The sequence below is a fragment of the Colletes latitarsis genome, chromosome 11 (assembly GCF_051014445.1).
Source record: "Colletes latitarsis isolate SP2378_abdomen chromosome 11, iyColLati1, whole genome shotgun sequence".
NCBI lineage: Eukaryota > Metazoa > Arthropoda > Insecta > Hymenoptera > Colletidae > Colletes > Colletes latitarsis.
In genome coordinates, this window is record NC_135144.1 from 3692013 (window position 1) to 4644032 (window position 952020).

The 952020-nt window shown below is 35.1% G+C and overlaps 11 protein-coding genes, 2 long non-coding RNA genes and 1 pseudogene across 21 annotated transcripts; 7 read left to right on the top strand and 7 right to left on the bottom strand.

Moving 5' to 3' along the window:
• Window positions 1-250: 250 nt before the first annotated feature.
• On the top strand, window positions 251-3526 carry LOC143348496 (MAPK regulated corepressor interacting protein 2). Of its 5 annotated transcripts, none has more exons than XM_076778744.1 (4): window positions 251-454; window positions 1460-1572; window positions 1665-1790; window positions 1862-3230. In XM_076778744.1, exons 1-4 carry the CDS (start codon window positions 450-452, stop codon window positions 1936-1938), a joined length of 321 nt encoding a protein of 106 aa, XP_076634859.1. In that variant the 5' UTR covers window positions 251-449; the 3' UTR covers window positions 1939-3230. The 5 variants fall into 5 exon arrangements, with proteins under 5 accessions (XP_076634859.1, XP_076634857.1, XP_076634860.1 ...); XM_076778742.1 differs by lacking the exon at window positions 251-454 and adding an exon at window positions 491-716 and having other exon boundaries at window positions 1862-3526; XM_076778745.1 differs by lacking the exon at window positions 251-454 and adding an exon at window positions 740-931 and having other exon boundaries at window positions 1862-3526.
• LOC143348495 (uncharacterized) lies at window positions 3213-58773 on the bottom strand. Its single transcript, XM_076778741.1, has 7 exons — window positions 58587-58773; window positions 57410-57536; window positions 12615-12747; window positions 9852-9996; window positions 9626-9789; window positions 3821-4468; window positions 3213-3380 (listed from the first exon to the last, which is right to left on the bottom strand). The coding sequence occupies exons 1-7, from the start codon at window positions 58771-58773 to the stop codon at window positions 3213-3215; spliced, it is 1572 nt and encodes a 523-aa protein (XP_076634856.1).
• Window positions 3971-40868, top strand: LOC143348497 (uncharacterized). Its single transcript, XR_013080771.1, has 3 exons — window positions 3971-4353; window positions 4435-4489; window positions 40757-40868. It is a non-coding gene; the product is annotated as an uncharacterized LOC143348497 (long non-coding RNA).
• Window positions 58774-102233: 43460 nt separating the features above from the next.
• On the bottom strand, window positions 102234-107325 carry LOC143347671 (uncharacterized). Its single transcript, XM_076777066.1, has 2 exons — window positions 106982-107325; window positions 102234-104036 (listed from the first exon to the last, which is right to left on the bottom strand). Exons 1-2 carry the CDS (start codon window positions 107009-107011, stop codon window positions 102234-102236), a joined length of 1833 nt encoding a protein of 610 aa, XP_076633181.1. The 5' UTR covers window positions 107012-107325.
• Window positions 107326-141459: 34134 nt separating this feature from the next.
• Nmdar2 (glutamate ionotropic receptor NMDA type subunit 2) lies at window positions 141460-739132 on the top strand. Of its 3 annotated transcripts, XM_076778738.1 has the most exons (20): window positions 141460-141564; window positions 189810-189890; window positions 371455-371977; window positions 396815-396986; window positions 566725-566903; window positions 572300-572714; window positions 576176-576362; window positions 577804-577942; window positions 620813-621042; window positions 691001-691148; window positions 691873-692056; window positions 697031-697140; window positions 699878-699990; window positions 707315-707599; window positions 708909-709090; window positions 710034-710269; window positions 712636-712829; window positions 719189-719305; window positions 726772-726873; window positions 728578-739132. In XM_076778738.1, exons 3-20 carry the CDS (start codon window positions 371669-371671, stop codon window positions 728633-728635), a joined length of 3360 nt encoding a protein of 1119 aa, XP_076634853.1. In that variant the 5' UTR covers window positions 141460-141564; window positions 189810-189890; window positions 371455-371668; the 3' UTR covers window positions 728636-739132. The 3 variants fall into 3 exon arrangements, with proteins under 3 accessions (XP_076634853.1, XP_076634854.1, XP_076634855.1); XM_076778739.1 differs by lacking the exon at window positions 719189-719305; XM_076778740.1 differs by lacking the exons at window positions 719189-719305; window positions 728578-739132 and having other exon boundaries at window positions 726772-726877.
• Window positions 386562-388508, top strand: LOC143347765 (uncharacterized). Its single transcript, XM_076777252.1, has 2 exons — window positions 386562-388040; window positions 388491-388508. Exon 1 carries the CDS (start codon window positions 386730-386732, stop codon window positions 387246-387248), a length of 519 nt encoding a protein of 172 aa, XP_076633367.1. The 5' UTR covers window positions 386562-386729; the 3' UTR covers window positions 387249-388040; window positions 388491-388508.
• Window positions 739133-761896: 22764 nt separating the features above from the next.
• LOC143347716 (uncharacterized) lies at window positions 761897-763827 on the top strand. 2 transcript variants are annotated; one of them, XR_013080662.1, is made up of 4 exons: window positions 761897-762009; window positions 762129-762311; window positions 762400-762795; window positions 763374-763827. It is a non-coding gene; the product is annotated as an uncharacterized LOC143347716 (long non-coding RNA). The 2 variants fall into 2 exon arrangements; XR_013080661.1 differs by having other exon boundaries at window positions 761930-762036.
• A 24030-nt stretch (window positions 763828-787857) lies between these two features.
• LOC143348207 (uncharacterized) lies at window positions 787858-789890 on the bottom strand. Its single transcript, XM_076778189.1, is given in 4 exon segments — window positions 787858-787947; window positions 787949-788151; window positions 788317-788733; window positions 789668-789890. Coding segments are annotated over 4 exon segments (933 nt in total).
• A 3917-nt stretch (window positions 789891-793807) lies between these two features.
• On the bottom strand, window positions 793808-797881 carry LOC143348208 (uncharacterized). The gene is given in 7 exon segments (XM_076778190.1): window positions 793808-793972; window positions 795145-795374; window positions 796331-796376; window positions 796378-796580; window positions 796746-797008; window positions 797010-797139; window positions 797815-797881. Coding segments are annotated over 7 exon segments (1104 nt in total).
• A 10820-nt stretch (window positions 797882-808701) lies between these two features.
• LOC143348217 (histone-lysine N-methyltransferase SETMAR pseudogene) lies at window positions 808702-809730 on the bottom strand (annotated as a pseudogene).
• Window positions 809731-850696: 40966 nt separating this feature from the next.
• On the bottom strand, window positions 850697-852418 carry LOC143348226 (uncharacterized). Its single transcript, XM_076778224.1, has 3 exons — window positions 852096-852418; window positions 851374-852008; window positions 850697-851287 (listed from the first exon to the last, which is right to left on the bottom strand). The coding sequence occupies exons 1-3, from the start codon at window positions 852416-852418 to the stop codon at window positions 850743-850745; spliced, it is 1503 nt and encodes a 500-aa protein (XP_076634339.1). The 3' UTR covers window positions 850697-850742.
• Window positions 852419-861025: 8607 nt separating this feature from the next.
• Window positions 861026-861819, bottom strand: LOC143348227 (uncharacterized). Its single transcript, XM_076778226.1, has 2 exons — window positions 861527-861819; window positions 861026-861422 (listed from the first exon to the last, which is right to left on the bottom strand). Exons 1-2 carry the CDS (start codon window positions 861817-861819, stop codon window positions 861026-861028), a joined length of 690 nt encoding a protein of 229 aa, XP_076634341.1.
• A 21610-nt stretch (window positions 861820-883429) lies between these two features.
• Window positions 883430-887814, top strand: LOC143347690 (uncharacterized). The gene is made up of 4 exons (XM_076777098.1): window positions 883430-883600; window positions 884935-885085; window positions 885281-885589; window positions 886711-887814. Exons 1-4 carry the CDS (start codon window positions 883507-883509, stop codon window positions 887450-887452), a joined length of 1296 nt encoding a protein of 431 aa, XP_076633213.1. The 5' UTR covers window positions 883430-883506; the 3' UTR covers window positions 887453-887814.
• Window positions 887815-934658: 46844 nt separating this feature from the next.
• Ple (tyrosine hydroxylase ple) lies at window positions 934659-949393 on the top strand. 2 transcript variants are annotated; one of them, XM_076776852.1, is made up of 7 exons: window positions 934659-935111; window positions 942845-942956; window positions 943166-943282; window positions 943692-943751; window positions 944965-945784; window positions 946682-947045; window positions 947889-949393. In XM_076776852.1, the coding sequence occupies exons 1-7, from the start codon at window positions 935043-935045 to the stop codon at window positions 948051-948053; spliced, it is 1707 nt and encodes a 568-aa protein (XP_076632967.1). In that variant the 5' UTR covers window positions 934659-935042; the 3' UTR covers window positions 948054-949393. The 2 variants fall into 2 exon arrangements, with proteins under 2 accessions (XP_076632967.1, XP_076632968.1); XM_076776853.1 differs by lacking the exons at window positions 943166-943282; window positions 943692-943751.
• Window positions 949394-952020: the final 2627 nt, after the last annotated feature.

Below are 952020 nucleotides of genomic sequence, written 5' to 3' on the forward strand. Positions count from 1 at the left end.
GACATGAAAATGGTAATGGGGCTCTAGAGCTCCAGAAAAATGAGCCGAAAAAACACATTGGGTAAAAGATTTACTCATATACCTCGTCGGTGTTATTACATACTGTGTATAATTAGTTACTAGTGACATTATTAAGAACTTTGTAGTTGCTCCACCTTGCGTCGGAATTCTTCAAAGTATTGTTTCGAATACCCACAGAACTGTCGCCACTGTTTTTCTACGTTACCGTACGAGGCATGGTCAGTCATTATTGTTGACAGTTCTTCTTGATGAAAACCTCCTGCAGCTGTTGTCAGAAACAAACGCTTCGTCTTGTCATAGCATTGCGGCTTTTATTTTCCCTAATATACTTGTACGTTTGTTAATAAAAAGTTGGTAAAAATAGTATCGCAAAGGTGCAATCTTAACAGTGTGTCGTTGCTGAAGTAGTTCAACGAAAAACGGAGAAAATGAGGTATTTATTGCGAAAGTTACTTTCTACGTTCTCGCGTCTCTACGTTTGGTCGTTCTGTTCTAATGATCGCGTGCGAAATTATTTTCCATCTACGTAGTCTCATGCTTATTTTTGGCACATCGCCAATCGTTCTGTTGCCGTGAGAATTACAGAAGCAACAGTATTCAATGGGTAGAGGAAGGAACAGGCGGGAACTAGAAAGCAGCGCATTAACTGTCATACAAGAACCGCCATCTTTTCCATTGACGTTTTCTCTTCGAAAGTAGGCTTCCTAATATTAATTGATTTGTGTATTTCTAGACACCTGATGCATTTTGCGATTTAATCAAATGTTTTACATATTTAGTATTAATTTTTCAACAGTGTAGTTTTTGTAGTTGTGGAATAAAAATGTTCTTGGAAAGTTATATGAATCGTGTATTCTGTGTATAATATACTTACGTGGCTTTTGACAAAACGGATAGACACCTTTGAGTAGTAAGATTTAATTGAATGATATTAATTGGTCAAATAAATGGACTAGTTTCTATTTATAACCTTGTTTCAACATACAAACAATTTTTATCTTGTTATGTACATCGAATATTAAACATAATATCAGTGCATGAAAAGAAAGGTTATGACTTAGGTGACGATTCAATAAAATGGCAACCATTCTCTTCTACTATACAGACTTTAAACGTCATGTTAACATATGTATGTCAATATATTACAATAAATTTTTTTTTTTTAAATCTTACGTTCGAATTTTTTTCGTATGTTTTAATCTTTTCTAATAGATATTTTGTTAATTGTGTTAAATGTTAATATACTCGTTGAGGAATTTCCTGTAATTATGTTTATACTGATAAGATCGTTAAATCTTAAAATAGACCTAATGGACTATATTAAGCTAACTAAGTTGAATGCTATCACTTTTAATATGGTGAATATATATCGCGGTGTGATTCTGTATAGTTTACATTAATCAATTTTAATAACATATTTTATATGTTTCTTTTCTAGTGGTAGATCACAAATGACGGCGATGAATGGAAAGAGACCATCCTCAATTCCATCGCGACATCAACCCGAAACTTTAACTCAACATTTTGACCTAATTAAGTATATTTATGACTGTGAGTATAGGTTACTAATTCTTCGTTGCTATATGTACAAAATTAAATGTTTTTATATAGAACATCTTTGTATTGAAATATTGTTGTTGCAGCATGGAATACAGTATCTAGAGAGTTGGATATGTGTCACAATCAACCACACAGCAATTCTTCAAATTATAGGAATGGAGCATCTGTCACATATTATCAAGAACGAGAACCGAATCCACAGTTGAAAGGTAAGTTGCTGCTATATAGTTTCTTATTTTTCGAATATGTATTAGATTGAACATTTCTGCTGTATTTACAGATTTCGAGCCATTTAATCTCGAAGCTTGGTGGGGACAACGAGTCGTTCAAAGTATTACTAGGAATGCAAACTCCTAGTGCCAGGCCCGACATGTTGACTACAATCGAACATTCTCAAACAGACATAAGAAACAGAAAAGATAAATTCAGAAGAAAATTTTTTCCTTTTCTAGAAACAATTTATTGTATACTCAAAAGTAAGTGACAAGAGGAGGACAGTATAGATATAAATAAGTCTCTAGCAATCAGTTTTGAATCTTTTTGATAACAAAGATAGGATATTAGTAAAGAAACAAAGAAGGTGAGAGAAAGAGAACGGGAAAGAGCAGGGTTACGAAAGCATATGTATTAGTATATAATAACATTCCTCCAACCTTTTATCGTATTTTAACGTAATATCGCCTTTTCCTGGACCTCTTTAAATATCGTGTTTTTTAAAGGTATTTTACACAAAGATTGAATCTAAGCCTTTGCCTGTTTCTAATATTGTCTTTCTAAGATTTGAGAATCAACATATAATTAATTAAGATACATAGTGCATGCTGAAACTATTTATTTTATTTGCCAAAAGAAGTAAATGTAATTGTAAGAGAGTTTATTACAAAGCAAGTTTTCTTTGTTACTTAAAGAGAAATTTAGATTAATTATTCGTCTTTTTATCTCTTTGTAATTAAAACTTGGATACAGAACGTTGAATCGAGAATACAAGAATTATACGTTAATTCCATATATCTCGATCAAATGAACTATACGAAAGATGAACTGAAGGATTTACCATTTAAAGTTTACACATATATGTATTTTTCCACGCATTGCATTTCACATTTTTAATAAATTTTCCACTTACACGTCTGTAATAAGATCGCACCTCAATCGAACAAGATAAGTGTGTTTTGAGATTGTTTAAAGGAAAGTTTACCAATGTATGCGAACTTAGTAGTCTGCGCCTCTATATTTGACAAAAACAAATAATGTTCAATTCTTACTCAGAATAGTGTGATAATTATTGAAATTTTACATACAATTAAATATACGACAATGTACATTTATACATATATATATATATGTATATGTACGTAAATAATGTACATCTTTGCGTGTATAGCTATCCTATAAGATTCATCTGATAACATTTTTATCAACAAACATAACGACTAATGTCTTTTTAAATACGTGGTCATCTGTATCAATTGCTCCTAGCGGTATTTTTTTTTATGTACAATTAAATAGCAAAAGTATTATTACAGTTATAATGCCAAACCTAGTTCAATATCATTACGTGTTACAAATATCATTATAATGTTATATACTCATGCACTTCAAAGAACGGTAGGCGCCACTATGCGCAGTTATTAACTCAATGCCCTTATACATTCGAAAAATTCACCATTTTCAAGGTAGTGTGAATTATTACTTATCATGGTTCGAGCTTGATCTAATGTGTTGAATTTTAGAGTCTTGACGGTTCCTTCCAAATTAGTTAGACTTCTCTCTATCGCACGTTTTTCGCTATTAAGCATCTGTTTGATTAAAAAAAACAGTCTACATTTTGTACCAACCAATCTGGAGAAATTGATGTACATTTTTCAGTGGTACTGTATCAAATACAAGTATATAAAAAATTGTCTGTCACAGCCAATATTTTTGTAATTAATAGTTGCGAAGCTTCCCAACGTCCGTTGTGTTTACAATGTTATTACCTATACTGCCAGAGGAACGTTGAAAAAAATAGTCGATATAAACACGATCGATACTGGGGAATTTCGATTAACAGTAGAGATCGATCCTTCTTTTTTCTTTTAGCAATCGGATGACAAAAACGTTTCGTAATTATTTACTTTGGATTGTTTTTTTTTTTACAATGGATTTTCTATTTCTATTTTATTTCTCTATTTTTTACGCGTTGCCAATCTTTTGGTTATGCAGAAAAAACTAAAAATCTAAAAATTTGTTTACTCACCCTAACACCAACGTTCAAGCGAGAAACTGAATTCAATCCGGTAAACATCGTTTGTGTAAAGCTATTGGAAGTTTTCATTTTCATAGTTTGTGTGCCACATGGTACGCCGGTTTGTTTTACGTTCACGCATGCGTATATGTTTTTAAAAAATATCACGATTCCGTCCAACGGTGCTCTTTCGTATTCGGTTTCTTTATCCACAAATTCCATTTTAACTATTGACTCGTAATTTAATAAAACCGGATATTTGAGTTTTATTTCCCGATCAATCGACAATTTCAAGATGTATTCTTCGTAGAGCAGACCGTTCAAATGAGATTCAACACACATGACTCGCTCTCGATTATTGATTATCTTGCTCCTGTTATCGAATTCCTTGCTTCGATTATTCTTTTCGCGTGCAACAGTTTCGCTCGTTTGCTCATTATGTTCTTCGTGTCTTTCGGTGATATTTTCATAATTTTCCTGCGTTATCGAGCCCGTCGAGTTATCAGCAGCTACAGCACAGTTTTCGCTAAATGTTAACTTTTCCGGTAAGTCACCATTTAAAGTCCTTAGAGTCATTTCTGTTTTATGAGAAGCAAAACTATTTCGTTGTTCGTTTTCCCTCTCAGGAATTTCATTGCGCAGACGTAACAGCACCTGAAACTTTTTGTCGAATTTTACAAGGTAATCTATATTACATGAAATAAGAATCGTGTGCAAAATCGAAATTAATAAAAGTGCTTACAAGGAACATTATACAATTATTACACTCGAATAAATATAAATAAAAGAAAATGTTGAATAGAAAGGTTCTAAATTTTCACACAAGAAATAACGTGAAGTAAGCGTTTGTGAAGTCACAGATGGCACAACTTTTATTGTTAAAAATGTAATAATACAAAGAATAAAATAACCAAATTACTGTGAAATGATAGAAGTGCACTTCTATTTAATCGAAGTATAGTATATCATATCACAGACGAGGTATACAAGTATGTAAACCTTTCACCTTATGAACTTTTGTGGTCCAATCTGACTGCCATACCGACCTGAAAATATGGAGGTGATTTTAGCGTCCTCTTCTCATGGATGGCAGTCAGTTAAGAAACTATTCACTGAATTAGGATTGATAGGCAGCAGCTGTAGTGTGTGCGTAAATACATGTGAGTTGACTATGGAACGGATTAAAAAACGCAATTTTCAAACGACCACAACACCTACAATAGTGAATATATTTCAATGAAACTTTCTTCTGAAGTAGAGCACATGGGTACCTATAAAAAAGTATCAAACAACTTTTCTGTAGGGCGTCAAACAAAATTACTAAAAATCAAAAACTAATTTTTAAGAAAAATCGACAGGGGGTTGGGTACCTAAATTTTTCGACAAAAAAAAAAATTTCAAATCGTTCTGAAAAAATTATTTTCAATTGCAAGGGTCAATTACAATCATTTTTGGTCAATAGACGTACCCCCGGAATCTTAACTATTTTCGAGAAAAAAATTCCTTACCGAAAATATAATGTGTGGCCAGGAATGTTTCTGTAATTTCATTTTCTGTCTCACTTCCTCTTGTATTCATTTGTGTAACCTGTTGGTAATGTTATGAAAGATACGAAAATGGTAATGGGCTCTAGAGCCCCATAAAAATGGGCTTCGTCTGTGATCATACCATGCGAAAATAAATGAATTTTTAAATAACATTTTGAATTTACTCTTTACTGATATTTAAGGAAGTGTCTTGAAGGATTTTTCAACATTTTGTAAAATTTTGATTTTACAGCTGTTTAAAAAATAGTACAAACTTGTTTTCAATAAATTATAACTTTTAAATTAGTAATCAAATGAGAATAAGCTTCTGGGTGTTTAAAGTGAAAATATAGAGATATCAAATATAAATTATTTCAGTTAAAAAAATGTTCGAGTCATTGTTTCTTCAATTATTATATATAAATAAAAGTCTTTAACAGCTGGGATGAATCGGAAATTTCAGGAAATTAAGAATGTATAGTCTTGTTCATCCTCTTTATTGACAAATTTTCAAAAAATACTCAGGCCTAAAATTTGATAATATGAATATAAATTGAAATTAGCACTACATGTTTGTTTCCACAATATTGTTCAAAAGTGTTGAAAAAGTTTGAATACCTATAGAACTATATTACTAGTAAGAAAAATAAGCACGTGCTTAGGGTACCAACGGAAGAGGGCATCGCAAAGTTTTTCCAGTGCCTCTCACCATGTCTAAAAAATGCAAGGCCCACAAAGACAATCAAATATTACTATAATACTATCACAAATGAAGTATACGAGTAGACTTTATATCCAATGTATTTTTTCGGTCCATTTTTTTGGGACTTAGAACACTATTATCATTTTCGTGTCACTCGCAACATTACCAACAGGTTACACAAATGAACACAAGAGGAAGTGAGACAAAAAATAAGATTATAGAAACATTTCTGGCCACACATTATATTTTTGATTAGAAATTTTTTTCTCGAAAATGGGTAGGATTTCTGAGGTATGTGTATTCATCAAAACTGATTGTAATTGACCCTTGCAACCGAAAATAATTTTTTCAGAATGATTTGAAATTTTTTGTTTTCGTCGAAATATTTAGGCACCTACCCCCTGCCGATTTTTCTTAAAAATTCGTTTTTCATTTTTAATAAATTTGTTTGACGCTGTACGGTGTTACGTATGCCGAACGTTTCGTTCCCCAATTTTTCTGTACCATTTGCGTGCATTAGGAAAACGTCCTGGTACTTATCTACCCTTTGGAATGTAGTGTCAGTTCTAATGAGATGCAGCTGCTCGGTGACTAACGCAATTCGGAGATTACCAAATATGGTAATGTCTAACGTGCATCCGAATCCTCCCCCACAGATTTTTGGGTATATAAACCCCGTGATTTCATTACTCGGGGGATCATAAACGTACCGTCACGTTTAGAGTCAACGTCACGTCTTTCATTACGTGTATACGGTTTTGATAATCAGTTGCATTTCGTGAGATCGGGCTACAGTACCCTTTAGTATCAATATGAAACTTATAGAATTCGTGAACCGGTATAAATTCTATTACGGCCATTATTTTCAACCGACTTACCCCCGCATCGCCAGTGCGTCAACACCGTGCAAGACCATTTTAGGTAAATACAATCATTCTTTGATCGCGACATAAGATACACGAAACACTTGTGTTTTACTTGTTGGTTTAAGAATATATCTACTTTCATTATTAAATCAGAGTTATCCAACTTCTTTAACCCATAATTATATAAAGCGATTATTATTAGTTAAACGTTCCCACAATAATATAACCTTACCGCTCGGGTTATATTATATTTAATAATTCAAAGTTACGAGGTCAATTAACATATTCGTGCACATCCTACAGCTCCCTAATTTCGCATCAGGTTCGTCTGTGTCGTTATCAACAATCCTAGTGACTCCCTGATTTCGCAGCGGGTTCGTTCACGACGTTTCACCCTCCTACGGCTCCCTGGTTTCGCACCAGGTTCGTCCGTACGTGATTTCATCCCAGAGACTCCCTGATTTCGCATCAGGTTCGTCCTCCTTATCAACTATCCTAGCGGCTCCCCGATTTCGCATCGGGTTCGTCCGTGCACCTTACTAATACACTGATACCATATTCCATACTCTCCTTCGCACTCGCAGGCCACGCGCGCTGCACGGCCCTGGCTCATAACAACGGAAATGTTGTCTAATACTTTTTTGCAGGTATCCATGATCTCTACTTCATAAATAAAGTTCAATGAAATACATTCACTATTGTAGGAGTTATGGTCGTTTGAAAATTGTTTGAATAGTTTCTCAAATGACCGTCATCCATGAGAAGAGGACACTAAAATCATCGCCGAATTTTCAGGTCGGTATGGCAGTCAGATTTGGCCGCGAAAGTCCATAAGGTATACAATTATTTATTAAGATCTACTCGTATAGCTCGTCAGTGATACTATTAATATCATTATAGTATCGAAAATACGTGAAAAAATATATTTAGAATTTTATTGACTTTAGAAACAGCATGCATAGATAAATATTTCTGACTTCGTTATTGATCTAAACTTGAAAAAGTTAGGAAACGAAATTTTTGTTTGCAATGAAACTCAAAATATTAAAAAACTTATGAACATTTTAAAAAATAACGTTTTCCCTTTTAAATATTTACGTATAAATTCAAGGCTAATGAGTGTAATTGTGTAATCGTTGAGAAATGTTTCTTGTAGAGTACTTGGCCAAAAATGGTTACAATTTTCGCGGTTCATCGAAACGAACTTATGAAGTAACACGAGGAAGATGGAGTTAGAGAAAGTGGTAATGTTTTTAAAATCTTGTTTAAGAAGCTTTAGAGAAAAAAGTAAATAAATGCGGAAAATAATCGTAAATATTGTTGAGCACGCGTGCAATATCAATTTCGGTAAAAGTGTATCGTTATTGTTTTTTGCGCGGCGGACTTTACTATTTACGATTATGTATCTTCGAAATGGAACGACGTAAAATTTATGTATTAAAGGGATTTTAGTGCATGCAAGTAGAAGGAGGCGTAATTTTTCGATAGTATAGTTTTGTGGCTTAAATTTTTGGTATTAACAATATTCATATAGAAAAATATTCAGAAACCTTTTGTTGTGTTGACATAATCTTAAAATTCGTCGCGTCTTATTTTTCGTTGGATGAATATAAATGAAATTTTTGAACACATTAATTGGTTATTTCAATTACATATTTATGGTCTTGAATGATGCAATTAAAATTAATAAAAAAATAAGGAATTAATAAAAGTATTAAATTGAGACTATTGAAAAAGAAACGAAAAGATTTGGTCCAAAGGATCCATGACAATAATCATTAAAATCTGTATCTGTAGAATGGGTTCTGTGTGTTTCAAATTATGTACAATACCTATTATAAGTGTATTTAAATGATTTTATCTTTTGGTTTTAGTTTTACATCATTTAAAGGTATGCGTCGTTTTTATTTTGGTAATAACAGGAATGATTGACATATATCTTTTTTATTACATTTTAGAAATTTGATTCTACACATAATTCTCTATTTTAATTATGTGTTTTTACATTCTTAAATTACCAAAATAAAAAAGATACATATCTTCAAATGAGAGAACAATAATTTTTATTATTTCTCAGAATTTATCGAAATTGCTTTCTAAATTTGTACCAGTGCGTACTTCTCGTGCACTTCATGATAAAGCCTGCAATGAAATGCATAGAAGCGTAAAATAATGGTAGTAGTTTGCACAAGTGGAACTGTCGCATTGTTCTCGGGAGAAAGAGTCGATCAAAACCATTCCATAAAATTTTTATACGCATCATATGGTCGCAATTGTATAGAGTCCCTTGAATGCAAATCTAAATTGACTACCATCGAGTATTGAGTTTTATTCGGTCAGTTTTGCATTGTTTATCGATAAAAAAATCTTGTATGCATAAATTGGCGAAAGTTGCTCTGTGCTTCAGCAGGTTCATTGTATGTAATAGCAAATGAAAGAAAAGAATTATTTACTCGAAAAAATGTAGAACTATTGAAAAACAGCAATTTCTGTATTACGCGTGGTCCAATATCCGAGGTTACGTTAGATAGTAATTAACGAGAAAGTTTGTTCGTTTAACACATAAATTTCTACCAGCATAAACATTTTTGTGCTACCATTATTTGCTATAAATATAAATTTAATTTATAATTTTAATTTTCGAACAGATCGTAGAACGATTGTGTTAGCTGATAACAAATATTCGTATCTTCTCTTTTAAACGAGAATCAAAGATTCTAACCTTTTTTTTAAGATTTTTCACGACCTCTTTTAAAACGAAATTTTGTTTCCTCAATAAAACGAGTTCTGGTTCGTCTTTCTTGTTTTTCGTTGTCCAAGTGAGTTGTCTCAGATTTTTCATGCTTTCATCGAATAAGTTTTCTGGTTCGATCAAGTTCTTCAGAGCTGCTCCAAGCGGACACATGAGATTTATTTGAAGAAATCTAGAAGCGGTAGATGCTACTTACCTTCTGCCACAAGTTGACAGAGCGAACTGACATCCACGTCGAAACGTTTTAAAATTTCAAGTAGGTTTGCTAGTTCGAAACTTCGATTCTCGTGCTCGCGTTGTGAGATTTGGTACGTTTCTATTTGTTCCTCTAATCGGGCCCCCTGTTAACAGAAAACAAGTTAGGCCGTGAGCATTAAAATTGTATTGATCTTAAAGTGTTGGAAATAATTTTCTTTTGAAGTAACTAATATTGGAAATAGTAATACACTTTTTGTTATTTTATTCAGAAAATGTCAATTTTTTAAATTTTTTCTTATTTCGTATAACTAATCATGATCAGAATTGTAAGCTTTCAGTAATTTCAAGGACACCAAATGTAGTCTTTTTTCATACCTCCTGCATTGATATTTTGTTTTAGTAATTGAATGAAATTTCATAAAAGAAGAGAAGAATCAAACAATCAAAATTGACAAACGTTACTAGAACTACTCAAATTGAAATCTGGCTAGTTTATCTACACATATCGTTCGACGAAACATTGTATTTGTTGAAAGGTTTCCTCACTATTGCTAGTATAAATTCATAGAATATATCTATCTTTTATTGGTAATCCATGATGTTACTATGAAAATTTTATTCACTGTGCAAAGGATATTCGGATTTTTCGACTTTATCGGAAGAGAGCGGTCGATCGGCCAACGCGCCTAGCCGAATCCCCAAATACCGTAACATTTTTAGTCCTGCTCTGACCTCAATTTTAGAACATTTGCGAATAAAAAAGCTCAGTTGAACGAAGAAATAACACAGACAATGGAAACACTTTTTCAAATTCTTTGAGACTGGATCCGAGGGTTAAATTTTTAAAATAAAAATATTTCTATCGAAAGTTACTTAATACTTGATTGAACTATTTAATCAATCGTATTAAAATACAACATATAATTCTGAATTGACATTGCATGCATATGAATATAGTTACATACGCTCACTCTATAGCTTTTTTATTTGTACATTCACGAAAGGCGTTAAAATAAAATAAGTTTGGAAAAATGATTTTGTGAATAAAGCAAAAAATTAGTTAAAGTGATTAATTTCTTGTAATTAAAATTTCAAAAATAAATGTTTCTATGCTTAAAGATCGTGGCCATAGTAACTCTTTTCAGAAGGCAGTTTTCATAAACGTCAGTGGAAACTGTCAACACTAAGAAAAAGAAGTAAAATGATGATTTGAAACCCTTTTGTTGCCACGTGAGTTGCAGCATAATTCAATTTGAACAAAATCTCACACATCGGGGGAACGAATTACCAATTTGGAATGAGCTCTTGCAGTTAATAGTTGTTCGTACTGTAATAAACATTGTCTTGCAACAATTAGCCTTTACAGTCTGGAACCGGTAGGTGATGAACAATTAACGTTTTAAGAGCCTTCATCGCGACGCTCTTTCGTTTTCTCGGTACGGGGTTTGCATCTCGCTAGGAGTGATGGCGCGTGATACTGCGTCTAAAGGACGTGGCTGTGGCAGATCTAGGTCTCGTTAATGCCGGCGATCGTAAAACTTTCGCGTTAACTTCGTTTTACGCGAGCTGGCTACGCTTCTGGCGTCCCGTTAGAAAATTGCCGCGAGCACGGGCGGACGTCGCGGTAAGAACAAAAAAAGAGGAGATCGATACGAGGAAAAGAGAATAGCTAAAGGGAAAAGTTCAGAGATTAGCAAGGCACTTTCGCTATTAATCACACGGAACAACGCTCGTGCATTCCGGTGCGTCGTGTTGATTTAGAAAAAAACCTACATATCCGTATCAAATATACCGAGTCTGGAAAATTGTCAAACATCTTACAAAATAAAAATGGGTTTTAAGTTGAATTAAGAATAGAATTAAAAATACTTGTGGCAAGGAAGCCAAGAATAATAGTCGCGGTTTAGGAACGTAGAGGCATAGGTTTGGGCAGCTTGGAATTCTGCTCGGATACTGAATATTCAAAAGGTAACGGAAAGGTAACAAGTTCGATTTCGCGTGTCAGAAAGGCGACGTTTCAAAGGACGGACTTTTTTCGATCCAGTGTCTGTAAAAAATACCGGCTACAACGTCAGAGTGAATGCATATCAATTAAAAAAAGTGCTTTGATGTTGGTTTACGATGCATGTAGCATCGCTATTGCACCTGAAACTTTTTGAACCAGTGTTCATGCTACCAAGAAAAATTCGAATATCCTTTGTACTTTCATCATTTTCTGTAATAAAAAAGGAAAGAGATAAACTAATTATACACTTCAAACTGAATTCTTCCGTTCTTCCAAATATATAATCTCATTCTTATCCCTTCTCTTTTAATGTAAATACAGTTGTGTATATACAATGAGCAATTTGAAATTACCACCTCGATGTACATACATCAATATTGTTGTCTCTAGTGAAGAGTAAATCGAAAAAGAGTCAATGCTCGCAGTGGAAAATCATGTTTTAGAGTTGGGCGCATAATCATGTGTTATTAGATCATAAGTATGGTCAGTGTTCTTTAAAGTTGTTGATCCACTTAAGAACTAGTTTTGCGGTGGACTTGTAATTTTGTTATATTTATTGTATTATTATATAATTGTTAACCGTACAAGAACTACTCGTTAAACATAGGATTACAGGCAAAACATATTGTAATTTATTTTTCCACAACACATTAGTTTCGAATGTAAAGAATGTAATTTCAAGAGACTCTCTCTGTATTTGATCCTTAAGCTATATTCACAATTCCGACAAAGTTCGTAATAAAGCTTTTAAGATACCTTCTCTCTAGCTTCGTTGTACAGCTCGATTAGTTCGCGAAATTGTTTCTCTGTGGTTTCTCGTGTCATTTTCAAAATGTTCTCGCATTCTCGTTTAATCAGAGCCACTGCGTTGCTATATTCAATTTTGTTACTGAAAACATAAGATACAACATGTCGTTTTCGATTTATACGAAATTCACAACGAAATACAAGACTCATAACAGTTAGAAAAAGACGAAATATGAGTTTATTGATCCGCGAAGATTCTCAGATATCCTCTCAGAGGCTTCGCAATATCCAATCAAGTTATTGAATTTATTTTCCTTCGAGTTTCTTGTTTTTCACTTGGTAGCCACGTTTATCTTTCATATAATAGAATCTTCTAAAACACAATTCGAATTTCGACATTCCAATACAGTTTACAGAACAACGAGATGGAACCAAGTTTTAATTCACACAGAGATCCTTACAAAAAAGTTTACAATGCTATTATATGTTTTTAGCTTTTTTTATTATATTCCTGTATTTTATTTCATTGTCTTTGAATTTTATAGTTCTATTCTAATTATTATTAATTTCTTAAATATTTGCAGAGTTATATTATTTGCAGTAGTTTTTATTGGTTCACGTAAGTTTTCCATGCTCGTAATCTTCGTTTAGACATTTTGATAAAAACAACAAGAAAAGAAGTAAAAGTTTGTTTATATCTATTCACCAGTACACTTATTTTTTCTCTAATTTTTTATTTATTTTATTGAATTAATTATTCGTTTCAATTTCATTATATTTCTTGCTTAGTATCAGCCAAATTTTCTTTACAAAAATTCATAAAATTTTAATTATTTCATTAACAATTAGACGAGCAGAAACGTTATGGACATCCCGTAGAATACGCGAGAATCTTTTGGAATTAGAATGAAGCACAGTGAAAAATATTTAACTCCGGCGAACGAATTAAAATTTTTATCTTACGAATGAAAAGAACTTCTTCTGCGTTTCTAGTGTTTAAATAAATGTGAATCGTGCTAGTGGAAGTAAACACTTTCGTGTCACGATTTCTAAAAGGGCATAATGTTTGCAAGCAAGGAAGCGTAAAAATCACGTTTTACACGGCGCAGGCAACGTCCAGAGAGTCTGACGTTCCAAATATGTACTTTGATGTCAATGAGGGTCTTGTTTTACGTAGTTGAAACTTGAAACATTCCTGAAACTTTCTAATTTTCTTAACGCATGCAGACTATCATTTTTCGTCGTTTCCCTCGATGACTGTAATTAACCACTTTCTATCTTAATATCATAAGTAATTTCATAAGTAACCACTTTATACCTTAATATCTGCATGTTTTCGTGTTTATAAAACAATTGAGTTTGGAGTAATTTATAATCAGCCTCGGGCGTATTTTATGCGAGATATATAATATTATTTGGAGATAACTTAAATACCGATTTTTATAAAAATAATACATATTTTAAATAATAAAATTACATCGTTTCTTAAAGGAACAGGTATTTTAAATAAGCTTTGAAATGACAATATTATCATTTATATATAGAACGAATAATTATATGCCTATCTAAAATTTAATTTGTTTATTTGCAAAGAGAAAGATAATAATTTCTTAATGAAACATACATCGTGTTCGTTTTATTTTTAGCCATTATATTTGCCATTCAATTTAATAAGAGGACAAAATCCCATGCACGATCGTGATTATACGATTTAGTGTCACTGTATTGTTTGAGGAGGATTTGATTAGCAGCAATTTGGTTTTTTGCAAAGTATTAATTTTCTCAAAAGTCATTAATCGCTGTTTCAAAGTTAAACGTAGCGATGTTCATGTTCATCAATCTTTCAGCTTCGCACTTGTGTTACGAGCGCGAGCGCGAGATCCTGGATTCGGTCGAGGGCAGTACTCGACCGGTGGTTTTTAGGTATGGTTAGGAAAGAGACAGGAGTTCCGGACGAACCAGGGGCTCTATACCCTGGGAGCCGTAGGAGTAGGTTACGTGGACGAACCAGGGGCTCTATACCCTGGGAGCCACGGGGTTAAATTTATAAGGAGAAATGTATGGTTTCACGGACGAACCAGGGGCTCTATACCCTGGGAGCCGCTAGAAAGGAGTGGACGAACCAGGGGCTTTATACCCTGGGAGCCACGTAGGTTTTTTAGGAAATTTTAGGATCTTTGCTCTATCGTAATGGTACACCTCGAGCGGTAAAGGTGTACCGGGTCCGTGAGATACTCCCCCGTCTTTCCGTTAATATGGTTCAGGGTTTTATTAATTAAATAATGCAGATCAGGGTAACTACTAGTATATATTCTGTTAAGTGCTCAAGTACAAAAGGTGTATTAACAAAACCAGTACTATCGCTGGGTTGCCACGACGGCGAGAGTTTTAAATCGGCGTTTACGCGGCGCGTTCGCGGGAGCTACTCACTCGATTAGTCGATTGAACACTCACAATTAAAACCGCTAGGGTGAATAGTTGCTCAAAGGGGATTATAGCCCGATCTTGCTTCGAGTGTCAAAGTAACGTCGTCTCGAGAGGTTTTGAGAAAAACTGAGCTCCCCGAGTAGGAAAATGCGGCCCTTATATACTGGCAAATTACTCAGTACAGTGGCGGGGCATTACCATATAAGGCAATGAAACTGGGCCGGGTGTGCCCATACGTCGTGAGTCAACCCCGTTCGAGGGGTTGTGCGCTAAATAATCGGGCCAACGCCCAAGCCACCAAACGTTTCAGTCCCATACATGGATGATATGTAACAACACTCCCCCCCTTAAATGAAACGTCATTTAATAATGGCGCTTTCATAATTGGGACTAAAACGTTTGGTGCCTCGTACCACACACACGCACGCACACACGCATACGTGTACATCCATCCACACTGTTCACTGCCTCATATGGCCCACGCACCACACCACTAGCACTAAACTGGTCCGATTGCTTCATAGTATCTGTTGATGTTGGCGGTGGTAAGGACAGGTAGTCCTCCGGCTACTGATGAATGGCTGGATTGTAGGTAATGGGGCTGGTAGTCCTTTAGTCTGATTCGGTACTATCTTCCGATAAGTAGGCATGTTTAAGTTTATCCTCATGCTTCACTAGTGTTTTGCGGTCGTTAATTTCCAAGACGGCATTATTAGTTTTTGTTTTATCTATTATTTTAAATGGTCCGATGTAATGCGGGTCGAATTTGCTGATACGTGGTTCGTTCAAGACATAAACATATTGTCCAATCTTGAATTCAACTGGTCTTGAGTGTTTGTCGTAATAGCGTTTTGAACGCTCTTTTGCCTTATTCAAATTGTTTGCAGCTATATTACGAATCTCGGTCAATTTAGTGGTTAATTCTGAAATGTATGATCCATAGGTCTGTAGCTTCTCTCCGGTAGGAAATGATGTTGGTATCCGTGCAGGTTTTCCAAATATTAGCTCGAATGGTGTAAAATCGGTTGCTTCATGTACCGAAGTATTATATGAAAACATGGCGAATGGAATTAACAAGTCCCAGTCTTCGTATGAATTCATATAATGTTTCAGGTATTCGGTGAGAACGTGATGACTCCTCTCCAAAGATCCGTTGGTTTGTGGTCGATAGCCTGATGTAGTGAGTTGTTTGATTTTGAAGATTTCTGCCAGGTGTGTCATTATTTTCCCCAAGAAGCTGGTTCCTCGATCAGTCAGTATGGCACGCGGAGTTCCGTAAATGGCGATGAAATGCCGGGCAAAGGCATCTGCTATGGTTGTTGCGCGAATATTTGGTATTGCGACGGCCAAACAATATTTCGTTAAATTGTCCTGCATCGTTAAAATATATCGGTTTCCGCTGGGTGTTTCAGGTAATGGTCCTACAGTGTCCAAAGCAATTTTATCGAATGGTTCTGTCGGTGTATCGGTGATAAGCATCGGCTGTCGAGTTTTCATTCGAACCAGCTTCTGCTCTTGACAGCTTTTGCATTTCCTAATATATTCTTGTATATCATTTCTTAATCCTGGCCAAGTGTATTTTGGAAATAACCGTCTGTATGTTTTGGCGATTCCCTTGTGTCCTCCGATAAGGCTGTCGTGAGCTTCCGAAATTAGGGGTATTCGGTCTTCTACGGGTGGAGTGATAAGCAAGGGGTCCCTTGGATTGTTTGTTGATGGTTGTGCGACGCCCGTCGGCTCGGAAAGAGGCGGTATTATGTCCAACAGGTTCGGTCTTGGGTCTGTCCTTCCCGAACCAAATAATCCCTGATTTAATACATGTGGTGATGACGAGGCGGGTAGATGAGTGGCAGCTGTTTCTATTACCGTATTCTGATTTTCATCTTCTGGCTGGTAACCCGTTTGAGTAATCGTTGTGTCGGTGTTGTCCTCGAATGAGATCAAATTTCCTGCTATTGGTCTTGTTTCATTATTAATGGAGTATGATAAAATGGATTTATTCTGCTCTGGTGAATTGAATGGAGTAGATTGTGCAACTGGAGTGTCGAAAACTTCTAATGGTTCATCTGCCATGTCCTTTTCGCGGGTGAGGGTAGGTAGTAACGAAGTCGATGAATTCCCAGATATATTTTTCCTGATGCTTTTTGGTGGTTCTCTCTTCTTTATTATGGATTCTTGATACGGGGCTTCGTCAGAGCTACTGTTCAGATCAACGTATAGCGGGTGTGCTTGACTTCTGCGTAAGGATTTCACGCGTTGTCCTATACCGGTTCCACCTGGCGTTTTCAATGGTCCTGTTGGCCTGTATGTTTTATCTTCTTTTGAAGTGAGTGGCAAACAGATGTGTGCTGGGTTGCGTGATAACGCATCTGCGTTCTTATTTGTTTTCCCAGATTTGTGTACAACATCGTACTCATACTCCAGGAGTTTTAGTTTCCATTTGACCAAACGGGATGTAGGGTCCTTAACCGAATGTAACCAAACAAGTGGTCTGTGATCTGTTACCAGGGTAAATTTTCGTCCGAAAACGTATGGTCGGAAATATTGTGCTGCATAAACCATAGCCAGACATTCCTTTTCAGTTGCTGAGTAATTCCTTTCGGCTTTGCCCAAGCTTCGAGATGCGTAAGCGATCGGAAGGTCTTGTCCTATCTCCCCTTGGCTGAGGACCGCGCCGACTGCAAAGTCCGATGCGTCCGTAGTAATGATAAACGGTCGGTTAAAATCCGGATATTGCAAAATTGGTCGTTCACAGAGTTCGTCCCGTAATTGTTCAAAACTTTTTTGTTGTTCCAAAGTCCAGTTGAAACGCACTCCTTTTCCAAGTAATTGTACTAAAGGTTGAGCTTTTCCTGAGTAATTTTGAATGAACCGACGGTAATATCCCGTCAATCCCAAAAACTGTTGTATATTCTTCTGTGACTTGGGTATTGGAAAATCCTTTACTGCTTGCAGATTCTTCGGGTCGGGTTTCACACCCTCGGCTGTAACGATGTGTCCTAAGTAAGTTACTTCTCTTCTTAAAAATTGGCACTTACTCGTCTGCAGGGTGAGACCGTGTTCTCTGAGTCGATTGAATAATTTTCTAATCTTAATTTCGTGTTCGCGTAACGAGGAGGAATATACAACGATATCATCCAGGTAAACGAATAATTCTGTTCCATGCAGTCCGGTCAGAACTTGGTCCATAAGTCTTTGGAATGTTGGTGGAGCGTTTTTTAATCCAAAAGGCATTCGAACGAATTCATAATGCCCCCGTGGAGTGGTGAAGGCAGTCTTCTGTCTGTCCAATTTATTCATCTCGATCTGGTGGAATCCATTTGCTAGGTCGAAAATTGAGAAATATTTTGCTCCTCCAAGTTTATCCAGAATTTCAGTTATTTGTGGTAACGGATATTTGTCACTGACAGTTTTCTCGTTCAGTGCCCTAAAGTCGATGACCATGCGCCAACGTTTCTTACCGTCAGCATCAGGTTTCTTTGGTACGATCCATAATGGTGAGTTGTAAGGTGAAGTAGACGGTTGAATAATTCCTTGGGATAGGAGGGCTGTTACTTGACGTTGAATTTCCTCTTGATGAATTGGCGGATAACGGTATTGTCTGGTGTTGATGGGTATTTCGTCTATGGTGTGAATAGAATGCTGAAAATTGGGTACCTTGTCCAGTCTATCTCCTGGTAGGTAGAATCTATCCGAAAATTCCTGTACGAGGTTATGCACATGTTCCTGTTCTTCCGTATTGAGATGGTTTGTTTTTAGAGTTTCCCAAATTTTCTTTCCCCGGTTTAAAATCTTCCTTGGTGGAGTTTCGTACGAAATTACAGGATCTTCATCGGATGAACTCCAAATTTCGTACGGCTGAAGGTGTTGTGGTTCCAGTTCAAGTTCGATGTCTTCCTCGCTGGTATTGGTTGCCATCGCGTAGCATATGTCGTCATGGGTGTAAACTGCGGCCTCTCCAACGAAAACTTCTTTCGGTGTCTTTACTCGAGGTAAATAGCCCTCCTTGATGCCTCGATTGGCCACCTTTATTGCAATTTGTTGCCTTGTTCTAGCAGGTAGGCGGTATTTAGTGCTGAACTCGTCTTCGTTAGAGAAAGGTATTGGCTTGACTGGTTGCTCTATACCCTGGGAGCCGCTAGAAAGGAGTGGACGAACCAGGGGCTTTATACCCTGGGAGCCACGTAGGTTTTTTAGGAAATTTTAGGATCTTTGCTCTATCGTAATGGTACACCTCGAGCGGTAAAGGTGTACCGGGTCCGTGAGATACTCCCCCGTCTTTCCGTTAATATGGTTCAGGGTTTTATTAATTAAATAATGCAGATCAGGGTAACTACTAGTATATATTCTGTTAAGTGCTCAAGTACAAAAGGTGTATTAACAAAACCAGTACTATCGCTGGGTTGCCACGACGGCGAGAGTTTTAAATCGGCGTTTACGCGGCGCGTTCGCGGGAGCTACTCACTCGATTAGTCGATTGAACACTCACAATTAAAACCGCTAGGGTGAATAGTTGCTCAAAGGGGATTATAGCCCGATCTTGCTTCGAGTGTCAAAGTAACGTCGTCTCGAGAGGTTTTGAGAAAAACTGAGCTCCCCGAGTAGGAAAATGCGGCCCTTATATACTGGCAAATTACTCAGTACAGTGGCGGGGCATTACCATATAAGGCAATGAAACTGGGCCGGGTGTGCCCATACGTCGTGAGTCAACCCCGTTCGAGGGGTTGTGCGCTAAATAATCGGGCCAACGCCCAAGCCACCAAACGTTTCAGTCCCATACATGGATGATATGTAACACTTGTTCAATTATTAATTCCATTTGAGACGAGAAATATTCATCTTTGCATACTATATATAACATTTCTCTGTACCTCTGACAGTTCAACGTTTATTCTAATTTACTTTGTAATTTGTCTTTTAGTTGTTTGTTTAATTTTTAGTTTTATTTGACTAATGTGTTTATTCACACGGTCTACGCGCTTCAGTTCAACATCGCCACATTTTCGTATATTCGCGTGCAATTGACAGAAAGACCGTTTAATATTATCACATGACATATATTGATTACTTGTTGAATTATTAACAATTCTGCTGTACTCCTGTATACTGCGCAAGCCCGTTGAATATACATATACAACATAACATGATTACTGAACTGTATAACATATATTTTACCGAGATATTTCTCCTTTTCGTTCCTGAATTTTCTTCTTTAACAAAAATATTTTTCGCGCGCATCGAGTCATTTGGGGTCCAATAACAAAATTACAATATACGTGGATTTTACTAATAGAATATGCGTGAAAATCTCACTAAATACTATAGTAAATTTCATTAGATGATAATAAATTACGGTAAATATAGTCGATGATTACTAATTAACTTTAGTGATGATAAATTATTTTATAATAATGATTACTTTTACCAACTCCTTTCAAAAGTGATCAGAAAGTAATTTTGTCTGAACGTTCGCGTAACTTTAACGTTTGGTTTGAAATACAAACTGAGTTCATCAAACTCAAAATTCAATTAGGTTAAAATTTCGAAATACGGTAAAGTTCGTGCAGTTCGATGACAAAGTTTCTATTAAAAAATTCAAACAGTTCAAGTGTAAGTTGTATCGATTGCGAGTTTGAACTTCAATGGCCAGTATTTTGAATGCACCATAATTGAAGATATTGGTGACGTGCTCGATCTTGTTTCTAATTTCACCCTTCCACGTACTCTTGGAGGGTCGTAAATAGAGCTAGCGACATCTGCGTAAACACGAGCGAGGATTTTACATACATAAGTTTGTCTAGGAAGTATCCTTTAATCCTAACTAAAACTCAACACTCTCGTGGGTTTCCAATACTCTAATCCCCATTGGGAAGCAGAACAAAACTCTAAGTCTGTCGAGTTCTAATTAGAATTTAAAGTGCCCTTGCCAATGAGTATAACAAAATTAAGGGTGAGATGAAGCAAAGGAGCATGCAAATTGTAACTTTAGAAAAGGGGAGAAAGTCACGTCCATGTCATGAACCCAGTTCAGGCCGTAAACCATAAAAAAAAACCTAGAGTTATTGTTATTAGCTTATAAGACTGGTGGGCCGTAGAAAATGGTTATCGATTAGCTGCAACTCGCCGATAGGTTAAGTTATTCGATGGTTTTTGTATGGAATTCATACATTATCCGAAAGAATTCATATCGTTTTTTGATGACAGATCATTGATGTTTGCTGTCACTCAAATAGTTACAGAATGATCTATAGTAATTCAATAGCCTTATTATTGAAACAGTTTTTTAATATTTTCGAAGCTGTGATAGACGAGGCACACATACATATGTAGTCAAATTTTAAGTGTTGTATTTATTACGCGACATGAACTGTAGGGATTTGAGAGGAAAAAAGAATATTATATATTAATGTTTTGATAGATATGAGTGGCCCACAAAAGTCTTCGTACGCGAAAGTAAAATTCGTTGCATTTAATTTTATTGGTATTTTGATAAAGTTTTTTAAAAATATAATTATACGTGAATAAAATAGAGTTCTTAATTTTTAAATTGAGATAGGTACAAATCGAATAATTTTTCTTCGAGTAAATAAGAAATATTTATTTCGTGGTACAAGCAATGCCATGCAAAAATCTTCGTACATTTAGTAGCATGATCTGTTGATACTATAATTAGAGTTTTCTAATATTTAGTAGGTTTGGATTACAGCTTACAATTGTCTAGGCATGGATTTAACCAAGTTGAAGGTAATCTCATCATTAATATTGTTCCATTCAGACTATAACATCTGTTTTAACTCTTCGCGGTTTGAAATTTACCTTTTTGTGATACTTCTGTTTAATTCCTCCCACAGATGCTCAATTGGATTCAGATCTGGGGACTGGGCAGGTGTGGCTGTTATGTAAGGAATATTAAAAATGAGTCATTGCTGAACTAAATGGGACTTGTGTTTTGGGTCGTTGTCTTGATAAAAATTCAAGTCTTACAAAATCTCGAACTTTTCAGCACTAACATTTAAATAATTATCTAACTCTTTCATGGTCGCACGTATCACGCGAAAACCGTTGTCCGTCACCACTGATATTGTACACCAATGTGAGACACACGAAGATGCTAGGAATATTATGTTGGTTTTTCTGTTCTAAAAAAGAGTTTTCTTCCCGTGACAAAAACCATCGATGTGTATGTTGCGTTTCGCGTTTCGAGGTACAAGTCAAAAGGGTGTAGCTGTGTCCCTTCCTTGGCTTGTTTAGACAAAATATGTATATATAGAAGTGATTGGATCTGAGGGTACGGGACGAATTTTACGTCACTGACCTTTTCATTCTGTATGTTTCTTTCATACCGCACAGACGTGCCTTCCAAGTATTTCTAATAAAGCTTAGTAAAAAGTTATTATTGATCAAATTGTTTTTTTTATTCCACCACCTATTTCCAATATATTATTATAAGGAATTATAAATGTAATCTCAACAAACGTAATAAGTTGAATGTATGATGAAATGGTGACTGATACAGTATATCACGCACACGTGACAGTGGCCGTCGAAGTGTTAAGATATTTAAATAAACGAACTTACCCATAATTCCGTTGATAATGTGTAAATTGCCTGTTTTTTAGCACTCATACAGCTTCACATCATAATGGGACCGCCACCACCTTTAACACTAGTTAAAAGTGGAATGGGTTTTTTAAATAATATTTTCAATTTCTTGAATTGATTTTTTTTGTTTAAATAAATTAATAATAATTTGTTGCTCTTCGATAGTCGTTTCTCTGTATGTTTCTTAATACAATCCATATTTCTAAGCTTATTTCAACAATAATATGATCACGTTGTTGCTGATACTGAAATCTTTGATTGTTGATTTTCAGCATCAAAGTGTCTCCGATTGTCATTTGTTTTAAACATTTGAGCATCTATGTATTAATATTTTATAACCGTACGAAGACTTTTGTGGAACGATGTTTTCATAAAGAGAAATTATTTAATTCGAATCGTACCTATTCTATTTTGAAGAATGAGAACTCCACTTTAATTATGTTTAATTACATTCCAAAAAATCATTATTGGAAATAGGTGGTGGAATAAAAAGAAACAATTTGAACGATATAACTTTTAATTAAGCTTTATTAGAAACACTTGGAAGGCACGTCTGTACGGTTTAAAAGAAACATACAGAATGGAAAGGACAGTGACGTAAAATTCGTCCCGTACCCGCAGACTCAATCGGTTCTAGTATACATATTTTGTCTAAACAAGTCAAGGAAGGGGCACAGCTGCACCCTCTTGACTTGTACCTCGAAACGCGAAACGCAACACACGCGTCGATGGTTTTTGTCACGGAACTTTCTCTTTTAAAAGAGAAAAACCAACAATCACTATTAAGATACTAAAAAAATTAAGTTGAACGAATTTCGCTTTCGTGTACGAAGACTTTTGTGGGTCACTGTATATATACATATATGTATATTTCTAATGCATGGAATAAAATAGGACGCAACTACTCTCTAACACCTTTGAGACAACAATGCCTCGTTTTCTTTTTTTTCACTTCGCTTCGATTGCTTAACGACACTACTTCCAAATTTGTCGGCTGATGATCTACAGTTACTTACAACATTGAGCATACACTTAAGTTAGCAATGATGATTAGCGGAAAAATAAACAAAAACAGACATTTTCAAAATTAAAAACAGAATATATACTTTATTTGGATATTTCAGCAGTTAATTCCTCGACAAAATTTTGTTAAAAATTAATTATTTCTCTATATTTAACACTAAACGTAAAAATATTCTTATTTCATTGTCACAAAATTGAGTATTGGAAGATGTCTCGAGAACTTTAAGACAGTTATTCGATAGCCAACTATTGCGGGCCGTTGTCGGTATACAATTTAAAATTATTTAAAAGTCTCATTTTGTCGACATTTTGCTTTAAATTATTTTTTCATATATTCAGGTAGATTCATTTGCCCATATTATTTATGTATAAATATTAAATTTCCAACGCTATTTACCTCCACGATTTATTAATAAAAATCGGCTGAATCGCTAGGTGTACTATTTTAAGTAACAATCATTGTAGGTAAAGGATTGAGAAATATTTCAACAGATCCTTATTTCTCTTCTCTGATTGATATTTATGTTCAAGGTGTGTAAACCAGAACCATAAACGAGCAATTCGATAAATTTAAAATCTTGAATTTCGAGTATAATTACGATTATTATCTAATTTATATGTTTATGATATTGGCATAAACTTACGAATAAAAAATAAAAAAAATAATTGAAAACACATCTTTACTGCAAAAGGTGATTTCACATTCATGATTCTAGTATAAAAGGAATGCATTTATATAACACGTAGATCGAGTTGTACGGTCAAGTCACTCGTTGTTTTAATTTTTTTGTATACGTACACCCAATGTTTTGACTTAATTGGGTCTAGGTCATTTGTTAATACTCCCCGTGAGTTTGCAGTCGTTCTTCTGTCAAACAAACGTGCTACAGGCCTTTCATGTTGTTACGAACATGATCTGCCTCGAGGGAAGTGCAAGATGCAAATTTCGTGTGTACCTACACACGGACCGTTGACGACACAGGAGCGACGAGAGGCTGTAACTTTACCGCGCAACCGGTTTAGGATTTAACCACTGAACGCCTCGTTTGAATCAATTGCCGATTTCCATAGAGTCCCAGTTAACTCGAATCGTAGAGAATTTCTCTATTCGTTGAGAAATTCGAAGAGGAACGGATTTATTCGAACACGAAGAACCGTAGGATGAGAATGAGAGATTCCAGCGGCGTCGTAAATTCTTACGGTGTTTTCGAGTTTTCACGGTTCCCGTTCGTAATTGCGGATGAGCTTAAAGTAAAACGAAGACGCGCCTCAACGAATTGGGGAGTCCAACTTAGATTACTAATAAAATGCAAATTAAATTAGCGATAAAGTGCACGTTGAATCAGGGACAGAGTAAACATTACAGTAGACAAACAGTAGCTCATGAAACTATTCGAACGCTTCCAGTCTACAGGGTGTCCACGCTAAACTGTGACACTCGCGATTTTTCAATAACTATTGATGATACAAAAAAAATGTTTATATGGAAAATGCAGGATAAAATGGGATCTCTATTTTGGCGTATACGAAAATGTTGTTTATGTTATTAATTTAAAAGATATGATGGTGAAGTTTCGTTTTTTAAATGGAACTATATATTTTTTTTTTGGTCATGCGATAGTACTTTCCAAGACGAACTCATTAAGCTGAAATTATTCACCCGATTTTTATTAGTTTTCTAGACATAACGCTTAGAAATTTACTTATTTTCAGCGGAGACATCTCGACTTGAGGGGTAAGTCCTAAAAGCGGTCCTATTGTTGCGCTGTTTGACTCTGCCTGTTGAAACCGATAGCAAGGGTCTACGCTCGGAACAGCAGGCTCGAAGAGTAAGAAATATGGAAAGTATAACCATCCAAATTATTAACGACACCATCCTCGATGCGACAAACTCGAACCGTAATGGACAATACTTTCCATGTTTCTTACTTTTTGTGCCTGACGTTCCGAGCTAGACCCTTGCTATCGGTTTCAACAGGCAGAGTCAAACAGCGCAACAATAGGACCGCTTTTAGGACTTACCCCTCAAGTCGAGACGTCTTCGCTGAAAATCAGTAAATTTCTAAGCATTATATCTTGAAAACTAATAAAAATCGGGTAAATAAACTGCAGTTTAATGAATTTGTCTTGAAAAGCACTATCGCGTGATCCAAAAAAAAATATATAGTTCCATTTAAAATACGAAACTTTACCATCATAACTTTTAAATTAATAAAGATCCCATTTTATTCTGTAATTTACATATAAACAATTTTTTCGTATCATCAATAGTTATTGAAATATCGCGACTGTCACACTTTAGAGCGTGGACACCCTGTACATCGTTAACAAATAGAATGCACACGTTAGGTTTAAGTTTTCAGAATAAGATTGTAAGTAAGGTCACATAGGAGTCTCGAGAATGCATACGTAAAATTACAAACACATCTGACAACACATACAGAATTTACAGGGCATTTAGTGTTGGTTCCCATAAAGTTCGCGAAACCGATTATTTATCAAATAGAAAATATAACAACACCCATTGCCAACACAATAATTTATTAACAATTTAAATACATCAAGATAAAACGGGTTAATAGAAAATGTGAAAATGATATATAAATGGTTCAATTTTATACAAATTCATGAAATTCTAATCCTTTAAATCTTGTGTTCTCTTGAATTTTTTTGCATTCTTGCATTCTGAGCTTGTCCTGTTAAATCCTTGTTTAAATACAAAATTCAATTATGGGAGGTATCTTGAGTGGCAGATCGGAGCTGACCCATCCCGTATGGGCGTCCTTCCAAACTTTAAGTTCCACCCACTGTGGATGCGTACGGGGGTAGTTGGCCGTGCATGCAAGAGTGCAGGTATCTAGGCCTAAAATACCCCTTGAAAATTAATTAAAGAATGCGCGTCGCGTAGTGGCTTTACTGTATGTCAATTTCTATTGTTGAATTAGGTACTAAAAATAAGAGTTAAAATTGAACGTGGTCGCCAGATGACCAAATTCCGTGCAGTTAAGTAATTTGGAGGCTCTTAAACCCTCGTACTACGAGGGTCGTTCAATAAGCCCTTAGAAAAAGATAGAGAAACAAATTATTTTAGGTAGATTTTTTTTTATTTTTCAACAGAATCTCCTTTTAGCTCTATACACTTTTCCAAGCGTTAAAAACAGTCACTGGGGGGCCAAATCCAGTGAATAGGGTGGATGTAATAATTCGAACTTTAATTCCATGATTTTGACCACCGAAACTGTACAGGTGTGCACCCTTGCATTGTCGTGATCCAAGAGGAAATTTCTTGCCTCAATTGACAATAAAAATGAAACCATATGGTGGATATAACTGAGATTTTGACAACTGTCTAGTGAGTCATGATGCTTACTAAAAACAAACCATTTTCGATGCTACGAGTGCCAGGTCTTAGATTTTCTAAGGATTTATTGAACGACCCTCGTATTAATATCTAAAATATAGAAGACGCGTCCTAAGCTGTCCGACAATAAACGGTGTTTGGAATTTCAAACATTTAGTGCAAACATCCCGTTTTCGAACGCCACAAAAGTATTCGAACGTACGAATAAGTCTTGACTTGTTTGATGTTAATATCTTGTTGGCCCTCCTTTGGCATCAATAACGTGTCTCAGCCAGCTTTCTATACTGTATACAAGTTTTTCTATTGTTTTTTTTTAATGGAATATCGTATCTCTGCTATTTTGTTTCTTAACACTTCCTTGGACGTTATGTCATCATTTCTGAGTTTTCTTCCAATTTCAGCCCATAGATGTTTTATGGGATTGTTGATGAGGTCAGGATACGAAATAAGAAACTCCGACACACTTAACGAACAAATCAGAAGTTTATCAAATCAAATATGCGATATACAGAAGCGATACGATTGACATGCAACGACGTAATGAACGACGATCATGGCGATTTAATCGAGCAATCTGACGAGCTCGAATTGCTCTCGAGTATCACGGTGTTTGTCTCAGCAGGCGATGATCATCTGGACAGTGCCTGAGAATATTCGTCCCTCTTTCTAACAGGGATTTATGTTAAGACTCTACGGAGGAGTTTGTGCGTATGCGGAGTATTATACAGGGCGTTCGGCTAGCCCTGGGAAAAATTTTAATGGGAGATTCTAGAGGCCAAAATAAGACGAAAATCAAGAATACTAATTTGTTGATGGAGGCTTCGTTAAAAAGTTATTAACGTTTAAAATTCCGCTCGTATTAAATATTTTTTTCGAAAGTGGGTAGGATTTCGGGGATATGTCTATTCAACAAAACTGATTGTAATTGACCCCTGAAAGTACAAATAATTTTTTTAGAACAATTTGAAATTATTCAATTTTGTTGAAAAATTTGTCTACCTTCCTGAATTTTTTTCTGGAAAGTGTGTAGGATTTCGGAGGTATGTCTGTTGCCGCCACGTGAAGGGTTTCCGCTGCAGTCGATAATGAACAGTGCCGTTTTTGAGGAAGTTACAATTTTTCACGGACCGCCTGCAATTTCTAAAGGACTAGGTTTGGCCGGATGCCGGTTTCAGATTTCTCTGAAAACGATTCCTGGTTAGACCACCCTCGACGGCAATTGATGTATCGCAAACCCTTACGTATTGACTACCAGGACTAGGACTGTAAGAACAAGAATGGGTAATAAATTAACCCAGGGATTGTGCAACGTCCTGCAGACTTTGATTTGCAGGATGAAACAAACCAGGCTATGGGCGTTGCACAATCCAAAAACTGTCCAAAATTCGGATTGGGCAGGACAAGGCCAAACCTCTGGACAAAAATCAGAATTTGGTAGATTCTCGGAACAGTTGGACGTTCATAAGAATTGCTTGCAAAAGAACTTGGACATTTTGAACATCGCATCGCACGCGAATAGAACAATATAATCGGACTTCTTTATTTGGACATCAATAAGATCACCTTACAAGTGATCTTACAATCGGACCAATCGCAACATCTCTTGTTGATTGTTACACTTGAACATTTCTTGTAATTGCTTAAATAAATCGTTGTTTTGTGAATCAAGAAATTGATTTGCTACATAATTAACTCCCCGAACCAACTACGGAGATAACAATGTCTATTGACCACAACTGATTGTAATTAATCCTCACAACCGAAAATAATTTTTTCTAGAACGATTTGAAATTTTTTTTCGCCGAAAACTTTAGGCATCTTTTATTTACCTTTTATCCCCTTGTCGATTTTTCTTAAAAATGCGTTTTTCTTTTTTTATAAATTTGATTGGCACCCTATAGAAAAGTTGTTTAATACTTTTTTGTATGTATCTATGAGCTCTACTTGCATACTAAGTTTCAATAAGATACGTTCACTATTGTAGGAGTTATTGTCGTTTGAAAATTGGACCAGTTTTAGGGGGTTTTCTCACTTTACGGGGTCAAGGAACAATTTTTTCAATATTGTTAGAATTTCTACATATTCTTCACTAAAATACGCATTATTTGCATTTTGAAAAATTAAAATCTTCTAATCCGTTTAGAAGTTATGATATTTTAAAGATTCGCATGAAATTTCATGAAAGCATTTCTGGCTTTACATTAGATTTTTGGTAAAGAATTTTTTTTTCAAAAGTGCGTAGTATTTCGGGGTATGTCTATTCACCGAAAATGCTCATACTTGACCCCTGTAAATAAATACAATTTCTTTAGTATGATTTGAAATTTTTTAATTTCATCTAAAAGTTTCAGTACCTACTCGAATTTTTTTCTCGAAAGCGGGTAGGATTTCAGGGGTATGTGTATTCAACAAAAATGACTGTAATTGAGCCCCACAACCAAAAATAACTTTTTCAAAATTATTTGAAATTTTTTAATTTAATTTTTTAATAACTTTTTAATGAAGCGTCAATCAAAAAATGGATATTTTTGATTTTTGTCTTATTTTAGCCTCTAGAATCACCCATTAAAATTTTTCCCATGGGTGGCCGAACACCCTGTATAATGTACTGTAGATTTACTTCGATTTAATAATTTGGCAATTTCAAGATATGATTTATTTTCATTATGTAAGTTTAATATTAATTCACGTTCACATTTATTGGTTTCTGACTTTTCGTGATCATGATTAGAATAATTCTAAAGGATTATCCCTACGAAATTTGTATGAACCACACAATGTCTTGGAATTGACTAAAGTGTAATGTTTGAAAACGGTATGTTTACATTGTGAGGGGGCTGATGATTCAAATAACAATCCGCCAATCTATCCCACAATTATTTAATGTTTATTTCCGCGGGTGTGGGTACGTAGCCACATGTAGGTTAATGTTGTTTAATAGACTGACTTTATGAATGCGATTTTGATGAAATATCGTACACTTATAAAGCAGCCAAAAATAATCGACACGTATTTTTTTTAGCTGCAGTACCTCGAGTTTAAGGGGTGAAATCACCCCTTGAAGTTTTGACTTGACACGGCTATCTTGAAAAAGGAAAGACGTACGAAAAAATTGTTAATGGGCGAGGTTAGTGGTTTCTTATGTACAATAACATGGTGTTAAAAAATTTAACAAAATACAAGTTGTTTATAACAAAAAAAAATGTATTAATTTAATTTTTCATTTTATTGAAATTTTCATAATGACAAAAAATGACGAGCATTTTATTCCAAATCTATTGGTATGTAACATTTTAAAATTGCCTCTTATAGTTTTGCAGCTTTTGATGATTTACATCTTGTGCGTACATCCACTATGGTAGTAGCCGTTCTAACTTTGATTTACAGAAGCACTGTAGGCTTGCACTAAATTATACAATATAATTTTAAACTTAAATTTTGAATTTTAAACTGAATATAATTTCTCCAGAACGATTTGAAATTTTTTAATTTTGTCGAAATATTTCACACATTCTCGAATTTTTTTCTCCAAAGTGGGTAGGAATTTAAGAGTATGTCTATTCACCAAAAATGGTTGTAATTGAGCCCCGCAACCGAAAATAATTTTTCCAGAACGATTTGAAATCTTTTGTTTTCACTGAACAATTTAGGCACCTTACGCCCTTGTCGATTTTCCTTAAATATTCGTTTTTAGTTTTTAATAATTTTGTTTGACACCCTACAGAAAAATTGTCTAATACATTTTTGTAGGCCATATTTGTGGTGACGTGGCAATAATTAAATTCGCATGCTGTAAAAAATCTTTATGTTTCAAACATTTTTTCGACGAGTACCACTATTATCGAAACTACATAGAGTAATTGCTATACACACTGTATGTATTTATAATTTATAAATCGCTCCACCTTTGCCACGATGTCATAGATGGGTAATAAAAACAATTAATCTTTTCATTGCTGTTAAGAAACTCTTACTGTTATTGTTACTTGTTACTTGTTACTTGTTACTGTATAATTTAGCGCAAGCCTACAGTGCTTCTGTAAATCAAAGTTAGAACGGCTACTACCATAGTGGATGTACGCACAAGATGTAAATCATCAAAAGCTGCAAAACTATAAGAGGCAATTTTAAAATGTTACATACCAATGGATTTGGAATAAAATGCTCGTCATTTTTTGTCAGTATGAAAATTTCAATAAAATGAAAAATGAAATTAATACATTTTTTTTTGTTATAAACAAATTGTATTTTGTTAAATTTTTTAACACCATGTCATTGTACATAAAAAACCATTAACCTCGCACTGTTGGATTCCAATGAATTTAACAACACTTTTATTAAGAAAACTCTTACAAATGTTGGGTCGACTGAATGCTGAACTCTTTCTGAGAGGTTTTTCGGTTTTTCAGGCGTTTTTATGCTATTACTGGAAATAGGCAGAGGTAGGGACGATGGTCAAGGGAGAGTGTGACTCAGGAAGGGTACGAGGTTCAGGATGAGTAAGGTTTGGGAATCGTGACTAGGATGTTTGGATGAGTAATGTTTGTAATGTGACGGAATGGTGTTTGTTGGGTCGTGTTGGTCATCCAACACCTCCCCCTTTTAGTTCGAAGATCGTAGTCTTCGAATTAAAGTTTTCCCTTATGATCTTAGTTCGTAGTGCATAAGTCTTAATTCATAGATACAATTAAACTTAAAGTAGTTTGTAACTTAATTACGATATGTGTGTTTATAAGTTATAAAGGTGTTGTGCTTTTTCGAGGTCGAGATACATTGGATCGGAGATAGTATCTGCTTGTAGATGGCGGCGTTGATCGCGGCTGATGTTGGCCCATGGTTGGTTCTGTAGAAACTTGGAATTCCCCCTGCCTCTCGTATATAGCCAATTCTATAGAATGTTCTCGATGTTCCGTGTGGTCGCTTGAGTCAAAGGTGCAGTTGACAAAATTCTTTATTGCAGGAGGTATTATTTCCCCTGTGTTAGGACTTCTGGTGAAGCAGCATAGTCGTTTCAGCAACCTCCAACATCCCAGCCAATGGCAGCAGTTTCCGCAAACGATTAGAAATAGAATGGCACCAATTACGCATAGGATTATTGTGTACCAGCTTGTGTGCGTGACAATAAATGGTTCCATCAATCGTTGAGTTAGTATTTCGTCGAATTCGTTGAGTTTCTTGTTGTTATATTTTAAGTCGTTTAAATCGATATTCACGAGTTTAATTGGTTTTAAAGCTGTTGGTGTGACTTGTTTAATATAGTCGGGTGCTGATATACAACAGTCACTCGATATTATGTTCATTCTTGGAACGAAGTGGGTTATATTTCTATTCACCTGGCTGGTAGGTTCTAAAGAGAACAGCATAGTATATCCTTTGCAGTTATTGTGTAGTTGCAGCATCCCTGTTCTTTGAAGGACGATATCCTCCATGTGGTCCTTATTTTCCCCGCAGATGATCGTCAGAGTAGTAGGATGTTCCAAAACATAGAGCCATTGGTTGTTCGAAACATATTTCCATGTTTCAACTTCGGCGTGTATTGTTTTGGTTGAGCAGTCCCGTGGTAGGTGGTCCATATGCGAAGTCAACAGTAATACTTCGCAGGTGGAGTCCTCGGTAGTTTTTGCCGTGTGTATATCGGTGCATAAGTACTTCCCGTCCAGATACTCATTACAATCCTTCATTTCCGATAGGAGAGTGTAATGGGATTTAGATTGAGAGAGGAGTAGGTACGGTTTTCGTGGTATAATAAATGAAAAGATTGAATTGTTTGCATGTTGGACAGGTAAGGGTATTAGGTGATACAAATCGAAAGTTGTCCTCCTTACGAGCGGCATTTTGATAACGAATACTACGAGATCGTTCATCATTATATTCTGAAGCTTGATTAATTTATATATTTTTGGAAGGTTCTTGTAACTCGGTGTGATTACTAATTCGAATTCGCCCTTATAATTGGCCAATTCTTTACAAAAGTCTTTGGGTGTTATTAAAAATGGAGAAATTATATTATGGTTGCTCAAGTTAATTGCTTCGATGTATTTGTTGTAATAGTCAGAGATCTGAGTGCACAGAGATAATAAAGTGGAAACTTGTAAAATAATTGACTGTACCGAAAGATCAGAGATGAGATTTCCTGTTTGTAACATGTATTTGTTGATTGTTTTCATATTGCTATTCATTATAGTTTCTGTTTGTTTTAAAGACTGTATGGAATTATTGAAGTTCTTTATTGTACTCGTAACGACTTGTATTTGAGATTTTAGAAGAACTTGAGTTTGTCTATTATCATTTAAAAGAGATTTAATGCTTTCGGTATAGTATCGAGCGTTATCCGCGTCCGGCGTTCCTATCAACCAGTTTAATACGTAAGAAGCCCCGTTGATTAATCCGCGTCGTTTGCGATTCTCGCGACTACTTCCGGTTAAGGCATTGAGTATTTCTGCCTTATTTTCTATATTCTCTAATTCATTCCGAACAGATTGAAGGGTCTGCTCACATTGAAAATGTTCACTATTGCTATTTTCAGTTCGGTTTAACATTAAATTACAAAGTTTTTGTGATCTTGTCAAATAGTTTTCCAAGAGAAATTTAAGTTGCGACAGGTAGGTTATATTAATATGCGTTACAAGATGTAGTTCCGTGTTGGAAATTTTTGTTATTCCTAATTTTTGGTAAAAGATTCCGCTCGAGCCAGAGAGAGGAGTATTAACATAGGATGTAGCGAAAATGAGGCTAGGGATCAAGAGTATTAGAACTGTTATTTCTTTCATCTGGAACATAATGTTTAAGTAAATTAGTATGATATTTGATTCTTTTCTTTCCTACTAGAATTTCTATTGTTTTGTTAGGGAAAACATTGGTAATTTTGTAAGGACCCTTAAAATTAGGTGAAAGTTTTTTGTTTAACCCTGGTTTGATTTGTTTTTGGTAAATACATACAAGATCATTGACTTTGAATTCGACAGGGTTACATTTTTTATCGTAATATTCTTTACTTTTGTTTTTTGAATTAATTAAGTTTTCCTTTACTAATTTAAATGAAATATTTAATTTATTCTTTAAAGAAGATACATAATCGTCGTAGGTATATTTAAATTCGGGTTCTTGTGTAATAGAAGAAGGTAGATATGCGCTACGACCGAAAAGTAATTCGTAAGGAGTATGGTTAGTAGACTTGTTTATTGTTGTATTGTAACTGAATGTAGCAAATGGAATGTAATCGTCCCAATCTGTTTGATTAGGTCTGATATAATGTTTTAGGTAGTCCTTGAGTGTTAGATGGTAGCGTTCAAGAGAGCCGTTAGTTTGTGGGTGATACGGAGTTGTGGTGATGTGTTTGGTTTTAAACAAACTACTGAAATTTTTGATCAGGTCCGACATAAAGTCGGGTCCTTGATCGGAAAGGATTGATTTAGGAATTCCAAATCGCATAAATAATTCAACTAGGGTTTTAGCTACGGTTATTGATTCGTGGTTTGGTAGTGCGTAGGCAAAACAATATCTTGTTAGATCATCCTGTGCAGTTAGAATGAATCTATTTCCTGATTCTGTTAAAGGTAATGGACCTACTATATCTATAGCTATTCTATCAAATGGAAGGTTAGATGTTGAGGTAATTTCCATAGGTTGCTTAGTTGGTTTAAAATTCGTTTTGTTAATTTGACAGGAGTGACATGACTTTATATAATTACGAATATCCATCTTAATTGTAGGCCAATAGTAATGTTCCTTGATTCTATTATATGTTTTATTAAATCCAAAATGTCCTGTTAGTTTATTATCGTGATTTTCTTGCAAAATTTTATTTATTTCGTCCTGTGTTTTTGGCGTTATTTTATTATTATGGAATATCTTTATGTCGTTTGTAGCAAATACGTATTTTAGCATTTCGTACAATATATTAGATTTCAAATTGCTGCTCTTATGAGGATAAATAAAAACAAAACCATTGCTGTGAATTTTAGAATGTAGTGATTGGAGGCATTTGAACAAGTGTTTGTATTCTATCTTATCGAAATGTAAGTTTGATGGAAATAGCAGATATACTGTCTGTCTTTCGTTTTTTAAAATAGATGCATCATGTAAGATAGGCTGTAAGTCGGTTAAGTCAAAATTTGATTGTATGTATTCGGAATATTGGTTACTTTCGTCTAAATCTAAGGACCAAATTAAAACAATTGGTTCGTTGATTTTTGCGAGACTTCGGGTCTCTACTGGGAATTCTACCGGCTGTAGTTGTGTATAATGGAATTTTATAAAATCTTGATATGTTTGAGATCGTGTATTGGCGATTTGCGCTTGATTCATTGCAAAAAGTCGTGAAAGTCCATCTACGTTTGAATTTATACATCCTGGTTTATATCTAATTTCGTAACTATATTCTTCTAGTTTCAATCGCCATCTTACTAATTTTGAAGAGGGGTTTTTGCAGTTAAACAACCATTGAAGTGGTCGGTGGTCTGTGTAAATGATAAACGTTCTGCCGTATAAATATGGACGGAAATGTTCAATCGAGTTGACGATTGCTAAAAGTTCTTTTTCTGTCGTGGAATAATTGCGTTCTGCGTCGTTCAGGGTACGAGAGTAATACGCGACAGAGAGATCTTGATTGTTCACCTTCTGCGAGAGAACTGCTCCAATTCCTACATCGGATGCGTCCGTGGTTAAAACGAATTGGTTCTCGAAATCTGGGTACTGAAGGATTGGTTTATTAATTAATTTTTCTTTTAAGGTGAGAAATGCTTGCTCTTGAGATTCTGTCCATTTGAATTCTACATTTTTCTTTAATAATTGGGTTAAGGGTTTAGCTATAATAGAAAAGTTTTCTATAAATTTTCTATAATATCCTATCATTCCTAGGAACATTTTGATTTCTTTGATATTACGCGGCCTTGGGACCTTTTGTACACTCGTGACTTTATTTGGATTAGGTTCGATTCCCTTATCAGATATAACATGGCCCAAATATTCGCAGGATTTCTTTAAAAATTCACATTTATCTGGCTGAAGTTTTAAATTATGTTCTCTAAGTCTTGAAAGTACGTTTTTTAATTTTCGATTGTGATCCTCTAGTGTGGATCCGAATATAATTAAGTCGTCCAGATAAACAAAACATTGTATGTTATTTAACCCGGTTAATACGTTATTCATCATGCGTTGGAAACAGGATGGAGCATTTTTCAGACCGAATGGCATTCGGGTAAACTCGTAATGCCCATTAGGTGTGGAGAATGCAGTTTTAGGACTGTCATTGGGGTCCATGGGAATTTGGTGAAATCCATTGGCTAAATCCAATGTTGTGAAATATTGTGCATGCCCTAGTTGGTCTAATGTATCTTCGATATTTGGGAGAGGATATGAGTCGCCTATTGTTTTCTGATTTAGTTTCCGATAGTCGATTACTATTCTCCACTTGCGTTTCCCAGATGCATCGAGCTTTTTGGGGACCACCCATAAGGGGCTCGACCATGGACTAGTCGACGGTTTGATAATACCGTGTGCTAACATTTTTTCGATTTGTTTTTCTACTTCTGCTTTATGGATTTGAGGATAACGATAAGTTTTCGCTTGCACCGGTGTATCGTCTATAGTTGGAATTTTATGGGATGCCGCGGTGGTACGTGTAAGTAAGTCGGAAGGAAGATGGAATATGTCGTTGAATTCTGAGCAAATTTCTTTAATTGAATTGAATTCTTCTGAGTTTAAATGATTTAACCGTAGATTTTGATGCAATACTTGTAAACGGTTTGACTCCTTATTATTGTCTCGATTTTCAGCAAGGCTATAAATGTACGAATGGTTAGGGATAGGTTGAATGAATATTTCAGGAATTGGAATTTCAAGTGATTGAATAGACGTATTTAATATCGTTACTAACCCTCGATTATTGTGATCGATTTTAACAATTGCGTCTGGAATTAGGAGAGAATTGTTTGAATTTAAACTCTGCCTAGACACAATTCCCTCTTGAATATTAGATGGATTTATTAATTTTATAGGAATTATAGTTTCGGATCGTCCACAAATTCTTATTGTTGTTTGAGAGCATTGCGGAGTATTCCGACCGAGAGATATAGGAGTTGAAATTGAATTTAGTGATAATAGAAAATCTTCATAATTGATTTTGGCGCGATGTGCTTTCAGAAAATTATCACCTAAGATACCGTCAAATGGAATATTTGAAGCTACGTCCAAAACTTGGAATTTACCGATGATTTTGCCACTGCGAATTGCTAACTCTATTGCTGTTTCCCCAATTGTTTGAATCGTGGCGTGCGGAGCTATCCCGTTTAAAATCGTGTAATTATTTTTATCAACTGTATAATTTTGAATAGATGATGCCTTAATTAAGGATATGCTAGCTCCCGTATCGATTAGGAATTTTAAAATACCATCATCTGCTATGGAATGGTGTGATTCAAATAACACATAAGGTTGATTGTGAGGTGATGACGATGCAGTAGTGAAATTATCTAATATTAGAGGTTGTTGAATTTTGACGTCATTGCTTCTACAGATATAGGGGGATTGGGAAGATCCTGGGCATTGCAAAAATTTGTCGTTCTAGGAGCAACGTTGTTGTCATTTGAGGATGTATCGTGATTGATAACGTTTTGTGGTGAAAAGGAGTTTGTCGAAGTTTGTCCAGGGGTGTATTTAAATCGTGAATTTGGAAGTTGATAGCGATTCGTGGGTACTCCTTGATGTTGGAGATTGGCTTTAAAATTTGAATTTTGATTGAAATTTGAATGTGTTCTAGAGTTATTAAATTCGCGTTTTCTACATTCTTCTATTACATGTCCAAACCGTTTGCAATACCTACACTGTTTAGGTTCACTTTGAGGTACTCTGTTTCTATCAATTTGATTATAATGAACGGGTCTGTTAATGGGCGGAGTAGCCCTATTGCGATTATTGAAACATTCATTAGTAGTGTGGTTTGTTTTATAGCAAATTCTACATTTTCGCGTTTCTACCTGATTGTATTGTATTCGTAATGCTTTCTCTTCCATTACGGCAGCAGTAAAAGCGTTATTAATATTTTTGAAATCGCGATATCTTAGCATTTGTGAAATTTGTGGATGTGAGTGATACACGAACCGATTTAAGGTCATTTCATTAATCATCGCTACACGTCCTGATAATGTATTGTCTTCAATATCTGCGGAATGAATTGTACCTAGGATTCTGGACTGAAGTTCTTCTAAGCGTTGATAAAATTGTGAAATAGTTTCGTTACGCATTTGTCTAATAGAATTCAACTCCTCCATTAATTGATCTAGTGTCTTTTTATCTTGATATAAACTTAACAATAAATCGGAAATTTCATCCCATGTGGTAAGGTTACAATGGATATCGACTTGATCTCTAGCTTTCCCTACTATTTTATTTTTTACAAATAGTAACAACACTGGCTTCTGTGAAGAATTAGCCAATTCGAACACGGAATCTACTTGTTTGATGAACGATCGTAGCTTTGTCCTATCTCCATCGAATTCATTTGGTAGAAGTTTAATTAAATGATCTAGAGATACCTCTATGGAGGTGACAACTGAATTTGTAATATTATCGGTTTGAGACATTTTATAGGAAAAAATGGAAATTTTCGGAATTGAAAGAAGTATTTGGAGTTCAGTACTTACAGTGCGACCGTAAAATGTTTTTCTCCTGAAGAAAAACTGCAACCTCCAGTGGTGTTGGATACACGTTGATCCAATGAATGCAACCAGTTGTGGATGAGCTTCAGGATGAGTTTCTTCTTTTTTTTTCTTCGATGTAACCAATTAAAATTGGCGCCTTTCCTCAGTGAGACGATCAGTGATTGTCCAAAACGCAGCTGAGTTGAAAGCCGTCGAAGAATCCCGCTTCTGACACCAAATTTGTGTTGGATTCCAATGAATTTAACAACACTTTTATTAAGAAAACTCTTACAAATGTTGGGTCGGCTGAATGCTGAACTCTTTCTGAGAGGTTTTTCGGTTTTTCAGGCGTTTTTATGCTATTACTGGAAATAGGCAGAGGTAGGGACGATGGTCAAGGGAGAGTGTGACTCAGGAAGGGTACGAGGTTCAGGATGAGTAAGGTTTGGGAATCGTGACTAGGATGTTTGGATGAGTAATGTTTGTAATGTGACGGAATGGTGTTTGTTGGGTCGTGTTGGTCATCCAACAGCACATTAACAATTTTTTTGTATGTCTTTCCGTTTTCGAGATAGCCGTTTCGAGCCAAAACTTCAAGGGTTGGTTTCACCCCTTAAACTCGAGTTACCGCAGCTAAAAAAAAATACGTGTCGATTAATTTTGGCTGCTTCCGTGTTCGAAGCAGTGTTCGAAGTTTCATCAAAATCGAAGCCGGACCGTTCGCGAACGTTCCTTGTGAGTGCAACGCATCTCTAACAGATTGATCCTAAGACAACGTCTTTCACGGATTGAGCGCCGTTCCTACGCCCCCTTCTCAATATACATTTCCAATGTTTCCAATGTCCAATTACAATGTATACATTTCCTTACCCTAATAGCAAAGGGAGAGAAAAAGGGACAGGACAGAAAGACAGAGAAACGAAACTAGAAAATACTTAGTTTAGGGAAAGTTTAGCTATAGCGACAGAGAGTCATAAAAGTCAAGAGGCTCAACGGGCCCGGATCGGGGTGGTCTAAGGCCCAAGCGAAACCTTGAAGGAAAACAGACGCCTCGCACGGATCTGGTTGCCAAGTGTTTAACAGGACGACCAGGCTCCCACGAAACTCTGGGAAAATAGAAAAATAGAAAGCTTAAAACTATCCTTACATTCCATTCCATTCGTACCATGGCAAGGGCGTAGTGGCAATACAATAGCCGCTACACACTCTGTAGGCCCTCATTCTCGAGACTCCTATGTGACTTTACTTACAATCTTATTTTGAAAATTTAAACCTAACGTTTGTATTCTATTTGTTGACGATGTAGATTGTTCGTACAAATTTGGGATTACAGAATTGGTAAACCGTCTGAGATAATTAGGGAATTATAATTTCGACAAGTTATGTTCTTTTCGTAATCAGTTTTTAGAAAGAAATTTTGAAATACACAGTTGTTTTTAGTTAAATTAATTCACAATCCATGTATGAGAAAAAATACAAAATTTGAAGCTGATTTCAACGCTTATTAAAAAGTCTAAAAAATTGGCAAGTAGAAAATTTTGTAAATAAAACTATCTTAACTCAGCGCTTCAACGAGATCTATTGTTTTATCTAGAACGCAATAAATTGTAATATTAAAGCTTATTGACCGTAAAACAGTTTATCGATTCAGAATTGTTTACTCTTTACGTACCAAAAATCAATCGAAAGTATGAAAATTTACGTTTGGATTTGCTCGTGTTCAAACTTTCCTATTTGTGTATTCAGTGCTGTTTATTCAATGGTAACGCAATCAAGAGGGTCGAGATAACGTTAATATTCATTACTACAAAATAAATTCATTTTTGTTTCGAGTTTAATTCTCATGACTATTATGAAAATTAAATTGACATTTTGTAATGAAAATGAGAACTGTTTGGACGAATCTATCCCGTTCCCAGAACTTCGTAAGTTTCCTTCACGATTACGATCAGAAAATAGCTTTCGCGATACTGACATTGGGATCGTTGCTCTATAATAAGACTTTCAATTACTTTAAATAAAATAAATTAGGTTTCTGTTCTAGTATAGATTCAAGTTTGTTCCCTCTTTTTTTTTTTAAACAATATATTGAATTGTAGCGGACCGAATAACGAAACAACGTTCTCATCAAGGAGGCAATTCGATTTTATCCATAATTTACGAATCAATAGCGAAGCCACGTTCATCAGCGTGATTGTACTTTTGAAGAGCAGTCAAACAAGCGTTTGAATATACAGGGTGTCTCATTTGAACCAAGCAACGCAAATGTACCAAACAGGAAATTTTTTCCGTGATTTTCTATACGATCCGCTTATTTATTTGATATCGTGAATGGATAATGTTCAATGAAGTTGTTGTATCAATTCAATCAGTTTGTTCGAGATCGCAAATATGTACGGTCACCCGACAACCTACTCCATACTCACGTAAACGCTTCGAATCCTCTTTTGTGCATTTCGTTCCACGCGTTTCCCAGTTTATTTATTTGAAAAAGTCGAAATAAACAATTCACCCTTGAAAATTTTGAATTAAATATTATATTCGCGAGGTGGATTTAAACCTTTCGAATGTATATTAATCATCAACTTTTTGAAATCGCATGATTTTTATTAACGATTCTACTTTTTAACATTTTTTATTGATAATAAAATGATCAAATGAATGTTTATAAATATAATATTGTTGCGCCGGGGAGGGGTGTTTCTCGTAGAATTCATTATAACATACAACTAATAAACACAAAACTAAGAACACAAACTAACGAACAAGGAATTTTATTAACAGAGTTCTGATCGAAATTTCGCACGCTACGAGGACTCACATAGTTCTGATCTTTTAAATCGTTGCCGGTTCCGCTCATTCGAAGAGGCAGCTTCACATCGTTGCGGAACAGCCTTCATATTGCCGCAACGATGCATCTTTAATCCGTCGCAACAATATATTTAAATTTAATAAATAGTTTGTTTTCGTTTCCTGGAAAATTTTTGTATCTTAGGATCAAAATATTCTTCGATTTCTTCGAAAGCTTATCGCAATAAGAAAATATTTTGAACTTTGATAATAAAAGAATCGAAGTTTCTAATTTCTGTCTTTAGTTTGAGATGTTTCTAAATCAAGAAATGTTCAATACATTTAAATCGAATAAATACTTTATTTTTGTTTTCTGGAAATTTTTTAAAAATATTTTCTGTGCAGCTCTCGTAGAAAAAATTTGTTCTTCCTAAACGTTGTTAAAAATTCTTACTGAAAAGTAATTTTAATGATGTGAAATTCTCTTCGATAATAAGTAAATTAAGAAGAAATGATCAAGTTGTTACGTATGCCGAACGTTTCGTTCCCCAAATTTTCCTTGCCACTTGCGTGCATTAGGAAATCGCCCTGCTACTTATCTAACCATTGAAATGGGGGTCACTTCCATCGTGATACAGCAGCCCGTTAATTAACGCAATTCGAAGAATACTGCTGTACATATCACTCATGTATGGGACCGAAACGTTTGGTAGCTTGGGCGTTGGCCCAATCATCTAGCGTACAACCCTCGGGACGGGATTGACTCATGCCGTATGTGAACACCCGGCCCAATTTTCATTGCCTTATATAGTAATGCCCCGCCACTGTAAGGGCTCAATTTCCAGTATATAAGGGCCGCGTTTTCTCACTCATTGAGCTCAGTTTATCTCAAAACCTCTCGAGACGACGTTACTTTGTCACTCGAAGCAAGATCGGGCTATAATCCCCTTTGAGCAACTATTCGCCCTAGCGGTTTCAATTGTGAGTATTCAATCGACTAATCGAGAAGTAGCTCCCGCGAACGCGCCGCGCAAAAGCCGATATAAAACTCTCGCCGTCGTGGCAACCTAGCAATAGTACTAGTTCAAATAATCGACAATTGTATTTAAGCATCGATCAGAATATATTCAAGTAGTTATCCTCACTTGCATTATTCACTTAATACAACCCTGAACCTTATTAACAGTAAAACGAGGGGTATCTCACGAACTCGGTACACCTTTACCGCTCGAGGTGTACCATTACGATAGAGCAAGATTCTAAAACTTCCTAAAAACCTACGTGGCTCCCAGGGTATAAAGCCCCTGGTTCGTCCACTCCTTCTAGCGGCTCCCAGAGCATAGAGCCCCTGGTTCGTCCGGAACTCCTTTCTCTCTCCTAACCATACCTAAAACTACCGGTCGAGTACTGTCCTCGATCGAATCCAGGATCTCGCGCTCGCGCTCGTAACACTGCATATGGTAATTTCTAACGAACTTTTGAATCCGCCCCTACAGATTTTTGGGTATATAAACCCCGTGATTTCATTACTCGGGGGATCATAAACGTACCGTCACGTTTAGAGCCAACGTCACGTTTTTCGTTACGCGTATACGGTTTTGTTAGTCAGTTGCATTTCATGAGATCGGGCTACAGTACCCTTTCGTATCAATATGAAACTTATAGAATTCGTGAACCGGTATAAATTCTATTACGGCCATTATTTTCAACCGACTTACTCCCCCCCCCCCTTCCCCGCATCGCCAGTGCGTCAACACCGTGCAAGATCATTTTAGGTAAATACAATCATTCTTTGATCGCGACATAAGATACACGAAACACTTGTGTTTTACTTGTTGGTTTAAGAATATATCTACTTTCATTATTAAATCAGAGTTATCCAACTTCTTTAACCCATAATTATATAAAGCGATTATTATTAGTTAAACGTTCCCACAATAATATAACCTTACCGCTCAGGTTATATTATATTTAATAATTCAAAGTTACGAGGTCAATTAACATATCCTAAATCCAAATACAAATTCTTACAACCTAGTGGCTCCTCGATTTCGCATCGAGTTCGTCCACGTAATCTATTACCATCCTAGCGGCTCCCTGATTACGCATCAGGTTCGTGCGCATCCTACAGCTCCCTAATTTCGCATCAGGTTTGTCTGTGATTTATCCAAGTTCCCATCAACTCCTCGATTACGCATCGAGTTCGTCTGCGTTTGTTCCAACCTCCTAGTAGCTCCCCGATTTCGCATTGGGTTCGTCTGTGTCGTTATCAACAATCCTAGTGACTCCCCGATTTCGCAACGGGTTCGTTCACGACGTTTCACCCTCCTACGGCTCCCTGGTTTCGCACCAAGTTCGTCCGTACGTGACTTCATCCCAGAGGCTCCCTGATTTCGCATCAGGTTCGTCCTCCTTATCAACTATCCTAGCGACTCCCCGATTTTGCATCGGGTTCGTCCGTGCACCTTACTAATACACTGATACCATATTCCATACTCTCCCTCGCACTCGCAGGCCACGCGCGCTGCACGGCCCTGGCTCGTAACAAAGTTAAAATAACACAAGTATTAATAAACCACACAAAATCAGCTCATTCACACCTAAAAACAAAAAAAAATGCTTGAAAACGTCCAAACCGTAACTTAAATCTGAGTATAAAACATGTGACAATTGACTGCAATTATATGCAATCAAAAACACAAAGTTAAAAATGATATGAGTGAGGTAATGAATTCTATTGAAAACAATATAATGAAACTTATCAGTTTTTTAAAGAACATTAATGTATATAACATGATCTAAAATAAGAATATGCAAGGTAATGCGAGCTTAAATAAAACAAATTAAAACAAAAGCATCTTTATTATATTATGGAGACGGTATTAGTATGTTTTTATTTATTATAAAAATTTGTACCAGCACCTAGAAAGAACAACAAATGTAAAATATTAATGTCGAAGAGTACAGGAAATCTAGCGGAGAAGAATTTTCCAGAAGTCGAGAATAGAATGTCTACCTAACTATGTATATGGCCTACAGCTGTGACACATCGTTAACAACGATTGCTGATGCATTTGCAAATCCAGCGGAACATCGTTTTTGTTATATCGACAAGCATTGAATTTCATACCAAGAGTTCTCGTTTATCGAGAAATAATGGTTCAATTGTCGCACAGTCAGCGGAAAAACCCGGCGATTTACCAGTGATCGGTGACGATCCACGAACTCAAGTGCGACGACGCAGCCCAAACTACGTAAACGTCCGGTTCCGGTGACACTGGATTTATCGTTTCACGAGCGATATACCGTGATGTATCCATGGTCACTATATCCTTTGTCCGACATATGTATAGTTCTCCTTCAATGCGTTAAATTTCCATAGCGTACGTTTACCGTACAAAAGATACATTCAATCGTAATGAGTAATTTGGGACGATTTCTTCCTTTTTCGTTGATTAAGAAATTTTTTACACGGAGAGAATATTCTACTAAAAATTATCCTGTAATACAGAGGAAGTCTGGGACAATTTTACATGAAAATCTGCTATTACTGGAATTTTTAGGTTTCTCTGCTGTGAAAGTTCTATCGAGTAAGATTAGATTTTCAGTATGTACATATGTAGTAATTTTTCAAGACTTTAGAATTTGTAACCGTTCTCCAGTGGACGGTTCGGTTCGGGGGGGGGGGGGGGGGGGGAGGGACTTCGAGGAAGGTCGCGCTTGCCGACCGAGTAGGCTAGCCAGGGTTCGGCGCGGTGAGTGACTAAGGCGGTTGTGGTTGCAAAGCGTTTATTGGATGTCCAGCCAGACATTCACAAAGTTCCCGGCTGGCGGCGGACGTGAACAGACTGACAGACTAACGCGACTTATGGCCTAACGGTGGATGCAGACAGACTTAAAGACTAGCGAGGAACGGTCGGTCGTTCAGTGTTTCAGGGGGAGGGAGGCTGCCACATGGCTGGCGTTGATGGTAGGGCCCGGGTACGAATTTGTAGGAGAGGTCTCCACCTAGTGTCCAGGATCATTTTGCGATAGGTACAGCAAATCAATCGCGAGAGTATCCCGCGCACTCTTGTGTGACCAAAAGCGAATCTTGTATGGAGCCCTTATGGAGATACGGAGCCCCTCGCCACTAGAGCTGGCTTCGGGGAGCAAGACACGAGTCCCTGAATTCAGCCGGTGGCCCGGATTTAATATTCGCGCGGCGTTTAATTAATTGCGAGAAGGTGCGGACGCCCAGCGGCCGCGCGGTGAACCACCGGTCGCGGAGACTCGGTCGTGACGGGTGTTCGGTCCGCAGCCCGGGTAGGGATATGCGCGTTACAAATTTATTTTAAATTATATATAGTTTACGTTTAAATTCTGCTCAATAACATGTTAACTTTCACCATACTGTACACACTATTGGTTTTTGTCTATGCTATTCCTTGCTAAAAATTATATATTCTTTGAGCAATTTTCACGAGGAACGAGGACATCTTTTACTATGCGTTACAATGCATCAGGATTTGGGTTGGAAAGGTAGACAAATGTTGTTAACTCCGTAGGTGGTTCGAGGAGTTAATTTTGTAGTAAATCAATTTCTTGATTTACAAAACAACAATTTATTTAACAATAACAATAAATGTTCAAATTTAACAATCAACAAGAGTGGTCCTGGTCATAAGATCACTTGTGAGGTGATCTTATTTATGTTCAAAGTACAAGTCCGATTATATGGTTCTATTCGCGTCCGATGCGATGTTCAAAAATATCCAAGTTCTGTTTTAAGTTCAATTCTATTCTAAGTTCAGTTCTGTTCTAAATCCAAATTCATTCTGCCGTTTGTCCAGAGTTCTGTCCTAGAGGAAGCCTCCGAATCTCCCTCTTAGTGCCTCCTTGGAGGAGTCGATGTTCGGATTGGGCCTTGTCCTGCCCAATCCGAAATTTGGACAGTTTTTGCATTGTGCAACGCCCACAGCCTGGTTTGTTTCATCCTGCAAATCAAGGTCTGCAGGACGTTGCACAATCCCTGGGTTAATTTATTACCCATTCATGTTCTTACGTCCTCGTCTTGATGGTCAGCACGTGAGGGTTTGCGATACATCAATTGCCGTCGAGGGTGGTCTAACCGGGGACCGTTTCCAGAGAAATTTGAAACCGCCATCCGGCCAGACCTAGTCCTTTAGAAATTGCATGCGGTCCGAGAAAAATTGTAACTTCCTCAAAAACGACACTGATCATTGTTGACTGCAGCGGAAACCCTTCACGTGGTGGCAACAAATGTAACACTTCATTTTGTCACTACTAATTAACGATTTATTATATATTCAAAGGTGGACAATAGTCACACGTATTTGCTCGATAATTCTCTCAGTGTGCAATCTACAAAACTATAATTGCAATAAGTAAATTAGATGATGTTGCAGCGCAACAGTAAACTCATAAAAGCCATCGGATGTAGAATCACACCTTTTATAAACATTCAAGGACTTTGCTTACAACCTAATGCCCCTAAGGCGGCTATTTAATTAGTAAAATTCACTTAAAATCTGTATGGCCCTCAAATCCAGTCGCTCTATGACTTTACTACCTGCAATAGTATCGACGACGGGTGCCAGATGTTATGGCCGAGACCAGGTACCGCGTGACGCATCTGGCCACCAGGCGCTGGCCCGGGCCCGTATCCTCCTCGCGGAAAAACCCCGGGCCCGCAAAAATTATTAAAAACTACTGTTGCATGCCGCCTCCCACCGACCATCTTCGCCACCAAAATGATTGGCCGGCGAAACAATAATAGAAAACCAATCAGCGTCTAATGCTTCCTCCCATGGTCTTGGATACGCCCATGGCGAGGCTAGCTCTTTGGGCAACCTTGGCCCAGAGAGCAGATTGAGAAAAAACGCCAAACTAACCACACCAGAGAACGAGAGGACAGACCGAAGACCTCTCCAGCAGATACGTCATATTGGAGCCTCCAAGCTTTATCCTCCCAAGCAGTTGCACAAGATTAAGTTGGCGTGCGACAGTGTGCCGTTGCGCAAACAGATGATGTGTCTTGGAGGGAGAAGTCATCACCGCTTTGTTCAACTTTAATTTGTAATAATTCTTTCGTAACGCAAACCATATTATTCTGCAAAACTACAAACAAAATTTGTTAGCCATAATATAGACTATGACGAAAAATTAAAAATCAAACAGTTAGGAAAATGAATTAAATTGCAGTACTTCTGCATGAAATAGACAAGTGTTCACTTAATTTTGCCCTTGCCTAATCTAGTTATTTGAATGCAATCATCTATTTTCATTAATGCACATTGTTGCTTTTCCAAGAAAATGGTAATGAAGGACTTTAAAAGGTTAATGCCAAGGCTCAGGAAACCGCATTGTAACTCTAGCAAATGAACCTTCTACTCGTACCAGTACAATCGTAAGACGATTACAATATTCGCAAAATTTTGTTTGGCGTGTTATGCATGCTAAATTATTCCAAGCCGAAAATCATAAGCTGCGGTTTCCACATTTCAAGCGAACGATCGTTAACAGTGCCAACGATAAACATTCGCGATTAATGCACTTTAGAGAGGCATATAAAAATCGGCAAAATTTTTAGAAATTTTGAATTTAAAATGAAATTAGCTTACAATTAATTGATTTCGTTTTTTTTTTGGATTTATATTCCAGTAAAAATATTAGAGTCGTATTAACAAAAAGAAGTAGCTTCAGTGTTCCGAATATTTGAATGTCGTTTTTCCCCCATTGCATTATGAGATATTCTATTTCCACGTTTTTCTATCATAAAATACGACTTTGGAATGCATTTCGACCTCCGCAAATAAATAAAAACGAGCGCGGACCATTGTTTTCTTTTTCATGTTTTTTTCTGGTAATAACAATATTTTCAACAAACAAGGTTCTGTTGTTTTGTATTTTACTGAGTCAAATTGAAAACTGATATATCGTCGACAATCACTTTATGAAGTCTTGTTTATTTTAATCATTTGACAAACTGTTATGCTGTTTGTTACGCAAACCACGTTGCATAAATGAAATAAATGGCAATACTGTTTTAATAACCAATTCTGCAAAAATTAAAATGTGCAAAATTTTCGTTGAATTTATTTGGTAATTCTATATATGAACAATTTACCGATCGTGATTGAGAAACACGATTTACGACTAAATGGTTACTTTTAATGGACATTGCATATAATAAACTGTTTTTTGAACAAGAATAAGTATTATTCAGATTCACTTACACTTTCTAAAAATAAAAATTAATTACTACCAAAAAATGTAGTATGCACTATTTATAACACAAATTATGCTTGTGGCAGTTACATTTCACAACTACTTTAACAAGAATAGCACACACAGACAACGAAGTTATTATTGAAAATTACAGGGTCCAGTCATGTGAAACTTTGTATGATTTAAAATTTCCATAATTTCTTCTGGATATTTTTCAGTCATCATCTTGCATATTAAAAGAGTTTCACCCCTTAAAATTATAGTTGGTCATTTATACAGGGTGTTCGGCCATCCCTGGGAAAAATTTTAATGGGGGTTTCCACAGGCCAAAATAAGACGAAAATCAAGAATACCAATTTCTTGATTGAGGCTTCGTTAAAAAGTTATTAACGTTTAAAGTTCCGCCTGTACTGAATTTTTTTTCTCGAAAATGCGCAAGATTTCGGGGGTATGTTTATTCACCAAAAATGATTGTAATTGACGCCCACAACCGAAAATAATTTTTCCAAAACGATTTGAAATTTTTTTTTCCGTCGAAAAATTTCACATTTTCTCGAATTTTTTTCTAGAAAGTGGGTAGGAATTCGAAGGTATGTCTATTCATCAAAAATGATTATAATTGACCCCCGCAACCGAAAATAATTTTTCCAGAACGATTTGAAATTTTTGAATTTAATTGTTAATAACTTTTTAACGAAGCCTTCATCAACAAATTGGCATTCTTGATTTTCGTCTTATTTTGGCCTTTAGAATTCCCCATTAAAATTTTTCCCAGGGGTGGCCGAACACCCTATATAAAAATTACTAATACTAATTAGTTTTGGAGGATGAACGGAATATTTTAATCCTGATTGTTCAATAACATTTTGCGCATTCGCATTGTAATACTGCACGAATCGATTTAATTCATCACCGGTAAAATGAATAATGGAACATGGTTGCTATCTCTTTAACTGTACGAATTCCGCAAGTATTCATACGCGTGAGCACCGTGTTTTTCGATAAACATTGGCGAACCTCGTTTCCACAGCGTACACATTATGTTAGACTACGTTTCACCTCGCGCTGAAATTTTGTGGCTGGTTCTTTTATTGTTTTTTTCTTTTGGGCAAACGTGATGCACACTGCTCCGTATTTTCGACGGTGTATGTATTTTCTTGAACAGTTCTCATGCGTTTTACGTTAAAAAAACAATTATTGTAACTATATAGAGTGTGCCAAAATTTTGTTACAGTTCTCAGAGATGTACTCAGGTGTCTGAATCGTTGATCAATTAAAAGAACCAAAATTTAACTTGTTCTTGCAAGTTAAGGTCAAATTTTATTTATTGTTCCTACGTATTTTATTTGACAAGGGAATAAAAAACATCTTTTTTATGTACTATGAAGTAACGTGAATGACTTACTAGTGAATATTTACTTTTTTCACTGTAACAACACTATTGCACAATTGGTCAATTATTAGTCTATAATTAAATTATAATTTGTTGATATTTATGAAATAAGTAGACATTTTTCAGAATGTAATTGCATATTCTGAAACGTATTAAAAAAAAAAACGTCGCCTCATGGTTTCCATAATTTTAGCTATTCTGTACACGCGAAATGAAACAAAAATTTTTAATTACATTAAGATTCTTTATGACAGGTAGTAAAATTAAAGGAGAAAGTCGATAATTAAAAGATAGTAACACTTTGAAACTTAATTAGAGAATTTTGAATGAATTTATCATTCTCGCGGATCTAAACAATATAAAAGAAACAAGATATTACATTGATTTATGCGTAGGAAAATTGGTGTATTGAAATTTGATGCCGATCGATCAAATAGATTTTAAGATATGGGAATCAGTTAAAAAAGTATAGTTTTGAAAAAGACGCGTTTAAAATATTTTTTAACATATTTGTGAACTAAAAGAATATGACAAAAATAAGGAGTTCGAGTGCAGACTAATATATGTATAACTGTTGTTTAAAAAAATGGAAAAAAAAAAATCGAGTTTTTGAAAATTATATGAGCCCATTTTATACTTTTGTATCGAACCATAATATTGCCATGAAAATAACGAATCTTATCATTGTGTAAATAATGAGGCTTTGTATTTCGAAACTAAATGGACACACATCATTTTATCAGAACGTCTCATATTTATACGTTTATTAGAGCTGACGAAACTAATGAGAATCGTAAACTCGGAGTTGAGCATTCATATTTGTAACGCGTTTATTAAAATCATATGTACAAAAGTAACAAGGTGAAAAATAGCCGTAAAAACATAATGGAAGTCCTGAGGAAGATACAGAGAGAAAGTTTTAGAAATTCGACTCCCGAGAAAAGTCGAAGGTGCAGCGAAGAATGGTAGAAGAAGGAGCAGGTTACCGAGTTGCTTTTAAAAGTTCCGCCGATTCCATAAATTTCCGAAGTTTCTCGCCGAATTTTAGCATTTTCACGGCACCTTTGTTCCTTTTGCAAATATAACCTCAAGGTAAATAAATTTATACTCCGACTTGTGGCTCGTGAAAGTTTAATAATGAGACGACCGTTGGATCGAAAATGATAATCTTCATTTCCAATCAAACTGTCGAGAGATTAATTGCTTTTAGCGTGGCTACTTCCGACGGCGATGCAAAATTAAACCATTATTAAAACCATTTCTTATCCAGTTTGTGTTATAATTTGACGTTATATATTGGAGATTACTTTTACGTTCGATGTTTTTACATAAATTTTATAACTCGTAATTCGTTGCAATTAAGATAACTCAAACTTAAGACACACGTAAATTTACAATATTTTGTTATAATTTAAATTTTTTCTTAGTCACGGTTCAAAGAAAAACCTTTCAACTTCTTTCTTCGCATGACAGTACATCGATGACAAAACTTTTTTAACATTTTCTCCTTACGTTGTTTACCTTTGTAACCTTATTTTGATCGTCATGTTTTACTACGTTGTACACTAATGGAGCTTTCCGTTTATTGAATAAATAAAAAAATAATTATTCAGGAAATTAGACAAAATTAAATTTCACGAAGTGATTTATTATGAAGTAACTACCACAAATTGACATATTTTTTGTCAAAAATGAAAACACGTTTGTGGTAATTAGAGTAAGAGAAACGTACCGTTATATTAAAAGAAGAGTAATACAAATAGTATAAAAACGAAATATGTGTTTTCGCCTGCTGTACTATTTGTATAATTTGTGATTTTTCTCTTCGTGAAATATTTGTTCCCATTTATTAAAATTTCTGTTTTTGTATGAGAAATTTTATTATTAATTGGACGGCCGATGTATTTTTATATTCAACACCAACGTATAAAAAGTAAAAGAAATCGCATGTTCGATTCATTAACGCATTTTAATTGTTATTCAAGTGTCGTGAAAATTGCTCCTTAACTAATTTTATACTCGTTGGTTAATCGACCAATTTTTCGCAACTTTCAAGAATTGACAGCAATTTGCAGCGATTACGTGCCAAGAATAATTGTAAATATCGTTCCAGACTCGTCGAAGGCACGTAAATCTTGTCGAGAAAACCCGAACCGAGAAAAATGAACGACTAAAGGCAGAGACAGTTTATCGATAACATCTGGTTCTCCTTACCGTTTCCCAACAAATAATGTTGTAAATTCGAGATACGTGGCCGGCGTCAAGATGCAAATTGCCCGTCGGCATTTCCCCCAAGCCAGAAAATACGGAAATTGGGCGCATTCGTGGGTAGAACTGACTCCCTTTAAATTAGTCTGCTCGTTAATTAAGAAGTTTCAAATGGACTCGTTCAGGCACGAGGGGGCCCGCTGGCCAGCTGAAAGGGATTGCGTGAATGCGACCGGGAAGACGTTGTTAATTATACGCGTTTTATAATTAAGCGATTTGCGAGGCAACCGGGACATGAAGGCGAGACGCAAACGAAAGGGTAAACGATTCATCGGGCACTGCGTGGAATAGAAGCAACAAAACATTTTCGTAATTGGAGAAAAGATACCCGCAGTTCGCCGAATGGTAGGAAGAGGGAAGTTAAGCGATAAAATATTACTTAAAATGGAAAGGAAATCAGAACGGCGGATTTATTAGAAATAAAGATGGCGGAGAGAGCATGGTGATTGTACGGTGAGCAACAATCGTATTTATCTCACTTCTAATACGAATAAATTTTCTAACTCCGTTGTCTTAGCGTTCACCAATTGGGTAGACGTCAATTGTACTATTTATCGTTTATTGTTATTAACAAAATTTTATTGTGTACTATATTTTATTTACACAACATTCAGTGTACGATGAATACACTGCGTGTCAGAATTATAAAACCACCCAAAAATTTTCAGTCTTATATACAGTATGTTCAACCACCTCTGAGAAAAATTTTAATGGGAAATTCTAGAGACCAAAATAAGACAAAAATCAAGAATACCAATCTATAGAAGAAATTTGAAGAAACGGAATATATCATATTTGAGATCATTAGCATGCTACCTCTAGCATTTTCGACGACAAAAGTTAATAGTAACGAATATATGTTGAAATACTAAACCATCGATTGCTACCATTTATAAATGAAAATAAAGAAACAAATTGGCCTTTCAACAAGATAACGCTGCCATTTATAACAATCGTGCAACTGTAGTATGGCTACGGGACCGTAATATTGATGTTTTAACGTGGCCAGCGTGTTCACCAGACTACAATGCCATAAAGAACATTTGGAGCATTGTCGTTCGAAAAATCTATGCTGGTAATAAGCAGTATCAAAAGATATTCGAAGTAAGAAATGTAATTACAACAGCGTGAGGCAAGGTACAAAATACAAAACGATTTCTAATAAGAAATATGAAAAATCGACTAATTGAAATCCTTGAAAATAAGGGAGGTCCTACGGGTTACAAAATTATTCTTACAATGCAATATTTGTATAATTTGTTTAATAAGAATTTATTCCGGTTTTATAGTTATGAAACAAGAATAAATCAGCTTCCTTTTTCTAGTAGTCACAATTTATCCTTCTTTGGCAGAATATCGTTTCTTAACATAGCTTCAAATATGGTACACTTTGCTTTTCATTATTTTAACAGCAACATATAAAAATTGAAAATTTTAGAGTGGTTTTATAGTTACGACATGCAGTATAAATTATTGTCTTGTTTGTTCTTTATTGAATACATCTTGAATTCTTTAATATTCGTATGAACTAGTTGCACGTAATTAAGCCATTATATCACGAAGAGAAGCTAGAATCTTTTTTTAATGTGCAAAAATGTTAACAATGTGAGAAGCAAGTCAAATTAAATTTAACGACGAACAGCAACGAGCAATGGTGGAACAAAATCTAACGTTTCAAATTATAAAAGAGGAACAGATAAACGACGAAGAGCGAACATCGTTCAGTGCTTCAGAGATAGTCGTATTTCGTTCAATGTGTGCTGATATGCAATTGGATTTCTCGTAGACTTTCGGCGATACGAATCTCATGTCCGTTGGTTCTCGTTCCCGACGAATCATCCCTTTTTACAAGATTTCGATAAGGAATGTACGTCGGATTCATAATGTACGGCTAATCGAGATTAATGGAAATCGAAATCACTGGTTGAATTGAATCGTACAAATCTACGTAAACGCATACAGCGAATGTTAATCAATCTTATTCTCTGAAAGCTCGAACACAGGGAGTCATAGAATCGTGGTGTTGACTAAATAAATTGGGACAGATTCGATTAAATGCTCCCGTTTTTTAATGTCAATTATTTCATTATGAAATTAGAATTACAATTACTTTGTTTCGGAGTTATATTTCTTTTGAAATATTTTACATTTTATGTTACTTAAATAATTCACGTTACGTAAATACAATTATTCTCAAAGTTGGATGATGATTGTTTTTCGTTTATTTTGGTAGCTAATTACTAAAAGTGTTATTAATCGATTAATTATTTTTGAGATTAATAAGTAATCGCGCCTTCAGAACTCGTAACTTGCCTTTAGTAATTTGTAATCATAAAATAAAAGATTATTTTAGTTTTTACTCCCATTTATAATATTAGCTATTATTTTGCAACTCTATTTTTGTGTATATTTCAACTAAGGGCTTGGATATAGTAATGATTTTTGCCAACGATAGCCAATAGTAAGCAAATAATAACCTATTCTCTGCCATTTAAGTATGCTATTTATTGTATGTTTATTTAATGACAACAGAAGAGATTTAGTGCACGATGTTAATGTAATTTCAATGTCATTTTGCATTGATTTTAAACATTTTTCAGGCACTGAAACAGCATACATTTATAAATGAATCCAACTTATAAAACATTATAAATTACAGATAAAAAGTCTTTTATATTATATCATATTAAATATGCATATACATATGTATATATAATATCAACAATGTAAGTTAAACACGTACAGTATGGAACAAAAGTAAGTAAACACTTCACCCTCTAATAGGAAATCGTTTGGGTGAAGTTAAATATCTAATTTTATACAATAAAATAAAACTTATTTTCATCTTACGAGGATTTTTAGACAATTACATTACTTGAACTTTAAATGAGTTAGAATCTTCTTAAAGGAAAGGAATGGAAACGTATATACATATGTTATAACATATTGTATGTATATGTTACAAATGTAAGTGAACATAATTTTTAGAAAAAGCTTAATAATCACAATAATGTTCATTGAGTAAGGGTATTTTGACCAATCTATCGGGTAAGGAAAGTGTATATTTTAGACATTATTCGATAATAAATGATTGCCACATGGTCTCTATTGAAGTCTGCAACTCTTTCAAATTACGTGATTTGTTGTCTGCAATACGCAATTTTAAAATTGATCACATGTTTTCTATAGACAATAGTTCAGGACTGGAGGTCATTTTAGAATGTGTATGGAACTGTTTTGTAAATATTTAATTGCAACTTTTGCCTTGAGAATAGGTGCATTATCCTGCTGAAGGATAAAGTCATCTCCTATAATTCGTCTTCCTTCATCGAGTTGAGGTAAACTTGAGCGTCTATTTTTCCTTTACAAATGACGGTATTTCCTACCCCATAATAGGAAACTCATCTCCAAACCATTAAGCCTTGTCCCATTCCTTTAAAAGTTGGTTTGGCACATTGATACGGTGATAATTCATTATTTCCCCTCCAAACATACACTCGTCCATGACTGTATTTCATTCTAATCATGGACTCATCGGTCCAAAAAATATTTTTCCAGAATGAAATTGGTTTTAAAACATTTTTATTATAAAAATTCATTTGCTTTAGTAGGTTCTTTTTAATTAACACAAGGGATTTTTTTAACAACAAGACGGTGCATTTCTGCTTACGTGTAGTAATCGCGAACTAATTTTTCTGATAAAAACAGATCAGGTACATATATATTAATTATTCTTTTATCTTAGCGAATATCAGTCATTTTTGAACGCCTCGACTTTAGTGCAACCAAAACTGATCTACTTTTATCGGCCAACTTATCGATTTGTCTTTCTTTCGTCTTTCATTTTGATTACAACCTCCTTTTCCTTCTTTTCCAAATGTTTATTTTCAGTCATTGTTTCGGCCGCGAAGTATTATGCTCACTTGCTATACTGTGTGGACCGTGCTTATCACTCAGCTCCTTACTGTGTTCCTTTTCCTTGTGCTCGAAGGACCACCCAAACTGGTGTTCGGGAAAAAACCGGTAACCTTGAAGTCCGTTGTTTCAAGGAAGAGCCCGTTGCTTTTTTTAGTTGCACAAGAATATTTTTAAACTTGTGGAGAGTCGACTCGAGGTTGTAAGACTCGATCAAACGAATCTAAGCCGAAATCTTAATGTTACCCTTAACCTAAGCTTGGCTAATGGGTGGGAGGATTGGTCAAACCAATCCTCAAAGTCGTCATCTTGGCATGGTGTTTCTTATCCTTTGCAACATTCCTGCCTACTCGCCTATCCAGTGTCCAGGTGCAACATGCAAGGGTGAGCGAGAACATTGCACCTTTTATAAATAAACAATCTTTGGGGAAAATCAAGACCCCCAGACCCCGGTAGTCTGCAGCTGTGCGCTACCGCGAGTTTACGATACGTCAATTGCTACTGAAGCAAGGAAGAGCTCCAAGGATTCCAGTCCCGTATGGAGTTTGGAGGTTCCTTAATAACCATAACGTAATTTCCATGTAAAAATGTCTCCAAGTCCTAACCCTTAAAAATAGTGGAGAAGTCACGTCCGTATCATAAACCCCGCGATGTTAAGACTCCTTTAGAATCCTTAACAATCCTTAACGTAAATGACATTTAGGTATTGAATAGTATAGTAATAATAATAGAACCTTAATGCGTCTAAACGATACTTGGGCTCAATAAATTGATAATACATAATAAATGATCTTGAAATACATCTTAGAAATAAAAAACAATACAAACAAATAACATGGTCACTTACTTTTATAATCGGCATAAATATCAAGATCGAATACATGCAATATAACAACGGTAATTAACACATAAATTGTGCAAATTGTATATGTAAACAGTGACTATTAGTGCTCTAATGTTAGCTATTATAGACAGTCGATAATTTAACTATAGATGGTAGAACAATGTAATCGAAAGTTATAAAAGATCTAGATTCGCTTATTTTTGTTACATACTGTATGTCTTTGGGAATTATGTAATACTTTCAAGTTCATATTAGGTCACAGATACGCGCATGCATAGAATATCAGAATAAAGGAGTAATTTCATTACGTACCTCATAATAAAATCCTTTTGTCGAAGGGATGCATTTTTCCAAAGATCCTTCTCAATTATTGCATTCATTAGCCTCGAGTTTAGCTCTGTTCTCGTTTTTAGAATTCCGTCGTTAAATTTTTGAAGCTCTGAAAAAATCAATTTTGAGTTACTTTTTTTTCTATCCTACGGCGACAAAAAATGATCACAGTACGATATTTCCTTCGAAACAAAAGGGACCTCCTAGAATTTTTAAAAAGACATCTACCGAATTGATTGTTTTCATATTTGCCATATATATTTACTATTGAAAAACTATGAATAACATATTTAATAAAATATTCTTACATGACTGCAGATAGAAAATATTTCGAAAATCTTTACTGAATAAGTACACCTAAAAAGAATTTATTTCCCTTAAAGAAGCCAAATTTTTATATAGTATTAATTTGAACGGTTTTTGTTTTAAAACCATAACAGATATTATTATATGTAATTTTAGTTCGACGAACATGTTTTCTATACAAGAGTTACAGTTTCTTATATCTAATGTAAGTTTCAAACTTGAGCGCAAATTACGCTTTGAGAAGTTTTCACAACGTTCCTCGATCAAATTTTCCCGAGTTCTGTATTTTTCAAACCGAAAAAGCACCACCTTTTCTTGCAGAAAGTCAAAACTCGTCGCCTTCGGTATTCCAACTGAGTAGTGCCTTCGAGCAACTTTGTAAATGTTTGCTCCTAGTTGGCGGAACTCGAAACAGATCGATCGAAAAAGAAATATCCCGGAGGAATAAAAAACGATGGAACTTATTTAACCGTGTTAAGAATTTTTGCGAGCAAGTTTATCGAATTTCATAAATTTTCAATCAGTAATATTCGTTCGTACGCGAGCAGGTAAAATAGATCTTTTGTTAATATTTGAGCGTGTAGTTTGATCGAAATAATTTGAGATACGTAAGTAACTACTTGTTTGATTTTAACGAGTTAAGGGCAATTTAAACGAGGTTCTCTTTGCAATCCAGTAATGTAATTTAATGGAAATTCTATTGTTTTGAGATAAATAATATTTACTACAGACGATAACGTTTGACAATCTTGTAATTAAATTGTAAAAACAATTTTCCGGTGTTTGGTGCTGTTTGTGAAAAATACAGTCAGGAAGGATCAGTCAGAATGAGTCAGAACAACAATTTATTTACCTTCCTTCTCGTGTTTTATGCGATTAAATTCAATTTCCCGTTTGGTCTGCAGCTGCAAATTGATTTCGAAGGCTTGCTCTAACTGAAAATACTTGGTCCTAAGTTCGTGCAGGTTTCGGTGCAATTCCTCTGCTTTCGGTTCCGTTCTTTGCATTTGCTCTTCAAGATACCGTTGCCGTGGGTCCATTTTTCCTATAATTACTTTAATTAAGTTCACAATAAACTCGTTAAATTAGTTTGAAGAAGCGGTGTTTACCATTTTAAAACGGAAACTGTTCTTATTTCTCTTACCGGAAACTGAACGTTATCGATGCGTTATACCCATCGGCAAAGACTTTAAAACTCGTTCGCGCGAACTAGGATACGCTTTATGCGCATAAAAAGCACTGTTTCTTCATCGCGAGCGTTCAATCATTCTTATTTTCTTGTTATCGTAAATCAAGTTAATCTCTAATTAATGATTTATTGATCTATTGTATAATACTTTGAAACCCGCCTACAAATTTATCGATACACATCGTTTAACGTGTATTCGATTTGATAAAGGCATAACTTAATTATTTCATTCGCTGTTACTATTCGGTATTTTCAATAACGTCCTGTTACAATGATAAGAATTAAATATTCGAATAGGACGAGATACGATTTAACGAAACAAACCGTGCCGATAATTGATAATGAATCGATGATCAATATCTCTTTGCAGTTTTAGATAAATATTAAACTCCGCGGTTAGTTACATCGTTCCAAAGACCGCCGAGGACCCGGTATTTATTTCGCTAGAAATTCGCTCAAAGAGCCGCATAATTGAAACGAATAAAGGAAACGAACTCGGTCACATCAAAGGAGTTCTGAATTTTTTTCTTTCGATAAAGGGAATATTCTTTACGTAGCTTAATTTATTTGAGGTTTTATAAATGCAGTTGAATTTAAAAATAACAATATACAGTGTGTTTAATAGTACAATTGCGCAGGGGGGGGGGGGTGATACATCACGAAAAAATGAATTGAAAAGAAAAAACAAAATTTTTTTATACAAAGCTTCGTTTTCGAGAAAATCGAGTTTGAAAATGTGTCAATTTGCGTGTACTAAACGTTAGTTTATACTAGAGTTGACGAACTTTCATAGTTTTATATTTAAAATAGTATTTTATCCAATTTTGTCCGCCGATAAAATTTCATTTAAATTTCAAACTTTCTCTAAATTTTATACATCGTGCGATTTATAAATTCGATCTCAATTAATTTTACTGATTATTCGTGGGTTCGATAAACGTTGAAACGTCTACCAGTAGATTTATTCTAAGCTTGACAGTTTCTGACCGTGATAAAATTTTACGGTTTGTTTAAAGCGCCGACTACAGGATTATCGAATATCATTGTCGTTACCCAACGTACCGGAAGTAATTCTTATTGTACCAGAAACTGCAAATGTTTGACGTAATCGTTGCTCGGACGAATCAACAACTCTTGATTTTCCGATCGAATTGACATCAAGGTCTTAGATTCGGTTATGTACGCTGATAGAGGCTCGGTTTCATCTCGAAGTTGGATGCGAACGGTCGACCAGACCAGTCGAAGCGGGTAATCGATTAGAAAGCAGCAAATACGAGTCCGATGGTAAACGCTTAGCCCAAACAGGACCCTTCTGATCGAGTGCTCGTAATTTCGCGCCAATTACACGTCTTGTTTGATTTTACATGAACGATTAATTATCGTCGCTCGTTTTTGCAAGGAAACGAATCGTGTAAGCGTTAGTAATTAAGTAATAAGCGCCCGATAATTAAAACCAGTCGATGTTCCACTTTCATTTCTTCTTTGCAAAGTTTCGTCTCCCGTCTATTCAATTTCGATTAGCGTTCAGGCGTTGGTCGTTCGCGCCATCTTTCTTATTGGCGTTGAAAGAATATCTAGGGTGTTCCGCATTTTTTCGTACACATTTCAGCAGTGTGTTCTACAAACAAAACTAAGACTAAAATGTTATATAATAAAAAATCCATAAATGCTTTATTAATAAGTTATAACAAAAATATGAACTGTGACACTCGGTTAAGATTCAGAACATTAAAATAAGAAAAAAATGTATAATAAAATAAAATCAATCTTTTGTGAGTTTCTTTGTAATTTACTCAACATAAACTTGAACAATAATTCAAGACAATAAAAAGTTATCATCGGAGAAAGAACATTTCAGCACTTAAAATAAGTGATAGAAACTGAACTCTGATGAAGAAATGTTTAAGTTATTCACATAATTCTACGTTGAATATATTTTTTTCGTGCCTCAACTATCAGTTGCTCACTTTAAACAAAATTTTAGTAAATGTGTTCGTTTAGCAAATAAAAAAACATCACATTTTATATTTTTGTCATAACTTCTTAACAAAGTATTTATGAATTTTTTGTTATATAACAATTTAGTCTTATTTTTACTTGTAGAACACACTGCTGAAGTGTGTATGGAAAAATGCGGAACACCCTGTATTTCGAATAAACTGAAATAATTTTGGACATAATCGAAGTTTCCTAAAATCAGTTTCACTACGATCGATTGCACTAACGCGTTCGATTAAGACCAAAACCACAAAAATAGCTATAGATTGTTTTTCATCGTTTTTATGTTCCCCTTTTAGCACTGCAGTAAGTACCATTTGGCACGAAATACCCTGTATATATCTGACCATTTAAGCCATTATTTATGCGTGAATATATTTACTCAAAAAATAAAATGTCATTTATAACAATTGTGCTACGACCAATTAAATGTAAAACCTCAAATGAAATCTCAATAACAACGTTTTCAACAAAGGTTTTAAATATTTTAAGCTTTTCTATAAAAAATTGTCGCTTACAATTTTTTAATATTAATATCGAGGCAAGAAATACTTTTTTATAAACGCCAAGAGCAATAAAAGTCATAATCTTGTTTTCGTATTAACGGTTAAGAAGAGAAATCGAATACAACGATCGAATAGAATTATTTAAATAATCAGTGGCGCACCGAGTGCACGCGAACGCTCATTATTGAAATTTCTTACGCAAACGACATCGAGTGCAGCCGGAAATGATATCCTATGTTTCACGCTAATGACTCTTTCATTCTCATTTTTCTGTGTCCCGACGCCGTCGTCGTTGACGTCCCCGGGCTTGTTCCCGTTATGAAATATGCGGCAGCATTATGAGCATACGGTCACCGCAAAAAGAACAGAAACACGATACAATGCCGCGGCGCATATAATCCTTTCTGCGGATTTTGTGTCCCTTACCAATCGTCGGAAGTATTTTCCAAGCTTTTTCGTTTTACCTAGCGTGCGAATGACGCACGTATTTTTCAAGAAATCGGATTTTACTTTGGATAAGACGCGATTATAGAATTTCAAGTCTTTTGTTGTGTTTAATATTACAACATTAGTGTTTCGTCTTTAATCTTTCGATATGCTGTCACAAGGACTTTCGTTTCTTTTATTTCTATTTTATTCAATTATATTATTCTCAACCTACATAGAAGAACTGTACACACGTTCATCCTTTGCTGAGGTTTATTCGTGTTCGCGAATCTATGCAGAATTTTATAAATTTTAGAACGATTTCTGTTAAGGATTCTTAAGGAACCTTGGCATCGCGGGGTTTATGATACGGACGTGACTTCTCCGCTATTTTTGAGGATTAGGCCTTCGAGACATTTTTGCTTGATAAAGTACGTTACGGTCATTAAGGAAACTCCAAACTCCACACGGGACTTGGAATCCTTGGAGCTCTTCCTTGCCTCAATAGCGATTGACGTATCGTAAACCCGCGGTAGCGCACATCTGCAGACCACCGGGATCTTGGGGCTCTGGTTTTCCCCAAATTATTTATAAAAAAGGCAACGTTCTCGCTCACTCTTGCATGGTGTACCAGGACACTGGTCGGCAGGGTGGGCGGGAATGTTGCAAAAGGTTAAGAAACGCCCTGCCAAGGTGACGACTTTGAGGATTGGTTTAACCAATCCTCCCACCGGTAAACGCTATGCGTTTTCGTCACCTTGGTAGGGGATACCGAGCTTAGGTTAAGGGTAACTTTAAGATTCGGTTTAGACTCGGTTGGGATTCGTTGGTGACTCGTGTGAGATTCGTTTGGGAGATTCGTTTTGAGAGTCGTTTGGGATTCGTTTTGGAAATTCGTGTCGATCGAGCTTACACCTCGAATCGTCTCACCATACGATAGAGAAAAAGTAGCAACGGTCTCTCCTTGAATCAACGGGATTCAAGGGTATCGGCAATTTCCCAACACCAGTTGGGTGGTCCTTCGCGCCACGGTTAAGGGAACACAGCATCGGAGCTGTTGTCATACGCACGGTCCGCGCAGCACAGAGCAACTGGGCATAGTGCTTCGTGGCCGAAACAATTTCATTTGAGTTATATCAACATTGTATCAAGATTAACGTACTTTATACTTCTCTGCTTAAAAACTTTTAAAGCATCTTTGTTACTGTGTATATCTATATTATATTAAAATATTCTCCATAAATGGAACAGTTAAATGTACATTTTGCTTTTATGGCCAATAAATTCTAATTGGTTTCGTATACCTTTTCATCGTAAAGAATTTGTGAGCAAACACTTGTTAATAGATTTAAGACAGAATAATTAGTATAGTTAATATGATAATATGCATTTTAATTTATTTACACTATTGACACTTGGATCTAGGAAAATTGTTGCAGACATGTCATTTTTATACAATTTGGGGCTTCCCGTTTATTCAATAAATAAAAAATAAAATATCTCAAGCAGACTTAGAAAGTGATTACTAAAATAAACCAAATCTATATAGAATAAAAGATTTATTTTTAAGGCTAAAGTTATTTCCATTTTATTTTTAATATATTTAATCATTTAGATTGGATCATAAGTAAAAGATATAAAAAAATGGAAGGCAATTATTATCGAGTGACTAAAAATTACCAAAGTATTGTACTATTTACAAATAAAAATATATCATTTGTAAGGATTGTCGAGGATGGTCAGAGGCGTATGGTCGTATTCAAACACGCGGACAATAAACGTAACTATATTAACTGTATTACTTAATATTTAGTAAAACTATTTAACATAGAGAACATAAAAGAAAGACATAAAACGTAAACGTAAAATCCATAAGCATAAAACTGTGACTTCTCTCGACTAACGTTCGATGCAGAGTGATGTTCCCGCAGTCCAAGTCGACCCTTTCTTATTCCTATCTTATAATAATGATCTAAACAAAACACACGTTCGAGGCGCAGTCCCCCGAACGTATTTCAGCTTAAACCTGTTACGAGCGCGAGCGCGAGATCCTGGATTCGGTCGAGGGCAGTACTCGACCGGTGGTTTTTAGGTATGGTTAGGAAAGAGACAGGAGTTCCGGACGAACCAGGGGCTCTATACCCTGGGAGCCGTAGGAGTAGGTTACGTGGACGAACCAGGGGCTCTATACCCTGGGAGCCACGGGGTTAAATTTATAAGGAGAAATGTATGGTTTCACGGACGAACCAGGGGCTCTATACCCTGAGAGCCGCTAGAAAGGAGTGGACGAACCAGGGGCTTTATACCCTGGGAGCCACGTAGGTTTTTAGGAAATTTTAGGATCTTTGCTCTGTCGTAATGGTACACCTCGAGCGGTAAAGGTGTACCGGGTCCGTGAGATACTCCCCCGTCTTTCCGTTAATATGGTTCAGGGTTTTATTGATTAAATAATGCAGATCAGTGTAACTACTAGTATATATTCTGTTAGGTGCTCAAGTACAAAAGGTGTATTAACAAAACCAGTACTATCGCTGGGTTGCCACGACGGCGAGAGTTTTAAATCGGCGTTTACGCGGCGCGTTCGCGGGAGCTACTCACTCGATTAGTCGATTGAACACTCACAATTAAAACCGCTAGGGTGAATAGTTGCTCAAAGGGGATTATAGCCCGATCTTGCTTCGAGTGTCAAAGTGACGTCGTCTCGAGAGGTTTTGAGAAAAACTGAGCTCCACGAGTAGGAAAATGCGGCCCTTATATACTGGAAAATTACTCAGTACAGTGGCGGGGCATTACCATATAAGGCAATGAAACTGGGCCGGGTGTTCACATACGGCATGAGTCAACCCCGTTCGAGGGGTTGTGCGCTAGAGAATCGGGCCAACGCCCAAGCCACCAAACGTTTCAGTCCCATACATGAATGATATGTAACAAACCTAAACAGCTCACTCGATGCCTACTCTAGCTTAGACTAAACATCATCGACGCCAACGGTCCCACGGTCCAAACACATACACTTCTTACACATTTGAGATGCAGAATGAATCACAGATTAGTTCAAAATACATTTAAAAATGTTAAACGTTGTTTCTGGATCGGTAATAAAATTGAGAAAACAATTCTGCACTACTCTGATTGTGAGAAGGCAAAACTGTGTCTCATCGTATTTTCTACTTTTTACTTGAATTTCAGTCTAGTTCTCTATCTGCTATCAAAAGTTCGTAACTCATTTTGCAAAGGATGTCTCGTTAACACTCGTATCAAATTTAAAATATATTTTTCACAAAATTCAGTTTTCTCTGGACACATTAAAATTATCTTACAATATAAATAAATGCGAAAAGTTTAAAAATTGTACTCAAAATTTATAAAATACGAACCACGTGACCAAGTGGAAATGAAAATACTGTTGCGTTGCGAAACATGTCGTTCCGCTTACAACGGCAATTCGGCGTTTACAATGACGCTAAATGGTTTTAACCGCCATAAAGGGCCCGCTCCAGCGACCTCGCGACCTGGTCCTGACCGTTGGGTCAGGGTTTTTTCCGATACATGGGACGCGCAGTCTACCCTCGCGAACGCGAAATGCAAGAAGTACCAGCGCACCAATCCTGAACGAAAAAGGTTCTGATTGGATGCGGCTGGCTTCTTGCATTAAGCTGCGTCTCCACTGCGTCGGCATTTGTCATCTAGCACGGCCGATCGGCACCCTAAGTACTTCTCGGCAAAGCCAAACACTCTAAAGACCTGCATCGTCTCGGATAGCATGGCTTGAAAAGCCGAACGGCATGCCGATGAGTCGATCGGCACGATATCGGTAACCATAAAAAAAAATCGTGCCAAGACCGGCAATTAACTTTTGTTGCTTCTGTATTTCCAAAAAATAAACAAAAAGAATGCAGAGTGCATCAAAACCATCATCGAGATACAAAGATACAATTTTATTATAAAAATTAAGGTGATTTTAATTCTTTATTCAATAAAAAGATTTTATTGGAAAATTTTTTGTCAGTTTATCGAGATTGCTTGAAAAAATCGAATTAATCATTGGAGTACATAGAATATAGGGTTAAAGAATAAAAAATTAACACTTATTTGAATTTTTTCATTAAATATATTTTTTAAATCAATTATATATTATATTATGCCTACATCTGAATCAGAGTCAGTATTCGTATCTGATTGAAGACGTGATTCATCTATTATTACACAGGGTGAGGCATATGAACTAGTCCCCATGATTTTCCAGCCCTTTTCGATGAATTGACAAAAGAAATGTTTCCTATTGAAGTTAATCAGTATCTAACCGACAAGAAATTGCAGTTGCTTAAATTCAAAAACAAATTAATTTCTAACCTGACCAAATTAAGCCCTGATCATAGTCTAAGGACCTTAGCTACTCGTATTTCTGTCAATTCCCTTGTTTCGGAAGTTGAAACATGTAAACATTGACACCTATTCGAGTTTTCGACCTCGCTATATCATAGTCCAGACTGTATGTACAGGGTGTTCGGCTAACCTTGGGAAAAATTTTAAAGGGAGATCCTAGAGGCCAAAATAAGACAAAAATCAAGAATATCAATTTGTTGACTGAAGCTTCGTTAAAAAGTTATTAAAAAATTAAATTAAAACATTTCAAATCGTTCTAAGAAAATTATTTTCGGTTGCTGGAGTCGATTACAATCATTTTTGTTCATTACACATACCCCCGAAATCCTACACATATTCAAGAAAAAAAATTTCTTACGGAAAATCTAATGTGAAGCCAGAAAGGCTTCCCTGTAATTTCATGCGTGTCTTTAAAACATCATAACTCCTGAAAGGATTGGACGATTTTAATTTTTCAAAATGCAAACTACGCGTATTCTAATGAAGAATATGTGAAAATTCCAAAAATACACGAAAAGTTGTTCCTTAACTCCGCAAAATGAGAAAAACCCCATAAAGATGGTCCAATTTTCAAATGTTCATAACTCCTAAAATAGTGAATATATTTCATTGAAATTTTTTTCTGAAGTAGAGCCCATGGGTATCTACAAAAAAAGTATTAGACAACTTTTCTGTAGGGAGTCAAACAAAATTATTAAAAATCAAAACGAATTTTTAAGAAAAATCAACAAGGGTAGGTGCCTAAATTTTTCGGCGAAATTGAAAAGTTTCAAATCGTTCTGAAAAAATTATTTTCGGTTGCAGGGGTTAATTACAATCATTTTTGGTGAATAGACATACCCTTGAAATCTTGCGTATTTTCGAGAAAAAATTCAGTACGGGCGAAACTTTAAACGTTAATAACTTTTTAACAAAGCCTCCATCAACAAATTAGTATTCTTGATTTTCGTCTCATTTTGACCTCTAGAATCTCCCATTAAAATTTCATTCAGGGATGGCCGAACATCCTGTATATGGGAGTTCGAGACTAAACTAATAACTCTTAAATTATTCAATTTTCAACCTAAAACCTCTAATACTTTTTTCAAAAGGATACAAAGATGCATCGATTTATGAAAGAAAACAAACAATACAATTTTACTAAAAAAATCAAGGTGATCTTAATTTTTTATTGAATAAAAAAATTGTTATAATGAGAAAAATCAACATCGTTTACGAAAGAGACGCAGCTTTAGGATATAAGGCACGACATTTAGCGTACAAATCAGACCAAAACGTCGAATATCATCACGCGACATCGTACGAACGAGAGAGGGTCCACGCCACAGAAATGCAGTCCACTACACAAACAATGCCTTGCATATCAGCAGACGTGCAAGAAGAGCTCTCGACGTGCAACACCTTGCAAGAGCTCTCAACAAATACCATCCGCACCTAAAAAGATTAGTTAACGTTTGGTTTTCGCGTATCGTTCAATTCTCGAGATTCAATTCGTGAAATGAATTTTCTAAATTTTGTTTACCCGGTGTTCCAGATCTAACGTGTTGTACGTTTCGTAAGAGTTGTGCCGTGTGCGAGAATATTGGAAAATTGAAAATCAGCGATATTCTTGTCCTTAATAAAACCGGTATGTGTACGTCGCTTATCCTTGCATCAGCAAAAGTTTCGTCGTGTACATGAATTTATCGCGCGCAATAATCTCGATATGATATTAGTATACTCATCCGATTTTCCACGGCGACCTTACTATCCATCTTTGCGAAGTAATTAGAATTCTTATGTCAAGAAATGATACGTTTCTCGTGTCTAATATCCTAGCAGTAATGCAGGCTAGAATTGTTGAAAGAAGATTTTCATAAAACGCTCATTGGTCATGTCAGTGACAAACTGACTGAAAACGTAGCATCGACGCTTGGTGAAATTTTTAAATTCTATTCAAATCCTATTAAAATCCTAATCCTAGAATTTCAAGTTTATCTCTTTTTGTATAGTCAGTTCGAAAATACTTTGATATTTCTTGTTAACACTGTAGTTGGTTCGGGGAGTTAATTATGTAGCAAATCAATTTCTTGGTTCACAAAACAACGATTTATTTAAACAATTAGAAGAAATGTTCAAGTGTAACAATCAACAAGAGATGGTGCGATTGGTCCGATTATAAGTGTAGGCTCCCATTTTGTTCGTGGAGCCGTTTTATTTAATAAATAGAAGGTTCGATACTATCTACAACACTTGAATTTATTTACAATATTTACAAAGGTGTTAACAGTTTAATTTTCAATGTCCTTGATTCGATTCTAATTTGTAATGGTTCTTGTGGTGTTCTTATGGTGCTCTTGTAGTGATCTTACTTGTTCTTGTAGTGTGCTTACTTGTTCTAACTCTAAAAACTCATGAGATTTGGAATCGCCAATCAAACGCCTGCCCATACTTCGTGGGCTAGTCCTCAGACATTCGATATCCCACCCACTGAGGGTGGTGCAGGGGTAGGTGTTCGCGGTCCCAAGGGGCAGGTATGGTCTCGAAGTATAGTTCCTTTGCGGCGTTATGGTACGGCAATTTGCATTGTACCAAAAGGTTGCCAAAGTGCTGATTCAGTAATTTAACTAATAAGGTGTACGCTAAATTGATATAATATTCACTAACTGAGGTCCGTTAATAAATGTTGGGAATTCCCAACAGTAAGATCACTTGTAAGGTGATCTTATCGATGTTCAAATTAAGAAGTCCGATTATATTGTTCTATTCGCGTCCGATGCGATGTTCAAAATATCCAAGTTCTTTACAAGCAAGTAATTGAGAGAGCAAGCAATTCTTATGAACCTCCAACTATTCCGAGAATCTACCCAATTCTGATTTTCGTCCAGAGTTTTGTCCTAGAGGAAGACTCCGAATCTCCCTCTTTAGTCCCTTGGAGGCGTCGATGTTTGGATTGGGCCTTGTCCTGCCCAATCCGAAATTTGGACAGTTTTTGGATTCTGCAACGCCCACAGCCTGGTTTGTTTCATCCTGCAAATCAAGGTTTGCAGGACGTTGCACAATCCCTAGGTTAATTTATTACCCATTCTTGTTCTTACGATCCTAGTCCTGGTGGTCAACACATGAGGGTTTGCGATACATCAATTGCCGTCGAGGGTGGTCTAACCGGGGATCGTTTCCAGAGAAATCTGAAACCGCCATCCGGCCAGACCTATGATCCTTTAGAAATTGCATGCAGTCTGTGAAAAATTGTAACTTCCTCAAAAACGGCACTGTTCATTGTCGACTGCAACGGAAACCCTTTACGTGGCGGCAACATTCCTGTTACTAAAATTTCGCCATCGAGTAAATAATAATTTTGAAATTCCCGATATCTATCTGGTAACAAAGGAAAAAGCTCGAGATAACACTAGAGTTGCTACCACATATCGGAGCTATTGTTTCGTTTAAATAAAATTCTAAAATCCTACAATTTCAAGTTAATCTCTTTTAACATAGTCAGTTCGAAAATTCTTTGATATTCCGGTTACTAGAATTTCACCATCGAGTGAATAACAATTTTGAAATCTGCGATCCCTATCTTGTAATAAACAGAGAAGCTCAAGATAACACAAGAGTATGTATACTCATTTCTACCATGATCGGTCAAATGACTTTCTTTTTCTCTTTTACGAAGCAACGTACTTCTAATTTTTGCATTAAATGTATAGAAAATTGTGTTTTGAAGTTTATTCGTATGATATCCTTGTCTTTTATGTCGCATATTTTTTCTTAAAACTTTGAATTCTAAGAACCTGTACAAAAATATTCAATACTTTTACTTTAAATATGCATTAGTACTTTAATAGTATTAATAAATTAGTCATTTTCATCGGTTAGAAGATAAAACGCTCTTGAAAATAAATTTTCTTTCAAGTCGATATTGTAGTTGTTAAAATAGGTGCGAGTCGGTCAATGGTTTTTTCAGAGACCCGATCTCTCACTCTTTAACGAGGAGTCCGAATAACAAGGGATTGGTAGATAGGGGAAAGTGAATGGTACACGTGAATAAATTTCCTTCACCTATTCAACCCGACTAAGCCGTTTATTTAAAATAAAATGAAAATAGATAAAATTGAAAAAAATTTAAATCAACAATTATATTTATAAGGTATTTTGTTGCAGGAGAAAAAACCGAGCCTATTGGCTCGGAAAAAAAACCTGGCTAGCCGTTTGTCTCGCCGCTATGGCTCTCTCCTCGGTCTTCTGTAATAAAAAGAGACCGCAATTCTGCTGTAAATACCTGACAACGCTCGTTACGTTGTCTGACTTGTTTTAATCCACATGCTCCTTGCCCCGTTTATGGTAAACAGGAACGGGATTCTGACACAGCGATACGTAGCTGTATTAGTGGACTGCATTATTGAACGTTTCCCGTATGATCGAGAAACGTTCGATTGCAGTATAGAAAGGCGAGATTCTAATCTCGATTTTCCCTGGACTGCAGGGTTTGATTATTGCTGGAGTGGACAACAGGCGGAGGTTGTAAGGCTTCGAATGTTGTCTGCTTGGCAGCTCTTCACCGTCCCCTGGCCAGTACGGGCCCGGAGTGGTGTAGTCCCCTAACTGCGCAAGAAGTGACTGATTATTAAGGTTCTTACACCACGGTGTCCTTTGAGCGTCGTTCTACGCCTAGTGTCCGTACACACTGGCGATCTACAAACCACGCTCGAGCTGGTCGAAGACTGCTGGGAGTCTACCCAGGGAATACGCCAAAAGGCCCCTATGTGGGTGTGATCCCATACAATGACTCGACCTTGAAGGACGGCGATTCCACCCAGGGAATACGCAATACGCCAAGAAGGCTCCTATAGGTGGGTTTTAGCACCATGCAATAATCATAGGAGGATTGAGAAATTCTTTCGATACCTCCTACACGACCGCTGACTATAGTGGTACGTGTTTACTTAGCATCGATGGCTGTAACCAATCACTATAAGAGTGTAAGCTCGGTATTTTTCAGCCACCGGTTGCTATTTAATTATTTGGAGAGAGAACCAGTGTGATTTTGTTGCTTTCTAAAATGGTTCGTTCAACGCGTTGACCTATTTCTGCACGAGAATGTATGGCTCCAATATCTCGACTTTAGGCAAGATTTCTTAGAATCCGCAGCAGTCTAAATTCGTGCAACTTCGTTCACGTAATTCTATGTTTTCGATTATTGGTCTGCGTTGTCAGACGAGGTCGGCGTTTGAGGTCCGCTCTCGTCGAGAACCAAATAGCGAGTGTTCGAAGAGACAGACATTCTCAACCGCGGCTACGAGAGGGAAAATTGTCGTCTCGTGGCGCTGTCTATCTTTTATTATCGTCGTATCACCTCTTTATTTCGGCGTAGTAACCTGTTCTCTAGGAATCGTTACTGGGCCGATCGCGTGATTGTTATCGAAAATAAATTTGGAGTTTTCCACACGGTATTGCTCCCGAAACGTATTACGCCGCAGAGAAGGCTCTGGAATATCGCGTAAACTAGTAACAACACCGTATCAGAAATGGCTCGCTTTTTCTTTCGATCACGCGATGGTTTAACCGACGTTTTTCGATTGTCGAATTAACACGACATTTAAACAGTAATTAATTCCAGAGAAAACAATTATTTACGAAAAAATGGCATAGTAATTACGCAAACACCCTGTATACAAACTTAAATTCATTTTCAATTAAATAAACAATTTATAGTCCAGTTTTATCCCATACCAGTCGTATGATCAGTAGGAAGTGCTGAAACTACTTTGGGTATATAGTATCAAAGTAAATGTGAAAATAAACATAGAAGACAGCAAAAATTATAGTAGCTGATATAGTTATTGGATAGAGGATAAAATGCCCTTTAAAACGAGCGTTCGAACAAGTCGATAGCTTTATTAGTTCCGGAGATATAGCAATTTTAGTTTCAAGTCGATGCGGTGGCTAGTTCCGGAGATACATATAAGGGTCCGAAGCGTTTGTTTACTTTCTTAGTACGGTCTTGTCAAGGTCGTTTGCCGCACGTGATCGTAGTAACTAGGTCACTCGGCCACTCGGTCACCAGTCACGTACGAGAAAGAGAGGTCCGGCGCGACGCGTCAGGCGGAGACAGAGATAGTCGAATTAAAAAAATTACCATTTACATAAATTGCGATATCTTGAAAACGAAAAATCGAATCGACATAATTTGAAAGCCACTTTAAAGGGGAGGGTATATCGCTTCCAACGATGGCCCAATAATGCAAAAACACTAATAGTTTCGGAACTACACGCGTCTAAAGTTTTAGTATTTTTAATACGCGTTGTTAAACTGTTTGAAGACAATGGAAACTGAAGATTCTCTTTTTTCGTCTTTGCTACACATATATTTCCTATTTAAATTTTGTCCAGATTTTTACAATAAAATATAAATCATTTAACCGGTCACATGACTGGTCGTGGTAGGCAAGACAGACTACATATTTTTCTCAAAAAACAAACAATAAGAATAGAAGTGAATATTGTAAAATTCATTGCACGTATACTGTAAGAAAAGTCGTGAAGTGAAATGGCGCTAAAATAATATTGTGTGTTAGAAATTTTAAACGAAATTTTAAAAACGGTCATTTGATCGGTTGCGGTAGATTTAGTGTTAATCAAAATTTTTAAATCCTGGAATTTCAAGTTAATCTCTTTTTGTGTAGTCAGTTCGAAAATTCTTTGATATTCTCGTTACTAAAATTTTGCCATCGAGTAAAGAACAATTTTTGGCATCCCCGATCCCTATCTTGTAACAAACGGAAAAGCTCGAGATAACACAAGAGTTGCTACCACATATCGGAGCCATTGTTTCATTTAATCGGCAGGAAATAACCACGGATACCAACAATTCTATTTCTGTTTCGGAAAAGAGGACACCGCCATCACTGTTCGTTTTATTTTATTGGTTCCTGGTCGAACGATTTCCGTTTCTGTGAAAATTCGCTGTTCCGTTGTGTCCGATATTCCTACGGCTGTTCCATTACTTTCAAGAGCAATTAATTAGCAGCAAGGAACCGTTACTTTTTTTTACGCCTGACCGCTGTGCTCACCTGGACACGGATCGATGGAACGTTTCTGCCAATCGTAGACCACGGCAATTACTGCCGTACGTTTAATGAAAATTACCGACAGGGGCCAATTATTGTAGGCGAGATACCTGGATCGTTTCCATGGCAAATGCTAGACGTGATCGCAGGTCGTAATCGTCGGCCTGTCTGTCAATGTATTTCGATCTCTTGAATGGATAACCCATTAATTTAACAAATTATTGCTAAAATCCCTTGGTTGATGTTGAGTAATGAAGTGTAAGTGTGCCCAGATATAGCGAGTAACATAACAGTTGAGTACATTTGGCCTTGACGCTAGGTTTCTCCACGCAAAAGTTTTCAAATTATGTTCGACTGTGGTTATGTTATAGTCCTTGGCGATATTTAAACGTATCTCAAAGGTTTTTTCAAAATTTTGTAAATTGTTGAAGTTAAAAATGTGTAATGCTACCTTTGTTTCAAAAAAACTGGAGCGGCCATTGTATAGCCACTACGCCCTTGCCAGAGTATGAATGGTAATGGAATGCAAGGCTAGTTTTAAGCTTTCTATTTTTCCATTTTCCCAGGGTCTCGTGCGAGCCTGGTCGTCCTGTTAAACACTTGGCGACCAGAGCCGTACGAGGCGCTTGTTTTCCTTCAAGGTTTCACCTGGGCCTCGGACCACCCTGATCCGGGCCCGGCGAGCCTCTTGACTTTTATTACTCACTTTCACTAGCTAAACTTTTCCTACGCTAGATATTTTCCAATTTCGTTTTTCCGTCTTTCTGTCCTATCTCTTTTTCTCTCCCTTTGTCTATTAGGGTAAGGCGTGTATATAGGGAGTAGATGGTAAGAAAGAATGCTCAGTCCATTAGACTCAGTCCGTTACACAGGTCCGTTGAGGATCAGTCTGGTGAAGACGCGTAATAGCAATTCGTAGTTCAGAAACATTATTAGCTTAACCTACGTGTGGCTGCGTATGCCCCACACCACCATCACTCGCATTGATAATAAATGGTAATAATTGTGGGGTAGCCTGGTTGAGTGATCATTTTATCTCCTAGCCCCCTCAAAACTATAAACTGCTATCAAATAAATAAATTTTTGTTTATTTTTCCACCAATCAACATTGCCAATTTAAGTGTACACACAATTTTACAACTCCATTTATCGCGTAAGAGGACTGATTGCGAGTAAGTGTCCGAATATTTTTGTAATGTAGAAAATTATTTTCCATTATGGTTCAGTGAAAGAAACGAGCAGATAATAACGACTAAACCAGGCTTTGGTGGCGTTACTTTATATTTAACGTTGTTCGTTTCCACAAAGGCATACTCCGAATTATTTAGCTATCACCATCAAAGTTACGTCTTAATTTTCAAATCTCTCCAGTAAAAGTTAAAACGAAGTTATTCTTTGCGTAAAAGAAGCATAGTTTTAAACGAAGTAGTATAACTTCATTAAAAAGTTAAACGAAGATGAGAAAAGGAGAACGTTTATTCTGAAAAGAGCAACATCGATGATGGCGGCTGTGTTACGTGAGACGTGTTTCTTCAAATCTTCGTGTGTTCTTCAAGGTTTCCTTTTGATTGTCATTCACGCGTTTATCGTGCTTTCAGTAATTATTTCCTGACGAGGCTCGAACTCCAACACTTCGGGTTTCGTGATTAGACCCCTTCACTCAGGAAGTTAATTTTGTCTTTGAACAATTACGTGAGATATCTATCTTATGAAGTAATTGTTTCTGATTTAATATCTGCCTAGCATTCACGAAATTGCATGCGTGTTTGATCGAAATCTTTGAAGTTCGATTTCATTGAATTCTTTCAAAATTTTTGTTTGTGATATAAGACTGATAGGTGATATTAGATGAATAAGTGTTCGTAATATTCTAAGTACACAATCAAAAATAAAATGAATCAAAGTTTTCGATTTAAATAACCAATTTCATTTAATTTCAACAAATGTTGATTTTCATTCGAAGTATTCTATCACTGTTTGTTGACTTAGGTTTATTAATGGCTGGTGAAGGGTGGATCGCATCGGATTATTGAGTTCAACCGTGATATTCGATGATTCGTCTGTTTTCTTAGCGTGAACTTGACGAGATCACAACTTGTAATCCCCTCTCGACACGCAAATTCGCGACGCATAGGGATATTGGATATCGTGCCAGCTTACGATGTCAATTCCCGTTATTAGTAGTTTCGTTGAGGATGAAGAAAGAGAATTGATTGTACACTTCATTAAACTGGAATTTTGACCTAGAACTTACCGTTTCCAAGACGTCTTTTGTAACAATATTAATAATTATAATAAGAGTAATAATAATAACCCAGAAACAGAACAGTTTTTAATAGCCATACATGGCTAAGTATAACAGACACAGTAATAGACAAAAAATTACAGAAAGTACATAATAAAGAACAATACAGAAAACAGATAAATGTGGAAAATGCACTCAATACATAAATAGACACGATAACATTGGGAAAGTTCTGTACATAACACTAACAAATAAATACAAACTTGCAAACACTACACAACTGTACTATAAGTATATTTTCCAACAGACTATGGAAAACAACACATATCATATACTGGGACAAAATAAATACATACATTATTGGCATAAACATACCCAGTCACTATAACATAAAAATAAAAATAATGTAGAAACAGGAAAAGTTACCCTTATATTCCATCTTTTATGAAGGCTTGCTTGATAGATCTTTTGCACTGATAGGTGATAATCTCATAATTCACTTTCGCTTATTCTACAAGCTTCTAAGTGCTTTGTAATTTCGTCGCCATCCTTTTTCCTTGTCCGTGTAAAATCTGGAAGTTATTAAAAGTTTTCCCTCGAGAAGTCGTTCGTACAGGCTCCCTTATTACGTGGTAAGCCATCGTATAGTTTGGTAATAATACTCCTAGTTCATCTAGCCTACTTTTCTTGTTTGTCTTTTAGACATTTCCTGTTATACTACTTGGGAAATCTCGCAAGGTATATAATTTCGAGCAACTATAACGGGTTCTAGAAACTTATTATGAATGAGTCGCAAGCAATTATCTATCAGCTTAATCGCTTTCATCTTCATTAAAGTAATAATGGTAAACTTATGGGGGGGGGGGGGGGGAGGAGAAACGGCGAATAAAATAGATACGCGTCGTGAAAGAAGTTTATCGATGATTCGTACAATTTTTCTGTGTGTAATTAATTGTATGTATTATTTCGAATAAAAACAAAAGAAAATATAAGAATTGTAATTTCACGTATTGAGAGTGGGGCACTTGGCAGTTGTACGTTGTTAGTGACGTGAATAAGGTCAAAAAATGGGTGAAAAAAGGACATTACTTTGTTTTGGCCTTCCCATTTGAAAGCTATCAGTTTTCAATATTTGATTGCTTTTCACTCAGAAATCCCATTCCACGGCTCGATTCGAATCCACGCTCGGTCTACAATTCTCGGCTGGTTTCCCGATGTCATTGCACAATTTATATTCGAGTCGTCGTACGATGATCAATCTCGTCAGTCAATTTCAGTCCAACGACCAATAATGGCTAGACGCGTCGTGTCAACGTGCGTGCGGCAAAGATGGAAACGTCCTCGTCACGCATGATACGATTATTGACGGCGATTGCCAACATCATCCAACGCTGTTCCAGTATTCCTACTCTAATTGACGCTTTTGATCACTCGGCGACGCTCCTTGTTCATACATTCCCTGAATCGGATGGAGATAACACCTTCCGTTTCTGTGTCTGATAATGTGATTCTGTATTGTTTTTCAAAGGCCGCGAGAGAGTCGGATCAGATCCCTTATTTGTGATCGGATTTCATACCGTACATGCCAATGATTATTTTGCTAATTGAATTTGACAGAGGCTGTATTACGCTGATTAAAGCGACTTAATGAGCTGCGTGCATCTTTGCGAAATTATAGCATAAATAATCTGTGTCGATCATCCTTACGACGCATAATGGGAAATTTCTCAAAATTCAACAAATTTTTCCCTCATATTTTTGTTCTTTATGCATTGTACCTTATTTACGGATGATTTAATAGTGTAATATGTAGTTCTCTTAGAAATATATCAGTGCAAAGTTGGTACTTTTTAAATATAAATCTCTTTAGTCGTCTTTAATAATAGTTCTTAGTAATTTAGCAGACTATAATGCTAATGTAATAATCTTAATTACTAAGATAAGAAATAATATACAGGTTGTTCGGCCACCTTTGGGAAAAATTTTGATGGGAGATTCCAGAGGCCAAAATAATATAAAAATCAAGAATACTAATTTGTTGATCGAGGCTTGGTTAAAAAGTTATAAACGTTTAAAGTTCCACCTGTAGAACGGCAATCTGCGAACAGCTACGTACGCGTGATAGTGGTTCTCACTCACAAAACTGTAAGGCTGTCGATACGTCACTAACAATAAGTAGAATTTCTCACGTTGTGAGTCAGAATCACTATCGCGAGCACGCAGCTGTTCGCAGATTGCCGTTCTACAGACGGAACTTTAAACGTTAATAACTTTTCAACGAAGCCTTAATCAACAAATTAGTATTCTTGATTTTCATTTTATTTTGGCCTCTAGAATCTTCCATTAAATTTTTTCCTAAGTGTTGCCGAACACCCTATATGTATATCCCGATATCATTAATTCACTCCACAAGACACTTTTTTTATTTTGTTTGAATTAGTTATCTATCAATCGAGATCAAGCGATCATTTTTTTTTTTTAAATACTTTGAAGTTTACTAAATAAGTTCCCGTTGCATTTATCTACTTATTTACTTTTCGAGCTGTGGCAAATAACGTACGTGGTGTCTCCTATGATTTAGCGACATTTTTATTTACACTATACTATTGATTATGAAAAACATTTTTTTCTCCCTTCATTAGTTTCCAAATCATTTAAGGAAATATTAGGAATGGGAAACATCTCACCAACATGAATATCTAATATTTTTCAATATTCTATCAGTATACCAAGTTTCATTAAAATTTATGTGTGACGCTTGAGTGATGTTCCTTATCAGGCACAATTTAATATTTTTTGAATGTTTGTATTTTATACAAATTGTATTTAAACTATATTATTTTACACAATGTTCGTATTTTATGCATTTTATAATGTTTCTATTTTTATCAATTTCCAATTTTTTTTTTGCATTTTTAAGCCTAGTTTGTAATTAGCGACTACGAAAACCTTGCTATATCAAATTTCGTTCAAATACAAAAATCTTTATATTTTGGCCACGATTTTTCTAAAACTCGTCACTGTGCAACGCACAATGGGGTACTTGGCACAAAAAATAAAAGAAAGCTATTTAAAAATATATTTAAAATAAATATTCATAACTTTGCTCAGATTTAGCCAAAGTTAATGAAACAGTAAGCATTTTAAAGTTTAGATTTCCTACTTTTTTATAAATTCTTAGGAATAAATAATGTCTTCTAACACTGATACAGTTACATACAGAATAATCTTATTTATCGAAATACAACCATAATTAGTTGAATACTTCTGAAGACTTCTATAACCATCAGGAGATGTAATGTGAAACTTCAGGAAATTTCATTCTTGAATAATTATTTTTTCATCTACATATTGCAAGAACGATCAAAATTTAAATTAAAATAATAGTAGCAAAGTATTAACACGTTGTATTACGACCTTTTCATTAAATTATGGTTTTCTAAACGTATATTCCGTTAAGCTAATTAATAATAGGAATTACTGTATTTGGTTTCATTATCCTAGATGTACTCAATACAAAAATCGTTATTTAATCTTAATCAATTCTAATGTAAGCTATAAAGCTCAGGTTTGCTCGTTCAATAGCAATTACCATAAAGGATAACGTAACGCATAGTGGTTATACATTCATTCCTTATTGTAATGGACGATAGTACGCGCTTATTTTGTGAATTGTAAGGAGCTTTTGATTTTATATTTCAGCGAATTTTAAGCGAATGTGAATTATTGGTCAACTTCAAATAATAAATAATAATTGTTTTCATATAATGATACAAAATAATAATTTGGAGCATATATTTAATGATGTGAAAACGAAAATTGAACTAATATCTTCTAAAGTAAAAAATCTTTCTATTGTTTACTAAAATAGTTACTAGTTAAATTTAATCAAAATACAGAAGCATTGTAAAGATGTTAAAATCAACATATTTGCGAAAAATATATTTATAATTTTATATTTTTGTTAATTTTAATACCTTTTTATCTTTCGTGAAAAATTTAATGTTTATAACTACAGTAATATAAGTACTTTTATTAATCAATAAGATGAACACTAAGTATTCTTTAAAGCATTTAAGTGATTTTTAATTTTCTGAAAAATGTGAAAATCAAAAGTGTGCTGTTCTGGCTGGAAACGCTTCAATTGCTGTAAAAAGAGGCACGGTATTAGTCGAGGTTTAAAATCTTATTAGAACTAACTCTTCCCGGTATAGTGCTGGACCGACGAGCACGCCTTTTAAAATGCATATTAAATGCAAACTTCAATTTTCGAGCTTTTTTTCTTATTATAATCTAACGTCCTACATTGCATGCTGATCTCTCTTCTGGTATCGTTTAAATCTGGCACGTAATAGAATTGAAAATTTTTAATTATTTTTTAAATCCAGATAGTTTCATATATAAATTAAAAAAATCGCTTCAAGAGACTTGTTCAGTATAAAATAGATTATTTCTCCTTTAGATCCTATTTATTTTATCAAATATTTTTAACGTAATAAAAATTTTATTTATGAATTCAGAAAATAGTCTGTATTTACGTGTAAACTGGCTGCTCGATTAAATTTGGACCAACTTTTGAAAAGATTGATTGATCGAAAACTACGTTTCACGTTGCAACGTAATCGTATTCTCGTCGATTACGCGGATTAGGCAGGACATCTACATATCTCTCTTGCATTTTACTCGTCTCGATGGAATTAGCTGGAGATTAACTATCAACGCGGATAATCAGTTACTGGAAATTCAAAGTTGAACTCTGCACTGTAATTAGCTTCTGGTCAAAAGCAACCCAGGATGGAAACAAGCCAAGATTATGCTGAATAGACATTGTCAAATTTTCTTCATTTATCTACAATGCTGAATCTTTCTTCAACCTCTCATGCTTCCATCTTTTATGCTTATCAAGACTTTTAAGCAGAAATTTTTTATCGAAATCGCATCTTAAGTAATTCTTTATTTCATTTCCTTTTCCTTGTAGTCTATATTTTATTTTCATGTTCTAATATAGAAACTTCAAGCTTTTACTTGGACTTAAGATAGCAGCAAGAAAAAGTAAAAATTTCTTTAACATATCGGGTTCTTTTTCAAGAAGTATTCTAGTAAATTAGATAGAGGGTGTTCGGTCACCCCCGAGAAAAATTTTAATGGAAGACTCTAGAGGCCAAAATAAGACGAAAATCAAGGATACTATTTTGTTGATTGAGGCTTCGTTAAAAAGTTATAGAAACATTTCCGGCCACGCAGTATATTTTCAATAAAGAATTTTTTCTCGAAAGTGCGAAGAATTTCAGAGGTATGTCTATTCACCAAAAATTATTGCAATTGACTCCCACAATCAAAAATAATTTTTCCAGAATGATTTGAAATTTTTCAATTTCATCCAAAAATTTTAGCAACAACCTGTCGATTTTTCTTAAAAATTCGTTTTTGATTTTTAGTAATTTTGTTTGACGCCCTATAGAAAAATCGTTTAATACTTTTTTGTGGGTACCCATGAGCTTTACTTCAGAAAAAAGTTTCATTGAAATATATTCACTATTTTAGGAGTTATGGCTGTTTGAATATTAGACTATTTTTACGGGGTTTTTCTCATTTTGCGGAGTCAAGGAATAACTTTTCGAATATTTTTGGAATTTCCACATATTTTTCACCAAAATACGCGTTGTTTGCCTTTTGAAACATTAAAATCCTCCAATTTGTTCAGGAGTTATGACATTTTAAAGATACGCATGACATTTCAGGGAAGCATTTCTCGCCTCACATTATATTTTCGGTATGAAATTTTTTTCTTGAAAATGGTTAGGATTTCGAAGGTATATCTATTGACCAAAAATGGTTGTAATTGACCCCTGCAATCGAAAATAATTTTTCCGTGAATGATTTGAAATTTTTTAATTTAATTTTTTAATAACTTTTTAATGAAGACTCAATCAAGAAATTAATATTCTTGATTCTCCTCTTATTGTGCCCTCTAAAATCTCCCATTAAAATTTTTCCCAGTGGTGGCCGAACACCCTGTATATGGTATTAATTAAATACTACAGCACAACCGCAGAATAGTATATACTTCTATCAAATATTGTATAATTAAACAAATTATCTTTCGAAAGAAAAGTTCTATATTGATTCAATTACGTTCTTTATACACGTATGAAACGTTTCTTAGTTACGATAGAAATTTCGATTTATTTTTATTTCCCATTGAGGAAAAAATCAATTTAATTTTTTGTTACCCTTAAGGCGTTACGATTGTATTGCAATATCGATATATCCGTTAGTCCTGTAGTAAATAGTAAAGATATTTGGCGAATTCGTTCTCACGCTGTTGATCAATTACCGTCTTTCTGGTACCAGAGAACGACACCGCTGGTGGAAATTCGCTCGGAGATTGCTATACGCGGCGCAAAATGTTCTCAAGATATTCTCGGGATATTAACTCCACCGTGTCATTCCACTATCCAGCACCTTTTCCTGCGTTATGAGCATATGTCACCGTGATACCGATATACGCGGAACACGGCACGCAGAACCACGAATCTAAAAGTAACGAGCAACTTACAATCGCAAGATTTACGGAAATGGGGAGCAAAGGGAGCAAATCTTTCGTGCTTTCCAATCCAGCGAAGTCAAACATTAATGAAATTGTATCTGTTCGTTCGCGTACGATTTACAACCGCTCACGTGTGCACTATGACCTGCTGCAACGTTTCAAATGTTCTGCGTGGTACATTCCGTCGCAGAAACATCTTCTTCAAATTCTTTTGAAGATCATCTTTTTTTTAAATTCCTTTAGTTTTAAAAAAAGTTTTGCTCGCTAGCTTTATATTAAAAATTAAATTTATATAATTTTTATACGAATATAAAGTTCCTTTTGGTATACTTGTGGCACAACAACTAAGGATTGACCTGTAATAAAATGTAATCTCGACCTATGTGAACTTATTATAGACTCTTAAATGGTATATACATGTTTATCAATACATCGTGTTTTGCTTCTAGCCATTCTTGATTCTAATTTTGTTTAATTTTCCTTGCCAAGTTAATTTCTATGTTACTCAGGTTGTTGGAGAGATAATTACGATGTGATCATTAATCGCGTCAACCTTTGAGCGCATTTAACGGAATTGCGCCCTGGGACTAATTATCGTCATCTGAGCATCGATGACCAGCGCGCGCATCGATTTCTTCCCGACAATCGATGCCTCGTGTTGGCCAATTTTCAAGGTCAGTGACTCTCGCAACGTTACAAAGCTATAGTCGTTATACGTACTCACTGTTTAATAGTTAATCTCATTGAGTGTAATTAATTGTGTGTAATCTCGACGACTCTCAATTGAAATTAGTATAATTGTTCTTATCATCGTAACGTGTGAGTAATAATTACATTAATTGTAAAGGTGTACAGATCGTAACATGTCAATTTACCTCATCTCAAGTATTATTATAAATATCAATAAAATTACTTGTCCTCTTATTTCACACAATTATACAACTCATTAGTGATTCATTCTAATTATAAGTGTTTTTAATAAATTGTTTAACATCTGGGATGTACTTCCGAAAAGGACATACCTCCGATTTTTTTTATATTTTGGATTCTTACGTATTTTGATGTGCTGATTACGAGTATCGTAGTGAAAAGTAGCGCAAATTTGATTTTCATAACGGAAACCACGAAAAAGAAATATAAAAATCAGAGTTTTTTTATTTATTTCTGTAAATAATGAGAATTTTGAAAAATATTTCAAATAAAAGTTGTAGACCTTATCAAAATACATATTATATGTTCTATTAATTTTTGTCATAAAGATAATATTTTTTGAGAAAAATGGTAGGTAATTATTCACTTATACGGAGCCAGCCTCAGTTGCAATGTCCTTTAATTTACTATCGTTTTTCTCAAAAACTATTGTCTTTATGACAAAAATTAATAGGACATAGAATATGCATCTTGATGAGGTCTACAACTTTTATCTGAAGTATTTTTTAAAATTCCCATTATTTACGGAAGTAAATTAAAAAACAAAATTTGAAAATAAGCACGTCAAAATACATAAAAATCCAAAATATAAAAAAAACCGAATATATATTATTTTCGAAAGTTTATCCAACATCTGTCCCGGTATTTTCATATACAATTTTTATTTAATTCTCAAACACAGGTCTATGTTTGTTGGTTTATTTGTCCCTCTGATTTGTTAATATTCAATTATATTATATATATTTATTTGTTCGTATTCGTAAACCAAGTTCAGTCTCTAAACAAGACGTTCGTAAAAAATGCTTCGTTTGTTTTTACATTGACTTCGTTCCCGGTGATAAAATTAAACACAATGGAGAAAAAAATTTCTTGCAGTTCTTGGTGTAAACTTAAGTGATATAGATTGAAGTTTTTCACTTTAAGGATGTGAAAAAAACTGGTTCGACTGATACCATTTGTGCTATATCCTATTCTCTGGCAACTCGTGCGGGGATTTTGTAGGGATTCTTCTTAACAGCAGCAAGAACAGTAATACTCCTTACATTTCTGACAGGTTTCCCGGGTTTGCGTTCCACGCTAAAGCTTCTAGTTCCTCCAAGTCTTTTAGTAAGCTAACTAAGCTTTTGAAATGTACGATGTAATGGTTGACTTCGGTTTGGATATTATTCCGCATAGAAACGTTTAGCTCTTGCAGAATTTTGCTCGTATTCACCATAAACGACATTTATATCTCACTTTTCCCTATTAGTAGACTTCGTCGTTACGATTACTTACTACGTTCCCTTCTACAGTCAAACTAATATTAATTTGATTAGGTCGTAACTAATTGATAAACACTTCGTATTTGAAGTAGGAGACTAGTCTCGGATGTGCTTGTACGAATTTTTCAAAAACAGAAGCTTCATTTATCACTTTCCACTGAAAAATGATTCAGTAATTAAGGTAGAATTTTTTGATAATATTAGAAAAACAGGTTGTATTTAACAATATTTGCAAATTTGATAAAACAATGTTATTACTAATTTTATGTACGATTTTTGTTTTCAAATATTTCTAGTGCTCATGGACATGTAAAATGCGTTATTTTAAGTAAGGAGTGATTTCCTTGTTTATTACTAAAACAAATGAATGTTATAAAATTATACGACTGTTATTATTATTTGCTCTTCAATTTTATTTATTTTTTAAGCTTAATAATACGAGGATCTTGTGTCGATAACCTTGATCTAATATAATGTTGCGCTGGAGTGGGGTGTTTTTCGCGAAACACATTACAACACACAATTTATGAACACAAACTTTATTAATACACAAATTTTATGGAACGACCGTCCACTACGAGGAATCTCGCGATACTCTTTTTCAAATTGTTGCCGGTTCCTCTAGCAACCGGAAGACACGGGACCTTGCTTCCGCTCGTTTGAAGAGGCAGCTTCACATCGTTGCGGAACAGCCTTCACGTTGCCGCAACGATGCATTTTCAATCCGTCGCAACAATAATTATGAGTCAATTCCTTTATTTAGTAAAATGTAGATATTAAAATTCAAATTTACATCGAAACGATTAGTTTCAAGACCTATGTTGATTAAACATCTTTTACTCGTTTCGATGAGTATAAGTAAAGTATACATGTAGTATAATGCAAAGAATAGCGGCTTTTTTTAAACTCAACAAGAACGTACAAATTGTATTTAAATTAATTTTTAAAGTCTCGGTAGGTGTAAATTATGGTAAACCTTCCAGGAGGACTGGAATTCTACCACCAGACTGCTCGTTGCTGTATTAGAACGCAATTTTCTCGAGAAACTTCCCGCATTCGAGAATTTACCCGACGTGCACGTTATATTCCGCGCTAAATTATACGTGCAATTCTGCTCGCTCGTTCCAGCGAAAGGAATAAAAGCAGCAGAAAGACCGCACTGGGCCTGAGAAACAATACATCCACGTTTCATTGCCGAAAATAATCCGTCCGTTTATGTGCCCAGTGAGTAACGATGGAGACGTACTGTTTTTCGATCTGTAGCCAGAACGTTTTCGTTTTCGTTTTCGTTTTCGTTTTCTTCTTTTTTCCTTCTTTTCACATCGGTGAGAAATACACGATGACGTCAATGCTATTCGGGTCAATGGTACACGTGCTTCAGAGCCGAAATATACGGCGCACATAATTACGACTCTTCGGGTGTTGGATACACTGTTTTGTGTAGAATTTAACGTTTTAACACCTTAAAATCATATCCATATTTTGCAATTTTTTCTTAGATAAGACTAATATAAATAAAGAATTTCGCGATAGACCTGTATTATACAACTGTTAAGAAACATGAGCGTAGTTTTTCTTTTCCTTCTTAATACAAAACGGTGGTGCTGGATCCGTATCTTTCCTGGTAATCCTTTTTATGATGGCACCGACGATGGGCATAGTTAGACTGCGGATGTTTATGTCAATAAAATATGTCAAAATATGTAAGTGACATATGTCAAATAATATGCCAAAATATACAGGAATATGCAAAATGTACTCAAAATATTAGGTTGGGGGAAAGAAAATCCATTATTTTCACATTTATTTCAAGACTTTATTTAACATGGCTCGGACTGTCCGACTTGGGTCAAATATGTACCGTTTTGTTTTATAATTTGTTGCCATTCGATTTCGTTCCGTTTGGCTGAAGCTTCGCAAATGAATTCATTCCATAATTCGATTCATCAATTCGTGTGGCACCCAAACATCGAGCTTCTTTTTAAATCCAGCTTTATATAAATGGTTTAAAACTGTTTTCTGGTTGATCTTTAACTCCTGGGCGGTGCTGCGACTGCTGACACGTCGATCTACTTCGATAATTTTATTGACACTTTCGACATTGGCTGTGACACTATCGGAACCATAAACACCATTCACAATTTCTGTCTTCTGGCTTGCATTTTCGCCTGCATTAAAGCAAAATTGTAAAATATACCGAATTTTTTCTTTGTTAACTTCCATCTTTTACACCATTTAACTCATATGATTGAATCGACCAACTAAAAAACTGTAAAAGAATTTTTTTTAATACGAAATGCCACTTTTCCAACGACCACAAGTCTCAATTTGTTTGGTCAATACATTACGAGATATTAGTATATTACTACAACTATCTAAGTGAAAAATAATGGATTTCTTTTTCCCCAACCTAATATGTTCAAATAATTTTATTATTTAAACATAATAATAATCAGTTATAATTTAAATTACAATATGTTACGAATATTTTTTCAATATTGTCAAGGGCTAGTTGATGACATTTATCGTTTAAAGTCAATTTATAGGCTGAGAACGAACGCTCAACATCACAAGATGTGATTGGGACTTACTTGAATTTGCTGAAGTAGCATGCTTTAATTGTTTTAGGTTCTTTAACAATCTGACTTCGTAAAATTTCACTAATTTTGAATATTGTTTCGTAACCGGGACTTCTTGCTAAAAGTGCATTCCATTTTGTTGTAATTTTCTCTCCGAAAATTCCAGGAGGATTCCTAAAATTTCGATCGATATTTGCCACTAATTCCATCGATTCACTTAAAGACATTCCAATAGTTTCTAATTTTGTTATATTGTCGGGCAAAGTTTGAAAATGTATTTTGATAAATAGTAAATTCTGAATTAGCGATTCATTTTGAAGAGCATCTTGTACTTTTCTAATTGTCAATGCATTATTTGCATCGAAAGATTCAACTACATTTTTAATATCTTCCAAATGCGTAACATAAAATATTGCTGTCTAATGAAAGATTTCCTAAAATTCTTCGATAACTTTCGACACGAAGTGGTGCTTTCACAAATACTTTTTTAATAGAAGATACTAAATTATTTAGAAGTAGAAAGTACTGACTTATACTCACGTTAGATGCACCATATTTCGATAAAATACCTTTAAATGTTTTCCAGCTTTTAACATATACGCATCCGCAGCTGTCATTAACAACAATACTCTATCGTACACAAATATTAAATTAGTAAACTGAAATAAATATTCGGAAGCCCATATAAGCATTAATTTTATGAAAAGAAATGCAATAAATATATATGACATATGTTTTTATAAAAGATATGTAAAACATATGCCATATGCAAAATATGAAAAATAAAAAATTTAATTTTAAGGACCTCTAGTGATGAAACGAACTTCTATTTAGGTTTCACTCTTTTATCTATTTCCTAGGAATATATGCATTTGTATAAACATCCACAGTCTAGTCATAGTTTTCGAGCTGGAACCAAAAATTACATTTTGTTCGATTTTACATAAAATTTATTACCCAAGTACGTAGGATCTTTTTCAAATATTGATTTTTGTAGAAATAGTACACGTTCGAAAATGAAATTTTATTTGTAACGGAAAATGTTTTTAACATGTCACAAAATCCTTACGTATTTTTCTAAATCCTTGAATCTGTCGGCGCCACTAGTTTGAAAAATGCTATTTTGAGAAAAATGAGTATAAAATTGTAGTTCGTGATTTTTACTATGAACACGAGATTACGATTAGCTTTAAATTCATAAAAAGAGGGAATTTTATGTCCAGACCAGCCGGCATATTATTTTCAGAACTATAAACTATCGATTCAGCAAATAAAGAAAAATTTGATTTTAGTTGTAACCCCTTGAATCAGTTTATTGGAATAGTAAAATAAAAAGAAGTTTCACAACGTCGCGTCGGTTTAAGCGAGAATAAAGTATAAGTAGATCTGTAGCGGCCATTGTATAGCCACTATGCCCTTGTCAGAGTAATGGGAATGGGAATGGAATGTGAGGCTAGTTTTAAGCTTTCTATTTTTCCATTTTCCCAGGGTCTCGTGCGAGCCTGGTCGTCCTGTTAAACACTTGGCGACCAGAGCCGTACGAAGCGCCTGTTTTCCTTCAAGGTTTCTCCTGGGCCTCGGACCACCCCGATCCGGGCCCGGCGTGCCTCTTGACTTTTATTACTCTCTTTCACTAGCTAAACTTTCCCTAAACTAAGTATTTTCTAGTTTCGTTTCTCTGTCTTTCTGTCCTGTCCCTTTTTCTCTCCCTTTGCTATTAGGGTAAGGCGTGTATATAGGGAGTAGATGTTTAAGAAAGAAACACAGTCTGGTAAAGACGTTGTCACCGTGAACAATCGGTAAGAGACGGCGTAATAGCGCAGTTTGGTGAAGACGTAGCCGCGTATTCAGATCATCGTCGTAACAGTTCAGATAATTATTATTCTTAACCTACGTGTGGCTGCATATGACCCACACCCGCGAATAAACAGTTAATAAATGTGGGGTAGCTTGTTGGGTGTCATTTTACCCCCTAGCCCCCTCAGATCCAACGTCTTTGATTATTTATTTATTTGTGTATATGTGTCGTTGATGTTAGAACTAGTGAGTCTTTTATAGATAAGAGAAATCGGAATTGTAAAGAAAGAATGTGGTTAGTAAGGGCTGAGTTATTTAGCGAAGGTTCAGGATTGAATCATGACAAAGTGGAGGTGTATGTAAAGCAAGCTAGAAAAAGCGAAATGCAAGTGGGAAGTCTCAAAAAGAGATAAAAAGTATTTGAAGGAAAGCATTCTGGGTTGAAAAAAATTGCTATTCGCCGGAGAAGACGATTTACATAACTTTTTACTACTTATTGCAGGTAGCAAGAAAGATCGCAGTTGTCGCTGGAGTGTCGCTATCTTATTGTGTTTTGTTTACGTTACTTTCATACGGTTACATTGTGGTTCTTCGACTGATGTAAGTGTATTTGTGTTTCCATTGATATTAGTTACATAAAATTCTGCAACCCATCCTCATAAATGCTTTATTTATGAATGATTGGGATATGCAAACCATGATCAATGAGTACAGGGATCTAACAAAGACCAACAACGACCCAAAAATGGCAATTGAAGAAAACCAGGCAACTACAGCAAACCCACGCATCCATGCATCAGCAATTATGAACAATGTCTTTCCAAAAAAGGAACAAGCCATTGTAATTGATTCGATTGAAGGAATCCCTATCAAAGAGTACGCTGTGACGATTGGCAAATTAATAGGATCAAACTCTATACGATTTATATCCAAAATCTCTAACAACAGAATGTGTATCTCGACTTGAAGAAAACGGTAACTGATCTTACAACTAAACACCAGAGTATTGAGATTAACAACACCAAGGTAGACATAAGACCATTAATTTTGCCCTTACAAAGCATCATCTTATCAAATGTGTCTCTTACTATACCGCATGAAGATATAGAGAATACATTAAAGAAATACAATATAAGAACTACATCCAAAATATCCTTTCTCAGAGCTGGGCTTACAAACTCCAGGTTTCTCAGAAACCTCAGGTCATGTTTACAGGATATCCCATATCTGCCAGAATCATTCATTATTCCTTATGACGAAACCAATATAGAAATTTTGTAACGATGGATAAATTAAACTATTTTCGCTGTAATCAGGAAGGTCATATTGCCAAAGTCTGCCCAAATTTTGAATTCTCTAATGACACTGCTCCAACTAATACCATGACCGACAATATAGACAAAACAGCTCCTAATACACAACATGAGAATGACCCTCATCCAACGACCGAAGTAACTGAAATAACAACATGCCAACTCAAGCCAGTGGGCAATAAAAGGGCATTTTCAGTTTCAACTGATAATTCTAATGAGCATATCAAGCAAGCTAATAACCCCGAACATACATCTAGTAATTTAAATTCGTCTCAAATCAAACCGCAAATCAAGAAACCAAAACGTAATAAATCCTTAGACACAGCGATTAGTAAAATTGGAGTGATGTTGGAACCTGCCACTTCGCTATTTAATGATATCCATAACAATTTTCTACTAAATTTACCACAATTCCATAGCTTCCTTGAAAATGTATTTGGTGTAGAAAATCCAACTGAAATAGCACTAGAATACACTAAAGACATTTCTGCATTAATTAGATTGATGACTGAAATATACCCAATGTTGAAAGAGCGCAGCATTAAAAATAGAATCCATAGAATTACAAAAAAAATTGAAATACAATACTCCAGATAGACTACCAAATTCGGCAGAGCTCATGTCAGAAACCAACGCTACCCAATCCAGTGATTTCGACTCAGACTGTTAAGGATTCTTAAGGAACCTTCACATCGCGGGGTTTATGATACGGACGTGACTTCTCCGCTATTTTTTTCAAAGGATTAGGCCTTCGAGACATTTTTACTTGATAAATTAGGATACAGTCATTAAGGAATCTTCAAATTCCACACGGGACTTGGAATCCTTGGAGCACTGCCTTGCCTCAATAGCGATTGACATGTCATAAACCCGCGTTGGTGCATAGCTGCAGACCACCGGGGTCTTGGAGGCTTTGGCTTTTTCCAAATTGTTTATTTAAAAAGGGGCAACGTCTCGCTCACTCTTGCATGGTGTACCTGGACGCTGGACAGCAGGGTGGGCGGGAATGTTGCAAAAGGCAAGAAACGCCCTGCCAAGGTGACGACTTGTTAGCGCTACGCGTTTTCGTCACCTTGATAGGGGAAGCCGAGCTTAGGTTAAGGATAGCATTCAGTTTTCGATTTAGATTCGTCTTTGATCGAGCCTTACGAACTCGGTAGACTCTCCGCAAGACGGTTCATACTCTTGTGTACCAAAAAGAGCAACGGGCTCTATCAGAAGCAACGGACTTCAGTTATCGATATTTTCCCAAACATTAGTTTGGGTGGTCCTTCGAGCATACGGTTAAGGGAACACAGCAAGGGGCTGTTGTAATATGCACGGTCCGCGCAGTACATAGCACGTGAGCATAGTGCTTCGCGGTCGAAACATAGATGGTGAGTTACTATAAAATAATCCTTTATTGTTTTATGACAATTATAATCCTACAGTGGAATCTCAATGGTTTCTACCGACGACTACCGCACCTTCAAATCCTTATTAATGAATAAAAACTAGACATTCCCTGCGTACAAGAAATCAACTTTAAATCTGACCACGTTGCGAAAATAAAAAATTATACCCCCTTTTACAACAATCGTAATTCATCGTGCAAGCGGAGATGCTATTATATTCATTAAAAACTCTATTCATAGTGAAAGTTTACGTATTAACTCAAACATGGACGTAGTGACAGCTAAAGTACATACTTCCCCTCCGATTCATATTTGTAATATTGTAGGCAATTACACGTGCCGCCTTTGCACAATCGGCTCCGCCGTAGACAATCGGCACCGCCACCAACAATCGGCACCGCTGCACGTGCCACTCAAGCACCGGGTTGTGTATGATGAGTGTGTATGTGAATCAATATTTTAGGACGAGCTGAGAGAAGGCAAGGGACAGTCTTAGCCCGGACTCCTTAGGGACTACCTTCGTTATATAATAAAGTTTTTGCAAACCTTAGTTTGTTTTTCGCTCAACCATCCTACAGTATGTATATTCCTAATAGCTATCAACTTGATGAAAATGAGTTCAATAATATTATAGGAGCGCTACCGAAACCTTACGTAATAACAGGAGATTTTAATAGTTATAACAGTCTATGGGGGTCAAGAAGAACTGATCCGAGAGGTAAAATATTAAAAAAGGTTATATCGGTCCATAATATAATTCTTCTTAATGACACAAATTGGACCCTTTTCAGTATTGCAAACGGATCATTCAGCAATATTGATCTAACAATGTGCAGCGCATATATCGCATGCAACATTGAAAGTAAAACATTCTCTCACTTATACGATAGCGGTCATTACCCTATAGTAAGTAAATTTCACTCTGGCCATAATAAACAGAGGTACACGACACTTTCTTGCTATAAATTTGAATCAGCAGACTGGAGCGAATACCGCAGGTTAATAGATTTAAATAACCCCCTTTTAGAATAACCAACTATAGACTGCATGTTTCCAATTGGCTTCTTATTAGAAGAATTGGTAACTATGATTAACGCTGCAGTTTCCCAGTCCATTCTGAAAACCAAGCCAGGGTTAATAGGAAACGGCAATATCGTCCCATGGTGGAACAAATCTTGCGAGACCGCAATAAGTAACACTAAACACGCGTTTAACAAATATAAAAGGAATAAGATTACAAAAAACCTAATTCTTTTCAAAAAATGCAGAGCAAAATCTAGACAAACTATCAAAGAAAGTAAGAAACAATCGTGGCTTGATTATTTAGCAACTTTAAACGGCTCAATTCCTCAAAAGATAATCTGGAATAAATTAAAATGAATCAAAGGATCTTTATTTGCAAATAACATAAACGCTCATTGTAAATCAGACCTCTTTATTACTACGGATCGGGAAGAAATAGCTAATATGTTAGCTGAATCATTTGCAGAAAACTCCAGAGATGCCAACTACGATGAACAATTCATATCTCACAGAAATAGTTACTTAAATCAAGAACATAACAGATCCTTTGAAAGCAACATTTTATCAAACTTGAAGAACTTACTACAGTTCTTGCCAAGTGTAGAAACACTATCCCAGGCCCAGACGGGATCCCCAACAAACTACTACTTAATCTTCCAAATAGTGGACTTCACTACATCTTAAATTTATTCAACTATATACGAGAAAAAATGTCTTTCCAGAAGGCTGGAAGGATGCTATAGTTGTTTCTATTCTGAAGTCTGGGAAATCACCCACAGCACCGAATAGTTATCGCCCGATATCTCTAACTAATACCTTATGCAAATTAATGGAGAAAGTCATAAACAACAGCTTAAGCAAACATCTGTGATTCTCTATTAAATAACCAGTATGCAACATTAATATCAATGGATATAGAAAAAGCATATGATTTAACTTGCAGGAAAAGAATATTAGAGATCCTTAAAAATTACGGATTCTACGGCAATATATTTTCTTTTATTGAACATTTTTTTAAAACGCGACGTATTAGAGTTCGAATCAATAGGATCTCAAGGATCCGTTCTGAGTGTTACCTTATTCCTAATTGCAATCAACTAACAAGGGGAAGACATGACCTGTCAACCTGGGATTTGAACGAAATTTGGCAGAGTTGTAGGGGCTGGTGTCCAAATGCAATCTGTAAAATACTAGACGTTTATGGCCAGCCATTTTTAAAAAAAATGGCTTTAAAGTTTAAAATTTCGAAGTTGTCGGATCGACGTTTTTTTTTTAAATTGTAGGTCTCGACGAGGGGAACACAAAAGTCCAATACATTTTTGCCGTACCACCAATAGTTTAAACAAAAATTTGAGTTTTTGTAACGGGATAAATGCATATGTACCGTGTAGTTTAAGCCTGTTTTCAGCAGCCGTGGCAGGTTTGGAGTTGGCGTCGAGGAATTCGACCCGGAAGATTAGGGTTCGTGTCCCCGGAACTTAGAGCATTATGTTTTTTTTCTTTTTTCCGCTTATTTTTGAATTTTTATTTATTTTTCATTTTAATTTTCAATATTATGAAATAGTTGGCTGTTCTTATATATTAATAGTTCTATATATAGTAGATCTGTAAGTTAAAGCGCTTCTCTATGTTGACGATCTCTCAATTCTCTGCAAAGGAAGAAATCCTGAAATAACACAGTGCATACTACAAACAACGCTAAATAAACTGTATGAGTGGTCAAAAGTGTCCGGTTTCAAATTCTCAAATTCCAAAACAGCAGTAATAACTTTCTCCAAACAGCGTGAACTGCCAGAAATTAAACTCTATTTAGGAAACACTGAAATTCAACAAGTTAACACTATGAAAATCCTCGGGTTAACCTTTGACAGCAGAATAACATGGAAAGCTCACATAATGAATCTCAAAAATGATTGCACCAAACGTTTAAAGTTTCTGAAGGTTCTTGCAGCCAATAATTGGGGTGCTGACAAAGAAATTCTAATGAAGACATACAAAGCTACCATTAGATCAAAATTAGATTATGGCGCAATTATATGTATATTGCTCAGCAAAACAATCTGTTCTTAAGAAACTTGATGCAATTCATCATGCATCACTAAGAATATCTGTTGGGGCGTACATAACGAGCCCTATCTTAAATATATTAAAGGAAGCAAATGAACCTTCTCTCAATTTCAGAAGAAAATTACTTAGCATTTCTTATGCCATAAAATCTGCTGCCTCTCCTACCAAACCAGTTTATCAGAATGTCTTCTCAAATCGAAGTTATGCTAAATTTTTACTGCGTGTAAGTGCTTCTAAACCTCTCTGTTACAAAATCCGTAGTTATGAAAATTAACTAAATATCAAATTAGCCCACCCAAATCTCAGAAGATTACTTAAATATCCTCCTTGGACATTGCCTCTCTTCAAAATTCAAATGACCTCAAGATGTACAAAAAGTCGGAGACCAACTCAGATATCTTTTTATCTCTAGCCAACGAGCTTATTAGTGAGTATGATGGCTACCTAGATATATATACCGACGAATCAAAATTTAATTCAGGAACGGGTTGTGCAATTTTCGCCTCTTCTTCCACCCTCGAGATCAAATTACCAACTTTCGCATCAGGATACACATCAGAATTATTAGCAATCAGGAGAGCAGTCCAACTTGCTTATGAGGCACCGAATAAAAAAATAGCCATTTTTACTGATTCTAAAAGTGTCCTAACATCGACTCAAAACCGATCACACACGGATGACAAACAGTCAAATAGATCAAACAGACAAACAGTCAAAGAAATAGTATTCATATGGACTCCATCACATGTTGGAATACAAGGTAACAATACAGCTGATGCTGCAGCTAAGGAGGTGGCCACCAGTTCAACAGCAGGAATCCAAAATCTTTTTACCCTGGGTGACCTTCCAAAAGAAATTAAAATGAAACTAAAAATGAAATGGGAAGAGGAATGGATATGTAAAGCTCCTTCCTCTATTTTAGAATGACTCACTCTTACTTATTGGCACGAGACCCTGCACCTATATGTGATAAGTGCTCTGAGAGAATGACAATTGAACACCTCATGATAAGCTGTTCCAAATACAACAGGACCCGTATACAACATAATTTGGAACCTGAGCTCGAAGAAAACCTCGTCGGTCATAAAATGCGGAGCGTACTCTCATTTCTTAGAGAAACTGGACTTTTCAATAAGCTATTATAAGTACTGTTAATCGTGCCGATGTTGCAAATAACCACTTTGTTGATACGACGTTAAACTATTAAATAAAAAAAAAAAAAAGAAAGATCGCTCCTGGGAGAAATGAAGAGTCGTACTGGGTTGCACGTTGTTACTAGCCATTGTAATACTTTGTCCAACTAACTAAAAATTACTCGACACTGTTCTCGTTCTGTTTGCTGATGGTAGACGGGCGCTGATAATACAGATTCTCTTTAAACTTTCAGCAAAATTAATTTATTACGTTAACATATATGCGTATTAACTAATATGCGTGATAAATTTTTTTTCGCCTTTTACGTCGCATCGACCTAAGGGTCATTAGCGACGATTAGGACCTGTTTCCTTCTTTTCTGTCCGGTCATATGCAGTAGTAAATGTTGATGTCCTTTAGGTAGTTTAGGGTATTTTCTGTGTGTTTCTTTGTCGTCAAAACTTCTGTCGATGTTATTTTATATTTCTGTCTTTGTGTGCTGTATTTTCTGCATTCGAAAAGTAGGTGGTTGGTTGTAATGATTTTCATGCAGACAGTGCACATCGGTGGTTTTGTTTTCTTAATTAGGTATTCATGTGTAAGTTTGCAGTGACCAGTTCTAAGCCTGGCCATGATTATCCTGTCTTTCCTTCTCATACTGTTGCTAGGCATTATTTGGAAGAAGTCTTGGGTAACGTCATGTGTTTTTATTTCCTTAGATGTGGTCCATATTTTATTCCATGTTTGTTGTTCGATATGACGTAATGCGACGATGATGTTTTGGTGTGGGACTTGTCTGCCGATGTTATCTAGTAGAAGTGCTGTTGCTTCTTTAGCGGCTGTGCCGGCTGTCTCGTTTCCTTTGATGCCTTGGTGAGATGGAACCCAGGCTAGGGTCATTTGTTTGTCGTTATTGATGAGATCTGTATAGGTATATTGGATGTTTAGAATGACTTCATGTTTGGTTTCGCGATTTACGTTTGCTATTGCCATGAGTATATTCATTAAGTCGGTGAAAATGATGGAAGATTGGACATTGTGGTTTCGTATGAGGTTGAGAGGTTCAAGAACTGCCCAGGCTTCTGCTGTAAAAATGGATGAGGTTATAGGGAGGTGGAATTTTTTTGTCGTGGTGTCGCAGACGATGGCAGCTCCTACTTCCTGGACAGTCTTTGATGGATCAGTGTATATCGTTTGGTGGTTTAGGTATTTGTTGTATAGTTGTTGGAAGTGAAATCTGTGTTGTGTGCTGCTTATTTGGTCTTGATGTTATTTAGAACGTCGTTAATTACTATCAGGAAAAGCGTAACGCTGATTACCGAACCTTGTGGAATTCCATTGAGTATGGTGTTTGGTTTGGAAAATGTTTCGTTCGTTCTTACTTGAATGGTTCTGTTTGTCAGGAAGTTTTTGATGAAAGCTAATATGTTGCCGTTTAGCCTAGTTTTGACGTAGCGAGTTATATTTTTTACCACCTTTATTTTATTTCATGTTCAAATAAACTTAACATCTTTTATTCTATTTTAATTTCATTTCCTACAAAATTGGGGGCTCGTCCGCGATCAGAATTTAAACCGAGTCGTAGCAAAACGCCTAGTGTGGACAGTAAAGTATTGTGAAAACAGAGTTTACTTAAAAGGGTTGAGGTGAAAGTGTAGAGTGAGTACTGCGAGGACTAGTGTTGAAAGTGACGATTCATAGTTGTGGTGGTCAATAAAATGGCTTCAGTAAGGAGGGATGCAAGTGATTTCTGCATCGCAGAATTGAAAGAAAAATTATGAGAGAAGGGACTTTCAATATCTGGTTTAAAAGCGGAATTGATTCAGCGGCTGCATGAAGCCGATCCGACCGGCGAATGGTTAAAAGTATGTACAAGCAGCGTGGTCGAAGAAACTGCGAGTGACAATAGTTCAGGATGCGCAAGTGATATGGTACAGATGCGGCGAGAAATGGAACTTGCGCAAAGAGAGAAACAACTAGCAGAGCGGGAGCTTGATTTAGCTCGCCAACAAATTGCATTACTTCGAGAAATGCAGAGGCTTAATCTCGATAGAGGTGAGGCAGGGGAATCAACAAGCGTACCGACGGGGCAAAGACGACCGCCACCGGTAAATATCTCTGCCATTGCGGATTTATTAAGTTATTTTGACGGAAGTAGCAATACATTCGTCACGTGGGAGCGTCAAGTTCAAACATTGAAAATGACGTATCAACTAACGGATGATATGGCTAAACTGTTGATGGGATCGCGACTGAAGGGTAATGCACTTGAGTGGTTACATTCGAAGCCTGAACATATTGCGATGCCAGTAGAAGAATTACTGAGGAATCTACAGGAAATGTTTTACCATCCTGGAAGCGTTCTTGAGATGAGACAACGTTTTGAGGCACGTGTTTGGAGGAAAGAAGAAACGTTCAGCGAATATGTACATCAAAAAGTGATTTTAGGAAACCGCGTACCTATCAATGACGCAGAAATGATAGAGTACATTATAGAAGGAATACCTGATCGAGGATTAAGGGATCTGGCGCGACTGCAGAAGATAGCAACTAAGGGGGAACTGTTAGCAGCATTCGATAGGATTTCCTTGCAAGGAAGATCGTTGCCGTTCAACCCAGCGATCAAGCCAAAGGAAAGCAAGTGCTCACCAGTGAAGACAATAAAGCAAGACGTTAAAGAAGTGCCGAATAGCCATTTACGATGCTTCAATTGCGGTGAGAAGAACCATCAAGGTGTAGACTGTCCTGTTAAAAGCAAAGGGCCAAGATGTTTCGCTTGCCGAGACTTCGGACACAGAGCCATGGATTGTAAGAAGGGTCAGGACAAGCAGGTAAATGAGTATACGGCAGTGGCCGTTCAGGACAATAAAATATACAAGCCTGTTACATTGCTAGGTAAGCAGATAATAGCGTTTATAGATATGGGCAGCGATTTACATTTAATGAAGGCCGAACAATATATTAGGTTAGGATGCCCAACTTTACACGGTACAGAAATATCTTGTAAAGGATTCGGTTTAAGTAAGGTCACTACTTTAGGCAGTTTTTACGCGAACGTACAAATCCATACAAATATTTTCCGATTTTTAATTCACGTGGTACCAGATGAATATTTGAGACATAATTTCTTGATTGGCTCGGAATTGTTGTAAGAGGCTAAATTGACATTAGACGGTAAGAGTGTTGAGGTTTCAAAACGCGATAACAGGGTAACGAATTCTTATGATGTACCAGAAATATTTTGCATAGATACTTTCGATGAGTCCGAGAACAATGTAACTAATTCTTTAATAGATTTGCAGCATATTAAAAATGATACTGTTAAACAAGAAATAGAAGATAATATAAGTAGTTATGAGCCTAAAACTATTAAAAAGTCTAACATTAAAATGAACATTGTATTGAAAGATGATATACCTATACAGGGTGTCCCGTAAATAGTGTAAGAGCCGGAAATGTGGGGTAGCTGAGACGATTCTGAACAACAATTTCCTTTGCAAAAATGTCGGATGGAGCTTCGTTTTTGAATTATTAACGAAAAACACTGACGAATCACGGCGCTTGCCTGCCGCGCGCTCAGGGCCGTCCGAACTAAGAGAGCCACCGTGTCGGGTAGGTAGCAAGATGTGCATCGGAGATACGTCGAGGAACGAATACAAATAATTAAAAATACTACCACTGCAACTGTTACCTCTGCGGATTGGATAAATCAGTCAGCTAAATCGAATTTATTAATTATTTGTATTCGCTGTTTCCAAGGAAGAAGAAATAAAATGTGGGAAGATGCTCTCGGAATTTTTAGGAAATTAATTCTTCGCACCTGAGTGACGCTTCTCGCCAGAGTGTGTTAAAATTAAAATAAGAATTATTTTCAGAAAATTAAAATAAATACGGTAAGAACCATTTGTAATCGTTTGTTATTAAAAACTGTACTGGAAAAGCAGACTGGATTTGTGCGTACCGAAACATTCTTCGCATGTAAGGTGTTAATAGAGAATTAATTGAAATTCGCCTTACCCATTTACTTGCAAGTTGCAATAGGGCCAGTTAGTGCACCCCTGTCGATCATGGAAAGGTCGAAGACCCCAATAAAAATCAGCTGATGGGACAGCCCGGTCACTGCACCCGCTTCTTACCCCGAAAATGTAAAAGTGAAAAGTGTTAGTGACCGTGCTGTAAAGTGTTTTCGGGGTAAGAAGCGGGTGCAGTGACCGGGCTGTCCCATCAGCTGATTTTTATTGGGGTCTTCGACCTTTCCATGATCGACAGGGGTGCACTAACTGGCCCTATTGCAACTTGCAAGTAAATGGGTAAGGCGAATTTCAATTAATTCTCTATTAACACCTTACATGCGAAGAATGTTTCGGTACGCACAAATCCAGTCTGCTTTTCCAGTACAGTTTTTAATAACAAACGATTACAAATGGTTCTTACCGTATTTATTTTAATTTTCTGAAAATAATTCTTATTTTAATTTTAACACACTCTGGCGAGAAGCGTCACTCAGGTGCGAAGAATTAATTTCCTAAAAATTCCGAGAGCATCTTCCCACATTTTATTTCTTCTTCCTTGGAAACAGCGAATACAAATAATTAATAAATTCGATTTAGCTGACTGATTTATCCAATCCGCAGAGGTAACAGTTGCAGTGGTAGTATTTTTAATTATTTGTATTCGTTCCTCGACGTATCTCCGATGCACATCTTGCTACCTACCCGACACGGTGGCTCTCTTAGTTCGGACGGCCCTGAGCGCGCGGCAGGCAAGCGCCGTGATTCGTCAGTGTTTTTCGTTAATAATTCAAAAACGAAGCTCCATCCGACATTTTTGCAAAGGAAATTGTTGTTCAGAATCGTCTCAGCTACCCCACATTTCCGGCTCTTACACTATTTACGGGACACCCTGTATATCAACCTCCACGTAGATTAGCGCCAGTGCAAAGAGAAATAGTTAATAAACAGATAGATGAATGGATGCAACAAGGAATAGTGCGAGAAAGTACATCGGAATATGCCAGTCCGATTGTACTGGTAAAAAAGAAAGATAATGGAATGCGTTTGTGTATAGATTATAGATTACTTAATAAGAAAGTATGTAAAGATCGCTATTTAAAGGCGCGACGATATTTAGTACTCTCAATTTAAAAGATGGTTTTTTTCACGTCCCGATTGAGGAAAATAGTTGTAAATTCACTGCATTTATGCCTGATGGGCATTTTGAATTTTTAAGAACCCCATTTGACCTCTGCAACTCTCCAGCTATCTTTCAAAAATATATCAATAATATATTTCGTAACCCGATTCAGACAGGTGTTGTTTTGTCATATATAGATGATTTAATTATTCCTGCAAATGACGAAAATGAAGCCGTATCAAGATTGCGTGAGATATTGTGTATTGCAAGTGATTATGGATTGCGAGTGAATTGGAAGAAATGTCGTTTTCTTCAACGTAGCATAGAATATCTAGGTCACATAATTGAGGATGGTCACGTACGTCCGTCGAAGCGTAAGACATTAGCTGTTATGAATTTTCCATTAGTAAAAAATGTTAGAGACGTACAGAGCTTCTTAGGATTAACCGGCTATTTTCGCAAATTTATTCCACAATATTCAACAATAGCCCAACCTTTGTCGAACTTGTTGAAAAAAGACGTAAATTTTGAACTAAATGAAAAACATATGCTAGCGTTTAAACAATTGAAAATTGCATTGAGCAGTGAGCCGGTTTTAAAATTATACCTCGTAGGTGCGGAAACAGAGCTCCATACGGATGCGTCGAGCGTCGGACTTGGTGCCATCCTGTTACAGAGAGACGATGTCGATCAACGTTACCATCCAACATATTATGCGAGCTGGAAAACATCAGAGGCAGAATCGCGATACATTAGTTATGAATTAGAGATATTAGCTATAGTTAAAGCGTTACATAAGTTTAGAGTTTATCTTTTAGGAATACCGTTTAGAATAATAACCGATTGTCGTGCGTTTACTCTCACTATGAAAAAAAGAGACTTATGTGTTCGAGTTGCAAGGTGGGCATTATTGTTAGAGGAGTTCAATTATACTATTGAACATCGCTCAGGAAGCAATATGCGACATGTCGATGCGTTAAGTCGGAAGCCTATTCCGGTGTGTATGCTTATCAGTGAGTGTGAGATGAGTGTGCTCGTGAGATTGCGAAAAGCGCAATGTGCGGACAAAGAGTTATCGGAAATAATGGATTCTGTGAATAGTGTACAAAATAATGATGGCGACTACGTAATAAGAAACGGACTTTTGTTTAAGGTAATTGACGACGATGTTCGTGTGACGGGACTTTACGCGTCACTGGGAAAAATATAAGAACTCGCGAAAACTTCAGGTAATGCTAATTGTTACCTCTGTTGCGACTTACGCCGTAGCTAAAGATAAGGGACGAACAGAATGACGTTACGCGAGTCTTGGTTTTCAGAATACAGAGAGATTCTTTATTTTTGTCAAGGGTTTATAAAGGGCGGTATTGCTGTAGAGTGGGGATGGTTTGGTTTGGGGCCTGATGTCTGACTCAGATGTTGTTGCTGCTAGGTGGTGATGCGGATGGTGACTCAAGTGTTTTTGATGAGGAATGCTGACTCGTTTGTGTGTACTGCGGATGGTATCACACCCCCTTTCCTAGATTAGTTTTGGTCCTCCAAAGCGTACGATTTTCTTTGGTCGTGATGGAATTCGTGGTAGTTCATCCAGAGGATACATCAGTGGGTTTTCGTTCGTAGATGTCGATGGTGCTGTAGCCGTTGGGTCTGAATGCGTGTTTTGTACGCCTCCGCGGTTATTTACATTGACTTCGTTACAACAAATCTTAAGGCAAAATGTTTTTGGTATAAGTTTTGACAATAAATTGAATAATCCTGTTTTATATAATACATAAAAAATTATAAGTCCTAACGATATCCATCCTGCGATTTTGAAAATATTGTATGCTATTTCTGCAGTAGTTAATATACGTCGCTGTATTTTTATGTCGTTTAACTGTGAATTCATGCTGTCTAAAGTCTGTCGGTAGCTATTGAAATTTGGAGTTACTCTTGGAGCTTGTGGAATATATTCTTTTAACATTTGCATATCTGATTCAGTAAAGTTTATGTGCATCGCATAGTCAGAAATTATCATTTGAGTGTTCTGCGTTGTACCTCCAATTTTCATTATATTATTATTGTACATAAGAATACATTCGTCTTCGCTGGTTAGTATAGCTGGTGTATTAAGTGTAATATGATCCATTTTTGTACATAATGTTTGAATTTCTATCGGTTCTTTGGGTATTGCTATATATTTATTTGGCGTATGCATTGGGATAAATGTTACGTCGTCTATTCTAAATATTGCTGTTCCGCATTGTTTATAGTCTTTTGAGTTCTGGCAACCCGTGTAATAGTCGTGTCGTGTAGGTTGTGTTCTTTCGCATATTAATCCTATAGAACTGTCTCTACAGTATTTTTCCAAGTAAGATTCGTCAATTATTATTTGAAAAGTTTGTTGTTGCATTATCATGTCATGATCTAATATGGGTGAGAAGAATACGTTGTTTATTTTGTGGGGAATGGCGTAATATTTTATAATGCTCCACTCGGATTCTTCCAATACAGGTACAATAATTTGGTATATGAGCGCATTGTCTACTGTTTGTGTCTTTAGTCTACTAATGTCTATCAATGTCTGAAAGTTTTTTGGCGTTGCTGGTATATAATGCATCATGAAGTTATCTCGCAATATCGTATCGTAAGCTTCTAGAAAGTCTTCACTTTGTATTAAAGTGGTATCAATTATTCCCCGTTTCCCTAGTATAAGAGTTAAATAAAAATCATTAATTCTACTGGTCAGATCAGTTGAAAGTGCTTCTAAGATAATAATATTTTGTTCTAACAATAAGGCATTTTGTAGTTCGTGTAATTCCTTTGAGTTCTTCTGCAATTTATTAGTTAAACTGTGAAAATTGTTATCAGTCAGTAAAGCTTTGAACATTATCGTCTGATTCTGAACTATCTTGGTTAATTGATTTTGATCGCTAAATAATTTGTCAATGTTTTGGTTTACAAGAGTTAGATCATCTTCATCTAATGTACCAAATAATGCTTTGGATGCGGATCCGATGATATTTAATATTCCTCGTCGGTTTCTCTTATGTAGTATAGTATCCAGTTTTGTTATTGACTGATCCATGCGTGCTAATTTGTTTTTTATAATGTCGTAGCCAAATAAATCACAATTATAATCCTGACAATAGTTATGCACTGCCAAAGCTAATGAGTGTATCTGTTGCGCATTTTGAGTTAATTCGGTTATCTTAAACGCTATGGTTATTTTGATCTCCTTATGATATAGAAAGTTCTTTCCTACAATCTCTTTTACAATTTGCGTGTTGTTAATTGGCCGAATACTTACAGCGTTAGTAAGTATTATTAGGTTGGTTATTGTCTGGAATTAGAATGATATAATTTTATACGATTGCCATGGGTTAGTAAGGTTTTATTTTTGTTTATTCTAAGGAGGTAATTTGGCGTTCTTATTTCTATTATTTCATATGGCCCTGACCATTCTCTGTCTAATTTGTGGCTCTTGTGATCGTTGTGTAGAAGTACTAAATCTCCCTGATTGTATATAGTCTTTAAACGAATTTTTCGGTCTTGATCACGTTTATACCGTTTCTTGTTTGATTCTATTATTTTCTTTGCGTTTTCTAAATACTCTTTATGTCTCTGTTTCCAAAGTCTAAACAGTTCGTCTTTACTCAAATGAGGGGTGGTGGATATAGCCGAAGGCATATTTGCCTCATGTCCGAAAGTTAGTTCGAAAGGAGTGTATCCGGTTCCCGAATGTACTGAGGTATTGTAAGCCATGCATATTAATTTTAGATGTTCATCCCATTCGGTTTTTCTTTCATTAATACAAGTTCTTAGCAAGTCTTTTACAGTTCCGTGAGTTCTTTCTAGAGCTCCGTTACTCTGGGGGTGAAAACTGGTTGTTTTGATGTGTTTAATTTTGAAGGCCTTTTCAAATGACTCCATTAATTTGCATACGAAATTCTGTCCCTGATCAGTCAGGATATGTTTAGGTGAGGAAAAGGTATAAATGTAGTGTTCCATCAATTGATCAATAATAGATTCGGCTTTCTGGTTGGCTAAAGGAACTAATATTAAATATTTCGTTAGGCAATCTTGAATTGAAAGTATGAATTGGTTTCCTTTTGTAGTAACGTTAAATGGGCCTATGATGTCTAAAGCGATTTTATCATTCGGATTTTGCGGTGTGTCGGGTATAACAGCTTCCTCTTTCGATCTAATCCTAGTGAGTTTATTCTTTTGGCAAATATCACAGTGTTTTATGTATTTTGTTACGTCGTTGTCAATGTTCGTCCAGTAGTACTTTGCCTTTATTCTATCGATGGTTTTGTTTTCTCCTAAATGTTGTACATTATCGTGGTTCTCAATAAGTATCTGGTTCTTTTCGTCTTCCGTGTAGTCTCGTATAGGGGTCTGCGCGAAATAGAGTTTCTTGTCGGGATAGTCTTTCATAAGAAATCTAAGCATTAGCTGGATGTCGATAATATGCAAAGGGTTTAAATTCGTTCCGATACCGAAAGATATAGAGGGTTTGTGGTGTTGTAATGCCATTAAGTCGTGTAGTCTGTTTAGCCATGTGGCTTCGTCGTGAGGTCCTAGCAAGTCTTTTGTTAATTGAGTCCATTGTGGCCTATTAGCTACTGTCTTTATGGGGACGGCTGTCGGTTCTTTCTTCCAGTCTACATATTCTTTGTATAGGTCATTTTGAGGGGAAGATAATTCTTGAATGTCGGGTGACTTGTCTTCAGTTTCTAACGAGGATGGAGGTTTGACAATTTTAATCTTTTGGGTAAATGGTTTGTTTTCTGTTACTTTCAAAGGGTGTAATCTGGACAGAGCATCTGCAACTACATTTTCTTTTCCCCGTTTATAATGAATCTCGTATTCGTATTCTTCGAGCCTCAAGCGCCAACGCATGAGCCTGGAAGATGGGTCTTTCACGTTGTGAAGCCATTGCAAAGACTGATGATCAGTAAAGATATAAAATTTTCGTCCAAGGAGGTATTGTCGCAGTCGTTTGATGGCCCAAACGATAGCGAGCAGTTCCTTCTCAGAGGTAGTGTAATTTTTTTCTGCACTATTTAACGTTCTAGAAATGTAGCAACATGGATGGTTTTTTTTGGGATAGGACGGCTCCGATACCTTCGTTACTGGCGTCCGTCGTCAGTGTGAATGGTTCGTCGAAGTTTGGGTAACATAGGATGGGTGCCTCACATAATTTCTGTTTTAGTGTCTCAAAGGCGTTAGTCTGTTTCTCTGTCCAATGGAAAGGATTCGTCTTCTGCGTAAGGTCGGATAATGGTTTAGCAATTTTGGCAAAGTTTCTAATGAATTTCCTATAGTATCCAGTTAATCCGAGAAAAGATTTTATTTGTGTGATGTTGTTCGGAATTTTGAAATGTTTGATAGCCTCTAATTTCTTGGGGTTAGGTTTAACTCCTTCTGCTGTAACTATATGGCCTAAATACTCTAGTTCAGGTTTCAAAAATTGACATTTGTCTACTTGTAGTTTTAGTCCGGTCTCTCTTAATCTCTGGAATATTATGGCTAAATTTCTGTTGTGTTCTTCTATGGTACTTCCAAATATTATAATGTCGTCTAAGTAAACAAAGCAATGTCTGTCTATAAGTCCTCGTAAAGCGGTGTCCATCAGTCGTTGGAATGTCGCGGGTGCGTTTTTGAGTCCGAAAGGCATACGATTATAATGAAAGTGTCCGTCAGGTGTCGAAAATGCTGTGTATTTTTTACTTTGTTCCGCCATAGGAATCTGATGAAATCCCCAGGATAGATCAAGGGCTGAGAAAAATTTAGCGTTTCCTAAGTGTTGTAATATTTCATCGGAATTTGGTAACGGATAAGCATCGTGGTCTGTCTGTTCGTTTAGTCGTCTAAAATCTATCACTATTCTCCACTTTTGTTTTCCAGAGGCGTCTGATTTTTTAGGTACTACCCATACCGGAGCGTTAAATGGTGAATCTGATTCTTCGATAATTCCTTTATTTAACATTTCGTTAACTTGTTTGTGGATTTCATGTTTATGAACTTCTGGTGGACGATAAGATTTCATATTTATAGGTCTGTCTGTCTTTAGCTTTATAGAGTGTTGTGTGAGTGTGGTACAAGGAAGCGGATCGATTTCTAATGCAAAAATATCGTTATATGAACAAACTATTTTGGCTATAGGGTCTCGAAACGAGGTTTCTATATGATCTAGACGCAATTTCGTTAGCAATTCATGGATTCTGTTTATATTTTCCTCTTTAGGTTCGATCGAATTTGATGTAATTGTGCTGAACTTACCAGTATTAATGAAGCAAACCCTCGTAACATCGTCGCCGATCTTACAATATCTCGCAGTACAGGTTTCGGGTGGGATTTCTATTTCCTTGGGTGTGCTCTGTAAGCGAAAGGTTTTATTATCGAGTTGTACTGTATCATTGCTAATGGTATACTGATACTTTTTGAGAAATGGGAGTCCAACTATACCGTCTTCTATTAAAGGAAAGTTATCTGGAACGATTAAAAAGTTATGGGTTTGGCCTAAGATTCTAAATGTATAAAAATGCGTTGTTTGATGCAAGTCGTTTCCTAATTGTATCGTCTTCGCGTGTTTCAACGGTGTTATGTTATTTACAAATCTTCGTTTGAGGAGATTGACCCCTGCTCCAGTATCCAGTAAGAATCTTCCTGGTCGTAGCATTCCTGCGAAACTACATCGTAGGTGCTGCAGTTCTCCTGGAGTGTAGTGGACTCGTAGACTTCTTGGCCCTCCGTCTCCTTCATGTGGTTGACTCTTGGTGGCGGTAGTTTCCCGAACTGAGCGATCGGAAAATTTTGCTGGTTTAGTCGAAAGCAATTTTGTTTGGAATGTCCTTGTTTTCCACAATGTTCACATGATATCGGTCGTTGTGTCTGTTGTTGAAGGTTATTAGCCGGTTTAGGTATGAAACTTGGTGGTCGTATCAAATGTCTTGGCTGATTATTGGTCATTGCTCTTGGCGGCATATAGGGTCGTTGAGGTTGTGATGTTGGCCTGGCATCTTTACACCACACTTCGATGTTCATCGCTTCGTGCTGTGCTTCGATTAGCGTCTTGGGTCTCATAGGCACGACATACTGGGCTATTTCTCTCTTCAAGTTGTGAATGTAGAATTTGACTGCCTCTAAATTTTCTTCCTCCAATGCAATATTTCTTGCGATAGGGTTACGGTGTTTTGCTTGAACCGCGTATTCCAGTTCACTCATTGCTTGTTTAAATCGAGCGGTATAGGACTGTACATTCTCCGTGATTCCTTGTTTTATCGTCTGCATCTTATTCCTGCTTCCACTAACTGTGACTGGTAACGACACTTGGGTTCTCAACGCCTCGTACAATTCTTCATAAGTCTGAATACGGCAAAATCTAATGCTTCTCTTAGCGTGACTAACTATCTTCTCGGTTAATATCATGCGGAGTAGGCTTTCCGGATCGTTGACTCTATGTCTCGCGAATCGTACCGATTTAATAAACTCTTCGACACCGATGTCATCTTTTCCGTATAGGGTTTCTACCATGCGCAACGCGTCTGTAGTTTTAAGGTTACTCACGGTTGTTGCGGGTACTGCTGATGTGGATGGGCGAGGTTCCGCCCTTGCCGTGTGGAGGTCACCTTCATCGTCCGTGAGTTCCATTTCAGTGGTCGGTCTTCTTGACGCCTCGATGGAACGTCCATCTTCTGTGCTGACTATGAATCCCAATTGAACACCTAGCTTCTTCAATTCGCCTTCTTGTTCTACTCTTTCTTCGTCTAACACTTTAACGGTTTGCAAGAGTTTTCGTAACGCTTCATCTTGTTTCCTCATTGTCTCCTCTTGCCTTTTCATTTGTGTCGTCATCATTTCAAGGTGGGAGAGAATACTCCTCATATCTTCCTGATCTTTAATTGGTGTACTCATATTTTTTTCTTAAAAATTTACCTTTTGCTCGAATCCTGGTGCAAACTGATAGAACGGCTCTCGTAGTCCCAAGCTGTGGAGATGTCCGTAGGCTTCCCGCAGTCTTGTTTATCCTCAGTTGTGCACGAATGGATCCTGGCAGGATCGCCAAGATGTGACGGGACTTTACGCGTCACTGGGAAAAATATAAGAACTCGCGAAAACTTCAGGTAATGCTAACTGTTACCTCTGTTGCGACTTACGCCGTAGCTAAAGATAAGGGACGAACAGAATGACGTTACGCGAGTCTTGGTTTTCAGAATACAGAGAGATTCTTTATTTTTGTCAAGGGTTTATAAAGGGCGGTATTGCTGTAGAGTGGGGATGGTTTGGTTTGGGGCCTGATGTCTGACTCAGATGTTGTTGCTGCTAGGTGGTGATGCGGATGGTGACTCAAGTGTTTTTGATGAGGAATGCTGACTCGTTTGTGTGTACTGCGGATGGTATCACATTCGCATAGTAGTGCCGCGTGCTATGCAGGGTCAAATAATAAGACAGTTGCATGAGAACGGACACTTCTCTAGTGGTAAAACCGAGACTCTTGTTAGAAAAGATTATTGGTTCAAAGGTCTAAGATCTAAAGTGGAAAAAGTGATTCAGAATTGCATTGCGTGTATTTTAGCTGAACGAAAATCTGGAAAACGAGACGGACTATTATACCCTATCGACAAAGGAGACGTTCCGTTAGATGTATACCACATTGATCACTTAGGACCGCTTCCGTCAACTCGGAAGAATTACAAACACATATTCGTAGTGATAGATGGATTTTCTAAATTTGTATGGCTCTATGCTACAAAATCTACCGGTACTGGAGAGGTCGTCAACCACTTGAAAAAACAAGCGACAATTTTTGGCAATCCCCGGATGATTATTTCAGACCGTGGAACTGCATTTACTTCGGCAGAGTTTCAGGAGTACTGCAGAGAAGAAAATATTGAAGCTGGCCTTATTACAACGGGGGTACCAAGAGCGAATGGCCAGGTAGAAAGGGTGAATAGGACGATCATTCCTGTGTTAACTAAGTTGGCCGCACCAAAACCTAATAAGTGGCACAGGTACCTAGACGTATGCCAAAACTACCTGAATGAAACTCCGCACCGCAGTATTGGCAATACACCTTTTAAGATTCTATTCGGGACTGATATGAGGTTGAAGAACAATCTCAAGGTCCGAGAAATAATAAGCAACGAGTGGAACGAACTATTTCAAGAAAATCGAGACGGCAAGCAAAAAACAACATTTTGAAAATCCAACAGGAGAATCGGTGTAGTTTTAACCGGAATCGTAAAAAGGCTCATCACTATCACGAAGGAGATTTGGTCACTATCAAAAGGACACAATCAGGACCAGGTTTAAAGTTTGCGCATAAATATTTAGGCCCGTATCAAATTACCCGTGTACTGCGCAATGATCGGTATTTGGTAGAGAAAGTAGGTGAGCACGAGGGGCCACGACAAACATCGATAACTGCAGAATACCTGAAACCTTGGATTGAGGACTTAGAAGATGCATTGACGGATAGTGAGAATACATTTGATATCTGAGGGCAGATATCTCTGCAGGATGGCCGAATGTGGTGTGTGGTGTGTGTATGGTATGTGTGAATCATGAGTGGTATGAGTAAGCGACGAATGCTTGGAGCCGAATGATTGTTTATACAAGGGTATTGATGCCGATGCCGTCAATGTTGCGGGTGGCGTCATTCATTTAGAAGACGCACGTGGCTGGCCCTGGAAAAAAAGGGCAGAGTCGAGCGAACCGTCGAAGAGTCGACACGAGCGAGTTAACACCTTTATTTTATTTCATGTTCAAATAAACTTAAAATCTTTTATTCTATTTTAATTTCATTTCCTACACTTCTAGGGTTATGATTGAATTTAGAGTGGATTCGGAAACGGGGTCTATTAGAAGGCTGTTGTCGCCTTTTGGGTTTATAAGGAGTGGCGAGGGTATGTGGACTATTTCTTCGTGGCTTTTATTTTCTGAATTTTTTTGGAATGTCTCTGCAAGGGTGTCGGCTATATCCTGTGGATTAGTTATAAAGTTATCTCCTAGATCAAAAAATTGGATTTCAGTGTAAGTGTTTAGCGTATAATACAAATTTTGATTGTAAAGCCATTTCGTTAGTGCCCTTAAGGCAATGGGGCCCTAAAGCCATTTCGTTAGCGCCCTTAAGGCAATGAGGCCCTAAAGCCATTAACGACACTAATCAAGTAAGTGACCGCGCGGTCTGACATCATCGTTGGGTCAGGGTTTTTCCGCCGGTACCTGAGACATGCCGACCACCGTCTTGGGTGCGAAAAGGAAACTTTCTGATTGGCTGGCAGCTGACACTTCAAGTTACATTTAAGCCGCCGTATTTTGTAATTTCGGGTCAGACGTACAACAGACGTACAACAAATTGGAACTTTGGCAGCACACAACGTGCAATGCATCATTTGAACTTTGGCAGGTGGTGCTTCGAGTCTTGGGAGGTGGTGCTTCTTAAGGTTTTGTCTCTTGTAGGCAAATGATGGATGGATATTGTTGGTTAAGGAGGAGATGTAGTTGTTCGAATTGCGTGTAAAAGCTATTTATATTTCGTTGAATAATATGCTTCATTCTGATTAAGAGAAGTTACTCTCTATTTCCGATGACCAGTTGGCGGCTGTTTTTGTTGAGAAGTTTTGGATTATTTTTTTATGTAGTTTGTGTAGTCTGTTTTTCATGCTACGTTCATTAAGCAAGGGGTGGATTTTTAGAATCATTTCAGCTAAGGCGAGGGTGTTGGTTGTGTATTTTTTTTAGAAATTTCTAAGGGGCTTTGGGAGCTGTGATTGAGTTTTCTAGGAAGCTTTTAAATTGTATATAACATAGCACGTAGTTGTTTCCTTAGTCTCCAATGTAGTTTTTGGCAGGCTTCAGCATGTCGTCGATTTTGTCTAACGAAAAGGCGAGTGATGGGGGCCGTTTTGTTGTCTTAGAGACTGGTTCAGGGTTCCTATGGGGTTGTGGCTCTGCTTCGCTGCGGTGTGGGGCTGCTCGTGAGAATTCTGTAGGAGGACGGAAAAGGAAAGGAGGGGGCGCGTTTCGTCCGGGCTTGCTAGTGGACTCATCAGTAAGGCTTTCTAGCAGGCCCTGCCTTAGACGACTGGGATATTGGGAAGTCGTTCGAGGAGTGTATATATAGGAACTGAGGGGTCGGTCGAGCGCTTGCGAGAGCGCGACCCCTCTAGTGGCGAGCATGGGAAGCGACGCCACAGGGTTTTTTGGGTATTGCGCCTGGTGACTTGAATTCAAGATCGCTTAGTTTTACTGGTTTTGTGTTACTTTCTTCTGAAGTTGTGGATAACGGTCTTTTGCTACTTGTTTTAGCTGCAATCGAGTCATCTAATATTCTTGCCGTTGGCTCTGTTGTGTTAGAATCATCTAGCGACATTGATTCCACATGTTCAGGTGTACTTGACATTTCTATTTCTATCTCCGTTTCTTTAGGCCGATCTTCGGTGTGGGGCTATGGGAAGGATTAAAGGTTGGCAATTTTTGGTGAGCTAGTTCCGTTTAAATTTTGGTTGTTAGGGCATTGCGTGGCAATATGTCCTTCTTCGTTGCACCTGAAGCATGTCTGTTTTTTCGTGGTAGCGAATATTCTGTAGGTGTTATTTTCTAACGTAATAAGAAAGGAACCCGGGATTTGTTTTGCATCTTCTGGATCTACGTAATCTTGTCTTCTGAAGCTTAGAATATGCAACAGGTCCGGTCGACGATTCCTGCTTTTAATGGGGTTATTTTTAAGTATAATTTGATATTGTTTGTTCTGAAAACTTTTTCGATAGCTGTGTTGGGAATTATAGGTGCGATATTTGATAGTATGATTCTTTCGGCCGGTAATACCATTGGGCGGATTTCTATATTTACGTTATTTATTGCAATAGTTTTGTGTTTAGAGGTTAAGTTTGTAACCGTTTTTTTGTTATCTAGGTATATACAAATTCTCCCATTGGAGATCCTTGATAGATATTTTATAGCTTTGGGTCCTGTTATGTTACCGATTGCCCGGGCATACTCCTTAATGGTGATTCCGTCGATTGATTGCAGAATAATAGCTTGATCTTGGGTTGGTGTGTATTCACGTTTTGTTATATTGGCGTATGAGGTTTTGTTTTCGGTCATATTGAATTTTTGAGTTATTTGGCTATTTTCCGATTGGATACTTTGGTTCTCGTTAGTTTGGAAAGGATACGCAGATTGGGATTTGTCATTGTAACGGTTTACTGTCTGAGAGTGCATCGAAATCGACAGTAGTGACGACGAAATTTCTTAGCGTCTAACGAAGTGGTGGGGATAACAAGCATATACTACCGCAGGAGCCACGTTTACGTGAGCTCGGCATTTCGCACAATTTCGGGAAAACGATAAAGAACGCTAGTATGAGCCTTTCCTTCTTGCTCTTGTAAAAGAGAAACAGCTGAAATACGACCTCGCGATAATCGGCATACGATTCCAAGTCAGAGATGCCAGATTCAGCACCTGGTGCCCTACTCACCCATGCCAGATCACGCGTACGTGAGCTCGTGGAGTTTCGGAAAGTAGACAAAGGCAAACTGACGCATGCTCTCTTTCTCGATTATTCCGAAACTGCCCGAAGTAATTTCGGACCGCCTCGTGGGAGGAGAGAGAGAAAGGCTCACATTTGCCTTCCCACTCTTAACAACTGAAATCTGACCTCCCGTCACCGGCATACGATTTGGAATCTCGAGTCGAGATTCTCGACTGCCCAGGCATTTTTACTTTCTCACCTATGTAGGCGCACATAAGCAAAGTACCCATAATGAAAACAAAATTTTGTAAAATTTATTTTATGAAAATACACGTTTTAAGGTCTCCTAATTATATTTTATTTATTGAAAAAAAAGAAATTTTTTTTTATTATTCCTATGTATGAGCGTACATATGTATATTATTAATACGATTGAGTATAAATGGCTGAATGAATTTAAATGGAACTTTACATTTAAGTTTTATGCTCTCATTTCAAAATCCGGTTAGACTTTGACTATAATCAGCCTATGGATAATAATGAATATACCTCTTGTTTTATAGTTGTTCCGATACATAGGCGTAATTTATAAAAGATCTTTTAAATGTTTCATATAAATCTTGGGAAGAATTCAATTTTATGTAAAAAAAATTAAATAAACTTTTTCTCTATCTTCTCTAGAAAAGAAAAACTTAAATGAAATCATATATTATATGCTTACTTAAATCGCATTGAAATCGAATACTACAAATGTTTTAGAATAATGTGCAAAATGGTCACACTCGCAAAGGGTTAATTGAGAAATAAATGTTTGGTAAATGAAAACAGGTAAGCAGCTTAATCAGCTGCGATTTTCGCTAAGACAAATTGAAAACTTGATTCTAACAAGGAAAAATTGGAATGGTACCCGGTTTTAGATTAGGTTATTACACGTAGTTATCTTCAGAAATAGAACTATATTTAGAACTAATCAACATGGCGAAAGTGGAGAGGTTTTTACCTGCAAGTTCGAGCTTCTTTTGCTCTGCAAGTTCGAACCCTGGCAGAACAAATCTTTTTTTATTTTTTCAATCATATTTTAATCGTACACTAAATGTAATATTATATTTTTTGTCTGACCTTTGAATATTTTTTTTTTTAGAATTGAATTTAACCAATTACATTTAACATATGTTATTTTCAATGTACGAAGTACACGAATCTGGATGGTACTTTTCGTAAAAACAATCAAAACATAAAAATTTCATGCACCACGTACATCTAATGAAAGTTTTGTTTTCACAGAAATTACAAAATTTTGTATTTAACTCTGATGGAAAGGCCGCTTCATTTACATTGATAAAATGTGAACGATTTTCGGACAGTTGTATCTTGTTTCTCGTACTTTTTACCTTATACTTTAGTTAAAAAGGGATATAACTGGGTAAAACAGTTTTATGACATTACCTGTTAACTCATGTTATTGTTCTAAAATAAAACGCTATGTTTTGTACCTTTAAAAATATTCGACTATGTCCTTTTAAAATTTTAAATCCAACGCATACTTTGTATTAAACTGGCAAACGGGATCACTTTTCCTTTGTTTCAAAGGGTTTGATGGTGGGGATCTCGTGACTCCTGGCAAAAATTAAGCCAAATCAAACATATAATATTTAGTTCGTTATAACAAATTGATACAGTTATCTCAAAACATATCGAGAAAAATCATTATTAATTAATTTCTGCAACTATTAATTCTACTGTTGTGTTTATGTTATAAAAATAAGAACTCTTCTTATTGAAAAATGCCACAGCGTGCACAATACTGGCAAAGAGTGGGCCCTCATTTTAATTTATTAATTTTCAATCTTAAAGTATTTTGATTTCGAAAAATCGTATTAAAAATATACATATGTTCGCTCACACATAGGAATAATAAAAAAAAATTTCTTTTTTTTTCAATAATTAAAATATGATCAGGGGATCTTAAAACGTGTATTTCCGTAAAATAAATTTTACAAAATTTTTTTTCTTTATGGGTACTTAGCTTATGTGCGTCTACATAGGTCGGAAAGTAAAAATGCCTCGACCATCAGTCGAGAATCTCGACTCGAGATTCCAAATCGTATGCCGGTGACGGGAGGTCAGATTTCAGTTGTTAAGAGTGGGAAGGCAAATGTGAGCCTTTCTCTCTCTCCTCCCACGAGGCGGTCCGAAATTACTTCGGGCAGCTTCGGAGAATCGAGAAAGAGAGCATGCGTCAGTTTGCCTTTGTCTACTTTCCGAAACTCTACGAGCTCACGTACGCGTGATCTGGCATAGCGTGAGAGAGCACCTTCGCTGCACTTCTGGCACCTCTGTTCGAAGTCTCGACTGCCCCAGCATTTTTACTTTCCGACATATGTAAGGTATAAGATAACATAATGCTATTAACATGATTACGTCTAAACAGCTGAATGAATTTCAATGAAACTTTACATTTAAATTTTATGTCCTCGTTTCAAGGTCTAATTAGATTTTGAGCGTGATCAGCTCCCGGATAATGATGATTATACGTCTTATAATTTTATAATTATTTCGATACATATACATTATTTGTAAAAAATTTCTAAAATGATTTAAATAAATCTTAAGAAGGATTAAAATCAAATAAACTTTTCTCCTATTTTTTCTAGAAAAGAAAACTTAAACGTAATCTTATACATTGCATACCTACCTAAACCACATTAAAAACATATTCCACAAATATTTTAGAATAATGTTGTTCAAAGCAGTCTCACTCGTAAAGGGTTAATTAAAATGAAAAACCACTCTTAGCCAGTACCGTGCACGCTGTAACAATCTTCTGTAACAAATATTTTGTAAAGATATGATCTAAATAGGAAAATTAATTGCTACAGAAATAGATTACTACTGACTTTTCCCGCTATGTTTTTCAATAACCGTATCAATTTGGGTAATTATTGAGATTAGGTTCCTCCTCACCGATTTTGATGAAATTTAATTATGCTGTAGAACTCAGCATTTTGAACAACTTTTTTCTATAAATATAACCGCCGCTCACCTTAGTTTTCGAGATATTTTCGAAAAACTGTCGGAAATAATACATTGAATTCTGTCTGTTCGTGTCCATCCGTGTTACCTCTTACGCATTGGTATGCGATCGCCGTTTTCTACTGTTTTGCAGGCAGCAGCACATCGACGGACACCGATACATATACACATATATAACGGGTGGGCTTAAAAATCAAATTTAACTAATTTTAGTGATTTTGAATCTAAGTTTATGTCTGGTCGCCGTTAGGCAACCAGAATATTATCTTAGACCCTAATCTAACCTAATTCATTGATTAGGAATATTATATTAGATTAGGTTAGGTTAGTAAAATTAAAATTCGAAAATTGTAAAATTTACAAAGTTATGCATCCTCCATCAATAGAATAATTGGGCATACGCCGCCGTGCATGTATAGGTATACGTAGAATTCATTGTAGTAGTAGCAGCAGTTTTTCGAAAATATCTCGAAAACTAAGGCCGAGCGTCGATTATATGTATAGAAGAAAGTTGTTCAAAATGTTGAGTTCTACAACATATTTAAATTTCATCAAAATCGGTGAGGAGGAACCTAATCTCAATAATTACCTCAATTTGTTACACAGAATCAAATATTACATATTTGACTTCACTTTACATAACAAAATAATTTAAATATTGGAAAAACAATAACGTGCACGTTACCCTTCAATGGAAATCTGATAGATCTCAATTTCCCTCATTCCATTAGGATGTAAAAAATCCTTATTTATTTGTAACATTACCACACGCCGTATATTAAAACGTCCACATTCGTCTTGCCTTTTTTTTATTCCCTATTGAATTCATTACTGGAATACATTAAATTGACTGCTATTCATACAATAGAATTTTTTTTTAATTATTGCCCCTTAAAAACCTACGGAGACTGGGCTATGTATGTATATCTACGCCCGTTCTTTCTTCATCCTCGTCGTTTCTACGACCCAGCGACCCGCGAGGAGTATAAACAAAACACTGTCGTCAACCTGCATGAGTCACTGCTGTAACAGCAGGTAAAAAGAATAGAGATAAAGTTTATTTGATCTTAATCCTTAAGATTTATATAAATCGTTTTAAAAATTTTTTACAAATAATGTACATGTTTCGAAATAATTATAAAACTATAAGACGTATAATCATCATTATCCGGGAGTTAATCACGCTGAAAATCTAATCAGACCTTGAAACGAGAACATAAAATTTAAATATAAAGTTTCATTGAAATTTATTCAGCTGTTTAGACGCAATTGTATTAATAGTATAGGAACAAAAAAAATTTCTTTTTTTTTAATAGTCACAACATGATCAGGGGGTCTTAAGATGTGTATTTCCGCTAAAAAAATTTTCGAAATTTTTTTTTCATTATGGTACCTTATACCTTACATAGGTCGGGAAGTAAAAATGCTGGGGCAGTCGAGACTTGGAATCGTATGCCGATTATCGCGAGGTCGTATTTCAGCTGTTTCTCTTTTACAAGAGCAAGAAGGAAAGGCTCATACTAGCGTTCTTTATCGTTTTCCCGAAATTGTGCGAAATGCCGAGCTCACGTACACGTGGCTTCTGCGGTAGTATATGCCTGCTATCCCCACCACACCGTTAGACGTTAAGGAAGTTCGTCGTCACTATTGTCGATTTCGATGCACTCAATTATGCCCGATCTGGTCACACTGGTGATACGTACAGCGTACGAATACCTATGTCAGAGGTTTATGTAGTGGTGATTGTATCACTGCTACTTTGTTTCCGAGACGCCACTCACCAACACTGAAACTACAGCACGCGTGACGGTACGAGCTAACAACAACACGTCTGATTGATTCCGCAGTCGGAGTGAAACTCGAAAGTTACCAATTGTTTGCACGGAATTGATCGAATTTTTGGAGAATTACGTTCTTCAATTGCAGTGATATTGACAATACGATGTCAAAGTGTGATGAATTAAGAAAATTTTAGTATTCACTTTAAGAAACTCTGTGGTGGGACATAGTGACTTAATATTTAAGAACACCTGCTTTTACTCCTACTCGGCTGCCCTTGTCATGATCAACACACACTATACAATTCAAAATACTATTTTTTGTTCAGTGGCGAATACACAAAAGATTGTATTTTTTGACAAACTCTGATAAACAAAATTTATTTGGATTGCAATTGCTTTAAACGATTTCTTTATTCGTTGACAAGTCTTGAATTATAATGTAGGAGTGAAGGATATAGTAAATGATGATCAGTTCAGTGTAGTTTGAATCGCGTATGAGAGTGGGGGGTTGCGAGCGAGATATGAGTTGCGTGGTTTTCAAACGAAAGAGTGATTGCAGTTTTGTTATTATTAATGTTTGCGACGTGATAGCGAGCGGTGTGTTTAATATATTTCTTCATTTTCCTCCAATCCTTTACAAAAATCCTACAATAATTAATATTTCTATTTCTTTTTATAATTTCTAGAGGTAGCATTTTCGACGCATCGAAATCTTAAGTCTTTTTGCAATTTTTTGTTCGAGATTTGATTTTCAAGAAAATCGACTAAATATACTTTGTAAGCTAGTGTCTCTGTTTATATTTATGTTTATACTCCTGTCACGAATTGTTTTGTATCAGTCTTGCCATTTTACTTTTCTTGTTACAAATAATAAGTGCCTACAATTCAACAACTTATTCAACAATAGAATCAATTATACGTAAATATCTTGTTTCATTGTGTATTCATGATTACCCAGTATAATAATTTGTTAAGTAGAGGCGTAGTTAAATGAACGCGTACCTAGTAAATGATTCTCGTGAAACCAATATGAAAATATGTTATTGAGTGTTTTCTACTTATTTTTGTTTCCATACCCGATTTTAATAATCCGAATATTTTCAATTTGTCTTATACGAAGTTTTACCCCCTCTCGCTGGGGCACATTGTATGTTAATTAAAATGGAAATTAATCTGTAACTAAGCTTTAAGGTTGAAAGTAATTCTCATGACGGAAAAAGGAAGAATAAATTGCTAGAAATATTTTGCATGGGTGCAGTTTTTCTTCCTTTAACAAGATTTTTAACGTGGAAAAGATTTACAGGAAAGAGTTGTTTAATTACGTTTACGTAGGACAAGATGTTTTTTCGAAGGAGTTAAAATAGCTAGTAAGTACGCGTGAAATGTCTTTTTTCATGAGTTTAGATATTACACGTTGTGACATGCAGAAAGGTAAAAGTCTGAACATGGTGAAATATTTCCGCAAAATGCAACCGGTCCGGAGGGAAATTAATGTTCGTCGCAAGGAAAGACATTTTTGCAAAATCGACACTGCGTAAATAAAAGATGACAGTTATTGGGTCCGCTGTGTCCCATTGTGAAATTAATTCTTGTATGTTAATCGTTAAGGTATTAAAGAGTATTTCTTTTTATAAAAAAATCGTGGGTCAGGTTTCTCTTTCTTGCCCTTAGAAGTATTCAACCAATCAAACGTTGAAACTATGTAGTTACAACAATCGAAACTAAAGATCCCATATAATGTTATTTTACTGCCATTTAACTTCATGACTTCTCTTATAGTATACGTACAATGAATTTTATAATGTATTCACTTCTATCTTATTGTTTGTTTTCTGAGAAAAATATGTAATTTGTCTTGCTTCCTACGACCGATCATCTGACCGGTTGAACAATTTATATTTTTTTGTGAAAAACTGAACAAAATTTGGTATCAAATTTTGGTTAGCTTCCAATGTAAATAAGAAATATATAGCAAAGATGAAACGAGAGAATCTTCAGTTTCCACTGTCTTAGAACAGTTTAACAACGCGTATTAAAAATAGTTAAACTTTAAACATGTACAGTTTTCAAACAAATAGTCATTTCTCCATAATTGGGCCACTGTTAGAAATGGCGAAGCCTTTAAAATTGTTTTTGATTTATGTCGATCCAACTTTCCGTTTTGGAAATATCATAATTTAAATGAAGGGATAATTTTTAAAATTGAACTATCTTTGTCTCCGTCTAACGCTTTGGACCTCTTTCTCTCTCTCTTTCTCGCACGTGAGTGATAACAATCATGACCAAGTGACGTAATATTTACTTTTTACTACGAGTTCGTTCCCTAAGGCCGTAGGGAAAGTTCATTGGCCACGCGGCGTAAATATTGAAAAGTAAACAAACGCATCGAACCCTTATATCTCTGGAACTAACCATGCAATCGACTCGAAAAAAAAATTGTTATATCTCCAAAACTAATTACGCTATCGACTTGAACGAACATTCGTTTTAAAAGGCATTTCATCCTTTATCCGTCGTATATATCAACTACTATTATTTATGCTGTCTTCTATGTTTATTTTGAAATTTGTTTTGACTTTGTGCGCCCAAAGATGTTTCAACAGTTTCTATTGATTATACGACTGGTGTGCGATAAAACTGGATTATAAATTGTTTATTTAATTGAAAATGAATTTCAATTTGAATATAAGATGTTTGCATAATTACTAGCCAGCATTTTTTCGTAAATAATTGTTTTCTCCGGAACTAATTACGGTATCAACTTGAAACAAAATTCGTTTTCAAGGACGTTTTATCGTATATCCGATGAAAATTTAAAAATTTCAATGTATTTTGTAAATGTTCTGTATGAAGTTAAAGTATTAAGTATACACATTTAGAGTAAAATTATTCAATATTTTTGTTCAGATTTATAAAATGCTTATTTTAAGAAGATATAGGCGATGTAAAAGAGAAAACTATACATATAATGCAAAAATTAGAAGTAAAGTAGAACCTCGTTTATCTGCAGCATGAGCCTCCCTAACTGCAAATTTGGAGAAAGTTGGCCTGCTCGTCGATCAAAAGCAGAAGCTTTCTCCATCGTCCTCAAACAACGTCTTCGCTCCGACGTGACACGCACCCCCTTCCAAGGGCATCGTTGCAAGGGTGCTTGGAAGGGAGGAGACGGCGTCAGAGTTTTCTTTAATAGAGAATGACAAAAGAACAGATAGTTCGTTCTAACACGCTAACCATTATACAGCATTCTCACTTCGTTCTTGTACGCCAACCATCAGACATCATTCTCGCATTACCACAACGTCTAGAACTAACAAAGTCGCATCATCGTCAATCAGATACAACCAGTGTACATAGCCGTCGCGTTGATTTTGTAAATAAACACGTAAAATCAACTCACAATTGCACAAAACCCTCACTACCTCCATCCGGGATATTAATTTATTTTCGGAAGACGCGAACCCGATGGTGAATGGTAATCATATATAATCATATCATACCGCGAGCCGCAACAATACATATGTAACAGGAACTAACATTTGGTGCAAGCTGAATCGTAATATAATACAATTAATAAATTTATAGATTATGTTTACATGTTGTTCATAGTTTATTTGAAAACATTTATGAGTATGTACATAGAATATAATTATATGCAATACATATACGCAAGTACATAATTAAATTGCAAAACGAAGTATTTAACAAAACAATTAGGTCTTAGTAGCATAAAACAATAATTTTTAAGTATAGAGAGCAAAATAATTAATCCTTAATAATAATACTAAAAATTATGAAAATTGTTTTATACTAAGAAAAATAATAAATCCACTAAGGTAAATAATTAACAATAATGAAAATAATTAATTTTTACGTATTTACAATCTTTGAACATACAAGTTCTTTTAAGCTCAGGAGGCATGAACCTCAGTTATTGGACCATCAACCCTGATTATTCGAATGAATAGAAACACGGTGGGAGGGATAAGAACTGAACTTCTATCGGACCACCTTGGTTATCTGAACTGCCCTACCCCCGATGTGTTCGGATAAACGAGGTTCTACTGTACGTTGCCTCATAAAAAGGAAAAAGGAAGACTGGACATTTGACCGGTCATGGTAGGAATGGGTATACATGAATTGCCGGTAGGTTTAGTGTTAGAAAGGTTTGAACGATCCGTGCCACGCGGAAAAATTCGAGATACTCCAATTGTGTATACGAGAGACTTGGGAAAACCAAAAATTGCAAGATGCGAGACCTTGCAAGAAGCAGGATCTCATTTTACATTTCGGTCTCGTCTCACCCCAAATATTTAGGATTGTACCGTCAACCGCAGTGAGAATAGATGGAATTTGGAACATAATCGTGATGTAAAAATAGTTGGAAATTCGAATACTTTAACAAAGTGCAACGAAGAATATTTTCAAAGTTGTAACTACCCTAACAACTTACCAAAACTTCTTTCAAGCCCCATTTGAACCTACTTGATAGTAGATATAAAATACTCTAAAGAAGAAATGATCAAACGATACTTTGAACATGGATATCTTTCATTACTTTATAATTTAGAATAACACAATGGGAAGAATGCTAGGAAAAATGGAGAGAGTTCGTGTTACTTTGAACGAATTTTTTAAAACTCATCAGAGTTGGTTAACCAATAAATATTTTCGGATTAAGAATTTGAAAAAATTATGTCAGATATTTTACCGATTTCTGTTCAATATTTTTATAAAAAATTCCAATTGTTCTCTTACATGTTTACCGAACAGAATTTGTCGAGGTTAAGTCTTTGAGAACGGTTTTTATTCCTTTAAATTGAATATTCGCAGATATTTCTTGTTAAGCAATGATTTACTAAAATGAATAACGTTATAGGACTATACGACTCTTAACACAGTTTACATTTTAATTTTTAACGGCAAGTGGGGCGTTGTGTTAATAAATAGAGGGAAGGAGAAATGACGCTATACTATTTGTAGACTAAACTGCAAAAATAAATGCTAAAAATTACTATAAATCGTTTTAATAATTTCACTTCGTCCGATCACTAGATCTGTTTTTATTCGATCATCAGTAAACTGTGAATTTCAAGAGACTTATTTAAAGGAATATTTTGGTATTTTCTAATTAAACAATATTTTGTTTAAATGAAAGAACATTAATTGTATCTCTTTGAACTAATTAAACATAGAAAATGGATATCGCAGAACAAAACTCGAGAAGATCAATGCTAAAAATGATTGTTTCCTTAATTTTGTTTGGGGTGTACCATTATATTTTTCTTTAATTACCCGATTAATAGGACCGTTACCCAACTATGTAACGAATAAGAAAGAAATGCAGAAACAGGAGATTGATTTCTTTGAAGTTCCTACAGTAAGGGGATATCTGAAATAGCAGGTCGTTATTGTACGTGCGTGCACTCTGCTCGCACAATCCAATTCCAACATAATAAATCTCGTTTCTTTTTTCGTCGATTTTTGTAGCTTGAACCGACTTTGATTTATCGCACTTCTATTGTTTAGTGTGCCTTCAACGTTGAATTGACAGGATAACGATCAAGACGAAAAGTTGTAATGTTTACGCGATCCATTTCTTTCTGTATAGACCGAACAGAAGTGTTTCAATATCATTAAATTTTCTCCCGAAGCTTGATTTCTAGGAGCTAAGATTCTCGTTCTCTGTCCAGCAGTAATATCTTACTAAAATTATTTACGACTTGATGCGAATGGCTTAACGGTAATTACTTTCTTAAATGTCAATAGTACTCGTTAATATAAATAATGTGCTCAACACCTTCAGACACAATTTATTTTAAAATTATACGAGAGAATATTGTAATTATCGATGAAATTGTTATTCAAATACGAGAATCTTTAATATTATCTTCGGTACAAAATATTAATTTTAAACATAGAAAATATATAAAATAATTATGTAGTTTGAAGTACAATGAATATGAACTTTTCGTATTTAAAACTATAATTTTTTTTGTATATTTTGTAACTCCAAAGTTATATCTTTTTTTCTGGACCTGAGTTATACAGGGTGTTCGGCCACTCCTGAAAAAAATTTTAATGGGAGATTCTAGAAGTCAAAATAAGACGAAAATCAAGAATACTAATTTGTTGATGGAGACTACGTTAAAAAGTTATTAACGTTTAAAGTTCCAACCGTACTGAATTTTTTTCTAGGAACTGGGTAGGATTTCGGGGGTAGGTCTATTCACCAAAAATTATTATAATTGACTCCTGCAACTGAAAATAATTTTTCCAGAACGATTTGAAATTTTTTTTTTCCGTCGGAAAATTTCACACATTCTCGAATTTTTTTCTCGAAAGTGGGTAGGATTTCGGAGGTATGTCTATTCACCAAAAATGATTGTAATTGAGCCTCGCAACCGAAAATAATTTTTCCAGAACGATTTGAAAATTTTTTTTTTCGTCGAAAAATTTAGGCACCGAATTATATTTTCAGTAAGAAATTTTTTCCTCGAAAACGCGTAGGATTTCGGGGGAATGTGTAATGATCAAAAATGATAGTAATTGACCCCCGTAACCGAAAATAATTTTTTCAGAACGATTTGAAATTTTTGAATTTAATTGTTAATAACTTTTTAACGAAGCCTCAGTCAAGAAATTGATATTCTTGGTTTTCGTCTTATTTTGGCTTTTAGAATCCCCCTTTAAAATTTTTCCCAGGGGTGGCCGAACACTCTGTATAGTTGAGATTTTTTAACATTTTCGTACGTCTTTGATAATTTTAGTGATTCCAGTATTTAAATAAATATTTCTAAAAAAATGTGAAACATATATTATTAAATTATGTTTCTTTAAATTTCTATCACACTGTTTCTCTTTAATGTCTTAGAGCTTACAGTGCCTTTGTTTTAATAATCAACAATTACAATTTCTAAGTACTACTTTTTCGTACGATAAGCGACATATTTGCAATGAAAATAATAGGGTTTGTTTTTCAAGGGTATAAAAATATGATGAAAACGCTCGTACGGAGTACAAGAATAACAAACATAATTTTCCACCAACGGTTCTATGAATAAAAACTATTTTATGTACGAAGGTAATACTGCGAGAAAAGTACTTTTTTTCTTCTCCTGGATATTCTTTGTAGGTTTCTTTACATCTCCATCCATGCAAGCCCATTGTGTACAGAGTTTGTCAACATATTTTACGCGAGGTACTTTAAGAAGCTTATGATTACGTTTTATCTTTAGTGTGCTTACTGATATTTATTTTTGATGTTTGTACACTGTTCATAAGATTTACACTAGGAAATTGCATTGTAGTCTTTTATGTTACGAAATATGTGTTATCAAAGATTAAATTTGAGTAATAAATTAATTCAAAATTAAATTTGATGTAACCAGGTGAGTTCTTGTCAAATGAAAAATAACAATTGTAATAAGTATTGATACTGACGGGGACGCAAAATTATTTGTGTCTAATAAGTTACGTACCAAATACACTATGTTTGTTAATTTCGATAATTAAAGCAATACAGAGTGGGGCATTTTAAACAGGTCACCTGAATAACTCGCTTGTTTTTGAAGTTAGGAGAAAATGCATTAGACCAAACTTACTTGGTATCGAGGGGCTCATAATCTGGTATTACCAATTTTTCTGTAGGTGGAGGCGTCAAAGAGATATGATGGTCAACTCTGTTTTTTTAAATGGAATAGTATGCTTTTTTACTTACATTCTGATAGAGTGTTTCAAGGCGAATACAATGACCTATTATTAAGGTCATTCAAGGTCACCTAAAGTCAACTGCAATAGAAAATAAATTGTCTCAGAGTACTTTTCGAATACTTGTGTATCACGTGTGCGTATTACGTGACACGGGTCACACAAGATAAACAAACATTCAATCACATTGTACACTTATCTGTATCCTCAAACATTATTGGTAATTTGACTACCGACTAGAGTACAGTGTTCAGTTTTCTAAAATGCGTTACACGATAGCAGAGAAAGTAGAAATGGTTCTTATTAATGGTGAATGTCATAGAATTATGAGGGAAGCGGTACGTGTGTATGGTGATAATCGTAATAATAGACCTTCATTTTCTGTCTTTACAAACATTATAAAAATGTTCCAAGAAACTAGAACTGTGGATAACAAAACACGTAATCTTGCCAAACGAGCAACTGATGATGGAAACTCGATAAATATTGTAGCAGCTGTAATACGAGATCCACATGTTAGTACAAGACAACTAGAATGCGAAAGTGGGATCAGTCGACGAAGTATTTTACGAATATTACACATTAACAAATTTCATCCGTTTCACATATCACTTCATCAACAATTAACTGAAAATGATTATACAAAACGTAACAAATTTTATGAATGGGGCTTACGAAAAATAAAAAAATGTTCTTGAGTAAACTGTTATTTACCGATGAGGCCACATTTACAAACCATGGAGCAATTAACCGTCACACATGCACTACTGGTCAGTAGATAATCCACGATGGTTGAGAGAAGTCGACAAACAGAGACCTTGGTCTGTAAACGTCTGGTGCGGCCTTCTTCATAATAAAATAATTAGTCCATATTTTATTGATGGCACGCTAAATAGTAGTAAGTACTTGAGAATCTTAGAAGACGTTTTGCCAGAATTGTTAGAAGACATTTCACTGGACATACAACAATCCATGTGGTTCCAGCAAGACCGATGGCCTGCTCATTCAGCACGCAATGTTACAGAATTTCTAAATAGAAAATTTGGAGATTGTTGGGTAGGTCGATCAGGAAGTCACAAATGGCCGGCACGATCCCCAGACCTGACACCTCTCGATTTGTATTTGTGGGGAAAATTAAAGGCAGAAGTGTACCGCGAAAAACCAACTACCAAACTTGACATGCAAGAACGTATAAGAAGAGTTTGCTCTGTAATAGATACAAATGAAATTTGCCAGGCAGTGTCATCAGTATTGCAACGATTTAGACTATGTATCCATGTTCAAGGTCGCCATTTTGAACACTTGTAGTAGCAGTATCAAAGTATCCAAGTGTTCGAAGAGTGCTTTGAGACAATTTATTTTCTATTGCAGTTGACTTTGGGTGACCTTGAATGACCTTCATAATAGGTCATTGTATTCGCCTTGAAACACTCTATCAGAATGTAAGTAAAAAAACATACTAGTCCATTTAAAAAAACAGAGTTGACCTTTATATCTCCTTGACGCCTCCATCTACAGAAAAATTAGTAATACCAGATTATGAGCCCCCCGATACCAAGTGAGTTTGGTCTAATGCATTTTCTCCTGTCTTCAAAAACAAGCGAGTTATTCAGGTGACCTGTTTAAAATTCTCCACCCTGTATATTGTATATTATTTTCATAATAATTTAAAAAATCTTACGAAAATAATTTTCATTGTTTTTTTTACACTTCTGCTAATTATACGACTCTAACTAACTAATGCAGACGTGGTTTCATAAAACCTCTCGATGCACAGCAATCAAAACTTTTCAATTTCTTTCAACCGTGGAATATCTCCTTCGTTTACTTTTCAAGTTACAAACAAAGCTATAAATCTAATTTTTCTCCCTCGAGTAACTATGAATTTCATACACATTTTTTTCAGAAGATATCAATGTTTTTGAACTCTCATCTCTCGCTGTAATCGCAGTCTGATTAATTTCCGTAATTTATATTTGAGAGAAGTTGCAAATAACGATAATTACAATCCTCTATATCAATTGTGACGTCCAGTAAAAAGCTTACTTTTGGCTGTAGAAAGTTCTAATAGTTCATGAGCAATTTTAAGTAAGTTTTTGAACCTCGAACGGTAGGTTTGCATTCAGAGTTGTTTCCGAATCACATTTGAGGGCGCTATTTTTTCTGTAGAAGACGTTTGTAGTGATTTGAGATTGCTAAATCTTGGAAGATTGAAATCTCTAATTCTTTTGAATTCTTGATACTTTAACCGAGCATCGACGTGAAAAATAGATAACAATGCTGCTAGATTGCGAGGAAAAGCGATAGGAAAACCTTGGATTTCTCGGGGGATGGGGTTCTAGGAAAAAGCGAACGGATATTATGGACATTTACCGTCTTTCTTTCCCTTGTAAAATTTTTACTAAGAATAAAAAAAATTACTCCGAAGTAATACATTTTTTCATATTTAAGTAATAATTTTTATTATATGGGAATGTTCATACGCAGATTTGAACGTGCAGATGCATAAATATATTTATATTTTATTTAAACCGTGGAACGTGTATTTGCATGGATACAAAAACTTTTAAGCATATCGAATAAATTGGAAGTTTCCGAATACTGGGTTACTCGATTACACTTCTGTTCATGCCATAAAGTCACCGTCGAATTTGTATTTAAACAAAATATTTTTCTTCCTTTCTGTATGATAATATTCTACTTTTAATACAAAGTAATTTCATTAGCATAGCCGCTGTTTCAAATTAACATAAAAATAATTTTACTAGCGAAGTTTTCATTTAAAAAAAAATTAATCATCTACAAAGGGAAGACCGTCACGTTTTACAAAAACTTTTATTATTCCCCAACATATTGTAACTTTTAGGAATTTTTATGTTAATTTGAAACAGAGGCTATGCTAATAAAATAATTATTAGAAGGAACATAAAATTCTTTAAACGTTAGTATGGCGAAATTGTCATCACCAATATTCTTTTCACAGTCAATAAGAAAGTTAATTTTTAAAAACAAAGCGAACGGTTTCAGAATGATTTCGGAACGCGACCGTAGATATCGTAAATTTTATCACGTCAAAAGCTTTAACCGATAGTTTCAAGATTGTTTAGGCGCAACACGTTCCTTCATAGCGCAATCAGAGATTTTCCGACAGAATCAATCGGATACTTTCCATCGCATTGGCTGACGTGACTTCCTTGCTTCTCGATAAAGTTCTCTTTAATATTACAGAAATCCCTGAATGACTTTGAATTTGTTGAAAAGTGAAACTAAATAAGGCAAGTATTTCCCGTTTTCTATTAACGTTGGATCTTTGTCCTTTCATATTTGGGATACACAAAGTTAATTGAAGGTGTATGATACGAAATATATTAAGAAAAATCATTACATAATTTTATATGCATACACATACCACGTGGTCGAAATAAATTACAAGCTATATTATCAAGGAATCAATAAGGATATCGACTTTGAATCCGTTAAAAATGAAACTTTAAATAAGGGAAGCATCTTCAGTGTTTTATTAACGTTGGATTTATTTAACCCTTTCAAATTTGGAATGTACGAAACAAATTGAAAAAAATTAAAAAAGAATCGTTATATGTTTTATATGTATATCTATACCATGTGAACTAAATAAATTGTTACAAGCTATTTTGTCAAGAAATCAATAAGGATGTCGACTTCATTTTCATTTAAATTAGATGATTCAAAATGTATGTGTGTCGTATTGTATTTCGTTTCGTGCAAGCTATGTTTCATTGAACCTTCGTTACGTGCTAAGAAGAAATTTATGAAATGTAACTGAAAACTCTACAGACTCATTTGTTTCGTACCAGCAGATATAAATGTCTAGCACAAACAATAAGTATACATTTCACTTATGCTACAGTCACTTGTTATTTCTCTAATTATTGAAGACTCAAGAGAAATGTGCATGTCTGTACTTTAGTGTAATATTAAATAACAAATAATCGATTTAAAAAAATAGATTGGTAGTTTAATTTGCATTACAATACTTTTATACGCGATGAAAAGCTTTTTTCTTACCATTCGTACTTAAATCCATTTGACATATTTCATGTATATTATAATTTTAAGAGATGTTTATAAAAAACTTTTGTATATAAAAACTGAGTAATTAAGTTTTTCCTAGGTAATGTTTAGGGTTTTAATTCTGAACAACTGTGTGTACTTTTTAGTTTCTTACCTTTACGTTCTCACGTTATTGCCTTGTTCTAATTAACCTACCGCAATATGAGATTTTTTCTCGTTTCAGTAGTTAATATTGCTTTCATCGTTTTGCAGGAAAAAGTAATATTTATGACTTGTATACACTGTACGTTCAGTTAGAATTGAGTTATATATTTTGTTTCATATTTATAACTAGATGGAATTCTCTTTTTTCACAAACTCAGTTTTGTAATATTCTTATTCTGTTTTATAACAGTCGCTATACTGGCAATATTGTACTTTCTTTCTCTGTAGCCTTTACATTTTAAGAACACTTTTTTTCGACATAATTAATATATTTCTATACTATTTACTATATAAAAATTCCTAAAAAAGTTTTAAACAAATCTCAGATAAAATTAAATGAACATTTTCTCTGCCTTCTCTGCCTTCTCTAATTAGTATAGTTTACTATGAATATTTTAATTAATATATTTTTAGAAAATAATAAAATACAAAAATAATGATTGTAAATTATAAAGAACAAAAGTAAAAATATATTAATTATATCGAAAAGATATTCTAAGAATATATTAATTCCAATATTCATAGAATATTATCCTTACTAGAGAAGGGCAGAGCAAATATTCAATTTTTTATGTAAAATTTAATTCTATCTGAGATTTGTTTAAAACATTTTTATAAATTATGATCAATAACGAGTAAACACAAATAGATATTTGTACAGGTCTCTCTTTTATTTTATTTGCAATTAAATAAGTGGAATATACATTTTTTTCAGTTTTTCTTTATACAAAACCATACAATTCTATGTCACACATCACTTCTCAGAAATTTGAAAAAATAATTTCCGTTCTTTCTTTTTTTCATATTTTTTAAATATACAGATTTACATTTCTCATAATTAAAAAAATTTTATGATTCCTTTTTGTATGCATATATTATTTACAAACAAATTTCTCTTCCTTTCCGTATTGTACATATCCTTATTTTACCTAAATTTTTTCGTATTAGAAATTTAGTATTCTTAAAATGGCTGACGTTAAATAAAATTACTGTGCTCGACAAGACTCATTTTTCAAGTAATATCCGCATACGTTCACATGCATATTTAAGTAGTATAATACTTTATACCTAACTGAGTCGAGGTCGTTCAAATTGTCTGTACCTTCAACAAACCTATTGTAGAACCATCTCCTTTTACATGAAGATTTGGATTTTATCTGCTCTAACGTAGTAGGGATTTAGTATTAATGTTTAACCGACATTTTCGACTCGCTTTATCTTGCGAAACGAACTATTAAAATTTACACAGTGTTTCGTACGAACTGGCCTTTCACACAGAGAATTTATAATATTCCAAGAATTATATTATTGTATCCGTTTTATCAAATATTATCCTATTTACTTTAAATTAATTACCAAATGGAACTTGGAAATATTGCCGTTGCGTTGCCTCCCGAATGATTTAATAGTTGAAGGGATTTTTTCGTGTTTCTTCATTTTCCACTCGTCAAGCTTAATATGCTGGTACACCTCGCTAATTACATACGTTTTTATAATTTAATGCTTTGCTTGCAATCATCTTTCAACCTTATATTTTATCGGCTAACATTACTCGAAAATGTTTGCAAATAACCATTCTACGTTCCCGTTGGATTTCGATTAATAAAATGAAAAGAATTTTCGACAAATTTCAATGCGGCTCGCTGAACATAAACGAATTATTCACGATTTTCGTGCATGACGGATTACGGTTTCAAGGGATATAAAAGTTAAATAAACAATATTTAGAGCCGATTACTCTATACAGCGGTGTTGTAAGGGTAAATTGAAAAGCAAACCGTCGATGCTACGGATACTCGCAATTCGGAAACTACGTGATGCTGTGCTAATGACGTACACTCAAGATCTCTACTCCAACTCGAAATTCAATACTAGTCGAAAAACCCTTGTCTTGCAGAATGTATGAACAAAGTTTCACATTGAAATTAACGAAACCCTGGAAGATTGTACACACGCTGTTTCGAAAATAAAATTTTCCAGTTCAAACTTTCTGTACATATTAAGGAAAGAATGTTACTTCATTAGAAAGTGCACTTTTTTCTGCAATTTAGCATTATGTTAAATCATTTCAGATTCGAATCACTTGAAATATATAAAATTATTATTATTTCTTGCAGCTGATTCAATAGAGAACTTAAATACCTATAACGATACGATATTAAGACGACATTAAACGTTAATTTTGGCATGGAATTTATAAGAACTGAAAAATGAATTTTATCTGAAACCACCCTGAATGCTTTCAAACTAAACGATAAACGCGAAACTTGTCAAATTAGTTATTGCAAAAATTAACGAATACTATTTCTATTCAGTATAAAAAATACTGAAACACTATTTAAATATTCTCAAATGCGAATGTGTAAAAATTACATTTTTAAAAATAATTCAAATAAATTTATTAATTTTAACTTGTCAACACGCTATTAAATAAAAAATAGGAATTCTATTTAATTTGATTGACATAAAAATGTGTTCTGCAAAAATAATCTTCCTCCCAATTTAATTATACGACAAATTAATAAAAGAATACCGTTGTTCATTAATAAACTTTTTTAACGTCAATAACAATACTCGCAATAGTACATAAACTATTTCTATCGAACCTAGTCTAAAGTATATTATAAAATTTGATATTAAACTGGCATGTAAACCACTAAATAAATTAAACAATTTATTTAGTTTAATGTCAAGTTTAATGTTACATTTTATAATATATTTTAGATTAGGTTTGATAGAAATGGTTTATGTACTATTGCGAGTATTGTTATTGACGTTAAAAGAGTTTATTAATGAACAACGGTATTCTTTTATTAATTTGTCATATAATTAAATTGGGAGGGTGACTATTTTTGTAAATCACATTTTTATGCCAATCAAATTAAATAGAATTTCTGTTTGAAGATTGCATAATGCCGAGCGATTGTCCTCTATTAATCCTGTTAGCGTAAATAATAATCCTGAGATTCTCGCTGAGAGATTTTCTCTGAGAAAAACGCGGTTATCACTTGTTTTTGTGGCATCGGTAACGGCTCATTACCTTCGATTCGAGTGTGCTAACGGTGTTGATGACGTCAGTACCGTGAGAGAGTACTGCGCTAAGAATTAGACGGAGAAAGACTGTCGAAATTTAGACAGCGCCGCGTAACGACTAATTAGAGTAACGCGGCTGCGTCTTCGGCTGTCAATCCGCGTAGTCCTACGTAGATTTCTCACTAGAGCGGATCATTCTGCCTGTATTTGACGGGTGTTGTTGGGAATTCCAACATTTATTAACGGACCTTATTTAGTGAATATTAGTTAAATCACTTAATTATCAATTTAGCGTACACCTTATTTAGTTTAATAGTAGTTTAAATTACTATATCAGCAATTTGGCAACCTTTTGTACCTTATAGTACAATGCAAATTGCCATACTATAAAGCCTTAAAAGAACCATACTTTGGGACCATATCTGCCCCTTGGGCATAGGCAACGATAATTCTCGAGGTTCGTCAAATCTCCTATTTTTCAGTTCTTATTGTTCATTTATATTTTATAATTAGTTGGTTTTCTTGTTTTTGTTTTCAATTTATTTTTGTAATAAAAGGTCGTTGTTAAAGACCGACGAAAAGAAAACTCCTCTATACCTCTATCCGGACTTCGTCGTTAGAAGCATCAGCTTTTTAACAATTCCTATTTTTTATTTAATAGTGTGTCGAAATGAAATTGTTTAATTTCATTTCTTTATGCAAGGACAAAATACAGTCACAGAAGAACATATTGTTTATTAGATTAATAGTCAAAGTTGCTTCTAAACTTATGTCGCACTGTCTAAACGATAGTTATATATATATAAGGTTTTTCCAACATAAAGGAGTACTTTCAGTTCAAATTTCTCGGTTATTAAGGAACATATAACCGACACAAGTCACGATATGAGTTGGGAAGATGTTGGATATTGGGTTCAGAAAGAAAGTATTGGAAAAGATTAATGTCTGAAAACTTACACATTAAACCTTTCCACTCTCTTACTTCAAATTTACAATTTGATACGACGAATTCATGTTACCTATGTATTCGTTCCTGAATTTAAATTTTTCGTAAAAAAAATTTGAATACAGAGTCACATATTGTTTTATTTTAATCTTCTATTCGTTAAAAATGTAAGTCTTTTCGTTTTTCATTTCGTTCTGTTACATTTATTCGAGGAAATGAATATTACAAATTTTCATAAGTATATAGCAAGAACATTTTATATAGAATAGAAACCTTTTTTTTTATTCACAATAAAAGTATGACTCTTCGTTAAAACAATGTAAAAAGTACGACTTTTGGTTCCTTCCATATTTATTTAGTTTCTACTATTTCAAACACGTATATTTTTATTCCATTTTTAAAAACAAAATGCATTCAAATATTAGATATGTGGTTTTTATTTATAAAATCACGTTCCCAAGGATGTCTATATACGTATATTTCAAACGTATTGTCAGACGAAAAATATTCTACGGGTAAAACAATTTTCGGGAACGCTGTTTTAAACGCGCACAACTGTTCCGAATAAAATGTTCATTTGGGGTAATATGGGCTTCACGTGTTTTACGTTGAGAATATGTGGACTGATTTTGTATTTCTATTTTTAATCATCAGAATGATGTCGTTTCGAAAATGATGAAACCGTTTTTTGCGAATGAGCTTGCGTATGTATGTCTATAGCATCTATGTATATGGGTGATACGCACGCAGTATTCGTACAATGCGTGCTTGACGTGTGCATGTGAGTGCTCTGCATGTTTGGTTCAATATCGTGTACGATGCGTAGAATATGCGTGGTATTCAAGATGTGCATTTTACTAGTTTATGTGGTAATTTTATTCTATGCGTGGTGTTTTCAGTGGTTTAGTGATGCGCACGATACGTGTCATATTTTTATATGTTTCATCATCTGATTCTTTCTATGATGCACAATGTACGTATGTAGTTAATATTTCTTTATTATATATAACAATTAGGTTAGATAAAAGAAATGCAGTGTTGTTTGGTACCATGACAATTACGTCGCATGTGATAATACATTTCAAATATCATAGGTAATATTTCTACATACCATAATGGTCGTACATTTAAGAACAAACCATATTTCAATTTACAAATGTCTTCTATCGAATTTGGTAAGAGATAGAAAAGAATTGCAATGGAAAATGTTGAGTTGCATAATAATTTTCACTTTTTAAAAATTGGAATTGTTAATTTTTTATTTATTCGTGTTAATTCCTCTGAATATTCTGCATGAGAAATAATTAGAGTATAATGTTTAAGAAAATATTTTTATATTATATCTTGTAATTAATTACAATTAATTAATTTGTTTCGGGCATATTTTTTCTACTACATAATGTAAAGGATTTCAGAAATAATAAAATCTGTATTTCCAGTTGTTATGAACAAAATGTGTTATAAGATCACAGAAAATGTACATTTATCATTTTTCATCTAATCCTTTGTTTTTTCTCATTATAGATTCGTTTTTATAGAAACATAAGCGACAAAAATTTGATAAAAAAGTGTTTAATTTCAATGCATGACGGTTATTTTTAATACGCAAATAAAAATACTGTATCTCTGTGTTTTTTTTTTCATTTATGAGAATCATCTAACATATGACCCCATTATTCTCAAAAATATGTAAACTAGAAATAGAATACGAGTACTGTGAATAATTCAAATTCAACAAATCTCTGTTTCGTAACCTGATCCCTTTCTCTTGCGTGCACACCTCCCCTAGTCGTTCCGGAAATCCGTCTAGATCTTCAGGAAATGAAACAGTCAGAGGCCTGACATGCTTGCCATAAATTGCAAATCTTCTCGCAACTTCAAAGAAATTGTTTAATGTGGGAGGATTGCTTAAATCCTATGAATTTCTTTTTATTAACGAACATTGGGAATATTCAATACTAGATTATAATGTAACAACGTAATTTTATTGTTCACGAGGCTCCATGAATAATGAATTCATTTAACAAATTATTTAACATCTGTAACATTATTACACAAATTAAATCGATTTTTTTATGAAAATTATACCATTAGGTTTCGATTAAAAAATTTGGATATTGAATTTTGCTTAGTTCGGACTATAGCTGTGTCCTTATACATTTCCATTCCTTCGTTTTAGATAAGCAGAACTGTCGCTATGATGTCAACCATCTAAACCTGTTTTTCGAAACAACCTATATGTATACACATCATTATGGAACTCCTAGAATTTTTACTATTTTTTACTAAAAACATTTATGCGTATCCTTAAAAGATGAACAACGAAGTGAGCGAAATACTCCTATTGAAAAGTCTCATTGTTTCTTATTAAAAAATTTACAAAGAATGCTTACTTTTCCATCTATTTTATTAAAAGAGTTTCTAAAGGGAGTATTCTAGTCTTGAGTTTCAATTTTATGATCTTTCTAGGGATTTTTTTCCAAAGAGGTATAACTTTCTTAATTTCGACATTTTGCATACATATTTATTTATATTTTACAAATGTTTACCGTTTTGTTCAAGTGAAAATAATCAAAACTGACTGAATTATATGTCATTGAACAAGATTCTTCTAAACAAAAGTGTTCTACTGGTTGACACGATTCCAATCATTTTGCTTATCTATAACTATAATGAAAAGAAAATAGTGAACATGTTCTAAATGGCGATACTTTTAATTTTTGAATATCTAAACAATAAGGAAAATTCTTTTTTTTATAACTTTGGTTCGCACCACAATCACAATCATACTAATCGAAAATTTTTTTTATTTTTCCAGTTCCAACAGGCAGAATATTCGAAATTGTGTTAGCCAATAAGACACGTTTTTTAATGGGATATTTTAGTGTGAACTTTAAAAAAATCAATTTCATTTTTTTTGCATTTTCTTCAAGAATATAATTTTAAAAATATACTTGCAAAACCTTATGCCTGAACTCCTAAAATTAATGGAGTTAAGGCTTATTGAAGAGCGCGATGGTCAACGTCATTGTTTTAGGGACATAAAACTTTACAAGCATTTTCTCGAAACTATGTTTACCAGAACGGTGTTCATGATATTTCAAAATCTACTTGTTCAATTGGCTTAAAATTTTAGGTGCACATTCAGTGTATATGTATATGATTGTAGCTCGTACTAGAATTAACCAAAAGTATTTATTTTTTTCATCTTTTTATGATTCTAAAATAGAATAGAAAGATAAACATAAAAAATCGGTAATCAATCTTCAAAATGTTATTTTTTTAATTATTCACTTGTTTCTTATATTCTAGGTCTGCTATAATCAATTTTACACTAATTAAGAATCTTACACGTTTTCTCATTTTAAATTAACAAAATGGCTGCAATCATGGACACCATGGAATAATCTTTTTTAAAAGGGATTATTTTTTAGAGGATCCAGCACCACCAATTTTTTACTTTTTTTAGTTCAACAAATTTTTAAATGTCACTGAAACGTATATAAACATACCTGTAAATGTAATTACAAAAATTTGAAAATAATTTAGTCAGTTTTGATTGTTTTCGCTTGAACAAATTGTGAACATTTGTAAAACATAAAAATTCGGTTCACTTTCGAAATGTAAAGTTTCTTTCTTGCTACACTATCATGATACTCTTTATAACGTAAAACTCCGCAGACAGTTTCCATAGAAATTGTTCCTTTAATTCTTGAAGACACATCTTTTGTTAATTTTGATATACTGGCTTTGGGATTAGTTTTAATTTGCCTTACTGTGTACTACTCATCCGTTTCACTCGTTATTTTTTCCTCCCACGCTCTAATTTATTATGTAGTGTTCCACTGTATTTATAATTATCAATAATCTTTTGTACTGTGAAATGAGTTCTTTCTATTATTTGACCAATCTGTCTTAGCGATTTGTGTTGCGTAGAACAATTTTACTGCAACTTTTCGTACAGAAATATCGGTTTCTGATCTTTTTGGAGCCATGGTGCAAACTCTTATTAATAAACAATGTTAAATGAGGATCATACGTACCGTAGCAACGCAATAATGTGGCTTAGATACGACTGAATAAATTTCAAATCAAAAAAATATATAACAAGCTTTACAAAACTCAGTTCTTTAATAATTAACACATTATCGACGGGAAACGAGTATTCTCGTTTTAGGACAAGTGTGTATTTTTCTAGTAATTTATCCGACAGTATTATTTACGACATTGTAACATATATTTATTAGTATTTTTTCTAACAGTTAAATACATCACAGTAGTTAATTTAATAGCTTATTTTTGGTCTAATTTTTTTCTTAATGGATAAAGATAAACTACTTAAAAACCCATTTAATGATGATTTATCAGACATACCTAGTGATTGTGAAAGCATCGAAGACGAACATATAGAAAGTGATAGTTCATATAGTGACATTATTTTCAGAAAAAAAAGATGCTTACATATTTTATCTGAAAGTGATACCGAAATAGGCGAGGGTGAAAAAAGTGACAGCGAATTAGAAATTATGTAGAATGATATTGATACATCACCCCACCTAGAACCATTTAAAGGTGTTCCGGGCATGACAGTAAATGTCAACAGTTATGTCGAGAAACAAATAGATATAATGATGAACAAGGACAAAAATTTATTTTTGTTTTTTAATTATTTAATTAATTATTTATTTAAATTAAAAATTTTGAAACATGTATTAATGTGGATCGATGCTACCCCAATAGAAATGAAGAAGTTTCTTTTTTTTGTATGTACATGTTGAAGGAATTCTATATCATTAAAATCACCCGTCGTATAGGAAAGTTTTAATAAAAATGCCCTGTCGTTAATGTGTTAAGTAACTGTATGCTCAATTTTGTGACAATGAAATGAGGGTATTTATACGTTTAGTAATAAATAGTTCATTTAAAAAAAGTGTTTTCAAAGAATTAACTGCTGAAATATCCAAATATATATTATGTCTCTAATCATCGTTGCCAATTAAAGTGTACGTACAATTTTGTGAGTAACTGTATGTAAATTAACTATAAAAATCAGCGTTAAGACAAAATTTTATGACAAACATCTTTGAAGTGTAGTTAGAATAAAAATGGTGCTATAGTTTTATACCGATTGGATAACATTTTTCGACTTTATCTCGATACATAAACAAACCACTTCAGTATGTTTCAACTCAAGTTCATTATTTAATTCTTCATATTTATTTATTTATTATTTATTTTACGGGCAATGAACACATTGATTTACATATAATTATACATAGTGCTTAAAATAAAAGGTTACAAGAGATTGTTGATCTGACCTCTGAAATTCGCGAAAGATACATTAAAAAAATCGACAGATACAGAATATCTATTAGCAGTAGGGCTAATGAGAACAATGGTGATGTATAGTTCCTTGGAATGGAAGTGCGAGTAGACCCGAAAGATCTTAACGGAGCGTAGAAGTTTACACTTGATAAGAGCTGTATGGAATCAATTAGACTATTAATGACTCTGAACAAAAAATATATGTCAGAAATAGTTCTACGAGCTTCAAGTGATTTCAGATTTAGCACGCACATTATTTGGCTATAGTCATGGTTCGTGACATCCATAGGTGTACCTAGTTTATAAGGTGTGAATCGTAAAAATGTATGTTGCACTCTCTCAATTTGCTGCTTGTTTACAATATGTTTAGGTGACCAAATAACAGAGGCATATTCTAGACCCGGTCTAACGAGAGTGCAATATAGTAATCTAATAATATGGATGTTGTTATAGATATGAGGAATAAAATTTAATAATGATGTGAAAGTAATTTTTAAATCTTTCACCTCGGATACACAAGATAGCGAAGAACTACCTAATTTATGATTAAAAATAATAGGATTGGTAAAGCTGGCCAAAACTATTTTGACTACTTCGATGCAACGAATTATAATTAAAAATGACACAGTGTGTAATTGTGCCATATTATTCGATTAGAAAATGAATAGGAAAAAAATATTAGAAATAGTTTATTTATTTAAATAATTTTTTTATTATACATTGTTTGTTTACTGTCAATACAATACAATTCAGAAGAAAATTCGACCCATCACCGTATTGGCGTCTTCGAACAGAATATTTTCTCCCCCTCATATTTTTTCTATCATACAAAATAAGCCATATATTTAAGGTGGTCAAGTTAGGTGAAATACCCTGTATAATAGGTCACCTTCAAACTTGAATAGTTACAAGCAGATAAATAATGAGAAAGTGAAGAGTGCTGGAAAATGTAATGTATACTTACCTAAAAAGTGTCTGCAAAGAAAAAGTGAACATAACATCTTCATCATACATAAACGATACTAATAACTGAGTTATATTTGAAAAACGGATGAAGAGAAAAATTGGTACTGCAAAAGTGTTTAGTTTCGATGCAAAAATAAAAAAAATAGTACATACTGATATAATGTTGTTCATATATTCCATTAACCCAGACAACGAAAATTTTACATCTTACACAAGATTTGAAAAATCGTATTTTGGCCAGCTTTTCGGCTCGAATACTCACTGTGCGACGGAGCGATCTCATAAACTTGTACTTATCGATATTATAAGTCATACCATTAACACGACACCAATGATCAATATAATAGAGATCTATGTAGTTACAGTTCAAAGCAATCGAGCACGCTTATTATTTCTTTAAAAATCATAAAATCGTCGGCAAACAGTAAAGAGCGACTATATTGGAGACGATATTATACAATTACTTTTTTTGAACTCTTCTTTTAAATGTATTTTATATTTATTTATACGTATTGCAATTTTGAGTAATTTTTCTTCTAATGAAAAGAATTTCTTTTCTCCATGAAGGTAAGGACTCGTTCTCGTCGTGGTAGTCGATATTTACAAATTTTATTTCCGCTTGACAGAAATATTTAACCAGAATTTTTGTTACTTTCCATTTTCACGAATTAAACTATGACCTTACTTTGAAATAAAAACGTGGTTTTTCTGCTTCAAGAAGAAATATAATGTTTGTTATTTTCAGATTAGCCTGAGGAATGTTCCGCAACAGAGTTTGCTACTTTTTCATGTTATACAATTACCTTCTTTAAATTTTTCTTTCAAATTATAAAAATGTTAGAAATGTCAGTGGTGGTATAGTGATGCCCCACGATGTAGAATAGCCCGTTGAATGGTACGATGATGATAACTCTTACCTTCGTTCGGTCGTGTACTCGATGCTCAGCTTTCCCTTTCGAATTGCCAAAAATTCGGGAATCCTGAGTGGCTGGTCGTGGATATCGTCCCGAAGAAGAGTGGAGCAACTCCGTAGCCGAGTTCTGTTGCGAAACGCGTGCGCGAGTGGTTTTAATCGGGCCAGGAGAGGGTTGGCGGGGGCGCGGTCGCGGGTACGGAAACATCGCACTTCAGTTGGGTTTGGTTCGCGTTTCGCGGCTGGCCTCCCGCGCCCCGATGTGACTCTTTCTCTTCGTGTGTGTCGCATTCCCGGACATGGCGGTTGTTCGTTTCGTGATTTTCGTCGCGTGACATTGAAATTTCAGTGCAGTTCGGTGAAGTTCCCGTAGAACGCGAGCAAGACGTCCAAGCGGTTACATCTAAACGGATCCTCGGATGTAACGTACGTGTCCAACAGTTAGCGGAGTGACGATCGTTTTAAAGTTTCCTCGACGACGGTTCTCTGGGAACCGTCCCGCTCGTGATTTCGCGGGGCGTCCAAAGCGTCTTTTCGCTCCTAACGATGAAATCGCGTCTAAGCCAAATACTTTTTAACGGTGAATCTCGTTTAAACACCGGGGATCGTGTAAATCGTAACGCGGTCGATGTCCTTTTCAAAGAACGAATCCAGAAGGTCGCGCGTTTTATCTTACGTCTTAGGGAAGATCGACGACGCCGAAAGCTATTTCGATTCATCGGTGCGACGAAATAGAATTTCGTCTTCGATTCTCGGTCAAAGCGAACCTTTTCTGTTCGTCGGATTCGCGACTTTGTGAATTACGACCCGCAGGAAATGTTCTTTTGTTTCTTTTACGATAAAGTTCCCATTTGGCCCGAATTGTTCGCGAACTGGTTCTCGCGGCTTGCCAAATTGTTTGCAGTCGCGGGACCGACTGGTATCGCTCTGGCTGTGCGTTTCACGCAGAATGGAGCGACGTTCCTTTACGCTCGATCGGTGCCCGATTTCCGCTAACGTAATGTAGACTCGTCTGATACGTACTCTGTTCCGTACGTGCGCGTATATTTATCTAGCGAATATCGTTTCCAATATTACAATAAATTACCTATTTATCTATCTATCTTTGGCTGGGGATATCATACCGGTTACAACCGATTATTTTAATCTATACAACTATTTGATAACTACTTTTTGATACGAAAACAAAAAGCAAAACTGAAGTCATGTATTCAATTTATACGTCTTATTCTTAATTTATGAAACTAGATCAAACCACTACCCTCTTACATTTACGCAATACAAGTACAATCACACTAAAACTTACTTTTCTTTTACCAGCACGATAGATTTCTTTTCTTTGTATAAAATAAGAGTCTCTGAATAATTAAACAGAAATGAAGTTGCAAGCTTCTAATAAGCTTGAAAATTTTCGACGAATAAAATATTTATTAACCAGATGAACCGTAAGTCCGAGGTATGGCTGTGTAAGATGTTTTTGTTAAACAAAGGTACTTTGTTTATAAAAATATTCTAGAAATTTGCATTTTATACGCGATATTCATTAATTAGAATAGATAAATTTGCTAGCCAACGGCGTGGTATTTTAGCGCGTTACCTCTAACGCCATAATATATGTATTTGCTTGCTAAACAGTGAAGCTGTAATTACATTTCACAAATAATAAAGCTTTAATCGTAAATATTTCAATAACCATTGAGTATCCGACCCCATAATATTATATATTGATGAACATAATAACTAGATCTACAAGTGCGCAAAGTTTTAATAAGATCGGCGATTCAAAGTACTTATCCTCCCGTTGCTAGTAAAGAAACGACAACGTTAATGACTGCAGAAGGCATTTCAAAATTTATATTTGTAAAACTTGAGAAAAATAGACGATTTAAAGATTCAAATCATGGAATTAAAGCAGAGTTTCTGAACGTAGAACCAAGAAACTAATGACTTCAATGACCATTTTACAAACAGGAAGTTTGCAAAAAAGTAATCAAAACCAGAATGGTCTAAGTTTTGTACAAAAATCAGTTTCATATCCATTTGCAAAAGTATTTATTATAAGATTATTCCCTGATAATGATATAAATGTAAGTATTTCTAAAAATGATGTTATAATAACTGGTACTACAAAAACAAATAATGACTCTGTTTCGGGTACGAACAATTTTTCGAAATGTTTTTACAAGCGTTGCTCGTGGTCGTCGCTTATGACACAGCCACTCTGTGTTCCTTAACCGTGAATCCTTGACCTTTATCCACAGAAGACGATGCTTCTGTTACGCAGGAATGAATTCTTGCGGATACTAAATGTGAAGGCATAACTCTGTCAAAATTAATCTAATTTCAAAACCTAATGCTATCCTTAACCTAACCTCGGCTCTCCTTATCAAAGTGACGAAAACGCGTAGCGCTAACCAGTAGGAGGATTGGTCAAGCCAATCCTCAAAGTCGTCACCTTGGCAGGGCGTTTCTTGCCTTTTGCAACATTCCCGCCCACCCTGCTGTCCAGCGTCCAGGTACACCATGCAAGAGTGAGCGAGACGTTGCCCCTTTTTAAATAAACAATTTGGAAAAAGCCAAAGCCTCCAAGACCCCGGTGGTCTGCAGCTATGCACCAACGCGGGTTTATGACACGTCAATCGCTATTGAGGCAAGGCAGTGCTCCAAGGATTCCAAGTCCCGTGTGGAATTTGAAGGTTCCTTAATGACTGTATCCTAATTTATCAAGTAAAAATGTCTCGAAGGCCTAATCCTCTGAAAAAAATAGCGGAGAAGTCACGTCCGCATCATAAACCCCGCTATGTTAAGGTTCCTTTAGAATCCTTAGCAGACTCTGACGCAAATATTTTGCTTATTGACGAATTAAAAGCAACTATCGACGGTTGTTTTAAGTTTGTTACATGTTCAAAAATTGACGAAATGCAGAAAGAAAAATTTTTTGAAAGTACTGGTATGAAAATTTTAGAAAATCTACACAAATCTCTATTAACGATGAGTCTAACTTCCACTGCTACAGAAACACTTCTATCTAAACTAAGATTAGAAGTAGAAATCCTGAATTTCTAAACACACTTATGTACTTGAAATACTATTTCTTGAATAAATAAGTTTCTATATTTCGTATTCCCTATTTTAATAGTTATAATTATTTGCAAGCAAAATAAATGTTAGTTATAAAGAAATACCTTTACTCATTTTTACATACCGCCAGTTTGTTTATGTCTAACATTATTTATGACATTGCGATTAATTGATTTAGAAAGATTTTGTTATTTTTCTATTTTTTTTTTTTAAGTCAAAAACTGCGTTGATTAACCAGGTAAATGATTACCTACTGCAAAAATAATTAAAAAAACGATTATTAAAAAGATCTGAGTATTTAACATTTCTAATTGCAATTAATTGATTCAGAAATATTTTTTTCGCTTTTCCATTTTTTTTTTAGCCAAAAAATACAGTGTTTAATTGGTTACCTACTGGAAATATAATCGAAAAAACGGGTATTAAAAAGTAACGATATAAAAAAATCCGATTATTTTACATCCCTAGATTTGACTTATACAGGGTGTTCGGCCACCCCTGGGAAAAATTTTAACAGCAGATTCCAGAAGCCAAAATAAGACGAAAATTAAGTATACCAATTTGTTGATGGAGGCTTCGTTAAGAAGTTATTATCGTTTAAAGTTCCGCCCGTACTGAATTTTTTTCTCAAAAATGCGAAAGATTTCGGAGGTATGTCTATTCATCAGAAATGATTATCATCGACTTTTGCAACTAAAAATAACTTTTTCAGAACGATTTGAAATTTTTTAATTTTGTTCATACATTCTCGAATTTTTTTCTCGAAAGTGGGTAGAATTTCGGGGGTATGTCTATTCACAAAAAATGATTATAATTGACCCTCACAATCGAAAATAATTTTTTTCAGAACAATTTGAAATTTTTGTTTTTCGCCGAACTACCACTTGTCGTTTTTTCTTAAAAATTTGTTTTTCATTTTTAATAAATTTGTTTGACGCTTTACAGAAAAGTTGTGTAATACTTTTTCGCAGATACTCATGAGTTGTACTTCAGAAAAAAGTTTCATTAAAACATATTCACTATTATAGGAGTTATGGCTGTTTGAAAATTGGACCAGTTTTAGGGGGGTTTCCTCACTTTATGGGGTCAAGGAACAATTTTTTCAATATTGTTAGAATTTCTACATATTCTCCACCAAAATACGCGTTGTTTGCACTTTGAAACATTAATATCGTCCGATCCGTTCAGATGTTACGGCATTTTAAAGATATGCATGAAATTTCAGGGAAGCATTTCTGGCCTCACATTAGATTTTCGGTAAGGAATTTTTTCCTCGAAAATGCGTAGAATTTCGGTGGTATGTGTAATGACCAAAAATGATTGTAATCGATCCTTGCAACCAAAAATAATTTTTTCAGAATGATTTGAAATTTTTTAATTTAATTTTTTAATAACTTTTTAACGAAGCCTCAATCAAGAAATTGATATTCTTAATTTTCGTCTTAGTGTGCCCCCTACTATCTTCCATTAAAATTTTTCCCAAGGGTGGCCGAACACCCTCTATAGGGCGAACCAATTAATTGTACTACCTCACAGCTCGATCTCATCATACGATTTTTTACCGAATCGGTTCACATCTAAATGTAATACGCAATTCTCAAAATAATCATCTATATTTACAATAACGAAAGTATCAAAACAAAAAACAGTAACTAAAACTTAATATTTAATGCTAAACACGTGAACAAAAACTATTCAATTTTCTAATTTTACAAGCTATTGAATTTGATTGCTAGTTGTCAGGAAATGAAGGTTTTATTTTTTTAATTAATTTCGAGCACAAAATTTCAAATCTGGTCTATTGTGAATCGGCGTTAATCAACGAACATTAGTTGTATTGGTGATAAATCGCTATTTAATCTGAAAATGAATCGATAGAATAGCGATCGAGCAACAAACTGGACGTTTCGTATCGCCCACTTTTCTGCTTTCAATGGATGTTCTGAAGAAACCAGTTTACGGGCTTTTAGAGTTACCAACTTTTCTTATGTACTTAGAAATTGTCATTGTACCTATGTTGAGTTATTCTCTAAATTCTTTGGGCGTTAAAGCGCATGTAATACGATTGAAATCATTTTCCGGATCGAAACAGCAAAGATCAAAGAGACATTTTATACAATTCAATACAGCAGAGTAACGTTTTCATGCACCAGATTGGTTCACGTTTTCCGTTAACGTAACGTAGATCCGTCTGATAAGGGCTTGATCTCGTTCGTGCGTTGGATTTCTGTTCAACGACGAGGGCAAGTTATTCTTGCTACGTTAAATTTGGTTGAGTCTGATTTCTATGATTCCATGTATCTGAGATTCGTCGAATTCGATAATTTCGTTCATTCTGACTTTCTGAGAATATTCAGCATCGCCTTGCTTGAATAATATTAACATTTATTGATTTACGTAATTTATATTACAATAGAGACCATGGTCGATGATAGAATACATATTTGTAATGATATATACTTGATACTTGATACTATTTTAAAGATATAATTATTTAATTTTTTATACTAAAACTGCGCATTTTCGATTGAGCAAAACAGTTTCAAAAGGGACGCGAACGAAGCCCCCATTCAGCCATTTTGGTAAAATTTTTTAACCACAAAATCGACTATCGAGGCATTTCTCTATTTGTTCAATTTATTAAAGGAATTACAAAAGGAACGTAATTTTAGTAAATTTATAAAATTCAAAGTAATATAAGGTATTAAACTAAATATTAGAAAAGGAGTTCCAGAAAAGTTACGATGAATAAGATCCAATGCTGAAATGTGCGTATGGAGGAACTACTTTGAAGGTGACAGCCTCACATTCGCATAATTTACAAAATAAAATTTGTTATTAAATTATCCTAATCGCGACACTTTGTGATAATTGAGACAAAGATCGATTTGCGTTGCGGAAAAAGCGAGAGTGTTCGATCACATGAGCCCAAACTTGCTCCGAATTCCAAAAAAAAGCGGAAAGGAACGATCCTTCAGTTCTCAACTTGGCTCGAACTCGAGACTTAATGGAATTTTTGCTTCCCCATACTACGAAAGTTTTCGCGGTCTTCCGCCACCATTAATTTTAGTCCTGATTTTTTGTCGATTCCCGATGGGCCAAGTTTGCCTTGTTCGAGTAGATTCGACCGCTTTGTGGGAGACTGCGATTTAAATGCTGCTAATTGAAAAAGTAACTTTAGATCTTCTTATCCTTTAATGTACAATGTACTCGATCGAAAATCAAATAGAAACTGTCCCTGAGAATTTCACAATAAATAGTATTTTGTGTGTATTTTCTTATTAATACATCTACCATTTCTGCAAATTTTTGTTTTGAACGTTTGAAATAAAATTCATGTAATAAGGAGCTAAGGATGAGTATTATAAAATTAACTATACTATTTTTTAGGAATTCATTTTCATCAATAAACAAAACAGCTGGTAGGAAATGTTTTCTATTATCATGTAATTCTTATATTGAGTACTCTATCGTCGTGTGAAAATCATTTTCAAATTAATAAATGTGAGAGGCAATTGTGTGATCTTCAAAATGTTCTCTTATTCAGTTGATGTCTATTAGGGAAACGATATGCATATCAACGTTTCGCTTCGCTTAAATTATTTGAAATTGCTTTTTTCGTTTCTACTTTAATACAATATTGACATCTGCGAATCATGGATCGACATATATCTTCAAATTTTCGATTTTGACATAAGTCAACCATATTATTTATCTTGGATGAGTAAACTGAAGTCCTAAGGGGTTTCGCAAAAATAAACTCGGAGGAATCTTCTGTTTACATTCAATGTGTTGCAAAAAGATTCGCTTAAGATATCGAACGCTTTTAAGTACGAGAGCAGAGTTTATCGAAAGGTTTGATTTTACGATCTACGTTGATCGACCATTTTTTAGTACTTTACATGACTGCCACAAGCCTCGAAAATTTTAACCTTCTTTTTCAAACACACTGCATAACTGAATAGTAAAGGATGCAAAAAGATGTTAAGGAATAATAGAGTTTAGTAGAATTATAGTAGCTCAAATTGTAATTAAGAACAGAGTTAACTGTTTATTTTTCGTAGTAAATAGTAATTCATTTTTTCAATTGTTCCAATTGCTCCGGTGTCTGTGACACGTAGAGAGAAACTTTTATTCTTGAACAAGGAAGCTCATAATTCTGCTACAAGTTTGGAGTACGTTTCACCGCAAATCCACCTGTGCTGTAGCGTGAAATGCAACTTAACCGTTTATTTCCTCGTTTGTCGGTGTAGTATCACCAAATTTTCACGGTACCCTTACCATTAGAAATTAGATGCTTTGACGACAGTCCCCTTTGTTCACCTTAAACAAAACGCTTTAGTCGAAAACTTGCCGAGAAGCGTCGATTGAACCTTTTCGCCGTGAAACTGAGTCTGAGAGATTGTATCTCAAGGGTGGTGTTTCTGGAAGCGTGACGCCTTAACAAACTCCAATTTCTCGTTACACGGGCGCAGACTGATCTGACGGGAAGAAGACGGTTGTTCGCTGTTGAGAAAGTTTAAGTTACTTTTGGAACAAGAGGGGCATATAATTGTAGGGTTGAGAAAGTTTTTCGAGCGTCGAGTGACCGAGATATTCAAAAAGAGCTCGAGCAAAAGATACGAGCAAAACAGAACTTAAGGGAGGAGACCCATGTAAAATGATAAAACGAGAAGTGGTATCTGACAATTTTTTTACAGCATAAGGATTTGATGAAACTTTTCGCCACTTTACACATATATTCATTAACATTTCAAGATACAAATATTTTTTTTTCGTTAGATGTTATCGATTTTGGCGTCGATGGCGTTAATCGGCGTGCAGTCTAGCATTTTTTTCCTTTGATCTAGAATAAAAGATCGAATGACATTTTGTTGGTAATAGTACTATGCGTCGTATGAACTAAAATCCTCCTTAAAAAATGCAAAATTGTCAAAGATACACGGCTCTGGACACAAGAAAATGATTCTTGTATTAAATTTCTAATTGAATTATGTAATAAACATAGTTTAAATAATTATTATTACGAAGGATGTAAGTTCATACGACGCGTAGTACTATTATGAATAAAATGTAGTTCGATTTTTTATTCTAGATCAAAGCAAAGAAATGTTAGACTGCACATCAGTCTAATTCCACCATTTCTTATTTTATTCAAAATCGATAAAACGTAATGGAAAAAAACTATTTATATCTTGAAATGTTAAAAAATATATATGGAAAGTGGCGAAAAATTTCATCAAACCTTTATGCTATAAAATAATTGTCAAATATCACTTCTCGTTTTGCTATTTTATATGAGTCTCAGCCCTTAAGGGGGTATTGCTGTCTAGAATGTCATTTTTTTGACATTTTTGTGATTTTTTTTAGTGGTAGGTAAGCTGTTTTATACTGAGATTTTTCAGATACATTTATCCACCTTACAAGCATGTACAGTATTTTTTATATAAAAAAATTTTTTAAATTGTGGGAGTTATAATTTCTTGTTTAATGGCTCTTCTGAGAAAGGTGCTCCACTGACTTCCACGATTTCATCCCAGCTGCCAATCTGAAACAGACAGGGCTAAAATATCTTCAACAGGAAAGGTGTAATTATAGCAGGAACTAGGAAGAAGTCAAAATCTTGATAAATAAAGGAACAGCGACACTTCAAGTTTTGAATTTCTATTTTTTAACCTTTCTTTTGTCTTTAGCATATTAAAAAACATAATAAAATTCAATATTTTTAAAAATCGCTATTTTCAGCGATAAAGGCGTGTTGAAGTGTCATAGAAGTCAGTTTTCAAAAACGCATTTAAACAAGAGGTTATTGTATAACTCCTACAATTTTTAACATCTTTTGATGAAAAAAATACTGTACATACAAAGGCCGAAAAAATGACAGTCTAGACAGCGATACCCCCTTAATCGAAATGGATTCTAGAGTGTTTGTGATCAGCTATGTTTTATGAAAAATAGTGTTTAAAATTTAAAATTTGAAAGACGTTTGATCAACTTTATTTTCACTCGAAATTAAATTTTCAAAACGTTCGAGTCAAAGATTGAATTTCTTGTTGTAAGAGGTCTCGTTCACTAATGTAAATTAAAATAGGTACAAGTTCCAATTAGGTGAGTCGAAATCCACGAGAGTTGTGAAAATGTGTTAAGTGCGAATATTTTTCGACGTTGCTTCGATGCTCTCCTTTTAGAGTTGGAACACTCCTAGTTAAACGCAGGCATTCAGTTGAAAATATAAAAGAACTCTTATTTGGCTCGTCCGACCATTACTCGCTATTACTACTTGCGCTGGTGTATTGTGCCAATATTCGAAATCGATTTTCTCGAAAACAAAGTCTCGCGTGAAAAAGATTTCATTTTTGACGTATTTTAGAATCGCACCTTAAACAATAGTACGCTGATTATTGGAACATTGACTTATGTTAGAAATTATATTTATAATATTATATTTCCTAAATTTACAGTTAATAAACTTCTTTTTAATTTTTATTACCCTTATAAAGACTGCAGCAACGAAATTACTTTTTTTATTCATGGTGCATAATAACAAAATAAACATTTTATATTGTATACCTTAAGAATATCATACTCCTTTCCTTTTCCAAAACTTTACAACTGTTATAAAATTCTTTTAAAAAATCTATTAGGTTTATCCACTATCAATTTACGAGCCAATTTATTCACCGACGTGTAAATAACCAGGAAATAATTATTCACCGAGAGATGAAATAAAGTGCACTGAATTAGATTAATTGCATCTAAATGTAAATATTGATGAATAATTACAATTTACTACGTTGAACTGTATTTAAATGGTATTGTAAATGTTTCGTCTTCTATTATGATCCATTAATCGTGCCACTACAACGCGACATAATAAAAATAACTTAATAACGGGAGAATCCGATTAGAAAATTGTAACGCGTACGTTCGTTTCGAAGTTTCAAGAGGATTTAATAAACAACATTTCTGGTTAACCAACAGCTGTTCATTTCCATTCATTCGCGTTGCGGCTCAAACATTATTAAATGTTACGCGTAACAATGTTATTTTTTCGAGTAACGGAAAAGAATATAAAAACATCGGGAAATTTAATTTCCGCATTGTCTGTAGTTGATCATTTGTTTTTCGGCTGTGTTTGTTTGTTATAGTCTCAACATGCCTGGTGTAAAAATTCCACGGTACTCGAACAAAATGAAATAGTGTAACATTATTTCGCGTAGAATTTAACGAGCGAGTTTTGAAAACAAGTAATTGCGTTCGGAATAAAAATTATTGACGAAGTTTTAACATGCGTTAAAATTTCAATTTTGAGAGTGAGAGGGTCCTTTGAATGACGGAGGCACTCGCATCGTTGAATCCACGTTGTTGTCGTTAGTGGCACAAAATAACTGATTGACCACTATGGCGTTCACAATCGCCTCGAAGCCATTCGATAGTGAGACAATCGAGTATCGATTCCTTCTTCGTGTGACACGACACTCGCTTGTGTAGCTTTGCCCAAGTACATTCCGGAGGCAATGCAATTGCATCTTCAAAACAGTGTTTACCAAAACTATCCTCGTAAATCCCTTTGTTAATTGGTTTAACGATATTAACTTTGAATCTATAGAAATTACCAAAGCGTGTTGAATTTAATTCTAATTTTATGTACTTAATTATTATGTTACAGATTTAAAACTTCAGCAACAGAATATTTTCTAAAATAATTCTTTGAGTAGATTTTATGTTAAATTTATTCTTGTTTATTAGTTATTGACCAGGTGCATAAGAGTATAACAAAACCTTCAATTTGGTTTTGAACAAATTCAACAAATGTAATATAAAATACGAGGTTCTATGTGTTACATTTGCCAAACGTTCCGTTCCCCTATTTTTCCTCGCCACTTAAGTGTATTTGGAAATCGCTCTGCTACTTATCTAACCTTTGAAATGGGGGTCACTTCCGTCGAGATACAGCAGCTTGGTAATTAACGCAATTCGGAGAATACTGAATATGGTAATTTCTAACGTACATTTGAATCCGCCCCCACAGATTTTTAGGTACATAATCCCCGTGATCTCCTTACTCGGGGGATCATAATGGTACCGTCACGTTTTAAGTCAACGTCACGTCTCTCGTTACGCGTTTACGGTTTTGATAGTTAGTTGCATCTAGTAAGATCGAGCTACAGTACCCTTTCGTATTAATTTTAAACCATATAGAATCCGTGAACCGGTGTAAATTCTATTACGGCCTTTATTTTCAACCGACTTACCCCCGCATCGCCAGTGCGTCAACACCGTGCAAGAACTATTTAGGTAATTATAATTATTCTTTGAACGCGACACAACTTACACTAAACATTTGTAAATTACTCGTTGTTTTGAGAATATATTAAATTTCATTATTAAATCAGAGTTACCCAACTTCTTTAACCCATAATTATATAAAGCAATTATTATTAGTTAAACGTTCCCACAATAATATAACCTTATCGCTCGGGTTATATTATATTTAATAATTGAAAGTTACGAGGTTAATTAACATATCCTGAATCCAAATACAAATTCTTACAACCTAGTGGCTCCTCGATTTCGCAACGTGTTCGTCCACGCAATCTATTACTATCCTAGCGGTTCCCTGATTATGCATCAGGTTCGTCCGCATCCTACAGTTCCCTGATTTCGCATCAGGTTCGTCTGTAATTTATCCAACCTCCCAGCAGCTCCTCGATTTCGCATCGAGTTCGTCTGCGTTTGTTCCAACTTCCTAGCAGCTCCCCGATTTCGCATTGGGTTTGTCTGCGTCGTTATCAACAATTCTAGTGACTCCCCGATTTCGCATCGGGTTCGTTCACGACGTTTTACCCTCCTACGGCTCCCTGGTTTCGCACCAGGTTCGTCCGTACGTAACTCCATCCTAGAGGTTCCCTGATTTTGCATCAGGTTCATCCTCGTTATCAACTATCCTAGCGGCTCCCCGATTTCGCATCGGGTTCGTCCGTGCACCTAACTAACAAATTGATACCATATTCGATACTCCCTCTCGTACTCGGCTCGTAACATATGTTAAATTTATTCTTGTTTATTAGTCATTGACCAGGTGCGTAAAAGTATAAAAAAAGCTTCAACTTGGTTGTTGAATTCGTTTAACAACAGTGCGGTATAAAATACCAATTTTACGAATTTACATCGCAATCGAAATTTACATTTTGTTAATATTCAGGAGCAGTTTAATTCGAATTCAATGGAAGCGTTCTGAATACTTCATTAATGTTGTTCCGTTGTGCAATTATTAAAATTCGCAAATTATGATACATGTGTAGCAACCAGAACTAAATGTTCATTGAATGTAAAGCGTACTGTAGGAATAAATTAGCATTATTTATTAATAACAAACAATTAATCTATACTATAACCTATACGCTGGTTAGCGATTAAACCCAATTGAATATCAGATCAGTTTAAAAACGAATGTGGCAGAACATAATATAGATAAATTTATCCAACGTCTGAAATTTATGTTCCAACTATAATTTTAGCGAAACTTGTGTTTTACCTTTGTCGCGAAGGTAGTTTTAATGAATGCGTAAATCAATTATATCATCAGAATTATTTTAATTCAGAACGCAATTCCTGTTCTTCGTGGAGCTATAAACGAAATTAAACTTTAGACAATTCGAGTTTTAAAGCGAAATTAATTTTCAATTTACGTGTAATACGACTTATAAAAACTCAAGTCTAAATTACATTTTAAGAAATCTCAGTTCTATGTTTAACGTTTGTCAGATGTCTCCTAATAATAATATTTTTATAGATTCTAAAAAAGTTACAGGACTGGTTAAATTGTACGCAAGTAGTAACAACTTAAAGTAATCATACGGACTTGTACTCGGCGTGAGAAACTATTTACCGTCAAACTGGTTTGTGCTCGAAGCATACTCAGTGTTGTGTTGTAAGACTCAGTTAATTAACGTAGATGCTTCACAGACAGTACCGAATGCAACCAGCATAGAAAGTTGTAAAATTAATATTCATTTCGTTATGAAAGGATTAATTGCCTGGTGCTAAAGGAAACACGCAGTCTGGCTGTCGTATAATTATTCTTAACATCAAAAGGTTATTTGTTTTCTTTTCATTTTCTAAAATTGAACACCTACTTTTGTGTGAATTGTTCACGTATTTCTAATATTAAACGTGCATGTATATGTAAGTACGTATACGACAATTAAAAAATTATTTTTTTTGTAATTATTCACATAGTGATAGTTGAAAACAGATCATTGATACATAGTTTACAGTACGTTTTGAAATATTTATACTTAAATTTATTGGAGAATATTTGGTGATAAGGATATACTTTTTATTTTTATTTCGTACGATACAAACGAGTCAAGTTAAGGTTTTTGGATTTTCAATAAACGTTTACTGCCACTGAAGCATAAATTTGTTTAAGCTCAATTTAAATGAATTCAAATAATAGAAGATAACTTGAAATACTTTGACCTGTTTTTATTTTTATTTTCCTTTTCTCGCGAATTAGCAGTGATTTACAACGACCTGTGCATTTCATCAAGAGCTACGAGAAGGATTAAATTTTCGTGGAAGATTAAAGGTCCGTGACAAAGACAACGACATATCAAAGCACATATTCTCAACATCGAGTCACCTTGTTGGTAAAATTACTTCAAGATCAAATGCAGTTGAATCCGCGTTCCTGCCTTTATTCGGGTCTTTTCGAAGTATCGTTGCTGGATCGTTCAAAATATAGCTTCCTGCTGTAGACGTCCCTCTTTTGTTCATTGCTTCGTGTGTCCCGCACAGGACATCGGTTGTTAATTAAACGCGAATCAGTTGCGAAAACGAGTCGTGCACAAAGGGCCGCGGTAAATCCAGTTCTTTATTGCAAGATTAATTGCTTTACGTGTACGAGAATCTCATCTCCAGCATGACAGACAATCGCAAACAGTGACACGTGCTCGATTCGTAAGGCACAGCAGCTGTCTAAAACCGGCCAATGGATTGAAAAAAAACCATATAAAGGAAGGTGTTAAACTAAAATGAAAAATTCATGCAGGACGTTTAAGAATTTCTTCTGAAACACAAAAATGTCGCTATTGAAACGTCGTTACAAATTAATCGAAACATTTGAAATTAATCTTTGGAATTAATAGTTATTTATAAATTACTTACGTAGCATGGTTAATAAATAATTACTTAATCTTAAAACGAAGCAGTCAATCTTGATGGAATACAGTAATCCCTTGCTAAGGTTTGCTGGCTCGGTTCCGCGATGCGAACATTAGCGAGGGTGGGTCTATAAAGATGTTCAACGTTTGTTTATATTACAAGTAATATAATCATTCACAAATCAAAGTATGTAGTTTTTTTTAAATTGCATAATTTAATAACGATACGCCTTTAATGCATTCATTTTTAATTACTTCACATTTTTTTAATGCGTTGAACGTATGCATTTCTTCTTTCTTATTTTTAAACATGGTTATTAACGTTTTTGAAGAAGTCTGGTTAGTCTTATATTTTAAAATTTAATGACCAGGTACATAATATATTATCTTGTGAATTTTTTCATCTCATTTCCTACATTTTCTGCTCTTCAGAGTTTTCTTCAAGGTTCTAATTTATTATTTGCACTATAGTACTACCTTTTTCTTGCTTTTACTAGTTTCTCACCTTACTTATATTAGTATCACATAAAGTATATTATTTATTTTATATTTCTTTTCTAATTCTTACCTGTGAGAGCAAATATGGCCATGTTTGGTATTATTTTCATCGGAAAAAACTCAGCTAAGCAATTAAAATAATTTCATAGTTATAAATTGGAAAATATAAAAATTGTATTTTTATTCTTTCGGTGACTCACTTGCGAGTTATAAATAACATTGACGCTCGCCTCATCGAAACAGTTCTAGGAATTGACGGGGATGACTCCGCGAACAATGTCGAGATAAAGAGTAGCGAACATTAGCGAGGGACCATTATATTGAAACGTTACTTCACTTCTGACGAGAATAAAAAAAAACGAGTTAGTTGGCGACATTTAAAGCCTATAAAATTTTTAATCTATAAAACTGTAATCATGAATACCTCGAAAAATATTCAGTATCTGATACTATAATAGTACATTTTCATAAATAAGATGACGAAATCTACCAGTGTTTAGTTTTAACGAAATTGGTGACCTAAAGTTAGTGATATTCGGTTTAAAAGTAGGAATTCTATAAAATACGTATAGATATATGTACATATATTTGAAGTAATTATAAATACTACTGACAATTAAAGTAAAGAAATATTATCCAACAAAATGAAGAAAGTATTTGAATAAACTAGAAATTGGCTGAATAATAAATTACAATTAAAAACTTACTCTGTTTTCATTGGTTTAAGAAGAGTAATAAACTATATAAATAATTATAGAAGAAGAAACCAATAGAATATTGGTTGAATAATAAATTATACTTAAATTTAATGAATATTACGCAGACCATATTTTTGAAATTGGAGACTGAATCGAAAATTGGTACATTATCGTATCCTGTTGATTATTACCAATATCAAATTCGGGTGGAACTGAATAATACCACAATATTGAGAACCAAATTGTATTCTCGGGACTCAAACAGTATACAGTATTTTTTAAACAGATAAAAGTAAAATCAGATGAAAAACCACTTAAAATATTGACTATTGACCAGATATCTCTAAAACAAGAAAAATCATGAAACACAGGTCGGTTGTATTGCACAAATAGTACAAAAATATGTTTTCTTTCAAATTGTAAAAGACAGATAAATTCTCGAAATTTTGCTACAACGGACCGTGGATTTTATTTGAGGGCTTAGAAATATACAAATATTTTGATGTTTCTTCAAGGCAACAAAAAAAAAACCATTATAAATATTATAACATTTTATACAAATCGTGCTATGTACTTTTAACTTGCCTCTGGATGAACAGGTATTATTTTGGTTTTTACTTACTGTCGCGTATTTATAACAAATATACTTACACAGGCACTCGAACATTTATATATTCAAATTACAGATATAACTATATTCTTATATTTTGTTCAAATTTTTTTAATTGGAATTGTTTGAAACCATTACAAGAATTGCATAATGACAACTTTATTTTTGTACCGAAATAATCTTTATTCGGAGCTTGTATGTTTTTGCTATAAACACTAGAAGCACATTTTTATTTTCTCGCTAGTTCGACAGTTACAATTTATTGAAATTAACACTTACTGTTTAAACAACTGTAAAATGAACAATTTTCCGTATTTTGTGAAATCCTTCAAGATACATCTGTTAGAATTATCGTTAAAGATTATAATACGTCCAAATTTCAGTAAATATGAACCGTTACCTCAGAGTTTCCGATTTCGTGTGAAATGACACATACGCGCGACGCGTCGCTTTGAAGTTTCAGCCATCGACCGCACGTAATGTGAGTCCAACTCACTTTTGCTGTGGTTCCCTTACTATCGGTGTATCAAATTTACATTTCTCATTCGACAGTGCACCAGAAACTCAACCTCAAATTGCACCAAAAATTCGAGTTCTGGAGTTAAATTGCCTATTATACTCATTATACGTAATTTAAAGGAACCTGAATTTATGACTTTTATAAAAGAATTAATTTAACTAACTTTCTTAGAACAACCAACGATAGTTTTTAATAACAAATATTACTTGCCTCATTACTTTCTGCCTCATTGTTGTTTAATATTGTGCGTCTAGCACGTTTAACATTTCTGAAATTAAATTCTTATTCTGGTTTCTAGTGCATGTTTTAATTTCATATCATTTTACTTTTTCGTGCGCGAAAATAACAAAAACAAGAAAATTCCAAGTGTTCTCGTAATTATTGGAAAATATATCGCACCTACGTCGGCTGGGTACGGAATATCGAGTTAACGTTAATTTCGCGCAGTAAAAATTCGAGGAAAATTTAATTCACAATCGACTCGTTTCTTTTTTGCAACGATTTTCCGACAATGACGTAGGAATAAAATTAAGTTTATAGCATGTTGAGACCGTAAAATATTCACGGTTCTTCGAAAATTTATTACGGTCTAACTATGAATCCAAAAAGTTTGTGCTTGTAGTAAATAAATTTTTTCAGTACAAAAGTACTTTTGTTTTTCTAGAAGTTTATTCTTCTATTCTTCATTGCTTCAAATTTAAAATTAGAAAGATGATTCTTATTTATGAATATTCTTCGCGTTTGATTCTTTTTTAAAAGGTGAAAATTTCTTTTCACCTTCCACCTACAGACGAACACACTTATCAGTAACAATTGCATGTTAATTAATAAGTAATGTAATGAGAAACGTTCCTGTTAAATTTTATCAAGGTGATTGAAGATTTCGGAATTGTACAAAAAGTTCACTTCTGCTTCGTTATTGTCTCGATCAATGCCAACTGTATCGAAACCAATAATTATGTCCATCACGGCTGTGATTCATAATAGATTGTTCAAGCCTTCATTAAAACTGCAGGTAGCAATATATACGGTGGCGTGGGTGGTTGTTGTCCCACTTAATAAAATCTCAGGAGGTATCTTCCAACCAAACACGTTACAACTCTCATTATCGTTTTGATGATAATTAGCTTGGCAGCATTTGAGCAGATCATCCTTACTTAAATTTTTGTACACGGAATGAATAGCTCCCATGACACGAAAATTTCTGGTTCATGTTGCAACTTTACAGTTGCTTCGACTTTTCTCCAGTTAGGTTAATTCTGATGCTTTGACTGTCTATCGATGAAAGATTTATGTAAATAAATTAAAAGTTTTCTCAAACGAGAGACTTCAGATAGCAAAATTCAGTAAGGAAATTGCATCGATTTTACATTCAATTTTAGTTCCAAATTTTTACCAAAGTTCTTGTACTTTTAAGGAATTTATATAGAATGATTTGCAAGGCTTGAAATCTCTGTAACACTTATAGTAGTTCGAGAAAACTGTAATTCTTTCAAAGCAGAATAATTGTTTCTGTTCGACAGGATCTTCTTCCCATTTTCGAAAAAATAAAAGTATTCTGTCGATGCATAAATATATGGAACATAAGTTTCCGGAGATATAAAGCTGTTTTTATAGAACAGAAAAGTTGAAAGTAAGAAAATATTATATCAGTACTAATTAAAAATTTTAACAGTTTCATTCAAGCCCTGAAATTTATTCCTAATATACAATATAAGAAAAATTAGAATCTCTACTTAAATGCTTGCATAAAATTAGAAATTGCTAGTTATAGATAATAGATGAAATGAAAACAATCTTAGTTCTAGTCTTTCGAAATTATTTAAGTATATCGTATTGCAATTGTGATTTTCATTTCTTTTGAACGATATAACGTCATTTCAAGTAAGAAAAATGAATATTACCATGCATTACATATGCTTGGCATTGTGTCCTATTTCATAAATTGAATGAAATATTTGACACATATAAAATAAACTATTCCACAAACTTATTCAGTGTATCCTAGTTACACGATGAAAGGATATCTCCGTAATTATTTTACTATTTTGATCGAAACAGATTAAATGAGAATGAGTAAATAAGACGGATATAAAAACGTAATACGAAGTGTAATTGAATTGCGCCGTCGAATATGAAAGTCCGCAAAACTAACAATCGTGGCGAAGTTGTTAAGACATTGGAGACCGATGACGCAGCCAATGTGTCACGCAATATATCACTTGTTTATCCAATAACGTAGCATATGGGTTAGAACAAGAGTGCAAAAGCGTTGGCGACTGTTTGGGATAGTTCTGTAATAAGACGTCGATCTCGAATGTGTCGAAGAAAAATATTATCCAACTGAAATATGACTTTTGTCGCACATATTAATTTTATGATTTCAATTTATCGATTAAAGGAAATAAGTTTCTTTGTAATTTGTTTAAACTTCCAACATGGTATAATTCCTCGAGGTTCACACATGATCTGTTGGTCGTTTTAATGGGTCACGTTCCTGGCGCCGTTGCCTTTTGATTTTTATCGTTGCTCCAGCGTGTTGAGAAAAATGGTTAATTACAGACCCTCGTACGTTTACTATAACGCTCGACGTCTTATAAAGAACAGGCGCGAGAGTGGTTGGCCGCGATAAAGCTTCCACTTTTTTCATTGTTCCGCAGTTATCGGTCAACATACGCTACCACTTGAAAATACTCGACCTTGTACAAAGTGATAGACAAACTTACTGTTTTTTCTTTGTATAATTGCAATTATAGTTATAACTTTTTACATAATTTTAAAGGCTCCGCTTTGCGAAGATTTTAGCAACGTTAACCAATAACGAGTACAAAGATGCGAAAAGAAGAGAAATTTTACGTAGAAAAAAGGAATATTATAGCACACTATTTTTTCTTCAGAAAATATTTTTGAAATTAATTTGACACTGAAAAAAATCGATAAAAGAGATATAATATATGTGCGAAAACTATAATAAAATCGTACGGAAAAAAATGAATTTCGATGATTTTTAAGGATAGAACAATAATTATTTTTATCCCGATGTGGTTCAGTTTGTTACTAATTAGCTATAATAATTTTAAAATAATATTTGCAAATTTCTTGAGGTGTGATAAATTGGTGCAATAAATATTTATAGAGTATACGTCTAGCAAATAAAATTTGGAAAACCTGAAAAAATATAGAAGTTGTTAAAGGAAGAACGAGAGGAACATTCTTTTTTTATTTTTGAAAAGATATTCGTGTATAATTTCGAAAAAGGTTTATTTTATGGAAAAACGTATTTTAATTTTTCCTAATTGCATTTTGGTCAATAAAAAAGACAATGTGCACATCATACGTACATTTTATACATGTAATTGCGATTGTAATAAATTTTTTAAAATATGTCGGTAAATTTTACAGCGTGGAGAAACATTCATTTAAAAATTTGTCGAATACATTTTCACCCCGAAAATATCAGCGTTTCTGTATTCTCCTGTTGCCCGTATCTTTCCATTATCTCATTTTGCGAATTATAATTCCAACGTTAACCCACTATAGATCGTAAATCAATTAATTACTTCGTCGAAATGGAGAAATTTTAGCGCGCTGGATAATCTTTTTACCTTTTTAAATTACCCGACTCGCGATCGTTTTCAGTGTTGGGGTTTTGTTCGATCCTTCCGCTAACAAGGATCGACTGCAAAAAAAGTAATTCTCAACTAATCGGCGAAATTAGTCTAAGGTCCTTTAATTAAAGTTTCTCGTAGTTAATATCGACGCTGTAAAACGCGTTCAAGGCTTTTATAATCGAAGATATAGCCAAGGTGAGAATATTCTTTTCGACCAAACGCCTTTTCTTCGTTATGTCAGTTCTGCCGCGGGCACATTCAAAATGTTCTTCTCACAGTTTGCATTATAGCTTCTGCGGCACCGTTCCCAAAGAGAGTATGCAGATGACGTTCGATTTTCGAAGTTGCTTTGTATTGCATTGGTGAAAGCTTCTCAAAATGCTCCGGTCGAAAACTCGATGAAGTTCAGCGAATAAAAAAATTCAGAACTTTAACCGTCGATCAATGCAGTGGATATCGGTTGTTGGATTTCCGGATCAACTAGGTATATTCAATTCGAAAAATTTAATTAACTTGTATGGTAGATATATCGAATATTGATTGTAACTGGTCAGTTCAGTTCGTGGACCTCTAATTGTGAAAATTTAATTAACTTAGCATTGATTTGAGGCTCGATACGGCAAATACTCAACTCAACGTCGGATATTTGTTTGGTCTAATTGCGTTAGACAAAAATAGAACGTTTACGGTAGAACGAATTGTATAAAATACTTCGAATATTTCAACAACAGTAAATCAAGCTACTATTGTTATTTTGAGTATACAAGTAAATTCTGTATACAGGGTATTTGGTCACCCCAGGGAAAAATTTTAATGGGTGATTCTAGAGGGCCCTTTCGAGAAAAAAATTCGACTAGGTGCTGAAATTTTTCGGCGAAATTAAGAAATTTCAAATCATTTTAAACAAAATTATTTTTGGTTCTAAAGGTCAATTACAATCATTTTTTATCAATACACGTATTCTCGACATCCTATGCACTTTCGAGAAAAAAATTCTTTACCGAAAATATAATTTCTGGCTAGAAATGCTTCCTTGAAATTTTATGCAAATGTTTAAAATATCATAACTTCTGAACGGATTGGAGGATTTTAATGTTTCAAACGACAAACAATGCGTATTTTAGTGAGGAATATGTAGAAATTTCAAGAATATTTGAAAAGTGGTTCCTTAACAGCGCGAATTGAGAAAAACTCCATAAAAATGGCCCAATTTTCAAATGTTCATAACTTCTACAATAGTGAACGTATCTCAATGTATGGCGTATGGAAGTAGAGCTCATGGATACCTACAAAAAAGTACTAAACAAAACTTCCGTAAGACGTTAAACAAATTTATTAAAAATGAAAAACGAATTTTTAAGAAAAATCGACAAAGGGGTAGTAGGTAGGTGCTGGAATTTTTCGATGAAAAAAAAATTTCAAATCGTTCTGGAAAAATTATTTTCGGTTGTGGGGGTCAATTACAATCATTTTTGGTCAATACACATACCCTCGAATTCCTACGCACTTTCGAGAAATAAATTCGTTACCGAAAATAAATATAACTTTTTAACGAAGCCTCAATCAACGAATTAGTACCCTGAATATTCATCTTATTTTGGCCTCTAGAATCTCCCATTAAAATTTTTCCCAGAAGTGGCCGAACACCCTGTATAAGTCATTAAAAGTTTCCACGTACAAAGAAACATATTTAGTTAGCGTCAAACAATACAAAAAACAGTGCTGTACATTTCCCATTCTTCTTCTTGTGTTGAAGAGATTACTGTTACGTAAATATTATTGTCCCGATTAGAATGTTAAAATTTATATTATATTTGTGAGATTACTCGTTGCAGCGATAGAGGTAACTCTGGAGTTCGAACTTTTGATATAGATGATTTTGAAAATAGTGGTGATTTTGGAACATTTGGTGCTACATCGAATCGTGAGATTTATTACAAGCGTAACTGGACTCAGGACACCAGATATGGATGAAATCTAGACTCGTGGAACACGATATAGATATTACATACATTCGTGGAACCTAACACAGACGAAACTCGATCTGCAAAATCCGATACATATTACTTTGGACTCATAGGATTCGATGTAAACAACTTCGAAGTCCATAAACTGCATTTCCTTGTAGTAGATGAGCGACATCTCGTAGATCCATCATGGAATCTGGAGTATCCTGCTCGATACAAAACTTAAAACGTTTTACGTAGATCTGAACCAGTGATTTCCAAAATTTTTTAAAGCATCGATCCAAAAGATAGAGACCTTTTGAACCGGAAAAAATTAATTTCATTTATCGTTACACTTAAGATATTAAAATATTACTCTTTTTGACATCAAAAGAGAACATTTTCCGAACCTATTAAATTTTGTTCAGAACCCGTTGAAATCTATGTCTTGTTATTGGAATTTTTAAGTTCTACTGCTGTAAAAATTCAACCAGAGTAAGATTAGATTTTACAATGTTTACAGACTTGTAAGTTTTACTCCATTTTCCACTGGAATATTTACTCGATAATTCTTTCGGTATAGGGATAATTCTTTCGCAGTTGTTATATTCAAATTCCACGAAACTCATAAACCATGCATTGCCTTGTCTACAACTTGTATACGTTCAGTTAAAGAGATTAAAAATTTGATTATTTGTTCTCAGTATACAGTGGAAGACTGAATAACCTGAAGAACAGGGGACCTATATCGAGCGGCAAATAAAATAACATATGTTTATATTGACAGAGATGATATAGGGTATGTATAAACTGTGTCATAAAAGGTCCTTTCGAATACTCAAGGAGTTATGAAATATTCTGGTTGAAGAGGTTTGCCAATCCCTCATCCTTTATGCTCCATTTTCGAGATCATATTCACACTGAATCTGTATATTAATCTTCTGCACGTCACTTAAGGAATCCAGAATTTTCTATAATGCTTCTAAAATAGAAGATGTCAGGGATCGTGGTCGCTGGTCCGTTGATTTTATTCCGTGAACGAAAGTTTTGTCATATTACAAACAAATTTTTTAGTTGTATTATTAGTCAGCGAAAAGTTGTACAAAATTTTCGAATAATAAATCATAATTTTTAAAATTTAGAAAGAAAAAACAAGAAATCCATAAGATTATATTGAAACAAAAAAACTCATTAATGATAGACTTAAAAAATCTGTGCATTGATTTTTGATACCAAAATGTCTTAAAATACATAATAAAATGACTAAAAAATGGAAAGAAGAAATTTCTGCTAAAAATTAAAGGGTCGCTTTATAATCTGAAAAATTAGCGAAATTCCAAAAGTTCTGTAAGTCTATGAGAAATAGTTGTACAACAATGTGAGAAAAGAAACTTCGAAATTGCATTGATCCAAAGAGTAATTTTGTAAATTCAACGTACAAATACAAGTGGAAAAATAAAGATTTTGTGCAAATCGACGTCTATTTTTCCTTACTTGACTTTAAATTTTATTTTTATATAACAATATTTAACGAATGAATTGTGGAGATACAACATTCTTTTAGCCTAGCCCATCGGAAACGATAAAAATAAGAGAAGGAAAGTTTTGGAAACGGATTTGTCTAAACGTGGACGGTACGTAGAACAAAACCAAATAAAACTGTAGTAGTTATTAGTTCCACGCGCTCTACTGTTGAAGTACGACAGAAAACTAAACAAAAGTTGGAGACCTTTTCTTTTTCCATTACAAATAAAGTCGCTGTCGATGGAGTTGACAGTATGCCCAGAAAATATTCAACACGTGCTACGAGGAAAGCTATTCACGCATTTCACGATATTTAAAATTTTTTTCAATTCAGCTGCACAAACGAATTTTGTACGTAGAAAGTTCTAAAGTAAACATAAGCCAAAATTTGTCAATATTTATACAGACGAAATTTTGATTACTAAATGTAGAATACATTCAAGTAAAACAAAACTTCTTGGTTGGTTTCTGAGAAAACAGCTTGCACACGTTGGAATAATATCTTCATCTTATTTTTCTCCATAGAACTTCCTCTGACACAGTTTAAGCGTTCAGTTCGAAAACAGCCTGTAGAAGGAACAACGTTTGCAAAGTAAGTACTTTCTATTCTTGGAAGATTTTTTTTATTCACACAGTCGTGTGTTACTGCCAGTTCGGATACAAAGGATCCACCGTACTTTCCACATTACGTTCGGTTGAAAAAGTAAAAGATCTCGTGGTCGATCCGCTATTCTTTCGACGCTGTGAGGAGGACCACGAGGTGACTCGTTACTAATCAGCGGAAATAGGTCGGCACGTGCTTCGAATACGAACTTTTCATCGTAACCGGCCCATTTTTTCCTTGGATAAAAGGGATCAAAGGAAGACGGAACTAGTCTGCGATCTCTGAAATAGAATCCTGCTGGGTTGGCTGCCAGATCGACTGGACTCGATTGGGATATTGTGCGAACGCGTCACACACGGTAAATGGCGAACCCGATATGGTCAATGGACTTTCTTCTCTGAAAAGAGTTTCCAAGTCGTATTTTCCACGATTTTAATGCGATTGCATTTCACCTACCTTTGTGTATATTGTATACGTATTGCTTTTTGGATATGATCTATTTCCATGCATTCCTTCACTCAAGAAGCTAAGCATTTGCATCTAAAATAGAAAATTAGTTATTGAGCTCGATATTTATTTATTTACTTATAGATAATCACATACATATACATATAGATAATATTGTACTTACGTGAAAAGAAGACTAGGCTGTGTTAACATCGCCACTCCAGTAAAATCACGTTGTTGCATTTTAAAATGATTAAATTTTCATTTTGTTAATTCTATATGACAATGTTTCTTAGCCTATTGGTCGTGACGTAAAATGTAAATTTAATTTTAATTAAATTGGTCGTTTGTATCAAATTACATTTTCATAAATTAATTTTAAATATTCTTCGAATAATCGTTCGTCAGATTTTAACTCTTGTCTCGAATCAACTTATGTTTCGAAATAGATGAATTTATACATTAAAATTCATTCGTTAAATATTTATAAAATTAGACAGTGTTATTAACACATTAACTGCTACGCCAGTTTCCCATGTTCAAAGGTGTCCTCAACATTTGTTCAAATTATAGTGTGAAACAGAAATATTCGATGATTCAATGGTGAATTTGTTGCTTTGCAATATTTCAAATTAAAATAGCGTTAAAAATATTGTAACATGTTGTAAGTTGAAAGTGCCAAATGTTTTAAAAATTTGAAGTCGAGTCGTAAATAATTGCCTACAGTTATAAAATACACCCGAAGAAGACAGTACAAGGTCAAAAACGTTAATGTAGCTGATGGTTCTATCGATGTTAATGTATAAATAAGTACATTTTGTATTTTCTTTTTAACTATTACGAATCTAAAACCTAGAATTTATCAAACACGAACTTGTTTTCTTAAGTTCCGTCGTGTTCGTCGAAGCATTCCCGTGATACTGTTTACCGAATCCCATCGATCGAAAGTTTTCGGTTCATTAATGTCCTAGGTCAAGCAGGATTCATCCATTAACGTCGATATCGCCAGTACGATAATTTCATGTTACCAGGATTCTGTCGTTACCTCCGGAATTTTGCTTTTCGTCGATGTTTTTCCTTTCTCGCTCTGCTCCACCTTTTTCCGCTAGTTTTTCTTTTCGTTTTAACGAAAGTGGAAAAATTGATGCCCGGCTTTCCGCATGGGAGATTTTCGCTTTATTTTTGGTCCGCTCAATCGTCACTGCTTGTAAAACAATTCCCGGTGCGTACAGTTCGTTCGTTAAGTTCAAAAGCCGCTGAACGTTTAATATCTAAACGAAAGGATTTCGTTAGCTGTCGAGCTTTTGTTGAAACGTATTATTCGATACAAAATTATTTTCTTTTTATTCGTACGTTAAATGAACACTGAATTTCAATGTAAGACATAATGTATAATGTATTATTTAATAAATTTTCGAATACTCCATGTTGATGAACAGAATAAAACTTTAAAATTTCTCAACAAAGAGAAATTCAAAGGATTCTGTTGGATGATCAAGGAGATGGTATTCTACTGGCATTAAGGTAATTTGTTTTGAAAGAGACATCCTGTATCTTTCTTGTTAGTGAATATGGATCGATAATGGCATGGTGAGACAACGGCATAGCGTGGCGTGTAGATTGTCGGTTGTTCGGGCAAGATGTCGAATGTGCGAGTCGAGTCGTGTGTGCCTTAGCGAATCCGCGTCGATACAGCGGCGGTCAGTTATTGTAGTTTATATTGATAAATTAATTATAGATATTATTATTATTCTACGTGTTCGGTGGTGTTTTATATCCCGATCCGCGGACAATCTGACATTTCTCTATCGATTTTTAAAAAATCGTGGTACTTCTTGTTTCGGTAGATTTTGTTATTCATTTACTAAGAGGGACGTTGAACAACTAAGCTAGTGTAAATTGTAACAAACTAGGCCAAACTTCATTACGTCATAGAATTAGTTTTCCATGTTGGTCAGTTTTGATTAATCGATTCATCGATTAATCACTTCAACTTTATCTATGATACACGACCCATTACTTCGTAATTTTGATATTGCATATTCCGGTGCAATGGTAATTCATTACTGAATATTTGATTTTACATTATTTTTACATCGTGATGTAGTTTTCAATTTATAAGCTAGATGTTTCGACATCGTAAATACCATAATAGCTATATTTTTGAATTTCAATTATGAGAATGGATGAAATACTATAAATTGTTTTAAAAAATCTTAGCTTGGCTAGATATTTAACAAATCTAAAACCTGGTTAACAATTCTTACTGGATAATATGTCAATTCTTCTTTCTGTTGGTTTCAATTTCTTTCTGTAATTTATCTATCAGTATGCAAGTTGAACCACGTAACTTGATCAGATTAATTAATTCTATTACTTGTGTTTCGTACAAAATGTTTTTTGTCTAGTATAACTGATTTGGGTAGAGCTTTGTGGCGAGTATACTAAACTTTTAGCTAATTTTATAAAAAAAACCTATTTTTCTTTACACTTATCGTTCACACCTTAAACACGTTTTTTCTATTAAAAAACAAATGTTAAGAAGAATTCTTAATTACAAAATTGTTATCAACAAGAAATAGAAAAAAAATTTAATCTGCGCGTCCTAAGCTCTCCCCTACGCCATATAATGTTAGCCAAAACCGTACCACTAGTAACAGAAAGAATTAAGTTGAACAAGTTACGTGGTTCACTCTGTATATTAATTACGTACTAATAATTCGAACAATTCCTTACGATCAATCTACCTCATTCTATGCGAGTTTTTTGTTAGATTGTCACATCCTCCTATACGTGATATATTTGATCCAAAAAAAGACACGAATATTTACTTTTTTATCATGACAGAAGGAATTCGATACTTACGAAAATGGACGGAACGGTATTTTTCATTAAAGCTCGACAGCCTGATGAAAGCAGTTTTCATGTGAAATTCGTCGATAGTTTGACGTGGGTGCCGTCGTCGCGGTTTCCCACGAAAATTTCGATAATGTATTCGAAGCATAAATTCTGAACCCATGCCGTTGTATCGTTTCTACGATCTTCTCCTGATTCGGATATATTCCACCAGTCCCCTCGATACTTCCGGATGTCGTTACGCAACGAAAATCCACGAGAGAGTTCGAAATATCCGTACGCTCGCTCTGTAGGATTTATTGCTTCTTCTACGGTACCGCGAACGTGTCGTTAGTCTGGCCTCTTTTAGGTTAGATAAGCCTCTTTTCCATGCATAATTTTTGGCATACGGAGAGAAACATCTTGGAATAGATTCGCTGAGAATAGAATTGTTTTAAAATCGAAATAATAAGAATACGACTGACTAAATAGATTTTGGGACAAAAAAATCGAGTTTCTACAAGGTATTTATATATGTTTTATATACTGGATCAATTGAAACATTGAAACAACGAAACTTCTTATTTGAAAGTAACAGCAGGATTAGTATTAAAAGTAAAATAATCCTTTCCTTTTATTTTGAATCGTCAGTGGTTATATCAGTATTAGGTAATTTATTATAATTGTGTAGGAACTTATTTTCAAAAGAACACACACAAAACGAGCGTACACAGACTAGCCATTAATACATATACAGGATGTTCGGCATCTGTTCGGAAAAAATTTAATGGTAAATTCTAGAGGCCAAAATAAGAGAAAAATCAAGAATACTAATTTGTTAATTGAGGCGTCGTTAAAGAGTTATTAACGTGTAAAGTTGCGTCTGTAGAACGGCAATCTGCAAACAGCTGCGTACTTAAGGCTGTCGATACATCAGTAAGTAGAGTTTCTCATGCTGAGTGAGAACCACTATTGTATGCATGCAGCTGTTCGCAGATTGCCATTCTACAGACGCAACTTTAAATGTTAATAACTTTTTAACGAAGCCTCAATTAACAAATTAGTATGCGTGCTTTTCGTCTTATTTTGCCCTCTAAAATCTCCCATTAAATTTTTTCCGAGAAGTAGCCGAACATCCTGTATATATTTATTTTCTAAATTAAGTACGAGCAATTTGTGACGACTAATTAATTAAAATCTACTAAAGTAACTCTTTAAATGAAACAATATTAAATAATCGATATTTTTTCATAATATTTAATCAAATCGAGGTGAATGATTTCACAAGATTTTTTTCAAAAGGAAAAAAGGAAATTAAAACGTCGAGTTTTCTTTTCCTCTAATTTACTTAAAATGTATCTCTTGATAATTTCTCGAAACGAAAAATCTCGTTTCTGGTCGTTAGAGTTTCTCTTATGGAAACGAGAATTCTCGTTGTCGGTCATCAATGTGTTAAGTAAAGCATCTACTTCGAGCGCGTGACTAATCTCGGTGCAATATCATTCAAAAAGGATCGAGTACATCGTAACAGTGACAATAGTATGAATGGGTAGCCACACGACTACGCAGCTAAAATTTTATCGTCACATGGATCTCATTTATGGTCCGTCGAGTCTGAAGTGTAGCCCAAAGCGCCCGATCTCGCTGCAAACCATTGGCGATAAATAAACGTTGATAGCGTATCTGGGTGACCGTGAATTATCATTAAAACACTGTTATAGTTTGCGATCCGAGCTGAGTTTCGTGATACTGGTGCGATTCTATTCGTTATTTTTTAGATTTGGAATTTATATGCCAATATGTCTTACCATTTATAATACTATATTACTTGTAGGTATACGGTTGCATAATGAAATCGATATAATGATTTCGTCCTCGAAAGTGAAGTTTAATTAATGAAAGTAGTATTATCCCTTTTTTGCTTATTGATTACTTCATTGATAGGTGTTTATTAAGAAACTATGTGTGAAAAATCTATTTTGTTGGACTTTAAAATAAATAAAATTTTTAAAATTAGTAAACAAAAAGAATGTGTGTGTTATCTGCGTTAGTTCTAGAGGTTCGAACAATATGCTTCTAAAAAATTGTATGGAATACACAGTATCACAATGGGTGACTCTAAAAAGTTATCAAATTGAAGAAAACGATAGATAATACATACGTTGAAGTAATCGATCGGTTTAGCAGACATGCTGCAGAACTAATGAGCAATCTCAGGTACAGAGTTGCTTTAGAGCGATGCTTGTGGAAATTCCACGTGTCTCTTACAGATCTAGCAAATTTTTGCAAGATTTGACAACAGGAAACATAGAGGTAGAACATTTTCTCGAGGTAAATAAGAATTTCTTTCGTAAACCCTCTGCAGTCCGATGCTCTGTTGCAGACAGTCGCGTTTCGTTACTGTAAATTAGGCAGTTGTGGTCCTCGAAGGCCCTCATGACTCAAGGCTTACAATTTATGGTCCTAAAAACAAGGAACACTTAAATAACTGTAGACGAATGTTTATTTTATTCTATTTAAGGTTGCATTAACAGCTAAGGTTATGAGCAATTAATAACTTATACAGGGTGTTCGGCCACCCCTGGGAAAAATTTTAATGGAGAGTTCTAGAGGCTAAAATAAGACGAAAATCAAGAATACCAATTTGTTGATGGAAGCTTCGTTAAAAAGTTATTAACGTTTAAAGTTTCGCCCGTACTGAATTTTTTTCTCGAAAATGCGCAAGATTTCGGAGGTATGTCTATTCACCAAAAATGATTGTAACTGACCCCCACAACCGAAAATAATTTTTCCAAAACGATTTGAAATTTTTTTTTTCCGTCGAAAAATTTCACACATTTTCGAATTTTTTTCTAGAAAGTGGGTAGGATTTCGGGGGTATGTCTAATGATTAAAACAGATTATAATTTACCCCCGTAACCGAAAATAATTTTTCCAGAACGATTTGAAATTTTTGAATTTAATTGTTAATAACTTTTTAACAATGTCTCCATTAACAAATTGGTATTCTTGATTTTCGTCTCATTTTGGCCTCTAGAATCTCCCATTAAAATTTTTCCAGGGGTGGCCGAACATCCTGTATATTCCTATTTTAGATCATGTTATATACATTAATGTCTTTTAAAAAACTGATAAGTTTCATTATATTTTCAATTGAGTTTATTACTTCACTTATATCAAGGAATACTTATTGTTTAGATGATAAAGTCAGAAAATATACCAGAATGGCCCAAATTTTATTTGCAAATAACGAACATAATTTTAGATTCATTCGTAAACTACCATTTACGTTTCATTTGTAAATCCATTCAACTACAATCCCTTAACGAATCTTTTTAAGTGCCATTCGAGCACATGAAACAGCGGGTAAAAATTCGCGAATAAAATTTTCCCAACCCTACAAGATTCACAACACTGTTTAGCGTATCACATCAATTCGAAAATTGCAATGTTTGTCCCCTAGAAAGGTATTTTCCAGTTCAATTCAAATCAATAATAACGCATATTTATCATACAAAACGTATCAAAGAAACTGTGCGAAAAAAAGAAATTATAAATAAAAGTATATTAAATATAAAGACGAGGTACGTCTACGTATATGCTGTTGATAACATTAGAACTACCGACAATTATGGTGTATTTATTTGTACCAAAGAAATTAAAACAATAAATACTTGAAGATACTACTCTTGTAGAAAACTATGAATTCTCAGAAATCCAGTTGACCAACTTTTTTTACAATTTTGATTAAAAATTACAAATTCATTTCATTTTGATCATTTCGGTAGTTTTAGAGTTAATGTAACCTTAGTATATTTTTGTTTTTCTTGTCTAATATTGCCTTTACAATATTTTATAATATTATAAATATTATACAGTAGTTCATAATATTATTCTTGAAAGAATGTGGATTAAAAAAAGAAAACTTTGTCGGTCCCATAGTACTTGTTATTATCGATTTCGACCATACGTGAACTTCACCATTTTGCAGCGATGACTTGTTTTTAATTTTATTGAAATTTCGAGTGTTTATTACAACCAGCATGCAACAATCTGTTCGAGGAAGACAATTTTCACTCATGCTTGAAGCGATTCCGTATATCTTATGAAGCATGCCATAAAATGTTCTCTAAAACGCCACAGGGACGGTTGGCAACCGCTTCCTCGTTGAAAGTCAAATTTGATATTATGAAACGTTGAAGCAGCCTCCTCGCGACGGAGAATATTAAAAGTGGACAGGTTCTCGTTCTTTTGATCCGAAACTTTCCGGAATTCAGTTTCAGTATATTACATCGTGTCACATTTTATTACCTTGAGACTCGTTAAACTCATCAATGAAAAATTCCATTAACGTCGAGGCGCATTAATAGAACAGAATTTTTTCAATTTGCATTGAACGCGCAGATTTTTAAAAAGTATTAAAACCCTCTTTTTATTTAAGAATTCAATGTTTTTTAATTTTTGAGTAAACAGTCCGGTACTTATTCCATTTACAAATTCTTATATTTCGTTCAAAAATTTGTGTTGCTGAAATATTGCAAAGTTGCTTTCATGCTTTTCAGGTGCAAGATTTTCTGCAAACATTGCAGATACCACGCATAATTTTTAACGTTATTGAAATTCCTTGATCAGATCTTTTTAATTTGTGTTTTAATAATTTATAATAATTTGTGAATTTTGTTTCACGCGACGTAACTAAATATTCTTGTTGGGATGTTGTAATTGGTGTGTTTAATCTTGGACATTTTATTAGTTGTCATATTTTTTCTTGAAAAACAATATTGGACAAAAATGTGACACCTTGCATATTTCTATATTTTCTATATATAACAGAAGAAAATTATATATCCCACACGATACATGCTATTTACATAATGAGTATATCAAATCTTAAATTCGAAGTTAGAAAAAAAAGTAAATAATACGTGAGCCGACTTTAGTTGGACAAAATTCTAAGAAGCTTAGTCTATTCTTGATTGTTACGATTTTTGTTTTATACTTGTTTCTAGTAAATAAAAGTTGTTATGCTATATGTAATGTTGTAAAAATTCTAAAAGCTATGATGAAAAAAAATAAAAATAATTGTACAAAACAACCGGGTAAAAGAGATCTCAGAAAAATATTAATGTGACGTTTAATCAAACATTTATATTAAAGAAATGTCAATTGTTTTGTAATTTTGTCTACCTAAAATCAGCTTATGTTGACATTTTTCTCTAACCTTTTTATTGTATGTCCCTCGAATTTAAGATTTTGCATGTCCGTTTTTAATATTATATGCAATATATACAATTTGTTATACGTAAAAAACGTACATGTATAAGTAATCGAAGCGTTTTATATTTTTCTAGAATACTGTAAGTTGTACCTGTTCCGCTTTGTACAATTTGAATACGTCCGTCGAGCGAAGACGTATCTGAAATTCTGTTGCCATATACAAATTTCTTCCGTGAGAGGCAATTTAACCTGTTCTGCTACTGTTCAATGATGCTGTAACCACTTTAAGCTTCGAGGCACTTTAATGCATTCGCGAAGCAAAACGGCCAATAATCAATAACATCTACGCACAAGAAAGGAGGACAATATCAATTGTATTTAGTACACAGTCTAATGTTGCACGACTTCCGGTTTGGAGAGGAAACTAAATATTTGGACAGCCTGCACAGGACAGAAAGTCACGTTGTGTCCGGTCGAAGAGATTTCGACGCATGTTATTACAAGTCAGTAGAAACCACTCTTCTCACTCTTGATTTAAATAACACGACTTTTAAATCTCAGAAGTGTGTGGATTGTTATACTTGGACGTTTATTGTTCCGAGTATTTCACGTATTTTAATATGAGATTATCGAAGTCAACGCTGATACTCTCCGGGACAAGAAGATTCACATATGTCATCCACAATATTTCAACGAAATTTTTAATCGTAAATGTTGTACATGAAAACATATCTATATTTTGGATTAGCCAATAACATGTTTCCAACATCATAAAAAATTTTTAGTAGGTAAACAATTTGGATACATTAGTAATTTAAAATTATATTCAGAATAAGTAGGGGAGTCTAAAACTAAAAAGTATGAAAAAATTATTATACAAAATATTGAGCATTCTGTTAAATTCACACCACGATTTTCGACTTCTCTGATCCGAGAAAAAAGTTCAATTTGTTCGTGAATGCATTCTATATAGTATATTATTTTGCATTTCAAATTTTTATTTAATTTTGCTAATAATTGTATTTTTTAATATTAAAAAATTTGTGTCATCAATGAATGAAACGAAATAAAGCTTCCTTGTATTATCTAGTTTTATTTATAAAAATACAATTATTAGTAAAATTAAATAAAAATTTTAAATGTAAAATAATGTACTATGTATAATACATACACGAACAAATTGAACTTCCTTTCTCGGATCAGAGAAGTCGGAAATCCTGGTGTGAATTTGACAGAATCCTTAATGAAAGATTTCGTTCCGTTTTTCAAAGAGTTATTGAATCGTGACGTCAGCGCTCGTAGAGTTTTTTGTCGAAAATGATCATCGACTTTCGTGGCCGTCGAATCAAGGCACGTCGAATCATAAAATGGAAAAAACGTGACTGGCGTCCCGACGCCGGAATCTAATTACAGTGTGGCGGGAAACAGAAAATCGAGCTTCCCTTTGTTCGCGCCGTCTTCGATATTATTCAAATTTAATTATCAGCCGATTTTCCTCGGTGCTTCTCACCGGTTCCAATTTTCACCAATCACGCCGTTTACAATCGATGAATGTTCATATATTTAATGCTAATTTTACTTCCTAAACGGAGTTGGAAAAGATTAATTTTCTGTTAAAGTTTTGCAACGAGAATTATACTACCGGAAAAGGACTTTAGAAATAAAGTAACTGCAAAGATGCTTAAAGGTATTTCGAAGAAATTTTTACAAGTTTCGCAAACTTGTTGAAACAATTTAATAATTTAACATTTAGTTTCGTTTTAGGAACTTATCGCGAAATTTTGACTTCTTTCTGACTATTCCAATTGGTTGAAATATTCATTGCGTTAGATATAATTGACGATACAGCGATAATAATTGTAATTATAGTTAAACTGTGAGAAGAATTTATACAGACTATAAAAGAAGGATTTGGTTCTTCGTATCAAAACAACGTGAGTTGTAATGCTTGAAAAAAGTATTGAACCATATATTTGGGATATAAATTCATTACATTTATATGTCTTATTAAGTAATTTAATTCTATGAATAATACAATATATAAAAATGATCCAGAAATAGTTCATTCTAACATCGATTTACTAATAATATAATTTAATTTAATGTATAAAAGTAATTTAGTAATGGTTAATTTCAATATCAGATAATTAATTACATTGAAAAAGAATAAATCATTTACAAGTTTATCTTTTCAAAATAATAAAGACTACAATGTCTAAATCCTATATTTTGATACTGACATACATCAAAATAATTCCCATAATACCCTGTTATACCTATTAGTCCAAAATAATTAAAACGAAACAGATTTTGCTCGAATAAAAGCTGCATAGAATTGTGTTTCCAATTTTTTGTTTAGTTAGATATTATAATTGTAGAATTAGTATTTATCTATAATAGTAATGGTGGAGAGAACTAATGAAATTGTATCTCTTTAGAATCTTTTGAAAATTAAATATATTTTGCACTATACATACCATTTGGTAATTCAGATATTCATGAACATAGGTAATGATAGAGTGTTTCGAATCGATTTTCCATCTAAGTGCTATTATAGTGCCTGTTTCACGTGTCTTTGGCATAATTAACCAGGTGAAAACGAGATTATACAGAAGCTCGCTAATTCTTGCAGCTTCGCTGTTATTTGTCAGAAAGCGCTTAAGCCGCTCTAATCCCTGGTTGTACCACTGCGTGTGCACGAATTATCAGCACCTACCACTGGATTCCCATTACGTTTTGGTATGCATGAAACAACAACACTTCTTCAGATACTTGTTAAGTAACAAGTATCTTGTTATTTAACAAGAAATCTCACTGTAGCCTTGATAGCGTTTTCTTTTGAGAAAAAGTTACGATTTGTTTATAATTCTCACTATTCATTCATCAAGAAAAAGTTTAACAACATGATAGTAAAATTTATTTTCTCTATAATAAATTAGATATTATAGAGTTTTAATTACGGCTAACCATTAAAGAAACAGTCTTATCTACATACGACAAACTGTAAATTCTTATATATGTATATATTTCTATATTATTATCTAGAAAAATACCTATGTATTGTACATTATAGGTCATTTTAGTGGAGAGTCAGGACTCAAAAAGTTAAAAATTCGTTTGCAAAGAATAATATTTTACATAAATATACAAAATGACCTATATATTTTTATCATAAAAGAGGAAATATGTAAACTAGACGAAATCATGTAAAATTCTTTAAGTTTTTAAAACAGATATTCTGAATTTAAATGATAGTTTTGTTGAATTTATATTATTTTGTCTGCAACTTAACTTTTTTAAAGGTAATTTCTTAATACACATGATTGTTTATTTGTACGTATACGTTTTCATACTTTGAAAAGTTAGTGTGTAATTTTGCATATGAATCAATCACCTAATTATAATTTGCATATGTCGTTTTTGTTAAATGTTATCAATATTATTAAAAATATATCATAAACAACGTTTCTTAACTTTTCGAATTTATTCTTGTATTTATGAGAAATTCAATTTTTATTGTCATTTTTCAAAATATTGAAGAAATCGTAAACAGTATACGATGTGATTCTGTCTGGAATTGTTGTTCGTGTTATATAATTCTTATTAAAGGATCGTATAAATTGGAAAAATTAAAAGTTGAAACTAGTTCTAAAAGTCGGTTCCATGGTAAAGTTTAAATCATTTTGTGAGTTTATGCACGAGAATTCAAGCATAAAGGTTTGTTTTAACTGTAATATAAAATTTCAATTGAAAAATAAAAAAGGTTCTCATTTAAAATTTTGAGTTCTAATATTTAAGCAATTCTTTTACGGGGATTCAGACACGAATATTCAGTGAGTGTAAATCAAACTTTCTGACACATCTGATTTTTAACATTCAATTATTGCCTTCAAATTGTTCTTGGAGCAACATAAATATTAGCTCGTTTTATAAGTCTTTGTATACTTCCGTTTAAGTAAATTGTACCCACAGGAAATATTAATCATCCACAAAAGTCACATCATACACGACGAATCGGTTGGTTTATTTTCAGAAATCCGTCCAGTGTCAGTTTCAATATGCATAATCCATTAACGATGTTGATTTTCAAAAATATATTTTAATATCTGATACAGTATCTACTTTCCATGCAAGTATTGTAAGCCAGTGCACCGTTAATTACACAAATAATATATGTTGTAGTATTTGGTTCATGAAAGCTCTCGAATATTATTGTTATCTGGTAGTATGAAATTCTTTATGAATCGACGTGTTTATGAAAATCGATAGAAATATTGTGAAGAAAATATTCTACGATCGTAAGCGGATTGGCAACTTAGCCAGGAATCGAATGATAGGACATTTCTAGTAATTTATAGAAAGATATAAACACCCTCGTTTCCTCCACTTTAACACTAAACTTACCGGCACTTCATGTATACCTATTCTTACCATGATCGGTCAAATTACTTTCTTTTTCTCTTTTACGAAGCAACGTACTTCTAATTTTTGTATTACATCTATAGAAAGTTGTGTTTTGAAGTTTATTCATAAGATACCCTTCTCTTTTATGTCGCATATTTTTTCTTAAAACATTGAATTCTAGGAATCTGTACAAAAATGTTCAATACTTTTGCTCTAAATATGCATTAGTACTTTAATAGTATTAGCAAATTAGACATTTTCATCAGATAGAAGATAAAACGCTCCTGAAAACAAATTTTCTTTCAAGTCGATACCGTAGTTAATTCTAGAGAAAACAATTACTTACGAAAAATGGCATAGTAATTATGCAAACGCCCTGTATACAAACATAAGTTCATTGTCAATTAAATAAACAATTTATAGTCCAGTTTTATCCCATACCAGTCGTATGATCAATAGGAGGTGCTGAAACTACTTTGGGTATGTAGCGTCAAAGTAAATATGAAAATAAACATAAAAGACAGCAAAAACTATAGTAGTTGATATAGTCATTGGATAGAAGATGAAATGCCCTTTAAAATAAGCGTTTGAACAAGTCAATAGCTTTATTAGTTTCGAAGATATAGCGATTTTAGTTTCAAGTCGATGCGGTGGCTAGTTCCGGAGATACATACAGGGTGTTCGGCTACTCCTGGAAAAAATTTTAATGGGGAATTCTAGAGGCAAAAATAAGACGAAAATCAAGAATACCAATTTGTTGATTGAAGCTTCGTTAAAAAGTTATTAATGTTTAAAGTTTTGCCCGTACTGAATTTTTTTCTTGAAAATGCGCAAGATTTCGGGGGTATGTCTATTCACTAAAAATAATTGTAATTGACTCCCACAACCGAAAATAATTTTTCCAGAACGATTTGAAATTTTTTTTTTTCGTCGAAAAGTTTAGGCACCTAATTAGATTTTCGGTAAGGAATATTTTTCTCGAAAGTGCGTAGGATTTCGGGGGTATGTGTAGGGACCAAACATAATTGTAATTGACCTCCACAACCGAAAATAATTTTTCCAAAACGATTTGAAATTTTTTTTTTCCGTCGAAAAATTTCAGCACCTACCCGATTTTTTTCTCGAAAGTGGATAGGATTTCGAAGATATGTGTATTCACCAAAAATGATTGTAATTGATCCCCGCAATCGAAAATAATTTTTCCAGAACGATTTGAAATTTTTGAATTTAATTGTTAATAACTTTTTAATGAAGCCTTCATCAACAAATTGGTATTCTTGATTTTCGTCTTATTTTGGCCTCTAGCATCATTCATTAAAATTTTTCCCAGGGGTGGCCAAACACCCTGTATAAGGGTTCGAAGCGTTTGTTTACTTTCTTACTACGGTCTTGTCAAGGTCATTGACCGTACGTGCTCATAATAACTAGGTCACGAGTCACATACGAAAAAGAGAGGTCGGACGCGACGCATCAGACGAAGACAGAGATAGTTGAATTAAAAAAATTACCATTTGCATAAATTGCGATATATCGCAAAAGTCGAATTGACATAATTTAAAAGCTACTTTAAAGGGGAAGGTATGCCGCTTCCAGCGATGGCCCAATAATGCATAAAACACTAATAGTTACGGAATTAAACGTGTCTAAAGTTTTAGTATTTTTAATACGCATTGTTAGACTGTTTGAAGACAGTGGAAACTGAAGATTCTCTTCTTTCATTTTTGCTATACATATACATATTTCCTATTTACATCGGAAGCTAACCAGAATTTGACACCGAACTTTGTCCAATTTTTTACAAAAAAATATAAATCATTCAACCGGTCATTTGACCGGTCGCGGTAGGTTTAATGTTAAGCGAAGAACCGTCGTTAAACATGACCCAGGTTAAACATAGACGACAGCTTATTCAATTACTCACTTCCGAGGGCACAACAATTCGTAACAAAAGAACGGGGCTTTTGTAATGTTTTTACGCTGATCTCTATCCGGCTGAACCGACGGCAGAGAATTGCAATTAATTTTCTGTATTTCTTTCGCATCGTTTCATTCGCGATATTCCAATGGAACGAAGTTAGACGCTCGGGCGAATTAGCGAAAGCGAAAAGTGTTAATTGAAAAGTTTGCGTCGAGTTGGCCGTCCCCATGACGCCCGTCCCGAGTGATTATGAATATCGTGAAAATTGGAGGTTGATTTCACCGTTGAAGCCAGGATCGAATCGTACCGGCGCAATTAACTTGACGGAAATGAGATTACCGGGAATTTAGTGCCCCTATCAGCCGGAATATCGTTTGTCAGTATACCAGCGCCTCTCTAATTGTACACGCGGAGCTTAAAATCGTTAGATTCTGAGGTGACGAGACTTTGACGAGCAAAATGGAAATACACCGCAGGAAATTCAAACTGCTCACGCTTTGCCTGCTTTCTTCTTTCGTTGCGTGATGTTCGCGTCGAAAATCAAATCGTGCGCGATTGGGACAATTTTTAGGTGAATCGTTGTTGATGAGTGTCCTTGCATTTTACAACTTGATTGAAAAGACTTTTATCGTTAGATTACTTAAAGATAGATTAAGTTATACTTCATTGGTAGTAATAAAAAAATATTTTTAAATTACAAAAAATAATTATTTTGTTAATTAACGTAGAATATTATTAACATTAAGTCTCGTGCAACACCTGTATCACTTATTTGATCGCAGAAAATAATTATCTTAAAGTTAGGTAGTTTCTCTTGATATTGAATCTGTTTTTAAAGAAAAAGATTGCAAAATTTTGTAGCTTTCAGAATAAGTACTTTTTTCCTCGGATAAAATAACTCTATATTAATTAACAAAATTTTACGTTCTGTCCTTGGAGAGATATGTAACGAATAAAACGAGCTGCATTTGCAATCTAACTATTAAACTAATTTCGTTCAAATAGAAAGATATTAAGTCTATTTATTGTAACCAATTAAATATAAAAATGTCGTAGAAGTGAAAGTAAAGAATTCAATGATAAAAACGACTATTTTAATTCATTTCTGGGAGACAAAATATTTTATTTTTCCTTAACTAAGCTGTAAAATTTTCTTTATCGTTTCTCCATTATTCATAATTTTTATCTAAGACCTTTCGCCCACTTTTGTCACGAGATATACGTGGACGATACTAAATTTCATGGACTTGCAGAAGCAAAGTGTCAGAACTGATGCGTACCACAAAGAACTAGAAGAGAAAAGAGCCTATTATTGAATTTTGTTTTAGCTTGCAATTAATCAGGGATGCCAGATCTATTCATTATTTTCTCTGTCGCTTCAAGAAATTCATTTTCAGCCTGTTTCTCCGAGCTCGGCGATTTTTTCGTCTTTTTTATAAGGTCGTTGTCATTTAGGCGGTATTCGTTGTTGCGTTAATTATAATTATGCCCTTCTTTGGTAATCACTACGTGTATAGCATTATTAGACTGCAGATGATTATGCGTCTATCGGAAATTTGAATTCTCAAAAAACTATAGAATACATATAACATGCAAAAATATAAGAAATACTAATACGAATTATTATATTTAGGGGTTGAAGACAACCCTCTACGAAGTTCTCATTTCATTAATTCTATTAATCAAAAGATCCGCAGTCTAGTTATCATTATTTGTTCAATGAGAAAGTGGTACAAGTAAATTTTTTTCTAGAAACTAGACAAGTACAGGTAACGACACAAGTGTTTTATTTTCCACGCGATAATAGCGTAAAATGCATATGTATAATAAACCTAATCGTAATTATAGCCATAAATGGTGAGCCAATTTTGAAAAAAATAATATCACACTTATGATAAAATGTCAGAATTTATCGTTATTATCCTTTCACTGATCATGACAAATAATTTCTCAAAGGACATTACCAACGAATTTCAACTACAAAAATTTTGCATATTCCCCTAACTACCTAGTTAAATAAATACCTAACATACTGAAAAAAACTGGTAAAAGACCAAGTGTATGGTCTGCTTTCGGAAGAACGTTAACGTTTAGTGAATCTTCCTTGTTTGACAAACCGCTAGTACAGTTTACGCGAAACAAGCACTAAAGAGAAAAAAGAACTCTTTCTACGGATATTTCTCTCAGACGCATTTGTTACCAGGCGATTTTAAGTTATTTTTACGCGAAGCTTAAAGTATTACGTTTTTCTATTGGCCCGCTGCGCGTTTTCTCCGTCATTCAATTTCCGTCTGGTCTTGAAATGGAAATCTTGTTCTCAAAAACCTGTGATACCCGGTCGCGGTGGAAGTTTCACGTGCGGGGAGAGGACGACGTCTGTCGGGTACAGATGCAATTTCGAATACCAGTTCCACATCGGCCCAGTCAAAGCACGTAGTAGCATCCAAAAGTTCTCAACCTATTTGCGAAAGAACTATTTTGGAACAAAAAATTCGTGTATTAATGTTCGACATAGTCTCTTTCCGATTCAATACATTGTCTGTAAGCATATTTTGCCAGTAACTAGAGTTTTTCTTTGTTTAATACGTTCCGTGCCACGTGCACCACCGATGACAAAGTTTAATCAACGTATATCATCGGTGGTACACGTGGCACAGAATGTGTGAATTATTACAATGTAATTTATGGTCCTACCCTTTATCCAAAATTCGTGTCTTTGCTACTTTCTCTCTGGTTCTTGCAAATTTGATTTATTCGTACATTCTAACGTTTTCGGTTCGCTGAATATGCGACAAAGATGGATCTTCCGTCTAAACCCAATATTATGACGTTTTTCTATTGTTTTGTTTAATTATTGCAATGTGATTTTATAATAGTTGTCTTTTCTTCCTTCTTGAGTACTCTTCACTTTGTTTAATCGTATTCAAATTCTTTGCTACTCTTACTCTGGCTCTTTCAAATTCGATTTACTCCTATATTTCAACGTTCTGGTGAGCTGAATATGCGATAAAGTTGAATAATATCTTTGTCTTTTCTTCATATCTAACCCTCGTTTTTCCGGAGCCTCCTCTTTTCCTTTTCCCATGTCGTGGCAGCTAGTTCTAAGAAGTAAGCGAGATAGCAGAAGGAAAAAAAGGGGAAGGAGACCCTGTAATATTCAATGATCAATCAAAGAGGGTATACTATATAGCAATAGGTGGTTGGTCGAGTACTTGTGAGAGAGACAAGTTGTGCATAGCCCGCTGCTGGCGGGTGCGGAAAGTGCCGCAGCAGTATCTATCTACTATTATAACGTTCTTCTATTGTTTTATTTAAATACTTGTCATTTGCAATTAAATTAGTATTAAAATAATACCAACGTAAATGTTTACTATTTATACCAAAAATTATATATCACCCAAATGTAATCACTAATGATATTGTTGCGACGGATTGAAGATGCATCGTGTCTGCCAGTTGCTAGAGGAGCCGGCAACGATTTAAAAGAACAGAACTACGAGAAACCTTGTAGTGTGCGAACGTGTGATCAAAGCCTTGTTAAATAAAGTTCCTTGTTCGTTAGTTCTTAGGTCCGTGTTTATTAGTTGTGTTACAATGAATTCTATAAGAAACGCCTCGCCCCGGCGCGGCGCAACAATATAATTTTGATGCAATCTTAAATAAATTAATTTAGAAGAAAGCAATAAATTTTAATGCCGCCTTTACAATTATAGTATGATTGCCACGGAAGACTTAATGGATATTCCTTATTTCTTTTTGTAGAATAAATGAATCATAAATGCATTTGTCGCAATAAGTTAACGAAATATGCACCGTTTATCGTAGTACTGGATTCCTTAAAATTAACCAATGTCTTCGTGATCAAAAGAAATTGTAGTCGTTACTTTTTTCTCGGATTGACCGACTTTACTTTTCTTGAACGAGCTACGCTACATCGAAATCATTCCATAGACTTTCGTTTTGAAAGAGAATCATAATAAATGACCGAGGTTTTGTCCTCGGTAACAATCGGCTGCAAAATTTCAGTTCGCTAGCTTTCGCAGCGTTTTAAAGACTCTAGCGCAGTGGACTGATTGTGTGTATTTAACAGAAGAAAGAATTCTCGGTACCCATACACGCTCTGACTTTACTCGGATCTAGATATTTATAGAGGATCCTCAAGGCTGTTGTTTTAGACGAGTCAATTTTCACTGCAATGGTTTTTACTATTAAATGATTATTGCTCGGTATTTTTCTCTCTACTAGTGCGTTTATTTTTGACCAACCAATTCTTTGTCTATAGGAGAAAATTTGATCTATTATTACTTTCTAGAATACATAATTGGAAAATTTCTATAATTATTTTCAAAACGTTGTTTGTTTTTAAATGGCGTATTGTCTAGTTAGAACTTTTATTACATCATGATACGTTGTGTTTGACATATTGTTATTAGGTTGAAATTATTAGAAAATAATAAATGGCAAGAAAGTACAGTGTAAGAGTTAATTCATGATATCTTAAGAATAACTGTTCTTTATTGAACGTGTAAACAAAAATATAAATTTCTTATCGCTAATTTGATATAAAAAACCGTAAAAATAGTAAATTAGTTGTACAGAAATGCATATAAAATCTTTGAAATATAATATTTTCAATTTGATTTATTATAGATCCGTCCCTAATTTAGACAATAATATGATAATATTGAAAACATGAAAATGGCAATATGAATTTGAAATTCAAGATTGATGTGCGCATTTATATATTTATAATAATAAGATGTTGGATAAGAATCGGGCATTCTGATAATGTTCCGTCCGATCAGTTCGGGGGTTTCCGCTCGTTTATAGTGCCAGATGCGAAAACTTGACTTTGTCAAAAAAGTCTTCGAATTTTCCGCATCTGGTAAATTTGATTATAAATCGTTTAAGCACTTTAGCAATCCGAAAGCGCAAGGCTTGAGTTGACCAACGAAGGGCTGTATTGTCCCGCGGGTGGCACGTCCTCTACAACGACCATCGCCAACTCGTGGAACAATACAGCCATAAAACAGCTGCAACGCATGTATAGCTACGCGTTTTAATTCGAAGTCCCGTTTTTTCCAGTGCAAAATTAACGGGGCCTTCGACTTGGGGGAAAAACCTCGGTCGCCCTCGTCCAGGATGACCTGGGACTTTTCCTCCACCACGATCGGGTGAGGGAGGAGTTTCCTCCCTCAAAAATCGATCCTCTTTCCTCAAGTCGAGGGCCAATCGATAAACTCGCAAAGTCAACGCGAATCGGTTGACAAATCCCCAAAATCGCGTTTCGGAGGGGGTTCGCGCTGAGAAGGAAACGGGCTCCGGAAACTTCGACACTCGTCATTCGACATTCGAAGTAATCGTTCAGAATCTAAAAGTTCAATCGTTCCGTGAACTACTCGTCATTCATCATTCACTCGTCACTCGTCGATTTACGCGTATGCAAAGTTTAAGGTAAATCCGTGGAGTTGGTTGGGGAAATTTCATCGATTTTGAATAATGTCCTTTGTATTGGTTTGGGGGCGAATGGTCAGTTTAATGTTATCTCTTCTCCTTCTTAGCCCTTCTCTTCGCTGCGCATGCTCAGAAGGTTTGTCGTAGTAGTGCGCAGATTCATTATACCACTGATATGTAGTATGGCGCAGTGACTTGAACCATCTGAAACATCTTACGGTAACGGGCTTAAACTATTTACATAGGATGAGCTGCATGAATTACTATGGAACAATAGTAATTTGTCTATACCTCCACGATATTCCAAATTTTAAATAGGTTTCCAATATAAGTTTTGAGAATAAAGATGCGTGTATAGAATAAAAACAATGTGTCGTTAAAAGGACTAAAATTTTGAATCAATTTTGATGTATATAACTAGTATTTTGCATAAGTTATATTACTAAAATTGCGCGCAAATATATTATACATATAACATATTTAATAGACAACATACATGGAAAAGAAGGACATGCATTGTATATTACAATACAACAAGAAACTAATGTTCTATATATTTTAACATATATTTTGATCCATTAATTATACGCTATATAGAATAAGCATTTAAATGTAATAAGTGTAATAAATATAACACGTATAGTAATTTTCCATTTCAAAACCTTAGCTTATTAAGTCATAACTATAACAAAGACTAATTTTAAGTAATATAAGGGGTTATCATCTCCTCTGATCTCAACATCTGATCTCAAAATATACAAGACAAAAATAATTAAAATATAAGCATATGTAGGATGTAAAAAATCATACAAAATAAGTTTTTACAAACACTTTAATATTGTATTCATTGACAAACGTTCTTCGCCTCTGTATTATAACAGAAATATAATTTGAAATTTATAATAATAAAAATCTGTTAATCGAATACGTAGATACAACAATCGGAATGTTGAAGGATTTATATCTCTATAAATTATTGATTTTACCGTTCCGACTATATTTTATAAAGATATATGTAATATTTAACATACCTACAGTTCAATTTGTATTCATTTGATAAATCAACTGCTAAAATAGTATTATACTTCATGTTTCACATAAATACAACCATGTTTTCGTTCCACCAACGAATTTCAACCAATAGAAAACATGTCCCCATAGTACGGTTCACATCGTTTATCAGGATATAACATATTTCACTTGGCATCGAATCGTGGCCCCAATGTAGGTCGAATATACAGTTAGTAGTAAACTTTTTTCGTTACTTACATTTTCTGATTTTTAGAATTTTTATTAAAATAGTTTTAATTTGAAAGGTCATTAGTAACTACAATTACTATTTATATTTATATAAATTACAAATTTATTAAATCTAATCTAGTAGATTAATAATTGTTACTTACATTATTTCTGTTATTTAAATACTTCCTTAAATGCTTTGTTTCAATAATGCCATGCCTCGTTAATTCTCAATCGATGTACCTTTATATCTCTAATTCTCCGACCATTTTGCGTTCCTCGTTTCATTGTTTATTTGTCTCGTTTCTTTCGGTGCCAAAATTCACCTCTTTGAGAAGCAATTTGTCGGTCGTGTGTGAATACCAAACGTAACGCGATGCTCCTACAATTCGTTCATCGATGTATGTAATTACGGGAACAATGTGTATTTAATTTAATCGTTTTAGTACGGTCCTGTCGTGGAAACAAAGTCCCGCTATTTACTTGTGACCATTCAGAGTTTAAATTGAGCGTCTACTCCAAATATTATTCGATTAAATGTTAATATATGCAGTAATTAATTGCACAGTTAATTAATGAAAGACACATTTAATTTGATTCTCGTATGCACAATTTGTAGTGGACAGGATTTTAGCTTGTCTTTCGTTGTGTAATAAGGTCGACGTTTAATTGTCTTCGTTATACCTGTTGTGGAAAATGTTCCAATAAATTTTTTTAACCATCGTTACTTGTATAATATTTCTTCTATTGCTATTCTACAAATATCTTCTCTTTAATTATCATTTCAGACAGAAATATTTGAAGAAATGATCCACGTGTATATTCAAATGTATACAACTGTTCACAATTCTAATTTCTTAATGTTTATAAGTTTTCTACGCTAGAGACGTATTATTATTATCCTGACAAATAACGAAGAAGAATCTTGTTTAAATAACCACGCATTAATCATGAACGCGGAAAACGAAAAATGTTGAACGTTCAGTGAACGGAAGAATGCAGGACGGAAGAAAACGAGATTCGCATTTTTGTTAGTCTTCATACATACACACACACCCGGTTATTTAGGTTACACTCAGAAGCTTCTCAGTAATTCTCAAACCTTGGCAAAGCAAGAATTCCTTTTCGTGGATATAATTGGGGCAATGTTGGGAAGAAAATATATCTACAACCACCGTTCTTATTTTTCTGGATGCCCTTTATCAGAAAATTTCATAAAAAGGTTTTCGTCTAGAGTTGCCTCATAATATTTTATTTGATGAAATATGTGGGTAACCCGAAAGGCGAACAAATTTGATACAGGGTTTAGACAACTTTTAAATGTTCATTAAATCTCAGAACGTAAACATTTGTACGTTTCTTACGATCTAAAGTTTTAACTGTTCGTGCTTTTACTATCAACGCGTAAAAAGGCTGAACTAAACTAGCAAATGGTATTGAATGTACTTGTAACAGGCCACTAATCGTTCGTAAAATAGGAATTATTTTAGTGGGAAAAATATATAAATTATATAATAAGCAATTACTGAACCAAAAATGTAATTTTCTTTGTAATAGTATATTTCGACTTGTCTAATAAAGAATTTTTTCCATTAATATGTTCACGAACAATAAATGGTGTATTATAACTATGGTCTTTATTGTCGCTTAATAATTGTGAAAACAAGAATAAACAAACATTTAACTAAAATCAGAGTTAGTTTCGTAAATTAAGTTTCATAAACTTATTTGTAAGCAGCAATGCATTAACGGATTTCTTAAATTTACCAAATATTTACAAATAAATCTAAAAATGATTATTCGTTATTTGTGAAAAAAATTTGCCCAACTCTGATTAGAATTTTCTGAACGCGCCAGTTGGAATTTCGCGTTGAGAAACACTGGAGCAACCATAGCGATCCAACGGAACGTTCTTCCCGTATCCCATCACGTTCGATGTAAATACCATTATCCCCTTTATTTGAATTTTTTCGCGCCAGAGCTGGTAACATTCCGCGAGAACATCGAGGCCAGCGACCAGATGGAAACGCGACAATGTTGTACACGCCAGTCACGGACAATAAGTTGCCTTCCAATGGACACAGCTAGCTTAATCGTTCTTGTCGCAGCAAAAATAAAAACAAGATTAGAAAAAAAATTAATAATCGATACGATCACGTCACAAATTAATTGTCTTCCGGGAATAGATAAATGGAACAAGTACAAACTGTTTGAAAGTCATTCAGACACGCGACTATTGTTACGTAAATTATTAATATTATTACTTGAACATTTAAAGAGTTAGCACAAAAACTAACATACAGTTTTTTGTTTTTATGGAATGATCACATCAAATTTATAGAATAGCATGCTAAGCGTTATCATTTTACAAAATTAAAACTTATTAAACATTTAATTATAACTTTTCTGTGGTGACATTATAATGTTTCAATTATAAAATTGAGTAGCTGATTTTTTTTTTGATATAGTAATTTCTTGCATTTTTGGAGAAAAACATGTATGTATAGATTTATAATTATATTTATTAATATAGATATTATTATATTAAAAAATAAATTACTCGTTTTGACGAATGAAACCATAAACAACTAGAAGCATAAAAACAAATCAGCAAATTAGATAGGAATTTAATATCTTTAAAGAAAACTTTTGATTAGTTTGCCTTATGAAAATTGAACTGTAAACGTAAATTTAAGATTTTCTTCGGAAAGAGTAGAGAAACCGTAGTTATTCTTCTAATTTATAATGACATCAAATTTCTTTTTTATTCTGTGAGTATAATTAATAACATTGATTGAAGCCTATTTCTTTAAATTTTTAAAGTAGTGCGTGTATTTTTGCATTTCAAAGATTTAAATTACATTTGAAATTGTATCGACTTTTCGATCTCATTTCAGGTCCTCTTCAGGAACAATTTGGATTGAGATTAAGGCGATTACCAGGGCTCAGTTAAGATTTTGCAGATCTCTGTGCTGCAGGTACTGTAAAATTCTCTGTAATATTTTTAAAAGAAAAATAGATGACTCGACAATAGTCCATTGAAATTGATAATATTCCATTCCAGAGTTTCTTATTTTATTCTTTCGACCGTGGGAATAACTGTTCCGTTTCGATGGGTTATTATCACGATCAAAGATCGAGGTAGATATTTTCGATATTGTCTGCTTGCGAAGCCCAGAGTATTTTTGTTTCCTGCAAAAAGTAACTGTCGATTGTTGAGGGAAATTTGATTGGACACGGGCGGTTAGAACAGCGAAACGTGGCCTGTTCAAAATAGAACTTCGATTGGTTGGTCTGTTAACGACATGCGGTTAGTCTGAGGTTATGGGGACGGTCTTGCTCTTGTTGAGAATACTGTGTTGCTAGCTTGAGAAGAATTATAATGTTCCAAGTAATCGAATGATATGTCAAACTGTAAACCTATTCGATTTAATTTTTAAAGATGTAAACGTTCCAAACTCTTAAACAAGTAATTAGAAACGAAAAAATTGCATTCACTTTGAAACGAGAGGTTATTATAAAGAGATGTCTTTATCTGTACTTTGCATTAAAAAGTATCAATTTGATTTAGTAATGAAACAATAAGTTTAATTTCTTTACTTTACACTGCAACTGACTTCGTAATTCATGCTTTTGTACCGTACTTTTGTTTTGAATAAGCATATAAAGCATATGTCTACTGTAAGGAGCAAAACTGGACGCACATATGTCATTTTAACAAAATTAATTTTTTATTTAATATTTGTAAAATACAGAAGAAACAAAATACTTAGTATTATCTACAATCTTCAGACTTTCCAAAACAAATTTAACATTTGTAATATTATTATTATTTCGCTAATACTAAACGAAATAATATCATTATTATTTCGCTAATACTAAGCTAATACTAAGCGAAATAATAATGATATTACAAATGTTAAATTTGTTTCGGAAAGTCTGGTTAAAATGTCATATGTGTGTTCAGTTTTGCTCCTTACTGTAGACATATGCTTTATATGCTTAATCAAAACAAAACTACGGTACAAAAACGTGAATTACGAAGTCAGTTTCACTTAGTATTAGCGAAATAAGACATGCAAATATTAAATAAAAAATTATTTTTTTTTAAATATCGTACGTGTGTTCAGTTTTGCTACTTACTGTATACATACGTAAAGATCTGAGTTAAATTTTGCTCTGACACCGGTACCAAAAGTGTAACAAAATTACTAATACATTATGCATACCACGGAAATTGGTAGAATAACACTCTTTTATTTATTCATCAATCTACAGAGCCTTGTGAAATTTTCTCTCGGAGTTACATCACGAATAAAATTTCTGTTTGCGTGTCGCGCGTCGCGAAATTTGCATAGCTTCTGTCAAATTACATAAACAAGAATATTGTGGTATTGCAATAGGTCGGCCAATGCCTGATACGTTGCATGATATCGTGCAGGGAATTACTACAACCGTAATCTCATGAATTACTTCGCTTGAAACTTCGGGAATCCGACCGAAATTGCCATAGAGACAGATTACAGAATGTGTAATACTGGATATCAGACCACTATAGATTGTCGAATATCGACAATTATTTGGCTGAACAAGTGTGTCTCTATATTAATTGTTCTCTGATGAATAGTAGTATTTTCGTTTAATATCAAACATTAAAATGAAACGTTTTCTCAACAATAAAACGAAAATACCTTTTTTCAATTCTCTTCATCTTCTGAGGAAGAAACACATTTTTTTGGATATAAGGAGTGTTCGGTCACCCCTGGGATAAATTTTAATGGGGGATTCTAAAGGCCAAAATAAGACGAAAATCAAGAATACCAATTTGTTGATTGAGGCTTCGTTAAAAAGTTATTAACGTTTAAAGTTTTACCCGTACTGATTTTTTTTCTCGAAAATGCGCAGGAATTCGGGGGTATGTCTATTCACCAAAAATGATTGTAATTAACCCCCGCAACCGAAAATAATTTTTCCAGAACGATTTGAAATTTTTTTTTCGTCGTAAAATTTCACACATTCTCGAATTTTTTCTAGAAAGTGGGTAGGATTTCGGGGATCTGTCTATTCACCAAAAATGATTGTAATTGACCCCCGCAACCAAAAATAATTTTTCCAGAACTATTTCAAATTTTTTTTTTCATCAAAAAATTTCAGCACCTACCCGATTTTTCTTCTCGAAAATGGGTAAGATTTCGGAGGTATGTGTATTCATAAAAAATGATTGTACCTGATCCCAGCAACCAAAAATAATTTTTGCAGAACGATTTGAAATTTTTGAATTTAATTGTTAATAACTTTTTAACGAGGCCTTAATTAAGAAATTGATATTCTTGAATTTCGTCTTATTTTTGCCTCTCGAATCTCCCATTATAATTTTTCCCAGGGGTGGCCGAACACCCTGTATAATATACTGTATGTATAACGTATGAAATATATTTAATAACGTATAATAACGTATCTGTACATTAATTTTTATATATTTTATACGATTGTTTAAATAAAAATCTAAGTTTGTCAACCAGCTTTTATTTCACAAACCAAATGAATTATCTTTATTAGAATTTGTAATTATATTAAGTAAATGAAATTTGTTACATGTTCTTCATTTTATACATTATTTTTCCATGTCAATATGTGAAATTTATATGAATTTTTTGTTTTATTTTAATAAATTATAAATACTAAAGTAATTTTTCTATTTTTAATAGTTCAATTTGCTTTCGAATAAACTAAAAGAGAAAAAATAGTTTAGTATTTATAATTTATTAAAATGAAAAAAAATGATTCATATAAATTTCACATGTTGACTTAGAAAAATAATGTATAAAATGCTATCGCTAGTTATCGAGTAATTAATTGATGCCTGATCATTGGTGAACCTATTCTACTGGCGCTTCATCACGTGCGCCATATTTTACTTTACGGCTGTCAAACACACTGCTCCCTTTAGGTGAACGTGATCTCATCGGATACTGGATAATCAGGTATAACGTGACACGAAAATTAAAAATTTTTTTTAATTTATGTTTTACGTCGTATCGACTTTCGGGTCATTAGCAACGACTTGGTGCTCGGTTTTCTTCTTTTGGTGTGGTCATATTTTGCGGTAGATGTTGGTTCTCTTAGATATTTTAGGGTATTTTCTATATGTTTCTGTGACATCAAGGCTATAGGTGATGTTATATTTTACTTTTGGAGGTTTGATGCTGTTTAATATATCGTTTATTACTACTGGAAATAGCGTAACACTAATTACTGAGCCCTGTGGTACTCGATTTTAAACAGTAATTGGGTTGGAGAGTATTTCGTTGGTTATTATTTATATAATCTTGTTTGTGAGGAAGTTTTTAATGAGCTATCATGTTGCCGCTTAGACTTATTTTAGCGAAGGCTTCGATGATGTTTGTTTTTGGTATTGTGTCATATGCTTTTTCGATATCCAAGCATACTCTGACTAGGGATTCGTTCTTTAAAAACACCTCGCATATGCTCGTCTCTATGTTGATAAGAGGATCGGTGGTCGAGCGATACTGTCTAAATACTATTGATTTGGTGAAAGGATGTTATTTGACTTGAGGAATCATCTGAGTCTTCTGTTGATTACTTTTTCTAAGAACTTGCTCATGTAGTTAGTTAGAGCAATCGGTCTGTAGCTTTCTGGTTTATTTCTATTTTTCCCCGGTTTGAGTTTGGGTACGATTATGGTTTTCCTCCAATTGTCGGGGAAAACTTGACTGAGCCGTATACAATTTAAAATTTTTAGTAGGTGGTTGGTTCCGATTTGTGGTAATTCTTTGATTAGTTGGTTTGGAATATTGTCCAGCCCTGGGGGGAGTTTTCTGTGTTTTGAAGAGTACTTTGTAGCTCATCTAAAGTTATGCTGGAATGTAGGGTGGGTATTATGTTGAGGTTATTTGCATGGTCGTTGCAGTTTGTTGGGCTTGTACTGTCAGTCGTGAGTGTGTGTCTTTCATTGTATCTTTCACTGTTTGAATTCCTTTCGAATGTCTTTGCGAGAATGTCGGCAATATTCTTTGGATTGGTGATATAGGTGGCATTTCCTATGTCAAAGAAGTGTATTTCCGTATTAAAAGTTCTTCCATTGATGTTTTTGATTTTATTCCATATGGTGTATGTTGGGGTTGTGTTTGTTATGGATGATATGTATGACTTCCAGGATTGTCTTTTGCTTTTTTTTATTATTTGAAAGCTTTTTGTTTTATTCGTTCCACCAAGGTGTATTTCTTTTCTTGGTACTTATTTACTTTGTTGGCTCAGAGGATTTCTGTGCTGTTATTTTGATAATAGTTTCTAGTAAGTCTATTTCTTGATTGATGTTATTTGGGTTGATTTCTCGGTTTAGGGTTTCTTGGAGACTGTTGATTATTGTTGTTTTGTACTTATCCCAGTTTACTTTTTTAAAGTTCTATTTATGGGGAACAGAGTGATTTTCTGGTATTGATGAAAAGGGATGTTTGCAGGATACTTTAATTGGGAAATGATGACTGTCATGGAGGTATTGGAGGGGCTCCTATTCTAAGTGCTGGGTCAGTTTACTGTTATAGTTCGTTAAATCGATTGCACTTAATTTACCAGTGCTTACAGTGAAATGGGTTGGTCTGTCTAAGTTTAGTAGTGTGATTCCTAGGCTCTTTGTTAACTTTTCAATCATTTCCCCACGACCGTCTACTTTGTATGAACCCCAAAGAGAGTGATGGCTGTTAAAATAACCCATTAAGATAAATGGTGTCGGAAGTTGACTTATGAGTATTTCTAGGTCAGTCAAGCTTAAAATTTTGTTACTTGGTATATATACATTACACATATTAATCTTACTTGGAAGAGGCAAAGAAACTGCAATTGCTTCCAGGTTTGTGTCAAGTGGGATTTCGGTGCTATTAAATTCTTCGGACATCGCGATGAGTACTCTCTCACTTGCGTGGTCTACGTGCTCCCAGGACCTATTGAATATAGTGAATCCTTTAAGCTCTGTGTGGTGCTGTTTTTTAAAATTTGTTTTCTGAAGGCACAGGATAGTTGGGTTGTTCTGTTTTAGTAAAAGCTGTAATTGTTCGTAGTGTGTGTAAAATCCGTTTATGTTCCACTGTATTATACGTTTCATTTATATTAAGATTAGATTGAATGACTAGTTTGTATTTTGTTTTCTTTGCGAGGCCTGAGTTAACTTATTTAACAGTTTTTATGCTGCACTCTTTGAGTAGTAAATTTTTTTTAGCATTTGTGTCAAGGCTACAATATTGGTCATATAATCTTTTAATATTTTTATTGGCTCTGGCGCATTTTCTAGAAAACTTTTAATTTGGAGGTAGTTTAATACATGGTTGTGTTCTTGGCTCTTTCTATACAGGGTGGTCCACCTAAATATCTCCTCTAATTGTGGGAGTACAAAAAATATTTTGTATGCTATTTGAATGGTTTGAAAAAACCTTTCTTTTGCAAACAAATTTTTTTTTTTAAGGTAATTTTTTTCGGAGTTTACAAGGTTATCGATGTCTTTTTGCGTGTAATTGTATAATTTTTTTTATTGCATTGTGTAGCTGATGTAAAAATACGTTCAGATATGTACATTACATGACCTTGAAATGACCTTTGAGATCGAAAATTAAATGGAAACGAAAAACTTTTGTCTATCGAGACTTTAGAGACCAAGACATCATTTGGGAATCTGTAAGAGTAAATAAACATGTTTATTATCACAATAAATGTCTGATGCGGCATCTTGAATAACCAAATAATTGGTCCTTATTTTATAAATGGTACATTAAATGGACAAAAGTATGTAAAATTTTTGCAAGATGAACTACAGATGCTTTTAGGTGATGTATCATTAGACATTCGTGGAAGGATGTGGTATCAGCACGATGGTTGTCCGGCCCATTCTACACGTCTTACAAGACAAATTTTGCATAGAAAATTTCCAGAGTCTTGGATTGGACGTAATGGACGTGTAGCGTGGCCACCGCGCTTACCAGATCTCACGCCTATGGATTATTTCTTATGGGGACATTTAAAAGAAGTTGTTTATTGTGAACAACCAACAACGCCAGAGAACATGAAAGACAGAATAATAACAGCTTGTACTGCAATTAATTCTACAACATTTGAAAAGGCCAGAGAGTCTTTCATTCTACGTTTCAAAAAACGTATCGATGTGGAGGGACACCATTTCGAATATCTATTACAATGACAGTTTGAAAAATAGATTCGTGAAAAAGTATTACAAATTTCATAATGGGGTTTCGTGATAGTAAACATGTTTATTTACTCTTACAGATTCCCAAATGACGTCTTGGTCTCTAAAGTCTCGATAGACAAAAGTTTTTCGTTTCCATTTAATTTTCGATCTCAAAGGTCATTTCAAGGTCATGTAATGTACATATCTGAACGTATTTTTACATCAGCTACACAATGCAATAAAAAAAATTATACAATTACACGCAAAAAGACATCGATAACCTTGTAAACTCCGAAAAAAATTACCTTAAAAAAAAAAATTTGTTTGCAAAAGAAAGGTTTTTTCAAACCATTCAAATAGCATACAAAATATTTGTTGTACTCCCATAATTAGAGGAGATATTTAGGTGGACCACCCTGTATACGCTTTGGCTAGTTTGAGCAAAGCATCAATTTTGTCAAGAGTGAAGGCGGGGGATAAGGGCCTTTTTGATGTATTGTTCAGGAGATTTATGAAGCTTTTTCGTTGGTTTTAAATCTGGGGTCTTAAAATTGCCTTCTGATGTTGTGGATAACGGTCTCTTGGTTTCTGTTTTGCTTACGATCGAGTCTACCGTTTCTAGTTCTCTCTGTTCGGTTGTTTTAGAGACCTCTTGTGTTTCTGGTTTCAGGCATTCTATTGTATTTGAGTTATTTGTTTCTATCTCTTTGGATGTTCTTTGATATGGAGTGAAGTTTGAATTGGGTTTGAATTGGCCTATAAACTAATTTCGTTTGGATTTGCGTTATTTGAGCATTGCTTGGCAATGTGTCTCTCTTGATTACAGTTAAAACATGTCTGTGTTTCTGCAGTAGCAAATAGTCTGTATGATTTGTTATCTATTGTGACTTGAAAGGAACTAGGTATGCTTTTTACATCGTCCGCATCTACATAAATCAGTCTTCTAAAACTTAGTGTGTGTGACAGGTCTGGATTTGTGATTCCTGCTTTTAGAGGGGTTATTTTTCAATGTACTTTAATACTGTTTCTTTCTGAAAATGTTCTCGATTTCTAAGTTTGGGATTATAGGTGCTATGTTGGATAATATGATTCGTTGGGCCGGTAACATCATAGGGCGAACTTCTATGTTCGCATTGTTGATTAATATACTTTTGTGTTTCGATGTGAGACTTCTGACTGTTTCTTTACTGTCCAGATACATGCAGATTCTTTCGTTGGAAATCCTTTACAACTATTTTATGACTTTGGGTCCTATTATTTTTCCAACTGCTCAAGCGTATTCTTTTATGGTAATACCATCAACTGATTGCAGTATTATTGCTTGATTTTCGCGCAATATTGTTATTTTCCATTGAAACATATTGGTTTGTGTCGGTTTGAGTGAGGTTACTAATTTTAGATGTTTTGTCACTGTATTGGTTCTTGTCTTGCGACATGGCGATACGTACAGTGTTCGTATACACAAGTGGAGGTTTATAGTAGTGGTACTATGGTACCAGCACTGATGTCAAACAGCACTAACACTACGTATTTACGTCACACGTTAACGGTACGTGATGGAAGTAAACACGTTCTATCGCGTCAGCTGTCGAAACGAGACTTAAAAAAAATTTTTCTTCCAGATCAGTCTATTTCTCTGAAAAGTTCTTCGATATGCATTCGAGTGCAAATAGTAGTTTGAAGCAGTCGGATGTGTTAGTTTCAATGAACGATATCTATCAATTAGCTTTAGGCACTTTGACTAAGAAGATCTACAGGAACGTTAATCCAGTTATCTCGAAATTTAGGAAGTATATATTCACTTGCAACTACGTGTTTATCTTCTTAACTTAACAACCGAACTTCAAGTTTACTTTATAACTTGATTAAGCTAGCAATTTGCAGTCTGTTTGACCGCGATAAGGTAAATGCTGTTAAACTGCAATCCCTCCCACTCAATAGAATATGTGGGATATGTTTTCTTGACGAATGCTCAACAAATACTGATCGCTTTTACTAATTAGGAGAAAATTGACACTAGGAAGTATTGCGTGCTACAGAAACTTTTCTTGGATTAATAATTTGAATTAAGAAATAGCGAAAGATTGTTTATTCATTACGAAGACTATAAGTACCTTCCTCTCATCTCTACAAGATCTGCCGCTATCAAATTTCATTGAGTTTCCATTTTGAGATTGCATTTAAGTTAAAGTCGACCATTAGGCAGATTATTCTGTTAGTGTTTCGTAATTTCCGTAGTCAAGTGAAACGTGTAATTGCTCGCTACTTTTGTCAGAGATTGACAACGACCTGGGATCCTTGGATTAAATTGTCCTTTAACCGCATAGTAGGAGTCCATACTCTTGGTAACTTTTCGACGATAAACTTTAGGGTCTACTGCACTCCTCTAACCCACATGCCCAATTGAGCTCACATTGGATTCCGAAGATTAACTCTAGTTGCGGCAAATTGAATCTAAAGTAATGTTTAGATAACTGAGGATTTCTCCATCGACTCCTATTTCGATATCATTTTCAAATATCAAAGAATATTAGAAATTCTTTTCGTAATGCAATATACAAATATTCATTTCATGTTCTAAAGTAAGAAACCATTCTAACAATTACTGCTTGCAACAAATGGACAGGGTTTATGGTTATATTTCTATTTCTTATATTTGCCACCAAATGTAAAACTCTAGGCAAAATATACTGGGTGTCTTGTAATATGACGACCTCAAATAACTCATAAATTATTGTTCTAGAAGAAACTGTTTCAGATACAAGTTGTATGGTTTGTAGGGCGACATATACTACTGTAATTGGTCTTATGTTATTTTGTTTGTTTATCAAGATATGAAGATCACTTTCAGTTTTTTAAATAGAATGAATAATATTTCTTCCATCATTTAAATAAAGCATTAAATTCTACATAAAAAAGTATTATATCAAATACAATCTAAAATAAATAAATACTGAGATACTAGAGATATATTTTCATCGCATGCATTATAAACGATTATCATATTGTATTTTTCACTATTACTGAACATTGCAAAAGTAAGGCCCTCCTTTACATTTACTAAGCTTATCTTTGGTTAGTTGATACCTAGCATCTAACAAACACTGTGTTTACCTGACAGTCATTAACGTGTAATTTTTTAATACAAGATAATTTATCTTAGTTACTATTTTTTCGACACTTTATTTGGTATAATACTTTCTAATGTAGAATTTAATGTTTTATTTAAATGCATGAAACCAATTGAAAAATAACAAAACCAATTACAGCACTATATAGGGTGTTCGGCCAACCCTGAGAAAAATTTTAATGGGAGATTTCAGAGGCCAAAATAAGACGAAAATCAAAAATATCAATTTCTTGACTAAGGCTTCGTTAAAAAGTTATTAAAAAATTAAATTCAATAATTTCAAATTGTTCTAAAAAAATTATTTTTAGTTGCAGGGGTCGATTACAATAATTTTTGGTGAATAGATATATCCCATAAATCCTACGCACTTTCGAGAAAAAAATTCCTAACCGAAAATATAATTTCAGGTCAGAAATGTACCCCAGAAATTTCATGCGAATCTTTAAAACATCATGACTTCTGAACGGATTGGACGATTTTAATGTTTCAAAATGCAATCAACGCGTATTTTGCTGAAGAATATGTAGAAATTCTAACAATATTAAAAAAGTTGTTTCTTGACCCCGAAAAATGAGAAAAACCCCATAAAACTGGTCCAATTTTCAAACGACCATAACTCCTACAATAGTGTACGTATCTCGTTGAAATTTAGCATGGCAATAGAGCGTATGGATGCCTACGATAAAGTATTAGACAACTTTTCTGTAGGACGTCAAACAAAATTACTAAAAATAAAAAACGAATTTTTAAGAAAATTCGACAAGGGGGGGGGGGGTAGGTGCCTAAAATAAAAAAAAAAAATTTTCAAATCGTTCTGAAAAAATCATTTTCTGTTGCGGGGGTCAATTACAATCATTTTCGGTGAATACATACCCCCGAAATCCTACGCACTTTCGAGAAAAAAATTCCGGATTGTGGACAAATTTTTCGACGAAATTAAAAAATTTCTAATCGTTCTGGAATAATTATGTTTAGTTGCGGGGGTCAATTGCAATTTGTTTGGTGAATACATATAGTCCCGAAATCCTACGTACTTTCGAGAAAAAAATTCGTTACCGAAAATAAACTGTGTGGCGTGAAATGTTTCTATAACTTTTTAACGAAGCCTCAATCAACAAATTAGTACCTTTTATTTTCGTCTTATTTTGGCCTCTAGAATCTCCCATTAAAATTTTTCCTAAGAGTGGCCGAACACCCTGTACATACATATTTATTTATACGTGTGTTAGTATGTGCTATTTAAAATTCGGGGCATTCACGGAATTTATGTTATGAAAATAAAATTTTACAGTTATGCGACGTCGCAATCGATATTTAGCGCCGCGAACATTTTCTGTAAAATTCAAGAGAAATATTCCTTTGCTTTAGGATCTTCTCGCGCGCGTTCCAGACCGAGAACGCATCGGAAATTTCTGTCTAAACAAATGCAAATTCCACACTGGATCTGAATTGGGCTAAATATACACTTTCCCGCAAAATCTGCCTCTCGAATGCAAATTGCAGGAAGCACTCATCTTTCCAAATTCGACTGCTAATCCTTCGCCTAACCGCGTAAAGTTTGCGTAAAGTGCCATTTCTTGGCCACGTAATCGTACCACCTTAAATAAATTTCATTAGCAGGTAATAAGATCCAAAAGAATGCTCACTTTATTAGACGTAATATTGATTTACATTTACTGAAATTTTTCACTATTAGAAAAAGTTAATCGTATATCATTGGTTAATTGTGAAATACAATTAAATTTTCAGTAAGATAAGTTAAGTTTGAATTTCCATAAAGACTTTGTTCTCGGCCTTACGCGTATCCGTATCTATAAAAGCGAGGAATGAAATATCTAGCAACTAATTATTTCATCCAACTTCCTCGTAGTTTTGATTGCTTAATTTTTAAAATATTAGGTTAAATTTATCCTTGCAATTGGAGTTCCAATAATCGTAAATTCCGCAGGAACTTCGCTCCGTCGCGTCGTAAAAGTTGAAGCTGCATGAAAAATTTTTCATTGGCACCTTGTCGCTACATTTCACGTAGTAAAACTTGGACCGAAGTTTCTTTTGTTATGCTTTTTCTAGTTCCTCGAAGAATTTTTCCTATTTGAGTTACCGCAGCGACCATGAGTGCACATAGAATATACAAAAATTCTGACGGACTTTGCAATCCACTGTTTACTCTCGAAAGATAAAATACAATGGATAAGACGAGTTTTTCATCTCACAAAAGAGTTGATTTTCCTGTCTGTAACGAAGAAGCATGCAGGATCTTCTCGAACACCCGATACAGTGTACTTTTTTGTTTGATTTTCTTCTTTTTATTTGCAATAATGAAAAATTCAAATTCTTATTAATCGTTGTTGCACAAGTTAATTCTAAAGTCAAATAAATTTAATTCGGTCGCAGGTGTTCATTTCCGACGGGATTCGTGGCATGGATCGGGCGCATCATGTGCAAACCTCGGCAATGCATACTAATCGAAGCGTATGTTCTTCATGTAAATTTCATATGGGTCATTCCACGCCAAATCGATCGCTTTCCTACGCGAGAAATTTTGTTCGAAATATGTAAGGAGTGGTTTATGTTATGATTTTGTCATTTTCGAAATTGTATGCTAAACACTCGAAGTTGACCATTTCTGTGACCATTAAGATACGCTATTTTAAACTGATTTATTTTATTCATAAAGTAATTTTTGCAATGGAAAAAAATATTAGAAATATTCTTATTTTAATTTACTCCCCTATTTAGTCACGTGTTTCTGACTATGTTTTATTTGCGTAAAATAATGTTCACAGTTATCAAAAGTGCAGTAGAACAATACAGGTTTCAGTCCAGATGTACTAGATGCACGATAAATCGTGTTTAAGAGCTCTTAGATTGTGTTTCGATGCCCCGGTATGCATCAGTTCTTGCGGTTATTTGCAGTTTGCAATCGTTGCGGCGGAACGGTTGGCGGAGCAAAGGAACGAATAGGATTTAAATGTGGCTTGGTCAAGGCGAACAGAAAGCCGTCTGGTAACGCGTTACAGAAAGACTCGTTGCTGTGGAAAGTTTCTGAAAGCTATCAGGAGAGATCCGCTTCGATAGCGAGGCTAATGGACTTCCGTAAAAATGATATATTCTGAAGCAAACAGTTCTAAGAACCCCACTGAAAGCACCGTGGAAAGTGAAAGTATAAAGTTTGAAAGAAAATTTTTATGGAAATGTATTTATTTACTTATGTACTTTGCGTTTTTATCGTACACCATTACAATTACAGCAAAATATACAATGTTTGACTGTGGGTATAAATCATTTTACGAGATATTTCTGTTGAAAAAATATCAAGTCCCCTTACATAGGAACTGATTAAATAAATATATAGAGACCATATTTAAATATTAAACACAACCACTTTAATTATTCTTTAGATATTAGATAGTTAAATAAATTACATTATGCGATGCCGACCATGCGGCACGAACAAACGACTTGACTCGAAAGCCACGGGAATCCCCGCACGATCTTCAACCTTATTATAGGTGTCGCCACTTTGGCTGCGTGCTTATTGCCGCGAAATTATGAACGGCTCAACAAATTCTTACAATGAGACATCAATACCGTAATAAAACAAAAATTAGAAACGACAAAATTGCGTTTAAATTCTTTTACTTTTCAATTTCAAAATCAGGAATTTTAATCAATAGTATTACGATTCATAAATATCCCGACAATATTCTTTTTACGCAAGAACACGTTTCAAAATTCTTTTACTTTGCAATATCAAAATAAGGTATTCTAATAGTATTACGATTGACAAATATCTCGATAATATTTTTTTTTACGAAAGAACATGTTTTAAAATTCATTGCCATATGTGAAAATGGTACGAAACATAGTTTTGTTAAATGCTGTAGGAAATTGAAATACGTATAATTCAGTTGGTTTTAAATCGATTATGATCGAAGCAAATGAATGACAAAGGACAAGCATATCCTCCAATTAACTCGATCATCATTGATTTAACAATAGTTATATTTGCTGCAGTATTTAATGAAGTTAAATATGTCCCATAACATTTTTACTGTTTGTTGATTTCCTGCTGCAGACAGATTTTATTTTCAGTAATGTCTAGATTGCTATAATATTATTAGATTTCTACGCGTTTTCTTCTTTAAAATATATTTTTGTGTATCCAAATGTTATAATAAACTTTTATTAGTATACGTTCAAAAGTATACGTTCAAAATACACTTAATTATCATTTTACATGATGCATACATTTTAAAGAATTTGTTATACAACTTTTAAATTACCAACACGTAGAACAGAATTATTTGTTTCAATGAAACACGCTGATTCCCGACATAACAAAATTTAATCGTCAGCATCATAAATATTTCACATAAAAATTTAAATATTTATCTTATATATAATATTCAAACATTCAAACTAGGTTAATTAGGTTACCTAAGGGATAAATACTTGCCACTTTTATTTACTTTACAAACTTGCAAGTTTCCATTAACACTAAACTTACCCAGACCTAACCACCACTGGTCGAATGACCAGTCTTTCTTTTTCTCTTTTACGAGTCAACGTACTCCTAATTTTTACATTATGTGTATAGAAAGTTGTGATTTACAATTTATTGCTAAGATATCACTCTTTGTTATGACACATATTTTTTCTTAAAGTATGTATTCTGAAAATCTATACAAAAATATTAAATAATTTTACTCTAAATATGCATACTGAGTATTTTAACTTTATACAAAACATTTACAAACTACGTCGAAATTTTTTAATTTTCATCGGATAGAAGACAAAAATTATTCACGTAAAAATGATGGCTAGTAATTATGCAAACATCCAGTATACAAGTTTAAATTCATTTTCAATTTAATAAACAATTTATAATCCAGTTTCGTGGTACACCAGTCGTATAATTAATAAGAATTGCTGAAACTTCTTTGGGCATGTAGCGTCAAAGTATATATCAAAATAAACATAGAAGACAGCGTAAATAATAGTAGTTGATAGATTCGACGGATAGAGGATGAAGAGTCCTTTAAAATAAGTATTCATTCAAGTCAATTCAAGAAGTCTGAGGGGGCTGGTGATTGAAATAACAACTCCACGATCTACCCCACAATTATTAAATGTTTATTCACGGTGTGGGTGTGTAGCCACGCGTAGGTTAATGTTACATTGTCTTTAACAGACTAGTCCACAACAACGTCTTTATATACCAGACTGCTACACAACGCTTCTCTAACAGACTGACCCTCGTTCCTTTGACTCCTTCTCAATATATACATTTTCTTACCTTAATAGCAAAGGGGGAGAAAAAGAGACAGGGTAGAAAGATGGAAAAACGAAACTGGGAAATACTTAGCTGAGGGAAAGTTTAGTTACAGCGGAAGAGAGTCATCAAAGTCAAGAGGCTCGCCGGACTCAGATCAGGGTGGTCCGAGGCCCAGGCGAAACCTTGAAGGAAAACAGCCGCCCCGCACGACTCTGGTCGCCAAGTGTTTAATAGGACGACCAGGCTCGCACGAGACCCTGGATAAATGGAAAAATAGAAAGCTTAAAAGTTACCCTTGCATTCCATTCCATTCATACCATGGCAAGGACGTGGTGGCTATACAATGGCCGCAACAAGTCATTTTAAAGGGGAAACCTTGCCATTTATAACTGTGGTTCAATTATGAAGAAAAAATTAATAGTTCTAGAATTTCACGCGTGTAAAGTTTAACTATTTTTAATATGCGTTGTTAGACTGTTCTAAGACAGTGGAAATTGAAGATTCACTCATTTCATGTTTGCTATACAGGGTGTTCGGCCACCCTTGGGAAAAATTTTATTGGGAGATTCTAGAGGCCAAAATAAGACGAAAATCAAGAATAACAACTTCTTGATCGAGGCTTCGTTAAGAAGTTATTAAAAAATTAAATTAAAAAATTTCAAATCATTCATGGAAAAATTATTTTTCGTTGCGGGGGTCAATTACAATTATTTTTGGTGAATACACATACCCCCGAAATCCTACCCAGTTTCGAGAAAAAAATTCGTTACCGAAAATATAATGTCTGATCATGAATGAATGATTCCCCTGAAATTTCATGTGTTTCAAATCGTTCTAAAAAATTATTTTTAGTTGCAGGAGTTGATTACAATAATTTTTGGTGAATATACATACCCTCGAAATCCTACTCACTTTCGAGAAAAAAATTCCTAACCAAATATATAATTTCAGATCAGAAATGTACGCCGGAAATTTCATGCGAATCTTTAAAACCTCATCATTTCTGAATGGATTGGACGATTTTAATGTCTCAAAATGCAATCAACGCGTATTTTGCTGAAGAATATGTAGAAATTCTGACAATATTAAAAAAGTTGTTTCTTGACCCCGTAAAATGAGAAAAACCCCATAAAACTGGTCTAATTTTCAAACGACCATAACTCCTACAATAGTGAACGTATCTCGTTGAAATTTAGCAAGGAAGTAGAGCTCATAGATACCTAAACAAAAGTGTCAGACAATCTTTCCGTACAGCGTTAGCCAAATTAGTTATACATGAGAAACGAATTTTTAAGAAAAATCGAGAGGGGGTAGGTGTATAAATTTTTCGACGAAAACAAAAATTTCAAATCGTTCTGGAAAAATTATTTTCGGTTGCGGGTGTCAATTATAATAATTTTTGGCGAATAGACCTACTCCCGAAATCCTAACCACTTTCTAAAAAAAAATTTAGTACGAGCGGAACTTTAAACGTTAACAACTTTTTAACGAAGTCTCCATCAACGAATTGGTATTCTTGATTTTCGTCTTATTTTGTCCTTTAAAATCTCCCATTAAAATTTTTCCCAACGGTGGCCGAACACCCTGTACATTTCTTATTTACATCGGAAGTTTTTTATTTACATCATATTTACATCCGATTTTTTACATAAAAATATAAATCGTTCAACCGGTTAGATGACCGGTCGTGATAGGCAAGATAGACTATATATTTTTCCCAGAAAACAAACAAAAAGTATAGAAATGAATATTGAAATGTAAGAACAGTCGTGAAGTTAAATTGTGTTAAAGTAACAACATTGTATACTAGAAATTCTAAACGAAATTTTAAAAACGGTCACTTGACCGGTCGTGGTAGACTTAGTGTTGGTGTCCCAATTCGTACGAAATGATGAACAGGAACGATAGATCAGCTCATTCGTGTGGAAAAAACCATTGTTTCAGTGTCGATACGTTCGTTAGGTACCATTCTACTGCCAATGACATTTTCAATGCATCATTGTATGCCTTTTGACTTGTGGAAAAATACAATTGTAAAACATCACTTTGAAGGATTAACCTTAATAACCGACGTTGTCGTGTACGTTGCGACAACGTTGAAATGGTTGGCTCACGACGAAGTATAAAATGCTGGTTGTTTTAATAAAATAATTTATTAGTGAAGCGCGATTGGTTTGTCCACGGCGAGGACCTCTACAATATTCTGCTCGGATTTGTACAATATTATATCTTGGATTTTTAGAATAATCTGGTCGTTGCTCGCAGTCTACCTTATATATTTAATTTTTGTGAGTGGAAACGCCGGAATCGGAAAAAAAAATTGGGAGTGGTTTAATCGGTCATTGGCTAGTTGGGAAAAATGTAGGCTGGGACCTAGGAAAAGGAGTGGAGGTATGCATAAGGCTGTTTTAGAAAAGGAAAGTCGGTTAAGAGGACACCAGGGTGAATATAAACATAATAGAAATATGGGTGGTCGAGCGGCGCTTCCAACCACCTAGCTGACGTCTGGCTTTAAGAATACGACTTACCCAAGCGATGACTAATGCCTAATAAAGGAGCAAGCAAGTGGCTGAGCCTACTCTAAATCTTATATTGCATCGCGACGGGATGCTCGAGGGTTTGCGACGCAACAGACATTATCAATTCTAGGAATTAGCCCTATTAATTAACGGAAACATTCGAATATGCTTTGTTCTGGAGGAAACGTCGTTCTTTTTCTTCCAGGAAATCGAAAGGTCAATCGCGTTCGCCTATTTTCCAAATAATCGATATCAAATCCGTAATATCATCACGAAAAATTTTTATAAAAATTTTAGATTCATTAGTGAATTATCTTTTACTAAAAATGTAACGTATACTTAGAATGTTATGAATAAAAAATTATTTAACATATTAGTTTGACACTTTGTCAATTTACACGTATCTTGACAAATTACGTATATTTTATTATACGAGAATACAGTAATTTTAACAATATTACTTCCGCTAAACTGAGTGGGTTTATGGCCCAAATTAGACAAAATTGAAAATTTCTAAAATTATTAAAAATTTCTTAAGAACTTACCGCGTTAATACTTTAAAGCATAACTTTTTATGATTTTTATTTGCATTTTTTTATGTTAAATCCATTCTTTTAATATATTTATAATTGTACACCATCCAGTTTTACTTCCAACAAAGTTTGAAAAGTTGCGTTCACTTTCAATATACATTTAGTCGACACATTCTCAGTGAAATGCGTGTAGATATGTTATATTTACGAATTTTGATAAATTCTTTAAAAATACGTGGTGTCTATTGTTCTAATAAGCCTGTTAACAGATTATAATTCATGAATGAATTTTTGAACGAAACATAAACAGGAATAAGTTAACGAACCAATCGAAAATTTGTATTCGTTACTTCAAAACAAAATTAGCCGAGCTGTGTCCATAACCCCACCTGTTTATATTGGTGGATGACAATTCGACTAATTATCGTACACGATGGCCAATCTTGGACGTTACAACCTCAAGAGGATACAATCAAAATTCCACGCGGTTAGGTTCGACAATTGGACATTTCGTGACTGTTTCTTGTAAGTACAAGACACCACGCTTTATTAAAATCAATCATTGACAGTGTATAAAAATTAATGAATCGATTCAAGGTAATATTATAAACATCGGAATACACTTCCTTCGATTAATATAAAAAAATTACGAAATTAATATTGATCATCGGAGTTTAACAACAGTCGGAGTATATTTTTCTTATTTGAAAATATAATATACAAATGAAAAATATGCTGCTTCAATAATTTTGGGTGCATTTTATAAAATCACATTCATTCGATCGGGTGTTTTGTACTCATCTGGTCAGAAAATACTATTGGTATGATTTAGGTTTTACTTTAAAAGCTTAATTGTGATTTAATTACAATAGTCCTTCGATCATCCGATCTAATAAGGGTGATGGATGATCGCATAATCGAGGGTGTCGGAAAACTGAAGAATTTTTTTCTATTTTAAAGCAACAATCGTTATACTTTCTTAACGCAATTTTTATATTAACGTATACAATGTATCATACTACTGATTCTCGAACGTAACACGTAAATTATGTAATGCACGTTTAGATGACAACTCTTATGAACATTTGTTAAAGTTTTAATAAATACATATAATGATACACCTCATTAATATTTTTGAAAAGGAGATCGGATAATTGGGGAATCGGTTAATCAGTATAACTATTTGTGTATCAAATTAAAGATAAAACGTAAATTTACTCGAATAACAAAAAATGTCTTTAGTTAATATTTTCATTCACCGTTAACAAAATTGGCGAGAATCGTTTTTATGTAATCAGAAATTGGATCCTTAACGATACACATGATGTATTAAATATATATTGTAAATAATTCATATTGCTATCGTTGACCATAATGATATTTTTCATATTAATAAAATATGTATATTTTATCTAATACATAATATCTATATAATTTAAATTAATTACTGAAAAGGACTACGTAACAATTAACTTTTTCTGCATTGCTTGTTTTAAGAACTAAAATTTTTGATATTGTTAGCACAATTTTAATATTTTCTGACTGGTGAGTTCGTTAAGGACCTTTTTAATATTCCTAGAGTTACATCAAATTATGTAATTAATTAGCGATTCAAACCGACAGCAGATGTTTTGAGTGAATAACTGTTCACGATGTTGCTGATTATTAAGTACTGGTGTCTGAGTAATGCAGTAAAGCCTGCACGTGCGTCCTGTAAATAGGTGGGCGTTTTGAGGAAGTTACTGTATTCAACCTTTATACACAGGCGAGCCGTGGCTCTAGTAAACTGAATGGAAAACAGGAGAACTTGGTAGCTAACAGTCCCTCCATCAACTAGCCGAGTTCATCGTTTAAGGCTCGGTTTGTATTAATGTGTACACAGCTTCGAGTGGTTAACTTGAGACGCGGTCTACTCATGGATTCCTTACTTCCCCGTCATTACACATACCCTCGAAATTATATGCATTTTCGAGAAAAAAAATTGAATAAATGGATAAATTTCTCGATGAAATAGAAAATTTCAAATCATTCTAAAAAAATTATTGTTTGTTGCAGGGGTCAATTAAAATCATTTTTCGTCATTACATATATCCTCGAAATCCTACGCACTTTGAGAAATAAATCTTTACCAAAAATATAATTTCTGGCCAGAAATGCTTCCCCGAAATTTCATGCATATCTTTACAATGTCATAACTTCTAAACAACGCATATATTAGTAGAGGATATGTAGAAATTCTAACAATATTGAAAAAGTTGTTCCTTGACCCCGTAAAGTTAGAAAACCCCCATAAAAATGGTCCAATTTTCAAATGTCCATAACTTCTACAGTAGTGAATGTATTCCAGCGACATTTAGGCCGGAAGTAGGGTTCATGGGTACCTACAAAAAAGTATTAGACAACTTTTCTGTAGGGCGTCAACCAAAATTACTAAAAATCAAAAACAAATTTTTAAGAAAAATCGATGGGAGGTAGGTGCCTAAATTTTTCGGCGGAAATAAAAAATTCTAAATCGTTTTAAAAAAATTATTTATGGTGGCGGGGGTCAATTATAATTATTTTTAGTCAATACACATACCTTCGAAATCTTTCGCAGTGACGAGAAAAAAATTCCGAAAAGTGACAAATTTTTCGACAAAATTAAAAAATTTCAAATCGTTCTGGAAAAATTATTTTTGATTGTGAGGGTCAATTATAATCATTTTTGGTGAATACATGTATCCCCGAATTCCTACGTACTTTCGAGAAAAAAATTCGTTACCGAAAATAAATATAACTTTTTAACGAAGCCTCAATCAACGAATTAGTACCCTTGATATTCATCTTATTTTGGTCTCTAGAATCTCCCATTAAAATTTTTCCCAGAAGTGGCCGAACACCCTGTATATGTATACATATGACCTTGGTGAAAGCTTAGTAAAAATAACTTTATTTTCTGTTAAAATTTTTTTCTTACTCTACGAATTCCTTCATAAAGTATAAAAATGTAGATATATTTAACTAATGGAGCATAAATCTACACGCAAGCTTCTCGGTTGAAGGTTCGTTCACAACTCGATCGTCTTGCCTCGTGACCAACGCCCAACGGACATTCGCTCTAATTGATCTCTCGATCGATCATTACTTCCAACCGATCATATCGACTACTGTAATATATACACGTGTGGCGCTGCTTCGCTGCGACGGGGGGGCTGCTCGAGTGATTTCTTTAGGAACGATGGAAAAGGAAAGGAGGGGGCGCGTTTCCGTCCGGGCCTGCTAGTGAACTCATCAGTAAGGCTTTCTAGCAGGTCCTGCCTTAGACGACTGACATACTGAGAAGTCGTTCGAGGAGTGTATATATAGGAACTGAGGGGTCGGTCGAGCGCTTGCGAGAGCGCGACCCCTCTGGTGGCGAGCATGGGAGGTGACGCCACATTACCCCCCTGCCAGTGCCTAACGATACCGGATTAAGCCTACTATATACAGGACTTATCGAATACTATTTACATTCTTCTATTTACAATGGTTCCGTTCCTCTTGGACTTGTCGTCGTCGTGTCTTCGTCTAGCGCCTCTATCTCGATTGACGATCTCTGGAGTTTTTCGATCCTGGCCTAGAACTTCGGTTCTATTTCGCCGTAGGATATGCTGCGTTGTCGTTCTCTGATCGTCTGGCGTTATTTAGCCGCGGCGAGTCTTTTTCCTCGAGCCTTGCGTTGCTGTAGCCATCGAGCGTATATATGCTGCTGTCCTACCTGTGGGCCCCACTATGCGGGTGCTTGCTGCTGCTCCGAATCCTGCGAATCTATGGTTCTCCTGGAGACGACGGCCTCGACAGGTAGATTTTTGTCAGGACGAGCGATTGAGTGATCGAAAAGGCCACCTTAGGAGAGGGATTACGAAAGAGCTATTTTTTTACTAGTACGATTAGTAGACACGTTTCCTGGCGCTGCCTCCTTCGTCCTACGCTGCGTGCGGTCTGCGGTTTCCTGAAAAGTTCTCGGAGAGCTGCCATTCTAGTTGCGTGTCCTTATCCACCGTCGGGTGTCACCAATTGTGGCGCTGCTTCGCTGCGACGGGGGGGCTGCTCGAGTGAATTCTGTAGGAGGATGGAAAAGGAAAGGAGGGGGCGCGTTTCGTCCGGGCCTGCTAGTGGACTCATCAGTAAGGCTTTCTAGCAGGCCCTGCCTTAGACGACGGGATATTGGGAAGTCGTTCGAGGAGTGTATATATAGGAACTGAGGGGTCGGTCGAGCGCTTGCGAGAGCGCGACCCCTCTGGTGGCGAGCATGGGAGGTGACGCCACACACGTATTGTCTCAATACAGGACAAATGTCTAAACGAAGATTATTACATGTTTCCCTAAACAAGAAGGAAAAATTATTTAACAAACTGTTGCGTAACTTTTTCCAATTAGCAATAATTTTGTATTATACCTCTTTTTTATACCCTTAATTTTGTTCCAATATAATTAATAATTATATAAACTTGTTTCGCTTTTATGATTAATAATTGGTAACTGTTTACATCGAGGTATTTATTATTATGCTACAGAAAATATCAGAAATTTCTGTAACAGAAATTTCAATATTACAATAATACTATTTTAGTATCCCAGTAAACATTGTACATTTTAGTAATTTGTGCTTGTTGTTATTCTAAAACCGTCTACCAAAATAAAACACATGTATCATTACGTTGTTTGAAAATACGCTCTATACGTACTTGCGTTTTCAGTGTTAGTTACGTTAATATTTGTTACTTGTGTTCTATATTTAAAATTATAATTTGCCCGGTGCAGTCCAGACTTAATCATGGCCGAACACTATTTCTACTGGACAGTGGCCTATTTTTCGAGCGGAAGGTGATTATAACAATAATGGCAACATCAAATATGGATGTGCATAGTTTTTAATAACAACCAGGCTACAAAAAATGGAATTGTTTGCAGAACAATGGCAGAGAATCAGAAAATCAACGATTATTCTTAAAATTTTGTATGAATTATTTTTTAAATTATCTTCACGATTTAATGGTCGATCGAATTTCTATATTTCCATAAATTGCTCTCCTGTTTCATTCCAGAGACGATGCTACTTTTCATTCCGTGAATTCGTTCGTTAAAGTTTCCTTGTCCGGGTAAGAAAGTTGACGTGGTTCGTTCATGTCGATGAACGCGTATTTTTTCTCGCAACGAAAATCTTCCAATAGCGAACTTTCATAAAATATTTCAATAACAGAACTTTTACCTTCTCGGGACGAACTGTGCGTTTAACATCTTTTCTCCCTTCCTTTTGTTCGTAGAATCGTATCTTCGTCGCTTTTCATGCTAGGATATTTTCTTCTCCTCTCGTTATATTTCCGCTGCGGGAATCCATTGTTGAAAATCTCGGCATTAAGGGACACCCGCTTGCCTTCTGCAGCTTTGTTTTATTCTTATGAGTTTTTTAAAATTTCGATTCCGTTTTCTCGTCCAAGAGTTACCATGTCGAGAAACAACCATTTGTTTCGTCTTCTTATTTCTGTTGATATCGACAGCGCCTTTTTGTTTCACGCAATTACGCGGAGAATTAATTATCTGGATTACTTTTATAAAAATTTACAACTAACTTGAATTCCATTTATTAGAACGAAGTTTTCATTCGTGCTTGATTTAACAAACATTAGTTTTACTGTTATTATCCGAATTACTACCGAGCGTCGCTACAATTATTTCAATATTTCCTACGCACGAAAATGCAAATAAACATGTATTCTAAGCAATCTATGATCTGTTGCCGTCGTTTTTAATATATGTTTAATTGTCAGTTACTAAACAGTGTTCAGAAGAAGCAGTCTTTTAATTATAACAGTAGCCAAAAATATACAAGGAGTTTGGCCACCTCGGGGAAAAATTTTAATGGGAGATTCTAGAGGCCAAAATAAGACGAAAATCAAGAAGAGCAATTTGTTGATTGAAGCTTCGTTAAAAAGTTATTAACGTTCAAAGTTTCATACCAACCAGAAAATTTTTCGACGAAATTAAAAAATTTCAAATCGTTCTGAAAAAATTATTTTCATTTGCAGGGGTCAATTACAGTCATTTTTGATGAATAGACATACCCCCGAAATCCTACGCACTTTTGAGAAAAAAATTTAAGTAGGTGCCTAAGTTTTTCGACGAAATTGAAAAGTTTCAAATCATTCTGGAAAAATTATTTTTGGTTACGGGGGTCAATTATAATTGTTTTTGGTGAATAGACATATCTCAGAAATCCCACGCGCTCTCGAGAAAACAATTCATTACTGAAAATGTAATGTTTGACCATACATAGAGATGTTTCCTTAAAATTTTTCGGCGAAAAGAAATTTTGTCAAACCGTACTGGAAAAATTATTTTCAGTTGTGGGGGTCAATTACAATTATTTTTGGTCAATAAATATACCCCCGAAATGTTACTCAATTTCGAGAAAAAAATTCGTGTAAATGGACAAATTTTATTAATAATTTTGTTAATAACTGTTTAACGAAGCCTTAATCAACAAATTGGTATTCTGGTTTTTCGTCTAATTTTGGCCTCTAGAATCTCCCATTAAAATTTTTCCCAGGGGTGGCCGAACACTCTGTATAATACAGTATAATGGTATTTAATTCATAAAAGCATTTTCTTTTGATTTTTTATAGAAATAAATTAAATTAATTTAACTTCGATGCACACAATCGAAAATCTTCGGTCGTTTCTCCAACAAAGATTCAACGCACCTTTTTGTAACCCAATTTTCGTTTAACGTCACGTATTAGAGTGGATGCGAAGCGAGAAAATGAGATTTGCAATCGGAGGGAAAATTTAACGAATTACGTGTCACGAGCTAGATTCCGCGGGACGGAGATCGCCGTTTTCAAATTACAGTATGAAATCGTGTGATAGGACTCTTCGATCCTAGAATTCATTCCAGACGGGATTTCAACTCGGAATCAAACTGATTCGATCACTTTGATTCAGCTGGTGAGAATTTTAATTAAGCGCTCGTTCGTGTAGAAACGGGATAAGGGGTAAATAGAATCTGGGTGCAGCCGCGAGAACTTCGTTTAGAAATTTAATTCTGCAGTATTTGTAATGCACGAAACGCTAACAGAAATCGAATATTATGCTCGCCCAGTTTCGAACGTTCCGAATGTAACTGACCATATTTTTACGTTCTATTTCATGACGATATTGCTTGCGAAATTCAATTATTTCTCTTTTCCATAGTATTATTGAGGCTCTTTTCAAAACTCCGAACATAACAGAGTTGCGTTCTCTTCATTGCATATAAAGCTGTTTTCGTACATTCGAAAGCTGTTTGCAATCGCGAGTCGGAAAGCTACTTTTAACTGTGTCGATCGAAGAATATTTTTCTTAAAGCACAGATGTTTATTTCACATGCTCTTTCAAGAAACTAATGTTACCTTCAAAATGTCGAACTTGAGAATTTACAACGTATAAAAGATAAAAGTGAGATGTAATATACAATACAGTACTTATTATATATTTATTTTATAGAGCTTTGGACTATGATTTTAATTTTGACACTGTAAAACTAATAAGACATAAATTACGGAAGATTGGCTCTTGAATTTGTGGCGACAGTTCCCGCACTTGCCAGTAGAGGGCTACGCTCTCTCACAAGTACTCGACCGACCTTCTATTTCTATACACAGGTTGTTCTAAGGGGGTTTCTAATTGAAAAGACATAAAAGAGAAAAAGGTTTTACAGTTTCGTATGACTAATAAGACAGTTTATATCAACTTTGCATATTTACATTATTTTTCAAGAAACAAAGATGACCTTGAATTTTTTAAGTGGAATTCAATTGTTTGTTAAGACAAATTCATTCGTGCACTACATAATGACCTTCGAAGTCTTAGAAAATCGGGAATAAAAGAAAGATTTTGAATATTTCATAATACTGTGTTTATGAGAACACTTTATTAATAAAATTGCAAAAGATGTTCAATATGACTTCCTTGTGCACGAAAAGATATGTTATTGCATTTTAGTTTTTAAATCATTTATATCTGTGGGTTAAGTCATATCAAAACGAAACATTCGTAAATATAATGTTATAAAATATTTCAAATTTTTGTTTCATTCTTGATTCAATCTCCTATGACCTCGAAGGTCATCACATAGTACATGGATGAATTCGTTTTGATAAACGCTTTCAGATGGCATAAAAAAATATATGACATTCTATTTAAAAAATTGAATGTCGCCTTCATTTCTCAAAAAATGATGTAAATATACAAGATTGTATGATACACTGTCCGATTGGGCATAAGAAACTGTAAAACTCTTTTCTTCTTCCTCTTTCATTTTTTTCTAATTAGAATAGGTTTCGAAAAGAAATGGTTAATAATAAATGGCGTTTAAGACAGACTCAGGACGAAACGTTCCTTTCTCCTTTCTTTTCCTTTTGTTATCTCGCTTACTTACTTCATTTATACAGCAAAAAAGCAGTTAGAAATTATTTATTTCATGTACACTAGAGTGGACCTTAGTTACTCTTGGTCAAAAATTTTTTTCAAAATTTTCATTGTGGGAACCCTTCAATTTGTTCTATTTTGGGAAAAAATAATTTCTACAAAAAATCAAGTTGATTGAATAACAAAAAGAAGTGCCACAACGGCTTTATTTATGTAAAAACATTAAATTTCATTAAAGATGGAAAATACTGATTTTAACACGTTATTTGATTAGTACAGATCAATTTAGATTAAAATCTGTGTAATTATAATATTATATATTGTAGCAGAAAAAAGCTATTTATTAAAAATTAAAAGAGTTTGATTAAACAATAAATAAAATATTTAGCGTCGCATGATTTCTTATAAAAATAATACAATCTCAGAGTGCATAAAAATAAAATTTGTCAATAATTTTGTTTATGTTTAATTTAGCTGTTACGATGACTAATCTTGACAGACAATCGTTTATGTTATCCTAAATTTTGATTACCGACTATAAAGGCAAAATTAGCTTATGTGTACAGAAAAAAGGTACAAGACACTAGAATTAACTTTGCAAATATTTATATTTATTACAAATTTTGACTTAGTATTTTTTTGTCTATATTAGGGTAACACTGTTTATATTCTCTTATAATTTGTAGGATATCCTGTTTTTTTTTTCGTCTTTCGAAAAGAAATATGTTCATTTGAATATATATTTATTTGAAACCAAGAAAAAAATTTAAACGTTTGGATAGAAATGAAATTATCAGTAGTAACATTTGTATGTTTTACGTCTTTTGTATGCATAAATAATTTCTTTAAATTTTGCTGACATTTGTTTTCAAGGGCTTGAACCAGTTTTTTTCTTCATTTCTGCAGAAATATTCAGATCAAGAAAAGATAATGCTATTTAATGCTGATATTTAAGAATTCTAAATCTAATCGTGGTGCTATTGTTAGTACGGTGGTACGAATCCAAGCCAAAATGTATAAACTAACAAAATACAAATACTTTGAATTCCTAATTTCTCCTCATTACTTAAGAGAAACTCATTTCGAAAAATATATATCTTTAAGCAATATAGAAGATGTTCAGCCACCTTTGGGAAAAATTTTATTGGGAGATTCTAGAGGCCAAAATGAGGCAAAACTCAAGAATATCAATTTGTTGATTGAAGCTTCGTTAAAAAGATATTAATGTTTAAAGTTCCGCCTGTAGAATGGCAATCTGCGAACACCTGCTTGCATGCGATATTGGTTCTCACTCAGCATGAGAAACTCTACTTACTGACTTATCGACAGCCTTACAGTTTTCTGAGTGAGAACCACTACCGCGCGTATGCAGCTGTTCGCAGATTGTCGTGATACAGGCGGAACTTTAAACGTTAATAACTGTTTAGCGAAGCCTCCATCAAAAAATTTTGGCCTCTAGAATCTCCCATTAAAATTTTTCCCAGGGGTGGCCGAACACCCTGTATAGCCTTGGCCATTCACCTCGCATGGTAAAATGCTCCAAGCATTTTAAACATGATACCCATAGGTGCAGTTCCGCCCAGAAAAATGTCATTAGTTCCATGAGCTCTTTATAGCTGTCTGTATAGATAAATATTATTATTAAATAATAACGACTTCTTCAATCAAAATTTAAAAATAGAGTTATAGGTAGGATTGGAGTAAAATTACAGAAATTACCAAACTTTAAGTCAATTGTGGCACCCATTTCCATTGTTCTATTGACTTCCCCTTTTGCACAAATCATTTTTTTATCAAGTTGAAGAAATTCGAAGGGTCGCAGATAAAAATTTCGATAAACAAAAATAAGGTCCACCTTAATGTACACAATAGCTTGTAAGATACGACTCGAAAATACAATGATATTTTGTGTGAACGCTGAGCTCCGCTCGATGCAACGCAGTCAGACGTTCCGAACGAAGTGCCGGCATTTTCCCGGCCTGGGAAAATGCTCGTCTGCCCTGGCGAAAAGGTCCTCAAGTGTCCGCCCGTAATTTACGATGGGCCTGGCGCCGTGTAGGCCAGGGCCTGTCGTCGCCAAACAGCCCTTCGGGGCTCGGCCGCTGGGCCGTATTCAGAGCAGGAAAGGGGGTGTCGGAATTTTCCAACAAGCTATTACTGAAATTTTCATGAAATATTTCATACGTGTCACCAATTTTAAGTTGGTCAAGTATTCACAATATTTTTCGATGGAATTGTTTCAATGATACAAACTTGATAATTTTATTATTCAACTCGGGTTCGCGCGACTTACCGACGATGTAAATTATAACATTAAAACAAGTTTCGTGAGAATATCCGTTCCTCTATTCATAACGTCGCAGCGTTTTATTAAGAAGCGAGTCTGTTGAAATAGAGAGCGAAAGTTTCATATTACCGTACGAACGCATACACGTGCTTGGGTTATTGCATACTAAGTACGTCACGAACGCAACCTCGTTTATTGACGTCGACGTGAGAGGAAATAACAAAGGCTGCTGTGACAAGAACGACTGGTGTCTTAGCAGTGTAAACGAGCAGCAGAAAAATAGACCACGATGGTAGAAATAAAATTAAATGCTAGAATTACACTCTTAAGTCTTTAAAACTTCGTTGATACGCTGATTATCGAAGAGGTACGTGTTGGGATTGTGTTTGTTTCATTCTAAACAATTCTAAACAATTTATTATTATTTCAACATATTTATTTCTATTTTAACAATGAACGTACATAGGTATTTCTACACGTGTTTTCTCACAACGCCAGTACACACTACTTCCTCATCACACGGATTCCTCATCATATCTGCGTTTCAACGCTACCAACTACAATTAGTAAAAATAACTACAGTATGTTTCCAGGATAAGAGAACGAAGCTATTGAGTAGAAAACGAGGAAGAAAAGACAAACGACACACAGTAGCTTGTATAACGAAGTATGTTTCAATAGAAAATCTAAATAAAGAGCAGAATTAAATTAATGGCGCGGATGTATATGTGGTTAAAAATTTGTCGACTCTGACGAGGTCTGGTAATTAAATAAAGGATTTATTTGACCGAATACTATCTGATAAAAAGCATTGAAATATTCATAATCATTGACGCAATATTTCGTATTGTTACGTTTTTCATTTTAAATATTAATTTTTTGTTGATCGATCGAGCGGTAAAAACCATTTCAGTTTAATTTCTTTTTCGTACGCGTAAAAGTTTTTTTTTTGCGCGCGAGCGTAGAAGTTATTCGAATGTAAATCGAGATAATTTTTGTCGGACTGTATTGAAACGTTTTGGTACGATGGTTGATTGTTTTATGGTATCACTTCTGCAGGATGCGTATTGCTTCATTTCTATCTGTTCGAAATTTTTAATAGGGATTATAACATTGTACGTGTAAGTAGAACTTTTAACGTACGTTCGTGATAATAATTCCACGAAAGAGTCTCGTTTCGACAGTTGATGCGATATGACGTGTATAATTATAGCTCGTATTGTCGACGTGTGTCGTAGATACGTAGTGTTAGTAAGAGTTGTTTGACAACAGTGATGATACTATAATAGCACTGCATTAAACCTCGACGCGTGTATACGTATCACCATGTCACAGAATAAGTACCAACACAGTGACAAAATATTTGAATTTAGAAACCTCGTCCAAATAGACAGAAACAAATACACTCAAATGGAAAATAAACAAACATTGCGAAACACGAGTACATTACAGCCGAAGATCAAGCAATAATACTGCAATCAGTTGATGGTATTACCATTAAAGAATACGAGCAATTGGAAACATAATAGGTCATAAGAAACTTTAACGGAACTCATTAAATTAAACAAACATTGTTGGCTCCCACAAAATTCATGAAGCCAATTATTTAGCAAATAGAAAATATAACAACACCTATTTACCAACACAATAATTTATTAACAATTTGAATATATCAAGATAAAACGTGGTAATAGAAAATGTTCAGTGCGCATATATATACGGTTCAATTTTGTACAAGTCCTGGAAAATCTAATCCTTTAAATCTTGCAGTCTGTTGCATTATGGCCTCGTCCTATTCGGTCCTTGTTTAAATACAAAATTCAATTATGAAGGTGCCTTGGAAATCATACATATCGTGTATAACAAACACAACTCCAACGAACACCGTATAGAATAAAGTCAGAAGCTTCAATGGAAAAATTTTCAACATAGAAATACACTTCTTTGACCTAGAAAATGACATGTATATTACCAATCCAAAGAATATGCTTTCTGGCAGGAATTCAAACAATCCACAATTGGCAATACAAACCCAAGAAATTGCAGCAAAACTGCAGGAAAAATCAGGACTTAAATTTTCTTCCCAAAAAACAAAGTATATCACATTTTCTAGACAACGCAAATAAAACCAACATCCGCCCAAACTCTACATAAGAAACTCCGAAATTGAAAAAGTAGACGATATTAAGATATTTGGACTTACTTTTTACCATGAATTGACGTGGGTACTGCGTATGAAGTACCTAAAAATTTCTTGCACAAAAAAAAATGAATATTATAAAAGCTCTACCATACTTCAACTGAAAACTAGACTATTATAAAAGCTTTAGCAAACTAGACTATTGTCCAACAATTTACAACTCGCCAAAATCAAGTACACTAAAAATGATAGACTAAGACTAGTTACTGGCAGCTATAGAACCAACCCAATAAACACTATATTGTTTGAATCTAAGGAAACGTCACTCGAACAAAGAAAGAAATACTTAAGTCTAAAATACTTTGCCAAAATGTCTTCGATCTCAAATAACGTTACATATAACAACATATTTATAAATAGATACATGCACCTACTAACCAAAAAACCCAAGCGCAGTAGCCTAGCTGTGATCACATCGTCACCAACTATTTTACGTAATTACAAGAAAACAGCTCCATGGATCTTAAAAAACCCTGAAATAAATATAGGTCTTGCAAAACTCCTTAAAGATCAAATAAGTGACACGAAACATAGATACAAGTTCTAAGAATTATGTAAGTATGCAGAAAATGACATTTTCCGTATTCGCCACCAGAGGGCTATGCTCTTGTTTTTCTCGCAAGCGCTTTACTGACCTTCCGTTCCTATATATACCTTCCTCGACCAACCATCCAACATCTCGACGTCTAGGGAAGTACCTGCTAGGATTGCCTTATTGATAAGTTCACTAGGCCCAGAACGAAATTCCTACTGTCTCGCTTACTATTCCTCCATCGACCAAACGCGTCACACAAACCAATATCTGAATTACTAAAAAATATACACCGATGCATCCAAAACGGAACCAGGGGGTTGGATTTGCCATCGTCTACGACAACGCGACTACAAAACACCATCTTCATCAAGGAATCAAAGGCAACGAGGATTTTTATAAACCATTGCCCACCAATGACATAGAGAAGAAAGACCCGAGAATAATCATGATAAAGCTACGAACAGGACATTGTAAACTCACACACGAGTACCTAATGGAGAAAAACTGAACCACCAACCTATACCCAAAATATAAATGATAAAATTATAAGATAACATCATCTGTAGCCTTGACGTCATAGAAACATATAGAAAATGCCTTGAAATATCTAAAAGAAACAACATTTACCACAAAATATAACCACATAAAAAGAAAAGAATCCAGCATCAAGTTGGTCGCTGATTACTCGAAGGTTGACATGAATTAAAAAAAAAGGATTATTGAAGGACGAAATTTTCTGAAATTTCACATTACAATTATTTACTAATGGTTATACAGATATTCAGTAATATTCAGTTGACTAGGGTTATATAAATTTGATAAATAAGATTATTCTATATATAACTGTATCGATGTTAGTAAACATTATTTTTTAAAATGCTTTTTGTTTCATTAACTTTGGATAAATTTGAGCAAAGTTATGAGTGTTTGAAGATTTACTTTAAATATACTTTAAAATAGTTTTGTTTGACAAAACATGCATTAAAAAAATAAGTTCCACGAAAGTCCAACGTTTTCCAGATGGAATGAAAAACGTTTTTCATTATGAATGATTCGCTGATAGTCTGAGCATACTCGACTTGTATGGTCATTGACGGTTTCACATTATTTTTAAGGTCAAGTGCGATTTAGTTTTACTCGCTGTTCAGACGCAGTTTTGTTCTACATAATTCTGTTGTAATTATGCAATCTGATACAGCCCTATTATATTTATTTTAACAGTTCTGTTTACTCGTCTGATCTGAAACAGTTTTGTTTACTCGTCTTATCTGACACAGTTCTGTTTACTCGAATAGGATAAAGTTCTGTTTACTTGTCTGATCCAACACTGCCCTATTGCGTTTAATTGATTGGAAACTGTAATGCCGTATCTGTCGTTTGTTTAGGTTCTATTTATGATCAATTTTCGACTCTGAAATATTTATATTAAAGAAAACCATTTTAATACAAAGACTGCGTATTTTTGTACGACGAACTCAGTTATGGAACCAGTTTCCAAAAAGATCTCTTCTTATAATATATTCAAAATCAGTACTTTTCTGATTACTTTTCTTGTACAGTGTTGATTGATGTTAAATACGGAGTTTCTGGAATTTTAATTTGCATCTTTATAATTTATGCTGGAACAATTTATAAACTTTTATTACATTTCCAATAACATTTTTGCTATCTGTCAATAGTCTAGGTACAAGAATACAACGATATTCTAACGTGGACTCCGGGTAAAAGAAAGCATGAAGTGTACTGATAAATGATGGAATAAGTAGAGGAAATAAAAGTTAGATGTACAGTATAGAGACAGGTATGTTATGGAAACAAAAATTTTGCACAAAATATATAGGATGAATCCTGGAACTGGGTCAACGTGTATATCTTGTTTGGCCAGAGGTAGAATAAAATTCTAGCAAAGAAAACTGAATGATGTCAGAAGATCTGCCTTTTTAACACCTCATTTTTTTCGTAAGCAAACGATGCACATAAAAAGTGTGGATGCACTTTATTTTTAACGAACCTTCATATAGTTTGCGTTGGTCAACTTCTCCGAATATTTTGTAATTAAAATATTAGGGTACAAGGTTAACAACATTTAATTTTTTTTCGTTCATAAATTATGATGACTTACTTAATAATACTAATCTTCAAATTACATAATAGAAGGAATATCATCGATATTACATCTGTAAGTGAATTAATCAAAGGTTATATTTCATGTCCAACAATTATTCAATCATTTCCCTTGTATGTATCATCAAAATATCCAAAAAATCACTTTCCATTTTATTCTGAAAGCCATCACACAACATTTGGATCCTAAAATTGTGTAAATAGAATCATACAAACTCTGTACACGTAAAAACAGATATAATTGAACAATTATTAGAAAGTCCAAAATTATCCTTGTAGCGCATTGTAAATTAATTATTTCGATAAAATTTTATAAGCGATAATATTTACTATGTGTAATCTATATTTTGTTGTTCCTTGCGTATTACACCTTTTGTACTAAAGGGTTTCCCCCGTTAATAAATGAATAATAATAATAATAAAATTATTTCGTGAGATATCTCGAGTTTTTGTTAAGGTGTACCATTCATCGAAGATGTTTCACAGATCCTTGTTATAAACGTTTGCTAACTTATTGTCAATAATGTTTTTCGATTATCTCCTTTAACGAAGCATTCGTTTTAGCAAAAACCTAATTTCACACTATTAATTTTTTTATCATTACATTTTTTATACACTGAATGTTCAGAACTCTGTTCCAAATTTCATAGAACTCGATATTCATAAAATGTTGCGTACAATTTTGTGTGGCAATGTGCTCCAAAAATTTCAGGTTTAAATTAAACAAAAATACCATAATTAAAATGTAAAAAATGCAGATGAGAAGTCACGAAAACTTACAAATTGCATAGCCAGATGTTACAAAATTGTATTTAAAAATATTCAAGCTGACAACTAATTATTATACTGTACCTCCCGTTTGACTTCTTTTGCAGTTTACACTTAATTTTAAAGTTGTCGAGTTTAATAACTCGTTCCATATTTTTTTTTTACTGGCAATTAACTTCAAGTTTATCGAATAGAAGAAAAGAAAAGAATTCTCTGATTAGTACAGTTAGCAGAACGAGCAATAAGTTTTGGCATAATCGACTTTGATAAGGAGGAGGAGGGGAGGGGGGAATTTTTTTGTATAACATTCGTGCCATTGTCGCTCGCGACAGCTTTACTGAGCCGAATATTAGACATTAGCAATTCAAAATTGCAGTGCACGGCGGAATAAGGCTGAAAGAATGAGCAAGCAAGGAAGAAGAATCACAAGTACGTGATTCGGTGTTGATTCTGCGAGATCCCGGATGCACTTTGTCCGGAATAAAAACGAGAATCGGAAGCGGTGAGTCGAGAGGGAACATCTGCAAAGGAAAAGAGTGGCGCTGTAGGACGATATTCTCGAGATTTAGACGTCTTCGTGTGGGCTGTTAATCGGATTGTTCATTGTGTTCACTAACAAATAATGAAAAAGGAAGCGAAATATTCATTGATCCTTTTAATATAAATATTTTTCACATGAGAAGAGGCGACAATTGAGTAGTTACGCGAAAGAAGGAATTTTTATTGCATTTTTAGAATCTACAAATAAACGAACATTATTTTATTATTCTGAGACTTCATCCCACATTTATATCTAGAACACGTAATATTCCGTATTTGAGTACGATCGATAAAGTATGCTACGTAGAATACGATCCAAAAAAATTTCTATTAGGAAGGGATTTCTATGCTTCTATTATTTTTGGCAACGATAAATTCTTACATTTTCAAAAATCTGGAATTGCTACTTACATCGCCCAATATTATGCAATTTCTTATGTAAACTTCCTTCCCTTGCGTCCAAATTTCTATGATAACAAAAATAAAGAAGTTTTAGTAAGATAAAATTTACTAAAAAAATGTTTCATACAAAAGTTTGTTCTTTTTTTGCGTAGAACAAATAAATATAAAACCAAATAAAAATGTAGGTTTCTATTTTATCAAACAAGTTTATCTTTCAAATAATTTTGAAAGCATTGAACAAATAAAAAATAATTGAAATAGTTGTGTTTCCCGTCGAAATTGAATAACTTTTGTATTCAACATTTATCTCGAAATTCGCGACGATTGGATTTCATTGAAGCTATATAAAAGTCAGTTTGAAAAAGAATTTACCAACTTTACCACTATCAGAGCTACGAAAACTTTCTGCGGAATAGATTCAAAGTTCTGAAATGAAGATACACTAGGATCGAAGTTCTTTCAGTCTTTTGGCAGTGGTTCGTAATAAGCAATCTTGAGACTTCTTTAATATCCCGCTCGACTTGCAGAAGTTCTTAATATTTCATGTCTATTGCTGACAAATATAGGTGTACTTTACTGTTATCGACAGATTTTTCATTTTACTATTTTGATTAATTTTCTACATTGCTTTAACAACTCGGGCCTGTTCCCACAATCTTTCCATTGCCCGTGTTTTCCTGTAAAATTTATTTATCGTTCCTTCACATTTTCAATTTTAAATAACTTATTAGTAAACTAAAATGTATAACTGGGAATAATAACAATGTGTTTTTATCGTATTGAGTTTGTAAACATTAAAAACTTATAATTGAGAATTATAATTTTAATAATCCTTATAAAACCAATTCTGAAAATTGTAAGAAAAAATAGAAAATAGTAAATAATAAGTAACAAAATAAAATAATGAAGTACGTTGAAGAAAAGAGAAATGAAATAACGTTATGAAAAGATAACAAAGTAACGGAAAAAAGTGGGTGGAACGGAAGAAAGGAGAAAAAATGTAAAGTAAGGTTACAAATTGTAATTCTCATTTATTTTGAAAAATACCGGTTTGAAGGACTAGCAAGGTTAGCAAAATCGTCGAAGACATTTCTCGACACGGAGCAGGTTCTCAAGGCGAAGAGCATAACCCTGTTTATGAGCCATGATTTCCTCACTTTCGTGCCAAATACCTTTTTACCACCGAAGAGGAAGCTGAAAGCAGCATAGTAACATTACGAGTCACAATTTCAGTGCCCGATCGTGGTGGGAGCATCTAGATTTCCCCTGTTTTCTTGTGCATGCAATATGGAGACCAAGTTAAACGCCAAGAAAATCGATCCCACGACATATAATCAGTGATTACATAGATGAACTTTCACGAAAAGTCACCCTGATATTTGCAGTATTAAAATGTTCGTTCCACATGCAATATCCTCAAAGTACCCTTCCCTCCATTTTGTTAAAATTTTGGAAGTCTGTAGAATGGTTAAATATAATATTGTATAGAAATAAAACGATTTAACGATTTTGTCGAAAAGAAACAATTTTTCCATGTTTCTAAAAGTTAAAAAAAAATTTTTTGTCAATTCAACAAAATTACATCATCGAGTAAAACTGAAATCAACCCCTTAACATTATCAAAAATATTTGAAATTCTCATCTATAACATTTCGATACCTTAAATGTTTAATAAAATTATTAAATATGAGTAATACAAACTAGTTATGTATAGAGAAGCAATAGTAATTTGAATGCATTGCTTTTTATATGCACAGTGTACTTGAAGGATATCTTTTAAACTATCTTTGCGTAAAAAATATTATTTATGACTCACGTTTGTTCTTTGAATTCAATTGATATAAGATCGAAAGGTTTAATATAATATATTGTTATTGTTCAAAATATATTGTCCAAAGATTTCATAGTAGTTATAGTTTATTAGACGTGAATCTCAGAAAGATAATAATACGGTTGTCGTAACTGTGATATGTTGAGTAGTATGGTCTCATAGAAGATCAGGCGAGCGTCAAGTGGAATTAATCTGTGGCCCCTATTCAGCGAATAGAATGAACCCGTACCAGATTAGATACATTTCATGCGTATAATTCATATCCGCGTAATAAACTCTTGCAACTCATAATTACATTTCTTTACTTTCGAAAATATATTTCATATTCATTTATACGTACTGCAACTTTGAATAATTTTTCTTCAGACGAAAAGAATTTCTTTCCTCCTTGGAGGTAAAGCCATGTTCTCGTCGTAGTAGTCGAAATTTACAAATTTTATTTACGCTTGACAGAAATATTTAAACCAGGATTTTTGCTACTTTTCATTTTCACGAATTAAGCTATGACCTTACTTTGAAATAAAAACGTGGTTTTTCTGCTTCAGGAAGAAATATAATGTTTGTTATTTTCAGATTAGCCTGAGGAAATGTTTCGCAACAGAGTTTGCTACTTCTTCATGTTATACAATTATCTTCTTTAAATTTTTTTTTTAAATTATACAAATGTTAAAAATGTCAGTGGTGCTATAGTTATGCTCCACAGTGTACTTTAAAGTTGCAGTCAGTTTATCAACGATATACAACAAAAGTCAAGTTACGACAGAGGAATAAAACAAAAAGGGAACAATAAACTGACATATTAATGAATTTAATTCGTAACGAACCACGAAGGCTAATAAGTTCCATTTTTGCCCGCTGTCGATCTTGTACTTTCCAAGAACAACGAATTTGTGTAAACAAAGCGTTGTATTTTACGATGCCAGAATATTACACAAATTTTAATAAAGCGTTTAAATCCAGTAAACTCAAACAAATAATAATAATAATAAAGCGTCGAATATTTTAATAAAGCGTTTAAATCCAATAAATTCAAATAAATCACTTATAATTTTAATAAAAATCACAGATCAACGATTTTGACACTAAAATTTCGGATCCACATCAATACAGAATCTTGCAATCTACAATTTTCAACATTGACAATATCGATTCTCGTTCGAAGTAACGACACGAGTCTTTCTCTCATATTCCATGCAAACAGTATCTGCAACGTGTTTGCATCTCATACGTGTGACCAAACGAGCTCGTTGGGAATCGTGATTAAAATGAAAGACAAATGTTTGAAATCGGTGGCACGGATACGCCAGAGCCAAGTGTAATTAGAAATTTTTGCAAATTTTTCTTTTTGCAACATCCGCGAAAATATTCCGTGCAACGTGCGCTATGCACGAGTGTATTTCTAGCCGAACAAAGCTACTAGAGCTGCGACGACAACGACGACGCTTCGAGATTCGCCGCTTGTATATTTCTTCACGAAGGTTTTGCATGAAATAAAACTACGCGCGTGCCCTGGGTTCTCTGTGACTCGGCAACAATAAGTAAGAGTGGGGAAATAACGGAATAAAAGTCCAGAAGAAGAATTATTAATAGCGGTAATTCTCATTAAAACAATGCAAGAGTTTTATTTGACTTTCGTATCGTTTTTCCTTTTCTTTTATACCGGTCTGAAGCGATTCGGTCTACTGCATTTCTCGCGTTCGCGCGCATCGAAAACTCTTGGCACCTCTCCGACGCAGTAAATGGCGAAGGAAAAATCGTTTAAATAAATGGTGCAAGTCGGAATGCTAATTATTGTTTTCGCGTGACTAACAGCTACTGGGTTAAAATTTCAAAATGGATTCTGTTCCACGAATGAATTGTACATTTTTTTCGGGTTAATTTGGGCAAATTTTATTTCCTCGAATATCTATGGAGCAATTAAATATGAAAGTTGTGAAGAAAAGAAACATTGTAGCGAGTTAAACTTTAAAAATTATTACGTATGTTTAATGTATATTTTTATAATAATTTACACACGGTTGACATATTATAATTGCGTTTTTTATTATGTTTTGTTTGTGGATGACTGCTTTGATCATAAATAAATTGCCTTAAACGACGGAAACATATTTCCGTCGTTTGTAATTCTTTTGCTCGAAGCTTTGAATGAATGCGAATAAAACTGTTGTAAAAGTGGCACACGTTGGATGCGTCTTAAAGGAAGAATAAACGGATATTTATGCTGGTAAAAATGAAGGAAACGGGAGTGATTTATTTGAATCTGAGGTCGCAATAAGTCTTCGCGTCACTTTTTCAGCCAAAGTAGAATTGTCCGACACTAGTCAAACACAGTGCGCTCGTCTGCACGAATCTTCCGCGTCGTTGCAGTTTTAAGCCATAATCCTTTGCAATCAACGTTCGGAATTAGAAAACCTAAAACCCAGGTAACGAATAGAAAATCATTAGAAAATTAATATAATATATTTTATTATATTAATTTATATCCGAAAGCTTGTATCGGAGTGCAAAGATTTTGTATTCATTTGAATCGTGTACAAGATGAGTTATACAATATACACAGTTTCAAAGTTGAGTATAGTAAACATAAATAATAGAAAACTCATTATAATTCCTACAAGCTTAATTTTTATCGTAACTTATACGATTTTTTCGAACATAAACATATAAACGATGTAAATATAGAGGGGAAGAAATGCACACATAATAATAATTATGATAATAAAGGTTTATATTTATTTTTAAAGTATAAGTATATTTACTTACATTTTATTTAATTTTGCTTATTATTTTTTCCATTTGCTTTAAATTGACTACTTATCTAACTCTTTTCACAACTAGATTCCTTCATAGGCAATAAGATCTTCCTTGCAGAATTGTATTCGATGTGACGTTATAGTCAGTCTCCATAAAGGAAAATTACTTAATAGTGATATTTCATATTCTACTTACTTGTGGTATATCGTACTACTTAATCTGGAAAAGTATTTTCATTCCCCTTATAATATGAAGAATAACCATCTAATATAGAAAATGGGTTTTCACTTTAGTCCTGGAACTCTTACATACATTAAAATTTAAGGCATTTGTAATTTACATAGTTTAAAAGAACCATTGAATATAATTTATCTATACAGTGTATTTATATTTATATTCTTTATTAAGTTATTATTGTATCTTTATTACTCTTTATGTTTCTAGCACATTTCGTTACTCTAAATATTAAGTTTCAAATGACAGTAATCAAATTTTAGAATTTTTTCAAACTTTCGTTACTCTAAATATTAAGTTTCAAGTGACAGTAATCAAATTTTAGAATTTTTTCAAACAAATAATCATCAATTTAATTTTACTTTCAATAGTTTACAAACATTGGAAACGACTCCAATTGAGAAAAATGATTGGATACTCTTATTATTTTTCTATGCTGACTTCGTTCTCGAAATCATACACGTTTTACGAAATACTTTAAATAAATTATTATGTAGATTCATAATCTTCCACAGTGTAAAATATCAACGAAAACATAACATTGCACTTGTTAATTTCGTTACCTAAATATTGAACAAAATTTGAAATCATATAATAGTATTCTCATAGTATTGATGAAATATATTTTAATGTACACAGCAAAGTTCTTTCTGTCGGAAAATATTCACGAAGGATTACCATAATCTTGGAAGGCGGGTAGCTCTGATCGAGTCGTTTCCTTTCCAGGAACCAGCTTTTCAGATCCTCCCACTCATTTAAGACTTCCCTTATCATTAATGGTAATTCCTCGTTTACGACTGTCGACAAAATGAAGAAAGAGAAAAGCTTACAGCAAGAGAGATTCGTTTTATGATTCAAGTTACATTGTACCTTTGTGAAAGCCTACGCGAAATCCACCGTAGAATTTTAATGAACTTCGCCAGCGAGTTTATTGAAATTATATATAGTGTTCTGGATAAAAGTACCCAAACCCTCCAAGTGAACCTTGAAGTTAATTTTTCGAGAAAGATGTCACGTTGACGCAATAATATCAAGTTAGTTCATACATATTTATTTGTAATTTAATGAAAATGGGGGATTGAATATTAATAGTTATTAAAAATTATATTTTTTCTAATTTGTTTCTAAATTAAAAGTAGAAGAAGCGTTTTCTGACTCCACTTTTATCTTTTCTGGAAACTGTAAAATATTTTGAAAATGACAAGTTTCGACAAAAAATGAAACCTGATATTTTTCAATACTTTCCTTCAAAGCCAATACGATTTTACAGAGTCAAAATTAAAAAATCGACCATACATTAGCTAAACGATGAAAAGAATAGCGAGAAATAAATTGAAAGTAAATAGTATAGTTTCTTTTCGTTCGTGATGATTTGAATATCACTATTGACTCGCAGAAATGCATAACAAATATGGTAATTTTTAAATTTTGAACGTTCGAAATGTTGTTTAAGATATTGTAGAAGTATAATAATCTACATGATGTGTTCGAAATACATTTTATTATTATATAGGCGAATAAATTAAATGAAAGTCAAGAATTTCAATGACTGTGCTACTTTAGCCCAGCATAGTATCGAACCCGACATTTTCTCGAAGAAAACAATTTTACTCAAAGTCCCACGAAAATGTCCAAATTGTCTATGACACGAGAAAGCTTTTTGTTTCGTTTACGATTGGATTTTCCTGGATATTTCCCGTCCTCTTCAGATTCTTTGTGAGTGACTCAGCAGGACGCCGTCTTTGATAGGTGTCTGGATTTAGAAAAGCAAACTATTAATTCCACGACAGAAATTCCCGACAGAGAGGCCAGATATTGGATAACTCTTACATATATGTATATCTTTTTGATCTTTCAAGATTAGATTAAAATTTCTTTAAATTTATCTAAGGAAATTGATAAAGAAATTTTTTCATATAATACTTTAACTTGTTTCGAATTAATTCTTACATTTTAACCTCGGTCAAAATTTTAGCAATTAGATTACTATGCGGATCTTTCTCTAGGCGAAAGTTTGTTCCAAATTCTCTGAAATGGGAGACTGTCGGAACGATTAATTATGCCTAAGGCAAGGTTTGCTAGCTCGATCTTACTAACTAGATAAAAGGCTAATTTATTTTCGTGACTCATGTAAATTTTATTCATTTTAAAGCAGCAAATCAATTAAAATTTATAAATCCATAAATCTATGCACCAACTGTTGTTATTTTCAAATTGCTGTGTAAGGAACAGTAATTCCATTTGTTGATATTATGTATAAAATAAAAAGCTTCTCTTTGAGTTTGGTTCCTTTTCGTTTCTTCAGCCACAGAATAAACTATACCCGATAAAAAATTGTAAATATCTGGTATCAAAGATGGATTTAGAGTCTATCATTTATTACTTGACTGCAGGTGTTTACGTAAGTTATGTAAAGTACTATGCACGTAAAATGTACATAACAAACGAAACATATGCTGCTAAATATGCAAGTAATATATGCAACATACATTTATCGCGTAGAATACTACTTCCAAATATTATTACATATTTTGAAAAATAAACAACTTGCTTTTTCTGTGTTGTGTATTCTTTAATAACAATATTTGAAAATCTACGATTATTGAACTTTCAGCCCATTCAGGGCTTTATACCCTGGGTGCCACGAGGTTAGATTTATAAGGAAAATGTATGGTTTCACGGACGAACCAGTGGCTCTATACCTTGGGAGTCACGTAGGTTTTTAGGAAGTTTTAGGATCTTGCTCTGTCATAATGGTAAACCTCGAGCGGTAAAGGTGTACCGGGTTCGTGAGATACCCCTAGTCTTACTGTTAATAGGGTTCAGGGTTGTATTAAGTGAATAATGCAAGTGAGGATAACTACTTGAATATAATCTGATCGATGCTCAAGTACAATTGTCGATTATTTGAACTAGTACTATTGCTAGCTTGCCATGACGGCGAAAGTTCTATGTCGACTTTTACGCGGCGCGTTCGCGGGAGCTACTTCTCGATTAGTCTAAGGACACTCATTAATAAAACCGCTAAGGTAGATAGTTACTCGAAGAGGATTATAGCCCGATCTTGCTTCGAGTGTCAAAGTGGCATCGTCTCGAGAGTTTTAAGAAAACTGAGCTCCTCGTTGTAAGAAAACGCGGCCCTTATATGTATACTAGAAATTGAGCCCTTACAGTGGCAGGGCATTACCATATAAGGCAATGAAAATTGAAAATTGTACGCTACATAATCGGGCCAACGCCCAAGCCACCAAACAGTCCCATACATGAGTGGTATGTAACAATTTAGACAAAATTATTATTTGGTAAACCATGTCGTTTGAAATTAATGACATAAATTGTCAAATTCTGAAAAATTATTTATTAATTTAACAAAAGGCGAAAAAATTGATAAAACTACACTCTTTTGTTAGAAATAATAGCTTGGTATTCCTTAATAACGATCAAAGTAGTTTTAGATAAATAAAAAATATTTTACCAATATATTCTTTTATATTCTTTCTAATTTGTTGTTTTAAAGAAATTGAATATTTTTAAAGATAACGATAAACCGAATCACCGACAACGTTCAATACAAGGCTATCGTTCTTTAATTTATAAATGATGATCAATCAGCTCGGTTATGTATATCGTGAAATATGAATTGTAAAGTTTCGCGGTAATCTGTTTAGGAATATTATATTGTACGTGAATTGTGTGTTTCGTAATCGCCTAAATATCAAAATAAGTTAGTGGAACGTAGAGTGTAAGTTACTTTGAAGAGACTGAACGGCAAGGTGAAGTGTGGGCATTAAAAATGAAAGAGATTCTACGCGGCCTTTTATCAGGTACCCTTATAGTCTTTCTTTATTTTTTATTCTTTTTTACACATTTAAACATTCATCAGCACGTTGTCTATTCCTTTTTACTTCCTTTAGCCCGGAGCCTCTGTTACGGAATTCAATTTTCTCGTTTAATTTATGCATTAATTTTCAGCTTAAATATACCGATAAGGTATCTCGATTGTGCCGCAGCTCGAGAACATGAAATCTTGCGTAAAATTGTTTTTAAACTTATAATAAGATATACGATATCGAACGCGGTCCGAGAAGAACATTATTTCCATTGGTACTCGATGAAACTCTAGATAGTCTACTTTTTTTTTTGCAAAGAGCGCGCCATCCCTTTTCTCAGCGTTCTTTATCCCGTGGCGTCATTTCGTTCGCGATTTATCTCGTTTCGTTCGATCTTTTGTTCCGATCGTCCATTTCTCCCCTCACCACCGGTGTTTTTCGATTCTTTTTTCCTCACTCGCAAACTCTAGAGTTACCAAACGAAACATCGAAACATCGCGTTAAAAAAAAAGGAAACAGACAAGCATCGAGTTATTGGAAACCGTGGAAATTATTGATTTCGAAGAGGAGCCTCGTACGGCGTTCCAAAAGAGACTGCAGCGTTGCGATGGAAGTCGAGATTTTCGAAATCCCTGATCCTCGAATACGTATACGGTTACTTGTTTTCGCAGCTCCAGCTAATCTGACGACGAATGCACGGTCATAATTTGCTACATTAATGTGCATTCGACGAACTCTCACCATTTTTGTGACAGTCGAGACTGAAAAATGTTTTCATGGCAAAATACGCGGTTTCAGAACGAATGGTTTTGTAAACGTCCTGTTATTCGTGTCGTGTGAATCACTGCTGTTTATAATTATTATTTTTCCTCAAAACATAATAAAATTAATTAGATATGCGAGGTTATAGGTAGACTGTGTATAAATACGCGAAAAACATATGACATTTATTATTATTATTATTCATTTATTAACGGGAAGAAAAACCCTTTAGTAGGAAAGATGTAATATGTAAGGCACGACAAAATATAGATTATACATAGTAGATATTATCATTCATAAAAGTTTAGTAAAATAATTAATTTATAATATGCTGGATAGTTTTAGACTTCCTAACAACGGTTCAATTATATCTGTTTTTACATGTACAAAGTTTGCATGAGTAATCCTTCTATTTATACAATCTTGGAATCCAAATGTTGTGTGATGACTTTCAAAATAAAATAGAAAATGATTTCTTAGATATTTTGATGATACAAACAAAGGAAACGATTGAATAATTGTAGGAGACGAGCGTTCTTCGTCGAATCGCATCGATCGCGGTGAACAGCTGAGTGGACTGAATGTGTCGACTCTGATTGAATGATTGAATGTATGAGTGCGTCGACCTTACAGACGGAATGTTTACAAACGTTAGGAACATTCGGGAAACAATACCGGATGAGGAACTGGCAAGGGTTAAATGCGAAACGTCAGGAACGTTCTGGAATGACTGAATTACATGAATGTTCAACTCAGATTGAATAAATGATTGATTGTATGAGTGCGTGGACTATGGTAACGAAACATTGATGCGAAACGACAAGAACGTTCCTGAAGCTTTACCGGACGTGAAACCGGCAAGTGTTCGAGAGCGAAGGGATAAAAACACGCGTCCGGAAGACGAGAGCAGATTTTACGGCAGTCCGTTACGGTGAACGTTACGATTACGAATATTATACGTTGTGTTGCGATTACGAATATTATAAGTTGTGTTGTACGTTACGTTGTGTTTGCTAAAGTTATATGTTACCGTGTGTTTTTCCATCTTTAAGAATTATATGTTTATTGTATTCATCCGCGCATTCTTATTAAGGGAATAGATTTTACATTTCTAATCCTACATAATTGTTGAACATGAAATATGACCTTTGATCAGTTCACTTACAAACATAATATCGATGATTTCCCTTGAATTATGTAATTTGAAGATTAGTATTATTAAGTAAGTCGTCATAATTTATGCACGAAAGATATGAAAGTATTCTCGATATTAAGTATATGTATATTATATAGGGTGTTCCACCATCCCTGGGAAAAATTTAATGGGAGATTCTAAAGGCCAAAATAAGACGAAAATCAACAATATCAAGTTCTTGATTGAGGCTTCGTTAAAAAGTTATTAAAAAATTAAATTAAAAAATTTCAAAACATTTTGAAAAATTATTTTTGTTTGCAGGAGTCATCAGTTACAGTCATGTTTTGTGAATACGCATAGCTCCGAAATTCTAACCATTTTCGAGAAAAAAATTCATTATCGAAAATATAATCTCTGGCCAGAAATGTTCCCCAAAAATTCCATGTGTATGTTTAAAATAGTATAATTCCTGAACGGATTGGACAATTTTAAAGTTTCAAAATGCAAACAATGCATATTTTGCTGTAGAATATGTGGGAATTCTAACAAATTCCGAAAAGTTGTTCCTTAACCCCGTAAAATAGGAAAAACCCTATACAAATGGTTCAATCTTCAAACAGCCATAACTCCCACAATAGTGAATGGATTTGATTTAAATTTTTTTCTTTGAAGTAATGCTCATGAGTACCTACAAAAAAGTATTAAACAACATTTCCGCACAGCGTCAAACAAATTTATTAAAAGTCAAAAACGTGTATTTATAAACATCAAAGGCAAACCTTTAGTTTGTTGAAGCACTTGTTAGGCAGTCTTAATGGCAACAGCATGTGTTTTTTAAAAATATAGAATTACCTATTACCATATAGAATAGAACAAATATCGATGAAGATTTATTCAAATCTATATAACTCTATTTTATCATTTACGATTATTTAAAACAACCTAGACTAACGAAATTCCCTTTATTGCGTCAGTAATGAAACTGAACTGTTCAAGTTGGAAATATTAACAGCTAGAGGTAACGTTTAGTAAGTAACAAAAGGTTGCGCATTCAGCATTATATTAATGTAGAACACTTATCAGCTATTCGATTAGGATAAGAGTGTTTATTGATAGATTAAATCAATTTAATAAGGTAGATAATTCGTGTGAGTATGAGATATGCATATACACGAAAAGTGACTTATGCAATATATGTTTGCATACGTGTTTAATCAAAATATGCAAAACATGCATTATGCACAAATGCAAAATAAAAAACATATTTTTCGAATGTTCTAGTTGCAAAATATATTACTGTTCAAGTTCCATTGTTTTATCAGTTTTCTATAAGAATAAGCATTTGCATATACATCCGCAATCTAGTTGCAGATTGTTATCTGTGGTGTTAAGAACGTTGGTCTTAATTCGAGTAATTATCCCAGTGTTATACAAATTTTATTCACGATTAATGAATACAATTTTGTAAACTAACTTCCCTTCACGTTTTATTTATAAATTCATGTATAAATTAGAATCTATTGATGGACTTTTTGAATGGATATTCAGGCAAGCAAAGCCGCAGGTAGAGCTTTGAAAAGAACGTACAATTTTTATTCGTTAATCGTGAATAAAATTTGCTCAACTCGGAATGTTCACTTCAAGTCAGGCTTTAGACACGTTAATTTTTATAAAATGTATTAAAAAATTCTTTAGTCTTCAAAAAGGTTACATATGTATATTAATTTAACCGATCTTTAAAGTGAATTCTTCGTATAGCCACGAACATATTTAAATAAAGTTTGGAATGGAAAATAAAATTGTATTTGTATTTAGATATTATCATTGTGAATTCTTACGAATTTCTGTGTAAATTTCTTCAAGTAAGTAGCAAATTGTTCAGATAAATTGTTATTTAATTTAAAACAAACACTTCATTCTCTTTTAGAGGAAAAGTAGCTTATCCACTTTTCGTATTTTGCTAAAGAATATTTCCGAAATCCTAAATAATGTTAACCAATAATAATTAAGAAAAGATGTTTTACTAGCATTGAAATTTATATGGATATCAAGTGATCTTTAAGGTATACATGTATAATTCAATTTAATTCACCGTAAACATAAGTAACTTGCTGTGGCGTTGCTTTCGAAAATGAAATGTTATTTTTTCGTTATATTTATTTATCAGTTTAAAATACAAAAATAGGTGGTTTCTATGAAGATTTTTGTATAATTTTATAGTCGTTTACAATTACTGAAATGTCTTAATACTTTCGTAATCAAAGTAAAATATTAAAATTATTAATTAGTTTAAGATACGAATTTTACTTATTTTAGGTAATTGAATTTAAAAATAAGATGTTGCAGAAATTATAATGAATGTAAATTATATTTCATATTTTTACTAATTATAAATCGTTTATTTACAATACAAAAGCCATTGTTTCCTAATGTTTGTCATAACATAATTAAGCTGCTCAAAGTTTATACTAGAACAAGTTTAATACGTTCTTTCAGGTTTTCCACAGAAACAAATGATTGCGAATGTATCTTTTTTCCTTTAAGGTAATCCCATAAAAAAAATCTGAAGGATTTGTGAAATATTTTACGAGATATTCATTTTTTGATGAAAATATGCAATTCCACCAAAGAAATAATATTCATCTGCATTTTTCTGGTGCATCGTTGTACTTATGCGAAAAATAAAGAAAGATACACAGAAAAATAAACACTATACCATTATACTATTCCATTTTTTCCTATACAGTTTTGGTCTATCTGTTACCCAATTACCTGCTTCATTTTGTACATGTAAAGGAACAAGGAACGACTCTAGAAACATTCAAATACAAATTTTTATTTATATTTTAACTATATAAATTTATTAGCTAAATACGTTGAAGCAGATTCCATTAGGAATACCATTTTTTCTGGTAAAACGAAGTTTTTTATAGATATGTACATCGATGTGTTTCTTTCGTTCCATATTTTAGCATAGTCAATTCGACGGGTATTTTCAATTCCATTCATGACAGAGTTAACTCTACCTTAGAAATTGATTTTTGGTGCCAGAATTACCAAACGTGGGAATATACTTATAGATTGGCAGATTATACCCATACATTCACGAAGTTTCCAATAGCTTGGAAGATGTCGAAACATGTTAAGGTATAGAATGCGCGAGAAATAGTTTAAGGTTAGAATTCAGGTCAAACGGAAGAGGTTAACGATACTAAACCGGGCGAAACGAACGATCGTTCTGCAGAGAAGGACAGAAAATAGAACATTGAATGACCGTTGAATTAGTCTTCCAGCGGGCTTAAATGCTTCGCGTTATTCTGGAGAATGTATGTTAAATGATAGTTTGGACTGCTATATAATCGACAATGGCACAATTTTTCATTCTTAAGTATGATGTATACGCTATCTCGCTAACGCGTGTTTCAAACACACAGTAATCTGTCGCCAGAGATACAATATAAACGTTAATTTGCGTAAATCTTTGTTTTCGAAATTCTATGGATAACAGCTTTTCACGGTGGATAAAAAGTTTGGATCCGTGTGATTTTGAAAATTATGAATATTAAATTTTCATTTCTTGAAAGACAACAGTACAATACACCAATTTTATACTCTATTTCGACAGATTATAATCTATTTTTAGTACCTGAATGAAAATAATTATTTATTAAGAGATTTAATAATGTTGCCTTTCTTCGTTTTACATCCTCGTGGTTGTGAGAGTAAAGAAAAACTCACTTTGGATTAAAATTACTTTACATTTACCCTTAATGAAGTTGTGCAATAGTTACATCTTTCATTCTGTTTCTGACCTTGTATTTATATATATTGATAATTGAAAATTTAATCATTCGAAACGTTTGTACGTTGTGTGTCACGATTTTGCTAAATGCTATAAAATGATTCGAGCGAAAAGAACCAGACTACGATTGTAAATAATATACCCACATACAGGGTGTTTGGCCACCCATGAGAAAAATTTTACGCCGCATAATTTTGACGCTTCGTTACAAAATTATTAAAAAATTAAATTAAAAAATTTCAAATCATTCTAAAAAAATTATTTTTGGTTGTAGGGATCAATTACAATCATTTTTGGTGAATACATATATCCTCGAAATCCTACGCAGTTTCGAGAAAAAAATTCCTCACCGAAAATATAATTTCTGGCCAGAAATCTATGCCCGAATTTTCAGGCGAATCTTTAAAACATCATAACTTCTGAACGGATTAAAGGATTTTCAAATTAAAAAATGCAAACAACGCGTATTTTGGAGGAGAATATGTAGAGATTCTACTAATATTAAAAAAGTTGCTCCTTGACCCCGTAGTATGAGAAAAAACCCCATAAAAGTGGTCCAATTTTGAAACAGCCATAACTCCTACGGTAGTGAATGTATTCCAGCGACATTTAGTCCGAAAGTAGAGTTCATGGGTATCTACAAAAAAATATTACACAACTTTTCAAAAACGAAATTACTAAAAAACAAAAACGAAATTTTAAGAAAGATTGACAGGTGGTAGGTGACTAAATTTTTCGGCGAAAAAAAATTTTTTCAAATCGTTCTAAAAAAATTATTGTTTTCTAGGGGTATTAATTAGAATCATTTTTGGTGAATAGACATATCCTCGAAATCCTACGCACTTTCATTAAAAAAATTCGAGGATGTGCTGAAATTTTTCGACAAAATTAAAAATTTCAAATCGTTCTAAACAAATTATTTTTGATTGCAGGGGCTAATTACAATCATTTTTGGTGAATATGCATACCTTCGAAATTCTACGCACTTTCGAGAAAAAAATTACTAACAGAACATATAATGTCTGACCATGAATGAATGATTCCCCTGAAATTTCATGTGTTTCAAATCGTTCTGAAAAAATTATTTTCGATTCCGGGTGTCAATTACAATCAGTTTTGGTGAATACACATACCCCACAAATCCTTCGCACTTTCGAGAAAAAAGTTCGAGTAGGTGGGGAAATTTTTCGGCGAAAAAAAATTTTTTCAAATCCTTCTGGGAAAGTGATTTTTGGTTGCAGGGGTCAATTACAAACAGTTTTGGCGAATACACATACCTCCGAAACCCAACGTACTTTTGAGAAAAAAATTCTTTACCAAAAATATACTGTGTGGCCGGATATGTTTCTATAACTTTTTATTGATGCCTCAATCAACAAGTTAGTATCCTTGATTTTCGTCTTATTTTGGTCTCTAGAATCTCCTATTAAAATTTTTCCCAGGGGTGGCCGAACACCCTGTATATTTCGTACCAATTTGTTCCCAATTTTACTTCGCATACAATTTTCTTGAGTTTTGGACTCGATACACTTCAGATTTTTAGAGTGAACCTACTTTAAGAAATGAACACGAATATTACACAGATGGGTAAATATAGCATACATAATTATTGCGAATAATAACTATTAATAAACAGACACATTGCAAGTAGTACGACTTCGTCGATGATCAGTCGCGCCAAGTAGAACAGATCTGATTAATATCTGACATTGAAACAGTGGAACCTGCCTTATAGCACCATTCCCAAGTTGATTCCCATCTATTCGAAGCAATTTGCAAAGAAATTTCAATTCTATAATACTATTTTTGCGCACAGTTACTGAAGTTTGACTAAAGTATACAAAGTTTCTTCTACGTAGATGTACTCGATTTAAACTATAAATTAGAAGAAAAACAGCGACGCGAATTCAAGAAGTTTCTTTTACGCGAAAGAGAAATACTCCATCCGAAAGTTGACAGTAATGTTTGAAACAAACTACATTATCCGTTTATGTCAAACAGAAAAGTGAACATTGTCGGTCGCTCGCGAACGAAAGTCACAAACGGTTTAAAAAGCTTTAGAGTGCACGATATTCATTTCGTCGAAAGTATTTCCGTAGGTTGAGCCAGTGAAACGTTATATAGATTGAAAAGCAGTTTCTCATAAAAATTCAAAAGCCAGAAGCCTCGACATTTTATTTTCCCTTCGCCGAATGGAAAGAAAACCTCGAACGTCAAAGATATCCATCCGTAGAACCAATTTGCTGGGGAATCCTTCCGGTAGATCCGTGAGTAGTTCGGCTTCCAGAAAATATTTCTCCGTCGAATTCTAATTCTTCTGCGGAAATACACAGCGACATTATTCTTCCTCGCGTACAAAGGTTGTGACTAACAAGGAAACGTCCGAAAGTGTAATTCTGTTGATTTTTATGAAAGTTTTCTACGAAATGGTTCTCTTGAGAGTATGCACGTATTTCTTTTATAAGAGAGTAGTCGCAAGACTTCGAGAAGAGTACCTGTTTGGTCCAATTTGTTATTTTTTGAAAAATAAAAATTGTGTAATTTTGAATAACGTACTTCCTTATCGACTGAGTCTATTAAAAATTTACATATTTTTCATTGATTTCTTTAAAAATATTTTTCGATCCTCGCGAACGATTGCATTTGTAAACTAACTTTGATTGTTTAAAATTCTAATGAAAATTACTATACTCCAGTATTTTGAACTTTGTAGTATTTCGAGTATTTATGATTTTTTTATGTATTCTTTTTTTCTACATCTAGTAGTTTCCGAAATATAGCATCAAACTTGTCTCAAGAATTTTAGAGCTGTTTTCATTCCTTCAATATAGATAATTATCGACGCAAAAGGTGCGTATCGAATATATTTGTATAAGAGTTTCGTGAAAATCGGTGGATTAAACTTCGCGTCGTTCCTTTGTAAGGCAACGTTGGTTGAAAAATGGCGCGGTCAGGTCCCAAGATCAGCACGAGAGCAACATTATTCGAAGGACAAGCAAAAGTCGTTGGAGGACAATGAAGACACTATAGGAAGGTTTCTGTTATACGATTGTAATTATGTGAAACTCTGAGTCTCTTGGGAAGTCGGAGAACGAGGACGATGCGCTACAAATGGAGCCAGATCTGTCTCTGAATGTAAGACGGCAGGGAACACTGTGAGAGGAACGCGGGAATCGTTAGGGTTGTCTATTACACTGCTTGAATACGGTTCCACTTTTCACTCGACATAAGTATTGTGAATATTTCAACAAAATATAAGAAATAAGTGGAATCTATAGATTTCATCGAAACATATTCTAGTCCAACACTTTGGAAAGATAAATTTTTATCCATTATATCCATTTCCTTATTATAGATATTACCGATATGCTCTGGATTGATTGTTATCAAAATTTGTGATAAAATTAAATTAAATTAAATTAATGCAAAACATTTAAATGTATTTTATTTTTTTATATTTTTGTATTTTTTTAAAAAGTGTTTGTTATCAAACGACCAAATACTAAATAGAAAAAGAATAATGAAAAACCTTAATAATCATAATAAACTATACACAGGGTGTTCGGCCACCCCTGGGAAAAATTTTAATGGGAGATTCTAGACGCCAAAGTAAGACGAAAATCAAAATTATCAATTTTTCGATTGAGGCTTCGTTAAAAAGTTATTAAAAGATTAAATTAAAAAATTTCAAATCATTCTGAAAAAATTATTTTTCGTTAGGAGGTCAATTACAATCATTTTTTAGAATAGACATACCCCTGAAATCCTAACCTAATAGGTATAACCTAATAAATCCTAATGTACTGAAATTTTTCGGCGAAAGAAAAAATTTCAAATCGTTCTGGAAAAATTATTTTCGGTTGCAAGGGTCAATTACAATCGTTTTTTGTGACTAGACATACCCCCGAAATCCTGCGCATTTTAGAGAAAAAAATTAATTACTGACGGAACTTTAAACGTTAATAACTTTTTAACGAAGCCTCCATCAACAAATTGGTATTTTTGATTTTCGCCTTATTTTGGCCTCTAGAATCTAGAATATCTTGATAGTTATATCATTTTTGAAGTATTTAAATATGTTCTGGAAAGATTTTTATCAAAATTCATAACGAAATAAAAATTAAATAATTTCAATACATTTAAATACATTTTGTTATATATTTATATTTTTCAAAAAATGGTTTGTTATCAAATGACCAAGTGCTAAATAGAGAAAGAATAATGAGAAATTTAAATGATCACAATAAACTGTATATCATGATGGTTGTATAGCATAATTTTGTAAGTATTTTATAGCGATAATACTCCAAAGAAAACCATGCAATATATAAGAATAAAGCTACTACATTCGCGTTATGTCACACGAAGGTAATGAAACAAAAGAAAGTTTATTTACAAACATTCATTATACATTAATTGTACGAATACATCCGAACACGCAATACAACAAGTATAATTCTTCAATCATATTAGAAACTGTTTAAACGAAGCTAAAAATTATCGTATTTTCAGAGGAATGGACGAAAAGCGGTGTATGTACTTGTCTGTTCAAACACGGTCATATTCTACTTAAATGGTTGGGGTACCATATTCTCCTTATCCGATTAACATGGTCCCGTCTTACCCGATCAAATGAAAGGCTGTGTTTAACTTGCGTTATAGATGGAACAGGAATAAATTTATAACACGTTTTAATATAACCAATATATTGTTTCGTGGGAAACCGAGAGCGAATTTTTACCCTTTTCAGGATGCGGAGTGAGGAAAACGTAGGCGGGAAGCGTAAGAATCGGGAAAACGGTCGGAACAGAGATGTAGGAAATAGGAAACGGACTTTAAATAAATGAACGTACTAATTAATCGATTGTTGGTATAGTTAAACACACTAAGCTTTAATACTAAGCACCAATCACTACGATGAGTATAAAGTATTTCTTGTCACAACCGTGTTCACGGTGGCAATGCCGGTAGGTAAAAAATTATATCTCCGGGGCAACATCTTGGAGAGGCAACAACCAAAACGCGCACGAGGGAAAGTGAATATAGATAATCACAGGAAAAGGGTTCGCGACACGTGTTTCGCTGATAACAATGCGTGGTGGTGTTTTGTCCGTTTTCGAGTGTTAACTGATTTTATATGAGAGAGTTTTAACTCTCGGACGCGTCTTATATAGCATCGAAGAAAAACGGTTTTTTCAGACATCGATCGAATGATCGATGCTGTTTGGTAACGGAACGCAACGCGCGCAATCGCGCGTGCGTATGCGGAGACAGTTAACTGCGTCGTGCAGGATCGTAGTTAGCCGGGGATGCGTAACGGGCCCTGCAAAGGCCCGTACGCACTAGCGCCGGTGCCCGTAGCCTACGGGTCGTAGGGATTGGTTTTGATTCCGCAATATATATATTTAATATAATAACCACTGATTTTGTTAAACACACATTTCTTCGTCGTCAAAATACGTCCATCATTTTTCCTTCCAATCGATCTGTTCTCTCTACAATTGTTTTCATTGCCTTCTAAATATCTTCACAGTTCATTCACAATAAAATCAATAACTCATTCTCGCACAGACAACTTGTTAGATTGGAAATTATCTTGTTCTACTTGACTAGTCGAAGTGGCCTTCTTGATCGAGATACTACGATTTGTAAATAGTATTTAATTAATTAAGTGGCAAGTGACGTTTACTTCCAAATGAAAAGTGAAAAGAACAATTCGGATCCTGGAAGTTGTAAACGAAATTTCAAAATACTATAAACGACCGTTTAATATTTGTCCATTTTAAACTCTTTGTTTCCAGTCTAAATTCTTTACATCGAGTAAGAATTGGAAAATCTCAGGTTGGAGGAAGTATATTAAAATCTGTAATTTATTCTATTCGATGTTTGAGTGAATTTTAAAGGGTACAAAATAAATTTAGCAATCAATCTCCAGCAGATAAAAAGTACGTATATTTGCAGAACGCAGGATCGAAGGGGCTGCGTGCTTCATTTCTTCGCTGTTTTGTGATACTTTTCCCAGAGAAATGGAGACGGATGGAAACACTTTCACGACTCACCAACGCATCTTCGTGCAAAGTGACGCGTGAACAAATACAAACTCGTGACGATCCGTTGATTTTTATATTCGACACCGGTATTTTTCAACTATCGCGTTGCATTTATCATGGATCAACAGATCGCGCGAAAGTCCAGGCAGAATGCGACCATTCCATCCATTATGTTTACCTTCTTGAAAGATGAAAGGAGTAGAATAAAAACAAAATTCAATATATGAATTGGGAATTTCTCGAACGCTCCAAGCAATATCTTTTAATGCGTTACACGAGACAAATTTCATGAGTCGAACAAACTGTAAATAACTATAAATAATATTAAAAACTAAGTTTTCAATATCGAAGGATGAAAGTAGGTTATTAAAAGTAGTTAAATGTCAAAAACCGTTGGCTTTGTAACGAATACATCAAGAATTATGAAAAAAATTATTTGTATATTGCTTCTATTTTGACACTGAAGACCAAGGAAACTACAATTATTCGATGATTCTGTACTGTATTTTATTTTTTAATTAACAAACTCAAAATCAGTTGTACTACTTTACATAAATGACTTTTACTATTTAAATATAATGCTTCTGGTACAAAGATTATTAAAGTATTAGAAGTCATTGTGACATAATCAACAATCATTGTATGTAAAAGAAATTGTAAAGAGTACAGAATGTTGCAACCGATAAAAATAAATTTTAGTAAATTTAATAAATTCTAATAAATAAATCTCGACAACAGTTAGTAGTTTCTGAAACTGAAAACATGATAATGATTAAAAATAAAGTACGTTGAATTGTTCAAAGAGTTATCATTAGCTTGCAGATAAAAAGTTAACTGTCTAAGAAAGGATTTATTAAAACTTCGTCTCATTTTGCGAGTTTCTTTAAACAGTCAGGTTTACTATAAACTGCTGGCCATTTTGTTTATATTCTTTCATAAAATAAAAAATGAATATTTGCTTGTAACTGGCTGTGAAATTCAGTGGCTCGCGCGAAGAGAAAATAAGGGGAAAATGAAAGTCTGAGAGAAAATTGCGTTTCAGAACTTTCACATCGACGTAAAATAAACGGATTATAATGAATCGCCGAATATGAAACTACATCCTCAACGCAGATCTTTTGGCTACATAAAATTCGACAAATTATATCAACGACATAACTTCCAGCGTTTTCCATTATCATTAGGAAAACTTCATTGTACCAATGCAATCAGCACGGTATATTTCGAGTTAAAAAAATTTATGCAGTTCATGGAATTTCTCTTTGTGATTCTAGGAGAGAAAGTTTTCACAGTTTAACAATTTTAAAATACTTTTCCATTTTATATTAAAACATTCTGCTGTTGAATGCTAATTTAGAATACTTCAGAAATCTTTCCTTCAGCCGTAAAATAAATGTAGGTATACAAAGCTTGCGTTAAGGTGGCAGAACGTAAGCGAGAAAAATTACGTTTATTACACACATAAATAATTAAAGATGTAATATAGGAAAAAAGAGAAAGTAAGCAAGTTTAAAAATAGTATGGTAAATATAGAATTTGAGAAAACGGTGTTGAAATTTTAGCTGCGTGTGCTTATTAATGCGAAAAGGGAATTGTGTGGTTAGTTGAAACATAAGAGTACTAGTTTTAAACAATATTGTACTGAGAACTACATATATCATATGTATATTAAATACATATCTGGTTTTGCCACCTTAATTATTGGAATGTTTCGTACATAAATTTATGTGTAGTTAATCTGACTAATTTCATCATATATAATATTCGGTTTCCTCTGTATATTACAGTGACTTCATTAAATATACATCTTTGTACATTTAATGTACGAAATGGATCTGCTTTATGCATTTCAAAAATAGAAAAGTATTTCAAGATTTTACACGAATCCAAGAGTACGATTTATAAAATGACGTACATGTATAATATTTATTACTTTTTAACATACGAGGTAGGAAAACATTGTAATTAAGGCTTTTGAACAAATTTGTTTAATACAGAAGAAAGTAAAAGAAAATAAAAACGACCAACTATAAAATAATAATTTTTTATTACTGGTTCTACAGTGTATTACAAGGAATTTCTATGTCAATTTATTACAGTGAAAAAAGCTTGTTATATTGAGTTGCTATTCTCTTACATTAAATTAGTTACCATTTTTATATTTTCAATAAATATTTTTATTCAGTTTTGATAAATCATTTTTCATGCATTTAAAATTGCAATGTTTAGTTTTGAAACCGATGAGTATGTTTTATTATTTTTATAAATATAATTAACGAGTCTTCTCTATTTACATATTTTCAGTAGGACTTTACATTTGATTTGCATTGCATAACTGTTTTATATATTAGAAATCAAACGTGACACCAACTCTCCATGATAGCGTTCACTATTCATTTTGGTCAAAATGGATGCAATTGAAAAGTTCCTATAAGCACTTAAACCTCCTTGTACTATCACACTGCTTCCACTGAAAATACTGCCCTTTCTTTCGGTACGTAGTAGGACAGACGAGGAATACGAGCAAAAAATAATACTAAAATAGAAATAAAGAAACGAAACATCCGTAATAATCAAATGAAATTGAATCATTTTCATGGTGTTTTCCGCATTTTACGGGGTTAAGGGACAACTTATAAGTTGTTGTAGATAGACAGATAACGAAAGAATCGAATAAAATAAACAAGTACATTTCGTACTAATAATATAAATTAGTGTAGGTAATTATTAATGTTAATAATTATATTACTAATATAGGTAGTTATTAATGGGTCAGCAGTAAAGTAAGAAACTATTTCTATTGTAAGACATGCACTTAAGCAGTTCCTTGAAACAAAATTGAAAACAAACGATAAAATAGAAGTGGGGCAGAATTTTTGAACAGTCCGTACCGTTGGTCATTAATGTCCGAGACAGGATAGCAGTGATCAGCAGTGTTCAGCACTGGTCAGTCCTGGTGAGTAGTGGCTAGTAGTGGTCAGGAACGGTCGACGGTTCATTAATGGCCAGAGGTAGGTACTGAACAACTGGCCTCGATGTTTAACTCATTGTTGACTATGAATGACCATAATCCAACCATTGTCGACCAACGAATAACCAATGACCCACTAAAACCATCACCAAGTTGAAGGTTAAAGCCTTCTTACAAGGATCTCTTTACAATATGATGCACAATCTTCTTAATATTTTGTTCCACTTAGAAGGAGTGAATCTCAAAACTAGGAAATAAAAGAATAAATAAATGTTAATCGGGCATTCCGGATAATCGGCACAATAAGACATACATACACATAATTTAATTATTCTAATTCTATTAAACATTTTTTTGTAATCGTAAAGAGCACCAAGAAATTCATCAAAGCAGTATTACTCCGAGAATGATAGTTGACAAAAATTGTGATGAAGTTTAAAGGCCATATTTAATGAATATTATATTTCAATGTTTTGGCCAGGTTTTCTCGGTTTCGTCCCAGCATGCGAGTGTCAAAAACCATCCTTTGAAGATTGTCATGTTAAGAATGTGTCGGAGTTGAAACTCTTTCGCGACTCTGCCATCCGTCATAATGAAATTAATTAAAACTATTCGTCCTTGAAATTTATTTATCCATCTTGAAAAGTGATGGTGTCTTATGAACAAAACAAAATTATCTATGAAAAATGTGACCAATGAATAAAATTAAACAAATGTTATGTTAATATATCCGATAAATAATTATTATTCTTGTTATAAAAGTTTACCTATGTACTTAATAGAGTTGGTTAGCGTGTCTGACTATTTGTAGTAAAATCTCCTTCCGATAGACCCACTATCTGAGTGCGTAGGAAGGAGATTACACCATAGCCAATCAGACATAAACTGTGGAAGTAGATAATCACACAACAGGTCAGACAAGTAGAAATAATCATTAATGAAATCGAGATAGTCAATATATTTATTATTATTTCCATGTTAATAAAGGAAATTTGGTCGATAGGATAATTGTATAGAAGAATAAGTATCTTCTCGTCAACAAATAATTTATGTTCCGGCGAGACGAAGAATAATACAATTTTATTCTTTTTCATTCAAACATACATTTGGATTTCAGGAGTCGAGTGAAAGAGTCAGGTATTGATTTTTGTTTACAATTAATTTACTTTAACTGTCATTTGCAGGCATATTGTAGTAAACTCTAGGCGAATAATATCGTTCGTTTCGGTAGATTGTCATTTTTTACAAATTGATTGTTTAATTAAATACGTTGAGACACTTGTTTTACTTGTAACACGCCAATTTGACGGCCTTGTTGCAATCGTTAGCATCGACTGAAACAATATTATTCATTAATTTATTTAACATTATATAAAGGAAAATACACATTAAATATTTTTCTAAGGACTATCTTGTACGTAAATTTTATAAAAATCGGCAGGTTACATATAAACGATATCCCTCTCTAATAAATAGAATTTTGTTTAGACAAATTTCAACGAAGAGTATTATAATTTAAAAAATCATATATTTAAATTGTAATCAAGTCGTCTTCAAATGTGTCAAGAAATATTAGTCTTATTCCAAATGTTGAGTTTCATAAATTTTTTTCATCATTAGACTTTCGAGTTAAAACTCTTCTGTGACTCTTCTGTAATTTTTATTTAATTTTTTATTAAGGTTGCTTGAATTTGAAAGGCCATTGGTAACCACAGTTACTATTTACATTTATGTGAATTACAAATTTACTAATTGTAAGTACAATCTAGTAGATCAATATGTTTCAAAAAATTTACTATATGTATAAGAACATGGCTCTACGTTCATACTATGGCATAAAAATTATAATAGTTTTTCTCAGACAAGGTCAGAACATAATTCTGTTACACATTTAGTTTCTCTTTAAATGGACAACATATTGCAATTCTTTTAACATTGTTTATATCACCATAATAATTTTCATTCATACAGGAATTAAAATCTCTGGAGAAGAGTCGACAAAAAATTTAGGAGTCATCTCGAAACTCTCCTCGAACCATATTATGTCGGAGACTAAAATTTTCCATCCAAAAGAGTAATCCGCTGATTTTTATGAAACTTTTTGTACCGATGTCAGGGATGACAGTCTCAAAACCTAACAGAATCTATTCGGTCCAATTTTTTATTTTTTGAAAAACAAAAATTATACATCTTTAAATAACGTACTTCCTTATCGACTGAGTCTATCTTCATTCCTATAGGAATTCAAGTCTCTGGAGAATAAGATTGGATAAAAAATTTAGTAATCATCTCAAAACTCTCGAACCATATTATATCGAAGGCTAAAATTTTGAATTGTCTCGGCGATAACGGATTAACCTAAGTTGATCGCGTTCCACGATTCATTTTGCACAGCGATATACGGTGATAAGAGTTACATCAAAGTTTAAGTTAATCGAAACATGTTACAGAATCGTATAACTATTTTGTACTCCTATGCTCACGTGACACCCGAAATCTTTCAATGTTTCAAGGAACCACAACTTCCAACTTTGCCCGTTGTTTGTTCTCGCGTGACAAATCGTCGGATTACCGCCGGTCTCAGCCAATTTTCTCTCTCGCTGGGGAACGTAGGTAACCGGGGCTTTTCCTCGAAGATCACGGGATTTTCGCGTGCCACGCGCTCTGACATTCATGCATGCAAATTTTGGCCACTTGTACGACAGTGTCTGGCTTCACGGGTGTGTATGCATCACGCATTGTTGAAATAAAACACCGTACAGTCAACGGAGTGTACCTGTGCATTAGCATTTCGCGCGCTCACGTGCGATATGTGTCTATTTGCGAACGTAAGCGCATACAGACCCTGTCGTCGACGTGAATTCGCCTTTCGTACGTGTTAGAAAAAGTTGAAACGAAATTACAGAAGCTACAATCGGCAAATAACGACTTGACACAATTTATACTACTTTAATTGGTTCTACAATCTATTGTACGCTCGAGTAAAAATTGAAAACACGGGAAATGCTTCGTCGTAGGAGCACAATGACAGGAAACACACTCTCGTTCAATATACAGGGTGTTCACCAGTGCTTATTTCCATTGCATTATACATTTTGTGACGAAACCTCCCGTACTCGCCACCAGAGGGCTACGCTCTTGTTTCTCTCGCAAGCGCTCGACTGACCCCTTCTGTTCCTATACAGGGTTTTCCACATTTTTCCATACACACTTCAGCAGTATGTTCTACAAGTAAAAATAAGACTAAAGCGTTATATAACAATAACTTTATAAATGATTTGTTAAGAAGTTATGACAAAAATATAAAATTCTTTTATTTACTAAACAAATAAGTTTACTAAAATTTTGTTTATAGAGGGCAACTGCTAGTTGAGGCACGAAAAAATAGTTTTCACGTAGTATTATGTGAATAACTTAAATATTTCTCTATCAGAGTTTAGTTTCTATCATTTATCTTGGGTGCTGAAGTATTCTTTCTTCGATGATAAGTTTTTGTTGTCATAAAATTTTGAACTATTGTTCAAGTTTATGTTCACAAAATTGGAAAGAAACTCACGATATCGAATGCTTGCAAAAGATTGATTTTATTTTATTATAAATGTTTTTCTTATTTTAATGGCCTCTTAATCTTAATGGCTCAACCGAGTTTCACAGTTCATATTTTTGTTATAACTTCTTAACAAAACATTGATGGACTTTTTGTTATGTAATATTTTAGTCTTAGTTTTACTTGTAAAACACATTGTTGAAGTGTGTACAGAAAAATGCAGAACACCCTGTATAGTTAAATAAACAAGAGTGTCTTAACGAGGTACTTGAGATTCGTTCAATTCTGAAGATATGTAGGCTCCCACTATGTTCATGGAGTCATTTTATTTAGTAAATAAAAGGTTCAATACTATTTACAACACTTGAATTTATTTACAAATATTTACATATGTATTAACAGTTTACGTTTCAATGTTCTTGGTTCAATTTTAATTTGTAACGGTTCTTGTGGTGTTCGCTAATAAATGTTGGAATTCCCAACAAAATACTTTCGCAATAAATTTAGGATACCTAACGCTATTCTATTTGTTCTGATGAGAATTCTAAGTGAGTACAAAACTTGGTATAATTTAAACGATAGGACAGTCTAAAACTATTTAATTATCAAATAATATGTAAATTTTAAGTACTGACATCGAAAACATCATTTGTTGGAAATTCAATGGCAATTCTCAATTTTCAAATTAGCTGCCATGCTATCGCTTTACTTTGCCAAATTAAGATAGTCATTAAGATAAATATGTATATTGTTATATATTTCGTTATGCCTTTAAGTTCAATAAACAAATTTAGTTCATATTTAAAATATAAAGTTTCCTTTTCTTATCCTAACATTATTTATAAGCTGATGGTTAAGTATGTGTGAATTATGTCCACTTTTCTTGGACTCGTTGAAGAAATGAAATGCTTTTGAACCCATAATTTTCAATTGATGAAAAATTAATCTTTTACTATATAAAATATTTTATTGAAAATTGAAAGAGCGCAATTCCAGTAAATTTCATTCGGGCATATTTTTTGAGGCATTTATTGTTCAATGTGATTATTATTACGTCAGATAAACTAAAATTCATTCAATAAAGGGTAAAAAAGGACTTCCTAGCTAATAATCTAATCCGTCTGTATTCCTATAGAATAATTCAATTTGAAAAAAACATTGACTTACTCAAGAAGAATTAATCGTGCAATACAAAGAGTTTAACCGTTACGATTTTCTTGTACTTGAAAACGAGTACGGTTCCGCGTGCTGCAACAGAGATGTATTGTACTTATATTTGTTCATATATTACACGTGTTCGAACAGACGCGATTCTATTCTACTTGTTTACACACTCCCTCCATTGTTGTCTAACCATGAGCGATATTACATTTCCTGTCTATCTCAGCGCGATCCTATTCCACTTGTCTGCAGAAAGGTTTCTTGCTCTACTTGCTGCACCATGAGTGACCATAGTTTACCATATTCTACCCATCGGATCTATTTTCTTGGATCAAAACTGAATCTACTAGCACTTTGACTACCACGTTATCCATATTAGATTTGATATCATAGAACATCGGGAATAAAAGAAGTTTGAATAGATTTAAACGATTTAAAAACTAAAATATAACAAGCATGTGCATCGATACCTCATACAACAATAGCGGGAGCAACTGAAAACGTAATCCGTAGATGTGAAATAAGGATTTATGTACAAGGAAATCGTATTGAACATCTTTTATAATCTTACTAATACAGAGTTCTAATAAACACAATCTATTCATATGACATACAAAAATATATAACATTTCAGTTAAAAAATTGAAGATCACCTTCATTTTTCGCAAAATAATGTAAATATGCAAAATTGTTATACAATGTCCTATTAATCGTAAAAAATTTTAAAACTTTCTCCTCTCTCACTTTTTTCTAATCACAATAGTTTCCGAGAACTTCGCTGGTTAGTTTTTAATAGAGTAAACACCCTGTATAACAATTATAACATCGTTTTCATAAAACTTTATTTTCACTAATTACTCAACAATTCTAAGCTTATATTATGAATATATAATTTGGTCGCAATATTATTAGTGATTAAGAAACGTATATTCTAGAAAAGTATGGATATTATTCGATCGCGTTACTTTAATGCATTCTATTTCAAATTTAAAATACTTTTCTATTTTTAGATATTTTTGCACTTATTTTCTAGGTACGTTTTAGAAAGGAAGAGTCGGAAATATTAATCGAATTGTAAAGTACTCATTAAAAGTCACTATATTCTTGATATTTATATATGTTTTTAACAAACTCGATTAAAAAATTATTAGACAAAAAGTTATAGAAGTCTGTTATATTGCCAGCAACTCATAAAATTCTTTTCAAATACTGTATTTTCTCCGACAATAGTTCTTCTTTATTGAGTCACAAAAGCCTCGAATCAATGTTATTGGAAACGGGTTTCCGCCCTTTTCCAATTTTCTCAGTATTAATACTTTTTGTCTGTAAGTCATTGATTTACTCTTTCATAGGGAGAAAATTGAAAAGAGTATTCGGTAACTTTATTTCATACGTTAACAGGTATTGTATTTTGCGTTTACTGCGGTGAAATCTTCTGTCGATAAGGGATTAACATAACTCGTGCACTGATTTCAAATCTTTATTTTATATTTCATGAATTTATACTTTTTCAATTTTCTGTAAGTTTCTCCTACTCAATAATTAACATTACGGCGACAATAAAGAACTGCCCCTAAACAATTTCAACCTTCGACCGCTGAAGTAGATGTCTATCTTATAAATATAATTATTTTATTTAGTACGTTGTTTTATTATAACCTACTGTTTTTCTAAATGGTGAAAAGCTATGTGACACAAGATATTAGTTGCCTTAGACGCGTGACATTTTGATATGGCGCCACAAATCGAGGGTTAAATCTAATTTTCGAAACGATGTAATCTGCATATTAAAGTTTCAACATAATCATTTAAAACATACTAAAAAATATCCATATTCAATTTCAAAAAAACAAATGTTTTCTATTACATATCGCAAAACGAGTCGAGGCATGGAAATAAAATGATTTCTGCAAATCATTCTAACCAATCGAAGGTTAAACCTAACTTTGCCTAACTTTCGAGGCGATGTAACGTACATATTGGAGTATCAAAATAATCATGCAAAACACACTAGAAAATATTCACATTCAATTTCAAGAAAGCAAATGCTTTCTATTACATATCGCAAAAAGAATTGAATCAGGGGTGTGAAATGATTTTTGTAATTTATTGTCGTGGCAGGAAAATTCGTTCGTGCGTGCTACGATTTCACCATTGCCGTACTAGTTAATCGATGTGGCGAAAGTATTAATGTGGAAATTTGTTTCATAGCACGCGTCAGCTGTGCAGTTTCGAATACGTGGAAACATACGCGGCGTAGCGTAGCAGTTAACGTGTCAAATACTTGCCTGAAGTAAGCTGTTACCTATGATTGCGGTAGTTGTTTTTGGTGGCGTTCCAGCTTCGTCAATGGCGCTTGCGGTTCGATGCAACTGCACTTCCAGGGAATGCATTTCAGGCAGAGGACACTAAGCTTGTCCTAAGCTCCGGAAAGCCAACGGGGTACGGTCGATATTTCTAGGTGAAATACAGTGAAGAGGCAAAAGGTTCGATGGCGTCGTGCTTTTAAGATCGTTGGCTCTTCCCGCTTTATCTGTGCGTTATCTGTCACGTACTGCCTTTATTTTTCTCTCGCGGATAACGAGCGCGGGCTCGAAAATATTTTTGCGTTATTATTCGAGGACAAACGATGCTTTTTTTAGACGAATATAATAATCTCCAACATTTAGGTATGATAGAGAAAAAGTCGGAAACAGAAAATAGAAGCCATGAATTAATAAAAGTGGTAATACGATGGTTAATTGAAAATGGAAAACTTCAAAAATATTTTGTTTATTATGTTTAATACAATTAAATGTCATTCGAATTATTTCGTGTTTCGTCTTATTTTAGTCAGGAAAATGTAAGGAATATGTTAAAAAAGGTCGCATTAAAAATAAATAATTTCACCTGAATAGAAAGGATTCTTTCGTTTGGCACATAGAGAGACTTTACTGTGTTTCGTTTTCTCACAAGTACTCGACCGACCATCTATTCCTATATATAGGGTGTCATTTTTAACTGAACTCCTTGGAATATATCAGAAGGGACTGGAAATATCAAAAAAATGTTTCAACAAATATTGTTAGTTACGAAGGGAGACATAATGCAACAGAATTATTTTTTTAATATCTGCAGTAGTGGGGGAGATTTCAAGGTCAGGTGTGCTTTTTTCAACGGAATGCTATATTTTTTTTGTGATGTTATAGTTCTCTTTGAGACAAATTCAACGAGGTAATATACGATGACATTTCACTTTATGAAAGGTTCTTACAACATAAAAAATCGGGGATCAGGTGAACTCGTGGTGCTTGCCTTCAGTTAGCTAAACCCTGTTTGACCGTGCCACTAATGCAAATCAGATCACTCAATCGCTATAAAAATTTTCGCCTCATTAAGTAATTTCTGAAAGACTATGAATTAATTATTTTCAGTTAGACTTACCATTTAATTTGGAATCATTTATTGATTTGTTCTGGTTATTAATCATCCCCACGTAGAAGGACTATTTCTATTCTTTCTTCAGTAGTTAACAGCATCTTTCATGTAACTATTTAATAACAATCAATCCAAAACTATTGTTCCACTACGAAAATATTTTAGTGCCACCAAAGCAATGTTCAAGTACGAAAATATTGTAATGACACCAAAGTAATGTTCCACTATTAAAATATTAGAATGTCACTAAAGTATCACACTAACATATTTATTAATTTTGCAAAGCTTGCTTTGACCTTCCGAAGACGTGAGCTAAACTAACTCTTCGATTATTGTAAAATATTCGTAAACTACTTTTCTAGCAATCGAATAGTCTGATTTCAATTAGTGGCACGCTCAAACAGGGTTTTGCTAGCCCCAGGCGAGAACCATGAGTTGACCTGATCCCAGATTTTTTATTCCATAAAACGAAATATCATCGTATACTACCTCGTTCAATTCGCCTCCAAAAGAGCTATAACATTACAAAAAAATATAGCATTCCGTTGAAAAAAGCACACTTGACCTTGAAATTTCCTCCACTACTGCAGATATTAACAAAATAATTCTGCTACATTGTGCCCCTTCGTACCTAACAATATTTGTTGAAACATTTTTTTTATATTTTCAGTTCCTCCTGAGATATTCCAAAGAGTTCAGTTAAAAAAGACACCCTGTATACACGCCTCGATTTGCCTTACTGATGAGTCCATTAGTAGGCTCATGACGAAACAGCACTCTCCTTTTCTTTTCTTTTTTCACTTCTTCCTATAACAGCAAATCACCACAACATAATACATTATTATGTGGCGCTGATTTTTGCTGGTGGTCAAGGAAACTACCCTTCGTAGGAGGGTAGAAAAGGAAAGAAGAGGGGAACGTTTCGTCCGAGTCTGCTAGTGGCCGAGCGCTTGTGAGAGCGTGACCCCTCTGGTAGCGAGTACGGGAAGTGATGCCACAAGTATATTTCATCGCTTTAAGATTCAAAACACGTGTTTAGTTTGTCAGAAGCAGATAGATACTCCGTTATAGGAATAAAACTGTTTCAATTTTTTCTAATTAAATAAAAATAAATTTCTACAAAAGCATGTGTCATTTCAAACATGAAATTTTGAAATCCTTTGATGGAAAGGATTGTGGCACGATAAAACATTTTGTAGCGCGGATCACAAAGCCGGATTGGCTGTGCTTTTCGATATAATACGCGAGAGGCGAGAGCAATATCGGGCCAAAGTCGATACAAACGCGTGAACGGGAGAAGGTAAACCAGATCTCACAGGCGGTTGACGGAAATCGAAAATCGCAACGAATTGGAAAACAAGGACGTGTTTCACTACTCTTCGGGCAAGTATACAGGATGCCCGATAAAAAAAAAGAAAGCATTGGGAAAAGAGAGAAATACTAGCATCGTCCCGTAAGAATGTCTAAAAATAATACCGCGGAAAAGAAAACGTTAACAAGAACAATTCCTGTCACAAGTTCATAGAAAATATTGGCTCTTAGCGTCACGAAGTGCTATGAAAGAAGAAAAATGTTGCACCATTGTATGAAAAGCCGTGCGTTACAAAATATGTGGCAGACATATGGGCGTACAATTTACTACTCGTAGCGCTAAAAATGGTGCAGGCATCTCTGATTAGCTGACGTATTGTTCCACCACGAACCTGAGAACGTGGGATTTAAATGTCAGAGTCCAATATTCTCGAAGATTCAGAATATTTTCACCAAAAGAAGTTTCTAAAGTTATTTTATGCTTTTACGCCTATTAACCTGGGTATTTTAATAACACAAGACTTTTTATTTGACTTTTGAATCAGAATTGAGCTGGTTCGATTAAAGTTTTGAAATTTCTTCCTACATATAAAAGTCGATATTCCCCGTGGCCTCAATTAACGAAGTTTCTTCGTCCGCCGTTGTTTCATTTGTCTTAAATCAAAAGAGACCACGAAGTTAGCGCCGTCTTGGAGTCCGTTCAACTAGATCTAGTTCCGAACTCGGTGCTCTTTGTCGGTGTATGAAAAAAGAAGCGACTAAACCCGACGAAAGTCCTCAAGGTGGGTGAAAATCGCCGTGCAACCAAGCAACTCGATGCACATCATTGGCGCAGTGCCAAATTCTTGCCCGACTACACATTCGCATAATCCCCTTTTCGTTGGTGACAAAATTACATTCTGTTCTTCTTTCCTTATGACGGAGTTACTGATAATGCAGTTCTAATGTTTTTATATTAAACTTTGTTTATTTAACGTGCATATCTTACTATTATTATTAAGAACAATTAACGATACAGGGTCATTCCATGCGAAGTCGACCATCTTTTGGAGTAACACGTCGGATTTTGCTCTAATTTGAATATGTTGTAGACTTTAGTGATATATAAACGTGTCTCGAAGGATTTTTTTAAATTTTAAAAATAATTGGTTTTACATCTGTTTGAAATATAGAGCTCACTTTTTTCAATAAATAATAGCTACTAAAGTAAGAAAGTGATCAAAATGCGCCTTTAGATACTTGTAGCAGATCAATGGGATTACGGAATAAAAATTATTTCAATTAAAAAAAAAATTTTTTTGACTATTTATTTTACATTTCTTTACAACAAATGTCATTTTTTTATAGTGGGGAAATATTTAAAAATCTGAAAAAATGAGCATATAGACACACAAAAATTATTTGATTGGACAACTGTCAATATTAATAATATACGTTTTGAATTCAGCTCAAAGGAAGAATATAAGGAACATTCGGAATTCTTGCTGGAAAGACGTGGACTGGCTACAACAATCTGCGGAATATGTAATTTTCATTCACTTACTCCAACCAAAGAAGTAACACATTTAATTGCCCGAATTTATTCAGACAGTGAAAAATCGAAAGTTGTAGCTGTTTTGAAGTAAGCAATTGTATAACAAACAATTTATTCCGGTAGGTGATCATTCATACAATCCAATCATTATTCCTTAACCAGAACCTAATCCCAACGATATCCTATCCCACCTCCCGTTGGAAGAATACTTATCACCTTCTCGTGATTTCCATTGAACATTGACAACTTAAATGTGTATAACGCCAAGTGTTATTGACAAAGAGTGAGTGTCCAATAGCTGTTACATCTTCCAGCAGTTCAACACCCTATATAACAATAGAAGGTATAGCCGCTTGGCTGCTGTAGGCACCCCGCAACTTGGCCGGTCGAGCCAGTGCAGCGTGCCACGGCACGACGCAGTTTTACATTCAATTAATTTTCATAAGGCCAATTTTAAAGTGATCGTATTTCTAAAACTTGGTCCGTAAAGGAGACAAACAGGACTCTATGCTCATTTTTTTCAGACTTTTAAATATTTCCCCGCTATAAACAAATGACATTTGTTATAAAGAATTGCAAAATAAATAGTCAACAAAATTTTTTTTTTAATTGAAATAATTTTTATTCGGTACTCCCATGGATCTGCTATAAGCACATTTTTATCACTTTCTTACTTTAACAACTATTATTATATATAACACCAACAATTTTTAAAATTTTAAAAAATCCTTCGAGATACGTTTATACAGGGTGTTCGGCCACCCCTGGGAAAAATTTTAATGGGGGATTCTAGAGACCAAAATAAGACGAAAATCAAGAATATCAATTTCTTGCCTGAGGCTTCGTTAAAAAGTTATTAACAATTAAATTAAAAAATTTGAAATCGTTGTTGGGAAAATTATTTTCGATTGCGGGGGTCAATTACAATCATTTTTCATGGATACACATACCTCCGAAATTCTACCCATTTTCGAGAAAAAAAATCGGGTACGTGCTGAAATTTTTCGGCGGGAAAAGAAAATTTCAAATCGTTTTGGAAAAATTATTTTCGGTTGCGGGGGTCAATTACAATCATTTTTGGTCATTACATATACCCCCGAAATCCTACACACTTTCGAAAAAAAAATTCCTTACCGAAAATCTAACTAGGTGACTGATAAAATAAAAAATTTCAAATCGTTCTGGAAAAATTATTTTCGGTTGCGGGGGACAATTACAATCATTTTTGGTCATTATACATACCCTCGAAATCCTACCCACTTTCTAGAAAAAAATTGGAGAAGATGTGAAATTTTTCGACAGGAAAAAAAAATTTCAAATCGTTTTGGAAAAATTATTTTCGGTTGCGGAGGTCAATTGCAATCATTTTTGGTGAATAGACATACCCCCGAAATCTTGCGCATTTTCGAGAAAAAAATTCAGTACGGACGGAACTTTAAACGTTAATAACTTTTTAACGAAGCCTCCATCAACAAATTGGTAGTCTTGATTTTCGTCTTATTTTGGCCTCTAGAATCGCCTATTAAAATTTTTCCCAGGGATGGCCGAACACCCTGTATATCACTAAAGACTACAACATATTTAAATTAGAGCAAAATCCAAAAGGTGTCCGACTTCGCATGGAATGACCCTACAGGAGATTTCAATGGATGTTATTGTTCATTTCATATGCACCAACTTAATTACAGTTACATTTTCCACCGTCGAAAGTACTGAGAAATTTGTTTGCAGTCTCTTCTTAGTTCCTACTGAATTCGAATTTAATTAAGTTTACTCTCTTACTTGCAAACTTCACGGTGAAGCTGACTAATCAATTTGTCAACGTACGTTTTCTTATAAAGATACAACGGAATCCAATAAATTATAAATCGACGAATTATGCAAATCTCGTGCGTAAAATGCATATCCGGTTGCATTTCCATTTTCGAGTTTAGATTACGCGAAAGGAAACGATGCTCGAGAAATCGATGCGAGGAGAACTTCTTCCAGCCGTCTCGTACTCGAGTTCAAGACTTCTTCTATCTCGTTGAAAATAAGACAGCTGGTTCCGAAGGATCGTTTGCAAACGGTGTAGGAGGATAAGAGGGGTATGTCTAATCAGACCAACCGGGATTTGTAAAGAGAAACGTCATCGATCGATTAGCCTGTCAACGATTTTAAACTTCTCGGTGTTGCTACGCGAACTATATCAACCTGGAACTATATCAACGGCGACAAACTTTTTCCTTTCTCATTTTCCATCTTAAGGACTCCAGGAACTTCGTTAATGCCATTGAGCCTGCGACTCCTGTTCGTCGTCTCCATTCTCTGCACCACTTGTTAAAACATTTACGCAGGAAGATCAAGCCTGGGGAGCTCAACGGTAACGACGATCTTCCCGTGAAATACGAAATGACCGTCGTTCGCGCAAACATCGACTTTCGTCGAGCGAAAGGCACGAAAAGAGTAGAGAATTTGCGATTTATGTACAGTGCGTATCGTAAATATACCAACCCCTTAAAATGTAAGGGGTTTCATCTTTTGAAAATAAATTAAACTATAATAGTACTTTCTATTTCTAGATAGATTTATAAAAGTAAATATTCAAAAACAGTTCTATTAGTTTATTGTAATTAATAGACTGCGGATGTTTATGCCAATAAAATATGTCAAAATATGCGTTGAGGGGTTGATCAAAATGATTTCAATTTGGTGAAAGAAACTTTCTACTATGCTCAACTTCACACGTTAACGTTAATAACGAGTGAATATTTGTAGGATACGGAAAATAAATGTTTAAATCACAATCAGTTGAATATTATAACAACCAATAATTGTTTATTATAAGTCGGATAGCCGAAATGTACAAATTCTTGAATCTACTATTGATCAGTGATGTTTGAGAATTAGTTTTTATCTGCTGTCTCGGCCAAGGTTATCCAAGAAGCTAACCTCGCCATTGGCGTATCCAAGGCCATGGGAGGCAGCATCGGTCTTCGATTGGTCAAAAATTGTTAATATACAGACCAATCAGTTTGGAGGCGACGTTGGTCGGTGGGAGGCGGCATATAACGGATATTTTTAATAATTTTCCCTCGTCTGGGTTTTCCGCGAGGCGGCTACGGGCCCAGGTCAGCGCTTAGTGCCCAGATGTTTCCTGAGATACCCGACTCGCCATAAAACATCTGGCACCGGTTTTCGATATTATTGCATATAGTAAAGTCATAGAACGCCTGGATTTGGAACGCCATGCAGATTTGAGTGAATTTAATACATAACTAGCCGCCTTAATGACACTTGGGTATAGGCAAAACTTGATTGTATGAAAGGTCTGACTCTACACCCGATGGCTTTATGAATTTACTGTTACGCTGCAACACAGAATAAATCATAATTGTTATTGCGCGCCTTAACAATATATAAGTGACATATATCAAATATGTATCAATAATATGCCAAAATACAGGGTGTTCGGCCACCCCTGGAAAAAATTGTAATGGGAGACCCTACGGGCCAAAATAAGACGAAAATCGAGAATACTAATTTGTTGATGGAGGCTTCGTTAAAAAGTTATTAACGTTTAAAGTTCTGCCCGTACTGAATTTTTTTTTAGAAAATGGGTAGGATTTCGAGGGTATGTCTATTCATAAAAAATTATTGTAACTGGCCCCCGCAACAGAAAATAATTTTTCCAGAACAATTTGAAATTTTTGAATTTAATTGTTAATAACTTTTTAACGAAGCCTCCACCAACAAATTGGTATTCTTCATTTTCGTCTTATTTTGGCCTCTAGAATCCTCTATTAAAATTTTTCCCAGGGGTGGCCGAGCACCCTGTATAGACGACGATGACAATAACGTGGACAAAATCGCAATACAAATCTTAAAAAATAAACAAGTGAAAAAGTTAAATCCGCCTCCCAAACTTCCAAATAGAAGATCCAAACTACTAAGATCTATAGAATCACCAGACATGGGAAAAGCCAAGAAGCAAAAGAACATCGCGACCGAGGTCAATTCAATGGGCTGCGATTGCGAAATAATAACAAAAGACGACCAAATATCATCGCTCGAAGAACTCACAAAAATAATAACCGACTTAAAACAAACAATAGCAAAATTAGAAATGCAATTAGAAGAGGAACACAAAACAAAATCAAGAAGCCATGAATCGTACACGATCGAAATACCAGTGCAGAACAAATTCAAAAGTTTTCAACTCGACGCCAATGTAGACCCCAGCCCCCAGTCGAACTTACCTGCAAGCGCACAAAAGAAAACGAACGCGCAAGAAAAGTAATCGGAAAGTACCAGTCCTAGCGGAATACGCTACGCCAAAAGAAAACAACCAACAGAAGATTGGGCTAGCCAGGCCACCGCACCGAAGAAAAGGGAAAGCGTAACGTCTTCCCTCCCGCTCGTCGAAGGTGATGCCAACATCACCAAACCAACACGGCAACCTGCGATCAACATATTCAGTCAAGCACCAAAAGAAACAATAGTCATTATCAAAAAGACAGGTATAACCAATTTCTCCGTAAAACAAATCATTAACACTAAACACATTTTATATGTAAATAATTTAATAGATTTTAAAAACGCTTGCTTAATCCTAAAAAACAATAACACCCAATTTTGTACATTTACACCCAAACAAGAAAAGTCAATATCGGTACTACTAAAAAACCTAGATAGGGACTTCGATGTTGAGGAAGTCCTCAACGAACTAAAAAATAAAAAAATCCAAGGATTTAATTTTCTCAATGTAATGAAATTTTAAACGAAACGTTCCATTAAAGAAGCGATTAAATTGCCAATTTTTCTAGTCAAACTCTTCCCTGACAGCAAACCGGAAAAATTAAAACAAATTAAAATACTATTATATTCCGCCGTACTATGGGACAGTTTAAACAAAAAAGAACAAGTACAATGTAAAAGATGCCAAAGAATAGGTCACTTCGCCATTAATTACAACCTAGAATATAGATGCGTGAAATGTAACGAAAAACATAACCCGGACAAATGTAAACTCCTACCACTGAACCATAACGACAAATCCGCAAACCTAGAATAACTGTACTGCGTACACTGCAAAAATTATGGACATCCCGCATCGTACAAGGGATGCCCAAAATTTATAGAAATAAAAAACAAAATAATCGAAAAACGAGACCAGCAAGATAAACTAAAAGAAAAACGTCTCAAAAGCATACAAAATCTGGTACATCAGAGGATTTATTTCAGCTCAATGGTCGCAGGTAACAACACTCCTCGCCGAAGTCAGGTAAACGACTCGACCCCTATCCAAACAAACCCCCAAATAGACGATACACTAAACACTTATTCCCTGTTTGAAAAATTAGAAAATACAATTACTAAAACAATAAACACGCACATAAATAAAATATCTGAACAAATTCAATCAAACACAGACAAAATCAACATAATCCTTGAGATGTTCGATATAGACCTTCAGATAAATTCAACCGCGCAGTAAACAGTAAAACTCAAATCAAAACCTTAACGGTTATTGCAATAAACGTAAACTCTATTATATCTAACGAAAGAAGAACCACACTAAACGACTTCATAGAATCACAAAACCCGGACATAAGATTGTTATGCGAAACAAAACTAAACGCAAGTCACAAACTCTATTTTAAAGATTATAATCTAATCAAAAACGACAGACCTAACTCGAATCAGACGGGAGGAACTGCCATCCTGGACAGAAACGACATAAAATTCAAAGTTGTCAACGTAGGTCTAAAACAAAATTCCAACCTAGAATCCACAATAATAGAAACAAACTTACCGGGCAACACAACATTCTTTTTCATTGTCGCTTATGCAGCAGGGGGCCATAATAAAGAATTCATTCAAGACCTCGATAGCCTTTTCGAGAAACTAAATCTAGACAGCATAAGCAATTACTACGTTCTAGCAGGTAACATTTCAAAACTTAATTTCTTATAAAATAAAATGCATAGATTACGATAGTGATCACAAAGCGCTAAAAATGCAAATTACCATAAACTAACTCCCACTCCTTTGCTTCGACAAAAGCTCACCAGTCGAAAAAATTAATTTCTACAAAGCAAATTGGAACAAATACAGACAATTTCTACAGGACTCTTCCCCTAACCTAGACATACCCAACAACAGAAACCTATCAATCCAGGAAATAGACTCGCTCTTAGACTCACTAAACGAAAACATAACCAAAGCAAGAGACCACGCTGTTTAACATAAACTCCATCAACAAATATATTACACCTCTCATCAAAGACTTACGTACCGAAAAAGCTACTTACTAACGCAGATAAATAACCTCTCTAAGAGGAACTACATCACCGATGCAGCAAAAAAAACCTCTTTAAAACATTAAAAAAACTCCTAAAAAACACCAGACAAAAAATAAAGCTGGCCTTCCAAGAATCAGTGAATAATCACTGGAAAAAAAGATATCTAGCATATCTATACACAAACCAAAAGATCTCTTCCCAAAAATAAATAGTATCTTTAGACCAAAAAATGTTAGCGGCACAGGCACATTAAAAATTCCTAGTAACTCAGAACACATCATTCGAGAAGCCAATATCGACACTTTCACACTAGAAAAAGACAACAATGACAACTACATTATTAACAACCCAGTAGAGAAATTAAATATTCTAGGCGCTCACTTCCAAGCAGTGCACACTCAAAATGACAACATGGGCAAATAACAATAACTCTCAAATATTATTAAACTTAAAATAGACACACTAAAAACAGAAATAGTAACCGATAGATTAAATAACAACACCATTTGTAACTTTTCACAGGAAAATACATCAGACAACCCAAACGAACTCATAATGCCATCCAATTATTTCACATCCTTTGATAAATTAAATACTACCTTCCGAAAATTAAATAACAAAAAATCCTCTAGTTTCGACAAAATTCCAAATATAGCGCTAAAACAACTACCACAACAATATATTACCTACAACACAATAATATTTAACAACTGCCTTAATTCACTCTACTTCCCCCAAATCTAGAAGACAGCTAAACTAATAACAATAAAAAAAAAGGCAAAGAAGACAGTGATCCATCAAGCTACAGACCCATAAGTCTGTTTCCAAGCATTAGTAAAGTCTTTGAGACAGTCATCTCCAACGCCATTAAAAGTCACTGTTTTGAGAAAAAAATAATCTCAGAATGTCAATTCGGATTTCGTTATAAACACTCCACCGTTCACGCATTGACCAAATTTACTTCAGACATTTGCTGGGCCAGAAATGCGGGCGACTGCGTTGGCGCTTGTTTTATAGATCTCGAAAAGCTTTAGACACGGTCTGGATTTGACACATGCTCCACGACAAGCGCTTTGTCGTATCCGAAGCGAACTACAAATCCTCAAAATCCTTCCCAATAAAAAACGGTTTGCAACAAGGAACGGTCAACTCCCCTATACTATTCAACATTTTCACCAGTGACCTTTTACATATGTATGGACTTAACGATAATAGCAATAAATTTGCAATAGCTTTCGCGGACGACTTATTAATTTACACAAAAGGTGACAAACCCTCGACAATAAAAACAGACTTACAACAACTTTTTAATAAAATCCAGGATTATTTCCAAACATGGAAACCAAAAAGTAACGCATTGAAATGCGAAACAATCTTGTTCAGACTGAGGGGGCTAGGAGGTAAAATAACCACTCGACCAGACTACCCCACAATTATTATTATTTATTGTTAACACGCGAGTGATGGTGGTGTGGGGTAAACGCTACCACACGTAGGTTAAGCTAATACTGACTGTGGATGCGAATCGCGACGACGTCTTTACCAGACTGCGTCGCGGAGTCTAACGGACTGCCTCACGGAGTCTAACGGACTGCCTTTTCTTTCTTACAATCTACTCCCTATATACATCCCTTACCCTAATAGACAAAGGGAGAGAAAAAGAGATAGGACAGAAAGATGGAAAAATGAAACTGAAAAATATTTAGCGTAGGAAAAGTTTAGCGAGTGAAAGAGGGTAATAAAAGTCAAGAGGCTCGCCGGGCCCGGATCGGGGTGGTCCGAGGCCCAGGCGAAACCTTGAAGGAAAACAGGCGCCTCGTACGGCTCTGGTCGCCAAGTGTTTACAGGACGATCAGGCTCGCACGAGACCCTGGGAAAATGGAAAAATAGAAAGCTTAAAACTAGCCTTGCATTCCATTACCATTCATACTCTGGCAAGGGCGTAGTGGCTATACAATGGCCGCTACAAGACCATACATATCAAGAAACTCAGACGCAAGCTCAGATGTAAAAGGACACTCAAAACACTTTTCCTTACACGTAACAAACAACCCAAATATTAAAGTACCCCACAAAAAGATAGTTCGCTATCTTGATGTTAACATAGACTTCAAATTAAACTATACACACCACATAAGCATACAGCTACAAAAAATACAGAAAGCCTTCATTATCCATAAAAGATTATTTTACTCTAAAGACCTAAACGAACAAGTGAAAATCCTCTGTTACAAACTGCTAGTTAGGCCCATTTCAACATATGGATGTCAAATATGGTATAACATCAGCTCCAGTACCATGGAAAAAATTAAACTATTCGAAAGAAAATGCTTAAAGGCCTGTATAGGAAAACACAGATCAGCCAAATCTAATTACACAAAATACATCAGCAACTACAAACTCTATGAGGAGGCAAAAATAGTCCGAATAGATTTATTTATTTTAAGACTAATTAGGGACCACTGGTCAAAAATAAACAGAATCACATCCAACATACTAATATCACATACACCCCACCAGAATCGTTTATCTACATGGACGAAAAGGGCCTCATCCAAAATGAAAATAACGTAGTCCTCTATCCCCTTATTCTCCCTCTTCTTGTCACTCTAGTATAGTTTTTATTGTGCCTTTTCTATACTAAACTTAGACGTAATAGATTAAGTCCCTCTACTCACTTTAGTTAAGTTTATTAAACGGCATTAAGTGCAATACATGAAATCCACACCGAAGACGACGCGTACTCAAATAGAGTCTTTAGTCTGTAAGAATTTATGTTCTTTAAGCCACGTTTTTCCTATTTCTATACGTTTAAGAATTCGTTGTTAAATTGTTGTAACTGTTTGACTTTAATAAACGTATGTTAAAAAAACAAAAAAAAAAAAATGGTGTAGTGAGTAAGATATTTGACTGTGGATACGCTGCAAACTTTTTGACGCTGATTCGCGCCCCGTTTAAACCAAATCTTTTTTTTATTTTATTAATTATATATTTTTTCAATTTTCAACGACATAACAATGAAAATCTATTTAAAATATTTAAAAAATATTTTTACTTAAAATATACACAAAAACAATTATGTAGCAGTTTCTACTCCATTGTTTCTCTAGCTGCGTAACATTAATACATAATTACGACAGCAACTATTCAAAAATAGCGCGTTATAAAAATAGTTGGATTATATTGTAGAATGGCATGCTTTTTTAACAATCTATTTGGAAAACGCTTAAATTCAAACGTTGGACTCCGTGATGAAATAGTAAACAGAATGTCAAGTCAACAAACGGAAAATACATTGGCAATAGAAGTTGTAACAAAACACTGTAACAGAAGAAAAGTACCATTTAACATGGGTATCTGCGACGAATCTTCTTGATTTTCCAAAGATGACAGAGAGGGACTAAAAAATTCTATTTATCGCATCGCAACAGTTATCGCAAGCAATTTCGTATTTAGCAGAAATAATGGTCCAAGACAACAATATTTACATACATTCCTCAAAAGAAAATAATATCATCATTAAATTCCAAGTAAAATCACGCCATGAGTGAAAATATTTTTTGAATATTTTAAATAGATTTTCATTGTTATGTCGTTGAAAATTGAAAAAATATATAATTAATAAAATAAAAAAATGATTTGGTTTAAACGGGGCGCGAACCAGCGTCAAAAAGTTTGCGCGTATCCACAATCATGTATCTTACTCACTGCACCATCGAATCTTTTGGAAAAAATGTTGGTATTTCTAAATATATCGCGCATAGCACCTTTAATTTGGTGATTTATTTTTGTTTTTCTATTCTATACATCGTTCTATTCAACATAGAATATAGTTATCCATTAAAGGGAATACTAGATTTTTTTGATAATTTTCGTACTCGACTAAATAGGGGAAATAGGCACAAATTCGCTAATCCGAATCTTCCCTATAACGACCCTTCCGAGTAAGATAGAAGGTTGAAATTTGGCAAGGAATGTTTTTTTCTGATGCTCTATCGATGGATCCATCGTATGTCAAATTTGGTTCAAGGGCACATTTGACCCCCTTATTCGGCTATACCCTTTTCCCAGGGGTGGCTAAACACCCTATATATGGTGGTGTAAAAAATGAAATTATTCTTATTGTGTTAAAATATCTTTATAATAAATTCTACTGATTATGAGTTACATATCTTTCACTGAAGTATGTTTTGTCACATTAGGAAATTGTTTTCTTCCTCATTTTTTGATAATAATTGATTGTATTCTTCTCTAAGTTTAACTTCATGTTCAACAATATTTGACTTATATTTGTAATCGTTATCATTTTCCTATGTGTCAGAATCTTTTCTGAAAAAAAGTTCTTTAGTCAATTTTTGAAATTTCAAAGCTATCATTTTTTTTTAATGCGATCATATATTTCTTTTTTATATTCAATAATGATATGCAAAACTGTATAGAAACTCTAAATTAAAGCGGAGAAAAACGAATTACAAGAATAAAAGATTTTCAAATGCAGTGTGGCACCATTTTCCGTTGTCCGATTTGCACCGAATTTTGCATACACCATTTCTTCATACTGTGGCACAATTTTAGGGAGCGTCCCAAAAAATATCACGCAAAGAATGTTTAACAAATGTAACTAAGTGCCACCCTAATGTATTGCACACACGCAGTATAAAATATAGTACTTAATTTCAATGGATAGATCGTGCAACGTATTTATTTTCAAAATGTCATAAAACTATAGAAAAATGTATCGTTTGAAATTTTCTATGGCATTTAAGGTAAAGAAAAAAAGAGAGTAATAACTTCATTTGTAAATGATTGAGCACATAACAATGTTTATTACGTACTGACTATTTTTGGTTTTGATACAGAACAAATAACTAACAATTTTTTAATAAGATGTCATAAGATAAATAAAACACAAAATCACGATACTTATAAGAAAAATACTTATTTATAGATACGCTCAAAAGTATGTATGATTTGTATATAATATGTAATCTTTCTACGAATGTGACGAAAATTTTGTAGGAGTATAGCAACTAAGTTATTAAATCGTTGTACTAATTTTGCGCATGAAGTCTGTACTGTAAATCCTTTGTTTTAGAGTTTCCCATAGATAGAAATCAAGAGGTGTAAAACCCGGTTCTCTCGTTGGTTAAAGGACCAATAATTTTCATGCAATCAGTTCCTAACTTATTCTGTATAGTACGATGTTCAACCATTTAACTGCATCCATCCGTTTTAGCTATACAGTAACGATACATTGTTCGCAAAATTTGATCAATTGTTTGATCAAAATCTTTGAAAATGAGTTCCATTCGTTCATGTAAATGGGAGCGGAATTCGTAATTAATACCTATTTGTTACGCTGTATATAGATTATTATAGTGTCGTGCATATCAATTATGAGAATTGAATATACCTCGTTTCACACAAATCATCTCGCCCGTCTATAATATCCTTGATGAAAATAGATCGTCATTTTCTACTGCATTTGAATATCAATCACAAAATTCGATTCGTTTTCGATAATCAGTTGAAAATAATTCTTGCATAGTTGGGATACGATACGACCCCCATTTGTCAGTTTGGTAATATTCTCCAAATACTAGTTTACGAAATCTATAATTTAGGTGCTTCAAATACTTCGTGTAGGAGTATCGTTCAAAAAATTTACGATTTTTTTGCAGCAATCCTGTCATCTTATAACCACGTTCCTAAAACGTTAAGAAACTTTTAATCGCCCAGAAGTTTGTCAATTTTTCGTTTCATTGAGAAAGCAGAGTTATGAAACTACTTCATGATCGACTTTCGCATAATTTGAGAATATACGTTCACATTGCAAAAAGTTGCACGAAGCATCCTTTATATTCGCACGTTCCTCCGGAAAAAAGGCTTCTCGCTTAGACGGTTTACTCGCTCTGGACGAGCTTCGCCTACTCGATTTTCAGACGAAAAAATTCAGCTCAACTCTACGCAGCATAACGCGAGTTAGGAAAAAGAGCATCCGTAATTCCCTTTTATTCTTCCTGCAGAATCCGCGAAATGTGTAAGAAAAATACGTACCGTTTCCAGAGTTCATTCTCGAAGTATAAAAAATTTATTACAAGTCTATCGCATTCGAGCATTAAAATAAAGACGCCGCTAGACGTTTCTATTATTCAACGACTAAACAACAAAGAGGCATTTCTGTCATTCATAAAGTAAAGAGTGAAATTGAATTTTCTATTATTCAGCTGGTCCAGACGTGTATTCGCTCTACTATTCATGATGCACGGGGAGGGGAACAGATACTCTCATTGTCGTTTGAAACGAATGGAAAAGTGCGTGATACATAAACAATTACGGATTAGCAGATACTCCGACGTAGTTAAGCCGCGTTAAGCGTGTCAATCGACGGCAAAACAATTTTAATCCGATCGTTTATGCGACAACATGAACCGACGAAATCGTACAAATCGATATTTGAAGCATCCAGGAATTCATGTCGCGCTGATCGCGATACAGTTACATACTCGGCCAGAGCTGTACATTTCGATGCGCGTCTGTATATCGACAGATGCGACAGGACGCGCGCTGGTGCGGCGGTTACCTCATCGTCGAATCGAGCCAAGAGGCCAAGGTTAGCTTTATTTCGGACAGGAGTACCAACTCCTGGTATTGTGCCCGAACCAATGCTGTACTCCCATTTCCGCCAACGCTGCGTCGCATCCTCGACGAGTGGAAAAAATGCAAACCGCGCCATCCATTCGACGACTATGCATTAACACGTTCGCTGCGGTGTTGGACATATACCCTGTATAAAATTAAAAGTTTTGTCCACCTCGCGTGCCAACTTTATTTCTTTTTTTTTTGTCATTCAGATTTCATTTGATACTCATAGTCATTAATTGAGCTATTGATGCTTGTAGATTCACAAGTCGGAGAGACCAGGGCTAGAAGTTCCGATTTTGTGAAAACATAAAAAATGACTAGGAAATAATGTAGTTACGTTCATTACTTTTGATTAATTTATTGTGAAATTTATTATATTTTAAGATTATCCAACCAAATTTAATATATTACAATAAGTTTTTTATGGAAACTCGTTTTTTAGTGATTAGTCAAAGCGAAACTTGAGGTAAATTGTTACTAAAAAATAAGTGTTACTTTCTAATGAGATATTTCATTCTCTGATAAAGTAAAACACAATTTTACTAATAAGGTTTATTTATTAACATCGGATTAACATAAATATACAAGGTGTTCGGACACCTCTGGGAAAAATTTTAATGGGAGATTCTAGAGGCCAAAATAAGACGAAAATCAAGGATACTAATTTGTTGATTGAAGCTTCGTTAAAAAGTTATAGAAACATTTCCGACCACATAGTATAATTTCGGCAAAGCATTTTTTTCTCGAAAGTACGTAGGATTTCGGGAGTATGGGTATTCTCTAAAAATAATTGTAATTGATCGCCGGAACCAAAAATAATTTTTTCAGAACGATTTGAAACACATGAAATTCCAGGGAAATTATTCATTCATGGTCAGACATTATATTTTCGGTAAGGAATTTTTTTCCCGAAAGTGCATAGAATTTCGGGAGTATGCGTATTCACAAAGAATGATTATAATTAGCGTCTGCAACTAAAAATAATTTTTTTAGAACGATTTAAAATTTTTTAATTTTGTCCAAAATTTATCCACCTGCTTGAATTTTTTTCTTGAAAGTGGATACGATTTCGGGGTATGTGTATTGGCCAAAAGTAATTGTAATTGACCCCTGCAACTAAAAATAATTTTTTTAAAACGAGTTGAAATTTTTTAATTTCGTCGAAAAATTCAGCACCTGCTCGAATTTTTTTCTCGAATGTAGATAGGATTTCGTGGGTATGTCTATTCACAAAAAATGATTGTAATTGACCCCTGCAACAAAAAATAATTTTTCCAGAACGAGTTGAAATTTTTGAATTTAATTGTTAATAACTTTTTAACGAAGCCTCCATCAACAAATTGGTATTCTTGATTTTCGTCTTATTTTGGCCTCTAGAATCCCTTATTAAAATTTTTCCCAGAGTTGGGACCCTGCATATGTCAGAGAAACAACATCATGGGAAATTATTCGTGGACTATTTATTTCGGGTTCTCTTGGGTGATTTATCCTTTGTCTTGTAATTCGTTTCATATTATTTAAAATTTTCAACTAATTATCAATTAACTATTAACTCAAACAAACGTTATTAAAAAGAAAGAATAATCACCGAATACTTATGAGTCCTTTGTAGGAATTATTTAACTTTTATATCACACGTCTTTATCGTTCGAAAACCCTTTTTATTCTGTTCTTTACTTTTCATATATTTCTTTTCTCAAACGTTTTGGTATCCAGACAACCAACTCGACTACCTTCTATGGCCACATCCAAACGTCAACGCCAACCAGTCGTACGTTTGCGTTTTCGATGACATTTTTCGCAACGATTTTTAAGTATCGATTAAGGCCAACATAGTTTTATTTATACAGCATGAAGAGACATGAATTAAATATTTTTAGTTTAAGACATATATTTTTGAAAGAAAAAAATATGTTATCTTTAGCATAAACATTAATCTAATAAAATAAAAATAATAATCTAATATAATGATTAATAATATTTTTATTTATATGTCGCATACTGAAACGCAACAGGAATTATTTTTACATTTGTAAAAGATACATTTGGAGTAAGTTGTAACGGTAATAACATGTCCCAAGTCGTCGGAACAACTAGCCCCAATTGACATATCTGGCAATGTTTACAAATATTTTTTTTATATATTCAAATATTCTAATAAATGCTATTACAAATGTTATTTGATTTATAACGACAGAACAATAAACAATATTGGCATTAAATAACTGAATACGACAAAAAAATAATGATTGCGAAATATTTACTTACCTGATACGTGACTACTTCTATCTAAAATTATGTATACAATTCACTGTCACGGATGCTATTAAAATGTTTAACAGTGTGGCGTGATTAATTTAAGTTTAGGAAAAAATAATATAAACTGTCAAGATTATTAAATCTTTCTACTCATGTGTTAGAAAGTAACACAATATAATATGATTATTAAAAGGAAAAAGAAAAAAATTCTACGCGTGGGATTCGAACTCAGGACAAAATATTACTACTTTCTTACGCTGACCACTACGTCATGGATATTTTTCGCTTGAAGAGTCTATTATTAGAATATATCATACTAAGCGATTTCTCCAAACATTACACTTCTTTTTTTTATAACTAACTAGCCATCTACGGCTATAACTCCGGTTAGAATTGTTGTAATATGAATCTATAAGCTCGCAAAATATCATTAAAATCGGTGAGGATTAGATCTGACATTCTCCTTGTTAGATATTTGTCCAGGTTTCTTTAAGATAAATTGTTTTAATGCGTTCAGAAAATACTACAATTTTGGGAATTTACTTTTGCTGTTTTCATCCAAATTTTTTACACGAAACCGTGCGAGAATCGTACGAATCGAGTGTCGTGAAAAATATACAGGGTGTTCGGCCATCCCTAGGAAAAATTTTAATAGGAGATTCTAGAGGCTAAAATAAGACGAAAATCAAAAATACCAATTTGTTGATTAGAACTTCGTTAAAAAGTTATTAACGTATAAAATGATCCGTCTGTAGGACGGCAATCTGTGAACAGCTGTGTACGCGTGATAGTGGTTCTCACTCACAAAACTGTAAGGCTGTCGATACGTCAGTAAGCAAAGTTTCTCATGCTGAGTGAGAACCACTATCGCATGCAAGCAGCTGTTCACAGACTGCCGTTCTACAGGTGGATCATTTTATATGTTAATAACTTTTTAACGAAGTTCTAATCAACAAATTAGTATTTTTGATTTTCATTTTATTTTGGCCTCTAGAATCTCCCATTACAATTTTTCCCAAGGGTGGCCGAACACCCTGTATGTTATTTATTGTTACTTATTGTACTAAAATCTGTTAATCATCTTCGTTCCTTATATTGAAAATAAAAAACTGCCAAATTCATGTTGTGGTAAATATTTCTTTGTAGCTTTGGTCAAATTTATAATAATTTTCTGTATAATAAGAAATAGAAAACGTGTTTCAAAGACACAAAGGGATATTTTACATTGTACCTATTCAAAAGTTTAGTGACGTCGAGTCAAGTTTTGTACCTTGTATCGTATAGTATGTATGATTTCATGAATAATCTCAGAAGCGACGTGCGCCATTCTACTGCCGAAAGATTCCTCGTCTGTTGAAGAAGTTTCACAATAATTTTAATGCCAGCAGAAGATTCTTTGAAAGTGGAACACCGTTTAACGAACTGCTAACTTTTCTTCAATTAATGGCGAAATTATTCTCACGTCTCACCGAATTCAGTCTCTATGGAAACAAAGTTTAGAGTATCAAATCAAATTCGAAGCTAAACAAACATCTAAATTTATTATAACATGGATTCTCCATGTGGTTGCTTGGCATGAGTAGCGAATGTGTTATCACAGACTGAAACATTATGAACTACTAATCGTTTAATCAAACTCGGTAATAGGTACCCTCTTTTTCACGACACATTCAATGGTTCCTAATATTTTATTTAAAAATCAATCTTTTAAGTTTGACATTTGATTAATTTAACAAGAAGGTGCACGAATAATAATTATTTACCACATCGTGACGCTGGAAATATTTAAAATAAAATCCCTTGTTCGTACGAGGGTCGTATATTAACCGTAAGCTCAGGAATTATGTATTTCCTTCGCAGGGCCGTCCGTTAGTAGCCATCACATGAAACTCCGACGAAATATGAAGCTTCTACTTTACTACGTGGTATATGACCCTTTCGGTGGTTTTCCAATAGAAAGGACACTCGTAAGCGCGGCTTTTGGTCAAATAATACTGAAATCACCGAAACGTTCCGTGAGACAGTTACTGAAAATTAAATGTCTCACTTTTTGTAAGAAACTTGAAAAATACTATCATTTTTTATATTTCAGACTTCTCGAGTAAAATGTCTTTTCTTAAAGTTTTTAACCTGCTTATCAACACTCGCACGGTTATCGTTAAAATGGTTACTCGAATGGTGACGGCTGTGTCTTTTTAGACCCATATCGTGCATTTTGCAATACTTATATATTTAGATTCCTAATCTGTAATAATGTAGTATTACTTGTTTTACCCACTATACTACATATGTTTGAATTTTATTAAAAGAATATATATTTTATTAAATTCTTAAAATACCAATGAAATATAAAGAGTCGCAGAGTGCACAACGAATACCAAAAATATTAACGTTTTAGAAAATAGGGGAAAAGAATGAATGTAAAATAAGTACCATCTGGGTCCAAAAACCTATCAACCATTAATCCATACATATTTATAAAAACTATATACACTTTACAAATATGTGCAGTTCAATCGTATTACATTCTATTGGGCACTAGAGTATTAAAAACGAGAACTTTGAAAAGTAACACACACATACAATATATACAATATTAAGAAACTAAATAAAAATATGTTTGTAAATTAGTATCGAATTCGAAGAGTCATGTGCCATTTTCTGAAATAAAATTCCTCGAATACAATTGTTCGATCGTAAAGCTTCTATGGTAACTGTTACGTAAAGTATGGCCAACAAGTAACGTTCTAATTGTTTCAGTAAATGTCACCACATATGTAGAGCTTCTCTGAATATATTCTGGTTTAAAACGTTTGACAATTTCCTCTTTGAGCAAAGTGAGAATGTGACATTCGCAGAACAGTGTCGCTTAATTAAATGTTGAATGAACAACGACAAAGGAAGAAACAGAAGGTGGAATGCCTCGCAATTCGATCAATGTTTCGTGTCGACAAGAGCGTGTTGGTTAAAAACTCGTCCCCATTTTCTGTTTTTTCCAAATGGAACGTATAGTGACAAGTGTATAGTTAAAACAAACAGGGATGTAAAGCTATATTCCAGACCAAACAAAAAAAAATATCAGTAAAGCTTGTAAAATATTTTGTAGACGAATTTACTGAAAAGTGTTTTTTGTTTACTCAAAACAATCTAAACTGAGTGTCAAACAGAAAATATCAAATTGTGAAAGTGATTTTGTAAAAACTACCGTTTTTGGATTCGATGCTTTTGGTGTGTCATTTCTTCGATTAAAATTTCTGTTGAAAGGTCAAATAAATTTTTCATGCAATAAATATGTTATTGCCAATATGAATTATTCTTTAGTTATATGTTCATTATTATAATTATTCGTTGCTTTTTCTGATCAGTACTTCAATATACTATTAACTGACTAAATGAAGAACTTGAAATATATTATGTATGAAATATTAATTAATATTAAATTTCGCCTAGGTCAGCAACATTGTTTCTATGTACTCGCCAACCAGTCTAAATTTGTAAACACCAAACTGTAGGATGTTAAACGTGCCAATCAGCACTCTAAGTTCAGTCACCGTTAAGGCTTGCTTTAAAGATACGTAATAATTTAAGCTTAAGGATAATTAAACATGTTTACTGTTCGTTGACCCATTTGTAGGTTAAAACGATCGACAAAGACTGAATATAGAACAATTCTTGCTTGCAGCAACAATTTCAGAGACATGTAGAAATTAAAGAACGTAGCCATATTAAAAGGCTAATAATGAATCGTACTTAGACAAGATAAACGAATATTTATTATTACTCTGGATGTTCATCTCGTATAAGAAATAAACTATCGTTTATCTTCTATTCGTTACTTCAAAATATCCAGATAGAAGTTTTGTTAATGCCTGATTGCCACATAACAATTAAAATACGTCTGTGTTATTTTAAGAAATCTAAAGGTAATAAAAATATTGAATTTGAAACGTTAAGTATTTTACTTGTAATGTGATCGTTCACACGTATCGGTTGTATTTTAGGCATTTAATAAAGACTACGTTGAACGGAGAAAAGCTCATTGTCCTATTGTTGGCAAGGGATGAACTTTGGGTATCAGTCGTCCTTCGTTTCCTTTTTATTTTTGTTCCGTTCACGCTCTTTTCACACGTTTCTCGTAAAAGCGTCTTCCTGCTTGGGACAATTTGGGGTTGCAATTTTTCGTGTAATAAAATACACACTGCACTTTCAGCTCCGCATTCCACGTTTCCATTTGTGGCAAAGATGCTTTCATTCGTAGCCTTCGAATATATATACTGCAGTTACCCTTTGAAGATACAGTTTTCTAAAATATATTTTCACGTGCGCATGTTTTGATGTTTCATTTATACGAATTAATCTATTCAAGAAACTATCGGCGATACATTATTTTCTTATTAAAATAAAATTTCTTTAACGTAGAAATTATATTGAAGTTGACAAATATATAAAGTAAATTTCCTTTCAGCTTTGTTAATCTCATTCAAGTGCATTTTATATGCAATGCTTTGAAGGGAGAAATATGCTACCTTTAGAAAATGAACGTATAACTTTAATTATGTTCAAAGCTATGAGATTCGGGTATGAATATTTAAAAATTTTCTCTACTTCCCTCTCTTTTCTCAGAAACAAAATTACGAAGTATACGATTCCTTTGATGATATAGGTAGTTCCATCTTTTGAAAGGAAATATGAGAACTCGTAATCACAAGGACAGATATTACAAATTTGTTATCGTCTCTATGTACAGGGTGTTCGGCCACCCCTGGAAAAAATTTTAATGCGAGATTCTAGAGACTAAAATAAGACGAAACTCAAGGATACTAATTTGTTGATTTTTCGTTAAAAAGTTATAGAAACATTTCCGGCCATACAGTATATTTTCGGCAAAGCATTTTTTTCTCGAAAGCACGTAAGATTTCGGAAGTATGTGTATTCATTAAAAATGATTGTAATTGATCGCCGGAACCAAAAATAATTTTTTGAGAACGATTTGAAACACATGAAATTCCAGGGCAATTATTCATTCATGGTCAGACGTTATATTTTCGGTAAGGAATTTTTTTCTCGAAAGTGCATAGAATTTCGGGGGTATGCGTATTCACAAAGAATGATTATAATTAGAGTCTGCAACTAAAAATAATTTTTTTAGAACGATTTGAAATTTTTTAATTTTGTCCAAAATTTATCTACCTGCTTGAATTTTTTTCTTGAAAGTGGATAGGATTTCGGGGTATGTGTATTGGCCAAAAATAATTGTAATTGGCCCCTGCAACTAAAAATAATTTTTTCAGAACGATTTGAAACACATTAAATTGCAGGGACAATTATTCATTCATGGTCAGACATTATATTTTCGGTAAGGAATTTTTTTCTCGAAAGTCGAATTTTTTTTCTGAAAGTGCGTAGGATTTCGGGGGCGTATCTATTCACTAAAAATGATTGTAATTGACTCCTGCAACCGAAAATAATTTTTTCAGATTGATTTGTGCCGGAAATCGACCAATAACGGGTGAACTCCGGACCCAAATTAAATAGGTCCGCGATTGCCGACAACGGCGCCATCTGTTTCCTCCTGGCTCTCTCTCAACTCCATGTTTTAAGTGTGCACATGTAAGATGTTAACCGTAACGCGGAAAGAACTATTAGATATGTATTTTTTTTAGATAAGAAACTATTAATTATTCTTTAGATAAAAATACGTTTCACGAGTTCGTTTGGTGGAGAACGCAACAGGCTATGGTTCCAGCTGCTCCATTAGTGAGAATAGGTTAACATAACCTCAATACGCCACGCGTTGGACTAACGTAAAAAGAACGGGAAGACCGTCGGAACCTTGAAGTTTTTTGTGCGTCGAAAATGGCAAGTACTACGACCAAATTTGAGCGCAAAATTTTAAAATTTTTTAATGTAATTTTTTAATAACTTTCTAAAGCCTCAACTAAGAAATTGATATTTTCGATTTTCGTCTTATTTTGGCCTCTAGAATTTCCCATTAAAATTTTTCCCAGGGGTGGCCGAACACCCTATATAGTGTGTTTCATATAAAACATAATTGTTGCTCCAAAGATTATTAAAGAAAGCGAGATAATTTTTCAATACTATCGACTCTCTCAGATAATGAAAATTCAGAACAATTTTCATTAACTATTTACGTTTTTATTATATTCTAAGTAGAATTTATTTAAGTAAATAAATTATATTTATGTTATTTTTATTTGCTAAATAAATCGGCTGCACAAACATTGTAGGAACCAGCAGAACTTAAAAAGAGTTTTATACGTGTAATTTTCTTTAAGCAGTACACGATATCAATTTTGAATATTTTAATAATTCGTATACAGCAATGTTTAAGCAATTTTTTCACATTAAGCGTAGTTAAAGGAGATATAGCAGAAACGTGTATCGCCAACTGCGTTTATATACGGAAACGTTACATTTGCTAATTGTAATATATAGCACAACGCTTTTAAACCTTCCGTTGATAAAGAAAAATATTCCAGAGGTCGTTAAAGAATTCTCGTGAAAAAATAACAACGCGTCAACATTTCCGCCTTCAAAGTTTCGTGGCTGGTTGTTAAAACTCGTGGCTGGCGTACGTATTGCTTTAGAACTTCCAAGTATTTGTCTCATGGAAGTTCGCCATACATGATGTTTTGGTGAAAACTTTCGTTAAATTGATCAACGAGCAACCTACGCTAATTGCATGGCCTCCTTCGGTGAGATGCACTGCCTTTTTCAAAACTAAATCCGACAAACTTGGATCATTCATCATAGCCATTAATTCAAGCAACTGTTCGAAAAGTAGTCTCGAAGTAAAAGGAGAATCACAGTCGGTGTTCCTTGACTCCGGATATCTCAAATGATTTATCAGAATCGTGCTTTAATTTAGGTCGTCGAATCCCAGCAAACTACACTAGCGATTTTCAACGTTTTTTGGCTCCTGGCACTTTTCTAAATATGATTCATCTCTGTCGCCACTATCTTTCGCGATCGCTATTCCTTGATAAAAAGTAATAAAATAGTTTTATTTTGCACGAATCATCGAAATACGATAAATTATATTCAGTACATTTATACTCAGTACAGTTTTAGTATCCGAATCTTCACTTTTCGAAATATCGAAAAAACATTTAATAACATTTTTTTTATGTTACGATCATTTTTTGAAAAGTTACTTGCAATAGCTGGAATAAAGTATAATGCAGAAGCTTTTGAAGTCGATTAAAAATGAATTATAAAATTTATTCGTTCAACAAAAAATATGTAATTGAAAATTTTGATTAAGTTATTTTCATAAATTTTGCAATGCCTAAAATTTAAACGAAATCTGCTTAAACCCACATAGAAATTTTCTTCTTTGCGATACGACACGACAAAATCGATTTCGATGCGGTAATTATACGCTATAGTTTTCCAAGCGATCGTAAAGGTGAAACCTTCGTCGAAGCTTCTCCTTAACTGCAAAACGTAACTACGTCGATGTAGCGTTCGTGGTTGGAGCACATAATCGATACTTTGAACCCTATAGATCCTGTTACAGTGTCTTTTGTTCAAAGTGAACGAAATGTGTCCTCGACGTATCGATTTTGCGACCTATAAATATATTATTCGGAAGAAGACTTTCGAAGAAGAGGGAATACGCGTAGTGCAAAATACTTTTAACGTTTCTCTTTGAAGCTTTTTACATTTTAAGTCCGTTCAATTTATCCTTTAGTTGTGCTCGACGCAACGTCCTTTGTTCGATGGTCGCATAACAATATTTGTCTAGTACCTATACGATGCAAAATTCTTTATTATACGCGAAAGTCAAGCAAACAAATTTTTCTTTCTTCCCTTTTGGCCCAACATTGTTAACAATATTTTAACCAGAGCAACGTGAACAATATTACGTTGTTAAAATTTTTTAAATTTTAAATCTCTCGAGAGAAGTTACTTGTAATGGAAAAATTAAGAACTCTACGTCAAAAATAGTTGTAGTGCGTCCAAACAGGTGGTCTTGGAAATGGATCACGTTTATGATCTCGTGTTCACGCCGTGTTGATGTCAAGTACCAAGCTTGTATGACGAAAAGGAGTGCAGTTCGCATGTCTCGACGATGATTGAATACTTTCCAGCACCTGCAACAAAGACACATTCTCATATTTATTTACTTGGCAGATCTCGTCACTCTAAACTGCAAGCAACGTTGTAACGCTTGCGACGAATTTTTGGACGTTTAGACTTTGAAATCCAGGCAATCTCTTTATAATAATTAATATTAAAAACAAGATTCAACTACCAGAAATTTATCATATGAAAAGTTTGAAAGATTTGAAAAATAAATAAGCAAAAATAACAGTTACCCCAAAAATTTGTTTATTAGGTATCTCGAAGGTAACAATTATAAATTCTAAGGCAAATTTTTCAAAAGATATTATTTTTAACTAAATTTTTGTCGACAAAATAATGTCAATCGTGCATAACTGACATAGATAACGAAAATAGTTTTTTGGTCGAATTCGACAAATCAAACTTTTTGTTTCAAGTTGTGGTTTATGTTTCATTATTGCTAACCTGCACAAGTTTTAGTTCAAAGAATAAAATGAATAACAATTGTGATCAATCGAAATAGGGTTCCTTGTGTTTTCCTTTCAACCATCTAATATTTTATTACATTGCAAACTTGAAGCTAGAAAGATTCTTTCACACTTAATCCTCTGTCAACACTAATATTCTTTGTTGACACTGAAACTTCAAAGAAAATGTAATTACTGCAAGGGTTTGATCTATAGGGCTTTAAATGTTATTAGAGTCTGATCAAAGTTAACTGATTGCTCAAGGTTAATTAACAAAGAAGATCACAAATCTGGAAATTCAGAAAATTTGTTTCGAAATATTTGTGAAAGTAAAATCATTTCTTTAACAAATGTCAGATGTTTCTTTGTTGTCGAATATTTTCAGTGTAGTCCAGTAGTCATTTTTCAGTTGTTGTTTTCTTATTATTAGTACACAGTTTTATACATATAAAAAATGGATTCGAAATTTTGCGTAAATTTTTAAATACACAAGATAAAAAAAAGCCATTTAAAACAACAAATTTTACAACAAAATTTTTTCGTAATTTTAAACAATTTAAAACAACAAATTTTACAACAAAATTTTTTCGTAATTTTAAACAATTTAAAACAAAAAATTTTACGAATAACTTCAGGAAAATTTTGTTACGAATTTTTGGATTCGTGATGCTCCCATGTAATTTGTGGTATCTGCCGTTTGGCTGTCACGCTTAACCTCTCGACTCATTAAACAAGCATATAGACAGATGCTCTTTGTGTAGTAAACAAAGAGATAATTTGTCGTGGCGTAAAATTGGTGGCTGCATTTCACATAATTGATGATGGACTATGTAACCTTGAAGCTATTTTACATGACGTAAAATTTTGATTTATGTTTGGAGTGATTTGATTCGTTAATTGAATTTGACTTTATCGAAACACATTAATATTGGAAGGTAAATGTTTGAATCAAATATATGTATAATTAAAAACTGTTAAAGGGTTTGTAGAAAATTTGAGAGAACGATCTGAGTATCAGAAACAAATGAATACTCTGAATGATTTACAGTATTTGATGGCATTAAATACTTTATTGAGTAAAGTAGTCTATTGAGTAAAGTAGTTTAAATACGTATTTTTAAAATAATAATTCTTTTGTAGAAGTTATAAAAGCTTCAATAAAGTCATGTTTCTTATTTGATAGATATACAGGGTGTTCGGCCACCCCTGGGAAAAATTTTAATGGCGGATTCTACAGGCCAAAATAAGACGAAAATCAAGAATACCAATTTGTTGATGGGGGCTTCGTATGTCTATTCACCAAAAATGATTGTAATTGACTCCCACAACCGAAAATAATTTTTCCAGAACGATTTGAAATTTTTTTTTTCCGTCAAAAAATTTCACAACTTCTCGAATTCTTTTCTCGATAGTGGGTAGGATTTGGGGGATATGTCGATTCACCAAAAATGATTGTAATTGATCCCCGCAACCGAAAATAATTTTTCCAGAACGATTTGAAATTTTTTTTTTCGTCGAAAAATTTAGCCACTTAATTAGATTTTCGGTAAGGAATTTTTTTCTCGAAAGTACGCAGGATTTCGGGGGTATGTGTAATGACCAAAAATGATTGTAATTGACTCCCCCCCCCCAAACAAAAATAATTTTTTTAGATTGATTTGAAAAATTTTTTTTTCGCCGAAAAATTTCAGCACCTATCCGATTTTTTTTCTCGAAAGTGGATAGGATTTCGGAGATATGTATGTTGACCAAAAATGATTGTAATTGACCTCCGCAACCAAAAGTAATTTTTCTAGAACGATTTGAAATTTTTGAATTTAATTGTTAATAACTTTTTAACGAAGCCTCCATCAACAAATTGGTGTTCTTGATTTTCGTCTTATTTTGGCCTTTAGAATCCCCCATTAAAATTTTTCCTAGGTATGGCCGAACACCCTGTATTTGAATGTCAGTTATATTATCTAATGTAATTTTAGTAAGTATCGATTAGAAAATAGAACGTTCATTTTCATTGTTAACATAAACTTGAGTAATTAGGTAAGTTATTTAAAATATAAAAACTGAATAATGATTACTAACAGTTTATTAAAAAGTAAACATTTTCCTGAATACAATGAATATAATATTTAGAGGTTATTTTTCAAATGCTACGATGAGGTATTGTTGTTATCATTATGCAATAAAGAAATGAGTTATTTATCCCGTACTGTTGGGACCTTTGGTTTAATTCTGTAATGGATAGTTGGCCTAACATAACATTATGCATAATGACTAGAAATTCAAGAAACAAGGTGCTTTAATTTTGATGCTTTGTGATCACGTGAGAAACATATGTAATCCTTGCGGAAAAGCATTGCCTAAATGAAAAAAGTAATTTTTCTCTTCATTATTTGTTAACGGATGATCGACACAAGAGCGCTCTATGAATCAGTGCCTATATTTTAGTTAAATTATAGGTCAGTTGGTTCTGAACGACGATACTGGAAAGTGTTGTTAATAGTATACGATTATTTTTTTATCTATTGTTCATGTACCTCATTTGTATACATTTATACGTTCAATAAAGTAACATTCTATAGTTAAATACTGCATATTGCTGTCATTTTTAAAATAATATGTATTTTTTATTTGAATCATCTCACCCGGACAGTCCGGATGTCCTTTTGCATAGGATGCAACTTTTTTTTCATTTTTTTTAACCAAAGATTATTTTTTAGTTCTATGTTATTATTATAATTGTTTACGTATTTAGCTTCAAAAATATATTTTTGTATTCTGTGTAATAATTATATTTATTAGATTAGGTGGTCCCATATATTTGTGCCGAGTTTTGTTCTACAACTTACAGCGTTATTTCCAACATGTAATGAAATTTTATCAGAAATAGTAAACCCTTTGTCATTTGACAACTCTCTCCTCTTCCTTTGACACAGCCATTATATCGTCCTTACTAAGCTTCTTTGATTTTATATTAAAATGTAGTTCAACACTGTTCCATAAAACGTTGAGATTGTGGCGACACTCCCCGCGCTCGCCAGTAGAGGGACATGCTCTCTCGCAAGCACTCGATCGACCGTCTGTTCTGATACAGGGTGCGGCCGAATAACATGTACTAGTGGGCACGAGGTGGTTCCTTATGAAAAAATAAGAACAAAATATGGAATAAAATTTTTTCATTTAAAGCATAGTTTTCGAGAAAATCGGTTACGGCTAAGTTACGATTCGTCGAGCATCGTATAACGCGTATCGTGCTTATAAACAATATCTACCCAGCATTTAAAAGTTGCCGAGTTCAAGAAGAAATACACAGAAGACTTTTAACAAACCGCATTTTATTTTATCAATTCAAAAATTGCTGAAACTAATGCTCGACGAACCGTAACTTAGCCGTAACACCATACGTACGAATAGGATTTCCAAACTCGATTTTCTCGAAAACTAAGCTTTAAATGAAAAAACTTTATTCCATAGTTTGTTCTTATTTTTTCTTAAGGAACCACTTCGTGCCCGCTAATACATGTTATTCGGCCGCACTCTGTATGTACTCTGTCTGGGTTGTTCTACTGATAAGTCCACTAGCAGGACTAGGACTTTCCTTCATTTAGCAAGTCAACAAAACATTTTCAAATTGTTTATCCAGTAGTAAGCGTGGGGGTTGTCGTATACGCTCTATTTCTTGTCTCCAGTTATTAAGGGTGCAGTCTCATGTAAACGTTGCAAAATTTAACCATTTTTATTAATTTTTTTAAAATAAATGTCACATCTAACGCTATAATTCATTTTCTCAGTTTACTTAACTATCCTTTGGGAATAGAAACTAAAATTTTTAATCATTTTTATTGACTTTCCATGCCACGCCCGCAGTAAACGTGTGTTTAAACACTGGCGTCGGTGATTGCAGATCTCAAAGTTGTCTAAATCAAAAAATTCAAAAAGATTTTTATTCGGTAGGTTTCCTGTTATCGTCTGAACCAAAATAATTAATACATGTTGAAAAGTGGCAAATAAGCGAAAGCTTAAATTAAAAATTGCCGAATTTTGTCATTTTTTCCGCAACATTTTAAGAAAAAAAATATGATAAATTCATTATAAAAATATAATTTTGTAGTATAATCACAAAGTATAGTTTTTGAAATTTGATCTACGCCAGTTAATCAAATTACAGTTCAAGAGAAACGCATTTAAAGTCTACAAGATCATACTAATCAATTCCAGCTGCATACAGAATTCCTTTCAGAGGAATTTCGACTTTTTAAAACAGCAGATGACTCTTGACCCTGTCGTAAACTTCTCGAAATAGTAATGTTTGGGCTGTACAAGGTAATCGCCCGAAGCAATAAATCCGGTAATTACTATGAGGGCTACACAGGGTGTTCGGCCACCCCTGGGAAAAATTTTAATGGGAGATTCTAGAATCTTGACTGAGGCATTGTTAAAAAGTTATTAAAAAATTAAATCAAAAAATTTTAAATTATTCTGAAAAAATTATTTTTGTATGCGGGGGTCGATTACGATCATTTTTGGTGAATAGACATACCCCCGAAACCCTACATACTTTTGAGGAAAAAAATTCTTTACCGAAAATACAATGTCTAACTATGAATGAATGATTCCCCTGTATTAAAAGTATAAAATTAAAAAATTTCAAATCGTTCTAAAAAAATTATTTTTGGTTACAGGGGCCAATTACAATCATTTTTGGTGAATAGACATACCCCCGAAATACCACGCACTTTCGAGAGAAAAATTCTGTAGGTGGACAAATTTTTCGGCGAAATTAAAAAATTTCAAATCGTTCTAAAAAAATTATTTCTAGTTGCAAGGATCGATTACAATCATTTTTGGTGAATAGCGATACCCCCGAAATCCTGCCCATTTTCGAGAAAAAAATTCAGTACTGGCGGCATTTTAAACGTTAATAACTTTTTAACGATTCCTTTATCAACAAATTGATATTCTTGATTTTCGTCTTATTTTGGCCTCTGAAATCTCCGATTAAAATTTTTCGCAGGTGTGGCCGAACACCCTATATAAAAAATGTTCTAGAATCCAGAATACATTCTTGACATTTATTTCTCAAAATTTAACAGTACATTTTTAAACATATATGTTTTCAAAAAATTAAATAAAAAAAAATTGATTTTGTTGAGGTCTCACATGAGACTGCTGCCTTAAGTGGTTTAGGGAAGGTTCGGGTTTACTAAATGTTGACAAAAATATGAATACAACCAAGCCCAAAGACGGTCAAGAAAATTCGTACGCTAATGCGGATGATCCCATGGGTGCTGTGACGAAATATTTGTTTACAATTTCTATAAATTGTTGATGGTATGTTTAGAATTATGAAATCCCCCCCTCCCCCTGAACTGACAAATTTTCTTTCTTTTTACTAAAGTATAAATTTTATCCACGTCAATTTGAGAATATTAATTAATCATATTGACACTTTCCAAAAAGTCGTGGTTTACAAAAAATGTATGGTAAAGTGTTAATCACATTGTATATTTTTCAATAAAATACATACGACTTGTTCATGGCGTAATCCTGTCATTATTTTTAACATTATTTTATCGATATTGATTACGAAACGTCCAGTTCACGTTTATTCACCGAGCCTACGCTACGGTTTTCGTTAACTACCGTCGAGAAGTGAAAAAACTAAAATCTCGCGGAAACGAGATATATCTTGAGCGTCGTTTTTCAAGCACCCTCCTGTCGATGCGGCTCCCGTGCTCCGCGACTGTAGGGCCACTTGAAATTTTTTCCCCTATTTCGAGAGCGATAACACGAGAAGCGCGATACGTGTAGCAAAACGTAACGTTACGACGCCGTTACCCGGGACGATTCGCATAATAAGGCGGCGTCGGACATCTTCGTCTTCGTTCCAAAGAAACGAGAACACCGCCGGTAACGGGAACGGGAACCTTGGATAAAGTCGGCGATAAAGTGTTGTGTATAAAAAAAAATCCAGGAGTTGGGGGAAGGAAATGGATGCAGAAAGAGGAGCAAAGAAAAGAGAGTAAGCCGAGGGAGTTGAAAGGGCGAATAAACGAAGCGTTGCACTGCCAGTAGGGACTTTCGATCGACCGTATAGACCATGGCTTTCGTGACTTTCCAACTGGAAAGAGATCACGAAGTGCCGGCGAAGTTTTCTTCTAGTTGCCTTTGACGAAGAGCTAAGTAACGAATCGCTCGACCGATAGAGAACTGGAGACTACGGGCCGATTTTGACCAAAACGGTACGCGAAAACGTTGAATGGAGCTCGTGATTTTTCATTCCGAAAGTGAAAAACGCCTCTCTCGGCCACGCCATCGAGAACATTATTCGCCAAGCTTCAGGGACCCGACTAATTGCACTTTTAATTCGATCGAAGGAACGACGTGAAATTTTCGACGCTCGCAGCTTTTTTTCTACTTTTTATCGGAATCCATCGGGACGAGATTTCATCCTGAAATTTCGCTACGAGCGATCGTGCGCTACGCGTCTTACTATAAAGTACTTATACTACTTGTAGGTATTACTCTCAGAGATGAACGTTTTTTCGTTTTACTTTAACACATTCTTTGTTAAATTAAAACGGTACAATATTCTGCAAAACTAAAATTTTAATTTTAAACAGTTATAAACTACATAACCTAACATTTGTTTTAGTACTTATTTTTGCAGCTGTAGCTAACATTTACTTCTAGTTCCATAATGGAAAATTCTATCACGTAGATTAAAAATGTACAATATTGTGCAGGTCTAAAATTTTAATTTTAGAAATATAATTAAAATTTTAATTGTAAGCTACGTAACGTAAAATTGGTTTCAGTACTTAGTTTTCTAACCGTCTTAATATTTACAAATCCTATCCAAAATTTTTCACGACAAGTCAACTTCAGAATTAATTTTTCTAATTCCATAGTGAAAAATTCTGTCACCCAGATCAAAACCGTACAATATTCTGTAAGACTAAAATTTTAATTTTAAACAATTATAAATTACTTAATCAAAAATTTGTTTCAGTACTTATTATTCTAATCTTGTTAAAATCACAAATCCTATCTAAATTTATTTCCCTTAACGTCTCAATTTCAGAATTAATTTTTCTACTTCTGTCATCCATATGTGGTATAAGTTTCTTAATTTCGACATTTTGCATATATATTTACTTACGTTTTACGAATTACCGCAATTTTGATAAAGTGAAAATAATGAAATTGACTGAATTATATGTCATTGAACAAGGTTCCTTTAAAAAAAATTATTCTGCTTTTCTGAAGTGAAAGAATCAAAATTTTCCATTAATATGATTGTGATTACGGTCTCAATCAAAATTATAAAAACAATAATGAAAATGTATTGAATATCGATTTCTTTGACTTTTTTATTTCTTATCTCCAATAGGATACTTTCTTTTAAAGGAATCTTGTTTAATGGTATATAATTCAATCAGTTTTGATTATTTTAACTGAAAAAAAATGATGTACATTTGTGAAACATGAATAAATATGTACGCCAAATATTGAAATTAAGAAGCTTGTATTTTTGTTTGTAAAAAAATCCCTAAAACTACCCTCTTAAACAGTTTTAACACGAATCGTGCACAGGAAGGATAAATAATTTTTCGAAAAAGATACAGGTTTATCTAATCCTGATTTAATAGTTTTGGTGAGTTCGTGCGATCCATTAAGCTAGAAGAGCGTCGAAGCGGGTCAAGAAGCACCGAGGCGGGTTCTGCCATTTCGACCCCGCGAATCGTTGACGATCGATCGACGCTTTTATCCAAGAAATCCGAGCTGCAACGAAATCTGAATATTTCCTGTGAAACGGGAGATCGTGTGTATAGCATTAACCGGTCTTCGCAGCTCATAAAACGCGTACGAGCACCTTAAACGGAAATTCCGCTTTCAGGCTCGCGGATATAATCCAGGACGTATCCGCTTTTACAGCAGTCTTGTCTCTTTCTCGCCTATTCGGATTCGTATTCTCTATAGTACGAATTTCACGCGGGCTGTCGAGCAACGGAATCTCGTCGCAATTGGCCAGAGTTATGCGCGGAATTCGATTATCTCGACATGAAAGTCGCACAGAAACGGGAAGAGAAAGCCTCAATGGCGATGGTAGAGCATGTTCAAGAATAAAATTATAACTGCGGAAAAAGAATCTACGATCGCTGGTGAAAGGTATCGAAGTTGGTTGGAAATCCGCCTGTTAATTACCGCATCATCGCCACTATCCGTAACCACGAAATAATTACAGTTAAGGGGGAAACCCATGATGACGGCTGAAAATAATTTTCAAGAATTATTTGGCCGTAGCTATGAAACTTCTTCTGATAAATGTTTAATGTTTTAAAAAGTACATCTCTTGAACTACTTCAACGACTATAGTTTATAGGAGCATTGAAATATGGGTAGAAATTAATTCAGACACGATGAAATTTTAATAGACAGTACTTATTACAATATTTTTTTTTATAAGCTTTTGTTTCATGCTCCTTGCGTTTTAACAGTCTCTGCGATTCTTCGTGTAATTTCGTCGAAACATTCGTTTTGTCGTTTCAAGCGCAAAACTTTCGAGTCGCTAATTTAAGGGGGTCTTTCAGCGTTAAATGTGTTTTTTAAAACTTTCTTTGTAAATTTCTTGCAAACAAACCATTATACCTTTTATAGTCAAATTTATATATGTTTCAGTGACATTTTAAAATGTTTTGAACGAAAGAATGTTAAAATTGAGTATGTTTCAACTAAAGTTCATTATTTACAATGCTTTTTCATGTTGTACAATTATTTTTCTAAAATCTAAAATATTTCGGTGATGCAATTTCGTGCAAATAAACTATAACACTTTTTGCAGTCTAATTTACAAGATTTATTTATACACGTTTTAATGACATTCTAAAATTTTTTGGACGAAAGAAAGTTAAAGTTGGTGACACTCGATAATCTTAAACATAGTCAAACATAATTTTACATTTCGTTCGCTACATCATATTATTTAACTACACTGTGGACAAGTAATAATGTTAGCTAAGACATTTATGGAAATAAATAATAGAAAAAACAAATGTATTTAATTATTGAAGAGAAAACATAGCTGTATCTTCAAAAAGTACTCGTCTTATTTCACGATAAATTTACTTAAACTATGTCAGTGGTGCTATAGTTATGCTCCACAGTGTAGCATCTTATCATTTTGTATAAATAAAATTATATATTATTTTGGTTTAAGGGGGGAGACCACTGTGACAGCTGAAAATAAAAGCAATTTTGAAGAATTTTCTGGGGGTAACTTTGAAACTTTTTCTAATAAACGTTTAGTGTTTTCGAAAGTACATTTCTTGAACTGCTTCTTGTAAACATGTCGTATAAGAATATTAATTATTATAGAAATAATAGGAACCGGCGTGAGAGGCCTCCAAAAATTTATTGAAAACGAGCGAACGTGTAATTTTTCACTACAAATTCTGAAATGAGAAATCATGAAATTTTTTTAAATTAAAAGGCAGTAGCTTCAATTGTACTTAAAAATTTATAAAAATAATAACTTATTATATAATGGTGAAACTTTGAAAGAAGGATCTCAAAAACCTGTAGAAAAGTCAATATTTCTTTTAACACTTCGTAGAAACTATTTGATTGAAAATTCCATACGTGTAACTGAAGAGAATAGTATTAGGAATCACCGTACAAAATTTTGAGTAAATCATGTGAATATTGATTGAGTTATTGAGCCGCGTAATTTGAAAAAATTGGTTTCGAGAAAAACGCGTTTAAAGATTCATCCGTTTGATACAAACACTCTTCATTCACATCACATATCGCTTCAGACTAAAGTTTCAAGCGTTAGGCATATTACATTTTTTACATCTACTAAAACTTCTGCAACTTTATCATTTTTGCGAATTTTACTTTAATATTTTAGGGAGTCATTTTTAAAACTTCCAAGCATTAAAAAGAGATAAAAATTTTAATTTAATTTAATTTTAGCATTTAAAATTATGCTAAAATTCGTTATAAAATGAATACATAAATATAAATTCATCTTTCATGTTTTTATATAAAAAACGTTATTCTGTTCATGCTCCATTTGAAATGTCAATGATGCTAAAATATCGAAAATGAAGACATAAATGTAAATTTGTCTGTCTTGCTTTTCTAATCAAAACGTTATTCAGTCCATGGTCCATTTGAAATGCCAATGACGTTAAAATATCCATATAAAATAAATACGTAAATATTTGTCTTTCTTGCTTTCATAACCAAAAACTAAGAACCTATACCTTATGCTTCATAAAGAAAATTCGTGAAGAGAACTATGCTAATGCATTTTATAAAATATCGTCAAGCAGAGATTGCAGTGAATAACAATTTTTTTCGAATTATCTATACTCGTGTGTCTCTGCTTTTTGGAAAGTTTAAAATCAATTTTATTCTATAATAATTCATTATATTTAGATATAATTAACGAGAGATAAAAGTTATCGTCAGCATTTTTAGTTTGATCACAGAATGACAACATTCCGATGGCAACAGAATCCTACTACGGTCGTTGTGTCGCAGCGGAAAATCGTTTGAAACGCAAGACCTGCGTTTATAGAGTCTACGAACAGCTGCACTCCAAAGCTTCGTGGACCATGGTGGTTTTCGCTACGAAACGTTAATGGACGATGTAAATGTAACGCAAACGCAAAACCAGAAATACAGGCGCATTATTATTAAACGCAACATCAGCGGCGCATAGTTGCGTGACGATTAAACGCAAAGCTTGAAATGCGATTGCGGCATTGCTATACGTAATTGACAGTCGTTTGTTCGCAAAAATCGCCTTTCCAGTCTGAAAGATAGAAGAATAACGCGATACAGTTGCACCTACCACTCCCAGTGCTTATATTTCACCTGGAAAAATTCTGTTTACGATACGAGTACGATATGTCTCGATGGGAACGATTTCAAATCTCGTGCATATATTCTTCTTAGAAAGAAAAATGTTTAAAGATGAACAAACTCGTCAAATAAAAATATTACTGCAAACTTCAATTCATGGAAATTCATTTCAGAACGTCATCGATTTCAGTTTTTAGGCCATTTTCATAAACAGAGTAAAATTAAGTTTTGACTGTAGTACACGTGTTCAAGAGTGAATTTTGTTATCTTATGGGCTGAATTTTTTATTAAACAAATTAAATATCAAATTACGATGTTATTAAGATTTTATTTCAGGTTAAAACTTTAATACATTTTTGTTTTTTTTCTAAAACGTTACACTTTGTAGAATCGATCCGTAGAACTGAAGCGTTAAATGGCGTTCAGAGATCGTTGTTCTCCAGGGATGTAGTCCGTGTACTAAACGTTTCTAATAATATAAATGATAAATCATACAGTTGCATACCTGGAATGTACAGTTGCGGACAAAATTAAGTGGACACGTAGGAAAAATAAGAATTAATTAAATTTAATCAAAGTACTATAACTATTATGCACTTAAGTTTTATATATTATACAAAATTAACTTAGATTATTTAGCGAATAATTGAAATTAATATTTACATTTGTGTTGAAATAAAGTATACTTAACGAAAACGTTGGTGGCAAAAATAAGTGGATACTCGTTTAAGATGTTATTACAACGCGAAAAATATAAAAAATGTAAAAACGTCTCAAATTAACTATTTGGTTGATATGTAAGCTTTATATAAAACAGATTATTTGTAAGGAAACAGCAGAATGTCAGTAAGAAAAGAATTGTCAAAATTGGTAATTTGACTATAACGAACTGTCGAAATAAATTAAGTTACTGTATAGTAGCAAAAAAGTAGTTTTTCTAAAAGTGCAATCGACAAAATTTATAAAAAATATTTACTAAATAATACCGTTGAAAATTTAAGAGACCGTGGACGTAAACGTTGTAACACCGCGACAGAAGATCGTTAGATCCCTCGTAAATGTCGACAAAATTCAAAAATCTCAGCGCAAAATATTGTTAAAATTTTATAAACACAGCTTTGCTGCGGTGTGGAAACTCATGAGCACCGTAGGAGGTAAGAAAAGGAAAGGAGGGGGCGCGTTTCGTCCGGACCTGCTAGTGGACTCGTCAGTTATCTAGCAGGCCCTGCCTTAGACGATTGGAATACTGAGTAGTCGGTCGAGGAGTGTTGTATACAGGGTGTTCGGCCACCCCTGGGAAAAATTTTAATGGCGGATTCTAGAGGCCAAAATAAGACGAAAATCAAGAATACCAATTTGTTGATGGAGGCTTTGTTAAAAAGTTAAAAAGTTCCGCCCGTACTGAATTTTTTTCTCGAAAATGCGCAAAATTTCGGGGGTATGTCTATTCACCAAAAATGTTTGTAATTGACTCCCGCAAACGAAAATAATTTTTCCAAAACGATTTGAAATTTTTTTTTTCCGTCGAAAAATTTCACACCTTCTCGATTTTTTTTCTAGAAAGTAGATAGGATTTTGAGGGTATGTGTAATGACCAAAAATGATTGTAATTAACCCCCACAACCGAAAATAATTTTTTTAGAACGATTTGAAAAGTTTTTTTTTCGCCGAAAAATTTCAGCACGTACCCGATTTTTTTTCTCGAAAGTGGATAGGATTTCGAAGGTATGTGTAATGACTAAAAAAATGATTGTAATTGACCCCCGCAATCGAAAATAATTTTTCCAGAACGATTTGAAATTTTTGAATTTAATTGTTAATAACTTTTTAACGAGGCCTTAGTCAAGAAATTGGTGTTCTTGATTTTCGTCTTATTTTGACCTCTAGAATTCCCCATTAAAATTTTTCCCAGGGGTGGCCAAACACCCTGTATAGCAACCGAGGAGTCGGTCGAGCGCTTGTGAGAGCGCGACCCCTCTGGTGGCGAGTATGGGAGGCGACGCCACAAAATGATAAAATTAAGCGCGTCATTAAAAATAGTACGATGAAGGTTGCAGGAAACGCGATTAAGATACAATAAATCCAAATGTAAGTCGTACATTAACAACATCAACACGAGAAAATATTTAGTTTTTGCTAAAAAATATATAAATATACCAATGTCATTCTAGAGAAAAATAATATGGAGCAATGAAAACAAATTTAAACTACAGCAATTAAAAAAGAAGTATCATGTATGGAGAAAAAGAAACGAAGCATACAAAAAATCGTTTTGCATTATTACATCAACTGTGAAATTTGGTGAAAGCTCATTAACACCAAATCTACCGGCACTTCGTGTGCACCCATTCCAACCATTACCGGTCAAATGACCAGTCTTTTTTTTCTCTTTTACGAGGCAACGTACTTCTAATTTTAGCATTATATGTATAGTAAGTTGTGTTTTGATGTTTATTCTTAAGATATCCTTCTCTTTTATGTTAAAAAATTTTTTAATTTTCTTCGGATAGACGATAAAACGTCCTTGAAAACGAATTACGTTCCAAGTCGATACAAGAATTATTTCTAGAGAAAACAACTATTTAAGAAAAAGTGCAGGTTAGTAATTACGCAAACATCCTGTATTGAAATTCATTTTCAGTTAAATAAACAATTTATGGGCCAGTTTTATCGTACATTAGTCGTACGTTCTTTAGGTATGTAGTGTCATAGAAAATTTCAAAATAAACATAGAAGATAGCAAAAAGTGTAGTAGGTGATATAATCATTAGGTAGAGGATGAAATGCCCTTTAAAGCAAGCGTTAAAACAAATCGATAACTATTAGTTCCGGAGATATAGTGATTTTAATTTCAAGTCGATGCGGTGGCTAGTTTCGAAGATAGGATTTGTTTACGTTTCGTTGTTGCGCTCGCGAATTCATTGATCTCGCGCGCGTGACAGTAGTAAACAGTGCGTAGTAAATTCTTGGAAATATTGCGCCGAAACTGGGTCACGACAGTCATGTACGCGGGCTAGGTCAGCACCACGCACGTGCGACAAAGAGGTCCGACGCCTAAAACGAAGACAGATAAAAAAATTACCATTTACATAAATTACGATATCTCTGAAACGAAAAGTCGGACCGACAAAAACCAAAAGCCACTTCATTTATAAATAAAACATTAGTAGTTTCGAAACTGTACGCGTTTAAACTTTTAGTATTTTTAATACGCGTTAATAGCCTTTTCTCAGACGGGAAGCAGGACACAGCGAAATTTTAAAAATTACCTTTTACATAAATTACGATATTTCGAGAACAGAAAGTCGGATAGACAAAAACCAAAAACCATTTTAAAGGGGAAGGTTTGCCGCTTTCAACGACGGCTCAGTTATGCAGAAAACATGAGTAGTTTCGAAATTGTACATATGTAAAGTTTAACTATCTTTAATACGCGTTATTAGACTGTTCTAAGACAGTGGAAACTGCAGATTCACTCCTTTGGTCTTTGGTATACATATATTTCCTATTTACATCGGAAGCTAACCAGAATTTGGTATCAAATTTTGTTCAGTTTTTTACAAAAAAATATAAATCGTTCAACCGGTCAAATGACCGGTTGTAGTACGCAAGACAGACTACATATTTTTCTCAGAAAATAAACAATAAGAATAGAAGTGAATATTGTGAAATTCATTGCACGTATACGACAAGAAAAGTCGTGAAGTTAAATGGCGCTAAAATAATGTTGTTTGTTGGAAATTGTAAACGAAATTTTAAAAACGATCATTTGACCGGTCGCGGTGGGTTTAGTGTTAATGTTGTGGGGATGTTTTTTGTGGAATGAAGTTGGCAATTTGGTACAAATTGACGGAATGATGAACGTAGACAAGTACAGTGAATAACTTTAATATTCGGACTCTATATAATTTTTACTTTATCGCATTGTAATTTTGTTTATAATTGAGAAAAAAAATATGTAGTGTTAAATTACATTACTACATAGAATCTAATTAATAGAAGCATAAATTTTATTTGTATAATGTATAACGTTTATTAGATAATATGTTTGAAATAAAATAATGTCTGATTTTGAAGTTACAATAGTATTCCGCCACTTTAAAAGTTGATAGTTTCTGCACTAATTTTTACAAACAAAATGTAATTTAATATTATGTAAGGTATCCTTTTTGAGAAATGAGCTCTTTTAATCGTTGCGGCATATTGCCAATTATTTTTTTCAGATATTCTGTTGTAATATTATTCCAATCTTCTTTTAGTCTTTGTCTTGACATTTTTTCAGACGTTATTGCAGTTGTTCTGGTTCATCGGTCTAGTTCATGTCATAAATTTTCTATAGGATTCAGGTCTGGGGACTAAGGTGGCGACTGCAATAATTTTTAACAATCATACAGTAAATATTCTTGTATAATACGTGCCTTGTGCTTGTGGTCATTATCTTGGTAATACTTAAAAGTACTCTGAATCTCCATTTTCATTGCACTTTTTTAAAATACTAAAATATATAGTTTTGTCCATTATATTATCAATAAAAACTAATTCACCCATTCTAAACATTGAGATACATCCCCATACAAGCTAATAGACAACTAATAGAAAGAAAAGATTATTGAAATAAAAAACGAAAATTTAGATTATTATATTAAATTATTGGAATGGCCAGTACAAGGTCCAGATTTATATTTAATCGAAAACTTATGGAGTGTACTGAATTCGAGCGCGTGATTAGAAATACGGCAGAGCAAGAGCAATTGCTTCAAATATTTATGTTTGGGATTTGAAAATATTGATAAAAGTTACATCAAAAATTTGATAAATAGCATTTCACGATGCTTAAAAGTGATTATTGCAGCGAAGGGTGATCAAGCTACATATTGATTTTATATTTTTGTATATTTTATTAGATATTTACTTATTTTTGTCCCTCGGCAATTAACCAACATTTTCGTTAAATATACCTTATTTCGACACAAATGTAAAGATTAATTTTAATTATACGTTAAATAATCTATGTGCCATGAAGGTATACATATAACATATAAAACTTAAGTGTATAATAGTTGTACTACTTTGGTTAAATTTAATTAATACTTATTTTCTTTACATGTCCACTTAATTCTGCCGCAACTGTATGCTAATTGCAAGTAAAAGCTTAATTGAGACTATATTTTTGCTTGTTAACGAAGATGTGTCGCTTTGAAAGTTTCTGGAAACTAAATGTTAGAAGATTTACGAGAAAGATCCCGTGACAATCTTGTGTGGAGTAATTCTTCAACCGGCACTGATGTCTGTTGCTCACTTAAGAGTTTTTATTCTCAGCAGTCAGTATCAAGAATAAGAGCTCTTTCGCTTGAGTAAGTGGAAGAACGTTCATGCTTGGGAGGTGTCTCGTCACGAAGACCGGTTCTCACGTATCCGTCTGAAAGAACTCTTACTCCCATTGTTGTGTAACTTTTGAGAGCAAAGCCCTCATATGGGCACGTTTTTAATGAAAAATGTCACAGGATGGTTTCCTCGAACAAGAGCTCCGTGTGTATCATTTCACATGTGATGTACCATTCTCAGGACAATTGCAACGTAATCGTAGACGTCATGTAATGAGAAAATCACCCAATTTTTCGTTAGGATGCTCATTTACGATTTTCACAGCAGCGTGCTTTTGGAACATCGAAAATTATTAGTAAATCAATCCTCTGTGAGAAAATTTAAAATCCTTTAAAATGAAACAAAAAAGTTCAACCAAGAATTATAAAACTAGTAATTGACTCTTATCATATGAAAATAAATGTATTATATGAACTACTTGTTCTTCGTTGGGTTTGTATAAATGGCGTTCTACTGTGGTTATTTAAAAAACTAGGGAAATACAGTAGTCCCTCGCTAATGTTCGCTACTATTTCTCTCGATATTAAATGTTCATACATAGGATTAACCAAACTTCCTCGAAAACGTGAAAATTAAAAATTGTGACACAAAAGAATAGACTGATGATCGCTGATAAATTATGCAATTTGTAAAAAAAGAATTACATGCAGTGGCTCACACTGAAAATCGTCCAACACCATCCTTTTTCTAATTTTATTTATAGGACATTTTTTATTAACATGTAACTGTTATAACGTGTACAGCAATACATAACATACTTTATTTAATGATTCTATGTAAAAAATAATGTATAATTTTCTATGAAAAGGAATGAAAATAAATGTCCTTATAAAATATTAAATATATGTAATTTTTAAGTTAATGTTTAATTTTTACAAATAAACACAGATGGATGACTTTCAGTGTGACGTTCTCTTTCCTATATGTTAGTAGAAACATTCATTTTTATTCGTTTTTATATGAAACTGTATATTATTTTGTAGATGAAAAAATAGTAGTAATAGTACTAGCGTTATATAATTAAACTTTATTTGTTATGTATCTGTATGGTACATAAATTATTTGATGAAGAATGCTAATCTCTAATTAGGAAACCAGAAAAACAGTATTTGAAACAATATGCAGTTGGCGTATGCCATGGCGTTTAGAAGAAGTATTTAGGTCAAAAGTTAGTAACACAAAATATTAATTTCTTTATATTACGTGTTTTATAAAATGTCCACTTACATTTGTTTCGTCACAATAGTTTACATTATTTATTGAACGCAACTTGTAGAAAAATGAAAATATTTCTTTCAATTCTTTATCACCTAATCTATCTACCACACAGATATAAATAAAGTTTATTTGTGTGACAGTAGTACTATTTTGATTAATCTCCATTGGTAGCTATTTCCCACCACCTGCCCACTTACTTCTGTACAATTAAAATCGGTTAGATCACTTCTGGAGTTTTCCAAAACGTATCTCGTATCATCGTACGAAAAGGCTCTTGGAATCCAAGTTTTTGTCATTGTATACTTTCGTATCTATTTTCTTGTAATATATTCATGCAATGAAGATCTGTAGATTGCTAAAGAATCGCCTTCAAGAACTCTGTGGTGACTAATGGACGAAGTTAGCGTTGCGAGCTGGAATAAAATATGCTGCAACGGATACAAGAACGATGAACGAAAGACTAGAAGGATGTAATCCGTGAGACCCAATCGAGAAGAAACATGAATCTCCGGACACATCGTATTTGTTCCAGTTCCATGCAATACCGTGGCCTTCAGACGATTTAGATTGTTCAACGGCTACCTCGTTGAACGCGCTTTCAGGAGTATGCGAAACTTTCGTGCCTCGGAAATACCAACATGCACGGGACACTTGACAAATGCCTCGCGCGCAATAAATTCTTGCGCGATAATGCGGCAATATGCTTAAATCTGTCGTTTGAAATAATTTCTCATTTGTATAATTCGTATCGAATGTATACAGTAGAAGACGGAACGGAAAATACGTTTGTCAATTCTGAATAAATTTTCAACGTTTGGGGGCGTCAGATCTTTTGAAAGGATCGTAAAAATTATTTTGACAGAAGAAATTGAATAATTTGTGGATGGTTTATAAAGATTTTAAATCAACGCATGAAATTACAGAAATCATGGCAATTAAATGCACGGTTGCGTAGGAAAGTGGAAAAATTTATAAAATTTAATTTACTAGAAAAAAACTATATAAATCATGGATACGTCGGGTCAGTAACCTCGTTTATAATAAATCACACTAATTTATAAGAAATTTGAGCCAGATTTATTAGAAAAAGATACAAATTAGAATGCAGATTTAATAGATGGCTTTCATTAGAATGGCTTTGGGGTGGACAATTTGCATTTTATCAAGAGTATGTTAAACCGAGAAGGGTATGCCAGCATATTATCTGGAAGGAACTTGGGCTTAGGGGATCATTTATCGTGTAACAGGATTACAATTTGAAGCACATTTCCAAGGCAGCGAAACAACATTTTAAACCGAAACAGAATTGAATTGCTGTTATGGTCACCCCTAGAGTTTAACCTTAATCGCAATTATTAGATCATTTTGACAGAGCCGTTACACCTCTGAAAATTAACATTATACTGTTACTTTCAAAAAAGAATTATTACAAGCTTGTCTAAAATAGATAAAAACACATTTGCTAATCTAGTTGAAAGTATAGAAAAAGGAATAGAATTATTATACAGTTATATACCTAATAATTTTTATTGATCATTGTCGGTACGAAATTGAGCGTTTTTGAAGTTTCCAAAGTTTTATATTAAATATATAATATCTTTCTTGTATAGGAGTTTGGTTTCAATTTATTTTTACAGAAATTAAAAAAAAAGAAGGTAATTTTCTTTTCGATTATGAGATTACAGAAATTGTCGGTGAATATCTCGATGTAATTCAAACTTGTCACTATCCTGAGTGCGCAATCATTCGGATTGACACTTACCTGACACTCGACAAATGCAAAATCTAGTGGCGCAGAAAATTAGAATTCCACAGTGTGCTCTCATGAAGTCGATGGTTTTGAACATCTACTTCGCGTTGCTCGTCGAACGACAAATTTAGAAAGTTGGAACAAGTTTTTATTGGTAATACTAATAGGAAAACTCTCAAAATGACTGATGTTATATAAAGAATTTTCAGTGTTCTTACAATATTTTAAATTACAATATTTCATCATAAAACGATACATAGATTTCTACACTTCAATATGGAATACTCAGTTTTCCATAATAAAAATAGAAATTAATAGATCCGTTATTATTACAATAACAGTATCTCGTTCTACAGAGATCATAAGAATGAAGAAAATAAGTCGAAGTAATGGTATTTATAATAGATTATATTTAGTGTATATAAAAGAACTAAAGTTTCAAATCTTCCTGTTCTGGGATACTTCAAAATCCTGGGGAGTATTCTTTGAATAATCGGACCAAGGGACACAAGTTGCACAGCTGGCCAAGAATTCTCAGTTCATAGCGTGAAACTGGAATAAAGTATAATCTTTTCTAGAAAGTTTTCATGATTTTTGCCTAAGAAGTTTTAGTAAAGTTATTCGCGTCACTTTCTGGAATCGCCCACCCTGTGTTAACTGTATTTCACTTGCACTCAATCTTCCTCAAATTTAAACCAGCTATCCGGGAAGTTTCTCACGGCTCTGTCCTGAGCGTGTAACAAGTTTGTAGGAAATACTATGACGTCACAAGTGCAACTGTACTCGCAGACCTTGCTTGCGTACAACACGGAGTGCGGATGATGCTCTTCTTCCTGCCATAAATTCTGTTACAAGTATCGAGTTATTGTTAAACAAAATAAGAAACATTATCGATTTTGACTAATCAGAATGTGTGCCTAAGACGATATTTTAGCAGATCGTGTCTTTGACGTGATTAGCAGTTGAAAACAATCTTCTGTATAGATAGTTATATGAGGTACTCTAGTATTAAACTTCTTGAAAAATGTGGCTAACTATGGCAAAATCAAAAACTTACAATGCATTGGTAAACACTGTGGAGGAAGTGTTCTTATTTAGAGTCGATTTTCAGTTTTTACTTACTTGTCTAGGTCGTCCCAAATTCATGCCATTCGATATTCTGACATTGACGAGGGTAAAATTTGTAATTTAATAGAAAACAAACAAAATTTGTCAGTTTAGGGGATTTCTGAAATTTTAAACACACTAACATCAACGATTCATACTTTGAAACAAGTGATATTGATTGCATGAATATTTTTGTTAGTATATAATAAAACCAAACCCTATAAGAAATACAATCCAACAGTCTCCAGGCTTATTAGTGGTTAAACAATTTCAAAATGTCAACGTTTTAATAAAAAGCGTTTTAATGAAAAATCGAACAAGTTTCGTAGCGACAATCGAATGGCTTTGCTAAAGGAAGGAGAGGGAGTTGTCGCATGAGAAGAGGTTTACTTTTTTCATATTTTCATATTCCATAAAATATTACTGTAAGTTGTAGTACAAAACTCGGCACGAACACATGGGACGACCATGTGTATATCTAATACTAGGAAATATCAATATTTCATTTACAGCATATGAGGACTGAAATTTCTCCCTCATACTTTCTCTGCATTATTCTGGTAGGAATCATATAAATTCATTTATGAACGATTGTAAATTATGGGCAGAGTTAGAGAATGTGGCCAATGAAACTTCTCATAGAAATTTGTACAGCTGAGGAATGCTCTGGCAAAGGTAGCTCCTAAAATAATCATGGAACCAGTATATACCACGGTAGCTAATTGACCGCGTCGTTTGCAAGCCTGTATCGCTGTAATATTCATAAATATATATTTTATTGGGAGGATATTTAAATTTAATGAAGTTTAAAATAATTAAATACGTTGTAGCTACGTGTCAACATAAACTACCAACAGATATTACTATCGACGAAGTTTGATGTTAAATTCTGACAAATCCTCGTTTGAGCTCGATGCTGAACATTGTGCCGCAACGATCAGTAATTATTTTTTTCTTTTTCGGTCAGAAAACGGAATTTCAACGTTTCGTTCATATCGAAGACCGTTAGTTTTCATTGGCGATAGCCATCGAGGAGACCCCGAAAGTTTGGCTCGATCGGCCGTGTCTGGCGCCAATAAAATGTAAATGTAATTACTTTTTTCGAGAGACCAGGAGGCGGGCTGGTTCGACGATGTGTGAGCCACGTACGTTGCATGGAAAGCCGTTTCGTGTGCGCGTCTGGCACGGACGAGATAATGGAATGGAATTACGATTGTGCCAATGAAAACAATACACGGTGTTCCCTTGGATGCGACGCGACGATGCAGACGCATTCTCAGGCACCGTGAAACACGTCGCCGCTCCTATTAGTCGTAAACAATGCTGTAACGATAATGAAATTCATCGATCCGCGAAAAATACGACTCCTTTAATCTCGCATGGTATTTTATTAGACCTCTTAACGCTAGAACTACCGATTTAACTCCGTATGTAGATTGTTCGGCCACCCCTGGGAAAAATTTTAATGTGAGATTCTAGAGACCAAAATAAGACGAAAATCAAGGATACTAATTTGTTGATTGAGGCTTCGTTAAAAAGTTACAGAAACATTTCCACACAGTATTTGTGGTAATATTTTCGGTAAAGAATTTTTTTCTCGAAAGTACGTAGGATTTTGAGGGTATGTGTATTCATCAAAAATGATTGAAATTGATCCCCGCAATCGAAAATAATTTTTTCAGAACGATTCGAAATTTTTTAATTTTGTCGAAAAATTTGTCCACCAAATCGAATTTTTTTCTCGAAAGTGCGTAGGAATTCGAGGGTGTGTCTATTCACTAAAAATGATTGTAATTGGCCCCCGCAACCGAAAATAATTTTTCGGTTGCGGAACTTTAAACGTTAATAACTTTTTAATGAAGCCTTAGTCAAGAAATTGATATTCTTGATTTTCGTCTTATTTTGGCCTCTAAAATCTCCCATTAAAATTTTTCCCAAGGGTGGCCGAACACCCTGTATAGTTCGGGGAGTTAAATTATGTAACAAATCAATTTTTTGTTGATTTACAAAAAAACAATTTATTCAAAATAATAACAGTAACATTTACTATATCGATCACTTGTAAGATGATCTAGTAACAGTTCAGATTTAAAAGGGATATCACTTGTAAGGTGATATCCTTGATAATGTTCAAGTTTAACGAATACAGTTCTCTTGATCGCGTCCGGTGCAAAGGCTAATTCAAAGTCCAAGTTCTGAATGTCCAAATGATTCAAGAAAACAGCGAATTCTTACGAATGTCCAAATGATTCGAGAATACAACCAATTCTGATTTTGTCCATGCGTCCTGTCCTAGAGAAAGACTTCGTATCTCCCTTTTAGTGCCTCCTTGGAGGCGTTCGATGTTCGGATTAGGCCTTGTCCTGCCCAATCAGAATTTTGAATAATTTTTGGATTGTGCAACGTCCAGAGTCTGGCTTGTTTCATCCTGCAAATCAAAGTCTGCAGGATGTTGCACAATCCCTGGGTAATTTATGACCCATTCTTGTTTTATGTCTTTGTCCTAGTGACTGTCCTAAGTCCTGGTGGTGGAAACGTGAGCGTTTAAGTTACATCAATTCCCATCGAGGGTGGTCTAACCGGGGACCGTTTCCAGAGAAATCTGAAATCGTCATCCGGCCAGACCTAGTTGTTTTGCACGTGTAGCGAAATGCGCGTTTGCATACTTGGACGCGTACCTCACACGCCTACTTACATTTGTGAGTATTTTAGGGGTTGCTTAGAGAAGCAAAGACAATACACTGTTCGTTAACACTTTATTTACAAAAATGGTAAAGCTGGTAGCTGACGAGAATCTTAAAATGACGAGATCTTAGAGCGTACTGTCTGACTAAGAGTTGAATTGAATCTGATTGACGGAGTTGGGTTTGCGCGCTTGTCGATTTGGTAAAGGTTGCGATTGGTTGCTGTTACTTTATGGAAAGGTGAGATGGATGAATTCTTATTGGTCGGCTGTGTGATGAGGGTGGATCAGGAATGGTCTTGAGGTGTGGCTTGAATGTTTAAACATTTTGAGAAAATTTTAGTCGGTTAACTAGCAGGTAATGTTTATTGGGGTACTTAGCACGTGATGTGCAGCTGTCGAGGAAGTTTAGGTTTATGGGGACGGTTCTGGTCGCGAAAATAAATGATTGCCGTGGTCCTAAAAATGCTTGATTGCTGCGACCTTTCGCCAGCTACCTGTGTTAGGCTCAAATGTTCTTTGTAACACAATGCCCCGTTCTTAAAATATTTCGCTTCGCGACACTAGTCCTTTAGAAATTACATGTAGTCCGTGAAAAATTGCGACCTCCACAAAAACGGCACTGTTCATCGTCGACTGCAGCGGAAACCCTTCACGTGGCGGCAACAACCGGTAATTATGGCGTATTTATTTATACCAAAGATATTATAATGTTTATTCGTTCGCTTATAGAAAACCACGGTAAATTTGCAAGAGAAAAAATCCAATCGAGTAAATTTTTTACAATTTTTATTACAAATTATGAGAGTCATTTTCAATTTGATGCAAGGAAGCATCGCCAATTTGTTTTCATTCGACGCGTGGGATTATTATCTGCTGTCTATCGCTGTTTATATTTTGAAGTAAAGCAGATCGACGTGAAAATAGAACGAACACGAAGATAAAATACTGGAAAGTTTCATCGGCGCTGCTGCAGTCTCTAATTAAAGGGAAATCCTCTTCGATCTCCAGTTCAGCTTGTCAATTACGGTTGAAATAATTTCCTGGTGCTTTTTCTTGGAAAACGCAGATATTTCATTTTGGACAGGGATCCCGGAACGTAAAATAATAGATGGCCCATAAGGGTAATCCATTTTTTCTCGAATAAGAATTACATATTGTTCGAATCGCCGTGCTACGAGCAGCAATTTCTTCTTCATAACCGCGCTGCTCCAACGTGGATTCTGACGAATAAAAAACCGCCCGTCATTCTCATAAATGCGCGGCGAAGATCTATTGCTGTACAACGGCTTACAGCTTACCGCGATTTGCAAAAATCGTCCATAAACTCGGCTGTCACTTGCCCGATGTCATCAGTCAGCGAAAAAATAGGTCGTCCTATTGTACCGTGGAAATCGCGGAGAAACAGTTTCCTTGTGTAATCGCGCGAACGTTTTGACGCGGAACGCGTGTTTTGATCGACATCATCGATCGCGGACTTGTGCGAATTTAATAACTTAATCCCCTTCCAGTTGAACAGGTGACGATATTTGGAAGCATAAATGAACGATTACCGTATGATCGGTTTAAAAAGAATGAAAACATTTGGCCGAGGTAGAAATTTATCGGTGCGGGACAGTAAAATACCCTGCAACGGATAGCTAGCAAAAAATTCTTTTGACGGGAACGTTAACAAAGGGACGAGCAAAAAAGGATCTAGAAAAGCGATTGTCTATATGGGAACGTTAGAAAGAAAGGATTAAATGGGTATGGAAAATATTGGCGTATGTCTTTTACGATATTTATTATAAACTCTGCTATTTTTAAGGCGAAAACTTTTAACCAAAAGTTAATAGTATTTTTAAGGATTTAAGGAGTTTGTTATTCAGGATTCGAGAGGAAAAAATTCGCCCCCCATGTACACTCCGCGATAAAAAGGTTGCACACTAACATTGATACTTTTCGTAAATGTAGTCAAATAATAGCAGTTTTTATATTATACAGGGTGTTCGGCTACACCTGGGAAAAATTTTAATGGATGATTCTAGAGACTAAAATAAGACGAAAATCAAGAATATCAATTTCTTGGCTAAGGCTTCGTTAAAGTGTTATTAAAAAATTAAATTAAAAAATTTCAAATCATACAGAAAAATATATTTTTGGTTACGAGGGTCAATTATAATCATTTTTTGAGAATATACGTACCCCCGAAATCCTACCCAGTTTCGAGAAAAAAATTCAGGTATGTGCTGATATTTTTCGACAAAAAAAAAAATTTCAAATCATTCTGAAAAAAATTATTATCGGTTGCAGGAGTCAATTACAATCATTTTTGGTCATTACACACACTCCCAAAATCCTACGTATTTTTGAGAAAAAAATTCCTTACTGAAAATTTAATGTGAGGCCAAAAATGCTACCTTGAAATTTCAGGCGTATGTTTAAAACGTCATAACTTCAAAACCGATTGGAGGATTTTAATGTTTGAAACGGCAAAAAACGCGTATTTTTGGTGAAGAATATGTAGGAATTCTAACAATATAGAAAAAGTTGTTCCTTGACCCCGTAAAGTTAGAAAAATCCCATAAAAATGGTCCAATTTTCAAACTGCTATAACTCCTAGAATAGTAAATATATCTCATTGAAATTTAGCATGAAAATAGAGCTCATGGATACATACAAAAAAGTATTAGACAACTTTTCCGTAGAGCGTCAACCAAATTAGTTACACATGAAAAACGAATTTTTAAGAAAAATCGACAGGGTGTAGGTGCCTAAATTTTTCGATAAAAAAAAGAATTTCAAATCGTTCTGAAAAATTATTTTCAATTGCGGGGGTCACTTATAATCATTTTTGGTCAATAGACATACCCCTGAACTCCTACTCATTTTCTAGAAAAAAATTCAGTACTGGCTGAACTTTAAACGTTAATAACTTTTTAACGAAGCCTCCATCAACAAATTGGTATTTTTGATTTTTGTCCTATTTTGGTCTCTAAAATCTCCCATTACAATTTTTCCCAGGGGTGGCCGAACACTCTGTATATCACTTTTCAGTTAATAATACATTGCACGCGTTCAGGGTAAACACGTTTTTCCTGCTCAGTATGTTAAAGCTGATCTGAAACGTAAATATTAGTGCTGACCGCTGCGTAAAAATGATAGCACACCTTCAAAGTATTGTTTCTCCAGTTAATGCAAAGTCGTTCAATTGTTCACACAAGTAAGTATTTAACATTGTGTAAGTTTTAGTTTCAAAATCTTGTGAAATTAATAACAATGGGTCGTGATAGGAAATTGAATGACTGTGAATAACAGTAATTCAAAATTTACATACAGAAAGGTGTTCTATTGCAAAAATTGCAAAAGTTTTAAATTGCAGTCGGAAAGTAATATATGTATAATTTCTTTGTAAATGAAGAAAGATATGGGGAAGAAACTACAGGTCAACCAAACGTGACCTCTGACCCTCAGCGACGGGCGATTTTGAGAATTGCATTAAATTCTGCGGGCGCTGCAAGAGAAATTGCAGCAGAAGCTTGATGTAAATGCGAATGTTCGTAATGTACAACGTATTATAAATCATCCATAAGAAAGGAGCATAAAAACGTAATTTTTAGTCACGAAAAAAGATTTACAATAGATTGACCGGATAAATATCGATCTTATTTTCATGATTTGCGTAAAGAACTACAAATTTTAAGTCATTGACAAGCAAGAGGTGAACGAGTGATGGTGTAGGCTGGAATTGGATACCATGGAACAACTGAAATTAAGTTTATAAGTGAAAAAATTAATATTTCTAATTATATTATGTTAATAGATGAAGAGCTGGAAAAAAAATGCTGTAAAAATTGCGGGTACAAACTTTATTTTTCATCAAAATAATGCAAGTGTTCTTACGGCAAGAATTGTGAAACAATACTTTACACAGCAAAATATTCGAGTTTTAGAATGGTCAGCCAGATCACCAAATTTGAACATTACTGAACATTATTCGGTATAATTATTAAGATTAGTATATGCTAAGGGAAGATAATTTCAGATCATTCAGGAATTAAATAATTGTATCGAGGAAAACTGGAAATCTTCAAGTAAAAAATTTCTTAAAAAATTATTTAAATCTCTACCAAACAGTTTATGAGCAGTTATACAAATGAGAGGTGTAGCAAAAAAAATATTGAAATAACATACTTGTACAAATAATAAAAGATAGTCATTTAAAAGATATGTACTATCAGTTTGATGCTCCGATTTTTTATACATTTTAAATATATAACTTGTTATTATCATAAGACATTACAAACATCAAAAGCAATGCAATATATTGTTTCAAAAGTTAAAAGGTCTTACACTCGTACAGTGTGTTATCTCTTTATTGCAGAGTGTAGGTTACTGTTGTAATTAGTCTGGTGTATTTGAGCTTCCAATGCTGTTTATGATTATTATTTTTGCTTAAAAATACAATAAATTTAATTAAATATGCAAAATTATAAATAGAATGTGCATGTTTATGCACAATAAATATGCGGAAAACATGTAACATTTATGCACAAAATATATGTAAATATTCCTGATATTAAGTATACATACATATATTATATGTATAAGTGTTAGGTGCAATAATAAATATTAACAAACATTCCACAGTTGCGCTGGTGTATTGTAATTCGAATTACAGTAAATTACAATCATTTTGTCTAAATTTGGTGGCGTTAATTGATGACGTCTGTCGATAAAACTTAATTTATATACCGGAAATGACCGTTCCACATTACATATTTAAATTTCCTTGAACTATGCTGCGGTATGTGTATTGATCCATGCACAAACTCACCGCTTAATATGCGTGACATTACTCTAACTTCTGAATTTGTTATAATCCTCTAACTGTTTCTAAAGTAGCACTTATTTTCTTTTTAAGTTTCTATCCAGAATCACTAGGGATGGTTTATAATTGATTTATACAGTTCATATATATTCCCATTGACTAATCTAATAATAAATCTATAGATTTTGATTTTTTAATCGTGACTGGCAAAGTATTTAACGAGTATTTATAAACATCAAAGGCAAACTTTTAGTTTGTTGAAGCACTTGTTGGGCAGTCTTAATGGCAGCAGCATTTGTGTTTTAAACATAGAAGTCCCTATTAACATATAAAATAGAATAAATTTATTCAAATCTATATAACTCTACTTTATCATTTACGATTATTTAAAAAAACCTGAATTAACGAAATTCCCTTTATTGCGTCGGTAATGAAACTGTTCAAGTTGGAAATATTAACAGCTACAGGTAACGTTCAGTAAGTAATAAGAGGTTGCAACAACACCATTTGTTGTTGCGTATTCAGCATTATATTAACGTAGAACACTTATCAGCTATTCGATTAGGATAGGAGTGTTTATTGATAGATTAAACCAATTTAATAAGGTAGATAATTCGTGTGAGTATGAGATATGCATATACACGAAAAGTGACTTATGCAATATATGTTTGCATACGTGTTTAATCAAAATGTGCAAAACATATGCATTATGCACAAATGCAAAATAAAAAACATATTTTTCGAATGTTCTAGTTGCCAAATATATTTCTGTTCAAGTTCCATTGTTTTGTCAGTTTTCTGTAAGGATAAGCATTTGCATATATATGCGCAATCTAGTTACAGATTGTTATCTGTGGTATTAAGAACGTTGGTCTTAACTCGAGTAATTATTCCAGAGATATACAAATTTTATTCACGATTAATGAATACTATTTTGTAAACTAACTTCCCTTCACGTTTTATTTATAAATTCATGTATAAATTAGAATTTATTGATGGACTTGTTGAATGGATATTCAGGCAAGCAAAGCCGCAGGTAGAGCTTTGAAAAGAACGTACAATTTTTATTCGTTAATCGTGAATAAAATTTGCTCAACTCTGAATGTTCACTTCAAGTCAGGCTTTATATACGTTAATTTTTATATAATGTATTAAAAAATTCTTCAGTCTTCAAAAAGGTTATATATGTATATTAATTTAACCGATCTTTAAAGTGAATTCTTCGTATAATCATGAACATATTTAAATAAAGTTTGGAATGGAAAATAAAATTGTATTTGTATTTAGATGTTGTCATTGTGAATTCTTACGAATTTCTGTGTAAATTTCTTCAAGTAAGTAGCAAATTGTTCAGATAAATTGTTATTTAATTTAAAACAAACACTTCATTCTCTTTTAGAGGAAAAGTAGCTTGTCCACTTTTCGTATTTTGCTAAAGAATATTTCCGAAATCCTAAATAATGTTAACCAATAATAATTAAGAAAAGATGTTTTACTAGCATTGAAATTTATATGGATATCAAGTGATTTTTAAGGTATATAATTCAATTTAATTCACCTAAACACAAGTGAAGGGTAACTTGCTGTGGCGTTGCTTTCGAAGATGAAATATTATTTTAAATGAAGTTCTATAAAATGTTTTTTTAACGAATAAAATGGGTCTAATTACATGTTATTTATTATAATATGTCTTACTAGCATTGAAGTTTATATGAATATTAAGTGATTTTTAAGGTATATAATTCAATTTAATTCACGTAAACGTAAGTGAAGAGTACCTTGCTGTGTCGTTGCTTCCGAAAATATAATGTTATTTTTTCATTATATTTACTCATTAAATTAAAATGCAAAAATAGATGGTTATTACGAGGCTTTTTGTTTAATTGTGTAGTGTCGTTTACAATTACTGGGATGGTTTAATACTTTCGTAATCGAACCAAAGTATTTAAATTATAATGATATTAATTCTACTTATTTTAATTTAATTTTGATTGAATTATAAAACGACCAATTTAGTCAATTTCTGGGGAATTATTTTCTTTTTATCGTCCGATTAGTGGGGCAGTTACTCTAGATTCATATAAATAAACTTAATTTCTATATACATTCCCATTCATAAATTACCGGACACTTAACGAACGTAGAATAATAACGAATTAACACTGTGAAGCAATTTAAATTATATTATAAAATAAAACGTGCCGTTATTTGCAGATTATTTATTCATTATATTAGAGAGGAAACATGGGTCATATTTTTCTACGATAACAGCGAACATTTCAAAATTTTCGTTTTCTGATTGTATCAACATCGTTTGTAAACGATCATTCAAATTCATGGTGGAATTTTAGCAATAGTTACTTTTTAATATTTTTTCATTAATACCATTTCGATATTTCTGTAATATATTCCATGAGTCCTTTTTTCATTTTAAACGCGTTTATCTTCAAAATTTGCTTACTCCTACAATTTTACTTATTGCATTTTATTGGTAATAACTACAGGGTGTTCAGCCACCCCTGGGAAAAATTTTAATGGGGGGTTTTAGAGGCCAAAACAAGACGAAAATCAAGAATACCAATTTGTTGATGGAGGCTTCGTTAAAAGGTTATTAACAATTAAATTAAAAAATTTCAAATCGTTCTGGAAAAATTATTTTCGGTTGCGGAGGTCAATTACAATCATTTTTAGTGAATAGACATACCTACGAAATCCTATCCACTTTCGAGAACAAAATTCGAGTAGATACTGAAATTTTTAGACGAAATTAAAAATTTTCAAATCATACTAAAAAAATTATATTTAGTTACAGGGGTTAATTACAACCATTTTTGGTCATTACACATACACCCGAAATCCTACACACTTTCGAGAAAAAAATTCCTTACCGAAAATCTAATTAGATGACTGACAAAAAGAAATTTCAAATCGTTCTGGAAAAATTATTTTTGGTTGCGGGGGTCAATTACAATCATTTTTTGTCATTATACATAACCCCGAAATCCTACGCATTTTCGAAAAAAAAATTCGAAACCGGCGAAACTTTAAACGTTAATAACTTTTTGACGAAGCCTCCATCAACAAATTGGTATTCTTGATTTTCGTCTTATTTTGGCCTCTCCAATCTCCTATTATAATTTTTCCCAGTGGTGGCCGAACACCCTGTATATGTGGAACGTTGATAAGGTAGCATCTATTATCCTTTTATTAAAATAGTTACCTAATATGTATACATATACATACATATAGATCACATTAATGAAGAAGAATCATCAGAATAGTAAACGCCATCGTAACGTACAGATATAATAGAAAAATGATTGTAACCCTTGAAAAAAACGAATTTCTCTGTTCTATAAAGTTGTTCGTACTCGGATTTGGTTGGTCGAATTGAAATTGGTGTAGTTGTAATTTTGAGAAAATGTTTATTTAGTAACAATAACAAAATGGACTGTATATGGTAATGATTAGCGCGACTGTAATATAGGAGGAACTGTTTCGTCCGTTCTACTTTCAAATATGTGTTCAAGAACAAGTTAAGAGAGTCTGACTGCTTTGCTGAGAGGATCGGTTAAGAGTGATCTTCGGTGTCCGGAGTTCGTTTCCTCCTCAGCGTGGATCCCCTCCAAGAGGTATACTTGGGGGTGTTTGCAAATTCCTCTGTGGAATTTGTGACTCGATTGATTGGCCATCGACTTGGGAGAGGAGGACCCATTTTCCTGCCCCATTTCGGCAGGAAACTCCTCCTTCACCTCGGTGGTGGAGGAAAGTCCCAGAACATGCTGGCGAGGGTGGCCGAGGTTTCCTCCCCAAGTCGAAGGCCGCGTTAATTTACCGAGGAAGAAACGGAACTCCGGATTATCAACGCGACAAGAGGCCGCGTCTGTTTTGCAGCTGCTTTGTGGCTATATTGTTTCGCGTATCGGCGATGGCCGGTGCCTACATTTGGCCTCGACGACCGTACCACCCGTGGAACAAAATAGCCCTTCGCTGGTCAACTCAAATGTAGCGTTTCTTTCATTTGACAATTCTTTTCTGTTACTCTGAAATTTGCCAGATGCGAGAGACTTGAAGATCTTTGCGACGTAGTACCGATCCCGCATCTGGTAACATAAAGGACCGGAAACAACCCGAGTTGGCTAGCGAAATGTGCGCATTTTGTTTCCCGAACAAAAGTAAAAGCCTAATATTAAATTAACGCGTACTTATTTTAATTTCATACAAGAGGTATGAAATTTATAGTAATGTAATAACTTAAATTAACTAAATCCAAGAAAGTGAGTCGTCTCGGAAAATTGTATCTGAACCTTAATTTGCATTTTCCAAGACGAACGAGTCAAGTGTCCGATGAATTATGAACGATAGTATAGATCGAAAGGCGCTGGAAACTTTTGAGCTACATCATACATCGAAAATATAGGAAAAGATAAAAATCTGAAAATAAAAACAAAGCAACGATTGCAGAAGGAGATAGAAAAAACGTATCAAAAGAGCAATGGAGGACGAAGAGGGTCAGAGTGCAGGTTGCGAAGCTGGAATTTACGATTTCGATAAATCCTATGTTTCCATGTCGCTCTTCGGGCAAGTACGGACAAAGTTGGAATGCGCGCCTGAAATTTAGCAGTCGCCCAAAAGAGTAAACCCTCCAAGTTCCTGAGGAATCACGGGGGCTTGAAATTCCAGTGCTGCAAAATCGAATCTCGTTCGCAGAAGGATCACGTACGCGAAGTTATTCGCCGCATGGCCCAGACGGAAGACTGTATTTATAGAGGACATGCGCGTCATGCGAAATGCGTCATCGTCCTATTAAATCATACCTCCGTGGGCCGCGAACACCATCCTGGAATTATCGAGCGACGATTGAAAGGGAACGATGCCTACACGTTCCTATAACCGTCGCCACTTAGAGTTCAATCAACCTCCATGTATTATTTATACATGGTCTTTCAGAGTGTTCACCCTTAAACTGCAAAAGATCATGTTATTTCTTTCTTCAATTCTTTTTGAAGATTTCAATCTCCTGTCTAATATTTTATATTAATCATGTGGATTACATTTATTAACTTGTGATGTCTCTTTCGTCGCTCCCCTTTGTTCACGTTGTCACTTCACATATCCGTCTGAAAATTACCTATGTGGGCGGCTTAGAGGAAGTGCGTAAGCGAGAAAGCAAGAGAATAGAAAAGGAGAGGGGAACGTTTAGTGGACTCATCAATAAGGCAACCCTAACAGGTCCTGCAATAGACGTCGGTCGAGGAGTATATATTAGAGTGGACTTTAGTTTTTGATTTTCGAATTTTTTTGAGACACCCCCTGAAGTTGTGGGACTAGATAAAAGAATAACCTATGCAAAATCTGAAATTGTTCAAGCAGTTGAAAATTTGGTATTTTTGTAATCCGTCTTTCTCCATTAAAGTGTATCGCTCTCATAAATTGTAGCACCTCTTTGAATTCATCTTTTTACGCTTTATAAGGATATAGAAAAAAAATTTTGAATTTTTTGTGTTTTATAAATCGCGATTTTCAAATTTCAAAAATTTATTGCGGAATAAAAATATACTTTTTCGCATTACATTTACTTTGTTAAATAGTTTTACTCATAACATTTTTTCTATATTTATAAATAAAGAAGATGTTTAGATATTTCTATTTCAATCATTCTAAAATATAGAATCAATGCAAGGGAATATAGCGTATAAAATGTATAGTCTTAAAACTAATTGTAAGAAAGGAATATACAGTGAAATCCAACAACGGGAAATGGTGCCACATCGAATTTGAAAATATTTTATTTATGCAATTCGTTTTTTTTCGTCTCAATTCACAGTTTTTATACAATTTTTACAAATTGCATTAAAAATAATTATGAGTTTGAAATTTCAAAGATTGAATAGGTGCTCGGTCGAGTATTTGTAAGAAAACGGTCCCTCTGCCAGCGAGTGCGGAATGTGTCGCCATAAACTTAACCCTATAAAGAAACACATTTCGTACGTTACGCAATGGCAATGGTAAGTTCGACGAAGCACTTCCTTTTTAGAAATGTTAAGTTCGATAAAGGCACATTTGCTTAGCTACTATATATTTAAGAGAAAAGTTTGTGCAGCAAAAGGTCGAGTTATCGCGAAATCAACGGGACATCTGTAATGTACAGATCAAATATCATTATAACTTTGTTTTACCAATGTTCTCAGATTTCACTTATTTGTATGATTCTGACGCGAACTGAATTTGTGCTTTCATCGAAGCGATGTGGTTATTTCTATTAACCTTAACTACGGGAATTGCGGAAATAGGAGCAAACAACCGTAAAGACTTTCGTCCCGCGATATCCACCTTTATCGCTCTGGCATCGGGCATAAATTCAGCCTGGACGAAGGAGTTTCTTCGCGAAGATAAATTTCACGATCTCCGAGTTCGAAGTGGGCTGCTGGATGCTTTGGCGTCGTGAAACGTGCACAATGCGTTTCTCCAGAATATATGACACTGCCAAGAAGGGCGTACATGGATTTCGCGTTTCGAAAAGTGGAAACGGCCATGTGTTTGGATTTATCCACTCTAACAATAACGAGCTCTACAGCGAGGTTATACCGAAACAGGGTCTTACTTCTCCGCTTCGGTCAGTGCTAGTGATTAGATACTACCTATGGTGTCCGTTTACGAGTGAAAGAACATATTGTTATAAACGACATGAAGTTTCACGTTGAAATTTAATCCTTCGATACAGACCACGACGCTTGATTAAGGGGGGAGACTCATGTTTTAGGTATCGATTAGGGCATATAATTTTATTTATTCCAGTGAAGTAAGACGAATTTCGATAATAAAAACCTTATAATGGATTACGATATACATATATATATGTACATACAACAGGGTGTCCGGCCAGCCCTGGGAAAAATTGTAATGGAAGATTCTGGAGGCCGAAATAGGACGAAAATCAAGAATACTAATTTGTTGATGGAGCCTTCGTCAAAAAGTTATTAACGTTTCAAGTTCCGCCAGTTCTGAATTTTTTTCTAGAAAATGGGTAGGATTTCAGGGGTATGTCTATTGACCAAAAATGATTGTAATTAACCCCCGCATCTGAAAATAATTTTTCCAGAACGATTTGAAATTCTTTTTTTTTATCGAAAAATTTAGGCACCTACCCCCTGTCGATTTTTCTTAAAAATTCGTTTTTCATGTGTAACTAATTTGGTTGACGCTCTACGGAAAAGTTGTCTAATACTTTTTTGTATGTATCCATGAGCTCTATTTTCGTGCTAAATTTCAATGAGATATATTTACTATTCTAGGAGTTATAGCAGTTTGAAAATTGGACCATTTTTATGGGATTTTTCTAACATTACGGGGTCAAGGAACAACTTTTTCTATATTGTTAGAATTCCTATATATTCTTCACCAAAAATACGCGTTGTTTGCCGTTTGAAACATTAAAATAATCAATTTCAAGGTAGCATTTCTGGCCTCACATTAGATTTTCGGTAAGGAAATTTTTTCTCAAAAATGTGTAGGATTTCGGAAGTGTGTGTAATGACCAAAAATGATTGTAATCTACTCCTGCAACCGAAAATAATTTTTTTCAGAACGGTTTCTAACACATGAAATTTCAGGGGAATCATTCATTCATGATCAGACATTATATTTTCGGTAAGGAATTTTTTCCTCGAAACTGGGTAGGATTTCGGGGTTATGTGTATTCACCAAAAACCCCCGCAATTTCTTAGTCAAGAAATTGATATTCTTGATTTTCATCTTTTTTTGGCTTCTAGAATCTCCCATTAAAATTTTTCCCAGGAGTGGCTGAACACCCTGTATATTACACATATAATTCTATAGGGCCTTTTCATCCCGTAAGGGAGGAGACTTATGTAAAATGGTAAAACGGTAAAACGAGAAGTGAGATTTTACAATTTTTTTACAGTATATGGGTTTGATGAAACTTTTCGCCACTCTCCACATATATTCTTCATCATTTCAAGATACAAATATTTTTTTTTCGTTACATTTTATCGACTTTGGATGAAATAATAAACGCTATTCCTTATGTCGAAGGTGTTGATTGGCTTGCAGTCTAGCATTTTTTTCCTTTCATCTAGAATAAAAAGTCGAACGACGTTTTGTTAATAATAGTACTACGCGTCGTGTGAACTAACTTCCTTCATAATAATAACTATTTAAACTATGTATATTGCATAATTGAATTAAAAATTTATTGCAAGAATCATTTCTTTGTGTTCAGAGCCGTGTGTCTTCGGCAATTTTGCATCTTTTAAGGAGGATTTTAGTTCATACGACGCGTAGTATTATTATGAACAAAATGCGTTCGATTTTTTATTTTAGATTAAAGGACAAAAATGCTAGACTTCACGCTTATCAACGCCGTCCATATAAGGAATGAAATTTATTATTTCATCCAAAGTCGATAAAACGTAACGAAATAAAAATATTTGTATCTTGAAATGTTGAAGAATATATGTGGAAAGTGGCGAAAAGTTTTCTCAAACCCTTGTGCTGTAAAAAAATTGTCAAATATCACTTCTCGTTTTACCATTTTATATGAACCTCCCCCTCAACGCAATAAAATTTTCTCATTATCATTCTGAACATTAAATTAATATATGTCATTTTTTCTAGAATAAGAGACTCTATTCAATAAAACCATATGCATTTGTTTGGGCAATTATTTATTTAGTAATAACAACTTCCATTTCACATTGAAAGTTTTCTTACCCAACCCAATCTAAAAGGGTTAAAACTTATCACCAAATTTCTTCAGGATAACATTTCCATTTATCCTTGATCTGACTGACTAACTTATAGGTATGTGGTACTTTGTAAACTAACATTAAATTACCAAGTATTATAATTAGAGTAAGTGATTTTGTATCTGGTGTATTTTAAGTGCAATAAGGCATAGGCTAGACATTCATAATTTGTGATACTTTTGGTCAAACTTCCAAATATTACTAGTTTAAGTGTAATACTCAATTTAGTTTATGACTGAACTTATACTTACACTTACATGTAGTTATAAAAATAGACCTATAAATTTATTAATGAGTACAAGAGTTTTAAACTAACTTGAATATTGTACTTAAACTGGTAACGTTTTGAAGCTTGAGCAAAAGTATCACAAATTATGAATGTCTAACCTATGGTCTTATTGCACTTAAAATATACCAGGTATAAAAGCACTCATGCTAATTCTACTATTTGGTGGTTTAATGTTAGTTTACAAAGTATTACATACTTATAAGTTAGTCAGTCAGATCAAGTTTAAATGAAAATGTTGTTGTCCTAAAGTAATTTGTTGATATGTTTTAACTCTCTGAAATTGGGTTGTGATTACTAAATAAATAATTCCCAAAACGAATACGTATAGTTTCATTAAATAGAGCCTCTAATTACAGAAAAAGTGAATATATTAATTTGAGGTAGAGTTCAGAGAATCAGTGAAACATTTTTATTGCGTTTAATCAAACGTCGCGAACTGTATACTGACCGTGTATAAACAATTAATTTGGAGCATTTTGCATGGTCACTTTCAATTTCTTAAAGTGGGGATTAATGTCTCTTTAACTGCGTGGCCATTAGCAATAGGATTCCTTGCATTGTTTCTTTCATGATCGATGTTTCCTTGAAAAAGTTAAGTAAACTATTTTATCGTTACTCAAGCTATATTTTAGTGAGTTTTTCGTCTTATATTTGTGTCGGAGTACCTACGTCCTATCTGGAGCATGCTAAAATTAGATGTTCAATTGAGTTCGAAGTATTGCATATTTCACATTATTGATCATATCCAATATTACGATTGTTTAATTCTTGGTCTAATAAATGCTGTGTTCAATATGTTTTGTACTTTTTCTACTGGTTATTTATGGTATGTACATATTAAATACGCTTCTAAAAATTTATAATCGGAGATTGCAGCTTGAATAAAAAGTATAGTATATACATCACATCCTGCACTTTTAATCAATGCAAAATCGGCGAATACATAATATAATATATATACATATATATATATATATATATATATATTATAATATACATAATATATATGTATGTATATATTATAGTTAAAGTAATATGTATCTATATATTACTTTAAACGTGACAATTATCGGGATATGAATAATTTCTTTAACGATACTTTATGGGATGCTGTAAAATGTCGACGTTGTATCCGCTACCAACTTGTTTTATGACACTATCTACATTACTATAGAGACATGTGTTCCAAAAGTTTACTCGAATCACTTGTGTTATCCTAAATGGTTTTCGTCACGCTTCAAAAACTTAGTGCGTAAAGAGAATGTAGCCAATTGCAAGTTTAAGAAAACTTCCTCGTATAATGATTACTTACACTTTTCTACTGTACGAGATAAATGTAAAAATCTTGTCAAAGAGTGCTATCATAAATATGTTTGCAAAACTGAAATAAGCATGTAACATAATATTAAGTCATTCTGGAGTTTTATAAATGTAAAACGTAACGTCAATAAATTACCTAATATTATGTACAACTGGAACCTCTCAACCATTGACGATAACTCAATTGCGAATCTGTTTGCAGAATTCTTTGGCTCGGTTTATAATTATGATACAAATAAATGTCTAGTAACTGAAAATCAAACCAACACATGCCTATCTAATTTCATCATTGATATTAGTTACATACATATTAAATTAAATAATCTAAATATATTGAAAGGTCCTAGGATAGATACAATACTTCCAGTATTTTTTAAACAATGTTACTATATGCTATCTCGTCTTATTTGGATTATTATTAATAAATCTTTGAGATCAAGATGCTTTCCTTCCTACTGAAAAATTAGCTTATTGACCCTCATTTTCAAGTAGAGTAATAAATCCGATCCGATTTGTATCAATAACTTTTTTCCAAGTCTTTTTGAAAATATTATTATCGAAAATCTGAGCCACACCTTTTCGTATATAATATACGATGAATAATACGGATTTATTTGTAATAGATCTACTGTAAGAAACTTGACACTTTGTACCAAATATGTATCTTTTAGTTTAGATTCAAAGGTACAAGAAGTTAGAACAACACATAGTTAGAATTTAGAATCAAAGATCTTCACCTATCGATGTTCTTTCTGGTGTGCCGCAGGTGTCTCACCTTGGCTCATTACTATTTATCATTTTTATCAATGATATACATACAGTTTTCCAAAATTGTAAATTTTTACTGTTTGCTGACGATCTCAAAATATTTTACGCTATTTCTCATCTCGATGACACTAGTAACTTACAATTGGATCTCGATAGACATTTAGTGCAATGAAACTCGTATGAGCTTGAATATTGCAAAATGTCATAAGGTCTTCTCAAAGCCTTGACTTAATAGTACATCTTTATGAATTGAACGGAACCATCTTATCCAGCACATATCAATTATTGTCAATTTTTGCTTCGTAATCCGTTTCTCCAAAGAATTTCGAAACATTGACACTGTTCGTTTACTTTATATTACTTTGGTCCGTCCTTCGTTAGAATACGCCTCGGTAATATAGTCACCATCGATACGCAAATATATTAGAATAATTGAGGGGATGCAGCAAAAATTCTTAAGATTTTGTGCGTATAAATTATAAGCTTCAAAGAGATTTGATAATCATAATTACCTTTGCTGGAGATGCTTCGTTTGGACACTTTTAAAAATCGAGGTTACTATATACCCCGTGAATCGCATTTCTGCGTTATGCAACACACATATGGATGAAATAAATCTTTTTAATGTATCGTTAGTCACCCTCGCAAGGAAAATCCAACAAGTCTTATGAGTGACAGAGGTATAATGTAATCGGTATTTTTGTAATTACAGTTGCTATATTCTTGTATTATTTTAGTATTTTGTATTCTGTTTTAGTCGTATAAGTTCGTAAAAGGGGCATTGTCTTTAAAATATATTATTCAATAATAATAATGAAGGAAACTACTCGATCAATTTGTACAGTTATTGTATAATATCGCCACAATTTCAGTGTTGTATTTCCAAGCAACTGAAGGCAATAGACTATATGAAGGATTCGATAGAATCGTTGAAGGAGGTTCGACACACGAACGAGTGCGAGCAACTAAACTTCTCGAAAGTCGAAATTCGCATCAGTTCCCCGATAGCTTCCAATTTATCCTTATTTTTACGGCCAGCTTGTATTCTAGTTTGTTTGTAGAAGGCACTTCGGCTTAAAGTTGACTTTGCTGTTACTTCCACTGCCTGACATCGAGATAGGTCTCCTGCAATCCCGTGGAATGCACCTTCGCAGAGGAATGCACAGGAGCACTGATGCGTTATACGTATATGGGGCACACAGGAAAATGGAGTTTGGGGGCTCAGAGTGAAAACAACAAACAAGAAAGATTTTTAAATTCAGTCTCACGTTATCGAGGAAATGAAACAGAAAAACTAGAGGTTTTTCTGCTTCGGTTGGATTATACGTGTTTTTTTAAATACAAACTATTAAGAAATTGTAATTTCTAACTTTTTCAAGCACCGAGAACAATTATTATGCTGATAAGCTCGTATTAATCTGACGTATAACTTAATTCCAATTAATTTGTAAAATGTATACTATTTAATTTTGTTTCAATTTCATACAAGAAATGGCCTCAAAAAAGAACAGATTTGTTTTACGAATACCTCATGAGAAAAAATGTGTTGATTTTAATATACAAGGTGAGTCTAGTAACATGACGACTTCAAATATCTTATAAATTATTTGTTGTACAAAAAAATGTTTTAAATAATAGTTGTATGGTTTAGAGAAGGATATACAGGCTGTTCGGCCACCACTGGGGAAAAATCAGGAATATCAATTCCTTGACTAAGGCTTCGTTAAAAAGTTATTAAAAAATTAAATTAAAAAATTTCAAATCATACTGAAAAATATATTTTTGGTTACGAGGGTCAAATATAATCATTTTTGGTGAATACACGTACCTCCGAAATCCTACCCAGTTTCGAGAAAAAAGTTTTCTAAACGAAAATATAATGTATGATCAAAAATGTATCCCGGAAATTTAATGCGAATCTTTAAAACGTCATAACTTCTGAACAAATTGGACGATTTTAATGTTCCAAAATGCAAAATGCAAACATTGAAAAAGTTGTTCCTAGACACCGTAAAGTGAGAAAAACCCCATAAAACCCCAATTTTCAAACTGTCATAACTCCTACAATAGTGAACGTATCTCACTGAAATTTAGCATGAAGTTGAGCTGATGGATAGGTACAAAAAAAGTATTAAACAACTTTTCCGTAGAGCGTCAACCAAATTAGTTACACATGAAAAACGAATTTTTAAGAAAAATCGACAGGGTGTAGGTGCTTAAATTTGTCGACAAAAAAAGAATTTAAAATTGTTCTAGAAAAATTATTTTCAGTTGCGGGGGTCTCAATTACAATCATTTTGTATCAATAGGCATACCCCTGAAATCCTACACATTTTCTAGAAAAAAATTCAATATGGGCGGAACTTTAAAAGTTAATAACTTTTTAACGAAGGCTCCATCAACAAATTGGTATTCTTGATTTTCGTCCTATTTTGACCTCCAGAATCTCCCATTACAATTCTTCCCAGAGCTGGCCAAACACCCTGTATAGTACTGTAATCGCTTTTTATCAAGATATGGAAGTCACTTGCGTGGTGCTTTATCCGAATTCTAGAAGAAAGATTAATCATTTTATTTATAAAACTAAAAGAGACTTTCATATCTTGGTAACAGAGCAAAATGGTCTAAAAACAATTACAGTACTATACAGGGTATTCGGCCACCCCTGGGAAAAATTTTAATGGAAGATTCTAGAGGCTAAAATAAGACGAAAATCAAGAATACCAATTTGTTGGTGAAGGCTTCGTTAAAAAGTTAACGTTTTATGTTCCGCCCGTACTGAATTTTTTGCTCGAAAATGCGCAAGATTTCGGGGGTACATCTATTCACCAAAAATGATTGTAATTGACCCCTGCAACCGAAAATAATTTTACCAAAACGATTTGAAATTTTTGAATTTAATTGTTAAAGCTTTTTAACGAAGTCTCAATCAACAAATTGATATTTTTGATTTTCGTCTTATTTTGGCCCCTAGAATCCCCCATTAAAATTTTTCCCAGTGGTGGCCGAACACCCTGTATATCCTCCTATAAACCATGCAACTTTTATCTGAAACATTTCTTCGTACAACAAATAATTTATGACTTATTTGAAGTCGTCATGTTACGAGATTCATCCTGTATAAAACTTGGAATGTAGCTTCATGATTGTGAAACTTGGCATCAAGAACTTGTGACAAGTCATTGTACAGCACGGGGTTAAGAATTATTCAGAAAAGGATAAATTGATAATAGATCTTGAATTGCTCTGTTTCCTATAGAAGATAACTATGAATCTTCAATTTCAACAAAATGTATAAAGTGCATAAATCATTTTTAAAAAGAATAGACATCGATGTGTTACGAGTAGATATTTATTAATTAATAAAAGGCAATGAGTACATTTTATGCAAAGAACAGTGATGTGTTTTTAAAACATTCGTGAGTTTCTTTTGATCCAGACTCTAGACAGATGTCTTTTTTACTGTATGAGATAACGTCGCTGCACGAGGGACGCCATTGTTCGTTAAACATGCACACGGAAAGAATGTTTTCGATGTTGTGTGGCTTTGGATTTATGCAGAAACTCTGGCATGTGCATAATGGACGCGTAGATGGTCCGGAAAAGTGTATTTGCTACTTTTGTCCACGACAAGGATTACGAGCTTTGTCTTCCTTATTCGGTGACGAAGCGACGCCCCTACAAAGGGCTGCGGCCTCTGACTTCAGGTGAAATGGGCGAACCAGCACAGTCTCTACAGCTCGCCCCATCGGGGGTTCCTTTGGTCTTATTGAATTTATCGTCTCGATGGATCTAACTTTGTCAAGACTACCGCGACAAATGGTAAGAGCTGTTCATCCATGTTACTTGTTTCCCGAAGGGAGGACGACTAGTACAGTGTTAAGACGAACCGACAGGGACGGAATAAGGTCTGCATAAGTTTGTTCGAGCATTCATGGAGGCCCCCCGTACTTGAAAATTACTTCTGTTCGACCTGGCGACTGAAAGTTGAACGGCAGTCATGGATTAAACAAGGAAACTTACGTTACCACCAAAGGTGATGTCCCACACGATTAACTACAGAACCAACGAAGTTAGTTTGGCGAAACTGTACGAATTTAGAAAATTTGTAATTGGTTTATAAACTTTACTGACTGACTTTAGTCACAATTGTATGTGTAACGAATATTAACTACATTTGGCAATTATTGTAACTGTAATTACAATTACATTACTGTGTTCCAATAATATTCTGTAACTTTATTACTTGTATTATTCTGAAAATAAATATTTAAGGGAAAATTTTAAATACATATTTAAATAATTAACGTTAATTGCACTTTATTTTGCGGAATTAAGTAATTAATACCCAATGCTGGCGTGTGATAATTTAAATATTTAAATCAATACTTTTTTTCGAAAAAGAGTTAGTATCGAACAAAATTCGAGAATATTCAAATAAATTAAACGTTTTTAAATTTTATCTTTTGAAATGTATGCAGTCTCACTATTCTCGATCAAGAGCGGAAGAATATACTGTTTATTTTTGCCCGAAATTTTGTTGAGATATACTACATATAAATATCGATTTCTGACTAGATGCATAGCTTACTTCGAGTACTTTCTTTGACGGATATCGTCGATAAAGTATTATAGTATAGAATTTGCATTATATTTGCAAGCGTTTTACTTCACAGTAAACTACTTACAATTCTGCTTTCGCCTAGTTTTCTTTGTAGTCACGTTATCACTATATATTAGCATTTTACATCAACCTGTATTTCTTTAGATTCTAAAGTTTAGAATATACTGTTAAATTCAGTCTAAATCGACTAAAACCAATTCATTCGTACGTAAAAAAAGAAACCAATTCTCACAACATATTTTTTAAATTATCCATTTAATACCATGAAGTCATTTAAAAGAATAATTTAATTATTTTATAGATTATTGTAAATTAATATTTTTCGTACCTCAGGTTTTGAATTTATCGTTTATTATTGTTGTTGCGTTATGATAGCATATTTCACTTACGCGCTAGTTAATTTTGTAACTTCGTATTAATACCCTTATTAGTTATTTAAAGTTCAAGTTACCGAAGAGCTATTACGTTATAATACATGGCTCATGAAAGTTTAACAACGAACAGTTTATACAGTTTACCGTTGCAATAAAACTCGTTATTCGCGAATTTAATAATTTCAGTCATACATTGTATGAAAATACGAATGAAATTGAATGGCCTTTATCTTTATCGACAGCTTTTTAGTGTGTTGAAAAATTTAAATATAATATTTAGATGTTTTACAGATTCTCGTTAGGGCTATGAATATTTTGTAAATAAAATTAGAGTGTTAATTTATCTAAAAACAGTTTGGTAATTTATTTTAAAGAAATGTAATTGTAATTCGCCATTTTATCGATATACTTAGAAAAAGATATCATAGGATATGAGAGGCAATTAAATTATCTAAAATTCTTTTACCATTTTTTTTATCACAGTTTTTAGAATTACTATTGTATAGTATAGCGCAGCATTGTCATAAAAGTGATGGATATTATCGATCAATAACAATTTGAATAGTTTTTTACCAAATTATTTTAAATTAAGCGTTCCTAAACAAATTTTGGAAAAACTGCGTATTTGTGTCAAAGTATTGTATTTTTGAAATATTTACTCTTTCTAAAAATTATCGACAAAATATTAATGTGCATTTTTAGCATTAAAATTAGTATTATAAAATATAAAATTTAAATGCAAAATGTCGATGTAAATGAAAGCTATCTAAAATCAAATTTAAAATTTAATGTATTTTTCTGATAGCAAAATGTACATTTTCTCTTTGAACGAAACGTCAAAAAGTAAAATTGTAAGACTATGACGTAATAGAAATTTTAACGGTAAGTTTAGGGTCGTATTTAAGACCAATTTTGCGCGAACCTGTATGTATTAAGTTTCCGGCCGCAACGTCGAGTAGAGTATAAAGAGAAAGTTAAATGGAAATGTCAAGCGCCCTCGAAAATTTTAACGTTGCAGGGGTGTTGTTAATTTTCTCCTATAAATACACCGTGATAAATAAACAACTGCTTTCTCAAGGAATGTGTGACACGCTAAACTTACAACGAGAACGTACAACCTGGATAATTATAAATATTGCTATCTCTGGTTTTCGAGTATGAAATGGAAACGAGGTTAATGACTCATGTTTCTATTTACTGTGCAATAATATATTCTTTATTGTGCAAAAACCAAATTAATTAAGAATAATAACAAAACCATTTCTTAACAATACATGTCAAAAAAGTTGTTGGACTTATTGTTAACAATGGCAATAGAAAGCAATAAAAAATAATTTAATTTGATCTTAAAAATAATTAACGATACTTTATTTGCTTATATACTTATACAGGGTATTCGGCCATCCCTGGGAAAAATTTTAATGGGGCATTCTAGAAGCCAAAATAAGACAAAAATCAAGAATACCAATTTGTTGATGGAGGCTTCGTTAAAAAGTTATTAACAAGATTTCGGGGGTATGTCTATTCACCAAAAATGATTGTAATTGACCCCCCGCAACCGAAAATAATTTTTCCAAAACGATTTGAAATTTTTTTTTCCGTCGAAAAATTTCACATCTTCTCGAACTTTTTTCTAGAAAGTGGGCAGGATTTCGAGGGTATGTGTAATGACCAAAAATGATTATAATTGACCCCCGCAACCGAAAATAATTTTTCCACAACGATTTGAAATTTTTTTTTTTGTCAGTTACCTAATTAGATTTTCGATAAGGAATTTTTTTTTCGAAAGTGCGTAGGATTTCTGGGGTATGTGTAATGACCAAAAATGATTGTAATTGACTCTCGCAACCGAAAATTATTTTTTTAGAATGATTTGAAAAATTTTTTTTTCGCCGAAAAATTTCAGCACCTACCCGATTTTTTTTCTCGAAAGTGGATAGGATTTCAAAGATATGTGTAATGACTAAAAATGATTGTAATTGACCCCCGCAACCGAAAATATTTTTTCCAAAACGATTTAAAACTTTTGAACGTAATTGTTAATAACTATTTAACGAAGCCTCTATCAACAAATTGGTATTTTTGATTTTCGTCTTATTTTGACCTCTAGAATCTGTCATTAAAATTTTTCCCAGGGGTGGCCGAACACCCTGTATACTTTATACAATAGAATAAAATCATTGTAATACAATAATACTAGGAACAATGCCACTCAAAATATTATTGGAGATATGTAATATTCCTTATACATATAATTATATTGACCTCTTTTTTACACTACAACCATACACCAATATGAAACCATTGTAATACAATAATATTAGCAACAATGACGCTTAAAATATTATTAAAGATTTGTAAGATTGCTTATATAATTATATTTACTTTTTTTTTTACACTACAACCATTTAAGCTGAATTTTATCGATTGTTTATAATAGCAAATCATTTTATGAGTGTTTAGTGAATTTTAATACCACGGTTGATAGAAGATTAAATATACAAATTGATGAACATCGCGTTCCTTTACCAGGTAGAACCATAGTTCTGAAAAATGTAGTACAGTAAAAACTACTCAGTTATTTCTTCAAAAAATAGAAATCATTACTAACAAATTGAAACCATATTCTACTGGAAATACTCTTCCTCTTTCACTCTCGTGGGCCTCTCGCATTGCTAGTAGCCCTAGCTCGTAACGTAACGAACAATAAAAAAAAATAAATAAGTTGAACACGCTTGTTCATTTGTAAATATTTCCTCCTAAGAAATTAGAATCATTTATCGCGAATAGAGGCACGGTTAATGAATATTTACGCAGTCGAACGCGTAAAAAGGAATTCGTGCAAATACAATTTACTTAAACACGTTGCTTACTGTAAATGTCAAACATTTGCCGACGTAATTTTTAATTTGAAAGTTTGAAATGTCAGTTGTCGGAAAATACGCAGGATGAAACGATTAAACGAATCTCGGGTCGAACAAATAAATTTGACAAATTACCAGTTCCTCTTTCGTTATTGCTTTTTATCAGATCTTGAATATTGCCTATTAGAGTTGTAGTTTAATAAAATATAATATGAATAATATCAAAGGATAGCTATTTACTTTAGAAGTATATCCATAAAATTAAATTTATAATTTATAAAGTTAATTCATTCTTTCAATGGTTGTCATTAAATATACAAATTATGTTCATGTTTTATTTGTTACACCCATAATACCCTGCAATGGAAGTAAAGTGTGCAGATATATAAATTATTCGATTATATTTCTGAAAATAGTTATACGAGACCATCTCAAAATAAACTAAAATTAAACTGAATGTAAATTTCAATAAGCATAAACTCTAAAATCATAATTGATCCAGATTGTTTATAGACTATGTCATCATTAGATTGTGGATGTTTATACTTTTATGGGAACTTTTAATTCTCAAAAACATTACAGAATGCACTAATTATTATATTTAGAGGTTAAGACAACCCTCTACAAAATTTCAATTTCATAAATTCTATTAATAAAAATATGAATTTGCATAAAGATTCGCAGTCTAATCGTTACTTTGAAAATATAATTAAGACATATTAAAGATAGTATTAAATGAGACTTCAGAAGTGCAAATAATTGTTTGTTAAATTGATATGTGATTTCAAACTCGCACAGAGGTATAGATCGTTGAGATTATGCCACGAACCACCAGCGAAGTGTATTATAATTTATCGTAAATTTTGGGTGCGTTAGATAATAGAGCACCAATTGAAATGATTGAAGTTGCATAACAGACCATCGAAGAATACAACTATGGCAAAATCACATACATGCGATAGCAAAGGATGATTACTAGGGGAAGCATATATGTATCCGCATCGCATTACCATACAGTGAAAATTACATAAGCATACGCTTTTGGTAAGCAAATTCTATGCATGACTATGTCACATCCTGGACATTTCCAGATACCATGGTAGCAGTGCATCCCGCAAACAATTTAGGCGTTCTGCCTAAAGCCATTTCGCTTGTAAAAACAGTAAATGGTCGCTACGGTTCCTTGAGAATGGGTTGGACCTAGAAAACCTTGAAATATGGAAGAAGAATTCTTTTGGTGGTCTTTCTGATGTCTAGAGAAGCAGAAACCAACATTTTATGGCGAAAGTTACTTGTACGTTAGAATGTTGTTCCTAGCTAGGAATTTTAAGTAGATTAATTCAATTTCATGAAGCCAGACTCGCGGATTCAACATGTTAATCCTACGAAACGAAATTACTAAGAACAAAAAGCAACTTCTGCTCTGCGGATGAACCAGCATTACAGGAGAACTTTGCCATTCTATCTGCTTCACCGTTTTATTTTTTGCAGAATGGTAAGAATGCATCGCTTCAGTGCCGTGCGGTTGATAATCATCTTCCCTCGAGCGCGAATTCCACTGTCCTCTGATAAAAACTGTATATTAATTCGAACTTAAGAAAGTATCCCTGCATTCGAGGTCAATATCTAGGTCACCGTTAGAACTCTTCTCGCCCCAAAAACTGTGAAACGTCCAATTTAAACTTTTATACAGTCATTCGTTCTTTCTTTTGAAACTTTTAATGCTTTTTTTGTAACAGGGAGAAATAATCGTTTAATTAACGTGGAAATTTTCGATTTCTATATAATTTAATAATTTACTTTCTATGAATTCTGTTAATTCACTTTTTAATGTTTTACGTCTATTATAATGTAACGAAATTCAATTCCTCACAAATAATATGTTATATTATGCTTAATTTTTAAAGGATGCATAAAATCATATTTCTGTAAATAATAATTCCGTTCCATATCCAACTATTACAACCATCAGAAAACTAGGAATAGATTCAACTCAGAATTCCATTCTGAATCTGTACGCTTCCATGTTCCTCGCTTTTATTATAAAGTCCGATGTTATCTAGCGTCCAGGATTGTTCCGCGATGCTATCCGAGCTCAAAGTCTTTTCAGAGTTTTTACTTCCTTCCTGGAATTATTCTTCAAGTATACGCGAAAACACCGCGATAACAGTGACGTCTTAATTAAATTTCCGACCTCGAAAAAGCTTTAGATATTTGTGAAGATTGTTCTGTAAATTTCTAGCGGCCTCTTAAAAAGTTTCAATCATTCAGAGGATCGTTTGCACATTCTATAGAAAACTTGTGAATTTATTGACGGATTCATAATATTCTGCTGTTTCAAATGAATTGTTACACAAATTAGATGTCACATGAAGGAATTACCAAATTTTGCACAAACACGCGTTTTATTTTGTCGATGTAAAAAATACGAAAATGTCAGCTTGAAGTTTTTCATTTTTTAAATGAAAATCATCAGTAACATTTCTAGTAAATTTAATGTAGATTTGATCAAACGTGTATGAGTAATCGTCTACGTCGTTTTAAAATTTAGAACTTGGAGTAAAACGTAGTTTAACTTCCCAGAGCTGCTATATAAGAACTTTTATTGTACTTTTAATCGGCTATTCCGACACTACAATTCTCTTTCTTCTTAGAAGCGAAAAGTTTACTGTTGTCCAAGTTTTCTCGTCGTTTACCTAAATTCTATTTCCTTTTAAAGCATTTTACGCTCAGATTAACGATAGATGGAAATACGAATATTAGGACTATCTAGTATTGATTTAGATATTCCTAATATTTTAGTATGTGTATACTGCAAATGAATTGTATTATGGATTTCTTTGATTTTTTCACTTGTGTAATTTATACAGGGTGTTCGGCTACCCCTGGGAACAATTTTAATGGGAGATTCTAAAGCCAAAATAAGACAAAAAATTAAATTAAAAAATTTCAAATCATTCTAAAAAAACTATTTTTGGTTGCGGGGAACAATTACAGTCATTTTTCGTGGATAAACATACCCCCGAAATCCTATCCACTTTCGAGAAAAAAATTGGGGTAGGTGCTGAAATTTTTCGGCGAAAACAAAATTTTTGAAATCCTCCTAAAAAAAATTATTTTTGGTTACAGAGGTCGATTACAATCATTTTTGGTGAATAGACATACCCTCGAAATCCTACGCAATCTCGAGAAAAACAATCCTTACCGTAAATGTAATGTCTCATCATACATTGACGTGTTTCCCTGAAATTTTTCGGCGAAAAAAAATTTTTTCAAATTGTTCTAAAAAAAATTATTTTCGATTGCAAGGGTTGATTACAATCATGTTTTGTCATTACACATACCTCCGAAATCCTACACATTTTCAAGAAAAATATTCCTTAGCGAAAATGTAATGTGAGCGGGAAATGCTTCATGCGAATCTTTAAAATGTCATAACCCCTGAACAGATTGGACGATTTTAATGTTTCAAAAGGCAAAGAACGCGTATTTTAGTGAAGAACGCCTGAAAATGTTAACAATATTCGAAAAGTCGTTCCTTAACTCCGTAAAGTGAGAAAAACCCACCAAAAGTGGACCAATTTTCAAGCAGCCATAACTCCAACAATAGTGAGTGTATCTGATTGAAATTTAGCATAGAAGTAGAGCTCATGGGTAGCTACAAAACAGTATTAGACAACTTTTTTCTAGGACATCAAACAAAATTACTAAACGTCAAAAAGAAATTTTTAAGAAAAATGGACAGAAGGTAGCTACTGAAATTTTTCGGCAAAATTAAAAAATTTCAAATCGTTCTGAAAAAATTATTTTCAGTTGCAGGGGTCAATTACAATCATTTTTGGTCAATAGACATACCCCCGAAATCCTACTCAGTTTCAAGAAAAAAATTCCTTACCGAAAATATAATTTCTGGCCAGAATCTTTGCCCGAATTTTCATGCGTATGTTTAAAAAATCATAACTTTTGGACGGATTGTAGGATTTTAATGATTCAAAATTCAAGCAATACGTATTAATGGATTTCTAGAGACCCAGAGAAATAGGCCAAAGAAATACATTGGATGTAAGGTCTACTCATATACCTCGCCTGTTGTGAGAACTACTATCGCGCGCATGCAGCTGTTCACAGATTGCTGTTCTACAGGCGGAACTTTAAACGTTAATAACTTTTTAACGAAGCTTCAATCGACAAATTAGTATTCTTGATTTTCGTTTTATTTTGGCCTCTAGAATCTCTCATTAAAATTTTTCCTTGGAGTGGCCGAACACCCTGTATAAGCGAAAATGGAATTTTTATTATTATTCAAGCTGGCCTGAAGAGAACTAGTGTATAATTACACGAAAGAAGGAACTCCTTTTCTGATAATATATAGAAATGTATTTGCAATCAACAATCTCTAATAATAATATTGGGTCTTTCACTTCTGTTGTCATAGGAAACTATTCGTATGTCGGAATCCATTAAAAAGTTTTTGTTTTGTTGTTCTCAAATTGAATATTACTTCACGTTGTGCAAATAAAGTTATATTAGCTCTAATCGATATTTAAATGTAATCGATGCAAAGAATGTCACCGGAAACGCAAACGTCTGGTTGGCATCGACGTTTGGATGTGGCCTTTGAAGGTAGTCGAGTTGGTTGTCTGGTTGCCGGAACGTTTGAAAAAAGAAGGATTCGAAAAACAAAAGAACAGATTTAAAAAGGTTTCCAGACTGTAAAGACGTGCGGGAAAAATTAGATAAAGAATCCCTGCAAAGGACTCATCAGTTATCGTTGCACATTCTTTCGTGTTGTTTAAGTGTTTGTGTTTGTGTTATAGTCATCAATTATAAGTTTATTTAGTTAAAAGAGTTAAAAAATAAGATATGCATAGAGCGACGAGACAAAGGCTTGGTCGCCCGAGAGGACCTAATGCAAGTCGCCCTAGAGATGGTCAACGATAATGTTTCTCCGACACGTATTACATATGTTACGTGACAGAATCCGTTAACGGCTCGGCTTTGCACACGGCGTACAATCTTCGTTTTCTGTTTCGGCGATCGCCGATTGTTACTCGAACCATTCTTTAGACGAGCACCGCGCCGTTCGTTTGTCAGATCGCTCTGAGTTTTCGCGCAGACGCGACTGTTGCAGAACAATATTCTTACTCCTATTTATAATAAAGTTTTATTCTTTTTGTTATCTGTGGCTACACTTTCGATCACTATGCATCACCTCCTTTCTATCCTATTAACAATAACTTCAGTAGTCTTCCAAAAATATTAGTGATATTCAGTGACGAATATGTGGGGAGAGGATGTGTTCAAGGGCTTTAGTCTCACCCCATTAGCTAGAAAAATCTATTATTTGAATTTTAAAATATTTCAAGAATTTGTTACGAGCGCGAGCGCGAAATCATGGATTCGGTCGAGGGCAGTACTCGACCGGTGGTTTTAGGTATGGTTGGGGGAGAGAAAGGAGTTCTGGATGAACCAGGGGCTTTATACCCTGGGAGCCACGTACGTTTTTAGGAAGTTTTAGGATCTTGCTCTGTCGTAATGGTTCATCTCGAGTGGTAAAGGTGTACCGGGTTCGTGAGATACCCCTAGTCTTACTATTAATCGATGCTCAGGTACAATTGTCGATTATTTGAACTAGTACTATTGCTAGGTTGCCACGACGGCGAAAGTTCTATGTCGACTTTTACGCGGCGCGTTCGCGGGAGCTACTTCTCGATTAGTCTAAGGACACTCATTAATAAAACCGCTAAGGTAGGTACGTTGCTTGATGGGGATTATAGCCCGATCTCGCCTCGAATGTCAAAGTGACGTTGTGTCGAGAGTTTTTAGAAAACTGAGCTCCCCGAGTAAAAAAACGTGGCCCTTATACAGGGTGTTCGGCCACACCTGGGAAAAATTTTAATGGGGGATTCTAGAGACCAAAATAAGACGAAAATCAAGAATACCAATTTCTTGATGGAGGCTCTGTTAAAAAGTTAAAAACGTTTAAAGTTCCGCTCGTACTGAATTTTTTTCTCGAAAATGCGCAAGATTTCGGGGGTATGTCTATTCATAAAAAATAATTGTAACTGATCCTCGCAACTGAAAATATTTTTTCCAAAACGATTTGAAATTTTTTTTCCCGTCGAAAAATTTCACACATTCTCGAATTTTTTTCTAGAAAGTGGATAGGATTTCGGGGGTATGTCTATTCACCAAAAAAGATTGTAATTGACCCCCGCAACCGAAAATAATTTTTTTTAGAACGATTTGAAATTTCTTTTTGCCGTCGAAAAATTTAGTCACCTAATTAGATTTTCTGTAAGGAATTTTTTTCTCGATAGTGCGTAGGATTTCGAAGATAGGTCTATTCACTAAAAATGCTTGTAATTGTCCTCCGCAACTGAAAATATTTTTTCCAGAACGATTTCAAATTTTTGAATTTAATTGTTAATAACTTTTTGACGAAGCCTTCATCAACAAATTGGTATTCTTGATTTTCGTCTTATTTTGGCCTCTAGAATCCCCCATTAAAATTTTTCCTAGGAGTGGTCGAACACCCTGTATACTGGAAATTGAGCCCTTACAGTGGCGGGGCATTACCATAGAAGGCAATGAAAATTGGGCCGGGTGTTCACATATGGCATGAGTCAACCCCGTACGGGGGGTTGTACGCTAGATGATCGGGCCAACACCCAAGCCACCAAACGTTTTGGTCTCACACATGAGTGATATGTCATATCATAAATATGTCAGAAAAACTTTGGTATTTTTATTTTCATTTATAATTTCTCTAGTAATTGAAAATGTGACCAGCTCGTGCCTATCTAATTTTTCCATCGATATTAGTAAAATACTTATCAAATTGAATCATCTGAATATATCGAATGGCCCTGGGATAAATGCAATACCTCCATCATTCTTTAAACAAAATAGCTAAAATTGTACCTTGCTCTTATTCAGTAAGGTATTTACCTCATGGAATTATGTAAATTAACTATAAAAACCTGCTTCAAGCCAAATTTGATGGCAAACACCCTTGAAGTGTAATCAGAATGGAAAGGGTGCTATAGTTTGCCCCGATTCCAGAATGTTTTTCAACTTTATTTCGGTACATATGCAAACCACTTCAGTATGTATCGACTGAAGTTCATTATTTACAATGTTTTGTCATGTTATACATTTTCTTTGAATTTTTCTTTCAAATTATAAAAATCTTAAAAATATCACTAATGCTACGGTTATGTTCCGTAATGTAGTAATTGTATAATTGGGATATAACCCGACCATAACTCGTAGTAAACAGTTGAAGCTTCTGTTAGAAATGGATTCAGTAATATAAGCGACGCTTTGGACGGCTTTTGTTCTATTGAATAGAATCTTAGAGGCTAGATTCCTAACAAGCGCATTATAACTATCATAAATTATTTTGACGACATGCAGCTAAGCGACGCTGATAAGAATTATCCTTACATAAATTTTCATACGCGATGAATAGCTTTTGTTATACGACGATGCAAAACTGGTTTATGTCGATAATGTGCAAATATGGCGCTGGGTTTCAACTTTCCTCCATTTACACTAGTTATACACCCTTCGAAAACAAGTTTATACTTTGACTGCTTACCTGACATACATTTATGTACGTACATAGGCTGCATTGCTTCCCTATTTGCTTGTTCGTAGAAAATAGTAATTTTATTGATTAATTTATTTCAGCTTTACTACCTGACATTCAAGTATAAATCCAAGACTCATTTTTTAAAACCATGTCAAGTATTTGATTATCCAAGTAGCTTAAATATTTGATCAAACTTGAGAATATTCAATCGTACTAAATTAAAAACTTATATGTTAATTATAAGAATTATACTTATATTACGTATTAAGATTTTTACTCTTGTTCCAAAATCATATTATTCTAAACTCAAAGAAATAAAAACTTTTAAATCAATTTTTAATATTTACTCAGTTGCCAAGTTATTTAAATGAACACATATTTTTCTCAAATTTCTAGGTGTTAGAATACTAAGAGACTCTAACGTGGGTCCGGATGAGGGAATAGACGAATAGAGAAATTGTTACAAGTTTTAATTAAATGTTTTATTACAAATGTATCAACGTAAATATACAATTTGTAAAAAATATAAAACTAAACAAAAACGGAAACGAAAAGAATAATTGGACGGCGGCTCAAATTTGACAGGACATCTCTTTCTCAGTTCCCAGCTTTACTGCTGCGGAGGCTTTCTGGAACGAAAGTTTTCGACAAATATCAATATTTTGCGGACAAATCACGTTTACACGCTCGTCAGCTGCTTACCTCGCACTCCAGCGACAGTTTAGTGTGCTTGGAGGGGAGAGCTAATTGGTGATTTAGCGCAATAGCGAGTGGACTGTATTATTTTGTTTTCTGGTCGGTCATATTCGATTTATACGATATTATCGACGAATGCGACCGGATAGATGAGGTTTTTCCTCCGATCTACCGGGTTAGCTTAAGCAATTCCACGAACGGGGCACCAAATGGAGGTTGTAAGGCTCCAAGAGGGCTCAGTCCCGCGAGCACGCTCGCCGTGTGGGTGGCGTATTATCAACGCCGACGCAAGAGGACTTCTTGTCCTAGTACGGCTACCTCGACGGCGGCTCCTCAGGAATGGCTTACGGCCTGCCCACGCAGCTACCTCGACGGCGGCTCCTATGGTACGAGGAGCGACCTGCGGCCTGCCGGATTAAGAGGAAGTCGACTTACGGTGGTCGACTTACAGCTGGCAGTGGGTGTAGAGGTGGAAGGAAGGCTCTTCGAATCCTTTGCTCCACCGTACGCTTATGCTCAACCTTGTCACCTCATGACGAGATCATGGAGCGGGTTCTCTGAAGCCCGATGCACGGAGAGCACCACGAGGAGGTACCAGTACCTGGGTATCTACCTACCGGTTGCTCCTACGCCGTATAACTTCAACGGGTCATCGAAGCCTCTACTCCACCGGTCGGTGCACTCTATGTGGCACACCAGATGAGTGATTCGAGTGGGTTCTTCGATCTCTTCGAACGGCGAACCACTACTAGGCGATACCAATATTACGGTATCTACCTTCCAGTGGCTCAAACCGTATTAAATTGGAAGGGACTCAAAGTGATTAACACCGAATCTCTAACGTCGCAGCTGCAGCAACGACAACAACAAGCGCGTCACGCGTGGCGTGCACTGCGATCGCTACAACGTCAGGCAGATTGTTCTTTTGTAGGAAAATCTCAAATTGCAATGACGAGATTTTCCAATAAATAAATGTCCGCAAAACTAGATTCGATTATGAAGAAAGAGCTTGGCTCATACTCCTCGGAGCACGTACGTTAATAGAGCGAGATCGTCAAAACATCCCCTCTCGATCGTGGACGGCTCACAAATAATTCGTGACAGTCTGCAAGCATCGACGGATGCGGCTGGGCTCCGTCGCGCAGGCGCAGAACTGGATAGCAACGCATCGCGTAGTTGGGCCCGGGAAGCTACGCGCCGCGAAGCCGCGGCGCGGCGCTGCCGCGTTTTGGTTGTCGATCTCATTTTAATTGAACACGTTTCTCTCTTTCTCTCGGCGCTAACGACACAATTCCTGGAATTTGTTCTAAGGACCGAGAATTCCTCCGAGAAGTTAGCTAGCAAAAACACGTAAATGGCCGCGGTTTAATAATCTGTACGACGAAAAAAATTCGGCGTCAGCCCAACCTTCTAGAATTACGCGAATACAGCATAGATACGGGAATCGTGGCCGAGTTTCTCCGTCTCGGACGTACGCAATATTTAAACACTAGGATTATCATAATTATTCTTGACTCTATGCATACTAAATCTTATCTAAGCGAACTTTATTATTCAAATGTAATAGTATAATCGAGTTTTATAAGCAATAAAATACTTAATTTGATTTAAACAAAGGAACGAGTTCTTGATTCGCATTTTCAAGTAGAATTTTCATGCCTTGGCTGCTCATCCGTCAAACATTCATGTAAATACATTAGGATGGACCTTACAATTAGTTATACTCGGTAAACATTTTTTGTGCAATATTTTTTGGTACGCCCCCTAAAATTATGCCACAGTATAAAGAAATGGTGTATGCAAAATTCGGTGCAAATCAGACAACGGAAAATGATACCACATCGAATTTGAAAACTTTATATTCTTGTCATTCGTTTTTCTCCGCTTTAATTTAGAGTTTCTATACAATTTTGCATATCACCGAATTCGTCCTTTTACGCTCCATAAGTATACATATAGAAAAGAAATATATAATCGCATTAAAAAAAGAATTATAACTTTGAAATTTCAAAAATTATCCTTGAAAGAAACTTTTTTTAAGAAAAGATCCTGACACGTGGGAAGATGATAACGATTACAAATATGGGTCAAACATCGCTCGGCAGTTAAAAATTGTCAATGTCACTGCTGAACGTGAAGTTAAACTTAGGGAAGAATACAATTAGTTATTATCAAAAAACGAGGAAGAAAAGCAATATATATTACAAATAATTTCTAAATACTGAAAACAATTTCCTAATGTGACAAAATATACTTTAATGAAAGATATGTAACTCATATTCAGTAGAATTTATTAAAAAGATATTCTAACACAAAAAGAATAATTTCACTTGTTACTCCCCTCGATACTTCTTTATTGCTTTAGAATTGCTTCTTTTGTATTATTTATTCTACCATTAAATAGAAGTATATAAATTCAATATACAGGGTGTTCGGCCACTTCTGGGAAAAATTTTAATGGGAGCTTCTAGAGGCCAAAATAAGATGAAAATGAAGAATACCAATTTGTTGATCGAAGTTTCGTTAAAAAGTTATTAACGTTTAAAGTTCCGCCTGTAGAACGGCAATCTGCGACCAGCTGCGTACGCGTGATAGTGGTTCTCACTCAGAAAACTGTAAGGCTGTCGATACGTTACTAAGTAGAATTTCTCATGCTGAGTGAAAACCACTATCGCCTGCACGCAGCTGTATGCAGGTTGCCTATCTACAGGCGGAAATTTAAACGTTAATAACTTTTTAACGAAGCCTCGATCAACAAATTGGTATTCTTGATTTTTGTCTTATTTTAGCCTCGAGGAGCTCCCATTAAAATTTTTCCCAGAAAACAGGCTAACACCAATATTAACGGAGAAACGCATAATTCCTCAACATCAATTCGGTTTTCGGAAGCAACACTCTACTATCGAACAAGTACATCGCATAGTCAATGTGATAGAAGAATGTTTCGAGAAACGCATGGTATGCTGCATTTATTGACATTAACCAAGCTTTTAATAGAGTGTGGCACATGGGCTTGTTATACAAAATTAGGCAGAACCTTCCAGATAACTACTATGCCCTGCTAAAATCATACTTAAATGACAGGTTCTTCCAGATCAATCAAAATGTCAAATACTCGAAAATCTACCCTATACACGCGGGAGTTCCTCAAGGTAGCGTCTTAGGTTCCATATTATACCAAATTTATACAGCAGACCTTCCTGCAGATGAAAACGTACTCGTGGCCACATACGCAGATGACACTGCGTTCTTATCTTCCCATGAAAACCCTGAGGAGGCATCACGATATTTGCAAGGAGTTCTTGATAAGACTACAGAATGGGCCAAAAAATGGAAAATTAAAATCAACGTAAACAAATCAGCACACATTACATTTACTACCAGACATATTACGTCCCCTGCAGTCAAACTGAACAGTGAATACCTCGAGATCAAGGACAGTGTCAGATATCTTGGACTGCACATAGATAAAAGACTCACATGGAAAGACCACATAAAAAAGAAAAAAATGCAACTGAACCTCAAAATGAGAACCATGTATTGGGTTCTTGGTCGAAAATCGAAACTTACACTATACAATAAACTACTCCTGTATAAGGTCGCTATTATTCCAATTTGGACATATGGAATACAACTCTGGGGATGTGCCAAGAGAAGTAACATAGACATCATCCAGAGGTTTCAGAACAAAGCACTGAGAACTATTGCCGTAGCCCCATGGTACATCACATCAGACTCTCTACATAATGATTTGGGCGTACATAATATCAAACAACAGATAGAAAAATTTGCTATAGCACACAAGAAACGAATATTAAATCACCCCAACGATAACGTTAAGGAACTAAATCAGGCACCACAACACAGAAGACTAAAAAGAAACAAACCGACTGACTTGCAGAATTAAGTAAAAAGAAGGAACATTACTTGTAATGGAAGCGGAAACGCTACGGAGCGTTTACTGCATGCATGCCATGTCTCTAGTTCATCAAATTTGCTGGTTAACTCAATGAAGCTAATTGTAAATGTAATTTAAAAAAAAAAAAAAAAAAAAAAAAAAAAAAATTCGTCTTTAGAATTTTGGTCTCTAGAATCTCCCATTACAGTTTTTCCCAGGGGTGGCCGAATACCCTGTATATCACCTCTATTTGTGAATATATAAATAAATTCTTCGGACAGAAATTGTACTATTTGATGAAACAAATGTGATGTCAAAGAAAAAATATTCTTCCCAAGATCAATTTTAAAAATTTCAGTCAGAATTTCATTTTTGATGAAATTATATATCTCTTTCCTATATTCTTATAGAGCATAAAAAGGCGAATTTAACGATATACAAAACAAAACTGCATACAGTGTGTTCAGCCATCCCTAGAAAAAATTTTAATGGGAGATTCTAGAGGCCAAAATAAGACGAAAATCAAGAGTATCAATTTCTTGACTGAGGTTTCGTTAAAAATTTATTAAAAAATTAAATTAAAAAATTTCAAATCATTCTAAAAAATCTATGTTTGGTTGTGGGGGTCAATTACAGTCATTTTTCGTGGATACACATACCCCCGAAATCTTACCCACTTTCGAGAACAAAAGTGGGGCAGGTGCTTTTTTCGGCAAAAACAAAATTTTTGAAATTGTCCTAAAAAAAATTATTTTCGGTTACAGGCTTTGATTACAATCATTTTGTGTCATTACACATATTCCCGAAATCCTACGCATTATCGAAAAAAAAATTCCTTACCGAAGATATAATATTAATAATGTCAGACCATGAATAAATAATTTCCCTGAAGATTCAGAATGTTTCAAATCGTTCTGGAAAAATTATTTTCAGTCGCGGGAGTCAATGGCAATCATTTTGAGTCAATAGACATATCTCCGAAATTCTGCACATTTTCGAGAAAAAAATTTAGTGCGGGCGGAACTTTAAACGTTAATAACTTTTTAACGAAGCCTCCATCAACAAATTGGTATTCTTGACTTTCGTTCTATTTTGGCCACTAGAATCTCCCATTACAGTTTCTCTACGGGGTGGGCGAACACCCTGTATAAACTGCGAATTAAAGCGGAGAAAAACGAACTACGAAAATAAAAATTTTCAAATTCGATGTGGCACCATTTTCCGTTATTCGATTTGCACTGAATTTTGCATACACCATTCTTTCATACAGTAGCACAATTCTAGTGGGTGTTTCAAAAAAATTCAATAGTGGAAAAATAAAGTCTACCCTAAAGTACATAGGCCATATTGCTTCCTACCGCTTACAAGTGGACGACGAGCGAAAAGAGGTCAAGACACGCTTCTTTAGAATGAATGAAATTGTTTTGATGACGTCGTCATAAGTTTTTCATTGAACTCTTTCCTCCGATAATAACTGTCAGCCTTCAGACTCATCTTCGAAAGTGCTTGTCAGGTTTCACGTGAGAGAAAAGAACGGACGTGATCAATGACGAGGAACCGGTTGCATATTTCAACGGTCGGAGAACTGTAAACTCATTCACGCTAACCTCCATCCGAAAAAGCAATCCCCTGCATTTTATCTTCGTACCCAGTATCATTCGTTTTTTCACTCAACGTTTCCTATCGTGTCTCGTAATAGGAATGATAAATCGCAGCAATTCCGCTCCTGGACGCGGTCTCAGTGAGACTGTAAACTGCTCCTCGAACAAAATGGATGCGAATGAAAATTTAATTCGATACCGACAACGTGGACCGTATTGACCTTCTTTTGCAATGGTGTTGCTCGATTTGAGGCAATTTCGTTTGATACGCACGTCAGCCGATCCTGATCGAATATCGAACTGCGGATTAATGAAAAAAGGGATTGAATTCTACGACGAACTGTACGTTCCGAGTAACCTCGTGCAAAATAGCTGGAGGATACCGTTTTGACGAACGCTGAAATTGTTTGAAAGTGGGAAGAACGAAACGCCTTCGGACAACGCGATGACGAAGTAAAACATTCGTTTCGATCACGATATTTACCAGATATTCAAACCGTGATGCTCGAACTGCCAGACTTCGATTTTAATGGTTTTTGACAAAATGGTGGTAGAGAGTCCTTTGTTGAAGTAATAAAATATTAGGTGTAGATATTCAATAATTTTTAAAATATAAATAAATAAAGTTTCATATACAGGGTGGAGCAGTAACTATTAGCACCTCAGATATCTTGGAAACTATAAGTGTCACAGAAATGTTTGCTAAAGTAAATTGCACAGTACGAAGGGCGCTATTGGGTGGCGATAATAGTTTTTTTGCAGGTGGAGGTACTTCGGATATTTGAAGGTCACATCCATTTTTTTAAATGGATCGGTATGTTTTTGCTTCCGTATCACGATAGAGGATCTTAAAACGAGTTCAACGACCTATTACACAAGGTCATTGAAGGTCATAGAAAGTAGAGAAAGGCGATAATACTTACGGTTTTGGTAGTAAATGAAACATACGTATTGTAAACAGTAGAGGAATGCGTAATGCTTACCGTTTACTGCATTGAGAATAAACACTGCTTGAAGGACACTTTAATAGTTTGCAGAGTAAGATAAACATCATAAGATTAGTATCGATAAATCGGCCAATCCGGCACGATGTATCCGTTTGAAGAGCAGGTTGATATGCTTCTTATTTATGGCGAATGCCAACAAAATTCTGTAAGGGTGAAAAACTTGTATGCTGAACGATATCCACATCGGTCTCAGCCTTCGCGTCAAACATTTAAAAATGTGTATGATAAACTTAGGCAAACCGGTAGTTTAAGTGTTCGTAAAAGTGAACGCCAGAAACGAGTAATTAACGAAGAAATGGAAATCGGTGTGCTCGCTAGTGTGTCTAGAAATTCTCATATTAGTTCGCGACAAATTGAACGCGAATCTGGCATTAGTAGGAGGAGCGTACTTCGCATTTTGCACCGTCACAAATTTCATCCGTATCACGTTAGTCTTCACCAAGAATTGCATGGGAACGACTTCATGAATCGCGTTGAGTTTTGTCGATGGGCTATACGTCAGATTCAAAACAATGAGCATTTTTTAATACCGTCTTATTTACTGATGAAGCAACATTCACAAATCACGGGAATGTTAATTTGCATAACATGCATTTATGGGCAGCGGAAAATCCACATTGGCTGCGACAGGTTGAACATCAAAAACAATGGTCTGTGAATGTATGGCGCGGTATCATAGGTGATAAAATTATTGGACCTTATTTTATCAATGGAAATTTGAATGGCAATGTCTATGCTAATTTTATTAAGGATACATTGGGTCTTTTGCTAGAAGAGTTACCTTTATTTACACGACAAACCATGTGGTATCAACATGATGGATGCCCAGCACATTATTCATCGATTGCGCGAAGGGAACTCGATGAAAAATTTCGAAATCGTTGGATTGGACGCGACGGTCCAATATCGTGGCCAGCTCGTTCACTAGACATAACACCTTTAGATTTCTTTCTGTGGGGAACACTGAAAGAGAAAGTGTACAAAGAAGTACCAACTACATCTCACGATATGCAACAGCGAATTATTGCAGCCTGTGCATCAATAAGTTCTGACGCTGTAAGACTTGCAAGTCAATCAATCGTAAAAAGAATCCAACGGTGCATTGACAGTGATGGTCATCATTTCGAACACCTACTATAAACATGTTTCATTTACTACCAAAACCGTAAGTATTATCGCCTTTCTCTACTTTCTATGACCTTCAATGACCTTGTGTAATAGGTCGTTGAACTCGTTTTAAGATCCTCTATCGTGATACGGAAGCAAAAACATACCGATCCATTTAAAAAAATGGATGTGACCTTCAAATGTCCGAAGTACCTCCACCTGCAAAAAAACTATTATCGCCACCCAATAGCGCCCTTCATACTGTGCAATTTACTTTAGCAAACATTTCTGTGAAACTTATAGTTTCCAAGATATCTGAGGTGCTAATAGTTACTGCCCCACCCTGTATACAGTAATGTATTTGTCATTTTCACAAAGAGAAAATGATTGTGGACATGACTAACGTACATTATAGTAGCTAATAAATTTGCAATATTGCACATTTGTTGCTGTAACATTTCTAGTGCCATGTATGATGCTTTTCATTAATAATGAAATAATGAGAACGGAAAATTAAAAAATAAAAAAAGTACAGCGATCCCTCGTTAATGTTCGCTGTCTCGCGAGACACTATTGAATTGTCGATTGGTGCCCCTGTTAGGTTTGATACACACTAAGAGTGAGTGAAATAAAGACAACTGTTCAACGTTTATTTATTATGCAGATTCTAAAATCGTTCAGAAAGTAAAGTACATTTGTAGTTACTTTTACAAGTTGCACGATTCTTAACTTTAATTATTTATACCGTAAAACCTATCGAATACCTACACATGATATTTTACACACATGAAAATGAATCACTCTACTATCATTTTGCAAAAGCATATAAAAATCGAAGTTTATGTTCTTCCCTTGCAAATATTTCGTTGTAACCAACTTTTCCCTACCTGTAGCAGCATATTTCTATAACGCGTATTTCATTAAATATTCTAAAGCACTTGTTTTTTTTCTATATCCAACGTAGAATAGTTTTCTTTCAATATTGTTTCAATTCTGTAATTCATACAGTTTTTCAACCCTGGCGTAAGTATACTAACGACGTAGATCTGTAATGAATGAGACCATATATCTAGAGTGTCATTTCCATTCCATGGAGTCGTCACACTATGCATATGAATATTTAAGTAAGGTTAATGTAAGCAGGAGCTCATACAGAAACAATACAATTACAATTCGTTCGAATAACTAAACGCAAGGAGCTGTCCGCAGCAAAACGGATGAAAGACTTGGTATTATTTCCGTCATCCCAGAACCATAAATATTAAACCTTTTACAGTAAAGATGTATCTTGAACCGTTAAATGTCTTTTGTTCCCAACTTAATATTCAAACCATAACTAAGCTTGATTCATGAATGTAAATTATAGTCCAGTTTAGCATTGCCAAAACTTCAAATTCTAGAATTTATTAAATTATACAGTCGTAGCTTCGACAGAAAGAGGATGATATACAGTTTTTTTTATATCGAGACTAATTACATAAGAAGATTAATGGTTTATGTAAAAAATTATTGTATTCGAACAGGTATTGATGCTAAAATATACTTTAAAAAGGATATGAAAAATTTATAAACTGTGTCAGACTGGCATTTACTTAAAACTGACCCAACAATGAAAAACACGGAAATTCAAATATTAAATAAAATTCATGACGTTTATCTCATACAACAGATATATTTTCATTTGTCGATTATAAAATACTTCGTTCCATAACTGGAAATTTAATTTTTATTCGACAAGTAACCAATAAATTTATCTTTTATTCGTTATACGATATTTTCGTCTAAATAAAAGACTTTTTCTCATCACTGGTTCCAAATTAATAGTGTTCACCTAAACTTTCGTAAAGGGATCAAATTGTTACTAGACATGCTTATTTAATAATTGTTGTATAAGAAACCCATTAATTAACATGAAAAAATGTACAGGTATGGTAAATTTACAGAATAGTTAGTAAATGTGTGTGGTAAGTTTTAGAAGAACAGATCGAGTAATTTTTCGTTTATAATATCCGGCATATAACCTTTGAATGAAAAACTATATCGTGTATTTCTTACCCATTTACGATTATACTGCCTTCTTAAAATGTATCGACGAAATTAAATTATTCAGACTTATTAGTCTTCTCAATTATTATTTTATTCCGAATGTCCAACGAAGTAATCATTAAAAGACAAATTACAAAAAAAAATATATATATATAAAGGGTGTTCGGCCACCCCTGGGAAAAATTTTAATGGGGGATTCTAGAGCTCAAAATAAGACGATAATCAAGAATACCAATTTGTTGATGGAGGCTTCGTTAAATAGTTATTAACAATTAAATTCAAAAGTTTCAAATCGTTCTGGAAAAAATATTTTCGGTTGCGGGGGTCAATTACAATCATTTTTAGTCATTACACATATCTTCGAACTCCTATCCACTTTCGAGAAAAAAAATCGGGTAGGTGCTGAAATTTTTCGGCGAAAAAAAAATTTTTGAAATCGTTCTAAAAAAATTATTTTCGGTTGCGGGGGTCAATTAGAATCATTTTTGGTCATTACACATACCCCCAAAATCCTACGCACTTTCGAGAAAAAAATTCTTTACCGAAAATCTAATTAGTTGACTGACAAAAAAAAAATTTCAAATCGTTCTGGAAAAATTATTTTCGGTTGCGGAGGGCAATTACAATCATTTTTTGTCATTAAACATACCCTCGAAATTCTACCCACTTTCTAGAAAAAAATTCGAGAAGGTGTGAAATTTTTCGACGGGAAAAAAAATTTCAAATCGTTTTGGAAAAATTATTTTCGGTTGCAGGGGTGAATTACAATTATTTTTGGTGAATAGACATACCCCCGAAATCTTGCGCATTTTCGAGAAAAAAATTCAGAACTGGCTAAACTTTAAACGTTAATAACTTTTTAACGAAGCCTCCATCAACAAATTGGTATTCTTGATTTTCGTCTTATTTTGGCCTCTAGAATGCCCCATTAAAATTTTTCCCAAGGGTGACCGAACACCTTGTATGTATATATAAATATGATTAATAAAATTAAAGTAAGATTATATGTATATGCACCTCGTTCGAAGGCCCAACGAAGTGATCATCAAAGGACAAATTACAAAAAATATACAACTAATAAAATGAAAGTAGGATTATAATCTACATATACTCGTACAAGAATGTCCAATACTACATTTCTCAAGTAAAATGTACTAATGTTGATATTACCAACGTTTGATGTATTTGAACTTCGTTGACAGCGTGCATAAGTTCGAATTGTTAATATTTGACAGAAATTCCAGCGTCGCACCGTAACGTAAATTATGTGCAAATGTAATAATAATTCCTCGGGTGTTCAGCGAGTTCCATATCGTATTAATTACATAGCTGCTACTTAATTGGAACAACGATTATCGGAATGGGATTTATTCGAGGTACAGCTTGTTATATACGATGGATACCTACGTGACTGCAATCAACGGTCAACGATCTCGTCATGTGTAATATCTCCAAATGTACGTTTATATTGTATTTGAAACGCGTTAGACGACGTTATGAGGATTAAATGTTTTTAAGAATATAATTATTAGACAAACTAAATTTCAAATGCCCAATTTCAATCACTGAGTTACAACAAACTGACAAAGTTGAATAATTGGATTCCTTGTTTTGTAAATTCCAGTTTGATCACTTTACGATCAAATATTTATTCAATATTAAATATTAAATCATTCCAGTTGTCTCGTACAAAAAGCAGGAGTAAACTCTTGGAAATGTATCCGTGTGTGCGTTAATCCTGAAATGATAAGCTATCTATATTTTCTGTAAAGACACACTGTATGAGACACTACTATATCTACTGCAATTTTGTATCTTATTGTAATACACATAGTGTTTTCTGAGCTTTAATACGAGGATTTAGAACAGCGTTTCTCAACCTAAGGGACAAAAAATTACTGGAATGTTCTTATTTGGCATCCTTCCATATTGATAAATTCAAGAAGACGAATACCATTAGAGAAATGTTATTAAAACTTTGCATGAAAGATATCTATACAGAATTATTTGGCATAGAATATGAAGAAAAACTATGTTCCTTTGACAAACGGCATTATGAGTTGACGAATAATCGATTTACCCTAGTGATATTGAATTACAATTAGTGGGGAAAACACCTATAAGAATCTCAGTATTATGCAATTCAATTAGACGAATCGACAAATATATCAAACGACGCAAATGTATTAGTTAATACATATATTGATTATACTTCTAAAGGTATACATGAAGAATTAGTACGTGGCTTAAAATTAGCATCTTCAGCAACGCCAGAAGAAATTTTTTAAATTGTTAATCAAAATCACTATTGTACAAATTATGTCCATGTTTTATTTGTTACACTCATAATACCCTGCAATGGAAGTAAAACGTGTAGATACATAATTTGTTCGATAATAAAATAATTCAAATAATTCACACAACAACAAGGAAGTCATTGAATATTATCCTATACTATTTATAATTCATTAAATATAATTCAAACTACTTGACTTTTATAATTTTTAAATCTTACATTTTTTTCATAATTAAATTTAAATAATACAAAATGACATTAAAGTATTTCTTACAAATTGAAATTCATCTAAACTGCTCTCAATAGAAATGTACTGAATGTTACTTCTCACATATAGAAGTTACTATCAAATATGCATATTTTCATTTATTTGCACAATATGCAACGATTCCAGTCGGTGTAAAATTTTTACATAATAAACAACATAAACAACATAAACAAATATGTTGGACCTCACAGTAAAAAGCTTGAAAAATACTAATCTAGAACATCACTACTTCTTCCGAAGATACGAACAAATTGTACAGGAGGAACTTGTTCCTTTTAAAGAAGTAAATATTGTGATAAACAAAAATTTTGGTAGGTGTAGTAATTGACGAGATTTTAAAGCTATCGACGCATTTTTTAATGCAATGACATTGGTTGCAAAATATTGAAATAGATTCAATATTTATATGAGATAAAAGAATATTTATAGAATTCATGCAAATCTTTCTAGCATAAAATGAAAACAAATGAAAAAATGAAAAAAAAAATTCACTTTTGAACGATAAAATATACGTATATCCAGAAGTGAGTTAAAAAACAAAAAATATTTCAAATAGTAATGAATAAAATAACATTATAAATATGAAGAGCAAATAAAATACTTCGAGTTTTAAAGTCTAAAACATCAAATAAAATATTTGATATATTTCAACAGAACTGACACGTTATATTTAAAGAAAAAACATTTACTAAATTCCTACGGGAAGAAAGGGCAAATATTTGTCGAAGAAATGTATACTCTTTTGCAGTTTCCCTCAAGAAAGATACAAAAAATTTAATTTTGCTAACGATTCAAGTTAAGAAATACATATTATTGGTAATTATCGATTAGAAGTAACCTGACTCGACACCGAACCATATTTAATAAATATATTCCAATTTCTCACTTTAAAGTGAACATCGTTTACGCGAAAATAATGATTCGTAGAAAGGAATGCAAGTTATGGAATCAATATTTCGCAGAGCTTTGGAATGCAGCGAATGCGGATAAATACTGATCGAACGAGAAAAATTACGTTATCAGAACAAGAGAAGTACATACGTGTAAACGAAGCACGGCGCGAACATTCATTCGTTTTCGTCCTGCATTGTTAACAGAGATTCCATCATCGAAATACCGCATTCTGCACCCTGTACTCGTTGTTGCCTTATCTATTCATACGTCACAGCAAACCACAATTGATGGTGTCCCAGTTCTTTCCGAGAAACTTTGCCAAATTACACTACAAGTAAAATTTAAAAAAAAATGTAATACAAACATAAACTCTTAAATGCTTTATTAGGAATTTATAACTAGGAAGGGTTTGTATCTGATTTAATTAACACTGAACCTACCATGGCCGGTCAAATGACCGTTTTTTAAATTTCGTTTAGAATTTCTAACACGACTTCTCTTATAGTATTCGTGCAGTGAATTTTTCAATATTCACTTCTATTCTTATTGTTTGTTTTCTGAAGAAAAATACAGGGTGTTCGGCCACCCTTGGGAAAAATTTTAATGCGGGATTCTAGAGGCAAAAATAAGACGAAAATAACGAATACCAATTTGTTGATGGAGGCTTCGTTAAAAAGTTAACGTTTTATGTTCCGCTCGTACTGAATTTTTTTCTCGAAAATGCGCAAGATTTCGGGGATATGTCTATTCACAAAAAATGATTGTAATTGATCCCCGCAACCGAAAATAATTTTTTTAGAATGATTTGAAAATTTTTTTTTTCTTCGAAAAATTTAGGGACCTAATTAGATTTTCGGTTAGGAATTTCTTTTTCGAAAGTGCATAGGATTTCGGGGGTATGTGTATTCACCAAAAATGATAGAAATTAACCCCCACAACTGAAAATAATTTTTCCAGCACGATTTGAAACTTTTCATTTTGTCGAAAAATTTCAGCACATAACCGATTTTTTTTCTCGAAAGTGGGTAGGATTTCGGAGATATGTGTATTCACCAAAAATGATTGTAATTGACCCCCGCAATCGAAAATAATTTTTCCCTAACGATTTGAAATTTTTTAATTTAATTGTTAATAACTTTTTAACGAAGCCTCAGTCAAGAAATTTATATTCTTGATTTTCGTTTTATTTCGGCCTCTAGAATCTCCCATTCAAATTTTTCCCAGGAGTGGCCGAACACCCTGTATAGTCTGTCTTCCCTATCATGACTAGTCATCTGACCGTTTGAACGATTTATATTTTTTTGTAAAAAACCGGACAAAATTCGGTATCGAATTTTGGTTAGCTTCAGATGTAAATAGCAATATATAACAAAAACGAACGCGTGCAGTTCCAAAACTACTAGTGTTTTATTAATAATTGAGCCACTGTTGGCAGCGGCAAAGCTTCCCTTTTAAAATGGTTTTTGGTTTTTGTCAATCCGACTTTCCATTTTTGAGATATCGTAATTTATGTAAAAGGTAATTTTTAAAATTCCTTTCTGTGTCTTACAAAGGTCTACTAACGCGTATTAAAAGTAATAAGACTTTAAACGCGTGCAGTCCCGTAAGTACTAGTGTTATCTCCATAATTGAGCTACTGTTAGAAGCGGCAAAGCTCCCTCTTTAAAATGGTTTTTGGTTTATGTCGATCGAAATTTTTGTTTCGGAGTTATCTTAATTTAAATGAAGGAGTAATTTTTAAAATTTCACTCTCCGTTTTACAAAAGTTTAGTAGCGAAAGTTTATTGACCTCGCGACGTAAACAATGAGAAGTAAACAAAAATCGTTATATCTCCGGAACTGATTACGCTATTGTCTTGAATGAACACTCATTTTGAAGGGCGCTTCAGCCTCTATCCGATGACTATACCAACTACTATAATTTATGCTGCCTTCTATGTATATTTTGCAATTTACTTTGACGCTACATGCCCAAAGAAGTTTCATTGAACGAAGAATTCGACAATAAATTGTTTATTTAATTGAAAATGAATTTAAATTTGTATACAGAAAGTTTGCGTAATTACTAGCCAACATTTTTTTGTAAATAATTATTTTCTCCGGAATTAACTACGGTACCGACTTGAAATAAAATTCGTTTCCAAGGGCGCTTTATCTTCTATTGGATGAAAACTAACAAATTTTTACGTAGTCTGTAAATTTTCTGTATGAAGTTTAAGTACTAAGTGCGTACATTTAGAGTAAAATTATTCAATATTTTTGTTCAGATTTATAAAATGCTTATTTTAAGAAGGACACGTGATATAAAAGAGAAAAATATCTTACGAATAAACTTCAAAACACAACTTTCTATACATATAATGCAAAAATTAGAAGTACACTGTTCATATGTCCGGACATGGTAGGAATGGGTGTACATGAAGTGTCGGTAAGTTTAATGTTAAAATTGATTCAATTAAACGGTTGTCCAGTACAAACACTATTGAGCATAACTATAGCACCACTATAATTTTTGAGAGTTTCGGGGTATTAATCAATGATCTTTAAATATTAATAGTATTATGCAAATCAGATTACAATGAAATTATAGTAATGAAGAAAAGGTGAACATAACATTTATTTAAAACAAAATATAGCAATACCATAAGTATTTTACAGGTACACGACTATACACCCCATGCAATTATAACGTAATAACAATATTAAAACAATTAAGTTATATTTTCAATGAATAGAATGAAACATTTTAATAATGAGTAGAACCTTCGTTCTTCTCTATTAACTAAAAAATGCGACTGGGCATACTCGTAATTAATTTCCTCAAAATATCTTTATTAATTTAATTTCAGGATTCAATTACAACTTCTTTTGACTGCGAAATGCTTGAAAACTGTCGATTGTGTGCATACAAACTCCGTACCATGATGCCCTACAGATTTTCTATCGGATTTTCATCTGGAGAGCATGCTGGCCACTTTACTAATTTCATGTTAAATGTTTCACACCACTTTATTGTTCTTCGACTTTCATCTATGAGAGTGTTGGTACATTCAAGAAATGTGGTTCTTCGAGTGAATAAAGAGCAAGAAATTGTTTTCCAATATTTCGATGTATTTCAAGTTATTTATTTTGAAGGAAATTCTAATTCCAACTTGCTACTCGAGCAAAATACAGCCCACACCATTAACGTTTTCTCACCGAAATTGCGTTTGGAAAAATATTTTGGTTTCTCTCGTAGCTCCTTCCAGTAAGAATTAAACTGTCGAGATTGAATTTTTAATCCCAATTTTTAATCATGTTTTCGAAGACGTATTCCATTCTCGTTACTTTGTGGCATTTAGAAAGTATGAATGCAGAAATTGGTTTTTGTCAAATAATATTAGGATGTGCGTTTAAACATACACTGAATGGCGAAACGTGACATGTCAACTTCACATTCTTGTGCAATTTCCCGACAACTTTTCAAATTATTGCTTCCAACTTGAATAACTTGTTTCTTACTACGCGAGGACAATTTCTTTTTAGGTTCTTCTTTCTTATTTTTTCCATATATCGACGAATCATGTAAAAGATTCAATATAGCTACAGATCGTCCAAACTTACGTGTGATTTCTCGAATTCACATTTCTTGTTCGTTACATTGTTCCTTTACAGTAAGGTATTTACCTCATGGAATTATGTAAATTAACTATAAAAATCTGCCTCAAGTGAAAATTTTATGGCAAACATCCTTGAAGTGCAATTGGAATGAAAATGGTGCTATAGTTTTGCACCGATTGCATAATATGTTTTGATTTTATCTCGATACATATGCAAACCACTTTAGTATGTTTCGAATAAAGTTCATTATTTACAATGCTTTTTCATGTTATATATTTTCTTTGAATTTATCTTTCAAATTTTAAAAATCTTAAAAATGTCAATAGTGCTATAGTTATATTATTAATACGACAATGGTTGAATGGCCATAACCCACAATGATGGATAGGTCAAAGAGGACCGATCCCATGAACCCTGAGATCATCAAATATCACTCCAACAGATTTTAATTTCTTAAATTGTCTCGCTCAAACACTCAACTTTTTCCCCGTGCTATTCAAGAATAAAATGCAACGAGGAAATCTCGTTAAAATAACGAGTGCTCCAAAACGAAGAAGACGGAAACATGGTTTTGTTGCAATTAAGAGGCGTTCAGTATTGTATATTATTATCCGTAAGAGATTCACAGTATTTATTTACTTTAAGAAGAAACTAGTAGTTCGGGCCGCTAATCGCAGTTGGCAGTAACAAGATTAATTATCGCCTCTGCTGTTCGAGCGGTTTAAGCACGGCGGAAGTTGTAATCGGATAACCTACTCGGCCTTAATCGAATTCTTGTAAATATTCGCATAACAAATAGCAGCGATTTACTAGCGCGTCTAAGGAACTTTAGTTGCTCTAACGTGCGGATATCGTTACTAATCTGTTATCCGAGCTAACGAAGTTCCCGTTTTACATGTAATAAAGTAAATCATTCTTCCACCCTCTTTTATGCATGTGCAGACAATATTGTTGGATAGGTAATTGTACTCCTAGATTTTTGAGGTAGTGACAACTATTAATAAAAACTACCTCACTTGCCAAAATTAATGTAGCAGATGATTCTAGTTGCACTGACAAAAATAAAAATCAGGATGCAAACCATGTGTTATGACAATGCCCCTTATTGAATAACTAAAGGTCAAACTTTAAATGTTCTCCTTCAGAAACCAACAGATACAGCAATTGTTTGTAATAGTGTGTGGTGACATCTCCCCCACTTGCCAGCAGAGGGCTACGCTCTCTCACAAGTACTCGACCGACCACCTATCCCTATACAGGGTGTTCGGCCATTTCTGAGAAAAATTTGAATGGGAGATTCTAGAGGCCAAAATAAGACGAAAATCAAGAATACCAATTTGTTGATTGAGGCTTTGCTAAAAGGCTATTAACGTTTAAAGTTCCGCCAGTAGAACGGCAACCTGCGAGCAGCTATGCGCGCGTGATAATGGTTCTCTACAGGCGGAACTTTAAACGTTAACTTTTTAACGAAGCCTCAATCAACAAATTGGTATCCTTGATTTTCGTCTTATTTTGACCTCTAGAATCTTCCATTAAAATTTTTCCCAGGGGTGGCTGAAACCCCTGTACACATTCTTTAACTTACCTTACTAATGAATCCACCAGCAGACCCAGGACGAAACGTTTCACTTTCCTTTCTCTTTTTCTTTCCATCTGCGAGATTTCGCTTACTCACTTTCTCCAAACATAAGAAACTTTTTTATCATATAATGTAGACGTTTACTTATAAAGTACGTCGCAGAATAATCTCCATTGGAGGTTGAAACTGCGTGTTGAAATAAAAAAAGAATCTGTTATCCGAGCTTAATGAAGTATCCACTTTACATATAATAAAGTGACGTAATTCTTCACTCTCTATTATGCATGTACAGGCAATATTGTTAGGTAGGTAATTAAATTTCTAGATTATCGACTGAGCGGGTGAGAACATGCAACGAGGTGAGATATGAGTTTGTGGTGCGGAACAATTTAAATAATGATTCCAGAACGTGGGAAAAATAAGATACGGAGCAAGTGAGAACTCTCGACAAGAATTTACAAAGCTTAAATTTAAAATAGTCATTTATAGTCAGATAGTTTACAGTAAAAAACGAGTAATAGTATACAGTGTTAGTTTGTACTGCATTTCAGCAATAAAGTTTTGTATTATTAAGTAAAATAGATTCAACAAATATAGATACGGTTTTTTATTCGTAAACAGTTAAAGTGAAAACTTTTTATAATTGTAAAGGCTGGATTAACCGACTAATCATAGATTCGATCTTCCTCGACGAGTCTATCGAGATGATCTGCGTTTGATATCAAACTCGTTAATTGATACACGTCATCGCAAGCATAGAGATTGCTCGTGTCAGATACTATATGGAGTGGTCAGTTCACTTTAATAGAGGCTTCAAGGTTTCTGAGATCCTGTCGAGCCGCAGGAATTCGCGATGGGGGATGCTCGGCTTACCACGATCGTCCACGTGGATTCACGTTTCACACCCGCGAAATCCGAGACTGAAGAAGATCAAGGAAATACGAGTCAGCTACATCGAGGCGGTTTTTTCCTAGAATACGTGGAGCAGAATGTCCCATCGATCATTATCGATTCTTCTTAACAGAGCAAATACATCATTAACATAGTGCTTTATCGATCTTTCTTTGAGTTGATTTTCAAACCCACTTTCTCAAACGAATTATCAGTATATAGGATCGATTACATAATTTCACTCCTTTTTTCATTTTCGTTGAAACATCAAAATAAGTACACAGGGCTTATCTAGTAATTAGATTGGCGGATAAAAGTTTTATATAATCGATACAGTTTATAACTTCAATGCGCTTGGAAAAGGAAACTGCACTTCGGTCTTAAATGGAACTATTAGATGCTTTTACACCAATTGAAAACTGAATACGTATATTTATCGTTAAACAAAGTAAAATATATAACAATTTTCTTAATTTACAGAGAAATATTTTATTTCTGAAATATCTCTATTAGAGAGAATTCTGTTTTTTTCGTTCCTCTTTTAACAAATACTAAATAAGTAGATTTACTATCACAGAGACTCGAATTAATTTTCATTGACTCGTATAATATGTTATCGTGACTACTACATGCACTAATTTTATCTATTCTATGAGTATTATGAATACTTGAGACTTTAATATGTTAACTGTCATGCCAGTTTTCCATGTTCAAAGATGGACTCAATATTTGTTCAAATAGCGTGAATTCAATAGTGAATTTGTTATTTTTCAATGTTTCAAATTAAAGTAGTGTTATTTACAATTTTACAAGTATTAGGGATCTTCCATTGTAAAGAATATTGCAACACGTTGTAAGTTCAAAGTGTCAATCAACGTGTTAAAAGAATAATTTCTAGTACTCCATAAATATTTTAGTATTGCATAAATTATAAACGTATGAATTTTCATAGTTTAAAATATGGTAATTATTCAGAAGTTAACGACAATTATTATTTGCATTGCTAAAAGTATTATACATATTGATGTGGTTGTCTACGCGAGCAAACGTAGTATTTAAATGAAAAGCGTGCACGGAATTAAAGCATCCCATACTGAATCGTCTTACGATAAGGAGTTTCGAGTAAATATTTAAATTGGTTAAACCGGATGGTCTTTTCACGGCGAAGGAAATAGAAAGTAAACAGCGATTAGTGATAAAGCGAAATGGATTTAACAAAGCAAAGCTTCGCGTGAGAAAGAAATATAGGTAATATTTAAACATTTAATGCTATGAGCTAAAATTATTCATGCACCGCTTCGTCAAAGTTTTATGGCAAACTCGATGATATGCTATAGAATTCATGAAGTTTAAAACTGGCCTTGAAACCATAAATATAAGAATGTTGTGACTATGGTAGAAAACTAATAACAATAGACGAGAAAAAAAGCATGATATTGGAAGCAAGATTACAACGTGGAAATTCCTAAACATAATTACATTTACTAATATGTTTTTAACACGTAAACTGCCACGTCACTTTTACATGTCCAAAGATGGCCTCAACATTTGTTAAAATTATAGCGTAAAACATAGAAATATTCGATAATTCAATTCGTGAATTTGCTATTTTACAAGATTCCAAATTAAAGTAGCGTTATTTACAATTTTACAAGTATTGGGGGTTTCCCATCGTAAACAATATTGCAATACGTTGTAGTTCAAAGAGTCAGTCACCGGTGACCACCGTGACAATCAACATGTTACATGTATCACAGATACAGGGTGTTCGGCCAACTCTGAGAAAAATTTTAATGGAAGATTCTAGAAGCCAAAATAAGACAAAAATCAAGAATATCAATTTGTTGATTGTGGCTTCGTTAAAAAGTTACTAAAAAATTAAATTAAAAAATTTCAAATCATTCTGGAAAAATTATTTTCGGTTGCAGGGGTCGATTACAATCACTTTTGGTGTATACACATACCCCCACAAATCCTACGTATTTTTGTGGCGCTGCTTCGCTGCAATGTGGGTCTGCTCGTGAGAATCTCGTAGTAGGACAGAAAAGGAAAGGAGGGGGGCGCATTTTGTCCGAGCCTGCTAGTGGACTCATCAGTAAGGTTTTCTAGCAGGCCCTGCCTTAGACGACTTTTTTTTTTTTTTTTTTTTTTTAACGAACGTTTATTGTGCCAAGAAAACAATTATAAATATATATACAAGGGGGTACAATAAACCTAAACGTACAAACGGCTATCTTATAACTAGGATTGTAATTTAGATTAATGGCTCAACATAGAGCTCGCGTAATCTTAACATTAACTAATGTCCGTCGCACTTAATGCTACCTAGAATACATGATTTAAAAGTAGTTACTTACACTAGGGGCAAGATTTAATATTTTGTATAGAAAAATGGCACCAAAAAAACTATACAAAGCATAATTAAATCGAGTTACATTCAGAGGAAAGTTGTTTAGAATTAAGTAGAAGAAGATGATATACTTAAAATACTGGGATCATTTAAGTTCGCTGCAACCACCAGTACTTGTTAGTGTTGAGTCTGTGTTTGTCTTTTTCGTCAATATTTGAAAGTCTATAATGGTGACGTATATTTGTGCTATCTTGTGGTAAATTTTTTTCGTAGAGTATTGTCTTATCGTTTTTGTTTCGTTTGGCGTGGTATATTAGTGGGATATTGTCTTTATTCTGTATATAGCCTTCGCTGTCTAGATGGATGAATGATTCTGGGGGAGTGTAGCCTGTCAGTCTTGTTTTGTCGAGGTATACCGGGTTTGGGTATGTAGAGCCAAAGATTAAACTGTTTGAGTGGATTTTATGGGTATTTGCCCAGTGGTTTCTAATTAGTTTTAAAATGAACATGTCTATGCGTTTGATTTTAGCGTCTTCGTAAAGTTTGTAGTTACTGTATAGTTTTATGAAGTTAGATTCCGGCGTTCTATATTTGTCTAGGCATGCTCTTAGGCATTTTCGCTCAAAAAGTCGTAGTGTTTCCATCGTTCCGGCACTGATATTGAACCAAATTGGGCATGCATACGTTAAAATAGGTCTAACTAGAGATTTGTAGCAGAGGATTTTAACAGACGGGTTGAGATCCTTTGAATAGAATAGACGTTTGTGAGCGAAAAAAGCTTTTCGAGCTTTGTCTAATTGTATCTGTACGTGGTGGTTGTAGTTTAGCTTAAAATCTAGATGTACGCCTAAATGACGGACAACGTCTTTGTGTGGAATTTTTCGGTTCTGGTCGTTATTGTCGTGCAGATGAAATTTCGTCCCGTGCTTCCGTACGTCTTGGTTTGCGTCCGAGATTTTAGAAATGTACGGTCTGAATAGGATTGTCTCGCATTTATTTATGTTGATTTTCAATTTCCAAGTGTGAAGGTAATCCTGAATTTTGCTAAATGTCATTTGGAGTTCTGTCTGTATTTTAGAGGGTTTGTTGTGTCTGCTGTATATTAATAAGTCGTCTGCAAATGCTATTGCTGTTTTCACATTGCCGCTATTCAGGTCATACATTTGTAGGAGGTCACTTAGGAAGATGTTGAATAAGATTGGTGAGTTGACTGTTCCTTGCTGGAGTCCGTTGAGGATGTTGTAGCTTCTTGTGGAAGTAGTTTCGCCATCTACGACATAAAATTTTTTCTCGCGTAGCATGTTCCATACCATCTTGACGAGCTGGTTTGGGAATTTGTATTTCAGGAGTTTGAAGAATAGTCCATCCAACCAAACTGTATCGAATGCTTTCTCTAGGTCAATGAAGATCGCGCCTACGCATTCGCCTGCGTTTCTCGCCCAGCAGATATCGGAAGTGAATTTCGATATTGCGTGGACGGTCGAATGCTTGTATTTGAAACCGAACTGGGCCTCTGGGATAACGTCTCTGGAGTTGCAGAATGCGGTTATGGCGTTGTTTATTGTTGTTTCGAACACTTTACTAATGTTAGAGAGAAGGCTGATAGGACGATAGCTGGATGGATCGCTGTCATCCTTTCCTTTTTTCTTGATAGTTATTAGTTTCGCGGTTTTCCACGTCGTGGGGAAATATGCTGAATTTAGACAGTTGTTAAACAGAATTGCATAATAGTATATATATTGATGTGGTAAGTTTTTTAGTGCGATATTTGGAATGCCGTCGAAGCTGGAAGATTTCTTATTATTTAGGCTTTTGAATGTGATTTTTAGTTTATTGTATGAAGTGAAGTAATTGGATGGGATAGTTTCTGGATTTGGATTGTCCGCGGTGTTCGTGTTTGTAAAGCTGCACGTTGTTCTACCATCGAGTCTGTCACGTTCTATTCCTTGTTTTAGTGTCTCGATTTTGCGTTTGATTATGTTTGAATGTTGTTCTTTTCCCATGTGACTGTTTTGTGTATGGACTGTTTCGAAATGAGCTCCTAGTATATTTAATTTGTCTTGTGTCTCGTAAATGAGGGCATTGTTGTGAGTGTCTGTTTGTAAGTTGTTAAGGTTTATGTTTGCTTTGTGGAAAATGTCTCTGTTGGATGTTGGAACTTTTAGGGTTCCGATGGTGTTGTATTCTTTAGGACGGAATATGCTATTGATGGAAGGAAAGAGTTCTTTGGCCTTAGACGACTGACATACTGAGAAGTCGTTCGAGGAGTGTATATATACCAACGGAGGGGTTGGTCGAGCGCTTGTGAGAGCGCGACCCCTCTGGTGGCGAGCATGGGAGGCGACGCCACACTTTCAAGAAAAAAATTCTTTACCGAAAATATAATTTCAAGCCAGAAATGTTTCCACGAAATTTCATGCGTATGTTTAAAAAATCAGAACTTCTGGACGGATTGAAGAATTTTAATGATTCAAAATTCAAACAATGCGTATTAATAGAGCTCTAGAGCTCAGAAAAATGGGCCGAAAAAGTACATTGGATGTAAGATCTACTCGTATACCTCGTTTGAACTTTAAGCATTAATAACTTTTTAATGAAGACTCAATCAACAAATTGGTATTCTTGATTTTCGTCTTTTTTTGGCCTCTAGAATCCCCCATTAAAATTTTTCCGAGAGGTGGCCGAACACCCTGTATAATAAACATTAGAATATCTATATCTTGTTCTACGACGAAAATTTATTTTTAGTTGTAGAAGATTTTTGTAACCTTAAATTAATCGATAACCGAAACGTTTTTCTTACTAAACTATACTCGTGATTGCTATAAATATTACAATTAGCGTATTTTAATCGAATCCTGTCGAATGCACTTTTCGTAATACGTAAAATTCCCTTTGCGAGGATGACTACAAATACCCAGAGAAAAAGCACATTACGTTTCAGAATGCAATTTGATAAAAAACCAGAAAAAATCATCGACGTTGGTGTAATAAATGTTCCCAGGTGCTTCGAGGAAGAAAATCGAGAAAAACGAACACTGAAGTACCGAATAGAGCAGTTCTTTGTAAAGGGAATTCCGCGACAGTTCCAATTTGTACTAGTTTCTCCAATAGCACTACAACGGTTTGTTTCGTTATCGAATCGCTTTTGAAATCGACGCGTAGTTAAAGGGAAATCCTATCTTGCAAATTGCGAATTACAACGAATCCCCATAATTTACATTTATCATTACTCCGATCGATTGAAATTTAATATCGTCGATTACGCTCGCCCTGGCCAATCGAATTAATCGCCGTGGCATACCATCCGACCGATACCGAGTATAGCCAATCGATATCAAGCTTAATTATTGCTTAATGTAGCCCTAAAGCTGTCGTAAGTACAGCCATGAATCAACTACGCCTTCAAAATTGTTGACCATTATCACAATACGGTACCACGTGTTCATGGTTGTTATTTGGTGTTGGAATACCTTTGGGTGCAGGAAATCAAACACGCAGACGATAACCACCTCCAGTTTCAGCTTAAAGATAGACATCATTGTCAAACTTCGGTGATATTTGAGAATTGTTTTACATCTATCTCAGTTCTATATTTTTTATTAAATATTTGAAATTATATATACAGGTTTATTATTATTACTATTATTATTCATTTATTAACAGAAAGAAAAACCCTTTAGCACAAAAGATGTAATATGTAAGGAACAAAAAGAAAATATAGATTATACATAGTAGATATTATCGTTTATAAAATTTTAGCAAAATAATTAATGTGCTTTACAATGGTGAGGAAAAAAACACAATACAACAAAGTTCTTTTTTTAATTTATCATTTTTTGAGGAAGGAGGAAATAATTTTACAGACCTTTATGTAGGGTTTGTAAATAAACAGATTAATGCTTATTGGTGATTGGAAACCTAACACTGTCAGAGAGTTAATTAATTTAATTCTTTGTGAGTCTTCTAATGTTTAGCCCTGACTCTGTTGGGAGTAACGATGGAATCCTTCTTTAGGCTTTTACAAGAATGGATGCACTATCATTATAAAAGAATTGGAAATATTGCTGACCCTTAAATAAACCCTGCTCTTTGACGAAGTTATTAGCTTACACTCTAGCCAGTGATTTAAAATGTTCTAAAAAATCAGTAAGTCCACATTTCAGTTCTATGTATTAATTCATCGAAAACTTAATATTAATAACGCTTGTATCGATTATATTCGCTACAAAAAGTTAACGTTTTCCCAGTAGATTTATTAAAAAATTAGATGCATTCCATATTCAATTGTATTTACATTGATTGATAGTGTGTTGCTGAAAGTTCATCGTCAATTAGTACCTAGAAAGTTTGTATGTGCAGCTTACTGTTTCATAATAAACATCGACAAAGAGAATACCATCGAGGACCGAAAAGATATTTTCAAGAGGAGGGACTTATGAAGCTTTATTCCATGGGAGTCATTGGGCTTTTGTTTGTTAAGGAAAACCGGCAGATGAAACGTTGTTCGGGAATAGGAATTATTCATGTCAGCTTTGCAACAACGAGACTCGAGACAAACCTAGCAGCAAACTTCCTGTAAATCTTTATACTGAAATTCATGCACGGAATTTGGACTCCGGGAAAGCCGCGATACAATTGTTCCACGAGCGCATCTGTCGCGAGTGGGTTTTTCATTTAATCTTCGAGCGCTTGGGATTTCATAAAGAGCTTTACTTTGCAAAAATGTTCCGGCACGAGGGATTATTGTGAATAAAATGTTGTAAAGTATCTTGAACTGGCTGTACCATTCTACCATTTTCTGTAATTGCAAACCTTACAGAACACGTAATTCATACGTTGCGATGCAGTGCGATTATTCTTAGTATGTAACTTGTATTCTAACGTATGGGGCCCACAAAAATAATGAAAAAAGATCTTATAAACGCCGTACCTTATTTAATCTTGTTTCCCAGCTATTTTTGTACTTCAGTAAAGTACTGGAAATGGCAATCTTCTCGTACGCGTTCAGGATTGAATAAACAAACATTTAAGTGTTGAGAGTTTTTAATTTTAAAGACTTTATTAAGGAAAATATTAAAGTTCGTCCCTCTAAATTTCATTATTCGAACTTGTGTTTAGAAAATAAAAATTTATTTATAATTTTCGACGTAACGAAATTGATTTTTTATTCGGGACAAAATTTATTTAAAAAGGCCAATCATTTCCAAACAAAACTAAGTAAAAAGAATTTCAATATGATAAATAATTATCGAGATAAAAAATTCATAAACTTCAGAGGCCTGTATTTTTTAAATAAATTCGAAACCAGCAGAATGATGACTTAAAACTTCCACTAATATTGTATAGTCTATGTCATATTTAATGATGACCAAAATCTCAGACATTCAGGGGAAAAAGTGATTAATTTGACGTGGAATCACCCAGTGATAAGATAAGAGTGAAGTAATTGTAGAAATGATTACGAGTTTAAGTTTCGACCCTGATGAGGTCTCTCTTAAAAATCTTAAGTTTATTTATTAGTTTTTAGTCATTTACATGTGAAGGAACTAATTACAAAAAATAAGTGGTTGAAAGTATCGATAAGTGTTTACATATCTGTATAAGAAAATATCACGTCTTGTAAAATTTCTTCACCGAAATTAATATTCTTACTATAAAAGCAGAAGTAAAACAAATTTCAAACAACTAAAATATATATTCAGAGTGTTATAGTACATTGGCTTGGTACGAATAAAATTTGACAAACTTTTTAAATTTGGAAAATGGAAGAAACGATAAAATACATTTGAAAATCAAATAAACCGGTGTCGGGACTCGTGTAATGTTCCCCGTTTAGCCCGTCAGTTTGCGGAAGATTCGGAGCATTTACAGGAAATTGTAATAAATTGCATTCATCGTGAATAATTCAATGGCGTGCGAACTTTGCATTAAATGCTGCTAATATATGTAAATGAACGTAAATGTTTCGCAGACGGAGTATCTTCCGCTTTTAACTCTGAAACTTTCGTGTTCGAGGGCAATGAAAATTCTACGTATCTACCTATCGCGCTTGGAATATTAACAACAAGCTTTCAACATTTCTTAAATTTGATACATATCTGGCACTCGTTTTTTTCATATTCTTTGACGTAACTGTTAAGTTCGCATAAAAGATTGAAGTCCAATAAAAACTAGCTCGATAAACTTATTTATGTTGAGGATTATATTTATTATAAGTAGTTGTAAGCAATGTGGATCCTAGATTTTTGTTGACACAACTGACGACTACTTAGAAGTAAGGTTAGATTTCTCTTACTTCCACGGGATATGAGAGACTCTGGAATGTGCATGTGTTGCTAATAGAGTTAAGGTTATGTTATCACGTGGATTATTTTTTAACTACAATAAGTATTGAGTTCAAACATTCTTTTATGTTTAATTAAAGTATTAACTATTTCGACCTCTTTAAAAAATGCGTATCTAAGTTGCGTCGCATAAATTTAGCAATGACAAGTATACTCGTCAAACACAGAGTATGCGTAATATGAAATTAGGTTGTAATAAATTGACTTTTATTTTTTTATTTCATTACTCACATTTATTTATTTACTTAAATCAACATAAAAAAAACATGAAAAATCAATTTCTTACATTTTACGAGATCCTCATCCTGTTTTTTATTACCAGGCGCGTCACTTATTACATAGTCTAAAACAATATATGAATCCGTAATTGCTTCTGTGATGATTCATAAAAGACAACGATACATTTACGAAAAATAATTCATACTATATGCGGTTTTTTTATATTAATTATTTACAAACTTTTATTTGTTCTTTTCATTTCGACGGACCTCAAAATATTTCAAACATCTTGAAGTTTACGAATATATTTTAGTTTTTACTAAAATTGCAATTTAAACTCCTAATTGTCATTAGTTATTACTCATGACGAATATACTCGTCATAACACAAAATTTTGCACTTTTTTCATGACGAGTATACTCGTCAGAAACAGTTAACTGGTTAAATCTTTGGTTCAATTATAACAATTTATACTTTTGTTTAACCACGGCAATTGTAAATCTACTACAACGTAATACTTTTACTGTTTTATCGTTCGACTGACCAACGATGCGACTTCCAAATTCTAATTTATGTAAATAAATTTTCCATTGGCAAATCGAGTTTCAATTAATAGTCGTTTGTTTTATAATTCGATGAAACTATTCATCACGAAAGTTGCTATAGAAAATGGTTTTATAGAACGTGCGAGTGAAACAAATAAAATCGGGAATACGTTTGCATACTTTCCAAACGGAGCTAATATTACTGCCCTATAAGAAATTTCCATTACTTCGATCACTTTCGTATTCAAGACTCATAATTACCTTTCTTTCGGGACTCATTATCTCTTTCTCGCGAAAATACTGTCCGAGTAAATATTCCTGAAAAGTTTACTAATGTAGATCCACGATTCAAATGACACTCCCTTGGAGCGAAAGACAATATGAGGTTATGTAAATAATAATTGAACTCGTATTTATGTATCTCGCATTTCTTCCACTTTTGCATCGTATATTGTTTCAAGTTTTTGTGGCGTCGCCTCCCATGCTCGCCACCAGAGGGGTCGCGTTCTCACAAGCGCTTAACCGATCCCTTGGTTGCTATATATGCATACAATCCTCGAACGACTGGAATATTGGGAAGTCGGTCGAGGAATGTATATTGATCCGTCGGGTCAGGTCGGATTTTTCCATCTTTTTATGAAACTTGACTTTGTCGAAACGGTCTTCGAATATTCCGCATTTGGCAAATTTCATCGTAAATTAGTCGAGCGCTTTAGCAATCCAAAAGCGCAAGACCCGAGTTGACTGACGAATGTTGGCAAACATGCAGGTGTTTCAGAGATATTGTTTTCCCCTCGTTGGCAGGTGTTGCGTGCCGTCTGTTTTTTTTTAAACAAAAGAGTAACACCGTCGTACCATGTACGGAACGTCGTATGTAATAAACGAGTCTTAAAATCCATATGTGTCGTTTGTCGTCTAAATGCTATAACCTCTGCTACAATCTTAAAGTTCAATCGTTCCGTGAACTCGTCATTCGACCTTCGAAGATATCGCAACTCAAAAAGTTCAATCGTCTCGTGAACCATTCGTTGTTTGATCATCATAACGTAAAAATCACAGCTTCCGATACTTAGAAAACTTCCGATTAATAGAACTAGTCGCTCAATATTAATTTGGCGAGCGACGGCCAAGGAACCCGCGTACCGCGACAGTTAGAGGGCTTTACAATCCTTCAGAAATTAAAAAAAATTTCATGCGGCTACCTGGCCAGTACCCGACGCGACCGTACGTTTCATATGTACATATAGCAACCGAGGGGTCGGTCGAGCGCTTGTGAGAGCGGGACTCCTCTAGTGGCGAGCATGGGAGGCGATGCAACATTTTTACTATAATTTTGTCTAATTAGTGGTGAAAACAGTATGTAAGAATTTTATAACGAATTCCTTGACTCGATGAAAGAAATTACATGTCGTTTCAGTAATACAAGGAAATACATTTATCGTGATTGTAAAAATAATAACATAGTATGAACGAACATTTGTACTGAAAAATTTTGTGAAGCACTAATCGGTTCAAGTATTTTATTATATAATGTATTAAAAAAGTTTGTTACACTCCTGAAATTTCGAAACAAGTAAAAACTAGTAGTATACTTTTCTACATAAAAATTCCCGATTTTTGGTTTTCTATAGCGATATAAATTATGAGTTTCTTATATAAATAACTGTATACAAAAGATAAAGTTGTAAATTTGAGAGAATTTTCAACATAATGAAATTGATGGTGTCTTATACTGCGTCAGTAAAAATTATTTATGGTTATATTTTGTATGAATGAATAAAATAAAATATTGTTATAGCGATGTTACTTTAAATATCACTAAATGTATGTAATAAATAAATGTAAATAATTTTCAATCAACACAAGCAGTCGATTGTGGTAATTGATGAAAAATTTTCCTATGTCAATAGGACAACGCTCTTTGAGGCTGGAATATAGCTAAACTACCTCGTGCATTATGCACGATATATTGTTGAAATAATGGCTGTCGTCGTGGGGAACAGTCAATTATAATTAATGAGGTAATATGCAGCATTGTCGCGAGTAATATCGGGACCATAATTGAAGATAAATAATGAAGCTTCGAAAATAAATTCTTCCTTATTTGATTCTTGAGGCAAGAATCTTTTGATACAGAGTGTCTATATGGCAACAACTATAATCTCGAATTCTGTTTCCTTCCTTACGTTCCTTCTGCTAACTACTTAGCAATTCTGGTCTCGGCCACAGTATACGGCGCAGATAACGGTAATAATACTGAAATGGTGACCCAAGCTCAGTAGTTAATTGTCTTTAAACGGATCCTTTACGATCCACTACTCCTCAAAGTGTGATCGTCTTGGCGCGGTTGGTATCAAATTAAACCATTCATAATTGAAACTATTAATTCTATAGAAAATGAATAGGAACAATTTACATTACCTTAACCCTAAAATCAGATGCATTTTGACTATGAAACCGTAAACATGTATTCTATACTGTAGGTGAAAAAAATAGAATATTTTATTGCATATAGAATAAAATGTTCTATTTTCGTTCATATCTCGTTTACTCTGTTTTCCAATTGATTTAACTAATATTTAATGGTTCAACGACTACCTGACATCGTATAAATTCCTAGATGTTTATTTTTTACACAATTAATATTCAAACCGAATTGTTTGATATTTAAGTTTTCAATATTATTCTTCAAATAATTGTCACATTTTTTTTCATAATTTTTATAAAATTCTACTTCGTTTATTCTTCAACAGATTTAAACAAAATGTGTGTTTAATGTGACAATCATTTACATCTAATAATAATGAAAAATGCTCTAACGTGTCCAAACTATAACTAAATCTCAATATGAAACACATTATATTTGAATTTAATGATTTTCATCATAGTAAAAGATATGAGAAATGTAGTGCACTCAATTAAAAATATAATGAAACTTATCAGTTTTTTAAGAAACATTAATGTGTTATAACATGATATAAAATAAGAATATGTAACTTATTGATGGTCGCTCATGACCTTATTTGTTAATACGACCTTCAATAAAATAAAATATAGATTACATCTAAAGATACATTACAACCTTAGAAAATATGATATTAATAACAACATAGAATATGTATAGGCATAGCTAATATTCGGCTAACGAAATAAAGTATCTACTTAGGGAAATATCTTCATTAATAGAAAATGTATATATTGTGCAGTCATGAGAACATCAAATAAAAGTATTTGTATCGATACTATATTATTAAAATACCGTAAAAATAACGATGTGATCGATGAATCTTCAAACATGCTAAAAGATATGGAGGATAATATGCAATTATGTGAGATCTAGAAGACGACTACCGTAGTCGACCTGTATCTGCATACTCTTTCTCGTGCGCTACGTTCCAATTCATATTTATACAAGACCCTATTTTTTAACATTAAAAAATCTACTCGATCGATGCACCAGTAATCCATGAAGATTCATCTTCCGAATCGTTATTCAAAAAGTTTATTTTCCATACTTAACTTTCCAAACGTTCTTCGCTAGATTCTCCATTTTTAGAGAAACGATTATTCTTATTCCTCGTTTTTATTTTTTACTATTAGTCTTATCAAACTATCTCAGATATTTAATTATATATAATATGTATATAATTCAAACTAATGTACACTCGAAAATAATACCAGTAGGTGCGATTCGTTGATTTTTCTTCGTTACTCGTCAAATCACTTCCAAAAATGTAATTTGATACATATATAATGTTTACTGTACTTGTTACTGAATTGATCTCTGAACTAACACGACTTACTTAAACTTCATTTCCTTAGTTTGACTTAATCTCAATCAACGATGATTTAGGGATATTTTATTTCTCTGGCGTAGCTGATACGAGTCACATTAGAGTCACAGATAAATTTCAATCATAGAACTTTAAATGCTGCAAAGATGTATAGGGTGAGTAAAAATGTTTTGTTCTGTGTGTCATAGGCGTATTCTAGACTTTCGTATCAATGGAGGTCTGCTCAAAAAATTTGTCTCCAAGATCTTGAAAATCATACTCGAGGACAATTTTGCAACAAGTTTTTTAAACAGATCTTCATTGATCCGAAGAATTAGAATACGCCTATGACTCCCAGGATAAAACATTTTTATACACACTGTGTATGATATTGTAGAAATGTAGGTGTTTGATAATTAAACTTTATTACAAAAAAAAACGAAAGAAGGAAAAAAACTTAACCTATTATAGCGCCACATAGCGAAATTACTTAATAACAAAAAAAAGACATGAAATTAAAATTGAATATTCTAACAGTAGGGAATATCCCGACAAGCATACTTTTATCAATTATCCCAAGTAAGCAGTGTTTTGTGTAAGTAATATCATTCGTCTGTATTAACTTTATTTACATTCGGAAGCGTAGCTTATCTCGGTTTATAAAATTAACTTGTACATAAAAACGTGAAAAGTTTTTGTATGCCGAGAACACTTTACAGGTCTAGGTACCGCGTAATTACGCTTGAAATTTTTGCATTTTCAAGAATTTATTTCTCGAAAATATAAGAAAGGTGCTCTTTGCAACTTTACAAGTTTATTCTCAGTAAGTACCCCAATCTGCGCCAAGAGCGCGAACGGCCGAGTTGTTCATGTTAAACGTGCGACGGAAGAACTGACTTCACTAACAATAAGTGTCGCGAACTTTGCAAATATTCGTTGGTAAAAGGTCTCAGATCGTGGTAATTTCTGTTCTAGGGGCGTAGTCTCGCGATGGGGGATCGTCGGAGCACAAGAAATGCCCGATTGGACGCCAAAGTGCCAACGAGCCGCGGCTGAGCTCTCAATCCTTCTGAATGGAAATCTCGGCACTTGGAAGCGGTGGATAACTGCGTGGCAAACGGACGACGGACGCGCGAAGCGGGGGTGGCTCGAGTTTCCAATAAGCGTTCGAAGAAAAAGCGGATGAAAAATGAGGTGCTCGTGGCCTTTGTTCTTGCTGATGTCGCTGATGTCGCTTCTGCTGTCGGTGGACAGCCTTCAGAGCGGTGGCCCGACCAGAGGAGGCAGCGGTATTCAAATCGGCACCAGCGATAGAGGTACCCACACCAAGGGCCTAGGTTTTGGACGGGGAGGAGGGGTGAAACTTGGCGAGGGCAGATTTCCAAATTCAACGAGGCAGAGATTCACTACTACTACGACTACCCGATCACCGCCCCCGAGGATCACCCACGCGCCGCACTCATCCGAGGGGAACAGTCCGAACATCACTTACTTGAAGGTTTGTACGATTTCTGCTGTTGATCCTTTGGTGCTGTTGGAATAAAAATCACCGCATTCGCTACCCTAGTTGCATTTTCGGTAGTTGGTACCCCTGCCTGAACGACACATACATAAATACGGGGATTCACCGCGTGTGAGCTCCCCCTTCTTCTGGAATATTCTATCGCAAACCGTCGTGTAAAATAGACAAAGGAAACGTTCTTGGTTACAGAATTAAAATTACGTTGGGCTATGTTCTTGCACGCGTATAACTAGAGTTACACGTATTTACATGTACATTTAAAATTATAAGTTTAGTGTTCAGAGATGCTCGACTAAGACTATTTCAAACTTTTGATTGGAATTAAGGGGACTAGGCAGTCAGAAAATCGATTTTTGTTTTATTTCTTTTTGCAAAAGTAATATTATTCAGAAATTAAATGCCAAAATTTCATGACGTTGTGGTGAAAAATAAGGATTTGGGTGATGAAAATGACAAGAGCGGAAGTTGGAGGTGTCGAAACAGTTAATCAAGTAGCGGACGAAACGAAGACTCAAAATAATTTGGACAGATATAAATATAAATCAGCACTTCCCAATAATATTTTTAAAGTAATTTTACCTATTTAGGAAGACTAGAGCAATGAAAAACTATTTGAGTGATGTATTGGTGGCTACACACAGAATGCAAACGAAAGTTTTAATAATTGAGTCTGGAAAATTGCTTCAAAAACATTAATCAGCGGGACAGAAAATATTGAATTTGCAGCCTATTTATCGATATGTATCTCCATGAGTCATCTAACATTTGCACCTCAAATATCTTTGTTGTTTTTAAAGATACGGCGAATGTGTTGAAGATAAAATTGAATGGTAGTGAGGGGGCTAGGGGGTAAAATAACTCACCACCAGGCTACCCCACAATTATTACATTTACATAATTATTATTATAAACGCGAGCGAGTAATGTGGAGCACACGCAGCTACACATAGGTTAAGCTAAATTACTCTGAATATGAATCGCGACTATACGTCTTTATCAGACAACGTCGCTAACGGACTGTGTATCGACGACGTCTTTACCAGACTGCGTAACGAACTGAGTCTAACGGACTGAGCGTTCTTTCATACAATCTACTTTCTATATACACACCTTACCCTAATAGACAAAGGGAGAGAAAAAGAGATAGGACAGAAAGACGGAAAAATGAAATTGGAAAATATCTAGCGTAGGAAAAATTTAGCTAGTGAAAGAGAGTAATAAAAGTCAAGAGGCTCGCCGGGTCTGGATCGGGGTGGTCCGAGGCCCAGGCGAAACCTTGAAGGAAAACAGGCGCCTCGTACGGCTCTGGTCGCCAAGTGTTGAACAGGACGACCAGGCTCGCACGAGACCCTGGGAAAATGGAAAAATAGAAAGCTTAAAACTAGCCTCACATTCCATTCCCATTCCCATTACTCTGGCAAGGGCGTAGTGGCTATACAATGGCCACTACAGTAGAATGAGGCTTACAGGATGCCAAAAATATTTTTGTTTCTATGTCATTTTTTTTAAAGAAATCAAGGTCACCTTCATTTTTTTAAATAGAATCATCCTTTTTAAAACACCTACAATAATAGTCCCTTTGATTAGGAATTCAGTGACTATAATTATTCAAGGTCATTCAAGGTCACGGCCGGAGAAAATGTATAAGATTGTAGCGCTGCTTCGCTGCGACGGGGGGGGGGGGCTGCTCGAGTGAATTCTGTAGGAAGGACGGAAAGGAAAGGAGGGGGCGCGTTTCGTCCGGGCCTGCTAGTGGACTCATCAGTAAGGCTTTCTAGCAAGCCCTGCCTTAGACGACGGGATATTGAGAAGTCGTTCGAGGAGTGTATATATAGGAACTGAGGGGTCGGTCGAGCGCTTGCGAGAGCGCGACCCCTCTGGTGGCGAGCATGGGAGGCGACGCCACATTACCCCCCTGCCTGTGCTTAACGATACCGGATTAAGCCTACTATATACAGGACTTATCGAATTACTATTTACATTCTTCTATTTACAATGGTTCCGTTCCTCTTGGACTTGTCGTCGTCGTGTCTTCGTCTAGCGCCTCTATCTCGATTGACGATCTCTGGAGTTTTTTCGATCCTGGCCTAGAACTTCGGTTCTATTTCGCCGTAGGATATGCTGCGTTGTCGTTCTCTGATCGTCTGGCGTTATTTAGCCGCGGCGAGTCTTTTTTCCTCGAGCCTTGCGTTGCTGTAGCCATCGAGCGTATATGCTGCCTGTCCTACCTGTGGCCCCACTATGCGGGTGCTTGCTGCTGCTGCTCCGAATCCTGCGAATCTATGTTCTCCTGGAGACGACGGCCTCGACAGGTAGATTTTTGTCAGGACGAGCGATTGAGTGATCGAAAGGCCACCTTAGGAAAGGGATTACGAAAGAGCTATTTTACTAGTACGATTAGTAGACACGTTTCCTGGCGCTGCCTCCTTCGTCCTACGCTGCGTGCGGTCTGCGGTTTCCTGAAAAATTCTCGAGAGCTGCCATCCTAGTTGCGTGTCCTTATCCACCGTCGGGTGTCACCAATTGTGGCGCTGCTTCGCTGCGACGGGGGGGCTGCTCGAGTTAATTCTGTAGGAAGGACGGAAAGGAAAGGAGGGGGCGCGTTTCGTCCGGGCCTGCTAGTGGACTCATCAGTAAGGCTTTCTAGCAGGCCCTGCCTTAGACGACGGGATATTGGGAAGTCATTCGAGGAGTGTATATATAGGAACTGAGGGGTCGGTCGAGCGCTTGCGAGAGCGCGACCCCTCTGGTGGCGAGCATGGGAGGCGACGCCACAAGATTTAAAATGTGAAAGCAGAATACGTTTATCGCAAGTGAGATTTGTAATAAATATACTAAAGTCCTTCAATGTTACTGGATGTTTTCAAACATCCTCTAGTCGATAACGCTGTGATTTATTTGGTATTAGTGTGTTTCCAAACGCAATTCCGCTATGTCTTACTCAATGATAGAAAGGTGCAATATGTTAATGGTTTACTGTGAATGTGTACAAAATGCTGTGCAGGCCTGATGACTTTATGAAGAAAGGTAACCTGAGCGAAGCTCTCCTTCCAGGCAGACTTTCTTAATTCCTACAAGTTATTTAGAAGTACTGGAAGTGTAACTGTAAGAAAATGTACAAGCAAGAATCCCACGACTAATGAAGATAATGAAATTAATGTTTTAGCAGTGATAGCTGACAATCCACATATGAGCACGAGAAAAATTGACTGAGAAGCAGGCATAAGTCAAAGTAGCGTAATACGAACTCTATTAAAAATTTATAAGCCAAGTCCTTTACCTTAAAATCTCCATTTTTCGTATTTAATGCGCTAGTTTCATAATTTTGATTTTTGTTAATATTTAACTGGGTTCAGTGCAAAACAGGGGTTGTTCCGAGTATTTTGCAATTTGGTGCATTCGATTCACTGCATCTAAAAAAGAGAAATTACTGTAAAATAAAAATAATTTATATTTGTTTAAGAGCTTGCTACATGGTTGTTTGAAAACATTTTGCAACAAAAAATTTGTTTTTGTATACATTTTAAGCTACCAAAACATCCTGTAAAAAGGAAATTATTTACATCTAATCGTTATTTTTTAATAAAAAAGGTTTGGTGAGCACGAGATCCTGGATTCGGTCGAGGGCAGTACTCGACCGGTGGTTTTTAGGTATGGTTAGGAGAGAGAAAGGAGTTCCGGACGAACCAGGGGCTCTATGCTCTGGGAGCCGCTAGAAGGAGTGGACGAACCAGGGGCTTTATACCCTGGGAGCCACGTAGGTTTTTAGGAAGTTTTAGAATCTTGCTCTATCGTAATGGTACACCTCGAGCGGTAAAGGTGTACCGGGTTCGTGAGATACCCCTCGTTTTACTGTTAATAAGGTTCAGGGTTGTATTAAGTGAATAATGCAAGTGAGGATAACTACTTGAATATATTCTGATCGATGCTTAAATACAATTGTCGATTATTTGAACTAGTACTATTGCTAGGTTGCCACGACGGCGAGAGTTTTATATCGGCTTTTGCGCGGCGCGTTCGCGGGAGCTACTCCTCGATTAGTCGATTGAATACTCACAATTGAAACCGCTAGGGCGAATAGTTGCTCGAAGGGGATTATAGCCCGCTCTTGCTCCGAGTGTCAAAGTGACATCGTCTCGAGAGGTTTTGAGAAAAACTGAGCTCAATGAGTGAGAAAACGCGGCCCTTATATACTGGAAATTGAGCCCTTACAGTGGCGGGCATTACCGTATAAGGCAATGAAATTGGGCCGGGTGTTCACATACGGCATGAGTCAATCCCGACCGGGGGGTTATGTGCTAGATGATCGGATCAACGCCCAAGACACCAAACGTTTCGGTCCCATACATGAGTGATATCTAACAAGTGTAAGAAACACTTATTTATACACTGCTAGCCAATATTATAAGTTTACTTCATTTTTGGCTCGTTTATTGTTATGGTTAGAGTTGTTGCTTTCTTCTTTTGCAGAATTACGTAAAAATACGCGAAAGATAAAATAATGGGATTAGATTTGGCAATATTTACGTAAACTATGAATTGTTACTCTTCTTAAGAAAAATGCTGTTTATAGGATAAACAAAAGTATAAGTTCAGTTATAACTAACCATTTATTTAGAAATTAATTACAATGAAAATTGTTCCCAATAATCAGTAGCTGATCCATGACAGTGAATTAGTTGAACAACTTTCGATTTCGTTCTACTGTGCGGGATAAAACATTTAAATTTAATTCTCGGTTTTTTTCATTGCTAGATTTTGTTGAATTTAATGCTGTAGTCACTATTTGGCGTGTAATGCTAGGAGTTGATTTTGATGAGCGGCCACTAGATTTTTTAGTACTATATTTTCAAGATTATTCACGTAATTGTTAATGATACATAAAGAATGGTTAAATCCTCTCTGACCCTTTTCGTACTCTGTTAATTTTTTCCCTGTAGAAATTTTTAAATTATTTCGATATCAATGCAAATTATTCAAGTTTTATAAGAATAAATAACAATGCCATCAGACTTTTCTTCTCAGTAACATTTTTTATTACGATATATTTGAATGGTAATACTCCATTCAAGCAAGTTCAAAACAAATGATCTGTGGCGTCGTCTCCCATGCTCGCCATCAGAGGGGGCGCGCTCTCACAAGCGCTTGACCGACACCTTGGTTGCTATACATATACAGGGTGTCTCGTAAAGAGTGTAAGAACCGAAAATGTGGAGTAGCTGAGACGATTCTGAACAACAATTTCCTTTGCAAAAATGTCGGATGGGGCTTCATTTTTGAATTATTAACGAAAAACACTGACGAATCACGGCCGTCCAAACTGAGAGAGCCATCGCGTCAGGTAGATACTAAGATGTGCATCGAAGATACGTCGAGGAACGAATACAAATAATTGAAAATACTACCACTGCAACTGTTACCGCTGCGGATTGGATAAATTAGCCAGCTAAATCGAATTTATTGATTATTTGTATTCGCAGTTTCCAAGGAAGAAGGAATAAAATGTGGGAAAATGCTCTCGGAATTTTTAGGATATTAACGCTTCGCATCCGAGTGACGCTTCTCGTCAGAGTATTTTAAAATTAAAATAAGAATTATTTTCAGAAAATTAAAATAAATACGGTAAGAACCATTTGTAACCGTTTGTTATTAAAAACTGTACTGGAAAAGCAGATTGAATTTGTGCGTACCGAAACATTCCTCGCATGCAAAGGGTTAATAGAGAAATAATTGAAATTCGACTTACCCATTTACTTGCAAGTTGCTCTGCTGCGCTGACAATAAGGCCCGGTTAGTGCACCCCTGTCGATCACGAAAAGGTCGAAGACCCCAATAAGAATCAGCTGATGGGACGGCACGGTCACTTCACCCGCTTCTCACCCCGAAAATGTGAAAGTGAAAAGTGCCAGTGACCGTGCTGTGAAGTGTTTTCGGGGTGAGAAATGGGTGCAGTGACCGGGATGTTCCATCAGCTAATTTTCGTTGGGGTCTTCGACCTTGCCGTGACCGACAACGGTGGACTGACCGGGCCCTATTGTCAGGGCAGCAGGTCAACTTGCAGGTGAATGGGTAAGTCGAATTTCAATTATTTCTCTATTAATCCTTTGCATTCGAGGGATGTTTCGGTACGCACAAATCTAGTCTGCTTTTCCAGTACAGTTTTTAATAACAAACGGTTACAAATGGTTCTTACCGTATTTATTTTAATTTTCTGAAAATAATTCTTATTTTAATTTTAAAACACTCTGGTGTGAAGTATCACTCCGCGCGGAAGGCGCGCGCTGTGATTCGTCAGTGTTTTTCGTTAATAATTCAAAAACGAAGCCCCATCCGACATTTTTGCAAAGGAAATTGTTGTCCAGAATCGTCTCAGCTACCCCACATTTCCGGTTCTTACACTCTTTACGGGGCACCCTGTATACACTCCTCAACCGACTTCCCAATATCCCAGTCGTTTAAGGCAGGGCCTGCTAGGAAGTCTTACTGATAAGTCCACTAGCAGGCCTGAACGAAACACGGCCTCTCCTTTCCTCTTCTGTCTTCCTACGATTCTCACGAGTTCTTACACTGTAGCGACGCAGCGCCACAGATCTATCATACGTTTAGTTTCTTTTATTTTTTAAAAATAAAATAAGCAATTAGTTCAGGTCCCAATAAACTTTTTCGAAGACTCAAGAAGTTTCAATTGTGGTTACGAGAAAATGTCATGGAATTTGATGTTTTTTGAAAAACGAGAATTTTTCAACTAATTAATTATAATGGAGCATTATGTTAAGATTCCTTTAGAATCCTTCACGAGGTTTATGATGCAGACGTGACTTCTCCGTTATTTTTGAGGATTAGGACTTCGAGACACTTTTACTTGACAAATTACGTTACGGTCATTAAGGAACCTCCAAAAACCATACGGGACTTAGAATTCTTGGAGCTCTTTCTTGCCCCAATAGCGATTGACGTATCGTGAACCCGCAGTAGCGCACAGCTGCAGACCACCGGGATCTGAAGATCTTGGCTTTCCCCAAAGATTGTTTATTTAAAAAGGGGCAATATTCTTGCTCACCCTTGCATGGTGTACCTGGACACTGGACAGCAGGGTGGGCGGGAATGTTGTAAAGGGTAAGAAATACCCTGTCAAGGTGACGACTTTGAGGATTGGCTTTGAGGATTGGCTTGACCAATCCTCCCACCGATTAACGCTACGCGTTTTCGTCACCTTGGTAGGGGAAGCCAAGCTTAGGTTATGGGTAACATTAAGATTTCGGATTAGATTCGTTTGATCGAGCCTTACAACCTCGAGTCGACTCTCCATAAGTTTAGAAATATTCTTGTGCAATTAAGAAGAGGAAAGCAACTCTTCCTTGAAGCAACGAGCTTCAAGGTTATTGGTTTTTTCCCAAACACCAGTTTGGGTGGTCCTTCGAGCACAAAGTTACGGGAACACAGTAAGGAGCTGTGTAATACATACGGTCCGTGCAGTACATAGCACGTGGGCATAGTGCTTCGTGGCCGAAACACATTATGTAATTTTCATTGTAATTAGTTTGTAAATAAATATTTTTTTATAATTGAATTTATACTTTTGTCCATCCTGTAAACAGCATTTTTCTTAAAAAGGGTCACAATTCATTCTTTATGTAAATATTCCAAAATCTTTTTTCATAGGTTTATCTTTCGTGTATTTTTACGTAATACTGGAAAAAGAAAAAACAATAGTTTTGACTATCACAATAAAAGAGATAAAAATGAAGTGAACTTATAATATAAGCCAGCAGTGTATTTAATTAAAAAATTATACATATTTCAAAATAGAGTCATTTTATATAATGTTATAAAGTAAATATTTATTTTTTTGCATAGCTGTACGATAAATAAACTTAAAATAGATACTAAAATTTTTTAATTGCTGTGAAAATCTTTAAAATAATCGATATATAGTGGTACATTGCAACTAGCACATTTGAAAAGAGTTTCTTTTCTGACTGATATTAATTTACATACAGTGCATCGTTTAGATGTCCTATTCCCTATAGCTCTTGTTGGAGGTATTCCTATAGGAAAATTACGAGTGTATTTCGTTGATGAGCCATTGGTAGATGAAGTCCTTCTAGTCTTTTCGTTTTTACAATATTGTTCAATAATTTCCTTTGCCAATTTTTGTTTATAAACATGGTAAGCTCGATCGTTTTGATTGATTTTGAATATTCCGCTCTTGGTGATAAGCGACAGTTGTTGTGTTCGGATTATTCCGCTTAATGATACAAATGGGTTAATTACTCATCTGTCCACGAGAAGTTGGCTAGCAGGACGGCACAGAGGATAGGGGAATATAATTTCGTCGTACGACAAATCGACATGTTGGTCAATAGCGATAATACGTGTGATGGGATCGTGAGGTCGTCAAATTCTAGCGTCCGGATCTAGGCACCAGTCAGACCCGCATTCCTTTTGCTAGCCAACTTCTCGCGGACGTTACAGTACATATTGTACGTGTAAATCGTACTCGGTAATTGTCGGTAATTGCTGACCCCAGTAGTTACGGAATATACAGGGTGTTTGTCCACCCCTGAAAAAATTTTAATAGGAGATTCTAGAGGACAAAATAGAAGGAAAATTAAAAATATAAATTTATTGATGGATGAGGCTTCGTTAAAAAGTTATTAACGTTTAAAGTTTCGCCCGTACTGAATTTTTATCTCGAAAATACGCAGAATTTCGGAGCTATGTCTATTCATCAAAAATGATTGTAATTGACCCCTGCAACCGAAAATAATTTTTCTAGAACTATTTGAAATTTTGTTTTCCGTCAAAAAAGCTTAGGCACCTACGCTCTGTCGATTTTTCTTAAAAATACGTTTTTCATTTTTAATAATGTAGCAGTGAAAGATATAGTGAATGATGTCCAGTTTATTATTAATGTTTGCGACGTGTTAGCGAGCGGTGTGTTCAATATGTTAGTTCATTTTCCTCCAATCCATTGCAATCCTTTACAAAAATCCTACATAATTTGGGGACTCGTCCGGGATTACAAACAGTAAAGGAGCATTTTGGAGGATAGTGAAGATAGTGAAACGAGAATAGTGAAAATAGTGAAACGGGCAAAGCGAGGACAGAGAGAAGAGACAGCGCGGTGACAGTAAACATCGTGATGCATGCAGTTCAAAGAGTGTTGCGACGAGAGACTTGAATAGACACACTGTATCAGCATTAAAAGAGTTGTTGATAATGCATGGGCTGTCTAGCATAGGCTCAAAAATCGAGGTAATTGCCTGTCTATTGGAAACTGATCCAACGGGATCGTGGATGGGAGACGAAGGAAGTGAAGCAAAAGGAGACGCCGGTAACGATCAGCAAGCTGATACGTCAGTTCCGATGCAGTCAGTATTGGGTTCCCAACGATGTCGCGAAATCGGAATGTGTAAGAAAGAGAAAGAATTAGCGGAGCGTGAGTTAGTGGTGGCGCGTCGCGAGATTGAGGTCATGAAGAGAATGCTTAATGCTGAACGAAACGCAGAAATCGTACAGCAATGGCGGCGGACGATGCGTCAGAAGTAAGCGACAGAAGTAGTGACATCGTTGCTTCGGTGAACAACAACCATGGAAATGACGTTTCGATTTCAAATATACTACCGCGAGTGAACATAACCATGGTGACGGATTTGTTGAGCAACTATGATGGCAAGTCAAGCGATTTCGAAGTGTGGGAAAATCAGATTAGGTTGCTCAGAATGACAACTGAAGGACAATCTTGCGCGTGTACTTGTTGGCATGCGACTAAAGGAACGAGTGCTCGAGTGACTGCATCCTAGGGCCGAACATATCACCATGCCATTCGACCGTCTACTTAGTGAACTCAAATTCATGTTTCATCACAGGCAAAGCAGATTGATATTGAGGAAGGAATTTGAAGAACGTACAAGGTGAGTCGTTCCATGAATATGTACATGAAAAAGTTATTATGGCTAATCGAGTACCGATCCGCGATGAAAAAATTCTAGAGTACATAATTGATGGTATTCCTGAGGAAATGCTACGCAACCAGGCGCGAATTCAACGACTGACAACGATTAAAGATTTATTGAGTGCTTTCGAGAAAGTGATGCTTCCGGATCGGAGTACATCCTATGCATCGTCATCGACGAGTATGGAGAAGCTTGGCAACGTCAACACGAGAGCACAACAAAAGGACGGAAACACCAGTGTGAAGAACGAAACAGCTGTAGCTAGGGTGACACGCTGTTACAATTGCGGCGAACGTGATCATTTGAGTATGAATTGTCCAACAAGAGATCGCGGTGTGAAGTGTTTTGTGTGTAAAGAGCGCGGACATATTGCGTCAAAATGTCTAAAGCAGTGAGAGCGAACAATGAGACGTGTCGTTTCGGGAATCGCGCGTGTGAAATAATTTAAAATTATTAAGCTCAGTAGGTGCGAGTCGAGGCATTAATAGATTCGGCGAGTGATTTCAGTTTACTCCGCGCGGACAAATACAGGGTGGGACAGTAACTATTAGCACCTCAGATATCTTCGAAACTATAAGTTTCACAGAAATATTTGCTAAAGTAAATTGCACAGTACGAAGGGCGCTATTGGGTGGCGATAATAGTTTTTTTGCAGGTGGAGGTACTTCGGACATTTGAAGGTCACATCCATTTTTTTAAATGGATCGGTATGTTTTTGCTTCCGTATCACGATAGAGGATCTTAAAACGAGTTCAACGACCTATTACACAAGGTCATTGAAGGTCATAGAAAGTAGAGAAAGGCGATAATACTTACGGTTTTGGTAGTAAATGAAACATGTTTATAGTAGGTGTTCGAAATGATGACCATCACTGTCAATGCACCGTTGGATTCTTTTTACGATTGATTGACTTGCAAGTCTTACAGCGTCAGAACTTATTGATACACAGGCTGCAATAATTCGCTGTTGCATATCGTGAGATGTAGTTGGTACTTCTTTGTACACTTTCTCTTTCAGTGTTCCCCACAGAAAGAAATCTAAAGATGTTATGTCTGGTGAACGAGCTGGCCACGATATTGGACCGCCGCGTCCAATCCAACGATTTCGAAATTTTTCATCGAGTTCCCTTCGCGCAATCGATGAATAATGTGCTGGGCATCCATCATGTTGATACCACATGGTTTGTCGTGTAAATAAAGGTAACTCTTCTAGCAAAAGACCCAATGTATCCTTAATAAAATTAGCATAGACGATGCCATTCAAATTTCCATTGATAAAATAAGGTCCAATAATTTGATCACCTATGATACCGCACCATACATTCACAGACCATTGTTTTTGATGTTCAACCTGTCGCAGCCAATGTGGATTTTCCGCTGCCCATAAATGCATGTTATGCAAATTAACATTCCCGTGATTTGTGAATGTTGCTTGATCAGTAAATAAGACGGTATTAAAAAAAAGCTCATTGTTTTGAATCTGACGTATAGCCCATCGACAAAACTCAACGCGATTCATGAAGTCGTTCCCATGCAATTCTTGGTGAAGACTAACGTGATACGGATGAAATTTGTGACGGTGCAAAATGCGAAGTACGCTCCTCCTACTAATGCCCGATTCGCGTTCAATTTGTCGCGAACTAATATGAGAATTTCTAGACACACTAGCGAGCACACCGATTTCCATTTCTTCGTTAATTACTCGTTTCTGGCGTTCACTTTTACGAACACTTAAACTACCGGTTTGCCTAAGTTTATCATACACATTTTTAAATGTTTGACGCGAAGGCTGAGACCGATGTGGATATCGTTCAGCATACAAGTTTTTCGCCCTTACAGAATTTTGTTGGCATTCGCCATAAATAAGAAGCATATCAACCTGCTCTTCAAACGGATACATCGTGCCGGATTGGCCGATTTATCGATACTAATCTTATGATGTTTATCTTACTCTGCAAACTATTAAAGTGTCCTTCAAGCAGTGTTTATTCTCAGTGAAGTAAACGGTAAGCATTACGCATTCCTCTACTGTTGACAATACGTATGTTTCATTTACTACCAAAACCGTAAGTATTATCGCCTTTCTCTATGACCTTCAATGACCTTGTGTAATAGGTCGTTGAACTCGTTTTAAGATCCTCTATCGTGATACGGAAGCAAAAACATACCGATCCATTTAAAAAAATGGATGTGACCTTGAAATGTCCGAAGTGCCTCCACCTGCAAAAAAACTATTATCGCCACTCAATAGCGCCCTTCGTACTGTGCAATTTACTTTAACAAACATTTCTGTGAAACTTATAGTTTCCAAGATATCTGAGGTGCTAATAGTTACTGCCCCACCCTGTATATTAAATTGGGGCCCCCGAGATTTTCATCTGGCGAGCGCTGTTTTGATGGTGTGGGCTCGGAAAATAACGCAACCTTAGGAGAATTTGAAGCAGGGATCACGGTAGATAGGTATGTGTACTCAGACATAAGTTTTTAATCGGCGCGAATTTCCTAAAAGAAACTAATGTTAGTTTTAGGGGTAGCGACGTTACTATTCGTCCATTATTATCGGAAGCGTGTAATGATGCGGAAAGAGAATGCGTACTTGAGGTATTTGCATTCGATGTATCATGTAATGCAGCAAATGTTGTCGATGTGTCACACATTGTAAATTCTGATCAACGAGATGTGGTGAGCTAACTTGTGAGTAGTTATACGCCAAATAAGGCGTTCGAGTCGGACATAAAGATGAAGCTGGTACTTATGGACGAAGGGCCTGTTTACTAGTCGGTGAGACGATTGTCACCATCTGAAAGGGATGTCGTCAATGGGCCGATCGAGCAGTATATCGAGGATGGATTTGTTAGTTCGGAAGAAGGATGATACTTTTAGACTGTGTATTGATTATAGACGGGTGAACAAAAAATAGATAGATATACAAAGAATAGATATCCCTTATCTCTGATCGAGGATCAGCTGGACTTATTACAAGAAGCACGCGTTTTTAGTACACTTGATCTGAAAAATGGGTTTTTCCATGTACAAATGGAAAGATCAAATCAAGTATACGGTCTTTATTGTGCCGAATGGTCATTACGAATTTTTTCGCGTTCCTTTTGGACTTTGTAATTCACCAGCAGTATTCCAGCGATTCATAAACGTATTTAAAGATTTAATGCGAAAACGAATTGTTTTAGCGTATATGGACGACTTGATAATTCCATCCAATAATATTGAAAGAGGCATTGAGAGTTTAAGGATAGTTTTGGTGAGAGCGAGCCAAGTCGGCCTAATTATTAATTAATTAAACGACGGTCGAATTTTTAGGTCATATTGTTCATGACGGACGCGTTTGTCCTTCTGATCGCAAAATGGAAGCAGTGCGAAAGTTCCTAGAACTAAAGACTAGTAAGCAGGTTCAGAGTTTTCTTGGGTTAACAGGGTACTTTAGGAAATTTGTCTTTGGTTATTCGGTCATCGCGCGCCCGTTGACAAATCTCCTGCGAGCTAATGTCAAATTTCGTTTTGAAACGGCTGAGAGGAACGCGTTCGAGCAACTTAAATCTGTGTTGTGTGAAAAACCCGTATTGAATTTGTACTGAATTGGGGCTGAGTCAGAGCTTCATACGGATGCGTCCGCGTTGGGGTATGGAGCAATTTTGCTCCAGAAAAATAACGAAGATCAACGTTTTCATCCGGTGTATTATTCTAGCGGCAAAACAACATCGAGCGAAACAAAATATGCGAGCTATGAGCTAGAAGTTCTTGCAATTGTGAAAGCGATGAAGAAATTCCGGGTATATTTATTAGGCATTACATTTGTAATCGTTACGGATTGTCGCGCTTTTGCTCTTACAATGGGTAAACACGATCTCTGCGTGCGTGTAGCAAGATGGGCGTTGTTGCTTGAAGAATTCAGTTACTGCATCGAGCATTGTCCTAGGCGAAGCATGGTGCATGTGGATGCGTTTAGCAGAAATCCACTTCTCACGTGTTTTGAAATTAATGAGTCTGACATCGGATTGACAGTTCGACTACGAAAAGCTCAAGATGATGACGATGCCGTACGTAAATTTCGGGACTTAGTGCGAGAAGGCAAAACTGAGGACTATGTTATGCGCGGCGGTCTCGTTTACAGGGAATTCAACGGGGACTTTCAGTTTGTCATGCCACAGAAGATGCAAACGCAAGTTATAAGACGAGCTCATGAGTGTGGGCATTTCTTCAAAACCGAAGTTCTAATACGAAGAGACTATTGGATACCGAATTTACGACGAGTAGAAAAAGTCATTCAAAATAGTATAGCGTGTATTCTTGCAGAAAGAAAGCACGGTAAACAAGAATGTTTGTTGAATCCGATTGAGAAGGGGAGTGTTCCATTGGATACGTTGCATATCGACCATCTCGGACCTCTTCCGTTCACAAAGAAGTCGTATCAACACATTTTTGTAATAGTCGTCGCTTTCTCACGATTTACGTGGCTCTATGCAACCAAGACGACGGGTACTGCAGAAGTACGCGTGCGATTGAAGAAACAGGCTTTGGTTTTCTGTAATCCATAAAGGATCATCGCCGAAAGAGGTGCTGCGTTCAGGGCGAATGAATTTAAGCAGTACATATTGCCGTGACGAGAACATAGAACTTTCGTTAATTACTGCAGGTGTTCCGAGGATCAATGGTCAAGCTGAGTGACTTAACAGAACATTGATATCATTATTGACGAAATTGTCTGCTCCAAAACCCTGCGATTGGTATAAACATCTTGAAGTCGCCCAACAATGTTTAAATTCAACTGTGCATTGGAGCATTGGGACATCACCATTCCATCTCCTTTTCGGAACTCATCCAAGACTGAAGAAGTACCCGGATATCAAAGACTGCTTCATAAGGAATGGATAGCGACGTTTCAAGAAGAGAGAGATGAATTACGAGTGCAGGCAAGCGAAAGTATTGCGAAAGTGCAGCAGAAGAATAAACGAACATTTGACAAAGGTAGGCGAAAGGCAAGGGTTTATTGCGAGGGTGACTTGGTTGCCATTAAGCGAACTCAACGAGATCCGGGTCTTAAGATGGCTCATAAATACCTTGGAACTTATGAGGTAATTCGAGTTCTTCGCAATCAGTGTTATTTAGTACAGAAGATTGGTGAAGAAGAAGGTCCACAGCAGACCTCTACATCTGCTGATTTCATGAAGTTGTGGATCAGTAGTGAAAGCGAAGAATCAATGGAAGAAGAAAATAACGCCATTGACGAAGACATTCGAGATCGAATGTCCAAGCAGGATGGCCGATTGTAGGAGTGAAGGATATAGTGAATGATGTCCAGTTTAGTTTGAATCACGTGTGAGAGTGAGGGGTTGCGAGCGAGACATGAGTTGCGTGGTTTTAAGACGAAGGAGCGATTAGCGTTTTTGTTATTATTAATGTTTGCGACGTGTTAGCAAGCGGTGTATTCAATATTGTAGGATAAAATCAGCGCACACACTCGCTCCGCATTCCCCAATCGCTCGCAACGCTTTGTCTTTTCCCCGGTCACTCTCTCCTAATCTTTCATACTCACACACACACAACACGCACGCCTTAAAACAAAACCTGCACGCATTCTGCATTCGTCTTCGCAATCGGGCAATCGATAAAACCTGTATGCATTCTGCACTCGTCTTCGCAACCGGGCAATCGATTAGTTTGTGTTCCCGGTCCGAACAGCTGACTTCAGTCACTCACTTCACGCATTCACACACCAACGCACTCACATTCTCACTCCACAATATACTAGTTCATTTTCCTCCAATCCATTCCAATCCTTTATAAAAATCCTACAATAATTTTGTTTAACGCCCTACAGAGAAGTTGTCTAATAATTTTTTGTAGGTACCCATGAGCTCTACTTCAGAAAACAGTTTAAATGAAATATGTTCACTATTGTAGGAGTTACGGCCATTTGAAGATTGGACCATTTTTATGGGAGTTTTCTTACTTTACGGGGTTAAGGAACAACTTTTCGGATATTTTTGGAATTTCTACATATTTTGCATCAAAATACGTTGTTTGCATTTCGGAACTTTAAAATCTTCTAATTCGTTCAGAAGGTATAACATTTTAAAGATACGCATGAAATTTCGAGGAACCATTTCAGCCCTCAGATTATATTTTCGGTAAAGAATTTTTTTTTCGAACATGGTGGTTGAACACCCTGTATATTTTACTACCTATCCACTTATTTTTGTCCCTCGACAATTAACCAACATTTTCGTTAAGTATACTTTATTTCAACACAAATGTAAGAATTAATTTCCATTATACATTAAATAATGTATGTACCATAAAGGTATATAATTTATAAAATTTAAGTGCATAATAATTATAAAGGGGCTGGGGGTCAAATAACAAACCCAAAATCTACCCCACAATTATTAATGTCTTTATTCGCGAGTGTGTGGATAACACGTAGCCACACGTAGGTTAAGGTTACAACGATACTGAGCTTTATGAATTCGACTACGTCTTTATCAGACTGTGTGTAACGACGTCTTTTCCAGACTGAGCGTGAACGCGTCTCTATAACAGACTGGCCTCCTTTCTTCAAAACTCTCTTCCATATATACATGACCTAACCCTAATAGTAAAGGGAGAGAAAAAGAGAAGGAGCAGAAAGACGGAAAAACAAAACTGGAAAATATTTAGCGTAGGGAAAGTTTAGCTACAGTGAAAGAGAGTAATAAAAGTCAAGAGGCTCGCCGGGCCCGAATCGGGATGGTTCGAGGTCCAGACGAAACCTTGAAGGAAAACAGACACCTCGTACGGTTCTGGTCGCCAAGTATTTAACAGGACGACTGGGCTCGCGCGAGACCCTGGGAATATGAAAAAATAAAACGCTTAAAACTATTCTTATAATTCCATTCCCATTCATACCTTGGCAAGGGCGTAGTGGCTATACAATGGCTACTACAGTTATATTACTTTGGTTAAATTTAATTTATACTTATTTCCTTTACTTGTCCACTTATTTTTGTCCGCAACTGTGCTCTTTGCGACATTTTTAAATATATGAACATAAGTGATTCAAATTTGAAATATATTGGTGTGACACTACATATTTAAAGCTTTTATATTCTGGAAAAAATTAGAAACAGAGTAAAATAATGTTCCTATAACGTGCATGTCTGTGATATCGATATAATATTTATTTTTATTTATATATATATAATATTTGTTTTATTTGGTAGGAAATTTTATATTATGTTTCAGTAATATAAAACTCAGACATGCATAGAGGGATATTTTTCAATCCCTCGTGAGAATTTTAAATAACCAGAATTACAAAGGTTTGCGTTGTGTTGCACTCAGTTTGCTTAGTTATGGAAGCTTAATTATGGAAGAGAGGAAAAATACGATCTTTCGCTGTACATGATTCTCAATAATGGCTGCTCCAGCGAAAAGCATCATAAAGAGAGATCGTTACAATGAGGTAATAATGCTATTATTCAAAGAACGGATCAGCAACTTTTGAAATTTTTAAAAATTCTTTCGCCCCTTTACAATACTGTTAATTGCTACAACATATTCAAGTTTAATAAGAGCTTAAATATTACTCCCTTTGATATCCAATTTAACATGGAATGGTATTGGAAATAATACGGAATTTTTGTCTCGATTGATGAGGACAAAAATAAAGGGAATATTCGAAAATTAGGAATAATTTATGTTATTGAACACAGTTACAATATTGTACCAGCCACGTATCTCGTGCATATTTTAAGTAGACACGGATATTTTCTCGAATTAAAACGCTTTGAAAGTACGTCCAACGGATTTATCCTCGTCCCTTCCAATAATCAGACTTTTCCATAATAGGATTTAGCGAGATCAACATTTTCGTTTATCCAAGTTCCGATAGTAGACGTTCTACTGTATTAAAAAAAGGTAGAAATAAACTGTTTTTCGTTGATTCGTTCCGTTTTATTGGGAATATTTTTATCTTGTTGTTTAATTACTTTTTTAAAAGAAAACTTTTCGAGATTTTTTGAAAGCGTTATTCATTTATTAATACCAAAAAGAAAATACGATACAGTGGCGAATATAAATTATAATTGCAATCTTTCGTCATAGGTCTTATTTAGGAAACAGCTCGGTATTTGTAAAATAAAGGAAATTGTATGATGTACAAATTAACACTCGCACGGCTATCGTTAAAATAGTTACCCAAACGGCAATCGTTGGGTCTTTTTAGACCCATGTCTTACATTTAGGCTTTTATCTAACCTATAATAACGTAGAATATTTGTTTTACCCACTTGTTAAAAGACACAATGTGTTAAAGATGGTAGAGGAATAATTAATTTAACACGCGTATTGAACGTCTTAGGTGAGCGTTGGGTCAGTGTATCGCGGGTACACTGTTCGATTGCACAGTGTAACCGAATCACGTTGAGACTATATAAAGTACAGCTAGTCGGTATTCTAATAGGGAGCGCCTTTTCTAAGTTTTCTATATTCGAGATTGGAACGAACTGATTGCGATGACTATTTTTCATTAACGTTACAGGTTGGAGGAGTTCTGATTGGTGTAGGAAATTTTGAGTGATGAAAAGACGTGAAAGGATACAGTTCCGTAATTGGATATTGGAGAAGTCGTGGGGTGGTTTTTTTGGGAAGAAAGTGGGAGGAAAGTGGAAAGACGATCAGGACAAAGGAGTGGTCTTGGAAAAGGAAAGTCGAGGTCGTTGCAAGGGATGACGGTGCCTAGGTTGTGGAACATACTGCTAATTTCTAATTTTCGAACGGTTTCTGGCGGCCAAATGTCTGTATTGTTATGGTGGCCTTGTATCGGCACGTACCTGCTACAGGGTTTTCCTTTGCCCTGGGTCTAAATTACTATGGCCTACAGGCTGTAATGTGTTGCGACGCAACAACACGTTTTACTATGAAAAATAAAATATTTAATGTAACAATAACAGTTTAAGTTGAACACATACTTTTGATGTTTTCAAATTACTACGGACATTCGCTCACATATAAAAAATAAATATTTTTGAGTTTTATTAAAAGAATATATATTTTATTAGACTCTTGCTCTTAAAATAGTCACAGAGTGTATAATGAATACCAGAAATATTAACGTTTTAGAAAATAGGGGAAAAGAATGAATATAAGTATTATTTGGGTCCAAAAAGACCTACCAATCGTCGTATTAAGGCCGAGTCAGGAGAGAGATATAATAAATTTAAAAAATAAATGAAAAATGAAGAAGGGAGATTATATTCTAATATAGAAAACGTCATGAAAACTTAACAACACTTATATTTCAGATATCCCATTATTATTCGAAAGAATAAACTAATATTTAGAAATTGTATCAATCGTAGGAATTGAGAAAGTTATTACGGAGAGTCAAATTACAAGTAATAAGATATTATACTTCAATGAAAATACTGCTTGTCATTCTGTAAAATAAAAAATAAGGAAAATGAAGTGTATTTACGTAGATCAGGGGCAACAACAGGTTTTCGCGTTTAAATTGAAATGTGGCTTCCAGAATGAAATTATAAATCGCGGTTTTCTTCTGGTTAGCATCGTATCAGTGTAAATATTTACACTGTTAACTCAGGAAGTGGTTGCAGACAAGGCTTGGCTGGGAAGGCTTCCGAGGCTAATATTTTCCTAACACAAATGCAAACAAAATTAACGATGAATGTGGTTGTATAACAAATTTGAATTTGAACTTCATGAATATTACTTTCGCAAACGTGATTACAAACACAAATAGCAAAGTGCGTAGTAAATATTAAATGAGTGTTAAATTGTAGTATCATGAATAATTAATATTTTGCGAATATTAGATACTAGAAAAAGTAAAAAATGATTTTTATTCGATAATTTAATGCTACAACCCCTTTTCAATACACTATAAGACACTGCATAAAATCATGTAAATCTGCGTTGCAAAAAGAAAATTCTTCTTCTGCGTATAGTATGTTATTGTTTACTTCCCGGAACGTTATTTAATGCAGCGTCATAGGTATTATTTTTAGGAAGATCAGAGTTATATGAAAATATATATGAAAAATTCTGTAAAATTATTAATATTAATCGTGTAACACTGGAAACAATTTTGTGCGCGTAATAGTTTTTTTTTTATTTAAAATGCCACGAGAAAAAAAATTAACCAAAATGTACATAATTAAATATTTTGAAGATGGGAATTGTACAATAACAGAAAAAGAATAATCCAGGAAGTCGTCCAAATATACAACATCGCGAGAGCGACGTGTCATTTTAAGGCGAGTTTTCAACTCAACATCGACAGAAAGACAAATTGCTACCGAAGCTGGTGTAGAAGAACAGTGCAACGAATAATAAACGATACAAAAATCTTAACCGTTTGCGCACAAAGACTTTTCTTCGACCACCTATTATTAACTCAAACACACTTTCTTACGAAATAGATAGTAAATATCCAAGTAAACGTATCTTTTTTTTAGATTCCCCGCTTATGCATTTTGTCGTATAGAATCACTTTAGAGCAATAATATTGTTGTTTCCTTAGAGGGTACATCCAAATTCTTTGCTGAATGTCCCTTCAGAGGAGACAGCCGAGTGCAAAGGTTTAAAACGATGTAAAATAATAATACAATCGTCACTAATCGGTCGCCACAAAGAAGCAAGATTAGAGTTTGCCGATCTCATTAACGTAAAAAATGGAAAAGAATCATTTTTTCTGATGAGAATTCAATTTGAATGGTTCTGATAATCTAAATTATTATTTGTATGATTTAAGAAACGATCAAATCACACTTCAAAGGCAATAAATGAGCGGTTATAGGCTACTATGATAAAACAAATATCGAGCTGATTTCATCGACAATGAATTGACGTATATAGAAACAGTCAATAAACAATTATCAACATATGCACGAAATGAAATTATACAAAATAAAGGAGGCAGTACGCGCCATTAATAAACCATAAAAGTAAATTTAAAATGTTAGTGTTTTATAGTTTTGTCGCGGTTAACGAATGATATTTTCATGCAACTTCCGGATTTTCGAAAGTAATATTATGAATAAGTAACAACGGTGCATCGAAAGATATGCACGGTATACAAATAAATGCAATTCTTTCTTATGTCAAAGATTTATATTTTTATATAGCATCTTATAATATTGTCACGGACTGTACATTCCAATAATGTAAGACTGTTAAGTTTTCTATTGCAAAAAATTAGGTAATGTTTGTTTCAACATTGTCATTATTTTTTAAATGCTTATTTGCTTTTGCAAAATGATATTTTAATTTATTTGTAGTATTTATTGTTATATATCGTATGGATTTTACGATTCATCAATTAAATCTATGAGATTCAAGTCTGGAGATCACAGAGGGGAAAAAAATTCTTTTCAGTAGTCAAATTTAATGGGAGTGCCTTAAAAAATTTCTTCCAGATTTTTCTTGATTACTTCATTTCTTTACAAGTTAGAAAGCTAAAAGATCAAAAGCAAACATCGTATTCATTGTTTACTTAAACCAACTATAATTTTCGATTTAAAAGTTAAGTAAGCAATGATACGATTTTATACAATATATTCTATCTGGATAAGATGGAGAAAATGTTTATCTTTTTCTTTCCAACTTGCAAGGAAAGGAAATATTGCAATCGAGAAAAATCTGGAAGAAATTTTTTAAGACACTCCCATCACATTTTGATTACCATAAAGAATTTTTTTTATTTTCCACGATAAAGAATAAAAGGGAAAGAAATCGTAGGATCCTGACGAAAACAATGCATATGAAGGATGAGTTAGAATATCATTGCTTGTACAACTATAATTTTTAATTGAAATTGTATTCAATTGTTGACGTATTATATTGTTTTTCTAGAAATATCAGAGTAAAACCGTTGAAACGTGAAATATACCGAAAATGTTTTGCCTGGTAATTTATTTAATGCTATGTTGCGTAAGGGAATCTGTATAACGGAAGATAACCTGCAAAAAAGACAGAATGAAAAAGGGGGACCAATTTTTAAGGCGTTAAATTAAATTACTGCCGGAGCGGCAGCAATTATCCGGTGCATTCCAAAGGAAACTGGAACGTAGCTTCTAATTGTGAAACTGGCATGATTTACATTTCTAATTAACAACATATTTCAGCAGACGGGGACCAAACAAAAAAGGAACGTTTCTTTAGACGTGACCGCAAACTTCCGCTGATGTTGGTCTTTAATAATTTATGGTTTACCCCACAACTCACTGGCACAATTGCTTGACAATTTCTGGTGGAATTTCACGGTCAAAGGTGAGATCCAATCGTGGAAAGTTTGCTCGATGGTAGGCAGAAATGTAACTTACTGTCCACTCTCAGCCTACGTTCCATTCATTCACCACGATCGATTCGTGCAACAGGTGCGCGCTGATCCGTTCTCGTGCTAATAAAGTGAACACTCTGGATGCACTCTTTTTGTGCTGCTGAATACATAATGCCAACCAATGGCCCTGTCTGCCTTACGGTTACGAGTATACGATTTCCGTTAACGATAATCGGAAAAATTGTTATGAAATCGTAATACAATTTAAACCGATGCAGGATTAAAGGTCATCATACGCTGCATCTACACTCCGTGACAAAAAGATAGCACACTAACAAAGAATGTTCACGAACGGTCCGGCTTCGATTTTGATGGAACCTTGTACACTTATAAAGCAGCCAAAAATAATCGACACGTATTTTTTTTTAGCTGCGGTAATTCGAGTTTAAGGGGTGAAACCACCCCTTGAAGTTTTGGCTCGAAACGGCTATCTCGAAAACGGAAACACATACGAAAAAATTGTTAATAAAATAAAAATTTAACAAAATACAATTTGTTTATAACAAAAAAATATATTAACTTAATTTTTCATTTTATTAAAATTTTCATAATGACAGAAAATGACGAGCATTTTATTCCAAATCCATTGGTATGTAACATTTTAAAATTGCCTCTTACAGTTTTACAGATTTTTATGATTTACATCTTGCGCGCACATCCACTATGGTAGTAGCCGATCTAACTTTGATTTTAATGAAGCATTGTAGGCTTGCACTAAATTATACAGTAACAAGTAACAAGTAACAATAACAGTAACAAGTTTCTTAACAGCAATGAAAAGAATAATTGTTTTTATTGCCCACCTATGACATCAAAGGTGGAGCGATTTTTAAATTATAAATTGCGTTGAAAAATAAGGATTTGGGTGATGAAAATGTTGAACGTGGAAGTTGGAGGTTTCGGAACAGATAATTAAACGGGGGACAAACCAAAATAATTTGGACAACTATAAACATAAACCAGCACTTCCCGATGATCTTTTTAAAGTAATTTTATCCATTTATGAGGACTTGAGCAATAAAAAGCTACTTGAGTGATGTATTGGTGGCTATACACAGAATGCAAATGAAAGTTTTAATAATTTAGTCTGGAAAATTGCTCCAAAAACATTATTCAGCGGGACAGAAAATATTGAATTTACAGCCTATTTATCGATATGTATTTCCAATAATGACGCAAAATCATTATTACAATTTTTGCAAAATTTGGGTGTCGCAATTGGACAGCGCGCGGAGGCAATCTCCGAGGAAACAAATGAGCGGCGCTTAAACGAATCCCAAATGGATATGAAGACTAAATCCAAAGAGAACCGAATGATTAGAAATAGTTACAAATAATAATAGTTACACCAATTAAAAGTTACTCTAAACATTAAACGCGTTTTTCTTGAAAACTTGTTTTCATTTCATTTTGCAGCGATTGCAAGCAAACAGAGGTTCAGATTGACATAAAACTTTTTTTATGAACTCGGTATGAACTTGTAAAAACATCTAATTTCCAGAACAAAAATTTATAACGCAAGTTTTTTACCTTAAAATCTTTATTTTCCGTATTTAATGCACTATTTTCATACTTTTGATTTTTGTTAATATTTAAATAGATTCAGTGCAATGCAGGGGTTATTTCGAGTATTTTGCCATTTGGTACATTCGTTTTGCTTCATCTGAAGAAGAGGAATCACTGCAAAATAAAAATAATTTCTATTTGTTTAAGTGGCCGCGCTACATGGTTGTTAGACAAGATTTTACAATAAAAGTTTGTATTCGTACACATTTTAAGCTACCAAAATATCGTGTAAAAGGGAAATTATTTATACCTAATCATTTTTTTTTAGTAAGCTCTTACAAAAAGGCTCAATCTGTTTGCTTGATCCCCTTAAATAATTGTATCGAGGAAAACTGAAGATCTTTAATTAAAAAATATGTAAAAAAATTTATTTAAATCTCTACCAAACTTTTAGAATGGCCAACCAGATCACCAGATTTGAACATTATTTGGCATAATTATTACGATTAGTATATGCTAAGGGAAGACAATTTTAGATCATTCAAGAATTAAATAATTGTATCGAAGAAAACTGGAAACCTTCAAGTAAAAAATTTCTTAAAAAATTGTTTAAATCTCTACCAAACAGTTTATTAGCAGTTATACGAACAAAAGGTGGGACAAAAAAATATTAAAATAACATACTTGTCCAGATAATAAATCGTTTAAGAGATACGTCCCTATCATTTCGACGCTCCGATTTTTTATTGCTTTTCAATATTGTTGAATAAAATTTATTGTTTTTGCAATAAATATTTTGAAATATACTTACATAATTTGCTATTATTATAAGACTGTTCTTCTTGTCGCAGAGTGTAGTCTTGTTGAACTGTCGGGCAGAACTCGATCGAAACTTGTTAATTTCTGGCGCGGCTCGTTTAATAAAGCAGTAACATAATTTTCCACGATGACAGTCTAGTTTTTCATAGAAACGTATGCCTTTTACTGTAACAGGTGGGTATGATGGTGCCGCATAAGTCTTTTGGCGTGAGAGAATACACGAAGGCGGTGACGTCGGCCGTTAACACGCTTCAGAAGAGCACCAGGGGGCCAAAATTACGACTTTTCGAGAGATACGACATTCACGTGAAGGTAGCCATGAAAGCACTGACACCGAGTCCAACCGGTAAGTTTTAAACTTTTTCAAATTATGAATTAAAACATCAAATCGAACGTGTTTTAATACATTCAACTGGGCGCACAACTTTGTATGTTTATAAATGTTTGGCTCAAGTGAAACTCAGTATAATTTAGCACAGAAGTATCGTTTACGAATGAAGGATCCACGAGAAAGTGGTGGAACGTCTTTTAGCATTTCTCGAAAAATGAAAATTTATTTTCCAACCTTTTACATCTTTCTCGGTGTCGTTGAAAGTGAATGTTGGCTCACATAAATTGTTTCCTTTCTCAATTAGCGAATTGACGTCAAAGAAAATTCGTCTCGATAGACATAGTTCTTGTAATTTGATTCCAACTTCTCGGAATTAAAGGTTTGTATAAATCTATCCGAACAAAGACTTTCTTTTAAGTCTGACGGTTTCATCGTCTTTGCTTTTTATGTTATTCGTTACTCCAATATCCCGATTAACGACCATGAGACAAACCAGCGGTGAATTAAGAATTCTCAGAGAGATTCGTTAATTCCATCCGCTAGATTGGATTGTGATGAATGAATTCCGCCAGAGGATAGAAAGCGGTTTCATCTTGGAACGAGTAAAAGAGATCCTTACTGCTTCACCTTACGTTTCGACTTAATTATACTATTGATGAAGATTAAGGACAACGTGAAAGTGTCTGTCCAATTTCAAGCCTTCCATTATATATAATTTGAATTATGAATTGAAGATTAACACCCCGTCAATAACGAAATAACACTTTTATAATAAGTAATTATTATAAGTGTTCCCTTTGTATTTACACACCTTCTTATTTCATACTACATAGTTCGTGTTGCTGGATCGTAGAATTTTATTCAATGTGTATTTTAATAAATTAATTATTCTTTATAAATTTATTTTCGAATTTTATAAGAAAATACTTAGAAATAATAGCAAATATATTATTTTTCTCCATACAAAATATTTAATGCTGAATTAATAGTGTCAATTCAGAGAAGTAAGTTTAATCACTTTACAGTGCATAACAAAAAGTTGTACGCACTCACTTTTTTTCGATTATCTAACGAACGAGTTGTGATTCATGGATGAAACTTTTATACGATAAAAAGCATTTAAAAACACACATTCTTATTTTTTGTATCATCGAAATTGGAGCACACGTTTCCGAGTTGTGCAGCTGTAACAATTTTCGGCTGGAACGAAAAGTTGTACGCACTTAATATAGCATTGTTGTAGAATCAGGCTGGAAATAAACGAACGTCTTTTGTTGTTACAATATCGTCGCTCGTCTTTTGTCGTTGTCATATCGTCACTCGTAGCTCTGATTCTACAATAATGGGAAGTAGTGCGAAATTATCCGTGGAGGAGCAGAACCGTGCATGGGAAATGTACGGTCGCGGACAGTCATTGAGAGAAATTGGAAGAAAAATTGGTAAATCTGATGGAGTGATTAGAAACCTCATCAGATTACGTGAAAATTATGAAAAGAAGAAGTCTCCAGGGCGTCCAAGAAAGTTGGATGAGCGATCACTTCGGAGGATCAGGAAGCTGGCCACGGACGGGAAGATGTCTACACGCCGGATTTCCGCGGAACTGAAGAACGAGGTATCCCATACAACTATTAGAAGGAGATTAGTTGAAGATCCCACTATCAAATATCGGAAAATCACCAGAAAACCAAGGATGAAACCGCATCATAAAGAAGCCAGGTTGGAGTTCGCACGGAAATAACATGCGTGGACGTCCGAATGGAATAATGTGTGGTGGTCCGATGAAAAGAAATTCAATCTTGATGGTCCTGATGGTTGGGATTACTGCTGGCAGGATACTAGGAAGGAACAACCACAGAAGGTCAGACGGCAAGCCGACGGAGCTAGTGTTATGATTTGGGCCGCGTTTAAGCTCGGGAAAAAAATCACGGATGGCATTTCTAAGCAGTCGGCAGGCTTCGAAGGACTACATTCGCACTCTTGAACTATTCCTTTTGCCTCATATGAATGATGCTGATACTTTTCAGCAGGATAATACCGCTATTCACCGTTCGAAAGAGGCACAAAAGTTTTTTGCGGACCGGAATATCGCGATTTTGGAGTGACCGGCTATAAGTCCGAACCTAAATATTATTGAAAATGTTTGGGGAATTATTGCCAGAGATGTTTATAAAGATCATCAACAATTCGAAACTATTGCTGACCTCCAGGGCGCAATAATCGACGCTTAGAACGCGAGCACACCGGAAGTACTCGAAGGACTGATCCAAAGTGTTCCGAGGAGACTCCTTTTAGTATTAGAGAATAAAGGAGGTCCCATTAATTATTAAAACAGTGTATCCATCAATAAAATGCGTTCCATGTATTACAAAATTAATTTTTTATTAAGTGCGTACAACTTTTCGTTCCAGCCGAAAACTGTTCCGGCTGCACAACTCGGGAACGTGTGCTCCAATTTCGATGATACAAAAAATAAGAATGTGTGTTTTTAAATGCTTTTTATCGTATAAAAGTTTCATCCATGAATCACAACTCGTTCGTTAGATAATCGAAAAAAAATGAGTGCATACAACTTTTTATTACGCACTGTATCTGCAATTATTTTAAATGTGTGAATGTCATAGAAGATTGTTAGCTATTTGATAATTGTACAAATAAAATTAGATCAGGTACACTAGACAGCTGAAACGTGTTATTAAGAACGAGTTGGTAAACAAGAAACCATTTACTCGCAAACAACACACTCGTGCCACACAGCGGTGAATTCTCACGCTGTATACGAATTCGTCGAATCGCTTGGGCAAACCACACTCCAAATTGTTACTAAACAATCACATTGGGAAATTGCAGTGAATCAATTTGAAAGAAAACATATTAAAATGTGTTTATAGTGGACGTTTATTTGGACTTGCAACATACTCTAAAATTTAATATGATTACTAATAAGTTATTGAGGTGGGCACGCAGAGAAGCTTCGAATCGATTGTTTCTTCTGTGCCAAATAGACATAAAAGATGATAACTATAGATACTATTATATCTACTATGATAAGTTTCTAATGAAGGTTTACTCTATTTCGAAATTTTTCTCGATTAATTGAGACGTTACAAATAGTAAGAAGGAATTCGGTAAAGTCATGGTTACATACAACCGCATTTTAAACACTTTCTATAAAGTTAACAAAATTTCTCGTATTTTACTCGTATATATTAGCGATTATTTTTATTTTTGTCGATTCCCTCGTGGAAAATGTTTGAAATTTTTCTCTAAACGTATCTTTGCTGAGTTCATCTTCATTACCCGTAATGTCTTAATTATTTCTTTCCTTATGGATCGGAAATTAAAAGTTATTATTGTGTGTTAAAAAAAGAAGAAGGAAATGTTTGAAGAAGTATTGACAGTACACTAATAAAAATGGAATAATATTATCCATTAATTACATGCATGCTATAATAGAAATTAAAGAAAAACCGGAGACAATTTTATCGTATAATAGAAGCAAAGTTGGTGCCGATGTAATATTAAATATTATTAAGACAGTTTCGTCGATAAATGCCAAAGATAATTCACCGTTTAGAGATTGGGTGGGCCTCGAAACTGTAAAATGGATTCATAATTTCGCTGATTGACGAGCGCCAGGAGCTTTCGAAGTAGAAAACGGACGTCGCCCGTCAGCCCGTAGCTGAGCTATTGAGCATCGTTGGCGCGTGAACGAGTCAGAAGTTAAATGTGGATAGCTCTATCATGAATTCTCGAATAGATCGAGGCTAGGAAATCGTGCGGAGTCAGTCTTCCGGACGACGTCATTCCGAAAGGGAAAGATAATACCGCGTCCATGGGGAAGCACACGCGACTTGTTTACGAGACAGCCGTAAAGGCCACCGTAGTTGTTTTTTGCCTAAGCTCCCAGAACACCTGTGAACCATTTCGTCCCGACCGAAAGCGTGTCCGGGGTGAAATAAAACGGAAGGGATAAAAAATGAAGTTTCTCACCGCCCCCAGTCGACGACTTCACCCGGATGCAATTAGGGTTGGAGAAAGGATGGGAAACTAGGAAAACAAGAGCTAAACGAGCGGAGCAAATTTCGAAGAAAATGAACGTTTTACTGGTTCCACCTTGGCGCTCGATTTCTTTTAATCGACCACCACGAGCGATAACGCACATTTTCGACGCCCTTCAACTTGATAAAGTTATTCTCTTCTAGAAAATGCTAGTATTTATTTATTAAGCCGGTAAAACCCCACTAGGGTACAAGAAAAAATATAATATTTCTACAGTTGAGGTTAAGAACAGTGTTTATAGATAAAGAATATATAATGGGCATAAAAAGTATTCGTACATCAGTCAACTTCAACAAAAACTTCATAGAATTTTATCGACCACGTATACCTATTTCTACCATGACCGATCAAATGACCTTTCTTTTACTCTTTTATCAGGCAACGTACTCCTAACGTTTGAATAATGTGTATAGAATGTTGTGTTTTAAAGTTTATTCGTAAGATATCTCTCTCTGTCATGTTACACATTTTTTCTTAAAGCATCTATTTTAAAACTCTATACAAACATATTCAATAATTTTAATCTAAATGTGCATACTTACAAGGAACCTTCGCGAACGATCCGGCTTCGATTTTGATGGATTCTTGTACACTGATAAAGCAGTCAAAAATAATCGACACGTGTTTTTTTTAGCTGCAGTAACTCAAGTTTAAGGGGTGAACCACCCCTTGAAGTTTTGGCTCGAAACGGCTATCTCGAAAACGGAAAGACATACGAAAAAATTATTAATGGGCGAGGTTAATGATTTCTTATGTACAATAACATGGTGTCAAAAAATTTAACAAAATACAATTTGTTTATAACAAAAAAAATGTATTAACTTAATTTTTCATTTTATTGAAATTTTCATAATGACAAAAAATGACGAACATTTTATTCCAAATCGATTGGTATGTAATATTTTAAAATTGCCTCCTACAGTTTTGCAGATTTTTATGATTTACATCTTGCGCGCACATCCACTATGTTAGCAGCCGTTCTAACTTTGATTATAACGAAGCATTGTAGGCTTGCACTAAATTATACAGTAACAAGTAACAAGTAACAATAACAGTAACAAGTTTTTCACAGCAATGAAAAGATTAATTGTTTTTATTGACTACCTATGGCATCGTGGCAAAGGTGGAGCGATTTATAAATTATAAATACATACAATGTGTATAGCAATTATTCTATGTAGTTTCGACAACAGTGGTACTCGTCGAAAAAATGTTTGAAACATAAAGATTTCTTACACCATGCGCATTTAATTATTGCCACGTCACCACAAATATGGCATCTTGGTTCATTTTCAACAAAATAGCAGTACTCAACAGGATACTGGAATGCATTTGGTTTTTTATCTATACAGGGTATTCAGCCGCTCCTGGGAAAAATTTTAATGGGAGATTTTACAGGCCAAAATAAGACGAAAATCAAGAATACTAATTTGTTGATGGAGGCTTCGTTAAAAGTTATTAATGTTTTAAGCTCCGCCCGTACTGAATTTTTTTAGAAAGTGGGTAGGATTTCGCGAGTAGGTCTATTCATATAAAATGATTGTAATTGACCCCTGCAACCAAAAATAATTTTTCCAGAACGATTTGAAAGTTTTCAATTTTGTCGAGAAATTTCACACCTTCTCAAATTTTTATCTCGAAAGTGGGTAGGATTTCAAGGGTATGTCTAGTGACCAGAAATGATTGTAATTGAGCTCCACAATCAAAAATAATTTTTCCAGAACGATTTGAAAGTCTTTTTTTTGTCGAAAAGTTTCAGCACCTACCCCTGTCGATTTTTTTTAAAAATTCGTTTTTAATTTTTAATAATTTTGTTTAACACCCTACAGAAAAGTTGTCTTCTACATTTTGGTAAGTGCCCATGGGCTCTGCTTAAAAAAAAATTTCAATGAGATACCTTTACTATTGTAGAAGTTATGGCCGTTTGAAATTTGGACCAGTTTTAGGGGGTTCTTCTCACTTTGCTTTCTCACTAAAATACGCGTTGTTTGCATTTTGAAAAATTAAAATCCTCCAACCCGTTCAGGAGTTATGACATTTTAAAGATTCGCATGAAATTTCGGGCAATCATTTCTGGCCTTACATTAGATTTTCGGTAAACAATTTTTTTCTTGAAAGTGCGTAGGATTTCGAGGTATGTCTATTCCACAAAAGTGCCCAATTTTTTAATAACTTTTTAACGAAGCCTGAATCGAAATTGATATTCTTGATTTTTTACTAATTTTAGCCTCTAAAATCTCCCATTAAAATTTTTCCCAGGAGTGGCCGAATACCCTGTATATCCGGATTTATACCAGAAGTATTTAATACAATTTTGGAACCTTGGCGATGAAAATTGATTGTAGACCAGGGATTGAAGTTTGATTATATTATTCCTAGCGTGGAGATTAATGTTGTGATTTAAAACGAGAACTATATCGAGAAGACGATATTCGTTTGCAATGCTGCGCATTCGTGAATGAAGTAAAATCACATATAGCCCGAAATGAACCACGCAATGTTTACAATTCCGATAAAAGTGGTTTTAATATGGAATTACATTGAGGGCGCACTGTGGCTAAAGAAGGTATAAAAATCGTAGAAGGAGGTGTTCAATTAGTGTCATCCACCACTCATAGTTACACCATCCAGCCAACCATTTGAGATGATGGACAATTACTGTCACCATTATTTATTGTACTGAAAGAGAGTACGCGACATTTCAGGCCGATTGTGAGACAACATTTATTTCGCCCTGACAATGTATATTTTGCAGGTTCAAACTCACGAAAATTAACTACGGACCATTTCAAGACCTGGTTAAGAGAGATTTACTTCGCAAATACTGGGTCCGCAACAGTTCTAATTCTTGATTCCTGGAGTGGTCACTGTAAAGAGAAGGTGAACGAAGTTACGCCCGAGGGTAAAAACGTAAAACTTTTTATAATACCCAAAAGTGGAGCAAAGTATGTTCAACCACTGGATGTTTATGGTTTCTGCACTTGGAAAAATTTTGTCTGCTGATTTTCCGATATAGTTCTCGTTTTAAATCACGACAGTAATTTCCACGCTAGGAATAATATAATTAAATTTCAATCTCTGGTCCACAATCAATTTTCATCGCCAAGGTTCCAAAATTTTATTAAATACTCCTGGTATAAATCCGGATACATGGATGAAAAACCAAATGCATTCCAGTATCCTGTTGAGTACTGCTATTTTGTTGAAAATGAACCAAGATGCCATATTTGTGGTGACGTGGCAATAATTAAATGCGCATGGTGTAAGAAATCTTTATGTTTCAAACATTTTTTCGACGAGTACCACTGTTGTCGAAACTACATAGAATAATTGCTATACACATTGTATGTATTTATAATTTATAAATCGCTCCACCTTTGCCACGATGCCATAGGTAGTCAATAAAAACAATTAATCTTTTCATTGCTGTGAAAAACTTGTTACTGTTATTGTTACTTGTTACTTGTTACTGTATAATTTAGTGCAAGCCTACAATGCTTCGTTATAATCAAAGTTAGAACGGCTGCTAACATAGTGGATGTGCGCGCAAGATGTAAATCATAAAAATCTGCAAAACTGTAGGAGGCAATTTTAAAATATTACATATCAATCGATTTGGAATAAAATGTTCGTCATTTTTTGTCATTATGAAAATTTCAATAAAATGAAAAATTAAGTTAATACATTTTTTTTGTTATAAACAAATTGTATTTTGTTAAATTTTTTGACACCATGTTATTGTACATAAGAAATCATTAACCTCGCCCATTAATAATTTTTTCGTATGTCTTTCCGTTTTCGAGATAGCCGTTTCGAGCCAAAACTTCAAGGGGTGGTTCACCCCATAAACTCGAGTTACCACAGCTAAAAAAAGATACGTGTCGATTATTTTTGACTGCTTTATAAGTGTACGAAGTTTCATCAAAATCAAAGCTGGATCGTTCGCGACGGTTCCTTGTTAGTACTTCGTACGGATAATTTAAAGACTACATTGAAATTTTTTAATTTTTATCGGATGGAAGATAAAACGTCCTTGAAAACGAATTTTGTTTCATAAATAATCCAGTTTTATTACGCAACAGTTGTATAATTAATAGGAATTGCTGAAACTTCTTTGGGTATGTAACGACAAAGTAAAACGCAAAACAAGCACAGAAGACAGTATAAATTATACTAGATAGTATAGCCATCGGATAGAGGATGAAGCGCCTTTTAAAATGAGTGTCAATTCAAGACAATAGCATAATTAGTTCCGAAGGTATAATAATTTTTGTTTCAAGTCGATCGCGTAGCTAGCTCCAAAGATATAAGAAATCGAAGAGTTTGTTTACTTTTTATTGTTTACGTCACGAGGTCATTGACCTCACGTGTAAATAGTAAACAGGAAATAGTAAATTCTTGGAAATACTATGTCACTCGGCCATGACTGTCACGATTCACGTGCGAGAAGGAGATCCGACGCGTTAGACGGAGACAAAGATAGTTGAATTTTAAGAATTACCGCTTCATTTAAATTACGATATTTCCAAAACAGAAAGTGGGATCGACATAATCCAAAATCCATTTCAAATAGGAAGCTTTACCGCTTCTAACAGTGACTAAGTTATACAGAAAACATGAGTGGTTTCGGAACTATACGCATGTAAGATTTTTGTATTATTAATACGAGTTAATAAACTTTTGTAAGACGAAAAGTATGGCATAATGAAATTTAAAAAATTACGCTTTTCTTTAGACGATGATATCTCCAAAACGGAAAGTCGGATCGACATAAAGCAAAAACTTCGCTCATACCATTTTTAATTTTGTGTTTTTCTTTACTATGATAAAAATCATTGCATTTAAATATAATATGGCTCATATTGGCATTTATAATACGTTACAATTTGGACATGAGTTAATTTAGTGTGACCTGTTAATATTCGAATTATTTTGACTTGATCATTTTTTATTAATTTACTGAGATCTATTTTATACTCTCCGGTTTTGTTACGTGATATTCTTGCAGATACTAGAGAATTTAGTTTTCGGATCCTGTTGTTTCCAAGTCTTCTCTCGATCTCACTGTTGAGATCTTGATATGGAGTTAATTAATATCCAGATAAACTGAATGTTTTGATTGTTTTTAATACATTTTGATTAAATTGTTTGGATTCCCTGAGTTATCGTGTCCGTTGTTTGAAAGTTTTGGATGATCTCTAGAGCACTCTTTGAGTCTGAGAATATAGTAAATTGGTTATATATTGAATCGTTAATAAATTCCAAAGCTTTTTTAATAACTGTTATTTCGCACGAGAAAGACGAGCAAAGTCTTGGGTGTTTGATTTTTTTAATTATTAGCGCAAAACAAGAAGAAAAAACAAAGGGGCTATCAAAAAATATATAGTACAGTGCAATGAGTGTACAAAATATTAGTACAGTAGTCAATATCAACAAAAACTTTATAGAACTTTCTTTATTGCAAAAAAAAATGCATACATATTCTTAGAAATCTCAAGAACAAATATTAAATTTCTTGCTTCATTCTTTAAAGTTTTTGTATCTCCATATCTGTCAATAATCCCTTGAATCGTGGACCGTGGGTATACACAATTTTTTAAATTTCTTATAATATTTTCCACCTGTTATGCAGATTTATAATAATTTTTCTTTTACTTTTAGTTGTTTCTCAACCTTTTCGACCCATTTTAATACTACTACAATTACTTATATTTGAATTGAGAACACTTTTTATATTGACAACATATCTAATTATACTGTAATAATCTCATACAATGTTATGAAACAGGGACTGTATAAGACTGGTCAGATTCAACATTTTTGTTAATATTTTTACAGAAAATATAAATAAGCTATTTATTTTGAATGAAGATAATTATTTGTTCTTGAGATTTTTAAGAATAGGTATGTATTTTTCTATTGACACCTTTTTGTAATAAACAATGTTCTATTAAGTTTTTACACCCACTACTGTTGAAAGTACATATCCCAAACAAATCACATTGTAATCCAATTTGTTAGAAAAATGTCAGTCATAAGAAAACAAAGAAATTTTAAATGAAAATTTTCAGATCGCCGAAAATGCTTGAAAAATCATGGTAATGCGTGGTACAACTTGTTATGTATACTGTCCATTATACAGGGTGTTCGGCCACCCCTGAATTTTTTTCTCGAAAATGCGCAGGATTTCGGGGGTTCGTCTATTCACAAAAAATGATTGTAATTGACCCCTACAGCTAACAATATTTTTTTCAGAACGATTTGAAATATTTTAATTTCGTCGAAAAATTTCACACCTTCTCGAATTTTTTTTTAGAGAGTGGGTAGGATTTCGGGGTTATGTCTATTCACCAAAAATGATCGTAATTGTCCCCCGCAACCGAAAATAATTTTTCCAGAACGATTTCAAATTTTTTGTTTTCGTCGAAAAAAGGCGCCTAATTAGATTTTCGGTAAGGAATTTTTTTCTCGAAAGTGCGTAGAATTTCGGGGGTATGTGTAATGACAAAAAATGATGGTAATTGACTCCTGCAACCGAAAATAATTTTTTTAGAACGATTTGTAATTTTGAATTTAATTGTTAATAACTTTTTAACGAGAGCTCAGTCAAGAAATTGATATTCTTGATTTTCGTCTTATTTTGGCCTCTAGAATCCCCCATTAAAATTTTTCCCATGGGTGGCCGAACACCCTGTATACTGAAAGTGTAATCGCAGATACAATGAAATGATGATTCTCTATTACGAACATGTCTACTGGGGTTGTAGTTTTCATTTCTCCTTTTAAAAAATGTTAACTATTGATACGTCTATCGTATTGGCGCTTTCGCGTTGTTTTCATCAAAATGGTTTCGTTGCAGTCACAGATCTTATAAAACATACGGAAGTTACAAAAGGGATAAGCAACGAACCGACAACATTGCATGTTCCTAATAAGCATTTCTCCCGGTTGAGCTATCGATTCTTTTCAGCTTGTATATTTGCGGCGCTATACTTCTATATGGACTGAAAATTATCAAGCTATCTGCACAATGGAACGAACCGTCTGTGCGAGAGAAGCTTCGTTAGTGGCAATTAAATTGAGACTGAAAGCTCGACGATCTGCCATATTCCACCATACTAGTTTGAAGAGCTGTTAAACAGGCACAGAATATTTTGGTTAAATGAACGATTCGCGTGAAATAATGGATCGCTGCTAGTTCGTAATAAGCTAGTAAGCTGGGAAATGCTTCACTTCATCGATGAAAATTACCTTTATTTGCAGGAAGAAGCGACACCAGTAGTAGATTTTCGAGACAGATTCTGTAATTCTATCGATCGGAGTCGGACTAATTCTATTTGCAAATAACGAATCGAAATTTTATATTTAATCGATAGCACTATTTAACAACAAATTGAAAAAAATTATGTAGGATGTTTAGCAAAACTGAGAGCAAACTTTAGGGGCACATAGTATTCGTTAAAACAAGTAAAAAAGTTAGACTATTGATTCTCAAATTCTAACGGAATTAGTTATTTTATACAAGGTATTTGGCCGCCCCTGGCAAAAATTTTAATGGGAGATTTAAAATAAGACGAAAATCAAGAATATCAATTTCTTGACTGATTGTGAGGCTTCGTTAAAAAGTTGTTAAAAAATTAAATTAACAAATTTCAAATCATTCTGGAAAAATTATTTGCAGATGCGGGGGCCAATTACAATCACTTTTGGTGAATAGACATACCCCGGAACTCCTACGCACTTTGAAGAAAAAAATTCCTTACCGAAAATCTAACCTGAGGCATGAAATGGTTCCCCGCGAATTTTTAAAATTTCATAATTCCTGAACGAATTGGACCATTTTAATGTTTCAAACAACAAACAACGCGTATTTTGGGGGAGAATATGTAGAAATTCTAAAAATATTCGAAAAGTTGTTCCTTGGCTTCGTAAAGTGAGAAAAACTCCATAAAAATGAACCAATTTTCAAACAGCCATAACTCCTATAATAGTGTGACGTCGCCTCCCATGCTCGCCACCAGAGGGGTCGCGCTCTCACAAGCGCTCGACCGACCCCTCAGTTGCTGTACAGAGTATTCGGCCACCCCTGGGAAAAATTTTAATGGAGGATTCTAGATGCCAAAATAAGACGAATTAAATTATATATCAATTAAATTCAAAAATTTCAAATCATTTTGTAAAAATTATTTTCGATTGCGAAGGTCAATTGCAATCATTTTTGATGAATACACATACCTCAGAAATCCTACCCACTTTTTAGAAAAAAATTCGAGAAGGTATGAAATTTTTCGACGGAAAAAAAATTTTTCAAATCATCCTCAAAAAATTATTTTCGGTTGCAGGGGTAAATTACAATCATTTTTGGTCATTATACATACCCCCAAAATCATACGCACTTTCTAGAAAAAAATTCCATACCGAAAATCTAATTAGGTGCCTAAATTTTTCGACGAAAAAAAAAATTTCAATTCGTTCTGGAAAAATTATTTTCGGGTGCGGGGGTCAATTACAATAATTTTTGGCCATTACATATACCCTCGAAACCCTACCCACTTTCGAGAAAAAAATTCGAAAATGTGTGAAATTTTTCGACGGAAAACGAAAATTTCAAATCGTTCTAAAAAAATTGTTTTTAGCTAGGGGGTCAATTACAATCATTTTTTCTAAAAAGATGTACCCTCGAAATCCTGCGCATTTTCGAGGAAAAAATTCAGTACATGCGAAAATTTAAACGTTAATAACTTTTTAACGAAGGCTTCATCAACAAATTGGTATTCTTGATTTTCGTCTTATTTTGGCCGGTAGAATGTCCCATTATAATTTTTCCCAGGGGTGGCCGAACACCTTATATACGCTGGATAGATAAAGATAACACATTACACTTGAGAATAATAATACAGAAAATTATTGAAACTATATTACAACGCTAGATCTCAAGAAAATGTATCGTCGGAGAAGATTACAAAATAAGTTGTACGTATTGATTGCGAAAGATGTTTGACTTCAAGCAGCTGTTCAGAAAACTCGAGAATTCTCTTTTCCGAGTTCCAATCAAACGGTTGAAACAATTACCTTCAAGGCTAATGGATCTAAAATCACTCATGTTTTGAGATCACATAAATCACAAAGCAATCATAATTCAGGAGTGAATTTATTTTTGTCTCTTAGACAGGTGATTTGCAGTGTATTTCAGCCAGGTAAAAATAGCAGAGAATGGGTCCATCTAGAATTAGCTTTTCAGCGTATGGACGATATGAGTTTCAATTTCCGATGATTACAACAAATATTAACGCATTAGCTGATACCATAGTTAGTTCTAAATAAATGAAGAAGTAGAAACAAGAAAGCTTCTTTTCTATATAGTACCTCGACTCTTTTCGTTACCATTAATTTGTCGGCGAAGACAAGTACAAAAGTATGACAGTACAACTCCGACAAGCAGGAAAAGAAACAATCTGTTTGAGATACTATTCCGTGTTGACGTGTTATTTGTCATCTTCATCACAGGTTTATTCGAAGAACAATTTGTAGAAAAAAAAACATTGAAGAATAAAGTGAGACGGAACGAAAGAACTTTTAAGGAGACTCGATCGTTGGTGGAATAATTGAACTGTTTCAATCATGAGCCCAGACTTTTCCAAGCGTTTCGATGAAGAGGAAAACTTTACTTTGGTTTTTTGAACTAACAAACGAAAGACCTTCTAGTGTCCTTGATATAAGAAGAATCGCATGTTGATCTTTCATTCGTGCTATCCTATTTCATTCCCCAAATCCTACGTCAGGGCGTAAACGAAGCTTATCTTAGTTCAGCTTTCCTCCAGTTCGGAATAAGGGGAGCTTGCGTGTGGTCGAGCATCGTAAATCAATCGATACTTACACAGAGTTTGATAGCTTCTTAGAAAAACGACTCCTTTGTCGACGAAATCTGTTTAAATAATTGCAAGACGAAAAAATTTTGGAAATATAGTAATTTGTCTTCGTAATGCTCTGTGTTTTAAAATAAATCGAATCTATGAAAATACAGTAATATTGTCAGTTATTGAATATTGCATTTTTCCAATTTCAAATGCAGTAAAATTGGACATATATTTGTTTTTATTTTTGCACAAATAAAAATTTTATATATATTACAATCAATTGTATATATATATATTACAAACTCAAAGTAATTTTAGATAAAAGAGATGTATAATGTAGAAGTTTCGTTTATTTTTATTACGATTGAACTTGTTGCAGCGCAACAGTAAACTCATAAAGCCATCGGATGTAGAATCACACCTTTTATAAACATTCAAGGACTTTGCTTACAACCTAATACCCCTAAGGCAACTATTTTATTAGTAAAATCACTTAAAATCTGTATGGCCCTCAAAATCCAGTCGCTCTATGACTTTACTACTTGCAATAGTATCGACGACCGGTGCCAGATGTTTTATGGCCGAGACCAGGTACCGCACGACGCATCTAGCCACCAAGCGCTGCGGAAAAACCCCGGGCCCGCAAAAATTATTAAAAACTACCGTTGCATGCCGCCTCCCACCGACCAACTTCGCCGCCAAAATGATTGGCCGGCGCATAAATAATAGACAACCAATCATCGACTAATACTTCCTCCCATGGTCTTGGATACGCCCATGGCGAGGCTAGCTCTTTGGGCAACCTTGGCCCAGAGGGCAGATTGAGAAAAAACGGCAAACTAACCACACCAGAGAACACGAGAACAGACCGAAGAACCTCTCCAGCGGATACTTCATATTGGAGCCTCCACGCTTTATCCTCCCAATCAGTTGCACAAAATTAAATTGGCGTGCGACAGTGTGCTAATGCGCAAACAGAACTAGAAAAGAAAAATCTTTGTGCAAAAACATAGCGGTCTGTTTTTGACTGAAAATCCCCTTGTTCTTTCGTTTTGAAATCATCGATCATATACCACCCCGAAGCTATTCTAACGGAAGAGTAAGGTTTACGATCCGGACTCTGATTTACTGGAAAAATGAAAGAAACATGCGTATCGCCCTTGATCTCTGTCGACGTACAAGAAAAGAGGACGAGCAGAAAATCTGACTGTCGTTTACCCCAATGGCCACGAATAGAGCTTCGGATATATTTACTTGCGATAAAGGTCAAACCTGGCTATTACTATAAAAGACATCGATGCCCTCCAATATGGCATCAAACGGATCTATAGGGCATATTTCTCTCTTTAACCTGACATTCGCACACTTGCTATAGATATTGGTGAGATTTATGACATCTGTGTATGTCGAATCTTGGAAAAAAGTAAACTCCAAGAACAGCTATTTCAGCCAAAAACATTATAATCGAGTAGTTCGCGTTTACATAGATTATTTAATTTCCTGGCAATTGACAGAGGTATGATAAAACGAAACTGAAAACAGCTTCACTACTTTCGCCAATCTTAGAATTCACTCGACACATTCGAATCCTGAATTAGGTTTACAATTTATAATTAAACTGTAAATTTTAATGTCAATTCTATTTCGTTCTATACATATTTCTATACTATATACTATAAAGTGAGTGTAAAAAGTATTCGTACATCAATCAATTTCAACAAAAACTTTATAGAACTTTGTTCACTACAAAAAAATGCATACGTATTCTCAGAAATTTCAAAAACAAATTTGACTAAAAATAAATTGTTTATTTATATTTTCTATGAAGATATTAATTTTTCATTTAGAGTTATTAGTATAGTGATTTTATGCTATGGAAGAAGTAAGTAAGCGAAGAAAGAAAAAAGGAAAGGAGAGGGAATACGTTTCGTTCTAGGCTTGTTAATGGACTCATCAGTAAGGACATACGATTTAATTTCAAATAATTTTTCAAACGTATACTATTTAATTTTATTTTGTTCGTATAAAGAATGGTAACGAAAAAGTAGATTTATTTTAGGAATACCCTGTGAATATAAAAATGTGTTGATTTTAATATATAAAACTTGATGACGAGTGAGTAAATTTATGATTGTGGAACTTGACATTAAGAACTTATAACGAGTCAGATTCGTCATTGTACGACAAGGGGTTAAACGTAGGTCGAGGAGTGTACTATAATATAGAAATGGGAAGTTGGTTGAGTAACTTGCGAGAGAGCGTTCCCTCTGCTGGCGAGTGGCGAAAGTGTCGCCATAGTTAGAATTTAAATAAAATGATCGAAGCTAGAAGTTATCGGATTTGTGTAAAAATTTATACATAAGGATTTTTAGGTCAACTCATTAACAAATCTGATATAAATTAATATTTTATTATAAAAAAAAAATATTTTCTTGAACTATGTATAGATAAATATACAAAGTTAAAAAATTCGTAAAGAGATTTTTTATTGTTCAAACCAGAAGAAATAAATCAATTTCACGAACATAGTGGAAACTAACTGATTATTTTCCTAATACATTGTAATGTAGTTATTTATTTAATTTATATAACGTATTAAAATTTACCAATTAAGTGAGTGTGTGGGTTCGATGACTTAACTAACGCAATAGAAAAAAGAATAAACTTGCTATAAGTAGAGGATATTATTATATTTAATAAACAGGAGTGTTATCGATTTTGTAAAACCTTTTCATCTTTCTCATCTTTACATCGTGAAAGTATTTTTTGGAGCTGAAATTTTCGTTTCGTACCTACCTATTTTGTACCTTTTAAGATGATGAGGCTTGGAAGAGCTTTGAAAGAAGTATTCCGTACCTTTTCGAATATTTACCATGTTCCTCTCCATTCTTGAAACTGCCATTCTTAAGCTGCATCTCCACTGCGTCTCCACTGCGTCGGCACGGCTCGGCATTTGCCGATCGGCATAACGCGGCATAGCGTCGTGGCATAAGTCGGCACGGCCGGGTCGTGCCACTGCTATGCACGTCTATGTGGCAAAACCATTTCTTTCTCATTCGATCAATAGTGAAACGCAAAATCACTTTCGTAAACGATGCTGATTTTTTTCATTATAACAATTTCTTTATTCAATAAAAAATTAAGATCACCTTAATTTCTTTAGTAAAATTGTACTTTTTTTTTTATAAATCGATGCATCTTTGTATCCTCTTGAAAAAAGTATTAGAGTTATTAGTTTAGTCCCAAACTCCCAAATACAGGGTGTTCGGTCACCCCTGGATGAAATTTTACTGGGAAATTCTAGAGGTTAAAATAAGACGAAAATCAAGAATACCAATTTGTTGATGGAGGCCTCGTTAAAAAATTATTAACGTTTAAAGTTCCGACCGTACTGAATTTTTTTCTCGAAAATGCGCAAGATTTTTAGGGTATGTCTATTCACCAAAAATGATTGTAATCGACTCCTGCAACTGAAAATAATTTTTCCAAAACGATTTGAAATTTTTTAATTTAATTTTTTAATAACTTTTTAACGAAGCCTCAGTCAAGAAATTGATATTCTTGATTTTCATCTTATTTTAGCCTCTAAAATTTTAATGGGGGATCCTCGAGGCTAAAATAAGACGAAAATCAAGAATACCAATTTGTTAATGAAAGCTTTGTTAAAAAGTTATTAACATTTAAAGTTCCGTCCATACTGAATTTTTTTCTCGAAAATGCGCAAGATTTCGGGGGTACATCTATTCACCGAAAGTGATTGTAATTGACCCCCGCAACCGAAAATAATTTTTCCATAATGATTTGAAATTTTTTTTCCCGTCGAGAAATTTCACCCCTTCTCGAATTTTTTTTTAGAGAGTGAGTAGGATTTCGGGTTTATGTCTATTCACCAAAAATGATCGTAATTGTCCCCCGCAACCGAAAATAATTTTTCCAGAACGATTTGAAATTTTTTTTTTGGTCGAAAAATTTAGGCACCCAATTAGATTTTCGGTAAGGAATTTTATTCACTGAAAGTGATTCTAATTGACCCCCGTAACCGAAAATAATTTTTCCAAAATGATTTAAAATTTTTTTTTTTCCATCGAAAAATTTCACACATTCTAGAATTTTTTTCTAGAAAGTGGGTAGGATTTCGGGGGTATGTCTATTCACCAAAAATGATCGTAATTGCCCGCCGCAACTGAAAATAATTATTCCAGAACGATTTGAAATTTTTGAATTTAATTGTAAATAACTTTTTAACAAAGCTTCCATCAACAAATTGGTATTCTTGATTTTCGTCTTATTTTAGTCTCTAGAATCCCCCATTAAAATTTTTTTTAGAGGTGGCCGAACACCCTATATAGTCTGGGCTACGATATAGCGAGATCGAAAACTCGAGTGGGTGTCAATGTTTACATGTTTCAGCTTCCGGAACAAGTGAATTGACAGAAATACGAGTAGTTAAGGTCCTTAGACTATAATCAGGGCTTAATTTGGTCAGGTCAGAAATTAATTTGTTTTTAAATTTAAGCAACTGCAATTTCTTATCGGTTAGATACTGATTAACTTCAATAGGAAACATTCTTTTGCCAGATCATCGAAAGGGACTGGAAAATCATGGAGACTAGTTTATATGTCTCACCCTATATAATAATAGATAATAATAGATAATAATAGATGAATCGCGTCTTCAATGAGGTATGAATACTTACTCTGATTCAGATGTAGGCATAATATAATATATAATTGATTTAAAAAATATATTAAATGAACAAATTCAAATAAGTGTTAATTTTTTATTCTTTAACCCTATATTCTATGTACTCCAGTGATTAATTTGATTTTTTCAAGCATTCTCGATAAACTGACAGAAAAATTTTCCAATAAAAGTTACTCAGTAATCATGTGACAACAAATGGTAAACGAAAAAATTGGCAAAAATCTTTTTATTCGATAAAAAATTAAGATCACCTTAATTTTTGTAATAAAATTGTATCTTTGTATCTCGATGATGGTTTTGGAACGAAATTGACATGAAACTCTGTACGTTGAGGTCTCAACAGACTGCTTGACTGATGCACTCTGCATTTTTTTGTTTGTTTTCTGGGAATACAGCAGCAACAAAAGTTAATTGCCGGTCTTGGCACGATCTCTTTTGATGGTTACCGACATTGTGCCGATCGACTCGTCGGCACGCTATTCGGCTTTTCAAGCCATGTTATCCAAGACGATGCAGGTCTTTAGAGTGTTTGGCTTTGCCGAAAAATACTTAGGGTGCTGATCGGCCGTGCTAGATGATAAATGCCGACGCAGTGGAGACGCAATTCTCGGCAGTGCCGATCGGCCGTGCCGAACGGCAAAAGCCGACTCATTGTCAGTGGGGACGCGGCTTTAACGTTCCGTTCATATTCACGCACTCAGCTCTTAACGTCTGAGCTGTTATCCACTAGCTCGAGCGATGCGTCTTACTTGTGTCACCATTGTGTCGTCTTTCAGTCCATTAAGCCATGGTGTTTTATGAAAGTCGTCGCCGACAGTCTCTCACGGGACTTAGGAAGATGAGCGGGAGAGATATCGGAAAAGTGGTCTTTCACTTTTTTCGTATTTTAATTCGTCTCGGCAAATTGGATGAAGTAACTTCAACACGAAGTTGTAAGCAGTAAGCACGCGCAACTTGACGCATCACGTCGGTTCAAGAACGCGTAAATAAAAGAATAATCCTTGGTAAGTAGACGACGTGTTTCATTAATATTAAAACAGATATTTCTAAAAAAAAAATGGTTTATTGTAATGTATATTCTTTTTTGCGAGAATAACAAAGACTGTTTTCGTTTAGCGAACTCTATATTTATTTTAATCGTTGATTTTGGTTTCTAATAAATGACAATAATAATGATAATTAAACTAGTTAAAACAAATGATAAAAATAAATAAAGCGCTTATAAGTAAAATAATGCAAAAATTCAATTATTGTATATGAAATAACGAAATTCAGATTCGAGTCGAAATAAACCCGAGGATTGAAACGTTTTTAGATCCTTCAGGAGACTGATAAAACGATTCTATTCGAGAGTTGTATTCATTTTGTGATTAAAGTGGTTTGGATTGTCCGTGTTTTAGCGAATGCAGAATTACTTATTAAATCGAAATCGTTTATTTCGCAAAGTTTCTATAAGAAATGCTAATGAGATTTCCGTATATCCTTCTGTAAGATGGGAATATTTAAATTTTAATGTATGCAAATGAAATTCAACCCCGAACCATTCTTTTACACTGTCACTAATCACTTGCATTATTCAAGTGGAGCAGAGCTTTTTGCTGCCACTTGTTAGATCAACGACACCCCCACGAATTCCTTTATCGTCTAATTTGTCGCGCTGCATCTGACGGGCTCTCAACTTCCCAAATTACTTGCGAAAAGCATTTACAACTTTTTTCTTCTTGCATTTACTTGTCTATATAAATCTGCGTAACCCAACGAACAAAAATTCAATTTCAGAAAATAACAAAAAATTTCAGATCTCTGTACTCGTATTACAGAACAAATTTGAAAATATTTCCGGAACCATTCAATTCGATTCTGTTCTTCTTCTACTAATTTATAGTATTACTGTTTCGCGAAAAATTTATTTTCCAAATGTTGGAACTTTGAGCGAAACGTCCTGCATATTACAAAATCATTTGTCTTCTTCCAAATGTAACTTCTAACAGAGGTTTCTAAGGAATAAATACAGAAATGTGAAATATTTGTTTATTTAAGTTTATTTAAAAAATATTCCAAAGCGAGGCCTGTACAAGTATCTGTAAATTAGAGAAATATTCTTCGAATTGTTTTATTATGTAAAATGATACTGTCTCTATTAATATTAGCAGTTCGTGTGACTTTAAATGTACATAATAAAAAAAAATAAATAATACAATCTAAAAATATTATCTAAAACAGTAAAATGAACTTTCTGCCTAAGAAGTTCGAAGATAAAACTCTGCAATAAATTAAGAAATTCGAAGTTTCACATTACATTCCACTGGAAATTTGTGTTGCGTGATGAGATATGACAATGAGTACAAAAGAACTTAATACTAAATTTGCGAACATTAATTGCAGATATTTTTTTTAAAACTTATCTGTTGATGGTTACATAAAATACAGCTTTTCTTTTAATTACGAAATATATTCTTATCGCTACGTTAATCAAATGCAACATAAACTGCTAAGAAAATAAAATATAAATGAGTTCATTAACTTTAATTATAGAATTTGAAATTCATACCATAAATATATCAATAACAATCATATATTGTACGCGTAACGAAATGCGCGTTTGCTTTCTTGTACGCGTACCTCACACGCCTACTTAAATTTGTGTGAGTATTTAGGGGTTGTTTAAAGAAGCAAAGACAATGTAATGTTCGTTAACACTTTTATTTTACAAATGGTAAAGCTGATAGTTGACGAGATCTTAGAGCGTACTGTCTGACTAAGAGTTGAATTGAATCTGATTGACGGAGTTGGAGTTGCGCGCTTCTCGATTTTGTAAAGTTTGCGATTGGTTGCAGTTATTTTGTGGAAAGGTGAGATGGATGAATTCTTATTGGTTGGTGTGACGAGGATGGATCAGAAAATAATCTTGAGACGTGGTTTGAATGTTTAAACATTTTGGGGAAATTTTGGTCGTTTAGCTAGCAGGTAATGTTTATTGGGGTACTTAGTACGTGAGGTGCAGCTATCGAGGAACTCTAGGTTTATGGGACGGTTCTGGTCGCGAAAATACATGATTGCTGCGATCCTAAAAATGCTCGATTGCTGCGACCTTTTGCCAACTACCTGTGCCGGGCTCAAATGCTCTTTGTACCAGAATGTCCCGTTCTTAAAATATTTTGCTTCACGACAAATCATATAAATTCCACGTTGCACTTTAAATTGAAACCTCTAAGAGTACCAGAGGAAACTGTGTCGCTACTTGGGCATAAATATTTGTTATGACAAGAACATCAGTGTTTACTAACTAAATAATCAAGTTACAGTAACGTTATGAATTTACATGTAAGATCTCGATCTTACACAAAGGGAAACCTTTTTCTCGGTACAGCACAATAATTCATAAGGAAGCATGGCGAAGTTTCAGCAATCCCAACTTCACGCAATCTCAGTTCCGATAAACTCTGTGTCGTGTCACAACTGGCTGCGTTGCATGAAGTTTCCATGATGCAACGCGACTCTCGTGACAGGATAGTATGTGCTACAAGACTGTGGCGATACCTTCCACATTCGCTAGCAGAGAACTACACTCTCTCTCAAGTACTCGACCGACCACCTATTTCTATATACAGGATGTTCGGTCATCCTGGGAAAAATTTAATAGGAGATTCTAAAGGCCAAAATAAGACGAAAATCAAGAATATCAATTTCTTGACTGAGGCTTCGTTAAGAAGTTATTGAAAATTAAATTAAAAAATTTCAAATCGGTCTATAAAAATTATTTTCGGTTGCGGGGGTCACTTATAATCATTTTTGGTCATTACACATACCCCCGAAATCCTATGCATTTTCGAGGAAAAAAATTCCCTAACGAAAATCTAATGTGAGACCTGAAATGGTCCCCCGAAATTTCATGCGAATTTTTAAAATGTCATAATTCCTGAACAGATTGAACGATTTTAATGTTTTAAACAGCAAACAACGCGTGTTTAGGTGAAAAATATCTAGAAATCGCAAAAACATTCGAAAAGTTGATCCTTGACCCCACAAAATGAGGAAAACCCCATAAAAATGGTCCAATTTTCAAACAGCCGTAACTCCTACAAACTGAATATATTTCAATGAAACTTTTTCTGAAGTAGAGCTCATGGGTACCTACAAAAAAGTATTAGACAACTTTTCTACAGGATGTCAAACATAATTACTAAAAATTAAAAACGAATTTTTAAGAAAAATCGACCAAGGGAGTGGTGCCTAAATTTTTCGACGAAAAAAAAAATTTCAAATCATTCTGGAAAAATTATTTTCGGTTTCGGGGGACAATTATAATCATTTTTGGTGAATAGACATACCCCCAAAATCCTGCGCATTTCCCAGAAAAAAATTCAGTACGGGCGGAACTTTAAATGTTAATAACTTTTTAACGATGTCTCTATCAACAAATTGGTATTCTTGATTTTCGTCCTATTTTGACCTCTAGAATCTCCCATTAAAATTTTTCCCAGGAGTGGCCGAACACCCTGTATACACGTTCCTCGATTGACCACTGAATGTTCCACCACAGACAAGGTATATATGAGTAGACTTTATACCTTATGGGCTTTCTGGTCTCACGAACCTGAAATTTTGGAGATGATTTTAACGTGTTTTTCTCATGGAGGGTGGTCAGTTGAGAAATTATTCACTGAAATAGTGTTGATGGACACACAACTTGTAATATGTGCGTAAATACGTGTGAGTTGACCATGAGGAGTGGTTAATACATAGCTACCTTGCATATGAATTCTGATGCTTCGGGGATAGCTTCGGGGATTCGAGAAAGAAGTAGTTAATTCTAATGATCTCCTACGATAGTCAATGTATTTCATTGAAATTTACTTATGAAGCAGAGTTCATTCAAAAAAGTATTATACAACATTTCCGTAGAGCGTCAAACAAATTTATTACAAATGGAAAAATTTATTGTAAATGTGTCAAGTACAGTTCTCAGGCGCAGCGAAGACATACATATAAACGGCTGATGTCGAACAGAACTCTTGGCAATAACTTGTCGAAGAAAATTTCGATCGATCTTCGATGCGCAAAGGAATAAACAAGTTACGAGAAACAAAAAACAAAAAAATTCGAACAAGTAAACAAATTCGGCGAAATTAAAAAATTTCAAATCGTTATGGAGAAATTATTTTTGGTTGCGGGAGTCAATTACAATCATTTTTAGTGAATGGGCGTACCCTCGAAATCCTGCACATTTTTGAGAAAAAAATTCCTTAGCGAAAATGTAATGTGTGGTCAGAAATGGTCCCCCAAAATTTCATGAGCATGCTTAAAACAGCATAATTTCTGAACGGATTGAACGATTTTAATGTTTTAAAGTGTAAACAACACGTATTTTGGTGAACAACATTCAGAAATTCTAAGAATGTTGAAGAAGTTGTTCCTTAACCCCCTAAAGTGAGAAATCCCCATAAAAATGGTCCAATTTTCGAATGTTCATATCTTCTAGAATAGTTAGTGTATTTCATGGGTCTTACTTTTTGACATTTCCTTGGTTTTCACTGGATCGCTAATCTTGATGTCAGCCTCGTTGTTGGCCATCGATGATCATAATCTAACCATTGTTGTCTATCGATGACCATAATCCAACTATTGTTGACTATCGAATAACCAACAACTCATTAAAACTATCACGAAGTCGAAGATTAAAGCCTTTTTACAAGGATCTCCTCACAGTTTTATGCACGATTTTCTTAACATTTTGTTCCACTTTGAAGGAGTGTATCTCAAAACTAGAAAATAGGATAAATGTTAATTGGACATTCCGGATAATTGGCACAATAAGACATACATACACATAATTTAGGATTATATTTACCACTAAATACTGAATCCATGCTTATTCTAATACTATTAAGCATCTTTTTACAAACGTAAAAGGTATCAAGAAATTCATCAAAGCAGTACTATTCCAAGAATGATAGATGGCAGGAACTATGATGAAGTCTAAAGGCCATATTTAATGATTTTGATCTACATGAAACTAGATTACATATAACAGGTTATTGCTAAAATATGCAAATCTGAGTGAAAAAACAATTATAGAAATAATGGTTTGGGTAATTTTAATCTTCGATGCATCACAATGAAACACTGTGGTATTAATTAAAGCCATCGAAAATTCTTATGTTAGATTATTCACGCTGACGGTAATTCCGAACAAACTTACCTCGAACCCGCTTAACTTTTTGATTGCCATCGAGGCGCTGCAAGAAAGACAAGGTCTAGTGATATGTGAATGTGCGATCCAGAGTGAAATAACTTTCGTGATGTCGTGTTGCTAATAGCGGAAAACGAGGAAACGGGAGCGACACATTGTCAGCGGTTCGCGGGTCCCATAAAGCAGAAAATGGCTTGGCCGCAAAGCAAATTGTACGTCGCGGTTAAACACGGATCTCTGCAACAATTGAGGCGCGAAAAGTGAATCGCCCGACCATCCTGTGAACAAACGACGTTTGCAAGGTAATTTCCAAACTGAACCGATACGTACGTACATAAAAGGTATAACCGAATAAGTATGATAAAAGTGCTCCCAAACCAAATTCAACTTTGGACGTATCAATAGATAAGCCCCCCAAGGAAAATATTTTCTGCTGAATATTAACTCACTAGCTCTACAATGAGGGTAGTCACAAGGCAAAATATAATTTTCAATTTAAGCTTCATTTCTTTTGTTGTATGGAATACAAAATTATGAAACAAATTATAAATATTCTACCTGAGCGTGTACACGTTTATGAATTTTTTTCAGAATTTTTGGTTGCAAAATGGAATTTTAAACAATTAAACAAGATTAAAAATGCCGATTTTATATTGAAGTTATCAAGTAACCACGTTTATATTTTTTAAAGATTTTGGGTCTTGTTATGGTTATTAGTATGTAATGTTTTCAGATTTTTCGATGTGGTGGAACATAGTTTAAAAAATTAAAATCTGATACTTGTTTAGATTATTGTCTTGGATATTAGATTGGCCATGTTTATATTATTACAGTTTTGGCAAATTGTTATAATTAGTAATGTACAATTTCTTCGATTTTTTTTTTCTAAGAGATAAAGGAAATTTAGGGATCCCCCGAGAAAAGTTAAAATAAAGACGATTCGACGAAGTATTGTCTATTATTATTGATTATCACTTAGCACGCAATTAGTTAAGAATTTACATTTATCCAAGGTAAAATGATTATATTAATTGAATTGATCCATTTCTATATGTGGCAGTATTTGAAATTGTATATAATATCCATTTAATGAACAAAATATTTCTATCATATGAATATGCTATTCCTTTCCATATGTAAATATCATTTTTTAATCTTTCTGGCTATGGCAAACCTTTTAAAAAAATCTGAAAAAATTGTACATTATTAATCATAACAATTTGCTAAAACTGTAACAATATAAACAAATATCAGATTGTAATTTGTTTAACTATGGTCCACCATTTCGAAAAATCTGAAAAAATTACACACTAATAACCATTACAAGATCCGAAACTTGAACAAATATAAACGTGGTCACTTGATATAACTTCAATATAAAATCGGCATTTTAAAAATTTCATTTTGAAACCAAAAATTTGAAAGAATTCAGAAACGTGTACGCTTTCAGGTAGAACGTCCACGATTTTTTGATGATTTTTTGAAAAGAAATGATGCTTAAACTGTAAATTGTGTTTTATCTTATAACTACTTTAATAGTAGAGCTAGTAAGTTCGACAGAAAGTGTTATCTTTGAAGGTCCTATATATTGATACGCTCAAAACTGAATTTGGTTTGAGGGCACGTTTATTATTTTACACACAGGGTCGAATTATGGTTTTCGAAGCTCGTGAAATAATTGGTAGAAGGATTTATGAATATTTTTAAAAGAGAAACCGCCCCCTTAAAAAGACAATAACATCTTCAATAAACTCTATGAGTGATTTAATTTCAGTAAAGAAATAACTTCTAAAAATCCAACCATTTTAGAAAATGATAGTCGTTTATGACTTTTTTAATATTAATATCAAAGCATGAAACATTAATCTACGAATGTATTCTCTTACCAAACAGTTAAACATTCTTCCAATACTTTTTGGTTTTTTAATTGTAATTATACACATTTATATAGCGCCAAATAATTCGTTTCTAAAACACCCATCCTATTTGTTATTGAAGAAACCAGAACTTTATCTTCTGTTTCAGATATTTCAATGAATCTATTTTTCCTTTGAAATTTCTTCAAAGTTTCGGCGTTAAAAATATTTATATCTAAATTATTTAACTAAAATTTGAAAAATTGACGAAATTATGGAAATGATAGTATGACTGCTTTTAAGTAAAAATTGGAACGCTCGGAGCATGTAAAGTACTTGACTAAAAACTAAACATAGAAGCAACTCTGTTTATTTTTTGGTATCCTCATTTGCATTTAGTGAAGGACGTTATGTGATTAAACTAATCACTGAACTTCAACAGGGAACTTTGTTACAGTATACGAAATTACTTGCGTGGGTGAAATCATAACGTGCCGCGGTGTCCAATTTTCACATCGTTTTTCTCGAAACTACTTTTTCATGGCTGACGTCCCTAAAAACTCAAACACCAATGAATCAACGTTTGCAAAAATTAGCGCAAGCATAAAGTGAGCTTAATGACTGAAATCATAACAAGCATATCTATAATCGTTCTATCTTTATTGGACAAATTGTTTTACGGATACTGTAGAACTTATATATTTTCTCTCAAAATATTTTCGCATCAATATTTTTTTACTTAGTGATGTACAAAGTTTAAAAAATTGAGGACGTCGAGAGCGTTGCTTTTGCATGTATTTCAAATAACATTATAATTTCATCAAATACTCTATATGAAAAATAGTAAAAGTCGTCGTGTTATCGCGGAAAGTTTATGTTTGTTCTATTCGATTTGCGGCACACGCCCTACTATCTAGGAACAGAAAGTACTATTATAGCTTAATTTATTTCCAAAAGATCAAATTCCTTACATTTTAAGGGGTTGGTATATTTATGACACGCACTGTAGTATTTACAGTGAATAATCATCTAGTTGTGGCGATGCTTTCCGCACTCGCCAGCAGAGGGCTACGCTCTCTCACAAGTACTTCACCGACCATCTATTCCTATGCATATACACGCTCCTCGTCTGGCCATTGAATGTCCTACTAGCAGGCCTCCTGCTATCTCACTTACTCACTTCCTCCATACAGCAAGCCGCCACAATAGAAATAATTTTAGGAACAATCTCTTTTCAATCTGATCATTTAAGGGGCAAATATAATCGTTTCCTTCACATTCTACGCTACATTAAAAATTCTAAAACTTAAGATACAAATAACAAACTCACAATCTACCCCACAATTATTAAATGTCTATTCACGAGTGTGTGGGTAACACGTAGCCACACGTAGGTTAAGGTTACAACGATCTGAACTTTATGCACGCGACTACGTCTTCACCAGACTGTGCGTAACGCGTCTCTAACAGGACTGAGCAATGGTACGACATCTTTACCAGACTGAACGTGAACGCGTCTCTATAATAGACTGAGATTCTTTCTTCGAAACTCTCTTCCATATATAGATAGCCTTACCCTCATAGTAAAGGGAGAGAAAAAGAGATAGGACAGAAAGACGGAAAAATGAAACTGGAAAATACTTAGCGTAGGGAAAATTTAGCTACAGTGAAAGAGAGTAATAAAAGTCAAGAGTCTCGCCGGGCCCGGATTGGGGGTGGTCCGAGACCCAGGCGAAACCTTGAAAGAAAACAGGCGCCTCGCACGGCTCTGGTCGCCAAGTGTTTAACAGAACGACCAGGCTCGCACGAGACCCTGGGAAAATGGAAAAATATAATTCCATTCCCATTCATACCCTGGCAAGGGCGTAATGGTTATACAATGGCCGCTACAGAATGAATAAAAAAATTTGTTGTTAAATAGCCTAAAAACAAATGCAATAAAGAGACCTGGTTAGACTCGGATAGTGATAGTGTGGCGACGTTTTTCGCACTCGCCACCAGAGGGCTGCGCTCTTGCTTCTCACAAGTAGTCAACCGACTACCTATTCCTATACTATGTTCAATCCTCTACCAACCATTGACGTCTAACCCAGACCCATGCTCCCTCACCTTTCCTTTTATTTCCTCCTGGTATCTGGTTCGCTTCTTTTTATAACGATAAGCCCCGTCACACGGAGTTCAATTTTATCCACTTGGATAATTTTAGGGAAGCCCTATTAATAACCGGGAACGTTTCTTAATCGTTCGCCTTCTGCGATCAATTATCCTGCAATATTCACTGATCAGGAACAGAAGTCGCTGGAACGATTTCCGAATACGGATTCTAGTTTAATACTCGTTCCAAAACGAACCGACCTCCACTGGTCCTGACACGGATCCGCGAATTTCGCTTAATCTGTCCGCTTCAGGCTACCAGGGTGTAATTTTACTGTTGACGTAAAAATAGTCCACCCGTCTGTTCAGTAGAGGTCAACTGTCCGAGAATAATGTGCCTACCCTAATTTCCACTTTGTCCTTTCGAATGCTCGGGGTTCACAATCGATCGATGAAATCCATTTGCTAATAAGACGTCTCGATTTGTGGAAGAATTTGGGAACATTTCTTGTTATCTTGACAGTAAATTAATTAAAATTCGCTTCTGGAAGTATTAAGGTTAAAATATAACAGACGCCGTTGGTATGAAGTCTTTGAAATGGATAAAATTAGAAGATTTCGACTTCGGGTCTCCTTGACACGAAAGTGTCAATGTAAGATAAATACCAGTGTCCGTATTCACGATGAATGGCCGCAGAAGGAAACAGGCGCGTTGTTACCGTAGAAAAGTGGTTATGGATTTCTTTCGCGACACGTACATTTTATGAAACTATATTTTTTACAGTTCCTTTGGCTTTAAAAATCAAACTGTTGAAATAGACAAGGTATCTTTAACTATTTTTATTATATTTTAATGGTGCTCAAATAATTTACACTTCAAACGAATACGTAAAACATAAACGCATTAATAATTTATTTATTCATTTAATTATTAGTTACTAAAATTTTCTAATGTAGCACAAGTACCTAATGCATTGAAATTTATATAATTCAGTACCTTTCTACTGTATTTTCCTTAACCAATAAAATGTTTCACTTTTTAACGTTATAGTCCATTAAGATAATCGATTTAACGTTAAATAATAATTTCCATTGATTCCGTCTGTTCTGAACTAATTCTTTTCGATAATCCTAAAACAATTTGAATTACTTTTAGCGAAATATGCGTTAATATTGAAAGCATTGTGAAACAGTAATTTTTATCCTTGCCTGATTGGATAAATCTTCGTTAAATGCCTTTAATCGGTCGGTAATTCCATTCTCTATCAACGTTATCTCCGAAAATAACTCTTTTAATGTAAATTAATTTCATTTGCCTCGTCGAACTGCAGCTAATTCTCTTCAATATATGTATCACCGTAAAAAGTTTAATGCATTATCGCTATAATTTATTCACGCCCCGATCCGTTATCAACGCTAAAGCTTCGAGAAAACGTTGTTTCGGTAGTGTATTTATTTACTGGATACCATGGTTCAGCGAATTTAAACGAAATCTGTAGTTCCATTTTTCAACCACGTTACCCACCACGATAACCATCGACACGAGCAATCGTCAGTTTTACGCCATTGTCCACTCTGTTACCGCCTTTTCCACCCTTTTACCGGAAGAGGTAAAAACGTTCCACCCCGGCGATTGATCTTTTCATAATCGGCTAAAACGATTCGCTTGTTTTCCCTTGTAACTGGATAAGACGATGCCATCGTTTCGTCGTATCGTCAAGATTCATTGATTATTTAAAATCCGGTTAATCATCGGGTGGCTCGAGAATAAGGGAAGTTACCCCGGGCATAGAGGTTCTTGCAGACTGCTGCCACCTAGCGAAAACTCCTCGAACATTTTTCAACCGACTGGCAGTGTAGTCGCTCAATTTTAAAGAATACACTTGGGAGTAGTTTCATCCCTTATCCAGACAGATTAAATTGATTCGTCTGTTGGGAGAAACGTTCGCTGAATACTGTTATATGGAGGCTTGATATAATCCAAGTATCGTAGAACATTTTTTTCATGTATTTAACACGTTGATAGCCAGGGAAGTCACTAGTGACTGACATTTTGAACTTGCAATGCATTGCAATATTGTTTACTAATGAAAGAACCCTAGTAATTGTAAATAACGGTACTTTAATTTGGAATATTATAAAATAACAATCTTCGATGTATCCAAATATCGTAGAACATTTTTTGTGTATTTAACACGTTGATAACCACAGTGGTCACTGGTGACCGACACTTTAAACTTATAACGTCTTCCAATATTGTTTACTAATGGAAGAATCATTGTAAATAACGCTACTGTAATTTGGAATATTGTAAAATAACAAATTCACCATTGAATTATCGAATATTTTTGTGTTTAACGCTATAATTTAAACAAACGTTAAGGACGTCTTCGGACATGGAAAACTGACGTGGTAGTTAACTTGTTAATCTCGTTTCTATGAAATGTCTTATTTAATTTAAAACTATTACATATTCTTTCTTACAGAGAAATTTCTAACGAAGATCAAGTCTTACCTTATTACAAATCAAATTTATATGTAGTTAATTACTTTGTGAATCAATATATAATTCCTAAGTTTCATAATTCGTATCAATTCTTAATGCTGGAGACTCTAAATTTAGGTTTTTAATTTCGTCTACATACAACAATTGTCTATGTATTTAAATTTAATTTATATTATTTGACTTTAATATTATAAGGCCATTTATGGGCTAAACGTAAAATGAAAAGCAAAGATTTATAACTAAATTCGTTCATACATATATTTATTACTTCAATATTTAATTTATGAGTAAATTTTGTACTTTAAAATATAGATCGGGAATAGTTTATGTAGAAAACTAATATAAAAGTAATGTTCTACTTTTGTTTTATTATTTTGACGCGTATGTACATAAATAATATGGATGTACACAGGCTTAAAGGCTAATAATTAATAACGCTTAAAATCAACATGTTTAATTCTTTAAAATGACTTAAAGTATCGAAGCATGGGATTTTTTTATCATTTAATAAGAAAATGTCTAATTTTGTTTAGTAATATTTATTAGTTTCAGATTCTGCGGTATTTTACAATAAATTTCAATTTGGGTTATTTCATATTGAAACGCTTGTACTAAAAGCTGTTATGCCTGAGTCTCCTCTTAAACTATTCGTCGTATTTCTGGAAAATGAGAAGAACTAGAAGAGATAACGTTCAACCTTTGAAACTGAGAGTTATCTGAGATAGCCAAAGTAGATAAAATTAAACTTACAGTAACTTTCGTCTTACATTTAATCTGAAATATATATAGGTGGAAAGACGTTTCTCATTTTGTCTATTTAACGTATGATTCGTAACAGCAACAGGTGTTGCAAATTAATTAAAACTGTCACAGAAATCCTCTTGGAACGATTTCTGCTGTTTCGATTTAAATTCTCAAATATTTTGCAGTCGATAAATCGTTGCTTACAGTACGAAATATCAAAGGAAGAGTAGCCATCGATTTTTAAAATAAACGAAACGTTCCACTGAAAATATTATTTTTACGTATTAATGGATCGATCTTCTAAATTTTTCTCGAAACTTGCCACGTCGAGTGAAAAAACTTTGATCACAAAGTAACCCTCCATGGAGCCGCCATGTAAAGTAGAACGTAGGAAACTTTATATTTTTAACTTTATGGTGCGCGTACCAGCGAAAAGTGGAAGGGAGAATGAAAAATTTAACCGATGGCACGGCGTCCTCGCGCAGAAGTTACTACTTAAAGCCTTGTCGCCATTTCCTATAAACATGGAGTACTCCTCGTGAATATTCTCCATCTCGAGACGCGCATCATGCGCGACGAAAGAAAACGTTTTAGAGGGTTGCACGTTCCATTTTGCATCTACCACCTCTCGTTTCCTTTGAGGGAACGTGACGTAATTACAGGTTCACTTCGACGACGTCGTTAGCACGGCTGATAACCAATTAATCGTCACGAGAGCAAAATGTTTCGACGTCTTCTTAAGTTTCTCTTTTCTTCAATGGAATCTTTTAGACCCCTTTGAATAGTCTGCAGATTAATCGAACAATTTTCTTTCCATTTCTTTGTCCAGTAAAATTAATCTGCGCATTCGAATTATACATAGAACGTTTAATATTATTTTTGAATTTATTTTGATTATCATTGTATTTTATGGCTTCTTTTCTGTTTCGATACTGTTCTTCTTTTCATCGTTTTTTTCGAGTGTGCTTAATTACAATTTTTAGTTTACAATTATGACTGATAATCATTGTCATTTATCTATTATATTAACGAATATACTCGACTGCAAAATAATTATACATTTACAGCCAGCAACGTGGTAGTAAAGTTTCGACGAGAACAGGCAATAAGGTACTGAGGGGGCTGGTGGTTAAAATAACGACACCACGATCTACTCCAAAATTATTAAATGTTTATTCACGGAGGTGTGGGTGTGTAGCCACACGTAGGTTAATATTACGCACATCTTTATCTGCACTGAACGCAACGCGTCTCTCCCAGACTGGGCCTATGACAACGTCTTTCACGGGCTGAGCTTAATTCCTTCGCCCCCTTCTCAACATATACACTTCCTTAACCTAATAGTAAAAGGAGAGACAAAGAGATAGGACAGAAAGACGAAAAAACGAAACTGGAAAATACTTAGCGTAAGGAAAGTTTAGCTACAGCGACAGAGAGTCATAAAAGTCAAGAAGCTCTCCGGGCCCGGATTGGAATAGTCCGAGACCCAGGCGAAACCTTGAAGGAAAACAGGCGCCTCGCACGACTCTGGTCGCCCAGTGTTTAACAGGACGACCAGGCTCGCACGAGACTCTGAGAAAATGGAAAAATAGAAAGCTTAAAACTATTCTTACATTCCATTCCATTCATACACTGGCAAGAACGTAGTGGCAATGCAATGGCCGCTACAGTACAACTAGACTTTTATTCATGAATGAATGATGAATAAAAAAAATATTAGATTAATTCCTAAACTAACCGTTTACATTTTATTCGTGAGTTCATTTATAAACTAAAATCGATTAATGAATTTTTTAAGCCGACGTTCAAGCGTACGAAGCGTACGCAAAATTTAGTTTATAATATCATTCATAATCTATGTATTGTTGTGTACGTTGATTTATTGTTACTTCCTGCTTCGAACCTAAACTTTCTCGACGCCCGATCATGAACAGCAACGAGCGAGTAAAAGCATCAAAGTGAAATGAAGGCGGAAGTAATACAGATAGAGCGTAAAGCGATGCAACTTTCCGAATGGCGAAGTTCTCCGTGGCGCGTGACCTATAAATTCCGTGTTTACGAAATAAGCGCGGGCGGAATCTCGACCGGCCTTAGAAAATACGGAAGAAAGAGAGGCAGCGAGTGCCAAAGCGAAGATATCGAATGGCCGTTTAGGCGCGGAATACGCTCTGTGAACATTCTTGCAAACTTCTTATCGACGTTTGGCTACAACCAGCGCAGATAGAAATTGACGATACGTACCAAAGTTAAGGGAAATTGAGGGGAACGTGACCGCGCTGTAGCGACGATCTTCTGCTTCCTTTATTATATTCTTGCTTCCTCTATTGGTTGTTATTCCAGTCGACGACGCCACGACGATTTATGTGTCTCTTGTGACCCTTTCGTCGCTGTCAGCATTAATTTTGATTTAAGGTTTACGGTGTTCCGAGTCACTTCCTTGTACGGTGTCACCGACAAACTGCCAATTAAACTACAAATGGGGTAGGAACGTCGCCTTCTCCCTGCCTGTCTTCTTTGATCCTCCATTTGATGATACAATAGAATCTATATTGATAAACAAATACAGTAGCTCAACAAATAGAATATACACATCAGGTTTAAGTTTTCAAAATCTCTAAAATGTATACATAAAATTACAACGAAATCTGACAACACATACAGAATTTACAGGTTATTTAGTATAAACATACCGTTTTCGGACATCACAAAAGTATTCGAACGTACGAGTAAGTCTCCATTTGTTTGATATTAATATCTGGTTGGTCCTCCTTTGGCATCAATAACATGTCTCAGTCAGCTTTCCATACTATATACAAGTTTTCCTGGTGTTTTTCCTTTTTTAATGGAATACCGTATTTCTGTTATTTTGTTTTTTGACATTTCCTTGGACGTTATGTTATAATTTCTGCGTTTTCTTCCAATGCCAATCCATAGATATTCTATGGGATTTATATTAATCTTTAAGGAGGAGTTTGTAGCGTATGTGGAGTATTAAACAGGGTGTTCGGCCACCTCTGGAAAAAATTTAATGGGAGATTCTAGAGGACAAAATAAGATGAAAATCAAGAATATCAATTTTTTGACTAAGGCTTTGTTAAAAAGTTATTAAAGCATTAAATTACAAAATTTCAAATCGTTCTAAAAAAATTATTTTCAGTTGCAGGGGTCGATTACAATCATTTTTTGTGAATAGACATACCCTCAAAATCCTAACCATTTTCGAAAAAAAATTCGGTACAGGCGGAACTTTAACCGTTAATAACTTTTTAACGATGCCTTCATCAACAAATTGGTATTCTTGATTTTCGTCTTATTTTGGCCTCTAGAATCTCTGATTAAAATTTTTCTCAGGTGTGGCCGAACACCCTGTATAAACAAGCCATTTCAGTAATTTCCGACTGAAGTTCATTATTTACTTCCTCACGTTATACAATTACTTTCTTTGAATTTTTCTTTTAAATTATAAAAATCTGAAATATGAGGCATCAGCCATCAGTGGTGCTATAGTGACGCTTCGCAATGTAGTGTTGTATCTATCTTCTCATAGTATGTTTCGATCCGTCTGACAATTGTTTCATCAGTATTTTAAATGCAATTTAAAACAAGATCACGTCTAGTATGCTTCTAGGACCAAAGAAAAAGAAAAGAAAGATGTTATACCCGGGGTGAACAGTAAAATAAACTTTCTGCCTAAGAAGTTCGAAGATAAAAATCTGCAATAAATTAAGAAATTCGAAGTTTCATATTACATTTCGCTGAAAATTTGTATTGCGTGATAAGATGTGACAATGAGATCAAAAGAACTTAATACTAAATTTGGGAACATTAATTGCGGATATTTTTGTTGAAACTCATCTCGTTGATGGTTACATAAAATGCGGTTTTTCTTTTAATTACGAAATGTATTTGTATCTCTATGTTAATGAAATGCAACATATACTGCTAAGAAAATAAAATATGAATGAGTTCTGTAACTTGAACTATAGAATTTAAATTCATACCATAAATATATTAATAACAGTCATATAAATTCAACGAATGCACTTTAAATTGAAACCTCTGAGAGTATCAGAGAAAACTGTGTCGCTACTTTGACATAAATATTTGTTATGGCAAGAACACCAGTGTTTACTAACTAAATAATCAAGTTACAGTAACGTTATGAATTTACATGTAAGATTTCGATCTTACACAAAGGGAAACCTTTTTCTCGGTTCAGCATAATAATTCAGAAAGGAGCATGGCGAAGTTTCTGCAATCCTAAACTTCACGCGATCTCAGTTTCGATAAACTCTGTATCCTGTCACAACCGGTTGTTTTGGATGAACTTTTCGTGATGCAACGCGACTCTCGTGACAAGACAGTATGTACCACAAGTACTGTGGCAACACCTCCCACACTCGCTAGCAGAGGGCTACACTCTCTCTCAAGTACTCGACCGAGCACCTATTCTTATACATATATCGAGGTAAAGGCGAGAAATATTATGCAATCAGTGCAAAACTATAGCACCATTTTCATCCTAATTACATTTAGAGGGTATTTGTCATCAAATTTTAACTCGTCGCTGATTTTTATAGTTAATTTACAAAATTCCACGTGGTAAATGCCTTACTAAGAAAGAGCAAGGTGCAAGTTTAGCATCTAACGAACATGAAATGGGAATTCGAGAAATCGCAAGTAAGCTTAAATTTTCCGTTAAGGCATAAATTTCCGCAGTCTATTTATTACACATCAGACTTCCTAAAACATTTGGTTTAAAAATAAATGAGTAAAGTTGGTATCTTCATCAGTTTTTGAGAAAAGAACTTGCAATGCTTTATATGACCCGAACTGTGTTTACGTACACACATGGGCTTTGACCAGATATGATTCATATCTTTCCACGGCAAGTAGAATACTTTCTCGAGGCCAAAAACTTTGACGAAGATGTAATATGTTATGTCCTATGTGAAATTATCTGAAAAGAGAAGTCAAGTTACTATTTTACTAATTTCAAGTTTTGAAAAAAAAAATACACCAAGTGTGTATTTTTCTTTTAATAAATTTGATATTATATTAAATTTATGTATATTAGTAGTTTTTACTTAAGTTTTACCCCAAAATTTGGTCGACAAGGGATATTATTTTATTTAATTTTTGTCTTCCAAACGATGCCGTCTGCGTTATCGTAAAAACTCGTTCGTATATTACGATTTCTACTTTTCGTAAAGTCTTAAACTCTCAATTTGAGCATAAATAAGTTAGTGGTAGGCGAATGCATGCGTATCTATGCGCGTCATTGAACCAAGCAGTGACCAACATTGCACAGTATGCGGTCGCGTCGCTCGTGAGCATGGTTAAATTTGTTACTCAAGATTCCCCTGTAATCAATCTAAGTCCGATCTAATTTCCACAATGTCGCTTCGCCGCAGCTAGAATTCCTTCGATCGTGGCCAAAGACAAAGTACGTCAACTATCTACGTGGTTGTGGAACCGTGAACAGTTTTGATGTGGAAACTCGCTGGCATCCTGGATTCTTGGTAGGCGACACTGACGTTTCACGTTAAAAGTAAAGTTTTCTAATCGGTTGAGCTACTCTATCGAAAGTGGAAAAGCACTTAATTTATATGACGCTGCAGTGTTATTACTCCAAAGGCAATTTTTAATGTTTGGGGCTTTGTTGCAACGCTCCATTGCGAAGCACTGTTGACAGAATTCAGGAAATATATTCCATAATTGCTGCTTTTTACACACTTGAACATATTGATGTGGTCTGTTAAAGTACTTACGGACTCTAACGTGGGTCCGGATGAGGGAAAAGATGGATAGAGAAATTGTTAAAAATTTTCAATTAAATTTTTTATTACAAAAATACAATTCGATTACAAATTGTAATAACATAAAAAATAAACAAAAAAACGGAAAACAAAAGAATATTGAAACGGCGGCTCGGGGTTTTCAGCCGGTCGTCTACTCTTTCTCGTCTCCTGTTATTATTTTACTGCTGCGGAGGCTTTCTGTAACAAAAGATTCCGGCAAATATAAATATTTTGCGGACAAGTCAACATTCACGCGCTCGTCAGCTGCTTACCTCGCACTCCAGCGACAGTCTGGTATGTTTGAAGGGAAGAGCTAACTGGCAATTTAGCGCAATAGCAAGTGGACTGTATTTTTGCTTTCTGGTCGGTGATATTCGATTTCTACGATATCACCGACGCATGCGACCGGGTAGACGAGATTTTCCTCCAATCTGCCGGATTCACTTAGCAATACCACGGACGGGAAACCAAATGGAGGTTGTAAGACTTCAAGAGGTTATATCTCGCGAGCACGCTCACCGTGCGGGTGGCGTCTGGACGCCACCGACGTAAGAGGACTTCTTGTTCTGGTTCGGGTACCTCGACGGCGGCCTGCAGCCTGTCTGTGCAGCTGTCCCGATAGCGATTCCTATCAATAAGGAACGCCCGGCAGTCAGCCGTGGCTACCTCGACGGCGCCTCCTATGGAACAAGGAGCTGGCCTGCGGCTCGCCGGATTAGGACGAAGTCCTCTGCAACACCAACCACCCTACGGTCACAGCCCAATGTGGTCAATTCACAGCTTGTAATGGCTCTTCGAACCCTTTGTTCCACTGTACGCTTGTGCTCAACCTTTGTCAACTCACGACGGGATCACTAGAGCGGGTTCTCCGAAGCCCAATACACGGAGAGCACCACGAGGTGATATCAGTATCTGGATATCTACCGACCGGTTGCTCCTACGCCGTATAGCTCCAACGGGTCGTCGAAACCTTCACTCTACCGGTCAGTGCACTCTATGTGGTACACCAGACGGGTGATTCGAGGGGGTTCTTCGATCCCTGCGAACGGCGAACCACCATGAGGCGATACCAGTATGTAGGTATCTACCTTCCAGTGGCTCAAACTGCATTAAATTAGAAGAGACTCAAAGTGATTAAAATCGAATCCCTAATTGCAACGTTCAATCACAATCCTGCGTCTACGATCGCGTCACGCACGGCGTGCAATGAAATCGCTACAACGACAGGCAGATTGCCCTTTTGTGGGAAAATTTCAAGTCGCTATGACGAGATTTTCCAATAAATAAATGTCTGCAAACTTGATTCAATTGCGAGGAGAGAGATCGGCTTATACTCCTCGGAAGTCGTACGTAAAAGGGAGCGAGATCGTCACAAGATCCACTCTCGATCGTCGACGGCTCACGAATGAACCGTGACGATTTGTAAGCAGCAATGGCCGCAGCTGACTCCGTCGCGCAGGCGCAGAGCCGGGTAGCGACGCATCGCGTTGCTGAGTCACGGCGCGGCGCTGTCACGTTTCGGCTATCGATCTTTTTCCAATAGATCACATTTTTCTCTCTCTCTCGACACTAACAACACAATTCCAAGAATTTGTTTTAAAATCCGAGAATTCCAGCGAAGTTAGCTGGCATAAACACGTAAATGGCCGCGGTATACTAATCTGAACGACGAAAAAATTCGACGTCAGCACAACCTTCTAGAATTACGCGAATTCAACATAGATATGAGAATCGCGACCGAGTTTCTCCGTCTTGGACTCACGCGATATTCAAACATGGTCCATTGTTAAAATACGTGTTCACACGGTAGTTGCTAATTGTCATTTGCCTATATTTGCACTCTTTGAATGCAGTTTATCAAAGTGTTTAATACTGTTACACATTGCTATTCGTTTTGGTCGTTATTTTTTTACAAAATTTTATGAAGAATCGGGTATATTTCTGCGCAATAAACTCCTGGCAATTGCTGCGTATTCGTGCTTAAATTGAGTTGGAAGGTAAAATGCTAATATAAACAAGGAGTATACACAATAAAATACTAATCGAAGTACATTCTGCTTCCACTTTATTGTTTCCTTATTCAAACAAATTTAATTGTGCTCATGTTAAGAGTTACTTAGTATGTACTGAAAGCTTTTTTGGGATTCTTAACTACAGGAAAAATTTGCAATATCAAAAATAACTCGATCTAAATGAGAAATTATATAGAAAAATTGTTCTTGTCAAAAAAAGACGAAACTAAAAATACGTTTCATAGTTTCAGACATCAAAATAGACAAAAATTTACTTATCAAATTCAAAATTAACAAAATAATAGTTTCCAAATTCACGCGAAATACAACAAATTTGAATGGCAAAATCCCAAATCTCCAGTGCAAAGAGAGGCGCAATTTCAATCGAAGCAATCCGAAACAAGTTAATAACGAAAAGTGTGTTTCATGATGAAAGAGTCCTTTTCGTTCGTATAAGCGAATAATATACTTTACAGGGGGCGAGATAAGTAAGGAACGAGGATACGCTTTGCGAGTAACGTTTCCCAAATATTGCGTAACCTTTGTAGCATGCTTTATCAAGCGGAAGGCAGGCAGAAAATCGATTTACCATTGACAAGAAATTTGTATACCCTTCCTGCAGTCGATCCCTTAGTCCCCGTGCTCTTATCAAACTCTACCGCTGATATCATGCGCAGCTGATCGGAAAAGAAGTACTACGAACGAGAATATTCCCATTGAAAAAAGATATTTTAACATATTTTCCCTTATAGACAAATTTCATTCAGTCTCGGAAGTGTTTCGTTGTCAATAAACTCCGTCCTTTCATCGGCGTTTCGATCGAGACCTTGTTGGCCTTCAGAGGACTTACTCCATTCAAGTAAAATCTGTTTTTATCAGCGGTCATTCGGTGATATTTTCAACGAAATCGAAGCTCCATTCGCTATTTACCTATTTATTTACAGTTGGCGTAAAAAGTATTCGTACACCAACCAATTTCAACAAAAATTTTCTAGAATTTTGATTATTACAAAAAAATGTCAATAAAAAATGTATACGTATTCTTAGAAATCTCAAGAACAAATTTCATCTAAAGTAAATTATTTATTTGTATTCATTTATATTCATAACATTATACATGTAATAATTACAAGGTAATTCATAGAATGTCAACATAATGATCATCAGTATATTTGGAGACGTTATCAATGTAGTTAGTGCTCTCAATTTAAATATAAGTATATTTGATAATTTTCTGTAATGTGACTGTAAGATGACATTTCTGAAATTCAGTAATTTCTTATGAGATAGAAGATACCATGGCAGAGTGGCTCGTAAGAAATATTTTCTGAATGAAATTACTAGAAACAATAGAAAGAAGAGTTTTGTTACTTGGTCAAGATTCGCTCTTTCTGTCAATTAATTACAAGAATCGATAGGAAGTAAACACGACTAAAGTTTGCTTTCAAGTTCTTTTATATACCGACAGAACTTTCAGTTTAACATAAATGTTTTCAGTGCGGAACCGAAGAAATAAAACTTTTAGTCGAGAGATTATGGTAGCTATAAAAAGTTTAATGCTGTCAGTAATTTAATCGCAACAGTCGATGAAATGAGAAATTAAGAGCTTTTTCAGAACAGATCGAACTTCAAAAATAGTGCAAATATTTAGAAAGTAAATAGTACTCGCCGATCGAATATTTCAAATGTTACGTAAAATATGCTACGTATTTTGAACGAACAATGTAAACACGAAGTTTCCATTTTCAAATCCATAAAATATTATATATCGACGATATTGTAATCTCATCGAATGTTAAGTAAATATTTTATCATAACAGATACACAAACGCTCGAACATTGCAGACTAAAAATTTCATATTCACTTCATTACATTTTTCTATACATTTTCTAGTTCTTTAATAGTTGGACTCAATCTCTGGTCGAAGTATAATATATTGAAAGATCTCTATTAGAAACTGAATAAAATCCATTTAGAAATTTTATTATTTGCCTGACACTCATAATCACTTGATAAATACAACTTCAACATGTTGACTGTCACACGCCATTCTTCATGTCTACAGATGTTTTAAATAGTTTCTCAACTTACAATTCAGTTGTAAATATTCAGCAGTTCAATGATATAGATATAATTTCACAACATTCCCAAGTACAGTGGGTGTAAAAAATATTTGTACAGCAATCACTTTCAACAATAACTTTATAGAACTCTTTTTATTCAAAAAAAAAATCATAAAAAAAGTTTATAAGTAAATATATATAACTTAGCAAATATTATAAAGATTAGACTTGTACTTTATAGTTTACTATCGGTTTCCAGTCCTTTAATTTTTGTTGCTTCGTCGAGACTCGTTCTTTCTGCCAATTAGATGCAATAACCGATAAGAGGTAAACACGACTAAGATTTGTTTTCAAGCTCTTTTATATACCAACAGAACTTTCAGTTTAACATAAATGTTTTCAGTGCGGAACCGAAGAAATAAAACTTTTAGTTGAGAGATTATGGTAGCTATTAAAAGTTTAATGCTTCCAGTAGTTTAATCGCAACAGTCGATGAAATGAGAAATTAAGAGCCTTTTCAAAACAGATTAAACTTCAAAAATAGTGCAAATATTAGGGAAGTGAATGACGCTCTCCAATCGAATATTTCAAATGTTACGTCAAATATGCTGCGTATTTTGAACGAACAATGTAAACACGAAGTTTCTATTTTCGAATCCATAAAATATTATTTATCGACAAAATTGTAAATATTTTATCACAGCGGGTACACAAATGCTCGAACATTGCAGACTAAACATTTCATATTCACTTCTATACATTTTTCCATACATTTTCAAGTTCTTTAATATTTGGATTCAATCTGTGGACGAAGTATAATATATTGAAAACAAGAACATTTAAAACTTAACTCTATTAGAAACTGAATAAAATCTATTTAGAAATCTCATTATTTACCTGACACTCGTAATCACATGATGAATACAATTTCAATACGTTGACTGTCACGCCATTTTTCATGTCTAAAGATATTTTAAATAGATTTTCAGCTTACGCTGCGAAGAATATAAATATTCAACAGTTCAACGATATATTTATTATTTCACAATATTCCCAAGTACAGTGGGCGTAAAAAGAATTCGTACAGCAATAAATTTCAACAATGACTTTATAGAACCTTGTTTATTCAAAAAAAAAAATGCATACGTATTCTTAGAAATCTCAAGAACAAATTTCATCTAAAGTAAATTTCTTATTTATATTTTCTTGAAATCTTGAATGTGATCGAAGATATATGTATAATACGTATTCGTACAGTTCCTGTTTCATAACATTATACGTGTAGTAATTACATGGTAATCCATGGAATGTCAACATAATGATCATCAGTATATTTGGATACGTTGTCAATATAGGTAGTGTTCGGAATTCAAATATAAGTAATTGTAGTAGTACTGACATGAGTCGAAAATGTAGAAAAACGACTGAAAGTGAAAGGAAAATTGTAATAAATCTGCATAATAGGTACAAAACGTTACGATAGATTTCAGAAATTGTGAATAGATCAAGGTCTACAATTCAAGGAATTATTGACAGATGTGGAGGTAGAAAAACTTTAAAGCATAAAGTAAGAAATTTAACATTTGTTCTTAAAATTTCTAAAAATATGTATGGATATTCTTCTTTGTAATAAGGAAAGTTCTATAAAGTTTTTGTTGATATTGACTGCTGTACTAATATTTCTGTACACTCATTGCACTGTACTATATATCTTTTGATAGATCTTTTGTTGTTTTCTTTTGATTTAATGCGAAGTTCTCCATTTTGTGCTAATAATAAAAAAAATGAATCTCCTAAAGCTTTACTCATCTTTCTCCTGCGAAATAATAGCTCTCGGGGAAGCTTTAGAGGTTATTAGCGACTCAATATACAACCAATTTGCTATATTTTCAGACTAAAAAGTGCTCTAGAGGCCATTCAAAACTTCCAAACGACTGATACGATCACTCAGGGAATCAAAACAATTTAATCGAGATGTCTTAAGAACAATCAAATCATTCAGTTTATCTGAATATTAATTAATTCCATATCAATGTCTCAACAGTGGGATTCGGAGGAAGTCCTTTGAACAACTGGATCTAGAAACTAAATTCACTAGTATATGTGACAGTATTACATAACAAAACCGAAAAGTATAAAATAGATTTAAGTAAATTAAGAAGAAATGACCAAGTCAAAATAACGCGATTATTAATACGATACGTTAAATTAACTCATGTCCAAACTGTAACGTAAATCTCAGTATGAAACGTATTATATTTGAATGCAATGATTTGTCATCATAGTAGAGGAGAACACAAAATTAAAAATGATATGTGCAAGGTAACGAACTCAATTGAAAACATAATGAAACTTATCAGTTTTTTAAAACACATTAATGTATATACATAACATAATCTAAAATAAGAATATATAAGTTATTAATCGCCATGACATTAAATAACATTTTTAAAAAATGTGGTCGATAAAGTTCTATGAAGTTTTTATTGATGTTAACTGCCGTAAGAATACTTTTTACACACACTGTATTTATTTATCACCGTTTGTTTTCGGCCTCCTAAAAAGAGGAAGGAAGAAATCGAAATACGAAAAATTATTTGGTAAAAGAAGGAAAGGATCCACTAACAAATAGAGGGAACAATGGAAAAGTGATTTGAAGGGAAAACTGAAAAAGAATAAGCAATGTGGGGAATCTAAGGAGTGAAAGTTCTGCAGTTGCAGATAAAGATTTTGCATTTCTTAACAGCGTCGACTGGTCTTTGAATCCCAACTTTCTGATGCCCAATACGTTGTATTCTCGCCATGGCGTTGAACAACTGACCTAAAAGTCTGAAAAAGAACAAAGATCCGAAGCGTAATCCTGGCACGTAGAAAAGTTTTTCAAAAAACAAATCATGATATAGTTCCAACAATACAAACTTCCTTCACTAACATAAATGAAACATGAAGCGTCCTCAAAGTAAACTATACAATTGTATCCTTATGTTCCATGAATGTAAATAAGATAAAAATATTATACCTATACATAAGGAAGGTTTATAATGGTTTCAACTTGATGAAAATTTTGAGAAAAAGAGAAACTATTGAATGTAGTTTACTCTGTTATTATATTATAAGCAGACGACCATTTTTCACGAAGGATGCAGTACTACTCTCGCTTCTTGCAATCAATCTTCATTAGGGATACTTGTAATGGAATCGCCTCCGCTACTGTTTAAGTTTCTTCGGCTGGAACGTAGTTAAAAGCCCATTTAAATGACCCATTTGAGTTCGAATAATTGACTGAATGCAGACAAAAAATTTAAATAACGAATAAGAAGTGAACAATTCACCCTGTGCGTATCCAGAAGGTGGCTTATCCGTGTGAATTCTACTACGTTACAATTTCTGTTTTGTTCGTCACGGGTTTAGCAGAGGGAATGAACCAAATATAATGACCTTTGCAGAAATAATTCATTAAATCCACAACTTTCTGTAGTTTCGTTACATTATTTTCTCTGCCTCGTGCTCCCGAGGTAATCTCCCGAGCCAAGCAATCTATTTGGTCGCTTCACTGTTTACGTCCAAACTTCGTTGTTCGTTTCCATTCATTCTGTATGAGTTTCATCGACACTTCGTTCATATTTACACATTTAATAAACTTTATCTCTGAAATAGATACCGAAATTTCTACCAAACAATTTTACTTCTGCAACTTCTTCTTAAATCTTCATTAATAACTGAAACAATAGCTTGATTTTATAAAATGATAAAAGCTCGTTTCAGTCGCGTCTTTATAAGTTTATATAACATTTTGGTTGCAATTTTATTCCTCTTCGGGAAAAATTTTTACAACGACACAATACACAAGTATAAAGCTTATCCTAGATTTAAAATCAGCTTTAATATAAAACGATCGTCGTTGAAAACTACAATCTCTGCTGAATGATGTTTAATTCTCCAAATTTTCAGCTGAATTTAATGAATCCACCAGTTAGATTGATTGAAACTTCCCAAACTTGAACTGAAAATGGGAAGCATGCTATTGACGATCGACTGCACGCCAACTCTCATAACTGGTTTCCGATAATGCGGATTCATCCTGCGAGAAGCTGTTCGCAACACATATTATAATTTATAAAAGGATCGGGTACGACTAATTTCTCGCGCGTTTGGTTCGATCCATCGTGGGATGTTCCAAAAATCAATCAGGCTCGATGTTGCACGCTGAGGTTCCAAAAGCAGACATCCTGATCGGAAAGTCTTTCATCCGATCACAATAGGCCAGCCGAATATATGGCGGCCAATCGAAGCGTCCATGACTAATCGAATCGAGGAATACGCTTTGACTGTTCGTTCCATCGATCTTCTCAATCCACCATTGTGATCGTGCTGAGAACAATTGTGGTGAATTTTTTCTTACTATCACCATGTTTTTTTCACTCCAATTATTACAAAGTTATCTCCACCACATTCTGGAACTGTTGACTTCTGATAATTCAAGAACTTAAAATTAAATTTTTAAACGCGTTGCAAATACAAAACTTCTAATAAGAGAACAGTGGTGTGAATTTAAAAATTCATATATGCATTCTGTACGTTTATAACAAATGTATGAGAAATACTACGAGTTTGAAAATTCATAAAACGCTCGAAGCCTCGAAAGTTCGTAATGGAGTATATGATATTAATTAATTTGTTTTTTTTTAATGAAACAATACAGCATACAGTATTTTCGAATCCATATATCCCGAATTTTCGACTAAATCCGAACGTCAAGTATCCGTGAATATGGTCATCCCATACACCTCTAATGGCTATTACAAAGCTTCCGGTTTTTATCAATAGCTCACCTCTTTGGAGCCATTCATACGAGTATTGTTCGTTTATCTGTGGATTTATACTATGCTGTGGTGCTTTTCATTCAGTGCTTTTTATGTTCATCGATCTCTTTTTTTATACAGAAAATTCAGGGATGCGTAGCATTAGACTGCATTTGCAATGGTTTTTTGTAGTAATTCATTATTTTTAAGGAAAAACTGAGATTTTCTATTCGTTTATTACGTCTCATTCCTCTTTCCTGCCTTCTTTTTTATCACTCCTTCCTGGAACTCAATGGATCTGCAATTTTAGTTACTCCTGTCTAATTGTTGTAGTTCAGTTTTCCATTAATGGATTATATCGATTGAACAAATGAGTATAGATATTGCATGTACGTTTATTGTCTTAAATAAATATTTTGAATTATTATTTTATTCTTATTATTATTTATACATATTTGCCTTAGTTTACATTTCTAAAATCATGCAGTATCTATAAAATTACTTTTTATTTAACAAACTAAATACAAGAGTAGAACGGTAAAATATTTTAATCAAAAACATAATCGTTAAATATGTTTTTAACAATTATTTTACACTGAAGTTTCATTAAAAATGCAATATTTATAAGCCTTTTTTAATATTTAGCCTAAAAAATAAATCGAATGAAAGTGCAAATAGAACGAAAATTCGTATAATCACAATCGTTCATTTTATTATAGTAAAAAGTAACAAAATTTGCTTGAAATGACAGAATTGATAAAAAATGCTCGAAAATACGAAACACGTATGGAATTAATAATATTATATTATCGTATAAAGCTCACAAAAATCAACTAATACGACTTATTTTTTCGATATTAACCCCTTGCCATACAATGACGTGTCTGACTCGTCACAAGTTTTTGATGTCAAGTTTCACAATTATGGGGCCACTTATTCATCATCAAGTCTTATAAATTAAAATCAACATATTTCTATATTCACGAGATAGGCGTAAAACAAATTTGTTTTTTTCGTGACCATTCCACGTACGAACAAATTTAAACAAAATTAAACAGTATACATTTGAAAAATTATTTGGAATTAAATTGTAAGTCAAGGAGTTAAAAAGAACTATGCAGTTATTTTTCTTTTTATTAGTATTTGAAACATACAGAACATAAAATGGCGCGAAGAAGAGGGAAAAAAGTGCAATATAACAAATTTCTTAAATTTGTAGTTTACATTTTTCAAAGAAGGAAGAAATAATTTCACACGCCATTAACTATAATAAAAAGGTATTTGTTGTTTTTTACACTCACTATAAAAAAAGTAAACCTCTGTTTTATCTAAAAGAAAATGAGTTCGCGACGTTAATGATGCGTTTCAACGGATTGTCGGCTCACTTTTCCTTCCCAAACTTTCCCAGCATCGCTATCGATCTCCTTTCCGTGCCACGATTTGTGATAATCGATTTTCACCTATGGCAGGCCAGAGATCAACCACGTTCTCGAGCTGGCTTTTTTCCGGACGGCTCGTCATAAAGTTGCACCGAACCCGATGTTTTTATCCTTATAGGATCGGTGGGTTGTGATATCGACGTTTTCGTTTAGCCCGACGCTGTAAAAGCGATGCCACGCCGCGTCGCGTCGTCGGGTAAATGAACTCGAAATTGTTTGGCGACGTGAGAACTATCACGGCGAAATTACGCGTCGATCGAACAGATCGTCGCGAGAATCGATTGCAACCATCTGCTCGGAAAATCCGCTTCTATAAAATTTGCTAACAATGCGAACTTATTTCTTTCTATTCGTTCTTCGTTCAAACAAATTCCAACGTACGGATTGGGTGAACCTGCGCGCGAATAAATAAGAAATTCTTTTTTATTTTCGTAACCAGCGACGAAAATTATGATATACTGGAATCCAAGTTGAAGTTGATGGAATGCATTTGTTAAAAATGTGTGTTTTGTCACGATTTCGTTAGAGAATAATATGTGGTATATGATATTGAAAATAATTTTGAAAACAAATATAATTTTAAATTAGGAATAGGTTAAGGTTTGAGTAGTCTTTTAGGAGCTGAAATGCAAAGGTACAGGCGGAACATTATTTTGTAACAAAATTACTATGTATCATAATAGAAACGACAGTCTTTTAACACGTTCGCGAACATGAATACTATACCATTCAAAATTATAAGCGACATTAACTATAATTACTTTACTAACATTAATTACTGTTTGAAATTATTATGCACTTTAATGTAATGGCTAAAGAATCACATGCCCATTTTTGCATGGCATTAAAATGTTTACTGTTCGCGAACGTGTTAAGTATAATCAGTACAATAATTACGCAACAGGAAAAAATAAAAAAATTCATATACAGTGAGTATCATAAATACATGTGTATACAAACCCGTCTATATTTAAATATTTTGACAGATTAGGAAAAGATTATGATGATGCGGTATTTTAGAATAATGTATAATACTATTTAAGTAAATAACACGAATGAATTATGATACTTTAGTGTATAAAGGGTGTTCGGCCACCCCTGGGACAAATTTTAATGGGAGATTTTAGAGGCCAAAATAGGACTTAAAAAGTTATTAACGTTTAAAGTTTCTCCCATACTGAATTTTTTGCTCGAAAATGCGCAAGATTTCGGGTGTATGTCTATTGACCAAAAATGATTATAATTGACCTCAGCAATCAAAAATAATTTTTTTAGAAATTTTTTAATTTTGTCGAAAAATTTAGGTACCCTCTGTCGATTTTTCTTAAAAATTCGTTTTTGATTTTTAATAATTTTGTTTGACACCCTACAGAAAAGTTGTCTGATACTTTTTTGTAGATACCCATCAGCTCTACTCACCAAAATACGCGTTGTTTGCCGTTTGAAACATAAAAATCCTCCGATCCGTTCAGAAGTTATGACGTTTGAAAGTTGCGCATGAAATTTCAAAATAGCATTTCTGGCTTCACGTTAGATTTTCGGTAAGGAAGTTTTTTCTCGAAAATGCGCAGGATTTTGGGAGTATGTGTAACTCCGCAACCGAAAATATTTTTGCATTATACAATACACATGCATTATACAGGGTGAGGCAGTAACTATTAGCACCTCAGATATCTTGGAAACTATAAGTTTCACAGAAATGTTTGCTAAAGTAAATTGCACAGTACGAAGGGCGCTATTGGGTGGCGATAATAGTTTTTTTGCAGGTGGAGGTACTTCGGACATTTGAAGGTCACATCCATTTTTTTAAATGGATTGGTATGTTTTTGCTTCCGTATCACGATAGAGGATCTTAAAACGAGTTCAACGACCTATTACACAAGGTCATTGAAGGTCATAGAAAGTAGAGAAAGGCGATAATACTTACGGTTTTGGTAGTAAATGAAACATATGTATTGTCAACAGTAGAGGAATGCGTAATGCTTACCGTTTACTTCACTGAGAATAAACACTGCTTGAAGGACACTTTAATAGTTTGCAGAGTAAGATAAACATCATAAGATTAGTATCGATAAATCGGTCAATCCGGCACGATGTATCCGTTTGAAGAGCAGGTTGATATGCTTCTTATTTATGGCGAATGCCAACAAAATTCTGTAAGGGCGAAAAACTTGTATGCTGAACGATATCCACATCGGTCTCAGCCTTCGCGTCAAACATTTAAAAATGTGTATGATAAACTTAGGCAAACCGGTAGTTTAAGTGTTCGTAAAAGTGAACGCCAGAAACGAGTAATTAACGAAGAAATGGAAATCGGTGTGCTCGCTAGTGTGTCTAGAAATTCTCATATTAGTTCGCGACAAATTGAACGCGAATCTGGCATTAGTAGGAGGAGCGTACTTCGCATTTTGCACCGTCACAAATTTCATCCGTATCACGTTAGTTTTCACCAAGAATTGCATGGGAACGACTTCATGAATCGCGTTGAGTTTTGTCGATGGGCTATACGTCAGATTCAAAACAATGAGCTTTTTTTAATACCGTCTTATTTACTGATGAAGCAACATTCACAAATCACGGGAATGTTAATTTGCATAATATGCATTTATGGGCAGCGGAAAATCCACATTGGCTGCGACAGGTTGAACATCAAAAACAAGTCTGTGAATGTATGGTGCGGTATCATAGGTGATAAAATTATTGGACCTTATTTTATCAATGGAAATTTGAATGGCAACGTCTATGCTAATTTTATTAAGGATACATTAGGTCTTTTGCTAGAAAAGTTACCTTTATTTACACGACAAACCATGTGGTATCAACATGATGGATGCCCAGCACATTATTCATCGATTACGCGAAGGGAACTCGATAAAAAATTTCGAAATCGTTGGATTGGACGCGGCGGTCCAATATCGTGGCCAGCTCGTTCACCAGACATAACACCTTTAGATTTCTTTCTGTGGGGAACACTGAAAGAGAAAGTGTACAAAGAAGTACCAACTACATCTCACGATATGCAACAGCGAATTATTGCAGCCTGTGCATCAATAAGTTCTGACGCTGTAAGACTTGCAAGTCAATCAATCGTAAAAAGAATCCAACGGTGCATTGACAGTGATGGTCATCATTTCGAACACCTACCATAAACATGTTTCATTTACTACCAAAACCGTAAGTATTATCGCCTTTCTCTACTTTCTATGACCTTCAATGACCTTGTGTAATAGGTCGTCGAACTCGTTTTAAGATTCTCTATCGTGATACGGAAGCAAAAACATACCGATCCATTTAAAAAAATGGATGTGACCTTCAAATGTCCGAAGTACCTCCACCTGCAAAAAAACTATTATCGCCACCCAATAGCGCCCTTCGTACTGTGCAATTTACTTTAGCAAACATTTCTGTGAAACTTATAGTTTCCAAGATATCTGAGGTGCTAATAGTTACTGCCCCACCCTGTATAATACATTCATTAGAAAATCCAAAATGTCTTACAATTGATGTAAGTATAATGTACGTCGATATTTTTGTACTTGCATGTCTGTTACCTATTTTTGTTAGTTATTTAGTTGGAACGTGCTCGAAAAATAAGTGCAGACGCACCTCTTACAAGGAATGTTTTTTAGGTGTCCGCCTCCGATTGTTCTGAATTTTGAATATGTTTTTAAAGGAATAAAAAATAAGATATACGTATTTTTTTATATCGGCCCGTTTTCATATTAAGGGGTGTAACATCCCCCTAAAGTTTCAGCTACAATAGGCTATTACAAAAACTATTATAGATAGAAGAAAACTTTTTAAGGAAAAGTTTCATGGTTGTTTATGTATATATAAATGCTGGTCATAAATTTTGTAAAAAATAATTTTTTTATAACAAAAAATTTGTTTATGACATTATTTTGAAAACAATCACAATTTACATAATAACAAGAAAGAACACAATTTTTTTTCTGAATTCATTGATATATCACGTAGTATGTTTGCCTCTTACAGTTTTACATATTTCAATATTATATGCGTTGTGCACACACACCGGTCATACCAGATATGACGTGCGATCAATATCTTTCTTGGAACGATATTTTTTGGCAAACAACAAATATGATCAACTACACGTTATATCTTTCTTTCTTTTGATTTTGTCGCACTACAATCTATACATATACCATTTGACCAGGGAAGTTTTGTCGACCGAGCATGAGTCATACCATTTGACTCTAAGTCGATATTAACGCCATTAAATTGTATGTGATACACCTCCACAAAAAATCTCAAAAAATTATACATTTATAACGGTAACAAGCTATTAAAATTGTAACAATACGAACATGGTCATATCAAAAATTAAGATAAAAATACAAGCAAATGTCGGTTTTTGATTTTTTTCAACATCTTTCTCTCATTTCTAAAAATCTGACAAAATTACAGATTAATAATCATAACAAGACACTAACACTGTAAAAATACAAACGTGGTCATTTAATAATTTCTGTTACAAAAAAATATTTTTAAACTTTTTGAATTTTTTAAAAATCCATTTTGCGGTGAAAAGTTCTGAAAGAATTCACGGACACGTACGCTGTAGAGCGAAATAACCCCAATTTTTCAAAATCTTTGATACAATACAATACAACAAAAAATATACCACAGCTTAAACTGAAAATTGCGTTGTAACTATCCTCTCAGTAAAGGTATCGGGTTAATACTCGACACAAATGGTTTTCTTTGAACGGTCTATTAATTAATATGCTCACTGATCCATTTAGCTCAAGGGCACTTTTGCCCATCTTATCCGGCTATACCCTTTGAATATTATGTAAATCATTTTATAAACTTCATACATCTTGTAAAAAATTCAGATGATAAATTTATACCATGTGTACATACACTTGAAATATAATGGCACCAATCATGTTAGTAGTACCGAAAATTAATTTATATTTATTATATTCCTTACCATATGTATGTATCGCATATTAATACGTAAATACTAAGGTAATTTTTATTAATATTGTGGTATTTCTTTAAAAAGGTTTTTATTTGATATAATATAATGGCTAGGAACTAAATAAAAATTATTCGGATTATTGCTACAGCTAAATTAATACAACTTAAAACAACAACTTAAGACAACAACTTAAAACAATTTAAACAAATTGGCAATAACTTGTTGCGGCAACGACTTTTCAACTGAATTTTTTCGTTCCGCCCGAAACATCACTTTTTAATACTTCCTTCCGCCCCAACACTCAAGTTTCCTAGGGGCGCGTACATTATCCTTCGCCTCGTACTTCACACCCCCTTGTTCGAGAGGACCTCGAACGCGTCACTGGGTCCGCTGAATCAGGGGTTTTTCCTGTCCCTTTCGACCTGCGTGGGTTTTCTTTTTTAGAGTAGTTCTTACTCCGGGCAAGTTCCTCGCATTTGTAATGTCTATGTACAGTTTTTCTGATATCACAATATTGTAAACTATAAATTTATGACCAGTATTTATATGTACATAAAAAACCATGAAACTTTTCCTTAAGAAGTTTTCTTCTATCTATAATAATTTTTGAGATAACCTATTGTAGTTGAAACCTTAGGGGGTCGTTTCACCCCCTAAATATGAAAACGGGCTGATATAAAAAAAATACGTATATCTTATATTTTTTGTTCTTTTAAAACATGTGGCGCTGCTTTGCTGCGGTTAGAAACTCGTGAGATTCGTAAGAGGACAGAAAAGGAAAGGAGGGGGCACGTTTCGTCCGGGTCTGCTAGTGGACACATCAACAAGGCTTTCTAGCAGGCCCTGCCTTAAAAGACTGGGATATTCGCAAATCGGTCGAAGAATGTATACAGGGTGTTCAGCCAACCCTGGGAAAAATTTTAATGGGAGATTCTGGAGGCCAAAATAAGACGAAAATCAAGAATATCAATTTCTTGACTAAGGCTTCGTTAAAAAGTTATTAAAAGATTAAATTAAAAAATTTCAAATCAGTTTGAAAAAATTATATTCGGTTGTAGGGGTCAATTACAATCATTTTTGGCGAACAGATATACCCCCAAAATCCTACGCACTTACGAGAAAAAAATTCTTTTCCGAAAATATAATGTGAGACCAGAAATGCCACGGTGGCATTGCCACCCTGAAATTTCATACGTATCTTTAAAACGTCATTACTCCTGAACAGATTGGAGGATTTTAATGTTTCAAAAGGTAAACAACGCATATTTTCGTGAAGAATATGTGGAAATTCTTACAATGTTGGAAAAGTTGTTCCTTGACCCCGCAAAGAGAGAAAAACCTCATAAAAAGGATTCAATTTTCAAATGACCATAACTCCTAAAATAGTGAACGTATCTCATTGGAATTTAGTTGGGAAGTAGAGCTCATGGATGCTTACAGAAAAGTATTAAACAATTTTTCTGTATAGCGCCAACCAAATTTATTGAAAATGAAAAACGAATTTTTAAGAAAAATCGACGAGGAGGTAGTCAAAATTTTTTGGCGAAAAAAAAATTTCAAGTCATTCTGGAAAAATTATTTCTAGTTGCAGGGGTCAATTATAATCATTTTTGGTGAAGAGACATACCCCCGAAATCCTACGCACTTACGAGAAAAAAATTCTTTTCCGAAAATCTAATGTGAAGCCAGAAATGCCAACCTGAAATTTCATACGTATCTTTAAAATGTCATAACTCCTGAACAGATTGGAGGATTTTAATGTTTCAAAAGGCAAACAACGCGTACTTTAGTGAAGAATATGTAGAAATTCCAAGAATATTTGAAAAGTTGTTCCTTAACACCGTAAATTGAGAAAAACCCCATAAAAATGGTTCAATTTTCAAACGATTATAACTCCTACAATAGTGAATATATTTCAATGAAACATTTTTCTAAAGTAAAGCCCATGAATGCCTACAGAAAAGTATGAGACAACTTTTCTGTAGGGCGTCAAACAAATTTACTAAAAATGAAAAGCGAACTTTTAAAAAAAATCGACAGAGAGAGTAGGTGCTGAAATTTTTCGACGAAATTGAAAAGTTTCAAATCGTTCTGGAAACATTATTTTCGGTTGCAGAGGTCAATTAGAATCATTTTTGATGAATAGACATAACTCCGAAATCCTGCGCATTTTCGAGAAAAAATTCAGTACAGGCGGAACATTAAACGTTAATAACTTTTTAACGAAGCCTCCATCAACAAATCGGTGTTCTTGATTTTCGTCCTATTTTGGCCTGTAGAATGTCCCATTAAAATTTTTCCCAGGGGTTGTCGAACACCCTGTATACATATAACAATCGACCCCTCTGGTGGCGAGCATGAGAGGCGACATCACAAACATATCCAAAATTCAGAACAATCGGAGGCGGACACCTAAGAAACATTCCTTGTGAGAATAATGAGTATTTATTCATATACATATATGTATATACAAATAATACAGAAATGAACGCTACAAAATATACAACAAAGAAAAACAACATTAATATATAAACGAATAATTTGGATAATCGGTTTGTATTGTAAGATTTAGTTTTACTTTTACTTTTACATCTGTTTACTTTGGCTATCTGAACAAGACTGATAATAAGGAGCTTCCAGAGTCTTCTCACACATACAGGTTTTAAACAGGTGCCATGTATCAGAATGGAATTATTGAAGTTTATCCTCAACAGTTTTTGTATTATTTTAGGATTCTGTATTCTGTTTTAATTGTATAAGTTTGTATAAATAGGCATTGTCCGTTAAAATATGTATATTATTCAATAATAATAATATCTAGAGCTGGTATTCTCTAATCCTCGAAATCTCGAACATTTCTCGTAATTTTCTGCCAACCCCCCGCCCCGTATACTATTCTAGATCCGTCGCTGATAATGTTTGTTATGGTCATAAACTTACGTGTAATAAGATGGATTTTGTAATTAACACTGAAATACAGTTCCGAAATTTCGTTTCCCCCAGCTGTGCATGGTAACGCGAAAACGCACAGCATGCACGAATTTACAGTGATTATAATTGTCAATTAAACGGATACGTAAGTACGCACGCGCATATGCACATATTTATCCAATGGGATACGAGTTTAACGATACTTCTGCGATACTCTACTGCTACGCATAAATCCCTTATTACCCGGCCATAATTTCTGAGCTATCAACATAATTCTCACTCGATCGATAGCGGTAACGATAAATTGGTATTATACGTTTTCACACGTGCTACGCATTCAACGTCACCTTCTTTAATAGGATACCACAACGACGTTATAAAGGATTAATTAATTCGCGAAACTGGTCGCCCTATTACGACCTATAAATTGTCCAACTAATAAACGCGAAGGAGATAACGGCAATACAATATGAACTATTGTCTATTGATTTCACGAATGGTGTACCGATTTGTGAAAATACATCGATCAAATACACTGTAGGCCAATATTTATACATTACGCACGATGTATCTAAATTAAAGATTTATGTGATGAAAAGATAAATAAAAATTTTTTCAATCGAATGATAGTATTCAATTATTTTAACATTTAATTAATTTAATAAATTGGTAAATACTTGCAATTTAATAACTAGTTTCAATACTCGTAGAAATTTGTTAAAACCATCCACACGGTAAAATAAACACAGCGGGCTGGTAATACTTTTTAATTATTTCTTTTCTTTCATTCAGCAAAAACCAGCGTTACGTTGAAATAAATAAATACTAAAAATATTGATGAAATTTTTTATAAAAATATATATTCATATATATATATTTTCATAGAAAATCTGTTGCAATTTCGTTGTAAAATTTGAAATGAGACTGTGTAAACGTGAACCACATGCAATGTGCAATTTGTAAAAGAACTTATAATAAATAAGATTAATCTGTTAATCTTCAATTAAGGAAAGAAAATATATAGGTTATTCAACATTCCATATAAACAATTACTAATATAAAAAGCAAAGTGTGTAAATTTGTTTGTGAGAAATGTATCTATTGATCAATTCTCTTAACAACAAAACGCCTAAGTTTGTAAAGGAATAGTTATCACTCTTAACGCTAGATAACGCCACCAAATACTGTTTACCGATATTGTAGATACTTATTCACTTAAGTTTGATTAGCATAAGTGCAATATTCAATTGAATTTTAAAATTATTGTACCTAATATTGTTATAATCATGAACATTTTTTTACTATTCATTTATGGGCTCAGATTGTTCTATTTAAAATTGTTTTCTTTTCTTATTAATTTTATTTTGAATCTAATTTATTTGATCTTTGACTTGATTTTACAATATTAGTCATAATACTTCTCTTTATTAATTTTCTACTGTCTTAAACGTTTCAGTGCAATTTCAATGTATTATTAAGCTATTGATATTTATATTCATTATACATTTTTATGATTATTGTATTCTTACATCGATTAGGAATTTCTTTTTTCAAGACTGATTTTATACACAAAATATGTAAATGGATTTTTTAAACTTTTAGCCTATAAGTTCCCTTACCATGTTGATTATATTAAAGGCTAATATTGAGACTTCTATACTTGAATGAATAATTTTATCTTTTACGTTTTTGTAGAATTGAAAATTACAAGTAGATGAAAGGACAACCTTCACTTTATAAGAATTCATTCTTCGTCAAGAAAAAACATTTATAAAAATAGGTAATGGATAATATACGTATTGAATTTGATTTAATGACTAAATCCAAATCTGTTTTGGGTCTTTCTCCGTAATGATCTCCCATGTGGGACACTCCCGCACACGGACCTCTACACTATCTTAGTATTGGTGCACCGAAACCGAACAGGTTACATTATTAAGCCAATTAGGATACTAATTAATTACATACAGTGATATAATATCGATGTCGTACAATTACCTAATTTTATTACGATAGTACTATTCAAAGTAAATTATTCTAGAAATTATTTATTTTATCCAACAAATTAAATGCCTACGATTAATTAAAATTTTAATAGTTATCACTTGTTTTTAAAGATTATTAAATTTTGTGCTGTGTTAATATATTGATATTTTTAATTGTAAATACGACACGAACGTTGGAAAACTATGGAATTTTGATAACAATAAATATTCGAGTATGCATCGCTATTCTTGTGATGTAGCAAGATGTTTTAATTTTATAAAAATTTACAATATTGGGAATTTATATGTGATAGGAAAAACAGTGAAGAAAATATATAATAATTTATTTTTCAAGTTATAACAAAACCGGATACCTAGGGTAGATATGACAATAATTATTTATTAATATATAAATATTTGTAGTTTTAATATTTATTTGATAAGAATATTGTGATATAACTGATGAATAGTAGTGTGTTATTTGATACGCCTATTTATTAATAAAACCTATATAATAAAATTAATTAAATATATGAATTAAATTCATCCTACATCTGTATACCATTCTGTATTATGAAGATTACCGAAAGTATTTAAACTCTTTATGCTGTGTTTGAACTTTATTTCGACTATCGCGATAAACACTTTGTTCCTACACTAACAGTTTGCTCTCTTTACGAAAATTATTAAAAATTATGCTTACAAGGATGTTGTTCAGCTTGCTTGGAACACCCAGCGACTCAGCATTCGTATAATCGAATGTCCAAACAACGTTCGTTCGAAATTGCAACAGGGGACATGAAATCGAAATAACATGGAAGTTCGTGCATTTACTATGAAGAAATAAAACTAAGAAAGCTGAAATGAAAGGACTCGTTCGCATTATAGATTCGTGAGATGAAAGTTCAGTATTCGAAAGACGCGACGTGGGTAAAATATGACATCGAGGACAAAGGTAACGCAATAAATCGTTGCCATACGTTTTGGGGCATGCAAAAGACAACTGGAAATATAGAAAAGTAGGACACGGGTAGCTTTGAAACGAAGACCGTGCAACGGTAGAGTAAATTTACATAAAATCTCATAAGCTTGATACAGGCGTGGATCGCGACGTGTAGCAGGTTGTTGGGGAAAAGAACTAACCAGTATCGTTATGAATATTTTCCATGTCCGAACAATGCAATTGCACACTTTCTTCTACCCAGCATCACAAATCCAGAATTATTTTGGCTTTTACACGATGCTATATAGGTCGATTCTAGAAACTGGGACAAGCTGTAACTCGTTTCCGAGCGCAGATAGAAAAAAACTGATAGAAGGAAACGTTTTATCCCACAATAGGGATTATCTTGCTATGGCACAATTTATTGTTTTTATCCAACTCTTTTTACATAAAAGTGTTATTTTATATGTAAAAGTATAAATTGACCATTTAAAATGAAATACTTTATATATTTCTTTATACTGAACAAATCCCATTACTTGTAAACTTTTAAATAACGTTAATATACAGAGAGTGTAAAAAGTATTTGTACAGCACAACTTCAATAAAAAATTCATAGAACTTTATCGACCACATTTTTAAAAAATTTTATTTAAGGTCATAAAGGGCTATTAATAATTTACATATTTTTATTTTAGATCATGTTACATATACAGGGTGTTCAGCCACCTCTGGGGAAAATTGTAATGGGAGATTCTAGAGGCCAAAATAGGAGTTAAAATGTTATTAAAGTTTAAACTTTCGTCTGTACTGAATTTTTTCTCAAAAATGCGCAGGATATTGGGGGTATATCTATTCACCAAAAATAATTGTAATTGACCCTACAACGGAAAATAATTTTTTCAGAACGATTTAAAATTTTTTCTTTCGTTGAAAAATTTAGACACCTTGTTGATTTTTCTTAAAAATTCGTTTCTAATTTTTAGTAATTTTGTTTGACGTGCTACGAAAATTTTGTCGAATACTTTTTTATAGGTACCCATGTGCTCTACTTCAGAAAAAGTTTCACTGAAATGTATTCACTATTGTAGAAGTTATGGCTGTTTGAAAATTGGATCATTTTTATGGGATTTTTTTGACTTTACAGGGACACGGAACAACTTTTTCAATATTGTTAGAATTTCTCCATATCCTCCACTAAAATACGCGTTGTTTCCCGTTCGAAACATTAAAATCCTTCAATCCGTTCAGAATTTATGACATTGTAACGATATGCATGAAATTTCAGGGTAGCATTTCTGGCCTCACATTAGATTTTCGGTAAGGAATTTTTTCCTCGGAAATGCGTAGGATTTCGGAAGTATGTGTATTCACCAAAAATAATTATAATTGCCCCCTGCAACCAAAATAATTTTGTCAGAATGATTTGAAATTTTTTACCTTAATTTTTTAATAACTTTTTAATGAAGCCTCAGTCAAGAAATTGATATCCTTGAGTTTCGTATTATTTCGATCGCATCTAAAATCTCCCATTAGAATTTTTCCTAGGAGTGGCCGAGCACCCTGTATATTCTTACTTTAGGTCATGTTATTTATGTAGATACATTAATGTGTTTTAAAAAACTGATAAGTTTCATTATGTTTTCATATGAGTTCGTTACCTTGTTCATATTGTGTGGCGCCGCTTCGCTGTGGCGTGGGGTTGTTCGTGAGAATTTCGTGGGCGGTCGGAAAAGGAAAGGAGAGGGCGCGGTTTCGTCCGGGCCTGCTAGTGAACTCATCAGTAAAGCTTTCTAGAAGGCCCTGCCTTAGACGACTGGGATATTGGGAAGTCGTTCGAGGAGTGTATATACAGGGTGTCCCGTAAATGGTGTAAGAACCGGGAATGTGGGGTAGCTGAGACGATTCTGAACAACAATTTCCTTTGCAAAAATGGGAAGATGCTTCCGGAATGTTTAGGAAATTAATCCTTCGCACCCGAGTGACGCTTCTCGCCAGAGTGTTTTAAAATTAAAATAAGAATTATTTTCAGAAAATTAAAATAAATACGGTAAGAACAATTTGTAACCGTTTGTTATTAAAAACTGTACTGGAAAAGCAGACTGGATTTGTATGTACCGAAACATTCTTCGAATGCAAGGGGTTAATAGAGAAATAATTAAAATTCACCTTATCCATTTACTTGCAAGTTGCAATAGGACCGCTTAGTGCACCCTTGTCGATCACGGAAAGGTCGAAGACCCTAATAAAAATCAGCTGATGGGACGGCCCGGTCACTGCATCCGCTTCTTACTCCGAAAACACTTCACAGCACGGTCACTAGCACTTTTCACTTTCTCATTTTCGGGGTAAGAAGCGGGTGCAGTGACCGGGCCGTGCCATCAGTTGATTTTTATTGGGGTCTTCGACCTTTCCGTGATCGACAGGGTTGCACTATCCGGGCCTTATTGTCAGCGCAGCAGAGCAACTTGCAAGTAAATGGGTAAGTCGAATTTCAATTATTTCTCTATTAAGCCTTTGCATTTGAAAAATGTTTCAGTACGCACAAATCCAGTCTGCTTTTCCAGTACAGTTTTTAATAACAAACGGTTACATATGGTTCTTACTGTATTTATTTTAATTTTCTGAAAATAATTCTTATTTTAATTTTAAAACACTCTGACGAGAAACGTCACTCGGGTGCGAAGGATTAATTTCCTAAACATTCCGAGAGCATCTTCCCACATTTTATTCCTTCTTCTTTGGAAACAGCGGATACAAATAATTAATAAATTCGATTTAATTGGTTGATTTATCCAATTCGCAGAGGTAACAGTTGCAGTGGTAGTATTTTTAATTATTTGTATTCGTTCCTCGACGTATCTCCAATGCACATCTTGTTACCTACCCGACACGGTGGCTCTCTTAGTTCGGACGGCCCTGAGCGCACGGCAGGCGCGCGCCGTGATTCGTCAGTGTTTTTCATTAATAATTCAAAAACGAAGCTTCATCCGACATTTTTGCAAAGGAAATTGTTGTTCAGAATCGTCTCAGCTACCCCATATTTCCGGTTCTTACACCATTTACGGAACACCCTGTATAGTAACGGAGGGGTTGGTCGAACGCTTGTGAGAGCGCGACCCCTCTGGTGGCGAGCATGGGAGGCGACGCCACAATAACATTTTTAATTTTGTGTTTTTCTTTACTATGATGACAAATCATTGCATTCAAATATAATATATTTCATACTGAGATTTACGTTACAGTTTGGACATGAGTTAATTTAACGTATCGTATTAATAATCGTGTTATTTTGACTTGGCCATTTCTTCTTAATTTACTTAAATCTATTTTATACTTTTCGGTTTTGTTATGTGATACTGTCACATATACTAGTGAACTTAGTTTCTAGATCCAGTTGTTCACAGGACTTCCTTAGAATCCCATTGTTGAGAAATTGATATGGAATTAATTAATATTCAGATAAACTGAATGATTTGATTGTTCTTAAGACATCTCGATTAAATTGTTTTGATTCCCTGAGTGATCGTATCAGTCGTTTGGAAGTCTTGAATGGCCTCTAGAGCACTTTTGAGTCTGAAAATATAGCAAATTGGTACTATATTGAGTCGCTAATAACCTCTAAAGCTTCCTTGAGAGCTATTATTTCGCAGGAGAAAGATGAGTAAAGCTTTAGGAGATTCATTTTTTTTATTATTAGCACAAAATGGGAAACTTCGCAATAAATCAAAAGAAAACAACAAAAGATCTATCAAAAGATATATAGTAGAGTGCAATGAGTGTACAGAAATATTAGTACAGCAGCCAATATCAACAAAAACTTTATAGAACTTTCCTTACTACAAAGAAGAATATCCATACATATTTTTAGAAATTTTAAGAACAAATGTTAAATTTTTTACTTTATTCTTTAAAGTTTTTCTACCTCCACATCTGTCAATAATTCCTTGAATTGTAGACTTTGTTCTATTCACAATTTCTGAAATCTATCGTAACGTTTTGTACCTATTATGCAGATTTATAATAATTTTTCTTTCACTTTCAGTCGTTTCTCTACATTTTCGACTCATTTCAGTACTACTACAATTACTTATATTTGAATTCCGAACACTACCTATATTGACAACGTATCCAAATACATATACTGATGATCATTATGTTGACATACCATGGATTACCATGTAATTACTATACGTATAATGTTATGAGAACAGGAACTGTACGAATACGTATTACACATATATCTTCGATCACATTCAAGATTTCAAGAAAATATAAGTAAGCAATTTACTTTAGATGAAATTTGTTCTTGAGATTTCTAAGAATACGTATGCATTTTTTTTTTGAATAAACAAGGTTCTATAAAGTCATTGTTGAAATTTATTGCTGTACGAATTCTTTTTACGCCCACTGTACTTGAGACTGTTGTGAAATAATAAATATATCGTTGAACTGTTGAATATTTATATTCTTCGCAGCGTAAGTTGAAAATCTATTTAAAATATCTTTAGACATGAAAAATGGCGTGAAAATCAACGTGTTGAAATTGTATTCATCATGTGATTACGAGTGTCAGGTAAATAATGAGATTTCTAAATAGATTTTATTCAGTTTCTAATAGAGTTAAGTTTTAAATGTTCTTGCTTTCAATATATTATACTTCGTCCACAGATTGAATCCAAATATTAAAAAACTTGAAAATGTATGGAAAAATGTATAGAAGTGAATATGAAATTTTTAGTCTGCAATGTTCGAGCGTTTGTGTATCTGTTATGATAAAATATTTACTTAACATTCGATGAGATTACAATATCGTCGATATATAATATTTTATGGATTTGAAAATGGAAACTTCGTGTTTACATTGTTCGTTCAAAATACGCAGCATATTTGACGTAACATTTGAAATATTCGATTGGTGAGCGTCATTTACTTTCCTAATATTTGCACTATTTTTGAAGTTTAATCTGTTTTGAAAAAGCTCTTAATTTCTCATTTCATCGACTGTTGCGATTAAACTACTGGAAGCATTAAACTTTTAATAGCTACCGTAATCTCTCGACTAAAAGTTTTATTTCTTCGGTTCCGCACTGAAAACATTTATGTTAAACTGAAAGTTCTGTTGGTATATAAAAGAGCTTGAAAACAAATCTTAGTCGTGTTTACCTCTTATCGATTATTGCAACTAATTGGCAGAAAGAACGATTCTCGACAAAGCAACAAATATTAAAGGACTGAAAACCGATAGTAAACTATAAAGCACAAGTTTAATCTCTATAATATTTCCTAAATTATATATATCTACCTATAAACAATGAAATAGCTCTTAGAAAGATGGCCGCAAATTGACTGGAAGTTACCAGACTTTAATCGCGGTCACTGGATTTCATATTTACTTTATTTCTATCGCACGATATTGATGTTCAACTTGGAAAATGTGTCAGAGCCTTCATCCATTTTCTAAAAATGATAACTAATGCGAGTTCATATTTGTAATATTTCAGCTTGTTTATTCTTATTATTCTAATTTGCTGACATACTGAAAATTAACATTTTCAGGAGTAAAATAAAAATTGAATCGTTTAAAAATATTAATTTTATTTTACCTTTTTTCGAGTTCAATCATTTGGGACACCTGTTATATTTTCTATATAAAAATTAAAACTAATTTTGAATATCTGATACATACTACCAAATATGCCGAGATGTATATAAAATTAACGTTAATATGGATAACATGACCGGCAAAAAATTATCGTTTAAATTTATTGTCGAAACAGCACTTTTTGGAACGAATTTCAGCGTGTTCGAATGGCGAATAAATTGCACGAACGAAACAGACATCCAGAGGATGGTAATTTTAATTAACTTCGTTTAAGTGCTGCCAGTCAATATTAATTAAACGCAGGCTTGTTGTAAGACAGATATCATATGATGGGTTGAAATAAAATAACGAAGTAAATATTTGATCGTGTGTCACACAAATTAAAAAAATATGTATTTATATTTCCACTGCGAAAAATAATCCTTTTGAAGCAAAAAGATTGCCAAAATTAAATCGATAATAAATAGTACAAAATAATATTCATTGGAACATTATAAAAATACAGCAATGGAATTAGAATTCAAACAGTGTGGTGAATAAAATTCTCAATTTTGTGGAGCAACGAAAATTTGATACGTAACGTTTAAATTGCATGACAAAAAACAGGAAGGTTTAAAACCCAGGTCTATTCACAGTTTAGACAAATATAAATTAAAGACTAGACAGGGTGTTCAGCCATCCCTGGGAAAATTTTAATAGGATATTCTAGAGGACAAAATAAGACGACAATCAAGTATACCAATTTGTTGATTGAGGTTTCGTTAAAAGGTTATTAACGTTTAAAGTTCCGCCAGTATAATGGCAATTTGTTCACTTACTCAAATTTTTTTCTCGAAAGTATGTAGGATTTCAGGGGTATGTCTATTCAAAAAAAATGATTGTAATTGACGCCTACAGCCCCTACAGCCAAAAATAATTTTTTCAGAATGATTTGAAATTTTTTAATTTAATTTTTTAATAACTTTTTAACGAAACCTTAGTCAAGAAATTGATATTATTGATTTTCGTCTTATTTTGGCCTCTAGAATCTCCCATTAAAATTTTTCCCAGGGATGGCCGAACACCCTGCATACGATCGAATGTAGGAAATAATTCTGAGAAAGTTATGATATAAAATAGACTAAAAAGGATTGGAAAAGTGAATTTAAGATTGTTAGTGTACTTTCTTGACAGTTTCATTTTTCGTGATCGTAAAACTTGGTAGATGCACCGTGTATGTCGAATATCTCGGATGAATGAACTTATTACCGCAAACTTCAGTCTGTGTCGTGGAATTCTATCGTAAGCTTCCCATTGGCGATGGCAAGACTGCAAACACGTTGGAGCGCTCAAAAGTCCGAGTCTGCTTTCGCGTCAGCGAAATTTTCTCGAAGAATAACGCGCCGAGCAGAAAGCGTCCCCAGTCGAATCGACGTACAAAGATCGAGAGCACATTTACCGGAATTTACATTTCTATGAAGTTGCATCTTCAAAGGCATCCTTTACCCTCTTCAGCCACGCAACCCCCTAAAAGATTTTCATTAAAAGCGTTGTAAAATCAATGTTTCTTTTTAGCAAAATTTTTTGAAGATGTGTCTTGGAAAGCGTGCCTTTAAAAATACTTCTTGTAAATTTCGATAATAATACTTTGTTTAAGGGTGTATACATCCTTGATATCGAAGGGGTGAGCACTCCTTTACATTTCAAATTCGACAGAGGTGTGCTCGTGCATAATTGTAAAGGAGTCTTTGTACAAGGCAGACGATGCATGGAAACGTTTATGAACGTATTAAAGCTTTTGAGCTTGACGATAACATTTATGTACATGATGGTTTGAAGTTTGTAATTGTATGCTATGCAGGATAGAGAGCCTGTTATGAATATGTTAACGTCGAAGAATTTTAATGTTACGTTTTATAAAGTACTGTGATAAAATTTCGCGAGTGTTGATGCGTAACGTTAAGAAAGTTAATTTAAAGCATGCATTAAAAGTAACTACAGAACTATTGCTTTTCGACACGTCGACTCCCAAACCCCTCAAATTGTCCACGAAAACGATATTATGATTTTAGACAATGTATCTTTTTACAGCCTCGTTAAAATTCAAGAGTCCTATCTACATTTATTTTCTTTAGCATCTAATCTTGAAAATTAATTTTGTTAACTTCTTAGTGAAAAGTTACATAACTAACTTATGGGTGACGTGACAGTGAATGTATTAAGTACTTTAGCAATATCCCAAAACAAAATGTAATTTATTTTCATTACTTTTATTTTTAAAGATAGACTCAATAATTTACAGAAGTTGTTATCTTTCCGAATAACATGAAAAATTCGATTTTTTCGAAGTTTCTAGTTATTTCAAATTGATGATTATTAGTACAAATTTGTCGGACTAGTACTGCCAAGGAAATGAAAGTGTCAAATATATTTTAAATATGCTTTGTGTATATACACAAAGGGGCGAAAAGCAGCTTGCTGGAAGAACGAACTTTTTGTAAGATGAGATTGAGTTTTAGGCGAAAAGAGAGAGACTGGATGAGCATTCAGAAACGTTCTCCCATTCTGTTTCTTTATAAAGGCATCGATACCGGCTGAAAATGCGCCCCTATTTTCTTACGTTACCATGAATGTCTTTTGCGAACTGTTCCAAGCACTAGCAGCCCGAGGGGCGAGATTCGAAACGCGAGGCTACAGTCGATTTTCTACGGAAACCCTCGAATATTTAGAAGATAAATTCTGCCCTTAGAGGGAATTTCTTGCGGCCTGCAATTGTCTGCTTCGAATATTGCTTCTTCAACGGATTTCATATTCGCGTGGCCAAATGAAATTCGATCAAGTTTGTCTCGTCACTTCAGCTAGAAAATGAAATTCTGTTTCTCTTCCTTTCACCCTATACGGAAAAATTCAATAATTCTAGTAAAAGGATGTCGATTTTCTGGATGGAGCAGTCAACCATATTCGTTTTCTGGACTAGGTTTTCTTGTATCATGTTATTGCCTTCTTCTTCCCCCCTGAAACGTACAACTGGAATTTCCTTCGAAAGATAGTGTTTCGTACTTATTAAGTTTCGTAAGTTTAGAATTTAATTTGAATAAATGGTATAAAACATGATTAATATTTCTTAGCGTTGTTAGGAGTAATTGGTAACACTATAATAAATATGACTGTAAGAATAAATGTTTTTCTACTTTATTATGCGATTTTTGTTCTATGTACATGTTTGGAACTTCCATTTCTTAAAATTTTATATACATATATTATACTGTTATTATATTAAAACTAAAATAAATACGAAATATGGGTAGCTAGCATTGAACAGAGATGTGCAAAATAATTTAAATAATCAGTTTTACGAGTAACGAATTACGGGTGACGAATAAAAAATAAACAACTGTTTATCCGTTTTTCATTAAATAAAAATAAAAATTTTAATTAGGATATTTCAGTTTATCAATAAACTTATTAAATTTATAAATAAGTTTATTCCAATTATTTTAATGGTTATATATTGATAATCTTTAACACAAACTCAAATACTTTAATTAAAATTTTTATTTTTATTTAATGAATAACGGATAAACAATTTTTTGTTTTTTATACGTTATTCGTAATTTTTATCTAAATAAAGTTATCCGGTGTTGAGAAATTCATTATAAATAATAATTTGTTTTACATTTATTTTGCATTTATTTAAATTTTTTATATAATAGTTTGCCGATGTCTTCAATATAAGTCAAAGAGACATTTTCTGAGATTCCTTTTATTACCAAAAAAGAATCCTCAGGTATATTTCTCATTATATTTGTGGTTTAATTTTACGTTATCGAGCAAAACAGTTATGTTAGATTAAAATAAAAGGATCTTTATACAAACATGTTTATCACAATTTTACCCCTTCTAACAAAAGTTAGGAACAATTTGTTTCCCAAAGTTAGTGTTTCGTCGTAGGTTGGACTTACTAGAGAGGTTGTCCAGCAAACCCTGTTTAAACATGACCAGGTATTGGGAACTAAATTTCGTATCGGATTTGTCAAACAGGTCGGTTCCTTCCGACGTACAAACTCGCTCGAACGTTAAACGACGCCTCGAAGTCGAGACGACCGCTTATTACATTAACATAAAAATGGTTTTCGCATAAAAATGCGACAGGGAGCAGAGACGAGTTTCTTCCATTGGATTGCCAACGCCCACTCATGCAATCCACTACATCAGTAATTTAATGTATCCGTAATCTAGTTTAAGGCCGATCTTAACGCAGAGAATAGCAGATGAAACCGTTTTTATTCCTTTTCTCTCCGAATGGTTGCCCTAAGCATTTGAAGAAAATTCTACTAGACTTTGAAAACTACGTTTTTAATATTATATTTCTTCAACTTACCTAAAATATTGTTTCCTTCGAAGAGATTATTTCATAATCGAAAGACCTGTATAAAAAAGATCAGACAACTTTAAAAACAACGTCGTTTGAAATGTCGTGTCAAACATCGCGTTATCTTATTTTACAGTTATTTCATTTTTTAAATACAGTTACATTAGCTTAATTCAATTACGTTATTTTACATCACAACTTAATTTTGTCATTGACTATTATGTTCCCTTCATTACCTATTACACCTCTTCCTATTATTCCTGGTTTTCCGGCGAAAAATCTCTTCACAGATGTTTCAAAATCATTAAATCGTACGAAAACTATTTAATCTTTGCAAGGATTTTGTAAAATGCTTTGTAAACGCTGCTGGAAGAAACATCTCACTTATGCTGAATCATATATTCCTCTAAACATAAAATCATTTTGGAGTTTTTTTAATTCATTAAAGAAATCTACATTATCAGCCTCGTGTTATACATATGCAGATAACATGTTGATAGATGGAGAAACGTCTCTCTTGATATTGGTGAAATATTTACATGTATTAATGAACTTAAAAATAATTGTGACCCGAAATATGACCTTATTCCTCCTACATTTTTTAAATCGTGTAATTTTATTATGTACAGAGTCTTATGGTTGACATTCAATAAATCCTTATCTGCTGGTATTTTTTCTAAGTTATGAAAATTACGTTTAATTAAGCCGATTTCTAAATGTGCTAACTCCATGTCAATTTCAAATTTTGGACTTGTTAGTATACAAAATGTCATGCATAAGATTTCGGAAAATTTAATTAGTCGTAAACTAACATTTCTATGGAAAAACATCATCATTGATGGGAAATATGGCTTCTTTGTCGGTCGATTGATAGTAACTAATCTTGCGGAGTATCATTACTATTTGCCCGGTTGTATTGATAAACGCGTACAAATCAATACCGTGTACATTGACTTCTCAAAAGCCTTTGTTTCTTTTAATATTTCAATCTTAACTTTTAAATTAACGACGTGGAGAACTGACAGCTATATGCTTTCTTGGCTATCTAGTTTCTTATCGGAAAGAGTTCGAACAATTCAATTCAAGAACAATAAAAGAGAAATAAAAGCTACATCTGGTGTTCCACAAGGTTCTCATTTGGGGTTTTTCCTATTTACATTATATATTAATGGCATCTCTAAAGTATTCTTGCACGCTTAATTTTTATTATATGCTGACGATCTTAAGATTTATGTGTCTATAATCAGCAAAGCGCCCAACTAATTCAAGATGACCTTGACAGACTTCAGGAATGGTGCTCGTTAAATAAATTGTCTCTCAATCTAGATAAGTGTCATATTGTTAGATTTAGTAATAAAAAAAATAACCTAGTTTATGATTATACTTCAAATGGAAACCCCGCTTAATCATATTAAAATCTTGATATTATTTTTTCTTTTAACTTACTTTTCAAAAAAATGATTTCACATGATTCCAGCTCTCTGAGACTAATTTATAAATATTCCAAATTCTTCAACAACATTAATAGGCTAAACATTTTCTATTATACTCTAACAAGACTTATTCTGAAATATGGCAGTATCATTTGGACTGCATACTATAAAACTTATATCGATAACACTGAAAGAGTGCAAATCTTCAAACATTGCATAATAAAAGGAAAATTACCGATATTATGTTTGTAAGTAACCTAATCATCATATTTCATGCCCAACAATTCAATCGTTCCCCTTGTATGTACCATCAAAATATCACATTCTATTTTATTCTGTAAACTACTGCACAATATGTATATGGATCTCACAATTTTATAAATAGAATGATTATTCGTGTTAAGTCCGTACACGCAAAAGCAGATATAATTGAACAATCCTTAAAAAGTCTAAAACTACCACTGCAGCGTATTGTACATTAATTTTTATAAAATTCGATAAGCGATAATATTTCTTCTCTATAATTTTTATTATGTTTTCCCTTACATATTACTTCTTTTTACACTAAAGAGTTTTTCCCTTGAATAAATGAATAATACTTTCAAGAAATAACTTTGAAAATAATACTTCTATATTGAAAGTACTGAAATAATGAAATACTCTTGAAAATAATTTGTAAATACATTTGCACGTTAGTAAAAAGGTAATCAACAAAGTAAAAAGTATACTCTATTTCTGTTTTTAGAATCTTTATTGACTTTTTATATATTATTTATATATAATGCAAGATACTATGTGTAATCTGCATCAAAATCGCCATTCATAGAGCTTTTAATACCTTTGCATGGTATATAAATTTTAGATAGAGTGCTTTTACACGAACTATACCGATCTTTATGAAGTACGACTGCGTGAAAAATATCACGGAGCAGAAGTGAAAATTACGTGGTTCAGAAAACTTCAATACACATTTTTCCATCGTTATATCGAATATAGAAGACTCCGTTTTCATCGATAAATTAATATTAACAATTTCGGTCTCTTTCGTATTCGGTCGAATCGTATTATACATATGATTCGTTGACTAGAAATCACTTTTTCGTGAGTTTTCCATGAACGTGTGAACCCGAAAAAGCAATTGTGACCAGAGAAATTGTTTTCCCAGAATTTGTTGTTTTTCAGTATTCAAGGTTTCCTATTTCCTTTTGACACTTTGTTCTTTTAAAATTCTCAACAATTACGAGCATTTTCCAAATAAAATAATACTGTTTTCGATTAATCGAGCACAATTGCTAGTTACGGTGCATGATTCGTTCAAGACTCGTAAGAAGTTCCCGAGAGTGGCACTAAAACGATTTCGCTGCGTCAAATATCACCCGGGTTAACAAAGTTAAGTCGAAGTTCGACCAAAGTTAAACGATATTTTTTACCGAGTTTACTGCAATACCGTTTGTTTCTTCGACACAATTACTGAATTAGTCTACGATGTTCGAGTAAATTTTAATTGCGAAACTTTTATTCGGTTACCCGCGAAACTGCTGCTGCGCTTGGGACTATGTTTCCCATTTCTGCTGATAGAGAAAACGATACAGTCGAATTGTTGCAACTTATTTTAAGCGGATTCCTTTTCTATTAAAAAAATACTTCTAAACTAATTAATTTGGATAATGTACTTGATAAAAGTTATCAGGTCAACTGGAGTTGTAGATTGCTGTTGGTAAACTTCTTTTAATTTTCCTCTGCATACCTTTCTGAAATGATTATTTTATATTTTTCACAAGTTTTGGTAGATAAAAATTCCACATCATTCCACATTAAAATTATAATTTCGTATCTGATTTTTTTTTATTACTTAGTAATTTTTTTTGTCGAATACGATATTTCACAATGATTTTATTATACTTATAATTCTAAAATTTATAAATATAATAAAATTTAAAAAAATTTATTAATATATTAAATTCTTATACAAAAATATTAATAAAATCAGATACGCTTACAACGATTTAAAGTATTTACATCACGTGGTGTCGAAAATGCGAAACCGCCAGAATCGTTGAAGGAATTAACGATAATCATTTTAAACGCTTCAAATAAAATTTATACATTGCACCGAAACAAGTAAATTTTATATAGTTGCTTCTGTCTCCTACAAACTATATAAAGTGTCGTGAATTATGACATCCGGAAAAGTTATTGCTCGTCAGAATATTGCTTTTAACGAATTTTCAAGAAATAAAATCGCTGATATTCTAAATGTTCGTATTAAAAGAAATATCTACTATACGAAGCAACTACTTAAGGAACCTGTGAGACTACAGGGTGTCCCGTAAATAGTGTAAGAGCCGGAAATGTAGGGTAGCTGAGACGATTCTGAACAACAATTTCCTTTGCAAAAATATCGGATGGAGCTTCGTTTTTGAATTATTAACGAAAAACACTGACGAATCACGGCGCGCGCCTACCGCGCGCTCAGGGCCGTCCGAACTAAGAGAGCCACCGTGTCGGGTAGGTAGCAAGATGTGCATCGGAGATACGTCGAGAAACGAATACAAATAATTAAAAATACTACCACTGCAACTGTTACCTCTGCGGATTGGATAAATCAGCCACCTAAATCGAATTTATTAATTATTTGTATTCGCTGTTTCCAAGGAAGAAGGAATAAAATGTGGGAAGATGCTCTCGGAATTTTTAGGAAATTAATTCTTCGCACCTGAGTGACGCTTCTCGCCAGAGTGTGTTAAAATTAAAATAAGAATTATTTTCAGAAAGTTAAAATAAATACGGTAAGAACCATTTGTAATCGTTTGTTATTAAAAACTGTACTGGAAAAGCAGACTGAATTTGTGCGTACCGAAACATTCTTCGCATGCAAGGGGTTAATAGAGAATTAATTGAAATTCGCCTTATCCATTTACTTGCAAGTTGCAATAGTGCCGGTTAGTGCACCCCTGTCAATCATGGAAAGGTCGAAGACCCCAATAAAAATCAGCTGATGGGACGGCCCGGTCACTGCACTCGCTTCTTACCCCGAAAACACTTCACAGCACGGTCACTAGCACTTTTCACTTTTACATTTTCGGGGTAAGAAGCGGGTGCATTGACCGGGCCGTCCCATCAGCTGATTTTTATTGGGGTCTTCGACCTTTCCGTGATCGACAGGAGTGCACTAACCGGGCCTTATTGTCAGCGCAGCAGAGCAACTTGCTAGTAAATGGGTAAGTCGAATTTCAATTATTTTTCTATTAAAGCCTTTGCATTCGAGGAATGTTTCGGTACGCACAAATCCAGCCTGCTTTTCCAGTACAGTTTTTAATAACAAACGATTACAAATGGTTCTTACCGTATTTATTTTAATTTTCTGGAAATAATTCTTATTTTAATTTTAACACACTCTGGCGAGAAGCGTTACTCAGGTGTGAAGAATTAATTTCCTAAAAATTCCGAGAGCATCTTCCCACATTTTATTCCTTCTTCCTTGGAAACAGCGCATACAAATAATTAATAAATTCGATTTAGCTGTCTGATTTATCCAATCCGCAGAGGTAACAGTTGTGGTGGTAGTATTTTTAATTATTTGTATTCGTTCCTCGACGTATCTCCGATGCACATCTTGCTACCTACCCGACACGGTGGCTCTCTTAGTTCGGACGGCCCTGAGCGCGCGGCAGGCAAGCGCCGTGATTCGTCAGTGTTTTTCGTTAATAATTCAAAAACGAAGCTCCATCCGACATTTTTGCAAAGGAAATTGTTGTTCAGAATCGTCTCAGCTACCCCACATTCCCGGCTCTTACACTATTTACGGGACACCCTGTATAAGTGAAACGTATAGTCCGGGCCACAATATAGCGAGGTCGTAAACTCGAGTGGGTGTCAAAGTTTACACATTTCAGCTCCCGAAACAAATGAATTGACAGAAATACGAGCAGTTAAGGGCCTTAGGCCACAGTCAGGGCCGTACGAAGAAATATTTTATCTAGTGTCGCCATTTTTAGAGGTATCGTAACAGGTAAAGGTCTTACTCAAGTCTTTAATATCTTAATTTATTAAAATTTTTAATGGGAAATTCTAGAGGCCAAAATAAGACGAAAATCAAGAATATCAATTTGTTGATAGAGGCTTCGTTAAAAAGTTATTAACAATTAAATTAAAAAATTTCAAATCGTCCTGGAAAAATTATTTTCGTTTGACAATTTCAATCATTTTTGGTCAATAGACATATCCCTGAAATCTTACGCATTTTCGAGAAAAAAATTCTTTACCAAAAACATAATATGAGAGCTAGAAATGCTTCCCCGAAATTTCATGCGAATCTTTAAAATGTCATAAGTTCTGAACGGATTAGACGATTTTAATGTTTAAAAAAGCAAACTACGCGTATTTTGATGGAGAATATGTTCAAATCGCAAAAATATTCGAAAAGTTCGTCCTTGACCCTGCAAAATGAGAAAAACCCCATAAAAATGGTCTAATTTTCAAACGACCATAACTGCTACAATAGTGAATATATTTGAATCAAACTTTTTTCTAAAGTAGAGCTCATGGGTACCTACAAAAAAGTATTAGGCAACTTTTCTGTAGGATGTCAAACGAAATTACTAAAAATAAAAAACGAATATTTAAGAAAAATCGATAGGTGGTAGATGCCTAAATTTTTCGGCGAAATTGAAAAGTTTCGAATCATTCTGGAAAAATTATTTTCGATTGTGGAGGACAATTATAATCATTTTTGGTGAATAGATATACTTCCAAAATCTTATCCACTTTCGAGAAAAAAATTCAGTACTGGCGGAACTTTAAACGTTAATAACTTCTTAACGAATCCACCATCAACAAATTGGTATTCTTGATTTTCGTCTTATTTTGGCCTCTAGAATCTCCCATTAAAATTTTTCCCAGAGGTGGGTGAACATCCTGTATATGCATGTAGAAAATGAAAAAAGATAGTGCAGTTATGGACACAGAAAAACATTCAGAAAGGCACCCTCAAGCAAAATGTCATGTACGGTCCTAAGTGGCGCAGCAGTAGTCGGTCTCAACCCTCAAGAGTTTAGTTTACGACCTTGCTATATTTTGGCCCGGACTATACCGTCGCATCGGGTGCCAGCTAGGTAGCCGCGTGAATTTTCTTTTAAATTCTGAAGGGTTGTAAGGCCCTCTCAACCGTCATGGTATATACGCGGGTTCTTAGGTCGTCGCTCGCCAAATTAATATTGAGCGACTAGTTAATTGTGTCAGAAGCTGTTTTCTGCGATACAATTGCTATGTCCTTTACATTGTGATGATCGAACAACGAATGGTTCACGAGACGATTGAACTTTCTGAGTTGTGATTTCTTTGAAGATCGAATGACAAGTCGTTCCCGAAACGATGGAACTGCAGATTTTGAAACGTTAACTTCGAACTTTCAGCGACGAGTGTTCGAAGTTTCCGAAGCCCGTTTCCTTCTCAGTGCGAAACGCGATTTTGGGGATTTGTCATCCGATTCGCGTTGATTTTTCTGGTTCATCGATTGGCCACCGACTTAGGGGAGAAGGATCGATTTTCCTGCTTCGTTGGACAGAAAACTCTTCCCTCACACCCGATCGTGATGGAGGAAAAGTTCCAGATCACCCTGGATGAAGGTGACCGAGGTCCCTTCCCCAAGTCGAAGGCCCCGTTAATTTTGCCGAGGAGAAAACGAGACTCCGGATTAAGACGCGTAGCTGCACGTGCGTTGCAGCCGTTTTATAGCTGTATTGTTCCACGAATTGGCGATAGTCGTTGTAGAGGACCGTGCCACCCGTGGAACAATACAGCCCTTCGTCGGTCAACTCGGGCCTTGCGCTTTCGGATGGCTAAAGCGCTCGACTAATTTGCGATGAAATTTGCCAGATACGGACTATTCGAAGACATTTTCAACAAAGTCACGTCTCCGCATCTTGCAACATAAAGGGACGGAAAACCCCGAGCTGACCGAACGGAACACTAAGTTTCACGAATAATCTCCAAGTTCGAGTTTATCCGTAACGTTTCATTAAAATTAAATTCGAATGTGTTAATCGCCAACAGATAATAATACCATGAGTATAAATGGAAAATTAGCCACGCAATTACGGAGCATACTCCTTTTACGGGAAGTTCAAAAGTAGTGTTTTAATGGAAGCAGATGGTACTCTGTAAGAAGTCGTTTCGTCCTAGATTACTTGTGATTCGGCAACCTATTGCTTCAGATGGAATTTACACGTGGTTAAAAATAACTCCTCTACTGGGCGATTCTACAAAATGGAATAACCTGCATTTCCTTTTTAAACGATGATAAAAAAAAAAAAAAATGAAATACAGAAGACAATTAAAGCTCACGACAAAAACCATCCTTTTTATGATATAGTTTTCTTTTATGCAACGGTGCATGCATCACAAATATAAAAGTACAAAGCTAGAACCATTTAAAATGTAGTATATTACGTTATAAAATTATTTCATTTCTGCAGTTATTCAAACGCTTCACCCTGAACGTTTAAAGCTTCCATGTATTTCTTGCTATATTGCTATTAAATTTTTAAATTTTATACTAATTATACTTGCTCACTTTATTTTAACATTTATGACATCGATTCAATCAACAATTTTGGAACTTTTTACAAATGAGCGATAACAATTCTTTCCGTGATATGGTTCTCTTTTATGTAATGGTACGTGTATCACAAATATAAAAGTACAATGTTAGGGCCATTTAAAATGTAATATATTGTTATGTAAGGGAGTGGGGGCGAAAGAAGTGCAGTACTGGGGAAACGAATTCCAACAGTACCAGGGAAGGGGTGTGGAAAAGGTTGAGGTTCACCAAAGGATATACATATGTATATCCTTGGCTATTTTGCTGGAATAAGTCCTGCGAAGGACAGATGGTTCATTGAGCTGCGTCCGTCGTTACAGGAATCCGGGGGAGGTCTACTTATTCTTAATAGTAAACTAATTCGGGGTGTTATAGTTATAAAATTATTTTATTTCTGCAGTTATTCAAAGGTTTCACCCTGAGCGTTTAAACATTACATATGTTTCTTCGTATATTTTTAAATGTTATACTAATTATGCTTGCACAATTCATTTTAACCCCCCGACGTACAATGTAATTTCAAATAGTTTTTCAAACGTATACTATAGGGTTATTTAAATTGAGTGTCACAACATTAAATTTAGATAAAAAACAAACTATTTGAGTTATTTCAGGTTTCCTTTATTTTAATATAAAGACCACTTAATAACATTAATCACGGAATACAATGTTATTCAAAAAACCACCTTTCTTTCACGAGCTGGACTCGTTTTATTCAATTTTCTATTACACTATTACATAATTGAGGTTCTATTTCATTAATGGGGGCTATAACACTGTTTTTTAGCTCGTCAATCGTTTGTGGTTTATTGATATAAACTTTACTTTTTAAAAAATCCCATAGGAAAAAGTCTGACGGAGTTAGATCGCATGATCTTGGGGGCCAGTTGTTGTCTCCTCCTCGACAAATCAAGCGTCGAAAATAAGCTCGAACAGAACTTGAATGTTTATAATAAATTTCAACAATTTATACACGTTGTTGCACAGTGTAGCCTTCCATGGTGATTTGTTTATGTTTAGTAATGACGTGTGTGAGACATAACAAAGAGCAATCAAAACATTTAGCAGTCCCATCTGTTAAACAATGTGATACTCAATTTGGATAACCCTATATTTAATTTTGTTTAAATTTGTTCGTACAATTGCGAATGCTGACTCCCATAAAGTTCGTGAAACCGATTGTTTAACAAATAAAAAAGAAAGTAACACTTATTTGCCAACACAATAATGTCTTAACAATTCGAATATATAAACATAAAACTCAATTCGTACAAGTTCTTGAAAACCTGAATCTAATCCTTTAAATATTGATGGTAAAGTTGCAAATTCCTTAAATTTAAATAAGTCCGGTAAATTCTGTACTATTAAATAATGTGGATTAACGTGGAGGGTCGTAAATCCTCCTACTATTAATACTTGAAAGGACACTTATTTGCCAACACAATAATGTCTTAACAATTCGAATATATAAACATAAAACTCAATTCGTACAAGTTCTTGAAAACCTGAATCTAATCCTTTAAATATTGATGGTAAAGTTGCAAATTCCTTAAATTTAAATAAGTCCGGTAAATTCTGTACTATTAAATAATGTGGATTAACGTGGAGGGTCGTAAATCCTCCTACTATTAATACTTGAAAGGAATAAAGAACGCGTCCTAAGCTGTTTGACAATAACAATGTTTAGAAGTTCAAACAGTGAAGCTTGACATGAATAACTTGTAACGAGTCAAACTCGTCATTGTTAAGGCAATGGGTCAATATTCATGACGTCGACTTAAACAAAAGTTGTGGAACTTCTTACGAAATCAGCTGATAGAAAAATACGAACGTAATATTTTTCGAACGCTTCGTCTGTCGAAGATTGCCGGTCGAGTTACGTTCCTTGTTAGTAAATATTTACGTCGTTCCTAAAAACTACTCGGTACATGGAATGCAGAAACGCTGAAGGCCCAGGAAATAGGAAGGAACGAAATAATTTTAGCAGGAGAAAAACGGTTGAAATTGTCGGCGGTGCGTTTACTTTTGAGCCAGAAAATCATCCAGAGCTCCACGCAATAAAGACTAGACCGGAGCTCTTGATTCTTACCCACCGTCGAGATCAACCGCATACTGCATCAACACGAAAACGTTTCTGCACTTAGGCGAGAGGGTAGGGTGAACCAGGACGCTGAGAGTTGGCTGTCACCCGCATGGGGTCACCCTCGTTACGCCTAGCGATGGAAACGACGCGATGCATAAGTAATTCCCGAGGCAGCAGGCATTCGGGCTATTTGCTTAAACGAGCGCCGCACATCCTCGATTACTGGATACCTCTTGACTACTGTCCTCTATGCAAGTGTCTTACAAGCTTGATCGAATGTTTGAAATGAATTGCTAATCGAGCAATGCGGCGATTAGCCACGTATCTCGCTAATGATAGCTTTCGAGACAAACAGTGCTAGAGACAAGTGGACTTTGTATTCGTGTATATCCACGTATCGATCAAATATTCAAAATGGCCGCTACTTAAGACCGCTTATCAGTAAATGGCATATACAGGATGTTCGGTCACCCCTGGGAAAAATTTTAATGGGAGAATCTAATGGCCAAAATAAAACGAAAATCAAGAATACCAATTTGTTGATCGAGGCTTCATTAAAAAGTTATTAACCTAGCCCAATTTTCCGGGGCTGTAGAGCTCCACTAATACTCATTGTTTGAATTTTGAATCATTAAAATCCTTCAGTCCGTTCAGAAATTATGATTTTTTAAATATACGCATTAAATTTCGGGGAAACATTTCTGGCCCCATAGTATATTTTCGGTAAAGAATTTTTTTCTCGAAAGTACATAGGATTTCGGGTGTACCAAAAGTGATTATAATTGACCTTTTGCAGCTAAAAATAATTTCTCCAGAACAATTTGAGAATTTTTTTTTACCGAAAAATTTTAGCACATACACCCTGTCAATTTTTCCTAAAAATTCCTTTTTGATTTTTAGTAATTTCGTTTGACGCCCTACCAAAAAGATGTATAATATTTTTTTGTAGGTACCCATGAGCTCTACTTCAGAAAATGTTTCATTGAAATATATTCACTATTGCATGAGTTATGACTGTTTGAAAATTGGACCATTTTTATGGGATTTCTCTAACTTTACGGGGTCAAGGAATAACTTCTTTTCAATATTGTTAGAATTTCTACATATTCTTCGCCAAAATATGTGTCGTTTGTTGTTTGAAATATTCAAATTCTTCAATCCGTTCAGAAGTTATAACGTTTTAAAGATACGCATAAAATTTTGGAGTGACATTTCTGGCCAGAAATTATGTTTTCGGTAAGGAATTTTTGTCTCGAAAATGATTAGGATTTCGAGGGTATGTCTATTGACCAAAAATGATTATAATTGACCCCTGTAACCAAAAGTAATTTTTTTTAGAACGATTTGGAATTTTTTAATTTTATCGAAAAATTTTACACCTCGAATTTTTTCTCGAAAGTGGGTAGGATTTTGTGGCTATGTCTATTCACCAAAAATTATTGTAATTGACCCCCACAACTGAAAATAATTTTTTTAGAACGATTTGAAATTTTGTAATTTAATTTTTTAATAACTTTTTAACGAAGCCTCAATCAAGAAATTAATATTTTTGATTTTCGCCTTATTTTGACCTCTAGAATCTCTCATTAAAATTTTTCCTAGGGGTGGCCGAACACCCTGTATTTCATAAATTGAATATTTGGTGTATTAAAATCGAACGTAATATGCATTCAAGTATATCGTAACTTAAAAATAATGAATATTTTTAACATTTTCTTACATCTCGTCGGTATAACACTGAACTTAAGACTAAGATTAATACTATAATGCAGATAAAGTTAAGCATTTGATTACTTTCAAACTCTAATATCTTGTAATTCATTAATCTACCTAAATTTTTGACCGTTTGTTGTACATATAAGTCCATTTTATTAAAATTTGGATTCGGGGAAAATAACTATGGATCAGTCTGCCGAAATCTAGTGACATTCTCTGGCGAATTGTAAACACAATTTGGTATTTTCGAATTTGAACACGGACGTTTAAAAAATATTATATCCCATTTGCACGAAACGTAACTTCGCGCGCTGACCACTTTAATCCTAGATATCCGATTCCCAAAGCTCATCCGACCCCGTCCCATAGAGAAAATAACCATTAAGCCCGTGACACACGAGCATTCGCGCTAGCGTTTTTCTACCGAGTATTTCAGCACTGTTTTCAAAGACTGCAAGTACGTTTCAAGCAAAGAATCTTGATAGTACTATCGTTTTTCAACAAACCATCGTTCCTAAAAATCCTTCAATAGTTGAAATAATCCAATCAAATAACGAAAAACAGCGAAATTAATTCCCAGTTTCGAAACTTACTTATGAGAATGTGAAAACTCCTGAATTCTATTTTTTAAAGAACTATTACAATGTTTTGTTTTTGGTAACCATCGATATTATCGGAATTCTATAGTTATGTACGTACTATAAAACTTATTCAATTTTGCACAAAGAAAGTAGAATATATTTTTTCTATGTGTAATAGTTTCATCGTAATTTAAATTAAAAAGTATAAATAATTCTTATTCGATATGTAGGCTTTTTGAAAATTTACTTTCGGTTCTTGATAGTGTTCGAAAAAGCACAGAAAAGGAATTAACTGTATTACACAAAGAGTTCGTGGTACTGAATGTGATAACTATACTTTATTTGTCTGTGCTATTAATATTGTGCATAATTTATGCTTCGAAAAGGATCTTGAACGAGTTCCTTATGATTGTACATCGGCTCAAAACGCAATATTTTCTGCAATTCGTAATTTTCAGAATCGCGACACTCAGGCATAGCAATTAGTATAGAGTGCTGCGATCTCTTGTTCCATTTCATACATCACATTTGATTTCATGCACGAAATTTTATGACAATGTCCATACATTTTAATATACATTTTTTTGTATTCAAACGCAGAAATGCAATTTTGTTTGAAATTACAAAAAATTAATAATAGCAAGTATTCCGGAGCAGGAGCCTTCAATGTTGTAGACAGGTGGAAATGTGTCATTGAATCTTTTTCAATTCTAAAGGCTGAAAGATTTTTTCAATTCTCGTCAGATTTGGATTTAATGGTATATGTGAAACAAATGTTGTTGAGCTAGTAATCTGAGACAATATATATATTTATATAGGTTTTCAGACAGATCTTGTAGAAAGATAGTATTTGTGTCTATTTAACTTTTTGTATCAGGATTTTTCACCTAGTTTGTTATAGTTAGGTATTGAATTTCTCATGTGCTGGAACATGCACTACCGTTCATAAATCACTGGATATTTTGCTCGTCTTGGAAAATGCAAAATAAGGTACAGATACAAATTCCTAAAGCAATCTTATTACCTTCCTTTGTTACATTTATTCGTTTTAAGTTACTACTTTACTATAAATTTTATAACGTACGTATAAAGTCAAAATAAATATGCGATAAGCAAGGAAACAAATTTTGATGGTGAACGTGTTTAAAATCAAATAAGGTTTGATAAGAAATATTACAGGAAGGTTGGAATGAAATTAATAAAAAAAAATTGTAAAAAACAATTATCGAGAGAATTCGACCATTAATTTGAACAATTATTTTCAAACGAAGCTGATACACTCATAAAACGAAAATTTTACATTGTTAATATTTCGATACAATTCGTGACATACGATATTCATTAAATTTACTTTATAATGTAATGAATAAGTTTTAATTTTGTAATATACATTACTTCGCAGTATTAATTCATTTTTATTTCACATTCATTAAATGTCTGGTGACTTATGGACGAAAGCGTAAATACGTCCAACTTGCCTTTGCCAATCGACTAGAAAACAACGGAACTATGTCATGAAAATTTTAAAAATAAATACAAATTCTGCTTCTAAAAAAAAAAAAAAAAAAAAAAAAACACCAAATAATAAGCAATAATACAGAATGCAATTAAGTTTACAACGATTGTAACTCTGTACTCTAGCCTGAATAATGTTTTCATGAGTTGCACTTCCGTTATTAAGCTTTTCGAACATTTTATGTGGGTAAAGTAGTTGCAGTAATTTTCATACCGCTTCAACTTGTCAATCTGGTAAAGACAATGCATTGTATTGCATCAAAGGAAGGCATGCATACATGAAATATTTTCTTTTAGTTCTGTACGAGATTGTAACTTACATGAGCTATGAATTCTACCTTGGACTTTTTCTTTACCTGGTTGTTATGGCGTAACTATATATTTTTTTGTAGTGTTAAAACAGTCACGAAAATCGGGAACTCTATATCTTCTTCAGCAACTGCAATTTCGCTATTATCCGCAATTTCAATTGCCGGCCTGACGATAAGGGTGTCGGCGTCATTTATAGCCTGTTTGATAGTAAATCTATCATTTGCAGCAGGCCGCCAGTAGCGTACGCGTAGGCAACAATAATTCACTGGAATCGGATTTACAGATTTTTCCGTCCTTTTAGTAGGGGTCCGTCATAACCCCAATATACCAATTACATTTCTAAAAAGCATTATATCACTTAAAAATTAACAACACCTTGAGCAATATTAAACAATGAGTAAAGTTTTTAACTTAATATAAATATTATGTAAAAATTTGCATGAAATCAGATTCTTTACAGATCAATAACTGTCAATACTGCTCAAAGTGACAATGAAATAAAGCATAGGTGGAGGAGTATCTCTGTCACTTTCTTTTACCAGCCTGTGTATCGGGAACATTACAAAATTTGAAAACAATGGAAATTAACGTTGCTATTAAGTGAACAAGTAGTGAAATAGTTATCAATGGAGATTAATCAAAATAGTACTAGTGTTATATAAGTAAACTTTATTTATTCTGTATAGTAGATAGATTGAATAAGGATTTAATAGATTATTTAATAAGGAATTGAAAGAAACATTTCCATTTTTATACAAGTGAATTGCGTGTAATGACTAATGCAAACAATTGTGAAAAGATAAAAGTAAGTGGACATCTTATAAAACACGTGATATAGAAAAATTGATATCTTGTATTATCATCTTTTACTCTAATTGCTGCCTCTAAATGTCGTGGCATACTATTTATTAAGTTTTCAATATAATCTTTGCTTATAATTACAAATGCCAACTACATATTGTTAAAATCGTGCTTTTCCGCTTTTCCAATAAGACTAGACGTTTTTTGCTGTTCACCATTTGAAACTAGAGATACAGATTTATGTGCTCTACAATGGTGAGAAAATATAGTGTAGAACAACGAAGTTCTTAAATTTGTAATTTACATTCTTTGAAAAGGGAGAAAATAATTTTACTATTATTAGAAAACTTTCTTCGTTTCACTTCACTTTTTATGAATGTAATTATGTCGGCTTTAATCGAAAACGCAAACATGTAACTGGTTAATGGTGACGTCTGAATGTGACCTTTGCAGGTAGTTGAGATTGTTGTCTAGATACCGGAATGTTTAAAAAATAGAAGAATAAAATGAAAAGTGTTTTTGGGACGGTCTAGATGTGTTTCTTGAAAGCAAAATATTTCCTACAAAGAATTCATCAATTTTCTTCGACATTTTGTTTTACCTAAAGTAAAATTTATTTGAATTAATCCCTTACCGTAGAATGACGAATTTGACTCGTTACAAGTTCTTGATGTCAACTTTCACAATCATGAGGCTACTCACTCGTCATCAAGTTTTATATATTAAAATCAACATATTTTGATATTCACGAGGTATGTATTCGTAAAACAAATTAACAAATCAACAAATTTTGATTTATAATTGTAGAAAAATAAGTTATAACAGATCTTTACGCTTCTTCGCGTCACAAAATTATTCGCACACTTTATATTAATTACTATTTTAACGAAATTAATATTTAGTAGGATACCTCTTCTGTTTTATAACTTCCGCAAGTCTTTTTGGCATTGATCCTACTATTGTTTTTAGTTAATTAATGTCAATTTTTTGCCATTCCTCTTGTAATCTGCTTTGTAGTTCAGTTTGTAATTTGTAATTGAGTGTTTACGTATTTTAACATCTAATATATTCCATACTATCTCGATAGAATTTAAATCCGGGGACCGAGGTGGAGTTTTCATTATTTTCAAGCAATTGTATAACAACCATTCTTGCACTAATCTCGATTTATATTTAGAATCGTTATCTTGGTAAAACTGGAAGACGTCTAAGATCCCCATCTTTTGAGCACTTTGCTTTAAATTTTCTTTTAAAATGTTTAAATACTGCAGTTTACCCACACTATGATAACTAATACAACTCCAAACTATTATATAACCGTCTCCGTGCTCATTATATAGTAATATAAAATTCAGAAGGCTTTGAAATATAGTTTTTCGTGAATTCTATTCTTTGTTTTCTATTAATTTCGCTTACATAAAGTTTTCCCCTTGCTACGCGGCCGTTGTACCCGTTCTTCCGTAGTGTTCTTTTAACTGTTTCGTCAGAAACTTCTTTTCCACTAAAATTTTGCAGAAGCAACTTTATTTGGAGGCCACTTATTTTCGAATCTTCTTAAATTTTTCTCACTGCAAAACGCTTTTCTGAGCAATTTAATAATTTTTTCCTACCACGGCCTGTTTTGTTTTCTACTTATCCCTCTTCTTCGTATCGTTTTGTAACATATCGCACTATAGAATAACTCTTGCAAGCAGTTTTTCCTATTTCTTTAATGAATTTTCCATTCTTTCAATGAAAAATAATAATTTTCTTAACTTCCAAATTTGTTTCTTTATTTTTTCTACCCATGATAATGAAGTGTTAAAACGAGAAGTTATAAATGAAAATTAATGATTTCTGGCTCCTTGTCTACGTTGTTCTAACTATTTTCGACGATATTTTAATCTATAAATTTATAGATTGCATTTGTTTTATTTATTTTACGATTTTGTTACAATGATCGGTAATTATTTAGATTACGGACAGTACCTCCGATTTCGGTGATTTTTGAATATGTTATAGAAATCAACATTTTAAACAACTTTTTTCTATACATATAACCGCCGCTCGGCCTTAGTTTTCGAGATATTTTCGAAAAACTGTCGGAACTCATACATTAATTCTGCTTGATCGTGTGCATCTGTGTTACACTTCACGCGTTAGTATGCGATCGCCGCTTTTCTACTGTTTTGCAGGCAGCAGCACATCGACGGACATCAAACATATACACATATATAACGGGTGTGCTTACAAATCAAATTTAACTAATTTTAGATTTTACGATTTTTTATTTGAACCTGCATGTGTAGGAATGGAAAATAGCCTAACCTAACCAAACCTAATATTCCTAATCAATGAATTAGGTTAGGTTAGAGTCTAAGGTAATATTCTGGTTGCCTAACGGCGACCAGATATAAACTTCGATTCAAAATCACTAAAATTAGTTAAATTTGATTTTTAAGCCCACCCGTTATATATGTGTATATGTATTGGTGTCCGTCGGTGTGCTGCTGCCTGCAAAACAGTAGAAAAACGGCGATCGCATACTAACGCGTAAGAGGTAACACGGATGCACACGCAGGCAGAATTCAATGCATTAGTTCCGACAGTTTTTCGAAAATATCTCGAAAACTAAGGCCGAGCGACGGTTATATGTATAAGAAAAAGTTTTTCAAAATGTTGATTTCTATAACATATTCAAAAATCATTGAAATCGGAAGTACCGTCCGTAATCTAAATAATTACCCAATTATCTATAAATTATGTATATCCAAATAAAAAATCTATAAAAAAACCTTCGTTATCTTAATATTTCATTCGTCTTTGCCACATTATCGACTAAGCGAATAATTTTGTGACCCACTGTACGATTGAAAAATTATTTGTAATTAAATCATACCTGAAGGGTTTAGGCAAAGGACTGGGGAATAGTCTTCCCAATCGGCTGCAAACAATTCATTAATTAATCGTCATTAACAACTGTTTCCATCGTCTGTCCACTTATTTTTGTCCCCGACCGTACACCCGATAGGAAAATGCAAACGCAGGTGCTCGCGTATCGCAGCCCTCGTATTTTCCCAGTGGGACACGGTCAGTGGAGCTTTGGTAGTCGATGACTCGGACGATCAGAGTTAAAGTGGGCCATTCGCGGCGGTTCGTTTCGAGCACGGAGGATGGAATTGTGTCCCGAGAGACTTGCACGCGAGGGTATCGATGCCATCCGTAGAAAAGACCCGTATACCTCGCTGCGCGGCTTACGAAAGTTTTAGGAGGGCAGTAGTGTGATCGCGAACCGCCAGAGTGACAGTTGGCGCGCTTGGGCGCGGTAACCAAGGTTACGTGGCGCGTGCGCGTTGAGAGGATTCGGGACATCCGTTGCGAAGCACACCACGGGGGTGGTTTTTCGCGTTGGCACACCCGGGCGGCTAGTTGGGCGGTGTCTGCAGCCTTCACTTTCCTCCTGAAAATCGAAGGCTACGGGGGTGGTGGCCGTTCTTTTTTTTCATTCTATCGCTGTCTCTTTCTTTTCCCGCTGTCGCTCGCTCCCTTGTTCATCGGCGTTCCTTTGTTCGTCGTCGTCCCATCCGTCGATCGTGTCCTTTCTCGCGTCCTCCCCTCTCGTTTCTCCTTTCCCTTTTTCTTCGCGGAGCGCGATGACACGTGTCACGCGGTGAACGCAGAACCGAACGACACCCAGGCAGGTGCACGTGCGAGCTCCGCTATGCACGGCGCCAAAACAAGAAAAAAGTGAAAGTGCTCCGCTTCGGTTCGCGTCGCCTCGCCTGGATTCGCCTAGAATCGCCTTGAATCGCCTCGAATCGCCTGGTTTCGCGGAACGCGTGCCACTGTCGGTTGGTCTCGCGGGGTTCCGTGGCGATCGCGTGTCGTGAGGGTTGCCCGATCGCCAGAACCTGACGACCAGCGGGACGCTAGCCACGGGCCCGCGGAAAAACTGGAAAGTGGATCGGAGGAGGAAGTCCTTCGGTTCCGCTGCGCCAGTGAGACTTCCCAGTCACGTGATCGCGAGGGGTTGCGGAAGAAGGGGAGAACGGAGTGTTCCGTAGTCAGCGGTATTCCGAGGTGACGAGGGGAACCTTGTTCCTCGTGGAACAACCTTAGAACGCGTAACCTCGATTTTCCCGTCAGTGTATTTTATTTTTATGGTGATCTCGGCGTTGCGTGCTTCGGCGATGCTTGTTTACCGTGTGCGCGAGGTCCAGTTCAAGGAGAAGCAGAAATAGAGCAGAGAAAGGGAATCAACCCTTGATGTTCCAATATTGCAAGATGATCGCGACCATCGACTGCGGAACAAGATCGCCCGGGTCCGAGGTGAAATCGTTATTCGCGAGACACGCGAACACGATGGACACTTTCGGTTGTTTTCGTCGATAGGAATGGTCCTGTTCATCGATCGAGCCGCGTTTGTTCCAACAGCGATGAGAAACCAGTGCGAGACAGGCCAGTGTTTACGTAGACTCGACCGATGATCGGGGAGAACGTGCAAGTTTCGCGTTTCGATCGTGAATCGGGATGACCTGATTTCGTTCAGGAAGAAGAGGATCGATCCTAAAACTGTTTGACCCTGCCGCGAACCTAGACGAATGTTTCGAGAAGAGGATCCCTCTTGACGACTCGCATCCTCGCGCGATACCACTGCCAATACTAATTTGAATGGGGTATGTTGTGCGATTCAACGACGACAAGGTATTTCCTTACGACGGGAGCCAAGTTCCGACCGAACGCGGCGTCGTTTTTGCAACAAGTTTCTACCCAATGATCGCACGTCGATCGACACGCAGGTGTGGCACAGTTTCCTGTTTGTTTAGCGCGTACGTTGACGGTTGGAGCCTCGAATGACAGCGCACGCGATGATTCATTGTCCCTGTGTGCAAAATACCCTCGTATTTTGCGGCAATCCGTTCCAAGATTTACGAGACATTAATGCCACCGATCGTTACAGAACTCTATTAAATCGTCTCGCGTTCGATTTCCCCGTTTTTTATTGCACTATGAATTCTCCGAATATGAATTTTATTCACGGAAGTTTCTCTCTCGGTTTTACATGAATTCTTATCACTCGAGGTTTGAATTTTCCTGGCAGTTTTAACTAGAAACAGTATAAGAGGTTGCACCTTTGCGCGAAATGCGCATAAAAACGTCCCCGAAAGCTGAACTGTTCAGTATCAAGCTGTGCTGACCGTCACAAGCTCTTTTTTCTAACGCTAGGTACACATTTGAATAAACCACGCGAACAATTTGTGCATCAAAGCGTGTAAATCGTGTCGCGTAAGCACCGCGGCAAATACGAGAATTTTGTGAAATTTTTTCCTTCCTCGACCCGGAAGAACCGCGGTAACTCGCCGCAAGACAGAAATTCTCTGCGGAAAACGAAAAAAAGGCGTCGAGCAGACGGTAATGAAACGACGCGCAGAGTTCGTGTTACACCTTCCCTTAATCCGAACACGCACACGAAAATTACGAGTGCGAATCGTTAAATGGTCGGATTTAAGCTTATCGCCTCTGTATATCACGCTCGAACGAACGGAAGTAGCTACACACCCAGTTAAAAGCACTTGACCCTTAACTGCGCCGTATAGATCCCGGCTATAAATCACCCTCGAGAGCCTTTAGGCATCTCAGTCACGCTCCAAAAAATGTTGCCAAATTTACATTAAAAGGAGACGGCCTTCGAATTTTTGATTAGAATTAAAAACGCGGGTAAAAAGTTTCGAATTCACGGAACGTAGAAATTTTTCCAAACACCGAAGAGCGCATGAGTCGTTAGGAATCTGCACTTTGGGAAACTATCGTAGTCAACTTTGCAAATCGTATTACTGGGTATTTGGTTGCTAATAGCGGTCCTCTCAGGAAATGATTCAACAAACAGAAATAAGACGAAAGTCAAGAATAACGAAATTCTCTTAATTAAAACTGTAAGGTATTTTAATTAAGAGCATTGAGAAAATCCGTACTTTAAGAAATTGTTGTAGTAAACTTTGGAAATCGTATTACGCTTATGCAGGGTGTTCATTTCAAAGCTTTGAATTTACATATCTCGAAAACAACATATTTTCGAGGGAAATGCTAAATGCAAAAGTTACTTGGTTTCGAGGGGTATACACAAAATTAAAGACCTATATTTTTATTTACAGATTCTTATTCTACGTAAAAAAGAAAACCACTCTTTAATTTAATCTCACACGGATATTTAAAAATAAAAAATTTATTTACTTATCAAACTTTATTTTTTTTATAATTCACGTGGCTGCTTTACTACATAAAGAATCGCAGTAGTTTTTTACACCTCCAAAACATACATAAAATTTTGAAACAATAGATTATCATTATGTTTTCGAAATGCTCTCCACTCTATGCTAAACATTTTCCATTTTATTAAACATCCTTGCAAGACAAAGTTTGATAAAAAAATTTTTCATATCAAAATTTATTCTTTTTTTACATAGAATAAGAATCTTTAAATAAAAGTATAGATTTCTATTAAAAAGGAACGTTAACATTCAAATAACCTTGAAAGCATTTACAGATAAAAAGTAAATAAAACAGTTGTACTTCTTAGATTTAATTTCAAATGAACACCTTGTATATCCTTTCAGTGAATGATTCAACAAACCAAAATAAGACAAATCAAGAATAACGAAATAGCATTTTCTGGTTTCTTCAATTTTCAAACTGTAATGTATATTAATTAAAAGTATTGAGAAAACAGATTTTAGGGCCTCATAATCACGCTTTGTTTACTATAGAAAATAATTTGCTGAATGTGCGTTTGTAAGTAATATTGGTCCCCAGGAGAACATAAAATTTTTTTTTATAAATGGAAGCTTGTCATAAGTTTGCCCTAAAAGTGTCGAGACATATATGGAGGGAACTTTAGTGGATATTTTATATTTCACATCAAAAAATATCTTTACCGTTTCAAGCATTCAGACATTTAGTAGAAACTGTCGTAAATATATTTACTGCGTCGAGTTCTAGTTACGTTTCACGGCAATGGCTGGTACATTTTAGTCGATAATTGAATTTAATCTCGAAACGATCGATAAATCGTTATCATGTACAGTTTCTATTTATATTATCCGGACGATTGTTTCTGATGCAAAGGTACGAACATTTTATTTTCCAAATTGAAATATCCTGTGAAATATTTACATTTACATTATTCTTGATTTTCGTCTTATTTTGTTTTGTTCAATCATTCCCTGAAAGGACTACTATTAGTAACTAAATACCTAGTACGTACAAGGTGTTCACTTGAAAATTTTAAATCTAAGAAATACAACTATTTCATTTATTTTTTATCTATGAAAACTTTCAAGGTTATTTGAAATGTAACGTTACTTTTTAAATGGAAATCTATATTTTCATTCAGAAATTTGTTTTTGGGTTCCTATTTGCATATTTTTATTGACGACATACCACCAGACTATGTAAATTTACTAAAAAAAAAAAAGAAGTAGTTAAAGTTTTTAACAGGAGATATTTCAAAAGTCATTCATTCAATATTCATCTCGAGTGTTTGTATATTTACTCACATAATATTTTTGTCCATTGTAAATACATATAAGTATAGTTTTATCAGATTAAATCATAACTCTTTCATTAATACCTCACAATTCTGTCTTCTGCAAGTCGTTCAAGCAAACTTGATAAAGACTATTAATATTTTTCAGTTGAAATAAAGTGAAAGGAAACTTTGTATAAAAAATAATCTGCATTAAAAATATGCTAAAGGAGAATATACAATTGAAAATATATCATTCGAAATATTGCAAGTATTAATAAAAATTCATCATTAGATATAAATTTAAATTAAAACATTTAAAGACCAGACGCACAATTAGGAATACGATAATAAGGATACGTTAGTCGCATTCACATTGAAACGAAATTATTTTAATCGAATGACACAAATTATATTCATACACATATAATTGTTTTTCCTCGAATAGTGCAACCAGCCAATAACATTAAATTAATTGAATAACAAAAAAATCGAACAAGATGGCTATATTATGCATGTGCGACCACCCCCGGGAAAAATTTTGATGGATAATTCTAGAGGGCAAACCAAGACGAAAATCAAGAATATCAATTTGATAATTGAGGATTCGTTAAAAAGTTATTAAAAAATTAAATTAAAAAATTTCAACTCATTTACGGAAAAATTATTTTCGGTTGCGAGGGTCAATTACAATCACTTTTGGTGAATAGACATACCCCCGAAATCCTACTCACTTTCGAGACAAAAATTCCATACCGAAAATATTCTGTGTGGCCGGAAATATTTCTATAACTCTTTAACGAAGCTTCAATCAACAAATTAGTATCCTTGATTTTCGTCTTATTTTGACCCCTAGAATCTCCCATTAAAATTTTTCCCAGGGTTGGCCGAGCACCCTGTATAATATTTAGTATACACGTTTATATATTTTGTCTCGTATACAGTTTACTTGAATATAGAAACGTAAAAATTTCCAAATACATAAAATATTTTAAAACTTCCTTAAAAAATATTTCATATACATTTGCCCGATTTCAATGGCTGTATTCGATCGAATATGAAAGTGTTTTTCCTAAAGGTAAATTGAAGAATGTTTAATCACAACAATACAATCTCCAAATGAGATTTCTGACGACAGCACAATAACATTTCTGATGGCCGACGTTTCGTTTCATTGCTACCATAATTTCTCACTTAACAGCAACGTCATCCTTAATGCTTTCGTGTCACCCACCTGACATTCCTATTATCTGGATGCGTAATATAAAAGTACTGCGAAAGTGTTGGAAATTATGATTCCCATTGTTCTCGCTGATTCAATGATTTCACGTCACGGTCAGAAGCGTCATATTGTTTTAGCAGCAATTTACGGTCGGCCCGTCATGCTCAACTCTACGTTCGAGCCAAAGGAAACGTTTTAATATTATGTCATTCTTCCACAAAATAAACGAAGACGGACACAAAACTTTCGTGGAATCGTCAGGAAATTTGCTTCTGCATAAAAGGACGAGTACATAATGCAGTTGAACTTAAATTTCCTGCTTTTCTTTCGATCGGATCCAAAGGATTAATGGGCGTAAACTTCTCGGAAAGTAGAACTTGAAAAAAATTAATAAGAAAATTTCTACTAGATCAAATGGTAATGTATTATTTAAAGTACACAATAACATTAGAATAACTACCACTCGATGAAGTTCCGTTTATATCATAAAATTACAACAACAGCAATATTTTACAATAAAATATAATATTCTTAAAGACTAAGTGAAAATGTTTAACTATGCTTTCACTGTTTTTTTTTCTGTTCTGCCATTCTTTTAAATATTCCTTAATGGAGAAAACAATAAAAGAAGGTGAATGATCAAGCGAGAATGAAATTAAAAAGGTCGGTAGGTCGTTAAAGGAAAAAGTGGACGTTAAATTAAATATTTTGATATTTCGACGCAGAATGTTTAGGGGCGTTTAATAGTTTGTGTCTCGCCATAATTTGTCCACCAAGAGTGATAAAATTTTTTATTTTACCTCGTTGTAACCTTGATGAATTCTTTATCTATGTTTTGATGGATATTGAACATGTATAATGTCTTTCGAGAATAGCTTGATATTTATTTTAAATGGAAGAGGAAATTATTTCAACGAATTTATCTTACAATAATAACAGGCATCAACATAGTTATTGAAAGTATTTATTTTCAAACATACGTGTATGTATAAATACATACTTAGATATAACATACGTCTAGATTTTGAATTGGCGTGGAAATCCTCTGATTAGTGAATGTAATATTTATAAAATTATGCCTAATTTTAATTTCAAATTTTCGAAAAAGCAAAATTTAGAAAGAATTGATAGAAAATGTTTATAGAATACGTTTCTCTAGAAATATCTTTCCAGATCTGAATGGAATTAATTAATAAAGAAGCTTAATATATGTACAGATTAATCTTCTATAACCCAAATTATGTTTAGCTTCTGAAAAATACTAATGATGAGATATAAAATAAATAATTTTTAATTGTTGCTACTCTGGTATAGAATATTATAAAATAGTCGTATACTGATTGTTTGTAGGTCATACTATTGTTTTAAAATCAGAGTTGAAGCGTTCCTAATATTTCTGGCGCAATAAGGAAATTCCAGAGGAAAATATTAAAAATAGGGAACTCCAGAATTCCATTTTCTTGAATTGCAAAATATACGGTAAATGCTGAAGAGATCCAAAAAATATAATACCTAAAACAATAGAAAATATTAATCGTTTAATCAAAGTGAATTCTGAGTAAAATAAATTCTAATAAATTTTTGAAATTTAAAAGCCTTTAAAATTCCTTCTTTCCTTCGCATCGAATTCGAAATTAACAAGGTGTTAATTAAAGGGCACTGATTAAGCACAGGCCTCGACGTAGAGGATGGTAAACATCTTTAATGGATCGTACTTTGTTCTTGATTCGTTTTCATCCCTCCAACCCCCGTCTCATTATTTCCTTTATGTCGTCCGCGACTAGTATCAGCATTCTTTGTTTACGGATGAAAAGTCGGTCATGTGGTGCGCTACTGTAAACGTCCGTCCACTTTTGTGCTTGGAGGTGAATTAACGGAAGTCCTCTCTCATGGAAGGTAATTTACTTCGATACAGAAAACGGCGTCTCGTAAGTTTTCCATGGTCAGTAACCTTCCTGCCGTCAAAATGTTTTCATGAGAATTCTCTTTGACCGAAGAATTTTGTATCGAAAGTACAATGTTCGAAAATGATCATTTTTGTCACTTATCTGTCCATTCTAAGGCAATGATTTCCAAACTTGTTCAAAATCTAAGTAGGGCAAACATTATATTCGAAAAATATCTCGAAAATAAACAATTTTTTATGGAAAAACATGTTTCATAGCTTTTGAATAGGTTTTGATTAATGGGAGTTAATGGGATATTCTAGAGGCAAATTCAAAATAAGACGAAAATCAAAAATATCAATTTGTTGATTGAGGCTTCGTTAAAAAGTTATTAAAAAATTAAATTAAGAAATTTCAAATCATTGTGAAAAAAACATTTTTAATTGCAGAGGTCAATTACAGTCATTTTTGGTCAATAGATATACCCCCGAAATCTTACCCACTTTCGAGAAAAAATATTTCTTACCGAAAATCTAATGTGAGGCCAGAAATGCACCCCCGAAATTTCATGCGCATCTTTAAAACGTCATAACTTCTGAACGGATTGGAGGATTTTAATGATAAAAATGCAAACTATGCGTATTTTGGCGTAGAATATGTAGAAATTCCAAAAACATTCGAAAAATTGCTCTTTAACCCTGTAAAGTGAGAAAAACTACATAAAAATGGTCCAATTTTCAAACGACCATAACTCCTATAATAGTCAATGGATTTCATTGAAATTCAGTTTGCAAGTAGAGCTCATGGGTACCTACAAAAAAGTATTCGACAAAATTTTCGTTGCACGTCAAACAAAATTACTAAAAATCACAAACAAATTTTTAAGAAAAATCAACAAGGTGCCTAAATTTTTTGATGAAAAATAAAATTTCAAATCGTTCTGAAAAAATTATTTTCAGTTGCAGGGGTCAATTACAATCACTTTTAGTGAATAGACATACCACCGAAATCCTAACCACTTTCGAGAAAAAAATTCGAATAAATTCTGAATGTTTCGGCGAGAAAAAAATTTTTCAAATCGACTTGAAAAAATTATTTTCGGTTGCAGGGGTCAATTACAATCATTTTTGATGATACTCTTGAAATCCTACGTACTTTGAAGAAAAAAATTTTTTACGGAGATATACTCTATGGCCGAAAATGTTTCTTTAACTTTTTAACGAAGCCTCAATCAACAAATTAGTATCCTTGATTTTCGTCTTCTTTTGACCTCTAGAATCTCCCATTAAAATTTTTCCCAAGTGTAGCCGAACACCCTGTATAATCCCATCTAAAGATGTCATTCGAGCAAAATCGAGCAAAATCATTCCATGGCTCACAATGGTTATGGCTCTTATATATTATAGCAATTTATTATTTATGGCTCTTGTGGTTCTATGACATTTTTGAAATACATTCGTTAATTGTAACGTTCTAAAAACAGTATTAAATAAATCTTCGGACGAATTGAATTTTACATAAAAAAGTTAAAAAACATTTTCTTTACTTTCTGTAGTAAAGAAAAGATATAATAAAATCTTATTCGTTGTGTACTTAAATCATACTAAAAACGTGCATAATAGATATTTTAATCTATTTATAAAAATATTGTTTGTTTTAAAGGAACAATTTCAATTGAAGTAGTATGAAAGTAATATATCGGGCAATATATGGACGTATTAGTTTTTGTTCATTTTTTTCGAGTACCAAAAATAGCTATTTTCGAGCATTACCCTTCTCAGTTGTGCGGAAATCGATATCTTCGCATGTCATTTACTTCATTTATATTCAATTAGAACTGCCTGCTCTGTCGAGAACCTGGCGATATTAGCATACGAATGGACGATTTTGTGTTTTGTTTTTCCACGGTTCGGCAAAACTTTTCAGATCCTGACCCGAATCGAAAGTAGAACAGAGGAACAGTTTGCTACACAAAGACATGCTTTGATATCTCCGCGAAATTTAATTTACAGTGTAAAAATTATATATAGATCGTAAACGTATTTTAAATGCTGTTACTCAATTATTTAATGGAGATTATGGCTTAGCAACGTTTCAGGGTATTTTGTACCAATTTTTCCCTATAGAAGACCGTTAACAATTCTCGTATTTTACGAATGATACTTTTTATATAATGTACATTATTATCGTTAACGCAGCGATGTCAGCTTTAAATTTTGATTTGGTGCAAAGATTTCGATGTTGGGGCTTAATACATTGACGGACATAAATGCTATAACATTCAAATTTATAAGCCACATTATCATGCATTTTCTAAAATTATTTTGCACTTTAATGTAATGACTAACTGGTTCATTGAGTAGTTTCATTTTATTTTGCCTTTGTGTATTTAACAATGTTCTTTAGCTAGCACATTGCGTAGATTAAGTAAAATTGTAACTCGTCTGGAACCAATAAATCTGGAACTCCCAAATTCTACTACTAAAGTTTGCTAGCTTTTCGTATTTGACAAACACAGTAAGTGTATTTAAAAAGCTATTACTCAATTCTTTAATAGCGAATTGAGTCATGTCTATTAACGATTATGGGTTAACAACGTTTCAGGATGCATCATACCAATTTTTCCGTATATAAGACCGTTAACAATTTTTATATTTTACGAATGCGTTGGTAGTTGTAATGATAAAATTACATTTTCGTTGAAATGTCGAAACTTCACGATCGACCATGCATTTTTCAAGAGGTAGTCGATCCAGCAAGTAAGTTACATTAACTTTGATTGAAAGCTTGACCTGTAAAGGGCGACAATATTTGATGCATTCTAAAATCAAAAAAATTCCACTAGAGAGTTGCTAGCTTTTAGTATTCGATAAACATAGTACGCCTTTCTGTGACAAATTGTACAGTCACGAGTAGTGAGCTTTTCACGACGCGTTCTTAATTTTCTCTTTTTTCGTTTCTGTCGTTCTATTTGTAACGACGCGTTTCTCTCATATTTGACAACGGAAAACATCCTTTGTTAGTCGCGCGCAGCGTCTCCGAAAAAGCAATCCCAGCTCCGTTCCGGCTTTGGTAATAAAAGAGCGCCTTTGACTATCGAAAATTAAGAATTTCTCACAAGCACCGGAACAATGTGTCGTCTTGGACATACAACGTCGCAACATTGATTAATCTCTCAATACACGAACGTGCGACCGATCCAACATCCACGCATGGTTCTTTGTTCCCCCTTCTTTGACTCCGCCTCTCTCCCTCGGCCTTCCGTCACTATCGCGTGTTTCTCGTAATTCTCGGGATATTCTAGACGGTCTTTGTTTATCCGGGAAAAGTGTCCTCGTGGCCACGGCTGAAAAGCTGATCTCGTTTCGCCGCCATTCTCTCATGATTTACGAATTAATTTTCTTCCCCCTTGTTTCCCGCCGATAGGAAACGACGATTGATCCTCGCAGAATAACAATGCAACTCGAGGTGTCATCACTTTGAGGGAGAATATCAATCACATATGACGGTATTCACCCCTTACACATTTTTCCAGCCTAATCCGACAAAACTGATCACAGTTTTCTGCATTGCCGTTGTTTCTAGGCTTAACAATGTGTTTTTTGTTAATTTCAATAATGTATCTTGAGTTTTAGAGTCTTTAACACTAGGTTTACAGACACTCGTTGCGCATATTTTTATTATAATTCGCTACATTGACAGTTGCATTAAAATGCAGTTTTTCTTTTAATTAGAGGATACATTCATGTCATTACATCAATTCAATTCAACATAAATTGCTAACAAATAATATTTATGAGTCCTATAACGTTAAGTTTAGAATCTGAATGCGTCAAATTGACGCTTACCGTAAACCTAGTGTTAAAATAGCGTAGAATGTGAAGGAAACAATTATTTTTGCCTCTTAATCGATCAGATTGAAAATAGATTGTCCCTAAAATTATTTCTATTGGGCAGTCGAGGAGTATATAGGAATAGGTTGAGTACTTGTGAGACAACGATCCCTCTGTTGGCGAATGCGGGAAGTGTTGCCACACTTCTTTACTGCATTTGTCTCTAGATTACTAAACAACGTGTTTTTTTGTTAATTACAATTTTGTATCTTAAGTTTTAGAATTTTTAAGGTAGCGAATGTGAAGGAAACAATTATTTTTGCCCCTTAATTGATCAGATTAAACAGAGACCTTAAGGACTTCATAGAGTATTAGAGATACTGAGAAAAGGAGACGTATGTGTGTGTGTAGTTGTGTGTCTGCAAATCGTGGATGCAGATGTAATAGATTTACACTCGTACGTCATTACAATGGCTTAGGTCTGTCCTGGATTAATTGCAATCGAACACAATCCCAGTAATCGGTGAAATATGTGGTTTGGTTGCGTGTCATGCGTCGCGAGAGATGAACTGGCACTTTGCGATAAGAAAACTAATATTCGACTCCTTCACCCAGATAGCTTTAAGCCGGTTGAAATGACGATCCTTGAAAATTGCTGTGTCACGAGGAAGATCCAGCGACTATTTCTAGGTATTGCTTGTCGACAAGCGACTTGAAAATAATTGTTTACTCGAAAGCGAACCATTTCGTTCTACTTTTATTTGTTCACATAGTCGTCAATCGTTTGAAGCACTACTTCGATCTCTATAAAAATAGATCTTTCATACATATAGAGGGTGTTCGGGCACCCCTGGAAAGAATTTTAATGGAAGATTCTAGAGGCCAAAATAAGACGAAAATCGAGAATATCAATTTGTTGTTTGAGAGTTCGTTAAAAAGTTATTAAAAAATTAAATTAAAAATCAATTACAATCATTTTTGGTGAATAGACATACCCCCGAAATCCTACTCACTTTCGAGAAAAAAATTCAAGGAGGTGCTGAAATTTTTCGGCAAAATTAAAAGATTTCAAATCGTTCTAAAAAAATTATTTTTGGTTGCAGGGGCCAATTAAAATAATTTTTGGTGAATAGACACACCCCTGAATTTCTACGTGCTGTCGAGAAAAAATTTTTTACGGAAAGTATACTGTATGGCCGAAAATGTTTCTATAACTTTTTAACGAAATCAACAAATTACTATCCTTGATTTTCGTCTTATTTTGGCCTCATGAATCTCCCACTAAAATTTTTCCGAGGGGTGACCGAATACCCTGTATATGTATGTGTTTCACTGGTAATTCTACTATTTCGTATTAAGAGGATAGTACTAAGATTTGATACGAAATATAAATTGCAATTGATAAATATTTTCTGGAAATTTATTATAAATTAAAAAAATGCTTTTTTCAAGGAAACACCAAGTATAATATTGTTTCCTTGCGATCATTTTTATGGATAGTGTGTGCTCCACTACTATTAGTAATATTTCTTTATTGTGTATTCTTTTTATTCGAAATAATATTCGAATATTCAATCATCCGAACAAAATAAGGTAAACATCTGAATTATCGACACATTTTTGGGCGTGACTTTCAATGGTAATGACAAATTTTGGGTATTATTATTTTCCTGTAATATTAAACGAGTTTACTCGCCACAATATAATGTTTCTTTCTTTCATTTTAAGTTGCATGCACTCTTTGAGAATATTACCACATGTGTGTGATTTACTTTACAAGTATTGCACATACTAGAGCGACCTGTAGTCTATCCATAAGATTTATAATGAATCATGAAATTGGACATTCGTACAGGGCTTACGATTCCTGCTTCTGTTAGAAGTTATCATTTCATTGGTAGTTTTTGGTTGGCAGAGTGTATTGCTTGTTACGTAGTAGTAGCAGCAGAGAAACCAAGGCGAAAAGGCGAGGTTCAGCGAATTGCTGTTTGCCAACCTAACCCTCAAGTGGTTAACCCTAATCCTACCGGGATGTGACTTTGGGTCACATTCCAGGTTTCGGTAAATGTAGGGTCTGTAAATGAATTTATATACTAATGTCATTTTATGTATTGTTAAGTCATAAAATAGTTATAAATTTTGTCGATGGTCCATGAAATTTCTGTTTACTTCAGTTATATCTGTCTGAGTTGACTATAACAGGACTAAAAATTTTGAGAAATATTTTAAATAAGTATTTAGTGATTTATTCAACTTTATTCGCAGGCAATTTAATAAATACTGTACCACAAGATTGAATTTTATTATTTGTTAAATATATCACTTCTTAAGGAAAATCACTCGATTTCGTCGTTCTATCGTATATAATAAAATTTCGTAGTAATGTTATTTTCATGTATCATCATGACAGAATCATAAAAATTTCACAGAAAGGAGAATGTTACAAAAATGAGGCAATTCGTTATTTAATGCATAAAAGATGTTGTTAAAGATATTTAAAGAAATTGCATTTGAATTGATATCTTGATATTTCTTAATTTTCAAAAATATCGATCTTTGTTATAATCTACGAAATTCTATACAAATACACAGTTAAAGTTGTTTTGACTTCGTGGAGTCGAAAGCATTTTTTGAAGAACATTGTTAAAATTTATTAGAGATAAAAATTATATAAATACAGTGTTACCAAAATATACGTATTTTGAATCGAAGAAAACAGAAGTTGAGAAATAATAGTCTCGACTATTTTGCGAACTAGTTTCCCCGCAAATGAATATTTGGAACGTTTCCGAAAGCACGAGTGGAATTTAAATCTGATGGGGCGCCTATATAACCAGCAAACGTTTTGGCAAATATTTCAACACCTCGTTAATGGAACGGACAGTTATTAACAGACCAGGACGGTTGTGTAGAATAACTCGATGCGCACGATTGGATATCTATATTAACAACCCCTCCATTGACACTCTATGAGCATGCCAAAAAAGAATTCCAGCTGAAAAATTTCCTCTTTGCATTGCACCATGCTATTAACCACGAATCAAAGAGAATAATTGTTTCATTAACAACGGATAATGAAAGAGACGATGCACCGAAAATTACGCGGGTTTGATGATAAAGGAATTAACAAAATGATGTAATAATAATTACTCCAACGCTTCAGAAACAATTATCAGTATTTTTTCATTTGAAATTTTGATGGCGATAATGATTTAAAGCAGTGTTTCTTGACCTGATTTATGTTCCAAAGATGGATCGTGAACGTGACAGTCCATCTATCAATAAGGCGTCAGGTTTTTACAAGAAAAATAATTAACACGTAAACTGTTATACCAGTTTTCTCTGTTTAGGGATATTCTCGATATTTTTTCATATTTTAGCATAACAAATAGAAATATTCAGTAGTTCAATGGAGTATTTGTTATTTTATAGTATTTCTATTGGCAATGAAATTTATTGTAAGCGTTTTAAAAACAGGTTGTAAGATTCAAGTACTAATCACCAGTGACCACCATGGCAGTCAGAAGTGTTAAGAATGTTAATTGAATTTAAATTAAATTTGAATTTTTTAACAAAATTATATCTCCATAAATAACTTAAAAAAGAAAATTTTGAAATGCCCATTGGTTATGTTCCATTGTTTTCAATTTAATTTACGTATGTTTTTAAATATAATACATCACACTTTATGCATTAAAATACGACATTGTATTAATAACAAACATCCATTCATAAAACTGAAGTTGCATTGAAAGGTTGAAAAGTATCAATTTAGAGTATGACATAAAATTTTCAATGTTACATCTGTTAAAGCACCGTATAAAGAACAAAATGATGTAAAAAACTGTGTCACTTTCACAGATTTCTGTCAATTTACAATAATTGTCGGGGAAAGAAATGCTGAGTCGCTATTCGACTGAATTACTAACATGTTACGAAGTTGTAATTGCAATCGATTGGAACTCGTATGGCGAGAAATTAATGAGATGTCAGATTTGCGTGCGATAGCTAGAAATACCTTGATACGCGAGCAAATAACATTTAATTTTAAATTACTTTTTTCGCACGACCGTGTTTCTCTCGCTAACAACGAAAGCTGTCAAGACATCGTTCAAATTTCTGCCTAAAATTAAACTGACACTGTCCTGAAACGATATTTCCATGTTAAAGTCAACGTTGTAGCTCTGACAGTTGAGTTCTGTAATTTTGTAACATATGAAACCCCAGCTTTCAACACATTCGTACAAATCTCTACAATACCGTCGAACAATAAATTAATAACATTGAGCCACACCTTTCCTGGTAATTTGGAACTCGTCGAATTTTTTGCTTAAAACTTCTAGTCAAACATTTTAATTCAAATAAGTATTTCAAAGTATTCAAATTTAATTCATAAGCATTTAAATAAGTATTCAAACAAAAATTGGTTAGTCTGAAAGTATGGATGTATTAATGAATATCCGTAAAATATACAGGGTGTTCAATGTAAATTTGATGGGAGATTCTAGAGACCAAAATAAGACGAAAATCAAGAATATCAATTTCTTGACTGAGGCTCCGTTAAAAAGGTATTAAAAAATTAAATTAGAAAATTTCAAATCGTTCTGGAAAAATTATTTTTGGTTGCGGGGGTCAGTTACAGTCATATTTGGCCATTACACATACTCCCGAAATCCTACACATTTTCGAGAAAAAAATTCCTTATCGAAAATCTAATCTGAGGCCAGACATGCTATCCTGAAATTTCATGTGTATTCTTTAAAATGTAACTTCTAAATGGATTGGGGGATTTTAATGTTTCAAACTGCAAACAACGCATATTTTAGTGAAGAATATGTAGGAAAACGAAGAATATTCAAAAAGTTGTACCTTGGCCCCGTAAAGGTAGAAACCCCCCCATAAATTAGTCCAATTTTCAAACGACCATAATTCCTACAATAGTCAATGGATTTCATTGAAACTTTTTCTGAAGAGTATATGGGTACCTACAAAAAAGTATTCGATAAAATTTTCGTAGCACGTCAAACAAAATTACTAAAAATCAGAAACGAATTTTTAAGAAAAATCAACAAGGTGCCTAAATTTTTTGGCGAAAAAGAAATTTCAAATCGTTTTGAAAAAATTATTTTCGGTTACGGCGGACAATTGCAATCATTTTTGGTGAATAGACATAGCCCCGAAATCCTGCGTATTTTCGAGAAAAAAATTCAGTACGGGCGGAACTATAAACTTTAATAACTTTTTAACTTAGCTTCCATCAATAAATTGGTATTCTTGATTTTCGTTCTATTTTGGCCTCTAGAATCTCCCATTAAAATTTCTCCCAGGGGTGGCCGAACACCCTGTATAGCACAATATTTAAAACATATAATGTATCTGTATGCAATAAGACCAATGGCATCCTGATATTGCAATACATTGCTTTCTTTCAGATTGTAAAATTATAAAAGGAATCGTAACCAAACAAAAAATCACAGGCGGAAAAAATGGGAATCCACTGATTGATTTTGAAATATGCGTACACAAGAGCGTATTATTAATTCTAAAATTTATTTTTGCATTTAGAAATACGAAACATTAAAATATTTTCAAGTTATTGTTATCTGAAAATATCTGTACATAGAATGCAATAGAAATCAATGCTAATGTCAATATCGCATCATCTTCTTATGAAATATTTTCAAAAATTTTTAATATTTTAGTAAACTACATAAAAACATTATACAATTTTTTTATTTGCTTTTTTCAAATTTCTGGAATTAGAGCATTCTAAAGCATCAAAAAATGCAAAAAAGCAGTGAGTATTCAATTTTAACCGATAATGGTGCTTTTTATTTGCGATATTCAGTGACAGAAAGTAGAATTACATACGATATGTGGAGAATAGTGAAGTTTAATACGGAGCATGATTTTGGTATACATATTATATCCTTGCAAAGGAGATGAAATTGTTCAAAGTGAAACGAGGAGAAAATACAGAAACCGCTGAGATGGAAATTAATTACAAATTCCTGTTGGTCGTAAATTAATCAAATGAGGTCCACGAAAATCTAATTACTGTGCAAAGATTAGAAGTACGTTGCCGACGAGTTAAATTAGTTATTCCACCTTCAAATACACGTACATGTACATCATAGGTACAGTGTATAACGAAGGTCACGAATACGAAATATCAAGTCGTCAGATCGTTTCTCTGCTCCTGTATCGAAATGTTTGTAGGTACTCGACAATTTACGATCTCTACTGAAGGACTTGTACAGTACTTTCGAATCACTTTGTTATCAGAGAATCTCATAATCTTTTCCTTGGACAGTCGAACATACATTTCGATTTATGGTGTCCTAGATGGTTAATCTAATATTCAATAATTCCAAATGAAATTAGTAAAACACACACTTACAATTAGATACAGGCGCCGTAATACATATCTGTTTCTACTCTAGAAAAATTACTGAAACATAAAATCAATGTTAATACAAAGGCTATATAATATTTGCGGGAAAATCACGTGAAGCATTACAAAAGCAATTAAACAGACGATCGTTTAACCATACTCTTGATGTACGAGCAGTTAACGCAAATCATGTCCGACTCACAATCGATGCCATTCTGTGTTCGTTATTGATCGTAAATACACTCAGATTCATATAACTTTCACATCATATTTCATTTTTATAACAGATAAAACGTCGCTCTATTACATCCTACTTTCACATCATCACTGATCACATAAGCAAGCACACATTTTGAGGAACAATAAACTAAACTGGGAAACATAAAATGGAGGTTAATCCTTACGTCGATATAAATAAAAAATATGCGATAAAATTTATTCGTACGAGTTGTAATGTATTGCTTATTCATATACATGTTGTTTTGTGATAATATTTTAACATTTGAAAACGTTTGAAGATATCTTTTGCATTATTTATATTCCAGATATATATTATAATTATCTCTTTATTTTTCTTTCTTTTTATAATTCTTTTTATAATTCATTTTTAAAGAAAAATACGAAAAATCTAGTAATAGAAATTGTTTGCATGTGTGAGCCTGTACTTAGAAACCGCATATATTAACTATACATCCAACGAGACAAGACAGCAAACAAAAGTAAACGCCTAAGTGATGAAACGGATCCAAAGTCAATATTAACAGTCGATGAATGAAGACAGAGCCATCCGTTTGCTGTCTCGTCTTGTTTGGCAAGGTACAGTTCCCAGCATTGCGATACGTAATTATCATGTATGTCGCGACAATACTGAAATGATTGAGTCACGGCGGGTAAAAGTATAAAAATATTAGTTTTTAATTACAGTAAAATTGTTTAGGTATTTATTCCTGTTGTGATATCACAGAACTCATTAATGACTAGTGAAGCGCGGTATGTCAATAATGATGATTTTGGTAGCTTACTTACGCTGATTGGCCACAGCGTTGTAGCGACGCCTGTTCTCATACACATTGTCATTATTGGCTGAGCCGATCACAACTACAATTTCATCGAGTGACGAAGGACGTGAATGAAACGTATCAAGCCAGAGTTCGATAGTACCATATTAGACGACATTGACGTAGCCATAAACTCAGAAGTATTAACCATGAACTCAGTTATCCGAAATGTACGAATGACCGGCATATTTATCCCGACTATTCTTCAGTAAATGTTATAGATTATATTTCACACAAACAAAGAAGTCACAGCTGCATGTATCCAGCAGTGACGTCGAAAAGTTGATGAATAGAGCGTAGGAATTTCATATATTTTATTTTTTCTTAACAAATTGTATTACTACGTTACCCATGGTAGTATTTATTAAAAATCAAAAACTTTAAAAAAAAATCAATACGAGATAGGTGGACTTTTTCGACGAAATGAAAAAGTGTCAAATCATTCTGGAAAAAATTATTTTTGGTTGCGAAGATCAATTACAATTATTTTTGATAAATATACATACCCCCAAAATTCTACTCACTCTCGAAAAAAAAATTCTTTACCGAAAATATAATGTGTGACCAGAAATTTTTCCCCGAAATTTTATGTGTATGTTTAAAACAACATAATTTCTGAACGGATTGAAGAATTTTAATGTTTTAAAATGCAAACAACGCGTATGTTAATGAAGAATTTTAAAGTTTTAAAATGCAAACAACGCGTATGTTAGTGAAGAATATTTAGAAATTCTAAGAATGTTTGAAAAGCTGTTCTTTAATCCCGTAAAATGAGAAAACTCCCATAACAATAGTCTAATCTTCAAACGACCACAACTCCCACTTGGATCCTCATTGGATCTACCCCTTGGCATTTCTTTGGTCTCCACCGGATCGCTGACCTTGATGTCAACCTCATTGTTGACCATCCATGACTGTTCGGGAAACAAAGGTACGCACATTCTGCTGGCCAACTCGGGTTGTTTCCGGTCCATTATGTTGCCAGATGCGGGATCGGTACTAGGTTGCGAAGGTCTTTGAATCTCCCGCATCTGGCAAAGGGTATAGTCGAATAAGGGGGTCAATTGTGCCCCCAAACCGAATTGAACGAACGACGGGGCATTCGATAGCTTATCCAAAAGAACCCCTGTGTGCAAATTTTTAACTTGAAATCTCGACCGTGCGGGTAGTAATAGGGTGAAAACGAAAATCATGTTTTTGTACAATTTCTCTTGACCTATTGAGTAAACAAATGTAAAAAAATTTGGAGATACTTCGGGTACCGAGACACATATTTTGGGAGATTTTCAGATCTTTTGATTGAAGAACCAGGTAGTAAGAAATAAAAAACCGCAAAAAATGCTGAAAAATGCCGATTACGTATTGAAGGAGGTCCGGAACTACTTTTATACTCTTACAGTAAACAGGTATCGCTATTACTATTATTCTCAATTTTTTTCAGATTTTTCATTTTGGTGCGCCGCAGTGAAAAAAAATAAAAACCGATTTTTTCCTCATTTTCTGCGTATTTGAGTAACTTACACATTGAATTTTTATGCATTCTTCAATATATGATTGTTTTGTAGACTGTTTAATGTTTCTACACTAATTGTAAGCAGAATTATATAACAATTGAAACAAATAAATAAAGCCAACCGTTGAGCGCAATATATCGAGCGCAGCGTTAGAGTGTACGACTGCGGAACCGTTGGAAATTTTTTTAACGTAGATTCGAGTCTCTCTTCTGGACTTACAATTTGTATTTTTTTTTATTCATTATATTCTTTTCATATTCTAACTATATAACAATGCTTTATATTTATTAATAAATGTTCTAAAAGCATTTTACAAATATTTTAACCTGAGATATGTGTAAATATAATTTTGGAGCGTTTCTTGCGTCATTATTTTTTTTGTCATCCACGATTATTGTTTAACATCTCTTACACTGAAATTAATGTGAAATGTTAGTTTTCAAATCTTTTACCTTTGACTATTGTAAATGGATCGAAGTAGAAGATTGTATATTGGCTAACTATTACTTCTTCTCCCCCTTTGATCAAGCAGATCTTTCCTCCTTTTTTCTTTCTTTGATAAATATGAATCTTTGCTATGGCTTTAGGTTAAAATATTTCTAAAATGCTTTTAGAACATTTATAAATATATATAAAGCATTGTTATATAGTTAGAATTTGAAAAAAATATAATGAATAAAAAAAAATACTAATTGTAAGTCGTTAAAATTTACGTTAAAAAAAACTTCGAACGATTCCAAAGTCGGACGCTCTAACGCTATGCCATCAACACTGTTGAAAATATCGTTGATTCTTTAGGATATATATTGCGCTCAACGGTTGGCTTTATTTATTTGTTTCAATTGTTATATAATTCTGCTTACAATTAGTGTAGAAACATTAAACAGTCTACAAAACAATCATATATTGAAGAATGCATAAAAATTCAATGTGTAAGTTACTCAAATACGCAGAAAATGAGGAAAAAATCGGTTTTTATTTTTTTTCACTGCGGTGCACCAAAATGAAAAATCTGAAAAAAATTGAGAATAATAGTAATAGCGATACCTGTTTACTGTAAGAGTATAAAAGTAGTTCCGGACCTCCTTCAATACGTAATCGGCATTTTTCAGCATTTTTTGCGGTTTTTTATTTCTTACTACCTGGTTCTTCAATCAAAAGATCTGAAAATCTCCCAAAATATGTGTCTCGGTACCCGAAGTATCTCCAAATTTTTTTACATTTGTTTACTCAATAGGTCAAGAGAAATTGTACAAAAACATGATTTTCGTTTTCACCCTATTACTACCCCCACGGTCGAGATTTCAAGTTAAAAATTTGCACACAGGGGTTCTTTTGGATAAGCTATCGAATGCCCCGTCGTTCGTTCAATTCGGTTTGGGGGCACAATTGGCCCCCTTATTCGGCTATACCCTTTCAGAGTAAAAAGAAGGAATTTTGTTAAATGAAAGAAACGCTTTACTCGAGTTGACTAGCGAAGGGTTATTTTGTTCCGCGGGTGGTACGATCGTCGAGGCCAAATGTAGGCACCGGCCATCGCCGATACGCGAAACAATATAACCACAAAGCAGCTGTAAAACAGACGCGACCTATTGTCGCGTTAATAATCCGGAGTTCCGTTTCTTCCACGGTAAATTAACGCGGCCTTCGACCTGGGGAGGAAACCTCGGCCACCCTCATTAGGGTGGCCTGGGACTTTCCTCCACCACCGAGGTGAAGGAGAAGTTTTCTGCCGAAATGGCGCAGGAAAATGGGTCCTTCTCCCCCAAGCCGATGGCCAATCAATCGAGTCACGATTCCACAGAGGAATTTGCAAACACTCCCAAGTGTACCTCTTGGAGGAGATCTAAGCTGAGGAGGAAACGGACTCCGGACACGAAAGTCACTCTTAATTTATCTTTTTGGAGAAGAACACTCTCTGAAAAGATACACGACAACTCGTAGGACGTGAAGAGTCAGTCATTTTGAACGCACATTTGAATTTAGAACGAGGGAACAGTTCCTCACATAGTACAATCGCGCTATTAAATACATATACAGGGTGTTGGGCCACCCCTGGGAAAAATTTTAATGGGGGATTCTAGAGGCCAAAATAAGACGAAAATCAAGAATACCAATTTGTTGATGAAGGCTTCGTTAAAAAGTTATTAACGTGTAAAGTTCCACTCGTACTGAATTTTTTTCTCGAAAATACGCACGATTTCGGGGTTATGTCTATTCACTCAGAATGATTATAATTGACCCCCGCAACCGAAAATAATTTTTCCAGAATGATTTGAAATTTTTAAATTTTGTCGAAAACTTTCACACATTCTCGAATTTTTTTCTAGAAAGTGGGTAGGATTTCGGAGGTATGTCTATTCACCAAAAATGATTGTAATTGACCCCCGCAATCGAAAATAATTTTTCCAGAACGATTTGAAATTCTTTTTTTTCATTGAAAAATCTTAGGCACCTAATTAGATTTTCGGTAAGGAATTTTTTTCTTGAGAGTGTGTAAGATTTCAGGGTTATGTGAAATGACCAAAAATTATTGTAATCGACTCTTGCAACCGAAAATAATTTTTTTAGAACGATTTGAAAAATTTCAACATCTACCCGATTCTTTTTCTCGAAAGTGAATAGGATTTCAGAGGTATGTGTATTCACCAAAAATGATTATAATTGACCCCCGCAATCGAAAATAATTTTTCCAGAACGATTTGAAATTTTTGAATTTAATTGTTAATAACTTTTTAAGGAAGCCTCCATCAACAAATTGGTATTCTTGATTTTCGTCTTATTTTGACCTCTAAAATCCCCCATTAAAATTTTTCCCAGGGGTGGCCGAACACCCTGTATACAGTCCACTTGTTATTGTTGTAAAATAAACGCTTTAAAAAAATCACAAATCACAACCACATCAATTTCAATCCCAACCAAGTATATTCGAGCGCGAACAATGACCATAATCCATTGTTGGCCGTCGAATAAGCAATAACTCATTAAAACCATCACGAAGTCGAAGATTAAAGCCTTCTTACAAGGATTCCCTTACAATATAATGCACTATCTTCTTAAGATTTTGTTTCACTTTGAAAGAGTTTATCTGAAGACTAGAAAATAAAAGAATAAATGTTAATCGGACATTCCGAATGATCGGTACAGGAAAACATACATGCATGTTCAAGATCAGTACAGCGAGTGGGTTTATGATACGGACGTGACTTCTCTGCTATTTTAGAGTATCAGAATTTAGAGACATTTCTTTGGCAATTTACATTACAGTTATTAAGGGAAATTCCAAACTCTACTCGGGACTTGGAATCCTTGGAACTCTTCCTCGCCTCAATAGCGATTGACCGCCCTGCCAAGATAAGTAATGTTCGCCGTTGTCACTTTGGTAGGGAAAACCGAGGTTTCCTTATTGAAAATATCGGAACGTAGGGTTAGATTAATTTGACAGAATTACACGTTGATAGTTAGTCTCCGCAAGAAGTTATTCCTGCGTATCAGAAGCAATAGCTTCTGAGGGTCAAGTCTAAGAAAGGTTAGGAGCACAGAGTGGCTGTGCAATAAGCATCGACCACAAGCAACATCATTCTAACAATCGAATATTTGTTCGTGACAGAAACTGTGATGAAGTCTAAAGCCCAAATTTAATAATTTTATATTTCCAATAAAATTAATCGATTGATGCGCAAATTTGGACCGTACAGCTTCCATTCCGTTAAGAAACAATAAAATGTTTGTAAGTTCACTTCCACTTGTGTTCATTTCTGTGACACGAAAATGGTAATGGGACTCTAGAGCACCAGAAAAATGGGCTGAAAGAATATTTTGGATGTAAAGTTTACTCGTATACCTCGTCTGTAATTATATTCCTCGTTTGTATCACTTTATATGTAGGTATAGTCCAATTATCCGACATATTTGATTTTCCGACATTGCCTCAATCCCGAGTATGCTGGATAGTCGGAATTTTACTGTATTATGTAGCGTGACGCACGAGTGGGGTTTTCTGACAAGAATTAGGCAGTGTAAAGACCTACTTCCTTGGCCCTTGCGCTGTTCAGTTTGTGAGTGCCTAACCAACAACTCATCTCTCTATGGTACATACAGGGTATTCGGCCATCCCTGGGAAAAATTTTAATGGGAGATTTTAGAGGACAAAATAAGACGAAAATCAAGGTTACTAATGTAGGATTTAACGGAGAGAATATATTTGAGGAACAAATATACAAAGAATATAATTTTAATAAACGAATTAGGAACACACAAATTAGTAATTAACAATTAACAACACAAATTCAAATCACATTAATTGGCAACACAACTTATAATCACGTCTCTCTTTCACAATCACTCGTTTCCAACTTCTCGTTTTCTCGCTGTCCCTGGTTACCCATTCCTTTTCGAACAAAACACTCCCAAACCTTTTGCACATAAATTAACATTTAACAAAACTACAGCGTGGCACAAATATTCAATACAAATCTCCTACACTAATTTGTTGATTGAGGCTTTGTTGAAAAGTTATAGAAACATTTTCAACCACACACTATATTTTCGATAAAGAATTTTTTTCTCTTAAGTACGTAGGATTTCGGAGGTATTTGTATTCATCAAAAATGATTGTAATTGACCTCCGTAACCAAAAATAATTTTTTTCAGAATAATTTGACACTTTTTAATTTTGTCAAAAAATTTGTCCACATTCCTGAATTTTTTTCTCGGAAGTGCGAAGGATTTCGAAGGTATGTGTATTCACCAAATATGATTGTAATTGACCGAGCAACTGAAAATAATTTTTTTAGAACGATTTGAAATTTTTTTTTTCGCCGAAAAATTTCAATACCTACCCCTTGTCAATTTTTCTTAAAAATTCGTTTTTCATTTTTAATAATTTTGTTAGTACTTTTTTGTAGGTATCTAGGAGCTCTACTTCCAGACTAAATTTCAATGAAATCCCTTGACTATTCTAGGAGCTATGGTCGTTTGAAAATTCGACCATTTTTATGGGAGTTTTTGCACTTTAAGGGTTTAAGGAATAACTTTTCGAATAGTTTTGGAATTTCTACATATTCTTCGCCAAAATACACGTCGATTGCATTTTGAAACATTAAAATCGTTCAATTCATTTACAAGTTATAATGTTTTAAACATACGTATGAAATTTCAGGGAAACATATGAATGGTGTGATCAGACATTGTATTTTCGATTAGGAATTTTTTTCTCGAAAGTGCGTAGGATTTCGGTGGTGTGTGTTTTCACCAAAAATGATTGTAATTGACCCCCGTAAACAAAAATAATTTTTTTCAGAATGATTTGACACTTTTTAATTTCGCCGAAAAATTTTCCGGTCGGTATAGAACTTCAAACGTTAAAAACATTTTTACGAAGCCTCAATCGACAAATTGATATTCTTGATTTTTGTCTTATTTTGGCCTCTAGAATTTCCCATTAAAATTTTTCCCAGGAGTGGCCGAACACCCTGTTTAATGAAAAAGTATGGAAGGTGAAATACAAATTAGGGAAAACTCGACGGTCACAGATAACATCGAGAGTTCAAAGAAATTTTTGAAATGTCCAGTCGACGAGAACGACCAAAGAACACGTCATATTCCGCCACTTTTTCTACGGTATGCATGATATCGTAACATTAGTAACTTCCAATAAAATTCTTTGTTAAGTAACCTTGTTATTACAGAGGTGACGGTTGTTTTGACACCTTAAAAAAGAATAGAATTTTGCGTAACAAAGAACGGAACATTGCACGAGTCGGTGCTCGAATAGGATTGGCTAAGAGGTAGTCATAAAATCGACAACGTCGGCGCTGCAATTAGTTACCTCTCAGAGCTCAACCTGGAATAATCCTAGTATAAAGCACGCATTGCGCCGAAGCAGAGCGCTCGAGAATTTGTGACGCATGAGTAATATCTTATGTATATGCCAGCTGGAAAGATGTTGTAATGTTGAATTAAAAAACGTTTCGTCTTACCATTGATCCACTTAAAATATTAAAAAACATTATATTTTCGCAAATTTATATTACATTTATATTATAGTAAATTATATCGCTGAACCGTAACCATATCTAAACGATGATTATTGCATTCTATTTTTTCATAAAATACTGAAATATATTTTAACCGGTCGCTCAAAGTCACCAAGCAGCTAAACCCACGATAATTTTCCAGTGTCTCCTTTCATTACTCGAGTTTTTGAATAAATCTACAAACAGATGGTCCCCAGTTTCTGTAAGGAAACATAACCTATCACGACATAATAATTACAGTCGTATAAGTTACGGTAACGACTCCTAAAATTTAATGAAGCTCGGTAGAATGTTTCCGAAATTTATGTTCCTGGAAACATTCCAATTCTTGTCTAATGCCAGCGATGGCTGAAGTATTCGTCTTCCAATGCTGTTTTATGGAATCGAATTTTGTTTCGCCCAGTTGCTGTGCAAAAGAAAGAATAGGCGCTGAGAGTAACAAGAAGTGGATGAGAAAGTTTCTGAAGTTCGATTCAAAGAGCCCGCAAGGAGTTTGAAACGAACGCTTTGAAAATCTGCTGTGAAAACACTCGAACTATGACCGAGTGTCAAACTTAACGAGGAATTCAACCGGGGCTGTGAAACAGTTTGGTGCTCGATAAAATTAGAAAATAAAAATCTGGAAAGAAATGATTACAAACATCGATGAAACTAGTTTCTACTGCTTGATCGTTGTGTATACATATGAAAGTTGAACAATAAAACATTGATTGACACTTTGATTGCCACCTCACTCGTACATGAGTGATAGAACTTTTTACTTTGGAACTAAAACAATTAACTCTCAAGTTGAAATGTTAAAGGAAATAAATTTGAATAAGATTCATGAATTTTAGCAAGATTATGAAAATAAGTACTAAGACAAATTTTAACACTGAACCTACCGACACTTCATGTATATCCATTCCTACCATGACCGGTTAAATGACTAGTTTCTTTTTCTCTTTTACGAGATAACGTACTTCTAATTTTTGTATTATATGTACATTTGTGTTTTGAAGTTTATTCATAAGATATTTTTCTCTTTTATGTTGCGTGTTTTTTCTTAAAATATGCATTTTATAAATCTGAACAAAAATATTGAATAATTTTACTCTAAATATGTATACTTAGTGCTTTAACTTCATAGAGAAAATTTACAAACTACATAGAAATTTGTTAGTTTTCATCGAATAGAAGATAAAACGCCCTTGAAAACGAATTTTGTTTCAAGTCGATATCGTAGTTAATTCCGAAGAAAACAATTATTTACAAAAAAATGCTGGTCAGTAATTTTGCAAACATTTTGTATACAATTTTAAATTCAATTTCAATTAAATAATCAATTTGCAATCCAGTTTTATCCCACATCAGTCATATAATCAAAAGGGATTGCTTCTTGGGCGCATAATGCCAAAGCAAATTTCAAAATAAACGTAGAAGATAGCATAAATAATAATAGTTGAGTAAAATGAAACTCGTTTCATGTCGATAGCGAAATTAGTTACGGAGATATAATGATTTTTGTTTCATGTCGATAGTGTGACTAGTTCCGGAGATATAAGGGTTCGAAGTGTTTGTTTACTTTTCATTATTAACGTCGCAAGGTCATTGGTCGCACGAGTAAATAGTAAACAATACATTGTAAATTCTTAGAAATACTACGACCTCCAGGTCATGACTGTAGCGGCTCACGCGCGAGAGAGTGGTTCGATGCGTTAGACGGAGATAGAGGAAATTAAAAAATTGCATCTTCATTTAAATTAAGATATTTCTGAAATGAAAAGTCGAATCGACATAAACCAAAAGTCGTTTTAAAGAGGGGTCCTTGTTATTTCTAACAATGGCTCAATTATGAAACAAAACACTAATAGTTTCAGACCTGTACGTATGTAAATTTGAACTATTTTTAATACGCGTTGTTAGACTGTTCTAAGAGAGTGGAAACTGAAAGTTCTCTCAAATTTTGTTAAATGTTTATCAAAAAATATAACTCGTTCAATCGGTCGTGGTAGGCAAGACAGACTATATGTATATTTATCTCAGAAAACAAACAATAAGAATAGTAGTGAAGTTTGAAAAATTCATTGCACGTATACTATAAGAAAAATCGTAAAGTTAAATGGCACTAAAATAATATTGTGTGTTAGAAATTCTAAACGAAATTTTAAAAACGGTCATTTCACCGATCATAGTAGTGTTAAGTTTCGTTCTTGTAGCAAATTTTACGGCTTTGGTGCGGCAGTTAACGTGTTAAGTGAATTTAAAGACTTATACTACCCTTGTGGTAAAACAGCTTCTCGGAATTGAACTACTTTATGCAAGTCTTCGTAATGTTTCATGGAAACTGTTGATTTTACTAAAGATGGTGTATTTAGTTAATACTTATTTCGTTAACAACTTGAAAATGTGAAGAAGTAAGATCATAAACAAAAAGCAAGCACGGGTAAGATTCATTGAAGTCAGGCAGCACTAAATTAAAAATTACGAGAAGATAAAACAAAGAACGGAAACATTTAGTTCCGACGTGGATAAATTTAATGAATGCGAAACGGAACAAAGTCAGGAGATGAAATTACCCTAAAGGGAAACGGCTGAACATGATGGTCGATAATAATTGTCTGGTTAACTGACGCTGTTAAGAGCGAATTCATTACAAAACCAATTTCATCAGCATCATTTTACCATTTTATATAACGTCTGGCATCGCTCTTCTCTTCTATTGAATAAATTAATTACAGTAATACTTAATTATTTTCGGGAAAACATCATATGTATATCATTTCATTAAAATTAAATAATATTCATAAAAGGAAATAATATTGTTTTCGATATCAAATCCTATTTAAAAGCCATGAATTTGAATTTGTTAAGCTTTTATTATTGTGAATTAAAAACATCCACGTTTTACGTCAGAAAATCTGAAAAAACTACGTTCATAATTCTTTTAATCTCGAATTCATTTTTCTTGTTGTACAGTGTGTTTGGCCACCCCTGGGAAAAATTGTAATGGGAGATTCTAAAAACCAAAATAAGACAAAAATCAAGAATATTAATTTCTTGATTGGGGCTTCGTTAAAAAGTTATTAAAAAATTAAAGTGAAAAATTTCAAATCGTTCTGAAAACATTATTTTTGGCTGTAGAAGTCAATTACAATCATTTTTGGTGAACACACATACCCCTGAATTCGTACTCAGTTTCGAGAAAAAAATTCGGGTAAGTACTGAAATTTTTCCTACAATAGTGAATTGATTTGATTGAAATTTTTTTCTGAAGTGGTGTTCGTTAATTTATTAAAAATGAAAAACGAATTTTGAAGAAAAATCAGAAGGGGTTAGGTGCCTAAATTTTGCGGCGAAAAAAAACATTTTTTAATCATTTTGAAAAAATTATTTTCAGTTGCGGGGGTCAATTACAATCATTTTTGGTGAATACACAAATCCACAAAATCCTATGCATTTTCGAGAAAAAATTCAGAAAGGTGAACAAATTTTTCGACAAAAATGAAAAGTCTCAAATTGTTCTAGAAAAATTATTTTCGGTTGCGGGGGTCATTTACAATCATTTTTGGTGAACAGTCCTACCTCCGAAATCCTGCCTACTTTCTAGAAAAAAATTCAGTACAGCCGGAACATTAACGTTAATTACTTTTGAACGAAGCCTCCATCAACAAATTAGTATTCTCGATTTTTGTCGTATTTTGGCCTCTAGAATCTTTCATTAAAATTTTTCCCAGGAGTGGCCAAACACCCTGTATCTACCATGATAATTTTAGTTCAACTTTTCAGTAAGACATGATTTGAAGCTCGTTTTTATACTTCTCTGCTTTATTTAACCCCAAAGAGTTATAAACATGAGCAACAAATTTTTATTAAGCCATTACTTAACGTTTTTCTTACTTTATCGTGTCAAGAATGATTTAGGAACGATCATTTTATTTCGCGCTTATGTCGAATTGTTTTCGGCGCTTCCGCGATAAAATTTCATGGCGTTCTGACGGTGTTAGTCGAATTGACGGGAAAATTCAGTCAGTTAGCTGCGCAAACAACTTAAAGTGGAAGTACTCTTATCAGAACATCAGTCGGCTGCACTCCGCGAAATTGATTTCGCCAGTTAAACAGCATTACCGTTGCTCGTCAGCGTTTCCGGGCGAACAGCTCGGTATCGCTAATTCTCATCGGACTTCCCAGGGTGGAGTGTTAAATCTTTTCTTCGAACGAATTCCCGCCTCTGGCGCGGCTCGTTCGTCATGAACGCAACTGAATTTAATAGACTCGTCACGTAGTTTCGAACGAGTCGAGGCGACACGCAATCCCGATAATTGGTACGTTGATAAACGAACTTGACGCGCACGCGTGGCTCGCTAATTAATAATTTATATTTCTCGTTGTGTACGCGACGAAGAAAGTGTCATCGAAACAAGAAAGGTATGATGACTTTATTAATTTTAGCAGGATTAACAGATACTAGATTTTTTCATTTTGTGTAATTCTACGTGGAACAGAGATGTTCTTATTTAAAAATAAAAATAGTTTAGCAGGTTAGTTATTTTTTTCAATTTTTATTATATGGTTTTAATTTCTTTTTAATGAGTTCTGTTTTATCTCCAAAATAAGAGATCGATTGGCAGAACTTAAAAGAATATTTCCTGGTTTTGAAGTAAAATAAAAATGTTTTCCTAACCGATTTCAGTGACTTTATGTTTTGACACAATATTAATATAGTTTGTTTTGCAAATGGAACAATCTATAAATTCCCGCAGAATTTTAAAGGCTATTAAATAATTGATTAAACTTAACCTATAATACGAGGATTATGTCGTGCAATAATTCAAAGTAGTTCGTACGTTTTCTAACATCAAAAATAGAAAATAGTCGGTGCAGGAAAAAGTTGAATGGTATGAGATAATCTATCTTCCGATAACATAGTTTTCTTCATAGGTATAAATATATAATTGTATTTTTGTTCTTATATGTCAATTCTTCTCGTTACCTTGCGTATAAAAGTATTATCGGGTGCTTGAAACTTGGATATTTCAAGGGATACTTTACATTTGTTAATAAGGTGTATGTTTTATTCAAAAAGAATACGCTTTATTCAAGATTCCAACAACGCATGGCGAGCATTATCTAAACCATTTATTTACGACCTCCTTCGTCTGAAATGTCTCATTCGGTATGCAGTTTTCGGAACATCGTTTCTTGATACTTTTAGAATTATTAAAATTTATATGTCGACCACGGTGTTTGAGAAGGTGTGCTACGAGATTAAGAACAAACATATTCTTTGCACTTATCAAGAACGAATTTATATAATTCTATTTCAATTTTAATTCTGTGAATTTTTCACCTGTTAATCGTCGGAATGAAAGAATCCGACAAGAACGTGGACTTCCGATTCTATCTTGTATGATCCGATCGTTCGGAATATTTGGTTTTCAGTGTTAATAAGCAACTTTATATTAATTTTGTCGAATACTTATGACTTTTGCATTATTTTTTAGTTTCTTCGAAGAGAAATGGAACGTCAAGGTTTTTAATATAAACATTAGAAAAAAACGAAAGAGGAGGAATATACTATATTTCACTGTCAATGTGATAGCATAGCTCAATTTGTTGTCTTTTGAATATCTTTCAAAAAATAAAAGTTGCCTCCATTTTTTATAATGGATTGCTACATATTTTTTTATATCGTGTAAAAGCGTACATTAAGACGAGTTCAGTCATGTAGTGTATTATGGCCTTGAGAATTACACAAGGTCAGAAATGACAAAAATATATCTAACATTTCGTAATATTGTATTTACTAGTATGTTGTAGTGATAAGACTACGTATCGTATTCAATGTGATTTCCATTAGCAAGAATGCATTTCTGAGTTTTATTGACCACACTCCTGATAGTTTTCGTCACTAATGCACTAGATATGAAAACATATACAGGGTGTTCGGCCACCCCTGGAAAATATTGCAATGGGAGATTCTAGAGGTCAAAATAGGATCAAGAATACTAATTTGTTGATGGAGGCTTTGTTAAAAAGTTATGAACGTTTAAAGGTCCCTCCGTACTGAATATTTCTCTCGAAAATACGCAGGATTTCAGGGCTATGTCTATTCACCAAAAATGAATGTAATTGACCCCTGCAACCGAAAATAATTTTTTTAAGTTGATTTGAAAAACTTTTTTTTCGTCCATAAATTTTAGCACCTACTGTCGATTTTTCTCAAAAATTCGTTTTTCATTATTAATAATTTTGTTTGTTGCTCGACAAAAGAGTTCTTTAATACGTTTTTGTAGGTGCCCATGAATTCTACTCCAGAAAATAGTTTGATTGATATACAGGGTGTCCGGCCACCCCTGGGAAAAATTGTAATGGGAGATTCTAGAGGCCAAAATAAGACGAAAATCAATAATATTAATTTCTTGACTGATGCTTCGTTAAAAAGTTATTAAAAAATTAAGTTAAAAAATTTCAAATCATTCTGAAAAAATTATTTTTGGCTGTAGAGGCTGTAGGGGTCAATTACAATCATTTTTAGTGAATAGACATACCCCCGAAATCTTGCGCATTTTCGAGACAAAAATTCAGTATGGGTGGAACTTTAAACGTTAATAACTTTTTAACCATGCCTTCATCAACAAATTGGTATTCTTGATTTTCGTCTTATTTTGGCATCTAGAATCCCCCATTAAAATTTTTCCCAGATGTGGCCGAACACCCTGTATATTCACTGTTGTAGGAGTTTTGGCTGTTTACAAATTGAACCATTTTTATAGGGTTTTCCTCACTTTACGAGGTTAAAGAACAACTTTTTCAATATTGTTAGAATTTCTACATATCCTCCACTAAAATACGCGTTGTTTGCCGTTTGAAACATAAAAATCCTCTAATTTGTTAAAAAATTATGACATTTTAAAGATTACCATGAAATTTTCAGGAAACATTTCTGGCCATAAATTACATTTTCTATTAGGAATTTTTTCCCCGAAAGTGCGTAGAATTTCGAAGGTATATCTATTAACCAAAAATAATTGTAATCGACCCCTACAACCGAAAATAATTTTTGTAGAACGATTTGAAAAATTTTTTTTTCGCCGAAAAATTTCAGCACCTACCTGAATTTTTTTCTTGATAGCGGGTAGGATTTCGGGGGTATGTGTATTCACCAAAAATGATTGTAATTGACCCCCGCAATCAAAAATCATTTTTTCGGAGTGATTTGAAATTTTTTGATTCAATTTTTTAGTCACTTACTAACTTACTCACAAAGCATCAGTCAAGAAATTGATATTCTTGATTTTCGTTTTATTTTGATTTCTAGAATCTCCCATTACAATTTTTCACAGGGGTGGTCAAACACCTTGTATAGCATTTCATTTAAAAAAATGAAGGTAATCTTTATTACATTGAAAAATATATATGCTGTTACATTGTCAATAAAATATACTAGAATTCCCTTCTCTTCCACTTTCTTCTAATGTTTACCGTTTACGAAATAAACGTTGGTACAAGTTATCGCGAACATTCTGTATACAGAGCAAACTATGCTTATTTTTATATTCGATACTTTTGGTTAAAAATATACGCGTAGCAAGAGGGGAGACGAATAAATGTCTCTATAATATATAGAATCGATGTACTGAATATTTTAAACAAACGAAAATTACTAAGCATGACCCATTTTCTCAGAAGTTCCCTTTAATGATCATCACACGCTTAGGTCACTGGCTGTTGGCTTTTTTTTTATTACTCTCGATGTATCCCATTTGCTTTCTTCGTTGGGCGATTCACGCGACGTTAAGCTTCAGATCGAGATAAAAAAAGGTCGATTCCAGGAACAAATTCGCTACCATTCCTCGTTAAAACGTTTCCAGCGGCTGTCTGAATGATTTAACAGAGGACTACTCTGCTGTCCTACGCTGTAAGGCGTATTTTAATTTACTACGTAGTTTCCAATGTACGTGTGTGCCCTGGGACAACTTGGGCTATGTATGACATGTCTCCACAACGAAAGAAACGTATTATAATCATAAAGATCACAGAAGCATTAACAAAATTGGAAATGTAGGAAAGATTAAAAAAGAACAAACGCGACTGGAAAGCAAAATCTAGAGAACTAGCACTTGTGATTCATGACTGTATTATAGTCTTACTTTTTGTATTATTTGTATTAAAAAGAAGAAATTAGTTCTCTTGCTCTGTCTTGAATATTATTATCATTACGATGGTAGGAAAAAGTAAGAACGACATAAGAATTATACATACGTTTAACGCGTAAACATTTACTCGTTCATCAATATTATTCGACTAAATCTATTCACTTGCAGACTTGTTGGTCACGCTCGAGCCTCGCCCCTCGACGCTTGCCCAAACGACCCTTGTGCGTCGTTAGATTACACCCTAACGGAAGCAATCCCCGTTTCGACGATAACAGGCAGGAAATCTAACAGAAGCTATCGAGAACCACCATGAGCTTTGAATATCTTCTTCTTTTTACATAGAGGAAATCTTCTGTAGATACCATCGACCTCTTGGGGGAGGATCGATGATAGCGTGGGATTTTCTGAACCTGGATACGTCGTTTCATTGCGATTTAGGCTCGAGGAACGTTAAAACGACGTCCGTTGCGACCAGCGTAGTCAGTAAAATAAACCGAATTGGATTTTTGAGTAGGTTGCTTGGAGCTATTCTATTTGACCGCCCCCGGGAGTCGTTATCCTGGTTCTCAAGGAACTCCTTCAAACTGTAACTGATCCAAAACAAACTATATTTTCACGAATTTTTTTACAGGAAATGTGTCCATTCGATTGAAATGATCTGTTTACCATGTACGAAGCGTTTCCTGAACTTTTTAAACTAATTTTGTCTTAACGTTTATGTTTACTTATAACGAAGGAAGTGGCGTCATACTACAAAAATCGTTCAAACGAATTTAATGAAATTTGGTACACATATTCTCAATAATATTCTGTATTAGTTATGATTTTTTAAATTTCAAAAAGTTCTAAAAATTCTAGCAATTTAAAGAAGCACCTTTCAATGACGTTTCTTTATCAATATTTCGAGAACTAATTAAAAAACACAAATGGATACGACTACCCTTACAGAATATTATTGGAAATATGTGTATCAAATTTCATTAAATTCGACTGAACGGTTTTTAACGCCATTTTCTCGGTTATAAATAAACATGTACATTAGAAAAAAATTGTTTTTAAAAGTTCAAAAAATTATTTATATATGATATACAAGTCGTTTCGATTGAATGCACACATTTTCTGTACAAAATTCATGAAAATAACGCTCGATTTGGACCCGCCAAAGTGGTGTAACCCTTTACATGGTAAAATTTTGTTACCATATATTATGAAAAAGTGTGGAAAATGGAATTCTATCATTTATTCTACAGTACGCGTGGTACCTTAACATCAGTAACTTCCAATAAAATTCGTTGAGGTTATATTTCTTTTCTTTAGAAAATATTACCTAATGAAGAACATTAAATGGGAAACATTAATATTGTTGCGCCGGGGCGGGGCTTTCTTCCAATAACTCATATTGACACAACACAATTAAAATACCACAACGTAACACAACTAATGCAAACTGGGAACTTTATTAACAACAGTGCTTTTCAATACGTCTGTTCGCCTTGTGATCTGTCGTAATTCTAATCTTCAAAATCGTTGCCGGTTTCTCGGCAACCGGAAGGCTCGGGATCTCGCATCCGCTCGTTTTCGTGTGGCAGCTTCACCTCATCGCAAAGCCTCTTCACACCATTGCGACGATGCAATTTCGCGGTATTGCGCGGCATCTTCATACCGTCGCAACAATATAATATCATCTCTCAACTTATTAATTTTTAAGATTAGCTTACATGATCCTAATTTTTACTCACGTTCTCGCAAGTTCACACTCCTGTACAATTTCTCGATAAGTTTATAAAATATTCTTTCCAACTTGAACAATTTGCTTCTCAGTACGCGAGGACAATTTCTTTTTAGGTTCTTCTTTTTTATTTTTCCCATACATCGATGAATCGCGTAAAAATTTCACTATAACTTTATGAGATTGCCAAACTTACGTGCAATTTTTCAAATTCCCATTTTTTATTCGTTACATGTTAAAATTGCACCTTGCTATTTTTCAGTAAGCTATTTACCACGTGAAATTCTATAACTTAATTATAAAAATCTGCGTCAAATGAAAATTTTATTTACAAATTATAAAAATCTTAAAAATTATTTAAAAACTTATTTAAAAATTATAAAAATCTTAAAAATATCAATAGTGCTATAGTTATGCTCCAGAGTATATAACTAAATTTTTTATTTTTATTTAACGAATTACGAACAAAGAATTTTGTCCATCTGTGGTGAATATGTGTGATTCTACGTTTCTGATGCCTTCCTTATAAAATCTGTAGCTCACTTTTACTTATTTCTTTACAAACGTGACCAAATTGATATGATCACCAGTGAAATTGAAAAGAGTTTTAGTTCGTGGAGTTTGTAGTTAATTTTGTTAATTATTGCACAAATTTCATTCAAACTCCTTTTATCTAAATCGTCGTCCTATTTATTTTTTGTAAACAAATGTGTTCAAAGGTTTGTGTACAAGTAATTCCCGTTGTATTTAAAAATAGCTAAAAGTTTCTGTACTTTATGTGTGCATTTCGAAGTTATGGAAACTAACGATTTTTAGTTTTTTGTCACATGCACTTCTATTTTATTTGATTTTCGTTCTTTTAAACAATTATATTTTTGCAATTCCTAAAAATGCCGAAACTCGTTTAAAATTGAACAATGTTCTACCATACTTTTTCATGGGCGATTATTAAAGTTAAACTGACGAAAGCAATTATCAGAAAGGAACAAATCTTAACAAAAAGTTTATGAAACTACAGAATGAAGATAACAGTATTAAAAACACATGTCATAAGGGATGTCCATATTAGAATGTTTTTTTTATGGCTAGACACAAGCGTTCAAAGTATTAATTACATTATTCTAATGTATAATATGTTTATAAAGCGAATTATTTTATCGATAAAGTGTTATTTTTAATATTCAGGAAAACGTATAAAGTTCTTACATAAGTAAATGCTTCAATTACCAGGTTCTTATCGCAGTGCATTCTCTATCGTATTGGGAGGTATTGATAAAATAATGTCGATGGAAGATTCATTTTTTGTTTAACCCTTAAGTGGACTCACAATTTTAATTTAGTTGTTGGACCTATGGGGCGCGGCCTCCCATGTGAATTCATAAAGTCATTTTTCTTTTCTACTTACCATGCAACAGATTCTTTAAAATGCCAATTGTTTTATAGTGTAATAAGTTTAGAAATACATGGAGATATTAAAAATTTGAAAACTAAAGTAGGTGAGAACGACTAATGTCAAACACAAAGTATACAATGCTTCTTTATTTTAAACAATCACAACAAATTATTTTTGAATGTTCTTTGCATACATTTTTATTACACTTTTGGCTAATTTAAAAGACACGTCTCTTTGTTAAACACAAACGACAACTTAAACGTTTTATCCGCTTTTCTTGTAGTTCTGTTGATCGACCAGGACTAGTAAGTACTTTCTTCAGCAGCACTTATAGTAAGCTTTACTATTTTACTATGTTGTTATTTATAAATAATAACCCAGACCTAAACCAGCCTTTTTCATTGTTTAGACTACATTACTATACAATTTAAATTTGGCGCATTTCTAATTCTTTGAATTTCCACTGAGGGGAGTTAGTGGAACACTAACTTTTTAACTAACAGTTTACGTGAACCGCTACTGAAACGTTATCTGGTCGTGAATGGAGTTTAATTACGAGCGTGATCGTGAATTTGTGATCATTGTGATAAATCACTGTTATTGATTTTGCACGCCATCTCTACTAAGAATCAACCAGCCGCGACTAGCCATTCAGTAAGCGAAATGTAAGTCCAACAACTGAATTATTTTACTTAATGTTGATTTTTACCAAATTGGTAAATGGAAATCAACTTTTCTTTAAAGCATTTAAAAAATAAAGAACTAATGGAAGATTATATAGATTTTCAAATAATTACATTGACATATCTTAAAGAATTATTAGTTTAAACATGCGAAGGGCCGCAGCGGCCCTAATAATCCACTTAAGGGTTAAGCTGATATAGTTTCTACAATTTTTTGAAATTCAAGTGTTCCTGCGCGCGACTGATCTTGCTGCTATCGAAGCATTCGTTCGAGCAGAAAGAGGCGCAGGAACGTTGAATTCGATCAGCATGAAGGGACTGGGAAACGTCGTTTTTCGAGGAGAGTGGGTCACCTCCCTCGTCCGACTCGACGTTTCTATTCCCGGCAGGATTCGAGGGCGGAAAGGAGAAACGAAAACATGGCCCTCTCGATAATTGAACCCTTCGAATCGACCCGCGATCATTATCCTTCGGCAGCGTGATCCGGCGCGGCCACGGTCAGAATAACGATGGGGAAACCATCCTCCTCTTTCTTCGGAGTGATGAGCGAAGAAAAAAAGCCGAGCATCCAACCAGGAGTACATTAAAGGGGATTATCGCGAACAACGAAGCTCGGTTTGCGTTGGTGTACAAGCTTTAGAATAACGTGACACAGCGAATGCTCAGCCGGTCAATTTAGAGATTTAGAGTGGATTCAATCGAGATCTATTGTGGCCGATAAAGCGCACGAAATGGTACCTCCGATGTCATTAGAATTTCTGTCGATCTTCCTAAATTATATACCTCAGGTCTGTTAATACGGTTACATTTAAATAGATTTTAATGAAATTTTATATTTGAGATCTGTAGTCTTATCCGAAGACTTGATTCAATTTTTAATAGTGTTAGTTCGGGGTATTTTCTTTTGTAATAGTCGTTAGAAACCTCTTTCACTTTTGACTTAGTTACGAAGCATTTTTTAGTGTTAAAGATATAATTGTCGGTAAACAGTTTTATTAGGTAGTAGAAATTCTTCATGAATGATTCCTTTTCGGACAACATATTGACTGCCACGTCACATATGGATGACATGATTTTTCACTGAGGTACTAACAAAATTAATTCTCAAGATTAGATATTAAAGAAAATAAATCTAGATAGAACTCTTCAATTTTAACGAGGCTGTAAAAACAAGTTCTACGATAAATTGTAGGTATGCTAGTTTCCTATTGTCCAAAAACAAAATTTCGTTTTCGTGGACTATTTGAGTAGTTTAGTCTAGCAATTAACGCATCAAAGAAACGTGGTTTTCACTCTTCACATTCTTGCTTTTTTTTTATTCTGACGAGATATATTTCTTCCATCGTTTAATCACAATTCTCTCTTTAAAATTGCGTTCCATTTTTCAGGCGACAGGGCACTCAAATTCGTCTTTACGCGAACCAACTTGTATCATGATTAAAACAATATTTATTATTTGCATGTAGATAGAAGGAAAATTAAGCTTCGCAGCGTGCGGATGTAAACGTTGTTACCAAGAACGAAAATAAAATTATACACGAAACTTTGTCTTTACACGTCGTGTAACGCGTCATTGATCGAGCAGTTCAACGTGAAACTATCATGGAATGGTTCGAAAGTTCTTAAAAAAGTCGGGGGTTGAAATTGACAAAAGTTTGACCGGAGTTCTATCGGAGCCTATGTAATTTGCTTCGTTTCACGGTGTAAATAAAACGAGACTCGGCATTTGAGGTCGCTCTTCGTCGGTTCCCTCGGCACCAGGGTCGCACTTTATCCGATAATCCTGACGGGAAGTCGAAACGTCGAGCAGCCGGCCGTCGACGAGAATCCTGCCCAGGTATCAACGACACCGGGGATATTTCTACGAATCGTATTATCGACACTTTACTCGAACGCGGATAGATCCAATCTGATCTAGCCTAGGGAAATTGCGTTTCGTGGCCAACCTGGGGGGGGGATTTCATTTATGAGCATGGTACGTGAGGTCTCACGTTCGAGCATATCAACCTGTGAAAAATGAGTACTGCGACAGACGGGATAAATTAATCATTATGTGGAAAAGTTAGTCTATCGATCGACGTGTTCTCGTTGAACAGTTTCGACGGAAGTTTTGAAAGCATTGGATACTTCCGTTTGAAGAACTGACAAATCAATTTTAATAAAATAAGAGGTGGTACGAATGAAGAATTACGTTTATCAGTTATATGTCGAAATCTTTTGTAGCGAAAGGCTTATGGTGTTTAAAACAAAATTTGACTTTTTATTCGGTCTTAATACAAGCAAATTCTGAGAAATCAAATTTTAAGTTTTAATTTCATTAAAAACGTTTGGACCCTAGTTCGAGCATTCATCATAACAAAATAAAAAAATATACAGGGTAATCGACCACCCCTGGGAAAATTTTTAATGGGAGATTCTAGAGGCCAAAATAAAATGAAAATCAAGAATACCAATTTTTTGATAAAGGCTTCGTTAAGAGGTTATTAACGTTTAAAGTTCCGCCTGTACTAAATTTTTTTCTAGAAAGTGGGTAGGTTTTCGAGGGTAGGTCTATTCACCAAAATTTATTGTAATTGACCCCTCGCAATCGAAAATAATTTTTCCAAAAAGATTTGAAATTTTTTAATTTTGTCGAAAAATTTCACACATTCACGAATTTTTATCTCAAAAGTGGGTAGGATTTCGAGGGTATATCTATTCACCAAAAATGATTGTAATTGACCCCTGTAACTAAATATAATTTTTTTAATATGATTTGAAATTTTTTAATTTCGTCTAAAAATTTCAGTACCTACTCGAATTTTTTTTTCGAAAGTGGGTAGGATTTCAGGAGTATGAAATCCTATCAAAAATTATTGTAATTAAGCTCCGCAACTAAAAATAATTTTGTCAGATTGATTTGAAATTTTTTAATTTAATTATTTAATAACTTTTTAATGAAGTCTGAGTCAAAAAATTGATATTCTTGATTTTCGTCCTACTTTAACCTCTACTACCTGAATCTCCCATTAAGGTTTTTTCCAGGGGTGGCCGAACACCCTGCATAGTATAAAAAATTGAAGATAAATAGATAACTAAATTATCTACTCTAAGAATGTTTCTGTAAAATTGTTAATATAAATAATGGTATCGGAAAAAATTTTTTCAATATAAAAAGAAAAAAAAAGGAGGCCCTATAATTATAGTTATAGAGAAAACTAAATACTTGTGAATTATTGTTAAGAATGTGAACTATCAAAAAATTTGTTTTTATAAAGTGTACAATATATTACCTTCGAATTGCATTTGTATATCGTAATTAGCGCGACTATCGTAAAACTTTAGTGTTCAAATTCTTTTCATTTTTCAGTCTGTACGATATTCTCAGTAATGTAAATATAACAGTGTAAATATAAATTACACTGTTCGATTAAATAAACATTCAAAACAAATTGTTAGTTATCTCTTATTTGTATAAAACTTTTCTAAACTCTGATGGTAAATCTTTTTTGAAAAGAAGAGAGATCAAAATTTTGAAAACTGCGCTGGGTCAATACGCACTATAGGTAGTTCTTTGCCAGAATTTTGGTTGGCGTGAGTAATTGAAGGGAAAGGGAAAATGAATAAATTCGCTAAAACTTTGCCTCTGGTCTCTTAACTTTTTGCTTCGTGTTTGTTCCTGGGTTGTTCAGCACTTGTTGTTCCCGATTTTGTTTAAACAAAACAGAGCCATGACATCTACATATATCTACCACAAAGGTTCAGAACAACAAGGAAGTACTGCCAATGTAGATAAATTTCGTTAAAAGTGAGAATAATGACAAAGTTTAGAATATATTGGGAAAGCAATATGGAGGAAATGAAGAAATCCGGTCTTAATCGATGGGAAAGTCTCCCGGATCAATCAAACGTCAAAAAAAGGATTATATAGTTTAATCCATATTGATAAAAACTGAAATTTGTTATCCGCGACTTTGTTCCTGTTGACAGTATTTTTTAATTTATTCTGGTATATGTATTGAAAATGTGTGTGGAGGAAACAAAGTTGTTAAATTTAATTTCTAACAATTTATGTCAAAAATATACATGTTATTGTTGAGGTCCCAGACCACCCTCCTTTTCAACAGGAATTTTTAATATATTACAGATATTTAAAATTGTCCCGTCACTCTGAAAATGACTTGTTTAACGAAATTAGCTAAACTCCTAGTTGCTCCCTGAAAAGTTCAAATCTATCAATAGGTGTTCCTGATCACCTCCTTTTTCGACATGAATTTTTTGTATGTTACAGATATTTAAAATTGGCCTGTCACCCGGAAAATGACCTGATTAACAAAATAAGCTGAACTCCTAGTTGCTACCTGGAAAGTTCAAATCCACGCCTAATTCCGTTGACCGTATAAACTGCAAGTTTCAATCGTGATCCTGCGCAACTGCAAGCCGAATCCTGTTTCTTAACAAACTCCTTTATTATCTTTCTCCATGCTATTTGAGCCCTCAGGGTTTCCATCGGCAATTCCTCGAGTACGTCCCCGGAAAACTTGACTGAGTTCCGAGCAAACAGACTCCAGGATATCCTTGATACCGAGCAAAGCCGTGTTAACGCCAGTTGGCCAGCTGTAAACTCGGATGAGCTTTATATACATATAACATACAATTTTCATTTAGGGTATTTGTGTAACTAGGATTCCTTCGTTTGGTAACCTTGCGGAATACTTCGAAATATAGAACATCGCGGTCCTGGTTTCCTTGATTATTTAGCGTCCAAGGATAAGCGTAGCATCCTTTTTAAAACCAAGTTCACGTTCGCTCGTAAACTAGAGTTACAAACCCACTGCTTTCCACGCAACTAATCTTTATCTTTCCTCTCTCGGTACGCTGGTCTGGATTTGATTCTCTTACATCGACCAAGGAGTTACAGAATCGTTTGTTCCTGTAATAAAGTGCTTAATATACTTAATGTATGTTTAAATGCTTCGTAATCGTTTAACGAGAGACTCGGAACTCGACAATTTCGAATTTTCAAAATTCGTGTCTTGCTTTTTTTACTGATTTGAAACTCGAGTAAATAGTAATTTGGAAATTTATTTATTTATTATAACATATAGCATTCATTTTTATTCCGATGCAAAATGACGTGAATACTGTAACATTCAAATTAATAAATCAATTATCATGCATTCAGTTCTATAAATTGTTTTCTTTTTTAAAATTATTATGCACTTTAACGTAATGGCTAACTTCATGTCCAGTAAATATTTTCATTCTATTTTGTCTTTGTAAGCTTAAAAATTGCTTTTAGCCAGCACATTGTAAAAATTTAGTAAAATTGCAACACGGCGTAAATTACTGTCTACTTTTACAACTCATTAAAATTTTTGCTGTCCGCGAACGTATTAACGGGGAAAACCCTTTAGTACAAAAAGAAGTTAATATGTAAAGGAAAAGAAAATAAAAACTATGCAAGGGAAAATTTGATTGCTTATAAAAAATAGTAAAGTAATTATTGTACGATACGCTCCAAGGATAGTTTTAGACTTCTCAAGAATTCAATTATATCTTCTTCTTCTTCTTCTTCTAATTTTCTTTTACGTCGCATCGGCATCTGGGTCATTAGCGATGATAAACGGTGCTGCTTCTTATATTTGTATCGTTAAATTTTGTGCCATACATTTGTCTCTCACAAATTTCAAGGTATCCTTTAAATGACCCCTGGATATTAGGGCCGTATCTGGCCTGATGCTATAAACTTGTTTCTGCTGGTCGAATTCTCTGCATTCGTATAGAATATGGTTTGTTGTCAGTGATGTATTTCCGCAGGAGCTGCAGTTTGGGTGGTGTTGTTTTTTAAAGTTTGTTTCCATTAATATTCCATTGTATTATTTTTCCATTATTGTATAATTGTAGTCTTTACTTTTTTTTCGTTTTTTACATAATATCGGAGTCTGATGACAAGTCTGTAATATCTGTAGAGTCGTATAATGAATTTGGAGCTAGTTTTTTCTGTAATCTATGGATTCTATTTTTAATACTACGTTCTCTTAGGAAAGGATAAATTTTTGACAGAATTTTTATTAGGGCATTTTTATAATGTAAGATACCTTTTCCATTTTTTAACCTAGAGATTTTTAGAATAGACAAAATTAAAAAATGGTGACAAATACATTTAAAGAATTTCATGTGAAATAAGCTATATGAGTATAAATATTGTGGATCTTACGAAACCTATGAATTTTTCGCTTTTTCTAAATTGTTACCAAATCGGACATCCGGAACATAGAGTGGTAATATGATACAGCATTACTTTTATGGGAAATAAGTTTTGAAACTGAAAAGTTTTAATAACATACAAGTCTAAAATACAGCAATACAATTATAGTCTATGTAGTTTTACAATAAAATCATGTGTAAAGTCTTTTGTGACTCCGTGACTTAGACGTTTTGGGTTCGTTTCTCGAACTTCGACAAAATTATTTTCGTACCGTTGTTTCCAACTAGAACTACCGTAGATCGTGTCTATAAAAGTAATTATACTATACGCAAATTAGTAAAACAATAAATAATCGCATATATATATACAGGGTGTTCGACCATCCCGGGAAAACTTTACTGTGGGATTCTAGAGGCCAAAATAAAACGAAAATCAAGAATACAAATTTGTTGATGGAGGCTTCGTTAAAAAATTATTAACGTTTAAAGTTCCGCCCGTTCTGAATTTTTTTCTCGAAAATGCGCAGAATTTCGGGGATATGTCTATTCACCAAAAATGATTGTAAGTGACTCCCGCAACCGAAAATAAGTTTTCCAAAACGATTTCAAATTTTTTTTTTCCATCGAAAAATTTTGGCACCTAATTAGATTTTCGGTAAGGAATTTTTTTCTCGAAAGTGCGTAGGATTTCGGGGGTATGTGTAATGACCAAAAATGATTGTAATCGACTCCCACATCCAAATATAATTTTTCCAGAACGATTTGAAATTTTTTAATTTTGTTGAAAAATTTGTCCACCTACTCGAATTTTTTTCTTGAAAGTGCGTACGAATTCGAGGGTATGTCTATTCACCAAAAATAATTGTAATTGACCCCCGCAACCGAAAATAATTTTTCCAGAACGATTTGAAATTTTTGAATTTAATTCTTAATAACTTTTTAACAAAGCCTCAGTCAAGAAATTTATATTCTTGATTTTCGTCTTATTTTGGCCTTTAGAATCTCCTATTAAAATTTTTCCCAGAGGTGGCCGAACACCCTGTATATGTATATATTTTAACTTTCACAATCGTGATGGGCCCATAATTGATAGGACAAAAAGGCGATAAACTGCATCATTTGATTTTAATTTGATCTCTCGATTTTACTTTCTTCTCATTATATTATAATTAAACAACAACTTGAAACTCTCATTGATATTATGAAACTGCGCTTTTCTTCAAAATCACAAAATAAATAACAAAAAATTGCACTTGAACACCTACGCGTAAAAACTTTCTGTTGCATCAGAGACAATAAGCATCTATTACACAATGGAATAGCGGCACATAACGATAGCTGTGTTGCTATACGATGTTACTGTGATCTTTAATACTTCGTTTCCATCCGTTGCTATACAGGGTGTTACTGGACAGGTGGTACTATCGGACAGAGGGTGATTTTACGTACGAAAATAAATAAAAAAAAAAGTTATTGTTTTTCCTTTTTCCAAGTGATCGGTTTAGATGATTCTGCGTACGTCCCAAAAGACTGTGGCCATAACCTTGCCAGCCGATTTCATCGTCTTCGCCTTCTTCGGAGCCCGTTCGGTTTCAAAAACCCACTGTTTTGACTGTTCCTTTGTCTATGGAGTGTAGTAGTATATCCACGTTTCGTCCACAATTATGTGTCGACGCAGAAACTCATCAGGATTGCGACGAACAAGCACCAAAACAGCCTTAGAGTCGACCACACGATTGCGTTTATTCTCTACTAAGAGCAAACGCGGCATCCATCTTACCGAGATTTTTTCACACCCAATTTTTCGTACAAAATTAAAAACACTGTACCTTGCGATATGTCTGTGGCCTCAACTATTTCGCGCACTTTGATTCGTCGATCATGCAAAACCATATCGTGAATTTTGTCAATCATTTCGGGAGTAGTCATTTCCACTGGACGTCCCAAACGATGTTCATCATTTGTGGATGTACGGCTGCGTTTAAACTCATTTATTCAATTGTAAATAGTTGCAAACACAGGAGCAGATGTGCCATGAACTTCATCCAACTCAGCTTTGATCTCTTTCGGTGTTAAACCTTTTAAATACAAGTGTTTAAACACCGCTTGAAACTCACTTTTTTCCCATTTTTCTAAATAAGCAAAAGCTTATCTTGCTTCAATGGACAATAAAAATTATATCGTGTGATGGATATAACTGAGAATTTGATAGCTGTCTAGTGAAGCATGATGCTTACTAAAAACAAAAGTTTTCGATGCTACGAACACTAGCTCTTGGATTCTCTAAGGACTTATTGAACAACCCTCGTATTTTGTACGAAAACAAAATCCTCGTGCACTTTAAACAAAAACATCGAATCGAATTGGAACACTGTCGCTGAGTTCAATTAAACCCTTGATAATTAGAGTACTAGAGATGGTAATCTAACACATTTGTGGGTCGCAGCGCCCTATAATACAATACCCGTTGCATACCAATAACAATTCGCGTTGTTCTGCGGCGATCCATTATCGCGACCCGCGTCGAATCGAATCCTTTGAAAACGCGGATAGTTTAAAATTAAATCCGGCAAATTAAGGCACCGAATGCCTGTTCTCAACGGGAATTTCGAAAATAAATTTAACCCTATTCGTAAACAAGTTAGAGACGCCTCGTAGGGGCGAACTGGCTTTCAGCATACACTGATGGTGTATGTAAATTTTCCACGTGACTGGCATTTTCGACATATTTTCGCTTGCCTTTCGTATGGCGAGAAATAGGTTCCACGTTGGGAAGCGTCACGACGCTGACATCGAAAGATTTTCATCTACAATTTTACGGAAACGATAACTTATTCTATGGATCGTTTCGGGTCTCTTGAAAAATAGCAACAATAAAATCTCATCGATATTTCGCACGATAGTGCAAAGTTACTTTCTCATTTATTTTTCTTAGAATTGTAAATAAATTAAAAATAGAAGGTTGATGTTTTCTTACGTTTATGTATGAAAATGAAAGAAGGATGCTAGAGATACCCATTTTTTAACAAAAATTCATACAGGATCTTTCAAAGCGTCTCCCAATAAACAAAAATGAAAGTTGTTAAAAACGAATCCAAAATATAAACGTGAGCGTGCAAATATTTGGCTTCCAATTCAGTTTCACTTTTCTTAATTGATACATTACAAAGTAATTCTAATTGTCTGACTGTCGTGATTGTATTATAATTGTTTTTAGTAAAAGTTGGAATTGTCCTAGTCACTGTAAAACTATTATCCAATAATATTTCTTCACTATCTCAAAAATATAAAAATATATTGATTTTATGTTACATATTCAAATAGGTTTAAATATTTTGTATACAGTGTGTTCGGCCACCCCTGAGGAAAATTTTAATGAGGGATTCTGGAGGTCAAAATAAGACGAAAATCAAGAAACCAATTTGTTGATGAAGGCTTCGTTGAAAAGTTATTAACAATTAATTTCAAAAATTTCAAATCGTCCTGGAAAAATTATTTTCGGTTGCAGGGGTCAATTATAAGCATTTTTGGTTAATAGACATATTCCTGAAATTCTACCCACTTTCGAGAAAAAAAATCGGGTAGGTGTTGAAATGTTTTGGCAGAAAAAAAAATTTTTCAAATCGTTTTAAAAAAATTATTTTCTATTGCAAAAGTCGATCGCAATCAGTTTTGGTCATTACACATACCTCCGAAATCCTACGCATTTTCGAGAAAAAAATTCCTTACTGAAAATCTAATTTCAGGTCAGAAATCGTTCCTCGAAATTTCATGCGAATCTTTAAGACATCATAACTTCTGAACGGATTGGACGATTTTAATTTTCAAAAACGCAAACGACGCGTATTTAGATGAAGCATATGTAGAAATTGCAAAAATATTTGAAAAGTTGATCCTTGACCCCGTAAACTGAGAAAAACCCAATAAAAATGGTCCAACATTCAAACAGCCATAACTCCTACAATAGTGAATATATTTTAATGAAACTTTTTTCTGGAATAGAGCTCATGAGTACCTACAAAAAAGTATTACACAACTTTTCTGTAGGGCGTCAAATAAAATTACTAAAAATCAAAAACGAATTGAAAAAAAACCGACTGGGGTAGGTACCTAAATTTTTCGACGAAAAGAAAATTTCAAATCGTTCTGGAAAAATTAGTTTTGGTTTCGAGGGTCAATTACAATCATTTTTGGTGAATAGTCATAGCCCCGAAATCCTACCCCACTTTTAAGAAAAAAATTCAGTACGGACGGAAGTTTAAACGTTAATAACTTTTTAACGAAATCTCCATCAACAAATTAGTATTCTTGATTTTTGTCCTATTTTGGCCTGTAGAATCTCCCATTAAAATTTCTGCCAGGTGTGGGCGAACACCCTGTATACAGGGTGGGGCAATAACTATGTCCATCTTGAATATCTTCGATATTTGTAATAGTATGAAAAAATGTTACATACAAAACTTACGCGGTACAGAGGGGGACACACTATGATACAAACATTTTTCGTGTGGGTGGAGGCATAGAGGAGATTTCAAGATCATCTTCATTTTTTTAAATGGAATGCTATATTTCTTTTATTGCGATGTGATAGCGGGTGTTGAGACAACTTCATCAAGTTATGCTTGAAGGTCATGCAAGGTCAAATGTGATAGTAAAATAAACTTTCTTACATTACAGATGTTCGAAATGGTGACCGTTTGCATCAATGCAAGGTTGTAATCTTCGTATCGCTGAATCACGTGCCTGTCTTATTGTCTCTGAACTTATTTTAGCACATGCTGCAATTATCCGTTCTTTCATATTTTCTGGTGTAATGGGTACTTCTTGATAAACAACATTTTTCAATGCTGCACAGAGAAAAAAATTTAATAAAGTTAAGTCTGGATAGCGAGCTAGCCAAGAAACTAATCCTTCACGTCCTATCCATAGATTTGGGTAAAGTTCGTTAAGTGAATCTCCTACTTTACGAGCATAATATGCTGGGCATCCGTCGTGCTGTAACCACATCAATTGGCAAATGTTTAATGGTACATTTTCTAATAAAATCCCCAATGTATTTCGTATAAAGTGTTCATATCGTTCGCCAGTAAGATGTCCATGTATAAAATGCGGTCCGATTATTTGATCATCAACGATTCCGTACCACACATTAACTGACTACTATAGTTGATGCTCAATTTGTCGTAACCAGTATGGATTATCGGGACTCCAATAATGCATATTATGCAAATTGAGATTTCCATGGTTAGTAAAGGTAGCTTCATCGGTGAACAGTATTAAAGAAATAAATGTTTCATTCATTTATATTTTTTGTAGAGCCCACTGACAAAATGTAACACGTCGTATAAAAATAAAATCCGCATCGTATAACTGTTGATGGAGACTAATATGGTATGGATGAAATTTATGTCGTGCAAGGATTCGTAGTACGCTCCCTCTACTGATAACCGATTCACATTCAATCTGTCGGGAACTAATCTACGGGTTTCGAGCTACAGTTGCAAGAACAGAAACTTCATTTTTTTCGTCAGTTGCTCTTCTGCGGCGACTGCTCTTACGGATACCCATACTTCCGGTTTCCTTTAATTTTTTGCACAATCTTTGAAATGTTCGGTGCGAAGGATGTGTACGGTTTGGATATCGTTCAGCATACAAGACTGCAGCTCTTATCGAATTTTATCGCATTTCTTCATAAATGAGGATCATATCCACTTGCTCTTCAAAAGGAAACTTCATTTTCATAATCACACTGTTGATTGATTTAACAATCCACTGAGACTGACTACCGATATTTCATGTCAATGTTACGAACTGCCGTAATGTTTACATTTCTAGCTACACGCGATGTATTGCCACAACATAAACAATGTTACAAGACCATTCGTTTACACGAAAGTAAGGATCTATGAAGTACAGCATGTGCTAAAATAAGTTCAGAGACTATAAGACAGGCACGTGATGTAGCGATACGAAGATTGCAACTTTGCATTGACGCAAACAGTCACCATTTCGAACATCTTCTGTAATGTAAGAAAGTTTATTTTACTACCACATTTGACCTTGCATGACCTTCAAGGTTAGCTTGATGAAGTCGTCTCAACGCCCGCTATTACATCGCAATAAAAGAAATATAGCATTCCATTTTAAAAAAGGAAGATGACCTTGAAATCTCCTCTATGCCTCCACTCACACGAATAATGTTTGTATGATAGTGTGTCCCCCTTTGTACCGTGCAAGTTTTGTACATAACATTTTTTCATATTATTACAAATAACGACGATATTCAAAGTGGACGTAGTTATCGCCCCACCCTGTATATTAATTAGGAAAAGTGAAACTGAATTGAAAGCCATATTTGTGTAATTATGTGGATGCAATGTGATATTATCCCCATTTAGCAATAATTATATGGTACTTTAATTAGATTTCAAGCCTCGATTCATCCGCTCGTTGATTTTCTGGTTAATTATTCCGAGGATTGTTCAATATCCCAAGAAGATAATAAAACAAAATATAGCTGATATTTAACAACTTTCACATCATTTTTCGTGGAAATGGTAACGACGTTTTTTGTTCATTGAGAGAGCCTTTTTTGGCGGCCTCAATTATTTTGATATAGAATTTCGAGAAAAAAATCAACTGAGCGGTGGCTAGCAACGAATAACAAAGAAACGAGAGTTTGTAAAAAATTAAAAATAGAGGGCCACAAAAGCCATCTTAAGCGCCATCGCTTGATAGGTTTCCGTAATTACCAATTAATGTGGAATTACACGGGGCGGCAGGTCCTGTCAGCCTGCCTAACGAAAATCTCAATAATTAGCTTCGTTGTGATTCTGACGCTCCAGATCCTCGCATGAAATTATCGGGCGTCGGCTTAATTGAGGGCCCCGTAATTACTTCCAGCCAATCTTATCGGCGTTCCGCGAGGGGCACAGTTGGATGTACCAGCGAAACTTACGACTGAACATTCATAATGAGTTTCCTTCGATTTCAAATCGAATTTTCAGTTGTTGCCCGGAAACTCGATCGCTGAGGTTTCCTAACCGACCTCGACCGAAGCGTTTTATTTCTGAAAGTACGATTCCTGGTTCTAGAATTTCCGGAATTCTAGCTCGTAGATAGATGCCAATATTACTCGGAATCGATTTGCAGTTGAAAAGGACGAGGGAAAGAACCTTATTCATAATCGATGAAATTCCACCTTCGTGGATTTGTTCCAACTTTTGCGCAATTGTAGATTTCCGGTGGCTGTCGTCCATTTCTATTGTCAGATTCCACCTTGAGCTTGTAGAGGTTGGGGCAAACGAAAGTGATTTTTGAACGATTGAAGATAGTCCAATACGGTATTAGGAAATGGTGAAAAATCACTGTCTCCAGAGGGTATATGGTTTTCATGGTGTACTAAATTGATACTCATCGTTATACAGGTTCACGTTATTACTAGCTAGCAATTTTTTCGAAAACTATTATGATTAAAAAAAAATAGGAGAGAAAAAAGTTTTTTATGATCAATAGAATAGTGTATATCAGTATTGCATATTTACATTATTTTACAAAAAATGAAGGTGATCTTAACTTTTTTAAATGAAATACTACTTGTTGCTGGCATAAAAAAATATATAGCATTCCACTTAAAAAATTGAAGGTCACCTTCATTTCTGCCAAAATAATATAAATATGTAAAATTGATATAAAACTATAAAACTTGTTCCTTTCTCATTTTTTAAAAATCACAGTATTTTCGAGTAAATCGCTGGCTAGTGATAGCGTGAACACCCTGTATACAGAGAATAACTACTTAGATTATAGAGATGGAAAAAAAATAGTACTTATTCATAATTCAAACAAATAAATTAATATGTTAGGATTAAAAAACCAAATTTTATTCAATATACCTTTTCTCTTTGAAATATTATACTCTTTTATTTATTATTTCATGAACATTTTTGCACACGAATTTAATACTTTGAGTGTTTAATTATTGGCAATATTTTTGTACGCTGCCACATAATTGCCTGCGGTCTACAGCATGATATCAAAGTGGAAGTTGGCCCGAGGGTTGAAATGAGTTTGACGTGTCTATCATGAACCATGAATTTCCTCAATTTACGTTATCTGAAATCAAATTCAACAAAATATAACTAGATGTCAGTTTAGTTAGTAACTAGTAGTATATTTAATCTATATAATATAATAAATCAAATATACAAAAAAAAAAATATATAAAACAGGGGAGACTAAATAATCGAAAAAAGTGAAACGATGCAAAAATAAACAACTTATAGAAGAAAACTTAAAAGTAACAAAAATATAAAAAAAGGGAGCAAAATATTTTAAGGAAAAGTCAATCAATTTATAAAAAAAAGATTAATTATTTATTCTATGCGAAACTATTAATATAGTAAGTGTTTCATTATTTAGTAGTTTCAGTAATTTGCTTATTTTTGTTTAAACTTCCTTATTTTTGAAACATTCTTAACACATTGACTGTCATAGTACTTCAATCCTACAACATGTTTTTAAAATGTTTAGAATAAATGAACCTTAATACCTATATAATTTTTAATAATATCATTGCCATTAAAAATACTATAAAATAACAAATACTTCATTGAACTATTGAATATTTCTATTTGTTACGCTATAATTTGAAAAAATATCAAGAATATCTCTAGACAGAGAAACCCTGTTATAGTAGTCAACGTGTTAAAGTCGGAAACTCTAAGCGAATCTGTAACTAATATTTACAAATTATATGAGACTTTGTTTATATTGGTTAGTAAACGCAGTTAAGGAAATATTAATTAAATGCCCGATATAATACATGTCACAAATGTAGAACAGCTCGTCGGAGACTTGACATGTAACACGTACGGTTGGATAAACAGTTGTTAAAAACAGTAAAAGGAACAGATGAGGCTAAAGCCTGTATGAGGACGAGTAGGCGCTGGAAAGGCCCGTTCTCAAAGTGTCCGTGCATCGTCGTGTGAACACACCCAATTGCTCGCACTTCTCCTCGAGGTGCAAATAAGCTTTACACCCGCGACGAAGTCCGCAAGTCCGAAGTTGGAACGTGCGAGATCTCAAAATTCTTGTTCTTGAGTACCTCGCGTATGAAATGGTGCCTATATGTCTATATGTTTGGTCCGGGAGTGGAACGTCGGATTTTCTGCCAGTTTCAGAGCGCCCATGTTGTCGTTGAAAACTTTGATTCCAGCCAACCTTTCAAATCCAATCTTGGCCAATAGGGCTCCGAAATATATAGCCTGCTTTGCGACCTTGGCCAATCCCATATATTCGGCCTCGGTTGATGAAAGACGGTTCTCTGTTTCTTGGAATTCCAGGAGACGGCTTCTTCACCGAAAACAAAAGTGTGTCCCGTATAGGAACGTCGAATAATCGTACAACTGGCCCAATTTGCGTCCACGTAGCCCATTAGCGGTTTCTTGGACGGTCCGAAATTAAGGCCCAAGTTCGATGTTCCTTTAAGGTAACGCAGTACCCGCTTCTCTGCCATTCGATAAAATTTTCCATACTTGTCATTGAACTGACTCAAAACGCTCACAGCATGTGCGATGTCCGATGTTCACTCGGAGCTTTCTCGATTTCTGTCAATTTGGTGTCAACATCCAACGGTGTGCTTACAGACTTCGATTCGCTCATCCCAAAGCGTTTCAGGACTTCGAGCACATAATCCCCTTGACACATACTTATCTGGTTCGATTTTCGCCGGAATTCTATCTCCAGACAATACTTTGGTTCTCCTAGATCCTTAATACCGAATTGTCTGCTCATATGTTGCTTGAACTTTGTTATAAGGTCGGTTCTTCGGGAAAACGTTAAGATGTCGTCTACGTATATTGCAATGTACAGCGTGTCTCCCCCTTGCTCGAATCGGTATAACGATCTGGCTTGGAAGGTCTCGCTCCGAACTCTCTCAGCATATCGTCTAACTTCTTGTGTCAGCTTCTTCCAGCTTGGCGCAGGCCATACAGTGGCTTTCTCAATTTACAGACTCTGTCCGCGGTTTGCAAGTCCTTGAGCATGTTTCTCGCCTTGACCTCGACATCGCTTCCCCTGGCTTCTGTATCGCTGATTAATTGGAGCCCTTTGAACAGCAAAAGCGGCACTTCCATGAAGATTTTGTCTTCCAGCATTTCATTCAAATAGGCTATCTTGATATCGAATTGCCTCATCTCCATTCCCTTGCTCACAGCTAGTGCAACTAGCAGGCGAATCGAGCTCAAGCGGAAAACTGGTGCGAACAAATGGCGCTGGGCGAATACCCTAGCGACAATTCGTGCCTTTCTTCTTTCGAGCGTACCATCAGAATTGTACTTGTTTCGGAGTAATATGCGAGATCCGATCACTTGTCGGCCCTCAGGGCGTTTTACCAGTTCTCAAGTATTTTTTTAGGATGGATTTGACGTTGTTCGTTATTGCACAGTGTCACTCTTCAGCATCCGGGTCTGAAATGGCCTCCCTCATGGTTACCTCTGCTAGCAAGGCTCATTCGGCGTCTGCATATTGGGTTTCTTCTCGTCGAACGTGGAATAACTTCGAAAGTCTTCCCACTTTTCTAGCCGCAACAGGGTCGGTCTTCCGGGTACTGTTTTCGGTGTCATCCTTACCTCGTTCTCATTATCTTTTCCGGTGTCTTCAGGAATTGCCCGAATGGTCGAAACATTGTCCCTCACTGCCCCTAGCAGTACTAATTCGATGTCCAAATTCTCAGCTTGCCCTTCGTTCGAATCAGAGGTTTCCTCTTGGACAAAATCTTCAAAAACTGATTTCGACAATACTCTGTGGGTTTCCAGGAATTTGACGTCCCTTGTGATTTCGATTTTCCTTTCTTCAGGGAGCCACACTGTGTACCCCTTTGCATCCAACGCATATCCCAAGAAAATCCTCTTTCTGGTACGGTGATCTAGCTTCCCCTTGCTAGGTAATCTGTTGAGATAAAATACCTTAGATCCAAACTCGCGGAAAAAACTTACGTCAAGGACTGTTCCTATCCACAGTTTGTGCGGTATCCGGCCATCTAAGCTCCTGGTTGGACATCTATTCCGAATGTAGTTTGCAGTTGAAACTGCTTCGGCTCAAAACGACGGTGGACTCGGAGTTTATGTATTCTCTTCTGTTGTCCGATTGTAGAAATTTTATGTTCTTCCCCTTTTGATTCTCCGCTAACGCCTTGACTTCCTTGAATGCTTCGAGAGCATCGCTTTTATTTCTGAGAAAGCGTACTTCGCACCACCTGGAATGCTCATCTATGAAGGTGATATAGTACCTGGCTCGATTGTTTGATTCAACTCGCATTGGACCGCATAGATCTGAATGAATGATCTCTAAGGGTTCATACTTGCCTTTCGATTTCGTGGGAAAAGCGACTCTTATCATTTTTCCTCGTATGCATATCTCGCAATCCAGCTTGTCCCCGCTTTTGCCGAGTTTCATACCTTGTATTGCCTTGTCTCGTTCGGCCTTCTTCAGATTCTGCACATTCAGATGGCCCATACGACGATGCCAAATTTCCAGCAAGCTCGATGACCTTCCATCTTCTTCTCGTTCGAAGATTGCGCTGCACTCGGCTTGCTCGCGTTCACGTACGTGATGGAAATTGCCGATTTGATTCGCGTGCAACTTCACCGCACCTCTTCGGTTGATCACTTCCGCGTGGTTATTCTTGATGGTAACCTCAGAAACTCTATCCGTAATCTTAACGACCGATATTAAATTCGTGCAGAAATCTGGCACGTGGAGCACTTCACTCAAATTCACGTTTTTCTTTTCACCGTAAACTTCCGATTCGAAATTGACCGTACCTTTCGCGAGAATCTTCGCCGATGTGTGATTTGCCAAGTTTAGCTTGCCGCGTTTGGAATCGTCTATCTCGGTAAAATCGCGTAACTGCCCACACATATGTGAGGTTGCACCGCTGTCCAAGCACCACATCGCCGCGAACGAACTTCCTTTTGCGTACAGCGCGTCTTGTTTTTCAGAAAACACATCCGTCGCGCACAATGTCACGCTTTCCGCGTTGTTCGCTGTCTGCGAATCGTCTTGTTTCTTGCTTCTGCAATCCGCGACTTTATATCCCTTTTTCTTGCAACGATGGCACCGAAACTGAAATTCATTTTTGTCCTCGGACTTGTCACCTACTCGTTTCCGTTTGTTCGAATATCGACTTTTATTCGCGATTATCGCGTTCTGTAACATGGCGCGCGTGTCGTTCTTACGAACTACATTCTCTTCGATAATTTTTACGCGAAGTACTTCCGGCGAAATTCATCTCGCAACTCGATGGCACGACGAAAATTTTCGAAAGTCGGTGGTAGACTGTACAGCAACATGATTGCGAGTAGATCCGAATTTATTTCAACTTCCATTTCGCTGAGTTTGTCTATCGTATCGAAAAACATTCGAATGTGTTCGCACACGTTGCCATTATCGCCCTTTCGATGCACCGTCAATTGTTTTAATAACGTGGCCTCTCAAGCAGGGCCTTTTGACTGATAAATGCTTTCCAGCTTTAACCACACCTTGCGAGACGTATTGCAGCCCTTTATTTGTTTTAATTCGGTTGGGCTTATTGCTAGAATTATGTCTGATATTTCTTTCTTATTGTTATTTAGCCATGCTCTTACCGCATTTTCCGATTCCGCGTTTCCCACTACTGGCGTTGCTTTCCTGAATTCGCCGTTTACGTAGACTCACACATCGTTCTTGATAAGCAATGCTTCCATTTGCATTTTCCATGTATCAAAATTGTCTTTGTTCAAAGTCTCAATTCAGACAAAGCTCGGCGTACTCATCTTCTCGCCTTCGATGCACTACACGTAATTTTGGTTAGTAAACGCAGTTTAGGGAATATTAATTAAGTGCTCGATATAATACACGCCACAAATATAGAACAGCTCGTCGGATACTCAACATGTAACACGTACGGTTGGATAAACAGTTGTTAAAAACAGTAAAAGGAACAGATGAGGCTAAACCTGAACGAGTACGAATAGGTGCCGGAAAGGCGCGTTCGCAAAGTGTCCGTGCATCGTCGTGTGAACACACCCAATTGCTCACAGTTTAAATATTCTAAATAACGCGATAAAATAATCAAAAATTTTTTTTGATCGATTATGTAATTAATGGAATAAAATGAGAACTTCTGTTGTTAGAAACCCAAAAACAGAATCACTTTATTCCGTTAGTTAGCGTGAGATACATTTACGTGTAAACATGGAAATTTCATGCGTGCTAGACTTCCTGTGGATGTACTGATAAAACAAACATAATTTATAATTATATTTAATAAGATATGTATCATTATTTTCTTGGGTTATAAATAATTACACTCAATTACAAATGCAACCTACAGAGAAGAAAAATAACGATTATCGAACTCATTCAACAGGCTAATGAATAAACATCTAATAACTGTGACAGTATACAGGGTGTTCACGCTATTATTACTATAACTTAAAAAGTTTTACAATTTCTCATGATCAATAGGACAGTTTATACCAATTTTGCATATTTATATTATTTTTCGAAAAATGAAGGTGACCATCAATTTTTTAAATAGAGTGTTTTTTTATGTCATCTGAAAGTGTTTGTCAAGGTGAGTTCAATCCTGTACTATATGATTACTTTCGAGATCATAGAAGATCGGAAATGAAAGAAAGGTTTTGAATATTTCATAACATTGTGTATATAAAAACTCTGTATTAATATTACAAAAGATGTTCAATATGACTTCCTTATACACGAAAACACATGCTTGTTGTATTTTAGTTTTTAAATCATTTATATCTGTGGATCAAGTCGTATCAAGAAGAAACATTCATAAATACAATGTTATGAAATATTCAAACTTTTTCTTTCATTCCTGATCTTCTATAGCCTCGAAAGTCATCACGTAGTACATAAATGAATTCGTTTTAATAAATGCTTTCAGATGATACAGAAAAAATGTGACATTCCATTTAAAAAATTGAGGATCGTTTTCATTTCTTGAAAAATAACGTAAATATACAAGATTGATATACACTGTTCCATTGATCATAACAAACTATAAAACTTTTTCCTCTTTCACTATTTTCTAATTGAAATAGTTCTCGAAAAATTCGCTAATAACATGAACACCTTCTGTATAAATTAGTTTTAACGATATACCTTAGAAGCGATTTTCTTCTTGCTTAACGCATTATTCGAGGCTCCACCGACTGCGTAAAATAACAAATAGCCAAGTAACAGAGGTGTAAGGAAAATATAATTTTCTTTTGCAGTGTCTTCCAAAACATTAGTTACCTCGTGCGATCGAATGAAATAAGGAAAAATGGCAACCCGTTTCGACAAGCCCCAAGTTTTACGTGTATAACAAGCAAATAATTGTCACAGCATCGTGAAATCAACCGTTGTCTTCCTTCGTCTAAACATAGAAGTTGTTGTTTAGATAGCCACCTGAATAAGTACACACGCATACGTACCGAGAGAATATCTTCGTTAACAGTGTCTTATCGATCTCGTGCTATATACTCGTGGAGTTATTCAACGAGCACATTTGGAAACCTTAGAATTGCCAGTGTTCAAAAGATGACGCACAAGAGACAGGAATCAAATCTCGCAGATACGAAAAGACCGACGCGATAGAATTTTAAACGGAAGCCATCCTAAAAGAGTAGGAAGAATTGCAATAATTTTAATCCAATATCTTCGTCATCGAGGCGTTTAAAAATGGCCAGAACGCGAACAAAAGTTTGCAAGCTCTTGCAAAACTATATCCTCCTTTACTATATTTATTACCTATCCTTGATATAAAAACTACTTTCGTCGATACGAAGAAAGAAGACTTTGTAAACTAAACGATTTACAATGATTTAATATTTCAATCTTAATCGACGATTCAATTTTCAAGAATCATGACTGTTTCTCCAATTCACTGAGTAGATCGGTCCGCGACAGTGCGTCGAAGATTTACGATTTTTCGAGTCGCGAACACAAGATGAAAATGGTTCCTTCGCTTCTTCGGTCACAAAGCGAATCGTGGAGTAACCAAATGGTACGTGTCTGAAGGACGAAGAGGAGGAGGAAAGATGCGACTCGAGGTTTTCTTGATCCTCGGTGCGCTCGTGATCTCCACCAGTGGAGGGTGGAGATCGACGATCGAAGAGGCTCATGAATCACCGAGAGGCCACAATGGCTCTAGGCCGGAGTTGACCATCGGACTGCTGGTACCGCACACTAACTTCGCCGTTCGCGAGTACAAGAAGGCCGTGATTCGCTCTGTTAACGGTCTACAGAAGGGTCACACGAGGCAGAAGGTCCTGGCGAAGTTCAATTTCCTGGAAAAATACAACTTCACGCATAACCAGGTCAAGTTGGACATGATGAAGCTCGCGCCGAGTCCAACAGGTACTTAAAATAGAATAAGTATTCTTTTGATAAATGTGAAAACTATTTTTTCTTTGCTCTGCAATGACGAGTCTGCCCTATCACAAGTCCTTGATGCCAAGTTTCACAATGATGAGTATATTGTCAATGTTTATGCATTTATGGGAAATGTTAATTCTCAAAAAACTACCGATTGCATTTAAGGGGAGTCAGCCTGAACCTCTTTGTAAGGGCTTATTATGAAAAAAACGATTAGGTATAAATAATTTCCCTTTTACACGATGTTTTAGTAGCTTAAAATATACAAGATGTTCGGCCACCCCTGGGAAAAATTTTAATGGGAAATTCTAGAAGCCAAAATAAGACGAAAATTAAAAATATCAATTTGTTGATCGAGACTTCGTTAAAAAGTTATTAACGTTTAAAGTTTCGCCTGTAGAACGGCAATCTGCGAGCAGCTGCGTACGCGTAATAGTGGTTCTCACTCAGAAAACTGTGACCTTGTCGATACGTCACTAAGTAGAGTCTCATGCTGATTGTGAGTGAAAACCGCTATCGCTCGCACATAGCTGTTTGCAGGTTGCCTATCTACAAGCGGAAATTTAAACGTTAATAACTTTTTAACGAAGACTCAATCAACAAATTAGTATTCTTGATTTTCATTCTATTTTGGCCTCTAGAATCTCACATTAAAATTTTTCCCAGAGGTGGCCCAACCCCCTTGTATACGAATACAAATTTTTTTCATTTTGCAGTTATTTCTCTTCTCCAGATGAAACGAATCGAATATACCAAACAGCAAAATACTCGGAATAAACCCTGTTTTGCATCGAACCTATTTAAATATTAACAACAATCAAAATTATGAAAATAAAGATTCTTAAACAAATTATCGGATAATAAATAACGGAGTTCTTTCAAAAAAATTCTTTTTCTTACTTAATTAATTTCTATGTCGCTCAAAACACAAATCATGAAATATTTATCACCGTTGCACAGGACAAAATTGCACTGCTTATGTTTGCCCATTTCAGAAACGGAAAAATATTGCCACTTTTCCCGTGCGTCCCTCGACGACGCACACCTACACACCACTCACAGAAAGGATACATTTTCTTCTTTCGCCGTCGAAATTAACGTCCTGGGAACACGTTCCTCAAAAAGTCTCCTGTCTGGTCAATATGTGGGGCTTAACGTTCGCCCGCAAAAGTCCATGATAAACCTCCCCAGTTGCGTGTATGCACACGTGTGTGTATGTGTATGCGTGCGTGTATGTAAGCTCACGAAGGGTGAACGTGATTTGAAAATGCGGAGCTTCGGGTGACAAATATTCTTCTTCAATTCTGTTTACACGCTGAGGTGACATTATTTTCAACGTACCAGGACGCTCCTGCGTTCTACCATTCTTTCGAAATGGTTTACATCGCCTGGTTCTGTGAAAATAGTCACGTACGCAATGTGGACGTTCGATTTAAAAAAGGATTCCCTATTTGCATTCTGTAATGGAAAGATAGATATGAAATTTTGTTAATTCTCGTGAACGTAATTAAATAAAAATGATTTTTACTATGGGTAAATTTCAACAAAAACTTTATAGAACTTTGTTTATTCTTAAAAATCTCAAGAACAAATTTCATTAAAAATAAATCGTTTATTTATATTTTCTATGAAAATATTAACAAAAGCTTTAAATGTGGTCGAAAATATATGCGCAATAGTAATAAGTATTTGCACAGTTCTGTTTAATAACATTGTATGTGTAACAATTACAAAGTAATCCATGAAATATCAACATAATTATCATCAATATATCTAGAGACGATGTTAATATAGGTAGTTTTCTCAATTCAAGTGTAAGTATATTTGGTACTTTAATATCATAGTACTAAAATGGGTCGAATAGGTAAAGAAACGACTAAAAGTGAAAGAAAAATTATTATAAATCTGCATAACAGGTGCAAAACGTCACGAGAGATTTCAGAAATTGTGAATAGACCAAGGTCCACGATTCAAGGAATTATTGACAGATATGGAGATAGAAAAACTTTAAAGAAGAAAACAAGAACTGAACGAACACGAGCAATAAATGAATACACTGGCCGATGGATAAAATCCAAAGATTAACATAAATCTGTGCTGTAATATAGTGTGAAATTTTTTACGAGATAAAGGATAGCATAGCAGAGTAGCTCGAAAGATATACATACAGGGTGTTCGGCCACCCCTGGGAAAAATTATAATGGGACATTCTAGTGGTCAAAATAAGATGAAAATCATGAATATCAATTTCTTGACTGAGGCTTCGTTAAAAAGTTATTAAGAAATTAAATTAAAAAATTTTGAATCATTCTGAAAAATTTATTTTTGGTTGTGGGAATCAATTCCAATAATTTTTAGTGACTATACATACCGTTAAAATCCTACGCGCTTTCGAGAAAAAAATTCGAGTAGGTATTGAAATATTTAGACGAAATTAAAAAATTTCAAATCATATTAAAAAAATTATATTTAGGTACAGGGGTCAATTACAAGCATTTTTGGTGAATAGACATATTCCGAAATCCTACGCAGGCCAGAAATGCTTCTCTGAAATTTCATGCGAACCTTTAAAATGTCATAACTCCTGAACGGATTGAAGGATTTTAATTTTTCGAAATGCTAACAACACGTATTTTAGTGGAATATATGTAAAAATTTTAACAATATTTAAAAAGTTGTTCCTTGACACCGTAAAGTGAAAAAACCCCCTAAAACTGGTCCAATTTTCAAACGGCCATAACTCAATAAAATTTGTTTTCTGAAGCAGACCCTATGGGTACCTACAAAAAAGTATTAAACAACCTTTCTGTACAGCACCAACCAAATTTATTAAGAATCAAAAACGAATTTTTAAAAAAAACCGACAGGAGTAGGTATCTAAATTTTTCAACGAAAAACAATTTCAAATCGTTCTGGAAAAATTAGTTTTGGTTTCAAGGGTCAATTACAATCATTTTTGGTGAATAGTCATAGCCCTTAAATCGTACCCACTTTTTAGAAAAGAATTCAGTACGGACGGATCTTTTTAACGAAGCCTCCATCAACAAATTAGTATTCTTGATTTTCGTCTTATTGTGGTCTCTAGAATCTACAATTAAAATTTTTCCCAGGGGTGGCCGAACACCCTATATTTAGTAAACGAAGTTAATAGAAAGAAGCGACTGCAATTTGTGATGGAACATGGAAATCTTCCAATGAAGTATTGGAACCGCGTAATTCTTTGTAGCGTTGCCTCCCATACTCACCACCAGAGGGGTCGCGCTCTCACAAGCGCTCAACCGACCCCACGGTTGCTGGGTCAAACGCGCCGCCTCCTTTCCTTTTCTGTCCTCCTACGAATTTTCACGAGTTCCTAATCCGCAGCAAGCAACGCCACAACTTACTGATCAGAGTAAATTCAACATATTTGGATCAGATGACGATGTATAGTATAGAGGAAGAAAGATTCTGAGCATGAGAAAGAAAATTTGCAGGCAACTGTAAAACATGGTGGTAGATCGGTCACAGTTTGAGGCTGTATAAGTGTAAATGGGGTTGTATCACTCCATTTTATCGATGGTATCATAGATAACGGAAGGTAGATTGATATTTTAAAGGATTATCTTGAAGCTAGTGCAAATAAAATGCAACTATAAATACTTAATGCATAATACGTATAATACAAGACAATGGATCCTGTATAATGTATGTACCACACAAATTACAAATTCCCCCACAGTCTCCAGACATAAATGTCGTAGAGCACTTATGGAGTCATCTGGAAGCCTAAATTTGTAATCACTAGATTTCTTCAAAAAATAGTTTAAGAAATGCTCTGTTAAAGAATGAAATAAAATTCCCAGCACTATCATCAAAAAGTTAGTAAGTTCAATGCAAACTAATAACAAATTTTCTTATAAAAGTAGAAGTGTACGAATAGTTATTACTCGTATATTTTCGATTACATTCAAGACTTTTGTTAGTATTTTCATAGAAAACACAAATAAACAATTTATTTTTAATGAAATTTGTTTTTAACATTTCTAAAAATACGTATACATTTTTCTGTAATAAATACGTAATAATAATTAGTTCTATAAAGATTTTATTAAAATTGACTGTTGTATGAATACTTTTTACCCCAACTGTATATTGCATATAAATGTTTAGTCATTGATTGCTCGTGTTCAGATTGAACGTCTCTATTTTGACCATTGAATTAACCTAAAGACGAAAACGTAAACAGTAGTGATCACCTCATTAAAATAATAGTTATCGAACTATTTATACAAAATAATATTTAATTCTGTATTAGTATTAGAAGTTACGGTTTTCAATGTGTATTTAAAACACGTGTAGTTAACATATTTGTGTATTAACATATCTGTATATTATTTAATTCTGTTCTTCTAGCCGTTATTAGTATACATTTACACTATTAGGATTTACTCGACCCAGTATATACTGGGTTAGGTCTGGGTTATTATAATATCTTATGTTGAATAACAATTAAATTAACAGCTAGATCACACGATTTGAATACTTTAAAAATTCCTTGAAAAGAATAATTTTACACTAGCGAAGAACTAAAAAGTTGCATTTTGCAAAAATGGAAATTATTCCAAATTTCTTAAAAAATTACTGTAATCTCTAACACGTTATTAAAGACATTAAATATAGAATATTAAAATAATGTATTTTTATGTAAAGTGTGGTCACGTTATATCGCCACACAAGGCTATGGGAGAAAAAAATTTTTAGAAATGGCGATATACAGGGTGTTCGGCCACCCCTGGGAAAAATTTTAATAGGGAACTCTAGAGGCTAAAATAAGACGAAAATCAAAAATACCAATTTATTGATGAAGGCTTCGTTAAAAAGTTATTAACGTTTAAAGTTCCGCCCATACTGAATTTTTTTCTAGAAAATGGGTAGGACTTCGAGGATATGTCTATTCACCAAAAATTATTGTAATTCACCCCCGCAACCAAAAATATTGTTTGCTGGACGATTTGATAAATTTTTTTTTCGCCGAAAAATTTAGGCACCTAATTAGATTTACGGTAAGGAATTTTTTTCTCGAAATTGCGTAGAATTTCGAGGGTATGTGTAATGACCAAAAATGATTGTAATTCACCATCGCAACCGAAAATAATTTTTCCAGAACGATTTGAAATTTTTGAATTTAATTATTAATAACTTTTTAACAAAGCTTCCATCAACAAATTGGTATTCTTGATTTTCGTCTTATTTTGGCCTCTAGAATCCCCCATTAAAATTTTTCCCAAAGGTGGTCGAACACCCTGTATGTTCTAAACGTTTCTTCAATGCAAATAGAATCACGAACGTGAGGTATCACTGTGTGGGAGAGTTTTATTCGTGTATGTATGTGGAAATACGTGTGAAGTAATGGATATCATATATCATAAATCAATATAACGCGACTCTACCATATATTAAGTATTTTAAGAATAACGTACTATCTTTTTGACCTGCCAATCGTCCATTAGTTTCTAACATTACGGAATACAGCTTTTTATTTTTGTAATAAATAATAAAGTGTACTAATATAATTTGTTATTTTTATTAAACGATATAAATATCGAGAGCAATATAAAACATTACGTCACAAGTAATGGAGTGTTGTGTTTATTATGGTGTATTACATTTTTATTGCCGAGGTCTCTCGAACAGTAAAGTTCAACTAATTGTAAGTTCTGTGAGTTAGTACCTGGTCGATTAATCCCTTGTAATTTCCATCGAGCGGATACTGGGTTATTTTGACCTAGTTCTGGCCATTTCCGATATGCAATTTTTATCATATATAATATCTAAATAATAGTTTGATATACAAAAAAATTTTCAATGAAATCAGTTACGTGCAAAATTGTGTTCCTTTAAAAATTAAAGAGTGTTTTAAACTTTACATGGTAAATGAAGTTATCATAATTGTGAAGAATGACCAATATATTAAAGGAAATATGAAGATTAATCCCGTTCCTGAGAGGTAGGAAACATCAAGATTTCAAATATAATGTACAGAGATGTATCGTGAGATTCAGTGGATTCTCAAATATTTTGTATTAGGTTTATAAATATTATTCACCTTCGCCATCTTTTAGATACGAAACAAGAATATTATCGAAGTAAGAAATCCTCACATAAAGTAGTATTTATAGGGTACAAAGAAGGTCAGTTGGCAAATATATGGTTTCGATTCTGTATGTACGGTAGCTTTACCTGAATAAACCGGATAAAACCTCAGGTAAGCTTCTCTTTTATCAGCGTAAACTCACCCAGAAAATAATATCCTTTGAAAAATTGTTGAATGGAACTCTAATGCCGCAGAGGAAAACAGCAAATCCTATACATTATCCATAATGAAAGTCATCCGTATCGTGTACTATGTTTCAGTGGTTTTCGCTGTTAGAATTTCTCATCTTAAATTTAACTATGGTATCTCAGGACCTTAAAATGTTCGATATTGGTCTCCACGATATAAGAATCGACTTCATATGCTTTTACGTCCAATGGATCGTTATCGAAGGTTTCGTAAGTACATATATCCTCTGAGCATTTCGCTAATGTCCTACGTTTGTTAGATCGGATTTATCGTTATGGTACTTTTGGACCGTAATGGCCGTTGCTTTTGTTGTTTCGTTCTCTTTCGTTGCAATCTCACGGTGACCGAGATAGAAGTCAATTTACTGTGAGGTAATTAACACAGACGAATTCGTTACTTTCCAACATATTATCGTAATAGCATTTTAATCGGAGAAAACAGTTTTCATTGAAAAATATTACAAATATTTTCTTTACAAGAGACGATAGAAAAAAAGTTTATTCAAGTTTATTCAAGCTTGCGTTAAATCGAATACTCTTTGAAATTTGTTTAAAACATTCTTTTTAGACACAAACATTACTATCTATCGAAAGGTTTTGTTCAAAATGTAATCGGATTTAAAACAATTTAAATACGAAATTTCATTGGAATCCATTCATCCGTTCGCACACAATAGTGTTGAAAGGTTTACACGCGTACGCGCGTTCAAAACTGAATATTGTTTAATAGTCGAAACGTGATCAAAAGATCACAAAAAGGTTTTTTTTTCTAGAAAAAGTATTTTCAAAATTTTTCTCAATTACGACACTTTCCTTTCTTGTAGATTGGAAAGTAAAATTACATGTTTTAGAATTCATTAATTTTTTTACAGTTTCACTATATATTGGGCTGGGGAAAAAGAAATCCATTATTTTCACGTTTATTTCAAGACTTTATTTAACATGGATAGGATTGTCCGACTTGGGTCAAATATATACCGTTTTGTTTTATAATTTGTTGCCATTCGATTTCGTTCCGTTTGGCTAAAGCTTCGCAAATGGATTCATTCCATAATTCGATTCATCAATTTGTGTGGCACCCAAATGGTTTAAAACTGTTTTGTGGTCGATCTTTAGCCCCTGGGCGGTGCTACTACTGCTAACACGTCGGTCTACTTCGATCATTTCCATAATTTTATCGATATTTTCGACATTGGCTGTGACAATATCGGGACTATAAACACCATTCACAATTTCAGCCTTCTGACTTACATTTTCGCCTTCATTAAAGCAAAATTGTAAAATATACTGAATTTTATCTTTGTTAACTTCCGTCTTTTACACCATGTAACTCACAACTGAATCGACCAACCAAAAAACTAAAAGAATTTTTTTTAGTACGAAATGCCATTAAAGGGATTGCATGTCGGGATATATAAGATACTGAAAACTCGCTAAGTTCGTCTTATGTTCTTTATTAAACAAGAGACTGTTGGCGCTTGTCGCTGGAAGTCGTAGCGAAAACTCCTTTCCGTACAATTTTCTTTCTACAAGTTCTTTTCCACATTAACTCAATGCGTCGGAGTTAACCAATTAGGTATATACTTCCTATTTCTATGTCACTGCCTATTCTTTGCACCCTTGGGGCGCTTTTTCAGGAAGGCGGTGTGTCGCGGTGGGGGTGTATTTTTGCCGATGGAAGTTTGTCTATGCAGCGGAATTTCCTCCAGGCCCAGGCCTGGTGATATCACCCACCGAGGGTCGCTTGACCCGGCCTTGAAGCCCTCGGAAATCCATGGCTTATGACATGTGCAATTCACCACTGAGGCCGTCGGAAACGTTCGAAGAGAACGTGCCTCGTTATAAATACGGAGAAAACGGCTTTCTCAAAAGTAGCCTTTTCGGCTTTGCTTGTCGTAGACCATGTTAGTCGTTTTTCACGCCAAATGTTTCGTTTGTAGTGCGAGCTAGCCGCTATACTACTTTTCCAACGACCACAAGTCTCACTTTGTTTGGTCAATACTTTACAAGATATACAGGGTGTTCGGCCACCTCTGGGAAAAATTTTAATGGGAGATTCTAGAGGCCAAAATAAGACGAAAATGAAGAATATCAATTTCTTGACTGAGGCTTCGTTAAAAAGTTATTAACAATTAAATCCAAAAATTTCAAATCGTTCTGCAAAATTTGTTTCGGTTGCGTGGCTCAATTACAATAATTTTTGGTGAATAGACATATCCCCGAAATCCTACCCACTTTCTAGAAAAACATTCGAGAAGGTGTGAAATTTTTCGACAGGAAAAAAAAATTTCAAATCGTTCTGGAAAAATTATTTTCGATTGCAGGAGTCAATTACAATCATTTTTGGTGAATAGACATATCCTCGAAATCCTGCGCATTTTCAAGAAAAAAATTCAGAACTGGTGGAACTTTAATCGTTAATAATTTTTTAACGAAGCCTCCATCAACAAATTGATATTCTTGATTTTCGTCTTGTTTTGGCCTGTACAATCTCCCATTAAAATTTTTCCCAGGGGTGGCCGAACACCCTGTATGTATATCACTACAGCCATCTAAATGAAAAATAATGGATTTCTTTTCCCCCAATCTAATATTACAGGATCGAGTATCGAAACAGTAACGATTACTCTTAAAATATCTACACGATTAGTGTAAGTTACCGAGTTAGGGTACACAACAACGTATCGGAATAACGATTGTCTGTTTGATTCCGTTCGTAATCCAATCTCTCTTCGTCGAGATCCCCTTTGTAGCAATAGTGTACCAACGCTTCTACGGGTACCTACTTTGAGTTCATTATATTAATCGATGTCTTTGGGATTAAACTGTCGATATACGCGTCCGTCGATTAGTAAGACTCGCACAGTCAATTTATACATCACGCTTGCATTCGTACCACCGTAATTACTGGTTTGGTTAGGTTGCACTTTAACACGTTGACGCCGGCGTGCATCACCGGTGGGTCACGCGTGGCTGTTCCGTGGGGCGGCGTGCATCACCGTGGGTCACACTTGTATTTCACAAAATAGGTGGTACAAAATAGGTTTATTTTTCAATTCTCAACATTATAAACAGACATTGAACATTAAAAACATAACTATTAAATATTATAAACACAACAATTCAATATTATAAACATATGTGTGATTTTTCTACAAAGGCAGAGGTACTGACGTTGCCAAATTACTTTAGGTGGGCTATGAAGGCGTTGGCGCTATGAACGTTTTTTATAGAAAAATGTTTACAGAATTGTCCCGTCAGGTTTACTTAACATTTGCAGGTATATGCAAATTGATCTTGGAAACTATAGCAATACAATGTATTAGTTGAAGTCTACGGAATTCACTGAATCCAACAGGAATCGTATAGCTTTCGTAGTTTTGTTATAAATTGAGGTCAAAGTTGAAAGATTTTCAACGCGCTGAAACAGCGTAATCTGTGGCTGCGCCGCCCCACAGAACAGAACGTGAATTCGGGCGCCGCCTCTCAGAGAAAACTCTGAATATCGGCGTCAAGTCCTAATCAATTGAAAATACACAAAGTGTAAAATACAAAACTGCCTCCATTCACCAATTTAAAATGTCAAATACGCTTTCGTTTCAAAGTATTTCCTTTGATCAACTTGGTCGTTAATCCGACAACTTCTTTTCCAGAAATTTTTAGCAACGTTTATTACTTTTCTAGGTGTTAATCGACTAGCTGCCTGTTAGACGCGCTCGCTTCATCCGTCTTAATTGGTCCAGAGTTTAATATCCGTTCCAGTCACGTCTCGTGACCAAGTGACTCTCCTATTTACTCGAAGCTCATACATTCTGCATGCAGACAGCTAGCAATAGGTACTCACAGGCAAGACACAAAGTAGTTCCGCAACTTAAACATTTGTGATATCTGTAAACTCTAGTCTGCAATTAAAAGCTTTGTTTTCGGATAATAAGTGTAAACAAGTGGGGTGAATACTTTTCGCCACTGTTGGTGGCTATTATCACATCGCTACACAATATACAGAGTATTTATACTATTTACTATTTACTATTTATTTACAATAAAATACCAATTTATTGATTTAATTTTGTTAAAATGTTATTAACGTTTAAAGTTTCATACCGACTGGAAAGTTTTTCGGCGAAAATAAACATTTTAAATCGTTCTAAAGAAATTATGTTCGATTGTGGGGGTCAATTACAATCATTTTTGGTGAATAGATATACCCCCGAAATTCTACTCACTTTCGAGAAAAAAATTCATGTACGTGGACAAATTTTATTAATTATTTTGTTAATAACTTTTTAACGAAGCTTCAATCAACAAATTGGTATTCTTGATTTTCGTCTTATTTTGGCCTCTAAAATCTCTCATTAAGATTTTTCCCAAGGGTAGCCGAACACCTTGTATACAGGGTGGTCCACGCAACTTGTGTAGCTCTATAATTCCCAAAATATGCGTTGCCCGAAAAAATTTTGTATACAAAAATTGCACGGTTTAAAGGATACATTATCTAGTGCAGTAATTTTTTTATAGGGGGAGGCATTTCGGAGATTTGAAGATCAACTTTGTTTTTTTAAAAACTATTGACCTTTATTAGCTCTAAACCTAATAGCTAACGAGTAATTTCACGTCATTTCTCGACAATTTTCTTCACGTAATATCAAATTGGATTCTCAACCTTATCACAAATTTCTGTAGATCAGTGTAAGTTATCAAGAAATAAAGTGAAATTACTCATTAGTTATTATTACTCAGTATTTGATATTACGCGAAGAAAATTGTCAAGAAATGGAGTGGAATTACTGGTTAATTATTAAGTTTAGAGATAATAAATATTTTTTACTTAGAATTCAATATTTTTCCATATTTCGATATAAAAAAATTAAGTTGACCTTCAAATTTCCGAATGCCTCTTTACTTACCCCTTTAAACCATGCAACTTTCATATACAAAATTTTTTCGTACAACACATATTTTGGAAGTTATAGAGCTGTATAAATTGTATGGACCACCCCGTATACTGCGAGGCATAACTATAGCACCACAACAATTTTCGAGAGTTTCGGAGTATTAACACTGATTATATTTTTTAAAAATAAAATTAATAATAAAATTGAAGTTTTTTGCAAACATAAATAGTTCTAATTCAATTTAAATGAAAGATTTATTATCAAAAACTTCATTGAAACCATTTTTACATATAAACTCTGTTTTTTAAATATATTTTCCGGAAACAATTTTATTACATTTACTACAAAGGCTCTTACATCTATTTCTATTATACGATGCTTGAACTATGAATTTTCGACAATGGAATAAATAGTTTCATATTCGTTGCATTAGATTCATTATGTAATTGATCTTCCCTTATTTCTATTAGTTTCTTTAGAAAAAGAAATTTTTTCCAACGTTTTCCCATAATTGCGATCCTACATAATTAGATATAAAATAAATATCAAGTTATTTTACAAAAAAATGATTTTATAAAATTATATTGTTTCACTAAAAATGCTTTGTTCACACGCGGTATATAAATCGGAATGATGAAAGAAATGAGTAGATAAGGTTTTTTTGGTCTCATCTAACTAAAAAATTGACAAGATTCAAGATGTATATTCACGCATCAGGCGTTTTCAGAATTTTGATAAGAACTTTTTTCACGTAAGCCATAAATTTCATATGTTTAAAGCGATTAACTGTTAAATCATTTTATGAGTCAAATTGGCTAATATTATATATATTTCATTACGTAACTAAAAACCAATATGTGTATGTAAAAAATAATATTTAAGGTTTATGTATATTAATAAATAATAAAATTTTTAATTAATCAAATTGGCTGAGTCCGTAAAGCTAGTTTTAATTAATGATTTCTAAATATTAATAGTATTAAACAAATTAGGCTAAAATGAAATTATAGTAATGTATAAAGGACAAACATAACATTTATTGGAGACAAAACATAACAATAATATAAGTATTTCACAGGTGTACAATTATAGTATCAATACAATTATAACAATATTGCAATTAACAATATTAAATTATAATGAAATGTTTAAATTATATTTTGAATGAATAGAAAGGAGAATTTTAATAGTGAGTAGGACTTTGTTTCTTCTCTATTAACTTAAAAATGCGATTTGTTCGTGATTAGTTTCCTCAAAATTTCTTCGAGAATTTCATTTCACGCATATTTACAAATGAACGTCTCAAAATGCCAAATTCGAGGTTTATTTTGACCTAAGTCTGAAGTTTATTATTTCGTATTTCAGTACAAGATTCTTTTGTTGAATTTTCGCGTTATTGTATTTGTAAATTCTTTGTTCGTTATTATTTTATTCGTCACTAAACTCTTTTCCTGAATATCGAGAATTTTACGTCGATTGAATAGCTATTACTTTACGATTGATGTTTGGGAATAACGGATGATTTATTTTATCGGTCGCTTTTTCCCCGAGCCTCTTTTATAATCGACTTGTATATGTATATCTTATCTCGATTCATTGAGAATGCGAAAATTCACCGTGAATTATATTGGATCCGCCATCCATGCAGTCAATATCACTGGATTATTAATATGGATTCTCGGTTATTGCTAAGGGAAATACTGAACACGCAAAATGAGTTATTAGAGCGTTGCTATGCAGGCTTCCATAACTAAATGAATATTGGAGGGATATGAACGATATTAAACTGATACTGTTCGCTCAGATTCCATTAATTTTCTGTTCTGTAAGTTCAAAGTCAAAATATGATTATATTCGTTGCAAAATTGCACTGACCAATTACCTTGGGATTAACTAATCCTAAAACGCTACATAGAGATCCACTAGAAAAAAATGTTTATAGTTTCAATACTCGAATTTTTGCAATCTGAAGAAATGAAACACTGTTCTCATAACAGCTGTACGAGATCAATACAATATTTTTAATGAAACATTTGTAAATGTATCCAAATATGTTTCATTATTTTAAATTATTTTGTTAAATTTCGATTGTATTTTTGATTTCTACAATCGTGTTATTGTTCCATTCTTCATTCATTCAATACCCCGTTTATTTATATAATTTTGGTGCAACGAAGACATATTTATTATTATTTATTTCAGCGATAACATTCTTTAGTAAATTACTTAGGAATAATAACTAACTTCAATTACAGTATATGATAAATTTCGATACTTCCCGTTATGCAATCAATTTTTCTGGTTCACGTAGTATTACAATTCTTACCAAACACGCTAGTCGTTGACTAGGTTTACAAGAAACAACGGCTCGATGAAGGTAAATGCCTTTGATCAACAACTACATTATCCCTTGTGCACGGTCGACTACATCTTCGATCGTGCGTTCCTAATTCGAAGGTAGAACGCATACTGTTTACGACATAGTGTCCTAAGAGCAGATCGAAGCAGAATTCGTGAACAGGTAACGCCTGAATCATGGGCGTTGCAAACCTTCGGTGCATAAGGTCCGGAGAGTACACGTTAAAGTAGAAAAGGAATAAAAATTATTTATCTATAAAATGATTTTACTGCATCTCAATATGAAGCATGAAACGAAAGATGTCCGAAATCTAACAATGAATTCCTCGATAAAATCACTTTGAAATAGTACGATATACAGGGTGTTCGAACACCCCTGGAAAAAACCTTAATGGGAGATTCTAGAGGCCAAAATAAGACGAAAATCAAGAATATCAATTTCTTGACTGAGGCTTCGTTAGTAAGTTAGTAAATTATTAAAAAATTAAATTAAAAAATTTCAAATCATTCTGAAAAAATGATTTTTCGTTGCGGGGATCAATTACAATCACTTTTGGTGAATACACATACCCCCGAAATCCTACACACTGTAGAGAAAAAAATTCAGGTGAGCGCTAGAAATTTTTCGGCGAAAGAAAAACTTTCCAAATCGTTTTAAGAAAATTATTTTCGGTTGCAGGGGTCGATTACAATCATTTTTGGTCATTACACATACTCACGAAATTCTACGCATTTTCGGGGAAAAAATTCCTAATAGAAAATATAATTTATGGCCAGAAATTTTGCCCAAAAATTTCATGCGAATCTTTAAAATCTCGTAACTCCTGAACAGATTGGAGGATTTTAATGTTTCAAACGACAAACAACGCGTATTTAGGTGAAGAATATGTCGAAATCGCAAAAATATTCGAAAAATTATTCCTTGTCTCCGCAAAATGAGAAAAACAAACAGCCATAACTCCTACAATAGTGAATATATTTGAATGAAACCTTTTTTTGAAGTAAAGCTCATGGGTACCTACAAAATGGTTTTAAATAAATTTTCTGTAGAACGTCAAACAAAATTATTAAAAATCAAAAACGAATTTTTATGAAAAATCGGCAAGTTGCCCAAATTTTTTGTCGAAAAACAAAATGTCAAATAGTTCTAGAGAAATTATTTTTAGTTGCAGGTGTCAATTACAATAATTTTTGGTGAATCGACATAGCCCCGAAATCCTGCATATTTTTGAGAAAAAAATTCAGTACAGACGGAACTTTAAACTTTAATAATTTTTTAACGAAGCCTCCATCAACAAATTGGTATTCTTGATTTTTGTCTTATTTTAGCCTCTAGAATCCCCCATTAAAATTTTTCCCAAGGGTGGCCGAACACCCTGAATAATACAATACAGTGCAATAAGTACTGCTATATAGATGACGTAGAATAAAGAAAATTCTATTTCTCTTATACGGGATTGGAACACGTATTTCCTAGATATAGAAGAATGAAGAATTTCTCAGCCATAAACACGCTGTGGAATGACGATGTGTTTGGTCAGACGTAATATCGTACGAAAAATCAGTATTATAAATCAAGAACAATGTACACAAATGAAATACCATCAAAACTTCAAAGATAAAAAATGAATAATTAATATAATTTCTGGAAGTATTTCTTTGATTTGGCTTTAAAAAGCTGAAAATTTGAAGTATTCTGTAGAGAATATTTTCTAAATCACATATCGTATTTAAAAAAATTGCATTTTCATTAATTTGATGCAACTTATAAGTATAAACAGTGTTTCTAAATAGTTTATTGCGTCTATACGTTTAAACCATTTTTGCTTCATAAGATAATAAAATCGGAGCAAATAGAATGTACAAGAAAAACAGCAATGTGATTAAATATGTATTTAAACGAGTGATGACGTTTGAAGAAACAAAAAAAACTATCTGCGTGGTACGAATGCAGAGCATATATTTAAATAATTTCAAAGTTAGAGTTTGAGGCACATTACAATTTTACCATACTTAATACTGCGACTCCTATTCCACTTGCATACAAAATGGCAACTTACTTTTTCATTAAAATGTTTGCCGCTTAATAAGACTCGCCTACTGGAATTTTCGTCGTTAATAAGAAGTGAAATTAAGAAATCGCCACGAAGAATAATGCAGCAGGGAGGGGAACGAGGACATGGCAAAATGGGGTCACTTGAATATCGTGGTGTAAGCATCGTGTTTTGTAGGACAGGTCAGGACACATCCATGGCTGGAATAATGGTCGCGATTTTATGTTTTTTCACTTGTACTTCACGGCTCTTAAAATGGAACTCGTAAACAGAACAAAATCAATCGACGATGAAAGGAAATCCTGAAAAAATGATTTAAAATATTAATACGCTAAGAGCATTCCAGGAATTCTTTTTTTTTTACCGCGAATTAACTAGATATTCCTCTTTTTTAGTGCAGAAAATAGACTCAGGTTGAGAAATCGTTTATTCAAGTTAATTCAATAATATCGGACATACAACAAAGAAAAGTTTATTTTACACAATTGTACCTATAAAATGTGATCGTGTAATATAGAACATCGTGCGAATAAAAATTTATTTATTTCAATGATTAATTGGCAGAATTAAATTTAATTCTTTTTATAAAAAAGGCTCACTTGAAAATCGTTGAAACGAAAGGCGGTGTAAAACGTAAACGTGAAATCAGTAACAGTATAAATCAGGAAGATAATAATGTGAAATAAGTTATTAATCTGAGACTTGGAGGTACTCTATTGTAGCCAGTAATAGTTGGGAGAAAATGGGATTTAGAATTTCTAGCATTTATGAGTTAAAATGCGACTCGGACGAGGAAGAAATTTCTTACTCTTCGCCGTGAAAATTGCTGCTACGACGCGTAACGAATAAGTACGACTTGCACTCGTTCTCCTTCCATCTTCGTTCATTCTTGACTGATTGCTTAGCGCCAGGGGCATCAAATCCGTCGAGTAACCGTTTCACTTTGCTGTAAAATTGATCACCGTTGATCAACCGAAACAGCGCGGGCGTTCCAGCATCGATTCAATTTATTTCTTTTCGGTCGCAATATTTATTGCAACTATTCGTAAAAGCACACTGCGCAGAACATTTCGGAGAGACAATTTAGTCCTCGTATCGTTAAATGGCCGCAACTAATGTGCTGATATACACGATAACTTGAACTACATCGATAATACGAGTAATTAACCACGTGAATACGTTTACCATGATTGTTGGTAACCCATAGCGGCGCAAACTGAATGTTAGCAAAGAGAATGCAATTGGAAATTAACTCTTTAAAGTGAAAAGTATCAAACTGTTTAACCGGTTTCGACCTATAATTCCACGTCGCCAAAATGCCACAGCAAACAAGTGTCACGGTGATAAAATACCACATCGACAATGCACCGATAAAACAACATATCGCAACACTATAATACACTGCTGGCCAATATTATAAGCTTCATTTTTGACTCGTTTATTGTTATGGTTAGAGCTGTTGCTTTTTTCATTTGCAGAATTACGTAAAAATACGCAGAAGGTACAGTAATAGGATAAAGTTTGGCAATATTTACGTAAACAATGAATTGTTATCCTTTTTGAGAAAAATGTTGTTTGAAGGATGAACAAAATTATAGGTTTAGTTATAATATATTATTTATTGATAAACTAATTACAATGAAAATTGTTCTTAATAATCAGTAGCTGATCCATGAAGGTGAATTGGTTGAAAAATTCTCGATATCATATTGCTTATAAGATTTTCTATTTGAGTCGCATGGTGACAACCGAAGCGATCGGACGTGTTATAAATCCTGTGCGTATCGTGAACGCGAGTGCCACCGCCAGTATTTCAAATGAAGTTTCACATTCGTTCATCAATGCATTAAGTACAAAACAGTATCATCCATACACGAGAGCGCGCATGCTCCTGTGGTCATTCTCTCATAAGCACCTCAATGCAACCTTTTCACCGAAATGTCCTTTGCAAAAAACACCTCCAATGTACAGAAACGTCGAAGCTACATCAACGTTCTCCAAAATGATAGTTTCCCAAAGAAAGAACAAACAATCGTAATTAAAGCCAAAGAGGGAATACAGATAAAGGATTACGTCCAAGTCTTGGGAAAACTAACCAGCCCAAGCAACATTCGATTCATATCAAGAATCTCTAACGGCAGAATTTGTGTATTCCTTGCTACCAAAGAAATCACAGACAACATAACAGGTAAATACAATCACATTAGAATCGAAAACACAGAACTCTATCTGAGACCGCTCATCAATAAATACCAACGCATCATACTTTCAAATGTTTACCCAACGATTCCCCATGCAATAATAGAAGAATGTTTCGACAAGCTAGAAATCGAGATAGAAATCAAGCTAGAAATCATATATACTTAGCTACCGTCGGCAGATTTATATACACTCAGAAGATGTACACAAGATACCAGAATCTATGAAAATAGAACATGATCAAACAACATGCGGGGTGTACCCTTCAATCGAAGCAGTAAAATGCTTCATATGTAAGCAAGAAGGACATGTCGCCAAGAATTGCAAAAATAACGAAATCCGCTCAATATGTAACGACACATCGAAAGGAACCCCCTCCACCACTACTACAGAAACGACTAAAATAGTACCCCATACCAGCAACGCAAATGTCTCCCATGAACCAACAAGTGAAACACAAAACAGAACAATGGAAAACATGGAAATAGCACAAAATACAGAAGTAGTACAAAACATGGAAACAGACCAAACTCTTACGTCATTAAAATGTACTCGTGAGGAAATGGCTGACACTTCTAGCAGCACCATCAACGATACGATGAAGGAGCCAGCTCGTAAACCGCCAAAGAAAAAAACTATCAATTCAGACCCTACGACCAAAAATCTAGATGCTATGCTAAATCCCATTAAACATATGCTGGATGAACCAGGTAAATTATTAAACTACAATCAGCTTGAAAACTTCCTAGAAAAAGCACAAGGACATACTGGTACCAAGGAGACAGCCACAGAATTCGTAGAGGATACCAACACCTAGCATTCTTTATGCATGAACTATACCCTCGCCTAAAAGATAGAAGTATTAAAAACCGTTTTGCTAGGATCATTAGAAAACTACAAATAACCTCCACAATTGAACATGTCAACAGATTCCCTAATTCCTTCTTCCGAAGACGAGACTACGATTGAGCCACAGACTCTACCCCCAAATTAAATATCTACACTTCCTGTGAGCAGCCCATCTCAAACAAAATTTTACAGTGGAACGTAAACAGTCTAAATACACGATTCGAATTCCTTCAAAAACTAATCCACGATCACCACCCAAATATACTATGTCTACAAAAAACAAATTTTAAAGAAAATAAATGCATCAGTATCAAAAGTTTTAATATTACATTTAAAAATAGACCAGAGACTTTAGTTACAAGCGGTGGAGTCGCAATATATATAAAAAAAAAACATATACTACTCCGAAATATTACTCAAAACTAATTTGGGAGCTGTTGCAGCCTCAGTTACGCTACTTGGAAAGAAAATATCTATCTGCAATGTATACATCCCGAACAACTATTAATTACAGGAAGTGGAACTAATTACCCTTATACAGCAACTCCCTAAACCTTTTATTTTATCAAAAGATCTGAATAGCCACAACCTGCTGTGGGGGTCAACATACACAAATACCAGAGGCAAAATTATACAAAATGCGATAACTAAATCAAATCTTGTACTACTAAACACCACCGAACCAACCCATTTTAACCTAAAAAACGGCTCCTACAGCTCAATCGATCTGGCCTTCTGCAGTTCTTCCCTCTGTGGGACTATAGAATTTACAGTTTCCCAGGATTTGTATAACAAGGATTATTTCCTTCTATTTATCGAGTTAATAGGAAAAAATACGAACAACCTTATAACCACTCCCAGATGGAAATTTAAAAAAGCGAATTGATCAAACTACCGTAAAACAATAGAACAAAATACTCCACTATTGGAAATTCCTAACAATGAAAACTGCAAACTACTCAATCGAATCAATGAACTACTGGAAGAATTCGAGAAGCTAATTATTAACGTAGCCTCACATTCCGTACCCAAAATTTCCAATAACAAATGTAACAAAAGTCTTTCCTAGTGGAATCAAAAAGGCGATAACGCAATAAGAAACAACAAACATGCCTTCAACGTTTACAAGAAGCATAAGATTGTCGCAAATCTAATTGAATTCAAATTTAGAAGAGCAATAGCAAGAAAAACCTTGAAAAAAGCCAAAAGAAATTCTTGGATGGATTACATATCTTTGCTAAATAGCAGAACAACAAGTGAAGAAATGTGGAGTAAGTTAAAGAAAATAAACGGCCAAAGATTCTACTCCGAAATCACTTCCATAAACGCACCAACTGGTTCCATCACAACTGATTCCAAAGAAATAGCCAACATATTAGCAACCGCATTCGCTATGAACTCTAGCAATATAAATTTCGGTCCAAACTTCCTCAACGCTAAAATTTATGGTGAAAAATCTTTGTGGTACGACACCAGTGCAGATAACAACAATTTGAATACCAAAATAGTATTGATTGAACTCCAATTGGCGATTAAAACATTAAAAAATTCGAAAATTTTATTAGAAAAAATTTTAAATAAAAGGATGCTATCCTCCAACTCCTGCTGTATGTTGAGAAATCAGTATACAATAAATTTATTATTTTAACCGACTCTCTAAGTATCATATCCGTTTTACAAAATCTGGAAACCAACAATACTATAATACAAAATATTATTGAAAAAAGTGTTGCTCTTAACAGCACTGAAAAAAACCTCCTATTTTCTTGGATCCCATCACATGTAGGTATTAAAAGAAACAAAGCGGCAAAAGAAGCGAGCACCTCCACATCTGAAACACGCTCTATACCTGTTCCCTGTCAAGATCTCCAAAAACATCCCACCAAAGCTACAAAGGAACGATGGAACCAAGATTGGAAAACTTCAAAACCTACTGCACTACATAAAATTCGCGACAATGTATATGACATTAGCCCGGCAGTTTACATGAACCGAAAAGATCAAGTGATCCTTACCAGATTAAGAATAGGCCACACCAGAATAACACATTCCTTCCTAATCACCAAATCAAACCCAATGATGTGTGATGTATGTAATAAACAAATCTCCATTGAATACATCCTAGTCCAATGCCCCAAATACCGTGCCAAAAAGATACGATATAATGTATCAAACGTAGCAAGCATGCTACAAAAGGCAGACTCATGCAGGAAAATCCTAGCCTTCTTGAAAGATATTGGAATCTATCACAAACTGTAAACCTTAAAGATGATTATGAACCTACATGACTACTTTACAGTTCCAAAGCAACTGTGGTCACTCATAACCTAAGAAGGTGCATGTAACCTTAAACATTCAATAAAAAAAAAAAGAAAATTTTCTATCAAGCCTTGATCGATTTCTTGCCACACGATAACAATTGCTGCTTTTAATTCTTAGTCTGTAGAATATATTTTATTATTTTGATAAATTTGTTTAACGTATATTCTCTAAGCCATGTTTGAGTATTGGCACTACGATGGATAGGGGCATTGTGTTGTCAAGATTTAAAAGTTATTGTATTATGTTCCTCAATCTATGGGAGCAAATATGTTTCTAAAACTCTTTGATATTTTTCACTATTCAGTCTTCCAGCGATAAAAGTAATTGGAAGTTGTTCTGATGTGCAGAAAGCTCCCAACACCATTACACTGCCTCTGCCAAAATTAAGCGTTGCAAAAAATCGTTTTTCTTTTCGAATACTATGCCAATATAAATGGAGACGCTCTAGATGATCTAAAAAATCGTAAATGCAAATTTAAAGAAGAGGTAAAAAACAAATCATATGCAGCTAAAGTAAAGGTTCATCGTATTTCAATTCAAACTCATGTCTTCGCGAGCAAATTCTAAACGCTGAATTTTATACAAGGTGTTCGGTCACCCTTGGAAAAAATTATAATGAGAGATTCTAGAGGCCAAAATAGGACGACAATCAAGAATACCAATTTGTTGATGGAGGCTTCGTTAAAAAGTTATTAACATTTGAAGTTCCGCCCGTACTGAATTTTTTTCTCGAAAATGTGCAAGATTTCGGGGGTATGTCTATTGACCAAAAATGATTGTAATTGACCCCCGCAAACGAAAATAATTTTTCCAGAACGATTTGAAATTTTTTAATTTCTTCGAAAAATTTCACACCTTCTCGAATTTTTTTCTAGAAGGTGGGTAGGATTTCGGGGATATATCTATTCTTCAAAAATAATAGTAATTGACCGCCGCAACCGAAAATAATTTTTCTAGAACAATTTAAAATTTTTAATTTACTTTTTTAATAACTTTTTAACGAAGTCTCAGTCAAGAAATTGATATTCTTGATTTTCGTCTTATTTTGGCCTCTAGAATCTCCCATTAAAATTTTTCCCAGGGTGGTCGAACACCCTGTATAATTTCTCTTATGTATAACTTCTATTATGTTTATATGTTTCATTTATACATGTTACTCTCCACAAATGGTTCGAGCCATATCATTAAAATAGTAGAAGATAGAGAAAGATTTTATTAAGAAAAATTAATAATTTTTATACATCACAAAAAAGATATTAGATTATTAAGGTTGAAAATATTCAGTTTAAAAGATATTTTATGGAAAAAGTTAGGGCTACATACAATGATGAAAAGCTACATATAAAGTATTTTTTATACTATTCATTGATCAACTCTAATACAAATACGTTTCCTAAAGTAATTTTTGTCCCTTTTACTATTTTAATGGTATGCTTTGACCTAGTTGCGTGGAAAACTCTGTAGTATTTACCGCTAAAGTGGGTCATAAATTGACCGAAACGTCGGGCATAATAAATTTATCGTGGTCTGGAAGCGAGTGTTCTCTTCAACGAACAAAAATTCACGTTACCATCTGCATTTTAAACAGTTTTTAAACAGCAAAAATGAAGATATTATTTCATTACCCTTTTAGTTTACTCAGACCCCCAAAGACGTAGTGCGTAGATTTATAGCTTAAAGTTTCCTCGACGAGGGACTAATGAATAAATATATTCTCGAGATTTTAGGAAAAAAACATGAATTTTAATTCACAGACACGTTTCTCATCGTTACGAATGACGACTATCGATGGTGCACTTATGTTTCAGCTATACTGAACTCGCTTTGCAAAGAGTTTCTGCCAACGAACGTGTCAGCCATCTTGTACCTGATGAACTACGAACAATACGGCCGTAGTACTGCCAGTGCTCAATACTTTCTGCAATTGGCTGGCTATCTCGGAATCCCGGTGATTGCATGGAACGCCGATAACTCGGGATTAGAACGGGTGAGTCGATGCTCTACAATCAAACAACTTCTTTTGTCCTGTTATTTGCGTAAACTGCATTGAAACGAAGCGACCTTGTGTTCAGAATACGTCAAAAGATTTTACGAAACTTTGCAAGTCGTTTTCCACAGACCAATTAGAGATAAAACAATTTTTTGCAGATCATCATATGTAATGTTGGAATTTTTTTATGGTAAACGAGAGATTCATTGTTAATATAGATAAGAGAGAGGTTTGAATTTCGGTTGGAAATACATGTTTCTGAATTTTTGAATGCAGTCTCGTTAAACTTGTTTTCGCCTCGCGAAGCGAAAAACGCCGCGTTCGCGCATCAGTTATTTTAATTTGGGAAAAATTCGCAGGTTTTAGGTTTCAATTTTTTATTTTTCTCGCAATAAACACGATCGTGAAATTTTAGGTAACCGCGTAAGTGCTTTTCCTGGATCCCCTGGCGCGTACGAAATAATTCTGTTTTACGATATCGACGATAGGAACAGTGCTTACAGAGTGCAAAGGAGGATTTATGTCCCTTTTACTGCCAGCCCTCATCAAAATCTTCTTTACAAATACAGTGGCCGAAATAATGATAGGTTCATTTTTGGGATAAATAACAATATAATATAGTTTAGTCTAACGTATAAACTCTTATTAATGTTAATAAAAAATTTTGTGTTATAAATAACTGATATTTCTGTATGAAATAAATATCGATTCACTTTATATATTTTTAATAAATAATTACAAATATTTGAGAAGGTAACAAAAGAATAACGCTAATACACAAAACCAAACAGAACTTAAAAATTACATTTTCTTTTATTTAGTATCATTTGAAATATCCTTTCAGATATCGACTTTGTTTTAATTTACGTAAAGTTTCCAATTCGATTTGAGACCACGCTTGTCGGATGTCATCTTCCAGCTCACGTTCGAATACTGTTTCCATTGGCATAAATCTTTCTAACTAAAATTCCCCAAAGATTTTCGATTGGGTTCAGATCAGAGCTCCTTTGACCAAGCCAAGATAAAACTTTCAACATTTATTCTTTGAAACTAATTCTTAACACTATAAGTACTGTTGAGGAATAAGTACTATTCCTGGTTCGTCAATAAAACTACAAGAAAAGCGAATAAAATGGTCAAGATGTCATTTGTGTTTAATAAAGAGACGTGTCTTTTAAATTCGCCAAAAATGTAATAAAAATGTATGCAAATAACATTCAAAAATAATTTGTAGTGATTGTTTAAAATAAAGAAGCATTGTATAATTTGTGTTTGACATTAGTCGTTAAATAATCCCATCTACTTTAGTTCTCAAATTTTTAATATCTTTATTTATTTTTAAATTTATTACGCTATAAAACAATTGGCATTTTAAAAAATCTGTTGCATGATAAGTAGAAGAGAAATATGACTTTATGAATGTACATGCGAAGCCCAACAACTAAACTAAGATTAAGAGTCCACTTAAGGGTTAAGAAAAGATACGCAACATAAAAGAGTAAGATATCTAACGAATAAACTTAAAAACACAACTTTCTATATATGTAATGCAACAATTAGAAGTACGTTGCCTTTTAAAAGAGAAACTGGTCATTTGACCAGTCATGGCATGAATGCGTATAGATGAAGTGTCGATAGATTTAGTATCAAGAAACTTCGCACGATAAATTACCGCGTTATTGTGTTAAAAAATAAAATTTTGTCCTCCAATGTTGTCGCCATGTTAATCTAACACAAAGTCGAATATTTCTTGATATTTTTGGGTATTTGCCTTTAGCGGAAACCAAATTATTGGAGTTTTACCGTTCTAATCAAACACAGCCCATATCACGACACTACTTGCTCCATAGTTGCGACTCATTTTTGTTTCCTTTTCGTCACGTGCGTAGGTCGTGCCAGTAATATTGAAAGCCATTCGGGCCATCCAAGTTAAACTTTTTTCTATGAAAGAAAACTGCTGTTCCCCGTTTGTTAACCCACGACATGTGATCTTCGACATAACTTTTCCGCTTTACGAAGTCTTCTTACGGAAGGCTGTTTTGCTCGTTTTTATAATAAATAATTTCACTCCAGTTTAAAACTTGTTGAACACGCCAAATAGTTACCTTCAAGCCTAATTTAGTTTTCATTAGACTTTGATTGAGTTTATGTTTTCGAGCTTCTTGAAAGATTTTTCCTCGATTTCCCCTAGAAAGCTTTCCTGAAGTATCCGTAGACTTATTTTGCCATATTTGTCGCCTAATTTCACGAAATTATTGCTATCAAAGATCCTTGAAATTTCAACGCAATTTTGCGGCTCGAAAGTCTTATATTCTTTAAAACAACAACATGATCCTTTTCAAACTCAGTTAAATGTTTCCCATGGCCCATAATGCTATAAAGGTTTAACCTGACCTAAAATTCATACAAAATATATGGAAATTGTAGTTTTACATTAATTTCAAGAAAAATACTTCAGAATTTATAGTGTTTTTTGAAAATAATACCTTGAACCTAAAATTATTTCGCTTCATTAATACTATGATTTTTTACAAATTTTTGAAGCAGTTGCGTTTTTACGTTTAGGCTGTTCCAATTCAACTAACAATAAGTGGTGCAGCATCAGCGATAGGAATAGAAAACTTACGACTGCGAATATTGAAAGCTAATATTTTATTATAATTATATTTGGAATACTCCTTTGTGAAATTTTTTTTCCATTCAGGAAAGACAACCTCTTCTTAATCTCTCACTTGGTTCGACAGTTGAACAAATTCAATCGACTTCAGTTCTTCAACGAGATCCTTGAGGAACACCTTTAAAATCTACTCGACTTAGTTCCTTACTAACTCTATCCATTTACTCGAAATAGGAGGATATTGAAATCCTCCCCAGCGCCATTGAGTTTCAATTTAAATTTGTCAAACGAAATGTCTTGGACAGTCTCTACCCTTTTGATTCAACGCAGCAACCGCTACGTTCGAAGAAGGAAAACAAGATCGGGATAAATCAATAATATTTTTAATCGATTAGTGAAATAACTTAAAATTTATTGAACCTAATTTCAATTGCAATCGTAAGAGAGATTCAGTTCTTAGTTTTTAATTACGTTGAACAAGTTGTATTTTCATAGTAACGGATAATGAATAAGACAGAAAGAAGCACGCCACTCGATTAACTATTATACAGGGTGTTCGGCCACCCCTGGGAAATATTTTAATGGTAGATTCTAGAGGCCAAAATAAGGCGAAAATCAAAAATACTAATTTGTTGGTGAAGGCTTCGTTAAAAAGTTATTAACGTTTAAAGTTCCGCCCGTACTAAATTTTTTTCTAGAAAATGGGTAGGATTTCAGGAGTATGTGTATTCACCAAAAATGATTGTAATTGAGTCCCGTAACCAAAAATAATTTTTTCAGAATGATTTGAAATTTTTTAATTTAATTTTTTAATAACTTTTTAATGAAGCCTCAGTCAAGAAATTGATATTCTTGATTTTCGTCGTACTTTAGCCTTTAGAATCTACCATTAAAATTTTTCTCAGAGGTGGCCGAACACCCTGTATGCTTTGTGCTGCTTATTTTACTTTCTTAACAAGTTTCTATTAGAAAAAAAATATTTTAATTATTAAATTATTATTATAACTTTTCTCAGAGGATCTTTAAATTCCCTTTATCTTTTCAAAAAAACTGAAAAAATCGTACATTACTAATCATACGAATCTGTTAAAATTATAATGTTATAATTATGGTCAACCGAATACGTAAGACAATAATTATTAGGACGATGGACCGAACTCAAATAAACACTCCCCACGATTTCACAAGCATTCAAGAGTATTGTTTTGAACTCTGTCTAACAATAATAAAAGATTTTAATTTTTTTAACTATTTCCATCATTTCGAAAAATCTGAAAAAAAATATACAGGGTGTTTGGCCACTCCTGGGAAAAATTTTAATGGAGGATTCTAGAGACCAAAATAAGACGAAAATCAAGAATACCAATTTGTTGATGGAAGCTTCCTTAAAAAGTTATTAACATTTAAAGTTCCGCCCGTACTGAATTTTTTTCTCGAAAATTCGTAGGATTTCAGGGCTATGTCTATTCACCAAAAATGATTGTAATTGACCCCCGCAAACGAAAATAATTTTTGTAGAATTAATTAAAATTTTTTTTTCGTTGAAAAATTTAGGCACCTACTCTCTGTCGATTTTTCTTAAAAATTCCTTTTTCATTTTTAGTAATTTTGTTTGCCACCCTACAGAAAAGTTGTCTAATATTTTTTTGTAGGTACCTATGAGCTCTACTTCAGAAAAAAGTTTTATTGAAATATATTCACAATTGTAGGAGTTATGACTGTTTGAAAATTGGACCATTTTTATGGGGGTTTTCTCATTTTGCGAGGTCAAGGACCAACTTTTCGAATATTTTTGCGATTTGTACATATTTTTCACTAAAATACGCGTAGTTTGCTTTTTAAAACATTAAAATCGTCCAATCCTTTCAGAAGTTATGACGTTTTAAAGATTCGCATGAAAATTTGGGCAAACATTTCTGGCCAGAAATTATATTTTCGGTAAGGAATTTTTTTCTCGAAACTGAGTAGGATTTCGGGGGTATGTCTGTTGACCAAAAATGCGTGCAATTGACCCCTGCAACTAAAAGTAATTTTTCTAAGACGATTCGAAAGTCTTTTTTTTCACCCAAAACTTTCAGCACTTACTCGAATTTTTTTCTCGAAAGTGAATAGGATTTCGGAAGTATGTGTATTCACCAAAGATGATTGTAATTGACCCCCGCAACCGAAAATAATTTTTCCAGAACGATTTGAAATTTTTGAATTTAATTGTTAATAACTTTTTAACGAAGCCTCCATCAACAAATTGGTATTCTTGATTTTCGTTTTATTTTGGCCTCTAGAATCCTGTATTAAAATTTTTCTCAGGTGTGGCCGAACATCCTGTATGTATATTAATAGCAAGATCCAAAAACTGTAAAAATATAAACATGGTCACTCGATAACTTCAATATAAAAATCGGCATTTTAAAACTACTAATTGTTTAAAATTCCGTTTTGCAGCTAAAAATTCGGAAAAGTCAAAACGCTTACGCTTTCAGATAGAATGTCCATGAATTTTTTTATAATTCGATATTCTATACAACAAAAGAGATATATCTTAAACTGTAAATTATGTTTTGTCTTGCAACTAACCTAATATTAAGGGTAGTGAGTTAACATTCGGTAGAAAAAGTTTTGTTTCTGGAGCCTATCTATTGATACGCCCAAAGTTGAATTTGGTTTGGGAGCACTTTTACCATGGTTATTCGGTTATACCCTTTCAATATTTATCATAATTGCAATACTTCCGTTATTAGTATGCATACTGAACACTTTGGATTTCTCGTGCTTTCAGAGGGCTTCGCAGAGTAACCTGCAGCTGCAGCTGGCGCCATCGTTGGAGCACCAAACGGCCGCGATGTTGAGTATACTCGAGAGGTACAAATGGCATCAATTCAGCGTAGTCACCTCGCAGATCGCCGGGCACGACGACTTTGTCCAGGCAGTCAGAGAGAGAATCTCGGACATGCAGGACACCTTCAAGTTCACGATATTAAGTGCCATTTTGGTCACCGAGCCCCACGACCTTCTCGAGCTGGTCAACAGCGAGTCCAGAGTCATGTTACTCTATTCGACGAGGGAGGAGGCTACTCACATTCTCAATGCTGCTCACGATTACAAGATCACCGGAGAAAATTACGTGTGGGTGGTCACGCAGAGCGTCATCGAGAACTTGCAGACCTCCAACCAATTTCCGGTCGGAATGCTCGGTGAGTTTACACCATTCGTTTTATGACTTACAGACAAATCTCTTTTGATAAACTGCTGGAAATTCATCCGTGTAATTTCATCCGCGGATTCGTGAGTCAAATTGTCAGAAGGAGTGACGCTACGTCCTAATTATATCCCGTAATTAGTAGGGAAATATAAAAGAGTTAATATGATTTTATTAATTAAATATTAGTATAATAATGTAAATAAGGAGGCAAATGAAAGTATTGTTTTGGCAACTATTGTGGATTTCATTGATAGATGGCTTTAGTTGAATTGTTACGTATTTTTATCTATTCCAAACGTCAAACCCATATTGTTGTCTGATAGTTAGTACTTTTATTGTGATTCAAAAACTAACATTGTATGGATCGATTGTGTATTTTTTTTTTTTTTGCCTCACGTTTACATCCGCAAAGGAAAAAACGGCGGCAGTGATTTTTTATTCAAAGATAAAGAACGTTCAGACCGTTCAGTTGAAGTTGATGACGACCAAATCAAAGCATTAATCAATTAGGACCGTGATAGTACAACAAGCGAGAGTGTAGAGAAGCTTGATGTATCACATACATGCATTGAAAAACGTTTAAAACAACTTGGCTACATAAAGAAACTCGATGTGTGGGTTCCTAATGAGCTCAAAGAAATTCACTTAACACAACGCATTAATATCTGCAATTTGTTCATGAAACGTAACGAAAATGATCCATTTTTGAAAGGATTAATAACAGAAGATAAAAAATGGGTTGTTTACAACAATGTCGATCGAAAAAGATCGTGGAGCAAGCAAGATGAACCAGCTCAAATAACAACCAAAATTGATATTCATCTAAAGAAGATTACATTATCAGTTTGGTGGGATTATAAAGAAGTTGTCTACATTGTATTCTTACCACACAACCAAACGATCAACTCAGATGTGTACATTCAACAACTAACCAAACTGAATAATGCAATTCAAGAAGAACGACCAAAATTAGTGAATCGTAAAGGTATTGTGTTCCACCAATGCAAGGCCACACACATCTTTGGCCACTGGGCAAAAATTATAACCTGATAACCACCACATACAGGGTGTTCGGCCACTCCTGGAAAAAATTATAATGGGAGATTCTAGAGGCCAAAATAGGACAAAAATCAAGAATACTAATTTGCTGATGGGGACTTCGTTAAAAAGTTATTAACAATTGAATTAAAAAATTTCAAAATCGTTCTGAAAAAATTCTTTTTGGTTGCGGAGGTCAATTACAATCATTTTTGGTGAATGGATATACCGCCGAAATTCTGCGCATTTTCAAGAAAAAAATTCAGTACGAGTGAAACTTTGAACGTTAATAACTTTAACGAAGCCTCAATCAACAAATTGATATTCTAGATTTTCGTCTTATTTTGGCCTCTAGAATCCCCCACTAAAATTTTTCCCAGGGGTGGCCGAACACCCTGTATATAGTACGGAAAACGATATATTATCGGTAAGGAATTTTTTTCTCGAAAATTCGTAGGATTTCGGGGGTATGTCTATTCCCCAAAAATGATTGTAATCGACTCCTGCAACCGAAAATAATTTGTTTAGAATGATTTGAAATTTTGTAATTTAATTTTTTAATAACTTTTTAACGAAGCCTTAGTCAAGAAATTAATATTCCTGATTTTCGTTTTATTTTGGCCTCTAGAATCTTCCATTAAAATTTTTCTCAGGGGTGGCCGAACACCCTGTATAGTCCTGACCTTGCACCGTCAGATTATCAATTGTTTCGTTCTTTGCAAAACTTCTTGAATAATCAAAATTTAAATAATGATAATGGTATGAAATCACACTTCGTTCAGTTTTTTAACAATAAAAACCAGAATTTTTATGAACATGAAATTATGATATTACCTGAAAAATGGTAAAAGGTAATTGTTCAAAACGGTCAATACATTACTAAATAAAGTTATTTTTTTCCATAAAAAATTGTCATTTATTTTATTAAAAAAATCCGCAATTGCTCAGTTGCCAAACCAATACAAATTAAGGTATGAAAAACTATATTTCTACAATTTATGCTAATTCTGTGTTTGAACAAAGCACAATTATTAACTTCTGCAATTTGACTCCAGCAAATATTAACTTCATATTTTGATCTGTATGACATGCATACACAGAAAGAGGTTCACTGGATCCTTTTAACACACTCTTCAAAAGCTAAACAAATTTACTGCATCCAACTTTTATTAACGGATAATCTTGTTTGAAAAGTAAATAACGTTTTCGCAAATTATTTGAAATTAAACGTTTTGAATTTGCACTTTTAAACCGTCTCTTTTAATAGAAATGAAATCTTTTTCCCCGGCCATGATTTTAACAACTTCGTGAAATAGTGGCTCAGAAATGTTCCTAATAATTAATGCCTTCTCCTCGATTTTGTTTCAAACAATTACAAAGCAAATGGTGAAAAACAGTTTTTGTTTAATCGGTACAATTTTTATTTGGTACACTAATGCCTTCGCTACAAGCAACCAAAAGCATGTTCTCATCCGTTTGTTAGTCCAATTGTTATAGTTTTTTTAAAAAAGGTAGCACTCAACTTTGCACTGTAACTTTAACAATATACAAAATTTTGAAAAATCTTTTGAGATACGTTTAAATATCGCTAAATAAAATATTCAAAATTGAACGTAATTTAAAAACTTACTCCAAAAGTCTGATTTCGCATAAAATGACCCCACTGATTGTCAGTCGACGATTATAAAATTTCTTATAAAAATTCCACGGTACGTCATCTGTGATAAGAATTCTAGTAAAATTCATCGAACCGTCGTATTTCAAGTTTTCCGCCTCGAAAACGTAAGAGATTCGGAAAAGCATGTAGGTTTCGATGTATTGAATATTTCTGTCAGGCAGAATTCCATGAATGTATTCGTTCTCGAAGGGCAGCCAAGATGGAATCCGAGGAAGGCATCAATTTCCGATTTCCGTGATTTTCACCATGCTTCCGAATGTCCTTTTCAACGGTCGGCCACTCGAAATATCGAGCGGCGCTCGTCCGTAAGAGAAGCCCCGATAAAAACGAAATACCATTCCCTCTTCGGTGATTAAAATTAATTAGAGGCATAAACATTTACTTTTATATCGTCAGTGGACCGCTCGTTCGAGGATAAACAGCTAATAGATTATTCGTTAATGTTAGCAAAAAAGAACCGAGTAACGTGTTTCCACCGATTTATTTACAGAAGCGTGGTTCACATATCCGCGTCTCTGACGATCGACACTTTCGTTCTACCAAACGATCGACGACGGTGAATTGTTTCAAAAGGAATTTAATTAAAGTCCCTCGAATCAGTTTCGTCTGTCAACTGACGTTCCTTGTGTCAGGTTTCTGTGCCCTCCGACGTACTGCTCGTATTTATTTCTAATGGAAGCATGTTCTCGTTTAGCTCATGCGTGTATACGTTTTCAGTTTTAACGCTTCTTTTTCAGGTGTGCACTTTGACACGAGCACGGAGAGCCTGGTGAGCGAGATCACAACCGCGGTCAAAGTTTATGCATATGGTGTCGAGGACTTTTTGAACGATCAGGATAACGAAAACCTCAGCCTGAATACTCAGCTAAGCTGTGAAGAAAGCTACGGTGAATCTCGCTGGAACACCGGAGACCTGTTCTTCAAGTAATTATTCTTCGATCAAACGTATTTATGTTTTCATTATTTATTAGTACTTTTGGTGATGTAAAGAAATTAATGTTTTACAGAATATTCATGGATTTATATAAATATGTTCATGGTTCATAAGTAATATTATCTATGAAATCTGACGAGATAATATCACAATTTTTTAACGATACTATCAATGTGCAATTCCTTTCGTTTCACGTTAATTAATTGTTTTCACGATACTGTGCTCTGAGAGTTACAAAAAAAAAAATTACTCAAAAAGTTCTGTATTGATTATTTTTTAACAACGATACATTAAATTTTTAGTTGGAATTTTATAATGGAAAAAATAAATTAAGTGAACGTAGAAATTATTTTCTGGTTATATTTATATTCTCCAGTTCCTTCATTTATCAGATAAATGAGATGAATGAAGAGAAATGTAATTTTCAACGTATATTTTCCTGAAAAGTGAAAAACTGTCTTTTTCTCCCGAGTTGCTGGTAATATACAATTTTCAAGTAAAAAAATACAAGGGACTTTATCATTTTAAATCTTTTTTAACACGTTGACAAAATCGTAAAATTTTTTAGGAGACCAAAACTTTGACTTTAAATAATTGTAAACTACATGAATTAGAATTTGTCTTAGCACTTATTTTTGTAACCTAACCGAAATCCATGAATCCTATTCAAAGTTATTTCCTTTAACATTTCAATCTGAGAATTAATTGTTTTAGTTCCATAGTAAAAAATTAAGTCACCCATATACAGGAAGTTCGGTCACCTCTGGGGAAAAATTTAATGGAAGATTCTAGAGACCAAAATAAGACAAAAATCAAGAATACCAATTTCTAGACTGAGGCTTCATTAAAAAGTTATTAAAAAATTAAATTTGGAAATTTCAAATCACTCTGAAAAAATTATTTTTGGTTGTAGGGGTCAATTCCAATCATTTTTAGTGAATAGACATACCCCCGAAATCCTACCCAGTTTCAACAAAAAAATTCGTTAGCGAAAATATAATATCTGATCATGAATGAATGATTCCCCTAAAATTTCATGTGTTTCAAATCGCTCTGAAAAAATTATTTTCGGTTGCAAGGGTCAATTACAATCATTTATGGTGAATAGACATACCCCCGAAATTTTACCTATTTTCGAGAAAAAAATTCTGTACGGGTGGAACTTCAAACGTTAATAACTTTTTAACGAAGCCTCTATCAACAAATTGGTATTCTTGATTGTCGTCCTATTTTGACCTCTAGAATCTGTTACTACAATTTTTCCCAGAGGTTGCCGAACATCCCGTATGAATGACGTGGCAGTCAAAGTATTAATCACAAGACTCTTCTATATTTCCTTCGCTTGCATTTGGAAGTGAATCGTGAAAAATAAACTGCACAGCACTGGTACGCGATTTTCAAGTACAAATTGCGTTTCCTCTTTGTGGGCAGATACTTGAAAAACGTGTCGGTGGAGGGCGATCAAGGGAAACCGAACGTGGAGTTCACTCAAGACGGCGTTCTCAAAGCAGCCGAACTGAAAATCATGAATCTTCGTCCAGGCGTGAGCAAACAACTCGTTTGGGAAGAGGTGAGTGCAAACGCTGCACGTGTTTTCTATGTTCTCCTCGAAGACGCACCCCGACGTTTAAAGTATTGACGATTCCTTGCGAAGAAATTGTTAACTTCAACGTCGGAAACGTCGATACTCGAACGAAGCGGTCGAAATGTGCATCGCGTTCCAGAAGATCAGCATAAAGCGTAATACGAATGTTGAAAGTTCGGGAGGGATCTGGCAACTGAATGTGGGCTAATAGGGGATTCGAGTCTCAAAATATCAGATTTATCCAATCGCACGCGAATGTACGGATGAACTGGTGTGGAACGACAAGGAAAGTCACTGGCTTAAAACGGATGAATAAGATTCGTTAACAAACTGCATAACTTTTCTATTTGTTTCTTTTTTGCATCGGATCGATACCGTTTTTTGTATCTCTGGGGAGAATAAATGGGCTATATCGAAACTTGAATGCGTTTAAATGTGTCCAATTCTATTCCAGGTATTTTAAATTATTTTCTTAGGATTTTCTAAATAACTAGATTTATGGAATGTTAATACGATACGATATACAGTAGGTACAAAAAGTATTCGAACAACAGTCAATTTCAACAAAAACTTTATGGAACTTTATCAACATCATTTTTGTATTTATTCTATGTAAGATCACAAACGACCATTAATAACTTACATATTCTTACTTTAGATCATGTCATGTACATTAATGTCCTTTAAAAAACTGATAAGTTTCATTATGTTTTCAATTGAGCTCATTACTTTTCTCGCACCATTTTCAATTTTGTGTTTTTCTCTAGTATGATGAAAATCATTGCATTCAAATATACGTTTCATACTGATCGTGAGATTTACGTTATCGTTTGAACATAAGTTAATTTACAGTGTCCTATTAATATTTGTGTTATTTAGACTTGGTTATTTCTTCTTAATTTATTGAGATCTATTTTATACTCTCCGATTTTGTTACGTGATATTCTTGCGGATATTAGAAAATTTAGTTTCTGGATTCAGTTTAACCTTTAAGTGGACTCTCAATCTTAGTTTAGTTATTGGGCCTCGCATGTGAATTCATAAAGTCATCTTTCTCTTCTACTTACCATGTAGCAGATTTGTTTAAAATGCCAATTGTTTTATAGTAATAGATTTAGAAATACATGAAGATATTAAAAATTTGAAAACTAAATTAGATGGGATTATTTTACAACGAATATCAAATACAAAGTATACAATGCTTCTTTATTTTAAACAGTCACTACAAATTATTTTTGAATATTATTTGCATACATTTTTATTACATTTTTGGCAAATTTGAAAGACACGTCTCTTTATTAAACATAAATAACAATTTGAACATTTCATCCACTTTTCTTGTAGTTCTGTTGATGAATCAGGAATAGTACTTTCTTTACCAGCACTTATAGTACGCTTTACTGTTTTACTACGTATATTCTCACATGTTTGAGTTTGATAGATAAAATTACTAAATAAATTTTTTATAACTAATTATTCTTTTGGTCAACCTGTTGAAAGGCCGCTCCCTCAGGGATTTTGATGGACCTAAAATATGTTATAAAGATATTTTGGACAAGTTTTTTTTATACGTATAATAGGTGATCGAATTCAGTATAATGATACCGAAAGTTTTTTACCAATATCTTAGAAACTAAAGTCGATCATTTATTATGTGTGTAGGAAAAAGTTGTACAAAATATTGTCCTTTGCAACGTATTTCAAGCTTATAAAATTTCGTGAGGGAGCAGTCTTTTGACAAGTACACCATTCTTTTGTCACACGTATAAAACTTACCCCAAAATGATTTCAATACCACGAAATATATCTCTTTCAGGAAAATACAGTTAAAATGTCTTACAAGTTTATAGCGCGAGATCTACATGTAGAACTCGACTGCCTTTTCTGGCATCACTTTATGTTTGTGTTTATATTATCTCAGTTCAGATCTGCTTATCTTAGAACTGTGTGACGAAAAACAGACCTCGTTACTAAGAATCAAACAGCCGCGATTATCCATTCAGTAAGCGAAATGTAAGTCCAACAATTGAATTATTTTATTTAATATTGATTTTTACCAAATTAGTAAATAGAAATTAACATTCCTTTAAAGCATTTAAAAAATAATGAGCTAATGGAAAATTACATAAATTTTCAAATAATTACATTGACATATATTAAACAATTATTAGTTTAAACTTGCGGAAGTCCGCAGTGGCCCCAGTAATCCACTTAAGGATTAAAAGTCTTCCCTTGCATCTCACTGTTGAGCTCTTAATATGGAATTAATTAATATCCAGATAAACTGAATGGCTTTATTGTTCTTAATATATCTTGACTAAATTGTTTGGATTCCGTGAGTCATCGTGTCAGTTGTTTGAAAGTTTTGGATAGTCTCTAGAGCTCTGAGAACATAGCAAATTGGTTATATATCGAGTCGTTAATAAATTCCAGAGCTTTTTTAATAGTTGTTATTTCACACGGGAAAGACAAGCAAAGCCTTAGGAGTTTGATTTTTCATATTATTAACACAAAACAAAAAGAGAAAACAAAAGAACTATCAAACGATATTTAATACCATGCAGTGAATGTAAAAAATATTAGTACAGCAATTAATTTCAACAAAAACTTTATAGAACTTCCTTTATTACAAAAAAAATGCATACATATTCTTAGAAATCTCAAGAACAATCATTAAACTTCTTGTTTTATTCTTTAAAGTTTCTCTATCAACATGTCTGTCAATAATTTCTTGAATCGTGGACTTCCGTCTATTCATAATTTTTGAAATCTCTTGTAACGTTTTGCACCTGTTATGCAGATTTATAATAATTTTTCTTTCACTTTGATACTATTACAGTTACTTGTATTTAAATTGAGAACACTTCCTATATTGACAACGTCTGCAGATATACCGATAATAATTATGTTGACATTCCATGGATTAGCTTGTAGTTATTACACATACAGAGTATTCGCCCACCCCTGGGAAAAATTTTAATGGAAAATTCTAGAGACCAAAATACGACGAAAATCAAGAATATCAATTTCTTGACTGAGACTTTGTTAAAAAGTTATTAATAATTAAAATCACAAATTTCAAATCATTCTGAAAAAATTATTTTTGGTTGCAGAGCTCAATTATAATCATTTTTGGTGAATACGCATACCTGACATACATACTGAATTCCTACCCACTTTCGAGAAAAAAATTCGAGTAAGTACTGAAATTTTTAGACGAAATTAAAAAATTTCAAATTATGCTAAAAAAATTATATTTAGTTACAGGGGTCATTTACAAGCACTTTCGAAAAAAAAATTCTTTACCGAAAATCTAATGAGAGGCCAGAAAGGCTTCCCTGAAATTTCATGCATATCTTTAAAACGTCATAATTTCTGAACGGATTGAAGGATTTTAATGTTAAAATTCGTAAAAAAAACAATCAACGCGTATTTTAATAGAGAATATGTAGAAATTCTAAAAATATTGGAAAAGTTGCTCCTTGATCCCGTAAAATGTGAAAACCCCCATAAAAGTGGTCCAATTTTTAAACGGCCATAACTCCTACAATAGTAAAGATATCTCATTGAAATTTATTTCTGTAGTAATGCCCATGGGTGCCTACAAAAATGTATTATACAACTTTTCTGTAGAGTGTCAAACAAATTTATTAAAAATGAAAAACGAATTTGTAAAGAAATCGACAGGGGATAGGTACCTAAATTTTTCAGCGAAGAAAAGAGATTTCAAATCGTTGTGAAAAAAATTATTTTCATTTGCGGGAATCAATTACAATCATTTTTTGTAAATTGACATACACCCGAAATCTTTGCTATTTTCGAAAAAAAATTTCTTTACTAAAAATATAATGTCTGACCATAAGTGTCTGTTACCCTGAAAATTGAGGAATTTCAAACAATGGTGAAAAAATTATTTTCGATTGCGGCGGTCAATTTCAATCATTTTTGGTGAATACACATACCTCCGAAATCCTACTCATTTTCGAGAAAAAAATTCATGTACGTGGACAAATTTTATTAATTATTTTGTTAATAACTTTTTAACGAAGCTTCAATCAACAAATTGGTATTCTTGATTTTCGTCTTATTTTGGCCTTTAAAATCTTTCATTAAAATTTTTCCCAGTGGTGGCTGCGCACCCTGTATAGTGTTATGAAATAGGAAGTCAAGAGTTTCGTAGAAAGTATAAATGAACAATTTATTTTGAATAAAATTTATTCTTCAAATTTCTAAGAATAGGTATACATCTTTTTGTAGCAAACAGAGTTCTATAGAGGTTTTGTGGAAATTGATTGCTCTACGATTGCTTTTTATTCCCACTGTAATTGCAATTATGAATGGATCGTTCCACGATAACTCGTAACATTTTCTTATTCTCCTTAAAATTCATACACTGTAGCGTGTTCTGTGACATTCCGAATATTCCTTTTGAGAGTATTCAATCCCCGAGAAAGAACTGCTGTGCGGTGAACCGAGAAATGAGAAATAGAGAAAAAACAACAAAATCAAAGCCCGCGGAAAATGAAGACAATGAAACCAACAGATTTTTGAGGTTGTTCGACTGCGTTTGCATCGGGATAGTCCGTCGGATGTCACCCCCTCGGATGTCTCTCGCAATAAAATGGACATCTTTAATCGCGACTGACCCAATTTCTCATGGTCGATACGCAGCAAAAAACATTTCCTGGCTGGCGAACGAAACGAAGTCATTACGAAAATGTCACGAAACCCGCTGAAGAGAATATTACCTTTCGACACGCGCGAATCGTATTTGATTAAAGGTGAGAGAGATGACCTCGTTAAACTTGGCGTTAGGAATTTGAAACCCACCGCTGAGCCGTGCTTGTGTTTGCTCTGGGTATATTAAAAGAGGTCCTTTGGTCTTGCTGAATTTATGAGAAATGAAAAATCTTTAAAAGCGTGCACCGACGTCTGCACAGAAAATCAAGGACATCGTTTGTGCGAAATACACGTTCCCGACGACTTTAAACTGAAATTACAGTAACACTTTTTCACGAAATAATAACGATTTTTGCAGTCGAGTATTGTAAATGCATCCCTTCTGAAGGAAAACGTATTTTGTCTCTAGAATGTCTTGCCTCATCGAAAGGCATAACAAAATTGCATTTCTTGCAATTTGGAAAATATTAAAAGTAGCCAAATCTGGCGAATGACATTGTTAAAGGTTATTTAAGTATATTTAATTGAAAGACATTTTTGAGAATATCATTCGTGCTTTGGTTTGTGAAAGGGGATGTTTCCAGTGATTGTTTATTATTACTAGTAATTATTGCCTTTGTCATTTTCTCTTTCATCCTCTTTTTTTTAAGTGTAAAAGTTATTTCTAGTGTAGTGATTGTATTATTTAATATTAAGGAACAAAGTGCATACTGCAATATTTATAAGGCTCACGGGGTTGTTTACAAATTACATCACGTTAAATTCACCTGATTTTGACTAATTTTACTATTCCACCACCTTATTATTGCTAGTTGTTACGTTCCAAAATACGCTACATCTTTCGAATAGAAAAGTAATGCACATTAACGGCGTAGCTCTTTGCTCGCTTGTAATATCGTACACATCGATACTTACCAGTAACACGTATCTATAGTTACGACGTTATTGCACCGATGCCATTAAAGCCAAATGAAATTGCAAGGAAAGCTCTTCGACGTGATATCAAACATTCAAAAGGCTTCGAACATGTCTTTTTGCACCATCTTATGGAGGACGGATCAAAGATGTTGCAAGAGCTTCCACAAGCATTGTAAATCACGTATTTCTACAGAAACGATGCTTTCCAATACCTTATTATAAAAGTGATTATCCGTTTGTGAAAAAATGTTGGTTTAATTTAAGTTGGGACAACTTTTGGAACGGACTATGAATTTGACTTAGCACAAATTACGATGTTCCTGACTTTCTGCGCAAGCATGGCCACTCCCGAGTTTAATGATTTCCGTTTCTTGTGAATTTTGAGGGATCAAAGGCTCGCTTTTAATATGCCAGCGCGAACTCTTCGTGCGTTAAGGAATTCTTTGCATAATTCCGTGTTTAGAAGTTACCGCAGAGGAATGCCTTAACCGATACCTTGGCGTGTCACTACACAGGGTGTTCAAGCGTACAGCCGAGCCCACGACGTTGTCTACGCGCTTTATGGCTACGGTTAGCGTGCCTTCTTTCGTTAACACTAGATTGCCTAAGGAAGTCATTTTGACTGCTTTTCAATTTCAATTAGAAAAACAATTATGTATATAATGGCACAGTTTCTTAGAATTTTGTGACTTTTTATACAACATATAAATGCGTTTATTAATAATTATAGTTGCCTCCGCCCTCCTTCATTTCCGATATATATATGTGTTATACCTATATTGCCCAAAAGCAGTTATTTTGACTACTTGGGAAATTTTAAATAATCAAATAACTTTTATTATTGAATTGAGTAAATTTCTTATATGACCAGATCGGCTCTGGATTGGAATAACAGTTTATATTTTTTTTTAATTACCGTCACATGATAACATACAAGTTCATGATAAATTGTCGTTATCCCTTCAACGCGCTATAACGTAGTTCAGGGGGGAAGGAGGATCACTGACTGCTTGAACAAAGACAACGGTCGAACCACTCTCGAGTCCCCGACCGACCCATTGTTCCATAATTCCTTACCCTAAAAACACAACATTTGAAACGCACGTGAGCTGCCATCGACCACTCTAGCATTATTTTTACACTACATTGTTTTCGACACCAGGGGCCTCCGGAACTTTCCCCGAACGGAAAATTCCTACGTCGTGCATCTCCCCTTACAGTTAGAAATAGTCACACCCACTACCATCGTCAACCACCAATGAGTCAAAATTTGTACATCCCCATCCACAACAGTTTTCACCAATAGCAATAGAACCGAGACTATGTAAACCGCGAGCATCGCCAAAAATGTCACTTGCTCTTCCAAAAAGTAAATCGGAACAAACCGAATAAAGAACGCACACAAACCGCTCTCAGTGCATTATTTATACATAACCTGCTCCAACGACATTAATTTGCCAAACGAGCAAGCCGGGTTCGCGACTTGAGAACGTACAATTCTTAAAAGAAACTCGGCGATACATATCCGGTACACAGGGTGTTCCGGATATTAATGTTAATTCCTTCCAGAAAGTGATATTAGGAGTCAAAATAAAACTGAGATCAATAACGATAAAATAACTAAGATACAATTTATTGTTTTTATTAGCAGAACACATAGAGACAGTATGTATGAAATTTTATCAGATTTGGGGTAAAAACGTTAACTTAAATATGAAATTTTATTGAAATACATTCAGCTGTCTCAGCTGAAATACTTAACAAGTATTTAATAGTCAAGTGTTTTTTTATTACAATATTTTACTTTATCTTATTTTGGTTTATGAGATTATTCTTTAAAAGAATTATCATTATAAGTCAAATATTTCGTTTTCTACTTGCACTAATGGTATTTCAATTTCAAATCGGTACAAACAATATCTTTAAAAAAAAGTTAAACTCGATATATTATTTGAAGTTTGAGAAAAGAAAATCAAATTAGGGCGATCTTACAAATTTGAGCATATTATACAGGGTGTTTGGCCACCTCTGGGAAAAATTTTAATGGGAAATTCTAGAGGCCAAAATAAGACAAAAATCGAGAATATCAATTTTTTGACTGAGGCTTCGTTAAAAAGTTATTAAAAAATTTCAAATCATTATGAAAAAATTATTTTTGGTTACAGGGGTCAATTACAATCATTTCTGGTGAATAGACACCCCCGAAATCCTACGTACTTTCGAGAAAAAAAATTCTTTACCGAAAATATAGTGTGTGGTCAGAAATGTTTCTATAACTTTTTAACGAACAACAAATTAGTATCTCCCATTAAAATTTTTCTCTGGGGTGGCCGAACACCCAGTATATCGGAACCCTGAAATAAAAGTTAATTACTGCTGAAAGAACACTTGTCTCGGATCTACAATAATAAATATACAAATGAGTAATAAGAATACTTTGTTAGTCAAAAACGTTTTCATAAAAAGCTTGCAGAGACTGTAATGAATTTTGATAAAAATTACATTAATCTATTAATCCCTCAGTCGAAGGTTAACATGTTAGGGTTTTAAAGTCGTGAGTAAGCGGTCGATCGATTTGCTTTCGACCACTCGGAAATGTTCCGCGTTCAAGTTTGGAAGACTAACGGAAAGCGAGTAACCGACACTGACGGGAGAATATCCCGCATTTACACGCAGACTTACCACGTATTTGGGATTGTGGTGATGTCGTACTAGCTACACAAAGTCGTTTACAAAATTCCTCTCGAAATACACGTTCTGACGCGGAAAGATTTACGCGAAGACTTCCTTAGAATTTCTAGCGTTCGTAAGTTGCTCTGCAGTTAGTTCAGTCATACAACACTTAATATTTAATTAAATTATTATTGCTCCCGTAGTTAACAACGCGTTGTCATCGGCTTGTCTTCAAAAAAAGAACATGTTTTGCCCATTAAAAGAAAAATACCACTAGAAAGTAATCAATATTTTCTTTATTAAAATTTTGCGAATGTTCATATTTCTTCTCATGAATATTATCAAAATTGTAAAACAATAGTTATAATTGAAAATTCAAACATTTTACAAATTTTAACAATTTTCAAGTAATAATTGTAAAGCTAATTTCTCCCATGTTTCAACTTCTTTAGATTTATGATTTGCGAAACTTATCATGAAATTTTATACTGATAAAGTTTTAGAGGCTGCTTCGATATTCTTTTTCCATTACGAATGTTCAGAACTTCGTAACTTTTAATCGATCTACGTGTAATAATTTCTGGTTCAGCAATTTCACGTAATTCTTTATGAACGTTGTTTCATTAAACACTCTTTTATTGTAGGTGCTGATAACTTCCTAATTCATGCAGCCTGTCAACTTTCCTCGATAGTATAATGATTTCACGTTCGTGTTTCAAACATTTATTATCTTCGTTTTAAAACTTAACTGTAAGTTTGAACGACAGTATTACGTACTTTGATGAAGATTTTGTGAAAGATGTTCATCGCTCGTTTATATTCCACCTTCCACCTTCTACATTGAATTTATCGCTCAGAAAACTTTTCATCTCTCCTGGTACTTAACTATATTCGATTCTATTATAGATATTTAAAATGTACTTTTCTGATCTTCCAGTTTTGGCGAAATACGTCTGATCTAATAGAATCAGTAAATCAAAAACGTTATCGAGAATATTCCTTGTAAGGTATCAGAATTTATTTTGCATTAGAACATTTTGATTTTAGAAAATATACTTTCAAAGATAAAACATAAATTTTTAACTAAAGAGAAAGAAATTAATATGTTCTTCGAAGGTAACGAAGTAAGATTAAAGTTCAATTTGACAAATTTATTTTTAGAAGAGAACGATCCTATATGAAAAAACAAATCTAACAAAAGGAATAAAATTTTTGTTACCCGAGGCTTTATTTTTAAGATAATTAAGTTTGAAAATTTATTTAGTACGAATTGCTCTGACATGTTTGTTTATTACCCACTCTTTTTACTTGTGCAGTCAAAGTGTATTTTATTGCACGTATACACAATGAATTTTTCAAATATTTTTCGAATGAAAAATATGTACTTTTTATTTTTTATTTGTTTTCCCATGTAAAATCGCCCATTTCTTTGTTATTCCATCAACGTTGGAACACTCTGTACGTGTTCGTTATGTACAGTTTGAGCACCATTGTTCTAAATCGTGCACCTTGAACTCGTGGTCCGCTTAATTGTCTTACATATATTTTATTGTGCAATGTTTTATCGCTTCTATACTACTTATCTTTTAGAGTACCTACTTTTGGTTTAATGCACTTGCCCGTAACTTTGAAACAAGGCCAAACAGGTGTTTACGCGAACATTTTAATTACATTTATGCGACGACTTTCTACCTTACATCTATACATGTATTTCGATACACCTTTCATATTTGATGTTCATTGATCCAATTGTCTATAATCAACGAATCGAATCACAGTCAACGCTTAATCCTTCTAATTAATAGCGTCCCAATCACGTCCCTAAACCACTCGTATCAGGCTTGGTTATTCGCGTTCATTGGATATTCGCCCGGGCAGCTTTCGACTTCCAATTTCATCGTCCGTCGATTTCCAATCAACAGCGGGTGGTCCAGAAATCGACGTTTTATTCCGTCACCGTTCGATGAGATCGCATTTAACCGGGGAAACACGGAAAATCCGCGACATCGAGCGGCATTTTCAGTAACATCGGATAAGACACGACTCATTAAATCTGAAATGGGATTTCCTATAGTTCCATCAATGAGTTATTTATGGATCGTCAATAATCGCGCAAAACCAAAGTCGCGCTCGGCTGTTGGAAATTTTGTATTCACTGGATGTACATATACCCGCCAGAAAACGCATGTTGGCAAGTCTGAAAGGCCGGTCAGATGATCGGTCGTGGTGGGCAAGACAGACTACATATTTTTCTCAGAAAACAAACAATAAGATAGAAGTGAATATTGTAAAATTCATTGTATGTATACTATAAGAAAAGTCATGAAATTAAATGACGCTAAAATAATATTGTGTGTTAGAAATTCTAAACGAAATTTGAAAAACGGTCATTTGACCAGTAGCGGTAGGTTTAGTGTTAAAATGTATCGCTATCATATATTTTAATTCCTCTTTAAATTCGCCTTTTACGCTTTATAAGGATATAAAAACAAAATTTTGAATTATTTGTTTTTTATAAGCCGCGATTCTCCAATTACAAAAATTTATTACGGAATAAAAATATACTTTTTCGCATTATATTTACTTCGTTAAACAGTACAAGTTTTATTCAAAACATTTTTTTCTATGTGTTACAAATAACGAATATATTTAAATATGTCTATTTTTATCATTGTAAAATATAGAATGAATGCAAGGGAATATACCGTATAAAATGAATAGCCTTAAAACTAATTATGAGATAAAAATATGCAGTGAAATCTGACAACGGGAAATGGTGCTACATCGAATTTGAAAATTTTTTATCCTTGTAATTCGTTTCCACTTCATTTTAATTCATAGTTTTTATACAGTTTTGTATATCGCTGAATTCGTCCTTTATACTCTATAACAATATAGAAAAAAAAATATATGATTACATTAAAAGAAATTGTGAGTTTGAAATTTCAAAGATTTACCTTGGAAAAAACCTTTTTTTCAAGTTACATTTGCTTCATCGAATAATACAACTTTTGTCAAAAGAATGTTCCCATATTTTGTTAAAATTTGATTGACAGTGGCATAAATTATTTTCTTTCCCTGTGTCTGGCGATAAAAGAAATAATATAAAAATATAATGGTCTCTACGTACACTAAGAATATTATAAATTAATGGAAAAATGTCATAGTAGATTTAACTTTGCTATCAATCATATGCTGCAATAAAATTCTTTCTTGTCCAAGGGACTAGGAAAATCAATGACACAAAGAACCGAAAACACTGATGGATGACCAACTAATTGGTTAAAAATACAGTGGATACGGTTCGTAAGAAAAGCTTCATATAGAATGTTTTATAAAACTTCAACGAAAGAATGTCAAGAGAGTTATACGAACTTTTTTATTTGTGTCCTCAATCTGCTATTGAAATGGATCCCACATGATAAGAAACACTTGTACGTCCCTGTCACGGCGATTGAGTTTCGTGTAATCGCTTCTTGTGGTTCCGTAAACCGCGAAATGCAGCCACTTTATATGAAACGTTCAGATACTTCCAAGCGCGGATGGAGAATCGCAATCGAGATTATAACGAAATCGAATGTCGACGAAAATTGGTCCTGCGTGACGTCAATGAAATCAGAAAAGGGTCTACAGGAAAAGGAGAGAATTGTTTTTCAAATCGAAACTCCAATTGTTTCGTTCGATCGTCGGACGATTTATTTGCCGCGAATGTTCCTCGATGATATTGTGGTCCAGATAATTAATGGTTGGCTGGTGTCTTACGTGTCATCGGTGTTTACACTAGCTGAGGACTCAATATAAACATGAGAATTCATACGAATATTCTTCAATAATACACTGTTGGTGTTTCGAAAGAAAACGAAGGGAAAAATTATTGTGCTTTTTGGAGGCATTTGCAATTTTTGTAGAGATATACAGTGAGTGTAAAATGTAATTGTACTGACATGAAAGTTTAGAACTTGTTCGTTAAATTCCCATTTTGTCGATAAAACGGATATAAAATTTCTAGTTAAAACAAACAATTGATAAATGTTATTACGCAGCAATATCACAGGATACGGTAGTTTTGAAACTTCAGCTCGATTTGGTGGGAAAATCTCGATGTCCATGGATCCCAATTTCGACAGAAACAAGCGTTGAATAATGCGATTTCTATCAGTGGAGAACAAAACGTAGTCGATTAAATGCAATTTCATGTTTCAGGATTGGACAAACAAAGTTTGATTGGCCTCAATTCATGACACATTTCAACCAGTCTCTATATTTAACTCTTTTTTTATTATTGGCTTTGTAAGAATAACTGCCACATGTTATGAATGCTTATCAGTTATTTTTATATTAATAATCATTTTCATAAACTAAGTAACTGCTTCCGAACTATAGAAGAAGATTAACTAAATGTATGGTAAGAACGAAAAAAGTATTGTACTTAATACAATAAAATGTTTGCTGAATATCTAACTTTTGTATTAAAGTTTTTAAATTTGATCATGTAATTGGACGATGATTTTTTTTACCAAATGATCTAGTATGCCTATTGGACAATAAATCGATGTAGTTTAAAAATATCACAAATGTAAAATTTTTTTCTGGCATAAAATATTGAAATGGTAAAAAAAAATGGTGTAAAAGTATTGTTTACATGTATCATAATATGTACGTCGTAACGAGCAAGGCGTCGAGAATATGCCACGAACGCGCTAAGGGAATCGTCAGGGAACGGAAATCCAATTAAGACACAAACACAGTATCTCCGCGAACTTCTAGTTTCCAAGTTGACGGAACAAAGGATCGTAAACAAGCGTCGATAGGAAGTGGAATATTAATTGGTATCGCCAAGGTGCTATTTAAACAAGTCACTGAGCGTTGGAAGTAAACAAGCTATGCTTTACAACGGCTTGTTTTCTGCAAACCGATTCGCGATTACTGAAATGTAATTACTTCTTCTTCTTCTTCTTTTGGTTTTCTTTTACGTAGCATCGACATCTGGATCATTAGCGACGATTAACGATGCTGCTTTTTATATTTGTATCGTTAAATTTTGTGCCATAGATTTGAGTCGCTCACGAATTTCAAGGTATTCCTTAATGGTCTCTGGATGTTAGGACCGTATCTGACCTGATACCATAAACCTGTCTATCTTGGTCGAATTCTCTGCATTCGTACAGAATGTGGTTTGTTGCCATTGGTGTGTTTCCACAGGAGCTGCAGTTTGGTGGGTCTCTTTGATGGATGGTGTTTTTTTTTTAAAAGTTTGTTTCCATTAATATTCCATTGTATTATTTTTCCCATTATTGTATAATTGTAGTCTTTACTTTTCTTTCCTTTTCTTGCATAATATCGGAGTCTGATGACAAGTCTGTAGTATATGTAGAGTCGTATAGTGGATTGGGAGTTCATTTTTTCTGTAATCTATGGATTCTATTTTTAATACTACGTTCTCTTAGGAAAGGGTACATTTTTGACAGCATTTTTATTAGAGCGGGTGTGTCCTCTGTAAATTTTTTAGCTGTTTTAATTGGGTCAGTTGCTGCTATTGAGTTTTCTATAAAATTCTTCAATTGATTATAATTTCAAATGTAATACGTTCAATTTTTTGTTTGGCTGGATTAAACATTTCTTCTCTTTTTTCATGGTTATCAATCGAAGATATGGGCCTTGGCTTTTTTTTAGGGGTGATAGTTTTTCTTTGTTTATATTGGGCAATGGTGGTTTGAATTCCATGTCGTTGAGGTTGACATATTTTGGTGGGTTTTCCAACAATGTTTGCGATAGAAGTCTTTTCATGCCAGTTTTGGTGACAGGTAATTCAGTTAATATTGATGCCTCTGCTGGTAAGCTTGCTGATTCGATTTCCATTGTGTCCTTATTTGTCAAACATTTTCCTTCAATCGTACGAGAAGTCTATATTGGTGGATGTGGTTGTGTTTATCCCATTGTTGTGTTTGTATAGCGTGAGTTTGCGATGTGTTTGTATTGTAGGACCAGTGGTCTGCTGTGTGGTTCTCTTGTTTACATATGTAGCAGTTTAATTTGTCCGACGTAGCAAAAATATTGGATATCGGATATCGATATTGGATATCATCTAAGGTAATTAGAAGGGAATCAGGTATATTTTGGATATCGTCAGCGTTTACGTACACTTGCCTACTGAAACTTAATATATGCGAGTATTCTGGATCAATCATCTCAGCTTTTAGATATGTTATTTTTGAATATGGCTTGACACTGTTTGCTTTAAACATATTTTCTATTTTAGAATGATACATTATGCAGGTTGCAGCATAGGTCTTATTCCTATTTTATGATTTTTTATTTCGATAGATTTATAGTTAGAGGTTAGGAGAGCCACTGTTTCTTTTTTATCCATGTATATGAATATTTTACCGTTTGATATTCGCGAAATGAATCTTATCATTTTAGTATCTAATATATCATATATATTATATTTAAAATATAATGTGTTGAAATGATTTTATTCAACTAATCATAAAAATATAGGAATATTATATTTTATTTTTGCAATATGAACTGGTGTTACGTATGCCGAACATTTCGTTTCCCAATTCTTCCTTGCCACTCGCGTGCATTAGAAAATCGCCCTGCTACTTATCTAACCTTTGAAATGGAGGTCACTTCCGTCGAGATACAGCAGCTCGGTAATTAACGCAATTTGAAGAATATTGAATACCGTAATTTCTAACGTACATTTGAATCCGCCCCCACAGATTTTTAGGGAATTAAACTCCGCGATTTCATTACTCTTTGGATCATAATCGTACCGTCACGTCTCTCGTTACGTGTCTACGGTTTTGATAGTCAGTTTGTTTCGGCCGCGAAGCACTATGCCTTATTGCTATACTGTGCGAACCGTGCTTATTAGACAGCTCCTTGCTTATATTCTGGTGGAGAAACAGGATGAACTTATTTATCCTCCTTTATCTTCTTTAATATATCATCCTTCTATATCTGTTGATTTTACAATTTTTTCTTTACATATTGCAGATATTTCTACAATTATAGGATCAATAAATTTTATTGTTAAAATTTTAAATATAAACAATTGTATTATGGCTTGATCTTTAGTGGGGGTGTATTTGTGTTTAATAGCACTTGCGTAGGATTTGTTACCATTTTTGGTAGGATTCTCATTTATAGTGTTAGCGGGGGTAGTTCTGTACTCAGAAGACCCTCCTGGTTGGCTGTTTTTTATCTCCGCTTTTCAAATGACAACGGCCAGTGGCCGCTGTATATGTACTGACACCACACATCTATACAGGTTGTTCGGTCACACCTGGAAAAAATTTTAATGGGAGATTCTAGAGGCTAAAATAAGACGAAAATCAAAAATATCAATTTCTTGGCTGAGGCTACATTAAAAAGTTATTAAAAAAATAAATTAAAAAATTTCAAATCATTCTGAAAAAATTATTTTTGGTGAATACACTGTTACATATAATTCATGTATGGGACCGAAATGTTTGGTGGCTTGGGCGTTGACCCGATCATCTAGCGTACAACCCCCCGGGCGAGATTGACTCATGCCGTATGTGAACACCTGGCCCAATTTTCATTGCTTTATATGGTAATGCCCCGCCACTATAAGGGCTCAATTTCTAGTATACAGGGTGTTCGGCCACCCCTGGGAAAAATTTTAATGGGGGATTCTAGAGACCAAAATAAGACGAAAATCAAGAATACCAATTTGTTGATGAAGGCTTCCGTAAACAGTTATTAACGCTTAAAGTTCCGAACGTACTGAATTTTTATCTCGAAAATGCGCAGGATTTCGGGGGTATGTCTATTCACCAAAAATAATTGCAATTGACCTCCGCAAACGAAAATAATTTCTGTAGAATTAATTAAAATTTTTTTTTTCGTTGAAAAATTTAGGCACCTACCCCTGTCGATTTTTCTTAAAAATTCCTTTTTCATTTTTAGTAATTTTGTTTGACGCCCTACAGAAAAGTTGTCTAATACTTTTTTGTAGGTACTCATGAGCTCTATTTCAGAAAAAAGTTTCACTGAAATATATTCGCTATTGTAGGAGTTATGGCTGTTTGAAAATTGGACCATTTTTATGGGGTTTTTTTCATTTTGCGGGGTCAAGGTCCAACTTTTCGAATATTTTTGCGACTTGTACTTATTCTCCATCAAAATACGCGTAGTTTGCTTTTTTGAACATTAAAATCGTCCAATCCGTTCAGAAGTTATGACGTTTTAAAGATTTGCATGAAAATTCGGGCAAACATTTCTGGCCAGAAATTATATTTTCGGCAAGGAATTTTTTTCTCGAAACTGAGTAGGATTTCGGGGGTATGTCTATTGACCAAAAATGCTTACAATTGACCCCTGCAACTAAAAATAATTTTTCCAAGACGATTCGAAAGTCTTTTTTTTCACCCAAAACTTTCAGCACTTACTCGAATTTTTTTCTCGAAAGTGGGTAGGATTTCGGAAGTATGTGTATTCACCAAAAATGATTGTAATTGACCCCCGCGACCGAACATAATTTTTCCAGAACGATTTGAAATTTTTGAATTTAATTATTAATAACTTTTTAACGAAGCCTCCATCAACAAATTGGTATTCTTGATTTTTGCCTTATTTTGGCCTCTAAAATCCCCCATTAAAATTTTTCCCAGGGGTGGCCGAACACCCTGTATAAGGGCCGCATTTTCTCACTCGAGTTCAGTTTTTCTCAAAACCTCTCGAGACGACGTCACTTTGACACTCGAAGCAAGTTCGGGCTAAAATCCCCTTCGAGCAACTATTCACCCTAGCGGTTTTAATTGTGAGTTTCAATCGTCTAATCGAGTAATAGCTCCCGTGAACGCACCGCGTAAAAGCCGATTTAAAACTCTCGCCGTCGTGGCAACCTAGCAATAGTACTAGTTTTTTTTTCGTGGGGAAAATCTTCGAAAGAATCCCTCCCACCTCTTTGAGAAGAGGCGGGAGGGCTGTGTGGAATTCCCCGCGCCCATGGAATAACGGGCACGGGACCTGCCCACTAAATACCCCACAGTGACCCCTCCGCACGATTTGGGAGGATACCGGGAATCGCTTGAAGCATACTTCCGGTATCCTCCCCGTGCCTGCACTGTGCGTCCATCCACGAAGGGACAAACGGCCCCTCGAGCAATAGTACTAGTTCAAATAATCGACAATTGTACTTGAGCATCTATCAGAATATATTCAAGTAGTTATCCTCACTTGCATTATTCACTTAATACAACCCTGAACTTTATCAACAGTAAGACGAGAGATATCTCATGAACCCGTACACCTTTACTGCTCGAGGTGTACCATTACGACAGAGCAAGATCCTAAAACTTCCTAAAAACCTACGTGGCTCCCAGGGTATAAAGCCCCTGGTTCGTCCGTCAAACCATACATTTTCCTTATAAATCTAACTCCGTGGCTCCCAGGGTATAGATCCCCTGGTTCGTCCACGTAACCTACTCCTACGGCTCCCAGGGTATAGAGCCCCTGGTTTGTTCGGAACTCCTTTCTCTCTCCCAACCATACCTAAAACCACCGGTCGAGTACTGCCCTCGACCGAATCCAGGATCTCGCGCTCACGCTTGTAACACTTTCGAGAAAAAAATTCTTTACCGAAAATTTAATGTGAAGCCAGAAATGCTTCCCTGAAATTTCATGCGAATCTTTAAAATATCATAACTTTTGAACGGATTGGACGATTTTAATTTTTCAAAATGCAAACAACGCGTATTTTAGTGGAAAATATATAGAAATTCTAACAATATTGAAAAAGTTGTTCTTTGACTGTAAAGTGAGAAAAACCCTCTAAAATTGGTCCAATTTTCAAACAGCCATAACTCCTACAATAGTAAAGGTATCTCATTGAAATTTTTTTCTGAAGCAGAACTCATAGGTACCTATAAAAAAGTATTAACAACTTTTCTGTACAGCGCCAACCAAATTTATTAAGAATCAAAAACGAATTTTTAAGAAAAATCGACAAGGGGTTTGCGGCGAAAAAAAAAATTTCAAATTGTTCTGATTAAATTATTTCCGGTTGTGAGTGTCAATTACAATCATTTTTGGTCATTAGACATACCCTCAAAATCCTACCCACTTTCGAGAAAAAAATTCGAGAAGATGTGAAATTTTTGGACAAAATTAAAAAATGTCAAATCTTTCTGGAAAAGTTATTTTTGGTTACGGGGGCCAAATACAATAATTTTTGGTGAATAGACCTATCTCCAAAATCCTACCCACTTTCTAGAAAAAGATTTGTTAGAAAAATGAACGAGCTTATTTCTCAGGCACTAGATGTGTGTCCAGTCATCGCCTACTGAGAATGTTCGAGCTATGTTCGAGCTCGTCGCGAATGTCGTTACGTCAAGCGATCGTCGCATTACGTCGTTACATTGTCAAACGGAACACTTCTGTACAGCCATATTTGCATTTATATAAATTTCTATTTTGTTCGTTAATTGTGTCTAAGTTTATTATTTCGTATCCTGACCTATCAACAAAATTCAGTACGCGCGGCACTTTAAACGTTAATAACTTTTTAACGAAACCTTCATCAACAAATTAATATACTTGATTTTCGTCTTATTTTGGCCTCTAGAATCTCCCATTAAAATTTTTCCCAGGGATGGCCGAACACCCTGTATGTATACTATTAGCACCAACATTTGCAGGCGAGACTGTGTATCGTTCTATTGCTTAGGTTGAAGGACCTGGCGTAGTCTCACGTACGCAACACAATAAGAGTTATTTGTAAAGTTACTGGCACTCACGAGCGACACTAAACACGTTTGATCTGATCAACTGATTGGAAGTAGCTCCTAAATGTAATTACGTTGTGAAGTACCGTTGAAATAATAGAATATTTCAATGTTCAAAGTATGGAAAGCTTAGCTCTAAATTGAAACATTTAAAATCGTGTTTCTTTTGCAGTTCATAATTACCTTGCTCTAGGGTACCTACAGCAATGTTCAAAACTTCTTTCTCTTCGGATAATTAACGATTGCAATCTAGGAACAGATATACAGGGTGTCCACGCTATGGTGTGACAGTCGCGATATTTCAAAAACTATGGATGATATGAAAAAATTGTTTATATGTAAATTGCAGGATAAAATGGCATTTCTATTTTGGCGCAAACGAAAATTTTGTTTATCTTATTAATTTAAAAGATATGATGGTGAAGTTTCGTTTTTTAAATGCAACTATATATTTTTTTCTAGATCATGCGATAGTGCTTTTCAAGACGAATTCATTAAGCTGCAATTTATTCACCCGATTTTTATTAGTTTTCAAGATATAACGCTTAGAAATTTACTGATTTTCAGCGGAAACGTCACAACTTGAGTGGTAAGCCATAAAAACGGTCCCATTGTTGCGGTACTTAGCTCTGCCTGTTGAAACCGATAGCAAGGGTCTACACTCGAAACGGCAGGCTTGAAAAGTAAGAAACATGGAAAGTATTGTCCATCACGGTCCAAGTTTGCCACATCGAGGATAGTGTTGTTAATAATTTGGATGGTTAATACTTTCCATATTTCTTACGCTTCGGGCCTACATTTCCGAGTGTAGACCCTCGGTAGACCTCGTGTAGGGTCGCTTTTATGACTTTCCACTTAAGTTGTGACGTCGCCGCTGAAAATCAGTAAATTTCTAAGCGTTATATCTTGAAAACTAATAAAAATCGGGTGAATAAATTGCAGCTTAATGAATTCGTCTTGAAAAGCACTATCGCATGATCAAAAAAAGAAATATATAGTTCTGTTACGTCCCGACGAACGGGTCATTAACCGCGAACATTTTACATTTTCTTAGAGTCAGCATTGTCACCGAATTCTTCTCTTTTTCTCAGAAATCTGCACACGGAAGTCCGTAAAGCAAGTCAGCACCTCAACATATATTAAAAATCCAAAAATTTGGCTAGGGCGGCGCAGTCAGTTGTAAAATCGCGAGGTGTGTGCTGGTCTGTCCCGGTTAGCTTTGTAAGCAGAGTTCGTCGGTTAACCCGCGAAAGACTTGAGCTACCCGTCAAATACCTTGTTATTAAAATTAATTATCATTATTATTATTATTATTTTTCTTATTAGTAACATTGTTTGGTTTGGATTAGTAATATAAGTGACTAGTGTATTCCTTATATTAAGCTACGACCCGTTGCGCGAGGTGAATGAGAAAAAGAGAGAGAGAGAGAGAGAGAGAGAGAGAGAGAGCATACAGCGCTAAACTGGTGAGCAATCAATTTGTGACCATTTTGTAACCCGTTTGCCAAATCCAAAATTTCTGTTTTCATAAAATATACAGGGTGTTCGGCCACCCCTGGGAAAAATTTTAATGGGGGATTCTAGAGGCCAAAATAAGACGGAAATCAAGAATACCAATTTGTTGATGGAGGCTTCGTTAAAAAGTTATTAACGTTTAAAGTTCCGCCAGTACTGAGGTACGGGGGTATGTCTATTCACCAAAAATGATTATAATTGACCCCCGCAACCGAAAATAATTTTTCCAGAACGATTTGAAATTTTTAAATTTTGTCGAAAACTCACAAATTCTCGAATTTTTTTCTAAAAAGTGGGTAAGATTTCGAGGGTATGTCTATTCACTAAAAATGATTGTAATTGACCCCCACAACCGGACATAATTTTTCCAGAACGATTTGAAATTTTTGAATTTAATTGCTAATAACTTTTTAACGAAGCCTTCATCAATAAATTAGTATTCTTCATTTTCGTCGTATTTTGGCCTCTAGAATCCCCCATTAAAATTTTTCCCAGGGGTGGCGGAACACCCTGTATAATAATTTCGATTTCATTTCGTTTCTTTTCTTTAATATACACTTCCCAATCTTGTCCTAAACGAGCAAGGAGTTTGTATAAGCTTAGATCAACTCCGATCCCATATACTTTCCTTCAAAAACACAAAGATGTTTAACGTTACGTCGGGGGGCGAGCAATCGCTCACAACCACCTACCATCCTCCTCTACCCCGTACGTAACAGTTCCATTTAAACAGTGAAACTTCACCATCATATCTTTTAAATTAATAACATAAACAAAATTTTCGTTTACGTCCAAATAGAGATTTCATTTTATCCTACAATTTACATATAAACAATTTTTTCGTATCATCAATAGTTATTGAAAGATCGCGATTGTCACACTTTAGCGTGGACACTCTGTAGAGTAAAGTGATAAATGAAAATTTGAATGATCGTTCAAAATAAACTTTCTTTTTATAATTAACAATTGTAAATTGGACGCATGGGAACATAGTGTAAAGTGGAAAATTGAATTTTCTACGATTTTTGGAAATAAACTTCTTGCTCCTTGCGTGGTTAACATAAAATCGTTATCCGCTGTAGATTAGCGGGCAATCGACAATTGAAAACTGATCGAGCTGGCTTGGTAGCGCCGATATTAACGATTCTGCTTGACATTCTCGTGGGTACGTGAAGGACCTCGATACCAGTAACGCTATGCGCCTCTATTAGGGATTGGTGCACACACACGTGTGCCGAAATCTAGTATGGCCAGAACGCAGGCACGTAATTCAAAGTGCGTGGATGACGTGCACATGGATCGTCAGCTAATTAAGGAAATTGTTCGCATTGCGTTGGTGTAAACAGATGTTACCGCTTGACCGTTAGATTTCGATGCTCGTGGAACGGTTCATCAAGTCGAAAATGAATTTCCATCGTTCTGGATTAGAATAATATTCTCATTGTAGCGAACAGGCTATTGCACACATCAGTGGCTCCTGGAAATGTTGTTTGATTTATACAAATATTATCGACACTATTTCGCATAAACATTCAAGCGTTTTGAGAAAGATAGTTTACGCAATTTTTCTAGAGAAAACGGTGTCATGATTCTTTCAACGATATTTGAATATTTTATTTTAAATAAATTTTACCTTTTAAATTATTTTCAATTATTGCTCTTTCTAAGGAATATATTTGTATAGAATGTCATTGTTTTAAATTTTAAATGATTTGTTTTTAAATACCAGAAATCGCCTTTTCAGTCTATGTTTAATCGTCTCGTTTTAAAATATCAATTTTAACGAGAATCACAGTTAACACGACCCTGAAACGTGTACTGTCGACTTGACTATATCGTATAATATTCAGTGAATATGATACGATTAGGAAACTTCAGATGTCGTGAAACAATTTCTGCATAAGGTATCAAACCATTCAGCCTTCCATCAGGCTCAGCCCGTTTAGATATTACATAGTTACAAAGCGGACAAAGGTCTCATTAATAACGCAAGTCAGAACTTTAGTCAGGTTCATTAACACTTACTATCATATTTGTGTCATTATTGTGACTTTATTAATGAACCGCTTCTATATTAGATTTAAGGGTTTAAAGTAACAGCTGTGAAAGAAAAATTTCAATATTTTTTATCATAAGGATGGCAGGATGGGAAGTTTATTATACACATAACATTTCATTGAACCTTGTCTACAAGGGCTGATCGTTAGTTAAGTTTCGTTCAGTTTCAGTAGATTTAGTAGCATTTAAATACTTCTTTCAGTTGTAAAATAATTTAGAGTAATTCTTTTTAGTAATTACATATTAAGAAATATACAGACCATTAAGAAAGAGTTTAGAACTTTAGGAAATAGTACTCGCCAAATCCTACTTAGAAATTTGTTGTTCTGTGGAAAATTTAAGCATGGAGCCTTTTTGGTTGAAATAAAATAAATATTCCAATGAAAGATGTACAAATATCTTCTTCGTTAAATTAAATTTTCTAATTATACTTGCTGAATAAAAGAAGGAGCCTTAATTACGGCATCATCATAATATAAATTGTTTGCTGATTTATTTATTAATGACAAAATCAATAGCGGCGAAAGTCTTTCTTGATTGATCGTTGATTTTAAATACTTTTTTATTATTTTCAACTTTGAGAATGATCTTCAAGCTAATTTCATTATGAAAGCTATATCAAAATTTGGATGTATTTCAAAAATATGGTTATCATAAAGTAATATTTCAAACATTTTATTGAATAAGTCAATTGCTACAAAGTCACTTCCTGCACTTAACTCGTGACTATTTTTCAAGACCTCATTTTCATCTAGAAGTTCTGCAACCATAATCTTAGACTTACAGTTAAACTTTCTTTACATCCCAACTTTACTCGCTAACTGAACCGACTGAATTAATAACCCGGAATAAATGCTATCAAAGTTTCTTGAGAATATAATCAAAGAATCTTGGAGAAAACCATTCAACCATTTGTTTTCATCATCTTCGACGTCATTAACGAAATAAATAAATGACAAAAGGAGTTTAATACTAAAATTGAACTTCAAGAACTCATTTAAGTTCTACGTATATTTCCTATTAGTCTGTATCGTATACCATTCAATATCTTTTGAAACATATAATTTTAATTCTTATCTCAAAAGTTAGAAAAATGTAAATAACTGGAGTATACTAGTTGTATTTTAACGAAAAGTTTTGTCAAAGTTGATATCTTCGTATTGAATAATACAAACATCAGAGATCATTGCTCGTTTGATAAATATAATCAAATTCATAAGCAATGATTAACTCTCTATTGTTGATTGTATATCCAACAGTTTAAATTACTCATTTAACTAGCTTAATTGACATCATAGTTCTCTCGTTAAATACAAGCCAACAGACTATCAAAGCAAACAAAATTTTATGAAGTTATCATTGTCAATAACATCACAGCATTTAATAGAATTGTTGCGAATGAAATTATCTGAATAATTTACGTACTGATTGTAATATTGTAATAAACAGTCCAGTAACGAGTATTGAAAGTACTAAACTCCTGTTTTCTCTAAAACTGTACCGCCGTTAGAAGTGATAAAACTTATTTTTTTAAATGGTTTGTGCTTCATGTTAATCCGACTTTTCGTTCTGGAAATATCGTAGTTTAAATGAAGGGGTACTTCTAAAATTCTTAAAAAAGTATTAAAACTTCAGACGCGTGTAGTTCCGAAGCTACTAATATTTTCTTCATAATTGAGCCACTGTTAAAAGCGACAAAGCTTCCTATTAAGAGTTTTTATTTTATGTCGTGTAAGACTATAATTGTGGTATTTAACGTAAAAAGGTTTTAATTAATATGATATAATACAGTATAACGGCTAGAAACTACTTAGGAGCTATTCAGATTATTTACAACTTAGTATAACGACTTAAACAACTTACGGCCACGACTCGTCGACTCAATACTGATTGCCTCCCGTGGCGATCGGGGCCCTGGTTTTTATAGCCCTCATCCCGATCGTCCTTTGGTTTCCTTCGCGCCGGGTGCAAAAGTTCTCGACACGTGCCGCGGAACATTCTCGGTTCTTCGATCGATTTTGCACCCGACCCGATTCTTACCGTTTGCACACGACTCGATTCTCAAACATAGGAAAATTACTGCAACGTCTTTCTGATACCACATAATTAAAGGTATAGTCCGGGCCACAATATAGCGAGGTCGTAAACTCGAGTGGGTATCAAAGTTTACACGTTTCAGCTCCCGAAACAAGTGAATTGACATAAATACGGGCAACTAAGGGCCTTAGACCATAGTCAGGGTCGTACGAAGAAATATTTTATCTAGTGTCGCCATTTTTAGAGGTGTCGTAACAGGTAAAGGTCTTACTCAAGTCTTTAATATCTTAATTTACCTGCTTATAATATATGCATCTAGAAAATGAAAAAAGGTAGTGCAGTTATGGACTATCACTAATATCTCTGTCTTTGTCTTACGGTTCGGACCTTTCTCTCGCTCGCGCGTCGTAACCACGTGACCTGTGCAATGGTCAGTGCGCGTAGTGTTTCCAAACATTTACTATTTTTTACGAGTGTGTACATACAGTGACTCCCAAAAATATTCGGACATAACGGTATGATTAACTTTTCGGTTTGATATTTCAATTGTTTATAAAGCAACCGTTCTGGATATTGTTTCTAGCAATAGGTCAGTTATTAATGTTAATTAACATACACAATTTATTTAAAAAATTTACATATATTGGATAATAAATCTATATTACAAAAAAATGTTTCATTTTTGGCTCACAAAAATATTCGGACAATATTAATTTTTATCACTTACTCAGTATAATTTGATATCATAAAATAATTTTAATACTTCATGGCGTAACCTCTTTATTTAAGAACGTGTATCAATCTGTTTGGCATATTATTTCTAATTTTGTTTAAATATTCCACAGTTATATTCGACCATTCGTTTTGAAGTCTTTGTTTTAATTCAGCTATTGATGAAATTGGAGCTTTCCGAAGTTTCCTATCTAATTCATCCCATAAATTTTCGATAGGATTAAGGTCCAGTGATTGTGGTGGGGGATGAAGAATTTTGGGACAGCGATATAATAAAAACTCTTGCACAATGCGTGACTTGTGCTTGGGGTTGTTGTCTTGATAAAATACAAAATTATTATTTATCCCCATTTTCTCAGCACTTTGAACTAAATTACTTTTAAGTATATTTAAATAAAGGTTTTTGTCTATGATACCGTTAATAAACACTAAGTTATCGACTCCATGTGACGAAATGCAGCCCCAAACCATGACACTGCCCCCTTCGTGTTTCATCGTACCTCTTGCATTTTTAAAATGAAACTCTTGATTCGTTTTCCGCCACACCATAGTTCTTCCATCGGAATTGCACAGGTTGAATTTGGTTTCATCGGCAAATATTACGTTCTTCCACCATGCCTCATCCTTAGAAATTGGCTCTTTTGCGAAACTTATCCGTTTCTTCCTATTTATTATTCTTCCTATTTTACTAACTATTTTTGGAGCGCTTAATTGCGGATTATTTTTCACTTTCCGAACAATTCTTGTTTTCTCCCTCGTACTTAAAAGACTCGGTTTTCCAGTTCGCGGAATGGATTCTATGCGATTTTCAATATGAAATCGTCGAATGATATCCGCAATAATAATTTTGCTTATATAAAACATAGCGCTAATTTCGCGATAGGTTTTTCCCTTTTTACGGTGGAAAATTATAAGTTGTCGCATATTGAACGTCGTATTTTTTCCTTTGCGACCCATTTTTGAAGAACTCACGTTAGGTACTGAAAGTAGTGAAACGGCATGGACATCTAATGCTCCTCTAAATGCTGTATATAAACAAACGTTTTTGCTACCTTGGAATATTGGGTTACCAGAAAAAAAATTAGCGTGAAAATAATACGTGTCCGAATATTTTTGTGAGTCAAAAATGAAACACTTTTTTTGTAATATAGATTTATTATGCAATATATGTAAATTTTTCAAATAAATTGTATATGTTAATCAACATTAATAACTGACCTATTGCTAGAAATAATATCCAAAACGGTTGCTTTATAAATAATTGAAATATTGAACCGAAAAGTTTGTCATACCGTTGTGTCCGAATATTTTTGAGAGTCACTGTATATCGACTTGAAACAAAATTTGTTACATCTTCGGACCTAATTACGCTATCAGCTTGAAACAAATTTCATTTTAAAGGGCTTTTTATCTTCTATCCAATGAATATGTCAACTATTGTAATTTATGCTCTCTTTTATATTTATTTTGAAATGTATTTTGATGCTCTGTACTCGAAGAAGTTTATACCGTTGTGTGAATAAACACTAGATTACAGATTGTTTATACAACTGAAAATGAGTTAAAATTTCTATACAGGATGTTCGCCTGAAACAAAGTATCGAAACTATTATTAAAAACGTTCAAATACATACCTCTGTTCGGGCATAAAATGATTGTGTTAGACACTTTTATTTATTTCTTATTCTATATTTCTGTGCATAAACATGATATTATAAATATACGTATACTCAACGAAAATTGATACAAGCAACTATTTCAGTAGTTATAAACGATGTTTCCATTCTTTTGTTAGCCACTGTTTATCTCCAATCCTATGGTTTTCTTGGGAATATTACATTTTACTTTGAGGAAGCCATCCAAACAGTTTCGATTGAAGCGAAAATCACAGTGGAAACTGTAGACACTCGAGTAATCATAATTATCGCAGTTCCGGCGATAATCGAATCGTCAAACAGGCCTGTATGCAAAGGCAAGGCAGGGGCTTACGATGTCGTTCGCGTCGTTAAGTATTTAGTGGAACGCTTCCGGCAGTCACCGATGCAACTTGCGACATTTGGCAGTGTTCCAATCGCGGCAATGTTCCCCATAAACGTTCTGGGAACGCTCTAGAGAGTACATTGTTTCTAATCTGCAAAACTTCCGCAGAAACTTCCCGAAAGACTGACTTGGTGGGATGGATCTAGTCCCCCAGCGACATTTTATGACACGAAATTCAACTCGAAAACTCGATTTGCGGGAGACGAAGGCAAACGCCACGGGCAAATAGAGCGAAACAAAGCTTTCGCATAGAATTTTTCGGATACAGTTTGGCAAACTTGACTGGATCTACCTTTTTAATGCAATGAAAGTATAGTTACAATTTTATCGCACCTTAATTCGCAAAGATATTAACGTGGATGCAGTTCTAAGCAAATGCGAAGTAGGAAAAATATATTTGAAAGTAATATGTTACGGCGCGAAATAAACATTAGAGATCATCCCCTAGACAAGATTCAGGTGGGGAACCACCGAATCAGAAGGATTCATCCCCATCGTGATACCTCTACACGAAATTATAAATGAACTAAAACGTTCAAGAAAACGACAGATTCAGATTTACACTTGTATTTGACGATTCACTATTATATTCAATATTTTAAGTAACTCATACATTTTCAGCTTTTCGACTAAATATAAAAAAAGTTATTAGTTGTTACTGTTAATCAATTGATTGTGATTATACCTTTCGTATCCTACAAACTATTCATTCGTCATTAAGTTGACGTGTGAAGTTCGGCATACCTGAAAGATTTCTTTCAACAAATTAAATTTATTTGCTCAACCCTTCAACATAATATGTGTAATAGAGTTACATAAAATTAATTTTTCAGATACTGTTTGCTCTCATAGAGCAATTAAAATAAACACAAAGACATATCCAAGTCCAGTAAATGAAATAGTTCAAAGTTCAATAATTACAATTGTCCAATCATTTAAATTTCACTTCCGAGAATATCGTCTCGTATTACTAATTAAATGCTTGCGTTGCTAATTGTGTAAAAAGGTGCTGTTTTCAACGTGACCTCATTTTTCTTGAATCTATTCCTCTAAAGCATTTCAGGAACTTCGATGATTTAATCTTAATTATGCCCTTGTGCTATGCTGCGCAATCCGTACGTATGACACAGCTCGAAGAACCACCCAAACTACTTTGGAGAAAAGCCAATGATATTGGAAGCCCGTTGCTTTCAGTAAGAGTCCGTTACTCTTTGAATTACGCTTGAATCCTGGTATTTTCGCGGATACTGCGTTGGAGTTATAAGCTCGTCCAAGCAATCTATTCTAAGTTCTTAATTTTACCCTTAAAGTAAGCTCGGTTGTCCTTACCAAGGTGATAAAGTTGAACATCGATCACCGGTGGGATAATTGGTTAAGGGGGCAACCTCATATGGGATCTCAAAAAAATCATTTTTTTTTTATTTCAGTTTTTGAAAGTATACAGGATATTCGGCCAACTCTGGGAAAAATTTTAATGGGAAATTCTGGAGGCCAAAATAAAACAAAAATCGAGAGTATCAATTTCTTGATTGAGACTTTGTTAAAAAGCTATTAAAAAATTTCAAATAATTCTGGAAAAATTATTTTCGGTTGCGGGGGTCAATAATAATCATTTTTGGTCAATATACATACCCCCGCAATTCCACCTACTTTCGAAAAAAAAATTCAGGAAAATGGACAAGTTTTTCGACAAAATTAAAAAATTTCAAATCGTTCTAAAAAAATTATTTTTAGTTGCAAGGATCAATTACAATCATTTTTGCTAAATACACATAACCCTGCAATTCTACCTACTTTCAAAAAAAAATTCCTTTCCGAAAATTTAATTTCTGTCCCTAAATGATTCCCCCAAAATGTCATGCGTATGTTTAAAAAATCGTAACTTCTAGACGGATTGAATAATGTTAATGATTCAAAATTCAAACAATGAAAAATCAACTGTTTGCAGATTGCCGTTCTACAGGCAAAACTTTAAATGTTATTGACTTGTTAAGGAAGCCTCCATCAACAAATGCATATTCTTGATTTTTGTCTTATTTGCGCCTCTAGAAAATCTCTCCTATTAAAATTTTTCCCAGGGATGGCCAAACACCCCGTATACATATATTTAAGAATGCGTTGTTAAATTTTGAGAGATAAATGCCAAGTATCACGGTAATTATCGGAGTTATTGCTTCGGGCGATTACCTTGTACAGCCCAGACATTACTATTTCAAGAAGTTTATGACAGGGTCAAGAGACATCTGCTATTTTTAAAAGTCGAAATTCTAGCGTTTGTGCCATCTGGGTTCCAACATTCTGGAAGGAATTCTATATGGAACTGAAATTGATTTGTATGATCTTGCAGACTTTAAATGTGTTTCTCTCGAAATGTTACTTTCTTAACTGGTGTAGATAAAATCTCAAAAACTATACGTTCGATTGCTCTGAAATTGTTCGACGTTGTTCCACTAATAGTTCTCGCTCATACTAAAATTTCATTTTTATAATGAGTATATCATATACTTTTATTAAAAAGTTTGCGGAAAAAATGACAAAACTTTGCAATTTTTAATTTAAGCTTTCGCCCTTTTGCGAATTTTCAACATAAATTAATTATTTTCCTACGGGCGATAACAGAAAACCTAGAGAATAAAAATCTTTTTGATTTTTTTGATTTGGTCAACCTTGAGAGCTGCAATCACCTATGCCAGTGTTTAAACACATGTTTACTGTGGGTGTAATAAAAACATGAAAAGTCAATAAAAATTATTGAAAAATATTGTATACCTAAAGGATAGTTAAGTAAATTGCGAAAATACAGTATAGCGTTAGATGTTACATTTAGTTAACAAAAATTAATAAAGATGGTTAAATTTTGCAACGTACACATGAAACTGCTTTTCTTACTTTCTGCAACATTCTCGTCCACCCTACTGTCCAGTGTCCTGGTAGACCATGCAAGTCTGGGCAAGAACATTGCCTTTTTAATAACAATTTGGGAAAAGCCACCGATGGTTCCCCAAGACCCCGATGTTCCGTAGCTGTGCGCCAACACGAGTTTACGATACATCAATCGCTATTGAGACGAGGACAAGCTCCAAGGACTCCAAGTCCAGTGTGAAGTTTGGAGATTCCTTAAACGACCGTAACGTAATTTGCTAAAGAAATGTCTCTAAATTCTAATCCTCAAAAATAGCTGTAAATCACGTCCACATTGTAAACCCCGTAATGTTAAGATTCGTTAAGAATCCTTAACAATAAGTATTTGAAGTTCTTCATCAAAGCGTACAGAAAAAATATATGCGATTACAGTTTGAACAGGAGTTCAACTTCGTCCTGATTTCTAATTAGTTTCGTGAAGTTAAGTCGTAAACACTTATTTCCTTACAAAGGTAGATAAAGCTCTCGCCTGAACAAAAATGTCAAATATAAAACTAAAAATTTCAATTATGAAAGAAATACATGACGAAGTTTCAATAAAAATTTAATTGTTTGATGTTATATTGGTTACCTACTACACATTTGAGTCAAATATTGCCCATCTCTGCTTTTCTGTCACAGCAGAGCGTCCATAACGTATTTGGTTGGAAACTTAATATTACACCGTGATGATACACTGTGATTGATTTTGCTTGATCCTATCGGTAGAGAAATAACCGACAAGATTGGCTTCCTCCAGAAGTTGAGCGTTACCTCGTTATCAGCCACAGTTAATATGTCATACTTAATTGAGGCACCGAACAATTTGAACTGTCTACACAGACGGGCGAAGAACTTTCATATCGCGAGTATGTATAACGGAGAATGTGCTGCAACGTCTAGTCATAAACTACCTAACAAGCTGTAATACCGTCTCCTAATGTATGACTGCTAATGGATCATGATTAACGGTGGTTTCCTAACGAGATCGCGCAATGTAAGGGAGTTTCCAAGTTCCATACAACAGGGGTAGTGAATTGGGGTCTCGCGAATCAGTTGTGACTATCTATCTCGCAATTTTCATGCAATTTCATGAATTATTATTCTTTTGGCAAAGCAAAGAAACTCTTAAAAAACCGAAAATGAGTAATATCATTTTTACTCATAAATCGTCTCATAAACAAAGAAGGCTTACGTAATTCAGTGCACCCTTTTTGTTCCTTACAATTACACAGTGCGGTGCGTAAATATAATTCAAATTTTTTAATTTATTGGACTTTTAAATTCGAATGCAAGAAAATTAATTAGATAAGATTGAAGAGTATGTTAAACAATGATTTTCATGTAAATATTACTGAAGCAATTTTCAGCTGTTGTATAACTATAGCATCAAACGATAGGTGTGAAATATAATAATAACGATGATATAATTGAGATATTTTCTTATTTTTCAGTAATCAGTAGAATTTCAAAGAGGAATTTCTTAAAGAGACCGAAATTATTTCATAACATACAGCTGTCTTTATTATTCTTTATTTCAAAACACACTTTACAAAGGAAAAATATACTTTAATGGATATATTATTTTATCCTCCAACTTAATCACAAACATTTTAAAGCTATTCAAGTGTGTAATACAAAAAATCTTGTAATTGAAACAGAAAGTACAAAAACAATTCTAAAAATAAATTTTTTTTCAACAAATAGGAGATACTATCAATTTTGAAAATGGCTTATGTCATTCCACTGTCCAAAACACACGTTTTTATATAAGTTATTCATGAAAGATCTTAGTTAAATTTCACATTAACAGAACATTTAATTCTTGATACGATTTGCATTACACTAGAAAAATATATAAGTCGACATCAAATTACAAACACGAGAAATCTGAATTCTGAAAAAAGGCCATTTCTTTTGCAATATCACATATGTTGGATCGTGTAATATGTTTGTGCAGTTTTGTTTTCAAATGGTTGCTATTTTCACGTAGTGTTACTTTTATTTTAATTCCATTTCTTCTCCACAATTTGCAACTGAAAACTTTAGAATTCATTTTAATTATCAATGAATTTAACAACGAAATGTCAAATCAACAAAACTGAACATTTTTACGAAATGGCTTTTCCTTTACCATTTTACAAAACTTTGGTAAACGTGTTCTGTAGAAACAGTTGCGACAACATTTAGATTGACGAGTAAAGATACCTCACCGTTTCCTCAATTTTCTGATTCATGAGCGAGGCTTGTTTAATTTACGACGAATAAATCACTGAACTTCCATTAAAATTCCGCGTCTATCTTGGCTATATGACAGGAGATTGGCGAAAAGACGATTCGTTGCTACGCGATCGGCTTCTCCTGCGTTTCGTTTCAAAATTGATTGGGATCATTATTCACGCTCGTGCATCTCTCGCGAGTTCCGATAGCGGGATAAAGCAGCTTGTATTTACATGCAATACGATTCGTTAATGCCGTTGCTGGGATAACGAAGACCACGATTAAAGACCAGATCATTAATTTTTCTTTCATTAGATCGCGTTTCGCGAACGAAATTCATGAACGGTTAAAAATAGTACATAGTATAGTAAATAGTAAAATAGGTGTTTGAAGGGGAAAAAATTCCATTAAACTACTTTACTTGATAATGAATCCCCATAAAATTGTAATTACAATCACGGTAGATAATTAATTAACGTCCCTTTGTGTAGGAATATCACATAACGTGTATAAAGGATGTTCGACCACCCCTGGGGAAATTTTTAATGGGAGACTCTAGAGGCCAAAATAAAACGAAAATCAAGAACACTAATTTGTTGATGGAGGCTTCGTTAAAAAGTTATTAACATTTAAAGTTCCGTCCGTACTGAATGTTTTTCTGGAATGTAGGTAGGATTTCGGGGGTAGGTCTATTCACCAAAAATTATTGTAATTGCCCACCGCAACCGAAAATAATTTTTCCAGAATGATGTGAAATTTTTTTTTTTCGCCAAAAAATTTAGGCACCTACCTTGTCGATTTTTCTTAAAAATTTATTTTTCATTTTTAATAAATTTGTTTCACGATGTACAAAAAAGTTGTCTAATACATTTTTTGTAGGTACTCATGGGCTCTACTTCAGAAAAAAATTTCAATGAGATACCTTTACTATTGTAGGAGTTATGGCCATTTGAAAATTGGACCAGTTTTAGGGGGGTTTTCTCACTTTACGGTGTCAAGGAACAACTTTTTCAAATTGTTAGAATTTCTACATATTTTTTGGCCTCGCATTACATTTTCGGTAAAGAATTTTTTTCTCGAAGTGCGTAGAATATCAGGATATATCTATTCACCAAAAATGCTTGTAATTGACCCTTGTAACTAAATATAATTTTTTTAGGATGATTTGAAATTTTTTAATATCGTCTAAAAATTTCTGTACCTACTCGAATTCTTTTCTCGAAAGTGGGTAGGATTTCAGGGGTATGTGTATTCACCAAAAATAATTGTAATTGACCCACACAACCGAAAATAATTTTTCCGTGAATGATTTGAAGTTTTTCAATTTAATTTTTTAATAACTTTTTAATAACGCCTCAGTCAAGAAATTGATATTCTTGATTTTCGTCTTATTTTGGCCTCTAGAATCTCCCATTAAAATTTTTCCCACAGGTGGCCGAATACCCTGTATTTCTTTTTTTAAACGTTCCGTTATCCAGACAACCAACTCAACTATCTTCAAAGACCACATCCAAACGTTAACACCAACCAGTCGCACGTTTGCGTTTTCGATAACATTCTTCGCATCGATTAAATTTAAGGCCAACATAATTTTATTTATACAGTGTGAAGTGACATGAATGAAATTTTCTAATGGTTTACGATATCTATTTTGGAAAGAAAAAAATATGTTATCTTTGGCATAAACATTAATGTAATAAAATAAAAACAATAGTCTAATATAATGACAAATGAGTAACAACTTTACTTAAACTTAATATAAATAACTTGTTAAATGAACCCATTTCTTATTATCTACTGACTTCTTCTTCGGCTTCTAACTTTTTAATAAATCTGTAATCATATAATAAATGTTAAAATCTCTGGCGATAGTTTTTACATTCCGTTTGTATGTCGTATGCTAAAACGCAAAAGGAATTATTTTTACATTTGTAAAAGATATATTTGGGGTAAGTTGTTACGGTAACAACATGCCCCAATTTACATATGTAGCAATGTTTACAATTATTTTGTTTATATATTCAAACATTCTAATAAATGTTATTACAACATGTTCATAAATGTTATTTGATTTATAACGACAGAACAAGAAACAATATTGACATTAAACAATGTTTGACAGCGTGGTGTGACCAGTTTATGTTTTCAAAATAATTTAAAGCATAACACTATCTTTTTTCATTTTAAAGATATAACCGTCGGAACAACTTACCCCTGGAACTTCTAGTCCCAGTCTTCCCTAACTTAAAAATTAAAAAATTAATCTCATACTGTTCAAGATACTACAAAACGTCCAAAGAAAAAAGGAATAAAGTCCAAAAATTTGGGACGTTAATATTTACCAGTTTCAAATAACATATAAAGTAAAAAAATATTGTTCGTGGAATCGATGAATCTGTCGGGTCTGGCGTTGAAAAAGATATCGCAATAATTCTTGATGTTTATAGCTGTTGCAATCTCAGATATATCCAGGACCTAGTGTATCTCGGATGAAGCGTTTGAATGAAACTAGCAATGGCAGCCGACAGCATTAATCATAGACCAGCGACGCGAATGACTCGCTGCACCGACGCGACGTGCCCCACCATTTCCTCGCTGACTCAGTAATCTATTTGACAGGAAACATTACTTACAAGTATTGGGTATTTCTCCGTAATCGCTGTCGTACCGTTTAACATTATTTCCAGTAATCTCATTGGATGGAAGATTCGAACACGTCGCTCCGTAAATTTGAGACGGCATGTCAATCGTAGAACATCGCAGAACTTGTAGCAACGCGTTGCAACATCCCAGGTACTCGTGAAACGTAAAACAGATAACTTTGAACTCTACGAATCGATACGGAATAACCTTAGAATATTTGAAACGTATTGACTCGGTACGACGTACGATCGGAACGGTTTTAAGTTTTGGTGGCTGAAAATAGACACACAACTCGAACGATAGTACTTTGTTGGCTCGGAACGAACGAATAACTGTAAAGGGGTTAAAACGTTCATACTCAAATACTTGTCTAAGGAACATTGATCGCCATAACTACCCTCGACATTCCCAAGCATTTCGTTGGTCGCTTTTCCAAGTTTAGGACAGAATCTAATATTTGCTTTTTGTTCCATCGTATTTTGTAACGGGAACACCAATCCGCTAGATCGTCAATAACTTTTGAACGCGTCGATTATTCTCGTTTGGAACTTTAACAGTTGACAGCTCTAATAAAAGACCATCGACAAAATTAATGCTCGATAGATGATGAAGATAAAATTTGAGGCGAGGATTCTATAATATTTAGTACTCGATATATTTCATGTCATATTAAATACGAATAATAATAACATTTTTATCAAAATTAATGTGTTTGTGGTAATTAAACATGTTTTAAGCGTTTTTTAACTAAATGTAGAATATAACTGTATGCACTAAAGGATTCACACGGTATAAAAAAGTATCAAGAAAATATACATACATAGTATATGTAATACTTTATTAAAAAAGACTATATTTAAAATTATTTGATGTACCAAAAAAGTACCAAAAACTGCAACTTCCATCTACAAACCATTGCTTCAAGAAGGATTTTTTTTTTTTAAATACAACATTTTTAAATATAATTGTTACAGCCTTTTTTACAATATATTTTCCTATACTGTGTGTTTGTACTTTCCGCGAACGTGTTACAGTTTGCGGAAAATACATATTTTAATGAGTTGCAAAAATGGACAAGTGATTCATTTTTTAGTCATTATATTAGGGTGCGTAATAATTTTCAAAAATAAAAACTATATACAATTGAATGCATGGTAAAGTGGTTTATAAATTTGAATGTTACAGCATTAACGTCCGCGAACGTGTTAATAATGTATGGATTAAATCCTCCATTGTAGTTTCTTGAGAGTTTTTGAAATCTTCTACGCTTTGTATCGCGAGTCTTGAACCTCTTTAGAAAGTTATCCACTAGGTAGAGAGTTCAATAACAACTTCTCCTTAGAAAGTTACTCGCTTGTAAGAGAAACCAAAGGTAAAGAATATAATACGAGATAGAGACGTCGATATTATACCACATGTACCCAGGTACAAAGATTGTATGGTATTATTCAGTTCCAGAACCAAGAAAAATAGAAAACATAAAATGCCATTTTCTATTACCGTTGAACAGGTAATAAATATATTTCCACCCACTAAACCGAATCAGTGAAGATCACAAAGCTATAAAAAAAGCTTTGATATTATGTATATATGTTTGAAATAACTGGACATTGCTTGATATGAAATGAAATATTTTTATCGCTGGCATCCCTCTGCATCCAAAATTTGTTTAAAGCACTTTAACACGAGTTGACAGTTTTTCTTGTAAGAACAAGACATTGTAAAATATATTTATTATAAAATCAAACAATATTTCATTACTTCGTTTTAAAATACACTTCTTACAAAAAAATATACAACGTATAATACAAAAATACCTAGTAGGCTTTGAAAGGCAGTATTGTACAAGTATTACAATACTTGTTTTATTATACAGTATTGTAACAAGAAGTATTGTATTGACAAAATTTCAACAGCATACTATCTATATTAAATGTTATACAGAGATAAATTTTAATGGGAGATTCTAGAGGCCAAAATAAGACGAAAATCAAGAATACTAACTTGTTGATAAAGGCTTCGTTAAGAAGTTATTAACGTTTAAAATTCCGCCCGTACTGAATTTTTTTCTCGAAAATGCACAGGATTTCGGGGGTATGTCTATGAAAATAATTTTTCCAGAACGATTTGAAATTTTTTTTTTCACTGAAAAATGTCGATACCTACACCCTGTCGATTTTTCTTAAAAATACATTTTCCATTTTTAATAAATTACGGAAAAGTTGTGTAGTACCTTTTTGTAGGTATCCATAAGCTCTACTTCCCTACTAAATTTCAATGATATACGTTCACTATTGTAAGAATTATGACTGTTTGAAAATTGGATCATTTTTATTGAGTTTTTCTCATTTAGCGGTGTCAAGGAATAACTTTTCGAAAATTTTTTGAATTTCTACATATTCTTCACCAAAATATGCATTGATTGCATTTGAAACATTACAATCATCCAATCCGTCCAGAAGTTATGATGTTTTAAAGATTCGCATGAAATTCCCGGGGTACATTTCTGGCCATACATTATATTTTCGTTTAGGAATTTTTTTCTCGAAAGTGCGTAGAATTTCGAGGGTATGTATATTCACTAAATATGATTGTAATTGACCGCCACAACCAAAAATAATTTTTTCAGAATGATTTGAAATTTTTTATTTTAATTTTTTGATAACTTTCTAACGAAGCTTCAGTCAAAAAATTGATAGCCTTGATTGTCTTGCCTTTGTCGTGTTACTCTTTTCATTTTGTTTGGAACTATTAACTAAATAAACGATCAACTAATAACTGGAACATACACCTTAGTACCAAGCAAGTATACTCAACGAAAGTGGATGAGTCCTTTGCAGGAATTCTTTTAACTTTTCTCACGCACGTTCTTTCCGTCCGGAAACCCTTTTTGTTCTCCTCTCTTCTTTTTATACATTTCCTTTTTAAACGTTCCGGTATCCAGACAACCAACTCGACTATTTTCCAAGGCCACATGCAAACGTCAACGCCAACCAGATGCACATTTACGTTTTCGATTAGAACCAACATAATTTTATTTATTCAGCATAAAGTAATGTGAATTTCGATAATAAAAACTTTCTTATGGATTACGACCTATATATAAATACTATAAGAAATTAAGGAGGAGTACAAGCAAATGTGCAAGATTGCCATAAACAAGAACGATTTAACTGAACGGTTTTCTCAAATAATATTATACTGAAATTAACTGTTACATCAAATTATGTAATTTATATGTATGTTCAATAATAATGTGCTAAATTCTTTTTTATATAGGTACATGTATAAAATATGTTTTTGACTTACGATATATGCAAGAATTAAAGATAATTTAATGTGATTTACGTTTAAAAGTAGTAAAGAAATCACTTCTTTCAGCCGATATACGGTTTTTACACTGTGCAATATTTTATAGAAAATAATAAAAAGCAGATATGTCAATAAAAAATTTCATGATAAAAAAATGGGGAATAATTTAGAGGGGAATGTTTCGGTTTCCTCGAATACTACAGAATATTTATTTTTATATACACGTTATTCGTGATATAACTAGGAAAGAAACGATTCTTTGTTGATATATAAATGGAAAATGTAGAATAAAATTTTTTGTATAATCCTTTATTTTCAAATGAATAAGATTTCCTTAACTCGTCTGGCCAATACTTACCACTTCTACTTGTACTACTGTCGCACGTGTAATAGATAAATTTTCAAACTCGGTTTTCTCGAAAACGAAATTTTGTACGAAACAATTTTATTCTTCCTTGAAGAATGGTTGATCCAATCATGACGTCACCACTGGAAGATTGATGATAATAATAATAATAAATTTATTCAGTAAACGGGGAAAAAGATCCATTAGTATACAAATAGTATTTATAGTCATTGGTAGACAAGATACAAATCAATACATGTTATCGCTCATATACGATTTATACAGTAATATTGGCCATATTGGGTGCGAGTAGTTAATATGAAACAGAGCCAAGATTTCAGAGAATATAATACTGCTATGTCGGACTTTATATGCAAATAAAATATCATGCATTACACGTCTCCTTTCGAAAGGTAACCAATTTAATTCGATTTCAAGTGGTGTAGAGTTGTGGACCAATAATGACACTGATCAAATTATTCTAAAAAATGTCAACGTTAACTCTAACTCACCTTTTATTACTCCTTTATTTTTCAAGTGTACACCGTCACATTAGCTCCATCACTATTTGCATATAGTGTCACATGAATGGGTAGCGATCGGTTTACAAAGAAAATTCGTCGAATCTTCTAATGAATCTCGATTATCGGGTCTGTGTTTTTAATAACAGCGAACCGCGTGTCTCTGACCCGGTCGGCAAGCACTCTGTCAAGCTTAATCAAAGTTCGACGCGAAAAATTGGTGTATCTCGGTTCCCGTCCCCCTTTGTCTCTTTCTTCTCAGAGGGGAATGAAAAATTGCGATTCCCTGTCAAACGATGACGACGTCAACGACGACGATCCACCCGAGGACGCGAGGATGAATTTTCATCGCAACACATCCGATCCGTATCTGTATCCAATATTCGAATATCGTACACAGAAGACGAGATCTCTCTATCCCTCGTCCTATTACATATTCAAAACGTTGATGAAGTTGCAGCGACCCGGCCCTTTTTGTCTCGAACAAAAATACTGCGAAGGACCAACATGCTAGATTCGAGAAGTTCATGGATTTTTAACACGTTAAGTATCACGTTACAGAACATGCTTTTACATGGGTTCCTTATCAACATGAATTTTTTATTGTGTAATATATATTATGTTGAAATATTATCTACAATAGATAAATTAAGATGTATAATCACAGACGAGGTATACAAGTAAGACCTTTCACTTTGTGGACTTTCGTGGCCGAATCTGACTGTCATACCGACCTGAAAATTCGTAGGTGATTTTAACGTCCTCTTCTCATGGATGGCGGTCAGTTGAGAAACTATTCACTGAATTAGTATTTATGGACAGCAGCTGTAGTGTGTGCGTAAATACATGTGAGTTGACTATGGAACGGATTAAAAGCGCAATTTTCAAACAACCATAACTCCTACAAAAGTGAACGTATTTCACTGAAATTTAGTAGAGAACTAGAGCTCATGGACACCTACAAAAAAGTATTAAACAACTTTTCTGTAGAGCGTCAGACAAAATTACTAAATATGATAAACGAATTTTTAAGAAAAATCGACAGGGGGTTGGTGCCTAAATTTTTCGGCAAAATTGAAAAGCTTCACATCACTCTGGAATAATTAATTTCGATTTCAGGGATCAATTACAAACATTTTTGGTCAATAGACGCACCTTAGAAATCCTAACCATTTTCGAGAAAAAAATTCCTTACCGAAAATATAATTTCTGGCCAGAAATGTTTCTGTAATTTCATTTTCTGTCTCACTTCTTCTTGTATTCATTTATGTAACCTGTTGGTAATGTTGCGAGTGACACGAAAATGGTAGTGGTATTCTAGAGCCCCAGAAAAATGGGCTGAAAAATTACATTAGGTAAAAGGTCTAATCGTATACCTCGTCTGTGGTATAATCATGTTGAAATATTATCTACAACAGATAAATTAAAATGTATTGTATAATCATGTTTAATGAATTTATCTTACTGGGGGTCACCGGTGACTCCCATGGCGTTGAAATGCATTTCTTCGATTTCATGTGATTTTTTTTTTGCGATTATCAGTTATCTCAGATTGCTTATTCGAGTTGTTAAGCAATTGTTTCACTTATTTATTATTCTTGAGTGAGTCAAACAATCAAGTGAAAGCGTCTATTACACTTTTATACGTTACACAAATTTTAGCATTTCATATCTTCTATTTAATTTTTTAGTTAGCCCTTAAAATTATATAACTTCAGATGAAGATTATACGTCAAATAATTCATCTGACGGTACATTTTTACCAAGTTCCGCCAAATAATTCATCTGACGGTACATTTTTACCAAGTTCCGCCAAATGACGTCGAGTGCTATCGCCTAGTGGGGAAAATTACTCGAGTAGTTTATGTGATATGATAAAGACATGTAGAATTGAATCAGATAGTGAAAGCAAAGTTGAAAATGACCTAAAATTCATCTGTATTGTAGTAGGGACGAAGGATATAACCAGACATTTCCACGTACAGTTATGTCAAGAAATCGATTTTAATTACTTTTGCAATTCGTTCATTTTAGTAATAACGATGAAAATGGTCCTAATAATAGATTGTCTAAAATTATTCATATTATCGATATTTTAAGCAGTAATTTTAAGGAATATTACAATCCAAATGAAATGTTATGCGTAAATGAATCGTTAGCGCCATTTTGGGGCCATATAATACAATATTTCAACAATATTTGAAACAGAAACGTTACAGACAGGGAATATAAATTTTAAAATTATGTGATGGACCAGGACACACTTCTTCCCTTCAAATATACGCGGGAAAAGAAGAAAAGAAAGATAAGATGTCAAGAAATCAATCTTCTGAGATTGTAATGTCTCTTTGGGAGAATGTATTGAAAAAAGGCCATACTATCAGCATAGATAATTGGTATACAATTGCACACATATTTAGTGGGTGTTCTACGAAGAAATTGATAAGGGAATTCAAAAAAAGTAGTCTGAAAAATGAAAACGTGGAGAAGTTATTGCTCAAGAAAATAGGAAAGGTATAACAGTCTAAAAATCTCTCTTAAGGACAAGAGAAATTTAGCAGAAATGACTACTGTAGATAGAAAATTTTATTCGTATGAAACACCAAAAATAATTATGGTGTACAATTTAGGGAAATCTTCAATCGATTTACTTCAACAAATGATATCATAACAAAAATGATAACGTATATTCATCACTGCATGAAACTGTAAAGTGGTATAGGAAATTAACAGTAGAACTGTTATTAAATACATGTATTGTAAACGCCATGATATTATTGAAACAGATAACTCGTAGAAATATTCAAATTCACGATTTTAGAATAAAAATAACAATGTATTTAACGAAATGTCGTGATAATGAAATTGACATTAAATTTTCTCCACGTAAAAGCTTACTAAGAAAACCACGCTATGAGTTTAAAAAAATACTAGGAAAAGCTAGAACTGTACAACGATTTTGCAATAATGTTATGAAAAGACTTCAAAGAAACTAAGTAGCACAACCGGAAATAATTGTACTAAAAAAGTCGTGACATATTGCAAAAACTGTACTGGTTTACCTTTTCTTTGTTTGGAGTCATAACACATTACAAAATGCACGAATAATAGGTTTACATTTTATGTATAAATAAAACTATTTTTGTTTGTTCTATACTGCATTAATTTCTGCACACCACTGTAGTAACAATGATAGTATTGAAAAATTGATAAGTATTAACATTTATTCTAATTATGGCGTCGCCGGTGACCGGTGGCCCCTATGATATTAAACGTCTTAACAAATGCTTATCGGCCACCCAACGCTAGTATAAAGTAATCAAAGAGGAAAAATAAGTTCTTTTCCGATCTCTATTTCTAAAGGGTTGAAAAATCTGATAAGAATAACTAGCAAAAAATGTGATTTCGAGCGAAAGGTTAGAAATTTCTCAATGATGAAAATAAACTACACTCCTGTAGCCGCGACTCATCAATCTTCCTATTCCATTTGTGTTAACAGATCGGCGTGTGGAAATCCTGGGAGAAGGAGGGTCTGGACATCAAGGACATTGTCTGGCCGGGAAACACCCATACGCCCCCGCAAGGAGTACCGGAGAAGTTTTATTTGAAAATAACCTTCTTGGAAGAACCACCCTACATCAATCTTGCGCCTCCAGATCCTGTGAGCGGAAAATGTCTAGTGGATCGTGGTGTTCACTGCCGAGTGGCCAAGGAGTCCGACATGGTCGAGTAAGTCGAAAAAATTGCCCACCCTTTCGTCGATCGAATCGCTTGCTGCTCGACAGAGCCCGAGGGATTCTCGTGTTCACTAAACAGACCAATTTCGAGAACCTGATGCTTTCAACTCTGTTTTTTCTCTCTTTGGCCTCTCCTTAGACAGGTATTCTTTTCTATCGGAGAAAAGAAAGACAATGGTCGTCATTAGCATACTTCAAATAATATTCAAACATGTTTACACCAAAACTAGTTTCTCTTCGGAGCATAATCTTCAAATATAAAAAATATTGTATAACATAAAAGATTACTGTGTAAAAAATTGGTAACGCTTTTGCAAAATTTCTTACTGTATTTGAATGTTTAAAATTTTCTCGTTTTTGATAGTCAAACTTTCAAACGGTAAATATTGAGGCTAAACAAATATAAAAATATTAGATTAGTATATTTATATACATACTAAATATATCGATATTTCCCAATCTTCTGATCAAAGTTATTGTAAAATTCAATAGCAACAATATCACATACAAGGTGTACATTTTATAAGTTTTGTTAGAATAGGGAGGTTTCAAATATTTTAATTGAACGCCTCGTCTAACGGAGGTCCGGATCACGAGGGAAAGGACGTTGGAACAGTATTAATTGCACGTTAGTTTTATTTTCGCTTCGTCGAAAATTCGACGAAGCCGTTTATTTATTGCACAGTTTTTCTTTTCAGGACGAACACAAACACAAACTCTTAATTCTAACTTGAACCGCCTGGACGTCTGGCCGGCGTCTGGCCAGAAAAAAACCCCGCCGATGGGCCGTCTCCGTTCGGCGGTTCGCGTTGCTCTATCCTGAAACAAAAGAGACGAGACTATGCGTAAATATCGAGTAACGTGAGTCACGTTGTCCGTCTCGTTCTAAGGTTCACGCGCTCTTGGTTGTGCTTGTCGCACTTGCGAGCGGGGAACTCGGCCGCCGCGTTACGCAGCTAAGCTAGTGGACTGTATGTGTGAACGTTCCCTTTAAACCAGGAAACGTTTGATTGCAGATTTGGGAGACGAGAATCGATCTCGATTTTTCCCGACTGCTAATTTCGACTGTCGCCGGAGAGGTTAACAGAGGGAGGTTGTAAGGCTCCAACTATTTACCTGCTCCTCGGCCGTTTATCGTCCTCGTAATGCGTACGGGCACTGTGTGGTGCAGCACCTTTACAGCGCATGCAGCGACTTATAATTATAGTGCGTACACCACGGCGCTATACTGAGCGGTTCTACGCACAGGGTCCGTACACACTGGCGATGATTGAACAGCGCTCTAGCTGGTCGCCGGATGCCGGAACTCAAGTATTGTCCCGAACACCGACTGGAGGACGGTAATACCACCCAGGGTATGCACGCCACGAAGGCCCCTAAGGGTGGGTTTGCACCGTTCGACAGTCGAGAGGTTCGAGATTCAAATTCGAAACCTCGGACACGACCTCTGATTGCAGCGATACGTGTCTGATGTCAGACTGATGTGGACTATAGCCACCGCTGAATGGGAATTTCGGATTATAATTCACGAAATTCTACAGTCGCTTTGATCTGGTCGAAACCCGACCTGATCTTTATCGAATTACAACGAGTTGCGAAAGGAATCACGGGAAGAGATTGATTCACAATCCGTCCTCGTATTCGATTCCTTTCCTCGTTTACGATTTTTTAATTTAAATTGTGAACGGGTTACGGAAGGAGTCACGGTAAAAGATTGTTTTTACAATCCGTTCTCGTATGGAGTCCTTCCTATTCCACGTTCAGAATTTATTCGAAAAGTTCGAGTGACTCGTAACTATTCGAGAACTATGGAATTCCCGAGGAGCGGGGTCGTATGCCCATGTGCTCCCTGCCGGTTCCAGATTAAGAGTGACGGACGAGCACGGACAGTCAAAATGTTCGCTCGAAGGGTGAAACCTCCGTAGAGCGGCGCTGTGAACGTTTTTTGAGTCCGTCTTTGTCTAATACAAAATTGTCGTACCTTCTCTAGGCACGCGCGTCGAAACTTTCGTTTCGAAATTGAGCGTTACGTGATCGATCGCGTGAGGTCTCGAAAAAAACCCGAGAGCGGCTGTTTTTCTATCCCGTACTGTTTTCGCGTAGCGGACACGACGACCGAGGTACCTCTGGTCTTACGTACGCCGAAAAAACAATACCGGGTGACGAATTATATTTTACTCGAAAATACGTCGAATTAACGCGATATTTAAACATACCGCCCCCCTTGCACGGTCCGTGCAATAATCCGGAGGAGCGGTAATTCGCGGTCACATGCAATCTACCGTAGAGAAGGTCGTTGTACACATAATTATATAAATCAAAGTACTTACTTAACGCCGAGCTAAGGCCCGTCTGCCCTCCAAAATTTGGAGGGTGGTGAGGACAGCCTCTTCTAGCGCGGCCTGATCAAGGCTGCCCCGGTTGGAGGGCCGTTGGCGTCCCGGCCGGCGGGTGGTCGGCTGCCGGTCCCTGGGGCGACCTCTCCCAGCCACCCTGGCCTGTCCTCGGTCCCCTCTGGTCCGGTCCTCCCTCGGAGGTGGTACCGGCGGGGTGCTGCTGCCTCCCGGTAGGAGGTTCGACTGGGTCGCGTCCTGTCGCTGTGATGTGGGGGCGACGGTCGCTCTAAAATTGCACCCCACCAGGCGCCCCCCTCTCGCCCACTTCAACCTGAAGTGGCCTCCAGGCGCTTTACATTTCAGCCGCCTGGTCGTCCAGGGCACGTGCGCCGGTATCCGGAGGACGTCCTGGCCCAGGTTTAGGAGGAACTCCTGAGCCGGTCCGGGCGTCTCCGTCGGAGCCGGTGTCTCCTCCGCTTGTGCCTCTTGCGGGGGAGTGGTCGGCAGCGGTCGTGAGGTATCGACCAGTTTTAGCAGCCGGTCAAACTGTTGATCTATTTCGGGGTCTCGTACCGCCCCGACGACCGTCTCAACACTCTCCTCGGAACTGCTTGACGCCATGTTGGTTTTTTTTTTCAATTTTTCTTCCGCGTATGACTTGGAACTGAGCGAATTCGGCCTACGGGTCCTGCTTTTAAAGCCTGGGACTCTCGCGAGTTGCTCCCTTCCTTAATTGTTAACGGGATGGTAGGGAATAGATTCCCCTATCCTCGTTTTGTCACCACATACGCAGGACACGTGGTAATCAACACCGTTGTTATTACCACCAGCGGCTACCACATTCTTGTTTCTTTGTACCGCGGAATTCGGGATTTCTTATGTCCCGGTAGCGTCGTCTTCGTTTATTGACGGCGTCGACTGTTCCACGGGCAATTTACACAGACGTGTGATTGGTCGTGTGTAGGTGGAAGTAGCTGTACGTACTTTTACAACCCGTACGTGCCTATCCTTACCCGGGAATGTTTCCTCTATTCTTCCCATTTCCCATTGATTGGGGGGTAAGAGGGGGTTTTGCACTAATACCAAATCGTTTGGTTGTAGCTGCAATTGGGCGGTACGCCACTTAAAGCGGTTCTGGAGGTGCGTGAGATAATCACGCGTCCAATGCCTCCAGAGTTGCTCGTGGAATTTTTGAATCGCCCTCCATCGCGTCAGCCGCGAGAGGTTTTCATTTTCCACGGTCTCGACCGGAAGTGCGTTTACCGGACTTCCGATTAAAAAGTGGCCCGGTGTGAGAGGTGCATAATCCTCCGGGTTATCGCTTAAAGCGGCGATCGGTCGAGAATTTAGGCTCGCTTCGATCTTGCAGAGCAGTGTCTGCATTTCTTCGCTTGTTGGCGCGAAATTACCGAGTATGCGTTTCAGGTGATGTTTCACCGATTTCACACCGGCTTCTTGCATACCGCCGAAGTGTGGTGCACTGGGTGGATTAAATTTCCACCGAATGCCTTTCTGGCCGCACGTATTTCGCATTTCCTGTGTATTATACACGAGGTTGAAATGCTCTCTCAATTCTCGATCCGCTCCGACGAAATTGGTCCCGTTGTCACTGCATATGCAGGACGGAACTCCTCGACGGGCGATGAATCGTTCTAAGGCGGCCAAGAACGCACTCGTTGAATAATCGTGAACGAGTTCGATATGCACGGCTCTTGTAGCGAAACAGATAAAAACTGCTATGTAAGCTTTGTGAGCCGTTTTCCCTCGACCGGCGGAATCGCGGACCTTGTACGGTCCAGCGTAATCTACTCCGCAGTTCGAGAAAGGTCGTGCAGGGCGGCTGCGTTCTGGTATTAAATCCTGCATTATTTGCGTGGAGGTGGTTGCTTTCCATCTCACGCATCGCATGCATTTGTGGATAACCGTCCGCGCCGCATTACGAGCGCCGATGATCCAGAATTTCTGTCTCACCGTGTACATGGTTAATTGCAGACCCCCGTGCAACGTATTCACGTGACATTGCCTGATTATCATGTTTGAAACATGATGTTTCGGCAGAATTATTGGGTGTTTGGTCTCCCATGCGAGTGCCGCATTCTCCAACCTTCCACCCACTCTTAAGACATCTCGGTCGTCGAGGAAGGGGTTTAGGCTTTTTAATGGAGATTTTGCAGGGATTTCCCGTTGCTTTTTTAAGCATTGGTATTCGTCTGCAAAGTGCGTGCGTTGCAAGTAGCGTGCAATCCTTTCCGTTGCACGCCGTATTTCCGAGGCTTCGATAATTTTGGCGTCGAATGACCGGCGTTCCCCGTCCCACTCCCTTCGGAACCGAAGGCAGTAGGCGGTGACGCGTAGTAGTTTACTCCATTCAGAAAATCGGAATACAAAATCCCATTCCTTTTCCGGAGTTGCTACGAGGGTATGCGATACGCGTTTACCCTCCTCGGTCTCGATTGAAGCGGGCATTTTCGGCCAACTTTCTTCCGCCAGTCGAAGCCACGTCGGCCCTGAAATCCATAGCTCCGACTGAATAAGTTCCGCAGCTTCTACTCCACGCGAATTTAAATCTGCGGGATTTGAGCGTGTGGGAACGTGATACCATTCAGCGTTTGGGAGCATAGTTTGGATTTTGGAGACACGGTTGGCGATTAAAACCTTCCATGTCGATGCATGCTTTCTCAGCCAAGCGAGTGCAATCGTAGAATCTGTCCAGCAGATTATGCGGTCCAGCTTCATCGGAAGGGACCGCTTTACGTGCATCACAAGCTCGGAGAGGAGTACAGCCCCGTTTAATTCCAGGACGGGGATGGACTGCGTTTTAATTGGAGCCACTCGCGTTTTTGCCATTATCAATGTCGAAAAGACTTCATTGCTCGTTGTCGTCACGCGTAAATACGTGACGGCAGAGTAGGCTGCGAGGGAGGCATCGCAGAATCCGTGCAACTCCACGGTCGCGGTATCTGCTCCATAACGTATCCATCTTGGAATTTTTAGTTCCTTTAAACTACTCCAATCCGTGCAGAACGTATTCCACGTTTTCTGCGTATTCGCGGAGATTTGGTCGTCCCACTGGATTTTCTCCAGCCACTGGGACTGCATTAAAATCTTTGCGCGTATTACGACGGGTGATAACCAGCCGAGCGGATCGAAGAGTTTGGCAATTTCCGAAAACAAATTTCTCTTTGTCATCGGTGATGCCGACGGTTGAAACCGTTGGAGATTGAAATAGAAATAATCTCCAGACGGAATCCATCGTAGACCAAGCACTTTTAGTTCGGAATCCTCGAACAGGGTGAGGTCCACGGCGTGGGAGTGAGCGCTGTGGGGGATGTTTCGCAGCAACTGTGGCGAATTTCCAGCCCACTTTCTCAGCTGAAACCCACCTCCTTGCAGAAGGTCACACACTTGCGTGCGGATTTCCTCCAGCAAGGGTTTGTCCGGTGCTCCCATGAATACATCATCGACGTAAATGTCCTTCTCGAGAATCGGGGCGGCTAAGGGAAATTTTCTCCCATCCTGCTCCTTTAATTCGAGAAGGGTACGCATCGATAAGTATGGGGCGCACGCCGTTCCGTATGTGACGGTATTTAGTTCGAACGCTTGCAGCTGTTCGGTTTCGGGTGCACACCACACGATGCATTGGAATCGACGATCCTGTGGGGCGACGAGAATCTGTCGAAACATTTTCTCAATGTCGGCCACTAACACGTATTCGTACACACGCCACCTCGTTAATACCGAGGTGATATCGTTTTGTAATTTCGGACCTACGTGTAGGATGTCGTTTAGGGAGCGACCTCCAGTCGTCCTACTGGTCGCATTGAATACGACCCGTAGTTTCGTGGTCGTACTGTCCGTACGGACGACCGCTCTATGGGGTATGTAGAGTCTAGTTCGGTCGATGGGCTCGATACGAGCCATATGACCAAGGGACTCGTACTCGGTTAAAAACTCCGAGTATTCTTGACCCAGGGTCGGATTTGTTTCTAGTTTCCTTCGCAGCCTTGCGAGAGCGGAGAGCGCGATATGGAATGAATTTCCCAACGCTTCTTCCGGTCTCGGGCAATTGAAGGGGAGTCGTACTAGAAACCTCCCAGTCTCGTTACGGACGACGGTTTTTCGGAAGAATGCTTCGCACTCTTCCTCTGCCTTTGTACGCAGTGGCGTCGCGGGAATTTCTTCCGATTCCCAGAATTTCCGAATCGCTTGATCCAGCGATTCGAGTACGGTGCAATGCAACGTCCGTACTGTATTCGGGGTTGCGCCCGCTGCACTTATCGGCCCGGAGATTACCCAGCCGAACGCAGTCTCTTGGGCTATCGGACCTTCCGCTGTTACGCGGCGGAATCCCGGACGCAGAATCTGCGCGTATAAGTCGGCGCCGATCAAAATCTCAATGTTTTGATCAGCTGTGGCGTCGGAATCGGCGAGAGGTAGGTCCCGAAACGCTTCGTAGCCGAGCGTTTTTTTGGACGACGTTGCGTAGGTCGTGATTCGAGGCACGACGTACGCGTCGACCGTACATGTCGGTTTCCTATCTTCCTTCGCGCTGAGGTTCATTCCGACGCTATATTTGATCGCGTCTGTTCGTTTTCCTCCCAAGCCCGTTACCGTGGCTGGGGTTTTCCTTCGTGCGAGTTTGAGGTCATTCACCAAACTCGCGGAAATGAAGGAAGTTTCCGAACCTTGATCGAGCAGTGCGCGCGCGATTCGCGACGCACCGTGTTTTCCATACACTCGCACTCGAGCCGTAGCCAACAACACGGGCCTCGGTACATGTGCACCGAATGTCGTACAGTGCGACGTCGTGGCTTTCGGTGTGTTGGCGCTCGGCGAGGTTTTTCCTTTTGGCCTGAATTTTCCAGGCCGCCGGGATGGGGCTTCTGACCGCCTTTCCTCTTTATCGCCGTACTCGGTTTCCGATACCGGCTGATTATTCTGAGGCTCCCGTGATATTTCGAAGTGCAGCAGGGTATGGTGTTTTCCGCTGCACCTCGTGCACGCCGTGGGGCTTTTGCACTTCATTACCGTATGGGTGGTGCCCAAGCATTGTATGCACCACCGACTACGTTTTACGTATTGACTGCGCATTTTTGCAGTCAATCGCATGAAGTTGTCGCAATTCGTCAACTTGTGCGGCCCTGTACAGAATCCACACGACTTTGTTGACGTAGTTCCAACCTGCCTGTTGTCGTGACTCGTTTCCCGGGGTTTTTCCGCCCGGATGTGGTCTAGGACAGCATTATGGCTGCGCACGTGTTTGGAGGCGTCACCGGAAACCCGAGTGGCCTTCGTATTTCGTGCATTTTTGGTTGAAAGCCCTAAGGCTGCATTCCGCCGCTCCTCGGTCATGGAAAGCAGAGCGCACGATTCTCGTTCCACGAACCTCCTTACGTCCTCGAACGTAGGATAGTCGGGCGAGCTGCCTAGTGTCCTCTGCCATTTCAACTCCATTTCAGGGGTGAAATGTTGCTTCGCCCAGTGCGCTAGTAGCCATTCTACCAGCTGTTCTGGGGTTCCCTTTTTCCGGAGGGCAGCGAGGGCTTCTGTGCAATCCACCGTGATCTGCTGCATACTAGCTAGATCATTTAGATCGATGGGGTTCATGTACAGAAGTTTGTCTAGTAGTTTTCCCGTTACTAGACGTGGGAGACCGAATTTGCTCTTGAGCTTTTTCCACGCTTCCGGGAAATTGCGACCGACGATTTCTATAGACGAAATCGTCGCCAGAGCCGGTCCTTCTAAGCATGCGTTTAAATGATGCAGTTTTTGTACATCGGACAACCATGCATTATTGATCACCCCGGAGGTGAACAGATCCTCGAAGTGTTCCCACTCTCGAGGATCCCCTCCGAATTTTGGTAATCTTTGTTTTGGGAGCTCGATCGGTATACTGCATTGAGCTTCCGACGTCGCCGGTTTTGGATCCCCGGCGAGTCGTTCTATCTCAGCGCTTACGAATTCCACGAAATCGTGATAGTCGTTTTCGGCAGTGGCCATACCGTTCTGTTTAAAGAACTCGTATTCCTGCCTTTGCGCTGGCTGTACTAATTTCCGTACAGCCGAGTACCGATCTGTGAGTTCCCTCCATAAGTTTTTGGCAAACTCGAGCTTTTCCTCAAGGCCTCGTACCGAGTAGCTCGCTTTTCCCTTCTTCTTGAGGTTAATGCCCAACTTATTGAGTCGGTATGCACCCTCGGTCAAGGCATCGATGTGATCATCGAGCTCCGACCACGTGGCTTGTTTAGCTACCGCCATAGTTGGATTTTCGAGGATAAAACCGCTCGAAATAACCTCTTACGTGGGTAATTCCACACGTGTACGATCGTGCAACTTTTCCTGGTCCAATAACCTCGTTTAAATCCGGCTCGAAGGACCTTATGTTAGAATAGGGAGGTTTCAAATATTTTAATTGAACGCCTCGTCTAACGGAGGTCCGGATCACGAGGGAAAGGACGTTGGAACAGTATTAATTGCACGTTAGTTTTATTTTCGCTTCGTCGAAAATTCGACGAAGCCGTTTATTTATTGCACAGTTTTTCTTTTCAGGACGAACACAAACACAAACTCTTAATTCTAACTTGAACCGCCTGGACGTCTGGCCGGCGTCTGGCCAGAAAAAAACCCCGCCGATGGGCCGTCTCCGTTCGGCGGTTCGCGTTGCTCTATCCTGAAACAAAAGAGACGAGACTATGCGTAAATATCGAGTAACGTGAGTCACGTTGTCCGTCTCGTTCTAAGGTTCACGCGCTCTTGGTTGTGCTTGTCGCACTTGCGAGCGGGGAACTCGGCCGCCGCGTTACGCAGCTAAGCTAGTGGACTGTATGTGTGAACGTTCCCTTTAAACCAGGAAACGTTTGATTGCAGATTTGGGAGACGAGAATCGATCTCGATTTTTCCCGACTGCTAATTTCGACTGTCGCCGGAGAGGTTAACAGAGGGAGGTTGTAAGGCTCCAACTATTTACCTGCTCCTCGGCCGTTTATCGTCCTCGTAATGCGTACGGGCACTGTGTGGTGCAGCACCTTTACAGCGCATGCAGCGACTTATAATTATAGTGCGTACACCACGGCGCTATACTGAGCGGTTCTACGCACAGGGTCCGTACACACTGGCGATGATTGAACAGCGCTCTAGCTGGTCGCCGGATGCCGGAACTCAAGTATTGTCCCGAACACCGACTGGAGGACGGTAATACCACCCAGGGTATGCACGCCACGAAGGCCCCTAAGGGTGGGTTTGCACCGTTCGACAGTCGAGAGGTTCGAGATTCAAATTCGAAACCTCGGACACGACCTCTGATTGCAGCGATACGTGTCTGATGTCAGACTGATGTGGACTATAGCCACCGCTGAATGGGAATTTCGGATTATAATTCACGAAATTCTACAGTCGCTTTGATCTGGTCGAAACCCGACCTGATCTTTATCGAATTACAACGAGTTGCGAAAGGAATCACGGGAAGAGATTGATTCACAATCCGTCCTCGTATTCGATTCCTTTCCTCGTTTACGATTTTTTAATTTAAATTGTGAACGGGTTACGGAAGGAGTCACGGTAAAAGATTGTTTTTACAATCCGTTCTCGTATGGAGTCCTTCCTATTCCACGTTCAGAATTTATTCGAAAAGTTCGAGTGACTCGTAACTATTCGAGAACTATGGAATTCCCGAGGAGCGGGGTCGTATGCCCATGTGCTCCCTGCCGGTTCCAGATTAAGAGTGACGGACGAGCACGGACAGTCAAAATGTTCGCTCGAAGGGTGAAACCTCCGTAGAGCGGCGCTGTGAACGTTTTTTGAGTCCGTCTTTGTCTAATACAAAATTGTCGTACCTTCTCTAGGCACGCGCGTCGAAACTTTCGTTTCGAAATTGAGCGTTACGTGATCGATCGCGTGAGGTCTCGAAAAAAACCCGAGAGCGGCTGTTTTTCTATCCCGTACTGTTTTCGCGTAGCGGACACGACGACCGAGGTACCTCTGGTCTTACGTACGCCGAAAAAACAATACCGGGTGACGAATTATATTTTACTCGAAAATACGTCGAATTAACGCGATATTTAAACAAGTTTAAATCTAAATATTCAGGAAAAATGTTAAATACAAAAGTTACTTAGTTTCAAGGGAGAAACACATTTATTTTATTTATTTTTCATTTGTTGAACGTATTCAAGGTTATTTGAAGGGTAATCTTGTTTTTTTAAATGGAAACCTATATTTTTATATACAGATTCTTATTTTACGTAAGAAGGAATAAATTTTTGTATGAAACATGTTTTTATCAAATTTTATTTTACAAAGATATTTAATAAAATAAACAATTTGTTTATTTATGAAACTTCTTTATTTCTGTTACGACCGAATGATGATAAATCTGTAACAATTACATTTATCACGTGGCTTTTTTACTACATAACGAATCACAGCAGTTGCTTACATCTCCAAAATATATTCAAAATATTGAAACAATAGATTATCGTTTATAATACGAAAAAAATCACAGTGCTTCACTTTTCATAAAATATTGCCAAAAATGTTCTCCATATTATACGAAGCAATACGAATGCATCCTGTTATGTAATTCGCTTTTCATGTCTAATTGTTATTGATTTGTCATCATTCAATCATAAAAAAAATAAAGAAATTTCGTGATTATAAAATTTTTATTTCAATAAATATCCTTGTATGATAAAATTTGATAAAAAAATGTGTCATACAAAAGTTTGTTCTTTCTATGCGTAGAATAAGAATTTGTAAATAAAAACATATTCTCCATTCTAAAAAACAAAGTTACCCTTCAAACTAACCTTGAAATCGTTCAAGAAATAAAATGTAAGTAAAATAGTTGTATTTCTCCTTTGAAACCAAGTTACTTTTGTGTTTAATATTTTTCTCGAAAATGTGTTACTTTCGAGATATTTAGATTTGAAGTTTTCAAACAAACACCCTATATTTTCTCATAATCTATTCCTGACGTATGAATCATAAAGAAACATTCCATTAATTTTTCAAAAATTCGATGGCATTTGCATTCTGAATAGGTTTCTATTAAAACCATTTATTTCCTGTTTGAGGCATTTCCTATACAATGATTTATGACTAATTCACATTTGTGTAATTTGTGTTGAACAACAATTTGACCGCAACACTCGTTTGACCTGTGCTCGACTCTTATTCTGGAAGTTGTATTAACTAAATCGTGTATTCTGAAGAAATGATAATATAAATGTCGGATAATTAAATGAAAAAATTTGTTTCATAAATTAAAGCAGCAAAACATGCTAGAAAGTATTCATAAAAATATAATTACAATAAAATTATGTATTTAGTAAAGCAGGTAATATTTTCAACAATTTCTGAGATAATGAAAATCGTACTTGAATATCCTGTTTTATTTTGTATTCTCAATTACCCAGTACAAAAATTACCTCAGATTCGATAATTCGAGACATATTTTAGTACATGCGTACATCAGCGAATAAAATTTCAACCAATAACTTTAATTAATATTTTAACTCGATTTTCTCGAAAAGCAAGCCACGTATGAAAAAAATATTCTTGTATGTTTTCGACTAATTTAATCATATAGAATCACCGCCTTTCGTGTTGCAAGATTCGAGTTAATCTGTCGCACAACTTAACATTGTTCTCCCTCGTGTTTTAGCTCGGAGAAAATAATTTGAACGTGCCGAGGCTTAATAAAAAATTAAGGCGCGAGTTCGCCAAAGCAATCTGTTGCGAGTGCGAACCAAAGAGGCTCGAGTTCGCGTGTAAAGGGCTAACGACGTTAAACGTGCCGGAAATTAACCCATCGGGAAGCATTTTCCGAAAGTAAGGGTTGCCTTTTGGGAAAGACAGTTTCGGCTTCGCGAGAAATTACCTCCTATTCCCACGAAAGGGACTTTCGTCGCTTAGGTTATGACTTTGCTAATTCTTTTGCAGTATAGGTCACAGCGGAACGAAGCAATTTTCCGAGCATGGAATATTATTCGGTACGATATTTGAATCACAGAGGGAATGATTAATTTCGTGGTATGCTCGATTGGGATATTTAATAACGTCCGTGCTGTATATTTGGCAAATAAAGCGAGATATTTTCGGTTTATCCCTGCCTTGGTTTTATTTCATAGCCAATACATACATACGAACCGGTTATTATGAAAGTGATCTAAGTCACGAAACTAAAAAAATTGAGACTTTAATTTCGTATTATGTCTTATCGACTATATTTCGTTTTTATGAAAGAATTTTCATTAATGTTTGCTGCATCTTTATGTTTATTTTGATAGTGCCGTGAGTCATTTTTCACCCTATGCGTAGGGACAGAAGAAGTTTGTTATAAAACCCTAATTATCTCTACGTAACCGAAGAATATTATAAATGAATAGAAAAATGTTGTAAAATGTTATAAATCGTCTGATACGTAGTTATAAAATTATTTTATAACTTACAATTATCATTATTATTCATTACTTCGAGACACTCTTTACAAAAGAAAAGTATACAAAAATGGATTTATTATTTTACATTTCTCCAATTCATCACGAATATTTTAAAATTATTCAAGAGTGCAATACAGAAAATCTTGTAGTTGAAACAGAAACTATATAAATATTTATTGAAATAATAATTACAAGTTGCAATTATAAAATAAAAAATACAATTCTAAAAATAAATTTTTCTTTTTAAGTTGTTCTTAATGAAATTTATAATTTTTGTGTTATCGTAGGTCAACAAATAGAATATATTATTAATTTTGAAAGTGTTATATATTATTTCATTGTCTAAAATGCACATTTTTATACAAGTTTTTCGTGAAAGATCTTAATTAAATTTCACATTAGCAAAACATTTAATTTTTAATACAATTTACATTACAGTGGAAAAATATTTTTTAATATGGTCAAACGCTAACATTTAAATATGTGGAAACGGGAAATATATGACTTAAGCTACTTTCATAATAACCGGCTCATATCTATCACGAGGACGATTACTATATGCGAGGAAACAGGAATAATTCTTCATTCAAATTTTTGAGGAAAAAATTCTAGTCGCCAAAGCTTCTGGTTTAAATTGTCATTCACGAGATTATTTTAAACCGGCAAGGTCACTTGGGAATGATTAGCTCAAATTCTGTTAACTCAATGCATAAACTCTTTAAGAATTTATAGTTTCCAAACCACGATTTAAAGTTAGATTCCTACAAGGATGAAGAATCTTTAAATTTTGCCTCTTCAACCCTCAGGCGTTCTTCGGGTCTTTTTCTACCCAAGACGTCCTTATTTATTTAGGAATGAATGCAATTATAGATAAAACTATAGTAAAATTTGTATCAGTATGTTTGTTTTTCTTTCCTTGACAACATATTTTTGTTTATATATTACAGTGACTCCCACTTGTATTTGTACTTACACTGTAATGGCGATTCACTATAAGTAAAGAGAATCTTATTTCTTATGTGAATTTCTTCCATTTATTTTTACCAAATATTCTTTATTGTACTGCGTTATTTCTATTTACAAAGTAGTTTTTTTAATATTAATGGACAAGTAATATTTAATTACAAATCCGATAAAGAGGTATAATATAAACAGTATACAATTATGCTAACAAAACGGTCACCCATCTAAATACTGGTCACGCTCAACGTTGCTTAACTTCAGTGATCAGACGAGAACTTTTTCAAAATTTTATTAATAACAATCACAATAGTCTCTGTATAATCCTAGCCTACATAGAATTTATATTTTTAACACATTCGCTGATCGAAGTCCCTACCTATATGTTTGTCTTTATCCTCCATTTTATATACCATCGATTTAATATCGCATTAGTTTTATAAAGTTTTTAAAATATTCTTCTTCAATCATTTTGTATAACAGAGCATCTATCCAAACTTTATCAAAAATTTATTGTATATCAAACAATGTTAGAACACTTATCTTGTCCATGTTACAATTAATATTAATATCGTTTGCTATTCTTATTATCTGCTACACAGTATTATGTTTTTTTTCTGAAGCCAAATTGTACATCCTTTGTTACTTTATATTTTTCCTCGTGATCTTTAAGTTTTCTAAGTATTATTCTTTTTGTTAGCTTAATGTTGTTAGAAAACTTATTGATCTGTAATTTGTAAGATTTTCTTTATCCTTTTCTGGCTTTGGGATAGGAATTATATTTGCAGTTTTCCAGCACTTTGGGAAGTAATTATATTTAATAAACTGAATTTATGGTATATGTTAACTGAGCTATAACTTTTTTGGATAAATATTTTGATAGAATATTTTGTATGCCATCGTTACCTAGAAATTTTTGTGCGTTCAATGTTTTGATTATTTGTCTTATTTCCTGAGTTGTTGTGTATTCATCTACACTTACAATTTTAACTTCTTCGTTTAGAAAGTCTTGTACCAGCTGAATTATATTATTTTGCTCTGTTATATTATCAATTAAATCTATATTGTGAATTCCTTCCACTTCTGTTGCTAACACATTTACTTTATCTTAGACTGTTGGTGCTATTTCATTATTTTTGGTTGATGTGGGTATTGTTTCAAATTGAGTTTTGAAAACTTTCGTCATTCTTCACAAACTCTTATCTTGCACATTTATTTTTAACAGTTCTTCATTCCACTTTTTGTTTTTGAATTCCCTAATTTCATTTCGTGCTTCTCTCGATATTACATTCTACATTATTTTGCACAATTGCCAACCTATTTTCTGATACTGCTTCCTAATATAATTTCTACCTTTTATTAGTTTTATTATATCATCTGACAACTCTGTACCATGAACTACTGATATTATATTTTTAACTGTCTAGCGCTTTGCACCGCCTTTATCCATTTGTTTGTTTCTATTTCTGTTTCCTTCTTCATTATTTATTTTGTTATTTATGATAATATTATTGTTTAGGATTTTGAGATATCTATTCCACTCAATTATACAAGAACCGGGTGTTTTTAACGTACACGATACCGTCGACAAAGACAAATGCAAACCCTTAAATTTATATCAGTTTCAAGAAATGGTTCAATTCATGAGAAACAATTTGTTTTTTTTTATTTATAGCGAATCAACATTATAGTACATAAATACGAATGGAAGTAACTGTATTTATATAATTTTTGTTCCGAAGACCGTCAGCGTATAGTAAAACAGAGGACCGCTGGGAGGTTAAACGAAAAGATAAAAAAAGCATAGGATTAGGGGACACTAATATCGAAATTATTAAGTGCGCAATATTCCTGGACAGTTCATAAGACGTCGTCGCTATAGTGCCTGAAACATAGAATTTTTAAAAGTATTCGACTAATGCAAAGTACCAGAGAATTTCTGGAGGCATTCGCTCAGAGTGGGTCTTTTGTTACACGGTATAAGTGCTTTTAGTTCCGTGCCGGCGAAAAGGTTAATCACTTTATGTACTCGCCTCGTTTGCTATTCTCTCTACTCTTCCGACTAGAAATAACTTTCTTTCAAAGCGGACTGCAGCCGACAGCACCTTTCTCAACATGTATTCGTCATCCCCAAAGTTCCTTTATCCAAATACATCGACAAAAACGCGTTCTTACGGTTACCACTCGACCACTCGAACGCCAACTTCAAGCATTGTTACTGAACCGTTTCAGTTATAGTGCCTGTCAAAAACGTCTATACGTATATTATTCTATCGACAAGAGAAATCCGCGAAATGTTCTACACTCGTTTGGATAAAGCTTTGCTAGTTTATACGGTTGATAAAACTAATACGTATCTAGGGGCGAGTCCTGAAAGCTGGGGTGGATCCAAGTACAGACGAGTACATACATATATCTTTCCTATCTTCTTTTACACGACTCGATATTCGTTTATAATGTATTTAATAATATTATAATCGTTTATACGCATTTCTTTGTACAAGTTCATATTCAAAAACACTTCTGGAACGTAGTACAAAAGGAATAATAAATATAATTTTAATTAATTATATCTTTAAAATTATTAAATACGACTAATATTTCTCACTTATCATTAGAAATATGAATTCTATTACCCTACTGACGATCATTAAAATAGAATTGATACAGTTGGTATCCTTTTTTGATCAAAGAACTTGTTTGGATTTCCAAACAATGGGAGTTAAAGTTTCGGAAGGACTGACCCATACGGGATGGCCAGCTCCGATTTGATAATCACGACAACTCCCATAATTGAATTTTTGCATTTAAACAACTACCGAAAAGGACGAGCTCAGAATACAAGATTTCAAGGATTAGATTTTCAAGAACTTGTACAAAATTGAACCGTTTATACAGGGTGTTCGGCCGCCCCTGGGAAAGATTTTAATGAGAGATTCTAGAGGCCAAAATAAGACGAAAATCAAGAATACTAATTTGTTGATGGAGGCTTCGATAAAAAGTTATTAACGATTAAAGATCCGCCCGTACTGAATTTTGTCTAGAAAGTAAGTAGGATTTCAGGGATATGTCTATTGACCAAAAATGATTGTAATTGATCCCCGCAACTGAAAATAATTTTTCCAGAACAATTTGAAATTTTTTAAATTTGTCGAAAAATATCACACCTTCTCGAATTTTTTTTTCAAAAGTGGGTAGGATTTCGAGAGTTTGTCTAATGACCAAAAATGATTGTAATTGACCCCCGTAACCGAAAATAATTTAACCAGAACGATTTGAAAATTTATTTTTCGCCGAAAAATTTACGCACCTACCCCCTTATCGACTTTTCATAAAAATTAGTTTTTGATTTTTAATAATTATGGTTGGTACTGTATAGAAAAGTTGTTTAACACTTTCTTGTAGATATCCATGAACTCTACTTCCCCCCAAAATTTCAATGAAATATATTCACTATTGTAGGAGTTATGGCTGTTTGAAAATTGGACCATTTTTATGGGGTTTTTCTCACTTTACGGGGGTCGGGAGTAACTTTTCGAATATTGTTAGAATTTCTACATATTCTCTACTAAAATACGCGTTGTTTGCATGTTGAAAAATTAAAATCCTACAATCCGTTCAGGAAGTATGACATTTTAAAGATTTACATGAAATTTCAGGGAAGCATTTTTGGCCTCATATTACATTTTCGGTAAAAAATATTTTCCTCGAAAGTGCGTAGAATTTTGGGGTATGCCTATTCACAAAAAATGCTTCTAATTAACTCCTGTAATTAAATATAATTCTTTTAGTACGATTTGAAATTTTTTAATTTCGTCTAAAAATTTCAGTACCTACTCGAATTTTTTTCTCGAAAGTGAATTGGATTGTAGGGGTATGTGTATTTACCAAAAATAATTGTAATTGAGCTCTGCAACCAAAAATAATTTTTTTAGAATGATCTGAAATTTTTTAATTTAATTTTTTAATAATTTTTTAATGAAATTATTGATATTCTTGATTTTTGTTTTATTTTGGCCTCTGGAATCTCCCATTAAAATTTTTCCCAGGTAATCCGCACTGAACATTTTCTGTTAACACGTTTTATCTTTATACATATATAGAAATTGTTGATAAGCTATTATGTTGGCAAATAGGTGTTATATTTTCTATTTGCTAAATAATCGGCTTCACGAACTTTGTGAGAGCCAACGGAAGTGTTTGAACGTAAGCAAATGTGGCCAACATATTGGTCGACTGGCAATAATGGTATATAATAGTAATGATAATTTATTGACATCTACTGTTTATACTCACGGTACAGTTACCGAAGAAAGTATCCATACACCGCAACACGTTCAGTTTAAACAATAAAAAATTTGATTTTAGAAGGCTAGTCAACTATGGAAGGCACACGCAGTTAGGGAATTAACTCAGCTTTCAGATAGTCTGAATTTCATTGTAACTTAAATAAAAGTACAACAGACATATCTCAAATGCCGAATGAAGTAAGAAAATCAGCGAGAAAAAAGTATTTATTCAGAATTTTGTTTGTTTATGAATCAGTCATATTTACAATAATTAATATTTTGTAGGATATCCGTTATTATTAATAATTGCTTGTAATCGCCTGGGCATAGGTCCAATTAAATTATTGCTTACATTTCCCTCCATTTTTTGGCATTCTTCTTGCAAAGCATGTTTTAAATCATTTTTATTCGTAATTTTATATTTTTGCAAACGTTATTTCAATTCTCGCCATATTGGATTTATGTATAAAAGTCATTCTCTAATTAAATGAGTCTTGTGGATGGGAGCGTTATCTTGCTGAAAATAGTAATTGTCAGAAAGACCTAATTTCTATGTGCTCTCTTTCAAATTTCATTTTAAAATATTTAGATATTTATATTGGTCTACTATTCCATCAATGAGATGCAAGTTTCCCACGCCCATACCATAACATACAGCCCCATACCATAAGGCTACTTCCACTATGTTTGACTGTAGGTCTAATATTTTTGGGGCTTAAAAATTCTCCCTCTTTTCTGTACACTAATTTTCGTCCATCTAAACCCCAAGTATTAAACAATGCTCTCGTCTGAGAAAATAACTTGTTTCCAAAAATCTGATGATTTATTTATGTAAATTTTTGTGAAATTAAGTCTTTTTTTTCTATTCACCTTATTGACGTAGGGGTTTTCCTCGCTTACTCGTGCGAAATACCCCGATCCTTTAAGTTTGTTTGATATCGTTCTTGAACAAATTTTATTACCAGTTTTTGCTTCTAATTCTGCTGCGATTTCAAGTGCACTTTCAAATGGATTTTCTTTTATTTTCTTCGTAATAAATCTTTCATCCCTTTCAGTTAACTTACTCGGTCTCCCGGAATGACGCATATTTTCGATTAATCCTGTACTTTTGTACTTATTAACTATATATTGAACACTAGCATGACTCCTTTTTACTATTTCACCAATCTCGCGAAGTGATTTCCCACTTTTCCATAGTTCAATTACAAATTTTCTTTCCTCTATTGTAGTTTCCTTATTTTTAGCACTCATTATGATACAAATTATGATTCTTTAACAAACCGCCAAGATTTTGAGTTTTATTGGTATATTTCGTCAATAGATGTCACGTACGAATACTTTTTTTTCGCTGATTTTCTTACTTCACTCGGTATTTGAGATTTGTCTGTTGTATTTTTATTTAAATCATAATCAAATTCATACTATCTGAGAGCTGAATTAATTTCACAACTGCGTATGTGCGTTTCATAGCGAAGTAGCCTTCTATAATCAAAGTTATTATTGTTTAAACTGAACTTATTGCGGTGTATGGATACTTCTTTCGGTAACTGTATATAGGTATGGTTCATAACTTTAATTGTTTATATCTTTAAAGTTATTGAGTATCTACACCTAATTGTTGGGTTAGTTTGTTCTTTATCCATAGGGGGAGGGAGCGTTCTTCCTGTCGACTGTCCCATCTATGTAATTTACTGTATCCGCGCCACTGTACATGTATAAATGCGACAGCGCGTGACCAGCTCCTTCTTCTTTATGCGGAAGCTGTAGCATCGTGAAGTAGTAGAGTGCAACAAAGGTATATTTCTTTTCTACAATTAGCTAAATACTTGTTCCAGTCCTTTTTCAAATATACAGGGTGACCCGTAAATGGTGTAAGAATCGGAAATGTGGGGTAGCTGAGACGATTCTGAACAGCAATTTCCTTTGCAAAAATGTCAGATGGGGCTTCGTTTTTGAATTATTAACGAAAAACACTGACGAATCACGCGCTCAGGGCCGTCCGAACTAACAATGAGAGAGCCACCGCGTCGGGTAGGTAGCAAGATGTGCATCAAAGATACGTCGAGGAACGAATACAAATAATTAAAAATATATTATATATTATATATTAAAAATAATATAAAAAAACGTAGACATACGTTCTTCTTTTCAACTAGTCGTAAAGTTAGTTTCATTTAAAGTCAATCATCCAACTACAAACATGAGTCTGCATCAACACTAATATTTTACACATATCATTAGGAACATGTGTACTATCACTTTGCAAAGACCTGTTAAAATCAAAGTTGGACAATTGCGGTCCTTCCCTTGTAAGAGAGACTGTAAAATTATATCTGCAATAGTTCAAGATCGGGCCATAATTACGATCAATCGTAGACACGGTTTGCTTTAATCGCAATAAAACGAAAGAATTTATGTTGTATACTATCTATCAACTGTTTATGCTTGATTAGCTCTGGTGGCCATATAACTGATAATAAAATAGTTAATCGTAGTGTTAGGCTAAACAGTCCTTGCTACGCTTTCGTGTGTTGTCCTTCGCGGATAAATGTGATTTTCTAAGGTGCCGTTATTAGTAATCAGAGTTGTCTGGGTTGATGACGCGTGACAACGAAACCGAAACACGTAAATGGAAATACAGAATGGCGAACAGTTTCGCGCCGCGCGAGAACATAATTTCCAAGGAGCAGCTTCATAGTTTCCGTCGCGAAATTCCACGACGAAAATTCAATTTCGGGCGGCAGCCGTGCGAGCCTCGCTATTATCCATTATTCTTTCCGTCCCACTTCGTCGGAAAGACCTCTCGTCGCTGCCAACTGTTCCCAGCACCGTTGTTTCTTCGCTTGACGACATTACGAGCACGTCTCCACCTCGCCGTAACTCTCGTCTCTTGGACGAAAGTTGGAGTGAAATTTGCATCGTTCGATCTTGATCAGATTTGTTAAATCCTCATTGCAGGTAACGCAATTACCGCGCGACCCAGAAAGTGTTGCATTTCGTTAAGTGCGTACGTTATTTTCTACATTTGTTCTTCAAGACAAGTGTGCGCAACGATAATAACCTTTATTGAATTAGAAGCATACGAATGGAGTTATTGGCATTGCGTTACCCATGGGAACGTACATAAACGCAGCTTATAATAACTATAATGCCATGGTAGTACAATATCTCAGCGATTGTCAACATTATTGACATACAAATTTACATTCGCAAACTCCATGCTATAGCGATTAAACACAATGATAGTTAGTACTATTACATTAGAAGCATATGTCCTATTGGCACTGAGTTACACATACAAACGTCCACAAACGAAGCTTATAACACCTGTAATGTTATACGAGCATAATTATGTAGCAACTGTCGCCCCTATTGACGTATAAATGCGAATTAATACGATAACTGTTACATTCGAACAAATTCAAACATATAGAGGACACGGTTATCGTAAAATCTGGCAGTATTGTTTGAGAAGAATGGCTCCTGAGATTCGAGAACCTTGAAGAGGTCATAAATAAATTTATAGAAGTCTGGGAATATGTAGATTATTTTATGATAGCTATTAGACTAAAATAAATCTTTCAATTTAATGTTTTGAATTCGCCACTATGTCTTCCACAGGGGAGATTACAAACTTTCATAGCTAAGCTGTTGATATAGAATAGAAGTATAGGCGTCTTGAAATATAATCATTCAAGTACTAAATTCTCCAACAATATCATTGATAAACGAATTTTACAAACACCTGGAGACACTATCGAATTCTTTTAACAACTATTTCTATCTCAAATTCCACCGAAGATACAGACCTAGCCAAAAATAAACTCGTTAATCGTAGAACCAAAGATTTATTGAAGTTGAAACTAAAAATGTTTTGGAAGATTCTGCTGTACTCTTTAAGCTTATCTTCATCTTGTTTGGTGCATTAAATCTGAGCAAGTCGGGATTTTCATTTCCAATTAAAAATTATTGATTTAACTAATATTTAAAAACGTTACATTTACTACAATTTTCCAGAAAACGTTAAAAAGAAAGTATTGAACTCATTTCAAGTAGGAACTCCGAATACGGGCGAAATTACGTTGATCCTCGAATTCGATTTGGAACGCGATCGCTGGCAAATCGACAAATTATACGAGCTACACAAACACCGACGTTTGAAAGAAATTCGATTTGTAACGTCGCCGTCATCTATAACGAATCGGCTTTAGGAACCGTTCTGCATGGAGGGATAAGAAAATCGAAGCATCGCGAGCTTCGGAAACGACGTTTGGCGTGCTGTACTAATTGCTTAACAAAGCCAGAGCGATCAAAAATTGAAATTCTTCTAGAAACAAAAGCGATTCACGCGAGCGAGACTAAAACGAAATTCATGACAAGGATTAACTGCGAATCAATTATCCATAAATTTAACGCTCAACCTACTGACATTTCATGTGTACCCTTTCCTACCATGGTTGATCGAAATGACCATTTTTCTTTTTCTCTATTACGAGGCAACGTACTTCTAATTTTTGCATTATAAGTACAATGATTACAAAAAGTATTCGTATAGTAACTAATTGCGACTAAAATGCTGAATAATAATGTTTATTAAACAATATTTTTTAAACAAACATGTTACATATATTCTCCAAAGTTTGTAGAATAACAATATCAAATAAACAAAAGAAATACTTATATTGTTTATATAAATATCAAGAAAAATGAACAAAATAACAGAAATGAACGCGTAGTAAGTATTCGTACAGTTCTGTTGTCATTATCAAGTGTACAAGTAATTTAAACATTTGTAATAAAAACAACAAATAATTGTAAAATTAATATTTGTAATTAGTATTTAGTGGGGGTTCCCTTTGATTTTATTATTGCAGCTAATCTTCTAGGTATTGAGTTGACTAAATTAAATGTGATTTTATTAGTAATATTACTCCATTCATTGATTAAAACATTTTTTAAGTCTGTTTTAGATGAATTGCTTGTTCCAGATAATCCCACAGAGTCACTATCCCTCACTGTATAGAAAATTGTGTTTTGAAGTTTATTCGTAAGATATCTTTCTCTTTTATATCGCGTATTTTTTCTTAAAGCATGCATTTTAAAAAATTGTACAAAAATATTCAATAACGTTACTCTAAATATGCATAATTAGTACTTTACCTTCATACAGAAAATTCACAGATTACATCGAAATTTTTAAATTTTCATCGGATTGAAGATAAACATCCTTGAAAATGAATTTTATTTCAAGTTGATACCGTAATTAATTCCGGAGAAAAGAATTTACGCAAAAATGCTAGTTAGCAATTATGTAAACATCCTGTATACTTTAAATTCATTTTCAATTAAATGAACAATTTTTAATTCAATTTTTTCGCGCACCAGTTGTATAATCAATAGAATTTGCTGCAACTTCTTTGGGCGCACAGAATCAAAGCAAATTTCAAAATAAACATAAAAGAGAGCAAAAATTATAATAATCGTAATGTTCACCGGATAGAGGATGAAGTGCCTTTTAAAATGAGTGCTACAAGTCGATAGTATAATTAGTTCCGGAGATATAACAATTTTTGTTTCAAATCGATCGCGAGGTTAGTTCCGGAGATATAAGGGTTCAAAGTGTTTGTTTACTTTTCATTGTTTATGCAGCAAAGTCAGTACAATACAGTTAGTGCAAAAACAGTAGGTAAATATTACGTCACTCGGTCACGACTGTCACGATGCGCGTGCGAGAGAAAGGCCCAATACGTAAGACGGAGACAGAGATGGTGGAAATTAAAAATTACCCCTTCATTTAAATTACGATATTTTCAAAACGCAAAGTTGGATCGACATAAACCGAAAATCATTTTAAAGGGAAGGCCTTGCCGTTTCTAACAGTGGTTAAATTACAGAGAAATCACTAGTACTTTTGGAACTGCACGCATGTAAAGTTTAACTATTTTTAATACGCGTTGTTAAATTGTTCTTAGACAGTAGCAACTGAAGATTATCTCCTTTCATCTTTCTTATACATTTACATTGGAAGCTTACCAGAATTTGATACAAAATTTTGTCCAATTTTTTACAAAAAAACATAAATCGTTCCCCTAGTACCGGACATTTAAGGTTTCTGTTAAACAATTAAAAAAATATAATATTTTATGCTTTCTATACTGTTTCATTTATAATTTAACAATATTAGAGATCAATATAAAGCAACAAAACAAATAATATTATTATAATAATTAACTGAAATAATTTCAATTTACTCAATAATTTCTTTATTTACTTTCACATCTTCTTGCTCCTGTTTCAGTTCTCCTTTTCTTGAATTATCAGCAAAACTAGTAGATGGCTGCACGTCTAACGTCTTCTCATCTTTTTCTCTAGGATCTTCAGATCCCATCGTAGAAGTGAAATTTTGCTGATTCCTTATTTCTTCATGTGGAATGTTTGCTATTTCACAACCTGCATAATCAATGTCTGAGCCAATATCTGAGATTTTTAGTGTCCGATAATAAGGGACGATGATTTGTCCGGAACCAGGGGATAGCAAAGCTATAAAAAAAAGATTGTTTTATAAAAACCAGTACACTATACAATGTATGTACAAAATACAAAGGTAATGAAAAAGTACTTACCAAAAGGTATAATAATACCATTCACGCGTTTCTTCATTACAAAAATTGAGAGGTATACTAGTTTATAATTTGTACTATCCATTAGCTTCTAATTAAACGTAACAATCAACTAATTTTTGTAGCTGTATACAGGGTGTTCGGCCACCCCTGGGGAAAATTTTAATGGGACTCTAGAGACCAAAATAAAATGAAAATCAAGAACACTAATTTGTTGATGGAGGCTTTGTTAAAATGTTATTAATATTTAAAGTTCCGCCCTTACTGAATGTTTTTCTGGAATGTAGGTAGGATTTCGGGGGTAGGTCTATTCACCAAAAATTATTGTAATTGACCCTCGCAACCGAAAATAATTTTTCCAGAACGATTTAAAATTGTTTAATTTAATTTTGTTAATAATTTTGTAACGAAGCCTCAATCAAGAAATTGATATTCTTGATTTTCGTGTTAATTTAGCCTCTAGAATCTCCCATTCGAATTTTTCGCAGGGATGGCCGAATACCTTGTAATACTAGAAAATGGCGATACTTGATCATTGTTTATTCTATCCCTACTATTGTTCATGCGAAATAACGATCACATAACGTTTCACACGTTAAAGATATTGCTACTGTCGGGTGCTAAGTGCCGTCCGGTTTTAGAAGAGCTCCCTTACATGTTTTCCTCTGAAAACAAACAATAAGAATAGAAGTGAATATTGGAAAAGTTATTGTACGTATGCTGTCAGAAAAGTTGTAAAGTTAAATGGCACTATAATAATATTATATGTTAGAAATTCTAAAGGAAGTTTTGAAAATGGCCATTGGACCGGTGGTGGTAGATTTAGTGTTAAGCGTAAGAACTTTCCAGTAGGGATTAGCTTCGGGCCGAACAACGCTCCATTCAAATCGTTTCCCGTCGCTGACGCGAGCATTTTCCTTTCAGAAGTCACGATTCATTTCGAACGAAATATGACAAACCTCCATCGGAGCCACGAGAAAAATTGTTTTCCGGTTTAATCTGCGATTATCCCGACAATGGAGATAATACCAAAGCATCGATAGTAGGAAATGGATTATTTGCGTTTTTCCAATACGTATCATGAAATTTTAACGTCATTTTAACATTAAATATTAACTTGCTAGATTAACTCATTAACTGAGGACTGCATATAATGCAGAATAAATACTCTCCGTACCGGTAGTGTGGAAGACTTTCATTTAAAATAAATGAAATAAATTTTAATGAATTATTTCAATTAAAATATGTAGCTTCAAGAGTAGGGTATTGTTTAATTTAACGACGAATCAACAAGTAAAATGGAACAAAATGTAATTTCTCAAATAATTCTGGCATGTGAATTTACTACTTAGAAAATGCGTTTCATTTTCTTTTATCGTCGTACAGTTTAAACCTCGTCATCGAATCTTTAAAGAGGACGGCGTTTTTTCATGACTGATAATTACTAAACGAGGGGAGGAAAAAGTTCGTGACCCGAAGGAGATTACGTCGTTCAAAGTATAATTAAAAACTCAAATTGTTAAGGGGAACTCTACCCTGCACAAGATTACACAAAGACGGAAAAAATGGTTTCGTTTTACCGGAAAAATCGTGGATTTATTCAAACATGAAATATTCTCACCTTGCATGGATATAGCGCCGGAATCGTGCAGGGGGAATTTAATTGAAAAAAGGCACAATAGAAATAGCTGAAGGCTTGGAAATTTCCCGAGATGATTATGGCTGTTTCTGTTTAGCCTATATTTAGTCAGACGCCGAAGAGTCAATCAGCAATGGTTCAATTTATTTAACACGTCAAGTGCCAAATCAAATATGTGAAATATTCTACGAATTGAAATCTTTGTTTTTCGTTAATTGGAAACTACGTGACCTAAAATTTGACATTGTGTATACTTTCGTTACTTCCTTTAAAATTAATAAGTCCTATTTAGATTTATCTTCTTTAATGTCTCATCTTGAGAAACAATCGTTTTCGTTCCTCGGCGAAAAGTTTTATTACGTCACCCGCGTTAAAAATGAAACGTTTCCCTCGAAATCGATTTAATTCATCTTTTCTGGATACAGTTCTGAACAAAATTAAGTGGACAGATAGGGAAAATAAGTATGAATTAAATTTAATCGAATTATTATAACTATTATGCACTTAAGTTCTATATATTATACAGGGTGTGCGGCCACCACTGGGAAAAATTGTAATGGGAGATTCTACAGGCCCAAAATAAGACAAAAATCAAGAATATCAATTTCTTGACTGAGGCTTCGTTAAAAAGTTATTAAAAAATTAAATTAAAAAATTTCAAATCATTCGACAAAAATTACTTTTGATTGCGGACGTCAATTACAATCATGTTTGGTGAATGCACATACCACCGAAATCCTACCCACTTTCGAGAAAATAATTCGGGTAGGTGCTGAAATTTTTTGACAAAATTATAAAATTTCAAATTGTTAGAAAAATGGACGAGTATTATTCTCAGGCACTGGATAGGTGTCCAGTCATCGTCTGCTGAGAATGTTCGAGCTGTAAATGTTGGAACTTATCGCGAATGTTTCGTTGCGTCGAGCGATCGTCGCATTACGTCGTTGCATGTCAAACGGAATACTACAGTACAGTCATATTTTTATAAATTTACATAAATTTCTATCTTGTTCGTTAATTGTGTCTATGTTTATTATTTCGTATCCTGACCTCATCAACACAAATCGTTCTGGAAAAATTATTTTCGGTTGCGGGGGTCAATTACAATAATTTTTGGTCACTACACATACCACCGAAATCCTATGCATATTCGAGGAAAACATTCCTGACCGAAAATCTAATGTGAGGTCAGAAATGTTTCCCTGAAAATGCAAATATTAAAAATGTCATAACTCCTGAACGGATTGGGCGATTTTAATTTTTCAGAAAGCAAACTACACGTGTTTTGGTGAAGAATATGTAGAAATTTTAAGAATACTCGAAAAGTTGTCCCTTGACCCCACAAAATGAGAAAACCCCCATAAAAATGGGCTAATTTTCAAACTGCCATAACTCCTACAAAAGTGAATATATTTCATTGAAATTTTAGGGGAAAGTAGAATTCGTAGATGTCGATAAAAAAGTGTTAAACAACTTTTCTGTACAGTGCCAACCAAAATTATTAGAAATCAAAAACGCAGTTTGAAGAATAATCGACGGAGGGTAGGTGCCTAAATTTTTCGACAAAATTAAAAAATTTCAAATTATTCTAAAACAATTATTTTCAGCTACGGGGGTCAATTACAATCACTTTTGATGAATAGACATACTTCCGAAATCCTGTGCATTTTTGAGAAAGAAATTCAGTACGGCCGGAAGTTTAAACGTTAATAATTTCTGAACGAAGCCTCCATCAACACATTGGTATTCTTGAGTTTTCGTCTTATTTTGGCCTCTAGGATCTCCCATTAAAATTTTTCCCAGGGCTTGCTGAACACCCTGTATATCTTTGAGGTACATAGATAATTTAGCACATAATTGCAATTAATATTGACATTTCTGTTGAAATAAAGTGTACTTAACGAAAACGTTGGTTGATTGTGGAGGGACAAAATTAAATGGGCACTCATTCAAGATGTTATTACAACACGAAAAATGTTAACAAGCGCGTAGTTTCTCTTTCACTCTTACGCAATATTTTCAAATCAACTATTTAGTTGATGTGTAAGCTTTGCATAAAACAGATTATTTGTAAGGAAACAACATAATGTCTGTAAGAAAAGAATTTTCAAATCAAATTCTTAATTTGAGTATAGCGGATTGCCGAAATAAATTAAGTTAGTGTATAGTAGGAGAAAGTACAATTTTTCTAAATGTGCAGTTGAAAAAGTTTATAAAAAATATTCCAATATTCCAATATTAAGTCCGGATTTGAATCTAATCGAAAGTGATTTAAAAAACAGCAGAACAAGAGCAGTTGCTTTAAATATTTACCATTGGCATTTGAAAATATTAAATTGCAAATCTGATAAATAGCATTTCACGATGATTAAAAGTAATTATTACAGCAAAGGATGGTCATACTAAATATTGATTTTATATTTTATATGTATACATATTTTATTATCTGTCCATTTATTTTGGCCCTTAGCAATTAACCATTTTCGTTAAATATACCTTATTTCAACACAAATGTAAATATTAATATCAATTGTACGTTAAATAATCTACGTACCATAAAGATATATAATGTATAAAACTTAAATGCATAATAGTTATATGTACTACTTTTGTTAAATTTAAGTCATACTTATTTCCTTTACCTGTCCACTTAATTCTGTCCGCAACTGTATGTTAAACAAGTTTCATCGATTCTAATTATTTATGCCAAAAGTTATGTATAATTCTGTAAAAGAATTAATTCAAAGTTTAAAAATTTTGAAAAATTAGATTTTTTTTTTTCTTCAAATTTTAAATATAAAGTCTACTGACCAATGAATTGTAGATATAGGAAAAATTTAAAACATTGTAGGGCATTCAATTAAATTTTATACAGGGTGTCCAGGTCGAACATCTAAAATATCTCATTTACTTCTTATAATAGAGATAATGTCAAATTTTAAGATTTAAAAATTTTTGGATTAACGAAGGAAAATTTATTAAAAAAATTGTTTGTAAATGCATAATATTGTTATACAATTTACATGATTCTTCTGTAAGAAATCGGTGACCAAATCGGACAATTTGTATTTCTACTCTCGATCACCAAATTTATTTTTTCGCTATGTTTTAAGAAACGAGTACGTTTTCCACGGAACAATTTCCATTGTCGTGAACCACAAAGCCAATTTCCAAGATGCGCGGGAACGAATTAACGTGGTCTTCAACGCTGGGATTGAAAGATCTTGGTGTCTTTCTATTAACTTTATCACTTACTTGGATCTGTTTTCTTTTATCTATATTTTTCCTAGCACACAGCATTGTGTACGAGGCTTTTCTAAAACACTCCAGTTCGCGGATATGTAAGGAGAGAAGTGGCCAAATCGATTTTCCTTTCGTGACACGGTTATATTTCACAATGATCGAACAAAGGGGTAAGCTTCACGATTGCCTCAAAGGAACTCTCAAGAAATTCAAAGCTTCGTTCATAGAAAATGAACTGGGTCGTTAAACTGTTTTCTTCTTTCTTTTTATTATATTGAATGGAACGTCCCGATGCTACTCCAGTTGGATGATCGTTCATAATATTAACCTTTCGTAGCAATTTATCGCATTCAAGATAACGCGTTTAAACGAAATTCTTAATTTTCATTTCTTTTCTGGAACAGTGGAAGTCCTTTCTTGTTTCGATATATTAAAAAAATATTGATAAATTATTAATATGCTTATTTTATGTTTCTGTAATCTTAGGCAAGTTTGAAATATTTATTATGCTTAAATGAAAGGAGCTTTTTATTATCTACAAATGGAATTACATTACTTTTAAAATAAAGAGGGGAAATTGTCAAAATCACATCACTTAAAATATTTTTCAGCTCTTTACCTATAGCTGCACAGTTCTACATATGTATATATTCGTTAGTATTTTTAATTTTGACACTTGGTAACGTGGAAAATATTCTTAAGACTTCAAGCTTTCAAAAAATACAATTTATTCAACCCGAACAATCAAAAAGGTCTCTTAGACGGAAGATCTTTGAAGTATTCCAACAATTCAAAGCGAAAAGTGCGTCATCAAGAGTCCGTGTAGTTCGGAAATTTTTCGTTCAATAAATTAATTGCAAAGTCCTACTAATCGTATAAATTATCATTCTCCATATTGTGCCAAAGTACCTACGTACTCGACGAATTTTAAGAATTGAAAATATAAAATACTTCAAAGTTTGGATTAATTTTTAGGTAAAGAATCATCCCCCTTTGAATTTCACTGCGATCCCCGTCGCACCTTGTACACGAAAGTTCTGCAATTCCTTCTAATGCTCTTAGAGCTCAACCTACAGTTACGAAGAATAAAGATGAAGACTCGGAGACGGTAAAGGATCATCCTTGACGAAGAACAGTCGAGGCGATCAAGCGGGAGAAAAAAAGCAACGGGCTCAGAATCACAGAGCTCTGCTACGTGCTCGTCCTTAGATCCTGACAGTCGTTCCCGCGACACGTTTCCACAGACCCTCGCGGATTAGCATAAGCTAGGAATTGCAGACCATCGAATGATGCCGCGAGTTCGAACTCCGTGCTGTGTAAACGATGTACAATCCTCTTGGCGGTGCTTTTGCGAATCGAGTTCACGAATTATCCCAACGAGAGCACCCTAGCAAGGATTAAAACCTTCCCGCGACCACCGGTCGCTATGGAAATGAGCGTAATGCTCGACGATGATCTACTCGTCGTTCGTTTCATCCGAAGTTTTTCAACGACCTCCATAATAATTGGAAATCAAAGTGGCCGTGGAATAATGGCTCATAGATTTTGAACGCAGAAAGGTGTAAACCAGTGTTTCCCAACGTGGGGACCACGCCCCACAGGGAGGTAATTCGATTGTTAAAGGGGGCAATTCGAGAATAGACTCGTCTAGAGTTTAAGTTAACCATATGGCGACTACTTGAGCTGGGCAATTAAAAGATGACAAAAGCGTTAAAGCTATGCCACCACGTAACAATACTGTTAGCAGAAGAATAGACGAAATGAGTGAGGATTGAGGGGGCTGGGGGTTCAAATAGCAACCCACGATCTACCCCACAATTGTTTAATGTTTATTTGTACGGGTGTGGGTCACACGTAGCCACACGTAGGTTAATATTACAGTGATACTACTACTACGTTAACCGACTGACTTGTATCACGACGATGCTTGATCAGACTGCACGTAAAGCTGCGTCTCCACTGCGTCGGCACGGCTCGGCATTTGCCGATCGGCACAGCGCGGCACAACGACGCAGCACAAGTCGGCACGGCCGGGCCATGCCACTGCTATGCACGTCTACGTGGCAAAACCATTTCTTTCCCATTCGATCAATAGTGAAACGCAAAATCTCTTCCGTAAACAATGCTGATTTTTCTCATTATAACAATTTTTTTATTCAATAAAAAATTAAGATCGCCTTAATTTTGTTAGTAAAATTGTATTTTTTTTTCATAAATCGATGCATCTTTGTATCCTCTTGAAAAAAGTATTAGAGGCTTTAGGTTGAAAATTGAATAGTTTAGGAGTTATTAGTTTAATCCCGAACTCCCATATACAGTATAAGCTCGAAACTCGTCCACGATATAGGCAAATATTGTATCCCCTCTACTTATCCCCACTGCGCACTGTTAGAACCCAGCACTCGCTGTACCGGCGAGTGTGCCTTCCTATGGGCGGTTCCCCAAGATGCTTGACGATCGGTCGTCGAACACTGTCATACGATACGGGTTCAAATTACTAAGGCAACACTAGTGCAATAATACAAATTTTTTATTTTTCCTTTTCTTGTTTTGAAACTTTTAACATGTCTGTGGAAGTTTTCTGATTTAACTAAGATCAAGTACAACATAATTTTTATTATTGTTTTTTATAAATTATAATATACATTTGTCCTTTCTTTAAAGTGTATCCTCATCTGAAAAAAGGAATTGTAATTTAATTGACCTATCATTTATTTGCTGAAATCGTGAGACAACTCAGAGTAAAATAAGTTGATTAAACAGTTTAAATTCACAAGTTGTATCTTTTTGAGTCATATCACTATTGCAGTAAACGAGCGATACATACATATATGAACTGAAGTTATGATACGATTTAACTAGTACATATACAATAATAAATCAACAACGAAATTTATCTTTATTTTTGTTCTTCCTTTTTTCAAACTTCATCAACATATTCGTGACACTTTTCTGATTAAAATGACACCAAATACGATATACAATTTAGATCCCATTTACTAACGCAATAAGCGATCAAAAGCATGCATCGCTCAGGTGACTCCACGTCGCCTGTATCGAAATACGGGCGATGTTTACGGGAGCCTATACAGAATCAGTATTTCATTCTGCGACCTCTACCAAGAGAGGTAGAGGTCAGAATTAGAACACCGATTCGGTATAGGCTCGCATAAACATCGCCTGTGTTTCGCTACAGCCGACCCGAAACAAAGGAAGCGATAGCAAATTCGGCGATGCTCGGGCGCTCAGTCCCTCTTTGTCATATGCTCGCTGTTCTTTTCTATACTCACCGCCTCCAGTAGGCGTCAACAAAGTATCAAGAATCGTTTCTCGTCCACGATATAGCCGAGCGTTGGGCCCCGAGAGCATCGCTTCTATAGAGACAATACTGTACAGGGTGTTCGGCCACCCCTGAATGAAATTTTAATGGGAGATTCTAGAGGTCAAAATAAGACGAAAATCAAGAATACAAATTTGTTGATGGAGGCTTCGTTAAAAAGTTATTAACGTTTAAAGTTTCGCCCGTACTGAATTTTTTTCTCGAAAATGCGCAAGATTTCAAGGGTATGTCTATTCACCAAAGATGATTGTAATTGACTCCTGCAACCGAAAATAATTTTTTTAGAACGATCTGAAATTTTTTAATTTAATTTTTTAATAACATTTTACCGAAGCCTCAGTCAAGAAATTGATATTCTTGATTTTCGTCTTATTTTGGCCTCTAGAATCTCCCATTAAAATTTTTCCCAGGGGTGGCCGAACACCCTATACATATAGTCCGGGCTACGATATAGCGAGGTCGAAAACTCGAGTGGGTGTTAATGTTTACATGTTTCAGCTCCCGGAACAAGTGAATTGACAGAAATACGAGTAGCTAAGGTCCTTAGACTATGATCAGGGCTTAATTTGGTCAAGTCAGAAATTAATTTGTTTTTAAATTTAAGCAACTGTAATTTCTTGTCGGTTAGATACTGATTAACTTCAATAGGAAACATTTTTTTGTCATATCATCGAAAGGGGCTGGAAAATCATGGGGACTAGTTCATATACCTCACCCTGTATAATAATGATTCTGATTCAGATGTAGGCATAATATAATATATAATTGATTTAAAAAATATATTTAATGGAAAAATTCAAATAAGTATTAATTTTTTATTCTTTAACCCTATATTCTATGTACTCCAATGATTAATTCGATTTTTTCAAGCATTCTCGATAAACTGACAAAAAAATTTTCCAATAAAAGTTACTCAGTAATCACGTGGCAACAAATGGTAAACCAAAAAATTGGCAAAAATCTTTTTATCTTTGTATCTCGATGATGGTTTTGGAACGAAATTGACATGAAATTCTGTACGTTGAGGATTCAACAGACTGCTTGACTGATGTACTCTGCATTTTTTTGTTTGTTTTCTGGGAATACAGCAGCAACAAAAGTTGTGCTGGTCTTGGCACGATGTCTTTTGATGGTTACCGACATCGTGCCGATCGACTCGTCGGCATGCCATTCGGCTTTTCAAGCCATGCTATCCCAGACGATGCAGGTCTTTAGAGTGTTTGGCTTTGCCGAAAAGTACTTAAGGTGCCGATCGGCCGTGCTAGATGACAAATGCCGGCGCAGTGGAGACGCAGCTTAACAAATTGCACAATGCAACGACGTCTTTACCAGACTGAACGTCTTCCTTAAACCTCTCTTCAATATACATACACTCATACACGAACGCTTACAATTCTAATATTCAACTAATGAAATATGTATGTTAAATTGAAGCATTTGATGTAATATGACACATATAGCAAGGGATTGGTCTTAAGACTACATAAGTAAGATTAGACAATAATTCAACGATTTGTACCGTGTTTACACTACATTTATTGTAAACACGTACCAGAAGCGACTCACAAAAGTATTCGAACTTTGGACAACTAAGCATTTCCAACGATAATAGAATGTAAACAAATATTTCTCAGTTCACTAGCAGAGGGTCCCAGCGAAACAGTATTCAAAATTTTCGCCGCAGTCTTCATTACTAATAATATAACAAAATGAATCGCAAGAAATCGGAAACAAGCAAGTCTGTCAGAGAATTAATAGTAAATTGGCATAAGGAAGGCAAATCATATGGTGACATTGCACAACTTGTGAACAGAAGCAAGTCTACAATTCATTATATTGTGAAGAAATTTAATACGCAAGGTAACATTGCTAATAAGCCCCGTTGTGGGCGTCCGAAAAAGTTAACTGAAAAAGAAGAAAGGACAATTATTCGAAAAATCAAACAAGATCCTTTCACTTCTGGATCACAATTGGCATCAGTGGTGGCTACGCAGTTTCAGAAAGAAGTGCATCCAGAATTGTGTCGCCGATTATTAAGAAATAACGGTTTACATGCACGAGTTCCAAGGAGAAAACCATTTATTAGCAAGAAAAATAAAGTTATACGTTTACAATTCGCCTTCGCCCCCTTCTCAACGTATACATTTCCTTAACCTAATAGTAAAGGGAGAGAAAAAGAGACAGGACAGAAAGATGGAAAAACGAAACTGGCAAATACTTAGCGTAAGGAAAGTTTAGCTACAGCGACAGAGGGTCGTAAGAGTCAAGAGACTCGCCGGGCCCAGATCGGAGTAGTCCGAGGCCCAGGCGAAATCTTGAAGGAAAACAGGTGCCCCGCACGACTCCGGTCGCTAAGTATTTAACAGAACGACCAGGCTCGCACGAGACCCTGGGAAAATGGAAAAATAAAAAGCTTAAAACTATCCTTAAACACAATTTGTTGAAAAGCTGAAAACAAGAAAATTCTCGGTGCAAATGGATGAGTCAACTTTGAGAGACAGTGAGACTGTACTTATAACTTACGTAAGATATATTGATAAAGGTGATTTTGCTGAAGAAATGTTATATTGTAAATCATTAGAGAGCACCACCACCTCCAAACATATACATACAAGGTGTTCGGCCACCCCAGGGAAAAATTTGTATTGACAGATTCTAGAGGCCAAAATAAGACGAAAATCAACAATGCCAATTTGTTGATTGAGGTTTCGTTAAAAAGTTATTAAAAAATTAAATTAAAAAATTTCAAATCATTCGGAAAAAATCACTTTTGATTGCGGAGGTCAATTACAATCATGTTTGGTGAATGCACATACCACCGAAATCCTACCCACTTTCGAGAAAATAATTCGGGTAGGTGCTGAAATTTTTCGACGAAATTGAAAAATTTCAAATTGTTAAAAAAATGGACGAGTATTATTCTCAGACACTGGATAGGTGTCCAGTCATCGTCTGCTGAGAATGTTCGAGCTGTAAATGTTGAAACTTGTCGCGAATGTTTCGTTGCGTCGAGCGATCGTCGCATTACGTCGTTGCATGTCAAACGGAATACTACAGTACAGTCATATTTATATAAATTTACATAAATTTCTATCTTGTTCGTTAATTGTGTCTATGTTTATTATTTCGTATCCTGACCTCATCAACACAAATCGTTCTGGAAAAATTATTTTCGGTTGCGGGGGTCAATTACAATAATTTTCGATCATTACACATACCCCCGAAATCCTACGCATATTCGAGAAAAACATTCCTGACCGAAAATCTAATGTGAGGTCGAAAATGTTTCCCTGAAAATGCAAATATTTAAAATGTCCTCGAAATTTCATGTAAATGTTTAAAATATCATAACTTCTCAACGGATTGGAGAATTTTAATTTTTCAGAAGGCAAACTGCACGTATTTTGGTGAAGAATATGTAGAAATTCTAAGAATATTCGAAAAGTTGCTTCTTAACCCTGGGAAGCCAGAAAACCGCCATAGAAATGGTATAGGCAGAACTTTAAACGTTAATAACTTTTTAAGGAAGCCGCCATCATCAATTTGGTATTCTTGATTTTCGTCTTATTTTGGCCTCTAGAATCTCCCATTAAAAATTTTCCCAGGGATAACCAAACACCCTGTATATAGTGGGTGTAAAAAGTATTAGTACAGCAATTAATTGCAACAAAAACTTTATACAACTCTGTTTATTATAAAAAAATGTCAATAAACGAATGCATATGTATTCTTAGAAATCTCAAGAACAAATTTCGTTAAAAAAAAATTCCATATCAAGATCTCAACAGTGTGATCAAGGGAAGATTTTTGAACAACTGGATTCAAAATCTAAATTCTCTAGAATCTGCAAGAATGTCACGCAACAAAATCAGAAAGTATAAAATAGACCTAAGTAAATGAAGAAGAAATGACCAGGTTAAAATGACACGAATATTAGTAGGACACGGTAAATTAACTCATGTCCAATCGGTATCATAAATCTCAATATGAAGTATATTATATTTGAATGCAGTGATTTTCATCATAGTAAAGGAAAACATAAAATTAAAAATGATATCAGCAAACATAATGAAACTTATCAGTTTTTTAAAGAACATTAACATATATAACATGATCTAAAATAAGAATGTATAAGTTATTAATACCTGTTTATAACCATAAATAAAATAAACTATACGAATTTAATTCTAAAGTTACTAAAGCTGCTTGAAATATTTATGTCATCTACGAAGAAGACTATATTGCTCACAAAGCAGCATATAAATAGTTTCCATAGTTTCAGCAAGTTAATTTTGCCGTAAATTCTCGTACATAAATTTGTGAATAAAAGATAAAATTTCCGGGTGTACGTTATTTCAAAGAGCAAAGAAACAACTACCTAATTACGAACAATAATTACCTGCTTTCATGAAATTGAAAATGCCGCGTCGAATCGACAATTTAATGAAACGTCGAAGCGTTAAAAAGAAATGAGCAGATTAAACGAATGGTAAACAGAGAATTATGGGGCACAAAGTAGAAACGTGGAGAATTAATTAACGTGACTGCGATACAGTGTCGTGTTGGACATATTTCAGTGTTAAAGAATAAAATGTCCACCGAACGGAAAGCAATTAACAGCACGCGACGCTGTTCCGCCCTGATTGCATCGTGTGAACCACAAAACGCAGCCGGGGCAGCAAGTGACCAAAGTAGTTTAGAACGATGGCTGTAAGAAACCCGTGACAGCCCGGTCCCAGCTGCTAGAAATTGAAGTTTAAGAGATGAAACTTCTTCCCTATTTCGACGCCGCTGTCCGACGCAATTTACGTTGAAGCGTCGTTGGACGTCAAGTAAAAAATAATCGAAAGGAAGCGCCGAAACAACGTGTGCTCTCACATAGAATTCGAAGGCAATATGGCTCTCGACATAAAATGGTGTCATGTTAACATTTTTCAATTTCAAATTAATAAAACAGAGATATACAGGGTGTTCGGCCAACCCTGGAAAAAATTTTAACGGAAGATTCTCGAAACCAAAATAAGACGAAAATCAAAAATACAGAATATATAGAATCAAGAATCAGAAAATCAAGAAAATAAAGAATATCAATTTGTTGATTGAGGCTTCGTTAAAAAGTTATTAAAAAATTAAATTAAAAAATTTCAAATCATTCATGGAAAAATTATTTTCGTTTGCGGGGGTTAATTACAATCATTTTTGATGAATAAATATACCCCCGAAATCCTGCGTTGTTTCGAGAAGAAAATTCAGTAAGTGAAAAAATTTTTAGGGGAGAAAAAAAATTCAAATCGTTCCAAAAACAATATTTTTAGCTACTAGGATCAATTACAATCATTTCTGGTCAATAAACATACCCTCAAAATCCTAACCATTTTCGAGTAAAAAATTCCTTACCGAAAATATAATTTCAAGCCAGAAATGTCTCTCCGAAAATGCGTATCTTTAAAATGTCATAACTTCTGAACGGATTGGAGGATTTTAAAGTTTCAAAATGCAAACTACGCGTATTTTGATGCAGAATGTGTAGGCATTCCAAAAACATTCGAAAAGTTGTTCCTTGACCCCGCAAAATGAGAAAAACTCCATAAAAATGGTCCAATTTTCAAACAGCCATAACTCCTACAATAGTGAATATATTTCAATGAAACTTTTTCTGACGTAGAGCTCATGGGTACCTACAAGAAAGTATTAGACAACTTTTCTGTAGAGCATCAAATAAATTTACTAAAAATGAAAAACGAATTTTTAAGAAAAATTGCTGAAATTTATCGGCGAAAAAAAATTTTAAGTTGTGCTGAAAAAATTATTTTTGTTTGCGGAGCTCAATTACAATCATTTTTGGTGAATAGAAAAAAATTAAAAACTTTCAAATCATTTTGAAAAAATTATTTTTAGTTGTATGGGTCAATTACAATCAGTTTTGGTCATTGCACATACCGTGGAAATCCTTCGCATTTTCGAGAAAAAAATTCTGGAAGGTGAACAAATTTTTCGATAAAATTGAAAAATTTCAAATTGTTCTGGGAAAATTATTTTCGGTTGGGGGAGGGGGGTCAATTACAATCATTTTTTATGAATACACATATCCCCGAAATCCTACATACTTTCAAGAAAAAAAATCTTTACCGAAAATATACTGTGTAGCCGGAAATGTTTCTATAACTTTTTAATGATGCCTCAATCAACAAATTAGTATCCTTGATTTTCGTCTTATTTTGGCCTCTAGAAACTCCCATTAAAATGTTTCTCAGGACAGGCCGAACACCTTGTATACATACGTTGTGTTTTTCGTCCTTCATTTCCCAGATAGAAAATAACCAACTATAAATTGAAACAACGAACATATCTTATAATCACATAATTTTTTTATATTAATTTATTTGGTCTTGACAAGCTGATAATTATAATCAGTAAATTAGATGACTTATGTCTTCGAGGCAGACATCTTCTTTTGATATTTATCTCATTCCTTTCTATGCAGCTATAATGTTATAAATTACTTTCGATATAAAACGAAAATAAATAATTTGTTGAGAAGAGACATCAACAAAATATGACACGAGGAAGGTATGACGAAGAGAGTCGAACAAACAAGAATTTCTTTTCTCTGTTTCTTTCTGTTAAACGACATTTACTATTGTGCTTGGTAAAAGAAAGATTTCACTAGTTTCTGTCGATCGTATGCTCTGCTTCTGTGCTCGCAACGTTGCACATCAACTGAATTTAATCCATACAGATAACAATTGAAATGAAAAAGACATATGGCGTGCGCACAATTTTCCACGATGCGTACCACGGTGAATGCCAATCATTCTTTGTACGATCGTTCGACGAATGACGCGTGTGTAAAGTTAAACGTACGTCGAATCGTAATTAGGGACTTGAAATCGGTGTGCGGAATCAGAGTCGACAAACATCATTAACGGAGAATAACGGAGCAAACAGGGCAAAGATCGAAAGGCTCCCGACATTTGCTCGCTTTTAATTGTTTCCACGTTGCATCGATTTGAGAAGAGCACTCGTTATGGCTGTTGAGCACACGAAAATTTTTGCTCCTTCTTGCGGTCGTTGAAAAATTTGAATACGCGGATGAACGGCTTCTTCGGCCGGAACCGTTCGTTAATATCGCGTAATATTTGGTCGAATGCGTCCGGACGACGTAAAATTGCCGTTTTAAACGTTGATAAAAAGAACGCTCTACTTCCGGCAAATCGAATTTTTTTTAATCGTATTAAATATTGCGAATGCGAGGCAGTTCGATAAAAACAGAAATAGATTGTGACCGTTTAATGGACATATTGAATAAATATGAACGTGGAAGTAAATGGTCATATTTTGGTAGCATATCGAACTCTCCCTAGAGATGAAAGGAGATAAAACATATAAATTCACCCTTTGCGAGAATATTTTGTGGGGTGTGAATGTATGATCGCGTTGTTGTATAAGTGCGTGAGGCGAGTGACCGGAGTCAGCTGTGCGAACCTCGGAAATAAATCGATCGATTCCTAGGTCGCGAAGACAAATGCAGAATGCGTGCGGTTTTTGTTCCAAGGCGTGTGTGTGTGTGTGTGTATGAGAGAAGGTGAAAAGCGACCAGGAAGGCAGAGTAATTAGAGCGATTGGAGCGATTGTAGTGTGCAAAGCGAGCTTGTGTATTTTGAGTTGATTATTTTTGGTGTGATAAAGTTCTATATCCTACAAATTTGGGGGCTCGTCCGGGTTTTATTGTGAGAAATAGTGTTCGTGACGGAAGTGAGATATTTTTGCGTTTTGTGATAAGCGATAATAGTGATTTTATGTCGGATATGAAGAAGCTCCAAGACCTGTCCGTGGCGCGACTCAAGGAAGAACTGAGGAAGTTGGGTTTGTCTTCATCTGGCGTGAAGACCGAATTGGTACAGAGATTGTTGGCGACGGATCCGAGCGGATCGTTTGCATCGGAGGATACGACCGAGCCAGGAATATCCAGGGTTGGATGAAAGCGCCGGCTCTATCCGTGAGTCGATAGAGGTGGGTAGCAGCGAACGGGAGATGCAGCTCTTGCGACGGGAAACGAGCTCATGAAGCGTGAGCTAGAGCTGCAGCGTCGCGAAATGGAGATGTTGCGAGGAATGCAGTCTCTGGGTGTAACGGTATCGGTTGAGGTAGGACATAGGAGTCCTCAGAAAAATATGAGCATCACGGCGATTGCCGATCTCCTTAATTATTTTGATGCCGACGGGAACCAGTTCGAGAGATGGGAGAAACAATTGACGATGCTCAAAACGTCGTACGATTTGGCAGAATCCGAGTGCAGAATTTTAATAGATTCGCAATTGCGTGGGAAAGCCCTCGATTGGTTTCACTCGAAGCCAGAATTCGTGTGGGTTCCAATCGGGCAGCTTTTGGAGGAAATGCGGTCGATGTATCACCATAAACCAAGCAAAACAACAGGAAGAAAACAATTTGAGCAGCGTGTCTGGAAGAAAGGGGAATCCTTTGGAGAATACTCCCACGACAAAATGATATTGGCGAACCGCGTTCCCATAGAGGAAGACTAACTAGTCGAACAATTGGTTGAAGGCATTCCGGATGTGGCTTAGCAGAATCAGGCCCGTATCCAGCGATTTGGGGATAAATCGTTATTGCTCGCGGCATTCGAGAAAGTGTGATTAGTTGCGGTTGGAAAATCACATGTATGGAAAAGCCCTATGCCGAGGAGAGAAGATCCGGTGTAACAGAAGGTACGTGTGCAGCCCAGCGAGTCAATAAGAAGGTGTCGTAGCTGTGGAGGGAAGGACCATGCGTTGGTGGACTGTCCGACGAAGGATAAGAGAAGGAAGTGTTTCCAGTGTCGCGAGTTCGGACACATATCAGCGTATTGTCCGACCAAAAAACCAGCAGTTAGAGACAGTTGCGGTGTTAGCGAAGACAAAGAGAGAGGCAAGTACTGTAAAGACGCACGAATTAACGGGCATAATGTTAAAGCCTTAATAGATACCAGTAGGTTCGGTCAATCATAAAACTTTCGGTGAATTCGAGATGAGCATTGCAATCGATAGCGATGTATACGAGATAAAGGTTAACGTTATTCCGGATAGTCTGACAACACACGATTTAATTGTCGGAACCGACCTTTTAAGCGAGACGGAAATGACGATTAGAGATGGGAAAATTTCGATAAAAAAACCTGTATCGCGATGTAACTACGCGGAACGCGAGATTTTGAGTATAGACTGTGTTTACGAATCGAACAGCGTGGATTTATCGGATATTCGAAACAAACAATATCGAGCTGCGGTAAAACATTTAATAACGGCGTACAGTCCGCCAAAAACTCGTGAAGTGAACGTTGAAATGAACATCGTGTTAAAGGACGACGAACCGGTGTATCAACGTGCGAGGCGTTTGTCATCAAAGGGGAAAGAGGAGGTGCAGAAACAGATGGAGGAATGGCTGCGTGACGGTGTTATACAGCCGTCTCTGTCGGACTACGCGAGTCCAGTTGTATTAGTAAATAAGAAAGACGGTGCGAAAACGCTGTGTGTAGATTATAGGTTACTGAATGCGAAGATAATTAAGAACCGTTCCCCCCTTCCCCTTATTGAGGACCAACTGGATCGCCTGCAGGTTGCACGGGTTTTCAGCACTCTTGACTTAACAAATGGCTTCTTCCACTTTTCCCTTAACAAAAACAGTCGGAAATACACGGCTTTCGTGATTCCCGATGGTCAGTTCGAATTTTTGAAAGTTCTGTTTGGGTTGTGTAACGCGCCTGCAGTTTTCCAAAGATTTATTAATGCCGCGTTTAAGGAGTTGATAGCGAAAGGGGTAATGTTGTCCTATATGGATAACCTTATCATACCCTCGGGCGGGTACGAGAGTGCGTTAGAAAATCTTGGATTGGTATTGAAAACAGCGGCTCAGTATGGGCTTGTAATTACACTCCCAGCCAAAAACATAGCACATGTGTGCTATCTTTAATTTCTCACTGTCACACGTACAATTTTGGGTTTGTAACGCATAATATAGTAAGCTTACGAGCTCAGAACATGCGGATCACGTTGTTTTGTTTTTCAAAACAGAAACAGTGTTGTATACCAAGGACGAAATGATAGCACATTCCGTCTACATGTTTATAAACTGCACAGTATTTCGCGATCTCTTAGGTATTCAAGACGCGAAAGTATTGCCTAGTAATTTACAAGAATGAAACGGGGGAAAAAATTAACAATATCAGAAATAAAGCATATTTTTGAACTGAAAAGACAAAATTTATCAGTATCTAAAATTTTGAAAATAACTAGTAGAAGTCGAAAGGTAGTCCATAATTTACTTAAAGACGTGGAAAGTAATGGTAAAAAGAAGAGTAGTGGAAGACCATCATCGTTGTCACAACGGGATAAACGAACTGTTTTGCGTATAGCTTCCAATACCCAGTGTACAACAACACAAATCATGCAAAAGGCTGGCGTGAATGCAAGTGTTTCAAGTGTTCGTCGTGTATTACAATCATGCAAACACATTAAAAGACTAAAAATAAAAAAGAAACCTGCATTAACTCCACGGCACAAACAAGAACGTTTACAATTTGCCAAAGATCGAATACACTGGAAGAAGAAGTAGCGAAAAGTGATATTTTCCGACGAGAAAAAATTTAATTTAGATGGACCTGATGGTTTAAACTATTATTTCCACGATCTAAGAAAAGAAAAATTGTCAAAAATTCAGCGAGCAATGGGCGGTGGTGGAGTAATGGCATGGGCGGCAATCGGTTACTTCGGTAAGACGGAAATAAAATTTATTCATGGAAAAATGAACAGTAAATATTATTTGGATTTGATAAAGCAACAAATTATAAAGTATGGCCTACGCATATCTGAGTCTGAATTCATATATCAGCATGATAATGCAGCGGTACATACTGCAAAACTTGTAAAAGCCTATTTTGAAAAAGAAAAGATACCTGTTTTATCATGGCCTGCGCGCTCACCAAATATTAATATCATCGAAAATTGTTGGAGTCAACTCAGTCAAACAGTTTACAAACATGGGAAACAATACGAGAATGCCCACGAACTAAAAGAAGCTATTGTCGCGGAATGGAGCAATTTAAATCAAGAAAATATTCAAAAATTATATAAGTCGTTACACAATAGAATGATTGAAATTATAGAAAATAAAGGAGGATGTACTCATTATTAAACAATTAATGAATAACTATTTAGATTGATAATAAATTAAATAAATGTTTATTATTTTATAAGTGTGCTATCATTTCGTCGTTGGTATACAACATTGTTTCTGTTTTGTAAACAAAACGCCGTGATGCCGCGACATCTTTGCAGCGATCCGCATATTCTGAGCTCGTAAGCTTACTATATTATGCGTTACAAACCCAAAATTGTACGTGTGTCATGGAGAAATTACACACATGTGCTATTTTTCTGGCTGGGAGTGTAATTGGAAAAAGTGCGCCTTTCTGTGCGCACTTGTGCGACTTGACAAAAGCGAATCGCGAATTTGTATTTGGACCGTTTATATTGAAAGTGGTGAAAGTCCTTTTTTAAAAAAAATGAGATATGACGTGATTTATGCTTAATTTAGTGTAAACTTTTTGTTTATAACTAGTTAGTATTTAGTATTCTAAAAGATGCTAATGCTTTGTTCAATTTAAAATTTGCCGGTAAAAGAAATTACTTAACCATTGATTATGAAAGTGGTGTAAGTCCAATTTCCATATTTATGTTATTGCATATAGTGATATGTGTACTGGGCAAAATCAAAATTTACAAATGGCGTTGATGTGGTTGAGGGTTCTCCAGTCTTTAGAAAATAACATTGAAGTAATTGATCATAAATTTTTACTCTCCGGACATTCGTATCTTCCAAACGATGCAGATTTTGGTATCATAGAAATAGCATTACGAAAAAAGAATTTCCTGTACACACCACAGGATTATCATGACGTTATAAACCAATGTAGACGACATAATAAATTTATTTTACACGAAATGAAACGAGAGAATTTCGTTTCAACAAAAAATCTACAAAACGCAATTAAAAAACAGATAAGAAGAAACACTAATGGAGGAAAAGTAAATTGGTTACAAATATGTTGGATGAGATTTTGCAAAACTGCACCGTATACTATTTTATATAAAACATCAATGGAGGACACAGAATTTAAGACTCTAAATATATCACCTACATGTCGGGGAAGACCGCTAAAATTTGAAAAAATCGCCCTGGCGCCTTTGTATCACGATACCAAGCCTATTACATACGAAAAATATAAGGATATGCAGCAGTTATTACCTTATATACCTCCTATGCATCATGAATATTTCAAAACACTGCCACATGAAGAGCATAAATAATTAATAATACCAATATCTTGTGTTAAGTTTAACAATATATAAATATAATTAACGTTCAAAATAAAAAATGCTAATCCTATTTTATTTCTTGTTATTATTTATAAACAGAATTGGATTAATATGAGATATATTTTAAGTGATATTTGTTATTTAAAAATTGAAATTAAATGATATTTACAATTGACTAATTATGAAAGTGGTGTAAGTCCATTTGCAGCCTGGAAATTGTACATTATTTTAGTTAAATTTGCCTAAAAGAAATTTATACAATTAAATTACATATTGATAAATTAGTACAAACATTCCCAGACTTCACATAGTTAACCTATATTTTTTAATTGTCAGATCTGCTAACATTCAATTTTCTCGAAACAAAAGTAAATGGACTTGCACCACTTTCAAAATAAACGGTCCATTTGGGAATAGGGAAGAGTTCGCGTTCAGACATTTAAAAATGTCATTGTGTGAAAAGCCGGTACTGCGATTATATCGGGTGGGAACAGACACCGAACTGCATACCGATGCATCGAGTGCCGGTTACGGAGCGATTCTTTTGCAACGCGATACGGGCGATGGTACTCTGCATCCCATATATTATGCGAGTGGGAAGACGAGTGAAGTGGAAGCGAAATATTCAAGCTACAAGCTGGAAGCGTTGGCCATAGTGAAAGCGGTAAAAAAATTCCGAGTTTACTTGTTAGATGTGCCGTTTAAAATTGTAACGGACTGTAGGGAGTTTGCGTTGCCCTTCAGAAAGAAAGACTTGTGCGTGAGAGTGGCATGATGGGCACTTTTTCTGGAGGAATTCCAGTATGTGATAGAACACAGATCGGGAAAAGGCATGCCGCATGTTGACGCGCTCAGTCGGCAACCGTTGCCTAATTGTCTAGTGGTGGATCGCGAAGAAGAAGGACTGATGGCTCGGCTTAAGCGAGCACAGCGTGAGGATGCCGCTTTACGGAAAATATTGGAAGTATTTAAGAAAGGGCATCTGAATAGTTACGTCGTGAGAAACGGGGTCTTGTTTAAAGAAGTGAATGACGAAATACGTTTGGTGGTGCCTGCGAATATGCAGTCACAGATAGTCAGGCAAGATCACGAGAGTGGACACTTTTCGGTCGGAAAGATATTATTCCCCGTGCAAAGGGAATATTGGTCTCCCAACATGAGATCAAAGATAGAGAAAGTGGTAAGAAATTGCGTGCCGTGTATCCTGACAAATAAAAAACAAGGCAAGCAGGAGGGTCTTCTGCATTCGATCGATAAAGGGGACGCACCTCTACTAACGTACCACATAGACCACTTGGATCCGGTGCCGTCGACACGGAAAAATTACAAGTATATATTCGTCGTAACGGGTGCATTCAGCAAGTTTGTTTGGTTGTACGCAACGAGGTCAACGGATACGGCCAAGGTCGTTAAGCGGTTGGAAAACCAGGAGGCAATATTCGGGAATCCAAGAAGAATAGTATCGGACAGAGGGACCGCCTTTACATCTCAAGATTTTAAACAGTATTGCGAGCAAAAAAGTATTCAACATGTGAAAATAGCGACTGGAAACCACGAGGAAATGAGTAAGTGGAACGCGTCAATCGGACCATTATTCCGCTGATAATGAAATTGTCCGCTGCGAAACCAGAGGAATGGTTTAAACATTTGGATACGGCGCAAAAATATATAAATTCGGTACTGCATCGAAGTACAGGAATGACACCATTTAAAATACTATTTGATATGAAATTATGGGAAAATCCAGCGATACGCGAAATGCTAGAGGAAGAGGTAACCACCATGTTTCAAGAGGATCGCGATGAGTTACGGGAAAAGGCGAGACAGAAAATATCTCAGATTCAGCAGGAAGACAGAAGAGGCTTCAATAAGAAGAGGAAAAAAGCACAAGGTTACAGGCAAGGAGATTTAATGGCCATACAGCGGACACAGTCTCACCCTGGGGCAAAGTTTACATCAAAGTTTCTCGGATCGTTCGAAGTCACCAGAGAGCTGAGGAATGATCGTTATCTGGTGAGAAAAGTTGACGATCATTAAGGTCCACTGCAGACTTCGACGTCAGCCGACCACATGAAGCCGTGGATCATCGATGACGACGGAAATGAAGACGACGAGGAATTTGATGATTTGAATGAATCGATCGGTGACACCTGAGGGCAGCTGTCAAATTCAGGACGGCCGAGTGTGGGGTGTGAATGTATGAGCGCGTTGTTGTATAAGTACGTGAGGCGAGTGACCGGAATCAGCTGTGCGAACCTCGGAAACAAATCGATCGTTTCCTAGGTCGCGAAGACGAATGCGGAATGCGTGCGGTTTTTGTCCCAAGGCGTGTGTGTGTGTGTGTGTGTGTGTGTGTATGAGAGAAGGTGAAAAGCGACCAAGAAAGCAGAGCAATTAGAGCGATTGGAGTGATTGCAGTGTGCAAAGCGAGCTTGTGTATTTTAAGTTGATTATTTTTAGTGTGATAAAGTTTATATCCTACAATTTTATTTCTTCATTTATCGTCTTTGCTTCACTTGTCATAACAGGATATACAGATAAGAAAACTGTTAGAAAAATCTGTGGTGTCGCCTCCCATGCTCGCCACCAGAGGGGTCGCGCTCTCACAAGCGCTCGACCGACCCCTCGATTGCTATATGTCCTCAGCCGACTTCCCAATATCCGATCACTGAGTCAGTGAGTGGCCGTTGTAACGAGCAGTCGCTGAACGAGCAATCACAGCAAAAGTACCGCAGAATTGAAAGAACCAAGAGGAAAATTCCAACCACAACACTAAAACAAAGGTAATCAAACGGACAAGGAGGCGATCCACAGCGAACGCGTCCTAATCACGGGAAGGACAAAAACCAGCCTCAACATCAGGGAAGCAGGCTTAGAAAGAGGACCGGGCCCACGCTGGCCGAAAAAATAAAGCACAGTTACCGCCTGGCCAACAGGCAGGATGGTGATCCTTACATGCCAGTCATAAGAAGAAGAGCCCTATCCCTATCTGACTCCAAAAGGACGCCATCCCCAGCAAAAATCACAATGGCCGAAACCAGGGCAAGCGCGGATGGATTCACACAACCACGCCCTAAAAACACCATCAAGGAGACTTCCATTGCAACCACCAAAGCCGCCATCGCACCAGCCCCAGTCGTAACAAAAGACAAATATGGCGTCCTAGCCGACATCTTCGATACAGAAAGCTCAAACGTCAACAGCGCCATCCCCAACGCCATCAACACCGAGCCTACTTCAAACCAGGTTACCACTTCAATCTCACATTCCAACTCATCATCTGGTAAGCCACCACCTATTTTTATCCATTCTATCATAAAAAACCACACGGGTCTTTACCAACTCCTTTAAGAAACGGCAAAAGAAAAATTCGAGGTGAAATACCTCACTAACCAGCTAAAAATCTCCACGACTACCACCACTGACTTCCAGGCCACAAAAACCATCCTTACAAACAATAACATCCAGCTGCACACCTACACACTATCTAACGACAAAACAATGGCGGTAGTACACAAAGGCCTGCCCAAACTCCCTCCTAATCAAATCATAGAGGAAATCCAAGCTAAGGGCCTCAACCCTCTCCCCTGTACGGAGCTTAAAAGGAAAGAAGCCAGCTACCTGGCGACATATAAAATAGTATTCTCCAAGGGTATCACCCTGCAACAAATCAACAGGTTAGGTCCCTAGGGCACACTCGCGCTTACTGGGAGAAATTTAATAGCACACGTCCATACATTCAATGCTTCCGCTGCTAAGCCTTCGGACACTCCTCATCCAACTGCACCAAAAACCCTGCATGCGTAAAATGTACTGGACCTCACCACACAAAAGACTGTATCAAACCTCCAACCACCCCAGCCACTTGCTGTAACTGCAAGGGTGCACACCCTGCAAATTACAGCCAATGTCCTCCATTCTAATCTTGCTGCAGAAGAGAGCCGCTAAGACTCACCCAACAAAAACACCACACTTAACCTACAAAAACGCCAGCATCCCTACCCCGCCCATAATCCTCCCCCAAACAACCAAACCATCCCAAGCATCGAACCAACCTAGATCTTACGCAAACGTTACCGCTAACACCACCCCTATCGCAAGAAACACAAACCAGCCCGACCTCTTCAACCTCTTCTCCAAGGCGCAAGCCATCAATGAGATGCTAGACATCACTAGTATGGGAGCCGCTTTGAACTTCCTCTATAATAAACTAGCATCCTGCCAGACGAAAGTCCAGAAACTACAAGCCTTTTTAGTAGCCGCAGAGCTTATAAATGGCTAACCTGCCCCCAAAAATAATCCTATGGAACGCTACCAGCATCCTCAATAAAATCCAGGAACTCTAACTTTTCCTAGAACATCACCAAATCCAAATAGCCCTCATCTCAGAAACCTGGCTAAAACCTATTGACTCCATTCGCCTCGCCAGATACATCATCAGAAACGACCGTCCAACCCCAAAAGGAGGAGTTGCTATCAAAATACACCAGTCCATAAAATACGAACCACTTCCACTACCGTTCCTAGACAACGTAGAAGCCATATTCATCCAACTCTCCAATAACCCTAAAACCATCTTAGGCACAGCCTACCTCCTCCCCAGTAAACGCTTCACACAACAGGATCTGAACGCACTAACTGCACACAAGTATAGATTCATAATAGGGGGCGACTTCAACGCCAAACACACATGTTGGAACAACACAGTCACAAACACTAACGGCAAAACACTATACACTCACATGATAAAAAACTCGTACCATATTGCACATAGCGATACATACTGCCATAAGCAACCTCGGGCCAAACCCACAAACATAGACATCTTCCTGACAAATTCCCCGCACTACACAGAATGCTACACCATCCACGACCTTCCCTCCAACCACTTCCCAATCATCCTCAAACACAACACCAACAGCATGAAATTCACAAACTGCTGAATCTCCACTACCAACTGGCTCCAATTTCACAACCAGGGAAGCAACTACCCCATCAACGCCCACCTAGACACCACACAGGACATAGACCAGGAAATTACCAAAATCCAAAATTCAATCCTACGCAACCACAAGAGAGCAACCACCACCATCCAAGCTTACTCCAAAACCATTAAACCACACTCAGAACTCATTAACCTCATCAAACTCCGAAATAGATTCAGGCGCAAATACCAGAATACTGCTAACCCTCTCCACAGGTACCTCAAAAACACCCTTACAAGCGAAATAAAATCAAAGATCCGAGACCTCAAAAACATCTCCTGGAACCACAAGCTCTCCCAAACTGAAACCAATCCCACCTCCCTATGGACGACCTACAAAGCCATGAAAAATAATAAATTCACCCTACCACCTCTCCCAGATAACAACACCACAGCGTACAGCAGCACCAAAAAAGCCGAACTACTAGCGAAGACATTCCACCCCCCCCCCCCCCCCATTCTAACAATGCCCGCGCAGATCAGAAAGCCGACTTCCTCGCTCAGAACCTCACCGCCACCAACACCACTTCACTCAACCCAGAGTTCATTACCCCTCAACTAGTCCTCAGATTCATAAGGAACTTAAAAAACAACAAATCCCCAGGACACGACAAAATCACGACATGCCACCTCAAAAACCTACCCAAGCAAATAATCCTACAATTATACTACATCCTCAAAAAATCCTATAACTTAGCCTACTTCCCCAATGCCTGGAAAATAACAAAAATCATACCCTTCCCAAAACCAGGTAAAGCCCACACTAATCCCAACAACTACAGACCTTTTTTTTTTGTACGTATGGGGAAATCCTCATGGACACCCGCGGGTCCACCCGGAGGGCGGGCCGGCGGGTAGTGCCGGTCTCTTACCGGCTAAAACCCCATGGTGACCATCTTCAGACGCATGGCGAGGGACCGGGAACTCTAGTGAGACATCACAGAATCCCCCGTCACATCGTGCCTCTTCAGGCCCCTCCCGGTGGGAGGCACTCCTCCCACCGCATTCCCACTCAACCGCAGGCGCCTGGTTACCAGCGCTCGGGGCCCCGTGACATGGGACTAAGCCGCCGGCCGGGTGGCCACGTTGGCCGCAGGACTCATCCGCAGCCAACTAGGCAACCTGCAGCCTTAGGTAAACCCCGCGACAAATATCCCATGCTCCGGGCCACTCACACACATATTCACATACGCAAAGCATTCATACCGGTGTTTGGTTCGCGGGAGCTTTCGCTCCGACCTCCGGGATGCCATGCGAGGATGCGGCCACCAGCCTTCTCAGGTTGATGACCTCATCCCCGCATCCCATCCCAGCAGCTGCCCCTATCCGCCACCTTGGGACGCGCCACGTAGGGGTTCACCTCCCCTGCCGCCTGAACAACCAAATGGGTGCGTGGAACAACTACAGACCCATCTGCCTCCTGAGTCTCCTAGGTAAAATCCTAGAAAAAATCATCCTCATGCAAATCAAAACCCACCCTACAGAAAACAACTCCCTAATCCCGGAACAATTCGGCTTTCGGACCAAACACTCCACCATCCACCAAGCACTCAGACTGCAGGAAGACATTGCGTTAGAAGTGAACAAGAGCAGATCGGTGTCTCCTACTAGACCTCCAAAAGGCCGTCGACTCTGTCTGGCACAATGGACTCCTGCTTAAACTACAACACATAAATCTCCCCAAACACCTAATCAAGGTAATACAAAGCTTTCTATCCAACAGATCAATGACAGTAAACTACAATGGCACGAAATCCACGCCTAGAACACTGCACATTGGGGTCCCACAAGGGTCAGTCCTCGGCCCCATACTATTTAACATATACATAAACGACATCCCCAAAAACCACAACACTAAACTAGCCCTCTACGCAGACGACACGGCAGCATACTCCTCCTCATGGGCTCCAAACCAAGCAGTAAAATACGCACAAGACCACCTAAATAGCATCCTTCAATTCATGCAGACCTGGAAGCTCACCATAAACCCTTCCAAAACCGAAGCAATCCTCTTCTCACACAAACGAAACCCCAACCCTACCAACATCTCCATAGACAACTACCCCATTCCCTGGTCCAACAAAGTCAAATATCTGGGAATCTGGTTCGATGCAAGACTGAAATGGCATCACAACACACACGTCCAAGCCTGCAAAGGTATCGGAGTCCTTCGCACACTCTATCCCCTCATATCCAAAAATAGTCCACTTTCCACCTTCCTTAAACTCCGTCTATACAAAACCTGCGTATGCCCAATCTTAACATACGGCGCCGAACTTTAGTGCACATCTGCCAAAGTACACATCTCCAAGATACAGATAATACAAAACAAGTACCTCCGCATCATATTAAACAAACCGCTATCACCAGCCAACCGCCACACAACTGCTTCATTGCACGAGGAAGCACAAATAGACTACATTCGCGAGCACGTCATGAAGTTGGCCGCTGCAGCTCAAACCTCCAAATCCCAACATCTAAATCCCCTGGTAGTCACTCTAGGGAACTACGACTCCGTTACCATCCCACTAAAGACTCGAATCAAAACACCTAGACTCATCCTAAACTAACTACCCCCACCATCATACTCACCGCATGATACATGGAAACGAGATTTTTGAAACTCTTCCCTCGAGCCCGAACACAAGAAAAAACCACAACCCCACACAAACATAAATATCACTAGTCACCAACACTCATCTTAAATGCAGGTTATAGGGCCCCAGCCCCAGGTACTGCAATCAATCAGGAGAAATAACGAAAAAAAAAAACTTCCCAATATCCCAGTCGTCGAAAGCAGAGCCTGCTAGAAAGCCTTACTGACGAGTCCACTAGCTGGCCCGGACGAAACGCGCCCCCTCCTTTCCTTTTCTGTCCCCCTACGATTCTCACGAGTTTCCACACCGCAGCAAAGCAGCACCACAAATCTAAGTATAATTATAATAACCTAATCTCCAATGTCTTAACGTTCGATTATAGTAAAATTCGTATAAAGGGAATATCTTTGTGGTACTGGTTGTCATAGACTACAAAATAATATGATATGAAAATGAGTGTTGTTTATATGGAAGGATGAGTGTGACGGGTGTGTATGGTCTAGATGATGATTTGTATAACATGATCGAAAAGTGAATGAGAGCGAGACGAGTGTGTAACGACTACTGTAAAGCAACCATCAAGAGTGACAAGACGAGTGACGTAAGAGAGAGAGAGAACTGTTCCAGAATAAATTGAAGTGACAGTGCTATATGCGAGTAAATTGTTCCTGTATTACATAATATAATATTTAACAATCAACTGTGGTTATTCGATTGATCCACCCACAATTTTGAATATTATTTCTAATAATCGACGTTCTACTGTAACCTTATTATAATCTATTTATATCTTTTGGTTGAAGTTGAAACGATGAATTTAAACAAAGATTTTTACTGGTCGATAAAATTTGAAACATTTAGGGGAAATTAGACTCAGTCTTCGACGTTTACTCTTCATTTTCCGTCATTGTATGACACAGACAATAAAATACAAATCCAATGTAATGTTTTGTGGATATCTAAAATCCCTCGTATAAATTATACGAAAATGAAAGAACATTCGCGTTTGAAACGCTCGTTGATATCTATGTACTTCTAAATCCCAGGATTATCCTCATTGTACGAGAGACAGCAGAGTGAATCACGTGTAACGAGAGAAATTGTTTGTCGCATCAATATAGGTAGTGATGAATCATCAATGTCATATTACGATGAGATATGAAATACAAGAGCTGGGATTATTTCATGAATTCTATGATACGTATGGGAGACAATCATGCGGTCATTCGAATCCACGGGCAATCAGGGCATCGTTCATTTCATTCTATACATTTCACTAAACTCAGATATTCCATCGACGAGGCAAACTCTAGATGCAATCTTTATTGTTTAAATTGCCGAGCATGAATTTTACTTAAATACTTCAAGGTCATTGAAATATTTAAGGTCGTTTATGGTAAGTAATTACCGTAATTTTCATCGGTATAACTTTAAGTATTGCACACTTAGGAAGTTCATGTCGAGATTACTTCCAAACTATGACTATAGATTAACATTTTTCTCATTTAGGAACTTCATTATTCCTAACTTGCATTATTAACTTCAAACACAGACCACGAATGTGAAAATCATCGTATTAAAATCATTTATTGCATATTAGACATTATAAAAATTTAGTGAAATGCAATAGTTGGAAAGATATTGACTCGTAAACCAAGAATGTTTTAAACCTTGTGGTTGTATTCGTTTGGTCACGTTTGTAGCGCAAAGGATAGAAATTTTATTCGAATGGTCGAACAAAACCACTCAGTCAGACAAAATCATCGCATTAAAATCGTTTATTGCATATTAGACATTATAAAAATTTAGGCCAAGTGCAATAGTTTGCAAGATATTGACTCGTAAACCAAAAATATTTTAAACCTAATGGTTGTATTTATTTGGTCACGTTTGTAGCGGAAAGGATAGAAATTTTTATTTGGATGGTTAAGCAAAATCACTCAACCAGCGAAAATCAGTTCGTGCATGAATTTCGAGATTTGTTTTGTGCGTGTTTAGAATCAACCGCATTGTTTAGAATCGTATTCTGGGATAAAGAATTCTTAAAAGTCCAGTCGTATCAGTGGTATACGCGAATCTGATCTACTATGAATGTGATCTCTGTGTATCGAATAAAAATGGTCCTCGATGCGACTGGTGTCGTAGAGAAGCTCGGAAAACGGCGCAGAAATGGAAAGAGGAAGTAACTCGATACATGCTTAACCACAGAGTTGTGTTTCCGTCTATGACGCGGAATGCGAAGGCAGGAAGCACCTCGGGGAAACCACAAAGGGTCTCCTGTAAAATTGGAAAATGGATATCGAAGAACAGTTTTTCCAGCTGGAAAAGTACCGAAATATCGAATCTGTATTTAACGCGCGAGGGTTCTCATTTTTATTTTATCGTACGATCACCATCGAAAATATTCAGGTTAAATACATGCATTACTGCAAACATTTATCGAGCCGCTTAAACATTTAATTTATGCCCAGTGATTATTTTTGTCCCGCGAACTCTTCTTTTGCGAGACTCAAAAATTTCCGAATTCCTACTTCTCTGTTGAAATCGATGAATCCTATTTAAATATTGTTGAGTGTCTCGAGAATTATTTAAATAAAGTAACGTTGTTCTTAAAAACTAAAGTAACTTCTAAAAAACTTTTACTTTTTTCAAATTTGTCGACATTGTTTGTGTGAATTGACGCATTGTAAAGCAGTTTTTGTATACATACGTGAAAATTGCAGCGAAGGTTGAATTTGAACGTTCTACAATTGTTAAAAACACATAAAAAGACAGAAAATTTGAATTGGATCAAAAAAATGAATCAGCAGAGATGTTTCATCCCTGCACATAATTAAGTACTGAAATGAATTTTCTCATAAAATAGACGTTCAATGAAGTTAAAATGCGAGTGGGAAGAACCTTTGAACGCGTAATATCCAGTCCAACTGTAAGGGATTGATTCGTTCGAGTGAGATTGAGCACCGAAAGGATCAGGGAAAAGGCACTTCTAACAAAGAAAATGAAGAAAGTTCACTTTTAGTTGAATCAAGAGCATGCTGACTTGACTGAACAACCGCGAAAAGAAGTAATTCTTTTCAGATCTTATCTCACAGAGAACGATGTTTGAACATTTTTATCGGGCGTTGGAAAAATAAAAAACTTCTGTCAGCGTGTTAAAACTCCACGGTTGAATTTACAGAAACTCAAATCGCCTAGATTTCTTTTTCTATAAATGGTCACCAATATCAAACAACATTTTAAATCTACAAGAAATTGTATTCTCCAAGACGATTCTTTGCCATAATAGTATGTAGATGTCTAAATTTATTTTTTAACTGTAGATGGAATTTACTGATATTCATTTAACACTTTTAAAGATTTTACTAATGACAGAAAATATTCCTGCAATTATTACCCTTAGGCTTGAAGCGTGGGATATTAAAATGTCCCCCACTTCAGAAAATAAAGGTTTGCAAAAGAGACGCGTCTTCGCGATGTATTAACAATCTGATTTTATTGCCTAAAGTTCATGGCGTCTTCAACCCGGACGTTTCAACGGCAATCTATAGGTTCCGCTGTTAACGCAAGTACTTCGATGTATTCGACATTTACGAAGTTTGAGGCAACTTTTTCCTTTTACGCAATCAGCCTTCTTTGAAGTTTACGACACAGTTCTATACGAACTACTACGAAAGTGGTACATAAACGTTAACCTAGAAACAAGTATCCGTTCAGTATAGCGATTAAGTGCTTATCCAACTACATTGATTAAATTGCTCAGTTGTTGGTTTATTCGCGAGTACAAATGTAACCGTCCAGTGTAACACATTTTCGTATGAAATTTTGTAGAAAACCATCGTACAAATTGACTCTGTGACTGCAATTTTAATTAAATGCTAAACAATAAGCACATTGTAAATCAGGAAAAAGATATTAAATATTATCGACACGAATAATTAATCGATCAAAACTGCTCACCTAACGTGCAAACCTAAGATAATTAACACAGATTATGACTGTATCCTCGTTTTCAATCAGGATGGTTTCAGACATGCATAAAATCAGAAAACAATGGATTTCCAATAAATACAAATCTAACTATTAAACACTGGATTAAATATAAATTGTTCCTGAGCAGAATGGTTGAATACGGTTGAATATCTTTGATTGCACCAAAACTCCGTCAGACTGTTGAATTTAGATAAATCCATCTGCACACCATTTTTCGATATACTCTGTTGTCTATGTCCAACAAAACTTTGTCAAACACTATCTTATCTCAGACACATCCAGATCTCATCTAACCACTTTAGAATTAATTGAGCCTTCTTAGATACAATTAAACCTCGTGTGATCTTTGTTTCCAGAAGAGTTATTTTAAGATTCTATTCGACTTCTATTCAAATCTTTCTAGATGTCTTCAAACTTTTTTCAGCTCTTTTAGACTCTACTGTACGTCTTCAGATTACACCAACTCCCATAAACTTGACCTCTTCAAATATCTCTCGTGATTCTATTTGACTGAAATAAAACTTAACAAGCTATATCATACCTCTTCAAACTCTATTAAATAACATCGAACATGCAATGACTTCATTAGACTAAAAGCAACCTCGTCAAGCTAGACCAGAATTCTACAATTGCCTCTAGATATTCTGCATCCTGTCACACTTCTTCAAACTGTGTCACGTTACATTAAACCTTGTACGGTCACGTTAGAATGACATCGATATCGTCGAACCATTTTGAATTTGAACGGATCTGGTTGGATATTCTTATTCCTGCTAAACTTGCCTAGCTCTAATCGAATCTACTAAACCCCCCTTGACATTATAGACTCTGTTGCATCTCAGACATTATTGGATATCGTCTTAGCAACACTAGGGCTTAGGAGTTCATTCTAGACCAATGTGGTTAGATGGGATTGTGCCGAGTTTAACAACGAGATTTGTTGAGGTTCTATGTGCTTTCACTAAACTCTGTCAAAGTTCAACGATTACTGTTACATCCTGACAAACTTCTGGAAATGTCAGTTCAAGATGGCAGTTTCGGTTTCATGTCAATAACCAAATTTTGGACGAATCGCTTGTGCTTCGCCAAGCATACACCTGTTCAGTGACAGTGTAAATTACTACTTCGTAAATGCGACTAAATACTTTTACAATTGCAATTATACCTGTCATTAAGTTATATCTATGTAGACAATATATCAATTTCAACTTCTTTACTTCAGTTTAAACGTATTTACATCGAAAATAATATTGCATAGACGACATCATCTCTGGTCGATATTGGAGAATAGATATTATTACCGTAATGGAATATCTGTTCATGCATGCACTAATATGAAACAAGACGCATTTGAAAGGACTCAAGCTCTATTAATCAGAATCGTACAGAACCTATTCAGTTTGATTCTTTACTTGTCATGTTATTTGATACATGACCCAGCCATACGAGAAAATACTGACGTTTTATATTTGAAATATTGATACGTTCAATTTCTTATCTTTAACATATAGTTGAAAGATGAGAGCATAGTGATGTTTAATTTTATTTGTTAGATTAGCAGACATTCACTTGTGACAAAATTAATAATACAGAACAGATCTGTAATAACGATACTTGTATAAATATATTCGAAGACAATCGTTTCTGTCAAAGTTGGTGCTTTGCTAACCACTTTTTTAATATTTGATAATTTCCCAAGGGTGAGTTATTAAGGGTTTATTTACAAAACAATGTTTTTCTTTCATAGTATTATTTTGTATACTTTCTAGCTGTAAAAATAATTTCTACATTGTAAGATATTTACAACATTATACATAAATTAAAAACATTACTTCAGACATAATATTTTCGAAGTTATTATTATTATGTGTAACATATTATCTCATTTTAATTCATACATAGAGTACACAATAATTAATCTCTTTTCTATGGCAAAGAGATCCAGAGATGCTACGCTTTTCTTTTTAAAATTGAAACTTGTACTAATAATAACTTGAAATTTCGTTTCACAAATGGTTTCATAGATATAAGTGATTCTACCAATAAAAGTATCGTGTGGATTGACGGCTTGTTTCATTTTTTAGAACTTTTTGACAATATTATAGAATACAATTTTGGTTGGACATATTTTCGATTTTGGATATTCTCGCATCTAATTTATCTGGAGTACAGCTTTTCTTATCTCAGAAAAAAATTTGAAATCATTTACACCTCTCTTTCCGACTAATTAACAATTATTTCTACCTATAATGTCTTCATTATCCAACTCTTAAGTGTCAAGTATTATCTTGGTGGTGAGAGAAACAATTCTCTGGAAATAAAGAGCGCAATGGCGATAGAATCTTTTTGTTCTTTAAGTGAGCACGATATGGCAGAGCGCCAACAGAAAAAAAAGGTAATTGCTTTTCATGTTCCGCGATAAAAGTGGACGGAGAGCTAATTACACAGAAACAGCGATCAAATACACGAAATAAGAAACCAGAAACCTAAATGCTGATTTTCGTAGTTCGCGATAAGAATGCTGTCAGAAAATTGGCGCGATTGTTTTTCAACAACGACAGTTTGCACAAATACTTCGAAATAAATTGCAACGCGTACACCTTTCTTCGTGAAAGCACAACACCAAGAAGAAAGAAATTTTCAACTCTAATCAAGTGTCGTTGAAGCACTTTTCGAACACTCTGCTTCTATCCATCAACCGGAGAACTTTGGTGAAACTCTCATGCGGTACCTGGTAGATTCGAATCACATTTCTGGAATTACCGTGAAATGAAATTTCAATTTGGAAAGTAGTTCAGCACACATTTGCCAAGAGGCATTTTAGATGAGAAGAATTTCAGAGTTGTAAGACTTTTGCATTAAAAATTTTGTATGTGTGCTCCCTTTTAAAGATTCTTTGTTAAAACGTAGAAAAGTAGATTTACGAAAGAGAAATTGCAAACTATTGCATAATTTCTCAGTTCCCAAAACACTAGTTATTGAATATACAACTGTCATGTAACATATCCATATTATTTCTTTTAACACTATACCTACCGACATTGCATGTATACCTGTTCCTACCATGACCGGTCAAATGACCAGTCTTCCTTTTTCTCTTTTACGAGGCAATGTACTTCTAATTTTTGCATTATACGTATAGAAAGTTGTGTTTTGATGCTTATTCGTAAGATATCCTTCTCTTTTGTGTTACAAATTTTTTTAATTTTCGTCGGATAGAAGGTAAAACGCCCTTGAAAATGAATTTTGTTCCAAGTCGATGCCGTAGTTAGTTCTAGAAAAAACAACTATTTAAGAAAAAGTGCTGGCTAGTAATTATGCAAACATCCTGTATTTAAATTTAAATTCATCTTCAATTAAATAAATAATTTATGATCCAGTTTTATCATACATCAGTTGTATAATCAATAGGAATTGCTGAAACTACTTTGAGTATGTAGCGTCAAAGTAAATCTGAAAATAAACATAGAAGACAGCAAAAATTATAGTAGCTGATATAGTTACTGGATAGAGGATAAAATGCCCTTTAAAACGAGCGTTCGAACAAGTCGATAGCTTTATTAGTTCCGGAGATATAGCAATTTTAGTTTCAAGTCGATGCGGTGACTAGTTACGGAGATACATATAAGGATTCGAAGCGTTTGTTTACTTTCTTACTACAGCCTTGTCAAGGTTGTTGACCAGCACATGCTCCTTGAAACTAGGTCACTCGGCCACTCGGTCATGAGTCATGTACGAGAAAGAGAGGTCCAACACCACGCGTCAGACGGAGATAGCGATAGTCGAATTAAACAAAAAATTACCTTTTACATAAATTGCGATATCTCCAAAACGGAAAGTCCGATCCACATAATTCAAAAGCCATTTTAAAGGAGAGGCTTTGCCGCCTAGTAGTTTTAGAACTGCACGCGTCTAAAGTTTTAGTATTTTTAATACGCTTTAATAGGCTATTGTACGTAAGACGGACCAAGAAATAGTGGAAATTGAATAATTACCACTTTACATAAATTACGATACCTCTGAAATGGAAAATCGGATCGACATAAGAAAAAAGCCATTTTAAAGGGGAAGGTTTACCGCTTCCAACAATGACTCAGTTGTGCAGAAAACATGAGTAGTTTCAAAACTGCACGCGTCTAAAATTTAACTAGACTGTTCTAAGACAGTGGAAACTGAAGATTCTCTCCTTTCGTCATTGCTATACATATATTTCCTATTTACATCGGAAACTAACTAGAATTTGGTACCAAATTTTGTCCAATTGAAATATAAATCATTTAACCGGTCAGATGACCGTTCGTGGTAAGCAAGACAGACTACATATTTTTCTCAGAAAACAAACAATAAGAATAAAAGTGAATATTGTAAAATTCATTGCACGTATACATATTGTCTGTTAGAAATTCTAAAGAAATTTTAAAAATGGTCATTTGACTGTTCGCGGTAGGTTTAGTGTTAATCATATTATTTGTAAATTTCCATATCATCTTTTACAATTTAGTCACTTAAATTTTATCTAATAGGTTGTGTTTTCTAAAAAATTTATTAATTTAAAGAATTCATTTTTATTTCTTCAATAAACGGGGAGTCCTATTTGTATACAAAGTAATAGAACATAATAATCAAAATAAGATTACAAAGGTAATTTTAATGCGAATGAGATAACCAACGTAAGGACAAAATCTTAAAGAAAAGTTTAAATACACAGTTTTTGAATAATGCAATAATGCACTTAAGAAAGACCCAAGGTGTTACTGTAAAGTATTAGTTGTACATTATTTGAAAGTTTTAATTCCTTGTAATCTTGCAAAATTTTTGCATTGCATTTTAAGCTTTAACAACGTAGTAATTATCTGGTTGGTGAAATTGTAATAGATCCTTTGAATTTTTAACAACAATTTTTCGTTAATAGAGCAAACACGAACGCGTGAATGATTTGTTAAACGGAGAAGTACGGATTGTACTTTGTTAAAGCTTAAAATACCTACGACGGTCTACTCTTTAAAACTAAACTACCGATTCACCGGAATCTGTTAAACGTGCCCGGCAAAGATTTAACAACTTCTAAAAACGTTATAAAGTTTTATGACGCGAACAAAAATACAGAACCTATAAATGAAAGAACTTCACCTCTACGTGATGTACACACAGTCTTTTACACATTTACTTCCTAAGTTTACGCTAAGTTTATCGAATCAATGCATTTATCACTTTGTATACGTTGCCTCAATTAACGTGGTTGAATATTGTCCAAAATAATTAAATTGGAGATTCCAAAATTTCATTTCGTCGAAATGTGTTTTATGTTTATGTCTATGTAGTTGTCCTGACAGATGCTTGCATGATTCTATTAAAATTTAAATTTTGGCAGACTTTAAACGATAAAGTCATAACGGTGGCTCAAGTAATTCGGCCAAGCTCCAAACCTGCTCTGAGCAAGAGTAGAATAATATCATATGGAAACATTTTGTGTGATTTAGTAATCACTATTATTTTATGATACCTAGCGTACATTAGGACCACTTTTTAAACGAAATAAAAAAATATACTTAATTTTGTTCTATCATTGTTATTCTTGTTCAATGTATTTTCAATTTCTCATTCCTTTCGTAATTCGTCATTAATTATTTTCCTTCTATTTTTTGTCGACATACAGTCGGTATAAAAAGAATTTGTACAGCTGTCAATTTCTACAAAAATTTTATAAAACTTTATTTATTAAAAAAAAAATGTCAACAAAGAAATGCATACATATTCTTAAAAATCTCAAGAACAAATTTCATTTAAAATAAATTGTTTACATACATTATCTATTAAAATATTAACAAAAGTTTTGAATATGGTCGAAAATATACGAAAAATAGCTATTCGTATACTTTTAATTTTATAACAAAGACTGTTCATTTTCATACATAAAGAACATTTAATACATAACAAATTTGTATAAATAAACAATTTATTTTTAATGAAATTTATTCTTGAGATTTCTAAAAATACATATACATTTTTTTGTAATAAACAAAGTTCTATAAAGTTTTTGTTAGAATTGATTACTGTACTAATATTTTTTATAACCATTGTATTAGAATCAAAAAATTTTGAATATCAATAAATGTATAAAATACTGAAGAAACTGTTCAATGTTATTTGTTTCAATTTGAAATTAATCCATAGTAAGCTAGCCGGCAAATCGTGTTATTGAAATTTTGTTAAGGATAGTTTTACAATGCACTTCTGTGTGTCCAAACCCAATCGATTGTAAAAGATTAAGTTGGGGTGCGAGGGAAAGGAACGTGAGCTTATTTTTAATTGTGCGGTCGTATACAAGAAGCATAATCACGTATATTTTCATTACCGCATTAAGATAAGCTTATCATTGATTTCAATTGTGTAACAAAGGTTATAGCCGAATAAATATGGTAAAATAGGTTCGCTACCCCTATTATTAAGGTAATTATAAGGCAAAACGTAATTCCCAGTTTAAGCTCAAATTTTTTTGTTGTTGTATCAAATAAAAAATTATGAAAAAAATCATGGACATTCTACCTGAAGGCGTACACTTTCTGAATTTTTGACTGCAAAAAGCAAACAATTAAAAAAGCTTAAAAATGTCAATTTTATATTGAAGTTATCACGTGACCACGCTTACGTTTTTACAGTTTTATTATGCTTATTTGGCTATACCCTTTAATATAATTCTATTACACACGAGTGTCTGCATTTAATACAGTTATAATATTACTTGTTTATTACAAATCTTTGTACGCCGTAAGTTTGTACAGGCTGGGTTATATCCTAGCGGCTGTTGTTATAATATCCTACGAACAGCATCCATGTTCGTAGCTACACTCCAGCATAATAATGTCAGAGGAACTGTTTCTTCATTCCTCTAACACAACCGTCATTAGAGATAGTTTCCCTCTAACTATATTCGGCAATGACGCCCGCTACGCTCGACTAATTAGGATATATTTGGACAGGTGACTTGCGGTCATTGAAACAAATCTTGTACAGATTCCCATTAAAATCTATTGCGATATAAATCATACGCCCAGCGTTTCGATAGAAACGAAACACGAAGCAATAAATCAGGAAATTGTGAAACTGTAGCAATTTAACACGAATTTGGAAAATCAACAGTTGGCGATAAAATGAAACTACACTTAAATTACGAAACTTCCAATCAATCTACTATTAGTAAGAACTGATTACTGGGTTTTGTCAGCCAATTAGTACGAATGATCTACAGTTGGACTCCATATATTCGCAAGGAAGCAGTGTATTAGTGCAAGTGTAATCGTAATTATATTCACTGTTCTAATTATGTTGACTGTTGTTTGCCAACTGCAATTACAAATGTGTCACGATAGTCATCAGGACTGGCACATGCAGGTGTGGCCTGACCTAACAATGCGCCTAGATTGCACAACTCGGCGAAACACAATGCAAAGTTAACCTCTTGACGTACGATTTAATTCCAAATAATTTTTCAAACGTATACTATTTTATTTTGTTCAAATTTATTCGTACAAGGCATGGCCACGAAAAAGAATAGATTAGTTTTACGAATACATGGTGAATGCAAAAATGTATTCATTTTAATGTATAAAACTTGATGACGAGTGTAGTGATTGTGAAACTTGACATCAAGAACTTGTGACGTATCAGACTCGTTATTGTACGGCAAGGGGTTAATCCTTCCTGCAACTGTCTCAACGGAAATCGAATCAATTTTGAGAATATAAAACGAACGAGACATCACATACGAGGTATACGATATACTATAACTCTTACGAATGTAGGCATCACATGAAATATCGACAGTGACAGCGTTTCCCGCTGATGGTGACCCAATCCGTTTGACAGAAAGAAGCATTGCAAAGCATTGCATGCAACATCTATTCTGTACTACATCCGTGGAAACAAATAAGATTGGCTCCCACAATGTTCGTAAAGCTGATTTATTTAGCAAATAGACAAAATTTTATTTACAAGCACAATATAATTTATTTATTAAATTCTATGATATAAATATGGACAAATAACTTTAAAAGAAAATGTCCAATGTCCTAATTATCTTAAAGTAGAGCTCAACGGTTTCTTGCAAATTCTAACTCGTCCAGTCCAGGAGATTCTTAAATCTCTATGAGTCTATTATGGGTGGTGACTCGATTGGCAAATTAGTGATTGCCATCCTCTATGAATCAGTCCTCACTGAACCAGCATTCACACTTATACTCTCCACTTATACACACTAATGTGATAATAAATTTTAAAGAAAAATCGACAGGAGATAGATGCAGTTTTTCGATGAAATTAAACAATTTCAAATTATTCTGAAAAAATTATTTTTGAATGCAGGGATCAATTTCAGTTATTTTTTGTCAAAACACATACACTCGAAATCTTATGCACTTTCGAGAAAAAAAATTCTTTATCAAAAATACATATAATGCACGGCCAGAAATGTTTCCCTGAAATTTCATGCGTATATGCACATAAAAAAATCATAACTCCTGAACTGATCGGTGAATTTTAATGTTTCAATATACAAACAACACGTATGTTAGTGAAAAATATTTAGAAATTTTAAGAATGTTCGTAAAGTTGTTTCTTAACCCCATAAAGTGAGAAACCCCCCATAAAAATATTTTAATTTTTAAAAGACCATGACTTCTACAATAGTGAATGTATTTCATTGGCCCTACATCTTGGCATTTTCTTGGTCTTCACTGGATCGCTAACCTTGTTGCCAACCTCATTGTTGACCATCTATGACCATAATCCAACCATTGTTGACCATCGAATAACTTATTAAAACCATCACGAAGTCGAAGATTGAAGCCTTCTTACAAGGATCCCCTTACAATTTGATGATCTTCTTAACATTTTGTTCCACTTTGAAGGAGTTTATCTCAAGATTAGGAAATAAAAGAATAAATGTTAATCGGACATTCCGGATAATCGGCACAATAAGACATACACACATAATTTAGAAACTGTGATGAAGTCTAAAGACCATATTTAATAATTTTATATTTCCAATGAGATTAATCGATTGATACCCAACTGTGAACCGTACCAGTTTTCATTAAAAAACAATAACATTTCTGTAATTTCATTTTCTTTCTCTCTTCCTCTTGTGTTCATTTCTATAATCTGTTAGTGATGTTGCAAGTGACACGAATGGTAATGGTAATGGGGTTCTAAAGCCAAGAAAAAACACATTGAATGTAAGGTTTACTATTTTTAAAGCTATTCACAATACGCAACATTTATTGTCTTATTTTAATCAAGAAGGATCCATATTCCTTGAAAAACTGTTTTTTAAACCTTATAATTACATTCATGACATAAAAATAATAAATCAATTTTTAGATTTCCAATATCTGCGCTGTAAAAATGAATTCCTTTGTGCCTTATTTCGTACTAGCCTGGCTAATTGTAGATAATTAAGCAGTCTAGTGATCAAAATAATAAAGCCATTATCGACAACTCGAAGACGGTGATGAGGGTTGCTACTATATTTTGAAAGCTTAAAATGTATACGAATACAAATTTTTTATTGCAAAATCTTGTCAAACAATCATGTAGCGAGCACTTAAATAAATACAAATTATTTTTATTTTGCAATGATTCCTCTTTCCAGATGAAACGAATCGAATGTACCAAACGGCAAGATATTCGGAATAATCCCTGCTTTGCACTGAACCTATTTAAATATTAATAAAAATCAAAATTATGAAAATAGCGCATTAAATACGGAAAATGAAGATTTTAAGGTAAAAAAACTTGCTTTACAAATTTTTTTTTCTGGATATTAGAAGTTTTTACAGATTCATACTGAAGTCTAGTGCATAAAGGAACATTTTTTACGTGTGTAACAAAAATTTCAGGTCAATCTGAACCTCTTTGTTAAAATAGGTGCGAGTCGGTCTGGTGGGGGGTTTTCTCCCCTGACCCGATCTCTCACCCTTTAACGGGGTGTCCGAATTTCGAGGGATTGGAATTGTGTGGGAAAGTGAATTGTACATTTAAAAATTTCCTTCGCCTGGTCCACCGGACACAGGCCGTTTATTTAAACAAAATAAAATTGAAAATAAACTAAAAAAATGAAGAAAAATAAAAATTGAAATTAAATTTATTTATTATTTAAAAAATTGCAGGAAAAAACCCCGAGCTGATGGCTCGGGAAAAAAAACCTGCGCCGCCGTTGGCCCCTACGGCTCTCGTCTCGGTCTTCTGTAATCAAAAGAAATACCGAAATCCGGCGGTTAATACCTGACAACGCTCGGTGCGTTGTCTGACTCGCTCTAATCTACACGCTCCTTCTTCCGTTTATGGTAAACAGGAGCGGGATTCTTACACAGCGATACACAACTGTGTTAGTGGACTGTATTATTATTTCAACGTTTCAGATTTTGGAAACGTTGAATTGCAGATGGGGAAGACGAGATTCTAATCTCGATCTTCCCACTGCTGCAGGCTTGGTTTTTGCAGGAGAGGACAACAAGTGGAGGTTGTAAGGCTCCAAAAGTTGTCAACTCCGCGGTCCCTCGCCGTTCCCTGGTCCGTACGGGACCGGTGTGATGCAGAGCCTTAACTGCGCAGAAGCGACTGATTATTAAGGTTCTAACACCACGGTGCCCTTTGAACATAGTTCTACGTCGAGTGTCCGTACCCACTGACGATCTGGAACTCACGCTCGAGCAGGTCGAAACCAGCCGAGATATTTACCCAGGGAATGCCAAATAAGGCCCCTATCTGGTGTTATCCCAAACTTTTGTTTCGACGAACTGAACGACGAACCCAACCCAGGGAGAATGCAACAAAGTTGCCCTATAGATTGGGTTTTTGAACCGTGCAATAGCCAAGCAGAGAATCAAGAAATTCTCTCGGTTCTCGAACACGACCACTGATTACAGCAATCCGTGTTCTTCGTCGTAACGGTGGCGATAATCAAGCACTATTTAAGTGCAAATTTGATTATGCTCAGCCACCGATTGCGGGTTAAATCTTTGGAAAGATAATCACGCTGATTTTATTCATTTCCACTTCTACACGACCACTGATTACAGCAATACGTGTTTATTCAGCACCGATGGCGGTAACCAATCACTATAAAAGTGTAAATTTGGTACTTTTCAGCCATCGGTTGCTTTTTGAGTAAAGTGGAAAGAAAATCAGTTGGATTTTGTTTCTTTCCAAAATGGTTCGTTCGTCGCGGTGACCGATTTCTGCATGTGAACGTATGGCCGGAATATTTTGACTCAAGGGCAGGATTATTTAAATCCGCTGCAGTCTCAATTCCGAGCAACTTTGTTCACATGATTCTACGACAGGTTAGACAAAACTAACTTGTCGAGAATTGGTCTCCGACTTCAGACGAGGTCGACGATGAGGTCCGCTCTCGTCGAGAACCAAATAGCGAGTTCCCCTGAGACATACCTGCTTAACCGTGGCCACGAGGGAGGGGAAATTTTCATCTCGTAGCGCTGTCTGGTCTCTTATTAATTTTGAATCCTCTCTTCGTTTCGGCGTAGTAACACCTGTTCTCTTGGAACCGTTACTGGGCCGATCGCGGAACTGTTATCGAATGTAAATACGGAGTTTTTCTATGCGGTATTGTTCCCGTAACGTATTACGCCTCAGAGAAGCCTCTGGAATGTCGCGTAAACAAGGAACAACACCGTACAAGAAATGGTCCGTTTTTCTCTCGATCACGCGATGGTTTAACCGACGTTTTTCGATTGTCGAATTAACGCGATATTTAAACAGTTTTTTTACAATCACTACAAAATGAAACGAAAACAAGTTTTCGAGAAAAACGCGTTTAAAACTTAGAGAAAGTTTCGATTGCTCTAACTATCACATATCTCTTTCAAAACCTTTCAGCAGAATAATACGATATTTCCAGTGCTTCTTCAGTATCGGTACGTTGCTGTTATTTTTTTTCTTTTTTTTTTTAAATAACTAATACTCTCGAAAGACAAATATACAAATATCAATATTTAGTGATAAATATGGTTCATAGTTCAATCTATTGTCTCATGTACCTATGTAGTATAATATATGCAGGTTGTTTGGCCACCCCTGGGAAAATTTTAGTGGGAGATTCTAGAGGTCAAGACGAAAATTAAGAATACCAATTTGTTGATTGAGGCTTCGTTAAAAAATTATTAACGTTTAAAGTTCCGTCTGTAGAACAACGATCTGCAAACAACTACGTGCGAGCGATAGTGGTTCTCACTTAGCACGAAAAACTCTACTTGCAGTTTTGTGAGTGAGAACCACTAGCAGCTGTTCGCAGATTGTCGTTCTATACATGAAACTTTAAACATTAATAACTTTTTAACAAAGCCTCAATCAACAAATTGGTATTCTTGATTTTTGTCTTATTCTGGCCTCTCAAATCTCCCATTAAAATTTTTCCCAGGGGTAGCCGAACACCCTGTATATGATGTCCTATTGTATATGATGTTCCGCATTATTTCATTTTTGAATATTATCCATTCGTATACTTTTCTCTACGTGCAAAAATAAATCGAAGAGGTAGAATAGAATTTTTAAAATCCTTTCAATACGTGAGCAATAGGACTTGAGCATCAACACAAATAGAAGTAGTGAATAATGATCAGATATACCAACCACAACATATTTAATCGCGAACCTAGCGAATTTTTTAATTCAATTATCTCGAAAATAGAATATTATAGAACAAAATTTTATCATTAAATTATCATATGAAAATTTATGTATATTCATTATTTTGCAGTATTTTCAATTATATTGATTTAGAAAATCACAATTGTTGCGGTTTATGTATTATACAAGTAATATTTTGTACGTGTGTAGGTACTATTTTTACAAGATATATGTCTAAATTGAACAGTTTTCTACATTAATTAATTAGTTTTCTAAATACTGTTAATTACTGCTAACGACAATATGTTTTATAATACAGATTAACCGTGTCTGTGTAAGTTAAAGGAAACTTAAATATAGAATTGGAAATGTTTTATCGAGAAATATTCACAAATTCCAATATCTACCATAAACCAGTGTTTGGAATTTCATACAAATAATCTTCGAAAGCATGTAACTGACACAGTTAATTTGCAGGGTTTGCTATGTTCCAGGATGGATATTCAATCGGCGCAGAAGAACGAGAGCTTCTACCAGTGTTGCAGCGGGTTCTGCATCGATCTGCTTCAGAAGTTCTCCGAAGAAATCGGGTTTACTTACGAGCTCGTTAGGGTGGAAGATGGCAAGTGGGGCACGCTAGAGGTAAATTCGAACGTTATTATTCGTACTAGACGATAATTATCGAACATTCGCTATCAGACAAAATTATATCGACGAGCGGTTTCTTCTTTGGTACAACGCTGTCCACATTCTTCCAATTAATAAATTCATCTTCAGCTTATGAAGAGTCTTCTCGGAACATTCTCTGGAAATTCACGCTTAAGCGTTTTATTAAGAAACCGAATAAGCGTTAATTGATCGTGCGATCGTTTCCTATAAAACCAATTAGTAGGTGGTCTTGATTCTTCGAAGAAAGGATTTACTTTCAATAATCGCTATAGCGAGTTACGAGCGTCTTGAAAGTTTCAACGTCGATGCAGTCATCGGCATAGTCCATTTAATCCGAGCTTCGAGGTTTTAATTCTGTGAAGCGATATCGACGCGACAGCGATATAGATTAATTTCACGCGTAATTGCGCTTGCGTCCATTAACGGTATCCCATTATTTGCATCGACAATGGATTTTCAAGGCGTAGCGTTAGAGTGCCGTACCGACACCAGTAAATGCACACGTTCAACTGTCTATGCATTTACGTTCGTATGCATACTCGTCAGACTTAATTTTGTAAACGACGCGTTTAAATTTATCATGGCCGTTGATCGAGTCATCGATATAGATCGTTATAACGTCATGCGAGTATGATTCGTAGCAAGGACTAAACGTAAATATGGACAGAAGGCATTGTCGCGTACTATTTGTTCGTAGAATGGGAAATGGAATGGTCTAATTGCGGACCTGGTGAATCGCAAGACCGACATGGTGATGACGTCTTTAATGATTAATTCTGAAAGGGAAGCCGTAGTTGATTTCACTGTACCGTACATGGAAACTGGAATCGCAATTGTAGTAGCCAAGAGAACCGGTATTATATCTCCTACTGCCTTCCTTGGTAAGTGCTTATGCTCAATTTTATAAACTAAGCGCCTAACTCTTGATTTCAGATATATGACTGTGTTTCCTGAATGTAACGCTATAACTGCCACGTCATCCATGTGTAAGGAGGGTCGCAATTCGTAGTACAACCGAGCAACGAGTGATTCTACATGAAAAAAATAAGAAACAAGTTTGGTACAACATTTTTTTATCCGTTTTCGAGAAAATCGATTTTAAAATGTATTTATCATTGTGAACCATTTAGTTGTCGTCCATTGATAGTCATAGTTTATTCAGATATCATTAATTCGTTGAACAAACTTGTACATGCAGCAAAGAGGTGGACATTTTCAACAATACTTGGTAGTAGTAATAAAGTATAAAAAATTAATTATCAGTAGGAACACTTTGTACTGCTTTAATCACGTAAAAAATAATGTTTGTAAACATTATCTCTGGTGGAAGCAACAGCAATAGAAGAACGGACGAGATCTAAATCGTTCACAAAGACATACAATCTGTAAAATCGATTTTCTCGAAAACAGATAAAAAAATTTTATTCAAATTTTTTTCTTATTTGTTTCATCTAGAATCACCCCTTGCCCGGTTGTACTACGAATTTCGGCCCACCCTGTATAAGTGACAAACGTTTACTGAAAACAAATAATTCTCAGGTTTAAATATTAAAGGAAATACATTTGAATAGGATTCATGAATTTTTGGAAGATTGCGAAAATAAGTACTAAGACAAATTTTAAGTCGTATAATTTACAATTATGTGAAATCAAAGTTTTGGTCTCGTAAAAAATTTTACGGTTTTGGTCTAATTAATGAGATAACGCGAAACTCTTGTTATTAGTAGTAGATCTAATTTTCAGGTTGTGAAATTAAATTACTTTTGGAAGCATTTCGTGACGACACAATAAATTCATTCCATGAATTCTTGACATTAACAGACTTCTGTATTAATTTTTAATATTTAGATTCATTCGTTACGTCGAATAACTTTCTAACTTTATTTAACGTTGATCGAAAACCACGGAACTTTCATTACGTTAACACCAATTTTAACAACTTTGCAGGACTACTACATTGCCATAATGGTCATTTAACATGTGCCTCTAACCCACATTCATTTTACTATTGTTGCTTTTGAAAGTTACGCTATGTTCCAGCACCGTGTCAATGAAGAGTTAGTTCCGTTTTGTTTTATTTACGTACGTGTTACACATGCATTCTTTTTCTTTTTACAAAAAGTAAGTTTTTACAAAAAAGAATCAGGAATTATACGCTGTTATTTAATTTCGCTCGGTATTAGAACATGTACTTGTTATCAATTATAAATTACTTTTATATTTTAAGAACAAAATGTATTAAGCACAAAAATTTTACCTTAAATGACAGTTTTACTTACTAAATTTTTAGCATCTTACTCGAGTCCCAGTCATAAACACGACTCGCAGTTGACGTAAGCCTACCAAAAAATATTGATTATAGCATTAGAAGTACTCTTAAGAATTCCTAACCCACAAAAGATTAATGACAATTGAAAAATGTCTACAATAAATTAAATCATTCAATTTTCTTCTCATTTGATATCAAGCTAAGTTTTAATTCACCAGAATTTTAATGCCATAATAGAATTATTTCTCATTCTTTTTTTGTTATACATCAAGTGTTTCTACAATTTTGAATACTGTAATTAACGAAAAAATAATGGTTACTTTTAAATTCACATAATAGAGGTCCGAGAAATGTATAGATTCCGCTTTATATCCCAATATTCGATCCTTATTGTTCCACAGGATCATTTGGCAGGTCGTGCTGTGATTTCATTTTGTATGACAGTAACCCCGGCATCTGTGTCACCCGCTTTGATGCCATGGAATCGTCCCCACCATTGATATTGTTTATTCAGCTCGAAAAATCCGTTCACACGTGCAACCGCAGACAAACGCGATTTTCGTTGCACGCGATATCGAATTTCATTCATCAATGAAAATTGAAAGTGGACTTATAGTTATATTTTCACGAGACTATGATCAATGGATTGGTGGAATTTACCAGGTGAAAATAAATACGAACACGATCACATTCGGATTATTTCTAAGCATACATTAGAGTTGTCTACCTTTGTAAAAATATGTACCGCAAAAATCAAAATTCAAAAAATTTCCTTGCCTCCTATTAATATACAGGGTGTTCGGCCACCCCTGGGAAAAATTTTAATGGGGGATTCTAGAAGCCAAAATAAGACGAAAATCAAGAATACCAATTTGTTGATGGAGTCTTCGTTAAAAAGTTATTAACAATTAAATTCAAGAATTTCAAATCATTCTGGAAAAATTATTTTCGGTTGCGGGGCTGGATTACAATCATTTTTCGTGAATACACATAACCATGAAATCCTACCCACTTTCGAGAAAAAAATTCGAGTAGGTACTGAAATTTTTAGACGAGGTTAAAAAATTTCAAAACATACTAAAAAACTTATATTTAGTTACAGTAGGCAATTACAATCATTTTTGGTCATTATACATACCCCCGAAATCCTACGCATTTTTGAGAAAAAAATTGTTTACCAAAAATCTAATGTGAGGTCAGAAATGCTTCCTTGAAATTTCATGCATATCTTTAAAACGTCATAACTTCTGAACAGATTGGACGATTTTAATGTTTAAAAAAGCAAACGATGCGTATTTTGATGGAGAATATGTAGAAATTCTAAAAATATTCGAAAAGTTGTTCCTTGCCCCCCTAAAATGAGAAAAACCCCATAAAAATGGTCTAATTTTTAAACAGCCATAACTCCTACCACAGTGAATATATTTCAATGAAACTTTTCTCTGAAGTAGAGTTCATGGGTACCTACAAAAAAGTATTAGACAACTTTTCTGTAGGGCATCAAATAAAATTATCAAAAATGAAAAACTAATTTTTAAGAAAAATCGACAGGGGGTAGGTGCCTAAATTTTTCGACGAAAAAAAAAAATTTCAAATCGTTCTAAAAAAATTATTTTATGTTGTGGTGGTCAATTACAATCATTTTTGGTGGAGAGTCATATCCCCGAAATCCTACTCATTTCCTAGAAAAAAATTCAGTACGGGCGGAACTCTAAACGTTAGTAACTTTTTAACGAAGCGTCCATCAACAAATTAGTATTCTTGAATTTCGTCTTATTTTGACCTCTAGAATCTCCCATTAAAATTTTTCCCAGGGGTGGCCGAACACCCTGTATATACAGGGTGTTCGGCCACCTCTGGGAAAAATTTTAATGAGAGACTATAGAGGCCAAAATAAGACGAAAATAAAGAATACCAATTTGTTGATGGAGGCTTGGTTAAAAAATTATCAACGTTTCAAGTTCCGCCCCAACTGAATTTTTTTCCCGAAAATGCGCAAGATTTCGGGGGTATGTCTATTCACCAAAAATGATTGTAATTGTCCCTCGAAACCGAAAATAATTTTTTCAGAACGATTTGAAATTTTTTTTTTCGTCGAAAAATTTAAGCGCCTAATTAGATTTTCGGTGAGGAATGTTTTTCTCGAAAATGCGTAGGATTTCGGGGGTATGTGTAATGACTAAAAATGATTGTAATTGACGCTTACAACCGAAAATAATTTTTTTAGAACGATTTGACAAATTTTTTTTCGCCGAAAAATTTCAGCTCTTAACCGATTTTTTTTCTCGAAAGTGGATAGGATTTCAAAGGTATGTGTATTCATAAAAAATGATTATAATTGATCCCCGCATCCGAAAATAATTTTTCCAGAACGATTTGAAATTTTTGAATTTAATTGTTAATAACTTTTTAACGAAGTTCCTCCATCAACAAATTGGTATTCTTGATTTTCGTCTTATTTTGGCTTCTATAGTCTCGCATTAAAATTTTTCCCAGGGGTGGCCGAACACCCTGTAAATACATATGTATGTATAACTAGAGATTTGATTGTTTCATTCGCTCTAAACTGTCATTTCATATACATTATTTTACCATGAATGATCAAACTCTTAATAAAATTTTGATAAACATTTATTTTCTTGACCCACTTTTCTAACAACTGTTTTCTACAGAACTGTTAATAGTTTATATAAATTTGAATTTAATCGATTGGAGAACTATTTCTATTGTACATTCTCGAAGGTACCTTTTATCTCTGGACGTTCAAGAGTAAAACCTCTATTAAAACTCCTCGAATAGGACAGTGGACGGTAGAATAATGTGTGAAATGCACTTAAGTCTGATAACAAGATATAGCAGAGCCTTGATTATTGCAGCACCAGGAAAGTTCTTTCAATGATTGAAGTTCATGCAATTATCAAGGTAACCAAACACTTACACAATACGTTTCCACTACCTACATTCGCTATTACCAGTTCCTTCCTCATCCAATTTCACTCGTTAATATACTGCTAACTAATACTATGAGTTCACTTCATTCCTCAGTCTCGTTTATAGTGATAGGTAGAACTATTGCTTTATTCCTTTTGCAGTATTACGTAAAAATATACGAAAGATAAATCTATAAAAAAAAATTTGTAATATTTACATAAAGAATGACTTGTTAACCTTTTTAAGAAAAATATTGTTTGCAGAATGAACAAAATTATAAGTTTAATTATAACAAAACATTTATTTATAAATTACTTGTTTACGTAAATATTGCCAAATTTTGTTCCATCACGTTATCTTTCGTATATTTTTACGTAATTCTGTAAAAGAAACTAATAATTCTAACCATAATAATAAACGAGCCGAAAATGAAATGAACTTATAATATCGGCCAGCGGTATATGTGACCATCCATCCCATCCATTTGTCGACACAATATAATCAACGAGACTCTCGAGCAATAATCGAGGTTACATTGTACCGTGTAAGACATATATGGAATTTTATAGACCAAATCATCAGTGGCTGACGTGGAAGTTAACTGTTTCTAATACTCATTGTAAATAATTTACGACCATAACATTGTTGTTTTCAGAACCGTTCGACACAGCATCTTGGATGCTAGTTGGCATTGTCGCCATACACGCGGCTACAATAATGATACTACTCTTCGAATGGTTATCACCATCCGGTTTCAACATGAAGGTAAACCCTTCAGGCCCTGCGCGGAAATTGGTATTATTAATTTCGCTTCTTCTTATTTATGTATGGTTTCTCACCTCCAAGCACCATCTTCCCGTTCAGCAAATTAGTCACCGGACGATACCGTTAATTTTAATGACATTCCACCATCTGACACTGTAGCGAAAGAGGAGATTAATTATATTATGGACCGACCGATAGTGTCTCTACTCTTTAATGTATATACAACGTCAGCTGCATTACTCGTTTCCTTTTCCCCAATTTCACTATTTTCGTTTTTATTGTAAAACTGCTACTTGGGAAGCTTATAATTTATAGCTGAACGTTGTAAGTCTGTAAATGTAGTACTCGGAAGTTTACTTTTATTTCTTTCTTCATACACAACAGTGCATGCAAAATTAGGACGTTATTATTACGAAACACTTATTTGACAGTTTGAAGTATAAGTTTAACAGACGAGTGGTGTGAATTTTTCATGCATTTACATTAACATTGAATGCTCCTATGGCGTTTTATATTTAACATTTGTTCTGACTTCAATATTGATCGAAGACAACATATTTGCTTTGTTGTCATAGATAAGATAATCATATAAAACTTGTAGGATTATTGGTTTTTTCGGAATGATACAACCGCGCAAGAAGTAATCCTACATGTCAAAATAAAGAAAAAATGTAAAAAAAATGTTTTTGTGGAATGCTTAGTTTTCGAGATAATTAAATTTGATGATTTGTCGGGCTATACTTGTTACTGAATACGATTTAGCTGGCGCGTCTGATCATTATTCACTGTTTCTACTTGTGTGTTAAATATGTTTATATATTGTGCACATGTTTACGTTTTAAATTTTTATTTAAAAAAATAAAAGAACCGATTTTCTCGAAAAAGAAATGTTCTAAAGAGATATCAATATTTGATCGTAAATATGGTTCATAGTTCTATGATGTCCTACCGCATTATTTCATTTCTGAATATTATACGATTATATTATCCATTCGTATACTTTACTCTACGTGCAAAAATAAATCGAAGAGGTAGAATAAAATTTTAAAAATCCTTTCAATACGTGAGCAATTGCACTTGAGCATCAACGCAAATAGAAGTAGTGAATAATGGTCAAACATACTAAACATAACATATTTAATCGCGTACTTAGCGAATTTTTTAATTCAATTATCTCGAAAATAGAATATTACACAACAAAATTTTATCACTAAATTATCATATGAAAATTTATGTGTATTCATTATTTTGCAGTATTTTCAATTATATTGATTTAAAAGTTCACAATTGTTGCGGTTTATGTATTATACAAGTCATATTTTGCACGTGTGTAAGTACTATTTTTACAAGATATATGTCTAAATAGAACAGTTTTCTAAATTAATTAATTAGTTTTCTAAATACTATTAATTACTAAAGAGAACTTGAATACAGAGTTGGAAATGTTTCGTTTCATATATACAGGGTGTTACCGGACGGATAGTACTATCGGACAGAGAGTGATTCTACGTACGAAAATAAGTCGAAAAAAAGGAACAACACTTTTCTGTTAGAAGTTTCGTTTACGAGAAAATCAAGTTTGAAAATTGTTTCAAGTCCTCACGTAGCATGATCATTTTCGTTTACATTTTCATATTCATTGTCCTCTGTAATGTTTACATTCCGTCTTCAGTAGTTCGACTACCGGCTACTTTTAGTGTTAGTCTGTTTGTATCAGTCGAATTGTAACCATGTCTCGCTACAGCAATCGTGAATACGTTGCCATGGTGAAAGCGTTAGGAGCGCAACAACAGGAACTAAGTATTACAGTTGCCATTCAAACAAAAGGGTGGTACAGAAAACAGAGCAGAGATTAATTGAGTCCGGTGCATTTCATAATTACCATAAATCTGATGGTTATAAAAGATCTGTAAATTTTAATACAGCGGTTCTTAATACCGAATAATAATAAACGTGTTATCAACACATTTTCAGACTCGATTTTCTCGTAAACGAAGCTTCAAATGAACAAATTTGATTCCTTTTTTCCGACTTATTTTTGTACGTAGAATCATCCACTACCGATGGTACCACCCGTCCGGTAACACCCTGCATAATTATAATAATAAAGCTTGAAGTGACTAAAATTAACACTTGTCTACTATCTACCAGCATGCATTATTCGAATTATTAAATTTAGAGTTCCCTGAATTTCGCATGAATATGTGGTTGGATGTACTTGAAAACAAGTTAATTGGAACGTATATTTCACTGGAACGTCTTACGAGACAAGTACATACATATATACTGAAATTTACGACGCACGTTACTGATATACCGTGTCGTATAAATAAAGCGTTACAAACTGTTGCCTTAGATACCAATTAAATTAAATTTTTTTTTTTTTTTTTTTTTTTTTTTTAATAAAATGGTCGAGAGGAACAAATATTTTTGTGCGCAACAAATTTTTTTTATGAAGTTTTTACGTATATTTTCATATAGCATACAAAAGTATCAAACGCTTTATTAAAAAAACTAAAGATAGCTTTCGTTTTTCGAAACATGTTTGTAGAAGAAAATATCGATGTAAACTGTCATACGTTGCTATGAATTTTAATAATTGTTGATGCTTCTGCCCTCAACATTTCCCACACAGAGTAAAACGTTTTATTATTATTGCATTGTTCTCGTTACGTTACATTATGTCAACGATTAAAAGTGAAAGATTGTTAAAACGATTCGTTTCTGTTACTTCCAGAAGAATCCGTCGCCCAACCATCGATTCTCTTTTTGTCGCACGTACTGGCTGGTGTGGGCCGTATTATTTCAGGCAGCCGTCCATATCGATTCTCCCAGGGGATTCACCGCCAGGTCGGTAAAATAATTTCTATCAGAATTAAAATCTTTTTTATAGATTATGATCCACGAATGGACGGATAAGAAAGAGAGAGATCACGAAATTCGGTTAATGCATTTACATGCCTCACGACTCGATTTTCTTTTCCCTCAATACGATTTAGCTTACGCGTCTGACCATTATGTACTGTTTCTACTTGGTAGTGAATACGATTTAGCTTACGCGTCTGACCATTATGTTTCTACTTGTGCGTTCAGTATGTTTGCATATTGTGTACAAATTTACGTTAAAAAAATTTTTTTTTTTAAATAAAATAACTGATACTCTCGAAAGACAAATATTCTAGTATCAATATTTAGTGGTAAATATGGTTCATAGTTCAATCTATTGTCTCATGTACCTATGTAAATAGAATAATTTATACAGAGTGTTCGGCCACCCCTAAAAAAAATTTAATAGGAGATTCTAGAGGTAAAAATAAGACGAAAATCAAGAATACCAATTTGTTGAAGCTTCGTTAAAAAGTTATTAATGTTTAAAGTTCCGCCTGTAGAACGACGATCTGCAAACAGCAAATTGCCGTTTTATATGCGGAACTTTAAACGTTGATAACTTTTTAACAAAGCCTCAATCAACAAATTGGTATTCTTTATTTTTGTCTTATTTTGGCCTTTAGAATCTCCCATTAAAATTTTTCCCAGGGGTGGCCAAACACCCTGTACATGATGTCCTACCGCATTATTTCATTTTTAAATATTATACGACTATATTATCCATTCGTACTTTACTCTACGTGCAAAAACAAATCGAAAAAGTAGAATAAAATTTTAAAAATTCTTTCAATACGTGAGCAAATAACACTTGAGCATCAACGCAAATAGAAGTAGCGAAATTCGGTTAATGCGTTTACATGTCTCGCGACTCGATTTTATTTTCTCTGAATCTCAAGTGCAATAAAACGGTCGTAGACAGAGCACAATTCTTTGAAACGGTTCTGGTTACACGTTAATTCACACGATACTTGGTATCGCACCCTTTATCAAGAAAATAGCCTCCTCGATCTCGTGAAACTGTAAGTCCAACAATAATTTGACTAATTAGATTTTGCACGGCAACGCGGGCGCCGGTAACTCGTTCCGTTAGCCCCACAACAACACGATATAATTTACGACAAAAGTAAGAGGAAGTCGTTTAAATCAAAAAGTAATATCTTAGATTATAGCGTGCGAATTCTCGAGACATAATATATTCCCAGCGGTGGTATGCTTTCGTTTGTGCCAAGAAACTCTATCTACCCCTAACATTATACGTGAAAAATGTGCATCTCGTTCCTCGAACGGCGAACTGTGAATTTAAATGTGCACGTTTCGCGTTTTACTTAATCTCTCTGAACATGATTAATTATTTAAAGGTGGCTTCTTCGAGAACGTTTGTCAACCATAATTTAAATGCTGAACGTTACCTCGTATCGTATTGGATTGTTTCGACATTTCAATCGCTGTTTTGACTAACAAGATACGTTGCAAAAAATAATTGGCTAGTCTCGTTTGAAATATCGATAATAGTAATCGTATCGACGTATTGCAACCTATAGAAATTTCCCTGTCGATGAGAATATCCCGGTTTTGCTAACTCGCGCCGATATCAGATCGGATGTCGTATGTCAAATTAATGTCGATAGAGGTTATCGAATAACGAGACGTTTGTTACGGATAACAAGGGCTTATAAATACATTTTAAAAGTAATTTAGAAAGAAACAAAATTGTTGAACGTTTGAGGATCGTATGCAAAATGTTTGAAATTACAAATATTCACTCTGAAATGTTTCTTGGGTACGTAGAGACACATAATTTTAAAGTTATAAATACTGTGACCGTTTTAAGAGTGGATATTTTTATTAATATCTCACGAAAATTACTGTCTAATGCACATAATCATAATTGTAAATCTTTAAAGCGTGTAATAACTGTTTAATTATTATGTGATTATCACACGATTACATAGTAATATAGTGTGATTATAGTATTGTATTAAATATAGTCAAATTACATTTTATCCAACTCTGGTACCCTTAGGAAAAGAAAACAAATATGAGCTTAAGTTACTGAACAATCTAAGAAGTAAACCAAATATTACAGATGAGATAATGTATATATAGTACAATGTTGAAATTATTCTGTAAATTTTATTTATAAATAAATTATAATTATTAATGTAGATGTACATATAAAGTTAAATTGTACTTTAATTTCAAATTAATGATAATTTACTTAATTTACATAAAGTTAAAAATAATGATTTTAATTTTATTAATAAATATTATATAATGGGATTTTTAAGTAATAATAAATATTTATAGTTTATATAAATATTTCATCAATATGTAAGTACTGCAAGAGTACAATATCATTAATGTATTATATTATTGAAAGGGTAGAATTTAACAAACATACTTATATTGGAAAAATCAAAATGGCCGCAAGATTTAATCGATTGGGCCACGTGTTTGACTGATATAGACATTCGATACCACAACACTATCATTGAAATCTGGGTGAGACAGTCTTGACACTTCTCTTGCAAGAAGTTGGGTTCAAACCGATATGATACGGTCGAATTGAAGTCAACACGTCGCTCACTGAAGCGTTATCACTTCGTATTATAGTAATTCCTCAGCTATCTTATGATATAACTATATGCGATATATACGTATTACCTGTACATAGTAAACAATGATTAGAATCGATAACGATATTAGGTAAACGTAACAGAACTTAAAAAGGTGTGCAAATACTATTACTTAATTTAATTCTGTTGAATAATACAGGGTGTCCAAAAAGGTTGGGATCAAACATATATTACATGTTTCATAGGTTAAATAAATAAACAAAATTGATATAAACTTATGGCAAACAATACTTTATTGAAAAGATATAAGATTTTAAAGATATTTATGATTTGTTATGACAGTTATAAGAAATGTTCAATCGGGAATGTATTTAAAATGTATTTACTATTATTTTTAATACAGATAAAATATTTGAAAGAGTTCGACATTCATTAATTCGACAAATGGAAGCCTGCATTCTTGCAGAAGGAGGAATCTTCAAATATTTCTTACAACTGCCACAATAAATCATAAATATTTTTAAGAGCTCACATCTTTTCAATAGAGTATTTTCGTGCATAAGTTTATATAAACTTTTTTTAACTGTTTGACCTCAATAACACGTAGTATAAGTTTGGTCCCAAACTTTTTGGACACCCTGTATATTCATGCGAAAAAAAGTATTCGTACAGCAGCCAATTTCAACAAAAATTTTATAGAATTTTGTTTATTACAAAAAATGTATATTGACAACGTCTCCAGATATACTGATGATAACTAATGATAACTATGTATAATAATTCCAGGGATTACCTTGTAATTATTACACATACAATGTTATGAAACAAGAAACGTACGAATACTTATTACTATTATGTATATATTTTCAACCATATTCAAGACTTTTGTTGATATTTTCATAGAAAATATAAATAAACAATTTATTTTTAATGAAATTTGTTCTCGAGTTTTCTAAGATTACGTATGCATTTTTTTATTGACATTTCATTCTAATAAACAAACTATAAAGTTTTTGTTGAAATTGATTGGTGTACGAATACTTTTTACAATCACTGTATATCGAGGAATGTTTCTATCAGAAAATGATTAGTCTATAAGTAGATATTATTGTTTGATGATACAACGTTCTTATAATAGGAGAACATTCTCATAAAGTTGGTTTGAGTATCATTTTTATATATCATTCAATATTCATTGACAAAACATGTAGCATTATGCATGTAAAGTACATGTGACATAGAAAAAAATAAAATGTACAAGGAAGTGTAGTGAAAGTGCTGTTTATAAACCTAACCACAATCATAGAAAGTTCTATGGTACCTCTGATTATAAAATAAACGTCGGATACCGAACAATACCGCAAATCAAACATCAACGCGTCACGTATCAAAACATACAACGGTGATCCAACATGGTAAATGCATTCGACGATATTGATTCATTAATTTTGCACGGTTTACGGCTCACATCATTTCCGAACAGTATTTCCACGGGTTTTGCATCGACGTAGGACATCGAATCGAGTTTGAGGTGAAACTTATCGTCATTACTAGAATATCTAGTTTGGATACGAAAAAATTAAGAAAAAAAACTCGGAATTTTATACTATGAATACTATTTAAGATATTAGTTTGAACGAGTCGTACAAAATATTTTGTACAAAAGTATATAATAATTTTATAAACATTGAATCCTCAAAAAAATAAAAAAATATTAACTTGTACAGGTTTAGTTACAACTTGAGCAAAAAGAAACGAAAAAATACGAAAAATGAGCAAAATAGTAGTAACATTTTGGAAACGAAACACAAATTTTGTTCAAATTTTTCAAAGTAATAAGTCTAATACAACAAATAAATGATATTAAATTGTACATATACAGTGTTTTTTAGGCATATACGCCAAACTGACAAGAAATGTTTTTAATGAAAATTATTTAATACTTTGATGAGAATAAAATGCAATAATACAAAATAGTACATATCTTTAATTCGGCATTTTATTTACAGTACATATTAATTTATAATAATAATAATAATAATAATGTTATAGGATAAATTCGAAATAGTTTGACTACCGGGGCAGGTCGACCATAGTTGATACTTTAAAATCAGCAAGATAGGCCTCTGTGTGATGTAAATGAAACAAACACAGTTTGTTCCTGGTCCCATAGTGACGATTGTTATATAAAGAGAAAAGAAAAATGAAAATTGTATCTAACGTAACAATGTTAAGTCATGTGAAGTTAAATTTTCCATATACTTGTAAACTATGTAGAATGTTACAAATTGTTTTTCTACAAGAATGATCTGGTGAATATTCCTTTTCTCAATAGTATTCCAATTTTTTCGGAATCAAAAACGATGTATTATTAGTTTACAGCGATTTTAGTAATACTATGTCAGTAAAAGATTGAAAGTTCATGGATATCTACAAAAAATTATTAAACAACTTTTCTGCACAGTGCCAACCACAATTATTAAAAATCAAAATCGAATTTTGAGGAAAAATCGACAGGGAGTAGGTGCCTAAATATTTCGACGAAATTAAAAATTTTCAAATCGTTCTAAAAACATTATCTTCGATTGCAAGAGTCGATTACAATCATTTTTGATAAATAGACATACCCCCGACATCCTATACATTTTCGCGAAAAAAATTCTTGACCCAAAATCTAATGTGAGGCCAGAAATGCACCCCCGAAATTTCATGCGAATCTTTAAAATGTAATAACTTCTGAACGAATTGGAGGATTTTAATATTTCAAAGGACAAACAATGCGTATTTTGATGAAGAATATGTAGAAATTCTAAAAATATTCGAAAAGTTGTTTCTTAACACCGTAAATTTTCAAACGACTTTAACTCCAACAATAGTGAATGGATTTGATTGAAATTTTTTTCTGAAATAGAGCTCATGGGTACCTACAAAAGAGTATTAAACAACTTTTCTATACAGCGCCAACCAAATTTATTAAAAATGAAAAACGAATTTTTAAGAAAAATATACAGGGGGTAGTAGGGAGCCTAAATTGTTCGGTGAAAAAAAGAAATTTCAAATCGTTCTGAAAAAATTATTTTCAGTTGCGGAGGTCGATTACAATCATTTTTGGTGAACAGACATACCCCCGAAATTCTGCGCATTTTCGAGAAAAAAATTCAGTACTAGCAGGACTTTAGACGTTAATAACTTTTTAACGAAGCCTCCATCAACAAATTGATATTCTTGATTTTCGTCTTATTTTGGCCTTTAGAACTCTGTATGCTGCAACGTCTGGATTGAAAAAGTATAATACCTACATGTCACGTTGAAGAATAAGTTTGTTTATTACAGATGTCTTTTTAAGAGAAAGTACAATTATTTATAAATATAAGGCATAAGTAGAATATAACAAAATAAATAAAAGTTTAATCGTAATATGTTATCAAATATATATTATTAATATCTTAAGCTTGATTTGTTCGTAGTTGGTTTTTGCATTCGATATTTCTCTAGTACTCGTAAAACATACTGTTTATGTTTTTTATCTTTAGTTAATAAATTGTGTTGTAGTCCGTCATGAATTTTACGCCACGCTCGGCAGAATTATTCACTACTCTTAAATTTTTTAGAATATTTTTTAGTATCTAATCCTACTGGGTATGATACGTCATTTTCCCAAATCGATGGATCTTTATCTAAAAATTCCATATTTATATTAAGTCTATTAAATAATTGTTTTCTCTTTATCAAAATTAAATCCTCTATTTCTACATTTATTATATTTTCGATATTTTATCAGCACTTCTGGTTTCCATTTTCGTGTTCATGTTTGATTTTCTTTATTCACTTTGAAATACATAACGTACTGACTTTATTACTGACTTGTGAGAACGCTTAGACCTTAGTACTGAACTTGAACCAGGTAGCCGTAGGAAGAGGAAAAAGGAAACCCTTCACAGATAAAAACTATAAGAAAGGTCTGAATAACAGAAGACTATGACTTTGTACTTGAAAAATGATTTCTGAAATCTCCTCTTGTATTAATCCAACGATCAAGTGTCCTTTTTTAATTCTCGTGCAAGAAGGAAAAGAACCTTTTCCTAGCATGATGCAAAGAAACGTACTTTTTTGACACACGATCGTATGTGTCTCCTTGTTCTTTCAATTGAAAATAATCGCATGGCAAAACAGCACACCTACATTCGGTCTTAGTTTTCATACATAAGGAATAACCACGAATCATGACTCACTCCCTATGTTTAATAATAAGTTGAACAATAGTATTATTTTACACTAAAGGAATTATAATGTCACCAAAAAATATCAGTTAATAAATTTCGAATAAAACGATACAAGTACATTCGATTCTAATGCGAAATCGTTAAAATTTCAAAATTTCAATTCAAATGCGGCACATGTTCTTCTCGTCCAATCACGCTAGAATTTTATGCAAATAATTTCTTCATCAAGTGTTACAATCTACTGGAATACACAAAACAAAAACTGAAAAAAATTTTGACACCTGTAGTTAAGGACCACCCTAATGAACACTCTGTATATGAAAATATTATAATCCATTGTAATTTAATTTTCTCCACTATAAAAATGTTTGGAAGTCGCGAATGAAAGTTTACGTTTGCTAATTTCACGCAACGTAAATTTTTTGGATGCAATAAAAGTTGTACTTTAAATGATTGTGAAACGAACGGTCGATCGTAATTGTTCAGATTCATGACGAACGTATGGGCGCTGTTCGCCGTGGTGTTCCTGGCCATTTACACTGCTAATTTGGCTGCCTTCATGATCACGAGGGAAGAGTTCCACGAGTTCAGCGGAGTGGACGATCACCGGCTGGCCAAACCGTGGTCTCACAAACCAATGTTCAAATTCGGCACCATACCGTGGAGCCACACGGACAGCACACTCGCAAAATACTTCAAGGAGATGCATGCGTACATGAAGGCCTTCAACAAGACCAGCGTAGCTGAAGGGATTGAAGCTGTTATCAGCGGGTAAGCGGAGAAACCTGATCGTTCTAAATTTGATAACAACGCGGCAATTGCCCAAATTACGAACGGTTGTTTGTTAAACTTGGACAAACGACGTTGAACTGCATTCACCGTTTAATGCATACGTATACACCTCGTTGCCCAAGTTTCAATAGCTTTGTCGTCGCTAATCTTTGAATAAGTTTGCTTGGTCCGCGATTATAATTAACAACCGACTAGCAGAGAGTGTTTATTAGATCGCCGTGTAGTTTGCCAGGAGTTAATTTCATGAGAAACAGACGCGTCAAACGAATTTTTCCCCGGAGGCGAATTTGCATATTGCAACCAAAAATATTTTTTAGCTAATTTTTCAGTCATTGCTCATCGTTATAGTACAAGCAAGCTGGTGTAGAATGGAAAAGAACATAATTTTCACAGGGGTAGGCAATAGAATACATACGAGGGTCGTTCAATAAGTCCTTAGAAAATTCAAGACCTGGCACTCGTAGCATCGAAAATAGTTTCTTTTTAGTAAGCATCATGACTTACTAAACAGCTATCAAAGTCTCAGTTATATCCACCACATGGTTTCATTTTTATTGTCGATTAAAGCAAGAAACTTCCTCCTGCATCAAAACAATGCATTGGTACACACCTGTGCAGTTTCGATGGCCAAAATCATGGAATTAAAGGTCGAATTATTACAACATCTACCGTATTCACTGGAGTTGGCTCCCAGTGACTTTTTTATTTCCAAACTTAAAAAAATGACTCGGCGGACAACGATTCACGTCGAACGAGGAGGTTACCGCCCAAACAGGTACCTATTTTAAGGACCTTTCGAAATCTTACTTTTTAGATGGCTTAAAAAAGTTGGAGAAACGCTTGGAAAAGTATATAAAGCTAAAAGGAGATTATGTTGAAATATAAAAAAAATCTAGTTAAAATAATTTGTTTTTCTATCTTTTTCTAAGAACTTATTGAACGACCCTCGTATGTTTATTATGTGAAAAGTTGGGAAAACATATTGTTGTTTTGAAATTAATTCCTGAAAGATACCCAAACATAGTCAGAAAAGACAAACGTTTAAACAATAATGTCCGACCTGGAGCCAACGGGTTAAATCTTGAGAAGATCCGTCGGATTATTTTGTCGAGAAATAGAGAAAGCTTCAAGCAACGCAGCTAAGATAAGACTGAACTTTGTCATTCCAAGTAAAGAGTTCCGAAAGTCCGGATCGATCGATCGGTCGCATGGTTCGTTTGATTCAACGATTCCCTTTGAATTTCTTTTCCTTGGTTTTCTGAGAAACATTGTTCCTTTTTTGCGACAGAGAAATGGACGCTTTTATCTACGATGGAACGGTTTTGGACTATTTGGTAGCGCAAGACGAAGACTGTCGATTATTGACCGTAGGTTCCTGGTACGCCATGACAGGATACGGCATCGCATTTTCAAGAAACTCCAAATACCTACAAATGTTCAACAAGCGTTTATTGGACTACAGAAACAATGGTATCGATGTCTACTGTAGCATCACTCTAAATATATATTCATTGTACTTTAACTACACCTATCAATCTTCTACAAGAAAATTCTGCTGACCTACGAAAAACTCTATAACACGTCGCATAATTATTATACATCGTATCAGCTATTTATAAATAAGAATTAATACGTAAAAATTGTTTTGTCTTATTTTCGTAGAGTCTACCCGAGATATTTTCTTGTCTGCTTTACATAGCAGTAGAAACGAATCAGATCAATATTACTTGATTTCAAGGTGGATATAATTATTAGGTTGTTCTATAATTTCGTGCCGTTAAACTTTCTCGAATTGTCAAGGGATAAAATTCATAATTTAAAATCGAACGTATCAAAGTATCCATCGCTAGTTTCGATTAAATTTGGCATACTGACAGAACGACCAAAAATATTTGACCCTTATTCTATTTTATTGTCCATGTTGAAAGGACGAAATTTAACCTCAAAGTAGAAGTAGTACAATGTATTTACTTCAACATGTCGCAAACTATTGAAAATATTAGAAAGGTATAAATGGATGAATTGATAGAAAATGCATTTGCTTAAATTATATATTGAAAAATGAGTTTAAGAAGGATAAGTTCTAGTATCGTCCTTCCACAAGAAGAAGGCACAGCGTGTTTACATCCCCACTCTTGCTGCAGTTCGCTGATTGGCTGTCACCGATCTTCGTCACCGTTTTTAACTAATACCTGTGAGACAACGAAGTGCAGCAGAAGTGGGGATGTAAACACGCTGTGTCTTCTTCTCGTGGAAGAATGGTACAAAACTCGGGACACGAACTTATGGAACAATCTAATAAATTCTGTAAATTACGATAATAACATACGACGTTTCGAGATTCATCAAAATGTTATCGTTCAATCTTTTAATGCAAATTTCCCTGTTAAAGCCAGAGTTTTAAATATTTCAGGGGACTTGGAACGTCTCAGAAGATATTGGATGACGGGCACGTGTAAGCCGGGGAAAGAGGTTCAAAAGAGCAGCGATCCCTTAGCACTGGAACAGTTCTTATCAGCGTTTCTCTTATTGATGATGGGAATTCTGTTGGCCGCAGCTTTTCTACTTCTAGAACATTTGTATTTCAAGTATGTCAGACAGCATCTGGCACGAAGCGACGGTGGTGGCTGTTGCGCACTTTTCAGCTTGGTAAGCTTCCAGCCTGCGTAATCAATTTCACCCTTTAGAATATCGATCGTGTCACACCCGACGCTGTTTATCTAATATGCTCATCGTATCAGTATCAATCATATATTCAGAAGCATTGCACGGAAGCTATAGTTCGATTCAGCGAGCAAGCAAAATTCTATTGAAGTAATGATTGACCGGTTAAATCGACGTATACTAATTTATTCGTGACGTTTATTCGCACGGGTTAAACTTTTATCTATTCGTTAGAAAACATTTCATTCTACAAAATATAATATACATAATTAAACAGTCCAACCCGTATCAGTACATAAAAAAGTCCTATAAACATAATTATAATTATTATTACTATTATTATTGAATAATACATTTTAACGGACCATGACCTCTTTTACAAACTTAGACAGGTAAAACAGAATACCGAGTACCAATATAACACAAAAATATAGTAACAAACATGTAAATACAAAAATACTTGTTGGATATTTCTTTTGAGGATGGCTAGCGATACATTAAAAAGATCTATTTCATCCATATGAGTATTGTATAATGCGGAAATACAATTTACGGGGTATATTGTATTTTAATTTGTGACACTTTATGCTATTATTTACTAATTTGAACAAAAATGTTATATCGAGGATTATTCGTCGGTATTTAAGGGTGTCTGAATATCTCCAGCAAAGGTATATATATATATATATATATATATATATATATATATATATATATATATGTATGTATTTAAAAAACTTTCATGTCAATCTGAACCTATTGGTTAGTAAACGCAGTTAAAGGAGTATTGCTGTCTAGGCTGTCATATCTTCGGCCTTTTTTTGTGAATTTTTTTTTAACGATAGGTAGGTTGTTTTGTAGTGACATTTTGCAGATATATTTATTCGTCTTATAGGTGTGTACAGTAATTTTTTCACCAAAAAATATTAAAAATTGCGAGAGTTATAGCTTCTTGTTTAAAAAAATGTATTTAAACTGGCTTACATGATATTTCAAAATCTAGCAGACTGATCATCTTCAAATGTGGAGAGAATATTCAACAGACACGCCTTTATAGCTGGAACTAGAGATTTAAAAAAATATTGAGTTTTACTATTTTTTTCGATACGCTAAAGACAAACGAACGATTAACAAATAGAAATTCGAAACTTGAAGCGTCGCTATTTCTTTATTTATCAGGATTTTGACTTCTCCCTGGTTCCTACTATAACTACAACCTTCCTTATGAAGATACTTTAACCCCCTCTGTTTCAAATTATCTGGAATCCTGGAAGCCATTGGAGCACCTTTTCCAAAAGAGCCATTAAATAAGAAGATACAATTCCCACGATTTTTAATATTTTTCCATGAAAAAAATATTGTACATGCTTATAAGACGAATAAATGTATCTACAAAGTCTCAGTATAAAACAGCCTACCTGTCATTAAAAAAAGAATCACAAAGAGGGCCGTGAAATTGACAGTCTAGACAGCAATACCTCCTTAAGAAAATATTTATTAAGTACCTGATATAATATGCGCCAGAAATATAGAACAACTCGTCGGATACTGGACATGTAACACGTACGGTTGGATAAACAGTTGTCAGAAACAGTAAAAGGAACAAATGAGGCTAATGCCTGTACGAGTAAGTACAAGTAGGCGCCGGATCACTGCAAAATGAAACGAAAACAAGTTTTCGAGAAAAACGCGTTTAAAGTTTAGATAATTTTTTTATTGCTGTAACTATTACATATCTCTTTTAAAAACTTCTTTTAATTTCTGAATAGTATTACTTTCGAAACAAAATCAATTTTCTGACTGTCTGGTCCCCTTAAGCGCGATAAAAACCATTTAGGATAACCCGAGTGATTCGAGTCAACTTTTGAAACATATGTCCTTATGGCAGTTTAGATACTGTCATAAAACAAAATCGTAACGGACTCAACATTGACATTCAACAGCATTTCATCCCAAAAAATATTGTTAAAGAAATTACTTATATCTCGATAATTGCCAGGCTTAAAGTTGTAATAGTAATACATAGTTGGTTTTTTGTACACTCGTTGTATTCTTAGATTTTGTATTATAATTTTAATTATATTAATCGTATCTGTACCAAACTAATTTATGTTGCAAACACGAGTCAATTTATTTTCTGAATGATAATTTGTAATTCTATCATAAAAAAAAAACACATTATTCTTTTCCTATTAGCATATACAATATTCCGTCACCTCAGATTATGCTTACACGTATCAAAGAGTTCTCCCGTAACGAAATAAATATTCATAAAGCAAGCAACTTAGTTATTTTTAAATTAGTTCGTTGGAATACTTTTTCTAATATTTTTTTAAATATTTTTTTTAAAGAGCATGGGAAAGTCTTTGACGTTTCGTGGGGCAGTGTACGAGGCGCAGGACATTCTGAGGTACCACAGATGCAGGGACCCTATCTGCGACACTCACTTGTGGAAGGTTAAGCACGAACTCGACATGGCGAGGATCAGGATACGGCAGCTGGAAAAGGACCTCGAAGCGCACGGAATAAAACCGAGCCAAACTAAGTACGTCATTTATTCATATAATTCGCTTTAACGTCGTTATAATTTCGAAATTACTACACCTTGTGTGTCGCGGTCGAGACTCTTCGATCCATGCGAGAGGATCCCAAAGAACGTTCCTCTGCCAACAACGAAATTGCAAAAGTTTCTTTACCCACCTGTACTAACGCGTTGATTATTTTCGTTTCTTTTCTTTCGTTTAATATCTCTCACGTAAATTAAATGTTGAACACCTACTACTCGTTGGCTTGTTGTTCGCACAGAGTGTTCCATTTAAATCGACCAGGTCGAACATCTTCGACGCTACCGATGGTGCTGAAGAAATGTTCCAAACATGTGTAAAATATATAATTTCGATAGTTCGGAAACTTTGGGATCCGCTCGATGAACGGCAACAGGAAAAATGTGAAAAACGCTTCGAGAAACCGAAAGAGCCGACAGTCGGGAACTATACTTCGCTATTCGATATACTCCTCTTACATCGTTTGCTTTCACTCGAGTATCCATTCGCTTTCGGAACGAAGTATTTCGCAGAGTGCTGCAGCTTGTTTTCTGCGAAGTTCCAAAGAACCTTTGTTCTAAAGACATCCCCCCCCCCCCCCGGACGCTCGCTACACCCTCCAATTACGATGGTATTTCACAAAGCGGAAGTGGACCCGTAAAAGAGTGATCTACGCATGTCACTGCATATTTACTTCACCTGTCTTCCATAAAATTAGCAAGGATTTAACCTCGGTTCACGTCGTAATATCGAAATAAAAGCTTAGACCTAAAGAGAATTCTTTAGTTTTTCATAAATTATTACAAGAATTTAAAAACAAGTTTTTAGATTTTAAAGAGCTATAGATTTTTAGCATTCGTCTAGTTTTCATAGGTATAAGAGACGTTCTATATAACTCGTGAAATTCTATCTCTATAATAATAATAATTTTATATAACAATCAAATTTTTAAAATACTACTATTCGATGAATTTGGTGTAGAAACCACTTTAACTAACATTAAAGATTTTTATAAGTAATAAGATGGTATTATATACTTTTTTGGTAATTATTTACTTTAGCGATTCCTCACCAATTTCGATGACCTTAAAATATGTCAAGGTCACAGTTATGAACATTTTTTCTCTATACATGTTATCGTCGTTCGCCCTTCGCTTTCGAGATATTCGCAAAAATAATTTTATGTCTGAATTAGCCTCGGGTTGAATTAGAGATAAAATATTAAACTTTATTCATTATTATTATTATTATTATTATTATCGTTATTATTAACAGAAATTGGAAAAATGTCTGACATTATATCAAAAAATCCAAGTATTCTTGTATTAAAATCATGACGACAAACGGCAAATAATGTATACTATGTCAAGCTAATATCGGATAATATTAATAAAGAAAATCGAAATAGAAGATGAATGCGTGGCCGGCCGCCTTGCGGCGGCTGGTATAAGAAAATCTGACCTGAAGCTAATCCATTATATTAATTATTAGGTAGAATTGTTAGGTCTGGGTCATATTTCTTTATGTCGACCGCCTCTAGGGTTCTTAAACAAAAAATCGAGTTTTTAAGCATCTATAGAAACAATAAACAATCGGCGATTCAACGTTTACACACACACTGCCACAGTCACGTACGTATAGACAGAATTCATTGAGTAGCAGCAATCTTTTCGAAGAAAAATCTCGAAAACTAAGGCCGAGCGGCGGTTATATATGTATATAGAGAAAAAATCTTCATAACAGTGACTTTCACAACATATTTCAAGGTCATCAAAATTGGTGAGAAATCGCTAAAGTAAATAATTATCACTGTTTTGTGTAGTTTTATGTAAGGATTAAATATGAAAGCTTGGATAAAGGTTAGTTATGATATTACAATACAAATTTAAATAGACGCGTTTACCTTACCCAAAACGTGAAACGATTTCTTTGAATAATTAACGCTCGATTAATTAACGTCACGATTGGCAGAGTCTCCAGGCAATAGAACGTGAGAATCGAGCTTAAATCCTGACCCACTTTCTGACGTCACTTGGAGCCTGGCTCGCACAGCATGCATCTATTTATTAATCTATATACATTTGTACACGCAGATGTGAAATGTATATATAATATTCACATCTATATATATATATATATATAGGTACGTTAACATCATAATATCAGCACAAGCATATTGTTTCTTTCTAATTTTTTTGTATCTATTTGCGCCGTTTTTCGTACACTGTCGATCACAAGTTTGAGACCACACCGTTAATAAGACAAAGACAGATTGTTTTATGGAATATCGTGTGGAAAGTTTTTTTATAAGACTTAAAGGGTTCTGGAAAAGGAACGTTTCATTGTTATTTTTACAATCATTGAAACATATCTTATTTCATCTTGAATAATAAATCAACCTTTTATATTGTTTTTTAATTATACACTGTGGTACGTTGCACTTTTTTAGAATTTGGATACATGCATGAAGTTGTATAAATTATTTCTTTAATTCACTACTATTTTATATTATTATAGTGTAGGGGAACAAGCGATATCTTTTTCTTTCTAAATCGAAAGGAATTAATAAACGGAATTAACGCACGTTGCATGTTTTAATGGGATCTATCTTTCTCTGGCTATATTTTCTATGGAAGTGCAACTGTATCTAAAAAATACAAACATAAATCTTTTTATGTGTAATATTAAACAAAATCATCGCTAAGTGAATACTTTATGATAGGCATGTCAGACTCGTCTTTTCTGCTGGATCAGGTTTCATTAGAACTTGAAACGTCGAGTGGAAAGTTAACCGTGCAAATTTTAGTGAAAGTTAATCGTTACTGTAGTATGTAAACGACAGAAACTTCGGATAATAAAAAAGTTATTTATTTATTTGCACCAAGAACTTAAAATCAATGAATGAATTATTATCGTATTTCTCCTTTTTAAAACAATTGAAAGTATATTTCATTTAATAATTGAACTCGATTTTTTAGAAAAATGTCAAATGTTAGCAAACGCCTTAAAAATCTATAATACAAATGCACTATACTTAAACCTAAAATGAGTCGTAATGCATACTTTTCTACGTTTACAGATATTTAAGAACTACATATTCGTTATACGATTTTGTACGTACATTAATATAACATAGAACATTAAATAATATAGTTTTATTCAGTAATTCGAAAGCATATCTTTTTTGTTTCTTAGGACGTTTCAATCATTTTGTCGTATTCCAAAATGGATCTATTGAATTTTGAAATCTAATATTACACGTTAAGTTTAAAATTTGTATTGTTACATGAGTTACATTCAAGTTAGAAATTAAAACAAAAATTGAAACGTCGCGTCGACAAAAAAATTGATATACTTGAAACTGTTGTATAAAAGTATTCATTCTAGTATTGTATATGTAGTCAGAAGAAAACATTTCAGAAAAGATGAACATCACATTAAAATATGCAATATTCCCTTCTATCGTTTTATTTTATTTCCATATATGTAGAAAGAACCGTAGCCTCTTCTATTTACTAGTGTCATCCTGCAGACTTGAGTTTAATGCTCCTGTAAATAGCACGAACACTATAAATATTGTAGAAATAAGTGATTCTATAAAACAATTACCGAAGCATCCTTCCACATACATTGGGTCAGTATACATACATACATAAGTCTTTGCATAAGTTTGTTCAAGTGTATTGTAGATCATATGTATAGATTAAACAAAAATATGATTCATCCACAGACTAAATATTAGCTTGTGTGAATATTTTCTGTCACTGAATTCATCCATCGATGCCTGTTTATTTTTATAAATTCATATAGTATGAATTTCAATACGTCTAAGTCGTTAAAATTTTTTGGTTAATCATTTTGGTTAATGCTCATGATCTCCTTAATCAAATTCGAATATTAGAGAATTAATGAACTATTCTTACGTTCATTTTTAATTAAAAAATATTAATTATCTTGCGCTCGAACTTATTTTATTAACTCAGTAAGTAACTCAAGTATCGATGAATGTTCTGTGATTTTGTTTAATAGCAAAAAATTTTGGATAGATACTCAAAGACTTATGAAATTACCCAATAGAATAAATGATAGTTACGAGTAGACACAGCTAACTAGCAATTAGTGCCTTCTGTGAAAAGTAACAGCGAATTGGTGGTCCAAAACTTATGGCCGACAGTGTACTTTTCTACTGTATCGCGTAAAAGACTCGTTCTGCGACGAATTGGCTTCGAATTTCCGTCTATATTAAAAAGTTACACGATAAAAATGGACGGAGAGAAAGAAACAAAAGGGAAATGTACAGAGAGAACAAGAATGTGCGCTGATTTAAAAAAAAAGAGCAAGTTTTCTCAACGACACGAGATCTCGACGAACTTCCGTAGCCAAGAGTGGAAAAACTTTCTTTGGAAAACTTTATTCAGACCAGCCAGGAAATGTTTGCAGAGTATCCAGGTATTATACATTGTTTCGACGAATCTTGAATACTATTTATCGAACTTTTGTAAGATTTTGTTCTATTTTCGAGCACGCAAACGACAAACATTCGAATCTCCCACGCTGAATAACTTCGTTAATAAAGCAAGAGCAAATTAGTAATTCTAAACTTACCATCAAAACTGGAAGTGTGCTAACATTTTCTTAACGATAAAATTTCCATCGTTATTTTGTAATGATACGTTAAGTATTCAGTGTATAAAATAATTGCAAGAATAAAGAACAAACGAAATTGTTCGATTCCTTGTATCTACATGGTGAGGCACGAATTAGAGAAGTTAATCAGTATTTAACCGACAAGAAATTCCAGTTGCTTAAATTTAATAACAAATTGTTTTTCGATAAAAAATTAAGGTCACTGTTATATTTTTAAATGGAAATAAGTACTTTTAATCTCATAATATCATAACACATCGAGACGAACTCAACGATCTGCTACACTATGACCTTCGGATGACATTGAAAGAAAAATTGCCATGAATCGATTACCGCAGTAATTGAAATTATTCGGCGATATGCAGGGTGTTCTGTCACCCCTGAGAAAAATTTTAACGGGAGATTCTAGAGGCCAAAATAAGACGCAAATCAAGATTAGCAATTTGTTGATGGAAGCTTCGTTAAAAAGGTATTAACAATTAAATTCATAAATTTCAAATCGTTCTAAAAAAATTATTTTCGGTTGCGGGGATCAATTACAATCATTTTTAGTGAATGAACATACCCCCGAAATCTTGCTCATTTTCGAGAAAAAAATTGAGTACGGGCGGAACTTTAAACGTTAATAACTTTTTAACGAAGCCTGTATCAACAAATTGGTATTCTTGTTTTTCGTCTTATTTTGGTTTCTAGAATCTCCCATTAAAATTTTTCCCGCGGATGGTCGAACACCCTGTATAACACCAAGGCGTCGCATTTAGACGTAAACAAATGAATATAAACATTAAGAATGCTTTATCAAAAGCATAACATTTATTCAACTTCAGAACTTAACATGCAAAGTAAAAGGAAAATTTATACAAAATGTGTAGAAATGCATAAAGAAGTTGTCTAATTGAAGCTACACATAAGACTTTATTACAAAGAGTAGAACTTTGCGTTGCAGAAGGTGGGGTGCAGTTCGAACGTATAATTAAATTATTAATTACATGCACCTTTTTAACATAAGTATTTTCATTATCGTTTTGTATAAATTTTTCTTTCATTTTGTGTGTTAAGTCCTGAAGTTGAATAAATGATCATTTGTAATGTTTACGTTCATTTGTTTATATATCGCCAAATAATTTGAAATACTGTGGCAATCGATTCCTAGCAATTTTTTCTTCATTGTCATCTAAAAGTCATTGTGTAGCAGGTCGTTGAATTCATCTCGCCTACAATATAATGTATTATAGTATTATTAATATTATTATATTTTGTTATTAATTATTATAATATTATAATATTGATAACAAAAATAATAAACATGAAGTTAAAAACACCTAGTTCCATTTAAAAACATAACAGTGATCTTAATTTTTCTTTTCAGTTAAATACTGATTAACTTCGATGGGAAACATTTTTTTGTCAGAAGGGGTGGAAAAATTGTGGGGATTAATTCGTGCTTCACGCTATATAGTACGTAGCTGTTCGAATATTTTTCCGTTTTCAAAATACTTGCCATCGGATGACAATTTTGGCGCGAATAAGACGTCCAGCACAGTCGAATGCGAAAGAAAGAAACTGTCTAGAAACTCAAGGAAGGAAAAATAATAAAAGCAAGGGGGTGAGGTCTCGTGTCGTGGGATGCTGTTGGTCCATATTATGAAATGGTTGGTGGCGGAACGATGGTGGAAAAGAAGCCTGGCACATATCCACGTCGGCTTTTTTAAAGGAGGAAAACCGGAAGTCTCGGCTGGTGGCGAGGATGCTTTCAAAGCTCGGACCGCCATACACCACCGGAGCCATTGGCGGTGGAAGCTCCGCATCCGCTACCGCCATACTTCGATTCGTAAGTCAGCAACGTCCACAACACGTAAGAATGCTCAGTGACGTAGGAACCGAAACAAATATTTCTTTCGATCGCGTCTAACTGTCGGCTGTCGAACGAAATCCAAACGTGATCAGCATTTCCGATCCGACAGAACCATCTTACGTGTGCTAACTTTCGTCGTTCCTTCGCTCGTGAGGCAACAAATTTTTTTAATCCTACTGGAGTAGTAGATAAATTAAATAGATTTAATTTAATAGGTTCCAACAATTTTTTCTCGCCTGTATTCAGGGTTCTTTTTTATGCGAGATCTTAGAAATGGATAAATGAAGAGTCAGAATCGAAGGAAACAAATTGGACACGTGAATTTAAAATTTATACTGACGAATGTGTGTGATTATTGAATTATTAAGGTGAAAAACACATGATAATGAATGTTGATTTACAGAACTTTTAACACAGTCTTCAATTTCTTGTGATTTTTCATATCACATCCAGCTGTCTTGCAAATTCCATACTTAATTTCTAATTTACTCACGGTTTCATCACGTTTTAATCTATTTATTACTTCACGTTTTATTTCCAATGATAAAACTTTACTTATAAATTAATCAATGTTTCGACAGTTTATTGTATTTTAAATATAATAAAATCATATGTTACTTCATATTATACTAATTATTAGGTCGTCCCATCAGTTTGTGCCGTTCGATATTCTGGAATTGACAAAGATAAAATTTGCAATTTAATAGACAACAAACAATGTTTGTCAATTCAGGGGATTTCTGAAATTTTAAACTAACATCAACCATTAATAGAAATTTAAAAGAAATAGATATTGTGTATATTTTTATTAGCATATAATAGAACCGAACCTTATAAGAAATAAAATACAACAATTTCCAGACTTACTTGTGAGTGAACAATTTGAACTTATTAACGTTTTAATAAACTACATTCAAATAAAAAATCAACGAAGTTGCATTTAATTTAATTTGCAATATCTCATTTACCTATACACAAAGACAGAACAAAATTAATAAAATAAAGAACATATAATTAATGAAAATCTGTTCTATTATCGTCTGATACTTGGACAAAAGTATTGGCACATTTTATACAAGGTGTTCGGCTACCTCTGGAAAAAATTTTAATGGGAGATTCTAGAGGCCAAAATAAGACAAAATTCAAGAATACCAATTTGTTGATTGAGGCTTTGTTAAAAAGTTATTAACGTTTAAAGTTCCGCCTGTAGAAAGGCAATTTGCAAACAGCTACGTACGTGTGATAATGCCTCTTACTCACAAAACTCTAAGGCTGTCGATACGTCAGTAGGTAGAGTTTCTCATGCTGACAATGAGTGAGAACCACTATCGTATGCACGCAGCTGTTCGCAGATTGTCGTTCTACAGACGGAATTTTAAACGTTAATAACTTTTTAACGAAGCCTCAATCAACAAATTGGTATTCTTGATTTTCGTCTTATTTTGGTCTTTAGAATCCCACATTAAAATTTTTCCCAGGGGTGGCCGAACACCCGGTATAAACCGTATTAAATTCTAATTTAACATTTTGTAACATCCTCTTCACTTCACTATTTCTTTTAACCTATTTGGCATAGAATAGATCAATTTTTTAGTTAAATCTCTGCTAATTTTAGACCATTCTGCTGAAATTATTTGTTTTAATTCCGATTTATTCGAAATGTGGTGTTAACGAATATTTTTCCTCAATTGACACTAAATATTTTCAATTGGATTAAGGTCCTAACTTTAATAGAATGTGTTCTTAAAGTGTGTGCTGCGTTGTAAACAATCCATTGACGAACTGTACATGCCATATGTACAGATGCATTATCTTGCTGAAAATAAAAATTTGCCCGAAACTTTAATTTTTCTGCACTTTTCTTTAAATTTTCTTTTAAGATATTTAAATAAGTTTTAGTATCTACTGAGACTTCAATGAACACTATTTCCCGAAGTCCGGATAAGGACATACACCCCCATATACAGACTTTACCACCTCCATATTTGACAGTAACTTAAAGGTTCTTCACGTCCAAATTTGGTATTGCGTTTCCTCCATACTAATAACCGACCAAAAGTCATTATTTTTATTCAAAAATTCTTTTGCAAACTCTAATCGTTTCTTTTTAATAATCAATTTTTTCAATAGTTTTTAACGTTTTTATGCCAAATGGTGTATTGTGCCAATAATTATGTTCACCACTGTAATAGCTTTGCCAAAGGAAAGGGGGTCGTTGAACAAGAAGAGGTTTACTGTTTTTCATAAAATTCCATTACCTATTCAAAATATTGCTTTAAGTTATAGTATAAAACTCGGCACGAACATGTGGAACGACACAATATTAACTTGCTGTATGATCAATAAAAAATACACGACTAGTCATTATACAACAAAGAGTTCATTGTTCCGTAAATATTGCTGCGGAATTTCACCGCGAAAAAAAGAAACCTGAATCGTTGATTCGAGACTTTTTTCCTTAACTTCATAAGAACGCATAGCCATTCTAAGCACATTTCTTGTAACGCGATTGCACCCGCGGGATGTGTTTACTGGGTCACGGATACTGAAACTTGGCACAGGAACAATGGCACGCCGAATTCGCTGCCAAATGTCCGAAAAATTCACGCTTGTTTGTTTGCCAGCTGGTGTCGGTTTGAGACGACGAGTGTACACCATTTAAAAACGAAACGAAAATCAAAGTGTCGCGTAACATATGGTACAGGCATAAAATTTGGCACGTCAGCTAAACAGAACACGATATTGCCCTCTGCCTCGAACATTATCGGCGGGCACATCTGAAATTTCAAATCGAGCCGAGCAAGAGAAATCCCGAGGGTCCCCCCTAAAATTTGTTAATTTATATACGAACAGGATGCTGGAGATACGCACGTTCCGCGAGGAAACCTTCCTACGTCACTGGGAAATGCCTCGGGGCGTAAGCAAGAATCGACCTAGTCGATACTTTATATTCTTGGCTGTTCCGCGTGGTAGGCGGGAAAATTGAAAAGAAATCGAAAAGTCGTTTGGAACGTCGATGAATCTGTGCACAGAAGGATAAAATTAATCTTGTGTGATTCATTTCGACTCCAGTTTTATAGGACCTCTCAGTGTTTTCTACAAGGAACATACAAGATAATCCCCACCCCCATCCACACTCTGACGAAAGTTTTAACATTCGTAAGGCGACCGAAAATGAAAAATTTTTTTTACCAGTAGTAATGTAAGCTTGAAAGGTAAATCTATCCTCCAAATTTTCAGGACACCAAAATAAATGTATCTTTACTTACTTATTGTTAGAGTAACAATTTTATGGCATATTTTATTGCATATTCCTTATTAATTTATTCACTACACAGGGTGTTCGACCACCCCTGGGAAAAATAGTAAGATACTGGAGGCCAAAATAGAGCGAAAGTCAAGAATACCAATTTGTTGATGGAGGCTTCGTTAAAAAGTTATTAACGTTTGAAGTTCCGCCTGTACTGAATTTTTTTCTAGAAGGTGGGTAGGAATTCGGGAATATGTCTATTGACCAAAAATGAATGTAATTGACCCCTGCAACTAAAAATAATTTTTTTAGAACGATTTGAAAAATTTTTTTTTTGCCAAAAAATTTAGGCACCTACCCACTGTCGATTTTTTTTTTAAATTCGTTTCTCATTTTTAATAGATTTGGTTGGCGCTATACAGAAAAGATGTTTAATACTTTTTTATAGGTACCCATGAGCTTTACTTCAGGAAAAAGTTTCATTGAAATATATTCAGTATTGTAAGAGTTATAGCTGTTTGAAAATTGGACCATTTTTATGGGGGTTTTCTCATTTTGCGGGGTCAAGGAATAAGTTTGCGAATGTTTTTGGAATTTTTACACATTTTACATCAAAATACGCACAGTTTGCATTTTGAAACATTAAAATCATCCAATCCGTGCAGAAGTTATTACGTTTTAAAGATTCATATGAGGGGATGCATTTCTGGCCTCACACTAAATTTTTAGTCAGGAATTTTTTCTCGAAAGTGGGTAGAATTTCTGGAGTACGCGTATTCATCAAAAATGATTGTCATTGATCCCCACAACCGAAAATAATTTTTCCAGAATTATTTGAAATTTTTTAATAACTTTTTAACGAAGTCTCAGTAAAGAAATTGATATTCTTGATTTTTGTTTTATTTTGGCCTCTAGAATCTCCTATTAAAATTTTTCCCAGAGGTAGCCGAACACCCTGTATATTACTTTATTATTAGACTACGGATGTTTATGCATTTATGGGAAATTTTAACTTTCAAAAATCTACAGAATTCACTTAATATGCAAAAATATAAGAAATACTTAAAGCATGATCCGAATTGTTATATTTAGGAGACGAGACAACTCTGTACAAAGCTCCGATTTCATTAATTTAATTAATAAAAATATGAATTTGCATAAAGATCCGCAATTTATTCATTATATATTTTGCTATATTATTATTTTTATCAACGAACAGTAATCATGAGAAGTAATTTTGAAGTTAAAAAGTGTTGAGAATCACTGTTACAAATAAAATTTTAAAAATAGCACATTTTATATAAAAATATTTGCAACAAATTATAGAATCGAAATAAAAGTAGTTTACTATATCGTTTTTTCTTTTTATTTTGGGAATATATTATTAAAAGTGATTTTCTGATTGTTTTATTAATTCGTCAAACTAATCTTCCATGAAAAACTTAAGAATTTGTCGAAAAAACTTGTATTTCCACTAAATTTCAAAATAGAATTGGTGGTGAAAATGTATTTCTTCTTAAATTCTTACTGTTGCTAACAAAAATGCATATCCCTTATTTTTGGTCGCTTTAAAAACCAGTAACATTTCCTCAAAATTTGAAGGTGGAATATTTCGTTTCCTTGTTGTCTTAAGAATCCCTACAGCTGTCTCACAGATTTGTACGATATTTAGAAGAGCAAATCTAAAAGTCGGGTGATAACGTTTTATTGTATTGTACTACAACCCTTACTAGAACATTTTTCTATAGAAAATTTATACGTGAAGGTTTATCTATCCTAATTCTACCGAATATCTATCAGCCTTCTAGATATGATAAAAATAACGGGGCAGCTGCGGGTTGTGAATCCACAACAGTATCCAACGAAAACGAAGAATCGTAGTTCGAGTGTAGGGTGATCGATGATAACGACATAGAAGATGAAGCGATAAGGGTAGATGTAGATTAGACGCTTCGCTTAAACCTCCGAGAGTTTGAATTCACGCACCGAAACCTCTTTTTTTCTTTTTATTTTTCAAATCGTATTTCTGTATCGTATCGATCTGCCCACTTTTCATATGCTCGAAAGCATGGCATGCGAGTTTCAACGACGAATTTTCGATTAGTTCGTGGGGAATGTATCGGAAATGCGTAGGGGGCGATAAATTGTCTGCGATTGGCGACAGGCTGACAAGGCGGAAGAGCAATTTATCTTCGTCGAGGAAATTGCTGAAAATTAGTGAAAACCAGGGAAAGAAAATTATTCGAATTCAAGCCATTTGCGGTGGAATCTAAAATACTTCTTTTGCTTCTGGTGACATGAGAAAATATCCAGAGGAATGTCTGACTATTTGAAAATAGTAAATGTTACGATAACAGAACATTTGTTGTTTTTTCAAATTTTTTGCTAAATGTTGTCTTCATCCTTGGCTATACTCTTGATAATGGTTTTTTGTTGATGAACGCGTTCGTAATCTGGTTGTCTAATTTTTAACAAACAGCTTAAAGCATATCCCTTGCTGGTCATTATTTTGTTAACATTTAGACAACTACGCGACATTTTCCTATTTATTTAACTATTTAAAATACTAAGTTTCTTTAGCAAACATTAATGTTAATGTGGGCATTAGAGACTTATTTGCATAAAATTATATTACAAACATTTCATAATAAAAATCAAAGAGTATGTAACTTTTTATGTTCTTCGTATATAATTAACTTTAACCCTAAATTTACAAGAACACATTAATTTAACCAGTTTCGCCTTCCCTGTACTTACAATTACAAAAATCATAAATATTATATTGTTAGCAATTTATATTGAATTTGATTAATCTATATCCTAATTCAAAAGAGAACTGTATTTTAATGAAACTGATAACATGACGGGTTTAGATAAAAGTATGTACAATGTCCGTAAATCTAGTGTTGAAAACCAACCAAAATATGAAAACAAAAGAAAGTATGTTTTAAAAAAAGAAAATAAATAAATGGAGGGTGAACGTGTCTCGTGTTCATGATACGTAAGAATTACAATAAGTCATTTCATTCGTATAGACTCTATTTAGTATTGCTATAAGTCTATCGTCAAATATTCTGAAGCAATTGAAGTTCCATGTGTTAACGAGAAATTTCAGACAACGTGTCTTCTTTAATTTGAAAATGCATCGCACGCAGTATGATGAATTTAATTGCATTAATCGTATGGGCATGCTCGTTTATAATTTCAACACATTTCTTGACCTTTTCTTGCGACTAATTTCACACATTTAATCATTCTCTACTTCGAATTTTTTATTAATAAATCGGCGGAACTATTATTTAAAATTTAGTATTGTAATATTTACTATAAATTTGTTATGTACTTATATGTTTTTTACCCACTTTTTGATGCGTGTTAATTTGTATATTCTTATTTTCTTTCAGCTAAAGACTGTTTCTGTTCTAACAATAAAGAAATAAATTTTTGAGAACTTCTAGGATATTGTACAGTGTACTCAAGTATAATGTAATAAACTAAGATAAACAAATTCTTTGTGGAACAGAAAATTGAGAAATTTTGAACCATCTTACAGTCTAAAGCTTCTTTTTTCAAGGTATTAATAATTGAAGTTTGCAAAAGTTTGTTTATGTTTTGAAAACTAAACTTTAGACGCAAAATGGAAAATTTTTCTTCCATACTTTACGAACAAATTTTTTTTTCTTTTTTATTTATTTTTCAATTAAAATATTGTTCTATTAAATGCTCAATAGTTTTTTCGTCCTTGATAATTGACGATTTTCCTATATTGTCTAGAAACATGTTCCTTTAATCATTTTCATCAGTGTAATACATTCCTGTATTAAAACATTATACATATTCCTTGTTACAAATTGGTTCTACGTTTCTTCAGAAGACTCAATTATAATTTTTCGAGAGTAGAAGTCTTCCTTGAAATATAATTTAAGAAACAATAATATACATAATTGATTTCTCTGTCAAGTGTATTACTGTGATAACAAAAATACATTGTCCAATGAGAAACAATGCCGGCGATTTGCGATCATAGAAAATAAATGTTCTCTATTTTGCTATTTTCTCAGACCAACTCGAGCATCAAGGGTATTTTAGATTCAAATGTTAACTCACTCGTTGTGTGTAAACTGTCTATCTATAGGCGACACGTGATATTATTTTCGAGAAAATCGTTACATGGAAACTTTGTTATATCCAGATTCATCGACGCCATCGATGTTGTCAGGCCTAGAGACATGACCAGGAATCACGTCGTCAGCACGGAGTATGCTGGAAAATTTTTGCCACCAGAGATCTACAGGTAAAAGAAACGTAGTTTTAACTTTAGGAAGACTTGGTTCACTTGAATTATTCTAGAACTGTCCCAATACTTGAAATATTCGAGTACTTGAAATTCAAACAAAGTCAAGTATTTGATTATTCAAGTAGCTTGAATGTTTGATCAAACTTGAGAAAATTGAATCTGTTCGAATGTTTGAACGACTTTACTATTAATATAAAAGTGAGAACTGTAATATAATAAGTTAAAAGCTTATATCTTGATTATAATTAAATTCAAATCAAGTATTTGATTGTTTAAGCAATTTTAATTATCCAAGCAAACTCGATTATGTATTCATACTCAATTATAATATTACATTTGAATAATAAAGTTCGCTTGGATAAGACTTGAATAAGTTTAGACAAATTCAAAAATATCAAAATATCTGTTCATTTAAATATCTTGGAGTGGTTTGATATTGATAAAAGTTTGCTAGCAAGTTAGTAAAAGTTGAAGAATAATTTAAAATGTTTAATTTCTTTGAGTTTAGAGTATAAGATTTTATTCATAAAAATAATATTTATATTAGATATTAAGGTTGCTATCCTTGTTCCAAAATCATTTTATTCTAAACTCAAACTTTTAACTGAAACATTTTTTCGTAGAACAAATAATTGTTGAGTTATTTGAGGTCGTCATGTTACGAGACACACCCTGTATATTAAAATCGACACATTTTTACATTCACGATGTATTCTATAAAACAAATCTATTCTTTTTCGTGGTCATTCCATATAGGAATAAATTTAAACAAAATTAAATAATACACGTTTGAAAAATTATTAGAAATTAAATCGAACGATAAGGGGTTAAATACACATTAAATAAGATAGTTATTGTACTTTAAAAGTGGTATATACAGGTTGTTCGGCCACCCCTGGGAAAAATTGTAATGGGAGATTCTAGAGGCCAAACTAGGACGAAAGTCAAGAATACCAATTTATTGATGGAGACTTCGTTAAAAAGTTATTAACGTTTAAAGTTTCGCTCGTACTGAATTTTTTTCTAGAAACTAGGTCGGATTTCGGGGTATATCTATTCACCAAAAATGCTTGTAATTGACCCCTGTAACTAAATATATATTTTTTAGTATGATTTGAAATTTTTTAATTTTGTCGAAAAATTTCACACCTTCTTGAATTTTTTTCTCGAAAGTGGATAGTATTTCAAAGATGTGCGTATTCGTAAAAAATGATTGTAATTGAAACCCGCAACCAAAAATAATTTTTTCAGAATAATTTGGGATTTTTTAATTTAATTTTTTAATAACTTTTTAATGAAGCCTCAGTTAAGAAATTGATATTCTTGATTTTCGTTTTATTTTGGCATTCGGCTCCCATTAAAACTTTTCCCAGGAGTGGCCGAACATCCTATATTATGGTAATATACGTTTATATCCTAACAAAAATCTTCTCGATTACCTAACCAACTCCTAGCCTTTATTAAATAGGCTACTCGAGGTATTTATTTAAAATCTATTTTTTGTCGAAAAAACGGAGATAGACAATTTAGAAATTTGTTAAAAAGTGTTGAAATTTTTAGTAGCGCGATTCTCGAGTGTAAAGTAGTCTGTTCCGTGGCTGTTGGAAGATAGTCGACGAGATTCGTACGAGAATGTTCCGAATTTTCCGAATGGTTGGTGCGCGACGTAATGTAACGAGAGAAATCGATTTCTGTGCACAGGATCCCGGACGACGGCGCCGCCAGGACGGAAATCGCTGAGATGGAGACAGTTCTGTGATCGTAGAATACCGGCGCCGATTGCCTAGACCCATCAGATGAAAGGGAAGCGCGACCGTAAGGGTTCCCAGGGAGCGGATCGGGTCGCTTCCCCATTTTGGACAACGAGTTTCTTGCCTCGTAGCCTCCCCTCGAGACTTCCTTCGATACGAAACATCCGGAATTGGGATATTCGGGTGCCGACTGAAGCTTGCAAACAAGCCCGCTGAGAAGATCGAGGAGAGAACCAAGTTTCACGCGAAAAAGAAGACATAGGAGAACGTTACTCAGTGCCTATGAAGAAAACTGGGAAATACCGAGTTTCGATAAATTTCTAACTCGCTGACGCGTGCTCAACAGGCCGTCTGTTTCTGGACATTATTGTTCCTTCACGGAGAAGGAGGATGCTGTGTGGGTTCCCATCGTGAACATGTCCAATCGTTTTTGGACGTTCCGTGACACTTTATACAGTCTGTGGTGTTTATCGTACTGTCCAATCAAACGTTCGATCATCCGTTTATCGAACGGACGTAGTAGCACGATACAACGCGATAGAAGTTTATATTTCACACGCGGAAAATCGGACTGCGTGGCCTCGACCAGAGCCTGATCGAGAAAATTCTAAACATCAAACACGCGTACTTCAGGGATTTCGCTGGAACAACGTCTAACGCCGTGGTTTAAATCGTACACGGAACAAAGAACGGGTATATAAATTGCGTTTACAATTAGGAGCAAATTGTTTGTATTCATCTCAGATTCTCCGGTATTTCTGAATTCTTTGTTATTTTTCGATTTTTCTCAAAGTCGAAATTTTAAGGTTGAAAACGGTGATTTGAGAAACTTTGTGCTGTTAAAAGAAGCTTTCGTGGAGCCGGTAAGAAGAACCCAACAGCTGGAACCAATGTAAACCGAAGAATAAAAGAGAAAAAGTAAGTTTATTCAGGCAGCAACAATGCAATAGATAGTTTATTGAAATTCCTAAGTCTTTTGAGAACTCATTGAACTTTGTACGAAACTTCGGCCCGTTTTCAAAAATAGGGACGAACTTCGAGCCAACGGACCCGTTCGTTAAAACGAACGCCTAGGCGAACAAACTAAAGAAAAAAAGAAGAAACCAATCGATATCTTAATGGGAAATGTCAATGTCTATCGTACGAGATAACTATGGCATTTAAGTATATCATACATATACATATACATTTAATACGTAATGTAAACACGAGCTACCGTTACACGTTAAGTATGTATATTGTGGTAAACAATGAAATATTCTAAAAGAAACCTACTTCCAGGACGTAATATGCTCAACAAAAGTACATGTATATTAAATTCACCGGGTGTAACGGTTAAATAAATACATCATGGAGTGTCAGGAGTCGCGTGTCAAGTTTTTAAGCGGAAAGGCGTGTTCCGGTAACGATTATCGCCCAAAATATCTTTGATGGTATCAAAAAGATTGTCTTATAAGAGTTACAAAATACGAAAGAAGACATTCTACGAGCATAATTATTTGGGTATCATAATTCTTCAAACTTCAATTATTATAGCATTTGAGTAATATATTCTTTGGTTCCAACTATGTAATTCTCTATTATTATTATCTATTCATATTCAAGGGGAACTGAATAACTGAATATACATATACTTCTTGAGAATGTATCACAATCGAAAAGCATGTTTATTACGAACATTATGCTTCTAATTTTACAATCAACTATGGTCGCGATTTTATAGAAACATTATGTGCTGAATAAAAGCAACGAATAGTAACTTATTTCGTGAAACAAAGTCACTATTAGACATCGAACAGTTACTCAGATAACTTTTTACTTGAATAATAATTCGAAAAATATTATTATAAAATATTGCGTGGATCATGAAGAATATAAATATATTTTATTTTTTACACTACATTAACTAATTAAGAAAAAGGCTAGTAAAAATATTTCAAATTATTCGAGTTTGTTATATATCTCATGAATATATTAAATAATTATACACAATTGGGAAACAATGCTTTCACGAAAAAATGAACTTCTGTAACCTGTTCCATTCTTGTTACAATTAAAAAATAAACCTTCCCCTAACCTACAACATTTATTAAAGAAACTTTTCTCTGTTATTTATTTCGAAGACATTTGGAGCCATAATTGTCATCGGAGCATTCTGTATCGAAAACTTATTTCAACAAAACGGTAGAAAGAGCTATGCAATCAATACGGAACTGAGACAACACGGGTAAATCACGAATAAATCGAAACTAACTGTTTTACAATACGCAACGGTGCCTGAGGCAGTGATTTTCAGCGTGTAATCTGTAAAGTAATATTTTTTAGATATAAACAAAGCGTCGATTTCATCACATAACCGCGAAGATAGAATACAGGACCTATTCGACTATCCTGACACTCCACAAGTTTGCAAACGAAACTTATCTTCGTAAAGAGTAGATGAGTTGGAAGTCTTTTTTGAATCCCAAGAAAACCAAGAATTTTGTGTGTGTAGGAATCGACAGAGATAGGATTAAGGTTCTAAAAACTACGTCCGCTGTACATATTATGCATTGTACCGTATAAGCCACAAAGTGAGCTACGGAAAATCATTCTCGTTTACGCTATTTTAACGTTCTGTTTGACGGTTTGCTGTAAAAATGCCGCGTCGATCCTGAAGATCTTTTAACTCGATTATACGCCGCTTGTAAAGTACGAGCAACGGAAGAACTCATAGCTGTTTCGAGGCTGTATCGAGGAAAACGTTAATTTTGCTTCGTAATTGACTCAGGCTGAGTTTACTTTTCATTTTATTTTTTTAATTAATTATGTTTTATAACAGATTTTAATGGGGGGGGGGGGGGGGGGGAGTTTCAGCCATATAACAATAATCGCTAAAACCAGCGTTTTTTTTAAATAAAAATTCTGGGAGAAATATCAGCCGAACTGGGTTAATTGAAACGTGATTTATAGTTCGAACGTTATCGAGTCTTTGTTTCCTAGAGCTCTTTTGTGACTTACATTGCAGGAAATTCCGCTGGAAAGCACTTGTTTCGACTCCTCGAGCCCGAAAGTAGCGAAACGAGTCACGCGAAATTGTAAACGTTCGGATCGATAGTTTTCTCGGTAGAATCTGAATCGAGATCGAGACTATCTTTGGAACGGGGATCGAATAAAATCGACAATTTTCTACCAGTTTTTAACGCTTTCTATTGGCAAATTGTTACACGGTGTCATAAATTACCGCGAGGACGAGACACAAGTGCTAGGCGCGGACACGATCCTAATAATAATACGTTACTGTCGGAGAACATGTTGTTACTGTTGTTGTTAAAGATAATGGAAGTGTTACAGTGTTAAGTCGCGAGAAAGAGAGAAAAAGAGAGACGTAGTGAAAACGAAATTATTAGTTACGTACCAGAAGAAAGAAAGAAAAACACTAATTAGGCTATCGGCTACGTCTCAACTAAATATCTTTATCTACTACTATTAAGTACTTAAGGCGTCTAAAGCTTTTCGCCCCATTTCTCGATCAGCAGAGACGAACGCTATTTCCATCCGACACAAGATGATTTCTTTCTATCGTGTGCGCACTCGCGACTAAATCGTTACTATTAAGTATAACAATAGAATTCTACGCGACCGTTAGATCATAAACTCGATGGTGGTTTCGGACAATAGATCTATTCGAATGGATAACAATCTCATTCCGAGAAATCACAGCTATACAACGAACATACTTCTCAAAGGGGATTGGAAATTCTTTCTCTGAAATATTTCGTAACGCAGGAATACAAACACACAGTAGAAACGAAGGATATAACGACAGCGGTCCAAACAATATTACGAACATGCTGCATATTAGGTCGAGTAATAAGTTCGTTCAGATATCTTTGCAGAATTGTAAATATTTATTACGTTCTTATAGACAGTGTCTAATCAACGATGTACAATGCAATAATATTACTGTTCACCATCTTTCGGACCAATCTTTTATTCTGTTAGCTTGGGAAAGTTCGGTTTCATTGATAAAAAACACTCACTTTTTCACCTATTCGGTTCTAAATCTTTTTCTTTGTATAAAAATAAGTATTTTTCACGTATCACGAGTTTCATTAAATTCAACTGAATTATAAATTTATAGAGAGAGTTTTAATATTTACAATGATATTTATTTATTTTTTAAATCATAAATCAAACTTTTGCTGAAAGAATAAGTATGATTATTTATATAACGCTTGGCTGTAACGTCCTTTTTATGATTCGCTGTGTTATTAGTGCCGAAACAATTTGTAATGTTTTTTTTATTAATGTCACTAAAAATAGTTAATCGAAGATCGTGTAAGGGTACGTGGGATTTGTTATTTTAATAAATTAAATATTTCATATTAAAGACTAGTCTTTAAGTCCATATTTCTATGTACAACAAAATTAAATGAGTTCTGTAAAACTCAAAATAGACGAAAGTCTAATAGAGTTAGATATTATTAGTAGAACATATAAATATCGATCATTTTTCTCATACAAAAACTGATTTAAATACTTAGAAATAAACTAATGAAATGATCTAATCTATCCATTTAACAAAATGATATACGAAATGTTTAATAACCTGACAATATCACACGTCGAATATCGTAAACTATATTCAGCCAATGTAGATATACCTCCATCGTTAAACTTAACTTTTATTTTACGCGTCATCTTTCTCACTTACGTTTCTTTAAACCATTTAAATAGTACGTCAATTGCATTAACAACGATAACACCACTATAAACAAATATGTTTATTCTTCCCACCACATCTTTTATTCCCAAGAAATAAAATTGTATTCAATAATGAAAATAATACAAACATGTTAAAATATACACATTTACTTCAATTCAGAAGTACTTGACTATACACTAAGCATAATTGTAGCTAAAGAATTAAACATTTCTGATTCGATTTGTTTGTGTGGTCTTAAAAGTAACATTTTAACTTAATACAAACAAACACAGTTATTCTTCAATTATCTGAACGAACTCATTATTAGAATTAATGTATCAATTTTACCACAAAATGTTCTTCGAAGACTTTTGTAATAACAAGGAATATCTGCGATGTACCCCTCTTAATGAAACATTGCAAGTTCATAGAACCAACAAAAATATGGAATATTTTTTTAATGATTATAATTCATATTAAAGGGATACAATCAAACTACGCTTCAAAGTTTAAATCTTTGAATACTATCTTTAAAACTAATGGATTGACGAAAAAGTCCTTTTATCATATACTGTATAAATTCGGCGGAAAATAACAGCAAATATAATTAATGGGGAAAATAAAAAAATCACTTGTAAACAGTGTCGTGTGTATAAAATTAATAAAACTCTATTATCTAAAACGGATTTTCACGATAACACATTTTATAGTTTTAATTGTTAATATCAGTGTTCATCGCTTTAACTTTTTAAATAATTATGATTACAAAACGCCTGCTAGTATAATAAACACATTTACTTGGTGGTGATATTTTAACTATATTAGTAATTAAAATATCTGATTACTCTTGAAGTATTACAAATTATCACGCTGAGAAACACTGATTAATATGTATACAATACCGGGATGAAATAAACGTACTCGATGCTAACTGTAAATTCGTAACAAAAATATTTCATTATACCGTCTTCCGAAAAATTTCAACAGTGTATATAGTAAATGTAATTTGTTGACTCTCATTAATTTTTTTACAAAAATTTCCGTTTATTTTCAATAAGAAAGTTTGAAAGACAGTTCCATCCCTTGAACATGAATTATCGTCAGAAAGGAATATTTCTGACTATTCTACAAATCTACAGAGTTTTATTGAAATTATAAGAAGATATTTCATGGATATTTCTTGCAAATGCAATATTGAAACAGTCCACGGTCGCTTACATCGTCAGAAAATAGTTCGTTAGAACACTGCCCGATAGAGTACTAGTAGAAGGATCGAATCGACTTCAATCGTATAGAATATTTATAGTCTCCGTTAAATGAAAATTTTCTAAACTTCAGTTTTTCTGCGATTGTGAATTTTTCCTTTAAATTAATCTGTAAGTGACGAACATCGCGAATCGCTATATTCGTCAAATATATTTTTTTAGTAGGACATGTGAAAAGATCGTGCCAAACTTTCTAATCAGTACGACGAAAATAATAATCGGATCGAAACAAATTGGAGGCTCAAGGTCACTAAGTAACTAACACAATTGATAATTACTTTCAGCTAATATTAAAAATTTTAGCAAATAATTTGAAGTAATTATTTCGTATAAGATTGTAGAATCGATTAAAGTATTTACTCTACATTGAACTGGCACTTCTAATCGTACGTAACTAGTTTAATAATTTATGCAATTCTATAATTATCAATATTCGAAGAGAGAGGCAGAAGGGTCCTTCAGAAACATACTTATCCTCAAAATTAAACAAAAATTAACCGAATTAGCGCTTCATCCATTTGCATATTTCGGCTAAAACCTTGGCACAACGAATTTTCACAATCGATTTTCTCGAACACGAAATTTTAAATGAAAAAATATTACTCTTTATTTCACATTTGTTCTTTCATGTAAAATCACATTTTTCTCGATTGTACCATCGATACTAGAACACTCTGAATTAAATCTAAATCAAAATTTATAATTCATTCGGAACAAATCTTGTGTTCTACATTTGCTCCATTATGATTCGTCGAAGACTAAATTTTCGTCGAATTTTTATTTAAATATTCACCATAATATTTAATTAAAAGTATATTTACTCTATTATTTAGTATTTTTTTTATGAACATAAAACTATTTAATAATAATTTAACTATACAAATAAATACAGTTTCTTTAAAAATTTCCTAAATCGTCTTAACAGTTTTTACGAACACAAATAGACATTTGAAGAGGGTTAATTAGAAAGACGAGTTAGCTCTGAAGAAACGAATCGTATTTTACGCGATACACAGTGTGACGAGTGGCCTTGACCGACCAATCGAATTTGCTTTGACCTCAGTCAGAAATACCTAATCTAAAAAATCGTGCGCACACATGAAATAGCGGCCTTAATGATTTTTCAGCGCGGTACTCGTGATTTCCATAAACTCTTGTACCCGAAATTGTAAATTAGTCGTTCCGATACGAACGATTGGCTTCCTTTCGCCATTTTCACCTAGAATCCACGTTCTTCATACATTTATTCGAAGCCGAGACTCTTCCGATTGGGAAGTATCGTCGTTCCACTTGTCGAAGTAAATACACGATAAATTGTTCCCAATTCTCGTTTCGAATATGTGCCAACAAATTTTGCAAGTAGAACAAGAGAATGGAATTCGTTAGCTAAACACAAGCATATCAATAATATTATCAAAATAATTAATTTCCTTTGAAACGTGAATTCAAAACGAAGAGTTTCCAGCAGGTTTCAGATGCATCTACGAAAAAGACATCGATCAAGGTTTCAATAAATCCATGCCTTTTTTCTCTTGATTTTTATCACTTTAAATGTACAACGAAATACGAATTACCGCTCTTCTATGCATCATACTCTTAATACTAGCTCAAGTTAACAAAAGAAACACACGAACTGTCTGACTTCGATTTTAGTGTGATTCTGCAGAATGATAGTTATCCTTTTTGGTGTATGTAAAATATTAGATGTAAATACTCAACACTTTTTAAAATATAAGTAATCAAAATGGGACAATTATAAGTTAGCTCTGTATAACGACTATTCACAGGAGATGTTTTAAAATTTAATATTAATTCAATTCATAAGATTTTGTGTATTTTTATACTGAAAGAAAATATTTACCAAGTAGGAGTTTATTGATGTTGCAATACTGTAGCAATTAGGAGAGTTGCCTTCATCAGAGTTCAATGACGCTCATATATTATAATCACATACCGAATCTTCTGTAAGTGTTGTGGCCTGGTGTAGACTACAGAATACTTACAAACAATTCAATCGCATAATATACACAAACTTGTAAACTGAATTAATATTAAATTTTACAACACATCCTGTGGATAGTCGTTATACGGAGCTAACTCCTGATTGTCCCACTTTAATAATTTACATCTTAAAAAATGTTGAGTATCTACACCTAATATGTTACATACATCAAAAGGGATTACTCTACTATCATTCTGCAAAAGCACATTAAAATCGAAGTCGAACAGTTCGTCTCCTTCCCTTGTAAATTCAGTTTAAAATAACAAACTGTAAAAAATTATTTGCATTATATATTAACTTCTCTAAAATATCATGGAAGTAGACGTTTGGTTGATCTCTAACTCGAATTTTATTCAAGAATAGTAAATACAAATTTTAAACTCATTCGTAAATTACTACTTCCGTTATTAGAGAAATTATTCATATACAATTAGTCTATTAACGATTTTTTTTAACTCAAATCTTAATTAAAGCCCCAAATAAAAATGCTAGTACGAATGAATATAGAGTATTTATTTGTTATTTACGAATAAATTTTCCCCAACTCGGTTGACCATTTATCAGAACTGAAGTATCGCCAAAAATTTAAATAAAAAAAATATCAAGTTCCTTTAATTGCATTCGTTAATGTATCTAATATGTTCAAAAGCTACGTTAAATCGCGTGTACGAATAAAATATTTCATCTTCAATGTTGTTTGTAACATAAGTATGAAAGAAGACATAGAAGTATAGAAAGCTTTGCACGCTATCCATTTTTGCGCAGTCTGAAATAAGTACCAATACGATAGTAAACGATTGGAAAAATAATGTTCGATTAATCGACGCGGTCAACTTTGACCACTGCGTTGATTGTTCAAAGTAAAAAAAATCGGAAGAGTCCAGGCTCGAGTCTAAAACTGTATTCTTAAGCTAGGTTAGTAAGTATGAAGTGAAACAACCACAAAAGCATCGCCCTACGATGGATGACTTTGTACCAGAGTTGTGCTAATTCAATTACACAATTTAACTACACTGTTGCATCACAATTCAATTACGTTATAATTAAATTATATGATTCAAACTTTCCATCTAATTTGATTACTCATAATTCTAATAATTAGTATAATTGAAGTACAACGTAATTGAAATACAGTGCAATTGAAGTACAATGTAATTAAAATATAGTGTAACTGAATTACAACTGTCTGAATTACAGCTTACAACGTTGACAAGCTACGATTAATATATTCCTATGATTACCTTATAAATGTTCGTTTCTTGACTATACAGCGTGTTTTCATATTTATAATATGTATTTATCATCAGTTAATATGACTATTATCAAATAGTGATGAGCTAAAAATGTTCTTTCTCCAGTCTTTCCCTATTAAATAATGTATTTCATTTCATTTATATGTAGATTAATTTTGTTAAATGAGTGGCATCATGTCATTATTCTTTTCCCTTAATATATATTGCAAGCTTAATAAATAGGAGTGTATTGTATATTATTCATTTTTCATTTTTGCAATGTTTATTTTAGAATTTAGAAAAAATACAATGCAGACTTTATTTCTGTTGTGATATTATAAGTTTATAAATAACAACCGGCACAGTAATTACTTTCTGTTTAAAGTTCCTATCTATTAATTTGCAATTGTAACTCAATTACATCGTAATTTATAATTAATGTAAATTAATTACATTCTTTTTGTAATTGCATACCAATTGGAATTGCGAATTATCGCGAATTTATATATATAATTATATAAAAATCTGAATTATGAATTGCGATGTAATTCAATCATTTTGTAATTATAATTCTTGGGAGTAATTCAGTTGTAATTCTGCACAACTCTGCTTTGTACCAACCACCAGGTTGAGATATTGTAATTCTTGAGATATTGCGATTATAGGTATGATAACGAATGCGTGTGCCAACGGTATCATAAACTAGCGTGTGTATACTCATGCGCCGTGTACTTGTCTATGTACATAAAGAAAATGATAAGGATAGGACGAGGCGATTTTCGGGAATCCTCGTTCTTGCTTTTCGTCTTCACCATCGAGGATAATTTAGCTAAAAGAAATCTAGAATTAAGCGTAGACCAGCAAATAAGTTTAGCGACGAAACCTCGCCAACTGGAATCTTTTTCAAAGGCCTCGGAACCGAGAGGCGTCGTATTTGTGTCAGCATACATTTTTAATGGGGGAAAAAATTACCACTAAGGATAACGATAAACATTGATAAAATAAGCATGCGAAGATAACGAAGTTCGCGAGTTCCGTGATGGCAAAGGGATGGAGATGTCGATAGAAGCGAAGCCATTGCAAGCATTTCTACGATAAGAGGATCGTGTAAAAATCGTTTTGCGGAACGTGCGAACCGATGGCTTTTAAGGAACATATGTGGCACATGATTGTATGTTGTTTCAAATAAAAACATTGTTGTTTTGTATACTATACCGTCGCAGAGCTTTTCATGCAATACTATACAGGGTATCCCATGGCACGTGGGACCTACTTCAAGAATGAATTCTACAGAAAAAAACAATAACAAAATAACAGGGTCCTATTTGACCCTGTTTGAAAGTTATAGCGAGTTCTGTGTTGAAATAATATGTCGCGACTCGTCAGCAGAGGGACCACTCTCTCACCGACCACCTATTCGTATACATATACATTCGTGTATACATATCTTCTCCGATCGACCATTGGATGTCGCGGCATCTAAGGACAAAATGCTTCCCTCTCCTTTCCTTTTCTTTTTTCCTGTTATTTTCTTTACTGACTTCCTCCATACAAGCAAGCCACCACAAATTCTTTCGAAAGATGAAAATAGTTTAACTAATTTTACTCAACTATTTATGAACAGAACCCAATATCTGACGTTCAATCTTGTATTTTAAATCTGTAAATACTTCCTGTAAACATTAGAGTACTGGGTGTCAGATTATTGGCATACCTCGTCTGTGAAAACGGTAAGTTTGTCTAGTCAACAAATGGCAGATATGAACCTTCAGTATGAGCTTATTATTATAAATAATACCGTGACAAACGTAGAAGGTAAGAAAAAGACAACCAGTGGTAGTAGGATCTCTCCAGACTTGTGTTTACATGCAAGATAGTAACTTTGAACACCTATTGTGAAGGTAAATAGATACAATATGTTCAAGAAGAAGCTCGCTATAACTTGAAAATGGGGTCAAATAAGACACGTGTTTATATGAACTATTGTTATTACTTTCTTGTCTAGAATCTGTCTTTGAAGTGAGTCACACATGCTACGAAACACTGTATTGCTATGGTCGGGACAAAAAAGGTTTGGTTGCTGCATGTCATTTCCGTTCATGTGAATAATGCAGAGTATTCACACTATCACAGACGAGGCATATATACGAATAGACCTTTCACCTTATGGACTTTCGTGGCCCAATCTGACTGCCATACCGATCTGAAAATTCGGAGGTGATTTTAGCGGCCTCTTCTCATGAATAGCGGTCAGTTGACAAACTATTCACTGAATTAGTATTGATGCTTATGGACGTGTGTTCATATATTTATACTATTAGTACGATTGAATCTAAACAACCGAATAAATTTCAATGTAACTTAAAATTCTTAAATCTGAAAAAATGTGAGAATACTGTCCCATTTATCCTCTTTATTTAGCAATTTAAAAACTCGCTGACTCAATAAAATCAATCAAATGAAAATGGATGGAAGTTGATACCGCCCCTGCTAAAAATAAAAGACTGGAAAATTTAGTAATTATTTAGAAAAGGAGGGCTCTCACCGATTTCGATGATTTTTTAATATGTTTGTCGTAATTAGTTTTGTATATGCCGCCGTCGGGCAGGTGTCGCCAGGTCCTAGCCACGGATTTTGTTTTTCCGGCCACGCGTGATGGTCGATTCGCGGCTGTTCGAAAGAGGTCGTGAGGCAGAAGTCTGGCGCGCCGGCTATTGAAGAACCACGACCGATTAAAGTTTAATTTTTATACCACATGTTGTAGAAATCAACATTTTGAACAACTTTTTCCTATACATACATATAACCGCCGCTCGGCCTTAGTTTTCGAGATTTTTGTTCAAAAAAATTGTTGCTACTACAATGAATTCTGTCTATATGTATGTATATGTCTGTAACTCTGTATGCGTCAGTCCGCGATCGCCATTTTCTCTTGTTTGTAATAATCGGCATGACAACCAACGACAAATAAGGTATAATGTGTCAAGCTAAATCTTGTTCTGTATTGATATCGTTTTAAACGCATTGCTGTCAAAGATTTCAAAATGAAGTTGCATGAATATTTAAATATATACAATAATTATGATACACTAATTGATTTTTTAACTGAACAAAGAGTGATTCATAGTGAGATGTAGTAAGTGTAAAAGTACAGAAGCAATGAAATTTAATCGCAAAGATTCAATGTTCAGTTGCTACGCAAGCTATATTTCAAAAAATCGAAATAAAAACGAGTGAGAATATATTGCAAATCAATTCATTTAATGATGAAACCACCAAGGCAAAAATGTTTACAAAATGAGCTGGAAATATTGTCGACAACGGCTGTTGGGCCAGCTTTTGCCGCGAATTATGTCTTTTATGGACAGAAATACATTCTCTTCGAATCGGGGGTGGAAATGAAATTGTTGAAGTGGATGGGGCGAAGATTGGTAAACGGAAATTTAATAAGGGAAGACTTTTAACTGACCAATGGATATTCGGAGGAATTAAACGTTCGAGCAAACGTATATTGGGTTATTGCAGTTCCAGATCGATCATCTGAGACATTACTCGAAGCGATCCGAAATTGGATCAAACCTGGTACTACGATTACAAGTGATTGCTGGAAAGCGTACGATTGTCTCAATAAAAAAGGTTTTAGACACTTATGAGTCAACCACAAAATCAACTTTGTAGATCCGAAGACAAATACACTCGAAAATTTTTCGAAATAATGGTTGAAATCTTTCCCACTTCTGATAATATCAATAAAGAAAATTGAAATAGAAAATAAATGCGTGGCTGACCGCCTTACGGCGGCCGGTATAAGAAAATCTAACCCAGACCTAATCCATTATATTAGTTACTAGGTATAATAGTTAGGTTTAAATAAGGTTTGGGTTAGATTTTTTTTATGCCGACTGCCATTAGGCGGCCGGCTACTCAAATCGAGTTTTTAAGCACACCCGTTATACGCATCCATTGCCGACCGCCTCTCTGTATCTATAGAAACAATAAACAATCGTCGATTCGACGCTTACACACACGCTGCCACAGACACGTACGTATAGATAGAATTCATTGTAGTAGTAGCGATTTTTTTACAAAAAAATCTCGGAAACTAAGGCCGAGCGACGGTTATATGTATGTATAGGAAAAAGTTGTGGCGTCGCCTCCCATGCTCGCCACCAGAGGGGTCGCGCTCTCGCAAGCGCTCGACCGACCCCTCAGTTCCTATATACAGGGTGTCCTGTAAATAGTGTAAGAGCCGGAAATGTGGGGTAGCTGAGACGATTCTGAACAACAATTTCCTTTGCAAAAATGTCGGATGGAGCTTCGTTTTTGAATTATTAACGAAAAACACTGACGAATCACGGCGCTTGCCTGCCGCGCGCTCAGGGCCGTCCGAATTAAGAGAGCCACCGTGTCGGGTAGGTAGCAAGATGTGCATCGGAGATACATCGAGGAACGAATACAAATAATTAAAAATACTACCACTGCAACTGTTACCTCTGCGGATTGGATAAATCAGCCAGCTAAATCAAATTTATTAATTATTTGTATTCGCTATTTCCAAGGAAGAAGGAATAAAATGTGGGAAGATGCTCTCGGAATTTTTAGGAAATTAATTCTTCGCACCTGAGTGACGCTTCTCGCCAGAGTGTGTTAAAATTAAAATAAGAATTATTTTCAGAAAATTAAAATAAATACTAATAATAAAAACTGTACTGGAAAAGCAGACTGGATTTGTGCGTACCGAAACATTATTCGCATGCAAGGGGTTAATAGAGAATTAATTGAAATTCGCCTTACCCATTTACTTGCAAATTGCAATAGGACCGGTTAGTGCACCCCTGTCAATCATGGAAAGGTCGAAGACCCCAATAAAAATCAGCTGATGGGACGGCCCGGTCACTGCACTCGCTTCTTACCCCGAAAACACTTCACAGCACGGTCACTAGCACTTTTCACTTTTACATTTTCGGGGTAAGAAGCGGGTGCAGTGACCGGGCCGTCCCATCAGCTGATTTTTATTGGGGTCTTCGACCTTTCCGTGATCGACAGGAGTGCACTAACCAGGCCTTATTGTTAGCGCAGCAGAGCAACTTGCTAGTAAATGGGTAAATCGAATTTCAATTATTTCTCTATTAAAGCCTTTGCATTCGAGGAATGTTTCGGCATGCACAAATTCAGTCTGCTTTTCCAGTACAGTTTTTAATAACAAACGATTACAAATGTTTCTTACCGTATTTATTTTAATTTTCTGAAAATAATTCTTATTTTAATTTTAACACACTCTGGCGAGAAGCGTCACTCAGGTGCGAAGAATTAATTTCCTAAAAATTCCGAGAGCATCTTCCCACATTTTATTCCTTCTTCCTTGGAAACAGCGAATACAAATAATTAATAAATTCGATTTAGCTGGCTGATTTATCCAATCCGCAGAGGTAACAGTTGCAGTGGTAGTATTTTTAATTATTTGTATTCGTTCCTCGACGTATCTCCGATGCACATCTTGCTACCTACCCGACACGGTGGCTCTTTTAGTTCGGACGGCCCTGAGCGCGTGATTCGTCAGTGTTTTTCGTTAATAATTCAAAAACGAAGCTCCATCCGACATTTTTGCAAAGGAAATTGTTGTTCAGAATCGTCTCAGCTACACCACATTTCCGGCTCTTACACTATTTACGGGACACCCTGTATACACTTCTCGAACGACTTCCCAATATCCCGTCGTCTAAGGCAGGGCCTGCTAGAAAGCCTTACTGATGAGTCCACTAGCAGGCCCGGACGAAACGCGCCCCCTCCTTTTCCTTTCCGTCCTTCCTAAAGAATTCACTCGAGCAGCCCCCCCCCCCCCCCCCGTCGCAGCGAAGCAGCGCCACAAAGTTGTTCAAAATGTTGATTTCTACAACATATTAAAAAATCATCGAAATCAGTGAGACCCCATCTTTTCTAAATAATTACCGAAAATTTTTCTTCTTTCAATGAAGAAAACTCTTTAACTTAATCTTTTTCGAAGACAAAGGCGAAAAAGTCGATTTCGCCATGGCAACAATGATTGGACGCGACGTATGGGCGTTCCCCCGAAATAGAGGATCGGTTTTTGTTTTCCAGAGACGCGAGCGAGATGATTGAAAACGCGAAAAGCGTTAGTTGAATAACGGAGAGAGTCGCAAGGTTCCGTATGAAATAAAAAGACACGACCTCCAGGAACACCGTGCGTACTTTATTTGCCCCACATAGTCAACCACCGGCTAAAGCTTGAAATTAAAAATCAAAATAAAAATTAAATATACAATATAAATTTTCTATATTGCAGAAGATAGGAATAAATTGTAGTTAACTGTATTATGTAAAATTTATTTCCGTTTCAGATTTAATTCAAACACTTCAAAAATCATCTTCAGTCTTCTACATTCATCATCAAGCCTTTCTTTTTTGAATGTAGATTAACTTGATTTATTTCCAATTAATTTATATTTACAGGCATGTCTCTATAAATTCCAAATCCATTAATCAATTTGAATTTGTGATATTATGTTAGCCAATTTCGAAAATATAGTTTCGAGAAAAACGCATTTAAAATTTCTAATATGATTATTAACCGCTGGGTAGTCTTCCCTCTAAATGGCTATAGCTTTGTTATTTTTACAAATTTTAATGAGTCTACGTTTATTATAATTGCTAAATGAAGAGGACGAGTTGCGAGCCAAAAATCAGTTACAGGTTTTTTAAAAAGGACAGATTGGCATTTTTGTTCTCATTAATATTTGTGGCGTGTTTGCGAGGGATGTTTCCGATATATACATATGTATGTAATCAATTCATTTTCCTTCAATAATTCTCCATTACAAACATTCTACAGTATTCTTACATTTTTTTATACTTAAAAATTTTCCCATGATATTAGAAAGTAGGTATACAGCGAAAGCTATACAATTTTACAGTTCCTAGCATGTATAATATACAATATCTGTATACATATAGCGCATGTTCGCTTGGTGTGGAAAGTCAACGAATCCTCAAAAAGGGCCCAGGTCTGGTTTCGGGAAATGTAAAGGCCGCTAGTCACAATGGCTTTTGTCGTTCACTGACAATTCGAACGGGTGGCGATGCCCAGGCCTGCTTTCAGAGATGCCAGACGGGGTCCCGGTTACACCGGGGACACCTCATTCCACTTTCTCTCACTATGCCAGATCACACGTGAGCTCGTAGAGTTTCGGAGAGTTGACAAAGGTAAACTGACATATGCCCTCTCTTTCGATTCTCCGAAGCTGCCCGAAGTACCTACTTCTTTCCGACCATCTCGTGGGAGTCGAGAGAGAACAACTGAACAACTCTTGAACAACTGAAATTCGACCTCTCGTCAACGGCATACGATTTCGAATCTCGACTGCCCAAGCATTTTTACTTTTCGATCTATGTGGGCTCGCATAAGCAAAGTACGATAATGAAAACAAAATTTTGTGAAATTTTTTTTACGGAAATACACGTTTTAAAACCTCCTGATCATATTTCAATTATTGAAAAAAAGAAATTATTTTTTTGTTATTCCTATGTATGAGCGTACATAGTATGTATATTATTAATACAATATAGTATCGTGCACGCTGTAGCATTTTTCAATAAGAAGTGTTCTTATTTTTATAATATGAACAAAACAGAAGAATCACTTGTTGCAGAAATTAATTAATAATGATTTTCCTCGATATGTTTTGAAATAACTAACTAAGCTTCTGCTGGTCTCTACACGCCTCTACTGGTCTTTGCTTGTCTCTGCTTGTCTCTGCTGTCTTCCACTGGCATCTGTTGACCGCTACTGATCACTTCTAATACTTCTGGCAGCGTATAACGATAACGACTGGCTACTGCCAGTCCCTCCAAGCCTTTGCTGGTTCCTGCTGACCGACCTCTGCTGCCCACCGCTTATATTTCTGACAACGTATAACGATTACTACTGACTTCTGCCAGACTCCACTGACCCCTGCAGACTGCTGCTGACCACTCCTAATACTTTTGACAGCGTATAAAGATTAATACTTGCTACTGCTTGCCCATGCTAGTCTCTGCTGACCACTCCTGATACTACTGACAGCGTATAACGATTACTACTGGCTTTTTCTTGCTTCTGCCAACCTCTACTGGGCCTTGCTGACCACTCCTGACCTTTGTTAACAACTTCTGATATCATATATATGTATGAAAGCTTTGTATAATGTAAATCCATGGCAATAAATGATATAATTTCAAAGAATTCTATGTATTCTTATCATTTTTACCTTTCTTTTCCTCTCCAAATCATAACGTTAATTAATCCGTGTCTTTGTTTGAAATGTAGTGTGTAATATTAAATCTAGTTTGTTTATTAGTCTGGCGATTAACGAAAGTTTGCTTCTTAAGGATGTAATTTCGGTTTTGAACTGGCAACTATTGTTTTTGCAATGTTGTTCTAAAATTTTAATGTTTTTCTTAAGTTCATACTGTTTGTCAAATTTTGTCTTAAGATCTATAAGTAAGGTTATGTCTACTTGTTCATTATAAATGTAACAGTTATCTATATGCTCTAGAATTACATTTCCTGTTAATGGTATGACTTCTAAGGTTAATCCTATTGAAAATAATGTGGTTATGATCCTAAAAAATAAGGTTTCAGTTTGTTATCATAAATTCTTCTGATTTCATTATTTTGAAATTCTCATAGATAAGAAGGTGGGTCTGCTGAAATGATTTCAACGGGTCCAAGCCACTCGTGGCTTAGTTTATTTTTCTTATGGTCATTATGATACCATACTAAATCTCCTGGTTCAAAAATACTTTGGATTTTTATAATTTTTCGTGCTTGTTCCTGTTGATATCCTTTCTATCGTTTTTCTGTTATTTATCTAGACGTTTGAATATACTGTTCATGTTTTTGTTTCCATAAGTTGAATAATTGGTCTTGGTTAAGTGAACTGGTCTTTCCAATAGAAGAGGATAAATTGGCTTTATGTCCAAAAGTCAACTCAAAAGGAGTGAAACCTATGGTTTCATGTATTGAGGTGTTATATCCGATGCAAATAAGTTTTAAATTTTCATCCGACTCGTTGTTTCTATCAGCGGTACAAATTTTTATCAAATCTTTTACTACTACGTGAGTTCTTTCTAAAGATCTGTTCGATTGAGGGTGGAAACTGGTTGTTTTAATATGTTGGATTTTAAAGAAATTTTCAAATTTGTCCATCAATTTACATACAAAATTTTATCCTTGATCGGTTAAAATTTGTTTTAGGGTTCAGAACGTATACACATAATGATCCAGCAATTCGTTTATGATGGATTTGGTTTGGGTTTCTTGAAGTGGAACAAGGATTAAGTATTTTATGAGTTGGTCTTTTATGAAGAGTATGCACTGGTTATTTCTTTTAGTTTTTATTAGCAGTCCAAATATGTCTATTGTTATTTTGTCATTGGGATGTAGAGGTGTGTCAGTTATTATAGGTTCCTCTTTCTGTCTAACTCTAACTAATTTTTCTTGTTGGCAAATTAAACAGTTTTGAATAAATTCTGTTAGGTCTTGCTTTAAGTTTTTCCAATGCAATCTTTCTTGAACGCCTTTCAATGTTCTTTTAATTCCTAAGTGTCCTGAGATATCGTTATGATTTTCCATAATAATTTGTTCTTTTTGTTCCAGAGTTAAGTCTTCATTACATTTTCCTATAATTTGTATTCTTAAATTTTCGATTTCAGTGATTAGTGGATCGTCTATTCCTATTTGTAACATTTTCCTATCTTTGTTTTGTGTGTAGATTTGATTTAATATATTGAACCATATTTCGTCATTATAGTCTCCTAACTAGTCTTTAGTTAATTGGATAAAATGTTTTTGGTTTGGTCTAATAACTAAGGGCTCTACCTCACTGATGTTTATCTGAAGGAATTGCCTAAAGCTTTCATACGTCGGTGGTTCATTTAATGAAGATAATAAATTATCAATCTCTCCTTGTGTTACATCTTCGTCAGTTAATATGTGTATTCTAGACAGTGCATCAGCGGCAGTATTTTCTTCTCCTTTTTCATATTCAATTTCATAATCATATTTCTCAAGTCTCAATCTCCATGCACCTCGCCGGTGGACCGCAGCGGTCAATGTTACCGGTGCGGGGCGAAGGACCACCGCGCGAGCCAGTGCTCGGCGGCCCACCACTGCCCGCTATGTGCGGACAGGGGGATGCCAGCCGACCACAGGGTGGGGAGCAGGAAGTGCTCTCCCCCCTCCCGGAAAGAGAGGAAGAGGCGGGCCGTTCCGGCTCCGGCGCCGCGGGCGGTGGCATCGTCCACCATGGAGGTGGACGGTGCCACGGGGACGGACAGCCGGGAGGAGGCTGGGGCGGTCGGTAATTAATGGCGCCCCGCCTCCTCCTCCAGGCCAACCTCAACCACTGCCGCGCGGCACAGGATATGATGTCCCAAGTCCTCGCGGAGTGGGGGGTTGGCCTGGCTGTCGCCGCCGAGCCGTACCGCGTCCCTGATCACCCTCATTGGGTGGGCGACGCGGACGGCTTGGTGACGACGGTATGGGGAGGTGGCGACGGGTCCCCGCCGTTCTCCATGCTGGAGCGCGGTCGGGGATTCGTCGCCGTGGACTGGGGGGGAGTCGCCGTGGTGGGGTGCTACATCTCGCCTCGCAGCGGTCACGTCGCGTTCGAGCAGTACCTGGCCGAGGTCGCGGCATGCGTGCAGTGCTGCGCGGCCCGGCCGGTGCTGATCCTGGGGGACTTCAACGCCAAGTCGGTGGCGTGGGGTCCCCCAGGACTTCCGTTCGCAGCGGGATCCTGGGCGACTGGGAGGCGGGGCTCGACCTTCGGTTACTGAACCGGGGGTCGGAGCACACGTGTGTGCGGCAATATGGGGGGTCTATCGTGGATGTTGGATTCGCGACCCCCAACGCCGTGCGCATGGTGTCGGGGTGACACGTGGTCGCGGGGGCAGAGACACTCTCGGACCACCGGTATATCCGGATGGAGGTCTCTGCCACCGCGGGGGATGCATCCCGACATCACCGTGCCGCTGGGCGCTTCGGCGCCTGGACAAGCTGCGCCCTGATGGCAGCTGCCCTCGCTGCAACTTGGCCGCAGGGGGCGGCCGAGTTGCCGAGTATAGAGGAGGAGGTCGCCCGGCTCGGGGGGATGGTCGCGAATATATGTGACGCGGCGATGCCCCGGGTCGGGCGGGCTTCTCCTCGCCGGGCGGTGTACTGGTGGTCGGCCGCGATCGCGGAAATGCGAGACGCGAGTGTCCGCGCCCGACGTCAGTACACCCGCGCGCGCCGTCGTCTACGGAGAGACGATAGCGTGGCGCGAGCGAGGGCAGGTGACCTGTATGAGGCATACCGCATGTCGCGGATGGCTCTGCAGGTCGCCATCAAACGGACCAAGACCCGGGCATGGAAGGAGCTCCTCGAGACCCTTGATGACGACCCTTGGGGGCGCCCTTATAAGGTGGTGCTGAACAAGCTCCGCCCGTGGGCGCCCCCCGTCACCGAGGGTCTTGACCCCCGGCTGCTGGAGGACGTGGTCAATACTCTCTTCCCAATTGGGGAGATGGGACCACGCGTCCTCCGGCAGAGGCGACGGCCCCGTTGGAGTGGGTGGCCGTGCCGGGGGTCACGCAGGGGGAGCTGGCCGCGGCCATCAGACGGCTCGGGGCGCGTAACACGGCCCCGGGTCCGGATGGTGTGCCCGGCCGGGTTTGGGTCTTAACCCGCGGCGTCCTTGGGGCCGACCTCAGGCGGTTGTTTAACCGATGCCTGAGGGACGGGCGATTCCCCCCCCCCCCCCCAGTTGGAAGGTAGCGAGGATGGTCCTCCTCCGGAAGGAGGGTCGGCCCGCAGAGTCTCCATCCGCATACCGGCCCATCTGTCTCCTCGACGAGGTGGGCAAGCTCTTCGAGCGACTGATTGCTGCCCGCCTCGTCGAGCACTTGTCGCGGGATGCTCCGGGCCTGGCCGACTGTCAGTACGGTTTCCGGGGGGGGGGGGGGGGGGCCGGTCGACGGTCGACGCGATCAGTCGGGTCAGGGCTCTCTCGGAGTCGGCCGTCTCCCGGGGAGGGGTGGCGTTGGCGGTATCGCTGGATATTGCCAACGCGTTTAACACCCTTCCCTGGGGGGAGATACGGAGGGGGCTCGAATATCATCGGGTCCCCCCGTATCTCAGGGCAGTCGTCGGGGATTATCTCCGCGGCAGGTGGATCGAGTATCCGGACCGGGATGGTGATATGCGGAAGGAGGTGTACTGCGGGGTTCCGCAGGGGTCGGTCCTCGGGCCACTCCTGCGGAACATCGCGTACGACGCGGTGTTGCGGGCCGACCTCCCCGACGGCGTCAGTGCCGTGTGTTGCGCAGATGACACACTGGTGCTGGCCGTCGGGGCTCAGTGGGGGAGGGCCAAGCGCCTCGCCGAGGAGGGGGCGCAACGCGTCGCCGACCGGATCAGGGGGATGGGGATGACGGTCCATAAGACCGAGGTAATAGCGTTCCATTCACCTCGGCAGAATCCGCCACCCCCTCTGATCCGGGTGGGTGGGACTGATATCGAGGTGAAGCCCCGGATGAGGTATCTGGGGCTGATCCTCGATAGCTACTGGCGCTTCGAGGAGCATTTCCGCTGCCTGGTTCCCCGGTTGGAGAGGATGGTCTCGGCTTTAGGCCGGATCCTCCCCAACCTCGGGGGCCCGGCGGGACGAGTTCGCCGCCTCTATGTGGCACTGGTTCAGTCGGTGGACCTATACGGGGCCCCCGTCTGGGCGGATAACCTGGCGGCCTCCCGGCGCAGCATGACGATACTGCGTCGGGTGCAGAGGCGGATGGCGCTGAGGGTCGTCCGCGGCTACCGGACCGTGTCGCATGAGGCGGCGACGGTTCTTGTGGGGATGCCGCCCATGCATCTCCTCGCGCGGTCGCACGCGATGATGTATCGTCATCGTGTCGACCGTCGCGCGGGAGTGGGGGCGGTCCCGGGAGAGCAGGAACCTGCTTGGGGCGATTTGAAGCGCCAGGCCCGGCAGTTCGTGGTGCTCGCGTGGAAGGAGCGGTTGGTAGGGCACCGGACAGTCGGGGCTGTTCGGCCACTCCTGAGTGAGTGGCTGGACAGAGGCCATGGAGGCCTCACTTACCGGCTGGCACAGGTATTTTCCGGGCATAGCAGCTTCGGAAGATACCTGTGCCGAATAGGGAAGGAGTCGACGGCGCGTTGCTGCCATTGTGACGCCGAGCAGGACACGGCTGATCATACCTTCCAGGTATGCCCAGCGTGGGAGGGGGAGTGCCGTGTCCTGGTCGGCGTCATCGGGCGGCATGTTTCGCTGCCGGGCGTGATGCGCGCCATGCTCGGCAGCGAGGGAAAGTGGAGGGCCGTGGCCGCCTTTTGCGAGACCGTAATGCTGCAGAAGGAGGCCGCGGGCAGGGTGCGCGAGCTTCAGTGGCGGGCTGAGGCTCGCGCTCGTGTGGTGACGGGAGGGCGTCGCCCAGGCGCCGGGCGTCGTGGGCGGCCCCCGCAGCGTGGCGGATGACCCTGGCTGAGAGGGGGATCCTGAAGGGAACCTCCTCCCGCCAGGCGGCGCAGGGTCGGACCGGATGGGAGTGGGACTGTTTCCCCAATTCGGGTCCGGCGCAAGTGGAGGCACCCTCGGTGGCATGGTGCGGCCATGAGCCACCAGCCGCCGAGGGGTGGAAATGGGGTCGCGGGTGGTTGCGAGTTGGGACTCGCAGCCGCCACTAAACGCAGCCCCGAGACGGATGGCGGCGGGACTGAGTGGCCTCGTCCTGTCGCCATGAAATAGCGTGACTGCCGGGGGGACCGTTTTGTCCCTCCGTGGATGGGCGCACAACGCGGGCACGGGGAGGATACCGGAGGTATGCTTCGAGCGATTCCCGGTATCCTCCCATATCGTGCGGAAGGGTCACCGTGGGGTTTTTAGTGGGCAGGTCCCGCGCCCGTCATTCCATGGGCGCGGGAAATCCCACACACCCATCCCGCCTCTCCCCAAAGAGGTGGGAGGGAGTCTTTCGAAGATTTTCCTCGCGAAAAAAAAGCCCGGCCGCGCCTCACCGCGTCCGCCCACGTTCCAGATATCGACTCGGCCGCATTTTTAGCCCTGGCCGGAGGTGAGAGTGTGGGTGGGGTGGTTCGAGGAGAGGGAGATGGATGGGAAAGATGTTGTTTCGGGCCCGCAGGCAGTCCTTTAGAGTGACCCGGCGCCGCCCCGAGATCCGGCCTATTTTTTCTCTTCACACCTTGGGCTACAGAGGAACAGGGGTGGAGGAGTGCTGCCAGCCTTAATTTTTGCCGGACCCTCTGCGCCCTCCACTTCCTCGTTCTGCAATTAACGGCGCACTGCTGGAGACTCATTCCTAGCCTCGGGCAATGCCCTGGTTACCTGTTGCATAGTCGCAAGGGCGGCCGGGCGCACAATAGACAGGATAAGTTCCTCTCGCAGCGCCCGGAACCGCCCCTCAATTGCGGCCTTTTCTCCCCTGACCAGGGCCTCCACTTCCTGAGTGCCAGGAGCAACGGAAGGGCTATGTGCCATTGCTTGCTCCCCCACCCCACCGCTGATTCTATCATTCACGTGGAGTGAGGAAGGATTTAATTTTGGCACGGGGACCGTAAGTGGGGTGGGATTATCCACTGTAGCGGGTGGAGCGTTCATCAATGATATGTTTGCCGCTGCCGTGGCAGCCGTTGTGGGATCCTGCTCCAGTGGGGGCGCGGTGATACGCCCTTCCTGCCCCCTCAGTGCGACCAGCTCCCGCCGTGCAACTCGCAGTTCGGCCTCCAGTTGCCTCACCCGGGAGTGCATAGCTTTGTCCCGCTCCTGAGTCATCCGGGTGGATACGACCGTAGCCCGCCTCTACAACTCACCTTCTCACCTTCTCTGCTTCATCCACAATTTCTGTGGACAAAGTCACGATCTTCTTGTTCTCAATTTCTTCTCTGTGGAGACTCTCCCCCAGAATATCTTTCTTCTTCTTCTTGCGTCTCCCTGCAACCTCGCACCACTCCTCCGATAATGCGCTCGAGTTGCACGGAGACCCGGCTCCGGCCTCCACCGGGTCCGCTTGGTGCTTCCACCTCGAGTCCACCAAACGACCCTCTGTCCTCCTCTCCTCACGCTGCGAGGCAGCAGCGACCGCGAGTCGCGATCCCGTGCTGCCTCCCCTTCTCTCCTCACCCTCTTTCCCAATACCGCCCTTTTTAGTTGAACAATCCATTAATAATCCCACGAGAATGGTCGGAAACAAAGTCACCCCAGGCAGAGCCGCCTTGCCTGGAGAAGTCTAACACTCCGGGGATTCAGCAGGTGCCCCCGGAGGTGGTCGCTCGGGATAGGGCCTTCTCTCCCAACCATGTATCCCATCGCCGCGCACCATAACTTAGGATTAGAGGGCGATTTTATAGAGTCACCATACTCGCGGCCCAGGCGGTTAAGCCAAAGCCCCCGGTCCTCCTGCCGTCACAAAAACCAAAAAAGGAGTTGTGAATGGGTCGTTGTGACGACCAACAGGAGATTTACGGTATGACTAGCATCAGATACCTCGGGGTTGCAACGCCCCGTACTGCGATCGACGATTGCTAGACACAGCCCCTGAGGGGCCGTTGGTGCAGTCCTGCCACACTGGCAACAGTAGGTTGCCACCATTGTGGTGACCCCCAGGGCACGGCGCAGCCTGCCCAGCGTGGACAGATGAGCGCCGTGTCCTCGAGCTGGAAGTAGGAAGGAACCTCTCGCTGGCCACAGTAGTTGGCAAGATGGTGGCCAGCGAGAGGACATGGCAAGTGGTGGTCTCCTTCTATGAGGTGGTAATGTCACAGAAGGAGGCCGCCGAGCGGGCACGCGAACAGGCCGTGCATCCCGCTCGGAGAGGGAGGGTTCGGAAGGGCGCCAGGGCAAGGCGACCTTCACCTCCTGGCCCCCTCCAGCGGCCTTGAAGTCCGGATGGATCTACGGAAGTGGGAAAGCCCGTCACTACTCTCCTCTGGCCACTACGTCGGTGACCAGAGAATTGACGGGCTGCTCCTGGGTGCTGCAGGTGCTCGGTGTGAGGGGCCCGAGTACCAAAGGCAGCCCCGGGGCTGCGGGCGTCGGGTGACCTGGCATCCGCGGCGGAGAAATCTGGGGAGAGGGACACGTTGTTATTCCCCCCGGGATGAGCCTCGACAGGCAAGGCAAGGCGGGGGACTTTGTGATGTCTCACTAGAGTTCCCGGTCCCCCGCCGCAGCGTCGGAAGACGGTCACCATGGGGTTTTAGCCGGTAAGAGTCCAGCACTACCCCGAGGCCCTCCCCTACTTAAGGGTCTCGGGGTGTCCATGAGGATTTTCCCACGTAAAAAAAAAAAAAAAAAAGAAGGCGTCTTGGTCGGTGTGTTCGTTCAGTTTTCTAAAATCTATTACTATTCGCCATTTCTGTTTTCCTGAAGCGTCTGCTTCTTTTGGTACTACTCAAATCGGTGCATTAATGGACTATCCAATTCTTCTATAATTTGTTTGTCTAACATTTCGGTTATTTGTTTCTGAATTTCTTGCGTATGGCACTCTGGGATTCTGTATGCTTTGATATTAATTGGTTTGTCCGTTTTTAGGTTTATAGTGTATTCTATTAAATCGGTATAAGGTAGTGAGTCTGAGTCTAGATTAAATACGTCATGGTAATGCATTAGGATTTGCTCAATTTTGTTACGATATGCTGGATGAATATGTTGCGTTCTAATTGCCTGAATGAATTTGTTAATTTGATCTATTTTTTCTCAGAACTCTATTTCGTTTGTAATGTGATGGATATGCTCACCAGAATTGATGTAACATACTGACGTTGGTGTTCCGTCAATATACTGTAATTGTTTCACACTTTGCCCTGGATTTATCGGATGTTGGTTGTTCTGAAATTTAAATGAATATTTTCCATTGAATTGTACTTTCTCATTAGTTGTATTGTATTAATATTTTTCGAGAAATGGTAATCCTATGATACCGTCTTCTATTAGAGGAAAATTATCCAGTATTATTTGAAATATATGTTTGATGCCTATAAATTTATAAGTATAAATGTTAGAGAAATGTTTATCATTGCCCATAAAGAAAGATCGGGTTTCTGATGGTTCCGAATTGGTCGCCGCTGATTCTTTGATGATGTTGATTCTTGCTCCTTTATCTATTATCATTCGTCATTCTCTATCATTTCCGTCCAATCTAATTCTTCCGACGTTGATTGTGAGTAGTTTTCTTTTCCTGGTACAATTGATTCTCTGCAAATTTTGTCGTTGTATTCTTTCATTTCTATTTAGTTGACCTTTGGAGGTGGAATTTTCCCTTGGTTGGTTACTTGAAAATTTCAGGCATAACATTGATTTATTGAATGTCTCATCTTTTGACATTTATCACACTTCAGTTTCATTCTATCTGTTGGTGGTATATTTTCTGGTCTTGATCTAAATGGGTTTAGTAATGGTTTATTATTGGTTGTAGAATTAGATTTTATCCCAACTGGGCGTGTTGTGGTTTTTTTTTGTTGAAATCGGTTTGCTTCTCTTATCTATACTTCTCGTTCGGTGGCAAGTTGTTGTGCGGCATGAAGTGAGTCTGAGTTATTTAGCATCACTAGTTATCCTATTTCTCTTTGTAGTTTGAATAAATATGTTTTTAGGGCTTCTCGATTTTCAATGTGCATTGCGATTCTTCGTTCAGTAGGAGTCTTATTTTCACCTTGTATCGCATACTGTAATTCGTTCATTTGTTGTCTGAAGCGCTGGTTAAAGGATTGAACTGTTTCAGTGGTTCCTTGTCGAGTACTTCGTAACTTATCTCGACAATTGCTGACAGTTACTGGAGTTGAAACGTTGCATCTCAAGGCGTCGTACAAATCTTCATAACTTAAAATTTTCGAATATTGAATGCTTCTTTCAGCATTCTCGATTATTTTTTCGTTAATTATTAAATCTAGTAGATAGTCGTATTTACTTGGTATGCAACGGCTACGTACTTTTCTTACAGATAAAATAAAGTCTTCAGCACCTACGTCATCTAGACTTTGCAGCATTTTAGCGGTTCGTATGGCATCCTTTGCCTTGATTCCCGTTAGTCCGATGTCTACTTGATTGGTTTGTACTTGTATCGTTGGTTGTCGTCTAAGTGTAGTTCCAGTGGATCTTCTTGTGAGTACTTTTATTTCTGTCTCATCTTCAGAATTTTCTGGTTGACCCGGCTCAAAGAAAAGTAAAGGACGATCGGAAAGCATACATACAGGGTGTCCCGTAAATAGTGTAAGAGCCGGAAATGTGGGGTAGCTGAGACGATTCTGAACAACAATTTCCTTTGCAAAAATGTCGGATGGAGCTTCGTTTTTGAATTATTAACGAAAAACACTGACGAATCACGACGCGCGCCTGCCGCGCGCTCAGGGCCGTCCGAACTCAGAGAGCCACCGTGTCAGGTAGGTAGCAAGATGTGCATCGGAGATACGTCAAGGAACGAATACAAATAATTAAAAATACTACCACCGCAACTGTTACCTCTGCGGATTGGATAAATCAGCCAGCTAAATCGAATTTATTAATTATTTGTATTCGCTGTTTCCAAGGAAGAAGGAATAAAATGTGGGAAGATGCTCTCGGAATTTTTAGGAAATTAATTAAAAACTGTACTGGAAAAGCAGACTGGATTTGTGCGTACCGAAACATTCTTCGCATGCAAGGGGTTAATAGTGTAGGATAAAATCAGCGCACACACTCGCTCCGCATTCCCCAATTGCTCGCAACGCTCTGTCTTTTCCCCGGTCACTCTCTCCTAAACTCTCATACTCTCTCACATACACACACACACACACGCGCGCCTTAAGACAAAACCTGCACGCATTCTGCATTCGTCTTCGTAACCGGGCAAAATCGATAAAACCGGGCAATCGATTAGTTTGCTTTCCCGGTCCGAACAGCTGACTCCAGTCATTCACCTCACGCATTTACATACCAACGCACTCACATTCTCACTCCACAATAGAGAATTAATTGAAATTCGCCTTACCCATTTACTTGCAAGTTGCAATAGGGCCGGCGAAGAATTAATTTCCTAAAAATTCCGAGAGCATCTTCCCACATTTTATTCTTTCTTCCTTGGAAACAGCGAATACAAATAATTAATAAATTGGATTTAGCTGGCTCATTTATCCAATCCGCAGAGGTAACAGTTGCAGTGGTAGTATTTTTAATTATTTGTATTCGTTCCTCGACGTATCTCTGATGCACATCTTGCTACCTACTCGACACGGTGGCTCTCTGAGTTCGGACGGCCCTGAGCGCGCGGCAGGCGCACGCCGTGATTGGTCAGTGTTTTTCGTTAATAATTCAAAAACGAAGCCCCATCCGGCATTTTCGCAAAGGAAATTGTTGTTCAGAATCGTCTCAGCTACCCCCCATTTCCGGTTCTTACACTATTTACGGGACACCCTGTATACAAAAACAGGACTCCGATCGCCCGAAGTTAGTCTGAACAGAACCGCACAAGACAGGCAGAACGAAGTCCATCATTCAATTCACAAAAAATCAACAGTTATTTTAAAATTAATTTGGTAAAATAACGCGCCGCGAACCCGTATGGTGAGCTGGGGATTTACGAGTCCGAGTAAGGAAGAAATCTGCACGGTCACGAGTGACCATAGATGCCAGATTCAGCACCCGGTGCTTTACTCACACATGGCAGATCACGCGTACGTGAGCTCGTGGAGTTTCGGAAAGTTGACAAAGGCAAACTGACACATGCTCTCTTTCTCGATTATTCCGAAGCTGCTCGAAGTAATTTCGGTCTGTCTCGTGGGATTCGAGAGAGAAAGGCTCACATTTGCCTTCTCGCTCTTAACAACTGAAATCCGACCTCCTGTCTACGGCATACGATTTGGAATCTCGAGCCGTGATTCTCGACTGCCCAGGCATTTTTACTTTCCGATCTATGTAGGCGCACATAAGCAAAGTACCCATAATGGAAAAAAAATTTTGTAAAATTTATTTTACGGAAATACACATTTTAAGACCCCCTGATCATATTTTAATTATTGAAAAAGAAGATATTTTTTTTATTATTCCCATATATGAGCGTACATATGTATATTAATAATACGATTTTTCAAAATCAAAATTCTTTAAGATTGAAAATTAATAAATTAAAATGAGAGTCCACTCTTTGCCAGTATCGTGCACGCTGTGGCATTTTTCAATAAGGAGAGTTCTTATTTTTATGACATAAACAAAAAAGTAGAATTAATAGTTGCGGAAAGTAATTAATAATGATTTTCCTCGAGATATTTTGAGTTAACCGTATCAATTTGTTATGACGAACTAAATATTATATGTTTGATTTGGCTTAATTTTGCATAAAAAAATAATTGTATCGATCCATAAAAATTAATAACGTGCACGATACCGCTCAATGCAAACCACGGGAAGGTGGTGGTCTCTTCCATCAGGAGGGGAATGTAAAAAACTGTTATTTAATTATGCAATGTGCAATATTGAAATGTTTAAACTAATGTAATGAAAAAAGAGCTCGTGGATACATTAATTTTTGATTAATGTACATACGAGCTATAGTCACGAGATCCCCACCATCAAACCGTTTAAAAACAAAGGAATAGTGATCCCGTTTACCAGTGTGATACAAAGTATGCTGTTTCGGCCGCGAAGCACTATGCCCAATTGCTCTGTGCTGCGTGGACCGTGCGTATGACAACAGCCCCGATGTTGTGTTCCCTTAACCTTGGCGTGAAGGACCACCCAACTGATGTTGGGAAATTGCCGATACCCTTGAATCCCGTTGATTCAAGGAGAGCCCGTTGCTACACGAGCCCGTTACTTCGATCCACACGAATTTCCAAAACCAATGTTCCAACGAATCTCAAAACGAATCTCCAAACGAATCTTAAAGTTACCCTTAACCTAAGCTCGGTATCCCCTACCAAGGTGACGAAAACGCGTAGCGTTTACCGGTGGGAGGATTGGTTAAACCAATCCTCAAAGTCGTCACCTTGGCAGGGCGTTTCTTAACCTTTACAACATTCCCGCCCACCCTGCTGACCAGTGTCCTGGTACACCATGCAAGAGTGAGCGAGAACATTGCCTTTTTTATAAATAATTTGGGGAAAGCCAGAGCCCCCAAGACCCCGGTGGTCTGCCGATGTGCGCTACCGCGGGTTTACGATACGTCAATCGCTATTGAGGCAAGGAAGAGCTCCAAGGATTCCAAGTCCCGTGTGGAGTTTGGAATTTCCTTAATGACCGTAACGTACTTTATCAAGCAAAAATGTCTCGAAGGCCTAATCCTCAAAAATAGCGGAGAAGTCACGTCCGTATCATAAACCCCGCGATGTCAAGGTTCCTTAAGAATCCTTAACATATGGGTTGGATTTTAAATTTGAAAAGGATATAGTCGAATATTTTTAAAGGTACAAAACATAGCGTTTCATTTTAGAACAGTAACATGAGTTAGCAGGTACTATCATAAAACTGTTTTAGCCAGTTATATCCCTTTTCACCTGAAGTATAAGGTAAAAAGTACGAGGTACAAGTAAATCGAAATCCGAAAATCATTCACATTATATCATTGTAAATGAAGTGGCCTTTCCATCAGAGTTAAATACAAAATTCTGTAATTTCTGTGAAAACTGAATTTTCATTAGATGTACGTGGTGTTTAAAATTGTTATGTTTTGACTGTTTTTACAAAAAATACCATCCAGATTCATGTACTTCATATATTGAAAATAACACATGTTAAATGTAATTGGTAAATTCAACTTTAAAAAAAAATATTCGAAGATCAGACAAAAATATAATGTCACATTTAGTGTACCATTAAAATATAATTAAAAAAAAAAGATTTCTTTTAGCGGGGTTCGAATCTGCAGAGCAAAAGAAGCTCGAATTTGCAGCCAAATACCTCATCATTCACGACATGCTAGTTGTCCGTGTATTTGGTTCTATTTTTGGAGATAAGTAGCTGTAATAACTTTAATAATATTTTGCAGTAAAACTTAACCCAAAACCGGGTACCATTCTAACTTTCCCTTGTTAGAACCGAGTTTTCAATTTGTTTTAGCGAAAATCCCAGCCGGTTAAGCTGTTTACTGTTGTTTTTAATTACCAAGCATTTATTTCTTAATTAACCCTTTGCGAGTAAAACCATTTTGCACATTATTTTAAAACATTTGTGGTATTCGTGTTCAATGCGATTTAAGTAAGCATTTAATATATAAGATTTCATTTAAGTTTTTCTTTTCTAGAGAAGATAAAGAAAAAGTTTATTTAATTTTTTTTACATAAAATTGAATTCTTCCCAAGATTTATATGAAACATTTAAAAGATCTTTTATAAATTACGCCTATGTATCGAAACAACTATGAAACAAGAAATATAATCATTATTATCCATGGGCTGATTATAGTCAAAGACTAATCGGACTTTGAAATGAGAACATAAAACTTAAATGTAAAGTTCCATTTAAATTCATTCAGCCATTTATACTCAATCGTATTAATAATATACATATGTACGCTCATACATAGGTATAATAAAAAAAAAATTCTTTTTTTTCAATAATTAAAATATGATCAGGGGGTCTTAAAACGTGTATTTCCGTAAAATAAATTTTACAAAATTTTTTTTCCATTATGGGTACTTTGCTTATGTGCGCCTACATAGGTCGGAAAGTAAAAATGCCTGGACAGTCGAGAATCACGGCTCGAGATTCCAAATCGTATGCCGTAAACGGGAGGTCGGATTTCAGTTGTTAAGAGCGAGAAGGCAAATGTGAGCCTTTCTCTCTCGATTCCCACGAGGCGGTCCGAAATTACTTCGGGCCGCTTTGGAATAATCGAGAAAGAGGGCATGTGTCAGTTTGCCTTTGTCGACTTTCCGAAACTCCACGAGCTCACATACGCGTGATCTGGTATGTGTGAGTAAAGCACCGGGTGCTGAATCTGGCATCTCTGGTGACGAGGTCGCGATCACGGTCGGATCGCTAGGCCTTCATTTCTCGAAAAATAATGTAAATATACAATTGATATACACTGTCCTATTAGTCATAAGAAATTTTATTTTTTTCTAATTAGAATAGTTTTCGAAAAAATCGCTGGCTAGTAATAACGTAAACACTCTGTATACTTAATACAATTATAGAGAACAAAATTTGGTATTAAAAGACTTTCAGTATACTTGGTATTCATAAGTTTCGATGAAACTGTATTTTGTACATACATTATTGATAAAATTTTTGAAATTTGAAAGTTAACTATGTATTTATACATGTTTTATAAACATTTTGTGTGCTACATATGAATTTATACAGTTCTAATAAATTATTTGAAAATTACTCGAAATAATTCTTTGTTTATACAAAATTTATAAACAAGTTTTGTATTATTTGATATAAATGTAACGATGTATTAAATTTAAAATAGTTATTAATATGCATTAAATGCATTTATAAAAGACTATTTTTTTAGGCAAAGTTTTCAAGACATACTGAAAGTTTCAAAACCTATAAAGAATTCCAGATCCGCTAGGACTTTCAAGACACGTGAAAACTTTTAAGACTTATAAAGACTTTCAAAAGTGCCGGGATTTGAAAAATAATGTTATGGTATGTTCAACACGTTGCAGCGGCTAAAATCTGCTATTCCGAACATAGCAACCACCTTATATCCACATGTAAACGACGAAATTAAAACTATAAAGTATAACTGGATTATACGTTGCGTATTAATACGGGGATCGATCATTTTAGATAAATATCAATAACGGAAATGAAGAATATAATGTAAAAAAATAATTCATTTAATTTTTTTAATCATGCACGAAATTTTTAATTAAAAACGAAATGATATTGCTTACAGGCAATGCTGTTCAAGTCGACAACAGTACTAACAGATACAAAAATACATTTTCATTGTAAATAATTATTGACTCATTCTTCTTTAAATTACGACCCTACCACGATATTATTTTTATAATAAAAAGGAATTTACTGCTTGTTTGTCGAGAAATAATTCGTCATCTTCGGCACTAGATGGAGTTTATTAGGAGAGTTTTCGGCTTACAATTGGAGGGATCACGTTTTTTGCGTTGCTCGTGCTTTTGTAGTATTTATTTAATAGTATAGTGATATATCTAAATAATTATATTAAGAATTACAAGGTATACAGTGTAATCTTCACTACTCAAGTAATTTCATTTTATTAGTCTAATTTGGTCTATAATATTATTGTATTTATAAAAGTGGGGTTAAGTAACCCACTCCACGTTGTTGTATGCAGCGAGAGACGCCTTTCCTCCGGACCTGATAGAGTGTGAGGAAAACGAAGTTAAAATGATAGATTGGGATCAAATAGAGTGGATGATATTAAAATCAAAAAGAAATATATCATTCAAAAGAAAAATTTCAAGATTCTTAATAGAATCGAAACTACGAACTCAATACTAGATAAGTCTCCTCGCCGGTAAATGTTTATTTTAGTGGCTTTGCCATAAATTTGTTTATTTTTGTTTTGTTTTTAATAGTTTTTTTTTAAATTATTCACTCTCTAGGTTTCGTGGTGCACCATTTTTGTCTTAAAGGTGTAGCTAAAGCTAAAATTCACTTTGATAGCTATGTGGAAGCAAATAAGTTACTCAATTCTGGCAAGTTAAAGGATCTAGGCATCTCTGTGTATGTTCTCAGATGCAAATTAAAGAGAAAAGAAGTATTGAAAGGCTTCAGCAAAGAATTTGAGACTGACGACCTATTAAATCGAGCAAAGTCATCCTACAAAATTTTATATGTAAAAAGGCTTAATAGGAAGATCTTCAATCCTCTCATTAAATTACATACTTGGGTTCCAAATAACGCAATTCATCATGTTAGAAAGTTTGACTCTCCCGCAGAAAATACAATTATATAGTCTGCTACAGAAAGAAATTAGACTGTACATCAAATCAGCCAAGGTATGTAGAAACTACTCCAGATATGGACACATTACCAAATACAGATAGCCCTTCTACAACATGGCATCCTATAACACAATTCATAAATTGCAAAAACCCTCCTACAACATGGCATCTTATAACATGGTTTTGCTTTAACACAATAAGAAAATTGCAAAATTGTTTGTACAACACTGTACTTCTACAGCATTGAATGACATGATTTTTGCTTAACATATTTAAAAACTAAATTACCTTAAAATAATGATGCGAAGGAATGATGAACTATAGTGGCTTTACATGAAAATATAGAAACAAATTATAATTTAATAAATTACGGTTGCGTTAAATTAAAATAACATTATTTGTTTTGTGTTATACATACATTTATATTTTTCATAAAAATTAAGTTGTTTATGTAGAATTAAAATAAAATATTTGTTTTTAATAAGTTTTCGGAACATAACTCCTGTTTTTATACTGGCTCTGGGTCTCATAACACGGTTTCACACAACACTGCATTTTTTAGTAACCTATCTACTGTGTTATAAGAGGGTTACCTGTACTGCAGAAGTTCAAAAACCTGCTTTTTTTTATAGGTTAATCATTCATGACCAAATTCACTCCTGCGAAGTAACATGTCTTCTGCTCTCGCCAACAAAAATAATAATGGTTTTTGTATGGATTACATACAAAAGAGGGACCTTAACATCTTTTCCTGGAAGTGCAGATAGACCCTATCTACAACAAAGGAAATGATTGAACATGTTCTACATTATGAGGTAACAATTTATGCAGAAACTTAAGCCAACTTCTTCTTTCTCTTTTTTCTGCGCTTAGAAAGTGCAATATTGTACCTAGTTTAAGACTTTCTTATCTTTAAATATTAAATAATATTAATTTTGTAACTGAATCTATCGATTCACCTGGAGTCTAAGATCTTTAATCTTAACAATTATTATTATTCTGTTGGGACCAGTTGAGGGTGAAGCTTTTCTAAATAACTAAATTGATGATTATTATTTTTTTATATTAATTATAAGTGAAAACATTTTGTTTCCTTTATTAATTAACCCATTTGCATCCACTAGTGGAATATTCCGCAAATGATGCTCGTCTCTTGTCACCGCGCGAACTATTCCGCGAACCGTGACTTTCTTATATCACTGGTAGCGGACTATTTCGCATATAACATGGTTCGCGTATTGTTGCCAATCTGTGAACATTTCAGCTGTTCTTATTGTGTTTGTTTGATTTACGACACACAACCGCGTTTAGTCAAGGCCAGTATAGCCAAAACTATAGGATTTCGTTAGTAAATATAAAGTGTCAAACTTAGTCGGCGAAGGCAGTCCTGGATGATTGCGATCCTACCGGATTGTCGGATGGCATGCACGTGCTCGGCCTCGCGTACTTGGACCTGAGCCATATTAAATAAATTCTATGAATTATTCTGAAGTCATTTATTGTAGAAGTTAACGAAAATAATTAAATTCCCAATATATGGCCGTGCGCGGTGATATGGGCCAAGTTTGGATAGCACCGATGTTTTTGTTGTTGAGCTTAACAACTTAAGTAGAGCCATGATGCAAATGGGTTAAGAATTTTAGACTTTCGTAAGTTCATAGATACTATGTATCAGGTACAATAGTTCAGATACATATAATAGTAAAATATGTTATACAAAAATAATAGTATGACAAAATGTACATTTGTACTTGCATTTCTTTAATCTGTGGCTTACAATTTGATTTTATTTATATTGTATTATGTATGTCTATAAATTTTTGGAGGGAATGTTAAATGCTATACATATTTTCACATCGTGCGTCTTAATATATACATATGCACATATGTATACAAAGAGGTACTTAGGCGGCAAGACAGGAAGCTATAACTATATTGAATGTAAATTGTCTTAAGGGTTTACAGATTTATGTCATATGAAGTACAGAATATTTTTTAGGCTTCGATATTTGGATCTTTAAGAAATTTTGTGATGTTGCATTGTGGAAATTAGTTGACTTTCTTCAAGTTGTGGATCATAGTGTTTCAATGGTTAAAATACAAGAGCCATCTTTGTAATATGTGGTCGATGTCTTGAAATGTGTTCAGGTGGATAGATCTGACAAGGAGAGTACAAGGCATTAGGGTCGCAGATTTAGTTTAAAGTTTGCAGGATGACAGATATAGTTCCTCTGTTGATAAAGCCATATGATTATAGGGACTACTACTCTATAGTTTTTTAGATATTTGCAAGTAAAGATTTATCATTTCCTAAATAAAGTTCTATTCAAAACAATTACAATATAGTGGTTTGGTGTAATGACATTAGGTTTCGAGTTTGAACACCAACTTGCTCCATTCAAAAATTGGCTTTCTATACCTCTTAGTATATTTTCTATTATTTTTTCACAAGCAACTATAATTCTTATGCGTAAATCAATAATATTTTCAGTAGGTGTCTGGAACACAATCTGTTTTAAGTAGTCCCATAGAAAAAAGTTACAAAAGTTGAGGTCTGGTGATTTTGGAGGCCATGTAATTTGGCCCTCCACGACCAATTCACTTATTCTGAAAAGTATTACTTGGTCAATTTCGAATAGTTGCGACATAATAAGCAGGAGCTTCGTCATGTTAGAACCGAAGTCTTCGTTTGCTTGTTTTTTTTTTCGCGAATAATAATTTTATTGTTGGCGCGATGTACAGCTCGTCACGATGAGCGTCAAATGATCGATACAATAATCTTGCTGCCGATTCTGTGATTTTAACCCGGATGACTGGGAGCCCTATTCTTATATACAGTTATGTGGGAATTTGGGGGTTCAATAGAGCACAATGCGATTTCCTTTTAGTAATAGTTTGAATGTGCAGGAGGTTTCGTCACAGGCATAAAAGATACGTAGTGGTAGTAGTAGTAAGTCGGAAGGACTGTAGGTGGCGCAGTAAATGCCGTTTTATTTTTAACAAGTTACTCACAAAATTGAGTATACATCTACATTGGTAGTAAAAATCAGCGGGAAAATGATTTAAATCACGCATATTTGAGAGTGAGAACACAGTATATAGTGAGCGTCAATATAAAGTTAATATTTGAAATTTTCAACTTCCCTTTGAAATAATTTAAAAGGTATGAGAGAAAACAGGAAAAAGGTATGTAGTATTGAAAGCTCAATTTGTCTTCTATAAAAAATATATATTTTTTTTTAGTAATAATTTAACAATAAACAAACATATAATGCAAAGAACAAAAATGTCCCTTTTCCTTGAGTCAATATAGAGTTTACGATCAATATTACTTGATAATCCGAGATTAATATATTTGTCAATAATCTTTTTCACAACCACATGGTTTCTTTGCACAATTTTAGCAATTTCTCTTAAGGACTGTCTATTTATATGCATTTCGATTATTATTTGGCGCTCTTCAACAGTTGTTTATTTACCCATTTCAAGATTACACAAATAGTATCTCCTTCTGTTGTTTTGTCATGGGTACAAAACACGGGGATTTCCCAAGATCATATTACTAAACAGTGATGCCAACATAACCAGAAATTGTTGCAATAGTTATAACTATGTACATAAAAGCAGGGGTGTTAACTTTATATTGACTCAAGGAAAAGGGACTTTTTTGTTCTTTGCATTATATGTTTGCTTATTGTTAAATTATTACTAAAAAAAAATATATGTTTTTTTATAGAAGCCAAATTGAGTTTTCAATACCATACACTTTTTTCCTGTTTTCTTTCATACCTTTTAAATTATTTCAAAGGGAAGTTGAAAATTTAAAGTGTTAACTTTATATTGACGCTCACTGTATATTTATTAGCACAGTTTAATAGACCATTAACAAAAGAAAAACAAAATAATATTAAGTATTTGCTTATATTTAACTGAAAATGTAAAGTTATTGAAGTTTTATCGACACAAAATTGAGGATACATATTTACATTTAGGCTATAATATATAAATAAATTAACATCAGTATTTTATGGCACGGCCTTTGGCATCAATAACAGCCTGTAAACGTCGTAGCATAGTATGAATTAATTTTTTAATGAAAGAAGGTGACATTTTGTCTCATTCTTCACGTAGTTGTAGTTTTAATTGTTCTACATTTGCAAAATTATGATCTAGTAATTTTATTTTTAATTCTCTCCAAACATGCTCGATCGGATTAAGATCGGGCGACTAGGGAGGAGTTTTTAATAATTTTGATACGTTATATAAAAACCATTTTTGTACAACATAAGATCCATGTTTCGGGTCACATTGTCTTGTTGGAAATAGTATATAGGTGGCATTTGTAGCTTTTCAGCCGATTGTTTTAAGTTTGTTTTTAAAATATTTAAGTATTTCATTTTATCCATGGTACCGTCAATAGATTCTATATTCCCGGTACTATTTTGAGCTTTACAACCTCATAACATCACCGAGCCTCCTCTGTGTTTGATTGTCGAACAGGTATTGCAAACATGGTATTCTGTATTGGGTTCCCTCCATACAATTTGTTCTTTTTCATCACGTCCAAGTAAGCCTATTTTAGTTTTATCAGAAAATATAATATTTTTCCAAAAATTTCCGGCACAATTAACGAAGGTTTCTGCGAATTGTAAACTCTTTTAGGTAAGGGTGGAAAGGAGTGCGGTACTAAGGAAATAAGTTTCCACAGTACCAGGGAGGGGGCGTAGGAGAGGGCGAAGATTACTAAGGCTACAGTAGCTTCGGTGTCGGGGCGTGAGTCTGAGTTGTAGCCGGTGTTTGTGTAAAATGAAATGTTTAATAATATAATAATACAATGAACAGAATTAACAAAAAGGTATATTAGTTTTACAAGGTCGCCACGTGCTTCTCTCTTTGTGCAGCGCCTTCGTTTTCGTGTGGTGGTCAGGCGAAAGAAAAAAAACTTGACATCCGGTCCGCGTCTGCGCATCACCCACTTAATGGGGACTTGCGTCATCTAACCCATAGCGCGCCTGTACGCCATAAACATAGCGCACACTTCAACATTCGGTTTTGGAGTTGAGCCATGAGAAGGGCTGGTCGTTTATTCTTCGTTCTTCTACTTACAATGAGTTGTCCGCGGTAGATCCGTCGCCGGTGAGAGCTCGGTACCAACTGGCCGAGGGCGAAGGCCCAAGCGTAGGTGGCGACGCTCCGCGAAGGTGCCGCGATACCGATATCTTCTGATCTGTAGTTCCTTAGTGGGGCTACTAGGGAAGTTGAGGTTGGAGTTGAGTGTTTTTGTGATTATCTTGTTTATGTATTCTGAAATGTATTCTATTTTTGCCTCATCGTGTAGAGAAGCCGTGGTATGGTATCTGTGTTTGTTGAGTATTATCCGGAGGTATTTATTCCGTACGACCTGTATTTTGTGGAGATAAGATTTGAGTGCGGTGCACCAGACTTGTGCACCGTATATTATTGATCTGATGCAGGTTTTGTGTAGGCAAATCTTTGTTTTTAGGGAGAGTGGGCTCTTTTTGGCAATCAACGGGTATAATGTGCAGAGGATGCTAATATGCCTTTGCAGGCTCTATCCTGAATGTTAGGGAGCTAGTTAAGTTTTTTATCAGACCATATACTCAAATATTTTACTTTCGTTGCCCATTGGGTGGGGTGGCTGTTTACCAGGATGTTGGTTGGGTTGGGGGATCTTTTTCTAGTAAAAAGGATGGCCTGGGTTTTGTGGGATTTAGGATTAGTTTCCATGCGTTGGTAAATTGAGAAAGGTCAAGGTGTGTTTGAGTGTACTTTACTGCTTGATTTGAAATCCATGAGGGTGCGTATATGGCTGTGTCGTCTGCATAGAGGGCAATTTTGGTGTTTGGGTTTTTGGGGATGTCACTGACAAAGAGGTTGAGTAATACTGGGCCTAGAACTGAGCATTTGGGACCCCTCTGTGTAGTGGTTTGTATGTGGACAGGGAGCCATTGTGGGATACTGTGATTTTCCGGTCGGTGAGGAAGCTCTGAATTGTTTTGATGGTGTGCAGAGGCAGGTTTCTTCTGTGGAGTTTCAGGAGAAGGCCATTGTGCCATACGGTGTCAAAAGCTTTCTGGAGGTCTAGTAGTTAATTTTTATAAAAGTGTAAAAAATTATCGTGAATCGTAATTATTCGTGACATTACCCTGCAAAGCAAACACGAAAAATAGTAAGTCGTAACTCTACAAGCAATCGCGTTTATTAATAAATCGCAATGCTATTTTTAAAGCAAACATTCAGTATCTAGATTCGCATAAAATCAATTGCGAATCGTGTCAAGTCGCAACACTACCCTGAAAACAAACGCGAAAAAAAGTAATTCGCAACTCTATAAGCAAACGCGATTATTGCATATTCATAACTCCATGTATATCATAACCGTGTGTTGCCTTGATAGCTGGCATGTATGCTGCAATCATGTACAAAGTACATGCATACGTGAGCCAGCCATGAAAAAAAACTAACTACCAGGTATGTAAATATGAAACCGGAATTTTTGTACAGAAAATACACATTTATTGTATAAAAATGGTAAAAAATACTTTATTCAAAGTATTGCCCATCACTAGCAATACATTTTTTCCATCTCTCTGACAATTTGTGGATGCCACGCCAAAAAAACTGTTCCTCTTTTGAGGCAATCCAGTTCTCGAGTCATTGTCGTACATTTGCGTAAGATGTGAAATGCTGCTCAGCTAGTGCGTGTCCCATCGATGCAAATAAGTAATAATCAGATGGAGGCAAGTTTGGTGAGTAAGCCGCATGCGAAAGTATTTCCCAACTAAACGCCTTAATCATTTCCTTGACCAGTTTTGCTGTATGTGATAGTGCATTATCATGAAGTAAAATCATTTTGTATTGTCTTTTTTGATATTCTGGTCGTTTTTCACGCAAAGCTTGATTCAAATCGATCATTTGTCGTTGGTAGCGTTTAGTACCAACGGTTTCGTCAGGTTTTAGCAACTCATAATAGATCACACCTTTCTGATCCCACCAAACACAAAACATTGTCTTGCGCCCATAGCGATTTGGCCTTGCTGTCTATGTCGATGGTTCGCTTGGAGTTACCCATGATCTTTTACGCTTAGGATTCTCGAAATATATCCACTTTTCATCGCCAGTCACAATACGATGGAGAAATGACTTTTTTTTGTACCTGGCGAGCAGCATTTCGCAAGTGGTTTTTCGGTTTTCCTGCTGTGTTTCATTCAGTTCATGTGGAACCCATTTTCCCATCCTCTGGATCTTTTCCATGGCTTTCATACGTATGGAGACGGCTTCTCGTGTCACATTTAATTGATTCGCGAGTTGTTGTATTTGAACGTTATCCTCATCCAACAATGATTGCAACTCGTTGTCTTCAAACTTTTTCAGTGGTCTTTCACGTACCTCGTTTCTCACGTCAAAATTGCCACTTTTGAATTTTTTAAACCACGAAAAGCACTGTGATTTACCAAGAGCATGTTCACTGTAAGTTTCGACAAACATTCGATGCGATTCTGCAGCGATTTTCTTCAAATGATAACAGGAAATCAATGTTGTCCGCAAATCGTAGATATTAAAAACTATGCTATTGTGTAAAACTTGTATTGTTGTGAGTTGCAAATCTTTATTATGTAGCGACTTTGTCGCCACCATGTATTATTCCGTAACGTTGAGCGTTTGTCGTGCAGACGGTCGCCGGGGTCGGCCGCATGGTCGAAGCCATTTGCTGCCGTCGCGTTTGGCGGATGTTTAGGCGAGAATCGAAGGCGGACTGTCTTTTGTCCTGGACAGATATAAAACCCCGGGAGGAACAGGTGGACGCCACTTGGTAACAATCGATTGCCGACGCGAGTCGCTGACCCGTATTTCGTGTATCCAAAAAAAGAATATAATAAAACGTTTTTGTTACTCCCGCAGTTTCGTGGTGTGGATCGACTAACAAGGGGAGACCACGTCCCATGGAACACCGATTTTTTTAAAATTTGGCACAGATGTTCTACTCGAAAAATAATTACACCCATATTTTGCCAAAAGTGTAGATAAGCCTCCGTTTTCGAAAAATTTTGAGTTAAAAATCAAAGTTCTTCGATCGAATTGAAATTTTACACAGACGCTCTACGTGCAATTTTAAGGATACGTATTTTTTATTTTACAAAAATAACGATTTTTATCGACGTGTGCCATAACTATCACAAAGTTAGCACTATTTGCGAAGGGGCAGCGTGGCCTGGTGGATAGTGAGACGTATCTCTGATACGATGGAGTAGGGTTTGAATCCCCGTGCTTGGTTTTTTTTTTTTTTTTACATATTCTACTTTCATTAGCAAGTCCAAATCCTCATGCGTGAAATTAATTTTTTTATATTTATTTTTATATATTTTATTTTGGATGTTTGGGAAGGTTGAAAAGGAAAGTATGAAGCATTTTAGAATTTAACAATTTGTTCATTTTTTATACACATTACAAACAGATGGGTGGCAATTATCATAAAAGCAGGGGAAACATAGTCGCTTCTCACACCATGCACATGTTATAAAGGACTGCTTTTCACAATTACATTTTTTATTGTCCTTAGGCGGAAAGCATACTTGATGAACGTTGAGGAAAATTTCACGACTCTCTGTCAATCCGGACGCGTAAAAAGCATATTTTGCCATTTTTTCAAATATCGGCGCGGATAATTGGTTATGAATAAGCGAATGCATTTTTATGGCGTCTTCCCTAGAATGAAGTGAACGATTCTCTTGTAAAATAAAAGTTGAATTTTGCATCTGTTTTAATAATATTTTAACTTGGCGGTAAAAATATACGTCGCAGGATTGACATATCGACGTGCATTGAGGTGGTACAATTTTTAATGTGCATGTTGCATTATTTTCGTCGTCGTAAAATAAGTTATCGTATAAACTGTTGTCAGTTTGACCAGACCACGAATCAACTATTAAACAGAATTCGTTCTTTTCGACATATGGTTTCAAAACATTTTCCAAAAATTCCTTGTAGCAAAGTGTAGTTAATTTCCCGGATTTTGTGCACGTGACAAATACGTTTTCGTACTGATTTATCAAACTCTTCACTGTGTTTAGTACCTGCGGACCGAAAGACCCTTTCGGTTCTTGCAAGCAAATGAATACTTTAGGTATTAATTTGCCTGCAAGAGTGACAGAGTATTGAGCTGTATACGAATGCGTCATCTTGGATATACTGTCTATTGCAATTTGTGTTGCCTTCTCCCCTTTATGCGATAGGCTTCTCTTTATATTAGTGCGATACTCGCATCCAGTCTGGTCTGTATTTATAATAAAATGTGGTGGTATTGTTCCTGTAGTTATAATATTTTTAGTCTGGTGTTGGAAACGTTTTGCCGATTCTTCTATTTCTTGTAATGTAATAATTTTCCGCCTAGAAACATATTTTGTGACTTGCCTTTGGCGGATATTATGTTTGCATTTAAAATTAATCAGCCAGCTACGTGAAGCAGAAAATCGAAATGTATCACTTATATACGGCATCGCAGCTGCAATCGCCCATTCTTGCAAAGTGCGTGTAGACACAGGAGCATACGCCTGTCTGGCTTCTGTAAATCGGGTATATGTCCACTTGTCGATATGGCGAAACTTATCATATTTTGTACCGCCAGATAAAATTTCCTCCTTCCAAACTGCTACCTGATCTTTGCGTTTTAAATGGAACCCACCCTTTGATTGTAAAGACTTTAAATTCCATTTGGGATGCTTTTCGGCTAGAGTAACAGTACGAATCTTTTCCTCTAACGTTGCCGCTTGAAATTTTCCACGCTTTTTGGGTGGAGACATCGTTACATCATAAGGTGCACTGCCCTTACTTGAAGGCGACGATGAGGTAGAACATGTTTCAACCTCTGCTACCACCGTAGACGAATCGGTGTCGTCAGGCATTTCATACTCTTCGTGGAGTTCGTCACTATTCAGGAAGCAAAACGTATCGTTCATTTCGTAGAAACATTTAAATAGTTTGTTGGCGATAATTTTTACGTGAGGCGTGAAGACATCACTTGGGTTGTCATTGATTATTCCTTGCTCTCGTAAAATATTTACGAAACACTGAACTGCGTCTGTTAATTCCTGCTTTGTCGGCTTGCACGATTCGTATGCAAAAACGTTGCTTTCTTCAGGATAAGCAACAGAACTCGACGCTTCTGACATTATTTCACTCCTATAATTATATTTTTTAAAAAAACAAATTTACTTACTAAAATTTTCTACTTGAAACTTTGAATTCTCCTAAAACTGCTATTAAAATTCACACTGACAAAACACTTTCTGCACACTCGTCAATTCAATAATGAAATGAAGTCACGCTTGCTGTAGGTCTCCCCACCCCCCTTCTAAACAATGGCTATTCGTTTTTCGGGAGAAGGAGGCCCATCCTACCTGCTTTATTACCTGCAGCTCGCAACCTTCTAACGGTCCCTCGCAACTAGCGTAAAAATAATTCCGATATACAAACCTTCTTTGATCCTAAATGTTTAAAATATTAAAGTAGTGCTGTTTGTGATAGTTATTGCACACGTCGATTGTTTAAAAATCGTTATTTTTGTAAAATAAAAAATACGTATCCTTAAAATTGCACGTAGAGCGTCTGTGTAAAATTTCAGTTCGATCGAAGAACTTTGATTTTTAACTCAAAATTTTTCGAAAACGGGGGCTTATCTATGCTTTTGGCAAAATGTGGGTCTAATTATTTTTCGAGTAGAACATCTGTGCCAAATTTAAAAAAAATCGGTGTTGCATGGGACGTGGTCTCCCCTTGTAAGTATTCCTTTCCTATACCGATTCCCCCACAATTACATGTCAAAACAAAAACATGGTGTCAATGAAACGGTCTAAAGGTAATAACATTAACAGCTAGCGTCACGTATGGGGAAACAGCTCTGCCCTGATTCTACCTACTTGGATCTAGCTCACAAACACACCTGAAAGAAAGCTACCTACCTACCTAACCCTATATTTAAAAAATAGCAAAATTCATTCTCTCAAATAACCACTCTACGGTTCTCATTCTCAATGTCCGGGCGCGACCTAAACTAGAGAAGAAGGACTCTCCAGGGTTCCTCCGGCATCCGGATACAATTGACTTCTTTCGCACTCTAATTGTGGACATATAAGTTTCTGGGGTGGACTGACAAAGGCTAGTGATTTTTGCGTATTTATATTATAGATAATATTTTAATATAATATAAAGTCTTTATATAATTTAATATAATACAAAGTCATTGATCAATTATATTGTATTTATTACTTTATTCTAATATGGAGTACTAGAATTATCGTGTATGGAAATGAATATATTCTAGGAACGAGATGCGGGAGGGTAAATAAAAGTCACTTTCACCGATATTTCTGCAAGATACACAAACGTTGTCACGCTCGGTCGCTATAACACTGTTTTATTTATTACAAAAGCCGATCTGTTTAGGAAAATGAGCCCACTGTTTCGCGTGCAGTCTCCCTGGTACTTATATCTCCGTACGATAATTGTCTTTGTCCTTTATAATCTGTTTTTGGCATATTCTTCAGTAATAATTCGACTATCTCGATCCTATAATCAACGTAACTTTGTTTTTTCCCGTTATTTATTTTGTTGAATAAAATGTACAAATTGAAAAGGGCAATATCGAACAGACAAAAAAAATTTTTCGGTATCCTTTCATATATTTTCTCATGATTGGAAAGCAGGCTAATATTTGGTCTTGTCGATCAATTCCAATCATTCCCTTGTACTCGATAACACAGTTTGGTCTCGAAGTACGATTGGATCCTTGCGTAGTCATTCTACTGTTTCGTGTTTTGTCGTCATAATATGAACATCTCGTTTATCTTTCCATTTTTCCGCGAGTATTCGATTGCAGCTTCTCATTGTGTATTCCCCCTTTTTTAATTTTACTTTGCACAAATCGTTTGGCATATTCTTTTTATTCACACGTGCTGTACCAATGACATTTGTTTTATAATTGAATGATAGTGTCATAAATAATTTTGGCGAAGAGTACCAATTATCTATGTATAAAGTGTGACCTCTGTACAACACTGATTGTGATAGTTCTTTGACAACACTTTCAGAAGCGCTATCATCACAATTTATTTTATCATGGCCTGTATATATTGTATTTTAAAGTCATAGCAATAACCTGAATCTGAGCCCTTTTTGATGGATTAAATTATTTATAAGATATGCGTCTCTTAAATTTCATGAGCGATTCATCGATAGTAATGTCCTTTTTCATTGTATATACTTCTTTAAATTTTTGATTCAAAACATTAGTCACAGGTTTTATTTTGCTCAATTTGTGTCTATTGGTAACTGGATTATTATTTGTGAAATGCAAACATCTTGTAATTTGCAGATATCTTTTCAGCGGCATTGCTTTTCCAAATATGGGCGTTTTTTATAATAGCCCTCTTCGACCAATTCATTTCAATTCTTGGTTTTTTCACCTGAGCCATTATTATGGACAATGCAAAACATCTTTTAATTTCATTAGAATCCACAGGAAACCAAGTGTCGTCGATTTTTCGGATTCTGTTTGGATTGATTCGTATTTGATCTGCGTATCGATTAGTTTCGGTTACAATATTCTCCCAGAACATATTATCAAATATTGTATTAAATATATCTAAATTCTCTTTTATTTCCTCCTAACTGACGTAAGGCTGCCTCTTATATGCCAGGAGTCATCGTATAATTCCAAATTTTTTGATTATTTCTTATTGTTAGAAACCAGTATGGGAGAAAGGTTTATAATGACAGGCCAGACACTTGTATAAATGCAACTAAGGTGCAAAACTATATAAGTATACGTTTATTATATATATATATATATATATATATATATACAATGGTATCAGTAAACATGTGGTAGATGAGGTTACTCGTAGGACACAGCGTGACCAAGTGAGCCAACGACAAAACATCCGAACTAAAATCATACAACATAGCGGTGCTCACTGAAGTCCCATTCACACATCTTACACACACAGTATGCATTGACTTTTCCTAACAATATTCTACGCCATCATACGATTAATATAATGTTTTCACATTATATCAATTTATGTTCTATTCAATCTATAATTCATGTAAACTTAATAAAAATATTTCATATATTTTATAAAAATTGTTTTATATATTTTTGTAAAAATTGTATAATAATCAAATTATGTAATATTTATTTATAACTTCAAAAAACGCGAGTGCAAGACGACCCTAGCCTGTACTAAAAAAATATGACAATTTGTGTTACTACTCACGGGTATTGAAAATACCCGTGGTTACTTGACTCGTTAAAAATATCAAGTGTACTACTGGTCACCCATGTTGATTCGGATCTTTCATCCTACAACGTGATTTGGGACCAGAGGAACATAAATTCATGCGACTTGCTCAATCGTAGAATGTAAATGCTCGGATAACGATGTTGACCATTTAAAATCATCAGCGAAGTCAGCATGGTCCTGCTGGTTTCCAGGTTCACAGACTGTAAAAAAATTGTAAGAAAACAATTTGAATCTATTGTTAAAACTATAGAGATTTTTAATTAAAAATTTGAAAGTATAAATTTATACTTATATTGTTCGCTCATGGAGTACCGCCCAATAATTCTCTTCAGTGATGCACTGATTCTAATACCGGTAACGAAAAGTTTTAATTTCAAATTAAAAAAATAATCAAGTTTATTAGATATTAAATTAGATTACCGCGACCGAAGATCAAGATCGACGAACAAATGACTCTATTCTCGCGATTTATAAAGCAAGAAGAGCCCCAATGCTCTGGAAGTAATTTGAAATTGCTTAAGAATCACTGATTCTATTCTTGCGTTTCCCTACCACGTAAACGAGAATGTAGTCATGGTCGCTTTGACCCCGAAAAACAATTTGTTACTACGCAGCAAATACTGAAGCTACCGGCCGCATTGCGTGCGGCCAACCAATTTCCTGGAAAGAAAAAGCTGAAAAGAATATTAAATGTTAGTTTATTACAGGTGGAAGGAATATAAGATAATAAGAATTGAATCACGCTCGTCTCTCTCTGTCTATTGTATCGCTCGTTAGACTTCTTGATCGCTTCTTTCATTCTTAAAAAATCCATCCCAAAATATATTATCAAAACTAGTAATAAATTATTTGAACAAGGTGATAACAAATTTATAATATTTAATAAAATTTAGATATCAGAGATTGATAGTATTAATAAAAGATAATATTAATACTATTTTTACACCTTTATATGATTTTAATACTGTCGAATTTCTCGTTGCTTGCGATTTCTTGGTGTTACAACTTCATCTTACGATGAGATTGTAAGAAGAATGCAAGAAAGCAATTAGTATTTATTTTTAAAATTTTAGAGATTTTTAATTAAAAATTTCAAAGTATAAATTTATACTATATTGTTCGTTCGTGGAGCACCGCCCAGTAATCGTCTTCAGTGATGCACTGACTCTAATCCCGGTAACGAAAAGTTTTAATTTCAAATTAAAAAAATAATCAAGTTTATTAGATATTAAATTAGATTACCGCGACCGAAGATCAAGATCGACGAACAAATGATTCTATTCTCGCGATTTATAAAGCAAGAAGAGCCCCAATGCTCTGGAAGTAATTTGAAATTGCTTAAGAATCACTGATTCTATTCTTGCGTTTCCCTACCACGTAAACGAGAATGTAGTCATGGTCACTTTGACCCCGAAAAACAATTTGTTACTACGCAGCAAACACTGAAGCTACCGGCCGCATTGCGTGCGGCCAACCAATTTCCTGGAAAGAAAAAGCTGAAAAGAATATTAAATATTAGTTTATTACAGGTGGAAGGAATGTAAGATAATAAGAATTGAATCACGCTAGTCTCTCTCTGTCTATTGTATCGCTCGTTAGACTTCTTGATCGCTTCTTTCATTCTTAAAAAATCCATCCCAAAATATATTATCAAAACTAGTAATAAATTATTTGAACACGGTGTTAACAGATTTAAAATATTTAATAAAATTTAGATATCAGAGATTGATGGTATTAATAAAAGATAATATTAATACTATTTTTACACCCTTATTTGATTTTAATACTGTCGAATTTCTCGTTGCTCGCGATTTCTTCTTGTTACAATTTCATCTTACGATGAGTTTGTAAGAAGAATACAAGAAAGCAATTAGAATTTATTTTTAAAATTCTAGAGATTTTTAATTAAAAATTTGAAAGTATAAATTTATACTTACATTGTTCGCTCATGGAGCACCGCCCAATAATTCTCGTCAGTGGTGCACTGACTCTAATCCCGGTAACGAAAAGTTTTAATTTCAAATTAAAAAAATAATCAAGTTTATTAGATATTAAATTAGATTACCGCGACCGAAGATCAAGATTGACGAACAAATGACTCTATTCTCGCGATTTATAAAGCAAGAAGAGCCCCAATGCTCTGGAAGTAATTTGAAATTGCTTAAGAATCACTGATTCTATTCTTTCGTTTCCCTACCACGTAAACGAGAATGTAGTCATGGTCGCTTTGACCCCGAAAAACAATTTGTTACTACGCAGCAAATACTGAAGCTACCGGCCGCATTGCGTGCGGCCAACCAATTTCCTGGAAAGAAAAAACTGAAAAGAATATTAAATGTTAGTTTATTACAGGTGGAAGGAATATAAGATAATAAGAATTGAATCACGCTAGTCTCTCTCTGTCTATTCTATCGCTCGTTAGACTTCTTGATCGCTTCTTTCATTCTTAAAAAATCCATCCCAAAATATATTATCAAAACTAGTAATAAATTATTTGAACACGGTGTTAACAGATTTAAAATATTTAATAAAATTTAGATATCAGAGATTGATGGTATTAATAAAAGATAATATTAATACTATTTTTACACCCTTATTTGATTTTAATACTGTCGAATTTCTCGTTGCTCGCGATTTCTTGTTGTTACAACTTCATCTTACGATGAGATTGTAAGAAGAATGCAAGAAAGCAATTAGTATTTATTTTTAAAATTCTAGAGATTTTTAATTAAAAATTTCAAAGTATAAATTTATACTATATTGTTCGTTCGTGGAGCACCGCCCAGTAATCGTCTTCAGTGATGCACTGACTCTAATCCCGGTAACGAAAAGTTTTAATTTCAAATTAAAAAAATAATCAAGTTTATTAGATATTAAATTAGATTACCGCGACCGAAGATCAAGATCGACGAACAAATGATTCTATTCTCGCGATTTATAAAGCAAGAAGAGCCCCAATGCTCTGGAAGTAATTTGAAATTGCTTAAGAATCACTGATTCTATTCTTGCGTTTCCCTACCACGTAAACGAGAATGTAGTCATGGTCACTTTGACCCCGAAAAACAATTTGTTACTACGCAGCAAACACTGAAGCTACCGGCCGCATTGCGTGCGGCCAACCAATTTCCTGGAAAGAAAAAGCTGAAAAGAATATTAAATATTAGTTTATTACAGGTGGAAGGAATGTAAGATAATAAGAATTGAATCACGCTAGTCTCTCTCTGTCTATTGTATCGCTCGTTAGACTTCTTGATCGCTTCTTTCATTCTTAAAAAATCCATCCCAAAATATATTATCAAAACTAGTAATAAATTATTTGAACACGGTGTTAACAGATTTAAAATATTTAATAAAATTTAGATATCAGAGATTGATGGTATTAATAAAAGATAATATTAATACTATTTTTACACCCTTATTTGATTTTAATACTGTCGAATTTCTCGTTGCTCGCGATTTCTTCTTGTTACAATTTCATCTTACGATGAGTTTGTAAGAAGAATACAAGAAAGCAATTAGAATTTATTTTTAAAATTCTAGAGATTTTTAATTAAAAATTTGAAAGTATAAATTTATACTTACATTGTTCGCTCATGGAGCACCGCCCAATAATTCTCGTCAGTGGTGCACTGACTCTAATCCCGGTAACGAAAAGTTTTAATTTCAAATTAAAAAAATAATCAAGTTTATTAGATATTAAATTAGATTACCGCGACCGAAGATCAAGATTGACGAACAAATGACTCTATTCTCGCGATTTATAAAGCAAGAAGAGCCCCAATGCTCTGGAAGTAATTTGAAATTGCTTAAGAATCACTGATTCTATTCTTTCGTTTCCCTACCACGTAAACGAGAATGTAGTCATGGTCGCTTTGACCCCGAAAAACAATTTGTTACTACGCAGCAAATACTGAAGCTACCGGCCGCATTGCGTGCGGCCAACCAATTTCCTGGAAAGAAAAAGCTGAAAAGAATATTAAATGTTAGTTTATTACAGGTGGAAGGAATATAAGATAATAAGAATTGAATCACGCTCGTCTCTCTCTGTCTATTGTATCGCTCGTTAGACTTCTTGATCGCTTCTTTCATTCTTAAAAAATCCATCCCAAAATATATTATCAAAACTAGTAATAAATTATTTGAACAAGGTGATAACAAATTTATAATATTTAATAAAATTTAGATATCAGAGATTGATAGTATTAATAAAAGATAATATTAATACTATTTTTACACCTTTATATGATTTTAATACTGTCGAATTTCTCGTTGCTTGCGATTTCTTGGTGTTACAACTTCATCTTACGATGAGATTGTAAGAAGAATGCAAGAAAGCAATTAGTATTTATTTTTAAAATTTTAGAGATTTTTAATTAAAAATTTCAAAGTATAAATTTATACTATATTGTTCGTTCGTGGAGCACCGCCCAGTAATCGTCTTCAGTGATGCACTGACTCTAATCCCGGTAACGAAAAGTTTTAATTTCAAATTAAAAAAATAATCAAGTTTATTAGATATTAAATTAGATTACCGCGACCGAAGATCAAGATCGACGAACAAATGATTCTATTCTCGCGATTTATAAAGCAACAAGAGCCCCAATGCTCTGGAAGTAATTTGAAATTGCTTAAGAATCACTGATTCTATTCTTGCGTTTCCCTACCACGTAAACGAGAATGTAGTCATGGTCACTTTGACCCCGAAAAACAATTTGTTACTACGCAGCAAACACTGAAGCTACCGGCCGCATTGCGTGCGGCCAACCAATTTCCTGGAAAGAAAAAGCTGAAAAGAATATTAAATATTAGTTTATTACAGGTGGAAGGAATGTAAGATAATAAGAATTGAATCACGCTAGTCTCTCTCTGTCTATTGTATCGCTCGTTAGACTTCTTGATCGCTTCTTTCATTCTTAAAAAATCCATCCCAAAATATATTATCAAAACTAGTAATAAATTATTTGAACACGGTGTTAACAGATTTAAAATATTTAATAAAATTTAGATATCAGAGATTGATGGTATTAATAAAAGATAATATTAATACTATTTTTACACCCTTATTTGATTTTAATACTGTCGAATTTCTCGTTGCTCGCGATTTCTTCTTGTTACAATTTCATCTTACGATGAGTTTGTAAGAAGAATACAAGAAAGCAATTAGAATTTATTTTTAAAATTCTAGAGATTTTTAATTAAAAATTTGAAAGTATAAATTTATACTTACATTGTTCGCTCATGGAGCACCGCCCAATAATTCTCGTCAGTGGTGCACTGACTCTAATCCCGGTAACGAAAAGTTTTAATTTCAAATTAAAAAAATAATCAAGTTTATTAGATATTAAATTAGATTACCGCGACCGAAGATCAAGATTGACGAACAAATGACTCTATTCTCGCGATTTATAAAGCAAGAAGAGCCCCAATGCTCTGGAAGTAATTTGAAATTGCTTAAGAATCACTGATTCTATTCTTTCGTTTCCCTACCACGTAAACGAGAATGTAGTCATGGTCGCTTTGACCCCGAAAAACAATTTGTTACTACGCAGCAAATACTGAAGCTACCGGCCGCATTGCGTGCGGCCAACCAATTTCCTGGAAAGAAAAAACTGAAAAGAATATTAAATGTTAGTTTATTACAGGTGGAAGGAATATAAGATAATAAGAATTGAATCACGCTAGTCTCTCTCTGTCTATTCTATCGCTCGTTAGACTTCTTGATCGCTTCTTTCATTGTTAAAAAATCCATCCCAAAATATATTATCAATACTAGTAATAAATTATTTGAACAAGGTGATAACAGATTTAAAATATTTAATAAAATTTAGATATCAGAGATTGATAGTATTAATAAAAGATAATATTAATACTATTTTTACACCTTTATTTGATTTTAATACTGTCGAATTTCTCGTTGCTCGCGATTTCTTGGTGTTACAATTTCATCTTACGATGAGATTGTAAGAGAAATACAAGAAAGCAATTAGAATTTATTTTTAAAATTCTAGAGATTTTTAATTAAAAATTTCAAAGTATAAATTTATACTATATTGTTCGTTCGTGGAGCACCGCCCAGTAATCGTCTTTAGTGATGCACTGACTCTAACCTTATCAGTTCGCTTTTCGTTCCCGCAGACACTAGTCCCCGTCTTCTCAGTATTTCTCTTACTTGGGCGACCGTGAAGCTTTCTGCGCTCTTCTCTTGTTCCATCATGAATATATTATACTCAAATAAACTCACCGTGTTTTATGTACATTGCGGTCAGTGTGATGATCCCGAACGAGCCCTCAAGTTGTGGGATTATCTTTATCACTTTCTGGGTTATTTACCCATCAGCTGTTCAGCCGTGCTAAACAGTACGTGAAAGGGGTTGTACCTATGATTCGATGCATTGTGGTGTTTATGCATTGTTGCGCTACCTCTAAATATTTATACCATTCTTTGCGTCTCGGGTGTGCCAATTTCGTCAACAAAGGCAAGAGAGTACGATTCACGCGCTCCACCTGACCATTCCCTCTCGGAACGCCGGTCGTGATCAGCTGATGTTGAATTTTTTGCTCTTCACAATATTTCGCGAATTCTCCCGAAGTAAAAGCTGCTCCGCAATCAAATATGATTCTACGGGAGTTTTCAAACACGGCCGATTGTTTTTGTAATTTTTACACTACTTCTACGGCTCCCGTGCTTTTAGTAGCGTACTTGTAACGCTTCTGTTTTCGCCACGGAAAAATGGCCTCTCTCGTGGGCCTGTCGGATAACTTGATTGCGCATTGAATTCGGAACTACCAATAATAGATTATCGTCTACTTCCTTGAACAATAAATCTCCGCGTACCGCGTAGACCTCGATATTTCCCTGCATCGCGAGATCTAATATTCTTTCGACGTCTTTATCCTCGCGCTGCGCCCGCCTAAACTGCGACGTTATGGTGTTGTCGCGCGCTTCTAACACGAGGCACTTTGGCAGCGGACTACGACTGAGTGCGTCGACGTGCATCATACTTTTCCCCGACCTATGCTTTATTTCGTACTGATACTCTTCTAACAGTAGAGCCCATCTCGCTACCCGAACGCACAGGTCCTTTTTACGCATGGTTAGTGCGAACGCTCGACAATCCGTGAGTATCTTAAATGGTATACCTAATAAATACACTCGAAATTTTCGCAACGCTTTTATAATTGCTAGCACTTCTAACTCGTAGCTTGTATATCGCGATTCTGCCGGAGTAGTTTTCCCGCTTGCGTAATACACGGGGTGCATCCTATCGGCCTTCGCGCTCCTTTGGAGGAGTATCGCGCCGTAGCCGTGTATCGTTGCGTCGGTATGTAACTGTGTCTGGGCACCCTGACTATACAAACATAGTACCGGTTCCTCGCTTAACCCTTTTAGTGCCGGACGAAAAAGAGGTGCCTATGCGAGAATAACCGACCGAATTTCACAGTTTTACTAGGGTTTGGGAAAATACTCATAAAAACCAAACAGGAAACAATATTTACATGATTCAAAAAGCAGTATACTAAGGATGAAACAGAGAACAAAACAATGACACTAGTTTTTCTTTACTCGTTTAAAATTATATAAATAACAAAGGTAAAAGTCTCCATAAGAAAAAGTAAACGTTGAGTTCTCTCTTTCAAAACGTATTTGCGCATACAAGAAGCCATCTTTTCATCATAATTCTATATAGACCAATTATTATGAAGTATATATTTTGCATTTATGTAACATCTAAATATATTTTGCTATTATGTAATAAGATAAACAATATTACATAACAAAAATAAAAGAAGAGATCGATTGCATAGTGCGGGCGATAAACGGATTTTATCTGCTGCAAGACAAGCAATCGGTATAGGTACTACAACATTGCTGAAACAAAATTTTACTATCACAAATATTGCTATTTGGTTATCTAGCTATTGCAAATATGTAACATTTCATTTTTATAACACACCCAAATCATTTTCGTATTATAGCATTGATGTTTGCTAATACATACACCGTGTAACCCTTTACCGCAATGAATACAAATTGTGCGTGATCTTCGTACAGGTCCACCGTCCCTCCTACTACAAACAATACAAACTTTTTCTCGCCTTTGAGGAAGTTTGCGAATACCTGGGCCTGCGGTATTGCTCGATGTTTCACACACTGGCCTTTCAACATTACTCTTTACCGTCATTCATTCGGGTGTTATTGATTGGATGATACCGGTTATAAATTCCAGTCGGGTCATAGCCGTTCCTTCTATGTTCAGTTGATATAAAATATACGCATTCAGAACCATGCGTGAAAATACGGAAAATACAACTTTTTTCCAATACTTCACTGCTCTTCGTTCATCTAAATATGCATAGACCATCATGTCTGAAACATCTATACCTCCCATATATTTATTATAATCAGCTACGATAGCTGGTATTTCTCCTTCTCTCTCCTGATTGGACCTTCGCCTTGATCTGGTTGTATTTGCGGCTGTTCCGTGTGTTGATAATAGTAACACATTTTTTGTTTGTGATTTTTTTTCTCTATAACCTAATAATAGTAATTCACGATTTCGCAAATATTTAAATTCGCCCACATTTAGTTTTTGCTTCATCTGCGGTGGGATATATTTCCTGTTACTTCGAATTGTTCCGGTGAAAAATATTTGCTTGCTAAACAGATATCTTGCTAACGTCATACTGGTAAAAAAATTATCGGCTATTATATGGTATCCCTTCATCAAGTAATTACCCATATTTAGTAACTTGTCTATTACGACATGAGCAAGGCCTTTTTGTTTTATTTCAATTTTGTCACGTTCGTCTTTGGCTCCCCGATAGCAATAAAATGAGAGACAATAGTGTGTGATTGCATCAGTTAGCATCCAAAATTTGATCCCCCATTTATGGTGCTTCTTATTCGGCAAATACTGAGTTAGTGATGATTTGGTCTTTGTGCCTACCAATGATTTGTCTATGCTGAGCTGTTGATTCGGTGAATAATAGTACCTGAATTTTCTATTTGCATGTGCAACAACGCATTCAAATTTTGCTGCTGCGTCGTAGTCTGGGCTGTTCCGTGGTGCTAAGGTTGTATTGTCCACAGTATGAAAGAACTTACATAATAATTGGAATCTATTACGGCTAAACATTTGCCCAAACCATGGAATATACCTATGGTTTGTTGACCAGTAACTAAACATTGTAGGTCTACGGGTTATTCCCATCTCGAGTAAGACGGCTATAAAAGCCTTTATCTCTGGAACTGTGGCTTTCTTCCAGTTCATTGTTCTAGATGCAATTGATATTCTGGGCGTGCTGTCGAAAAATGCTTTTGCGTACCGATTTGTTTCTGTTTTCAAGATCTCAAGAAATTCAAAAATGAAGAATAAATTGAAATAAATAATAGGTAAAGAATTCTTCGGTGGCATATGTTTTGGACCCACTGTTTCCAAAAATAATGGGCGTGGGTTATATTGCGTATCATTTCCAACAGTAACTTCAGTGAAATCCCTAAAAGATTCCTCACTATCGCTAATATGTACATCTTGCCCCTCTTCTTGGTCAGTTTCACTATCGCTTAGTATTTGGCGAACATTCCGTCGTCTCGGTACACATAACTGATCATCACTATCAGAATCTTCTTCATTTATTTCAAGCTCGCTAATAAACCGAACTATTTCTTCGTCCTCCATATTTGGAAAAGGGCACAGCTTTTTGAAGAAAACTGTTGAAAAATGTCTCGGTTTTTGTCACAAAAGAACGTCACAGCACACGGGTTAGAAACTCTTTCTATAAAAGTCAAGCAAAGACTGAAAGAAGGATCTTAGCCCCGATGAAGTCGTGGCATACGAACTCTCAGATAACTATCATAAACAGTTCAACTTGGGGGCTAGAAGAGTGTCTGGCGTCGAGTGTCCATCTTATCGCTCCAGCGTAAACAGGGTCCCAGCACACTCCGGTATAGAATGTGTAAAATGTCAGACCCAAATCGGTTTACAAATTCTTTGTCAACGAAATTTGATTATTTATAATCAAATTAGATCATTTATAAATTTATTAACAGATAAAGTTGTCTCGTAATGCGAAGAATAAGACGTTATTACACACACGACGATATATCGTCGTCCGGCACTAAAAGGGTTAATATTTCTTTCAATCTACCGAAAGCTGCCCTTTCCTCCTCGCCAAAAAAACGTACTCCCATTTTTAATAGGTTACAGAGAGGGCGCGCTATGGTGGCATATTGAAGTACGAACTTCCGGAAATATCCACTTAACCCTAGGAAACTTTGTAGAAAATATAAAGAATATGCTCCTTCTAGGAACAATAGAAGTATTCACACAATAACTACACGAACTGATGATATCACATTCTTTAATATTAATGTCTTTCTATAAATAAGTACAATGCAACTCACGCAGACCATGCGCCTATAGAACGATACATGTCAACAGGCAGTGTAAGAAGGAGAAGGTGTCGCCACTTGGTTGCGTGCTTATTGCCGCGCGAATATGAATTCCTCAACAAACTTCGTACCTGTTTCGCGTTACCCGTACATGCATATTCTGTACTATATGACTTAAACATTAGGTTGGGGAAAAAGAAATCCATTATTTTTGCGTGAAATTCAAAACTTTATTTAAGATGTTTCGGATTGTCTGATTTGGGTCAAATATGCACCGTTTTGCTGTATAATTTGTTGCCATTTTAAAGGTAGCTTCATAATGCCTCTCTCATAGAAGTCTTGGTCCTTATTGGTGAAAAACTCTAGTAATCTGTTTTCACAAACTTCTCTTGATCGCAATTTCTTATCACTCAGGAAGTTTTGCAATGCGAGAAAAAGGTGGTAATCGCTTGGTGCCAGGTCCGGATCCCAACCAAGCTACCGGAGTTTCTGGCGAGTCACTACAGACGTGTGTGGTCTTGCGTTGTCCTGATGAAACACAACACCTCTTCTGTTGGCCAACGCTGGCCGTTTTTAGTCAATCGCTAGCTTCAAACGGTCCAGTTGTTGACAGTAGAGATCTGAATTTAGTGTTTGGCCATACGGAAGCAACTCATAATAAATGATTCCTTTGAAGTCCCACCAAATACACAGTAGAACCTCCCTGGCCGTTAGTCCTGGTTTGGCCACCGTTTGAACTGCTTCACCACGCTTTGACCACGATCGTAATCGCACAATATTGTCGTATGTGACCCATTGACAAAAAACAGCAAAAGAATTTTTTTGGTGTGAAATGTCATCTCGACAACGAGCATAAACTTGAAATTGTTTGATCGATACTTTACGAGATATCGATCATTACAGCCATCTACCGAGAAAATAATGGATTTCTTTTTCCCTAACCTAATATTTAACTTCATCTTTTAGAAAACAACATTTTTCCAGTTAATAACCAATCCGGCCTCACTCGCAGTCGCTAGCACCGCTCGCAGTTTCTTAATTCCTGATTTGCGATCCTCGAAAGGTATTATGAGGTCGTCTAAAGGGTGCGCCGTTAGAATTCGGACAAAAGAAGTTTTGTGCAAAAAGTTGTTTATTTAAGCCAATATACAAAAATACAAAAAATGCTGTTATACCTCATTTAAAGGCTCTTTGCTGATAACTTTTATTCTATATAGCCACCCTGTACCTCTATAACCTGCTCGATTCTTGATCTAAAGCGCGAGCACGCTGACTTCAATCGGTCGCGTTTCATGGCCGTGAACTCTGACTCGATAGCAGCTCGCAGGGAGTTGACGTTAGAGTGCCTGCACTTGTTAGTGTGTCTCTCGATTACGTCCCACACATAGTAGTCCAATGGGTTTAGGTCGGGACTGTTAGGAGGCCAGAAATCCTTCGACCAAAACATGTCGACATTATCAGAGAGCCAATTTTGAACAAGATGACTCGTGTGAGCAGGTGCACCATCTTGTTGAAATAAATGCGACCTTCTAGAAGCCATGGTCTCCATCCACGGCTTTATTACTGTCTTCAGGACCTCCAAATAAACCTCCTTTGTCACTCTTTCGCCTTTTTGGAAGAAATGCGGCGGCATGGCATCGCCCTCACTTGAGACGACGCTCAAAACGTGAACACTGGCTGGAAATTTGGTTTTGCCCACAACAAGGACATCCTCGGGATTGTGGGTAAGCCAACGGTCGTTCCTCCGGTTCACTTTGGCATCCACAGTGAAAATTTTTTCATCAGAAAAAAACCTAATGTGACCAGCAGTTTCGTGTTTTAATGAACACAGAAGCAAATTACAACGGGCAAGTCTTTTAAGCTTGGCGGCTTCAGAGACCATCTGACGGACTTTGAGAATGTAGGAAACATATCTAAAATCCTCTTGAGCGATTCGACGGACGACCGTTTCACTCACCCCCAAGACGGAGGCCAATTTTCGAAGTGAAGTCCCCGGATCTTCGAAAATCATGTCTTGGACCCTTTGAATGATTTCTGGCGTCCTTGTTGATTTTTGTCTAACCTGAACTTTTCTCGCCGGAGAAGGAGAACCCTTCTCGAAACTCTCTGAGGCTGCGTATCTCTTCGCAACGTCGTATACCGTCGATCTGGAGTACCCAAAGAATTTTATAATTTCGACCGGCGTTCTCCCGGCGCAAAGGCTTTCTATAATCGCCGCTCTTCTATTGTATTCCGCGCTTGGCTTGACGAGCTCTGCCATTTTGAGGTTATAGAAGTCTTATTGACATATTTAACTAACTTCAGCGCCAATTAGCACCAACCTCTGAATTCTAATATGATGGGAACTTCAAATTCAATTCAGTCCGGATTCTAACGGTGCACTCTATATATACGTTAAAACAGTTTTGTCGCGTATGAGGTCTTTAAAAACGGCGCTTATGTATCTCTGGAATAGCGACGGCGAATTGCATAGGCCGAACAGGACTCGAAGAAACTCGAAGTGCCCGTCGGGGACAACAAAAGCAGTGAATTTTCGGCTCTGTACCTCTAACGCCACGTGGAAAAACTCGTTCTTTAAGTTTAACGCACTGTAAAACTTCGCGCTCTGAAGCAATCCAATTGGTCTTCTATGAGCAGTAACGGATACCGATCGCGGATTACTTTTTCATTTAAACACCTGTAGCTGATGCACAGACGTATTGTACCGTCCTTCTTTTTGACTATCACGACGGGACTTGCATATTCCGACAGGGACGGTTGTATTATTAGGTTGGCCAAAAAGTTCGTGCTATTTTTAGCTTGTATATTAGCGAACGTGTTGGGCGGATATAAATGACGTACACGTGAATACTTATACAAACCAATATATTCAAAGTAATTAGCAAAATATAAACAATAATGAACAGATTAAACTGTATAACTATAGCAACTGAAATGTATAACTTTGTAATGGGCTTTTGTAATCGGCATACTTTTTGCCACGATGGCACGAATCTTAGAAGCGCTTCCAGAACTTTCTTTTTTTTTCGTCTCGGTGAACTGTGGTGGGGATGGGCCGTTGCAACGCCATCTTACACTGCCCAAATCTATTAATTTATCATCCTATACATATGCATGTTCACATACATACATTCTTACACTTCCCCTTAAATTAATAGATACCCTTAATTTGTTGTTAACAGCATTTTGGTAAACTTTAAATGCTTTATACTGTTCAATCCTTTAGTAAGAATATCAGCGATCATTTCATCCGTGCACAAATGCTTTAACTTTATTTTTCCTTCATTTATTATGTCTCGAATGAAGTGGTGTCTTATGGCTACGTGCTTAGTCCTGGCGTGATACACAGGATTCTTTGCAAGTTTTAGTGCACTTGCATTATCATTATATACTGTGAGATCACACTCAAATCTCACACCCAACTCCAAAAACATATGGAATAAGTGGCCTCCTTACAGGCATCCGTGATTGCGATATACTCAGCCTCTGTAGTTGACAATGCCACCGTGCGTTGTTTCCGTGACTCCCACGTTATTGGGCCACCATTAAAATAAAACACATAGCCAGTATATGAGTGTCTATCGTTTGTGCAACTATCCCAGTCGGCATCTGTAAAACCTTCCAAACAAATTTTATCTCTTTTATAGCATATGCTATAATTAGTTCTTCCTTTTAAATATCGCAATACTCTTTTGGCTGCTTCCCAATGTGCTTTCCTGTAACAATTATTAAATTGGCTTAAGTGGCTTACGGCGTGAGCTATGCCAGGTCTAGTACATACGGCGAGGTACATGAGACTTCCAATCAACTCCCTATATGGATATTTCTTCTCAATCACATCATCGTTCCAATTATCTTTTGTTAATACAAAAACATTTCAATTTCTTTATTTTATTTATATCCTTGGCGATTATTAGTATATCGTCCACATATACCACCAACATCAACATATCTTCCCTTATATTTTGGTAGTAAAAGCATGGATCAAAATTACTGGTAGTTAATCCAATCATTAATAATTCTTTGCTTAGTCTTTCATGCCATATTCTTCCAGCTTGTTTTAATCCATATATTGCCTTCTTTAGTTTACACACCTTATTTCCTGATTTCAGTTCATTCAACATATTTGAAGCCTTTGCCTTTATGTGATTGTCTAACTTCAACTTTAATTAATTTCTTTAGCATTGTCTCCAGATTCCCGGGTATTTCCATATATATATCTTCATCTAATTGGCCATGCAGATATGCTGTACTAATGTCTATTTGGTGAATACACATTTTGTAAAATGATGCTATGGAAACAGCTATTCGAATTGTACTTATTCGAGCTACAGGTGCAAACGTTTCGCCAAAATCAATGCCGGGCCTTTGACTGAATCCACGGGCAACTAATTTTGCTTTCTTTTTACTAAACTTTCCGTCTGCCCCATACTTTCTTGATAGTACCATCCGACAGCTTACAATGTTTCTTTCTTTTGGCCGTTCAATTACGTCCCAAGCATCCTTTACTATCATTGACTTTATTTCCTTCGTCATGGCCAATATCCAGTCATCAGACTCAGATCCGGATAGTGCTGTACTTATGGGGACTTCAGTAGCATGCCCAACGAAATCAGTTACTTCGTCTTGATCTTGTGCGTAATGATACATTTTTTTAGGTCTCCCTCTGTTTCCTGTTCTGATGAATCGAGGTCGTCCCCTTCTTCTTAGTATTGTGGTATCTTCATTTTCATTTTCAATTTCCTCGTCAGATCTTTCATCATTATCAACCTTTTTATTACACACATCAAAATCGATGTCGATCATATTTCCTTTATTATTTTCATTTGATTCTTTATCTTTAATTTGAAATGGTGTATCTGTAAATTTGGCGTTTCTACTTATTATAATGCGATTGGTACTAGTATCCAATAGTCTGTATCCCTTCGAGTTTTCATCAAACACCACAAATCTGAGTTCTTTCGCTTTTTCATCCAATTTCTTTCTTAATTCCTTAGGGATGTGCGAGTATACTTTTGATCCAAAGATATGTATATCGTTTAGGTTTGGTTTTGTGACACCCCACCTTTCATACGGTGTTGTTCCTGTAGCCTTAGTGAACAACCTATTTTGTAAGTAATTTGCGAAGCTTACGGCTTCACCCCAATATACTTTATTCAGATTTGCTTTAATTAATAAACATCTTGCCATTTCAATCAACGACCTATTCTTTCGTTCGGCCACACCATTTTGTTCCGGGGTATACGATGTTGTATATTGGTTCTTGATTCCTTCTCTCAAAAACAGTTCCTTCATTTCTTGATTGATGTATTCTCTTCCTCTATCCGTCCTGAAAATCTTCGGTGTTTTGTTATACATGGTTTTGACATATTTTATGAATTCTTTTATTTTATTTGATACTTCATATTTATGACCCAATAGATATATAAATGTATATCTACTGTAATCGTCAATTAGAGTGAGAATATATCGTTTCTGACCTGGTGTTATTTGTTCCATTGGCCCACATACATCTGAGTGAATGAGATCTAAAATACCTTTTGATTTGCTTGTTGATTTAGATGGGCAGGGTCTTCGCGTCATTTTACCCTTCTGGCAAGTTTCACAGACTTCCCTTAATTCGCAATCCTTTATTTTTACGCCTTCAATTACCCCCTTCGATATCATGTTGTTAATATCTTCAATATTTCTGTGTCCAAGCTTTTGATGCCAAGTATGTTGACATTCGGGAGTATGTTGTAACTTTGTTGTTGACAATACTTTATGTGCGTGTTTCAGCTTGTATAAGTTTCCACATAGTGCAGCTGTGGTAATTATTTTATTATCATTGCCTATTATACACTCGTCGTGTGTGAATGTAACCCTTAAATCATTTTCTGTTAGTCTTTTAACAGATATTAAATTTTCTTTAAGACTTGGGATATACAATACATTCTTTATGGTCACATTTGTAATATCCCCTGCATTGTTTTCACACATAATTCTTATATCTCCTATTCCTTCAATATTTATGAGTGAACCATTTGCCAATCGGACCTTTTCCTTATGACACTCATCAAATATTCTAAAGAGACTCTTATTGTTGGACATATGGCTTGTGGCACCCGAGTCAATATACCAATCGTTATTTTTACATTTTACTTTATCGGTCACACTGAAACATATATCGCTACTATTGACTTCTTTATGAGTTACTTGACTAACCTTTTGTCGGGGTCCTTCCTTTTCTTTCCATCTCTTATACTTTATGCAGTCCTTTTTTAAATGTCCTGGCTTTTTACAGAAAAAACATATAATTTCACTGCGTGGAGATTGTCTTGGTTTATTTTTATCTAACTTTGGTCTTTGTGAAATATTTAGAACTTTTTCGTTTTCTTCAGTATTTTCCTTTTGATGTGACCTTCTTGTAGCTTCCTCAATTAGTCTGCCTTTTACCATTTCCAAGGTTAAATCTGCTTCACTTCTGGTTTCCAATGTTGTTATTAGTGCGTTGAATGACTCTGGAAGACTACTCAATAACATTGCAATGATTAATTTATCCTTTAGTGCTTCCCCTTGGGCAGCGAGCTGATCCACGAGGTCTAGCATTCCATTTATGTGTTTCTCCATATCACCATATTCCGTTAATTTTAAATTACAAATTTTCTTAAGTAGGAATACCTGATTACTCAATGATGCCTTTTGGTGATAGTTCTGCAATGTTTCCCACGTTTCCTTTGCACTTACTGAGTCCTTTATGTGCCTTAACTGATCATCCTCGACTAACAACCCAATCGTGGCTCTTGCCTGTCCATCGGTTTTCATCCATTTCTCATTTGCAACCTCTGGTGCATTAATTATCGTATGCCATAAATCTTCCTTTATTAGTAACAATTCCACCTTTGTTTTCCATATTTGGTAATTTTTATTATTTAATTTTGCGATACTAAAACGTGTTTCCGCCATTTTTCTTTATAACACGTGCACTGGGCCCATAACCTATTAGCGAACGTGTTGGGCGGATATAAATGACGTACACGTGAATACTTATACAAACCAATATATTCAAAGTAATCAGCAAAATATAAATAATAATGAACAAATTAAACTGTATAACTATGGCAACTGAAATGTATAACTTTGTAATGGACTTTTGTAATCGGCTTTTTGCCACGATGGCACGAATCTTAGAAGCGCTTCCAGAACTTTCTTTTTTTTTCGTCTCGGTGAACTGTGGTGGGGATGGGCCGTTGCAACGCCATCTTACACTGCCCAAATCTATTAATTTATTATCCTATACATATGCATGTTCACATACATACATTCTTACATTGTAAGTAAAGAACGATATTTTAAATAAAAGGTGTTGTCTTTATGGAACAATGTATTGTCCATTTTGTTTTACAATCTTTTCCCATCTTTCAGGTAATTTTAGAATCCCGCGTTTGTAAAACTCCTCGTCTTTCTCCGCAAAGAAATGGTTCAGGTGCTGCTTGATATCCTCCTCAGAATTAAATTTCTTTCCACTTAAGGAATTCTGTAATGAACGAAACATATGGAAATCTGTCGGAGCAATATCTGGCGAATCTGGAGGATGTGGTAAAACATCCTAGCTCAGCTCCTCTAACTTTTGCCGAGTCTACAAAGATGTATGCGGTCGGGCACTATCATGGTGGAAGGCCATTCCTTTGCGATTTATCAGTTCTGGCCGTTTCTCATGAATCGCGTTGGATAATTTGTCAAGCTGGCTGCAGTATACATCCGAAGTGATGGTTATATTGCTTGCAAGCAGCTCATAGAATAGCACACCCTTATAATCCCACCACATCGAAAGCATGATTTTTTTTGGATGAAGTCCTGCTTTTCAAATGGTGTGTGGTGGTTCGGCATTCATTCTCCATGACTTTTTGCGCTTAATATATATAGACAATCCACTTTTCGTCCCTTGTAACCATTCGCTTAAGAAATGGGTCGCTTTTTTCACGTTTCATAAGCGAACTACGCACAGAAATTCGAGCAACGAGATTTGCTTCGCTCAATTCGTGCGCGACCCAAACGTCCAGTCGGCTGATGTATCCAAGTCGGTGCAAATGATTTTCTACGCTCGACTTTGATATTTTAAGAATATCTGCAATATCTCGTGTTGTATAACGTGGATTAGCATCGATTAAACGCTTTATTTGATCACCGTCAATCTCCTGCGGTCGGCCAGAGCGTGGTGTGTCGTTAAGGGAAAAATCTCCATTCCGACATCTCGCAACCCACTTTTGACATGCACGTTTCTTTATGACACTTTCCCTGAATACGTTGCATATTTTTCTGCACGTTTCAGCTGCGTTTCTTCCTTTTTTAAAGTAAAAAAGCATTATGTGTCGGAAATGCTCCTTTTGCATGCCCATCTTTAATACTATATAAAATTTGAAAATCAGAATAATTGTTCGAAAGCTATGGTTAAAATGCAAGGTTAACTTCTAACTGTTAAGCCACCTTTTGTTTTAAAGGTTTGGGCTGAAATAAATTGCATTTCAGACTACATAAAGACAACCGTTGACAAAACCCACACGAACATTTTGGCCAACCTAATATATTCTCGCTCAGCCATTCTTCAATTTGTTTATTCACCTTTTTGCGCTCTGTTGGTGCTAATCACCTTGCTCTCTGGTAAACTGGGTCCTTGTCTTTAAGGACGATTGACATTTTTATTCCTACCTTTCGCGTTCTAACCGGTGTATATTCGCGAATTAATTTTTCTATCTCCCTCTTGTGTTCCGCGCACGGTATGTGGGCGACGTCCACGCTTCGATCGGTCGCTTCCTTGAACATGTTTATCTGAAAAATCTCCGGGAGGTCACTACTTCCCGCGGACTGCTCGGACCACGGACTTATCTGTACGCTCCCCCCTCGCATCCTGACGTCTACCGCATCTAAAAAGTCTGCACCTAGTAAAAATTCGTACTCTATGATTTCGTTGGGAATCACTCGGATGACGATGGGATGTACGTTTCCGTCTACTCTTACTTTCGCTTCGAATTCGCCTAAGGTTACGTTTTCGTTTGACCCGATACCCCGGAATCTAACCTCGTTAGAACTTGACGGAGGCGAGTCCAATCTAACGTACAATTCTTTACGCATCAGACAAAGGTCACTCTCGGTGTCGATGAGCGCAGTCACTATGTAACCGTTGACCTCTACTTGTTTTTTAAATTTCGGTGGGCTCACCTTACTCGCTGCGCAACTATTCCTCCTAGTCTTTTCTCACTTTCTGGGTTATTCACCCATCAGCTGTTCGGCCGTGCGCTCGCCGCGTGTTGACGGTTTTCTCGGCGGTCACCGTCTTCGCTCGCGTCGACCAGCGAACGATTCTCTGCTCGGCTAGAATTCATGCGCGATTTAATACTTTTTTAAATGCACGGTTCCCTACATTTATATTTGTTAGAAACCAGTATGGGAGAAAGGTTTATAATGACAGGCCAGACACTTGTGTAAATGCAACTAAGATGCAAAACTATATACGTATACGTTTATTATATACAGGGTGCGCCGTTAGAATCCGGACAATAGAAGTTGTGTGTAAAAAGTTGTTTATTTAAGCCAATATAAAAAAATACAAAAAATGCTGTTATACCTCATTTAAAGGCTCCTTGCTGAGAACTTTTATTCTATATAGCCACCCTGCACCTCTATAACCTACTCGATTCTTGCTCTAAAGCGTGAGCACGCTGACTTCAATCGGTCGCGTTTCATGGCCGTGAACTCTGACTCGATAGCAGCTCGCAGGGAGTTGACGTTGGGGTGCCTGCACTTGTTAGTGTGTCTCTCGATTACGTCCCACACATAGTAGTCCAATGGGTTTAGGTCGGGACTGTTAGGAGGCCAGAAATCCCTCGACCAAAACATGTCGACATTATCAGGGTGCCAATTTTGAACAAGATGACTCGTGTGAGCTGGTGCGCCATCTTGTTGAAGTAAATGCGACCTTCTAGAAGCCATGGTCTCCATCCATGGCTTTTTTACTGTCTTCAGGACCTCCAAATAAACCTCCTTTGTCACTCTTTCACCTTTTTGGAAGAAGTGCGGCGGTATGACATCGCCCTCACTTGAGACGACGCTCAAAACGTGAACACTGGCTGGAAATTTAGTTTTGCCCACAACAGGGACATCCTCGGGATTATGGGCAAGCCAACGGTCGTTCCTCTGGTTCACTTTGGCATCCACAGTGAAAATTTTTTCATCAGAAAAAAACCTAATGTGGCCAGCAGCTTCGTGTTTTAATGAACACAGAAGCAAATTACAACGGGCAAGTCTTTTAAGCTTGGCGGCCTCGGACAGCATCTGACGGACTTTGAGAACGTAGGAGACATATCTAAGATCCTCTTGAGCGATTTGACGGACGACCGTTTCACTCACCCCCAAGACGGAGGCCAATTTTCGAAGTGAAGTCCCCGGATCTTCCAAAATCATGTCTTGAACCCTTTGAATGATTTCTGGAGTCCTTGTCGATTTTTCCCTAACCTGCACTTTTTTCGCCGGAGAAGGAGAACCCTTCTCGAAACTCTCTGAGGCTGCGTATCTCTTCGGGGTACCCGAAGAACTTTATAATTTCGACCGGCGTCCTCCCAGCGCAAAGGCTTTCTATAATCGCCGCTCTTCTATTGTATTCCGCGCTTGGCATGACGAGCTCTGTCATTTTAAGGTTATAGAATCCTTATTGACATATTTAACTAACTTCAGAGCCAATTAGCACCAACCTATGAATTCTAATATGGTGGGAACTTCAAATTCAATTCTGTCCGGATTCTAACGGCGCACATTGTATATATATATATATATTACAATAGTATCAGTAAACATGTGGTAGACGAGGTTACTCGTAGGATACAGCGTGACCAAGTGAGCCAACGACAAAACATCCGAACTAAAATCATACAACATAGCGGTGCTCACTGAAGTCCCATTCACACATCTCACACACACAGTATGCATTGACTTTTCCTAACAATATTCTACACCATCATACGATTAATATAATGTTTTCACATTATATCAATTTATCTTCTATTCAATCTATAATTCATGTAAAGTTAATAAAAATATTTCATATATTTTATAAAAATTGTTTTATATATTTTTGTAAAAATTGTATAATAATCAAATTATGTAATGTTTATTTATAACTTCAAAAAACACGAGTGCAAGACGACCCTAACCTGTACTAAAAAAATATGACAATTTGTGTTACTACTCACGGGTATTGAAAATACCCGTGGTTACTTGACTCGTTAAAAATATCAAGTGTACTACTGGTCACCCATGTTGATTCGGATCTTTCATCCTACAACGTGATTTGGGACCAGAGGAACATAAATTCATGTGACTTACCCAATCGTAGAATATAAATGCTCGGATAACGATGTTGACCATTTAAAATCATCAGCGAAGTCAGCATGGTCCTGCTGGTTTCCAGGTTCACAGACTGTAAAAAAATTGTAAGAAAACAATTTGAATCTATTGTTAAAACTATAGAGATTTTTAATTAAAAATTTGAAAGTATAAATTTATACTTATATTGTTCGCTCATGGAGCACTACCCAATAATTCTCTTCAGTAATGCACTGACTCTAAGCCCGGTAACGAAAAGTTTTAATTTCAAATTAAAAAAATAATCAAGTTTATTAGATATCAAATTAGATTACCGGGACCGAAGATCAAGATCGACAAACAAATGACTCTATTCTCGCGATTTATAAAGCAAGAAGAGCCCCAATGCTCTGGAAGTAATTTGAAATTGCTTAAGAATCACTGATTCTATTCTTGCGTTTCCCTACCACGTAAACGAGAATTTAGTCATGGTCGCTTTGACCCCGAAAAACAATTTGTTACTACGCAGCAAACACTGAAGCTACCGGCCGCATTGCGTGCGGCCAACAAATTTTCTGGAAAGAAAAAGCTGAACAGAATATTAAATGTTAGTTTATTACAGGTGGAAGGAATAGAAGATAATAAGAATTAAATCACGTTCGTCTCTCTCTGTCTATCGTATCGCTCGTTAGACTTCTTGATCGCTTCTTTCATTCTTAAAAAATCCATCCCAAAATATATTATCAAAACTAGTAATAAATTATTTGAACAAGGTGATAACAGATTTAAAATATTTAATAAAATTTAAATATCAGAGATTGATAGTATTAATAAAGGATAATATTAATACTATTTTTACACCCTTATTTGATTTTAATACTGTCGAATTTCTCGTTGCTCGCGATTTCGCGCTCCAGAGAGGCTCCAGGGGCTCTCCCCACCGACAGCTCGCGGTTCGCGACATCCGGCATCGACCGGTGATCGATTGTCTTAAAACTATTATTTAACCCAAAAAACAAAATATCGAATTTTTCAAAATTTTAGAGTCACGTAACCCCTTATGACTTATCAGTCAATTTGCCATATCCCTTGCCGCCAATCCCTTTATTGGCTTTTTTAGCAGTTCGGAGACGCGCCCCATCCTTTTTTCTACGTGCCCAACATATTCCATTTTACTCACTGGACATTCTGTTCCATATGACTCAGCTTTCAAAATCCCATGAAAAGTTTTACTCTCACCGTCACCTATATACGTAACGTATTAGGTGTGCAAATAAATTCGATGCCTTTTTTAGTGGTTTTCAACTTTTATTTAGAAAAAGAATGTACAAGATTATATCTCAAAGTACTCCCCGTTGTTTTCCTCTACTTTTTCCCGGAAGAAGGACGCTGGTGGCTGGCGATGAAGTCGTCAATACATTTTTTCAGTTCTTCGACAGAATTGAAGTGTTCGCCGGACAAAGAGTGTTGGAGGGTCCTGAACAGATGATAATCTGTCGGGGCCAGGTCTGGAAAATATGCCGCATGTTGCATGATTTCCCATACCAACGCATAGATTGTGTCTCTCGTTCCTTGTGCAACGTATGGCCGAGCGTTGTCATGTTGCAGGATCACGTGTCTGGTTCCTTGGCCTGTAAAAGGCCGTTTTCTCTCCAATTTATCGTGTAGATTCATTAATTGCTGCTGGTAATAATCTGCAGTAATTGTTTTGCCAGGTTCAAGCAGTTCATAATGTATCACGCCCTTAAAATCCCACCAAATTGAAAGCATAACTTTTTTAGTGTGGATACTGGATTTGGTGGCCATCGATGTGGAAGGTTTCCCGGGACTAACCCATGATTTCTGTCGTTTTGGATTGTCATGTAGGACCCATTTTTCGGCACCTGCTATTATCTTATGTAAGAAAATCTTCCTTTTGAAGCATGAAAGCAAAGATGCCGCCGGATCTATTCTGCGTCTCTTATTTTCTTCGCTTAATTCGTGGGGGACCCAACGCCCCAGTTTCTGAATTTTTCCCAACTTCTTCAAACGAAGAGATATCGATTGCCTTGTGGCGCCAATCAATTTCGCCAGTTCTTCTTGCGTTTGCGTTGGGTTTTCGGCGAGTACTTGTTCCAACTCTTCGTCTTCAAATTTTTTCGGTGCACCGGTGTGTTCTTGATCTTCTAAACTGAAATTCCCACTTTTAAATCTTTGATACCACTTCTTGCACGTTTTGTATGCCACAATGTCTTCACCCAGCGTTTCACAGAGCATGTGAGTGGCATCAGCAGCCGTTTTCTTCATTTGAAATGCGAAGAGAATGCAGTGTCGCAAATGATGCTTGTCGCAGGCCATGCTGTTTATGACTGATTTGTTGGCTTGGTCAATGGCACTGTAGCACTCAACGAGGTCCTTTTTAAGGTGAAGGTACACACTTTAAGACGCCACCAAGAGCGGGAAGACATTTAAATTCAAACCAAAGTTACGATGGATTAAATAAAAAGGCACCGAATTTATTTGCACACCTAATATGTACATCTCTTACCTTTATTGTACCATCTTTAAGCAGTAACTCATATCCCCTCTTTTCTGTTTGTGAGACTGACAAGAGGTTCTTTCTGATATGTGGAACATAGTATACATTGTCTGGAATTATTCTTCGTACTGAATTTCTAACATACATTTTCAATATTACCTTGCCAACACCATTAGCATGTAACATTGCCCCACTTTGCTTTTGTGGATCTGTTGCTGTATTCACCATCTCAATATTTAATTCTTTAAATGACGTGAATCAATCTCTTCTGTTGCTCACATGATATGTACAACCGCTGTCAAGAAGCCATGTATCATCTAGGGCTACAGTATTCAATGACAGCAAAAATGCAGCATTCACTTTGTTTCTTGTGTGGGATGTCTTACGTCCCTTGTTTATATGCATGCGACAATCTTTAGCAAAATGACCTATTTTATTACAGTTAAAGCATGTAAATTGCTTACCTTTGTTTCTTTCTACATCTTTATTTGGTCGTTCGTTAAATCTTTTTGTTGTATGCAATGCCTCTTTATGTTCATCGACATCATCTGCATGTCTAGAGAGTCGTCTGTCATATTCTGCCAGCAACACTTTTATAATCTCCGCAGAATTGAATTGGTCATCTGGTAAACTAGCCAGTGACATATTTAAGCTTTCATAGCTTTCAGGCAATCCAGCTAGTATTGAAAATACCCGTAGTCACTTGGCTCGTTAAAAATATCAAGTATACAACTGGTCACCCGTGTTGATTCGGATCTTTCATCCTACAACGTGATTTGGGACCAGAGGAACATAAATTCATGCGACTTGCTCAATCGTAGAATGTAAATGCTCGGATGACGATGTTGATCACTTGAAGTCATCAGCGAAGTCAGCATGGTCCTGCTGGTTTCCAGGTTCATAGACTGTAAAAAAATTGTAAGAAAACAATTTGAATCTATTGTTAAAACTATAGAGAATTTTAATTAAAAATTTGAAAGTATAAATTTATACTTATATTGTTCGCTCGTGGAGCACCACCCAATAATTCTCTTCAGTGATGCACTGACTCTAAGCCCGGTAACGAAAAGTTTTAATTTCAAATTAAAAAAATAATCAAGTTTATTAGATATTAAATTAGATTACCGCGACCGAAGATCAAGATCGACAAACAAATGACTTTATTCCCGCGATTTATAAAGCAAGAAGAGCCCCAATGCTCTGGAAGTAATTTGAAATTGCTTAAGAATCACTGATTCTATTCTTGCGTTTGCCTACCACGTAAACGAGAATTTAGTCATGGTCGCTTTGACCCCGAAAAACAATTTGTTACTACGCAGCAAACACTGAAGCTACCGGCCGCATTGCGTGCGGCCAACAAATTTTCTGGAAAGAAAAAGCTAAAAAGAATATTAAATGTTAGTTTATTACAGGTGGAAGGAATATAAGATAATAAGAATTGAATCACGCTCGTCTCTCTCTGTCTATCGTATCGCTCGTTAGACTTCTTGATCGCTTCTTTCATTCTTAAAAAATCCATCCCAAAATATATTATCAAAACTAGTAATAAATTATTTGAACAAGGTGATAACAGATTTAAAATATTTAATAAAATTTAGATATCAGAGATTGATAGTATTAATAAAAGATAATATTAATACTATTTTTACACCTTTATTTGATTTTAATACTGTCGAATTTCTCGTTGCTCGCGATTTCTTGTTGTTACAATTTCATCTTACGATGAGATTGTAAGAAGAATGCAAGAAAGCAATTAGAATTTATTTTTAAAATTCTAGAGATTTTTAATTAAAAATTTGAAAGTATAAATTTATACTTATATTGTTCGCTCGTGGAGCACCACCCAATAATTCTCTTCAGTGATGCACTGACTCTAAGCCCGGTAACGAAAAGTTTTAATTTCAAATTAAAAAAATAATCAAGTTTATTAGATATTAAATTAGATTACCGCGACCGAAGATCAAGATCGACAAACAAATGACTTTATTCCCGCGATTTATAAAGCAAGAAGAGCCCCAATGCTCTGGAAGTAATTTGAAATTGCTTAAGAATCACTGATTCTATTCTTGCGTTTGCCTACCACGTAAACGAGAATTTAGTCATGGTCGCTTTGACCCCGAAAAACAATTTGTTACTACGCAGCAAACACTGAAGCTACCGGCCGCATTGCGTGCGGCCAACAAATTTTCTGGAAAGAAAAAGCTAAAAAGAATATTAAATGTTAGTTTATTACAGGTGGAAGGAATATAAGATAATAAGAATTGAATCACGCTCGTCTCTCTCTGTCTATCGTATCGCTCGTTAGACTTCTTGATCGCTTCTTTCATTCTTAAAAAATCCATCCCAAAATATATTATCAAAACTAGTAATAAATTATTTGAACAAGGTGATAACAGATTTAAAATATTTAATAAAATTTAGATATCAGAGATTGATAGTATTAATAAAAGATAATATTAATACTATTTTTACACCTTTATTTGATTTTAATACTGTCGAATTTCTCGTTGCTCGCGATTTCTTGTTGTTACAATTTCATCTTACGATGAGATTGTAAGAAGGATGCAAGAAAGCAATTAGAATTTATTTTTAAAATTCTAGAGATTTTTAATTAAAAATTTGAAAGTATAAATTTATACTTATATTGTTCGCTCATGGAGCACCGCCCAATAATTCTCGTCAGTGGTGCACTGACTCTAATCCCGGTAACGAAAAGTTTTAATTTCAAATTAAAAAAATAATCAAGTTTATTAGATATTAAATTAGATTACCGCGACCGAAGATCAAGATCGACGAACAAATGACTCTATTCTCGCGATTTATAAAGCAAGAAGAGCCCCAATGCTCTGGAAGTAATTTGAAATTGCTTAAGAATCACTGATTCTATTCTTGCGTTTCCCTACCACGTAAACGAGAATTTAGTCATGGTCGCTTTGACCCCGAAAAACAATCTGTTACTACGCAGCAAACACTGATGTTACCGGCCGCATTGCGTGCGGCCAACAAATTTTCTGGAAAGAAAAAGCTGAAAAGAAAGGGACAGGAGACAAGAAATACAACAAGCACACGTGTGCTTTTCCTATCAGTTTTCTTTGTTTTTCTCTTCTTATTTACTGTTCGTCACAGAAATACTGCTTTACTTAGAACTGTTATATGTGTAGTTCGTTGCGACTAACCATAAAAGGTCACATGCTTCGAAGGCGAAATATTCTCAAACGGTGTGAATTTTGACAATAAAATATCCGCGAAAGTAATTACTTTGAAGTGATTATTCAATGTATAAATAGTATATCTTCAAGTTTCATAGTTAGAGTTGTAAGCATGATTATATTTATTTTATCGAATGTCAGAATGTCAGAATGTATATTTCAACTACGCAGTTTCTAGGGTTTCTTAAACTTGCAATAAAATATATATGGAAATTGCAATTATAACAATTCATAAAGACAGAAATGTAAATAATCAATTAAAGAAATAACACTCGGAAATATTCAATCGCGATCGGAATACAGTTAAATATAAACCATTCCAATTTATCGTTAACTTTTACCGACGTTATTTTCAAGTATCGCACTATCGAAAATACTTTGATATTATATATCGAAAAGGGTAAAATGTTCATTAACCATCTTCATGATTCATCTTGTTAAAAGGATCTTTTTGAAGAACTTTTAGATTGATATACAGTGACTCGCATTAATATTCGGACACCATGCTGTGTGCGAGATTATTGCTCTATATATTTGTTTACACTAGTGTTATTGAATTGTTTTTTTCGTAATATATTAAAACACTTATTGTAGTTAGTAGAAACATAAACTTTATTTATTTCACACACATAATTTTTTGCAAAATAAGTGATAAAGTCAAGAATGTCGAAATTTAACATCGCAAAAATATTCGGACAGTGAATAACTTACATAAATTTTATATAAAATATACATATTTTTTGAACAGTATTAATATTTTGTAGTTTGACCCTTTTGTCTTATTACTTCCTGTAATCGTTTGGGCATATTTGTTATAATTTTATTTAAATATTCCTGTGTTATACATTTCCATTCTTGTAATAAACGTTCTTTTAATTCTTTTATTGTTTTTATGGGTGTTGTTCGAATTTTACGATCCAATTGATTCCATAAATTCTCAATAGGATTTAAATCTGGCGATTGAGGCGGAGGGTGTAACACTTTAGGACAGTTATATAGTAAGTATTCCTGAACGATTCTCGATTTATGCTTAGGATCGTTGTCCTGATAAAACTTAAAACTATTGCGTATGTTCATATTAACAGCACTTTTGATTAAATTTTGTTTCAATAAGTCTAAATATTTCATCTTATCTAAAATGCCGTCGATAAAAACTAGTTCACCAACACCTGCAGTTGAGATGCAACCCCACACCACTACACTGCCATCGCCGTGTTTCACTGTTGCTCTCAAATTTTTTAATTTCAATTCTTCGTTGACTTTACGTCATATCGTTCTTCGTCCATCTGACCCAAAAAGATTAAATTTGCTTTCATCCGCAAATATTACATTGTTCCACCATATTTGGCCTTTAGAAACGTAGTCTTTAGCAAAATTTAATCGTTTCTTACGATTCACTTCGTTTATGTATGGTTTTCTTCGTGGAACCCTGCCGTTGTATCCATGGTTTTTTAATACCCGACGCACTGTGTCGGGATGCACTTTCTTTCCAGATTTTTGGAATAATTCGGCAGCTAGTTTTATAGCACTTTTTTTAGGATCATTCTTTATTTTTCTAACAATCTTGCGTTCTTCGCGAGAATCTAATAATTTTGGACGTCCCTTTTGCCGAATTGAATCGATTCGATCTTCATGAATATACCTGTGTACAATATCTGCTACAGTACTCTTGCTTACATTTAGCAATTTGGCTATTTCTCGATATGATTTTCCCTTTTCTTTGTGGTAAATAACCAGTTGTCGAATTTCAAAGGATGTATTTTTGCCTTTTCGTCCCATATTCACTAATAATACGTCTACTATTAACGAAGTCAATAACAGTACTGACTCTTGGATGCACGCTAGACGTTATGTTTACAAACAATGTACACTAGCAAAATAACCGACTGGATCCAACGACTTACTACAGCCAATAAACTGTTGTGTCCGAATATTTTTGCGATGTTAAATTTCGACATTCTTGACTTTATCACGTATTTTGCAAAAAACTATGTGTGTGAAATAAATAAAGTTTATGTTTCTACTAACTACAATAAGTGTTTTAATATATTACGAAAAAAACAATTCAATAACACTAGTGTAAACAAATATATAGAGCAATAATCTCGCACACAGCATGGTGTCCGAATATTAATGCGAGTCACTTTATCTCCTTAAGCGCATTCCAGGCCTCTGCAGACGTTTCAGCTCGTTTTATATAATTTAGTTGATTCGATTGTACACTTAACCTTATCAAGTCCAATGGCTTTTCATCTATGGAAGTCCACTGGGCAGCATTCGCTTCTTGCTTTATAATTTCCTTATTTACATATGTACTTCCATAAATCATTATATCTAAGAACAGACCTCATTTGCACTTTCCGTATTTCATAATTAGTGCTGTTCAGTTTGTGAATTTGTTCAATCTTTCCAACATTCATCTCGACTTGACTTTCACGCGTACGTCGCTAACCTCACTTTTCGCACGTGGTTTCTACACTTACTTTTCCCGGTTTACTTTTCATACACTATTGGGTCCTGGGCCCATAACCTGTTAGAAGGATTGCATTGCACGTGATTTGGAATGAATAAAAATGGTTTATTTAATTAAAGATTGAACACACTATACAAACAGATTGTATAGCCACACCTATACCGCAAGCCGCGTAAAACCGCACGCCACCACCGCGCCACGCGAGCAAAACCAAAGAAGCAGCGGGGAGCGTCCGAATGCTCCGTTAACCTGCGAATGTTCGAATCTGGAAGCGGAAGTTATCATTCTGTTTAACACATCTAAACACTAATTGATTATAAAATTATATATCATGCTTGCACCGAATAAATATGAATATATATCTTACTCTTTGTTGTAATTGTTTAAACATTACCAATACTCCCTTCGAAAGTCGGGTTGTCTGCCATCTATCATGGCGTCGTTTACGTGCCAATAAAACTTTCCATGGCGTCGAATTTCAATTAGAGACTGTAACAGAAATAAAATACAAATTAAATTATAATTATACAATTGTTTAAAGACCTAACCACCCTTATGGGATTATTCTGGTCTAACAGGGGTCCGGATTACGAGGGAAAGGACTCTGGGAAAAAGTATTAAAAAATCGATGCACTTAAATTTGTATAATTTAATTTAACTTTTATTTTATCCTTTAATAAAAGAAAAAAAGGAAAAAAACCGCCTAGACGTTGGCCAGACGTCTGGGGGGAAAAACCTGCCGGCTGCTATCGGCCCAGCTCGCGATGTGTTGTTCTGTAACAAGGAAAGACAAGGCTGGGTTTAAATACCTAGTAACGCTTGTCGCGTTGCCCGTCTCGCTTTATCTCGCACGCGCCTGTCTGTGTTGGTCGCACTCAAGAGCGGGGATTACAGATACTGCTCGAACTGAGCTATGCTTAGTGGACTGTATATATGAACGTTCTTATAAATCGAGAACCGTTCTATCGTTGTACGGATGAAGAGATTTCATTTCTCAATTCTCCGCTTTTTTCGCGATGGTTGAATGCCGCAGGAAAGGACAACAGGCGGAGGTTGTAAGGCTCCAAATGTTGTCCAAACCGCAGTTTCTCACCATTTTCTGCGTACAAGACGCGGTGTGGTGTAGCCCTTAACGGCGCACGTAGCGTCTTACGTTTAAAGGAGTATACACCACGGTACTCATTATGCGTTGCACTACGCATAGGGTAACGTACTCACTGGCGGTCGAGGAGCGTTGCTCGAGCAGGTCGAGAGCTAGGAAGTCCGGAATTTCTTAGCTCCGACTGGAGAAACGACGAGCCCACGTAGGGTATCGGTCAGAGACCACCCTAGGGGTGTTATACAAAACCGTGCGGACAATTCAACTTGTCGCACGACCGCGTCAAGTGCAGCAATCCGTGCGACAAATATTCTTACACGACCGTGTAACCCAAACGTCACGTGAAGAAAATCAGCCTCACACGACCGCGTCAAATGCAGCAGTCCGTGGAGAAATCAGTATTGAGTAGGCCGTAGCCACTGGCCGAAATTGGACTTCCGACGACCGCTGGTTGCAGCGAGACGTTGGAAAGTCAGCCTCACGACCGCGTCAAATGCAGCAGTCCGTGATATTGCCAGCCTCGCACGACCGCGTCAAATGCAGCAGTCCGTGGAGTCGTCAGTACTGATTGGGCCGTAGCCCTTGGCTGGGACTGGAGTTTCGACACACGAGAAACGAGGATTTTCTTTTAAATTTAGATTGAAATCTCGCCAAGCGGGAACCGAATTTTTCTCCATTCCCTCACACGACAGCGTAGCTCGAGCGTCACGTGCTATTCGGCAAGATTGTACAGTCAATAATCGCGGCTGATAAAATGCTTCACCGATTTAATTAATTATGAGCAGTAATTTAACATTCTCAACGAAAGGTTCGAGTGTTCTTAGAATCATTTTTCGGAGAATCTGGTTTCGTTGCGGAGCGGAATCGTTTGTCGATTTGCTCGCTGCGGGGACCAGCTGTCAAGTGTCGATGCTAAGAAGCAAACAGACATCCGCAGTCGCGGCCACGAGAGGGGAAATCACCCCCTCGCGGCGCTATCCCTGCTCTTCGATGTCTATCTCTTCTTAATTTCAATATTCCGCTACCCTCTCTGTTTATGGATCTTCGATGATCGATCCCAAGTAAACGTGTTGGGTCAATCACGTGACTGAGAGCAGGCAAAACTCGTGTATGGTTTTTCTAACCTGTATCGTTCCGTGTACCGATCTACGCATCAGAGAATCTCTGGAATGTCGCGTACACGAAAAACAATACCGTACGAGAAATTTATGATTCTCAGTTATAATTCACGTTAAATTCAATATTTCTCTAAACGGTTCTCAAATCCGTCAATTAACGCGTTATTTAAATAACAATAATTGATAATAATGAGGAAATATCAAAAGGTTAGAAATACTTACTTCGTTGGTCGCGAAACGCCGACACGTCTTGACATGTTTTAACATGCTTATTATTTCTTGTATTTCGAAAAGGAATTTCTTGATTTCGAATTCCAATAAGAGACAGAAACGAAATAAAGATCCATTAAAGTACATAAACGATTATTATAATTAAGTAATGATTAAATCGAAACCATATTGCAAGAGATCGTAATTATGGGTTGTTCGGAAAGTTCCCGCCGATTTTTAGGGTAAATTAAAATCGAAAAAAATTAGACTGACAATTTAGTTTATTCAATTATGTATGCACCATTTTGTTCGATAACCTTTTGCCATCTACTGGATAGTTTCATTATCCCCCTCTCGTAAAATGTTCTTGGTTTGTTATTGAAAAACTTCTCCAGGTGCTGTTTGCAGTCCTCTAATGAATTGAAATTTTTTCCGTCAAGCGAATTTTGCAAGGAGCGGAACAAATGGTAGTCGAAAGGTGCTATGTTAGGACTGTATGGAGGGTGCGGTAAGACATCCCAGCCAAACTCCAACAACTTTTGGCGGGTAGCTAAAGACACATGCGGTCGCGCATTGTCGTGATGAAACACGACGCTCTTCCGATTCGCAATTTCTGGACGTTTTTGTTCAATTGCCGTCTTCAATTTATCAAGTTGAGAACAATACTTTTCCGAATCTATCGTTTCATTATTTGGTAAAAGCTCATAATATAAGACTCCTTTCCAATCCCACCAGATACAGAGCATTACCTTCTTCGGATGAAGACCGGCTTTTGGGGTGACTAAAAGTGGTTCATCACGCTTTTCCCAGGACCTTTTACGCTGAACATTTTTATAAATTATCCACTTCTCATCACCCGTCACTAATTGCTTTAGAAATGGCGTCTCCTCGTTGCGCTTGTAAAGCAAGTCGCAAATGGAGATGCGGTCCAACAGATTTTTCTCCGTTAGATCGTGCGGAACCCATACATCAAGGCGGTTTACATAACCAAGCTTCACGGTATGATCGTGTATGGTTGATTTTGATTGATTTAGCGTTCCTGCTAATTGACGTAATGTCGAGCGTGGGTTGTTCTCGATTTCTGTTCTAATCATATCTTCGTCTGTGGTGGACGGACTACCTGGGCGTTCTTGATCTTCCAGGTCGAAATTTCCAGCTTTAAACCGAGCAAACCACTTTCGCACAGTTCTTTCGGCTACAGTATCTTCGCCATAAACAGCGCATATCTTATTTGCCGCTTGCGTGGCATTTTTGCCCTTTCGGAAAAAGAAAAGCATTAAATGCCTATAATGCACTTTATTTGCCACCATATTCTAAGGCGTACAAAACTGATAAAAATGAACGAATCGTAACTGAACTTTTTTCCAAATATGACTGAAGCTATCTCTTTTAGAATATGTACACATGTCATTTGTTTTCAATAATTGTGATATATTCAGTCAGGTCTCTCGCGCTACCTACCGAAAATCGGCACGAACTTTCCGGACAACCCAATATTTTGTGTAGGCCTTTGCTTGCGACACTGATCTTCGCACCCGTGTCAAAAAATACACTGCCCGGATGGCCATGTATTCGGACGGCGACCAATGGTCGTGGCCATTCAGCAAGTATTCAAAATCTTCTCTACTCATTCGTGTAAAGTTTTTAAATAAAGCTTCATCATCAGCAACCATCTTACGGAAAAATTCTTTTTGAGATTCTTCACCTTCAACAAATAAATGTCTTCTCCATCATCTTGATTTTTTCTCTGTTTCCTTCGATTATTTAAAGCTATTGCCTAATATGCAGCTGCAGCTATGGTTTTTAATTTCAAGTGATACTTTATCACTTTTTATGTTAAATAGTTATTAATTCTAAAGCTTCTGCTTCTAATGGCCTAACTTTTTTACGGCATGATTTTATTCTAATACTCGATATGTGTGTAGTCGATGTAATATATCTTCATTTGTGCACAATCTTGTATTTTTCCGTGTATTACTATATCTGATGCGTTTGAAATCCTTGTGACGCATTTCCTGGGTAACTCCTCTGAAAGTTGCCCTATTAGCAACATCACATTTTTGTATGATTTTCGCCCCATGTATTAGTAATTCATGAACTGATGCTGGCATATATTAATAATAATAGCATAATTATTAATATAATTACGGCGAGACTTTAGTCCGTGACAAATAAAATTGGTTTGGAGGGGAGGAGTGCGGCGAGACTCAAGGCAAGCCTAAAGTCTCGTCGCGGATGGCCCCTCCGCCTTATGCATGCCAGTCAGAATAGAGTTGGGTGACTCATCACGCTCCTGCTGTTCTTCCTTGCACTTGCTGCAGCGGTGCTGCCAGCAGGTATGAATCGCCTCAATAGCCAGGATCTTCGGACACCTCTCGGTGAATCTTGAGGGGCAAGTTGAATGGTCATATCTTTCGGGGACTGGCATATGACAAAGTCCGCTGCGCATACCGAATACTTGGTCGCAGCTTTATGACAAACCTCCGAGGAATGACTCCCACGAGCCTCGGACCAGTTTGATATACCGTCGCGTCCCGATCTGGCGTGACAGGAAAATAAAGCCTGCACTGGACTAGCGTGGAATGCCCCGAAATAATCTCCCATTGGGCCGAAATAAAGCACCAGGCTTTGTTAGCAATCTCACGTAGGAACACGTTCCAGCCTGCATCTCCGCAACTCGGTGTTGGGCGTCATTTGCACGTTCTGGAATTTCCTGTTTTACCAACTGATGGTAACTTATCGGCTGCACTTTTTAAAAACGATCACTTCACACTTCGCGAGCGGCTAAGCTAACTAGGTGCAAATGCTTTTAGCGGTCGACCATGCCCGCAGACCACGGCAAGGTAGCATTCAACTGGGGGTCCCTATACTGCGAGTCCCAGTTCAGGAAAACTATTGACTAAGTCATAGTCACGTATCGGGGGGAAGAGAAAATAGCGGGAGGTTACTTCGCAAACGGTGGAGATAACCGCTTAGGTCCGGCTCAACCCGGATAAAATTGGTTTGGTGGAGAGGAGTGCCGTAATTATACAGGGTGGGACAAAAGTCGCGAATCAATTTAAAATAAGAATAATTTAAAAAATATTTGACTTAAAATTTATTTCTTTTCAAAATAATAAAGTATAATTCATGGAGATTTTTTTAAGCTAAGTATGAAAGATTATGTCACGTAGGTGCTCGCCATTTTTGGCTTCACAAAGTTGGGCTCTTTTAAGAACATTTTCCATGACTTTTGTGAGAGTATCTGACATTAAGTTCCTTATTTCGATTCGAATGTTTTCCTTCAGCTGTTCAAGGATCCTTGGCTTATTAGCGTACACCTTCTCCTTAACTCTTTCAGTGCCAGGCATTTTACGGAGTACATGCGAAGAATGCCACAAGCCGATTTGATATGCGCGTTTATATGAATAGCTTTATAAGGAACAAAATTCTGATTTCCAGGAAGAAAATTTTACTATTTGTTTGTCTGAAACTTAAAAAATATAGAATATAATGTTGTACAGCAAAATTGTTACTTATAAAATATGTTTAACTATAAAACTTTTATATACTTGTGTGTATATAGATTATACAAACTTTGAACTTAACAAGCAACATAATATTTTAGGAATTACATTTATATTGTGGAAAGCATGTACCATGCAGACCCTTCTTGCAAATTGAATATATCGTTCGTGTTCTTCGCTTTCCGCCGTCATCTTTATTCCTCGTACTGCATAAGCAACAGTCTTTCTCCTTTTTTCCTGGTAATTTTTCCAGTTTGTTGGATTCCGCACCGCTGCTTTTCATCGCACTTTTGCATTCTTTTGCAAGAGTTTCCACAAAATTAATCATAAAACGGAAATGAGTAATAGGCCTTTCCTTAGAGGGGAGACTTTCTTTGTAAATGATGTAACTGTTGAGCATGATTCTCGAAAACACATTGAAGCATACATTTTTCCAGTATTTTACTGTCCGCCTTTCACCAGATAAGTATATATAATATTATAAACAGTACCTTGTAGTAGTATAATATATGATCTTAAAACTGTATCTCTGCTGTTCCTCTTGTATTTACCAAGAGTAATTGTGAAATCCTATCAGCGAAATGAAACCCACTTTGAAAATTGTAATGTTCATTATCTATTAAATTGTACAAAAATAGAAAACCTATTTAGTATTTAATAATGCGTGGATTCGCCCTTATTCTCCATCACCTCCAGCATCCGTTTCGGCAAAGAACAATACAGTTTCCTAATATAATCTAGTGACATGTTTCTCCATTCTTCTACAAGGCACTTTTTTAATTCGTTAATATTTTCAAATTGCCTATTTTCCTTATAAACGGCTTTGCTTAGTTTGCTCCAATAGTTTTCAATTATGTTTAAGTTGGGGGAGCATGCAGGTCAGTCCAAAACTGCTATATTTTTTTTTGAAAAATATTCTTTCACAACCTTGGCGGTGTGAACTGCTGCATTATCTTGCTGAAAGATAAAATCTTCTCTCGCAATATGTGTTGCGTACTTAGCAATTTGTTTCTGTATCAAATCACGATAAGTTCTAGCATTCATTTTGCTGTTAATTGATATTAAATCAGTCTTTCCATTGTACTCAATACTTGCCCAAAGCATAATACTACCTCCACCCATTTGACGTCGTATTTGTGACAATTTTTTTTTTCGTACATCACGGTAATAAAAATTGAATCCATCTGGGCCATCTAAATTAAATTTCTTTTCGTCTGTAAATATAACTTTCCTCCTTGTCTTGTTCCACCGTATATGTTCTTTGGCAAAATGTAACCGATACTCCTTGTGATTCTCCTTTAGGGCTGGTCTTCATCTACATACCTGACATTCCGAGGATTAGTTTTTATAGCAACTTTTTCAGCAATTTCACGTGACGTGAGAAGCAAATTTGATGCAGCACGTAAAATTGCACGTTTTTCACGAGTGGTAATCGCGGAAGGTCTCCCACTACTTTTTTTTATTCCATAATTATTCACATCTTTCAATAAATTATAAATAATTTTCCAACTTTTGCTGACAATTGTTGCAATTTTAATTTCTTCACTGTTGAGCTATTTTCCACGTCCCATTGTTTTAATAGAAATTTGTAAGATTTCTAATGAAATTCTACTTTGTGTGACGTCTACATCACTCGGAATACACAGAAATACTAAGGAATAGAAACAAAATGCTCGGTGTGCTATCATTTCGCCGACCGGATTTCACAATTATTGTTGATAAATACAAAAGGAATAGCGGAGATACAGTTTTAAGGTCATATATTATACTATTACAAGGTACTGTTGATATGCCATTCGCCAAACTAGGGAGATTCCGACTCTATCCATGGGAATTTAATGATAACACACATGTGTCATTTTTTTGTCCAAGGGTGTATTCTCGCGTTTGCCTAACACCGTAAACGACAACGTACTTGGGGTTACTTTGCCCTGAGAAACAAATTTGTTGCTATGCACAATCACTGAATCTACCGGCCGCATTACGCGCGGCCAATGAATTGTTGGTTTGCTCTTAATGACTGCAGAGCGACTGCCGACGCTCAACTACGGCGCTCATACTCACAGATACCACACGTCCGTCTACACGTGTAATTGCTCACACGAATTTCCTGGAAAGAAACAGCTGAAAAGAAAGGGACAGGAGACAAATACAACAAGCACACGTGTGTTTTTCCTATCAGTTTTTTCTTCTTCTTTTTCTTACTAGAATTTGGCAACAGAAATATTGCTTTATTTACAAAGAACCTTCGCACACGGTTCGGCTTCGATTTTGATGAAACTTCGTACACTTATAAAGCAGCTAAAAATAAACGACACGTATTTTTTTAGCTGTGGTAACTCGAGTTTAAGGAGTGAAACCACCCCTTGAAGTTTTGGCTCGAGACGGCTATCTCGAAAACGGAAAGACATACGAAAGAATTATTAATGGGCGAGGTTAATGGTTTCTTATGTACAATAACATGGTGTTAAAAAATTTAACAAAATACAATTTTTTCATAACAAAAAAAAATTTATTAACTTAATTTTTCATTTTATTGAAATATAAAGATTTCTTAGATCATGCGCATTTAATTATTGCTACGTCACCGCAAATATGGCAGCTTGTTTCATTTTTAACAGAATAGCAGTACTCAACAGGATTGTGGAATGCATTTGGTTTTTCATCTATGTATCTGGATTTATACCAGGAATATTTAATAAAATTTTGGAACCTTGGCGATGAAAATTGATTTTGGACCAGAGATTGAAATTTAATTATATTATTCCTAGCGTAGAGATTAATGCCGTGATTTAAAACGAGAACTATATCGGAAAATCGGCGGACTAAATTTTTCCAAATGTGGAAACATCCAGTAGTTGAACATACTTTGTTCCACCTTTTGGTATTATACCAAACTTCGTTTACCGTCTTCTTACAGTGACCACTCCAGGAATCAAGAATTAGAACTGTTGCGGACCCAGTATTTGCGAAGTAAATCTCTCTTAACCAGGTCTTGAAATGGTCCGTAGTTAATTTTTCTGACTTTGAAGCTGCAAGATATACATTGTCAGGGCGAAATAAATGTTGTTTCACAATCGGCTCGAAATATCCTGTACTCTTTTTCAGTACAATAAATAATGGTGACAGTAATTGTCCATCAGCTGAAATGGTTGGCTGGATAGTTTAATTATGAGTGGTGGATGACGCTGATTGAACACCTCCTTCTACGATTTTTATACCTTCTTCAGCCAAAGTGCGCCCTGAATGTAATTCCAAATTAAAACCACTTTGATCGGAATTGTATACATTGCGTGGTTCATTTCGGGCTATATATGATTTTACTTCATTCACGAATGCGCTGCATTGCAAATGAATATCGTCTTCTCGATTTACTATATTTGTGGTTACAAATCTGGTAATTTTTCTGAACACTAATCTAAACGTCTTTTTAAAAGTATGTAGCCAAGTAAAGGGTGTCCCAAAATTCACGCAAGAAGTAATTTTGATAGAAAACACAGGTTTATAATTAAAAATTGTACATTTTTTATTGATTTATATAGTATACAGTATAGGGTTATGTATGGAATAGCATATCGGGTAAATGGCCTCTACGACTTTGCTGGCACATACGCACTCTTTTGTTGAAATTTTCCATGATTGTTTTGCATAAATGTGGCTGAATTTCGTTGATACAACGCTCAATTTCCTCCTTCAAGGCGTGGGTGGTCGTGGGCTTGTTGACATAAACCTTAGACTTCAAAAAACCCCAAAGAAAAAAATCCAACGGCGTTAAATCGTATGATCTGGACGGCCAATTCTGATCACCAAAACGGGAAATTACACGACCAGGAAATGACTCATGCAGTAATTGAATTGTTTCTCGGGCTGTATGGCATGTGGCACCGTCTTGTTGAAACCACATGCCGTCCACATCCATATCTTGCAATTTTGGCACAAAAAACTGGATTATCATGTCGCGATAGCGAGCACCATTAACCGTTATTGTCTGACCAGCTGCATTTTCGAAGAAGAATGGTCCGATGATGCCTCCAACCCAAAATCCGCACCAAACAGTTACACGTTGTGGATGCATTTGTTTCTCAACAATCACTTGTGGATTTTTTCAACCCCAAATGCGACAATTTTGTCGATTAACAAAGCCATCAAGATGAAAATGAGTTTCATCGCTGAAGATGATTTTGTTTAAAAAATCAGCATCCACTTTTTGTTGTTCCATAATCCATTCAACGAACTCTCTTCGCTATGCGTGGTCAGTAGGCTTCAGTTCTTGAGTCAATTGAACTTTATAAGCATGAAGATGCAAATCTTTCGCGAGAATACGCTGTAGAGAGCTTCTCGAAATGTCCAATTCTTGACCACGGCGCTGAATTGATGTTCCTGGACTCTCAGCAACACTCTCTCGAACTGCTTCAATGTTTTGTGTTGAACGACTTGTTGAAGGACAGCCAGACTGTTTAAGATCACTAATTGATCCAGTCTCTCTAAATTTTTTAATTAGTTTCTTTACAGTTGATGAAGTCAAATCACTACTCCGACCATATTTTGTACGAAAATTGCGAACTGTTACTGCCAAACTTTCATTATTTTCAAAATATTGCTCAACAATAAAAATGCGTTGTTCTTTTGTGTAGCGCTCCATTTTTAATAACCCTGAACTGTCAGCTGTCACGCTGTATTTTTTTTTTGGTTGGCAACACTTTACCGCACAAATGGCGCAAAATTCAAATCTTGCGTGAATTTTGGGACACCCTTTAAATGAGGTTTGAATACACTGAATCCATGGTTTAATTAAAAGTCTGTTTTTACTACCGATTTCAACGCCGCAGTTACTACGTTTTTTGAAACTTGTATCGAAATATATATGCAATTTGCAATTACAACAATTCATAAAGAAAGAAGTATAAACAATAAATTAAATAAATATCACTCGGAAATATTCAATCGCGATCAGAATACAGTTAAATATAAACTATTCCAATTTATCGTTAATATCTACCGACGCCATTTCTGTATGCTTCAATAGATTAGGTATACAAAAATGTTCTGAGCATTTTTTCGTAAAATTCAATCTTTATTCAAAAACAAACAAAAAAATATTAATCAGCGAAATATTCTCCGTTTGCCATCTTTCGAGTAACTTGCGAATTTCTTGATGATAGAAGCTGACCGGCTTCGAAGCGATAAAGTCATCAATGCATTTTCTTATCTCTTCAATTCTCACGAAGTGTGTATCAGCCAAATGATGCTGCAGCGTCCAAAATAGGTAATAATCGGAAGACGCCATGCCTGGGCTATACGTCGCGTGCGGGAGAAGTTCCCAACCTAACGCAAAGATATGGTCCTGAATCACTTTCGCAACATGTGGTCGAGCATTGTCATGCAGTAAGATCACTTTCCGACGCCCTTGGCCAGTAAATGGTCTCTTTTCTTCCAATACATTGCTCAAATTGGTCCATTGGTGTTGGTAGCGGTTTGCTGTGATTGTTTCACTTGGTTGTAACAATTCGTAATACAACACGCCTTTTCAATCTCACCAAATACAGAGCAAAGTCTTCTTGGCGTGGATATTGGGCTTTGGCGTCGATGTCGAAGGTTGTCCAGGGTCAACCCATGATTTTCTACATTTAGGGTTATGATAAAGAATCCACTTTTCATCGCCTGTAATGATTTTGTACAGAAAATCTTTTTCCCGAAACTTTGAAAGCAAAGTGAGTGTAGGTGTCATTCCTTCGATTTTTGTTGTCTTCGGACAGTTCATACGGAACACATTTGCCTTCTTTCTGAACCTTTCCCATCGCATGTAAACGTATGGAAATGGTTTGCTACGTAACGCCAATCTGTCCTACAAGCTCCTTTTCAGTTTGCGCAAAGTTTATATCCAACAGTGCTTGCAATTCGTCCGTTTCAATCTTTCCAGGGCATCTAGCACGCGGTTCATCTTCAAGACTGAAATCTCCTTGGCGAAATTTTTGATACCATCTTTTACATGTACTGTGACTTACAGCGTTCTCTCCATATGCAGCACAAATCATTGCAGTGGCTTCAGCAGCATTTTTCTTCAGATGAAATGCGAAGTGGATGGAAAATCAAATATTCTCTTATTGAGGATCTATCGTTGTGAAAGATTTAACTCAATCGCTTACATGCAGAAAGAAAAAATAGTTTATTGAAAACGGTATAACAAGGTATAGTACAAGACACGGAGGCGGCAAAATACGTGAAAGACTTTCTCCGCGGTCAGGGTTGTCGCACAATTAACTGCAAACGGAGAAAAGCTCGGCTATAATAGGCGTTGCCAAATGGTCGGCAGACCTATGGGTTTTATGACCCGACCTGGGCCGACGTCGAGTAGAGAAAAATCGCAATTTAGAGATTCAAAATATATCTATTCTCAACAGCTCTTTTGTTATTGCCATCGTGAACACTACTGATTTTTGAGGTTATGTGCATCAAACGCCAAAACGTATGGCATTTTAGAAGGCCAAATGCCAACGCTTTAAGGGGGTCGTCTTATGTGATGGGTGATTTTTTTCGTTTTTTTGGGGAATATTTTTTGACGAGCCATGAAAACACAATATCTTGGGATTTATAATATATATTTATTAATATTTGAACAGTTATTCAGAATTTTTTGAAGTTAAAATATCGAGTGGAATTGACTTTACAACTCTGCGAAACAGGTGCGAAACAAAAGTTGCTCGACGGCTGACATGATTCCGACTGTCTTGTTTGTCTCAAATCAAAAAGTCAAACGACACATCAATTTGTAAACTTGTGGCTATAACCTGTACCAGAATGAAGTCAAAATATTGGAAATTTAATGTTTAGCACAGTTTTGAAAATGAAATTACGATTTTTGTTATTTTTTATCGACTTGTTAGCTTGAAAAAAAAAATTTAACAGATATCATAATGATTCTGGTACGGACTGGAACTATGAATCTACTGAACATACCATACAAATTTGAGCAAAACTGATTCAGTATTTTTAGAGATATCGTGTCAGCTAATGTGAAAAATGCAGTTTTGAGAAAAACGCGATTGAAAGTTTAAGTATGCATTACACAAAGAAAACGTTAACTCACTATTAGTCTGCTATGCTTGGTCCATATAATTAACCTTTCTCTGCCTCGTGGAAGTCCCGCAAAGTCGCTTGCTCCTCCCTGCTATCAATCCTGGCTTGTTTTGCCAAATTACTCGAGCGTCACTCGAACCGGTCAATGCGGGCATTATCGTAATGCTGAGTATAGGCTAGAGCATTGAAGCCAATTTGCAAGCCCAATCTATCCATCGTCTTCAAAATTGGTTGAAACCCTTCATTGAAAATAATTACAGCCAAAAATCAGGTAATGTTTGGGCCAGAATGAAGATGTTTCAGTGCAAACGTCCAAATGAACGAATTGAGCGAGTCATTATTATTTTTGTAGAAAATATAAAGAATATGCTCCTTCTAGGAACAATAGAAGTATTCACACAATAACTACACGAACTGATGATATCACATTCTTTAATAAATACTTGTTTCTGCAAACGTAATGTTTCCTCCACAAACTTTACACTTCACCATGCTACCGAGAGCAGAAAACACTATTAAAAAGTTAATAATACGGTGTCCTTGTATCGCATCGATCGGTATATTGTCTATATTAGAAGTTTTCAGTTTTTTCGTTGACGTACTTCTAGACGCCGTTTCACTTTAAAATTCATGCGGGTTCACCGGCCGTACTCTTTTTCATGGTCTGGAAACACGCAGAGCACTAGCTCGAGATCCTTTCCTGTTAATTGATTTTCGTCCACTCATGATAAAACGTTTATATAAATATCAATAGACGAAAATATAAACTATGAAAACACTCCTAATGTCTGAAAACCTGTAAGAAGATGCGTATTGAAAGGTAGGTAGACTGAAACAGAATTCAATTGTTCACTACTTTTTTTACCAGAAAATACATGACAAAAGAGGGCAGATACATAACCGTTAGCTTCTGGGCCCTTGGCCTATTCAAATATGGCCTCCCAATTATGTACGCCTTAACATGCTGCAGGACGCAGATATACGTCATTGTTTGGGGTTCAAAATTTTCAGCAAAAACATTGTTCCGACACTGGGACCTTTCGCATAATGTTTTTAAGGCTTCAAACTGTTACAATATTAAATGTTAGTTTATTACAGGTGGAAGGAATATAAGATAATAAGAATTGAATCACGCTCGTCTCTCTCGGTCTGTCATATCGCTCGTTAGACTTCTTGATCGCTTCTTTCATTCTTAAAAAATCCATCCCAAAATATATTATCAAAACTAGTAATAAATTATTTGAACAAGGTGATAACAGATTTAAAATATTTAATAAAATTTAGATATCAGAGATTGATAGTATTAATAAAAGATAATATTAATACTATTTTTACACCTTTATTTGATTTTAATACTGTCGAATTTCTCGTTGCTCGCGATTTCTTGTTGTTACAATTTCATCTTACGATGAGATTGTAAGAAGAATGCAAGAAAGCAATTAGAATTTATTTTAAAAATTCTAGAGATTTTTAATTAAAAATTTCAAAGTATAAATTTATACTTATATTGTTCGCTCGTGGAGCACCGCCCAATAATTCTCTTCAGTGCTGCACTGACTCTAATCCCGGTAACGAAAAGTTTTAATTTCAAATTAAAAAAATAATCAAGTTTATTAGATATTAAATTAGATTACCGCGATCGAAGATCAAGATCGACGAACAAATGACTCTATTCCCGCGATTTATAAAGCAAGAAGAGCCCCAATGCTCTGGAAGTAATTTGAAATTGCTTAAGAATCACTGATTCCATTCTTGCATTTGCCTACCACGTAAACGAGAATTTAGTCATGGTCGCTTTGACCCCGAAAAACAATTTGTTACTACGCAGCAAACACTGAAGCTATCGGCCGCATTGCGTGCGGCCAACAAATTTTCTGGAAAGAAAAAGCTAAAAAGAATATTAAATGTTAGTTTATTACAGGTGGAAGGAATATAAGATAATAAGAATTGAATCACGCTCGTCTCTCTCTGTCTATCGTATCGCTCGTTAGACTTCTTGATCGCTTCTTTCATTGTTAAAAAATCCATCCCAAAATATATTATCAAAACTAGTAATAAATTATTTGAACAAGGTGATAACAGATTTAAAATATTTAATAAAATTTAGATATCAGAGATTGATAGTATTAATAAAAGATAATATTAATACTATTTTTACACCTTTATTTGATTTTAATACTGTCGAATTTCTCGTTGCTCGCGATTTCGCGCTCCAGAGAGGCTCCAGGGGCTCTCCCCACCGACAGCTCGCGGTTCGCGACATCCGGCATCGACCGGTGATCGATTGTCTTAAAACTATTATTTAACCCAAAAAACAAAATATCGAATTTTTCAAAATTTTAGTCACGTAACCCCTTATGACTTCATCAGTCAATTTGCCATATCCCTTGCCGCCAATCCCTTTATTGGCTTTTTTGGCACTTCGGAGACGCGCCCCATCCTTTTTTCTACGTACCCAACACATTCCTTTTTACTCACTGGACATTCTGTTCCGTATGACTCAGCTTTCAAAATCCCATGAAAAGTTTTACTCTCACCGTCACCTATATACGTAACGTATTAGGTGTGCAAATAAATTCGATGCCTTTTTTAGTGGTTTTCAACTTTTATTTAGAAAAAGAATGTACAAGATTATATCTCAAAGTACTCTCCGTTGTTTTCCTCTACTTTTTCCCGGAAGAAGGACGCTGGTTGGCTGGCGATGAAGTCGTCAATACATTTTTTCAGTTCTTCGACAGAATTGAAGTGTTCGTCGGACAAAGAGTGTTGGAGGGACCTGAACAGATGGTAATCTGTCGGGGCCAGGTCTGGAAAATATGCCGCATGTTGCATGATTTCCCATACCAACGCATAGATTTTGTCTCTCGTTCCTTGTGCAACGTGCGGCCGAGCGTTGTCATGTTGCAGGATCACGTGCCTGGTTCTTTGTCCTGTAAAAGGCCGTTTTCTCTCCAATTCATTGTGTAGATTCATTAATTGCTGCTGATAATTTTCTGCAGTAATTGTTTTGCCAGTTTCAAACAGTTCATAATGTATCACGCCCTTAAAATCCCACCAAATTGAAAGCATAACTTTTTTAGTGTGGATACTCGATTTGGCCATCGATGTGGAAGGTTTCCCGGGACTAACCCATGATTTCTGTCGTTTTGGATTGTCATGTAGGACCCATTTTTCGTCACCTGCTATTATCTTATGTAAGAAAATCTTCCTTTGAAGCATGAAAGAAAAGATGCCACCGGATCTATTCTGCGTCTCTTGTTTTCTTCGCTTAATTCGTGGAGGACCCAACGCCCCAGTTTCTGAATTTTTCCTAACTTCTTCAAACGAATTTTTGATTCATTGGATCTATCACATCAGACGACCCCCTTAAAACCGCAAAAGGGCGGGAGGATATATAAAATTTAAATTGTTATTTTGGTTGTATGAAATCTAAAGCTCAGAGCTTTTTTGTACACCTAGTACGTACACAATATGTCGGAAAAATAATGGAACTTTTTAAATTGAAAGAAGAAAATTAGTTATTTTTCCAAAATTATTTTTTTTATTCAAAATACATCTCTTCTGCATCAATACACCGCTGGGCACGTTCGACTAGTGTCAGCATAGATTTTTTTATATCATTTTGCGGAATCGCTCCAATGACTCTTGTCACCGCGTCTTGGACTTGTGTAATACTGTTATAAAACGTTCCTTTCATGGCCAGTTTGAGTTTTGGGAATAGGAAATAATCACATGGAGATAAATCCGGCGAATACGGAGGATGTTGGAGCACACAGACCTGTTTTTTCACTAAAAATTTACGAACAGCGACAGTCGTGTGCGATGGTGCATTATCGTGCAACAAAAACCAACTTCTTGGCGCTCGATATTCGGGCTTCACTCGAACGATTCAGATAATATTCACCATTAACATTTTGACCCTGTGGAACGAATTCCCGAAGTATAATACCTTTAGAATCATAAAAACAGATCAACATTGTCTTCTCTCGTGACTTCTGGAATCGCAATTTTTTGATTTCGGAGAGTTTGGGGACTTCCACGTTGCACTTTGACGCTTTGTTTGTGGATCGTACTTGAAGCACCAAATCTCGTCTCCAGTCACAATTGATTCCAGGAATGTCTAGTTCCGTCTGGCTATTTTAATAAGATCCTTGCAATGTTCAACACGAGCAATCTGTTGGTCCTCATTTAATGCGTGAAGAATAAATCGAGCACAGACTTTCCGTTTGTTTAAGTCGTTTGTCAAAATTTCGTGAATCATGCCTTTAGTTGTATTTAATACCCCTGCTATCCATCTCACACTTGAAGTTGCATCGTAGGTAATCATTTCACGCACTTTTTCCACCAACTCATCGCGATTTTTCTTTTTTGGCCGGCCTGGCTTTGGGTCATGTTCTAAAGCATCACGACCGTCCTGGAATCGTTTATATCATTCGAACACACGTGTACGGGGTTAACAATCATCACCATAAATTTTTTTCATGAATTCAAATGTTTCTGTAAAAGTTTTCCCAAGCTTGAAACAAAATTTAATGTTTGCTCTTCGTTCCATTGTGTTTCTGCGACGAAGTGACAAAAGGTACTGCTACTTTAACCGTTATAACTTGATAATCCGTTAGTCGATTCCAATAATGATGCTTTTGTTTTGTAGAGGAAATATACAGCTTTCAGGTTACATATTGTTTCAATAAATGGCATTAGCAGTTTTCATTATGTAGGTTTCAGAGTGCCGCGTACTGACGCGGTACTAACTAGCAGCCTACGCTGCTTCGCGTTTCAGGAAGGAGATAGTCGATTACGATTTACACAGAGGTGTAACCGTAAAACTGTATATTCACTTCAAGAAATAGTGGCCGATCAAGCATACAAGACGAACGCGTCCAGCTTGACCGGTGGTCAGTCGTCGAGAAAGCGTTCGGTTCTCTCCCCTTTTCCTCTCGCCCGAGGTCGGAGCTGCCAACCTCGTCGGAGCGATTACTAGACGCGAGTCTAGGGGAATTTGCGCATTCCCTATGGCGCCAATATCCCTACAATTAAATTGAAAAAGTTCCATTATTTTTCCGACATACTGTGTATATCGAAGTGGATAAAATGTTTGTTAACGATTTTCATATTTTATCTTAATAATGACCGATTACAAAATTATGATCATGCTTGCAACGAATAATTTACTAATGAAATAGAAGTATATAAATATTAATATGCATGTTAATTTTTGTTATAATATTTTTTGTCTGCCATCTGTTATGGTGTCGTTTACGCGCCAATAAAACTTTACATGGCGTCGAATTTCAATTAGGGACTGCAACAGAAATAAAATGCAAATTAAATTATAATTAAACAATAATTGATAATAATGAGGAAATATCAAAAGGTTAGAAATACGCTTATTATGTCTTGTATTTCGAAAAGGAATTTCTTGATTTCGAATTTCAATAAGAGACTAACTAATTAACGAAGTACATAAACGATTACTATAATTAAGTAATGATTAAATCGAAACCCTATTGCAAGAGATCGTAATGAAAACGCGAGTAGGAATTATGGAAAGATCAACAGGTTAGAATTACGCACCTCGGTCGCGAAATGCCAATACGTCTTGACACGTCTTGCTAGGTTAATTTTCAAAGTACGAATGATGGCCCTTCGCTGTGCCCGGTAACGTTTGCGAATTAGGTTCAGAATGGGAGAGGAGCCGATGTCTCGCGAAGCTTGTATTACGAACCCGAGGGATGCCTCAAGTAGAAACCGCGAATAAAAGAAAACAGAACGAAGATTTACTACAATAGATTCTATTTTATAACGTAAAGGGCTGAGTGGAGTCACTAAAGTCCCCTACACAAAAATTGTTGTGTTTTGTTTATAAGTTGGCATATTAATATTACAAAGACTGTTAGTAAATTAAAAAACGATTATTTAATTAAATTTACAGTATTTATTTTTAATAAATAAATAAAATACTATCTACTTTCAAACATTTCATGTTGTTCGTACACTCCACTGGAGTGGGATTGCCGGTCAGAAAGGCGCAAATAAGTGCACGGCAATTATACTCGGCCTTCCGGCTCGTCAAAAGTTTATTTACAAATACACGGTCCACGATACACAAAAAACTAATAGTACACTAATAGTACGGACAAAAACGGTCGTCGCAGACAACGCCCGCGTAGCCTCGGAGGCGTGGGAGAGGTCCCAAAGAATACTCTCGATCGAATTGAAGGAATACTCGAGTGATGGGCCGGATACCGGCAAACGCTTTCTTTACTCGTGAAGGTGCAACGTACTCAGGGAAGCAATATTGAGAAACGTACTTAGAGCAGCAATACAACGAACGGTATCGCGACGCGCGGCCTTTTATAGATACCAGCACAGGGAGTCAGAGTGGGGGAAATTACTCGCGATTTGAGTTTTGAATCTCGAGCAAACGGCCCGGTGAAGACAGGTTGCGTAACAACACTCGCTAACGGCCACAGGTGTTTAGCGTTTTTGCATCATTTGCTATGCTGCCATCTCGCGTGGATGCCTTTGTTACCAGGCAGCGGTCACCAATCGCCTTCCGAATTTCCTATCTCCCCGAACCGTCTGCTCGAACGCAAATCGTTCGAACACATGTTTTGACATAAAATAAACTTATTAATATAATTAATAATTAAAATAAGGAGCACAAACTAGGGAACTCAATTTTACTTCTTTCAACAATAAAAAATAAATATAATAATTCATTGCATCAGCTCTGTCTCCATCGTTATCACTAAATTCTTTATTCAGTGTTACTAGAATCCATAATATGTTGTAGACAAACGATTTTCTTTTCTTCAGTTCTATGTTCATTACAAACAAAGTTAGAGCGTGTGGCACATTTCAATTTAGACTTTTTATCTTTATTTCTAGGTCATTGAAGGCAACGACCACGTTTTATTCCATCCTTTGTTATGAACTTTTCACATTTTTTTTCAATTTTAGCTGCAACACGACAAGCCGACAAAGCGCGTCGTAAGGTTGGAACGGTTTTAGCTTCCTTTAGCAAACGTTGTCTTATGTTTGGTTCAGCTAATTTTTGTCCAAGATTTAATAGAAAGACCTTTCTTCGTAATGAGTTTGAAAGTTTCCATTCAGGGTTCTTCTTTGTAAAGATTATAAATGCATTTAGTGCAGCTATGTCTACCATATTCATAAATATTCTAAATGGCCAACGTGTAGTTCGTCTGCCACATGAGTATTCTCTTATAAGTTTGTCACTATTGTCTACTGCTCCTTTAGTTCGATTATAGTCCATAATTATAATTGGCTTGAAATGAACTTTGTTGGGGCGTGAATCTGAGTTGTAGCCGGTGTTTGTGTAAAATGAAATGTTTAATAATATAATAATACAATGAACAGAATTAACAAAAAGGTATATTAGTTTTACAAGGCCGCCACGTGCTTCTCTCTTTGTGCAGCGCCTTCGTTCTCGTGTGGTGGTCAGGCGAAAGAAAAAAAACTTGACACCCGGTCCGCGTCTGCGCATCATTCATTTAATGGGGACTTGCGTCATCTAACCCATAGCGCGTCTGTACGTCATAAACATAGCGCACACTTCATGTCCACACTTCGTGTACGCCATAAACATAGCGCACACTTCAACGCACATGTTCTACTGCTGACGTATTGATGATTACGTCTCGAACTGCGTCTATGATATCAGCCTTTGATTTCATTGGTTTTACAAATACCATTCCACTGTAATCATCTACAAATATAGCTATCACACTTGATCCTCCTATGCTCTGAATACTCATTGGACCACAGATGTCAAAATGAATGAGTTCACCTGGTTTTTCTGCACGGGTTATTGACTGTGGAAAAGACTTACGACATTGTTTACTCAATATGCATGAGTCACATTGATCCGCTTGAGTCGAATCAGTCGTATTAGTGCATTGTACACCAATCACAGAATTGCTCTTTGCCATTTCTCGAACAGTTCTCATGTTTACGTGTCCAAGACGAGTGTGACACAATTCCACTGGTTTCTCTTCACTCGTTGCAACATTTGCTTTAATTGCATTGACAACCACTTCAATATCCATTTGATACATGCGATCAGCAATTCGCTTTCCAACTGCTTTTATTTTGCCATTGTTTTTCAGTAATAGTGTACTTTTCGTGAATTCAGCCTTCACTTCTCGACTTGTAGCTGCTCCGATAATGAAAAGATTCCGTGTAATTTCAGGAATAAACAATACGTCATACAGGGTATGCGTCTCCAGTTGACCATTTACAATTGATTTTGTATTGATTTGACCGATACCTCGCGCACTGACTAGGTCACCATTTCCAAATCTGATATTTAATTTTCCTTTTGGAAGTGGCTCGAATACCGTAAACCATTCTTTATTTGCTGTCATATGATAACTCGCACCGCTATCTGCTAGCCAGACATTCTTCCAGTCTTCTGAGAATAGGCATTCGACAGCTGTAAATGCTTGAGATTCACTCGTTGAAGCAGCCATGTTTGATTGATTGTCACTGTGCATTTTCTTAGAATAACATTCAGAACGTTTGTGACCAATCTTGCCGCAGTTAAGACATCTGCCCTTGAACTTTCGCTGATTACTTTTATCTTTATCCTAATCTTTATTCTGATGCTTCTTGAAATTACTGTACTTAGAATTACTATAGTTATTTTGGTGACGCTTACTTTTGGTATATAAGGCGCAACCTGTATCAGCATCGTCAAGAGTTAATCCAGACAGTCCTTTGTTTAATACCTCCTCTTTCATGAGTCGTGGCAATAAATTTTCCATTGTCTGCTCTTTTTCAGGCATTGAGTCCCACGCGGAGATTAAATTCATCTTGCTTGTGACCAAGATCTTCCAGTTGTTTCGCCATTTTTTCAATTTTGGCGACATGCTGTGCAACGCTGGCGCCATTTTCCATTTTATACTCGAAGAATTTTTGTAATAATAAATGCTTCGACACAGCATTTTTCAGCTCGTAAAGCGATTCGAGCCGTCTCCACATTTCTACAGAAGTCTTTAAATTCATCACTTGTCGTACCTGAGTCGATTCCAACGACAATCCAATGTAAAATTGTGCCTTTCTGTCTAACTTGTCCCATTCTTCCGTACCTTTCCTTGCTGGTTTTACTCGTGTACCGTCCACTATTTCCAACAAATCATGAAATTCCAGGAAGTCCATCATTTGGAATTCCCATACTGCGAAATCGTGTCCATTAAATTTGCTGACCGTTAACTTGTCCATTTTCTCTCCTGTGAATACACGTGGGCAGAATAACCTCAAAATAGATTTGCAGCTAAACACGAACGACACGAATTCCAGTCAATTTCAACACAAACACACCACTGGGCCCATAACCTGTTGGGGCGTGAATCTGAGTTGTAGCCGGTGTTTGTGTAAAATGAAATGTTTAATAATATAATAATACAACGAACAGAATTAACAAAAAGGTATATTAGTTTTACAAGGCCGCCACGTGCTTCTCTCTTTGTGCAGCGCCTTCGTTCTAGTGCGGTGGCCAGGCGAAAGAAAAAAAACTTGACACCCGGTCCGCGTCTGCGCATCATCCACTTAATGGGGACTTGCGTCATCTAACCCATAGCGCGCCTGTACGCCATAAACGTAGCGCACACTTCAACAAATTTCATTAGAAACAGAATTGTCTGCATGTTGGGAAGACAAGATGTACCATCCGGTTTTGTGAAATACTATAGATAATCTTTGTGAATGAAAATATCGAAGAATACTCCTTCCGATGTTTTGATAATTTCAATTCATTGGGAGTGTCCGTTTTATTTTTTCTGACAGTATCCAAGAGCGTCATATATTTTGTAAGAAGGAACTCTGCCAAATCATAACTTGTGAAAAAATTATCAGTAGTTATGCCCATGCCAGATCCAAACAAAGGCTCAGCGAATTCTTTAACAACCCGTGCACCTTGATTTTTTTCTACATTTTCACCAGGAAGCTTTCCCGTATACACCTGCAGATTGTACAAATATGACGTTTTCACATCAGCGGCAGCCAAAATTTTTATACCATATCTTCCCGGTTTTGATTTTATGTATTGCCGAAATGGACATTTTTCGCGAAATGGTACCAATTCTTCATCGATAGCTATCGCGCCAAAAGGATTGAATGACTTTCGGCAATTGTCTACAAAAGAATCCCAGATTTCCCTTATGGTAGCTAACTTGTCAGTCTCTTTTCGAGTTTCTCTGGTAGTTTTATCATTAAATCTTATATACTTAGACAATGCAATAAATCTATCACGAGGCAGGGATGCAGTAAATATAATTCTCCGAATGGATTCGTCAGTACTCCACATTTCTTTCACATTTTCTCTTCTACAATGTAGCGCTTCAGCTGTTATAAGTACTCCGAGAAAGGCATCCAGTTCATCTTCAGTTACTACTTTCCAGTTTTTGTTTTACCTCTGGGTATATTTTTCATTGTACTTATCAAATACTCTTTTGGCTTCTTCGTTAGTATGAAGACAGATTTTCTCTTTCATCATTGGCGTTATAAGATGATTGAATATATTATCAATTTCGGTTATAGTACTCATGTAACTAGTTACGTTTACAATATTGCATGCTAACCTACGTGTATGTGGAAATAGCTTCGAAGACCAAACTCGACCAGACTTGACAATGTAATATTCTGTATCCAAAGGAAAAGCAATAGAAATATCCGAAAGAGTATCTTCTGCTTGTTGTTCAAGTTTCTCAATCTCGTCTTCCGTTTTGCTAGTTTCACTCGCATAAATATCAGGTATAAAATTACAGTTGTTACTGTTACAATCTGCTTCTGTATCATAAGGATCCTCCTCACTGTCACTTCTGTCATCCAAATAGTCTTCTATCTGTTGCTGGGATAAATTTTTTGTGCGGTTTTCCATTTTTGGCCCTAAAAAAAAAAGGGAATCTGTAACGTAAAATACGAAGTGGGGTAACTTGGGTCCCCCAAACAAAAAACTTACCTTATTTTAGGAGTACAAATTAGTTCGGTCCGTTTTTTTTGTGGTCAAAAATGCATTTATTCCATAACAAAATGAATGAACAGATTAATCAAAGTATTGTCAATCGCTAGCTACTACTTTTCCCCACCTCTCAGGCAATTTTCGAATTCCGTTTCGAAAAAATGTCTCGTCTTTTGAGGCAATCCAAGTTTGGAGCCAATTTTCGATTTCTGCGAGAGAAGTGAACCGGTGTGACCTGCCAAATCGTGCTGCATCCGTCGGAATAATCAGTAATCCGAAGGAGCAATGTCCGGCGAATACGGCGGGTGCCGTAAAATATCCCACTTGAGCCTTTCCAAATATTTTTTAACGACTTTTGCGACACGAGGTCGAGCGTTACCATGAAGAAGAATAACTTTGTCATGTCTTTGCTCGTATTCCGGCCTCTTTTCTCGTAATGCACGGCCCAAACGAATCAATTGTAGCCTATAGCGTTGGCCCGTAATGGAATCGCCAGGTTGAAGCAGCTCATTGTATATAACACCCTTTTGGTCCCACCAAATACACACCCTGACTTTCGAATCATGAATATTCGGCTTTGGGGTTGATGTTGTGGTCAATGACAACGATTGACCGAGCATAGCGTAATATTTTTTCTTCTTGGGATTATCGTAGAATATCCATATTTCTTGGTCGAATTTTGTTGGTTGTCCAGAGCGAGGCTTGTCTTCAACGCTGAAATCGCCATTCTTGAAACGTCGAAACCATTCCCTAAATAATTCATCAGTTGGAGCATTGTCGCCATAAACTTCGACAAGCATTCTATGCGCTTCAGCTGCACTTTTCTTCCAATTAAAGCAGAAAACTAAAACCTCCCGCAAATGCTGCTTAGTTGACACAAAATTTGACATATTCAACACAGTAAAAAACGAAAAATTTGTACGAAACTCAAAGTGATATACACTGAATATTGTTGATAGATGTCTAAGCTCTCTGAAACAATTGAAGTCAAACGTCACTATGAAACAATCATAACAGCCAGAGCCATCTTTTCAAAACGGACCGAACTAATTTGTACTCCCAATAAGTTAAATTCTTTAAATTCAAGTGTCCGAAATGTTCGTGCGACAGTTTTAGGTTTGAATTTCCTTCCTAACATCTCACACTTCTAGCGTACTCTGTACATTCTTATATGTAATATAAATTGCCAACTCTATTTGCTTTGGTAAAGATTTCTACATTATTCCTTTCTGTAATCTGTGCTATCGATGCTAAATTTACTCTTAAATCAGACACATATAAAGCATCCTGAAATTCTATATTTTTAATATTATTATCTAGATTTGTTTGAATTTGTACATTTCCTTTGGTTTCAACATTTGCTGACATGTGACTAGCTAAATTCAATTTTTTATGTTTTGATGGGTACAACGCAACAAATTTTCCTTTATCTTTGCATAAATGTTTGGTACAACCACTACCCAAGCACCAATTATTGTGTTCTGAATCCATCGCAATTGCACATGCTTGTCCCATCTTTACGTGGCTTACATAAAACATCTCTTGTACCGAACTTGCGCTTAGTCTATTGGTAGCACCAACTTACCACATTGGAAGCATTTCATGGGCAATCTACTATTATTTATATTTTTGTCATACCTGCTATTGTTGTATTTATTGTACTATCACCTTATTCCCTTTCCTTGTTCGTTCTGATTAGCTGTCATTGTACCAGGTTCGTCATTGTGTCTTTGTTTCCTGGTTTCAGATTCCTCTAAAATCTTTATCTTTAATGTCTCCAGATCTGGAAGCTCGTCCCGTAATTCAATCGCACGTCTGAAGTTTTCATATGTATCGGATAGACTACTCAGCAGCATTGCACTCTGCAAGTCTTTGTGAATCTCTATATCCATATTCCTAAGCTTATCTACCACTTCGATAAAGTTATTTATGTGTTCATGCACATCTGCACTATGTGCCATGCGGTGATTGGTGAGCTTTCTCAGTAAGGCAGTATTTTGCAGGTTTTTTTTGCTCGTTGAAAACGAGTGATATAAACTGAATATTATTGGTAGATGTCTAACCTCTCTGAAACCACCGAAATCAGCTGTCACTATGAAACATTCATAACAGCTAGAGTCATCCTTTGAAAACGGACCGAACTAATTTGTGCTTTCAATAAATTGTTTGTAAGATCATAAAGAACACATTCACTCAGTATCTTTCCCCCGCTTGAATGACTGCCTTCGTTCTCGGTCTGAAACGTTTGCAGGCCCGTTTTAATGCGTCACGGACCATATCGGCGAATGTCGCTTCAATAACGGCTCTCAGTGATGCGACATTTGGATGTCTGGATTTGTTAGTAATCCTTTCAACCACTTCTATGTTGTCATACATAGAATGATCCATACATAGAAGTCTAAAGAATTTAAACCTGGGCTATTGGGAGGCCAGATTTGTTTGGACTAAAACATATCGACGTTGTCGGACAACCAATTTTCAACCAAATGACTTGTGTGGACGGGCGCACCGTCCTTCTGGAAAGCATACGGCTTTTCAGACGACACAGTTTCCATCCACGGCTTTACTACATTTGTCAGAATCATTTGTTAAAAAATCTGCATAGTTTCGACCATCTAATGTTCCTTCGATAAAGAATGAACCAATAATTCGGTGGTTGATGATACCGCACCACACATTTACACTCCATGGACGCTGATTTTGAACTTGCCTCAGCTAATTTGGGTTTTCCGCAGATCAATAATGCATATTATACTTATTTATTTGTTGGAAAATATAAAAACGCTGCGAACTTATTCTCCAACCTAATAGTAATAGGAGGGCAAACATGTAGACTACTATTAGTTTAATATAGTTATCTTTTTCCGAAAAATTTAGAAAAAGGTAATTAACTATGTTAGAAACCAGTATGGGAGAAAGGTTTATAATGACAGGCCAGACACTTGTATAAATGCAACTAAGGTGCCAAACTATATAAGTATACGTTTATTATATGTATATTATATATTACAATGGTATCAGTAAACATGTGGTAGACGAGGTTACTCGTAGGACACAGCGTGACCAAGTGAGCCAACGACAAAACATCCGAACTAAAATCATACAACACAGCGGTGCTCACTGAAGTCCCATTCACACATCTCACGCACACATTATGCATTGACTTTTCCTAACAGTAATAAATGAAACTTGACCTTTGAACTTTACGACAGATTCGTCGACACAAATTTCTTTACCCGGTGTAAAATGATTCAAAAGTCGTGAGTTTATACGAGGTCTGTTCCGAAAGTATCCGACCTTCCTCCATATTTCCGCGCTGGTGTTATTCTGCGTTATCGGGCTGGTGGCATCTTTCAAAGTAGTCTCCATTTGATTGAAGAATACAATAATATAATATAATAACTGGAATTGTTTGGGTCGAATCGACCATATTCGTTAATATTTCGGATGTCCTAACAATTTTTGACTTAAACCGCTCGTGCGATAAGTAATAAATAACTGCTGCTACGTAGGAATAGCAACTTACTGTCCTGTTGCTATTCGCACAATCGCATGTATAACGTTTTATTACCGTGTAGTCAATAGAATTTGTCACGTATTCTATGTAACGTTTGTATGTTTTTCTGTTAATGTGCCGTGAGCGCACCTTCATTCTAATGTTTTCATTTTCCATGAAATATTCAATGTTTAAAGTATTTTCATTGCCTAGTAGTTTTACAAGATAACACACTGCTTGCGATAACTGGTACGTACCTGTAAATAATATCTGTAGGTCTTTGTCAGTTAATTTTGGGGAATCCATAATGGAGGTGGCAGTCATTGTTGTGAAAGGTTTTTTGCAGCGACTTAATTTTTCAATTTCTATCAACTGTTGCAAGGTGTTATTTTCAGTTCGACGCATTTTCATGTGGTCAATGATTAAATCTGTAATCTCTGGATTTGATTCAAATCTTTTTCCAAACATATTATGCAAGAAAGAAGCTATCCGGCATATTGATTTTAAACTTGGTAGGAGTTTGTTGTTCATTTTGTGGTGCAATAAACGGTACTTTTGGGCAATGGCACCATACACTGATTCGACTACCTACCTTATTTTGGTAACGAATCGTGACTAATTGGCCTTTTCAGTCGTTAATTGCAATCGATTACCTTTACACGCCGGTATTAAGACATTATAATCCTGTTCTTGCAAGTATTTTGCTACGTCTCGAAAGCTACGATCGACAATGCAAAAGTCACCCGGTCGTAAAAGTGTCTTCAATTCGGCTGGATCTTCTAATAGTATTTTCAGTATTGTAGCGTCGTTCATATTTCCGTTAAACGGGCCCGCTATATCGATAATAGAACCATTTGTTGTGCAAATAGTAAACGGTTTGCACATTTGCAGATGTCTTCTTTTGGCCGGAGTAAGATTTTCTTTGATATTCATTATTTCTACTTCTTCCGTGCCGGACATAGGTTCCATCAAATATTACAACTAGTGCTGATTGTTCCAAATCAAAAAGTTTTCTTGCAACGTAGGCGGTTTCATTCATTAGATCATCCCTCGTTTTTGCATGAATACCATATAAATATGGCTTGGTAAAATATCTTTCTCAAATGCAGTAATTATTTGATGAAAGCATTCCGACACTAGTTCACGTTTTAAACGAAACGTACTTTGGATTATAGTATTAGAGGCACCGCTTCGTATTTTAAATGAAAATACAATTAGGGCCTGTAGCACAGTTCGCGATTCACTATTACGCATGCTAACTAACATATCTCCTAGTTTCTTAATGTTTCCCCAGTTAAACCCAGTAAATGTTAATAGTTGCTCTTCGTTCAAAGAGAAGTCTGCTATTTTATGAAATAGCGATGAGTCAACATTAATCGATAATTGTTCCAAAAATAAGGAAACATCTTGTAACCGTTCCCCCGTGGACGGTTCGGTTCGAGGGACTTCGAGGAAGGTCGTGCTTGCCGACCCAGTCGGCTAGCCAGAATTCGGTGCGGTGAGTGAGAGAGACGGTTGCGTCGGTGTCAAGAAGCATTTTATTGGACGTTTCGGCGGACGTTCTTATAAGACTTACTAGCTAATCTTACCGCTAGCGGGGAACGGTCGAACGTTTAAATTTTTCTTTGCGTAAATGCTTGAAGGCGTGCATTTAGTAGTATCACAACAAGTTGATTACATGCTTGACACAAAATACAATATTTATGTGTATGCATGACTCTTTTTAAGGGTAATTCCACTACGGTTTCCAGAGAGTTGCTTCTTCCAGCATGGAAATCCGGGTCCATTGCATTGCCATCAAATTTTTCAATATCTATTTTGTATGGGGAAGAAATAACCTGTAACATAAATAAGTGAATCATTTAATTAATGTTATATTAATTCCTATTTTTCATTAAATTGTGATTTAATGGAATTGATTAATGTTTATAACGGAAGGCACATAATACCAATAAACCAATCATGAATTACGAAATATTCATATTGTGCATACCGCTATTTTTTAAAATATCTATTCGATGAAAAAGTGATTACCTGTAGTATAATGTGGAACTTTTTAATTAATGTAACATCAATTCCTGTTATTTCAAACACGAGTTCTGGGTTTGAAAAATATTAGGTGCTTACATGTATTCTGATCATTTTTTCACTTTAAAAAGGCATTTATTGAAAAAAATTGGTACCATATTGTAGGATGGTTGAGCGTAAAAACGTTTAAAGTTTCCAAACAAGGCTTTATTCGTAACAGTGGCCTCCAAAGAGTCCGGGCTAAGACTAACCGTCTTCTCTCCGGTCTCTCTAAAATACCCATTCACACACACACTCATGCATACGCAACCCGGTGCCCGGTAGCGGTACCGATTGTCGGCCCCGCTGCCGATTCTCCAAAGGCGGCACGTATAATTGCCCACAGTATATTTTAATCAAAATATTTTCCATCATTTTCGATAACTTTTTTCCATCTTTCTAGCAGCATGGCGATACCGTGTTGAAAGAACGATGTTGGTTTGGTAACGATCCAATCATCGATCCATTTTCGCACTTCTTCAGCATTTCGAAATCGTGTGCCAGCCAAGCCATGCTGCATCGATCTGAACAAGTGGTAATCAGAAGGCGCTATGTCTGGTGAGTGCGCTGGGTGCAGCAGAACTTCCCATTCGAGCTGCAACAGTGCCGAGCGTTGTCATGCAAGAGGATGACTGCGTCTGTTACTCGCTATTGCTGGTCTTTTTTGCAACAGTATGTCGTTCAATTTGTTCAATTGACGTCGGTAGACATTTGCAGTAACGGTTTCATTCGGTTTTAGCAGTTCGTAATGCACTACACCTTGTTGATCCCACCATAAACACAGCAAGACTTTATGGCCATGAATATTCCGTTTCGGTGTCGATGTGGGTGGCTTTCCTGGACTAACCCATGACTTTTTGCGCTTGGGATTGTCGTAGTAGATTCACTTTTCATCGCCAGTCACAATACGCCACAGAAAATTCGTTTTGTTTTGCCTGGCAAGCAATCAAACCACGATGTTGAAACGGTTCGAAATGGCATTTTCAGTCAATTCGTGTGTATCTTTCCCATTGCATGTAAACGTCTGGAAACAGTTGATTCATCAACTGCTAAGCTGTCTGAAAGTTCTTTGAGAGTTTGAGCTGGGTTTTCGTCCAATAAGTCTTGCAATTCATAGTCTTCGAACTTTTTTGGTCCTTCAGGCCGTTCTTTTTCATTGACATCAAAATCACCACTTTTAAATCGTTGAAACCAAAACCGACAATTGGGATATGATGGAGCAACATCGCCATATGTTTCTAAAAGTGTTTGATGGGTTTCGGCTGCAGATTTCTTCAAATCAAACAACAAAAGTAATGAATGTCGAAAATGCAATTTTGATTGTTCCATGATTAGCGTCTGTATACACTGAATAACTCAATAATACTAAATGGGAAACTGTTATTTTAGTAGAGAAATGTCAAAACCGTCGTATTTAACAGTTAAGTTAGTTTATTTGCACTGATACTTCGCATTTTCACCAATATAAATACATGTATGGCAGGCTTGATACCAAATTAAATAAATATGTTAATTAAATATTTTATTAACAATATAAGTATATATGTTTGCTCATTAAGAGCTTATAACACAATAAATGAATTCTTTGTTTTTTTAAAAAAAATAAATAAATATCGAATAGAAACAGATGAAATATATATGAAATCTTCTTAACCAACAGTAGCTTGCAAATCTTCAACTTCAACGAGTTTTCATAGATGTCTAATCATTGTTTTGGCGGGCACCACACATGCAAGTGTCACGTCCCGATTTAAATCACAATATTTTCCTAAACGGAATTATCGCGACCCGAGCACTGGACTATTTCCGAGTAATCCTTTAGTCCACGAAGCACTTACTGTAGAAAATATAAAGAATATGCTCCTTCTAGGAACAATAGAAATATTCACACAATAACTACACGAACTGATGATATCACATTCTTTAATATTAATGTCTTTCTATAAATAAGTACAATGCAGCTCATGCAGACCATGCGCCTACAGAACGATACATGCTAACAGGCAGTGTAAGAAAGAGAAGGTGTCGCCACTTGGTTGCGTGCTTATTGCCGCACGAATATGAATTCCTCAACACTTACGTCCACGTCTGACAGGGAATTTCGCACGGTGACACGTAGCACGGTTACAAATTTGGGACTTACCGTTGTTGATCTTCAGGTAACGTCTCGGCTACCGATGAATGAACCATCGCTTGGTACGAGGTTACCGTCGTCGGCACGATACTCTGCTGCCGGTGAATGTACCGTCTATCGGTACGATGCTCTGCTGCCGGTGATTGGGTTTGTAAGTTAACGACGCAGCCGCGGGTCGTTCTCTGCTGCTGCTGTCGGGACTTGGGCGTCGGTAACAGGTGTTGGTACAGCGTAGGCCTGCTAGATCTTCACCACGTACAGTGTGGACACACGACCAGCGACACTGGTGTCCGCGAGCGAAAAGGTACTGGTAATTCGCGGTGTGCGTATTAGAATATCGGACGTGATTATAGGCAACGCTGTCACGCCGATTGGGTAACGCTCTGCTATTGTTGGTTCATAGATCTCATTAAAAAGGTTCTTTAACTGGTATTTTCTACCTGCTCGATGTGTCTTAGATATTGATGCAGTCGGAATTGTATCAAACAACAAAATAACCGAAACAGAGTAATTATTGCGACTTGGCTGTCTATTCCTCCCGCCTTCTTCTCGATCCTCTACACTGTCCCGTGCCTGGGTAGTCACCGATAAACAGGTATTGAATCGAATCGATAAACTCGAGAGTAGAAGAATAATTGGATTGTCGGTTTTCCACACTGTCCCGTGCCTGGGTAGTCACCGATAGACTTTGGATCGAATATGGAAATTACGGGGTAAAGGGACAATTGATCGTGCCTGGGTAGTCACCGATCTAGGAAAACACAGACGAGTCATCGACAAAAATCACGCTCGAAGTTAATTGGAAGTAATCACCAATGCCTAAGGCCGTTCACTAATTACTATCACAATTATTAAATAAGTTAGCACAAAACTCTATGTTTAAGAAAACAATTACGTGTATGAATTTAATTGATAATTATTATTTAATTTAAATATTCACTTTGGAACTAGTAAGGAATTGTAGATATAAACGAAACAGTGGAACTGGTAAAAGTTGATATATATTCTAAAGTACTGGATACAGAGAATAACTAAGTTAGGAAATAGAAACGCTCGCGAGTACAAATGTTAGACATAGCTCCGGATCGAAGTAGAGTTTGACTGTCCGGTCGGGCCGGTGAACGGAGACTGTTTCCAAAATGATCCTCTGGAACCAGTTCGGCTCTTCGGAGGCTGTTCTGGAGAAGGGCAGACCGAGGATTAGTTAATTTATTCGTCGCTGGGGACTCAATTATCATCGACGTTGACTATACGTGGAGTCCTGCTGTGGGCAAGGGTTGCTGCTGATTGGTAAGGACTGCTTCCTAATTGGTTGCTGACTACCTTCCATTCGTGGTTCATGCGATGAACAAGGCGTAACTTTGGTCAGGGCCGAATATGCGAATAAGCGGAATAACTGCTGTGCTTGCAGCAGTTGGAGCGAGCGGTCTCGCGTGGGACTCGGATCCGCTTGCGCTTTCTCTCGCACAAGAATGTGCTGAGCTTGCGTCTAGGCGCGAAGACTTCTCGGCCGGATGCGCGGTATCTCTCTAATAACTACTTCGCTTAGATTCAAATATTAATTCTCCTTCGTACTTGCATTCGTCTTACAATATTAATTCTGTTTGAGATCGTGGGCTGTATAAATGAAAATGCCGGTTAGGTGGAAGGGTTCGCGAAAAATGAAACTGGTGCAAAACTGATTAACAATGTCTTTAATTCACATTTATTAACAAAGGTTCAAATACAAATAGAATCATAATTAATGAGCGTCAATTATGAGATCTTTAAGGAAATGACGATGCATATAATATGCATTATATTAATTGCAAAGGGCTTTTGAGTTTGAGTGTTAATTAAAGATTGTGAGTAAATTACATAAAACAAGAATAAGCTGAGATAACCGCACAAAGAAAGAACTGAAACTTGACCACACGAACAACACGTCACGTTGCTTATGAAGTCTGAACAAGACTGGGAAGATGGCCGCGATCTTGGCCGCCACGAGGTTTCGACTGGCAGTTAGAGGGATCGATGCGCGCGCCTGTCAATCATGTGCAGATGCCCAAAATCGGCATATGGCGCACTGCGCAGTGAACGGAGCCAGCTATCTTTCTCGTGCACAAAGTGTGCCCGAGAGGTGCTGCTAATGAGACTCATGGCAGCCAAGAAATGAGCTAATTTTTGAACAAATTCTTATACGTTTTACAGTATTAATATTTACATGCCTTACAATATTGATTATACGTCTTACAATATTGATTATACGTTTTAGAATATTAATTCGTATATGTTTTACAATATTAAATTTCACACATTTTACAATATTACTTCCATTCACACTTCCTCTCGTTTTCTATAAGATTCAAAATAATGTAAAGGTGCGTTCACACTTGCACACATACATTCTTTACAATAATATGTAATAAATGCCATTATGGCGTGTTCCTACCTGCGCACTTTTACAAAATTTCTTTCACTGTTATGTAACTGTATCATTCATACTGATATATTTAAATAATATAAAACTACACTTGTTCTTGCATACTTTTGAAATATAAAATAATATAAAATTACACTCGCTCTTGCGTATTTTGTTATATAAAAAATGTTCATAATTATTCACAAAAACTCAACTAATTCAAAACGTCGTACGACGACATTACACATGCACCTAATACGTCGGGTAGTGTTGCTATCATTCGATGAACCTCACCCTTGCTTTATAACACTAATGGAAAGGCCCATCTTCTACTTAAACAATTTTTGAATTTGTTCCCTTTTCTCGTCTCGTTTTTTTTCATTTCTGCCGTGTTTGCGGTCCATTTTTTAAAAGGTAAATTATATGCTATGTGTAGCTGTTTGAACACGTGGACTGTATAAATGAGATTGCCGGTCAGGTAGAAGGTTCGCGAAAAATGAGTTAGTGCAAATATTTTAAATAATGTCTTTATTTTAAAAACACAATGCAGTGGTCACACGAGAGTCAATAATTGAGACAATAATTAATAATGAGAGCCGTGAATTGAGTTTCTAACGGAAATGACGATGTTATTGATCTCCATTTCCAGCAGAGATTGAGCTGTGAGAAAGTGCCTAGATTATGCGTTATTTCAAATTGTATTAATTGCAAAGGGGTTCATGAGCTTGAGCCTTGTATTAATTAATGTGAGCGAATTACATTAAACACAAAGGAAAGATTCTATTAAAGTAAAGTGGTACCACACTGAAACAGTCAATTAAGCCTGTTTTCGATCAATATTTTAGAGGATAACACCGATTAGGACTGGGTTACGTCTGATATTTGCAATCATCTGGCCCGTACTTTCGCATTTTTCGCATACTTGAATGGCCAGATCCTGGCCTTTTTCTGGTTTGGATCACGTAGTAATGTGGTACCACACTGAAACAGTCAATTAAACTTGGTTTCGATCAATATTTTAGAGGATAACACCGGTTAGGTCTGGGTTACGTCCAGTAATTGCAATCATCTTCCTCATGCTTTCGCATTTTTCGCATACTTGTTGGCCAGATCCTGGGCTTTTTCTGATTTGGATCACGTAGTAATGTGGTACCACACTGACACAGTCAGTTAAACCTGGATTTGATCAATATTTTAGAGGATAACACCGGTTAGGTCTGGGTTACGTCTGGTATTTGCAATCATCTGCCTCATACTTTCGCATTTTTCGCATGCTTGCTGGCCAGATCCTGGGTTTTTCTGGTTAGCATCACGTATTGATGTGGTGCCACACCGAAATAATCAATTCAACCTGGATTCGATCAATATTTCAGAGGATAACACCGGTTATGTCTGGGTTAGTTCTGGTATTTGCAATCATCTGGCTCATACATTCGCATTTTCCGCATACTTCAATGGCCAGATCCTGGGCTTTTTCAGGTTTGGATCACGTAGTAAAGTGGTACCACACTGAAACAGTCAATTAAACTTGGTTTCGATCAATATTTTAGAGGATAACACCGGTTAGGTCTGGGTTACGTCCGGCAATTGCAATCATCTTCCTCATGCTTTCGCATTTTTCGCATACTTGTTGGCCAGATCCTGGGCTTTTTCTGATTTGGATCACGTAGTAATGTGGTACCACACTGACACAGTCAGTTAAACCTGGATTTGATCAATACTTTAGAGGATAACACCGGTTAGGTTTCTGTGTGCTCTGGTATTTGCAATCATCTGCCTCATACTTTCGCATTTTCCGCATACTTGAATGGCCAGATCCTGGGCTTTTTCAGGTTTGGATCACGTAGTAATGTGGTACCACACTGAAACAGTCAATTCAACCTGGTTGCGATCAATATTTTAGAGGATAACACCGGTTAGGTCTGGGTTACGTCTGGTAATTGCAATCATCTTTCTCATGCTTTCGCATTTTTCGCATACTTGTTGGCCAGATCCTGGGCTTTTTCTGATTTGGATCACGTAGTAATGTGGTACCACACTGAAACAGTCAATTAAACCTGATTTCGATCAATATTTTAGAGGATAACACCGGTTAGGTCTGGGTTACGTCTAGTATTTGCAATCATCTGCCTCATACTTTCGCATTTTTCGCATGCTTGCTGGCCAGATCCTGGGTTTTTCTGGTTAGCATCACGTATTGATGTGGTGCCACACCGAAATAATCAATTCAACCTGGATTCGATCAATATTTTAGAGGATAACACCGGTTATGTCAGGGTTACGTTTGGTATTTGCAATCATCTGCCTCATACTTTCGCATTTTCCGCATACTTGAATGGCCAGATCCTGGGCTTTTTCAGGTTTGGATCACGTAGTAAAGTGGTACCACACTGAAACAGTCAATTAAACTTGGTTTCGATCAATATTTTAGAGGATAACACCGGTTAGGTCTGGGTTACGTCCGGTAATTGCAATCATCTTTCTCATGCTTTCGCATTTTTCGCATACTTGTTGGCCAGATCCTGGGCTTTTTCTGATTTGGATCACGTAGTAATGTGGTACCACACTGACACAGTCAGTTAAACCTGGATTTGATCAATACTTTAGAGGATAACACCGGTTAGGTTTCTGTGTGCTCTGGTATTTGCAATCATCTGCCTCATACTTTCGCATTTTCCGCATACTTGAATGGCCAGATCCTGGGCTTTTTCAGGTTTGGATCACGTAGTAAAGTGGTACCACACTGAAACAGTCAATTAAACTTGGTTTCGATCAATATTTTAGAGGATAACACCGGTTAGGTCTGGGTTACGTCCGGTAATTGCAATCATCTTCCTCATGCTTTCGCATTTTTCGCATACTTGTTGGCCAGATCCTGGGCTTTTTCTGATTTGGATCACGTAGTAATGTGGTACCACACTGACACAGTCAGTTAAACCTGGATTTGATCAATATTTTAGAGGATAACACCGGTTAGGTCTGGGTTACGTCTGGTATTTGCAATCATCTGCCTCATACTTTCGCATTTTTCGCATGCTTGCTGGCCAGATCCTGGGTTTTTCTGGTTAGCATCACGTATTGATGTGGTGCCACACCGAAATAATCAATTCAACCTGGATTCGATCAATATTTCAGAGGATAACACCGGTTATGTCTGGGTTAGTTCTGGTATTTGCAATCATCTGGCTCATACATTCGCATTTTCCGCATACTTCAATGGCCAGATCCTGGGCTTTTTCAGGTTTGGATCACGTAGTAAAGTGGTACCACACTGAAACAGTCAATTAAACTTGGTTTCGATCAATATTTTAGAGGATAACACCGGTTAGGTCTGGGTTACGTCTAGTATTTGCAATCATCTGCCTCATACTTTCGCATTTTTCGCATGCTTGCTGGCCAGATCCTGGGTTTTTCTGGTTAGCATCACGTATTGATGTGGTGCCACACCAAAATAATCAATTCAACCTGGATTCGATCAATATTTTAGAGGATAACACCGGTTATGTCAGGGTTACGTTTGGTATTTGCAATCATCTGCCTCATACTTTCGCATTTTCCGCATACTTGAATGGCCAGATCCTGGGCTTTTTCAGGTTTGGATCACGTAGTAAAGTGGTACCACACTGAAACAGTCAATTAAACTTGGTTTCGATCAATATTTTAGAGGATAACACCGGTTAGGTCTGGGTTACGTCCGGTAATTGCAATCATCTTTCTCATGCTTTCGCATTTTTCGCATACTTGTTGGCCAGATCCTGGGCTTTTTCTGATTTGGATCACGTAGTAATGTGGTACCACACTGACACAGTCAGTTAAACCTGGATTTGATCAATATTTTAGAGGATAACACCGGTTAGGTTTCTGTGTGCTCTGGTATTTGCAATCATCTGCCTCATACTTTCGCATTTTCCGCATACTTGAATGGCCAGATCCTGGGCTTTTTCAGGTTTGGATCACGTAGTAATGTGGTACCACACTGAAACAGTCAATTCAACCTGGTTGCGATGAATATTTTAGAGGATAACGCCGGTTATGTCTGGGTTAGGTCTGGTATTTGCCATCATCTAGCTCATACTTTCGCATTTTTCGCATTCTTGAATGACCAGATCCTGGGTCTTTTCTGGTTTGGATCACGTAGTAATGTGGTACCACACCGAAATAGTAAATAAAACCTGGTTGCGATCAATATTTTAGAGGATAACATCGGTTATGTCTGGGATAGGTCTGGTATTTGCCATCAGCTAGCACATATACAGTTACATTTAAAGACGATGCTCTATCTATAGCACTTCTCGATGAGCCTTTATTCATTGTACGGGGATACAGAAAATTCCTCTGGAACCATTTCTTGTTTTATTCTAGAAATTTACTCTCTGTATATCGCGCTTTAATCCATTTTTGTTTTAAATTAAAAGTAAATTTACTTAAACTGTTAGGGTGACTGGTAGGGAAAAGGCAAGAGGCACTGGGAGAGGGTGTAGATGAGACCGGTTGTAGGGGAATCGTGATACTCCTGGAGTATCTGCTTTCGCTCGTGCTCTGGCACGACGAATTGCGCGTTCTCTCTGTCTGCTTCAGGCAAGAAACGGTAAAGGACATCGATCGAATAATCGAGCTATCGATGCCCTGACGAGGCGCAACGCGTGCGTGTATGGAAACGTTAGCTACGCAATTCAGGAGCATACCTAGGTACGCGTGGGGGGCTCCGCAAAGACACGTACGCGCTTGAGCCGGTGCCCGTAGCATACGGGTCGTAGGGGCGGTTTTCGATTCCTGAACAGGTTTTCACCCCTTGCCACCAGATGGCGGCTTCCCCTTCGAGGAGGAACGGGAGGTTCTTTACCGCGTTCGCGTTGGTGATATTTTCGATATCCTTGTATTAGGTCATCCCATAAGTAATGTCGTTTTTTGACGGTGACTTTCGGTGAAAAAAATTAATACTTATATTTATTTTCAATCATCGATATATTGACCATCAGTTTCGATGACCTTTTCCCATCTATCAGTCAAGTTTCTTGTTCCATTTTCGAAAAACTTTTGGGATTTTGAATTAAAATACTCATTTAGTGCTGATTTTACATCCTCGCTATTGTTGAAATTTTTTCCACTTAAAAAATGTTGCATTAACCGAAATAGATGGTAATCGCTTGGGGCAAGATCTGGAGAGTATGGTGGGTGTGGCAGAAGTTTCCAATTGAAATTTTTAATTTTTTCTACTGTTATCCTTACTGTGTGTAGTCTAGTGTTATCGTGGTGGAATAGAACACCTTTGCGATTCACTAATGATGGTCGTTTTTCCATTCCTTGGTCTGATTGGTCTGATTTTGCTTTAAAAGCTCAAAATGAATAATTCCTCTAATATCCCACCACACGCACAACAAAACTTTCCGGGGATGAAGCCCTGGTATTGGGCACTGTAAAGATGATTGATCAGGTGATAACCATTGACGTTTTCGTTTGGGATTGCAGTATAAAACCCACTTTTCGTCACCAGTAATAATCTGATCGAGAAATGAACGATTATTTTGTCGATCTCGCAGGGAAGTACAAGTGTTCATGCGCTGGACACGGTTAGAAACCGTCAGTTCATGCGGTACTCATTTTCCCAGTTTCGATACTTTTCCTAATTGCATTAAATGTCTATGGACAGTACTGCTGCTACTGCCTAATCTCTCAGCAATTTCATCAGTAGTTAATTGTGGTTCTAACTCGATTAAAGCTTTCAATGCCTCAGAATTGAACGCTGTTGGTCGATCGGATCTCGGTTCGTCAGAAAGGTCAAAATCACCTTTTCGAAATTTGGAAAACTATCTTTGACACTTTCTCAAATTCAAAGCATGTTCACTATACACTTCACAAATGTTTTAAACCGTATCCGTAGTTGTACTACATTTACTGGATTACAACCATCCATTTTAAATCTTTGTAACAAATCGGTAACATATTTTTCTTGCGTCATACTTATTCCCTCAGCGTCTTGTTTAATATTAATACCCAAACAATACCCTATTTTTCCTAGATCTTTTATATCGAAATCCTTGGCCAATTCAATTTTTACGTACCTGATCCACTTATAATCATCAGACACAATTATAATATCATCTACATATACGGCTATATACAACCTAGTATTTTCTCTTTGGCCACTGTATACGCATGGATCAGAAACCGTAGGACTTAATCCTAAATTCTTCAATTTTTCGTCTAATCGAACGTATCTCCGAAATCAATTCCTGGGCGTTGTGTGAACCCCCTCGCCATTATCCTCGCCTTTTGCTTTTCTAACGATCCATCCGCCCGGTATTTATTTACGAGAACCGCGCGACATCCTACTACCTTTCCGTTCTCCGGCTTCTCCGTAATGTCAAAAGTATCATTTTTAATTAAACATCTTACCTCTGTTTTTATGGCTCTTCTCCACTGTTCTTGGTCATCTCCTTGCAGTGCATCTTTTATCGATATGTCAGCCATGTTAGCAGCTAACATAACCAAATTGGCCTCTGCAATCTGGCTACTTCCATTCTCTTCAGCCATTTCATCATTTTGCATCGAATCTTGTGTATAATCTTCATTTTGTATGTTCTTGTAATGAAATAGTTTTGTAGGACGACCTCTTATACCTGTCCTCACAATTTTTGGCCACCCAGGTGCCCTTTGTAATATATTGGTTACATTTCCTTCCTCTATACTCTCACCTGTAGCCTGGACAACAGTCGTCATGTTAGGATCGACATTAGTATGACTAATTTCACCCTGCATTTGTATTACATTTTTAACCTCCTCTTGCTTCCTCTCCTCATGAGGGGCTTGCTTTTCGTATTCCTCGTCTTTATGTTCGATTATTCTGATATCCCTCGATACTATCACTTTCCTTTCTGCTGGTAGCCAAACTCTGTATGCTTTGGATCGTTCGCAGTAGCCTATAAAAATCCCTGTTTTTGTTCTATCTTCAAACTTCTTCTTTCTTGGATTTTTATTTAAAACGTCTGCTGTCATTCCAAATATTCTTAAATGTGATAAAATCGGTGATCTTCCTGTCCATAGTTCGAATGGAGTTTTTCCATTCAATGCTCTGGCCGGGCATCTATTTCTAATATAATTAGCAGTTGAAACTGCTTCCGCCCAATATCCTTGTGATAATCCTGCCTGCAACAGCATACATCTCGCCATCTCTATTAACGTGCGATTCTTCCGTTCAGCTAAACCATTTTGTTGCGGCGTGTGCGGTACTGTTAGCCGCCTCTGAATTCCATTTTCTTTTAGGAACTCGTCGTATCTTATGTTACAATACTCCCGACCATTGTCTGTTTGCAAGTACTTTATTTTCCTCTCGGTCAACGTCTCGGCATATTTCTTAAATTCCTGGAACATCTGTAAAACTTCATCTTTTGACTTTAAAAAATATACTTGGCACCATCTTGAATAATCGTCAATAAACGTTAATATATATCTTGATCCACCTATGGATTCTGTTTTCATGGGTCCACATAAATCAGAATGTACTATTTCCAATAATCTTGTACTTCTTTTCGATTCTCTTGGAAAAGGTGTTGAAGTCAGCTTACCTTGTATGCATTTTTCACATGATGGCATAGTATCTTTCCCTTGAATTTTAATTCCTATTACCTTCTCCGTCCTTACCATATATGTTAAATCCTTTAAATTCAAATGTCCGAAACGTTCATGCCACAGTTTTAAGTTTGAATTCCCTTCTTGACATTTCACAGTTCTAGCATGCTCTGTACATTCTTGTATGTAATATAAATTGCTAACTCTGTTTGCTTTGGCTTTTATTCTTCCATCTCTTCCCTTTACAACAGCTCCATGCTTGGTAAATATTACTACATTATCTCTTTCTGTAATCTGTGCTACAGATGCTAAATTGACTCTTAAATCAGGCACATACAGGGTCTGTCCGGAAAGTAATGCAATTAAGTTGGTAAAAAGAAATTTATTTATGCTATTGTTACAAACGTTTAAAATTCTTCAAAGTACTCCCCTTGGGCATCGACATACTTTTGCCAGCGACTTTTCCATGCACGGTACGCATCCTGGAAGGCGTCGACGGGAACCTCGTTTAAAGCTTTCGTCACGGCGGTTTGAATCGTTTCTACGGTTCCAAAATGGATTCCTTTGAGGGCAGTCTTGATCCTCGGGAAGAAGAAAAAGTCTGCAGGAGCCATGTCAGGACTGTACGGGGGCTGGGGTAACGTTGCGAAGCTGTGCTTGGCCAGAAACTCCCGGACGCGCAGGGCGGTGTGGCTGGGAGCGTTGTCGTGGTGCAGGTGCCACGTAGTGGCGATCTCCTTTCGGGTGCGAACCACCCTTTTTCTTAATCTGTCGAGCACTTCCACGTAGTAGGTAGAGTTAACTGTCTGCCCTTGGGGTACGAATTCTTTGTGCACCACACCCTTGGCGTCAAAAAAGACAATGAGCATGGTTTTCACTTTGGATTTGCTCATTCTTGCCTTCTTGGGACGAGGGGACGTCGATGTGTGCCATTCGGAACTTTGGCGCTTCGTCTCCGGATCGTACTCGAATGCCCATGTTTCGTCGCCAGTAATGACATTGTCCAAAAAATCTGGATCGTTTTGCACGCGTTCCAAAAGTTCACTCGCAATCGTCACTCGGTTGATCTTGTGGTCGTCAGTCAACAATTTGGGTACCAACTTGGCACACACTTTCCGCATTTGCAAATTGATTCTAACGATGTCGTGCACAGTGGTTTTCGAAAGATTGAGAGTCTGTGCAATCATTCGAACACTCATTCGACGATTGCTATTCAAAAGTTCTCGAACACGGGAAACATTTTCGTCACTTTTACTGCTTGACGGCCGTCCAGAGCGGAGGTTATCCTCCACCTCTTCCCGACCATTTTTAAACAAATTCAACCACCTGGAAACTTGAGAATAGGAAAGAGCAGAGTCCCCGTATGCTTCCTTAATCATTTGGTTGGTGTCGGCAAGGTTTTTATTCAGTTTAGCACAGAATTTAATCGCATAACGTTGTTCGATTGTTTTCTCCATTGTGCGTCGTGACACGGACACTAACAAGAGGTTCACGGAAATAACGATTCTGACGCTCCTAGAGCGTGGTGGAGGCCGAAGTTGCAGGCGTTGTGAAGCTAAGAATCCCCCCCCCCACCCAATCCAACAAATCCAAATACGTTAGGACCAGGAAAAATGGCAAAAAAAAACAAATTGCATTACTTTCCGGACAGACCCTGTATAAGGCATCCTGAAATTCAATATCTTTAATATTATTATCTAGATATGATTTAATTTGTACATTTCCTTGGGCTTCGACATTAGCTGACATGTGGCTAGCTAAATTCAATTTTTTATGTTCCGATGGGTGCAAGTCAACAAATTTCCCTTTATCCTTGCACAAATGTTTGGTACAACCACTATCCAAACACCACTTATTGTGTTCTGGATCCATTGCAATTGCACATGCTTGTTCCATCTCTACATGATTTACGTAAAACATCTCTTGTACCGAACTTGCACTGGGTCTATTGGTAGCCCCCCTTCTCGCATAACAGTTGATCGCTTTGTGCCCCAACTTACCACATTGAAAACATTTCATGGGTAATCTATTACTATTTATATTTTTGTCATACCTGTTATTGTTGTTCTTATTGTACTTCCATCTTGTTCCCTTTCCTTGTTCTTGCTGGTTAGCTGCCATTGCACCAGGTTCATCGTCATGTCTTTGTTTTCTGGTTTCGAATTCCTCTAAAATCTTTATTTTTAATGTCCCTAGATCTGGCAGCTCATCACGCGATTCAATCGCACATCTAAAGTTTTCATATGTCTCGGGTAGGCTACTCAACAACATTGCACTTTGCAGATCCTTATGAATCTCGATATTCATATCCCCAAGTTTATCCGCCACTTCTATAAACTTATTTATGTGCTCACGCACATCTGCACCATGTGCCATGCGGTGACTGGTGAGTTTTCTCAATAAGGCAGCCTTTTTCGCCGGCCCTTTGGACGCATATATGGATTGCAGCTTTTCCCATACCTCATACGCAGTTCTGCATCCTTTAATCTGCTTTAATTCGTTAGCGCTTATCGCAAGTATAATGTTCGATTTTGCCTTTTGATCGGCAGCGTCCCATGCCCGAGCTGCTACTTCCGAGGCAGCATCAGTTCCTGTGGGCCTACGACTTTTCCCATTTGCATACTCCCAGCCGTCATTTTTTATCAGCAGTGCTTCAGCCTGGATACACCACGTATCGTAGTTATCCTTCGTTAATAACTCGATTCGACTCGATACTCCGATACTCGCAGCCATTATACCACGTGTCGACCTAACCTCAAATTTGCACTTCTCACTTTTTCCCCCAGTTCTCACTTCACTTTTCTTTTTAATCACTTTTCATACTTCACCCTTCTCTTTTTTCTATTTTTTAACTAATTACTTTCGTGACTGGACCCATAACCTGTTAGAGATATGGGTTTTTCTTTATTAAAAGAACAGGACGTCGTGCGACTTCTTCGTATAAATCCCTTTATTCTCCCTCTACAACCGACGACCACACTTTGTTTCTACCTCCAAAGACGCGCGCGAATTACAAAACGCTCACATCTCCAACAATAAATTTATCACCTGAATTTTTTACATAATGTATGAAGTTTATAAAATGATTCACTTAATATTCAAATTTGTCGCAGAAGTGATATTCATGAAAAAAATGTTTTAAACAAAATGCTTTTTTACACCAAGAACATCTAATTATCGGTGTTTCATCACAGAGTGCACATTTCATTTGTGTGTTCTGCTCGAAAATAAAGTCTACAGGATTCACAAAATCTGATTTTTCTTCTGTATACCCACTTTTGTACCAAGCATACTGGAATAGATTTTTATACCTAGGTGAAGACAGTTGATTGTGTACAAGTGACTGTAATTTAATTACATTATTTCTTAAATGAAGATTAACGTCGTAATCATGTAACAGTACATCATCGGAAAAACGTTGAACATAATTTTTCCACACCCTAAATCCATAAACATCTAGAGGTTGGATTCGTCCAGTGGTACCCTTTGGTATCGTCTTATTTATAATTTCTTTACCCGTTGATTTCGCATTACATACATCTTGCTCACAGTGTCCACTCCAGGAGTCTAATAGCAACACAGACGTTGTTTTAGTATTGGTGAAAAAGAGCTCTTCCAACCAGATTTTAAAATGTGCTGTAATATTATATTAAAATCTTTAGTAATTATACACATGTGTACCGGTAATTTTCAATCAAAGATAATTTTTAGATATTGGTTACCAGAAGTGAGTTTTCCAGATTTTGATGCAATCACGTATACGTTAGTCGGTTTAAATAATGTTTTCTGAACTATTGGTCCAAATTGTCCATTTGCTTCTTGCAAAACCATAAAAAGGGGTGACAGCAATCTTCTATCAGCAGTTATTGTTGGTTGTATTGTGTAACTGTGCGATGTTGAAGGTACAGATTGTATAACACAATCTACTTTCTTTTGGTTTTTCACCGCTAGGGTTCGCCCAGAATGTATTTCTAATTGAAATCCACTCTGGTCTGAATTGTACAAATTTTCATGCCCGTATCTCGTGATCAAAGGTTTTACTTCATTGACAAAATCCGTAGCTTTATCTTTCAATACTACATCGTCTTCTATTGGCTTTCGTGTTACAAATTTTGTTACTTTTCGAGACATAATACGATGAGCTTTTTTAAAATTATACAGCCATGTTTTGGAAGCTTTAAATGTCGTATAATCGTTACCTTGTTCCTTATATGCTTGTAAAGCCCATCGTCGAATATCTCTATCATGCAAAATATAACCGAAATCAATAGCTCTTTTCGAATTTGTTATCACGAACTCGGAAATTTGAGCCAACCATTCTTTTCTAGTTCCTCTTGCTTCAATTTGATGAGTCCATCTTCGTAATTGTCGTTCAGATGAAACAAGTTTAAAATTATGTTGAACGGTAGCAAGTCAACGGTTTTTTTCTCCACCTTTTCAAAACGCAACTGCATTCCGTTTATAATCAACATCAACGTCTTCGTCACGCTGCGAACAAACTCCAATATATGTCTCCCCAGACCAATTTTCGTCTGCATCATCTTCATCAACAGCCTCAACCTCACATTCTTTAAATTGATCCAAAAAGTCCAATGACCATTCTTTAGAAACTTCAATTTCATTAAATTCAAACATGCTATCGAGCAACATTTTTTGAATGATTTCCTTGAGCTGTACTTCCTTTCTTGTTACAGGAGTATCCATTAAATACATTGTTTGAAATGTTGCTAATAGCAAATTAATCACATTCATCGGATTGATAATCATTTTTAGTCACTGTATTACAAAATAAATGCTGTGATCACGTCGAACGCTCGGATTTGCCTTTACAACTAACAAATCGTCGAGGTATATATAGAGCAGAGCTTCGCAAAAAATAACTCAATAATTTGATACACTGCTATTGTTGAGCGTACAAAAATATAAAATGACGTTCCATACGATATAATGACGATAAAAAAGTGCAGAGTGCATGAATGATAGTTTAAAGAATTATATATACATATATGATTAATTGTTTACTGCTTGTTTAGTGCGTAATAAGAATCACTTCTTTATGCATCCACTGATACTATTTTATGGCGTTAATACCCATTTAGAGTCGAATGATATATCTCATGCTTGGCCGACAGAACTTCCCTGGTCATATGATATACATATGTATAGATTGTAGTGTGAGAAAGAAAGAAATAACGTGTAGTTGATCATATATATTGTTTGCCAAAAAATATCGTACCAAAAAAGACATCGACAGCTCGTCATATTTGGTATGACCGCCACCCGATGTTTGTGCGCAACACACATAAAATATTGAAATACGCAAAATTGTAAGAGGCAAACATACTATGTGATGTATCAATGGATTCAGAAAAGAAATTGTGTTCTTTTTTGTTATTATGTAAATTGTGATTTCTTTTAAAATAATGTTATAAACAAATTTTTTGTTATAAATAAATTATTTTTTACAAAATTGATGACCAGAATTTATATTTGCATAAAAAACCATGAAACTTATTATTAAGTAAATTCAACGAAAACAAGGGTACTAGGTCGGCTATGAGGATGGATCTCAAAAGTTTAGATAATTCAGTTCATAATAACTCAATAATAGATGCAACAATAATTTATAAAATCATTTATAAGCATAAACGATATAGGTAAACAAAATAAATTAAACTTGTGACAATATTACGTTACAACATATGTTCAAACTGGAATCCATCTTCTACAGCACAGAACTTCACTCTCTATACTACACTTTTAGTTGTCACATCAATTAACACATTTCGATCTATGTTACTACATGAATGTATTATGCATTCCCGGAGTTAGACGTTATCAATTGGTCTTTCGTAAATAATGGATTGCAGATGTCCCAAGAGATAAAAATCTAAAGGGGATATATCTAGAGAACGCGATGGTCAGCGAATTGGACCACATGTTCCTATCCAACGATTTCCGAACTTAAAATTGAGATATTGACGAACTATGCGAGCTTTGTGGGTAGGGCATCCATCTTGTAAACACATGCTGTTTCTGATAATGAGCAGAATATTATCCAATAAGCCTGGGAGTTCTTCTCGCAAGAAGTTAAGATATCGCTGCCCTGTTAAACTACCTTCGATGAAATATGGTCTGATTAGATAGCTATGTAAAATTTCACACCAGATTTTCCATAGACCAATGATGTTGATTATGACGATTAAACATGCCGTTATTTGTAAAATATAATTCGTCGGTTCACAAAATTTTCATTAATATTTCAGGATCGTCTTCCAAAATAGTAGATAGTCACGCATAGAATGTCGATGTTCGGGTTCTATCAGTATCACGTAGTTGCTGGACTAACGTCATTTTGAATGGATGATACTTATACCTCTTTAAAATGACAAGTGGATTCTTTCAGCATTCTCGATTATTCTTTCGTTAATTATTAAATCTAGTAGATAGTCGTATTCACTTGGTATGCAACGGCTACGTACTTTTCTTACAGAATTAAAATAAAGTCTTCAGCACCTACGTCATCTAGACTGTGCAGCATTTTAACGGTTCGTATGGAATCTTTTGCCTTGATTCCCGTTGGTCCGATGTCTACTTGATTGATTTGTGCTTGTATCGTTGGTTGTCGTCTAAGTGTAGTTTCAGTGGATCTTCTTATGGGTACTTCTATTTCTGTCTCATCTTCAAAATTTTCTGGTTGACATTGACGAGCTGTGTTGTATCCTCCGAGGGGTGAACAGGCATCGTCCATTACTGGATCTCCTTCCTTCTTGAATCTTACATTCAAATGATCAGCCAGAACATTCGAAAAACTTGCGAATTGTTCTTGCATGTCCTTTATTGTTGTTTTAGTTTTTTCTTGCCGTTCTGACATCTTTTTCATTGCATTGGTTAGAGAAATTACTTTTACCTCAATTACTTTAATTACCTCATCCATATCATTTTGGTATCCCGCAAGTTCAACAATGGATCTTGGTGGAGATGCGGCACGAGAAGTTGGTTGAGTCGTTATTCTTAAATTGTATTATTCTTAGTTGTAGATCCTGTCGTTTACCGATGGGTATGGCACTTGCAGTCCCTTCTTTGGCACGATGTCCGTAGATTTGTGTGGAAGTCGATGAATTAACTGGCTCCTGGCAGGATCGCCAGAATGTCACGTCGAAAACGTTGATTGAATTAAAATAAACCAAGTTCAATGTTTCTCTTTTGCGAAAATATTTATGGTTTATTTATTCACTTGGTTGAAACCAAACATATGAAATAAGTGACTGTGAGGGCCAGTTTAAAATATTAACTTTTTGCACTCGGGGCTTTTTTCGCGCGGCGCATCAACAACTCGAGACGTTTCGCAACCTTTTTGACGCATTTCTTACCAGTAACTTAAAATCATTACACACACAAATTAATGTATAAAATTTTTATATTTTAACATTTTATATATCTTTACACCTTTATAAACATAATTTCTTAAATATTAGTCTCTGTAATTTTTCTGTGTATAATATTTCATGTAACAATTCCCAAGATGCATGTCCGGCTTGTCGGGGCAAGTATTACAATAATATGTCGTTTGATGCCTTTTTCCGGGTTTATTTCTCCGAAAACAGACTTTGCAGTCTTTCCTAACTCCTGTTAGAATATTGTGTAGCTTTCCATTCAAGCGGATATTTTCGGAATCCAATTAATTAGTGGACTAATGTTTTTAAATATCGCAAGTGATTAAGCGGCTGTTCGCTTCTCTGCTGCTTAGTGGCTTTATATAAAATATGAATTTATTGAACAAATTTCTAAACCCCAAAAAAACAGTTTACGCCACCGTTTTAGCGATTTTCTTAAGAAACAGTACGTTGAGGCACACTGATCTGCGCGATCGACACCGCCTATATGTTTGATATAATCTATTACTATGTTAAGTTTCTTGACGGTCACTTCTACTCCACCTCGTAAAATTCGTTTCACAGGCGTCATTCCTATATTGTTCCAGTTAGTCAAGCATGTGACAACCCTCTTGTCTTTCCATACTAAAACTAATGTATTTTTTTTCCGGTATGCTACTGTTGATTTTTTTCCGAATTTTGTTCTTTTTATTTGTTTTGGTATATGCTTTCTGTTTGTTAAGATAGTTCCTGTGAGGTGGCATTTAAATTTCAATAATTCTTCACCCAAGATATAGCTCGTATAATAACGATCAGAGAACATATGATATCCTTGAGCACCAAGTATTTTTTCCAGCAGCATTACATAAAGATGCAATGGTATTCTCGTTGATACCGGAAAGTCGGGCCTTATCAACTTGTCCGTTGTCAAACTTCCATAATAAGGAAGAATGCCAAAGATGTAACCGGTATTTGAGTCTGCCACCGTATAAACTCTAATACCCCATTTGGTTGGTTCCTTCGGATTGTAAGTAATAAAGGAGATCCGACTTTTGAACTTAATCGTAGATTCATCTACACAAATTTCTCTTCCCGGTGTAAAATACTTTAAAAATTTTAAATTTATATAATCAAGAAAACAGCCAACTAGCTGTAAGCGTGTTCGTGGTCCTGCATCTTGTCTTTGGATTGTCTTTAGATGAAACATCCAAAAAATCTGATTGAATCTATCTCTCGTGAATTTGTTTGAATAAAAAGGAATGTAGCTGATATCATTCCGTGACCAATATTCTTGTAAATTTGCCAACGGCATTGTCCCCTTTATTATAACACCAATAAATGCCCACATTTCTTCGATAGTTACATTCCGTCAATTTCGCCATATCGAGTACGGTGATAATGACTTTCCTTCTAACTTTTTTGTAGCATAATTATTAGTTTCAATAACTATTTCATTCACCAGTTCATTAGTAACAAAGAGTTTAAAAAAATCCAATGGTTCTTTCTTATCTGGTGGTATGTGAGGTCCTGTAGTAGTGTCGCCGGCTATGAATGGTATTCTTGACGGTATTTCTTCAGATTCAGTGTAACTAATCCATTCAGAACTGTCCGATTGTGAGTCTTCTGTAATATCAGTATCGTTGTCACATTCACTGTCTATTCCTCTGATCTTTCGCGTTCTTACACCTCTTACTTCGTCATTATCGTCACTACTGCTGTTATTCTCTGTATCGTCAAGCTCTCTGTGTAGAGACGTAATTTCCTCGTTAAACACCGTGAAATCGAACTCATCTTCACTTAAACTGATTTCAGTATTACGTTCCATATTTTTAGGTATCAAAAACTTTAACTTTAGTAGTCTCTCTGTCATGACTGTCAGGTTCGAACAAATGCCGAAAATTCAGTCCGGTTCGTGGTTGCGGACTAATTTCAGATAAGAAAGTCTTATCTCCATTTGAAGGGGTGTCATTTTACACTTTATAAGATTATACAGAAAGAGCGTAGGAACCCACATCGAAGAAACTAAACGTAAACCGTTACTGCCGCGCATTGAGTTACCGCAGCAAACCAAGTAGTGAGCGAGAGTCAGCTCTCCAGTTGCGGCATCAAACCACATGGTGAGTGAGAGTCACCTCTCGAGTGCAAATGGTTAATACCGTTTTCTCTTTTCCACTCGGTGCAAAGACGGCTACGGTGTTACGGATCATTATCCTCTTGCAACATCCACGAAGCATTATTTTCACCAAACCACATTCTAGTGGATTTCATTAAGCATTTGTCATAAATTTTTAGCATCCTTTGAGCATTCAAATTTTCAGTGAAGAGGAACAAATTTCCAAAACCAAGGGAACAAAAGCATCTCTAAGTATGAACCATCTTTTCAGCGGTCAAGTTTCGACTGGTCGATCAGAGAGCAGCCATACTCATAGTTCGATTACGTCAACTCCGCGTACTCCTTTCCCCCGGAACTCGAGAAGACTTTCGATTAAACGACCAAAGATGGCAATGACGTCTTGACGTTCATTCATATTAAAATCTGTTGTTACATTAGAATCGCTATTATCATTATCGTCCGTATTGTCGTATTTGATATCTGTTTCATTTGTTTTAATAAAATTAATTCCTCTCTGTTGACGCACGATGCGTCGCCATTAATTGCTCGGTAAGAAGTGTCTTTTTCCCGTCTCGCCCAAGTCGCCATGCAGCCCTCTTGACGAAGGCCTTTCAAGGGCCTTCGGGGGTGGTTTATGGCGGGGCCTGGCGCTCGTCGCTGGGGTCCGCTTGCCTGCGCGACGCCTTACCTCTTGTCGTGCCTCATGTGTAGGGGAAAAGTGTCGGAATTTCCAACAGCAACGTACATAAAAGTTCTTTACCCGTTTCGGTTTGTACTTGAAACAATTCCATCTACATATCATTTTAGTAAAATGAGCAATATCTATTTTAATTATACTTTTTGGTTTTAATGTGGTATTATTAGTTTCTAAATAATTTATACAATTATCAACGTATCTTGATACGTCTGCATTGTTAAAAGCCAATACTACGGCATTGAGTAATGCAAAAGAATAATCTATTATGATGTGGGAAGGAAGTTGAACCAGACTTGATCGGAGTCACTTTTTCAAGAAAAATGTAATAATATTCGTATCATGGCTTTCTAAAATCATTTGAAATACCGAAAAACCATCTGATTTCCTTATTTTTCTAACAACTGACCCTGTAGCATCGATACATAAATGCCTACCTTTATATGATTTTTGTTTCATAATTTTTTTATAGACATAGATAAACCTGCTCCGAACTCTAGTATGTAGGATGTAGGATGGTTTTCCAAAAAAGGCTTTATTCGTAACAGTGACCTCCAAGGAGTCCGGGCTAAGACTAACCGTCTTCTCTCCGTTCTCTCTAAAATACCCATTCACACACACACTCATACATACGCAACCCGGTGCCCGGTAGCGGTACCGATTGTCGGCACCGCTGCCGATTCTCCGAAGGCGACACGTATAATTGCCCACAAGTACATTATAAATATTGTAAGGGAGGGTTACGTTTCCTGGAGAAGACGGCGAGGAAAACGGGAACGGATTGGGAGAGGATGGTGGTAAGGGGCAGATGGGGAAGGTGTGGGTGCTTAGAGAGACACTGGCAGCTTGGTGGATGCAGGAGTCAGCCCGGAGGTGGACTCGTGTTTATTTAGCTTCTTGTACAAAGGTCCGACGTCGGAGGTTGTTAGACTTTGGCCCAGTGCGCGGGGCATTGAGTAGTCCTTCCGGAACGGTGGTGGGTCGCTCTCCTGCAGTTTGGCACATCCGCGTAGGAGCCGGCACTGAGGAGCTTTCCCGAGCGAGTATACCCGACTGTTAGCCGATAGGTTTTCCAGCAGTTTGGCACGTCCGCGTAGGAGCCGGCACTATGGAGCTTCTCTGACTTAGTCGGATAGAGACTGTCGAACATGGGCCTGAGGGCCCGTATTTATACTCGGGGTAGCGCGCTAGCGCTGACCTGGGCCGCCGCTGATTGGTCGCGACCCTTTCTATTTTTAACGTTACCTGAGTATTTTGGCGAGAGATACGTCGGTGTTTTATCCTAGTTAAAACTAAGGGCGCGGGGTATTGGCGAAAGTCGCGTCGTCGTTCTTATATCTATTATGTCGCGTTACAATATATCATTTACCCCAATTTGTTTCACTGCTCTCATAATTTCTAAATTTTCTTCTTTCATTTTTAATAAATTGTATAACAGGTCAGGCAGTCTATCGGCTCCTAATTCTTTATCTCCTTCTAACTGTTCCCTAACCCAGGCATATGCGCTTTTTCCTTGAAGTTCTTTAACTATATTTCGACATGTAGCACCGCGTAATTGTCTTTTTCTACTATGAGTAATGTCTTTTGTACCACATGTGGAAATGTGTAACAACAATTCATTATTGATTGATCCGTTAATATTATAACTATTTAAATTATTGCCACAATCGGTGCATTTAGCAGTTAATTTCAAAAATAAGTCATTCGTTATGGGATTAACTTGAGATGATATGTACGTAAGTAATATGTTGATATAATATTTATTAATACGTACTTATCGTGTAATCGCTAAAACAGCTCGATTGGGAATGGGCCCGTAGAACAAAAGTTGTTGCGTGCGCTGCTTTCGTAACGCATGGGCCATCTATTGCAAATGCATGGCAAACTCCATCATCGTTTTTATTTGAATTACATTTAGCCGATTTAAATGCGAAACAACATGGAAGCTTTAACGTTTTTCATATTTCCCGATTTATTACATTGACCCAACTGTCTTTTAACACTAAATATTTACGGTTTTTATACAAAACATCTTCAGATGCGATTTTTGTCCATTCATCCTTTGTGATCGTTACCGTGATACGTAGCGGAGGCATGCCATTATCCAAATCGGCGGTAGACCAATTGGATTCATTTATAATTATACTGTTTCTAAAACTATCACTTTTATCAACAGTATTCACAACCCACAAAACTTTTAAAAAATCTAGAATACCGGATCTGTTTTGTGATATACAGGGTGCGGCGCTAAAATCCAGACAAATGAAAGATTATTTTCAAACATAATTTCTGTTGCAAAAACGGAAAAGTTTACAAATTTTTTTTACTATTGGGAGTGCAAATTAGTTCGGTCCGTTTTCTTATGGTCAAAAATGCATTTATTTCAGAACAAAATAAATGAACAGATCAATCAAAATATTGTCTATCGCTGGCTACTACTTTTTCCCACCTCTCAGTCACAATTCGATGTAAAAAACCTTTTCTTTGTTGCCTTTGAATCAGCTGCTCGCAAGCGAAAAATCGCCTTTCAACGTCTCTCTGTTTCAGTTCATGACACCCAATTGCCTTGCTTGTGAATCATTCCCATGGATTTCAATCGAACGGAAACTGTTTGTTGCGTAACTCCCAATGATTCTGCAAGCTCTTCTTGCGTTTGACTCGGATCTTCATCGAGTAATGCTTCCAATTCTGTGTCTTCGAATTTTTTTAGCTGTCCAGAGCGAGGCTTGTCTTCAACGCTGAAATCGCCATTCTTGAAACGTCGAAACCATTCCCTAAATAATTCATCAGTTGGAGCATTGTCGCCATAAACTTCGACAAGCATTCTATGCGCTTCAGCTGCACTTTTCTTCCAATTAAAGCAGAAAACTAAAACCTCCCGCAAATGCTGCTTAGTTGACACAAAATTTGACATATTCAACACAGTAAAAAACGAAAAATTTGTACGAAACTCAAAGTGATATACACTGAATATTGTTGATAGATGTCTAAGCTCTCTGAAACAATTGAAGTCAAACGTCACTATGAAACAATCATAACAGCCAGAGCCATCTTTTCAAAACGGACCGAACTAATTTGTACTCCCAATAAGTTAAATCCTTTAAATTCAAGTGTCCGAAATGTTCGTGCGACAGTTTTAGGTTTGAATTTCCTTCCTAACATCTCACACTTCTAGCGTACTCTGTACATTCTTATATGTAATATAAATTGCCAACTCTATTTGCTTTGGTAAAGATTTCTACATTATTCCTTTCTGTAATCTGTGCTATCGATGCTAAATTTACTCTTAAATCAGACACATATAAAGCATCCTGAAATTCTATATTTTTAATATTATTATCTAGATTTGTTTGAATTTGTACATTTCCTTTGGTTTCAACATTTGCTGACATGTGACTAGCTAAATTCAATTTTTTATGTTTTGATGGGTACAACGCAACAAATTTTCCTTTATCTTTGCATAAATGTTTGGTACAACCACTATCCAAGCACCAATTATTGTGTTCTGAATCCATCGCAATTGCACATGCTTGTTCCATCTCTACGTGGCTTACATAAAACATCTCTTGTACCGAACTTGCGCTTGGTCTATTGGTAGCACCAACTTACCACATTGGAAACATTTCATGGACAATCTACTATTATTTATATTTGTGTCATGCCTGCTATTGTTGTATTTATTGTACTATCACCTTGTTCCCTTTCCTTGTTCGTTCTGATTAGCTGCCGTTGCACCAGGTTCGTCATTGTGTCTTTGTTTCCTGGTTTCAGATTCCTCTAAAATCTTTATCTTTAATGTCTCCAGATCTGGAAGCTCGTCCCGTAATTCAATCGCACGTCTGAAGTTTTCATATGTATCGGATAGACTACTCAGCAGCATTGCACTCTGCAAGTCTTTGTGAATCTCTATATCCATATTTCTAAGCTTATCTACCACTTCGATAAAGTTATTTATGTGTTCACGCACATCTGCACCATGTGCCATGCGGTGATTGGTGAGCTTTCTCAGTAAGGCAGTATTTTGCAGGTTTTTTTTGCTCGTTGAAAACGAGTGATATAAACTGAATATTATTGGTAGATGTCTAACCTCTGAAACCACCGAAATCAGCTGTCACTATGAAACATTCATAACAGCTAGAGTCATCCTTTGAAAACGGACCGAACTAATTTGTGCTCTCAATAAATTGTTTGTAAGATCATAAAGAACACATTCACTCAGTATCTTTCCCCCGCTTGAATGACTGCCTTCGTTCTCGGTCTGAAACGTTTGCAGGCCCGTTTTAATGCGTCACGGACCATATCGGCGAATGTCGCTTCAATAACGGCTCTCAGTGATGCGACATTTGGATGTCTGGATTTGTTAGTAATCCTTTCAACCACTTCTATGTTGTCATACATAGAACGATCCATACATAGAAGTCTAAAGAATTTAAACCTGGGCTATTGGGAGGCCAGAATTGTTTGGACTAAAACATATCGACGTTGTCGAACAACCAATTTTCAACCAAATGACTTGTGTGGACGGGCGCACCGTCCTGCTGGAAAGCATACGGCTTTTCAGACGACACAATTTCCATCCACGGCTTTACTACATTTGTCAGAATCATGTGTTAAAAAATCTGCATAGTTTCGACCATTTAATGTTCCTTCGATAAAGAATGGACCAATAATTCGGTGGTTGATGATACCGCACCACACATTTACACTCCATGGACGCTGGTTTTGAACTTGCCTCAGCTAATTTGGGTTTTCCGCAGACCAATAATGCATATTGTACTTATTTATTTGCCCGTTATTCGTGAATGTGGCTTGATCAGTAAATAACTCATAATTAAAAAAATATTGGTTATGGTACTGTACTTGATTCAATGCCCAGTTACAGAAGACACGTCGTTTTTCAAAATCGTTATCATCAAGTGCTTGATGTAACGAAACGTGGCATGGATGAAATTGGTTGCAATTCAAAATTCAAGTATTGCTTACAGTGTCTTCTATGTATTATAGTAGTTGGCAAAATCCTTTGTGGTCTCTGATTGTGGAGTGAATAAATATAGGCGATGGCTTACCTTGTGCAGTCTTAACAGTTACGGTTGGGGTTACTTGAGGCGGCGTGATGGTGGTATTGTTGTCGACATCAAAGATGTCCGACAAACTGGAGAACCTGTTGGTGACTGGGACCTCGGTTGTTGTTTTGGGCGCGGCTTGGTTTGTCTACGTTCCTGGTATTGGGGTGGCTGGTGTTTCTTTGGGGGTTTTCTTTTTCCTTGGGAGAAGGAAGCTTCGTGATCTGCATCTGTTGTAAGTGAGGTATCCATTGTGGTCGCCTTTGTGGTCTCTGCAACATTCTGTAAATGATGACCGTTTTCACCAATACACATTCAAGATGTTTACGCAAAGCCTCCTCTCTTCTCAGTGTTTCTTCATTGATTTGTGCGATCTGGTCTGTTATTGCAGCTTTCAGTTCTTCCGGTGTCCATGGCTTTCCTTCGCATACGTATGCTTTAAGGGGAAGTTACCATCGAGATGCATAAAAAATGCGTGATGTTTTGGACTGTTTAAATAAAAATAAAATAAATATTTTTGAATATAGATTTCAACGTAATATTCGTGAACAGATTCGTGAAATACCGTATCTGTAACTGCTTACAAACATAGTGTCATGTAAAATTTCAATCATAATATTTACACCATATTAACTTGATACAAACCAATATTCAAATACCAGTATACAAATAATGTATACTGCGTCAAGCTAATATCGGATAATATTAATAAAGAAAATTGAAATAGAAAATGAATGCGTGGCGTTATAAAATAAACTAACCCAGACCTAATTCATTATATTAGTTACTAGGTTGAATAGTTAGGTTTGGGTTAGGCCTGGGTTAGATTGTTTTATACTGGCCGCCGTTAGGCGGCCGGCTACTCGAATCGAGTTTTTAAGCACATCCGTTATACGCATCCATTGCCGGACGCCTCGATGTATCTATAGAAACAATAAACAATCGGCGATTCAATGCTTACACGCACGCTGCTACAGTCACGTACGTATAGACACAATTCATTGTAGTAGCAGCGATCTTTTTGACGAAAAATCTCGGAAACTAAGGCCGAGCGACGGTAACATGTATAAAGAAAAAATCTTCATAACAGTGACCTTGACAACATATTTCAAGGTCATCGAAATCGGTGAGGAATCGCTAAAGTAAATAATTACCTTTTTCCCTCTGAGTTTTGAGGATTTCTTTGATCTCTCTATATTCTTGATTGATACCTCGCACTGTATAATACGCAAGATCGCGTGGCGTTATTGCCATGCCGAGCGAAGCACATTTTGTTAAAGCTACACCAGAGGGTTTATTTTGCAGTAGATATTTATTAATTGTTAATACAATGTTCTAACAAGCACGTGTGCGTTGATCAAGGCCAAAAGCCACGAGATGATGTCGTCTCAAGCGGCAACACGACATCCAACATACAATAACTAACAGAACTGTCAACACGAAATATGGCGCGCGAATTAAACTCACTCTAACACATTTTGTTGCGAGTCCTTTGGCACGTGCTATGTAATTGCTCACCGATTCGGTTTGCTCCATCCGCAGGAATCTTAAATCGTTACTATCGTCTATTTTTTGATCTTCGGCCGCTCCTGCGTATGATTTCTTTATCTTTGCCTATAATGCTTGTGCGTCACTTTCTGTTGCGAATTGTAACGCTTGTTCGTCTGAGAGGTGTAGTCTTATGTACGCTACTGCTTCTTGATTTCTTGTATTCCACTCAGTTTTTACCTTTTCACTTTCCGTAACTGCTGGTTAGGTTCGCTCAATGCCTGATTTAGTTTTTTCAGATACAATATTGCTTCCATTTTCATTGCCCAGACTAAATAATTATTCCCAATCGATAATGGGACTGCCGGTAGCTTCTGATTCTCCATTTTTCGTATTTTATTCTATAACCTCGTTGCACTTGTTCTTCTTTATAACCGCGTTGCACATGCCCTATTCTATAACCACGTTTTTCGGCCGGAACCACGCTCTGCTACCATATTTGTTGTTTTGCTCTTAATGAGCCTATTAGCTCGCGGTAGTCTTGATTGTCCAATATTTTATTCGTACAAGAACTATTTGACATTTTTTCTGCATCATATTCTGTACGAGCAGCTTTTACCTCCGCTGGAGTCATTATCGGATTACAATGACTCATCCCATATCGAGTCAGAATGTCACTTATATAACCTTTCTGACTTACCATGACAAAGTCATGACACTGATTAATCTCCAAACCAAGGCAATACTTAGCCAGGCCCAAATATTTCAATTCAAATGTTTCGGCCAATTTGGATTTTACCTCGTCAACCCAGCCATCATTGGTAGATCATCTACATAGACGATCAGCAAAATTACATCATTATCACGCCTTGCGTGGTACATACACGGCTCCCCCTTTGTCGCTTGGAGACCAATGTGCCTTAATTTTTGAGAAATGGTTTCGTACCACTTTCTACCTGCCTGACGCAGCCCATATAAAGCTTTTCTCAATTTACATACATTTTCACCCCGCTTCAGCTGTCGTAACATCCGGTTTGATCGCTCCATTATCACATTTGAAGTATTCTTTTGTTTGCTTAATAACTGCATCATCTCTAGGAACATATCGGGTACTTCCATAAATACTTCTTCATCAAGCGATCCGTTTAAATATGCGGTGACTATATCAAACTGTCTGATCTTCATGCCCAAATGTGCAGACAATGCAAGTAAAAGTCGGACTGATTCCAGTCTGGCAACAGGAGAAAATGTCTGGTGATAATCCACACCATGTCTCTGATTATAACCCTTTGCCACTACTCTCGCCTTTCGTTTATCAATGCTTCCATCTGCATTATATTTATTTGTAAGCACTATACGGCTGCCTATAACATTTCGTGCTTCAGACCTTTTGACGATTTCTATAGTATCGTTCTTGACTAGACTTTCTACTTCCGACAATATTGCACGCTTCCAGTCTTCTTGTTCTGGCGAAGACATAGCTTCCTTCACCGAAAATTCAGCAACCCCAGTAAACGTTTCGTATTCGATATTTTGTGCCTGTTCATTTTCTGGATCAACCCCATCTTCTCCTACAAGCGCTGGTTTTGGCTGAAATAATTTTCTCGGTCTTCCACGATTTCCCGTGTGGATCAACCTGGGACGACCTCGTCCTCTGCAAACATTATTCCCGTTAATCTCTGCAGGTTCAATCGACGACCTTAGAGTGTCATCTGTAATCAACTCTGGAGAGGATACGGGTGACGGTGACCTCGGCTTCTCCATTTGAATGACAATATGTATTGAATTCTCGTTGGCACTTACTTCTCTTTCATTATGTTGGATAGTTCTAACATCTTTATCGCCCGTTAGACCAGTTTCTCGAAATTTCACATCACGTGCAACGATATGCTTTCTCTCATTCGGTAACCAAACTATATAGCCTTTTGTTACCCGCGAATAACCGACAAATATTCCTTTTACAGTCCTTTCAGCAAATTTGTCCTTCGTTGGATCCTTGTTGAGTACATATACTGGTACTCCAAACGTTCTCATATGAGACAGATTTGGTAGGATTCCGTGCCACTTCTCATATGGTGTTTTACCATTTATACTGCTTGATGGACACCTATTTCGAATATAACATGCGGTTGAAACTGCATCTGTCCAAAACATTCGTTGCATCCCTGACTGTAACAATAAACAACGCGCCATATCAATCAGCGTTCGATTCATTCGCTCAGCGATTCCGTTTTGCTGAGGAATCCGAGCCACAGATAATCTGCGTTCAATCCCAGCAGTTTCGAGTAACATGTCGAATTCACTATTGCAATATTCGCCGCCATTGTCAGATTGCACACATTTTATTTTTCTTCCCAGTTTATTTTCAGCTCTACTTTTGTATGCTTTAAAAGCCTCTAAGACACCAGCTTTTGTCCTAAGAAAATAAACTTCACACCATCGTGAGCTATCATCAATAAAGGTGACAAACCACCTTGTACCGTACACTCCTCGAGTTCGCATAGGACCAACTACATCTGTATGTACAATGCTTAACAGTTCGTTAGAAATCCTTCCACCTTTAGGAAACGGCGTAGAAGTTATCTTTCCACGTATGCAAATATCACAGGCCGATATTTCTTCAGTACTATTTATATTCAAACCCTTTGAATATTTCTTTAATTGCATCATATCCCTTGTATTTAAATGGCCTAAACGTCTGTACCATAACTTGGCTAATGAATCTGATTCTGCAATATTAACAGAGTTTACATTTTCTTTAATATAATACAAGTCACCTGTACGTTCTGCTTTCAAAATTATTCGGCCAGATTGGTTTTTCACTATTGCAGATTCCTTTGCAAATGTGACTGAATGTCCTTTGTTTGTGATCTTCGCTACTGATACCAGGTTTGACCGAAGATCCGGTACGTACAGAGTATTAACATTTTATTATTGTACTTCTCTGTCGTTCTGTCCTTGTGTTCCTCTCAAGTTGATTTCTATTTTTCCAATTATTATTTTGATAAGGTAGATTATACTTTGACCTGTGTCCCTTGTCCGCTGCAAATGCTCCAGGAGAATCAACGACACTTGACTTGCACCTCGCTTCACTTTCTTCAATAATTTTTACTTTCAATATATCTGGACTAGGTAACTCGTCACGAGACTCCATTGTACATCGAAAATTCTCAAAGCTGCTTGGTAAGCTATATAATAAAAGAATAGCAGTCATATCTGCCTGTATTGTTATATCCATGGCAGCTAGTTTATCAATTGCGTCGAAAAACTTGTTTAGGTGATTTCGAATATCATCACCCTCTGACATTCTGGACAATGCCAGTTGTTTAAGGAATACAGCTTTTCTCGCTGGTCCCTTGGATGCATATACATCCTCGAGTTTCCTCCATACAGCATATGAGGTATCACAGCCTCGAATTTGTTGCAACTCTTTTGGATGTATTAATAATGTTATTTCAGCGCGAGCCTTACGATCGTACTTCATCCATTTTTGCCTCGCGTCCATATCATCCAAGCCCGGCACTGGTATTTCTCCACTAACGTATTCCCATAATTCACCTTTTACTAGTACTGCTAATTTTGTATTATGGATGGTTGACAAAAGACCAACATTTTTCTTGTCTACCCATTTCATAACCATTATCTTATTATTTCTAAATGCCAATGCTCCTCCTTTTTGTAATTTTTTACTCCGTAATTCTAACGGAATGCTTGTCCTTTGTAAACGAAGTGTTCCGTAAATGCCAGTATTTCATTCCATAAGAAATCATGCCAGTTCTACTGACGTGTAAAAATTGTCTGTTGTTACATAGTATTCTTTTCCTAATAGTGGTTTAATCAAAGATAAAACTATCTGCGTAGATACTGGTATGTCTGCTTAGTTTTGGGAGTCTGCGATGGCTTCTTGCTTTAGATTAGCGGTTGCACTGGTGAAGGTTGCACTGTAGGCTGCACAGGTCTTTCCTGTCCTCCGATCTTTTTCATGGTCATAACTTTGGCTTGGCCCACTTGTTTTAAGGTGGGAAAATGTTCAGTGGATAGGGCGGGGCTGCTGAAAGTTTCGGTCCGACTAGACCCAGATTTCTTGATGGGTTTAACCGCTTCCATGATACTGATGTTTGATATTAATATCCGTTTGCTGTTTGTATTCAGGACAGGAATAGCTCAAGGTAAAGTGTTTCTCTCTGCAGTGCAGGCAGATGGGGGAGTCTTTGTGTGGGCACTTTTCTCTGTTGTGATCCAATTAGCCACAGCAGCGACACCTTTTCTGTCTTCTACAAAGTTTGACGGTGTGCTCATACTTTCGACAGTTCAAACATGCTTCAACTGGCTCAATAAACACATCGACTTTTATATTGTACAGAGAGTAGATTTTTATATAATCTGGCAATGTAGTGCCTTCAAGTTTAAAACTGCCTATCTCACTGGACAGTCATTCCAGCTGCCCTGTGATCTCGTTACGTCATTTTTTGTTGAATCGTCTCGCGTATTTTATAGGGCAAGGGGAATCAGAAAGGACTATTAAGTCCTGAACATCCAGGTCGAAGCTATAATAACTTTTAATAACTCCTTTCCTTTCGGTTCTGAATCTCCGAATGTAAGTTTTAAAATCCTGGTTTTTGAAAAGGTTTGATAAAACAAAATTATTTACAGCAGTGCCATTGGTAAATTTGATTTCAGCCTTTGCATCTGTTTTGCATTCTTTGAGCCTTTTGGCTACTAGGATTGGGTTTAGTTGGTGATTTTTGTTATTTGGGCCTGAGGTGAGTTCAAGGGAGACATACGCTGATCCTTTGTGTCCGGTCGGATAGAGGTTAGGTTTCCGGGTCTAGCGTATTCTGCGCTGCTTCACACAGAACTGCGTATCTTCCATTTGCTTTCTTGTATCTATAATTTTCATATACAAAAACCGGCGCTTCATCAAACTGATTCGAAAGGTCAAAAACAAAGATCGGAGAACCAAAATGGTTCACTATCGCACGTGCAATTCTATTCTGGATGAGAAGTGAAGCACGAACAAACTCACCAGATTTTCGACTTAACTCATTTCCACAGGGTAACGCTGACGTCTCAACACCACTAGCTCCACTAGTGGTACTGGTCATAGATTCATCCGAAGATATTATGGTAGCGATGGCTTTAGATTCCTTGCGTATAGACAATCGGGTTCTAGGCATCTTTTCATTAGCACTTAGCACCAACGACAAAAAGCCACGTAATGCAGCAAACGAGAGTTAACAGAGTGTAAATCATAATGGTGCAATCTTAGATTCTTTTTTACTAGAGGTTAGGTTTTCTAATAAGCTTGTTTGATTCGGTTTCTTGGAGAAGTTGATGGTGTTACCAGTATTTACTGAAACAGCATCTAGCTTCCTTTTCAGTTTGGGATCGGACGTTGTATAGGCGGGGTAGGTGTCTACCACCATTTGGGTGCTGTCGTACGCCATAATGGCGTCGCTCACGTCGAGGACCTGAGGGGGCCCACAGCACCGAGGCTGGGTATTAATTTATAATTGTCACTATCATCTTTTTTAACAGTACACATACACCGAAAGAGCACAGCCATAGATTGTTAGCTAACACACGGATAAATTAAGCGCAGATCGCAAGTAACGCACCAAAAATGATTCACGCACCCACGCTCCGATGCACACCTTCCCTGCCTCCGAATAAATCCCAGTTAATGGCTGTACGCGCACTTGCTTGAAGCGCCATTTGGTATTGATGGTAGCACAGTATTTCTCAACAAACTTAAACGTTCTGCCATAGATGGCGGTGTACACGTACGAACAGACGGACATTCTTTTTTATTATAAAAATAAGCTTTAAATTAAATTTTTATATAGACGGGCATATATAATGTCAAGTTAATATACATTACGCCTAAAACGATGTGAAACTATGTATATGAACAAAAAAAAATAAAAATTACGGACGCAATGTCTGAAAGTAGAAATTAACAATGTTTTGTAATAACGGGAATAGAAATTATTCTCTGACATATTTTGGCATTTTGCCGTTGAAAGCAAAGCTTTTATAAATAAATCAAATTGATTAGCAAAGATGGTAGATTAAAAATATGATATCTGTAATAATTAACACTTGTTAGATCTGAAATGTACCAAGTCGATTTTGCAAAGTTCTATTGCACTTAGACATATAAATACATTTTTATACACTAGATCTATGGGTTCAGTGACTAAGCCTAAGATCTCCATTTTTGTTCTATAAATACAATACTCCTAAATGGTAATTATTTGATTCGCTATTAATAACTATTTACCAAAATAATAATAATTAATATTAGGAATTATGTATAATTATTCACAGTACATTATAAAGATAATACAGATAAATTAAGTTATGCTTAATTCTTGTATCGCAAAAATATTGAAACATTAAACAAATCTTACTAATTTTACATCAATTGTACATATGTACACTACAATTTTGTATATATATTTGTATATTTAATATGAATTTATTATTTGTTTAATGTTCGAGCATTTTAAAGATGCAAGAATTAAGCCCCAAGTCATCCTAAAACTGGTCTGACCGATTGTAAAGTTCGAAATATAAACTTACGAAATGCGCATTTATAATTTATAAGTTTAGTTCTCTTTTGTTTTATTAAATTCTATCTTTCTCTTGCGTTTGTCATTTACTTATATTTATTTGAATTTGCCATTGCAATATGGAAGTTGTGGAGTCAACGTATGTTTGAAAGCGATGTACATATACTATCCTTAACTTTACCCGTGTACTTCCGTTGGCGATATGTTAAGCACCACATGTACAAGTTCTGTAATAAAATGTTTCTTTCAAGTATTAAATAAGTCTATCTTTTACAATCCTTTTGAAAGTATATCCAATCCTAATAGATTGAAGCTCCACTGTAATCAGGTTAGAACGTAACAAAGACAATAGATCAATCTTATGAATGTTATTATGGGATTTAGTGTTGCACGAACTGAAGTATCGACTTCGTAAGAAATTGATAGTTATAGAAGACATCTCCGTTCGAATGAGCAGTGTCACCAATACCCATTTAATCATTAGAATTGATAAAGTTAGCAAACGTAGAAAAATCCATCTTGTATAATGTACAGGGTTGTTATTATTAACAATTTACATAACACGTATTGTTAAGCATTACTATAGCTATTGTCTAATGTAAATTATAAATTATTGGAAACAATAGAAATAATAATACGGACAATCTTCGAAAAATAAATGTTTTAGGCAAAATGATATCTGTCAGTAACGTTTACATGATACGTATTATTTAGCATTATTGTAACTATTGTCTATTTTCTTGGATTGTACAGGTCACTGAGATCTAATTTTGATTGCTTCCAAAATAATTAAATTCTCCCAATATTTAATTTTAATTCTAAACACCAAGAGTGCTAAATTCGAATTCCAATATTAACCGATAACGATAGTAATCGACTGTCGATTATTAATACGGTAAGATAAGCATGTAACGAGCACACATGAGGTATTCATTTTATGTCTCAGTTCCTTTTGTGTTCCACTCTATATCCTGTTGGTAACGTTGCGAGTGACACCAAAATGGTAATGGTGCTCTAAAGCTCCAGAAAAGTGGGACAAAAAGATACATAGCATATACTTTCGGGTTGTGTATAAGACATAGTACACCGCGTCAATATTTCCTGGAATTGATCTCACAGGACTTTTTAATTATAAAGTGCAATATTTAAAATTATCAAAATACTTCTCTTCGTTAAAAGAATTAGCCTCACATTAGATTTTCGGTAAAGAATTTTTTTCTCGAAAATGTGTAGGATTTCGGAGTATGTCTATTCACCGGAAATGCTTGTAATTGACCCCTGTAACTAAATATAATTTTTTTAGTATGATTTGAAATTTTTTAATTTCGTCTAAAAGATTCAGTACCTATTCGAAATTTTTTCTCTAAAGTGGGTAATATTTCAGGGGCATGTGTATTTACCAAAAATGATTGTAATTAAGCCCCGCAACCAAAAATAATTTTTCCAGAATGATTTGAAACTTTTTAATTTAATTTTTTAATAACTTTTTAACTGATGCCTCAATCAAGAAATTGGTATTCTTAATTTTCGTCTTATTTTGGCCTCTAGAATCTCACATTAAAATTTTTTTCAGGGGTGGCCGAACACCCTGTATAATTTGAAGAACGTTCGCTTTCCCCTAACTAAGAACGTAGCAAACCTCGTACCAGAAGAACTTAATTACAGTGGAAAAAGAATAAAATAAATCTGTAAGTAAATCCTCTTACATTCGCTCCATTCTATTTCAACTTCGATATCGTTCCATCGATACTCCCAGGGTAGTTCTTCTGCTTACTCTTGGATTACCTTTCCCTTCGTGTGCAACGGTAATTACGCGATCCTTCTTGAATCGATACTCTCCCGACGAGGCGGTACGTAATCCTGCATACATACGATATTCTCTTCGAAGCGCTCTGTCGTGATATGCATTTCTTACCAAACGTCATCCGTGGCCATAATTCCTTCGACGTGGACAGTTAACACGCAGTCAGTCGATGATTTTTCTCTCCGACAGTCGATGATTTTATTGGTCACTAGCCAGGCAGGCCTCCGGTACGTGATATTGTGGCAATCTTATTTGAATTGTTAATATGCAAGGAAAAAATCACGGCACGCCAATGGGTGTACGCGATTCAGGTGATCGTGAACCGACAATTCTTCGAGTGCGATCTTCCGTCAGTTCCTCTTCGCGTACTGCGCTTCTGTGTCACTCGATCGAAATTCTACGACAAAAACGCGCCATCGAGTCGTCGACTTCCAAACCATCCTTTCTTTCATACGACGAGACAATTTACGGAAAGCATTAATTTTTTTAGCCACGGTGTACAATATACGATATCGTGATACAGCTCGAATCATTCCAAGTGCGGTAAACGTGCATAATAATGTCGTACGCCCTTGATACACAGCCGAGTGATTTTCCTGTGATAATAAAAAATGGCGGTAATTTCGCAATATTACAATTCCATTGAACTTATATAGATGTGCGTTCTAGTGCACGCCATCTGGAACGGTCGCGGTACTAGAGATTTATTTTCGAGATACCATACGTAATCTGCATAGAAATATATATATATATTGAATTTTTTCGTACGTAATCGCCGTTAATTATTTCGGGCGCCTAGGGTCACTGTGCATTTATCTGCGAATCGATTGCAATCTCCTTCATTGGTCAACTTTGAATCGGTATTTTTCATAAACGTTTCGTTCGCTCTAGAATTACCGATTTGCTCTCTAGATACCTACGTAATTGGCATAAAAATATACATTTATTAAAATGACTAGTAATTTTGTTTCTATTAAAAAAAAACAAATGAATTATAGATCTTGCAAGCTTACACGTATTCATTGAAATTCAAATTGAATTTTCTACATAAGCATTTCCAACGACAAATAAGTATCTTTGGACAAAAAGAAAGCCACCATTTTGTAAACACAAATCATTCTAGAGCGAATGGTACGTTTATGGAAAAATTCCGGTTCGAAGTTGACGATTCATGAAGATTGCAATTGACCTGATAAATCCTACGAATCCTATCTTAGAGTTTAATATTTAGAAAATAAATATAGATTGCAAAATAATAAAATAAATTAAATTGTATACAAGAGACTTGTGTTGAAATTGTAAAATGATTATATTTTGGGAATTTTTCTTTTGGAATGAGTACGTAATTCAGATAAAAATATATATTAAAATTAGTAAGAATTTTCCTTTTATTTTTAAAAAATAAATTATCCACGTACCATGTAAACACAATCTCATGAAAAAAAATAAATAGATGTATCAAAATGTTGTAAAATGTTTGGTGTGAATATTACTGATACATACCCACACACACACACACACACAGTCAAATGTCAATCTTAAACATTTTTTTGTTCGCGATTCTATGTGCAAATGATTTGAGTGAGAATCTTAGATGTAAAAGATATGGAAATCTTGGATCATTGTTTCGGGAAGGCTTTGCGATCCACCGACTCGAAGTTTCCCGCGCTTCTGATCGCGGGACGTTAACGGCACCTGTTGTGGAGTCGATTTAACTGATCGAATTCAACCTTGTCTCTCTATGAAAGTGGGATTGTCATTGAACGAAGCACTTTCATTGTCTCGCACGTTATAAGAATATGCATCGTGAATACGTTTGTTCGTCATACGTCTAAATATAGAATAAAACCGTGGATAATAAATTACTAGCACGTGAGAGAACTATACTCGGAAGAACGACGGGTTTATGATGGATACCGTTAAAACCATATCCCTGTTGTATGTAGAACGGTGACACAGGGTGAAAAAGGGCCACATAAGCTAAGGGTGTTCTTAACGATCGACGATTGATATGCGTCATAATGCTTCACGATGAATCAGCGCTGCTACGTAATTAAACTTGTGGATATTTACTACCGATCGCGGTACGAATTAAACTTGATTAAACCGAAAGCCAATTAGAAAAGGATTCCAGTTAAAATTTTAATTAGTCTCGAACAACGCTTAGATATTTCATATCGTTTCTGCAAATATTCTCATGGGATTTCACAACCTGGAATCGCTGACAGGATGATTCACACTGGATCAAACATCATTCATAACAAATCCGGAAATTTATAGATCAATTTCATTGGAAAATATAATTTCTTTAATTCTTCTGTACGGTGTACTAATGATTTCATTTTTCTTGTTTAATATATTCGTGGGCAGTAACAATTTTAATGAGCTGCAAAAATGGACATGTGATTTATTCTTTAGCCATTACATTAAAATACGTAATAACTATACAGGCTGTTCGGCCAGCCCTGGGAAAAATTGTAATGGAAGATACTAGAGGCCAACATAAAACAAACATCAAGAATATCCATTTCTTGATTGAGGATTCGTTAAAAAGTTATTAAAAAATTAAATTAAACAATTTCAAATTATTCTGAAAAAATTATTTTTGGTTGCAAGGCTTAATTGCAATCATGTTTGGTAAATACACATGCCCCTGAAATATTATCCATTTTAGAGAAAAAGTTTCTTTCGAAAAATAGGTATTGTTTGTAGACGAAATTAAAAAATTTCAAATCATACTAAAAAAATTATATTTAGTTACAGGGGTCAATTGCAAGCATTTTTGGCGAATAGACATACCCCGAAATCCTACACACTTTCGAGAAAAAAATTCCTTACCGAAAATTTAATGTGAGACCTTCCCTGTAATTTCATGCGTATCTTTAAAACGTCATAACTTCTGAACGGATTGGCGGATTTTAATTTTTCAAAATGCAAACAATGCGTGTTTTAGTGGAGAATATGTGGAAATTCTAACAATATTGATAAAATTATTCCTTAACACCGTAAGGTGAAGAAACCCCCCTAAAACTGTTCCAACTTTCAAACGGTCATAACTCCTACAATAGTAAAAGTATCTCATTGAAATTTTTTTCTGAAGCAGAGCCCGTGTGTATCTACGAAAAAATATTACACAACTTTTCTGTAGAACGTCAAACAAATTTATTGAAAATAAAAAAATTATTTTTAAGAAAAATTAAGGGGTAGGTGCCTAAATTTTTCGACGAAAAAAAAATTCCAAATCGTTCTGGAAAAATTATTTTCGGTTGCGGAGGTCAATTACAATCATTTTTGGTGAACAGACATACCCCTGAAATCTTGCGCATTTTCGAGAAGAAAATTCAGTACGGGTGGAACTTTAGACGTTAATAACTTTTTAATAAAGCCTCCATGAACAAACTGGTATTCTTGATTTTCGTCTTATTTTGGCCTCTAGAATCCCCCATTAAAATTGTTCCTAGGGGTGGACAAACACCCTGTATAGAGTTGGCTTATAAATTTGAGTGTTATAACATTCATGTAATTTTGCATCCAAATGAAATGATTGCTTATAGCATTCACGTCCACGAATGTATGAAGAGAGAGGATTTATTTTCAAAATATGTGTTGTAGTTCAAACCAAATAAATTGGTAATCGTTTCACTAAAAATAATGTAAATGATATTTCTCTTATCGAGTGAAGATGATATTTAAATATGCCGAATAAAAACTCTCTTTCCAAAACTACGTTTTAGCTACACAAAATTGAGGTATCTTCGTTCTTCTTTTTATTTAATAAAAATGTCTGGATGTGGAATGCAATTTTTGTTAACATTATCGTTGTGACAGTTTAAGCACGAATGATTGAAGGAATTATTTATCGAATAATTTCTTGGGTAGAATTATTTTTGGTGTTCTACGAACGAATTTTGGTTTGCCGTAGGATGTTAGGACGATTTCGGTAAAGTCGTCGAGACGGTTGCAGAAAATGCGTAAAAACGACAATAGAGGTGTGGCGAAATAAATGCCTTGTATTGGTATATCGGCGGCGAGATAAAAATCTAGCCTTGTGTCGCAGGTGTGGTCTAGTATAGTATAATTTTTACACCGGTTTCGCGTCGCTGCAATATGAGTAATGACGACTTTATGGGTCAGCTGTTGCTCATTAGGAACAATAATGCTGAAATTCTGCACCGTGCCATTCAACTCGAGTGCATTGTACGCAAAACGTCTATTTTTCACAATGAGGGGAGAATTCCTATTAGAAACGTTTAAAAAAATCAACCTTTTTCTTTAATAGATTCTTTGAAAGTATTTGTCTTTGAAAATATGTTCTGCAAGTGTGACACCGATGTATGGAAAATTACCGAGCTACGATAGTATGGAAGGGATGACGCGTGAACCGAAAAATAGATCTGCGGAGCATAATTATAGCACCACTGACATTTTAAAGATTTTTGTAATTTAAAAAAAAGATTCAAAGAAAGTAATTGTATGACATGAAGAAGTAAATAATGAACTTTAGTCGAAACGTACTAAAGTGGTTTGCGTATATATCGAGATAAAGTCGAAAAACATTATGCAATTGGTGCAAAACTATAGCACCATTTTCGTTCTAACTACACTTCAAGGGTATCGGCACAGATTTTTATAGTTAATTTACACAATTCCACGTGGTAAATAGGAAGCTCATTGAAAAAGTGCAAGGTGCAATTTTAGCATGTAATGAAGAAGAAATTGGAATTCGAGAAATTGCACATAAGTTTGGCAATCCCATAAAGTTATAGTGAAATTTTTACGTGATTTGTCTATATGTGGAAAAAATAAGAAAGAAGTACATTGCGTACTGGGAAACAAATTATTCAAGTTGGAAGCAATACTTTAAAAAGTTATCGAGAAATCGCATAGGAATGTGAACTTGTCACGTGTCACGTTAAACCATTCAGCGTGTGTTTAAACGCAATCCTAATATTATTAGACAAAAACTAATTTCTCGCCTATACTTTCTAAACGCCACAAAATAGCGAGAATGGAATACGACTGCGAAAACATGAATAAAAATGGGTATCGTGTAAATTAATCTTAAAAATTAATAAATTGAAAGATGACTTTATATTATTGTTTCCCATTTAACATCCTTTATTAGGTAATTATATGTATATTGAATATTTTCCAAAGAGAAAAAATTCAACCTCGACTGTTTAATTTTTACTGGAGGGAGCTATAAAAGGAATCAAAATGCTTTTCCAACCGAAATTTCAATGGAAAAACACTAATGGTATGGACTGCGTTTTGCTCGAGTGCCAAGGAGGAATTAGCGTTTCCTTCATCTGAAATAGCTTAGAATACATCAAAATACTGGAAAACAATTTGTTGCTCTTTATTCACTCGAAGAATCATGTTTCTTGGATAAACCGAGAAAGATAATGCTGTAATACATAAAAACCGAAGAACAATGAAGTGATGTGAAACATTTAACATGAAATTAGCGAAGTGGATAGCATGAAAATCCGATAGAAAATCAGAGACATTATGGTATATTTATGCACGCAATCGACAGTTTTCAAGCATTTCACAGTTAAAAGAAGCATTAATTGAATCATGAAATGAAATTAACGAACAAATTTTGAGAAAACTAATCATGAGCATGTCCAGTCGTATTTTTTAGTTAATAGAAAAGAAATAAGGTTTTACTCGTTATTAAAATTTTCCATTCTATTCATTCAAATTATTACTTAATCGTTCCATTGTAATTTAATATTATTATTGCGATATAATTGCATTGGTGCTATAATTGTGCACCTGTAAAATACTTATGCTATTGTTATATTTTGTTTTAAATATTATGTTCACCCTTTTTTCATTACTATAATTTCACTTTAGCCTGACTGCGTAATACTATTAATATTTAGAAATCATTAATTAGTACTCTGAAACTCTCGAAAATTGTAGTGGTGCTATAGTTATGCTTGGCAGTGTACTTTTTATGCTCTTAAAATTTTAAGAAGAAAACTAGACGATATTTGGAAATTTTGTTTTAGAAAAGTTCGTGATATACAGGGTATACGGCCACCCTGGGAAAAATTTTAATGGGGGATTCTAGAGGCTAAAATAAGACGAAAATCAAGAATACCAATTTGTTGATGGAGGCTTCGTTAAAAAGTTATTAACGTTTAAAGTTCCGCCCGTTCAAAAATAATTGTAATTGACCCCCGCAACTGAAAATAATTTTTTCAAAACGATTTGAAATTTTTTTCTTCCGTTGAAAAATTTCATACATTTTCAAATTTTTTTCTCGAAAGTGCGTAGGATTTCGGGGGTATGTGTAATGACCAAAAATGATTGTAATTGACCTCCACAATCGAAAATAATTTTTCCAGAACGATTTGAAATTTTTGAATTTAATTGTTAATAACAGTTTAACGAAGCCTCCATCAACAAATTGGTATTCTTGATTTTCGTCTTATTTTGGCCTCTAGAAACCTCCATTAAAATTGTTCCCAGGGGTGGCCGAACACCCTGTATTAAACTGAAACTTGCTGTAGTAATTAATGTACTAATATATTTCTTGAATTTTTCCAAGCAATTTACTCGTGAAATAAACAAGTTATTAATAATACTCTGATGCTGTGTCATAAATGTGTAGTTATTTTTACTGATTGTAGTTGGTAGCGTTGGAACGGAGATATGAGGGGGAATCCCGTGGTAGAGTGCCTGGTAGTATGTATAATGGCGTTGTGAGGGAACACGTGTTGAAATAATAATGAGTTGTTTAGAATTGTTTAGAATCAACCGAACACAATCCCAATAATAAACGGATACGATTGCGCTCCAATAAATAACTGAAAATGAAAAATACAAAGACATTATTCTACATGAGCTTTTACCTCAACCACAAGAAACGAAAAGGACTCAAATTTGTCATAATGGCGATGTCTTAAAGAAGAAAGCATTTACCTTAAAACGCTCTCATTTTAACAATTTAAAAATTTTTAAATTTCTTTTAATTCGAGCAGTAATCATACTCACATAGTTTAAAAATTTCGTTTGTTTTTTGAATTCTGTTTCTGTTTCTCGATAATAGTTGCATAAACAGATTATGTCGTTGAAATTATTTTTACGTAAAATTTTCCATATAACTTGATAAAATATGTCTTAGTGGTTATCAAAGTACTATTTTAAACATAATATTTTGCTTTTTGCTTTTATAATTTTGCTTTTATAAAATTCTAAATATGTTCCTATTTTTCTATATTCAGACTAAAGTACCTTCTTAAGGAATAAGTATAAAATTTAAAGGAATAGTTTACAAAAGTGCAACCTGAAATAGAAAAGATGATAGTCGTATCATCAATAATTAATAATGCTTTTTATAAATCATTTCTCTTAATTTTTAGTCTATACTTTCCAAACTTTTCATTTTAAAAAATTGGAAATGGCATCGATACGAAGCCATATAGTAGACAATGAACAAGTTTGCGAAAGCAGCGTTAATCAAAAAGCAACAGTAAAGAGTTATAAAAAGGGAAGCATAGTTTCGTAATAATATTGCCCTTGTTCTTTATAGTTGTTCTTTTTCAGCAATATGCGTTCAATCTCTAGCAACAATGGAGGCCAAACGGCTGTAAAAGAGGGGAAGCATGTGTCTATAATGTTGATCGAATGACGGTTTTGAATCAGCAATTTAAAATGTTCGCACGATTGGAATATAGAAAAATTAATTGACGAAAGATAGTTTTGTTGATAGCTGAACATATCGCGATACAGAGATAGAAGGCCATTCAGACTGTCTTGTTTCGAAGTATCCAAACGAACATGGGACTAATCCGTGCATGACGATCCTTGATATAATTAATTAATTATTAATTAAGCTGTCTATTTAACATAGGAATTTAGGTATATAGATCCTCCCACGTGCGAATGTACAGGACAAGCTATTCATATAGGTTAGAAACGTCGAGGTCGTTGATTATGTAAAATAAACGATAAAAACGATCATTCAGCTTCAAGGTGCGAGTATTTAGACGTTGCGATTGCTACGTGCCGACTCGTTGCCAATGTTGCCATTAATAACGTTCAAGAATCGGTAATTTCGTAAACTTCATTTACTCGTTAAAGATGATCTTCGTTCGTTAAACCATTCAAAACTTTTGTCCTTTACAAAATCTGTTGACGACAGTAAAATTACTCTTCGCTTTGTTTCAAAGCGTATGGAATATCAATATGCTAATTTTAATGTTATTAGAGGGTTAAGAGAAAGCAGAACGTCCCAGGCGATCCATCACCTGCGTCGATGAATCATTAGACTTCTTGATCAGATTACGATACTCTGCGGTTTACAAATTACATGAAACAAAGCCGCCACAATTGCTCGAATCTGTAAATAATCGCTCGAAGCAACCACGTTAATTAAAAAAAGAGAAAAGACAATGGAAATTACTTTACTACGATATTATCGTCGGAAAATTTATAATTGATTCTCCGTTACGACGATCGCGTTGGCGATCGTTTTATTACGATTATTACGATTATTTGTTCGTGGCGATTTCATTAAAGTAAAATGAAAACACAAAAGTCCAGAACGAGATAACTTGAGCGTCGAAAAGGGGAAAAGGAACAGAGCGTCGATGAAAATTAATTATGCTAACTGCTAAAGTATTCATGTAACGTGCAAGAGCATGCATAGTTGTAGCGATTACAATCGTGTATCGCGGTTTATATCGTTCCTCACGTGATGTAAGGCGCGCAATACTTTTCGTCGCGCACGATAAAGGAACTATGTAACTTGTTAGATCTTCCAGGTAATTATACGGTGTACGTGACACTGTTATTGGTGAACGTCGTTACAAACGAGCACGCAGACAGTGACGGGCAAATTTAAACGTTTCCACCTGCATTTTCCCTAAGTAAACGCTGGGAATTACATATAATTTAATCGAATGTTTTTTCACTGAAATATCTTTAGTTTTGTCACGGAAGATCTGTCTTTATCAAAAATATTTTTATATTATTACTTTGGCATTCAAGGTAGGAATCTTTTAATTCTTATCATTGCTGTGCTTTATTTAATATCTTTTAAAAATCAATGGAATATCTGAATTAACAAACCTTTCGAAACTTATGTAATACGTCACAAACTAATATAAGAAAATGGTATTAAATCTATTTCAGTTATTATAATGCAACAATGGATATGTTTATGTCAATTTTTTCATTTCAAATAATAATAGCACATATTTCGTGAGAATCAAAATTCGTTCTTTTTCGATGTACAAAAATACTTAAAAGTATTTATGATATACAAGACCATGAAAATTTACGATCGTACTAATTATAGTTTGTTAGTTTCACGTAGGCAGCAAGTTAATAACACATTATCTGATACGAATCGTAAAACTGGCTGAAGTGAAATTTGCCAGTATATTTTTAGAGAGAGAAACCTGTTGCGTATTTAGTTGCAACCTCGACATCAAGTTCGACATAATAGCAACAACTATTTTCACCTGATTTTTCTATGAACGGGAAGGCAAACTACCTACGTTTCCGTCGTTGTTCCGCATCTCCGACGAAGATTCAATTTCTTTTATACTACTCAAGGACAAGCGTAACTTTTTTACACGAGATTAGGCAACTAAATTAGTCCGTGCCAATATTATCTGAGATAATATGAAAACCAAGAGTGAGATCACGTTCAAATTTCATGTACTCGAATATTACTGTATTCGTAAAATAATAAATTACTTAAGGAAAGATTCTCGTGTAACAGCATCAAAATTTAAAGTTTCCTTTTTTATCTGTCCCGTAAAAAATTAAAAGTTCTATTGCACTAGACTTTTAGGAACATGAAGAGCGACCCTTAAATTATATCAAAATATTCTTTTAGTTCATTTTTTATTATCTTTTATTAAATAGTTTTTATTAATTGTTCTAAAAAAAGAATTTTTCTTCAAAATGCTATAGTTTTTTCAATTTTCCATATTTTTTGTTTAAAATAGATTCAGTATCAGTGGAAACCAACCAGCTTTAAGAAAATTTTTCGTTTGTTGCGTTCTTGATCTCTATGATGGCTGTACATCAACTATGATAAACATCGTTGAATAAAATTAAAAGACTTAACTACTATTTAATAAAAGATAATAAAAAATGGACTAAAAAAATATTTTCGTATAATTTAAGGGCCTCTCTAAATGTTCCTAAAAGTTTAGCACAATAGAACTTTTAATTTTTTTCGAAAAAAAAAATTAAACTTTAAATTTTAAAACTGTTACGCGAGAATCTTCCCTTAATAAAAACACAGATACTCTCACTTGTATTCACACATACGGTGATTCAATATAAACAAAAAGAAACTTGTTTCTTATGAATTCTTTCCATTTATCTTTACCAAATGTTGTTTATTACACTGCATTATTTCTATTTACGGAGCAGTTGTTTTTCATCTATTAGAAAGAACAGAAAATATTGCACAAGTTTTCGTCGATAGTCATCGTTCCATCAATATAACGAGAGAAATGAAATATGATTACGAATTAAATTTTACGTAAATACAGACGAATGTACGTAATTTTTGCCAATGTTTGGCAAATTCACAAATTGTCCTCGTGATGTTTACTTGACATTGGCTCTTTCCCTTTCTCCGCGTACCGTACCGAGAGTGATTAGGCGTACTACACATAGCTCGTCAATTTCAAGATATTCGCCTAACGGTTCGTGCGCGTGTTCGATATTTTGTGACCAGTAAATATAAATCATCTGACGATAAAATGATTCCATTCATCGGGCTGGTAGCAGCAATTTGTATGGCAGCAGTTTGCGTTGGGCAGATATATTGCTACAATAGAATGAGGAAAAATCATAGTGAGTCGAAAATAAAACCATTATTTATCAATTGTAGCGAGCATTTTATGATTTGTTTAAATACACAAATTATTACAATAGAATATATTTAATTCTTTGCATTCGAAAGGCGACCCTCAGTCGCTATTTTATTTGATGCAGCAACTCGAATTGTATTTTATATTATATTAATAGATCCTTGTTTAATATTTGTAACTTCCGAAAATTGACGCTTTAAACCTTAAAAAACATTGTTTTAAATTTTAAGTAGCCGTTGGTGAACCATTCCTTTTTCCTCTACATTATGTACTGATGTATTGAAAAGCATTTCCAGCCGCTATAGCTTCCTTGAATAACCGTATTATTTTATTTTGACTCTTTGTGAACAATCGGTTTAGTCACCTTCTTTTAAATTTTGTGCGTTGAAGCGCTGTTATAGCTGTCTAGAAACATTCCATTGTATTATGCGTAGTATAATTTATAAATTACGATTGAACAATGAATTGACAGTGGAAACAGTAAATACATTGTCTGGTTCAAACAAAATAAACAGGCGTAGCGGAAAGGAAAGACCCACCACGTGTCAGAATTATATTATTTTAGCGAAATAAATATTGAACACTCGATGAGAGGAACTAATCCTGGAACTTAATATTTAACTGAAAGTGCTATTATAATCGTTGGTCAGTGTCAATTACTAGATTGTAAATCTTTATGCAAATTCATATATGTATTAATAGAATTAATGAAATATAATAATTCCTATCTTACTTTCAGTATTTTTTATATTTTTGCATATTAAGTACACTCTGTAATTTAACAAAAATGTAAATTTCCCATAAATGCATAAATATCCACAGTCTATCAGTTACTGATACATTTACCCTGGTTACTAAAATATTGGTAAAATAAGTTTTGTATTAAGCAATATTCGCGGAGCTACTAAATAATTGTAGCATTCTTGTATAATAACTTCTTAAATTTTTGAACTGCGTCTGCATTTTTTGTATCTCTTTGCCGTTCCGACATAAAATTAATTATTAGTCATCTTATGGTTATAAAAGATAAATTAAATTAAATTTATAACGATTTATTCAATAATAATATTAATTGATATAAGTTTTATAGTAGTCCTTTTCATTATATATTTTATAATTAATTTTTATGTAAATAGTGGTGTTTTGTCCAAAGACGTTGAACTTTTGTATAATGATTTAAATCGAGATTTATCGAATTAAGTAAAATAAAATACATACTTTATTACATCATAAAATACTTATTTGACACACCGTTGTTCTTTTTTGTTTATTAAAATAATAAGTATCAAGAATAAAGGAATGTTGTCGTTTAATTAGGTGAATGGAGTGAGAATAAAGTTTTAGAGGAAAACGAACAAATGGAGAACGATTTACCAATTGTGCGCATTAAGATATTACAAACCAGTCCAAATCAGTTCGCAAACGACACCTGCAATTCCGATAACAAACGACCCGACTTTCGACGCAGGTACTAATTTTTTAATTTACAAAACAATTGTACTTGTGTTTCGTTCAGTCAGAGTTCGGCATTAATCGATTAAAATTTTTAACGATTAAAATGTTTGAAATATAATATTAATTTAAATTATTTATGTACTTATTCCTCTCCGTCTAAATGTGTTCGTTTCTTTCGAGATGTCGTTAACGCGGCAAATTGTTTCAGAACATCGACAAAGATTTGGTCATCACCGCTGAGAAAGCAGTTAGAAAAAAGCAGGAATTTGTCCGGTGGTACGTGTCACGATACTAACAGAGTGGTGCAAGCTCAAATCGAAACCAATCCTATAGCCTGTATGTCAAATAACAATCAGGTTTCTGAATTACTGCGGCGTAGATCTTTCCGACTCAATCACGTTGATTCGCCCAGGCAGGATACAAACCTGAGGAATGCGAACGATAAACCGCCAAGGAAAATGTCGTCTGTTGTATATAAGAAATGGAAAAAGCTGAAGAAGATGATAATTCCATCGAGGTTTGCATAGTTTCAGCATTCGTTGCAACAGTGTTCTTAGAAACTCACTATTGTAAAATCTAGAATTCCAAGCAAATTCAATAATCGATAAATTTTGACTGTTTCGTTCAGAGTGTTCATTTGCAAATATTAAATTTAAATATCTCGAAAACAACACATTTTCGGGGAAAAATGTTAAATACAAAAGTTACTCGGTTTTAAGGGTGAGCACAACTATTTTGTTTAGTTTTTATTTGTTGAACGCTTTCAAAATTATTTTTTTTGTTTTTTTTTTTAATAAAATCTTGTATTTTTATTTAAAGATTCTCATTCTACGTAAAAAAAAATTTTTGTGTGAAACGTTTTTTTATCAAATTTTATCTTACAAAGATATTTAATAAAATAAGATGTTTTCAAATGAACACCTTGTATATTTAATAACATATATTAACTCAACCATCGTTAATGGTTATATACAGGGTGTTCAGCCACCCCTGGGAAAAATTTTAATGGTAGATTCTAGAGGCCAAAATAAGACGAAAATCAAGAATACCAATTTGTTGATGAAGTCTTCGTTAAAAAGTTATTAACAATTAAATTCAAAAATTTCAAATCGTTCAGAAAAAATTATTTTCGGTTGCGGGGGTCAATTACAATCATTTTTGGTGAATACACATACTTTCAAAATCCTATCCACTTTCTAGAAAAAAATTCGAGGTGTGAAATTTTTCGACGGAAAAAAAATTTTAAATCGTTTTGGAAAAATTATTTTCGTTTTGGGGGGGTTAATTAAAATCATTTTTGATGAATAGACCTACTCCCGAAATCTTGCGCATTTGCGAGAAAAAAATTCAGTACGGGTGGAACTTTAAACGAAGCCTCCATCAACAAATTAAAATTTTTCCCAAGGGTGGCCGAACACCCTGTATATGGAGGTAATAACGTCGTCAACCTTGTTTCTAACTCGCGAAGGAACATTAAACAAATAATCTTATTTCCTAAAAGAGATTTGTTAAAATATCCACCTTAGAAAAAAGAAGAGAAAGAAAAATTATGAATTTCTAAAATTTCGAATTCGAGTTTCCTGATGAAAATTCAGATTTGGATCCATTTCCAGCGATAACGAAAGAATCTGTTCACAGATCTAGAAACTCAGTGCCATTCGACGACATCGTGATTGATGATACGCAAAGATTAAATCTTCCAGGCACCGCTTCTAATCAACCATCTAGTCCGGCGAAGCAGTCGACGATGCTCCAGACAAATCAATCTGTAGACGTATCGACTTCGACTAGAATGAGCGTCAACGCTTTACCAATGAGAAATCAAAACGACGAAATTGTTACGAATCAATGTAATTTGGATGAGAATATCGAAACTCTGTCGAAACAAGGGACGAACGATCGCCAGTGTTCAAACGCAGAAACGATGCAAGAAGCAGTATCGCTGATAAACCGTCAAACCTTCGATGGAAAGTCGGTTTGCGACGTGAGGATCACTGGTCTTAGCGTGAATCAATCCCAACTGTTGGATCTGTTGGAATCCACGGGGAGTCAAACGCGATCGGCGTCCATCGTCACAACCGAAGAGGCCTCGATTATTTCCATCAAGTTTTATCATCGAAGACACAGTGGCGATACGATACAGACAAAAGACAATTCCTTTTTCGAAGGTCCGTTCTGGAAATTCTACAAAAATTTGCCAGAGAAATTCGAAGATATGTCATTTTCCAGTTTGTTTCGGTCGCAAGAACAACCGAGAAAACTGAATCCTCCGTCGATTTATGTCTCTGATCATTCGAGGACACCGAATGGTTCGGAAGACAATACCTCATACATAAGACTCCCAGAAGCGAGAAACGAAATCGCTTTCGAGAACAGTTAGATTTTTCGAAGATTCTTCGAACAACACCCTATTCAAACCCCATATTAAATAAAAAATAAACAAGTAAATTTCCTTCCAAATCTGGGAATCGGAATAAGAATCTTTACCAGGATTCTTGATTCCGATCGCAAAACTAGGAATTATTATTACTGGTATTTTTGCAACAATTTCTGCGATGCGTTACGTAAATATTCAGTAATTAATAAAGAAACGGAAATTTACGGACAATTTGCATTTCAGAATTCGAATTTTACCGATCATATCGATAAAAAATCGTGAAATACAAATAAAATGGAAAATTGATAATTTAAGTTTCTGTAAATACAGATTATAGCTATTACAATATTAATGTATACTTTTAAATACAGAGATCACATCGATAAAAAATTAATAATTTCATTTAAGTTTCTGTAAATATAGAATATACATAGTTATTACAATGCTAATGTATACTTTTAAATACAGAGAATTAAAATTATTAATAATCGTACACTTGAAACAGGTCACCTGAATAACTCGTTTACTTTTAACAATATAACAAGTTTCAGACAAGACTAGCATTTAGTTTCGAGATACGAAGGTCAAATCTGTTTTTATATTTTTTATTCTAGAAACTTATTCTACGTAATAAAATAAGTACCTTTTCTCTGAATCGTTTTTTTCGTAGGAGCTTCAATTTTTAAGATATCGAGAGAACTACAAAAATTAAAAATTCCTGAAACATTATGAGATGTATATGTATCAAATAGACCACATGGTATGTTTGATTGTTATTCCGATCCACTTATCCATAAATGATTCCCAGAGCAAATTTTCAAACATTCCAAGAATCTTAATTATCTGCCTGGTTTCGTTGGAACTATGTAATTAAAACTGAAATCTTGTCCTCTGTCACGATCGCAGAACAAAGTTTCAACAATTGTTATGTAAATCGACTCGTAAGATCCGACATAACATGTGCGGCTGAATGAAAAGTATTTTCCATTGTTTGTAAATTTAAAACACATTCCTGCGGTAATAGATTCCCGATTATGCTCGTTATTACTTCACAAATCCATGTACTATCTTGATCGGTGAAGATCCAAAGGTTCTTGCGCGATGCACATTGACACGATCAGATAATGTGCCGGCAACGAGAAAAAACAAATTCCTATCACAATACCGTAAACACGGTTATTGCTTAACTTAATCGACGTCTATTAATCAACGCGCATAAAGTTGCCCCTTTATTACGCGATTAATAATTGTCCCGTAATGAGACTTTTAGTGTACTTTGTACGAAAACACCTTATCGACGCGTATAATTAAGTTGCTCGCTGTTTATTTATTGCAATCACGCGGAAGCGAGTGAATGTATCGATGACTTTATGCACGTAGTCTCTTCAGCCGCGTCCCTACTGCGTCAGCTATTGTCATTCGGTCGGGCCTGATCGGCAATGCCAAAAATTGCGTCTCCACTGCGTCGGCATTTGTCATCTAGCACGGCCGATCGGCACCCTAAGTATTTTTCGGCAAAGCCAAACAATCTCAAGATCTGCATGGTTTCGGATAGTATGCCTTGAAGAGCCGAATAGCATGCCGACAAGTCGATTGGCAAGATGTCGGTAACCATCAAAAGAGATCGTGCCAAGACCAGCAATTAACTTTTGTTGCTGCTGTATTCCCAGAAAACAAACAAAAAAATGCAGAGTGCATTAGTCAAGCAGTCTGTTGAGTCCTCAACGTACAGAGTTTCATGTCAATTTCGTTTCAAAACCATCATCGAAATACAAAAATTAAGGTGATCTTACTTTTTTATTGCATACAAAGATTTTTGCTAATTTTTTCGTTTACCATTTGTTGTCACATGATTATTGAGTAATTTTTATTGGAAAATTTTTTAGTCAGTTTATCGAGAATGCTTGAAAAAATCGAATTAACCACTGGAGTACATAGAATATAGGGTTAAAGAATAAAAAATTAACATTTATTTAAATTTTTGCATTAAATATATTTTTTAAATCAATTATATATTATATTATGCCTACATTTGAATCAGAGTCAGTATTCGTATCTGATTGAAGACGCGATTCATCTATTCTTATACATGGTGACATTTTTCAGCCCCTTTCGATGATCTGACAACAAAATGTTTCCTATTGAAGTTAATTAGTATCTAACTGACAAGAAATTGCAATTGCTTAAATTTAAAAACAAATTAATTTCTGACCTGATCAAATTAAGCTCTGACCATAGTCTAAGGACCGTAGCTACTCGTATTTCTGTCAATTCACTTTTTCCGGGAGCTGAAACATATAAACATTGACACCTACTTCAGTTTTTGACCTTGCTATATCGTAGCCCGGACTATATGTACAGGTTTTTCGGCCACCCTGGGAACAATTTTAATGGAGGTTTCTAGAGGCCAAAATAAGACGAAAATCAAGAATACCAATTTGTTGATGGAGGTTTCGTTAAAAAGTTATTAAAAAGTTAAATTATAAAATTTCAAATCATTCTGAAAAAATTATTTTCGATTGCAGGAGTCGATTACAATTATTTTTGGTCATTACACATACCCCCGAAATCCTACGCATATTAAAAAAAAAAATTCCTTACCGAAAACCTAATTTGAAGCCAGAAATGCTTCCCTGTAATTTCATACGTGTCTTTAAAACGTCATAACTCCTGAACGGATTGGACGATTTTAATTTTTCAAAATGCAAACTACGCGTATTTTAGTGAAGAATATATGAAAATTCCAAAAATATTCGAAAAGTTATTCCTTAACTCCGCAAAATGAGAAAACCCCCATAAAAATGGTCCAATTTGCAAATGTTCATAACTCCTACAATAGTGAATATATTTCATTGAAATTTTTTTCTAAAGTAGAGCCTATGGATATCTACAAAAAAGTATTAGACAACTTTTTTGCAGGGAGTCAAACAAAATTATTAAAAATCAAAAACGAATTTTTAAGAAAAATCGACAGGGATAGGTGCCTAAATTTTTCGGTGAAATTGAGAAGTTACAAATCGTTTTGAAAAAATTATTTTCGGTTGCAGGGGTCAATTACAATCATTTTTGGTGAACAGACATACCCCCTAAATCCTGCGCATTCTTGAAAAAAAAAATTCAATACAGGCGAAACATTAAACGTTAATAACTTTTTAACGAAGCCACCATCAACAGATTGGTATTCTTGATTTTCGTCTTATTTTGGCCTCTAAAATCTCCCATTAAAATTTTTCCCAGTGGTCACCGAACACCCTGTACGGGGTGTTCACGCTAAGGTGTGATAGTCACGATATTTCAATAACTATTGATGATACGAAAAAATTGTTTATATGTAAATTGCAAGATAGGTATATGGGAGTTCGGGACAAAACTAGTAATTCCTAAACCATTCAATTTTAAACCTAAGGCCTCCCTTTTTTTAAGAGGATACAAACATACATCGATTTATGAAAGAAAAAAAAGATCTTAAATTTTTATTGAATAAAAAGATTTTTATAATGAGAAAAGTCAATACCGTTTACGAAAGAGATTTTGCGTTTCACTATTGATGGAATGAAACGCAATTCTTATCTTTACAAACGCATGGCTGCGGCTGATTTACTGTCGCGAACAAAAGAAAGTTTAAAACTGATATTTGTCGAATTATAATAAAAAAAAAGGAAACATATTTGATTCGTGCATGGACTATGCGTTTAAATTATAAACTAATTCCAAGCAGTGAAAAGGAAGGTTCAATAGCATACATTTATGTACACGTATTTTGTAATCTCTCCAACCCTTAGCAAGGTTGTTGGATTTTCCCTTGTTTTCGATCATAAAGGTATCGAGAGCACCTAAACAACCCTCTGTCGCACAATTGCCGACAGTAAATCTTCTTTACGCTCGCTGTTAGTTGCATCCTTCGTTAATCGACACCCTTGATATGCCATAAAACGCTGAACGTTCGAACTTCCACGTCCGCTCGCGATTACGATAAGTACGCACCGATCGTTATGACCTCAGATTGACGAACGTTTCCTGAATGATCGCGAGTTACGGTGGTAATTTTTCTTAGATAATGATCTCTATCTGCAACCGCGTCTGTCTATAGCCGCGGGCTTCAGGCGATCGGTTGCTTTATATACATACACGCTTCGTGACTAACCAGCGTTACTTTATTTCTAAGAAGAGAACATTGAATACCAGGAGTTCGATGTTAAAGAGTTTGTATTTAATTGGATCGCGATCTGCTCTAGAATAATGGTCAGCCTGTTACAAGAACAAATTTTTATTTTAAATGCGCCTTGATAGATTTATCGAGTGATTTATACTCGACGTCGACGTAAGTACATACAAAGTCTATGCGATTAGCGAACAAACTGATGCTGTGAAAAATTAAACGATCATACTTGTGTAAATATAATATTATTTTAAGAGAGAAACAATTCCTTTTAAACTAGTGAAATAGTTTTAATTTTCTTTGCTTAAGTAGCAGCACGATATTCACAATGTGGTCGCCAATTTTTTCTGCATAGATATTTTTTTTCAGGAAATAAATAGATTTAGATACACTATTCTGTATGATTGCTACGTGACGTTTATGATTATTTTTAAGTATTTATTTTATTTAATCAAATATGAGCAAGTAACGTTCACATTGTATACACTTTGACAACTGTGATAAATTCTTCATTACAAATCTTGAACTGTGCATAATAAAAAAAAAATTGGTTGAAATAAATGTTACCCAGTAAGAGCTATCTAAGTAACGCAAAATTTATATTACCTTCCAAATAAAAAAATATAGAGGACTCCTCTTTTTTTCTTAGAAAGAATTAATTTCTAAAACTATTTGATTAAAAAAAAAAGAAAAAAATGCAGTCGATGGCTTCATTTATTTCTGAAAAACTGCATTAATTGTACAAGTTTATTTGGACCATACGGTATAGATTACAAAAATTGTTTATATTTTAAAAGAATTATACATCGTATCGTCTTTATTTTATTCAGAATATGTTGAATGGATGTCGTTGATCGTTCTTATATTGTCGTACTGGATTTCCTCCGTCGAAATTTTTAGTTTCGAAAACAGAAAATAGTCTCAACAGTCAATATCGAATTCAAGAAGTTTTTGTTCCTTCGAGCACGTTTTAACGATGTCCTTGCAATGTTCCGCATGAGCTCTTTCTTAGTCAGCGATTGTGTTTCATACAAATCTAGAACAGATTTTTTATCTGTTTCAATTTCACTTAAAACTTCAAGAATCATATTTTAAAAGAATCTTCTTTACACCAAAATAGAAAAATTTTCGTTAAAAATTACTATGTAACAGAGAAAAATTAATACGTATTCTAACAATTAATGTAATTTTCTTTAAAACAGGGTATCTAGTTTTCCACAATATAATATAGTATTTATACCGTCCAGCACATTAACTTCATTTGCATTAAATTAAGTATGTAGTTTGGAGACTTTTAATATACCTAGAAGAACTCAAAGGACAGAAATTAAGGAGTCTCGTTTGCTCACAGTTTTTTCCATTCGATTCTGTGGTTGCACGCTTCAGCGATGTTTCCTCTTCTGGTTCTTAGTGAAACAACAACCTGTCAGCCGATTATCAATAACCCGGAGGTACGCAATTATAAATTCATTTCTGTATAAATATCGATGCCTATGAACGTGGCCTTCTTGCAGACACATTAACGTAATTTTCGTTCAAGCGAAACAAGAAGTCTGTACGAAAAGTGGCATTAATCCCATACCGCTTCGCGTACAGATCTATATCTATCATTTTTTGTTAATAATCGGAACGTAATTAAGAAGTCCGAATGTTAAAATGTATTTTTTTGAATGCAATATTGTTCTTGCTTATAGGTCCGGGAATAAAAATTTTGTTTCACACAACTTCATGAATATTTATCCGTTTACATTATCGACAGGTATGCTGTTTATTATATCAGAGATAATGACTATAAAATCGGAAGGATCTTGTTTCTTAAGCTAATACAAATTCATATGAGAATTGAAGAGAATAACAAGATTATGTATATGATTGCATGGAGGCTCGTTTCGCTGATAATTTGCGTTGAACCTGTCGATCGGTAACGATCAACGCGTTACATAATTGATTTATTTCTTCCCACCGACCGATAAGGATCACACACACGGCTACCCTTTATCAAGATATTTTCTCTTTCCTTCTCTTCCTTGTTTGATGCATGTGATTTCACGACAGGCTAGTCTCGGAGGTGGGCAGACCTGTCTTGCAACTGTACGAACAGGCCCCTCGCAGACCTTGAATTCTCTTATCCCGGTTAGGCACTTGATCTCCCATAAAGATATAGTTATCTGCATGCTGCGCATTTACTTAGACAAATACTAATTTATGCTTTCAATGAGCCCCATAACGTGTTATACCGCACCAAGGAAGCATTAACTATATGTTCGACGCGAAACGCTGACATTTTGGTGTTTGAAGATAGTTATTGATAACTTCGCGTGAAATTATATTCTGTAATAGAGACCTTTCGCGGCCCTGCGTGTGACTGAACGTCGATTTCATTTTTAAACTGTAATGAATTTTAAATTGCGATGTGAGATTTATAAGTGTAAAATATTTTTATTGAAAGGACAAGCATTTTTTAAAATTATGGATTTATTAGACTACACTTTGTAAATAAGAGTTAGTAAATCAGATTCTGAAGAACGAACATTTGGTTCGTAAAGGATAGTCTTTTCCCCCTGGCTAAAATAGAAAAATGTGTGATTATAAAAACCAAAAAAGATGATCGTGATAAGTGTGAAAATTATATTAAAGTGTAAGTAAATATACCTAATATAGAGAGAAAACGTAATGAATAGAGTATAAAGACAGATTGGTAACAACTTACTGAAAAAGATAATTAAAGTTCATGAAAGATAAGAAAATAATTGCTACTGAAACAATACAGACGTAATTCTTTTTACAATTACATAAATTTTATTTATGTAATAAACTGTTCTCAAATATTTAAACTATAATTATTTAATAATATTATTACTTGCGAAGAATTTAAGGAGAATATAGTCAAATGCAAATAATACGAAGAAAGATCGCAAAGAAATGAAAGTAAAGAAGCAATCAAAAATAAAATAAAATAAAAGTTACTTTTTAACGTCCTATTCCTCGTTAAATTATTTTTAGCAAATTACTATTACAAATAACTTAAACTAGAAGTACCATTAAAGATTGTTGTAGTTGTTGAGCAAAGTTATTCACTTTTTAACTGTGTTGCAAAATTACTTTCGATACTAATTATAAAAACAAAAATTGTTAGCTATAATTAAAATGTATTGTTCGCAGATCCTTGGAAATTATTAATTTCAGTTCGATCAATTACAAGTGTATCTATTTTCTTGAACGCGTCGCTCGCGTATATTTGGAAATAATAAAGCACCTGGTCCAGTGAAGTGAATAATGTACACGAAATGACAGACGACGAGAATTTATTCTCCTATGTATATTGTGGAACCAATCCAACGGTATAATTCATAATATCGATACGTATTCCTCAGTATTTTTTTTTTTTAATTGAATGTTTAAGGTCACATGCACCTTCTTAGGTTATGAGTGACCACGTTTGCTTTGGAACTGTAAAGTAATCATCTAGGTTCATAATCATCTTCAAGGTTTACAGTTTGTGATAGATTCCGATACCTTTCAGGAAGGCTAGGATTTTCCTGCATGAGTCTGCCTTTTGTAGCATGCTTGCTACATTTGATACATTATATCGTATCCTTTTGGCACGATATTTGGGGCATTGGACTAGGATGTGTTCGATGGAGATTTGTTTATTGCATACTTTACACATCATTGGGTTTGATTTGGTAATTAGGAAGGAATGTGTTATTCTGGTGTGGCCTATTCTTAATCTGGTTAGAATCACTTGATCTTTTCGGTTCATGTAAACTGCCGGATTAATGTCATATGCATTGTTGGGAATTCCCAACATTTATTAACGGACCTCAGTTAGTGAATATTATATCAATTTAGCGTGCACCTTATTAGTTAAATTACTTAATCAGTACTTTGGCAACTTGCAAATTGCCGTACCATAACGCCGTAAAAGAACCATACTTTGGGACCATACTTGCCCCTTGGGATCGCGGACACCTACCTCTGCACCACCCTCAGTGGGTGGGATTTCGATTGTCTGAAGACTAGCCCACGAGGGATGGGCAGGGGTTTGGTTGGCGATACCAAATCTCCACCTATTTGGAATATGTATAAAATCGCGAGCCATGAGATTTTAGAGTTAAAACACTAGTGAGAACATCATCAGAGAACACTGCGAGAACACTATCAGAACGCTATAAGAGCAAGTCAGAACATTGATCACCGTTAGAATCGAACCATGAACATTAAATTTTAAACTGTCAACACCTGTACATATTGTAAATAAATTTAGTTCTTGTAAATAGTATTGGATTTCTATTTACTAAATAAAACGGCTCCACGAACATAGTGGGAACCTACATACATTGTCGCGAATTTTATGTAGTCCAGTAAGTTTTAAAGTTTCCCAATCTTGGTTCCATTGTTCCTTTATAGCTTTGGTGAGATGTTTTTGGCGATCTTGACAGGGAACAAGTATAGAGCGTGTTTCAGATGTGGAGGTGCTCGCTTCTTTTGCCGCTTCGTTTCCTTTGATACCTACATGTGATGGGATCCAGGAGAATAGGAGGTTTCTTCCAGTGCTGTTAAGAGCAACACTTTTTTCAATAATATTTTATATTATTGTATTGTTGGTTTCTAGATTTTGTAAAGCGGATATAGTACTTAGGGAGTCGGTTAATATTGTTGCGCCGGGGCGAGACGTTTTTCCAGTAACTCATAATGACACCACAAAAATTCAACGTAACACAAACTATTAACACAAACTATGAACTTTATTGACAATGTTTTGAATACGTTCGTTCTCCACGAGTTCTGTCGTAGTTCTCCTTTTCAAATCGTTGCCGGTTTCTCAGCAACCGGAAGGCACGGGATCTCGCTTCCGCTCGTTCGTAGGGGCAGCTTCACATCGTTGCGGAACAGCCTTCACGTTGCCGCAACGATGCATCTTCAATCCGTCGCAACAATATAATAAATTTATTGTATGCTGATTTCTCAACATACAGCAGGGGTTGGAGGATAACATATGCCTCGCTCGAGAAGATTGAATAGGAATCCGGTAACTTGAAAAGGAATTTGTCTTCTGTTCCTTCTTTTGACTTCGAACCATCCGTTTGTGGTTTGGGTAATCATTAGTTAGTTCAAGAAACAGGGATTGTATGATATTTCGATCTGTGTTTTTGGTGACTTGTGAGAATTTGTCTATTACACAATTTGTCTATTAAACAATTAGCAATCGCTAATTGTTTTCTTGGAAGAACTGGGGGAATTTCGGTTTGCATGTCTTACAAGTATTTTTTAAATCGGAGGTTCAGTGATTTCGGGTGCGTAGGTTTTATGCGAGGGCTGAATGATTGTTCATCTGATGTTACTAGGCCATGTATAGGATTTGATAGTGTGGAAAGTTTGGCAACCGCGTAAGTTAGACTTAATTGTTTTCTTCTGACTTCAAATGGTTGTACATTAGCTTCAGCTAGTAATGCGACGACTGGGCTGGTCCTGAATGCTCCGGTTGCAATTCTGAGTCCCGCATTATGGATAGGTGACATTACTTTAAGAAAGTGCGGTTTTGCCGAGTCATAGACAATTGAGCCGTAGTCGATTTTAGAGAGAACTAGGGTTTTGTATGTTTTGATCAGAATATGGAATTCAGCTCCCCAGCTTTTTGACGTTATGACTTTTATGATATTTAATTTTCGAGTGCATTCGGTTTTTAGATTCTTAAAGAATGGGATCCATGTGTGTTTTTTTTATCGAAAACCAGTCCAAGAATTTTGAAGGTGTCTGTTGTTTTTAGTTGGTGTCGCCCGAGATACAATTGAAGTTGGTAAGTTTTGTCCTTCCTACTATTTGAGAAAATAGTTACCATAGTTTTGTTCTTGGAGAATTTAAAGCTAGTTTGTGATCCAAAGTTTTGGAGTCAGTCCAGATTGTTTTGCAAAATTTGATATAAATTGTAGTCATCCGCAAATAAAATATGTTTGACTGGTTTGGTAAAAATTTTTGTAATTTCATTTATTGATACCAGAAATAATGTTACATTTATTACTGAGCCTTGTGGTACTCCATTTTCGATTATGGTTTTATTCGAGAGGTGGCCATTTACTCGGACATAAATTGATCTGTTTATGATAAAGTTGCTGATGAATTGAAGCATATTCCCCTTGACGTTTAGTTTCTGTAGTTTTTGTAGAAGCCGGTGTCTCCATACCATATCATATGCTTTTTCCATATCCAGGCAAATTGTGGTTAGGTGCTGCTTGTTAAGAAAAGCTTCGTATATGTTTGAGTCCAACATGGCGAAACTGTCAATTGTTGATCGATATTGCCTAAAACCGTTTTGGTTTTTCCCCAGTAGATTGTTCTTCTCTAAGTACCATCGCAGCCTTTTATTTAAAATGTTTTCTAATAGTTTGCATAGATAGCACGTTAGAGTAATGAGTCTGTAGCTGTCAGCGTGGGATTTATTTTTGCTTGGTTTCAATATGGGAACAACTATTGCTTCATGCCAGCTATCAGGAAACACGTTATTAAGCCATATGCAGTTAAAAAGATGTAAAAGATAATCCACTCCCGCTCTTGGCATTTGTTGTATAAAGATATTTGGTATATTATCGGGTTCTAGATTGGAATTTTTTAATGTTTTAATCGCCGATTGGCGTTCAATCAATACTATTTTGGTATTAAAATTGTTGTTATCTGCACTGGTGTCGTGCCACAGAGATTTTTCACCATGAATTTTAGCGTTCAGGAAGTTTGAATCGAAATTTATATTGTTAGAGTTCATAGGGAATGTGGTTGCTAATATGTTGGCTATTTCTTTGGAATCAGTTGTGATGGAACCTGTTGGTGCGTTTATGGAAGTAATTTCGGAGTAGGATTTTTGGCCGTTGATTTTCTTTAACTTACTCCACATTTCTTCACTTGTTCTGCTATTTGCCCAAGACATGTAATCAAAGTTTTTTACTTATTTTCTTTAAAATTTGTTTCTTGTAGACATAGTATATTTGGATGATGATCGTGGATTAGTTTTTGAAGGAATTCGAATCGTGTATTTAAACTGTTTACGTTCCACTGTAAAATTTTGTTTGACATGGGCTACTCACAGGAAGTATAGATATTTAATTCGGAGGCGGGTTAAATGTGAGGGGTAGAGTCTGTGGCTCAATCGTAGTCTTGTCTTCGGACAAAGGAATTGGGAAATCTGTTGACATATTGAATTGTGGAGGTTTTAGTAGTTTTCTAGTGATCCTAGTAAAACGATTTTTAATACTCCTACCTTTTAGGTGAGAGTATAGTTCATGCATAAAGAATGCTAGAGTGTTGGTATCCTCTACGAATTCTGTGGCTGTCTCCTTGGTACCAGTGTGTCCTTGTGCTTTTTCTAGGAAGTTTTTAAGCTGATTGTAGTTTAACAATTTGCCTGGTTCATTCAGCATATGTTTAATGGGATCTAGCATAGCATCTAAATTTTTGGTCGTGGGGTCTGAATTGATAGTTTTTTTCTTTGATGATTTACGAACTGGCTCCTTCATCGTATCATTGGTGGTGCTGCTAGAAGTGTCAGTCATTTCCTCACGAATACGTTTTAATGACGTAGGAGTTTGGTCTGTTTCCATGTTTTGTACTATTTTCGTATTTTGTGCTATTTCCATGTTTTCCATTGTTCTGTTTTGTGTTTCACTTGTTGGTTCATGGGAGACGTTTGCGTTGTTGGTATGGGGTACTATTTTAGTCGTTTCTGTAGTAGTGGTGGAGGGGGTCCCTTTCGATGTGTCGTTGCATATTGGGTGGTCTTCGTTATTTTTGCAATTTTTGGCGACATGTCCTTCTTGCTTTTATATGAAGCGTTTTACTGTTTCGGTAGAAGGGCACACACAGTATGTTGTTTGATCGTGTTCTATTTTCATAGATTCTGGAACATATCATAGATATGTGATTTATAGCTTCATTTCTTTCTCAATTTCTAGCTCGTCGAAACATTCTTCTATTGTTGCATGGGGAATCGTTGGGTAAACATTTGAAAGTATGATGCGTTGGTATTTATTGATGAGCGGTCTCAGATAGAGTTCTGTGTTTTCGATTCTAATGTGATTGTATTTACCTGTTATGTTGTCTGTGATTTCTTTGGTAGCAAGGACTACACAAATTCTGCCGTTAGAGATTCTTGATATGAATCGAATGTTGCTTGGGCTGGTTAGTTTTCCCAAGGCTTGGAACTAATCCTTTATCTGTATTCCCTCTTTGGCTTCAATTACGATTGCTCGCGGTAGCACTCGCGTTCACGATACGCACGGGATTTATAACACGTCCGATCGCTTCGGCTGCCACCATGAGACTCTCCTCAGTATTATATTACAGTCTAACGCAAGTATCGAAATAAATTGTCACTAGTTTTAGTAAGAACTACATATTTCTTGGCATTTCTCATAGTATTAATACAATTCAAACAAGTGTCATTGAGACCTTTAGGTACTAGACAACGATGTACCTATAAGTAAACAAATTTCTATTTAGATAAACGTTTGCATATTTTTCAATATTATTCGCGTAGAATATTCACATGAGTCTTCATTTTTTAAATTTAATCTATTAACTTTGTAGGAATTGCGTCTTATCATTCCTTGGATAATTTGCATACAATACTATCAAATATTTCAATATTATTCACGTAGAATATTCACATGAGTCTTCATTTTTTAAGTTTAATCTGTTCATTTTGTAGGAATTTCTTATTATAATTTCTTGGATAATTTGCACACAATAGTGTCAAATGTATTAATATTATTCATGTAGAATATTCACACGATTCTTTATTTTTGAAATTTAATCTGTTAATTTTATAGGAATTTCGTATTAGAATTCCTTGAATAATTTGTACACAATAATAGCAAACTTAGTCCTAAATCTATCAAAAACATCGAAACTCGACTCATTACCAGTTCCATTACTATACAGGGTGTTCGGCCACCCCTGGGAAAAATTTTAATGGGGGATTATAGAGACCAAAATAAGACGAAAATCAAGAATACCACTTTGTGATGGAGGCTTCGTCAAAAAGTTATTAACAATTAAATTCAAAAATTTCAAATCGTTCTGGAAAAATTACTGTCGCTTGCGGGAGTTAATTACAATCATTTTTGGTGAATACACATACCTTCGAAATCCTATCCACTTTCGAGAAAAAAAATCGGGTAGGTGCTGAAATTTTACGGTGAAAAAAAAAATTTTCAAATCATTTTAAAAAAATTATTTTCGGTTGCGAGGGCCAATTACAATCATTTTTGGTCATTGCACATACCCTCGAAATCCTACGCACTTTCGAGAAAAAAATTCCTTACCGAAAATCTAATTAGATGCCTAAATTTTTTGGCAAAAAAAAATTTCAAATCGTTTTGGAAAAATTATTTTCGGTTGTGGGAGTCAATAACAATTATTTTTAGTAAATAGATATACTTCCGAAATCCCACCCATTTTCTAGAAAAAAATTCGAAAAGGTGTGAAATTTTTCGACAGAAAAGAAAAATTTCAAATCGTTTTGGAAAAATTATTTTCGGTTGTGGGGGTCAATTACAATCATTTTTGGTGAATAGACATACCCCCGAAATCTTGCGCATTTTCGAGAAAAAAATTCAAAACTGCTGGAACTTTAAACGTTAATAACTTTTTAACGAAGCCTTCATCAACAAATTGGTATTCTTGATTTTCGTCTTATTTTGGCCTCTAAAATCTCCCATTAAAATTTTTCCCAGGAGTGGCCGAACACCCTGTATAAAGATGAAAAATTTTTGCGATTTCGTTTACTTTTTTATATCGAATCATTACAATTTATATTGTATATCGAATCATTGCACATTAGATCATAACACTTTCGTATATCAACATATCTAGCTTACTCGGAAATATTTCATCTCCCAGAAAAATGTTCATGAGATCATGTTTGTGCATGGTTGCGATGTACTTATCCACCACTTATTAATTAACAGGATCGCCCGAACGTTCCTCCAGCGCATTATTTCATAAAAAAAAATGTTGCACTGAGTTTTGCAACGTTTTCGATTAGACTTGTAGCTCGAGTTCTCGATTGCATTACCTGTAATTCATTTGTAAATTTGGATTATATCCGTAGATTTAAAATTCTATTATTGGGTATTTATGAATTACATGGAACTCGTTTGTATTCCCACTTTTTCATATTTCATCTTTTCTGAATTGAGTTTCTGATCCTTGAAGAGATCTATTTTTTGTCAGCAGAAACCAAAGTATCCTTTGTTAACCTTGTTGTACGTCGGATTCCTCGAATAAATTTTAGTACGAGTTAATCACGAATATCTAGAAATCGAGGGGATACGCGGAAGAGGCAATTACACGAATAGAATTCACCTGTCCGACGAAGTCTGGATGACATTAGCCGTCGTCCGATCGAGATTACTTGTGACATGTAATCGGATTTCTCAGAATCGGTTACAATTTCCTGCGATTTATTCGTTTCACAACGCGATACAACGCGATGTTTGCACGTCAGGCGACACGACGAAATATTTTATCATTAACGATAATGGGATGCTCGTACCGGTTAGAGGCAAAGGTAATATTATAGTACCTGAGAAGGAAGATCTTTGCTCAAGTATATCGCTATGGGATTCCCCACTGGGGGACGCCGATGACCCATTTACGTGAGAGGTCCCTTCAGGGGATTACCATGGGAAATCCCATACATCGATGAGTAAACAGGTTTACACTCATGGGCTATGGTAAAAAGTATTAAATGCTAATAAATAATGTAAGGATCGAAAAGGGTGTCTCTACTTCGAGCAGTTTTGGAGAACATACAAATGAAGAGTTTTTTATTGGAGCGAACGAAATTATACCTGAGAATTTTTAATATTCTTAATATTTTCTGTATGAATTTCGATTTATTTGTAATGTAGTAAGCGAATGTACTTCTTCATTTGTATTTTTTTCCACTGGCATGCACAATATTTCAGGAAATATACGGATGACATGACTTTCGACTAAGGAGCTTAAAAAATGAATTATCAAACTTAATTCAGATAGAACTCTTGAATTTTAACAAGGCTGTAAAAAATTTCGTTTTCGTGTAGAATTTGAGGGGTTTGGTCTGTCAGTCAACGCGTTAAAGTCATGTCGATATATAAGAATTTCGTAAGAAATTAAATTCGAGTAATGAATGAAACAACAAATTTCAAAGTGTACCTATCTGTGATGTCTTTATTTGAGGTTTCTCAAAATTTTATCCATGCCTGATACGAGCGTCCAATTTGTTAACCATTGGGTATCGAATGTGTCGATGACAAAACATTTCAACTCGTACTCGGTCCCGTCCGGTTGACTAGGCCGTAACGCTCGCCGATTACATGCATTCTAAATAATTGCAATAATTAACGATCAATTTGCATCTCTCACTGTCTTAGGTTTTACTCGAGATCCACGCAAGGTCGCCAAGCACACGTAGCACGCGTGTCTAGTTATATCACAATCCTGATACGCGGGTACACCGCACGAACAGCGTGGAAGTTTGTCGTGTCTTGCACACTGTCTGTCCTTACTTGTCAACTATGGCTCGATTTAACGTAATGTTAAACGATAACGTCTCTGATAACTATCGATAATCTGCATTGTCGATTATCATCTTTATACGTTTCCTGGTTATCGGTGTTCACCGGTAAATCGAATTGAAACTCGTGATGCGAATGTAAGAGACTCAAAGTCATAAGACAACACATAGACAATAATCTTACAAGTTTGAAGTCGTGGCAGGATCAAAAAACTTATTAAGGTGATTAAGCACGAGAAATATTTTTACGCTCGTATTCATACGTAAGTGACGGGAAATACAATTCGATTCGACGTTGGAATGCAGAAAATTGCGAGATATTCCGAACATTTATGAAGTTTTATTGGAATAATAAAAATTTTAAAGTAGGAATGAGACAAAACATTGCTGATGCTTACAGATGATAAATTATAGTAATATGTAGCCGAATAAAAAAAAAAGAAACCTCGAAATTTTGATGATTAATGGGGGAGGGATAGGTCTTTCATTTACGTATTTCATTTAATAAAACGCGCTTATAACCAAATATGTTACGATGTTGTAATGAACAAATAATAAATAAGGTATTTTTCCCGATTTTTCATTTTTCTAATTTCTTTTACCTTTGGAATTGGCAACCTGCCTTAAAAATCTGTTAACACTAAAACTATTGACAATTATGGTGGATTTATTAATACAAAAAAAATTCAAACGATTTATTCTAAAAGAAATGTATAATGCAATGGAAATAAATGTTTATTCATTCCCTCCTAGAAAACTACGGTTTTTCAAAAATTCATTCAAAATCAAAAAAATCATTTTAGCCATTTCCGATAGTTCCAGTGTTAAACAAATAAAATATTTTATTGTCATGGCTATTTACTATTTGAAATAGTATTTTATCGAGCTCTGTCAATTACAGATTATTAACCAACGGGTTTAATGCAGAGTTGGTAATTTTTTACCAACTTTTACCTTTGCATTGCGTACAAGTATCTAGCAATGATATTATTCGTGAACAAGGCATTTCATGGAAGTCTCAGTGAACGATAGTTTTCTAAAAGTACTGGGTCATTCGATATCAATTGCGTCGCATTATAAAAATACAGCGTAGTTGCTAGGCCTCTTTGTTTTCGAATCAAGGATTAAAATGTCTGCGTGCGATATTTGTGCGCCTTTTACCGCTAAGTTTTCACTGCTAGCAAAAACCTATCGCAATAGTGATCAACATATTAGTCATTGATTTTAACATCGCTCCTAGTAATGTATTCTCTCTTTTGCAATAACTTCACGGTACTTTTTTTTATCGAAAGCAAATACACCGAGTTGGTCGTTAACTCTTTGCGGATTTATCACTAAATGTCGTTTTTATTGCTTTATATTAATGCCTACTTAACCTATATTTCATTTATTAACATTCAGATTCTAAAATTACTTATAGAATTATATTCTTCCAATAAAAAAATTGTTTAGTTTTTATAACTATAAACGATTGAAAATAATCGTTATACACGATTAAGTACGTCTTTTTATTTTTACAATGGAATAATGCGACACAAACTATTGCAAATATTTGTTAAGTTCAAGGATACCACGAAAAAATTTCAAGATGCAAATAACGACATATTAATTACACATAAACCATACGATACAACGCATAAAATTGTAGAAATACAGAAAATATTGCATAAAATAATTATTCTATATTTATAGCCTCAACATAATAATTAACAGATGTGATTTTTGGCGTCGATTTAAAACAAAATTTAATTAATTTCAAGATAATCCTACAACGTCTTTGTTTTCATTTTTACTGTACCCGTTTGTCTATTTCAACAAATTATCAGTTGATTTCATAACGCGAAAATGATAAAAAACGCTAACCAGTTTTCGTCAAGATGCCATCAGGATTCGGAAACCTGAGCTATAATCCCTCATCCGGTATAAGTGGACCATGGAACCAGTGGATCCCTCGCATCCGTATGAAATATGTCCAGTCTTAGTGAGCCATCTCGACCATAAAATGTGGCGACGTTCCACTGGCTCAACCCGCCTGCGACTAGAATTATCGTCGAATCATGGAAACGTTTCGTAAAGATTTTCTGCCACACATTCGGAAACTTACTTTTTACTTTCCTATTTCAGTCTTCATCTTGCTTTTCGTCACGTTACAAGCTTATTATTCGCTATATAATCTCAAAATTTTCCTCGATGGGGCTTCTGGAAAACACAACTTCTCATTGATTCCAATGATCAAGTAAATTTTCTTTTCTCATAAATATTATGAATTCTATGATATGTAAAATTGTGTTTCTTAATATAATCTTGTATTGTTATAGTAACATGTAGGTGTAAAATTTCGAAATTTTTCTCGGTGGAAATTTTCTTCTTGAAAACATAACTTCTCATTGATTCCAATGATCAAGTAAATTTCCTTTTCTCATAAATATTATGAATTCTATGATATGCAAAATTGTGTTTCTTAATATAATCATGTATTGTTATAGTAATATGTTGGTATAAAATTTCGAAATTTTCCTCCGTGGAAATTTTCTTCTTAAAAACATAACTTCTCATTGATTTCAATGATCAAGTAAATTTCCTTTTCTCATAAATATTATGAATTCTATGATATGCAAAATTGTGTTTCTTAATATAATCATGTATTGTTATAGTAATATTTTGGTATAAAATTTCGAAATTTTTCTCGGTGGAAATTTTTTTCTTGAAAACATAACTTCTCATTGATTCCAATGATCAAGTAAATTTCCTTTTCTCATAAATATTATGAATTCTATGATATGCAAAATTGTGTTTCTTAATATAATCATGTATTGTTATAGTAATATTTTGGTATAAAATTTCAAAATTTTTCTCGGTGGAAATTTTCTTCTTGAAAACATAACTTCTCATTGATTCCAATGATCAAGTAAATTTCCTTTTCTCATAAATATTATGAATTCTATGATATGCAAAATTGTGTTCCTTAATATAACCTTGTATTTTTATGGTAACACACGGGCAGATGTCATTGGTGACGAAACACGTAAGAACGAAAGCGCTTCCTCTTCCAATTAGTCCACTATCGTTTCTTTCACTCGCGGATCGATCATGAAGTCAAGGACAAACATTGGCAACAAATCGACACAGATGAAGCCATGGATCATTGGCGGAACCCTGACCACGTTGAATTGCGTGTTGCTCGTCGTGTGTGAAATATGTAAGTGTCCCATATTGAGGCCGTGAGCTACGAGATCGCTGATCATTTCTTTTTGCACGAAACGGTGACCGAGATATAAACGACCAATAAATGTCTGCATCGAATAGTATTTAACTTTCTATCGGTAGGATATAGTGCTTGTTACGCAATTGACAAGGTTGGGTTATTTTGATTCTGATTAAAGAGAAATGATAATTAATGAAAAAATAATGAAATTTTATATCTACATATGTGTATTAAGTCGTCTCATATGTTCGTGCCGAGTTTTGTACTATAATTTAAAGCAATATTTTAAACATACAATGGAATTTTATGAAAAACAGTGAACCTCTTTTCGTTCGACAAATCCCTCCCCTTCGTTGCTGTAAAACTTCTTTGATTTTTTTATTAAAATATAGTTCAATGCTTTTCATTAAAACGTTAACATTTTCAAATTATTTACTCACTAATAAGTTTGGAGATTGTTGTATTTTATTTCTTATAAGGTTCGATTCTATTATAAGTTAATAAAAATATTGTTGCAATAAAGAAAATTTCGTTCAGTAAGCCAGTGTCAATTCTAAACTTCGAGTTTTAACATAATATATATTTGTTTAAAAATTTGTGTAAATTATCGATGTTAGTTTCAAATTTCAGAAAACCCCTGAACTAACAAATTTTGTTTGTTTTTTTTATTAAATTACAAATTGTATCCTCGTTAATTTCAGAATGTCAATCGGCACGAACTTATGGGGTATTCTAATATTTAAGAAGTAAATAATTTGTATTAAAGTTAATTTTGTGTAGTCTGAATTATTTGAATTCGTTGTGATAAATATTTTGGGTGTTGTTGCAAGCGAATGAAATTATTTTTAATATTTTTAATTATTTTAAATATTTTTCAGATATTCTGTTGACAGCCTTGAGAAACTTAGTTTTGAGAAATGCACCTTCCTTCTAAGATCACTTTCAGTATATGTAAAACGCGCCGCTCCCTTCAAAGCATTATATAGCTTCGGTAATTGTTTATATGCCGCTATAAAATTCACAAGATACATTTTCAAGGATACATACTTTCAAATAAAAAAAAGCTCGATATTTTTAATCTTCTTAATGAAAATCCGCCCTTTAGCGTATCGGCTATCAAGTAAAAGTGAACTCGTAGCTGACAACCTGTCATCGAACGCCTGTTATAGGTAATTAATGAATAGTTTGTGTTTGAAAGGAAAGTAATGCAGTATACATTACAAAACTGAATGTTTATTCATTTGGAAAGAATAACAAGTACGCTTGTAGTTAGCGCTTGTACGTGGCACTCAACGTGTAAAAATAATAAGTGGGGTGTACATTTCAGTTGACTAAGCATGATACGTATCTGTATTTCTATTAGAAGAAGAAAAATTACTATCAAAATATTATTTACTTTGAATTATCAACATGAAAAACTTTCCATACGTACTATTTCATAATATTTCAATTATTGTCGATAACATTGCCTTTCATCATTTTGCACTTATTTATTAATTTATGCATTTTTATAAAATTATTTTAAATTCTTAGACAATTTTTTTTTTTATACAAATTAAATATATCAAAAATCGAAAAATCAAAAGACTAGATATACCGATATCAATAGAGGACTATTTTACTGTTAATAAAGAAAAAATTTTGTAATTAAAAAATGGTTAGTTCCCAAACTCTCATTTACCATAGTTTTTTTAGTATAATTTGAAATTTTTTAATTTCGTTTAAAAATTTCAGTACCTACTCGAATTTTGTTTTCGAAATTGGCTAGGATTTCAAAGGTATGTGTATTCACCAAAAATGATTGTAATTGAGCCTTGCAACCAAAAATAATTTTTTCAGAATGATTTGAAACTTTTCAATTTAATTTTTTTAATAATTTAATATTCTTGATTTTCATCTTATTTTACCCTCTAGAATCTCCCATTAAATTTTTTCCCATGTTTGGCCAAACACCCTGTATGTATGTAATAATATATTTACAATAACAATTAATGTTAGAATAAGCAATGTATTGGTGTTGATTTGATGAACATAGTATGAATGAATAAGAGTGTAACTATGTCAAAAACTATTATTGTATATTTTCAGATTATTTTTGTATCTACATTAGCCACCTTTTCGGAAATACTCTGTCTATTGTAGAAATTCTACAAAATAAATGAAATTGATCTTACAATTATATAAATGACATGTAAAGCGAAAGGGGGAAATGGTACTTATCAAAGATTGTATCAATGTCGCAAATATAGGTCGAATCAACAGTCAATGCAGAAAGATAACAATATTTAAATTGCAAATTTCAACGGAATAATTGAAATAAATTATATATTATAATGCATCGCTGAATTTGCCATAAATAGACACTTTTATCAATTAAAAAAAGCGAGTTTTTCGAAAAATAGGGGGTGGGGGGATCTCAATTTTGCAAAAAAAAATGATTTTTTCAAAAAAATTTACACGCAGCTTTATAGACCTCAAGAAATGGTATAACTTCTATTTCAACTATTGTTTGATATCTTTTGTTGTTTACGACTTATAAACACATACATAGAAAGGACGTTTGGGATAGAAGGGTTGATCTCTCCCTCAAAGTGCAAAACAGGCACGAACGAATTACATCTGCCTTCTTAGATAGGTCTAAAAAATATTTATGCAAAGTTTCATCAAAATCGGAGTGTATCAGTTCGCGATATTCCCTTGTTAGTGTACTATCTTTTTGTCGCGGAGTGTAAACATGTCCGAATATTTTTGCGATTCACTGTACACGATGGAAGTTCGCACGAATCGTCCACAGAGCCACAGGTCGCTCGTTTTCGAACGTATCGTGGGTGTCGGTGCGCGAACACCGCGACGGTGAGCCCTCGTAATTATTAAAATCCTCTCGGTGCCCTGACAGAGTGGCCCTCGTGCCATCGGCACGCTTATTGTTAGCCCGTCAATCTCAGGGCAATTTCCAGCGTTGTAGGACCGAGCGTTCGACTTCGATCATACACCCAGTATCGATCGTAAAGATGTTTCTAACAACGCAAAAAAAGGGAGAGAAAAAAAATAGAAGATTTCCATTTACAAACAAATTCACGATAATTAATACACCGAACCATCGAACGAGTACTCTGAGATTTCAGTCTAGTCGATTTCCAAAGGACGTCGGCAAAAATGTCCGTTACGAGTCATCGGAGATTCGCAAGATCGCAGCTAATCTAAATATGTATAGCGCGGTGGAAAAGGTGATGCAAATGTCATCTGCGATCGTCAGGATTACAGGGGATTTACTTACAACATTTTCTCGGTTGTTGACCAGCACTAACATTTTCCTCGATGCAAGAATTACGAGGAAACTGAGAGCACGATCTAACCGTGGCTATCCTCAACAAGAATCATTAGATTAGAAGGGCAAGATTACTAATTAGCGTTCACTATGTTTTTTTCCGATCGATGTTTTTCTTTTACAATTGATACGTTAATGATTATTTCCAAGTTTTTAAAGAAGCATTGTTCATATTTTCAATCATTTATTTTCTATACGTATAAATTTAACTGTCATATAAAAAACAACGATTTACATTATAATATAGACTAAATTTGTTATTCTATTATTAGAGGAAGTGGTATTTCAATTTTCTTCTGCATTATAGAATTAAAATTCAAGTATAAAATAAAATTATTTTTCCTTGTGACCTCATCTTAGAAGCAAAAATTACTCATCTCTGTTAAATATCAATTCTAAGTTTCTAAGTGTTAAAAGTTATTTGCAAAAATCACAGATGTAATTTCTGGTATCGGAATCTTCTACAGCATTTCCTTCAGTAGGTATTACGAGTTAGTAACACAGAATTATAATAACAAATTTTAAATCACACTATATGTTCTTCATGTTATCACAGAATTATCACATAATCTTAAATTTAGTACGTAAATAAATAGATTACATGATTTTCTTTAAAGTTTCACATGTATTTTAGTGACAATTCAAAGACTGAATACTTGCTGAATAGTTTTGCAAATTAACATTTGCTTATTCTTCAGATTACTTAGTAATTTGCTCTAATTATTCGCGGTATTACGAATTGTAAAATATATTATTACTTTTTAAAACATTTCAATATTTGACATTATCAACAGTATTTCGTATATGTTGCTTTTCCTTTATTACATTTGCTCTAATTATTCGCAGTACATATTACGAATTAGAAAATATTTTTACTTTTTAAAATAATTCAGTATTCAACATTGCTAACAGTATTCCATTGATGCTGCCACTATGTTATGGACTTTCTAGGCCCAATTTGACTGTCATACCAACCTGACAATTCGGAGATGTTTTAAAATCTATCTACTGAATTAATATTGATGGACAGATAGCTGTCTAAAAAAGGCAATTCAGTTTGAAGTGCGGTGCCCGCAGGAAACTGCCTCTCTACTTGCACACACTAATGCATAGCCACCTTGTATATGACTTCTGACGCTTTGCATAGCTTCGGAGATTCGAGCACAAAGTACTTGATTCTAATGGTCTCCCGCAATAGTGAACGTATATCATTGAAATTTATTTATGAAGTAGAGCTCATGAATACCTACAAAAAAGTATTAAACAACATTTCCATAGAGCGTCAAACAAATTTTTAAGAAAAATCGACATGGGGTAGGAGGAGAAATTTTTCGACAAAATTAAAAAAATTCAAATCATTTTGAAAATATTATTTTTCGTTACGGCGGTTAATTACAATTATTTTTTGTGAATACAAATACCCCGAAATCCTACGCATTTTTGAGAAAAAAATTTTTTGTTGAAAATATATGGTGTGGCCAGAAATGTTTGCCTGAAATTCCATGCAAATCCTTAAAACATCATAACTCCTGAACCGATTGAACGATTTTAATGTTTCAAAATGCAAACGACTTGTATTTTGATGAAGAATATTTAGAAATTCTAAGAATATTCGAAAGGTTGTTCCTTAACACCGTCAAGTGAGAAAAATCCCATAAAAATGGTACAATTTTCAAACGAACACAACTCCTACAATAGTGAGTATATTTCATTGAAATTTATTTGCGAAGTAGAGCTCATGAATACTTACAAAAAAGTATTATACAACATTTCCGTAGAACGCCAAACAAATTTATTAAAAATCAAAAACGAAGTTTTAAAAAAAATCGACAGGTGGAGAAATTTTCGACGAAATTAAAAAATTTCAAATCATTTCGAAACAATTATTTTTGGTTTTAAGAGTCAATTGCAATCATTTTTATGAATACACATACCTCCAAATTCCTACGTACTTTTGAAAAAAAAAAAATTCTTTACTGATAATATAATGTGTTGCCAGCAATGTTTCCCTGTCATACGTATATTTAAAACATTGCTACGATCGCAAGCGCGAGCGCAAGATCCTGGATTCGGTTGAGGGCAGTACTCGATCGGTGGTTTTAGGTATAGTTGGGAGAAAGGAAGGAGTTCCGGACGAACCAGGGGCTCTATACCCTGCGAGCCGTAGGAGGAAGTTACGTGGTCGTACCAGGGGCTCTATACCCTGGGAGCCACGGGGTTAGATTTATAAGAAAAATGTATAATTTCACGGACAAACCAGAGGCTCTATACCCTGGGAGCCGCTGGAAGGAGTGGACGAACCAGGGGCTTTATACCCTGGAGCCACGTAGGTTTTTAGGAAGTTTTAGGATCTTGCTCTGTCGTAATGGTACACCTCAAGCGGTAAAGGTGTACGGGTTCGTGAGATACCCCTAGTCTTACTGTTAATAGGATTCAGGGTTGTATTAAGTGAACAATGCAAGTGAGGATAACTACTTGAATATATTTTCATCGATGCTCAAGTACAATTGTCGATTATTTGAACTAGTACTATTGCTAGGTTGCCACGACGGCGAGAGTTCTATGTCGCCTTTTACGCGGCGCGTTCGCGGGAGCTACTACTCGATTAATCTAAAGGACACTCACTAATAAAACTGCTAAGGTAGGTACGATGCTTGATGGGGATTATAGCCCGATCTTGCCTCGAGTATCAAAGTGACGTTGTGTCGAGAGTTTTTAGAAAAACTGAGCTCTCCAAGTCAGAAACCTCGGCCCTTATATACTAGAAATTGAGCCCTTACAGTGGCGGGGCATTACCATATAAGGCAATGAAAATTGGGCCGGGTGTTCACATACGACATGAGTCAACCCCGGCCGAGGGGTTGTACACTAGATGATCGGGTCCACGCCCAAGCCACCAAACGTTTCGGTTCCATACATGAGTGATATGTAACATCATAACTTCTGAACAGATTGAAGAATTTTAACGTTTCGAAATGAAAACAACGCGTATTTTGGTGAAAAATATTTAGAAATTCTAAAAATGTGATGATGTCTAAAGACCATATTTAATTATTTCATATTTCCAATGAAATTAATAGATCGATGCCCAATTCTGGACCGTACAGCTTTCATTTCGTTAAAAAACAATAAGATTTCTGTAATTTAATTTTCTGTCTCACTTCCTCTTGTGTTCATTTCTGTAACCTGTTGGTGATATTGCGAGTGATATGAAAATGGACTGAAAAAATACATTGGATGTAAATTCTACTCTTATATCTCATCTGTGCTTACACTTTATGGACTTTCGTGGCCTAATTTGACTGCCATACCAACCTGAAAATTCAGAGATGATTTTAGCGTTCTCTTCTCATGGATTGCGGTCAGTTCAGCTTCTCCACAATTTTAATAAAACTTTGTAAGTTTACAGAGCGCCAAAAATTAATAAATACGTAGTTTTTTTTTAGCTGGTGGTGATAGAAGTTTTGAGGGGGTGAAACTATACTTTAAAGTTTTGTTCCTTAAAGTTATCTCGAAAAGTGTTCGTGATATTAGGGAGTATTTCAAAATAGTTCTTTACGATTTTTGGCGAAAAATAGTATCAGTTCGCATCAAGTCAAATTCTATTAATATCACATCTTGGGAAAACGTCAAAATAATTTTGCGAATAATATCAAAATAAAAATTTTAATTAATCAATAAACCATGCTGATGAATTTAGCTAAAGAGTCGAAAAATTCTATGAAATAGCGAGAAACAAAACCAATGTCATACCTCTTCTTTCAACATTAGTTCTTGTTAAAGAGACATATGAGTTCAAGAAAGATGAAAACAGTAAATGATCGAACAAAATATTACATTCGAAACTATTGAAAGAATATTGAAAGGATAAATATAGCAAACAATTCAAGAGAATATCATACTATATGTGAATCCTCTTCAATCGATGCATTATTTACCTAAGAGGGGAGAAAATATCCATAGTAACGAAACACACATATGTAAATGAAACAAAATCAATCTTTCGTCAAACGATATTCAAAAATAAACGAGTAAATTTCGGATCAGCAAAATAAAAGAGGGTGGGAGATTTGAGCAATTCTTACTACTAGTCATCATTAGTTATCAATTACTCACCAATGGTCAACTGGTCAGTAGTGGTCAGTAGAGGTCTCCCCTGGTCAGCAAAGGATGATCCTGGAAGGTGCAGATAGTGAAGAGGTCCATCTTCTTTGAAGTTCGGCAACAGAATGAGAAATTTCGGCCACAGCAGTCTCACGCATGCCTTCTCTAAGATGATAGAAGAGTGGGAACAACAGCGTTAGTCATGCTAACCAGTTTGATGTCCTCACAAATTATTTCGCGAAAAATTAATATTTACATAAACTGATAGGCCATCTCATTATTTATATGCCACATATTGTTAAAAACTGTTCAAATTATTGCGTTGTAATATTAAACAATGTCAACTTTTATTTATAATTGTTTAATCCTCGTGTGTTTAATTCTATTCCATGATATAAACGAATCAAAAGAATGGCGATTTAATAAATATCACTTTGAATGTTTATTATGTAATGTTATGTGAACGATTAATTATAATACATATTACTTTATTAGCAAAGTTCTTAAATATATATGGAAATGTATGTTACTATCATTTACATATTTAAAAATAAGAGGAACTAAAACAATTTCACAAATATGAAAATATAGATTACCGTACTGTTTAATTGAATAGTTCTAGCACGTAGCTCGGTTTGCAGTAGCTTTGCAAAATACGAATACTAATCGCGTTGCAAGTTACAAATAATATAAATATGATCGCGATTGTTTTTAATGTTGCGATTACTTTTTCGCGTTTACTTTTCAGGGTAATATTCAAGAATCATGCATCAGCTGTAATTCTCCACAGCCTGAATCGGCTATTCGTGATTATTAATCACGACCTTTGTACTTCTGACGACTAAATTTTCAATCGAATCTATTAATCGATTGATTACTCCAATGAAACTAATCGATTAATGCCCAACTCTGAACCGTACAGTTTTCATTCCGTTAAGGGGACCAAGCAGTCAGATTAAGCCTTTCCGTAAAAGCTTATTAAAACAAAACGGTTAGGTATAAATAATTTCTCTTTTACACGATGTTTTGGTAGCTTAAAATATATACGAATACAATTTTTTTATTGCAAAATTTTGCCAAACAACCATATAGCGAGCACTTAAACAGATATAAATTATTTTTATTTTGAAGTAATTTCTCTTTTTCAGATGAAGCAAATCGAATGTACCAAACGACAAAATACTCGAAATAACCCCTGCTATGCACTGAACCTATTTAAACATTAACAAAAATCAATATTATGAAAATAGCACATTAAATACGGAAAATGCAGATTTTAAGGTAAAAAACTTGTCTTATAAATTTCTTTCCTGAAAATTAGAAGTTTTTACAGATTCATACTGAGATTCAGTGCATAGGGGAACATTTTTCACGTATGTAAAACAAATTTCATGTCAATCTAAACCTCTATTTTTCTGCTATCACTGTAAAATGAAACGAAAACAAGTTTTCGAGAAAAACGCGTTTAAAGTTTAGAGAAACTTTTGATTGATGTAACTATTATACGGGAGAGTCTAGAGGCCAAAATAAAACGAAAATCAAGAATACTAATTTGTTGATGGAGGCTTCGTTAAAAAGTTATTAAGTTAAAAGTTTAAAGTTCCGCCCGTACTGAATTTTTTCCTCGAAAGTGGGTAGGATTGCGAGGGTATGCCTAATGACCAAAATTGATTGTAATCGATCCCTGCAATTAAAAACAATTTTTTTAGAACGATTTGAAAAATTTTATTTTGCTGAAAAATTTCAACACCTACCCGAATTTTTTTTTCGAGAGTGGGTAGGATTTCAGGGGTGTGTGTATTCACCAGAAATGATTGTAATTGAGCCTTGCAACTGAATATAATTTTTTCAGTATGATTTGAAATTTTTTAATAACTTTTTAACGAAGCCTCAATCAAGAAATTGATATTATTGATTTTCCTCTTATTTTGGACTCTAGAATCTCTGATTAAAATTTTTCCCAGGCGTGGCCGAACACCCAGTATCTATTTTAAAAACTTCCAGCAGAATAATACGATGTTTCCAGAACTTTTTCGGTATCTGTACGTTGCTGTTTAGCAATCCTATTCATTCGGTTCTCTTTGGATCAATTCTTCATATCCATTTTGGATTCGTTTAAGCGCCGCTCATTTTTTTCCTCGCACATTGCCTCCCTGTGCTGTTCAATTGCGATACCCAAATTTTGCAAAAATTGTGATAATGATTTTGCATCACTATCGAAGGTACATATCGATAAATAGGCTGCAATTTTAATAATTGCTGTCTCGCTGCATAATGTTTTTGGCGCAATTTTCCAGATTAAATTATTAAAGCTTTCGTTTACATTCTGTGTATAGCCACCGATACATCGCTCACGTAGCTTTTCATTGCTCAAGTCTTCATAAATAGGTAAAATTACTTTAAAACCATCATCGGGAAGTACTGGTTTCTGTTTATAGCTGTCCAAATTATTTTGGGCCTTTGCTTTGTTCGCCGCTTGACTAATTGTTCCGATACCTCCGACTTCCGCGCTCGACATTTTCATCTCCTAAATCCTTATTTTTCACCACAACGTCATGAAACTTTGGCATTCAATTTCTGAATAGTATTAGTTTCGAAAACAGGAATAGAAAAAAATCGATTTTCTGACTGCTTGGTCCCCTTAAAAAACAAAAGAATTCCTGTAATTTCATTTCCTCTTGTGTTCATTTCTAAAGCCAGTTGGGAACGTTGCTAGTGACACGAATATGGTAATGAGGTTTAGAATCCCGGGGAAGTGAGCCGAAAAAATACATTGGATCACAGACGAGGTACCTGTTCCGTGACGTTGCTTTACCTTAAACGGTCACATATTTTGGGAACTTTGTCCCAGTGTGCAGCGGCGAAACGAATCTTTCGTTAGATATCAGCGACGGTGAGATCGCAAAACGATCTACCAGTCGCTGGATAATTGATCCTTGAGTTTGGTTCCGGCCGAGGTCGAATTGCTTTCTGTTTCGCGTTAATCGCCTCGCCCGGACATGAGTAATCGTGGAGGTATCGATGCATGTGTTGGATGAAAAGAGAGAGGGAGAGGCATTGAACTCACCCAGACCTCATTCGATGAAAAAGTTTCGTTTCTTTTGTAGAAAAGTCCACGGGCAGTCTGGCGTTCGTTTTGCATACGTGCAACATCGGGTGTACTTTCTAGCCGTTCCGCGTGGTTTTCCTTCTTTCTCTTCTCGGACCGTGCGAGCAATCGATTTGCTTTTCCGCGCGATCGCGGATACCGGCGATTCGCCGCTGATCGGTTTCATTCTCCGTCCAGCCCGCCGCGTGAAATGTGATGTCACACAATACACGAGCTCGCGACGGAAAGCTGGTAGAATTCAGCGCGGAATGTAGTCTCGAAGATAACATTTCAGGTTCGAGTGCGGGAACATGTTACATTTTATCGTACAGTTCCGCTTCGATTTAATTCGCAACCCAATCGTTCTACGTGCGACTATAATTATTTCCTCTCTCTTTTCAATGTTATTATTTATTCTATCGGAAAATATTTGACTTTTTGTTACGTTTTCTCGAAGAACATCACTTGAAAAATATACGTGCAAAACCCAATATCCAAACTCCTCGACTACTCTGTATCTGATGGAATTGTAAATCGCTACTAGATATTTGCAGATGATTCTTATTGCCTGTATTCGAAAGCAAAAATTTTCGCTATTATTTGAGTATTCTTGCAATTGTTTTCTTCGAGATTAACAATTTTAATTGTTGACTGGCTTTTTTAACCGTTTTCAAAATGAACGCGTATACAAGAGGTGTTTTCATGATCTTTGAAAAATTTTCTTATTCGACAGACGCCCATTGATCGAACAATCTGCATATAGATGCCTTGCATCGGTCGAGTTACGTTCGGTGAGTCCATAAATTAAATGCATGTCTGCCATTTCCTGGTTCGAATACGATTCATTATCGTTTCTAGCACGCAACAAGTTATACGAATCTCAAATGCTCGTATCAAGAAAATGAACTAGATTGATTCATAATTAACAATATTGTAATAATCTCAAGGACTTATCGAATATTGTTTCAATATCATCATTCGATCGGTTACACTATCTCAAATTGCGATTAAAGATCATCTGAGGATAAATATGACTGTAACTTTGGAACAACGTCGATTAACGCACGTGTTTATATACCCTGTTTACATTGTTTTTGTATTTTAAATCATCCACTGAACTGAGCCCTACTCATAAATTGTATTTACATAATAGATAAATAAACAGCAAGATTTGTTGGAACAGAAGATGAAACGACTGAAGCAACACCGGAATTTATATCGTATACAGGCTTTTCGACCACACCTGGGAAAAATTTTAATGGGAGATTCTAGAGGCCAAAATAAGATGAAAATCAAGAATATCAATTTCTTGACTGAGGCTTCCTTAAAAAGTTATTAAAAAATTAAATTAAAAAATTTTAAATCATTCTGAAAAAATTATTTTCAGTTGCGAGGCTCAATTACAATCATTTCTGATGAATACACATACCCCTGAAATCCTACCCACTTTCAAGAAAAAAATTCGAGTAGGTACTGAAATTTTTAAACGAAATTAAAAAATTTCAAATTATACTAAAAAAATTATATTTAGTTACAGGGGTCAATTACAAGCATTTCTGATGAATAGGCATACGCCGAAATCCTACGCACTTTCGAGAAAAAAATTCTTTACCGAAAATCTAATGTGAGGCCAGAAATGCTTCCCTGAAATTTCATACGAATCTTTAAAATGTCATAACTTCTGAACGGATTGGATGATTTTACTTTTTCAAAATGCAAACAACGCGTATTTTACTGGGGAATATGTAGAAATTCTAACAATATTGAAAAAGTTGTTCCTGGAAACCGTAAAGTGAGGTAAACCCCCTAAAATTGGTCCAATTTTCAAACGGCCATAACTCCTACAATAGTAATGGTATCTCATTGAAATTTTTTTCTGAATCAGAGCCCGTGAGCACCTACAAAAAAGTATTAGACAACTTTTCTGTAGAGCGTCAAACAAATTTATTAATAATTACAATAATTTTTGGTAAATAGACCTACCGCCGAAATTCTACCCACATTCTAAAACAAAATTCAGTACAAGCGGAACTTTAAACGTTAATAACTTTTTAACGAAGCCTCCATCAAGAAATTAGTATTCTTGATTTTCGTCTTATTTTGGCCTCTAGAATCCCTCATTAAATTTTTTCTCAGGGGTGGCCGTACACCCTGTATATTCAAAACATGCTCAATATTAGAAATGGAATCAAGTTTAATATGTACTTAAGAATCCAAGTCAATTTTAATAATCATGTTTTGAATCCTATACAGAAACAATAGTATCTCAGTGATTACACAAATGAATACAGAATCCAGGATCTGGTAGGTGTTAGTTCCAGAAAGGTACGTAGTGTGTGTCTGCGAGAAGTTGAATAGTGGGCTCCACCTATCCCCACTTTCGTCGTACGACACATCCTCGTTTGGACCAATAGCGACTGTGGGCTCGGCAAATTCAAATATGTAGAGTGGAGAACCAATCAGACCCGTATTCCTTTCGCTAGTCAACTTCTCGCGGATGCATAGCATTTATAAATACATAGATGTTATCGAGATTCGAATCTTTTGTAAGTAGTTCTTGAATCTTGGAAACCAGAATTCTGTAACAGGTTTTAAATAACATATTCGATGTAATACTTATAATTATATTCATATTGACAATTTGAATTTATATACAAATAATATTTTATTTACAGTACTTGGTTTCAGCCTATTTATTTTTTTATGAGCAATATTCCCTGCTTTTTGGAGCACTTTGAAAGTCCAAATGTAGCCATTACGCAATAGAATTTCTTTTAAAAGTAACAGAAAATATTATTAAGAAGATTAAAGAATCTCAAATATAATATTTATAGAAGTTTTTATCTAATTTCGTGTATACTTGCAATATACTTGATCCCATCTCTATTCAGTATTAGAAAAAATGTTATTACGCAGTTTCTTGTTCTCAATACGCAAAGTGACGTATATATACACAATGTACTTTCGCACGCATCCCCATTCGTGTGAACCTTCTAGTCTCCCGCTGTCAATTTTCATACCTTTAGTAATAAAAAACTACATATCTCACAAGACTAACATATCAATTTGCTCGTTAAAATTTTCATTTCAAATATGCAAATAACGAATATGCGGTCGTTTAACTTTTATTCTTTATTAGAAATTTCAATCGAGATAAAACTTTTGCCTACCTGTGAGATCAAATACATCGATTGTATCACTTTTGTACGATTCTATCAATTGACATTCACTTGCCTCCGTGTTCCGGATAATCCTGTTTAACAAGGGTGAATTAAATCAACGATTTATGAAACGGTATGACGTTGCACATTGATTAACTAACTATCGAACGATATTACCATTATGCACTGGATCGCGTCACTTACCTGTGGGTAATTCTCGAATACATGTTAATCAGCCACTTATGAATCTTGCCGGTTTACACACCCACGGTAATGAATATTAATACGATAAACATTAACTGCAGGCATTAAATATGCCTAACGGATACGGTACACATACGCATACGTACAGTAGTGTAATGAGATTTTATCTGATAAAAGCGACCGATTAAGAACACGAACCGTCGATCTACAGGTTGAAATTATTATCTGCGCGCGGCACATGGTATTTCATTATATTTCGTACTTTGCTCGGTGCGCCGTAATGAAAGTAATTTACTAGCCTGAACAACGCGAACACCCCCTTGGAAATGCATATCGCGTCGAGCAAAGTAGTATGCCGATTGCTCTATCGCGCCGCACGATTTCGCGCGCAAGATTTAATCGCCTATTAACGTCAAACCTGTATTACGCCTAAACGTATGATTACGGAAAAACGTAATTTTGTTACGGTTTTTAAATTTACAAATTGGCTTCCGAAAGATTATAACCGATACGATAGAATTTAATAAAATCTCAACAGTTTTCGCATCAAATTGCTGGAAAAACTCAAATCACGCAGACAGCGCAGCTACGTTCGCGCGCATGCTCGGATATTAATTTGTCGGCCATATTTGCTTGTATACAACTTCGATATTTTTTTGAATAATTTATAACGTATCCCCTTTCTCATAATAAAAAACAGAATTGAATTCGTGGAATAGATTTAAACAATCAATTTTTCTCTTTTCTTTTGTAAACCAAAAGTACATTTCAAAAATAGGCACCCAAAAATGTAAAATTGAAATCGCGAAAATAATGAAGTTACAGACTACGTATTGTGTAAGACGTTTCCTGAAAAACCGTACTTTTTAAATTGGCATTTAGAATAATTAAAAAAGTTATTGACTCATAAATTTCGAATACCGCTCATATTCTTGGTTATACGTTTCTGTTGGGACTGAATCTAAAATTTTAATTTCAAGTTTTATTTATAATATTTTTCTCATTGAGACAAAAAGATAATTTATCTGAAGAGAAATGGTAATGTTTCTTTTGAACGCTATAAAGGTGTAAGTTTTCCATTTTATACTTTAAAAATAGGTTTGATACTAGCGTAAACTATGTAGTGTAAACTATGTACTTTAAGGAAATTGTTTTTTGAAGATGTTAACTTGATATTACATCAATCAATAATTAATAAAAAGTATCGACATAAAAAAATTATTATTTGTAATGTAAAGATGTTTTCTTATTCTCCCCGAGAAGTTAAATCTAAGTTAACGATAGTTTTACTAAAAAAATTCACAAATATCAGTTACTTTTACTGTTGTCACATGAGAATCCCTCCTTAAATGACGACAACACTTTACTGGTATGTTATTTCTTCGTTAGTGAAGTACAGTTAATTAAGATTTTCCACATTCTTTTCTTTCATGCATTTCTCTATATTAATTAACAATATTGTAATAGTATTGAAATCTTGAGATTGCGAGGCCATTGCAAAATTCTTATTGTTTAAAAATTCTTTCACGCTGCAAGGCATGTGCTTCGAATCATTGTTGGCTTCTAGAATCCATCTTTCTGACATATCGAATATATGATATTTCGTGGCATTTAGTCTATTAAATTTAGACTTATGCGTCACATGACGATATTCTTCTTTAGTAAAATGTAATTGTACCGTCCGAGTCTAGAAAGCAGTAATTTGTGATGAAAAATAAAAACAACATTATATTGACGTTTTTCAACGGCAGTTTATGTTGTATAACATCATTTGCATATTTGCAGTAACATTATAGTAATAAACTTATAAAAAAATTAACAAACTTTAATTTATTTATAAAAAGGGCACTATTATTCTATACGATGCTACGTTAGTAAAATTTTACCACACTAATGCACAATATACATAACTATATGTATAATATTTTATCTATATAAAATATAATAAATCAAAAACTGTATAATTATGAGATAAACTATATATACAATATTTTTAACTTATATACACTGCGAAATATTGCACGAAAATTTTTCTCGACTGATTGGTTCAGTAAAAGAGTAAACGATGAGGCTACTTGCAAGACTAGGAAAAGTCACATGTTTAGAAAAGTTAACATATACTAACAGCAAAAAAAGCTTACAGAACGAAAACAGTCCTAAAAGGTTCTCAAGTGATGCTTCAAGTGGTTGTAAGCGAACACGTTCGAAACACTAAGATACTGTCGGCAATTATTTCATGAAATTGATGTAGCGTTAAAAGTGGCAGGAGGTGTCAACTCCAATTGATACACTATTTTTATTAATATTTAAACTTTTTATCACTTTTAAACATTTTTTTAAAAACCATCCCAAAATTGAAATATTTATAATATAAACCTAATATTGCTTATATAGAACTTCTAAAATGCTTATGAAATGATTAAGTAACTAAAATATAGGTGCTTCATTACCTGCAAAAATAATACAAATTTACCTTTTAATATTTTATAACGAAAAATTAACATAATTAGCGTTAATTTCAGTTTTACGATTTTATCTTTACAATACTACCACTGATCATAAAAGTTCTTTGAGAGACCTAATATTTTAGATTTTAACGTTTCAAAAAGTTGTCACTTAATTGGGGACAAAATTTGTTATAAGTTTGAAAAATCGAATGTGCAGTCGTAGAGTAGAGAATCAAAAATTTATAAATGTTTTCGGACTATTTGACAACAAAAATTAATTTCTAAGCACCAAGTTATTTCTTGTTAAAAATATATTTTTAATATAAAAATCCTAGAAATTTTATAACGAAAATAAACACATATAGTGTTTTAATTTTAATAAATAATGCAAAACTTTCTTAGAATTTCTAGTATTTGTAAAAAAACCTTTTTTCAATATTTAAAAAATCCTGATAAGGATCAAAAACTGAGAGACAAAACACCAAAATGAAGGTTACTTTATAATTATCCTGAAAACTTCAGAAGAAAGTTTTTCTCACAAACTGTTTGTAATGCAAAACAGAACATTTCTTCGATAATTATTTAATTTTAATCATAACGATAATTTTTTAAAATTTCTGATATTAACTATTGTGAATGTAACCCTAAGTGGATTACCAACATAACATGACGAAAAAATTATGTTGGTAACTATGAGTTCGTTTTAAATATGTTGGTCCGAGTGAAGAGCGGCCATTGTAACTCGAAACGTTAAAGTGTGCGGAGTGAATATGAAGTGTATAGAACATTAGAATAACGAAAACTCCGTTGTCATTCGTGTTATAATATATTTTATATTCAATAACATTAAATAAAATTAGTACATTGTTTGAACAAGTTTCTATTGTATGATTCATTTTATCCAAGTACTTAAACTAGTAATAAGTTGGTAGCAGAGCGCCGATGCATGATAGAAGTGAAGTTATACCGAAATGTGACGTTTTCGTTAAAAGTGTAGCTATGATAGAAGTGTAGCTCACAGAAGCATAACTTTGTGAAAAATCATTTTTAAGGAAAAAGGGTAGTTTACGAAGTGAAATTATAGCGAAACGTAGCTTTTCGTTACGAACATAGTTTGCAAAAACGAAGTTCTTTATGAAAAAGTGTGTTTTGCAAAGTACATGGTTGGCAAAAAATAATATATATTAAAATATATAAAATAATACATATTTTTTTAAAGAAAGACGTGTGTAGAGAAAGCTTGGCAAAATACAAAGTTGACAAATTCGATGGCGAAATTTGCTTTAGTTTCTGACAAATTAAGATGGTGGTTAATACAATAGGGTTTACAGGAGGCACTCATAAATAAAATTACTTAAAAATTCGGTGGAGTATCAAAAACATTAAATTAATCGAAAGGCATAAAAAAAACACAGCTAAAAGACTGTAGTTAAAGTTAAAAATGTTATATATGACAAAGGCTGTAACAAATAGACTTTATTTGAAGTAAAGATTCTACACATTTGCGATAAAAAGCACACAACGATTTTCACAGAGTAATTGTAGATTTGAATTGAGATGGATCGAAAGATTGACGTTATTTTCGGCATTGAGGGCCAAACCTCATTTTGTTATACTTTTTACCCTTTTATGATAAACATCTTATTATTACAATGTTTCGTAAAAAGAATACAATTTCTATAAATAATATCTTCATTAAACCCCCAAGATTTAAAGATGTCCTCCAGTTGTTCCGAAGAAGAGAAAAGAAGGGAGACCTTCAAACCAAATAAATCCATAACTGGATCTTACAAAAATTCAAAATGCTACTACTGTCATCACAAGGGATATATTTGTTAAAATTGTCCTAAATCGCTAAACAAGAAATATAGGAAAAAGAATAGAACTGTAGAAAATTCATCGTGTGCAGTTATATTAAAATAAATTCTTCAGATGTTGAAAGTGTCCTCTCAGTCGTCAGTAATGATGTCTCCATTGGAAAACAATGGATACCATTGTCCGTGGAAAAAAGATTAAAAACCACTGTTCCAAATAATATAACACTGATATGGACGAACTTACAGTAGGAAACCAAAAAAAAAAAAGTAGTAAAAATGCCAGATGTCTTAATAATTACGAATGGAGGTTTACGTCGTAATAGTTGCGATCTACGTAATTACGCGTTGAGTTTTTTATTAATTACAGGTGAAAATCACATGTATCCAACAGTTATCGTTGGCGTTCCATTTACACCCAGTTGCGTCGCACGTCAACACACTGTAACGTTCAAATATTTTTCTTGTACGCGACTTTTACACATTTCCCAGAATCGAGTGAAAGACGCCCAATAATTATCCGCGAAGCGAAAGTGTGATTAAAACGGTTCAGTCTCGGCGTACACCTATCTTCGGAGAATATTGCTTGCCAAGGAAACAACGTTGTGACACAATTCAGACGCCATCGAGTCCATTATATTGCGTTATAGTTTGAAAATTGGTTCTTCCATAGTTCGATATTTCGACAAGCTTTCAACGAGCCCTAAATAATATTTTATTTAGTGAACTTAATAAACTTTAGTCTTCGTAATGAAAGAAGAAATACAAGATCCAGTTTTAGAAAACGTGATATGTAAGATATATAAAAAATAGATTGAAGACGGAATAAAATTTTACCATTGTATCGAAATTTATGATTAGTCAAGTACATGTGTATTCGATAAATGATCAATGTCACTTTCTAAGTATATATCTATATAATAGATTTAAGTATAAACTGTGTTTGATCAGGATATCTCTGTAAATTACGATAAGATAATTACTTTTTAAGGTTAATTCTATTAAAGGAACTGTTTAAAATACCGTAACGATGAAATATACAGAGTTATACTATGTAGAGATCACAAGTTGCCAACGACTCGTATTTTCTCCCGTCATGGATTATCATTATTGATTAAGCAGGTTACGATAACAAATATGCCACGTGACAAAGGTCACCAAGAAGAAACACCGAGCCTGTGTGATGGCTAAGAATCTGAAGGTGAATATTTATCGAGAAGATTAGGCGAATCGCGTGAACTATTCCTTTGTACCTGTACAAAAACGTTACACTGTACGGGAGACTTAGAATTAATTACAACACAGCTAGATCAAACAAAGAAATTGCATTGTATATTTTCGACTCGTGTTCATGAAAAAATCACCAACTTCGCAGTTGTGCTATGATTACCAAAAAATTTATATACTAAAAATCGTTAATTATCATAACATCGAAATGAATGCATAAAGTGTAAAAATTTTTAGTTATTTTTAAGCACAACGGGAGTTACCTGTATGCAAACTTTTGAACGCAATTTTTTTACAAAAAATAAATAGTACAATGATTTAGACAAAAGGAGTTCGAATGAAAGTGGAATAATTAGCAAAATATTACTACAAACCCCACGAACTAAAACTATTTTCAATTTCACAGGTCATCATATTAATTCGGTCAGGTTTGTAAAGAAATAAATAACAGTCTTTGAGGTAAGGACTTTATAAGCAAGGCATCAAAAACGTAAAATTTCGCATATTCATCAGAAATGGGCAAAATTCTTTGTTCATAATTCGTTAAACAAAAATAAAAAATTCAGTTATACACGGCGGAGCACCAGTGACATTTTTAAGATTTTTATAATTTAAAAGAAATATTCAAAGAAAGTAATTGTATAACATAAAGAAGTGAATACTGAACATGAGTCGAAATGTACTGAAGTGGTTTGCATATTTTTGTTCTAATTACACTTCGGGGGTATTGATCATAAAATTTTGACTCAACGCAGATTTTTATAGTTAATTTACACAATTCCATGTAGTAAATAATTCACTGAAAAAGATCAAGGTACAATTTTAGCATGTAAGCTTGGTCAATTCCATAAAGTTATATTGAATTTTTTACGCTATTTACCGATATATAGAAAAAATAAGAACGAAGAATCTAAAAAGAAATTGTCCTTGCGTACTGAGAAACAAATTATTTAAGTTGGAAGCAAAACTTTAAAACATTGTTGAGAAATTGCACAGAAATGTGAACTTGTCACGTATCACGTTGAACCATTCAGCGTGTGTTTAAACGCAATCCTAATATTATTAGACAAAAACTAATTTCTGCGCCTATACTTTCTAAACGCCACAAAATAGCGAGAATGGAATACGCCTGCGAAAACATGAGTAAAAATGGGAATCGTATAAGTTAATCTTAAGAATTAATAAATTGAAAGATGGCATTATATTATTGTTTCTTATTTAACGTCCTTTATTAGGTAATATTTCCCAAAGAGAAAAAATTCAATTGAAAAAGAGAAACACTAATGATATGGGCTGTGTTTTGCTCGAGTGGCAAGGAGGAATTATGCGATTCCTTCATCAGGAATAACTTAGAATACATCAAAATACTGGAAAACAATTTGTTGCTCTTTATTCACTCGAAGAATCACGTTTCTTGGATGTACCGACAAGATAACGATCTGATACATAAAAGTCGCAGAATAATGAAGTAATTTGAAACATTTAACATGAAATTAGCGTTAGCATGATATTATGGTACGGTATATTTATGCACGCTATCGACAATTTTCAAGCATTCCACAGTCGAAAGAAGCTGTTATTAAATCATGGCATAAAATTAACGAAGAAATTTTGAGAAAACTAATCATGAACATGCCCAGTCGCATTTTTTAATTAATAGAGAAGAAACAAGATCCTATTCGTTATTAAAATTTTCCATTCTATTCATTCAAATTATAACTTAGTCGTTTCATTATAATTTAATATTGTTATTATAATTGCATTGGTGCTATAATTGTGCACCTGTAAAATACTTATTCTATTGTTATGTTTTGTCTTAAATGTTATGTTCGTCCTTTTCTCATTACTATAATTTCATTTTAGCCTGATCTGCATAATACTATTAATATTTAGAAATCATTAATTAATATTCCGAAACTCTAAAAAAATTTAGTGGTGCTCTAGTTATATTTCGCAGCGTAGAATGAAATATTTCATGACGGAGAGGTAAAAATATAATTGTTCGGTGCAATAAACATTACGAATAAATTACTACCTGTTAATTTCGTTGGTTGTGTATTATTTGAATGAAATGTTGTTCAACTGAGATATTCGGTCGGTCAAAATGTTGAAACAAGCGTAATGCGATTGAATTTACGGGAACAGTAAGAAAAACGAAGAGACAGTCGTATTCTCGACAAACGGGACTTGGACTGATCGCGCAACCGAACATTGCAATTAAAAGTAGGATTCAGAATGGACGAGTTTATTACCAGTGTAATTATCATAATCGAGCCCCCACGTAGCATTAGCAGTTCCGTCGCGTTCAAGGCTCGTTTCTAATTGATCGATTTGCATTAGGGAGCTAATTATCCGGCTATTGCATAAGTTATTGTCCATGTAGAAGCGTTTGCGAGTATAAAATCTGTATGAAAAAGAGACGGAGCGAAAAATCGTCTGTAAACAATCGTTGGTATTGCAAATGACGAGGTGTATGGCAGTTATCTCTGTCCATATCTGCTACAAAAATTGACTGGACAACGTGACAAGCAACGCGGGAACAGGCTCGTTATCGATGAGCGAACAAACTGGAGATAAATCTTACCGACTCGAAAACTGTCTTATCCGAACGAAGAAGGGAAATCGATGTTGTGCTCGTAAAAATTAACAAAAAGTGCTTAATTATTACCCGATCCGGAAATCATACATTTTTCGAGTCACTGAGAGTTTCGTTTGCTAGATAACATAAATAGAAAATAAAAAACATGTGTTAGATGTGATATTGCTTGGAGACGTATGCATGTATCATGTGCTAATATTGTATAAAACAAACTTGTAGCTAGCAAGAGTCTAAAGACAGTGGTTGAAACGTTGAGAAAGAGCATGCATTTTTAATTGTTCTGGAATGTCTAATAAAAAGGTTTGCCTTTCCACATTCTCAATGATATTAAAGAACAAGACACGTGCACTATTTTATTGTTTACATTATACCGATGATAAAATTTCAAAGTAGCTCATCGAATACTGTGAGATTTATATAACAGCTTTCATACCCTTCAAGGTTGTCTTTCACTTCTCTAAACGTTGTTTCATTTGTAACATTCATGATTGCGAACGCCTCTCATTTTTCGAACGCAAACTTGGTGCAATTCTCCAAACACCGCGAGAAACATCCAATACTTGGTGTTCTGAGAATATGCTCCCATGACGCACGAGCCAAGGTCTCTTTTTTTAATCAAACGATGCGCATAGGAAAACTTTTGCACTGTCCCTAAGAGCAACTAGTGTTTCGTAGACTCGTCAATCAGTGGTAATTCCGAGCGTAACAGTGAATCACCTGATAAAAAATTGAGAAATACCGCAGGTAAGAATCGCATTCTCGAGAAACACGCAACATGTCGCTAATTGTTTTTAATTTCTGCCCGTCCCCTTTAGCACGAGGATGACTCGTTAGCCGTTGTCCTTCTTAGATTTTTGATCGATGTCCGCTTCCTATGAGAAAAATTCGCCTCGAAAGAAACGTCAATTAATAGATAACTATTAATTGCGAATAGCACGGCCGAGACAGAGAGAAAAAGGGTGAGATAGCGAGAAACCGTCCCTTACTCCACGAACAGAGAAACAGGATCGTTGCGACAGTGGCTGCGTTGGTTGCAATAAACAGGCAAATTAATATACTTGTAGCGGGAAATTGTAGGTACGAGACAAGACGAAACTTTCCAGGAGCTCTTTATTTACTCGTTGTTAAACGTCGGAGGAAAAATTTAATAGAGTTAAAATTACGTGGAATCGCTGCAAGGAGGACGACTTAATCATAACTCGTAACCAGATTCGTCGCGTTATTACGTTTCCACAAACCTCAACGAGAACTTCTATTGTTCCATGGACCGTGGGTCGTGCAAATCGAACAATAAAAACATTAAACGCACAGGATAATTGTATACCTGCGGTACGTTTCCTTTGAATTTCATTTTTTACAACAGACTCGGAACGCTCGATGCGAATTATGCTCCGTTGAATTCGTTGAACATCAGGATCAAGGTCTTCGATTTAACAGGTAAATCGCCTACGTACACGGTGATATACATTATCGTATATTTTCATTGGGCAATAAATCTTAATATATGTAACTTGAAGATCTTATTAGGTGAAATTTACCATCATCAGGTGTATTAACAGGTAGTAAATGATAGTGTTGTCGAAAAATTAATTTCGTTTTGCAATACATTGTAACAATACGTATTTCAAAAGTGATATATGTTAAGTTGCATTGTGCAAAGTGTACACTTTATTAGAAATTTGAAATTTATTAGAAAATATTTCAACGTTAATGTTTTGTAATGATTCTGAATGAATAACGTTTCATAAGTAAGATATACGATTCATGAATTTCGTAAAAATCGAAGTTTACGTTCGAAAATGGTTTTGAAACGGAGAATTCGATCTTTACAATATTGCCAATTGATCGTGGAGGTCTTCTTAACAATAAGTATGTTTACTGTATGCTCCTTAAAATAAAAAATGATATTAATAGGTAGATAAGAATTAATTTTCGAAGAATAAATGTATATACGTACTTAAGGTGATGTATACTACTAGTATTTTTTTAATTTCTATCGGAACACGGTCAAGTACAATTTGCAACTTGCATAAAAAAAAACAATTATATATAAATTAGAAAAAAATAATTTTTGGTACATTAATAAAATTATATACAAATTAGTCTCGTTTAAAAATGCTATATAACTACAAGAAACATTACCAAGTACGTATTTTTACAGTCAACAGAAATGATGTAAAATTTCAAGAAACTTTTTCCTTAAATAGGTATTTTTAAAAATTGCATACTATGAAACTTCACAATGCAGGAGTTACGCAAATTTAGATTAAGCTATGTCATTATGTGAAATTTGTGGCAAATGTGCGATTAGCAAAATATTAAAAATAAAGTAGAAATTATAATGTTGCACCGAGGGATTTTGTGGTGTCAAATTCACGACAGTCTACTTGAGAAATGGATAACGTTTTCGAGACCTTCCAATCGACTCTCCAAACTCATCTTATACAAATGAGTAAAATCTTCGTCTCAAGGTGTTTTCGTTCCAGACGAATGGACAGTAATTTAAAACAATATCGAAGCAATCGTTGATTCGACTCGAAGCAGAACTTTTTCTGACAAAAATTGTAACCGGACATAAAAAACTGGTATCCGTAGAAAATTATTCTACCATCGAAAACCGCGATTGATACGAATTATGTAATAATAACGTATAATAGTTCCTAGCGTTTAGAAAAGTTAAATTCTTTGCTTTACCAGTAACTAATTATTAACAGAGTCGACTATGTTTTAAAGTTCAATAAATTAAATGTATCGAATTTGACGGCGAAATATAATTTAAACAAGTACATTAATTTCTTGACAATTTATTTTAATAACTTGTACACGAACACAAGTGACACCATTCTTGCAACCAGACGTCACATAAAAGTTTACGTTGTTCACATTGACGTTAGGTGTGCTATAAACATTTTTCCCCGTTGAAGAAATTTTCCCGGTAAGTTCGCGGTGCACGCACTTACGTACTATCAATCTTGGATTCCTAATATCAAAGAATCATGAATAAAATATTCACGCTTACTTTATAAAGATAGTACGTATACTAAGTAAAACCACTTAGGTAATTAACATTTCTCGTGGAGAATTTTGCTTTTTGCCGTGTGACGCACGCACGATATCTAGAATTTTTCGATATGTGAGAAAGATGTGCTCAATTCCTCCAGTCTAATATTTATAATATTATATTTTTCTAAATATCTATTTAGTGAATTTTTCAAATGTCACGTATATTTTAAGTCTTAAGGGTACTTGAACCCTATAGTAAATTAAGACATAAAAGATATTTTCTTAGCCCTATTTTTCTAACATATATATTTTAATTTATATAGCAACTTATATTTAGTTACTCGATTAAATTTCTATTGACATATAATTATTATTATTTTCACGTTTCGTGACGGAGAACTTATTTTACTTTTAATTTATTCAAGATAAAAAATATCCCATTCAAAATTTTGATACATTTAATCAATACTCAGCACAAAAATATCGAAATTTACGTGACCTGATCGAACTTGCATTTAAATGCGAACATCTTCGTCTACGAATAACGACAAATGTTACATCCTTGCGTCGATGCTACTTCGTTTCGATGGATGATTTATGAAAGAATCCCGCATATACTGGATCAAACTCGACCGGTTTATCAACCGGTGGTTGACGAAATACAAGATTACGTGTGTACGTTCTTATTACCCTGACGCACAGCAAGTGCCACTCAGTTTCCGTGCTATTAGCGTGGCCTTGATGCATGAAAGTAAAATCTCGTCTCATTTAGAACAACGACGATGGAATCAAGGCACGTATGATCGCCGTATACGTGCCCGTGATATCGCCTAGATCTATGGGATACCCTACACCTAACGCATGGTCTACGGACAAAAAGAAGGTCACTATGGAACTTCCGGTTTGCGAGCCTGCAGCCTAAACGATGTCCAGTGCATCGATAGTCACGTTTCAATAGTATTTCAAGCTACTTCATTAAAGTCACTTAAACTAACAATAACTAGGAGGGGGAAATGTCCATCGATCAGAAATTCTTAAAAACCTTTTATTTATCCTGTAAATATTTTCAAATAATTATTTATTATCGTTTGTATATTTAGGATTCATGTTTAAGAATAGATTTTAATTCAATAAGAGGTACGTTCAAGTTTATATAAAAAAACGTGAATTACAAAAATATTTAAAAACAGAACCGAGAATATGAGAAGTTAAAAAGTTTATGACATATTATCTTGTATAAAAAACGAGTAATTTTCGTACGTAATATTTTTTTATACAAACATTAATTTTGGAGATATTTTATAAAATAGATTTTTTACTTCCTACTTTAAGGGCTACTCTAAACGTGAATTTGGGGATTTGAAAAATAATAATTTTAATACTTTTTGATCCTATATTTGCGTGCAAAGTTTCATTACTTTGAACAATTTTTTAAAATTGAAAAATGTAACGATATATAGAAAAAAAAAAAAAATAGAATATCTGTTAGTAGGAAAATTTCATCGTCTCTCTGAACACTTGAGTCATGTTCACTGTTCCACTTACGGAAAATCAATGTGTTAAGTGTTCACCTCGAACTTAGAGCCGAGAAACGGATACAAAAGAGCAAGATTCATCAATACCGATTATTCCTTGTAGTTTCAACCAGTATCGGAATTCCCGTAACCGCGTAACGAGATTGTTTCGCGAATAATCCAGAACGAGCGTGATTAACGAGTTCGCGTGGATCACTTACGTAGGTAGATCGATCGCGATACCCCTCCTCGCGTGAAAAGAGTAAGAACGAAAGGGCAATACGTTTGTCTCTTTCCAATGGAACTGGTTTCCAATGGTACTTGGGTAAACCTGAGCTCGGGGAATTCCCGATCAAAGTGGAACGAACCACTAAGGAACCAATGGAATTCACGTGCGCATGCGGGAACCCTTAGTGGTTCCCGCGACTGTCTCGTGATGCGATCGTGACGTAGATTGCAGCGATTAGCCACACGGAAACGACACTTAAGGAAAAATATCCTCCTGTTTCGGGAAAATGACGTCTTACCTGATTGATTGCAATTACTTACGTTAGGTTATTTATAGAACCGACTGCCCGAAGGGACTTTCCTCGTTCCTGTGCCTGTGTCGACGTTAACCTCCGCTCTAATTGCTCCTTGTCTTTTACGACATTCGCAATCATTTGTACTACGGAACAAACATTTGATACATCTTTGTTGCTCGTATCTATGAAATCGAAATACAGTAGAACCTCGTTTATCCGAACACGTCGGGGGACAAGGCAGTTCAGATAAGCGAGGTGGTCCAATAATAGAGGTTCAGTGCTTATCCCTCCCACCGTGTTTTTAGTCATTCGGATAATCGGGGCTGATGGTCGAATATCTAAAGTTCGAATGTTACGCATTGAATTGCCTCTTAAGCTTAAAAGAACTTGCATGTCCAAAGATTGTGAATACGTAAAAACTGATTGTATTTATTGTTGTTAATTATTTTCCTTAGTAGATTTATTATTTTTGTTAATGCAAACGATTTTCATAATTTTTAGTATTATTGTTAAGGGTTAATTATTATAAGGGTTATTATTATTTTTCTATTCTTAAAAATGATTGTTTTATGCTACTAAGACCTACTTGTTTTGTTAATTACTTCGTTTTGCAATTTAATTATGCTATATTCTATGTACATACTTATAAATGTTTTCAAATAAATAATGAACAATATGTAAAAGTGATCTACAAATTTATTAATTGTATTAAATTACGTTTCACCTTGCATCAAACGTTAGCACCTATTGCATGTGTATAACTGAGAATAAGCTCGACCGCTGTTCGGATAATAAATGTTCAGTCATGAGGCTGTATAGCTGAGGTTCAGCAGCATTTCGTTCGGATAAACGAGGTTTTACTGTACTTGTAACAGAATCGAGACTATTTGTCCAATGGGTCTGTATTAAAAAATTCCAATGTTTGTCGCAAACGAGGATGATTCCGATCGAGGAGATTATGCAACAGAGAGTTGAGAATCGAAAATGATTATCGGGGAGGCGGGTGACCCGGAGGGTCGTACCGAGAATCAGCACCAACGCAGGAACGAATCATCGAACTAGCATCTCCGGTGTTCGAAAAGTTGGTGTACGCGATCGGTGGAAGCGGAGGTGCTGGAGCGGCGAGGACGCGGTGGTGGTGGCGGCGGCGGCGGCGGCGTTGGTGGTGGCGGTGGCTGCAGCCGATGGACCACCCGAAACGAGGGTGGGGTGGGGGCACCCCTGACCCCGACATTAGCCGGCGGTGAAGGGAGGCAACGTTTATATGCGGCGGCAATCCGCCCCGTAGGCGCATTCGCTCGTACGCTTCGTCCAAAGCGGACTTAGAAGAGTCACCTGTTGTTATCTTCAGTCGTCGCCGTTGTTGTTGTCATAGCCGTCGAAAAACGTCAGACTAACGGATCGAAACACCGGAGGAACACGAACGCCGAAGCTTGGAGTACAGAAGTTACCGGACAGCCGTCAGAAGAGAAACATACGCTCGAAGAAGCTGTTTCCGTGGTCGGTGTTTGCCTAGCAACGTAACGTCGTTTTACACCGGTGATCCTTCGTCGGTGGACTCAGCAGACGGCAGTGCAAAAGCTCCCCTGACAAACAGGACAGCCCGAAACGCGTGCCCCGCGCTCAAGCTCCAAGAGTTTTCGCAAGAAGAACAACACGGCGGATATGATGGCTGTTGCAGCGGCGCAAAAGAACCGCGAAATGTTCGCTATCAAGAAGTCTTACAGCATCGAGGTGAGTACTTTATCGTTCAGTGTCCACGAATGTTACAACAGTTTTTAAATCGTAGGATCGTGCTAAAATAATTTCGTTGCCCGTTCTTGGAATAGTTGGGGGATCACTTAGTCATCCTTTTATAGTTTTACTTCTTTTAACCATTATTAAATAACACTTGTTAGATTCTAATACTTCAGAGATCTTATTAAACCACATTTGTGAAATTCAAGTTACACGAGATAGTCTTCTTTTAAACAGATGACACTCGCTAATTCTTCTAAATTTACTAAAATTATCTCGGGGATATCGTTGAACTTGTTTAGCTATAGTTTCGTAGACAATTGCCTCGAGAGACGCGAGGTGTTAATCCGCGATAGGGAAACGCGAGAAAGCGCGGGAACTTTGCCGCGCGTTCGAATTGCCAGAATTCTCGCACGTGACGTCGCCATTACGAATACTCTTCCCCGCGTGCAATTATTTCGCTTTCCCCGCTTATTATTAATAACGCGTTACACGACAGCTTTCGAACGCAATCCTTCGGCGTCGGTTGCGAACAGAAATCTCCGCAGATTTTAAACTTTTATCGTTATCGAATGCACGCAAGTGAGACATTTGTGTCGTTACACGCAACGAATGCCCGAGTTCCGTTTGTTTTTTAAGTATTGGTTAATATCAGTAGCACGTGGTCGAAAGATGCGTTATTGTTGTCAGTATGTCGCGAGAAGTAGGTTTCGGAGAGCATCCTCGGAACTTTCTTACACGGAAGAATTCCCCGTCTTGCTTGCCTACGTGACTTTCGTGATAAATATCCGGTATATTTCGTAACAGGTGAAAAAAAATTACATCTCGCGCTCACGAGCGCTTCGAGTGAAATTCACGAGTTGGAAATGAAGAAGAGACCCAGTATAGAGAAAGTACACGCGATCGGTTATTATCGTGGTTGCGTAATGTTAAATGACCTTGCCGTTAAATCGTTTCGCATTGTAGTCCACGTGATCATCTTGCGAGACGAAAATTTTCGAGAGCTTCTCGTCGACGTTGAGAAGTTTCAATGAAAAACAACAAAATCCAAGCAATAGAACGCACCGTGACTTCGCGGTGGAAAATCCTGCAACAAGATAGACGCGATCGAGGACAAACGTGCGCGAAAAAATACATTCTAAGGAGAAAGATAGATCGGTTCTGGTTTAAGAGCAATTTCCTACCACCAGAATCGAGCAATTTTTTTCTAAATTTCGAGACTTACGAAGAGTGACTTGGATTTTTCGTAAGTTTTTAACATTTGCTTCGACGTCGAACCTCGAAACTTTCGAGATGAATTCTTATTTTTGAATCGCTCACGGAAGGTCAATAGCTCGACTCTTTTCGCGATTCGTTTCTTAGGCCACGCAATAATGGCTCTCGATCGACGCGTCCTCGAAATAGTAATTGTTTTCTTTCTCATTCACAACGCTTGCGGGAGCTCCGCCTTCGTAACAGGTTCCTTCGCGGCATTAGAATCGCAAGGACGTGTCCCTGTGTTTTTTCACGCGTAACCGGCGTTTTAAAAATCGCACGGTAAAACGATTTAATTGGCATCCCCGCAAGGACCGTCGGGGAACTTTTTCATTCATGCAATCTCTGATGCGACGCGCATGGCGACTTGACATTTATTAAAAGATTACGACAATGTTACGAGCTAAAAAAGAAGATAAAGCTTCGAGATATTTTTTGAAAACGAGCAGCATGTTGAATTTTTATTCTCGAAACTGTCGCACTGATTATTGTGACAATAATAACAATCATGATGATCGCATTTAAATTTTAGTACAATGTTGACAACATGTAACTGCTTTTAAGACAAATAGAAATTTATTTACAATATTATTAATTATTTATATTCGTTATAATTAAATTTAATTATGTCATCTTTATATCGTTAAATTTTTATTGAATAATTTTCTTCACCAATATGATGATACAAATTCGATTGGAAAAATTACTTATATAAATTCTTATTTTTTATATGAAGCGACGCGACTAACACTTTTTGTTCAACAATGTTTCACTGTACAACGAGTCACCGTAATAAAGTCTATTCTTTTCACTTTCCCCATATATTAGTGCACAAATGAGAGCTTCTCTGTTTAACACCTTCTTGCAACGGATGACGTTGATCGACTGTCAGTCGCTAGTATGCGCAACACATACGAGTATGCCTCCTACTCGACGAGAACAAAACATCAATAGTGATCGACCCGAGATGGTCAACATTCTTGTCTAAATAAAAATATCGAATAACTGATAAAAGATAAATTTATTTGATATTCGTTAAATAAAACTTAGACGTGCCGTAATAACCATAATCTTTTTACTAATGCTGGTGAACACAAGTATTTAATCTGGTCAGAAATTTCCTTTAAACAGCCTTATATATTCTATGATTAAATTAGCAGAGGCAATTACCTTGCAATACTTTTCAATACATGTCGAGTATTATTTAGCAGAATTAAACTAAAAAAAGTTATTATAACGAATTTGTACGCTATAAGTGTGTCAATTAATATATTTATGAAAATATTATTTTGTTTAAATAATTATTTCCTTAGAACAAAATAGGAAGGTATTGCAAAGTATCTCTGTTCATTCCTTTATTAGAGAATACAGAGGAACTCTTCAAGATTTATTTCAAAAACTTTAAAACATTTTTGCAAATAAAAAATGCACATTAGAAAAATCGAAATATAAAATAGGTAACCATCGTTGCTCATTTACACAGCTTCATTGAAATACACTGAACAATACAATTCTTCTTAATAGTTATAAATTGATTTTACATCGTATTCAAAATTCATCACGATCACGATACTTTCTTTCCTTATAGATCGAAATGTAGAAATTCAACAAATCGATAAGAACAATTTTGAACGAATGTAAAATAAACATAATATAAGTTTCTTTCCATAAATATCATGCATAGAAATTTTTCTTTTTTTAAAAAATTAAAAAATCGCATGCCTTACGGAGCAAAGTACGTCGGTGAGCGTTCAGCTTATGTCGCGACGACGGATACTCGCGATTAGTTCCTCGTTCGCGAATAGAAAGGAGCTAGGCGAAGCGCGCACGACTTTCCGGGAACGAAAAACCCGAATCTTCGCTCGACGACGTGGAATTTCTCAGTTACGCGTTTCACTGGCGAGAAGCAAAAAGATGCGTGCCCGTCGCGTTCCTGGCTGTTAATCCGTTACTTTCTCCGCATGTCACGAATTCTATGGGCCCGATGCTTATGGGCCCAAAGTATACTGACGCGCAGTAATTGGGTAAAGTTCGGCCTCGCGGCCAGCTGATGAAATTTTGAAAACTCTTGAATCACGCGGCTTCACGAAAACTCCACGGTTTACGTAAAAAGTTATGCGCCAACGTCTTAGCTGGAAACATTGCTCGCGCAAGACTTGGCACGTCTCTGGCTTCGTATAAGGCAAAGATTCTACCTAGGTATAGTTGTCCATGTACCACTAAAGTGACAATTTGCAATGTAAAGCTTGAAAATAACGTTCTCAGCAGCGATCAACTTAAAACAAATATAACCTAATCGTATCCTTAATCGTGCTTGCTTAACTCGTTTTCTTGTTTCAAAAGTATCAATGTACTGATACGATGTGAATTAGCATTAATGTTCAGAATTTTGTATAAAAAGCTATCGGACAAGACGGATTTATATCGTATCGTGAACATCGCTCGGGGTTATTCTTTTTGTTTTAGCTTCTTGTTGTAGATACACGGTGTCTGGAATGTTATTGAAAAATCGTGATTCAGGCACGGCCAATGACACGCCTCTGTTTGTTCACGATGAAACGTTCGTAGATCCGCTCGTGTATTTTCTGTGCAACCACAATGGTAAACGACGGCTAACTCTGAGTCACTCGAACGGAACTCGCGCGCGCGCGCCGGATCTAGATACTGGATCGGATCCAGAATCCGTTACTAGCGTACTCGTTCGATCCTTATCGAGTGTGTTCGCGCAAGAGTAACGAGGGATGAAAAAATACCCGACCTTGATCTCGTTCGCTACTTCTACCCTTCTTATGGTAAAAATGATATGAATAAATATTGCAATTGTTGCTCGATGTAAATTAATTAATAAGGGAAAAACTTCACTCTGGTCTTCTTCAACAATGTGACATCGCATAACAAAAGCGCATAAAAAGTATGTTTATATCTAATGAATGAGTATGATAAAACAAATATAGATATGGATGATAATATTATGTCGATATAAAAAAATTAATTTTAAAAAGTAACATTTTTTTATTCTGTGAGGGAAAATACGAATGAAATAAACACAATGTTACTGATAGATAGGGCTAAAACTATTCGAACGTTTCTAACCTTTTAAGTATATAAACTAATGTGTTTTCTACTTACATCGTGCACAAATTTACTCAGGTAGTTTAATATTCAAACATTTCATAGCATTCGATTCCTACGAATAAACTTCGAATATCGCTGATTTATATACTACTTTACTTTTACAAGAAGAAAATGCTTACAGTCGAAAAATAAAAATACGTTTCTCTTTTATTAAAATATTTTCTATAGAGTATCGTTAATAAAATATCTGAAGTAAACATTGAATATTCGAAAAGAGAAAAATGAAATAAGTAGTCTCAGCCCCAACAGGGACCCGATGATATGTGCCTGGAAAACTGTTCAAGATTAGGTAAACAATTTCTGCGTGTGGAACGCTGAGGATACCCTGTCGCGTTTAATCTGCTCGACGGACGTGATAACTCGGTCAATTAAAGAATGTGCATAAGTTAATATCTTAGCAACACATAGATTCGTTAAAAAAACGCGTAATTAGTTCTAAACACCATCGACGGGAGGTAGTTACGTTAGTAGAGTAGTCATATCGCGTTGCAAAATCAAACGACCTCGGCTCCCGCATGATAATTATGAATATGTTATAAATATGAGAACGAAGTGATTGTAATTCTAATGGCCGAGAGGCGCGGAGAGGCCCTGAACACTGTTCCGAACCCCGTTATTCGCCTTTGGAGGCTCGCCACACGCACGACAACGCCTCTAACCGCTTATAGACGACTTCGACGGTCAATCGTGTGAACACACGATGCATTACGTATACATCGACTATGTTAATTATTCTATTTAAATATCGTGTTTTGCCCGAACCGCCGCATCGATTCTTATCTGACTGAGAGGAAAATTATATTAATGCACCAGATGCATTATGTATGTACATTGGTCGCATAACAATCTGTAGCAGTCGCCGTCCTACAACTCCTTTTTTTTTTCTTGCCTCCGATTATTCCCCCTCCCCCCCCCCCTTCCCACCTTAATAACATTTACCAATAAAGATTTTAATCGAACATCGATGCGTTCCCTTCTAAGCGAATACTCGATTCTCTAATTCAAGGGGAATTTCTAACGTTGATTCGCGCACGTTGCGCTATCTAATCGACCTTGCGATTCTGAACTTGTGTCGCGAATGTCGAATAACTCGTTTCGTTACCCAACCGGCGGCCGCGGTATCCCCTGTGTTTGTAGGTGATTGGTCGCGGAGCACGCATACATGATATAAGTAATAACGTTAAATGACTATGATTTTAATGGCGAAATAATTATCGGCCTTGAGTACATTTGTCACGGATCGTTACGTCGTTTTATCGATAAAAAATCTCAGCGAATATCTCGATCAAGCGCGTAGTTTGCGCATGATTCGCCCGTGACGCTGAATAAGTTTCTTGAGCAACATTAATAAGGCTATCGATGAATCTACTAGTAGATCCGAGATGAAACATTCTAAGTTTTAATATTTGCTCTTCACGATCAACACCAAAGAGATTTAATTAATTTTTGTTTACTTATTCTGTAATTCATCGTTCAACTCTAATCCTTGATTTCTTGACTCATCAGGCGTCATAATTTCCAAATTTCAAAAGTCGACTTCCTTGTTCGACAACATTGAATCTTTTTTTATCGTGTATAACAAAGTCCATTATCGAAACTAGCAGTATTTGACCAAACGCAGCTGTATAATTACGTGACTAAGGATAATTAACCAGGTGACAAGTCGAAGATAAATCTTATCTCTAAAGGATCAAACCGCCGGGCAAAGTCGAGCATTCTTTCACCGTGTCAATTTATAAATCGACATCAGTTTCAATCTTTCTATGGGATAATCGGTCCGTGATGCAATCATCCGTGCAAAGTCATCGGTCATATATCCGTTCCATTGGCGGAGTACTTGGCCCACTTTGGCGGTACGCGTTGTTAAGGGATTACTACACGTTTTCTCTAAACCGTGTCAACCACTTGGAAAATGTAACTGGGTCCCACATTGTGTGCTATTCATGAAAAAGCGGTCGTTAAGAATTTGAATGACAGCCGATACATCTCCTCTTGCGTTGAGCTGTTGCGCTGCGAGATTTCTAATGAGCTTCCCGCGATCGAGTAGTTTCTGTTCCGATTTAGATGTTTTATCGTGTACTATATTCTATAGTCTCGCGCCTGCTAAGGAGTCCCCAATATAATAAAAAAATTCTTTCCTGTATAATAAACAATATTTTTTATATAAAGAGCAATATAAAGAAAACTTATATATCAGATACTGCATAATTCTAATCATATCGGGATTTAACGTAGAGTCACGTACCAAGTTTGACTAACTGTGTTTGTAAGTAAATTACATACTAATAACGTTTTATGTTAAGTTATTAAATACATAAAATGTCATTATTGAATAAATCTATTTACAGACTCCAAAGTTACTTGAGCTGAAAACATCGATCGTTTGAACACTGTCCAATTCGTTTGAACTAGAGTTTAATTAGCGTTCAAACGAAAAAAAAAACATAAATATCATTATTACATAAATCTATTTACGGACTCTAAAGTTACTCGAGCTTAGTATGCGTTTCAAAGTTACATTCCATTTGAACAGTCTTAGTTTGATCTAGTTTGAACTAGTGTTCAAACGAGAATAAACATAAATATAAGAGTGAGGCATAGGCTAAATAGCTCAGATAACTCGCCCTATGTAATGGTTTGCTGTCATTTGCCCATGTTCGTTCAAAAAGCGCATGTCAGAAACTTGCATTACACACTGGACTCACTGATGCACAATTTTCTTTGTCAATTGGGGATGCTTTGTGCTGCTTCTGACAGAAGTCTCCAATTTCCGATCCTTCAACGGCAACCGGAAGCGTGCGACGAAAATTCATTTCCGTGCGTTCGGTTCGTTATAAAAGTTCTACCGGATGCTTTTTGGTAGCCAGTCTCGGATAGTTAGGTCAAAATTGGCTCGTCGCAAAGATCGACTTTGGTATATTGTGTAGTTTCACAATTTAGGATAGATCTCTATGATGGTAAAACAATAGATTCGAGTTCTTTTTGATAGCATTTCATATGTTATTATAAATATTTTATTATCATGGAATATAAAATGTCAAATTAGCTTTCACATGTTTTAAACATTCAATTGTTCAATTGTTTTAATGTATTTTAATTACAAAACTATTCGAACGTTCTCACCCATGTTTGAAAAGTTTGATTCATAGTAGATTGTTAAAGTATTGCACGTAACTAACGAATCTGCGTTTTACATCCCCACTACTGACTCCACCATAGGTAGACCATACCCTTTAAAGACCTGTTCTAAGTTTCTGAACTATACATAGCGAGTCTTCGTTAATTTAGAGAATAAGGTTGACGATTCAGCGAAATATTGAAATACTGGTTTGTCTGTTTAGAATGGGTATCCATCAAGACGACGATCTCTCGTGGATGACGCTCGTTTTGAAACGTTGGTTGTGAAACAAACAAAGCAAAGCGTTTTGGAGGAAGCTCGGCAACGAGCGAATGGTAAGTAACAATTTATTATTTTCGATGTGATTGTTTTATTGATATTTTCAATCGACGTTAGCGTTCGATGTTTCTTTGCATTGCATGTACTTTAATACGTCAAAATGTCGCTTCTAGATATAGTTAGTTTTTCTTGTAAATCCAATCAGAAATGTTAATATCGCTGTATATGTATTATTGATGTTGCATGATAATTGTTTTTTTATTAGACTCACAAGCCGATCAGACACTTTGCTCTCAGGATCATTTGAAACACGAAACAGAACTAGTTTCGTCCAGTGACGATGAACAATTGGAAACATTGGCTTGTGCTGCCAAGGATGGAGGTTTGTACTTGCTTCGAAAATTTTTTTACGCTGATATTTTTATCAACGAAGACATCGATACATGAAGAAGTTACGCTTATTAAAACAAATACTCAAGCACATAATACAAATTTAAATTATTGATTCCTGTAAACAAATTGTTACAAGATAAAATTGGTCCCCTTCCAAGAACAACATAAGGAAATATATATTCATATCACATAATTGTGTTAGATTGACTTTCTACATTGTTTTTAAAATGGACCAAAAAATAATAGTTAACATAAAATACTAATATTGATACTTGGAGTAACTTTTAAATTCAAAATTTCCGTTAATGTATCGCGTCTTCTTGTCCAGAAATCAGTAGTGCAATAGAGTTTTGGTTGTTGTATTTGGCATGAGCACGCAATTTGTCTTTGACTTGCAGAAGCGAAAGCAGAAATTTCATCGGACAGTGATGGCAAAGCAGATGATGATTACGATAATGGTAAGTGTGATCGCTCTCTTTCGATATAAGTGAGAAATCAGGTTAAATCGTAATTTTTGCGACGAGAACGAGGGTGACGGAAATCCTCGATGATGCAGGCCATCGGTAGGGTTTATGGAATGGAGATGGAGTAAATGGAGAGTGAAACAACCCCTATTGTAGAGGCTATATGTCTGACCAAGTGCTTTTCTGACAATTGGCTGAATTACGCGAAAGATCTTTTTCCTTTTCCCAATGATCTTTTCTTTTCTCGCCCTTTCAACGCTTTTCTCAATCTACTTTGCGCATTCGGAATCGTATTAACTGGAGACCCCTTTTCCCAGTTCTCGGACGTCTTCGTACGTTCGCGATAAATATATAACACGGTTATTCCTTTTTTGCCTTGTTCGTCTTTGCTCCCGGAGCTGGCACGTCCGTGGGCGACAATAAAAGGTATTTCACTCTTTCTCTGCCACCTCGGTTGCGTTGCAGTCCATACGAAGGTGCCTGAGAATAGACATTTCGCGGAAATGGACTTTGAATTGCTCGATTATTAACGTCCACTGAAATCACTTAGCACTTCGAAATGTCGTCTGAGAACGTGGAAAGAATACTTAAGAAGTTCACGACGTACTTTCTTTGGTCTTATTTTCTGGACAATCAGGGTACGTTAAGTGCATTAATAGTTAAAAATGAAATAGAATGAAAGCAAAATCTTCTTTTCCACTTTGATTACTTCGTAACAGTAATAAACAGCCAATTGAAATTAGTTGGTATTTAGAATAGTAACAAATACAGTAGGAGATAAATATAAAAAATATGTCAGACACGCATAATAAAAATGTCATAGTAGAACAAAGTGTTGTATTTATTAGATAGGAGTCTGTTTTCCTTTTACTTCAATTATTATGACATACTACATAACATATTTATTTATAAAAACGTTGTCTGGTTTTCTAAAGAATGTCTATGTTTATCTGAGACATAGGAAGTGTCATCCAAATAATTTATTGCATTCGTTATTTCTCGTAATACCAACCATTTTAACTAGATGTATATTTCTAGAGAGAAACCTTGGATACTACTGGACATTATCTTCAGCCTATAAATTAAAACCGCGTTATAAATGAAAGAAAAAGTTCACTTTCCCCAGCAATATAATACACCTGACTAGTTTAATTATTCGATAATTACGAAGAATAACAAATTCTACTAATAGTTTAATTTTTTTCAGACTCTGGATTAACCGAGGAGGAAGTGGTGCTAGCAAAGACCATAGCTGAGAGCCCCGAAAGCGAGCACACGGTGCAAAAGGCAGCGCTGGTTCTGCGCCTACGCGAAGGAATCGGTTCCCTGGCGAGGATCCTGAAGACGATCGAGAACTTCAAGGGCACGGTGACCCACGTAGAGTCCCGACCCTCTAAGAAAGAGGGCCTCCAGTTCGACGTCCTCGTTAAGGTCGACATGACCAAACATAGTTTGCTGCAATTGATCAGAAATCTGCGTCAAAGCGCCGCGTTGGACGGAGTGACTTTGCTCGCGGACAATTCTGTCAGCATTAAGGATCCTTGGTTCCCCCGTCACGCTTCTGAACTTGACAACTGCAACCATTTGATGACCAAGTACGAGCCGGATCTGGACATGAATCATCCCGGTTTCGCCGACAAAGAATACCGCGCGCGCAGGAAGGTGATCGCCGAAATCGCGTTCGCCTACAAGTACGGAGACCCGATTCCCAGCATTCCCTACACCGAAACGGAGAACGAGACCTGGTCCCGCGTGTTCAAGACCGTCGAGGACCTAGTCCCCAAGCACGCCTGCGTCGAGTATCAGCGAGTATTCAAGAAACTGCAAGAGGAGAAGATTTTCGAAGTCCATCGCATACCGCAGTTGCAAGAAGTCAGCGATTTCTTGAAGAAGAACACCGGATTCACTCTGCGACCCGCAGCTGGACTGCTCACTGCCAGAGACTTCTTGTCGAGTCTCGCTTTCAGAGTGTTCCAGAGTACCCAATATGTTCGTCATATCAACAGTCCGTACCACACGCCGGAACCGTAAGTATTTTAATTTCTACTGTTTAAACGCATTAGGGAAGGGTTCTGTAACCTCTCAACTATTTTCAGTTTTTTATTTTTTTAATTTTTATAGAAGCAACCCGTATTTATATGTATATAGGGGTCAAAATCAAAATTTGATTCCAAGATAAAAATTAAACAATTGTAAACGACAAAATGTTTCGATGTTTCTGGTTGTAGTATCACTGGTTTTAATATGAAATAGAATAAACGAAAAACTAGGTACTATATGCAGAATTCAGTGTATTTGTCCGAATCTGTCTTGTAATTGGTGTCCGAAGGATTCGTAGCAAGCGACACAGGACAATCGATATTGCGTTATGACGAGAGCAGACTCTCGTTACACAGAGTACGATGATAATAGGGTTACTCTGCCCCTCTAAGCTCGTAATGGAGCTCTAATTGGCTTTTAACGACACGATGGCGTTGATAATTCAGTTTCACAGTTGCGAACTCATTCCTCCACGGAAGTGGCTTCCGTGTCCGACAGATTTTGAGAACGATAAAAAGCATCTTGCACGAAAAATTAATCGATACGGTTCAAACTAAACGATCATCGTAACAAGGAAAATCTTTTAATTTTGTTATGTATCGTATTAACTGAATGTACTGTTCCTTCTTTATGCATTGGAAACCAACGTTCCTTATTCTTATTCTTCTCATATTTTTGAAGCTTCTTTACGAGGTAGCATTTCCGAAAAAACAATGAAACTATATTACTGTGATTAGCATAGAAATGAAAGTTGTTCATTTATTCTGGTTTCACATGAACATTCGACCTTGCCTTTTGCCTTTTTCTCGTGAACTTGAATAAATGACCACTTTACAGTGCAAAGTCATGAGTTTAATTTAATTCCTTGTTTCTCTTGGTTACAGAGATTGCATCCACGAATTGTTAGGACATATGCCGTTGTTGGCCGATCCAAGCTTCGCTCAATTCTCTCAAGAGATCGGGTTGGCTTCGCTGGGTGCTTCGGATGAGGAAATCGAGAAGTTGTCAACCATCTACTGGTTCACAGTCGAATTCGGTCTGTGCAAGGAAGGTCAAGAGGTGAAAGCTTACGGCGCTGGACTTTTATCAGCTTATGGAGAACTGCTCCATTCGTTGAGTGACAAATGCGAGCACCGACCGTTTGAGCCGACGACCACAGCTGTTCAGAAGTATCAAGATCAAGAATACCAGCCGATATATTACGTCGCGGAGAGCTTCGAGGACGCCAAAGAGAAGTTCCGTCGCTGGGTAAGTACAGTTCGATACTGGAGACTTTAACGCCAGATGTACCGCGCACTACCGCCGCTACTGTTTCTACGCCAATCGTCACGGGAACTTTTAAGAGGGAAACTATAAACTATTTAATTTGTACATATTAATACGGTTCATTTAGTAAACAATTGTTAAAGAAATTCACTAAAATATTAATACGATAACTGTGAGAAAATGGAAATAAAAAAATGAAATTTATTTTTTGTTCGCGAAAAATATAAATGAATTTGCACAATTTGCAAACCCTAAAAATTGGGTAACATTTGAGTTCCTATTAAGAGACAACTATTGGACACAGCAATTTCAAACTTTGAATATACATTTATTTAGATTTTTCTAAGTTATACGAAGTTTCTCGATTATATATAAATAATTATATCAAAATATCGATGATCTAGCTTTTGTCCTGATAACAGGAATAAATGTCAAAAAGATTATTATCGTGCACGAATGTGGCTATTTTCTGTACCATACTAAGTAAAAATGTTTGTAAATTCAAAAAATGATAGCACCTAAAATCCAAAAATTCGTTCTTATTAAATTTTCTAACCCTTGCAAACAATGAAGATATCGCGTTAATTTTGGTTCGAACAATTTAACTATATAAACCAGTTTTAGAAAGAATTTATTATGACTGAAAATTGAAGTTTTAAACGTAACTTTGTTAGATATCGATTTATTAAGTTCGATAACTTGGACGACTGTCGTTAACACCGGTTTACGTCACTCTGTAAATTACTTTTATTACATGTTCCCTCGGAAAAGATCATCAAGGACGATCTTAACGATCGACGCTGATTTTTTCATTTCTCCTTTCAGGTGTCTACCATGAGTCGACCTTTCGAGGTGAGGTACGACCCGCACACGCAACGGGTCGAAATGCTTGACACCGTCGACAGGCTGGAGAATCTCGTGTCTCAGCTGAACACCGAAATGACCCATCTTACGAACGCCATCAGCAAAATTAAGAAGTCCTTCGCGTAAGAACGAGGAGGATCCATCTCCGTGACACGATACGGTTATTCCTTTCGCGAAGCATCTCGCTCGGTTCTCGACGTTTTCTCGGTACACTCGAATCGAGACTTTTCAATTGGTTCTACGTTCGCGCGTTCCCGCCATTAATGATAATTTATAAACGGAGAAGAAGAACAAGCTCGAAATATCGGCAGGACTGTCGCACGAAAAGACGAGTCACAAATATTTATCCGAAAATACGTCGAGGTTTACGTAGGCCCGGTGATTGCGCGTCACTTCATCTTTATCATTCCTCGTTTGCATCGAATCGTTCTCACTGTGTGTATAAAGTCGTCCATTCGTGTAGTCGCGCGCATGCGCGAGCTAAGCAAAATGTCCGTTCGAAACGGACTCGGAGCGTATGCGTGCGCGGACCAAATCGATCGCTCGTATTTCGCATGATGCGAGCACGTAATAAGTTAATTCTGCTCCTCGTTTTATTTATTGAATTTGCGTTCTCGAACGTCCGCCCACGCACGATATTTACTTTTTAAACAAATAAAAATCGATCATCGGAGATTCTCTGCGCGTTCAAGGTATTATATCGCGCTCAACAATTGCGTCAGGGTTATCTTCTTGCATTGGAAACCAATCGTGTAACCTGCGCCGCTTTGAACGAAAACGCACCGCGCATGTACGCGTATTTTTCTTACGTTGTACGTATCGTATTGTATTTTCATTCTATTGCACTACATATTGTTATCATTAGTTTAGCTGTAGAGTAGTTTTGTGATTGCGTACCAATTTGCTGCACGTAGGCAAACGATGACACTCCACCGCGATAGAACGTTACCCGTGTGTCGTGTTCACTTAGATCAGCTGTATAGTGAGACGGCTAGTATTACAAGGCAATGTATGTAGATTATTCTCGATAAGTATTGTATTAACGAAACCCGTGTTCTTTGGGAAACACGCTCGTCTCTGACGATTGAAGGAATTTAATTATTTTACAGAATTTCTTTACACTTTCTAGTTTCAATCTCGCGTACGATAACAGAAGTAGAGACAAGAGGCTCGCGTAGTTTCCCGAAAGATTTGTTAGTATTCACGAAAAGCTTCGATAAGGAAGTGACAAAGTGTTGCATTAGAGACGCACTGTCTACACTGGCGTATAGCGAGAGTCCTTGCTTATGCACCCTGCACTCTTCCCGTAGCTAACTCGTACCAAATACATTCCTGCGTTCACGTTAATGCACGCGCCATTTTTCGCGCTTATTTGTAGAAACAGTCGGCGCGTACCCTAGATTTCCTTTGTATTATATTGTAAAGTATTCAAAGCATAATAAAAATCCAAGATATGAATCTTACAAGTTGCATTCGTTTACACTTCCCGTTCAAACATTATTTTATATAAAGAGACACAGCATATTTGAAATACTTGTTTAAAGTGAATAAAAAATTAACTGAAGAGATGTGAACCATCGAAATATTTGAAGTAAAATATTTCCTAAAATAATAGTTTTGCGGTATAAATAGTTTTGGTAGGCGATATACGATATCTTTTTTTTTAATATAACCGACAGTTTAAAAAATAGTTCAGTTTTAAATGACTCACGCGATATGACAATATAGGAAATCATATTGTTGAATAATATTATGTATGAATTTGTATTATCAGTCACGAGTGGATAAGTAGATACTTCGTATAAATAGATATGTAATTATATAATACTTATACTTGCATCGTAATATATTTTATTACGATTTCGTTTGTTACCAAATTTGTAATATCTGGTAAAAAATGATGAACAAGAATGATGAACTTCTCCGTTGAAAGTTACGAGAGTCCCAAAATCTCAACCGGTTCTCTCACCATCAGGTTCGACATTAGTTAAGTGCCCAACGAGCCTTCGTCCCAACTCTACAGATTAGGCATAGTGGGGGGGGGGGGGGGGGACAGTTCTACGCTTATGCAGAACCGAACAGTAGGAAAAGGAGCAACAACTGACTCGCAAACCACGAATTGGTCACCTAGGGTCTGATATGGGCAGACGTCATTTTATATGGATATGTATGAATTAATATGGGACCGCGTATTATCTAATATGATTATGTATTTTCTTATATCGCTAAGGTCTATATCATATATGATTCTGATATGAACATACAGTAAGGAGCAAAACTGAACACACATGACATTTTAACAAAAAATAATAATGATATTACAAATGTTAAATTTGTTTTGGAAAATCGGAAGATTATAGATAATACTAAGTATTATGTTTCTTTTGTATTCTATGTATATACAAATATTGAATAAAAAATTATTTTTGCAAAAATGTCATATGTATGTTTAATTTTACTCCTTACTGTAAAGGTATATTTTTCCCCTAGCTAAGCCATGATCCAAAGGACTATAGTAAGAGTTTTTTACTGTAAATGTTAAACAAATTTTGTAAAAATTACCTGAAAATGATCAGAAATGCAATGAAACCTTAATATGATTGAATATCACGAACTAAAGTATAAATATGACAAATTTATTATTAAAATTTATAAAAACTGATTCATATTTTTAACTTTGAAGATAATATAATAGAGAACATTGAAAATAATCATACTAAAAATTACCGATGAATACCTTATCAAAAACCGATCACATACATATTATACGAATGCAGAACAACGGAATCGTCAACAAGAAAATGACACGCAACCTTAACAAAAAAGTATCAAATAAAGAACACGTTGGACTGTTTAAAATCAACGTGTAACACAAGACATAAATCACTACAAAGAAGTATGGTCGTCGATGACTAAACCAGTCGACGCCATGTAAAACGTTTAACACTAACTGCCATGCCAGTTTTTCATTTATAAAAATGCATTCGTCGTTTGTTCAACTTTCAATCTCAAAAGCAGAAAGATTCAGTAGTTCAATGGTATACTTGCAATTTTATAGCATTCTTAAAATACTAATATTATTTAAAAATGAATAAGTATTAGCCCTTAAGTGGTATTGGGGCTTGTGGTGATCGTAGAATCTTCAAACCTTTGGAGAGCTTGCACATCAAGTGCCAACTTACTCGAAGGATCAGCGTGCACCAAATGACTTTATAATATGGCAGTTAGTATTATAAGCCAAACTGGATTATTGGGGCCAGTGCGGCCCTTCGCAAGTTTAAACTAATAATTCTTTAATATATGTCAATGTAATTGTTTGAGAATTTATGTAATTCTCCATTAGTTCATTATTTTTTAAATGCTTTAAAGTTGATTTTCATTTACCAATTTGGTAACAATCAACATTAAGTAAAATAATTCAATTGTCGGACTTACATTTCGCTTACTGAATGGCTAGTCGCGGCTGTTCGATTCTTAGTAACGAGGTCTGTTTTTCGTCACAGAGTTATAATGTAAGCAGATCTGAATGAAATAATATAAACTCTAGACGTAAGTTTTTCAGTGCTAAAGTGATGCCAGAAAAGGCAGTCGAGTTTCAGATTTCGTGCTATGAACTTGTGGGACATTTTAACTGTACTTTCCTGAAAGAGATATATTTTGTGGTATTAATATCATTTTCGGGCAAGTTTTAAACGTGTGACGAAAGAATGGTGTACTTGATAATATTTTGTACAACTTTTTCCTATACATATAATAAATGATCGACTAAAACATTTGGAAAAAATTTTCGGTATCAATACACTGAATTTAATCACCTATTATACCTATAGGAAAAAGTTGTACAAAATATCTTTATAACATATTTTAGGCCCATCAAAATCCATGAAGGAGCGATCTTTTAATAGGTTGACCAAAAGAATGATTAGTTATAAGAAAGTTATTTAGCAATTTTATCTATTAATCTCAAATATGTGAGGATGTACGTAATAAAACAATAAAGTGTACTATATCTGCTGTTGAAGAAAGTACTATTTCTGTTCCATCAACACAACTACAAGAAAAGCGAATAAAATGTTCAAGTTGTCATTTGTGT

Bases quoted from the DNA above. Each gene is read 5' to 3' on its own strand.
- LOC143348496 (XM_076778742.1), top strand. From the start codon at position 622: ATGGGTAGAGGAAGGAACAGGCGGGAACTAGAAAGCAGCGCATTAACT. The intron at 717-1,459 runs GTAGGCTTCCTA...TTTCTTTTCTAG, and splicing joins TTGACGTTTTCTCTTCGAAA to TGGTAGATCACAAATGACGG. The intron at 1,791-1,861 runs GTAAGTTGCTGC...CTGTATTTACAG, and splicing joins ACCGAATCCACAGTTGAAAG to ATTTCGAGCCATTTAATCTC.
- LOC143348495 (XM_076778741.1), bottom strand. From the start codon at position 58,773: ATGGACCCACGGCAACGGTATCTTGAAGAGCAAATGCAAAGAACGGAA. The intron at 9,790-9,851 runs GTAAGTAGCATC...CGCTTGGAGCAG, and splicing joins CTGTCAACTTGTGGCAGAAG to CTCTGAAGAACTTGATCGAA. The intron at 3,381-3,820 runs GTGAGTAAACAA...TTAATCAAACAG, and splicing joins GCTTGAACGTTGGTGTTAGG to ATGCTTAATAGCGAAAAACG.
- LOC143347671 (XM_076777066.1), bottom strand. From the start codon at position 107,011: ATGTTACGAGGGTTTGCTTCATTAATACTG. The intron at 104,037-106,981 runs GTAAGTTCAGCA...TTCTAATTCCAG, and splicing joins GGTTTGCTTCATTAATACTG to ACAATAACCAACCTAATAAT.
- Nmdar2 (XM_076778738.1), top strand. From the start codon at position 371,669: ATGAGGTGCTCGTGGCCTTTGTTCTTGCTGATGTCGCTGATGTCGCTT. The intron at 577,943-620,812 runs GTGAGTGCAAAC...TTGTGTTAACAG, and splicing joins AACAACTCGTTTGGGAAGAG to ATCGGCGTGTGGAAATCCTG. The intron at 621,043-691,000 runs GTAAGTCGAAAA...GCTATGTTCCAG, and splicing joins AAGGAGTCCGACATGGTCGA to GATGGATATTCAATCGGCGC.
- LOC143347765 (XM_076777252.1), top strand. From the start codon at position 386,730: ATGTTTAAATTCAACTGTGCATTGGAGCATTGGGACATCACCATTCCA.
- LOC143348226 (XM_076778224.1), bottom strand. From the start codon at position 852,418: ATGATTATCAATCCGATGAATGTGATTAATTTGCTATTAGCAACATTT. The intron at 852,009-852,095 runs GTTTTGAAAAGG...ACAATTACGAAG, and splicing joins TATAAACGGAATGCAGTTGC to ATGGACTCATCAAATTGAAG. The intron at 851,288-851,373 runs GTAACCAATATC...ATAATATTACAG, and splicing joins ATCTGGAAAACTCACTTCTG to CACATTTTAAAATCTGGTTG.
- LOC143348227 (XM_076778226.1), bottom strand. From the start codon at position 861,819: ATGGCACATGGTGCAGATGTGCGTGAACACATAAATAACTTTATCGAA. The intron at 861,423-861,526 runs GTGATAGTACAA...TGCTACCAATAG, and splicing joins GAACAAGGAAAGGGAACAAG to ACCAAGCGCAAGTTCGGTAC.
- LOC143347690 (XM_076777098.1), top strand. From the start codon at position 883,507: ATGATTCCATTCATCGGGCTGGTAGCAGCAATTTGTATGGCAGCAGTT. The intron at 885,086-885,280 runs GTACTAATTTTT...AAATTGTTTCAG, and splicing joins CGACCCGACTTTCGACGCAG to AACATCGACAAAGATTTGGT. The intron at 885,590-886,710 runs GTTTGCATAGTT...ATCTGTTCACAG, and splicing joins AAGATGATAATTCCATCGAG to ATCTAGAAACTCAGTGCCAT.
- Ple (XM_076776852.1), top strand. From the start codon at position 935,043: ATGATGGCTGTTGCAGCGGCGCAAAAGAACCGCGAAATGTTCGCTATC. The intron at 942,957-943,165 runs GTAAGTAACAAT...TTTTTTTATTAG, and splicing joins AGCTCGGCAACGAGCGAATG to ACTCACAAGCCGATCAGACA. The intron at 943,752-944,964 runs GTAAGTGTGATC...AATTTTTTTCAG, and splicing joins AGATGATGATTACGATAATG to ACTCTGGATTAACCGAGGAG.